This window comes from Lissotriton vulgaris, chromosome 7, assembly GCF_964263255.1.
Source record: "Lissotriton vulgaris chromosome 7, aLisVul1.2, whole genome shotgun sequence".
Lineage (NCBI taxonomy): Eukaryota > Metazoa > Chordata > Amphibia > Caudata > Salamandridae > Lissotriton > Lissotriton vulgaris.
Genome location: NC_141695.1, coordinates 464,188,959 through 465,342,391, shown reverse-complemented (window position 1 = coordinate 465,342,391; position 1,153,433 = coordinate 464,188,959). Strand labels below are relative to the sequence as shown.

At 47.4% G+C, this 1,153,433-nt stretch overlaps 2 protein-coding genes across 4 annotated transcripts; both read left to right on the top strand.

Moving 5' to 3' along the window:
* The first annotated feature begins 96,263 nt into the window (after nt 1-96,263).
* Nucleotides 96,264-197,930, top strand: THAP7 (THAP domain containing 7). 2 transcript variants are annotated; one of them, XM_086930508.1, is made up of 7 exons: nt 96,264-96,843; nt 154,000-154,142; nt 154,534-154,741; nt 155,779-155,858; nt 157,388-157,543; nt 163,198-163,335; nt 196,605-197,930. In XM_086930508.1, exons 2-7 carry the CDS (start codon nt 154,063-154,065, stop codon nt 197,287-197,289), a joined length of 1,347 nt encoding a protein of 448 aa, XP_086786634.1. In that variant the 5' UTR covers nt 96,264-96,843; nt 154,000-154,062; the 3' UTR covers nt 197,290-197,930. The 2 variants fall into 2 exon arrangements, with proteins under 2 accessions (XP_086786634.1, XP_086786635.1); XM_086930509.1 differs by having other exon boundaries at nt 96,629-96,757.
* Nucleotides 197,931-500,405: 302,475 nt separating this feature from the next.
* TRIM28 (tripartite motif containing 28) lies at nt 500,406-1,039,169 on the top strand. 2 transcript variants are annotated; one of them, XM_086930506.1, is made up of 17 exons: nt 500,406-500,884; nt 538,076-538,194; nt 540,958-541,090; nt 546,910-547,045; nt 562,766-562,882; nt 565,801-565,915; nt 571,080-571,226; nt 588,487-588,601; nt 625,600-625,847; nt 668,110-668,137; nt 691,162-691,207; nt 771,908-772,097; nt 829,250-829,548; nt 873,330-873,444; nt 937,397-937,471; nt 1,014,242-1,014,376; nt 1,037,755-1,039,169. In XM_086930506.1, the coding sequence occupies exons 1-17, from the start codon at nt 500,707-500,709 to the stop codon at nt 1,037,977-1,037,979; spliced, it is 2,421 nt and encodes an 806-aa protein (XP_086786632.1). In that variant the 5' UTR covers nt 500,406-500,706; the 3' UTR covers nt 1,037,980-1,039,169. The 2 variants fall into 2 exon arrangements, with proteins under 2 accessions (XP_086786632.1, XP_086786633.1); XM_086930507.1 differs by having other exon boundaries at nt 500,442-500,563.
* The last annotated feature ends 114,264 nt before the right edge of the window (nt 1,039,170-1,153,433 follow it).

Here is a 1,153,433-nt window from a genome sequence, read left to right as displayed (position 1 = left end):
CTACTGACGGCCTAGAAGAATGCTTCATTACCAAATCTGAATTTGACTATTTGAACCAAAGGAACCCAAGCATTCCGGTACTCTACACTATGCCAAAAGTGCATAAAGACATACTGAATCCCCTGGGTAGACCCTTACTATGTGGCTGTGGATCTGTACTTGAGCCTTTGGGACAATACATCAAACATTATATGAAATACTATGTCCCCTTTCTACCTACGTATGTAGGCAATAGTACGTATATGATCAACTTGATAAAAAGGGATGGAATACGACCCCCTGGAAGACCTGACCATGACACTAGATATTGAATCCTTGTACAGGAATATACCGCAGCAGGAGAGCATCGATGTTATGAAAGAGACAAACTATGGTTTCAGGTCTTTTGATATATCCCCAGCCCCCCACCTCTTCGGGAAAATGAATCCTTGCAGTTACAACCCCTATTAGTGTTACTAATACCTCCACCTTCACACTGTAGGCACCCTGGATAATCAGTAAACCTCATTTGGGAATGGCTCGCCCTTTTCTATCCACGAATTGTGACATACACTTGTTTATCAAGCTCTGTAATGTAGTACAAGTATGGCTCATGTAATCCTTTCCACGGAACGAAAAGTTTTGACAAGTTCATATGTATTGATGCGTATAATCCTATACTATTGACAAAGGTTTATGATTAATAGTCGAGCACATGTGTAACATGGAATGAAAAATGTGGATAAGTTCATATGTATAGATGTGTATAATCCTATATTATTGACAAATGATTTGTGATTAATATTCTAGTACAGGTGCAACATGGTCAGAGTCTACCCTCACAATGGGTGCTTTATTGTCACATTGACTTGTATATTAAGAGCCCCACTGGACTATACCCCCACTTTATCAATGAAAGCCCTGTAAATATATGAACTCAAGTTGCCTCTAGAAAATATGTTTATGCCATAGATACAGATGTGGTATCATACAACAGCTCCACCACACCATAGCAATAAGTGAGCACCCATTGAAACCAAACGCTCTGTAAGGTGGCGACCGCATTACCTTAGGCCTACACTTGTAAATGAATGCATTGCGCATGCGTCGTTTCGGTCCAGGTTCCCACTCATGCTCAGTGGTAACTATCATAACAAGCATTTGAGCTATTGATATTGTAAATGACAAATGTGTTATTTATGTGTTGGTTTTGAAAACAGCGAAATTACTAGCTTTGTCATTTACAATGCCAATGGTTATAACTTTCGCAAATGTGACACCTGTAGCATTTGTAATGCAATATGTGTTGTATTTACGTAACTTAAATGTATTGCTATTAAAAATAACAATGGCTTTTAATTTTTTTAATAAGTAATACTTACACAAAAGTTATTGTAATTTATAATGGCAATAGCTTAAACTTTTGTAAATAACTTTTGTGAAGATTATGTTCAGTGTATTTTATTGTGACGAAAATCCAAGAACAGAGGTGAAATATTAACATCTTTTTGTGACATTTGTAATAAAGCTTGAAACATTGAGAGAACATATTTGAACCAGTTGTTGTTGAATGGTTGCACAGATTGATGCTTTGGTGTCACTGAGTGAACCTGTGGTGATGCGATAGATGGATAGAGTGAGGGCGGTAGATAGATAGATAGATAGATAGATAGATAGATAGATAGATAGATAGATAGATAGATAGATAGATAGATAGATAGATAGATAGATAGATAGATAGATAGATAGATAGATAGATAGATAGATAGATAGAGGGCGATAGATAGAGTGAGGGCGATAGATAGAGTGAGGGCGATAGATAGATAGATAGCGTGAGGGCGATAGAGTGAGGGCGATGCGATAGAAAGATAGATAGAGTGAGGGTGATAGAAAGATAGATAGAGTGAGGGTGATAGATAGATAGAGTGAGGGCGATAGATAGATAGATAGATAGATAGAGTGAGGGCGGTAGATAGATGGATAGAGTGCGGGTGATAGATAGATAGAATGAGGGCGATAGATAGATAGATAGATAGATAGATAGATAGATAGATAGATAGATAGATAGATAGATAGATAGATAGATAATAGATAGATAGATAGATAGATAGATAGATAGATAGATAGATAGATAGATAGATAGAGTGAGACTGATAGATAGAGTGAGGGAGATAGATAGATAGATAGATAGATAGATAGATAGATAGATAGATAGATAGATAGATAGATAGATAGATAGATAGATAGATAGATAGATAGATAGATAGATAGATAGATAGATAGATAGATAGATAGATAGATAGTGATAGAGTGAGAGCGATAGATAGAGTGAGGGCGATAGATAGATTGAGGGCGATAGATAGATAGATAGATAGAGTGAGGGCGATAGAAAGATAGATAGAGTGAGGGCGATAGAAAGATAGATGGAGTGAGGGCGATAGAAAGATAGATAGAGTGAGGGCGATAGAAAGATAGATAGAGTGAGGGCGATAGATAGATAGAGTGAGGGCGATAGATAGATAGATAGATAGATAGATAGATAGATAGATAGATAGATAGATAGATAGATAGATAGATAGATAGATAGATAGATAGATAGATAGATAGATAGATAGATAGATAGATAGATAGATAGATAGAGGGCTAAAGCAATGCTTTAAGCGAGACCTAATAAAAAGCAACTTAGAACAATATGGTCGTCACGGATGCCTCATTTTTTTTATGAAGAATGTTTCGCTGCAGTAAACGAATTCTGTAAATTTGAGGGGTTTTTTTTGGCTGGGTGGGGGGTGGGAGTGGGTGGGGAATGAAAAGAAGAATTTGCATTAGTTGTAACCAAACAGGGACAAATGTGGTTGGTGGTCTATGAAGTTATTTCACCTATATTCAGAATTTTCATTACGTTTTCTGATGGTGATGCAGAAACTTCTATTTTTCTTTCTTGCTGTACCTGACACTATAAATACGCCAGGTAATGTTTTTGAGATGCACAATAAACAAGGTTTGAGTCACGGCGTTGGCTTACTGTCAAGTCGTTGATGGGCTAATGGATTTGTGTAATCGATAACAGCTGTAGGTATTTCAATAAAAAAATAATCCGAATACTGTTTTACGTGTTTTAGGCAACGCAAATAAATGTTGCATACCCTCCTCCTACAGCAACATTATGACGCATCAAGCAGAACATCAGAGACACAGTAGCCTTTTTTTTAAACCTTATACTGTTTTATGTGTATTAGGTAATGCAATAAAATGCCTGCATATATTTATTATACAACATTATGGCGCACTGCGCAGAACATCAGAAAAAAGTAGCCTTATTTGCAACAGATTGAAAACAACGAAACATGGGGACAAAACACAACAGAGACATCCTTTGCATAGATAAAAAGAAATGTGGCGTAATGACTAGAGCTGCTAAGCTGTAATTTTGGGGTTGAGGTTTGGGTCATGGTGTTGGCTTACTATTGTGCCATTGACGGGCTAATTGATATGTGTAATAGGTAACAGCTGAAGGTATTTAAATATACTGACAGACGCAAAATTCCCTACAAATGTATTCAGAAAAACAAAGGTTTAAAATATGCTTAATGCCTCCGTGACTGCATAGAATGCATGCTGCAGTGACAGGCAAGTGTCGGTGATTCAGCGGAGAGGATGCAGACCTCTTATGTTCACGACCTGCACCAGAATTAGCTAAATTCTGGAATACTGTGGTTAACTTGGTCCTGGAAATTACGGGTAACCCCAAGATCTGCAGCCCAGAACGTTGCCTATTGGGATTTATGACTAAGTCGAATACAATCAAAATTGGAAAATAGATGAGCAGACATGGCACGGATTCACTCAAAAGGACAAATGCCTTGCCGATTGACGACAACACCACAGACTAAAATTAGGACACAGTAATTGTTAAAATAAGCTTAGACCATGAATAACTACACGAGGCTGTGGCCCATGATGGTTTTGCATGTTCTCTGTTAACTGTGCTAAACGACATTAACAAATAAAAAAATATTGTAGCATAATAAACAGTAAGGCAAATGGCATGTGCAGCAAAATGTGTGTATATGGGAAAAATGTGTTTCTAGTTTTTGCAATGCGAAAGCAAGGAGTAATAATGAAGGTACGCTGTGGGCAAAGTAGTTGGCAGGGAATGCGAAGGACCGCAGAAATGAAATGAATGAAATGAAATAGTAATAGTCATTTGGCGAGTAGGTAAATGAATGCTGGGCACGCAATGCTAGTAGATTGTTGTAAGGCGAAATATGTGGTACGAATAGGGAAGTGGAAGTGCGAGTGTTTCTGAAGTTGAGTTTTGGAAATGATGTAGTGATAATGGCATGCTAAAACGTAAGTGGTATATGTAGTATAGAAGGCATGTTTCTGTAAACAAATGTAATTGGATTAGTAGTAAAAGAGGAGCCAACAGGGTAAGGGGAAAGCAAAAAAATAGAGTGTTTTCCTGTCGCAGTATAATGGGTAGTGGTAAATTTGAATTAAAGGGCCAGATATAGTAAAAGAAATTGTATGAGCGCGCACGCAGTGTGCAGATCGAGCAGTGTTTAAAGAATAACATCGGGTATTTCCGATTACCAAAAGAAGGCACAGTGAAAATGTCTTTGGATTGGTGCCTTACCTTGCCTAAAAAAACACTAAAGGGATATGTTGCTTTATATGCACGCAGTGAGCGTGCAGATAAAGCAGGACAATGCACCACAATCTCAAAAATGGAAAATGTGCGCACCATGTTTTGGATGTTTTGTAAGTGCGTGCAAATCAAAATTGGGAGCTAATTATAAAGAGAGTATCGCGAGATCATATATAGGCGAAAGCAAAGGGCGCTTGCAATAAAGCGTTAGGCAGATTTCGTTTGCAGTATGTGCCTTGGCCAATTCGGTGTTTATTTGGGCGTAATAAAGGAGGACACGCTTAGGTATGCTGTGTGTATAAACTCAAATCTCCCGTAAATGAAATGTTTGCCAGGAAATGCATTTCTTGTCCTGATATAATCAAAGGTTGCCTAATAATGGAGGTGAAAGAAATGTTCTATGAACATAGCTATGCAGCGCTGATGGTCGCTTATTGTGTACAAGGGTTGTGTGGTATGCTATGTTGTGCTTGGTTTCTGTAAAGAAGAAACCAACGTAGTGCATGCCACAAAACCCAACAAACAAGCCTGTGTGAAATGTTTTTTTTTCTTTAGCCACCAGCATGTTGTCCACCAAGCTTTACACTTGTGTGGTAGAATTGAATGTAGCAGGAACAGACAATAGTAGAGTAGATTAGACTATAAGACTCCCCTCCAAGACAAACAAAGGGTTAGAGGGCATGTGTCTGCGTGGCAGGAACACCTGTTCAGCAACCATTAAATCAATGGGGTATTACCCATAGAATCAAAGGACCTGTGTATGAATTAGTTTAAGAAAAAACAATGGTCATTGACTATCAATTAGGAAAAAACTTTACATGAAAAACATTTCTGATTCGGAGAATGCAAATTAAATCTGCATGCTTTGACTCAAGCTAGATAAGGGAGATATAAGTCTTATCTCAATTGGCTCTATATACATTAAATGTAAATGAAAGAGTACCCTGTAATGTCAGCAAAATCAATGAATCATCACCACACTCTGAAAATTTGTACTTCCTGAGAACTTACATATTTAATTACAGTTTTTATAAAACAATAGTAATAAAAGACGCTTTTATTACTAATGTGCCTGTACCTATAACGTCCCCACCCTCTCCTAACCCCCCAAAAAAACCGTGCGGACAGGCACACACCAACAGCGGAAGGTTGCCCGCTTTGTCCTATTGTAAATACCAGAACTGTATATTGAATTGCTTTTCTTTCTTCTTCTACACACTTGAGCACCCTTTACTTTCTCACCGACTATACTCAATAGTCCTTGCGCCGTTTATGATTACTATTGTTTTATAAAAACTGTAAATAAATATGTAAGTTCTCAGGAAGTACAAATTTTCAGAGTGTGTTGATAATTCATTGATTTTGCTGGGTACTCTTTCATTTACATTTAATGTATATAGAGCCAATTGAGATAAGACTTATATCTCCCTTATCTAGCTTGAGTCAAATCATGCAGATTTAATTTGCATTCTCCGAATCAGAAATGTTTTTCATCTGTTCAGCAAAGCATGTCACGCACCAGCAGTTTGTTAGTTTGAACACGTGAAGGACCCTCGAAGATGCAAAACAAAACAGCCCTGCACGCTTCAAGAATTCTGTATAGCTTTGTAAATGGAGTGCATGCGATAATACCTGGGCTAATAAAACAAGTCCCAAAAATAGAGCGGGCAGAGATAGAACGTGGAAAAGTGAAAAAGGCAAAGTAGAAAAGAGAGAGACAGCGGGACAGAAAGAGACTGGCAGTCAGAGAGAGAGGCTGGGACAGGCAGGGGAAGAGAGAAAGAGGGGCAGAGACAGACACATTGACAAAGAAAGAGAAGCAGCAGAAGCAGAGAGCGGATCAGAGAGGAAGAGAAACATAGGGGAAACGATAGAGGGGCAGAGACAGACACAGTGGAAATCACAGAGACAGGGAGGCTGATACAGAGAGCAAGGCAGAGGCGGACTGTGGAAAGATAGATGCAGAGACAGACACAATCCTATTATCTCAAGGTGCGTGCGCATTCGTGTTGCAAAATTTTCACGGTGAACGTGCAATTATAGCTGATGAAGAAAGAGAAAGTCGAGAGAAATACCTGCAAGGGCGTGATGAGGATCTGGGGGGGGGGAGAAAGACAAAGAAGGGGGCGGATGGCGATGTCACGTCAACAATGGGGCATATTGAGTCAGGTTGAAGCTGAGCAAAGACAAAATAACTTCCAAGGAGATCGCAACATGTCCGGGATTGAACTCACCTGTAACCAGGTGATAATTCCAGCCCGGTTCACGGGTAAAATTATAGGCCGTAGGTACGGTCAGGTCAGGGTGGAGAAATGGCAACAGACGGGTGCGTCTGTGCTCGAGGGACCTGTAAGAGCAAGGTGCGAGAGGGAAATGTGGAAACTGGAGTCGGACGAGGCTCCGGTCGGAGTATGGAGTAGAGTAAATGAACACAAGGAATAAAACCACATGTGGCACAAGGTGCACAATTCAGTTCCGGCTACAAAGAGATACAACTTAAACAAGTTAAACGAGGGTGAAATAGAAAAAAGCTCTTGGCATTGCTGTGGGGAGGGGGGAAGCGGGGAGGATAAACGCGAGACACGGCCTGGCGGCCGTGAAAGTGAAAGTACGGCCGGCCGTGAATAATTAGGGGAGGAGAAATGCCTGAGGCAGAGCGCACGCTGGGGGAAGCTTGTGGGAGGGAGGCTGGTGGCTTTGATGTGCATTGTGCACAGCATCAAATCGCCGCCGATGGTTAAGCTCTCGTTAAGCCCCAATACCTCTCGCAAGCTCAATGCGCAAGCGCATTGACAGGCTCGACCTAAAAATGCATAAGCATCGCACACCTCGGATCACCAGTTGCGAATTACAGCGCTACTTTGTCAAACGATTAGGTAAGGAATACCGATGACTCTGTTTTATTTAAAATTCTGCTATCTTGCTACTTACTGCACTGCCGCTGTAACCTTAACAGCACTTTAACAACACCTTCTCCCTATGCTTTATTTTAGTTCCCTGGCTGTGTCCACTCACCTGTCCATGCCTTGTTCCATTGATTGACATTGAGACTTTAACCTGCTAACTTCTGGTAAGGTGAGTCCTGATAATTCCTGTTATTTTTACAGGTATCAATGCCTTACTCTTGTTACAAATAATTGTTTTTATAGACAGACTTGAATACCTAAATGGTGAGAATGGTCGTCATATAAAGTAATTGACCTTCCTCATTATAGGATATTCAGTATCTTTGTTATTGTGAACATCTTCGGGAGACAAGCTGTGGCTTCGCTTTCCAATTGTTAAGCTCATCCTCCATGTACTTCCCTCCCCATTGTGCATTCTAATACTGCAGGTGGTAAGATTTATTAACCCTTCGGGATCCCCATTGTTATATCTTAGGAAATACCCTACATCTTAATCCATGAATATGATTACTCAGACATCTTGATTCAGTCATTGATACCACCGTTGGGGTTCTGGTTTCAATCCTGGTAAGCCTGCTCTATTAATCATCTTTGCACCCACTTAACACTTAAATAGAGAACTATATTGAATCCTGTCCTGTCTTTAGTCCCCAGAATTCTTGTCCTGCGGAGACCCCGTACCACGAGAGGGTCGAAACGTCATCGACTTTTTAGAAAGGGAGCGCCCCCATCAAATCCAATGAATTGATTGTATTATACTCGGACTGGCTCCTCTTTTATGTACCAACATCCACTGCACTGTATGTACTACACAGCTTGGTTATGGTCATCTCACTGGGGCACATTATTCACTTTCAAATATGCAAATGTATATAATGTAGATACACTGACTGAAAGTATTTTCCTCCTATGCCTTTTTTTGTATGTAAAAATTCAGATAAATGATAACGCAATATAAACAACGCTCACTTTGGCTAAAGTGAGCAGAAAAAAATATTATTCTACTGTGGGTAGCAATATTGAAATTGCCTAAATATTGATTTGCTAGGGCCTTACCCTATTATTGTGGGCCTCTTTTGATTGAATCAAGCAGGATACATTTATTGCTGCGAAAATTAGCATCTGAATGATAAATGAGTTTGTTGTGAACACTGTTTCTGGTGCACTAGTTGTATTGTGTGGCATGTTATTATGGGGTGTTAAAATGTGTTGTGTGTATTCTGCATAGATTTGTATGTTGCGCATTGTGTGACACCTTCAGCCAGTTCTGATGCTTTACCCAACTGCGCTCTGCATTTAAGACCTTACAGCAGAGGTCTTCCAACTGTGGGGCGCGCCCGCCCCCCTAGTGGGCTGTGGCATCATTCCCAAGGGGGCGGAAATGTGTCTCCAAGTATTTGTAAATGAAGATAGCCTGGAAGCGCGAATTTGTTTCCTTAGTGACGCATTTACAGGCTGTCTTCATTTACATAAAGTGTGTGAACTGCGATCCTGAGTGCCATGGGGCAGGGTCACTAAGGGGCAGATGCAGGTAATTTCTATTTACCAATTCCTAAGTACCGAATAGTACCAATTCGTTATTAAGAACCGGTAAATAGAATGTAGGTAAAAAATCGGTATATGTTACAGATTCTGTAATATTCGTTATTATCGATTTGGTACTTACCGAATCGGTAATAAGGAATACCTTCCCATTCATTCCTACGGGCCTGGAGGCCCATAGGAATGAATGGGAAGCCATTCACTATTACCAATTCGGTAAATACCGAAACGGTAATAGGGGAGCATATTCAAGGGTGGCAGGGTGTCACATTGACACCCTCTTGAACCCCTGAATCGTGCATGTGTGCACATGTGGCGCTCAGTCTGCCAGATGGCACTTTTAAAAAAGCACAAAATTGCTTTTTTAAAGGAATTCGGTATTTACAACCAACTTTTAGTTGGTGGCAAATAACGAATCCTTAAACCAAAAATGCACTCACTTGAGTGCTCCCTACATAGGATTTAAGAATTTGGTATTTTACCGATTCCTTAAAATAACAAATTGGTAAATTACTGAATCGTTATGTTGACACAGCCTCACTTTTGAAATCGTTGCCATACCAAAACCGAATTCGGCAAACTCTGAATTAATGAAGTTAAGTCAAGACTGAACTAACAAAATAGGCTACAGCATCATGCTGAAAATATTAGGCTTAAAATGTTATTCCGAGGGTGGAAAACGAGTGCTCATAGCTGCATTCAAAGGTTGAAAGCTGGTGGCTCCCAGGGGAGGAGAACGGCCTCTTACCTCGCTGACGGCTTCAAAATGACTGTCAAGCCAAGTCAGGGTGCCCGCAGCCACCTTAGAAGGAATGCTGCTGGGCGTGGCATTGGCACGCAGTGCAGCCGCTGGGTGCTAGTCGGAGGCTCGTCTAGTGAGTGGCCAATTGAAACCCGAGTGTGGTTTCCATGGAGATCGGCGAAGCCCTGTTAGTAAACAGTGTGTCCCTCTGCTATTGTAAACTATTTATGGTCTTTAGGGTGCATTTTCATGCAGTACTCGTTAGCGGACATGGTCTTAACATAATATTATTTCATCTACGCAGTGCATTTGTAAACTATTTACAGTCTGTTGGTACATATGTATGCCGTAATCGTTAGCGGACATGGTCTGGAGATAATAACATTTCATACACGTGGTACATTTGTATACTGTTATTGTCACCAAATTAATAACAAATCTAATAACATTTGAGTCAATGCATCTCTTGCTTATAGATTTTTAGGTGTTTGTACATAATGTGACGCCCATGGTGCATTTGTATACCGTACTCGTTAGCGGACATATTCTTGACATAATAACATTTCATACATGTGGTGGATTTGTATACTATAATCATCACCGAACTAGTAAAGCTAATAACATTTGAATCAATAGGTCTCTTGCTTATAGATTGTTAGGTGTATGTACATATTGTGGAGCCTACAGTTGTGTAGAGCAGCCTCCAAATAATCACCCAATTGTATTAAATGAATAACCAAAGTACATTCTGATTAATCCATACATAGGGGCCGATTATGATTGCGGAATTTCCGCATTCCCTGGGCCGACGGAAGCCACCGCCGGCCCAGAGGATGCGGAAAAACCGCAGCGGACCCACCAAAGACCCACCGCCACATTAGGATGGCTGGTGGGTCCTGGTTTCCGTCCACAGCTTTTCCGCTGCGGTTGGCTTACAACCGCAGCGGAAAAGCTCTAATATGGTGGCGGTGTCTCTCAGACACCGTCCACCATATTAGGATGGGCTTCCAAAGATGCTTTTCCGCGGCGGGTTTTCCGCCGAGGAAAAGCATGTGTATCTTCACTGCGGGGGCCCGTTACGGGCCCCCTAGGTGAAGGGGGACTGGGGGGTGCACATGGGGGGTACCTATGGTACCCCCCTGCATTTGTATACAGAAATCGGCAGGCACCGCGCGGTACCTGCGGCTTTCTGCATACAAATGCATAGTATGCATTTTTAACATTGCGGCGGGTGCAGCTTGAAGCTGCACCCGCCGCAATGTTAAAGATATAGGATGTGACCGCCACCCTGGCGGTCACATCCTAATCAGCACAGAGGGAACGCCGCTGCCCTTGCGGACGTTCCCTCATACTCTGGGGTCGCGGACGGACTCAAGTCCGTCCGCGATCCTAATGACCCCCATAGTCTCATTACATTATGGTCCCACAATTTTCTTAGCGACATCAAAATTGCACACTGTCTCATTAATTGATGACATGGGTGAGAGAGCACGGGGAAAGTGACAAGGAAACAGTATAGTTCATGGTAATACATCGCACTGTTTTGGCAAGTATTAAAAGCATGTAACATAATTAGTTAGGAAAAACACCTAGCTCGAGGTACGTAGTCCCAAAATTCTCTTAGCGACATCAAAATTGCATGAGGTCTCATTAATTAATGACAAAAGTGAGAGAGCACGGGGGAAGGGGACAAGAAAAAGGCATTGTTATATGGTGATACATCGCAGTGTGGGTCTAGATTGAAGTGTACTGTGTGTACTTATTCTGATTGTAGACCCGCCATTTGAGCATATGTGGCATCCAGTTAGTTGAGGCCATTGATAACAGTGTCCAATAAATGCATCCATTTGCATTCTCTTATATTCAGGATCGGGCTGATGTCACCTCCTCTGGGGCCGAGGGATACCTTTTCAAGGATGAGCCATTTCAAAGATTCAGGCGTGTGGAGATTCGTGTTGAAATGTTCAACCATGGGTGCTCCGACAGTTTGACAACGGATGCAACTGCAATGTTGTAGGATCCGGTTTTTTACTTTTTGAATGGTCTGTCCTATGTAGAGTGATCCACACGGGCATAGAATCGCGTAAATTACACCACTGGTGTTACAATTAGTGTGTGATTTCAAATTGATAGTGTGATTCTTGTAGACCAGGGTTTTACATTAGCCATGCCCCTTTGAGAGACCTCTCCCCAGTTTTTTCATCCCAATTAAACCCCTAAGTAGGCCCCTATTTCAATGCAGGGAGTTGACCAATGTAATGTGTGCGACTGTAAACATCTGGAAGGGAGAGGACCTCGAACAGTGAACAATGTCTTTCTCATTTAGTGTAAAGCTCATAAATTGGTGTACTAGCATTTTTGTGTATGATTCTCACTTTTTTCAGCACAGTCTCACTCACTGGTTGTAATCCTCACTTCTTGGATAGCAGGTGGCCAAAGAGCATATGCTTGCTTTGGTCAGGTAGGCCTCAAATAGATTCACACCCAACTAATGAGGGTTTACCTTACAATGTGAGTTTGCCATCTGCTGTGTAAGATCAATTACATGTGAGCTAGACTATGCTACATGCCCTAATACTGACACCTTTTGAATGAGACAATGCTCCCAGCTGTTTTGAGATTCACCCGAATGAGGTCAACTCTGCTCCTAAGTGTTTGACTAATACATAATAAGTGAGACTGTTGTAAGCTGTGAGACTTACACCCACTGAGTGAGACTATTCTTGAAGGAGTAAGCCTCTTACTCAGAGAGAGAGCCTTTGCACAAAGGATTTCTGGATCACCCTAAAAGGCTTGTGTTTGTCTTTTAGGAATCCCCATACTTTTTTGGGGAACTTCTCAAAATGAAGGCTTGCGTTTTTGCATCAAGCCTTAAGTGCTTCTGTGAACTAGAACAACCCCTAAAAGAGGTACAAACCACACTGTACTATGAGCTGGATGTAGGATGCTCCTATCAGTATGTATGTGGGGAATTTACAGACTTGTGTTTTTATTAACAGTGCACAAAGGAAGGAGTTCCCTGTGGATGGTGGCCAAGCGCTCTGCAAATCACTATTATGGTATGCTTTGGTAAAGCATTTTAGTAGATGTATAGAGGTACCTATCAAGATGTATGTTGACTCTGTAAAATACAGAGAAGGTGCAGTGCAGAGACTGGTGTTACTGACGTATGTCTTTAGGGATATTTATAAATGGATACTGACCTAAGAATGCACGTTTTGCCCTCATTTGAACTGCTAGATCATTGTTTTCATCTCTGACAGTGCACTGAAGCCTGCTAATTATGCTCCAGTGCCAGTGTTCTTTCCCCTAAAATGTAATGCTTAATTGAAGCCCAACTGGCCAGGACTTCAACGCCCCTGAAAGGCCCTGGTAAATGGTAACCCTGGTACCTAGAACATGGGTACTTAAGCGGGTTCCTAAGAACTGCATGCAGACTGCCATTGCAGGATGCATGAAATGGTGCAAACCATTTTGAAAATATGACATGGCTACTCTCTGTATGTCATGCCAAGATACACTGCATATACTATATGTAAGTCACCCACACAGTAGGCATTAGAGACCTAAGGAAGGGCGCATTACATTATAAGTGAGGACACAAATCCTCCCTAGCATACCGGGGAGGATTTGTGCCTCTCCCGATCTGTAGTTCTATTTTTTATTGGGACTACTAGAGGCATCATCTTGGGGCTTGCTTACGCTAGTCATCCGCAGGAGATTACATTTAAAGACGAACGCTGCACGCACACTCCGCTGGTGCACCACAGGCAAGCCCTTCTGCACCCGTCAGCATCCCGGAAGCGACCAGCGGCAGCCATGCTGCCCTGCCACCTCCTACAGTAAGTCTGTGCATCTCCCATATAGCCGGGATGAGCTGTTATCGTTCAACCCCCGATATGTAATGAGTCATGTAGGTAGGACGCCTTCGCTAATATGGACACTGTTTGCAGCCACTGTAAATGTTGCCTATATCCAGGGTCTGTGTACCCTTTCCTCTCAGTAATGTACCTTGCAATAGTCAGAGGGAGAGCAAGATTAGAGCTGCTGTGATCAATGTGTCTACGGTTGTCAAACGCTCACAGGACATTTTCAATTTGCTCTCAGGTGATCCTATAGACATGCTTTTCATCACTGAGACATGGTTAACTGAAAATGTTAACCCAGTGATTGAGCTGCCAATCCCTGATGGCTTTAAAATTTCGAGAGCTGATCGTAAATCTGGATGCCTATCTCTGAGGGCCAACCCACGAAGAATTTGGGGATGTGTTTTGCTGAGAAGCTGAGCTTCATTCCCCAGATTAAGAAGCTTAGGGATCTGTGCTTTGGCACAACAAAATCCTTTAAAAAGTTTCTCCCTCTTCTTCCCATCTCAGCAAGGGAAACTGTCACCCGTGCGCTGATAATATTCGCGCCTTATTTACGCGAATGTCTTATACGTTGGCCTGCCCACTTCAGGTAGTCTCAATATTCCTATAAAGACCAGCGTTAGACAATCCCTGCGTAATCTGCACAGCCTTCCAGTGATAGAGAGGGTGAAGTTTAAATCCTTGGTCCCGGTACACACAGCTCTCAGACAATGCTTTCGGCCCAGGTCCAGAGGTTTCACCTGAAGAGAGTAGGCGGCAGCTCCCTTGCTTACAAGGTAGCTGTGGCCTGGAAACAACTCCCTCTAGACCTCCGCAGCGTCCAGGATCCTAAGCTCTTTAGGAAAAGGCTTAAGACCTTGCTTTTTATCTAGGCTGTTAATTAATTATTTTTCTTCTTCTCCTTCGATGGGGCTCAAGCCCGGACACTCGAGTAGCTGTGCGCACTACAAATCCCACAAACATAAACATGTCTGCATGAGCAGATTTACCCCTGTGATATATAGTTCCTTTGCCATGACATTGCTAGTGATTATGAAGCCATCTAAAGCACATGTACTGGGCACTGGTCAATATGAGTTACCCAGCTACATAATGGCTTCATTGAAAATAGTGGTGTTTGGTATCAAATAGCTTGTCTTAATAAATCCACACGGATGCCAGTGTTGCATTTAATATGACATGCACCCAGGGGGCATCTTAGAGGTACCCTTCTGAAACCTACCAGTCATTTAGTGTGCTGACTTCCTGGACTCTTCCAGACTGCCACCACAGATGAGTTTCTGACCTGCTGCTTGGGAGAGCCAACACTCTCAGAGGTCGCCTTCTCCGAAGAAGGTGATCACACACCCTCCTTCTGCGCTCTTCATTATGAGGAGCTTGTAAGCTCCTAAAATACAATTAGGTCTTGGCAAAGGCAAAAGAAAGACTTTCAGTGTCTATGCATTGCATTCTTGCCATTGTGCTATCTGAAAGGAAACTCTTTTCCTCCCTTCACTACTGCAACATCTGACTTTTGAAGAGTGAGAGAGGTCAGCAGGCGAGGCTTCAACAATTGTTGAATGGAAGCACTGAATAGGGATAAATGAGCCGCCCGGTGGAATGGTCTTTCATCATCTTTAAGAGTCTGAAGATGATCTGTGCAGAAATGCTTCCAAGAATGCACCATTGTTTACGCTGCAAATGATGAGGTGTTGCAGCACAGAGGGTGTCTTGCCGAATGGCAGCTTAAGAAACACAATTTTCAGTTTGGGTTGCAAATAAACAGGAGCAGCAACATTTTCGGAGAAGATACCCTGAACTAAGAGAGGACCAAGGAATTAGGGAGACCAACCGTTCATAATTTTCATAGAGTGTCCATGAATTAACCCTAATGTCCGTGTTGAAGAATTCAACAAACTTCATTTGTCCGTAATTTTAGCTTTTGTGTTTAAAGACCAATGTTACACTCAAAATGCCTCAGCTAGAGTGGAAGGTCTCTGTTGTGTTGTGCGGGGCTGCACAACAAGGAGGTCAGGGACTATTAGGGGCACACGGGCCTACACTTAGTGCGCACAATAAAGGACACAGAGGCCGGGCTTGGTTTGCTCTTCTCGTCTCGCTCACTGTCGCCTCACTGGCGTACTTGCAGGCGTAGACTCATTTTATTATAACAAGGTCACGTGACCAATGCGTCTTCTGCCGATTAACCCCATCGGCTAGGACACAACATTCCCCCCCCCAACAAGGATAAAAAACACAAGAAAAAAACCAAAACAAAACAGTCTCTCAACAGCATCAGCTGCAGTCTTTGCATATCAACTTCGCATGAGCAGTAACATTCTATATGTATTCTTTAAGAACAGTCTTACATTAGGTGATCTTGTAGACGGCAGGAGGGCACCGGATTCCATAGTAGCCAGTACTAGGACCCTCCTCTGGCTTGGCTCTCACCACCACTGGTCTCAGCCGGAGACGACATCAGCTCAGCTGCGGGCTCACAATCACCTCCGTTACTGTCGGCACCTTCAGGGCTCTCTCCTTCACTCTGGAGAGGGAGGCACTCAGGAGATTCTAGAACGGCTACAGGGCTCGGACAGTCCATTGCAGTCCGAGGAACAGTCTGACTCGGGACCGGGGGTTCAGCATTGTCCGCCCGCATGGTGGGGGTTATAGGCCCATCCCCTCTGATACTTTTTGAAATGGGACACATTGCGCATCACCATATCCCGGCCTCTGGTGGCACTCACCCGGGTGCCTATGACGTCAACCACTGTCCATGGCTCAGGTTCATACGCAAGTCGGAACTTGCCGCTGGTGACTCGGTTTGTCAGCAACACTTGGTCCCCTTGAAGTATTTGCAGCACTCGGGCTCTTCTCCTGTGACTGACCTGAGCATAGGTCCTCTGACGTCTGGATTCAACCTGCCCTTCATTGGGTGATTCGGGCCGCCATTGTGGATGATGAGGTATGGAGTCCTTGACCACGCGCCCCATGAGTAGATACCCTGGCGCGACACCCGTGGTAGTATGCGGTGTCTGGCGGTAGCTCCTTAAGAACGTGAAAATGGCTAGTTCAATAGATTGCCCCTTTTCATGGGCAATGCAAATTACTTTATTCAGAGTCCACAAGAACCCTTCCGCTTCGCCATTCACTTGCGGCCATCTTGGAGTAATCCGCCGATGCCGGACACCCAACGCCTTCAGGTAGGCCGCTAGTTCTTGACCTTGAAATGGAGGGCCGTTGTCTGTCTTTAGTTCTTGCATCAAACCATGCGCCGCCATGATTTTTTCTAATTTGGGAATGACTTCCGTAGCACTGGTAGTCGCTATGATCTCCACCTCTGGATATTTGGAATGATCATCAATAGCCACCATGGTGTGTCGGCCCCTGGAAGGATGCAAAAATCTAGGCTGACGCACTCCCACGGAGACTTGGGTCTGGGCTCTGCCAGGATCGGCGCTGGTCTAGGAGGTTCCCCTGTTGTTTGGCAGGCCGTACAGGATCTCACAGTCGACTCCACCAGATCGTCCATCAGATGAAACAAAACCTTGGTCCGAAGACGAGATTTAGTCTTGACCATTCCTTGGTGGTCCACATGAGCCAGTTGAACAACTTGGTCCGTGAGTGATGATGGGATCACCAGCCGGTGTCCTCTCGGGAAGCATCCCGTGTTGTCCTCATTCAGCTCTTCTCTCACATGGTACAGGCTGTCCATGATACGTTGCGCTCCTGGCGTCAGGATCTTCCAGTCCTCCTTGGCTTTGTGCCAGTTTCCACTCTGTACTACATCTATGGCCCTTTGGAGGCAGTCATCGGTCTTGGTGGCCTCCGCGATGAGTTCCATGGAAATTGGCAGTGGACATGACCGAGCTGTGACACATCGTACGTACTCCTCCGTGTCCACCACATCTTCCATCTCCTCCATGGTTGCTGCGCGGGGGTGCCGGGATAGATAATCAGCGGGGTTGCGAGATCCCGGTTGGTACTCGACCCTGCAGTTGTAGTTTTGAAGCTGCAACATCCATTTTTCGATGCGCGACGGAGGCTTGGTGGAGGTGCCAGAAAATAGGGCAACCAGCGGTTTGTGGTCTGTGGCGACGACGAACGGCTTCCCATATACGTACAGGTGGAAGTGTCTGCATCCCCAGTGTATGGCTATCGCTTCTTTCTCAATCTGGGAATACCTTTGTTCCATGTCCATGAGGGACCGGCTGGCAAATGCCACAGGGGCCCAATCCTCATCTGCTCTTCGTCGCTGCATCAGCACCGCCCCTAGTCCTACCCGACCAGCATCTACCACCACCAGTGTTAATTTTCGGGGGTCAAAGAATGCCAGGGTGGTCGCCTCTGACAGCGCATCCTTGATGTCTTGAAAAGCCTTCTCCTGTTCCGGGCCCCATTTCCAAGTCGTGGAATCCTTGATAAGCTCCCTCAGTTGTACTGTCAGGTTGGCCAAGTCTCTCATAAACCGTCCACAGTAGTTGAACATTCCTAGGAAGCTGCGGACTTCCGTGACTGAGGTGGGAGGTGCTGCTTCCTTGATGTCTTTCACCTTTTCTGGATCGAGATTCACCCCATCGATGGAGAAGGTGTAATCAAAGAACTGGATCTTCTGCTTCAAAAACTCGCATTTCTCACAGTGTAGAGTGAGGCCAGCTTCTCTCAACCTCCTGAGTACCTGCGTTAGACGGTGATTGTGCTCTGGTATATTCCGGGCATGAATCATGACATCGTCACTGACGCTGATCACTCCCGGAATGTTCGACGATGAGCACTTGTATTACGTTCTGGAAGAATTCCGCCGGGCTGGAGATCCCAAAGCTCAGGCGTGTGTATCTCCGGAGCCCTAGATGTGTCGAGAAAGTGGTAATGTTGCGGGAGTCCTAGTCCAACACCAACTGGTGGTAACCAGAGCGTAGATCTAGCTTGGAGAACCAACTTGCTCCCGCCATTTCACCTATTAGGTCATCAATAGTTGGGGTGATGTGGCGTTCCCGTTGAATAGCAGCGTTGGGGAGTCGCATGTCCACTCAAATTCTAACAGCCCCCGGCTGCTTGGGCTTCAGTGTGACCACTACTGGCGAAACCCACGGGGTGGGACCAGTCACCTTTTCAATTATTTCGGCATTCTCGAGTTTCTTGAGTTCCTCTTCAACGAGCGGCCACAGGTGGAATGCTACTCGGCAGTGTCTCAGGGCGACTGGCTGCACTGTGTGAAGAATGTGTAGATGCACCTCTTTCCCACGGAACTTCCAAATGCCTTGGAATACTTCAGAAAACTCCAGCAGCAGTTGTTGAATGGATTCCTGATGGACCCCAAACGCAAACAATACCACTCCTAGGTCCTCTGCCGCTCTGCACCCTAAAAGCATGCCTTGCCCATCTTCAGACACGAAGACATTGGTGGTGATAGATCTATCTCCGTGTGAGAACAATGTTTTGAATTTTCCTTTTATTCGCAAAGGAGTGTCTTGCCCATAAGCAAATACTGTGATGGCTGACGGTATCAGTACCGGCGCTGGATCCAGCATTTGATAGAGGCCGGTAGCCATGAGATTGATGGTGGCACCGGTATCCACAACTGCCATGACATCCTGGGTACCAACTTTGAATCCACATTGTGGGAGGCGTCTGGTCCTTCTAGTGGTGGTGCCAATCATGTGCACCTTGTGCACCGTCCGCTCCTCGTCATCATCATCCTTGTCGCTCTGGCCCTGGTCGCCTTCGGGTACTGTGTTCACCACCTGGCGGGGCTTCCGATATTTCTTTGCACGACAAACTTTCTCGAAATGCTTGAAGCGTCCACATCCTGAGCACCCCTTCCCTTTTGCCGGGCACTCCGCCGCCGGATGTGGTAGACCTCCACAGTAGCCACACGATTTTGGCTGCCCAGTCGGGGCTGTCCCGGGGCCTTTCTTCACCCCTTTTGTTGGAGACTTTACGGTCACTCTATTGACTGGTTCCGCCTTCACGGGCGCCTCAAGTGCCGCTTCCATGTGTGCTTCAGAAAAGGGGGTGGTGATGAACAGAGTGTCTGAATTAAGCAGACCACTCTTACCCAGTCCAAAGATCAGGGCTTGATCCATCACCGTTTTTTAGCTCACTGCACCATCCCAGCTCAGAACTTGGCTATATGCAAATTAGTCTGACCCTGGCCCAGTGCATCATGGGAACAGGGCAGACCAAACTACCAAGCCAATTCTTATACTGGGAAGGAAACAAGCTTCCGGGGACCGGTTTCTGGCATTTCAGCCGTCTTCGGCCCGGCTTGCTTGAATCCTGATGGTGCAAAGAGCAAGGGACTCACATCTGAGTATACCCTTCCACGCTTATGGTGGACAAAAATGATTCAGAAAAGGGGGTGGTGATGAACAGAGTGTCTGAATTAAGCAGACCACTCTTACCCAGTCCAAAGATCAGGGCTTGATCCATCAATGTTTTTTAGCTCACTGCACCATCCCAGCTCAGAACTTGGCAATATGCAAATTAGTCTGACCCTGGCCCAGTGCATCATGGGAACAGGGCCGACCAAACTACCAAGCCAATTCTGAGCTGGGATGGTGCAGTGAGCTAAATACCGGTGATGGATCAAGCCCTGATCTTTGGAATGGGTAAGAGTGGTCTGCTTAATTCAGACACTCTGTTCACCACCACCCCCTTCTCTGAATCGCTTCCATGTGTGCGGCACGGGCCTTGGAGAGTTCCTTGGTGCGTCCCAGCGTTAGGATATCCGCCAGTGGCTTGCCTGACTCTTCTAGGATCCGTTCCCTCAATTTGGCAGAGGCGCAGCCTTGTATGATCTGACCACGTATTTCTTCCGTGTTGTCAGCAAACTCACATGCGACGCAAGGTTCTTCAGGCGCGCATGATACGTGTCTAGTGACTCCTCTGGGAGCTGTCGGGCTTGTATGAAAATGAATCTTTCATAATCTTGGTTAGCCATAGGCTCGAAATGCGCGTTCAGGGCATTTATAAGGGTGTGGTGATTTTTCGGAGTCGCTTCCACTATGGGTTTAGCGATATTGTGAATATCCCTACCTCCGAAATGAAGGACCATGGCCCTCTTCTGTTCCTGGTGAACTTTCGTGGCTTCGAAGAAGATCAACAGCCGGTCCACCCAATCCTTCCATTTAGGGTCTAGTGACGATGGCGATCCCTCCACCACAAAGGGTTCAATGGGGAGTATCGTGGCCATGACTAGTGCAGGGAGCACAGTATTCAATACAGGAACCTAGCGTTGCTCTTTGCTGTGGGCCTGCGTATTGTTCCTTGATTCACCACCCTTCTGGAGAGGCCTGAAACTCTTTTGCGTTGCTAGTGCTTGTTTATTGCGAGGTGAGTGACCTGACGCTCTGTGGCGTAACCAATGTTTGTTTGATTGCACTGTGAATAGGTTAGTTTGGCGCCTTCTGTTGTTGTTTTTCACCCTCAGCCTGTTGTTCGTTTCCACCTAAGGCCCCTGGGTTTGTGGGGCCTACGCCCACGTGGTATGTCCTGTGCTGTTTGTGAGGCCCAGGGTCCCTTCCTTCAGCACTCTGTGCACTGCTGGGGGCTGTGGCACAGGTTGTTGCCTTCACTTTGCTTTTCCTGAAGAAGGGGCGAACAGATGAGTCTACATGCGGTGTAACCGCGGTCGCTTTCCAGGAATCGAGGATGCCCCTCCCCCACACGCATGGATCCACGTGCAGGGCCAGGTCTATGCCTGAATACGCAAACCAACAATGTCCCCTTCCAAGCGCGGGCCGACGTGCCTCACCGTGTCCACACGCTGCCGAACGCAGCCGCGATGTGATCTTCACCCGCAGACTCCGGTGCGCGGAGCGGGCACACACCGCCAGCGGGAGCCGGGCACGAGCGCCGCGAGCCAGAAACAGGGCTCACGGCTGCCCCACAGCAATAAGCGGCAGTACACACGGCGAGGGCGCGCCCACCCTCGTCGCCAGTTGTTGTGTTGTGCGGGGCTGCACAACAAGGAGGTCAGGGACTATTAGGGGCACAGGGGCCTACACTTAGTGCGCACAATAATGGACACAGAGGCCAGGCTTGGTTTGCTCTTCTCGTCTCGCTCGCTGTCGCCTCACTGGCGTACGTGCAGGCGTAGTCTCTTTTTATTATAACAAGGTCACGTGACCAATGCGTCTCCTGCCGATTAACCCCATCGGCTAGGACACAACAGTCTCTTGTGCTGTGTTCCCGAGGGAGGGGGAGTCGCTCAAACAAGAAACAAGCCTTCTCGCCAGGTTGCCAGCTGCCTTCCGTGTAAAGAAATGTAGCGATGTGCAGTTCGTAAATCTTGAAATGTAAAGGCTGATTGGGAGCCAGTAGAGGTGGCATTAATTGATGGAAACAATTTAAGCGTCCTGAAGGCAAAGATGTATTCTTTTTTGAGTGGTCCTGTAGGGGGTGTTCCAAGCTGACTTGTGGAGTGCCTGATTTTAACTGACAGTTGTGAAACTGTTTGAACTAGGTGCAATATCCAAATTACTAAAATGCACACTTTGAAAACACTTTTTTTGATATTTACCTACATTTATGTCCACATTTTGTAGCAGCCTATCTTATACGATGTATAATGTAAATTTAAAATAATGATTTACGCAATCATGATGCTTAATGTGATAGGCAGGAACCTCCTAGCACTAAAAATACACAAGTTACCATACCCTGCTCAACCAAAGAGAATCCAGTCCTATGGGCTTCTGGTTGCACACACATACTTCTGCAGTGATCACATTAACAAGCAAAGGTTTTATAACATAAAATAGCGCATTTCCCACACAGTTTTCAAACTTGCATTTACTTTTCATTTACACTGCATTATTTTATATGCAGTTATCTGATAGTGAAAGATCAAAAAATAGTCACAGAATATTTTGTTCTTTTTAGCTACGCTTTTGATTCCACCTCCACACTCACTGACCACATCCCCAGTGCACACAGGATCACATGCTGTTCAACCACTGAGAAAGTTAGTGATGTCAGCATATGTTCTCCCACAATCCCTCACCCTCACTATGTACCTTTTTTGTTTTAGACATTTTGTCAAATTAACTTGTGATCTGTATTTACTAAACACAGTGTACAATTCATCTGAGATACTTGTACAAAAACACAGTCCTCTGGTGCTAAAAAGAATTGAGAAAAAGAAAGTAATCTAGTCAGTTGTTTCATTGTATTATGTGCAACTAGGAAATTGGGTTCAAATTACGGCTCACCAAATTGACTAAATTGTGTGATTTAAGTCAAATCAAGTAACTTCATGTGTTTAGTTGACTTGATAGTGGCATTTGAGAGCACAGTCAAATAATTCAGTTCAAGATAGATCCTATGTAAAAACCTCACTTGTATATGCTTCATTAGCATGTAATGTTCCTCCATCCACAAAAATAATATTGGTCATGACATAAGGGACACCTGACTATTCGTACACTTTGTTTACCCATGGCTTTGTCAGTAGGGAGGATTTTACATGTTTTAAAGTACATGTTTAGGACCTTCCAAATAAAACAAAATGTCAATGCAATGTGAACTAATATACTAAATTGAAACACTCAATGTGTTAAATCAATCAATCAATCAGAATACTTGTAGAGTGCGCTACTTACCCGTGAGGGTCTCAAGGCGCAGAGGGAGGAGGGGGGTGCTGCTACTGCTCGAAGAGCCAGGTCTTGAGGAGTCTTCTGAAGGTGAGTAGGTTTTGGGTCTAGCGTATGTGGGTAGGGAGGGTGTTCCAGGTCTTGGTGGCGAGGAAGGAGAAGGATCTGCCGCCGGAGGTCGTTCATTAGATGTGGGGGATAGCGGCGAGGGCGAGGCTGGCGGAGCGGAGCTGGTGGGTGGGAGTGTAGAAACTGAGTCTGCTGTTCAGGTAGGCTAGTCCGGCGTTGTGGAGTGCTTTGTGTGCATGCGTGAGGAGCTTGAAGGTGATCCTCTTGTCAACGGGGAGCCAGTGTAGGTCTCTCAGGTGGGTGGTGATGGGGCTGCGGCGAGGGGCTTTGACGATCAGTCGGGCAGAGGCGTTTTGGATGCGTTGAAGTCGACGTAGGTGTTTGGCTGGGATTCCTGCGTAGAGTGCGTTGCCGTAGTCCAGTCTGATGCTGACGAGGGCCTGTGTCACCATTTTCCTAGTTTCGATCGGGATCCATTTGTAGATCCTGCGGAGGGTGTAGTAACAGGAGGAGGAGACGGCGTTGACCTGTTTAGGCAGGGAGAGGGAGGAGTCGAGGATGAATCCTAGGTTGCGTGCGTGGTCGGTGGGTGTTGGTGCTGTTCCCAGTGTGGTCGGCCACCAGTAGTCATCCCAGGCTGAGGGGGTGGGTCCGAGGATGAGTACCTCCGTCTTGTCTGAGTTCAGCTTTAGGCGGCTACTCTTCATCCAATCGGCGACGGCCTTCATTCCCTCGTGGAGGTTGGTTTTGGCGGTGTGTGCGTCCTTGGTGAGGGAGAGGATGAGCTGGGTGTCGTCGGCGTTGGAGATGATGTTGAGGTTGTGATTGCGGGCCACTTGTGCGAGGGGGGCCATGTAGATGTTGAACAGCGTCAGGCTGAGGGATGAGCCCTGGAGGATGCCGCAGATGATGTTGGTGGCTTCGGATCGGAAGGGTGGGAGGTGGACGCTCTGGGTGCTGCCGGAGAGGAAGGACATAGTCCAGTCAAGAGCCTTTTCTTGGATTCCGGCTTCTATGAGTCATGTCTTTAGAGTGCGATGACAGACCGTGTCGAAGGCAGCTGAAAGGTATAGGAGGATGAGGGCTGATGTTTCGCCGTTGTCTAGTAGGCACCTGATGTCGTCTGTGGCTGCGATGAGGGCTGTCTCTGTGCTGTGGTTTTGTCTGAATCCTGACTGGGACGGGTCCCGGATATTGTTGTCTTCCAGGTGGCGGGCCAGTTGTCCGTTGTTCATTTTCTCGATGACCTTTGCTGGGAACGGGAGCAGGGAGATGGGTCGGAAGCTCTTGAGGTCCTTGGGGTCCGCTATGGGCTTCTTGAGGAGGGCGTTGATTTCGGCGGGCTTCCAGCTTACCGGGAATGTTGCTGTTTCGAAGGAGATGTTGATCACCTTCCGTAGTTGGGGTTCGATGGCTGCGTCTGTTTTATTGAAAACGTGGTGTGGGCACGGGTCTGACGGAGATCCTAAGTGGATGGAGTTCATGACCTTGCGCGTCTCGTCGTCGTTGGACCAGGAGGTCAAGCGGGTGGCGCTGGTGGTATTCGCAGGGGAGGTGGGGTCTGGCATGGTCGGGGCAGTCATGGTGTTGAAGCTGTCATGGATGACGGCGATCTTGCGGTGGAAGAAGATGGCTAGTGAGTCGCACAGTTCTTGTGAGGATGTCGTTGGTGTTGGCGCTGGGGTTGGAGAGTTCCTTTACGATGCTGAAGAGCTCTTTGCTGTTGTGTGCGTTGTTATCCAGACTATTCTTGAGGGAGGATCTCTTGGCTAATCTGATGAGGTGATGGTGTCTGCGGGTGGCGTCATTGTGGGCTGCGTGGTTGTCCGGTGTGCGTTTGTGGAGCCATATTTTCTCCAGTTTCCGGCATGCACTTTTGGAGGTCTGGAGCTCGTTGGTGAACCAGGTGGCTCTCTTGCTTGCGTGGTTGTTGGAGGGTTTCTTGAGCGGAGCGAGGGTGTTGGCGCAGTCGTTAATCCACTGTCTGAGGTTGCGGGCTGTGGCTTCTGGGTTGGTGGGGTCGGTGGGTGGGTTCTGGCCGAGGGTGGTAGTCAGCTGGTCTTTGGTTACTTTGCTCCAGCATCGGCGAGGTAGCTGTTGAGTGCGGTGGTGCGTGGTTGGCTTCTTGAAGGAGAAATGGATGCAGCAGTGGTCGGTCCAGTGGAGTTTGGTGGTTTGGTCGAAGGCGACGTTGGTGCCTGTGGAGAAGATGGGGTCCAGCGAATGGCCGGCGGCGTGGGTAGGTGCGGTGACGAGTTGTCTAAAGCCGAGGTTGGCTAGGTTGTCGATCAAGGTGGTGGAGTTGGCGTTGTTGATGTTCTCGAGGTGGAAATTCAGGTCCCCGAGGAGGATGTAGTCCGTGGAGGCAAGTGCGTGGGTGCTGGGGAGGTCGGCGATGTAGTAGCTGAACTGAGCCAGGGGTCCGGGGGGTCTGTAGCTGAGCGTTCCTCAGAGGGTGGTGTTGGGGACGGTGTGGATCCGGAAGTGCAGGTATTCGGCCGTGTTGAGGGTGTCATCTGTGTGGGTGGCGACCTTGAGGGTGGACTTGTGGACAATGGCTATTCCTCCTCATGTTCCGCTGGTGCGATCCTTGCGGGTGATCTTGTATCCCTCCGGAATGGCTATGGCGATGTCGGGTGCCGAGGAGTTGTTCCACCAGGTCTCGGTCAGGAAAGCCACATCTGGGGCGGAGGTGTCGAGCAGATCCCAGAGCTCGACGGCGTGTTTGCATGCGAAGCGGGTGTTGAGGAGTATACAGCGGAGGTGGTTGGGTCCTGCCCTTGGAGGTTTGGTGGTTCTGTCGCAGGTGAAGCTGCAGGTGCGGCAGGAGAAGGGTCCATGGGTCCGTTTCGGGGTGGCCTGGAAGCAGGTGTGGTTTCGGCCGGCGTTGAGTGCGTGGAGGCTGCTGGCATCGTAGTGGAGTCTGGTGTTGTGGTGATTGTGGGGTCCAGGGGTTCTGGCGCTGGGCGCGGTCCAGGTGCGGACGGACAAGACGGTCTTGCCTCTGGTGGCCCGGCTGCACAGCAGCCTCCATAAGTAGGGAGGTGGGAGGGGGGATCAGCTGGGAGGTGGGTGGGGAACACCCAATGGGCGCGGGGGCGGGCCGCAGGGGACGCAGCGGCGGGAAGGTGAAGGGAAGGAGGGGAAGGGGGCGGGGACGCAGGGGGCAGTGGCGGGAGGGGGTCGGTTTGAGCGGGGACACGGTCAAGCTGAGGGGTAAAGAAAAACATGAGCAGGCACAGTGGAAATACTACAAATGCGCTACAGAAGTCACACAGCAGTACAGTGACAAAGAGAAAAAATAGGAGTGATACCAAAACCAGAGCGGCAAGTAGCAGCCCAGGGGGGGTCTCGAACCCTGGAGCGCTGCTCCTCTCGGCAGCAGCGGGGAAGGGCGCAGGCATGGGGTGCTGTGCGGTGTGTGGGGCGACCGCCTCAACCAAGGTCAAGGGTCACCCTCACCGCCGCGCAGCGGCCTCCATAAGTAGGGAGGTGGGAGGGGGGATCAGCTGGGAGGTGGTGGGGAACAGCCAATGGGCGCGGGCGGGGCCGCAGGGGACGGTGGCGGGGGGGGGGCGGTATGAGCGGGGACACGGTCAAGCTGAGGGGTAAAGAAAAACATGAACAGACACAGTGGAAATACTACAAATGCCCCACAGAAGTCACACAGCAGTACAGTGACAAAGAAAAAATAGGAGTTATACCAATACCAGAGCGGCAAGTAGCAGCCCAGGAGGGTCTCGAACCCTGGAGCGCTGCTCCTCTCGGCAGCAGCGGCGACGGGCGCAGACAGGTGGTGCTGCGCGGTGTGTGGGGCGACCGGCTCAACAAAGGTCAAGGGTCACCTTAAAGAAACACTTTCTACATTTTAGTGTCTTCATCATGTCCTTATATTTAGTTTGTTGTGTAATTTGTATCCCAAATAATTTGAAGGTTCTGCATGCTCTTTGAAACTTAGGGATTGCCAGGCTACTGGTTCTGGCTTGGCTTGACTGCAGAGGCATTTTAAGACATGGGCAATTTTCAGAGGCACAACAATCCACAAGCACTATGATATGATATGATATGATATGATAAAATATGATAAAAGGGATTTATAAAGCGCTCGTTCACCGACGGTTTCTTGGCGCTGGACATAGGAGAACCTGAACAGACAGGGAGTGTAAGTTATTGATCGTAGGCCTGGGAGAACAATCATGTTTTAAGAGCTTTCCTGAACATGGGATAGGACTCAATTTGACGTAATGTGGGTGGTAATGAGTTCCAAAGCTGGGCTGCTAGGAACGTGAATCGAAGTCCACCATGTTTCTTATGCTTGAAGGCATGGGGAGTCAGGAGATTGGAACTAGCAGAGCGAAGGGTGCGGCGGGGAATGTAGCACTGGATTCTATTGGAAATGAAGACTGGCCCATGGGATGAGAGAGCTCTGTGGGTCAGGCAGCCTATCTTGAAGAGGCAGCGTTGGGCCACAGGGAGCCAGAGAAGGCTTTTGAGGAGAGGTTTTGCGTGGTGCGACCTAGGTAGGCCGTGTACAAGTCTGGCCGCTTGGTTCTGTACCATTTGAACCGCTGCAACTGATAAGCAGGGATCCTGGCGTATAAGGAGTTGGAGTAGTCAATTTGTGACATGACTAAGACCAGGATGACCTGAACCAGGTCCTCAAAGGAGAGAAATCTGTAAATTTTACGGACCCTGCGTAAGTGAAAAAAACAGGAGGAGACTACAGACTTGACCTGAGTTTTTAAGGTAAGGTCGCTACAAATTGTGACACCAAGACTTTTGACCGCACCGACCGGGGCAGGTGGAGGGCCCAGACGGGTGGCCAAAAGCTATGGTCCCAGGGGTTAAGTGATGGCCTAGTAACTACCAGCTCGGCCTTGTCTGGGTTTAATTTTAGTTGGCTTGTATTCATCCAGCTCCTAAAATACAATTAGGTCTTGGCAAAGGCAAAAGAAAGACTTTCAGTGTCTATGCATTGCATTCTTGCCATTGTGCTATCTGAAAGGAAACTCTTTTCCTCCCTTCACTACTGCAACATCTGACTTTTGAAGAGTGAGGGAGGTCAGCAGGCGAGGCTTCAACAATTGTTGAATGGAAGCACTGAATAGGGATAAATGAGTCGCCCGGTGGAATGGTCTTTCATCATCTTTAAGAGTCTGAAGATGATCTGTGCAGAAATGCTTCCAAGAATGCACCATTGTTTACGCTGCAAATGATGAGGTGTTGCAGCACAGAGGGTGTCTTGCCGAATGGCAGCTTAAGAAACACAATTTTCAGTTTGGGTTGCAAATAAACAGGAGCAGCAACATTTTCGGAGAAGATACCCTGAACTAAGAGAGGACCAAGGAATTAGGGAGACCAACCGTTCATAATTTTCATAGAGTGTCCATGAATTAACCCTAATGTCCGTGTTGAAGAATTCAACAAACTTCATTTGTCCGTAATTTTAGCTTTTGTGTTTAAAGACCAATGTTACACTCAAAATGCCTCAGCTGGAGTGGAAGGTCTCTGTTGTGTTGTGCGGGGCTGCACAACAAGGAGGTCAGGGACTATTAGGGGCACAGGGGCCTACACTTAGTGCGCACAATAAAGGACACAGAGGCCGGGCTTGGTTTGCTCTTCTCGTCTCGCTCACCGTCGCCTCACTGGCGTACTTGCAGGCGTAGACTCATTTTATTATAACAAGGTCACGTGACCAATGCGTCTTCTGCCGATTAACCCCATCGGCTAGGACACAACATTCCCCCCCCAACAAGGATAAAAAACACAAGAAAAAAACCAAAACAAAACAGTCTCTCAACAGCATCAGCTGCAGTCTTTGCATATCAACTTCGCATGAGCAGTAACATTCTATATGTATTCTTTAAGAACAGTCTTACATTAGGTGATCTTGTAGACGGCAGGAGGGCACCGGATTCCATAGTAGCCAGTACTAGGACCCTCCTCTGGCTTGGCTCTCACCACCACTGGTCTCAGCCGGAGACGACATCAGCTCAGCTGCGGGCTCACAATCACCTCCGTTACTGTCGGCACCTTCAGGGCTCTCTCCTTCACTCTGGAGAGGGAGGCACTCGGGAGATTCTAGAACGGCTACAGGGCTCGGACAGTCCATTGCAGTCCGAGGAACAGTCTGACTCGGGACCGGGGGTTCAGCATTGTCCGCCCGCATGGTGGGGGTTATAGGCCCATCCGCTCTGATACTTTTTGAAATGGGACACATTGCGCATCACCATATCCCGGCCTCTGGTGGCACTCACCCGGGTGCCTATGACGTCAACCACTGTCCATGGCTCAGGTTCATACGCAAGTCGGAACTTGCCGCTGGTGACTCGGTTTGTCAGCAACACTTGGTCCCCTTGGAGTATTTGCGGCACTCGGGCTCTTCTCCTGTGACTGACCTGAGCATAGGTCCTCTGACGTCTGGATTCAACCTGCCCTTCATTGGGCGATTCGGGCCGCCATTGTGGATGATGAGGTATGGAGTCCTTGACCACGCGCCCCATGAGTAGATACCCTGGCGCGACACCCGTGGTAGTATGCGGTGTCTGGCGGTAGCTCCTTAAGAACGTGAAAATGGCTAGTTCAATAGATTGCCCCTTTTCATGGGCAATGCAAATTACTTTATTCAGAGTCCACAAGAACCCTTCCGCTTCGCCATTCGCTTGCGGCCATCTTGGAGTAATCCGCCGATGCCGGACACCCAACGCCTTCAGGTAGGCCGCTAGTTCTTGACCTTGAAACGGTGGGCCGTTGTCTGTCTTTAGTTCTTGCATCAAACCATGCGCCGCCATGATTTTTTCTAATTTGGGAATGACTTCCGTAGCACTGGTAGTCGCTATGATCTCCACCTCTGGATATTTGGAATGATCATCAATAGCCACCATGGTGTGTCGGCCCCTGGAAGGATGCAAAAATCTAGGCTGACGCACTCCCACGGAGACTTGGGTCTGGGCTCTGCCAGGATCGGCGCTCGATGAAACCAAACCTTGGTCCGAAGATGAGATTTAGTCTTGACCATTCCTTGGTGGTCCACATGAGCCAGTTGAACAACTTGGTCCGTGAGTGATGATGGGATCACCAGCCGGTGTCCTCTCGGGAAGCATCCCGTGTTGTCCTCATTCAGCTCTTCTCTCACATGGTACAGGCTGTCCATGATACGTTGCGCTCCTGGCGTCAGGATCTTCCAGTCCTCCTTGGCTTTGTGCCAGTTTCCACTCTGTACTACATCTATGGCCCTTTGGAGGCAGTCATCGGTCTTGGTGGCCTCCGCGATGAGTTCCATGGAAATTGGCAGTGGACATGACCGAGCTGTGACACATCGTACGTACTCCTCCGTGTCCACCACATCTTCCATCTCCTCCATGGTTGCTGCGCGGGGGTGCCGGGATAGATAATCAGCGGGGTTGCGAGATCCCGGTTGGTACTCGACCCTGCAGTTGTAGTTTTGAAGCTGCAACATCCATTTTTCGATGCGCGACGGAGGCTTGGTGGAGGTGCCAGAAAATAGGGCAACCAGCGGTTTGTGGTCTGTGGCGACGACGAACGGCTTCCCATATACGTACAGGTGGAAGTGTCTGCATCCCCAGTGTATGGCTATCGCTTCTTTCTCAATCTGGGAATACCTTTGTTCCATGTCCATGAGGGACCGGCTGGCAAATGCCACAGGGGCCCAATCCTCATCTGCTCTTCGTCGCTGCATCAGCACCGCCCCTAGTCCTACCCGACCAGCATCTACCACCACCAGTGTTAATTTTCGGGGGTCAAAGAATGCCAGGGTGGTCGCCTCTGACAGCGCATCCTTGATGTCTTGAAAAGCCTTCTCCTGTTCCGGGCCCCATTTCCAAGGCGTGGAATCCTTGATAAGCTCCCTCAGTTGTACTGTCAGGTTGGCCAAGTCTCTCATAAACCGTCCACAGTAGTTGAACATTCCTAGGAAGCTGCGGACTTCCGTGACTGAGGTGGGAGGTGCTGCTTCCTTGATGTCTTTCACCTTTTCTGGATCGAGATTCACCCCATCGATGGAGAAGGTGTAATCAAAGAACTGGATCTTCTGCTTCAAAAACTCGCATTTCTCACAGTGTAGAGTGAGGCCAGCTTCTCTCAACCTCCTGAGTACCTGCGTTAGACGGTGATTGTGCTCTGGTATATTCCGGGCATGAATCATGACATAGTCACTGACGCTGATCACTCCCGGAATGTTCGACGATGAGCACTTGTATTACGTTCTGGAAGAATTCCGCCGCGCTGGAGATCCCAAAGCTCAGGCGTGTGTATCTCCGGAGCCCTAGATGTGTCGAGAAAGCGGTAATGTTGCGGGAGTCCTAGTCCAACACCAACTGGTGGTAACCAGAGCGTAGATCTAGCTTGGAGAACCAACTTGCTCCCGCCATTTCACCTATTAGGTCATCAATAGTTGGGGTGATGTGGCGTTCCCGTTGAATAGCAGCGTTGGGGAGTCGCATGTCCACTCAAATTCTCACAGCCCCCGGCTGCTTGGGCTTCAGTGTGACCACTATTGGCGAAACCCACGGGGTGGGACCAGTCACCTTTTCAATTATTTCGGCATTCTCGAGTTTCTTGAGTTCCTCTTCAACGAGCGGCCACAGGTGGAATGCTACTCGGCGGTGTCTCAGGGCGACTGGCTGCACTGTGTGAAGAATGTGTAGATGCACCTCTTTCCCACGGAACTTCCAAATGCCTTGGAATACTTCAGAAAACTCCAGCAGCAGTTGTTGAATGGATTCCTGATGGACCCCAAACGCAAACGATACCACTCCTAGGTCCTCTGCCGCTCTGCACCCTAAAAGCATGCCTTGCCCATCTTCAGACACGAAGACATTGGTGGTGATAGATCTATCTCCATGTGAGAACAATGTTTTGAATTTTCCTTTTATTCGCAAAGGAGTGTCTTGCCCATAAGCAAATACTGTGATGGCTGACGGTATCAGTACCGGCGCTGGATCCAGCATTTGATAGAGGCCGGTAGCCATGAGATTGATGGTGGCACCGGTATCCACAACTGCCATGACATCCTGGGTACCAACTTTGAATCCACATTGTGGGAGGCGTCTGGTCCTTCTAGTGGTGGTGCCAATCATGTGCACCTTGTGCACCGTCCGCTCCTCGTCATCATCATCCATGTCGCTCTGGCCCTGGTCGCCTTCGGGTACTGTGTTCACCACCTGGCGGGGCTTCCGATATTTCTTTGCACGACAAACTTTCTCGAAATTCTTGAAGCGTCCACATCCTGATCACCCCTTCCCTTTTGCCGGGCACTCCGCCGCCGGATGTGGTAGACCTCCACAGTAGCCACACGATTTTGGCTGCCCAGTCAGGGCTGTCCCGGGGCCTTTCTTCACCCCTTTTGTTGGAGACTTTACGGTCACTCTATTGACTGGTTCCGCCTTCACGGGCGCCTCAAGTGCCGCTTCCATGTGTGCTTCAGAAAAGGGGGTGGTGATGAACAGAGTGTCTGAATTAAGCAGACCACTCTTACCCAGTCCAAAGATCAGGGCTTGATCCATCACTGTTTTTTAGCTCACTGCACCATCCCAGCTCAGAACTTGGCTATATGCAAATTAGTCTGACCCTGGCCCAGTGCATCATGGGAACAGGGCCGACCAAACTACCAAGCCTGAGCTGGGATGGTGCAGTGAGCTAAATGCCGGTGATGGATCAAGCCCTGATATTTGGAATGGGTAAGAGTGGTCTGCTTAATTCAGACACTCTGTTCATCACCACCCCTTCTCTGAATCGCTTCCATGTGTGCGGCACGGGCCTTGGAGAGTTCCTTGGTGCGTCCCAGCGTTAGGATATCCGCCAGTGGCTTGCCTGACTCTTCTAGGATCCGTTCCCTCAATTTGGCAGAGGCGCAGCCTTGTATGATCTGACCACGTATTTCTTCCGTGTTGTCAGCAAACTCACATGCGACGCAAGGTTCTTCAGGCGCGCATGATACGTGTCTAGTGACTCCTCTGGGAGCTGTCGGGCTTGTATGAAAATGAATCTTTCATAATCTTGGTTAGCCATAGGCTCGAAATGCGCGTTCAGGGCATTTATAAGGGTGTGGTGATTTTTCGGAGTCGCTTCCACTATGGGTTTAGCGATATTGTGAATATCCCTACCTCCCAAATGAAGGACCATGGCCCTCTTCTGTTCCTTGTGAACTTTCGTGGCTTCGAAGAAGATCAACAGCCGGTCCACCCAATCCTTCCATTTAGGGTCTAGTGACGATGGCGATCCCTCCACCACAAAGGGTTCAATGGGGAGTATCGTGGCCATGACTAGTGCAGGGAGCACAGTATTCAATACAGGAACCTAGCGTTGCTCTTTGCTGTGGGCCTGCGTATTGTTCCTTGATTCACCACCCTTCTGGAGAGGCCTGAAACTCTTTTGCGTTGCTAGTGCTTGTTTATTGCGAGGTGAGTGACCTGACGCTCTGTGGCGTAACCAATGTGTGTTTGATTGCACTGTGAATAGGTTAGTTTGGCGCCTTCTGTTGTTGTTTTTCACCCTCAGCCTGTTGTTCGTTTCCACCTAAGGCCCCTGGGTTTGTGGGGCCTACGCCCACGTGGTATGTCCTGTGCTGTTTGTGATGCCCAGGGTCCCTTCCTTCAGCACTCTGTGCACTGCTGGGGGCTGTGGCACAGGTTGTTGCCTTCACTTTGCTTTTCCTGAAGAAGGGGCGAACAGATGAGTCTACACGCGGTGTAACCGCGGTCGCTTCCCAGGAATCGAGGATGCCCCACCCCACACGCATGGATCCACGTGCAGGGCCAGGTCTATGCCCGAATACGCAAACCAACAATGTCCCCTTCCAAGCGCGGGCCGACGTGCCTCACCGTGTCCACACGCTGCCGAACGCAGCCGCAATGTGATCTTCACCCGCAGACTCCGGTGCGCGGAGCGGGCACACACCGCCAGCTGGAGCCGGGCACGAGCGCCGCGAGCCAGAAACAGGGCTCGCGGCTGCCCCACAGCAATAAGCGGCAGTACACACGGCGAGGGCACGCCCACCCTCGTCGCCAGTTGTTGTGTTGTGCGGGGCTGCACAACAAGGAGGTCAGGGACTATTAGGGGCACAGGGGCCTACACTTACTGCGCACAATAATGGACACAGAGGCCAGGCTTGGTTTGCTCTTCTCGCTCGCTGTCGCCTCACTGGCGTACGTGCAGGCGTAGTCTCTTTTTATTATAACAAGGTCACGTGACCAATGCGTCTCCTGCCGATTAACCCCATCGGCTAGGACACAACAGTCTCTTGTGCTGTGTTCCCGAGGGAGGGGGAGTCGCTCAAACAAGAAACAAGCCTTCTCGCCAGGTTGCCAGCTGCCTTCCGTGTAAAGAAATGTAGCGATGTGCAGTTCGTAAATCTTGAAATGTAAAGGCTGATTGGGAGCCAGTAGAGGTGGCATTAATTGATGGAAACAATTTAAGCGTCCTGAAGGCAAAGATGTATTCTTTTTTGAGTGGTCCTGTAGGGGGTGTTCCAAGCTGACTTGTGGAGTGCCTGATTTTAACTGACAGTTGTGAAACTGTTTGAACTAGGTGCAATATCCAAATTACTAAAATGCACACTTTGAAAACACTTTTTTTGATATTTACCTACATTTATGTCCACATTTTGTAGCAGCCTATCTTATACGATGTATAATGTAAATTTAAAATAATGATTTACGCAATCATAATGCTTAATGTGATGGGCAGGAACCTCCTAGCACTAAAAATACACAAGTTACTATACCCTGCTCAACCAAAGAGAATCCAGTCCTATGGGCTTCTGGTTGCACAGACATACTTCTGCAGTGATCACATTGACAAGCAAAGGTTTTATAACATAAAATAGCGCATTTCCCACACAGTTTTCAAACCTGCATTTACTTTTCATTTACACTGCATTATTTTATATGCAGTTATCTGATAGTGAAAGATCAAAAAATAGTCACAGAATATTTTGTTCTTTTTAGCTACGCTTTTGATTCCACCTCCACACTCACTGACCACATCCCCAGTGCACACAGGATCACATGCTGTTCAACCACTGAGAAAGTTAGTGATGTCAGCATATGTTCTCCCACAATCCCTCACCCTCACTATGTACCTTTTTTGTTTTAGACATTTTGTCAAATTAACTTGTGATCTGTATTTACTAAACACAGTGTACAATTCATCTGAGATAATTGTACAAAAACACAGTCCTCTGGTGCTAAATAGAATTGAGAAAAAGAAAGTAATCTAGTCAGTTGTTTCATTGTATTATGTGCAACTAGGAAATTGGGTTCAAATTACGGCTCACCAAATTGACTAAATTGTGTGATTTAAGTCAAATCAAGTAACTTCATGTGTTTAGTTGACTTGATAGTGGCATTTGAGATCACAGTCAAATAATTCAGTTCAAGATAGATCCTATGTAAAAACCTCACTTGTATATGCTTCATTAGCATGTAATGTTCCTCCATCCACAAAAATAATATTGGTCATGACATAAGGGACACCTGACTATTCGTACACTTTGTTTACCGATGGCTTTGTCAGTAGGGAGGATTTTACATGTTTTAAAGTACATGTTTAGGACGTTCCAAATAAAACAAAATGTCAATGCAATGTGAACTAATATACTAAATTGAAACACTCAATGTGTTAAATCAATCAATCAATCAGAATACTTGTAGAGTGCGCTACTTACCCGTGAGGGTCTCAAGGCGCAGAGGGAGGAGGGGGGTGCTGCTACTGCTCGAAGAGCCAGGTCTTGAGGAGTCTTCTGAAGGTGAGTAGGTTTTGGGTCTAGCGTATGTGGGTAGGGAGGGTGTTCCAGGTCTTGGTGGCGAGGAAGGAGAAGGATCTGCCGCCGGAGGTCGTTCATTGGATGTGGGGGATAGCGGCGAGGGCGAGGCTGGCGGAGCGGAGCTGGTGGGTGGGAGTGTAGAAACTGAGTCTGCTGTTCAGGTAGGCTGGTCCGGCGTTGTGGAGTGCTTTGTGTGCATGCGTGAGGAGCTTGAAGGTGATCCTCTTGTCAACGGGGAGCCAGTGTAGGTCTCTCAGGTGGGTGGTGATGGGGCTGCGGCGAGGGGCTTTGACGATCAGTCGGGCAGAGGCGTTTTGGATGCGTTGAAGTCGACGTAGGTGTTTGGCTGGGATTCCTGCGTAGAGTGCGTTGCCGTAGTCCAGTCTGCTGCTGACGAGGGCCTGTGTCACCATTTTCCTAGTTTCGATCGGGATCCATTTGTAGATCCTGCGGAGGGTGTAGTAACAGGAGGAGGAGACGGCGTTGACCTGTTTAGACAGGGAGAGGGAGGAGTCGAGGATGAATCCTAGGTTGCGTGCGTGGTCGGTGGGTGTTGGTGCTGTTCCCAGTGTGGTCGGCCACCAGTAGTCATCCCAGGCTGAGGGGGTGGGTCCGAGGATGAGTACCTCCGTCTTGTCTGAGTTCAGCTTTAGGCGGCTACTCTTCATCCAATCGGCGACGGCCTTCATTCCCTCGTGGAGGTTGGTTTTGGCGGTGTGTGCGTCCTTGGTGAGGGAGAGGATGAGCTGGGTGTCGTCGGCGTTGGAGATGATGTTGAGGTTGTGATTGCGGGCCACTTGTGCGAGGGGGGCCATGTAGATGTTGAACAGCGTCAGGCTGAGGGATGAGCCCTGGAGGATGCCGCAGATGATGTTGGTGGCTTCGGATCGGAAGGGTGGGAGGTGGACGCTCTGGGTGCTGCCGGAGAGGAAGGACATAGTCCAGTCAAGAGCCTTTTCTTGGATTCCGGCTTCTATGAGTCATGTCTTTAGAGTGCGATGACAGACCGTGTTGAAGGCAGCTGAAAGGTCTAGGAGGATGAGGGCTGATGTTTCGCCGTTGTCTAGTAGGCACCTGATGTCGTCTGTGGCTGCGATGAGGGCTGTCTCTGTGCTGTGGTTTTGTCTGAATCCTGACTGGGACGGGTCCCGGATATTGTTGTCTTCCAGGTGGCGGGCCAGTTGTCCGTTGTTCATTTTCTCGATGACCTTTGCTGGGAACGGGAGCAGGGAGATGGGTCGGAAGCTCTTGAGGTCCTTGGGGTCCGCTATGGGCTTCTTGAGGAGGGCGTTGATTTCGGCGGGCTTCCAGCTTACCGGGAATGTTGCTGTTTCGAAGGAGATGTTGATCACCTTCCGTAGTTGGGGTTCGATGGCTGCGTCTGTTTTATTGAAAACGTGGTGTGGGCACGGGTCTGACGGAGATCCTAAGTGGATGGAGTTCATGACCTTGCGCGTCTCGTCGTCGTTGGACCAGGAGGTCAAGCGGGTGGCACTGGTGGTATTCGCAGGGGAGGTGGGGTCTGGCATGGTCGGGGCAGTCATGGTGTTGAAGCTGTCATGGATGACGGCGATCTTGCGGTGGAAGAAGATGGCTAGTGAGTCGCACAGTTCTTGTGAGGATGTCGTTGGTGTTGGCGCTGGGGTTGGAGAGTTCCTTTACGATGCTGAAGAGCTCTTTGCTGTTGTGTGCGTTGTTATCCAGGCTATTCTTGAGGGAGGATCTCTTGGCTAATCTGATGAGGTGAGGGTGTCTGCGGGTGGCGTCATTGTGGGCTGCGTGGTTGTCCGGTGTGCGTTTGTGGAGCCATATTTTCTCCAGTTTCCGGCATGCACTTTTGGAGGTCTGGAGCTCGTTGGTGAACCAGGTGGCTCTCTTGCTTGCGTGGTTGTTGGAGGGTTTCTTGAGCGGAGCGAGGGTGTTGGCGTAGTCGTTAATCCACTGTCTGAGGTTGCGGGCTGTGGCTTCTGGGTTGGTGGGGTCGGTGGGTGGGTTCTGGCCGAGGGTGGTAGTCAGCTGGTCTTTGGTTACTTTGCTCCAGCATCGGCGAGGTAGCTGTTGAGTGCGGTGGTGCGTGGTTGGCTTCTTGAAGGAGAAATGGATGCAGCAGTGGTCGGTCCAGTGGAGTTTGGTGGTTTGGACGAAGGCGACGTTGGTGCCTGTGGAGAAGATGGGGTCCAGCGAATGGCCGGCGGCGTGGGTAGGTGCGGTGACGAGTTGTCTAAAGCCGAGGTTGGCTAGGTTGTCGATCAAGGTGGTGGAGTTGGCGTTGTTGATGTTCTCGAGGTGGAAATTCAGGTCCCCGAGGAGGATGTAGTCCGTGGAGGCAAGTGCGTGGGTGCTGGGGAGGTCAGCGATGTAGTCGCTGAACTGAGCCAGGGGTCCGGGGGGTCTGTAGCTGAGCGTTCCTCAGAGGGTGGTGTTGGGGACGGTGTGGATCCGGAAGTGCAGGTATTCGGCCGTGTTGAGGGTGTCATCTGTGTGGGTGGCGACCTTGAGGGTGGACTTGTGGACAATGGCTATTCCTCCTCATGTTCCGCTGGTGCGATCCTTGCGGGTGATCTTGTATCCCTCCGGAATGGCTATGGCGATGTCGGGTGCCGAGGAGTTGTTCCACCAGGTCTCGGTCAGGAAGGCCACATCTGGGGCGGAGGTGTCGAGCAGATCCCAGAGCTCGACGGCGTGTTTGCGTGCGAAGCGGGTGTTGAGGAGTATACAGCGGAGGTGGTTGGGTCCTGCCCTTGGAGGTTTGGTGGTTCTGTCGCAGGTGAAGCTGCAGGTGCGGCAGGAGAAGGGTCCATGGGTCCGTTTCGGGGTGGCCTGGAAGCAGGTGTGGTTTCGGCCGGCGTTGAGTGCGTGGAGGCTGCTGGCATCGTAGTGGAGTCTGGTGTTGTGGTGATTGTGGGGTCCAGGGGTTCTGGCGCTGGGCGCGGTCCAGGTGCGGACGGACAAGACGGTCTTGCCTCTGGTGGCGCGGCTGCACAGCAGCCTCCATAAGTAGGGAGGTGGGAGGGGGATCAGCTGGGAGGTGGGTGGGGAACACCCAATGGGCGCGGGGGCGGGCCGCAGGGGACACAGCGGCGGGAAGGTGAAGGGAAGGAGGGGAAGGGGGCGGGGACGCAGGGGGCAGTGGCGGGAGGGGGTCGGTTTGAGCGGGGACACGGTCAAGCTGAGGGGTAAAGAAAAACATGAGCAGGCACAGTGGAAATACTACAAATGCGCTACAGAAGTCACACAGCAGTACAGTGACAAAGAGAAAAAATAGGAGTGATACCAAAACCAGAGCGGCAAGTAGCAGCCCAGGGGGGGTCTCGAACCCTGGAGCGCTGCTCCTCTCGGCAGCAGCGGGGAAGGGCGCAGGCATGGGGTGCTGTGCGGTGTGTGGGGCGACCGCCTCAACCAAGGTCAAGGGTCACCCTCACCGCCGCGCAGCGGCCTCCATAAGTAGGGAGGTGGGAGGGGGGATCAGCTGGGAGGTGGTGGGGAACAGCCAATGGGCGCGGGCCGGGCCGCAGGGGACGGTGGCGGGGGGGGACGGTATGAGCGGGGACACGGTCAAGCTGAGGGGTAAAGAAAAACATGAACAGGCACAGTGGAAATACTACAAATGCGCTACAGAAGTCACACAGCAGTACAGTGACAAAGAAAAAACAGGAGTTATACCAATACCAGAGCGGCAAGTAGCAGCCCAGGAGGGTCTCGAACCCTGGAGCGCTGCTCCTCTCGGCAGCAGCGGGGACGGGCGCAGACAGGTGGTGCTGCGCGGTGTGTGGGGCGACCGGCTCAACAAAGGTCAAGGGTCACCTTAAAGAAACACTTTCTACATTTTAGTGTCTTCATCATGTCCTTATATTTAGTTTGTTGTGTAATTTGTATCCCAAATAATTTGAAGGTTCTGCATGCTCTTTGAAACTTAGGGATTAGCCAGGCTACTGGTTCTGGCTTGGCTTGACTGCAGAGGCATTTTAAGACATGGGCAATTTTCAGAGGCACAACAATCCACAAGCACTATGATATGATATGATATGATATGATAAAAGGGATTTATAAAGCGCTCGTTCACCGACGGTTTCTTGGCTCTGGACATAGGAGAACCTGAACAGACAGGGAGTGTAAGTTATTGATCGTAGGCCTGGGAGAACAATCATGTTTTAAGAGCTTTCCTGAACATGGGATTGGACTCAATTTGACGTAATGTGGGTGGTAATGAGTTCCAAAGCTGGGCTGCTAGGAACGTGAATCGAAGTCCACCATGTTTCTTATGCTTGAAGGCATGGGGAGTCAGGAGATTGGAACTAGCAGAGCGAAGGGTGCGGCGGGGAATGTAGCACTGGATTCTATTGGAAATGAAGACTGGCCCATGGGATGAGAGAGCTCTGTGGGTCAGGCAGCCTATCTTGAAAAGGCAGCGTTGGGCCACAGGGAGCCAGAGAAGGCTTTTGAGGAGAGGTTTTGCGTGGTGCGACCTAGGTAGGCCGTGTACAAGTCTGGCCGCTTGGTTCTGTACCATTTGAACCGCTGCAACTGATAAGCAGGGATCCTGGCGTATAAGGAGTTGGAGTAGTCAATATGTGACATGACTAAGACCAGGATGACCTGAACCAGGTCCTCAAAGGAGAGAAATCTGTAAATTTTACGGACCCTGCGTAAGTGAAAAAAACAGGAGGAGACTACAGACTTGACCTGAGTTTTTAAGGTAAGGTCGCTACAAATTGTGACACCAAGACTTTTGACCGCACCGACCGGGGCAGGTGGAGGGCCCAGACGGGTGGCCAAAAGCTATGGTTCCAGGGGTTAAGTGATGGCCTAGTAACTACCAGCTCGGCCTTGTCTGGGTTTAATTTTAGTTTGCTTGTATTCATCCAGTTTCTGATGGAGGTCATGGTGGACTGAAAGGTTTCAATTGCAGAAGGAGAGGGGTCAATGGTAAAGACGAGCTGGATGTCATCGGCATAGTTGAAAATAGCTACGTCCCTCCTCCAGAGATCTGATATTAGTGGCCGAATGTAGAGCTTGAATAGGAGCGGGGAGAGGGAAGAACCCTGGGGGACCCCGCAAGTGAGTTTCTTTTTTTTTCTGAAGTGAGGTCGGATAGGCGGACAGCTTGGTGGCGGTTGCTGAGGAAAGAGGTGATCCATTTTAGGGGGATGCCCTGGATGCCGGCGCCCTCGACACGTTTGACCAGAAGTTTATGGTCGACGGTGTCGAAGGCGGACGACAAATCCAGGAGGACAAGAGCCTGCGAGATGTTATGGTCCGCACCTCTTCTTATCATGGACTGCCAACATGATGGATTCGGTGGAGTGCTCGGGTCTGAAGCCCCCCTTATGTGGGTCCAGGCAGTGGGAGTGTTCCACGAAAGTACTAAGGCAGCTTGTGACGTAAGCTTCCAGGATTTTCCCCAGGAACGGTAGAAGTGAGATGGGTCGGAAATTGCTGGGTACGGTGAGGTCGGCACCTGCTTTTTTAAGGATAGGTCTTACTTCTGCCGTTTTGAAGCAGTTAGGGACAATACCTGTGGACAGGGAGTTGTTAAGAAGGGACTATGGAATTTCAGGAAGCTGGAGAAAGATCTCACGGGCAATGTGGGGGGGCAGCTGTCTGTGGGGGAACCAGAGCGGACTTTTTTGAGGAGGGAGAAGAAAGACTCTTGTGTATTGGGTGGGAAGAAGTCAAATGAGAACGGATTGTGATATATCTGAGCGGGCTCCGGGGCTTTGATAGTGGCTATTTTGTCGAAAAAGTAAGTGTTGAGGGAGTCACAGAGCTGTTGTGAGGGAGCTACTTTGGTAGTAATCTGGTCGGGTTTGACGAGCTCATCCACGATAGAGAAAATTTCTTTCGCTTTGTTGTCTGAGTTAAGGATTTTTAATGAGAAATCTACAGCCTGATTCATCAAGGCGAAATTGGCTCGCAAAGGGCCAGATTCTGAGAATCTCGCCCTTTGCGAGCGCTATTTTTGCATTTGGGATTCATCATCCCAATTCCAAAAATCGGTAATAACGATTTCGCTATTTTGCGAGGAATTACATTTAAGGAATCTCTATTTGAGATTCCTTAAATGCAATTCATCATCCATTTAAAATTTGCGAAATCGCAATTTCGGCCCGCTATTTACTGCGAGGTCAAACCTCGTGGTAAATAGCGAAAACTCAGAAAAATGCTTTTAAAAGCATTTTTCTGAGTTGCATGTTGCACACACACATGTCCTTAGGACATGTGTGTGCGCAACACCTGTTTAAATTAGCATTTAAGGGGTGCTACAGGGTGTCCTCTGGACACCCCTGGCACCCTTTAAATCGCTATCTCATTTGCGATTAGCTAATTGCTAATCGCAAATAAGGAATACTCCCCATTCATTCCTATGGGCCTTTTGGCCCATAGGAATGAATGGGGAGTTATTCCTTATTTGCGATTAGCAATTTGCTAATCGCAAATAAGGAATCTGTAGGAATCGCATTTAATTTTGCGATTCCTACATGAATCCCGTTTTGCGAGTCTGTAATAGCGATTCCTTATGAATCGCTATTTCAGACTCGCAAAACGGGTCTTTCATGAATCTGGCCGAATCTGATTTAGCTTTTAGAATGGCAGCTTTATATTCCTGCAGAACCATTATGAAGGAGGATTTTTTTATGGGGCAATAATTCTGTCTCCACTTTTGCTCTGATTGGCGCAGGCCCAATGGACCATCGCACCAGCAGAGTTTGCTAGGGTTGGAGGGTGCTGCTTATTCAACCACTTGACAATGCCTCTTCTATTGCTGGTATGCAATGCTTTTTAGTACTCATGGAGGGCCTACCTGATTTTAGAAATTGTCCTGCCTTGTTTTTCTCTTTCTTATTTATCCGTTTTTTTAGCAATGACCCTTTGAATCAGTTGCTGTGGAACTCCCATCTGATCTTGACTTCATCCTGCTCTTTAATTCTCTCTCTGGTGGTCGGGTTCCCAGACTTGAGATAAATATAGAGTCCCTGACACACACTCTAATGCAGCAGTAAGACCTTCTTGGTGCTGTGAGGCTACAGACAAAGTGGGAGTACCTCACATCTTGACATTTGGTGTGAGACTGTCACCCACACCATCTGCTCTGCCTCATTAATTTTCTAATGAAGGGTCAGGTGAGCTAGATGTGTTAGTTCGACTTGCCTAAACTAGTAGAAGGTAAAAAAGTCACTTATCTAAATGTTTCCCAAACTGTTTGCCATGTGTATTTTGAATGTTTAGAAACGTAATCAAAATGTTGCTGTTTCTTCCTCTACAAGAAAGATTGGGTATATTTGAATGGGAGTGATGCCCCTGACATAGTGCTCAAGGGTATCAATTTACTATTGAACTAGGACAAGGACCTAGAGGCAATCTCATACACAGCTCAGTGAATAAGTAGTGCAATATAAAACATTGTAAATAAATGCACTGATAAACCAGTTCGGTATGGCGGCTCCTCCTTTTGTCCTGAATTATTCTTCTGAATTTTGACTCTTTGTCCTAAATGTTTTACAGTCCAATCCTGAATGTGCCACCAGGCGAAGTGTTCACCCTACAAGGAATGCAATGGGCCATCATTCCTCCTTTGAGAAATATATGATATTTATGATCAGACACTCACAGTTTTGGAAGGAAAGAAACAATGACAAACTAAAGCAAGCAGTCAACATTTCCTCTCCAAGATATCACAATATGTCCTTTAAGCAGGAACGTAAGCTTTCTGAGCGAAGGCCATGTCCCATGGACCACCCCTATAATCACTCCTGCTGCATGGAGCATGTGCTTTCCAGAATGCTATTGGTTATGTGGAGGTTTTCTGCACATGTACTGAATGGAAGACTACTAACAATGGCAATGCAAGTGCAAAATGGATGCCTGACAGATGATAGAATTATCTGTGTATCTTACTCTGCCCTTAGCTCTACCAATAACAGCACCCTAAGCCCCGCCAATAGCACCACCCTTGGCCCCAGCCCGAGCATCACCATTAGCCCTGCTCGCAATACCACACCACTAGCTTGATTTGATGAGTAACTGCACTTATTTTTGCCCATTTAAAGCACTGGATAGCCTAAGCTGCTCAGCCACACAGCTACTAGAAGAGCTCTTGGGAATATTAAAGTAAGCCCCGGTAAACCAATAAGGGTCATCTAGACTATTTGGAAGGTGTACCCCTACATCTGGTGCACTACATAAATAGAAAGCATTTTACAATAGAGACCTTAACTTGAAAACCTGCCGCATCAAACTTTAAAAAAAGTAATTGATGGAAATGGTGAATGCTGGAGAATCAACAAGATCAGCTTGGAGACCATTGCGTTTATCTTTTACTTAGAAATTGAGAACCAGGCCTTAGATAGGCTATATAAACAAAGCTTAGAGACCTGTAGTGAATCCATTTCTGTGGAGGAAGCTAGTGCAGAAGGAGCAGACCAGGTGAAATAGATTGTGCACCTTGAGTTTCAAAACTATATGGGCCACATCATCTGTCTATACGTGCAACCAGTAGGCCAAAGCATAGCTGTGGAAACCAAAGTACACACACTGCAATGCCAAACTTTATGGTTAATGATTAGAGAAACTCAAGGGTGTAGGGGCTGTTTTCCCCCTCAGGTACATTTGTCTGACCCTCACAAGTACATAGTTGAACTGCTGTTCAATCAGTAGCACTTTACAATTGTTCAGGGTTTCGATTTAGGCAAATACAGTCACTGGGTACTTAAATGCACCCTGGTGACTAATCTTACACCTAGTAGGTCTTAAACTGGAAGATATCTTAATTTTAGAGCACCCCTACGACTTATCACCATCCTGTACCGAGGAAATGGAAGTAGCACTGACAAAGACCTCTGCACCCTCTTACTCCAGAAAGCTATTTCCCATAAAGATGGAGTTGGCAGACACCCAGCGGACCTGCCTGACCTCAAGATATATAAGCGTGGCCGACTGCGGCTCTTGGTCCCGCTGCAGGAATTGTAGGATGGAAGACCACCTGCCAGCAAGATGCCCCAAACAAGGGAAGCCGTTCTCCACCTGCGGGAAACTAATCACTTCACCAGCATCTGCTGCAGTGGCAAGAAGAGTCCGAAGGCAAGAGGAAACAAGCATTGGAAATGCAATAGGTCTCGCATTAGGAAAGTTTGAGCTATTGCTATTGTAAATGACACTTTTTTTATTTATGTGTTGGTTTTGAAAGTAACAAAATTAATAGCTTTGTCAGTTACAATGTCAATAGTTTTAACTTTTGCAAATGTGACACCTATAGCATTTGTAATGCAATGTGTGTTGTATTTACGTGACTTAGATGTCTTGATATTACAAATAACAATGGCTTTTAATTAATAATTTGAAAAAAGAACAACTTTTTGTAGGTTTTGGAGTTGAGCGTAAAATACTCTGCTCCCAGGGGAAACAACACTTAAGGAGAATGTCTCTGTGTGGCTTGGCCTCTGCTGGCGCCTCTGGCATGTTTACTGCTATCCCGTGCAAATGCAAAGCCATTAATCAAGCAGGGAGGGGGTTGATTGGGGGACGAGGAGAAACCAGCTGCTGAGCGTGTTCGGGAAGGCAGAGGGAGACTTTTGTTTGCTTTTTGACTAGCTTATATCTTTGAGGGGGAAATAGTTTATAAAGCGCCAACAGGAGTAACTTTGCATGAGGCGCATAAAGTGAAATGACTGTGCACAGTACAGACACACGCAATACACAGAAATAATTTATCCCTAGGAGAAAAAAAACGAGAAATAGTGGGTGGGGTGGGGTGATGGAAGGAGCTCTTATCATGTCAAATAAGGCTATCTACCTACGCATGGCGAGGCGCCCCAGCTAAAAAAACAAGCGGGAAGCTGTGCACATTTAACACAGATTCAACAAGCTCTGACTGCAGGCCGAAAATGCCTGACGGCCGGCGGCGATGGAGGGCAGGAAAGTTAGAGAAAGAGGGGTGAGGGGTGGCGAGGGCAAAATAAGGAACTGAGGCGCCCCAGCTAAAACAAGGAGACTTTTGAGATCTTAGCTCCTTCCATTGAATGGCTAAGGCAGGGTGAGGTAAAAATGAGGTGTTTATGAAAACGCACTGCCATTGGTCAATAAGGAGCATGCCACAAGATCTGAAGTCAAAGAGCACGGCAAGGATGATCGACTTTGCTGACAATGCCTCGAAGGACTTTTGCGACAGCTACAAAGGCAGGGTGAGGTAAAAATGAGGTGTTTATGAAAACGCACTGCCATTGGTCAATAAGGAGCATGCCACAAGATCTGAAGTCAAAGAGCACGGCAAGGATGATCGACTTTGCTGACAATGCCTCGAAGGACTTTTGCGACAGCTACATGGGATAAAGTGTTTAATATAAAGATTTTTGTGCTGTGCCAATTTGCCCAAAGGGGGCATGCGTGAAAGATATGCAAACAACAGTTATGTGTTTCTAAAATTGTTAAGTTCGCTGCATTTCACACTACAAAACTCCCACGCTAACAAGGACACGGCGGGCAGGGGAGGGGGCGGAGCGGGGAGAGGTGCGACACGGCAGGCAGGGGAAGAGAGTAGGAGGAGGGGGGAGGAGAGTAGGGGAGGGAGGGCAGGAAAGTTAGAGAAAGAGGGGTGAGGGGTGGCGAGGGCAAAAGAAGGAACTGAGGCGCCCCAGCTAAAACAAGGAGACTTTTGAGATCTTAGCTCCTTCCATTGAATGGCTAAGGCAGGGTGAGGTAAAAATGAGGTTTATGAAAAGGCACTGCCATTGGTCAATAAGGAGCATGCCACAAGATCTGAAGTCAAAGAGCACGGCAAGGATGATCGACTTTGCTGACAATGCCTCGAAGGACTTTTGCGACAGCTACATGGGATAAAGTGTTTAATATAAAGATTTTTGTGCTGTGCCAATTTGCCCAAAGGGGGCATGCGTGAAAGATATGCAAACAACAGTTATGTGTTTCTAAAATTGTTAAGTTCGCTGCATTTCAGACTACAAAACTCCCACGCTAACCAGGACACGGCGGGCAGGGGAGGGGGCGGAGCGGGGAGAGGTGCGACACGGCAGGCAGGGGAGGAGAGTAGGAGGAGGGGGGAGGAGAGTAGGGGAGGCACGGCCTAGCGGCCGTGCAATCAAGAAGTAAGGGGGCGGAGCTGGGGAGGCAGTGAGAGAGAGAGTAGGCAAGGCAGGCGGCTGAGGGCATGTGCACGCGCTTTTAAGCTCAATGCGCATGCGCATTGAGCGTAAATTTCTCGTGCACTGCAAGGAATCGCCACGATTCCTTGCAAGTTGGTTAAAGAGTTGGTAAGCCCCCATAGTCTCGCAAGCTCGATGCGCATGCGCATCGACAGGCGAGACCTAAAAACCACACTGTCCTCAGCAATCCTTACCCTCACTGTTGACAAGGGAGAAAGATGCAGGCAGGCATCATGAACATGTGAAGACCAGAAGGAGAGTCTAAAACTGAAGGGAGAGTGTTCTCTTATTTCATACACCTCACCAGCAAGCAGTGGCAGGCAATCCCAGCTGGCATGCGAGGTCTTGATTACTGGCACAACAGTCAAAGCTCTAATAGACACTGGGGCATCCGTGAATGACACAAACGTGAGGCTATGCAATCGCCTGAAACTGCCGCCTATGCTATCACCAACCAAGACCAAAATCTACACCTATTGAGGTCAACAGCCTCTCTCATTGGCAGGAGTGATTGATGTTGTTGTGCAGAAACAACAAGGTGATGGATGCAATGCTTGGATTAATCTCAGCCACTGGCATTTGCTCGGGCCACATTACAATGCATTGTTTTTCGCCCACCATGCCACCTCAGTTTGAACCTAGCCATGCAAATCAGTCTAGATCATGTTCCTAATGGGTACAGTTCAGCCTGAACTTCCAGGTCAGGTTCTCGCAGAAATGGAACACATACAACCCAGGACCGATTTTGCCTTTGTTATGGGCTCTTCAGCATGGTTCCAGTGGCACAGTGAGCCTGGGACTCATGTCTTAGCATAAGTGGCGCACTTAGAGTGTCAAATGCAACAAAAAAAACAAGGTGTTGGATGGAATGCTTAAATTAATCACAGCCACTGGCAATCACTCGGGGTTGCATCCCAAGCCATTGTTTTTTGCCAACCGTGTCACCTCAGTTTGGACCCACCCATAAGCAAATCAATCTTGACCCTGTTCCTCATGGGAACAGTTCAGCCCGCACTGCCAGGCAAGGTCCTCACTGAACCGGAATACAAGCAACCCAGGGTCAGTTCTGCTCTTGTTATGGGTTCTTCAGCCATGTTATCACTGTTGCGGTTCAGGGAGGACATGACTTGGCAGTTTGTCCTGGACTGTTTCCATTGGAGCAGGGTCAAGAATGACTTGCATATAGCTGGGTCCAAACTGAGGTGATATGGTGTGCAAAATAACAATGGATTGGGATGCGTCCTTAAGTATTTACCAGTGGCTGAGATGAATTCAAGCATTCCATCCTTCATGCCCAGAAGTGGGTCCAGTGCACACTGTCACTGCAACAAAACTGTACCTGGCTGATGAGTCCATTACTAGGGCGAAACCGATCCTGGGTTGCTTGTCTTTCGGGTCTGGGAGAACTTGACCTCTTTGTTCGGGCTGGACTGGTCTCACTGGAGCAGGGCCAAGACTAATTTGCATATAGGTGGGCCCAAACAGAGGTGACATTTTGTGCAAAATAACAATGATTTGTGATGTGTCCCCAAGTAATTAGTGTCTGAGATTAATTCAAGCATTCCATACATTGCTTTTTTTTATACTCTGATGTGATGTTGTTGTGCAGCATGGTGAGAAAAAAGCACCAGCTAAATTTCAAATCACACAGGAAGGTGAAGAGACACTACTGGGGTGCTGACACATCCTACGCCAATTGCATAGTATGTTCCCCACTCGCGCCCCTATTTGCTGCTATTTAACCGACTGGTTCCGCCCTTCATTGCTCGCTCGCCTGTGTTCCTTGTGAGTGTCGAGTTTTCATTGTGTGGTGATGAGCGAGGTTTTTGGAGGGGTTCTTCCTGTTCATGCAGGGCTCTTTTGGGTTCGCTTGTTTGTCATTTAGTTGTGCCTTAGGTGGTATTGTGGCTTCCTTGTTTTCCATGCAGCCGCTCGGGGAAGACTCGCTGGTCTCGATGCCGGCTAGAGCGGCCATGCAGGCCACATGACTGGGGGCAAGTCATTCACATGATGAAGGCCCGGCAGTGCTCTGATTGGCAACGCTGGCATCAAATGAATGAGGGCATGTCATTATGGTGACGGAGATGTTGTCTGTTTCTAGCACGTTCTCAGTCAACCAAATGCTATGGCTTAATTTTTCCCTTTTCCCAAATTGTGAAGGAATCTCCAATGCCAGCTCCTTTTTTTCTGGATTCCTTCTTTCTCCGATGGGTCTTACTATTCCTGGCGGCTGGATGCAGTACTGTTCCCTGCTACATGGAGCTTTGCAGGTCCTCTACAATTCGCAAGGATGCGTAAGGCTGAAAAGCATCCTTTTTTCCCTTGTTTATACTTCATTATCCCCTCAAGGTCAGTGCCCTGTGCCTTAGTCTACATTGTCTGGGGTAGTTGCCCCTCCCAGGTACTATTTGCTTACTTCTAGGGATATAAGACTCTTTTTCTTCCCTTTTTATTGTTTTTGTTGTTTCCCATGGCTGTGGCTTGACGTCTTGATTTAATGTTGCCTACGCTACTAATAGGAACATTATTGTGGAATTATTCCTATGGATTAATGGGAACCTATTTGTGTGTATGCAACTTCTCTGGAGTAATCTGAGTTCTATATGGGTTGCAAAGCATTCCATGACATGGGTGAGCATATTCTGCTGATGTATCTTTTGAGCTAGTCAGATTGTATCTATGTTTGAGACTCATGTATGATTGCAAAAGATACTTTCCACCCTTGTGCTTTGTTTTGCTTTGAAGGACTTATTGCCTGAACACAGTACTCTGTGTCACTTGTAATATTGCCTGGGGAACCTATATCGAGCATCTACCTTGAGTGAGCTGAATTACGTCAGGAGTATTCCTTCCCATTTTTCTTTTCCCCCATTTCCCTTACAGCTAACCACCAACATCTGTTCTCTAGTCAGAGTGGAAAGGTAGTCCTGAGATGAAAGGATGGACTGTCTCACTTTCTGCTGTACCTGGAGTTAAGGTGAGTGGGACTGCGACAGGTGCCACATAGCAGAAGACTTTGACCTAGTCTTCTTTGCGGGGTCTGTACACTCTGCAGATAGAGCACATCCTCAAACGCTTTCCACAGATGCTCTTAGGCATGGGCTGCTTGAAGAGAGCTCCTGTGAAGCTACACATCAAAAAGTCAGTCAAGCCTATGGTGCTTCGACAAAGAAGATACGCTTTCACCTCCGATCATTGGTGGAACGAAAGTTAGAAGAGCTAAAACTCCTTGACATAATCAAAAAGATAATTGGGCTCATCCCCGTGGATCTCCCCGATGTTGATTGCAAAGAAGGCCAATCAGCAAGTGAGGATCAGGTTGTGTATTGACATGCGCCCACCCCCTAACAGAGCAATCAAAAGGGAGAAGCACATCACCCCAACTCTTAATGGAGGTTACTATCAGCTGTTACTGGACCCAGAGAGCCATTATATCACAATGTTTTCAACACACAAAGGCATATGTTGATACAAGTTGGTACAACACACCATTCGAGAGACCCTCTCCAACCTGCAAGGGGTGTTGATCATCAGCGACAATATTCTAATCTATTCTGCTACCCTTGAGGACCATCAGCATTGCCTGTTATCCACCCTACATTGCCTCAGTGATCATGTATTCACCTTGCCCATGGACAAGTGTTCATTCATTGAGACGCATAGTGTGATTTTTAGCTATGGCTTCACAAAGGCATGGCTGAAGGTTGATTCAAGGAAGTCAGAAGCTATCCAGCACACTCCTGTACCCTGTAACACAATGGAAGTGCTTAGTTTCCTGTGGATGGCCACATACTGTGGGTGCTTCTTAGTGAACCTGGCAACCCTCTCAGATCCACTGAGAGCCCTGACAAAGACTGCATCTAGTGGACTTGGGCTCAAAGGAAGAGACAGCATTTGAGAACACCAAATGGGCCTTGCTGAACAACACTATGATTGGCTATTTTGATCCAGAGAAGACCACAGAATTAACTGTTGGTGTCAGTTGTGTCAGACTAGGGGCAATACTCATGCAAAAACGGGAGCCAGATGCATTTGCAAGCAAAGCCCTATCAGCTATCGAAGCCCAGTACGCTCAAATCAATAGGGAGGCCTTGATCATCAAACAAGGGTGCAATCATTTCCATCTGTACCTCAGTAGCAGGGAATTCAAGGTGGTCATGGATCACAAGTCTCTGGCTACTCTGTTTGATGGCACTGCACACCACCTTACCCCTCGCTTCAAAAGAAGGGCTGCACACCTGCCAGAATAATGGTTCACTGTCACATACTGTCCTAAGGGCAAAGAACCCGGCTGACTCCCTGTCCTGTCACCCGATGTATCTGCATGATGACTGGCCTTCCATAGAACCTGAAGTAAAGGAATATGTGAGGATTGTGGCCTGCAGTGCATGCACAAATGCACTGACCACAGAGATCTGCAGGGACACCCAGGATGATAACGGCCTTCAGAAGGTCATTATCAGTATCCATGGGGGATGGTATGCCAGTATGCCAACCATAGGGACACTTATGGACAATGACCGACTGTCAATTATGGAGGGTGAGGGATGAGATGAGCATGCTGCTGGAAGGTCTGTTCCTGAGAGGTCACCACATCTTAGTTTCCGCTGCTGTGTACCAGAGAGTGGTGGATCGTGCACATGAAGGACATCAAGGAGTTGTGAAAGCCAAGGCACGTCTTCAAGAGAAACTGTGGATTCCAGGACTTGAGTCCACTGTTGACGATATAGTGTTGCATTGTCCCGCGGACTAACTGGCCAGCAGCATGACAGTGCCGATCCCCATGAACATGGAGGATTCCTTCTGGTCTTTGGGCAAACTCTCCTGTGTCTCTCTTCTGGACCTTTCTCCCTTCTCCTCTTCACCACACCCCGACCCCTCTCCTCTCTACTCTTCTCCTCTTTCCTGCTATTGACTTTCGCACCCTCACCCGTCTAGCTCATTGTTCCCACCCTGTCTATCCACTTGACTTTCTTCTGTGAACTTTCCCTCATCAGTTGAGACCTCGTCAGTTGAGACCTAGCTATCTGACTGATGCCCGATGGAGCTACCTGTTTAGCTATTGGGGTGATGGGCTGTGGATTCCCTCCTCGGACGTCACCTACCCAGTCGGTCTTTGGGCAGACCTACTTTCGTCTCTCCTGCCATCTTTCCCCTCATCCTCCCCCTTCACACTTCCCCCCCCTCCCCTCTATTTGTCTCACCGTTCTTTCCTCTCCCAATTTGTTGCTTAATTTTTGACGGAATCTGTATTTGTTTTCATTCTCATTATGTAGCCTAATGTAAAGTGCTCTGATACCTACGGGTCTAGCCAGCATTATATAGAACTCATAAATAACGTTCCTCTGAACTTCTGTTGGACCTTTGACGACGCCCCATGGGCATCAGAACTGTTTGCACTCCCCTCGATGCACGAGCAACCTTGGCCGATGCCCCGTGGAGCTGTCACATGCAGCTAAAGCGGATTCTGGCCCTGGTTTCACCCCTTTGGCCGTCACCTACCCAGTCGGACATTTGACATTGTTTTCCTCGTTTCTCCCTTTGTGTATTCCCTCCCTCCCCCTCCTCCTCCTCCCCCTGTGACTCTGATTTAAGTGATGTAACCTGTAACTCATGTAAAGCGCTCTGATACCTCCGGGTCTAGCCAGCGCTATATAAAACTTTTCAAATAAATAGTACCCAGGACGAGAGGCAGTTTGAACTTTAGAAGCTTCCCCGACAGACGCCTATCTATGGTAATGATTGAAGGATATTCAAAATATCCGGTGAGGGAAGTGACTGATTCCATGCCATTTAGTAAAGTTGGACCCTTGCTGGAGAAAATCTTTGCAACCCTTAGTCTGCCTGAAAATGTGTGCACAGAAAATGGAACTCTCTGCCAGAGAGAGGAGTTCAGAGGGATTCTAGAAAATCTAGGGATGCGTCAATGGAAGATCACACCCAATGGCCTCTGGTCATAAGGGATGCAGAATGATTCTTTAACAAGACCATGCGCATACACCTGTTCCGGCGAACATACTGGAGAACACCACACTGCACAGTTAGATGCTTGCTTCTTGCGATGATGCTAGGCAGACATGGACATGATACCATCCAGACAAAACCTCTGTAGTATGCTCTGGTGTCCAATCTAGACAGCACCCAAGAAAGATGGAGGGACACTAAAAACCGGGCCAGCTATCTTCGGTGATCCAAGATGTCTGACATTGCTCCAGGGAACCAGGTCCTCATCCGTGATCAACATGTCGGATGAAAGTTCTGCACACCATTGGAATGATGGCCATGGATTGTCACTAATGTAAAAGGAACTCTGGTTTCAGCATGTCGAGTCCCCAAAGTGGTGACTAGGAGTGTTGAAGAAAATAAATGTTAGGCCCAAACGGAGAAATGGAGGAATTAGAGAGCAAGATCAAGACAGCTGGAGGAAAACGAAAGACAGGAATTCTGAGGGGCGGTGACTTTCAGCAACTGTCCCATTGCATCCAAACTCCCCGACTGATACTCCTTCGGCTAACGTCACCTACTCCTTGCCACTGGCAACACCGGTTGTAGTGCCCTCTGAGTAGCCTGAGGCAGCGCCTGTTGCAACCTGAAGTCAGAAGTATAATATGCGTCCAAATCCTGTCCCCAGCCAACGACTTTGAGACTTTGAGTCTGACACAGGGCTGTCTGGTAACTGTCTCCCCTGAATTAGCATTGGAGGGGATGTAGTGTACATCAAGCCACTTGGAAACTTCCTTCAGAAGGCAGAGATCTTCTAGCAGATGACACACAGCTGTATCTAAAGGTCTCCTCACAAAAATATATATTTTGCATCCCATCAGCTCCCTAAACTCTGTTCATGACTGGATGACCGCTCATCATCTAAAGCTAAACCATGATAAAACTGAATTTCTCCTTATCTCTCCTTCAAAATCAACACTTCCGCTTCAATCCTGGATGTACACACACAACATCCTTAACAGAAACCCAGCATTGTTGACAGTGCCATATCTCTAGGAGTCTTTATAGACAAAAAGCTCAACTTACATCCTCAACCATGGTCAAAAATACGTGCTATCAACTATGTCATCTGTGGGGAATCCACTGTTACATTCCAGAGCAAGAAATCTCTTGCTCATACACCGGTGATCTTCAGAATAGACTTTTGTAACTCTCTCTTGGCTGGTCTCCCCAAAACTCTTCTCACCCCCCCTGAAAACGAATTTTAAACTTGGCAGCACGGCTCGTCTTCAGGGCCAAAAGGAATGACCACATTACACTGATGCTGATCACTTTGCAATGATTGTCAAATTAAGCCAGGAGTATTTACAAGACTGCCTGCATCACACATAAAGTTCTACATACACCCACTCCCTATTATCTGGCAGACAAACTCAAGCTTTTTTGGGGGGAGTTTTATATAGCACAAACTCGACCCGAAGGTAGTGGAGTACTTTACATTAGTACCAGTTAAATTATACAAGGACACATTCATTTCTGTTTTTAGGTAGGGGGAGATTAATTGATTTGCCAAGATTCGCAGGATGATGCGCAGACACTAAGACTTGGGCCTGGTTCTTCGTTCCAAAGTTTGCAGCTCTGGCTCCAGACCATCGTGAAACATCAAAGCAATGTTGCTAGAGCGCCCATCCTTTAAAAGGAAAGGCTGTTGGCACCAGTGCTTTAAATGGGCCGGTACTCACCGGTACTGAGTACCGGCACTTCTTAAATTTATCACTCTGAACACGTCTCTACTGCCGAGGAGAGTACCGGTACTCATGAAAAGGTAGGCTCATTGGCTGAGAGTGCTAATGAGCAGGAGTGGAACATGTCTGGCAGCTAAGGCGCCACTTCTGTAGCCAGATCTGAGCCCCAGCTGAGCTATTCAGCAGGGCTCGTTTGAATAATATCCGGTGCTCACGATCACGCTGTGCTTGACATAGCAGGGTCTATTCTGGCCCTGTGCTGTCAACAACATTCACACTATGCTGTGCATTTGCGTAAACACAGGAATCAAGGCAGTCCCCTGGTAGTGGCAATTAAAAAAGTCATGGTGATGAGTATACCATGGCTTTTAACATACCGGAGTTCAAAGTTCAAAGTTCAAAAAGTACTTTATTCGGTTAAAAAAGACAATAACCATAAAAGCGACAAATTAAAATTCCATTTACAGTGAATGATAAAACAGCTTTTTGTGTAAGGAGAAGGAGACACAGTTTTTTCCGTAATATATACAATTTAAATTTCATCCATACAAATTGATTTCCGCAATTTAAAAACATGTTTAAAAAACTCTGATAGTGATGCAACAATAAAAACAGTGTCCATTTTTTGCAGTTCTAAAAAACGCTGGGCGACATCTATTTAAATTCATTTCTTTAAGGATAGGGACAATACATTTCCTGCAAGGCAAAGTGTAAAATTTACAGAAAAATAAAACATGGATATCAGATTGCACGGATAATTCATCACATGGGCACAAAGACAGTTCATTCGACCAGGAGTTCATTTCAGGGAAGGTCAGTACCCTAAAAACAATATTAAATCTGAAACGTGTGAGAAGAAATCTATCATAGTTAGACATAGGAAGGCTTAAGTATGGCTGTAATTTATCTCCGGTTAAAATCAACTGGTGTGAGGAAACCGTCTTTTTCTTAGTTTCTTCTGACAGTCTTTTTTCCCTCAGGTATTCCATACACAATTTTTTCAGTCATTTTCTAGAAATATGTACCATTGTAGGTGTGTCCTCGTAATATTGTAGGCGGTCAATTTCTGTCAGAAAAGTTCTAACATAATTTAAGCACTTGAGACCATTAACATTTTCAAGTTTTAACACGTCCTGGAGTATGGCGTGGTTTAATACACACTCATTTATAGTCCATACCCTGTGCCACAGAAGAATGGGCTGGGTTCTAATTATGTCTGAGATATACGGCTGCCCCAGCTCTGCGTGACAAATAAAAGTCGCAGTACTTTCCGGTATGGACAGGATATGCCGCATGAACTTGTTTTCAACTAATTGAATTGATTTTATATTAGAATACCCCCAGAGACCTGCTCCATACAAAGCCACTGATAAACACGTTACATTATAGATAGTTAAAATTTCCCTTATCGTTTTTTTCCCCAGTTTTTTTATAAAACTCTTTAAGGCCATTGTTGTCTTTGAGAACAAGAGCGTTCTTGCCTTCACCCACTTGTCCAAGAACCAGTCTCGTGAAACAGGATTGCTAAATAAGGGAAGGTGGACGTTTTTTCTAGGGGAGCGTTATTTATAAACAGCGTTTTCATTTGCTTCTTTGTTCGTGTGCCACAGTTCATGGAAAAAGTCTTGCTGCAGTTGATTTTTAAGTCCAAACTGAGCATAAACTTGTTAAAGGATGTTATCAAATTTTGCAGGGCCATGGGGGTACGAGCCATTAACACAGCGTCGTCCGCATCCAAGAGTGCAGGGATAGATCTTTTACTAACCATGGGCATATCCCTGCACTCTTGCAGCAGATGAGGCTCCAGGCCGTTTATGTAGATCAGAGATAAAAAGAGCGCCAGGACGCACCCCTGGCGTAAACCACGCCCGATCCCAAAAGACCTACTGCATTCCCCCCTTTTCCATAGCGAACAGTAGCAGTGGCCCCTGAATACAATTCCCTCAGGAAGCGAATGATCGAGTCTTCCACGCCCAGCCTTAGCAGCAGATCCCATAGTTTATTATGAGACACACAATCGAAAGCCGATGTGAGATCGACAAACGGGAAATATAAACGCTCCCTTTTTATCGTTATATATTTCTGCTGGACAATAAATAAATTTAGGCCCTGCTCAATTGTTCCTGTGCCCTTTTGGAATCCGAATTGTAGGTCGCTTATTACCCCATTCTCCTCTGCCCAGTTTTGTAATTTAGCTAAAATAACTCTACCAAGGATCTTTATAGATGAATCGAGAAGGGATATTGGCCTATAACAAGCACAGTTTTGTGTATCTCCCTTCTTGTAGATAGGAACAATGATTGATGTAAACCATGATGGACTCAGTCCCCGTACTAAGGCTGCATTAAAAAGCTGTACAAGCATGGGGCCCCAGATTTCACTATTGGCTTTATACAGATCTGCTGGAATCCCATCTGGGCCAGCCGCCTTTCCCCCCTTTGTGGCTTCCAGACTCGTTAGAACTTCGGGCAGAGTTACCACCAGCTTTTGTGCACCGTCCCCTTTCTCGTGTATTAAGTTGGGTCCTATATCAGATGTTTCCTCTAGGGACATGTAAAGAGTGGAGAAATGTGCAACCCAGTCATCTTCGTTAATCGCAATTTCCATGCGAGCTTTAGTATTATCGTAAAGGAAGGGGGCATTTACCACCCTCCAGAAAGCAGATGTATCTTTAGATTGTGAGGCTGCACATAGTTCTTCCCAAGCCACCCTCTTTATGGCGTTCTTCCTATTGATCAATGCTCGATTATAACATTTCCTTAGGTCTCTTATTTAAGAAGGGTCCCGGGGCACCTGGTGGATTGCATGTTTAAGATCTGTAAGGGCCTTGGTGCATGCCTTATCAAACCATCTTCTACTATTCTTGGGCCCATTCCTTAACTCCACCCTCAGACTCTCTTTAATGGTGGATGCAATGATGTTAAAATGTTCTATTATGTATTCACTCTTAGAGTCTTCATCCAGGCAAATTTTGAAGCTATCTGTACAGGCATTCACCAGCTTAGCTAGGAATTTCTCCGGGACCACCTTGCTCCACTTAAGTGTATACGAGTTTTGCCTCCCTAGCGCCACGTCCGGGGCTGCCTGCGTAGGGGGCTGGTCATTTTGCCATGCCACAAAAGGGTTCTCAATCTCAAGTATTTGTGGGAGATGATCACTCATTGGTGAATCAAGAATCTTGAAGCTACCTCAGGGCGCTAGAGGGCGCGCTTACGGAATGGCTGCCTAGACACGCAGCTCCCGTTCCTTGGTACAAGATCCTCCACTGATCCTACGCCACGGGGTGCTGATTCACCCCAAAAGTTCTTATCCTGTATCCTGGCATCGTTCTCCACACCCGATCCAAATTTGGAGGCTCTGCGTGCACCAGAACCGAAGATACGTGCAGCTGCAGCTTAGCCGACTCTGCCACTGGAACTGAGGCAAGAGCCGGTCCGGCTGCCATATTCACGCGACCCTGGGGATCGCCACGAGGCTTCAGGCCGCGCTTCATCGCCACAGCCTGCGACCCTACTGTGAAGGAGTGCGGCGGTCGCCGCGCAGGTAGGAGACGACTGTGGGCCCTGCCTCGAGCTGGATCGCCCCCCCCCCCATCCTCCGATCGCCGCTAGACCCTCACTGCTGGTGCTAGGAGGGGGGCTGCTCTTCGCATGCCGGACGAAGCTCCGTCCTACCCGGACTGCTCCCCGCCTCACTGACGGTACTGGCTTGTGCGGCGCGGCTTAGCGGACCTGCAGAGACTGGGGCCTGCCCCACCGCGCTGGAACTTACCGCTGGAACGTGCTCCTTGCCTGCGGACCCCTACGCCGTCTCCACACCAGGTGGCCCTGTCTGGTTGAGGATTTGCTGTATCTCTACCCTGCGTGGAGGCCCTGTGTTGCCCCCCTGTGTGGCGCTTCCCGTGAGGCACGCTATCTCGCTGCTGACCGACGCTGCCTATCCTGCTGACCTGGATCCTGTTGACCTAGGGCTGCTGTGGACCCTAATGCCTAGGATTTGTTCTCAATTAGCCCAACACCGCTAGTGACCTCAACGAGGCTTGCATATCTCTGCTCGGACATTCACGGGCGCTCCACTGGGGCCTGGGGGGGTGCACACCGGCGGGGCTCAGCGACGTCTCTCCTGCTCTGCTCTACCAGATCGCGCTGCGTTTGGGTCCACCTGCCCACCCCCAACTGCCCACTCCTTACAAGGCCTACACTCCTATCGAACTGCCCTGCTACTGCCCGTCCGGGCTTGTGGTCCGTCGTTGGGAGTTGCCATGGGGCGACCTGAGAATCGCCAGCCTAAACTGAGCTTCGACAGCACGCGCAAGAGCGCTAAATCGACGCAGATGAACCCAGGGCCGAGCACATTTTCTCCACAATCCACCCCCTCCCCCCCCCCGCCCCCGGCCCCGGCGGCGGATCTTACAAGTCTGATCCAAGAGATGCGACAGGAATTTTGCCACTGTCGTGGAAAAAGTGGATGGGGTCACGGCCTGCTACGTGTCATAGCGGCAAAGAACGAAGATTTGGAGGCACGAAGCCGCCGCAACAACGTGCGCATAACGAACGTGCCGGAATCCACGGCCACGGGCAGAATGGAGCTCTACGTGGAAAAGTTGCTTAAAGGTTCCATAGGAGAGGACGCTTTTTCTCCTCAGTTTCTAGTGGAGAGGGCCCACCGATCACTGGCACCAATGCCCCAGCCTGGCTTACCTCCTAGGCCTATAATAGCACGGCTTTTGAACGATCGTGATCGCGACACGGCCCTCAGGGCAGCCCGGACTCAGAAAACACTGCAGTATAATGGGGTTACGTTCTCAATCTATCCTGATTTCACGCCGATGGTCCAGGACGAACGGCGCAAGTTTCTGCCCGTAAAGAAAAAGCTGCGGGAAGCCCAAATTGACTACGCCCTCCTATATCCGGCGAAACTGCGAGTTACCCATCAGGGTAAACAGCGTTTCTTTACTAACCCGCAGAAGGCCGAGGATTTTTTGAAATCGGTTCGAACAGCGCGCAGAGGCGGAAATATGCCTGCAGAGGACCTGGAGAATGCTGATTTACCCCCTGAACAACAAGATAATTAACTATATTTGCATGGTATATGCACGGTGCCGGCCACAACGGCTGGCCCTCCAACAGCGTATAGAACTTTGGTGGCTGGAGTGCTGTGAGAACGATGGACCTGCATGGACACTGCACCCCAGTGGTAATGTATGCCAAGGACCACTCCCTTGGCCTTAGTCTCCACCGAGGGTGGTACAGTACTGGAGCTAAGGACCAGGTAGTGGCAGTGCACACTCTATGCTCTACCCCTACTGGGTGCTCCCCATTACTTGGTTGTGTTTTTCGAAGTTGCTGTTGCGGTTGAAAGGGGGGTGGGGGCGGGACTGCGAGGGTGGGATCCATGTCTACTGGCATGTTTGGGGTGCTGGGGTGGGTGGGGGGAGGTTGGATTTTAAGAGGCTTCTGTTGCTCAGACTGTATTTTTATCTGCTGAACTGGTGTTTCTTTGGGTGGGGGCGGGGCGGCTGTGGCACTGTCATTAGGCCTGCTAGGTCACTTTCACATATAGGCTTGCTGTATCCATGGCGGTATTGAATGCAAATGCTAGATTGACATGCTTATCGTGGAATGTCAGGGGTCTGAACAATGCTAAGAAATGCAGAAATATAATTGCCTATCTGAACAGACATCATGTGCAAGTTGTTATGTTGCAGGAGACGCATCTGCCTGCTCAGGGCGCTGCCACTTTTGCGACGAAATGGGCTAGTACCCGTGTTTTTTCCTCTTACTCGACCTATGCCAGGGGGGTTGCAGTGCTCATTGCCCGCGGGGTGCCTTTTCATCATCTCGGAGAGGCAATGGACAGGGAGGGGTGGTATGCATTACTGTGGGGAAGGGTTGGCCGCGATGTCTATGTATTTGTATCTATGTATGCACCGAATGTTGATACTCCTGCCTTTTTTTCCACATTGTGGGGGAAGATTGTAGCTGTTGGGGCAAGACATGTTGTATGGGGTGGTGATTTCAACCTCGCACTGGTGCCCCCCATGGATAGGGCGGATGGTGTCAGCTCCTACAAGCCCCGGTCCAGGGAGACGTTGGAGGGAATCATGGAGGAGGGTGGACTCTTGGATGCCTGGAGACATCTACATTCCCAGGGGCGGGAAGGGACACACTTTACCTCTCACACCGGGACATGGGCGCGTCTTGACTACTTCCTAGTTAACAGAGAAGCTGCTGCAGAGTTGTTAAGAGTAGAGCACCTTCCTAGAACCTTTTCCGATCACAGCCCTGTGTCTATGCAATTCAGCATTCCCGGGTGGGACAATCCACGACCTCAGTGGAGACTGCGTCCTGATGTGCTCTTGGACAATGTCTTCTGCACTGAGCTGGGGGAGGAGATAGCAGATTTCTTCCCTAGAAATAAGGGCTCGGTAGAGTCAGTTGAGCACATCTGGGAGGCTTTTAAGGTCACATTAAGGGGCTTCTGCATCTCTACAAGTCATGGGGTGCTGCGTGATATCCTGCAGTCCATTTCTGCACTGGAACGCGAACTGCGGACTCTGGAACACCGCATGATCACGAATTCTGACCCACACTTACACGCCACCTTTAGAGAGACACTGTCAAAATTTGAAGAAGAGGCAGCCAGGGAGGCGAAATACCGGGGTAAACACTGGGTGGCCCGGAGATATTGTGAGGGAGATAGGCCCGGAAAAGTACTTGCTGCAATCACACGACCACCACGGGTGCACAACACTATACTGGAGCTTATTGATGACACCGGCACGGCTGTCAGGGACCCGGCAGAGATACTATCCACCTTCACAGCACACTACTCTTCGCTTTATACTTCTACAGCAGAGGAAAACACTTCATATGCTGCCTACCTTAACGATGTGGCGCTGTGCTGGCTCAGCGATGGGGACAGGGAGTTTCTTGCGGCTCCTTTCGAGCTGGATGAGGTCCGTGAGGCCATCATGTCCCTTCAAAATGGCAAGGCGCCGGGGCTCGATGCCTTACCGGCCGAATTTTACAAAACCTACGTTGACATAATGGCACCGGTGCTCAGTGAGGTCTTCACGGAATCACTAGCCGATGGGATACTTCCCTGCTCTATGCGTGAAGTGGCGATCACCTCCCTTCTGAAACCGGATAAAGACCCTGCCACCTGCGATTCGTACCGTCCACTATCCCTCCTAAATTGCGATGTTAAGATACTAGCCAAAGTCTTAGCTACCCGGCTGTCGCTGCTCATGACCCGGCTTGTCCTGCCTGATCAGTCTGGCTTCGTGGCAGGAAGGTCTACGTCCCATAATCTTCGCACCCTTTTTACCTTGCTTCGCACGGTCCACCCCGACATCCCTATCGCGGCCGTGTTCCTAGATGCCACTAAGGCATTCGACTCGATTGAGTGGCCTTACCTGTTTTCGGTTTTAGCCAGCATGGGTTTCCCCAAATTATTTCTCTCTTGGGTTCGACTTTTGTATACGGACCCGACGGCGAGGGTGCTAATCAATGGCCGCCTGTCACAACCAATTGCACTCACTAGAGGCACCCGTCAGGGATGCCCGCTCTCTCCCCTGCTATTTGCCATCGCGGTCGAACCACTCGCCTGTCGTTTACGGCAGCTACACCGAGCGGGGGCAGTGCAATGCCTGCAGCGGCAAATAGATGTATCCCTCTATGCTGATGATATCACGCTCTACATTAAACATCCCGAGACGCATCTCAATCCCCTGCTTCGAGAATTCATATTGTTCGGAGGAGTGTCGGGTGTCCACATCAATTGGGCAAAATCGCAGTTTTTCCCCCTCACGGATGCAGTGCATGCCTTCCCTCTCGATTACCCACTAGAGTGGTGTAGCGATGATCTTAGATATTTGGGGATTCGCATATCTCGCGATAAAGATGAGACGCTGCGTGCCAATTATGGAGTGGCCATGACCAAACTAACGGCTTCAGTGGACAGGTGGGTTACGTTACCACTCTCCATGGCGGGAAGAGCCTCACTCATAAAAATGGTGATATTGCCCCGCTTCCTATATCTTTTCCTCAATATCCCCTACTACCCTGGCGCCTTTTTCTTCAGGACGCTCCGTGCGGAGCTGCGCAGGCTTTTCTGGGGCGGCAAATCCCCCCGCTTAAAATGGTCGACGCTGACCCTTCCCTACGATAGAGGAGGTTTTGACATCCCTAATTTTGAAACTTACTACCAATGTGCACAGGCACACTTTGCCTACCATTGGATGGCTCCAACTCCTTTCATGCCGCACATAGCGGTGGAGGACTGGATCGTGCACCCTATACCACTCAACGGACTGCTACACTGTCCTGAGACATCCATCACCACTGCGCATACCTCAGTTTCCTGCACATTAGATGCGTGGCGCCGCATCGCTAGACACCTGTCGTGTCCGATGGCCTACTCTCCCAAATTACCGCTTACTTATCACCCGCAATTATCTCTCTTGTCGGAACGAGGTTTCCGTCAATTATGTGATAAGTTACTCATCGCCTGCTGGGGCGACCTGTTTCATGAGAGTAGTTTCAAGACTAAGGAACGGTTCTTTAAGGCACAGGAACACACCTCCCTTGAACTCTTTTACTACATTCGGCTGCGTGCGGGGATGCGGGACATCTTACCTGATTATCCCAATGAACCTGAGACCCTAGCGCCACTGCATTTCCTGTTGGGATCACAAGACGGGACCCACTTGGTCTCTGGTCTTTACCGCCAAATCCGAAACGCTGCTCCGGAACCGGTCTCCAATGCTCGGCTACGATGGGCTGCTGAACTTGCCTTCGATATTAGCGATGAGCAGTGGAAATACTGTTGCACGCTCACCTCTCGCGTCTCTGCTAGCAGCAGATTGAAAATTATTCACTACAAATTCCTTCAGCGGATATACTATACTCCGGCTCGGAAATATAGGTTCGGGTTAACTGACAGCGACCGATGTGAACGCTGCCGTGCCGACCATGCTGATTTCCTACACCTGGCATGGGACTGTCCCCAGGTTGCTCATTACTGGCAGCTGGTTGTGGAGGCCCGCAGACCCCTTGATCGCCATCCTCGGACGGATACACAGTGCACTTGCCTAGAGGATGCAGGAAATTTGTCGACACCGCCTTGCTCTTAGCCAAGAGACGTGTTGCTTGTCGCTGGGGCAGAGGAAGGGCGCCCAAATTTAAGGACTGGCTTACGGATTTGACTTATTGCCAAGACCAGCATACCACTTTTGCTGAATTGATATCCCTTTCTTGTAGGCCCAGGGATATTTGGGAACCTCTGATGCACTACCTGCTCACGCGCTCGGATGACGATGCACGATCGGATGATCTGCCTCCCCCTCCTCAACGCGCTGACGTCCCTCCCAGATCGCAACCCGTTAATACTTCCTGCACCGTCTGACTTTCCTTGTCCCCATGCGCTCTCATGCCCCTGCAGCGTCCTGAGTGACTTGGGCCGCCCTCTCTTGGCCAGACCCACACCCCCCTCGTAATTTGGCATGCATATCCTATTTTTTCTGCATCCACAGCACGCCTCACACTACTGCTGAGTGACACCCCGTTATATTCCATGCTTCTATGGGATGCACCTTTGCAGACCTCTGCCTCACTGGGATAGCAGTCCTGGACATTAGATCCCCCATGGGCTGCGGCCTGCCTGACCCGCCTTGCTACACCACCCTTCATTGGAACTTTCACACAGTCTTATATGGCCTCATAGTCGTTACCTAAGTTGGGAAGTTTTGGTTAATGTTTGACAAAAAAAAAAAAGGAGAGGGATTTCATCTCTCGACTACAAAACCCTGTTCAACTGCTGCTCATCCTTGCTTGTCCTACGCCCCGGACTGCAGAACCAGCGTTGTTGGACTTGGCCCTTAAGGCAGGTTCACCCCTAATCTTTTTGCTTTTAGTCTGTGATATGCGTAGATGATTTTCTGGTCTGTGCGCACTTTTTCTCTGTGCCCCAGAGTAAAGTGCGTGCATGTAGTTAGGCTGGCCTGCTCTCCCATAGGGATGCATGGGGAATGTCTGTGTCCCTAGTAATTCCTGATGTGTGGGGAGTGCATGCTCGAATTTGGTATGTGCGTGTTCGTGGGAATGAATGCTTCGCAATGATGTATGTTGCGTGAATGTGGCATGTGTAGAAATGCCATTTCTGGAACTTGGCATATTGCTGGAAAATATGCCTGCAGTGTGATTGGCTGGAGCTGGCTGGTGAGCCTGGCTCCAGGAAGGCTGGATGGGTCTGCTCGGTGGTGATTGTGAGATCAGCATGCTTGATGGCTTGGGAGGAGTGCACTTGGTCCCTGATGGGCCTGGACTTTCCCCGGACAATGCTGGCTCCACCCCCTGTAGTGCGACTGATGGCCCTAGCCCTGCCAGTGAATAGAGAGGGTGGTTGGGGTAAACAGAGTACTTCAGAACCAGCTGCAACTGGTTTTTCCCCCACCCTGCACCCTTGAGACAAAGGGGTTTTCCTGTATAAGAAGGGGCTGTGTCCCCATGCAATTTGTCCTGTTCTTGGTTCTGCCTAGGATCTTGCCAGAGGGGGCTGCTGCTGCTGCAGGGGCCAAGAGGACCGCCACTTGGCTGTCTCCCTGCTTGGAGACCCAGTGTGCTGGCTCTGGCCCTGCCTTGCCCCTCTGCCTGCCTCCAGACTCTGTTGGAGCTTTCCTGTGCCTGGAGGCACATTGATTTTGATTTAGAGCGCTAGGCGCGCTTTTATTCCCTTGAAGCGCTGAGCGCGCTTCTCCTGTGCTCCAGAGCGCTTGGGAGCGCTTTATTTGCATCACCGGTGCCCACCCGGCATTGGGACCGAGATCGCCGATTTTTGGCGTAGCGAGTGCCCACCTCGCTTTGTTTTTAATTTGAAGGCCGGTGCCACCCGGCATTGCCCCGTTGTGCTGATTTCATTTTCGAGCCGGTGCCCACCCGGCATTGCCCAGGAAATCACCGCCACAGCCCGAGAGCACTGAGAGCCGCTGCCGGGCCGCCGCGCTGCCTGCAGCGACCCGGAAGTCCCGCCCCCTGACCCCCAGGGCCGCGCTGCCATTGGCGGCCCCGGCGGAAGTCAGGCGGAGGGAAAGGAGACGAGGCCAGGCGGAGCGCGAGAGGAGCAGCCGGCTCCCGTGTCCAGGAGGCTCCCCGTGTGGAGAGGAGTCCCGCGCTGCTGCTGGGAGGCTCCCCGTGAGGAGAGAGGAGCCCCGCCCGCCCTGAGACGCCGGTGAGTGTGCCAGAAAGGAGGGAGAGGGGCCGCGGGACACATTGCCGGTGTCCGCCCCTCCCCCCTAGCGCGACCTCGCGCTGGTAGCTGTTTGGAGCCCCGAGGCTCCTGGGGGCATTATTGATTCCGGAGTCCCCCGTGAGGGACTCCAACGCCCCATTGGTTCTGTTCGAGCCCCGAGAGGCTCCAGAGGCCACAGTTGTTGCCGAGCCCGGCGAGGCTCATTGCCCACATGTTGATTTAGAGCCCTGAGAGAGGCTCTAGGGGCATTTTGATTATATTTAGAGCGCGGAGCTCTACATTGCACATTTTGCGTGGTGAGCCCCTGAGAGGCTCCTTGCCCACTTTGATTCTTGAGCCCTCCTGGCTCCAACGTTCGCCCAGTTCTAATTTACAACTGTCCAGCACTTAGTGGACAGTTGCCACGTTTAGGTTGTGTTCTGTGCTGCCTGCACAGACCCCCTGACACTGAGACTCAGGGCATTCCGCCCCTTTCGAGGCCAGTTGGCCTGAGGGACCTTTTTGAGTGTTGTGCTATGTGCACCCTGCGCATTGTAATGTACTTGATGATGTGATTCTTGCGCATGTGTTCTAACCTGTGCCTTTTCTAAAAGATCCCTGATTAGGTAGTCTTATGGTTATCCCCTTTTTGCTAAATGTGACCTGCGTCGAGGATTAATGATGTTTCAGTTTATGTTTAGGTTTCCTTCCCTTTGCTAAAAGTGAATTGCTTAGGTGTTGGTATTCCTTCCTTAGGTCCTAGTTACCTGCGTGATTTACCTACAGTGAGTTAGGGTTGCGTAGGAGGTCCTTACTGTTCCAGTGATTACTGGATGTGTGTTGCATTTGTAATTTTGGTGCTACTCATTCTATGTTTACGACATAAGTGTATATCTACCAGTATTATTATCTAACAAGTGCCTACCCCCGACAGTGGTCCATGTGGCCCTGTCCTGTACATAATTCCCCTTGTAAATTCTGCCCGTGCCTCTGGCACATTGTACAGTTTGCATGTGTTATCTAATGTGTTTTGTTTATTATAAATACAAAGGCTATTTTTGATATATATCCTTGTGTAGAGTCTTTCTTTGTGGTGGGCCTTGGGTGTTGTTGCTGGGGTGCGTGCGCAAATATTTAACTCATACCGCCTCCAAGTTTAGCCTAGACTGCTCGCGCCACGCTACCTAGAGGGCGAGTGGGGGTTGCCTTGGTGTGTGACTCCCCTGCCCTGACTTTAGAAATGGTGATCCCTGACTGACCTCGACGCGAGTCTTGGCCGGCCAGGGTCCCGTTTCTAACATTGGCGGCAAGCGGTGAGGATAAGGATTTGTGTTTGCGCTGTACCACAGTGGCGACAGGCCACACTTCAAAGCTCTGCATTTTTTAGATAACCGCATTTTGGGGATTATTGTTTTTTAGGGAAGTTCAGTTTTGCTTCTCCTGAAAGGTGTCATTTGTATTTTGTCCAGTACCTTGTTCCCCGCCCTGCTCCCAGAGTTTGGTACCTGTGTCGCTAGTGGTCAGGTTGAGAGAATCAGGGGTGGTAGAAACTGCCTTACCAGTCCGAGGGGAGGGTTGTGTGTGAATGAGTGTGTGTTACGCTGGACAGTGGAGTGCAAGTTCTCTGATAGGAATCTTGCTGAATTGTGTTAACTGTGTTCTGTTTAGCTCAGACCCCCAGGTTCCCTGTGTCAAACTTTTCCTGAGAACGTCCGTCAAAATGGAGCCAGTTTTTGATCTCTGTAGTCTGTTTAGATACAGTGGGTTAGAGCTGGTCAGATTCTGCGAAAAGGGAGGCATAGAGGTGAGTGAGTTGGTTACTCAGTCCCAGCTTAGGGACAGCCTGATCATGTGGCAAAAGGATCAGTGGGATCTCGAGCACAGTGAGAGAGAGAGGGCCCGGGCCACACGCCATGAGGGTGGTGAGTCTGTGGGGAGCCCTGAAGATTCTGTTGATGAATGTGAGTTGGATGGTGATGACAGTGGATGGATGTCAGCAGAGAGTGATGACCCCATAGATAGGGAGTCCCTTGCTGGGTCCAGTGTCAGTACCAGCGCCCCACCCCTTTCCCTGTCCCCAGAGGAGTGGTTGGATAGGAAGGAAGAGAGGGAGTATCAGCTAGCGATGGAACAGCTCAGGTGGGAGCTTGCCAAGCTAGAGGCTGAGAGGGCCTTGTTCAGGGAGAAGGTAGCCCAAGAGGATAGGTTACCCCCTGAGTGCATGTGCAATTGTCTGGATTCCCCAGGGAGGGTGGAGTCCAATGGTGGCAGCTTTTTAAGTGTTATTGTTGACAGTCCCACTCCCAGTTCCCCGAGTATGTTGCCTGTTTCCCCCGCATAAGAGTTTGGGTTGAAGTTCAGGAGACTTAGGAAACTGCCTCATCAGTCTTGGGAAGACTTTGAGGATGAGTGTTGTGGAGCACTGTTTGATTGGGAAAAGGCTCACGTGAACGACAAGTCTGGCGGATTGTTTTGCATGGTTGTCACAGAGCACCTGCTCAGTTATTGTGTGCCAGAGTTGCGCCAGCACCTGTTGAAGTTTGGATCATTTAGTGCATGTGAGCTTGCAGCGGAAGCTGACCGATGGGAGGGTGCAAGAGGTTCCTTAGCACCGCTAGTGAGTGATTCCAATAATAGTGGGTCAGGTTTTCTCCAACCCAGCGTGGTGGAGGAGGGTGAGAGTAGCCCAGCTAGGTCTCAGTATAGTGAGGAGGGTGTAGGGGCTTGCTGTCTGTCTCAGTGGAGCGGAAGTAAGTGTGAGACCGAGAGTCCCCAGATGCCCGAAGCCCTGCCTCAGAGCCTGGATGGTTTCTTTAGGGAACACCAGGGTGGGGACCTATGCTTTCCTGTTAGTCCACTTGAGGGAGATCTCCTAGTGTGTGGAGGACCTGGAGCATCTGTGAGCGAAGCTTCTGTAGTTGTGGAGTCTGGCAGTACTGCTCCAGGAGGGAGAGTACCCAAGTCCAGTGAAAGGAGTGATTTGGGAGTGACCTGTGAGTCTTCAGAAGTCCTGGAGTGCCAGGCAGTGATTCCACCAAAGGTTCTAGACCGGAGGTTGGAGGTCCAGGTTCAGGGTTTGCCTGACCTGAAGGGTGGGAATACTGTAAGCAGTGTCCTAACCAGTTCTTTCTCCAGAGGTACCGCCCCGGTTGGGAGGGAGCAGGACTCTGGAAGGGGGTACAGAGGGTGGGAAGGCCCACCTCTGACCCCGGTACCACCTGAGGGGTTAAACCCTAGGTTGGGAGAGTGGTGTTTAGAGGGTACCCCTCGCAGGAGGCGGAGGAACCCTAGGAGAAGAGGTAAGGGGAGGAGAGCCTTCCCTGAGACTCCTGGTCCACCTAAGGTTGTAGACCCTAGGCCGGAGAACCAGTGGCAGTCTAGCCCTGTCTTGCAGACAGGAAGAGTGGAGCATGGCTGTTATGTGCCAGGGGTTACTACCCCCCACTTGGTGAGTTGGCAGGAACCAGTGGCACCTGGGTGGCCTAGGGCCTGGTCCTCGCCGAGGGCAGCTGGAGAGTACCAGTGGGGTAATCCAGTGAGTCCCTACAGTAGCTTTAGAAAGAACCCTAGGGGTTCACAGTGGCGTAAAACAGGAGGGTGTCCCTGCAGTTGCGGGCCTGCATCCGTGTTTTATCGCCCCAAGCAGGGAAGTCCATCACGGTGGTGATTGGTCTGCCCTGCGTTTTGGCTGGTAGGGGGTTGTGTTGGACTTGGCCCTTAAGGCAGGTTCACCCCTAATCTTTTTGCTTTTAGTCTGTGATATGAGTAGATGATTTTCTGGTCTGTGCGCACTTTTTCTCTGTGCCCCAGAGTAAAGTGCGTGCATGTAGTTAGGCTGGCCTGCTCTCCCATAGGGATGCATGGGGAATGTCTGTGTCCCTAGTAATTCCTGATGTGTGGGGAGTGCATGCTCGAATTTGGTATGTGCGTGTTCGTGGGAATGAATGCTTCGCAATGATGTATGTTGCGTGAATGTGGCATGTGTAGAAATGCCATTTCTGGGACTTGGCATATTGCTGGAAAATATGCCTGCAGTGTGATTGGCTGGAGCTGGCTGGTGAGCCTGGCTCCAGGAAGGCTGGATGGGTCTGCTCGGTGGTGAGTGTGAGATCAGCATGCTTGATGGCTTGGGAGGAGTGCACTTGGTCCCTGATGGGCCTGGACTTTCCCCGGACAATGCTGGCTCCACCCCCTGTAGTGCGACTGATGGCCCTAGCCCTGCCAGTGAATAGAGAGGGTGGTTGGGGTAAACAGAGTACTTCAGAACCAGCTGCAACTGGTTTTTCCCCCACCCTGCACCCTTGAGACAAAGGGGTTTTCCTGTATAAGAAGGGGCTGTGTCCCCATGCAATTTGTCCTGTTCTTGGTTCTGCCTAGGATCTTGCCAGAGGGGGCTGCTGCTGCTGCAGGGGCCAAGAGGACCGCCACTTGGCTGTCTCCCTGCTTGGAGACCCAGTGTGCTGGCTCTGGCCCTGCCTTGCCCCTCTGCCTGCCTCCAGACTCTGTTGGAGCTTTCCTGTGCCTGGAGGCACATTGATTTTGATTTAGAGCGCTAGGCGCGCTTTTATTCCCTTGAAGCGCTGAGCGCGCTTCTCCTGTGCTCCAGAGCGCTTGGGAGCGCTTTATTTGCATCGCCGGTGCCCACCCGGCATTGGGACCGAGATCGCCGATTTTTGGCGTAGCGAGTGCCCACCTCGCTTTGTTTTTAATTTGAAGGCCGGTGCCACCCGGCATTGCCCCGTTGTGCTGATTTCATTTTCGAGCCGGTGCCCACCCGGCATTGCCCAGGAAATCACCGCCGCAGCCCGAGAGCACTGAGAGCCGCTGCCGGGCCGCCGCGCTGCCTGCAGCGACCCGGAAGTCCCGCCCCCTGACCCCCAGGGCCGCGCTGCCATTGGCGGCCCCGGCGGAAGTCAGGCGGAGGGAAAGGAGACGAGGCCAGGCGGAGCGCGAGAGGAGCAGCCGGCTCCCGTGTCCAGGAGGCTCCCCGTGTGGAGAGGAGCCCCGCGCTGCTGCTGGGAGGCTCCCCATGAGGAGAGAGGAGCCCCGCCCGCCCTGAGACGCCGGTGAGTGTGCCAGAAAGGAGGGAGAGGGGCCGCGGGACACATTGCCGGTGTCCGCCCCTCCCCCCTAGCGCGACCTCGCGCTGGTAGCTGTTTGGAGCCCCGAGGCTCCTGGGGGCATTATTGATTCCGGAGTCCCCCGTGAGGGACTCCAACGCCCCATTGGTTCTGTTCGAGCCCCGAGAGGCTCCAGAGGCCACAGTTGTTGCCGAGCCCGGCGAGGCTCATTGCCCACATGTTGATTTAGAGCCCTGAGAGAGGCTCTAGGGGCATTTTGATTATATTTAGAGCGCGGAGCTCTACATTGCACATTTTGCGTGGTGAGCCCCTGAGAGGCTCCTTGCCCACTTTGATTCTTGAGCCCTCCTGGCTCCAACGTTCGCCCAGTTCTAATTTACAACTGTCCAGCACTTAGTGGACAGTTGCCACGTTTAGGTTGTGTTCTGTGCTGCCTGCACAGACCCCCTGACACTGAGACTCAGGGCATTCCGCCCCTTTCGAGGCCAGTTGGCCTGAGGGACCTTTTTGAGTGTTGTGCTATGTGCACCCTGCGCATTGTAATGTACTTGATGATGTGATTCTTGCGCATGTGTTCTAACCTGTGCCTTTTCTAAAAGTGACCTGATTAGGTAGTCTTATGGTTATCCCCTTTTTGCTAAATGTGACCTGCGTAGAGGATTAATGATGTTTCAGTTTATGTTTAGGTTTCCTTCCCTTTGCTAAAAGTGAATTGCTTAGGTGTTGGTATTCCTTCCTTAGGTCCTAGTTACCTGCGTGATTTACCTACAGTGAGTTAGGGTTGCGTAGGAGGTCCTTACTGTTCCAGTGATTACTGGATGTGTGTTGCATTTGTAATTTTGGTGCTACTCATTCTATGTTTACGACATAAGTGTATATCTACCAGTATTATTATCTAACAAGTGCCTACCCCCGACAGTGGTCCATGTGGCCCTGTCCTGTACATAATTCCCCTTGTAAATTCTGCCCGTGCCTCTGGCACATTGTACAGTTTGCATGTGTTATCTAATGTGTTTTGTTTATTATAAATACAAAGGCTATTTTTGATATATATCCTTGTGTAGAGTCTTTCTTTGTGGTGGGCCTTGGGTGTAGTTGCTGGGGTGCGTGCGCAAATACTTAACTCATACCGCCTCCAAGTTTAGCCTAGACTGCTCGCGCCACGCTACCTAGAGGGCGAGTGGGGGTTGCCTTGGTGTGTGACTCCCCTGCCCTGACTTTAGAAATGGTGATCCCTGACTGACCTCGACGCGAGTCTTGGCCGGCCAGGGTCCCGTTTCTAACAAGCGTCATGTATGTTTTCCTATACGCCGCCGGGCCCCCGGGATGCCGGCTTCTGGGCTGTGTACTGTTCATAATTTTTGCTGCCAGCCTCCGGGTTGTAGGCGGATCAAGCTGTGTACCATACTCTGTTTACTCCAATAAAGCAGTTTGAACCCCAAAAAAAAAAAAAAAAAAAAAAAAAAAAGAATCTTGAAGCTACCTATCCTATGACCATAACCATTTGAGCAGAGGCTAAAGTCAATGGTGGTAGATGCTCCCCTGCCAATAAACGTTGGCACAAATGATATTGGTCGGTATGCCATTTCATTTGCATATCCAAAATCATAATTAAATAATAAATCATTTAACAGATCCCCGATTTGAGTATGGTTAAAATGTGTAAAATTAATGTCCTGCTCTAACATTAAGCCACAAATGCCTTTTTGGCCCTTTTTGCATAGTGGACAGTTAAAATCCCCCCCCCACAGAATCATTACTTCCTTCTCCTTGCTATCTATTTCACTTTGTAAATCGTTACCTAACATTTTCAAAATATCCCGAATCGCATTACCTGGGATATTATTATAAAAATGTATAATAATGATACTCGCTCCCCTTCTAGTATCTATCACCATTTTATGGTAAAAACTACATTTAGGATAGAAACGTACCTTCTCATATGTTAAACAGTTTGAGAGGTATGTGATTAAGCCCCCCTGCGGTCTCCCATAAGCTCCCCCTACTACCGCCGTACAGTATGTTTTATAGCCGTTTAGATGTATGGGATCAATGGCCCAAGTTTCTTGGAGGGCCAAGATGTCCAGGCCATTTATAACAGTTTCCCAGGAAGGATTTGTGGTTTTCTGTTTTAAGCCTGCCACATTCCAAAACATCAGGCTGCACATGTCTTTATTTTGGGCCACTCCTGGCTCATCCATACTAACAGTTCCCATTTCCTTCCCGTGTTTTTCAGATGTTATTTTTCTATGGGTTTTTGTGGCTACGGAGATTAGTTTACTATTGCTCCTGGTGTCTATTCCCTATTTGCATATAATAATCTCCCCCCCCAAATTTTTTGTCAGGTTTTTAGTTTCTATGCCATGTAATACCCACTTATCGCTTGCGCTTCTTACACTCATGTCAAGCATTTCCTGTGGGAAGCTACTATCAGATGGTTTAAAGGGAATGGATAAAGAAGGGGAGGACTGAGGAGCCTATTCACGCTCTAGACGTCAATCGACAGCCTCTAATTCACTAAACCGGTTATAGCAGGGGATAATGGGTGAAGCATACTGTGGGCCCAACCATTCTCCACAATGCTGTCGGTCACCACAATGGATTCTCCAAGCCCTTCGCTGTATTAGAGCCCATCCATCTTCTGCACCCCCTCCCCAGCCATTTTGGTTAGAATCCCTATACATTTCAAGCCCCATCCCTCCCCTGGCATAGTTGGTGCCCCTAGTCCAGCTCCATCTATTATCTGGTTGCTCTACTGGCATATAGAAATAGGAGAGTGCTCTGGCCACGATTGTTGATCCATAGTTTCTAGGTGCCCCCAGGCAGATATGTTCCACTGTTCGGGGATCTTCGAAGGTTACAACCACGCAGTCTCCTTGAGATCTGTTTCTATTATAGCCCACCCATGGAACCCTCTGGACCATTAAGATGTTACTAGTTATTGATGATGGTAGAGGATGATTAGATTTTAACCAATGGAGCACCTTGTTTTTAAGTGCCCAAAAGGGTTCCGTGATTTGAGGAGCCAATTCTGGGACCCCAGTCAAAATCACCACGTAGGGGCATGCTTCTGGTGGTAAATTGATGCTTCTACGTTTTTCGGTCCTATCTTGTTGGACTTTATCAGGGCTATGAGTGGGTACATTGAGGCTAACTGGTTTATTTGTTGTAGCCTCAGTAGCCGGAGTGGATTTGACACAGGTTTTACTTGCTTCAGGGCGAGTGGGGTTTGGGAATGGGGTTTTAGGAACTGATTTTTTACCTTCAATTAGACATTTATTAAGTGTTTGGGGTTTGTTAGCCGGTAAAGTTACATGGGCTACTTTTTTGGCCTGGGTAGTATACAGTGCTTTTATATCCTTCTGCAATTCATTGAGTTGGGTTTCTATCACAAGAAGCTTCTCTTCTAGGGGAGTAAGTAAGGATACCAGAGTCTTTTGTGTGTCTGCTTATGTTTGTGTGTTTGCCTGCATTTGTATGCCTGTTTTTGTAAGAAAAAAACAAGAGAGAGACTCAAGCCACTCTCCGGAGTTATTTTAAAGAAAATAGGTGGCTCTTTGTTTGTACATGTCTGCTCGGTGACAAAGGTTCATAAATAAAGTAGTAGGGAGGGTTGGTGGGTGAGTGAGTGGATGGATGAGTGAGCCAGGGTGGATGTATAGATGAATGAGTGAATGGATGGATGGATGAGTGTGTGGATGGATGGGTGAAAGAGGGTGTATGATTCGATAAAAGGGTGGATGATGGGTGGATAGGTGAAAGATTGGATGGATGAATGAAAGGGAGGGAGAATGGATGAAAGGGTGGATGATGGATGAGTGAAAGGGTGGATGGAATGAAAGGGTGGATGGTATAAAGGAGTGAAAGGGTTGATGGATAGATCAGCGAAAGGATTGATGGGTGAGTGAAAGGGTGGTTACGAGATGGATGAGTGAAAGGATGAATGGATAGGTTTAAAGATGGATGGGTGAGTTTGGATATGAAGGGTGGACAGATGAATGGTGAAAAACTGAATGATGGATGAAAAACTGAATAGACAACAGAATGTAAAAAATCGTCAAGATCGACCTCTCTCTCAGCACAAACCCCTCCTTTCTTAGGGAGACCAAGTCAGCAGCATTAGTGGTCAGCACCCCAGTGAACCCAACCACTCACTGGTCCGTCTTCATGCCCATCCAGGAAGCAGAGATATTCAGTCTGATCGCCAACGCCAAACCGTCATCCCATTCCCTGGATCAGCTTCCTACAAACCTGGCCCAAGACCTGAAACACACCCCAGCCCCAATTTGGTGCAAGATCATCAACTGCTCGCTGAGCTCGGGAAATATCCCTGACTGCCTCAAGGTCGGCCAAGTCACGCCGCTATTAAAAAAACCTGGGCTAGACGCGGAAGACATGAAGAACTTTAGACCAGTGTCCAACCTACCTCTCTTATCCAAAATACTGGAAAGATGTGTTCTGCCACAGTTAACCCAACACTTGGAGAACATCAAGCTCCTCGACCCAAACGAATCGAGAATCAGAAAGGGATGCAGCACTGAAACTGCAATCCTAAACGTCATAGACGATCTACACAAATCACTTGACTAGGACCAATGCTGCCTTCACATTCTCCTTGACTTATCGGCCGCTTTCGATACAGTTGATCACAAATTGCTCCTTAAAGTCCTTCAAGAAAGAGCAGGCATGGAAATGACGGTACTAAACTGGTTCTCCTCCTTTCTATACAATCGTTCGCAGAGAATAAAAATTAAAAACGTTGAATCTGACCCATCACCCGTCATTAGAGGAGTCCCACAAGGGTCAGTACTCTCTCCCCAAATCTTCAATATCTACATGGAACTCCACACCACACTACTCAGGAATTCCAACATCCCCTTCCATCTCTACGCAGATGACATGCAGCTTTATCTGGAAACCACCTCCATGGACGACATGCTCAAACTTAATGACACGCTCAAAGAGGTTCAACAATGGCTCTCACAGAACCACCTGAAGCTTAATCAAGAGAAAACCGAAGTTCTACTCATCTCCAACAGAGACGAAAACCCCCAAATCGAAGAATGTCTCAAAGCCGTCGATGCCCTCAATGGCACCATCACGCCAACGGACTCGGTAAAGTCCCTAGGTATCACCCTAGACCCCAAACTAGACATGAAAAAACACATCTCTTGTTCTGCCAAAAGCGCGCTCCTCAATCTGAAACTTCTCTACAAAATAAAACCCTTCCTTCCTCCGAAAGACCTTCAACAGGCCGCTCATGCACTGGTGCTCTCAAGAATTGACTATGGAATCGCAGCCCTGACCGGATCAGCCTAATCGCACCTAGGACCCTTGAAAACCACCCTCAATGCCGCAGCTATGATGGAAACAGGAACCAAGAAATTCAATCACATTTCTCCCGCCCTCAAGGAACTGAAATGGCTCCCAATTGAACAACGAGCCAAGTTCCGAACAGCATGTCTTACGCACAAAGCCCTTCACACAGGCAAACCAGAATACCTGGCCGCGAAACTCAAAAGGGCCGGCCAGTCCAGGAATCTCAGAAGCTCCAACACGTTCCTTCTCATTCCATTGAAATCTCGGAAACACAAAACTACAAGTAAATCCTTTACGGGAAATGCACCCAAGATTTGGAACTCCACCCCCACCCCCCCCCCCCCCACATTAGAATGACCTCCTATTTCCCGAAATTCAAGACTCTACTCAAAGCCTTCTTCCTTGAATGCACCTGATCTTAATGGGAAGGACATAGGACATGCTGGAAAAAGTGCGACAACGCTCCACATCCCTGTTGGGAATGAAAGATCAGCTGCCTCAGAATTTTAACCACCCGGATTTTTCATACCTCGTCCGAATTGATGGACTCCCCTCTCGCAATCAGCAGAAGGTCTCCTCTGTTTCATACCCCGCAGCCGCAACCCTCCTGGGGACCACATGATCTGTATGGTAATGTTATTTTCAATACTCTTAAGTTGACCAGATGTGGATTCTGCCTTCGCCGCTAAGGCACATTATTGTACCTGATGTGAAGCGCTCTGATACCCTTGGGTCCAGCTAGCGCTAGTAACACAAGAACGGTACAAAGTTCCCCGGAGGAGTGAAAGAAGGCAGAGTGTGTGTACTAAAAAAGGCAGGAAGGGGGGGAATCCCCTAGTTGGAACTAAAACCCTCACACACCCAGTAAACTAGGTGTCATGCTTCATCATATGGGTTCTGCTCCTTGTCAGACTGGCGCTGCAATGTCTGACAGGCTCCCGAAACCGGGGCTCTTTATCGGAGATCTTTTGTTCCGGCCATATGGTGCATACGTGTGAGAGGGCGGGGGAAGTGTAGTCGTGGCGTGAAAGGTGAATTAAAAAAGGTGAGTCAGTCCACAATGTATTTTATTCACGTGGTTGACTCCCTTGATTAAAAGGCCCCTTAGCCTTGTCCCTGCCGCGCTGCCTGCCTCGCCGCCGGCTGACTCTGTTGTCGTTTGTTTTGTTTTTGTTTTGTCCGCCATTTGTGCTTGCTAAATTGTATTTCTTGCCCGTGTCCTGCCTCGCCGCCGGCTGACTCTGTTGTCGTTTGTTTTGTTTTTGTTTTGTTCGCCATTTGTGCTTGCTAAATTGTACTTCTTGCCCGTGTTAGCGTTTTTTGACTTCCATTGGTGTCTGTTTTTTTCAGCTTGTGTCCTTCCTGTTTGCCCGCCTACCTCGCCGCCCTCCGTCTTCCCTCCCCGCTTCCCGCCACCACCGCAGACCCCGCCCCTTTTTTCCTTCTGTTCCCTCCCCGCTCCCGCCTCCCAGCTGCTCCGCCCACCCGCGCACTTCGCCTTTATATGGCGACCGTGCGAACGCGCAGCGGGCGCGCCGATTGTGCGCCGAAGGTAAGCCCGTCTGCGCCCGTCCGCGACCGGATAGCGACCAGCGCCAGGACCCCTGGCCCACGCAGACCCCGACCTACCCGCCTGACGTACTCCGCCGCCACCCTCATCGCTCTCAACTCCGGCTGACTCCCAGAATGCCATCAAGCCACACCACGACGCACCCACGGACCTTTCAGCTGCCACGCCTGCAAATTCACCTGCAACCGGACCTGCCTCACACCAGCACCCGCCAAGTCGAACACCAGCAGCACCCACCTCAAGTGCATCCTGCTCAACACCCGCTCCGTCCACAGACACGCCATTGAACTCTGGAACCTCCTAGACGCCACAGCCCCGGACGTTGCCTTCCTCACGGAGACCTGGATGAACGCCTCTTCAGCTCCCGACATCGCCATCGCTATCCCAGAGGGCTACAAGATCGTCCGGAGGGACCACAACGCCAACCAGATGGGAGGAGGCATCGCCATCATCCACAAGAACACCATCCGTCTCACGACCAGCACCGACAACACCCTGACCACCGCCGAACACCTGCATTTCCAGATCCACACCAACCCGAACACCACCCTCAGAGGCACCCTGATCTACAGACCTCCTGGACCACGCACACAATTCAGCGAGGACATCGCCGACTTCGTCAGCCCGCATGCCCTCCCCTCCGCTGACTACATCCTCCTGGGGGACCTCAACTTCCACCTGGAGAACAACAACGACCGCAACACCACCACCCTGCTGGACAACCTCGCCAACCTGGGACTCAAGCAACTGGTGTCCACCCCCACCCACCTCGCCGGACACACACTCGACGCAGTCTTCTCTTCCAGCTCAGACATCGACTTCAGCCACGCCACAGAGCTTCAATGGACGGACCACAGCTGTGTCCACTTCACCTTCAAGAGAACGACGACCCACCACCACCAGCAACAGGCCGCCCGCAGAAGCTGGAACAAGATCACAGCAGACCAGCTCGCCACCTCCCTGAGCCAGCACCATCCTGCCAGCTCAGCGAACCCCAGCCAGGCCGCCGACAACCTCACAAAGTGGATCAGCATCTGCGCGGACGAGCTCGCCCCGCTGAGGACCCCGCCCAGCAGACCCGGCAGCAAGAAAGCCCCGTGGTTCACCGACGAACTCAAGAGCTCCAAGAAGAACTGCCGAGCCCTCGAGAAAGTCTGGAGAAGGGAACCTACACCGGACAACAGGACCTCCTTCAAGCTTGCCACCCGGAAGCACCACCAGCTGATCCGCGCCGCCAAGAAAGCAGCATTCAAGGAACGGTTGGACAACAACGCACACAACTGCAAGGAACTCTTCAACATCGTGAAAGAGCTTTCCAACCCCAGCGCAGGAAACAATGACATCACCCCATCGCAAGACCTCTGCAACTCCCTCGCTTCATACTTCCACAACAAGATCGCGGACATACACAACAGCTTCAACAACCAACCAACGCAAACCATGACCGAACAATCACCCCCCACCACCACCCTCCACGCCTGGACCCCGATCAGCACCGAAGACACCATCCGCACGATGAACTCCATCCACTCCGGATCACCGACCGACCCCTGCCCCCACCACGTCTTCAACAAGGCCGACGCTGTCATCGCACCCCACCTGCGAGACATCATCAACACATCATTCGACACCGCCACCTTCCCTGAGAGCTGGAAACACGCCGAACTCAGCGCCCTACTCAAGAAGCCAACAGCGGACCCCACCGAACTCAAGAACTACCGCCCCATCTCGCTCCTCCCGTTTCCAGCCAAAGTCATCGAGAAGACCGTCAACAAGCAGATGGCCGCCTTCCTCGAGACGAACGGATCCCTCGACCCCTCACAGTCCAGCTTCCGAGCCAATCACAGCACCGAGACCGCCCTCATCGCCGCCACCGATGACATCCGAGCCCTGATGGACAATGGAGAAACAGCGGCCCTGGAGTTCTGGACTTTTTGGTTCCGTCCAGAGGTGTCAGGGTACAACACCCAAAGACCCCGGAGTTCCACCTGCCTTGGTGCACAAATGAACAGAAACACGGGCTTCTCGATGGTGGCGTCAAAGACCAAAGGTTTATTACTGCAGGGACACAGAAGTCACAGAATCTACACACGGGCAGAGACTAGGAGCCTGTTCGATTTGTACAAAGTGGGTTGCTCCTTATATACGGTTTTTTATGCTAGGGGCAAATTCTTTACATGTAATACATTCCAAAAACCTTTGTGTCTAAAACAATAAATATTTGGTGTTACACAGGAACCGTCGATAATATCTGCGGCCAAACATTGCGAAGAGAGGGGTTCCCACTAGTTTGTCACAATTCCCTGTCAATATTGCATTCAGGACCCGGACCGCCTCATCGTAAAGTTCGTTACCTCCCCCTAATAAAGATTCAGAAAGAAAGAAACAGAGCCAGGTGTGGAAGATAGAAAAGTGGGATAAGGGATGCTTGTGGGTTGTAAATGGGCAAGGCTACCGGCTTCGGCCGCCTAATCATGATCAGGTACAATGGACACGAAGACCAGTTTGGCAGGACTGGCCTCGGGCGGAGGAGGCAGCCTTTGTTGAATCATGCAGCTACAGCGTGATCTGGTTTAAGGTGCACGTGTCATGTAAGAGGTGAATCTCCGGCTAAGGCTACGTGTCCTTAATCAAAGTGGAGTGAATGAAATGATCAGAGGCTATTGCATATGTGAGGGCAAGGAAACACAAAATGGCGGCCATGATCTAAGATGGATGCCGTGGGTATATCAGAAATATGTCAATGGAAGGAGTGCTCTTGCTCGTAGCGTAGTGAAAACACTAGGATATACTAAATGGATCATTTGCGGTTCACTGATACCAATATTAGGTATTTCCGACAAACTTGAAAACACGGGTTCAAGTCGTCACGGAACCGTCACGGAACCTCAGACCCTCCTTTTGCCCTTACATAGGCAATTACTCAGTCTATGTCAGAATCTAGTTCTATGCTCATCAGGTCAGTGACATGTTGTTGTATCATCATCCTTTCTCGTGTCTTTTCTCCAAACGCAGGTGGTTTTCTGAGATAAGTCGCAGCACAAAGACTACACAGAGCAGGACCACACTGGATAATCAGACAACATGAGAATAGGAATATTAGGATGACACCAATGACCATTAGAACTTTCCATCCCCACGCTGAGATCAGAGTCCAAAACCACTCCATGAAGGACCAGTCTCCCTTGTCTACATGTATGGAGTCCGAAATCTTGTGCAACTTAGAGATCGCCTCATAGACTGTTGGAGCATTATTAGGAATAAAGACACAGCAGCTCGATTGGATCATTCTGCATACCCCACCTCGATCTGCAAGTATAACGTCTAGAACCATACGGTTCTGCAACGTCATGAGCCTATCCGCCTGAAGCTCAGCTGTCAGATTGCTAAGGGCACCAGCAGTTTCAGTAATAGTAGATTCAACTACCCGTGTTAGCTGACGTATGTTTCTACTATTGGCCATAGGTCCCCAGAACGGAAGGAAGCCTTTGAAGAAGTCTCCGGCTTCCTGACCAGCGGTATCTTCCTTGCTGAAGACACCTCTCGCTACTCTTGTTCTGTGGTAATCAGGTGAAGCAGTGTATGTCGGAGGCAATAATCGAGCAATATAACATGATCCTGAGAAGTCGGCAGGCAACCATGTATAAGCTCTGTCTCGACAAATGAAATAGGTACCCCTAGCAGTAAGAAAGGCAGGGGAAGAGTTAGCCGGAAACACATAAGTCTCTACGCACTCACTCCTCCCTAGCTGAGCTCTCGGATTTCTCCCATTACCTTGCAAACAGACCTGACCTCGGTGAGGTACGACCCAGATTGGAGTTGAGCTTTTACGCTTGCTTTCTCCTAAACTAAGGCGATACTCTGAAGTATTCCAACTTAAATATACTCGCAATTCGTCTCTAGGGTATGATGGAGTATTATTGACGTCCTTGACCATGTCAATAATTCCCTGGACTAAAGCTTTGTTAGCAGAGTTATATTTAGTGGAACGTGGTGGACGTGGAGGATAGGTTTCAAGGGCATAAGCAAAGATGGTTTGGAAGGCCTGAAATGATCCATTATAGCTGTAAGGCAAAACCAGATATGGAATACCTTTATCCATAGTGTGAGGTATCAAGCCACATACCCAGCAGTCTGTAGTGTTAACTACCAGTTGGTGTTGGTGCAAGAGCTGTACAAAAGTGTTGTTGGTGAATTCTGAGCGTCTGGCTTGCTCATGTTCCGGAAACGAGTGAAAAGAGTGTATAGAAGAGACAGTAGAAATAGCAGGATCAAGGGGAGGTACTGTAGAAACTGGCACAAAAATCAAATTTATGCTAAAGACGATTCCACCCACCAATGTTGCTAAAACAATCAAAAATGTAACGGCACATTGCATCAAGAAACATTTGCTGTGAAGAATTCTATTAAGTCTGTTTCTGCGAACGTAAATCACATTCTTTCGTTGCAGCGCAGGAAGCTCCATCTTCTACAATCCGCTCGCGACCACTGATGATGTGTACGTAGATGAAAATGCCTCTATCAGCCCTGGGAGTTCCCAGAACCAACAGAAAGATCGACCTTGTGTCAGACCCCTGCAAATTCAAACTAGGCACACAGCCACGACCCTACGGCTACCCAGACGGCAAGGCAATTTTAAAAACAATAAACAATAGCAAACTTCCTGGCTGACGGCAAAAGGTTCAATATATCAAAATCACAATATGCAGTTGCCTGCTTTATTTGTCCTTTTTATGGCTTCTAAGGTTGTATTTCTGCTTCGCTGGTACTGTCTGATCGGAAAATAGTGTATTACTAGCAGCTGTTGCAGAGATTAAGTTCGCAGATAGCAAAGTTTCTTCTGATGCTGGAGACAAATGTTCAGTGTTCAAAGGAGTCTTTTCAGGAGGAGAGTCAAGTTTCAAAGTGTCAGTAATCAAATCGGCATCGCTGAAAGGGATAAATTTCGGAATTATTTCAGATTCGGAGGCACCAATTCCTTTCTTCACCCAGTCGTCGTAAGGCAGCGGCAAAGGAACACGCTTTACGTGAGAAGCGTGAATCCAGTGCTTACGGCCAGCGACACGTACGGCTGTCCTCGTTGCCAGCAGGACCTGGAAGGGGCCGATGTAGCGAGGCTGAAGATTCTTTGTCCTCGCAAAGTTTCTGACCACCACGTGGTCGCCGGGTTTCAGCTGATGCCCTGGACTCTCCGGAGGTTTTGGCAAAGCATCGAAGACCTGTTGATGAATAAGACTTAATTTAGCAGTCAAGTCGTAAAGGTAGTCTATCAACATAGGATATTCAATGGAGCAAAATTGTTTAGGCCTCGGCACACCCCAGATATTTGCCGGACGGCCAAACACAATCTCATATGGAGAAAGCCCTATTCTAGAATGCACTGTTGCTCTCGTTGATAACAAGGCCAAAGGAAGTGCGTCTGGCCAGGCTAAACCTGTGGATGCTTGTATTTTGGCTATCTTAAGCTTCAGAGTGCCATTGTAACCCTCGACTAAACCAGCAGATTGGGGATGGTTTGCACTATGGAATTTTTGTTTCAATCCTAGACCGGCACACACACTCTGCATAACTTTCCCTATAAACTCACTTCCGTTATCTGACCATACAATCCGTGGCATTCCATACCTAGGGAAAAATTCCTTGAGAAGAATTTTGGCAGTCGATAGGGCAGTGTTGTCCTTTAGTGGGTATGCTTCTATCCACCTGGAAAAAGCACAAACTACCACCAGGACGTACTTTAAATTGTTGCAGCGTTCCATGTGAATGAAGTCTAACTGAATCACTTCAAAGGGGCAGGAAGGAGGAGCAAAATGACCAGCTGGAGTTGGAGTTCCCTTGCCAGGATTATGCATCAAGCACACCATACAATTTTTCACCACTCTCTCTGCACACTTACTGATTCCCTCATTCTTCCAGACCGGAGCCAACATCTTACATATCCCTTTAGAACTTATATGCGCCACTCCATGCGCCATCGTCACTACTGCAAGCACATATGCATCAGGCAACATCCAACGCTGCTGTTCTGTCAAATCAATCCAACATCCATTCGAGTCCAACTTGCCCGTACTTTCTCTCCATACACGTTTCTCTTCCTCAGTCGCTTCTTTCTGAATCTCTTTCACACTTTCCATAGTGTCCTCACACATTCCAGACTCAGCAATCCATCTTGCAGACGTAGCAACGTACATTCCACTCATCGTGTCTCTAGCTGTCTGTTTAGCAGTTTCATCAGCAAAGGCATTCCCACGACCAACATCATCCGTGATTGCTTTATGAGCACTGCACTTCACAATCGCAACTTCAGTCGGTAAGGTTAGAGATTCCAACAAGTCGTTAACTAGCTGACCATGTTGGATCTTAGTCCCATGGGACGTAATGAAACCTCTTTCTCTCCACAACCGGCCAAAACTATGGGCCACGCCAAATGCGTACTGACTATCTGTAAACACATTCACTCTCTTTCCCTTAGCTAAAACACACGCTCTCGTTAGAGCTATTAATTCTGCAGCTTGGGCAGAATTCTGACTCACTCTTGCAGTCTCCACAATCGTCTTCAAAGTCGTTACCGCGTAGGCAGCAGTCACATCACCATTCTCCAATTTAAAACATGACCCGTCCACATATAGCGTACCATCTGGGTCGGACAGGGGAGTATCTTTTAAATCGATACGTCCTTTTGTCTCTTCCTCCGTTTTGAAATAACAGTCATGTGGCTCAGAATCACTCGACTCTTGATCAGTCGGCAACAATGTTGCTGGATTCAATACATTGCATCTTTTGATCTGAATATGACTCGCTAATAATGTCAGCTCGTAACCGGATAATCTCGCACTAGTAAGGTGTTGAGTCTTCGTTCGGTTCATGAGTGTATCCACTGCATGAGGAACCATGACCACTAGCATATTGTTCATCACCAAACCAGCAGATTGTCGAATGGAAGCTGCAGCTGCCGCTGTAGCCCTCAAACAACTAGGTAACGCTCTGGCTACCGGATCTAATGTTGATGAAAAATACGCACAAGGGCGTTGTTTATCACCAAATTTCTGTGTCAGAACACTCAACGCGCAACCTTCTCTTTCGTGAACGTAGAGCGTGAATGGCTTGCTGTAATCAGGTGTACCCAATACAGGAGCTGAACACAATGCTTTTCGTAATTCAGTAAAACTCTCTTGGCATTCATCAGACCATGGCACCGGACTTGGAACATTTTTCCCAGTCAAAGCTACCAATGGTTTTGCTAAAAGAGAAAAATTTGGGATCCACTGCCTACAGTAAGAGGTAATACCTAGGAAGGCACGTACTTCTCTCTGTGTGCGTGGAACACTCATCTGCGTAATTGCTTTTATTCTTTCTGGGGTCAACTTCCTTCCCTCCTTTGACAAGAGATGACCTAGGTAGGTCACTTCTTGGCAGCAGTATTGCATCTTGGAAGGAGACACCTTATGATTTAAATTAGACAAATGATGCAATAGGGAAATTGTAGCTGCTTTGCAAGTTTCCTTGTCATTGGCAGCCACTAAAAGATCGTCTACATACTGTACTAGGGCAGAACCTGGAGGAAGGACAAAAGAATCTAGCTGACTTTTTAAAGCTTGACTATAAATGGATGGACTTTCACAATAGCCTTGTGGAGCGCGTTTAAATCTGAAACTGCGACCTCCTAAACAGAAGCCGAAAATATCCCTACTTTCTTCGGCTATCGGAATACTAAAGAAAGCATTCTTTAGGTCAATGACTGAGAACCATGTAGCTGTAGCAGGTATCAATGTTAACAAGGCAGTAATGTCTGGCACTACCGGAAACTGCGGAATTACAATCTTATTAACTTCTCTAAGGTCTATGACAAACCTATAAACTGGAGGTTTTGTAGGGTCAGTTCGCTTCAGAATCGGTAATACAGGACTGTTACAGACATTTCCTCTAGTTTCTTCAACTACACCCTTCTTAATCAAGTCTTGCACAATCAATAAAAGTGCACGCTCACCTTCACTCGATATTTTATACTGGGGAATTCTTGGAAATTTCACATTTGCTTTCAAAGTTACTACATACGGTGGAATTTCTAGGAGACCTACATCATTAGGACCAGTCGCCCAAAGAGAATCAGGGAGTGAACGGAGCTCCGGCGGGAGTGCGTCCATTGACAAGTACATCGGGGAGGTGATATTTTTACCCAATGTAAGCTGTACTCCTTCCGGAGAACAGTACAATGTCGCATATAGTCGTTTTAACAAATCTAAACCAAGCAGATTTTCATTACAACCTGTCGTCAAAATCAGGGGTGCTTTCAATTGGCACGGTCCAACAGAAATAGACAAAGGACCAGATATCGGGTTGTACACAGGGGCGCCTGAAAAACCTACGGAAACATTTGTTGAGCCAGACAAAGGTGCGCCAGGGAGTTTCGCATGAATGATAGAACTTTTTGCGGCACCAGTATCCAACAGAAACGGTTCGACTACACCTGATGTTGCTACTGCGACATAAGGCCCACTCTGATCCACTGGAACTGATACTACTCCCTCTCTCTGTCCATGGCTGTCCTAGTACCCATTTTGTTGAAAACCCTCTTCTACTTCACAATAATCTTCAACAAGATATTGCTGAGATCTATTTTGCTGAACAGATTGTCCATTTCTTTGATCAAAGTGATTGGATGGACGATCATTAGTTTGTGGAGGCATAGCACCTCGTCCTCGTCCTCTAGAATTCTGCACAAAACCACCACGACCTCTCTGAGCTGCTGCTGCATTATTTTGCGCTAAGATCGGACATTCATTTTTATAGTGACCCTCTTTCTTGCAGTACGCGCACTGATTCCATTGATATTGAGGTCTTGATGTACTATAATCTGTCCTTTGGTATGAGTTTTGCTGCGTATTAGTCTGGTTCGCGCGAGGCGGATACGCCTGCTGCAAAAGAACTTTAGTTTTTAAATCTTTCGTTTTCTTTTCTGATTTTTCCTTTTCCTCTTTATCTCTATTTTCGTAGTACTGCGCAGTCGCAAGTATTTGCGCTGTCGTAGATACAGCCCACGCACTTTCTGAGTCTTTTAATTTATTGCATAATTCAGGTAACAAATTATGCACAAATTTATCGACAAACAGTCTTTGCCCTCCTTCTGTACTCATGTCCTGACCACTATGATCCACAAAAGTCTCTTCGAACCTCGTAAAGAAGTCCGAGACACTTTCGTCTTTCTTTTGCCTACATGCTGACAACTTGTCCCAATTAACACGCAATGCTGGCATCAGAGTCTTCATTAGATCAATTATTCTACCTGGCAGATTAGCGATCAAAGGTTCGGGTTTCGCACCACCTATTTGTTGACCATCTGCTGCAGTGATAGCTGCCCAATCACCACCTAAAGCAGCCTGATGATCCTCTCTACGAATTTTAGCCCACACTGGTTGTGGAACTACATTACCAAACAACATATCAATGTCGGCTAAGTTCATTATACAAGCCTCAACTGTCTGTGTTAATTCCTTGTAATATCCGGCTGGATTCTTACGCGGATCTGGCAAGGCCTGCTTCACTGCTAACACTTCTGCTCGTTTCCATGGAATGTGTATCCACACTCGTTGGAACTGTGCTGGAGCAGCCGCAATACCTGCATTATCATCACGTTGTATTGCTTCGCGCCAAATTGGAGGAACCTCCCTCATAGGATATTGGCGACTTAGCTTCATTTTACCTTTCTCTAAATCTCTCGGTGAACGAAGAGATGGATCATTCCTAAAACTTAAAATGAGTTCCATCGCTTGCTTTATTTTCTCACCCACTATCATTCCAGCAGCAAACTCCTTTTGAACCCTAATTAAATCTTCCAAATCTGATTCGACATCGTCTTCTTCTATCTCTTCACGTAACAACGAGCACATCTCATCAAAGACGTATCGTTGCGTTGGTTCTCCCCACTGCATAAATGTGTCTAACACATCTCTCGTACTATATCTTCTACCCTTCGAAATCCATCTGAGAGCCGTGGAATCTAAAACTCCCCGTTCCTCAGTACTCGGAAGCTGACTCCGTCTTTGTACAGAGTCAGGAGTAGGAGTCTTAATCAGAGTTTTATATATAGGAGACAGCATATTAGTAACCGAATCAGTGATTCTTCGACGAACAGAAAGTGGAGTTAGTACACTCGCAGACATAGAGAATGCAGTGGAGGTAGGAATAGATGAGGAAGCAGTAGGAGTATCGAGGAAAATAGTTTCTGGAGCAGTAGGTACAGAGGTAGGTATAGGGGCTGGCAGTGTAGGAAGAGAAGGAGCTGTAGGAACATTTACATTCACCACTGGAAGTACAGGAACTTGATTCTGAGGGATAAGAGCAGGAGCACCAGGTTGTCCAGCAACCGGCAATTGAACATTCGGGACGAGTGGAGCCGTAGCACCTTGTGCATACGGTGGAGGTGACCGTAACAGATAAGATAGCAGAGGATCGTTTTCGGAGTCCTCCAGTATCTTAGCCATTTTCGATGGCAAGGCAGGATAGCACTTGTCAATCGCTAGGTTATGCTCTCTAATGGCTACATCTATGGCCTTCTCACACTCGTTAGCCTGCAACTGTTTAGTCGCTTGCTCTAGAGTTAACTCTTCTTGTTCTTTCTGTTCTTTCTTCAACCTTCTCATTTCTCTCTGTTTGGATTCTTTCCGCCAATAACGGAAGGAATCAAACATTGCCGGCCGGGCTTTCTTCTTGAACAATTTCTCTTCTAAATTGTCGAGTATCTCTTGTTCAAAACTACCATGCAGTGGCCAACTAAGGACACCATCCTTCTTACAATAGCGGACCCATATCTCATTATAAGTTATAGGACCCACGCCATACTTACAATATAAATCATATAGGGGAGTCCCAATCGGAGGAACCAGACAAGAGTCCTCCAATCGCGAGTCACTGTTGCAACTAAAACAAGACAACATTTTCCGACTTACCATTTTCGGTCCGGAACACAAAACAAACAAAACACGGAACAAATATGTGCACTCGAACCAAGAACTTAGGCCTACCAAAACGAACTGATGTATCGATACCCAAAACTAAACCAGATAGATTATCGTAACTAGAACAACCAATGATAATCTAACAAAACCAAACCAAACCAAGAACCGATCAAGGATTTTTAACAATCCTCACAAAGTAACCAGCTAGCTATCACTAAATACTTAACTGAGTCACTGAAGACGTCACCAAGGAGAAACCCGTCACGTTTCGCCGTACTAAGGACTGCACCACTTCGGGTCCAAGACAGGGCGACGGTCAAGGCAACGGCCCACTGCAGCCGTCCTGAACGGGAAACCCTCGTGGAAGAGAACTTCGGGCCACTTTTGCGATATGCCGGGATCGATGAAGTGGGGCGCCTCCCTCAGGAATCTTCACACGAAGCTTCTCGAACTCTTCAGGCTTTTGGACCGGTACCGAATGACGTCGCCCCACGTTGGGCGCCAATTGGAGTTCTGGACTTTTTGGTTCCGTCCAGAGGTGTCAGGGTACAACACCCAAAGACCCCGGAGTTCCACCTGCCTTGGTGCACAAATGAACAGAAACACGGGCTTCTCGATGGTGGCGTCAAAGACCAAAGGTTTATTACTGCAGGGACACAGAAGTCACAGAATCTACACACGGGCAGAGACTAGGAGCCTGTTCGATTTGTACAAAGTGGGTTGCTCCTTATATACGGTTTTTTATGCTAGGGGCAAATTCTTTACATGTAATACATTCCAAAAACCTTTGTGTCTAAAACAATAAATATTTGGTGTTACACAGGAACCGTCGATAATATCTGCGGCCAAACATTGCGAAGAGAGGGGTTCCCACTAGTTTGTCACAATTCCCTGTCAATATTGCATTCAGGACCCGGACCGCCTCATCGTAAAGTTCGTTACCTCCCCCTAATAAAGATTCAGAAAGAAAGAAACAGAGCCAGGTGTGGAAGATAGAAAAGTGGGATAAGGGATGCTTGTGGGTTGTAAATGGGCAAGGCTACCGGCTTCGGCCGCCTAATCATGATCAGGTACAATGGACACGAAGACCAGTTTGGCAGGACTGGCCTCGGGCGGAGGAGGCAGCCTTTGTTGAATCATGCAGCTACAGCGTGATCTGGTTTAAGGTGCACGTGTCATGTAAGAGGTGAATCTCCGGCTAAGGCTACGTGTCCTTAATCAAAGTGGAGTGAATGAAATGATCAGAGGCTATTGCATATGTGAGGGCAAGGAAACACAAAATGGCGGCCATGATCTAAGATGGATGCCGTGGGTATATCAGAAATATGTCAATGGAAGGAGTGCTCTTGCTCGTAGCGTAGTGAAAACACTAGGATATACTAAATGGATCATTTGCGGTTCACTGATACCAATATTAGGTATTTCCGACAAACTTGAAAACACGGGTTCAAGTCGTCACGGAACCGTCACGGAACCTCAGCCCTCATCCTCCTAGACCTCTCCGCGGCATTCGACACGGTCTGCCACCGCACCCTAGTATAGCGCCTCAGCAACATCGGAATCCAGGACAAGGCGCTGGAATGGATCATCTCCTTCCTCGACGGAAGAACACAGAGAGTCCGCCTACCACCGTACAAATCAGAGGCCTCCGAAGTCATCTGCGGCGTCCCTCAAGGATCATCTCTGAGCCCCACCCTCTTCAACGTCTACATGAGCCCCCTCGCGGCCATCGTACGCAAACACAACCTCAGCATAATCTCCTACGCCGACGACACCCAGCTGATCCTCTCCCTGACCAACGACCCCGCCTCCGCCAGAGCCAACCTGCACGAAGGGATGAAAGAGGTAGCCGAGTGGATGACGACCAGCCGCCTGAAACTGAACTCTGACAAGACGGAGGTCCTCATCCTGGGCTCTTCCCCCTCCGCCTGGGACGACTCCTGGTGGCCTCCCGCCCTGGGCACCGCACCCAAACCGACAGACCATGCACGCAACCTGGGCTTCATCCTGGACTCCTCCCTCTCCATGACCAGGCAAGTCAACCACGTCTCCTCGGCATGCTTCAACATCCTACGCATGCTACGGAAGATCTTCCGGTGGATCCCCACCGAGACCAGGAAGACCGTCACCCAGGCCCTCGTCACCAGCCGACTGGACTACGGCAACGCCCTCTACGCCGGTACCACCGCCAAGCTACAGAAGAGACTCCAGCGGATCCAGAACGCCTCAGCCAGACTCATCCTCGACATCCCACGAACCAGCCACATCACCGGACATCTGAGAGACCTTCACTGGCTCCCCGTCAACAAAAGAATCACCTTCCGCCTCCTCACCCACGCACACAAAGCCCTGCACGACCAAGGCCCGAGCTACCTCAACAGCCGGATCAACTTCTACGCTCCCAAACGCCACCTCCGATCAGCCAACCACGCCCTCGCCGCCGTCCCCCGCATCCGAAGAGCGACTACAGGAGGAAGGTCCTTCTCCTACCTGGCCGCCAAGACCTGGAACTCCCCCCCGACCGACCTGCGCCTGACCCAAGACCACCTCTCCTTCAGGAAGAAGCTGAAGACCTGGCTGTTCGAGCAGTAGCGCCCCCCCCCCCCCCCCCCAGCGCCTTGAGACCCTACGGTTATGTAGGGCGCTCTATAAGTGTCACTGATTGATTGATTGATTGAAGAAGGTGCAACTATTGCAAAAAAAGGAAATGTTAACATATTATCTCATTTCTCTTTAATTTTGTGTAATGAATTGACCTGCTTTGTTTATATAAACACATTTATAATGTGTTTGGTGTGTGCTGCAACTAATATGGAAGTCATTAAGTATCATCATGTCTTGCCATTAGCCCCGCCCCTAGCCACGCCCACTCACTACACCTCTAGCTCATTTTGATGAGTACCTGCACTCATTTTTAGGTTGAGTAATTTTAATTACTCGAAACCTATTACTTCTAAACCAAAGTCTCTTGAATCAGCCGGATTTCCAACAATGCATGTTGTTTACTGGAGCATGAAGCTTCCACAGGCGCGCGATTGGCCTCGCACACCACCATCAAAGGCTTATGCTACCCCTCACTCACACCCCATCCCCATAAGCTCCTTTCCTCCCTCCCACTCATTGGCTCCTCCGCCCCCACCCGGCTCTTGAAGCGTGACGCTTCACCAGTGCTTCCCTCCCACCGACTTCAAAGGAACGCCGCTCCCCTGCTTCCCGCCCCCACCTAATTCAACCCTGCCATTGCTGCCCACAACCGTGGTTTCACTTTCACGGCCGCGAGGCTGTGTCTCTTTCATGGCCAATGCTCAATGCTTGTTACTTTTGAGGTGGATCTGTTGACTTTTAGATTTAATTGAACACAGCGATGTTTCTGGAGCTGCGTGTTACATCTGTCCTAAGTTGGTTATTACTGTAGCGCTGTGCACGTGCATTTCTTGATCCAACCTCTCTATTCCATGTGCACATGAAACCTATCTCTGATGCAATTCGGATAAAAGCACATATAGAGCATTTTTTGGCAATATTTATTTTCATTGTTATTGTTTCATCGCGATGGTCTGCGACATTGTCGGTCCCTGTATAACATAACTCAGTGTTGGTCAGAGCAGCAAGAAAGAGCTGAAGAAAATAAGTGTGTTGAGTGGCTGTTACATCTGTCCTACGTTGGTGATTGTTATTACTGTAGCGCTGTGCTAATACTTCCATGCGCTATGGTAATACTGCCATTTTGTAGTCCTACTTACATGTCTCTTGGTATTTTAAACCTTTTGATATTCGATTTATTTTTTTCAGTTTTATATAGCGCTAACTCGACCCGAAGGTATCAGAGTGCTTTACTTGAGCACCAGTTACGTTACAAACGGACATATTCATTTTTATGCACGGGGAGATTTGCCCAGTATTAGAGGATGCTTGAGCCTCCCACCAGACTCGAATCCGGTGAGCCAGCTTCAAAGTCGACCGCTCTCGCTTTTAAGCCACATGCACGTGCATTTCTTGATTAAACCTTTCTGTTCCATGTGCACATGAAACCTATCTCTGATGCAATTCGGATAAAAGCACATATAGAGTATTTTTTGGCAATATTTATTTTCATTGTTATTGTTTCATCGCGATGGTCTGCGACATTGTCGGCCCCTGTATTTCATAACTCAGTGTTGGTCAGAGAAGCAAGAAAGAGCTGAAGAAAATAAGTGTGTTGAGTGGCTGTTACATGTGTCCTACGTTGGTGAGTGTTATTACTGTAGCACTGTGCTAATACTTCCATGCGATATGGTAATGCTGCCATTTTGTAGTCCTACTTACATGTCTCTTGGTATTTTAAACCTTTTAATATTCTATTTATTTTTTTCACTTTAATATATAGCGCTTACTCGACCCGAAGGTATCAGAGCGCTTTACTTGAGCACCAGTTACGTTACAAACGGACATATTCATTTTTATGCACGGGGAGATTTGCCCAGTATTAGAGGATGCTTGAGCCTCCCACCAGACTCGAATCCGGTGAGCCAGCTTCAAAGTCGACCGCTCTCGCTTTGAAGCCACATGCATGTGCATTTCTTGATCCAACCTTTCTGTTTCATGTGCACATGAAACCTATCTCTGATGCAATTCGGATAAAAGCACATATAGAGTATTTTTCGGCAATATTTATTTTTATTGTTATTGTTTCATCGCGATGGTCTGCGACATTGTCGGCCCCTGTATACCATAACTCAGTGTTGGTCAGAGAAGCAAGAAAGAGCTGAAGAAAATAAGTATGTTGAGTGGCTGTTACATCTGTCCTACGTTGGTGAGTGTTATTACTGTAGCGCTTTACTAATACTTCCATGTGCTATGGTAATGATGCCATTTTTTAGTCCTACTTCCGTGTCTAATGGTATTTTAAACCTTTTGATATTCGATTTATTTTTTTTAGTTTTATATAGCGCTAACTCGACCCGAAGGTATCAGAGCGCTTTACTTGAGCAATAGTTACGTTACAAACGGGCATATTCATTTTTATGCACGGGGAGATTTGCCCAGTATTAGAGGATGCTTGAGCCTCCCACCAGACTCGAACCTGGTGAGCCAGCTTCAAAGTCGACCGCTCTCACCATTAAGCCACATGCACGTGCATTTCTTGATCTAACCTCTCTGTTCCATGTGCACATGAAACCTATCTCTTATGCAATTCGGATAAAAGCACATATAGAGTATTTTTTGGCAATATTTATTTTCATTGTTATTGTTTCATCGCGATGGTCTGCGACATTGTGGGCCCCTGTATAACATAACTCATTGTTGGTCAGAGCAGCAAGAAAGAGCTGAAGAAAATAAGTGTGTTGAGTGGCTACAGTGTTTTAATACTCTCGAGTGCATATGGTAATGATGAAAATAAAATCTACATGTACACTCCAAATCCCACTCAGTGCCACATAATTACACGCCACATAATTACACTGCACTCAATGCAACATACACTCCAAATCCCACTCAGTGCCACATAATTACACGCCACATAATTACACAGCACTCAATTCAACATACACTCCAAATACCACTCAGTGCCACATAGTTATATGCAACATAATTACACTGCACTCAAAGCAACATACACTCCAAATACCACTCAGTGCCACATAATTACACACCACATAATTACACTCTACTGAATGCAACACACACTCCACACAATACCACTCTATCTATCTATCTATCTATCACCCTGACTCTATCTATCGCCCTCACTCTATCTTTCTATCGGCCTGGCCTCACTCTGTCTATTGGCCTCACTCTATCCATCTATCGCCCTCACTCTATCTATCTATGTATTGCCCTCACTCTATCTGTCTATGTATCGCCCTCACTCTATCTATCGCTCTCCCTCTATCTATCTATCTATCTATCTATCACACTCACTCTATCTATCTATCGCATCGCCACAGCATCACTCAGCACCACCACAGCATCACTCAGGGGCACCACAACATCACTATGCGCTACCACAGCATCACTGAATGTCACAGCATCACTCGTTGCCACTACATCACTCAGCACCACCACAGCATCAATCTGTGCAACCATTCAACAACAACTGGTTCAAGTATGTTCTCCCAATGTTTCAAGCTTTATTACAAATGTCACAAAAAGATGTCAATATTTCACTTCTGTTCTTGCATTTTCTTCTTAATAAAATACAATGTACATAATCTTCACAAAAGTTATTTACAAAAGTTTAAGCTATTGCCATTATAATTTACAATAACCTTTTTTTACGTATTAATTATTCAAAAAATTACAAGCCATTGTTATTTGTAATATCAATACATCTAAGTCATGTAAATACAACACATATTGCGTTACAAATGCTATAGGTGTCTCATTTGCGAAAGTTAAAACTATTGGCATTGTAAATGACAAAGATATCAATTTCGCTATTTTCAAAACCAACACATAAAAAAAATTGGTCATTTACAATACTAATAGCTCAATCTTTCCTAATGTGAGACCTATTGCATTGCAAATGCTTGTTTACCATTTAAAGCACTGGTTGGCACACAATCCTTCTGGGATAGCGCAACAAGAATGTGGAACTCAGTATCTCCCAATCTAGGCTCAACCACCTCCCTGGCGACTTTCAAAAGTGACCTGAAAAACCTTCTCCTCCAGCGACATTTTAGCTAAGCCATAGCAACCAACTGTATAAACCTCTTGCACATTCTGTTTTATGTATGTTGTAATTTCGTCCTTTGAAATTATTTATAGTACAATTTGTTCATCTTGAACAATCTGTAACTTCCATTAAAACATATCTCTTGTAAAGTGATCTAGCACTTTTGAGTAACGTCCACGGTACATAAATATGCATCAACTAAAAAAAAAAAATAGTGGGGCATTCGGCTCGACATAGCAGCCTGCCTTACCCCACAACCGACGGTGGCGAGAGGCAATAAATAAAGGGGGCGTGAACCGCTCTACCTTCGTTCCCAGTATACAACTGACCAAGCATGCCGAGGGTTTATTCGGGCGAACGCTGCCCATACTCAGCATGCCCTCTTCCAATGACGGGCCCGCGCTACAGTTACCAGGTTAATATGGCCGCCATAGAACAGAATTAGAATAGTATTCCTCCAAGTCCCATTTCTATGTCCATGTTTCCTTAGCGCCGTCTTCCTGGCCTACTGTGAGATTCGGCTGAGGAGCTAAGAGAGAAAAGTCGATGCATTGGGTGATCTGCGCCGGTGACGAGAGAAGCAAGAAGGATTGGCCTGCAGTATTTTATTCTGGAGAGGCAAGTTAGACTTCCCGACACCTTGGTGGCTGCAGCAAGTCAATATTTGTTTAATAAGAGGGAACCCTCTGGGACTGCATTGGGTGAGTTATTTGGAAGAGTCCAATGTGGAAGTCTGCCTCTAAAAGCTGTGGACCCAACAGTTGGCGCTTTGTTGAATAGACGGGAGTTTGTCAGCACTGGAACAATTCAGTCAACGCCTCCGAGATCTTGGCGCAGCTCTCTTTTATTATCTGGAGCATCCCCTCCAAACAGATTACCAAAGCACGCTCAGGAGGCAGGACGCATCTAAACTCATTCCCTAGTTGTTACACATTGGCGTGGAAACAGAAACGATGCCTAGAAGCAATATTTAGCAGCTTCATCATTGTGGTAAGCAAGTTCCACTGGCTCATTCGTTCAAATTTGGAAGCCCCAGCTTCATCATTCACGAGCCACTCTGAAATGAAGCATTAAAGGTGAGTTATAATCCAGTCCACACATATTCAGCCTTCCAAAAGTATGATTTTCATGAGAAAAATCAATTGTTATAGGGAGTTAAATCAAAAGACGTTAGGTGCGTTAAGTCAAATAACATGACAACATATTAAGCAATTGGTTGGGATTTGGGAAGAAGCACTTGATGTTAGGCAGCTCAGCTGCAGTAGCGCATGACTTACTGTAAGCAGCAGCCTCATTTGTTTTTTGTAGTTTTAATTGGGATACCAATCAGCACTTGCGATGCCAGAAAACGTGATTGTATGGTTAGAAAGGTATAGGGTGATGGGCGTGGACCCAACTTCGTGTTAGCCTGCTCTGTTTTAATGACAGACAGTCGCTTCCTGATGGCAGGACCCTCCTTGCCGGTGCTAAACCTCTGGCACTGTTAGGAAGCCTCATTGTGAAAGTACGAGGTTTTGTTATGCTAGCAACTTCTGTTTTCTTGCTAGAGAGCACCATTGTGGGGATAGACGACTTTACTTTTGTGTCACGACCCCCATTATGAAGCCAGGAATTCTCGTGATGTCAGAGTACCCGTATTTAGGAAGATCCATTGGTATTACAGGAAGCCTTAGTGTGCAGTCAAACATTGTGTTATGTTGTATATTCCTTTAATACCACGAGGTAAGAATATAGAGTGTAGTGTGTTCATGAGTTCTATGTGGAACTGCTGTTGTATGCTGAGCTGTTGAGAGGAAGACATCGCTTCCCTGGCTCTCACCTGTTTGTCACTTTTACTTGGAATAAATATTATATTCTACAACTATAACTCGTTGATTGCTTCACTACAAATTGGCGACGAGGGAAACTGGAGTTTGAGCGTCTTTACAAGAATAATCTTACTGGAGGAATATCGAAGGAAATCTCATTTAAAAAAGAAAGCGGACCGGAGTAAAAGACTTTCTGTGAGTTACATTTTTTTTGCCTTCACATTGACGTTGCCACCGCTTGCCGACTGCGCCTTAACTTATTTAAAAAAAACTGCGATATTATTTATGCACAGCGACTATAACGGAGCAACCGTTAATAGTCATCGTCTACCTGCATCATTCAACTGTTCTCGCCATTCCACTGCATGCGCTGACTGTGAGGGGAACTGCGCGCGTCACTCGATAGCGCGTCTTCAACAATTCCCTCAGGAACTGACGTCAGACGCAGGTCACGCAGCGTGACCCCAACGTGGCGGCCATTTTGCAAAACAATGTTTACATTTCGAGCATTTCGAGCGCAGAAGATCGGCATTTCGAATAGATGCTCTGATACATCGTGAAATTGCAACGCACAAAAGGCAGTAACTATAATCTACAGAATATACATTCCGGACAAAACAGTAAGGTGAAGCTGATACATAAAAAAATATATATATATTTTTTTTGTTGCGACATTATAACAGGTGAGAAGGTCGGGTGAAGGTTGTGTGTTTTTTTTTTTTTGTTTTTTTTTTGTTATATAATTTGTACTTCACAGTGCATGGAAGAAGGTGACTGCAGTGTAACTACTGTTAATAAGGACAGAGACATGGCACAACAACATTTTTCAATTAGTCCTCCTGAACCATTTTGGGTTAAAGGTACCCAACCCAGTATAAAATGGATAGAATGGAAAGAGTATTTTGTTAATTATTTGGAAGCTGTTGATGAAACCAAAAAAATGAAACCTGAACAAAAAAAGAGACTGTTATTACATTCTTTAGGACCCATAGGTTTAAAAACATTTTCAAGGATGAGTAAGTCTGATGACTCCGATCTTGATGAATTTGAGAATGCCATCAAAAATATGGATAAGTACTTTGCTCCCAAAGTATGTATCGGGGTCATAAGGCACAAATTCTTTCAAAGGAAACAAACTAAAGAGGAAACTGTGGATGAATGGATGGACGATCTTAAAAAAACTTGCCATTGATTGTAAATTTGACAATTTACATGATGACCTGATACGTGATCAACTAGTGATGCACAACAACAACTCTGGTCTGCAAGATCGTCTTTGGGTCAATGGAGATGCACCTCTTGATGATGTGGTAGCTATCATGAGGAAATCTGAAATGTCTGGGAGGTGTGCTACGGTTGTGAAGAAGACTGAGAAAGATTTGTCCAAGACTTCTGGAACTGTTTGTAAGATTCAGGCTCCCAATAGAAATTTTCGCCAACAGCAGCAACAAGGGAAATGGACTGGTCAGCCTACAAGAGTTCAGAACAAGAACATGGAGGATAGGAGATGCTATAGATGTGATAGTAAAGAACATCTAGCATTTAGTAGACTATGTCCAGCGTTAAAGAAAAAGTGTGGTATTTGTGGACTTTTAGGTCATTTTAGCAAGATGTGTCGCAGACGCAGTAATGTGAAGTATGTGTATGAAGATGAGGTTGAGAGTGTGGATGAAGTAGAAACTGAGGATGAATGTTGCATAAAGAGTGTTCGTGGAAACTATGTGATTAACATTTCCGAGGATTCTCTAAAAGGAAAACCAATTTGTGAGATATCTCTTGGTGGGGTGGTAATAAGTGTGTATGCGGACTCTGGTTCCCCATACACGATTGTAAATGAAGAAGTTTGGAGGAAGAAATTTGTAAATAAGATTGGTGAGCAATTGTATCCATCGGATGTTTGTCCAATCAGTTTTACAGGTAATAGAATTGGAATGATTGGTTTTAGGTGGCTTACTTTTTTGTTTAAAGACAGGTCCACGAGAGCGAAGTTGTATGTGGCAAAGGTAGGACCATCAGTGTTAGGGTGGTTCGACCAGAAAAAATTGCACATCATCTTAGATCCTAATTCTAAGGATAAAGTATTGATTTTAGACGACTGTAGTAAAATGGAAGAAACACTGTCTGAAAGTTTCCCCAAAATGTTTAGCAAGGAGTTAGGTGTTCTAAAGGGGTTTGAACATAGGATAATTTTAAAAGCTGACGCGCAACCCAAAGTTCACAAAGTGAGACCAATACCTATACTGATAAGAGAGGAAGTTAAAAAGAAAATTCAGGGACTGCTTGCCAAAGGCATTATAGAGGAAATTGAAACATCAGAATGGATTTCTCAGATTGTGGTTGCCCGGAAACCCAACGGAAAAATCCGTTTATGCATTGATTTGCGCCACTTGAACAATAATATTGGGGTTGAAAAATTTCCCCTTCCCAGAATCAATGAAATGGTATCTTCCCTTAAAGGTGCTACATGGTTCTCCACGGTTGATCTCTCTGCCGCTTACCACCAGGTAATGTTAGATCCCGACTCTAAGAACCTTACGGCGTTCATAACGCCATTTGGTTGTTACCAGTTCAGGCGTATGCCTTTTGGGTTGGCCTCAGCCGCTGCTGTTTTTCAGCGGTTGATGCACAAACTTTTTGGAGACATGGAGAATATCTCATTTTTTCAAGATGATATCCTTGTTGCGGCAAAAGACAAAGAGAGCCATGATTCTAAATTAAAGCAAGTTTTGGAAACCTTGCAGTCAGCTGGCCTGGCTGTAGAGTTATCCAAATGCAAATTCAGTCAAAGAAGTGTTTCATATTTGGGACATATTATAAGTGAAGAAGGTGTTGAACCCAAACCCACGTTAGTTGAGAATATAGTTAAATTCTCTGCACATGTTTCAAAAGATGAGGTGAGAGCGTTTCTTGGCATGGCCGAGTATTGTGCCAAGTTTATAAAAAAAATTTGCTTCAAAAGTTTACAATATGCGTGCACTATTGAAGAAAAACACTAAGTTCATATGGAGTGAGTTATGTGAAGAAGAATTTAAATTAATCAAGAATGAACTGCAAAATGTAAATGCACTTGCCAGTTTTGACCCCAATATCGACTGCTTGTTAACAACTGACGCAAGTGACAAGGGCTTGGGTGCTGTATTGTCACAACATGATGGGGAAGGTAAAGAAAAGATAATTCTGTTTGCTTCTAGGGCCCTTTCCCCTGCTGAAAGTAGGTACCCCATCATCGAAAGAGAAGCCCTTGCGTGTGCATGGGCATTAGACCATTTTCGAGCATTTGTTTGGGGCAAGCCTGTGACCATTCGTACAGATCACAAATCTTTGATTCGTATATTGTCATGTGAAGGCATTTCTGGTGCGTCTGCGAGATTAGCTAGATTGTCTATGCGGATGAAGGAATAAATCTATAAAATGGTTTACCTACCTGGGAGGGATAACCGTATTGCTGATTGCCTATCAAGACTTCCACCTCCTCTTGAAGTATGTGAAGACGACCCTTGGAGTGAATATTGTGTGGCTTTAGTGCATGATTGTGGTGAGCCTGCCATAAGTAAAACTGAGTGGTTGGCCGAACAGGAAAAAGACACTGTTTTGAAAAACGTTTTAGAATATATCTGCAAAGTCTGGCCCAAGAAGAAGAGTATTCCTGGATTGGATGCCTTTTGGCAAATCAGTATGGAGTTGTCCTCTGAAAATGATATACTCTTTAGGGATGATAGAATTGTTCCACCTGTGTCATTGAGGAAGAAAATTTTGCAACTTTGTCATGAGGGGCATTTTGGTATTATGAGAACCAAGTCTATCGTCAAAGGAATGTTTTGGTGGCCAGGAGTTGACAGTGAAACAGAGGAGTTTGTTAAGAAATGTGTGGTTTGCGGGTCCGCTGACAAGACCCTTAGAACGTTAAAGCCCAAGATGAGTGATGGTTTAATTCCTGACTTCCCTTGGGACACTATTGCAATTGACATTATTGGACCTATTGGGGACTCTAAAGAATATGGGTTAGTTGCCATTGACCTTTTTTCCAAATGGCCTATTGTAAAATTTGTAGAAAAGATTGACACTCTGACAGTACTTAATTTCTTAGATAAAATATTCATGGTGGAGGGTTTGCCTGCTTGTGTGCTATCTGACAATGGTGTCCAATTTACGTCCAAGCAGGCTAAGGAGTATTTTGACAGGTGTGGCGTCAAACACAAGACTACTGCACTGTATAACCCTAGTGGGAACGGCACTGTTGAAAGGTTCAACAGAGTGATTAAAGGTGTCATTCAGGCCTCAGTGCATAGTAAACTTGATTGGAAAGTGCAGGTACAGAAAGCAGTTTGGTCATATAGGGCTACTGTGCAGAACAGCACTGGCACGTCCCCGTTCACCATGATGAGAGGCAGAACAGCAAGGTGCAAATTTAATCCTGCATGGCTTTTTGATGGAAAAATAGCATGTTGGTCTCCAATTGAGGTCAGAGATAAATTACTGTCCAGTCACGACAAGAGCAAAGAGTTTTATGACTTTCATCACAACACCAAAGATGTTTCTGTCAAGGTTGGAGATTGGGTAAGGGTTAAGAAACCTTTTAAAGTGCCTAAGGGTATAAGTCGCTTTGAACCACCATGTAAAGTTGCTGAAATTTTAAGGAATTCGGTAAGATTAGATGATGGAAGGGTGTGGAATCTTAAAAACATTGCATTGAATCCTGATCAGAATTGTGTAGAGGTATTTTCAAATTCTAGTGTCAACAATTTTGATTGGGTGGAAGATCATTTTGAGAATAGTCATGTTCAGTCTCAACTTGGCAATGATTTTGCGTCTGTTTCTTTTGAGCCCAAGCAATCCAGCCTTCCTTCGCATATTGAGGGGGAGTGGGCGAGGGTTGCAGTTATGATGTCCAGACTAACACCAATGCCTCTACCTCTACAAGTTTGGACACACGTGGTACTCAGTCTTACCTGACTAAAGAACAAGAGTTGTTCCCAGATGGTTTAAAGACTTCACTGTATAGTATTGTTGTTTTCTCTTTGTTGGTTTTTTTTATGATTCCTTTACTATTCTTTTTCTTACGTTTTACTTTTCTTCCTTTCATTGTATGGGGGCGGGATGTGTTATGTTGTATATTCCTTTAATACCACGAGGTAAGAATATAGAGTGTAGTGTGTTCATGAGTTCTATGTGGAACTCCTGTTGTATGCTGAGCTGTTGAGAGGAAGACATCGCTTCCCTGGCTCTCACCTGTTTGTCACTTTTACTTGGAATAAATATTATATTCTACAACTATAACTCGTTGATTGCTTCACTACAGTGATGTCAAGAGTACCCGTATTTAGGAAGATCCATTGGTATTACAGGAAGCCTTAGTGTGCAGTCAAACATTCATATTATAACGTCATCAGCCATATTGTAATTTGTCATTTTGTGACATCATGTAACTTTTTGTGATGTTTTAAAGCCTTTTTAAGTAAACAAGTCTTATTTTGATGGCGTGAAGCCACGAGTGCTGTTATAAGTCCTGTTGTGATATGAGAAATACCTGTTCTTATGTCAGAGCTCTGTATTTCATAGCAGGACGTTTTATTGTGGCATAGGAAAGTCCCTTTGGGTGCTGAATACAATTGCATTGTCATAAATCCATGCTGCTGTATTAGGAATCCCTGTTTGTGGAAAAGGGTAAACCCGTATTCACTGGGACCTGGGTGTTAAACAGTATACAATAAGGTGGTCCCAGTATTGTAACATCAAAAGTTTTAAACAAACAAATCACACTAAAATATACTTGCGCAAACACAACTTTCTGGTTGTGACAGTGTTATTTAATCACACTGATTTTTTGTAGCAAAAAGCCTACATTTTTGACAAATTTTCATTAACCTGACTGTGCCCCAAGTAGGGAAGGAGGAGAAAAAAGGGTTGTGACTTCAGTGGGGTAGTGGAGTGAAGTTTAGGGAAAGATGGTGACAGAAAATCACAAATAATTCAAGTATATATTAATCATATGCCTGTGCAACAGGTGGGCAAATACACATTCATGATAGTTCACAATCAATGTAAGGTTCTGCCATGTAGTACGATGTTACACAGTAAATCAAGTACTGTTGAGAAGAACTGGCAATAGTCAAAAAGTCAGTTTCGACCCAATTGATGTGTAGGTAGTTGTCAGCCTTACGGGAGGGGTCTTCCTCAGGACAGTGGTGAGGGGGACCATGAGTGAAAGGGAGGGATCTCACTAATCAATAGTAGAGAAAAGGGGGGGGGGGGGGCTTCGTGGCTCCCAGGAAAATCGCGGCAGGAGTGAAAAGGCACCTCACTAATGCAGTTCAAGGTAATCTATGTAAATCAGGGATCCATCTTGAGTGAATGTTGCAAACAGTTTAAAGGGGCCCGAGCGAATCAAGGGGTAGTCAGAATCAAACGGGTGTCCGCATCTGGGTTAGGAATCCCGTTTGGAATGTCAGAAATCCCATTTTGAAATCAAAAACTCCCTCATTGATGGCATTAACTTATTTTGTGAGCATAAGTAGTGTCAATATCCATATTGTGAGTTAGGATATCTGTTTTGGTGTCTTTTGTGATGTTCCTGTATCACGTTGTTGCTTGGATATGGATTTACCGTAAAAAAATTAAAAGACAAAAGGTATTTGGCAAAACAGGAACAAGTTGGTTTAATTAAATGCTGTGGCCAAGAGAGCCAAGCCTGATATGTCTGCTCAAAATCTCTCAATGTACAAAGTTTTGGCCGTCCAATTATACAGTTCTTGTGGTACAGAAAAAGCATCACAATTGTAAATCAACAAACTAGGGCATCTGATAAGGATACAGATGGCTCTGGTTCATGAGAAGAGCTAGTGTGAGCCAGTGTGTATGTGTCCAGATGTCCGGTATGAGGAGCGCGTGATCACTACATGTGGTGTGCCTGTCGTGTCGATCACTACATGTAGTGTGCCTGTCGGGGTTGATGCAGAGGTCACGGTGGGTGAATATGACAGCAATGATGTGAGTTTATAGAACTCCTAAAGATTTTATGGCAGTCACTGGTATCGGTTTTATCAACTTTATCGTTATTCCGCATATAGTTGTCATTAGGTCTCGGCGTCAACGCGCGGAAGCGCGTCTCCGCCGGAGATCTTTTGTCAGGGACTATGCTTCCCAGGAGACAGTCCCGGCCACGCGCATCCTTCCAGGCGATTTGTAACTGGAACGCGCGCTGTGGCCAGGCGCTGTCTCCTGGGAAGCGCAAGCACCACACACGCATGCGCATACACACACAAACACACAAGCGCCCATGCACGCACACACCCACACATACAGAGAACCCACCCCCGCCGTCGCATACACACACGCGCGCACACACACACCCACAAGTGCACCGAGTGTCCCCCCCCCCACCCCCCCTTACTCCCCCTTACTCCCCCAGCCCGCTTACCGCCATTCCGGACTTCAGCCGCCACCACTGCTCCTCTCCTGGCCAGGCACTCCGTGGGCGCGAGCTTCCAGCAGGAAACGGAAGTCCCGCCCCACGGTAGTTTTCCTCACGCGCATCACATGACCAGCTGGGGAGTACAGGAGCAGGTTCGCTGAGATGAAGTGCTGTCTGGGCGGCTAATATCTGCCGGTGGTGAGTCATATGTTGGGAATGGATCAGAACCTCACACACTGACCGCCCCCCCAAACCCCCCCCCCCCCCCGCCGCGCCCGAGTTCGGCGTCTACAGGATGCCGCCCCCCCCCGCCTGTCCACCTCCAGCCCGGAGCCCCCTGCAGCCCCTGCTTCCCGACGCTGCAGAGCGAAGCCCCCGAAAGACGAACAAATAAACATAGGTTTCGCCGGCGGGCAGAATAATAAAGGTTTAAACTTGGTGCCTGAAGGGCTGGTTCTTTATCATGTCGTCCCCTCTACAGTACATACCCTTCCTGAACATTAATTCCTAGAGTCTCGTTACTTAGTGCAAGCTCGATATTTAGGCACTGCAGCGCTTTGCACACCAGATACGTTACAGATGAAAACATTCATTTTTTGTAGGTGTGCGGAGATTGTTATTCCTGAAGACTGTGTGTGTGGAGTCAAGGCTGCTCTCCTTAGGTCCTTGACTCTGGTTGCTGCGGAGCTAATGGTGCCGTGCCGTGACGGTGCAGGGACGATGGCCAAGCAGGTTCGTGTCCTGACCGAGGCACCGGTCCTGGTGCAGCTGCTTGAGGTGCAGCCCTCCGAGCTGTTGTATTTTTCTGTAGAAGCTCTTCGGGGCATGACCCAGGGCAAACCGGAGGCACAGAGCTGTAGGGTAGTGTGCCATTGCTGTATGTGTGCGTGGTGCCTGTCTGCAGTGTGTGTGTATACAGTGCCTGTCTGCAGTGTATGTGTGCGTTTGGCGATGTTTACCACCGATTTTATATGAACTGGTTTAGGAGTTGTGTGGCATGTGCTGTAAACGGCTTTTCACTAACCGCAGCTTTGATGTGGTTTGTTTGATAAATGTCTGTTGTTGAACCGCATCATTAAAACTGCCTTCCGCACCCCGAATAAGCAGCAGCGGTCGCCTTTGAACAGTCAACGCTGCAAATATATATACCCTATTTCTCCAGAAGCTTGCTTTTTTTTTTTTAACAGTTCCTTGCAACATAGTTGGGCTGTGCAGCTGCGTTTTCAGAATGCTGAATCTTCAAAACCCCGCAGGGGGAAGGATGGTTTTCTAAAAAAAAAAAACATTTGCAGGTGCCTAATTTCACAATGATTACCTAAGGCATTCCAAAGCCATGGGCAGGGTAAAGATAGGGCGATGAGATTAAAGCACAGGGAATGAGGTGCGAGCCTATGAAATGATAGGTGCGCTCAATTATAATGCCAAAATCTGCTCTCACATATTAGCGCAATATTTGGGAATTGTACATGCCCGGCATATACGAGTGGAAACTGAATTTCGAGGGGGTTACATGGAATTCGCGGTGGCATGCTGTCAGCTCCAGAACGGAGGTGCAGAAATCAGTTCCGTGCTCAACTTCCGGTTTCCCATTGGCGGCCTACCTTTGCCTCAGGAAGGACTGCCATACACTGCTGACAGCTGGCGCACCTGCCTGTTGATGAACACGTGAGCATCATGTGGACCCGCGATTAGGGATTCTTACTTTAGATTATAAAATCATGAGGTGTATACCACTTTCCCTTTTGCCAGGGAGGGATACTATCTGACTATCGAGTTTTAAATATTGTGCTACTAAAATATAGCCAGAATGTTGACTATCAAAATATTGTAGGAGCGGAGATAAGATAATCTACATATATATCAATATATACTGATTGAGTTAGAGAGATGTGGTCTGCAGCCAATAGAATTTGGGTAAAACCTTCATTTCAGATGAGTCCTGAATTAACCAAAAAATGATAACAGATGATGGTCAAAATCAAGCCCAACATGTATACGAATGCACAAACTATAGGTCTGAGGCTTTGTAAGCTTATGTATAGGTTTGAGCCATTCTAACCACGTCAATTGTATGCAGGCAAGATGCATTTAATGGTGCGTCCCATTGTTCCAAAAGCCGACTCTAGTAGTAACTGTGTGGAAAAACAAACACATGGAGTTAACTGAAAAAATCAGAATTGCACAATCTTGATTAAGGTCTCAGCTATGAAATCTTAGGAAAGCATGTTAACCTTCATGACTGTATTTCGGACCCTCACTAAAAAAAATATTTCTCTTAGCTGGTCTCCAGAAGTGCGCACATTTAGGGCTTGCTTTAGAGAAGGGGTGTAAGGTTTGTCAAAAATGGTGCATCAATCATTTCCACCTCTAGCTTTAGAACTGTCCTATGTGGAGTTGCCTACCTGACTAGCGCCCATCTGGTCAGGACACCTCTGACTCCACCACGGGAACAGTTGCGGCTTAGTATTCACTTGGCAATTATTTCAAGACTGCTACCATTTTTGGTGGAATGCTCAGTGTGCAATACCACAATGCCAGATGCGGCGTACTTTCACAGAAAGATGCATATTGCATCAGTAATACGCTGGTTACCTCTGAGCAGGTCATGAAGACAATAAATGCAGGTACTGAAGATGTACCTCCTATTTGACACTGCATTTCTTTTGCTCCCAGGGGTCGTAAAATTGCATCATTTAACATCAGCATTGGCAGATATTCTGTCAGATTGTTTCCTAGCAACATGGCCCCTCTCCTGGCTACAACAGACCCTTTGAGGTAAAACTATCACTAGCGTTGAGGAGAAATGAAATTATGATGAAGTAACCACTATTTGTAATTCACGGGGAAACAACCGCTGTACTAGAAGATGGGAATTCCTCTACTAAAACTCTGCATCACCCTAACAGCTGGGAATGGCTGGTTCATATTATACCGGTTGAACTATTATGCCATGAATGTCAGTAAAAATATCCAAGAATTTCTTAACAACAATAAGATCCAAAGGCAGAAATAGAGCCTGTGTGATAATTAATATAATAATGGCACTACTAAAGAAAGGCCAGTATCGCAAATTCATCGTGCATCATTTGATAGACTAGATTTCCAGTGCATATCTGAGCATCACCGGCAAAGTTGCAAATCATGTGATTTCGTGTTCTCTGGCTACCCTGATGTCAATACAAGTGCCCCCGTATCAGTCTGAGTGTGTGTACATTTACAGCATGACAGCATAAACTGTTAGACCGAGGTGTTGTTTGACAGCATGTTTTTTTACCCTATAACATGTATTGTTATTTGCTCCATTATTATTCCCAGGGAGTATCTGACTGACAGCGTTCACTGTTGCGAACACAGAGATTCAGTAAACCTCCATTTTTATCCCACAGGGAGCAACTCACACCATGCATTGTTACCCCAGGAGTAACTCTCAGAATACAATGTCATTTATTTAAGATATAAATAAATAAATAATGAGCAATGCCAATAGCTCTACCTTTAATGCTGCCGAGACCATTGCATTGTAAATGCTTGTTTTGTACATTGATATTGTTTATACTGGTATTAACATGGTTATGTTTGCTTTGGTCTGAACGTACGTTGACATTAGTGACCGCCGTTCCAAGTTACTGAACAAGGAACTGACCGTGCGGCACCCCATCAGGCAGAGACTTTTCCTCCTGATCAGCATACTGTGCAACCCCCACCCTCCTCTCTTGAAAAAGATCCGCCGCGACCACCAATTGGGGCGCACTAGGGTCGAAACGTCGACGCTCACCTGTGGTCCAGAAACTCCAGGAGCCACTACATGAACACTATGACTCCTTGTATGTGAAATAGATTCTGGCCAATTAAACCCTTGTATATAATTGTATGTATATATATGTTACTTGATTTCACTGTACATTGCTTCATGCACCGAGCACCTTTCACCAATTGTCACATAATTTTCACTTGTTTTGACTGTCTATTTGAGAATCTATTGTTATCATTGAATGAATTAATTCGGATGTAACATGAATGAATTCTGATAAAATATTGCATCAAATCATCACTTGTCTATATGAAGTTTTTCAGTAGATTTGCTTGAGTAGTTATTTCCTCAGTGCATATGTGTTTCAGAGGTTTTCTAAACGTCTAAATTGCATTCATTAGCATTGTCAAAGTGATTTGCCTTACCCAACAGAACCACCATTGTACTTAACCACTGTTATCTATATTATGCTATTCATTGTCTTGTGTTGTGACATATCTCCCACTTTGTTTTGTTATGCCAGGGGAGGCCGTGCTATAATATACTAGGCTGTTTTGTCATGCTACAGCACGTCACGGTCCACTGTCCTATGTTATGCCATGTTGAGCTCTAAAAGACTATGATATATCACTTTATCATTGCATGCTACGCTGTTATTTTTTTCATGTCCGACCTTTATATAGCTCAAACTTGACCCGAAGGTGTCTGGTATCAGAGCGCTTTACACGAGCAACAGTTGTTACACAAAGACACTTTTATTTTTGTTAGGCACGGGGAGATTGTGATGTGCCCAGAATCACAGGATGTTGCGCGTCATTGCTGAGACTCGAACCCGGTTCCCTCGATTTAAGGTCGACCGCCCTAGCCGTTAGGCCACATCCTCTCCCCTATGCTACACTATTTCATCACACACAGTTGAGCGCTCGCACACACATATCACAAGTGCACACACAGACGCACATAGACTAACGTGCACACATACACCACACACACACACACACACATGCAACCAGACACACACACACACGTATATCCATCTATCCCCTGTAGTGGACATTCTCCAGATGCGAACAAGGGAGCAGGGGTGGATGAAAAATCATGGGGTGCCCTTGGTAGAGCTGCCGAGTTCTACGCGACCAGTACACCCCGCTAGTTGGGTGCCCGTAACAGCCGGCCCTCAGTCTAACCGTGTAAGGATAAGTCTGTGCCCTGTGGCCCTGGTGAAGGGGAGCCCCATGTTCTCCCTGGCCTGAACACCCCGTTATGGGGGTGCCCGTAGCCGTCGTCTCCCAGTTTAACAGTGTAAGGATGAGCTGAGCTCTGAGGCCCTGGTGAAGGGGGGCCCCTCACAATCTCCACAGCTGTGCCAGAGCACCTTCAGGACACAATGAGGCCATGCCCATCTGCTGCCCCCACCCCGAGGCTGTAAAGCACCCAGCGCTATTATTTAAAGTGGGCATTATTTAGGCCACTTCTGGGGGCCTTGGAGGGGGCTCTATGGCCAGAGTCCTCACCCTGGGCTGTTTTATATTCCTGCCCCCTTGCCTCCTCCTCCCTTGGTTAAAACAGCAGGGTGGGCAGACCTCGCGGGCCTGGGGGGGCACATCTGCCATCTGTATCTGTGCATCTGTGCCGTGGGGGGCGCCGGCTGTGCGTTAACCTGGGGGCACGGGGTGCAGTGCCCATACAATGGATGTCAGCGCAGGGCTGTGATCTTGTGTCAGGAGAGGGGCTACCAGGAGGGATAGCTCTATCAGAGGCTGGAGCCCGAGCGGTGCCGGGGCCTGCACCGGAAGAGCCTGAGAGTGAGCGCAGGAGTGGGTAGTATAGAGTTTCACAAACCTCAGATGAGTACATGGTGCTGAAAGTGTCAGTATAGCTGCAGTGGAGGTACAGTAGTCTATTGCCTTGTGGCTGTAAACATAAGAGATGGGCGGTCTGAGGGAGACATTTAAATCCATCAGTATAGCTGCAGTGGTGGTACAGGAGTCTAAATGTAAGAGAGACATTCTATGGCCTCGTGGCTGTACACATAGGAGATGGGCGGTCTGAGGGAGACATTCAAATCCATAAGTATAGGAGATGGGGGTATGAGGTAGACATTTAAATCCATCAGTAAAGCAGTGGCAGCGGTACAGGAGTCTAAATGCAAGAGAGACATTCTATGGCCTTGTGGCTGTACACATAGGAGATGGGCGGTCTGAGGGAGACATTCAAATCCATAAGTATAGGAGATGGGGGTATGAGGTAGACATTTAAATCCATCAGTAAAGCAGTGGTAGCGGTACAGGAGTCTAAATGCAAGAGAGGCATTCTATTACCTCGTGGCTGTACATAGGAGATGGGAGTATGAGGGAGGCATTTCATTTCGTCGGGGTTATAGATGCAGTGGGGGATGACGCGAGAGAGACCTTTAAAGAACCCAGGGATGCAAACACAGTAGAGGGGGGAGACTGCATACATGAAGGATAGGTTTAAATTCCTCAAGAGTACAAATGGAGCAGAGAAAGCAGGCTAGATATGACTGAGACGTTTAAGTAGCTAAAAGGGGGATGTGTCATGAGATAGACATTTAGCTAGCCCATGGACATCAATAAAGTGGAGGAGAGAGAACAGAGACATGATGTGGGGATGAAATACTTCCGGGGTGCACCTGCTGTGGAAGGCGCAGCCAGGGGAGACATGGGAGAGATGTTCAGGTACCTCAGGGTAAGAGACCCAAGTGAGTGTAAATATAGAGACAAAGGGCTTTTTTTTTTACATCACATCATCAAACAAGCGAACACACGCACAACATTGTTGGTTAAATAGCAACATTCAAAACAATCTGGGATGGTTTATATAGGGGAGCACTCAGCAAGTCACCAAAATAATTTACAAAATAACCGTGACTTAAAGAAACGGTTCACAACCTCTTTCCTTCTTTCATTTAGTTGCTTCCCTGTGAAATGGATCCAAAAAAAGACAAGCGCGCGCCTCGCGCTGACGAGCAGAGGAGGTGGCAGCAAGGGGAGGGGAGGAGAGGAGGGGGGCCTGCGCGGGTTCCCTTGCGGGAGCGAGCAGGAACCATATGTCAAAGCTGGCTCCCGCAAGGGAGTCGCCAAACAGGCACGCGTTGCCATTGAAGGCAATGCGTGCACGTTTTTGGCAGCCAAACTGAATCGATGGCTAAAGGTCTCTTTCCTATGCAGCGCATGCCATGCTGCATAGGCGAGACCTAAAAACGACTACCAGAAGGAGGGCTTAAAAGTAACCTTTTACCAATAAGACTAAAGGAATTTAGAAAAGCAGACAAAGGGAAAAATGGCAAGGGGTACACACCATGCCTAGCAGTGCATGCGCGCTGCTAGGCTCAACCTAAAAGGCATGGATGAACAAAGGTCAGTGCTTAATTTGTGCCGGAGCTTTCTGGTGCTTTGCACCTGCACTTATTACTTGGGGCCGGGTCTATGAAATACCTGCCAATTAGACCTTCATTATCGTGATAACAAACGCCCTGATGTTTCTCACCTGTGCGTGAACTAATATTCAAGGCTGCCCTTTTTATCATGAGGCACAGACACACACCACCAGAAACTGCGTGGGTCTCTGCCTCAGGCATCGTAACAGCCTGGTGACCGGTCTAGCAAACATAGTAGTGCAGCGCTAATGCGTTACAATGAAATGACCACTCACGCTTGCAAAACAAAATTAGCAAGTCCCTCGTTGGCGCTGAATCGTCAAGTCAGGTGTCCTGACTTGGACCAATGCAGACTGTGTTTACACTTTTCCCCGCCCCAGCATACTGCGCAGCTGCAACTCAGTTGATCAAAGCAAGCAGTGGTACAGATTGGGGACTCTTGAATCTGCAGCAGGCCTCACGCTTCGGATTAATTAAAGGCAATTTTATGCCAGTAAGTATTGATTTTGTAACACACTGCTTATAGTGCAAAGTAATGGAGCGTAAAATGTACCATAACTATTTTGTGAGAGATCACATGGTGACAACGTGGTCATGCTAACTGTATAAAACTCGTTACATTTTTTTGTGTTTTGAGTAGTGCGATTCCCAAAGAGCCCGTCATATGCCATTAACCCCTCCCATGCTTGTGACGGAACCGTTCCGTCACGAGCCTCGGGTGGGCTATGCTGGTGACGGAAAGGTTCCGTCACGGCCTGCTCGCCGCGCCTGCGCAGCTCGAATTCCGCGCCTGCGCTGACGTTCTAAAGAGTGAGCAGGCCGTGACGGAACCGTTCCGTCACAAGCACGGGAGTGCCACGCGGCCCTGCCTCCCCCTTAGCGCTGCGGCGGAATAGCGGCCGCAACGAAGGGGTTAATGTCTCACTCTCCCTTGATCGGAGCTCTGACATGCTGAAAGGAATAACGCAGCGTGGCCTCACCGTGAATGTTATCTTTGCTGCCATATTGAGAAACTGCAATCCAGGTTGAAAAAAAGAAAGCAAAACCGAATTTCACAGATATTGCTCTGCACTTTAACCTCCAAGAAAGTATCGCATGCTGATCATCTCTGCATTGTTTGGGCAATATTCCACACAACTGGGTGACATTCTCATTTGTGTGGGAAAAAGCAGTGACAGTGTGCGTGCCCGTTGTGTCGCAAACTTTTTAAAATTCGATGCCTCACCACAGCTTCCCGCCTTAGGAGGCACACTCACAAACTGCTTGTAACCAACCTGATCTACATCTTGGCTTCGGGCTCTATTCTTGCGTAGCCGCCTGGCCTAGAGGAGTTTAGTCTTTATTCTTTCATACTCATAGGCGCCAGGCCCCCGTGTCAGGGAGCCTGGGCTCTATTTCTTCATAATCGCACAGCCCGGTGTCTAATGCCTGGGCTGTGGTAAACACCTGGCAGTTGTTTGAAGTCAAGGCTCTGCCCTTTCATAACCTCCCGGCTTCGAGGCTGGGCTTCGACCTCCATTCCAGCGGAGGCATCACGCCATGTCAGTGAATGCAATCCGAACTCTGGTCTCACATAGCCGCTCGGTAACTAGGCTCGCACATAGCCGCTCGGGGCTTGTCAGGGGCCACATACAGCCGCCGGGTCTAGCCCTATTTCTGATGTAGGGCTCTGTTCACCCACAGCCACCCAACCCCCACCTGAGAACGGAGAGTCCGGAGAGCAGAGACGTGGCTCTCTTTAGCAGGGGCAGCAAGTGCAGTGGCAACAGGACACAAAGGCCTGAGGAGCCTACCTGAGCCATGTTTATTGCTGTGCTGTATAATTCAAACGGCAGCCAGGGTCCCTATTTCCATCCTCGCACAAGGGTACATGACACACTGGCCATGCTACTGCTCCTTAGTGCAACAGGTGCAGTGGCACCCAGGTTCAAGAATGAAGGAGGATATTCCTCTGTATATATGGCGTTGCTGGCGAGGGCTGCTGGCTGCCACAGCTTGAAGGAGACGGGTTAGTGAGGGACGGGAGCTGCCTTATGGGGTACCTGTGAAAACAACCTCTGTCATGGGAGGTGACCGGGCCTCTCTGTAGCAATCTGTCCTTCCTGGGGCAAGCATGGCAAAGAAGACACACTAACTCCCTCTCCCACCCGCCCAGTTGGCACTTCGTGGGACCTGGGTCAGAGGAGCAAAAGGGAAAGGAATCAGCATTCAGTAGCGTCACGTAAAGCCGGGGGTGGGGGGCATTGCTGCAGCGGGACAGTGGTGCACACAGATTTGACACCAAGCTGCTCGGAGCAGCACAGTCCTTTGAGGTTTTAACCCTGTCCAAAAAGTGTGACAAAGAGCATCTTGTAGGCTGCCTTACAGCCAATTTATGCAGCACAGCGTTGATTTACATTATGCAACAAGAAATGGCACTGCATTGTGAGGCAGTGCCCACAATTTTATGTACCACTACCTCACTACCAGCTTAAATGTAATTAGAGGCAGTGAGGCACCCTTGGACAATTCTTAGGAAGCTGTTTCATTCACTGATGTGTGAAATGACTAGGAGTACAGTGGTTGATAGTAGAAAAAGTAGTTTATTCAGTCAACAACCCCAGGGGCATTCAAGTACCAACTCCCTCAGTAACCGTGCATCTCTGGTCTGCTCCCTGGATTTCACACTCTGGAATCCAGTGAGCACATTGACCATGAGACAGTGACATCATTGCTAGGATACAACATATCTCCCTTTCTATAAAATAACAAAACAAACAACAAAAACAAAATACTAAAATAAGACTAAAAGAGAACAGATATAAATTGATACAAGCTGGATTACATATTGATACACATAAGAAATACCTGGATTACATATTGATACACATAAGAAATACCCAATCATGGACAGATGTAATCCTTCATCCAAACTGGTTTACACTTAGGCCTAGTAGATAAAGACACAGAAATAGGTACATCATCTCTTTTCTCAACAGATGTTTTTGGAGAATTGTCCACCATACCACTCATTTGTTTGCATTCTAGATCATTACATCTTGTAATGCTTCTCACATTCCATTGTTTACCATCATCTAATTTCACTATATTACCAGTTACAAGAATAATTTGTTTTGGTTTAGACCATTTAGAGGAACCAGGTTTCCGATTACCCATTAATTGTGAGCGAACCCAGTCACCAACCTTAAATGCTTTAGCATTACAACTGATCTTAGAATTGTGATTTCGAACATATTTATTTTGATATTGTCGAACACTTTAAATGCTAGGTTCTTACCATCAGTCACTTTTGAAATATTTCTAGACATCCATACGGGTTTGACCTTAGATCCAGCCACACGCCCCTTTAATAAGGAAAACGGAGATATTCCCGTAGCTGTGTGGGGAGTATTTCTATAACACCATAACATCTCCTTGACAGCATCCTTACAGTCATCATTATTCTTGCTAGCAAGTTGGATGCATTCCTTCAACACTCGGTTGAATCTTTCTATCAAACCATTTTCTCTTGGATTATATACAGAGGTGGTAATAAGTTTTACTCCAACTTTATTAAGATAAGCGGAAAATTCCTCAGCTGTAAATTGCGGGCCATTATCTGATAAGATAGCGCTTGGATACCCTTCTCTACGGACAATACCTTCGCAGAACTCAACAATATTGGAGGCCTTGATATCCCTTACAAAAGCCACTTCAGGCCATTTAGAGTGAAAGTCCATGAAAACAATTGCAAACTTATTTTCGATGCCCTTGACATGAAATGGACCACAAATATCAATAGCAACTTTATCCCAAGGCTTCTCAGGAAAAGGAGTTGCCGAAATAGTAGTTTCTTGGGATTTGTGAGATTTGTCACTAGACATACATGCTAGGCAATTCCTAACGCACCTGTCTATGTCCTTGTCCATTCCAACCCACCAAAAATCGTTCCTAGCTCTCTTCTTCATGCTAGTCATTCCACTGTGTCCTTCATGTAATAAATTCAATAATTTATCACGCAAAACTGCAGGTACAACTAATCTATCACCCCTCCTAAGAATGCCAACATAAAAAGATAATTCCGGCCAAACAATCGGCTAAAATTGACTTGTCCAAGGATGACAGATCTACACCAACATGTAAGTTGTTAATGATTTGTTGTAGTAAAGTGTCATCGGTCACAGCTTGAACCCATTCTTGTTCACTGATTGCATTATTACAAGATTCCTCGATGCTGGCAACTAACCACTCATCATTATCCTCAGATATATCATCCTTGTCACACGGCAAGGGAAGACGTGATAAACAGTCTGCATTTATGTTTTTATGACCGGGAACATAATTTATTTGAAAATTATATCCCTGTAGTCTATATAACCATTTTGCTATTCTAGGAGTGGCTCTTGAAGCACCTTTTGTTGTGAAAATGTCAATGAGAGGTCGGTGATCTGTTCTTAATTCAAAAGAAGTTCCCCAAATAAAAGTTTTGAAATGGTCTACACCCCACCAACACGCTAAAGCCTCCTTTTCAATTACGGAGTACGAAGGTTCAGCACCTTTAAGTGTGCGAGACGCAAACGCTATAATTCGTTCAGCTCCATTGTGCTTTTGCATAAGAACAGCACCTAAACCATAAGCACTGGAGTCCACGACAATTATAGAGACATGATCAGGATCATAAGGTTTAAGAGCTACAGCTTTTGTGATGTCATTTTTGATGTTTTCAAAAGCCTGTTGACACAATGTTGACCATACAAAAGAAGCGCCTTTTTTCATTAGCAATCTTAAATTATACACTTTGTCAGCAAAGTTTGGGACGAATTTAGAGTAGTATTCTGCAAGTCCCAAAAATGATCGTAACTGTTCTTTATTAATGGGGTGGGGTGCTTTTCAATGGCATCCAATAGTTTCATTTTAGGTTTAACCCCTTCGTTGGAAATGGTATGACCAAGATAACCAATTTCTTTCACTCCAAACTTGCACTTTTCACCACATACAGTTAGACCAGCATCCTGTAATTTCTGCAGCACACAGTGTACTGCTTGGTCGTGAGAAAGTATGTCTTTCCCCCAAATAAGAACATCGTCTTGAAATATTCTCACATTCAATTCATCCTTCAAAATACTGCACATGACTCTCTGAAAAACTGAGGATGCAGATGCCAATTCAAATGGCATTCTGAGATATTGAAAAGCACCCTCGGGTGTAATGAAAGATGTTAGATGCCTAGAGTCAGAATGGAATTTGATTTGGTGGTATGCATTCGACAAATCAATTGACGAGAAATACATGGCATCTTTTATGCTTGAAATCATTTCATTGATGTGTGGCAGAGGATATCTATCAACCCAAATATTTTTATTCAAATCCCTCAGGTCCACACACATCCTAATTTTTCCATTGGGTTTGCGAGCCAAAATGATGGGACTAAGCCAATTTGAAGCTTCAATAGGTTCTATTACCTTGGCATCACACAATCTATTTAATTCTTCCTTTAAAGGATTCCGTAGGGCAAATGGTACATTCCTCACCTTATGAACAGATGGAATATTGTCTGCTTTTAAAATGATCTTCTGTTCAAACTTGATTAAACATCCTAGATCTTTGCTAAATAATTTGGGAAAAACAGATTCCCATTTTGAAGATGAATCTTCATTAGTTAACAATATATGTTCAAGATAATCATTAGCCAAAACCACCTGGTCAGGATGATTAGGATTTAATACTAACCCCATCTTTTTAAGATCTTTCCAACTTAATAAAGCACGTCCCTGTTCGACAACATAAACTTTAGTTGAACACGATCTACCTTTGAAAGTTACTTTGGCATTAAAATAACTCAAAACAGGTAATCTAACGCCACAATAACCTTTAGGTCGTGCATCAGAGGTTATTAAGGTGTATTTGTTTCCATTTTCCCACATATTTTTATCAATGATAGTGTACGGCGAACATGAATCCGCCCAAAGCATCATGTACACATCATTTATTAGCACTTCACATTTAGGCGGACTATAATCTTCAGAAATATCATTAACAAAATCATCCTGCAGCATCATCACTTCAATATCATTATCATTGCCATCAAAATGCTCATCATCACTGTCAACATGAGATTCCACAAGATTTACTGAACGCTTCCAATTACTATAATCACCAGTTCTACACCATTTGGCAAAATGACCAATTTTTTTGCATTTAATGCACGTAACTTTGCTAGCAGGACATTTATTGAAGTCCGCAGTGTGTTTTTGACTACCACATCTATAACATACTCTTTTGGTAAAACTAGATTTATTTCTAGAAAAATTAGGTTTAACCTCTTTGTTGTCACTTTTATAATCGGATTTTTTATAACCTGTAGATACAGCATTAACATTACCAGATTCATCTTTAGAACCTAACTCTTTAACATAATGGGAAGTATTCTCCATATTTCTAGCGGTGTCAAGAGTTTTCTGTAGAGATGGATTTTTGAGCTCAAGTAAACGCTCTTGAATTTTGATGTTTTTAACTCTATTTATAAATTGATCTCTTATTATTTCTTCGTGTAAATCTTTGAACTTACAAGTAATGGCCAAGGTTCTTAAACATGCCACATATTGTTGCACATTTTCACCAGCTAATTGTGCTCTAGAGAAAAATTTGTGTCTTTCAACTACAATACTCGTTTTCTTCCCATAATTTTCTTCTAATGCTTTTAAAGCATCAGAATATACATCAATAGATGTGTCATTTGAACTGGTTTCACTAGTTTCACTTGTTTCATCCTTATCAATAACTGTTGAAACAACACGATTTGTTACAGGTAAAGTTTTTAAAACTTTTCTGCCTTCGACACCTAAATTGTGTTTAAGTAATGCTAATTTTCTAGAAGGTAAAAATACATCACCGCCTATGGCCTCTAAATAGGTCTCAAAAGATTCTGACCAATCTTCCCAATTCATAGAAGGCGGACCTGGAGACTGCAAGAACTTGGGAGGAGCAACTACAGAAGATGAAACATCCATTTTGATTAAATAGAATTGTAAATATCAGAATAACACTTTGTAAATGGAATAAAATTAATAAATTAAATAATTAATGTAGTCACCGTTGTCAAAATGGCATATAAATAAATAAATTAAAATAAAAGAAGTAGTCACCGTTGTCAATAGTCGAAAATTGCTTGTAAAGTTGTTGGAAGAAGTTTATTTCATCAAGTATGCACGTGTTGCTCAAAGTTCATCTCATGCTCAAAGTTCATCTAATAATAATGAATAATCTGTTTACTGAAGCGCGTTAAATTTTGCCATGTGATGATTCCAGTAATGATAAATTGTAAACTTGCCGAGTTTATAAAGAAATTATATCCAACGAGTGAAATAGCGTTGTTTGTTTACATCCAACGTCTGAAAAAGCATTGGTTGCTTGCTTTTGACGAGTGAAATAGCATTGGTTGCTATGGTTATCCAAGATGGCCGCTTCAGTACGTGTCAAACGTGATGATGTAGGTGATCGACGTTAGCGCGTTAGACGTGCTGATGTAGAAACACGGTGATACGGTAACCAGGAAGGAGACTGTGGTGCACGCGAAGGCAGTGGCAATCAACACGGCTGCATTTTTTAAAACAAGTAACGAAGTAAGTCAGATGAAATTCTTAACATGGCGGCATCTTTTAAAATACATAACGCTGAAAAACTGTTGCAATCCTCAAAATGAAAAACGATTTTTCGTAATTAAGTTGGCATTAAAATCACAATGTTGCGCGCTATGATGACATGCCAAGATAGTTTTAAAATTGGATTCAAATGATTTTCTTAAGTAGATTCCAATTTAAGCGCAGAAATAAGAGTCTATTTGTTTTTAAAAGGAACAACGTATAACAAATATTTATCAGGTACCTTGAAACTTTCATGAAATGTTCAGCCTTCCTGGGGTTGTGTGAAAAATCTTCAGTTTGTAGAAATATCTTCAGTCCAAGTCAGATTTTCTTCAATGTTTTCTTCAAATGGATCCCATCCTCGTGGCCACTGAAATGACTAGGAGTACCGTGGTTGATAGTAGAAAAAGTAGTTTATTCAGTCAACAACCCCAGGGGCATTCAAGGACCAACTCCCTCAGTAACCGTGCATCTCTGGTCTGCTCCCTGGATTCCACACTCTGGAATCCAGTGAGCACAGTGACCATGAGACAGTGACATCATTGCTAGGATACAACAATGTGATATTCCATTTTGTGAAGGAGCCGCAGGACCGTCAAATGGCACCACAGAAGGCGGTAGTAGCCTAAGAGGGAGTTTGGATGTTCCGTTCCCCTTCCTTATGTTACTGTATCTTATGAAAATATCTAAACATCTGACCACACATTTGTTTTTAGTTTTGAGTGATTGTCTCATATCATATGTTTTTGCAGAACAATTTTCTATGAATTTAGAGTAAAACTCGACAAGACCCAAAAAGGAAAGTAGTTAATCTTTGCTTTTAGGTTCAGGGGCACTGTGAATAGCATCCAACAGTTCCTTCTTTGACTTGATGCCTTCTGCCGTGATCACGTGTTGTAGGTAGGTTACCTCAGAACAAGCATATTTGCACTTGCTGTGTTAAGCGATATTCCCCTTGGATTCAGCTGTCGTTTGTCAACATTCCAGAATGTACAGCTGATGACACGAGGGAAAGCGGGTACGGAGGGAAAGAGGGGACAAAGTAGTGAACAACATAACAAAAGCTTGTCAGTAAGTCGAGTAACGCTTGAGCACTAGAACCATGGTTATCCTTAGACAGTCATGGATTGCCAAGTACTGAAAGACACACAGATATGGTGCTGTGGCATAGTCAAAACCCAGCCTGTTGTGAATGCAGTACTTCCTGAATCTAAAGAAAAAGCTCAGGCTGTCTGGTAACTGCCTTCTCAATTCTTTTTCTAAGAAAGATTAGTTTGATATAGGTCAATAGTACTTTGGAACAGTGGGCTTAAGCATAGGCTTCTGTGAAAGCGGAGCTGTAACTTCTTGTTTTAACGCTGCAGTGATCTGACCTAGAGTGTAGCAGCTGTTAATGAGTTGATATATGGAACATAGTGGTTGGAATTATTTTTTTCGGTACATTTCCAGGCAAAGTTATTGCAAAACTATTGCCTTTACTATTTCATAATAATGTTTCATATCCTTCTATGGTTAGAAGTATAAATTGTTGTAGTGCAAGATTTAGCACTGGAAAGGAATATAACCAATTTTGGGTTGATTTAATAAAGATTTAAATCGATTATTTCTGACTCAGTTAGTCTTAATCTCGTCTTCAAAGAGCAGTGCAAGTGAAGAGCATAGATCAATTAAAGGGTTATTTTATTATTCATTGGGGGCAGGGAATGAATGGCAGTTTTCTTTTAAATTGGGAAACACGTTTTTCAAGGTATAATAAGGTGGTTAACCCATCTGACATGTGCAATACTTTATTTTGCTTAATAAATGTGTGCTCTATATACTTTGAACGAGACCTTCTGTTTAGATGATGCTGAGATATCGCAGTTTTAGCTCCACCATCTCTCAAATTGCCTAATTTGTGTTTTATAGCTCCTGAGGTCGGTGGCAAACCATTTGTCTTTTCGATTCTGGGCTAATTAACATTACAGGAAGTGTTTTATGTGACGCAATTCTTAGCAAGCTATTGAAAGTAGGGACAAGAGCAGCAGGTGAGATCGTACGAGAAGAATTAGGGACATATTGTTGTATTTTTTTGCTTAGTTCTAGAATGTGGTCAAGCTTTGACCGTATTCTGGAAGTGATTTCTATATGATTTTATTAAGGGTATGTGTGGACTTTGAAGATAATGCAGAAGAAATACTAAATATAATGAATGAGAGGAGTAGCTTCGCGCCGGCCTAAGATGAGCGCATAAGACCTCGGCTCCCCCTGGCCGGCCCCCAGCCTCCTGACTGATATCCTGGCCCTGTAACTCTGGGAACGTCAGCGGAGAGAGAGCGGTTCACCCGGCCGCGGTCGCGATCTTCCTGTGATGTCCGGGGCCAGAGATACAAGCCCTGTAATCTGAGGCCTGCGCCGCGCCCGGAGCCGGGAACTGGCGTAGTAAAGAAGCCGCCGTGAAGTGATGAACAGCGGTGACCCAGGCCGGAAGTTGCCGGCTGGGTCGCATTAGAAGGGAACTGAGAGGGAGGTCGGCGGCAGCGGAAGGTAAGAGGCGGAGGGGGTAAACAGTGGAGCCCTGGGAGGAGCCCCCTCCCCTCGCGCAGGCCCCCCCACAGTGACCAAGTGCACATTGTAGCCCGGGGAGAGCTGCCGCTCTGATGCGAGCGGCGAAGATTGACATCAACCAGCCCTAAAGGGGGTCGGGGCGAGTTGGGGATTGATAGGTTCCCCCCCTAAATCTCATACGTGCAGACCTCACCAAAGTGAACGAAAAGGTCAAATCATTGGACATTAGGACAGCCAGTCTTAATTTACGTAGACTGCATGGAGTTTTGAGTAGAGCGTCTACCCTACTGGTACCGGCAGTTGTGGTGTCGTTAGACGCCACAATAGCGTTTGATATGGTTGAGTGGCCTTATCTATTTGCTGTCTTAGGTAAGTTAGGTTTCGGGCAGGAATATATTGGCTGGATTCGTCTTCTCTATTCCGACCCGATGGCCTGGGTCGTCGTTAATAATCGCAGGTCCCCTGATTTTCAACTCAGTAGAGGTACTCGGCAGGATTGCCCCCTGTCCCCGTTCCTTTTTGCGTTGGCAGTGGAGCCATTGGCAGCGTGGATCAGGCAGGATCGATCCATTCGCGGATTGAGGTGGTCGCCAGATTGGGAAGACAAGATCTCATTGTATGCTGACGACGTTCTTTTGTATCTTACAAATCCTAGAGGTTCATTGATATGCCTCCTTGATGTCCTGGTAATATATGGGAGGTACTTGGGATTCACGATAAACTGTCTCAAATCTGTGGTCTTTGTCCTACAGGGGGAGCCGCCTATAATACCGAGAAATTGCCCAATTCAAATTGCGTCGGAGGGGTTTCTATACCTCTGACCCTAGATCCGAAACTCCGTTACACCCGTAATTTGGATCCACCCCTGCCAAGATTCAAGATTGATGTCACGCATTGGCTATCCCTTCCTTTATCCATGCTTGGCAAGGCGGTCCTTTTTTAAATGATGGCACTTCCACGTTTTTTTGTATATACTTCAAAACACGATGGATCCCATGCCCTATTTCAAAGATATTGAGTCTCCTGAGACTGCTCCTTTGGGAAGGCAGACCCCGGATAGCATTTTCCAAATTAACCCTAAACTGGTATGATGGGGGAATTAATCTGCCTGATTTAAGGAAATACTATTGGACGTCTCAGCTTGCGGCGATTAACCACAGAGTCTATGGACATCTGGATGACTCAGGCTTTGCCAAGGACAGATGGTTGCTTCCAGGGGGGAATATACTAATGCGCTCTACGCTAAGCCCCCGTAGATACCCGCTGACTGGACATGCTGTACAGGTCTGGCACACCGTCACCAAACACCTACAATGGAAGAATAAGCTCACTCTTGCCACACCTCTGTGGAGCTCAGAAAAACTGGGCAACCTTTGGAAATCCAAAGGGTTCGATAAATGGGACCTTATCGGGATCTCCCGAATCAACGACATCTCGGGTGAAGAAACGGTGCTACCGTTTAAGACAGTAAAAGCTCAATACAAATGATCGGACACTGAGCAGTACCGATACCTTCAAATCCGCCATGCACTACTCAAGCAGGTGCCCAGGGGCACGTCACTCCCAGAAGCCTCCCCCCTGGAGGATAGAATCTCCTCCCCATGAGTGGTTGCAATTCCAGCCAGGCTGAGGTTAGTGCAGCCTAAGATATTACATAGGGCTTATGTAACGGGCCCGGGTCTGGTTCCCATGGGACGAACGGAGAGTGGGGAGTGTAGACGTGGGTGTGGAGAATTGGGAACATTTATGCATATATTGTGGAACTGTCAACAAATAGAAGGGTACTGGATAGACATTCATCATGTACTGCGGTCAGTATTGGGGGTGGACATGCAGCCGGAAGCTCGAAGATGCATACTGAATGTTTGGGAGACTACAGATCTTAACACATACGCCACGCAATGGGCTACACTTGCATATATGATCGCAAAACGCAACATAGCGCAGTTGTGGGGTGCCAATCAACCGCCCAAATTGTGGAAGTGGAAGGAGGATATAGACTGGTGCATGTTTAGAGAGAAATCGGTGTTCGTGGCGAGGGAATGCCCCGGGAAATGGCTTAAGGTGTGGGGAGCTTGGAATAGATATAGAGGCGATATTTGTCTCCCGTCGAGAAGACAGGCAGACCAAGACACTCTTGACCCCCTTAAACTGACTCGGTAATGTATTTTGTAACTGTAACTGGTCTCTGTGATGGTTGTAGCAGCCTGCTGTGATTGTGTTGTGATTTTGTCAATGTTTAATAAAAAGAAATATATAAAAAAATATATATAAGGACTGAGTGGTCTGTCCAAAGAAACAAATGAAAACAGGAACTGGTCTATCCAGATATTAAAATCTCGGCTACAACTAAGTGTCTGGGTTTAATAGCTAATGGAAGGACACTATTGATAATGTCCTCTGATAGACGTCCGTACCAGCCTGGAACACAATATATTGCCCAAGAGTAATGAAAGCGGTAGTGGGTAGAAATAAACTCCCTTTTAGCTCTTCAAACCTAAATGTGTTTGTGCACGTAAATGTGATATGTGCTCTCGCTGATGATGCACCAAGGTTGAATCTGCACAAAAATGTACACTTACTGTGCTGTTTGCTTTTCACAAAACGTGTGTCTTGTTGTAATGAGAACTTTAGGTAGCTAGTTAGTCACACAAATGAAAAGGTGTGTTTTAACAAGCATCCTCTTAATAAGATGTAACAATGTAAAGCTCTCTGACGTCAGCTAACTGGATCTGTGCTATGTAAAATCTTTAAAAATTATCTTTAGCTTACCATTGAAAAGCAGTACTTCTTAACTAGGACTGTTGAATGTGCAATTCTATGTCAGGACCGGAGGCTTCAGATTATGCTATATCTTCCTTCGCTTTATTAACATAAAGAAACCACAGCAGCTTAGGAAAAGATATAATAAGAACAAAAAATGCTTTAAACATAAAGCATTAACGTAATGTTCAACAAAAATCAACAACAACTCCCAAGAGTCTCTTTGTTATAATCATAGTCCACAGTCCTTTGTCACTGTTCATCATCCCTATATAACCGGACTTCCCATCATCTTCCTCCTCTTTCTTCGCTGCTCCCGCAGCCAGATAAGTGTTTTTCTATTTTGTCTTCTTTATTGTACTTGATTGTCTTGCGGTCTTTGGGGACTCCTTGTGTGGTTTATTCCCTTTCAGAGTCCCTGGTTGCGGGAACGTTCTTCGTTCCTACGCGACTTTATTCCCACTCGTGTGCGGTGTGTACATAGACCGCAAGGGGGCGGCCTGTCGTCTCGCCGACCCTCCGGCGCGCCTCCGCAGTGCGAGGAGCCGCGCCGTGGGGTCTGCTTGCGCAGGGGCCGACCCTCGCGTACCCCTCTGACACCTGGTGATCCGGGTCTGTACTTTCACAATTTTGACGCCCTCTGGGGCCTGTATAGCGGTTTTGACCGCGTGGATCGCCTTCGGGCGAGATCTGTGCACCTCTTTGAACAGTGTGTGGCCTAGCGCGCTTGAGGGGTACGTAGACCCGGTCCCGGCGAGGAGGGTCTGCGCGCTTGGGGGTTGGTGCAGCCCACCTGCCACGTCAGCTGGCCCAAAACGTGATCGCAGCCGCTGGGCCTGCCCACATTCGAGAACTTTCTCGGTTGCCGCCCTCTTGGGTGCCCCGCATTTGCCCTTGGTTCCGACATGGAAGGGGAGTATGAGGAGGAGGCCTGCCCCTATCTGCAGGATGATGAGTTTTATCAGGCGGTGGACAGCTCCATCTATCGTTGTGTGACGGAGGTGGTAGGGCCCATGGAGGACCGCCTTTCGGCCCGCATCGTGGAGGAGTGTGCCAAGCTGGTGGCGGCGCAGGTGCCGCCGCCCCCCGTGCTCCCGGGGACGTCCGGCGGGTTGCCGCCCGCTCCGAAGAGACCCCGGAGTGAGGGGCCTTCATCGGAGTCCCAGGGCGTGGATAAGGACGCCTTCGAGCGTCTTCGTGACGCCTTCCTGGCCAAAGCGACGGCGGTGCCTCCGGCGCCCTTGGTGGACCCTGGCACTTCGGGCGGTCTGTCAACAGCGCCCGCTTCCCCGATCTACGATTCTCCGGACTCGGATGACGACGGGGAGTCGACCCGATCTTGGCTCCCGGCGCCTTCGGGAAAGGAAATGCCCCGAGATGAGTCGGGTATGCTGGACCCGGACGAGATTGTCCACCCCGTTCCGCGGCCTGGGCCCCGGGGGAGACGGTGGCGAAGTTTGTCGCGGGCCGGCTGCGCAAGCCCCTGGAGAAGGAAGCGAGGGGTTGCCTGCGCGGGGAATGCCCGCGGCCCACTTTGGAGGGGAAGGTGGCTATGACCCCAGAATTGGACCCCAAGATGGCCACCTTCCTGGCGAAATTCATGAAAGACCCCAGGAAAGGGATCGATCGGTCCTGGCGGGCCTGCCAGGACAAGCTGCTGGATGCGGTCGGGCCCGCCACGAAGATCCTCGACATGGCGGAGGAGGCTCGAGCTAATGGCACCGCCATTTCACCGGAGGTGCTCTCCAACTGGGCCCAGAGGGTGATCGTCTTCTTGGGCAACGCCAACTGTGCCCTGTCCACGGAGCGACGGCGGTCGCTCCTTATTAAACTGGATCCGAAGCTGGGGGACCTGGCCTCGTCGGAGGCAGGTGCAGTGGCCCAGGGTGGCCTCTTCGGTGAACCTTTCATCCGCGAGCTGGGAAAGTTCGTGAACACGTTCACGTCGCTGGACAAGGCCCAGTCCAGCATCAAGAAGGTGTTTCACCAGCGTTTTTCTGGAGGGGCCGGTCGCGGCAGGGGCCGCGCGATCGGCCGTGGTCAGCAGACCAACAACCGTGGACAAGGCTCCGGAAGAGGTCAGTACCAGACCTCGGCCAACTACACCAATTTCTACCCCACGAGGGGACAACGCTATGGTGGAAGAGGATTCCAGAAGAAGTCCGGACAAGGACATGCCCCCGGTGAGTGTTCTTTGCTTGGATCAGGTTCCGATTGGGGGGCGGCTGGCAAGCTTTTACGGGGAGTGGGAGTTGCTCACTGCCGATGCTTGGGTTTTGCAAACTGTCAGAGGTTTCCATATAGAGTTTCGCGACCAGCCAGCTCAGGTGAGGCCCCCGCGCCCAATGGTTTTCTCAGATTCCGACGCGCGATTGATAGACGGGGAGGTCTCGGACTTGCTGCGCAAGGGAGCCATCCGCCTATCAACGCGCCACCCACATGGGTTCCTCAGCAACGTCTTCTTGGTAGACAAGACGGATGGGGGCAAGAGGCCTGTGATCAACCTCAAGGAATTCAATGGGTGGTTGGTCTACCGTCACTTCAAGATGGAGGGAATCCACCTCCTTCGGGACGTGCTCCTCCCTCGGGATTGGATGGTGCGACTGGATCTCAAGGATGCCTACTTGGTCGTCCCCATCCACCCCCCTCATCGTCGCTTCCTACAATTCCTGTGGGACGGCAAGGTGTTCGAATTCACCGCCCTGCCGTTCGGTCTTTCTTCGGCCCCGTGGTGCTTCACGAACGTCCTTCACCCGGTGGTGGAGTTTCTCAGAAGCCAGGGGGTCCGTATGATAGTATACCTGGACGACATTCTCCTCATGGGACAGTGCCCAGAGGTGCTGGCGGGACAGCTGCGTCAGGCTGTCGGCCTGCTTCAGAGGCTGGGGTTCGTTGTCAACGGCTCCAAGTCGGTCTTGGTCCCTACTCAGCAGATCACCTTTTTAGGTTTCGTGGTGGATTCGGTTCAGGCGGTTTTGAGCCTACCGAGTCGGAAGGTCGCAAAGATACGACACCTGCTTCGGCAGACGATCGCGAAGGATCGTGCGTCACTGCGCCATGTCGCCAAGGTGGTAGGCCTCCTATCGTCCTCCATCCAGGCGATTTTCCCAGGCCCGCTGCACTACAGGGCTCTTCAGCGCCTGAAGGCACAGCATTTGCGCCGTGGGATGTGTTACGACCAGTGGGTTCCCCTCACGGACGAAGTGAAGGAGGAAATGTCGTGGTGGCTGTCTCACACGGAGGCATGGAATGGGCGAGCGATCTTCGGGTCGGCTCCGGACTTGGTCATAGAATCCGATGCCAGCAGGTCGGGCTGGGGCGCCCGGTGCGGGGATTTTTCCACCGGCGGCGCCTGGTCGTCAGAAGAACAACAATTGCATATCAATTGTTTGGAGCTCCTGGCGGGCTCCTTCGCGGTTCGCTGTTGGACCAAAGATTCGGTCAAGGCTTGTGTCCTGCTCCGAATGGACAATGTTTCGGCGGTCCGATATGTGAACCACCTGGGAGGTCCTCGGTCCCGCGCCTTGGCGGATTTAGCGAAGGACTTCTGGGATTATTGCCTGTCTCGTCACATTGCGGTGACGGCGGAGTATCTGCCAGGCCAGTCCAATCAAGTAGCGGATTGGCACTCTCGACATCTCAGGGATGCCAGCCAGTGGAAACTGGATTCGGGAGTCTTCCGGTGGCTACACTCCCTTTGGGGCCCCTTCTCGGTGGACCTCTTCGCGTCCCGTCTCGACCACCAGCTGCCGCGGTTTTACAGCTGGAGGCCGGACCCTCTGGCGGAGGCCACGGACGCGTTCTTGCAGGATTGGAGTCGGGAACAGCCGTTTGCGTTTCCCCCGTTCTCCATGATCATGCGAACGGCGGCTCAAATACGCCGCCAGGGTGCGGACCTGGTGTTGGTTACACCGCTGTGGAGGTCTCAAGTATGGTTTCCGGTTCTTCTGGAACTTTCCTGGGATTTTCCAATCCTACTCCCCCTGTTTCCTCTGCTCCTGACGAGCCCGGATCAGGAACCTCACCCTCTCGTCATGCAGAACACTCTCCGCCTCATGGCGTGGAGGCTCTCAGGAGACGCTGGACGCTCCCGGGCCTTTCGGGGTCAGCTGAGCACTTGCTCTCCAAAGCATGGGCCGATAGTACGACGAAGCGTTACAGATCCGCTTGGCTTAAGTGGATGCGTTGGTGTTTACGAAGGGATTTGGATCCCATGGTCGCCGGCCTTGTTCCCGTGCTGAATTTCCTGGCTCATTTGGCCGACAAGGGTTTAGCGTATAGAACGATCAATGCTATCCGGTCGGCGATTTCTGCGGGCCATGACAACATCGATGGCCATCCGGTAGGGGAACACCCTTTTGTGTGCCGGCTTCTGCGAGCGGTTCGCCTCGCGCTGCCGCCAGAACCCAGGTACTCCGTCCTTTGGGACGTCAATTTGGTTCTGAATCTGTTCCTGTCGTGGCCAGCGAATTCTTATCTGTCTCTTAAGGAGCTTTCGGCGAAATTAGCCATGTTGTTATGTCTGGTCTCTTGTAGGCGCGTCTCGGACGTGCGCGCGCTGGATGTTTCTGCACGCATTTTTTCCCCGGATGGGGTTACTTTTACGGTGGGCCGACGCACTAAGACGTCGTCGCGTTCCATTTCTTATCCAGCCTTTACTGACACTCCTAAGTTGTGTGTCGTGCAATGCCTCAAAGCATATGAGGACCTGACCTTGGATCTGCGCCCTCCGGGCGAGCGTCAGTTGTTGATTGCCCTGCGGAAGCCACACAAAGCTGTCTCCTCCCCCACTATTGCTCGGTGGGTGCGTTGGGTCATGCAGGAAGCGGGCATCAATACTTCTCTCTTTGGAGCACACTCCGCCAGGGGGGCCATGGCCTCTAAGGCATTCTCGGTGGGTGCTCGTCTGGAGGACCTTATGCGAGCGGCGGACTGGTCCTCGGATTCCACCTTCAAAAGGTTTTATTTTAAGCCAGTGGTGGATTTAGCTCAGTTGGTGGTAAGTAAGCTTTAAACTAGCATAATCTGAAGCCTCCGGTCCTGACATAGAATCGAAATTTGCCTAGCTTACGTAACGGTAAGTTTCAATTCTATTAAGGACACGGAGGCGAGGATTATCCCACCCGGACTACGGTGGTGTCTCTACCCACCCGTATGGCAGTAAGTAAAGCGTTTTCCTTTACGTTGTCAGTACTGTGTTGTTCACTGAATGCTCCTCGCCTTGTTGTCGCCTTTTACTGGGCCACCTCGCTGACGCTGTTCCTTTTTTGACAGGCAACGACGGTGCTAAACAGGACCAATGAGGCTTAAGCGTGATCTGCGCGAAGAAAGAGGAGGAAGATGATGGGAAGTCCGGTTATATAGGGATGATGAACAGTGACAAAGGACTGTGGACTATGATTATAACAAAGAGACTCTTGGGAGTTGTTGTTGATTTTTGTTGAACATTACGTTAATGCTTTATGTTTAAAGCATTTTTTGTTCTTATTATATCTTTTCCTAAGCTGCTGTGGTTTCTTTATGTTAATAAAGCGAAGGAAGATATAGCATAATCCTCGCCTCCGTGTCCTTAATAGAATTGAAACTTACCGTTACGTAAGCTAGGCAAATTTCGATTATGCTTGAATGCCGAGCGGTTTCAATTATATGAAAACCCCAAGTGATAAATAAATGCATTTATATGAAAAGATACACATTTTATTATAAACCTTGTTGGTTTATAAACTGCTTTTTAAGCCGCTTTACTAAAATGTTCTTTTTTTACTTCCCCTTGCCTTTCAATCCGCATAGGTATTCGCTTGGCAGCCGTGACTGACCACATTTAGAATCACTCAAAAAACAACCCAATTTCCGTTTTATCCACATTTAAAAATAGAAAGATGTGGGTGAGCTTTAGTTTAGGGACCAGCAAAGGCTAGTAGTCAGTTTATCTAGAATCCACACTTTTACCTATCACGTTTTATTTTACATTTTGTTTAACGTTTGTATGGGACCTCTGGCCAACTACTTCAATAGACTGGTGTTGGGTGTCTTCCACCACTCATCCAAGACTAATACTCAAAATCTCTCTGTTCTGGCCAACTGGTTTTACCCGATGACAAAAGTCCCCAATATTTTCTAAGCTCGGTCACACCAAAAGTGGGTTTTTACATGGCTCCACTGATGCAACTTGCTGGAGTAACCCAGTATATGTAACCACTGAATACACATTGCTTCCACCCTTTGTCTGGACATGCAGATGCCCAAAGTCCGCACCGATTCTTTTTTACCATTTGGGAAAATCTTGAAGGGAATCTTACTTTTTCAATGACTTGCAGTTTTGAATACTTGTCGATCATTCCCTCATACAGTCATCACTGGTCTGGCTGCACATGTCAAGACTTTGCCCGGCTCCAGCAGGCGCAAAACTGTACAGTAAGGCTGATCACTGGTTTTCAAGGCATGAACAAATCACACCATTATGACATCTCTCCGCCCTCTGAGGTGGGGCCGACCCCCACTCCGGTTGCGGAGATCAAAAACCTTGGTGTTTGGCTGGACCCTTCCCTCAACTTCGTTGGCCACACCATAAGGACGGCGGCTTGCTGCTTCGGCATCCTGCGCAATCTGCGCCCTGCCCTTAAATACTTCGATGCCGCAACTCGTCAATTGGTGGTGCAAGCAACGGTTTTGGCGCGGTTGGACTATGCCAGCTCCCTTTTTATAGGATTAAACCAGGCTGAGTTAACCCAACTTCAAAGAGTGCAGAACGCTGCGGCCAGAGCGATCGTAGGTCTTCCTAGGTTTTGCTCGGCCGGTCCATCTTTGCGAGCCTTGCATTGGTTACCCGTTAGGCAGCGGATCCACTTTAAAGTTTTGTGCCTTTCCTTCAAAATTCTGAAGGGCCTATCACCTCCCTTACTGCACCAACTCTTGCGCCCTTACATCCCGGGCCGCACTCTGCGCTCGCTAGACCAAGAATTAGCGGTAGCCCCTCGGTTCAAACTCAGTCGGGTGGGGGGTCGCTCTTTTAAGGTGCGGGCAGCCGCACTCTGGAACGCTCTCCCTTTGAAACTCCGGACCTTTGGTGACCTGCTCTCCTTCCGCAAGGCCGCTAAAACTCATTTATTTTCTGAGCTTTGTTAAATCCTTCACTCCCCATTTTCTTAATAATTATTTCTGTTCCCCAGTTGTGTTGTGTTCGCCACCTTGTCGGTGCGCCGGGACGCTCCTTCGCTGGAGCAGCCGTGCGCAATACAAATAGCACTAACATAACATAACATAACATAACATTGCCTGTCCACATTAGGATCTGCTGTTCAACTGACAATTGTACATAGACCAATATAGGAAAAAGTTCCAGTTTTAAATGGTATATGCTGAAATTGTCCTTCTGCTCAGCCTGATATGCCTTGCTATGGAGTTCAAAGACCAGAACCACAAGTCCATCAATCAATCTTTTATTGTTTTATGTTAATAAAAAGCAACATATTACTGTAAAGATACAGTTTCATAAACTTATAAAACTCAGCTTAAAATACTTTTTTGCGAGCTATCCTAAAAATTCAATTTTCACTAATGTTGATAAAATATGTGTAGGTATTAATCTATGTTCAATAGATCCTAAAACTGCAGCCGGTTTAAGCTGAATATAAGTATAATACATAAAATTAGCTACGTATTATTCGTTTCTTGTGGTATAAAGTGCCTGATATTTAAATATAAACTCTTGTGCCATTAGAGAGTATTCAAAGTGTCATTGTGCATGAGTACACATAGGTCAATATATGGTTCTTACTTCTGATAGTTAAAAAAAAAAGTTGCATATGAAATATCTGCTCTAAAACCACCTAAAAGTATTTAAACATATCAAAATATGGGGCGTGGCTTGGTGGGCGAAGATGGCGGTCGCAGCCTTGTAAAGCTCCCGCCGGCCCGGACATAATCTGCTCATTTATCCTGGCCCCGAGCCTGCAGTTGGTACCTTGTGAGTGGCATCGGTTCAGGAGAGTGTCCTGCCTTCTCCGGTGTCTTGATCCCGTGACTCCATCTCTTCTGGGACCCTGAGGCGACGGCGGCGACGTGCGGCCTAGTGACTGGCTGTGGACCGGGGACCTCGATTTTCAGGACGCCGGGTGGCGGTTGCAGGCACGCAGCTGGGGGTGGCATCGGTGGCGCGGATTCCGGCCCGGCCTTGCAGCTTCAGTTGCCCACGGATCGCTGAGGTGCCCTGTATTCCTGTGCTGTGCCTTGGGAGGACACTTGCAGGCGACACGGAGTGGTGGAGGCCTGCCCCGCCCTTGTGAAGCCGGGGGCTCGAGTTTCGCGACACCGGCACTACCCTGGCCTGGAAGCAACCCCTGTCACTCTTCCCCTTGAGGACACCAGTGCCGACGTCCCACCCGGGGCCTGAGGCCTCCTGCGCCCGTGGCTGCGGATTTGTTCCCGAGGGTCTACTGAGAATCGTCGCGGGTGGTGTCCGCCCCGCCCAAGGAGAGGACCCGCTGAGCCTGAGAGTGGCCATGACCAGGGGTGGTGGAGGAGGCCCGCCTAAGCATGGCCCTATTGATAAATTTACGGGGCCCAGTGGTGGCTCCGGGGCATCCGGCGGTGGGTCAGGGCCAGACAATGCAACAATCCTTGCTTGATGCTAAAATCGGGGCAGTGGGAGCGGACGTTACACTGCTACGCCAGGACCTCCGCAATGCGGTGGAGCGGATCACTGAGACCGAATCTCGAATCTCGGTGACCGAAACGGACATTGGCGCACTGAAGAAAAGAATGGCGGAGGTGGAGTGTATCCAAAAGACTCTCGCTGCCTGAGTGGAGGATGCCGAAGGGCGCGCACGGAGGAACAACCTCCGCTTTATTGGTTTTCCGGAGCGGTGTGAGGATGGCATGGAGCAGTTTCTGACCCGATGGCTGGAGAGCTGGCTCCCCGAAGGGGCACTGTCCACGTGCTTCGTAATCGAGCGAGCGCACAGGGCCTTGACTCAGCGGCCGCCGGAGGGTGAGCGTCCTCGACCTGTTATTGCTCGGCTTTTGAACTACCACGACCGCGATGCCATACTGCGAGAGGCAAGGAACAAGGGCTCGCTCACTTATGAAAATCACAACATTATGATCTTCCCGGATTATACGAAAATGGTGCAGCAGCAGAGACAGTCTTTTGTGGCCGCCAAAGCCAAGTTGCGGGGCCTGAAGCTCCAGTACTCTCTTCTGTACCTGGCCTGCCTGCGGGTGGTATACCAGTCCCGGACGCATTTCTTTGATACGCCCGAGGAGGTATTTCGTTGGACCGACGAGGCAGTAAGACTCAGGCCGCATGCCCAACCGGGGCTGGACCCGGGCGGGTCCCGGGGATCGTCGCCGGAGCGGACAAATCGCCCAAACCGGAAAGGACCACATCGGAGGTCCAGATCGCGCAAACGGTCAGCCTCCGCTAGTGCAACGCAGACCAGTGGCACGAGAGACTCTGAACATTCCGATGCTGGCAGTTGAAATCTGGTGGGGCCTGGACCCTAGTTCTGTCTGGTAAAGTGTTGCCCTACTTTGTGATGGATCGGCTGATGAGACTGTTGTAGTGGGACTTCGTTCATGCCAGTCTGTATACGCCTGAGACACTCTGGGGCTACTGGTGGGAACGCTGTGGGGCTCGGGAGGCGGCTTCTATGGGCCTTAGACCCTCACGAGTTGTGGGTGTTGTTGGGGGGGTGGTGAGTGCGTGATGACCGGGGTGTTGGGATCCATTGGTATGGCGGGCCCTGGGTCCTCTGTTTTGGACCCGGGTCTCTCCATGCCGCGACAGATACTTCAATGTTCTATGAGGTATAGGGGTGGGGGGAGCAGGGCGAGGGGGGGGGGGGGGTTGCACTGTTGTTGGTGTTTGGGGGGGTTCGGGCCGGGGGTGGACTGGTGGGTGTTGGGGCTGGGGGGGCGGGACCACACGTGTATATTGCTGCTAGATCGAGTGGATGGTGGGGTGCACCGGGGTGGCGTGGAGGGCCTGGTGGAGGGGACTGCTTTGATGATGGCTGATCGTACCTCCTCATAAGGCCATTCGTGTTGTAACGTGGAATGTGAGGGGGATACTTGATAAAATCAAACGTGGTGCTGTGTTGCGCTGGGGGAAAAGGGAGGCTGTAGATGTGCTGTTGCTTCAGGAGACCCATATGTTGGGCTCCAAGGTCCTTAGCCTCCAGAGATTCGGCTTCCAGCAAGTGTACCATGCAGGCTTCACGAGGGGCTCACGAGGGGTGGCTATATTGGTTCATCGCAGGGTGGCGTATGTGCATGAAAAGCAATGGATTGACCCTCAGGGCCGCTATGTTTTCATTAAGGGGCTGATGGGTGCCGAGCCGGTGGTCTTTGGTAGCGTCTATGCCCCCCCTCCCATGCAGTGGGCCCTGTCTGGGAAACTGTTTACGGTATGGGATGAAATCCCGGATGTGTTGACTGTGGTTGGGGGCGATTGGAACGAGGTTATGGATGTGGGCTCGGACCGCCAGAGACGGGTGCCTGTTGTTGTGGATCCCTCCCCTGCAGCCGCGCACACTAGACTGCATGCAACGGTGGATAGCTTGGGCTGGGTCGATGTGTGGCGCCACTTTCATGCTGCTGCGCGTGAATTCACGTATGTGTCGGCGGTGCATGGCTCCTTCTCGAGACGTGACTATCTTTTTATGCCTGGTGCCTGTTTGAGCCGTGTGAGGGACGCTGCAATACTACCCAGAGGTCTGTCTGACCACTCCCCAGTTGTGGCTACTATAGACCTCCCCTCAAAGCGACAGCCGTTTCGTTGGCGGATGTCTTCGTGGCATCTACAGCAGCCCGAGTATGTGCATCACCTGCGTGAAGCGATTGATAATTATTGGCGTGATAACCTTGTGGGAGATGTGGATGCAATGGTGGTATGGGAGGCACTGAAGCCCACGATACGGGGCGTTGATATCGCTTGGTGTGCAGCTGCACGGCGGAAGCATCGGGAGGCCATTACGGCCGCCGCCGCTAGAGTGGAGGAGTTGGAACAGCGTGGCCGGGATGGGGGTGGCGAGGACGCGGTACGGCAGCTCTTGCAGGCGCAGCAATCCTACGCCTCGGTCCTATATGACGAGGCCAGGCAGGCGTGGCTCGCCACGCGTAGCAGGATTTATCAATGGGGCGACAAGTCCTGTACGATGCTTCACAGGTTGTGTCACGCGACCTTCCAGCCTCTCACGTTGCCGGGTCTCACGGCGGAAGACGGTTCGGTAGTGACGGACCCGGCCATACTTGCAGCTAGCTTTGCCCACTATTATGAGACGCATTACGCCTCCCGGGATCACCTAGAGACGGAGGAGATTTCCGCTTATCTCGATGACCTGCTGCCGCAGGCCGTCTCTGATGAAACTAGAACTGCGCTAGACGTCCCGCTCACAGCTGAGGAGCTCGGGGAGGCTCTGGGACAGCTGAATACAGGGAAGGCACCGGGCCCGAGCGGCTACCCGTGCGAATTCTACAAAAAGTTCCACCTCCAGCTGGGGCCTCAGTACAGGCGCGCGCTTGAGGCGGCACGGGCCCAAGGGGAACTGCCGCCCGACTGGCGCCATGCTGAGATCGTAGTTTTCCTGAAACCGGGCAGGGCGCCGGACAGGCATGACTCGTACTGGCCCATTTCTCTTTTAAATATCGAGGCCAAAATTCTGGCTAAGGCCTTAGCGAACCGACTGCTGCCCCTTATTACAGACCTGGTCCATCCTGACCAGGCCGGATTCATGCCCCGTAGGGCTACTCGCCATAATATTCGGCGGGCCCAGGCGGCGGTTGACGCCATGGGCGCTCGGGATGAGCAGGCGGCGCTCCTACTGGCGGATATGGACAGGGCCTTCGACTCTGTGAGTTGGGCATACCTGTTTACACTATTGGCCCGTCTTAACCTTGGCCCGGTGTTCCTGTCGTACCTGCGATTGCTATACACCAACGTCACGGCCTCGGTCCGAGTGGCCGGGGCCACTTCCGGGCGTTTTCGAATTGGTCGGGGCACTCGGCAGGGTTGCCCATTGTCCCCGTACCTGTTCGCCCTTGCAATGGAGCCCCTGGCGTCCCGAGTGCGGGCTGATGCCCAGCTACGTGGGTTTGTCTGGAATGACGACCTGGTGGATAGGATCGCACTCTATGCGGACGATGTCCTTTTCTTTCTCAACGACCTACAGCGCTCGGGTCCCCGGGTTCTGGAGGTCATGCGCGTCTTTGGCGAGATCTCCGGCCTTCGACTCAACCTTCATAAATCGACCCTGTGGGTGCTGGGCGGCGGGACTGCGAGTGGCGACGGATGGTCTGAAGTACCTTGGCATATTTCTATCGGAGTCGCGCGTCGTGGCTTGGGGTCGTGGCGTCCTGCCAGTGTGGGAACGGGTCCAGGCCGATGTCAAGACTTGGTCCAGAATGCCCCTTACCATCTTTGGAAGATCGGCCATTTTCAAAATGGTGGCGCTTCCGCGTCTGCTATATCAACTTCAGAACTTCCCGTACCCTATCGACCCGCAGTGGTTTCGCCAGGTCAATTCTGTGCTGGGTCGATTGTATGGGCTGGCGGTGCGGCCAGGGTGGCGTTGAAAACGTGCTTCTTGTCTACTTATTGTGGTGGCCTGGCCACCTCTGACCTCCTCTCCTATTACCAAGCTTTCCAACTGCTTATTCTTAATGAATGGTGGTACAGTGATAGGGGGGACCCGGCGTATGCCTTGGAACGGTCGCTTATGGGTGACAATACACCCCACACCATTCTGTATTCAGTTCGCCTGCGTCGCGCCGTCGGTTACCAGAGTGGTCTTTGCTGTGTGGAGGCAGGCCCTATGCCGCATGGGCTGGTGGGGCACGTTAACGGCCGAGACGCCGCTCTGGCACAATGGTCTGCTCCCGGAGCTGGCGGCCCTGGCCGGTTTTGAGGTTTGGGAAGCAATAGGTATCACGTTACTGGGCCAGGTCATGTCCTGCACTACCCTTAAATCGTTCGAGGAACTCCGCACAGAGTTCCAGATGCCTCAGTCCCAGTTTTTCCGCTACTTGCAGCTGCGCCATGCCCTCACCCCGAGCATTGCCGACCTAGACTCCTTACCGGAGTTCAGCCCGGTCGAGGCAAAGGTGTTTATGGGGGATCTGGGGGACAGAAAGGTTTCCCGGATATACCAGACGCTGGTCATTCATTGCTCCTCTACCCTGCACTCTCTTCGGGCGGCATGGGAAGTGGACGTTGGCCCTCTCGATGAGGACGATTGGAGGGAGGCGCTAGAATCCCCACGTGGAACCGCCATTGCTGTACGGCTCTGACTCATCCAATTTAAATACTTGCATCGGGCCTACTATACCTGTGAACGATTGTGGAGAGCTGGGTTGATTGCATCCTCGGAATGTTTGCGCTGTGGGACGGTGCCTGGGTCCCTGATACATACTGTGTGGTCGTGCAGTCGGCTGTCTGGTTTCTAGAGAGGTGTGTGGAGTTGCTTGTCTGAGGTCCTGGGCTGGGACCTTCCCCGCACCCATCGGCTGGGATTGTTGCACGTCATGGAGGGCATCGGTGGGAACATATATAAGCGCCATCTGCTTCTTTTGGGGCTTGTTGTCGCCAAGCGGGACCTGGCCCGGGCGTGGAAGGCGGTGAGGACCCCCCCTGTCTGCGTGGAAAACTGGGCTGGACTACTTCATGGGCCTGGAAAGGCCGATCTTTGAGGCGAGGGGCTGCCCGCGCAAACACTACAAAATTTGGAAGCGATGGGCCGACTACCGGGGTCTGTCACTGGATCCCCCAGCGGAGCGAGAGGAGGACATTTGATGGCAAAGACATTGTTGGCCCGAGTCTGCGACGCTCCAGTCGCGCTGCACCTACACCTTTATTCTATTGCTATGTGTACACGTGTGGATGGGGGGTAGGGGTGGGAGTTTGGGTGTTGGGGAGGTCGGGGTTGGGGGGTAGGGTGGGTTGGGGGGGTTTTTCATACTGAGCCTATTCTTAAGACCTGCTTGGACATTTGCTACCTATGTGATTTATTGTACCGATATCGTTGTGGTGGTCTCCGGCCTTGGGGGTGCCACGTTTTTATTGCTCATTTGCTCAATAAAATTGGTTGTGAAAAAAAAAACATATCAAAATATCATAGTCGTCCTAAAAAAGCAATCAGGACTTCCCACAGTTAGTGCTGTACCCGAAGAGATCAACTACATTGAAGTAGTTTCCCATATAGTGTGAAAAACGTCAGCAGTTTACAGTTGATCTTGGACTCGATGGGATCTAGGCTTTTTATTATAGCCATATGACCAGTTTGGATCTCCCTTTCATTAAAAATGGATTTCAGTAATAAAATACGGGATTCCTTTAGGACAGGGCATATGCAAACCAGGTGTATGATGACTTCCTTTAAGGCACCACATAGTCCGCATGATTTTAATCCTTTGTCTCCATGAAGGTTGATCGGTCAGAGATGGCACAACACTTAGTCTAATCGCCAGCAGCTTGCTTTTTAGATATGGTGGATATGTCCTATCGAGATATTCTGCTGGGTTTAAAGTGTTATAAGATTGTATTACCATCCAGGCATGTGACAGATTGGGGAGTTTGTGCTTGTCATCAATAAGGGAATGTAATTTAGCTGCTTTGTTAATGGCATGGCAAAAAGTAGGATACGGTAAATTTAAGTGCCATATTTCCATTGAATTTGTTTCTTGCAGATCGAGTGTGTCATTCACCAGAGACTGCCATAAAGCCTTGACTAGAGAACTGATTTGATTAATCCGTATTTTATGCCATGTATTAATAGTGAGGTATCTTCTTGCTATGATTTGTTGTGTTAGCCCAAATTCCAGTCGAACCTGAGAGGCAGAGGCACTCTGCGGAAACCCGCAAACTCGCTTGTAGGTGCTTGTTTGCAATTTGTCCATAATTATAACATTTTTTTGCATGCAAAACCACACCCGCATAAGCCACCATTGGAAGTAGTTTTGCAGTGATGATAGCTAATAATGGCTTAACGGAAGGGCCGTCTAACTTCTTGGCAAGCACACAAATGGTGCTTGTCAGCGCCTTGCTTTTCTTTACCATGTGCTGTTTATGCATCTGGAAATTACATTTTTTGTCAATGTGAAGACCCAAATATTTGTAATTGCTAACTTCTTCTAACGTCTCCTAGCTTAATCATGAGTGGGGGGCGGGTCCATTCTACATGGGCTTTGTTTTAATCTCAACTTGTTTATTTCTAGTTTTTTTGCGTTGGCATAATCCCTAATTCTTCAATTGATTTTTGTAATCCCACCCTCGTATGGCTCAACAACATGATATTGTCCGCATAAGACAAGTGTATCGGGATCAATGGCCCTAGTCTCGGTGGATGAGTTTACCTAGCCGAGGCGATAGGTTAGCCATTAAAAGATTGAAAAGGTGTGGCGCAAGAACACATCCTTGTTTAAGGACGATAACTGTAGGTATTCACCTGGACAGCCTCGTCCCGTCTGCCACCTTGATTTGTGTCCAAGTATGTACGTATACAATTGCTCAATAGCTCGCAAGGTTTTATCTTGAAGATCCCACCGCCCTAGCTTTCCTCACAAAAGGGCTTCATCAACCCGATCCAAAGCGTCTTTCAATTCTATGAAACATTAAAGCAATATTTTCTTTAAGCGCTTACATTTGTCAGCAATTGTTGTTACTACTAGTGTGTATGGTGGCTCCATAGACATTCCAAAATTCTGTCTGGTTGAATGGAATCAGATTGTTGGTGTTGGACCACTCCACCGTGTCCTTCAGGACTAATGAGACGTAGTATTTTGCTTCTGAGTCAATGAGTGCAATTAATCTAGAATTTACTGGGTTCGATCGGTCCCCTCCCTTGAAGATTGACTTTATTATCGATCCTCTCCAACTTCTGGGGATGAATCCAGTTATCTCTACCTCTTTATACAGTGCTGTTAGGAGGCTGGCCCAATATTCTGGGTCTAGCTTGTAAATGGCTGGCATAATGCCATTGGGGTCTGGTGCCCCATCACTTCGACCTGCCATGATCACATCGACCTGCCATGATCACATTTGCTACTTTTGCTGGGTGCAGTGTAGGACTACTGGGACGAGTGACATCCTACATGTTGTTGATGTAACTGTGTCTTTTGCCCGAACATCATTGTTTGACTTTTACTCTGAGGAACATTTTTGATTAGCAAATATCTTCATCAAATGTGCTACCCAGTCTTTTTCCGTAACGCTTGAGCTTTTTATTGTTCTTTCCCTGCCAATGCCGTTAACAATTGCCCAAAAGGCTATAGTACTAGTTTGTTTGCCCAGAACTCTTCAGATGTTGTTTTCCGATCTACCTAGAGTTGTTTTTTATAAAGCCTTTTAAAAAAAATTATTTTCTCCCATGTGTAAGTTGTTGGAGTAGGTTTCCTGTCCTTCCTAAATTCTCGTCTCAGTTCTTTTCTTAAGTTTAGTTTTTTTTCCATCAGACCCACTGGTCGCCCAGATTACATTTTTGGCTTCTAAGTGTATGTGCACTTCCGGTGTGGGTGTGTGTGTGTGTATATTAAAGTCAGCTGTCACTAGTATTTCTCAGGTGGGGTTTGTGAATCTTACTTCTGTTATCACATGGATTCGTTTCTTGAATAATGCAGAATTTCTATGGGCATTGGGATGCGCATAATTGTTGAATAATGTTATTGGTGTTTTCCAATGGTCGTAGCGGAGGCTTAGCTTAATTGTCTGTAGATCTGAGGTGGAGATTTGTATTTGCTCCGAGACGATGCTTAATGTGGTTTATACATAGACGTCAATACCCAGTCTAGACCTCACAAATCGATGTGTTTTATTTGCATCAACATGGTGAAGGACATAACCAGCCAATTAAATTGGATCGATCAGCCAGGTTTGTTACAGGGCTACGATTTTGTATTTTTCCCAGTTTGCTGGTAGTGCACCATTTGTTAGGTTGCACTTTGCTCCAGCGTTGTTCCAGGAAAGAATTCTGAGAAATATCTTCTGCAAATTGGTTGTCCTTCCTTGGGGCATTTAAGGCAGATGCTATCCAGCGCCGTTGTTCTCGAATTTCATCAGTTACTTGTTTCTTCGATTTCGTGGTTATTCCTGTTGAACCACGAGTATGCTGTATAACCGAATATACCGGGTAGGGACTGTGAGAAGTTGGCCTGATATATAATGTTCACTATTCTAGTGAGCACTTTGTATCAGTCCAAACAACCCTTATTGATGATTGGTTGTAAGTCAACCTTATAGACCAGCTATCCTAGTAGCATGGATACGAGCAGTCTTCGGGCTAAACTCTAGAGGGCGTGTTAAGCCAGCTGTTATACCATCACATATACCCAGTGCTTAATTTGTAAAATATTAAATGCAGGTGCTCACATTTTTTAGAAGGCCACACCCACTTCCCCGGCTCCGTCCACTTCTACTGCTCCACCCACTTCCTTAATTGGCTCCACCAACTTCCACAATCATTAACACATCACTCCTTGAGTTCAGCAAGAAGCTGAAGACATGGCTCTTCATACAAGCGGCTCAGGGACCTCACACATACACACCTGCCCAAGATCCTGGCTACCCTCTTGGGTGATTAGTGTGCTCTACAAATCAATACAACCTCATATAACCTATGGAAAGTCTATGAAAACAACTCAAAGTGAACTCAAATGAGAGAATATGTGTTCATCTCAAAATGCAGCTTTAGTAAAGGTCACTTGATGCAGCTTTGCAAACTAAAGAGAATGTGCTTGTATTGTGCTGGTTAAAAAGGGATAGGATGTGTGAGAAGTTGGCCTGGTATATAATGCTCACTAATTCTTAGTGATAACTTTGTACCATGCCAAGCAACCCTTATGATGATGGTTGTAATTCAACCTTGTAGACCAGTTATCCTAGTGGTAACGTGGACAAAGCAGTCTTAGGCTAAACTCTGAAAGGCATGTGAAGCCAGCTGTTATACCATACACAACCCCCTTGAATACCAAATGAAAGGGACACCACACAGATATATATTGAAAATATATATTGATTTATTAACTATAAAATCCCCTGGACTCTTTATGAGCACAGAAGCACAAGAGTTAAATCACAAGACAGTTTAAAATACACAAAAGTTGCACAATATGGATGAGCCCTAGGGGCCACCTAAACCATATACTAAGAAAGTGGTATAAGAGATACCAATAGGAAAGGGAACAGGCCTAGGGCCTTGGGAATCGCTGGAGCTATTCGAGACTGGCAATGATTAAGTCGGGAAAGGCCCACGGGACTCGGGTGCAGTGTTCAAAGTGCACGCACTTTCCAATGCAAAGTCTATGGTGCGTAAAAAGTACAAAGTTAGAAAGTTAGGAACCTTCCGAGTGACCTAGGGAGCTGAAACTTAAGACACAGGCCCTTGAGATGTGTACCAGTGCAGGAGCACCGGCGGAGCTGAGTTACCTCACCCACAGGAAGCGGGTGCACAGGGTCGAAGTAGTGTCGGGTTTCGTCACGCTGGTCGATGGTGCTTGGAGCTGAAGATGCTGCAGGCGGCTCGAGGTGAAGAGTTCCGGTGGATCCAAGGGTGGATCTGTAGTTGTGAAGACCTGAAAGCAGAGGGGACAGTGTTCAAAGTCACTAGCCAATGACTACCGTGGAACCAGATTGGAACCAGGCGATGTCGGGTGCAAACAGGCGTTGTCGGGTAGCTTCTCTCTGCAGCCACGTGGACACCCGGGGTCGAGGACGTCCAGAAGTCGGTCACGAGCTGTCCCACGCAGGCTTCTCGCTGCTGGCGGTGTCGGCGATCTGATCGGAGCAAACAGGCCTTGGCAAATGCAAGCCACGCAGAAGTTGAAAGATGCTTAACACTCGGACCAGCAAGGTCAGAGCGGATGCTCCTTTTTACAGGAGCTTGGGTAGGTCTGGAGCAACCAGACCTGCTGGGTAATTCATCGGTTTCGTCGCCAAGATGGCCGCTGACCACGTGGCTAGTGGCTGGGATGGTGCGTCGAGTGGCACAATGCAAAAGGGCCCCACGCAGATCGTGGAGATGCTGGAGGGCTGATCTTCGGTACAAGGGTTGCTTGGTGGTGGGGGTTCTCAGTCCCCAAAGCACAACGTCGAGGATGCCTCAGAAGCTGCGCAGTCAGCTTTTTGAGTGTCTTCCAAGAGGTCCGGTCCCACGTCACTCGGTGCCTCCATGGGTCCCTTCTTTGTAGGGACTGTGGATCGGGCTCTGAGAGGTCTGGGAGTCTGGTTCTTGTCGGGCTCTGGGCTCGGGCTCCGGCGGGAGGCGGCGGCAAAGCAGACGTCGAGTTGCTGGTTGGTACCTGTGTTCACAGGGTGGCCACTCCTAGGCCACAAGGGAGATTCTTCTTCAGCCTTCTGTGCAGCAGAATGTCGAAGTCCAGTCGTCTTCTTAGTTTTAAGTTGATTCAGGATGATCTACTGTGCAATGGCACTGCTCCCACTCTTATTCCCAATCTGAGGGGTGGATCTCCTGCTAGGTCCCTCCCTATGGGTGGGACCAGGAAGGGGGGCGGTTACACCCCCTTTCCTTTGTCCAGTTCCGCGCCAAGCCTGGGTCTGAAAAGTCCCAGGACCGGTTTGGACTGGCCTATGCACGGGGACACCTTGTGTGCCCCGGGCATGTCTGATTCTATTCAGCCCTTTCCTACCCAATACACAAAACCCTGTCTGGGGTGGTGCTCGCACCTCCCCAGGCAGGAAACCCTTTGTCCAGGCCACCATCTGCCGAGTTTCGGTCAGCAGCAGGAGGCCAGACTCGTGTCTGTGGTGGCAGCATCCATTATGTGATGCTGAGGCTCTGTTTAACTTTAACTGGGGTTAAGGCTACACACATGTCGTGTCCCTCTAGAAGGGTGGAATGCTATCCCCGTCGCCAGAATTGGCAAGGGGATAGTATTCCAATTCGTATGACACCTTACTCGAGATGTTTTGATAAAGCCAAACCAAAGATAGCATTTAACCGCGAGGATTATAATGCACTTAAGAGTATATGGTATGGCAATATCCCGGAACAGCTTAGGGAGTGGTTCCCGACAGCTGCAGACAGGCTCAGCTCATGCTAGAGCACCATCTCACATATTTCAAAGCACTCTGCCTCCAGGATTGATGAGGCCTTCCATAGGAGTGGCTGATAGGAACATATGTGTCCAGTTTAGGGTTAGGCACAGGCATACTGTACCTAAGCAAGAGGTGATTACACCAACTTACCCCAGCTGAGTGATCAGCCAGTTGTGTCAAATATGGAGGCCAGGCCAGGGGTGGCACAATACATGCTGCAGCCCCTGGTAGGCCTTGGCTACACCTATGCCCTGGGTACCTATGGTACACTGTTACAGGGGCCTATAAGGTGAACCAATTCCAATTGTGTTATGCACCTAAGGTACATGGAGTCCATTTTAAGGAGAGAGCAATCAGCCTGGGGCCCTGAATAGCAGGATCCCAGGCCAACTAAGTCAAAAACCAGCTAAACACCAGGCAAAAAGTTTGGGGGTAACCATAGTCAGATATCCACCTTCCTACAGGATGGATGAAGGAATACATGATAGAAGGCAGCAACAAATGTAAGTAGGATGGGGAGTACTGGAGTGTGCAAATATATAAGTAATGGATCAATGAAGAAGGAAATAAGAAAACAATGTGAAAGGAAGAAATGAAGATATTGTAGGAGAAATTAAGTGAACAATGTGTGATAGATGAAAAGAAGAAAGAAAAAATGAAGAAAAGCAGAAGGAAGGGGTTTGGATAAGACAGGAAGACATTAAAGAAGCAGAAAAAATGAAAGTGAGGAACGAATGGAGGAAGAAGGAAGAAATGCACTAAAGGAGTTAGGCTGTGAATAAATGAGGATGTAAGGAAGCAAGAACAGAAAGAAGAAAGAAGTCATAGCTGGAGAAGCTGTTGAAGAGAAAATGGGAAAGAAAAAGATTGGATGAAGGAAAATAGGGAGGTCAGGGGAATGGATACGAGTATGAAAGGTAATGAGTTAAGGAAGGGACTTAGGGCCACATGCATCAAGGTATTTAGGAGTCGCAAACGGTGCGAATCGGTAAATTCGGCTGTTTGCGATTTCTAAATATCTTTTTTGTATGCATCAAACATTTCAGTGAAAATCGCTATTTTTAGCGAATTCCCAAAATACGATTGCTTTTAAGGAATCACAAATTTGCGATTCCTTAAAAGCAATGCATGATTGCTTTTTAAATTGCGAATTTGCAATTAGGGGGTGCAAATTACCACGAGGTTGAACCTCGTGGTAATTTGCAAAAAAGTTTTAAAATGCTCAAAATTAGATTTTAAACACTGTAATGTTACAGACACACATGTCCTTAGGACATGTATGTGTAACATGCACTTAAAAATGCATTTCAGGGGTGCAGGGGGTGGTCATTTGCACCCATGGAATGCATTAACATTTTGCGAATCGCTAATAGAAATTCGCAAAATGTCAATGCCTTCCCATTGATTCCTATGGGCCTTTTGGCCCATAGGAATGAATGGGAATTGCGAAATTGCAATTTAGAATTCGCATAATCTTTGCGATTCGGTAAAAATTGCGATTTTCACCGAATCGCAAAAATTATGCGAATAAATTAATGCATCCCATTTTGCGATTCCTTATTTGCGATTCCCTAAAAATTGCAAATAAGGAATCGCAAAACCTTACAAGGATGCATGTAGCCGTTAGGGAATAATGACAGTGTAATAATGCAAAGAAATTTTAAAACAAAATATTAAAATGCAATTCTATGTCCTTGAAACACACCAAGTATGGTTGTACAGCACATATACACCTGAGGGGGCCTTGACATCAAATTGAAAAGGTTATTCAACTCAAAGGCACTCATTTTATCAACCTCAGAAAAACGAAAGACTGAATAGCCACACCAAGATTTAAATATATGACCCAGAGTTCAAACACAGATTGCTGGAGTGCATATGAAGAGATATATGTAAGAAAGAAAAACATTAAAGGGAGAGTTAGGTAGGAGGACAGGTCAGAGGGCATTGGTAGATGCAAAGGTAGACATAGAATGTGAAGAGAAATGGGAAAAGCAGAGATTAGGAGTTTAAGATTGGAAAGGAAGACAATGAAAATGAAACGTGGAAAGAGGAGAAAGGCAAAGGGAGAAGAGCAGACAACGGAGAGCGTATAAAGGGAGAGTGGAATGGAAAGATGAGAAAGTGAAAAGCAGTTAATGAGAGGAGGCGAAGCAATGCCAAAGCCACAATTTTTTCAAGATCACAGTTGAGAAGCTGAGTCATGCACCCATTGCACTCACCTCTCTCACATAAACCACTACATTTAGGCAATGCATATCAAAGGATGGCGGGTCCTGCCTTTGAAACAAAGCGCAGTGTTTGTGAGGAACTCAAAGTGCAAGGAGGCGATATAAATGCCACCACCTCACTTTGTGCCACAGCCCCGATTCTTCATTGGTTTGGCACTTCAAATACTGTCAAGATTCACACATGGGGTGAAGAGCAGCTCTACCTAACACCCTTAAGTTAAAAGTCCAATGTGTCAGGAAAGATTGTTTTCCGTGCGAATGTTCTCAAGTCTTACAGAATATAGGCGTTTTTAAGAATGAAGAGCTCAAGTACCTCTTTTATGGTAATGTGAAGCAACTTGTTGTAATGTTTGCCCTTTGCATTTACATTTTTTGTAACCAAAATTGACAAATAAATTAGGGGCCCTAGCCCAGTGACGCTACAGAGAGAACATGTGGCTCCTTCACGTCCCAGTTAGGTGTATATTCTGAATATTAACTTTTTCCCCCTGGCAAGAGCAGACTGTAAGGCTGCGCCATTGTTTTCACATCACTTGCACATGCCACACAGAGTAGACTTGTTTGCCCCTGCAAGACCAACAGCTCAATCAATCAATCATTCAATCAGAACATTTGTAGAGCGCACCCCTAACCTGCGAGGGTCTCAAGGTGCTGGGGGGGATTCTGCTACTGCTCGAATTGCCAGATCTTGAGTAGTCTCCTGAAGGTTAGCAGGTCCCGGGTCTGCTGCATGAGGATGGGGAGGGTGTTCCAGGTCTTGGTGGCGAGGTTGGAGGACGATTTGCCGCTGGAGGTTGCTCTTCGGATGCGAGGACTGTGGCGAGGGCGAGGACGAGGGTGAGGTCGGCAGAGCAGAGCTGGCGTTTGGGGGTGTTGAAGGTGAGTCGTTTGTTGAGGTATGCCGGTCTGGTGTTGTGGAGTGCCTTGTGTGCGTGGGTGAGGAGCTTGAACGTGATCATCTTGTTGATGGTAAGCCAGTGCAGGTCTCTCAGGTGGGGTGTGATGTGGCTGTGGCACGGGATGTTGAGGATCAAGCGTTGAAGTTGTTTCAGAAGTTTGGCTGAGGCTCCTGCATGGATGGCGTTTCCGTAGTCCAGCCTGCTGCTGACGAGGGCCTGGGTGACAGTTTTTCTTGTTTCAGTGGGGATCCACCTATAGATCTTGTGGAGCATGCGAAGGGTGATGAAGCAGGAGGACGAGGTGGCGTTGACTTGCTTTGTCATGGAGAGAGTAGAGTCAAGGATGAACCCCAGGTTGCGTGCATGGTCGGTGGGTGTTGGTGATGTTCCCAGTGCGGTTGGCCACCAGGAGTCGTCCCAGGCCTGTGGGTGATCTTGTAGCCGTCTGGGATGGCTATGGTGATGTCAGGAGACAAGGAGGGGTTCATCCAGGTGTCTGTCAGGAAGGTGACTTTTGGGGGGTTGAGTCGAGTAGGTCCCAGAGTTCTATGGCGTTTTTGTGGGTGGAGCGGGTGTTGAGCAGAATGCATCTGAAGTGGTTGCGTTTTTCACTATGGGTGGAGTCATGGGTCAGATGCTGGTGAAGCTGCAGTTCTGGCAGGAGAAGGGTCCTTTGGTGTGCTTCGGGGCAGTCAGGAAGCAGGTGTGTGATCGACCGGTGTTGAGTGCTAAGAGGGTGCTGGCATCGTAGCACGGACGGGTGTTGTGGCGTTCGCGGGGGCCAGGGTTGTGGCGATGGGCGAGGTCCAGGCTCGGATGGGCGCAGACGGGCTTGCCTTCTGCCGCCATATAAGGGGAGTTGAGAGGGAGGAGCAGCTGGGAGGTGGGAGCGGGCGGCAAATGGGCGAGCAGGGGGGCGGGGCCGCAGGGGATACAGTGGGCGGGGAAAAGGTAGAGTGGGGTACAGAAGGCAAAAGGGGAGAACAACAGGAATCACAGTGCAAACCAAAATAAGGACAGACATCTACTAACAAACCCACTACTGGCTACAATACAATAAGGAAACAATACAGCAATACTACAATAAGGCTGAGAGAAGAGAGGGGCATAACGAGTGCAAAGAGCTCGCTCGCACTTCTATGGCAGTAGCTGCAGGCCAGGGGACACACAGGTGGAGCTATGCGGCGTAGGGGGGCGACGACTGTAGACAGGGTCAAGGGTTTGCAGGCCCAGATAGTTTTATCTTTTTAAGACTTTATCACATTAAGATGCGTTTTTGTTCTCTAACACATATGCACCATAAATGCACATGGTTGATTACCAGAGGAGGGTCACGCCTTTAGCAACAGGGACCAGGCTGCCCCTATATTTGCAGACTGAACTAGTGAGAGTCATGTTACTAGTACCACAGGCTGCACATTTCGTAGTAAAGTACATCTGACCTTCCATTACTTGCTTGACAATAATTTATCACACTACTTACTTCTAGCAAGTTACACAATCATTACTTGCTGCCTGTGGCTGGCCTGCTGTGTGACGTGCTGCTGCTTGAGTCTTCTGTGGCAGATAACACTGCAGCTGCGTAGAATGGAAGGTGGGTAGGGCCACTGGTGAAAACAAACTGGGGACAGACTCGCCTCACCCTGAGGTGTAATTATCTTCCTGATTCATGCGTTCCGCACACAGCTGGGGTGCCCTGTGATGGGGCACGTCTCCTCGGTGCAGCAATGGCGGAGCCAGGTCTGGGCATGGTTCTGCAAGCTGCCTTCACAACAACCTCAGTAATGCTGCTGTCCAGGCCTTATTGCCAGGTGGCCCCCTTAGGGATCATTGACGTTAGTGCCCCTACCATGCGACCGGATAGTCAGTGGCCACAATATAATATTGCCGGAGCTCGCACTGGGCAGGACAACCTTAAACTCCAACAGCTACGCACCGGATTTCCTGCGCACTCTCAATGCCTAGCATGGACCCAGCACCTATCCTGAACTACATTTGACGGGAAAGAAATTTCCACTCTCGTCTTAGCAGACCTGGGCAATCAGTTGGCCAGATTCAGCAGGCATGGTTTAAAAACAGACTATACAAAGTTCGCAGCATTTCACGGTCTGGGTTGTGCTTCTCAAGTTCCATGTTCGACAAAATAAAGTACTGGGACATTTAAACTGTGTCCAATTTGAAATATTTGAGCACACAGGGACAGTCACATGCGATTATCAGCTGCTCACCAGGGAGACCCAAATAAATGTAATAATCCAACATCACATGAGGAACCGACCCTGAGAAATAAGTGCCGGTGCTTAGCACCGGAAAGCACCGGCACAAATTAAGCACTGCATATACCCCTTGAACACCAAGTGAAAGGACACCACACAAGTGTTATGAAAATAAACAGTGTATTTATTTAGATCACAACAGCCCTGTACTCTTTATGAGGACAGGGTACTAAGCACACAACAAAACTCTTACGAAAATACTTTAAGTTGCACAATTTACACAAATGCCCGAGGGGCACGGAAAACCATATACTACAAAAGTGGAATGCGAAATTACTAGCAGGTAAGTACTAATCTCATAGGGTTTGGAATCGCTAGGACTGGCCTACTGAACCTTCAGATTACTAGCAGGAGGCCTAGGGGACTCGGGTGCAGAGTGTGCACTCTCACGAGGGATGCGGGACAAAGTCTATGGAGGCTAGTAAAAGCAAAAGTTAGTCGACATGTTTTGATAAAGCGATACCAGAGTTGGCATATAACCGCGAGGATTATAATGCACTTAAGAGTATATGGTATGCGTTATTATGGAACAGCTATTAGGACTTGGTTCCGCAAGCTGCAAACGGGCTCAGCTCATGCCAGAGCACAATCTCACACGATTCCAAGCACTCTGCCTTCAGGATTGTCAAGGCCTGCCATAGGAGTGACTGATAGGAATCTGTGTCCATTTTAGGGTTAGATATAGGTATACTATATCTAAAGCAAAGGGTGATTACACCACCTTGCCCCAGCTGTCGTGCAGCCAGTTGTGTCAGATTTAGATGGCCAGCCAGGGGTGGCATAATACATGCTGCAGCCCCTGGTAGGCCCTGGGTACACCTATGCCCTGAGTTATAGGGTCTGATAAGGTGGCCCAGTACCAATTGGATATGTACCTAGGGTACATGGAATCCATTTTAGAGAGAGAGCAGTGGGCCTGGGGTCCTGATTGGCAGGGTCCCAGGCCAACTATGTCAAAAACCAGCTAAAACACAGGGCAAAAAGTTGGGGGCAACCATAGTCAGGATCTACCTTCCTACAGGGACCTAGGCTGGTGATTAGACTTTGGGGCAAGGTTAACTAGAGAGATGGATAGCGCTGTTTTTTGGGTTTTGAAAGAAGTGTACCTCATGATTTGAACTGTTGACATGTGCTATTAACCCCTTCGCTGCGGCGGCTATGCCGCCACAGCGCTAAGGGGGCGGGGCGGCCGCGCAGCGGTTCACTGCTTGTGACGGAACCACTCCGTCGCGGCTCGCGGGTGAGCTGTGCTTGTGACGGAACGGTTCCGTCACGAACCCGCCCGCCCATTATTTAGTCAGCGCAGGCGCGGCGAGCGGGCCGTGACGGAACCGTTCCGTCACAAGCACAGCTCACCCGAGGCTTGTGACGGAACGGTTCCGTCACAAGCATGCAAGGGGTTAACTAGGAGGGCTATCTCCTCTGATCTCCTTATAGTTTAGGTTTTCTCCATGTGGCTATTATCCTTATTTGGCAGAAATCTGACTGATTTGAGATCTGTTGATTTAATATGCTGCTATTTAGGTATCACAGCAAGGAACCTCATGTTTGCTCTGTTTAATATGTCCTGCTGACCTTGTGACACATATTGTGGTGTTAAAACAAGTTGTTGAGAGTTACTGTCAATATCCCGAGAGCAGATGCTGGAGTCTGAAGAAAAATTGATGTTTTGTAATTGCATTATGTTATTTGCTCTCCCTGAATTTTGGGTGTTAACTTTAACATTATCCTATTGCGTATAGAGATACTCTTGATGTTCCACCTGTGCCATTTCCGTGGAGCTACCTTCCGAGAGGGAATGAGCGAATTCGATAATACGATCTGGCTGTGGTTTACTTTCAGTGTATTTGTTCCCATTAGTTCTACACTTGCTTGAAGAGACCATTGTTATCCTATAAGAAGGCCCAAAGCCCCTATTTACAGACACGATCCTGTCGGAACTGTTCTTTCTCATATAGTGACAGGAATGCTTGTCCATCTTGTCTGCTTGCTGAGTCTGGCCGTGTGAAGCAGCGTTGATTGGCTGGGCCTACACTGTGCCTGACCTACCGAAGGTTGTTTGCTCTGTTTCATGTGTATCCAAGAATATCATTTTTGGCCCCTGTATCTGGCGACTCAAGTTCCATATCTGTTGAAGGGATCATTACAGGAGCTGCTTGCACGGTAGGTCAACTTTTAGTGAGTGGGCCTCCTGCACAGTTCCTAACCTACCTTAAGTTACTTGTGATGTTTCAGATGAATCTGGGCGATCAACGTTAACCCTGTTTTATCCAGCAGCTCAAGATCAATGGCTGACTTGTCACTGGATCATTGCAGTGATTGTTGCTAGAGTATCTTGATGTTTCTGCTTGACAGTAAAGATGAAGTACAAGTTATCACTACGTTCTCCATTCTGCACGGTCCGGCCGGGGTTCCTTCTTGCCTTTCTAGCATGTTTCTTTTGTATTTTAGTATGAACTTGGATTTTAGGCTTGCATACATCCGTAATCATTGCAGGGGCAAATGTGGGGATGGCAGGGCCTAATCAATCGTTCTCAGGGTCATAGGCAGAGTACAAGGGATGTTGCATGTGGTGTTTACTTAGTTTCTAAGTTGATTGACTATTGTTTGTGGTTGATCACAAGTATACCCCTCTGGAGTATCCATAGTAGATGCTGTTGCCTTCTTACGGTTTTCAATATCTCATTTAGGATATCAGATAGAATGCCTTGTAAAAAGCTTAATTCATCGATGATTGGACCACACACACTTGTATGCTCCTTGTTGGACTGGGTGAGTTGTCCCCAGTTTGGTGATGTGTTAGCGTTTCTAGTTTGGTGTTAGTGCTGGCAATGTGTGATGTTATAATGTTCATAAGATCGATTCGACTGTTCAGTTTTTCTGATTACTTATTCGTACTGAGATTGAGGTTTGTAAAATGCCTAATTAATACTGTCCCTTCCAAATGCTAGAATTCACTTCGATTATCTCTTTGGGTGAAATCCGATTTTCCTGTAGAAAAATACTTTAAAAGGTTATTTGGGCTGCTCAAAGTAAATCTTTTCAATAAAATTCTATTTTATTACTGAAAAGTTACTATGTTTTTGTGTTCTCAGATAGTGCCATGATGCTTTGACATACAAGTACTCTACAAATAAATGAACATAGCTTAACTGGCTTAGGTTTCCTTTTTGCCTTCACGTATCCTTTTTTTAGATTGAGTTTTTTTCTGTCTGATGTGGGCAGCACTGAGGGTAAAATCATTTGTGGTTTGCAGGAATTTGTGGGTGATAAGTCCAGTTGATCGATCAGTTAGATAAGAGTCTTTTCGACTTGTTTGTTAGCTTATGCCACACCTTCAGACTGTGGATGGTGAAAATTAGCTACCTATGTACACCATATGGTTCTGAGATCACCGATCGTAGATTACATAGTCCATGCATACTAGCTTGCAAATTCTCACTATGCTTCCATCTCTTATTTTTTGTATGCTTTTTGTAGGTGCAGTGAGATGACCCTGGCAATGAAATTCACTGAAAAGTATTTGCCAGTCTCTGAAAGGAAATGGTGCGGACTTGTTCAGCAGCTAACTGCGTCAATCGCCATACCCCGACCAGCAAGCGCAGGGGCATTACTTTTCACAGGTAAAGAATGAGCTGGGACCATTGTGGCACCTAGATGCTTTCAGAGAAGGCCTGGAACAAAACCTATTTAGTGCTTTGGATTGCATTTATTTATACATCAGAAACAAGCGTTCTGATGTGATAAGCGTGCAATGAATTCGAATATATTTGTAAAACAGGATTGATTACAGTTGGCAACTGTGATTTGCTGCTCATCCCTACTGGTTATCACATTATCGTACCCAATGTTATCTCTCCATCTACATTCCTATTTAGAGGTCTGTAACTGGCGATAGAGTGCCTTTATATTTATCTTCTCATTTGTTTCTCTTAATAAAGTGTTCTATTCTTGCATTCCACTACTTAGATGTTTTGTCACTAATTTGTGTTTGTCTCATGTTTGTACCTTTAGGTTCCCAAAGGAAGAGGGTCGCCGAGAGCTGTGGGTAGCTGCTGTGGCCCTTTCCCATTCTACTGCTGATAGCAATTGGACACCCTCTGTGCACAGCTCCCTCTGTTCGCAGCATTTCCAGGACAAAGACTTTGATCGAACTGGACAGACTGTGCGCCTAAGAGAAACTGCTGTGCCAACATTGTTCCCACGTGTAAAACCCTCAAAGGTAAAGTTCCCCATAATAACCATAAAAAATACTTTTCAATTAAACCTGTTGGCTGGGCCTGCACTCTTGTGTCTCAGATTTGCTGCTTGAAGTGATCAGCTTGTACTGTTTACCTGTGGTGTGGTGCCACATTTTAATGGGTGTTCTGTAATATTGAATGCGTTACTGAGTGAAGGGTGCCCTGTAACCCGCAGTAGTATCCCTTTTGTTTTACGTTTACAGAATGATGGCGGAGCTATTTAAGGTCTGAATACTTAATGCATGTTCATCCTATAAAATACTTCAGCACTTCTGCTTTAGTTGCCAGTCTGGGATAGAAAAGTATTCCGCCGGTGACCTGGTTGAATAGCTTAGCTGTTTATGCTATCACAGCATTACTTTTTAGGTATAGGTCTTCTTTTGGAAAGTCAAGTCTTTTAGTGTATGCTTAGCTAAATTAACCTACATCCACAATTATTTATTCAAGTCCTTAATCGAAGCGCTAGATGTTAAAGGCCTTCAATCATTTTCACCATGGGCTGGAATGTAACATCATTTTGTTGTGTTGATATTCTTCCCATCCCACATAAACCTGTCATTTCCAGGTCAGTTGGCAGTTGTAACTTGAGGAAATTGTGTTAGCGATCTATTTGACAAAAGCTAACCTAGTTGAAGGATTGATATTTATTATGAAATATAAGTGGTGTGAATAACTGCGCTAATGTTTGCATGAGCTGGGGTTATTTTTGCAGTGGAAAAAAATATTGATATATAATGCATTAACTAGCTGAGAACTGATCTACTATGTTGCCAGGACTTGTGGACAGAAGTGTTGTATACGTTGACTGTGATAAGTTTTTGCTGCACATTTTAATAGGTTTTAGATCTGTCTTATTTGTGGGGACTGTTATTTAGTTGTTCACAGTTTTGTACTTGTGTGCTAACTTGTCGATAATTTTGTTATTTTTCATTCCCATTGAAGCCTACTACCATTCGTATTTTTGTGCTTTCATATCTTTTGATGTTTGTCTTTTCTTCCTGTGGGGTTCCATTTACAGATGCCACGGCATTGTTCAGCTGCTGGCTGCACCATGAGAGACACTAAGGAAACCAGAAACAAGGGTGTCTCCTTTCACAGGTCAGTGTGGATAGTATCTTCCTTCCATTTAGGAAACAGAAAATGAGGAACCGAAGAGAGCAAAAGTTATTTCTCCATACGTACTTGGCTGTTTTCCGGCAGGCTAAAGTTGGAAAAAAGTCTCTTTTTTTAATTCAGGTATTAGACACAGGAATCAGTCAAGATTATAGGATAGTAGATACATGTTTTGACACAAAACACAATACTATAGTCTCATCGTGTAGCAAGTCCACTGCACAGCATACTTGATTGGAGTTTCATTTATTGGTAGTCCCCAAAGCCGTATAAACAGCTGAGAAGTATGTCCTCCCCTATCACTCCGGATATATCATTATTTTTTTCCTGATGAACAGCTTACATTTCTTTGTGGAAATCATGAAGTCATGTTCATGGTAGGCATTCATCTCCAACAATCCAATGGATAGTCATAGACTACTCTGGGCCATCCTTAAGGATCTACAAATATTTAGAATACTACTGAAGAGTTTTGCAGACTATTTTGTCTTCAGAAGATCAAGTAGGCCTACATTTTTATGACGCCAGTGGAGGTGAAATCAAACTCAACCATGATTAATCGGATTACATTTATTGACAAAACATCTGACATTTACTGTACTGTAGACTGATCATACTCCCTATTGAAATCATGTTTCTTAATCCCCTATGCTCGAGGAAATGCCCATTGAGAGGTGTATTGTTTCTGTTTATTAACTTAATACTCACCAATTGATTATTGCTCTCCCTATAAATGGATTTATCATCAAGCTTTTTCCCTGGTTCTACACATCAACAGTTGGCTGCATATAGGACTTTGTCAACTATTAATGTGTCAGTGTCTCTAATATACTGAACTCTGTTGTACCATGAAGAAGGCAAGTTAGAAGATTGCTTCTCGGCCTGAAACATATGTGAACCTCTTTATCAGACTTTTCTGTTAGTTTTCTGATCCTCACTAATCTGCTTGAATAGTGCATTTAACACTGCTGTCAACTGTTTCTAATACACTATCCTTTGACTTTTCTCACTAATCACAACATATCCAATACATTGCAGTACAAGCTCCTGTTCTCTGAGCAACTATCATTTTAAGAAATTTACAAAAATGGTTTCTTTTATCTGTTTGGGATTCAAATCAAACGCGAGGCACATATATCTGTCATTGATCCTTACTTACTGGAATTGCAGAACTCATTTAGTATAGTTTATCATGAGTTGTAATTATATTTTGTACGTTTTTTAGGGCATACTGCGTGTTTATAATATTAAAGAAGATACTGTTTTTATATGGATTCATATTCTATTAATCTTAGTGGGCTAGAATTTTACTTCAATTGGCTCGCAATGTGTTATTACTGGTATTCTGATAATAAATTAGGAAACCAAATTGCATTTTAGTCATAATAATGTTTCAGGTAAATGCCTCACCTGTAATGTGTTTTTTTTTTATGAACATTTTGATGTGTGCTTTTATAATGAAGTAGTCGATATACTTCTAATGATGTTTTTTTGAAAAACGTATTAATTGGCAGACTACCGAAAAAGGAGAACCCCCGCCGAATCCTCTGGTTGGCAAACTGCTGCCGCACAGATTCCAGTGGAACAGGTCTCTGGGATCCAACGTCAGAGTATATATATTTTTGCTCCAGACATTTTGAGAAGAGCTGCTTTGAAGTGGTGGGGATGAGGTAGGTTTGCTTTGGATTGTCTTAATCACAGGCGTCACTGCCGTAAACGATGTGGGCCATATATGTTTGACAATCTTTTCTGTCTTAAAAGGTTTAGCTGCTTTGAGGATTAACTGAGTTTGCCTTGGCCATTATTTTAGGTCTAGGACCGTAGGCTGCACTTGCGCAGTCTCGGTCAGAGAATTAATGTTTTCTAGACGGGTCTTGAACCCGCACCTCTTCTATATTGTCTGGCTTCCTAAACGGAGGCCAGCCATTGGAGGAGAGGGGCGTCTGTCCATTTAAGCCCTGTCTTTTTCGATTCGGGGGTGTGTTTTTTCATGTTCTTTCTCTCCTCTCCCCTTTGGCTGGAATTTTACATTCCAGCCAATGGGAAGAGGAGAGAGAGAAAAACTCGCCCCCTAGTCAGAAAATGACGGCGTGTTTCTCCGAGGCATTTCTGCATGACCTCGGAGAAAGATGGTGGTGTCCTCTGTTCCCTGCTCTAGTCAGTACCCGTAACCTGCTCAAGCCGAAAACATATCGCCCCTTTTCCAAAGCATGGATTTTGCATTTTACGAACATTACAAAAAGAAACAAGATGATTTTAATGTTTGAGTTTACATAATTAGATTGTTCAGACTGATGCTACATTAACGTTGCAGAAAAAAGGTTTAATTTTTGACCTATTAGTCGTTTTAAACAAATTAGTCTAAGTCTTCGGATGAAAAAAACTATTTGATGTCGAGGCTCATGGTTCAGACGGTGTCACTTCAAAACACCAAACATAAACACACTTCCGTTGGTTTCCTTCCTTTCCACTCCCTGCACAAACTGCACCCAACTACGGTTCCGCTGATCAGAGTTCCTGCTGCTCGCTTGTCTGCATCGAAGCCCAGTTTCTACATTTCCATTGCAGCCGAACAAAACGCGTTTAAAACTCCAGAAAATCGCTGTGCTGAATTTTCTCACAGACTGTAATGTGGAACCGGTGATGTGGGTCTGGGTCCAGAAGGGAGGGACACACTTTACTGTCACACTCATCATTTATACGACGGCTAACTCAAATATGACGTACAGCCATAACACGAAATGCGCAGAATAAGGATGAGAATAGTAAATTCCAATATTGAAAATGATGATGTGGTAACTGTTCTAAATAGTCGGACTGTTGATCATAGAATGCTATAAGTTTTCATTCCGGTGTTTTAGTGGAATATAAATCACTACGGGGATTACTTCTCTTTAAGTATAGGATACGATATGCTCAGTTCCCCCATTCCAACATGGCTACTCAGTTCGTCTTTTGAAGTCGATTTATTTTGAGAAATACAAACCTACTACACTAAGACAAAGAACCCGCCTGCTTCCGGCGGGAAATAAAGTGCACCTATGAGTAAAGGCTAACTTATTTTCCGTGATCGTCACCTGGGGGAACCAATCCTTAGTGACCTTGAACTTCCGTTTCACAGTTGGTCTGTTTAGGCAGGTGCACTGTCCTTAATGACCTTACAATGGCTGCTCCCACCAACAGTATGTTCTTCAAACCATAGGTGCAGGTACTCTGGTTTTCCATCCCTTCGGCAACAGATTCGGATGGAAAGTTCTTACCGTCACATACAATGTCATTCTGTGTCCCATCATAGCAAAAGCCAGAATTCAGGTTATTATGTGAAAGGTGCAGCGGGACACTTCAAAGCCTCAGGCTTATCCTTGTGTTTTCTGATTGTGTTTCCGTGCCCATTTTGATTTAGCAATGGCTCGGAAGAAGCGCTTGCGGCAGATATCCGAGACGGCTCACAAGATTCGCGAGTATCGGGCTCTTAAGAATCGCCCGCGTGATTCGCAGCGCTATGCCTTGAATTACCAAACTATGATCCGACCCTTCACTGGAAAGCGGCTACCCGTGCTGGCTTGGGAGGAGGTTCGCAAAGAAAGCCGCCTCTTCTCCCTCATCAGCGGGCTGCGTCACTTCGACATCGGGCGGATTGTGACCCGTAAGTCGTGGTTGCAGAGAAGAGAAGACCCTTGCTAGTGGACCATCACGAAAGTGAAGGTGGACTACACTGCCGAGGTGGGTAGTTCCTCAGTTGCAGGGTGATCTGCCTTAAAGCGTACACTTTTGTTTATTTTTTACAGCACAACTTGCTCTTTGGCAGCTTCTCAAGGTCTGAAAATCTGTAGGAGTCATATATTTGATGACAGTCCAAAAAGTGACGTGTCGCAAAATGTAACATCAATGATAACACGAGAAGTGATGTTGGTAAAAATAATGCAATCAAAAATCAAACGTCAGTCCATTACTATAACGGCTCGTGGGATGGTTATGCAAGTCAGAGAGCTCCACTCCTGGTATCTCATATCCCCATCCCCGCTGAACACACCTGCTCACCCCGCGCTGCTCATGGAATTGTCTTGAGGTGTAGGACTTATGAGGCGTTTCATAGACCTTCCTGATCCGGGCCTTGGTTCACTGATTCACTTTGGTTCCTGCTCGCATTCAGAGGGCATGGTGCGGTACATAAAGCTCAGAGATGCTCCCCAGACGTGGTACACATAGCATAGTTTCACAGGTCCATGCCTGGGGTGCAGAGCCTGTCTAGGGCTGTTGTTTTATAAATTCTGGAAGTGGTAGTCCTTATTATTTTTGTTCTTCTTCTGTAATGCCATACACATGAATACAAGTACTAGAATCAACCCGAACCCCCCCCCCCCTCCCCCGACCCCCCCACCCACCCACCCCAAAAATACATGGGCTCGAGCAGCACATGGGACTAGGAAACTTGTGGGCTGCGCATGAGTGTTGCTGAGCAATTTTAAAATAATGCATTGCTGTCAATATTGTAGCCATGTACCAGTATCTATAATGTGAAAGCGGCTTCGACGTACGAAGATAAGGGAAAATTTCACAGAATCTTCCTCAGGCTACCACCCTAGGTCCCCACAGAATAAGACCTGTCACAAATGTCGCTGAGAAAATGAACCTAAAAGATCATTCTCCCCACAACACCACCATTTGCAGCCCGACCGCCGCTGGTCGCTGTTGGAGGGGTCCCTGGTTCTGAGGCTGCAGGCATCGTCTGGTTCGTCGAGGAAGGTCTTTGGGCACTGGACCTCGGGTCCCAGTCGCCAGGGGGACGTCCTTGTGGTCTTGGATCATTCGGGCACAAGCAGGGCTCGGTGGGTGCAGAGTGGGTTGGTCTGGTGCTTCTTGGCTGGCACCAGGGGTATGGTTGTTGAAGCAGAGCCTCTGCTTATGTAAGTCCCAGTCTTCAAGAGGGTCAAGGCAGGCAGGTCCTCCGGGGGTCCCAAGGTTGCTGTCCGCAGGAGTCGCCAGGATTAAGCAGAAGCACATTCCATGATCGACAGTGCGGTAGGGCTGGCGCCAAGTCAGTGGGCGTCGTCCTGTTAGCAGCTGCACGACGGGTCTTCTTCTGCTTGATCTTCTTTCTTCTTTTCTCATCTGGATCTGAGGAAGGAAGGTTCAGGGAGCTCCTAAATACTGAATTTAGGGGGGGGTTACAGGTAGGGCAAGGGCAGGGACCAATAGGTCCCTGTCCTGGGGTGGGTACACCCCCTAGTCTGCTCCTCTCCTGTGGGACGGGGGCAGGAGCCTAGCTGTGATTGGGCAGGGCTCCCCATCTTCAAGATGGCCGGAGCCCGGGGTCGTGCTTCACAGCGCCTCTCCCACCTGAGGGGTGGGGTTGGCACAGGCTGACACCCCCCGCCCCCCCCCCCTTCTTGACGTAGGGTTTCCCGCCAGAGTGGGGGTTAGAACCGGTGGGAGCCAGTTGCTGGGTACAGCAAATGGTCTGGAGAAGCTCACAGAAGTGGCATGCCTTTGAAACTTCCCCCTGCCCATCCTGGGGGAGGACACCTAGCACCTCGCCCAGGATGTGTATTGTTGCAGGCCCAGGAGAGCGGGGGGCTCTCCACTCAGGGGTCCAGCAACATGTCTGCTGTGGGGCTGCCTAAGCAGCCTCTCAGTCCAGACGTGAATTGTAGGTTAGGTTTCAGGGGGCTTCTCTAAGATGCCCTCTGGTGAATTTTACATCAAATCTCACACTGGCATCAGGTTTAATGTGCTGAGAAGTTTTATACCAAACTTCTCAGTCTTAAGTGGGGCCATCATGGTGCTGTGGAGTTCGTAATGTCGACCTCCCAGCACCATATACTCTTAATGGCAGCACTGCACTTAGTGTCCAGGAATGGCCCTGGGTACTGTAGGGGTACAGGGTTCATGCACCGGTGCCCATGCCACTGGCATAGGACACCCAGCTAGAGGGGTGACTGAGCTATGCCAGGGCAGTAGGTCTTGTGGGCATGGCAATCATGTGCCATGTCGACACTTTGTTTAGTTCTGTACTTAGACACTCAGCCTGCAAAGGCAGGGTGTGGGTGTCTGGGTGCAGGGCCCCTAAGGGTGGCACAATAAGTGCTGCAGCCCATAGGGGTCTTCTCTGGTCACCATGCCCTGGGTACCTAGGGTACCATTTACTAGGGACTGACAGGTGGCCAGAGATCCCAATTGGGTTTTAGGTTCAAAACTGTTTTAGGGAAGGGAGACAGGCCCCCTGGGTACCTGGTTGGCAGGAGCCCAGGGCACATCAGCAGTTCAGCAAAAAGTGGGGGCATACCAATGCAAGAAAGATTGCACTTTCTCACACAGGTGGATTGTTAAATGTATCCAAACCTGTTATGCTAAAGCTAAATATAAAACCTTACTTTCTTTCCCCAGACCCCACCCCACCTTTAAAAACAGTGCCACTATGACTTTTGTTGGGAATATACCCACATCTGCTACGTTAGCCAGTCCACACACATTCACAATGCATTATTCTGTGGACATTCTTACAAAGCAGCAAGCTAGATTTGGTCAAACTCTCCGTGGGACTCTTTTTCAGACCTCTGCCACATCCACTAGCTAGCCACTGCTTAGGGGAGTACTGCTTTGCAGTCGATGTTGAGCATGTGTATCAACCGCAACCCATGTTGCGAACAGATTGTTACCTACCCTGTAAGCATTTGTTTGTTGCATATATCGCTGTACATTTACATGCGCCCATCCTCTTCCCAGGAAGCCAGTGTTTGCTACAGATATCTTTGACCTTTTCCACATTCCCCTTTTTTTCACGCATAGTTACTATCTATCCTACTCGCTACTCCATACCTAATCTCACTGCTGGGTGAAAATAAATGAAGTCGTGACCATGCACATTCATGACCAAGAAGGAATCAGTTGAGACCTTGTGACTTGAAAGATTTCTTTCAAGAAAAATAAGTTGGCGAGTGCCTGAGCCCAACACTAGGTGGCAGCAGTATGCAGAACTTGTGAATCTACATTACTCTATGCAACAAATAGATGATTGCAGGTAAAGTAACGTAATCCATATTTTGCATAAATGTCCTCAAAGCAGGTTTATAACGTACATTAAACAATCTGTTCTTAAAGAATGCCCACTGGGTTTGCTTCTAAATATTAGAATATACAGATATGAGAAGGATGGTGCTGACTAAAATTTCATCTGTTTGAAACGAAGTTGCAGTGGTTTCTCCCTTCATATAGAACATTGTTGTGGAATATATATCTCTATTTTTGTATCGTAAGGGCAATTAATAATACAAATATTGGCTTGACAAGTTTCCCACAATCATTGCTGTATGTGTTTTCACAGTGGATATCACAGATTGAAAGAAGATGCTGTGCCTACCATGTTTGATGCTCTTCCTAGGCCACTTAGAAGGAAGAATAAACTTCAGGGAAAGAAGACCAATGGATTAGCAAATGCTAGACCCAAAAGATGGAATAAACAGTAAGTCTAAGTTGTCAATAACCCCATGAATCTCATTCTGTTGTAAGCAATTCTACAAGCACAAAATCTACCTGCCTTTGAGCAAACATTGATTGGTGTAGGAGATCAAATTGTTTAACTGCTCCAGGACCATGGCTTGTCACTAGGTGAAAAACAAATTTGATGGCCGTGTGCCATTTACGAATTGTGAGCATTTAGATCATGTCTGTTGGTCCACTGCATACATTTACTTGCTTCTTAGGCTACCCACCCAGGGAATCACTTTAATTAGGATGTGCTCCTGTAATGTGCTAAACATCTCTGTAGCTGAACTTCAAATACTGGCGAGACTGATGCGATAATGCATTTATCAGCATTGACCTGGCTTGATTACTGGGCTAAAAGGGTTTCCAGTTTCTTTTATCCTGCCAACAAAGTCTTTAAAATATACTTTTTGTGATGTAAATGTGGTTATATAAGCTAGAATAACTTTCCAGATGCTATGAATGTAAGAATATACTGTCATCCAAACTTAGCAAGAGCACACTATATAGGAGCCACCTTTTTCTGGAATTGCCTTATTGCTTCGACACGGTTACCATCATAATCTGTGGTTGATTGCATTAAGGAAATGATCTTTATGTAGGTCTTGCCAATTTTTTAATAAACGCAAGTACGAGACCAACATTCCAACTCCTAATTAGGGCCAACAGGCAAACCTATTTCTTTTGCTGCGTTAAGTTTGCACAGTTTTCTAATCACAGAGAGGAAGGTTCAAGACCTTGTACATTGTCCACAAAGCCAGGTAAGGAAATTCATATACATACTGGAATAAGTATTATTACTGCAGTGGTTTACAATACAGTTTAAGAAGGGCAAACATTTTCTTTTAGATGTCTACAGATGATTAAAAAATGGAAGCACTATATAGCTCTGAAGTTTATTGCCAGATGAAATTATGCTATGAACAAAGTATTTACCTTTCATTCTATAAATCAGTGTTATTTTGCATTCTGTGAGTAGGCTGTCAATAATTCAATTCAAGATTGGAGTGACATTCAACATAGTGAGAAAAGGTGCTCATTGACAGGGATGAAGTGGGTGTCGTTTATACATATACATACAAAATTTACAAAAGCGAAATGAGCTAAAACTGGTCAGTATAACGAAGAGCACAGTGTCTCTGGTAGATGCACGGTTGCTTGCTAATTTATAACCAAGAGACCTGATGGAACTGAACCAAAAATCAACGTTGACGTTTCGACCCTGACGTAAGCATTATTTAAGAAAGCGTCATGACTGGTCTTCTTCAGGACAAGGTCTCCCCTGCACGTCAAGCTGACGTCAGGCTTTACCGGTTCCACCTCTTATTTACCGGCAGTCTAGCAGATTCCCTCGAGGCTGCTGGATGCGACTCAAGAGCATTGTATCGCCAGGATTCAGTTCGGATTGAATAGACTAAATATTCATTATGTTCCTTTTGAGGGCGGATTGATTCCCACAGCTGCCATCTCCCACAGTAATCTAATTTACTTGCCTAGATTGAAACGGCTATTAACTCCAGATTCATTTTGAGATGCAATGCATTTGGGAGTCTTCCAGCCAGTCTTTGATATCCCTCAAGGCTGTTTTAGGAGAATTGTCCCCACAACTGGGCTGTCTTCCCCTTTCATCTTTCACCTTGTCCTGAAGAAGACCCGTCAGGACTCTTTCTTAAATAATACTTACGTCAGGGTCAGGGTCGAAACGTCAATGTTGGTTTTTGGTTCAGTTCCATCAGGTCTTCTGGTTCTAAATTAGCAAGCAACCATGTATCTACCTGAGACGCTGTGCTATTCGTTATACTGACTAGTTTTAGCTAATTTCTATTTTGTACATAAAGTTTGTCTCGCCTATGTATAAACGACCCTTATTTCACCCCTGTCACTGAGCACCTTTTCTCACTATAATGAAGGTCACTCCAATCTTGAATTGAATTATAGACCGCCTCATCGCAGAATGCATAATAACACTGCATTATAGAACGAAAAGTAAATACTTTGTTCATAGCATAAAATTGTCTGTCTTTTGGTGTTCTAGCTTTGTTGCTAAAAACCAAAATATATGCTTTATGATTAAGCTCATAACTTTGAAGTAATGGTTCTTACCCGGCAGAACCAACTGTAGCTTTTGAGATGTTAATGCAAATGGACATCAACTCCATTGTTAGAATTGTTTTTAGGTCTCGCGTCTAGTGTTGCAGTGTGCAGCATTGCCTCGCAGCGTGAGACATTTAGCAAGGAAAAAATGGGGTTACAGAAGCTGACCTAGGAATGGCACATGCACAAGCGTGTACTTTTCCTTTTGTGGCACGCTATTGGGCTTTGAGTGCGTGTTTTTTACCAACAGAGCACGTAATAGGCCAAAGGCGGACACATTGCTCCACCCATGGCCTATTGGTGTCTATTACGCGCACCGGCTGTCATGTGGTTTCAATTATCGTGCCCAGACACTGGTGCGATAATTGAAACCACATGGCTCGCAGTGGCGCGCGGGCTTGTTCCTTTTTTTTGTTTTTGGATCCATTTCTCAGGGACGCAACTAAATGAAAGAAGCCGTGTTTTGTTCAGCGCTACTTTCACACCTCCCAGGATAGTGATGTTTATAAAACAAAGTCTACCTATTTTATGTGATTGGCAGACGGTGAAATCGTAAAGCTTGACTGAAGACAACATTCGTATCATATACATTGTCACCCATGGAGGTTGCTTTGGTCAGCCCCTGGCTACCTTCCAGAATCACCTGTAGCAGATACCCAGACTGTGTCCATTCTTCGGAAGGCAGATCTGCTCTTTAAGTAAAGTCAACAGCAAGGGCTTTTCAAAATCTGCAGGAAGACAACAGCAACCGCAACAGGCACCACATTTCAGTGTTTTCAAGACATGTCCTAAGTGAATGGAAGTAACCTTGCTGACAGCAATGGGACTAGTGCTGATGACAATTAAAATAGCGCTGATGATATCAATGGGACTAATGTTCCTGACAACAATGAGAATAGCACTGATGATAACAATGGGACTATTGCTCATGACAGCATTTAGAATAGCACTGATAACCATAGGACTAGTGCCCATGACAACAATGAGAATAGCACTGCTGATAACCATGGGACTAGTGCCCATGACAACAATGAGAATAGCATTGATAACTGTGGGACTAGTGCTGATGCCAACAATGAGAATAGCACTGATGATACCAATGGGAGTAGTGGCGATGCCAACAATGGGAATAGCACTGATGATACCAATGGGACTAGTACTGATGCCAACAATGAGAATAGCCTGATAACCATGGGACTAGTGCCCATGAGAACAATGAGAATAGGGCTGATGATACCAATGGGACTAGTGCCGATGCCTACAATGAGAATAGCACTGATGATAACAATGGGACTATTGCTGCTGACGGGAAAAAGAGTAGCTGCGCAGGCGGCTAACATCTGGCGCATTGCCAACACTCAGGCACTCTTGGCCAGATATGACAGGTCACATTACGATACCCTTGAGACACTGTTGCAATACCTACCTGATCAGTACAAGGAGGGGGAAGAACTACTCATCCAGGAGGGGAAACTAATAACCAATGCTTCCATCAAGTGCGCTCTAGACGCAGATGACACTGCAGCCAGGGCCATCAACAATAGCGTTCTGTTAAGGAGACACGCCTGGTTGAGAATTTCAGGATTCAAACCTGAAATACAAACTTCTATCCTCAATCAGCCAGTTAACCCGGACTTCTTATTCGGACCTGAGGTTGACACCACCCTTGAAAAGCTTAAAAAAGACACGGAGACTGCGAAGTCTATGGGGGCTCTGCAGTCACAGCAGTTTCGGGGTGGCTCCTTTCGTCACTCCAATACTAGGGGCCCCTCAAGAGGCCAGTCAACACAACAGACACAATACAATAAGGGAGGTACACAATCCACCTACAATAAGAACAACCGGGGTGGATATCGTGGCAACAACATCAAGGGCATAGGCAGAGGAAACACCAGTTCCAGATCCTCTGCCAATACCAAACAGTGACGCCTTGTCACTGCCCCGACCATATAACCCCTGTCGGGGGGGAGACTGCAACAGTTCCTGCCAGTCTGGAAGTCCATCACCACAGACAGGTGGGTGAGAGACATTGTACAGTACGGGTATTGTCTGGAATTAACGTCAACTCCACCCAACATCCCACCAAGACACCGTCCTATGTCCGCAGAGCACTTGCACTTATTGCAGCAGGAGGTCGTCAGCATGCTGCAAAAAGGGGCCATAGAGCTCGTGCCTGTAGAAGACCGAGGGTCGGGGGTGTACTCTCTGTACTTTTTAATACCCAGAACAGACGGGTCTCTCAGACCTACACTGGACCTCAGGCCTCTAAACAGTTACATTCTGTCGGAGCATTTTCATATGCTCACCTTACAGCAAGTTCTGCCGTTACTCAGTCAGGGAGACTTCCTCGCAACACTGGATCTAAAAGATGCGTATTTCCATATACCCATACACCCATCACACATACAGTATCTCAGGTTCACTATTCAACATCAACATTATCAGTTCAAAGTCCTCCCTTTCGGAGTAACGATGGCACCCAGGGTGTTCACAAAGTGCCTGGCGACAGTAGCAGCACACCTCAGGAGACAGCACATACACGTCTACCCTTATCTGGACGACTGGCTTATTCAAGCAAAGACGGCCCAGCAGTGTGCCAGCCACATGTCCCACACCATTCATCTTCTTCACAGTCTGGAATTCTCACTGAATTATCCAAAGTCACATCTTCAGCCCGCCCATGTGCGACAGTACCTGGGTGCGACAATAAACACTCTGGCAGCCAAAGCTCAGCCAAATTCAGTGAGAATAAACAGCATGCAATTGCTGATACAAAAATTCAGACCTCAACACTCGCTTCCAGCGAAAGTGTTCATGCAGTTGATAGGCATGATGGCCTCCTGCATTTTCATAGTCCCGCATGCGACACTACACATGCGTCCGCTTCAGGAGTGCTTAGCACGTCAGTGGAATCAGGCTCAAGGACAGTTAAAGGCCTAGTGTTGGTGAGCGGTCGGGCATTCAACTCTCTGCATTGGTGGAATCCACGAAACCTTTGCAAGGGCCGACCGTTCCAAGAGCCTGTGCCACAAATTGTACTGACGGCGGACGCGTCTCTCCAGGGATGGGGAGCTCATGTACTCCACTACACAGTGCAGGGACTATGGACAGCACAGTAAAAGAAGATGCACATCAACCTTCTGGAACTGATAGCAATCTTCATGGCGATGAAAGCTTTCAAGGTACACTTGTGCAACAAGGTCGTGTTGATCCGGACGGACAACATGACTGCCATGTACTACATACAGAAGCAGGGAGGAACACACTCTCCACAGTTGTCTCATCTGGCTCAGAGCATGTGGAAGTGGAAGTGGGCCATTCAAAGGAACATCTTCCTCATGGCGGAACACCTCCCGGGCAAGGACAACCAGATGGCGGATCTGCTCAGCAGACACAGCCACCAGATGCACGAGTGGGAGATACATCCATCAGTGCTCCAACCGTACTTCCATCCACAGATAGACCTGTTCGCCACAAGGGAAAACGCAAAATGCCAAAGCTTCGCAAGCAGGTTCCCACATCCACAGTCGCAGGGCAATGCGATATGGATGAACTGGTCAGGCAAATTTGCGTACGCTTTTCCCCCAGCACCTTTGATACCGCTGGTGGCACGCAAACTACGGCAACACTCGATGACCCTCATCCTGGTTGCTCCAATGTGGGCACGCCAACCATGGTACACCACGTTTCTAGAACTATCCGTGGTACCGCATCAAAGGCTGCGCCTCACACCCAGGCTTTTGACGCAGAGCCATGGCGACATTCAGCATCCGGATCTGCAACAGCTCAACCTGGCAATCTGGCTCCTGAAGTGCTAGAATTTGGCTACCTCAACTTGCCGCCAGAATGTATGAATATCATCAAGGAGGCAAGACGGCCCACAACCAGAGCATGCTATGCGGCTAAATGGAAAAGGTTTGTCATATATTGTACCAACAATGACATTAACCCACTGGATGCATCTATTCAGAACATTATCTGTTATTTGTTGCATTTATACAGATGTAATCTAGAGTACAGTTCAATTCGTATACATTTATCCGCCATAGCAGCCTATCTTCAGAACAGGCAGCACCTCTCATTATTCAGAGTGCCTGCCATTAAAGCTTTTCTGGAAGGACTTAAAAGAGTGATCCCTCCCAGACACCCACCGTCACCAGTCTGGAACCTGAATGTGGTCCTCACCAGATTGATGGGACCACCTTTTTAACCTCTACACTCTTGTGAGATTCAATTTCTGACCTGGAAAGTTGCTTTCCTAGTAGCCATTACCTCACTAAGGAGAGTTAGTGATCTCCAGGCACTAACCATTCAAGAGCCATTCCTACAGGTCCACGCAAATAGGGTTGTATTACGCACCAACCCTACCTTTATGCCTAAGGTGATTACGCAGTTCCACATGAACCAGACCATAGAACTGCCAGTTTTCTTTCCTAATCCAGAAAATGTCGCGGAGAGATCCCTACACACGTTAGATGTCAAAAGGGCTCTAATGTACTATATAGACAGAACAAAGGATTTCAGAAAAACAAAACAGCTTTTTGTTGCCTTTTCTCCACAACACAAAGGCAACCCCATTTCCAAAGCAGGGATAGCCCGGTGGATCATTAAGTGTATACAGATTTACTATGCTAAGGCTAAACGCACACTAACCATTCCACCACGAGCACACTCCACACGGAAGTTAGGAGCGTCCATGGCTTTCCTGGGGAATATTCCTTTTGAAGAGATATGTAAGGCAGCCACTTGGTCCACCACACATACATTTACGAAACACTACTGCGTAGATGTGCATTCTAAAAAGCAGGCAGCTGTAGGACAGGCTGTTCTCAAAACTCTTTTTTAGACTGCTGCAGCTGGCACGGGCAGCCGCCGCTAACAGGAGGGACTGCTATGTAATCTATGCACAGATATGAATTCAGCAGCCCACATGCCTCAAACCAAATATGCTACTTACCAGTATGCATCTGTTCTTGGCATGTAGGGCTGCTGACATTCATATCGCCCACCCTCCTCCCCGGCGCCTGTAGTAGCTGTAGCATTCAGAATTACTATGTAGCATGGACATCACTCACTGTATTACACTCCATCTCTGCCACAATGGCGAAAAACAATCTGAGGATGGAGAGGATGCCCATGCGCACTGTAGTCCAGGGGAGGAGCCACCTATCTCGTGATACTTCGAAGACTCTTCCAGGACAACAATGTGCAATCATCCGGACCCAACACTAGGCGGCGATCTATGCACAGATATGAATGCCAGCAGCCCTATATGCCAAGAACAGATGCATACTGGTAAGTAACATATTCGAACCATGGGACTAGTGCCCATGACAACAATGAGAATAGCGCTGATGATAACAATGGGACTAGTGCCGATGCCAACAATGAGAATAGCACTGATAACATGGGACTAGTGCCCATGACAACAATGACAATAGCGCTGATGATGCCAATGGGACTAGTGCCGATGCCAACAATGAGAATAACACTGATAACCATGGGACTAGTGCTCATGACAACAATGAGAATAGCGCTGATGATACCAATAGGACTAGTGCAGATGCTAATAATGAGAATAGCACTGATGATAACAATGGGACTAGTGATGTGCCAACAAAGAGAATAGCACTGATAATAATGGGACTAGTGCCGATGCCAACAATTAAAAAAGCTCTGATGATAACAATGGGACTAGTGCTCATGACAACAATGAGAATAGCACTGATGATAATAATGGCTATAGCTCTGATGATAACAGTGGGACTAGTGCTAACGAGAACATTGAGAATAGCGCTTATGACAACGAGACTAGTGCTGATGACAACACTAATGCCAGCTACGAAAATAGCGCTGATAACAATAAGACTAGTGCCAATGACAACGAGACTACTGCTGATGACAATAATAAGAATAGCCCTGATGATAACAGGACTAGTGCAGATGGCAAAACTGCATGATTAAGAGACTGTTACTCAGGGTCTGCACTGCTCATTCATAGGAGACCCTGTCCTAGACTCACATGCCTCTCATCAGTGTGCGCACTGGTCTTTAACCATATTCCTCCAACAGATTCTAGCACATTATTACAGGTTAATATGTTCCTTGTGAGGCCTCCTGACTCCTGCCATTGGGATTTAAGTTCTGCCACTATGTTGATTAAAATTCCAGTGCTGGAGCATTGTGCTTTTGGTAACTCAAAGCCATATCATGCTTTAACTGTACTTGTTTGTTTTTGTGAGTAACGTAAAAAGAGCCAGTATGCGCTGTAGAAAGGGTTTTTCGGTAACAACAAGCATTTGCAATGCAATAGGTCTCGCATTTATGCGAGTGTGATCTATTGGCATTGTAAATGACAATGGCTTTTATTTATGTTTCAAAAACCAAAACGTAAATAAAAGGCAATGTCCTTTACAATAAAAATAGCCCAAACTCTTGCAAATGCGAGACCTATTGCATTGCAAATGCTTGTTTTTTTTTGCCATCTGGTTCAGTCATGTTACCAATCGTGCTCAGGGTCGACACATTCTGGTGTTAGTCATCTGACTTTGGCCTATCCTTTCCTGTTAGCACAGAAAAACGTTCTTCGTTCGGGCTCTCCTAGTCGCAACGTCTGTTGGGCTCGAAAACCGGGCTTCTCTCTATGTCCCACGATGGGCATTGCACCTCGTCTTCGGTTGGCGCTCTAGTTCTTTCCCTTCCTCCCAGTATTGAGGAGTCGCTGTTGGCATAGCCCTAGAGCCGGCACTAATCCCCCAATGTAAAAATGCCTAAGCTAGGTTATGGATCTTAACCCCTTCGCTGCTAGGCCTTTTCCCCTTCTTTGCTAAGCCTTTTTTTGGCAATTTGGGGTAGTGCACGCTTAGGCCCCTGTAACTTTTTGACCACATAAGGTATCCACGCCAAATTTGCGTCCTTTTCTTCCAACATCATGTGGATTCTAAAGGTGCCCAGGGTTTGTGGATTCCCTTGGAGGGGTCCCAGAAATTAAGCAAAATACAGTGAAATTTTAGTTTTTTTTCAGAAAAATTGGAAAAATGGGCTGCAAATGAAAGCCTCTGGGTTTTTCCCTGCAAATGTTATCAAAAAAGGGTTTGTTGGGCTGAAATCTCCATTTTCTCAGCTTTTAGGGAATGACAGTCTTTTGTCAGAGAACCAACATTTTTCACACAGTTTTGGCATTTTTCTGGGACATAGCCTTTTTTTGCTATTTTTAGAGCTTTCGACCTCCTTCCAGGTAATGGTAGAAATGTGTGTTGAAAGCAATAATGGATCCTGGAAAGCTATACATTTTTTAAAAGTAGACACAATTCTGAATTCAGAAAGGGGTCATTTGTCTAAATCCATGAAGGTTTCTTTACAGAAACTAACAGTTAAATATTGGAATAATTGAAAATTAGTTGAAAAAAACTGCCTTTTGTCTCAACGTTTTCACCTGTAACTTCTTGTAATTTTGACAGCTCTTTGAAAGCAATATACCGCTACATCCGTTTGATCTTCCTGGTTGTGGGGATATATAGGACTTGTAGTTTCACCAAGAACCCGACGAACCCAGAGCCAAAAACTGAGCAGCAACTTGCAATGGTATTTTATTATTTACCGGGTATAGAGCACTTATTATTGGAAAACGTATACATGGAAAAATCGGTACGAAAGACACCTATGTATTTCTGAATTGGGTACAAATTATAGAGTTTCGAAACAGTATATATTTGCACATTTTCAAAATTGGAAATACTCATACTAGCATGAGAATTATTGGTCATTTTTCAAAATGATTTTTTTTTTACACAATGTCTTTCATTGGGAAGGGAGAAATGCATGAAAACTCAATAGGTAATAACAGTTGATTTACAAATCTGAATTACCCTAAGTCTCCCGATAAAAACGGCACCTCACTGGTGTGGGTCGGCCTTGTGCCTGCGACAGGAAACGGTGCAAAATACAACGTGGTCACACCTCAAGTTTGCAGTTAAAAATTGACCCTTTTATGGCAGAGTACCTAGCTGTAGTTTTTGCACCGTAGCTCTGGCGGCACCTAGGGAAATGTAGCAAACCTATACATTTTTGAAAACTAAACACCCAGGGGAATTCAGGATGGGGTGACTCGACTGCCTCCCACCAGGTTCTGTTACCCAGAATCCCTTGCAAAGCTAAAAAATTGACAAAAAAAACACATTTTCCTCACATTTCTGTGGTGGAAAGTTCTGGAATCTGCATGGATCAACAAATTTCCACCCACCCAGCGTTCCCCCAGGTCTCCCGAAAAAAAATGGTACCTCACTTGCGTGGGTAGGTATAGGTGCTGCAACAGGAAAAGGCCCAAATCGTAAGGTGGAGACTTAAAAATAACCTATAGAAAAAGTACCTTATTTTTTGGGGGTGGGCAGCCGAGTTTTTGGCCTGGGGCTCGGCGGCAAACTTTGGAAACTAATAAACCCAAACAGTTCTGAAAACTAGAACCCCGGGGGAGTCCAGGGAGGTATGGCATGCGTGGGTCCCCTAATGTTCCTCTACCCAGAATTCCTTGCAAACCTTAAAACTAGGTAAAAAAAACACTTTTCCTTACATTTTTGCGTGGGATCTCCGTGCCGGCACAAATGTCCTACCACCCAGCGTTCCCCTTCTTCTCCCGAGTAAAATGATACCTCACTTGTGTGGGTGGGCCAAAGGCCTGTGACTAGGATGACCCCAAAACTGTAGAATTCTCTGTGCTTAATTTGTCAATCCTGAACGCTCCAATTTCTTAAAAATACATTTATGGCCTGTTCTGCTTTGGCCCACCCCAAACATTATTTGTGGAGACTACATTTTCGAATCAATTTGGATTATTGTTTCAAACATTTAATATCGCATTTGGCGATTTCTTTATTAAGCAGCGCCCAGAGGGTCGCCCTTTAATTGTAAGGAGCGCATTTGTGTTTTATACCTACAAAGGACCCTCGCCCTATGGCTCAACTGTCCTATTAGTTATAGATAGATGAACAGCAACAGCCATTTGGGACCGGTCAGTTGCTTGTCACCTTATCCTCGCTGCGCTACTTTACCTGCCCCTTCACTTCACTCGGAACTAAATGCAACCCTTTACTCCGATTAGAATAACCTCTGAGTAACCTTAAACACTGAACAACTAGTAGGGTTTCCAGGATACCTAACTAAGATCCCCCTCCCTGGATTCTGTCACTGTCTTCTTGCCTTGAATGGAGCCTGCTCCTCAGAACTCACGCTGATACTTAAGCTCTGACTGAACTATTGCCGGCTCCTCTATCATATTCCTCCTGTATTGGTGTGGATTGAAGGACTTTGTCGACTAAGAGCCTGCCCACCTTACATTCAGAACTGACTCTCTTCATCATGTCCCTCATTATCATCTGAATTTGACTTCAATACTCCTCATCAAATAGCTTTATTTTGCACTTCATAAAAATGCATAAAAGTACACACATAAAAATAGAGTAAAAGATGCATTAACATTAGGCATACAATAGATAAAAAATTTAAAAGCAGGTCCAAGCCGCTGTTAAACACTGTGCATAAGAGATAAATCCACAAATACATTCATGGACTAGGAAACAGACAGAATAAAACAGTTAAAACTGATCTCAAATTGCAAAAGATGTAGTGCATTAAACATTACGGGATCTCGGAGCCAGTAAGAAGGAGGCTAGCGCAAAGCAGACCAATGGGGTTTCTAGTGAGTAAAATAAAGAGAGCAGGTGCTACAGACCTCGTTGAGAATTTCCTCAAGAGTGGAACAATGGAAGCCCTCCTCTCAGTTGTGTAAAATGAACAAAATAGGAGAAGGTGTGAAGTTGATTGGGCTTTCTTGTTGTCACAACGACAAGGCGGTAATTTGTTTAGGGAAAAAAGATTATTAGGGTAGCCCAGCATTAACGGGATCAAATTAAATCTGAATCTAGTCAGAATGAAGCGATGCTGATTATTCTCCACAAACCGTAAGTTGAATGTAGGTGAGTTGATATCTGTGGTATTGATTGATAAAACTTTATGGTTTGTTTCCCTTACTGATGCATTGCTTCTATCTGAAAGAGCCACGTTAGTGATAGTTTCCTTACCTTAGAATATCCCCTGGCGTCAGACTGGATCTGTAAAGTTTTTAGTCAGCAGGACCCCTGCGCGTCAGTAGGTGGAGTAGTGCGGCTCCGCGTCGCTGGTGTCGTAAGCGCCAAGATGACGTTACGGAGACTACTTAGGCGCCACCCATGCGTGCTGACATCAGATCTTTCGTTTTCCGCACCAGCGAGCGCAGATCCGGTTAGAGCACGTACCCTAGTCACTTTATTACTAACTTTTTTGAGACTTTTTGTCTACTACTTTTTGAGTCTTTGACTCCTGGTGCTACGTAGGGATGCCTGGGTTTAAATCCTGCGGGGTCTGCCGCAGTACGATGTCGGTGGCCGATCCCCATGGTGTCTGTCTCTGCTGTCTGGAGCGCGACCATGACTCCTGGTCATGTTCCAACTGTCTGGCCATGGCTCCGAAGGCTTTGCAGGAGCGGTCCCGAAATCTGCTGGAGGCCCGGCAGTCGTCTCCGCGCCGTTCGAGGTCCCGGGGTTGCTCGAGGGACCGACCGCTGAGCCATCATCATTGCTCCCCGGGGTTCAAGTCTTCACCCTCGGAATTGGGTAAGAGACGTCACAAGAAAAAGTCTAAGAAGCGTGTACGCTCTCCGACCCTCCCCCTGTCAGTCCTCTGATGTGGACGAGGGGACATGGGGTCCTTCCCCCACGGCTCAGTTGGAGCCGGAGAGTCCAGCGGCCTACCCGGGTCCGTTGGCGACTCCGGCCAAGGTGCAAGAGTTTCTTGCCGCCATGGACCGCCTTTTCCGGCTTAGGGCTCCCGCTGTCCCTATTGAGGGCCCTTGCTTGCCACCGGCTCCGATGCCGGCGCCGCAAGGTCCTCCGGCGGCAGCTCCGCCCCGGCGCTGCAGGGTCCTCTGCTGGCGCCTCCGGTCCCGACACCCCCTGCGGCACCATTCCCGGGGACGAAATGGGTTCAGTTTGCCTCACTTCCGCCCTTGCCTGAGTTTCCAGGCAATTTTGCTCCGCCTTGGGACCCTAATTGGGACATGGGGCTGGATCCGCTCAGACTGGCGCAGTCCCCGGCGCCGTTGGAGCATTTGTTTCCACTGTGCCTCCCCTGCCGCTGCAGCCTGTGCCTCGGGCCGTGGAGGAGGGGGATGACTGGGAGGGGTCGGAGGACCCTCTTGCACGGCAGTGCGAGTCTGAACATGAGTGGGCGGAAGACTCAGAGGATGCAGGTGGCCTTGACCTCTCCTCTGAGCCTGAGTTTGTGCCTCCTCCTGCTGTCATTGAGGAAGGCGCCACATACACTGTCGTGCTCTGTAGGGCAGCTGAGGCTCTTGACCTTGATCTGCCTACTGTTACCCTCAAGACGAAGCTCCTTACTGAAGTGCTTCAGCCGGCGGCAAGTTCTATGGAACCCTTGCTTTCGTTCAATGAGGCCTTGATGGATGTTTTGATGGGCACCTGGTCTAGGCAAGCCACATCGGTTCCTGTGGATAAAAACTTGGCCAGACGTCACCGCCCGGCACTGGGTGACCCTGCCTTTTTAACAAATCATCAAACACTTGAGAGCCTGGTCATTCAGGCCTCCACTTCCCAAAGTGCATTCCCTACCGCACCTCCGGATAAGGAATCGAAAAAGCTGGAGCAGTTTGGCAAGAAGTTGTCTTCCTCTTCCAGCCTTTGGCTGCGGTCAACCAACACTGCATGCCTCTTGGGCCGCTACTCTCAAGCTGTGTGGGACACGGTGGCGCAAACTCTGCCCCGAGGAGGTTTGGGCTGTACTTTACCAAGCTGTTGCGGAGGGGAAGGATTCCCCGAAGTTTGCCATTCGATATGGGTTGGACTCTCTTTTGGGGAGAGCCATCTCCACAACAGTGGCCTTGCGTTGCCACGCCTCACTGCAGTCCACAGGATTTTCGGGGGATGTCCAGAGTTCCCTAATGGACATGCGTTCTGATGGTACTCTCCTGTTTGGCGATAAGTCAGACACTGCGCTGGAGCGTTTCATGGACTCTCGGGCTACAGCCAAGTCCTTGGGTCTCTCCACCACACGCCTACCTTTTGTGGCCACGGAAGTGGTGCCCCTACATGTTCGTTCAGCTAAAGGCCTGCGGAGAACCAACCTCAGTGCGGGCGTGGTGGCCACTGTGGTGGCACAGGGGGCCAGCGTGCTCCTGCAGCATGCGCCTCAAAACCTTCCTAGTCCAAGCTTTGGGGTGCACCCCACGCCGGTGGGCGGCAGGATGCACATCACCTCCCCCACTGGCGCTCTGTCACTTCGGACAGGTGGATGCTGCAAATCGCCCCAAGGGGCTTCTCCCTCCCCTTCGAGTCTGCCCCCCTGTCCCCCCCGCCTCCAGCCATGCCACCTCAGTTCCACCGCATGTCGGGGGATCACTTTACGCTTCTTCATCAGGAATTCCCGGCCCTCTTGGCCAAGGGGGCTATCAAGCGTGTTCCTGGGCCAGAAGTAGGACGTGGTTGTTATTCCCACTACTTTTTGGTCCCTAAGAAGGAGAAAGGGGGCCTGCGCCCCATCTTGGACCTCAGGAACGTCAATCGCTTCCTCCGGAAGGAGAAGTTCAAAATGTTGACTCGGGTCTTGGCTGCCCTCGACCCCGGAGACTGGATGGTAGCGTTGGACTTGGGAGGTGCATATTTTCACATCCCCGTCCTGCCTGCCCACCGGCGTTACCTGTGGTTCACGGTAGGCCAGGAGCATTTTCGGTTTGCCGTGCTCCCTATCAGCCGTACCAGCGCCCCTCATGTGTTCACGAAAGTGATAATGGTGGTCGCAGGTCATCTGCGCAGGTCAGGGGTGTCAGTCTTCCCCCTACCTCGACGACTGGTTGTTGAAGGCTGGATCGCCCCTGCAGTCGTCATACACCTTCAGACTACGGCCGACCTCCTGCTTTTGCCGGGGTTCTCCATCAACGTGCCGAAGTCGCACCTGAGCCCCTATCAAAAGCTCCCCTTCATTGGAGCGGTTCTGGATTCGGCGCGGTTTCGGGTATATCCTCCTGAGCAGGGAGTCTGGGATATCCAGGCTATGATTACGATCTTTCAGCCTCTATCCTGGGTTTCAGTCAGGATGACCCTCAGCTCCTGGGCCTGACGGCCTCCTGCATCCTGCTAGTGCAACATGCCAGATGGCATATGCGGGCTCTGCAGTGGGACCTGAAGTTCCAGTGGGCACAAAATAGGGGCAACCTGTCCGATCATATCCAGATCTCGGAGTGCACTGCACGACAATTGCAGTGGTGGCTCACGAATTGCGATTGGGTCAATGGCAGATCCCTCTCCCTTCCCCAACCGGAGCACACAGTGGTAAAGGATGCGTCCCTCCTGGGATGGGGCGGCCACTTGGGAGAGGCGGAGATCAGAGGCCTCTGGTCTCCGGCGGAGTCCTGGCTCCATATTAATCTTTTGGAGCTTCGGGCGATCCGACTTACACTGAAGGCATTCCTTCCCACTGTACGGGGAGTGTAGTGCAGGTGTTCACGGAAACACTACCGCCATGTAGTATTGCAACAAACCGGGCGGGGTGGGGTCGTGAACCCTATGTCAGGAGGCTTTGCGCCTCTGGACTGGACTGGACCATCAAGGCCTTACCTTGGTGGTTCAACACCTGGCAGGTTCTCTGAACGCCAGGGCGGGGACGAACTCAGCCGCCGGTGCTTGATGGATCACGAATGGCGTCTGAACTCGGACGTGGTGCAAGGTCTCTTTCGGCAGTAGGGAGAGCCTTGGTTAGATGTAATCGCCACCGAAGAGAACGCGCAATGTCTTCAATTTTGCGCATTGGAATTTCCAAGGCGGCACTCGCTCGGCGACGCTTCGTCACTCCTGGAGCTGCGGTCTGTGGTACGCCTTTCCGCCTATACCACTTCTGCCCAGAGTGCTGAAGAAGATCCGGAGCAACAGGGCCCAAGTCATCCTTGTGGCTCCGTATTGGGCACGAAGATACTGGTATCCCAAGCTACTCAGCATGGTGATCGATCCCCCGATCTGGCAGCCTCTTCGGGAGGATCTTCTGTCGCAGCAGCCGTGGACAATCCTCCACCCGAACCTATCCAACCTCCACCGCCATGCATGGAGATTGAGCGCCGACAGTTGACCGCTTTCGATCTTCCTCCTGAAGTCTGTGATGTCATTCTAGCAGCCCGGTGTCCCTCCACTAAGACGGTATACGCCTGCAGGTGGAACAAATATGTGGCATGGTGCACAGCAAAGGCTGTGGATCCCAACTCTGACCCTCTTTCTGATGTCCTTGTCTTCCTACTATCTTTGGCCCAGCAGGGCTCTGCTCTGGGCACTATCATAGGTTATCTTTCAGCCATCTCTGCCTTTCTCAGGCTTCCGGATCAGCCTTCTCTCTTTAAGTCCCAGGTTGTTAACCGTTTCCTGAAAGGCATTAGACATTCATTTCCTCCCGTGCCTTTCATAATGCCTCAATGGGACTTGCATCTTGTCTTGACCTATCTGATGTGCGCTCCCTTTGATCCCCTTCATAACTGTCCTTTACGTCTTCTCACTCTGAAGACGGCTTTCCTGGTAGCTATCACCTCTGCCAGAAGAGTGAGTGAGCTCCAGGCCCTTTCTTCTAAACCTCCTTTCTGTTCATCTGGACAAGGTGGTTCTAAGGACCAGTCTTTCTTTCTTGCCAAAGGTTGTCACGCCCTTCCACATCAGGCAGACCATCACTTTGCCCATCTTCTTTCCGCCTCCACATCCTTCAAAAGAGGAAGAGAGGCTCCACCGTCCGGACCCAAAACGTGTGCTCTCGTTCTATCTGAAGCGCACACAATTCTGGTTGGATGACCAACTTTTTGTTGGCTACATGGGCGCCAAAAAAGGTTGGGCCGTGCATAAATGAACCATGTCTCGGTGGGTTGTTCTGTGCATCAAAGCATGTTACAACGGCAGCTACTACTGCCTTGGGACGCGGCGCTCCCTTGCAGGACATTTGTCAGGCAGCTACCTGGGCCTCGCTGCACACGTTTACCAAGCATTACTGCCTTGACAGTCAAGTCCGGAGAGGCGGCTTCTTTGGCCATTCTGTTCTCCGTGACTTTCTGGTGTAATCTTGTTCACAAACCCACCACCGGGGTTGGCATTGCTGGGGTATCTATTCTAAGGTAAGGAATCTATCACTAACACGTCCCTTTCAGATGCACAAGTTACTACTTGTGTAACTATATATCTGTAAGAGACATAAGTTAGTGATAGATTCCTTACCGCCCACCCATCCTCCCTGTTCTGCGAACTGATTTCTAGGGTTAAGGTCATCCCTTTCAGAGTCCTAGTTTCATGGCACCAGTGGTCAATTTCTTGCGTGGCTCTGCGTTCTTGGCGCGGAAAGTCGTGTACAGAACTGAGGTCGGCGCGCATGAGTGGGACTTAAGTAGTCTCCGTGACGTCATCTCTGCGCTTGTGACGGACGCGGAGCGGAGCCGCACATCGCCACCTACCGACTCGCAGGGGTACTGCTGATGAAAAACTTTCCGGATCCAGTCTGACGCCTAGGGATATTCTAAGGTAAGGAATCTATCACTAACTAATGTCTCTTACAGATTTATCCATACACAAGTAGTAACTTGTGCATTAGGCCCGATACAGGACATGTTCTTACTAAACCACTCAGAAGCTCAAACCTGAGTTAGATTACACACATTATCACATGCCTAGGCTTTCCAGTTTTCAGTTGCTATTTTTAGTAAATTCTGGTGGTGTTTTTCAGTGTTTTCCAGTGATTTTTAAAACCTCAAAAAAACAGTGCTTTTCAGTGGTTACTCATTTTCGCGCCATAAAAAACAACTGAAACAGTGTTTTACCAGTGTTTATGAAACGCTTTGCTTTTATTATTGCTTGCTTTCTTCATCATGCCCCAGCCATGGTAAGGACCACACGGTATGACATTTAGGGTGGATAAGAGGGCGATCATGATGTGTGCTGAAGAGATGAATGCGAGAATGTCACAATCTGACCAGACCAAGCAGTGTATAAAGGTACAAATTACAGAGAATCGTTTGTGGCTGCCAGCAACTTCTCTCAGTTCGGATAATTTTTCATAATTTACCCTACAATTTCACTGGGAGCTTCGGATACATGATTTACAAGTGTTCATATGTGTCACATGCCATCAATCATCCCACACATCGTCAATTCTTGGGGTACTTTATCCCTTACATTAGACTGTTTGTCAATTATCACCCTGAATGCAAAATGGTGTCAGAATTTAATTAGAAATGATAGCACATTTTTTCCCTTTTGGAGCAGGCTGAATAAATTATTTATAACAGTTACACTGCCATTTGGGGCTTTAGACTTTTTCAAATTCTGCATCATTGTTTAGTTTTTGTCATACACTTTTAAAAAGATAGAAATGCACTGCCCATATTGAGTTTTTTATTTTTTCGAAGGCGTAGTTTTTTATTTTTTTTGTAAACGTAATCTAGAGCTTTTTCTCTTTGTTTAGAGCCAGTTCTGTGATCCTGCAAGCAGGCCGGACTATTCAATTTTTATGAAGTTAGTGAAGCCAACCTCGATAGAAAACGTGTCTTATAGTAACATTTTATCCCATACATGCGAGAGGCGTTCGTGGCTCATTGCTTACAGTCCAGGATGTGTATGTGGCGGGCCAGGAAGAGAAGCCAAAACGGTCACCAACCGCAAACAAAGGTCCAGTGGCATTGCTGTGGAAGCTTCTGCATATAGTGTGAAGGCGCAGTCTGTCCTTTCCCCATAGTATTCAGAGTGCCTTCGAACTCAGCTGTTGGGCCTCTGGACTCTTTCTTCGGTTTTAATATCTTTGGGCTTGCACCTCATGTTCGGAATTAGCAGGCCGAGTGCAGACTTAACTTTAAACATAAAGCGGTCTGGCTCAGGTTGTGAACTGCCCAAGTTAAACTGGTCAAGTGTGTGTCACTGTAAGAGAAGGATCCGACTCACCAGGGCAAACATTACTCACAGAAGTGTGGAGGTACTTAAACTTCAGTGGACTGTCCTGAGGTAGCCTGATTCTTCCCAAACAGTGACACCTGCTTCTATTTCTGAGCTTAAAGGAAGAGTCTCATTAACCCTACAGCGCAGAGACTGGATAAACTGTGGAGCTTACGTCCAGCCTCTTCATCCGTCCACCATCTATGCTGTATTCACAACAGACCGTTTTCAGGAGACCAAATAGTAATTGTAGGACAGGGGAATCAGATGGTTGTTTCCAAAACAACCCACAGTCCTGCTAGCGATTGACAGCAGGGTGTAGGACTGGAGCATGGAGTGTACCAGCATATGCAGCTAAAACTAACAGCATGGAAGAAATTAAACCACCAAAAGGTTTGACACAAAGCCAAATGCAAGGAAAAAGGTGGCAAAAATGTGTAAAAAAAAGGGGGGGTTGGGGGGGTGGCACTGCTGCGCGTGCACATGCAATAGGAGGAGGGGTCAGGACTGCGTGCACATGCTTGAGCAGCTATGGTACTGCATATCTCTACATTGCGTAAAGCTTCCCAGTTTTGTGGGTAAACTCATGGCATTCCTGTAGATCAGAGATGTCCAGTATAGTTCCAAAAGGGCAGATCACAGCCAGATGTTAAACATTTATAAATTAAGTAAATTATCTTTTTTAATATGAAGTCTACTAATACCCATTTCCACTTCACCGGTTCGATGCGAACTATACAAATGATTTAAAATCAAAATTAAACTCAAGTTAAAAAAGGTTATCCCAAAAATCTGACATGTATCTGGGCCTCTTTGACCTGCCTCTTTGGCGGCATTGCAACCATTCTGGCACACTATCCCATCTATTGTGGCACTGCCCTAAATTGAACTGCTACTGGTCCGAGGTCCTCACAGATATCGATAACATGTTTCACTCTAAACTACACCACTTTCCCAGCTATATTTTGTTGGGATTGCCCAACGCCCTAATGTACCCACTACACTCTGCTAGGGGGAGGGCCATAACACTGGCACCGTGTGCCGCAAAGCAGGTTTTGCCGTCACCATGGGGCACGGACATCATACCCACACATGCAGATTGGACACCCAAACTCTGAGACCTTCTCGGTATGGAGAAGTTGACAGTGGTTGTAGATCACACACTGCCTAATTCTGAAAAAAATGTGTGTCACTGCCTGAAATACTTTTCTACCACCTTTAGAGAGCTCTCCTGCCCAATATACTTGTAGGTGCTACGCCTTACAGCGGGTTCGGAGCCTGACTCCTAAGACCCCCGCATGGTGGGAGGGGGGACAGGAATATATAGAGTTATCATATACACAAGCATGGTGTGGTTACTCTGTCTATTTTTAATGTTTGTTATTCCTGATTTTGGTTTGTCCTCCACTTTCCCCATTCCTTTTCTCATTGCCACCCGTTGGATGTAGGCGAAAGGACTTTCTTCAAAATAAAAATAGATACAATCCTAAAAAAAGGAGTACACACTTCTCCGTACTACCACATGAGAACAGCAGAATTTTAAAAAAACGAGGAACTAGTTAACTATGAAATAAGGGAAGACCTATATATTAACGTTTGGCTAGAGATTGAAAAACTAGCAATGAGGCCTAATAAATACATCACATTGTATGGTTTATGCTATACGCACATAAAACCTACACATGGAGGTATAGGGAGAAAATCTGTCTAGGGCATAAATATTAGGAGGGATACTTCATTCTGATGACTTATTTGCTGTCAGTTAATAAGACTCTTGATGAAATCAACACTAAACCGGACATTCCCCCCAAACAGGAAGAACTCAAAAGTAAGCAGCGTTTGAGCATCACTAGGTGAAAATGAAAACTTCACAAAGGTAGAAGTTGATCTTATTTTTTTTTTGTTTAATTATTGTAGCTAGGTAAATGATCATGAAGTGCCAGAAAAGTTCCCAAGCTCCATAAACGAATGATTGATGGCAACTCACTCCAAGGTGTCGCCTCAGGGAGGAAACTGATAATCTGGACTCACCTAGCCAATTTGGAATCAAGCACAAGTATCTGTGGCAGGAAAAGTAGCTCTTAATTGAATGTGCAGTGCCTGTTCTCCGTACCCACATGTGTAAGTAGGGCAGTCGTCTCTGAAATTCATTGCTCTCATTCGGCGCTTTGAAGCAGCAGGAAGGAAGCATGAGGCGCTTTAACTGCAGTAAATAAATACATGCAGTACTGCACACTGCTTCCGCCGGCCCTTCTCACACAGGGCTAACATTAAGAAACGCTACGAGGAAGAGGTTTACTTCCCAATTGTTTTCAAAGCTCTGTCATTTATAAAAGCGCAAGCAATAATAAAGATTTGACTAAGGCCAACAATAGCAATTATCAATGCTAACACAGGTGACGCGCCTCTTGCACGGGTTTTCAGCAGGCGCTGCCTGCCATGTGTGATCCCCCCCCCCCCCCCCCCCCCCCCCCCCACCCCGGCAAAAAATCGGACGAGGTGTTATTATTGAATCTCCTTTGAATCTCGGGTGAAAGAACAACAAAGCCTCGTGAAGTGTCTCAACAGGAGTGCAACGCACACTTCAGCACCTCCTGTGGTGTGCGTAGCCAGTTCCTCCTCAGGGCACAGACACTGGCGGCGAGTCACAGTTTGAAGTTTGTTTGAAGGCCATGAAAAGCGGGAAGAGGGTGAAATGTTTCATGGAATTACCAATGCCGAGCTCGGATGCTGGGTTTGTACTGCTTGGGCTCCATCAAGTGGCCGAAATGCGCAACTGCCAAGTGGTAAATCACATTTGAAAAATTCAGCGATACTCTGTTTAAACCGGGTCAGCTGCTTTGCAGTCGGTAGGGTAGTATCGTGCATAGTCCGTTTTAACCGAATTCCGGACAGCCTACACATGCCTTTGAAGAGGAAGAATGTTGATACTAGCGCCTCTGCTCCTCCTCCTCCACTCTATGCACCTACAGCACATTCCCCACCATTAGACCCTTTACTTATTCCACCAACTAATTCACCACCACCACAGCCTGATGACGATCATGAGGGAGATGGTGGGGATACTATTTTACTGGTAGATCCCTGGAAAAACTACAACACTGATTCCCCAACAGACAGTGACCCAGACCTTTACCCAGCGACGCCTTCCCCTCCTGATGACCATGTAGGATATCTAGAATAACTTGCTAGAACTGCAGAATATCATGGGGTACAATTACACAGGGAAAGGTCTAGTCACTCTCTCCCTATGCATGCAAAGGCATGATGAGGCATGCTGGTGATATATTCAAAGACCCGGTTTGTGCTTGTATTCTCACCCCCAGAATAGACAAAAAATATAAGCCTGCTCCGTCTGATCCAGTTTTTATTAAAGGACAGCTACCACTAGACTCTTTGGTCATCTCGCCTGTAAGTGGGCCAATTCACAAACTTCGAGGGATGCCCCCCTCCTGACTGAGTCAACATTGTTAGACGCCTCTGGTAAGAGTAGCCGCCCAAGCAGCGAATCATTGGTGCATTGCCAACACCCAGGTCCTACTAGCCAGGTACGATAGAGCACACTGGGACAGAATCGGCAATTGCTCCAATATCTAGCAGATGAGCACAAGGCTAAAGCTCAAGATTTAGAGCAAGAAGGAAAGCTCATCTCCAATTCCTCTATTAGGTGTGCTTTAGATGCTGCTGACACAGCAGCTGAGATGTTAAAACAAGTGTGTTACTGAGGAGGCACGCATGGTTGAGGACTTCTTGTTTTAAACCAGAAGTCCAACAATCTATTTTAAATAATCCATTTGACAAAGAGCATCTTTTTGGGCCCGAATTATATAAGTCATTGGAGAAAATGAAGGGAGATAGAGAAGTGGCTAAGTCAATGGAAGCCCTATAGTCTCCGTCTAATTGTGGCTCCTTTCATCGCTCCTTCTATCTTGCAGATAATACTGCTACCTAGTACCTTACTTGTTGCTCCTCGCATTCATTCTTGCCAGTCCCCGGTCCACAGCAGTGTGTGCTGTTTGTGTGGAGGGACGTGGCTCCTCCCTCCTCTCCCCATTTCCGCAACGGGCACATTTAAACGCTGAGTGGGACCGGTCGTGCAGCACTAGGTACAGCGCGATTGTTAGTCTGCACTAGTGTTGGGTCTGGGGTGCTTACTGCTCACTTTTTAACAGTGTGATATTTTCACTGTTATTAAATACTTGCACCTTACTTGTTGTTCCTCGCATTCATTCTCGCCAGTCCCCGGTCCACCGCAGCGTGTGCTGTTTGTGTGGAGGGACGTGGCTCCGCCCTCCTCTCCCCATTTCTGCTACCGGGCACATTTAACTGGCATGCTTCATTGGCCACGCAGCGGGCGCGCCAAAGGTAAGCCAGTCTTCGCCAGGCCGACGCCAGACACGCTGCCAATTTTAGGAAATTATATCCCACTTATACTCCGAATGAGTTGTTATCAATCAGGACGATGTCAGGGAGATGCTCAGTCCAAGGGTTGGGGGGGGTCTAGAGGACCCTTTCAGCTGCAGAGGCTGTGGTTTTTCATCTGTCACCTTGGTAGTTTATCAAGATTGTCCTTTCTCCCCAGGTAAAAGTTTGACTATTTTCCTTCTGAATTGCCATTCTTTGGTCAAACATCGCTCTGATGTTTATGGCAATCGTATGTCTAAAACTAACCCGCGATATAAGCGCTGCTGCGGAAAACTTGTAAAAAATACGAAAGGGCTTGGAGGAGAGATTTTGACCCATTATTTAAAGATCGCTATCGGAAGGCAGAAAGGATTTACCACAAAGCTATTCATACTGAACGTGTGGCGTTCAATGCAAAGGAAATTAGTGCCAGCACCAATCCTGCGAAGAGCATCTTCGCCATTGTCTCAGGCCTTCACAACCAGAAGGGGTCTGCTGGCCCATTATTTACTTCAAATAAGCATTGTGAGGAGCTGGCCTTGTTTTTTAGGTCTCGGCTATAGCGCGCTGAAAGCGCGTTCTCGCCAGAGAACTATTGTCGGCGTCTCAGCAGTCTGAGACGCCGAAGTGAGACAAGACCTGGCCGCGCGCAGCGTTTCCCCATAGGATAACGTTGTGCGCGCGGCCAGGTCTTGTATCCAGAGCATGCGAATGCAGCCCGGATCGTGACGCGCGCCTGCTGGTATGCAAGGGGAGTCTGCATACCAGCGCGCGGCGCTGATGACACACACATGGCTGCCCCTTCAAGCAGGCTTCTTTTCTTCATCCTCCGCCTTCGCTGGTAACGTTAAGCCCATATTACATTGTGTATCAGAAAACCTACATGTCCTTGCACCTTCTATAATCTGTTATCCTCAAGCATGGCGTCTACGCAGTGACAACTTAGCAAATGCAATTACAATACTTTGAAGTTAGTTAAAAAAGTAAATGTATGTACCGGTAAACAAGCATCGGTGTCTCAATTTGAACCGTTCATTGTCCACGTGCCTAACGCGACCTTGAGGGTACATCAAAGAGCAAACGTTCTTTTATTGACTCGCTGCAACAGGGTCTGCTCGACATAACCTCCTGAGGGGAGTGTGCATAGGTGGCAGCTGTTTTACTTTGATCTGCCGAGCGGCACGTTTCCCATGTGATCACATTTGTTTATTTTTGAGATTGCTCAAAAGTGTAGCGTGTCCTTCTACCGGGTTTTTTATCTCTTATTTTTTATTTGTATACCATCTTACTTTTCGGCGGAAAAATTAGGGTTTGCTACTTAACGAGCTGTACACATTTGTGAAACATTGCAAATTCACCAAGTTTCACCAATGGCAATTGACTAATGTACAAGTTTAATATATAAACCGGCACTATTGGCACTGATGCCCATTTGGCCTGAATGCCCTGTTCACAAAGATCTGTATGTCACTCTAAATTATGTGTAAATGCCATAATACAACCAGCACGTGCTGTTTCCACCTCTCTCATTCGCTCAGCCCCCGTTCCTCGGAGCACAACACTGCCCCCTAGAGGTGAATGCGTCCACCACCTGCCAAACCCGGCAATACAGCATTGTGAGAGCTTTTCTTTCTAGAGAATGATACCATTTGTCAGACAAAAATGTACAGTGTTTTTTCTAAAGCCATCATGAATAAACCAGTGCTGCGGTTCCTCTGGAGGGCAGCCAGGCTGGTTAAATAAATCAGAAAGCCCTCGGAGATGGTGTGCCCCCCTCAGTCCATCAGCTCCTGGACAATTATTCAAGGCCGAGCTTCGGGGAAAACAGAGGGTGAGTGCGCGTTAGTGATGTGGATTTGGTCATGCGCGCGCGCGCCGCCGCCCCCAGCCACGAGCAGCCAGCCCATGAAATGCTCCACACAAGAGCGCGTTTGGACAGGGGCGCCATTTGCAAGCCAGATGCCGGCAATTTTCAGAGCCAGCTAAGGCGTCCATAAAAGGAAGGAAGGCAAATATTCTCACGCAGAAGTAACATTTACACAGATCCTTGTTTGGGCTCAGGCAAAGTGGCGCAGGAGTTTAACTTTTTGGAGTGGTGAATTAAACTGTTCTTTCGTGGGTTTGGCACTGTGCAATGGAGACGGACACAGACACCACCACTCCCATGCACACACAGATAACACCACTCCCATGCACACACGGACACCACCACTCTCATGCACACACGGACACCACCACTGCCATGCACACACGGACAACACCACTGCCATACACACACGGACACCACCACTGCCATGCACACACGGACACCACCACTGCCATGCACACACGGACACCACCACTGCCGTGCACACACGGACACCACCACTGCCGTGCACACACAGACACCACCACTGCCGTGCACACACGCACGCCACCACTGCCGTGCACACACGCACGCCACCACTGCCGTGCACACACGGACACCACCACTGCCGTGCACACACGGACACCACCACTGCCGTGCACACACGGACACCACCACTGCCGTGCACACACGGACACCACCACTGCCGTGCACACACGGACACCACCACTGCCGTGCACACAGGGACACCACCACTGCCATGCACACACGGACACCACCACTGCCATGCACACACGGACACCACCACTGCCATGCACACACGGACACCACCACTGGCATACACACACGGATACCACCACTGGCATGCACACACGGATACCACCACTGCCGTGCCCACACGCACACCACCACTGTCATGCACACACGGACACCACCACTGCCATGCACACACGGACACCACCACTCCCATGCACACACGGACACCACCACTCCCATGCACACACGGACACCACCACTCCCATGCACACACGGACACCACCACTCCCATGCACACACGGACACCACCACTCCCATGCACACACAGACACCACCACTTCCATGCAGACACGGACACCACCCGTGCTTAATTTGTAAAAAAAAAAAAAATGCCAGGGCTTTCATTTGTCAAAAATTAAGTGAAAGGGCACTCGTCAGGAGGCTACTGTAGTTTGGCATACACATTACGCGACTTTGAGCTATTGGCATTGTAAATGACAATGACTTTTATTTATGTTTTGGTTTTTAAAACATAAATAAAATATCTTGTCATTTACAATGTCAAGACCTTAAACTCGCGTTCATTTGCCATGCTAATAGCTCTAACTTTTGCAATGCAGAGACCGTTGCATTGTAAATGCTTGTTTCAAAGAAGGTGGAAGATATTTATAAAAGCTTTCCCATGGTCCAAACGGACTTCTTTGAGCAAACCAATAATTGTACGATGGCCACCTTAGAGGTTTTCCTCCAGATTCAACAAGACCGTTTATCTGCCCTCTGTGTTAAAATCAAGTCAGGCTCTCCGTCTGACCCATTAAAACCTGACCAATTTAGGAAAATATTACCAACTATTTCTCCTTTCCTTGGTCGGGTGATCAATAAGTCGCTCAGTTCCGCTGTTGTGCCCATGGTATGCAAACAAGTCAGTGTGTTACCATTGCTCAAAAAACCATCTTTGGATGTCAAAAAACCAGAGAACTTCAGGCCAATTTCACTGCTCCCCTGTCCTGCTAAGATCACGGAGGCATACATCCATTCCATCCTCTCAGAGCACCTGACCACTAACAACACGATTGATCCCTCGCAAAACGGCTTCCGTCCCGGCCATGGCACAGAGTCAGTGCTCCTGGCGGTGACAGAACACCTTTGGACAGCGCTGGGCGCAGGACAGACATCGGCACTGATCCTTTGGGACCTCAGTGCTGCGTTCGATACTGTGTCACGTGCCATCCTGCTGCAACGTCTGGAAGAGGCTGGTGTCTGCGGCCTTGTATTGAAGTGGCTAGCATCATTCCTCTGTGATAGGACTTGTCAGGTGATTGCCCCCCCCCGTTCTCCTAATCTACTGTTCCCATCAAGCATGGAGTACCACAGGGTTCCTCTCTGAGCCCTCTGCTCTTTAACCTGTATGTACAACCTCTGGCTGTAATGGCCAGGTGCAGGGGACTGACGGTGGTATCCTACTCCAACGACACTCAGCTGCTGGTAGCCCTTTCAAGCAACTCCAGGCACGACGCTGCAAAGTTACAAGGCGATCTTGCAGCAGTTGCCGAATGGATGACAGCTAACCGCCTCCAGCTGAATGCCAGCAAGTCGGAGGTGTTGCTGGTGGGAAGGAACCATGGGCTATGGAATGAACACTGGTGGCCCATGAAGTTAGGCACCCTCCCCCGCCCTCCCTCTCTTCCTCCCCCGGCCCCCTCTCCTAAGCAGGTGGTAAAGAACTTAGGGGTTTGGATGGATTCTTCTCTTAGTTTCCACACTCAAACAAAGAAGGTAGTGGGCACCTGTTTTGGTTTATTGCGCAGGCTGAAACCCATTTTAGGTTTCTTTCTTGCACCAACCAGACAGATCATTATTCAAGCCTTGATTACATCCAGATTTTATTATGCGAACTCTGTTCCTAGGGGCCAACAAGCCCGAAATACGTAGGTTACACAGAGTACAGAACGCTGTAGCAAGAGCTCTTCTGGGCCTACGTAGAGTCTGTTCGGTGACCAGTACAATTTGTCACCTTCATTGGCTGCCTATAGCTCAATGAATCGAGTTCAAGGCTCTTTGTATAGCCTTCAAGATCTTGAAACTGTCCTCCCCTAATATCTTGACAGATTTGCTCTCCTTGTATGTCCTGTCCCGTCCTCTTCGCTCCATGGGGCAACATTTACTGGTGGTACTTCGGGTCAAGAGAACCCGGGCCGGAGACTGTTCCTTCTGGTATAGAGCGGCGACTCTCTGGAACTCTTTGCCACCCCATATTCGAGGGCTTGACAACTTGTCTGAATTTAGGAAAGCTATTTAAGCCTTTCTTTTTCCCACTGTGTAAACTGCTTCCTGCGCTGATGTTGCCTATTCTGCTACTAGCGCCGGGACGGGGGTGGTGATGGACGGAGCATCTGAATCAATCAAACACTCGCACCCAGTCAAAAGATCTGGGTTGAATCCATCACAGTTCTTTAGCCCACTCTGCCACCCCAGTTCAGACATGGCTATATGCAAATCAGTCTGACCCTGTGCCTCATGGGAACAGTCCAGCCCGAACTGCCAAGCCATGTCTTCCCTGGACCGGAAACAAGCTTCCGAGGACCGGTTTCTGGCATTCCAGCCGTCTTCAGCCCGGCTTGCTTGAATCCAGTGGCAAAGTGAGCAAGGGACTCAACGTCTTCGCATACTCTGCCACACTTATGGCGGCCAGCTCTTACCAAAAGTGTCTCCAACACCCTCGAGCCACGATTCACTTACTAAATCAACTAAGGTTTACAGTGAACGCATTAAAGTCTCATCTACAGCCTTCCAACACACAAACCTATCTGGGAGCCACCATAGACACTGAAAGAGATCTAACATCTCCCAATATTGCCAGAATTCTGAGTATTCAGTCACTTCTCACTCAGTTTCAGCCCCAACCAAGCATTACCAGCAAGAATATTCTTGCAACTGCTAGGAATGATGGTGTCTTTCATCGTAATTGTTCCGCACTCTAGACTTCACATGCGTCCCCTTCAAGAATGCTTAGCAGGTCAATGGAACCAGTTGCAGGGTCCGTTGACTGATCTAGTGTTGGTAGATGGTCGCACCCATCGTTCTCTGCAGTGGTGGAATCCACAAAATATATCCAAAGGGCGGCCTTTCATCGACCCTGTTGCACAGACCGTGGTAACAGTAGACTCATCGCTCATTGGTTGGGGTGCTCTCCTACACAATTCAAGGGTTGTGGAGTCTACAGTACAAGAGTCTCCATATAAATCACCTTGCGCTACTAGCAGTGTTTCTAGCGCTCAGAGCTTTTCAAATTCACCTCATAGGCAACGCTGTCCTAGTCCGCACAGATAACATGACAGCTATGTATTATATACAAAAACACGGGGTGAGACATTCACTCCAACTGTCATGACTAGCACAAGCCATTTGGAAATGGGCTATACACCACAAGATTTATCTCCTGTCAGAACATCTTCCAGGAGTTAACAATCAGATTGCAGACCTTCTCAGCAGACAGAGACAGCAAATCCACAAGTGGAAACTTCAACGCCAAATTCTCCTCCCCTACTTTCAGGAATGGGGATTTCCTCACATAGACCTGCTCAACATAGCTCAAAACGCAAAATGCCCAAGCTTCGCCTCCATATTCCCACACCCTATCTCCAAAGGCAATGCCCTATGAATGAACTGGTCAGGGATATTTGCCTACGCTTTCTGCCTCTCCCAATCATTCCGTTGGTAGTTCGGAAGCTCAGACAAACATCCCTCAAACTGATTCTCATTGCTCCCACATGTATGTCAGCCCTGGTTCACCACCGTGCTGGAGCTCTTAGTAGTTTTCCACGAAAAGCTGCATCTCGACTCCAGTCTCCTCACTCAGAGCCATGGGGAAATCAGACATCCAAATCCCAAAGAACTCAACCTGGTAACTTGGCTTCTGAAGTTGTAGAGTTTGGTTATTTACAATTTCAACAGACTGTATGATTATCCTAAGAGGCCAAATAAGCTACTACTAGGGCATGTTATGCAGCAAAATGGAAACGGTTTGTTATCTATTGCAACAATAACAATATAAATCCTCTTGATGCTTCTGTGCAAAACATCATCTGTTATCTGTTACATTTACACCAATCTGGACTAGCCTATACATCCATTCGCTTACATCTGGCAGCAGTAGCTGCATATTTACCAAATAGACAACACGTATCTCTATTCAGAGTACCAGTGATTTAAGCCTTTATGGAAGGATTAAAACGTGATCCCACCTAGAGTCCCACCGCTCCAGTATGGAACTTGAACATAGTCCTTACAAGGCTAATGGGTACACCATTTGAACCAATGCACAGGTGTCAATTACAATTGACACCTGTGGTTGCTTTTCTCAGAGCAATCACTTCACTAAGGAGGGTTGGTGAACTCCAGGCATTAACTATATAAGAGCCTTTCTTTCAGCTTTAAACTTTTTTTTTAAACTTTAAAAACACCATGCTCCAAGAACAGCTGTAAACATCATGCTAGCGGTGGAGGCTGGTGGGGTGAAGAGGTAGTCTACGTTTCGACCCAAAAGTGAAGTGCAGGGGAATTACACCTTGCTAGGAGGGTCTTCTTCAGAACAAGGGGGGGGGGGGGGGGGGGGGGGGGGGTTGAAGGAAAGGGCAATCCTCCTAAGGGTAAGGAAAAGAAATCTTTTAGTCAAAAAACATGGAGGTCTCATCAGAGAGCACTCGACGTAGTAAATATATCTAAGATTGACTAATCTAATTTGAAGGAGAAACTCACATCACTGGGGTAGTGGCTAGAAAGCGCTGTGGGCCTCAATAAGGTAAGAGTTAAACGTAGACTACCTCTTCACCCCACCAGCCTCCACCGCTAGCATGATGTTTACAGCTGTTCTAGGAGCATGGTGTTTTTAAAGTCTACTTAATTGATTCATACTACATTTGTGACCCTGGGACCAGGAGACCACTCTATCATTGTGGGGAATTATATAAAAAAGTGTATGAATTGCCTTTTTCCCTTTCTCTAATTGAAGATTATAAGATCGCTTGTATAGTTTGACCTACTTTTCCTTGCTCCCCCCTCACCCCCGCCCCTTTGTTCCTTTGGGCATGAATTTATAATTAATTCTCATTAAATGTATTCAAATGTATTGCCATTGATTATGGTCCTCAGTACATTGTGAATAAAAACTCTGTACATCATTCCTTGGCTTTATGTATGTATGTATGTATGAATGTGTCACTAATTCCTTATACATACATTCACCAAGCATTATTGTGTTCATGTTCTTCGCGCCAGTAGGCTTTAGTCAACCAGGTAGTCTTAAGAACATTATTGCAAACCTCTACATCATCTGCTCGCCAGCCACTGCTTTGCAGATGAAATGCTTCAGTCTGTGCCGAGCATGTGTATCTACAGCCACACATGCTGTGAACAGAAAATGATACTTGACCTATAACCATCTGTTTGTAGCATCTAATGCTCTCCTTCCTGGAAGCAAGCAATGATCACAGATATGTTTCCATGTCCATATTCACCCCACAATCTGTCTTTGATGCTGCACTCCACTTACACTACTCGCCCACTGAGTGAAAACACACTCACACCCACCCAAACACCTGCACCTTCGGTTTACCCACATATACTGTATGTAATCAAGATTAAAAAGAGAAAAAAATAAATGTATTTAAAAAAAATCTTCATTGGTTTAGATATTAGACAAAGATTGTGGTAATCCGGAATAAACAATTGAAATTAAGGCATCTGACACGGTTTGATGGGGAAATGATGAAATGCAATGGTTTCTTAAAGAGTATTATGCACATTGGATTCCATTCAGCAGTTTATTTCAAATAGTATTTACCTCCTTGAATTGTGACCTAGCATCTGTGCAGGCCATTTTTCAATAGTCTGTGATAGAACGTGACTTTGTTGCGATCCCAGTTGTGTGTCTATTACATTCCTTAGTCGGGTCTGCTATACCTAGGGATTGTCCTGAGCATGCAGCCCGTTAAAGCACCTACCGACATATTGGACACACTATAGACACCATTTGTTAGAGTGGGTTTTTCTTTAATAAGTCAAAAGTCGAGCCACATCTGGTCTGCTGACTAATAAGATATTCCACAGCCCACAATTGCTCAAAGAGTGAATACACACCTTCCTATATTTCAGCTCTTGGGCAAGGGACGTTGTATGCTGGGGACCAAAAAATGGAGCAAGCCAAGCATTCCAAGAATGAAGCAGTTCCTCCAAGTTGGGCATGTTCCTAGGTAGAAGAATACAGTCACTGAGCTACTACTGTTCATTAACAGACACTGTTCTCCTTAACTGCAGCAAAATACATCTCACTTCCATCACTCACATCTACAGAACAAGTATATTGTCTACGCATTTTCATATTTAGTTAAATACAGCTAAATTGCTCTCCGCGATGCAGGCAGGGTCACATGAGACGGCGTATCTTCATGTTACCGTGGTGTTCTGCCCCATATGGAAAACACACGAGTTACTGGCATTTCCATTTAAATTTTTACTGCCTCGCCCCATCTTTCACGCTATAAGGTTAATGCTAAAGCAAGCCTCTGTAGGGCCTAACACCCCATAATAGAAAATAGGAAAATATTTTCACTCGTTTCCTTAAGCTAAACAGTGGCACTACTGGTTACATGTCTTACTTAGTTCATTCTCCTTAAATGCCGGTAAACACTGAAGTAGCCGTACTCTCTCCCTCCTTCATGTTCATCTTATCTTAAAAAAACGTAATGTCCTTCAACTTTGCTTAACGTTCTCAGCGCATTAACAATTGGTGACCAAAGTACATGTCTTGTTTGAATTCATTTCATTATCGTAATAAAACCTAAATGTACCTCATTATGCAGCCCGGTAAAGAACCTAAGAATGCTTACATTAATACAATGAATAAAGCCACAGCTCTCAAAGGTTACTGAATAACAGAAAAAAAGAGTGAAATACGCTTGTGGACAACACAAAGAATGCATTCTACATCCTGAAGTTATTGATGTTAGCCTCCCATAAAGCGTGACACAAGGGACAAAAGATTTTTCCCTACTGTTCCATGAGTGTGCAATCTATTGATGATCCTATTATGAAAATGCACTTACGTTATATAGTTAACGAATGTAGACTAAATATTTGTTTCATCTTTTGTTTCAGACAAGTTGTAAGAGCTTCTCATGCAGATTCTGAAGAGTCAACGGAAGTGCTGTGTTTTGCTGAAACTAGTTCACCCTCCCCTTCAAAATTTGCCAACTTTCATAGAGTTTACGCAGGAAACCTAAGCACTCCGGATGGGAACTCCGGGAAGACGAGCACAGTGGTTACAATTGACCCCCCAAATCATTTAGGTCCTACGTCGAAGGATGGTCACGAGGCGACATCTCTCACATGCAGTGTGCCAAACTCTGAACTCATACCAGATACACCATCTGCAGTTGACGATGATGACGATGATGTTTCAGTGACTCCCTCAGGCTTTGAAGCCGTTGTGCCCACAAGCAGCAGCTCGGCCCAGGAGTCTGAACCCCCTCGCCCTGTGTCTCCCTCCGTGTACATGTTGCGCCTCCCTCCTCCCCTTGGAGCCTACATTCAGAACGAGCACAGCTACCATGTAGGTAATGCCCTACTTTGGAAACGTCGAGCTGAGGCAGCACTGGACGCACTGGACAAAGCCCAGAGGCAGCTCCAAGCTTGCAAGCGCCGGGAGCAGCGTCTACGCATGAGAATCTGTGGGCTGCAGCAGGAACGCATTCGGGAGAAACGAGCCCAGACAGACGTGCGGGAGAAACTCAAGGAGCACCTTCAAGTCTTTGAACTACAGCTAATTAACGACTTTGAATGAGGTCACAGTTGATTACTTTGGAGAATTACTTATGATCCCCTGGTGCGTATAAGTCATCTGAAGTGAATTCCAAGGGCCTTTGTGGTCTCTTCACTTTGACCATTTCTTGGTGCACACTAATCATTGGAGTAAGCTTATCATGAATGTATTTGGTATGTCTGTTATCTCCGAGGGATATTTGTGTTCAGCAGTATGTTAAAGTTATGGCACTATGGGTATTCTTCTTCCTGTGTGTTCAAAGAACCCTCCATGCCCTCAGCACTTGGATCTGTGTCACCATGTAGGCTCCTGCATTCTCCCTACTCTGAAGGAGACTTTTCCTCATGAACTAGTCTGCGTGGGTGGAATACTCACTTTCCTTTCTAGGAGAACCTTAATGTAACAGTCGAGCTTCAACAAATAGGGACACCATTGATCAGGATATCTACTTTTTAAATGTGAGTTTGGTTACTCTCACCAAATCAAATGGGGCAGTAATTTAGAGGAGAATGGACCACACCTTTCAAATCTTGCAGGTGGGATTTGGACCTAGACTTTGTAAATCATGTGCCTAAATCATGTGGTAGAGGTGAGGAGCAAGTCCTCTCAGTCGGTCTTCTTTTATTTAAAAACATAATAAATATGCCTGCTTTGGAAACATGCGAGTAGCTGTAGCTGCCTTCTGTGTCTGCCGTTTTGTTTAATAAGACACATAACATAGAAAGATAATAGCATAAAGCATATTGAAACATTTCAGTGTCGCTACTTCATGGGTATTTAGTGCAGCCAAGTTATCTAACTTCCAGAAAGCTATGACACACAATACTACCAGCAGTTGCAGAGAAAGTTGTGAAGCTGTGTGCAGTGTTCTTATGAGCTACCAGAATAATATATCAGTAGCTTTTTCCCATGGCTACCATTCATAGGTTTTGAAATTACCTCTCTGTTGCAGCTGGAAGAGGCAGGATGGGAAATGCTCGACCTCAGACAAATATCTGTGGCATTGATTGGCATTTAAGGGTAGCAATTTTGTTTAGACTCTTAACGTTGAAATGTCTATAAATTGACTCTTTGCATCTACCTCCATTTTAGTTTCCCATTGGACCAGGAGTATGTTGAGTAGAACACCACGTTTTTCGTCAAATTGTGTCACATGAGCGGATATTTAATTACTTTTACTGCTCCCAATTTAGTACCAATGGCATGCCTCCTTACTGCATGGACCACTCAAAAACTACACAAGTTTATGTGTGCTGTAGAAAGTTGTCTCTCTAGCAGAAGAGAAAAGTTTGATTTCTTTTGTTGAGGTGTTGGTCTCCTGAGCCTAGTCTTGTACCTAATGTATAGCCTAGCACACACCTTTCAATTGAAATGAGCACATTTTGGTCTGTTTCTAGTCTTTTAAATGCATTTGAATATACAATTGTTGGTTTCACAGTGAGACCACAGTTTACAAAGGTACTTTTGGTTAAAACATTTATGATTAGAATGTCCCGGAAGGTCACTGGAAACAAATATCTGAATACTGAAATAGATGCAATGTGAAAAGGTGCAAATACCAAAATATACTGAGGACCAACTTCTGAATTATAAATGCTTCTGTTATTTGTCTAAGCTCAATTATACTCTTTCCAAATCTTTTCTATGGGTGTTCAGGTCCTAAGGGGTTTTTGTTAAAGGAATGCTTCTTTGATTCTTAATTAGTGTTTGAACACAAGTGCTTGAAGCTTTTAATGAAGAGCAACTTCTCAATAGCTGAGATCTTGAGAAAATAGGCGTAAACCATAGAACATACATCAAGAGATTGCTTACATGCAATATACTGATCTTAAATACATTGGAGGCCGGTACTTATCAGGGAGGAGCAGACAGAAAGCAAATGCACACATAAACAGTGACTCGCATCCTTGCATCATTCATCTCTCTCTCTCTCTCTATCTCTATCTCTATCTCTCTCTCTCTATCTCTCTCTCTCTCTCTCTCTCTCTCTCTCTCTCTCTCTCTCTCTCTCTTTCTCTCTATCTCTCTCTCTTTCTCTTTCTCTCTTTCCCTTTCTCTCTTTCTCTTCTCTCTCTTTCTCCTCTCTCTCCTCTCTCTCCTCTCTCTCCTCTCTCCCTCTCTCTCCTCTCCCCCTCTCCTCTCTCTCTCTCTCTCTTCCCCCCCTCTCTCTCCACACACAAATACATATCCATTCACAACATTGACTCCCATATATTCGTGCATGCACTCACCAAACATTTAAAAAAAATCAGTTATCTGCACAGCTCTGCAGCAGTGCATGTCTAGCTCCTGGCTGCCTGACCTTAAAATAGTGTCCATCGGGCTTACCTTTGCTCATCCTGACAGACACTTTTTCTATTGTGCAACAGGTGAGGGGGTGGGAGGGACCATGCTCTTTTTTTTTTTTTTTTGATTTTCTAAACCTTTATTGCCAAGTTCAAAAACAGTCAGAGTACATTTAGCATCAGAACAGAACGGCATACACAGTAGATTCCAAGTCCATTGTCGGGCACGTAAAGGCATTCCCCAATTACAGTAATCACAGACCAAATGCTATTGGTATGACAGTATAATAAACACGAAGAATGTCACCAGGGAGGCGGTGTGAGCACCACGAGTATGCGAATGACAAGTGCAGCGCACAGGGGGGGACGTAGGAATATAGGAGGCAATTACTGACCAGCACTGGCAGCCGCCTCGGGCGGGGTACCGGCGGGGATCGCGGGAGAGGCAGCACAGCTCAAGGGACTTCAGGAATGGAGGTATGTCACCAAGGGACCCCATATGTCCACTGGGTGAGACCTCGCAGGCATCAGGTCCCAAAATTCTGAAAGCAAAGTCCGGCATCTAGAGGCGTCCTCGAGCCAGTGGGCAAATTTAGACGCAGGCCTACAACACCTTCACATGGCCCCCCTACGCCTAGCCAACACGAGCAGCATTGCGATCAAGCGACAGGGAGCATCCGGGCAATATTTTGTAAAGCCCAGCAGACAAAGCGGAGGTAATCTCGGAGATAGCAGCGCATACTTCCCGCCAAAAGTCAGACACCTTGGGGCATAGCCATGCTAAATGGGCAAAATCAGCAGCAAGGGAAGCGCAGTGCAAGCAGCGGTCACTGGGTATGAGTCCTAGTTTGCGAAGCCGAGTGCTATACAGCCTATGTAGATACTTGAAATGAATGAGACGAAGCCGGTAGTTTGGGGATAGTTTCTTTGTCTGATTTCAGCAGTACAGCCAGTCAGCCAGTCGGCCTGGCCGATGTCCATACCCAGGTCTATGCCCCACACAACGCGAGCCCGTTTAGTGGAGATGGAAGAGGAGGCCAACGTGAGGGCATATAGTTTGGTTACTATTTTGTGTGGTGTCGGGGAGGTGTATATGAAATCCAGGGCTAGCATCGAGGGCGGGGGCTGAGGGAACGTAGGATGAATCTCCCGGCAAATAGGTCGTAACTGATAAAACAAGAGAGTGTCCAGTGGGCCAGAAGAGGCAGGGAGAGAGTAGAATGTGTTGCCTGGGTATAAATCTGCCAGTGTCGACCGTCCAAGACGTGATGCATGTCTGGGCATGCCGAAAGGCTGAAGAGGAGGACAGGCAGGATGACGCACAATCGGCATTGCATTTGCCGACAGAAAAAGATTGAAAATATGGTGCAGTTCAGACCAGGCCCACCACGATGTCTTAACCGTGTCCACGCCGGGGGAAAAAGGGCCGTGGTCAGCGGCCAGGGAGATGCAATATCAGTCTCCACAGCATTTGAGGGGTGATGGGACCATGCTCTTTAATGGAGACAAAATGTGAAGGATTGTGAATTACCAGAAAACACTGTGTTTTCACTTGAGAGAAACAACTGAACACTAAAAGGGAGGTAATGTCAAAGGGTAGAATCACCAGAACATGCTAATGCAGTCTTGTTGGAACATATATATATATATATATATATATATATATTACCTACTGGCGGTCGCCAGTAGGTATATATAGTTAGGATTTTTTCCCTATGGGATTTCTGAAAATTCTATGTCTAATAACTTTGGCGTTTGTGGACGGAATCGGCTGAAATTTTCAGGAAAATGGCACATTTTGTTTCTGAGCAGCTCCTGGAAATTTGGGGGGGGTTCGTCAAGGGGGGGCCGAGAAAAAAGGGGGGTCCCAAAACGCGTTTTTCCCATGTTAATTTCCATAGGGCGGTTGGACTCACTTTTAGCCCGAACGGCTGAATGGATTTCCACGAAACTTGGCAAAATTGTAGGGACTGTTAGCCCGATGTGCCTTTGCTAGGTCTCAATATATGTGCTTCAGTGGATTTTGAGAAATTAACGTTTAAATCAAGATATATATCTGTAACAGCGCTCCGGGCAGCGATCCGGTTAGCGAACTTTTCGCGTATCGGAAACTTTGCGATGCGAAGCTGATTGGCCCTCCGGTGTCTGTCAACATTCTAAACAGTCCGGAGCGGCCGCCATCTTGTCTCTCGGTAGGATCGAGAGACAAGAGGAGGCCAAAACAAAGGGGGACATGAAGGAAAGGGGGCAAGGTAGACCCCTTCTGACCCCCTAGGATTGATGAGGGGGATATTATAGAGCCACGCGGGGCCCCAAAAAAAAAAAATCCGATTTTTTTCGCCGTAGAGACGCGTCTTGGTAAGCGAACCGGGCAGCTAACCGGGCAGCTAACCGGGAAGCTAACCGGCAGTGTAACGGGAGTCTGAGGAGTAGCTGATTGGCTGTCAACATTGTAAACAGTCCGGAGCGGCCGCCATCTTGTCTCTCGGTAGGATCGAGAGACAAGAGGTGGAAAAAAAAAGGTGTAAATGAATGAAAGGGGTAAGGCAGACCCCTCCTGAACCCCTAGGATTGATGAGGGGGCTATTAAAGTTCCCTGCGGGGCAAAAGAAAAAAAAAATTGCGATTTTTCGCGGTAAAGGTGCTTCCTGGTACGTTAACCGGGCAGCTAACCGGCAGCGTAACGGGAGTCCGACATATTGTGTTTTTTGAACGTTTGTGATATGTGCACGTGTGGATTTTGTCTAATTAAGGTTAAAAAAAAATATATATATCTTTAAGCGTGTTCTGGCGCGCTTACGTTTTGGGTTTGGTTTGCGCTGCAGAGACGATACGTCACGGTTATGCGATGCATCATGAGGCGTCTCACGGGCTACGTGATACGTCACTTAATAAAGAATATATTTTACAGCTATAGATATTAGCTTTTAAAAAACCAATGAAATTCACAGAAAAAACCATAGGTTATAGACCATATATAGTTAGGAATTTGCATTTACAAAACCTTGAAAATTCACTGAAAAAACCATAGGTTATAGACCATATATAGTTAGGGATTAGCATTTAAAAAACCTTATTTTATTTGCACAAAACCATTGAAATTCCATATATAGTTAGTTGCACTAACTATATATCGCGGACCCGCAATCCACTGCTAATGATGTCACATATTACATCATTCATGACATGGTCAGTGACATCACTGATGACATCACTGATGACATCTCAAATGACATCACTGATGACATCACTGATGACATCTCAAATGACATCACTGATGACATCACTGACATCTCATTTGACATTACTGATTACATCACTGATGATATCATTTATGTGATAATACATCTTCAGACTCTAATATAACCTTAGATACACTCAGTGTAAACAGGCACTCACAGACTGTCACACATCCATGGAGTTACTCACACACCTAGTCAGTCATGCAAAGAATCAATCACATCTCCATTTCCTCAACTATACAGTTATACACACCTTACTTACTCAAACATATAGTAACACATATTTACTCTCTTATACAATCCTTGATACAAGTTCACAATGATTCATACAGCCACTCACACATTCACTGGCTCTTATGTTCAGTTATTTATATATGTCAACTCTCGCATGGAGTGTGTTTTACATATGTACTTACTTTGACATGTAGCACTGAGATATCCATTCACTCACCAATATACTCATGCACACAGTCAACTGTCCATACAGCTGTTTCTACATGCACTTTTGAACCCATACACCTAGGGAATCAACTGCTCACACATCTATGCACAGAGTTATACACCTCCCAGCCACCCACACACATACTCAGTCTCCCATACAAATACTTGGGCAACCATTCAATAACCCATATAGTTACTGATATAGCTACTGATTTAAACATGCAGCAGTTTACAGAACAACATAAATAATGATTGCCAAATTAAGACACTTTAATCACTAACCCATACACTCAGTGAGAAACATTTAATCATTCTCTCATACAGTCAGTCATGCACCTACTAAATCCTTCATCCAGACACTAATACATCCACTCATTCTTCAATATGTAAGACATATTTTAACTTTACAGAAACATACAGTCACTGGATGTTGTCATCAGTGATGTCATCAGTGATGTCATTTGAGATGTCATCAGTGATGTCATCAGTGATGTCACTGACCATGTCATGAATGATGTAATATGTGACATCATTAGCAGTGGATTGCGGGTCCGCGATATATAGTTAGTGCAACTAACTATATATGGAATTTCAATGGTTTTGTGCAAATAAAATAAGGTTTTTTAAATGCTAATCCCTAACTATATATGGTCTATAACCTATGGTTTTTTCAGTGAATTTTCAAGGTTTTGTAAATGCAAATTCCTAACTATATATGGTCTATAACCTATGGTTTTTTCTGTGAATACATATATATATATATATATATATATATATATATATATATATATATATATATACATATATACATATCCAACAAATGTTGTCCTCAATACCAGAGCCACACCACAGGAGGTAAGTTATCAGGCATTTATTCAAGGTAAAAACAGCAGCTTCAACACACAGGGCAAAGTCCTTGCAATGTAGAGTTCCCGACGCGTTTCGTGCTGTTCATAGCACTTAGTCATGGGCTAGTGAATGCCTGCACCTTCAAGCTTGAACATCAGCACCTGAACCTCGTGACACTCGCCTCAGCCTAAGTGCTATGAACAGCACGAAACTCGTCGGGATATATATATATATATATATATATATATATATATATATATATATATCCCTTTTTTTGTCTTTCTACATACTTTACAAAAGTAAAAGTGACCTAATAAAAACACCCTTCACATAGATGAGAGGAGGGACTGCTCCCCCTACCATTGCCCGCTGAGGGATAGCCAAAAGCAGTTATGGTGAAACACCGCGTACCCTTTCAATGTTGTGGACATAGACATCAAGAAGCGGTACAGTACCTACTTGCTCGCTTTTGAGGGCTGGTTTGACATCGAAGAAGGGGAGACAATCTACTGAAGAGGGACTTAGACATCTGATGGCATCAAATACTTCAATGTTGAGACCCCATACTACGGAGAAGACAGTGGAGTGATTTTCACACATAAAACTTTGCATATTCCCATCGGAACTGAATACTCCAGAGCCTGCTCTCCATTTAGACCGGCTTCTCCAGTCTGTATTCTCCTTCACCACGTCCCACGCCATCTCCACTACCTCCTCAGGTTCCTGTAGCGTCTACTCCTCTTACACGGCTGTTAATTCCAGCGATAAATCTGTCAGCAAATCCACCAGCCATGCCTTCTCGGCCACCAAAGTCCCCTGTACGAATGCACCTTCACCGAGGTATTCTAGATCTCTACTATTTCATCCCAGACTTAGGTCTAGATCAAGGTCAAAATATCAATGTCCTTGTTTCTGACCTAGAGCTCCCAAACAGTCACGCTCAAGACAAAGTTAGGGTTCTCCATCCCAATCAAGGTTGGCAAGATCACATCACACAGCCATTTCTGATCTGTACACTCCTACATTGAGACTCTTCTCTAGTGATAATCTCTCCTGTTGACCATATTAATACCTCCCAGGAGTTTATCAGGGATGCTAACAAATTAAATTGTACTCGCGGGCTAGCACAGCCATCGTATCGGTCATTTTGAGACGCTGCACCAACTATTCTTCTCAAGGCTATTCCTACTTCTGGTTTCAGGTGTCAAAGAACCGGCCATGGATTTGTTCCTAATTCCGGCTTCTGTCAGATTTTCACCCAAAAAATACTAGAAAAAATACAGGCTACCGGATCAAGGTCCATTGTTTCTCCATATGGAACCCACACCGGACTGTCATTTTTTCTGCTGCCAGAAAACTTTGCCACAGCGCCTTCCTATACCATTCCTCCTGATAAGGAGAGTAAGAAGTTAGACTTCGTGGGCAGAAAAGCATGTGCCACTCTTGTTGTTACTATGAAGGTAGCAAGCGCATCCACCCTTCTTGGAAGATAGACTGGTCATGCTGTGATTCTCTTCGACCGTTCCCGTTCCTAAAGGACCAACTCCGAGAAAGATGTGAAGATATTCAAGAAATCCTCAACAACGGCATGATTGTATCTAACCAGATCATCAGTGCTGCAGTAGATACATCTATTCTAGCGACTCACTGATCTTGTCAGAGGTTTGCTTTTCACTGTTAAGATTCCCTGGTTTGAAGGTCACCAACATATCTTGAACCTCCCTTTTTTATGGAACACATTCATAGGATCTCCTGCTGCTGATGCATCAAGACTGAACTCGACCTATACGGGCAGTAGGCCCAGAGAAATACGTGATATATAGGAGAAATTCCCATAGGTCCTACGGCCACCGATATTTCCATCAGAGGAATCCGCCCCTCACTGGTTTCAAGGGCAGCAACTGCCACTGCAGAGTAATCAGCAACAGAGAAGCCAGTTAAGAGGCAAATTGAGATCAAACACAACCTGCCCAAGCCACACAAAACTGATAGCAAGCAAAGAGTTTTCTCTTCTTTCTCCTCTGTTATACAATCCGGTAACTGGGAAGCATAACATCCTATGTAAAAGGGTGGCAAAGTATTACTAGCAACAAATGGATTCTGAATATGGTGCAAAATGTTACTGTCTCCTGTTCCAGTATCATCCATCAGCACTACCACCAAAGAGCTCCTCCCCTCTCCATCAGGAAAAACAGCAGCAAGAAGTCTCTAGCCTCCTGAAAAACCAGGTGGAGGAAATGATCCCAATTCCTCTCAAAGGAATGGGAAGTTATTCCTGTTACTTTCTTGTGAAGAAGAAAGGACAAAAAACGAGTTCACACCCATTCTAGACCTAAAAATAGAGAGCAGGTAGATTCACAAAGATACATTCAGGATGTTGGCTCTCCATTAGATCTACCCTCAACTCCATCAAGGGGACTGGCAGTGCTTAGTAGATCTACAAAGTGCTTATTTTCATATAGGGAAAGCTAAGAAGCATCATTCCTTAGGTTCACAGTAGGAGGCAATCACGAACAATACAAAGTCTTCCCTTTCGTCTCAAATCTGCACCCTGGACCTTATTCTTATTCATGGCGGTCATTGCAGCTCAACTATTAAGTTAGAGAATTTTGTCTACCCATACGCGCATCAACACGTCTTCTTACCAACAAGTGTGTCAACATTATCAGATGGCTGTTGTAACTCAATCAACTGGAACTGCATATAGATCATAATAAATTCTTCTCTGTACTAGTTCAGTCCCTACACTATCTGTAAAGAATTTTAGACACTGTACACCCAAAAGGGTTTCCCTTGGAAGAAAGACAATTATCTGCCGGAAATGTCTCAATCTGAAGAGAACAACCCATCCAACAGTGAGGCAAACATTCTCTCTTCTAGGAACTTTGGTATCCTGTATTTCTGGTCTCAAATGCACGTCTGTACATGAGACTACTGCAGTAGTCGGAATGCAATAATGGGGGGGGGGGGCAGAGGACTGGGGGCATGTATAGGTCCAGCATACATTCTCCCTAAATGTACAGGTATACAAGTTGAGTGTTCAGTTCCTAAATTAATCTGAAAATGAAAGAGAAAAGGCAATAGGTCGGGAGGGGTCTGGGCAAGCAGATCGTGAGGGGGCGCGGATTTCTCAGAAGCAAGAGCCCTCACACACCCAGATGGGTGTCATGATTCATTGGGAAGCTTCTTGTTAGGCTGGCGCTGCAAAGCCCAACAGGCTGGGGGGTTGGGAGTGCTCTTTGGCAGAAGTCTTTTAAGATAAGACACCATGATGTATTGTAAGTTGACGGTGCTATATGTGTAGATTGGTAGAAGTGTGGTATCAAATAACTAAGAAAGGCCCTGAAAGTTTTAATACGCAGGACCTCTTGTTATAAATAAAAACAAAGGGTAGCTGTGTTGAAGACAATGATCCGATACAGCTCACAGAAGATTGAGAACATCTGTCAACATATTTTGTGTCATGTTAAGTTCCTGCCGATCTGGGCACTACGTCAGGACCCTGCAACCTAGTCTACCAATGATTAAGTTATAGTAGTGGTAATTAGCAACAACGCCTAATTTCAAAAGTCAACCTCAAAGTGTAGGGTATATCTTATGATAATTAAAATCTGACCTGCAATGGAAAAGAGACAGATAGTGAGAATTGAAAACCAGGAGGATATTCAGTAGGCCATACCCCATTGTCACCTAGCAATGCATTTGGCAATTGCAGAGAAAATCCATGCAGTAGGCTGCACAATGCCTGTCAGTGAGTGTGCAAATACATAGAACAAACAGATAAGTCTACAAGCAGGTGATAAACATGTGACATTTTAACAAACATACACATATAAGCCCCATCATCCACATAAATGAGTTTGGATAACCGCTATTGTAACTATTTGGGATGCAAAAATGCAGTAAAGTCCCTCATGAGCGGTAGAGCTTACCCTATTTGAGTAAGTGAATGGCCCCTTAGGTAATGGCAGAGATCACACTAGCTGCAGATTGAAATTAGTAGAGACAAGTAACTGTCTGGAGTTATTGAGGGAGCAGAGGAGGGGGTTTATATGCTGGAGTGAGTTATCACTCACAGTTGTGATGAGGCACATGTGTGGGGAATTGCCTTCAGTGTCGAGCTAGAGCGTAAATCTGATGCTCGATGTTCCAAGTATGCTGCCATATTGGAGGACACAAGTGAAATTTCAAAATTTTAGTAAAATACATGGGGGTCCCCACTCTGGGATCAGTGGGCGCTGTGTGTTCTCAGTCTCCTTCTCCCGCACGGCTGTTGAATGAGAAAGCCGGTCGGGATGAAACACGTCACGGGTCCTCATCAGGAAGTGAGCTGGTGCAGAGGGGAATCCCTGCCGCAACTTTGGCCATAATGGTAGGGTCTCTGAACAGTGGAACCGAGCAAACACAAAAAGATGATTATCGGAGCGCTGAAACCTTTCAGATACTCACCCTCAATCACTATTCAAACTGGGTTGAATCCATCATCATTCTTCTGCTCATTTCTCCGCCCCAGTCCAGACCCAGCCATATGCAATTCAATCTTGACCCTGTTCTCATGAGAACTGTCCAGCTTGAACTTTCAAGCCAGGTCTTCCCTGGACCGGAAACATGCATCCTGGGATCAGTTTCAGGGCAAAGTGAGCAAGGCACCAACGTCTGGGCATACCCTTCCATACCCAGGGCGTAAAAAACCAGACAAAATAGGATGATGGACGGAGCGTTGAAACTTTTCAGACATTCACCCCCAGTCAAGAATGCAACAGAGCCATAAAGGAAATCAGATTAAGGACACAGACACAAGTGTAGCATCTCAGTATATCTATAGTGTAAGTTTCAGGGTTGGAATTCCAGAAATTAAATAAAGGGTTGATAGCACCTCTGTACTCTGGCTATGGGTGGGTAGTATGGGTTCACCTGAAGAAAATGGTACCCAGGAGCAAAGGAGAACAAGGCTCAACGTTAACAAGCCTGTGATGAAATGGCATTTATAACTAAAGGAAGGATCAAGATGGTGAGCTATATATGTAGCACTAAAGTACAGACATATATGTATAGGACCATGGCCGCTGCCTTGTGGCCACTCTTATAAGGGTGTGAAATAGAAGATACTTCAATTCTGCAGTTCAAACCAGGGAATATCATCTTTAAGGCCTGCCCTGTGTGTGACTAAACAGAATATCCAATTTTGTTCCCTCAGACTTAGGCTTTGTTCATGTTATGATGCGATCGAGGATGGTCCAGCGTACATTGTCTGGTGTGCGGTTATAAGTGTCCATTTTGGTGGTAGATTTTTTGGATCGAATACCACTCCGATGTTCAGTAATTCTTGCCTTGACCGGTCTGATGGTCATGCCAATATATCTTAGTGCAAGGGGCAAGTGAGCATGTATACACAGTTCCTGGTATTACAATTTGTGTGTGTGTGTCTTTTTTTTGTGTCCATGTGTGTGTCTGGTCGGGATCGGTCTCCTTTGTGGGGCTCAGTTAGATCACAAACCCCACAGGAGCCACATGGATAGTGTCCTGTGATAGTGGGGTAGATCCCGAAGGGAACGTTGTTCAGACCTAAGTGTCCTTCCTGGTCTAGTATGAATGATTATGTATTTCAGTTTGTGTTCATTTGAACACAAATCGTGGAGTGGAAAACTCGAGGGAGCCTGTCTATAGGATGGGCTAGTGCTTGCATATGATTTTCTGTATCACGTTTGAATTAGGCGTAAAAGTAGTAATACAGGTGATGGTGTTGTCCTGTGGGGTTCTAATAGTGCCGCCTGACATTTGTTCCTCGTCCTTTTCCGTGCTATATATTGACGAAATGTGGCTTGCTGCCAAGCTAGTAGTCAGTTGTTGTGCTTGTATTTAAACCAGATCTCTTGACTGGGGTGAATGTATGATTTATCCAGCATTCCTTCCTTCATTTGTTTGCGTAGCACTTTTTACCCTAAGTGGGATGGGTATGACCAGAAGTTGGGTCCCTTGCTCACTGTGCCACTGGATTCAAGCTAGCCTGGCTGATGAAGAGTGATACCCAGAAACCGGTCCCAGGTTGCTTGTTTCTGGTCCAAGGAGGATCTGGCTTAACTGTTCGGTTTGGACTGTTCCCGTGAGGGACATGGTCAAGACTGATTTGCATATGGCTGGGTCTAAACTGGGGTGGTATGGTGAGCAAAAGAACAATGGATTCAACCCAGAGCTATTGACTGGGGGTGAATGTATGATTTATTCAGCATTCCGTCCATCATTTGTTCGCGTAGCACTTTTCACCCGAAGTGGGATGGGTATGCCAAGACGTGGGTCCCTTGCTCACAGTGCCACTGGATTCTAGCTAGCCTTGCTGATAAAGGACAATACCCAGAAACCGGTCCTAGGATGCTTGTTTCTGGTCCAGGGAGGATCTGGCTTGGCTGTTCGGTCTGGACTGTTCCCATGAGGCACAGGTTCAAGACTGATTTGCATATGGCTGGGTCTAAACTGGGCTGACCTGGTGAGCAAAAGAACAATGGATTAATCCCAGATCTCTTGACTGGGGGGGAATGTATGATTTATTCAGCATTCCGTCCATTATTTGTTTGCGTAGCACTGTAGGTCAAAGTCATAAATCTTGCTGCAATTGCAACGTAGTCGCAGCAACTAGCTATAGGGCAAATTGTCTTTTAAGACTTTAGGTTTGTGGCGGTCGTACAGTAGTAAGCTGTTGCAGTAAGTCGACGTTTTCTATGTAGTGGTCATGAGTTTCCCATTAGTGATAGTGATTAGTAAATCAAGGAAGAGGAGCTGGAAATTGCGGTTTTTATTCAATATCTCCCTGCCAGAAAATCAAAATGTTATCAGTATAGTGACACCATAGAAGTATATTGTTGGTGTAGGGATTGTTAGCAATATAGAGACATGCCAGACTTGGCGCAAATATACTTCCCAGGGGAATACCTTATGTTTAGTGATAGAGTTGGGCTCCAGATTAGAAGAAATGTTCGCATTCTGTAATGAAACTTTACAGGGTAGATGAACCCTAAGTTTGTGACAGGAGTGTGTTCTCTACCACTTCAAGGGTTGCATCTTGGGGTATATTTGTGTAGAGAGCCTGCAAGTCAAGGGTCATGGGGAGATCAATGTTACTGATGTTGTCTGCTTCAGTAATAAGATTAAGGGCATATCTAGTGTCATTGAGAAAATATATGGTTATCTGAAAGAAACACGTTCGTGTTAGATTCCTTACCTTAGAATATCCCATGGCGTCAGACTGGATCCGGAAAGTTTTCATCAGCAGTACCCCTGCGCGTCGCTAGCCGTCGTTTGTGGCTCTGTGTCCGTCGTCGGCGTCGTGATCACTGGGACTACGTCGTCGGAGTACTTAGACGCTGCCCTCGCGCGCTGACGTCAGTTCTTCTTGTTTCTGCGCCAGCAAGCGCAGATCCGGGAAGAGCAGTACTCTTAGTCATTTTTGACTAACTTTTTTGATCACTTTTCATCACTTCTCGAATCGACCCTCGACTCGCGGTGCTGGTAGGGATGGCTGGTTTTAAACCTTGCGAGGACTGTCACCGCTTGATGTCGGTGACCAACCCCTACTGTCTGTGCCTTTACTGTCTCGGGCCGACCACGATGATAAGTCGTGCCCCGACTGCCGGGCCTTGACCTCGTAAGCTAGAAGGGAACGGTCCCGGAAGCGGCTCGAGCTCCAGCAGTCGGCTCTGCGCCGCTCGAGGTCCCGGTTGAGGAGGAAGTCGAGGGACTGGTCGCAGAGCCGCAGTCATCGCCGCTCGACGAGTCACCACCGCTCCTCTGGCTCCAAGTCCTCAGGTAAGTCGAGGCACTCGAAAAAGAAGTCTCCTCCCCCCGACGCTCATGACACCGCCCACGCGGCTCCACCAGAGCCGCAAGCGCCACGTCCAGCTCCACACCCGCTGTTCCCTGGGCTGCACGCAACGCCGGAGGAGATACGGGACTTCCTCGTGGCCATGAGGACTCACTTCCCTCTGTCAGAACCTGTCAAGGCGCCTTCGGGCACCATGGGTCCATCTAGGAGCCCTAGCGGGCCAGGGGCTCCGGCCCTGGCACCGTTGGGTGCTTCTGCCCTGGCGCCGTCGTCGACTCCGGTCCAGACGCCGCAGGGCCCTGCAGGATCCAGGCCTGGATCCGGTGCGTTGCCAGTCGACATGACTCCTTCGCTTGCTCCGACTCAGAGGGTGTCGCCCACAACGCCATCCCCGGATGACTACGTCCCCAGTCCCAGCTCTGGTCCAGCGCCGCCCGGCACCGTCTCTGGCGCCGATGGGTTAGCAATTCACCTACAACCCGGCTCCATCCTTTTTCCCTGACTATCAGAAGATGGATGATGGGGAGGACTGGGAGGGGTCTGAGGACCCTCTGGCACTGCAGTGCCAGCTGAGCCAGGACTGGGCAGACGAGCTAGGAGAGAACAGTGGTCTGGACACTTCGCCCGACACTGGATTCGTCTCTCCTCCCTTCGTGGCTACGGAGGAGGGGCTGCTTACAGCGTGGTGTTGAACAGGACAGCCAAGGCCTTGGCTCTTGAACTCCCTGTCGCGGCCGTGAGGACTAACCTCACTGAGGTGCTCAAACCGCAGGCAAGCTCCTCAGATACTCTACTGCCGTTCAACGAAGCCCTCACCGACGTTCTGTTGGGCACGTGGTCCAAGCCCTCCACAGGCCTCCCTGTGGATCGGAACGTGGCCCGACGCCACCTCCCGGCTCCGGGTGACCCTAGCTTCCTGTCCGTTCACCCCACCCCCGAGAGCCTGGTGATCCACGCCTCTACATCCCAGACCGCATTCCCGATCGCTCCTCCGGATCGTGAATCCAAAAGGTACGATCAGTTTGGGTAGAAACTTCTCCTTGAGTTTGGGGCTGCGGTCTGCCAACACTGCCTGCCTTTTGGGCCGTTACACCCACTCTCTGTGGGATACGGTTGCGGAAGTGCTTCCACAGTGCCCAGAGGAGGCCCGGGCAAAGCTCACCCAAGCCCTTGCGGAAGGGCGGGGTGCAGCACGCTACTCAATACGGTGTGGACTCGACACAACGGACTCGCTGGGTAGGGCGATTGCAACGACGGTGGCGGTTCGCCATCACGCCTGGCTGAGGTCCGCCAACTTTTCGGAGTAAGTCCAGGCCCCCCTCATGGACATGCCCTTTGGCCGTCGCCTCTTTTGCGCCAATGCGGAGAGTGCGCTGGAGCGTTTCAAGGACTCGAGGGCTGCGGCCAAGTCCTTGGGCCTAGGCCAACGTCAGCAAACTTCTGCTTTTCGCTCCTTTCGTGGCAAAGGAAGGGGCGCCCCCACACGCCCAGGCTCAACTCGGTCACGGACGTGGTTATCACCGTGGCGGTACCGGGGGACACTGGCAAGGTCACTCCACACCTGCCCCTGCAGCATCTGCCTCTAAGCCTTCCTAGTCCAGCATTTCAGGCCCATTTGTTGCCAGTTTGGGGGCAGGGTCCGCCATCACCTCCCCCACTGGCGTACCATCACTTCAGACAGGTGGGTGCTGCAAATCGTCCGAAGGGGCTACTCCCTCCCTTCAAGGCGACCCCTCCAGCCATGCCATTGCAATACCACTGCATGTCGGGGGATCACTTGCAACTTCTGCAGGAGGAATTTACGGCCCTCTTGGCCAAGAGGGCCATTGAGCGCGTTCCTGGGCCAGAAGTAGGACGAAGTTGCTATTCCCACTACTTTCTGGTACCCAAGAAGGGCAAAGGAGGCCTACGCCCTATCTTGGACCTACGGAGTGTCAACCGCTTCCTCCGGAAGGAGAAGTTCAAGATGCTGACTTTAGCTCAGGTCCTAGCTGCCCTGGACCCAGAAGACTGGATGGTAGCTTTGGACTTGTAGGACGCGCATTTCCACATCCCCGTCCTTTCGGGCCACCGGCGTTACCTGCGGTTCACGGTAGGCCACGAGCACTTTCAGTTTACCGTGCTCCCCTTCGGCCTTACCAGCGCCCCACGGGTGTTCACCAAAGTGATGGCGGTGGTCGCAGCTCATCTGCGCAGATTAGGGGTTTCAGTCTTCCCCTATGTCAACTACTGGTTGTTGAAGGCGGGCTCGCCCCAGACAGTCGTCTCCCACCTCCAGACTACGGCCGACCTCCTGCACTCGTTGGGGTTCTCCATCAACATGCGGAAGTCACACCTGTGTCCCTCTCAGAAGCTCCTTTTCATCGGAGCGGTTCTGGACTCAGCGTAGTTTTGGGTTTATCCCCCCGAACAGCAGGTTCAGGATCTTCAGGCTCTGATTATGATCTTTCGGCCTTTATCCCGAGTCTCGGTCAGGTTGATGCTTCGGCTCCTGGGGCTGATGGCCTGCTGCATCCTTCTGGTGCATCACGCCAGGTGGCGGATGTGGGCTCTGCAGTGGGACATGAAGTGTGAGTGGGCACAGCATCAGGGCAACCTGTCCGACCACGTCCTGATCTCGGAGGGCACTGCAAATCAGTTGCAATGGTGGCTCACGAACCACGATTGGGTCAGTGGCAGACCTCTCTCCCTACCCCAACCGGAGCACGTACTGGTGACAGATACGTCCCTCCTGGGATGGGGGGGACCACATGGGAGAGAGGGAGATCAGAGGCCTCTAGTCTTGGGCGGAGTCCCGGCTCCATACCAACATTCTGGAGCTGCGGGCGATCCGACTTGCACTGAAGGCATTTCTTCCCTCTGTCCAGGGAAGTGTAGTGTAGGTGTTCACAGACAACACCACCGCCATGTGGTACTGCAACAAACAGGGCGGGACGTGGACCCTTTGCCAGAAGGCTCTGCGCCTCTGGCAATGGCTGGAACACCAGGGCGTCACCCTGGTGGTTCAACACCTGGCAGGTTTTATTTATTTATTTGGCATACTTATATAGCGCTGATCTGTCACCCAAAGGGCATCCTGGCGCTTTGACTCAGTAAGCCGAACCATCGATGCGGAGTTAGGCTACTCTAGGAAACAAATGCAGAGTTAGGCTACTCTAGGAAACAAATGAGTTTTCAGCCCTTTTTTGAAGGCTGGGAATTCACCCTGACTTTCCCTGAATGCCAGGGTGGACGAACTCAGCCGCAGGTGCATGGTGGATCACGAATGGCGTCTGAACTCAGACGTGGCGCAAGGTCTCTTTCAGCAGTGGGGAGAGCCTTGGTTAGATCTATTCGCCACCGAAGAAACACGCAATGTCATCAGTTCTGTGCGTTGGAATTTCCAAGGCTGCACTCTCTCGGCGACGCTTTTCGTTGCGAGTGGAGCTGCGGTATGTTGTACGCCTTTCCGCCTATACCACTTCTGCCCAGAGTGCTGAAGAAGATCAGGCGCAACCGGACCCAAGTCATCCTTGTGGCTCCGGAGTGGGCACGAAGATACTGGTATCCCGAGCTACTCAGCATGTCAGTCGATCCTCCCCATTCGTCTGCCTCTTCAGGAGGACCTTCTGTCACAGCAGCAGGGGACGGTCCTCCACCGGAACCTGTCCAGTCTCCACCTCCATGCGTGGAGATTGAGCGGCGACAGTTGAGGCCATTTGACTTGCCTCCTGAAGTCTGTAATGTGATTCTGGCAGCCAGGTGTCCCTCCACAAAAACGGTATACGCCTGCAGGTGGAACACATTTGTGGCATGGTGCACAGCAAAGGCTGTGGATCCACTCTCTGCCCCCCTTTCAGAGGTTCTCCTCTTCCTTCTGTCTCTTGCCAGCAGGGCTCTGCTCTGGGCACTCTCAAGGGCTAACTCTCGCCATTTAAGCCTTCTAACGGCTTCCTGATAAGCCTTTCTTTTCAAGTCCCCTGTTGTAAATAGATTCTTGAAGGGCATCACCCACATGTTTCCTCCTGTTCCCTTCGTGATGCCTCAGTGGGACTTGAATCTTGTTCCGACATATCTGATGTGCGCTCCATTTGAGCCACTTCATAACTGTCCTCTTCGTCTTCGGACTCTTAAAACTGCATTCCTGGTTGCCATCCCCTCTGCCAGGAGAGTGAGTGAGCTCCAGTCTCTATCTTCAAAGCCTCCTTTCCTCTCTGTCCATCCGGACAAAGTTGTTCTGAGGACATGTCCTTCTTTTCTGCGTAGTCACTGTCTTTCACATCGAGCAGTCCATCACCTTGCCCACCTTCTTTTCTCCTCCGCATCCTTCGAAGGAGGAAGAGAGGCTCCACCGTCTGGACCCAAAATGTGCGCTCTCCTTCTATCTAGATCGCACACTCCAGTTGCGGGTGGACCATCAGCTCTTTGTTGGTTACGTCGGCGCTAAGAAGGGACGGCGGTGCACTAGCGAACCATCTCTCGGTGGATCATCTTGTGCATCAAGGTTTGCTATTCCATGGTGAAAAAGGAGCCTCCTCTTGGGCTGCGCGCCCATTCCACTCGGGCCACGGAGGCTATTACTGCCCTGGGTCAGGGAGTCCCCTTGCAGGACAGCCAAGTCCAGAGAGATGGCTTTTTCGGCTGTTCCATTCTCCAGGACTTTCTGATGTGATCTTGGTTCGCAGACCCACCACCGGGGTTGGTATTGCTGGGGTACCTATTTTAAGGTAAGGAATCAAACACTAACGTGTTTCTTTCAGATGCACAAGTTACTTACCTTCGGTGACGAGATCTCTGTAAGAAACATTAGTTAGTGTTAGATTCCTTACCAACCCACAAATCCTCCCCGTTTTGCGAACAGATATCTAGGGTTAAGGACATCCCTTTCAGGGCCCTAGTTTCATGGCACCAGTGTCGGTTTCTATCATGCTCTGCGTTCCTGGCGCGGAAAGCTATGTACAGAACTGACGTCAGCGCGCAAGGGCGGCGTCCAAGTACTCCGGCGATCACGACGACGGGTGCGGAGCCGCAGACGACACCTAGCGACGCGCAGGGGTACTGCTGACGAAAGCTTTCCGGATCCAGTCTGATGCCTGGGGATATTCTAAGGTAAGGAATCTAACACTAACTAATGTTTCCTATAAATATAGCGTCACCGAAGGTAAGTAACTTGTCCTTCATTGACCAATGGTTGTACAACATGATTGCAGAACTTAGACTGTGGTTCCAGAAGGGAACCTATGCCTGATACAAAAAGTCTACTTGGGGGTGGGGGGAGTGAAGGGGGGGTGTAACACCCTAATTTGGGCAAGGCATAGAAGTACAGGATTTTGGGGTGGGTGTTTACCAAGAATTCTGCCTCCTTTTTGCTTATCCAGCCCTGGGTCTCAGCTTTTGGCACTAAGGAACTGATTTGGGTAGTAAGTCTTGTGGTGAGGTCCTTTGCTGATGGAGCTGTAATAGCTCCGGTCAGCCAGTTGTTGGAGACATTCGTTATTGTAGTCTCTGGTGGACATAATGACAATCGCGCCGCCATTGTCGGCTGGTTTTATTGTGATTGAAGCATATTTAGGTAATGACTTTACTTGTGGCAGGTCCTGATTTGACATGTTGGAGAATGGATGCCTAGAGTGTGATACTCCAGTTTTTTTGAGGCCTGCCTGTTAGAACATTAGGACTTCGTGTGGAGTCCTCCCTGCTGAGGGAGTAAATCTGGATGGGTTGCGTAACCCGGTATTTGTCACCTAAGGTGAAGATTTTTCTTGAAAGAAGGAGCAAAGTCCAATTTCCGGGAAGAAATCATGGAGCTCTCAGTTCAGTTTGAATGTATCCTCTTTGGGTGTGGAAACAAAGCCCAAACTCTTTTGGAGGATGTTAAACTCCTCTGTAGTGAGTTGTCTTGGTGGATATGTTCATAATCAATTTCTTTTTGTTTTACTTCTCGTCTGCACCTGGGGTTCTAAACCTGTTTTTGTCCTCCTCTTCTGCCCCAGCCCAACCTTTGTCTAGAAAAGGTTAGTTAAATGGCTGAGAGAAGGGAGTTGGGGGAACATACCATAAAGGGGTGTGGGGGCACATTGGTTGGGGTCCCTGATATGGGATCTAAGGTTACTCCTCAAGAGGTGGGGGAGTGGGGACCCCGTCTGGCATCATTGCTCACCCAACTTTCTGTGCTAGAGTTGCTACTGAACGAAGGGTTCTTCTTATGTTGGTAGTTGCTACTCTGAGGCACCCTTGATCATACACTCTCACGAGAGCACCCACGACAAGGCAACGTCTGTGATCCTATGCATATAGGTCTGTACTTTACATACTTTTTTACTACATATATGACTCGCTATCATGATCCTTTGTTTAGTTACTTGAGGTACATCATCATAGGTTTGTCAGTATTGAGCCCGGTTCTCTTTTGCTCCTGGGTACCATTTTCATCCTGTGGACTCCTACTACCCACCGGTTGCTAGAGAACAGGCGCGATATCCTGCGTTTAGATGATTGCTGGAATTCCAACACTGATACTCCCAATATAGAAATACTGAGACGCTTCACTTGTCTGCATCCCCTTCAGTTGTTTTTTTCGATATCCCCACACACACACACACACCCACACACACACACACACACACACATCTGTGTTAATTTCTACACAGGAGCAACCTGTGACATTTGTGTCCTATTGGTGTTCATTTTGAATATGAGGATTTGTTCTATTTTTTGTAACTCAGCTTCCTTTATCGAAGAGATTGCCTCCATGGTGTTCTTTTTATTTTTGTTTCAATTATGGCTCTATTCCATTCTTCCCTATAAATAACATTCCAATATCACTGCCACTGCGTCAGGGATTCCTCTTAGTTAGGACTCCGCACCAGCTCACTTCATGACGGGGCCCGGTGCCCTGTCCTGCCCTGTTGGGGGAAAACTGGTATAAAGAGGGCCAAGACTTCTCTGCCGAGGTTTAATCACAACGGCCGGGAGACCAGTCCCCTCCATAGAGTTGAAAAGCTGATCTCAGTTTGTTGCTCGCAGGCAGCTGCTTATATAGTTTAAAAAGTGATGACCTAGAAGAGATTTGGAGGAAACGTCATCAGCAGTGCATTGCACGCGCAAGTTATAGTGAATCCATCTAACTAAAACGTGGGAATTTCAATGGTTTTTTGCGAGTAAAACTTCCAGCTAACTATAACTGGTGTGATACCTATGGTTTTTTCAGTGAAATTAATAGATTTTTTGAATGCTAATTTCCTAACTATAACTGGTGTGAAACCTGTGGTTTTTTCAGTGAATTTCAAAGGTTTTTTAATGCTAATTCCTAACTATAACTGGTGTGAAACCTATGGTTTTTTCAGTGAATTTCATAGGTTTTTTTAATGCTAATTCCTAACTATAACTGGTGTGAAACCTATGGTTTTTTCAGTGAATTTCATAGGTTTTTTTAATGCTAATTCCTAACTATAAGTCTCACTTTATAAGTAAGACTGTTAGCGCTCTAGTTGTTCTTTAGAACACTCTGGTACATTCTGTCATTGGGCTACAGTTGGGCTACATCTAGCTGATATTTGGGCTACATTTGCTTTTTTTGTCTTTGGTGGCCATCTTTGGGCTACATTGGGCTACATTTGGGCTCTAACATATATATATATATGTAGCCCAATGTAGCACAATATATATTTTTTTCAAAGTTAATTTTCGTAAAAACCACTTGAGAATAGCAAAGGCACATTGGGCTACCAATCCCTACTATTTTTCCCAATTTCTTTTTTCTTTCTTTTTTTTTTTTTGCTATGGAGCGCTCCCGGTGCGCGCCCCGGGGAGCGCCCCGAAAGGCGTACTTTTATAAAGCGCCCCGGGGCGTGCTCCGGGGAGCGTCCCGTAAGCGCCAAAATCGCGAACGAATACATGATCGTGACGTATCGCGTAGCCGCGTCCGCGTGAAACGCACGGCGTAAGCGCACCCGGAAGCACTCGAGCGAATATGATCGCGCAACGTAGACGTCTGACGCGCTTACGCGCCGCGCCCCGGGGCGCGCCCCGGGGCGCGCAGCGTAAGCGCGTCGGGTCATGTGACCAGAAAATAACACTTTTCATTGGTTCATAACAGTTTTGGTTTCATAATGATGAAGCCCCTGCTCATGTGGCCTGAAAATAACACTTTTCATTGGTTCAATATTTTTTTTTTCTAAATTTTGAGAAACCCACCCTTTTCTCTCACTATTGATTTGCACTTGGAGAGAGCAAGAGGTGTTTTGTGAATTCTCTACTCATTAATTTTCCAGATCTACAGCAATGGCTGCAAGGGAGTCATCCAGCAGTGATTCAGATGGATTTGTGCAAGAGGACGCTCCTCACCAGAAAACAAAGAACCACTTTATCTGGAAATTTTATGACATCCCTGAAGGACAAAAAAAAGTTAATGCAAGTAAAGTAACTTGTAAAATATGTGGCAGTATTTTATCCAGAGGCAATCCTCTAAAAAAATATAGCTTTGGAAATGCCAATTTATTTAGGCATGTCAAAAGAAGACACCCCAAAAATTATTCCAGGGAGAGTGTCAGGGAGCTGGCAGAGAATGCACGAAGAGATGGCGGCAGCACCTCCACTAGTGGAGCAACACCTTCAGGAAGAACACGTGAAAGAATGGTCCCGAACGTTCAGCCGGTCTTTGCAGGCATAACATTTTTATGCGTGGACTGTGACGAACTACTTTGTAATGGAGAGCAGAGCGTTGAACTCATTGCAAAGAAGAGACAGGAACACCGATGCTCTCCCCCTCCTGTTGAGCAGTCTTTGAATCCCTGTTTTTCTTTTTCCCCTGAAAAAAATCCCAAAAAAATATAAAATCGTTTTAAAAAGTATAAAAAAATATAAAACATCAAAAACAATAAAAAAAAGTTATTTTCAGAACCACCTCCAATTTTAAAAAAAATTCTATAAAAATTTTTTTTTTGCCCCGTGGGGCCCTTTTATGACCCCCACAACAAACCTAGGGGGTCAGGGGGGGTGTACCCTGCCCCCTTTTGCTCATTTCCCCCTTTGATTTTTTTCCACCTCAATCCTACCGAGGTACAAGATGGCGGCCGCTGCGGACTGTTTCGAATGTTTACACACACTCGAGAGCCAATCAGCTTTCCGCGCGCAAATCGCGTGGCGCGCTCCCCGGTGCGCGTACCGGGGCGCGGCTCTAGATATATATATTTTTTTGAACCTAAATTACTAAAAATCCACTGGAGCACATATCTTACGACATAGCAAAGGCACATCGGGCTACCAGTCCCTACAATTTTGCCAACTTTGGTGGAAATCCATTCAGCCGTTCGGGCTAAAAGTGAAATCGACCGCCCTATGGAAATTAACATGGGGAAAACGCATTCTGGAACCCCCCTTTTATCTCGGCCCCCGCTTGACGCATCCCCCTCAATCTTTCAGGGAAGGACCGAAGCGCCGCGAGGCCATTTTGAGGAAATTTTCAGGCAGATTCGTCAACCGGCGCCAAAGTTATTCCAAATAGAATTTTGAGATTTAACATTGAAAAAAATCCTAACTATAACTACCTACTGGCGACCGCCAGTAGGTAATATAGATATATATATATATATATATATATATATGTATATCCAGTAATCCTGTCAGGATAGCTGCCACGTCTTAAATCACGTGCTGCCGCCAGCAAACAGGACACAGACCCGGTATCGGTGCTTCAGATGTTTATTTTCCCAAAAGTCAGAGAGGCTTTTCGCAGCGTGAACGCCGCTTGTTCACTCAATATATATATCCTTTGCTCCTCCTGGCTGCAAATGGCCCCGTGGGAGGTGGCGAGCACACAGGCCGAGCACGCCGGTAATTCAATTGCGAAAAAAACGTTCCAAAGTCTTCACACTCTCATATACCAACACACAACGCCATAAAGCAGAATCCAAGGGTGTTTATTAACACCTACTACATGTTTCGGCTTGTAGAAAGCCTTGATCACGTAAGTGAAAGATGCGTGCACACAATCTTAATAAAGTTGCAAACAATTCATGGACATGAACAGCGGACTAGGAAGCCCAGCTACTAGATGGCAGACATCTTGAAACGATAAAATGAACATATGTATACAATAGAATGTCAACAAATCATATGCCTTACATATGCAGATTAGCAAACAAAACAAAATAAAGTAAAGACAAGATAAAGACAGTGTCAAATAACCACTTGTAACAGATACGTAGTGAGCTTAAGGGTTCTCATAAGTTAGGCCCCTACAGTATGCGTGGCTCACGTCTAAAAATGTACATCTTGTACTGCGGACATGCGTGAGTTGATGGTCCCAATACATGTCTCATACTATCCATTGTAGTAATAATAGACGTGCCTGTAGAATGTTAATAGTCCTGAAACAAGGGTACGCATTGCAGTGCAACTCGACAAAACTGGTAATACTCAAATAAGAACAATACACAATTGAAAGGTCAAATACCCCTTGCGCCCAATGTGCAATAAAGATCTTGGAAGTCCAGAGAATAGTAGTAGGTGTTAATAAACACCCTTGGATTCTGCTTTATGGCGTGGTGTGTTGGTATCTGAGAGCGTGAAGACTTTGGAACAGTTTTTTTTCGCTATATATATATATATATATATATATATATATATATATATATCCGAAAACAAAGGCAAAGACGCTGCACTCTTCTTTTCACGGTTAAACAAACAACAGAAAATCAGATATGTTGAATAGTCCATGATGTTGTGCCTAACCACAAGCACTAATAGGACATTAATAATCATTTGTGTATTTGAATGCATGCTTCATTCAGGAAATACATTTCATGATAAGTTTCTTTGTGAAATTTCACCCACACGCATACCCTTTGAAAATGTAAAATGTTAAAAACATACATTTAATTTGAATAACTACAAGCCCCCTAATTCCTCACTTTGTAAAAACGAGTGCGAGAGTATAAAATGTGGAAAGAGAAAAGGGACTTTTGTAGAACACTGCCGTGACCAAGAACGTTTGTTCGAAACGCGTAGGAGTTTTGCTTGAGACCTAAAAAATAAATTTACCGTGAAAAGAAGAGTGCCGCGTCTTTGCCTTTGTTTTCGGATTACCAGGAGACACGCTTCCGGTCTCCACACGCGGGCACCAACATAAGCAGTTCCCTCTGCTACGGGAACATTTGGGAAGAATAATCAAACACAGAGGAGAACCCGGCATCCAGATAAAGCACGGAGCGAAAAGACACTATAAGGATTTTTGCGGAACAAAACCCAGCAAACCGGAACACCAACAACTCACGAACACCCTGGTCGAGCGTCGACGTGCTCAGTCGGAGGACGTGAACACAGTCGGGAGTCTCCCGGGTGAGTAAACCTGAGCTGAATGTGAAACAAAAAATACATGGATGCTGTGTGGGGTTCGAATGTATGAAGAGGCTAACATAGTCAAGTACGAGTGAGAGGTAGAAAAATATTCTCGCAGAACCCGTCTTTCACGGAAAGGTCTCGCAAAACGGGAAAACAAAAATCCCGAATCCCTAAGACTTTTTGAACTCAGTGTTCCGAATATTTCCTGCCACAAAATACTTAATACCACAATCACACAGAAGTTTAAACAAAGTCGAAAATTATAAGTGAAAAGAAACTACCAATATGGAAGAGAGAACAACGCGAAGGATAGCCAAAGCGGAAACCATGTTCCAACGCAGCGATAATTCCAAACCAGCAGGTGCTGAGGGAGGTGGTGATAAAACATCACAACAGAGTAGCACTACGATAAAACAGCTGTTTATAAAACTGGAAAAGCTAATGAGAAAAGAAATATCGAGGGGAAGGGAGATACTGACTCTTGAAAAATATGTAGAGTGCAACATGGTACCTAGGGGTCTCCGTATATTTACTCTCCCCAACCACCCAGACACCAAGCCCGAGATGTTGGAGGAATGGGGCAATAACAATATGGACTGCTCAAAGAGGATGATGTTGATAATTATTAAATATGCGAAGAAAGAAGTCGAAGAGTTATTGATAAAAATAACGGATACTGAAAAAGAAATAACAGCATTAAAGGAAGATAATGCCATACCAAAGAAAATGAGAATGGAGATGAACAAGAATCTGGACAAACACGACGATGAGGTTCAAAAAAGAAAGGAACGTAAATTTCATCGTGATGAGGATGATTACAAATTTGGAACAATATTAACCTTTGCACGTAAATTTGATTCTGTAAAAAAACAATGGGATGATACGAAGAAGGGAACAAATCAACTAACAAGTGGATCAGAGTCAGAAATAAGTGATGGAGAAAAAAGAGCAACAGGTATACGCAGGTTCTCTTTTTTAGAGGAGTTGAAACTATTGTACCACGAACAACAAACACCCCACTACAATCCAAGTGGACGCGGACGAGGATCTCAACGACAAAGAGCAAGAGGAAGGGGTGCTTACTTCTCAGGAAGACAAAACGCAAAACCAGAAGAAGTCAAAAACACAGGAAGCAGATACAATCTGAGATCCAGACAAGTGAGAAGTTAGGTCGGAAGATTAAAACATCACCGAATCTGGTAATAAATCTGTCCAGATACAACCTCTCAAAAGAAGAAATAAGTCTACTTAACAAGGGCTTATCCTTCTGCCCTGAAACCCATCATGACGAGGTGGATACAAAAATAGACATATATAAATATGTGAGAAAACTGAAATTAAAGAAGTTTTTCAGCAAAACACCAAAAGAGAAAACATCTGATCATAATATTCAAAATGCAGATACAACAATTACAAATCAAGAACAAATAATCGCAAGCAATGATCAAAATATTGAGGATGTCCCCCATCTTCGAATTGCATATGAACTGGCAAATGAGGTAACGGGATCCCAAATAACAGAAACACAAATACTTGAGGAGATGGAAATAGTGACTGATAAAAATATAAAAACTCCTTTCAAAGCAAAATCGAAATTTTATCCTGTTCTCTATCCAGGCAACAAGATTGATTTATTCTATGATCTTGTAACAGGGGACATAGAAAAAATGACAAACAACCATTCTCACAAAAAGGAAAACTTATCAAAAAAAGAAAGAGCAGCAATACTAACTCTAAAAAACAACACCGCAATCGAAATCAAACCCGCGGATAAGGGGGGAAACATCATTATAATGGAAAAACAACATTATATAGAGGAAGCCGTAAGACAACTGACTGAAGAAAAAAATTACGAGCTGTTAAAGAAAAATGCAATTCCGGAACTCACAGGAGAATTGGAAAAGAAGTTCGATATGTGGAAACAAAAAGGCCTACTAACTGAAGATGAAAAGAAATATCTAATGGTAGAAAACCCAATCACACCTACCATGTACTTTTTACCTAAAGTACACAAGACACAAAATAAACCTCCGGGGAGACCTATAATATCCAGTTGTGGAAGCTTGTATGAAAACATTGCAAACTATGTGGATTATTTTATTGCTCCTATAGTTCCTACCTTAACATCCTATATAAAAGACACTGGGGATTTCCTAAAAATTCTTATGAACACAGACTGGCATCCATCTTACTCTCTAGTAACTATAGATGTGGTGTCGCTTTACACCTCCATCAGCCATGATATTGGAATCAGAGCCATAGAATTTTTCCTGAAACAGAGGTCAATAACAGAACGTGAGCATTCAAAAATGCTAATAGACATGATCAGGATATGTTTGTATAACAAAGTGTTTCTATTCAACCAAAAGATGTATCAACAAAAGTGTGGAACGGCCATGGGAGTTTCCTTCTCTCCAAGCTATGCGAACCTCATGATGGGGTGGTGGGAGAGGAGCATAGCTTGGAGAGAAGAAAACGACCAATATATGGCAAAAGTAGCACTTTGGGTGCGGTTTATAGACGACCTGTTTCTTTTGTGGAAAGGCAGTATAACGGAATTTGAAGCCTTTTTTGATATCCTCAACACAAATGATGTAGGATTGAAGTTTACATATAACATCAGTCCAAAAGAAATAGAATTCCTGGATATCAAAGTTTTTGTACAGAATGACAAAATTGAAACAACCACCCACAGAAAAAAGACTGCAACAAACAGTATCCTTCATGGACTGAGCTTTCACCCCCAAAAATTGGTGAAAAGTATACCATATGGCGAATTTCTCCGTATGAAGAGAAATTGTTCAACGGAACAAGAAATGGAAAACAAATTCAAAGACACAAGAAATCGTTTCCTTTAAAGAGGTTACAAACATATGGATATAACCAAAGGGGAAGATAAGGCAAAATTAAAAACAAGATTGGAAACTCTGAACAAGGAAAAAATATCTACTGAACCAGAAAACATTGAACAGCCAACTACAAGCAATCGAACAAAAGACAAGGAAGAACGACCATGGATGATTGCAACGTACAACAAAGAGAGTTATAAAATTCTAAAAATTCTCGCAAAATATTGGCATGTTTTAATGAAGGATCCAGATATAGGCACTGACATTGGAACTGGTCCTTTAATTTCGTATCTCAGAGCGCCAAATCTCTCGGACCATTTGGTACAGAGCCACTTTTCGCAGAAAAAACAAACAGACTGGCTCCAAAAAAGGAGCAATGGCTTTACAAAATGCATGACGTGCAAAGCATGCAAAATAGGACAAAATACAACAGTTCTATCAGACCCATCTGGAAAAGAGTTTGTGATCAAAACAAAAATAACCTGTGAATCCTTGTTTGTGGTATACATGCTAAGATGTCATTGTGGAAAGGAATACATAGGAAGTACCAAATGCCCTCTAAAGAAAATAATTTTAGAACATATTCGGGCAATACAAAACAACGACAACGCATATGCCATGGCAAAACACTTGAAAACACACATTGGAAAAACATGGCAAGACATCAAGTATTTGGGACTAGCATCCATCCCCACACAAGAGAGGGGAGGTGACAGACTGTTAAAATTGAGACGACTGGAGTCAAAACTTATAATCAAGTTTAAAACAAAACAGCCGAGGGGTCTGAACGCAGATGAGGAAATGCATGTACACTTATAATGACTTAAAATGTTAACTACAGACTTTGATATGAACTCTGTGTGAAAGAGCAATGAAAAATATGGCCTATTTGATAAAGTATTGGGTTAAAGTGTGGGACATAGGGCACTCAGCCCGTTAAACAAACAACAGAAAATCAGATATGTTGAATAGTCCATGATGTTGTGCCTAACCACAAGCACTAATAGGACATTAATAATCATTTGTGTATTTGAATGCATGCTTCATTCAGGAAATACATTTCATGATAAGTTTCTTTGTGAAATTTCACCCACACGCATACCCTTTGAAAATGTAAAATGTTAAAAACATACATTTAATTTGAATAACTACAAGCCCCCTAATTCCTCACTTTGTAAAAACGAGTGTGAGAGTATAAAATGTGGAAAGAGAAAAGGGACTTTTGTAGAACACTGCCGTGACCAAGAACGTTTGTTCGAAACGCGTAGGAGTTTTCCTTGAGACCTAAAAAATAAATTTACCGTGAAAAGAAGAGTGCCGCGTCTTTGCCTTTGTTTTCGGATTACCAAGAGACACGCTCCCGGTCTCCACATGCAGGCACCAACATAAGCAGTTCCCTCTGCTACGGGAACATTTGGGAAGAATATATATATATATATATATATACATATATATATATATATATATATATATAATAAAAAAGCAGCCTTACATACACTAGAGCTGAGTAATGCTGTAAGGACTCCCCAGTATATCATAAAGAATACATTAGAAACGGAAAAAACAACAGCAGAGCATGTTTGAAAACTGTTTTAATACTTAGCACTTAGCACAAACTCTCAGATAGGACTGAAAGCATTGACAGCTCCCATGCTGCATTGCAGAAAACATAGCCTATAAAGGCTGAAAAGCTAACTCATAGCAACATAGAAATAAACTGGCACCGTGCCTTTAAGGCAGTCATGACCCCCAGCTTCCCATCATGCCTCAGGGGTGACAGTTAGGTCAGTTGTTCTTTGTGGTGACTCAAAAGCCGTGGCATAAAGAGTTGACATTACCTTTAAAAATACAATGATCCCGGGGAGGTGGGGTTGCTTATGACTTTGATCAGGGTGCCCCTGGAGGAGAACTAGGATTTCAGGTAAGTAGCTAATCCTTCTCTTTCAGGGGATCCTCATCAAAAGTCATAAGCACTAGAATTGAATATTGAGCCTGCGGGCAAAGGAAAAGAACGGCAATTAACCAACCAGCTCAGATAATTAAGCTTGGACAGACATCTTATTATCCGAACAGATTCCTCAAGGAAGCCAGGCCTACATGAGTATCTGCCCTGGAATCGGATTCTAGGCAATAATGCCTTGTGGAAGTGTGAATCAATCTCCAGGTTGCTGCCTTTCAAATCTCTGCCATTGGAACATCATGCAAAAAAGCTATTGTAGCCGCTTTTCCCCTAGTGGAGTGTGCTTTAGGAGACAACAAAAGGGGTTTATTTGCCAACTGGTAGGTCAATTTTATACAGGACACTATCCATCTTGAAATGGATCTTTTGGAGGCTCGAAAGCCTGTTCTCATGGCACCATAATTTCAAAAACAATTGATCCTATTTCCTTATGACCTTCGTTCCCTCCAAATAAAACATGAGCACTCTTTTATGGTCTAAGGAGTGGAGAGACCTCTCCGCAGGAGTCCCGGGATTGGGAAAAAAGGACGGTAGGGAGATCGACTGGTTAACATGAAAATCAGTTACAACCGTTGGCAAAAAAACTGCGTGAGCCCTTAACACTTCCCTGTTGTGGTGAAACACAGTATCTGGCTCTTTAGCACACAGCGCTTGTATCACACTTACTGTGCGCGCTGATGTTATTGCCACTAGGAAAGCGGTCTTCCATGTCGAGTGCTGTAACGTGGCTTTATGAATGTATTCAATAGGAGGACCCATCAATCTAGACAGCACCAGATTCAATTCCCAAGGAGGAGACGGAGTTCGAACAGGGGGATACACTTTCTACAACCCCTGTAGGAAATCCTTAACCACCTGCAATTGAAAAAAAGAAGGTTGGTTAGGGGACTTTCTGTATGCCGTAATGGCTGACAAGTGAACCCTGATTGAGGAATATTTTAAACTTGCTTTGGCTAAATAAAGGAGGTAAGGAGATTTACCTCCTCCTGCCCCATTTGTAGGATCAAAATGATTATGAACACACCATAAGTAGAATGTCTTCCTCTTAAAAGCATACAACGCTCTTGTGGAAGGCCTCTTATCCTCTTCCAGGACGCGAATGCAGTCCTGCGGTAGATTCCAGTGTCCATATTGCAGGACCTCCGGAGCAATGCTGCCAAGTTCAGTGAGGGAAGGCTGGGATGGAGAATCCTCCCATCCATCTTGGTCAGCAGGTCCGCTCTGTAAAGTAGTCCCTTGTGGGGGAGTACTGACAACTGCAGCAGGTCTGGGTACCACCACTGACACGGCCAATCTGGAGCTATCCGAATCATCTTCATGTTGTATCTGATGAGCTAGGACACCACCTTCGGGATCAGAGGCAGAGGAGGAAAGAAGTATGCAAATGTTCCTGACCAATCCATCAAAAGCGCAATCCCCTTTGTCCCTGGATGGTGGAACCTGGATGCAAAGGCGTGGCATTTTTTGTTTTGGTCGTCTGCAAATAAATCTATTGACGGTTGACCCCACTGATGGAAAATATCTGCCACCACCTCCTTGTGTAGCACCCTGTCTGGCTGATCTGCGAAGTGCTGACTGAGCGTGTCTGCTCGCACATGTTGCTACCCTGGAAGGTGGACTGCCATGATGGAGAGGTTTTGAGCCAGAAGCCAGTGCCAGATCGCTTGAGCCTCTAGGGATAGCGGGTGAGAGTGCATACCACCCTGTTTGTTTAGATAATACATGTTTTCGTGTTGTCCGTTTGGATCGGAATTGAGTTGGATTTGATCGATGGCCAAAAAGCTTTCAGAGCAAGGTGGACTGCTCGTAGCTCCAACATTTTTACATGGTAGGACTGCTCCTTGGTGGACCACCAGCCCTGCATTTGTAGGCACCCCAAGTGTGTCCCCCATCCTTGCAGAGATGCATCCGTTATCAAGGACTGCACCGGAACTGGTTGATAGAAAGAGAATCCCACCAAGAGGTTCTTCGGCCGAGTCCACCATAGGATGGACGACTTTGCTGCTTGAGAGAGCACAATTCGGTCCTCCCAGCAACCCGTTGCTTGGTCCCACTTGTCCTCTAGATCTTGTTGCAAAGTTCTCATTCTCAGCCTGGGGTTGTGAATGAGAAATATGCAAGAGGCCATTGATCCCAACAGTGATGCCGCTTGCCGGACTGTTGGGTGATCTATCTGGAGCAGAGTCTCACCCTTCTGTTGCATCGAAGAAAGTCTCTCCTCTGAAGGAAACGCTCCTCCTTTGTTTGAGTCCAGAGTGGAGCCCAAATAATAGATTGTCTGGGTGGGCCAGTGAACCGATTTTTCCATGTTCACATGAAGACCTAGTCTGCGGAGCAGATTCAGACAAACATGAAAATCGTTCCTTACTTTCTGAGGAGATGGCCCTTTGAGGAGCCAATCGTCCAAGTAAGGGTAGACAAACAGACCTTTTCTGTGGAGAGCTGCCGCCACCACTGCCATGCACTTGGTAAAGAATCGTGGAGCAGATTTCAGTCCGAAGGGTAAGACTTTAAACTGGTAATGCTTGCTGCCGACCACGAATCGAAGGTATTCGCGATGACGTGGAATGATAGGTATATGGAAGTACGCATCTTGGAGGACCACTGAACATATCCAATCTCCTACCTGTAGATGTGGACATATTTGATGAAGGGCCAACATGCGAAATTATAACTTTGTTCAGCAAGCGAAGGTCCAGGATAGGTCTGAATTTGTGCTCCTGATCTCTTTTGGGCACAAGAAAGTACCTGGAATAAACTCCCTTCCCTCGCTGAGCAGGAGGAACCTCTTCTATAGCCTTTTTTCGCAGAAGGGTTATCACTTCCTGCCGAAGCAACTTTAACTGGTGAGGACGAGTTCTTTTCGGAGGAATGTCCTTTGTAGGCACACAAAAACGTAGTGCGTATCCATTGCGCAGTATACTGAGCACCCAATAATCTTTTGTTATGCTGCACCACTCTTTCAGATGATGTGAAGCACTTCCTCCCACTGGAGTGGGATACAACGCCAGAGGAAGCTCCTGCTTATTGCTTCCCTGTTGATCTGGCCATGTTAGAGGACTGCTGCTAATGACCTCCTCTACTGCTGTTGGATTTACGTTCTTGAAACTGTGAATTGCCTTGGTTTTTGTTTTGGGATCATTGAGGGGTTTGAACCCTCTGTTGGTAGCCCTTGCATTGGTTGGGTCTGTATTTCCGTTCAAACTCCTTTTTCTTTTCCAATCCAACCACCTTGAGAGTATCTAGCTCGGCTTTCATCCTAGCCATTCCCTCATCCGTATGGGTGCCAAACCGGAAGGAGCAGGAAAAAGGGAGATTTAGGATCCTCTGTTGAGCATCTGGTTTAAGAGCTGTTAGTCTCAACCAGGAGGACCTCCTAGCGCAAATCCCATGCGCATATGAGTGTGCTGACCGCGACCATTCGCTGCTGTGCTAATCACTTGGTTGGCTACAAGTGACCCTTCCTTGATGACCTCCTCAAAGTCCCTTTGATCTTCTTTTGGAAGTTTTTCCTTGAAGCGGTCAAAGGAGTCCCATAAGGCTCTGTCGTAACGACCTAATAAGGCTGCTGCACTAGAGACCTTTAGCGATGATGCTGCAGACCCGCAAACCTTCCGTCCCGAAGAGTCCTGGGACCTACTTTCTTTGTCCGGCGGAACTGACAAAGATGCAGCTACTGCATGAGTTTTTCTTACTGCCACAATTATAACAGAGTCCGCAGGCGGGTCTGAATTTAAGAACACAGGGTCTGTTGCTGCAGTCTTGTACTACTTTTGAATCCTAGCCGGTGCAGCTTTAGTCACAGCTGGTGTGAGAAAAATGTCCATTACCTGTTCCAGAAGACCAGGAACCTAGAGGAAGCAACGGACGAGATGCTGCTCTCTGATTAGAGTCTCAAAAATAACCATTGTTGCCACTGGAGGAGTAAACATTTCGATGTTCAGCTTCTGAACTCCTCTCTGAAGCACATCATGGTACGTGTTAATGTCATCTATCGGTGATACTCTTGACAAAGGGCTATCCAATAGAGTGGGTTGAATAGTCCCTCTTCGAGGATCGAGTGGAAGAGGAAGACCATGCAGGTGACCTCCTTTTGCGATGGGAACTAGGTCTGCACTCCTGTGACCTGCCCGCACGTTCCCTTTGTCTAGGCGAGGGTGATCTATCCACTTCCTAGTCGATAATGGAGGATCCGTCTATAAAATCTACAATACTGACAGGAATTAGATCCTCGGTTGGAATAATTAGAGACCTACGTTGCACAGTTGTGTTGTGGGATGGACCTTAGTAAGCCCACCGGTGCAAGGGTTCGCACTTCTGTTGCACTAGTCCTATAGACTATCAAGAAAGAAGTTGGCACGGAAGCTGTAATATAAAAAAAAGTATTTATTAAACTTCATGTGGTGTAACCACATCTGTACACAACCCTCGGTTAATGCAAGAGGCAGCACATGGAATGCAAGAACCGTGGCACCTTTATACCAAAATATCTGCAGTATTAGCATGAAGACTCAACAGAAGGCGGTACAAGTGTGCGCAAGAATAGTTATATGTACATATATGGTCAAGATAGAATTGCTTGGCCAACAAGGTGGGAGGAGCTACAAGACTACTAACTTTAGCTGATAATCTGACAGTTACATGTATAACAGGTGTATGCTAACGACTACACATTGTTTCGTGCATGCGCAAAACTCGAATTCAGTGCTGACCAGCGTAATACATGAGCAATGAACAGTGAAGATGGAAAAGCACGTGGCAAGCACATGGCTAGCTAAAATGGCTGCCGTGAACTAAATGGCTTCAGCTCATGCTAACAATGGCCACTGCAAGTTTACCACAGACGACCCTTTTAGCATTAGCTGAAGACATTTACACATAGTTTGGAGCAGGATATACATCTTGTACATCTATTAACATTAAATTATTGACTTCTTGATCCGATACATATTCCGTATTTACAGGCTTCATTTTACGTTTAGTAGGTAGGCATGCAGTAATACAAAGAGAGCAAAGCATCGTTCCACATTGTAAACGTAGGCAACATAGTAACAGAACTGTACAGTTTATACATATCACTGTCAAGAGCTTCCTACCCCAAGTTATTAATAATGATCATAGCCAGCTGGATAAAGTCCATGTTCCAGTGTCCAGATCAATCTCAGCAGCAATTCTGTGCAACTTAGATATTGCACTATAAACAGATGGAGCATGGTCAGGTATGAAGACACAGCATATTGTGTTTTTATCTAGGAACCTAAATCGATATTTCTATTTTACGCCCTTGTACGGTTATAATCAATAATATCCCTATAATGGCATAGGAATCATATCCATATTTAGTTGTAGCCCATGCAGTCACATTAAGCAAGGCTACTTCCCCGGACTCCTAGAAAGCACAACGAGTTCTCTAAACAAAACAAACCTCCAGCAACCTGGGAAATCCCCATTTGCTTTTGTTTTGATTTCGTCCTAGAACTCTTGTGAAGCACTGTAAGAACGGCCAGTTCTTAGTGACATCTTTATTGACGTCTTATGTCCAACCTTACGTCAAACCCGGCACCTTTTAGGTATAAATATACCAACGTTGCCTTAAGCAAACACACGTGGAGGTTTTGGAGCCGAGCAGCTATCTACTTGCCCGAGAGCCACGCTGCCCCTCCCTTTTGACGCACTGAGAGAGACCCTGTCTTTTCTCCTGCCGAGAAATCCAGCTCCGGTGTTCTCCGCCGCCTTCGCGGGCTGCTGGGATATCGAGTCCTGAAAGAGAGATACCAGACCTCCTGCATTCTATTACCCAGGTACGGAGCTGACTAAACCCTTAAAGAGAATTCTTGAGTCAGATTCTTGGCAAAACCAACTTAACTTAAAATGCTACTTACTTACTCCTTCCCACGTATTAGGCTTAGGTCAGGTACACCGGGGTAGGCGTATTTAGAAGCACCAGTTGAGTACATTAGTCAATGTATATATGTATGTATATATTTTATCCATTTTAAAGTATCTTATGGTTAAGAAACCATATCAATGCTTTTACAGTATTATTTCATAATACTCCTTTTACTGTACGCACTTTACTTTACATTAAGTATTGCAATTATGGCAATTCATTTCTCTTGCATGAGAAAGAAGACTGCTCAATAAATTACACCTTTTATTGAAAACGATCGTCTCTCTTTTCTCTGCACTCTGGTGAAACTAAGTACGCACGATTGACTGAGTGAAATAGCTGTCTATTGTTTTCACACGACTCTAGAGAAACACTCTTATTCTGAGGGAGCAAAGTTGTCATGTTATATGGTTGTCAGAAGCTAATCCCTTCTTGTCTATCCAGGGAGGTTAAACTCCTCGTTTATTCGAGAAAGTTTCTAGTGACCTCTGAGCTAGCTGGCAAACCTTAAGTCTAATATTGTCAGTAGAGACCTAGTCGACCTCAGTCCTACGTCTACACTGCTGAATATATTATTCCAATGCGCAGAGCCTATTGGGAATATCGGAACTACACTACATGGCGCCCAACGTTTGGTAAGGCGATAAATTTAGAGTAACTCAGTCGTGCTTTTTCACACAGACCCTTTTTCCCGTAAATACTCCAAATGACGTCTGGACTGGGTAAGAGGTTAAAATCCACCGGAACTTAGTAGGAAGAGATTCCTATGTATAGTTTTTGGTTTAGTCAACGTTGAAGGATACAGTGTTCCAAAATATTGTGCACCTAATCTTTGTTTTCTTGAAACTTGATCTGCAACAAAAACCTTTCTGCCAGTAAAACGGGGGAAAGTGAAGACGAGAGGGAGGCAGCTAGAATAGCAGCTCGACTCCTAGAGGAGGACACGAGTCTCCTACAGAATGACCCGAATGCTATACTCATTCTGGTCAACATAAGAAAAACTATAACTCTTAAACCTATAGAAAACGGACTGACATCACGAGGTGGTACAGTCATTCGTGGTAGAGGCCCATGAATATCGGCAGACAGAGGTATTCTATTCATGGATAAACTTTCCAGCAGCAAACGCTGTAACACACAAATTCCACTATTACAAAATAGAGGAACCTCCCGATGAATACACTCCTTTCGAGGAGGTTGAAATCCCATTAAAATACCAAGAGCACCTGCTCTATTTTAAAGGCGCCCTAAAACATAATAATCACATCACCAGGCTCGGTCCACTAGGTAGACCAGGAGCAACGTGGCCGGTTCTAGCCAGCTACACACCACATCCAGACATCGAAAAAATGTCAGACCGGGAACTTTTAGCCCAGCTAAAAGTACTAATTAAAATACATAGACAATTAGTCCAATATGTAATGCGGACTTCAACAGTCCAACCAGCTATTAACATTCCACAGCTGACCCCTCATCAGGGAAACAGAAAAAAAATTACACCACAGAACATATAACCATGTCTTGGTAAAACACCCGCAAAACGGGAAATAATTCCATTCTGGCTAGCACAAAAGATAACTCAAATAGAGGCAGTATTTCCGGATACTACCCCTAGTGAGAAACACAGAATTCTGACTATCTGCCTTCCAATGGGGATCGCACCACATGTGGAGGATTGTGACACTTGGGGCACAGTCTTTGCTTCCATTTACACAAAAACACATGGTGTTCCATCCATGGCGGTAATACCAGATGTACTAAGACCGATTCAAAATGAATACGGTCCAGAACCTGCTTTAACTCTGGGTATGAAATTACTGAAAGACTTCAAGCAGGTCTTGGCTATATTATTAGCCAACATAAAAGGAGAAGTAGCATCTCTGGCGATCCGCCAGAAATTGAAAGAAACAGATTTAGCAGACCAACCAATTGAACTTGCCAGAATCATAGAAAAATCCTATGAAGAACTAAGTAGAGATAGTTTGGGTGGGAAACCGGTAAAACCCCAACTAACTGAAAATCCTGAAAAGATATTTATTAAAAATAATCTAAACACTCCAAAAAGAGCTGGGATGGAAATAAACAATCCACTCCCAAAGAAAAAAGATTCCAGTCCAGAGGAAGGTCTCCCCGGCGGAGAGAAAGATCTCCGGACCAAGGACATAAGTCTCCCCAGAGGAAGCCCTCTGAGAAAAGATACAACCTTAGAAATGGGGATAATTTGAAGATATTGATCCCTCTCGATCTTTTCAGACTTCCTCGCAGAAATCTGAAAGACGAGGACGGTCAGAACACAGGGAAGAGCACGTCAAGTCCAAAGACAGGGAACCTGCTCAAAGTAAAAAATTACAATTTCCAAGAAAGAAGGTAGCCAGTATTAAAATAATCAAACATGCCGAGGATACTGAGGACACAGCTGAAAAACAGAGACCATGCTAGACAGCGCAGCAGAAGTGACAATAGCTCGCAAGATCCTGATGAATCATCTGGAGACAGTGGACACGAATGAATACATTCAGGTGGAAACTGCAGATACCAGAGTTAGCAAACCTCATAAAATATACGAAATAACATTGCGTATAGAGGGAGATAAGACTAGGAAAGTAAGGGGTCTGTTTTGGGATAACCTTTCAAAAGGCTATGACATCCTATTAGCTGAGAAAGACTGACCACCAGAGTTTGTCAGGGAGTGCCCTCATGGCGAAGAAATGATTATGCCTGCCTTCTCAAATCATATTCCAATTCATAGAAAATACACATATGCAAGAAAATGGGCAGTAGCTCTAGCTCCTGCATTATATAAAAATCATGTAGGATGGGGTGAGGACTCCCCTCCACACAAAATCCAGTTAAAATGTCAACCCACTGCTCAAAGGCAGTACCCAATTAAGCAAGAAGCTAAAAAACAAGTCAGGGAGATTTTAGATCAACTTGAATACCAAGGGGTAATTGAAACATGCACCTCTCAAATGAACAATCCTTTGTTTCCTGTCTCCAAGCCAGACGATTCATATCGTCTAGTCTTGGACTACAGACACCTTAACTCATGTTGCAAGACATTTGCAGTACAAAACTCACACAGTGCAGCACTAAAAATACAAAACAACATTAGACCTCTCTAATGGATTCTTTTGTCAAAACATTGCACCTGAAAGCAGGTATTTAACCGCTTTCTCAATAATGGGGTCACAGAAAAATTTCTGTCGACTCCCACAGGGATTCAAGAATAGCCCAGGATTATTCTCAGCAAGGGTAACAGAGTTACTACAAATATATGATGATGAGGCATTATCTTATGTTGATGACATCTATCTCACAGATGATGACCTGGATACTCACTTGAAAAGAGTCAACACCATAATACTTGGGTTCGCAGCAGAGGGTTACAAATTCAACTTTAAAAAGTCACGAATCGACCACCTAACTGTCCTGTTTTTAGGATATGAATTATCAACTGAAGGCAAAAGCCTAGAAGACAACTTCTTAGAGAAGTGCGCTATACTCCAAGCACCAAAAACGCTGAAGAACTTACAATCAATACTAGGTTTCCTGAATTTCGGAAGAACTTACATTCTAAATTATGCACAGAGGGTTAAACCTCTCTATGAATGAATAAAACCTGATTTTAAACCAATCAATTGGACTCAGAAACCCACAGAAATTTTGAGATCATTGCAAACAGACATGTTAGCTAAAGCAAAATTACAAACTCGCGACAGCACACGCAACCTTGTAATCCGAGTCATCCCAGGAAGATGCGGATTCAGGTACCTGACCTCTAATGAGGGAGAAACGGTACCAATAGCTTACAAATCACATTTGTACACACAAGGTGAAAAAACATTCAGTCTTACAGAAAATATTGTAAATGTGGTTCAAACTGCTGTAGCAAAAGAAAGAGCCCATGCCCAAGGAAAAAGAATAACTGTTTATACAGCAGAATCAGCCCTTGAGGCGTTATTAAGCCCAGTTAATCTAAAAACGGTGGCATTAGATCCAAAAGGGATACAGTGGATACAGTGGGAAAATTCTTTTGCTGCAGAAGATGTGAAATACTATTTTGACCCGAACATGAAAAAACTGAAAGATCTAAAATATGAAGAAGAATATTCTCTGCCAATCCCAATTCTGCCTCTCCAACAGTACTCTTGTGTAATCTATATGGACAGATTTGCACAACATTACGATGTGGATAATAAATCCTACAATGATTCTTAAAGGTCGCCGGCGCTGTGGTAAATTCAGACCAAAAATAACACCGGGGTAGGCGTATTTAGAAGCACCAGTTGAGTACGTTAGTCAATGTATATGTGTATGTATATATTTTATCCATTTTAAAGTATCTTATGGTTAAGAAACCATATCAATGCTTTTACAGTATTGTTTCATAATACTCCTTTTACTGTACAAACTTTACTTTACATTAAGTATTGCAGTTATGGCAATTCATTTCTCTTGCATGAGAAAGAAGACAGCTCAATAAATTACACCTTTTATTGAAAATGCCCGTCTCTCTTTTCTCTGCACTCTGGTGAAACTAAGTACGCACGATTGACTGAGTGAAATAGCTGTCTATTGTTTTCACACAACTCTAGAGATACACTATTATTCTGAGGGAGCAAAGTTGTCCTGTTATATGGTTGTCAGAAGCTAATCCCTTCTTGTCTATCCAGGGAGGTTAAACTCCTCGTTTATTCGAGAAAGTTTCTAGTGACCTCTGAGCTAGCTGGCAAACCTTAAGTTTAATATAGTCAGTAGATACCTAGTCGACCTCAGTCCTACGCCTACACTGCTGAATATATTATTCCAATGCGCAGAGCCTATTGGAAATATAGGAACTACACTACAAGCAACTGCTCCCAATGATGCGACATGCACCACCTCGATCAGCCAAGACAACATTAGGAATCATTCGATTTTGGAGCGCCACAATTCTTGCTATTTGTAGTTCCTCAGTAATGTTCCCAAGTGCCATAGCTGTCTGATTGGTCACAGCTTCTACTACACGTGTTAAACGTCTGATTTTTCTGCTGTTAAAAGCGGCCCCTACAAAGAAGAACAAACCCAAATTGAAATCAACGTATTGCTGTAATGCAGTGTCGGTTTGATTCACCTCAACATAATTTGTTGCCCTTTTGTATCTGTTTTTGGAAATGTCATTAAACAATCTGTAGTCTGTATGATATGAAGCAGGAGCAAGGAATACAGGTGGCAATAAAAAGGATACATAGCAAATTCCAGACCATCCAATAGGTAGATGGTACTATACTTTATTCCCTCAGATAAAAAACATATTGTGCGAGGACATAAAGCTACTGTTATTGGCTCACGCAATATTCAAGACCAGAGCACAATCACTTATCCCCACAGGAATTTCCCTGCACTACTCGCACACAAATGTGCTCGGGCTCTAGTAACAGCTCTAACAGGAGGACCATTACCCTTACTTGTTCGAGTATTTGGGTAAAAATAGTGTGTAGAAGCATTTTCTCGTCGGTACTCCTCCATTTCCCATTTAGTCCCTTTAGCCCGTGGATCTCCTTCCTCATCAGGATAACATGCTTTGTTGAAATAGTAATTCAATCTCCCCACACCAAAATCAGTGATGGTAGCTACCTCAGAAGCCCATAAAAGTGCAAGCCAGGCTTGACAAGAACCTTTATGGAAGAATGGAAGAGGAATGAAAGGTTTTCCTCCTCCTTTTTGATGAGCTGGCATCATTCCACACACCCAACAATTAGTCATATTTGTAGCATTGAATAAAAGTATTGTTGAGGTAAGGCATTCTATGCTGCTGCTCATGATAGGGAAGGGAGAAATAGTGGTGCTCCATGGGGGCTGGATTAGTGGTATTCAGCTTTTTTCGAGGAGGTGCCACTTCCTCTACAACCCAGGTTATTACTGCTGCAATGATCATACCAGCAACAAACATAGTTTTCTTGTTGCAGACTCTCGCAACGGTCGATATTTTCTCCGTAGCCATGGTTATCTCAACTGCCAATGCACAATGAAATAGATAGAGCTCTAAAGTCCTGGGCAACTGTTTTTTTCACTGAGGGTCAAGACGGGTGTTGCTATGCAGGGCCGATTCCCCCTCCCTTGCCAGATCCGCTTTCTTTCACTAACTGAGGATGGTTGCTCAACCAGTCTTTTTCAACAATGCAGCTCCTTTCCGAGGACGCAGCTGGTATCGGGATGTATCAGTGATTGTGTTGTCCGGGAAGACTTCCTCTGGTCCTTCGGGTGATATGGCTTGGCCTTTCTCAGCATCCAAGAGGTCTCTCTGGTGGACGAGGGTAGCAGGCTCCACTAGCGTTGACAGCACTCTTTTACAGTGAGTGGTATGAACCCATGCCTTCTTATTGGTCACTCGTACTGCAGTTCTAGTAGAGAGGAGAACCGTCTCCGGGCCACTCCACCTCAGCTCCAGGCTATTCGACCTCTGGAACACTTTTACCATAACCTTATCACCAGGTCGCAAGTTGTGGCCAACACCCTGGGATCGATCATGAAGAGCTTCTCAGACCTGTTGATGAATAGAAAGCTGGCTGTCGTCAACTTGGACAAATAGTCGCTCATCAAAACACAGGGTACATCATGTATTGGACGTGGCTTAGGAGTCCCCCAAATTTTCTTAGGCCTTGCAAACACTATCTCATATGGTGTAAGGCCAGATTGTGTATGCGGTATTGATCTAATAGAAAGCAACACTAAAGTAAGCGCATCAGGCCATTTCACAGATGTGGATGCCTGGATCTTTGATAACTTCAATTTAAGCGTGACGTTGTACTGCTCCACTAGTCCTGCTGACTGTGGATGGAATGCTGCATGGAATTTCTGCTTGATTCCCAACCCCTTCAGAACATACTCAACAACTTGCCCAATAAAATGCGGTCCATTGTCACTCCATAAAAATCTGCAAACACCATTTCGATGGAAGAATTACTTCAAAAGCACCTTAGTTGTGGTAAGAGCTGTATTATCTTTTGTAGGATACGCCTCTACCCACTTACTGAAAGCACATACAACTACTAAGACATTCTTTAAGTTATTACAGCGTTCCAGCTGGATGTAATCCATTTGCAGAACCTCAAAGGGTGCAGTTGGTGTAGCAAACCCTCCTGTAGGAGTTTGTGGTCCTTTTCCAGGATTGTATTGAAGACAAATCAGACAGGACTGTGCTATCTTTTTAGCAATGCCGGCAATTTCAGGATGATCCCAAACTTGCATAAGTATTGAGGATGCTCCTACATGTGCCAGCCCATGTGCCATGTCAATCATAGCTTGTAAATAAGCTGCAGGCAGTTTCCACCTAGTCCTGTACTTATTTCTCCAGCAACCCTCATCATCTAATGTTCCCTCCTTGGCCCATTATTCTAATTCCTCGGCAGAAGCAGATCGCTGAATGTCCAGCACTTCTTGTCGGGAATCATGCCAACGCTCACTTGTGATTTCACCTCATACATGGATGTAGTGATTTGTTGCATTGCCGTTTCACGAGCCGTGTAATCTGCAAAGGCTTTACCTTGCCCTATCTTATCCGTCACTTTCTTGTGTGCCCTGCATTTAACAATCGCTATTTTCTCAGGGTATGCCAAAGCAGTAAGGAGATTATGCACTAGCTCTCAATACATTATCACCGTTCAATGCGATGTAAGGAAGCCTCTTTCCTTCCAGAGTAGCCCAAAATCGTGTGCCACTCCAAAGGCGTACCGGATATTGGTGTAAATGTTAATAGACAAGTCAATGCTAAGTTTACACGCTCTTGTTAATGCTATTAGCTCATCTGCTTGAGCTGACTTCTGTAGGATGCGAGCTGTCTCAACTCCCGTTTGAAGTGTCGAATTGCATATGCAGCTGATGTTGTTGATGATGTTCACAGAGCGGAATGCAAATGCATTCTACTATGAAGTCAGTGGGGACTGCATGTGGCCTTGTTCTACTTTCAAGCAAATTCTCCCAAATTTGTATGACCTCATTTTGAGGAATGTTTGTGTAGAGGCTCTCGATGTCCATGGACACCAAGAGCTCTCTGGTGTTATCAAAAGGTATGTTCTCCACCACGTTGATAACAGCTGTGGTGTCCCTGAAGAAATGCACTGCTTCCGTGGCAAAGGGCCGTATAAAAAAGTCCGCGTATTGTGCCAGAGGTTTGAGGATGGAGTTACAGCCTGACCCAATCAGGCGACCCGGTGGACATGTCACACTCTTGTGGACTTTTGGCAATATGTAGATTGCTGGGACTGTGGGTGACTTGTTGATGAGAAAAGATGCCTCCCTGTCACTCAACCAGCCTCCGTCATGTCCCATCTTACTCAATTCTAGGATCTTTTTCTCAAGCTTGGGTGTTGTGGATTACCTGTTAGTTTGCGGTAATTGGCTTCAATCACTAGTTGTTAATGAAGCTCAGTATTGTATGCTGTCTCATCCCACAAAACAATCCCCCCGCCTTTGCTGGCGGGTTTAATGATGGTTTCGGGTAATGATTGTAGATGTTTAAGGGCAAGCTGCTGTTTCTTAGAGAAATTAAATTTCACATGATGATGGTCTTATTGATGCCTACAAGCAAGACCGAAACGTCGACCTAATCACCATCTCCACAGCATTAATGCTTGAAGGATACATCTGTATACTAGTGAATTTGGTCTTCTTCTTTTACCTATGGAGTTGTTGAAATGTTATGAATCGATTTGTTGATTTTTATGTACATCCATTCATAACTGCCAATATTGGATTTGTTTCTGCTTTTTATCCCCATGATTTGTACTCTCTGATCAATTCAATACTAAATTTTTCATAGAAAATTAATTTACTGTGTGCTCACTTCATTTTTCTCTTCTCTTCAGCTTGATTTCATTGAATGTTTATGAATAACACAAGAATTATATAGTTATCCTGTGGATACGATAGAGTTCAATTATTTAATCAACCCTTGAATGATATACGTTAAACCTTAGGTACTCAGTTTATGAATAAAATCCCTTGTAGCCATTCCTTATCCTAACCGCTACAGAGCGAAAACACCCAGGCAATGCACGAGCAACCGGATCAAGAACAGCTGAAAATAAGCCCAAGGGCGCTGTTTATCATCATGTGTCTGGCTAAAACTGAGGGAGCGCAACCGTCCCTTTCATGTACATACAGTGTAAAAGTCTTAGTGTAATCTGGAGTCCCTAACACTGGTGCAGAACATAATGCTTGACATACCTGTTGGAAAGCATTCTGAAGTTCAGTAGTCCATGGAAGAGGCATTGGAGTGTCTTTAGTCAACAGGGCCAGCAAAGGTTTAACAATATATGAAAAGCTAGGAATCCTCTGCCTACAAAAAGAGGTAAGACTAATCAATGCACAAACTTCCTTCTAAGTGGAGGGCACGGGTGTGTCTAAAATAGCTTGTATGCGATCTGGTGTAAGTGCACATCCCTCCTTAGACAGCAGGTGACCTAAATAAGTAACCTGCTGTCTACAATATTGCAATTTCTTCGGAGAAACCTTGTGATTGTGAGATGCAAGAAAAGAAAGCCAAGACAATGTTCCCTCTTTGCATTGTTCAGGGTTATCAGCTGCCAACACGATATCATTGACATATTGTATGAGAGCCACCCCTTTTGGCACAGGAAAAGAATCAAGCTGCCTCTTTAATGCTTGACTGTAAATGCTAGAACTCTCTGTATACCCTTGTGGAGCTCTATAGAGTCTAATAGATGGATTATTTAATGTGAAGCCGAACAAATAACGGCTATCAGGATGAATAGGTATCAAAAAGAAAGCATTTTTCAAGTCCATGAATCTGAAAGTGGTGGCAGTGGGCGGGACCATAGTCAAAAGCGTCGTAATGTCAGAGACCACTGGGTATTGGGGCACAACGATCTTATTAACCTCTTGTAAATCAATGATAAATCTGTAAATTCTAGTATCGGTATCTTTCTTCAAAATTGGAAGGATAGGGCTACTGCAAACATTGTAAGGAACTTCTTCCACAACTCCTACTGCAATCAAATACTGAACAATATGTATCCATGCTTCTTCACCTTCTCGCGATATTTTGTATTGAGGTAAGCAAGGCAATGAAGCACCCGCCTTCACTTGAATATGGAATGTAGGAATAACCATTTGTCCCACATCAGTGTCCGATGTGGATCACAAAGTATCAGGCAACGATGCCAATGCAGTATCTTCCTTCAGAAGACAAGACCTCTCAAACACAGGATAGTTGTCATTCAAAATAACACGCACACCATCAGGAGAACAACATATTGTAGCTCGAAAATGTTTAAGCATATCAAGACCCACAATGTTATCGGGGTTATTAGGAGAAAGCAAAAATAGACATGCAGCAGAAAACTTATCTACATGAAATGCAAGTGGTTGTGACAGTGGGCTAAGGGAAGGTGTTCCATCGAATCCTATCGATGTTTTTGTTAAGCCAGACAGGGGAGCCCTAGAAAGCAATTGTTTAGACAGGGCGCTACGAGTAGCTCCTGTATCACCAAAAAACGATCAGTAGAACACAAAACATTTGCATTAACATAGGGGCCCTTCTGAGCTACTGGGATTTCAACTGATTCCGTATCCCATCCTATGCATTCCTATGCATAAGTAGAATCTTTCAAATCGTCAGGCAAATAGTCAGACATCTGATATTGATTAAGTCTATCAAACAAATTCTGAACATGTTCCATTGACTCAAACCTAGCATGATTATCCATACCTCCCCTAGTTTCTGAGTACCCTGGGCAACATCTCATCGGTCCTCTACCGCGATGAAAATTTTGACCACACAAAGACAGACAATTAGCACACAAATGACCAATTTCTCTGCAATAAGCACATTGATCAGGAGACAAAGTAGCTTTAGGAAAAGAGGATGTATAGGACAGAGCATAACGCGTCCACCTCTTCCGCCTCTATAAGAGGGGCCATATACTGGAGCCAACATAACCTTCATTTTTAAGTCCTTAGTCTTTTTATCCTTCATACCTTTTTCCTCCAATTCCTGACGTTCATAATACTGGGCTATCGTCAAAAGAGAAACAGGGGAAGACGTAGTCCATGAACTCTCGCTGGCCTTTAGGCGACTAACTATTTCTGGCAACATGTGCGCGATAAATGTGTCCATGATCAGATGCTTGCCTGTGTCATCTGTCAATGATTGCCCACTAAAGTCATGGAATGTCTCTTTGAAACTGGTAAAGAAATCTGATACCGACTCGTCTACCTTCTGCTTAAACGAGGCCAGCATAGTCCAATCTATCTTTTTAGGGGGATGAGAGTCTTCAATTTAACTTGGGAGATCTAATATCTCTTGCGGTGGTTTCTGCGCAGGCTCTCTTTCTGCATCTATTCTCTCTAATTCCTTCCATACATCTCCAAGGGTGGCATGATCATCTACCTTACGGATAGATCTCCACATATCATGGGGTAACACAAGCCCAAACAACATGTCTATATCAGGCAAAGTCATAGTGCAAGAACTAATAGCCCCTTCAATCTCTTCATAAAACGAAGCCAGATTTTTGGGCGGATCTGGCAAAGCAGCTTTAAGAGCCATAACATCCGCTCTACTCCAAGGAGTGTAAACCCAATTATAAATAATATTTCCCATTGCATCAGTTGATAATTTATCATCATTAGTTCCCGCACCCCTAGGAGGAACATATAAAGGCGCAGCTCCACACATTGGTTTCCCACGAACCACATTATTTTTATCTGCCCCGAGATCTGCCTCCTACGACACAGGGATCGGAGTTGTTTGTTCAGGTGTAGCAGCTGTCTTTTTCGCCACTCGCAAACGGAACGCCTCATCTTTTAAATTGACCACGCGTCTAATTAAGTCGGGCACCTGGGAAGGGAGAAAAGAACCGTCACTCAGTTATTTATGATCACGCTTTATATCGGGGAGGCTCTAATTCATCGGATTGCTTTCTAAATGTTAAAATTGTTGCTCCTTTGAATTCTTGTACGAAACATAACTGCTCCGGATCTACCCATTTCTTAACATCGGCTATAATATCCTGACCAGAAGTATTACCGAGAGCCGCTTTACGAGCAGCAGATCTAAGAGAGGCTAAGGATGTGGATCATGGTTTCCTTTCCCAATCCACATAGACTGCAGCTTGTGTCGAGGTTATTAGAGAGTCAACAGGCTGAAAGGTGATCCAAGAAGTTCCACCCCCCCATTCTCAGTCCCATCAGCCTGGATTTGATCCATAGTGAGTAGGTATTGGTTATGTAACTCTGCTGCTTGGTTGTGGAGTATGAATTCATCACTGACCACACATACGCACGTTTACACAAGGCAGCCTTGTCCTCTAGTGCCAAAATTCTTTTGGTCGTAGCAGTGGACAGTTTCCTGAATAGTTGCTGAGAGAGGTGTTTGCTCCAGCCTTCTTTTAGTCAGAAGTTCTCCAGTAAGGTGTCTAATTGGGTCTAGTATGCCTATTGTTGTCTTAAGTGCTCCAGTTCGGACCAAATTAGAGCAGTCATAGAATTTAAGAAAGCAACTTTCGGATGCCCAGCGCTGCTTGGTGATGGTGAATTCTAGTCTCACTTGGGCAGGAGATGCTCCTTTTGGCAAATTTGTAGATTTTTGTAAGTAATTTGTCCACAGGCCCAGCTTCCTTCCCTTGAGTGATTTCACTTCCATAAGGTAGAGTAGGGCTGATTTTTGCCTTCATTACATTGAGCAGCGGGTTTAGGCTAGGGCCTTGTAGCTTCTGCGCAGTGGACTTAAAGGCGAATAGCAGGCTGGAGCCCTTGGTGTTGATCAGGTGAACCTAGTCAGTGAAAGACCACTTGCTTTCTAAAACGACTCCCAGGCACTTGTATTCTTTAATGTGTTCTAGGGCTTTGCCACTGAGATACCACCTATTAGTCAGGCAGGATTTTAGGCTAAAGGGTACGATTTTAGTTTTAAAATTATTGATGTGAAGCATTTTTAATGTTATATATTTTTGAAGCGTTGATAGTTGCTGTTGTAGACCTATCTTTGTCTGGCTGAGGAGCACCAAGTTGTCTGCTTATAGCAGATGAGTCATTCTTTGCCTTTCAAGCTTGGCGGAGTGACAGTTTGTTTCATTGAGGTGGTGGGACATGTCTGCTAGGTAAAGGTTGAAGAGCAGGAGTGCCAGCACACAGCCCTGCTTCAGGCCAGAGTCTGTTCAGATCCTCCTTGACACGCAGCTAATTAAGTCGGGCACCTGGGAAGGGAGAAAAGAACCCCAGCTTACTCTGCTCCCATGTATTCGATTATGGTTCTATTATTGCCCTCAGCAAGATGTCCAGCAAGCGCCACTCCCATAGATGCTATTGAACTCGGATTTGAAGTCCATGAAGCAGGAGTAGAGTATTCCTTTCTGTTTGATAGTTTTGTCACACATTAGGGCAAGAGGCATCAGGTTCGTAGTTGTGCCACAACTGTCTCTGAAGCCGCATTAATTCATGGGGATGATCCAGAGTTCTTTCATCCATGTTCTAAGGTCATCAAGGAGCAGATTAGCATATACCTTGACGTCATTGTCAATTACTGCAATCAACTGGTAGTGACGGGGTCTGAATTAAAACCGCCTTAAATCAAAACCATCCATGGGTTTTAAACACTGAGATTGGTGTCTATGTTGATCACTGTGCCGGTTTTGTTTAAAATTTCTCCTGACAGGCCTTAGGGATATGCATGGCCTCCCTGCGTCCACTTCCTGCGTCACTTCCGGGTTTCGGTGTAAGAAACCGGAAGTGACAAATAGACACCAATCTCAGTGTTTAAAACCCATTGATGGTTTCGATTTAAGTCGGTATCCAGTCGCGACTCAAAAGTTGATCTACATAGGCTCCTTGACAGGCCCCCTGCATTTTGAGATCCAGTTTTTATAGCTCATGTTTTTATTTAAACAAGACTGTGGCTCTAACGAATCTCATATATCTCTAGGCATTGACTCAGTGGTTTTGACTTTTGGGATATCACCTAGATCCAGTGCCTTCATTTCATTGGCTTAATCCTGATAAGGAGGAGAAAACTGTCCTGAAGAAAGTGAACATCTGCTAACTCACCGAAATGCTGCGTCAACCTTGTTTTCTAAGAATGTCAATATGAAATGTTTATTTTTAAACTTTTGATTGTAATAAATGTATGGAACAACATTTTAATACTACTCTTGCATTTGCATTTTGTTGATTGTGTTTTGCTGTCGTACTTTAGAATATAATACTTTCAGTTGTCAATAGGCTTTTATCAACAAGTTCTGTGATATAACCCGGGTAAATTTGCGCCTCCTTGTTGGGACACTTTTTGTCAGTACACAGCCACATCTCCGGGCAGCATCTCCTTGCTACGTATTTTCTCTGTTCCTGAAAGGAAGGTAACAGAGAACATTCCTTTAAAAGAATCCTAGCCTCCAGCCTACACAGTAGGATTATTCCATTTGATAGCATTTAGAGGTGTACTTAACTGACTTGTTGCTTTTTATTTTTAGCATGAGATTCTTTCTCTGCCCGGATAGACTACCATGCTTTCTCTTCTGCTGCAAATAAGAGAGTGCTATTGGTTACTTTGGATATTTTACATAGATATTCTACATTACCCTGATCCAGAACCTTTTTGAGCATTATTTTATATTTTTTGTCTTATCTGGGAAAATGTGTTTTCTCACTTTTTCCTAGCTATTTATCAGGATAGCATATGTTTTCCAGTTGGTGGTCTGCATTAAGGTAGGTATAGTTCACACTTATCATAATTGAAAGCTTAAATTCTGCAGTTCTAATGATTAATATGCATGCTTCTACCTTTTATATACTACCGTGTTAGTCTTGAATTCTATTTGCCCATAACTTCCAATTAACTACAAGAGGGACGCCCAACAGGTATCACACCTACATTCATACGCACGTCCATCTATATCACCTTTGTAGTTCTAAGGAACTATATTTAACTCTTGTACTTTTAACCATTAGGAACATATGCAACATCATACCAGACGATCCTTTGGATTCTACTCCTCCTCCCTTACCTTGTTTTGTTGCCCCTCTTCCCCACTTGTTCCTCTTTGGCCTTGCCTTCATTGGCTGAGCTAACTATAACTGCTGAATATCTCTGGTTTTGCCCCTGTAAGCTTTGTTTTTTCCAGTGAATTTCTAAGATTTTTTTAATGCTAATTCCTAACTATAAGTCTCTATAACCTTCGTTTTTTTTCCAGAGAATTTCAATGTTTTTTAAAGTAGTAGTCCCATTTCAAAGTGGTGGAGGAACAGGGCGGGGCTTCTGACCTGCTCTCAGTAATTCCTCTGTGTAGGATTTACAGGAGATACCATGGGGGCTTCTTAGCCCCCAATGTCCCTCAGGAGTAAAGTGGACTTCAACCCTTGGAACCAGTACTGTGCCAGGAGCCGTGTTTGTAGAGTGGTGGAAAAAGGAGGCATGACCCCCGAAGACCTCTAAGCAATCCTGCTGTGTGGGACTAACTGGAGATAACGAGAGGGTAGTTGGCCCCCAAAATAGACATGAATGTAATGGAGTCCTTTGTAGGTTTCAATGAAATTGATGAGATGAATTGTAATATGTATATAAGGATGTTCCAAGATGGTGCCCCCCAACATTGAAAAAGGGGTTTGCCAAAATGCGTCTGTTGATCCGTACATAAATCAGACATCCTACCCCTGTGAGTGCTGCCCATCATTTTTGGTGCAAGCATTTACTTGCAGTTTCATCTAGCATCCACTTGTGAGTGTGGTGGCATGGGTATGTATATATATCTGTGAGCAAGGGCGGATGCCCGAAACGCGTCAGATTTTGTTGGACTAGACTTTAATAAACCCTGTGCCTTCATTTACGTTTTGGATTCGTGTGGTCTTTCTGGGTCGATGAAATGCGGAGCCCTGAAGTACTGCTGTTGCTGTATATATATATATATATATATATATATATATATATATATATATATATATTATCCAAACAGGTAGCCTTAACAGAAGCACTGCCACACTAAGTTTTTCAATGAGCACGTTTATTTGAATCCATTTCACTGCTCGCTTCCCAGCAGATTTCAGAGTCTCCTTCGAACATGAAAGCCTGACGCGTTTCAGGGATGACCCTTTCCTCAGAGGCAATGTTCGTGAAGGTCAATCAAACAGTTTCTGGTAGTGTCTACTCAAATAGCTCTCACCTGCCTCTTTGGGCGTGTCTCAGGCGCACTGCATCCTGGGATTTGTAGTACACTGTCCTTTAACCCACAGTGGGGCTCCTTCTTCAACCTTGCAATTGTAACCAATGTTCTCCCAGTGGAGCGAGGAGGGCACTGGAACCTGACTGGAAGCGCACTTGCAGCAGTGAATTCGTGTCCAAGGCAGCATCACCTGCGTTGGCGCTGCGCCTGCCTTCGTTCCATGACTGCAAGCTCCTACCAAAAGCCTGCATGGACCCTCATTCAAGGTGGGACTTGCTTCCCGACTGGGCAACAGCCGAAATTATTCAATCCAAACTGTGGGTTAAAGGATAGTGTACTACAAAGCCCAGGATGCAGTGTGCCTGAGACACGCCCATAGAGGCAGGTGAGAGCTATTTGAGTAGACACTACCAGAAACTGTTTGATTGACCTTCACGAACATTGCCTCTGAGGAAAGGGTCATCCCTGAAACGCGTCAGGCTTTTATGTTCGAAGGAGACTATGAAATCTGGTGGGAAGCGAGCAGTGAAATGGATTCAAATAAACTTGCTCATTGAAAACTTCGTGGGGCAGTGCTTCTGTTAAGGCTACCTGTATTGTTTGAAAATTTTCGGCTGTTGCCCAGTCGGCAAGCAAGTCCCACCTTGAATGAGGGTCCATGCAGGCTTTTGGTAGGAGCTTGCAGTCATGGAACGAAGGCAGGCGCAGCGCCAACGCAGGTGGTGCTGCCTTGGACACGAATTCACTGCTGCAAGTGCGCTTCCAGTCAGGTTCCAGTGCCCTCCTCGCTCCACTGGGAGAACATTGGTTTCAAATTGCAATGTTGAAGAAGCAGCCCCACTGTGGGTTAAAGGATAGTGTACTACAAAGCCCAGGATGCAGTGCTCCTGAGACACGCCCAAAGAGGCAGGTGAGAGCTATTTGAGTAGACACTACCAGAAACTGTTTGATTGACCTTCACGAACATTGCCTCTGAGGAAAGGGTCATCCCTGAAACGCGTCAGGCTTTCATGTTCGAAGGAGACTCTGAAATCTGCTGGGAAGCGAGCAGTGAAATGGATTCAAATAAACGTGCTCATTGAAAAACTTAGTGTGGCAGTGCTTCTGTTAAGGCTACCTGTATTGTTTGAATATATATATATATATATATATATGTATATATATATATATATATATATATATATATATATATATTCGCTTCCAAAGACACCATCGATAATGATGAAGAACGGGACACCCAGAGCTGCAGTGTTCAAAAAGATTTATTCGGCAGATGAGAAAAGTTTCACGACGCGTTTCGCCATTACGGCTTGGTCACGCTCGTCTTGTGGCTACCATTGCCGATATTTAAGCAACACCCACTTGTGCTCATATTTACATCACATGGAAAAGCATGAAATGATGGCGGCCATCTTATAGTATCAGATTCAGTCACTTACATCATAATGTTCACTGCTTTGTTTGCCATTGCTCGGACCAAATTGATATCATTATGATCCCAAACATATATACACATATATATACAATTTGTCTGCCTAATATACAGTTTGTAAGTTACGGCCACAAAATTACAATTTAGACATTTTATATCCGTCCAATATCGGCAATCATTGTGACCAGTAAAATGTAAAGGCAAACATGCAGTTGTTAATACTGTGAGGCAAAGTACCGTCTCGTGTTTGGACAACAAACATTACTATCACTTCTTGTCTACTGCTAATCAAAACAACAGCGATTGTTACGTTGTCATGACAGCCCTGTGTTAGTGTTAGATCGGTGTTATTATCTTTCCACATCAATGACGCCCCAGTGGGCAATCGTGTTGCTGCGATGTTGCAGTTATGTCGCCCCAGTGGGCAAACAGAAGTGTCCATTTCTCATTCATAGTTCATAATGAGACTACATTCATCATAGTCAGTGCAGTAAATCAAATAAGTGCAATGTCTCTTTGGTAAAATGTCAGTGCCCATTATTGACATTTATTCCTGTTGTGCCGCCACCATGTGATGCCTCCAAACCTGTAGATAAAATAAATTATAATAAAGTTTTAAAATCCAGATAACCTCGGAAAACAGTTCATAACTTTATCTTATTCATATAAGTGGATTGCCAGTTCTTCCGTCACGTTCAGACCTTTTGGGGTTAGACATTCAAAATCCACAATATACTTGGACTCAAGTTTCCTGAGGGATAGTTCCTGGTTACCTCCTCTTATTCCCAGGTCCACACTGTCAATGACAACCAGTTGCACCAATTGTTCATTTTGCATATGCATCTCTGAAAAATGTCTGGCAACAGGGTAGAGTTTGTTGTTATTACGTATCGCTCTCAGATGTTCTAATACCCTCTTTTTGGCAGTATGTTTCGTACTGCCAACATACCATTTGTTGCATGGACAGATGAGAATGTATATGCTGTAAGGTGTATTGCATGATAACCGTTTACGAATAGTAAACACTCTTTTACTGTTAGGGACATTTAATGTACTGCAATTCTTGCTGAACTTGCATGCCTTACATTTACGGCAACACCTGAAGCCCCCTTCACCTCTGTTGGAATTCATTTCAGCAGTTATGTAATTGGGGCTAAGTTCGTCTCTCAGTGATTTCCCTTTTCTAAAGGTTATTTGAGGATTGTCAGAGATGTATTTTGTCAAGTGTGCATCTGTCTGGAGGACGTGCCAGTGTTTGTGAAGGGCCTTACGTATACTACGGGCCTGTTCAGAATAGGTGGTGATGAATCTCACAGTATCACTGTCATTACTGGTAGTGTGGGGATTTAGTAGTTCATCTCTGTTCTTGAGAGCTACTCTGTCTTTGGCCACATTGATTGTTTTTAGGCTGTAGCCCCTACTTCGAAATCTCTCACACATGATCTTTTCTTCATTTTTATAAGCCGCCTCATTACTGCAATTGCGTTTGGCTCGCAGTAGTTCCCCATAAGGTATGCTGTTTATTAAACTTTGGAGATGGCAGCTATTAGCATTCAAAATGCTATTACCAGCTGTCTTTTTCCGATATAATTTTGTGTTGAGTAGATTGTTCTCCACTCCTACAATTACATCAAGAAATTCAACTTCTGTTGTGCTAATGTTTTCAGTTAATGTCAGATTCAGATTGTTAAGATTAAGTTTGTCGATGAAGGACTTGGCTGAGTCTGTGTCCCCACACCAAATAAAAAAGATGTCGTCTATGTATCTCAGCCACAGGGCCACCTGATCGAATTCCGCCATCTCCCGGACGACCTGCTCCTCCCACCAGCCCATGAAAAGATTCGCATAGCTGGGGGCGAAGCAGGTCCCCATGGCCGTGCCCTGTGACTGTCGATACAAGACTCCATCAAAATAAAAAAAATTATTTGTAAGACAAAACTCAATCATTTCCAACAGCATAGTTGAGTGTTGTGAAAACGACACCGATCTGGTTTTTAGAACAATCTACTCAACACAAAATTATATCGGAAAAAGACAGCTGGTAATAGCATTTTGAATGCTAATAGCTGCCATCCCCAAAGTTTAATAAACAGCATACCTTATGGGGAACTACTGCGAGCCAAACGCAATTGCAGTAATGAGGCGGCTTATAAAAATGAAGAAAAGATCATGTGTGAGAGATTTCGAAGTAGGGGCTACAGCCTAAAAACAATCAATGTGGCCAAAGACAGAGTAGCTCTCAAGAACAGAGATGAACTACTAAATCCCCACACTACCAGTAATGACAGTGATACTGTGAGATTCATCACCACCTATTCGGAACAGGCCCGTAGTATACGTAAGGCCCTTCACAAACACTGGCACGTCCTCCAGACAGATGCACACTTGACAAAATACATCTCTGACAATCCTCAAATAACCTTTAGAAAAGGGAAATCACTGAGAGACGAACTTAGCCCCAATTACATAACTGCTGAAATGAATTCCAACAGAGGTGAAGGGGGCTTCAGGTGTTGCCGTAAATGTAAGGCATGCAAGTTCAGCAAGAATTGCAGTACATTAAATGTCCCTAACAGTAAAAGAGTGTTTACTATTCGTAAACGGTTATCATGCAATACACCTTACAGCATATACATTCTCATCTGTCCATGCAACAAATGGTATGTTGGCAGTACGAAACATACTGCCAAAAAGAGGGTATTAGAACATCTGAGAGCGATACGTAATAACAACAAACTCTACCCTGTTGCCAGACATTTTTCAGAGATGCATATGCAAAATGAACAATTGGTGCAACTGGTTGTCATTGACAGTGTGGACCTGGGAATAAGAGGAGGTAACCCGGAACTATCCCTCAGGAAACTTGAGTCCAAGTATATTGTGGATTTTGAATGTCTAACCCCAAAAGGTCTGAACGTGACGGAAGAACTGGCAATCCACTTATATGAATAAGATAAAGTTATGAACTGTTTTCCGAGGTTATCTGGATTTTAAAACTTTATTATAATTTATTTTATCTACAGGTTTGGAGGCATCACATGGTGGCGGCACAACAGGAATAAATGTCAATAATGGGCACTGACATTTTACCAAAGAGACATTGCACTTATTTGATTTACTGCACTGACTATGATGAATGTAGTCTCATTATGAACTATGAATGAGAAATGGACACTTCTGTTTGCCCACTGGGGCGACATAACTGCAACATCGCAGCAACACGATTGCCCACTGGGGCGTCATTGATGTGGAAAGATAATAACACCGATCTAACACTAACACAGGGCTGTCATGACAACGTAACAATCGCTGTTGTTTTGAGTAGCAGTAGACAAGAAATGATAGTAATGTTTGTTGTCCAAACACGAGACGGTACTTTGCCTCACAGTATTAACAACTGCATGTTTGCCTTTACATTTTACTGGTCACAATGATTGCCGATATTGGACGGATATAAAATGTCTAAATTGTAATTTTGTGGCCGTAACTTACAAACTGTATATTAGGCAGACAAATTGTATATATATGTGTATATATGTTTGGGATCATAATGATATCAATTTGGTCCGAGCAATGGCAAACAAAGCAGTGAACATTATGATGTAAGTGACTGAATCTGATACTATAAGATGGCCGCCATCATTTCATGCTTTTCCATGTGATGTAAATATGAGCACAAGTGGGTGTTGCTTAAATATCGGCAATGGTAGCCACAAGACGAGCGTGACCAAGCCGTAATGGCGAAACGCGTCGTGAAACTTTTCTTATCTGCCGAATAAATCTTTTTGAACACTGCAGCTCTGGGTGTCCCGTTCTTCATCATTATCGATGGTGTCTTTGGAAGCGAATTTACTCAGCCAGCTGGTGGCTGCAGCGGGACCGCCCGAGCCAGCTCCTCCCTTGACCAGCGGTGGTGGGGTGAATATATATATATATATATATATATATATATATATATATATATATATATATAAAAACCTACTGGCGGTCGCCAGCAGGTATATATAGTTAGGTTTTTTTTGAATAGGGATTTCTGAAAATTCTATGTTGAATAACTTTGGCGTTGATGGACGGAATTGGCTGAAATTTTAAGGAAAATGGCACATTCTGTTTCTGAGCGTCCCCTGAAAGTTTGGGGGGGTTTCGTCAAGCGGGGGCCGAGAAAAAAGGGGGGTCCCAAAACGTGTTTTTAACATTGAGTTTTCCGTAGGGCGGTTGGACTCACTTTTAGTTTGAACGACTGAATGGATTTCCACAAAACTTGGCAAAATTGTAGGGACTGGTAGCCCGATGTGCCTTTGCTATGTCTCAAGATATATGCTCCAGTGGTTTTTACGAAAATTAACTTTGAAAAATATATATTGGGCTACATTGGGCTATATATATGTTAGAGCCCAAATGTAGCCCAAAGATGGCCACCAGAGACAAAAAAAAACCAAATGTAGCCCAAATATCAGCCACATGTAGCCCAACTATAGCCCAGTGACAGAATGTACCAGCGTTTTCTAAAGAACAACTAGAGCGCTAACAGTCATACTTGTGACAAAAGTATGGCACACCTGAAGTCATCTTGATTGGAATAAAGTGTTAACACTTAAAACATTTAATTTGCAAAGGAACACAATGAGGGGTTTCATTTTGCCACAGAAATGTTATATATATATATATATATATATATATATATTACCTACTGGCGGTCGCTATGAGCTGGACGGACCACTCGCTCATTAAACTTTACATCACCAACGCCACAATAAGAAAGCCCAAGAATTACTTTCCACCACAATTTTCTTATCGAAACTGGAAAGCTCTAGAAAAACTCAGCACCTCCACCAAAGTCTTTGAGCTGCAGGATAGTTTCTCTCCTACCAGCTCGGTGGAAAACAATTACAGATCCCTCAGCTCGAGAATTACCTCCATCACGGACTCGGTTGCCCCTCTAAAACACTGCAAACCCAAAGGTAGAGCACCTGCTCCCTGGTACAATGACTCCCTGAAAACCCTCAAATCAGCCTGTAAACAGGCTGAGAGAAAGTGGAGACACGGATACTGTGACAACATCAAAGCCCTCTGGAAAAACTCACTCCGTGATTACAAATCTGCCATCGCAGAGAGCAAATCGAATTACTACTGCACAACTATAGCTAACGCTGCTAACAGCCCAAAAAGTATATTTCAGATCCTGGATAATATTATACATCCTGACTGCGTCAAGAACTCCATTCCCCCATCTCAGACCCTCTGTGACAACCTCGCTCAGTTTTTTACCGACAAAATTGAGACCATCATCAACAATCTGGCAACGCCCCCATCACATAACCACCCAACCCCCCCCGGAGTTGGCTCCACCAACCCTGATTCTCCGAGGTCAGCGTGCCCTCCTATGAATAGTCTCCTGGCTTTCCCCCTGATCTCTCAAGCAGAATTTGAGAAATTGGCACTGGGCATCACCTCGGGATCTCCCCTTGACCCTTTGCCCCCGAAAATCTGGAAAGCATGCGGGCACGAGTTATTCCACACCCTCAGGATGATCTGCAATCAATCTCTCAGCTGTGGTTTCGTCCCCATCCCCTGGAAGCAAGCGCTCATCACCCCGCTACTAAAGAAACCTACGCTGAATCCAGAATGCTTGTCCAACTTCCGCCCCATATCACTTCTGCCATTTCCGGCGAAGGTCCTTGAACGTTGGGTCAGCAACTGCCTCTCCACCCACCTCGAGCAGCACCACGTTCTGGACGAATTCCAATTTGGTTTTCGCCCAGCCCATGGCACTGAAACTGCAGTGCTCACTGCCATGGAAGAGCTTCGAATGCGTGCAGACAGGGGCCAAGCCGTGGCCTTGATCTTATTAGACCTGTCTGCCGCATTTGATACTGTCAATCATGGGACCTTGCTTGAGAGGCTGAGAGAGGCAGGGATCGATGGTACGGCCCTGCTCTGGTTTCATTCATATCTCAGTGACAGAAAACAGGCTGTATCCCTTCCCCCCTTCCAATCGGTCTTCTCCCCTGTCCCTCAGGGTGTTCCCCAGGGCTCCTCCATCAGCCCGATTCTTTTCAATGTTTACTTGAAACCACTGGTCACTTTAATTAAATCGCACAATATGACCACAGTAAACTATGCGAACGATACCCAGCTCCTTTTCTCTTGGGAGGGCGAAGATTCCATCTCTTTAGAAGCCTTCCATAACTGCCTAAGAGACACCGCAGGCTGGTTACACCGGAACTCCCTCAGTTTAACTCCTCAAAAACCGAGGTTCTGTTCTGTCCCGCGAGCCGCATACCCCGCCCTCTGCCTGCTGAGTTCTGGCCCCCGGAAAACTCTAACAACCCGCTACCGGTTACCAGTGTTCGCAATTTGGGGGTCATGCTAAATCACCAACTGAGCATGGAAACGCAGGTTTCAAGAACAGTCGCCACCTGCTCAGCCCTTATGCGCTCACTGCGCAAAGTCCTGCCTCTACTACCACCTTCAGCCCGGGCATTGATAGTCAGGTGCACTATTCTTAGTCGCCTTGACTACTGTAATGCCCTCCTGTTTGAATCCCCTGCGACACTGCTGGACAGACTCCAACGAGTTCAGTCGGCAGCAGCCAAACTGGCTCTTGGTTGGACCAGGAGATCCTCGGCCACCGCTGCCTTGGCCGAGCTGCACTGGCTGCCTTTGAAGCAACGCATTGCCTTCAAAGCCCTTTGCTTGGTCTTCAAGGCACTACACGGTGCAGGACCTAGACCTCTTCAACGTCTGTTCTCGTGGTACATCCCCACCAGAACACTTAGGTCCGCAACCGCCTGCCTTGTGAAAGTACCCAGATGCAAGAAGGCCAGGACTGGGGGAAGATCCTTCAGAGTAGCTGCGGCCAAGCTTTGGAACAGTCTGCCTGCCGATATTCGCCAAATCCCTCATCTCCTACCCTTCAGGAAGCAAATCAAAACATGGCTCTTCACCCACCCCTCTAAGCCCGCTCACCTATAGTTCACCCCCCCGCCTAAAAACCCAGGAGTAGCTACCAGCGCCAGGATACCTGCCAGGTGACAGCCGCGCTCAATAAATGTTTTAAATAAATAATAATAAATAAATATAGTTAGGATTTTTCTGAATAGGGATTTCTGAAAATTCTATGTAGAATAACTTTGGCGTTGATGGACGGAATTGGCTGAAATTTTCAGGAAAATGGCACATTTTGTTTCTGAGCGTCCCCTGAAAGTTTGGGGGGGGTTTCGTCAAGCGGGGGCCGAGAAAAAAGGGGGGTCCCAAAATGTGTTTTTAACATTGAGTTTTCCATAGGGCGGTTGGACTCACTTTTAGCTCGAACGGCTGAATGGATTTCTATGAAACTTGGCAAAATTGTAGAGACTGTTTTCCCGATGTGCCTTTGCTAGGTCTCAAGATATGTGCTCCAGTGGATTTTGAGAAATTAACGTTCAAAAAAATATATATCTGTGACAGCGTCCCGGTTAGCGTCCCGGTTAGCGCCCCTGTTCGCGTATCAGACGCGTAACAGAACTTCGCGAGGAGAAGTGGATTGGCTCTCCGGTGACTCTCAACATTCTAAACAGTCCGGATCGGCCGCCATCTTGTCTCTCGGTAGGATCGAGAGACAAGAGGCGGAAATAAACGAAGGGGGAAATGAATGAAAGGGGCAAGGTAGACCCCTCCTGACCCCCTAGGATTGATGTGGGGGCTATTAAAGGGCCCTGTGGGGCAAAAAAATAAAAGAACTTTTTTTTCGATTTTTCGCGGTGGAAGCGCTACCCGGTACGCGAACCGGGTAGCTCACCGGTAGCGTAACGGAAGTCCGCCATCTTGTGTTTCGGATGAATTTAGTCACAAGATGGAGGATAAACAATGTTGGGAATGGGTATAAGGGGGCACGGGAGACATGTCCTGACCCCCTAGGTTTTCTGAGGGTGGCTTCGGAGGCCCATATATGTAAAAAAAACCAACCTTTTTTTTCAAATTTTCGCACGGTTAGCGCCCGGTCCGCGCACCGGGTAGCGTTCCGGAAAGCGTAACAAGGGGAAAAACAAGGGAAATAGTAAAATAATATTTTAGAGTGCTTTGAGGTAGGGTAGCTCTGAATAGAGCTGTTGTGTTGTGTGGGTGATGTAAGTACCAACATGTAGGTACCAATGAAGAGTCTAAAATTCAATGTACTCTGTCTCCTCTGTAGATATTTTGTATGTTCTAATATGGGTTATTTAAATGTAAATGTGTGGAAAAGCACTTCATGCTTTAAAGCAATTGTATTTTTAAACTGATTGTTCTTTCCTCTTAGTCCTACTCTTTGTTTTTTTTCCCCACACTCTTCTTCAGCATGATAGTTGATAAATTCGTTCCCTCCAAAAATGTATATACATAAAAAAATTATATTAAATACATATAAAATATATTTTTCCTTTAAAAGAAGAATACATTTTACAGCTTTTGATATTTGCTATTAAAAAACCATTGAAATTCACTGAAAAAACCATAGGTTATAGACCATATATAGTTAGGAATTAGCATTTACCAAACCTTATTTTACTCACACAAAACCATTGAAATTCGCATATATAGTTAGTTGCACTAACTATATATCGCGCACCCGCAATCCACTGCTGATCATGTCACATGTTACATCATTCATGACATGGTCAGTGACATCACTGATGACATCACTGATGACAACATCCAGTAACTGTATGTTTCTGTAAAGTTAAAATATGTCTTACATATTGAAGAATGAGTGGATGTATAAGTGTCTGGATGAAGGATTTAGTAGGTGCATGACTGACTGTATGAGTGAGTGTTTAAATGTGTCTCACTGAGTGCATGGGTAAGTGACTAAACTTTCTTAATTTGTGCATCATTATGTCTGTTGTTCTGTAAACTGCTGCATGTGTTGATCAGTAGGTATATGAGTAACTATATGGGTTATTGATTGGTGGCCCAAGTATTTCTATGGGAGACTGAGTGTGTGTGTGGGTGGCTGGGAGGTGTATGACTCTGTGCATAGATGTGTGAGCAGTTGATTCACTAGATGTATGGGTTCAAAAGTGCATGTGGAAACAGCTGTATGGGCGGTTGACTGTGTGCATGAGTGTATTGGTGAGTGAATGGATATCTCAGTGCTACATGTCAAAGTAAGTACAAATGTAAAACACAGTACATGTGAGAGTTGACATATATAAATAACTGTGCATAAGAGCCAGTGAATGTGTGAGTGGCTGTATGGATCATTGTGAAATTGTATCAGGGATTGTATAAGAGAGAAAATATGTGTTAGTATATGTTTGAATAAGTAAGGTGTGTATAACTGTATAGTTGAGGAAATGGAGGTGTGATTGATTCTTTGCATGACTGACTAGGTGTGTGAGTAACTCCATGGATGAGTGACAGTCTGTGAGTGTCTGTTTACACCGAGTGTATCTAAGGTTATATTAGAGTCTGAAGAGGTTCATCGTATTATCACATGAATGATGTCATCAGTGATGTGATCAGTAGTGTCAAATGAGATGTCATCAGTGATGTCATCAGTGATGTCATTTGAGATGTCATCAGTGATGTCATCAGGGATGTCATTTGAGATGTCATCAGTGATGTCATCAGTGATGTCACTGACCATGTCATGAATGATGTAATATGTGACATGATCAGCAGTGGATTGCGGGTGCGCGATATATAGTTAGTGCAACTAACTATATATGCAAATTTCAATGGTTTTGTGTGAGTAAAATAAGGTTTTGTAAATGCTAATTCCTAACTATATATGGTCTATAACCTATGGTTTTTTCAGTGAATATATATATGTATGTATATATCTCCATCCATATCTCCTACTGGCGATCGCTGGTATGCCGTTATATTTAGCACTGAGTTCCCATAGGAAAAGTGTTTTTTGTATTTCTGATAACTTTGGCACTGTTTGAGGAATCTTCCCAAAATTTTCAAAACTAGTTTGCCACTCACTTCAGCTGCTGTCTGGAGAGTGTCATAGTGATTCTTCAAGCGAGGGCCGAGAAAAGGGGGTGCCCCAAAACATGTTTTCCCCATGCAATTTCCAATAGGGATTTTTAGGCAGTTATAGTTAGGACCTAATTTTCATAGGAAAAGGGTTTTTTGTTTTGCTAATAACATTTATGCCATTTGACAAATCTTCACAACATCTTTTATGTTACTTTGCCTTTCACTTCAGCTGATGTCTGGAAAGTGCGAGGTGATTAAATAAGTGAGGTCTCAGAAAAAGGGGTGTCCCAAACACGTTTTCCCCTTGCAATTTCCCATAGCGATTTTAGACACAACTACAGCCCCAACCACTGATCTGAATTATACCAGATGTGGCAGAAAGCTAGATTTTGGTCCAGAAAGAGTGTTTTTTGTAATGTGGTGTAAATCTGTTAAGTTGTTACAAAGTTATTAAATAAAAAGTTTGGCCACCTGAGCAAAAGGTTGTGGCTTCCATTTTGTCAAGTGGGCCACAGTCTGTGAAATTGGGGAAAGAGATATATATATATATATATATATATCTTATATATCTATATATATCTTACCCCAATTTCACAGACTGTGGCCCACTTGACAAAATATATATATATCATCGCACCATCGCATGGGGAGAGGAAGAGGATGGGGAAGTGGCCGCGGAAAAGAAGACAAAGAAGAGGGGGGGAAGGTTACAGGAGGAGCACAAGGTTGGCAAACAAAAAGATCTCTGCGCTCGAACAGCAAGAAGCAGTAAATGTTGCCAACATTTCCAAAGAAGATACGACAATTATCAATCTGAGCTCAGTTAAATTAACAAGTGACGATGAGACAATCCTAAAGTTGGGGCTTTCCTACTGTGATACCAATGATTTTAACTATTCTAACAGTAGGATGGACCTCTACAAGTATGTTAGGAAACTCAAACTTGATAAAATGCATGCAACCAAGAACAACAATGCTATTCTGAGCCCAGAAATGGAACTGAACACTACACAACCTTCCCTCACTGTCAATGATTTGCCAGCTTTAGAAGATATGATAACGTTAATGGATGACACTTCTATGGAAGAAAATGATGTCAATCCTGACTTAGGAAATGGTATGTTAATTGATGATCATACTCCATTTAGAGCTACATCTAAATTTTTACCACAAATGATGAAAGATAATGTAGACCTATTCGGGGAGAATGTAACCAGAGATCTCAAGACTCTATATTTGCATGAAAATCAAAAAAAATGCAAGATGAATCCGAAGAAAGCTAATTTTCACAAGACAGTAAAAAAATTACAAATGGAGGATGGACTCCTGGTGAAACCCTCCGACAAAGGAGGTAATGTGGTATTGTGGGGAAAGGAACAGTATAAAAAGGAAGCCATGGGTCAACTATCTGACCACAGCTGTTATAAAAGAATAAGTTCTAAGGAGTATGAGAGCGTTGTCAGAGAATTTACTGGAAGACTGGATCACTGGAAAGAATCTGGTCTGTTAAGTTGGGATGAACACAAATATATTAAACAAGATAATCCAGTGATTCCGGTCTTCTATATGTTGCCTAAGATCCACAAAAATTCCACTAGTCCACCAGGGAGGCCTATTATTTCTTCTTGTGGGAGCCTATTCGAGAAAGCATCTAGATATATAGACTATTTCCTGAACCCTATTGTCAGAACACTTCCATCATACATAAAAGACTCTACTGATTTTTTAAAATGTATTTTTGATATTTGTTGGGACCCTACTACTATGGTCCTATTGACATTGGACATTTCTACTCTATATACGAGTATAAGACACATTGACGGTTTAAAAGCTTGTGAGCACTACCTGAATAGAAGACCAATATACGCCTAGCATCACAAAATAGGATGATACTAGAGATCATGGAATGGTGTTTATCTAAGAACATTTTTCTCTTTGGAAATGATCTTTATATTCAGGAACGTGGGACCGCGATGGGCACCTGTTTTGCTCCCAGTTATGCCAACCTTCATCTCGGCTACTGGGAGGAACAGGTGCTCAGAGGGGGCCCGCTAGATCATTGGTCGGAGCATATCCTTCTGTGGGTACGATACATCGATGATGTCTTCGTGCTGTGGCAGGGCACGGAGGCATCAATCGGTGTATTTATTGAGGAGATCAACCAGAATTCTTTAAATTTGGAATTTGTGGGAAACTTTAGTAAGGTTTCGATTGACTTCCTCGATATTAGAATAATCCCCATGAATAATAAGTTAGAAACTACTGTGTTCCGTAAACAGACCGCGGGGAATTCGATTCTTCACGCGGAAAGTGCCCATCCAACTGCATTAATAAGGAGCATTCCGTTTGGGGAATACTATAGGGCCAGACGTACATGCAGCAGTGATGAACAGTTTAACACCATCAAAGAAGAGATGACTCAGAGATTCCTGGAAAGGGGGTATAGCAGAACAACCCTTAAAGGTGTTGCCAGTAAAGCTGAAAAATTGACCAGGCAGTCCTTACTTTTTGAGCCGTCAAGAACTCGTAAATCAAAGTCAAAACAATCAAATGGTGGCAGCTCTAGGTTTATCACTACTTATAATACTAAACACAAGGAGGTGAGATCAATACTAAGGAAATATTGGTATTTGATTAGAAACGATCCGGTGTTGGGTTCCAAGGTGAAGAACAACCCTGAGATAACCTATAGAAAATCTAAGTCACTAAAAGACCTAATTGTTCGTAGTGATTTTGTAGATAAACGCAAGAGCAACGCCGATTGGCTAAGATCAAAACCTGGTTTTAAAAAGTGTTTTAAGTGCAAAGCTTGCCTACATGGTTTGAATCGCACAGAGTTTAAAACTGCTTTTAATAAAACTGTTAAAGTAAAAAGTGCCATAACGTGCAAAAGTGAATTTGTTGTGTACCTTTTACAATGTCCTTGTCCTAAAATCTATATCGGAAGTACGATTTTACCTGTACACCAACGGATTTTGCAGCATAGAAGAGCAATAGTCAACCAGGATAGGTCATACCCGGTGGCCCGACATTTTGAGCTGTACCATCAAAGCAACCCCGAAGGTCTGCAATACTCCTGTATTGCAGAAGTCCCTAAAAAGAAAAGAGGGGGGGATAGAAAAAGTGAGTTGAGGAGATTGGAGACCTACTTTATACTAGAATTTAATTGTTCAAGAAGGTAGATGAATGCCGAATAAATAAGCTTTGATACAACTTTGCCCGTGAGTGCCTGGATGCTTTCAGCGTAATACTTCAACAGCTGTGATCTTATTCCGAATATATATATATATATATATATATATATATATATATATATATATATATATATGTAATTTTTTTTACTATTGCATGCCCTAGGATCCGTGGATCCCATGCAGCACTCAGTATGGCCATCTGGAAATCTGCGGTGAATCCACTGATCTAAACCCCAATTAAAGAAGAAATATACACCCACTCACAGACCCACTCACTCATTCACACAACTACTCACACCCTCATATGCCCATATACCCACACACACATCCATACACCTACTGACACACCAATGTACATATCCATACAGCCACTTACGTACCCAGTCACAGACCTACACACCCACTCACACTCCCATGCAGCAAAACCATTGACATACCTACTCACATACCCATACAGTCACTCACACCACTCCGAGATCCACACAGCGACTTAGGTACCCACTCATATATCCATCCTTCTATCACACACCCACACAATCATTCACACATCCACTCACATACCCATACTATCACTGATACATCTGCTCAGACTCACTCAAACATCCAAATACAAACACACCCAGTCAGAAACCCAGAAAACCACTCACACCCATTTATACACTTATACAGCCAAACGCACACCCAGTCACACATCGATACAGCCACTCACACACCGATACAGTAACTGATATATCCACTCAGAGACCCAGAAAACCACTTGCACACCCTCTCACAGACCTATATAGGCACTCTCACACTGACCCACATACTCACTTATACACCCACACAAACAACTGAGACACCCATACAGTCACTCGCACACCTACTCAGAGACCCAGAATACCACTCACACACCCATTTACATACTCATACAGCCACTTACACACCCACTCACAGACCTAGAGCACCACTCATACATCTACTCACAGATCTACTTAGGCACTCACACACCCACTCAGATACTGACACACCCATGTACACACTAATTCAGCTACTGAGAACACCCATTCACAGACCGACACAACCAGTAATACTGACACACCCATACACCCATTCACAAACCTACTTAGAGACCCAGAAAACCAATCACACTCCCATTTACATACTCATACAGCCACTCACTCACCCAGTATCACCCATACAGCCACTCACACACCAATTCATATACTATACAGTCACTGATACATCCAGTTAGAGAACTACTCACATACCCACTTACAGACCCACACAGGAAATCACACACTTACACACCCACCCACTCAGAGACCCTGAGAGCCACTCACACACCCATTGAGACACCCTAACAGCCACTCACTGATCCACAACGGTACTCACATAATACCCACTCAGACACTGACACACTCACTTTCACACTCATACAGCTGGTGACACACCCATTCACAGACCCACACAGCCACTTATATACCCACTCACACACCCAGCACATACTCACACACTCGTACAGCCAGTCACATGCCCAATCAAAGGCCCAGAAAACCACTCATACACCCATACACTCACACACCAACTCACATACCCACGCACACACTCATACAGTCAATTGAATTCAATTTCACTTTATATGGGGATACAAGAAGTAGCCATAAAAGCACATAAAACAAAAGCAATACAATTGCAAATCCATGTCATGAAACCAAGCAGTTGACAAAGACATGTACACCATGGTCATAATTGACAAGGCTAAAATCACATTGAGAGAATGCCATGATTCCTAGCCTTCTAACATAGGCAATAATTACAGTGAAAAGTTTTAAAATCAGAGGGCTTAACAGTTCTAGTAAAAGGGCCTATGAATAAAACTACACACTCAACCAAATCTCAATTCATTGGTAGTTATCAGCAGCCACAAATCATTAAATCCCCATACCAGAAGCAACAACCCCCTTAAATTGTTCCATCCCATTTAAACAATAATGATTTTGTTCCATATGGCCATGTCTGAACTGGGGTGGCAGAGTGGGCTAAAGAACGGTGATGGATTAAACCAAGATCAGTTGACTGGGGGTGAGTGTTTGATTTGCTCAAACGCTCCGTCCATCATCCCCTTTTGTTTCGCTTTGTTCGCCCTAAGTTGGCAGGGTATACTCAGACGTGAGTCCCTTGCTCACTTGGCCACTGGATTCAAGATAGCCTGGCTGATGAGGATTATGAATCCAACACCGGCCCCAGATGCTTGTTTCCGGTCCAGGGAAGACATGGCTTGGCAGTTCAGGCTGGACTGTTCCCATGAGGCACAGGGTCAGACTGATTTGCATATGGCCATGTCTGAACTGGGATGGCTGAGTGAGCTAAAGAATGGTGATGGATTAAACCCAGATCAGTTGACTGGGGGTGAGTGTTTGATTTGCTCAAACGCTCCGTCGATCATCCCCTTTTGTTTAGCCCCTTGATACTTGCCCAACCCTCAAGTCAATGAAGGAAAGAAGAAGATGCCCACACCTCATGTAATACACAATTATTCAAAAAAGAAGGCACGTGTAACTGAATTGCACATGTGAAGGTACATTTATTTATACCGACTACTAGTATTTTTTGGAATTTTTTGGCAAAGTGTTTTTTGAAAAGCAGAAAAAGGGAAGAACCCATACAATCAACACAATAGTTATACAAATACAAACAATGATTATAAACAATGACAATTGATGAGAAACATAAGAACACAGAGAGAATATTAACACATTTAGTAATTCATGGTTAAATATGAATGCCTGTTTTGAAACCACCAAAGCGAAGTGAAAAGGGGGCAAGAGCTTGCACAATGTCCATTAACATAGATACATTTAATGTATTACTACACTCTTGCGTAATGCCGACGCGTTTCAGGTTCGAGCAGAGCGTATTCGAACCCTCATCAGGGCTTTGTAAATAGTCTGTGTGAGAAAAATAAAAGAAAAAGTTTTGAAAGCCAAGACTAATGTGAAGCGATTGAACTCATAGAGTTGTGAATAAGGAGGGTACCTGTGGTTATCAGGCTCCCAAGCACTGATCGATGGACAGGGGGCGATGTCACAAAGGTTTAGTTCTAGAATGAATAAAGCACATCATGTTGTTTCATATAATTGCATATGCACCAAAAAATAGGTGGGAGAATCAGGAATGGAGCCTACCTCTATGTGCACCGTCCGGCGCCCCTTAGAGGGAGGAGATCGAGGATTAAAGTCTTTAAGTCCTGTCAATTAAAAGCAGAGGCTTATGATCTAATATCGACCTCTGAAGGACAAGATATGCGTTATTTAGAAAAAGGGGAGACCCCATACCTTGCGTTTTATATGCAGTGAAGCGGAGTCCCTCTAGGTTGAAATCAGCATGAAGCATCTACCTGAAAAAATTAAAAGCGAGCGTCACGCCGGCTACACGTAGCCAATATTCAACGGCTGAGTAACATGCTGGTGGACAGGAGCCTACCTGGGTTAGCTGCGGGGATCGTGGCGGCCCAGGAGTCAAAAACCGGAGTGTTTTGATTTATCTCCATTTCTGCGGCGCGCTGGAAAAAAGGGACAAAAGCGCGAATGAGTTGCGCGGCTGGAAGCTGACAGTTTGGACATAAATCAAAGCTCCCGAACGGAGCGGGTTTCTACGTGGATCAAGGCTCCCGAAGGGAGCGCGTTTCTTACCTGTCCTCGGACAGTCAATATTCGAGTGAAAGGCTTCTCGAAGAATGGCAAACGTTACGTGGGGCCATTTTGCACTGCTGGATAAAGGGACGACCGGCGTCCCATTGCATTATGGGATATGTAGTCCCAATTTGAAAAATATAAAAGGCGCACCGAGTGAAAATGAATTAATATTTACACTCATGTCTGGGATAAAAGTTCAAACACAGAAGGCAAGGGGGAGCCATTGTGTGGGGCTCATTATGACTGCAAAGGGGGTCCACCTTATGAATACAAAGGAGACAAATGCAAGGCAGAGGGGGGCAAAAGAGCTAATCAAAGCTGGGTCATTGTAGGAAAAACCAGCTAAATTCTTGATAGTTCAGACATACTGTTCAGCCCTGTGAGGGTGCTATTAAACTTGAGGATCAGGTATGCTTCCTTCTGGAGCAACACCTTGTCGATGTCTGCCGGGCGCTGTGTTGTACCAAGTGTGAATAGTACTGACCACTTGAAATTCAATTCTGAATGAGATTTATCAATAAAATGTTCAACCATGGGTGCCGTAAGCACTTTCTTTCTGATCCTGGACCTGTGCTGACTGATGCGAAAATTAACTTGCTGGTTTGTTTTCCCGATGTAAATCTTGGGGCAAGGACACTGGATGACGTATATAACGTTTTTGGTTTTACAATTAGAAAAACCTGAATGCTTCCATTTAATCCCATGGTGTTCGAACTCATTGCCCTCAATCGTGCTAGAGCATGCTACACAGTTGCCACATCTATGGTGGCCGTCAATTGGTTTCAAATTCCAACAGGATAAAATATCTTGTTTGGGTTTCGGCAATGACACATCAGCTCTGACGATTTGTTGTCCAATGCTTTTGTTTTTTTTGTAGGCAAAAATGGGCCGGGGAAAGGGGCATTCTAAGCCATCAAGGAGGTGCCAGTTTTTGAGAATTATTTGTCTCATTTTATGCGTGTCTGGACCAAATGTGGTCACGCATACCAACCGTTCCAATTCTTTCTTTTCTTTTATTTGCAGAAGGCATTCTCTCGGTGTACAGCGAGCTCGTTTGTACGAATGCCTAAGTAGCTTCTTGGGGTATCCTCTGTGTGTCATTTCCCCACAAAAGATTTCAGCATGTAATCTAATTGTAAAACCAAAAACGTTATATACGTCATCCAGTGTCCTTGCCCCAAGATTTACATCGGGAAAACAAACCAGCAAGTTAATTTTCGCATCAGTCAGCACAGGTCCAGGATCAGAAAGAAAGTGCTTACGGCACCCATGGTTGAACATTTTATTGATAAATCTCATTCAGAATTGAATTTCAAGTGGTCAGTACTATTCACACTTGGTACAACACAGCGCCCGGCAGACATCGACAAGGTGTTGCTCCAGAAGGAAGCATACCTGATCCTCAAGTTTAATAGCACCCTCACAGGGCTGAACAGTATGTCTGAACTATCAAGAATTTAGCTGGTTTTTCCTACAATGACCCAGCTTTGATTAGCTCTTTTGCCCCCCTTTGCCTTGCTTTTGTCTCCTTTGTATTCATAAGGTGGACCCCCTTTGCAGTCATAATGAGCCCCACACAATGGCTCCCCCTTGCCTTCTGTGTTTGAACTTTTATCCCAGACATGAGTGTAAATATTAATTCATTTTCACTCGGTGCGCCATTTATATTTTTCAAATTGGGACTACATATCCCATAATGCAATGGGACGCCGGTCGTCCCTTTATCCAGCAGTGCAAAATGGCCCCACGAAACGTTTGGCATTCTTCGAGAAGCCTTTCACTCGAATATTGACTGTCCGAGGACAGGTAAGAAACGCGCTCCCTTCGGGAGCCTTGATCCACGTAGAAACCCGCTCCGTTCGGGAGCTTTGATTTATGTCCAAACTGTCAGCTTCCAGCCGCGCAACTCATTTGCGCTATTGTCCCTTTTTTCCAGCGCGCCGCAGAAACGGAGATAAATCAAAACACTCCGGTTTTTGACTCCTGGGCCGCCACGATCCCCGCAGCTAACCCAGGTAGGCTCCTGTCCACCAGCATGTTACTCAGCCGTTGAAAATTGGCTACGTGTAGTCGGCGTGACGCTCGCTTTTAATTTTTTCAGGTAGATGCTTCATGCTGATTTCAACCTAGAGGGACTCCGCTTCACTGCATATAAAACGCAAGGTATGGGGTCTCCCCTTTTTCTAAATAACGCATATCTTGTCCTTCAGAGGTCGATATTAGATCATAAGCCTCTGCTTTTAATTGACAGGACTTAAAGACTTTAATCCTCGATCTCCTCCCTCTAAGGGGCGCCGGACGGTGCACATAGAGGTAGGCTCCATTCCTGATTCTCCCACCTATTTTTTGGTGCATATGCAATTATATGAAACAACATGATGTGCTTTATTCATTCTAGAACTAAACCTTTGTGACATCGCCCCCTGTCCATCGATCAGTGCTTGGGAGCCTGATAACCACAGGTACCCTCCTTATTCACACTCTATGAGTTCAATCGCTTCACATTAGTCTTGGCTTTCAAAACTTTTTCTTTTATTTTTCTCACACAGACTATTTACAAAGCCCTGATGAGGGTTCGAATACGCTCTGCTCGAACCTGAAACGCGTCGGCATTACGCAAGAGTGTAGTAATACATTAAATGTATCTATGTTAATGGACATTGTGCAAGCTCTTGCCCCCTTTTCACTTCGCTTTGGTGGTTTCAAAACAGGCATTCATATTTAACCATGAATTACTAAATGTGTTAATATTCTCTCTGTGTTCTTATGTTTCTCATCAATTGTCATTGTTTATAATCATTGTTTGTATTTGTATAACTATTGTGTTGATTGTATGGGTTCTTCCCTTTTTCTGCTTTTCAAAAAACACTTTGCCAAAAAATTCCAAAAAATACTAGTAGTCGGTATAAATAAATGTACCTTCACATGTGCAATTCAGTTACACGTGCCTTCTTTTTTGAATAATTGTGTATTACATGAGGTGTGGGCATCTTCTTCTTTCCTTCATTATATTATGGTCCAGCCCCCCCTCAGTCCCAATCAGGACCTAACTCCTTCTTTCCGCCAATATAGAGCGGGTAGCCACCCGCGAGAGTTCCAGGGACATCCAAATATTTCCCGTAATTGGGTGAAGGGCTTCGTGTCCTTCAAGTAGTATGGCAGAAAAAGACACCGTGTCGTTCAGCGAAAGCCACATTGCATCACTCATAGCTACGTCACCATTTGCTTCGATAACACTAAGTTCTAATGCGAAGCAACAAAACGAATCTGAGAAATTGGTAAGGTTGTGCAAAAAGCACGTCAGAACTGAGCTCCATGGTCACTTCCTCCTTCGACATCTGAAAGGAGGCACTATACCTTGGGGGCTCCAGGTTAAAAATATACCCGTCATTTTTACTGAGGACGAAGAGTATAAGAAAGGATTCAGTTTCATAAATACGAAGTGCAGTAGGGACCTTATGGTCCATACCATAGAGACCGCACAACGTCTATGCCTCAAGGAGGTTGAGGAGATCGAGGAACTAACTAAGGCCATTGCCGAAAACCCAGCTATCGCAGACGCTAAAGCGTTACTTGATAAAATTGAGAAAGACATACAAGTTTTTAGAGATATCACCATCAACAATAAAACCACCAAATACGAACGCGATACAAAGACGTTCAAAATTGAACAGGTTTATCCTTTCCTTAAAGAGGACTACTATTCCCTTGTTGACTCACGTCGGGCGCTGTACGACTACCAGGGCAGATCACGCAATAGATTCACCACTTTCTCAGAAACCTCTTCATCAGGATCTTCAGACATAGACAATAGAGGCAACAACTCTAGGAAACAGGTAGCTTTTTTAGACAGGGGCCAGCCACAAAAAACCAGGTTCAAGCCAGCATGGGAAATGCGAACCAGAAACAGGGTCTACAAGTCATAGAGAAGCCAGACGTGATTGTGAATTTATCTGACAGAGTTCTCACACAACACAAGGAGTCCGTACTCAACTTGGGATTAAAATTTGTCCCTAGCCAAAGGACGGATTTCACGAAATTAAAGATTGAGACCCTTGAATTTTGTAGGAAGTTGAGACTCCGAGCCTTCTTCTTTCACCAACCCACACCAGTTGATAAAGAAACAACTGGCCTGAGGAACAAATCGAGTTTTGTTCCACATCAGAACATCCCCAAACAGGTTCTGGCGTTCGAACAGGTACTATTAGCATCCATTAACCAAATGGAGAGAGCCAAAAAATATGTACCACAGAACATCAGCCCGCACCAACGTACAGCGATTCAGAGCCTGAAAGAAGATTCTTCTTTAATCATTAAACAGGCTGATAAAGGGGGAGCAGTTGTCCTGTGGCCAAGGGACCAATACATTGGTGAAGGTATGAAACATGTCAATAACACCACATGGTACCGTAAATTACAAGAAGACCCAACTAAATATATACAAAGTCTCATTTCACAGACACTGACTGAGGGCCACGAACAAGGCTTTCTAGGACCCAAAGAGTTTGATTTCTTGACAAAAAAGTTCCCACGCATTCCAATTTTATATCTTCTCCCGAAGATTCACAAGAGTCTGGCTGACCCTCCGGGGAGGCCCATAGTATCTGGCGTTGACTCCTGCCTAGAACCTATTTCAAAATACGTGGATTTTTTCTTGAAGCCTTTCATTAAGGACGTCAAGTCATATCTGCGAGACACTACCGATTTTCTGAGTAAGGTAGAAGGCACTCCCTTTGATCCTTGTACTCAAGTAATGGTAACAATGGACGTCACGTCCTTGTATACACAGATCCCTCAAGAAGAGGCTCTTGAAGTCATCGAGCTGTACCTTGAGAAGCGAGAGCGTCCCCACCGGGTGCCCACACAATTCATCTTGAAATTGGCAGAAATTGCCCTCAAGAAGAATTATTTTGTATTCAATGATCAATTCTTCATGCAAGTGAAGGGCACTGCCATGGGGTGTCCTTATGCCCCAGAAATGGCAGTGCTCTACATGGCACAATATGAGATGAAGTTTGTCGATAACAATAATCCATTCAGTGGCATCATTATTCATTGGTGGCGCTACATTGACGACGTCTGGCTCCTGTGGCAGGGGAGCCAGACCGATCTCAGTAGTTTCCACGAATGGATCAACTCGAGGCACAGCGACATAAAATTCTCCATGGAAGCTAGCAAAATCAAAATGACCTTCCTGGACATTGAAGTCACATGCTCGGAGGGGCTCCTGAAGGCCTCCCTTTATAGGAAGACGACGGATAAAAATACCATCCTGCATCACAGCAGCCATCACCCGAGAAATCTAAAGACCAATCTCCCCTATGGGCAATTACTGCGGATTCGCAGGAATTGCACGGAGATCAGTGATTTCGATTACCATGCTGAAATCTTTTGTGGGGAAATGACACACAGAGGATACCCCAAGAAGCTACTTAGGCATTCGTACAAACGAGCTCGCTGTACACCGAGAGAATGCCTTCTGCAAATAAAAGAAAAGAAAGAATTGGAACGGTTGGTATGCGTGACCCCATTTGGTCCAGACACGCATAAAATGAGACAAATAATTCTCAAAAACTGGCACCTCCTTGATGGCTTAGAATGCCCCTTTCCCCGGCCCATTTTTGCCTACAAAAAAAACAAAAGCATTGGACAACAAATCGTCAGAGCTGATGTGTCATTGCCAAAACCCAAACAAGATATTTTATCCTGTTGGAATTTGAAACCAATTGACGGCCACCATAGATGTGGCAACTGTGTAGCATACTCTAGCACGATTGAGGGCAATGAGTTCGAACACCATGGGATTAAATGGAAGCATTCAGGTTTTTCTAATTGTAAAACCAAAAACGTTATATACGTCATCCAGTGTCCTTGCCCCAAGATTTACATCGGGAAAACAAACCAGCAAGTTAATTTTCACATCAGTCAGCACAGGTCCAGGATCAGAAAGAAAGTGCTTACGGCACCCATGGTTGAACATTGTATTGATAAATCTCATTCAGAATTGAATTTCAAGTGGTCAGTACTATTCACACTTGGTACAACACAGCGCCCGGCAGACATCGACAAGGTGTTGCTCCAGAAGGAAGCATACCTGATCCTCAAGTTTAATAGCACCCTCACAGGGCTGAACAGTATGTCTGAACTATCAAGAATTTAGCTGGTTTTTCCTACAATGACCCAGCTTTGATTAGCTCTTTTGCCCCCCTCTGCCTTGCATTTGTCTCCTTTGTATTCATAAGGTGGACCCCCTTTGCAGTCATAATGAGCCCCACACAATGGCTTCCCCTTGCCTTCTGTGTTTGAACTTTTATCCCAGACATGAGTGTAAATATTAATTCATTTTCACTCGGTGCGCCTTTTATATTTTTCAAATTGGGACTACATATCCCATAATGCAATGGGACGCCGGTCGTCCCTTTATCCAGCAGTGCAAAATGGCCCCACGTAACGTTTGCCATTCTTCGAGAAGCCTTTCACTCGAATATTGACTGTCCGAGGACAGGTAAGAAACGCGCTCCCTTCGGGAGCCTTGATCCACGTAGAAACCCGCTCCGTTCGGGAGCTTTGATTTATGTCCAAACTGTCAGCTTCCAGCCGCGCAACTCATTTGCGCTTTTGTCCCTTTTTTCCAGCGCGCCGCAGAAACGGAGATAAATCAAAACACTCCGGTTTTTGACTCCTGGGCCGCCACGATCCCCGCAGCTAACCCAGGTAGGCTCCTGTCCACCAGCATGTTACTCAGCCGTTGAATATTGGCTACGTGTAGCCGGCGTGACGCTCGCTTTTAATTTTTTCAGGTAGATGCTTCATGCTGATTTCAACCTAGAGGGACTCCGCTTCACTGCATATAAAACGCAAGGTATGGGGTCTCCCCTTTTTCTAAATAACGCATATCTTGTCCTTTAGAGGTCGATATTAGATCATAAGCCTCTGCTTTTAATTGACAGGACTTAAAGACTTTAATCCTCGATCTCCTCCCTCTAAGGGGCGCCGGACGGTGCACATAGAGGTAGGCTCCATTCCTGATTCTCCCACCTATTTTTTGGTGCATATGCAATTATATGAAACAACATGATGTGCTTTATTCATTCTAGAACTAAACCTTTGTGACATCGCCCCCTGTCCATCGATCAGTGCTTGGGAGCCTGATAACCACAGGTACCCTCCTTATTCACAACTCTATGAGTTCAATCGCTTCACATTAGTCTTGGCTTTCAAAACTTTTTCTTTTATTTTTCTCACACAGACTATTTACAAAGCCCTGATGAGGGTTCGAATACGCTCTGCTTGAACCTGAAACGCGTCGGCATTACGCAAGAGTGTAGTAATACATTAAATGTATCTATGTTAATGGACATTGTGCAAGCTCTTGCCCCCTTTTCACTTCGCTTTGGTGGTTTCAAAACAGGCATTCATATTTAACCATGAATTACTAAATGTGTTAATATTCTCTCTGTGTTCTTATGTTTCTCATCAATTGTCATTGTTTATAATCATTGTTTGTATTTGTATAACTATTGTGTTGATTGTATGGGTTCTTCCCTTTTTCTGCTTTTCAAAAAACACTTTGCCAAAAAATTCCAAAAAATACTAGTAGTCGGTATAAATAAATGTACCTTCACATGTGCAATTCAGTTACACGTGCCTTCTTTTTTGAATAATTGTGTATTACATGAGGTGTGGCATCTTCTTCTTTCCTTCATTATATTATGGTCCAGCCCCCCCTCAGTCCCAATCAGGACCTAACTCCTTCTTTCCGCCAACCCTCAAGTCAAGCAAGAACAACCCTCCCCAGCACCTTAGCAGTAGCATTGATGAGGGAAATTGGCCTATAACAGGCAGGATCATTTCTATTGCCCTTTTTATACACTGGTACAACAATGGCCTCTTTCCCTGATACTGGGATGGGGCTAATCACAACTGATTTTAAGACATTAGTCAACAGGGGTGCCCAGAGGTTGGTATTCCTTTTAAACAAATCTAATGGGACCCCATCTGGTCCCGGGACTGTCATGCAGATTCCTTTCTCTAAGGCCTCGTCAACCTCTGCCACTGTAAGCAAGACACTAAGGTGAGAGGCCAATATTAAATCCACAGGCAGATCCTCACTACTCACTAATATCTCCAAGGAATTTGGGTTAAATATGGCCGAGAAGTGGGATTCCCAGATGTCGCCCAGAATCAATTAATCCATTTTTTTCACCTCCCCAGTAAATTGTGGGCGGTTAAGAATATCCCAAAAACTTTTACTGTCTTTAAGGGCACTTGCTCTCTCCAAGTCCTCCCAGGCTAAACTCCTCACCTCCACTTTCCTTTTGTTAATTGTACTTTTATATAATCGTCTACCACATTTAATTTGGGTTCTATGACGAGGGCTAGCCTGAAAGACAATTTTTTAATACTTGTGGGCTCTAGAGCATTCAGCATTAAAACACTGTGCCTCTTGAAGCTCCTTTAACCTTACAGGGCAGGTTAATCTATTAGCTATGTCTGCACAGATTCTTTCAAAATCTTGGACAATCTCAACTGAGGGGGATCCCTGTTGGAGGCACCTCATTATCAGATCATAGTTTGCTTTAACTGTTTCAGCCTCAATTTGGGTAGGATTTATCTTGCCCCAATTTAATCTTACCCCTTTGTTGGGGTTATAGTGAATCAGGCGACCATCACCCATCCCTGCCTGAGCTGTTATACTAAGAGACAGTGAGTGGTTTGTGATCACTAGAAGAATTGGGTACTACCTTAAAGTCACTGACAAACGATGAGAACTCCCTAGAAATAGACATAAAATCAATAAACTTTCCCTACCACCACCAACAAAAGTGGGACACTGGGCTGAAGAACTGCTAATCTATCTAGGTTGTTCTCAATAATAATGGAATTTAATGCCCCACCCTGCGGTGTATGGATAGAATGTGCCAGAGGTTGAACCTCTGTATCCAAGAGGCCACAAACTTGTTCAGTGCTATGCAAACAAGAGGTACAATTAAAGCCCCCCACCCAAAGGATACATAATGGCTGCCACTTCCCAGAAACACTATTAATTTCCATCTGTAATGATTCTATGACATCACAGCTATTTAAGTAAAAAATGTTGTAGTACCAATTTACCAATAATACCCTGACCTGCGTCAGGTTTGAAATCAAAATCAAATGAAACCAAGTAGACTAACTTACACAGAGGGCTTTTTTGGAACTGTATTTAACTGTGATTAATGTCACCAACCCTATTTTTTTCCCTCCCAGCTGGCGAAGGGGTGGCAAAAACAGAAAAAGCATAATACCCACCCAACACAATGCTCTCTTTAAGCCACTTGTACTGCAGGCAGATGATATCAAATCCCCTAGTATATTCCAACCAAACCTCATCTGATACCTGCAATATTCAATGAAATTAATTTAAATGGAGGAGTAAGGTGATCCTGATTCATATCTGCTGATGTAACAGTAATAGCGGGCATTTTAACAAGTGCTAGCTGGCGTAGCCCCTCACCTTCATGATTATCCTAAGTAATTAAGTTTGGGTGGTGAGAGCAGTTTGCAGGGTTATTCATATTCTCATTTACAGTAATAGAGTTAGACACATTTGAACCAGAGGATTCTGGGAGTTTTATATTGCCTCATACATCTTCATATGGCACTCTTACTGAGTCAAAAAACTGGGAACCCCTACTTCTCTTGTCAGATGGCTGTCCAGATAGTATAGTCAATCAATCTCAGTCACACCTGAGAGGGCAACAAAGTGGTTAGGTTGGGTAAAAAGGGGTTGAGGGGGGGAGGGGGGAGGTATATATTCTGTCTTAGCTGTGCAGGCCACTGACTTATGGTAGAAACCTGGTTGGGGGGATAAAAAAAAACAATGGGCGAGACTGTATCTGTTCGTCAGGTGAGTCACTGAGATGTTTTAGAGCAAAGTGCACACACCTCGCATCACTAAAAGTCCGCACCACACACTCCCCGTGTATGCTTTTGGTTATGCAACCCACCCAGCTCACCCACCGGGCCATGATGATATATACAATCCAGTTTAAACATGGGGGAGTCGTCTTAGAACACCAATTTGCTGATTTGTTTATTAGGCTTTGACAGCTTTCCTGTTGACTGGGATATAATGACGGAACGCCCGTCAAAATCAAAGTGTAGGCTGTACTTTCTGGGGGCAGGTTTAATATGTTGTTACCCCCCTGACCTCTTGATGAACCTTGTGATCGATTGTTTAAAATTGTAGCTCAAAGGAGGGGTCTACCCCTACCCACTGGGTCAGATCTTGTATGATACAGAGCCCCATGTCCCAATTTTTGACAATTTCCAGAGGCATCCCCCAGGGACCCAAGATCCCTTGGTATCATGGCCAGGTGGTTAATATTTGCGGTATTGTTGGTAGGATCTTGAAAGGGGGCCATATTATTTGAAATAGGTCTTGCTCTTACGGGGCCACTGTAGCCGAGGAGGCAACAGAAAGAACAACACCCTGCACTTCGGCTGTGCTGCTTAATTGAATTACCCTTTCACCCTGCTCTTTTACTGGTGACTTTTCCGCTAGCTCCTGAAGAACTTGGGCTAGTTGCCCCTCTATGCTGGCCATTCTACTCAAAATAGGTGTCAAGGCCTCCTGAACTAATTTACTACATTTTCCAATTGAGGTATAAAACCCATCCTGTACAATGTTTCTTCCCCCTCCCATGCGAGATTTACCAACATTTCCTGGTATATGAGTTTGTTTAGTTCTATTAGTCCTTGGTGACTGGCCTTTTAAATTATGGTGACCCCTGCCCTCAGTTTGTTTCCTTTTTAGGTTTCGGCTACCGTCCCACTGCGTAAGCAGTGGGTGGGCGGAGCCGAAATCTTTTGTTAGTAGTATGGTGCCTGAACACGCCCCTCTTCTCAATTGGCCGGCCTCGTAAATGCTGGCAAGCCATTGGAGGAGAGGAGCGTCACTGAGTTCAGGGCCCGCCTTGACGCGATTCGGGGGGCGTTTCCGTGTCTTTTTTTAAGTCACGCCCTCTCCTCTTCCCATTGGCTGGAATTTTACCTTCCAGCCAATGGGAAGGGGAGAGCACGCCCCCCGAATCCCCACAGGACGCTGTGCTTTCCAAGCAGCGTCTACCGGAGCCTCTGCCCCCCTGTTTCTTGTTTACATTGCTGTTAAAGACATAATGATAATAGTCCGTTTTTAATTACTACGGGTTCGAGACCCGGGGCGACCCGGTCCACTCAGAGCCCTGGATAGCATTGTGCATCGCGCAGCCCCCCGTAAGCATTGGGTCCGAGTTGGAGACCCTCTCGCCATAGCTTCAAGAGCGACTCCTCTGTAGTTTTGAAAGCTGCACCGCTCACGTAAGAGGGTAGATTTCCTTTTTCAGTGGGGATGCTTTTTTGGCGGACACGTTACAGTCAAACAGCTTCCGTCAATAGTGCATTTATTCTTTTTAACATTTCTTTTCGGACCCGGTGAACTATTGTTGTTGTTGATAAATTCGAATGAAACCTCCCGTAGTTTTGCTCGCCTCGTCCGAGCCGATGGCCGTGCAGGCGGAATGGCAGTGCAGGCGCGCTCCATGTGTGGCGGTGGCTCGTGGCTCGCTGGCGCTGACCTGTTTTGTGTTAGTGTACACAATATTATAGATGCCTTCATAAAGCCTACTGTGTGCCTCGGTATAAGTTTCGGCCGCTGTGCAAACAAGTGTTTGGGCTTCCCAGACATCTGAGTCAGCGTGCAGGTGCAGCCACATATGTGAGCAGTGACAGAAGCGCGCGTGAGTCACCGCCTCCCTTTCCCGCCTTTCTTTCGTTTCTTCGTAACCTCTTGACCCAATATCCCAGCTGTGTTTGGTTTAGGATTTAAGTTCGGTTTGTATTTTCCAGACGCGTTAGAGTTGACAGGGTTGTATGGAATGGGATGGGAAAGCAGGTCTCGTGGGCTCGTGTTTACCTGAAAATGCTGCAGCAAATAGGGGCGGATGGGGGCGCAGGGGCGAGGGGAAAGCGCAAGCCGTATTTTTTGTTGTTTTTTTGGTTTCAGTTTTAGCGCTAACTCGTCCTGAATGTTTTGGAGCGCTTTATTTACATGGGCACCAGTTACGTTACGCAAAGACATCTTCATTTTTGGAAGGCAGGAGTAGTTCCGGTTGCACAAGGGGTTTGTAAATAGGCCCGTAAGTGTTTTGCTCAGAATCACAGGATGTTGAACCGACGCTCGAACCTGATTACCAAGCTCCAAAGTCGGTAGCTTTTGCTGTAATGCCACAACCCCCCCCCCCCACCCCCCCCTCCTTTTGAATTTAGAAGGATAGTGGTCTTGGAACAACAGCCAGAATAACTACACGTCACTGACAAATAAATTTTGCACTACTTCCCGTGCAGACTCACCGCACCGGAAGTAGTCCTGCCTTGTACATGCAGAATTATCAGCGAATACATTTAGCAATGCTTACCCTGAAGGCTCACCATACCTGCCTTGTACTTGCAGAAGTACCAGCGTGGATGTCAATTCGGGCACCACTATAGTTCCTAGCTCCCTGGCGCTGCTCCTGCTTAGGCTATTCTTGGGGGTCTTGAAGGTGAATAGCAGCCAATACACAGTGGTAGCCGCCACCATAGTTATAGTTAGGGCAGAGTCTTTTGTGAATCTGCACAAAACTGTCCAAACAAAGTTCATTCATATTAGCTCCTTCCTGGAAAGGTTTGTGCCGATCCACCATTCGGGGCCAAGAAAAAGTGTTTTTCTATCTTAACTCCCAAGGGAAAATGTTCTCTCAAGTACAGAAAAAAAAGCTGAACGGAACAACACTAAATGTAAATAATTTGTCTGAAAGTTAGAACTTTAGTCAGAAAGCGTTCTTTTCATACTTTGGTGTATATCCATTCAGCTATTTTCGAGTGAGCTAAAATGTCAAAAGGTGCTTGGGGTGGTCTTGAATAGGTTAAACAATAGGTATATCTGGACTGTTGTTCCAGCGGTACTCTGGTGGTACCATAAATGTTTTTTAAATGGATCCTCAGATTGTTCAACAGAGCTTTTTCTTCCATCTGTCTTTTTGGTATCTCGATAGAGGTACTGGTCCAACAGTATGGAGAAAGCTCATTGGCTGGTTTCCATTTAGTGCAGCCTGTGGTCCAGCTTGCTCCACAGTTGTCCAGGTGGGAGGGTCAACTTTGCCCCGTATAGCACAGGGCTCACCCTGTCTCAAGACTATACCAGTGCGCAAGATTGGAGGTTGAGACCTCTGATCAATAATTATTTCAGGAATATCCAACTGGGGTTTATTATTAGTAGGAACAGAAAGAAGTGGATCAGGGATTGGTGCTAATGAAAGTCTCCGCTCAGCATGTTCAATTTCATTACTAATAGCCCCTACCGCCTTTTGAAGAAAACCATCAGAAGTAGTAACAGTGGTTTTTGTAGGGCAGGTGTAGGCTTCCGTCTCCCGATAGTACGATTTGCCTTGTGTCTGCTCAAAATAGGTGAAGATGGTAGGGTTACCTTATGCTGTCACGTAGCTTTGAGGCAGGATTTCACCACCACAGTCCTAACGTCGGCGGCAGGATTAGCAGAGGCAACAGGATAGGCCCAGCTCAGCCTGCTCCGGGCACAGACGGGCCTGGCCTTGGCCAGGACTTTGATTGCGCACGTCTTGCACTGCGGGAGCCAGAGAATACCTTTATGCGCCTCTAGCGCGTAGGGAAACACGTGGGTGCCTCCTGGCGCTATGAATGATGGGGATGTGGTCCCTGACTTTGCCCCCGTAAAGTGCTGGTGCTTGTCTTGCCAGTAAAGGGCTCACACATCGACTGACACACACACAGCCACTCATACTCCCATACAGTCACTCACATACCTAGTTACACATGCAGACACCTACTCACACAGACTCATACACCCATAGAAACACTAACACACTCATTCACACACCGACACAGCCACTTACACACCCACTCATAGACCACACATCTACTCCAATACCCAGAGATCCACTTACACAAGCACTGATACTCCCATAGAGCCACTCACACATCCACTGAGGCACTCTTTTGGCCACTTACGCATCCACTTGCTTTTTAGTTTTCTAGATGACACTACAAAACATTTGTTTGTGTCTTCTTTAGTACTTTATAGATGTATTCCCTTTGGTGAATAATAAAGCAGTCAGATGTGCTACTTTGATTTAACTTTTGTGGGGTATGATACATATATACATGGAAAAACACCTAAACACACAATTGAACAAACACATATATCATGTAGTTAGCTCTTTCTTAGACCAGATGAAGTGGTTCTTCAAAATAACTTTTTTGGGATGGATTTTCTCAATATAGTTCTAGATTTGGTTTAGCCTTTTTCTTATGGAACAAAAATAAAAATGGTAATAAAAGGAGTAGGGGAAGGCAACTTGGATTCAGTCTTGGAATGGAAGGTGGAAGGTGGACCTTGTAATGTTGAAAATGTTAACAAATATTCTTGCTTACAGCAAGAGATTACATTTTTAAAGCAAATGGCATATGGCATTTGTCACAATGAGTCACCATGTCTTGCAGTCTTGGTGAAACAGCGGGGATGGTAAACATCTGGGCGAGTGGTAAGGGTCCCACAGATGGTCCTGCTGTGCCACCTTCCCTCTCTCTTTTCATCCGCTCATATGTCCTTGTATGTATGGTTTTCAGATTTTCAACATGGAGGATGTGCCATGCGAATACTTCTTCCCCATACCTTTTGGCAGTTTTTTGCTGCATACATTGCATTGCACAATATTTGCAATAACTTTCTTCTCTCATGAAGCGATGGAGACAGGTTTCCAAATGTTGCAGGGCTTTTTGGAGGTGGCAAGTTTTCTTTTTCTTCATTCTGCATTTCTCCTTCTCTTCTATCTTCTGCAGAAGGCATCTTGACTTTGAAACTGTCTTCTTTTGCAGGAAACCCGAAGAAATGATGGAGCTGTGGTTTCCAGTCTATCTCCAGAGAGATGTGAAACCCAAATAACTGATTTAGGGTGTGGTTGCAATGTGCACGGGTAGAGACTTACTATATCCAATGAAAAGTTTAGGTTTGGGTGTGTTTCTGAAATCGCAGCAGATCCACGGTGGCATCACAGTGGATTTGCCAAACTTGTAAAATAAATATGTTGTGATAGGATTTAAAAATTAAAGTATGGATATAGTTTCGCTGATGTCAATGTTAAAATTTGTGGGGCCTGTATATGATATTTATATATATGTTTTAATATTTTATCAAACCTGCGGATCCATTGCAATTTCCCCACATGAACTAGTAACCCTAGAGTACTTGTATGAGCTCCCTTTTCAAATTTGCAGTAGCTCTGCGGATCTACAAAATGAATTTAAAAAAGAGAAAAACTTGGTGATTTGCATTTATAGAAAGACAATATAAGTTACCTTACCTTGATTTTTAATTATTACTTTTAAAATGTATAATACAAATACATTTGTGAATAAAATGTATTTATAAACATGTAAATGTAAATTACTAAATTGAACTTACAGGTGAACTTGTAGTACAATTTATATTAAAACAAGGGTGAAATTCACTATGTTATAATGCATCATGCAGCACGATAGGGGGTGTTTTCAGGGAAGTGTTTTTAGAGGTGTTTATATAAGTTGACTCCTCATTTTACTTGTCTGTTTCAAATTGTAAATGTAAAAACTGATCATCTTTCCTTCTTTTCACTGGTATGATTTTTTTTAATTGCATAAAGTACTAAGATTAAGGGTGAAATTCACTGAAAAAAACAATGGTTACAGGGACATATAGTTGGCTCAGATTTTACATACAAAAAGGCATCGAAATTCAGCCGTTATAGTTACTTGAGCTAACTATAACTTACGCCTCCGTAATGCACTGCTTATGACCTGTATTACATCAGTCATGACATGGTCAGTGACATCACTCATGACATCTCAAATGACATCACTGATGAGATCATCCAGCAAAATAAACTTCAATATATTTCGTAAAATACTATTTAAATAAAAAAAATATAAGAAGACACAGGTCAGAGTCGTACAGCCCAGATCTCACTATAACCTTATCAACTACTACATTCCCTTATCACCAAAAAGACAGTTCTCAGCGGATAGTCCTGTCTCTTCTGAAGCACTACTCTAAACACTAGTGACCAGAGTGAAATGTCTAATTATAAAGGATAGTCTACTGGAAACCACAACAACACCATTTGTGAACTTGGAAGGAAGTTTTAGTGTAAATGCTAGATTTACACAAACCACTACAACATACAACCAGTAGCGAGGTCTTAGCAGACAGGCCACTGTGTCACAAACCACTAGTAAAATTATTAATCATCCTGCAGAAAGGTGTGAGCAGAGAGGTCAGTCTGTTGTTAATGTCTACTGCACTGAGCCATCACCCTAGATAAAAGTCTTAGTGAACAGATGAATTTATTGCAATCTACTGCTACAGTCATTCATCACATAGAAGGCCTAAGAAAACGGGTCACTATGTCATAAAACAGTTCTATACTCAGCCATCACTGTGGAGTGAAGTTTCAGTGAACAACCTAGACTGTTGCAAATCACTACCATACACATATATCAGCCGGGGACACTTGTCAGTGTAGAGGGTAGTTTACTGATAAATAGTACACTTGCTTTAAAAACTGGATTATAGATCAAGTGACATATGTTAGAAATAGTATCACTCATTAGTAGTAAAAAAGGAATAGTAATTCAACTTATGCAGTCGATCACTTCCTGAATGTGTCTCTAAGTTGCAGGTGGGCGGTGGTGTGCTTTCGGTGTATGCAGCAGCAGTGGTGTTGGGAGTTGGGACACCAGCCAAACCTTGACCCCTCCAGCCCCTGACAAAGCCAGCGTGGTAAGTGGGCTACGGGTCGGGTGCCCGCCCTAACCATCTGCAGCCCCCAGCCTAGACTGTCGACCGCCATCTCCAGGGCCTGCAAAAGCTAGCTGCAATAGTCCCCGGTCTCGGTCCTGGATCTGCCCGCTGCTTCCCCCTGCACTCCCAACATACTCACCCCTTCTGCTCCACAGATGCCCTCTGGCTCCCTCAAGCCTGGCCTGGCACCGATTATGACAATAAATAGAGCAAGGGGCACAAAAGGGCAGAAGGAGGTGCCATCAATCACCGCATTAGTGCTGCATCTGCCTCAATTCCACCTCCTCCTGAGGTCACCATCGAAGCCTGCCCACTCAACCCTTGGGCAAAGGAAAGACAGTAAGCAAGGCGAAAAGTAGCCCGGTACCTGCCACTTTGTGTTTTTTCCCTACTGCATGCTCGTGGCCCCTCTCCCCAACCGCTAACCAGGAGAATCGGATGGAAGAGTGAGGTGGCACAGTTTCACCAGGCATCCTAAAGGCAGCTTCGAGGAGGAAATTGTAATGCCTCATCAAGCCACACCAACAAATGCGGATCCACAATGGCCCCCACTCAGTCCCAACAAAGACCTCACAAATCTGCAAAATGTCAAACTCAGAGGCTCTTCTAAGTCACTAAGCAAGGGCCCAGAATTCTCCAAGGAGCTATCAAAAAAGAAAATTATCCAGGACTTGGACATGTGCACAGAGGATAGTCCTCTGGCCATCAAAGAAGCCAGGTCAGAGGCTTACTAGCCACAAAGGAAATCTAAGAATGATATCCAAGGGTTTTTTGCCCAGGACGTCAAGCCCAAATCATCAATTCACAAAGCACAGTCAGTCCCAAACCTGGAAAGCGAAATAGGCTATTCTGGGCTCGAGGTTGGATTTACCAGCCACAGTGGGGGCGAAAGTGCCACATACTCTTGACCCAATACCCAAAGGTAGACTTAATGGCAACTTCGACACCTCAAAATTTAGAATCCATTGTGGCAAAAAGGAGGGTCCACCACTGGGGATTTCCCCACCTATAACTTAATTCCCAGGAGGGGAAGTCTCTGTCTCCACAGAGGAGGAAACTAACAGGAATATCCCCAGACAGCCACCTGGACGAGCAATACCACGAAATCCAGAAATACATGTAATTAAAGGCAATTTAAGCACTAAAAGGAAAGAAGGGGCTCAATAGGGGATTTATGTAACCTCCCGAGCCACGGACACTCCCAGAGGTTCTGTCAAAGCCCAACTCACCTGAGTTTCTGTTCAGTTCTGATGGAGGTTGAAGACAGTCCGACCCCACCCTGAAACTGATTGTTCCAGCACACTAGTTTTAAAACAGTGCACTAAGAACCAGAAGCTCAAGGTAAGGGGGGAAGTGGATACAATAAAAAAAGAGAGACAACACCGTTCTTGCGTTTCCACTGTAGAAGAGCTGCTAAAATCTGCGGCTCTCTCTGACTTCTGTAGAAACTGGTGCCTAATGAAACATAAACAAAGAACAGAGAAGTGCAACCTATCCCTAAATGTGTTCCTGACTAAACCTTAATCTTATTAGGAACTCTCTTCTAAAAGTACCTCTTTGATCCTGGTCTCAAGCTTCCAGGTTTGAAATGTGTTACTGTTCTGGGATGTGCTTTCTATTACTGTAAAACTTCTGTAAAATCAAACGAATATCATTATCAGAATTACCAACGTCTAACATTCACCTTAATATAGCTAAAGCCTAAATTCTTAATAGCAAACTCACTTTTCACACATTTCCACACTTATTATAAAAACAAATACTCTACTTTTACATCAAAATACAGCAGGTAATTTGTGCAAGTCCTTGATTTACTGTTTGCCTTGCTGTCAATGGTTTCCTCTGTTCGATTCTTAAAAAAGTTCCATGTAAAACAATGTTTATTTCACAAAGTTCCACAAAGTGTTCTTGTAACAAAGGGTTTGAACCACAAAGTTCGTGGGAGATATCTTGTTCCAAATTGTCTTTACATGAATCCAGAAATCGCCGACAAAGTTCTTTCAGGTAATAAAAGGTTTTGCACTTACTTGTTGCTGAAAAGGGATACTGATCAGTCTAACCTTGACCTCTTTCTCTTTTGCAGGTCGATTGCAGTGGACAGAAGAGGGGCTGAGGCAAGAAGTAGCTGGAAACCAGAAGAAGGAAGAGCCAGAAGCTGCGCCCGTTGAAGTCAATGAAGGTCTGGAGAGAGTAGGAGTGCCAACGCCGAAGGATCTGTTCTCAGGTAAGTGGGAGGTAGACGAGCACAAGCACTGGGTGAGGCTCAGGGGCTGCCTTTTATAGACAGGGCTGGGTGTGGTTCGAAGAGCTGGGTGTGGTTCGAAGAACTGGGTGTGGTTCGAAGAACTGGGTGTGGTTCTCAGAAGCAGGTGTGCAGAGCTTCAGTTATTATGCTAATGAGTTGAAGTAACACATGGCCCAGGGAGGAGTGCTCTAAATAAGCCTTGGTAAAAGCAAGGTCCTATGTGCAAACAAGACAGCAATGTCCAAACTTGTGAATACATTGAGCAACATACACAGAAGTCTTAGAGAGGGGCTGAGATAACAAGAAAGGCTTTCAGTAGTATGTTTAAAGAAAGCTATTACAGAGACCACTAGTGCAATGAGAGGGGACATGCTCTTTGCTGTGCACAAACCCTAACAGGTTCCCCCATCCACTCTCCAAGACCAACAAAAAGGGACAGTAGGCACAGGAGAAGCCATGAATTCAAAGTATTAAAGAGAAGAGGGTGGGGTTAACATCAGAACACCGGAACAAAAACAAATAACCACAAACAAGGGGCCAGAAAACGCTAACGTCAGTGGAAGATCAAACCTTGCATCTCAAGCCCGCCCCCGATAGCTATGCTGACATCACCAGAAACGCCACCAGGACGACAAGCCAGGAGGCATTGCCAGAAGAGGCTGGTCAAGAAAGGTGCTCCTTGTCGAGTTGGCGTTGGACTTCTCAAGCTCATGTTTCATTCTTCATCAGGAATTTGAGCAACCAGCCGGCATGATGGAACAGCGGACAGTGACAATACTGCACATGGAGGTAACTGTAAACATCAACAAAACACTGGATGCTGTGGCTAATGCTACACGCCTACACGCAGTTAAGCTGGAAGTGCAAATTTCCATATTACAAATGATTGCCACTTTAATTACAAGGATTGACGCCAAACTGGACACTCTAAATGATTTAATCATCAGAGCCCAAAGCTTTATTCAAGTGGAACGAAATCAAGATCTGTGTGCCTGTGGGCCAAGAATAGAAAATGATCAACCCTACCAGCATTGATGACTACCTTGATCAATGACTTGAAAAAGTCAGCCACCTCCAGGATTCCAGTAATGGGCCAACCCGATACCAAAGACCAGGAGCACAAAATTCCATCAAGAAAGCCAACACACCACTAGGCGATCAAACAATGGCGGATAAGCATCCACTTTACAAAATCCAGGGATACATGCGGATGCTCTACCCGATAACCACAATTCAAGTAAAAATGATTCACCCAAGATCGACAATGCCCTGAATCAGCTCTGTCCAGGGCAGAGGACATCGCAACCACAAATCAAAGACATAACTAATAACCCAGTGCCACCTGACAATCCGAGACCTACCTTGTCAAGGAAAAATAAGAAAAGATTTTTAAAATTACACAAAAGTAATAAGACTCTTCTACTCTTCTACAATAGCTACGATCAGCGCCAGAAAAGGAACACAGAAGAGTTCAACCCTTCATGTCGAAAGATAAAGGGGACTGCAAATCCAGATAAGTGGTGAACGCCGGCAACTTGGGGGGCTCCGACTGGAACCAAAAGAAGGCCTCCAAAGAAGACCTGGAGGCCACAGCAACAACAAATGAGGCAGTGACCCCAGAAAAAGCCAGTGATCCAGCACAGCCAACTGAAAAGGGCCCCCCATTTCATCCACCCTAGATGATACAGTCAACCCAACTGAAGGAACAAGACCCTCAATCCTCTCCTAGCCCTCAGTAGGGTCACAAACAACCAAAACATCTTCATTGCTAAGAGCCCAGAGATGAAGGTGTCCTGGGAGGCTCAGGTAAGCCACATAACCACCATTTGCCGCAAACCGGCTCATTAGTAAACCGTAGATATTCACTGAAAAAACACAAAGGTTACAAGAACGTTACAGTTAGGTTCAGATTTTACACACATACAACCATAGAAATTTAGCAGTTATAGTTAGGTCAAGAAACTATAACTCGTGCAAGCTCTGCTGCTTTAGTGAGAGTCATAAAAGGTCAGATTGCAGCCTACTTCTGGGGGGAAATCTGCCGCCTGTGTTCCTATTACTGAGCACAATGTCCTCCTTGAAGAAAGAGCTTAACGCAGCTGTAGCTGAATAAAAATCAATGACCCGCTATGTGCACACCGTCTCATCTGACATATGCATTGGCATTCATCAAAAGCCCAGGACAAGTAGCTTTTATTTTTCTTTGCCGATCCTGGTTGGATCAGTAACCAAAAATGTAAAACCAGTACAGATGCCAGCTCTAGGAGTAATGGCAAGCGGTCCCTTGCGTCACCGCTGTTCATACAAAGTAGGGGCTGGCATTCCTGGGATGCCATGGCTCTGATGTGTTGGGCGGAGGATGGACGATTGGCTTAGCAGCTTTGTTAAACAATGATGGAAAGTTACAAAAAAAACTTGGCAGAGAGTGAGGGGGCCTTCAGAATAGAAGACACACTGCAAGGAAGTAAGCGAGGCCAGAAGGTTTGGAGGGCGGGCCCGGCGACACAGAGAGTGGATCCAAGCCCAGCGGTCACATCAGGGAGGATTAGAAATTATTTATTATTTATTTATTTATTTATTTATTTATTTATTTTAACGTTTTATAGAGCGCAAACTTGACCCGTGAGGGTATAAGAGCGCTTTACAGGTTTAAGAGTAATACAGAAAGATCGGTGACAAAATGATAGCAATACATCGGGGGGTATACAGAAACAGGGGTCATATGGTAGGCAGGGAGTCAAAGGGGAATGTGCAAGGAGGGAGGGGGTGAAAAGGTATATAAGAACATTTTCCAGAGTAAGTGGTCATACATTGACACAGTGATCTTTACAGAGTCAAGGTTCATACAATAGCACAGGGTATCATACAATGGAACAGGGTATCACAAAGAAAATCAGTCTCTCAGTGCTTGTGGAGCAGGTTAGCCAAGGAATTTGGCCATGAGGAAGGATTTGGCCTCTTTTTTAAAGCGTGCGAAGAAGTGGATACTTCTAATGTCAGGCGCGAAGGCGTTCCATATTCTTGGAGCAGACCCGGTGAAAGAGCGATTGTAAGTTTTTTTTTTCTTAAAACGTGCAGGCCGGAGTAGGAAGGTATTTGCCGATCGAGAGTTTCTGCTTCCTCCGGATATTGCGAGCTTCTGTGCAAGATACGCAGGGGAGTTGGTGTGTAGGGCCTTGTGCGTGATGCATGCCAACTTGAGGTGAATCCTAGCCTCGAGAGAGAGCCAGTTCAACGCTTTCAGGTGGGGGGTGATGCGATCAAATTTTCTAGAGCCCGTAAGAAGTCTGGCAGCTGCATTGAGGCAGGCTTTTAAAGGTGCTAGAGTGATCTGGGGTAAACCAGAGAGGGTGGAGCAGCCATATTTCAACCGAGAAATGACTAGAGATTGGACTGCTAGTTTTAGGTCGGGAGTAGCTAGAAATGGTTTCAGCTTCCATAGGTAACTCAGGTGGAATCTGGCAGATTTGGCCATTGAGTTGATGTGGTTTCGCATGTTTAGGTTGTAGTCCATGGTGATTCCCAGTGATTTGGCAGAGTCCACTATGGTCGGGGAACAGTTTAGGGCTGTGATAGCTGTGATCCAAGTCTGAATCTCAGAGTTGCTCTTGGGCGGGGAGATAAGAAGGAATTCAGTTTTGTTAGCATTGAGTTTGAGTTGGTTTGAGGCTAGCATAAAGTGGGGCAAGGGCTTTGTAAATGTGACCGAGATAACTGCATGAGTTACAGCCCAGATTACACAAACAGCGTTGCAGTGAAGCTAAATTCAGAGCAAGAATACTCTGCAAATTAAAATGGAAGCTTCGCCAAACAAAAGCAGGAAACCAAGAAACAAAAGTCTCCTACAGATCAGATAAACATGACAAAGTGTAATGATGCAGAAGTTAGTCTCTGCTGTGTGGGAGGAATGAAAGAGAAAAGGTGGGACAAAGAGGCAGGACTGACCATTAGTATAGCTTTAATCCCAGAAGAGAAGTATACTAAAGTATACAAGAGGTTGTGTGCTTACGCTCAACCTAAAATAAGACATTGATAAAAGTGCTCTGGGGTCCCCATACATGGACAGGACTATTCAATGCTAATGATTTCAGTGGAGATTCCACTGAGAGATAACTAGGATTATAGGTAAGAACCATTCTTTCATCAAAGACTTGGCTGTTCTCTCCCTGTGATTTTATGAATGTGAACTGCAACATATATCCATCATAAACATTTGTTGCTAGATGGAATGGGAGTAGAGATATACAACAGAGAATGTTCTATCATCTTGTGAGTTTTCATCTCCTTGAAAAATTACCTTAAAAGTGGATGAAACCATTCAAGAGTAGATAAATGGAGGTAAAGAAAGGAAGGTTATGTAGCATTTGACTTCAATGACAAATACCTACATGGGATTCATCAGATCACCAGTAATTATATGAGACCTATCGGGTAGTTTCACAAGGTCAGGCCATCTACAGAATCCCAGTAAAGAAGAGGGTGTGGGTAGAAGAGGCAAAACATATTGAGGAGTGTAAGAAAATGCCTCTTTTTTGCATGATCACAAGGCTTTTTTTAATGGACTGATGCTGCTCGTTGTTTGACTCCCTGCACTGGGACTCTACTAATTAGGCCGCAGTGCAAGTGCTCTGAACCCCTAAAACTTGTCAAACTTTGCTATACTCACAAGGACATATTTCACTTACCTATAAAACCATGGTATATGGTACACAGTCAAACCAGGGAATCTATATTACATGTCAAAAGTGGACTGAAACACATGTGGTGCCACAATTAAATTGACAATGCAAACATGACCGCAGACCTGCCACCAGTAACCTGACAGTGCAGGTATAAACTGCAAAATTGACCTGTCAATATAATCCAAGTGGACAGGCCTAAACCCTCCTTTTTCAATATTAAACAGTCTTAATGCCCAGAAGGGTAGGGTACATGATATTTAAAATCAGAACATGTAAACGTTTAATGTAAAACATGTCCTTACAATTAAGTATGGGCGAATTCGCGTATTCGCGATCCGCGAATTGGTGCGAAAGCGAACTCGCAATTTGCAAAATTCGCGAATTTGCTATTTTTGCCAGTTCGCGAGGGTTTTGTACAAGTTTGGGAACGCAAACTTACTTGTGTGGTCGCAACGGTCGCGACCATGTTGTTTCTACGTGTCCAGCCTGTTTGCGACTCTGTGGTTCATCGCGGCCACCCTCCGGTTCATCACTGCCACCCTCTGGTTGATCACTGCCATCCTCTGGTTCATCCCTGCCTCCCTCTGGTTTGCCACTGCCACCCTCTGGTTTGCCACTGCTACCCTCTGGTTTGCCACTGCCACCCTCTGGTTTGCCACTGCCACCCTCTGGTTTGCCACTGCCACCCTCTGGTTCATTACTGCCACCTTCTGGTTCGCCACTGCCACCCTCTGGATCATCACTGCCACCTTCTGGTTCATCACTGCCATCCTCTGGTTCATTCCTGCCACCCTCTGGTTCATCACTGCCACCCTCTGGTTCGCCACTGCCACCCTCTGGATCATCACTGTCCCCCTCTGGTTTATCACAGCACCCTCTGGTTGATCACTGCCACCCTCTGGTTGATCACTGCCATCCTCTGGTTCATCCCTGCCACCCTCTGGTTCATCACTGCCACCCTCTGGTTCATCACTGCCACCCTCTGGTTCAAGGCTGTGGATTGGGGCAGGGAGGGCTGAATTAAACTAGACACTGCCTGGGGCACACAAGGTGTCCCATCCAAAGTCCAGTTCAAACCGGTGCTGGGGCTCTCCAGCCCCAGCTCTGGCGCGAAACTGGACAAAGGGAAAGGAGTGTAACCACCCCCTTCCTGGGTCCCACCCATAGGAGGGACCTAGCAGGAGATCCAGCCCCTAGATTTGGAATGAAGGTAGGAGCTGTGCCAATGCAAACCAGATCATCCTGACAGAAACTTTGAAATGAAACTCTGGCCCCTTCGACATCCCGCTCGAAGTGGAAGACTGAAGAATCTCCTTTGTGGTCAAGGAGTGGCCACCCTGTGCAAGCAGGCACCATCAGCACATCAAGACTTTCTTTGCCATTGCTCCCGCCGGAGCTCGAACGACAGAGATCAACAAGACCCAGACTCCCAGACATCCAACAACCCGATCCACAGTTCTGGCAAAGCTGAGACCCGTGGAGGCGACGAGAGATATGGGACCGGCCATCTTGAAGAGTCGACAAAGTGCTTCCTGTGCAGCTCCCGAGGCACCCTCGATGCTGTGCTTTGGGGTTTGAGAAGCCCCAGCCCCGAGCAGCCTGTGCTCCAAAGATCACCCCTCCACACTCACCGAGTGCTGCGTGGGGCTCTTTTGCACTTTTCCTTCTTGCCACGTTGTCCGGTGGCTTGCCCGTTGGCTAGTAAACCTCTGTGACAACGATCCATCAAAACTACACTGCTGGTCTGGTTGCTCCAGACTGGCCCTAGCTCCCCTGAAAAGGAGCCATCGATCTGACCTTCCCGGTCCGATCCAGAAGACATCTTCGAGTCCTGCTTGGGTTGCATTTGCCAAGGTTTGGTGACTCCAATTTGAGAACCTACACCGCCGACAGCAAGAGCCTTTGTGGGACAGCTCGTGTCCATCAGCTGGTCATCTTCGATCCTTTCTGGTCCACGTGGCAGCGGAGACAAACTACTCAACAGCACCTGATCGCAACCCAACACTGCCTGGTTCTGTCCTGGTTCCATCATGGTCACTGGCTAGTGACCTAGACTCTGTCCTCTCTGCTTTCAGGTACTCTACATATTCGATCCACCCTTGGATCCAACCAGACTCTTCTCTCCTGGCCGCCTGCAGCATCTCTACCTACAGGATCCATAGAACACAACGAAGAAACCCGACGCACTTTGGCACCTATGCACCCGCTTCCTATGGGTGAGGTAACGAGATTACACCAGTGCTCCTATAGTGGTTTACACCTCTAGTGTCCTACTTTTTAGTGGCTAAGTTCTAGTCCAGTCGGAAGACTCCTAAACGTATAACTTTCTGATTTTTACGCACCATTGACTTGTATGGTAAACGCGGTTGCCTATAGACACTGCACCCGCATCCTGTGGGCCTCCTTTGTCTTAACCTTTGTTAGTCCAGTGTAGGCCCAGCAATTCCCTAGGCCCTAGGCCTGTTCATTGTTTGTGACGTGGTACTTATACCACTTTCTTAATATATGGTTTGAGTGGCCACCCGGCCTATCCATAATTGTGCATCTTATTGTATTGTACTGTGTTCTTTGTTTAACGCTTGTGCTCCTGTGCTCATAAAGAGTCAAGGGGATTATTCTAGAAATAAAGACATATATTTTATAATATATAATTTGTGTGGTGTCCTTTCATTTGGTATTTAAAGGATTGCATATGGTAAAACAGCTGGCTTCACATGCCCTCTTGAGTTTAGCCTAAGACTGCTTTTGTCCATGCTACCACTAGGATAGCTGGTCTATAAGGTTGACATACAACCAATCACCATAAGGGTCGTTTGGACTGGTGCAAGGTGCTCACTAGAATAGCGATCATCATATACCAGGCCAACTTCTCACACACAGCACCCTCTGGTTCATCACTGCCACCCTCTGCTTCACCACTGCCACCCTCTGCTTCACCACTGTCACCCTCTGGTTCATCACTGCCACCCTCTGGTTCATCACAGCACCCTCTGGTTCACCAGTGCAACCCTCTGGTTCATCACTGCCACCCTCTGGTTTGCCACTGCCACCCTCTGTATCATCACTGTCCCCCTCTGGTTCATCACTGCCACCTTCTGGTTCACCACTGCCACCCTCTGCTCACCACTGCCACCCTCTGGTTCACCACTGCCACCCTCTGGTTCACCACTGCCACCCTCTGGTTCATCACAGCACCCTCTGGTTCACCAGTGCAACCCTCTGGATCATCACTGCCCCCCTCTGGTTCATCACTGCCACCCTCTGGTTCACCAGTGCCACCCTCTGGTTCATCACTGCCACCCTCTGGTTCATCACTGCCACCCTCTGGTTTGCCACTGCCACCCTCTGTATCATCACTGTCCCCCTCTAGTTCATCACTGCCACCTTCTGGTTCACCACTGCCACCCTCTGGTTCACCACTGCCACCCTCTGGTTCACCACTGCCACCCTCTGGTTCACCACTGCCACCCTCTGGTTCATCACAGCACCCTCTGGTTCACCAGTGCAACCCTCTGGATCATCACTGCCCCCCTCTGGTTCATCACTGCCACCCTCTGGTTCATCACTGCCCCCCTCTGGTTCATCACTGCCACCCTCTGATTTGCCACTGCCACCCTCTGGTTCATCACTGCTGTCCTCTGGTTCATCACTGCCACCCTCTGGATCGCCACTGCCACCCTCTGGATCATCACTGTCCCCCTCTGGTTCATCACTGCCACCCTCTGTTTCACCACTGCCACCCTCTGGTTCATCACTGCCACCCTCTGGCTCATCACAGCACCCTCTGGTTCACCCCTGCCACCCTCGGGTTCAGCACTCACCACTGCCACCCTCTGGTTCACCACTGTCACCCTCTGGTTCACCACTACCACCCTCTTGTTCACCACTGTAGATTATGGGGGGAAAGCACACCTGCCCAGCCTCAACTGAGATGAATTAATTTGGGGCTGGTTAATGTGTCGCTGAATTTGTGCTTCAAGTCTGGCACCTGCTTCCTTAGCTGTAAGAGCTTCTTGTTGCAGTTATTTTTTTTTTACAGGAGCATTGTGCCAGACTTGTAACTATTCTCTGACCCTGCTTTGAGGGTCAGAGCAGGGTCAGAGAATAGTTGCAAGTAGGCAATTGAACAACTCTGGAGGGGCCCCTCAGGAAGCACTACAGGAAATGGTTACAAATTAGCTTGAACTTTTGCACCTGCTAAGTGCTTTCAGTTTTCCAAAATTCGTTTTTCTGCCATTTCGCGAGATTCGCGGGGCACGAATTTGTGCGAAATCGAACTTGCAATCCGCAAATTCATGTGAATTTGCTGATTTCTTTTTTTTACGTGTTCGCGCGTTTTCTGCTTATTCGCGGACCGCTTGCAGCGCACCGACCCCGAGGTTGCACATGCGGTCGTGTATGGTCGCGGCCATCTTGTTTGCGTGACGTGTTTCCATTTCCGGGCACTAGTTGTATGCTCGCGTCGTATGCGGCACGCAATTATGTGTTCGCTTTTGCGTGCTGGCAGGGGAAATATCGCGCAAACTTACCCACGCGGTCCTCTATAGGCGCGGCCATCTTGTTTTTCATTCACTGCTATGGGTTTGGTCATACTACCTTTCTATCCATCTTACATCTTTGTAATCTTATGTTTTTTTTTTTTGCTTATTATCTCTCTCTTCAATTTCCTACATCTATATTTTGTGTTTTTTTAAACTTTTTGTTACTTTATCACCTACCTTATTACTTTCGCTATCTCTCTTATTTTTTTCCACACCTATTTTTCTTTCCTTCTTCTTGTGCCCAGGACCATGGCTCAGGGAGGCGACAAGGGGAAGGGCCCAGCACCCCGTACCCGGCTCCCTTGCGGGCTTTTAAGGGGGGAAGAAGTCCAGGCCAGGGAGATCTTCTCTGCGGTGGAGGTGGCCACCTTGATGGTTTTTGTACAAGTCCACCTCCCTACGACCGTGGCAGCAGGTGGGCGGATTGCTTCCGGTTACGGCCTCCGGGAGCGTCGCCAGCTGTGGGAGAAGGTGTGCCAGCGCATGTATAAGGAGTCTGGGGTCCGGCGCACCTACCAGCATGTGACGCACCGGTGGAGTGACATCCTGGACCGGAGCATGCCATGCTCGACCTGCTAGGATTGGAGATCCCTGGCCTTGGTAAATAGCTATTTAATAACAACTTTTTTCCTTCTGCTCTGTTATATTGCTAATCTATTTTTTTCCTGAATAGTACGAATGCTGCTGATTCGATTACATTGCAGGTAAATTAATGTTTAAATAGCTTCTGTCATTGCAGGTGCTCGCCTGGTTATTGGTGTTGCTACTATGCTTACTTGTTTGCAACTTTTTAGTCATTTGAGAGCATTACTGCGTAATGCTAGAGACAGTACACTCAAGTCTAGTCCTTCTTTGTACTCCTGCTGCTGCCACTTTGAAGAGATAGTGGTGGATTGATACGTTGAGTCTATTATTTATTACTTGTTATAGGACATTTGTTAGTGGTCTGCAATCATGATGACGGACTGTGTCTGTCACGCGACGTCTCGTGCTGCTGAGTGATGGCAGTCGTAGTAGAACCTTTTTGTTGTTGAGGTAGTTAGTGAATTACATAACTTTCCTATTAGACGGTCTGCGAATCCTGCAATACTGTACTACTATCCTCCTAGTTGACCAGATCAGATGCAATTGATGTTAATTTGTTTCCCCGACATAATTTTAGATTGAGTACAAAGAAATCAAATATTTCCAAAAAAACAATCATCCATGTTGTGTTTCTTTATTCCATGATCACCAGGACCTCCCAGTGGCAAGGCGCCGGCGGCGACAGAGACTCCGGTGGCAAAAGGTGGACAGGAGCAGTCCCTTGCAGGCTCTTCTGCTGGCCCCAGTAAGTTGTTCTATTGTTATATTAATACTTATACTTCCCTAACTTTTACAGCTCCTATTCATTACAAACTGGTTCCTAATAATTCTATGTTTTACAAAATAGTCTTTGATCTTCTTCTAATGTAGACTACTTTCTACATTCTTATCCTGCCTCTACCACCACTCTCTGTGCTACTACTATTTACAATTATGAGTCGGTCTGTGTAGGTAGCTAAGCTTGCCCATTCGGCAAACGGTGTGAAACAAAACTCTGATACAGCAATAGCTCTAGGCACTAAGTGCAGTCCTCTGGGTTGACCTTGCTGTCTATTTCAGTCTTATTAATGTAAGTGCTTTGACAATTTCCAACAACAAAATGTCATTGTTTACAACAAGTAAAAGGTAGCAGTTGCCTTTTTGATTTGAGAGGAGCACATCCCATACCACTAGTGTTTCAAGGACTATTCTGCACACAAAGAAGTATGGATGATAGGTGCAGTTCGACTTTCGACATACCTCAGTCCGAACAGAAGTTGAACCCCCAATCCCCTGACCGACTATCTAGAATGTCTGAACACTGATTTTACGACCCAGAAGAACAGAAGAAGACTACCTCTGAGTCCCGGCCTATCTGAGTCACTGAAACATGACTGCCAAGTGCAGTAGTTCAAACCTTTACGCTCACTCACTCGTAATCAAAAACCACACAGTCTTTGTTAGTTTTAAAGTTTTATTTTCAATTAAGAAATGAAAACATTATTTCTTAATTTTTAATAGCGTAGTATTCTGATAGACGAAGATGACGTTAAAGTTTAAACAACATTCCCATGAATGAAATTAGTATGACTCAAACTTAATAATAGTTAACAGACACATGAAATTATTAGAATAACTGTGCGGGAGCCCCTACCTTCTTTAAGTACTTAAAGTACTGCTGGTGATGACTTAATCGTCTGGCAGAAGGGCAATGGAATATTCTTTCTGTAATGAGAAAATGGTGCACGTTAAGCAAGTATTCATCACTTATCATAAGAAGAAGTGTAGCATTTAATGGAATAAGCATATAAAAGGGTAACACCCTCCTCAAAACCGTTACTTTTTTTCAATCCCAGTAATAAAAAAATGTGTTATGTAACATTTTCTTCCATTACGAGACAAAATAGGGGGTTGTGTATGGCATCTGAAAATATGACATGTTGTTCCAAGACGTCACAACATCTGATGCGGCACAGATGACCACCAGTGCCCGGGGCCAGCAGTGCGGAGGGGTCCACTCTGGATGTGGCGGCGCCAACAGGAGGACCTGGGGGGAAGACTCAGCGGCGGCGGATGGTGGTAAGTTATTATACTCCTTACTTATTGAATTTTTTTTGAGTAGGCTCACAAAGGAGTGTATGACATACTGTATAGTAGTACACAGTACACTAGTATAAGTACACTGTACTGTCAAGAACATTTACTAATTTAGAAGTACTTTTTGGGCTATCACGGAGAAGACAGTCCACCTTGACTTTTAATAGCATTAGCACCGGTACTTCTCTGGTAACCAATGGCCCCCTCTATTTCACTTCAACTCAGCTGGCAAATTTTTATTGTGAAGCCAAGTCATATCAGATGTAGTTTAGGGATGTGAAGAACGAAAAGTTAAAGAAGGGTGAAACGAAGGACGAGCGAGTCTTAATATTTATGACTGTAAAGAATGGTTTTGTTGAATGCAATTCAACATAAGAAGACGGCGGTTTCCAAAATATAATGAAAAGGGTGTTAGTTGGTTTTTGACAAAAATAAATTTTGGTACATTTGAGACATTAAGAAGAATCATAGACGTACTTTTGAAGCCTGTTTGTTATCTTCTTGATCCTCCTCGTCGATAGCAGAGGTGTATGATGTAGTAGAGCAGACGCTGAGTGGATGTAGTATGTCCAGTGGCAGTGCCACCCCTATAGAAAAGTAAGACATTCAGATCCCCACTTGCATGTACTGCTTAAAGTACTCAGCCGTCCGTGTGATGGTTAATACCAAAGATGCAACAGACCATAGGAGTATCCGTGTGAGCGGCAGGTTAAGCCGTACTGCTTTCCAGCGTCTGCGCGTGTAAATGCGGAAGTCATTTACACACGGAGACGCTGGAAAGCTGAGACGGCTGGGACGAATCAGCGAGAACCTCCACAGTACCCGGTAGCCGGGTCGGAATTAGAAGCGGCTGAGAGCACCAACCATTGTGGCAATAGCTTTGGAACCGTTGCCCGCGGGAGCCCTGATGAAGTCGTGGGCTACTAGCCCTGACGAAACACGTGTTGGCTGAGCGTGGTGAATAAAATCTGAATTGAAGAAAAACTTCCATCAAGACTACTTCCACATTGTTTGTCTATTGGTTGTGTTGTTTGATTACCTACAGAATTTACTCTGTAAAAGGCAACGTGTGCACAGATACCTGTTGTATCAATTATGTTATAGATCTTGGTCCTAATTGGAGGTTTAGGTTCTTCCTCCTATCTGGGGCACCCTCAAAATAGTGGTTAGAAATTATAAATAACGTCACACATGGGAGGCGCCAGTTGTGGATCGACAATCAAAAAAAAACCTGGTCCGTTATCTTCAAAATGTTATACTGTGTTTGCTACTTGCTGGTGTTACTGATGCTGGTGTTACTGAGCGTCAACTTTCTGTTGAATTATATTGACTTTATGTTAAAGACTATTGGCTACAGTATTTTTCTTTCTTTCTTCATAGATGCTACTCCAAAAAAGCTGACCCGTAAGGAGATGGCTGTCTGGGCCAGGGCCCGTAAGCTAGACGCTATTTGTGTAGAGTATCGCCGGTTGTGGGCTCGGGAGCATGAGAACAGTCAGGACACTACAACAACCACCAGTACATCCTTCTCCACTGCCCCCGGGTCCACCAGCCACAAGCCTCCAGCCAAACGGAGCCGTGGCCCGACAGCCTCCCGCCGCCGCCGCACAGCAGCAAAAACAACAGCTGCCCCCCCAGAGCCTGGATGGCACGTGTGCGCCGCCTCCGAAAGCGAGTGGACTACCTGGAGCGGTTGTGCAAAAAACATCAGCGCCAGCTCCGGGATCTCCGCAAAGAGCAGCGGGACATGCAGCAACAGCTTGCCAAACTACGCCACCGGAGGAGGTGACTGTCCCTTGCCCCTTTTTTAAAGACTGTTGGGGGGTGGGAATTGGGTGTTTGGGAAAGGGAACTTTTGGACTTTTTGACATTGGTTGGGTTAGGGAGGGGGGGTGAGTTTGGGTAATTTATTTTATTGTTGTGCTGAAAACAACACGAAGATATATTGCTTAATAATTATTTTTCTTACAAAAAACACAGTATATGCGTTCATATAATATTTTGTGTGGGGGTTGGCAGTGTTTACTGGACGTTTGTTTTCTTCAAACTTACCAGCATGAATGAAACATCTAGTCCTGAAATCTACCAAAATGCAAGTAACCGAGTTAGTAAATTTAGTAGCCCTACAACCGTACTTTACTAGTAGTACTGTCAGTCTCTGCTCTCCTCCCAACTTAGTCCTCCTAGCCCATTATTCTACTACCTCTCCAATATGCTTACCTTACCTGTGATTTGTGTTTGAGAATCGGGTTAGCCCCAGGGCTGGCTGCATTGCAAATGGTGATTAAGGTTGGTTGTTGACTTGAATCCTCGACGGATGCAATATCATTGTTGTGCTGGTAGCAGTAGTGGTACACACTGGCAGTATCACCATATGAAAAAAAGAGGAAATGAAACATTGAGTGGCCTGAGCGTAGCATTAGAAACAGTGCAATAGATAGTACGGTACAGAACAGTGCCCTAAATTGTAGCCTAAGCAGTGCCAACGTAAGCATTAAGCATTTCATTGTTCACGTCGTGGAGGAGGATTTTCTTATCAATCCACGATGGCGCACATGAAATCCTGGTTGCTTTGACCTTATCCTCCCCAGCAAGTGTGTGGAATTTATTGTTGTTGTCAATCACACCTCAATGAAATACCACACAGCCCGGAGGAAGAGGGTTAGGGTTTGAAAATTTGATGGGAATGGGGTTTTTTGGGAAAGTTTGGTAGAGAGGAAAAAAAACACAGCATGGACAGCCAAACAACAAATGAAGAGAAACAAATCTTTGGATTAGAAGATATTGATAAATCTTTAAAGGGACATAAAGGAAGTGCACTACTGCATGCCAGAAGTTCAATTCAATTCATGAAGCTTTATTCGGTACAAGTGAATGACCATAAAAGCACAGGCATAAAATATACAGTAATTCATAAAGAGTATTTAAAAGTAAGAAATATTAAAGATAAAATTAACACTCAAAGTTCATTGAAGCACATGCTTTTCCTAGAATTAATGCACTTGTTTAAAAACTTTGCAATGTAAAAACAGATATCCGCAGATTGTAGATAAAAAATTTAGTCCATAGCCTGTTTAACTATACGTACACCATACTTAACAAACATGGGTTTCAGGAAGGTAGTACGGAAGTTCGTGTACAGTTTGCAGAACAGCATAAAGTGCAAAGTGCTCTGGGTAGACCCACCATCACACATACATGGGCCCGTCGGATGTTTCTTAATGTTTGGGTGGGCCACTAAATAATGTGCCATACCAAATCTAAGTCTAATGAGCACAAATTTGTGTGACTGCCTAGTCACCATGGTTAGATAGAGAGGAAATCCTTCCCCCAGGGTGTATCTGTTGTAAAACTTAACAGTGGACAGCAATCCAGAGGCAGATACTCGCTTCTTCTCGACAAATGCCAAGAATTTGCTTTTCATCTCAGCTTTTGGAATCTTCGATGCTGCACTAGGATCAGTTAAAATATTCAGCTCGAATATGTCCGAGAAACAGACAACAACATATTTAACCCAAGGGATCTCAAGATGTTTGTCCAATAGTAAACAATCCTCAATTATGGATATGGTAAATGATTTCTCCTCCTTAAGCCATATAGAGTGCCAAACCATCAATGGTCTAAGGGATAACAGATCAGTTAAATAGTTGATGACTAATTCTCGGTGAATTAATTCGGTTGGGGCCGATGTTGGCAAACAAAAGAGCTTTTTTAAAAAGTGGTTTTCTTCCAACTGCAGACTATAATTGCAGCTGTGGCCCCACACTCCTGCTCCATATAGTGCTATGGACACACATCTAGCCTGGTAAATTTTAAGCATATTCAGTGTACGCCTTTCCCCGACCTTTGCAGCAAATCTGAAGACACCATGGGCATTCTTAGCCATTTTATTCCTTATGTTGATAAATTCGCTAGTCCATTTCCTGTCCTTGGAGAAGGTAATACCTAGATAACAAAATTTATCAACCTGTTGCACCTTTTCACCGTCAATAAAAAAGACGTTTAAAAATGTACTTTTGGCCCCACAGGTCATTGCAGCCGCGTAGCTAGGAGGGGGTGGGGGGGCGGTCCGCCCCAGGCGGCACCTTATCTGAGGCGGCAGAGGCGGCCGCGGCCGCGCGGGCGGGCCGGCACTCTCACTGACTGAGTGGAGAGGCGAGGCCCGGCCCGTTGCGGCCGCGGAGGGAGGCCTGCTTTGAGTGACCTGCAGGCTGTGACTGTGAGGCTGTGACTTAGGGCGGCCTGCGCCACGGTGCTCAGCTCTGCCAGTGCTTGCCTTAAGTTTACAAACATCATTACACCGCACCGTGTCAATCAACATGACGGTTACAGTAGGAGGCGGCACCGCACTTCCAATTGAGAACAGTCTACCAGATCGAGACCTGATGACGAGCGACGTCTGACGTCATCATCCAATCCATCAACTAGTCAGTCAGTACACTACAGGGCGGCAGGCCCCCCACCACGTACCACCTCCCTCCCAGTCCCAGACTCGCTCACAGGGCCGTCAATTAGGTAGTGTGCGCGGTGCGCACAGCCACAACCAATGGTGACGGCCCTGTAACACTTTGGGCCAGCCCTCGCTCTCGCCGCCGCACTGGTGACCGTGACGTGACGCGTTACGCGCGGCGCGCAGTGCACGCTGGCCCCTCCCGTCGTGTCGAGCCTCGTGGTCCGGGTGTAGTGTGGAGACAGAGACCAGCACCATCCTTGCCGCCCAACGACCGTTGCCTGCCCTGGCCCTGCTGCAGCTTCCTAGTGCTACTGCTAGTAGTACTGTAGAGGAGAGTACAGTACTGGGCTGTGGCTGTGGGCGCCGGGCCGGGCGGCACTCTCTCTCTGCGCGTCGCGCGACTGGAAGCCTCTGCTGCCTGCTGCCATCAAGGCTCCTGAGGTCAGGTCGTCACGCACAAACAACTACTACTTATAATTGAGGTGAGCGTGAGCTGGTGAGACAGTACAGAGAGTCGGATCGATCGCAAGTGAGTGAGTCAGTGACAGTCGAGTGACGGTCCAGTCATTGAGATGGATCCTGGGGGCGGCACCGCAGGGCACAGGTTGCATAGTTTGCCCGGGCCGCCATTTGCTGTAGCTACTCTAGGAACGCTCATGTTAATATGGGTCCTTACTTGCAGCCTGGTTCAGAGTAGGGCAGTAAACATTTCTGGTGGAATGTAGGAACGCTCATGTTAATATGGGTCCTTACTTGCAGCCTGGTTCAGAGTAGGGCAGTAAACATTTCTGGAGGAATGTGAAATCAAGGAGGAGAATTCAAAAGTGGAAATACCTATGCTTGTGAATGCTGGGATGGGGGTGATGGCTTGAGAGGGACTGCAGGGCTCCATCCCTGAATTTGCAAAATGTCAGACATTGCGACCCCTGCCCTTCAAAGGACACAGGCTGCAGTTTAGCAATATAATGACACGTTGCAAAGCGGGCAGTGGGAAAACACAGTGGTGCCCTGGCTGCCCCTTCTTTCCTACATTCACAAGTCTGTGACCGTGCACGGCAGGCCGCAGACAGTTGACATACCAGGGTGGTGGTGGTGGGCTGTGATTGTGCTTTCTAACAGACTATCCCCCCTGTTCCAGTAACACAGCACTGAGCCTACAGAGAAATCATGGCACAGACAGCCCAAGGAAATGAGGCCTGGCTCGACAGAGTGTGGAAATAGAATGTGGTGCCTATTTTGAGGTGGCAGAATAGCGGGTGTGCAAGGGCTTTAGAGCTGATGAACTTAGAGAGTATACTTCAAAATGTGGGGCTTGTGTCAGAGTTTGCCTCTTCAGGAGTAGGTGAGCGCCCTTTTAGATATAACATGGAGACAGGAGAGCAGTCTGTGGCAGATGGAAGCTTATGAGGGACAGAGCTGGGGTGTGTGGTAAGCAGACTTTGAATCATTATATGTATTATATCATTATTTCATTGTTTGTGATTCAAAGTGTTTTCAGCAAGGTCCTAGATTTAGTTCTTTTACGCAATTCCGGCCTAGTTCGAGACCACCAGCATGACTCATATTCGAGCTGTCAGATTGTATGCTGTGTTGAGTAACACCGTTATTTGCGGCGTGCTGGGCAGCTACTAGCCTAGGGAATGAACAGAACGAGGAGAAATATATTGTAAGCCTTTGACTATATAAAGAGACAGGCTGTGCTGTTGGCGAGATAACCTTTCTGCTGCAGAGGTGCCTTGTAAAACAAGCTGCCGTCTGCCTGCTTTTAGGGTAAATCAGATTGTTCGAGTCAGCAGGTTGTCAGCTGTAGACTTCCGAGTAACTAATGAGGCGACCTCCCCCTTTATCATTACTGCGTCATTATTTTATGTTGCTCTGTGAGGCTTGTGTGTAGGCATTGCTGTTCTCTTTACTGGCATCTAACTCTGAGGCAAAAGATTTAAAGACATATTTTACATATTGCTTTTTTTATTCTTCGCTTTCTCTGCTGTATGCGGATGGTCTGCGACGTTGCCATGATAAGGAAAAACGCGCGATACGATGTTATTATATGTGGGAACTAAAAGCATTGAAGAAAGAACCAATCAAACTCATTCTGCATAAATTCAACGGAAGTATGGGAAACACAATTTATTTTTTTGCTTAAAGTGGAAATATATAGATATTATTTTTGCACTCAGTACGTTAATTCATTATAAACGTTTTTTAAACCACACATTTTCATTTGTTTTTCTGATTTCTCTTCATGCTAGATACCAGCCGTCTAGTTTAACTGTCTTTAACTGTTTAGGCCATAATAGTTCAATTCTATGTCTGTAAAATTCACATGAGACGATAGATGTCACAAGCACTGCTGATGCAATTTGCATAGCTGCTGGCCAAGGTTTCAAATCGCTACCTATGCTATGTGTAACAACATCTTCATAATTTCAGTATATGAGTGGCATTTCAACTACTATGAGTGACACACTGTCTTGAAAGCCATACAATGATGACAAGGAAAACTTATAAATATTTCATTTGAAATTAGACTCACTTGAGCATAGCTGCCAAGGTTTCAGATTGCATTGCTATGTGTGACATTTTCTTAATTCCAGTGAAATTATGAGTGACATTTCAATGACTATGTGTGACCGTTTATAGGAAACAAAATCAAGCAAGGAAGACTAGGAAAACATAAATAACAGCAATTGCACCCATTTGAGCAACAACACTCTCTAAGAAGATGTTTAAACTGTTGGAGAAGCATGTTAGTAGATCTTTTAGGCTTAATTGGTTACAAAGTCTGCATTTCCTAATATTTTTATAGGGTTAAGGCATCTGCTTCAGAGGTGCCCAGTAACTATCAGGTAATAACAATTGGTGAGATAACCCTGGAGGTTAAAGTATTTCTTGGAGAAATTTCTGTTTTGTGTAGTCTCAGATCTGACTCGAAGTAGTATAGAAGGTTAATGTGCCTGCAAAGCACATCTTGTAATATGCAGATTACATATTTTGTTTTAATGTAGCTAGGTAAAGTTACTGTTTTTAACACAGCCAGATCCTTTTGTTACTTGCAGTTTATAAATAGTAAGCCTTTTAATATAGCACAGTGAGCTATGTAGGATATATGACTGCTACTACTTTTAACCCTCACTGACTCATGCAATAACACATCTTGTTCACCGATTTACACGCTTGCATGATTTATTTTCAATCTGTATGTGTTATTAAAATCACTCTGACACTCTGCATTGGGATGTGTAGCGTTATAAAAGACAGTAAAATAGTACTATTTAAATTGTGTGTAAATACTGGGACAGACCAACACATCTGAGATACTTTCAGTACATGCACTTACATAAAGGGGCCTAACAAAGTCAAAAGCATGCCTCTTGAGTACCTGTGAAGAGATACCCAGCTGTATGCTTTTATCTCTATTGTATTTACATTTAAGTGTGATGTTCCAGGCCACTCGATCAGAAGGAGGCCTAATGGCCCCTTAACCGAGTTGCGCGCTCTGATAGCTGGGACGTGATGTGACGCCCCCCCCTCTGTATGGTACTCAACGCACAGACTGTGTCAGATAACAAGACAGTGAGGGTTACAAGGTGTAGGAGTCACATGCCCTTCTTGTCTCACTTTATTTTATTGCAATTGAAATGGAGCAGACTAGAAGCTAACATTTTGAAATTGGATGTATTTATCCGTTATTCTTTTTATTAAGAATATTTTTTTCTTATTCTTTCAAGCTTAAAGATGAAGCGAATAAAAGAAAGCGGTGCAGCCTTTAGAAAAAAGAAAAAGGCTAGAGAGGAAGAATTAAAAAAGTATGAAGGTTCACTACTGAAATACCTCAGTCACGAAACAGGAAGTACTAGTACTACTACTACTGTTACTGAAGCAGCAACTACTAGTACTACTACTGTTACTGAAGCAGTTTCTGATTTTGAAGTCAATCCATCATCAAAGACAAGTGATCCTTCAACAAGTGATAAGGGGTCTGATGGACAACAAATTCCAGCTGTTGACTTAAAAGATGTTGGTCTTCGGCCAAGTAAGAAGATTAAAGATGACACACGTATCTTGCTGGTACAACAAGGGTCGTCTGTGGTTCAACATCTGGATTCTGATTTTGGTGAAACAGAAAGTAGTACTAATACTACAGTTATGGAAGTAGAAACTACTAGCACTACTACTGTTACTGAAGCAGTTTCTGATTTTGAAGTCAATCCATCATCAAAGTCATGTGATCCTTCAACTTCAACAAGTGATAAGGGGTCTGATGGACAACAAATTCCAGCAGTTGACTTAAAAGATGTTGGTCTTTGGCCAAGTAAGATTAAAGATGACACACGTATCTTGCTGGTACAACAAGGGGCGTCTGTGGTTCAACATCTAGATTCTGACTTTGGTGAAGTCAATCGTGAGGGTGCTTTGATCAAAGGACGAATCAGAAAACTTACACGCGAGTGGTTTTATCAAACTCTGCCAAATAATGAAAAAATGTTGAGGTCATGGTTGGTGTACTCTCCTTCAAAGAAAGCTCTTTACTGCTTTTGTTGTAGACTATTTGCTGACAGAAGTCATTCGAATTTTGATTCTGCAGATGGATTCAACATGTGGTGGAAACTGAATCCCAGAATTTTCGATCATGAATCTAGTGTTGCCCATGTTCGATGTTTCACACAATGGAAGGAGTTGGAGATTAGAATCCGATGTGGAGCTACAATTGATAAAAAGGCACAATAACAAGTTGAAAATGAAGTAAAGAAGTGGAGGGAGATACTTTCAAGATTGTTGGATATCATTAGATTCCTAGCTAAACAAAATTTGGCTTTACGGGGTCACCGAGAAGGAATTCATTGCAAGACTAATGATGAACCTGAATCAACAGGAAATAGAGGAAATTTTCTAGAATTAGTTCATTTGTTGGCAAAATACGATCCAGTGCTACGTGAGCATACTGTAAGAATTAAGCTGGGAAAAAAGTATGCTAAATCATATTTGTCGCCTACTATTCAGAATGAGTTCATAGAAATTTTGGGAGAAAAGGTAAGAAGCAAAGTTATCGAGCAAGTGAAAGAAGCAAAGTATTTTTCTATGATGTTCGACAGCACCCCTGATATTTCTCATAAGGATCAGATGAGCCAAGTTTTACGCTACGTTATGATCAATGGAAATAAAGTGATGGTTGAGGAATCATTTGTCGATTTCATTGAAACTAAAGGTAAAAACGCAGAGAATATTTCAACTATGATTTTGCAGAATTTAGAAAGCAACGGAATTGATATTCAAAATTGTAGAGGACAGGCATATGATAATGCTGCTGTGATGGCTGGTCAACATACTGGTGTTCAAAGACGCATCAGAGAAATTAATGGAAAAGCAGAATTTGTCGCATGTACAAATCACTCGCTGAATTTGGCTGGTTTACATGCAGCTTCTGTTGCTGTGAGTTCTGTTACCTTTTTTGGAGCTGTGGAGCGTTTGTTCACGTTTTTTTCTTCCTCGACCCATCGCTGGGATATTCTGACTTCAGTCACTGGTCAGAGTGTCAAGCGTGTAATAGAAACTCGGTGGAGTGCACGTGGAGATGCTGTGAGTGTTGTAAAAAAGAATTTCTCCAAAATCTTAAGTGCTGTAGAACGTTTAACTGATGAAGAAGAAAATAGAGTTACCAGGTCAGATGCTGGTGTGCTGCTTGTTGCTTTACAATCTTTTTCCTTCCTGTGCTTTCTTGGACTGTGGAAATCTGTCCTTGTAGAAATTAACGACACTCAGGTCTACCTCCAAACCAAAGGATTGAATATACAACAATGTGACATAAAGCTCAATGCTTTAAAATCATTTCTAACTGAAAATAGGAGTGAATTAGTTAACAAATCAGTAGCTTACGCCAAAGAAATTTGTGATGACCTTGGGATAGTCATGGATCGTCAGTGTAGAAAGAAGAAACTAATGGCAGGTGAAGAATCACGAGATGCTGAATTGTCATACGAAACAGAGTTGAGGAGAGAAATGTTTTCTTCACTGGACAGAGTGATCCAAGAAATCACCACAAGATTTCAACAACTTCATGTTCTTGCTGAAAAATATGCTATCCTTACTCCATCAAATCTTTTGGATGATAAATACGAATGTCAACTAAATCATTATCATGATGACATTAACGAGGAAGAGTTCCTGGTTGAGAGAAAAATACTTCAGAGTTTTATTTCTGTTGCTGCTACGCAAGACGAAACAGAGACATGGAAGGACAGTCCCCTTGAACTTTTGCAGTTTATACTAACATACAGTCTTGAGAACTCTGTTCCAAATATTGTAATACTACTGCAAATTTTCCTTACTATTGCTCTAAGTGTTGCTAGTTGTGAAAGGAGTTTTTCTAAATTGAAATTGATTAAGAATTACCTAAGATCTACAATGAGTGCCTTACGTTTAAGAAATCTTGCCATACTGTCTATAGAACAGCAACTGAGTGATGAACTAGACTTTGATGATGTCATCAATGATTTTGCTAATAGAAAAGCAAGAAAAATAGCAGTTTAGAAATTTTGGATTTAAGTTTTATTTGAAAATTCAACATGGTGTTTTCATTTACATTCCCATACATCATTTTGAATTTTTTGTTGTAATTTTGATGTGTATTAAGAGGGGCTGCAAACTAAACCAATATTTTTTATATTATTACAAGACCGAAGAATAAAGTCCTATTAACCTTATGTGTTCTTTGTGCTGAGGCTGCTCTGAAGGAGAGATGCACTATTACAAGATGGTTTTGTGTCCCAAGAGCACACAACTTTTCATTCCCAGGGAGTTGGTTGCTGCTGCTTAGAAGTAATGACAGGGCGCAACCCCTGGTTGTTGCCTTTGGCCCACCAGAGTGGGCTGTTTATCCAGTCTGTGTTGGCAAGGTGGAGCTGACTGACCCCTTTGTGCTGTGTTTAGTTCTAAGGGCGCACACAGTGAGTCAGTCCCTGTGATAATAATTAATTAGCTGTTTTTGAAAGGTAAAGAAACACAGGCTTCAACACTGTTAAGTTGGTTTTGGGTCCCCAGAGCACATCACGTTTGTGCAGATCCACACTGCTTTAATGGGGGGACTATGATGTAGGGTCATTTAATGGTCAGCTGTAGATGATGGATCCCTGAACAGTGTCATGTATGTGCAGCATGTTTGCTTTGTGCTGAGGGGTAATTGTTCACACAGCTCTCTGATGGATGTCACATGTGGTTTTTCTGAGTCCCCAGATAGATCATGCACTCTTGTGTGTTCTCTTTTGTACTGCCAGTCACCGGTGTATTCAACTGTCTAACCTTTGACCGTGTCATGTATGTGCATTTTTGAACACTTTGAACTATTTTTCCATCCTCTCAAGAGCATCCCTAGTTTACAGTATTGTTGCATTTTATGGTTATTAGTCTTGTGTTAAGTCTATGCATAAAGATAAGTATTTTTTTATAACTACTTGTGTGGTGTCCCTTTGTAGTGTTCTTCACTGTGTTACTGTGTATGATCATAAATGCTTTACACACTGCCTCTGAGATAAGCCTAGCTGCTCGTGCTACGTTACCACAGGGTTGAGCAGGGGTTATCAATGGGTGTAGCCCCCTTACTCTGACTTAGGAAGAAGGGTCCCCAGTTGGACAGTGGCCAGCCATTGCTAACTAGAGACCCCCATTTCTAACAAACAACCATTCCGATTTTGAGAGGAGTAAACATCTCAATGCCCATTAGATTCCCCATGTTAGACTAATGTTCTGATTTGTTACCTTTGCCTCAAATTGTAAAGCGCTCTGATTTCACGCTATATACTCCCCCCCCCCCCAAGGGGCGGCACTCTGAAGGGTAGCCCCGGGCGCCACAAGCTCTAGATACGCCCCTGGGTCATTGTATGTGTTTTCCCTTTATTAATTACTAATTTTCTGTCTTTAATAAAGGAGGACAAACTATCCATTAGTCGCTGTAATCCCACAGGGGTTCTTGATAACAGTACAGCGTCATCGGCATACAATAACACCGGTACTGGGGCACCTTTAATCCGAGGGGCATCTGCATTAACTTTTTTTTAAATAGCATCAATTCCGTTAATAAATAATATAAAAAGGAGTGGGGCCAGGACACAGACCTGCCTAATTCCCCTTGTGACATTACATTTCGGAGTGCATTCTCCTCTGGTTCCAAAGCATACGCTAGTTTGTAATTTCTCGTACAGCCTTGCCAGGAAGAAAATTATGCCATCTGGAGCTCCTAGCTTCAACAGGGTTGACCATAGAATCAAATGGTCTACCGTGTCGAAAGCACTGCTTAGGTCAGCAAAGCAGAGGTAGAGTGAGCCAAGTTTCGCTTCATGTATTTCCCGATCAGTAGATCAAGATTGATGCACTGATCAAGTGTACCCCGGCCCTTCTTAAATCCATACTGGCTATCAGCCAGAATGCCCTCCTCTTCGGCCCATTCCTCTAATCTGACAAGCATGACTCAGCTCATAATCTTAACCGACAAGTCAAGAAGAGAGATGGGGCGATAATTTTTTGCATCAGACCTACTTCCTTTTTTATAGATTAGCACGATGATGGATTCACCCCAGGTTACAGGTGCCTTAGAGCATACGGCTGCATTAAAGACGGAGGCCAGAAGAGGTCCCCAAATCTCTGGTGCTGCTTTATATACATCGATAGGCACCCCGTCTGGGCCCTGGGCCTTCCCTCCCTTGCTGATACGTATGCCGTGTTCAACCTCACTAGGTGTAATATTCAATGGCATAACATCCCATCCGTTGGGGTCAATGTCCACCAATCTATTAGAATCAAAGATATTAGAAAAGTGGGCTATCCAGCCGTCACTCGAGACATTAGAGGTTAACTCAGGTGTCTTTTCATCCTTAAGGAAAGAAGAGTTAATCGTGGCCCCAAACAAAGTACTATTAGATAACTCTGCTGCTTGATTGAGGGAATCCCACGCCTGCTGCTGCAATTTCCTCTTCCTCTGTTTAAGTACACATTTATATTGCAGTCTTGATTTAATAATTAAATCATTATCCCTGGGCTTTTTAGCTAAAGCCTGATTCAGGTCATTTAAAGTGACAGTACAGTGATGGTTGAACCATCCTGGTTCCTTCTTTTGGTGGGCATTACTGCGTCCAGTGAACTTAGCATTAATAACTTTATTAATTTCATTAAAAGATAACAAAACCTTCTCATGGTCATTTCTATTTTCTAAAATGGATTCAATATCCGTTAAATTCTCCTTAACGATTGAACTAGTCAATTCATGGGCCCTTTCTCCTGACCACCTTAACCTGACACCATTGGTTCTGTGGGGTTCCACATTGGTGATCGTCGAACCATGCCAGAAGTTGTTTACTAAATGGATGGTTAGGTTACTGAAAAGTAGTACTACTACTTACTGCAACTTACTAGTAACTACGAAGAAACAAGTTGACAGTACAGGCCTGCATTCATTACGCAATTTCACTTGCCTCTCTGCCCTCAGAGAGAATAAACACTTAGAACATTAGATTAGTGTTAAACATAGCAAAGACGCATCAAATAGCTGGAGGGATGAATTTGAAGCAGAGATCAAACAGTCACACTCGTAGAAGTAAGTTCAAGTTCACAAGAATATCATTTCAAAGATAAGGAGAATTGTGGATACTGTTACTGTTTTTTGTAGTTGTCCTGTTGAATTTGTGAAGTTGATGCATCCAGCCATTCCTCTTATTCGCGGTACTCCTTCTTTCCATCGGATGCTCCGTCGATCAATCTTGGTGACCAGACACACTTTCCACTGCCTGCCTGATGCGGATTTGCGGATCGCTAATTGTAAGCCTGAGTAGTACATCGATGGCACAGGGTAAAAGCCTGCCTGTAATTGATGATGGAAAAACACAACAGTAAGTGTTAAAGACACCTCGGAGAAAAAAATATATAAGGCACGCTGTGTAGTGCAAAAATTATACTTTCACTTTCAGAGATGACAATCCCCAAAATCTAGAACACCCCACATTACCCTCCCAAAAACGTGCAGAATACTGCTGCTACCCCGCAGAGGCCTAATTTCAAATCGTGGCAAAACGCACTGAGAAAGTATGCCCAAAACCCCCCTTTCCCACCATGGATTTTCTTAAAACCACTTGCAATCAAAATTAGACATTCCAACAAGTGTTCCAAGACCCCACCCAGTCCTAAAAATCTAGAACCCCGCCCAAACACATGCAATACAATACTGATAACCCTAACGAGCCCTAAGTTAAGAATAGTGGTAAACGCTGTCTTTAACTAGGCCAAATCCCCCCTTTCCCAACACGGATTTTCTTCAAACCACTTGCAACCAAAATTACACATTCCCACGAGTGCTCTAAGACCCCAGAACCCAGTTGCAAAAATCTAGAACACCCCCAAACACATGCAATACTGCTGCTAACCCTAACGAGCCCTAAGTTAGGAATAGTGGCAACCGCTGTCTTTAACTAGGCCAAATCCCCCCTTTCCCAACACGGATTTTCTTCAAACCACTTGCAACCAAAATTACACATTCCCACGAGTGCTTTAAGACCCCAGAACCCAGTTGCAAAAATGTAGAACACCCCCAAACACATGCAATACTGCTGCTAACCCTAACGAGCCCTAAGTTAAAAAAGTGCCAAAACGCTTTTCAGCATGGATTTTCTCCAAACCACTTTTATCCGTTATTAGACCTTCCCAGCAATGCCCCAAAACCCGCCAACCCACCCGCAAAAAGCAGAACATCCCCAAACAGGCAAAAAGCAAAAATGGAAAATCTCATACTTCGAATATTTTCTGCCTTCTTTCAATTCTGTCCCAACGCGCTGTGCAGCTAGGTCAGAACTCCACTTTTCCACCATGGATTTCCTGAAAAACAAATACAATCAAAATTAGACTGTGCCAGAGGTGCTCCAAGGCCCCTAAACACACCCCCAAACACCAGGAACCCCCCCAAACAGCACCCCAAAGACAAGCAAGTGAGCAAAAACATTTTCACCTCCGATTTTCTCCAAACCACTTTTATCCGGTATTAGACCTTCCCCGCAATGTACCCAGACCCTTCAACCCAGGCGAAAACAAGTAGAAGACCCCAAACAGCCAAAAAGCAAAAATACAAAAATGAGCACAGAATTATTTTGCCCTCATGCCAAAATCACTCCATGCGAGCTCTGCAGCTAGGCCCTAACTCCCCTTTGCCACCATGGATTTGCTTCAAACCTCTTGCAATCAAAAGTATACATACCCAGCGTTGATACAAGACCCCAAAACTCACCCACAAAAACCAGGAACCCCCCAAACAGCACCCCGAAAACGCTAAAGTGAGCGAAATTCCTGAAAATGCAAAAACTTTTTCACCTCCGATTTTCTCCAAACCACTTTTATCTGGTATTAGACCTTCCCAGCAATGCCCCTAGACCCGTCAACCCAGGCGGAAACAAGTTTAACACCCCCAAACAGCCAAAAAGCAAAAGTACAAAAACGGGGACTTGGAAATATTTTGCCCTACTTCCAAAATCACTCTGTGTGCGTTCTGCAGCTAGGCCCTAACTCCCCTTTGCCACCATGGATTTTCTCCAAACCGCTTGCAATCAAAAGTATCCATACCCAGCGTTGCTCCAAGACCCCCCAACACCCCCCTAACACCAGGAACCCCCCCAAGCAGGCCCCCGAAAATGCTAAAGTGAGCAAAATTCCTGAAAATGGCAAAACTTTTTCACCTACGATTTGGTCCAAAACACTTGATTCTGATATTAGACCTTCCGAGCTATGCCGCCAGACCCCTGCAGCCACCGGCCCAAAAGCAGAACACCCCCAAACAGGCAAAAAGCTAAAATGGGCCTACCTTACATTCAGTCCAAATACGCTGTGCAGCTAGGTCATAACTCCGCTTTTCCACCATGGATTTCCTGAAAAACAAATGCAATCAACATTAAACTGTGCCAGCAGTGCTCCCTGACCCCAAAACCCACCCACAAAAACCTAGAGGCCCCCCAAACAGCATCCCAAAGACAGGCAAGTGAGCAAAAACACAAAAACTTTTTCACCTCCGATTTGGTCCAAAACACTTCATTCCGATATTAGACCTTCCGAGCTATGCCCCCAGACCCCTGCAGCCACCCGCCCAAAAGCAGAACACCCCCAAACAGGCAAAAGGCAAAAATGGGCCTACCTTCAATTCAGTCCAAATACGCTGTGCAGCTAGGCCCTAGCTCCCCTGGATTGCATGAAAAACAAATGCAATCAACATTAGACTGTGCCAGCAGTGCTCCCAGACCACAAAACCCACCCACAGAAACCTAGAAGACCCCCAAACAGCCCCCCAAAAATATGCAATACTAGTATATTCAAAACATGGCAAATTGCGCTGTTTGCAAAACATTGCTGTTTTCAGCACTTCCACTACTTCGATCCTCTTGAAACTCACATGGACAGTCACTTGTTCCAGCGATTCACAAGAATCTCAGCAAGGCAGAACAAAATCGAACCACTGAGCTCTTTGAAGAAGAAGAAGAAGAAGAAGGAAGGTCTACGACTAGTTTTCAATTACTTTTCACCCAAACACACGTGCCCGCAAAACACCCAAAAAGACCAAAATTCTTCCAATTCTGGACCAAAGAACACCAAACCCCACTAAAACATTGCCAACATCATTATGAATGAGACAATGTTAGAAATGGGATCCCTGGCCGGCCAGGGCTTGCGCCAAAGTCAGTCAGAGACCACCAATTCCACATCAGGGGCAGGGCAAAGGAGTTGCGCGCCAAGATAACCCCTGCTCACCCCCTTGGTATTGTAGCACAAGCAGTAAGGCTAAACTCGGAGGCAATGTGAGTTAAGTGTTTGCGCATGTACCCCCATCAACAACACCCAAGGCCCACCACAAAGGAAACTCCACACAAGGTTATGTATAAAAATAACCTTTGTACTACACCAAAACACATTAGATAAAAACACACACTTCACAATGTGCCAATAGGCACTGGCAGAATTTACAGGGGATATGTACAAGACAGGGCCACCTGTACCACTGTCAGGAATCAGCACTTTTATAACTAGAAATACTGTTAGAATTAGCACTTAGAACATAGAGTATAAATCACTTTAGCACACAACCAGTAACTACTGGTAACCGGTAAGTACCACCTACACAACCCTAGGAGAATATTAAGCAGGGAAGCAGGACCTCACAGGGAACACCTGTAGTAGGAGAAAACAACCAACTAAATATGACCGTACATTTAGGGGTATAGGCCTGGGAACGAAAACACATGATGCATAAACATACATTCAGCGGTGTAAGAACAAGGCACATGATGCATAAAACACATTCAGAGGTACACCACAGGAGAACACATGATGCATAAACAACACATACAGAGGTGTAAGAACAAGACACATTTTGCATCAACACATTCAGAGGTGCAGCCCAGGAGAATTCGCAGAAATTACCTTAGCACAGAACTTACATCAAAGTCCAGGTTGCGCCACTGCACCAAAACCTAAATGTAGCAGCTGACCACTACTTTCTGGGCAGCTGAGGACAGGGACAGAACAGGGCCTAAATGGATAGGGGGAGTCTGGAGGAGGAGTAGAAAGGAGCATGATTGAGTTGTGAACTTGTGAACCTCAGGAATGCAGACTGAGGCACCTTCAAATCAATAAGGAATATAAGATGAAGACAGTGCTGCTGATGGACTTGTTGTGATTAGGTGATTATAGTTTTGTTGTGGTAAAAGTTGCAAAACAAAGAAAGACACACAGGAATAAAAGTGAATAAGGACGAAAAAAAGGAAGTCATTTTCAGGGCTCGCTGTCAGGGAAGTAGAGCTCGTCCTCCAACTCCATGATTTGAGACGGGAGTTGGTCAGGTAACAGAGAAGATCTTCCGTCACCTAAGTCAGTGTCCTCTTCTTCCTGCGTGCATTCACGTACTTTGTAATCTGGTGGTATCAAGTGCTGATTCATCTTGATCAGTGTTAACCTCTCCACATTTTTGGCTGAGAGCCGGGACCTTTTTGAAGTTACAATGGCACCAGTAGCACTGAACACACGTTCAGAAGACACGCTTGCAAGTGGGCAAGACAAATAATTTAGAGCCAGGTTGGCGATCAGTGGCTATAGAGCCATTTTCCTGTACCAATACAGCAATGGATTCGTATGAACAAAGACCTGTGTTGGCTCATCCAGATAGGCCTGAACTATCAACTCAAGGTTCTCCACGGTTGCTCCACTTTGCGTACCATCTGTGGCCTTCTCAGCACTGGAACGAACAAACCCTTGATGAGTTAGCCAATCCGCTTCCGACAATATTATGACTGGGCCTGGTGCAGGTGAGGATAATGATAGGGTTGCTGCTGGTGTCGTTAACGTCTGTGAGGGAAAGTGACTCCCTTCGGCCACAGATTCAGAAGTGGAACTTGACACTGGATCGCCTGCTGATTCAGTTGGACTTCTGACGGCTCCTTGAATTCTCTGCCGATCTTTTTCGAACCGTCTGGCTGACACAGCTTTCCAATGTTTGTACTTTGAAACATCTGCCTCATCAAAAGGAATGAATGCTTTGCTGGCCACTGCCTTTTTGTACCGTGGATCCAGAATAGTGGCACAAATGTAATGTTGTTCTGTATGTATCTTTTGAAGCATTTCATTGGCAACTAGGAGGCTTAATAAGTTCTCCGCCAACAGATATGCAGCTTGCTTTCCACCATCATCTCTCAACGTTGAAGACACCACCTTCAGTTGGTGCTCTAGCATGCGCAACAATGGGATAGCTTTGCTCAAACAACAGTCCTCCCTGCTGACTTCACGCGTGAAGACCTAAAAAGGACAAAGCATGTCTGTCAGGCTTTTAACTAGCTGCCATTCCTCCAACTCTAGCCTCAGGTCAATAGAACCTACTGTAAAGATATAGTCATTGATTACCATGCACTGCTCATGCAGACGCTCAAGCATGTAAAAGGTTGAGTTCCAACGTGTTGCCACCTCTTGCATGAGTCTTTTGACTGGCACTTTACGTGCATGTTGAAAGCTCCTCAGCTGCTTCCGGGCCTCAAAAGAATGGCTGAAATGTGTGCAGATTCTTCGGCACATAGACAGTAACTTCTTGACTTGGGGTTCAGCTTTCTAGAAATCTTGAACAACCAGGTTTATACAGTGCGCCAAACACGGCACTCTGAAATAGTCACCGTCCTGCATGGCCCTAACTATATTACTACCATTATCCGTGGAAACATAACCAACTATGCGATTTCTTGGTTCCAGCCATTCAGAGACCTTACTTTTAAACTCATCCAAAAATTTTCTTGCAGTATGACTTTTCGCCATGGCAAACATGGCTAATGTTGCATGTTTCCGAGAAGCTTGAAAAACTGTGTCCAGGTCAGCAACTGCACTTGACTTGTCTCTAACCCCTGCAAAAGACCCTGCAAAAGAGACCCAGTGTGCAGTGATGCACATGTAATCAAGGGCTTGGCAACTGGTCCACATGTCTGTTGTCAAGTGAAAGTGTGAACAGCACTCTTCTGCAAAGCTGCCCCAAACCGCAACTCTGGCAAAATAGGACCGGCTAGGAACCTTCCATTTAGGGCAGACTGTTCGAACTAATTCTAGAAACCCCACCCCTTCCACGAAAGAAAAAGGGAGAAGGTCCAGCGCTAGCATTTTAGCCAGCTTCGCGTTATACAGACGTACCGTTGGCTGGTTGCGTTCAAATGGCGCCTCCGACCAAAGCATATTTCTAATGGTGGGCTGGATCATTTTACGTGATGACGATGATGATGACCTCTTCAAACCAGTTAGGCCCATTGATGTAGTTTTTCGCATTGGTGTCTCTCCAGCACTCTTAGTGTGCCTCATAGATGTTGCAGGGGTAGAGGGTGTGGGCGAAACCACTGCAGTGCTGCTGCCAGGGGTACTGGGTGTACCAGAAAAAATGTCTGTCGCTTCTTCACTTCCCCCCTGCACAATCAGATTCTCGTCATCATCAGATTCAATATCAAGGGATACATTTGGATTTTTTTTTCTTTTGCCTTCCTCGATCTTCCTCATGTGTGTTTCCCTCATGATAGTGTAGTGTTGCTTGAGATGACCTCTCTGGCCTCCGGTACCATAGTTGGTACCAAGCTTACCCCGACTAACGGATGCTTTACAAATCGAACAAATGACCATGTTTTCCACCTTTGCGCTAACAGTAAAGAAGTCCCAAACTGGGGACTGGTGATGTCTGCTGAAGGTGGAGGTGCTACTTTGACTTTCAATGCCAGAGGAAGTGGGGGATGGGCGTGGCTGAATTCGTTTCTGGTGTTCACTTACAGCATCACTACTAGAGGTCGAGCTGGATGGAGGTCCATGCCGGCCCTTCTGACTAAAAAAGATGGAAGCTGTAGGTCGTGTTGGTGTTGTAGTTAACGCTGGTGGTACCAGTGCCACGCCGCCCATATCCCGCTCAGCAGCCATCCGGGCTAGGGTTAAAATGTCTGTCTGCTACATGCCTGCTGGGGCTGGAGTGACGGCTGTGATGACTGGGTCATCGTCAGACTGTTCATCATCAGCAGAACATACCACTTCTTGTTCGTCGTCATCACCCATAAGTGGAAGCTTTGTGGGAGCCTTCCTTTTAGGCTTAGCTACCTTTGTCGGCTCATCATGGGGTAACTCACTCTCAGACTGCATTGGTGGGTTCCAATCAATATCAGCATCATCAGAAGGAAGGAGGCTTGAAGAAGAACTTCTAGTATCCCTCCTTGACCTTTTTCTTGCTGGGGATCTGAAAGACAATGGATAATCATCATCAGGAGGAGTGGCTTCGTCAGATACCTCCTCTTGAATAGCAATTTCCTGATGTGCCCCTACTTCTGGAGGAACAAGCTTTGTAGGCAGTTGTGCCGCTCCATGAACCTCTAGTCGCACCTCTCCATGCACCTGTCCATGCGCCTCTCCTTGCGGCTGTACTTGCGCCTCTACTTGCGCCTCTCCTTGCGGCTGTACTTGCGCCTCTCCTTGCCCATGTACTTGCGCTTGCACTACTTGCACCTGTGTTTGTGGTGTGGTTGTTGAACACTCGTCAGCTGAGTTACACCCGGCGTTGATTGGATGGTACTTTCTTGTGATGAGCCAAGATCACTGGTCGATGGTGATTCAACAACCAAAGTGGCTGCCGCAGGAGCACTCATGGTTGTCTTGGACCTAACTTGGCGTAGTGGCACTGAGCCCAATGAAGCAGAGGTGCTGCTTCCAGCTTGGTCCCCGGCGGACACCGCTGCTGCTGCAGGCGTAGTTTTTTTTCCCCAAAAAGGTGTCGGTGGGCACACCAGTCTCCTCGGTAGGTGGTGCCACTTGCTTCTTCTGCTCCTTCTTACTGGCAGTGGCACTGGCGACTTTTTTCGCTGAGGCGCTACGGCCAACTTTCTTTGGGGCCATCTTCTTGAGATGTCAGAACAGCAGGCCGCAGTTGCACGAGTTGCAGAGTTGTCTTGTCTGTGGCCACACGTGACGTTGTGCTGCACACACCGCTGCAGGACTTCCTCCTGGCACTGGTGGTTCTCTTGTGCACCTAAAAGCAATGGAAGCCAGAGGAACATCAGTTATACACCCCAAAAAGTAGAAAAACACTCAAAAATCACCACAATCCCATGCCATCCATGCCCTCAATGATGTTTAAATTCAAGACACCCCAGAGAAAGACTAGGCCCATGCACCACTGAGTAGCCCTTGCGCATAATGGTTGAAAGCAAGGCAAAGTGGGTGCAGGCCTGAGCACACTGCCTGCCTTCAAAATGGCCCCTTGACCCCCACCACATGGCCAGGCCCTGCCTGTACCAGGACTCAAGATGGCCCCCACCCACATGGCCAGGCCCCAACACCACCCCCAAAAATCGAAAAACACTCAAAAATCACCACAATACCATGATATCCATGCCCTCAATGATGTTTAAATTCAAGACACCCCAGAGAAAGACTAGGCCCGTGCACCACTGAGTAGCCCTTGGGCATAATGGTTGAAAGCAAGGCAAAGTGGGTGCAGGCCTGATCACACTGCCTGCCTTCAAAATGGCCCCTTGACCCCCACCACATGGCCAGGCCCTGCCTGTACCAGGCCTCAAAATGGCCCCCACCCACATGGCCAGGCCCCAACAACACCCCCAAAAATCAAAAAACACTCAAAAATCCCCACAATCCCATGCCCTCAATGATGTTTAAATTCAAAACACCCCAGAGAAAGACTAGGCCCATGCACCACTGAGTACCCCTGGGCCTACTGGCTAGTGAGGCTTTACAGGCACCCCAAAATTAAAACAAAAAACAACATATAACAGTGAGCTAAAATTCCATGACATGAATAAGAATTAAGTTTTAGAAAAATCACAGAAACAGTTGTATCATGCACCCATGACTAACCCTGCGCCTACTGGATACTGTGGCTAGCTACCCACCACAATATATGTTTTCTTAAAGTTGTGAAAAAAGTTTTAGAACTGGAGTTGCCTCAACTGCAATGCCCCAAACAAACAACAGCAACTTACTTGTAAAATCTCAAGTCCAAAAGTGATCCAAACTCCAAAGTCCAAAAAGTCCTCAAATACAAATATACAGCAGCAGCCACAAAGAGTAATCCTTCCAGCTCCAGATCCAAATGAAAAGTGACCAGGACATGGACAAAGCACTGGGAGGAGCCTGCTGAACAGGAACAGGAAGTTGGAGACTCTGGGGCACTTCCTCGTCAATAATCTGCAAATTCGCCTGCGAAACGGATTTTACGCCCACGCTTACTTACAATGACAAATCCCAAAATAACCGTTCACTATAGCAGAGTTAGCTGTTCCATAGGAAACCACTGGGCGTTAATATGAACACTAAATAAAGTTATCTCAGCTTGGAAACCAGCTAGAAAGTTAATTATTGAACTTTTTAGAAATACATTCTTACAAATCCAATTCACTGGTAATATCACACTTCTACTAAATATTTTACAAAAGGTACAAAAAGTCAGCTTTTGCCTGCCTAGTGCCTCTAGAAGCCTAGTTGCATACACATCTGTCACCCAGGAGCTGAATAGCTCCTTGATCAGGCGTGAACTTGCTCCCAGAGCTGTGACACAGGCTTCAAGTGTGGGAAGGTGTTCTGTTCCTCGGACAGGATGACCATCTGGGAAGTGCCCAGAAATGTCAGTATCTACCCTGTCACAGGCAGGTGTAGCTAACACTTTGGCCTAACCCTTCTTTTGTCCTTTCCCAGTGGGAGAGGAGCTTCCCCAAGATCCGGTTTTGAGTGGCCACAGAAAATGGGTTGCTCATTTCCCTGGCCACAACTCAGGTGGGCACAGGAGCTCTACACAAGGAAAGAAAAGTTCTGCCATGTTGGATTTAGGTAGCAACGGGCACTGTGGGAATGTTTGCACTTGGGCACGCAGGAATTGCTGCAAAAGTGAGTACAGACCTTTTTCCCAATTGATTCGAGAGTGCTCCCGAATCACCTCCAAAAACAGGCTAGTGCCAGTTTTAAAAGTGGCACCCCCAGGTACTCCCTTCAGATACACTGCTAGACCTTGGGAAAACAGAAGGACTCCACCTGCTGTTGAGACCTGTGAAGAGACTGCTTAGACCAGGACCTGCTCTCAGATGTACCCAGGACAAAGAAGTGAACTCTAGGGGTCAGTTGGCTGACCTCCTGTTAAGATACAGGGATTCAAAGCTGCACAAAGCCCACTTCCTTAATTAATTAGAAGAGCCAAGCTAATCCGTTTCGGCTGGACCTGCCCTGCAATCTGCCAGTGGCTTCTTTTGAAGTGATTCATGGCCCCCAAGTGTAGTTCCTAGGGTTCTGAAACCCCTGGCTCCTGCCTAACCCTTAATCTTGGGACGTAGGAACTCTTTCAAGACTTTTTGCCAGTAGAAATGACAGATAATCGGGACTAACCTATCAAGGCAACCTGCCACGAATGCATTGCTGTTTGGTCTGACTTTGCCATAGCATCAAATGCATTTCAGTGGGTCCAACATTGACTGGCATCTGATGACATTAAACCCTCTTTGGCCACAAACTGTCCTGCTGGAGGAATCAGACTTCCTGAAAAGCGTCTGTCTGAAGGCAGAAAGCTTAACTGGGTACGACACTAAGTGGAAGCCGATCAATGTTGGCAACTTCCTGGGCACAAACTCCGGAGTTTTTCTGCTCAGAGCTTTTCCAGCTTTTAGCGAGTAGTTCACCTAGACCTAGTCTTTCGTCAACAAGCCCATATTCATATCCATCCTGCAGCAATACCCCACTGACGACACTACATTCTTGAAAATGTCCTAAGGTAACTCTTTGACTGAGACCAATCTGGTCCTCCTATTCAGCTTACCCTTGCCCTGGTCTAGAGAAATCAGTTACTGTGGTTGGCATTTTGAGCAGCTTGGCACTATTTTTGTTAAAAATATTTAGAATTTAAAATCTCCAGTTCCCCCGTAATGGATTTTTGCTTTTTTGGTGTCAGTCTGTTTATGAAAACATTCTCTACTTGTATACATTCAGATTTTTATTGTGTTGTGTTTTCAACTTTTTAACTGTTTTGGTATTTTTAATCCGTTGGGTGCGTCAGACGGCACCCGGCCATCCGACGCTACAGTGGGCGGGTGCGGAGGATGGCCAGGGGCCGTCCGAAACATGCCCACTCATTAATTCCCAGGCGGTCAAGGGGTTAAATGCTTCCCACATTTCTTGGATTAAGCCTGTCTTCTTTGTGCCATAACTGCTGTTAGTTGAGTTCAGGTTTAAATTACTGACACCTTTACTAAACATTAAAAGAATATTGACATTATTGCCTACCATCCATCCCAATAATATTCCACATTCTCACGAGGAGTATCTCCTGATTCGAGAATCAATACAGAACACATCCCACTCCAGAACTGATGTGAGGTTATGATGAAGGGAGAGTACAGGTTCCTGACAGAAAGTGTAGCTACAACACAGTTCGTAAGTAACCAAAACACTTACATGAAGTGGACTACAAAGCTGGAAAATTGGTGGTGTAGCTTAGAGGGGAAAAGGGAACTGTGTGAATACAGGGCTTTAGGGGCTCATAGGGTGACAAATGGATCAAACAAGGCCCAAGTATCCTCCCAGGACCTCTGCAACAAGCTTGGCGCCTACTTCCACCTGAAAATCAAGGCTCTCTAAGACAACTTCAGCGAACAGACTCCAGAAACCATCCTTGCCTCCAGCGAGAATAGCCAGCCCACCATCACCATTTACATTTACATTTACAAGGAGTCACATGTTCTTAATAGCTCACTATTCTATATTAAAAGCATTACATCTTAGAAACTGCAAGTAACAAAAGAATCTGTGTTGAAAGCAGTAACCCACTTACCTAGCTGCATAAAAATGCAAATATGTTATCTGCATGTTACATGATGTGCTTTGCAGGGGACATATTAACCCTCTATGCTGCTTTGATTCAAACCTGGGACTGCAAAAAACGGATTTATCCAGCAAATGTATTACCCTCCAAAGTTAGCTTACCATTATTTTTGTTCATTGGGATTTTCTGGGCACACAAACATCACTGCAGAAGGTGCCATAAACGCAAAAGATATTTTAAAAGGCAAATTTTGCAACCGATTAGGCCTAATAAATTTACTCCCATGTTTCTCCTTGATGCCAATTTCTTTGTGGCTGAGTTTTTAAAAATAAATGTATAAGTTGAGGGTCACAATTTGCGTCTGGGTTGCTTCACTTTTTTGGCACAACCCCAATACAAAATCTAATTTGTTAAGTTTTGGAATGTGCTCAAATATATTCATGATAGACCTGTTAAACACGTGTGAGTTGTTAAGATCTAATGTGACTTCTTGTAATCTCCCTTCCTGTGATGTCATAGGTTGTGATGGCACTTCCTGTATTGTCCCTCCTGTGATGCCACGTGGTGATGATGCGCTACAAAGTCACTTGCATACTGCATGACTCTGTTAGTCCCCCTGCCTCTTCCTTTAGCACTTGTACACTGCCTAAAAGGTTTCATTATTGTATTTGGAGAAGTAGGTAGGTGGTGTTAGCTGGTGAATGAGGAGGTGCAGAATGAACCAGACAGCATCATGGTAAGGTACAAAACAGCAAACCTTTCAGATAAAAATTGAGTTGGAAAGTAGTGCAAAGGTTGCGAGGCTTATGTTACACGTTTCAGTAGCTACCATGGTGACTACGGGTTGACTTACATAGACTTCCCCACTCAGGTCTTTGCTCTTGATGATTTCATTGCTGTACGTCATCACACGCACAACCTTGACCCACGCCACTTCTGCATTTCCACGGTTCTCATTCTTGGCCTCGACGCGAAAGTAGGTGAGGTTGGAGTTGTTAGGGCACAAGCAGGAGACAAGGTAGGTGCAAGTGCCCTGTAAATTGAAGTAATGTCCATCAAATGAGGTGAAGTGCGAATCCTCAGAGGCCAAGCAGGTCTTCTTGCCCATGGCCTGGCAGGTGTAGTAATTTGCTATGGGTTTGCAGGTTTTCTTAGGACACGCAGGGTTGTTCCTCACAAGTAATTATGTCGGTGTTTAGACACTGGCATTTTAACTAGCACAAGCTGGTGTTACAAGAGATTGTGCTTGCTCTGAGAAAAGCCCCATTATACACGCATCCACCCGCACTCTGGAAGTTGTCCACTCGGAACGCCCACACTCCCGGCAGTTTCCTCGACTACTGGAAACACGCAGAGGTCAAGCTCCTCCTCAATAAACCCTCTGCAGACCCGACAAACCCGAAAAACTACAGACTCATCTCTCTACTCCCCTTCGCAGCAAAAGTCACTGAGAACAATGACCAGCTGACTGACTTCATTGAAGAGAATGCCATCCTCGACTCTTCCCAGTTCGGATTCCACAGTAACCACAGCACGAGATCGCCCTCCTTGCCACCACAGAAGACATCCGAACGCTCCTCGGCCAAGGCCACACCGCTGCCCTCATCCTGCTAGACCTCTTCGCAGCCTTCGACACCGTCTCCCATCGCACCCTCGCAGCCAGACTCCACGACGCTGGCGTACCGGGAACCGCCCTCGACTGGCTCCGCTCCTTTCTCACCGGCAGAACTCAAAGGATCAGACTCCTGCCTTTCCTCTCCGAACCCACCATGATCAGCTGTGGAGTACTCCAAGGATCATCGCTCAGTCCCACACTCTTCAACATCTACATGGCCCCCCGCGCCACTATCGTCAGACAACATGGACTCAGCATAGTATTCTACGCCGAAGACACCCAGCTCCTCCTCTCCCTCTCAAAGGACCCTGAAACCAACAGACTCCACTTCCAGGAAGGAATGAAAGATATTGCAGCTTTGGATGTGCAGCAGCTGTCTGAAGCTCAACTTGGAGAAGACAGATGTTTTTGTCCTTGGACCCACCCACCCCCTCAGCTTGGGACAACAACCTGGTGGCCCACCGCCGTCGGCAACCCTCCCACCCCTAAGGACCATGCCTGGACCCTCAGCATCATACTTAACTCCTCCCTCACCATGACTTGCCAGATCAACGTTATCGCCTCCACCTGCTTCAACTCCCTCTGGATCCTCTGCAAGACCTTCAAGTGGATCCCCCCCCGAAGCCAGAAAGACCGTTACCCACGAACTCATAACTTGCAGACTGGACTACGGAAACGCCCTCTACGCTGGAATCAACAAATTCCTGCTACGCAAACTGCAGACCATCCAGAACACCGCGCCCAAACTCGTTCTCGGCTTGCCACAACATGAGCACATCACCCAAAACCTGCGAGACCTCCACTGGCTCTCCGTTGAGAAGAGAGTAACCTTCAAGCTACTTACCCACTCCTACAAATCCCTCAACATACCCAAAAGAAACCTTTGCTCCATGACCTCTCCTACCAGAAACCCCATGCATACGCAGAACTAGAGCGGGTGGAAGAGCCTTCTCTTACGTCATGGCCAAGGCCTGGAATGAGCTCCCAGTCAACATCAAACGCTCCCCTACTCTGCCCCACCCCACTTAGGAAGAGCCTCAAGACGTGGCTTTTCGGTGGACTCGGAGCTGCACTCCCCTACCCCCCTAGCGCCTTGAGACCCTCACAGGTGAGTAGCGAGCTTTAAAATTCCCTGATTGATTGACTATTTGCATGCTACCTTTGATCCCTGTGTAGAGCTAAATCAATGCATGTTGAAAATGAGATAAATAGTTCAGTAAGCCTTCAAGTGCTGTGTTTTTATCCCTAGTTACTCAGGAGATGCTAGATGACAGTTTAAATTTAGAATAATTATTGGAGGCACTTTCTCAGATGAAAGAGCAAGGGTGCCAGCCCCAAGGGCTTTTAGGCTGTCCTTTTTTAAATGTTGCCGACCAAGGTCATCCCCAATTTCTTCAATATGTTACAGGGAGCGATGAAAGAGGGATGTCTCCCTCCAGATCTATGTCAAGCCACTGGTCTGATGATCAAGTATGAAGGGGAATCCCTTGAAGAGTATGCCATTACAGGCCTATTACCTTCCTAAACGGAAAAACGAAGATATTTGCCAAAGTCCTCAGGAACCAGCTTAATTGGTGATAGAAACATTAACTCACCCTCATCTGACTGGATTCATGCCATTTAGCTCTACCAAGCATAAACGCTAATAACCTTATGGATGTCTGGCCTAGGCACACAAATTGCCTGAAGCTGCGGTAATCCTGTCACTTGATGCTGAAATGTCATAATCTCATTTGAAGGATCATTTCTGATGGCAGTCGTACTGAGAACTGGCTTTCACCTGATTATCATCTCATGGGTTTCTTTATTGTTTACGCCCCTCATGTCAAGAGAAGAGAGAAGGTTAATGAAAAGCGCTCAATGTTTTTTTTTTAGTCCGTGCCTGGACAGTGCATGCGCTTCTCTGCGTGGTATGCTGTATTTTAATATGGACTTGAAGCCTAGCCCACTCTCCACCCATATTTGTCATTGGCCTGTGTCATTGTCCTTCGTAGATGCTGTCTTATGATTCGTTAATACGCTTGTTAGTCCCTCCTTAGTAACGTCTTGTCTTCTTTTGTAATGTCCCATGAGGATTGGCCCGTTTACATGTGTCTTACCTCCGGAGCTTTCATTAGCATTTTAGAGAACTATTTTCTTAATTAATGTACACCGAACTCGTGGGGCGCCAGCAATGGTGGCCGCTTCTATGTGTTAGCAGCACACCATGCACGTGTTCACTTTGGCTGCTCCCCCCACTCACGGGACACCAGCAATGGCAGCCACTTGTAATGTGTTAGCAGCGTACCATGCGTACTTTCACTGTGGCTGTCCCCCCCCATCCCACATTCACGGGACGCTGTCAATGGTGGCTGCTTCTAATGTGTTAGATGTAGTGTCCTGCAAGGATACAGTCTAGTTGTTTTCATGTGCCCTCACACTGTGAGGGCACATGTTAGTTCTCCAACGAGCACTGCCCCCTGCACCTTGGTGACCCTCTTGACCCCCCAGGAAGAGCCCAGTCTTCCTTTGTTGGCCTCATTGTCTAGGGCTCCGACTGTGGCTGGACCTTCCACTCACCCTTTGAGTGGTAATCTCAGCCCTCTGGATCATAACCGATCCCTACTCTCCCCCTCCTTTTTTTGTTGTATCTCTAGCACGGCTAACCACCGTGGGGATTTCTCCGTTCGGTGGGTAAGATTAGTTAATTCCCCCAACCTATCTACCCTCAGCATAATAATGAAGGAGCCACGGGCACCTCCACCTGGGGCTGGTGCTCTTACACCCCCTTTTCACTGTTTTTAGCACTATCCTCACACCTCTCTTTCCCCGACCACCACAAGATGGATGGACAGGGGTTGAGTTTCGGTGACGATGACGCAGCCGCCATTCTTAGGATACCATCAATCCTTGGCATTGAGACGGATGCAGCCACAGGTAGCCATTCAGTGGATTGGAAATCCCTTTCAGACATGAAGAGGGAGTGGGTGAGGATTACTCTCCATGGGGCGCTCATGGCCGAGTACTTCAAGGCCAAAATTGCACCCAACGGTCTCATTGTTAAAAACTTCCCTAGAATATTCTGGGAGGATGGCCAATTCAAGATCGAATGGTCACAAATTTCATGGAAATGTGCTCACGATCTCCTGATTTTGCTGGTCAACATAGCCAAACGGCCAGCTGACAAACTACTTAGCCGGATTCAGATCGCAGAGAGTGCACTCAAGAGTGCCGTGCCAAATCCAGGGTTTAAAACTAAGCTAGCCGAATTGAACAAGGAACTCGCAGAACACAAAGAGTTTCTGATGAAACAAAAGGTGACCAAGTTGCAGAAAGATATTCATCGCTTTTCAAAGGAAAAGGTCTTCCCATATCTAAAGGAGGACTATGTCCCACCCTGGACAGGTTACCTCTCAGACTCGAGCCCCACCTCTTCAAGAAGAGGATCCAACAACGACAGCAACTCGAGCGGTGGTGACTGGCAGTCACAACCCCGACGGGGGAAGAGAGTGGGGAGGCGTGGTCAACAATTTTATCCACACCCTCCCTACCAGGGCCCTGCTTTTTGGCAATGCCCACAGTTCCCGCATACGATACCACCTTATGCGTCCCAGTATCCTCCTCAGTTTGCCCCACATGGGGTTAATCAACCGCCTTTTTTAGACAGAGGTTGGGGCAGAGGGCGCGGGTGCAAGCAAGGAAACGGGCCCGACAAGAGAGTGCAGTGGGAGGACACACAAGCTCAAGGGATGGATACCAGGAGCAAAACGGCCCGCAAGTGAGTCTGGTGGTGAACCTATCCTCACACCAACTCACAGAAGGAGAGGAAAAAGTGCTGCAGAAAGGGCTCGGCTTTGTCCCGACCTCTAAGTTGATTACTTCCAACAGATGTGCGAAATCCAAAAACTCTTCCGAAAAATCAGGTTGAGGCCTTTCTTTGATGGGAGACCACAGGAGATTCCTGATGATTCAGGCCTCCACAACCCCTCAAACTTTACTCTGCACAGCGGGATGGTGCCCAATGAAATATTGACATATGAGCAGGCAGTGCTCAAGGGCATTGGGGCTATGAGACCTTGCAAGAAACATCTGAATTTCTCCAAGTCGGAGATGCGGATTTTGGACTCTTTGGCTAACGACCAATCCATAACAATTAAACAGGCGAACAAAGGCGGGGCCACTGTCCTTATGAACACCTCTGATTATGACACTGAATGCCTCAGGCAATTGGGGGACAGGCGATACTACACTCCCATCCCTTCCAACCCTACTGAGCGCCTGAAGAGAACCATCACTGGTCTAGTTGAATCTGCTGAATGCCAGGAGTGGATTACCAAAAAGGAGGCGGAATTCCTGATCAAGAAAGAACCCAGGGTTCCTTATTTTTATATCCTCCCTAAAATTCATAAGGAGACTACCCCCGTACCAGGACGCCCCATAGTGTCTGGTATAGATTCTGTGCTGGAGCCTCTTTCACAGTTCTGTGATCACTTCCTTCAGCCATTGGTTAAACGTATTCCTTCCTATGTTCAGGACACCACTGATGTCCTACGCCTCTTGGACAACCTACAGGATGGTATCCAGTGAATTTCTTAATCACTCTTGATGTGGAGGCCCTCTACACTAACATCCCCCAGAGGGCCACACTGGGGGTGATAGAGAGGATCCTTAGTGCCGAGGAGTGGATTTCTCCCACACCAACGGCATTCATAATGCAGTGTGCCACTCAACCCCTGACAGAAAACTACTTGAATTCAAAGGGCAACACTATCATCAGACCCAGGGTACCTCCATGGGAAGCATGTTTGCCCCTTCGGTGGCCTGTTTGTACATGGCCGACTTTGAAGAAAGATATATCAATGGACCAGTGAATCCCTACCACTCTAACATCAAATTGTGGAGAAGATTCATTGATGATATCCTGATTCTCTTGGCAGGCAGCTCAGATTCATATAAAGAGTTCTTTGATTGGCTTAACTCGCTGAATATCTACCTTAATTTCACTATGACTGCCTCCGCCACTAACATCGCCTTTCTGGACCTGACCATTAGGCTAGTGGGAGGTAAAGTGGACACCACCATGTAACGGAAACCCACTGACCGCAATAGCCTGCTCCACTTCACAAGCCACCACCCGAAAGCATTAAGGCTGAACCTACCTTTTGGGCAATTCTTGAGGGTCAGGCGTAACTGCACCAACCTGGCAGATTACAAGACAGAATCCACCTTGCGAATAGAGGTTACCCTAGCAGGGAGGTCTACAAGGCACGCAAACGTGCCCCGAATAACCATAGGTGGCCCTTCTTGAGTACAATACTCCAACCTCGCAGGTTTCAAACCAAATAACCTGTGTTACTACTTTCACGCCAGCATCCAATGAGATTAAGAAGATCATCAAACCGCACTGGCAGATTCTTAACACAGGGACACTCAATCTTGAAACACACAGATTTGCATTTAAAAGGTCCAGGAATATCAAGGACATCTTAGTCCATACTAGACCCAAAAGAGTGGATGCAACCAAGCAGACAACCCTGTGGCAATTACCATCTGTACAGGGACACTACCCATGCGGCACATGCAGTTCGTGCCCCTTTACGTCAATACAAAAGACGATCTTCCTGACAGATACCTTTACATGGGACCTACGGGGGCACACCAATTGCAACACATCTTATTGCATATATCTGCTGCGGTGCCCCTGTGGACTACAATATGTGGGTATGACCATCCGCCCCATTAAAACCAGCATCTCTGAGCATAGAAGCAACTTCCGTTGCAAGAAGACCAATACCAAAATGTGTAGACACTTTGTGGAACAGAACCATACGGCTGACTCACTATCATGGATAATTTTGGAAGCTTATATGCTAACAAGGAGAGAGTAAGGGTATACTGATTCACTCTCTCACCCCTAATAGATTATTGTTAAACAACAGAAGAGTGAAAGTACCAACAAAGAAAACTCAAATAAAAGTGTGAGGTTTAAGTGAAAGGGAAAGAAAGGTAGGAAAAATCAACACATATAACAAGTTATAGAAGAACCCTCACTCACCAACCTACTGGTGACATGCTTCATCACTGGGTTCCCACTGGAAAGACCTAATGTCTTTCCAGTGTGCTACAACGCCTGTTTACAGCGGAGCTGGTTCTTGTGTGTGTTGAGGGTGCGAAAAGGAAGCCAAATTGTCCTAGGTGAGTGCAAAAAAAGGTCTAAATCTAAAAAGTACGTAGTTGTGACTGTCAACTACTTTATTAATAGTCCAACCAGCACTGGTTAAAAACAATTTTGAGTGGAAACATAGGAATGGTCTCGTCCATTAGAGACACCTAGTCCACAGTGAGAAATAAATTCAGGTCGACATGTTTTTGCTTATAAGAGCCCGAGTCGCTCAGCTTTCTTCAGGACCAAGTTATGTGATCCTCCGGTGGTGTACACGCACTAAGGTGCACCCTGCCGTGAGGATTTTAGTGTAAAAAAGACAAAAAGGGTGGAATTTCCATAATACTTACGGCTTATAGCCGTTGGGACCCACTCAGCAATTTGCTAGGGTCAGGTACCTGTAAAGAGCAAATGTTTCCAGTTTAGAAAAAACTTTTTCTTAATTACAGTACACTACCGGTTAATACCGTTCAAATCCCTTCACCAAAACAACCACCCGTGTGGTGAAAGTACAAGAGGTGGTGTCTGGTTGCTCATTAGATGGAAGCATTTCTTGCTACTTATAATTATAGTAGTAAGTAATATAGTCCACCTTGAAGTCAGTAAATGTGTGGCGGAAATGTGCGGTTTATTTTACCACTACGTATCAGAGGTGACATCCACTGATTTAATGTGTAATAGAAATCGTGGACATATTTGTACTAGCAACAAGCTAACAATGCACTCGATCGAATGAATAGTGGAGTCTAATTATGCTCCAGAGGGGAGGGGGATTCAAGATAGTGAAATAACCCCCGGAAGATAAGAAGGTTCACACACAAACTCACGTGAGGAAGACGATTCTCACTCCACATAGGCAGATACGGTGGAGGGTATACTTCACGTCGCATATCTAAAGAGGTTTGAAGAAAATAGTCTGCCATGTGAGCGCTTTTTGAAACAAACTTTTACGGATAACACAATGACACACGAGTAAAAGGGGAGGAGGGGGAAAGCAGGAGGCTTAATGTTTGACTTACATTAATGCATACGACTCCCCACAGACTACCTAGTCTGTTAACACCGCGGCCCGGATGAACGCCGGGATTGCGCGCTGCTGATAGACGTAGTGTGTAGTGCGGTCACGTGAGGAAATCACGTGGCCTCGTGTGTCGGAGATTTTGATGAAATTTAAAGGGGCCATACTGTTATTGTCTGTGCCCATATTATTTAGATGGTTCCGTGACAGTTTCCATAATATGGTACAATGGTCTTATAGAACTGTACTGATACCTAAGGGTATTTCATTGTTCGGTATTGGGTGAACAGGAGTTATAATGAGGCGTGTACTGGTTCTTTGAAAAATCGCAATTATAGCGACTAAAAATGAACATGAACACCCGCAGTTGTAATGTCGGGGAAATTATGTATTAGTGTTGGTACCAGATTTATAGCAACCTACTATGGGTGTGCGAAATGAGAGGTGCAGAATGACAAATCTCCCCTTATTTAGGACAATTCCACTCAAGGAGGTAAAGCTAGCCTTAGAGTTATTTTGAATCAGTCTAGGGTTGTGACCTGATTAAATATTGCATTTTTAAATTAGATATTTCCTATCCGGGTCCAACTAAGATATTATCGTCTCAGCACTGAGCCCCAAGCAATATCATCATTGAGTCCCAGGCGATGGCTGGATAAGCGATAGATCCACCGTTGTTCTTTCTCAAATAACATTTTTTCATCGCCAAGGACATGCTCCACCACGGTCCAACGCATATCGTTTGCCGTATGGTTACTTTCAATAAAGTGGTTTGTAAGCTTGGTCGCATTACGTTTGCACCGGATGCTGCTTCGATGCTCACATATTCTCAGCTTTACACGTCTCGTGGTCATACCAACATATTTCAAACCGCAGGTACAGATGATCAAGTACACAACGTTGCTGGTGTTACAGTTGGTATGGCTCCGTTGTTCCCACTGTTTACCAGGTTCTAAAGTCAGGAACTTTGTGTGGGTGGTAAGATGGCAGATGCTACAGTCTCCTCAAGGGAAAGGACCCTTCACGGTTAGTAGTCCCCAGGTGGATAGTACAGTAGAGTCTTGACTTTTTTGTTTCTTAGCTGGGCGTGTGTGGACTAGGGAGTCTTTCAGACTAGTCGCTCTCTTGTAGGAGAAGAGTGGTTTTTCCCACTTTAATTTGCTGCTAGTCACAATTTTCCAGTTTTTTTTAATGCTCCGGCTCACCACATTAGACATACTGTTATAAGTTGTTACACATGTTAAAGGGACTTCTTGTTGTGTATTTTTAGGATATGTCTCCAAAAGGGCATCTCTGTTTTGGTTGAGTGCTCTCTTCCGACTTTTGTGGAGTATTCTCTTGGGGTAATCACGTGCCTCCAATTTCTCCGTTAGTTCATCTGCTTGCTTTTTGAAATCAGCTAGGTCACTGCAATTTCGTCTTATACAAAGATATTGTCCATAAGGGAGATTCTCCCTTAATGGTCGGGATGGAAACTACTGAACAACAACAGATTGTTTTTTGATGTAGGTTTGTAGTATGTCTTCGTATGGAGCAGATGATCCTTCTTGTTGATGGTAATATCAAGAAAGGTAACACTTTCTTTGGCGTACTCATGTGTAAATCTCAAGTGGGGATCACAGTTATTGACCCAGGTAAAGAAAGGGAGTAGGGACGCTTCATCTCCCTTCCATAGCAGCAGGACATCGTCAATATAACGTTGCCACAAGACAATGTTGGTGGTAAAAGGGTTTGTAGGGGCAAGAATGTAATTTCTTTCAAAACTGTACACGTACAGTCCTGCCACCGAAGGGGCAAAAGTACTGCCCATGGAAGTCCCTGTTGTTTGGAGATATATCTGGTTCTCATATTCAAAATAATTCCTCTTAAGGGCTAGGGTGGCACAGTCTACTACAAAGCCTTTGGGTACTGTGAAATTCCAGGTGTTTTGATCAAGAGCCTCTGCAAATACTTTGATGGTATCATCCTGCGGTATGCAGGTATAGAGGCTCTTGATATCCAGAGTAACTAAGAAAGTAGGTTCATCTGGTAACTCGATGGTTTTGAGCATAGCCAAGAGGCTCTTGGTGTCTTTAATGTAGGTCTCAGTCGATTGTATTATCGGTTTTAGGAAAAAGTCACAATATTGCGAGAGGGGTTCCAATAGTGAACCGATCCCGGAAACAATTGGACGTCCAGGTGGGGGTGAAGTGTTCTTATGGGTTGTTGGCAATGTATAGAAGTATGGTACCTTGCCCGTTGAAGATGTAAGTTAGTCAGCTTCTTCTTTGAAAGCCATCCGTCAAATTCAGCTCTGGAGACCAATTCTAAGATCTCATCACGGAGGCTCTCAGTGGGGTCCTCTCTCAAGGTGGTATAGTTATTGGTGTTACTCAATAACCTTCTACACTCAGCGTCATATGATTGTTTGCCTGAATCACTATGCCTCCGCCCTTGTCTGCACTTTTAATCACAACGGTGGTATTTTTCTTCAGTGATTGAATTGCTTGGTGTTCTACTGCTTTGAGATTTTTGAAAACAGGTGGGCTATCTAGTGCTTCCACTTCAGATAGAACAGCTTGCTCAAATGTCAAAAGTTCTGGTGGTACAAGATGGGTAGGGGGTGTGAAGTTCGATTTTATTCTGAAAGGGGTGTCATTTCTAGTTGCTTCTGTGAGTTCTGTGTCCTTGTTTTTCTCAAACAAACTTTTTAGTCTTAGTTTTCTAAAGAACTCATTGAGCTCACAAAGTAGCTTGAATTTATCAAAGCGTGGGGTAGGTACGAAACCTAAGCCTTTCTCCAAAACAGCCTTTTCGGCGTCATTCAGGTTGTAGGATGATAAATTTGTTACCAAATTCATTTGCTGCTTGGGCCTGCTCTCTGTTCCCCGGTTTTGCTTCGAGTGTTGTCCCCCACTGTTTCCGTTTGATCCCAATGGACTTGGTTGGATCCCTTGCGTTTCCCCCTGCCTAGTCGGCCCTAGTCTAAAAAAGGCTGGCGATAAGCATTTTGCTGAAAATGGGGTGGGGCAAAATGTGGATTCCACCCCATCATCGGTGGTGCAGGTGGTGGGAAGGGATTATTTTGATAAGGCAGTAAGCCTGGGTGTTGAAAAAATGAAGGCCACCCTTGATAGGAGGGGGGGGGATCGTTTGATTCCCACGACCACGTCCACGGCCTCTGCCTCTATTCCCTCTCCTTGTGTTTCCACCACTAGAACCACTCATATTTGAATCTGCCGAGGAATCTGAACTGTAGACAGTTGTCGTTGGTTGGACATAATCAGGGCTAGCATAGGGATAGACACAGGTGTATGACCAACGTTTGAGGTCTTTTTACAGTTTCTGCGCCTTTGATTGAGCCAAATTCTCTTTATACTCATTCTGTTCCCTGTTTAGCTCATCTAACTTCTTCTTAAAGCCTGTCAGTGTAGCTTTAAATTGGGATTCGGTAGTTTGAATTTCTAACAGAAGTGTTTCAGAAAGACGCAGTGCTGTCTTTATGATCAATATGCCCCAATAAACCTCACACTTTTATTTGAGGTTTCTTTGTTGGTAATTTTGGAAGCTACCTCAGACAAATCCAAACACAACCTGTTCCTGAAGGAACAGAGATGGATACACCGATTGGCCACAGACAGCCGCAGGCTGAATGAGGACATCCCAAGGAGCGCACTCTGAGGATTGTGTACGACACTACCCTGGGATTATTTCCTTATTATTAGCTGCACCCTCATTATCATCGTTGTTAGCATTGGTACCCTATTAAGGGGTCCTTCTTGGTTTAAATGTCGATGTTGGACATTTCTTTAGTCCCATATGCCACCTACTTATAGGCGGATACGCCTCTTGACATAGTTATACACGGCACAAATAAGCTACTCCACTCACCATGTGACTAAATGACTAAGTGACGATGGAAGTCATTATGGTTGTTCATAATGAAGCACAGATGATGTTTATCAAGAATCGCCAGGCTCCTATTCCGGTCTGGCCCCTGTGAGTTGATACCGGGGGACAATTCACTGATTACACAACTTGGTACGGTTATTCCTGACATACTGGCTCCACTCTGTAATCTCCGCCTCACCCGCAACCACTGTCACATGACCTATTAATTGCGCGCGGTTCCCGGATGTGAGCACCGCTACGCCCATCCTCCTATATCTCCGTGGCCGTCCTGCCGGTTCCTCACTATCGGGGCCCGGCGGTGAGGGGTAGGCACTAACCGAACGGACACAGGCTGATGAAGTAGTAAGTGCTTATCAATACAACTCTATGGCTTGCTCCACGTATCCCTGGGCTCACGGGGACTTGCATGTGCTTCTGCGCATACTTAAGCGCGTTGGCTTTAATTGTCTGTTACGACTCGGTACCTTTCTCTACGGATATTGCTAACATCCGCCCGATACACCAACTCGGAGGAGCTATCGCTGTTGGCATTTTGGAAGCGATATTAAAGTAGTTTCTACTTTCTGCCGATGTCAGTTAATTGGTTTATCTCGACAACACACAAAGCCTAAGCAACATGAAAAGAACATATGATGCACAGTTGGTAGTTCAAGCACGGCACTTTGATCAGGGGCGACTTCGATCCAGTCCCACCTCGGTTTCGGATTGACTTACCAGTCCTTACTAGTCTGTGTAAAGGGTGGCTTGACATTGTCTGTCATCTAGAACCCTATGAGAATAGACTCCACCACCCACCCTGCACCGGCTATACACTTACCTCATAAGCGGCACATATTGCATGCATACTGAGTGTATACTGACAGTCTTACCTACTTCTGAGACTGCCGTATGGTGCACGGGACCCCCTGAGACTACCCACGATTTGTTTACAGCATGCAGTTAAGCAGGCTGCTTTCATTATATAATTAATGTCATACATACCCCTTTTTCTGGCGCACTCTTTGAGGCTCTCAACACCTTTTGTACCTCTCCCCAGCCTAAGCTACAATGGCTTCTCCCCTCATGTCTGACCCGCTGGGCACTGTTGACACCTAATAACTCTGAATATTAGGTGAGTCTTTTCGTAAATTGCTCTCGTTTGATGCTCGGATACCCTGCCTGGCACGAATGCTGCTGCTAGCAAATGTTTTTACTGGTTTTTAGACACCCATACTTGGATTCTCCACTATGGTTTTACTCACATACTAGCTGCGCCTTCACTAGTATGTCACGATGTCACTATGTGCTCACGGTCACTTTAAGGAATGTATTTTGACACTTACCTGTAGTAACGGTCTCATTTGTCTCCCACTTTAGGCAAGAGCAGATGTTAAACAGGTAGTACAATTCGTGTGCTTTTTATAAACTGACACTTATGTAGGTCAAGTTTTTGTAGACAGTAGTTCTGCTTTATTTTAGGTCCTGAAGAATCGCATGTCAATGAACTTTAAGCGAGAAACATGTTGACCATACTTCTTACACCTTAGTACTGTCTCATACGTGGAAACTTATGTTCCAGCAAGTACAGACTAATCTTTTTTTTTAATTGAGGCAGAGGACCATCAGAATAAATTTGTTTTCCGGTACCTCGTGCTTCATTTTACCCTCACTTACACCGTCTACTCTGTTCTGGCCCCACACCCGCACTTCACCCATAGGCAGTTGGATAAAAAGATCTCCGCCAAAGAGCCCCTCTTTGAGGTGTTGCCCGTTGGGAATTGCGCCGCCTACCCAACGAGCAGCATTGCCTATGATGAAGCATGACATCCACAAGGGTGTGTGAGGACATTATATCCAACACAATGGATACCCTGGGTTAGTTCTCCAACGAGCACTGCCCCTGCACCTTAGTGACCCTCTTGACCCCCCCAGGAACAGCCCAGTCTTCCTTTGTTGTCCTCACACTGTGCACCCACCCACCACAGACATCACTGGGTCAGGTGACGCTGTTAATAAAAGAGGCCGAGAGCACGTGCTTGTGGCCAGAATAACGATCTACCAACTGGTGTCCTGCGTCCCTTCTGTATCCATCATGTGGGCCCAGGGCCCCATCGCCATATTGGCGACGAGGCGGAGCCGGTGCCCGTGCGTGCACCAGCCTAAACATTTGGGGGGAATAAGGAGGAGAATGATGCTCGTGCCATGAGCAACCCCCACCCCCCCAACAGCAAGTGACCAGTGGAGGCCCGCGGGCGTGTGCTAAGCCCAGGGCCGACACGACAAAGGAGAAGGTGACCGGGAGCCCACCCCGCACCTCTCAGGCCTGCCGTGATCTGCCCTGCTGTGGCGGTGCCGGAAGCAAGAAGAGCGGTCCGACCGGAGCCCACCCATGTCGGCCGTGACTAAGCCCACCTATGGTGAAGCCTTCGCGGAGCCCACCCGCGGATCAAGAGTGGCCCGTTGGCCGAAGGTGAGCCCATATGTATGCAGAAATCAAAAGTGGAGCCCACCCGCAATGATCATAACTGCGATAATGGCGGCCACCTGCTAGCGCCACCCGGAACTACACAAAGCGGAGCCCACCCGCTACAAACATTGACTGTACCCCCTAAAGTGGGTGCGGCGCCAACTATTGCCCATTAATCAAGCAAGACTCGCGGAGCCCACCCGCGGCCTGCCTGCAGCGACCCCGCCGCGCAGCGAGTAACTGAAGCTGCTGCGGCGGTGGGGAAAGGAGCCCGCAGCGTGTGGAGAGCTGCCGGGCCCTGATTGAATGAAGCGGAGCCCACCCGCACAAAAATGCGAACACCTCCTTACCTCGTAGGGCATGTGGCTGCGGCGGTAGGGGAGAAGGAGTGAGAAACCAGCGCCCGGCCCGCAGCCGACAGAAGAAGCGGCAGCAATCCCGGCGCAGCCCAAACAAAGGAAACTCACTGCGTTTTTAAGGGGAAACCATCAAGCCGTGGCCGCCTGCCTCACCCCACCGACACTTTGAACCGCCGGCACACACATGCGTGCCCGGCACCGTCAAGTGGAGGAAAGACTCACCTGAGAAACAAGGGGGCCAGTTGCGAGGGGCAGGACACAAGGAAGACTGAGAGGACTGCCTCAGGTGCCGTGCATAAGCGAGAGCCCACCTCGCTGCCCTGGTCTAAGCCACACTGGTTCCCTCGCCGCACAGCGTGTAAGCTGTAGAGCTGCGGCGGCGGGGTGAAGGAGTGCCTGCAGAGTGCTGCTGGGCACGAATACACCAAGCGGTGCCCACCCGCTGATACAGGAGCTCGGGGGTCTGCGCCTAAACCCCCCCCCTCTTCCCACGCGGCAACAATGAATGAAGGGCCCGCAGCGAGTGCAGAGCTACCGGGCGTCGATAGGACAGGGGGGGGGCGCACAGTCTAAATGAAGCACACAGCGGAGCCTACCCGCAAGACGACACTGCAGCCATGACCCCAGCTCCCGCTGCGAGCAAACTGCGTGGCAGCTGTGAGTGGGGAGTGCAAGAGGGGAACCCGGAGATACTGCCCCCTCCTCCTTCACAACAAAGCCCCAAAAACTGAACTAACCGGATTCACCAGGCATCCACGAAGCCTGCATCGAGGAGCCAGTGCCTCCCAGGTTTGTCCACTGCCACCCAGCACACTAGTGGAGCCAGAGTGGCTGCAGCACCTCCTGCTCCCACGCAGCACACAGCCCAGCACCGGCAGCCCCATCAGGAGGAACGGAGAAAAGCTCCAGAAAAGCACAAAACAATGTGGACTAGCACCAAAGCCATCTAACCCTGCCATCTAGTGGACCTTTCTAATACTGCATGGAACAAGGAAACAAACAAGCCTGGACAAGCCAAACACATAGCCCAGCCAAGAGTGCATAGCCCCCAAGTGATGCCCTGAGACTGGTAGAGAACCACCTGCTGACAGGTGGCTAGTCCCAAGGAGAAGGTAACCCAGGAATGACAGCACTCCCACAGCACGTGACAGACCCAGGAAGGGCAACACCAAGGCACAGTAAGTACCACCACGTACAGCCAAGAACACACCAAAGAATGTCCTGCAACGCCGACCGAAGTGATGCCAGGACCTTAACCCGAGACTAGGAGAACAGACAAACCACAAGAACACAGCCACGCAAATGACGCCACGCCGATACGCAACCTCCGGAAGACAAAAGGAGACGGCGCAGGAATGTGCCAGAAACGCAGAAACACGCCACGAGGCGCAAGAACTCGCCAGGATTGCAAGAACTCCACAACGCACGCCAGGACAGCACAGCACTGCGCTGGAACGTGCCAGGAGCACCAGAAACGCAGAAACACACCACGAGGCGCAAGGACGTGCCAGGAGTGCAAGAACTCCACCACCAACACCACGGGACAGCACACAAAGGTCCCAGGGTGAGGCAGCGACTTCTCACAGCAACCAGAGCGCCATCATCAGCACGTATGACAGCATGCCCAAGCAAAGGTACAAGGAGTGGTGACGCAACCCTCCACAGCGCAGACGAAGCGTCCCGCAACGGTGAATAGCGATCGCACAGTGGAGACTGCCAAGCATATAACTGGACACCCAGCAGCGCAAGAGATGGCGCCGGAACGCGCCAGAGGCCCAATGAACGACTGCAGCAAGGAGACCACGTAGGGCGACATCCTGCCCACCGTCACATCAAGGGAAGTTTGCAACGGATCACACAACAAGAAGCAAGACGCAAAAGGGACAGTGCGCAGGTGTACCCCGGACGCGGAAAGTACACGTCAGCGCCTGGAACAGAGGAAGCCACTGAACATGTGCGCAGCAAGTACCAGAAGGAACGAAAGTGCAAGAGCGCAGAATGCGCACCATGGGACAACAAGACGCCACCGCAAGGAGGGAGAGAAGCACATGGAGCGTCATTGCGAAAGTCCGGTAGCACGGACAGTCACACGACGTGACGCACCCAAGAAGCCGACCCACCAAATGGCTGCACCCAAGCAAAAGAGCCGACCCGCCAAATGGTCGCACCCAAGCAAAGGAGCCGACCCGCCAAATGGTCGCACCCAAGCAAAGAAGCCGACCCGCCAAATGGTCGCACCCAAGCAAAAGAGCCGACCCGCCAAATGGTCGCACCCAAGCGAAGGAGCCGACCCGCCAAATGGTCGCACCCAATCAAAGAAGCCGATCCGCCTAATGGTCGCACCCAAGCAAAGAAACCGACCCGCCAAATGGTCGCGCCCAAGCAAAGAGTCGACCACCCAGTCTGGTCGCCAAAAGAAGAAGCACCCGAGAAAATGTGCGATGACCGGTCCAGTCACAAGAAGAGAAGATCACAGTATCGGAGAGTCATGCCAGACCAGAGAGAAACAGGTGGAGTGCACGCTGCCTGGAGAAGACTGGTTGGGAAGACCAAGACAGTACGGTGACCAGACCTTGTCGCGAGATGGAACAGGGAGAAGAAGGAGGCGACGCCACAAAGAAAGGGTAAAAGACAAGAAGCCAATTCGCCAGAAAATTGCAGAAGTGCCACTGAGGAAGGAACCGTAGAGCCAAAGAAACCCGATGACCAAGGAAGGGTTTCCCTATGAAAAGTAAAAGAAGTGATCAAGAAAAGGGAAAATACGACGGCAGGTCTAGTCTCCAAGCCAAGTGAAGACAGTGTCCCACCGCATGGACAAGACCAAGGGAAATACATGTAGAGGGCCCGCTACATGGAGAAGCCTGGTTAGAATGAGCAAGCAAGAAAGAAGACTGGACCGCGTCGAGAAAGAGAACGAAGAGGAAGAATGGAGTAACACAACATCACTCCACAAGGGGAAGAGAGAGAACCACATTCAGCACACAGGAACATCAGTGCTGTCCAAGGAGCATCACACCATCCGTGTGGATCCACAGCCATCCTGACAACCTGCATTTGAGGAGGCTAATGACCAATGTTCCCTCTAATTTTTTTCCTCTGTGTGCGGCAGTGGAGGGTCTCTGTGCGCTGCAACCATGGCTATGTGCGCCAGGAACCGAACCTCGCGATTCTGCGGCGCCAAATGCCACTCATTTTTGGTGCTCTCCTGCCCTCTGTCCCACTCCTTTTTGGTGCCCTCCTGCCCTCTGTCCCACTCCTTTTTGGTGCCCTTCTGCCCTCTGTCCCACTTCCCACTCGTTTTTTGTGCCCTAATGCCCTCTGTCCCACTCGTTTTTTGTGCCCTTCTGCCCTCTGTCCCATCTTTTTTGGTGCCCTTCTGCCCTCTGCCACACTCGTTTTTGGTGCCCTTCTGACCTCTGTCCCACTCGTTTTTGGTGCCCTTCTGCCCTCTGTCCCACTCGTTGTTGTGCCTTTATGCCCTCTTGCCCTCTGTCCAATCGTTTTTGGTGCCCTTCTGCCCTCTGCCCCACTCGTTTTTGGTGCCTTTCGCCTCCCTGCTCCCAAGTGTCCGTCCCTCCTCCCTGGTGTCCGTCCCTGCTCCACTGTGTCTGTCCCTGCTCCACGGTGTCTGTCCTTGCTCCCTGATGTCTGTCCCTGCTCTGCGGTGTCTGTCCATGCTCCACGGTGTCTGACCCTGCTCCCCCGGTGTCTGTCCCTGCTCCCTGATGTCTGTCCCTCCTCCCTGGTGTCCGTCCCTGTTCCACTGTGTCTGTCCCTGCTCCCCGGTGTCTGTCCCTGCTCCCCGGTGTCTGTCCCTGCTCCCCGGTGTCTGTCCCTGATCCCTGATGTCTGTCCCTGCTCCCTGGTGTCTGTCCCTGCTCCCCGGTGTCTGTCCCTGCTCCCCGGTGTCTATCCCTGCTCCCCGGTGTCTGTTCCTGATCCCTGATGTCTGTCCCTGCTCCCTGATGTCTGTCCCTGCTCCACGGTGTCTGTCCCTGCTCCCCAGTGTCTGTCCTTGCTCCCCGGTGTCTGTCCCTGCTCCCTGGTGTCTGTTCCTCCTCCCTGGTGTCTGTCCCTGCTCCCCGGTGTCTGTCCCTGCTCCCCGGTGTCTGTCCCTGCTCCCCGGTGTCTATCCCTGCTCCCCGGTGTCTGTTCCTGATCCCTGATGTCTGTCCCTGCTCCCTGATGTCTGTCCCTGCTCCACGGTGTCTCCCTGGTGTCTGTTCCTCCTCCCTGGTGTCTGTCCCTGCTCCCCGGTGTCTGTCCCTGCTCCCCGGTGTCTGTCCCTGCTCCACTGTGTCTGTTCCTCCTCCCCGGTGTCTGTTCCTCCTCCCCGGTGTCTGTTCCTCCTCCCCTCTGTTCCTCCTCCCCGGTGTCTGTTCCTCCTCCCTGGTGTCTGTCCCTGCTCCACGGTGTCTGTCCCTGCTCCACGGTGTCTGTTCCTGCTCCACTGTGTCTGTCCCTTCTCCCTGGTGTCTGTCCCTGCTCCACGGTGTCTGTCCCTGCTCCACTGTGTCTGTCCCTGCTCCACTGTGTCTGTCCCTGCTCCCCGGTGTCTTTTCCTGCTCCCTGATGTCTGTCCCTGCTCCGTGGTGTCTGTCCATGCTCCACGGTGTCTGACCCTGCTCCCCGGTGTCTGTCCCTGCTCCCTGATGTCTGTCCCTCCTCCCTGGTGTCCGTCCCTGCTCCACGGTGTCTGTCCCTGCTCCACTGTGTCTGTCCCTGCTCCCCGGTGTCTGTTCCTGCTCCCTGATGTCTGTCCCTGCTCCCCGGTGTCTGTCCCTGCCCCCCGGTGTCTGTCCCTGCTCCCTGATGTCTGTCCCTGCTCCCTGATGTCTGTCCCTGCTCCCCGGTGTCTATCCCTGCTCCCCGGTGTCTGTTCCTGATCCCTGATGTCTGTCCCTGCTCCCTGATGTCTGTCCCTGCTCCACGGTGTCTGTCCCTGCTCCCCAGTGTCTGTCCTTGCTCCCCGGTGTCTGTCCCTGCTCCCTGGTGTCTGTTCCTCCTCCCTGGTATCTGTCCCTGCTCCCCGGTGTCTGTCCCTGCTCCCCGGTGTCTGTCCCTGCTCCCCGGTGTCTATCCCTGCTCCCCGGTGTCTGTTCCTGATCCCTGATGTCTGTCCCTGCTCCACGGTGTCTGTCCCTGCTCCCCAGTGTCTGTCCTTGCTCCCCGGTGTCTGTCCCTGCTCCCTGGTGTCTGTTCCTCCTCCCTGGTGTCTGTCCCTGCTCCCCGGTGTCTGTCCCTGCTCCCCGGTGTCTGTCCCTGCTCCACTGTGTCTGTTCCTCCTCCCCGGTGTCTGTTCCTCCTCCCCGGTGTCTGTTCCTCCTCCCCTCTGCTCCTCCTCTCCGCTGTCTGTTCCTCCTCCCTGGTGTCTGTCCCTGCTCCACGGTGTCTGTCCCTGCTCCACGGTGTCTGTTCCTGCTCCACTGTGTCTGTCCCTTCTCCCTGGTGTCTGTCCCTGCTCCACGGTGTCTGTCTCTGCTCCACTGTGTCTGTCCCTGCTCCACTGTGTCTGTCCCTGCTCCCCGGTGTCTGTTCCTGCTCCCTGATGTCTGTCCCTGCTCCGTGGTGTCTGTCCATGCTCCACTGTGTCTGACCCTGCTCCCCGGTGTCTGTCCCTGCTCCCTGATGTCTGTCCCTCCTCCCTGGTGTCCGTCCTTGCTCCACGGTGTCTGTCCCTGCTCCACGGTGTCTGTCCCTGCTCCACTGTGTCTGTCCCTGCTCCCCGGTGTCTGTTCCTGCTCCCTGATGTCTGTCCCTGCTCCCCGGTGTCTGTCCCTGCTCCCCGTTGTCTGTCCCTGCTCCCTGATGTCTGTCCCTGCTCCCTGATGTCTGTCCCTGCTCTACGGTGTCTGTTCCTGCTCCCTGATGTCTGTCCCTGCTCCACTGTGTCTGTCCCTTCTCCCTGGTGTCTGTCCCTGCTCCACGGTGTCTGTCCCTGCTCCATGGTGTTTCTCCCTGGTTTTAGTTCAGTTGTTAACCGAGGCCTTTCCATTTTTACTAAAATTATATATTCATATATATACTATTTTTATAAGGACTTTCAACCTGCTCTCTTCACAATGGCCTGTTATGTTTGTCATTCGTATTTTATTCTGCACACTATAGTATACAACATGGATCAATGTGGGTCAGCCCGTTTTACCATTTCAAAAATATTTTTGAAGGCCCAGGTGCTTCTCCAGCAATAACTTTTTGAAAAATCTTGTTCATTTTTTCTGTCCGTGTGAGCTACCTTCAGTCGTCTGTGTTATGTGTCTACTAATGGTCTTGATGATCGTTCCTCTCTCCCTTACAGGACCTGCGAGCTGGAGGAAGGCAACGCAACACAAAGGATCACAAACAGCCTCTCAGTAGTGCACAATGACGATTCTTACAGGGCACAGCTGCGGGGCTGATTGTAGGTCCTTTGAATTAGTGTTCGTGTTAATTGCAGCGCACGGGGGGGGGCGACAATTAACATGAATACTTAAGGTTCACAATCAGCCCCGCAGCTGTGCGGTGTAAGAAAAGGAATGCAGAGGAATGCAGAGTGTCAAACACAGCGTGTGCTAAAGCACACGCTGTGTTTGAGACTGCTTTTTTTTCTCAATCTCCCGCAACGAGAAAATGGCACTTTTTCGCGCCGCTCGCATTTTAAAAGCGGCGGCGCGAACGGTGTTGCTGGAGTGCGCGCTAAATTCAGCAACCTGCGCGCTTAGGGTGACTTCTCTGCGCGCGCGCTCACCCGCGCAGCTTGTTGGGAACAGTGCTAATGACCGAAGAACCGTATGTGTGCCCCGTGAACCTAGAGCTTGCCGAAGCAGAGCATACCCGAGCACTAGACGATCCACCCTTGTGGACTACACAAGACTCGACTGTGGCCCTGTCCGAAGTTCCACAGCGACCCGCACAGCCCACACGGTCATGTGGCAGTCCAGGGGACAAGGGCCTCGGCGGAATTCCTGTGAGAGAGGAATCTGTATGGGAGAGGTGCAGCAGCGGCAGCTCCATGACAGGCAACAGGAAGCACGAAGGCCCCAGGTGAATACCTGGCATCGAGAAACTGTCTGAAGAAGGCACTAAACCCATGTCCTAACGGCAAGACCATCCTGGCGGATGACATCAACACCCCAATGGCAACATGAGCGACTTGGCGGTAAGTCCGTTGGCAGTTCCTCAGCGACGCCTTTGCGCGGCTCATGCAAAGCCCCGCACGGTCCACCGGGTCCCATCGTGTCCAGCAGAAGGGTCCTCCCAACGACTCGAGTGAGAGAAGAGTCCAAGCAGGAGAGGCCAATCTTCGAGGCTCTTGTGAGAGAGGAGTCAGGCAAGACAGGCAAGTCGGACGTTACTTGGCCGGCAGGAGGTGTGAAAGCATCAAGATCAGCACATCCAAAGAAAGTCCTCTCGTGCCGCAGTCGTCTCCAACAACCAACAAGCGCTGTCATTCACCGGACTCTGAACACCGGCGATACCTCTCAAGGGTCACTCCTATTTCTGCTCCAGGTACCCCAAGTGTTTGAACAATATACATAAGCACAGCAAGGCGAGGATGATCTGAAGTACACCGCTGAGGTGAAGCTCATCTGACTGACTATGTAATCCAGGAACTTTCAACGTTCTCCCAGCCGATCGCCTGAAGAAAATCTGTTGGGTCTGTAAATTGTTATTATTCTGTCTTCTTGCAGGTTGGACATTTTCTTTTCTTTTCCCTGAACTTTGGGAGGGATGTAGTGTCCTTGAAGGGCACAGTCTAGTTGTTTTCATGTGCCCTCACACTGTGCACCCACCCACCACAGACGTCACTGGGTCAGGTGACGCTGTTAATAAAAGAGGCGGAGCGCACGTGCTTGTGGCCAGAATAACCATCTACCAACTAGTGTCCTGCGTCCCTTCTTTACCCACCATGTGGGCCTAGGGCCCCATCACCACATTAGCAGCACCCCATGCTCACTGACTTTCTCGGCCTCCGCAACGCTGACAATGAAACCCAGAGCTCCAAAGGTAAATTGTTACTGTTGTTGTTCTACTTAGCACTTATATAGTGTACCATCTGCATTAGAATGCTACAGGTGTGTTAGCTTTCATGGTGAATTAATAAATCACAATGCCTCTCTCGCAGAATTGACATAATTAATTGCCACGAGGCGAAGTTAATTTGGTTGCATCACCTTTAAAATATTTTTTGTTTCTCACGTGCAGTCAGTAAAAATGGGGAATGTGCTACTCAACCCGTTTGCCATCAGTGTGGGAGTATAACCTGTCTATCCATGAGCCACACGCTGAAGGTGAATTATTGTGACCTAGGGGCCCCTCCCTTCTAAGACTCCGACAAAAAAGAAACTGTTAGCATACATCCATTAAAAACATTGACATTTTAAAGTAAAATAATTGCGGAATAAACTATGAGGCGTTTCCCTTTCCGAAGTGCGGTAATTAAAGAGGTATAAATCGTATAAACGTCATCAGCACTCAGATTTAAAGTGCTTCACCCAGTGAGAGGAGCTGTACCCTGGCAGTGAGCATAAATGTGCAAAAAATGAGGGCCGGTGTATCTGACGTGCAGAGTGAAGTGATTAATCTGTCACAAATACATGGCTAATGAGGTTCAGGGTTTTGACGGATTGACTCCAGCATTTATGGAGTACTCACTACCTGCCTATGCAACGCTCAGCTGCGTAGGGCTTGAACACAATGAGGGGCATATGTACAAGAACTGCCTCTAACTAACACTAATGCTAGTTAGCTGCAGTTTTCTTAACGTGGCCTATCACCAAAAACTATCGCCCTGTTAGTGATGTATTTACAATATGTCCTTACATGGGGATAGTGTCAGGTAGCTGCGGGGAAAACTGCGGGTAACGCTAGTGCGAAGACGATACAAATTCTGAATTTAGCGGGTCAAAACTGACGAAAGGCCCATTAGCGGGAAAAAAATTCATGTTAGTCAGCCCAACGGGACTTTTTTTTGCCTCTAGAAGCAAAAGTAGCCTATAAGTCCACCGCCAATGAAAAATAGTAAATAAAACCAATGGAATGCAGAATGGAACAGCCAGAGCTAAGTTCAGCACAGATCAACCCCCCCCCCCTCAAACCCCTCAACAGCCAGGATGACCAGCCAGAGTCCCATTGGAAGAGGAAATTCAGGGATATATCTATGAAAAGAGGCACATCGCTGTGCCAAACCAGTGATAAATCACTTTTCATTGCGCACTCCTTGCAGCACCATGGCACTCAAAACCTTACAAGCATGGATAGTCCACGGGGCCCGGAGACCTTACTGGGCCTGCGTCTGGGACCCGGCGTGGGATGAGGAGGTGCTGTGGAGTCGCTGGGCCATGACAGTAGACCTAGAGGTGCGGCGATTGCGCTTACCTGGTGGTGACATCTGGCAGGTCGCATGGAGACACATTGCTGACCTGGGTGAGAAAACTGCCTTGCGCCCCTTGGAGCTGTGAATGGTAGTAGCGCTCCTGCGCACCAACGTAGGGAGGGCTGCATCCATACTAGGATCCACCACTACCACGGGGTGCACGGAGGAGACTATCAATGGTGGGATGCGCCTCTCTGCATCACATGCTGTAGGATGTTGTGCTGACCTGACCCCGTGGAGGGTGATGCCCCTGAGCTGTACCAAACTTGCGTGGCGGGAGCGCTGCAACTTTGCGCCTAAGGGGGCCCTGTTGCCACACCTGTATCGGGAGGTTCCCCAGTGGACTGGGTGGCAACTGCTGTACCCAGGCTTGTGACATCCCATCTGGCTGAGGCTCCTGCTGACTGAGTCACAGATTTGGAGAGAATGCAGCTCCTTGAGCCCCTGTGTCAATGACAAGGTGAGGAGAAGGTGGGATGTGTAGTAGAGGAGGCCTAGGGGTGAGTCGGGCCCAGGCCTAGCACCTGTGGGTGACGCACACTGTGCCCTGAGCAATCCCTGCGCTGCAGCTGACCCACATTACCCCTCACTTTAATGAGATTGGCCATTGGTTGCAGTGGGAGCCAGGGGCACTGGGGCCGGATCTGGCCCAGGCCCTTGGGTATGCAGCTTGACCCGCTGTTACTCGCTGGGGACCTGGGGAACACATAATCTGGTTGCCACTGTCGACTCGGAATAGGCAACCGGGTAGTGCTGCCTTTCCTTGCCCCCTGTTAGTTTGTTTTTGGGTGTACAGGGGACTAACCTATAGTGGACTTCCTATTTCCACAGCGCTGCTCTGCACCGTGTGGTTGCTTCTGATGCTGTCCCCATCTGCTGCTGCTGGTTCCTCTGACACAGGGGTCAGGTGTTTGAGTCCCTCCTCCACCCACGGGCTCCTGCCTGTGCCTCATCCCTGGTGGTCCAGTGGTAGAGCATCACTGCTCTGCAGCTTGACTGCCCTCCTATCCCTCACGTCTGCTGTTCCGGTTCATCTTTCTGCTGTTCTCCGTTGCTTTCCTACCTTTTTCTTTATTTTTTTATCTTTGCTGTGTTTGGCTTTGTTTTCCTGTGCTTTTTTGCAGTTCCTTTTTCCCTATTTTCTCCCTTGTTGCCACTGTGATCAACCTCATCCCCGCCCCCTCCAGTGTCCTTTCCTGTGTCTCCCGCCTCACATCTGTCCAGCCCCCCTGCCGCACAACTTAATGGCGGACGCTGTTTGGCTATGCACAGCCGGCTTGCTACTAGTGCGCCAAAGGGAAGCCAAAGGCAAGCCCGTCTGTGTCCGTCCGGCCCTGTACCATGACCAGCACCAGGGACCCTGCCTCTCGTACACTTCACCGATATTATGCCAGCACCCACCTCGCCCTCAACCATGGACGCCACACCGCCTGCCATCTTGCATCACAGAAGAATACCCTTGCACCTGTCGAAACTGCAAATGCACCTTCTGCCACATCAGCACAGCACACACCAAGTCGACCAACAGCACCCTTGACCGGCTTAACTCCATCCTCCTCAATGTGTGGTCCCTTCACAAATATGCCACAGACATCTAGGACCTCTTCAACACCACCTCTTCAGACAACTCCTTCTTTCCGGAAATCTGGACCAACCTCTGCTCCATAACGGACATCGCCATCCCCAACGGCTACTAAATCACCCGCAAGGACCCCCTTGACCATCCAGGAGGAGCCATTGCCATTGTCTACAAAAGCACACTCCAACTGACCACGCACTGTAATGACCCAATTGTGACCAAGGAACACCTCCACTTCCAGATACGGACCAACCCCAACACCATCCTCTGCGGCACTCTCCTCTAAAGGCCCCCCCAGGCTATGGACCACCATCCACTGGTGCCATTGTAGACCTCATTGCACTCCAGGCTCTCCCAACCACCGACTACATCCTGCTCAGAGACCTCAAGTTCCACCTGGACAACCCCAGTTACCAGAACACCACCCCCTCCTGGGGAACCCCGCCAACATCGGACTCAAGCAGCTAGTCATCCCACCAACCCACAAAGCCAGACACACCCTCAAGCACGCCGTCTCCGCCAGCGGGAACTTCAACTACAGCCACACCACCGGACTCTCCTGGACCCACCATCATTGTATACATCACGTCTTCACCATACCCACTGTACACCACCGCCATCATCATCCCCCCCCCCCCACAGCTAGATCAAGGCCACTGAAGAACTGTTCATCAACACCCTCAGCACCACCACTCCGCCAACACCGCAGCGCGCATCCTTCACCAATGGATTTCTAACTGCGCCGCCCTAGAACCCCTCAAGAAAAGACCAGGCAAACAACACTGCAAGATGGCCAACTGGTTCACTCCAGCCATCCACTAGTCCAGACGCACCTGAAGACGTCTCGAGAAGTGATGGAGCCACAACATAAATCAAATCTGCAACACAGTCACCCTTGCACTATGGCGCAAGGGTGCCTGCGTTGGTGTATGGCAGCCATTGTGCGCCATCGTAGGGTAAAAAGACAGGGGATTATTCATGAGCCCCTTCTGACAGTTTCATCTTGCCAATGCATCATTTCCTTGACATACTTGCAGCGTGATTCTTGCACCACGTTGTGCCATATTTGCAGTGACGCATCTATATGCTTCACCTTGTGGAGCCCTCTTCTACATTATACCTGCATCACATATGATGTATGCAGGGTGGGCGTTCCCCGCAACAAAGCCTCATAGGCGTGGCACAGTGAAATGCATCAGATTTCACTGCAACAATTGAAGGATGCCACTGCGTCAGTACCTTACGCCTGCCTCATGGCAGGCGTAAGGGTGAGGCAGTGCCACAAGGATAGTCTGGCCCCATGCATTGCTGGAGTTGTGTCATACTTGTGACGCAACGGCAGCAATGCGTGACTTTAGCACTTATAGATACGTCAGTATTCCAGACGTATCTGTCATTGATTGCCACATGGAGTGCCGTACAGTGAATACAGTGCATCCATGGTGTCGCAAGAAGGGCGTAGTGAAAAGTGTTGCAACGCTGTTTTGTCGCAGCGATGCAACACTTTTCATGAATGAGGCCCTATCTTATTGATGTTGCGCATTCCTGCCCTGTAGTTTTGTCACAGGGCAGTGCAGCAACATTCCTTGCAGCGCTGTCCAGCACCAAAATCTTCTGAAAGGAGGCCCCAAGTGTTTGCACCATTTTAAAGAAAAGCTATTTTCTAGATTTAAAAAACTGCCTCTAATTGCAATTAGAGGTGTTTTTTGGGTTTGCACCAAACAAGGAATTCTTTGTAAATATCACGAAGTGGGGTTTGCGGTGGTTTTTACATGAGAACGCCTACCTTGCATTTCATTGTCGTTAACTCCCGCTAACAGAAGTGGCGATCTTAAAAATTCAAGTTTTCGCCAGAAAGCTGCTGAGGTTAGTGGCAACTTGTATGTAAGGCGATAAAACAAAAGCTGCCCTAACGTAAAAAAATGTACTCTACAGAGGCCTTAACTCCTTGTAGATATGTCCTTGAGTGTTTAAGAGAGTGATCCCTGCAACCTAAGGTTGTTGCAGGGCCTGCTCTAGGCTTTCCCACCATCCAAATCCTTCCTACGGTGAAATTGAGGAGAAGGAGGATTGTGAAGTCTAGATTCGAGGGGTTCTTTCCGGCCACAAAACGTGCCATTTCTACTTCCGGTACAGATTGCTTTCTGCCCGATCTCCAGTGCTTCGAGATCCTCAGGGGCCACGCGCTCCAGGGAAGCCATCAAGGTGGTATACAGTTTGCAGTTTTTAACGGGCATTTGCAATACAATAGGTCTCGCATTTTCGAAACTTTGACCTATTGGTATTGTAAATAACAATGCTTTTCATTATTGCTGGTTTTTTAAACACATAAATAAAAGGCATTGTCATTTACAAAGCCAATAGCTCAAAATCTCGCAAATGCGAGACATATTGCATATCAAATTCTTGTTTTAAGATGTGACTTTATTCGGATTTGCCTCACCACAATAATAAATATTTATAGCTCACATGGCATAACGAACAAGCACCGGTGGCATATATTTTTACTGCTGTACATCACAGCAGAAGGTCGAATGTGCATTCTTTTACAAGACAATTAAAAAAACACTTGTGTTCTAGTCTGTGCTAGACATCACGTGCACATAGGCGGAGCACTGGTAATCCCATATTATTACTTGCGTACTTAGCGTAAGGCGACACTGTAAGAGTTTAATTTGTTATTTATTTAAAATATATCACAGTTCATTTACCCGGACACCAGCTCCACGTAAAAAGTCCTCATCATTGCAAGTGCATCTTAGGCAGTCATGAGCAAGGTTTATCAAGCATTGGCAATCAGGGCCGGACTGGGAACTGAAAGCAGCCCTGGCAAATATTTTCAGACCAGCCCCCGGTCGGCGCGTAGCGAGCGAGCCTGACAGCTATTAGGGGGATTTGGCGGGGTTCTCCCCCCAAGAAAATTTAGGAAAACGACAGACCAAAAGAGTGAATTTCACAGCACATTTTTCATTACATATTCAATTGTATCAACTTTCAAAGCACAGTAAATAGTAGTTGATGACCTTAAAGAGCACCAGGTTACCCACCCAGTCATATGTACCCATAGACTTTCTTTCAGAGAAAACCAAAAATAGACACGAGTAGAGCATCAGAGGGAACAAAGTAAAAATGAGACCAGCCCCCACATGGTGTGTAGCGAGCAAGCGCAGTGAACAACCACTACTAGGGGGAGTTTGGGGGGTTGAACTTGTGACCCCCCAAGAAAATGTGGGAGACAGAAAGGCCAAAACAAAGCCTTTTTCAACACATTTTACATTACATACTAGATTGTATTCACTTTTAAAGCATAGTAAATGATTACCTAATTCAGCCTCGACCTTTTGCCAGGTCAAAATGGCAGTTTTACAACTGCACAGGCAGACTGCAATGACAGGCCCTGGCCTTGACACTTGTTTGAATAGGCTACTTAAGTAGGTGGCACAATAAGTGTTGCAGGCCCACTAGCAGCATTTAATTTACAGTCCCAGGGTACATGTAGAACCACATTTTTGGGGACTTGCAAGTAAATAAAATGTGCCAATTTTACGATGTTTAAAGGAAGGAGCGCAAGCACTTTAGCACTGGTTAGCGGTGGTAAAGTGCACTAAACCCTAAGAGCCAACAAAAATGGCTAATGATGTAATAAAGCAGAATAAAACCTGCATTTAATTTGGAGAAATCTTAGGCCAACAAGGACTTATCCAACCATGTCTCAGCCGTCAGTATGAACAATAATATATCTAAAAAACACTTCACACAGGAGGCCTGTGGAAGACTAGGTCTACAGCTCACCATCCTTGAAGAGCATCTCCCCATGAAGTCCCAGTATCATTTTGAATGTTTAACACAGGAGAGAGTTTACGGATGCATATTCTTTAAAGTTCTTTTCAAGTATTCTGAATGTTATGTGAAGCAGATTAGCAGATCTGTACGTCCATTTACGTTGAGGAGTTAAAAATTGACATATCCCACTTCTATTGTATCAGCAGCAAATAGTTACAGACCCCATCAACCATTTAGCTTAACTGTGAATGTGAAGCATAGGTTGTCATCAAGGGTACGCCACTTATGTGACAATTCACTTGTGTGACAATTTGTAGGACACTTTGTGAAAGGCATGTGCTTTACATGTGCATCGCATGTGCGCAGCCTTTTGAATCTCAAAAGAACCTGGAGGGGACTACGGAGAGTAATCCCACGGCCTATGTACACATTTGTGCCAAGCAAGGAAAATCCTCCATGTCATCACACCATCAAAGAGCTCATTATCAGACGTGGAAAGGGCACACTGTGCTCATTCAGTACGCACTGTGAGGGTTTCGAGCTGGGGCCATGCAAAACACCTACTAACCACAGACCATCAAACCAACCAATGGTAGAACAGGTCTGGTTGGCAAGAGGGAATTGCTCGTTTTACAGTCTAGGAAAAACCATGTCCTCCGTTGTGCTCCTTGTGAAGATAATGACTGTTTCCAAGGATATCAGAAAAAGCTATGGGCTCGGTAGAAACGTGGACAGGCTTCCAACACCACAGGCACATCTGTGTTTCTAATTTAAGTCTGGCCTAGAGACAGCTTTAATTGACTCTGGGTTAAGCTATGGAAAGGAAAGAGGCACATCAAGGACAGGCAAGAATGCACTTGCACAGGCAGAAGGATGAGATGGCCTTGGGTAGCCACACAGGTCATGTACAACTGCACAGTCAGCAGGCTACAATGCATACTAGAAAGTAGTGGGGTAAACCACCAAACAGCTGGCATGCTGCAGGTCGGAAGGAACTCATGCTATATTACCGGTATGATATAGTAGAGACTGCTTCTATTTGGAAGACAATATGCACAGGCAGTAAGTACCAAGTGAGGTAAATCTGGTGCATGCATTGGGAAGAAAGAGGTATTCTACTAAATGCTGGGCAAGAAAAACACTTCACGGATAAATAAAACAGAATAAACCGTCCTAACAAGATACATTGATATTTTTAATTTGGAACACAATATGTGATAAATAGATGGAAAGAGTTACTTTTCCAAATTGAGAGAAAGAGCCCTGAGAAAGCGGATTTACACTTTTGCGAAACATGTGTTGGCTGTTGTCTTAAATGTCATGAACTTGTACAATGAGAATTTCATAGTATGAATTTGACATTTTTGAACAATTTCATTACCATTATTCTGATTACCGAGCGTTAGAAAGTATACATCTTATTTTCTGTTTGCATTTTAATAAATACACTGGAGGTGGCATCTAGTGTCTCAATGAGGAGCACCAGTTACAACAAGACCACCATCTCCCTCAACTGCAAGTTTAGCTCAAATATAATAGGATGTTCTGACTGCACTACTTTGGCTATTAAACACATTTCCTATCTAGGAGATGCCCCTGGCTTCTTCACATTCACTCCTGTTCAAGTACTTTCAGCCAGATTAAATAATCTTTCATCTAGCTTTTTATCATGTTTTTTTAAACATTTTCTTCCCCAGAAAGAAGGGCATTCTCCTAGTTACCTTTCTTTACCTTGCTACTCTTTTTCCTAATCCTGCCTTCTACACTTTTTACTCAGATGTCAAAATCTCCATTCTTAAACCTGTTTTGCCATTTGATTTTCCCCTCTATTTCCTCTGCTCTCTTATCCTTTCAGTTCTTATCCTCCTCGTCTCTCCTTTTTTCTAAACCATGTCTAAATATAATCTCCCCTCTCATTCCATTGTGTTCTGTTCTTTTCCGTACCATTTCTCCATGATCACCTAAGATTCTTTACTTAATTCCTATCCTGGTTAATGCTCTCTCATTCCGCCCTCCTTTACCCTTGTTCCTCCTTCATTTCACCCTATTACTTGATTCCATTACTTCTCTCACTTATTCCTCTTGTCTCCTTTTCCTTCTACTCTCTTTCCCGATTCGCATCCTCAATGACCCACTGTTGTAGGGTAGACTCTAGCACAACTGAATTCAGGCAGAACGTGCAAATGTTCACAGGCATCAGCACAAACTTAGCCATCACCCTTCCGAGGCCTACGCCCTTGCACTGTAGGCCCCTTTTGCTTTCCCAGGTTCAGTAATACAGGAGGATAGGTCATAAAACCAGGAAAGCCACATCCGTGTGAAATGTGTTTCTAGTAAAGCGAATATCTACATGCTAATTCCAATAGTGTTGTTTAATTAGATGGAGGCAAAATGGAGGCGGTGATTAAAAACTTTACTTTGCTGGGCATGACAAACGTGTCCACTCTCTCACAATGGAAGAACTGAAGGGAGAATGCTGAAGCAAATGAATCATGTTTTTGCATTTAATCAGTCAGCTTTAATTCATCTATTTTGTAAATTTATATCTATTTTGGAGATTTTTTTAAATTAAATTTAGATCTATTTTGGAGATTTTTTTAAATGGTAATTTAGGTTTTCCCAGAACTGTCTAAAACAAAGTCCACAGACGTTTAACCACAGTGCACTGTATTTTCACCGGCTCGTCTCCCCTCCCCGCCACCAACGCAATTTTTCTGCTGATGCAGGCGGAATCAAGAAGAACACCGGCACAATATTTACAGATCACCTGTTCGCCGATTAGTATGTAAAATTTAGAGTACAAATAAAGACAATGTGGTACTCTGCTTACATTGTTTCAGCAAAATCAGCAGCATGACCCAAACCGGATAGTTCTCATTTTGTTCAATCTTAACTCTGACCTGCGAGTCTTTCAAAACGCACCGTTGTTCATGTCTATCTCTACAAATTAACTTTCATCCCAATCTACTCTGGTAACAATAAATCATGTGCACATGAGCGTCATTAGAGAGAGGTCAAGAGGAACAGCAATTTTCAATGTTAGCGATGTCAAGTGCAAGTGCTACTGGAACTGGAAGACGGGGATAATTCTATGTAAGGGCGAGGCTGACACCTTGAAGGACACGTACAGCGTTACCAGCTCCATACACGGACAACCCAACTTAAGGATATTACACCAGAATTAGGGGCACTTCAGGCGGTCCTGCCAACATAACCATCAGGCCTGATAACCCTCCTTTTGCCAAAGCTCCAATCACTCACGTCACAACAATGCCCCTGCACAATGCACCCTTACTTCGACATGAAAACAAAGCCAGCACGCAGTGTTTCAACATGAGGGCAGCCATGATAATTCAACATCTGGCCCGCCTGCCCCGGTCGCAACAGCTAGTGCCACTGTGGCCTGAATTGGTTCTATTGGCATGTACGTGACTATCACTTTGACTTAGCATGGTAAAGTCCACAATTTTGTAAATATGAACTTGGACAAAGCGATTTGGGTTGTCTGCACTAACACCACTTTATTACCCCCCAAAGGAACTCTTCTTTACAACAATAAGGATCTAAATCCACGACTTACAGGTTGCATGCAGCTCCTCGATGCTGGTTTATAGCTCACTGTGCTATATTAAAAGGCTTGTGTGTGTGAACTGGAAGTTACAAACGGATCTGTATCAAAAGCAGTAGTCAACACACATACCTAATTAAACTCCAAATCTGCACAGGCATATTAAACGATGGAATTTGCAGCAGGCGCATTAGCCCGCTGTGCTACTTTATGAATCAAACCTATCACTGGACAAAACACAGAACTCTCCCAGAACTGTGTTAACCACTAAAGTTGTTTTACCGCTAATGTAATTCATTCAAAACTGCTGTTCAGAAAATGATCTCTGCAGCAGGTGTCTAAACCCTGTAGAATGTTTTAAATTGCAGCCTCTTTGTGACCAATCAAGAACAGATTTACTGAAATATTGGAAAGGGGCGACCACTCGGTCCCCCCGAACGTATGGATGAGTGCCTCGATCCCCCCGGGAAGCCAATTTTGGGCGGGAGGCGCGTCACGGCTGGTATGCCCGAAGCGGCGTAGCCGGGGCGCGCTTTTTCCCGCCCTAGAGTGGGCTGGCCTAGACACCGACGCAGCCAGCCACGCCCTCGGGGCAGGGCAGGGGCGGGTTTTCGCCCGCCCTGAAGACGGATAAAAGAAGGCGCAAGACCAGAAGACGTCCTCTTGTTCTTGTGCTCCGAAGCTGCACCTCCTCGCTACACGTGAGCTCGGGACGGAACGAAGAGCCAATTTTGAGCGTTTTAATCTTTTTCTTTGTCTTCTAGATACTTCGTCATAGAGATGCCCAAGAAAGGCGCAAAGAGAATGACGACTGAGCAGATGGTTCGGGCCCTCTTTAAGGATATGTCCGACATAAAGAAGCGGCTGGCGGAGCGAGACGGGGAGGAAGGATCGGGCCAACCACCGGCTGGAGGGAGACCTAAGAGGCCGAGAAGGGTTCCAGCCGGGGGAGATGTCCCGGCTCCCTCTGCCCCGCTCGAGGCGCCGACCCCAGTACCGATCGAAGGGAATCCAATCCCCGTTGTCATCACCCCGACACCTAAGGAAGATATGCCCCCCGAGCTGGCAGCACAGCTAGCAGCTTGGTTGGGGGATAGCAGTGATGGCGCCACGGCTGCCGAGGCACAGGCGCTAATAAAGGGGCTTCGTGAGAAGAAGGAGGCAGCTAGAGTGGCTGCACCGTTGGCAGGGACAGACAAGCCGCAGCCGGCAGAAGCTGCGTCCGGTTCAGGTAAGCGGCCATTGCCGATTGCACGGGACGAGTCAGCACCCTCTCGGAGAGAGAGATTGGGACAACATGTGCCTTTAGCCATGAAGGAAAAGATCTGGGCAGGGGAATACGTGAATATTTTTTCCTTGCTTGTTGATCATTATGATGTGGAGCATGTAAAAAGTCAGAAGGACCTAATGCATCCGAGTGTTTGGCGCGCAAAAATGGCCGCCTTTAAGGTAAATGAGAACATTGGCAACTGGGGCAATGCCTGGGGTATTTTTACATCGATTTTGGGGGAACGTAGGCCCGAGTTGCTTCCTGAGTTTCCCGTTTATCAATCACGAATTATGGGTTACTCGACGGCGTATCAAGGTAACCATTGGTTTTGTTATGATAATCTGTTCAGGAAAGAAAAGGAACATAACAAGAGTTTGACCTGGGATTGTTACGATTCTTTAACGTGGGATAAAATGAAGGAATCGGGAATGTTAAGAATGCCATTGGTCGGGAGCAATGTTGTTGATCACTCCCGCCAAAATGTGGGGTCGCCCTTTCGACCGAGTACGAGCACCGACGACCAGTCGAGGCCCGCAGGTAATACCGGGAGAAAGGGTATCTGTTATAACTTCAACAGAGGGAAATGTACCAGGCCTCCGGGGTCCTGTAAATTTAGACACGAATGTGGTACGTGTGGGTCATCCCACCCTGAGTCATCGTGCAGAGCCAGAACGGGTGAGAATGGGGGTAAGGGAGGCGCCAAACAGGTCTAATGTAGTCCGAGGGGCGCCTTTACCAACCCCGATTGATACCTTGGCAATGATCCCCTGGCTCAGCGATTACCCGGATCGTGCTTCTGCCGGGGTGCTGCGGAACGGTTTTACACATGGTTTCCGCATCCCGGTGGGGGACTTTCAGGGTGTAGGGATTTGCAAGAATCAGCTTTCCGTCTTACAACATTCATCTGTGGTGCAGGCAAAAATCCAGAAAGAGGTTAACCGGGGACGGGTTGCCGGCCCGTTTAGTGTACCCCCGGTACCGGATTTTGTTTGTTCTCCGTTAGGGGTGGTCCCCAAGAAGGACCCAGGAGAGTTTCGTCTGATCCATAATCTGTCTGCTCCACACGGCCTTTCGGTAAATGACGCAATTGATCCTGAAGTTTGTTCGGTGCGATACGCATCGTTTGATGAAGCAGTAGCCATCTTGAATCGCCTGGGGCCCGGGACGTTGATGGCGAAATCAGATATCGAGTCAGCGTTCCGGTTGCTCCCGGTACACCCAGACGATCAGCGTCTTTTGGGATTCGGGTTTCAGGGATCATTTTACATGGATAGGTGTATGCCAATGGGATGCTCTATATCATGTGCTTATTTTGAGCAATTCAGTACTTTCCTGCAATGGGTGTTCACTAAGAAGACGGGTTTTCGAAATGTAATGCACTACCTTGACGACTTTTTGTTCCTTGGCCCCGCCGGAAACCCCGAGTGTGCCCAGGCCTTAGATGAATTCTGTGTGTTGATGGGTCATTTTGGCGTGCCGTTGGCACCGGGTAAAACTGTGGGTCCCACGACTTGCCTCGAGTTTTTGGGGATCGAGTTGGACTCAAGGGAGGGGTGTTTCCGTTTACCAGCCAGCAAAGTGTTGAAATTCAGGTCAGCCCTCCGAGTATGTTTAAATACGCCCAAGGTTACACTGCATCAGTTGCAACAATTAGTGGGGAAGTTGAATTTTGCCTTAAGAGTAATCCCAATGGCTCGCCCTTTTTCCCGCTCCATTGCCCGAGCGATGATTGGCCTGAAGGAGGGTCATCATCGCACGAGGTTATCGGCTGAGGTCCGCCAGGACATGCGGATATGGTTAGCGTTCCTGGCGGACTTCAATGGCCGAGTCGTCTGGAACAAGCCAGCCGTGTCCTCGGAAGAGCTTGGGCTATGGACGGATTCAGCAGGAAGCATAGGTTTCGGCGCCATCTTCGGCACGAACTGGTCTGCTCAAAGATGGCCCCTATGGTGGCACGAGAAGGGGCTAACGAGTAATATCGCTTTTCTTGAATTATTTCCCATTCTCGTGGCCTTGAGAACCTGGCCAGAAGGTTTCAGAGATCATTCTGTCGTTTTTTGGTCCGACAATATGACCGTAGTAGAATGCATCAACAGTCAGTCAGCCCATTGTAAATTGATTTTGAGGCTGCTCAAAGAAATTGTCCTACTGTGTATGCAACTGAACGTGGTTTTCAGAGCAAAACATGTCCCGGGAGTCATGAATCAGGCCGCTGACGCACTGTCTCGTTTTCACATGCAGGCTTTCTCGGGTTTCCTCCCTTCAGCGGACCCGGAGCCGGCACCCTTCCCCGAAGCTCTCTGGTCTCTCGGTGCCCCGAACTTCGTCACCTCGTGGGAGAGAGTCTAGCACCCAGGACAAGGAAGGCATATGAAGGGGCGTTCCGGGCCTATTTAGCCTTTTTGGGGGCAGAGAAAGGGGGTCTTTGGGGTCAGGAAGAGTGGGTAGTACTCTTTCTTATGTCTTTACACAGGGCTGGGAAATCGGTGGCTACGGCCCAAAGGCATCGTGCCGCCATTTCCTTTGTTGCCAGGGCCCATGGCATCCTGGACCCAACAGCGTCTTTCACAGTACAGAAAGCGCTGCGTGGGTGGCAACGCCTAGAGGGTCGCAGAGTAGACGTGAGACGACCGATAGGCCTAGACAGGTTGTCCCTGTTACTGGCCACACTCCCGAACACATGCTCGTCCCCTTTTGAGACCTGTTTGTTCCGTTCTGCATTTACGCTGGCGTTTCACGGGGCTATGAGAGTTAGTGAGCTGGTTGCAAGGAACAAACAGGATGTGTCGGGGGGCCTGTGCAGAGAACATGTTCAGGTCAGGGGGGACGCGATGATTGTCTCCTTTCTCCGGTCTAAGACCGACCAAGATGGGAGGGGGGACTGTACGATCATTCGCAGGAACCCCGAGTCATCCATGTGTCCGGTACAGTGCTTAGAAGATTACCTAGCACAGAGAGTGGCATCATGGGGGGGGACATTGTTGAGGCATGCAGACGCCACCCCGCTGACGAGGTTTCAGTTTCAACGGGTGCTTGCAATGGCCATTGCCGCAGCGGGCTTGGACCCGGGCGAATTTGGGACCCACTCCTTTCGTATAGGGGCTGCCACTGAAGCAACAGCCAGGGGTCTTAATGTAGAACAAGTGAAACGTGTGGGGCGCTGGTCCTCCAATTGTTATAAGAGGTACGTGCGATTGCACATGTTGTGAAGCTGTATTCATGTACTCACGCCTCTTGTCTTTTGTTTGTTTTCAGTTGCGCAAGCCTACGCGGCAGGGCAGACTGAGCAGTCGACCCAACACCAGGCCAGCGGTCGCACGTCACCAGCTGTGAAGAAGGAGGTGTGGGTCGTGGGCCACTCATACGTGAGACGGGCCGCAGACGTATTCAAAGCAGGTGACATGATTCACGTAGCTGGGGAATACGGGTACAGAGTGTCCTTCTACGGAAGGGGCGGTCTCTGTATTGACCAGTTTCAGGAATATTTTGAGGGCCTGTTAGAGCGGATGAGGTCACCGCCGTCCATAGTCATAGTACATTTGGGGGGCAATGATTTGGTCACCACCGGTAGACGACTGCTCCTGGAGACTATGCTTTCCACGGTAAGTTGGTTAGCAAGGAGAGTTCCGGGGTGCCTAATTGCGTGGTCTCATGTGATCCCACGAAAAGTGTGGCGGGGGGCTATCTCGATCCCTGCTTTGAATCATTCCGTTAGAAAATTGAATAACAAAGTGAGTAGGTTGTTCCGTTCCAAGACATTGCATTCAATCTCGCATAATTGTATTAATGATGACAGCATGTATCTGGGGGATGGTGTGCATTTGTCGAGGGCAGGGAATGAGTTACTCATAGGAGACTTCCTAGCCTGGTTAAAATCTTTAAAGCATGACCTTTAGGTAGGAGTTTGGTGGGGGGTCCGGATAGCCGGTCAACTATCCGGACCTGTGGCGGTAAGGTCATGATCGGTGAGCACTAATTGGTAGATCCCTATGAGTGGGCGTCACCCAACACGGATGGGAGCGCTCGGGAGAGGTGGCCATTGGCCCCTCAGTGGGGAGGCGGTCCCGTCTAAGGGCGGGTCGCCGGAAGTAAAGGAAAGGCGGTCAAGGCCCCTTCCTTTGTAGGAGGGGTTACAGCCCCCTCCTGGGGAATTTCCCGGGGCCAGTGTCATCTGCGACGGCAGATGCGGTAAGTTGTGTGGGGTGGGGAGAGGTCAACGATACCTTCTAGATACCACACACAAGTGTTCGAACGACCTTTAAATGGCGTCGAGTCTTAAGGGCCCCCGTCAAGTCAAGGGAAATTGTTAGTAGTTGCACTTGGGTAAGCCCCTGTGCCATCGCCCCTCCTAAGTGGGAGGGGTAAGTCTGGTTAGGGATCTTGACACCGGTTATGACCTTGCCGTTGGCCCTTAAACGTTAGGATGTACAATTTCAGTGTTCTTAGAGAATGTTTTTGTAGGATGCTAGTTCGGCTAGGAGAACCTCTGTATTAGAGATTATGTTAAGGTTAGCCAAACATCGTAATGTGATAATGAAATTGTACATAACATGAAAACGTTTAATGTTTTAATTTTTTGTTTTAATAAATACGGCCGGGATGGTCACTCCATCCCACATCCAAAAACTTTAAGAACTGTTTCCGGTTTCCCTTCCTTTTTGGGATTGTGTTGAGAGGGGGTGGCGGGTATCTCAGCCATATGGAAAGGGGCGACCACTCGGTCCCCCCGAACGTATGGATGAGTGCCTCGATCCCCCCGGGAAGCCAATTTTGGGCGGGAGGCGCGTCACGGCTGGTATGCCCGAAGCGGCGTAGCCGGGGCGCGCTTTTTCCCGCCCTAGAGTGGGCTGGCCTAGACACCGACGCAGCCAGCCACGCCCTCGGGGCAGGGCAGGGGCGGGTTTTCGCCCGCCCTGAAGACGGATAAAAGAAGGCGCAAGACCAGAAGACGTCCTCTTGTTCTTGTGCTCCGAAGCTGCACCTCCTCGCTACACGTGAGCTCGGGACGGAACGAAGAGCCAATTTTGACCCACCCACCAGCCCCTGAGGACAGCAGAGTTCTTGTGCAATAAAGTGAATTGATGAGTTTGTTTTTTCCATTTCGTTTACAGGCTATAACAGTATCAGTTTGTGGTTAATCATAATAAAGGATGGTATATCGTTTAGGTTGTTACGATTAAAATGATTTGATGTAGTGTTGCAATGCTAGCATGTTCTTTCGGTCGTAGCGACCAATGTTTTCATAGGTTTAAAAATTGTCGTATTTATTTTTTTTTTTTGGTAGGCGGTAAGGTCATGATCGGTGAGCACTAATTGGTAGATCCCTATGAGTGGGCGTCACCCAACACGGATGGGAGCGCTCGGGAGAGGTGGCCATTGGCCCCTCAGTGGGGAGGCGGTCCCGTCTAAGGGCGGGTCGCCGGAAGTAAAGGAAAGGCGGTCAAGGCCCCTTCCTTTGTAGGAGGGGTTACAGCCCCCTCCTGGGGAATTTCCCGGGGCCAGTGTCATCTGCGACGGCAGATGCGGTAAGTTGTGTGGGGTGGGGAGAGGTCAACGATACCTTCTAGATACCACACACAAGTGTTCGAACGACCTTTAAATGGCGTCGAGTCTTAAGGGCCCCCGTCAAGTCAAGGGAAATTGTTAGTAGTTGCACTTGGGTAAGCCCCTGTGCCATCGCCCCTCCTAAGTGGGAGGGGTAAGTCTGGTTAGGGATCTTGACACCGGTTATGACCTTGCCGTTGGCCCTTAAACGTTAGGATGTACAATTTCAGTGTTCTTAGAGAATGTTTTTGTAGGATGCTAGTTCGGCTAGGAGAACCTCTGTATTAGAGATTATGTTAAGGTTAGCCAAACATCGTAATGTGATAATGAAATTGTACATAACATGAAAACGTTTAATGTTTTAATTTTTTGTTTTAATAAATACGGCCGGGATGGTCACTCCATCCCACATCCAAAAACTTTAAGAACTGTTTCCGGTTTCCCTTCCTTTTTGGGATTGTGTTGAGAGGGGGTGGCGGGTATCTCAGCCATAATGTCCTTGTTGCCAACTTCTTTACAGCTGATATTTAAAAAAATATATATGTAGTCTGTTAGACTTTACTTTTCAAACTTGGCCCCTTATGACTACACTCCCTTCCCTCTGCCACATCTTCACCCACTATGGGTTTCCAGAGAAACATTTTCCAATTCCTTGTATTTTTCGTCGCAGCCCGCAAGTCGGGCCTCCCCATGTGTCGGGGAGTCGTGGCTCTTCAGGCAGGGCCCAGCACTGGAGGCGACGCACCTCAGGCCCGAACTTCTTTTGACCCTCTTGGGCTTCCGAAATCACCATCGGGTCGGGAACAAGCAGTCGTACCACCAATCAGGGGGGATGCAGTGACACCTCTCATAATTTTGTGCATGCCACACCCTCAGAAGGCTGTCTGGAAGTAGCTCCGATGGGTGTTTAGAGACTTGTGCTCGCCATTTTGGCCATCCAGGCCATGACCAGGCCCCCATTCCAGATTCCCTCTTTTTACACCTTCGGGCCATAGCCGTTATTCAGAGACAGTAGGCAAGTTTGTCTCCTTCGCTCCACCACTCTCAGTTCCTTCTACTTACTCAATTAGCCACACGTTGCAGGGAGGAGTGTGGGTACTGGCATCGGTAAGGTCTACCACTTTTCACTGCAGCTCGTTGTTGCATGCCCTCCACTGTGTTCCTGTCTCAGCCATACCTGTTGTCAGCATCAGTTTCTTCCCAATCTGCGGGTCCTGGTCTCCTGTGGACACACTCCTACCTCCAGATCCTTGGCACAGTGTTCTCAACATTTCTCCTCCTCATCTTCCCTGTGCCCTGTTTGAAACCAGTCTTTTTAGGTCGAAGCCTACCAGACGGCACAGCTGTCTGGTTTGCTAAAGAAAACTTAGGGACATTCAGAAAGCTTCCCCAGAAATGCTTTCTGCCCGTTGCTTACCATTGTCTTTGTGGTTTGTAACTCACATTTTCTGGCTTTGGATTAGCTGATCTTTCTCGTAGACTGCTCCTATTACTGCACCACTCTGCCTGGTAGCTGCTGCTGCCTCCGTTACTGCTGCGGACCCTCTGGGCAGGAGTTTGAGGCCCTCCTCCACCTGCAGGCTCCCCCTGCACCTCACCCATGGTTATCTAGTGGTAGAGCGTCAATGCTCTGCTCCTGGATTGCCCTTCTGTCTCTATTTTTTCTGCTTTTCTCTGCCTCTTTTGCCTTTATACTGCTTATTTTGCCTTTCTACTACTTCTACCTTTTTCTGCTTTTTACTTTTTCTTGCTTTTTTTGCACTTTATCACTTTTTGCTCTCTTCGCCGCTGTTGCGATCCCCCACAGCCCTGCCCCCTCCATTGACCCTTCCCGCTCCCCGTGTTTCCCACCTCCCAGCTATTGAGCCCCCCGCACACTACTTATTGGCAGCCACTGGCACCCCAAAGGCAAACCCACCTGTGCATATCCGTGCCTGGACCATGCCCAGCACCACGGATCCTGGTTCTCAGACCGTCGAGCGATACGACGCCAGCACCCTCCTCGCCCTCAACAAAGACGGCCACACCGCCTGCCTCCTCGCATCACCGAAGGACACCCAAGGACCCTTCCCCTGCCGTACCTGCCGCGCAACCAACCAACAGTGCACCTAGCTGGCTCAACTGCATCCTCCTTAACACGTGCTCCCTCCAAAAACACACCAGGGAAATCTGGGACCTCCTCGACACCAATTCTCCCGACATCGCCTTCTTCACAGGAACCTAGATCAACCCTTGCTCTGGTCCAGACATCGCCACAGCCATCCCTGACTGCTACAAAATCACCCGCAAAGACTGCACCGACTGACCAGGAGGAGGCATTGCCATCATTCACAGCAACACACTCCGTCTGACCACTCACTCGAACGATGCAATGACAACCATGGAACACCTTCATTTCCAGATCCAGTCCAAGACCCTACACCACCCTCTGCGACACCATCATCTACAGACCTCCTGGCCCCCACCTGCCCTTCACCGATGCCGTCGCCGACCTCCTCGCACCCCAGCTCTCATATCTACCGATTACATCCTATTCAGTGACCTCAACTTTCACCTGCACAACCCCAGTGACCAGAACACAACATCTCTTCTGGAGAACCTCATCAATATCGGCTCAAGCAGCTAGTCACCGCCTGACCCACACATCCGGATACACACTCGACCCCATCTTCTCCGCCAGCACCAGATCATCTACAGCCACACCACCGAACTCTTCTGGACTGACCAACATTGCGTGCACTTCTCCTTTGCCACCCCCACCATTCACCATCGCCTTCACCCCCGTCCATTGCAGCTGGAACAAGGCCACAGAAGAACGTCTCATCACCTTTCTCAGCACCACCATACCACCGACATCAACAGACGCCAACACCTCAGCACGCAACCTCCACCAAAGGATCTCCAACTGCGCCGACACTTTGACACCCTTCAAGAGGAGTCCAGGCAAGTAACACTCCAAGAAAACCAGCTGGTTCACTCCTACCCTCCCCTAGTCCAGTCGTACCTTCAGATGACTCAAGAAGAGATGGGGGAACAATAAAACCCCTGAAACCCATGCAACCCTCAAAACCCCCATCAACACACACCATTTACTCCTCAAACCACAAGGAAAAAGCCCATCCTAGACAGAATCAATGCCAATGTATGTAAGAAAGTGCCCTCTTTTTGCACGGTTGCCACCCCCTTTTTGCCAAACTGTTGATGTACTTTGAGTGTGCCCTGGGTTCCTGCCATCAGGGCCTATGTTCTTTCCCTAACTGCATTGATATAAAATCCAATTTACACTCTGTGGCCACATGTCAGTCCCTTGTAAATGGTACCATAGGTACAAACAGCACTGTGGTCAAAGAAGGTCTCTAATTGTTGCAGCGCTTATTATGCCACCCTTAGAGGCCCTGTGGCTTTACACCCACACACTGCCATTGCAGGCTGCATGTTTTGGTGAAGAACAAAGTGAAGAGTCAACATATCACACATCACTGTGTGCCATGCCTACAACCCTCTGCCCTAGCTTAGGTCAGCCACCCTTCTAGCTCAGTGTCCAAGCCAATTCTTAGACATTGTAAGTACAGTAATGCCATTAAGAGTATATGGTGCTTGAAGTTTGTCATTACAAGCTCCACAGTATCATAATGGCTTTACTGAAAACTGGGAAGTTTGGTATCAAACTTCTCAGTGTTCAACAAGTAGGAGAGAGGAGGGGGCAATTTCCACTACCCGGGAGTGGGAGGTCCAGCACAAGCGTGTACCCCAATTAAGTTATCAAAACAAGGAATGCTGTGCTGTTCCTCAGAAAAAGGATGTATGAGTCACACTATTGTTTGAATGCCACTGATCTCACTGAGATCTACAGTTGGGCATTCATTTTTTGTTGGATGTAATGCCCTCACACACCCTTTCAGGTGTCATGCTTCATCATCTGGGCTGCTCCTCGTCGGGTCGGCAGTGCAATACCCAACGGGCTCACCTCAAACAGGGGCACTTTACCGGAGATCTTTTATCTAACAGCCGTTTTGTGAAGTGCGTGTTTGGGGCCAAAGGTGTGTAGATGTGATAGTGGGTTTAAAATAAGGCTGGGAGTACCAGTGAGAAGGTTTATTATGGGGGTCTCCTGCCCTAGTAAAAAGGAGATAACCAGCACTTGATGAAATACAATGTTTTCCTACTTAAGTGTCAGTTAGTGTGTGTTTGTAACGGTCAACATGTTTCTCACGCTTGCGTTTAATAACTCGCGATTCTTCAGGACCATAAAAATATATTGTTATGGAAACTGTCTACACTAAAGGATCTACATAAGTATCTAGTAGGCTAATCAAAGTGTCACAAAAAGAAGGTGCTTAATGTGTCCATGTACCTGATATGAGCTGGATCTACCTGTAACAAGGAGCACAAAGGCATATAAAAACAGGTGTAGGTTTTTAGACCTTGGTAATGGTGACTTCGTACATCATTCGGAACACGCTATTAAATGTGCAACTAGCATTTCCCATAAGTAAAAACACATAAAAAACATTGTGATAAAATATCCTCAGTGAGCAATGGTGGACAGCATGCCCCTGTGGATAATACAGCAGAAAATACAGTGGTTGATGTTGACTACAGGACTCACCTATTATGTCTAGTCCCCAGGCATCAACAGTACCCGGGGGTCTGCACAACAGGTTTAGGCTTCCATGAGGTTATGGCTGTGTTTGGAAGGATGGTAAGGGTCATTATGGAGAAGGTGGAGATATCGTTCTCTCTTTCATTGCTCTCTATTACTTTGTGGAAAAAGATATTTGTCTAAAGCTGTCAGCATGTCTGAAGGCTTCTCTCACGTGCTGAAGTGTGTAGTGATTGAAATGCTAGAAAATGTTATGCCCTTGTGTGGAGAGTCTCTCTTTGCTTACTGTGGGGAAAGCCCAAGGGCCTAACTACTTCTTGAGGTGCACCTAGCAACCTCTCGCTTGTATCTCCGTGTAAAACATGCGGGCGTAGTTACTATCGGAGTCGCGTGATGCTTTATGGATCGCCACTCCTAACCGTGGTATGTACCAATGTGAGTTGTGGTGGAGTCAGTTGAAAAACAACAACATGGGCGGGCCCCTTGGAATCGGCGTAATGTTTAGAGGATTGCCACGTCCTGCACGCGTTTATGTGTCGTGAAGGCTCTGGTGAAGTCAATTAACAAGAGCCACTGGAGTGGTATTAAAGTTTACAATTACAAAATTGCACCACTGTTGCCAATTTAAAACCATCCCTTGCGGAATTGTAGTCAATGTGTGCCCGTTAACCTATTTTGCAACAGTGTCATTCGAACGGCTGCAGGCGTCTCTCGTTGCTACACCTGAAAGATGTGGCCGGGTGTGTTTAAACTATGTGCATCTTCACATAAAAACCATTGCATAAGGGATTACTTTCGCATAATATCGGGCGTCCATTAACAGAACCCCAGTGCATGTTACTTACAGTTTTTGACGTGTGCGTTGCCAATCTGACCTACCCACGCCGCCGAGTCCGGGAGGTGCTAGCTTGAAGGGCGGCCATGTTTTTCTACCAGGAACGGTGTCATGTGACCCAGGGAGTGTCTGACTAATAGGTCACGTGGTTGGTTGTGGTTACTCAGACGGCCATGCCAGAACGGGGTTTTCTGTCCGTAGTACCTCCCAAATCATTATCAAATCTTGACATAAAGCGTCCCGAGTGCGACCCTCAACCACATTCACACAGAGTAAAGATATGGTGTTTTGAGTGCTAATATGGCGAGTTCAATTGAGTGTTGGGGTTTACTCTTGTCTATCGGAATATAGAGATATTGATGTATTGTGGTTTCTAAGGTCACATCATGCACACATTACAGACCCCACCCCAGTGTCGGGTAGGAGTCATGATGATAATTGGCTGTGAGTGAGTAACCCCTCATGGTGTTATCTGTGTCCAAAGTTTAGTGTGAGCCAAATGGTGACATTCCCGGGGTTGGGGTCTCCTGTAGGGGTTTGTATTTGGAACTGAGGTTCTTTTACAGTGTGCCCAAGCTACTAAAGTCTTGACGATTCTATTACAGTACATTGGGGGCAGTATCTAAGGACGTTGTCTAAAGGTATTCCGGGGCATGATGGACCTGTTGCCTAGTCCCATCCTAATCTTCATTCAGCACGTGTTGAAATGTAGGCCCTGGTTAGTCCTGGTGTAGGCTGTGTTCTGCTGGCCCCTTGTTTAGGCATTCTCTCTGGGCCTGAAGGCTGGGGCGCAGAAAGTGCATGACATTGCTATGTCGGGACTAGATTGCACTCCACGGTATCTCCTCGTTGAGGCCTGTGTTATCTGTGGATAAACGGTGTATCCATCTTTGCTCTTTGATAAAGGGATTCTGTTTGGATGTTTTTGGGTTTGCTTCAAGAACTAACCATCTCAATGAATCTACCGAGTGGTTGTGCTCTAAATAGTGTGTACACATTTTTGTGTTGATCTTTTTGCAGCGAAAGTTGCTGCGATGTTCTGAAATGCATATCTTTATGGGGTTTGTGGTCATGCCCACATAGTAAAGGCCACAAGGGCAGATCAGAAGGTAAATGCAATTTGTGGTATTGCAATTCATGTGACCTCTCATTTCCCAAGTGAAAGAGCCGCAGACAACGAGCTGCTCAACCTAAAGCAAGGTAAAAACGACCTGCTGCACTACATCACCATGTTCAGTAGGCTCGTCATCGAGGCCCATTGGCCAGAGTCCAAGAAGGTGTTCGTATTCTATTGGGGATTGCGGGACGACCTGAAGGATCTCATCTCTCAAATACCCAATCCGCCTGACGACATAGGCCCTTTCATTGACTTAGTGGTGAAGATGAACTTCCGGCCACAGTAAAGGAAGACCGAAAAAGGGAAAGGCGGTGACAATCGCTTCCTGTCCTTCGGAGACAAAGGCGCGGAAAAGGGTAAGGAAGAATCTGCTCCCCAAAGTGACACCCTTGAACCCATGCAGATAGATGGTGTTAGAGGACCCTTAACGAGCCAAGAAAGGGAAAAAAAAGGAGGAAGCAGAACCAGTGCCTGTATTGCGGCAAAAGCGGACACTTCGTCAGGGAGTGCCCGGTGAAACCCACAAGACCACGGGGCAGATGGCCCTTTGCGTTGCCCGTATCGAAGGGAGACAAGTCGGGAAACCAGGCAGCCCAGTAGACAACTGGGTCCGTCCGCTGGGTTCTTCTTCCTACACTACAGCGATCCCCGCAGTATTCGACAGCAGTCACCACGTAGGAGTGGAAGTGACCTTGCAGAACCAGACAGGCGGTTCTTGGCAGGTGACCGCTATGTTGGACTCCGGTGCAACCGACAACTTCATCGGCACTGCCTACTCGCAAGCTTTGGGCATGAGCACAGTGCCTAAAGCACAACCAAAAACGGTCAAGGCAGTCGACGGAACGGACCTGACTTCCGGCCTTATCAGGCATCGAACCGAAGACATGACCATGGTCTTTGCGAATCACCATGCCGAATCCATCAGCTTCGACGTCATCGACGCTCCTCAGTTCCGGGTCATATTGGGGTTGTCGTGGTTGGTAAACCACAATCCCCGTATCGATTGGGTTTCTAGACTCATCCACCTGGACTCGGAACACTGCTGCAGGGCCTGTAACGTGAGGGACAATCCGCTGGGTGAACTTACCATACAAGCACGCTCGTTACCATTACAAGGCATGGGGTTGGTTTCCCAAGCAGAGGTACCTGAGGTCTATCAGGACCTGGCAGAAGTGTTCGACAAGAAAGGAGCCAACACCCTACCACCGCATCGCTCTTTTGACTGCCGAATAGACCTGATACCCGGCTCTACGTTACCATGCAGCAGGATTTATTCCCTTACGGAGAAGGAGAACATCCATCTACGTGCCTATCTGGACGAATATCTGGACAACGGGTTTATCCGTCATTCCAGGTCTCCGGTGTCCTCCCCTCTTTTCTTCGTCTCGAAGAAGGAAGGCAATCTGAGGACCTGTATAGACTTCAGATCGATGAACACCATCACGGTGAAGAACCGATACCCCCTACCGCTGATCTCCAACCTCTTTGATCAGGTCAAAGTCAAAGTCAAAGATAGCTTTATTCGATTTCATAAAACTCATATAAGCACAATATAAAAACACACAGAATTCAAAAATTCAATTATGGTTAAATACAAAGCAGATTATATATAAAAAGTATAAAAAATATAGACAGATATTATAAAAATTTGCAAATGTAAGCAATGCGTATTAGTGCTTTCTCTATAGTGCATATAAATACATCAATCCAGATTCATTACCTCAGTATATTACAATTCAATTATGCACAAAGTGCGGTTAACAGTGCAAAAGTTCGTTCAAACCATAGAAGATCTACATCTAATAATGAATTTTAGGAACTTAGAAACAGCACTTATAGTCATTTCATTCTGAAGCAAAAGGATCTTAAAAAGGGCCGGTCTACACTGTCTTAAGCCCCAAAGCTTTAACAGGGGAGTTATCGCATGGGCAGTTAATTAGGTTTTTAGACCAGTCGTTTATGGCTGGGAAGGTGACCATCCTAAAAAAGGTACCCATTCTCAACCGTGCCAAAAGCATTCTATCATAGCTGGCCAACTCGGGGGACAAGTAAAGCTGCAAGCCAAAATCCTGCAATAGTGAATAATGATGCAGAACAGAAGCCTTCTTCCCCTCAATGGACCAACGTTGGTCAGTCAAAAAGACAGAGCATCGTTCCTTTAGCGTTTTTTTGGATATGGTGGATAAGGATACAGGCGTATTGAAAAATTCCGGATGCCCTATGTTTATTAAAAATTCCTTGACATAAGAGAGCCACTGTATGTTTTTAGACCCCTCATGTCGCATGCAGTCTATAATAATCGCCCTGTTAAAATCAGTTTCTGTAGAGGTCCAGATTTTGTGCCAAAGCATCACAGGGCTGATCCTGATTATATCAGAAATATATGCAGTGGCAAGTTCCATGTGACAAGCATAGGTTGAAGTAGATCTGGGCACAGCTAGCAAGTATCTAAAAAAGCTGTTTTCCATCAACTGGATTTCCTGGCAATCTAAGATGCCCCAGATGCCAGCCCCATAAGTGGCAGTCGACACGCATTTAGCTTTATTAATGTCAAGCAAAATGCGTGGAGGCCTGCCACCCAGCTTATTGGCGAACTATGTAAGGGCCCCAATAGCACGTTAAAAAGCTAAACATCTAGTAGTTTTTGATGTAGACCATGTACCTTTTTTATTAAAAACAATCCCCAAGTAGGAAAATGTACTAGTTTTTGCTATCTTTGACTGTTCTAAAAAAGTGTTACAAGCGACCTTATTTTTTGATGTGCAGCACATGGTAAAGGTTTTCCCAATATTGATTTTCAGGCCCCTAGAACCCATATATGCTGAAAAGCTGGCTAGCGCCTTCTGGAGGCCTAATTGGGTTCTTGCCATGATGACCGCATCATCTGCGTAGAGAAGAATAGGGACTGCGGCACCATCAATTTGGGGGTAATCCACAGCCAATTTTGTTAAATGGTCTGCTACACTATTGATATAAACGTTCAAAAGAAAGGGTGCAAGGATACATCCCTGACGTACACCCTTCATTATTTTTTTTTTTTTTGTGCATTCGCCTTTCTTACCATAGCGCACCTTTGCCCCTGCCCCTCTGTATAGTTCCATAAGAAAATTTCTAATGTTTACATCAACGCCCAGGCTTGTCAAGGTATCCCACAAGACATCGTGACTCAGACAGTCAAACGTTGAGCTGAGATCAACGAATGTCATAAATAAGTTACCCTTTTTGGCCGTCTTATATTTTCCTATCAGCATTGCCAGATTAAGTCCTTGTTCGATAGTACCCAGACCGGACTTAAACCCATATTGGAATTTAGATAAAATACCTTCTTCCCTGGCCCATACCTGTAGCCTGTTTAAAATGACTCGACCTGCTATTTTCATTAGGGAGTCAAGCAATGAGATAGGGCGGTAACATTTTGGATCATTTCGATCGCCCTTATTAAATATTGGCACTACTATCACATCCTGCCAAGTGGAAGGAAACCCACTTTTGTTATAACTGTTTAACACATTTGTCAGGAGCGGGGCCCATAGATCAATATTAGCCTTGTAGATATCAATAGGAATACCATCTGGACCTGGGGTTTTGCAGTTAGAGCTTTCAGTGATGGCCAATTCCACCTTTGGTAAAGAAAAGATAATGTCCATTGGGAAAGAATCTTGGAAGATGGACTCTCGAGTTACAGGCTGAACAGTACTGATACTACCCAAACTGACCAAGTCATCTTTCTTATAAAGCTCAGTGAAATAGTTAACCCAGACAGTGCCCTCAATGGCGATCTCCATCACATCACATTTCCTTTCTGCAAAAAAGGGAGCATTTACTGCTCGCCAGAAAGCAGTGTTATCCCTTAATGTGCACGCCTTAAGCAAGGCTCCCCAAGCGGTCTCTTTCAGTTCATTTTTTCGTTTCTGCAGAGCAAATTTATAAGTTGTTCTTGCAGACTTTATATCCAGGGGGTTTCTAGGCACGACCTTCAGGGGTTTCTTTAAATGAGAGTGCGCCTTACTGCAGTTGTAGTCAAACCAGCCCTCAACCTTGAGGTTATCCCCCCGTGTGGTCCCTCTTAATTTACTGCTGATCTGTAGGGTCATTTTTTGGAAAGCTGCATTAACCTCGTATGGATTAAGGTTTTCCCCGAGACAGATCATAAAGTCAGAGAAATGATCTGCCACCAAGCTTTGAAGAAAATCTATTGGGTCAACCTTGCTCCATTTTATTGAATAGCCATTAGTTCTATTCAAGGAAATCCCATGGCTGTATAGGTTTTCTACTACATTGGGTGCTTGACCACAGCTCAGACCCCTACTAAAAGTTGAGCTGATAGGAAAGTGATCGCTAAGAGCAATGTCCTCTGTTTTAAACAATAGGACATTGCAATGATAACTTGTAGTGACCAGGGTATAGTCAATCACAGACTTTGTTCCCCTCCCATTAAAGGTTGGTTGAAACTTGACCTGGGGGATGCGAGGCTCGTTAACAAAACCTAGGTTTTGCTCGAATACTAAATTATTCAGTAAATTCCCCATCGTAGAATGCTCAAAATGAGTACAGGAGTCTCCCTTAAGGTTGACCATACTACATATGTCTAAGTTACCGTGTGGACAGAGATGACAATTAAAGTATCCTGTCACAATAGCACACCTTCCCTTTTGCTCTAGGCCAGTTTCCCCACATAGATCTTCTTTTAGTTCGTCCAGAACCCTTTTTCGATCGTCCCCGGGGATGTTGTTATACAGGTTAATCAATGTGATATGCTGGTTACCTCCCACCTTAAGTGTAAGTGCTTGATAATACTGTTTTTTTCCCTTGCTCGGTAACCATTTGGCTGATAGGTTAGCAGTATTAGATATAAAGGAACATAGCCCACTTGAACACCTACCCCTACTGGACTGCTGCGCTGGGGAAAAAAATGTACGATAACCATTTAGATGCATCTCAGACTGTTCCCAGCATTCCTGAAGACAAATTCCATCACATTTATCTATGAATGCTAGGAAGTTAGGGTCATTTACTTTACTAGACAGGCCTGCTATATTCCAAGATGACAGAGTCAGCCTGCCCGTGTGCTCTGCTAGTGGAGGATCTACTGCTACTGATGAATAGACATCCATCATAGCTGTATTTTCTAAAGTATCTCCTACTGTTGCTCCAACAACCCCTTCTAGTGCACCTGGGTGATTGTGACTGGCCAAAATGTTTCCATCAGTATCCCTAGTGAAGTTGGTCGCTAAATCAACAGTGCTATCTGACCCTGTTGCTATTGGGCCAGGAGAGGTAGAGGCTACAGGTTTATCTTTATCCATTTGAGCAGTAGGAGCATTTGAGCAGACGTGAGTAGACCCACTAGCCCTTCTATTAAGCTTAGTAGTATGCACTCTTTTACTTTTTGGAAGACTACTAGTTGGTGACTGTCAATCGACCATATCCAGGCAGCTGAACCGATTTGTAGTCGGAAATCCACCCCAATTTTCCCCATAAACTGGGTCCCTGATGGACTGCCCCCCCACACCCAACGGTCTTCACCCCACTCTCGCTGCCCTACTCTGTACCAATTCCCATCATAATTACAGTCACGATTAGTGCGACTCCTCTGGGGGTAAAAGAAGGAGAGTTGTTTAGTTTCAATTCCCTCAAACCTATCTTGCGTATTCCATGAGTATATGTGGTTGGCCGCATGAGGATCCTCAAAATTAATCAGGACACAATCGCCCTGGAAGGTGTTCCTCTCGTGTCCCACCCACGGCACCCTCCGCACCATCAAGATCTTACTGGACCGGTGGGGAGGTTGTGGCCGATTTAAATTGAGCCAGTGTTGGACCTTATTTTTCAGGGACCAGCTAGCTTCCTCTGCGGCATCTGCCAGTTCCGGAACCCCAGTCATGACCACCACATAGGGGCTAGCCTCAGGGGGCAAATTCACAACTCGTCTCATGTCTAATGCACCCTTGTTCCTAATCTCTTTGGGTTGCAGAGTATGCGCCATAGGAGGAATAGTTCCCTCTAACAAGGGGGTGGCACAAACTTTAGATTTATCTACAGCTATCTTCTCTGGGGCAGGTGCAGTCTTTGGTTTGGTGCTAACCACTGAGGCTAGCACATTTTTAACTACTGGGCCTGCAGGTTTAGTATTACTTGGTTTATTTCCCCCTACTTTTGGTGCCACCTGTGGTTTTGTGTTTTTAGACAGAGCACACAAATCGGCCATCTGTTTTTCAATGTGAGATAGTCTTGTCTCAATCGGGGAGAAGTAAGTTTTAAAGAGCTCCCCTATTTTTAGTAGGAGTATACTATCAGGCTCATCACCATTAACACTTTTCTCAACCAGGCTAATTGGAGCCTCTGCGTTTACAGAATTGAAGCCCGCCTTTGGGGCATCAGTGCGTGATTGGTCATGTTTCGCTTGTGAGGTTTGACAAAATCCCACTTATTCTTATTGAGTGGATTGCCCCTGCCCCTTGTTTTTTTTAGCTTAGGTATTTTAGGGATTTTAGGGATAGCCCCCTCGCTCCTTCGCCTCGACTGATTGGGGCTTATGTCATCTTGTGTGGTGTTAACAACTAAGTCCGGGGTTTTTCAAGTTCCAAGCTAATTTGGGAAAAAGATAATAAATGAGACGCTGACAGGTCCACCGTATTGGGCAGGCTGTACCGTTCAGCGTGAGTATCTATTTGACCCACTACCCTAGGCTGTTCAGGGGTTTTAGCTGAGGCGAAATGACCCAAAGACGATCTTTTCGTCAGAGCTAGATATTGGGACACCCTGCGCTCCATTATGGAAATCCCTTGGTCGATAAATGTATTTGCCCTTATAATAAAGTTGTCAAGTGTGCCCGTTAAAGAAGCACCCCCTGCAGCCGTTTTGCTTCTACTCCCGCGTGTACTCATAATGAACAACAAGGTCCACTATCACTAATACAGAATATAAAATATAACAAAATTAGGAATACACAATATGAGCAGTTCACTCGGGGTGAGATGTTAGAGGGGGGCCAAGCTCAGCCTCACACGGTCTCTAAACGGGCTTGAAACGGGCCCGCCCTTGCCCGGGCTCCGCACGGCGCTCCCGCGCAGCGGTGGCTTCTGTCTACTATGTAAGGAGGGCGATGAGCAGTGGGCGGGTCCGAGCTGCGAACGCCCCCTTCCACAGCCCACAGCACAGCGCCCGGTCACAAGAGGCACACACCACTTCCCCAGGTGTCTTGACCTATGAAGCGGCCCCTGCGAAGCGGGTGCGGAGAAATGTGGGCTCAGTCCCGATGAAGTCCTCCGGCAGAATCCTCCTGAATCGAGGGTCCAAGGCAAGTGAGAAGTACAAAACCTTCCCGCATAGGTCCAGGAAACACAGGGATTTCAAAAGCGCTATGAGCAGTGGGCGGGCCCAGCTGCAAACTCAGACCAGGTGTTGCAGGTCACACATGGACTCCTGGATGATGGAGTCCCTGCAGCGTTCTGAGTAGCCGGCTCTGCCCCCTTCCACAGCCCACAGCACAGCGCCCGGTCACAAGAGGCACACACCACTTCCCCAGGTGTCTTGAACTATGAAGCGGCACCCGCAAAGCGAGTGTGGCGAAATGTGGGCTCAGTCCCGATGAAGTCCTCTGGCAGAATCCTCCTGAATCGAGGGTCCACGGCAAGTGAAAAGTACAAAAGCTTGGATCAGGTAAAAAATGGCTCCATTTACACGAAACTGGACCTACGGGGTGCTTACCAACACCTAGTCAGAGTCCGGAAGGGTGACGAATGGAAAACCGCCTTTCGGACTAAATTCGGTCCGTTTGAATACCAAGTCATGCATTTCGGACTCTGCAACGCCCCGCAGCGTTCCAGTGTTTCATCGACGAGGTGTTACGGGAGTACATCGATGTCTTCTGTATTGCCTATATAGACGATATCCTGATATATTCACAGACCATCACCGAACACGTTTAACACGTGCGTTCCATCCTCCAACAGTTGGGAAGGCATCGTTTGTACATAAAGCTGAAAAAGAGCGTTTTTCATGTTACCTGCGTGGAGTTCCTGGGACAGGGGTTAGAGGCGGCAGACCGGGAAGCTGAGATCGGCCCTGGACCAGGGTTCAATTCCCCGCCTCGGCGGGTCTTGGGCTCAAAAATTCCACGGACTCGATAATTCTCGCTCCGGTGCCTTCTCGACTCACGGGCTCACACTCTGCGACTCTGGGCAATAGCTTGCTTAATCTCCACAAGGGCCCCTCGCGGCGGGATGCCTGGCTTTCACCTTGTGGCTACCCTGCCGGGGTTATCTCACAGGGGAATACCAGGACGGGTTCCCTAAGCAAGCGCCGGGAAACCCTTTGTGGGTAGCTGTGCGCTATATAAGCTCAAATACATTTACATTTACATATTTACATCATCACTCCAGCTGGAATCCAAATGGACAACAAAAAAGTAGAGGCCATTCTACAATGCCCCCCCCCCCCCGGAGTCTGTAAAGGGAGTCCAACCGTTCTTAGGGTTTTACAACAACTACCGTCGGTTAATCACAGGCTTCTCCGAGATGGTGGCCCCTATCACACGCTTACTGCGCAAAGGGGTGCGTTTTTGTTGGGATCAGAAAGCAGATGACGCATTTCAGGAACTAAAAAGGCAGATCACCACAGCCCCTGTTCTAGTGCACTCGGATACAGAGCAACCCTTCATAGTGGAAGCAGACGCCTCAAAAGACGTATTGGGGGCGTATTGTCACAAAGGGATGCCAGCACAGGACAGCTACACCCAGTGGCTTACTACTCTAAGAAACTCCAACCCGCTGAACGCAACTATACCGTGTCCGACCGAGAGCTCTTGGCGATCAAGACGGCGTTCGAGGAATGGCGCCACTACCTGAAGGATGCTAAGCACACCGTAACCATTTACACAGACCACCGGAACCTTCAGTTCCTACGCTCAGCACGTGCCCTCACTGCCAGACAGCTTCGATGGACGTTGTTTTTCAACGAGTACAATTTTGTGATCACGTTCAGACCCGGAAAAGAGAACGCCAAGGCGGACGCACTTTCGCGGCTAGAAGAAACCGATGATGACCCTACTACCGTTGAGCCTGCTCTCATCATACCGGAACACCACTTCCAGGGCGTGGTAGCATCCTCGGAGTTCATGATACAGGTGCATGAGGACATGAACCTGACCGATCCGACTGCCATAGCAGAAGGAAACGAGGGCGTAACACGTGTGAACGGTTTGCTGTACAAGGGAAACAAGTTGTATCTACCCGGAGTACTTTGTCAGAAACAAGCTATCCACATGAGTCACGATCATGTCCTCTCCGGCCACCCTGGCTACCACAAAACGCTTGACCTCATACAGAGACAGTTCTGGTGGCCAACGATGGCCTCAGATACTAGAAGCCATGTGTTGAGTTGTGCCGTTTGTCTGCAGGGCAAGAACAGGTCAGAGCCTTCTGTTGGTCTACTACATCCCATTCCTGTACCACCATATCCATGGCACACCATCTCCATGGACTTCGTGGTTGAACTCCCACTCACCAAGACCGGTCACACTATGATACCCAACGCCACGGAACTCGCTTTGGTCTTCGTGCACAACGTGGGTCGCCTCCACGGCATCCCGTCCGTGGTGATAATGTACCGGGGGTCGCAGTTCATCTCCCGCTTCTGGAAGGAGGTGTGCAGGATACTGGACATGGACGTACGCCTTTCCTCCGCGTACCATCCCCAGACGAACGGGCAAGCCGAGAGAACGAACCACACCATGGAACAGTACCTCCGCTGTTTGCTGCTTGTGGTTGAGAAGGAATGGTCTGAGGTGTTATGGATGGGGGAATACGTTTACAACAACAGCAAGCATTCGGCCATAGGCATTTCCCATTTTTTTGCCTCCAGGGAATTCACCCCCGTACCTCTGCATGGGAGGAACCCCTGGACAGCCAATTGCCAACGGTGCGGGCTTATCATAGCTTCCTGTGCAGTCTCTGGCAACAAGCCCCTTTTGAGTTGGCCAAGGCGAAGGACTCCTACAAAAAGCACGCCGATGCCCACAGACAGGAGGAACCCGAATACCGCGTGGGGGACAGGGTGTGGCTTTCCGTCCGGCACCTCAATGTGCATGGACCCAAGAAACTGTTGCCTCGTTTTGTGGGTCCTTTTGTCATGAGAATGTGATCAACCCAGAGGCTATGAAGCTCACGCTTCCTCCGCATATGAAGATTCACCCGGTCTTCCACGTATCCCTTCTGCATGCAGTCCAGCCCGGCGGCGTTGTTCCTGTTCCTCCTTCCCCGGTGGTGGTGGAGGACCATGTTGAGTACGAGGTCAGGGCTATCCTGGGTTCGCGTCGTACTAGGGGGAAGCTCTACTACCTGGTGGACTGAAAGGGGTACGGTCCCGATGAGCGGTCTTGGGAACCCTTGTCCCATGTGCGCCATGCTCCCGCTCTGGTCCGTGCTTTCCATCTGAGTCATCCCCTTATACCTCGCCCTGCCTCCCCTTTCTGAGTCCGGGTTGTTGGGGTTGGGGGGGTCTGTTTTTGGGGGGGGGGGTATTGTCATGTTGGGGCATGTTGTGAAGTAGTGTGGCTCACTGGTTAGAGGCGGCAGACCCGAGAGCAGAGGACGGCCCGGGACCAGGGTTCGATTCCCGGCGCGGCAGGTTTCTGGATCAGGGTCAGCGGACTCGATAATTCTCTCGCCTCGGTGCCCACTCTGATCAGCGATCACACTCGGCAACTCTGGGCATTAGCTTGCCTCATCTTCACTAACGGCCCCACCAGACCGCCGGGGATGCCTGGTCTCACCCTAGAGATACCCATTAAGGGACCATCTCTCAGGGAAGCCAGGAAGGGTTTCGCAGCGGTCGAAGCGCCTTGGGATCCTACGGGTAAGTAGTGCGCTATATAAATGCCTATACATTTACATTTACATTTACATTTACATTTGCCGTTTCCCGGGGGCCGCTAAACACACACAAACGATCGGGAGACTCACTTCCGGCAGAAGGCGAGTCCCGGTCTAGCCTTTTGCGGTACCAGAAGCACTTCCGGGGAAACGCATAAACACCGCGTTTCCCGCCGGGTCTACGCTTCGAATTCTTTGCTGATTCCCGGATGCGAGACTTTTGGCTATCGGAGCTTGAGACGTAGCCAGACGTCCCTACGAGCTAAAGCGCTGTTTGGTTTTCCTTTTGGTCTTCCCCGCGCTGAAACGCTGTTTGTGTTCTGTTGCCCTTCGCCGCGCTGGAGCGCTGTTTGTGTTTTTCTGTTGACTATTAGCGCAGGAGCGCTTTTCTGGTTTTTCTGTTTTGGCCACAACAGGAACGTTGCTCTCTTTGAATCCTCCATACTACTGCGGATTAACGCGCAGAAGCGCTCTTCTGGGGATTTGTGCATTACCGCGCAGGAGTGCCGTACTTTGGGTTTGGGTTTGTGCAGTACGCGCTGGCAGCGCTATACCTTGGTTTCCTTTTCCTTTGGAGCATCAACGATTCCTTGGGCACAGCGGTCCGCTTGAACTCTGGTAAGTCCGTGGGTGAACAGGTCTTCTGTGTGTGTTTAGTAGTCTTCCCTAGAAGTGGGATGTGTGGTCAATCCCTAATCGAGTCTTCTTTGTTTTCCCAGTTGGTTCCAAGATCCTACCCAAGCTCCACACACGCCAGGCTTATTCGTTCCTTTCTCGCCATTTCCCCTGCTCCCATCTTATCCCTTTTGGGTACTACAGTCCACACGGGTTAGGTGGGTGCAGGAGCGGTGGTTCTTGTCGTCTCTGCGGAATCGCTTCACAAGCAGAGGTAAGACTTGTGGGACACCTGACAGATATCCTTGATGTTTTTAGATCGCTTGAACGCAAACCTCGGTGGTTCAAACTTCAGGAATCCTGTATTCAGGATATACCAGTGCCTCATTAGTATTTTCTTGCGTCTTTCAGAGGCTGGTGTGAAGGTAGTCATACATGTCATCAATTCGTTTTCCCTAGGACCCTCGGTTGTGTGCTCCAGGAGGCTTTCCCTGTGGTTGTTTTGCGCTCGTTTCCTTGCTAGAGAAACATTCCTGTGTGATAGCCTCTGGCTGTGAGATTACTGTAACGGATTTTGGATTCTGATTTGTATCTTTCAGTGGTGCTACAGTTCGTCCTCACCATTAAGAATTGCCCAAAGGGCAGGTTTTCTCTTTGTGCTTTCGGGTGGTGGCTAGTAAAATGTAGGAGGCTGTTGCGGTCAGTACTTTTTCTGTACATTGTAGTGGTGAGGTTATCCCCTTCAATCATGATGGTCAAGTCCAGGAAGGCTATTTAGGATGGGGATGCCGTGATTGTGAACTTCAGATATGGATTCAAGTTACTAATCCATTGAAAGAATTTCTTGTGTGATTCGCTATTGCCTGTCCAGAAGATCACAATATCGTCTATAAAATCTCTCCATAATCTGATGTTAGTATGATATGGATTGGTGTAATGGAAAATGTGATTGCCCCAGTATTGGAACTTTCATAGATTCCATGCTTTTGTATCATTCCCCTCCGTCTGAATGGGAGTCTCTGTAACAAAATAAAATAGCAGTAGGTACAAAAGAGAAAGAAAAAGGCCTACGCCTCATTCCCTTTTGTATCATATCCGCCTCATTTTGTAAAAGAAACCACACTTAGGCATCAGCCAATCAGAAGAGCCTCACCCCTTAGAACCCTCCTGAAGGAACCTCAGAGCCTTAGATTTTCTACCGCACATTGTGCTTAGGGAGTCTCCTTTGAGCTCTTCTCAATCTCTACTCTTTCAGTAGTTTTTTCTTCAGGATTGGCTGTTGTTTCCAGGATGTCAGATAAGGAAAAGAAGAAGGCCCTCTTCAAGCCATGTTCCACCTGTGGTAAGAAAAGGCTATTTGTTGAGGATAAGCATAAGGATTGCATCTACTGCCTCTATCCTGATCATAAGGCTGCGGACTGCAAGATCTGCCGCACCTTTTCAACCAAGACTGTCTGGGACCGTGAGGGTAGGCTTCTAACATGGCTCCAGAAGTTGAAGTCTAGAAAGGACACAGTCTCCAGTAATGAGGACTCTTCTTCAGCGTCATCAGCTAGAAGGTCAGTCAAAAGGGGTAGGGGTTCCCCTTCTCCTTCTGTGGAGCATCCTTCGAAGGCCCCTAAAAAGACCCCCAGAGAGTCTGAGAGCCAAGGTCCAGTCGAATCTCCTCACCATGGTGAAAAGGAGAGGGTAGGACCATCTACGCCTTCTTTGGGTGTGAAGACTGTTCCAGCCTTCAAGAAACCCTCTTCTCACTCTTCTGGAAAGTCTGACAGAAGTTCCAAGTCGTCGACGATGAAGGCGTCATCGACGGAGGCTCCGTCGGCGAAGAAATTGAAGCCTAAGCTTAAAAAGGTACCATCGACGTGCTCGTCCATGGAGCAATCGACGTCGACGGGATCATCGCCGAAGACGGTCTCGACGGCAGTTGTAGCGTTGTTGACGAAGATTCCGACAACGACAGCGACGTCGATGAAGATTCCGACGACGACAGCGTCGTCGACAAGGGTGTCGACGACGACAGCGACGACAAAGTGTTCGTCGACGGTGATGACGACAACAGTGTCATCGTCGAGGGCTTCGACGACAACAACATTGACGACGATGACGGCAGGAGTGTTGATGGTCTTGTCGTCGACGGCATCGACGACGCCCATCTCATCGTCGAGTGTTCTTTTGTCGACGACTGTTCCGTCGACGAGGCCGACGACGGCAGTATTAACAACACCATTGTCGGTGGGATCATCAACGATTTTATCATCGGAAAAAAGGATTACAATTTCAATGACCAGGATTACACCGGACATGACATCTCATAGGAGAGTTACCCCCTTGCCTCCAGCTCTACTTTTAGAGGAGGATGAGGATGAATCAGCGGATGATGATCAGGACTCTCATGGCTATGCAAACAGCCCATCCCAGCTTCTGTTTAAATGCCAACAGACTGATTCTGACAGAGAGTACAACCAGGAATGTGGTTATCATCATCATTCTGCCCAACCACAACAGTACTCAAGACAAGACATGGTGTTGGTACCATCGTCACTCTTACAGGACCTTCATAGTATGCTACAGGATTATAAGTCTAGGTGTTCACAACCTGCTGCTGCTGTTCCATTTGCTCAACCCATGCCTGTCCCTGCGACTCCAGCAATGGCTGCACCAGAATTGCCGGCCCAGGAGTCCTCTCGGTCACAGACACCGGTTCCACAGGAGTCTTCGATTCCAGTGAACACCAATGATGATTCCTCGGATGAGGATCAGAATTTTGATGACAGGACTGATCAAGATACCGAATGGGATGAATATGTCATCCCGGACCCAGCATCTCCATGTCCGGATCCGGTGGACTCCCCACCAGCTGATATAGGGGGATTTCATAAGCTAATGGAGAGAGCGGCTGGGAGATTCAAACTATCTATGCCCTCCGTTGCCACTGAATGTTTTTTATACGATTTTAAAGAGCCCTATAAGAAGACAACAATATCTATCCCTATTGTCCAGCATCTTTGGGATGAGGGCCTTAAAGCAATGAAAAATCCAGCGAGGGTGGTCCCTGTGCTACCGCGCTGCGACAAGAAATACAAAGCGGCTGAAGATGGTCCGGTGTCTCTGACGGGACATCCGAGACCGGACTCAGTTATTTCTCAAGCGGCGCAGAGAAAGTCACGCAACCCCTCAGCTCCATTGACTACTCCTCCAGATAAAGAGGGCAAGAGGTTAGATAACGCCAGGAAAAGATTCTCTTCCATGGCGAGTCTACTAGTGCGGGCAGCTAATGCCTTGGCGATATTGGGGAGATACGATCGCCAACTACTGTGTGATGTTTCGTTGTACTTGGAGCAACTTCCTCCAGAAGCAAAAACAGAGGCTAAAAAAGTTTTGCAAGAAGGTGAGGCTACATCAATGGAAATCATTGACTGCGCAATGGACATTGCCACAACGGCATTCCGCTCTTTGGCTGGGGCTGCGGTCCTTCGTCGCCAGGGATAGCTTAAGGCGACTTGGTTTAGACCTGAAATCCAGAGTAAGATCCTGGATCTTCCTTTTGATGGAGAGGCATTATTTGGAAAATTGATAGATGACACTCTCCAAGATATTAAAAAAGATACTGAGACCGCTAGATCTCTGGGTACTCTTCAGTACCGTAAGGCTCCTTTTAGAGGTTCCAGAGGCAAGAGCACCAACTACAGAGGCTCTTATCAACAGCAAAGGTACTCATCATATGGCTCAGGTTCACAACAATACTGCCAACCTTATCAGCAGAGGCAGGGCCAGTCCTCGAATTTCTCGAGACCTAATAACAGAGGGAATCAGGCTCGCCAAGGACGTGATACGTCCAAGAGACAATAGCGGCCTCCTGGCTCTTCCTACTGTGCCCACCTCCGAAAGATCTTCAGTAGGAGGCAGGGTGTCACAATACCTTCAGAATTGGTCCAAGATAACATCAGACCGTTTGGTGCTAAACATCATTCGAAAGGGCCATACTTTGGAATTCACACAAATCCCTCCTTTGGTCTTCGCTCAGCCCCGAGAATATTCACGAAGGTGCTGGCACCATTAGCAGCGTTTCTGCGGAAGAATCACTTTCAGGTTTTTCCTTACCTGGACGATTGGTTACTGAAGGCTCCATCCAGGGAGGCCGCGAGGGATGCGGTTGAGGCATGTACCAACCTCTTTCAGAATTTAGATCTCACATTAATCAAAGAGAAGTCGTCTCTGGTCCCGTCCAGGACAGCACGCTCCCTGGGAGCCATCTTGAACTCGGATCTCAAGAAAGCTTTCCCAACCTTGGAGAGGCAAGTAAAACTGCAGACCATGGCGCTAGACTTACAAAAAAGAAGGTGTCTTTCAGTACGCCGCTACAAATCTCTTCTGGGGGTGATTTCATCATGCATTCCTCTAATTTCACACTGCAGACTGAGAATGCGTCCTCTTCAGGAGCAGCTGGACATCCAATGGAAACAGATCCATGGGTCGTTCGACGACAGGGTGGCCATCACCTCGGCATTGAAAAAAGCGGCCTTGTGGTGGACAAAACAGGAAAACTTGTCCCAAGGTCTATCCTTCGTAAGAGATCCATCTTTTCAGGTGGTGACGACGGATGTGTTGTTGGATGGTTGGGGAGCAGTGCTGCAGGACCTGCCTGTCAGTGGACATTGGTCTCCACAGAACTGTTGGCTCCACATCAATCTCTTGGAGCTCATAGCAATTAAACTGACTCTTCAAGCTTTCCTCCCTCACCTCAGAGGTTCAACGGTTCTCATCTGAAAGGACAACACCACAGCCGTGCATTATGTCAACAAAGAAGGAGGAACCAGATCTCTCCCATTGTCTCAGGAAGCTCAAGAAATCTGGGAATGGGCGATCCTTCACGAGATATCTCTGCAGGCAGAACACCTACCAGGGGTTTTAAACAAAATTGCAGACAGACTAAGCAGATTGTCCTCGATCAGTCACGAGTGGGAACTGAACCAGCAGATTCTGGACAAGATATTTCAACAGTGGGGCAAACCTACAATACATCTATTTGCTACACCGACCAACAAGAAATGCCGGTCTTATGCAAGCAGGCTTCACCACCGAGGATCATTGGGGAATGCTCTTTCGATAGCCGGGTCAAGGACATTTGTCTACGCCTTTCCCCCCATTCCACTGATCCCGAGACTCATCAGGAAGATCAAAGTGGAACCTTGCAGGATGATTTTGATAGCCCCTGCTTGGCCGAGACAGTTCTGGTTCACAGAACTCCATCTGTTGTCGCTGGCTCCTCCTCTTCCCTTGAGAACCATTCCAGACCTTCTCACAATGTCAGAAGGACAAATTTAGCATCCGGATCCGGAGTCTTTGCACCTGACAGCATGGCTCCTGAGCAGCGAGAATTTATGAATCTTCCTATCTCTAATGAAATAAAAGAAGTTCTCTCCCAGGCTAGAGCCCCTTCCATGAACAAGACTTACTGTCTCAAATGGAAGAGATTTTGTATTTGGTGCAGAAAGGAAGGGTTGACCCTTTTTCTTCAAAACCTCATCAACTTCTGTCTTATCTTTTGTCCTTGGCTAAGACGGGGCTGGCCCATTCGTCCATTAAAGTTCATTTGGCAGAAATTTCTAGATACAGGCGTTCTGAGTCTGGACCTTCCCTTTGGTCTTCCAGGATAGTAAAACAATTTCTCAAAGGGTTGTTCCGTGTCTACCCACCGGTGAGACCTCCGCCTCCTACTTGCCAATTGAATTTGGTCCTCACTCAACTCATGAAGGGCCCATTTGAACCAATACATCGAGCAGACATAAAATTCCTTTCTTGGAAACTGGCTCTCCTTCTTGCTCTCACATCTGCAAGACGCATTGGGGAGTTGCAGGCTCTTATGATCCAAGAGCTGTTTCTCCAATTCAAAAGGAATACAGTAATTTTGAGAACGAACCCGAAATTCATACCCAAGGTGCCCTCGGACTTCCACTTAAATGAGCCGGTAATTCTTAAAGCTTTCTTTCCTCAACCTACTACACCAGCGGAAAGATCATTGCATTCTCTGGACATACAATGGTGCTTAAAATTTTATTTGGATCGCACCATTGGATTCCGTAAATCCTCCCAATTGTTCATTGCTTTTGGTGGTCCTTGCAAAGGTCTCCCTATATCAAATCAAGGTATTGCGAGGTGGATTACAAGTGCCATTCTACATTGCCATACTGCAGCGGGTAAGCCACTGACCAGCAAGGTTAGAGCGCATTCCACAAGATCAGTGGCTTCTTCAACAGCTCTCTTCGCGGGAGTACACATCAAAGACACTTGCAGGGCTGCGACTTGGAGCAGCGTGCACACCTTTACAAAGCATTACTGCTTGGACTCCTTGCAACAGGAAGACACAGCTGTGGGCCAGGCAGTCCTGAGGAACCTCTTCCACTGATTGGTGAGCTTTCCTTTCTATCCCACCTTCCTTATTCTGCACATTTTGTATCTTCATGCATTGCTGGTTGTTACAAGGTATATTTATGCTACAAAATGTGTTTTTTATTGCTTACTGCTTGCTACTCTGATACAAAAGCATGGGAATCTATGAAAGTTCCAATACTGGGGCAAGAAAACAAGTTACTTACCTGTAACTTTGGTTCCCCAGTATTGGTAGCTTTCATAGATTCCCATGCGCCCACCCACCTCCTCGAGGAAAGCCAAGCCTTCAGCAGATATGGTGACTGTTACCAACGGCTACGAAAATCTGAGGCTCTGAGGTTCCTTCAGGAGTTTTCTAAGGGGTGAGGCTCTTCTGATTGGCTGATGCCTAAGTTTGGTCTCTTTTACAAAAAGAGGCTGATATAATACAAAAGGGAATGAGGCCTAGGCCTTTTTCTTTCTCTTTTGTACCTACTGCTATTTTATTTTGTTACCGAGACTCCCATTCCGATGACGGGGAATGATACAAAATCATGGGAATCTATTAAAGTTACCAATACTTGGGAACCAAAGTTACAGGTAAGTAACTTGTTTTCTTGCCTTCGAACTCTGCCATGTAAAGGCAGGCCACACTAGGGGCGAAGGTACTCCCCATTGACGTACCTTGCGTCTGGTGGTAAAACTGTCCCTTGAACTCAAAGAAATTTTCAGTCAAGGCTAATGTTGCACATTTCATAACAAAAGCAGGCGGTGTCAATGACTCCCAAGGAGAAGCGTTTAATACTTCCTCGATCACTCCCAGTGTGAGCCTCTGTGGGATGTTCGTGTAGAAGGCTTCCACGTCAAGGGTGATGAGGAAGTCAATCTGGTCAGTGCTCTGAAACTGATCCAACAGGCGTAGAACATCTGTTGTGTCCTGAATGTATGAGGGGATGTGCTTACTAGCAGTTGCAGAAAATGATTGCAAAATTGCAATAATGGCTCTAGGACCGCGTCTATCCCTGATACTATAGGGCGGCTTGGCACCGATGTGACCTCCTTGTGGATCTTAGGGAGTATGAAGAAATACGGGGTCCTTGGGTCTTTTTTGCCTAGGAAGGCTGCTTCTTTTTTGCTTATCCATCCCTGACACTCAGCAGACTAGACCAGTCCTGTGATGGGTCTTTTGAGACGTTCAAATTTCTCAGCACATTAGATTTAAGGATAAATGACCTCAGAGGGCATCTTATAGATGCCCCCTGAAAACCGACCTAACACTAGTGGCCAGGCTGAGTGGTTGCTCGCCAGCTGCCACCACCAGACATGTTTCTGGACCCCTGGGTCGAGAGCCTGCTGCTCTTGGGGCTGAAATAATACACATCCTGGGACGAGGTGCCAAGCCTCCTCCCCCGGGATGGGCAGGCTCTACGAAGGGGAAACTTCAAAGGCTTGCCACCTTCATGAGCTAACCCAGGCCTTTGCTGCTTCCATCAACTGGCCCCCACCGGTTCTGACCCCCACTTTGGATTTGAGAATCGGCGGAAAAACCTAGTGAGGAAGAAAGGTGTGCCCACCTTTGTCAACCCCACCCCTCAGGTGGGGGAGGTGAGGTGTAGCACAACTCTCAGTTCCCCCCATCTTGCAGATGGGGGGACCCCGCTAACCAGAGTGAGACTTATGCCCCCTTCCAACTGGAGGGTGGCATAATAGGGGGTGTACCCACCCCAAGGAAGGCACCCATTGGTTCCAACCTTTACTTACCTGCAATACCCCCAAATCTAGCATTTCGGGGCAACCCTGAACCTTGCCTCATCAGACAAGAATCAGAAGACGAGAAGAAGGACCGAAGAACCGGTGTTGAACTAAGAAGAGGCGCATGCCCACTGACTTAGCCCCAGCCCTACCGGCCTGTCCCCACCTCGAACCTCCTCCAGCAAAATCCTGGTGTGTCCTGCAGCCAGCCACCAGCCGCCTCAAGAATCCAAAGTACCTGCCCTGCCTTCCAGGTCAAAGACTTTGTCTCCCATGAGCACCGGATTTGCTCACCCAAATACTCTGGCTCCAGCCAAATCTGCGAGTCTGCAGTACTCTGCACCCAATGCCTACCGAACAAGTTTGAGTGGCCCAACACCACAAGGATGTCTCCCTGGTGATGATGACCTGTGATCGGGTGACCTCTGATCTGCCTCGAATCTCTAAGCGAAGCCTGCAGCCTCTTTCTGGAGGATCCCACCGACCGCGATCCGAGCTGGTAAGAAAACCCGATGCCTGCACCTGACGTCCCACAGCCTTGGGTGGCCCAACCAATGGTGTCCGAGCATCCCCAGGCATCCAGACTTATCTCTCCAACCAGTGGTCACCTCCAGAAGATCTTTATCCCCGAGCTTGTAGTCTTTGTTGCAACTAAAGAATATCCATTGGAATCAACAAGGCATCCAATGCCAGAACTGCACCCTCCACCCAGCCGCCCCTGCGCCGCTGCCTGTGTACCTTGGGTGCTAACTTGGATCCCCCCTTTGCCCTGAGCCTAACACCAGGAGCTTTGCTCTCACAAACTTGTGGCCTGCTCGTGAGCAACCACCAACCGGAGTCTCCCTTTTCCCAATTGGATATATATTGTGCCTCAGCACTCTGCACCCGGCCGCCCTAGTGCTGCTGAGGGTGTTTTGAGAGTGCCTCCTTGACCCTGGGGGTATTCTGGTTCTAACCCCAGAATACCAACTTCCACAACAAAGTACTTACCTGTTAATCGATAACCACATTTTCCTCCATAGGAATACATTGACTGTTTTTCCTTGAAAATTCTTTTTAGTGTAGAGTTGGTTTGTATGAAACATTGAAGAACTGAAAATGTACTAAAAGTGACTTACTTACCTTTTGTCTAGGAAATGTCTCAGTGTGCTATCCAGGCATATCACACTGATTAGCAAAAGTAATCTAAAAAATAACGTGCACAGTCATTTGTAAAGTAACTAAAAAGTAATTTTGAACTGTAGACTTACCTTTAATTCATCCTACTGCATTTGAACCTGCATTCAAGTGTAAATCACTGCATAGGATTTTGCAAAGTATTTATTTCACTTACCTGCACCAGGCTTGGCTTGGTTCAGGAAATAAAAAAACGAAATAATATATTTTTGTACAAACAAATTGGTCTGAGTTTAGTCTTTGAGTGTGTGACATAATTTCTTGCCGGAATGTGTACAATAAATGCTTAACACTACCCTCTGATAAAGCCTTACTGCTCACCCACAATACCATAAATAGAGAGTGAGGTGCTATCTACTTTTACCTCTGCCTACCTTTAGGGTTCCACTGGACTCTATGCATACTATACCTCATTTTGGCATAGTATATATAGAGTCAGCTTCCTACAATATACACAACAACAAAGAACGTTTCGCTTTTTTCAAGGAGTTCACCAGGCCCAACAGCAAGACCACAGAGGGCCCATTCTCCCAAGACCTCTGCAACAAACTCGATACCTTTTTCTACTAAAAGATCAGGCAAATCTACGACCGCTTCAATACCCAAGACCCTGCAACAGTGCCCGTCACCACCGCATGCAACCTTGCAGCACTCCAACAAACCCTGCTCACTGGACTCCGCCTACCACAGATGACACACTCAAAACCATGAAGAGCATCCATTCCGGAGCACCATCGGACCCATGCCCGTATCGCATCTTCCACAGAGCAGCCACCTCCATCGGCCGAGCTTCCCTGCACCATCAACTGCTCCATCAAAAACCGCCACCTCCCCGACGACTGGAAACACGCCAAGACCAACCCCCTGCTGAAGAAACCATTCAAGGACACGACAAACCTCATGAACTTCAGATCCATCGCCCTCCTCCAGGTCATCGAAAAGGCCATCAACGCCCAACTCTCCGAGTTCATTGAAGAGAACCATGTTCTGGACATCTCAATCTGGCTGAGACCGCACTCCTCGCCACCAACGACAAGATCCTCTCCCTCCTCGACCAGGGCGAAATCGCAGTCATCATCCTACTGGACCTCTCAACCGCCTTCGATACCATTTCCCATCGCACCCTGATCACAAGAATCCACGACGCCGCCATCCACGACAAAGGTCTGGACTGAATCCAACCCTTCTGAACCGGCCGAACACTGCGAGTCAAACTACCTTCGTTCCTCTCAGAACATACAGAGATCACCTGCGGTTTGCCCCAGGGCTCATCCATTAACCCCACCCTCTTCAATGTCTACATAGCTCCCCTCGAGGCCATCTTCAGGAACCACAGACTCAACATCGTATCCTACGCTGACGACACCCAGTTGATACTCTCCCTCACCTATAAACCCGCAGCCACCAGAATAAACATTCATAGTGGGATGAAGGCTGTTGTCACCTGGATGAAAGATAGCTGCCTCAAGCTCAACTCGGACAAGACAAAAGTACTAATCCTTGCCCCCCCCCCCTCAGCCAGGGATCACTCCTGGTGGCCCGTCGCACTGAGAACCCCCCGCGGACCACACGAGCAAACTCAGCATCCTACTGGACTCCTCGGTCACAATGAACTGCCAAATCAATGTTGTATCCACATCCTGCTTCCACACACTCTGCCTGCTTGAACAGACATTCAGATGGATACCCACAGAATCAAAAAAGACGATCAGCCACGCACTAATTACCAGCAGACTCGATTACGGCAACACATTCTATGCCGGCGTCACTCAGAAACAGCTCAGGAATCACAGAACGTGAAAAACATCAAAGCTAGACTGGTCCTTGACATCCCCCGCCGCAGCCACATAACTCAACACCTCCAACAACTCCACTGGCACCCAGGCAACATGAGAATCACCTTCAATCTCCTTACACATGCCTACAAAGCCCTCCATGAAGCAGGACCAGCATATCTGAACCACTGCCTCTCATTCCATGTACCAGCTAGACAACTCTGTCCGCCCAACTTGCCCTGGCCACTGTTCCACAGAGTCACAAGACCAGAACCAAAGAAAAATCCTTCTCCTACCTCTCCGCCAAGTCCTGAAACCCCTGCCCCTCCACCTCAAGCAATCACCATCGCTGACCCATTTCAGGAAGGATCTCAAGACCTCACAAGAACCTCCATGCCCAGCTGGATCAGCAGCCCCCCCTCAGCATCTTGAGACCCTCATAAGTGAGTAGCGGCACTTTACAAACCCTTGATTCATTGATTATTTTAGGCGGTCCAGCTTGTGTTCGTCCCTCTCCAGGAGTAAAGCCTTTTTACACTACCTCTCCTTGTATTCTTCCATGAGTGCTCCTTTCTGAGCTTGTTTCCATCCCAGTGTAAGAATTGGCTTTTGTAGTTTGGTTTGCCCTGTTCCCATCATGCACTGGGACAGGAACAGACTAATTTGCATACAGCCAGGTTCTGAAACTGGGATGGTGCAGTGAGCTAAAAAACGGTGTTGGATCTAGCCCTGATCTCTTGACTGGGTGAGAGCTTTCTGCTTAATTCAGAGACTCTGTCCCTCACCACCCCTTGTTGTAAATACCTTTCTGTAAACAGGCCTGTAAATCCTGTTTTTATCTTGTCACATTTGCTGTGCATTTAAAGACAGAGGTACAGTGTGAGGCTCTGACTTCTTAGGGAGCTTGCTGTTGTTGCTTGAATGTGAATTTACCTTGAAAAAATAAAAGACTTGAGGCGTTTTGTAAAATAGGAACAGGTGGTTTAATTAAATGCAGCGGCGTGAGAGCAGGTGACAGAATCGGGGTCTGAAGACTGCCTCAAAGCACTGTGGTTTCAACTGTCATTTTATACATTACATGAAGCGTCATAAATTAACTTGTACATTCCTTTGGAGACAGAAATCTGGGTCTAGTCACAGGGCCATAAATCTTGTAATTTGATAACAAGTGCAATTGAGTCTCGACCTTGTGTGGACACAATGTGAGGCCAATAGGTATGTGTCCAGATGTCCGGCTTGAGGGCGTGTCATCACTGTGTGTAGTGTGCATGCTGTGTTCTGACTGGCTCAGTGTTCTTAATTTAGTGTGGCATCTGACTTTATGGGGTTTTGGGAATGCACGCCTCTCCAGCCAAACGTGTTCTATTGGGGCCAATCTTCTAAGACCATTGAAATGCCACTGCCTATCTGTGTAATCAATTTGGGTTTTCCTATTTGTGCGTTTGTCCAAGGGTTACGTGTCAACAAACCTGTGATTTGTCCATCAGTTGCTTCAGCCCAGGTGGCAGGGCCTACCTGACCACGTACTTCTGGCTTGGGGTTGAGGGGGAGGTCACATCAGGTGAAGTCAATAATGGTGATGCAAGTTCGTTATTGTACGTACATATATCATGAATACATTGATATCATATTTTCCAATTTTAACATTGTTTACTTTTCTTTCTCTGACTTCAAATTGAGAGGCTTTATGTGACCATATTGCTAAATAGTGGATGTAGGAAAGGGTTTTTTCTAGAACACAACAACATTTAAATGAACTGAGCAAGTATTTCAGAATATATCAGAATGCAGCAAGGCACAAATGAAGCACATTTTTTGTTAATTCCGAACTGTGTTGGAAACAAATACTTTAATATTATGAAAACAAATCACTGATGCAATTTTCACACCATATCGTTTGTGAGATATATACCTTTCTTAGTAAAACTGTGTGTCTGTGCAAATGTGATGTTATTTCAATTGAGGATGTGTAGTCTGTAATGGCTGTGCACTACAACACTGTGCATACGGCACTCCAAGTCACTCCACTCCGCATTGCACCACTCCACACCACTGGACTCTGTCATTGCATCACTGTACTTTACACCACTCCACTACATGCCACTGCACTCTGCACCACATCACACTACTACACGCCAATCCACTCTACACCACTGTACTCTATGCAAATGCACACTATGCCACTCTAGAAAAGCGCTTCAACACCCATCAGGGGCAATAGGTGCTACATGAATGCAAACCTTACTTCCCTTTTATCTCTCCGTTATCCTTATCACTCCAAATAACTGACTAATATCCACCACTCAAATTACTTTCATATTTCACCATACTTATTCAGCACTAATCCATTATGGGTTTCCGGAGTAGCATGCTTCAACACCCCATTAGGGGTAAAAAGCGCTATATAAATACAAACCATTTTTTCTCTTCTATTCTTCTGCTTTCCTTCTGCTATCCTTCCGAATCAAAATAACTGACTAACCTCTCCAACATTTAAAATGTACTTGCATGTTTCACTATACTAATTCAACACTAATCCTCTATGGGTCCCGAAGTAGCGTGCTACTCACCGAAAAAGCGCGTTGACGCCTCGTCAGGGGTAGTAAGTGCTATATAAATGCAATTACAATAAAATATAATACTCTACACCACTACCCACTTCGCCACTGCATTCTAAACCACTCCACTTTACTCTGCACAACTCCACTCTGCCACTCCACAACACTGCACTCTATGCTAATACATTCTATTCCAATGCACTCAACTATGTAACACTCCGCCCCTGCACTCTATGCCACTCCAATGTACAACATTTTAATCTACTCTGCACCACTGTACTCTATGCCACTGCACTCTACCCTGCACCACTCCACTCTATGCCACTTCACTCTACTCTGAAACAATCTATGCTACTGCATTCTACGCCACTCTGTGCCATTCCACTCTATGCCATTGCACTCTAAACCACTGCACCCTATGCCACTGCACTCTACACCAATGCACTCTAAGCAACTTCACTCAGCGCAACTGCATTCTATGTCACTTAACTCTATGCTAATGTACTTTAATCGACACCCCTGCACTATACACCACTGCTCTCTACAACACTCTACTCTATGCCAGCGCACTCTATGCCACTGTACACCACTGCACTCTATGACACTCAACTCTGCAACAATGCACTCTCCGCCACTGAATGCTGCACCACTCTACTCTGCAATACATCACTCTCGCCATGGACATCTGCATCATTGCACTACACTTCACGCTACACAACTTCACTCTGCACCAACGCACTCTCTGCCACTCTACTCTACGCTACTCTACTCTGCACCACTGCACTCCACACCCCTCTACTCTCACCACTGCACTCTATTATCCACCACTCTCATCTACAACATTGTATTCTATTACACTGTATTATACACCGCTGAATTCTATGCCACTTCACTCTGCTCCACTATACTGTATGTCAATGCACTCTACACTAGTCCACTCTACTCTGCACCACTCCACACCACTGTACATCACTATGTGCCACTGTCCTCTACTCTATGCCACAGCGCTCTACTCTGTACCACTGTACTCAACGTCAACGCACTCTTATGCCTTGCTAATGAGGGGGTGTAATGGCAGAGTTTTTGGCTTTATTTAGCAGTGATATAGATCATTAGTCTTGCTCGCATCTAGTATAGGTATTCTTAGCCTGTGTTGGCCCTTTTAAGCCTTTTTTCCAGATCTAGAAGAGGATAGCTGCTTAATATGCCTTTATTCTTGACTTTAACCTGTCTATTGCCTATTGGCTTTGACATATTAGACACATTGGTATGGTTTATGTAGGTATTCTGACAGAGCTAAGGAGCATTTCACCCCTTTCAGGCCTACAGGCCTAGAGCTAGAGGGACTCCATCTTGATGAAGCTGAGAGGCTTTTCAGGGCAAAGGCAAAGTTTATAGTTAAGGCTGTTTTTCACTTGGAGAGAACCGGTCTGGGACAGCCCTTATCGGTAGGCTGTATTATTCTCTGTGTAGAAGACACAACAAAAGGCCGGCCGGCTGGGTGTGTGTCCTTGATGCGAGGTGATGCAGAGACCTGGTGGGCGGCAGGCTGATGGCTGGAACTTTCCATGAGGAAACAGCATTCTATATTTGTGAAGTGCAGAGGCGGAGTCAGTCAGTCAAGCAGAGAGTCAGTCAGCCAGAGAGTCGAGCAGAGGGAGTCAAGCAGAGAGGGTTCAAGCTGGAGAAGAGCTGAGTTGAATAGTGAGCTGGAACTGAAGGAAGCAGTCAGAAGCAGTTGCTTATCAGGAGGAGGTGTGAATAGCTGGAGTCTGAAGTAATGCCTTTTAGAAGAGACGGAGGAGAGATCGTGGACTAACCTATGGGAGCAGATGGAGTTAATTGGACATTGGCGCAGAGACAGAGTGAATAAGCTAGTGGAATGAACGGTGATCAGAGCGGCAGGAACCATTAAGATCGAAGATAGAAGGTGGAGACAGTCCGTGTGGGGGAGAGGAGTCCAGAGACAGAGCGATCAGCGCAGAGGTGTACCCAAGAGTGCAGGAGAGAGAGAGAGTCTGAGATGAGCCAAGGCACAGACGAGAGAGGAACCCAGATGACAGCTAGAACAAGACTTCACACTAATCAGGTGATATTGTTTTCATCACATTAGTTACACTTACACTTTATGTCCAATCTTTTCCCTTTCAGCGGAGTGTTCCTGTTATGTTAATCCTTCTCTTTCAAGCAGTGTGTTCTACCTATAGTCTTTGTCAGATCTGTGTAAAGGTTTATATTGTACTAATAATAAATGACCCCATTAATTAGTGAATTAGTGTGCATGAGTTCTTTTATGATAAAGTTATCCTGGCTTCAAGCCAGTTGCTGTTGAGCCACTGATGGATCAAAAAGGGGGGTAGGAGCGCTTAAATCAAGAAATAACTCAGTCACATAGTGTGTATATCTTTATCCCCATACAGTGAGATTAATCACTCCTGGTAGGTATTACTGTTTGAACAGATGCTACCCCTGATCAGGTAAGTAATAGTGAGGGAGAGAGGAGACTTGCAACCAAGGGACTAAGTTAGTACACCATCCCATAATATTATTGTAGTAGCAGACCCTTAGTGAAGAGACTTCCCAATATATATATATATATGTATAGGTGTTCATAGGAATGTGGTCGTCGTTGATATGCGGCGTTAGTGAGAACACTGAATATGAGATCAGTGTGGATACCCACTGGATTGTGGCTTGAGTAAATGAGAGCACTAGGTAGTCGAACTAGTGTGTAGTTTCGCAGGATTGCGAACAGTTTGGAAAAGGGAGCATTGGGTTCTGCAGGCCCGTGTGTAGACACACCGGATTGTGTGTCATATCTGCCCTAGGGTAGAACGGTCTGGGTCAGGGTGGCCGCGAGACCAACTGATGTGAATAAGTGTGGTGTAGGGTATGGATATCCCTAGTAATCAGTGAGTATTCTTAGTATCCCTATAGATTTAGTGGTGTTCTTAATAATATGAGCTTGTATATTGCGAGTTCCCCATCCTCAGGTAGGTACCAGGTGCCTGGATAGGTGGTCCTGAGGAGGGAAGGTGAGTACGTTCTGGCTGGGTTGGAGGGGCCCCTGGGGGCTGATCCCACCTACTCAGAAAATCCAGCCATAACAGGGGGTTACCCTGCAACCTGTCCTAGGATGCTTGTTTTTGGTCCAGTTGAAGAACTGGCTTGGCAGTTCGGGCTGGAATTTTACCATGAGGCACAGGGTCAAGACGGATTTGCATATTGCTGGGTCTGACCTAGGGTGCCAAAGTGAGCTAAAGAACGATGATGGATTCAACCCAGATCTGTGACTGGGGGTGAGTGCCTGTAAAGTTTCAGCGCTCCGCCCATCATCTCTTTGTGTTTGCTTTGTTCGCCCTAAGTTGGCACGGTATGGCCAGATGTGGGTCCCTTGCTCACTTTGCTACTGGATTCAAGCTAGCCTGGCTGAGGAGGGTTGTTACCCCAAAAACGGTCCCATAATGCTTGTTTCCGGTCCAGGGAAGACCTGGTTTGGCAGTTTGGGCTGGACAGTTCACATGAGGCACAGGGTCAAGACTGATTTGCATATAGCTGGGTCTGAACTGGGGTGGCGAATTGAGCTAAAGAACGATTATGGATTCAACCCAGATCTGCGACTGGGAGTGAGTGTCTGAAAAGTTTCTGCTCTCTGCTCATCATCTCCTTGTGTTTGCTTTGTTCACCCTAAGTTGGCAGGGTATGCCCAGACGTGGGTCTTTTGCTCTCTTTGCCAACAGAGGGGTGTTACCCCGAAACCGGTCCCAGAATGCTTTTTTCTGATCCAGGGAAGACCTGGCTTGGCATTTCGGGCTGGATTGTTCCCAGATTTGCATATAGCAGGGTCTGAACTGGGGTGGCAAAGTGAGCTAAAGAACGATGATGATTCAACTCAGGTCTGTGACTGGGAGTGAGTGTCTGAAAAGATTTAGCGCTCTGCCCATCATCTCCTTGTGTTTGCTTTGTTTGCACTAAGTTGGCAGGGTATGCCCTGACATCGGTCCCTTGCTCACTTTGTCATGGGATTCAAGCTAGCCTGGCTGATGAGGGGTGTTACCCTGAAACTCGTCCCAGGATGCTTGTTTCCGGTCCAGAAAAGACGTGGCTTGGAAGTTCGGGCTGCACTATTCCCATGAGGCACAGGGTCAAGACTGATTTGCATATAGCTGGATCTGAACTGGGGTGATGAAGTTAGCTAAAGGACGATGATGGATTTAACCCAGATCTGTGACTGGGGGTGAGTGTCTTAAAAGTTTCAGATCTCCGCCCATCATCTTCTTGTGTTTGCTCCTGAGGATACATACAGCTTGCCACCCCATCTGATCTTTAGGAACCCCCACAAGGGACCCTCCAAAAGTTTGTAGTTGATAAAACATAGTCAATTTCAAGTAAGCAAAATAATTTTTTTTAAACTGTGAAAACTGGATGGGCTGAACAGTAAAAAAAAAAAGAGAGAGAAAAAAACTCTGGTCTTTGAAGGTAAACTAGAAACCCATTTACAAGGTGTGAAAACAGGTGATGGGGTTATTAAGAACAATTCTTAGAATCAATGGGCCTCATTTATGAAAGCCTTGCTCCACCGGTGCGTCACTTTTTCCCATGTTAAAAGTGACGCACCGGCGGCGCAAGGCCTTCATAAATAAGGCCCAATGTTTTTGTTCCAAAACGTTGCTGTTTCTTAGGTACCCTTCAGGATTAGGTTGATTGTAAATAATCATGCAGGATACAGACGGTCTTCCTTTTTCTTAAATCACCAATCCTGACTAAGCTCGGCCCAACCAGTTTCTATTGTTAGAGTAAGATTTTGATACGTAGAGGCAGATTTACAAGCCCCTCGCGCCTCTTTTACGGCACAGTTGCGTCACTTTTGTCAAGCAGTGGCGGCGCAAATCCTGCGCAATGGTGCGGGGTACTTACAACGTGACGCATCTGGGAGATGCGTCATGTTGTAAAGCCCTGCACTACATGTAGGAGTTCCTGCGCAGAGGGGGACGTTCCAGCGCAGGAACGCCTTGTAAAAGTGGTAGAATGAAATCTACAAGATTTCACTCAGTCACTTTTAAGCCTTGAAGCAGGCGTAAGGATTGGCGCAGCATTAACAAGATAAGGCTCCTCAAGACATGCTGGAGCTGCCTCGCGCTTGCGACGCAACTCCAGCAATGCACCACCTTTACGACAGCAGATGCGTCACGCATCTGTCCATTTTTGCCCCATGGTGCGCCGCATTGTAAATGCGGTACAAAAGGGAGTGGTGATGGACGGAGCATCTGAACCAATCAAACACTTACACCCAGTCAACAGATCTGGGTTTAATCCATTACCGTTCTTTAGCCCACTCTGCCACCCCAGTTCAGACATGGCCATAAGCAAATCAGTCTGACCCTGTGCCTCATGGAAACAGTCCAGCACCAACTGCCAAGCCATGCCTTCCCTGGACCAGATTCAAGCTTCCTAGGACCGGTTTCTGGCATTACAGCCGTCTTCAGCCAGGTTTGCTTGAATCCAGTGGCAAAGTGAGCAAGGGACTCACTTCTGGGCATACCCTGCCAACTTATGGCGAACAAAGCGGTACAAAAGGGGGTGGTGATGGACGGAGCATCTGAACCAATCAAACACTCACACCCAGTCAACAGATCTGGGTTTAATCCATCACCGTTCAAACTATGGATGTAGGCCCAGATCTCTGTACTGGGGTGAATGTATGACATTGTTCTGCATTCTGTCCATCAACTGTGGTTTTTGCATTTGTCACCCCGAGTGGGATGGGTATGCTCAGACGTGAGTCCCATGCTCTCCACACCACTGGGGTCAAGCTATCCTGGCTGAAGACGGCTGATAGCCAGAACTGGTCCTAGGATGCTTGATTCTGGTCCAGTAAAGACATGGCTTGGCAGTTCGGGCTGGACTGTTCCCATGAGGCACAGGGTCAAGGCTGATTTGCATATGGCCATGTCTGAACTGGGGTGGTGTGGAGTGCAAAAAAACGATGGATTTAGGCCCAGATATCTGTACTGGGGTGAATGTATGACATTGTTCTGTATTCTGTCCATCAACTGTGGTTTTTGCATTTAGTCACCGCGAGTGGGATGGGTATGCTCAGACATGAGTCCCATGTTCTCCACACCACTGGAGTCAAGCTATCCTGGCTGAAGACGGCTGATAGCCAGAAACCGGTCCTAGGATGCTTGATTCCGGTCTAGGAAAGACATGGCTTGGCAGTTCGGGCTGGACTGTTCCCATGAGGCACAGGGTCAAGGCTGATTTGCATATGGCCATGTCTGAACTGGGGTGGTGTGGAGTGCAAATAAACGATGGATTTAGGCCCAGATCTCTGTACTGGGGTGAATGTATGACATTGTTCTGCATTCTGTCCATCAACTGTGGTTTTTGCATTATAAATGCGGCGCATCCATGGTGGCGAAGCCGTGCCGCACAATAACTAGCGCATCCCTGCTGATATGCAGGGATGCACCAGTTATTGTAAATCTGCCCCTGTGTACTCCCCATCGTTCGTGTCTCCCAACTTTGGGTACACTGAAAATGATGATATTTTATATATCATTTACTAAGTCACTAATCATTCGGTCTTTCAATATCTGTGTTTTGCTATTCAACATTACCCCAATAGTATGGCTGGAAAGTGGTACCAGGCGCATGTTTGCAGGCACACTACTCAGAATATCAGGCGATTCTTTACATGTAGTGTTCTTCATCACTGAGAAGTCTGCACAGGGGAATGTGGCCCCTGTGTAAACACATGCTTTTTTTCTATTTTCTCCACTGGTCAAACTGCTGTTGAGAGTACAACGCATTGTGATAATGCAGTTGTTACAAATGAAGGTAGTAGAGTTACCGCACCACAGTCTTTGCAAGTCACCGCTAAGGAAAAAAGTGTGGTTCTCGGGGATGGAGAAGCCGTAGAATACAGAAACAAAATGTGCCAGGCCTACCAGCTGACGGGAGGGACAGTACACTTAGTGCCGGCTGTGACTGAAGATCCATGTAGGGCATCTTAGACCAAAGTCAGTCGTGACTCTGGACGTTTCTAGGATGGGATACTTACATCAGTGATGGTCAATTATCACTTCAAGTTCCCTGTAGTGAAGCTTACGGAATCAGCAGCTATGGGCTCAATCCATCCCCTCTTGGAGAAAACATTTGTGATACTGGAGCTACCATCAGAAATTAGGACAGATAATGGGCCTCTGTTCCCCCGAGCTGAATTTGGTGAATGCTTAAGCCACCTCAGAGTCAAACATTGGAAAACGACACCACAGTAGCCCAAAACAAGAGAAGACATTGAACGCTTTACATGTACCATTAATAAAGCACTACAAATTGCAGTGGACCAAAGAGAAGATCTTAAGTGTCGTTTCCATCACTTTCAACAAATTTACAGGACACAGCGCATAGTATCACATACTGTTCCCCCATGGAGCTGATATTCCTGAGGCTTCCAAGTGACACTGTTCCAGCTGGACCAGTGGCGGTGCCCACAAGCCCTAAACATTTCCATGACTCAGCATCAGTACAGACTTATAAATGACTGGATGCGCCTGTACCTGAGTGCCAGAGACTCTCCTCTCTGACCTGAGGAGAGGGTATCAAGGGTCGAAATTCCGAACACTCTTCGAGAGAGGTCAATAGATAGTTGAGGAGGTCAAGGGTAAAATGGTATTGCCATGCAGACGGAGGGAGCAGGTGACTCACAACATATTCTGCTTCAAGAAGATACCTATGGTGCAGAACATGGATGACTAGGGAGGAGGAACCATGGAGGGAGCCAACAGGCCTTACCCTAACAAAGCAGGTACTGTTCTCATACTACAATCAGAAAGGGAACACCCAGTGCAGGGAGATATTATCTAGGAACCCAGGTCGAGCCTAGAAGACCCTGGTGAAGAATCAGAGAAGGCAGTCGTTTGTGAAGACACTCAGGTGAGACTTCAGAACCATCAATATGACCTTCTTTGGCCAAAAGAGTTAGGGTCCTCTCCAGAACCAGCAGCGGCTGTGAAAAGTTTGGGCATTCATATAGATGCCAAACTTTCAATGGCAAAACAAGTCTCCTCATTTGTCGGTACTTGTGTAGGTCTACTAAGACAACTGCGGAAAATATCACGACTTTTAACCCCGGCTACTCTTAGACGGGCAGTATCAGCTATGATCTTGTCGCCCCTGGATTATGGCAACTCGTTGTACGCTGGCCTCCCCCAACAACTGCTGGCCAGATTACAAATAGTTATGAACGATGCGGCAAGATTAATTTTAAAAAAACCTAGACGAGCACATGCTACACCACTGCTACCAGAGCTCCATTGGCTCCCAATCAGGCAGCGAATCATGTTCAAGGGCCTCTGCACCACTCATAAAGCCCCAAAGTATATCAAGGAACGCTTAGTCCCCTACGTTCCTGGCAGGACCCTTCGATCAGCAGGTGCCATCCTCTTGGTCTGCCCTCGCTTTAAATTAGCTGCCATGGGAGGGCGAGCTTTTTCCAGTGCAATTCCTGTGGCCTGGAATAATTTGCCAGTGAGCTTGCGCAAGGAATCGAACCTCCTGCCCTTCAGGAAGAAGTTAAAAACTTTACTCTTTCGGGAGGCCTGAGGTATGTCCTAGTAGCTCCTTGTTCTTCCACTGAACCAGTGTATGCCCTCTGACAAGCGCTTAGAGACCCCTGGGTGAGCGCTCTACAAATCTAAATAAATAAATAAATGATCTACAGCCGAGTCCAGCTCCTAGCCAGGTGTTGAGCTGATTACTAGTAAAGGTGCTATTTATAACACCTGGTAAATGAAGAAACCCTGTGGTTTCGTTATTTGCAATTTGCAATAAATAGCACCTCTTACAAGTTATTGAGGAATAACATATAGATGTTGGTGTTTAGGACAGCAAAATCTGCATGGTACGGTAAATACCGTACACATTTCCTCTGTTACATTTCGTCAGTCTTGCCCTGTCGAAATGTACCAAATGTTAGTTGTTTAACGCATCCGAGTAATTTCGTCCCGTGTGATAACAGGGGTTTACCACCCAACTTGTAATCAGGCCCATGTGTGTGACCCTGACAAGGGGTGTTAGGCACTTGCAAGTGTACCAAGGATGTAGCCAAAGTGTGGAGGCATGCAGGAAGAAATCCAGCCCCTGCATGAAAAGCACTATGTGGGCACACAACCTGGAGGTTGAGCGCAGCCAAAGGGGATAATTAAACCACTCGGGATCCACTCCCAGAAAATGACTACAGTGTCTGGGGCTTTGTTACACGATCTGTCCTGTTGTGGCCCCCAGCATTACAGGTAGTTAGGTGGAAAGGTTTCCAAATGGATAGTTACATCAGCTGGTGACTGGTCTGCGTAACACCGAGATGGGTTCTTTGCATACAGACTTGCCAAGTTGCCCAGGCCCATACTTGATGTGCTGCTGCAGTCCATGTTTTCCTTTCAATTCTGGGACTTGTAGTCTTGTTTATGCCATTGTAAAAAGTGAAAATTTAAATTAACAATTAATTGACAACTCTGATAATTTGCCTTAGACGTTAACAATAAAACCCACTGTAAAATTACACGTAATCAAAATATGCAAAACGCATGAGACAGCCATATTCACTGGTAGGCCGCAGTTATTTTTCCCTTTAACAAATAGAACCAATAGATATCGCTGAACCATGCACAAATGTATTTGATAGCTGAATGTGACTTGCTTAGAGTCTTCTTTAAAACTTCAAAATGTTCAGTTTTTATAAATGTATTATCTTCCTTAAGCTACATGTTTTTGTTTCTACCAAGCTTGAACTTCCTATCTATCTCGTTTTCATATAATGCTGAATAGAGAATCACATATTTTAACAATAATTCTCTCTTGCATGAATTGTGAAAAACATTACCTAACTAGAAATCTGCAAGTGAATGTTTTTGACTTTAGTATAGTTCATTGTCACAAAGTGAAACATTGAATAAATGATAGAGAATAGACTCAGCATTAACTGTCCCTGGGAACCAAGGTTAACGCTTCCAGAAACACAAAATGTTTAGTGATGTCTGTTGCATATATATGATAGTAGAATGTCGACTTCAAGTGCATTTTTGTAGGAAAGGGAAAACAAAACCTACTCACCATCAAAAGATGTCTTTCCATTGGACATAAGTGATCTGACCTACAACAACAATGTTGTTTACCTGTGTTCTTGTCTTTTATATTGGAGTGTTTTTCTAGTTAGAGCAGTCACTCACTCTTTTGGCCTGCCACTTTAGAGCAGAGGCTTCCAGACTCTGTCGTGAAGACTTTCAACTTTCCTTTTTTCTATTCTTGAGGGCTGTACCTACTGCTGCATCTGTTTCCCCATCGATCCCTGTTGAGGCTTTATTTGTTTAGCTTGACACTGCAACTGTATGCTAATGCGCTTTAGATATTGAGACTCACCAGAGTTTCATGATCTACTCTTTATGGGAAGTTCGACTGCTTAATTAGATTATGGACTTTATGCTCCTTTGATCTCACTCTTTTCTTAAACTGTTCATGGGTTCTATTAGCTTTTAATTCTAAACTTTTAGTTAGAATAGAGATTCATTCCTTTATGGAATACGCTTGTTATTACTTTGCATTATTAATGACTCTAACCATATTTCTTTTAAATATTTCTGTAAACGGATTTATATGACTTACTAATTGAATTTTTTAAAAAAGAATTTTACTAATTTCTTTGTGAGAATAAAGGTTTTCGAAGCCAATCTAAAACTCTCAGTATTGACTGAACTTAAAGGACTGACTGATATTGATGTTGATTAGTATGATTTAATTGAACTTGTATTAAGAAAAGGTGGCGAAGATCTGTGGCCTAGAGAGAAGAATTTGGCGCAGAGTTGGAGTCTATTCTTGTGAGTCACAGGTTGAACTGGTATCAGTTTTCTGGTAGCAGAGTATGGGTCACACCTTGAATAGAGCTATAAAAAAGTTTCCCAAGCTAGAATAAATTACCCGAATCCCGAAATTCAATGCCCAGAACCTGAAGATCTGAAGAGGCTGTATTCGAAGGCAGTTGCTGTTTTGGAGGTGTGAGTATTAATAGGTTAATAGGGTAATGCATCATCTATTGTAATTGTTTTTTAGTCATCCATATGGTGATGAATTGGATTCTGGAGTTGAGTGAATAGATGGATGGAGATGTTTCAGATGCGCTGTAGGCTAAGATCCTGGGACATATTGATCCAAGTGTAGAAGACACTTGAAGAGCTATCGTCTTATGGTATTTCTTGTTTGCAGGTTTTGAGGTGTAGAGTGTGAGGTGCCATCACCTAAGCCATTAAGATACTAAAACATTGTTGTGATTGTTTAATATTGACTGATGTTAGCAGCACCTAATTGCGCAAAAGTGTGACGCAACATTGATTATAGGGATTTCACGCTTGTTGAGATTTCACTTGCAATTGTGGATTTCCTTAGATGATTGTAATACTGTGATTTCTTTTAGTAGAGCAAACAAGAATTGATATATTGGTCTTGTCATTTGAAAGTTTTGTTGAAGTTTGCATAAGTACCAAAAACCATAAAGGAGGGTGAACAGTTGCGTCATAGGGTTCACGTTGGGATTGGTTGTATGTGTGCTCAAGTGCTGGTATTGGTTAATGGTGTGAAGGTCCCGCGCTGGAATTGGTCAGTGGTTAAGTGAATACTGTATTGAGATTTGGAAAAATAGCTGTGACAGGATTGATTTATAGAGATTTGACGTATCCGGAACAGGATAAAAAATATTACATTTAAGTTGCCTTTGCCTTTCAATTTAATGCAATCATGACATGTTTTAAAGAAGTTAAGAATGTGGTTAAGGTAGATCTTACAATTCCTGTATGGAAAGATGAAGAGGCACCTCCTTAGTGTACACCTGCATACTTTAGGACAACAGAATATGGATAACAAACATGCTTTTAGCCTTCTTCAATGGTGCCAGATCACAGAAAAAGAGGGTCCATTGAGTTTCCCAAAATATGGAACTTTTGAAACTAGAACTCTTAATATTTTAAAATGAAAATTGCATGAAATAGGACCACCCCCTAGAACTGCTCAATATGAAGCTCTGAATTCATAGGAAATGTTTGCACAAGATAAAGATAAGGCAATCAACCAGCAGCACCAAACACCTTGAACACTACAACCTCCTGGCCCCTTCTCGATATGGATTCCGAGCCGACCACAGCACCGAAACAGCCTCAATCGCAGCCACTGATGATATCAGGGTCTTCCTTGACCACAGCGAAACAGCAGTCCTCATCCTCCTGGACCTGTCAGCCACTGTTAACACCAACTCCCATCACATCTTGATCAACAGGCTCCACTAAATCAGAATGCGGAAAGACGCCCTCAAATGAATAGCCTCATATCTCACTGGAAGAACCCACAGAATTCATTTCCCACTATTCACCTCAGAACCCAAGAAGATCATCTGTGGCGTCCCACACGGATCGTCACTCAGCCCCACTTTCTTCAACATGTACATGCCCGCCCCTCTCTCGGCCAACACTGTCAAATTGCACAGACTCAAATTCATCTCCTACTCCGATGACACCAAGCTCATCCTCTTGCCTTCAGAAGACCCCTCTATCACCAGAGCCGGCTGCCACATATGTATGATGAATGTTGCCGATTAGATGAAGGACAACTGTCGCCAGGTCAACACGGGCAAGACAGAAGTCCTCATCCCTGGGTACAACGCCTGAGCACGGCCCTTCCCCCGCCCCAAAAGACAACACCCGTAACCTTGCCATCGACTAGAGACCACGCTGCTCATTTGGAACTTATCGCTGCTACAACACCTATTGCTACGGTGATGCTCCTTTTTAAATCGCTGCATTAAATGTTATATTTAAAAAAAATCTTACTTGCTATTTTGAACTTTGCACTTCCTGACACCTGCAAGTCCTGATAGCTCTGCCCTAACACCCTGGTCCGTCACGACAAGTGCCGGTTGAACGAAGGGTGTAGACGGGCCAGAGCTGACTCCCTCCTGCTGGGGCACTTCCGGCGCTGCGGGCGTAGAGTGGTCTAGTCGACCGACGCCCAGACGCATTTTAAAGCAATGTCAGGTCGCACGTGCAGCAGACGCGTGCAGCAGGCACACCACTGGCGCGCCAAAGGAAGCCTGTCTGCGCCCGTCCGCGCCTGGACGGGCCCAGGGCCACAACCCCTACTCCTTTCAAGACAGATCCAACAGTTACTTGATCTCAGACCAAAAATAACATGCTCCAAACTACCATGGCCGCTAGATGCAAAATCATGCTCAAGCTGCAACTTATCCTTTAATCCCTCCCGGAGAGGAAGGTCGAGCACCCGAGGCTTTCAGTCCAACAGTTTGCCTCCCAGGATTTTTAGGGCAGGGCTAATCAACACACAATCACTAATCAAACACAATTCCGAGACGGCGGAACTTATAAAAACCCAAAACCACGATATTCTTCTCATCACTGAGAGATGGGCATACAAAGCCTTCAATATTGACCTAGCATTAGCAATTCCGGAAGGCTACTCAATCATTAGGGCAGATAGGAAGGGGAAATGAGGGGGGGCCTGGCTATTATCCATCGAATTGTCCTAAGGACCAAGGGCCTAAAGGAGGACGGTCATCCCAACTGTGAGATGCTGCACTTTCAAAAAAATATAACTAACAATGATACGTTTAGGGGTCTACTCATCTACAGACCACCCTGAACTAAAACACCTCTGACACAACTGCTGAGCCCTTTCTTGGAGTCAAGTGTAAAGCTTCTGGGTGACTTGAACTTGCACCCGGAAAAGAGCAATGACACTAGTCTAGTAACATTGATAGATGCTATGTCAAATCTAGATATGAAACAGATGATAACGCATAACACCCACAAGGCTGGCCATACGCTGTATGGGATTTTCAAATCCAACAAGAATATTTCACTACTAGAAATCCTACTGGTACAATGTTCAGACCATAAGCTAATAATATTTGCTATAAAAGCAGGAAAATCACTAGCAGAAGCTGTTCCTTCCGGTAAGCACACTTTCTCCCCCAATTGGTCTAAAATTAACCCCTCGATTCTTGCGGAACATTTAACAAAATCAATCCCAGAACTTGACAAAGACTGTAGCATAGCCTCATACCAAATTTCAAACAGGATCGACCCTGCCATAAAAGTAGCAGCTCCAAACAAAAAGATCACAGCAAGAAGGAAAACCCCCTCCCAACCATGGTTCACAAACGCGTTAAGATCACGAAAACAAATCTGTAGGAAATGGGAAAAAAATGAAGGACGAACTATGAGTCTGAACCATGAGAGAATTACAAATTCTCTCTGGCTACCTACAAGAAATTAATAATAGCAGAAAAAAGTAGATACTTTACCCAAAAAATAGAGGAAGCAAAAGACTCGAGCAGAGAACTCTTCACCATAGTTAAAAAATTAACAAAAAATTATAACTCTGCGCCTGCTGAAATCAGTACAGAGTTCTGTAATGTCCTGGGCCAGTTCTTCATAGACAAAGTTGGTAGGGTTTATGAGTCCTTCAATGAATGACCTCCCCTCACTACCTATAATCGGCCACTCATTCCAATTACATCCACCTTCTACTGAACAGATTCTTCAGGTTGTTAGGTTAACGAAATCAGGAGGCACTTCTGATCCTTGTCCACCTAAAGTAATGCACATCTTTCCCGAACTATTGAGTGAGCAATTAGGACTGCTCTTCACTGAAATAATTAAATCTAGCCACTTCCCTGAGGCTTGGAAAACTGCATCAGTAGTGCCACTTTTAAGGAAACCCACTCTAGACCCACAAGAACCAGGCAACTATAGACCCATCGCAAGAATACCCTTTGCTGCTAATGTGTTGGAGAAACTATTGAACAGGCAGCTGTCCCAATTTCTCAAGAAGACTAATATCCTAGACCACTCACAATTTAGCTTCCGAGAAGGGCATGGAACAGAAACAGCCCTGTTGTTGGCCACAGAGGAACGTAGGAATATATTGGATGCCGGAGGAAAGGCCGCCTTGATTTTATTGTATCTCTCGGTGGCCTTTGACACAGTAAACCACGATATCCTACTCGGTCGCCTCAGAGAAGCAGGAGTGCAAGAGTCAGCTCAAACTCTAATAGCCTCCTACCTGTCAAACAGGACTTTCACGGTGGAGCAGGGAGAGGCAAAATCCAAACCGTTCAGCTCCCCGTGCGGTGTTCCCCAGGGGTTGTCGCTAAGTCCCAATCCATTCAACTTATATGTGGCACCACTGGCGTCAATAATAAGGGACTACAGCTTTATCCCAGTCTCTAACGCTGAGGACACACAAATTGTGGTGTCAATTAAAAATAACATCAAAGAGACAGCAGATAAATTTAAGAAATGCATGGAACACATTTTCCATTGGATGCAGGGTAACTGCCTGAAATTAAATGGAGACAAAAGCGAAGTCATGCTGCTGGGGACAGACATGTAAACTTGGTCTCAGGAATGGTGGCCTGACAGCCTGGTCCAACGTCCATCCCCAGTTAACAAGGTTAGAAACCAGATTGCCGGCTGACCTGCTGCAGGATCAAGTGGCCAGGGAACATGTGGCGGAGTCCCTGACAGGTTATTTGGAGCTCAACTGGGAGGGGGAGGACTTGCCTTACTCCACTAAGTGGGAAGCGTTAAAAACAGTGGTGCGAGGCGCGTGTATGGGCCTCTCCTATGGGGTCCGGAAACAATTGTTGTCTGACCTGCGAGATGCGGAGCTGGTGCTCCAGCGAGCCCAGTCTCGTGCGGATCCGGGAGCACTGGATCCTTGGACTGAAAGTGAGGCCTTAGTATCGATCCATGACATACTCACGCGGCTTGATAAATTCACGCTGGGTCAGTATAGGCAACGTCTTCACCATGAGGGGGATAAGTCCGGCCGCTTATTGGCCTGGATTTTGAAGAGGGAGTTCGCACCTGAACGGATAGTGGCCCTATGGAACCCTACTGGAACTATGGTCCACTCTGAAATTGATGTTCTTGAGGTTCTTCGGGGCCATCTGCAGACTGTCTATGAAGCTGACCCATTACTCTCGGAGGATGGCAGTCAATCGTATCTCGATGATGTCCAACTCCAGACCCTGCCGGAAGCTGCAATGAATGAACTGGACGCTCAACTGACGCTGGGTGAGATAACGGCAGCGATGGCTGCCCTCCCCCGCGCTAAGGCCCCTGGTGGTGACGGGTATCCGGTCGAGTTTTACCACACGTTCGGGGATGTCCTGGCCCTCCTCCTTTTGCAGGTTTACAATGAAGCACTGCGTGTTGGCACTCTTTCGCCTACTATGAATCAAGGAGAGGTATGCATGATGCTGAAGCCTGGTGGTGATAACACCGATCCCGCGGCGTATCGTCCTATCACGCTGCTGAATACAGATGCGAAAATCCTTACTAAATTATTGTCCATGCGCCTCACCCCACTCATGTCTCGACTAATCCACCCTGACCAATGTGGCTTTATTCCGGGTCGTAACACGGTGATGAATTTACGTCGCCTGAATCACATACTACATGAAGTGAAGGGGAGAGAAGGTCCTCACCTGTTGGTCTCAGTCGATTTGGCCAAGGCCTTTGATACGGTGCATTGGGGCTATCTGCTGCAGGTGCTTTAGAAAATGGGGTTTGGGCCTCGATTTCGAGACTGGATCCGTGTGCTCTACAAGGAGCCCCGAGCCAGGGTGTGCCTGGGATCGGCTCGATCGGCGGAGTGGTCGCTTGGGAGGGGCACCCGACAGGGCTGCCCTCTCTCCCTCCTCCTATTTGCTCTTGCAATTGAGCCCCTCGCCGTCTCCGCCCGCACTGAACTACAGACTTGGGGCATTGTGGTGGGGGACACCACCAACGTGGTCTCCCTTTATGCGGATGATGCGCATTTCTATCTGACCTCCCCAGCTGAGGCCCTCCCCGCCTTGTTGCGAGTCCTTGACAAATTTGGCGCTGCCTTTGGGTTGCATATAAATGTTGCTAAATCTCTAGTTTTTCCACTTACTGACACTGTCCCGGACCCCGACACGAAGCTTCAACAATTGGGCCTCCGTTATGAACGAACGGCATTCCGGTATTTGGGTATCCAGGTGGCCGCATCCACAGAGACTTTGCTGACCTATAATATTGACAGAATACTCACGGCCCTCCGCAAATCTATTACCTTTTGGAACACACTCCCTCTCTCTCTCATGGGGCGCTTGGCAGTGGCCAAAATGGTGATGCTCCCTAGGGTCTTATATGTTTTGCAGAACTCTTTGTGTCCGTTACCTCCCCGAGTGTTCCGCACATTGAACTCTCTCCTCACCTCCCTGCTTTGGGCGGGTGGGCGCAGTAGAGTCGCTTTGCGCACGGTGACGAGGTGTTGGGATGAAGATGGCCTCGAAGCCCCGAGATTTGACCTCTACTACCACGCGGCGCAGCTTCTTCCAGCCGCCAGATGGTTTGCCGATGATGATAATTGGGAACTGGCATTATTAGCTGGTACGGCAACGGATAGGGCCCTGCAGGAAGCCTTGATGCAAGGTCGCGGTACAGATGACACTTTGCCTTACGTGGTGCGTCACACTGCTAATATTTGGCAGCTCTTTGTCGAAAAAGTGCTGTGTCGTGCGCTGTTCCATAGGGAGCTCCCAATCTGGATATTGGCCCCGGAAGTCCGGTTGGAGAAAAGCATGTCTTTTCGGGAGTGGCGCGCTGGTGGATGCGAGACCCTAGCGGACCTCTACCCGAACGACACCTTTGTGTCCTTTGAAGGTGCCAGAGAGTCCTTTGAGCTGAGTGAGGGACAATACCTTAATTACGGTAGTCTCCAGGATGTGGCCAAGATCACATATCCCCAGTTCCCGGAAGCGCCTCCGCTCACTAATACCCTCAACATCATCATGTCCTATGGAAGGGATAGACGCCTGATCTCCCTTCTCTACTCCGCTATGCGCCGGGATTCAACCCCCCCCCCCGTTGGCTCCGGCCTGGGTGGCCTGGGAAACAGACCTGGGTGTAGAATTGGAGCCTGCCCAAAGAAAGCGGATTGGGCTGTTGACCCACAAGGTCTCCTGCAATGCACGCTTTAAACTTATTCACTTTAACTTTGTCCACCGCACATACATGACACCTGTCTCCCTTCATCGCATATCGGCGAATAGGCGACACAATTGTCCTAGGTGTGGAGTGAGAATGGCGGGCTTCCTGCACCTGGCGTGGGAATGTCCTCTTATCCAGGATTTTTGGCGCAAGGTAGTGAGGTATATTGTCCAGGCTACGTGACTTAGGCTTCTACTGGACCCACTCCAATGTCTGTTTGCACTGGTGCCCAAACCTAAAAATAAGAGACTGTCTTATAAGTTCCTGCAACTCCTACTAGTCTTGGCTAGGAGACGAGTGGCTATCACTTGGATGGGTCAAAGGGCGCCGGAGGTCTCCCTATGGTTGAGGGACGCGAGGGAATGGGCTTTAGCCGAAGAGACCCATATGCAGCGTACCCGTAGGGATGGAAAATTGCAGGATGATCTACTGGCTTGGAGGATGCTATGCATGGAGGGCCTGGCGGAGGATGACTCAGATGCCACCAGCGCTGAGTTGTTTTCTTCTGATGCTTCGGGGTCTGAAAGTGGGGGGGAGGGCGGTGAAAGGGAGGGCCGTGGGACCGTGTAGGTGTCCTCTGTTGCCACGTTACAGTACCTTAATATGTGTGTATGAATATAGCCGAGATTCTCATAGGTCTATGTAGTTTTAAATTGACTAGGCCTTCGCTGGTCCTCACAAAAATATCCTACTCTATTGGACCAGTACTAGCGATGCCATTCTAGGGGTATATTGCTGTCATTCAACTGTTATGTGCTATATAGATATGACGTGCTAAAAAATGGCGAAGACATTGATAAGTTTCCTATCCTTGGAGCGCAAATGCAGATTTCTCCTTTGTTGAACATGTCCTGATCCTGCGCCGCCCAGCCTCCGGGATGTGGGCCATACATGGCTGTGCAGTGTCCTTGGAACTGCATACTCTGGCTGATAGTATGTCCATAGTGTTGATGTCGATATGCTTTGTGCCTCACTTTTTCTGTGACTTCGCTACAATAAAAATATGTTTAAAAAAAAAACAAGGTTAGAAACCTGGGAGTTTTCCTGGACGATAAGCTCACATACGAGGCACAAACTAACAAATTAGCCTCCTCCATCTGGTACATTCTCAAGATGATCAGAAAACTCTTACTGTTCATTCCCCTGGATTCGCGCAAGACAGTGGTAACAGCATGTAATGGCTGGATTTTCTGTTTAGATGGGATCAGCCCCCAGGGGCCCCTGTGACCCAGCCAAAACGTACTCACCTTCCCTCCTCAGATCGTATCCACAATGAATAGATATACAGATATATATATATATATACAGGTCGCACCTAAGGATGGGGAATGACAATATATGTATGTACGGATTTTCTACAATATCTTATTCACATCAGTTGGTCTCGCGGCCACCCCGACCCAGACCGTTCTACCCTAGGGCAGATCTGACACACAATCCGGTGTGTCTACACATGGGCCTGCAGAACCCAATGCTCCCTTTTCCAAACTGTTCGCAATCCTGCGAAACTACACACTAGTTCAACCTCCTAGTGTTCTCACTTATTCAAGCCACAATCCAGTGGGTATACACACTGGTAATCCCCCCCAGTGCTCTCATTAACGCCGCATATCAACGACGACCACATTCCTATGAACAGTTATCAGGATAATATCTCAGTTACCTACTCGGAATAAAACTACAATAATAACTTTGAATATATTTCCAGATTGAATAGTGTACTCCCTGCTCTTGGCATCAAAGGTCCACTCACTCCCTCTTTATTCAATCACCATTTACCTGACCGGGATTTCTCATCCGTTCACTTAAACAGCTTTTGACTAGAAATGCAGTTTACCGAGATTGAACATGAACACCAGGTACACAGTAATTCTATATGAATTAGGGTATTTATTAATAATAGACACAAATCACATTACTATGCAACATAACTTCTGCAAGAAAAAGGTAAAGATTAGAGTGCACATTCTATTAAAGTTAGACAGAGGTCACCTTATTAGTGGGAAGTCTGGACTCGGCAGTCATCTAGGTTCCCTTCTCGTCTCTGTATCCTGGCTCGCCTTGCAGTCACCCTCAGCCGTCACAAGTACACGTCTGCACCGCTAGGCTCAACCTCGTCTGCTTCCCCTCAGGACACCGGAACCTTGCTGATTATTAGCTACCGTCTCTCTCTCTCTCTGTATCAGTGCGCTCCGCGCTACTTCTCGTTCAATCTTTCTCAGAGAGTTTCGGTCTTAAATCTTTCTCCGACTTCAAAGATGGCGACTTGTCCACCATGAAAATGAGTAATGGCAGAGATGCTAACGGCTAGATGCCGCCTACGGACTAACTGAAAAACTGACTAACACCTTTGCTAATATCAAAGCCCGTTCCTTCATGGAAATTCACGGCCAGTAACCTGCCGCCCACCAAATTCTTGTACCTCCCCGTACCAAGGACACTTTCCCAGCCGGCCGGCCTGAAGTTGTGTCTTCGGAGTGGAGAAAAATACATTCCTTCGATAAGGGTCAGCCTGAACCGGTTCTCTCCAAGCGAACAACAGCTTGAAACTAAAACATTACACTTCACCTAGAAAGCCTTCTCGAGCTACCAGGCAGAAAGCAAAATGGAGTCTGTCTCGTTTAAGGCCTACGGAGCCCACAATATGCATGGCTCCATGGAAAATAGCCTAGCATGTTAGCAAATGAGCAAATCATGACTAATACTTATATATCTATCCCCTAACTTAAATTCATAAGCCTTACTCTAAGGAAAATGGTACGAAAATGCCCTAATATATGTAAGACAGGGTCCCTGTCTGTCGGCCTAATCCCTATGCTATGGGGGTGATAGGCTGGAGTCACTCTCCATCATTCTCCTTCTCCAAAGAGCTAGCAAAAAGGCAGCCATAACATTACACCCCTTGACTCCAGTCTATTAACCACAAACTAAATGGAACTAACATCGGTAGAAGAATAATATGAAACAAAACTAACTGATCTACGACCCTTGCTAAGTCTAAAAAATTGCAGCAGGGAAGGGATGCACTGAATAAAGCAACAAATAGCTATTAGGACACAAATAGCGACAATAATCCCCCCTAAAATCTGTCGTAGGGAATGCATGTCAGGGAGCCAATTAAAAAGCCAGTCAAAGAAACCCTGATCAATATGTTCTCTAATTTCTGCAGTCAAGTCGTGGAGTTTGTCAATGTGGGATTGGATAGCTTTAGAATGGTCAGACAAATTAAAACAGCACAGACCTTCAAAATCAGAACATTCATGTCCATGTTTCAACAAGAGATAATCAATAGCGGCCCTGTTCTGCAAAATAGCTCTACGTTCGCCCTGGGCATCTAATAACAGATCAGATAAAACAGTAGAGGTTTGGTTGATGGATTTAACCATCCAGCAGGCCATTTTGCCGATTGTTTTGGCATTATAAACGGCCAATGCAGGCACTCCAATAATAGAAAAAGCTAAACCAAGGTACTCTGATCTAGAATAGAGATGAACAGAGGAATCACAATCTTCATGCAATGACATCGAATCACGTACAATACGGGAATGTGAAGTAGGATGTGAGGAAAACATTAGCAAACTTAATCTAGTGATGGCACATGGGCCACCAGAAATATTCGCAGGAATATAGGGCCAAGATGAATTCCCACAGGAAAAGAGCCATCCAGCTGGCAATAGCATTGAACGATAATGGCTAGTAGCTACTAATAAACGTTTACATGTCATATTATTTTTAACTGAAAGACATGAATTAGGAAGTCTCTTGGAACATAACAAACGTTGATGAGTTGAAAAAGTAGTAGCGGCTTGGAGCTTCAGCCGCAAGCACTCAGTAATAGCTTTAGGGTCACAAGTCATAATGAAACAAAGGTCTCCAGGAGTAATATTAAAAGTAGTGATTCGGGAATGAATAGGGACATCGAGGTCTGGAAGAGTAGTACATGAGGGACAAAATTCATGTGCCGCGAAATCACCCAGAATAACATTAGGTCGGGCATTAGATATATTAAAAATATGGCGAAGAGTTTCGGTGGATGCAGGGACAGCAACCAAACAGGTCGCTAAAATGTCAGTGACAGATTTCATGGGGGTAAGGCAAAAATGCGGAGAGTTCGTCACCCGCCTTGCGAGTGTAATCCAGAAGTTTGAAGACTTGTCCCACGCGGACCGCGGGGCTCTTATTATTCCATCAACCGGCGTCGGTGGATCCTCTCCTCTCCCGGCGTAGCAAGCCAAAAGGAGTCCAACGCCGACACATCCTGCAGCAGCAATCCAAAGAATGATCTGAAAGAATACAAATACAGGCCTTAATCATTCTCGTAAGTAACATTTATCAGCTGGGACAGCTTCCCAGCCATCTTTCCCTGGCTTCATCACCAAAACGGTGTTGTTATGACCGGTCGCAATAATATCAGCCTGTTCAGGAGGATTTTTAGGCGATTGCACCCATATTTTAGCTCCAGGAAGATCAGACGATCCGAAGCCTTTTTGTCCACGCACAGTTAGCAACGTTGGGGCAGGGCCTTTTTTGATCTCACCACTGAAGACAGGCATAATCAGTAATTGAGCAACACGGTCAGACTTTTTGATGAACAAATCCGTCTCACTGCTATTAAGCAGAAGAACCTTAATCTCTCCCTGGTAATCACTGTCAATTACTCCTCCGAGTACTTGTACACCTTTCAGGGCCAGGCCAGATCTAGGGGCAATTAATCCAAAACTACCGGCAGGTATACAGACACCAATGCCAGTTTTAACAATGATTCGATCTTTTCCTGGAAATTTTGCATCATTTAACGCATGCAGGTCGAGGCCTGCGGAACCTGGGGTTGCTCTACATGGAGCCAAAGCACCGGGGGTAATTTCCCAGTACATTACAGTATTTGATATAGAATTCGGTTTCGCATCAACATGTGGAGGAAACAAACGCACCAAAGGGGATTCAGCATGTAACAAAGGACGATTATTTAATATTAACAAAGCTTGAAGTAGGACATCTCTCCACTGGCTGTACCGGTCATCAGTCAACTTACGCAACTGTTCTTTCAACAAGCCATTCATTCTCTCAATCAGTCCTGAAGCTTGTGGGTAATATGGAATATGAAACACCCAATCAATATTATTTTCCGTACAGAATTCCTGCACCAATCTTCCACGAAAGTGGGATGCATTATCTGATTGAATCTGGAATTGGACACCATAGTACAGAATGATTAGCTCCAGGGTTTTAATTGTATTCACTTGGGTAGCATTCTTGCAAGGGAAAGCGACCAAAAGGCCACTATAAGTATCAACCACTGTGCAAATATATTGACAATTTCTGCTCATAGGGAGCGGACCAATGTAATCAATCTGCCAAATTTGGGCGGGCAATTTACCTCGATGTAAGTGGCCTCGAACAATCTGAGGCACCTCTTTTTTCCTAGCATGCTGGCAAATGGGACAATGTAGAATGACATCTTTTATTAAAGAAAAGGGAATATGAATTCCTCTATCGGCAGCCCACCTGCTAGTGGCTTTCTCTCCAAAATGTCCTGCTTTCTGATGGGCCCACTTCGCCAATCCCGCCAAATCAGAATCCTGCATGTCAACCACTGCCTCAGAAATTTTAGACTGTTCATCTGCAATATTATGAAAAAATTTGTCAAGGGAGTCAATTGGAGTATGAGCATCCACGTGAAAGATTGTTACAGTACTCTGCGGGAGCAATTCCCAAATTTCTTGCCACAGCTCTTTACCCCACAATTCCTTTGAATGCAATTCCCAATTATGAGAATGCCATGTTGGCAACCACACCGCTAGTCCATTTGCAGTGGACCAGGAATCAGTGAAAATATGACATGTACCAGGTAGTTCCTGTTTCAAAACTTGGTAAACTGCATAGAGTTCAGCATATTGACTACTCTTACCATCTCCAGTTGTGCTTAACAATTTCTGTGTAATCGGATTATAAGAGACAGCTTTCCAATGTCTTTTGTCACCAATGAACTTCGCAGAACCATCCGTAAACCACACATGTTTTCTATCCTCCACGGACAGATCATCAAATGATTTACCCCACTTCACGGGAGACTCCTGCACTACGGGAACCGAACACTCACTTTCAGCCTCATTGGAGGGCGCCTGCGCCACTCGCTCATGTAAAACCGCCACACCTTTCGGACCCACACGTGCCCTGTCCTGAATGTACCATTTCCATTTAATCACACTAGCCTCCTGAGCATGTCCAATTCGATGGGACTTTGGTGAACTCAAAACCCACTGCATAATGGGAATTTCAGGCCTTAAAATCACAGCATGGCCTAGGGTCAATTGCTCGGTATCCACCAGAGCCCAATAGCAAGCAAGCATCTGTTTTTCAAAAGGTGAGTAACGCTCACCAGCCTCAGGTAACTTTTTGGTCCAAAAACCTAATGGCACTTTTTGTCTGCCCTGCTTTTGCCACAAACTCCAATTGGCATACAGGCCTTCCACGGACACATTCAAATCCACATCACCTTCACTCACGGGCCACAAATCCAAAGCATACTGAATAGCTTCTTTAGCCAGATTGAAAGCAGTCTGTTGAGGTTCACCCCATTCAAACGCATTCTTTTTACGAGTGACTCGATACAGTGGAGCCAAGATTTGACTCAAATGGGGAATATGCTGACGCCAAAATCCAAACAAACCAATAAAGCATTGAGCTTCTTTCCTGTTTCTGGGAATAGCAAAATCAAGTATTTTTCGTTTAACTTGAGGAATCACCTCTCTGTGACCCTCATGCCAATTAATCCCTAAAAATTTCACAGCTTGGGATGGAGTTTGTAATTTGTCAGGATTGATTTCCCAGCCTTTCGCTCGCAAACAGTCAATGATTTGATCTAAATGGGACTGCACCTGGTCTTGCGTTTCACCTTGAATCAAAATGTCGTCAATATAATGACAAATCTGAACTTGTGGATTCATGGGTACTTCAGACAAATGCTCCGCCACCAGCCGGTGACAGATCGTAGGACTATGTACATAGCCTTGAGGAAGACTTCGGAACGTCATTTGACGTCCATTCCATGTGAAACTGAATTGTTCCTGACATTCGGGGGCAATCGGAATTGAAAAGAACGCATTAGCAATATCAATAGAAGCATACCACGTACCAGGATGCTTTTGAATTCTCTGAATCAGTGTGACAATGTCAGGCACAGCAACAGTCAATTTAGGTGTATTTTTATTTAATTCTCGATAATCAACAGTCATGCGCCAAGAGTTGTCACTTTTGCGCACGGGCCAAACGGGATTATTCCAAGCAGATGAGACCGGAGTAATGACTCCTGCGTCAACCAAATCCTGAATCGTAGCAGTAATTTCTTCATGACCACCTGGGATGCGATATTGCTTTTGAGAAATCACTTTCGTTGCTAAAGGTATTTTAATAGGTGCATGCGTAAACGGCCAACCCGTACGGGTCTGGTCGAAATGTACTGTCGTGTACCAAATTGATAGTACCCATCATCCAGATGCAAAGTCATACCTTTCAAAATGTCAATTCCAATAATGTATTCCAAAAGTGGCACAACCAACACAGAGTATTCTCTACGAGGAATTCTACCAATTTTAATTTCGAGTGCAGTTTGAACTGCGGGTGTCTCTTTACCACCCAGACCAGTAATCGTAAAAGATTGTCCATGAAATTTTCTCGACTTACCATGAATTAAAGTGGCCTCCGCCCCAGTATCAACCAACGCTCGGGCCCTTTGGATATTACGATGTTTCCAAAAAATCTCAATATCTACATAGGGTCTGTAATCTCTGTGGGCCCACTTGCGTACCGGAGCTTGACCTATTTCCTAGTCATTTTTCCTGCGTTCTGTCAACCAAGACAAATCAGGGTAAATGTTCTCAGTTTTCTTTGGTATTAGAATGTCTTGTTCATATCCGTCTCCAGTACGAAACGGATTAGTGTCAGATTCAAAAAGTTGTGAGTTACGGTCAGAGAGTCTGTTACGATCCTCCCTCTTTCTTACGTCAGGGGAATAACTCCTTGCATCTCGTCGTCTGCTAGAAACACGATCATCTCTTCCCCTCTCGCAATCATCCTCTCTCCCCCTCCCGTCATTACGACGAGGGGATCCATCACGTTCATAGCGCCGATCATCACGGCGATCAGAATTCACACGTCGTCTCTCATCACCACTGTCATCCGAACCACGATCATACTCATTCTTTCTCACACGACGGGCACCCTCCTTTCGATCCAAACCACGCTTACGAAACATGTCCCATAAGCGATTATTAGGCTCGCCATCAATGTCTTCCCTTTTGACACCATCAGCAAAGAGAGCAAGAAACATGTCACGTCTAGAAAACTTATAGTCCCCACCAGTACGACCCTCAGGTCGAGATTGTCTTTCAGGTTTAAACCATTCACCCAGCTCACCAAGCTGACGAACAGACTCAAGCACAACAGACAAAGGATTGCCAGTTTGGTTAATCAATAATGTCATCATGACCTGCTTGTAAGCAACAGGAGAAGAACGAATAATGCGATTACGCACAGAAGATGTTAAAAGACCATCCAATAACTTATCAGCAGTACTAAGGAAGATAGACGTTTTCATAACTTCCTCTTTTAAACGTTGCGACGCATCGCGCAGAGTGTACCACGGTTTCTCATCAGTAGGCCAATCAGATTCAGTTGGATATTTATGATTACAGCCGTCAGACGCAAGCTGGAGCAAAGAAATTTGACCAGCACCATTATAATTCCGAAAATGATCCTGAATCGTAGAATCAGAACTCAAAGAGCAGAATCGTAAGCAATCAACAGCATCGAGCATAATACCGGCAGCGCCAAGCTCATAAAGGCGCACCATCCAGGTAAGCAAGGCCTCACCAGGCCGTTGTCGAAATCGTTGCAAAATGTCACTAACCTCCTGCTGAGTAAAGTCTTCAATACAATCAAGAGCTATACCACCCGGGTTACCAGGGGCCTGTTGTAATTTTCGTCGAAAAATCGGGTGAGCAGAAACTGCGGGAAGAGCTTCCGAGGAAGCCCGCATCTTAGATTTAACAGCACAATCAGGGCAAGCCACGTCATCCACACGGGAAGAACGAGCACGGTCACAATCGGGAGTTGAATCAATACATGAAGCAGATTTACAATCACGTCCGGAGCGAGAAGACTCGCGCTTGTCACCCTCCTCTGCCGAGGAGTCAGAAGTATGAGAATCCCAGATATTACCGTCCCACTCATCGGGGTTCCAATCCATTCCAGCTTTAGCGACAACCATACGCACTTTGCGTGAAGACACACGTCCACGACGATGTTTATACTTATATCGTGCAATACGGACCGCAGCCCTTTCGGCAATGGTCTGATATGTTTCAAGTTTGTCGGCAAGCAATTTATTTTGACAACGCAACAAAGTGTGCGCATTTTGCAACTCAACACACTGACCTTCCATGTCCTTAAACTGTTTCTGTAGTTGAACAAACCTCTCATGCATTATTCTGTATGCATTAAGAACAATCCACCCTCTGCGTCCTAAAATAGGAAGCTCCTCACCTTTCACTACTGGCGCTTTCTGCAAGCAGGACACAACATCGGCAGGCTCCGCCTGCTCCAAGCATGAAGACCAATTTTCACTCAAACCAGTAGAATCGGCCCACTCACGGGCCAAAGCCTCGTAAGGGGTACATTCCCAGCCGGGAATTTGAATCGGTAATTTAAAAACCGACGATGATTTTTTCGCAAACATAATGACACAAAAAAAATTATATACACAATTATAAACAAAATATTATACGTACAAGCCGAGCGCAAACCAACAAGATTAAAACAACACAATGCACACAGGCTTCGTAAACAGTTCGTGACGCCAGATGTAATGGCTGGATTTTCTGTTTAGATGGGATCAGCCCCCAGGGGCCCCTGTGACCCAGCCAAAACGTACTCACCTTCCCTCCTCAGATCGTATCCACAATGAATAGATATACAGATATATATATATATATACAGGTCGCACCTAAGGATGGGGAATGACAATATATGTATGTACGGATTTTCTACAATATCTTATTCACATCAGTTGGTCTCGCGGCCACCCCGACCCAGACCGTTCTACCCTAGGGCAGATCTGACACACAATCCGGTGTGTCTACACATGGGCCTGCAGAACCCAATGCTCCCTTTTCCAAACTGTTCGCAATCCTGCGAAACTACACACTAGTTCAACCTCCTAGTGTTCTCACTTATTCAAGCCACAATCCAGTGGGTATACACACTGGTAATCCCCCCCAGTGCTCTCATTAACGCCGCATATCAACGACGACCACATTCCTATGAAAAGTTATCAGGATAATATCTCAGTTACCTACTCGGAATAAAACTACAATAATAACTTTGAATATAGTTCCAGATTGAATAGTGTACTCCCTGCTCTTGGCATCAAAGGTCCACTCACTCCCTCTTTATTCAATCACCATTTACCTGACCGGGATTTCTCATCCGTTCACTTAAACAGCTTTTGACTAGAAATGCAGTTTACCGAGATTGAACATGAACACCAGGTACACAGTAATTCTATATGAATTAGGGTATTTATTAATAATAGACACAAATCACATTACTATGCAACATAACTTCTGCAAGAAAAAGGTAAAGATTAGAGTGCACATTCTATTAAAGTTAGACAGAGGTCACCTTATTAGTGGGAAGTCTGGACTCGGCAGTCATCTAGGTTCCCTTCTCGTCTCTGTATCCTGGCTCGCCTTGCAGTCACCCTCAGCCGTCACAAGTACACGTCTGCACCGCTAGGCTCAACCTCGTCTGCTTCCCCTCAGGACACCGGAACCTTGCTGATTATTAGCTACCGTCTCTCTCTCTCTCTGTATCAGTGCGCTCTGCGCTACTTCTCGTTCAGTCTTTCTCAGAGAGTTTCGGTCTTAAATCTTTCTCCGACTTCAAAGATGGCGACTTGTCCACCATGAAAATGAGTAATGGCAGAGATGCTAACGGCTAGATGCCGCCTACGGACTAACTGAAAAACTGACTAACACCTTTGCTAATATCAAAGCCCGTTCCTTCATGGAAATTCACGGCCAGTAACCTGCCGCCCACCAAATTCTTGTACCTCCCCGTACCAAGGACACTTTCCCAGCCGGCCGGCCTGAAGTTGTGTCTTCGGAGTGGAGAAAAATACATTCCTTCGATAAGGGTCAGCCTGAACCGGTTCTCTCCAAGCGAACAACAGCTTGAAACTAAAACATTACACTTCACCTAGAAAGCCTTCTCGAGCTACCAGGCAGAAAGCAAAATGGAGTCTGTCTCGTTTAAGGCCTACGGAGCCCACAATATGCATGGCTCCATGGAAAATAGCCTAGCATGTTAGCAAATGAGCAAATCATGACTAATACTTATATATCTATCCCCTAACTTAAATTCATAAGCCTTACTCTAAGGAAAATGGTACGAAAATGCCCTAATATATGTAAGACAGGGTCCCTGTCTGTCGGCCTAATCCCTATGCTATGGGGGTGATAGGCTGGAGTCACTCTCCATCATTCTCCTTCTCCAAAGAGCTAGCAAAAAGGCAGCCATAACACAGCACTGGCGCTGTATAGGCTGGATTTCGGAAACGCGCTTTATGGTAACATTACAACGTTTACAAAATGCAGCAGCTAGGCTGGTGCTAGAGATCCCCAAGTTTGAACCAGTGGCGCATAGATTGAGAGCTCTCCACTGGCTACCAATTGGAAAACGAGTTAAATTTAAATCCCTGTGTCTGACATACAAAGCCCTTCATGGAATAGGTGGTCAGTTCCTGAAAAATCATTTGAAATGGTATGAGCCCTCCAGATTCTTGAGATCCAGCCATCAAAAACTGATTCAGGTGCCTAGATTTAATCAGGTCCGGTGGGGAGGGAGAAGCTTTCGGCTACACGCAGCCAGGACATGGAACATGCTCCCAATGACAATCAAAAACAGCCCCTCTTTGCTCTCTTTCAGAAAAGAGATAAAAACCTGGCTGTTCACTGCAAGCTTTTAACCTCAAATAGAACTTAACTGGTCTGCTGTGTCTACGCGCCAAGACGCCCATTGGCAATCACGCGCTTTGTAAATCTCAAATCAAATCAAATCAAATCAAACTTGGACAGCAAGTTATCTATGCAGAAACCGGTAAAAGCAGTCTCATCTGCCTGCTTCCACACCCTACACATGCTCCAAAAGATCTTCAGGTGGCTCTCAATCGACACCAGAAGGACCGTCAATCAGGACATCGTCACCAGCAGGCTAAACTAAGAGGACACTCTCTAAGTGTGGCTCAATGGTTAGAGGCAGCAGACCCAAAGGCAGAGGTCGGCCCGAGACCAGGGTTCAATTCCCCACACGGCCGGGTGCAGGACCAATGTCAGCGGGCACGATAAATCTCGCCTCGGTGCCACTCTAACCATGGGGTCCCACGCTGCAACTCTGGGCAATAGCTTGCTTAATCTCCACTCTGGCCCCATCACCGCCGGGGATGCCTGGCTGCACCTTGGGGATGCCCAGTAGAGGGACCATCTCACAGGGAAAGCCAGGAGGGTTCCCCAGTGGTACAGCGCTGGGACGCCTCCGGGTAACCATGCGCTCTATAAATCCAATAATAATAATAATAAGTAGGAATCATCGCACGCCTCCTGAAGAGATTATGGATAATACAAAACTCAACAGCAAGACTCATACTCCACCACATGTTGGACAGGCCCGCCTTCAGCTGGGGGGACGCATGTTGGACAGGCCACATGAAGGGCCGCTCTCCCCCGGCCCGACCAGGCCCGAGCCCGGTCACGCAGGTACCACACACCACCATTACACGTCCTCCGTCCCCTCAGGGACCCCTACCCTCGAACATGTCGACCTCGTGGGCCCGATCCACTGCCGCCCATCCTGGGCGCCATCTTGGACACTCCACCACGAGGCCGCCTGGCCCCCGATCGACCTCAACCCTGGGCCTGGCCCGGCCTCAGACATCCCGGCACCACCATCCACCCAGGAGGTGAGCGGGCTACTTGGCAAGTCAATGGGGGAAAGAGGTGTCGATGGCTCTCCCCCGCCAAGTGCCGCTCGCCCATCGCCTCCCCGGGCGCTGGCTCCACCCCCCTGCTGGGTGTCTGGACTCCCTCATCCCGGACCTCCCGACCTCCAAGTGCGAGGGTCCGGACATCAAAGAACACCAGCCCTATAACTGGGGCAGCTCCAGAGCAGGAAGGCAGTTGTATCTTGGAGTCGAGAGACGCAGAGAAGAACTCATCCTTGACGGACTACTGGCGCTGCCATAGCTCTGTCTCGTGCACCATCGTCTTGCCTGCTGGCGCTGCCGCAACCTTCGTAACCTTCATATCCTTCATCGTCGTCGGGACCTGCTGGCGTGGCCGCGGACCGTTTGTAACCATCATCTTCATCGGGACCTGCTGGCTCCGCCGCGGACCGTCGTTTCCTTCGTCCATCTCGGGACCTGCTGGCTCCGCCGCGGCCCGATCATCTAGAACGCCGAGCTCGAGGATTGAGAGCTATTTCCATCTTTTTGGTATAAAAGACTGTCCCGCTACCCTTTTCCCAAACCAGAGACCAGAATCGAGGGGACCCCTGAGTCCAGACCTCCTTGTACCATTCCATCGTAAACTTAAAGAATTGCATATAAAGTCTCGTTGAACTTTAACCTTGTGTGGTGTCCGTCTGTGGGGGGGAAGTTACTTGTCTGTACGATCGCTGGAGACGGCTCTCCCCGGAGACCTCTCCCCTTATCCTCGGCCGACCCTCCCGGTCCGTCTAACATTGGTGGCCAGCGGCGCGATCCGAATCACCGCATAACCGTACAGAGAGTAGCTCACCCCACGGCGAATCACGATGACAACTAAAGAAAGCGGATCAACCGAGAAATTCCAGATGGAGAAATTGGACGAGTACAGCCATCGTGAACTAAAGCAGTTCTGCATCGAACTAGGTATCGCTACCACCGGACTAAGTACCAAAGACGATTTTAAGCATGCCCTAGAATCTTGGGCAGAAACCGGGGCTGCCGGAACCCCCGATCAAAGCATCGCAGCAAAAACCACCACGGCCCCTGAAGAGCGAAGAACGGGTCTCTCGCAAGACGAGATCCAGGAACGAGAAAAAACCCGACTACACGAGCTGGAAATGGCCCGGCTCAAAATGGACGTTGAACTTAAGTTGGCCGAACAAAAAATCAACTTAGAGCACCTGCGTCTCCGAGAAGAAAGAGAGGAGAAACAGAGACAAAGGGAGCTCGAGGAAAAGAAACTGGCATATGAACATGAGCGGAAACTAGCTGAAATCGACCTACGCAAGCAGAATAAAGAAGTAGGGGTGTCCGAGCAACCCCACTCCCCAGGGGCAACAGAGAAAAAGGTACACATCCCCAAGGATGTCGTTCGAGAATACTTCCGAGAGGACGACATCCAGCAATGGTTTAAGGCCTATGAAATCGCTATGACTGCACACCGGATCGATAGAAGCGATTGGGGAGCCGGTCTATGGGGGAGATTCCTCAATGAGGGCCGCGACGCCCTGCTGCAACTCCCGGACCACCAGATGACCTCCTATGACCATATGAAAGCTGCACTCCTCACCCGCTATGGCCTCACACCCGAGATGTACCGTCAGAGGTTCCGAGACTGCACCCGCATCCCGGGTACAACTTGGGTGGACTATGTAAACTACTTTAGCCGAGCCTTCGAAGGCTGGATCAAAGGAAGCAAGGTCACAACCTACGAACAACTGTTCAATCTTATGGTATGGGAGCATCTGTCGAACAATTGCTTCATTGAACTCCGCCAGCACCTCCTCGACAGCAAGTTAACGGATCCCCGGCAGCTCGCAGCCGAAGCTGACCGGTGGGAAATCACCAGAGTGGGCCGAAATGGGTCCTACGAGCAGAACCGGAACAACAATGGTCAGCACCGTCCCCGAGGAGGAGGAGGAGGCCAAGGACGCGGAAGAGACAACGCTCCGGTCGCCCCCGCTACCAGCACCACCCCCCCGGCCAACCGGGGCAGCACCCCGGCGCGACCGGGATACCGAGCCAATGTTACGTGCCATCGATGCCAACGAGTCGGCCACTATGCAAACGACCCAAGCTGCCCCCAGTACCAGAGCCCAAGACCCCGCCAAGTAGCCGCTGCTGCTCTGGGGGAGGAACAGATCTCAGAGGAACAAGAGGAATATGAACAGGAACACCAAGAATGGGAGCCAGCCGCCATGGCTCTAGCCTGCTTAGGGGGGAGAGACATGGTCCCGCGGGCCCCCCTACCCGCTAACACCCAGAAGTACAGCCAATGGGTGAGCATCAATGGACGCCGGGCCGAACCCCTTCGTGACACCGGGGCCAGTGTAACAGCCGTCCGCTGTCACCTGGTGACCCCAGAACAATATCTACCAAACATTCTCTGCCCTGTACGTTCAGCCGATAACTCGGAAAGTCTGTGTCGGATGGCCTGCGTCCCCTTCGAATGGGGAGGGGTCTCCGGCATGTTGAAGGTAACGGTCCGAGACGATGCCCCCGTAGACTGCCTCCTGGGGAATGACCTTGAAAGCTCTCCGTGGGCAGCCGTAGAACGAAAAGAACACCTGGGGATGTTAGGCGTCCCGGACTGGGCGTGCGTCACCACCCGGTCCATGGCCGCCCGTACCAACCCCCGCCCAGAGGAACCCGAATGGCCGGCGCCACCGCCTCCGGTCGCCCCAGCCGAAACCACCGACCGTGACGTCCCCCCAGAACCAGCTCAACCTCCAGACCTCGCTAACCTCGACCAGTGGCCTCAAGAGGGGGGGCCCACGCAAGAACAATTTCGCCAAGAACAGAAGACCTGTCCCTCCCTCGAGGGACTCCGCCAGCAAGCGCTCGCCCAAAGCGCAGGGGATACCTCCGGAACTCACTGGGTCTACTGGGACAATGATCTGCTGTACAGTGAGCAAAGAATCGCGGAGCTGGGGGCCAGCCGAGTACTAGTGGTGCCCCTCCGTTTTAGAGACTTTCTGCTAAACCTGGCCCACGATGTCCCCCTGGCGGGACACCTGGGTCAAGATAAAACCTACAGTCGTCTGGTGACCCACTTCTTCTGGCCCAAAATGAGGAACGATGTACACCAGCATTGCCGATCTTGCCCCACGTGCCAAGCCAGTGGAAAGAGCGGCCGCAAACTAAAAGCCCCCCTGCAACCTTTTCCCGTGGTCACCACCCCGTTCGAGAGGGTCGGGATAGACATCGTGGGGCCCCTGGACCCGCGCACAAAACAAGGCCATCGATTCATCCTGGTGCTAGTGGACCACGCCACCCGCTACCCCGAGGCTGTTCCCCTGCGAACTGTGACAGCCCCGGTAGTCGGCCGGGCTCTAATGGGGATCTTCTCCCGTGTGGGCTTCCCCCGAGAAGTCGTCAGCGACAGAGGCACGAACTTTATTTCTAAATATATGAAGTCCCTCTGGCAACAGTGCGGGGTTACCTACCGATTCACGACCCCCTATCACCCTCAAGGAAACGGACTCGTTGAGCGGTTCAACCGCACGCTCAAAGGGATGATCGGGGGGTTGGAAGAGCCCCTCCGTCGCCAGTGGGACGTGCTGCTGCCGTGCCTCCTCTTCGCATATCGAGAGGTTCCCCAGAAGTCCCTGGGCTTCAGCCCGTTTGAACTGCTATATGGACACCCAGTGCGGGGCCCGCTCAGCCTAGTCAAGGAAGGCTGGGAGATGCCCCCTCTAAAGAACCCACCAGATGTCTTCCGGTACCTCCTAACCCTCCGCAACCAGACCCGGCGGTTCAGAGAGCTGGCAAAAGCCAACCTAGAGGCCAGTCAAGAGGACATGAAAAAGTGGTATGACCGGAATGCCTCCTCCATCGAATTTGAACCTGGGCAACAAGTATGGGTGATGTCCCCCACCGAACCCTGCGCCCTGCAAGACAAGTGGACAGGGCCCTTCAAAGTAGTCGAGCGCAAGGGTCCTGCCACCTATCTCATCGACATGGAATCTTCCCGGAACCCCCTCCGGGTCCTCCACGCTAACAGACTGAAACCCCACTTTGTGCGGTCAGAACTCAGCCTCCTGATGGCCACAGACAATGGGGCTGAAGAGGACTCCGAGCCCCTCCCTGACCTCCTACGGACTCGGGAGAAAGACGGCTCCGTGGATGGGGTCCGACTCTCGGAGGCCCTCACCCGAGAGCAACGCCAGGAGTGTCGAGTCCTCCTGTCACAGTTCGCCAGCCTGTTCTCCCTCGCCCCAGGTGTCACTTCCTGGTGTGTGCACGATGTGGACACGGGGGACAGCCCCCCTATCCGCCACCGGGCCTACCGCGTGCCAGATCGGGTACGGGCCTGCATCCAGGAAGAGGTAGCAAAAATGCTCACGCTCGGGGTCATCGAGCCCTCAGACAGCCCCTGGGCCAGTCCTGTAGTACTGGTCCCCAAAGCGGCCGCCCCTGGCACCACACCGGAACTCCGGTTCTGCGTCGACTACCGGGGCTTGAATGCGGTCACCAGAACAGACGCACATCCCATCCCCCGGGCAGATGAACTAATCGACCGCATGGGAGCTGCCCGCTACCTCAGTATCTTCGACCTGACGGCGGGCTACTGGCAAATCGGCCTCACACCCCGGGCCCAAGAATGTTCTGCCTTTTCCACCCCCGATGGCCATTACCATTTCAAGGTCATGCCCTTCGGCATGAAGAATGCCCCAGCAACCTTTCAGCGGCTCGTCAATCAGGTCCTGGCGGGGCTCGAAGGGTTCAGCGCCGCCTACCTAGACGACATCGCTGTATACAGCCACCATTGGTCCGAGCACCTCCACCACCTCCGAGCAGTGCTACAAGCCCTTCAGCGAGCTGGCCTCACGATCAAGGCCAGCAAATGTCAAATTGGTCAAAGGACTGTAACCTACCTCGGGCACCAGGTGGGAAGCGGCCTGGTGGCCCCTCTGCAGCTCAAAATTGCCGCCATCCAGTCCTGGCAGCCCCCCATCACCCAGACCGAGGTACGAGCCTTCCTGGGCCTCACGGGCTATTACCGAAGGTTCGTGAAAGACTATGGTACTATAGTGGGGCCCCTCACAGAACTCACGTCAAAAAATCAACCCAAGAAAGTCAACTGGACCCCAGAGTGTCAAACAGCCTTCGAACAATTGAAAGCCGCCATGTGTTCCGCCCCTGTGCTCCAGGCCCCCGACTACAGCCGGGAGTTCGTCGTCCAGACGGATGCCTCCGACCATGGCATTGGGGCAGTCCTGTCTCAAGTGAGCACCGAAGGCCTTGATCAGCCAGTGGCCTTCATCAGCAGGCGACTCCTACCACGAGAACAACGCTGGAGCACCATCGAGAGGGAGGCCTTCGCCGTGGTATGGGCCCTCAAGAAACTCCGGCCCTACCTCTTTGGCACACACTTTCGGGTGCAGACCGACCACCGACCCCTGCAGTGGCTGATGCAGATGCGAGGGGAAAACCCGAAGTTACTACGTTGGTCCATCTCCCTTCAAGGGATGGACTTCACGGTTGAACACCGGCCTGGGCCAGATCACGCCAACGCGGATGGCCTGTCCCGGTTCTTCCGCCTCGACGAGGAGAGTCCCCAAGAGGATGGGTAACTCTCCCCGCCTTCAGCTGGGGGGGACGCATGTTGGACAGGCCACATGAAGGGCCGCTCTCCCCCGGCCCGACCAGGCCCGAGCCCGGTCACGCAGGTACCACACACCACCATTACACGTCCTCCGTCCCCTCAGGGACCCCTACCCTCGAACATGTCGACCTCGTGGGCCCGATCCACTGCCGGCCTGCGCGCCCATCCTGGGCGCCATCTTGGACACTCCACCACGAGGCCGCCTGGCCCCCGATCGACCTCAACCCTGGGCCTGGCCCGGCCTCAGACATCCCGGCACCACCATCCACCCAGGAGGTGAGCGGGCTACTTGGCAAGTCAATGGGGGAAAGAGGTGTCGATGGCTCTCCCCCGCCAAGTGCCGCTCGCCCATCGCCTCCCCGGGCGCTGGCTCCACCCCCCTGCTGGGTGTCTGGACTCCCTCATCCCGGACCTCCCGACCTCCAAGTGCGAGGGTCCGGACATCAAAGAACACCAGCCCTATAACTGGGGCAGCTCCAGAGCAGGAAGGCAGTTGTATCTTGGAGTCGAGAGACGCAGAGAAGAACTCATCCTTGACGGACTACTGGCGCTGCCATAGCTCTGTCTCGTGCACCATCGTCTTGCCTGCTGGCGCTGCCGCAACCTTCGTAACCTTCATATCCTTCATCGTCGTCGGGACCTGCTGGCGTGGCCGCGGACCGTTTGTAACCATCATCTTCATCGGGACCTGCTGGCTCCGCCGTGGACCGTCGTTTCCTTCGTCCATCTCGGGACCTGCTGGCTCCGCCGCGGCCCGATCATCTAGAACGCCGAGCTCGAGGATTGAGAGCTATTTCCATCTTTTTGGTAACAAGACTGTCCCGCTACCCTTTTCCCAAACCAGAGACCAGAATCGAGGGGACCCCTGAGTCCAGACCTCCTTGTACCATTCCATCGTAAACTTAAAGAATTGCATATAAAGTCTCGTTGAACTTTAACCTTGTGTGGTGTCCGTCTGTGGGGGGGAAGTTACTTGTCTGTACGATCGCTGGAGACGGCTCTCCCCGGAGACCTCTCCCCTTATCCTCGGCCGACCCTCCCGGTCCGTCTAACACCACCCAAGATGGACTCCAGAAGAGAGGCCAGTGCAAGATACTGACCCACACAGAGCCTGGCACAATGAAGGACTATCATACATCAACAAAAGAATGCCCTTCCACAAACAACCAGACACCTGCAACCTGCCTCTCTTTTCCTGGCAGACACCCGCTGTATCTGCCGAGCTAGCAGCGGAGGACTCTCCTTCTTGCACCTGGAGGCCAAAGCTTGGAACGACCTCCCCCTGCAGCTTAGGACCGCATCATTGCTCTAGGAATTCAGGAAAGTATTTAAGGCCTGGCTGTTCGAATAAACAGTGTACAGGGAAGCAGTTAGCATCTCCAGCACCTTGGCACCCACACAGGTGATTTGCTGCACTTTATAAATCATGATTGAAAAATATCAGAAAAGAACAAAGACAACAGTGCGTAAATATGCAGATGATCAATGGGATGAAGGGCAACGTAGACTGAGAAAAGCTGTGATTGAGGGAACTACATTGTATCCGGCTAGTACAACAAAAACATCAGGAAAGGGAAAAAAGAGAAAATCAACAAAGAACAGCTAAGACAAGAAAGAGGAGCATGAAGAGACAGACAGTGATTCAGGGGATGAGATTTTAAAAGAGATGCTAGCTGCAAAACATTCACATTTTGCAACACCTACTGATCAAAGTGAACCAAGTACTGTTACTGGTAGTACAGTGGCTACTGCACCTGTAGAACCCAGTGGTGTAGTACAGATTGAAAGTGCCAAGCAGATATTTCAAACTTTTCCACCAGCAGTAGCTCGACCACGAATTACATGCCCTACTGTGACTTGTTCACCTGTTGTGCATAGTATAGCTCAAACACCACCAGTAAATGTACAGACCCTAACCAGAAAAGTTACAAATGCCAAAGAAGCTCAGGGAGCTGCAGGAGGTCCAGCTTTGACAGGAGTTATTCATCATAATTCACAATTTGTTCTGTGGAGACTCCCTCAGACAGTACAAGCACTCATAGATGGAGGAAGGCTTGTTTTTACAGCACTTGTGACCCCAGAAGAAATAAATTAGACTGGGGATGAGATTTTTCCACCCTGGTTTGAGGGAGAGGCCATTAGAAAGACGGAAAGCACAGATTCACCAGTTAATTTGAATCCTGAAATAGAAAGGCCATTAAACAGTATCAAAATAAAAGTGGAATTAGAGGAACGAATAAGAGAATGTTTGGCATTAGAACATTTAGAACAGTATCACAAGAAAAAAATTTTTTACCTTTGCAAGGAAATTACCAGACGAGCAGCTGTCATACATGATGAGTTGATGGAATTAGCCCAGAAATATGAACTTTCCAAAAGCTTTCATTTGCAGAAAAGTTATAGGGTTCATTTGGATGATGTTGCAATAAAAAATACGTGTGTTACTAAAATGCAGTGCGAGGCGTCCAGGAGTGTAAGGAGTGCAGCAGTGTGAGGCGTGCAGCAGTGTGCAGCATGCGGCAGTGTGAGTAATGCAGCCGTGTGCAGGGTGCAGCAGTGAAGGGCGTGCAGCAGTGTCAGGCCTGCAGCAGTGTGAGGTGTGCAGCATTGTGAGGCGTGCAGCAGTGTGAGTCGTGCAGCAATGTGCAGCATGCAGCAGTGTGAGTAATGCAGCAGTGTGCAGCAGTGTGCAGTGTGCAGCAGTCTGTGGTGTGCAGCAGGGTGTGGCGTGCAGCAGTGTGTGGCATGCAGCAGTGTGTGGCGTGCAGCAGTGTATGGCGTGCAGCAGTGTGAGGTGTGCAGCAGAGTGAAGTGTGTGGCAGTGTGCAGCATGCAGCAGTGTGAGTAATGCAGCAGTGTGCAGCAGTGTGAGGCGTGCAGCAGTATGAGGCATGCAGCAGTGTGAGGCGTGCAGCAGTATGAGGCGTGCAGCAGTGTGGTGTGCAGCAGTGTTTGGCATGCAGCAGTGTGAGGCGTGCAGCAGTGTGAGGCATGTAGCAGTGTGAGGCATGCAGCAGTGCGAGGCGTGCAGCAGTGTAAGGTGTGCAGCAGTGTGAGGCGTGCAGCAGTGTGCAGCATGCAGCAGTGTGAGTAATTCAGCGGTATGCACGGTGCAGCAGCGTGAGGCGTGCAGCAATGTGAGGCATGCAGCAGTGTGAGGCATGCAACAGTGTGAGGTGTGCAGCATTGTGAGGCATGCAGCAGTGTGAGTCAGGCAGCAATGTGCAAGATGCAGCAGTGTGAGTAATGCAGCAGTGTGCAGCATGAAGCAGTGTGCGGCGTGCAGCAGTGTGTGGTGTGCAGCAGTGTGTGGCATGCAGCAGTGTGTGGCGTGCAGCAGTGTGTGGCGTGCAGCACTGTGAGGCATACAGCAGTGAGAGGCATGCAGCAGTGTGAGGCGTGCAGCAGTGTGAGGTGTGCAGCAGTGAGGCGTGCAGCAGTGTGAGGCATGCAGCACTGTGAGGCATGCACCAGTGTGAGGCGTGCAGCAGTGTGTGGTGTGCAGCAGTGTGTGGCGTGCAGCAGTGTGTGGCATGCAGCAGTGTGTGGCGTGCAGCAGTGTGTGGCGTGCAGCAGTGTGCAGCATGCAGCAGTGTGAGTAATGCAGCATTGTGCAGCAGTATGAGGCGTGCAGCAGTGTGGGGCGTGCAGCAGTGTGAGGCTTGCAGCAGTGTGAGGTGTGTGGCAGTGTGCAGCATGCATCAGTGTGAGTAATGCAGCAGTGTGCAGCAGTGTGAGGCGTGCAGCAGTGTGAGTAATGCAGCAGCGTGCAGCAGTGTGACACGTGCAGCAGTGTGTGGCATGCAGCAGTGTGTGGCGTGCAGCAGTGTGAGGCGTGCAGCAGTGTGAGGCATGTAGCAGTGTGAGGCATGCAGCAGTGTGAGGCGTGCAGCAGTGTGAGGCGTGCAGCAGTGTGGCGTGCAGCAGTGTGTGGCATGCAGCAGTGTGAGGCGTGCAGCAGTGTGAGGCATGTAGCAGTGTGAGGCGTGCAGCAGTGTGAGGTGTGCAGCAGTGCGAGGCATGCAGCAGTGTGAGGCTTGCAGCAGTGTGGCATGCAGCAGTGTGTGGCGTGCAGCAGTGTGAGGCGTGAAGCAGTGTGAGGCATGTAGCAGTGTGAGGCGTGTAGCAGTGTGAGATGTGCAGCAGTGCGAGGTGTGCAGCAGTATGAGGCTTGCAGCAGTGTGAGGTGTGCAGCAGTGTGCAGCATGGCATGCAGCAGTGTGAGGCGTGCAGCAGTGTGAGGTGTGTGGCAGTGTGCAGCATGCATCAGTGTGAGTAATGCAGCAGTGTGCAGCAGTGTGAGGCATGCAGCAGTGTGAGGCATGCAGCAGTGTGAGGCGTGCACAGTGTGAGGCGTGCAGCAGTGTGGCGTGCAGCAGTGTGTGGCGTGCAGCAGTGTGAGGCATGCAGCTGTGTGAGGCATGTAGCAGTGTGAGGTGTGCAGCAGTGCGAGGCGTGCAGCAGTGTGAGGCTTGCAGCAGTGTGAGGTGTGCAGCAGTGTGCAGCATGCAGCAGTATGAGTAATGCAGCATTGCGCAGGGTGCAGCAGTATGAGGTGTGCAGCAGTTTGAGGCGTGCAGCAGTGTGAGGCGTGCATCAGTGTGAGGCGTGTTGCAGTGTGAGGTGCGCAGCAGTGTGAGGCGTATAGCAGTGTGAGGCATGCAGCAGTGTGCGCCGTGCAGCAGTGTGAGTCGTGCAGCAGTGCGCAGCATGCAGCAGTGTGAGTAATGCAGCGGTGAGCAGCAGTGTGAGGCGTGCAGGAGTATGAGGCATGCAGCAGTCTGAGATGTGCAGCAGTGTGAGGCGTATAGCAGTGTGAGGCGTGCAGCAGTGTGTGGCATGCATCAGTGTGTGGCGTGCAGCAGTGTGCATCATGAGCAGTGTGAGTAATGCAGCAGTGTGCAACAGTGTGAGGCATGCAGCAGTGTGAGGTGGGCAGCAGTGTGAGGAGTGCGGCAGTGTGCAGCATGCAGCAGTGTGAGTAATGCAGGAGTGTGCAGCATGCAGCAGCGTGAGGCATGCAGCAGTGTGAGGCGTGCAGCAGTGTGAGGCGTGCAGCAGTGTGAGGCGTGCAGCAGTGTGAGGCGTTTAGCAGTGTGTGGCGTGCAGCAGTGTGAGGTGTGCAGCAGTGTGAGGCATGCAGCAGTGTGAGGCGCGCAGCAGTGTGAGGCGTGCAGCAGTGTGTGGCGTGCAGCAGTGTGCAGCATTCCGCAGTGTGAGTAATGTAGCAGTGTGCAGCAGTGTGAGGTGTGCAGCAGTGTGAGGCATGCAGCAGTGTAAGACATGAGGCAGTGTGCAGCATGCAGCAGTGTAAGTAATGCAGCAGTGTGCAGCGTGCAGCAGTGTGAGGCAGGCAGCAGTGTGAGGCGTGCAGCAATGTGAGGCATGCAGCAGTGTAAGGCGTGCAGCAGTGTGAGGCGTGCAGCAGTGTGAGGCGTGCAAGCGGCATGCAGTAGTGCGTGGCATGCAGCAGTGTGTGGCATGCAGCAGTGTGTAGCGTGCAGCAGTGTGTCGTACATCAGTGTACAGCATGCAGCAGTGTGAGACGTGCAGCAGTGTGTACATGCAGCAGTGTGAGGCCTGCAGCAGTGGAGGCGTGCAGCAGTGTGAGGCGTGCAGCAGTGTGAGGCGTGCAGCAGTGCGAGGCGTGCAGCAGTGTGAGGCATGCAGCAGTGTGCAGCATGCAGCAGTGTGAGGCGTGCAGCAGTATGAGGCGTGCAGCAGTGTGAGGCATTTAGCAGTGTGTGGCGTGCAGCAGTATGTGGTGTGCATCAGTGTGAGGCATGCAGCAGTGTGGGGCGTGCAGCAGTGTGAGGCGTGCAGCAGTGTGGCGTGCAGCAGTGTGAGGCGTGAAGCAGTGTGAGGCGTGCAGCAGTCTGAATTATTCAGCAGTGTGTGGCATGCAGCAGTGTGTAATGCAGCAGTGTGCAGCGTGTAGCAGTGTGAGGTGTTCAGCAGTGTGAGGCATGCAGCAGTGTGAGGCTTTAGCAGTGTGTGTCGTGCAACAGTGTGTGGCGTGCAGCAGTGTGAGGCGTGCAGCAGTGTGTGGCCTGCAGCAGTGTGCAGCATGCAGCAGTGTGAGTAATGCAGCAGTGTGCAGCAGTGTGAGGCGTGCAGCAGTGTGAGGCGTGCAGCAGGGGGCAGCATGTAGCAGTGTGAGTAATGCAGCAGTGTGCAGCGTGCAGCAGTTTGAGGCGTTCAGCAGTGTGAGGCATGCAGCAGTGTGAGGCTTTAGCAGTGTGTGGCGTGCAGCAGTGTGCAGCATGCAGCAGTGTGAGTAATGCAGCAGTGTGTGGCATGCAGCAGTGTGCAGCATGCAGCAGTGTGAGTAATGCAGCAGTGTGCAGCAGTGTGAGGCATGCAGCAGTGTGAGGTGTGCAGCAGGGGGCAGCATGTAGCAGTGTGAGTAATGCAGCAGTGTGCAGCGTGCAGCAGTTTGAGGCGTTCAGCAGTGTGAGGCATGCAGCAGTGTGAGGCTTTAGCAGTGTGTGGCGTGCAGCAGTGTGCAGCATGCAGCAGTGTGAGTAATGCAGCAGTGTGTGTCATTCAGCAGTGTGTGCCGTGCTGCAGTGTGTCGTGCAGCAGTGTGAGAAGTGCAGCAGTGTGAGGCGTGCAGCAGTGTGTGGCTTGCAGTTGTGTGAGGCATGCAGCAGTGTGAGGCGTGCAGCAGTGAGTGGTGTGCAGCAGTGTGTGGTGTGCAGCAGTGTGTGGCGTGCAGCAGTGTGATGTGCAGCAGTGTGACATGCAGCAGTGTGCAGCATGCAGCAGTGAGGTGTGCAGCAATGTGCAGCATTCAGCAGTGTAAGTAATGCAGCAGTGTGTGTCATGCAGCAGTGTGTGTCGTGCAGCAGTGTGTGTCGTGCAGCAGTGTGTCGTGCAGCAGTGTGAGAAGTGAAGCAGTGTGAGGCGTGCAGCAGTGTGAGGCATGCAGCAGTGTGTGGAGTGCAGCAGTGTGAGGCATGCAGCAGTGTGAGGCATGCAGCAGTGTGTGGCATGCAGCACTGAGTGTCGTGCAACAGTGTGTCGTGCAGCAGTGTGTCGTGCAGCGGTGTGTAGCATGCAGCAGTGTGAGGGGTGCAGCAATGTGAGTTGTGTAGCAGTGTGAGGCGTGCAGCAGTGTGTGGCGTGCAGCAGTGTGTGGCGTGCAGCAGTGTGTGGCGTGCAGCAGTGTGTGGCATGCAGCAATGTGTGGCTTGCAGTGTGCAGCATGCAGCAGTGTGAGGGGTGCAGCAGTGTGAGGCGTGCAGCAGTGTGCAGCATGCAGCAGTGTGAGTAATGCAGCAGTGTGAGGCATGCAGCGGTGTGAGGCGTGCAGCATTGTGAGGGGTGCAGCAGTGTGGCATGCATTAGTGTGCAGCATGCAGCAGTGTGAGGCGTGCAGCAGTGTGAGGCATGCAGCAGTGTGAGGCATCCAGCTGTGTGAGGTGTGCAGCAGTGTGCAGCAGTGTGAGACGTGCAGCAGTGTGAGGTGTGCAGCAGTGTGAGTTGTGCAGCAGTGTGAGGCGTGCAGCAGTGTGAGGCGTGCAGCAGTGTGCAGCATGCAGCAGTGTGAGTAATGCAACAGTGTTCAGCAGTGTGAGGCTTGCAGCAGTGTGGGGCGTGCAGCAGTGTGAGGGTGCAGCAGTGTGTGGCGTGCAGTAGTGTGTGGCGTGCAGCAGTGTGTGGCGTGCAGCAGTGTGTCACGCAGCAGTGTGTCGTGCAGCAGTGTGAGGCATGCAGCAGTGTGAGGCATGCAGCTGTGTGTGGCGTGCAGCAGTGTCTGGCGGGCAGCAGCGTGTGGCGTGCCGTAGTGTCTGGGGTGTAGCAGTGTGCAGCATGCAGCAGTGTGAGTAATGCAGCAGTGTGAGGCGTGCAGAAGTGTGAGGCCTGCAGCAGCATGCAGCAGTGTGAGGCGTGCGGCAGTGTGCAGCATGCAGAAGTGTGAGTAATGCAGCAGTGTGCAGCAGTGTGAGGCGTTTAGCAGTGTCTGGCGTGCATCAGTGTGAGGCGTGCAGCAGTGTGAGGCGTGCAGCAGTGTTAGGCGTTCAACAGTATGAGGCATGCAGCAGTGTGAGGCATGCAGCAGTGTGTGGCATGCAGCAGTGTGTGGCGTGCAGCAGTGTGCAGCATGCAGCAGTGTGAGTAATGTAGCAGTGTGCAGCAGTGTGAGGCGTGCAGCAGTGCGAGCGTGCAGCAGTGTGAGTAATGCAGCAGTGTGCAGCGTGCAGCAGTGTGATGCGTGCAGCAGTGTGAAGCGTGCAGAAGTGTGAGGCGTGCAGCAGTGTGTGGCGTGCAGTAGTGTGTGGCTGTTAGACCTGGCACCTTGGCGTGAGTCTCCCTTCCACTTTTTGCTGATGTGCCTCATACGTTTTGCTGGTGTTAGCTGCTCAGGGCACTGTGCCACTGCCAATCAGTGCCACAGTGCAAGTGCTCCCTATGAAAAGTGTATACATTGATTGGTGTCCATGATTGGCTTATTTGGTTTACTGTCAGACCCCAGTAAAGTGACCAGGAGTGCCAGGGCTTGTAAATACAAATGCTGCTGGTGGGCTTGCAGCACTTGTTGTGCTAACCACAGAAGCGGCCTAGTAAAATGTGTCTAAGGTCTGCCATTGCGAACCTGCGTGCAGTCTGGTACTGTCATGCTGACTGCGCAAGTGCACATACTTGCCAGTCCCTAAACCTTCCCTTAACTTTATATTAGTCACCTCGATGGTAGGCCCAAGGGCAGGGTGCATTGTAAGCATAAGGTAGGACAAACCCTGATGTGTGTGGCATGTCCTAATAGTGAATTACAGCCAATTTCGTTTTTCACTATTGTAAGGCTACCTGTTCTCATAGGCCAGAATGGGCTGCTGGAATTATTACACTCTATAATCCCAGCAGGCTCAGGGAACATGGTAGAAAGTCAAGTTTAGTATGCCTGAACTCAGAATAATAAAATACTTCTTTTAGTAAAGTTTATTTTAATATCCTGTGTTTGCAAATGCTACTTTTAGAAAGTTAGCATTTGCTTGCCTGGCCATTTCAGCCCGCCTCTGATAGGATGTGTATCTGCTGTCCGGGTTTCTGTGAGTGACAGGGCTGGGGGATTCCAGGAGACAGTCTGGGCTGCCAGGTGGTGAATAGAGAGATTACACCAGGATGGGTGGGAGGAGTGGCCATTGACTCTGAATAGGGCTGTGCTATGCCACCACAATGCGGGCTCCACCTCCTGCGGATCGTCTGATTTCTCTGCCCTGCTCACTGAAAGAAAAAGCCAGAGTCACCACAACAGAGTGCTCCAAAACCGGGCTGAACCAGGCTCAGGCCCCCTGGCTTGCAAAGACAAAAGAAACTGTGTATAAAAGTAGGAGCCCTGCTCCTAAACATTAGATCCTGTTTACGCCAATGTTAGAAATGGGATCCCTGGCTGGCCAGTGCTTGCGCCAAAGCCAGTCAGAGACCACCACTCCCAAGTCAGGGCAAGGGAGTTACACGCCAAGATAACCCCTGCTCACCCTCTAGGTAACGTGGCGCGAGAAGCAAGGCTAAACTTGGAGGCGATATGAGTTAAGTATTTGCGCATGCTCCCCAGCAGCAACACCCAAGGCCCACCACAAAGGAAACTCCACACAAGGTTATATATAAAAATAGCCTTTGTATTACACCAAAACACATTGGATAAAACACACACTTTACAATGTGCCAACAGGCACGGGCAGAATTTACAGAAGATATGTACAAGACAGGGCCTCATGGACCACTGTCAGGAATCAGCACTTTTAGAACTTTGCACTAGGTAGAATTAGCACTTAGAACCTAGAATATAGAATGTAAAATCACTTTAGCACACAACCAGTAACTACTGGCAACCAGGACCTCACTAGCACCACCTGTACTAGGAGAAAAACCACCTAAGTATCACAATACCTGTAGGGGTGTAAGCACATAGCACATGTGTTATGGCTGGATTTTCTGAGTAGGTGGGATCAGCCCCTAGGGGCCCCTCCAACCCAGGCAGAACGTACTCACCTTCCCTCCTCAGGACTAACTATCCAGGCACCTGGTACCTACCTGAGGATGGGGAACTCGCAATGTACAAGCTCATATTATTAAAAACACCACTAAATCTATAGGGATACTAAGAATACTCACTGATTACTAGGGATATCCATACCCTACACCACACTTATTCACATCAGTTGGTCTCGCGGCCACCCTGACCCACACCTTTCTACCCTAGGGCAGATATGACACACAATCCGGTGCGTCTACACACGGGCCTGCAGAACCCAATGCTCCCTTTTCCAATGTGTTTGCAATCCTGCAAAACTACACACTAGTTCGACTTCCTATGAAGTATTTCGGGGTTCCCAAGGCCTACACGCTCCGGAGATAACCCACTCACACTCAAGAACTGTTGGCACGGAAACTGTAAAATGCAAAGAACAAGTTTATTAAAACCCCATGGGGTGGTGGTACACTCAAACAGCACCCTTCGGCAATGCAAGAGGTATCACACCGAACATCGGTGCTACCTCATATTATATACAGTTTTGGGGCAATAAAAGATAGGCGGCACAAGTTAAGACACATTTTCGAGACATATATGGTCATGTTTTGGAATACCGCCAGCTCATTGGAGGGGGCACAACTCCGCTGGTCAGTTTGGTGCACATTCCTGAAGGTTTACGGGTCAGTGGGAACTGCGCATGTGCGGCTTGACCAGTACTAAAATTAGCCTGTTGCTGGGCAGATAAGCGTGGTCAGTGGAACGGACAACGGACTAAAGGGCACGTCGGCCACGAGGCCGCTCATGATCTAAGATGGCCGCTGTAACATTCAAAATGGCGTTTGTCATATATAGCCAAGTTAAGGAGGACAACGTGTAGGTTCAGCTAATCGCTAATGCGAACGGGCCAATTACGACAGACGACCCTTTTAGCGTTTAGCTGAATCTACCTCATAATGAACATAGTCAGGATGTTCGTCCTCGATGTCAATTAACATAATTTGTGTCACCTCTTTGTGTAGCATCATTTTGTCGTGGGCAAGAGCTCGTCTCGATGGTAAACAGGCTGATAGACACATTGAACATAAAGCAGGGCCACATTGAATACACAAGCAGATAAAAAACATTGCTCCCACAAGTATGCAGAGAATTGTCAACAGTTTCCAGCCCCACGTCGCAATCATGGACCAGAACCATCCTGAAAGTGTCCAAGTCCCATTGTCTGGGTGTATCTCAGCCGCTATCTTATGCAGTTTGGAAATAGCATCATACACAGATGGGGAATTGTCCGGGACGTATACACAGCAGCTGCTTCCGATAATTCTGCATGCCCCCCCACGATCAGCCAAAACAACGTCCAACACCATCCTGTTTTGGAGGGTGACAATTCTGGAAATCTGTAGTTCCTCGGTAATATTCCCCAGGGCAATGGCAGTGTCATTCGCAACAGCCTCGACAACGCGTGTCAGTCGTCTTATTTTCCGGCTGTTCAGTGCAGCCCCCACAAAGGAGAATAGTCCCAGATTGAAATCCACATACTGTTGTAACGCAGTGTCCGTTTGATCAATGTCCTCTAGGGCAACAGTTCGTTTAACCCTGTTCAAAACGAAATCGTGGTACAATGTGTAATCATTGTGGTACATCGGAGGGGCAATGAATACAGGTGGTAGCACAAACGATACGTAGCACGTACCCAACCACCCCACTGGAAGCTGATGATACCCCTTCGTTCCACAGATAAAATAGGTGTTTCGAGATGCAACAAATGAGATGCCATTCGGGCTATCAAACGTGAGAGTAATGTTACATTCACTTTTCCCCACTGCTATCGTGCCCTTATTTCTAATACATAAATCGGCTTTTGTAGCAATGACATTTATGACATGAGCACTAGATACGTTCACATTTCGCTGATTGCTATATATGCGTGGAGCAGATACATTATCAGGCCTGTATTCTTCCCACTCGAAACGTGTACCCTCAGCCCGGGGAAACCCATCCTTGTCATGGGAACATACTTTATTCAAACGGAAAAGCACCCCCCCTTTGGTTGGCCATCTCAGAGTAAAGAGGAGGGTGTACCAGGCATTGCATGACCCATTGTGCGAAAACGGGAGTGGAATAAGTGGGGTGCCCCCTCTCTTCTGGTGCCCAGGCAACATTCCACACACCCAGCAATTAGAAGTATTGGTCATATTATGCATGTGGTGAAGAATCTGAATGAAGCTGTTATTCAAATACGTTTGGCGATGGCGCTCTTCATGAAAAGGCAATGTAAAATGAAAATGTTCAGACGGTGCCGGGGTAGTCGGCAGCAAATGTTCACGTACAGGCACCACAAGTTCGACTACCCAGGCTATAACAGCAATCACCACAATGGTCAAGACAAAGAGAAAGGCACCCAATATTTTCTTATCACGAGATGCCGTTGGTGCCATGGTTCAAGAAAGTTTGTGCAAAGTCTCAAGTGGCACAAATTGTTCACAATGTTTTTCACAAATTGTCTCAGATACACGTGAGTGTATACCTAAAAAAAGAAAAATGCGGTGCTGAACTCCGAGGTAGCCGTTGTTTTCTTCTCCGGGCCAAGACGGGTGTCGCTACTCTGGCAGAACTGATCCCCCCCCCTTGGAATTCCCGGTTTCCGTTTCACAAACCTGGAGCGGTAACCAACCAGTCTTAAAAAGGAACAAAAAAAATCTTCTTATCGCGGTCGTAGATTGTAGCGCTCTCTTCCCGTAGCAGATTGGTCCGGGAAGGCTCCCTCCACTTCGGCCGACGTCACAGCTGGGCTCTTTTCTTTCTCCAAGATCTCCTTATAATCAGTCAGCACAGCAGGAGTCACCAGATCCGGAGAGACTCGGCGACAATGTGTCGAATGCACCCACCGCTTCCTGTTGGTCACTCGTACTGCGGTGCGGGTCGCCAGGAGGACCTGCTCGGGGCCCTTCCACCTGGGTTCCAAACTGCTTGCTCTCTCAAACGAGCGGATCATCACATGGTCCCCAGGACGAAGATCGTGGCCCTCTCCAGTAGAGTTGTCAGGGAGCGCTTCTCGAACCTGTTGGTGAATAGAGAGCAAATCATTTGTTAATCGTGCCAAATAATCATTCATCATAACACAAGGCACATCATGTATTAATCGCGGCTTGGGCACCCCCCAGATATTCATAGGGCGGCCAAACACCACCTCATAGGGTGTAAGGCCAGTTCGTGAGTGGGGTACTGATCTGAGAGATAGTAGTGCTAGCGGCAATGCATCTGGCCACTTCAACGATGTAGACGCCACGATTTTGGCCAGCTTAAGCTTCAAGGTGGCATTGTACCGCTCGACCAAACCTGCTGACTGAGGGTGGAATACAGCGTGGAACTTTTGCTGAATCCCTAACCCCTTCAGTACATATTCCACAATCTTTCCAACAAAATGGGGCCCATTATCGCTCCACAAAATTCTGCAAACTCCAAAGCGAGGAAAGAATTCCTTAAGCAACACCTTAGCTGTTGTCAAAGCCGTATTGTCTTTCGTGGGGTAGGCCTCAACCCATTTGCTAAAAGCACACACCACCACTAGGACGTACTTCAGGTTATTGCAGCGCTCGAGTTGGATGTAATCCATTTGAAGCACTTCAAACGGTGCAGAAGGTGGAACGAACCCTCCTTTCGGAGTATAGGTCCCCTTCCCAGGATTGTGTTGCAAGCATACCAGGCAGGTCTGCACTACTCTCTTTGCAGTGTTCGCAATCTCGGGATGTTCCCAAACTCGTATTAAAAGCCGAGTGATTGCAAGAGCCCCGACATGGGCCAGTCCATGTGTCATCTGGACCATCGCCTGTAAGTAAGCCGCAGGCAATTTCCACTTCTCCATGTCTTTGCTTCTCCAACAACCCTCATCATCTAGTACCCCATCTGCTGCCCAAGCCGCAAGCTCAGATTCTGTAGCTGATTTTTGAATATCCCGTATCTCTGCTCTAGCATCACTCCATCGCTCGGCCTGTGATTGTACCACGTACATGGGGGAGCTAGTTCGGGACATAGCCGTTTGCCTTGCTATGCTGTCTGCAAAGGCATTTCCTTGACCCACTTAATCCGTAATCTTCTTATGGGCACTGCACTTCACTATCGCTACTTTTTTAGGACTAAGCAACGCATTTAGGAGATCACGCACTAGCTCTCCGTGCATAATGTGCTCCCCGTGTGATGTCAGGAACCCACGTTCCCTCCAAAGAAGCCCGAAGTCATGGGCCACTCCAAAGGCATACCGGCTGTCCGTGTATATGTTCACACATAATCCGGCACTCAATTCGCAGGCTCTTGTTAAAGCTATCAGCTCTGCTGCCTGAGCCGATTTTTGTGGTATTCTAGCTGTTTCTACCACCGTCTTAAGAGTCGTGATCGCATATGCTGCGGAAGTCGTACCATCTGGCAGCCTTAAACACGATCCATCAACCCACAGTTCCCCGTCCACATCAGGAAGTGGCACATCCTGTAAGTCAACACGACCCTTTGTCTGTTCCTCAGTCAGGAAAACACAGTCGTGATGTTTTTCTTCCTGACCCTCCTCGGCCGGATAGGGCAATAAGGTGGCAGGGTTCAAAGTAGCGCATCTTTTCAATGTTATGTGTGGCGCTAAGAGTGTCAGCTCGTATCCTGTAAGTCGTGCACTCGTGAGGTATTGGGTCTTTGTTTGGTTTAACAGGGCATCTACCGCATGGGGGACTAGCACCAACAATTTGTGTGATAACACTATGCCCTCACTCTGTCGTATGGCTACTGCTGTTGCCGCTACTGCTCGAAAACACCCAGGCAGCCCTCGTGCTACAGGATCCAAAATGGCAGAGAAGTATGCACATGGTCTCTGCTTATCCCCGTGTAACTGCACTAACACTGACAATGCACACCCATCATTCTCGTGTACGTACAATGTGAAAAGTTTTGTGTAGTCTGGTGTCCCTAACACGGGTGCGGAACAAAGGGCCTGCCTCAACTGTTCAAAAGCTTTCTGGCATTCATCTGTCCACTCAAGAGGCATCGGTGTAGCTTTGAACAGTAATGCTAGCAAAGGTTTTATGATATGTGAAAAACCCATGATCCATTGTCTACAAAAGGATGTCAACCCTATGAAGGCACGCACATCTCTCTGCGTGCGGGGGACTGGTGTATCTAAAATTGCTTGAATTCGATCAGATGTTAATGCCCGCCCCTCCTTAGACAACAGATGACCGAGGTAGGTCACCTGGGGTCTACAGTATTGAAGCTTTTTCTTGGAAACCTTGTGATTGTTTTGTGCCAAAAAGGAAAGCAGTGCAAGCGTACTCTGTTCACATTGTGCATAGGAGTCGGCGGCAAGCAAAAGGTCATCCACATACTGGATGAGCGCAACGCCAGACTGCAATTTAAAGGAATCTAGTTGTTGTTTCAAAGCCTGGCTGTAGATGCTAGGGCTTTCGGTATATCCTTGGGGAACACGACAAAATCTATACGATGTATTATTGAGCGTAAAACCAAACAGATATCTGCTATCTGGGTGCACAGGGATGGAAAAGAACGCATTCTTTAAGTCAATAACGCTAAAGGTGGTGGCCGTCGGTGGAACCAAAGTGAGCAAAGTCGTGATATCAGACACCACCGGGTATTGGGGAATGACAATTTTATTTATCTCACGCAAATCAATAATAAATCGGTAGATTTTGCCATCTGAGTCTCTCTTAAGAATCGGTAGAATAGGGCTGTTACAAACATTATAAGGGACCTCCTCCACCACCCCTGCAGAAATCAAGTCCTGAACAATATGTGTCAGTGCAATTTCACCTTCTTTCGAAATCTTATACTGTGGCACTCGTGGCAGAGGGGCCCCCTCCTTAACAGTAATGCGTATTGGTGGAATGCGCATCTCTCCCACATCCGTATCTGAGGTCGCCCACAACGTGTGCGGCAGGGAAGCCAAAGCGGGGATGTCTAAAATGGCATAAAATCTATCAGGGTCAGGGCAATCATCAGGGTCAGGGTAATTGTCGTTCAGAATAACCCGCACTCCCTCTGGAGCGCAGCGTATTGTTGCTCGAAAATATTTAAGCAAATCAATGCCCAGGATATTGTCTGGGGTATGGGGTGATAACAAAAATTGGCCAAAACTAAAGTATTTGTCAATGCATAGTGCAAGGGGCTTGGACAATGGGCTGGGGGAGGGTGTGCCATCAAACCCTACACACGTAATCATTTCGCCAGACAGGGGAGCCCTCGGAACCAAGTTTTTCGACAGAGCACTTCGAGTAGCTCCTGTGTCGACTAGAAATTGATCAGTAGAACCCAAAATACCCGCTGTTACATATGGACCTTGCTGATCTACCGGCACTTCAACTGATTCCTTACCCCATCCTACGCAATCCTAGGCATGCACATAATCCTGATGTTCCACATTCTCTCCTTCCGAAATCTGATATTGATTCCGTCTATCAAACGTATTTCGTTCGTCCTGGCCACGGCCCCTCTCCTCAACCTGTCTACGATCACCTCCGCCACCTCTCGTTCCAGTATAACCTCCTCTTGACCTTCCACTGCCTCGACCACGCTGACTACGCTGTTCACGAAGTACCGGACAATCTTCGGCCCAATGCCCAAACTCCTTACAATAAGCACACTGATCCTCCGCAATGTCCGTACGACCATACGATGCGTTTCCTCCACCTCGTCTACCTCTATCATTCCCTCTACTCTGTGTTCCCCGGACCTGCGCCAACATCACCTTCGTTTTCAATTCCTTCGTCTTTTTCTCTACACTTTCTTTAGCCTCCACTTCCTGCCGCTCATAATACTGAGCCATAGTTAACAAGGACGCAGGGGTCGCCGTGGCCCAGGAACTTTCACTCGACTTCAATCGCTTTGCAATCTCCGGTAGGAGATTAGCCACATACTTATCTACAAACAAATGCCGACCCGTATCATCTGTTAAAGATTGCCCACTGTAATCATGAAAGGCCTCCTTGAAGCGCGTAAAGAAATCGGAAACCGTTTCATCGGGTTTCTGTTTGCACGACGTTAACATGGTCCAATCAATCTTTTTGGAGGGAACAAGCGTTTTTAATTTATGCAAGATAGCTGCTGGGAGATCTAGTATTAGCTGACAAGGCTTACATGCTGGTTCCCTATCTAAGTCTGCAGCATTTATTTCTTTCCATGTCCCCCCCAAAATCGTTTCATCATTAGTTTTACGAATTTGCCTCCACATATCGGGTGGTAGAATCAGCCCAAAAAACAAATCTATGTCTACAAGAGTCATCACACAAGACGATATAGCCCCCTCCACTCCTTCATAAAATGCCGCTGGATTCTTACGAAGATCAGGTAAATAATTTTTCAATGCCATGACATCTGCTCTATTCCATGGCGTATATACCCAATTATACACAAAATACCCTTTCGCATCCTTCGACAACTTATCATCATCCGTACCTTCCCCTTTTGGTGGAACATACAAAGGCGCGGCTTCACGCATAGGCATAACATGCAACGCAGAACTCTTATCTGAACCACGAAGAGAACACTCCTTAGCCTCCCCGTTATTTCCCGGCTCGGACTCCTTTTGCCTCCGTTTTCGTTCCTGTCGCAATTGGGTTGTCTCATCCCGCAGCTTGATCAATTGCTTGAACAGGTCGTCAACATCTGTAAGATCAAAATCACCTTTAGCTAAATTCTCACGATACACCGACAAAACTTTAGGCTCTAACGTATCAGAAAGTTCACGATATGCGTTTACAACTTCATCCGCCAGGCTGGACAGAAAATACATTAATTCAAGATCCGACCACCCTTTCTTCTCTGTTAACAACTGCTCCTGAGTAACACAATGCTTATTCCCCTTACGAGCCCAACTGCGTAAATGAGCGGACCTCTCCGCAGTAAACCTGAGAGCCGATACCCCTTTCTGGCTCGACCGATCCTGTCCATCATCCTCGGAATCCGCAGCCGGAGCCGTCGGTGAAACGTACGGAGGCGGTGACCGATCTAACAAAGAAAAATCATCAATTTCATTATTAAGGACAGGATAAAGTGGTCGGCGAATAGGAAACTGACCAGTCGTTTGCAAATTACGTTCCCGTTCCTCCCTTTCTTTCTTCTCCTGAGCCTCCTTTTCCTCAAGCTGTAAAGCCTTATCCCGAGCAGCCTTGCGCTGCTCTTTGTCCGCCAAGGCAACCTCACGCTTCATTGCTCACGCGCCGCTTTCTCCCACATTCGCACGCAATCAAACATGTTTTGTCTAGACCTGCGTTGAAACATACATTGCTCTACAAATTGGATTTTACTCAAATCGTACGACCCGTGTAGAGGCCATTGCAATTCAGGATCGGCCTTAGTGTATTTATGCCATAATTTACTGTACATAATAGGTGGAAGGCCGAATTTGATATACATGTCCCTATTTGGTGTTCCCTCTGGGGGAGCCGGCTGTGATTCCGCTAACCTAATTGAGGTACCTTCTCCAAAACAACACATTCCCCGGAGTGTGCTGAAAACAGGCATGTTCAAAAAGTATCACGAAAGCGTGACACGGACAAAATGGCACTTACAGTTCTCCACACGATCGTGCCGCTCAAAGGAAAAAAACAAAGTTAGAGAAACATCTCTACATGCCTGCCTATGTGAAGTGCACTACACATATAAGTTCAAAGATCACAAATTCACAATGTTAGCTAACTCAAATCAAAGTTCCTAGAACTCGGCAAGCGTCCGAAGACTACCTCACCGATCACAAAGCGCAGATTTTCAGTAAGCGTCCGAAGACTACCTTACCGAACACAAATCGCAGAACTTCAGTAAGCGTCCGAAGACTACCTTACCGAACACAAAGCTTACCAAATTCCCAACTGTCCAGATTCCAACTGCCAAGGTCTTGTAAGCCAAATCAGCCAAACGGCACTTTCGCAGCGATACAGACACTTCAAAGACTCAGTCGGAGACCGGCGCCACCTGGAAGTAGGCATGGGCGGAAAATCCGTTCCGCTCGCGGATTTTGCGGATTTTCGGGAAATCCGCAATCCGCGAGATTTGCGAATTTCCTGAAAAATCCGCAAATCCGCGAGCAGCGGATTTTGCTCGCACTGCTCGCACTGTTCGCGTGAGTTCGCGCCCCGCGAATAAGTGCGAAATTGCAGAAATACGATTTTAGCAAAACTGAAAGTAACTACTTACCAGGTTCAAAAGTTCAGGCTCATCATTAGTAGCCATTTCCTGTAGTGCTTCCTGAGGGGCCCCTCCAGAGTTCAGTTGCCAGTTGCAACTATTATGTGACCCTGCTCTGAACCTCAGAATAGTTACACATATGCCACAAAGGTCCTGAATTACAGCTAAGGGAGACAAGCAGGAGCCAGGCTGGAAGTTAAAATCCATTAATCAGCCCCTAATTCATTATTGTCAGTTGGGGCAGGGCAGGTGTTGTAACTAATTTTGCAACAATGAAAGCACTTAGCAAGTGCAAAAGATCACTAATCAGGGCGCACTAAGGAAGCAGGTGCCAGCTAAAAAAATATTCTGTGACACATTAATCAGCCCCAAATTAATTCAGGTCACTTGAGGCAGGGAAGGTGTGCTTTGCTTTGCCAAAAATAATGTACACTGGACAACCAGAGGGTGTGGTGATGAAACAGAGGGTGGCATGGGTGGGCCAGAGGGTGGCATGAGTAGTCAGAGAGTGGCAGTGGTGACAGAGAGTGGCAGTGATGAAGAAGAGTGTCCCAAACAGGTTGGACACGTAGAAACAACAAGTTCGCAAAACTTGCGACCCGACAGGTAAGTTCGCAAATTGCGAAATTGTAAAAACCCTCGCGAACTGGCAGAAACACGGGCGAACACAAAAAAAAAAAAAAAATCCGCAAATTCGCGGGAATTCGCGGATTTTGCGGATTGCGAGTTTGCAAATCCGCAAATTCGCGGATTGCCAATCCGCAAAATCCGCTCATGCCTACCTGGAAGGTCAGATCGGAAGGAAAGGAAAAAACACCGTGGCAGACAAGACTCGGGTCACTCGTGGCAGCGCGCGCCCATGGCGGGTTTCCAAGCCTTCGTCACGACCTCTCCTTCGGGCATCCGAGTCGCAGATGAGTCCCTTCGTGGTCGCCAATTGAAGTATTTCGGGGTTCCCAAGGCCTACACGCTCCGGAGATAACCCACTCACACTCAAGAACTGTTGGCACGGAAACTGTAAAATGCAAAGAACAAGTTTATTAAAACCCCATGGGGTGGTGGTACACTCAAACAGCACCCTTCGGCAATGCAAGAGGTATCACACCGAACATCGGTGCTACCTCATATTATATACAGTTTTGGGGCAATAAAAGATAGGCGGCACAAGTTAAGACACATTTTCGAGACATATATGGTCATGTTTTGGAATACCGCCAGCTCATTGGAGGGGGCACAACTCCGCTGGTCAGTTTGGTGCACATTCCTGAAGGTTTACGGGTCAGTGGGAACTGCGCATGTGCGGCTTGACCAGTACTAAAAATAGCCTGTTGCTGGGCAGATAAGCGTGGTCAGTGGAACGGACAACGGACTAAAGGGCACGTCGGCCACGAGGCCGCTCATGATCTAAGATGGCCGCTGTAACATTCAAAATGGCGTTTGTCATATATAGCCAAGTTAAGGAGGACAACGTGTAGGTTCAGCTAATCGCTAATGCGAACGGGCCAATTACGACACCTAGTGCTCTCATTTATTCAAGCCACACTCTAGTGGGTATCCACACTGATCTCCTACTCAGTGCTCTCATTAACGCCGCATATCAACGACGACCACATTCCTATGAACACCTATATATATATATAGTGGGAAGTCTCTTCACTTAGGGTCTGCTACTACAATATTAGGAGTTAGCCAATTAATATTGTGTGTCTCCTATTCTTGGCATCATAGGTCCACTCACTCCCTATTTATGTGATCACCACTTACTTGATTGGGATTACTCATCCATTCATGTACCTAGTAACTACCTAGGAGCTTCATTTACCTGGATTGAGCAAAAGTAGGAGATACACGCCAGTTTGTTATAAACTGGGGGGTTATTTTATTACAACAATATAAACATTTACACAGATCTGACAAAGACTATAGGTAGAACACTCCGCTGAAAGAGAAAAGATTAAACATAACAGGAACACTCCGCTGAAAGAGAAAGGATTTAAACATACAATGGCTTAGGGAATAAGGACAAGATTAAGATGCAAGTGTAAAGTAAACTAATGTGATGAAAACAATATCACCTGATTAGTGTGAAGTCTTGTTCTAGCTGTCATCTGGGTTCCTCTCTCGTCTGTGCCTTGGCTCATCTCAGACTCCCTCTCTCTCCTGCACTCTTGGGTACACCTCTGCGCTGATCGCTCTGTCTCTGGACTCCTCTCCCCCACACGAACTGTCTCCACCTTCCATCTTCAATCTTAATGGTTCCTGCCGCTCTGATCACCGTTCATTCCACTAGCTTATTCACTCTGTCTCTGCGCCAATGTCCAATTAACTCCATCTGCTCCCATAGGTTAGTCCACGATCTCTCCTCCGTCTCTTCTAAACGGCATTACTTCAGACTCCAGCTATTCACACCTCCTCCTGATAAGCAACTGCTTCTGACTGCTTCCTTCAGTTCCAGCTCACTATTCAACTCAGCTCTTCTCCAGCTTGAACCCTCTCTCTCTCTCTGCCAACTCCACTCCACTGCTCGACTCTCTGCTTGACTCCCTCTGCTCGACTCCCACTCTGCTTGACTGACTGACTCCGCCTCTGCACTTCACTGATATAGAATGCTGTTTCCTCATGGAAAGTTCCAGCCAGCAGCTTCCTCCCACCAATCCCATGCACCAGGCTCCTTGCGCTAGACGCTCCCACAGTGACCAGTCTGCTTGTTTCGTCTAGAGACCTGAGCCCGGGAACAATTCCTGATTAGATTCAGCTCTGGCCGGTTCTCTCCGGTCCGCTTAGGGCGAACAACAGTTATAACTATAAACTTTGCCTTTGCCCTGAAAAGCCTCTCAGCTTCATCAAGATGGAGTCCCTCTAGCTCTAGGCCTGTAGGCCTGAAAGGGGTGAAATGCTCCTTAGCTCTGTCAGAATACCTACATAAACCATACCAATGTGTCTAATATGTCAAAGCCAATAGGCAATAGACAGGTTAAAGTCAAGAATAAAGGCATATTAAGCAGCTATCCTCTTCTAGATCTGGAAAAAAGGGCTTAAAAGGGCCAACACAGGCTAAGAATACCTATACTAGATGCGAGCAAGATTAATGATCTATATCACTGCTAAATAAAGCCAAAAACTCTGCCATAACATTCCACCCTTGGATCCTTATCTTGCGAGCATCAATAAACAACAACAACCATCTAAACAAACATCAACATAATCTATCCAACATAGGCTAAGAATACCTATCCTAGATGTGAGCAAGATTAATGATCTATATCACTGCTAAATAGAGCCCAAAAACTCTGCCATCCACCCTTAGATCCTTATCTTGCGAACATCTTATAAACAATAACATCCAGATAAACAAACATCAACACAATCTATCAACAAATCAAAACCTAAAAAACTCCCTAAAAACAATGACAACTTAAGGAAATTCCACCTGAAACACAATTGTAGGTAATAGAAACCTAACAACCAACTGAAAACAAATCAAAGCACCCTTGACTTGAATGCTGAAACATATCTGAGATTGGATCTGATAACAACAGAAACTAACCAAAGCATCCTCAAACTAAATGTGCCTCAACTTCTAATGATAACTGGTGAAATCTAGTGATGTAGGGACTTATGTGTTGAATGAAAACAGCAAGGGGCCTAAATGGGGCCTACTTCGGACAACTTAAGGCTAAATGAGGCCTACCTACTGACATTTGTCAATTTAAAGTGAAATCTGAGAAGTACTGTTTCAAGGTCTGGGCAAACATTAATACATAATCATACTAAAAGACACACCACCCAGAACAATCCAAAGTTTAAGGTAACCACCCTTTGATCAATCAAGGTGAAAATGTAAGAACAGTAAAAAAAAAACAACCCCATTTCTACAAGATAGCTGGTGTAACATCAAGCTTAGAACAACAAAACAACCATTTTAAATCACACGGTGGAACACATGTGTGCACCACCATTCAAAAAAAAAAGTCCTTCATTGGCAAAAACTGTTTTGAAGAAAACAGAAAAACTAAAATAGGTGACATGTTTTTTGCTTTAAAAGTGGGGCCTGCTTGTCCAAGGGATTATGCATCAAAATACATGTATAATTCTGTCACAAATAAAACATGTTTGTGATTTTTTTTTTTTTAAAGTGGGGCCTGCTCGTAGTGATGTCAACAAAAAATGCAGGCCAAGGAATTATGTAACTCAGTCCAAATTCTTCAGTGTAGGCCACCACCCTGCATCCTCGGTATCCGGACACTTCCTCCGATGCGGCCATCCATCACCCTTCCGGTCTGGTCTGGTCTGGTCTGGTCTGGTTCCATCATCCAAAAACAATAAACTAAAATAAAAACATGAAAGTAAAAAGCTAAAACAAGAAAAGAAGTGGAAGGGGGACGGACCCACGCACAACCACAACTCAGCGATCCTAGGAACAAGAGAACAAGTATCATTATTCTTGCAAAATAAAATTTTCCATTTAAAAAGCACCCCGGGTGCCTTTCATTATTGAAAAGAAAATATCGTAATTAATTAAAAACATTCAAAATTTAACTTTTAATAATATTTAGCAGGGCCTAACATACCCTAATCCTCTCTAAGCCAGCCCCTCCCTTCAGAGCAGGAGCCAGGCTACAGTGTGAAGCTACTTTGAAATACCGCCAAGTGATGAGCTCACAACATCAGCAGGGCACTGCAAGCCTCCCATTTCCCTGGTCAGAGAAGCCCGCCCAGGCCCATTACGACTAACTAACTCCAAGGGAAGAGCCAGGTCACCCCGCCCTTAAATAAACAAGCCGTTCGCGGAAGAAAATTGGATTGTAGCCAATCATAACGAACAGGGACGTGATCGAAACCTGCAGAATGAAGGAAAAAACTCGTCTGCACAAACCAGCTGGTCTGCCAAGGTCGACAAACAAATTCCTTTGCCTGTTCTCAGGCCTGATTGTGCTAACCAACGAAAGCTAGCATTTTAAAAAAAACAATTCTGTTACAGTGTACTACTAATTAAAAGCTCCAGTTTCTAAAAAGACTTTTGTCTAACTAATTCAGCTAAAGGCAAGACATTTAAAATATGGGCACTTATTTAGAAAGGGGCAACTCAGTTTAGCACACAAAATTATACATTCTGAATTTGAAAAAAAAAAACAAATTAACATGGTCCATTGTCAGCTGCTGAATGAGAAATAATTTGTAAAACAACATAAAATGCAGATACATTTCAACATTGTATTTAATTTAACCAGGGGCATTATATCATTTTACATTACAGTGTAATTTAACATGCAAGCCATTCAAGCCAGCCTAATAAAAGGGCCACATTCATACACTAATAAACAACGTATTATTTTCTAACTGAATTGGTTCACTTAATAAAAAAGATTTTGCTGACACATTCATAAAAGAATACATTTTAATTTACATTTGGGAAAATAATAATGTTACATTTTAACATTTTTTTTTTCAAAGGCACATGGTTGCCTTCCACTAATTAAAAGCACATGTTACCATGCACTGTCGGGCAAGATTGATTATTCTCAACCTGTGATCATTGCAACCAGCACATTCCTGTCTAGATGGAAAACCCTCAAAGAAATAATTAATGAAAACAGCTCCGTAGCGTGCACTCTAACGGGCCATCTTTTTAACATTTCACTCATTTTAAAAGAACACAGCTCTCTCCGTAATCCGACTGGTTGATTTATAACCACATCAGTTCCAAGGCAAACCCACACAAAAATTCGTAGACGCATTTCAAAAAGAATGTGAAATGAACAGAACCCTTCGCAAAACACAAGATGGTACCTTTCCGTCAAGAAACTGACAAAGCACATAGGCAGACCAAGGAATCAAAAAAAAGTCAAAATCAAACCATCAAATAATCCACTGACTTTTATAGTCAGGTCAGATAACCATGCATGTTGACAGCATGTAAAAAATAAAGACTGCCATCTCAACTCAAGATATTAACCCTTTGGCAGCTCAAGCAGAATCATTTCCCAACGACTGCAGATACATGGGAAAATCATGAGCACATTTCTTCACGTTTACAGATAACACGTACACATATTTTCAAAAACGTTATCCCCAAGCACCCGAGAGAGATCCAGCTCTCTCCTGCCAAACGTAATGATAACATGCCCTGTCCAAGCCATGACCACATGGCGCTATTCACAAGCCATATTTACAAGACAAGCTTTTCACAAACAACATTTCCAAGGCGCAATGCACAAGGAACACAGCAGATCAACATGAAAACATGCACCTCACAAGCCACAATAATATGGCGCTATTCACAAGCCATATTTACAAGACAAGCTTTTCACAAACAATGTATCCAAGGCGCAATGCACAAGGAACACAATAGATCAACATGAGAACATGCACCTCACAAGCCACATTAATATGGCGCTATTCACAAGTCATATTTACAAGGAGCTATATTCAAAGAACTTCACAGATCATATTACAATGAACACATTTCACATTGCACAGCATAAGCAAATGCAGCAAGCAATTTAATGGGCAATTTAAAAGCATTTTTTACACACATTTATACAATTGGACCATCACATAGATGTAACTGGCTTCCTCATGTAATGCCATCCTTCAACCCTGACAGTTTAAACACCAAGATGAAAACCATTCCTTCCACCCTGAATAAACCAAATGCCATGATGTAATGCAATCTCCTCACGCTGCAACTGTTCAAGCCCATAGGTCTAACAGGCTACATAAACTGCAACATTACGCCAGATGGAACCAGCGTTCAGGGCACTCCCTCAGAACACATGGGAAACTCTCTAAGCACATGGCAAGGTCACACAGGTTTCGTAAACTGTTCGTAGACGCCAGATGTTATGGCTGGATTTTCTGAGTAGGTGGGATCAGCCCCTAGGGGCCCCTCCAACCCAGCCAGAACGTACTCACCTTCCCTCCTCAGGACTAACTATCCAGGCACCTGGTACCTACCTGAGGATGGGGAACTCGCAATATACAAGCTCATATTATTAAAAACACCACTAAATCTATAGGGATACTAAGAATACTCACTGATTACTAGGGATATCCATACCCTACACCACACTTATTCACATCAGTTGGTCTCGCGGCCACCCTGACCCAGACCGTTCTACCCTAGGGCAGATATGACACACAATCCGGTGCGTCTACACACGGGCCTGCAGAACCCAATGCTCCCTTTTCCAAAGTGTTTGCAATCCTGCAAAACTACACACTAGTTCGACTTCCTAGTGCTCTCATTTATTCAAGCCACAATCTAGTGGGTATCCACACTGATCTCCTACTCAGTGCTCTCATTAACGCCGCATATCAACGACAACCACATTCCTATGAACACCTATATATATATATAGTGGGAAGTCTCTTCACTAAGGGTCTGCTACTACAATATTAGGAGTTAGCCAATTAATATTGTGTGTCTCCTATTCTTGGCATCATAGGTCCACTCACTCCCTATTTATGTGATCACCACTTACTTGATTGGGATTACTCATCCATTCATGTACCTAGTAACTACCTAGGAGCTTCATTTACCTGGATTGAGCAAAAGTAGGAGATACACGCCAGTTTGTTATAAACTGGGGGGTTATTTTATTACAACAATATAAACATTTACACAGATCTGACAAAGACTATAGGTAGAACACTCCGCTGAAAGAGAAAAGATTAAACATAACAGGAACACTCCGCTGAAAGAGAAAGGATTTAAACATACAATGGCTTAGGGAATAAGGACAAGATTAAGATGCAAGTGTAAAGTAAACTAATGTGATGAAAACAATATCACCTGATTAGTGTGAAGTCTTGTTCTAGCTGTCATCTGGGTTCCTCTCTCGTCTGTGCCTTGGCTCATCTCAGACTCCCTCTCTCTCCTGCACTCTTGGGTACACCTCTGCGCTGATCGCTCTGTCTCTGGACTCCTCTCCCCCACACGAACTGTCTCCACCTTCCATCTTCAATCTTAATGGTTCCTGCCGCTCTGATCACCGTTCATTCCACTAGCTTATTCACTCTGTCTCTGCGCCAATGTCCAATTAACTCCATCTGCTCCCATAGGTTAGTCCACGATCTCTCCTCCGTCTCTTCTAAAAGGCATTACTTCAGACTCCAGCTATTCACACCTCCTCCTGATAAGCAACTGCTTCTGACTGCTTCCTTCAGTTCCAGCTCACTATTCAACTCAGCTCTTCTCCAGCTTGAACCCTCTCTCTCTCTCTGCCAACTCCACTCCACTGCTCGACTCTCTGCTTGACTCCCTCTGCTCGACTCCCACTCTGCTTGACTGACTGACTCCGCCTCTGCACTTCACTGATATAGAATGCTGTTTCCTCATGGAAAGTTCCAGCCAGCAGCTTCCTCCCACCAATCCCATGCACCAGGCTCCTTGCGCTAGACGCTCCCACAGTGACCAGTCTGCTTGTTTCGTCTAGAGACCTGAGCCCGGGAACAATTCCTGATTAGATTCAGCTCTGGCCGGTTCTCTCCGGTCCGCTTAGGGCGAACAACAGTTATAACTATAAACTTTGCCTTTGCCCTGAAAAGCCTCTCAGCTTCATCAAGATGGAGTCCCTCTAGCTCTAGGCCTGTAGGCCTGAAAGGGGTGAAATGCTCCTTAGCTCTGTCAGAATACCTACATAAACCATACCAATGTGTCTAATATGTCAAAGCCAATAGGCAATAGACAGGTTAAAGTCAAGAATAAAGGCATATTAAGCAGCTATCCTCTTCTAGATCTGGAAAAAAGGGCTTAAAAGGGCCAACACAGGCTAAGAATACCTATACTAGATGCGAGCAAGATTAATGATCTATATCACTGCTAAATAAAGCCAAAAACTCTGCCATAACAACATGACGCATTAAAACACATTCAGAGGTGCAGGGGAGGAAGACACATAATGCATCAACAATACATTCAGAGGTGCAGGACAACACAATAGCGCAAAAATCACATTAGCCACCACCTGTGGCAGTCCCTAGGCCAACTGGCCTTGTTGGGGCTAGGACGCCCTGTGTCCCAGTGTCAGGGGGCCTAAACGTGGCAGTTGCCCACAAAGTGCTGGGCAACGGGTGCAACAATGGGAGGGCCAACGCTGGGGCCTCTCAGGCTCTGGCCACAAGGATAGCCCCCTAGAGCCTCTCTGGGCTCTCAAAACACAGATGCAGCCTCACTGGGCGGGGGGTCCCTCACGGGGGACCCAGGAACACTTAGGGCGCCTTGAGCCTCTCGGGCTCGCAAAAGCACTGTGGCGCCGTGAGCCACTCGGGGCTCTCTGAATTTAAAAATGTCCCCAGGAGCCTCGGGGCTCCAAATCACAAAGATGCCGCTGTTGGAGTCCCTCACGGGGGACTCAAGCTCACCATTGCCCCCGGGGCCTCTCAGGGCTCGAAAACCAGCAATGCCCCCAGTCTGAGCCTCTCAGGCTCTTCACACTGGAGGGGAGGGGCGGGCACCGGCAATGTGCCCCGACGCCCTCCTCCCGATGCTGCACACCAGGACCCCACTCACCGGCTCTCTGCTTCCCGGGCGGCTCTGGCTACGGACTCCCTTCGACGGGCCTCTTCACCGGCTGCTGGCAGGGGTCCGGGGCTCTCCTCTCACTCGGGAACCTCGGCAGGACGTGCAGGCCGCTTCCTGCTTCTTCGGCCTGGCCCCGTCACGCTGCAATCCGCCTGACTTCCTCTGGGGCCGCCAATGGCAGCGCGGCCCTGGGGGTATGGAGGCGGGACTTCCGGGTCGCACTAGGCAGCGGCCCGGCCACGGTTTCGATGTCCCTGGGCTGCGGCGGTGATTGTCGAGGGGTGGGCTCCCTCGGCCATTAACTCAAAAAGCGAGGTGGGCACTCGATATGGGCCAAACACAGCGCAAGGTCCCTGGCAGGGTGGGCACCTGCCAGGGGACTTTAAAAATCGGCAATAAGCGGCAAATAAGCGGGGTGAGCTCCCGCGCCTCAAATGGGCAAAAAGGGGGATCCCCACACCGGGGAATCCCTCGAGGGTGGCAATTAAGCGGCCAAATGCCGGGTGGGCACCGGCAGAGAAGGTACAGCGCTCCCAAGCGCTATCATAGCAAATAAAGCGCTTCCAGCGCTTGAGGGGAACAAACAGTCCAGCCAAAATCCTCAAATGGGCAGGGGGGCAAGGCTGGGCCCAGAGCCAGCTCACTGGGTCTCCAGGCAGGGAGACAGTCCAAGTGGTGGTCCTCTGACCCAGCAACAGTAGCAGCCCCCTCAGGATCCTGGAAGAGAACAACATCTGTTGGGACACAGCCCCATTTTTATACACCACATTTGTCTAAGGGTGCAGGGTGGGGGAGAAACCAGTCGCAGCTGGTTTTGGAGCACTCTTGATGGCTCAACCACCCATTTCATTCACTGGCAGGGCTAGGGTCATCAGTCGCACCACAGGGGGCGGAGCCAGCATTGTCTGGGGAAAACCCAGCCTCATTCAGGACACAGGTACACTCCTCCCCAGCCATCAGCATGCTAATCTCCCACTCACCACCGGGCAGACCCATCCAGCCTTCCTGGAGCCAGGCTCACCAGCCAGCTCCAGCCAATCACACGCCAGGTATATTTTACACTAATATTCCAACTCCTAGAAGTGGCATTTGTACACAAGACACACTCATGCCACATACATCATTGCAAAGCATTCACTCTCAAGAGTTCGCACATACCAAATTCGAACCTGTACAACCCACGTATCAGGAACTACAAGGGACACATACATTCCCCATGCATTCCTATGGGAGGGCAGGCCTATCTCATCACATGCACTCAGAGTGCGCACGCACTTTCCACTGGGACACAGTGAAAGTGCGCAGAAACCAAAAATCACCATCACCAGGTCCCCATTAAAAGCAAAAAGTTTAGGGGTGAACCTGCCAGAAGGGCCAAGTCCAACAGCCAAGAAGAAACTCTGCCCGAAGAGAAGGACCTGAGAAAGCTGCATGGAGGACTACTGTCTCTAGCCTGAGAGACAGGCCTGTGGTGGGTGCCTTGCTGCAAGAAGGAGAAAAGAGAAAAGACTGAAATCTACTTGTGCATTTTTGTGAACAATCTCCAGGGCTTGCTTGTGAATTTTTATTTGCCCCCTGAACTGCGCCCCAGGAACATTGGGCTCTACCCCTCCCTGAAGGGAGAGCTGCTAGCTGTGCTGCTTATCCCTGCAGCCCTGATCAAGAAAAGCGAAGTGTGTCGTGAATCTGCATCACACACTCTGAGAACCTGTGCCACTCCGTCCCACCGAACAATGCGACTCCTGCCAGGCTGCGCCGCAACTCACACCATAAGGACCAAACCCCCGCCGGCCCGAGCACCATGACTGTGGCAGAAACCGAGCCGTAGCTGGCAACGTAAGAAGGGACCCGTCCGCTCCAAGCACCGTGATCTTCTGGCCCGAGCCGTAGCTCGCACAGTAAAGTCGGACTCAGCCCGCGTTCCCTTTTCAACTGATCAACGTGCTGCTGAAGCGCCCCGCTGCTATTGAAGTAAGTAGCTGCGGCGCGTACGACGGCTGGGGTACGTTGCGTACCTGAGGATCGTATCGCCGTTTGTACCGCAGCCGGCCGCTCCCCTTCCTGGGTCGAAGCGTACGCCGCAGTGAGAGCCCCCCCACAACTCAACGACAACCTGAGTGCCCTGTGTCTGCCTAGCCTCGAGCCGTAGCTCGCATCGCACCGGGGAAGCATCGCGACGTGGGATGTCTGGCCTCTGCACTGTGCGCCTCGAACTCCCAAGCCAAGGTACTGTGTAACGTGTTGTGCTGTGCGCGGTGCCCCGGACTGAAGTGTCCGCGAGGCGCGCCCCCTTTGATCAAGCTTTGCCCTCCAACGCTGTACACGACGCCCAGGAGTGCTACGACGCACACCCAGTGGGGACCTACATTGCTGTACACACCGTATGTGTGAGACTCCATCAGCCTGTCTCACTATCACCAGATGAGTCGCACGGCATCCTTACGACTCGTACCCCTTCTGTGCATTGACCGTGCCGTACGCGTCTGTAATGACCGACTTTTTTGGCCCTCTTTGGAGGGAGGATGATGGAAGATGACTCCAGCCTATTACCCATATATTACAGGGATTAGGACTATAAACAGGACTTATCCATGAGGCACAGTAGTGCATTGTCGTACCCTTTTCTTTAGATCAGGGCTTATAAACTTAAGCTAGGGGATAGATATATTAGTATTAGTGATGATCCATCCTTTTGCAAGAGTGTTAGTATATCTTCTATGGAGTTATGCTTATTTCGGGCCTTGTAGGCCTTAAACGGGACAGACTCCATCTTGCCCTCTGCCTGGTAGCTTGAGAGGCTTTCTAGGTGAAGTGTAATGTTTTAGTTTCGAGGTGTTGTTCGCTTGGAGAGAACCGGCTCAGGCTGGCCCTTATCGAAAGACTGTATTTTTCTCCACTCCGAAGACACAACTTCAGGCCGGCCGGCTGGGAACGTGTCCTTGGTACGGGGAGGTACAAGAATTTGGTGGGCGGCAGGTTACTAGCCGTAACTTTCCATGAAGGGACAGGCTTTGATATTAGCGAAAGTGTTAGGCAATGAGTCAGTCAGTCTGTAGGCAGCAGCTAGCCGTTAGCATCCATGCCATTAATTATTTCCAGGCAGACAGTTGCCATTTTGAAGTCCGAGAAAGCTGAGACTCTCTGAGAAAGATTGAAGGAGAAGGAGAAGTAGCGCAGAGCGATCAGAGACAGAGAGAGAGAGACAGCAGTTAATAGCGAGAGAGGTTCCAGTGACTTGGAGGGAAGCAGAGGAGATCGAGCATAGCGGTTCAGACGTGTACCCGTGACTGCTAAGGCGTGATTCCGAGACCAGCCAAGACACAGACGAGAAGGGAACCTAGATGACTGCCGAACCCCGACTTCACGTTAACCAGGTGACCTCCGCCCTTTCCCTTATAAAATGCGCATTCTAACCTTTTACTTTTCTTTGCAGAATATATATACTATCATATAATGTTGTGTTTATAATTATTGTAATAAAAATACCCCAGTTCTTAGTGAACCGACATGTGCCTTGTATTCTTGTTCAATCAGGGTAACCTGGTCTTCTAGTCAGACATTGTTTGCATGAACGGATGCGAATCCCGATCAGGTAAGAAATGACTGAGTAATGAGGGGGAGAGGGAACGTTTGATGCCAAGAGCAGAAGGTGCATATTCCAATTTGGAAAGCCGTACTAATTTCTATTATCGTAGTTTTATCCTGAGTAGACAATGAGAGATTTCCCCCATAAGCGTTCATAGGAAAGTGATCGTCGTTGGTATGCGGCGTTAATGAGAGCACCGGAAGGACACGGTGTGGAGATCCGCCGGATTGTGGATCGTCTTTAAGTGAATGAGAGCACCGGAAGGACACGGTGTGGAGATCCGCCGGATTGTGGATCGTGTGTAAGTGAATGAGAGCACTGGGACTGCAGGCCCATGTGTAGGCACGCCGGATTGCGTGTCGAGTGAGCACTGAGAGAGATCAGTGTGTAAGGGTACATAATCAGATCTGCCCCAGGGTAGATTAGTCTGGGCCTAAGTGGCCGCGAGACTAGCTGGTATGAATAGGATATTGTAGAAAACTTATGCATGTTCATTACTATTTTCCCCATCCTTAGGTACGAGATGTACATACCTATATCCATACCCATTGTAAATATGTTCTAAGGAGGGAGGTGATTACGTTCCGATTGGGTTAGAGGGGCTCCTAGGAGCTGATTCCATCTTGTCCGAAAATCCGGTCGGTACAGCGTCTAACGCGAGGCACGTGAGGTTTAGTAGGGCCTTTTCTTTGATTATCGTATGCAGCGTACAGGAGCGCTACGAAGCACCCAAGCCTTAACGAACAGCGCAACAACGCTCTAGACATTGCCTGAAGTACTGTGAAGCCATTTTGAGAGTTGGTGAAACCATTCTAAGTACGGCACATTACATTTAAGAACTGTGGCATCATTTTGAAAGTAACTGGAACCCCTCTGAGTCATTTAAGTCTGTATCTAAAGCCTGCTTGAACGTTTCAATATAAAGAGTATATTTTTACAGAACAACAGTCTTGTATCTCTGTGTGGTGAGTTGATAAGTTATGTGAGGTGTGTGGCAGTGTGCAGCATGCAGCATGCAGCAGTGTGAGTTATGCAGCAGTGTGCAGAATGCAGCAGTGTGTCATGCAGCAGTGTGCAGCATGCAGCAGTGTAAGGCGTGCAGCAGTGTGTGGCGTGCCGCAGTGTGTGGCGTGCAGCAGTGTGTTGTGCAGCATGCAGCAGTGTGAGGCGTGCAGCAGTGTGAGGCATGCAGCAGTGTGTGGCATGCAGCAGTGTGTCGTACAGCAGTGTGCAGCATGCAGCAGTGTGAGGCGTGCAGCAGGGTGAGGTGTGCAGCATTGTGAGGCGTGCAGCAGTGTGAGGCATGCAGCCGTGTGAGGCATGTAGCAGTGTGAAACGGGCAGCAGTGTGAGGCGTGCAGCAGTGTGAGGCGTGCAGCAGTGTGAGGCGTGCGGCAGTGTGCAGCATGCAGCAGTGTGAGTAATGCAACAGTGTGCAGCAGTGTAAGGCGTGCAGCAGTGTGAGGCGTGCAGCAGTGTGAGGCGTTCAGCATTGTGTTGTGTAGTAGTGTGCAGCATGCAGCAGTGTTTGTATTGCAGCAGTCTGTGGAGTGTAGCAGTGTGAGGCGTGCAGCAGTGTGTGGCGTGCAGCAGTGTGGCGGCAGCAGTGAGGCGTGCAGCAGTGTGAGGCATTCAGCAGTGTGGGGCATGCAGCAGTGTGAGGTGTGCAGCAGTGTGAGGTGTGTGGCGTGCAGCAGTGTGTGGTGTGCAGCAGTGTGCAGCATGCAGCTGTGTGAGTAATGCAGCAGGTGGCAGCAGTGTGAGGCATGCAGCAGTGTGAGGTATGCAGCAGTTTGAGCCGTGCGGCAGTGTGCAGCATGCAGCAGTGTGAGTAATGCAGCAGTGTGCAGCATGCAGCAGTGTGAGGCGTGCAGCAGTGTGAGACCTGCAGCAGTGTGAGGCATGCAGCAGTGTGTGGCGTACAGCAGTGTGTGGCATGCAGCAGTGTGGCGTGCAGCAGTGTGCAGCATGCAGCAGTGTGAGGCGTGCAGCAGTGTGAGGCGTGCGGCAGTGTGAGGCTTGCGGCAGTGTGTGGCGTGCAGCAGTGTGTTGTGCAGCAGTGTGCAGCATGCAGCAGTGTGAGGCGTGCGGCAGTGTGAGGTGTGCAGCAGTGTGAGGTGTGCAGCAGTGTGAGGTGTGCAGCAGTGTGAGGCGTGCAGCAGTGTGAGGTGTGCCACAGTGTGCAGCATGAAGCAGTATGAGTAATGCAGCAGTGTGCAGCGTGCAGCAGTGTGAGGCATGCAGCAGTGTGAGGCGTGCAGCAGTGTGTGGCATGCAGTAGTGTTTGGCGTGCAGCAGTGTGTGGTGTGCAGCAGTGTGTAGTGCAGTAGTGTGCAGCATGCAGCAGTGTGAGGCATGTAGCTGTGTGAGGCATGCAGCAGTGTGTGGCATGCAGCAGTGTGTGTCGTGCAGCAGTATGAGGCGTGCAGCAATGTGAGTCGTGCAGCTGTGTGAGGCGTGCAGCAGTGTGTGGCGTGCAGCAGTGTGTGGCATGCAGCAGTGTGAGGCATCCAGCAGTGTGTGGCGTGCAGCAGTGTGTGGCGTGCAGCAGTGTGAGGCGTGCAACAGTGTGAGGAGTGCAGCAGTGTGAGGCGTTCAACAGTGTGAGGCGTGCAGCAGTGTGAGGCGTGCAACAGTCTGAGGCGTACAGGAGTGTGAGGCGTGGAGGAAAAAAATGCACTGAGAAAGAGTGGGGGGAGCACGAGCCGACAAAAGAGTGGGGGAAGGGATATTCGAGCCGACGAAAGAGTGGGGGATAAAAGCTCGAGCCAACAAGAGTGGGGGAAAAAAGCACTAGCAGACGAAAGAGTGGGGAAAGAAATGCACGATTGACGAAAAAAGCAAAAGTTAGTGAAGAAAGTAAAATGTGAGCCAGAGAAAGACAGGAAATAAGTAACGAGCCATGTAGGAAAAAAATAAGCTCTCGGCATTGCTGTGGTAGGGGCGGGGAGTGCATTCCTTTCAAGTCTGATGGGGGGGCGGGGGAGCGGCAGCCTTTGAAGTCTGATGCCGAGGCACAGACAAATAGTGGTGTGTGATGTGGCTGGCGATGTTGTGCACGCGCATAGCTCACATGAACTGTACGCGATCCGCAGCTAGGTAGAGTTTTCTTTTCCGCTTACTATAATCTCGCCTATTTACCATGTGGGATAGAATAGGCGAGACCTAAAAAGGAGTGCAGATGCAGATCATAACTACACAGCAGATGCTGGCGCCTAAGCAAGGACAGGTCCCAATCACTCAAATGGTTCCACAAAACATGGGAATTCCCAGATTTTATTTAAATCCAATGCCAAAGATAAATACTAACCCCTTTCAGAATTCAATGCAACAATTTCATAACCCAAATCAAAAAACATTACAGAAATATCCCTTTTTGGAAATGATGGTTCAGGTTATGATGTTTCACAATGAAGGTGCCTGAGGGGGGTAGGGGAGGGAGGGGATTGCGTACTTGGCGCAGCCTCAGAAGTAGACCACAGTGGCCCATATGTAGATGTTGAAGTGTATAGCCAACCCTATCATTTCTTATTGATACAGATGATTCCCATTCTACTGTTAGAACAGTGGAAGTCCCAGACCTACCTCTCTCGGGAAAAATATCCGAGTTGTAGGAGTAACAAATAAACAGATTACAAATCCAAATTCAGAAAAGGCCCCAATCAAAATACTTTCATGTAAGAAAAAACACCAGTTTGTTGTTTGTGATTTGAGTCCCGTAAATCTGTTAGGGAGATATTTTGTGTGCAAGTAAAATAGCACCATTTACTGCACAAAGGCCCTAGAAAGGTGTTGCCAGAGAGAGTGGAAGCAATTCTTCAAATGAATCCACCTCGAACTCAAAAGGAAGTCAGAATGTTTTTAGGAATGGTTGGCAACTGCCAAGAGAGGATACCCACCTTCTCCTTGGCGACAAAGCCTTTAGTGAGGCTGACACACACTTATGTGTCTGATCCAATTCCATTGGACACTGATTGTATGAGAGTCTTCCTAGAGCTGAAAGAAAAATGGGTTGCGCCCCAGCACTAGGAATTCCAGATGATACTAAAGAGTTTACTCTATTTTGCAGTGACAGGGTGGGCAGCACTCTCTCAGTGCTGACTCAGATGGAGCTATTGCATAATTTCCTACCACCCTTGACCCTGTAGCCGCAGATCTGCCGGGCTGCCTTAAAGCAGTTGCTGTAGTGAGCACTAGTCTGGTAAAGAGTGAGAAGATAGTGTTGGGATACCCACTAACTGTTATGGTCCCACACTTAGTAGAGATTCTATTGACAAGACCAAAAACACAACCAATAATCGTTTGACAAAGTACGAACAAACTATATTGTCATCTGACAATATTTTTTTAAGAGGTGTAAAATCCTTAATCCATCAACTCTTTTGCCTGAAAATTATATTGTTCATGATGAAATTAAACATGAGTGGTTAGATGTCTCAGACTTATGTGTCAAGACCTGATGGATGAACCCCTGTCCGAGTCCGACCAAATCCTTTTTGTAAATGGCTCCTATTTAAGAAGTAATGAGGGCACATTGAGAGCAGCATCTTCCATTTGTCATTTGCACCATAAATGATGTTTCTGGCGTCAAAGAGTTATTTCAGCACAAGTTGCAGAATTGATTGCCATTACCAGAGCTTGCAGTTTAACTGCTCACATGAGAGTTACTATATTTACAGGTGGTCAGTACGGGTTTGGTGTTGTCCATGATTTAGGGCAATTATGGTCACAAAGAGTTTTTTTAACTTCCACAGGTATACGAATTAAGAACAGAATGTATGTTAAGAATTTTTTGAAAGCCTTACAGTTACCTGAAGAGATTACAGTAGTTAAATGTGCAGCTCACCAAAGTGGTAATGGCTACATTGCCATGAGAAACAGATATGTTGATTCAGTCGCATGGTATTGTGCTTTGTTGGCCTATACATTTAATGCAATTTCACATGTTAGTCTGAGGAGGAAACTTCATTCACCTTGTTGATGGAATTGACTGATACTTGGGAGGACTGCAGGAAAATATTTCAGAAGCAGAACAGTTCTCATGCGGAGAGAGCAAGAGATTACATAACCAGCTGCATTCTCCCAAACAATCACTTACTCATAAAAGGGCAACTGGGCGGAAAGAGAAAACCCTGGTGGATCACCATACCAGGGTGTGGACAGGAGTGGTTGATGAAGCACGTCATGATTCAGTGAGTGAGGTGTTGTAGTGCCATGTGCACTCATATGTATTGGGACCATGTGATGACCTTTGCCTACCGTTGTTTTAATTTATTCTGTCTTGAATGTACAAAATAATTTTTTGTGCACTTGCATTGACTTGTGAATTCATTTAGTGTTCCCTCATAGCTTTAGAGTAGGTTTGTTTACCTTCTCCTCAGCACAGAGTAAAACAGCTTTACTTGGAACAGAACATGTGGGATGTGTATTAGAAAGCATGAGAGAGAGAAATGTGTGGAATGTACTTCTCTGTCTCGGAATGTGGTGCTATAGGCAGTGGTGTGCAAATGTGCATTATGAAATTAAGTTCTGCCTATGGGCTTTAACGTGTCCTAACTCCATCTTGAATTCTGACTCTGTCTGGCTTGAGGTCTGCACACACATTCAGGCCCCCAGGTTACTCATGGTTATTTAGCTTATTCGTGTTCAAGATTGTTTTCCTATTTTATAGTGTTTTTGTACTCTTTCTACTTTCACAAGCTGCACTAAGATAAGGTACAGAAAGGGAGTAGTCCCAGTCTTACAATAAAAAAAAACACGTATTGACATCCAATACATTACAATTACAGGGCTTAGCCCCCTGCTTAGTCCTGAGGAAGGCCCCGGCGTAAGGACCCAAACAGCCTACTTACCTTTTGGGGTCGAAACATCGACTACATCACTGCCCTATGCCAGTTTGATCAACAGTGCTTGCTTCACTGTGATAGTGTATTGCCAACAATGGCCTTTTATATGTCTCCATGATTATTTATATGTCTCATGATTAAGTGAAGCCAACTCTAATTATAATGTATTTGATGTCACTACCTGTCTCTTTCACTCCCCCAATCCTCACAAAGCGCTCCCTTAGTGGGGTACTTGATATAATACGCTGTCCCAGATTTATTCTGATGCTCAATATGATTAATTAATATTGAACGCTTTTTTGTGTTGTGTAATATGAATTAATGCCGGCTGGCATTTAATTGCTGGGTTTTTTTATAGTAAGACTGGGACTATTCCCTTTCTGGACTGTATTCTACCCAGGTCCCAGGACTTATCTGGGTTTACCCTTTGTGTAACTGCACTAAGAAAAGGGGCTGAAACATGTGTAGGAGTGCTAGGAGGAGTTTCCTTGCTGTAGAGGGTTTCTTCTCGAAAACTCCTTGTGTATTGAGAATATTATAAAAATTGGGGTTTCTTGGCTCGAAAACCGGGTTCTCTCCTGAGAGATGGACGCGTCTGCTCAGTACTGCAATTCCCGGCTTGAGGAGTCTCTTGAACCCAGGATTGTAATTTGGGATCCCCCAGTTTTGTGTATTCTAAGATGAAGATATTGCAGCCGGTGAGGTATTTTCTCTGATCATTGGTATTGAGATATATGTATAGATATAGAGTTATACCTGTGTTTTTATCTGTGTGCTGACTGATCAGCCTGCGAAGTTTTTTATTCATTGGTTTTTGTTCATTAGAATTATTCGATGTATTCTGTGTATATATTTTATATGCTTCCCTTCTGTGTATACATGCTCTTTCTATTTGAGTCTTTCCTTTGATAGTATTTTTTTCTTGCATTTCATTACTTGCATTTGACAACGCTTGTTTCTTGCATTGGACATCCGTTATCATTATCTTTTTTTTAAATTATCTTTATTTGGTTACTTACATCAAAACCATGTTAGAAATGGGATCTCTGGCTGGCCAAGGCTGGCGCCAAAGTCAGTCAGAGACCACCACTCTAAGTCAGGGCAAGGGAGTTACACACCAAGATAACCCCTGCTCACCCCCTTGGTAACGTGACACGAGCAGTAAGGCTAAACTCGGAGGCTATGTAAGTTAAGTGTTTGCGCACACACCCCCAGCAACAACACCCAAGGCCCACCACAAAGGAAACACCACACAAGGTTATGTATAAAAATAGCCTTTGTATTACACCAAACACATTAGATAAAAACACACACTTTACAATGTATCAACAGGCACGGGCAGAATTTACAGGGGATATATGTACAGGACAGGGCCACATGGACCAATGTCAGAAATATGCACTTGCAGATTTAGAATACTTGTTAGAACATAGACTAATATTCACTTTAGCACAACATAGAAAATAGAGCACACAACCAGTAATCACTGGTAAGAGGTAAGTACCACCTACGCAACCCTAACCACCTTAGGAGAATATTATGCAGGGAACTTGGACTTCACTAGCGACACCTGTACTAGAAAGAACAACCACCTAAGTATCACTATACATTTAGGGGTCTAGCCATGAACACATTACAGATGATGCATCACAACATTCAGAGGTGTAGGGAAGAAAACACATGATGCATAAACATACATTTAGAGGTGCAGCAAAGAACAATGGCGCGGAAAACACATAGGCCACAACCTGTGACTGTCCCCAGGCCAACTGACCTCTCTGGGGCTAGGATGCCCTGTGTCCCAATGTCAAGGGCCTAAACGGAGCAGCTGCCCACTAAGTGCTGGGCAGCTGGGGAAACAAGGGGGCTCTGAAATAAGCAACTGTGCCCCCCAAAACGAGGTGTGGGCAACGTGGGCCCTGAAGAAAGGCTGCTTCGTGGGAGTCCCTCGTGGACTCTGATAACAAGGTCCCCGGGGTTGGACTCCCCCCTCTGGGGACTCGAAATCACTGAATGTCCCCTGAACCTTGTAGGCTCTAAAACAAATATGCCCCACACGTTGGAGTCCCTCCTTGGGGGACTCGAAACACCAGAATGCCCCAGCTGAGCCTCTCGTGGGCTCGACAGACGTAACTAGGGCCTCAGGAGAGCCTTGCAGCTCGAAGTAAACAAATGCCAGTGGGGACAGGAGCCTCGTGGGCTCGAAGGAAAGAATGCCCAGAAACCGAGCTAGCGCAGGCAGGAGGGGGGGCGTGCACCGGCAATGTGCCCCGACGCCCCCTCTCACAACAATGGCCCCCTTCGTTGGAGTCCCCCCTCTGGGGACTCGAAAATAGCAACTGCCCCTGGAGCCCTCGTGGGCTCTACGTAAACAAATGCCCTTTATGACGTTTGAGTCCCGCTCGGGGACTTGTGCAGAAAAGGTGCCTCTTGTGGAAGCGGCCCTCTGACCAAACGGGGCCGCTCGACCCGCCTCCAGACACTGTGCCTCTCTCAGGCACTGCAAGCGTCCCCGGAGCTTCCCCCAGCCTGCGACACTCACTGGCTTCACTGGGGACTCCGCTTCGGTCTCCCGGCTCCTCTGGTCGCACTGGCGCTGTTCCGGGGGCGGAGATGTCCTGGGAGGCGGGGTGGGCTCCCGTCCTCTCCCTGGACCAGCAGGAAATCCGGGGCTCTCTCTTTCCCTCTGGAGCCCCGGTCAGGACACGGCAGGCTGCTTCTGGCCCGGGAGCACGGGGTGGGCTCCCATCTGCTTCCGGTCGTCCCGCTTGTCCCACCTGACTTCCGGGTTAGCCGGGCGGCTGCGGAGATTCCTCTTTCTATCCTGGCACAAACGAGGGGTAGGCACCCTCTGTGGCAAGGAATAAGCGGGGTGGCACCCGCGGGGCTATCACAAGGGGAAATAACCCCGAAATCAGCAATAGGCGGTGTGAGCAGCCGCAAAAGTGAAAATTAGGCGCTCCTAGCGCTAGGGGGAAAATCCAGTGCTCCCAGGCGCTGTAGGCCCTCAGCAATCACAAAAGGCCCCAAAAAGGGCCCCACAGCAAGGAGGGTCCCAGCAAGCAGAGCACTACAGGACAAGACTTCTAGGGCAAGGAAAGTCTCCCAGCCATCCTCAGGCCAGGCAGAAGGGGCCCCAGAAAGAAGTCCTCCAGCAGTCCAGGGGCTGGGCAGGGCCCAGGGAGGCAAGCCTTTTCATGGGCCCCAGCAGCAGCACGCCCCTGGCAGATTCTAGTCAGGAAAACAAGAACATTTTACAAGAGGTCACAGCCTCTTTTTATACACACCATTCCTTTGTCTAAAGGTGCAGGCAAGGGGCGAACCAGATACAACTAGTTCCAGAGCACTTTGTTTTTGCTCAGCCCCTCTCTATATTCACAGGATAGGTCAGGGACATCAGACACACCAAAGGGGGTGGAGCCAGCATTGTGAGGGGAAAGCCCAGCCCTATTCAGGTCCCAGGTGCACTCCTACCTCACATCACTCATGGTAATCTCTACACTCACCACCGGGGCAGACCCATCATGACTCATGGAGCTAGGCTCCCCATCCAGCTCCAGCCAATCACACGCCAGACACAAATTACACAAACATGCCAACTTCTAGAAGTGGCACTTCCACACTAGACACAATCACGCCGCATACATCATTGCGCAGCATTTAATCACACGAGTCTGCACATACCAAACTCGCATCTGCACTCCCCACGCATCAGGAACTACCAGGGACACATACATTCCCCATGCATTCCTATGGGAGGGCAGGCCAAAGTCACACACGCACACAGGGAGCGCCACAGTGTCAAAGTGCGCAAAGACCAGAAATCACTATAATTATTTAATAATACCAGGCAAAAAGTTCAGGGGTGAACCTGCCAGAAGGGCCAAGACCAACAAATCACAAAAGCACACCTTAAATATCAATGAAAACTTCCTCAAATAAAAAACATGTTTATTAAAATGGTAACCGAAACTGTGTATAAAAGACAAATTACAAAGAGCACCAGACTCACATAAGCAGAAGAAGATAAGAAAAAGTAGCCTAAATAAAACAACAATTCTCATCTGGTATAAACAGTTAATAAACAGGCAACACGTGCAAAGCATTACAAAGTGCATTGTGCCATAGATAGTGTGTTAAAAACACACTGGTTAATCACAACTAGATCTAAGTCTGGCTGCAGATTTTAAAAAGCTAGGCACATAGAAAACTGTTCTGCCTGTAAGCATTAATAAAAATGTAAGCGGGACGCACTTGCCTAAAATTAGCCTTTTTGAAGATTAAAATGATAAAGGACTTCCTGGTTAGGTCATACAAACTGCAGAACATTCAAAAAAGAAGCATGCCCTGTGGATGACTTACCGTCGCAGCCACCGTGCAACAGCCTCGGTCCCTTACCCTGTCCCCTTGGGTGGGTGAGAAGAAGATGGAAAAGGTCAAACTGAAGCCTGGTAAATAAAAATTGATCGGACGAATCCACAAACCCTGAAAGGTAAGGTTCAATCATCTATGTGGTTCTTAGCATAATAAAGCTAAGTACACAAGGCTTCAATAGCTCCTTAGCTTCCCTGGCTTCTAAATGCTGTCTAAAAAAGACCCCATTTGAAACTGGCCAGATCCTTCTTGTCAATGGATTTTGGATTTAAGAAAAGATCTGCTCTCCCAAATGCCCAAAGCACTCCCTAATGTATTTGAGCCACAGAATATGAGAGGCTGTTAAAGATTGCAGGAATCGCTGTTAGCATGAGCTAAAAGCCATTTTGTTCTTGGCAGCCATTTTAGTTTGCCATGTGCTCGCCCTGTGTTTTCTCCCTCTTTCAGAGCCTTGCACATGCTCAGCAAGGCGTAGTTCGTAGATTGCTCCTGCTTCTAGTATAGAATTGTCAGGCTATTCTTACTGATGTGTTCAGTTTAGTCTCCCCTCCCACTTTGTTGAGCAAGAAAATGTTGATTACCCATATTAGTCAATAACCATGCTTGTATATGCCAGGACCTCCCCTTGGTTTTATGCTGACTATGTAACAAATGCATTTATAAGGTCCCTGTTCTCTGTACTCCTTTGACTGTTTCCTACAGTGGCCTGAGGGTACTCTATGACGCAGTCTCCCTCATGTGAGGTGATTAAATATGTTTCCTTTAATATTACAGATTCTGTGCCAATCTCTTCTTTGTTGGTTTAAGGACCAGGTGTATCAGTGAACCCCTTAGAAGGTTGATATTTCTTCAAGGCATGATCAAGGGCCATACAGTCCTTTAAGATCGATTTTAATGAGGTCCCCTTGCTGATCCACATTTTTAACCATAATAAGAGGCGGTGAAAGGCCAACAAGTCAGTGAGATAGGCCATATCAAGCTCTTCATGTACAATAATGGTGGAGGTATCCAGAGGTACAGCTAGAAGCTGTCTCAAAAATATGTTTTCGGCGATTTGAAGGTCATCAAGGACAATATAGCCCCAGATTTCACTGCCATACAACACTTTTGTGATGCACTTGGCCCTGTGGGGTTGCAGTATTGCCCGAATCGGTCTTTTAGCTAATCTGGAGGTGAAATTAAAAATAGCAGTGTTTACCTGAGTAAGGTCACTTTTCTTTAAAAATGTTATGGGCCCCCAGTTCATCATGGTATCCAACAAGACCCCTAAATAGTAAAAAAAAAACACGTCATGTGAACCGGAGTGGGCCTGACGTTAAAGGTATAGGGCCTACTCAACCGAGAACTTAATTGTATCACGTAAGATTTTGAGTTGTTGATCAACTAGTCCTGCTCTTCCATGAATTGAACAAAGGAGTTAAGCAACATTCGCAAAGCCCTCTCATCTGTAAACAAAAGAACAGAAAAGCCATGCCGTCCCACCAGGCATAATGTACCTTAGTCGCCAATAATGCCTTCTCTAAATTGTTTATATATAAATTAAACAGAAAAGGGGCCAAAATGCAACCCTGTCGGACATCTCTACAGTATTTCACCTCTGCCTTAGTATCTCAATGAAGATCTTGTAGGAAAAGGACAATGGCACTGTGCACCCCATAGATAGCAAAGTCTGCCACAACTTGCATCTATTTACACGATCAAATGCTGAGGACAGATCCATAAAGGCCAGATAAATAGTACCGGGAAGGGCAACAGTGTACTTGTTAAGAATCATGAACAGTTTCAGGTATTGGTCCATGGTCGATCGTTCAGGACAAAAACTGTACTGAACATCTGACAAGATGTTATTGTCAGCAGCCCAACTAGATAACTGGTCCAGTAAAATACGTCTGACCCCTTTGACCACGGAATCCAACAGAGAGATAGGCCTATAATAGTGCATACTGTCTCTATTCCCTTTTTAGAAAACTGGAACAATGGTAGCCCAGGAGACCAGGGTACCAACTCTGACAGCCATATTAATGACTGAGGTGAGAACTGGTGCCCACAGCTGCAAATTGGAAATATAGAGGTCAGAAGGAATCCCATCTGCTTCCATGGCCTTGCTACGAAACAAAACCATCTATACAGACCTATCTTCCCTCTCTTAAACCGACAAGGCAGATTTCCTCACTCCCACGCCACAGAAGGCATTCTGAACAGGTGGGCACCGGAACATATTCTCAAAATGACTAACCCATTCATTCTCAGTGATATGTCCATCAAGGGCATTTACTGTGTCCGATACCAGGAAAGGACTGTTAACAATGCTTCAGAACTTGGTGCTACTCTTGAGGGTACTAGCCTCGATAAGCTCGCTCTAGGCATCCTCCTTCAGTGCCTCCATACGCCCAACCAGAGCTTCTTTGCTTTCTACAGGTTCTTACTAAGCAAATGTCTCTTGAGATAGTGCGCATGGCTTCCTTTAGCTCCCTAGATGCACGTGAGCAGGCAGAATCAAACCGTCTTTGGGCCCGGTCTCGGTGGTCTTTGAGGGCAGGAGCCTTCAATAAATCAGCTATGGAGCGGGAAATAACTGTAAAGGCATTTATGACTTCTCCTGGCTCAGGCTGCATGGCCAGGCATATCTGTTACTCCTTATGACATGTGGCTTATAAGGTCTTGCCAAATGAATCTGGGATGATCTGGGCCCATTTGATCCGTCTACCCCCAGCTATGGCTTTCAATAACCCACCTTCCTCCCTCCTTATTTTGGGCCACTATGGGCCAGCTAGCTTTAAGACACAGAGGGTTGTGATCACTATAGATGCTTGCTTCAGTGGAGAATTTACGATATAAGGAAGGAAAAAGGGGGGTAGAGACAAAAATAAAATCAATAAATTAATCATTTCATTTCAAAATCTTTATTTCGATCACAGATCATAAAAGATACAGAACAAATACACACAATTAAAAAACTTATTAAACATAGTGTGATCCAGATTTGATAAAATTGGTTTAAATAATGGATATGCCAGTGGGGAAAACCGCTGGTGAAGTCCGTTATGCCAGTCTTTTCATCATTCGGCTTCGGTTAAACCACAGTGAAGTTAAGAATTTTGAAAGTGCAAAAACTACAGGAGGGGAGAGGTCAGATTTTAAAACTCTATAAGCGGTTTGGTAAGATCTGAATCCCAAGATCCTGAGCATTGGAACTAGCCAATATTTTCTGCTCCGCTCGTAGCCCTTGCAGAAGAAGACCGCGTGCATGTCATCCTCCTTCGGGTGATCACACATTGGGCAAGATGATACGGTGGAGCACGCTGTCCAGGACGCTGTGAACGAAGCTAGAGGAAGGCATCCATAGCGCCATTGTAAAAACAGTTTCCTTGTTAATGCCGGGGAAATCTCGTCCAAAGTTTTTTCGAAGGAATAGGTGTCTTTCATTTTCAGGAATAAATTTGTCAGGGACCCCTCACGAGTGTCGTTAAAGGATCTGGTGAGCATCATGGCATAGTAGGCACTCGCGAGTACCTTTTTTGAGATCTTGGTACATGAATTAAAAGGATCTGTCCATAATTCCGGGAAACCCATTTCCTCGAGCCTTCCCTTGACGTAAGTCAGCCAAGGAATCCTCTTAATGTTCCGTAGTTCCAGGAATTCTTGAAGTTCCTCTCTATAAGTTACAAGATCTGGGCTCGACCACAAACGCCTCCAGAATTTTAGGGGTTTGAGTCCTAACTCCTCTGTTATGGGTTTAATTCCCAGGTCTAATCTAAGTGGTAGTAATGGGGTGCTCTGGGGGAGGGCAGCTACCTGTCTCAGAAATTTATTCTCCGTGGACTGTAACTTGGGATGTTGGATGTAACCCCACAACTCCCCCCCGTAAGTAACCCCTGCCCTAGCTTGTGTTTTATATATATGAATAATTGGGGTAAGTGGTCGATAACTAGATTTATTTGCCAGGCGCAAAGTGCCACCCGCCAACTGTGCCAGTTTGATGGTCACTTTGGCCTGGTGCGACGACCAAGTTAAGTGTTCGTTTATAGTAATCCCCAGATATTCGATATTATGGACCCGTTCTAATTGAACCATGCCTAGCTTAGGAGGGGCTCTGTTTCGGGAGTTGGGATTTAAAATCATGAATTTTGTTTTTTGGGGATTAACTTCCAGTCCCCGCTCAGAGCAGAAGTCTAGGAAGCCATCCAAAATGCGTTGGATCCCCATCGGGGATTTAGACAGCAACAGGGTGTCGTCTGCAAACATAATTGCAGGCACCCTGTTGCCAGTCAACTTTGGGGCATCAGAGTTAGCAATCCTGTTAAGGTGGGCAACTACCCCGTTCACAAAGATACAAAACAGGGTAGGTGCAAGCACACAACCCTGTCTTACACCTCTGCGAACGGGGAACCTTTCGGTAAGTTTGCCACCTTTGCCACACCTGACGCGGGCGTAGTTGTTAGAATGGAGTCTCATCAGAATTGCCAAGATATCCGCGGGGACATTCAGCTCTTTCATGACGCTCCACAACCTTGCTCTAGGCACCAAATCGAAGGCGGCACGTAAGTCTACAAAGATGGTATAGAGACTGCCGCCCTCGATTACCGCTGTTCTCCAATAGAGCAGTTGTAGCCTGAATATTTGATCTGTAGTGGATACATCCTCCCGGAATCCTGCCTGGTATGGGGACAGGATATCCATTTCTTCGATCCACGCTTGCAAACGATTTAAGATCAGTCTGCCAAAAAGTTTTTGGGATATATCTATCAGAATGATAGGTCGATAGTTGGATGGGAGCAGGGGGGATCCCTTTTTATAAATTGGTACTACCTCTGCTCCCCTCCAAGTATCGGGCACAGTCATTCCCCCCTGGATGGCATTGAATATAAGTGTGAGATACGGTGCCCAGATCCCTGGTTCCTGTTTGAACAGGTCCCCCGGGACCCCATCCAATCCCGGGGCTTTTCCAGCAGCTAGACCTTTAATGGCCTCCCTCACCTCTTTTTCAGTGAATACGGCCCCTGAAGGGGTAGGTGTAATCAAAAGTCTCTCGCTACTAAGATCCCCACCTCCCTCTGCGTACAGCGCTTCAAAGTGGGCCTGCCATACTGAGGAGGCAATGTTGGGCTCTATTGCTGAAGATAACTCAACCGTGCCATTCGCTACTACACGCCAAAATTTGCGTGAGTCTCTGGTTGATAGTGTTTTCACGAGGTTCTCCCAGTAATCGTAGTCCCATTCCGCCCTAGCATTCAGTAGGAGGGACTTGTACTTATTTCTCCTGTCACGGATTTCTTCCCTGCTAAGGCGTCCCTTGATGGCAGATATCAAATGAGCCTTAGCCTTCCTACACGTGGCGTTATACCAAGAGGTCTTTGGCTTGTAGCCCTTCCTTTTCATAGAGGATGTGAACAAGTCTTGTTCAAGGGAGTCGGTAATGTTTTTGTGAATTATTGCTAGCTCTCCTCTGGTGTCTTCATCTAGGTCTTTAGTGCCTAGGTCGAAGGCACTCTCTAGTAATGGGATTAACCTTTCATAGAGGCGGGGTATTTTGTCTGTGCTGCTGGCCAGCTTCTCCCACTTGACTTTCCTACGGTTGTTTTCAAGTAGGAGGCCCGACTTGTCATTGTCAAATCCCTGTGATATGTCCTTATTCCCAGGAAGGGAATAAGTCAGTTCCAGGGAGTTATGATCACTATCTGTTCTAGGGCACACTTTGAAGTCGACTATTGCTGGCCACATGAAAGTTTTAACCATGATATAATCGAGTCTAGATTCACTACCGGGTTTGTTGTAAGTCGGGTTACTTGGTATATCCGAATAACAACGGCCATTACATGCCCTAAGACCGAGATTGAGAGTAAGGGCGTTTATTTGTAGGGCTAGGGGAGTCCAAGCCCTTGGAGGTGGTGCCGCCGTCTCAGGTATGAGCCAGCTGGAGTCTTCATCTAGGGAAGGGCCATCGCGTAATCCGGGCAGAGGTTCATAATGGGAGTTAAAATCGCCCCCAATAAGACAGGCGAGATCACACGGAATGCCCTCTAAGAACCTAGCTAACTCATCTATAGTGGGCGACTCTTTATGCATTTTGGTCGGCCTAGAGTAGATATTAATGACTAGAAGCTTCGATGAGTCAGGCCATTCTAATAGGACAGCCAACAGATCGTCGGAAGCGGTCTCCAGATCGGAGGCTTGGCAGCCTAGATCCGTTGCTACCCCTATCATTAATCCCCCCGATGGTCTCCCCTTTCCCCCCCACTTGGCTGTTTTGGAGAAAAAAGCAAAGCCAGGTAAGTCTATTGCTTCTCGCGCCCAGGTTTCCTGTAAGAGTATTAAGTTTTTGGAACTAATGTAGGAGCCCCACTCTAGGCAGTCTAATTTATTAGAGAGCCCAGCCACATTCCACGAAATTACAGTTATGTGTGGTACTTGAACGCGTGGCGGGCTCACAACAATATCAATGGGCTCTTGGTGGGCCCTATGAGTTGGGGAAGGATGTGTGAAGCCCGATAGACTAGTAGCAGTGGGTGAGGAAGGATTCGTCATGGTTGGCGTCTGGATCGGTTCACCTAAGGTTGTTATCGATGTATCCACCAGTGTATATGTATTCATGTCGAGTATGGGAACTGTGAGTGGATTGATGATTGTTGGGGAGGTTGCGGAGGCAACATTCCCCTCTCCAACCACCTGTCAATCTACCATATCTAAATTACTGTATCGATTTTGTGTTGGTAGATAGGCAGGATAGTGAGTTCTATATGGTCCTGGAATTCCCCTCCTATAACCAACACCTCCCCTCCTCCTCCTAGTGACAGTTTCCCACCCAGCATCTTCTCCGTAACCAGGGAAGTGCTCAATTGGTCTCCCCCTGTGTGAAGGGTAATTGTTGATCTCTCTGTGACGATTTTCCCAACCCTCCAGTAACTCTTGGTGGTGTCCCCACCTGTGATCCTCAGAGTTGTATAAATTGGAGGGGTAGAAAAATGAGAGGGGAAGTGTTTGTATGATGTTACCGAAGTCCTCATCAGTAGCACAGGAGCAAATATATGCGGCTGTGTTGGGGTCTCTAAAGGAGACCAAAATACAATCTCCTCTGATGGATTTCCTAGTATGTCCCACCCATGCTACTCTCTTTGTCGTGGAAATGTCACTCGCTGTTCCTCTCGGGAGTGGTCTATTTACCGAGAGCCAGTTTATTACTTTGTTCTTGAGTGAGGTGTATGATTCAAATGTGGGGGGGTCGAGTTCAGGGACCCCAGCCAAAACTACGGTGTAAGGGGCGGCTTCTGGTGGGAGATTTGCAAACTGTAGTTTTCGTTTGGTAGGTGGCTTCTCTCCCTCGAGTGGGGGGTCATGCTTGGTTTTAGTCAGTGGCGTAGGATTAGGTTTTGATGAAGAGGCAGGTTTGGGAGTAGCAGTATTTGGTTGCTGTGATGGTGTTGGGGCTTTGTGTGCAACTGTGGATTGTGGTGCATTGTTTTTTGCGGGTTGTATGGGTTTAGGTTTTGGGTCTGATGGTTTGTTATTCAATACAGCCTGCAGATTATTGCCGTTAGAAGGTTTAAAGCCTGTACCCTCCTTTGATATCTTGGTCATATTGCTATCAGTTTTCCTAGCATCGGCAAGTTGCACAGTTGCCTTTTCGATACTCACTAATCTTGCTTCTATCTTAATCAGTCTCGCCTCAAGTGGACTTAATAGGGACCTGAGCAGTGAACCTATATCCTCCAAAGTGATGTCATCTGAGGAGGTATCTAATTGGACATTGTCAGTAGATTGTGAAGGTGGGGTTAATTTGGGTGATCTGGAAGTGGTTGGTGTTCCTAATCTTACCCCTGTCGGAGCAAGTGCAGTTAGTTTCCTCCCCTTACCTCTAGTTTGTTTGGATTTAGGAGTTTTGGACCTAAGTTCTTCTGAATTTTGTGGCCCTTGCTTCTTTTTAGGAATGGCCCCCTCTCTGGCTCCCTTATTGTTGTCGCTATTGGATTGTGCGGTTTGAGCTACCTCTGTGTTCTGCGGTGGTATAGGCTGGGTGTTATGAGTGTTGGGCAGAACCATCAGGCTCATGTCCTCTAGGTCGCTTGGAACATCTATAGTGAGTTCTGGACTGGTTGTAAAAGTGTCCGTAAGGTGGCATGGTGCCTGATCAGAGCTATGCGTGATAGGCCTACCCAAACTATTTTCAGGTGTTCTAGCTAGTGCCATGGGTCCCATAGATGATCTCCTTACCCAATCAATTTCTTGTGAAATTCTTCGCTCCAGGACTTGGATCTCCTCGATCAGGAGCGAGCCAGCCTTGGCAAAGTAGGTGTCAATAGGGCCTTTAACTGCTCCGGCTGCAGCAAGGGAAGATGTTTTACTTCTTGTTTCCCGTGTGCACATTTCTCAAGGTGTCAGTGGTCTTGGTGGAGCAGGCAAAGAGAGGGGGCCCGGACCGGACTCTCCCGTACTCGAATGGCCTCAAACGGCCCGCTCTTTGCCCGGTCTTCGCCCCGGTTTGCGTCCCGCGCGCGCGTCCCGCGGTCCGCGGGCAGGGTGGAGCTAAGTAGGAAGTGTTGGGGGCGGGAAGAGACACCAACTGCGCTGTGGTCTTCAATGCGCTGTGGATGCTGGGTCTCGCAGTCCCGTCCCGGTCCCCGCAGGCGAAAATCCCTCGTCGATTGCTCCAGGAGCGGAGCACCTCCGGTGGCAGCTGTTGGCAAAACAGGCAAGTGTCAGGCAGCTAACGGCTAAGCAAAACGGAACCCGGTGAGCAGGGTCCGCGAGCCGCTTTATGCCTGCGGGAGTGCTGGGGGCGGGAAGAGACACCAGCTGCGCTGTGGTCTTCAATGCGCTGTGAATGCTGGGTCTCGCAGTCCCGTCCCGGTCCCCGCAGGCGAAAATCCCTCGTCGATTGCTCCAGGAGTGGAGCACCTCCGGTGGCAGCTGTTGGCAAAACAGGCAAGTGTCAGGCAGCTAACGGCTAAGCAAAACGGAACCCGGTGAGCAGGGTCCGCGAGCCGCTTTATGCCTGCGGGAGTGCTGGGGGCGGGAAGAGACACCAGCTGCGCTGTGGTCTTCAATGCGCTGTGGATGCTGGGTCTCGCAGTCCCGTCCCGGTCCCCGCAGGCGAAAATCCCTCGTCGATTGCTCCAGGAGCGGAGCACCTCCGGTGGCAGCTGTTGGCAAAACAGGCAAGTGTCAGGCAGCTAACGGCTAAGCAAAACGGAACCCGGTGAGCAGGGTCCGCGAGCCGCTTTATGCCTGCGGGAGTGCTGGGGGCGGGAAGAGACACCAGCTGCGCTGTGGTCTTCAATGCGCTGTGAATGCTGGGTCTCGCAGTCCCGTCCCGGTCCCCGCAGGCGAAAATCCCTTGTCGATTGCTCCAGGAGCGGAGCACCTCCGGTGGCAGCTGTTGGCAAAACAGGCAAGTGTCAGGCAGCTAACGGCTAAGCAAAACGGAACCCGGTGAGCAGGGTACGCGAGCCGCTTTATGCCTGCGGGAGTGCTGGGGGCGGGAAGAGACACCAGCTGCGCTGTGGTCTTCAATGCGCTGTGGATGCTGGGTCTCGCAGTCCCGTCCCGGTCCCCGCAGGCGAAAATCCCTCGTCGATTGCTCCAGGAGCGGAGCACCTCCGGTGGCAGCTGTTGGCAAAACAGGCAAGTGTCAGGCAGCTAACGGCTAAGCAAAACGGAACCCGGTGAGCAGGGTCCGCGAGCCACTTTATGCCTGCGGGAGTGCTGGGGGCGGGAAGAGACACCAGCTGCGCTGTGGTCTTCAATGCGCTGTGGATGCTGGGTCTCGCAGTCCCGTCCCGGTCCCCGCAGGCGAAAATCCCTCGTCGATTGCTCCAGGAGCGGAGCACCTCCGGTGGCAGCTGTTGGCAAAACAGGCAAGTGTCAGGCAGGTAACGGCTAAGCAAAACGGAATAAATTAATCACTACCGTTCCCTTTGAAAGTGGGAATTATATCAAACTGGCCTGGGTCCAATTTGCCCATTAGTGATAAAAGATCAAATTCACTTACTAGGGCATTAAAATTATCTCCCTGGCAGGTATGTTCTAAATGCGTCCCTGATAGACGGAGACAACCTGGAACCCCCGGGCCCAACTCTCTTGGATCCCCACATAGATGGATATTAAAGTCTCCAACCAGCACGAGTTGCACCGTGTGAAGGGTGGTGACATTAAGAATGCTCACGATTGCATTCAACCAGAAGACATTACAAACCTCTAGAAGTGACGATTTGGCATTATAAAAGTATAAAAGCAACAGTTTACAGGACCCACTTGTGAATAACAGAGCCTGCAAGCATGGGTTAACTCGACCAACGCAGGAAGGGGTAGCAGGCACAAAGAAGGACTTATACCCCTCCATATAAAAGTAATTTTCAATGGCCCAAGTCTCCTGCAAACATATGACATCAAACTTTTTTACAAAACAACACCATCCTGGATCGAAAAACTTGCTTGCAAGTCTGGTTGTGTTCCATGAAATAATTTTACAGGGATTACCATCCAAAGAACTGGAACCAGAAGAACCTTGGTCAGACTGATGGATAGGAGCGGCATATGGGATGGGAGCCGTTGTCATCACAGGTGCTATCACTCGGTGTCAATCCCAGTTATCCAGAAACCCTAGGGGTGCAAAGGCATTTGAAAAGGGAACAGACGGAATCCCCGATAGCCACTCCTGATTGGCTTGACCAAGGGTCCAATTGGGCACCAAAATCCGGAAGATGTTGCAGTATTAAAGGGTCTATACAAAAAGCCAAGGGGGAGGGCCACAATAGACGTGGCACAACCTAGGGAGGTACTTGAGTCAGCCGCATAGAGTATTCTCTCTGCCAAGGTATCACGGTAAAGCCAGGTCCTCCAAGTGGCCGCATGCGTAGGCTTTACCACAGTTTTCCCCAGCTAAGCCTGGGGACCATCAGTACTCTGCGCCCACAGTGCCCACCCCAGCACCCAACAAAGCCTATGACACTGGTACGAGTCCTGACACAGACTCCACTGGTAATAACTCCCCTCCTAGAAAGAAGAAAGCCAAGGGGGCGCATCTAGATTCAACAACTTCATCCCTTCAAACATCAAGTCCCTTTGATTTTAACTCTCTGGACATTATCCACCTGAGGTCCTCAGATTGGGCTCCACCCAGAGGTTGCTGAATATCTTCATCTAAATCTGGGAAAGCACTTTGACAAGGAGGTGCATAACAGGCTAAGATCGGAATGCCCTTGGACAGATATCCCAGATAGGGTTGCAGACACCCCAGATATTGATCCCAATTTGCTGGAATTTCTAAAAAGTTTGCCAAGGATCCCAAAAAGGGCATCAACTGAGCTTGCCGCTGATGCCAAGACAAGCTTCTGGACGGCACAAATACTTGAGATGGCGTTGGTGGCCAAGGACGCTGGTTTCCCTGTTGACCCGTACATATTAGCATGATGGATGCAACACACCATCTGTTTTCTGGGAAACGCAAATTGCGCCATTTCCGCAGAAAGAAGGAAGTCGTTGCTAATACGGATGGACAGCAATCTCAAGGAATTGGCTTCCGCCGAAGCAGGTCCTCTGGCCGAGGGTCTTCTTTTCAGTGATAAAGTCATCAAGGATGTATCAAAATATGTTGAGACATTCACCATCTTGCACAAAGCAAGAAACAAACATAAAGAGAGTTTTCCAGGCAGGCCTATTTGGAAGGACCGGGCGAGGAAGGGGGCGCTCGCCAGGCCTCCAATATTATCAGGGCCCTCCTAGAGGAGGCTACGGTCGTGGTAGAGGGGACTGGCAGGACACTACCAGAGGTGGTACCTTCTACCCGACTACAAGATTCTCCTGACGCCGGTACTATCGAAGTGGACAAAGGGGAAACTTCCAACCCCAGATCACTTGAGGTAAGAGCTCTAACTTCTCTGTTAGACCCTCTGTGGGGTCGCATTCGTTATTTCATGCACAATTGGGCACAGATTACATGAGATGCCTGGGTCTTACAGACCGTGCAGGGTTTTCAAATAGATTTTGTCCAATCTCCAACGCAGGAATTTATACCACCCCAGTTGTTTTTTTCCCAACAGGACAACATTTTTATAGAGCGCGAAGTAACATACTTGCTGGAGAAGCGCGCTGTAGCTTACTGCGACAACAGGACCGGGGGCTTCTGCAGCAATGTGTTTCTAGTGCAGAAAGGGGTGGTGCTCACAAACTGGTACTAAACCTGAAAGGATTCAATCACTTCGCCCTCTACAAACATTTCAATATGGAAGAGAACCATTTACTGACAGACATTTTGAGGCAGGGGGAATAGATGGTCCGATTGGATGCCTATCTAACGGTACCAATTTTCCTCCCAACCTTCGCTTCCTACAGTTTTGGTGGCGGGACCGATGGTTGGAATACTTGGCCCTTCCTTTCAGTCTTTACTCGGCTCCTTGGTGCTTCATCAAGCTGATGAATCACGTGATCGCTCATCTCAGAGAGCAGGGTATTCACCTAATAATTTATCTGGACAATATACTCATCATGGCACCGTCCGTTTGCCTAGCATCTGTAACGACCGGATTTTCGGACCAGATGGAATCAGCTCCTAGGAGCCCCTCTAACCCAGCCGGAACGTAATCACCTCCCTCCTTAGAACGTATTTACAATGAGTATGGATATATGTATGTACCTAAGGATGGGGAAAATAGCAATAAACATGCATAGGGTTTCTACAATATCCTATTCATACCAACTAGTCTCGCGGCCACTCAAGCCCAGACTAATCTACCCTGGGGCAGGTCTGATTATGTACTCTTACACACTGATCTCCCTCAGTGCTCACTTGACACGCAATCCGGCGTGTCTACACACGGGCCTGCAGTCCCAGTGCTCTCATTTACACACGATCTGCAATCCGGCAGATCTCCACACTGTGTCCTTCCGGTGCTCTCATTTACACACGATCTACAATCCGGCAGATCTCCGCACCGTGTCCTTCCGGTGCTCTCATTCATACACACGATCCACAATCCGGCGGATCTACACACCGTCTAGCTTCGGTGCTCTCATTAACGCCGTGTACCAACGACGATCACTTTCCTATGAACACTTATGGAAGAAATCTCCCATTGTCTACTCAGGATAAAACTACGATAATAGAAATCAGTACGGCTTTCCAAATTGAAATATGTACCTTCTACTCTTGGCATCAAATCTTCCCTCTCTCCCTCATTGCTCAGTCATTTCTTACCTTATCGGGAGTCGCATCCGTTCATGCAAACAATGTCTGACTAGAAGACCAGGTTACCCTGATTGAACAAGAATACAAGGCACATGTCGGTTCACTAGGAACTGGGGTATTTTATCACAACAATTATGAACACACAACAATTATATGATATATATATATTCTGCAAAGAAAAGTAAAAAGGGAGGTTAGAATGCGCGCTCTATAAGGGCAAGGGCGGAGGTCACCTGGTTAACGTGAAGTCGGGGTTCGGCAGTCATCTAGGTTCCCTTCTCGTCTGTGTCTTGGCTCGTCTCGGAATCACACCTTAGCAGTCACGGGTACACGTCTGCACCGCTATGCTCGATCTCCTCTGCTTCCCTCCAAGTCACTGGAACCTCTCTCGTTATTAGCTGCTGTCTCTCTCTCTGTCTCTGATCGCTCTGCACTACTTCTCCTTCAATCTTTCTCAGAGAGTCTCAGCTTTCTCGGACTTCAAAATGGCGACTGTCCGCCTGGAAATAATTAATGACATAGATGCTAACGGCTAGCTGCCGCCTACGGACTGACTGACTCATTGCCTAACACTTTCGCTAATATCAAAGCCTGTCCCTTCATGGAAAGTTACGGCCAGTAACCTGCCGCCCACCAAATTCTTGTACCTCCCCGTACCAAGGACACGTTCCCAGCCGGCCGGCCTGAAGTTGTGTCTTCGGAGTGGAGAAAAATACAGTCTTTCGATAAGGGCCAGCCTGAGCCGGTTCTCTCCAAGCGAACAACACCTCGAAACTAAAACATTACACTTGACCTAGAAAGCCTCTCAAGCTACCAGGCAGAGGGCAAGATGGAGTCTGTCCCGTTTAAGGCCTACAAGGCCCGAAATAAGCATAACTCCATAAAAGATATACTAACACTCTTGCAAAAGGATGGATCATCACTAATACTAATATATCTATCCCCTAGCTTAGGTTTATAAGCCCTGATCTAGAGAAAGGGGTACGAAAATACACTACTGTGCCTCATAGATAAGTCCTACTTATAGTCCTAATCCCTGTACTATAAGGGTAATAGGCTGGAGTCATCTTTCATCATCCTCCCTCTAAAGAGGGCCGAAAAAGTCAGTCATTACAGCATCTCAGCACCTTCAGATGACGGTGCAGTTTTTAGAGAATCTAGGTTTTGCGAATAACTCAACCAAGTCTATCCTGTGTCCGACTCAGTCAATAGAGTTTCTAGGTTTTGTGATCAACTCTCAGACGGCTCACCTTCAATTGCCCAAGCCCAAGTTGAGAGATCTGAAGAAAGAGTTAAAGGCAACATTACCAAGCAGGTAATGCTCACCTGGTGGGACTTCTAGCATCCTCAATTCAAGCAATATTTTCGTGCCCATTGCATTACCGGGACCTGACACTTTTAAAGATTCAGCACTTGCAGAAGGGTCTTTCCTACTCAGACCGGTTCCCCTCACGGACAAAGTGAGGGAGGAGCTAAAATATTGGTTAACCCATGAGCGATATTCGTCTGTCACCCGGAAGTGGTGATAGAGTCGGATGCCAGCCGGTGGGACTGGGAGGCAAGATGCAGGGAGATAACCACAGGGGGCAGATGGTCTCTCCAGGAATGAGCATTACACATCAACTACCTTGAGCTCCTGGCGGGGTCTTTCGCAATCCGATCACTCTCACCCAAGAAGGTGTCTTGTTGCATCCTTCTGAGGATGGACAATGTGTCAGCGGTGAGGTACATAAATAAGTTAGGGGGGACGAGATCACCAATGTTGGCGGAGATCGCCAACGATTTCTGGCCTTATTGCCTGGATCACCAAATAATGATGATAGCGGAGTAACTTCTTGGGGAAGACAATGCAATAGCGGACTGGAATTCCCATCACTTGAGGGATTACAGTGACTGGAAGATCCATTCCTTGCTATTTGAAATGATTCAAGCAGTTTGGGGTCCTGGCAAGATAGATCTGTTTGCCTCCAGGCTCAATCGCCAACTAGAGTCATTTTTTAGTTGGAGGCTGGATCCTCTGGCGAAGGAAACGGATGCATTCACACAGGACTGGTTGACATCAATGAATTATGCATTCCCCCCATTCATTCTGATCCCCAGAGTAGCAAACCAGATAGTACTCCAGCAGAAGGAAGTTATTTTAATCACATCAGTTCGTAAAGTGCAACCTTGGTTCCCAGTACTTCTGGAATTGGCATGCGACTTCCCTCTCCTCCTGTGGTCTCGGATGATGCTCCATGGCCCTCAGGGAGAGCTGCCCCCACTAGTTCTAGCGGGACTGTTGTCCCTGATGGTCTGGAAGCTTTCAGGCAACAATGGTCTTTGCCAGGAATTTCAAAGGAGGCTTCAGGTTTCATCCAACAAGCCTGGGCTCCCTCTACTAGGAAGCGATATGCCTCAGCATGGCGAGCATGGCTGGGTTGGGGCCTGGAGAAACAGGTAGGTCCCGTGGAGGCGGACCTCTCACAAGTTGTGAATTTTTTATCTAAAAAAGATTTGGAGGGGCTATCGTACAGGTTGGTTAACAATTTCAGATCCCCTATCTTGGCTGGGCATGCGCAGAAAGATGGTAGACCGGTAGGTATGCACCCAGTGGTATGTAAACTCCTCAAATTTATACGAGTGGTGAACCCTCCTAAAGCTAAGTATTCTGCTTCATGGGATGTTTCTAAGGTTTTGATTTTATTTGATAATTGGCCTCATAATAACCCTTTTCTCCCACAGCAACAAAAAAACAATGCCTCCTGGCATAATGTTCTCCCTGTCACGGAACATGAAGTCTATAACATCATCGCCAAGCTTAAACCATCCTCTCACACCAAAGACCCTATGACCTCCAAACTTGTCCAAGACCTAAAACATATGGTCACCCCACTTAGGACCACCATTATAAGCTCATCCCTGACCACTAGGTGTGTTCGTGCCTCCCTTCAACTGTATCAAATCACACCCATCCCCAAATATCCCAACGCAGATCCCAACAACCCAAATAACCTCCGTCATTTCTCCAACCTCCCTCTTCTCTCCAAAGCCCTTGAAAAATGCACCCTGCTCCAACTGGATAATCACATCAACACTTTCGACCTCTTTGTCTCACTGCAATCAGGCTTTAGAAAAGGATGCAACACAGAATCGGCTATGCTCAATATAGTGAACGACATACATCACTTTCTTGACAATGGCGAGTCTTGCCTACTCATTCTCTTCGACCTTTCCGCTGCTTTCGATACAGTTAACCACACTGGCTCACCTAACACTCTTAAAGTCCGCTTTGGCCTCAATGGCCATGTCCTCAACTGGTTCACCTCCTTTCTCCGACATAGAACCCAACAAATCAAAATCGAGAAATGCCTTTCCAACCCCACTTCAATCTCCCTCGTTGTCCCCCAGGGATCCATTCTTTCTCCTGCTCTCTTCAACCTCTTCATGGAACCCCTCACCCTCATACTCAAACAAGCAGGACTTAATTACCACCTCTATGCAGATGACACTCAACTGACCAAGATCCAATAATGGTTCCATCAAAATCATCTCAAACTCAACCCTAAAAAAAACAAAATCATTCTCTTCTCCCCTAAAAACAACCCACTCCCCATTCAAGACTGGATATCCAACCGTAATGCTCTCAACTGCTCTCTCATCACTTGCAATTCAGTTAAATCTCTAGGCATCACCATTGATAATAGCCTTGCCCTTAGCTACCACATAAAAAACACAGCCTAAGGAGCACTCTTCACTCTCTGCCATCTCAAGAAAATCAAACCCTTCATCCCGGCTTCTGACTTTAAAAATGTGGTCCAATCACTGATCCTGTCGAGAATAGACTAGGGTAACGCTATCCTCGCTGGAACACCTAAAGTCCATCTTACATCACTCAAATCTGTGTTCAGCCTTGCTGCTAGACTTATCTCTGACTACAAACGTTTTGACCACATCTCCCCCGCTCTTAAAACTCTCAAATGGCTTTTCATCGAAAAACAGATCCACCTATAAGATTGCATGTATCACGCAAAAGCCCTTCACCAAAACTCCCTATGCTACCTCTCCGACAAACTCCACAAAAGTGGCTGCACCTGACCGGCAGGGAACGCAAACGCCTTCATTCTAATCCCCCTTTGTTAAAAAAGAAATGAACACACGCTTGCTCCTTCTCTGGAAATGCTCTTTCCATCTGGAACTCCATGTCTAAAGACCTACGCTGTAACCCTTCCTACCTAAACTTAAAAAAATACCTCAAATTGTGCCTCCTTTACAGATATTGGGGTCAATAATTCCTACCTCTCACACTGTCTCTCACTCTGTGCCCTTTCGGGCTCCCCCTTTTGCCCTCTAATTCTCTCCCCTCCCCATTCTCCCTCCTATCTCCCCTCCCTCATGCCACAACTTCCCCTTCCCTTAGCCCCCCCTACCTGCCTCTACCTTTTATTTTGACATCTAGCCTCACCCATGGCTTACCACGGATCTCCCATTCCCCTATTCTAGCCAGCGCTATATAAAACCTTTAAAATAAATAAATAAATACAATAATGCAGAAATATCTAGAAAACGATTGTCCGCAAAATTAGCTATGCTCCTTTGTTTGTCTGCTTGCCGTTGTGTCACCGATATCAGAGTCCTAGATTTAACAGGTAGAGTGTTTTCCCCGAAAGGGTTTTCTTTTACAATTTCTGCAAGAACAAAAACATTTACACGTTCCATTGATTATCTTGCATTTCCTGTAAAGGATAAATTGTGTGTTGTAAAATGCCTGCAAGCTTATGAAAAATGTACCCGATCGGTTAGACCGGTCGGTTGTTCCAGACTATTGCCAGATGGCTCAGATATATAATGCAAGAGGCTGGTATTGACATTGGGCTCTTTGGGGCCCATTCAGTGAAGGGCGCTACGGCTTCCAAATCTTATATGTTAGGCACCAGTTTACAGGATATAATGAAAGCAGCTGATAGGTCATCTGATTCTACTTTTCAGCAATTTTATTGTAAACCTGTGGGCGACATTGCTTCTGTCTTATTGATTAACTCCTTGGGTGCGGCCGCGATTCTGCTCCTGTGCGGCACTTCTAAAGAGTGGGCGGGATCATGACGGCCCCCAGCCATCATCAGCACACGTCCACCGTGTTGCATGACGGACGGGGGCCGTCATCAGCATGGAAGGGGTTAAGCGTTAAACTAGCATAATCTGAAACCTCCGGTCCTGTAATAGAATAAAAAATGTGCTAGCACTCGTGGCAAGAATTTTCAATTCTATTAGGGATTGGGAGGCGAGGATCCTGCTCACTGTATATATCATATTCATGATTGTTATTCATTACCCACCCTGATGTTTGTTTATCATGGTTATTAAGAAGTAATTTTTCTGTTTCAGGGGTGGAGCAGAAAGATGACTAATCACCTGCTTGTTTGCAGGTTCGGAAGGCGTGCTGAGCATCCCTCGTTTACACAAACGCCAGGGGGTCTGGCATTAGGATTTGTTTAATGTTTCTGCAAGTTCTTTGATTGATATAGGTCGGATTACATGTGTAGAGCTGTGTGAGGTAGTCTAGTGGTTGGGGGGCGGAGTCATGGGAGGAGCAGGAACAGGAGGAGCCGGGAAAGGAACTGGTCAGTTAGAGTAGGGACAGTGAGTGAGTAAGAGGCATTGAATAAAGCTCGTAGAGATAATCAATGGTGTCTGTGGTTATTGGTAGCAGGACGCTACAACTGGCGACGAGGGTGGGATGAGCAAAACCCACAAGCCACAGCACCTCGTGGAATCATCTTGTCCCCGCAGCGTCGAGAAACGAGCTCCGCTGCTGAAGGAAGGCGGCGCCAAGAAGAAGAAACCGCCACCGTACGGAGCTGCCCCAGAGAGAAGCTGGCAGCCGGTGACCCTGTCCCTTCAGAGGACTTGAGGGAGAAGAGAGGGAGCCGCTGTGACGAGCGTTGGAGCGCTCGAGAAGTTGGAGCAGTTCGCGCCAAAACGTATATGCATATGCAGACAGAACAGAGGTCGGGAGCCCACCCCGACTCTGCCCAGCGCCCAAGAAGCAGAAAGGAGTGCCCCGAGTGAAGAGCATTGCCCCCAGAAGATTTGGCGGCAAGCGCCGTCGAGCGCGGTGGAACCACAGCTCGAGTGGCCCCGACGCTAGGAATCTCACGCCTGATGCGTGTGTTGTGACACGCTGTCACCGCGTGGAAGCGGCCCATAGCGCAGCGAAGTGGGAACTCGCTCCAACCTCACCTGTGGATCGGCGTGGAGACCGGGAGAAGTGCTGACGTCCCTGGGACCGGCGGCCGGTGAGTCCTGATCGAGTCAGCCCGGGTCTGAATGAGCAAAGTGAAAGTCTCGTGCAAGCTGGGATTTCAGGGGCGGCGGCCATATTGGAGTCAGGCAAGCCAATGGGACATCCCTGTGAAAATCGGGAGCGGCCATCTTTAAGTCAGGCAAGCAGTGTCTGGAAATAAGCATTGATAAAGGACAAACAAACAAGCATTGGCAAAGACCAAACAAGCATTGGCAAAGGCGAGAGACATACAAACAAGCATTGGCAGTTGCATGCAAACAAGCATTAGCGAAAGTAAATCAACAAGCATTGGCGAAGACCAAACAAACACTGGCAAAGGCCAAACAAGCATTGGCGAAGGCCAAACAAGCATTGGCAAGGAACAAACAAGTACTATCAAGAGCCAACAGACGAGTCGTGGCGAATAGAAACAACAAGCAGTGGCGAAAGGAAACAAACACATGCAGTCGACAAGCCTTGGTACATGACAATAAACATACACTGGTAAATGCCAAGAAATAGGCAGTGGCAAGGCAAACACACAAGCTTGGTTGACTTTGAGTAGTCGGATGTTGAGGAATCTGACTCTGAGTAATCTGTGTCACTTTCTTTGTCACTGTGTCTTTCCCGTTGTCTTTTTGCTGGTCTGCCTTCCCTCTCTCTCCTTTCAGTTCTGTTTGTTTTCTGAGTTCTATCTTCCCCGGTATCTTGATGGTTTACGCTTAGGTGCACGTCCTTCAATCCTTCTCTTGCTTCGATTTGCATTCCAATTTCGGCCTTCTTGATGATTTCCTTTAACGACCAATGCCCTTGCAGGATCTTGCGCTTTGTGTCAGGGTTTGTGCAACCTTCAACGATCCGAAGTCGAACCGCATCCTCATTTGTGAAAGTTTTGAAGTGGCAACCTCATACCATACTTTGCAAACAAGTGATGAAATTTGGCAGCGGTTCGCCTGGTTACTGCCGTGCTGTATTGAAAGCCATGCGATTATGATCCACATCTGTCTGTGCGTTGAGATGAGCACAGAGCTCCCTTTGGAGTCTTTTATAGTTTTCTATGTCCTCTTTGGAAAATGTCCTGATTGGGCATCGGCCCTCCGGACCCACCAAATGGAGGAGTAGTATCAGACATTTCCTCTCTCTTTACTCACCATTGGTTTTAAGAAATCTTATAGTGCTTCGAGCCACCGGTGTCGTTTGAGATCCGAGATCCAATCATCAGTCTGCATCGCCGGGGGCGGTAGTTCACTGTATGGAGTGACCCGCCGTGATATGTCTCCACCCGCCATGAGAGAGGGAGATTCTGGTCAAGGTCTTTGGTTTGGTCGTTTGCTTAGAGATTGATGGTCTTTGTAACCAACGAAGTATGCGTCGGCGAATGAACTTGGATGGTTCTGCTCTCTCCGGGGTCCTCTGTAGGACTGCCCTCCTCTGGGTCTTCTGCAGTTCTGTCCAGCAGCTCTTCTCTCTTCGGCGCTCTTCAGTTTGCGCTCAGTGTCGTCGTTATCTGTCTCTTGCATTTGCTAATGCTTGTTCCATTGTGCTGTTGTCGTTGCTTGGTTCTTGTGTTCGCTTGTGCCTCTTATTTTACAGACACGTGTTGCTTCAGTGCATTCACCACTGCGCATTCGTTTGCGTTTCTCAATGTCCGCGTTGCCACGCGTGCTGACATTTGTTTTTGTCAACGCATGTATGGTAAGTAACTCTTGTGGTTGCCCGTGCTTGTTAGTTGATGTACTCTCGTGTGTGCACGTGCTTGTTCTGTTTCAGTTGCCAAGCCGTGTTCATTGTTGTTCACGCGCCGTTATCCACGCTTGTGTGTTTGCCTTGCCACTGCCTATTTCTTGGCATTTACCAGTGTATGTTTATTGTCATGTACCAAGGCTTGTCGACTGCATGTGTTTGTTTCCTTTCGCCACTGCTTGTTGTTTCTATTCGCCACGACTCGTCTGTTGGCTCTTGATAGTACTTGTTTGTTCCTTGCCAATGCTTGTTTGGCCTTCGCCAATGCTTGTTTGGCCTTTGCCAGTGTTTGTTTGGTCTTCGCCAATGCTTGTTGATTTACTTTCGCTAATGCTTGTTTGCATGCAACTGCCAATGCTTGTCTGTGTGTCTCTTGCCTTTGCCAATGCTTGTTTGGTCTTCGCCAATGCTTGTTTGCATGCACCTGCCAGTGCTTGTCTGTATGTCTCTTGCCTTTGCCAATGCTTGTTTGGTCTTCGCCAATGCTTGTTTGATTCACTTTCGCTAATGCTTGTTTGCATGCAGAGCATCAAACAAGAGAGAAGGAGAAACAGGTCGCACAAGACGGACTGATCCTCCATTGCAACGAACCAAAAAAGAGGACAAAGAGGCAGAAGCTTGGGATCAAGCACAAGGAACAAGCACAGGATCATCAAACAACCTCCCAAATGAGACAGCATTGAAGACGTTCCAACAAAGGCACACGGAGAAACATCTCAACGACAACTCAAAGGGGAAGAGCAAGTCGTCATGGACTACGGACTTCAAAAATCCATTACCAAAGACCGTTTCAAAGAAACGTTGGAGAAGGAATGGGGAGAAGGATCTCTCTGACACTGAGTGCACATCTATCCGATCCTGGAGGTCGACAAAAGACTTCTCTGACCCAGAAAGCACGTCCATGGCCAGGAACTCCTCTGGTTCAGAGAGCGCGTCCGTCCGATCCTGGAGGTCAACAAGAGACTTCTCTGACCTAGAGAGCACGGCTGTTCGATCCCGTGAGTCGACCAAGTCATGGTCCCGACAACAGCCATGGCGTCAACCACCCGAACGCGCCATAGAACCAAAGGACACCCTTCCTGTCAAGAGCAACATAACACACACTAAGGTCTCTGAATACTCAGTCACGCCACAAGACAATCTGTCATGTCAATCACAAATATATCCGGACATAGACCAGACACCGTCACCCCTGAAGGGGTCCGAAAGGCTGACTCAAAGGACCTATAAAAAGAAAACAGAGACAGTGGACCTTAGTCACCGGACGGGAAGGGACCTGCCAGCCACTCCGCAAATAAAGTCGGACATGTCAGTAGAGAGAGATCATCAGATGAGAGAGAAACATGCCTATGCACAAGTAACCCACGAGTTCGTCAGACGACCCGAGGCTGTGAATGAGTTACCGAACCAAACCAAGACAGTCTCGTCAGATAGTACCGTACTGTCTGGTGTGCATGACCCTGAAGTGGAAGACAGTGTTGCCCTCGACCGGACAAGACAAGCGGAAGCAAAAGCAGGCGCAGATGCCCATAAGAGGACCAGAACATTATCCACTCATGAAAGGGACCGAGCACCCGAACCAACCGTTACACCACCAGAAGGAAACATGAGGTCTGCAGACTGTGAGAGCGAACAGTTCACACGCAACGTGGTCAAGAATACCCTGATCAAGACACCGGAAAGAGTGACCAAAGCCAAACCCACCACTGATTCGACACTACTGAGGCTTGAAGAACAGGCTGTCCGCCAACCCGTGTGGTGGATTGAAGAACTGCGAACACTGAGGACATTAAGCTCACTTTGTTGAGAAAGGGGGAGATGTAGAGCTGTGTGAGGTAGTCTAGTGGTTGGGGGGCGGAGTCATGGGAGGAGCAGGAACAGGAGGAGCCGGGAAAGGAACTGGTCAGTTAGAGTAGGGACAGTGAGTGAGTAAGAGGCATTGAATAAAGCTCGTAGAGATAATCAATGGTGTCTGTGGTTATTGGTAGCGGGACGCTACAACATGGACAATGTTCGTTCATGGCAAAGAAAGAGGAAGTGCTTGTGTTTGGGAATCCATATATAGAGCTATAGTCTCTATGGTTTTTGGACTATTCCATGGCATTATGGGAAATATGGTTTATTGAAATGTTTAAATGTTTTTCATTGGCTGCTGTAAAATAAACAGTGAAGAAAGAGACAGTATAATCTTCGCCTCTGTGTCCTTAATAGAATTGAAAATTCTAGGTGTGAATGCTAGCACATTTTTTACTCTCATGTTCTATTGACCTGGGAGTACAACAGAATCATACTAATACCTAGAGGAAGAACTATCTAGGTGATGTTTCACACAGCAAAGAAAGACAGCTGTGTTTTACAGACTGAAGCACTTGCAATATTAAAGGACACAAAGTGAACAGTGCCTTGTTTAAAAAGAAGGGGAAAAAAGCAATGACATAATTTGCACTTAAAAACTTTACAGAGTATGCTTGCTCTATATATAAAAAGTGAAGTGTCTATACAGCAGCAGGTCGCCCACTGCTGCCGCACTTTATTTCTAAGTTCGCACTCTAGTTGTTTTTTAAAACTCTGTGATGAGCCATACTGCGCACGCGCGATATGGTATCATGCTCATTCGACTTCCACCTCCCATTAAGAAAACTCTTTGACAAAGCCACAGGCCACGCCCATTCCGCGTCGGTGATTGGACTGTTTCTGGAGACCCAACGCGTTGTCGCTTTCGTTTTTAACGCGATATTGCGCTCGCTGTCGCGTTGGGTAACGTGCATCAGGTGTCAGTGAGCGCATGCGCAGGACTTCTCCTTCTAGTGAGTGTCTTGCGGGTTCAACGCGTTGCTGTAACCGTTAAGCTGCGGATCTTTTGTTCTTTCCCGCCATTCCCAGACAGTATTAAGAGTATCCCTAGCAAACTCAATACAGAGGCGGGTGCATCACGGACTTAGCAGGAAGCATGGCACAGACCGCTTCGGCAGGGTCCCCCAGGGAGCGGCGCTCCGAGGGCCCCGACCTGCAGTTGCTGGAGAGCTGCGGCGTGTGTAAGGGCCACCCGCAGCAGCCGCGCCTACTGCCCTGCTTGCATTCAGTGTGCACGGGATGTTTGGGACCAGAGATATCCAAGGACGGATCAGGTAGGGAAATGCGGGACAGAAGTCAAGTGGAGCTCTCTGGAGGGGTTTGCACGCTAGGGAACGTTGTTTACTTGTGCTGATTTATTAAGGAAGAGACCAAGATTACTGGGGAGGAGTAGAAGGTGTGGTCAGATGAGGCTACATTTGTAGTTATTGGGTAGTAGATAGTTATTTTCATGACTAAAATTGACATGTTTTATGACATTTGATTACGTAGAAGAGGTGGCATACATCAAACTAGTGCAACTGGTCTGATTTTACTTAAGGTTTTAGATGTAGCTGACACGTTTTTCAGTATCGTTATATACGACATTTCTATGTAGTGTTCCCATGTGAGAGATTTGTTTACTTTATGTGTGATCACCACTTTCGCTAGTGGTTAGACATGAAAACTAGGTGAAAGATTAACAGGATACATTAATGCTTTCTGAACTACTTTATGGGTTAAAAACTAGTAGTGTATGTGTTGGGCGTAGAGCAACAAACTGTTAACGAGTGAGTTTTAATTTGTAGGCGAACCTTGCTGGATTCTGACTGATGTAGTATATAACTGATTTAGAGATTTTATTGTGATCAGTAATGAGTGGGCTGGGCCAAGGGACACCACACATGAGTTTTATGGTGCTATTCTGAGTTCTGTAGTAATCTTTTCCTTTTGATGATGTGAGGACAGCTCTGCTCAAGACATCTCCACAAATGTGGAAAGAAAGAACTATTACAGTAAGCGGATAGATCCCCTCCTGTATAGAGTGTGATAAAAGTAGTCACCCAGTGCAGCAATCGCCCATTGCATGTGTTGGACCTGGTCCTTTCTGCAGGGTCATCCCAGATTTTTTTTCCTTTTTACGAACTCACTTTTTTTGCTTTTAGAACTCTACCATGCTTGTGCTGTCTCCTAAAGACATGGTAAAATTGGCCCACAGCAGATTGGTACCTTTAATTTACTTAAGTCCCTGGTTAACGGTACAGCATATTCCCTGGGCCTGTTAATTAAATGCCATATAGTGCCCTGCAGCATTCATTGTGTCTCCTACTAAAGTTGCTCTGTAAAACTTGTCTCTGGCCTGCCAGTGCAGACTGTTGTGCACTTTTAAACTGCAGTTTTTTGAAACACAATTTTTGAGTTTTTTCCAATTCTTGTTGTAGATGAGATGCATAGTTGGCAATAAATAATAGTTTGGACCGGTAATCCTGCGATAGAATAATACAACCATGCTGTAAACGTTTATATGAGTAGTTATACAGACTAACATCATACATTACAGTGGAATAGGAAATTAGGATTAGAAGAATAGATATTCAGCCTTATATTATAAAACTCGTGTTTATGCAATTAGTTATAAACTACTATATATTTTTTTTTATGTTCAAATCTTTTTTTTATTAAGCAATAACAAAAATGATAACGGCCAGAAGGCATCAGTAGAATTACAATCGTATTGTGACAATGCCGCAATCAAACATGGATCATTACACATAAAACAATACATACATACAGTAAAGGAAAATAAAGTATATTGAAGACAAGAAATTAAGCATCAGTCCGGATCTGTAAAATAGATTAGATGAATGAATGAGTGAATAAACACAATAAACTACTATATTTTAACAGAAAATACCCCCCCCCCGACTCTCTGGCTTCCTATATAAACCTGATCATAACATGAAATTATATTCTCTCGTTCAGAAAACATGTAGTTATGCTAATTATTCACGGATATATGCTCCAAGGTATTAAGATATTGTGAGAGAGATGGTATTACTACACAGGTTCAGTCTATTAGCTAATAGGGATGTGGAAGGTGTGGGTGCGACCTGAGATGTTGGAGGAGGCAATGGATCTGTGGCTTTGAATGCTTTCAACATCTGATCCCATTCCATAGAGATGGGAATTTTACATAGGCCACAGAATTCTTCTTGTCTAATAATCACACTCTCTGCGGTTCCCCAACAGGTCATTTCTGCATGCCCAGAAAGTGGCGAGGGGGAGAAGCAGATTTCCATCTCATGGTGATGGCACGTTTTGCTATTCGAATAGCCATGTCTGCAAATCTGTACTGGACCTTCTGTCCTTTTGGCACCTGTGTAGTCCTAATAGACAACTTTCTGCTGTTGCCCAGACAACCGTGCCAGTGGTCTCCCGCAACCCATATCTTATCATGTGCCAGAATACTCGTAACCGCGGGCACTCCCACAACATATGAAGTAAATCGGCGTCTTCCTCCTGACATCTAGGACAAGAGAGTTGTGCATCCGGGTACATGCTATTAAGGCGGTGAGGCGTGAGATATGCCCTATGTAGATCATGTACTGTATATATTTAAATTTAGCGTTTCATGATACTTTCTTAGGGAATTCCAATGCGCAAACCCACTTTGTCAGGTCCCTGCCCAGTTCTACATACCATTTAGTTCAGAGTGGGGTTAGTTGTATTGTCGAATGTACCCTGATGCCCTGTATAACCAACGGGTAAGGTGACAACCCTCTCCCATTAAATGTATTGCATGGACTAGCAATCTGGGTAGGAGGTTCAATCCCTTCAGGGGACCAGCGGCGTTTAATGTAATGAGAGATAGTGTCATTAAGGAGAAACCATGTCAGAGGGACCTCCTGAGTACGAGTAAAATTATCGTGATCTGCTAGTTTGTATTTATTTATTTGTTGTTTTATATATCGCTGGCTAGACCCGTAGGTATCAGAGCGCTTTACATGAGGATCAGTGAATTACAGACTACAAGTTACATTTGTTACAAAGTATATTCAAACCTAGAATTAAAAAGCAGTGTTCAGGTAAATTTGTCAGAGGAGGGGGCGGAAGGAGACAAAACAGGGAGACTGGGAGAAACTGTGTCCAATGTCCGGCTGGGTAGGTGACGGCCAAGGGGAAGAACCAGGGCCAATCTCCTCTATAGCTGTCTGGCACCTCCACCGGGCCTTGGCCATAATGCTCAGACTCCGCTGTCAAAGGGAGGGGGAGGAAGGAGACAAAACAGGGAGAATGGGGATGAACTGTGCTCAATTTCCAACTGGGTAGGTGACGGTCAAGGGGATGAACCAGTACCGATCTCCTCTATACCAATCTGGCACCGGTAATCGGCCATAATGCTCGGACTCCCCTGTCAGGGGGTGGGGTGGAAGGAAGACACAAGAGTTAGATGGTGAGAGCTGAGCCGGATGTCCGTCGGAGAGATGGGAACCCCACTGTCCAAACAAAATCCAGAGGGGCATGGGGATATTGTTTCCGTGATTTATTAAGTTGCAATCAGTAGGAGGCTCGATAGCCAGGAGAGGCAGACGCCAGAGAGCTGGAGAAGACAGCGGGACGAACGGGGGCAGGGGGCAGGTACCATCTAAGAGTCAGGTATTTTCCTGGCCCGATCGTACAGTAGACATCACGTCCTTGAAATGCCCCCAGGATGGAGCGCCTATGTAAAGGGTGATCAGAAGGGATGCCTCAACAGCTCAGTTTAGAAGTGGCCCGTAGCCCTCGGAGTCCCCCTCGGAGGTGGTCAAGACTGGTCCCAGTCGCCATCTTGAAGTCAGGCACTGCAAAGAATAAATTGGCCTCAACCAAGTCCCTTGGCTCGATCTCTAGATCGGGTGCACTTCTTAACTTTGGGAGCAATTGTGGGCACAGCGTTTGTTCCTGGTCCCAGAGTTATCTGTGTCTTCTTCTAGGAGTCACCCTCGCAAGGCTCAAGCGGTGCACGCTGAAATCGCAGAGTGGCACATGCTTGTGTCTCTTGCCCGCTTCTACCCTTCTCTGCAGTAGGTTAGGCACTCAACGGTCCTGCGGTCAGTGGCACAGCGCGGGGCACTCCTTTTGTTCCATTCTGAAGCAAGCGGCAGCCAGTGGGCTTGTTGGGACAGTTCATCCCAATCCCTGTTTAAAGGATATCTGCCGGTTCACGAGAGGTCCGCAGAATCCTTAGCCCTCTCCAGGGCCCACCGATACTCCTACCGAAGTCCCGGTCTCCCAGGAAGTATCGGCCGCGAACACAGTGTGCTGGCCCCTCCCCCTTCGGTATCGGCTGTCCCGCACCAATGTTACGGGCAAAACAGGTCTCCCGCTGTAGCAGCCATCTTTTGCTGGATACCATTTTGTTCGGCAGCTGTGTAAATGAGCATGGGTGGGGTAGGGACATAGTGTAGGGCACAGCTGCACATATCGATCACCAAATCGGAATGAGAAGGTGTTTGCTGGGAAACGGAGGGTCCGGGGCAGACTGGTGATTCTGGTCTGGGTCATTGTTCCAATCGTCGTCAGACCTTCTCCCATCCATGGGGATACAACACTTTTTGAAATTGGTACAGTCACTGTAGGTATACCAAGCAAGGGAATATTGGAAGAATATGGGGAGATACTATTGGTGTGTCCGCTTCTAGTATGATAGTGCTGTTTTAAGCAGAGGGGGGACTGTGGGCAGAATCTTAGCGTGTGGGAGTAATACTGTATGAAGAGTACCCTGGCTAAGGAACTGTGGTGTATAACCTATTTCATGTATATGTCGTCCTGCTAGCCAGTCCGATAGCCATTGCAGCTGACTGGCCGTACAGTATGCCTGAAAGTCTGTAGCACCAAGAACTCCCTCCTCAGGTCGCAATTGCAATTTAGCCAGACTCACCCTCCTACGTCCTCTACCCTAAATAAGTTCTGATAGTAGTGTATCGAGTGTATGAAAGAGTTTTGCTGGGATTATGACCGGTAGATTAGTGAAAAAATAGAAGTCGAGGGAGCATTACCATTTTAGCGATGGCCACTCTGCCCATCACAGACAGTGGTAACGAGGTCCAGAGAGAGACCTGCTTCCGCAAGGATCCTATTATTTTCAACACATTTCCATCAATTAAGTCTTGGGAAGTTCTATATATTTGTATCCCCAAATGTTTAAGTGTGTGGGGCATTCAATAAAGTAAAATCACCAAATGTAACAGGATCTGTTTTTTCTTTATATCTCATATAAATAGCATGTAATTTGTTAGTGTTGTTTGCTAGTTCCGACACCTGTTCGAAATGTTTAAATATAGATGGGATAGGTTCCAACGTTGTAGTAAGGTCGTTTAGGAAAAGTAATAGGTCATCAGCATAGGCTAACACAATATGCGTTGAGTTTCGTATTAAAATTACCATACTATGGCCTCTTTGCCGAGCTTAATGAGTAGGGGTCCAGGGCCAAGACAAATACCAGTGGCGACAGGGGGCATCCCTGCCTAGTAACCCTTGCTACTGAGTATGAAGAGGATATAAGAGACCCTGGTCGAGCAGTGCTGGCAGTGTATAATAATTCGAACCATTGTAGATATCCTCTTGGGATGCCAAATGTATCCATAGATGTCAACATGTATGTCCAATAAACTGCAGTTTTTACTTGGCAAAATAATCCATTTGCCCGGCCTAAACCTTCCTTTTAAGGTCGAGCCTAGTGGAAGCCCCGCCTACTCTCCACCCATATTATTTATTGGCTTTTCATTGTACTTCTTAAATGCGGGCTTCTGATTTGTAGAAAATCTTGTTAGCCCCTCCTTGGTACTGCCTTGTCTCCTTTAGTTACCATCCATAACGACTGGACCTTTTACTTGGCTTGTTACAGGGTCTGCCTTATAAGAGGCTGAGCAAATGGGCTAAATATGGAGTTAAGAAATTCAAAGGATATAATAACAGGCAACATGAGATCAATGTGAACATCAATTGTAACACCAAATTTGTCGTTTACGTCCCACAATGCACGTGTGAAAGTCAATACGTTGGCAGCACCATTAGACCTGTTAAGGAACGAATCAGTGAACACGCCAGAGCCATCTACCATCAGGATGCCAAATACCCTATGGCTTTACACATAGCCTCTTGTCCATCTCAAGGCTCCCATATAAGCTTTTCCTTTTTTGGAATCGACATCGCTCAACCCAACATCGGGGGGCAACCGGGAACTAAGACTCAGACAACTAGAAGCGACATGGATTATCCGTCTGCATACCGTGGAGCACGGTCAGAACTCAGACCATGAATTACATTACTTTTTAGGGAAATAGACTGCCTGTTTTGGGCTCCCTAAAGCCCTTCCGATGGTATATTTTGTGACCATCGCCCTGTAGCTCATTGTCACATTATGTTTTACTCATTTTCTCTTTTTTCCTCAAATGACTGAACCCTGTGTCATGCTGTTGTTTTATTTTGGCCTCCCTCTTTTTCCCCTTTTATTCCTGAATTCTCAAGTCCCGATTTGTTACAAGCTATAAACCTGTCTTTTCCCATTTGATGTAACCTATAATGTACCGTTAGTTTATTTCCACGCAACTTAGTGCCCATTCTCTTTAGGAGGTATAACATAGCAAACCTTTTGCTTCATCCTGTTTTAAAGCGTTTCTTTTTGTTGTTTTTGCCACATCTTAACGATATGCCATATCTTGTGTAGAAGCATTCCTAGTTTAGCTTCTAAGCTTTGATGGCGCTTATTGTTTTGATCTCAGGATCTTTTCTTGGGTTACTTCCGATATTTCATTATAAGTCACTATGTTAGCTGTAATTGTATAGTATTTTTTGCTCTGCTTCAACCTACAATTGAAGGATACTGTAAAGACCTGAAGGTACATAAAACAGAAAAAGAACCTGTCACGTTCCGTTTAAGCACTTGCGATTGTCGTGCTTTAAACTTACTTGTTGATGATACTTGCATTTTTCACCATGACATTTCTCTTTGCCTTATGTTTCACTCTCTCCTACCTCGCTTTCTTTCCCGCTAAACTCACTCTTTTACTTACTTCCGGTTTTGAGCATGTTCCTTTTAGAAGTGAGAATTTAAGCTTTTGCTCAACTTCCTGCTCTTAAGCACAACGCCTGCCCTCGCTCGCTCTCTGATCCATTCATTCCGACGAGACGAGCACCAGGTGAGTACTGCTTCCACAGGTACGTGTCCATTAGACGCGGTGACACTAATATGGTCATACTATCCTTACAAGGAGAGCCTTTGACTATTCCCTTGCGTTTACCCTCTGTCCAATTTTCTACCAGGCTCTTCGTTTGTCACGGACGCACCTGCCCAACCGACAACTTCCCTTTTTTACGAATTCACTGTTACGTTTTACCCGCACTCCGGGTTGGAATTATCACCGGACCATCGGTGAGTTTACCCCGCCACATTATTTTCTCCCCTTTTTTATCCTCTGCACTTCACCCTGCATTACGAACGTGGGCTCTTTAGCTCTGTGCTGTCGTTGTGATAGACTTCTCATATGCTTACCTCCGCTGTGTCTTTCACTTTCTCCCATAGATACCTGCACTACGCCTCCTAAGTTAATATACATGGCTCCTGTCTCGAATCACGACCATAATATTTGTGCTGATGATGTTAGATATTCGGCTCACTATTTTCACGCCTCCGAGGGGCACTTGCATTTTCTCTATCTTTACTTTAATTTTTCTTTAAATCATCGGGGTATTTCTGTCGGCCCCCTTAGTTCTTTATTAGCGTATCTACTCTACGGGTCCATTGGTTGGGATTTAACGTGTTGTGATGTTGTTCTTACACCGTTGTGAAACAAACAATCGTCACGTGTTTTATGTAAACTGTATGTTCATTTCAGTGAGCGCAGTGAAATTGGCGATACACGTGCTTGCCTTTATTTTTTTTTAAAACGCTTGTATGCGGCACCAAACTCTGGCAGATCATCCTTTTCATTTAAGCTTGCACCCTTATTTTTTGATGATTTCAGTTCCATAGACTTTTCAAAAGCTTAAATCTCGTGACATTGTCTCTATTGTGTTCTGATGTTATAGACTCACAGGGGTTATACGGTTGTTTGTTCTATTATTTCATTAGCTCTTACCCAGATGCACAGTCGTTGCTACCCCATTGTATACTCTGTGGATCAGTTTTACACAACACGTTGCGCCTCATGTGAATCTTTTTTATCTTTTTTGCGTATATTAAGTTGTGCACATGCTTTACCGTCTGTTTCAATTCCTTTAGAGGCTTATGTTCCAATTCGCTCTCCAAGTGAATCCCGCATCGTTTTTCTGCAGCTCCCTATTCCTTGAGAACGACTACGTTGTAGGACTTCCAAGCAAATTTCGCTTAATAATGTACTTGTTTGCCTGATTCCTAATGGGGTCTCGCCTGTTCCTCTTTGTTGTCACCACTGCTTTTTTATGTCTCACCGGTTTTATGCATTAAGGTTTCACGCTTTTTCTTTTCACTTTGGTGCCCTTATAGTCACGCCAATTTGCTGGGATTAATGCTTGAACTATTTTCACATACATAATTGTATTTTCATTTTATCACCTTGTTCCCAGCCCTGAAGAGTCACAGGCAATGACCTGTTGACGAAACACGTGTTGGCTGGCGTTGTTTTTCCTATGAACTTCTTCATATAAATAACCTTTAAAGAAAACCACCGGTGTCGACAATTGTTACTACCAAATGCTGATCTAACTGTTGATATCTATATGTGTGCCCACGTTTCTGTGTACTGCTTAATTTGTTGACACTGGGGGCAATGGTGGATGCTTTTTTTTTTTTTTTTGTATCTGCATGGTGAGCGCAGTGCCCGCTTTAGGGACACCGCACTCAGTTTTTTGGTTTGTTTTGGTAACTTTAATTCTGAGTGAGGAGCCCGCTTCACCATGCTCGGTCGCATTTAAAAAAAACTTTAACATGGCACGCGGCGCCCGCTTAAGGGACACCGCGTTGAGTTGCATAGTTTTTTTTAACTTTATTAATGACCGCAGTGTCCCTAAAGCAGGCGCTGTGCTTTCTTTATTGTTTTTTTTGTGCAAAATTATTTTTTTTACTTTCATAATAAGCGTTGCTGGGACTTTTTTTCCTGCCCACTCCCTCCCCTCAGCCAGTCCGCGCTCATCTCCTCTTTTGGCTTCCTTCCTCCCTCGCATGAGGGCGCGGAGCTTAGCGGCAATCTAAGCGTGTGAAAAAAGCCTTTGCAATGGACAGTGTCTCGCATTGACGCACGTTTGAGCTATTGGCATTTTAAATGAAAATGCCTTTTATATATGCTTTTGTTTTTGAAGCATAAATAAAAGGCATTGTAATTTACAATAGCTGAAACTCGCGTAAATGCGAGACCTATTGCATTGCAAATGTTTAATACTTAAAGTCCCCCACACCCCAAGGTAGGCCCTAACCACTCCTAGGGCAGGTGCATGGTATTTAAAAAGTATGTCGTATGTACCTAAGTTTTACATATCATGACAGTGAAACACTTCTAAAGATGGTTTTTCCTGTTGTAAGGCTTTCTCCCCCTTAGACAAAAACGGGGTTACCTTATTGCACTTAAGAATTGATAACCAGATATAGAAATGCTATTTACACACATGGATTTTAATGCAGAACCCTTGTTAATGGTAAACTCTATTAAGAAAGTGCCACACTGTGTCTACATAATTAGTTCCAGGTACACTCCTTCTCATTCGGGAAGAGGGTGAAGCCCCCTCTCAGAGTGCACACAAAGTTTTGTAAATTAGTTTGCTAGTTCTTAAGTCAGAACACCGAAGTGCAACACAACATTGTTCAGTCGTACTTTTACAAAGTTGACATTTCTGCCTGTATTCAGGGTCTAATGACTGTGAATGGCTGGCTCTCAAGTGGTATTTTATGGCTTGCTCCCAGATAGAAAGGGTGCAGAGGAATTGTGCCCTCACCTGTTTGCACTTGAAAGGGCCCAGCCTGCAACTCACAATGGGACCTGATACCAGGCCTACCCATGTCACCCTAGACGGTTTTAAGATGAACCTAGGGGAAGTACTGATGACCATAATCAGTTTTTTCGGCAGGCCAGGAAATTCCCCCACTCAAAGGTTGGTACCAGTTATAAAAGTGGTACTTTCAGAACCTCTCACTAGAGCACTCCTGGACCTGTGGAAGATTCAGAAGGACTGTCCTGCTCTTTGAAGAAGTATGTCTGGACCACGTGCCCCAGATGTGACTCCAGAGCTTGTTTAGCTGGTCTATTTGAGCGACAGGGACACCACAGACTTCCAAAGACTCCCCTGCAACTGACCAACACCAACTGGGTGTCTGAGCCCTGATGGTGGAGTGAACTCTGATTACCACGACTCCACAAGGCAGGGGTTCTGGATCCTTGGCTGGCATCAGTGTACTCCTGCTGACCTCAAGGTCAAGATACAGAAGTTTTGGGCTTCTTGTGACTGTGAAGTGAACTCTCCGCTCCAAAACACGACCTCCAGTTCGAAGCTCGACTGCACCTGCTCTTTACGCTGACAGCGGCAGCCTGCGGCTCCTGCCCACAAACAAAGCTCCAGCAGCCTGGCCTGCTCCTCATGCTGATGACTACCTTCTCAATAACTTGAACTTCAGCTCCACACTTGTAAATGTAAATGTACATGAATTTATATAGCGCAAATCACCACCGGTTTCTAAGCGCTTGCTTAGGGAACCCGTCCTGGTATTCCCCTGTGAGCTACCCCGGCAGGGTATCTGCAAGGTGAAAGCCAGGCATCCCGCCGCGAGGGGCCGTTGTGGAGATTAAGCAAGCTATTGCCCAGAGTCGCAGAGTGTAAACCCGTGAATCGAGTAGGCACCGGAGCAAGAATTGTCGAACTTGGACTTGAGAATGTAACTGTTCAGTGGGACCAACTTGGTCCCTGTATCTGGCCCACGCATCATTGCAACAGGCCTGAACTTTAAACGTTTCCCCGGTCCGTCGCAACTGCATACCTGTGAGTGGCGCTTTGTGCTTTTTAGTGATATTTTCACCTAAAACCTTTTTAAAACCCACATCTTTTGTTCTGCTGATTATCTTTTTGGTCTCATTTTATTTAGTGTCTTCTTAAGATTTTTGGTGTTGTTTTCACTTTATTACTGATTGAGTATGACTACTTTACACATTTTCTCTAATTTAAGCCTGACTGCTTTTTTGCCAAGCTAACAGAGGTTTAAGCATAGGTATATTTTGAGACTTTTGTGATTCACTCTCACAAGGATTGTTTCTAATATACTATAGAAGGCACTCACCTCTCTGAACAAATAACCCAATTTCTTACATGTTTCCTGTATACCTTTTGACCGTATCTCGCTGGGTACCAAGTTGAATTTGGGCCAAATGCCACCCTCCAGCTTCAGTGTGCTGACCTTAAGTGCACTCTGTGCAGCCGCGAACATTGTTTTACATCAGGCATCGAATGGTTCAAGGAATGACATGAGAGTGTAGTGATGGGCAAGACTTTGTAAAGGGGAGGAAGCCAGGAAAGAGAGCGATTTAGCCGTGCTCTGGTGTAATGGCGAATAAACTGAATAGGGTGCACTTACTGAATACCAGCCAATACTGCATCAGCTCTTAGCATGTACCGTCGGAGCATGGTACCTGAACTGGCTCAAACACGCCTTTGTTCCACTTCCTTTGTCTGCCCAGAAATCTTAATTGGTGTTTCTTTTTGCAAGAAAAGTACAAAGATATAGACAGAAACTTGAATTAAAGAGACAGCAACCAATTTGTAAACTCTTTTCTCACATCTGTAACATGGACCCACAAGGCATAATCCAGCCACTGTTCTTCCGGTCACAACTGGGCACACCACCTACGCTCTGGGAAGATTGGATTGTGCTGTTTGAGAACTAGGAGCTCTTGGAATGGATTTTATTGCAAACTGGTGGGATGGGGCACCATAATTTCCAATATCTTTTTATATAATGAGATCAACAAGGTCGTAGAGTTGTAGCTTTACAAAAAGAACCAAAAGTTCCTGAAAACAGATTAGCAAATTCTGTCAATGTGGCGAAGACTTGTCACATGTTTTACATAAAACTGCTGAATTTTTCTGGTTTTGTATGAGTGAAGGGTCATCCTAAGTATAACGTTCCTGTAACCTTTGTTTTTTTCAGTGAATTTCTATGTTTTAAAAAAAATTCTATTTTATAATTGTCACGTCCATATATTTTTTTTAGGTCTCGCCTAGGCAGCAAGCATGTGTTACCCTAGGAGGGCCTTTAAGCCATCGGTCTTCACTTTTGAAGCACTGTGCTTGTGGCGGCATCCACCTTGCGGGGGCGAGCATGGGCGCGCCACAAGCACGAGTGCCGTGCTTGAAAAGTGAAGACCGCTTGTTATTTATTGAATGCCCTCTAGTGGCGATCAGCGGTACGAGAGACGTAACTCTCTTTCCCAGCCCACTAGCGCTGTCATCACCATAATCTGATCCGTCTCCTGCAGTGTGACAAGAGGCTCTGAGTGCTCCGGCTGGTGTGCGAGCACCGGGAGGCTATCTGTTTAAAAGCTTGCATCGCAGTGTCATTATGTTGTATGAGTTTTCTGTGCACTGAGAATGTGGTTACAGAAATTGTATCTCCGTGCAAGTTTCCAAAAATACCTAGACAAGTAAAAAGAAGTAGCACATAAACAAACTGCAATTCCTTCAAACATTTCACATTCGTCACAAAAGTAATCCTGTCGCCACTTTAATATAGTAATGGTGTGCAGAACCCTGGACATTCTGTATGATCACCTGGAACCTTCACCTTAAGTTCACTGTATTGGATACACGTTCAGTTGCTGCAAGACACCGATGAACGCTGATCGTTAAAAATTATACAGGTGGCGTGTGGCACCATCCAAATTATGTCGCACACAGTAATGACTCACCCAGTAGCAGCCAGGGTTTGATCACCCCTATCTGTAGGTCCAGACTGTGTTCCTTCACATAGCCACACTCTGCCTTGGAGTCCTGGTCTGTATCCTCCTCTACATGTAAGAGAGAATCTCTCTAGGACTCCACTGTCCTCCTGCTAGTGATGGTGGTGACCCTCATGTGCTGCTTCCGTAGGTTTGTTTTGGAGAGGCCCTTGATTTCCTGAGAGAGGAGTGCATTGAATAGTAGATGTTTTGCACGTTGAAGAAACAAATCTCCTGCCTACCACTTGCACCCGCTAGCTCTTGACCACAATAGGCATCTGGCTGTCACAACTGCTGTTATGGTTAGTGCATGGGCATGATGCACTGGCATTCAGACGATTCCGGCGAGGTCTTACATAATTAAACTATGGGCTATAGTTATCCAGGTCTAGCATACATGCCCAAAAGTGATACAAAGCAGAACGGTATGCAGTTCCTAGTGAACACTATCTGTTAACGTGTGGTTAGTGTGTAATGGGTGACACACTAAGAGCAGGAGGAAATTACCTCCTTTCGGGAAAAAACCCTGACACCCCCCATCAGTGGGGTGTCTTTCTTCATCATTGAGTCTGCTCTACCAAAAAGTGTGGATGGATCTTGATTTGGTCCTGAAGAATTGCCTTCTAATTGAAGTATTGACAATAAACATGTTGACCCCAAATACGCACAGCCCTGTGACCTTATAACAGAGGTGCGTAACTTTCACGTTTTTAATCAGGAGAGTGGCCACGATCATCAAAGTAGTTTTGGGTGGACCACTTCTTCTGTTTTAATCTCACTTCTACACTCAGTACATCTACACTCACTAGGGCCCTCACACGCACGGCACCTTACGACAAAAGGAAATAAAGATCTCCGCCAAAAGGCCCTGTTAAGGGCGCCAGTCGGGTATTGCAGCGCCAATCCTATAAGGAGGCAGACCTGATGATGAACTAATACGCCGCACTGATTGGGGGTGTGTGAGGATCTCTTCTCCGAAAGGAGGCAATTTCCTCCTGCTCTTAGTGTGTTACCCATTAAACACTAACCACACGTCAACCGATCGTGTTCACTAGGAGCTGCATACCGTTCTGCTTCATGTAAGCTCTTTACATCCTCAGCTACCATGCTGGTTGATCCCAAAATCCTTAATGAGAGGTTTTCCACTTTATGCAGGTTTCCAGTTGGTGCTAACAAGGGACGTCAGCTCCTGAGATGGGGTTCCACCTTGGAGACCCTGTCAGCTCAAGGATGATGGGTCATTGACAGGCCGCATGCACTCTTCATACAGACGTTCTGTCTACAATATGTCGATCTCTGCTACTTCCAACATTAAATAAAGGGACAGCATGTTCTAGTACAAACAGACCGTGACTGTGTATGTAAACAGAGTATCTAAATCCAGTTTTCTCTGTCTAGTTGTCCTACAGTTAGAGGCTTGGATGGAATCTTCTTTCCTAAAGACATCCTACAGCAAGGGTCAGACAGAAGAACACATTAAGTAGGATATTTCCAACCTCTCAACATCCGTCCATCTTCAGTAGATTATGCTAAAGATTTAGGGGTCCTTTTGTAGACCTGTGTGCCTCCGCTGAAAATGCCCAGCTTTCTAGGTTCTGCTCCCACTATCCCATGCCAATGGCTTGGAAGGTGGATGCTTCTAGTCTTCCTTTTGGGATAGTCATCTACTCTGTTCTTTTCCTCCTTTATTAGTGTTCCCTTGAATACTTTTTGGGAATTGAGACCAAGCAGCGGATGCTATTTAGTACTTCCATTCTGGCTATGCAGGTTGAAGTGCCACTTATTTTGCCCATCTCTATTCTTTCAATTTTAGAACTCCCTCTGTGTCTTTCTCCTCAGCTGTTAGGTGTGTTTTCCAGTAGCGTGTCGCCTCTCTCTCTGTGTGGAGGTTGAAAGAATCTGTTTGCAAAAGATCAGACTCGCAAGACCTCTTGAAAGGGCTATTACAATCAGATATCTAGATGGCACTCAACCCTAAAATCCCATTGGACGCAATGGAAATCTTTCTAGCATTGGTGTACTACCTCACTCATCTCTAATAAATGTAAACTCTTTTCTGTATTACTATTTTGCTTAAAGAGTTTTGGGAAGAATCCCAACCCTAAGAACACGATGGGCAGCAATTAAAGTATTCTATGATCATGGGTCAGTTTGGTCGACCCAAGGTTTCCCATGTCATTCCATTTTTAGGTCGAGCCTAGCGCAGTGCTCATGCACTGCTCTATGGGAGGCTTCTTGTGAGCACTCCAAACTTCCCAGAGACTTCTCCGTGTGGGTCTGGCAACTCTCACACATTCTATTGGCCTTTGCTTGTGACTTTCAATAATGAAAGCATGCAATTGGCCAAAGACTGGTGCATGTCCTACCTTTTCTGTAAACGTTTACTCCCATGACGTTTGGGTCTCAGGAGCGAGCAGCGGCGCGCAGGGTGCCAGCTGCATCCTCCCTTGTTGTGGATCATGTTACCAATTAACACAGCGCGGCTACTCTTGTTTTACTGGTGATTTGGATGCCTATCTGTGCTCCTCAGCTCATGCTACTGAGGGAATCATTGGCGTAACAAAGCCCCCTGATCAGGAACCCTTAATCTTATGTACTTTGCAGCACTGTTTCTTGGCGCTAGCCATATATACATACAGTTGCTGGAGCCTTGCTCAGTGGCAGGGTCTCTCCTCGCCGTATCCTGTTTGAAGTGTAACGGCAGCTGCGGTGCACAGTTCTCCAGAGGTTGATCTAAGTCTGCTTGAAAATTGTGTGAGAAGCCCCTCCCAGCAGCGACTCCACCCGATAGCCTAGTTGGCTGCTTGTTCCTCGCTCTTTGCAGCCCATCTGAACACGTTCCGGTGTAAAAAGAAAAGTGGCAACAAAAGCCATCGTCCGTGCGAGAAAAGGTGATCAGAGGAACCCCGTTTCTCCATTCCCAGATGCATCTCCCATATTTACTCCTGGTCCCAGAGCCGCCTAAAAGGAGGGAGAGTCCTGCGGGTAAATACAGACGGTCGTCAGCTAACGCTGCAATTAACTTAAGTAAACGCTGCATCACTTAAACCAATCTCTTCTGTTTTCGCCATGTTCAGTAACACAAGCCCGTCGATGAATGAAGATATTTTCCCTGGATGCAGCGGACCCGTATTTTGTGAGAATGCTGTGGAGTGTCTGTTGCACACTGAAGGAAACATTTGTTTGTACAGGTATGGGCAGTTTCGGATTAGAAGCATCCCCTGCGCGTTCTCTAACAAACGTGGATGTGAAGGCATTAGAGGGCTCTACATGAGCACAAGATTCCATCACACAATGTCTTTTTTTTAACAGTTTCACAGTTGCATCTACTAGCCTAATCTTGGCCAATGGACTTAATTCCTGAGTACTCGCATTGCTAGGCAGGTGTATTTCTGGCATGAGTGTGACAACGCTGTTTGCTTAACTAAGCCAAAGTGTTTTTCGTAGCGCATTTTTCTAACGTGAGGGAAGTTGTACTGAAGTAAAATGCAATTCACAACCTGAGTCGAGGGATGGCTTTTGTCTGGTTATTCCCTGAAAAATACAGTACTAACTTGTAAGCAATGCGCTACCTAGAACTTTCAGTGCGCAAATCCTCCATCTCGTTTTCCGAGTACACATAAGCGCCCAACAAACGAAAGTGGATCTGCGTGCTACATGGCAAAATACTTATAAGGTCCCAAAGGCGAGACCTAATGGCTATGCCAGTGCTTGTTTAATCTTTAATTAGATATTGAACATTACATACGCAAGGTGCACCACTTATTGTTGTATTTGATTTATTTAAAAAGTACATTAATCATTTTATTTCAAGGTATTTTTAGTTTTTGCGACAATGTTGCGATTGACGAGGAAACACCCAGTACTGCGTGTTTTTGACAACGTGTAAAACACACATTATATATACACAGCTAGACTCAAACTTTATGTAAAAAAAAAAAAATATATATATATATATATATATATATATATTCACTGAAAAAACCATAGGTTTCACACCAGTTATAGTTAGCTTGAAATTTTACTGACCTAAAACCATAGAAATTCCAACGTTATAGTTAGTTGGACTCACTATAACAAGCGGGCCTGCAATGCACTGCTGATGACGTCACATATTACATCACTCATGACATCGTCAGTGACATTAGGTAACCTAGTTAGGACCTAGTTTCCAGAGGAAAATACATTTTTCACTAGCCTATAACTTTGGCGTTGTTTGACTAATCTTCATAAAATGTTCCCAAAAAAGCATCAAAGTAGGTTCTGTGTGTCATGGAAAGTTTGGGAGTGGTCCTTGCAGTGGGAACTGAGGATTGGGGCATAAAATAATGTTGAGTTTGTAAGGTTAATTCCCTTAGGAACGCCTTTTAGAACCTACAGCCCGAACTGCTGGATGGAATTACACCAAATTGGCAACAAGGTAGACGTTGTTACACAAATTGTGCTTTTTTGTTATTTGGTGCAAATGTGTTCAGTAGTTTTTGTGAAATTAGATACGAATATAGTGATATCTCAAGATGCGGATATTTCGCGGTGGTCAAGGTTAAATCGTGATTGTTCTGCGGTATATCGCAAATGCGTGCACCGAGAAGGCTGTGGTTGGCCGAACGCAACCTGAATAGAAAGTTGCACCTGCCATTTTATTGATTGGGAACAGTTCCAGGGGCTGAAAATGTCTGTCAAAGCTAACATAAGGGTCTGGGTGGAGGTACTCTGACCACATGTTTGAGAAATCATAGATCCACTCAGATATTCACACACCCATAGTCACTCACACACCCACTCATAGACCCATTCAGAGATTTATGCACCCAGTTACTGATACACTCAGACTGATGCACCCACTCCCAGTCCCACTCATGCACCCACTCCCAGAATCACTCATGCACCTACACACTCACCCACTTAAACACTCATAAATCCAGTCAGAAAGTCGTATACTTACTTCTTTCAAATGCACTAAGGCATTCATGCACCTACTCACAGATCGACAGAGACTCATGCAACCAATCATAAACCCATTGAGGCAATGATGCACCTAGTCATAGATGCACCGAGCCATCCACACGGTTTGTTACAGAACAATTGATAGACTGATGCACCGTCTCACAAATCCACTGAAAGAGAGACTTAATGATACAGTGATGTATGCAGTCACAGGTTTGACTGAAAGAGTTATACACTGTGTTAGAGATATTAAGGGAGGTATGCATGCTGTGATAGTCTTTTAGATAGTAATGTGTTGGCTATAATCTATTTTATAATTATAAGTTTTGTATGTGGTGTGGCTATTTAATTCCAGGTTTTGCTTTGCGGTTTCACAACATATTTGCGGTGATCACAGCTTCCGATATCGCGGGGACCATCCTCGGGAAAACGCTAAATCAGTTTTAAAGATGGTTTTTATACAAACTCTCAACAAAAATATGACTTTAAACAGTGCAGTAAGAAACCAAAAAAGTCTAAAATACTGTAAAATGTATGCACATATGTGTTTACACCTCTTAAAAAAGGCGCAATTGTCGCGGTTACCTAAGTCGCTGCGAACAAGGAAAATACATTTAGGTGAATGTTCACAATGGGTAAAGTTAGATCAATATCTTACTAAACAGCTAGACTCAAACTATATATATATATACGTTATGACTTACGGATTGATTATGAAGTATATCCCTGTAATGGATAGAACACCTTTCCAAAATGGAGCAGATAGTGGTATACAGGGGTGAAGTCCTATGTCAGTGTCAATGCCTGTTAACAATTATACTTAACTTGCTGTTTGTAAGTCACGAGTGACACACTGACGAAGGCTTACGCCGAAACGCGTCTGTGCTTTTTGTTTCCTGATTAAATTCACCGTGATACCTCTCAGTCTACGAGTGCTGCCTCTTTCTTGAAAGCTAAGAAGCGTTTCGAGCGCTATATATATATAATCTCCTACTGGCGGTTGCCAGTAGGTAGTTATAGTTGGGATTATTTTCAATACAAAATCTCAACATTCTATAGTGAATAACTTTGGCGCCGGTTGAGGAATCTGCCTGAAAATATCCTCAAATTTGCCTCGCGACGCCCTGGTAATAAAGTATATACCTATCTCCTACTTGCGGTCGACAGTAGGTAGTTATAGTTGACCCAAAGTTTCCATAGAAAAGGTGGTTTTGTTTTGCCAATTACTTTGGCGCTGCCTGATGAATCTTTACGAAATGTTAAAAAAGAGCCTTTTTTTTAGGTCTTGCACCTGGTGACGCAGCGCGAAGATCTGTCACCAGCGAGACTTATTGTCAGCGACTTGGCTTTCACGGGAGACAGGAGATGGGCACGCACAGGCTGGACTGGAAATGTGAACGCGCGCGTTCACCACGTACAGTCACACGCTGTGCCCATCTCCTGTCTCCATTGCAATTCTCCTGCAGTTACTTCACTTTCCCTCCCCCCTCCGGCATTGGCTCCACTGCCCGTCAACGAAGTGCTCCTTTCCACACCAGCACAATTGCATTTTACTCGCGCACCAGCACAATTGCATTTTACTCGCGCACCACCACAATTGTGGCAGCAGCGGCCGGACCAGCCCCCTAATAAGCCCGCTGGCCCCCACTACCTACCTGTACCTCCTCTTGGAAGAGGCCACCTGGCACCTGCCAGCCAGCTTCCCCCGCATCCACAAGCGGAATGTGTAGTGCGAGACCAGCCTGGAGCCTGTGGTGCCCATCCGCCATTTCCCCATGGCCAGCCTCTAGTGTCGGGTGGAGCACAGAGGCGCTCTATAACGAGGCTCATCCATGTGGGTTTCACAACACACAAACGTAGGCACTCGCTATCTCCGGCTGGTTCCTCCTACCTCCGCTCCTCCTTCGGCAGAAGGAGGAACCGAGGGCTGTTATTTTTTTTAAAATTTTTTTTTACTATAGAGAATGCGATCGCATTCAGTGCAGCTTGTTTTTTTTTACATGCTCACCGTTGGCATTCTCGAGGATACGATGCTGACAGCTCCCATGCACGCGGCCATTACTGCACACTTCCGATCCTGTCCTCGCTCCTGGAATCACTCAATGTAGAAGCTGAGCTTGAAGGCGTGTGATGGTGGAGCAAAAACTGTTGGAAAACACTGAAGAATATGAGCCTTAGCTGTTTGTAGAGAGGCTAGGTTCCTCTTTGCCTGCATTAAGAACTGGAAAGTTATAGAAAGACCTGGAATCAACCTGCAGTCACTGGCCTCAGCTGTTGACAATAGACCGGCAGTCGCATACCCCGGAGGAAAGCTGGCGTCATGGGCTGAATTCGGGGGAGAAGATGCAACTCCTCCGAAAGTAAAGGGGAGCGCGTACTGCAGAAAGACGGTGAGGCAAGCTGAAATTATGGCGGGTTGCTTAAGAATCTTGCATGTTGAGCTTTGAGAACATGATTATAGAATCACCCCTATAGGGACCAGACATAGCAAAACAGTGGGATTTTGACGGCAGCATCTACAAGCTAAGACTACAAATTGGTCCAGAGAATGGTGAATTTATTAAGAGGCCGGGAATAAAGTTGTTGACCCTCAAAGTATGCGAAACCAGCTCAAAATTGCCAGTACTAAAGCTGCAATGCAGAGTCCATCTACTCCAGACCCAAAAATGAAACGCAAAGCACAATGTAATACACCACAGAGAATGGAGCTTAAGGCTAATGCCCTTTTAGAGTTAGAAAAAAAAGTGGCTGGCACCAGTGTAATAAAACAAGCATTTGCAATGCAATATGTCTCGCATTTACGCGAGTTTGACCTATTGGCATTGTAAATGACAGAGGCTTTTATTTATGTTTCAAAAACCAAAACATAAATAAAAGGCCATGTCATTTACAATAAAAATAGCTCAAACTCTGCAAATGCGAGTCCTATTGCATTGCAAGTGCTTATGGTTCAGCTGTTGTGATGAATGTTTCAGGGTGATCCGTCCGGGGCTGAAAAAAAGGGGGATGTCCCAAAACGTGTATTTCCTATGTGAAGTCTATGGGGATTTTTAACTTTTTAAACACTACTACAGCCCAAACTGAGCGGAATTAAACAAAATTTGGCAGAAAGCTAGATGTTGGTCCAGGAAGCGTGTTTTTTGTGATATAGTGTAAACTGTTCAGAAGTTTCAGAGATAATTACGTCAAAAAAATATCTATCTGGTAGCTTAAAAATCTCTAGATCAGAGGTATTCAAACTTTTCCAGGTTGAGCCCCCCCAGCTGAATTCCCCCAGATATTGGGCCCCCCACCACCCAACCGAAACCTCGGGAATCCGGCACACCACATGATCGACCTGCAACGCGCACACCACGGGCCATATCCGGCAAAAAATGCTCAACACAACAAGAGTGCCTAGCAAACTGCAGGCCCGTGAGTGGGTGTGGCGAAACGACAGAGGCGTACCACACAGCTCAAAACACAATCCTCCAAGGCAAAGGAAGTCATCACAACCCTCCCCATCCATCATGTACACCTTGTCTTCCACCAACTCCCCCCACCATTCATTCCGACCCTCCATCTGTGCCCCATTCACATCCAAACCCCTTCAACCACTTGCAAACCCATCCAACATCCATCCATCCATCCATCATCTCACCCATCCATCCCTCCATCCACCCCCTCACCCATCCATCCATCATCCTTCACCCAATCCATCCCCTCACCAATCCATCCCCTCACCAATCCATCCCCTCACCAATCCATCCACTCACCAATCCATCCACTCTTCCACCCATCCATCCACTCTTCCACCCATCCATCCACTCTTCCACCCATCCATCCACTCTTCCACCCATCCATCCACTCTTCCACCCATCCATCCACCCACTCATCCATCCAACCACTCACCCCTTCACCCAAGCTATCCTCCCACTCATCCATCCAACCACTCACCCCTTCACCCAAGCTATCCTCCCACTCATCCATCCACTCCTCCATTCATCCATCCACTCCTCCATTCATCCATCCACTCTTCCACCCATCCATCCACTCTTCCACCCATCCATCCACTCTTCCACCCATCCATCCACTCTTCCACCCATCCATCCACTCTTCCACCCATCCATCCACTCTTCCACCCATCCATCCACTCTTCCACCCATCCATCCACTCTTCCACCCATCCATCCACTCTTCCACCCATCCATCCACTCTTCCACCCATCCATCCACCCACTCTTCCACCCATCCATCCACCCACTCTTCCACCCATCCATCCATCCACTCTTCCACCCATCCATCCACTCTTCCACCCATCCATCCACTCTTCCACCCATCCATCCACTCTTCCACCCATCCATCCACTCTTCCACCCATCCATCCACTCTTCCACCCATCCATCCACTCTTCCACCCATCCATCCACTCTTCCACCCATCCATCCACTCTTCCACCCATCCATCCACTCTTCCACCCATCCATCCACTCTTCCACCCATCCATCCACTCTTCCACCCATCCATCCACTCTTCCACCCATCCATCCACTCTTCCACCCATCCATCCACTCTTCCACCCATCCATCCACTCTTCCACCCATCCATCCACTCTTCCACCCATCCATCCACTCTTCCACCCATCCATCCACTCTTCCACCCATCCATCCACTCTTCCACCCATCCATCCACTCTTCCACCCATCCATCCACTCTTCCACCCATCCATCCACTCTTCCACCCATCCATCCACTCTTCCACCCATCCATCCACTCTTCCACCCATCCATCCACTCTTCCACCCATCCATCCACTCTTCCACCCATCCATCCACTCTTCCACCCATCCATCCACTCTTCCACCCATCCATCCACTCTTCCACCCATCCATCCACTCTTCCATCCACTCACTCACTCATCCATCCACTCACTCACTCACTCATCCATCCACTCACTCATCCATCCACTCACTCACTCACTCATCCATCCACTCACTCACTCACTCACTCACTCATCCATCCACTCACTCACTCACTCATCCATCCACTCACTCACTCATCCATCCACTCACTCACTCATCCGTCCACTCACTCATCCGTCCACTCACTCATCCGTCCACTCACTCATCCGTCCACTCACTCATCCGTCCACTCACTCATCCGTCCACTCACTCATCCGTCCACTCACTCATCCGTCCACTCACTCATCCGTCCACTCACTCATCCGTCCACTCACTCATCCGTCCACTCACTCATCCGTCCACTCACTCATCCGTCCACTCACTCATCCGTCCACTCACTCATCCGTCCACTCACTCATCCGTCCACTCACTCATCCGTCCACTCACTCATCCGTCCACTCACTCATCCGTCCACTCACTCATCCGTCCACTCACTCATCCGTCCACTCACTCATCCGTCCACTCACTCACTCATCCGTCCACTCACTCACTCATCCGTCCACTCACTCACTCATCCGTCCACTCACTCACTCATCCGTCCACTCACTCACTCATCCGTCCACTCACTCACTCATCCGTCCACTCACTCACTCATCCGTCCACTCACTCACTCATCCGTCCACTCACTCACTCATCCGTCCACTCACTCACTCATCCGTCCACTCACTCACTCATCCGTCCACTCACTCACCCGTCCACTCACTCACTCACCCGTCCACTCACTCACTCACCCGTCCACTCACTCACTCATCCGTCCACTCACTCACTCATCCGTCCACTCACTCACTCATCCGTCCACTCACTCACTCATCCGTCCACTCACTCACTCATCCGTCCACTCACTCACTCATCCGTCCACTCACTCACTCATCCGTCCACTCACTCACCCGTCCACTCACTCACCCGTCCACTCACTCACTCATCCGTCCACTCACTCACTCATCCGTCCACTCACTCACTCATCCGTCCACTCACTCACTCATCCGTCCACTCACTCACTCATCCGTCCACTCACTCACTCATCCATCCACTCACTCACTCATCCGTCCACTCACTCACTCATCCGTCCACTCACTCACTCACTCGTCCACTCACTCACTCACTCATCCGTCCACTCACTCACTCACTCACTCACCCGTCCACTCACTCACTCACTCACTCACTCATCCGTCCACTCACTCACTCACTCACTCATCCGTCCACTCACTCACTCACTCATCCGTCCACTCACTCACTCACTCATCCGTCCACTCACTCACTCATCCGTCCACTCACTCACTCATCCGTCCACTCACTCACTCATCCGTCCACTCACTCACTCATCCGTCCACTCACTCACTCATCCGTCCACTCACTCACTCATCCGTCCACTCACTCACTCATCCGTCCACTCACTCACTCATCCGTCCACTCACTCACTCATCCGTCCACTCACTCACTCATCCGTCCACTCACTCACTCACTCATCCATCCACTCACTCACTCATCCATCCACTCACTCACTCATCCATCCACTCACTCACTCATCCATCCACTCACTCACTCATCCATCCACTCACTCACTCATCCGTCCACTCACTCACTCACTCATCCGTCCACTCACTCACTCACTCATCCGTCCACTCACTCACTCACCCGTCCACTCACTCACTCACTCACTCATCCGTCCACTCACTCACTCACTCACTCATCCGTCCACTCACTCACTCACTCATCCGTCCACTCACTCACTCACTCATCCGTCCACTCACTCACTCATCCGTCCACTCACTCACTCATCCGTCCACTCACTCACCCGTCCACTCACTCACTCATCCGTCCACTCACTCACTCATCCGTCCACTCACTCACCCGTCCACTCACTCACTCACCCGTCCACTCACTCACTCATCCGTCCACTCACTCACCCGTCCACTCACTCATCCGTCCACTCACTCACTCATCCGTCCACTCACTCACTCATCCGTCCACTCACTCACCCGTCCACTCACTCACTCATCCGTCCACTCACTCACCCGTCCACTCACTCACTCACCCGTCCACTCACTCACTCACCCGTCCACTCACTCATCCATCCGTCCACTCACTCACTCACTCATCCGTCCACTCACTCACTCACTCATCCGTCCACTCACTCACTCATCCGTCCACTCACTCACTCATCCACTCACTCACTCATCCACTCACTCACCCGTCCACTCACTCATCCGTCCACTCACTCATCCGTCCACCCACTCAACCCCCCACCCACTCAACCCCCCACTCATCCCCCCACCCATCCATCCCTCCCGCTCTCCCCCCTCCCCCACTCATGCATGCACTCTCTGACCCATCCATCTCCATGCTCCTCTCCTCACCCATCCATGCACACACCTGCCCATCCACTCTGCCAATCATTCATCCATGTCCTCACTCATCCATCCATCCTCTCCCTCTCTCCATTCCCCCCTCACCCAGCCACCCATCCCTCCATCCACCCATCCACCGTTCACACATCCACCCACTCATCCATCCACTCATCCACTCATGAATCCATCCATTGACCTCTCACCCACCCCTTCACTCCTCCATCCATCTCCCGTCCATCCACCCTCCTCAATCACCCATCCCCACATCCACCCCTTCACTCATCCATCCATTCACCCCTTCACCCATCAATACATCAATCCATCCATCACCTCTCTCATCCATCCACCCACCGACTCGTCCACCATCCACCCCCCCATCGATCCATCCACCATTTCACTGATCCATCCATCCCTCCACCCATCCATCTACCCTTTCAACCATACTTCCACTTCCATCCCTCCACTCATGCATCCATCCTCTCTCCCACCATCCATCCACCCCTTCACCCATCCCCTCACTCACTCATCCATCCACCCCCCACCCACACGTCCACCATTCCACCCATCACTCCACCCATACATCCACCACTCCACCCATACATCTATTCACCCACATGGCAACATAATGGACGTCTGGTGGCCGGCTCCACCCGACATCCCTCACACATTTGATGATTCAAATTCGAATCTGCAGACCAACATCCTTGAACACAGACCCTTTGGTGTCCCACACAAAGATCCTCATGAGTTGATGACCGCAGACCAGAGCCCACCGTCCCGATTCATGGCCCAAACCTGGATTGCAACCTCTCCCTCCCTTCCCAAAATAACTGAAGGACTCCCGCCCCCCCCTCCCCTCTCACTCCCACCCCCCTTGAAAGGCTCGGGCCAGAGCCCACCCCGCCCGTGCCTCAAACCCTCTCCGGAAGCCTTCTCTCCCTTCTGGGAAGAGCTAACTCTCCCAGGAGGGGGCCAATTCACGGAGTCGACAGCTTCAGTGCAGTGGGAGGCAAGTGGTCTCCTCTGCTAAAGCTGAAAACGTCTGTTTGTTTGCTTTCGTTTTTAGCAGAGGAGACTCCTTGCCTGCACGGCAGCCGAAGCTGTCGACTCCATGAATTGGCACCCTCCTGGGAGAATCACCCAGACAAAGGAACGGGCACAAAGGGAAGATTGGAGTGGATTGCGTGCCCCCCCGGGATGGTGCTGCGCCCCCCAGTTTGAAGAACCCTGCTCTAGATCATAAGCAGTGCATTGCAGGGGCGAGAGTTATAATTCGCTCAGTTGACTAAAAATGCTGAATTTCTCTGGTTTTGTATGAGTGAAATGTCATCCTAAGTAGAACGTCCCTGTAACCTTTGGCTTTTTGCAATGAATGTCAAAGGCTTTTTAGGTCTCGACTATTTCTATCCCGCAGGGATAGATGGGCGAGAATTATATTAAGCACTTTAAAAACTCTACCAAACGTGCGGATCACGCACAGTTCATGTGAGGCAGGCACGTGCACGAGGCAAGCCACGTCTCACCACCATTTGTCTGTGCCTCATCAGACTTCAAAGCTGCCGCTTCCCCCCCCGCCCCCCACCCCCAATCACACTTCAAGGGCTGCCCCCGCCCGCCGCATCAGACTTAAAAGGAATGGCCTCCGTCACCCCGCCCCAGCAATGCCTAGAACTTGTTATCCTATGTGTACTAGTGATAACACAGGCAACCTCCGTTTTGGGTATAACATTTTGCAGGCGAACCCCGCTTTTGGGTGTAATGTGAGTGGCAAGCCCTTCTTTCGGAGTAGCGCGGCGACAACGCCAATTGCAATATCTCCAGCCACCGCCATCTTTAAACAGTAACTTGTTCATATTTTACTTAAGGGTGCCCGATACGTCAATAAAAGCCCGAAACTTGCTTTTATATTTACACTCTGAAACGTCACATTAAGCCCAAGCTTAGAGTAATTTATAATACAATTACATGCAAATACTTAGCCTCTATTAGACTCGTATATCCTCATCAAGCAACAAATACTTACGGGAATAAGTATTTCCCTTCACTTATATGTGGGTGTCCGATTCCAAAAGAAGTTTCAAAGGCGACTCACCATCGAGACTTTTATAACTGAATTGTGAACATCACACCTATTACTCATTAGCACCACTCGTGTGTTATTTTTTTTTCTCCTCCTACCCCTCTCTCTACGTCTCGCTCTCGCATCCACCCTCCAAGTCCACCACCACATCATCACTCAGCATCACTCAGCACCACAACAGCACTGTCCTTGCTTGCTACCAACAAGCATTGCCATAGCCAATAGGACTCACATTAGTAAAGTGTAAGCTATTGGCTTTGTGAATAACGATGCTATTAATTTATATATTTTCAGAGCCAACACATATTAAAAAAATTTGTCATTTACAATACCAATAGCTCAAACTTTTTTTACTTTATCAGCAACCAAGCCTAGATTAGTCCCTAATTCACCCTTGCCGATGCTACTCCGTCTCGTGTTGGTTCCCTTCCTCCCCACCTCCTCCGAGCCCACCTCCTCCGAGCTGTTTCTGCTTGTTTTACCACCCCCTGCCACACCACTGCACCCTCTGTTCTGCATTTAATTACCGCCAACATTCCTCCCTTGTCTTTCTGATTTCCGACCTCTGTAGATATTTCCTGTTTTAAAAACTCTTCCTCCCTCAAAAAATCCATTCTTAGAGCTTTGGAGAGTTTTCAGTGAGAAATGCAGCATTACTGCTACAAAAGGGTTACAGAAAAAGTGACACACAGTCTGTTTCGGTTTGCTACTGCACTACTTTTAAATCCGGGTCTTTATAACACTATTGTTGACCCTAAATGGGAAAATTCCATATTTATGTCCTTTTTGTATAGGCTTCAGCTGATGTACATGGAATTCTCTGGTGTTGCATTGCACCAGCAAATATTCCACTGTTTGTTTCACTGGCCATATAAAATTTAATGTCAAACTGAAATGCTACATTGGATCATGTGAAAACAGTTTTAAATATGGCCCGCTTTTTGTAATTCCTGCAAGTCTTGACAAAAGGAGGCTAGACCGTTTCCTTCAAACATATGCCTGAATATTGCTGTACACAAGTAAGACCAGGTCCTGAATAAAGACATCCATGCGCAGGAGTGTTACATAGAAAGTAAACAAGCATTTACAATGCAATAGGTCTTGCATTATTAAAGTTTGAGCTATTGGCATTGCTAAATAATGCAACACCAATAGCTTAAACTTTAATAATGCGAGACCTATTGCTTGGAAATGCTTGTTAAATTCTATTTCCTAACAATAACTTCCCTGAAACCTTTGGGTTTTGTATGTGTATATGTATGTGTATATAATATATATATATATATATATACAGGTTTCCCATCTCTGAAAGAACCTTATTCCAGAACTGTCAAGAAGGAAACTGACTCCAGTTTCCCGGTGCAAAATGCTGGTTTAATTACGTGCAAATGTCGCCATGACTCGTTTCGGGCTTTGCAGCCCTTGATCACATGACATGACACAAACTTTCCGTCCCATCTAAAGTGCTAGGGCAACAAACGACCATGAAGACAGACTATCGTACTGTCTTAAAGTTTCCCGCCAAGCAGCAAAATTCATGATACTTTAATGAAACAGATAAAACATAATTTAACATTGTCCATACATTTGCAATAATCAATAATATCTGTATAAATACATATTAATCCAAATTTATAATTGCAATGTCTGGTCTAACATTGAACGCAACAGGAATTGGTAAAAGGACAACTTAAAAACACCATGTATATAAAACCCAAATTTCGAATACATTGCACAACTTGGAAAGTTGGAGACACCTTGTCAATCTGTGTTTCCAGGTTTGCACCGAGTGTCTGAATGGCCGCCATGACAGGCCAGCGACGTTTCTTTCTGCGCCGTTTGGTCTCCGGTGGCCCCCTCCCCTGCTGCGTCCCCATCTGTACTGTGTACTTGTCGAGCTTATTGGACTGCAATGCTGTCCCTTGTTTAGAAAAACCACAGTTGATGGACAGAATGTAGAACAATGTCATACATTCACCCCAGTACAGAGATCTCGGCCTAAATCCATCGTTTTTTTGCACTCCACACCACCCCAGTTCAGACATGGCCATATGCAAATCAGTCTGACCCTGTGCCTCATGGGAACAGTCCAGCCCGAACTGCCAAGCCATGCCTTCCCTGGACCGGAAACAAGCTTCCGAGGACCGGTTTCTGGCATTTCAGCCGTCTTCAGCCCGGCTTGCTTGAATCCAGTGGTGTGGAGAGCATGGGACTCACGTCTGAGCATACCCATCCCACTCGGGGTGACGAATACAAAAACCACAGTTGATGGACAGAATGCAGAACAATGTCATACATTCACACCAGTACAGAGATCTGGGCCTAAATCCATTGTTTTTTTGCACTCCACACCACCCCAGTTCAGACATGGCCGTATGCAAATCAGTCTGACCCTGTGCCTCATGGGAACAGTCCAGCCCGAACCGCCGATCCATGCCTTCCCTGGACGGGAAACAAGCTTCGGAGGACCGGTTTCTGGCATTTCAGCAGTCTTCAGCCCGGCTTGCTTGAATCCAGTGGTGTGTAGAGCATTGGACTCGCGTCTGAGCATACCCATCCCACTCTGGGTGACGAATACAAAAACCACAGTTGATGGACAGAATGCAGAACAAGGTCATACATTCATCCCAGATCTCATGGCGGCTGGCCACCTTTCACAAGGGAATCGCACTGCAAAGGCTTCTGTAGTCCGACCCAGCACCAGGGCGTCAAGCCTATCTCCTCGTGGCACTGCGAAAAGGACTCTGCAGGCTCCCGCATCCCACTTCTGGGCCCAGAGGCGATGTATCTCCACCTAGTCCTAGCACTGTGTCCTGGCGTGTTCTTTCCCAGCGCCCCCAGCACTAGCGCAAACAGTAGGGTGACCATGGCAGTCTGTAGAGCTTGCACTCAATTAGGCTCTGTCCTCTGTAGGACTCCAAGCCGGGCCTCCAGTCCGCGCCCCAGCCGCCAGCCAGTACTCGTTAACACTGCAAATGAGAATTTATTTATTGTGACTATCTGCGCGTTGCTTCAGCGACGCGTGCGCTTTTCCTTAATTCAGTATCACACTCGTTTTGGGAAGATTTGTTCTTTCATCTTTAAATTTATTTTCTCATACTAATTATTTTTATTGTTTTGGTCACTCAATATTCTTTAATGTTTGTATTGGTGTTTATTACCACATTTAAAGGTGGTGCTTTTAGCAGAGAGAGGGTTCTTTGTACTGTTTATTTTACTATGGCTAATTTACATTTACAGCAAATCACTCAACCCTCTCCTTTTTTGAGTAAACCTGGGAGCCCCGAAATAATTTCGAAAGAATGGTTTGCTTTGTTTGAAAACAATCTTATTGCTATAGATGCTATGGATTTTTCCTCTGAACGCAAATTTGCAATCCTTTTTGGGTGTCTTGGTCAAGTAGCTCAACGTATTTTTAAAAGTATTCCTCCAAATCCTCCTCCTGCTCAAAGTGGTGACCGTCATTGGAATGTATATGTTGAAGCGGTGGCTCGTTTAAAAAAACAGTTTGCTGAAGAGCCGAATATTATGTTAGAAAGACATAATTTTTATGCTAGGAAACACAGAGGGTGAAATGTCGAAGAATACATTTCTGCACTTAAAGTTTTGGCAACCACATGTGATTTTTGTACTCTTTGCGATAACTATATCAGGGACCAGTTCGTTTTCAACTGTTCTTCACGGAAGATTAAAGAGAGGATTCTTGGTTGCAAAAATCCATCTCTGAATGAAGTAATCGACCTTTCTTTAAGCATTGAACGTTCTGCAATTACAAGCAGAGTAATGGCCGACGCTTCAAAAGGTGGTCAATTCAGTAAATATTACTGATTCATGCCAAGACAGTTCTGTGAATGTTAAAAACAAAAATGTAAAATTTGTTCAGAAGAAACAATCTAATTTTTGTTACAGATGTGGATCAAAAAACCATTTTGGGAACTTTCAAGGGTGTCCTGCTATTAACAGACGTGTCATTTGCAAAAAGATGGGCCATTTTCAAGGTGTTTGTAGAAATTTGTAGAAAACATCTACAGTTAACTATGTAGAATCTGATATTGATGATTGTGCCAACTCTTTTAGTAATATTGTTGTCACATTAGATGATAATGGTCAAGTTAGTGACATAAAAGGTCCTTTAGGCTCTGCTATAATTGATGGCATTCTTTTACAGGTGATGGCGGACTCTGGTTCTCCTTTCACTATTTTGAGAGATTCTACCTTCTATGATTTATGGAAAAGAAAGGTTGAATTGTTGCGTTCAGATGTAAACCCGAAAGCCTTTGGGGAAAAGGACATCAACATGATTGGGTATTTTGAGGGTTTAGTACAATGTTTAGGTAGAGAAACTGTTACCAAAATGTATGTTGCTGAGAAAGGCAAAAATATAGTTGGCTGGAAGGATCTTGCCCGCATGGGTTTATATTTGGTTCCTGGGGATGATAATCCAGTTAAGGTTGGGGATCTTCCTGTGTCAAGTGTGGAGTGCATGTCTGATGATCAATCTTTTAATGCAAAACAGATTATGGAGGAGTTTAAACCTGTGTTCAGTAACAAAGTTGGCAGTGTAGAGGGTTTTGAGCATAGGATAAGATTGGTTCCTGGAGCTCAACCTGTAGCTCATGAGGTTCAATCTGTCCCTTTGAGTGTTCGTGCAGAATTAGAAAGTTCTTTAAAAGAATTGTGTGAGCAAGGAATCATTCAGCCAGTTGATTCTTCACAGTGGGTGGCTCCGATCGTGGTCGCTCGCAAAAAGACAGGCGAAATTAGGCTCTGTGCGGATTTACGCGGTTTAAACAAAAATATTATTGTCGATTGCACGCGGTTTAAACAAAAATATTATTGTCGATTGCCACCCTCTACCAAAGATCCATGAGCTACTTGCTAATCTTGGTGGGGCTAGGTGGTTCTCATTGATCGACTTAGTCGGCTTATCAGGTCGCATTATCAAGAGTCTTCCTTTTGGTCTAGCTTCGGCTGGGAGTGTCTTCCAGAAGCTTATGGATTCACTTTTCAGTGAGGTGGTTGGAGTTCAGGCTTACCTGTATGACATTTTGATTTATGCTAAGTCTTTAGAAGAGCATAATACAATTTTGAGACGTGTTCTCACCATTTTGATGTCTAAAAAGATGACTGTACGCGGTGACAAGTGTAAATTTGCTGTTAAAGAGCTAGATTATTTGGGCCATACCGTATCCTGTGAGGGGATTAAACCAAAGTTCTCGGTGATTAGAGCCATAGAGGATGCCAAACCTCCATCTGACAAAGATTCTCTCAGATCTTTTCTCGGTCTGGCAGAGTACTATGCTAGATTCGTTCCTGCTTATTCTCAATTAGTTGAACCCCTTTGCGGCTTGTTGAGGAAAGGCTGCAGCTTTGCTTGGTCTCCTGAATTAGATAAAGTTTATAGTGATGTTAAAAATTTTATTGTATCTGCTAAAGCTCTTCACGCTTTCAGGGATGATTGTCTTTCTGTCATAACAGTTGATGCAAGTATCACTGGTTTGGGTGCAGTGTTAACTCCGAAAGTAGGGGGCAACGAACAGACAGTGGCTTTTGCTTTGCGTTCGCTTAAGACGTTCGAGACTAGATATAGCACCATTGTAAGGGAAGCGTTAGCTTGTGTATGGGCAGTTCAGAAATTTAGAACATATATTTGGGGTCGGAAATTTGAGCTAGTTACCGACCATAAGCCTCTTATCTATATTTTAATAAGGTCAATTCTTCATGTATGTCGGCTATATGGATGAGGTTGGCTTCTAAGTTGCAGGAGTTCCATTTTGAGGTCAAACACATTAGTGGTGGTAAAAAGTTTAGGGCCGACTGCCTTTCAAGACTTTCCATGGTTAAGGATGATGATGAGGATATCTCTGCTGAAGATATTGAATGTGTCACCATGGTGGATGCTGTTAGTGAGTTAACCCCTGTTTTATCTGAGAATGATTGGAAGTTTGCATATGAGGGTGATCCAGTGCTTCAAAAAGGTTATCCACTATTCGACTCTTAGATGGCCGGAGCCTAGGTGTCTTGAGGGGGAATTGCGTAGGTTTTCGCAGGTTTCTGATGAGCTCTTGGTTGAGAATAATATTGTTCGCAGAGGTGACAAATTTATTCCTCCATTCAAATTACGGCCTTTGATCATAGGTGAAGCTCACAAAGGTCATTTAGGGATTACCAAAACCATTGAGGATTAAGGAACACTACTGGTGGCCCTCTTTGGATGTACAGGTCAAGAAATTAATTGAATCTTGTCCAGAATGCCTGGTCTCTGATAAACATTGGCATACAATGAAAGTCCCTTTATCTCCAACTGAATTTCCACATGTAGCGTGGGAAAAAGTCGGTGTCGATTTTTCAGGTCCTTATTCTGTTTTAGACCAGGAGTGTAAATATGTTTTTTTTTATTGGTCAATTGTTATTCCAAGTGGATGTATCATGAATTTGTTAAAACGCCCGATTCCGACTCTATTTCATTTTGAAAAAAGAATTTTTGATGTAGAGGGTGCCCCTAAGATGCTCGTTAGCGACGATGGCACTCATTTTGTTTCTGATAAGATGAGGAAGTTTCTTAGTGATCTGGACATTAAACAACTTAAAGTTACTTTATATTCCCCTTCTTCTAATGGTTTAGTAGAAAGAGGGAATAAAGTGATTAAGGAGGGCATTCAAACGGCGTTGTCTTGTGGAATGAATGTGATTAATTTCATTAGAGAGAAGGTATGGCATTACAACACTTTTACACACTGTACTACAGGAGTCTCTCCTTTTACTTTGTTCAGGAACAGAGGTTCTCATTCTACGGTAATTTGTTTCCTTCCTGGCTTCAGAATTTATCCGGGGACAAGGAAATTGATCTGGGCGCTATTCGCAAAAGAGTGGATGCCAAACAAATACATATGAGAGAGTTTTGATCCAAAGTGTAATGCTACTCCTGTTGATATTTCCATAGATGACTGGGTTTTGATCAAAAAGCCTGTCAATGTTAAAAAAGGAGAGTCTAAGTTCTTTCAACCCTTAAGGGTTCTTAAAGTTAGTAAGGGTGCTGCTTTCATCGATGGTAAGGGTTGGTGGAACAAACGTCATCTTGTAAAAGTTTCTCATCATCAAGCGAACATCATTAGGAACAAGAGGAATGAACCTGTTGAGGATCTTGATTGGAGCCATTGGTTAAATACTCCTGTTAATGTGAACGGAAGTATTGATGCACATGTTCAACCTGCCAATATTTGTGTTAATTCTCCCAATGGTTCCTCTTCAGGTTGTTTCTTCTCATGGCAGAACCATCAGAGCACCTAGGAAGTTCGATGATTTTGTCAGATATTGAAGTTTGATGGTTCTTTCTGATGTAAATTTTGTTTTTAATCTTTTTTTTTTCTATTTATTGTTATAAGGGGGAAGGTGGTGTAGTGGTTGCTTAATTACTCGCGCGGTGTGTCGCACGATGTGCACGCATTCAACATGTTATCTTTTGATTATGCATCCACGCGCAATGTGTCCGCTCGGTGGTTGCCTTAAACATGTGGTCAGTCACCGTTGAGGTTTGCCTCTGGATAGAAGCATCGGGTGGAGTTTACTATTCTATGGAAATAAACCTAACTTAAACTTCTCTACGTTTACCTGTGGATTCTTCAACGTAACTCTCTCTCTCTCTGTCTCTCTGTCTGTCTCTCTCTGTCTGTCTCTCTCTGTCTGTCTCTCTGTCTCTCTCTCTGTCTCTCTCTCTCTCTCTCCCCCCCCCCCCCCCCCCCTTATTATCATTACACATATCCTTTCCTCTATAAGCGCATAAAAGTACTGGATAGTTACTCCATGAAAGAAGGACACTATCTAAAAGGATAAATGAGAGCAGCCCAAGGTTGTTAAGACACTCATGTGTTCTTGATTTAAATGACAAAGTGTTCCTTATTTGGGCCTCAGAAATCCATGCTTCGCCAGACCCCTTAATAAAAACCTATCTTTTCTGTTAATATACAACTACCCACTGTAACTGTACGAACACTTTCTACCTGTACACATGCTTGCAGCTAGCGCCGGGACGCCCCTTGGCTGGGGCAGCCGTGCGCGTTACAAGTCTATAACTTTTAACATAACATTTGTCGCACCAGCAGGCATAGTTTAACAACCAATACTACCCCCAGCTGAATTGCATAGACCTTCGTAAATTACAGCAGTTTGTGTCATTATGGGTATCAAGCACTACCTCAAAGTAATGCTGAAGGTCACTTTCACTGTATATTTATACACCGTCTTAGGTTCTTGTACTAGAATTTTAGGAAGTGTCCTAGTGCTCGAAAATAGAGCTATTAAGATAGATGCAACAGAGTGAAAGGAATAAGGTGGGACGCGAATATTGCAGGAGCGAGAAAAGTTGTGTTTAAGGGAGGCCAAGCGGTGAATAATGGGAATGAAAGAGAGATTAATGTGATGTTGAAAGTTGGAGAGATGCACAGGGAATAGGTGAATAGAGGTGAAGAAGAAAGGAAAAACAATTGTGTACGGGAATAAAATTCTACTGCGTAAAATAGAGAAACAATTTATATTCCCCCGCTCTTCACAAAATAAGAAAGGTACTTGTCCAGTTAAACTCTGGTGGCGTAGCTATAGTTTACTGGTACTCAAATACTATAATTAGTCATTGCGGTCTTTTCCTGTGATAGTGTCTATCCAGTTTTCTTTTTTAAAACTTGGTCAGCCATTGCCAATGTGATTTTTATCCTGTTATCTAGGACATCTTAAAAAAATAGAGAGCAGTGTGTGCGGCATGCTGCAGTTTTATTTTATTACCTTCAGGCAAAGTTCAAAGTATCATGCATTTCCCTCCCTGCCAAATAGTTAATTTTATGTACATGGCAGAATACAATTGACTGGTTTTCCCTAAAACTTTTTTGAAAGGTACTTATATTGAATGTTGTTGTTAAACACCAGTACAATATGAAACCATGGACAAATGCTCCCTTCGACCCCCCCCCCCCCCCCCCCCCCCCCCCCCCGGAGAGTAAACCTGTACAGTGCCAGAGTCTGACCAGTTCAGTCTGAAAACACAAAAGTTCGTTCAGCCTGCTCAGCCATTGCCAAAACGTTCCCAGGGCTTAACTACCTTCCCCGCCCCCAAATCACTCCCGATCATGCATCATCTTCTGAATCTCATTGAAACCATATCTTCCAAAACTTCTGGCGCCAGCCCCTCACCCGGTAAGTAGACTACACTGCCCACCTGAACCACTCCATGTAGGATCCCAGGCCTGCACCGTTGCCGGCAATGAACCACCCCAGTGCTGTACAAACATCCTTCTTGGCCAGCGCTACATTATAAACAGAAGCATGTACCTATCAAGCCTAAACTTCCCCCAGATGCCCACACAAACCAATCGGAGAGTGAGCACCAGGGTCCTCTCCAGGACGGCTGCCAGTCTGCCCTTAACCCTCTCCCAAAACGGCCGCACCCCAAGAGCATGTGTACCATGCTGACTGCAGCCCTTCAAGCAGTGGTCTAAATCGCACCTCCCATTCCCCTGGAGCAGTGTATGCGTGTAGTAGATACTGTGCAGCAGCTTTAACTGAATGAGCCGGAACCCTACTCAAACGATCACTGCCCCATGGTATTTGCATGCTGACCCCCCACTCCCCATTCTCCAAGTGCTCCCAAATCCCCCTCCCAGCGATCGTGCAACCGCTGTAGTGAGGCCCGCATGTTACACAGCAGTGTGGAATACCGCTGTAAGACAGCAGGCTGACACACTATAGCCGCTACCAATACCCTAAACTTCGAGGGGCTCTCGCCCTCCATGTCCTGTGGATGGGGAATCTTCCTCCGCAGGATCGCCCTAATCTTCAAATAATGCAGAAATGCCCTCATCAGCCCCCCCACCCCCCAGAAACCCTGCCCCAACTTGCACGCTGCCAAGTTTTACACCACCATGGCAGTTGGGTCTGGGAGTGTCAACACCCTCCTCACCCCATACATCCACTGCACTAAGTCGTAAGATGGGTTAAGGTACATTATTGGCAAAGATTTTTCAGTGGCCTCTTGTAGGGGGACTGCAAACTTACCATTACGTTTGAGTGCTCCTCAGTTAATGATGAGTAGATCACAATAGGTTGAGGTTAAGTAGACCTTGATGTTGGTCTTGTAGCATAGATTCAACTATGGGTGATTTATGCTGTTGATGACTGATACTGGAAGGTGGATAGTCAAGTTTAAAACATGTGGCAAAAAAATCGCAGATTGATGTCTACTCTTCTTTCTGTTACAGCTGTTACTCTCTGCCCAGTGTGCAAACATCAGTGTTTACAGAAGGACATAGTGGAAAATTATTTCTTAAAGGAGACCACTTCGGTAACTGGGAGTGACCACCAAAAAGAAGTGACTCAGGTGGGTTTATGGCTCTTGAGCGTTTTGAGATCTATTTGGAGCGACATGCCTCCACTTTAAGTGGGTGAGTAAATAGTTTAGAGGGGTGAACAAACCTTCTAATACCCAATTTATCAGGCCTTCCGATTTGCATACCAGTTCATTTTTGGCACCAACCTAGTCATATATGGATATTCTTCCAATTTGTGTGCCATATTTTGTGGTCGGTTAGTGTTTATACGAAGGTGGCCAGTTTTTTTTTTTAATCGCGACACCCCCATCATCTCAATGTCCAATGCCAGTACTCTTCTAAACAACCTCAACAATTTGTTGGAAAGCTATGTAAAGGTTCACATCACAATTACAACACAGAAGGGCAAACCAAGACCTCCACCACCTTGGTATTCTTAAGATCTTTTTACCAATAAATAATCCATTCGCAGAAATGAAAGAAAATGGAGAAAAAAATTGAACTCCTGAGGACCTCTTGATACTGAAGGCCCTCGCGCAACACACAGGCAGCTCGTTACATCCGCCAAAATAAAGTACAACCCCGTCAGTGAAGTTACCAACAGAAGCAGAACATGTTCAAGACAATCAGCCAATGCTTCAACCTCCTGGTAGGCCCACCAATTCTTCACTTCACAGAAATTTCACTTCACAGAAATTTCTTTAGTGAAAAAGAAAATAAACTATCTGACAGCAGATCGATGATACCAAGCCTGCCTCTTCTCTAACACCTAACCATTCCTATAGAATCGTGCAGTTGTACGCTTTCTATGGCCTTATCAACCCCAGATCTGGCTGAGTAACGTAAGTGCCTTAAAGCTACTTCCTACGAATGAGATGTCTTACCATCATCCTTCATCAAAATCCTCTGGAGATGCTCTCTTACCCCTGCTTACTATTTGTCAATGCATCTCTCACTAGAGGTATATTCTCAGACGCTCAAGACTGGCCAGATTCTCCCACTCCTAAAGAAACCCTGTTGAGTTTGCCAGCTACCAGCCCATCATTAATCTACCATTCATTGTCATGATAACTTGAAAAGCAGTCTGTGTTCAACTCTAAGATCACTTCAATGCTAACCATCTCCTGCAAGACTGCCAGTCTGGCTTCAGATAACGCTGCAGTACATAGACTGCCACCTTGCACACCGTAGGTGATGTCCTCTTGACCGCAGATGAAGATGACCCCTGCCTCCCGAATATTACTTGACCTCTTAGCTGCCTTCTACATGGTTGAACATCCAACTCTCAAATGCACCTTTGAGTTGCAAATAGGATTCACTGGCAGTCTCCTTCACTGGTTTTCATCTTAACTTTTCAGCCAGCTCTAGTTTATGCACATGGGCACCTCCCAGTCACAAAAGATCCCTATTGCATGTGGAGTTCCTCTGGGTTCCATACGATCGCCTGTAATCTTCAACCTTTACATAGAGCCGCTTGTTGCTCTACTAGCATCCAGTGCCCTAAATACCGCTTGCAGTATGAGACGTGGATGTTCAGCACCTACTTGAAGCCCAGCCTAACCAAGACAGAATTTCTATTTGCAAGAACAACAAGATACAGTACAAACCTGGCTCAATAAAATTAACTTTGTCTATCTAGCTCCAAATCTCGCTGAATGCCAAATTACTTGGATTCATCCTGGACACCAACCTCTCCTGTCAAGAAACACATTGCCAAAACAGACTCCATGGTACAAGCTCTCTTCTAAAGAAAGTGTTAGTTTCTTCCAGAAAGCAACTTCATAACTTCTGTTCAAACACCTGGTCACCTTAGGAGCATCCTGCATTTCGCAGCACTTCATCCAAAGCCTGAAGATATAGGATCACATTCTCCCCACCCTTATGGAACTCCTCTGGCTCCCCATGCCACACTGCAAAACTAACATCCCTACTTATCTTTCACATCTGCAGCCAGTGCACCATCTAAGTGCAAACTAAGAAGTCTCAAAAAGAAAAAAACAAGACAGCAGGTAATTTCTATCTATGAAACCAGATTCTAGAACAATATTCTTGTATACGACAGGACTGACTAAATGCTACTTCAATTTAGGAAGAGTTGAAGACATGCCTCTTTAAAGAACCCTACATCACAATGCAATAACAGTCAGCAACTCCATTTCCTCTCCTGTTACTCGCCGACTTCAAAACTTGCCTTTGACCACTTACAGCACTTTGCTGACTTTTGGCTAGAATTGTGCTAAAGAAATGCTACATAAATACATTTTTATGGAAGTATATTAAGATTATGAATCCCAAGAGAAAGAATAGTACTCAACAATGCTGTATCTGTATGCGTGACGCAAAGACCACCAGCCTCAGTCTTTCTCACATATTCCTTTCAGACTTCACAAGCATTTTTTTCAGGATTGACATTAATGAAGTGTCCCTGGGTGTAATATGTTGCCAATAAAATGTGTTACATTGGAATAATTTTTTATTTTGCTGTGACGGGACCAATGATTTCTGAAGTGATTGGTGATCTATCTTTCTTCAATTTTGAGTTTGATATTGGAGTCAAATTGGTAGTATATGATAATGAAACTTTAGATTTGTGTCAGAGCTATCTAGTGCTTGTTACCCTGTGTAAACCAGACTGAGAAAAGATATTAACATTTCTGTGAAGCCATGGAGAGTGTAACTAGGCTTCCCTACTCCCTAAACAATGGTGACAGTGTAAATATCGATTAGCCACATTTCCTTCCGCATCATTTACATGGATTACATACTACTATAGTATAATGTGCTTACATTGTTCTCTGCTGATATTTCTTCAGAGGTGTACAAGCTGTGAAGATAATGCTGTGGCTACCAGTTACTGTATTGAGTGTACTGAGTGGCTGTGCGGAACCTGTGTGGAAGCCCATCAACGAGTGAAGTTCACCAAGGATCACACAGTCCGGACGATAGGTAATCATTTTGAGACTTTTTTTCCACCAAGTACAACTCCCTCAAGTTTGAATGTTGTTAATTCACTTGCCCGATGTTAATCTGGCTAATCACAGCCAGGCTAAAAAAAAGTGAATACCATATTTGTACCAAAGATAATTATGTAGTAGCACTGGGAAGAGATTTTTTTTCTAATAGTCTAATGCAGGGGTCTCCAAACCGGTCCTGGAGGGCCGGATCCATGCCAGATTTTTAAAATTACTACATGTATCTCAATGGGATATCCCAAAAATCTGGCATGGATCCGGCCCTCCAGGACCGGTTTGGAGACCCCTGGTCTAATGCATCCTTGAGCATGTGACGGCAGTAGAAAGATGAACTGGTCCATCCATTAATTTGAATTGGTTGCATTGTGAATTAAATGTGCTTAATTAATGTTTTAGCTAGCTCAATCTTGCCGCTGCCGAATTTTCAAAGACTGTTTTAATAATACCACAACTTTCTGGTTAATGAAGTGTGGAGTAATTGTATATTAAACTATTTTTTTACACTTGGTTTCATCTCCCAGACAGCCTTATGATGTCTGGTAGTGAAACATCTTTTGTGGGCTATGCCAAGAGCGTACGTTGGCGTGTAGCGTGCCCACTGCTTTTGTTGGTTGGCTTTACTGACAAACTCATTTGCTTGTTTTTTGGGTGGCCTTCCTTACTTTCCTTGTGTCCCTCCCCTGGAGCATACCCTCATTGTAGTGAAAGGCTACTGAGAAGAGTACCATGCTATTTAATCATGATGGCTTCAGATTGACTGAGACTGTTCTGGTTCATGGAACTTATATTTCTCTTAGAAACCCTGCAAGAAGGGCTAACCTTGTCAACACATCTGTTGTCCTGATTCAAAGGCAGGCTTGTCCAAGCAGATCTAGCATCAATGAAATTGCACACCTGGCTCCAGAACATAATGTGTTTTGCAGTTTAAGCATTGTGGATGAGTGCAGAGTAATTCTTCCACAAGCCAGATCCGTGTCAACGAATACAACTTATAGTGCTAAATGGAAGTGATTCTGTGAATGATGTAGAAAGCACAATCCTCAACCAGTATCTGCATTGCCACAACACATTGTGCCATATCTATTGATTTTGGATCAGTAGGGACTTGCTTATGCATTGATCAAGGTTCATGTGGCTGCAATTCCTCGATTTTCAAATAACTATCACTATATACAAGCAGGTTAATATAAGCAATTATGAAAAGCCTCTTAAGAGCTTTTCCTGTAGTGAGAGGGCCACCAGTTCTGTAGGGGCTAAACACACTCCAATGCAAAGCTGTTAAAATCAATTCATAAGACAGGAATCACACATTTGTCATGGAAAATGTCCCTATTGTTTCCACAACATCTCCTTGGGGGGTCTTTTCTCCTAGATTTTACAATTAACGAACCTTTCAGTCAGTTCTGTAGAGACGCAGAATTAGCCTAAGGATAGGAAGTTGAATCTGGAGAGAGCCAAGCACTTTTAGAATATCTGATTGGCTTTTAATTGGAAATCCTTAACAAAGGCTTGCTTCAGTTTACATGGGATAGCTCACTGGGTGACAGCAGCAATAACCTGTAATGTAAAAGTTGGCATACCAAGGCAAAGTTACAGCACACTCGACTAGAAGCATCTCCCCATCTCCCACACTGTTCTCTGAAGTTCTGTTGATCGACATATGCAGTGCATTAACATGGTACAACAGATCTGGTTTTACACAGCACTAGCATTTGAAAGGGACAGTACAGAAAGAAGCAGCATGGTAGCAGGTAGTTTTGCCATAGCTATTTGTGTATTTCTCAGACCGATTCCTTAAGTGCAGCAAGTATGTCCAGACCAGGGTCGCATCCTCACTGTCCCTGAGACAAAGCTGAAGCCTATTGACGAGGCCCTAATAGGCAAAAACTGGTCTGGGGTTGATAGTGTTCCAGTTCATAGGAGATCTGGACTGGGAGTCTACTCTGGACTGTTATATTTGAGGAGGACAAAGACTGAATTGCATATGGCTCGGTCCTGTCTGAAGTGGCATTGTGAACAAAAACAATGGCCTGAGATGACCAAGATTAATTTAAGCATTCCATGCATCACTTTCTTACATTCCACATCTGTGCCATATTTTGTTTCCTACCATCTGCTGAGGCGTTTAGATTATACTGTTTGTTAATCTGATTCGAGCATCTAAGACAGATACGACACTGGAGATGAAAAGCTACTTGCCTGTAATAGAAGTTCCCAGTATTGTTTCCTTTCTTAGATTAACATGATAACCACCCTTCTCCCCACAAGAGTCTCACCTCAATATATAATTATTTACACTAGTCACGAAATCTGAGGGATGGTGACCTCTGCTTGGTGCAGTTTTCAGTCTGGCTGAACCCGATTGGCTGCAGATGTGTTTTTTTTTGTGTGTGTAGCTTTCTTAAGTTACTGTTTAAAAGCCCCAGGACTGTTAAGCAGTAGAAGTCCTGTGGGGCTCCCAGCTTGGCGGTGGAGAGGAGTCAAGCATGTGACTATAAAAAATACCAGTACTGGAGAACTACCATTACAGGCAAGTTACTTTTTCTTTTGTCAGGTCTGCAGCCCCACTGTCCTGTTTAAGAAACCTAGTGAACCCTGTACAGTGCCTCCATGGAAGGCAGGTTCCTGGACACAGTATGAGATAGTGCCTCTTTTGACCTGGTTAGCCCCCATGTTTTACTTAGTATTTGATGTGGTTTTGATTGTGGTGCATAGTGTCGCTTCCAACCAGGTCCCCTGTATCTGAAAGAGACTGTTAGTTATAGATTCCTTACCTCACAGTTACCCCCGTCCACCCTCCACCCTCCACCTCCTCACGTGGAGATTGAGCGGCGGCAGTAGTTGACAGCTTTTGACATTCCAACCGAAGTCTGTAATGTCATCTTGGCAGTCATGTGTCCCTCCCCCAAGTCTGTATACATCTATAGATGGAACAAGTTTGTGGCAAGGTGCACAGCAAAGGCTGTGGATCCCCTTGCTGCCCCCCTTTCGGAGGTACTCTTGTTCATCCCCTCTGTAGCCCTGCAGGGCTCTGCCCTGGGCACTCTTAAAGGCTACCTTTCGGCCATATTTGCCTTTCTTTGCCTTCCTGATCAGCCTTCTCTTTTCATGTTTCCTATTGTAAATCGATTTCTTAGGGGCGTTACTCATCTCTTTCCTCCTTCTCCTTTCATAATGCCCCAGTAGGACTTGAATCTTGTCCTGACATTCCATGTGGGTGCTCCCTTCGAGCCTCTACATAACTGTCCTATCAGACTCCTTACTCTGAAGACTGCCTCCCTTGTCTCCATCACCTCTGCTCGCAGAGTGAATGAGCTTCAATCTCGGTCCTCAAAACCTCCTTTTCTTGCTCTTCATCCAGACAGCATAGTCCTTCACACTAGGCCCTCTTTTCTTCCCAAAGTGGTTACCTCTTTCCACATAGGACAGACCATCACTTTGCCCACCTTCTTCCCACCTCTGCACCCTTCCAAGAAGGAGGAGAGACTCCACCGTCTGGACCCAAAACGTGCGCTGTCTTTCTGTCTAGACCGCGCAAAGGATTTCTGGGTGGACGATAATCTTTGTTGGCTATGCGGGTGATAAGAAAGGTCGGGCTGTGCAAAAAGGCACCATCTCTCGATGGTTGTCCTAAGCATTCAAATCTGCTATTCCCTAGTTAACAATGAAGCTCCAGTGGGACTACGTGTCCACTCCCCCAGGGCTACGGCAGCTACTCCTGCCTTGGAGCGTGGAGTCCCACTTCTTGACATCTGTCAGGCAGCCAATTGGGCATCCATGATCACGTTCACCAAACCTTATTGCCTAGACAGCCATGTCTGGAGAGATGGCTACTTTGACCTTTCTGTTCTCCAGGACTTTCTGGTGTGAACTTGGTTCGCAGACCCACCTCCGGGGTTGGTATGGCTGGGGTATCTATTATAAGGTAAAGAATCTATAACTAACGGTCTCTTTCAGATGCACAAGTTACTTCCCATCGGTAATGATATATCTGTGAAAGACATATGTTAGTTATAGCTTCCTTACCGCCCCACCCATCCTCCCCGTTCTGCTGACTGACTTCTAGAGATAGGGACTCCCTTCCAGGGCCCTAGTTATGTGCATCAGTGGTCAGTATCTTGCATGGCTCTGCGACTCTGGTGTGGAAAGTTGTGTCGGAACTGACGCCGGTGCCCAGGGGCGGTGCCTAAGTACACACCGCAGCGTCATTCTGGTGACCACGACGACTGACACGGAGCCAACTGACGCCACCTACCCGACATGCAGGGGTACTGCTAACGAAAAATCTCCTGATCCAGTTAGATGCCTGGGGTAATTCTAAGGTAAGGAATCTATAACTAACATATATCTCTCACAGATACATTGTTACCGAAGGTAAGTAGCTTGTTAGCCAGTGCTTCTTCCCTAAAAACATATAACAATTGGTACTTCTGCACCCTGTAAGTCCCTATTTGGTGGTACCCTGGGTACCTAGGGTCTGGAAGCTGAAGAGGGTCACCTTGGAATCCCTCACTAGGACTGAGCCACGCCCTTGCAGTTTGTATGCTCCTGTGAGGTGAAAAATGCCGGAAGATATAGAAAGTCACCCCAATAGCATGCCTTACAGCCCTAAGACTGGGTGCACTATACCACAGATGAGGACCTATCTGCATGAGTAGATATACTCCTAGAATACGTATGACCATTCTTAAATATTGTAAGTGCTAGGGAAGCCATAAGGAGTACACTAGCTTGAAACTCAACAACTTGAGTTCCCCAGCACCATGATGGTTTCACTGAAACCAGGAGTATTTGGTACCAACCTACTCCTTGTAATATATCCACAATAATGCTAATGTGAAATGTATTAAACCATGTACTCAGATGGCACCTCAGAGGTACCCCTTGAAAATGTACCGACCCTGGTGTGGTCACTGATTGCCTTTAGGCAGTCTGTCACACACAGATTTCGCCAGGCTGACACTCAGACATGTTACTGAACCCATGGGGTGGAGAGCCTCTGCTCTCTAGGACCAGAAACAATGCCAATGTCCTCCCCCAGGATGGGCCCAGTGCTCGAAGGGGACAGTCCAAAGCCCTGCCATCTTTGTAATGCAACCAGCACCCTCTGCTGCTAGCAGCAGATGGCAGCCCCCGGTTTAGACCCCCACCTTGAACAGGGGAACTGATTGGAAAACCTGGACTAGGAGGTGGCTTACCTTTGCCAAATCCACCCTTCAGGAGGAGGCAGCAAAGTTGAGCACGCTTTTCAGCCCCCTTCGTCTGGAAGATGAGGAGACTCCTCCAATCAGAGCTAGATCTTTAGACTATGCCCCCTCCCACAGGAGTGTGACATAATAGAGGGTATCGTCACCCCATGTGAGGTGCCCATTGTCCTTACCTGTTACTTCCATTTAATGCCCCCTAAATGTAGCATTTAGGAGACTCCCTCAGACCTTGAGCCATCCACTCAAGTTTCTGAGCCAATACTTCTACCCTCTTTGAACCTTACTACATCTACTCTAAAATATACACTGTAATTGGTTAATATCCTATTCATGGTTGATGGATGAAGACTACAGCGGTTACCTGTTTCTGACCGGGTAGATTGGGACTTTCTAAAAGGATATACCATCTGCTCCTGCTGGCAAGTATATACCATCTGCTTTTGCTGGCAGACACCTGTTTGTTGCATCTAATGTGCAACTCCAATGTGTCCATTGTTAAGAATCCTAATTAGTGGACTGTTTTCTCCTGGCAAGCAAAGCATGTATGTCTGTGCTTCAATTTGTCCTTTGGTGCTTTATCTTCTAGGTGGGTCAAAATCTAAAGAAGGAGCGCACACTGTGTTCTGTTCCGTGCACAAACAAGAACCTCTCATGCTTTTTTGCGACACCTGTGACACCCTGACCTGCCGTGACTGCCAGCTACAATCTCACAAAGACCATCAGTAAGGCCCTGCTTTGTTTTATCCTCTCAGGTGTGAATGGTGGACCTCCATGGGATCCCGAGGCATTGAATGAGTGGACACACGAAAAAGCCTCTCCACTTTACAGTTGTGTGAAAGAATGTGCTGTGAAATAAGCCAGTTTTAGAATTAAGGCTGTAATCTATCAGGTGATCATCCCCTTAGAGTGTTATTGCCCCTTCACTGTCCTTTTTTTATAAACAGGTTTTCAAAATATGCTCTAATGGGGGGTGAGAGGGGGGGGGGTGTATTCATATAGAACTTTAGCTCTGTTATATAATCTATTCCAGCGCTAGTGCCTGTAGATATAAGGCTTTAATTTTTTAATACTAAATAATTGGACTGTTTTTCCAAATCTTAATGTATTTACATAAAAAATGTGCACAAGTTTAGTTTTGGAAGTTTTTGTCAGGTCGGTCAGTGGGGAGAGTGAGAAGTATAAATGTTCTTTTCAAATTCCTATATTGGGTTTTGAGGCATATGCAAATGAAAGTGTTACGATATGACCGTTTGATTCAGGAGTTGAATTTTAAACTGAACTTCAGCATCTTAATTGGTCTATAAGACAAAAAAACCCAGCATTTTCATTAACACATCTACATGATATGTCCGTCTTCAATGTGGCCTCAGAGCGAATTGTGGCGAGTTCAAGGCATATTGTGGGATTTAGCATTTCCTATTTAAAACCATGCTGGAACTTGCATATCTGCAGAGCTTGAAACCGAGTGCTAGAAAAAAGTTAATTTGGGAATTAGCTTAATAACAATACTAAACTCCCTGGCGTGACCAAAAGGCTCAAAACATATTAGGGAATTTCCTTTGCTTGCTTGCCTAGCACTAAAGTTATTTTTTGTAAGTACACTTTCCTGCCTGAACCAGAGGATGTCAAAAACAAAGTGAATGATGGACTGCTTCAATTAATCTTAGCCACTGGCGATCACTCGGGCAACATCCCAATCCATCAAATTTCACCCACCATGCCACCGGAGTTTGGACCCAGCATTTTCAAGTCCGCTTTGACCCTGCTCCAGAGGAAAAAGTCCATCCTGAACTGCCAGCGCATGTCCACACTGAGCTGGCATGGTGTACAAAATAATGAAGTACTGGGATGTGGTCCGAGTAATTACCATTGGCTGAGATTAATTCAAGCATTACATCCAAAACCTTTTGTATGCTTTAGTGTTGTGCTAAGTGGGATGGGTATGCCTAGACGTAGGTCCCATGCTCACTCTCACTGGAATCAAGCTATACCTGGCTGCTGAGCCGTAACTTAGGTAAAACCTGTCCTGGGTTGCTTGTGTTACGGTTCAGGGAGGACCTGGCCTGGCAGTTCCGACTGGTTTATCCCATTGGAGCACAGTCAAGATAGATTTGCATATGACTGGGCCCAAACTGAAGTAGCATGGTGTGCAAAATAACAATGGACTGCGATGCGGTTCGAGTAACCAATGGCTGAGATTAATTCAAGCATCCCATCCATCACTTTTTTTGTATTCTTCAGTAGCCCAGAGAATGGATACCAGGAAATCCTGTGTACATTTTATCAGTGGGTGGCAGAGGATGAAGTGAGGGGAAAATGCTGGTCCTCTCGACTGAGCTCCAAAAAAAACTATATGCTCATTGACCACAAAATGGTCTTTGATTTTGAAAGTAAATTGATCCAATCCCACCGGCTATTACTTGTTGACCCTAGCTGTCCCTATGGTACCAGTATGTGAATACAACTTGCAAGTTGTGTCAAAAGTCCCTGCGTTTAAAAAAAAACTTTTTCTGTTGTGATTTCAGGACAGACTTCTAATTTTCCCCAGGGAGCCTGGCCATTCTGGAAATACATCTCCTTTACCATTTAAAGGATGGATGGGATTTCATCTGGAATAAAGTATCCTGGTTTTTGGCAAGAACTCAGATTACCTGCTGAAAGGGCATGCTGAGACACGCAGAGGAAGGCCAGCGGAAGAGAAACGGACTATGGCTCTAGATGGGACACAGCCGACTTGGGAAGGCCATCTTGGCGTAGTGCACTGCCACGTTCCTGTAGCTGTGCAATGCAGGTGTCCTGGCTGCTCACTGCGCCGCTTGAGCCAGCTGCTTTCCAAGGGGTGTACGTTCGGCCATCGGAGAAACGCTGTGACAAACATCACCCTGGGGCTCTTTGTACTTACTAAAAAAAGCACTAAAGGGGCACTCATCGAAATGTCAACCTCCAAAAGTGAGACAGGAGGGTAAGATAGCGTCCCAGCCTAAAAATAGAAGAAATTAGCCTCAACCCTCAGGGAAGTGGTAACTGGGCAAATGTAGCCAGGCAACACAGCTTCATGAGCATGGAACATCATAATGTCAGCTAGGATGTCGTACCCAGCTGACGGAATATGTTATGGTTTGAAGGTTGGTCAGTTACTCCAGAACCTCTGGCTGAAGGATGGATGGGATTTTCTCTGGAATATTGTATTCTGTTTTTTGGCAATAACTCTGCTTCCCTGTGTCCTTCTTTGAGCCGAGTTCCTTCTATTGCCACAAAACCTTCGCCCAGTCCGGGTAGTGTGGCAAAGAGCAGTCCGGCTTTACTAAAGGAACATGTGTTGAGCGTTTCAGAGTAACACATGGCAAAATTGAACTCGAAAGACATCGGACACCAATTTATAAAACTAAAGCAGAGTTTAAAAAAAGAATTTAAACACCAATTCAAAGTCAGTCGGATAGGTATAACCAGAGATATGGATTTTAGAAGGAAAATTAAAACTGTGCAAATCCATACTGCAGAACATTAGAAATGCAGTCAGTAGTAAAATGCACTAGTGACAATTGGTCAGTTAAAGGTTTAGTTGTGAGGAACCCATTGGGGTTAAGGAGATGTGGATCCCAGGATCAAACCACAACAGTCCGTTTGATGTACCTGCCTCGAAAGGTCCGGGTGCAGAGTTGTCCTGACTATCCTTGATGCTGACTAGAGGGGTGCCGGGAGCTGGTTTGCCACTTATATGGCGCTTGTGAGGAAACTAGTTTAAAAAATAGTCATTGGGGCACCTGCTGAGGTCGGTTGTAGGTGCTGCCAGTTCCTTCGTGTTGCAGCGTAGACTAAAGAGTGGTTGCTAAATTGAAGTTCAAAAAGAAGACAAGCAACCCACCTCCAATTACACGTTCTGTGTAAAGAGCCAAATGAAAGTCTTAATAACAAAACTTTTTTTATACAGAATCAATCCAAAATTTCTTAAGTAATACATTCATAATCAATATATCTGAGAACATAGTACCTTATCCATGATGCTTTAACAAAAGAGATCAGTCTCACCTTCACAGACTAAAACTCCTACTCGCAGACCTCATGCATGACCTAGAACCAACAAGGATTCAAAGAAATAAAGTTGTCCTCCGAACCAATACCTGGTAAAGAATTATTCGTTATACATTATAACTAATTAATGCCTGACAAACATTTACAGGTCTCTGTAGGGCATCCGGGCCAGACTGGCTGTAGTGGGCATATGTTACTTTGGTTCTAGTATGTTGTCTTTACCTGTGGACTCCAGGGTATTAGTGCCCGTAGACCAAAGGAGGCTGAAGTTGCCTTTGGCTGTTGAAGGTGTCCCTCTGTCTGGGAGAACACATCTTTGATCTGGTACGAGTTGCAGTCGTGCAGTAGCAGGATGGTTGCCACATGTGCAGAATATCACATCTGTTTTGTGCAGGTCCTGTTGTCACAGATTCTGGTCTCTTCTCTGTCCTGTGTTGCAATTCAAATCAGAACTCTGGTTCTGATGCTGGGGGTGCCCCTTATATCTTCGATTTAGAGTTGTGGGTGAAAGTAGCCAATTTACTACTAGCCCCAGCGGCTAATCCACCCGGAAGATGACCACATCTGGGGCGTGCGTCACATTCTCTACCCAGAGCCCTCTATTCTGCCGCTTTTACAAGTGGCAGAAACCTTCCTTCGCTGTACAGACCAGATAGCCCACCATTGGGTTGTACACCTAATGCCTACAAAGTTTTTCCACTTGCCCAGGTGCAAAGTTCCTGGGTCAGAGTGAAGGCTGTGTCCTCCTTTGAGAGACAGCCTGCTTGCATATCGGACGCGTCGTAAGCTTTGAAGGTCACCACCTTAATGTGCCACTTAACTAGCCTTCCTGTCCGGAAGTGAGGTGTTACCCCCCCCTTCCCGGCCTGGCTATTGTTTCTTACTCCTGAGAGCTCACACCTCCTGGCAGGTGGCCAGATTTCTGTCTTTGTGGCAACAGCTTGGGCTGACAGCCAGGGCACAGGAGAGCCTTGGTCAACCAGGTGGGCAACCTCTTAAGGTAGCCACCTGGGTACATGTCACAACGACTTTGACATTGGATTCATGTCGGGGTGATGAGGCACGTTGTTTGATACCAAACATGTCATATTTGCGTGGTACCACGGCAACCTCGGGTGCCTGGTTGCCAGCCCATGTTAGCCCATGGACCTCTGATCGTTTATAGTAGCCCTTAATGGAAAAGGCTACTCAAGGGACACATAAGTTTGCATTATATATACAGACCTTTAATATAATGCACCCTGCCTTCTGGGCCGAGGATGCCTTCCTCAGGGGTGAAATAGTGCATTCACCTTGCCACAAAGTCGAGGTTGAGAAGTTTGCATTATTCATGCAGTGTGCAAAGGTTGGACTCCTGTCATCTATTAGCTTGGGTCACTCAGGGTGGCGCAACCAGTGCTTCAGGCCCTGGTGACTGCTTTAACTCCCATTCCCTGGGTACCCGAAAGCTTTTAGTAGGTAATCATAAGAGGGTTAAAGTCCTTACCAATAGGGGTTACAAAATCACACGTATCCTTGTCCTGGGTAAGTAGGCTTCAGTGCACTGCCAGTCGAAAACCAGGTTTTAGAAGTCCAAACTGGGGGAAAAGTGGAGGACACCTGCAAAAAGCTTGTTTTCTTAAACAAGCCTAATCAAATTCTTAGATTTCTTTCCAAATGTATTAATATGACTGTAAATCTACTGGAAAATGATTTTAAGTATGAAACTATGTACGGTCCTCTATATTGCTAACCATGATTTACTATCACAGTTTTATTATCTATTAATAACAGATCCCGCCTCTTAGTTTACTAATCAGACTATCTTTTTCTTATTTTTATGTCAATACCTTTTTGTATGGTAAACCAGCACAATAAACTACTTAGTGGAAGTCCAACGGCAATTAATGTGTAAAAGCCGTCTAACAATATTGATCAGGAAGTACGACAAAAATGTGACAAAGTATCACCTACTGCTTCCTGTGCTGTATCCAATACTATATATAAAATACAGCTTCCTGCAGTAAGTTATAAACCTAGACCCACTGAGCCATCTTGTATAAACATCAGCAGAAGATTTTTGTTGTCATGGTCTATGAGCCTCTAGGAACTATATTTTACATCACCTCTGTGTTAGAGATAGTCCTGCTACAACACTTTTCTTTAATTAATTTTCCAACCATGTAAAAACAGAGCTTCTGGATCGTTTTGCCATTGACAAAATCTATAAACTCAACACCAATTTTTAAGTTATGACCTTAAATGTTTGAACTTGAAAGTTAACAGTTTAAACAGTTAATGAAAATTAAATCGTGAATAAACAAACATAAATGGCTATCGGGAAATACTGCCTCTATTTGAGTAATTTTCTGGGCTAACCAAAATGGAATTTGTTCCCTTTTTGGAGGCAACTTACCGATTACTGACTGTATAGTCTGTGGTGTGATTTTGTTTGTGTTTCCCTGATGAGGGGTGTGCTCTTGGTAAGTTAGTGGAATTTTAACTTCCTCGAAAGGAACGTTTTCCGCTGGATGTTCCTCCATCTTGTAGAAATGGAACACATGTGTTGTTGGATTTGCCTGTGGAAAGACAATCTATGAATAGAATACCTCTGTCTACCGATATTCATGTGCATCTATGACCAATATAACCGTACCACCTCTCGGTGATAGGCCATTTTCTATAAGCTTTATAGCTATGGTTTTTCTCACGTTTCCCAGGATGATTATAGCATCCGGGTCGTTTTGTTGGAGACCCGTAACGTCTAAACCCGGTTGGGTATTAGTCTTTGCAGCCCCACTGTTCTCTTCAACGCTATCTTGCATTTTGTTGTAAGTTTTGCAGAGAAAGTTTTAAGGAAATGAAGATAAGGTGCACAATATTTTGGCATACTGTATCCTTCAACGTTGAACAAATCAAATAATAATGCATAGGATTTTCGTCCTACTTAGTTATGGCGGATATTTTATCCTTTAACCCACTCCAGACGTCTATTGGAGTCTTTACGGGATAAAAACGTTGAGCGCCATGTAGTGTAGTTCCTATATTCCCAATAGACTGCGCATTGGAATAATATATCCTATAGGTTTGACGTAGGACTGAGGTCGACTAGGTCTCTATCGAATAGACTTAATTGTGTGTGCCAGCTAGCTCAGAGGTCACTAGAAACTTTCTCGAATTCACAAGAAGCAATTAGTCTCTGACAACCGCATAAACATGACAACTTTGTTTCCCAAAGATAAAACGTATCTTCAGAGTCGTGGAAACAATAGATAGATATTTCACTCCGTCAATCATGCATGCTTCGTTTCCCTAGAGATGCAGAGAAAGTAGGAAGACGGGCGTTTTCAACAAAAGGTTTTATTGAACCGTCTTCTTTCTCGAGCATAAGAAATGAACTGCTACAATCGTAACACTGTTTTGTAAAATATAATGCGTACAGTATAAATAGTAGAATGAAATAATACTGTAAGAGCATTGTGTGGTTCCTAAACCATATATAAATACATACGTAAATAACAGAGGCTAAAAGTACTCAACTGGTGCTTTTAAAATACGCCTACCCCGGTGTACCTAACCTAAGCATAGTGCGAGGGAGGGAGGAAGTAAGTGAGGTGTAGCATAAATGTAGTCTTCTTTTGCCAAGAATCTGCCCAAGATTTCTCTAAGGGGCTAATCAGCTCCGTACCTTTTAGTTTAGAATGGAGAAGGTCAATCTCGGGACTCTCTTTCCTAACAACCTGCAAGGGTAGCTTGGAAACACTGGAGCTGGATTTCTCGGCAGGAGAAAAGACCGCGTCGCTCTGTGTGTCTGCTGGAGGGTCGGCTTCCTTCGGCACTTGCTGTAGCAGGGCGCGTCGTGCAAGTAGATAGTCGGAGTGCTCCAAACCACTGTGTGTTTGCTTGGGCGAGTGTGGGCATATTTATACCTTGAAGGTGCCGACTTTGACGTACAGTTGGACATAATAACGTCATCAAAGAGTCTCAGTTCTTTGAAAACTCCATGAGTTCTTGGATAAATCAATACTCAAGCAAGTGGAAGTCCCTGACTGCTGAAGGCGGGTTTTTCCAAGAAATCATTGTGGATTTTCAAAAGTAGTGGAAGTTGCCCTGCCGTATTTGGACTGCATGAGCTATGCCTAAATATGGTTGATTTCTTTGCCTATATAAGGATATGGTGATTTATACCTATAAAAGGGCATGAATCGGGAAACTTACAATAGGGTCCTAAAATGATACAGAACAGACAAAAAATCCTATGTATTAGCTTTTTGGTTTGTTCAACGTTGAAAGATAGTGTTCCAAAATATTGTGCACCTTATCTTTGTTGCCTTGTAACTTGCTCTGCAATTTTCATTTCACAATGACCGAAAACAAGGACCTCTCTGCTAGAGCTGCGGCTGATCCAGCCGGAGCAGCTTTTAACATAACCGGTTTTAATGAAACCGACTATGCTATAATCATTCCTCAAAATTTAAGGAGAGCCATCACTTTAAAACTTATAAAAAATGGCCCGTCAGCAAGAGGTGGTAGGGCAGTTTTTGTGATAGAGGCACATGAATATCACCAGACAGAGGTATTCTACTCATGGATAGTATTCCCTGAAGCAGATCCAAAAACAAATGTGTTTCACTTCTACAAAGATGAACCACCAGAGGAATATATTCCTTTAGAGGACATTGAAATTCCACTAACATACCAGGAGCATGCGCTCTGGTTTAAAGGCGCCCTAAAACATATAAATCCCATTACCAGGCTCGGTCCACTAGGTAGACCAGGAGCAACATGGTCGGTGTTAGCCAGCTATACTCCACATCCTGAAATTAATGAAATGACAGATGTGGAATTACGAGCTCAACTCAAAGTGCTAATCAAAATCTATAGACAATTGGTTTAGTATGTCATGCAGACTTTTACAGTCCAACAGGTAATGATGATTCCACAACATCCCCCTCACCAGGGGCTACAAATAAATTTATACCACAGACTTTACGTTCAGTCGTTGGTTAATTACCTACAAAACGGGAACAAATTCCATTCTGGATAGCTTCAAAAATTACTCAAATTAAGGCGGTATTTCCTTATACTACCCCTCATGAGAAACACAGAATTTTAACAATCTGTTTACCAATGGGAATCGCACCACATCTGGAGGACTGCCACACTTGGGGTTCAGCCTTTGCTGCTATTTACACTAAAACGCACGGTGTTCCGTCTATGGCGGTAATACCAGATGTCCTGAAACAGATTCAAAATTAATACGGGACAGAGCCGGCTTTAAATCTAGGTATGAAATTACTGAAAGATTTCAAACCAGTCTCAACAATAATATTAGCTGATAATAAGGGTGAAGCAGCATCTGTGGCGATCCGCAAAAAGTTAAGGGAATTTGATGTAACTGAGCCAACCACAAGAACTGGCCAGAATAATTGAAAAATCCTATTAAGAATTAGGCAGAGACAGCTTGGGTGGGAAACCATTTACACCCCAACTGTCAGAAAATCCAAAAAAGGTCTTTACTAAAACACTCTTACTCCTATTCAAAAGAAGTGGGAGAACTCTATACAAACTTCTGAAGAGAAGCGTTCTCATTCCAGAGGTAGATCTCAAAAGGACCCCTCTGAAAGGAGGTATAACCTCAGGAACCTAGGTAATTTGAGAAAACCTGATAGATATCAAGATACTGATGCACGTTCCTCTCGTACCTTTCAGACTTCGTCACAGAAATCTGAAAGAAGAGGACGATTAGAACACAAGGAAGAACGTGTGAAGTCCAAAGACGATCAGCGCGTTCAGAAAACAAGAAACCTCAATTCACCAAAAAGAAATTAGCAGGTCTAAAAACCAGACCTGCTGAGGATCTACATGACACAACTCAAGAACGGGGAATGGGCTCTGACAACTTTGGACAGCGCAGCAGAAGTCACCATAGCTCGCAAGAACTTGAAAGATCATCTGGAGACAGTGGACTTGAATTAATTCATTCAAGTTAAAACTGCAGATTCCAGGGTTAGTTGTCCACATAAGTTATGTGAAATAACACTCCATTTGGAAGGCGACATACCAAGAAAAGTAAGAGCACTCTTTTGGGAGAGTCTTTCTAAGGGTTATGACCTACTTCTAGCTGAACAAGCCTGGCCACCACAATTTGTTAGCGAGTGCCCACATGGCGAAGACATCATTATGCCAGCCTTCTCCAACCACATTCCAATTTATTTAAAATCTACCTATGCCAGGAAATGGGCAGTAGCCCAGGCTCCTGCATTATATAAAAATCATGTAGGATGGGATGAGGACTCTCCTCACCATAAAATCCAGTTGAAAAATCAACCAACTGCACAAAGGCACCCAGTTAAGCAAGAAGTTAAAAAACAGGTCAGAGAGATCATAGATCAACTTGAATACCAGGGTGTGATTGAAACATGCACCTCGTCAATGAACAATCCTTTGTTTCCTGTCTCCAAACCAGACAATACATATCGTCTAGTATTGGATTACAGACACTTAAACTCTTGTTGCAAAACTTTTACAATACAAAATGCACACAGGTCAGCATTAATGAATAACATTCTGCGTAATAAATACAAAACCACTTTAGATATTTCTAACTGTTTCTTCTGTCAAAACATTGCACCAAAAAATGGGTATTTGACCGCTTTCTCAATTATGGGGATGCAGCGTCAATTCTGTCGTCTCCCTCAGGGATTTAAGAATAGTCTGGGGTTATTTTCAGCTAGAGTAACAGAGTTACCACAGACATATGATAATGAAGCCTTATCATATGCGGATGACCTCTATCTAACAGACGATGACTTGGATAGGCAAGTGAATAGAGTGAATACAATTATATTGGGATTCGCCTCTGAAGGGTACAAATTCAATTTAAAAATTTCGAGAATTGCCCATCTCAACGTCCTATTTTTAGGATATGAATTATCGAGTGACGGCAAAAGCCTGGCAGCAAACGTTCTAGAGAAATGTGCACTGCTCCAACAACGCTGAAAAACTTAGGCAATTCTAGGTTTCCTGAACTCTGGAAGCACATACATTTCAAATTACGCAGAAATGGTTAAACCTCTCTACGAATTAATCAAACCTGATTTTAAAACCGTTAATTGGACACAAGAACACACAGAAATATTGCGTTAATTGCAAACAGACATGTTAGCAACAAAACATTTGCAAACACGTGTAAACATACGCAACTTAGTGATACGAATCATTCCAGGACAATGCAGATTCACGTACTTAACTTTTAACGAATGAGAAAAAGTACCAATAGCTTACAAATCACATTTGTACTCACAAGCAGAAATGAAGTTTACTTCAACAGAAAAAATTCTGACAGCGCTTCAAACTGCAGTAGCAAAAGAGAGCCCTCGCACAAGGTAAACGCATTATGGTCGTTACACCTGTACCTGCTTTAGAGGCAGTGACGAAAGCGAACATTCCGAATGCTAAAGCTTTACATCCGAGATGGATACAATGGGTTAATTCTCTTGTTGCAACAGAGATTGAATAGGCTTTTGACCCTTTTTTGAAAACACAAAGCATTTCTACAATATGAAGAAGAATGTCCTCGGCCTACTGAAATTCTGCTTCTAGAGCAGTATGAATGTATAATTTATACTGACAGATCAGCTCAACCCGCTACAAGGGCGTGATCGTTAAAGGTTGTTGGCGCCATGGCAAATTCCGGCCAATGGTCACTGAAACAGAATCTCTAGGAGATTGTACAGCTCAGCGAGATGAACTACAAGCATTCAAGATGGAGCATGAGAATACGGACCGCAAATTCCCTACACTCATAGTGTGCGATTCACATTATTGTGTCCAATCTTACAATGAATACTTGCAAAACTGGATTCAAACCGGTTACAAAGATGCAAATGGTGGCACAATGCAGCATAAATTGCTTTGGGAACAAGTAGTTCAGTTACGACCAGGACTACAAAACACTTGCGTGATACATACGCTGAGTCATCAACGTGATGGCGTTCACGTTGCAGGGAATTCATTGGCTGATGAAGCTGCGAAGGCAGCTGTGCAAACTGCTTCCATAGCTGCAATCACTCATTCAAAAACGAAATAGACAGCGAATTAATGCAAGCTGTCAATGCTTCAAGCAAAGACGGTAGTAAAACATTATCGAAAGGCTTTCCACTCAAATACTCGTACATAAGTGAAGCGAACAATTTTCCGTTTGCTCGAATCCCTGGAGAGGGGTTTAGAGTAATTCCAAACATGGAATATTATAGATTAGGACTAATTTTAGCAGCACAGGAAGGGCTTGCCTCTGCACATGCAGGTGTTTCCGCCACAGTATCATTATAAAACGGAGATACTGGTGGCCGTGCATGAGGAAACAGACCAGAAACTATGTTTTGGAATGTGAAGTCTGCCAAAAAATGAAAGTCTCTACTGTGAAACGTCCTGCGCAGACGCCCCTGTAAATTTCAGATAAACCATTAGCTTGTGTTTACCTGGAACACTGCGGTCCCTTACAGAGGCCTGGTAATTATAAATATATCATGGTCTCAGTGGATTTGTGTTTAAAGTTCCTTTGGATGTGGCCTCGGCGCTCGGCTGACACTCCAACTGTTATAAAAGATTTGCGAGACTTTATCGGCACATACGCAGTCAGCACGCTACATTCTGACCAGGTTCCTGCATTTAGCTCTCGAGCTTACAAGGAGGCCAAGGCCAATATGGGTGTTGCATTGCTGTAATCTAGTCCATTCCTTCTTGAGGGAAATTTGGTAGTGGAGAGAAAAAACCGGGACATAAAGCAATCTATAACCGCCTAGGGTATTTGGTTCGGGTGACGGGTGGGTCAAACATCTAATAAGTGTCCAACGTAGTCTTAGCAATCTGCCAAGAAGTTCTCTAGGGGGTATCACTATCATTCTGGTCCCAAAAAGGACTTCATATGCAGTGTCGGACCTCGATTGTCAGACTTTAGGGTTTCCCGTCGTTCTTCCTGCCAGAGTAGGGGTCAGGACCGGTGGGGTCCAGTTGCTGATTACAGCAGGTGGCCTGGAGAAGCTCACAAAGGAGGCATGCCTTTGAAGCTTTTCCTGCCCATCCTGGGGGAGGAGACTTGGCACCTCGTCCCAGGATGTGTATTGTTTCAGGTCCCCGAGAGCAGCTGGGTCTCAACCCAGGGGTCCAGAAACATGTCTGGTGGTGGCAGCCTCGATAGCCACACAGTCAGGACACTGGGAGTTGGTTAGGTTTCAGGGGGCATCTCTAAGATGCCCTCTGTCGTGCATTATACATTAAATCCCACACTGGCATCCGTGCGGGTTTAATGTGTGGAGAAGTTTGATATCAAACTTCGCAGTCTTCAGAGAAGCCATCATGGTGCTGTGGAGTACGTAATGACTACCTCCCAGCACCATATACTCTTATTGGCAGCACAATACACAGTGCCCAGGAATGGCCCTGGGTACTGTAGGGGCACAGAGCTCATGCACCTGTGCCCACACCACTGGCATAGGGCACCCAGCTAGAGAGGTGACTGATGGATGCCAGGACAGTGAGCTATGGATGCCAGGACAGTGAGCTTGTGGGCATGGCACACAGGGATGTGTGCCATGTCGACTCTCTGTTTAGTTATGTACTTAGACACTCAGCCTGCAAAGGCAGTGTGTGTGTGTGTGACAGGGCACAGGGCCCCTAAGAGTGGCACAATAAGTGCTGCAGCCCTTAGGGGTCTTCTCTGGTCACCATGCCTTGGGTCCCTAGGGTACCATTTCCTACGGGTGGACAGGTGGCAGAGATGCCAATTGGGTTTTAGTTTCAACACAGTTTTAGGGAAGAAACAGAGGCCCTGGGCACCTGGTTGGCAGGAGCCCCAACTCCAGCTCCAACACCAATGACGTCCCACCCTCGCAAGACCTGTGCGACTCGCTGGCCACCTTCTTCCACCGCAAGATCAGACATCCACGACAGTTTCAACGCCACAACCGCCCCGACAACCACTGAGACCTGCGCCCTCACGACCACCAACCGCCTGCTCCACTGGACCAACATCAACGACGATGATACCATCAAAATCATGAACACCATCCACTCCAGATCTCCGTCCGATCCATGCCCACACCACATCTTCAACAAAGCCAGCACATCCATCGCACCCTATCTCCGGAAAGTCATCAACACCTCCTTCGAGACAGCAACCTTCCCGGAGAGCTGGAAGCACGCCAAGATAAACGCCTTACTCAAGAAACCCAAGGCGGACCTCAAGAACTTCCGGCCCATCTCCCTCGGCTGCCCTCATCCTCCTGGACCTGTCAGCCGCCTTCGACAAGGTCTGTCACCACACACTACAAACACGCCTCCACAACACTGGGATCCAAGAGAAGGCCCTGGACTGGACCACCTCCTTCCTCTCCGGCAGAACACAGAGCGTCCGCCTTCCCCCCCTTCCGCTCCGAAGCCACCGAGATCATCTGTGGCGTACCCCACCCGCCAGCTCAGCCGACCTCGCTACAGTCCCCCGCTTCCGAAGAGCGACCTCGGGCGGCAGATCGTTCTCCCACCTCGTCACAAAGACCTGGAACACCTACCACATCCACCTACGGCAGACCCAAGACCTGCTGACCCTCAAAACTCCTCAAGACCTGGCTTTTCGAGCAGTAGCAGCATTCCCCACCCCAGCGCCTTGAGACCCTCACGGGTGAGTAGTGCGCTTTAAAAATGATATGATATGATTGATTGATTGATTCATGCACTTATATAGCGAAATCAAGCCCTTATTTAGGCATAACCCATGCAACCCAAATACAGGCACAGCTACTTCTTTTCGTTCACCAAACGTCACAACGATTTCTTGGAAAACCAGCTTAAGCCGTTAATGACTTCCCCTTGCTTAAATATTGATTGCTCCAAGAATTCAGTTACTTTACAATGAACAACTATTCCCTATGGGTTCATTCATGACGTTCATATGCCCGACTCTACGTCAAACATGACATTCTAAACACCTTCAAGGTATAAATATACCTTCACTTGCTATGGCAAAGCACGGTGGCTCGGAGCAGTTCGATCACCTACTTGCCTGACTCAGCTTGCTACGGCAAGTGCTGAAGGAAGCCGACTCACCAGCTGACTTACTGATCTGGAAGCTGCTCTCCTCTGCTGAGAAATCCAGCTCCAGTGTTGGATTCCCCTTGCAGGGTGTTGGGAAATCGAGTCCCGAAACAAAGATACCAGACCTCCTTCATTCTAAGTTATGGAGTCGATTAGAACCTAGCGAAACCTTTGGTAGATTCTTGGCAAAAAACGAAACCTGCGCTTAAGACCATACTTACTTCCTCCCACGTACTAGACCTTGGTTAGGTACATTGGGGTAGGCGTATTTTAGAAGCACCAGTTGAGTATTTTAGCCTGTGTTATTTATGTATGTATTTTTATATGGCTTAGAAACCATACAATGCTATTACAGTATTATTTTATAATACTATTCTCGCTGTACGCATTATACTTTGCATTCTGTCTAACGGTTGTAGCCGTTAACCTTTCTTGCATAGGAAAGAAGACTGTTCAATAAACTTTTTATTGAAAACGCCCGTCTCACTATTTCTCTGCAAACTCTGTAGAAATGAAGCATGCACGATTGACTAGGTGAAATATTTATCTATTGTTTGTACCGACTCTGAAAATACTTATTCCAGTCCAAGGGAAACAAAGTTGTCATGTTTATGCGGTTGTCAGAAACTAATCGCTTCTGGTGAATTCGAGAGATTCTAGTGACCTCTGAGCTAGTTGGCACTCACAATTAAGTTTAGTATATTCGATAGAGACCTACTGACATAAGTCCTATGTCGTATCTATAGGATATAATATTCCAATGCGCAGAGCCTATTGGGAATATAGGAACTACACTACAATGTGGCCTTTGAAGCAGAGTCTATTTTTTGGATATGGTCAATAGATGTGCCCTGCAGTCTCTTGTGCACCCTGTGCTTGCTGAGCACAGCCAGGTCTGGGGGACAGAGTACAGGGCATGGCTTTAAGTCCCACCATATGACCAGGCCTTGCTAACCAGGGTCAAGGCTGTGCTTTGCATATTCTGAGGCCAGGGTGTATAACATTCAAGTTACTAATTGGGCATGGCCATGCCTTGTGAGCACTGTTAGCTCACAAGGCATGGCATGCCTAGTTAGTATTTGCTGGGAGCAAAGTATAATAAAGTAAAATATTATGGATATACATATATAAAAACAAATTGCTTCTTTACTGGGATTACAGTCTTAATATAAACCAGTATATTCCTGTAAAAATGTCTGGGGTTATGATTCAAACCCTGCTACTATGCTTTGTGGAGCCATAATCTCTGGCCAAATGTGGTGTCCATGAGTGTTAGTGTAAAGTTTTCAGTGCTTTGCTGGAGTTGAGTGAACAGAAGTGCTTTATCAATGTTACAGGTACCAGTTCCTGGATGATGCAGTTAGAAATCAGAGAAAAATCTTGGCTGCGCTTGTCAAGCGGCTTGGGGAGAAACATACAAATTTGCAGAAGTCTACAAAAGATGTCAGAGCTTCGTAAGTAAGCTACAGCATTTGATTACTCCTTTGGTTATTTTAGACCGTCGACAAACTGCAGTGACTGTTAGTTTTGTGAAAATGTAAACCAAGCTAAATGTCTCTTACATGAGATTATCTGCAGGGGCGAGCTTGTTGAAAAATTTGAACAAAGCAGTAATTTATCTACCCCTTTTGTTCAGAACCGATTGACACGCCCTAAGTTTTCTCAGAACTCTGGCCTCCCTGAACAGGATATTTTTGTTTCAAAAACTGTGTTTTACTAGTTACTTCACCCCTACACTTTGTATGCAACAACACTAAAAGGATAAAGATCTAATAGCTTCCTAGCATCTGCCACCTGGCCAACGTTTTATTTTTTTCAACTGTTTTCTATTGAGTATAAAATGGAACATTAATCATGTGTATACCTGAATACAGAATAGTCACACTGGTTGACCAAAAATAAACTTAGTTAGTGCTATTGTGACTATTAAGGGGATATCCAGGGAGCTAACCTAGCCTTACAGCCCTTCAGTCCTACTATGGGGAAACACTGCTCACTCAAAGGACCCCATCTTCATGGCCTTTGTCACGCATGTCTCTTCTGTTGGTCTCCAGATGTTCATCTCAGGATTGTACTTGTGGAAACTATGGGACAGAGAAGTCTCTCGTATGGTTAATGATGTTTACCCCTGCCCTGGGTGCCCAAGAGCTGATTTTTGTTGTCATTGGTGAACATGGATTTTGGGTGTGCAGCATAACAAAGCATGTCTCATGGTTTGCAGTCTTGCTGGGAGGAGCCCAAAGTGCTACTCTCATAGTGGTGAAAAGCTACTGCCTTTCCCAGGAGGTAAGTAGCCCACCTTGACTTACATTAAGTTAATATGAAGTGTTGTGCAGTGCAGCTCTATTGTATGCATGTGTTGGGTGTATTTGTGCCTGTTAATAGTACAATACAAGGAAGAATCTTGGGTCCGTTTTGCGGCGACCCTATACTGACTCAGGTAGACGAATCTCCAACAGATTGATGCATTCCTGTCAGGCTCCATAGCACATTTTAAAGGGTACTTCGATTCAGAAAGGATCGCTGGTTAGGGGCTTTGGGTTCCGGAAGAATCACACAGGGTAGGGCTGAGGGAATGGGGTAAACGTTTGACACACATCACTGTGGCTGACCTCCAGCTGTGAACCTCTAGTCACTCTAATGGCCTTTGTTGTGGGGCTACCCGCTTTGTAGTAGCTCCTTCTGTGACAGATAATAAGGCAGGGTAGAGGGTATTTTAAAGAAATCAGATTGATCCCCAACACAAACTTTAGATTCAGATGCAAAATCGCATTTTGTTGTCTGCAAATGGACTAAAAGATGTGAAGCTTGTGGCCACTGAAATTGTCTACAGTCAAGCCAGCTAGACAGGCTCTGCGAAGAGGCAAAGCTCTGAAAGACTTTTGCCTGTGACCAGAGCTAGAGGCTAATGTCTGCCAGACTCCTAGCTGGGTGAGGGGACATCACCCAGAGACTTCCCAAGACTAACTGCCCCTGGAGCATCAGTTCCTGCCTGCTCACCAAGACGAGCCATGTTGGGAATAGGAGAGCGCAGGAGGGAGGGGTGGTCCAGTGGTAGATTTTGTTGCATGGATCCCTACAGTGAGGTGTGAGGAGGCAGCTGCTGCAGCGATTTGGTCATTGCCAATGTACAGGTTCAAGTTGGTGATATCGTATGCCAGAGGGGATGTTGTGAAATTTGCTGTGAAGTGACATTGTTGATAGGGCCGTTGCCCGTGTGGTGTATAAGTTGGCAAACCCCGTATGCCAGAGGGAAGCCTCGATGAAGAGGGACATGCTGCTGTGCTGATCAGGCAGTCGCTAGAGTGAAAAGAAGTTATGGGGAGCCCTGGGAGGAAGACAAAGATTGTAGTCTGCCTACTGGATACCATTGTCGTGAGAAGAGGGTGCTGTGGTGACCTGTGCAGACCGTAACCCCGACTGAGGATAGAAACTAGAAGCAGTTGTCTACATTTCGGAAATACTTTGCACATGTTAGGCTTCTACAACGGCTGCAACGCATCCAGAACGCCTCCGCCTGCCTGATCCTCAACATCCCTCGAAACGGCAACATCACCTCCCACCTAAGAGGCCTGCACTGGCTCCCCGTCAAATAGAGGATCACTTTCAAGCTCCTCACCCACACACACAAAGCACTCCACAACACCGGACCAGTCTACCTTAACAGACTCAACTTCTACACCCCTGCCCGCCAGCTCCGAACAACGAACAACCACCACCGGCGGCAGATCCTTCTCCTTCCTCGCCGCTAAGACCTGGAACACCCTCCCCACCCACCTGTGGCAGACCCAGGACCTGCTCACTTTCAGGAAGTTCCTCAAGACCTGGCTCTTCGAGCAGTAGCAGCACCCCGTCCCCTGAGACCCTCAGCGCCTTGAGACCCTCAGCGCCTTGAGACCCTCAGTGCCTTGAGACCCTCAGCGCCTTGAGACCCTCAGCGCCTTGAGACCCTCAGCGCCTTGAGACCCTCAGCGCCTTGAGACCCTCAGCGCCTTGAGACCCTCAGCGCCTTGAGACCCTCAGCGCCTTGAGACCCTCACGGGTAAGTAGTGCGCTTTATAAATTCACTGATTGATTTCCTGATTTGTTTGACTTTTTTTGTGGGTTAGTTAAAAGGTTGTTACAGCTGTAAGTTTTGGAGTGTCAAATTTTAACTAGTTAGATTAATACATTATAGTGTCACGCTTTGTATTCCTTATGAAATGAATATCAAATGCAATTTGTCTGCGTGAATTCTAGACCGGTACCCTTGATGAAGAACTAGGATGTGGCAGTATCTAACTTTACCTTTTTTTTGTTTCAATTATTTGAGATTTTGCATGTCTTTAAAGTCATGTTGTCTGATTCCTTTCGTTGCTCATGTGCTGTTCAGGATCCGGCAGGTGACAGACATCCAAAAGAAGGTCCAGGTAGATGTGAAGATGGCTATTCTACAGATCATGAAAGAGTTAAACAAACGTGGCAAACTGCTAGTGAACGATGTGCAGGTAAATCAGTCTACTTTTGATGAGTGCGTGTGCAAAATAATGGACTGGCCTCTATCTTGATGCGGTTGAGATTTAATGCAATCCTAATGCTTCCACATCTATTACATTACTGTTTATCTTCATCACTGGTGCAGATGCCATTCTGAGCCAGCTAGATTGACTGCTTAGGCCTCTGCCTGATGGTAACCTGGTGGAAAGCATAAAGGATACTTACCTACACATCTGTAACCCGAACGAATACAAACCTTCTCAGAGTTTCAGAGTATCTAGTTCAGGTTTACTGAAAGCATCACTGCTGCAGAATGCCACTTTTTAAACTCTCCCGCTGTACTCCAGTGGCATGTTTATGTTAATGAAACCTCATTAGAAGTCTGTCTCTTTTTCAATGTTACACTGCAGTCCTTGTTAGGAAGTCCAGAAATTCTGCAAAAGTTGCAGATGTGTATTCTCAGTCTGCTTTTTTTAATGCAATTTTGGGTTCCAGTGTTGTTGCTGGCTGCAAGGATGATATATTTCACCCAACTCTGTCCTTGTCAGATTTATGGCTTCAGGTATGGAAGGCAAGTGTATTTACAAAATAACTTGTTTTTGACCAGGCATTGCTGGTTATTGACCTGGGGATTTTTGTTGTGGCCAGGAAAACCACATTGTGTTGAGCTAGTGATGGGCAGAAGTAAATTGTGTGAATTTGCTGTTTTTGCAGTTGACGGTCAGAACAGATGTACAAACTAGCATGACAATAAAAAATTTGCATATTGCTTTTACTGATCCTGGAGTCCATATTCTCCTTCCATCCACACAATCTGCTTGCAAAGTTATTTTGCATGCTTCCTGTTACAGCCTCTCGCTCTGCAATTGGTGCAGTGTTTGTATCATACGAAATGCTAGTAGCTGGACATCACAGACAACAAAAGGTTTGATGCCATGCTGCCTAAACCTTGAGGGTTAAGTTACACAAGTCGAAGCAGTAACTCTAATAACCGGGTACAGAAAAAGAGCACAGCTGTGAGCTGATGTCTCAAGTCAAAAACATTTGAAGTCAAAACCCAGAGTTACTGTCACTTTCGGAGAAGACAAATCCTTCTTGAGTGGGCTGCCCTTAAACTGTAGCTGCCACTGTGTAACTGGAGGATGGATCCTTGAAGCTGGTTGGTCCCTATGGATCTTTGGAGATGTCTTCCAGAAATTGTCTAAGCCCCAATGCAGAATGGGACTTACTCATTTATTCAGAGGTGCTGGGAGACCTGACTGGGACGAACTGAAATTCTATCTAACACTGGGGACTGCTTGTCAAAGAATTTTTTCCTCGCCGGTCTCCCTGAAGCTCTGAAGAATTTTTGTTTTCGAAATCTCCAAACTTTTTTTAATGCCCTACCAACTACAGGAATGCATTTTTAGGGCATCAAGACCTCAAAAGATGACATGTAGAGACTCGTAGTGTGGCAGGCAGAGACCAAAAGCTAAATTCCAATCTAGGTGCTTGTGCCACTGATCAGCAGACCAATCCAGGAAAAGCCCTCTTGCAGTTAGTTGTCCCTGAGTGCCAGAGGTGATCAGCCAACTTGGAACTTGGAGTCTTCTTCTTTGTCCTGTGTGCAAGCGGAAGCAGGTCAGTTTTTCAGTGCTCCTTTCAGGTCACACACAGCAGATCCAGTCCTTTTCTGATCTTCCACATATCCAGTAAGTGTTCTGAGAAGATGCCTTGGGGTCCTGCACCAGCTAGTGGCTGGCGATGACTTTGGGGTACTCTCAAACCAATGGGGTAAATGTCCAGGGGGTGGGGAAGGGTGCGGGGGGGAGGGGGAGGGGGTGAGACCCTATCCTCCTTTCTGCAGTTTCTGTTTGCCCCATTGCTAACAATCCCATTGTTGCCCCCTCACTTTCAAAATTCAAGATCGATAAACCCTTCTCATTTTGAGCAAAGCCTGTGTGGTCACCGAGATGTGTAGCCAGGCTAATTGGCAAACCCCTCTATCATCTCTCCTTTATGGTTCTGTGGATGGTGTACCTTTCATATCCTTTAGCGCTTGCTTGACTGTGGGGACAAAAGCTAGGGTCTTTCGAAGTGGCACTTAAAATGTACTTGTAATGGGGAATGATCGAGTATTTTGAATCAAGTTCCTGTGCCAGCCCCACCTGTTTTTTTTTTTTTTTCACTGGGGAAGAAAACACCTCCCCATTCCCAAGCCATTGTTTCTGCTCGGAGCAGTTTTCAAAACCTTGTTCACTCCTACTTCAGGTTAAGTATTTGCTGAGAAATTGCTGGAGAGCTAATACAAACTACCCTCCAGGAGTTTTAGATTGGAGGGGGGAGGGGGGGGGGGGTGTAACTAGGGTTTTAGAGTCTGTGGCTGGTACATGTCAAAGTGATCCTTGCTTCCTATGTGCCAGCGCCAGCTACAGCCTGGCCAGGGGTAACATCGTTTTGGGTTTCGTCGTTCGGAGAACATGCCATTTTTAATGCCACATGTTCCACTTTTATATATTATGTACCTTACCTTGTGGGCATTAAGCTGTGCTTAGGGGCAACTTACTTAGTATTTAAAATCAGATCTTTGCTTGCCAGGTCTGTGCAGCAGGGTTCAAGCTGCTACGTTCAGGCTACACCGTGTAGGCCTAAAGCTATGTTTTCATTGCCACTGTAGTTGATGGCACAATAGGTGCTGCAGTCTACAAGTGGTATTTAACTTTCCATGGGTGCAATTCTGCATCATACACTATAGCCATCTATAATGGCTGAATCTGACAATCTGGTTTTAAGACCATTTCAACATGTTTTAAGGGTCAGAACACATCATGGCACTGGATAGCAGTGTCCCAGTATTAGTTTAATTTGAGCAGGTGAGTCTCCTCTTCAAACCCTGCCTCCTTCCTGTTTGTCTCCCCCAAACTGGGGGTGAACCCTCCCCTCTCAAAAAAAGGGATCACTTTGGAATTCTTCTGTTCTTGGTTTACCTTTTTGTTCCAACATTTTGTACTGGAGAATTACCCAAAAGCCAGATTTAGATCAAAATTCAACACACTTGTATTCACTGGTCACTGTTTTAGCAACAATTTGGCACAGACCACTTCCAAAGTTCGCAGTCCTAGATTTGGGCTCAACCATGCGTCCTTCGATAATATTGGTCATAGAGTCAATGTTAACAGAAATCTATTGGTAAAGCTCTAACACGGTTTGGAGGTCTCATCTCACCACAGAAGTTTCTGACAGTATGTGTTTTGTGTGCATTTTAAGTTTGGTTGTTTTTTCTTTTTACCTCCGCTTACTTGTGTTTCACTAATGAATTACTTTACTTGTTTTTTAAAATAAAACGCTAACTGAACTGTGATGTATAGAGTTATATTCTATCATAATGTATATGAGTTTCACACCATCTCCTCGCATGAACTTTGACTGTTATTTCTTTCTACCCTGAGGTCATGAAGTAAATTGTCTAGCTAATTGGAGTGCAACAGTATTTTGGTCCTGTGAAACAAGTTGTAAAAAGTATCTGAACTGGATGCTACTTGCAGACCAATGCTTGCCCAGAGCTCCAAGAGGAGGCCTCACACAATCCTGTGTTAGTAGTGCAAGAAGTGTGGTGAGTCTCATAAGACCCATGTATTCAAACAAAAACCTTCCACCTTTATGAAAGCAAAGTTTTTACACTACACTCTGCACTTCTCAGCAAGGCTGCTGGAGAATTAATTGTATTGAGCAAACACAATAAGATGGACGGAGCACTGAAACTTTTTAGACACTCACCCCAGTCTATTAGATCTGGGTTGAATTAGTCATCGTTCTTTTGCTCACTTCGCCATCCCAGTTCACACCCAACCATATGCAAATCAGTTTTGACCTTGTTCCTCATGGGAACAGTGTAAGAAGGTGGCTCTGTATATACTGCACCAAAGTAAGGTACAGAGTCCAGCAATTTCCAAGTGAAAACCAGTCAATGTTACCCTATGGAGAAAATGAAAGATATCGGCTATCAGTTAAGTACTCTACTGACTGAGTTAAGGTTCTGGGGTAAGACTCCGGGGTCTTCCAGGTTCAGGTTGGTACTGTAGATACACCCTCAGCGGCACAGGTGCAGCCCGGTGCAGAGACACATCTAGGAGTTGGGCACGGGGGCCATGGGGCGCCGGGTGCAGGGGTTTCTTTAGGCGTTGGGGAAATCTTACCCTCTGCTATTAGCGGGTGGGGTCCATGGTGTTGAGGCTGCAGGCGTCGTCGGGAGCATCGAGGGGAGTCCTTGGGTGCTGGATTCTTGGCCACAGTAGCCGGGGGGACGTCCTCATGGTCTTTGTTCACTCTGGCACGGGCCGGGCTCGGCGGGTGCAGAGTGTGTTGCATTTGCGGTTCCTGGTTGGCACCAGGAATTGTAGATGTTTGAGCAGAACCACTCTGTTGTGCATTTTACATTAAATCCCAGACTGACATCAGTGTGGGTTTAATGTGCTGAGCTTTTTGAAACCAAACTTCACAGTCTTCAGTGTAGCCATTATGGTGCTGTCCTTTTCTGATCACACTCAGTCAAAGCACATCAGCAATTCAGCAAAAAGTGGGGGCATACCATGCAAGAAAGAGGGCACTTTCTCACAATCCCTTCCAAACTGCCTGGCCATGTCTTTCCTGGACCGCAAACACGCATCCTGGGACTGGTTTCGGGGTAACACCCTTCATCAGCCAGGCTAGCTTGAATCCAGTGACAAAGTGAGCCAGGGACCTACGTCTGGGCATACCCTGCCTACTTAAGGCTAACAAAGCATACGCAATAAGTTGATGAATGGTATTAATTGAATTGGACACACTTGGCAAATGCACTTCCCTCCTCTGCTTATGCTATTTAGAGTAGAAAGTATTGTAAATACTTGAAACCACTTCATAGAAATTGTTACCAGGAGCTTAATATTTAAGACCTGCTGTAGTGCCTAGACTCAGGGGTACTTTTAAAACGGGGGAAAGACTGTACTGAACCAAGTCATGCATCAAGAGATTCCGTACATTTGATGTTCGGATGGGACAAATGCTCCTTCGGGCCCCAATTTTCCTCATGGCAAAGCTAACAATCTAGTCTTGGTGGTTACCTGATCAGGATGTACGGGAAACCTCAGATTCAAAATAAATATAGGTGAATTTCTATTCAAATTTTTCTCTGTTCTTTTTCTATTTTGGCCATAGAGGGTGACTGAGGGACAGCAAGAGAAACTGGAAAGACAACACTGGAACATGACAAAACTGCAGCGGCATCAGGAGCACATTCTACGATTTGCATCCTGGGCCCTGGAGAGTGACAATAACACAGCGTTGCTTCTCTCTAAGAAGTTGGTGAGTTATTTTCGAAATTTTGTTTTTTTAACCTGTCTGTCGCTCAGCCTGAGCACCCCAATATGTTCTCCTTTGTGCCAACGGTGTTTAAGCAATCTTCTAGACTTTTTTAATTTTTGTGATTGTAGACCTACGATTTTGGATGTAGATCTAGAGTATCACGGATGGATTAAAGAGTGACCACAATATTATGAGCAAAATGTTGGTGCTAAGGAGTTTACGTTTTTTAAAATGAAGTTTTTACTTTTGTCTGGTTTAACCTGAACACATCTGCAAACAAGCATTTACAATGCAACGGTTTCGCCTTCGGAAAAGTTTGAGCCATTGGCATTCTAAATGGCAAACTTTTTATTTATGTGTTGGTTTTGAAAACAGATAAATAAATGGCATTCTCATTTACAATGCCAATACACACACCCACACAAGAGCCCCCCACACACACACACACACAAGAGCCCCCCACACACCACACAAGAGCCCCCCACACACCACACAAGAGCCCCCCACACACACACACAAGAGCCCCCCACACACACCACACAAGAGCCCCCCACACACACACGCAAGAGCCCCCCACACACACACGCAAGAGCCCCCCACACACACGCAAGAGCCCCCCACACACACACGCAAGAGCCCCTCACACACATACGCAAGAGCCCCCACACACACGCAAGAGCCCCCCCCACACACACACGCAAAGAGCCCCACACACGAATGCAACGGTTTCGCCTTCGGAAAAGTTTGAGCCATTGGCATTCTAAATGGCAAACTTTTTATTTATGTGTTGGTTTTGAAAACAGATAAATAAATGGCATTCTCATTTACAATGCCAATACACACACCCACACAAGAGCCCCCCACACACACACACACACACAAGAGCCCCCGACACACCACACAAGAGCCCCCCACACACACACACAAGAGCCCCCCACACACACCACACAAGAGCCCCCCACACACACCACACAAGAGCCCCCCACACACACACGCAAGAGCCCCCCACACACACGCAAGAGCCCCCCACACACACGCAAGAGCCCCCCACACACACACGCAAGAGCCCCTCACACACATACGCAAGAGCCCCCACACACACGCAAGAGCCCCCCCCACACACACACGCAAAGAGCCCCACACACGCGCAAAGAGCCCCACACACACGCAAAGAGCCCCACACACACGCAAAGAGCCCCACACACACGCAAAGAGCCCCACACACACGCAAAGAGCCCCACACACATGCAAAGAGCCCCACAATTAAGAGTGGAACTACGGATAGATAGATTTTTTTTAAACGAGATAGAAAATTACTTTCATATGTAAACCTAAGGAGGCATGCAAGACTACTCCCCGGTGACCTACGGTTATACTAACGCCCTGTATATAGAGTCTAAGAAAGGCTAACAAATCAAAGAAGCTGTCTGAAGGAGAACATTTTTTAAAGAAGCAATAAAGCGCGGCGTTACTGGAGGGGCTCGTCTTGCTGGGCCAATAGGAGCGCGGCGGCTTCGATCTTTGCTGCTGCAGCTCCTGGTCACGAACGGCCGCTTTGGAGGGTGTTTCTGGCCCCGGGCCGCGACGGTGATTTGGCGGCAATAGATTTTCGGGGCCCCAGGTCGCGGTTAGACCGTTTCTAACCAGCAGATCAACAGGGGGGATCCTGGGCGCAGGGAAACACCGCGGGCCTCGTTTCACCCCTGAATCTGTGCCAGCAGCAAGCACGGCCCGGCCGGACCAGACACGGGGGCGTTCCCGGCGTCGCGTGACGTCGGCAAAAGCCAAAGAATCTCGGGAACGCCCCCGTGTCTGGTCCGGCTTTGACGGACGCCTCTCTGTTCCAATGGCTAGCCTCCATTTATGTCGGTGCGCGGAATACCAGGGCCGTGTAGTCCTGACCAAGCTCTTCGTCTGGGGCACAGAGAGACCTAATGGTGTTGCCCGATTCCCAGCCGATATCAGTGAAGATTTAGCACCCGAATTCATTAGATGGCAATATTCCGGGCACCGGGCTAAAACAGCGTGTACCAAGGTGGAGCAAAAATCTACCGGGAAAAAAAGGGCACTGCTGCCGGCTGGGAATGCCAAGCTCTCTCGTCCTTTTTACGGGGTCTGTACAAAGCACCACCACTTCTGATTTAGATTTCAGACCACAAAGACAAAAATCCCAACCCCCCTTAATCCGCCCCTCACCTAGTCTGCGCGTAGAATGGGGCCGCCGTCAGGTGTCTGTTGTGTGCAAGGGTGTCTCTTAGCCTCCTGTCTCCAGCTCCCTTTGATGATGGATGTACGTACGACCACCTCTGCTGGCTGTTTCTCCTTCTGCATAAGAAACAAACCACCCGGATCGGATCTATAAAGGAAGAGGAGGAGACTGAGACGAGGGCTCCACCCCTAGGGGCGGCGCTCCTCTGCCCGGTGTCAGGGGCAGTGGGGAGGCGGGTGAGGGGTGGGCCTGCTGCATTTACTGGCTCTTGACTAAAGGAAACCTGGAGGGGTCTGCTGACGAAAGTACACCATGGTTGTTTTCTTCACGACGCTGACAGCGCTTGTTTTTCAGGCTGGGACCTGGGTCTGTGCTTGTTTTCCTGTACACTGTGCAGCTAGTGCGTGTTTTCCTGACCCACTGCACTTGTGTTTTTCGCTTGGTTCCTTTGTCTGTGGTTTTTACTTTTTACATTTCTTTGTGCTGTTTTATATAGCGCAAACTAGACTGGAAGGTTAGGAGCGCTTTAGATGAGCACAAGTTTCATTACACAGGGTCACATTAATTTTTGGTTAGTTTTTTTCAAAATTATATAGCGCGAACTCGACCGGAAGGTATTGGAGCGCTTTACCTGCGCAACAGTTACGTTACCCAAGGAAACAGAAACACAGGATGTCGAGCCGACGCCAAGACACGTTTCCCAGACCCCCGTTCCAATGAGTGTTTTTTTGGGTGCCAGTGTGTATCCTTTGCTCATTGTGTAAACCCCAGGTGTTTGGCACTTGTGCACTTGGTTCCCTCCTCTCCCCTTGCCGGTGCGAGTTTCCCTCCTGCCATAACATGTGGTCGTTTTTGTCCCCTATTCCAGACATCATTTGTTCTGCTGTTCGATTGTTTCTTTCCTGGTGCACTGAGTTTGTGTTTACCGTGCAAACATGATTTTCCAAGCAGCCCCTATCAGAGGCACTATGGCACTGAATGTTTTCCTTGTCCCGTACCACTGCTTGTTTTTCCTGTCTGCTGTTTTTCTCCTGCCTGTGTCAGTGCTTGCTTGCATTTCTTCTCCCTGTGCTTGTTTTTCGCTCGGAGGAATTGGGGGAAAGGTCGTTCAAAGCTCTCAAAACAAGCCAGCCCAGAGATCCGCGGATTATCTGCCTGGCAACAGGGCACATACAGAGGCCAGGAAATGGGAGGGGGCGTACATCCAGGATCAGGCAGAATCGGCACAAAGTCGCCTGGGGTGAGAGGACCATCAAAGAGGGAGTGATTACACCCGTCCTAGAACAATAGCACAGCCCAGGACATGAAGAGGACAAAAGCAGGACTAAACCACCCCTGAAGAAGCAGGGGGCCTTCTCCCAGGCGCGCACCGGAGACAGCTTCGCAGGCTGGCGAGCATCTAATTGCCGCCGCACCCGAGTACTTAACAGGTCTTTAAAAGACCATGTACGTGTAAATGAGGCTTTTGTTGTGTGTTCACCCCTTCTTACAGCCACTCTGTCCGTGGTTGGAAGAATTAGCCCCCCCCCCCCGCCCCCGAAATATTTTCAGCCCCCCCCCCCCCCCCCCCCCCCCCCCCCCCTCCGAAATTTGGCTGTAGTTGGCCGCCTGCCTTCTCCCTTATCCGCAATGTTTTCAGGAAGACACTTCTTGGAAAACTGGTGGAGGGTGTTTATAACATGAAGACCTGCAACCGTTCCAGAAAGTCACAGGGATCTTTGTACCCAGGCTTCTGCCAAAACGAATCACACTTAATAGTACAGTGCAATAATGTTTTCTTAGTACAATTAAGTATGCTGTAGTTGCCCTAGAATCGTTCTTTTCAATATACTTTTGAATTTTTATTTATTCTGTGAGGTTTTACGCACAGAATAACAGAGAGAAGATATACACACCGCGGGGGCGTGGCTTGGACGGCAATGTGGACGAGTGCCTAGGTCCGCTGCCTCCATAACCCCGAGCAAATAACTGATTTTATATAAGCAAAACAAGTACTTCCCAAGAAACAAGAATAGCCCCAGGCGTCGGAAGAGCTGCGGCACAAGAAGAGCGCAAGAAGAGCCCCGAGAATGCAAGCAGCACTCACATACTGACGGATCTTCTCACCCGAGAGGGACGAGCTACACAAGATGGCGTTCAGGGCTGGGAAACAAGCCAGAGTAGGTTAGTGCAGAGAAGAGTGTGCCCCAGAACTCAAACTCGGCCAGCGCCTCCCCCACCCAGATATAAGTAACCCGCCAGTGCTCAGCACAAAATAAACAGGGGATTTACGACGGCGGACGGAGCAGGTAAAAAGCCCGAGAGGGCGGCAGAAAGCGAAAGTGCGGCTGGGCGCAGCCATCTTGACGACCACACCCATACCTCCGCAAGCCCCGATCAAGCACCGTGCACTGCGTATGGGCAAATCGCTACAAGCAGCAGAACACTGCAACACAGTCCTATAACGCCATAACCACCCTAATCGGAACCCCCGCTGTGAGCGAACTAACGCTGGACCAGGACAAAAGGGGGAAAACCGAAACGACAAATACAGGGGGGGCGGCCATCCTGTGAAAACCCTTCCAAGTTACGCAGTGCAGTGCACAGGTTAATCACAAGGACACAGAAACGGCAGATACACCCCACCGCCACCGGAGCACCAACCGAATGCGGGTCCGGCGCAGTGCCGGGAAACCGAAAATGAAGGCACCATTGGGGCGGCCATTTTGTGAGAGCACAGCTCTCCATGCAGGGAGTTGCAGCGCAGAGAACCGCAAACGCCCAACCGTGCTGACACAGTCTAAGCTAACCAGCCCAACATATCAGAGGCCTAGCAGCCTAGAGGAAGGCAACAAAGGTCAACGAGCAGTAAGCGCGAACAGACACCTCGCAGCCCCGGTGGATTTAGGCGCACCGCGCCTCACAGAGCACACTCGCTCCTTGCCCCGGCCGGTCCCAGCAGCCCTCCGCCCGCTCTCGTTTCCTCGGGGAGCGGCGGAGGACTAGCGCTGCGTTCCAAGCAGGGACAGGCAGGCCAGGGGCAGGGGGCACTCACGGCGCTCCCTCGGCGAGGTCGGGTCGGTCTTCCCCGGCTTCGTCACTCCCACGCAGCTTCCTACCAAGCAGGGCGCCGAGGACCAATCCGGTCGCGGTGTTCACGCCAAGCCTCCACACACGCCCGGGAGTCAGCCAATGACAGCGCGGCTCCCGGGACCTGCCCCTGGATGATGCTGAGCCGGCAGCCAATCAGTGCGCGGCCTCGGCGATGACGCGGCGGCGCTGGGCCAATCCCAGCGCGGCGTTACTGGAGGGGCTCGTCTTGCTGGGCCAATAGGAGCGCGGCGGCTTCGATCTTTGCTGCTGCAGCTCCTGGTCACGAACGGCCGCTTTGGAGGGTGTTTCTGGCCCCGGGCCGCGACGGTGATTTGGCGGCAATAGATTTTCGGGGCCCCAGGTCGCGGTTAGACCGTTTCTAACCAGCAGATCAACAGGGGGGATCCTGGGCGCAGGGCTGTGCCAGCAGCAAGCACGGCCCGGCCGGACCAGACACGGGGGCGTTCCCGGCGTCGCGTGACGTCGGCAAAAGCCAAAGAATCTCGGGAACGCCCCCGTGTCTGGTCCGGCATTGACGGACAGGCCCCTAGTCCAATGGCTAGGCTCCATTTATGGAGCTAGCCAATGAAACAGAGGGAGGGACTAAGAGTACACACTAAGAAACATAAGATTTCTCTGGAGGCGGAGCCTAATCGGCTCCGCTCCCCAGCGAAACCTAAAAAGTGTACATCTACTTAAGTTTGATTTGTCTTTTTTCCTTTATTTGTGTGCTTCTTATGGTGAATTATAGAGACTGTATAGTTCAACAAAAGTGTAGTTTGTTTAGTCTTTTTTGCAACTTAAAATCCCAAAAATGTATGTGTAAGGCAGGTTGGTTTGTGAACTCCAATTTGAATGTGAACAGGGTATCTGACAGTCAGCAACAAAACGTTTACGGGGCACCACCAAAGGCAGATAGGTAAGTAGGTTTTTGAGAGCACCCTGGAGGTTTCTGGGGCACATGTAGGAAGCTCGCTCTGTATATACTATACCAAAATGAGGTATAGTGTGCAGAGAGTCTAGTAGAACCCCAAAGGTAGGTAGATGTAAAAGTAGATAGCACCTTACTCTCATTTCATGTTAGTGTGGGCGAACAGTAAGGCTTTATCAGAGGGCAGTGTTAAGCATTTGTTATACACCCTCAATCAGCAAATGATTGTCACACACTCAAAGACTGAACTCTCACCAATTAGTTGGGTATAAAAAACATTCTTTTAGTTTTATTTTCCTTTAACCAAGCAAGCCTGGCACAGGTAAGTGATAAATACTTAGCAGTACTAATGCAGTATTGAATTGCAGTAGTATAAATACTTTGGTTGGGTTACAGTTTGAATTACTGGCAATGCAATACTGTGGAATACTGTACATATACTTTGTATGTACTTTTGTTTGACCCGGGGTCACCGGTCCACCTAGGGTAGCTTGGCACAAGTGGGAAGGCCTAACTCCAAGGCAATTGTGTTATACTTGCGTCACACTCAACTCAGCAACACAGCGTACTTCCACTAGAAAAATGACACCACACCGCCTTTTTAGAAAAAGTAGAAAAGCTTTATCTTTTCTGTTTAAAATTTGATTTCAGTTGCGTTTATCTTAACAACCCACCGCCTACATTTAATGTTCTTGACTCTGTGCATGACACAGCAATAAATCATTTAATGCTAGTGAATCTTACTTAGTTATAGAATTAATCAATAGAATAGATTCAAAACAAATTCCATTTCAAGTACTGATTCATTTAAATATAATACTGACTAAAGAAAGGTCTTGAGATAATCAATAATACAACACATTGGCAAAAATCAAGCAGTGCATTAATCCTCAAGCAAAGTAATGCCTAAATTGGAGAAAGAAGCTAGTTTCCGTTAAGGCACATCAACTTAACTTCAGTTACAAAATACTTTCACCTGTGCAGCCTACACGTACATTAAATTTAGAATTTCAGTTCTTGCATTTAAAAAGGCGAGGTCCACTTCTGACCTCATGAATAAACCTGCCTTCAGTCGATTATTCCACAATAACTTGGATGGATATGGATAATTCAGCAGCTGTTCCTTGGTTCGCTGAACTCTTTTAAGGAAAAGGAAATCTCCCCTTAGAGTTCTGCCGATTACAGCTTCTCAGCCCAACCATACATTTATTTCATGGGCAGGAAGTCACGATAATCATCAGGCCCAGCAGAGGGATTTGCGAGTGGTATTCCCTCCCCCTGCCCCCTCAGCCCAAATCTCTGCTTACTTTAATTCTGGGCGTTGTTTCTTCCGAACCGGCCAATGTCAGCCGGCCGAGGGGCCAAGGATTTCCTCTCGGGGATCTTAGATGTTGTTTATGGCCCAAATCAATAAAGGTAGGCCTCCGGAGGCAGGGCCCACACCAGAGGCAATTCGCTCCTCACTTAGTTTCCTCTACTGCCTCTGCGTTACTTCCCCACACGCCCACAGGGAGGGTGAACTCCTCCCTCAGCCTCCTCCAGTCCGGCCTCACTCTTCCCGGGCGCTCTTCTTGTCAGCACCGGGGTGGGGCTTTACCCAGGCTTCCTCCGCTTCGTGGCTATCTTCCTGATGCGGGACACCCTCGGACAACGCTGCTTCCCCCCAGGCTCTCCTACCAGGAACCCGCCCTCAAACGTGGCCCGACATCCACTCCTGCCTCCTGGTAAAGTAACCGGGGACCCGACACGGCGGCGCGGTTGGCTCCAATCTACGAGCGCAGCGCCCCCGCCCACCACAGGGGTTCCCACGGACCAGCGGCGGGGAGGGAGTTCAGGATGACCTGGAGTCTGCGGCGGGGATTTGGTAAGTTCCTTGTCGCAGTAGGCAGACGCAGGCAGGACACATCAGGACAGCCGGGAGTTTGCTTGCGCCTATGCAAGGGGTGACAGCAATGGCAGGGGCCTACTCCGCAAGGGTCCTGGCTTTATACAGGAGGCAGCCTCAGACGCCCTCACCTGTCAATCTCCCACAGTCCACGACTTGATTGCCCCGCCTGAGGTAGTCACACGCTTCTTCCACGTTAGTGGTATTGGATATAAATGTTCTTGCCAGGCCAGGTCAACGGGTGAGGGAAAGCATCAGTAGTAGGGATAGCAGCCCCTAGAGGCAATCAAACCCCTCACAGTGCACCAACCTCCTCGCCCCACAGCCTGCACTCCAGCTTGGACACACTCCTCCAACAACCCTCCACACAAAATGGCCGCCCAACATTCTACCTTTTATAGCCTGTGTCCAGAGTGGACCAGAAGGTTCTGGAACCCCTCATGTTACCCTATGGCACCAGACTATTAGGTAAAACTTGACAGTTGGCAGGCCACCATTTTGTAAATGAACTCCTACACTTCCTCCATTTTAAAGGAGCATCTGCGCCTTATTGTTAATTGGTAACAGTGGGGCGCCCGGAGACCTAAGGTCAACACCAGAATAAATGTAGTGGACACAAAAATAGAAGGCAAAAAGGAATAAAAATAAGGAGGGACCACACAAAGGGCTCACAGGTCTAACACTTTTCACTAGCAGGTCATGTAAATTACTTTTCAGATTACTTTTCTTACACAGTGTAGTATACCTGGATACTACACTGGGACATTTCCTGTAAACATCTAAGTTAAAGCGTTTTAGTTATTCGGTTTCAGTTTTAGGTTTTCCAACTCCACACTTAGAAACTTTTCACAGAAAAAAGGCAATGTTTTCCTATGGAGGAAAATAGGGTTATTGGTTCAAAGGGAAGTATTTGGTTGTGGGAATTGGTATTCTGGGGGTAGACTAAGGGGACCCCTGATTCATGGATGCACTCTTGTTACACCCTCAGGGACAGTAGGGCGGCCGGGTGCAGAGTGTTGAGGCCAAAGGTTATGCAGTGGGGGAGAGGTGGACTCCGGTTGGTGGCTGCTTATGAGCAGGCCACAAGGTTGTGGGAGCAAAGCTCCTGGACTTAAGTTCAGGGCAAATGGGGGTTCAAGATAGCACCAAAGGTGCACCCTCCGCGGCACTAGGGCAGCCGGGTGCAGAGTGCTGTTTGTCGCCTGCTGCCCTGTTACTTTCAGTGGGGAGTTTCCGGTTCGCAAACACACTGCAGGCTCGGGGATGAAGGTCTTGTGGGTGCGACCACCACTTGGAGAGGTATGTTGGGATCTTGGGGGTTGGTTAGGCACCGTCTGTTGGGCCACCCAAGGCCGTGGGGCGTCTGGTGCAGGGGTGCCTTTTAGGGTAACCTGGTCGCGGTTGGGGGAACATTCCAGGTTGAGGCTGCAGACGTCTGCTTGAGGCAGGCCAGGGGTCACTGGATCTCTGGTCAGGGTCGCCGGGGAGACCTTCTCATGGTGTTGGGCCACTCGAACTTTGGCTGTGGGCATTGTTACAGAGTGGTGCAAACTCGCGGATCCTTGAGGAGCTGGAGTCTGTTGCTGAACAAAACCAGTGTTCAGGTGAGACACAATCTTTGGGATGTAAGGCAGGCAAGTCCTCCCGGTTTCTTGAGGTGGCTGGCTGTTGCTGAAGGCAGCAAAAGGCCTGGGTAAGCTCACAAAGGCGGCAAGCCTTTGAAGCTTCCCCTTCTTGGACCCTGCCCATCCTGGGGAAGAGGCTTGGCACCTTGTCCCAATATGTGCATTGTTTCAGGCCCCCGAGAGCAGCAGTCTCTCCACCCAGGGTTCCAGAAACATGTCTGGTGGTGGCAGCCACTCAGCCTGGCGCTAGCGGTAGGTCGTTTTTCAGAGGGTATCTCTAAGATGCACTGTGTGCATTTTCATTAAATCTCACCCTGGCATCAGTGTGGGATTGATGTGCTGAGAAGTTTGATACCCAACTTCTCAGTTTTCAGTGCAGGCATTATGGTACTGTGGAGTTCGTAATGACAAATTCCCAGCACCATGTACTCTTAATGGCAGCACTGCACTTACAATGTCTAAGAATGGACTTAGACGCTGTAGAGGTACAGGGCTCATGCACCTGTACCCTCACCACTGGTATAGTGCACCCAGCTAGAGGCGTGACTGATCTATGCCAGGGCAGTGGGTTGTAGGCATGGCACAAAGGGATGTGTGCCACGTCGACTCTTCACTTTGTTCTGCACCAAAACATGCAGCCTGCAAGGGTGGTGTGTGAGTGTAAAGGTACAGGGCCTCTAAGGGTAGCTTAATAAGTGCTGCAGCCCTTCGAGACTTTCTCTGGTCACAGTGCCCTGGGTACTTGTGGTAACAATTACCAGGGACTGACCTGTGCCAATTCGGTTTGCTCTTCAATGCAGCTTTAGGGAAAGAACATAGGCCTTGGGTACCTGATTGGCAGGTGCCCAGGGCATACTCAAAGTACATCAGCAGTTCCGCAAAAAGTGGGGCAACCATGCAGAAAGAGGGCACTTTCTCACAGCGTGCCAGTGAGCAGACACCAACCGTAGGCCCCCTACCCTTCATTGGATAACATTGGGTCTCAGCACTCTGCACCCAGCAGCTGAGGGTGCTCTTGGAGTGCATCCTAGTTCTTGGGGAAACCCTTGTTCTAACCCCAGAAAAACAAAGTCCCAAAACCAAGTACTTACCTGTAAACCAATAACTTAATTTCCTCCATAGAATGACATTGACTGCTTTTGTGTAAAAAAAGGTTCTAAGTGTGGAGTTTGAAATTCATTGAAAGTCGTACAAGTGTGTGTGTTTTTATAACAAATTGCATTACTTCTCTTTATCCAGGAAATGTCTGTGTGGTATCTAGGTATACCACGCGGAGTAAGAAGAGTAATCCAACAACTACTCACAAAGTAATTATAAAGTAACTGTATAGTAATTTCAACTGTTTATGAACGTTTGACTTGCCTGTAACCAAACCAACCGCATTATTCTTGCAAAGTACTATTACACTTACCTGTGCGAGGCCTAGATTGGTTCTAGAAAGAAACTACAACGAAATAATGTTATTATACAAAACCAATTTGTCAGAGTTCAATCTTTGAGTGTGTGAAATAATTTCATGCCTGAGTGTGTACAATAAATGCTTAACTCGTTTACCGCAGCGGACATTTTGCTACGGTGCGGGTGTTCTACGGTGTGGGCGGGGCTGCGTCGGCCAACGGACGAGCGCAGCACCCAGAAAGGTAGGGCTCGCGGCGCGAGCACGGAAGTTGTTAACACTACCCTCTGATAAAGCCTTACTACTCGCCAACACTGCCACAAATAGAGCGTAAGATATTATCTACTTTAACCTCTGTAACCCTTTGGTGGTCCACTGGACTCTGTGCACACTATACCTTACTTTGGTATGGTATATACAGAGCCAGCTTCCTACACCCGTTACGTTACCTAAAACTGTTCTGCACGTTTTGTGTGGTCCATATATTTCTAAGTACATTTCACCCCAGTTATTCTATTGAGAACTGTTTGGGAGGTTGGTGAATGCAGGTTCCTTAGCAATGCTGTCTGCTCTAAAAGTCAATTTTTTTATGGTGCTATGCTTTAGGCACAACAATATGTTCGAGGCATATGAGCTGCAGATTGTACACTTAGCATTAGATTGCCACCTGGTGTTGGGCTCGGAGGATTGCAGGTTGTTGTCTTGGAAGAAGTCTTTGTAGTCACAAGATAGGTGACTCCTCCCTTGGACAATACTGCGCTTGGGCATCGGCTCCATCCTTAGATTGTTTTTTTCCGCCAGTGGGTTCGGATGAAAGTTTATTCGCTCCGGCTAGAAAAACACTTTTCAAGCACCTCGAAGTGCAAAACTTCCTCAAACTACCTTCGACATAGACTACAATAGTTTTGACGCCATCAGTTCCATTACGGTCATCGACGCGGGCCGTTGGGCCTATCGACGCCATGCGGCCTACTCCTCATGGACAGAACTCAGTTCAAAAGATGTCCGGTATGTCGAGCAAAGTTTTCACATAGCGATCACCACGAGGTCTGCAACCTCTGTCTATCGCCAGAACACGACGAATCGGCCTGCACAGCTTGTGCATCCTTCCGATCAAAGAAAACCATCCGGGATCGGAGGTCCCGTCGACATGAAATAAGGAGATCAGCTCCGGAACCGGAAGATATCTTCGATGAAGAGGTCCTGCTCGTTACCGAAGAAGATTCACCTGATCTCCAGATCGTATCAGAGGCAGACGATTCAGATGACTCCATTCCATAGGGTCAGCACGTGAGTACTACTGCCCCTGCACCACATACAGTTCCCAAACCGAAGGCAAAGGTCAGCACTCCGCCCGCTGGGCCCAGTCGAGACCGAACACTCACTTCGAAAGCCCCGCCTTCGAGTCCGGCTCAGAAGAAAACAACTAAGCCTTCTAGTGCCTCGGCACCGAGCAAGCCACACATGCCGAATCTACCTCTTCCATCGGCACAAAAATCCAAAGCTAGCTCTGCACCGAAACAGAAAGAAGTGCCGGCTCCGAAGCCGTCCACTTCTAAACCTAAAAGTGTGAAGCCATCGTACGACTCCTTGAAGCCCACGACACCAGCTCCCACACCGAAAACAATTTCTTCAGTGCCGAAGCCCACAAGGACTGATTCCGATGAGCCCGAGCCCTCGAACCTGCCTACCAAGCCGAAAACAACACCTTCGGCACCGAAAACTACACCAAAGGACGTTTCAACACCTCCCAAGGCTAAAGACACAAAACCACCTCGGCTGGAACCGAAAAAATCAACGCCCAAAAAGGTTGTACATGAGGAGGAACTTTTCTTGCCAGATCCTCGACAAAAGAAGATCTACATCGACCCCAAAACAGGCCATGTAGAAGCTACACCTCACAAAAAGAGACCAGCAGATGTACCGCTCACACCTGTGGTTCCTGCCAAGAAAAAGGACTGTGCAACATCCCCTATGCACTTCTCTTTTCCTATACCTCCTCCTCCTTCTTCTGTTCCTCTTCACATATCACCTCAAATCTCTCCTGCACATTCTCCACTTTTATCATCACATTCACTAAAACGTGATGCTGATGAATATATTCTGGGTTGAGGTGAAGATATAGATGATTCTTTCCCATACCGTGCGGATGACGTTATATGGGACTTGCCAAACCCACAAAATGCGCCTGATATTCCTGACCCGCAGTTATACCCTTCAAAACCTTCCCCTCCTGAGGATGACATTGGTTTTGGTCATTTGTTAAACAGAGCTACTGCTTACCACAAAGTCACTATGCATTCTGATGAGGCTGAGGAGGATTTTCTCTTAGATACCTTTGAACAGTCTCAAAGGTCTGTTCAAATTCTTCCCATGATTAAAGGGATCATCAAACATGCTCCAGAGGTATTTAAAGACCCTGTACGCACCAGAATTTTGCACCCCAGTCTACATTAAAGGACACCTACCATTAGATTCTTTAGTTGTGTCCAATGTTAGGAAAAGGGCCAATTCTCAAACTTCTGGCGAAGCACCCCCACCTGACCAAAAATCCCATAAGTTCTTCAGCCATTCTTGCAGAGGTGGGGGTCATCCAAAAATCCAAAGTAATTGACGCGTCAGGTAAAAGAATAGCTGCGCAAGCCACTAACATATGGCGTATAGCTAATACACAAGCCCTCCTCTCTCGTTACGATAGGGCTCATTATGATCAATTAGAAAAATTACTTGAACACCTACCAGATCAGTATAAAGCTCAGGCAACTGACCTCCTGCAGGAGGGCAAGTTAATTTCAAATGCCTCTATAAAATGTGTACTAGATGCGGCAGACACCGCATCTAGAGCTGTGAATACCAGTGTCATACTTAGGAGACATGCGTGGCTACGCATTTCCGGGTTTAAACAGGAAGTGCAAACTACCATTTTAAACCAACCATTTAATCCGAACCAATTATTTGGCCCAGAAGTGGACACTGCACTCAAAGATTAAGAAAGATACGGAGACTGCCAAGTGTATGGGGGCTTTACAGTCCACACCAGCTAGAGGTTCCTTTCGTCGCTCCTTCTACAGAGGAGGCTCCAAACAAACTGGAGCCGACACTTCAACATCTTTCAAATCTCACACACAAGCATCCTCTAACAAGGAATATTTTAGAGGAGGATACAGAGGCAAAAATAACAAAGGAAGAGGTTGCGGTAACAACAACAATCTATCCTGTTCCGCCACAAAACAGTGACTTCCCTCTGCTCCCCCAACAGCATTCCACTCCTGTAGGGGGCAGATTAACAGAGTTCCTGCCTGTCTGGAACTCCATTACAACAGACAAGTGGGTGAGGCAGATTATCCAACAAAATTGCTACTGCCTAGAACTTACAGCAACCCCTCCACAAATACCTCCCAGGCAGCGTCCAATGTCTACAGACCACCTGACTTTGCTCCAACAAGAATTTCTGTCACTTTTACAAAAGGATGCCATTCAATTAGTTCCTTTAGAAGAACAGGGGTTTACTCGCTGTATTTTCTAATTCCCAAAAAGGACGGAACACGAAGACCAATTCTCGACCTCATGCCCCTCAATCAGTACATACAATCAGATCATTTTCATATGATCACTCTGCAACAAGTGCTCCCACTACTGCAACAAGGCGATTTCCTTCCAACACAAGACCTAAAGGACGCCTACTTCACATTCCTATACACCCTGCTCACAGGAAGTACCTAAGGTTTGTAATACAAGGACAACACTATGAGTTCAAAGTCCTTCCATTTGGGGTAACAACAGCACCACACGTGTTTAGCAGTAGTAGCAGCACATCTCAGAAGGCAGCAGATACATGTCTTCACTTATCTGGACGATTGGCTCATAAAAGCCAAGTCATTCAATCAATGTTTCCAACACACACATCAAACAATTAAAACGTTGCACAACTTGTGGCGCACATAAATAGCGCTAACACCTCTAACTCTTTTTAACAGTACCAACCCGGGGGCCAATTAAAGTTTCATTGCTACCCCACGAGCCAGGCACTTTTTAATCTCACTCACTATTTAAACCCCACCACTACACTCACTTACATTCTCCCTCACTAACACCACACTTAGTCATATCGTCGGTCGCAGCACGCAGCATCCCGTAGAGGGATGCGAGGACCCCGATGATGAAGCATGACACCAAGGGGCCTGTTGGTGTGTGAGGGGTATTCAAAAACAAGTGTGTTCCCAACCATAGAAGGGACACCTTTTTCCCACTTCCCTATGGATTCCTCTTGTTAAAAGTGTATAACTCAGGGAGAACGAATCCATTACTAAGGAATTCTCTCTCTCTCCCTCCTTTTGTTGATATTATTTATCTAAACCTACCACCAGACTGTATGAATATCATTAACCGCATCATTGCTGCAGCAATTCCAGTGCTGTGCTGCAATTTTAAAAATCCCTTGTTATGTGACAAGGTCAACTCGTCACACGCACAGCGCAGGTAACGCCCATGACGAGCTGACCTTGTCACGCATCGAAGGTGTTAAAGAGGCTAGGAAACCCACTACCAGAGCGCGTTATGCCGCTAAATGGAAAAGATTTGCAATATATTGCAGAAACAATCAATTGATCCCCTGGATGCTTCCATCCAGAATATCATTTATCTTTTACATCTACAAAGTTCTAATTTAGCATATTCTTCCATACGCCTGCACCTTGCAGCAATTGCAGCGTATTTACAAAACAGACAACATCTGTCTCTCTTCAGAGTGCCTGCAATCAAAGCATTCATGGAAGGATTAAAAAGAATAATCCCACCCAGGTTGCCACCTTCTCCTGTGTGGAACCTGAACATTGTCCTAACAAGACTCATGGGACCCCCGTTCGAGCCTCTACATAAATGTGAACTGCAATTCCTAAAATGGAAAACGGCTTTCCTTGTTGCTATTACCTCTTAGAAGAGTAAGTGAGATACAAGCTTTTACTATACAAGAACCATTTTTTCAAATACATCCTCACAAAGTGGTTCTTAGATCTAATCCAAAATGTTTTCCAAAGGTTATCACTCCTGTTCACTTAAGTCAATACGTAGAGTTACCTGTGTTTTTCCAAAACCCAGACTCTGTAGCGGAAAGGGCTTTACACACTCTAGATGTTAAAAGAGCTCTCCTATGCTATATAGATAGAACTAAATCTTTTAGAAAAACAAAACAACTGTTTGTATCTTTCTCTCCTCCACACAAATGCAATCCCATCTCTAAAGGTGGGATCGCAAGGTGGATTGTAAAGTGTATACAAATATGCTATTTAAAGGCTAAACGTACATTAACAGTTCCTCCTAGAGCGCACTCAACTCGCAAGCTAGGAGCCTCTATGGCTTTCTTAGGAAACATACCCCTAGAGGACATATGCAAGGCAGCAACATGGTCTACACCACACACCTTCACTAAACACTATTGTGTTGATGTGCAAGCCAAGCAGCAAGCTGCAGTAGGCCAGGCTGTCCTTAACACTCTCTTTCAAACCACTGCAACGAATACAAGCGACCACCGCTAGGGGAGACACTGCTGTACAATCAATGCGAAGTGTACAATCTGCAGCTCATATGCCTCAAACGGAAATTGCTACTTACCAGTATGCATCTGTTCTTGGCACGTAGAGCTGCAGAGTTGTACACGCCCTCCCGCCTCCCTGAGACTTGTATCCGTTCCAGTTTCATCTTACTTAGATGCATACGCATGAACATCCTTTTTTCTTTACTTTTACTAACTCCATTTCCCATCATGGCAAAAAACAATCTAAGGATGGAGCCGATGCCCATGCGTAGTATTGTCCAAGGGAGGAGTCACCTATCTAGTGACTACAAAGACTTATTCCAAAACAACGACCTGCAATCATCCGAGCCCAACACCAGGTGGCGATCTAATGCTAAGTGTACAACTCTGCAGCTCTACATGCCAAGAACAGATGCATACTGGTAAGTAGCATTTTCCTTCCTTCTTACTGCATATGTGAGCTTGTTTGCCCTTTTCTTTTGTGATCTTTTGTACATTTCCATTTACCTGTCTTTCCTGATATGAATGATTTACTCTTGTGCAAGTAGTTTATAAAGTGAAACATGCCTAGTAATTCTTGGGCCTTTGTATTTCTGTCCCGTTTCATAGATCTACTTTCAGCTACACCGTGCTTTGAAGATGATTGTGGACCCAGTTGAGCCTTTAGGAGATATAAAGTTTCAGTGGGATTCCGATATATGGACAAAACATGCAGAGGGATTTGGTGAGGACAAAGGCATTTTGTCAAAACTTTTATGTTTTTAGGTGGTATTTATAGGAAGCTGGCTCTTTGTGACATACCAATCAAGTGCTGTATTGTGGTACTGTGACTAAGCAGTCGTAGGCCTAACACAGAGGATTGTGAGACATTTGTTTTACACATAGTGATTAATAAATGACACACAATTCAAAAAGGAGAGCCATATCAATTTTAGAAAAATAAGCTTCTTTCTAGGTTTATTGTAATACCAAGATCTACGTTCAAAGGTGAGTACGTTTCTCATAAATACTTTTCATTTTAAACAGTAGACACTTAGTGACCGTTTCTGTTCCGGTAATGCTAACCTATGGGAGTAAAACAACAAAGCAAATATGAAGGTAAGTACATGACTTACAAATCTTGTCTTTGGGGTTTCAAGTCAACACAAAGCAAAGTTAAAGTTAGCGCAAGACTGCACTACCAGCGGCGCAGAGGTCCAATTCGGAGTCATTGCCCAATGTTAACCAAGGAGGCTGGGGGTTGGTTTAAGATGTGCTGTTTATAGGTAGGTGAAAGCAGTGTCAGGGTCAATCTCTGGGCTTTTAGGCAAGCACTATAGGGGCCACAGGGCAGCAACAAACATACACGCTCAGTGGCTGAGAGTCGGCCAGGCGCAGAGGGACAACATTGCATCTGGCAGTCAATACAAACCAACGGAGGAGATCGGTTGTAGAAAAAAGGCTGATGGCTCTGGCAGGGAGGCCGGATGAAGAAAACCAAAACTTGCCCAGGTAAGCACTGATGCTTTGGGACGTAGAGGCGCCATTGGTCGGCTCCCCAAGGCCCAGTGGCTTCGGATGCAGGGGTGTCTTCAGTCGTCCGAAAAGGCCTACTGGAGTAGGTGGCGGTTAAGGGGGTCTTGGTGCAGGGGCTGCAGGCTTCGACATGGGGTCTGATGGGAATTAACCCACGGTCTACTCTTGCTCAGAATCTCTGGAGAACCTTCGCATGACCGGTGAGCTATTTGCACTCGGCCGTGGGAATCTGGTGCAGGGGTGCGTCCGGTAGGCGGTTTTGCGTTTCCTCCGGTCAGAGCTCTTGTTGTTTTAAAGATGGTTTCTTCTGGACAGGTCCGCTGTCCACGAGGGTTCTTGGCTTTTATTGAAGGCAGGCATTCCGTCTTCCCAGGGTTTTGGATGTCACTGGGCCAGCAGGATGCGTCCACTTTTGTAGCTGGGGCAAAAGGCAGCAGGCAAGCTGGCAGGGCTGGCACTGAGTCGGTCACTGGTCCTTGTATTTGCTGTTGTGGCTCATTTGCCTCAGAGAGCAAGGGCTCTCTACCCCATGGGTTCAGAAACCTGTCTAGTGGTGGCAGGCTGCCTAAAGCCAGTTAGAGACCACACCAGGGTTAGTATGTTTTCCGGGGGCACCTCTGAGGTGCCCTGGGTACATATTCTAATAAATCCAATATTGGCATCCGTGTGGTTTTATTCAGATGAGTTGTTTGGTACCAAACCCTCCTGGGTTCAGTGAAGCCATGAAAGTGCTGGGGAACTAGAATTGTCGAGTTTCCAGCCCATGTACTCTCAATGGCTTCTCTGGCATTTAAAATTTTAAGAAAATAGATTTAAATATTGTAGGGGCATATCTGCTCATGCAGATATGCCCACGCCTGAGATATAGTGCACCCTGCCTCATGGCTCGTAAGGCCTGCTAGAGGGGTGACTTACCTATACCGTAGACATTGCTGCTTGACCTGGCACACAGGCAGTGTGCCATTTCGACGTTGTCATTTTTCACTGCACCAAGGCATGCAGGCTGCAGTGGCAGTGTGTATGACCTTGGCGAGTGGTTCCTAGGGATCCCTATTCAGTACCAATGCCCAAGGCTCCAGGGGTACCATTTGCTTGAGACTTACAGGGGGGTCTTAAGTTATACAAATCTTGTTAGTTTTAGGAAAGGAGCTTTGGCACAAGGGACCTAGCTGGCAGGGACCCTGTACACTTTCAATCGAAATTACATTTTCCAGGCAAAACGTGGGGGGGTCTAACCATGTCAAAAGACTCTCACTATTACAGCAAAACAAGTGGCGACCACGGTAGTAACCCACATTGCGGTTAATAGCACCTTAAGAGAACAGGTAGTAACCCACATTGCGGTTAATAGCACCTTAAGAGAATACAGTTTGTAGCCCAGTTAGGAAATCCATGGTTGGCCTGAATTTGCACATGAAACATTAATTACAAACAAAAAAAACACTCCGTAATTAAAGCAAAAGAAACCGTGGGGTCTAGTGAGTTATACATATGATTGTGTTTCTATGTATGTAGGCAAGCAGTGAAAGCTAGTGTAGCCATGAGGGGCTTTGGAAGTGAAGGAGGAATTAGCAAAGCAGAAAGAACAGGGTCCAACCTAGGATTAGAATTGGAAAAGATGTAACGCCCTCATACATGTGGGGAAGGCTTTTTGTGGGAGGCCTTTGGACTAATACGACAACAGTGGTCTCCAGAAATCGTCCGTAAAGATTTCAGACATCCTTTCCATAGTGTGGGCACATCAAATGTGGGAGTTCCATTGTGTGCTTGCAGGAGCTTCTGTTTTTGTGTCTCAATGCTTCTGCGATAGCAGTCTTTGCGGGACCTAGGCATAGCAACTTAATGGCTTTCTCGCTGTGTCTGTCTCTCTTGAGGGCGTCCTCTCTTAAGGGCGTCCTCTCTTAATCCTTGGATTGCAAACCCAATTGTGGCTTGTTTTGGGGATCTCGGTATGTCCCTAATTTGTGCCAATATTTCGTTCCACAAGGGTCTGATGTGGGTAGTCCCACAAGTTATGGCAAAAGTCTCCCAGTAGACCGCATCCCTTCCAGCATACGTTGTTCACGTGAAACTTTCTTCAGTTTGGTGGGGTATGAATAAAAGTCAAAAAGTGTTTAATAGTGGGGTTCCCTCAGATCTAACGAGAAATTATATTTCAAGATACTTTCCGTAGTGTGTGCCATTTCCGGTCAGCAGTTGCAGCTCACAGAGAATGCCTTCACATAATGCTATATATCGTAGCTTTAAGAAACTTAGTGTAGTGAGTAGCAGGGCATACAGGAAGGAGATTGTCTACTGAGTGGTACTTGCTCGGCGATCAAATTGTTCAGTAGGCGTTAGGTCTCTGGTGGTTGCCTATTGACCTTCCAGTTGTAAGGCCCAGTGACTCAACTATGTGTGATGGTAGTGTTATGTAAGTGCAAGGATAAACTTTTTTTGGCAGTGATGAAAAGCCAGAATATCTCAATTGTGAGAAAGGTCACATAATTTTAAGCAACTGCCTGCTCTCCAGTTGTCGAAGGGACCAGGCATGAGAGCTGGGAAGGACGCCGGATTGTGGTGTAGTGTTGTATATGGGGGGGGAAATGTAGTACACTATGATCACCTCATCCCTTATTTTTAGTGACGTTAGGGTGGGCGTCCTAAGATGAGCATTAGGGGTGGGATTGGCGGTGGGGGCTGTCTGCTTACCCCTTCCATAGGACATACCTCACCATGATTATCCTGTCCGTGTGGAGCCAGTGTTTGTATGATTCAAGGAGGGACCTTTCGGAAATACCACGTAGTTGGGCCGACCTAAAGTAAAGAGTTAAACCTGGGAGAGCAAGGCCCCGGACTCTTCAGTCGTAATACCTTGAGTGGTAGGCAAGCTCTGCTATTCTGCCAAATGAAACGTATAATCGGTGTATGGAAGAACTTTCTGTCTAGTTCAATGGGGAGGCTCTGAAATAGGTATAACACCCCGGGGAGTACGGACAACTTTACAGCATGTATCCTCCGCTGCCAAGAAAGATACATTGGGCCCCATATTTTTAGGTCTGTCTTTAGTTGTGCCAGTAGAGTTGGAAAGTTTGCTTGGAAGAGCTCGGCAATGCATAGTGTTACCTTAATGCCAAGGTAGGTGATCTCCCCTTTGGCCCAAAGGAAAGGTGTCATTGCTGCTAGCGTCTCCATTTCTGTGTCTGCTAATTTCAAGTTAAGCAGATAAGATTTAGCCAAGCTAATTTTGAACCCTGCCATTGCTTCAAGACCACCCAGTTCCTCCTGAAGTGCTGCTAATGGGGGACCGGGGCTAGTAAGTGTTAAGACTAAGTCGCCAGCAAATCGAGAAATCCTATGTTCCGTGGAGCCAAATGATATCCCCTGGATGTTAGGCGCAGCTCTGATTCGTGCTGCAAAGGGTGAGATACTGAGCACAAACAATAGGAATAAGAGACATCACTGCTGTGTCCCTCACTAACGCTGGAAGAGATCAGACCCCACCCGATTCACCATTACCTAAGCTTTAGAAGCCCTGTAATTAGCGCATTTCATTACTATAAATCGGTCACAGAAGCCTTGCACCTAAGCGTGTGGAATAGGCAGTGGCATTTTATAAATTTAGTTAATGCCCCTTTTTGTGTGGTTACCCCCTAACATTTTGCCAGATATCTGATGCCAGCGTGACTGAGTACATGCTGGGATCCTGCTTACCAGGCCCCAGCACCTGTAATCTTTCCCAAAACTATACCTTTGTACCCACAATGGGCACACCTCTGGGCCACATGTAAGTCTCTTGTACCCCTGATACAAAGGGTCTTGTGACCAGAGAGGGCCCCTGAGAGCTGCAGCATGCCTGCCATTGCTGGATGCATTTTTTGGTGCAGACCAAACTATAGAGGTGTGCCATGCCCACCAACACTGCATGTAGCATGGGTAAGTCACCCCTCCAGTAGCCTTGCAGCCCTAAAGGCAGGGTGCACCATACCCCCGTGGAAGCATAGCTGCAAGAGCAAAATCCCCCTGCAGTGTCTGTGCCAACCACAGACATTTTAAGTGCAATGGAGCCATTTTGAGTGCATGAGCTGGAAGTTTATCAACAGGAACTTCACAGCTCCATGATAGCTTTACTAAAATCTGGTGTGGTTCCTTACTGGCGCCCATCCATCTGCACTGCCAAACCGGTTTCTGGACCACCTGAGTGGAGAGCCTTCGCTCTTTGGGTCTGGAGGAAAAGGACCTTCTTGGTAGCGATGTCAACCCCCAGGATGGACAGGGTCCTCTAAGAGGGAGTTTCAAAGGCCTGTCGCTGCTATCAGCCACTGACTTTCACTGGTTCTAACCTCCATTTTTATTTCTTATTTTTTTAATTTCTTTATTGGCATTTCAACAAACAATGTCATTACATTCCGACAATCCAGTCCGGTATGAAGCAATAAAGGATCATTGATACAGAGGTACACTTCAGTACACACTTATCCTGACAGATCTTTCCGTAACTCCTCTCCCCAGATTCTAATTCAGGATGTTTAATTCCCAATACAAAGTACACACTGTTCTTCAATGTAGCCACAAAGGTAGTAGTGCAACACACCTGTGTCCATGAGAGGACTAATGGCACACTTGCCCATCTAATCGGTCCATCAAATGCAGCGTATCCCACTCTCCAATTATAATGGAACAGAAGTGGGAGAGGTGTACACATCACCTTTGCAATGGATTCTGCAAACTCCCCCTCCCAGCCCTTCAACAGTCACTTGGAATCCAGCACTCCAAGACAGGAACGGCCCCCATATATCACGGGGTCTAGAGGAATGTGACAACAGTTCCCAGAAGGTGCCGAGTTGTACATGCCCATAGGTGACATCCCCAACACACTCCCTCAAGGAAGGCACACGTCTTCTGCCCCAGTGAACAGCAACCTGACGTTTTGCAAACAGGAGGAGAAGCGCATGAAGCTTACGTAACTTGGGCGGAGTGTCCTTCACATATCCCAAAAGGCCAATTCTGGGAGAGGGAGCTAGCAACATACCCAACATGTCATTCACTGATTCAAAAATCTTTACCCAAAATTTGGCAATCCTAGGGCAGTTCCATGCTACGTGCAAGAAAGTGGCCGGGGCATGACCACATCTCCAACAATCACTCTCAGCTCGAAGACCCATACGATGAAGGCTCACCGGAGTCCGGTAATATCTATGCAAATACTTTTTTTTTTAATGTTTATTGGTTTTATAACATGCAAGGCATAACACCGTACATAACCTAAACATCAACAATTAGCCACTTCCAGAGCACACATAGTACATATAATCAGCATATTTCAATGTCAGTCGTAATACTCGTCCTTATGCCTTTAGCAAGTGACATTATGGAAATCGTCTGGGCACACGTTGTGAATCAAATCAAAATGTTGTATCAGAGGTCATCCGTACAAAGTATATAGCATTTGGTAAATCAGGTTAGGCTGTGTGATACACATTCCGCATAATCATTAACAAGTTTTAAAATACAATAGCTCAGAATGTGCATTTCTTCAAGCCACATTCTCTCAGCATACTCGCACACCTATCAAACCACCTTCTCGAAATTATACCTTATCCCATACATGGGTCTCTACATTCAATCGTGTCCACTCCAGGAAAGGCTCCCATATCTCACGTGGTCTGGAAGTGGAAGGCATTTGTTCCCAAAACAACTTTAATTGGGTATGTCCATATGCTACATCCGATAGCCAATCTGCAAATTTTGGAACTCTCTTCCTGCCCCATCGGATTGCTATTTGTCTACGAGCATAAAGCAGCAACAGAGCATGCATTTTCTTTCTCTTTGGCATGGTGTCCCATACATATCCCAGTATCCCCAGCAGCGGGGATGGATAGTCCTCCCTGCCAACTATTTTGTTCACAGCATCAAACACATCATTCCAAAACACAGTTTGTCTCGGGCAGTCCCAAGCCACATGTAAGAACGTAGCCCGTGAGTACCCACACCTCCAGCATCTATCATCCTCCCGCAGTTTCATTCGGTGTAGACAGATTGGCGTCCTGTAATATCTATGCAGAAATTTAAAGTGAATGAGCCTCAAGCGTTAGTTGGGCGATAGCTCAGCTAGTTGGCCACAGCAGTGCTCCCATTGGTCCTCTGTAATTTGCTGTATTAATTCGCCATTCCAGAGGTCAAAGGATCTGGGTATCAGGACTGGGTAATTGGCCTGCATCGTGGAGTATAAACGTGTCACCAATTTCTTTGCTGTAGGCATTTTGAGAATATTTTCAAGTGGCAGCAGTGTAGGGGGGGCCTCGGGGAAGTCGGTGCCTAACGCACGGCAGGTAGCACGCAGCTTGTGATTTAAAAATGTATCTGCAAACGACATAGTCTGCTCGTCCCCCTCAGGTAAGGGAGGCCCAAACCTATTGTCTGGGTAAAGGTCAGCAAATGTCCTTAGTTTTAAACGCTCAGCCAAGGCTCTGCCAGTTACTCCCTCAATACAGGGCATCATAGGGTTGTTTTCTAACTGCCTGGATGGCGCATATAATATCGACAGTCCCGCCCTCTTTTGCAATTCGCGCCATGTCCACCTCACCATTTCAGCGGTATCAACGTCTTCTCTCGGATGTTTCGCCTTGTGGTACAGGGAAACGGATAGCGGTATCGGTGTCAGAATGTCTCTTTCAACCGCACCGTGTGGCTGGAACAGGGTCTCATGTATCCAAAAATGGAGGAATTGAGCTTGTGCACATAGGGCATAGAGCTTCATATCCGGAGCCCCCAATCCCCCCTGCCGCAAGGGAAGGGTCAACAGATCCCATGACACCCTGGCCTGCCCATTTGCCCACACCAAGGATAACAATTGCGATCGCAAGAATCCATAAAAATGCTGAGTCAGAGGGATGGGCACATTAAAAAACAGATACAGGAATTTAGGCAGGATCACCATTTTGGCCAGTGCCACCTTTCCTGCCACAGATAGTGGTAATTTGGACCAAATAGTAACCTTCCCCTCCAGCCATGCATAGGCTCTACCAAAATTTAAGTTCCAGATTTCTTGCAGATTCCTGCTTAGCCACAGACCCCAGATATTTCACCTAGTCTTTTTCCCACCGCAGCGGGAATTCCGACGTGATCTCACTCGTACCGTCCGTAAGCGGGAAAATCACTGACTTTGGCCAGTTTATGGTTATGCCAGCAAAGCCTCCAAATCGTATAAATTCTCACAACACAGGATCAAGATTTACAGCCGGGTCTGCTATGTATAGAGTTACATCGTCAGCATAGATGGAGATCAGAAGACTTTGTGTACTGAACCCAATGCCTCTAGCGGTGTGGTGTTGGCGCATCCTCGCCGCCAATGGCTCTATGGCTATGGCAAAGAGGAGAGGAGAGAGTGGACACCCCTGTCGTGTCCCTCTAGAAATGGACAACGGCTCCAACACCATGCCATTGACCCTAACGAGGGCCGTCTGGTGAGTGTAGAACAGTCTAATTCGCTTCACAAACAGCGGGCTGAACCCCATGAGGTGCAATATTTGAAAGAGATACGTCCATTCCAATGAATCAAACGCTTTAGTAGCGTCTAAAAAAATTGCTGACACCTGGACACTTGGATGTAGGTAGTGTATTACTGAAAAGAGTGTGCGCAGGTTGTGTGAAGTTGATCTACCTAGGATGAAACCAGACTGATGCGAAGGGCATTGGTTGTAACCGGTTGGCCAAAAGTTTGGCATAGATCTTTACATCAACATTAATTAGCGATAGGGGCCGATAGAAGTCCAGGTCTATTTCCGCTTTGTCAGGCTTCAAAAGCGTTATGATTAAGGCTTTGCGCATTGAGGGCGGCAGTGTTTCCAACTCAAGGGCTTCCTCATATACTGCCAGTAGTCTTGGCACCAACTCATCTACGTAGGTCTTATGAAAGGCAGTGGTCAACCCATCCGGACCGGGAGCTTTGTTCAATGGGAGGCTTTTTATCACTTGAGCTGTGTCGTCTGAGGTGATAGGTAAGTCCTTATATAACCTGTGGTTGTCATTGAACCATGCAAGCACAACTGACTCAAAGAATTCAAGTATGTTATCAGATTGTGGTTCCCCACGTGATTTGTAAAGGTCCGAGTAAAAAGCATAAATTCACTCCGCACATCACATTGGCCTCTTATCATTTCACCATCCATACCTTTAATCTAATGCACTCATGACATATCTTTAGTGATTTTGATCATGTTTGCTAGTGTCCTCCCCGGTCTGTCCCCCTCTCCATATCTCCTCGCCTCTGCAGTCTTCCCAAGGAATTGAACCTGCCTGTTTGCCTCTTCTTCAAATTCTAACAATTTAGCTTTAAGAAGGCCCGCCGTCTTAGCATCAGTGTTTGTGTACAAAGAGCTCTTCTAGGTCTTTTATCTAGGTCTCTAGTGACTCCAACGACCCCCTTATAGCCTTCAGCAACCCGCCTGTCTCGCTATACACTGCCCCCGTATTACCACTTTAAATGCATCCCATAGCATGGCTTCAGTGTCCACTGACCCTGTATTAGTTTCAAAGTATGTACCGATATCTGATCTTATCTCTTCTTTGAAAACCTCGTCTAGTAGTGCATGTTGGGGTAGACCCCAGGTGAATGCACGCGGCGGGGCCCCAGGGATGGCCAGTCGGAGCAAACAGGGCGCATGATCAGATAAGGACCTCGCCATGTCAGATACCTCCACCGTCCAGGCAGCCACCTCTCTAGATATTAACCAGAAATCCAACCTTGACCAGGCCATGTGGTGTGTGGATGGATATACAGGTGCCTTTCCTCAGCGTGGGATTTCGTTCTCTCCAGATATCTAAAAGGTTAGCATCTGCTAATATATCCGCCAGAGCCATCCTCGCCTGTGGGTGTAGAGTCCTCGCTGTGCCCCGTCTATCTGCGTCATCTGACATAACAGCATTAAAATCACCTTCCCAGATAATCGTTTCACAGCCTAGTGCCGTAATTCTCAGCCAGATCTGTCTGAAAAATTCAGGTGAATCAGTGTTGGGTCCCTGCTCATCTGCCTTTGCTTCTCCCTTCGCGCCAGGATACTCCCCAGTAACAGTGCGCGCTACAAAACCATTTATACATACATACATATACCGCAACCAGAGTTGTCTCATGTCCACAAAGCCTCCCCTTTAATAAAATAAATCGGCCCTCAGTGTGCACTTCCAATTAGTATCTCTTTTCACAAGAATGGCCACACCCCTTGCATAGTTTGAGTATACTGCTGAATGTCGTCCCCCCCCCCCCCCCCCCCCCCCCCCCCCCATCTGGCATTTTTCAGCCTCTGAGATGGTTTTACATTAATATGCGTCTCTTTCAAAAAGCATAGATCTATATTATGCCTCGTTAAATAGGCATGCACCAGTCTCGCCTTACGGCCATCATTCATCCCCCTAACGTTCCAAGTGATTATGTTCAGTTTAGTTGCATTTGACGGCATTAAAAATCCATAGCATCCACAATTACGCCCAGTTCTGACATATTGAAGGACATATAAAATAGGTGTACATCACTCGTGGCCTCTGAATCATGGCTAAAAAACATACAAACGATCCCCCCCACCTCCCACACCAACCCCCCAATCAGTTTGTAGTTGAACCACCCAGACCCAGTAACCATAGAACACAAATGTTTCATAGGGAACCTTCCCATGGGGGGCGAGGGTGTGCCGGCATACACCCCCGCTTACGCAGGGTGACTAGGGGCGCAGCAGGAAATGCCTCAATTGCGCCAAATGAATGTCTATCACGTACACACCCACCTCTACACGAGTGGGTCTGTAAGGTTAACCCCCAGAACCCGTTGGCATAGAACAATCTGCATAAGGAGACCAACCTACAAGCTTAAGCGTGACTCATCAAATATACAAAAAAGAAAAAGCCAACAAGTTAGTCATTGTCACTCATCCTGTTGTCAGCGGCATCGTCCTGTTCTCCCTTTTTCCTGGTCGGCTTGCCAGCGACATGTTTGGCGAATTTTAGGGCAGACTTGGCATCCACAAAGTAGTGCGCTTTGCCATCATGCGACAACTTTAGTTTAGCTGGATATAATAACTAATATGGGTTTTTCGCCTGTATCAACAGTCTCTTCGCTGGAAGAAATTCTCGTCTTGCAGCTTGGATCAATAACGTGAAGTCCGGCTAGAACGAAATGGAGTTCCCCTGATGAGTTATCTGACCTTTCTCTCTTGCCAGGCGTAATATAACATCCCTGTCCTGATAGTTTAATGATTTTACCAGAATAGGACGCGGTGTACCGCCCACCGGTGGTTTCTGGCCTAGCGTCCTGTGTGCCCTCTCCACCACAAATACCGACGATAGGTGCGGATCAAATAAAACGTGCAGGAGGTCAGTCATGTATGTTTCCATCTTCGACCTGGCCGTTGTTTCCGGAATACCCGTTACACGGAGGTTACTTCTACACGATCTAGCTTCCGAATCATCATTTTTAGCTCGCAGTTCGTCCAGCAACTTATCCATTTGTAGTATCTGACTTTTCGTCTCCGTTTGGAACTCGTGAAATTCCACTAGTCGGTTTTCAAGCCCATCCAGTCTAGTCTCCTGAGCAGAAACCTGTTTTTTGACAGTGTCCAGTTGCTGAGTCAGTGTATCTAACTTGGTATCAATACTTTTGAGACTGGATCTCACCTCCAACAGAAGCACTTTCAGGTCTACTCCCTCCGCACTGGACTGTGATTCGGTGTCTGGCCCTCCCTGCACTCCAGTGTCCGAATCCGCCTGTCTGGCCGAGCGTCGGGCGTCAAGTTATTTTGGGTTGCTTCAATTCTTGCTTTCCCATATTGGACACCGGTATTTAGGAGCGCAGAGAAGTGGCAGCGCCTAGCAAGTCCCAAGGCCTATATGTCCAAGTGCAACTCTAGCGTATTCAGCCAACACACGGTTAGGTCCTCATGCAGGACAAAATGGCGGATCTGCGTCACATCATCAGTGCGAACAGGACCATCAAGCTTTCAATGGCTCTGCCCGCCAGCAGGTCTCACTGCCCTACACCAATAGCCCAGCCAAAATCGACAGCCACTGCATTATTCCCCAAGTTTTGATAGTGACCGAAATGGGCAGAGAGTTCATGGGCCTGTCCTGTCTCCCCACACGATGAACAGGATTAAACACTGCCAGCGTACCCTATCGCAATCGGAGGCAGCAGTCAGTTTCAAGAATTAGCCTCAACGTACTTTTCAGAGGCATCTTCGGCAATCACATGTTGTTGTTCGCCTAGCAGCCTGCCGCCGTACTCTGCGCAGCCATCGCCTTGGGTTCGGATAAACCCTGTCTCTAATGCACTCGTTCCACACGTCCGTCCACGGCCTCAGTGTCATTCCAGTCCTGTATATGGTCCTGCCTTTTCACCAACTTGCACGAATGGCTATACTGCAGCGACAGCCAGATAAGTTCCGGTCACAGCGCACCAGGGCCTCTGCCGCCGCGGGCTTTATTTTCGAGGCAGCCTTGCGTCCTCCAGCCCCAGTCTGCACTTTTGCCGCCGTTACCAGCTTTCGACCATAACTTCGTGAAAGCGGCCCGGCTGCTCTCCAAGCTTTCACCGCCGACGCCTCCAAGGTACACCTCCTAGTGTACTGTAAATAGTTTGATTGCGGCACAGATGAGGCAGGATAAATGTAGGATTATTTACCTAGTCGGCGGAGCTCGTCTAGGCAGTGGCCTTTACGCAGCAAGGCTAGCCACGCCCCTATCTATGCAAATACTTAAAATGGATCCGCCTTAATTTGTAGTTCGGGGAGAGCTCCGAGAGCTGCCCACAGCAATACTCCCATTGGGCGTCAGTTAGAGGTAGATCTAGTTCCTCATTCCAATGTTTGAGTGAAGGTGGCGTTACTATCGGGGCAGTATCTTGCATACGGGTGTATAGGCGCGTGACAAGCTTGCGTGGGAAGGAAATTTCAGCAAGTTATCCAGGGCATGCAATGTCGGAGGAGCCTTCAGGAACGCATCCCAGAGTGAACGACACGCCGTGCGTGTTTTATGATATAAAAAAAGTTCAGTAAATGGTACCACCAGGGCCTCGGGTGCAACGGGGGTTGGGGGGTCTGAATTCATCCCCAGGTTACAAGTCCTCAAACGTTTGCAGATTCATTGTCTGAGCCAGGGACTTACTCATACTATCTCGTATGCAAGGCATCATTGGATTTTGTGGGAGGGGATGGAGGGGGCATAGAGCAACGGAATTCCCGCCCTTCAGTGCAGCTCATCCCACGACCAGCATAGGGTCCCAGCAGAATCAATATCGCCTCGTGGGCAGCGTGGCTTTTGATATAGCGCGACCTTGAGCTGGGTGGGGGCCTTAACATCAGTCTTGACCGCTGTGTGGCTGGAAAGGGGTCGGATGCACCCACTAATGCAGAAATTGAGCTTGTGCACATAATGCATACAGCCGCATATCCGGGGCTCCCAAACCCCCCTCTCATAGAGGGAGAGTCATTAAATCCTAAGAGGCTTCCGGCCCATACCAGAGTGATCAAATGGGATTTGAGGGTATCGAAGAAGCTTCTGGTTAGTGGGACCGGGATGTTAACAAATAAATATAAGAATTTTGGCAGGATAACGATTTTGGCTAGTGATATCCTGCCAGTCAAGGAGAGCGGCAGTTTACCCCACACTTTTACTTTATCCTCCAGCCACGTCATCATACGGCCGCAATTAAGGCGCCACACCACCTTCGCATCGCGACTAATCCAGATTCCCAAGTACTTGACTTCGCCAGCCTCCCAGCATAAGGGGAATTCCAACTCTACCGGGGAAAGTGGACTAAAACCCATTCGCCCAAGGATGGAGAAGGTGAGACCACTCCAGCGTGTCAAACGCCTTGGTGGTGTCAAGAAACACTACCGCAGCTCTCTCGCTGGGATGGAGATTATGCAACACCGAAAAGACAGTATGTAAATTATCGTAGGTCGACCTCCCCGGAATAAATCTGGATTGGTCCGGCAACGCAATCGTTGGCAGAAGTGGCTGTAACCTATTAGCAATTAGTTTCGCCAGTATCTTCACATTCACATTAATCATGGAAAGTGGATGGTAGGAGTCCAGCTCCTCCTCAGGTTTCCCAGGTTTAAAGAGCGTAAGGATTCATGCCTTTCTCATAGTCTGAGGCAACACCCCCTCCTCCAATGCCTCCTCATAAACCGCCAGTAGCCTAGGCGCCAGTTCCTCAGTATATGCCTTGTTAAAGGGCGTAGTAAGGCCATCGGGGCCAGGGGCCTTACCTAAGGGCAAGCTTTTAATGACCTGAGCCACGTCCTCCACTGTGAACGGGAGGTCCATATACACCCTATCATTGAACCAGACCAACGCCAGGGTGTCCAGGAACGACCGCAGTTTTGCAGCGTGAATCTTTTTGGATTCACTATGCTGTGCATTATTCCGCTGTCTTGTGGTTGGGTCCGGATTCGTAGTCTTTTCTTTGGTTTTTTGTTGTTGTTTTTTTCGTAGCCCAGGTGGGCGTCGACGTCCCACCTTTGGTGTATTTCCGGTGACGTCGGCACGCTTCCTGCGGAAGCTCCCACTCCTGGGCGCCATCTTCAGATTATTTTTTACGCGGTTGGATCCGGATCGTTCCTGAAAGGGCTCCAGACATTTTTGGAGAAAGAAGAAAAATACGCACTTTTGCAAAAAAAGAGATTGAGAAGACTACAGGAGACTACATCATCGAAGAGGACAACGAAGGGGGAAGAAGAACTTCAAGAACTTCGACGTCCATCGGAGAATGCAAGCTCAGGGGGCCCCCTGAACGCATGAGATGGACAACACTCCTTTCAAATTCTGCCGTAACTGCCACCACAAGTACGCGCAGAAGGACAAGCACCCGGTCTGCAACCTTTGCCTACCGGTCTACCACAAGAGCGAGGACTGCAACGCCTGCTCCGCCTTCACGCCAAAGACTCTTCGAGTGAGAAAGAGACAGAGGATAGCCAACGCCACCATGCAGGGCAAGGGACAGCCACCGTCCCTTCAAAACCTGGGGATATCCTCAGACGAGGAGGACAATGCCGCCGCCGAGCACGAAGGCTACACGGTCGTAGAGACCGATTATTACGAAGACTCCAAAGAAGGTAGGAGACTCTACGGCCCCTAGGGCACCAAGAGACCCAGAGTCTCGATAAATTGAGGGCAAAATCTCAAGCGCCGACGCCGAAAACGTTGGCGTCCGCACCTACACCAAGGCACAGCGGATCCTCTGAGAAGGACTCCCAGACGCCGAGAGCTGGAGAACAGCAAAAGATGTCGAAAATCACCCCCGAGAAGGAGCGTACGACGCCGAGGGAAAATGACCCGAAGGGCCCTTCAGCGTCACCGAAGGACCCGAGAGCCAGCTCGGCACCGAAACCTTTGATGACGAAATTCGGCTCGGCGCCGAAAAGAGCGGCCGATCCATTAGACGCGGACCACACGGCTGAAATGGAGAAAAAGGAGACTCCTCGAGACCGAGATGGAAAACATCCTGCAGCGGAAAAAAGATTTCGACGCCAGGATGAAGGAATACACAATCCCGACGAAACCTAGGCTACAGGTGGTCGAGGAAACGGAGGAGGAGAACTATGACGCCGAAGGACAGTCGGTGGACGTCGGGACCTTCGACGACCAAGAAGAGGAGGAGGCCTCCTACGAGGAGGAAGGATACCGCAGGACACCTCTGGTCTGCATCCTCGGAGACTCATGGTATAGATTGGCAGGACGTCGACAAAGAGAGCCCAGAGGAAGCCGTCGACACGTACCCCTCGAGGCCCTCGCGGCCAGATGATATCTGGCTCTACAACACAGTCATCAGGAATGCGGCTGCAGTTTTCAAAGAAAATCGACGAAGAAAAGCAGAAAGCAGACTTCCTTCTCGAGACACTGCTCCCTAAACAAACCAGGAGCCAGTTTTGCAGCGTGAATCTTTCTGGATTCACAATGCTGTGCATATTCCGCGGTCTTGTGGTTGGGTCCGGATTCGTAGTCTTTTCTTTGTGTTTTTTTTTTCGTCCCCCAGGTGGGCGTCGGCGTCACCCCTTCCTGGGTGTATTTCCGGTGACGTCGGCATGCATCCTGCGGAAGCTCCCACCCTTGGGCGCCATCTTCAGATTCTTTTTTCCGCGGTCGGGTCTGGATCGTTCCCGTTGGGCTCCAGACATTTTTGGAGATAGTACTAGGAAAAGATTGAAATTGGAGAAGATACCGAAGGAAGAAGACTACGAAAGACTTCGCCGAACACTGCCCGGCGAAAGGAAGGAGAATTCATCGAGGACTTCGACGATCGTCAACGTTCGCGCGGCCAGGGAGGCCTAAACACTCGATGATGGACAACACGCTGTTCAAGTTCTGCCCTAACTGCCACCACAAGTTCGCGCAGAAAGACCAGCACCCGGTTTGCAACCTTTGCCTACCGGTAGACCACAGAAGCGAAGACTGCAACGCCTGCTCCGTCTTCGCCCCGAAGACCCTTCGTGTAAGGAAGAGCTAGAGGGTAGCGCACTCCACCCTCAAAGGAAAAGGCCCGACGCCATCGCTGTACGAGCTGGGGATGTCCTCGGAGGAAGAGGACAACGCTGCCGCCGAAGACGACAGCTACACGGTCGTAGAGACCGATTACACGAAGACATCTGATAAGGTAGGAGACTCGTCGTTCCCCAAGAGCACGAGAGACTCTGAGTCTCGAAAAAACGAGGGCAAGGCCCTGAAAGCGCCGACGCAGAGACACCTCACGTCCGCGGCTACCCACAGGCCCAGCGGATCCTCTGAGAAGGAGTCCCTGGCGCCGAGAGCTGCTGAGCAGCAGAAGTTGCCGAAGATCGTCCCCGAAAAGGACCGATGGACGTCGAGGGAGAAAGACCCTAAAGCTTCGACGCCGTACAGGGACCCGAAACCCAGTTCGACGTCCAAAGCCTCGACGTCAAAGCTCTCGCTGCCGAGCCAGGCGCCGAAGAGTGGCCGAACAATCCGGCGCGGCCGAGATGGAAAAGAAAAAACGGCGACTAGAAGCCGAAATGGAAAACATCTTGCAGCGGAAAAAGGATTTCGACGCCAAGATGAGAGCCTTAACGATTCCCCACAAGACCAAGCCACCCATGCAGGAAATGGTCGAGGAGGAAGAGGAACAGGTCGAGGAACATGAGCCTGGCACCGAAATGGTCGACGACCAGGAAGAGGACGAGAATCCCTACGAGGCTTACAGCTATGAGGAGGAAGAGGACAGCAGGTTGGACGCCGAGTCGGCCACCTCTGACCCGCAGGAGGAGGATTACCTGGATGTCGACACCGAAAGCCCAGAAGAGGCGGTCAACACATACCCCTCGAGGCCATCGCCGCCAGACGACATCGGAGCTTACAACTTGGTGATAGGGTCGGCGGCAACAGCTTTCAAGCTCAAGCTAGACGAGGAGAAGCAGAAAGCGGACTTTCTCCTCGAGACATTACTCCCCACGCAAACAAGGAGCCAGTATCTACCTATGCTCGACAGCGTCTTGGCGCAGGGGATGGAAGCATTCAGGGAGCCCGCAACATGCTAGGCAGTCACTCCCAGAACCGAAAAAAAGTACAAACATTCATCGAAGGACCCAGCCTACATTCGAGGCGTGGTCTCAGCTGACTCCATCATCACAGCCACAGCAAGGAAGAGGGCTAACGTGGCCACCACTTCTGGACCTCCTCCTGATAAGGAGAGCAAAAGGATGGACTTAGTGGGCAGAAGGATCGAACGGAATGCCGCGACCCAATGGCGCATGGCTAATTCCAATGCCCTCATAAACAGGCACATGTACCAGATCATGGAGGAGCTAGGAAAACTGGTGAAAGACCTACCCCAGGAGGCCAGGCAGAAGGCCGAGAAACTGGTGGAAGACGGGAAGAATGCGGCAAATTATTGCCTCAAGACGGCCCTGGATGGTGCAGACACCTCCAGCAGGCTCATGATGATGGGTGTCACGTAAAGAAGACACGCATGGCTCAGAATGTCGGGCTTTAAGCCTTAAGTGCAACACAGCATCTTGAAATCTTCCGTTCAACGGCGAGACGCTGTTCGGGACAACAGTTGACGACAAACTCAGTCAACTAAAGAAAGACAATGAAACTGCACGATCCATGGGAGCTTTGCAGTTCAGAGGCAACAAAAGGGGCAGCCAGTCAAGGAGGCCGGGCGGAAGAGGTGGAAACCAGCCAGGTACTTCACACCAGGCTTTCCAACAGACGCACCAGGCTGACTCTCAGGCGCAACAAGTCAACAGAAGCAGTCCTGGCAGTACCAGTCAAGGGGCCAGTCCTTTCGAGGGAGAGGAAATGGACGTGGACAGCATAAAAGAGGGGGCCAGCAGCCCGCCTCTAAATGACTTCAGAGACACCCGTGTGCCCGCCCACAGAAAGGATCCCGGGGGGCAGCACGTACAAAGGGGTCATGACACAATGGACAACTACCACCACGTAACACCAGTGGGTGGAAGATTAAGACTCTATCTCCAGGAATGGAGAGAGATGACAAATGGATTCTAAACATCATCCAATACGGGTACTGCTTAGAATTGGAAGGGAGACCAACAAGCAGGAGACCAAAGCGAAAGCCACTAACAAACGAACAGCTACAGCGGCTTTAGGAAGAAGCGAGAGAGCTCCTTCAAAAGGAGGCCATAGAACGGGTTCCCTTCAAAGAAAGAAACAAGGGAATATACTCCCCGTATTTCCTCGTGCCAAAGGTCGACGAGACAATGAGACCCATTCTGGACCTCAGGTTCCTGAACACATTCATAAGAACACAAAAATTCAAAATGACCTCCCTGCAGGAGGTGCTACCGCAATTGCAGATTGGGGACTTCATGGTCACGATAGACCTCAAGGACGCCTACCTGCACATACCAATGAACGTAACGCACAAACATATGCTCAGATTCACGGTCGGAGACAGCCACTACCAATTCACAATACTAGCCTTCGGTCTAAAATCAGCACCGAGGGTCTTCACAAAGTGCCTCGCGGCAGTCGCAGCGCACCTACGAAGGAAGGGAATACACGTATATCCTTACCTGGACGACTGGCTAGTGAAAGCAAACACGTACCAGAAATGCAAGAGAGACGCACATACAGTGACGAGAACGCTGATAAACCTGGGGTTCTCCATCCATTGGAAAAAATCATCAATGGAGCCAGAACAAGTAAAGATCTTCTTGGGGGCACAGATCAACGCCTTGTAGGGCAGAGTGTTCCCCAGCAACAAGAGGGCAGGGGCCCTGGTGAGGGAAGCTCGCCTCTACCGGTAGGGACAAGCTCGGACAGTGAGGACTGCGAGCAAGATCTTGGGGATGATGGCATCATGCATCCACCTGGTACCAAACGTACGACTTCACATGAGACCCATCCAAGAATGGCTCCAGGAACAATGGTCACAAGCTTCAGGGAGTTGGGAGGATCTAGTGGTTGTGACGCACGCAGTGCAGAAGGAAATGACATGGTTGACCATGGAGAACATAGCAAAGGGAAAACCTCTTACACCCCCAACACCAACAGTGACCATCACCACAGACGCATCCCTGATGGGATGGGGCGCTCACATGGAAGAGCTCAAAGTCAGGGGCCTGTGGACACCAGCAGATGCGTCAAAGCACATCAATTATCTAGAATTGAAAACAATCTTCCTTGCATTGAAAGCCTTCCAGACAAGACTGCTGCAGACAGACAACACCACAGCGATGTTCTACATCAACAAGCAGGGTGGAAAACAGTCAACAATGCTTTCGACACTGGCGCCGGAGATATGGAGATGGGCCATCCCCCTCAGGATAGACCTACTGGCCATACACCTACCAGGTAAGGAGAACATTCAGGCAGACTGGCTGAGCAGACAGACATCGACATCCCACGAGTGGGAGCTCAATGCCCAGGAGACGAAGTGGTTGTTCAACAAGTGGGGAACACCATCAGTGGACCTGTTTGCAACACGCCAGAATGCCAAAGCTTCGCATCCAGACAACCCGAAGAAGGGTCCCTTGGGAATGCCGTATGGATAGATTGGTGCGGGACATTTGCTTACGCTTTTCCCCTGATACCACTGATACACAGAGTACTGAGCAAGTGCAGAGCGAGCAACATGACCCTGATACTGGTCGCACCACAGTGGGCCAGACAGACCGGGTACTCGCAGATCATGGGGATGGCACAGAGTGCACCCCACAGATTCGGCAGAAGAAAAGACCTGCTCTCCATGCACAACGGAGAGGTACTGCACCCAGAGCCAGAGAGCCTGAGCCTAGTGGCGTGGCTCCTGAGGACATAGAATTCGCACACTTGAGACTGCCTGAGAGCACCCTCAGGGTCCTTCGGGAGGCACGAAGGCCCAGCACACTGAAGTGCTACAGGGCAAAGTGGAAGAGATTCACAATATGGTGCAGGAAGGAAAGACTTCACAATAAAATGAAGGACTCCACAGTTCTAAAATACCTCACGCACTTACTGGAGAAAAAACTCAGCTCGTCTTCCATAAGAGCCACTTGGCAGCGATAGTCGCCTATACAAGGGGTGAGATGGGCAGGAGCTTCTTCACGTCACAGGTTGTGAAGAGATTCCTGGAAGGAGCGAAGGGAATCGCACCACCCAAGCGGGTGCCACCACCGGCTTGGAACTTGAACATAGTCCTGACGGAACTCATGAAGGAGCCCTTTGAACCGCTCCACAAGGCCTCACTAGAAATGCTGACCATGAAGACCGCTTTCTTGGTTGCAATAACGTCCCTACGACGAGTGAGCGAGCTTCAAGCGCTAACTCTGCAGGAACCATACATACAAATACACAATGACAGGGTTGTGATGAGGACTGACCCTCACTTCTTGCCAAAGGTGGTGTCCAGATTCCATATGAACCAGTCCATACAGATACCGAGTTTTTTCCAAAAACCAACAAATAGCGCAGAGTGAGCCCTTCACACCCTAGACGCCAGAAGGGCGGTCATGCACTATATCGAGAGGACAAAAGGACACAGGAAGACAAAGCAGTTCTTAGTGTCATTCGCCAACAGTTTTATGGGTAAGGCTGTAACAAAGAACACTATTGCACGATGGATCGCGCAAACAATCCAACTCTGCCACAAGGGTGCAGGGCAATAACTAGCAGAGGGACCACGTGCCCACTCCACTAGGAAAAAGGGTGCGACAATAGCCTTCCTGGCTAATACACCCATACAAGACACATGCCTGGCGGCAACATGGGCTTCAGTGCACACATTCACGAAGCACTACTGCGTTGATGTTCAAATGAACAAAGAAGCGCAAGTTGGACAAAAGGTGCTCCAGCACATATTCAAGAACCAAAGCTCATCTTCCACCCAGCCGCCACAGAAATGAGAAACCGCTACAAAATCTATGCACAGCATAGTGAATCCAGAAAGATTCACGCTGCAAAACGAATAGTTTCTTACCTGTCGGTGTAGTTTTGCAGCTTGATGATCTTTCTGGATTCACTAGCGAACCCACCCACCTCCGCCAGAAAGATGAGGCTGGAGAGAGAAAGAGGTGGTCAAAAAAAACAAAAAAAATACAGAAATGACTTTATATACAAAGCGGTTAAAAGAAGTTTCACCTACATAGAACATTGCCATCACTTCGGACACGGAAAAAAAGAATCCGAAGATGGCGCCCAAGGGTGGGAGCTTCCGCAGGAAGCATGCCGTCGTCACCGGAAATACACCCAGGAAGGGGTGACGCCGACGCCCACCTGGGCGACGAAAAAAAACAAAAACAAAGAAAAGACTACGAATCCGGACCCAACCACAAGACCGCGGAATATGCACAGCATAGTGAATCCAGAAAGATCATCAAGCTGCAAAACTACACCGACAGGTAAGAAACTATTCGTTCCTGCCCATGCTCGACAGTGTCATGGCACAGGGAAAAGCGGCTTTAAAAAAAACAGCTACATGCAAAGCAGTCACTCCCAGGTCGGAGAAAAAGTATAAACATTCCTCCAAGGACCCACCCTACATTCAGGATTGGCCTCAGCAGACTCCATCATCGCAGCCACGGCAAAAGAGGGCCAATGCGCCTACCACTTCTGGGCCACCTCCAGACAAAGAAAGCAAGAGGATGGACCTGGTAGGGAGAAGAATTGAACGGAATGCCGCAATGCACTAGCGCATGGCGAATTCCAATGCTCTGCTCAACAGGCACCAATACCAGATCCTGGAAGAGCTGGGCGAGTTAGTAAAGAACATGCCACAGGAATTCAAGCAAAGAGCTGAAAACCTTGTGGAAGAGGGGAAGAATGTAGCCAATTCTTGCCTCAAGACTGCCCTGGACGGAGCAGACACCTCCAGCAGGCTCATGATGATGGGCATCACGGAGAGAAGACAAGCCTGGCTCAGAATTTCGGGCTTCAAGCCAGAAGTGCAGCACAGCATCCTCAACACACCGTTCAACGGAGAAACGCTGTTCGGGCCCCAGTTGACGAGAAACTCAGCCAACTGAAGAAGGATAACGAAACTGCAAAATCCATGGGGGCATTGCAGTTCAGAGGTACTAAAAGGGGCACCCCGTCACGAATCAATCTATCAGTCAATCATAACATTTGTATAGCGCACTACTCACCCGGAAGGGTCTCAAGGCGCTTGGAGAGGGGGGGGGGGGGGGGGGGGGGGGGGGGAAGGGTCCGCTGCTGCTCGAACAGCCAGGTCTTGAGTTGTTTCATGAAGGCGTGATGGTCCTGGGTCAGCCGAGGGTGGATGGGGAGGGAGTTCCATGTCTTGGCCGCCAGGTAGGAGAAGGATCTGCCTCCAGCGGTGGCTCTTCGGATGCGTGGTACGGCGGCGAGGGCGAGGCTAGAAGACCGTAGCTGGTGGGTGGACGAAGACCTAACTGGAGGGGATGAAAGGATAAAAAGGATAATTACGCACTTATATAGCGCACGGCTACCCGGAGGCATCTCTGCGCTTGTATGAATACCACCGAGGAACCCTTCCTGGCCTTTCCCTGTGAGGAGCCCACTCCTGGGTACCCCCAGGGTTAAGTCAGGCATCCTCAGCGTTGTTGGGGCCGTTGTAGAGATTAAGCAAGCTATTGCCCAGAGGTGCAGAGTGGGGCTCATGATCAGAATAGGCACTGAGGCGAGAATTATCAGGTCCGAGGAAATTGAGCCCGAGACCCGCCGAGGCAGGAATTGAACCCTGGTCCCAGCCAGACTACTGCATCAGGGTCTGCCGCTCTAACCATTGAGCCACACTTCTCTACGAAGGGGGGGGGGAAACAGCCAGGAACATCCCACCAGGCGTTCCAACAAGCCCACCAAGCAGACACCCAGACACAGCAGGGGCAGCAAAAATAGTCCTGGCAGTACCAACCAAGAGGCCAGTCCTTTTGCGGGAGAGGGAATGAATGTGGACATGATAAGAGAGGGGGACAGCAGCCCGCCTCTAAGTGACTTAATAAAACTCCATGTGCCCACCCGAACAAAAACTCCCAGGGTGGAGCACAAGCACATCGGACAGGAGTTACACGAACTAGACACCTCTGTACATGTAAGACCAGTTGGAGGAAGACTGAAACACTTCTTCAGGGAGTGGAAGAGTATAACCTCAGACAAATGGGTACTCAACATCATACAGTACGGGTACTGCATAGAGTTTGAGGGAAAGCCAACGAACAGGAAACCAAAAAGGCGGCCACTAGCAAGAAAATACCTAGAGCTCCTTCTGGAGGAAGCAAAGGAGCTCCTGCAAAAACAAGCCATAGAGCCAGTACCTTACAGGGAAAGGAACAAGGGCGTATATGACGCATACTACCTGGTACCGAAGGTGGACGAAACTATGAGACCCATCCTGGACCTAAGATTCTTAAACAAGTTCGTAAGAACGCAAAGGTTCAAGATGACCTCCCTACAAGAGGTACTTCTCAATTGCAAGGCGGAAACTTCATGGTCACCATAGACCTAAAAGATGCCTACCTGCACATCCCAATGAACAGGGGCCACAAACACCTCTTCAGATTAATCATCGGAGAAGACCACTACCAGTTCACAACCCTGGCGTTCGGGCTCAAATCGGCACCAAGGGTTTTCACAAAGTGCCTCGCTGCAGTCGCAGCATACCTACGAAGGGAAGGGATACATGTGTACCCTTACCTGGACGACTGGCTGATCAAAGCAAGCTCATACAAAACGTGCAAGCAGCACGCACAGAGAGTGACCAGCAGACTGATGAATCTAGGATTCTCCATCCACTGGGGAAAATCCTCCCTGGAACCAGAACAAATAAAAATCTTCCTGGGAGCACGGATTGACACCTTACAGAGCAAGGTGTTCTCAAGCGAGAAGAGAACGATAGCGCTCGTGAGGGAGACGCAGAACTACCAGAAGGGGCAAGCTCGGACAGCGAGTAAAATCATGGGCATGATGGCATCATGCATACACCTAGTGCCAAACGTATGGCTCCACATGAAACCTTTACAGTATGGCTACAGGAGCAATGGCCACAAGCTACAGGTCGTTGGGAGGATCTAGTGGTTGTAACGCACGCAGAGCAGAAAGAGATGGCATGGTGGAACATGGGGAACATAACAAGGGGGAAACCTCTGACGCAACCAATGCCAACAGTGACCATTACCACAGACGCGTCCCAGAGGGAATGGGGCGCTCACATGGAGAAACTCAAAGTAAGAGGTCTGTGGACACCAGCAGATGCGGTCCGACACATCAATTACCTGGAGTTGAAGACAATTTTCCTAGCCAAAAAGGCCTTCCTAAGAAAACTGTACAACCAGAGCGTGTTGATCCAGACAACACAACAGCGATGTTTTACATCAACAAGCAGGGGGGGGACACAATCAGCCCGCTTTCGAAACTAGCGCAGGAGATATGGAGATGGGCCATCCCACGCAAGATAGACCTGCTAGCCATACATCTACCAGGAAAGGACAATGTAGAAGCAGACTGGCTCAGTAGACAGACATCAGCATCCCACAAGTGGGAACTCAATGCACAAGAGACTAGAAGGCTCTTCAACAGGTGAGGGACACAGTCAGTAGACCTATTTGCAACACGCCAGAATGCAAAATGCCAAAACTTCGCAACCAGACAGCCCGGGGAGGGCTCTCTGGGGAATGCCCTATGGATAGACTGGGCCAGGACATTTGCTTATGCTTTTCCCCTGACACCGCTGATACACAAGGTACTCAACAAGTGCAGAGCGAGCAACATGACCCTGATACTGGTGGCACCACAGTGGGCCAGACCGACATGGTACTCTCAGATCATGGAGATGAGACAGAGTGCACCCCACAGATTCGGGAGAAGAAAGGACCTACTCCATGCAAAACGGAGAAGTGCTGCACCCGGAGCCAGAGAGCCTGAGCCTCGTAGCGTGGCTCCTGAGGACATAGAGTTTGCGCATTTGAAACTGCCAGAAAGCACCCTAAGGGTACTTCGGGAGGCACGAAGACCCAGCACACGGAAGTGCTACGTAGCGAAATGAAAGAGATTTACACTGTGGTGCAGGAGGGAAAAGCTACACAATAAGATGAAAAAGGACTCAACAGTGCTAAAGTACCTCACGCACCTGCTTGACAAAAATTTGAGCTCATCCTCACTGAGGGTTCACTTGGCAGTGATAGTCGCTTACACGAGAGGAGAAACGTGCAAGAGTTTCTTCACATAACAGGTAGTTAAGAGATTCCTGGAATGAGCAAAGAGGATCGCACCGCCAAAGAGGGTGCCACCACCTGCATGGAACCTTAACCTAGTCCTAACGGAACTCATGAAGGAACCTTTCAAACCGATTCACAAGGCATCCCTAGAAATGCTGACCATGAAAACAGCTTTCCTGGTAGCAATCACTTCACTGTGCAGAGTGAGCGACCTGCAGGCACTAACACTACAGTAACCCTACATACAGATACACAGCAATAGGGTGGTGATGAGAACGGACCCAATCTTCATGCCAAAGGTGGTGTCAAGGTTCCACTTTAATCAAACTATACAGATACAGAGTTTCTTCCAAAAACCGGCAGCAAGAGCTGAAAGGGCACTGCACACTCTGGACGCCAGAAGGGCAGTCATGCACTACATTGAGAGAATGAAGGAACACAGGAAAACCAAAGCCGTGCTTTGTGTCCTTCGCTAACAGTTTCATGGCGAAACCAATGGATCGCCCAAACAATACAGTTCTGCCACAAGCAGGCAGGCCAGGAACTAACAAAGGGGACACGGGCCCACTCTACCAGGAAAAAAGAAGCTACAATAGCATTCCTAGCTAACACACCAATTCAGGGCATATGCCTGGCGGCAACATGGGTTTCAGTGCACACGTTCACGAAGCACTACTGTGTGGATATACAGAGGAACAAGGAAGCACAAGTCGGACAAAGGGTGCTTCAACATATATTCAATAACAAACGCTCATCTTCCACCCAGCCGCCACAAACATGGGAAACCGCTAGAAAGTCTATGCACAGTATAGTGAATCCAGAAAGATTCACGCTGCAAAACGAATAGCTTCTTACCTGTTAGTGTAGTTTTGCAGCTTGATCATCTTTCTGGATTCACTAGCGAACCCACCCACCTCCGCCAGAAAGATGAGGCTGGATAATTGCTCCTTTTCAGTGGGAATGCCTTTGTTTCCTCTGCTGAGGAGCATAGTAATTAACTTAGCCCAGCAGGGTGAAATATGACTATTCTGGAAGACCCCTCAATCAAGTCATATTTGTGTAGCGCGGCTAATCGCCACAGGGGGTATCTAGGCACTGTACTGAAGGTATCCATTGAAGTCTGGCCTTGAGGTCCTTGCTGAAGTGATTAAGCGATGATGAAATGCGGAGGTGGATGTGGAGGGGGTGGGAGGGTTCCAGGCCTTAGAGGCGTGGTGTGCGGGGCCGAGGTTTCTGGATGGTTGCTGGAAGATCAGGCAGTGGTTCATGTAGTCTGGTCCTAGTTTGAGGGCTTTGTAGGGGTGGGTCAGGAGCTTGAACCGGCATCTCTTCTGGACGGGGAGCCAGTGAAGGTCTTTCAGGTGATGTGTGTCCTCTTGGGCAGGTTGAGGATCACTCTGGGTGCTGCTTTCTGGATAGTCTGAAGTCTTTGCACGAGTTCCGCGGAGGTGCCGGCATAGAGGGCATTGCTGTAGTAGAGCTGGCTAGTGATAAGGGCCTGCGTCAGCTTTTCTTGTGCTACTCTGGGAGCTATCTAAAGATTTTGAAGAGCATGCAGATCGTATGTAAGCAGGCTGAGACAAGGATGTTGGTCTGACGTTTCATGGAGAGTTTGCTGTCCAGTATGATGCCATGGTTGCAGACATGGTCTGAGCTCCGCTTGAGCAGCCGCTGCCCCAAAGGGCAGCGGCTGCTCAAGATCAGAAATTACTTTTTATCCGTGTTTAGTTTCAGGCAGTTGTCTTTGGTCCATGTCTAGACATTCTTCATGCAGTTGTGGAAGTTGGTCTTCGTCAAGGTGGGGTTCGATGAGAGTGAGAGGATAAGGTGGGTGTTATTTGTAGGAGTTGATGTTGCTGTTGTGCGATCTGACGATGGCTGCCACTGGTGTCCTATACCTCTTGAAGAGGTTAGGGCTGAGGGCAATCCTGCAGATGGTGTGCTTGGGTTGAGAGGGGAAGGAAGAGAGATGCCATCCATCTGAGAGCATTGTCTGGAATTTCAATCGATCAGTTAGTGTATGGTGGGAGACAGTGTTTAAAGCTGCGGAGATTACTAGGAGGGTGAGGGCACCTGATTCTCCTGCGTCAAGTAGGGCTCTTTTGCTGTGAGCAGGGCTGTCTTGGTGCTGTGGTTGGCTCTGAAATCCGATTGGGACGGGTCCAACAGTTTGTTTCCTCCAGATCAGTGAGTTGGAGGTTGATGGCCTTCTCCAGGGCTTTGGTGGGGAACAGGAGGAGGGGGGGAGGAATGAGACAGTAGTTCTGGAGCTCTCTGGAGTCTGCCGGAGGTTTCTTGAGGAACCCATAAGGTGTGCGTTCTTGGGACCTGCATATGGCCTAAGTGGAGCGAAACTGTAATTTAAGGCAGATCTCACACTATGTGTATACTCTTGAGTTCCCACTAATATTATAAGGCCTAACCCACATCTACCCTGCAGAATCCCTTCTGCGCTAGGCTACCTGTGCGCAGTCACTGGGATGCGCTAGACGATAGTCACATACATGCATCCAGCACATGTGTGCACAAGCTTTCATGTGTAACTAGCCCAGTGCCCTCCTTACCCTAGATGTGTCGCCGTGGCCTTCTCATAAAAGGTGGACACTGGCTGTAAGCATGCGCCGTACAGTTACCATGTGATTACTGTGAGTTAGATTTGAGCAGTGAGACTCGCCTACAGTAAAGGTCCAAAAACAATACAGATCATACCCAATTGGCTCATTTAACTTGTAAGTTCTTAGTATATAGTACAAGAGACACAGAGGGCTAGTCAGTTAAATGTCAATAGTGGACTGCAGCACTTATTTGTGCCACCAATACAGTGAGAAGGTGAAAATGTGAGACTATGCCTACTATTGTAGCCTATTTGGGAAGCTTTAAAGATGCCACTCAACATGTCACAATAAACCCTTTTGCCAGGTCAAATCCCCCCCCCCCCCTTTTTTTGTTCTTATGTTAATAAGCCACCTCTAGCGAAAACCTTGGCAGCCCACCAGGCAGGGTGCTTAGTATTGAAAAGAAAGTTTAACATACCCTGGCATTGAAAACCCAAAAGTTCGAGGCATGTGGGCTGCTGAATTCATATCTGTGCATAGACCGCCACCTAGTGTTGGGTCCGGATGATTGCACAATGTTGTCCTGGAAGAGTCTTCGAAGTATCACGAGATAGGTGGCTCCTCCCCTGGACTACAGTGCGCATGGGCATCGCCTCCATCCCCAGATTGTTTTTTTCCGCCATTGGGTTCGGATGTGTTTCGGTTGCCTCTGTCGGAACCGATAGTTGTTCAACTTCTACTCGAGACCAAAAGGTCTTTAGGCTGGGCGTCGGTATAGTTGCGTACGGGCTTCTTTCTGACTCTCAGCTCCGATCTCTTGCTGCCCTTCCACGTGCTTTCGGCGCGGACGGGCCTACTCTACAACTTTTGCTATGGAGCGGACTCCATTCAAAAAGTGTCCGCTGTGTCACTCCAAATATTCACACCTCGACGTGCACCCTGTGTGCAATACCTGTTTGTCGCGGGATCACCGCGAAGACACCTGCATGGCGTGTTCGAAGTTCCGAAGCAAGAAAACTTTAAAGATTCGCCGGGCCAATCGGCTCCAGGCTCAGTTATCGGCTTCGGCGCCCCCACCAGATGACATTTTCCAGGAATCTGTCGAGGGAGAAGACGACGTGCGAAGACGACGTGCGAGGGTCGGACTCTGGCCCCGCGTCCGAGGAGGAGACCTACGACGCGGGTGAGGAGGACTTTGACGGAGTCTCCGACGAGGTAGGGGACGACGATCAGGCTTGTGCCACGATGGGAGATAGCTCAGAGGAGGAGCATCCCCAACCAGACTCAGGGGTTATTCCCCTCCGAACGGCCCAGGTCGAGGGATCGCCTTCGGGCCTTACCCAAGATCTAACTATGAGTCCTACGTCCCCGCCTCCGGGCCCGGTCACGGACATTTCTGAGACATCACTTATGTTGAAGAAAACGAAAGTGAAGCCAACTGGTCACGCACCCTCGGATGCGAAACCGAAACTGAAAGTTGCGCTGGTAAAGAAGGTTCTGGAGGCGTCAACTTCCAAGAAAACCAAAATGGCCGACTTGAAGAGCCACGCCAAAATGGCCGACCCGAAGCCCTCGGGGTCGGCGCCGAAGGCGAAGGCCTCCGACGCGGCCGCGTCGGCGTCGAAAGGGGTCGGGGACCCGAAGACGGTTCCGAAGAAGCGTCAGGGCGACGACGCGCATAGGCATGGGGCGTCGGCCCCGAAGAAGAAGCCTACCGGCGATCAGGCTCTCGAAGATGAGGGGTCGCTCGAGCCGGTTCAGCCCTCGGCAGCCTTTACGAAGAAAGTGGGGGAATCCTTACAGCGGATCCGAAAGTCCACTGTGGTTCCCGCTCAGGACACTGTAGTGCCTACGCTCACGCCTAAGCCTACTAAAGAGCAAACGCCCATTCGTTTCACCCTTCCACCCAAGTCGGCGCCGAAGGCCTTCGCGCCGAAACAGGGCGGACACTCAAAGGAGGTATTGACGCCGAAAGCTGCTTTGGTGGTCTCGAAGCTTCGGCTCCAGCCGCTTGCGGTGGAGGAACGTCGTGAGGTAATCATCGACGCCAACACCGGAAAACTGTCGCTCCTCAAACGAAAAATTACGTCGGAGCCGGGGTTGGAACCTTTTAAGATCCCGCTCAAAAACAAGAAGTATTCTGCGGACTCTTCGGCTCTGGTAGAACCTGTGTCCCCACAGGCCTTGGAACACTCGCCGACGCATTCCCCCGAGGCTGATGCGGACGAGGAAGATGCCGAGTACAACTATCCTGCGTACTCGGATCCGGAGGAGGAGCATGTGCCTTGGGCCGCAGGAGGCGACACAGAAGACCCCAGTCGGGTCAGGACACTCAACTTTTCGCCGCCAAGACGTCCCCGACAGAGGACTCGGCGGCCTTCAATGCTTTAATAGAGAGAGCTGCGGCGAACCATGACGTCGAGCTACACTCGGACCCCGTGGATGCGGACTTCTTATTCGACACCTTCTCGGTAGCCGAAAAGCAAGTCAAAACGCTACCGATGCTTAAAGGGGTGCTGAAACATGCACCAGAGGTTTTCAAAGAGCCCACCCGGGCGCGGGTGGTCAACCCTCGCATCAACAGGAAATATAAGGCGGCGCCCACGGATCCCACTTATATCAAGGGACACTTGCCATTGGACTCCTTGGTTGTTTCCAACGCTCGGAAGAGGGCGAATTCTCAGACTACTGGTGACGCTCCTCCCCCAGACAAAGAGTCCAAGATCTTTGAGGCCTCAGGCAAACGCATTGCTGCGCAGGCAGCTAACATCTGGAGAATATCTAACACCCAAGCCCTGCTTGCACGTTATGATAGGGCCCATTATGACACATTAGAGGCCATTCTGCAACACTTGCCTGACCAATACAAGGAGGCAGGAGAGATGCTCATTCAGGAGGGTAAACTCATTACAAATGCATCCATCAAATGTGCCCTAGACGTGGCAGACACAGCCTCCAGAGCTATCGATACAAGTGTGTTACTTAGACGCCATGCCTGGCTTAGAATTTCGGGGTTCAAACCCGACATCCAAACCACGATATTGAGTCAAACAGTGAATCCTGACCATCTGTTTGGGCCTGAGGTGGATGCCTCCCTAGGAAAAATTAAAAAGGATACCGAAACTGCCAAGTCAATGGGGGCTTTACAAAGTCAGCAGTTTCGGGGTGGTTCCTTTCGCCGCTCAAATTCAAGAGGCACCTCACGGGGGCAGGCATCCCAGTCCACACAATATTACAAGGGTAACACCCAGCCCTCGTATAACAACAAGGGTAGAGGTGGTTACAGAGGCAATAATATCAAAGGCCGGGGACGTGGAAACAATGGCTCCAGGTCCACCACCACCAACAAGCAGTGACGTCTTGTCACTGCCCCCCGATCACACAACACCGGTCGGGGGGAGACTCCAGCAGTTCCTGCCAGCATGGAAGTCCATCACCACGGACAGGTGGGTGAGGTCTCTTATCCAGTACGGGTACTGTCTAGAGCTTACGTCCATTCCACCGGACATACCGCCAAGAAGCCGTCCTATGTCCGGCGAGCACTTGACCTTGTTGCAGCAAGAAGTTCTAGTTATGCTGCAAAAAGGGGCGATAGAGCTCGTTCCATTGCAAGAGCGGGGAACAGGGGTTTACTCCCTGTATTTTTTGATCCCCAAAAAGGACGGATCACTCAGGCCGATCCTGGACCTCAGGCCTCTGAACTGGTACATCCTCTCGGAGCACTTCCATATGCTCACGCTGCAGCAGGTGCTTCCCCTGCTTCAACAGGGGGACTTTCTGGCTACGCTGGATCTGAAGGATGCTTATTTTCATATTCCCCTGCATCCTTCCCACAGGAAGTATCTCAGATTCACAATCTTAGACCAGCATTACCAGTTCAGAGTCCTGCCGTTCGGGGTCACCACAGCGCCAAGAGTCTTTACAAAGTGCCTGGCGACTGTGGCGGCGCATCTACGACGCCAAAACGTCCACGTCTATCCTTATCTGGACGACTGGCTCATTCAGGCAAAAACAGAACAGCAGTGCGCCGACCACGTGTCCCGCACCATTCATCTCCTGCACGATCTGGGATTCTCTCTGAACTACCCAAAATCCCATCTCCAGCCCGCCCATGTACGGCAGTATCTGGGCGCGACGAAAAACACTCTGGCAGCCACTGCGCAGCCAAATTCAGTGAGAATCGCCAGTATCCAAACGCTGATCCAACGATTCAGGCCTCAACACTCGCTTCCAGCGAAAGTGTTCATGCAGTTGATAGGCATGATGGCCTCCTGCATCTCCATTGTCCCGCACGCGAGACTACATATGCGTCCGCTTCAGGAGTGCCTAGCACGTTAGTGGACTCAGGCTCATGGGCAACTGACAGACCTAGTGTTGGTGAGCGGTCGGGCATACAACTCTCTGCATTGGTGGAATCCACAAAACCTTTGCAAGGGCCGACCATTCCAAGAGCCTGTGCCACAGATTATCCTGACAACGGACGCCTCTCTCCAAGGATGGGGAGCGCATGTACTCCAATACACAGTGCAGGGACTATGGACACTACAGCAAAGGAAGATGCACATCAATGTGTTGGAACTGATGGCAATCTTCATGGCCTTAAAGGCGTTCAAAGTACATCTGTGCAACAAAGTCGTGTTGATCCGGACGGACAACATGACGGCCATGTACTACATTCAGAAGCAGGGAGGCACACACTCTCCACAGCTGTCTCACCTGGCTCAGAGCATGTGGAAGTGGGCCATTCAGAGGAACATCTTCCTCATGGCAGAGCATCTCCCGGGCAAGGACAATCAGATGGCGGATCTGCTCAGCAGACACAGCCATCAAATGCACGAGTGGGAGATACATCCATCAGTACTCCAACCGTACTTCCAAAAGTGGGGTCATCCAGAGTTAGACCTGTTCGCCACAAAGGAGAACGCAAAATGCCAAAGCTTCGCCGCCAGGTTCCCACACCCCCAATCACAGGGCAATGCGATGTGGATGAACTGGTCAGGCAGATTTGCGTACGCTTTTCCCCCAGGACCTCTGATACCGCTGGTGGCACGCAAGCTCAGGCAGCACTCGATGACTCTCATCCTGGTTGCTCCAACGTGGGCTCGCCAACCATGGTACACCACGTTTCTAGAACTGTCCGTGGTGCCGCATCAAAGGCTTCATCTCACTCCCAGCCTTCTGACGCAGAGCCATGGCGACATTCAGCACCCAGATCCGCAACAGCTCGATCTGGCTCCTGAAGTCCTAGAGTTCGGCTACCTTAATCTTCCTCCCGATTGCATGGACATCATTCGGGAGGCAAGGAAGCCCACTACTAGAGCTTGTTATGCGGCTAAATGGAAGAGGTTTGTCATCTACTGTGTGAACCACGACATTGACCCGCTAGATGCTTCCATTCAAAACATCATATGTTACCTTTTTCACCTGTATCGATGTAATCTAGCGTACTCTTCCATCCGCATTCACCTGTCTGCTATGGCAGCATACCTCCAGAATAGGCAGCACCTGTCACTCTTTAAGGTCCCTGCTATCAAGGCCTTTCTGGAAGGACTCAAAAGGGTCATTCCACCAAGGACTCCACCAGCTCCGGAATGGAACCTCAATGTGGTTCTTACAAGGCTGATGGGTCCTCCCTTTGAGCCACTGCACTCTTGTGAGCTCCAGTTTTTAACTTGGAAGGTTGCGTTCTTAGTAGCAATTACATCGCTACGGAGGGTTAGCGAACTGCAGGCGCTCACCATCCAAGAACCTTTCTTCCAGGTACATGCTAACAGGGTGGTGCTCCGCACTAACCCTAAATTCTTACCCAAAGTGGTCTCACAATTCCACATAAACCAAACAATTGAGTTGCCGGTGTTTTTCCAGAACCCAGAGACGTTGGCGGAGCGCATGCTCCACACCCTTGATGTGAAAAGGGCCTTGATGTACTATGTGGACAGGACGAAAGATTTCCGCAAAACCAAACAGCTTTTTGTTGCTTTTGCCACACAACACAAGGGAAACGCTATCTCCAAAGCGGGGATTGCTAGATGGATAGTAAAGTGCATTCAGATCTGCTACGCTAAAGCTAAGCGCACTCTCACTATCCCACCGAGGGCCCACTCCACTAGGAAGTTAGGGGCCTCTATGGCTTTCCTAGGTAACATTCCCTTAGAAGATATCTGTAGAGCAGCCACATGGTCTACCACACATACTTTCACTAAGCACTACTGTGTAGACGTGCATTCCAAACAGCAGGCAGCTGTTGGTCAGGCTGTTCTAAAAACGCTTTTTCAGACTGCTGCAGCTGGCACGGGCGGCTGCCGTTAATGGAGGGACTGCTATGTATTCTATGCACAGATATGAATTCAGCAGCCCACATGCCTCGAACTGCAAATGCTACTTACCAGTATGCATCTGTTCTTGGCATGTAGGGCTGCTGACATTCATATCGCCCGCCCTCCTCCCCGGCGCCTGTAGCAGCTGCAGTATTCATTCATACAAAACACATATGCTCATAGCATGGTCATTAACTCACATTCTTCACTCCATCTCTGCCAATGGCTAAAAACAATCTGGGGATGGAGGCGATGCCCATGCGCACTGTAGTCCAGGGGAGGAGCCACCTATCTCGTGATACTTCGAAGACTCTTCCAGGACAGCAATGTGCAATCATCCGGACCCAACACTAGGTGGCGGTCTATGCACAGATATGAATGTCAGCAGCCCTACATGCCAAGAACAGATGCATACTGGTAAGTAGCATTTGCATTACCATTTTCACTGTAGCAATGATAGTGGTACTATTGGCTAACATGGAGTTTCACTAGCCACCGCGCAAAGTGCTAACTTCCATTTAGGACCACTAAAGATATTACTTCAAGGCTTTAAATTAATTGTTGTGTGAAACCAGACTCATTGCGGAGATCTGATTTAAGGTAACTTTTAATAGAAAGGTTACCTTATAAAGTCGCCACTTTGTTGCCCAAAACGTTGGTACCCTTTCCTGACTATCAACAGCAGTTGTAACCTGAGACAACCTGCTGCACCCCTAAAAGAAAGTGTGGAGTGTTTGCTGAAAAAGGAACAAAGATAATTGCTGAACTGCCGAAGGAAGGTGGTGGTGGTAGTGGCGGCCAAAGATGCCTGCTTCAATTAAGCAAATGGCGATTGCACCTTTGCCTGACTCCTCCTTTGTTTAGGCAGACAGGCTGGCATCTCCTCCAGACGGGGAAAAGCAGTTGCAAATACTGGTTTCCAGGAGTAATGGCTCATGCTGGGTGCACCCTGGGGGTGTGCCCAGGGCTCCTCACGGAGAAAGAAGGCTTGCACCAGCTTGGATTCGGGCAGAGAGGGGTATCCTGGCTTTTTTTCAGTCAACCCCCAGGAAGTGGTCTAAGCAGGAGGGGTAGCCTTGAAAGAACTATTTTCCTCCATTGGCTAATGATTCCTCCCCTCCCACAACCTAGATGATGGCATAAATGTGGCACCCCAGACTTAGTTTTCCAGTCACTACTGGACTGGAAGAAAACAGGACTGCTCTGCTGTTTCCTGGATCCAGCAAAGAGAGGCTGCAACGAAGACTAGACTTCACCTGCTGCACCCAAGTGACCCACAGTAGGACTGTGAATGTTGTGACAATTCGTATAAAAGAGCTCTACTTGTGCCAGGACGGAAGTGGCTCTAAGGGCTAGGTAGCTAGCTTCCTGTTAAACTTTAGGGCCAACCAAAACTACAGGAACCTGTTAAAAGCCCAGTTGTCGGGAATTCCTGCCCACTGCTGGACTATGAAGGTCCTTCTTGAGGACCAAGTCTGCGGACCTTCACGAGGTGTCCCCCAAGCCAGGGTGACCTAAACATAATTGACTCCGGTCCCTCAAAACAAAAAAAAAAACAAAAAAAGGATTTGCTGATCTGTAAACAACTGCTGAACTTGCTGTATCTAGGTGACCAGTTGGCCAGTGCAACTGGACCTGCACATGACTTCCCTGCTGCAACATGGACCTGGAGTCCTGAGGCCAGAGTTTTGTGGATCCCAGGGTGGCCCCAGGAAAACTCACATCACTTCAGCATCAGGACCACTTCTAGTCTGGGCTACTTTAAAGGAGAAAATTACACAGGCTGCTAACTAGTACAGGAAAACTGGCACCGTGGACCTGAGTGATCCCTGTGACTGGTTGCAGCCCATGCTGGCTATCCTTTGAGAATTTTAACGGGCGTTTTAGCCCATTGGCTACAAACTGCTTACAACAATTTATTGCATCTAAAAGACTAAAATGAAAGTATTTTACTTTCCATTGGAAAGTCATATCTCTGGTTACCCACAGATTGTTTTAATTTTTAGTGTCTATTTAATACAAATAATGCACTCTATTTTTATAAAATGGTGTTGAATTTTTGAGTAATTCGCTTTCTTACCTGTATTTTGTATTCCTAATCGCTGTTCACTTATTCTTTTGATTAAGCCAGACTACTCTGCCAAAGCTACCCCAGGACTAAGCAAAGTGTTTTCTTAAAGAAACCTATCTGTACCTGATAGAGATTGTGACATTATTGAATAGTGAGGTCTCACAACCACACCACCTAATATTCCACTTTGTATTGATGTTTAGAGAAAAATTGTTGATTCCAAAATATTTTTAAAGCAGATTTTTGAGTGATCATGTGGCATTGGAGAGATTAATATTATTTTGAACTTGGTGCCTTGAGGCATTGCAGCTATATATGACTCGTGTAGATGAATTCCACATTAAAAAAGCCTTTTTATAATGCTGTCGGCAACTATGACTGATTAATTATAAGTATCTTGCTTATGGTGACTGCCACTGCAATCATGTCTGATGTGGTCACTGTTATAGTATTAGTAGCTTGGTATAATTTTTATTCAACATAAGTAGCTTCTTTTGCAAAAGAGGTTCGATAGCTCTGGCTTATGCTCTTCTTTCCACCCTTTCTTAGCAACCGTCCAGTCACATATAAATGTATGTCTTCTGAATGAGTTTCTAGAATGTTTACTGAGTTCATGTTTTTTTTTTGTTTCCTTTTTTTTGCAGGTAAAATTGTTTCTGAAAAAGGGGGCATCTTGCAATCTACAAACTCTTCTATGCCTGCCCCTCAATCAATCTCAAACTCTCAGAGAGTCCAGAATTCTGCTATGGGTGCAGGAAGATCAAACTCTAACCAAGTCTTGGCACCACTTACCAATGTATATCCTCTTGCACAGAACCGTCCGAGAGCTCCCACCCCTCAAAGTCAGACATCTGGTCGGCTGACAATTGGAGCAACAGGCAGCTTTATGCAGGTACAGCGGGATGCCTCTCTTCTGACTAACCAAATGTCATAAGTAATGTGGTGCAGTGTCTTCATACCACCTCCATGCGGCACAGGTGGGGTTCTTAAACAAACCCGTATATAGTCCCCCTTGAGAACTTGGCATGGGGGCTGAAGACAGGGCAGCGTTGAACAAGATAATCATAGGTGCATGCCGTGACATATGCTGCTTGAGAAACAATGTATTTTTGGGGGGAGTTTAAATTTCACTTGATCATCAAAAATACAAGCTTACAGATAGTTTTCTAAATTTGTTAGAGGAAATACACCCAATATTCAGACCTTAAAGACTGTAGTAGAAATGGGATTCTGCTATCAAAACGGACATCCACCATTAACCCAAAAGCATCTATGTATAGGCAGCCACTCGCGCCCTACTTCTGATTTATAGTATTTGAAAAATACAAGACCACTCAAGGTAATTCTTCTGATACTTTTGTTTTCTTAGTGACATGATTTTTTTCGCTCCCATTGTTTAACCGAAGTTACTTTTTTTTAAAGTGTATTTTGCAGCATTTTTACTTTTGACCTTTTTCCCAGATTTTTTCTTGACCGAAATGTGACAGTGTTCTGTAGGCATATGCTTTTCTTTAGTGGGATGAGATGTGGTGCAAGCTCATCCTTTTTGTTAGGCTTTCTACCTACCCAATGAGAGATTCTCTGATTATTTTACTGGTCTTCTGCGTTAGGAGACTTACCTACTTTATACATTGAGAATTAATCTATAAGGCACCAAGGGATTTGTTGAAGTATAATTGTGGTCTGCTCAGTCTATGCAGAGTGGAGCAATATAGACAAACACTACAGATTGAGAAGCTATTCGTCACTATTGAGACTACTGTGTATTTTGAAAATTGATGCATCTTCTCCTTCACTATGGGCTTGTGTTGCTACATGAAGCTTTCACCTTCTTGTTGTCCAAACCATTTACTTATCTCTGCAAACCATTAATCTATTACATTCTTGAACAACAGTTTCCTCCCTCCATGCCCGAAAAGTTCCCTTTCTGCTCAGGGGTCAGTTCCAGGTTATTTCATAGTGGGGTGGAGGGAAAAGGCAATTGGGCTTATCCTAACCTGTAATCCGCGTTGTCCCATACTCTATTATACCCTTATAACTGGGCAAGCTTATATATCTGTGCTACAGTTTTGTTTTGCCAACCATGAAATTTCTCATAGTGTTGTATTAGACAATGTATAGTCCGTCATACACCATATCTTGTCAGTGTAGTGCTTTTTCTAGTCTTTTAGATATTTGTTATGCTGATTGATAATATATCTATAAGTCGTAGACTCCCACATCCCCCTCCGTTGGCTGAGATAGATTTGTTCTTCTCTGTCAGTAACCCCTTCCTCTTCCATGTGAAGCCCTGACATAATAGCTGTAATCTCTAGATGTCTTTTTTGAGGACACCTATGGGAATGGTCTCCTTGGGGTTTTTTTAGCTATTGCCTAGTGTTGAGATTAATTTGATTTGTTCTATTCTTACAAGTCAGTGGACAAAATGGCTATGAATTTTTTTTTTTTTTTAATCCCATCACTTTATTGCAGATCAACACACTGGAGAAATGGCTTCATTTTCTATTCTGGCTCTTATGTATTCTTAACTTGTGGCCATCCCTACCACATTGTCAGAAATTAAAACTGCTTCTAGAGCTGTTAATACAGAGCTTTGTTTGCTAGTACCGTGGGTCTGAACCTGCTTATGCTGGTTATGAATCCATATTTGTGTACTAATTCCAGTCTTTTCAAGTCTCTCTGTACATTTTGTGCAGTTGTTTCCCCTTCCATCTTCATGGTATGTTATTTAGGGACAGCAACTGACGTGCATAGACTGTATTTTGCTAGGAGAAAAGTAATATGTTGCAGGACTATGGTCTGTGTACTATCGTTAAAACGAGATCGCACCCCAACTACCAGCATTTTATGCAGCGTAATGGTGCACATACCCTTGGAGTAATTGGAGTTTTTCATCAGCAAAAAGAGTTCAGAGAAGGCTACAGGGTCTGTGTTGGAAAACTTAGCGAGGTATTGATTGCCGAGACCTCCTTCCCAACCTCACTGAACCTACACAAGTGGTGCTAGCATCCTGAGGAAGATAAAAGTGCCTACTCACAAAACCAGTCTTTAGATGAGCAAGGAAGTCAGGTCCTCTGGGGTTTTCGAGGTTTGTGACCACTGGAGACGTCATGGTTTTAGCAGGTTCAGAAAAAGGGGGTGGTGATGGACAGAGTATCTGAATTAAGCAGGACACTCGTACCCAGTCAACAGATCAGGGCTTGATCCATCACAGTTTTTTAGCTCACTGCACCATCCCAGCTCAGAACCTGGCTACATGCAAATTAGTCTGTCCCTGGCCCAGTGCATCATGGTAAAAGGGCAGACCAAACTACCAAGCCAATTCTAATACTGGAAAGGAAACAAGCTTCCGGCGACCGGTTTCTGGCATTACAGCCGTCTTCGGCCCGGCTTGCTTGAATCCTGATGCGGTGATGGATCAAGCCCTGATCTGTTGACTGGGTACGAGTGTTCTGTTTAATTCAGATACTCTGTCCATCACCACCCCCTTTTCCTGAATCGTTTTGTCCACCATAAGCGTGGAAGGGTATACTCAGATGTAAGTCCCTTGCTCACTGCACCATCAGGATTCAAGCAAGCCGGGCCGAAGACGGCTGTAATGCCAGAAACCGTCCCCGGAAGCTTGTTTCCTTTCCAGTTAAAGAATTGGCTTGGTAGTTTGGTCTGCCTTGTTCCCATGATGCACTGGGCCAGGGACAGACTAATTTGCATGTAGCCAGGTTCTGAGCTGGGATGGTGCAGTGAGCTAAAAAACGGTGATGGATCAAGCCCTGATCTTTGGACTGGGTAAGAGTGTTCTGTTTAAATCAGATACTCTGTCCATCATCACCCCCCTTTTCTGAATGGTTTTAGCAGGAGCAGGTTCAAGGATCAACAGGCCGGTAGGGCTGGGGCCTTGTCAGTTGGTGTCATCCTCTTGTTAGCAGCTGCACGGCAGGTCTTCTTTCTTCTTGTTCTTCTTGTTTGAAACTCTGGAGCTGAGGAAGGAAGGTTCAGGGTGCCCCTAAATACTAAATTTAGGGAAGTTGCAGGTAGGGCAAGGGCAGGGAGCAATGGGTCCCTGTCCTGGGGTGAGTACACCCCCTATCCTGCCACTCTCCAGTGGGAGGGGGGCAGGGGCCTAGCTCTGATTCGGTAGGGCTCCCCATTCAAGATGGCGGTAGCCCGGAGTTCTGCTTCACCTCGCCTCTCCAACCTGAGGGGTGGGGTTGGCAGAGGCTGGCACAGCCCTGTTCCTCACTTTGGTTTTCCCGCCTGTCTTCTTGCCAGAGTGGGGGTCAGAACCGGTGGGGACCAGTTGCTGTGTACAGCATGTGGCCTGGAGAAGCTCACAAAGGCGGCATGCCTTTGAAGCTTCCCCTGCCCATCCTGGGTGAGGAGGCTTGGCACCTCGTCCCAGGATGTGCATTGTTTCAGGCCCCCGAGAGCGGCAAGCTCTAGACCCAGGGGTCCAGAAGCATGTCTGGTGGTGGCAGCCTTGGTAGCCACTCGGTCAGGACACTGGGAGTTGGTTAGGTTTCAGGGTGGTATCTCTAAGATGCCCTCTGTTGTGCATTTGGCATTAAATTCCAGACTGGCATTAGTGCGGGTTTAATTTGCTGAGAAGTTTGATATCAAACTTGTCAGTCTTCAGTGTAGCTATTATGGTGCTGTGGAGTTCGCAATGACAACCTACCAGCACTATATACTCTTAATGGCATCACTGCACTTAGTGCCCAGGAATGGCCCTGTGTACTGTAGGGGCACAGGGCTCATGCACCTGTGCCCTCACCACTGGCATAGTGCACCCAGCTAGAGGGGTGACTTCGGTATGCCAGGGCAGTGTGTTTGTGGGCATGGCACACAGGGATGTGTGCCATGTCGACTCTGTTTAGTTATGCACCAAAACACTCAGCCTGCAAAGGGGAGGTTGTTTGTGTGTTTGTTTGTTCGTTCCAGCGACTGACATGTGGCCAGAGATGCCAATTGGATTTAGGTTTCATCACAGTATTTAGGGAAGGAACACCGGCCCAGAGCACCTAATTGGCAGGAGCCCAGGGCACACTCAGTCAAATTACATCAGCAATTCAACAAAAAGTGGGGGCATACCATGCTAGAAAGATGGCACTTTCTCACACTGCTATTAAAGCATTTATGGAAGGACTTGAGTCACTCCCCCAGACATCCACCTGCTCCAGTGTGGAATCGTAACATCGTTTGTGCAAGACTAATGGGTCCACCCTTCGAGCCATTACACAAATGTGAACTACAATTTCTCAGTTGGAATATGCACTTTGTTTTGATTACAGTATTGTTACTGAAAATGCAAGGCTTTGGAAATATATAGTACATATACTTTGTATAGGCTTTTTAGTAAAATGACCATTAGATTACTTTGTAGATTACTTTTCTTATACAGTATACCTGGATACTGCACTGGGACGTGTAAACAGGTGAGTAAAAGCGTTTTTGTTAATTAGTACAATTTTAAAAGGATTTCTTAGGTTTTCCAACTCCACACTTTAAAACATTTTCATAGAAAAACAGTCAAGGTTATCCTATGGAGGAAAATAGTGTTATTGTTTAACAGGTTTGTACTTTGTTGTGGGAGTTGGTATTCTGGGGTTAGACTTGGGTCCCCCAGTGCCAAGGATGCGCTCCTGTTTTACCCCAATGGCACTAGGGCGGCCGGGTGCAGAGTGCTGAGGCCCATTGTTATCCAATGGGGGATTGGGGGCCTCTGGTTGGTGACTGCTGACTAGCAGGCCACTGGGTTGTGGGAGCAAAGCTACTGGACTTAAGCTAAGGGGAAATGGGGGTTCAAGCCAGCACAAAAGTACCCTCAACAGCACTGTGGGGGCGGGTGCGGAGTGCTGTTTTGACATCACGTGCCTTATAGCTTCCAATGGGAGACTTTCCGGTTTGCAAACACACTGCAGGCTCGGGGACGAAGGTCTTCTGCGCGCGACCACCACTTGGAGAGGTAAGTTGGGGGTTGGTTAGGCACCGCCGGTGGGGCCACCCAAGGCCTTGGAGCGTCGGCTGCAGTGGTGCCTTCTAGAGTCGGATCTTCTTACCAGCTCCTGGTCGCGGTTTGGGCGACCTTCCAGTTTGAGGCTGCAGCCGTCGGTTGGAGACTGGAGGCAGGCCAGGGGGTCACCAAATCTCAAATCAGGATTGCTGGGGAGACCTCCTCTTGGTGTTGGGCCACTCTAACTTGGGCCGTGAGCGCAGGGTGCAGAGTGGTGCAGATCCGCGGATCCTTGCGGAGCTGGAGTCTGTTGATGAACCAATCCGGTGTTCACGGGAGACATTTGGGATGGAAGACAGGCAGGTCCTCTGGGTTTCTCAAGGTTGCTGGCTGCAGGACACACCGGGATTTCACTGGAGCAGGTTTGAGGTGGGGACAGGCCGGTAGGGCTGGAACCAAGTCAGTGGGCGCCCTCCTCTTGTTTATGTTGGCACAGCTTCTTCTTTTCTTCTTCTGGTTTCTTGTCTGAGGAAGCGAGTTTCAGGGGTGCCCCTAAATACTAGATTTAGAAGTGTTAGCGGTAGGTAAAAAGGTTGGGACCGAGGAAAGACTTTACCCGCTCGGGTATTTCCTGTGACATTTCATATGCATCCTACCCCTCCTCAGGAAACTTTTGACAGAACCACTGAGTGGCGCCTACTAGCTGGAGCTCTCCCAGCCCCATCAGCGCGGACTTTGCCTCCTATGACTTGCTGATGCGTGAGGCTTCTAAAAGCTATCCCTGAGGCTCCTACAGAGCTCATATTTGTATTGCTGTAACATTCCCGCCTGTTTCTCTGTCTCTTACTTTTGTTCATCTTTGGAAATATAATAAAACCTACTTTTACAAAAAAAAAAAAAGGTTGGGACCTATCCTGGAGGAGGAGGCTTGGCACCTCGTCCCAGGATGTGCATGGTTTCAGGCCCCAAAGAGCAGCAGGCTCTCGACCCAGGGGTTCAGAAACATGTCTGGTGGTGGCAGCTCAAAGCAGCCACTCAGCCTGGACACCAGGGGTAGGTTGTTTATCAGGGGGCATATCTAAGATGTTTTCCATCTGAAAGAGACATGTTAATGATAGATTCCTTACCTTAGAATATCCCCAGGCGTCAGACTGGATCTGGAAAGTTTTGTTTAGCCGTACCTCTGCGCGTCAGTAGGTCGCGTCCTGCGTCTCGGCGTCAGCCACTGGCGTCGTCCGCGCCAAGATGACGTCACAGTGGGTACTTATGCCCCACCCATGCGTGCCAACGTCAGTTCTTTCTTATTCCGCGCCAGCAAGCGCAGGTCCGGATTGAGCACGTACCTCAGTTATTTTTTGACTACTTTTTGAGACTTTTGTCTCACCTTTTTTCTCCTGGTGCACGTAGGGATTCCCGGCTTTTAGTCTTGTGGGTTGTGTTGCCTTAATATGTCTGTGGCGGACCCCCACAATGTGTTCCTCTACTGCCTGGAGACCGATATGACTCCAGGGACTGTCGAGCCATGGCCCGAAGGCTTTGCGAGAGCAGCGCCGGAAGTTGCTGGTGGTTCGGCACTCCTCTCACTGCCACTCGGGTTCTAGGGGCTGTTCCTGAGACCGCTCGTGGTTCCAGAGCAGTCGCTCCTCGGGCTCCAAGTCTTCGCCTTCAGATTCCGGTAAGCAACGCATATAAAGAAGACGAAGAAGCGTGTTCGCTCCCGGACTTCCCTCCGTCGCTCCCCGGAGGCGGACGAGGGGGACAGGGCCCCCCTGCGGCTCCTCTGGAGCCGGGGAGTCACGAGGCCTACCCATTATACCCGCGTCCGTTGGTGACTCCCGAACAGATGCAAGGGTTTCCTGCTGCCATGGACCGCCTTTTTGTTTCGGGCCCCGCGGTCCCGTGTCCAGGTCCTGTTGGCCTGGCGGCTCCGCTACCGGAGCCAGCTCCGGCGCCACAGGATCCTTCGCCGTGGCGCCATGAGGAGCAGTGCTGCCGGCCCAGGCTCTGCCTTCGGCTCCACCCCCGGTGCCGCACTAGGTGCAGTTTATCCCACCCCTCCCCCGATTCCCGGACCATTTTGTCCCGGCCTGGGATCCGAAGTGGGAGGCAGCTCCGGCCGGCGCCATTCCCGACGCTGTTTGTCCCTGCTCTGGCTCTGCCACCGCAACCGGCCCTCTCCACGCCAGAGGTGGACTATGATTGGGATGGGCCTCTTTGGTGATAAGGCTGACAATGCCCTGGAGCGCTTTAAAGACTCTCTGGCCACAGCCAAGTCCTTGGGTCTTTCTACGAAGAACCCTACCACTCCTTGGTTTCATGCCTTTCGTGGCCAGGGCAGAGCCACCCAAGCACGCTCCTCCAACAAGCCTGTGCAGAACCAGCCTCAGCGCGGCCGTGGATTCCGCAGGGGCGGATCTGTAAACCAGTGTGTGGGTCAGTCCACCTCTAAGCCTTCCTAATCTGAGCTTCAGGGAGCACACCCCACGCCGGAGGGTGGCAGGGTCCGCCGCCACCACCTCCACCACTGGCCCGACATTACATCGGACAAATGGGTGCTGCAGATAATCTGCAATGGTTACTCAATCCCCTTTCTGTAACCCCCCTTCCCCCCCTTCCCCCCGGCCATGCCCCCTCGGTACCAAAGCATGTCGGGCGATCATTTGGCTCTTTTCCGTCAGGAAGTCACAGCCCTCCTGGACAAGGGGGCCATTGAGTGCGTTTCCGGTCAGGAAGTAGGGAGTGGTTGTTATTCCCACTACTTCCTGGCCCCCAAAAAGGACAAGGGACCTCCGGGACTTCATTCGCTTCCTCTGGAAGGAGAAGTTCAAGATGCTGACTGTGGCTCTGGTCCTGGCTGCCCTGGACCCTCGAGACTGGATGGTAGCGTTGGACTTACAGGATGCTTATTTTCACGTCTCCGTCCTGCCGGCCCACCGGCGCTACCTGTGGTTCATGGTAAGTTAGGAGCATTTTCAGTTTGCTGTGCTCCCCTTTGACCTTACAAGTGCCCCTCGGGTGTTCACGAAGGTGATGTCTGTTTGCGGCTCATCTGCGCAGGTCAAGGGTGTCCGTCTTCCCCTACCTCCATGACTGGCTCTTGAAGGCGGGCTCGCCCCAGGCAGTCGTCAACCACCTCCAGACTACGGCCGACCCCCTGCATTTGCTGGGGTTCTCCATCAACGTGCCGAAGTTGCACCTGAATCCCTCTCAGAGGCTCCCCTTCATCGGAGTGGTTCTGGATTCAACACTGTTTCGGGTTTATCCTCCCAAGCAGAGAGTCTGGGATATTCAGGCCATGATTCTGATCTTTCAGCCTCTATCCCGGGTTTCGGTCGGGATGACCCTCCGGATTCTGGGCCTGATGGCCTCATGCTTCCTGCTGGTGACACATGCCAGATGGCATATGTGGGCTCTGCAGTTGGACTTAAAGTTCCAGTGGGCGCAGCATCAGGGCAACCTGTCCGACCATGTTCAGATCCCAGAGGGTGCTGCACGACAGTTGCAGTGGTGGCTCACGAATCAAGATTGGGTCAGTGGCAGATCCTTTCCCTTCCCCAACCAGAGCACACAGTGGTGACGGATGCCTCCCTCCTGGGATGAGGAGGCCACTTGGGAGAGGCGGAGATCAGAGGCCTTTGGTCTCCGGCAGAGTCCCGGCTCCATATCAACCTTCAGGAGCTGTGGGCGATCTGGCTTTAACTGAAGGCATGCCTTCCCTCGGTCCGGGGACGTGTCATGCAGGTGTTAACGGACAACACCACCTTCATGTGGTATTGCAACAAGCAGGGTGGGTGGGGTCCTAGACCCTGTGTCAAGAGGCTCTGCGCCTCTGGACATAGCTGGAATGTCAAGGCATTACCTTGGTGGTTCAACACCTGGCAGGTTCTCTGAACGCCAGGGCGGACAAACTCGACTGCCGGTGCATGATGGTTCGCGAATGGCGGACGAACTGGGACGTGGTTGTGTGAGAGTGCCTCTTCTTGCACTGGTATGCCCCCACTTTTTTCTGAACTGCTGATGTGCTTTGACTGAGTGTGCCCTGGGTTCCTCCCAACCAGGTACCCGGGACTGGTGTTCCTTCCCTAAAAGCTGTGTAAAAAACTAAAACCCAATTGGCATCTCTGGCCACCTGTCAGCCCCTAGTAAATGGTACCCAGGACATGGTAACCAGAGAAGACCCCTGAGGACTGCAGCTCTTATTGTGCCACCCTCAGGGGCCCTGTACCCTGACTCCCACACACTGCCTTTGCAGGCTGAGTGTCGAAGTACAGAACTAAACAAAGAGTCCACCTGGCACACATCCCTGTGTGCCGTGCCCACAGAACTCACTGCCCTGGCATACTTAAGTCACCCCTCTAGCTGGGTGCTCTATGCCAGAGGTGTGGGCACGGGTGAATGAGCCCTGTGCCCCTACAGTACCCAGGGCCATTCCTGGGCACTGTAAGTGCAGTGAATCCATTAAGAGTATATGGTGCTGGGAGGTTGTCATTACAAATTCCACAGCACCATGAAGACTGACCAGTTTGGTACTAAACTTCTCAGCACATAAACCTGCACTGATACCAGTGTCGGATTTAATGTAAGATGCACCAGAGGGCATCTTAGAGATGCCCCCTGAAAACCTAACCTACAATCCACGTCTGGGCTGAGCAGACATGTTGCCGGACCCCTGGGTGGAGAGCCCCCCGCTCTCCTGGGCCTGCAACAATGCACATCGCGGGCGAGGTGCTATGTCTCATCCCCCAGGATGGGCAGGGGGGAAGCTACAAAGGCATGCCGCCTCTGAGAGCTTCTCCAGACCATTTGCTGTACCCAGCAACTGGCCCCCACCAGTCCTGACCTCCACTCTGGCAGGAAGACTAGCTGGAAAAACTACCTCACGAAGAGGGGTGTGCCAGCCTGTGCCAACCATACCGCTCAGGTGGGGGAGACGAGGTGAAGCACGACCCCGGGCTCAGACCATCTTGAAGATGGGGAGCCCTGCCCAATCACAGCTAGGATCCTGGCCCCCTTCCACGGGAGGAGCAGGCTAGGGGGTGTACCCACCCCAAGACAGGGACCTATTGGTCCCTTTCCTTGCCCTACCTGTAACACCCCTAAATTCAGTATTTAGGGGCTCCCTGAACCTTCCTTCAGGTCCCGAAAAGAAGAAAGCAGCTGCACGGCGGGTCTTCTTCCACTTGGTCTTCTAACAGGACGACAACCACTGACTTGGCCCCAGCCCTACTGGCCTGTCGATCCTGAACCTGCTCCTGCCTAAAGCCCGGCGACTCCTGCGGACAGCAATCTTGGGACACCCAGAGGACCTGCCTGCCTTGACCCTCTTAAAGCCTGGGACTCCCATCAGCAGAGGCTCTGCTGCAACAACCCCCCTGGTGCCAGCCTGGAAGCTCCGGACCAGCCCACTCTGCACCCGCCCGGCCCGTGCCCCAAGTGATCCAAGACCACGAGGACGTCCCCTCGGCGACTGGGACGCGAAGTCCATTGCCCAAAGACCCTCCTCGACGAACCAGACGACGCCTGCAGCCTCAGAGCCTTAGATTTTTCTCCAACTCCAGCTTTGTTGTCAGGGGCGTCATCTTCTGCTATCCAATCCCTGACTGGAGTCCGCCTGCTGAAACGGACGATCGGCCCAATGAGATCTTCACAAGGGAAAGGCAATTGGGTGCAATGCAGAAGTGTCTAATATGTCGTTCCCCGCCTTCAAATAAACAAGCCGAGAGATTCTCCAAATACCATGGGGTTTGGTTGTTTGTGTAAATCTGATCCAGCCGACCTGAAAGATGAAGAATGATGCAAAGAGTTGCATCCTGCAGGAACTGAAGACACAGCAACTGACCTAGCGCCAACCCTGCTGGCCTGCCTGCTGACTTCAACAATTGCCTCAAAAGCCGACTTGTCCTGCAGCTGCTGAATCCCCAATGCCCAGGATACTTGCCAGCACTTCATCCAGGAACTAAGACTACCCAAGAAGTAGCAGACCTTCTCTACTCCGATGTTTCCTGCAGCCTCTGCTTGCAGGCCCTCCCTCTACCACGACTGCTCCCTGTAAGGGAAACCCGACGCCTAAAGACTCCTCTGCACCCATCGCTCTTAGAGAAGATTGCCAAAGGTGTTTCTACGTCCCCGAGCATCGGGAGGCCAGAACCCGCCTGTTGGGTCAGCCTGCCTGGCCTCCCAGACCGAACTGCAGCTTCTTTGCGCCAGGACCGATCACCGTAAGAGTGACATTGTGCATCCAATGCTATTTTGCACCCCTACAATGGGCTGCCCTAGTGTCAATGGTGTTCTTCTGGTGCTATCTTGGACCTTGCCCACCACTCACCTTAACTCCTTGAGATTGGTCCCGTACGTTGCTGTACTGTACCTGAATGCCGCATAAACTTTTCCTCCCATAGAATAACATTGCTACTTCTAAAAATTGCACTAGTTGCTTTTTTTTTTTTTAACTGAAAAGCATTCCTATTTTTAAAAAAGTACTTACCTGAACGAACTGCTTCCGTTGTCTAAACATAAATACGTTTTATTTTTATAAATTGGTGTGTATCTACCCATTGAATCGGGTCTCATTATTGACAACTTTGTGTACTTTCAAATGTCTTACACTCTTCTAAGATCAGTCTAAGGCTGCTCGACCACACTTCTCCCTAGAAGTACACCTTGGGATTGCTAGAGCAAGCCCCTACCCACTTATAAGTGAACCCAAAGGCTCTTTACGTAATATATATTATTTTGATGCATCCTATAAAGAGCCAGCTTTCTACAAAAACCAGTACTGTTAGTACAGGACACTGTCACTCAGTCTCCATGCAACACCTGTCACTTAGTCCCACTGCCAGCCCAAGGAGTATTCACCCAAATTTTAGCCCCTGTGCTAGCAGTTCCTCAGCAGATCTGTTATCCATACCTAGGTCCATGGAGGGAAGCAAATGGGCGAGTTATGTCGCTGGAATAAAAGCAGGGCACAAATAAGAACGCACAAGTGCTTTCTTGTGACCATAAACACCTAACGAATCAGTAAGGGGAACTCTCGCTCCACTACTATCAAAGTCCATCAGGTGCATTGACCAGGCTTAATGCTCTTGTTCCCTCTCTTATGACATGCTGCTGCTTCGTTGGACCTGAACCTGGTGGTGCACAATCCTTTTGAGGAAATGGCTTCTTGTGTCAGGAGACTTATTGCGTTCAAGACTGAATTCCTGTGGCACAGAGCCCAATGCATAAGCAGGCTGCAAGCCCTTTTCACTCTGGGACCCATCACTGTGTACCATAGGGACAGGTTGGTTCTCAGTACTCCCTCCTTCTGTGATACCAAAAGTATTTTTGAACTTGGTCTGTAGAAGAGCTTGTTCTCCTGCATTATATAGCTTCTCGTCTAAAGTGCACTTACGCAATCTGGATGTGATGTACGCTTTGTACTTCTGTCTAAACCAAGCAAGGCGTTTTTATTAGGCAGATCAGCCTTTTTTGGGCTAATAAGGTCTGCGGAGTGGTTTTTATCAGATAGTCATTGTAGGAAGCTGGCTCTGTATATACTATATCAGAAAGAGATATAGTGTGCACAGAGTCCAGTAAGTCCTCAAATGTACAACTGAGGATAAAGTAGATAATAACTTTTTCTCAATTTAGTGGTAGCTTGGCTGAGCAGTTAAGCTTATCAGAGGGTAATGTGAATGCATTTGTTGTGCGCAAACATACAAGGCAGAAACACACACTCCATGACTAACTCCAGGCCAACGTTGACCAAAATATTACTTTAGTTTTATTTTAGGAATCAAGTAGAACTAAGTAACAGGTAAGTAGACGTTACAGAAAAGCAATATTTTCAAGAAACAGTTGGTAATTGTTTGTATAAGTATTAGAAAAATACGTTGCATGTGCATGAAATACTTTTCAAGGTCAAAGAGATACTTTGTACTTTTCTCAGACTCGACACAGCGAAAAATCAATGTAATCCTGTGGGAAGAAAGACAGGTAAGAAATGTTGAGGTAAGCACTCTACTTACCAGTTCAGTCTTCGGGGGTTTTGTCTAACACAGGGCAAGGGTCGGACCAAGGTAGGTACTGCCCCACTAATGGCATTGGAGCTTGCATGTGACTCAGAGGAAGTTACAATCCTTCTTGAGAGGAAGGTCCTGGGATCGTTCCAGGAGTCCCAAGTCCTCTTCATCCCTCTGCAAGTCCTCGGGACATTCAGTTTAGAGGTACAAAAAACACCAAGGCAGGTAACACCCAGCACCGTACCCAGGAGAGCTTGGTGTTGGCAGCCTAGTCTTCCCCATGGTGCATTACCTGCCTCTCCCCTGGACAGGGAACCTAAGAGGCTGGAAACCTTCGGAAAGAAAGTGTTTGTTTTTTCCACCAGCCTTGCACTGTGGCCCGTGAACATCCCATGCTTATTGGGCCACTATTCCCACACGCTGTAGGACACTGCTGCACACGTGTTGCCATAGGTCCCAGAGGAGGCCCTAGTCATCCTCTCCCAAGCGGATACAAATGGGAGAGATGCAGCAAAGTTCACAATTTGTTGGGGCTTGGACACAACTGACTCGCTGGACAGAACTGTTTTGTCCATGGTGGCACTCCGATGCCTGAACATCTGGCTTTTTAATGGTAGTCCAGAATTCTCTCATGGACATGCCCTACGATGGCACCCGTCTCCTTTGAGGCAAGGCAAACATGGCGCTAGGGCACTTTAAGGACTCGTGGCCTAAGACCAAGTCCTTGGGCCTCTTGGATGCCCCACGTCCCCAGTCTGCCTTTCTCTTCTTTTGTGGTCACGGAATGGGTTTTCAACCACTCCAACCCTAGCCCAGCCACATAGCTGTGCATGCTTCCCAAACTCTGCTTGGGCGAACGCGCAGTTCCTACCGACTTGGTGGATCGGGTGGTCTGCTACTACGCTCCGGCAGCTGTATCCTCCAAGCCCTCCTAGTCTTGGCATTCTAGACCACGGGCATCCAGTTGGTGACAGGATCTGCCATCACCTTCACCACCGGCAGTCCCTGGCATCAGACAGGTGGGTTCTGCAGAACGTCCAAAGGGGCTAATCCCTCCTCTTCAAGACTACTACTCCCAGTTTACAACCGACCTGAAGGAAGATAATTTGTCCTTGCTCCCCAAGGAAGTCGTGGCTCTCTTGGCCAAGGATGCAATAGAGAGGGTTCTGGTGCCAGAATTAGTAGCAGGAATAACAATCACAGCCTATCTGGTCTCAAAAAATGACAGGGGCCTGCATCCTATCCTAGATCTGAGCACTCAACTACTTCCTCAGAGAGGAGAAATTCAAGATGCTCTCATTGGCTCAGGTCATATCTGCCCATGTCCCAGGAGACTGGATGGTAGCGTTAGACTTCAAGGACCTCTAATTTCACTTCCCTGTCATGCCTGCACATCGGCGTTACCTGCCTTTTATGGTAGGCCAAGTGAATTTTCAGTTCATCATTTGGCCTTACCGGCACCCATCAGGTTTTTACCAAGGTGATGATGATTGCTGTAGCTCATCGGCGCAGATCAGGGGTGCCAGTCTTCCACTAGCTCGATGACTGGCTGTTAAAGGTGAAATTGCCACAGGCTGTTGTCGCTCACCTGAAAGACAGAGGCGGACCTCCTGCTTTCGCTGGTGTTCACGATCAACATGCCAAAGTCACAGCTGTCATCCTCTCTGACGCTCCCTTTCATCGGATATGTTCTGGACACAGTGCTCTATGCAGCTTATCCTCCCAAGCGGCGAGTCCCGGACATTCAGGTTATGATAAAGATGTCTGTCGGTGAAACTGACTCTGAGGCTGCTGGACCTAATGTCCTACTGCATCCTGCTACTGGCACATGTTGGATGACATATGCAGATTCTACAGTGGGACCTGAAGTTCCAGTGGGCACAGCATCAGGGGAATCTCTCTTACCTGGTCCTGATCTCGTAGGGAACTACAAAGAACCTGCTGTGGTGGCTAACGAACAGAGATTGGGTCAATGGCAGATCCCCCTACTTTTTCTCAGCCTGATCTTACAGTAGTGACAAATCAGTCACTCGTGGGATGGGACAGCATCTGGGAGAGGTGGAGATCAGAAGACTCTGGTATCTGGCAGAATCTAGATTGCACATCAACCTCTGGAGCTCTGGGCGATTTTGCTGGCATTAAAAGCCTTTCTACCGTCCATGAAGGAAAAGCTGGTGCAGGTGTTCACAGACAACAACACTGCCTTTTGGTACTGCAAGACACAGGGTGGGATGTGGCAGTGGACCTTTTGTCAAGAAGCCCTGCATTTCTTGACATTGCTGGATCGTCAGGGCGTTTCCCTGGTGGTTCAACACCTAGCAGGCTCTCTGAACACAAGGGCGGATGATCTCTGTTGTTGATGCCTAGTGGGTCACGAATGTCATCTCCACCCTGGGATCGTGCAAAGTCTCTTTCAACAGTGGGGCGAGCCTTGGTTAGATCAGTTTGCCTCCGCAGAGATCTCTCAATAGTTTTGCACGCTGCTGCTTCGGAGGCGGCTCTCACTTGAAGACTCATTTCATCTCAAGAGAGCTCAGGCCGTCTATACACCTTTCTGCCCTTGCCACTCATGCCCATAGTTCTCAACAAGATCAGGAACAAGTTCGCCCAAGTGATCCTTATGGCTCCGTACTAGGTTCACAGAGTCTGGTATCCCGAGATTCTGAACATGGGCATCGATCCTCCGATCAGCGTTGCCCCTTCTGGAGAATATTTTGTCGCAGCAGCATGGGAGAGTCCTCCATTAAACCCAGTCAACTCTGTGCCTTCTTGCATTGAGATTGTGCGGTGGCAGTTGATAGTTTTCAACCTTTCTCCTGAAGTCTGTACTGTTATTCTGTCAGTCAGGGGTTCCTTCACCAAGACCGTATACACCTGCTGTTGGAAAAAGTTTGTAACATATTGTACAGAAATGTATATTGACCCTCTTTCTGCTTCTCTTTCTGGCATTTTTATTTTTAATATAATCACCTAGGACTCCGCTCTGGGCACTCCTGAATGGTATCTTTCAACCCCGTCTGCCTCCTTGCAGCTTCCAGACCAAACCTCATTATTTAAATCTCCCACTGTAAATAGGTTCCTCAACGGTCTTGTACATATGTTTCCACCTTCCTCTTTCATTTTTTTTTTTAAATATGTTTATTGCAGACAATATAAAATTACTTGCAGGTACATTACCCAATGATTGCCACGTGTCAAGTACCCATTGTCCTGTTACACGGCCCTTTTGCCAACATCCCGGAGGCTGGGGGGGCGGCAACCCTGAGAAATCAAAGGACCTAAAACAAGGGTCAAGCGCAGCCATCTATATGGAAGATCTTGTGTCCGCTTTTTCATTTGTAAACAAACCCTTGCAAACGAAAATCCCCCCCCCCCCCCCCCCCCAACATTCCCCAACTCGTTTCGGGGTTCTCCCCGCTAGCCTTACAGCATAGTATATTGTGTCTTAAAGGTGCCATTCGCAGTAGTCCCTAGTGAGTGCTGTTGCTCAGTCTGCAGACACTTGTTACTTCTGATGTGTCTTACCCTCCCCTCGCCTCTCCCCAATGTCCCACCACTTCCGCGTATCCTCTGTCAGTCTTCTAGAACTATATGCTAGGAGTGTTAAGTGTTTCGGGGTGCGATGTGCCCTGGGTGTGTCTAAGGGGCTCCCTTTCATTATCCTGCTCTTATTCGCCGTCCTGAGGCACTAGGTCCCTTAGTGCTTGCACTAGTACCTCCCAAGCCGTTGCTGCGGCTAGTGCTTTGTCGTCCGGACGCCTACGCGCTGTCTGGTATCTAAGGGAGCTTTTGCAGGCAGCCCATTTCAAGAATTCATTCATCCATCGTCTGCATGAAGGTCCTGCTCTCGCCTTCCAGTGTCTAGTAATTTCACGTTTGGCTAGTAGAAGGCCCATGTCTATAAATTTGCTGGAATTCTTGTGTTTGGGTGAGTGAGGGTGTAAGTCTATACTCCTGCTCCATCTGCATAACCAACCCTCAACCTAAAAACAACGCTTCATGGACGTCCTTCGACACCTATTCTGAAGAATCAATTCACAAATTGCTCGGCACCTTGAAGCCCGCTAATCACCTCACAGACCCACTACCTGCCAATGCTGTTAAAGCCTTCACCCCCCTGCTCCTCCCACTCTGGACTAAAATCATCAACGGTTCCCTTCAACAAGGACTCATCCCAGACTCCCTCAAGATAGGGCAAGTCACGCCTATACTCAAGAAACCCACAGCTGACCCGGCCGACCTAAACAATTACCGCCCCATCACCAATATCCCCACTCTAGCCAAATTGCTAGAAAAATGCGTTCAACTCCAATTGACAAAACACATTGATCAGTTTGACCTCCTCAACCCTCACCAATCAGGATTCAGAGCAAAACATAGCACAGAAACGGCTATGACACACATAATTGATGACGCCCTCCAAATCCTTGATCACAATGAGTCCTGCCTCCTCATCCTTCTTGATCTCTCCTCAGCATTCGATACGGTCAAACACGAGAATCTACTGGAGCTCTTAAATACCAGAATGGGCATATCCGGGACTGTTCTCAAATGGTTCACGTCCTTTCTACACAACAGGTCTCAGAAGTTCAAGATCAACAACGCACTGTCCTCACCTGTGCCCGTAACACTTGGCGTCCCTCAAGGTTCCTCCCTATCCCCCACATTGTTCAACCTCGTCATGGAGCCACTCACTACCCTGCTTCAAGCATCAAATGTACACTTCCATATGTACGCCGATGACACTCAACTCTACCTCAAGCTACAATCACCGGAAGACATCAAGCTTTTGAATGCCACACTAAGAAACACCCAAGCATGGCTGGCCGATAATCACCTCAAACTAAATGCGCTGAAAACTGAGTTCCTTCTGATCTCACCTCCGGCGAAAAAGGCCATCACCCAAACCTGGCTCACTCATCTAACCGCACTCAATGTCCAACCCACCATCGTGGACTCTGCGAAATCCCTTGGCATCACACTTGACTCCAATCTCAACATGCAGCAGCATATTAGCAAAGCAACTAAAGGAGCCAACTTCCAAATCAACACTCTGAGAAAACTCAAACCCTTCCTACCACCCAAGGACTTCCAAACTGCTGTACAAGCCCTAGTCATTCCTCGCATAGACTATGGAATTGTGGCTCTCAGCGGGCTGCCCCGAACAACAACGGCACCACTAAGAGCCTCGCTGAACGCAGCCGCGAGACTCATCACTGGCTCAAGAAAACACTCGCATATATCCCCTGACTTAAAAGCCCTGAACTGGCTGCCTTTTGAAGCCAGAGTACAGCTGAAAATTGCCTGTATGACACACTCTGCCGTTCACCACAAGTCACCCAACTACCTCACTAACAAGCTGACTGTATCAGGAGGCTCAAGATCCAACAGAAGCTTAAAAAACCTCCTCCTGAAACCTCGTAGATTCCGGAAGGAAAAAACATACAAACGCTCCTTCTCTGGAATGGCACCTAGGATCTGGAATGCACTCCCGCCAGAAACTAGGCTTATCCCCTCCACTGTTCTCTTCAAGAAAGAGGAAAAAGCCATCCTTATGGCTAAGTTTACCTGAACAGTATTGTTACTGGAACATTGACATTACACGGCCCCTATATTATCGGCTACCTGAGTGTTTATCTGTGTTATACTCTTGTTTGATTGCTACTGGATCAAAGCCATTGCACGGACTCTAGATTATTGGTTTCCAGTTTGTTTACTAGGGTTTATACTATGACCTGATTGCTCTACCAACACCCGCTAGGGTGCTAAAATCTTATTCGATCGCCACGGGAGCAAAGACACTGCACAGCTCCTATTTTTTGTTTCCTGATTGTTATTAGTGTGTATACTCTTATGCGATTGCTATCCTACCTTGCAACCCTCTCACTACCGAATATTATAATGTCTCCAAGAGTTTGTCTACCCCACCTCCTGTTTCTGTAAAGCGCTCTGATATCTGCAAGGATCTTGTTCGCGCTATATAAAACCTTAAAAATAAAATAAATAAATAAATAAATGAAGAACACTAACAGCCATGTCAAACTGCAGCTGCCTCCCCGTCACCTCGTTCAGCACTGCCCCTATCTCCTTCCAATAATCTCCTAACATTGGACAAGTCCACAGCATGTGGTCCAGTTCTACCGCCTCTCTAGTGCATCTAGGGCATGCTGCCTCGTTCGCTCCAAAGTATTTACGAATTTTGCCCGGGGTTAAATACGCTCTATGTAATATGAAAAAGTGTACTAGTTGGAAGCGTGCGTTCCTAGTGCTCTTTCGGGCGCGTCGCATTATCTGCGCCCAAGCTGTCTCCAGGATCTCTTTTCCTATATCTGCTTCCCATTTATTTTTCAACCCGGTCAAAGGTGGTAAGTTTTCTCTTAGCATTCTATTATAGAGGCATGTGACCGCTTTGTAAGTGCCCGCCGTCATCATGGTGTATTTGCAGGCCATAGACGTCGTGGGCTCCAGCATTCCCTCCCGCCAGTGCGCTTGTATGGCTCTAGTGATTGCGGCATGTAATAAGAAACCCCCCCCTTGGTAAATCAAATCTTTCCTGGAGGGTTTGGTAGGGCAGTAGCGTCCCGTCTTCGTATAAATTCCCAACCACCTGCAGTCCCGCCTCTTCCCAGTCCTGTAGTTGCGACCAGTCCCCTCCATGCGGTAGCGCCGTCACCATTCCAAGAGGTATTTCCGGTGCATACGGATGGCGTACTCCTGCTAAACGTCGGGACCTGTTCCAGCAAAGGCGGAATGTTTGTTCCTCCATGGTTAGGTCTCGCAAGTCTAGCTTTTGTAGTGTTATGTAAGCTAAGACATGTCGTGGTGTGCCTCCCTCCCTTTCTTGTTCTGGGCCTCTGAACACTCTCGCCACTTCCTGTGTAAAGAGCTGCAATTGAGCTGATATATAATAGAGTTCAAAATCCGGGACTGCAAGTCCCCCCTCATCTCTCGGTCGAAGCAGCGTTTTCTGGGCAACCCTGAATCTCCCAGCACCCCAAAGAAATGAGGATATCTGCGATTTTAACGCTTTAAAAAGGGAGCAGGGTTATCCACACAGGCAATGTTCGGAAATAATACAGAAGTCTCGGCAATGCCACCATTTCCAACAGGGAGATCGGGCCCATCAGTGATAGAGGCAGGGTCGCCCAGAAAGCCATATTGCCTTTCAGAGCTCGTATGCAGCGACCTACATTGCCTTCCAGCATATCCGCTGGTGTGTGGTATATGTGCACCCCGAGATACTTCAAACCGGTAGGCTCCCACTTTATCAGTCTCACCCTGTACTTGGTCAGACCACCACCTAATAGACACCACTCTCGCGATCAGTGGCAACTCCCCCATCCCACTGATGGCCGGAGGTCTATCCCGCAAATTGAATGCTTACGACGCTGATGGATTTCTTGCGAATTTGTCAGACTCCCGTCCTGCCCTTGTCCCATGCACTAACGTGGATAAATTAGAAAATGACATCTCTCTCTGGCTGCAGTCAGCCAGTGACAAATTTGCCCCCCTTATTAAATTCCCCCCGACCAGACATCAAAACTCCCACAGATGGTTCTCGGATGACCTCAAAAAATTGAAACTGAAGGTACGTCAATCAGAAAGGGTATGGAGACGTAACTACTCCGAACTAGCTAGATCACAATACATCTCAGCTCGCAGAGACTACAAAACTGCCATAGTTTCTGCCAAATCTACCCATTTCTCAGACAGAATCTCCTCCTCTGATAACAAATCCAAGGAAATCTTCAAAATTATGAATGAACTGACATCTGACGACAGAACCCTCCCAGGCCAGACTCCCACCCAAGAAACTTGTGACGCCCTCAACCTTTTTTTCGTCGAAAAAAATCAATAAAATCAAGGCATCGATCTCCATCGTCCCTCAGATCACCACCTCCTTCTAATAACCCTTCTGTTCTCACCGAATTCCCCCCCATCAACTCCATCTCCCTAGTACAGCTCGCATCCCGGATAAAATCAGTCTCCCCGAACGACGGTTGCCCACCCTCAGTCCTGCGAAGAGTATGTCACTCCTTACCTGAATGCATTCTACCTCTCTTGAACAGCTCACTTAGCACAGGCACTGTCCCGAGATCCTTCAAAGAAGCCATTCTTGTCCCGCTATTAAAAAAAAACAGGCGTGGACCCAGTGGAACTTTCCAATTACCGCCCCATATCGCTTCTGCCTTATTTCTCAAAACTCCTCGAAGCACATGTTACCAGATGCCTCTCCAATTTCATTGAGTCCTCCTGCTACTTGGAGCCTAATCAGGCCGGCTTCAGGCCCTCATTTTCCACTGAAGCCGTCATCCTAGCTGTCCTCGACATGCTGAGGAGAAATGCCGACTCAGGAACCCCCCATGCTCTCGTCCTCCTGGACCTCTCGGCCGCATTCGACGTGGTTGACCGCAACATCTTGCTCAACCGTGTCGAACAGGCTATCATCCAGGGCTCCGCTCTCAGCTGGATCCGCTCTTTCCTGTCTGACCGATCCCAAGCCGTCCGCCTGGGCCCCTATACAGCACCAAAGACCCCCACGACCTGCGGAGTCCCTCAGGGCTCCTCCCTGTCACCTTTCCTGTTCAACCTGTACCTCCGGCCCCTACTCCATTCACTCCGTAACTGGGACATTACAGTTTTTAACTATGCAGATGATTTGCAGATCATTTTTCCACTCTACTCCCCCAATGCAATAGACAACTTTCACTCTGCTATGCTCCACATCCAAGATAGGATGAATTCTAACCAACTGAAGCTAAACCCCGGGAAAACCGAGCTCGTCCTCCCGGGTTCCAGCCTCTCCTCCTGGGGAACCCAGTTCTGGCCTCCCGAACTGGGCCCCCCACCGACCCCTTCCACCTCTGTAAAAAGCCTCGGCGTAATTATTGACGCTGAACTCTCCCTCCGACCTCATATTGGCTCCGTGATCTCATCCTGCTCCTTCCAGCTCAGAAAGATCCGGAAGGTCAGCCACCTGCTTCCCACACCTGCCTTGACTCAGGTCATCATCTCTCTTGTGCTCTCCCGTTTGGACTTTTCCAACTGCATTTATCACGGACTTCCCAAAACCCTCCTCCACCGCCTTCAGGTGGTCCAAAACCAGGAGCTCGGATCATCTTCAAATCTCCAAAATGGCAATCTGCCAAACCCATGTTGTACAAACTTCACTGGCTACCAATTGAACAAAGGGTGGCCTTCAAGTTGGGCTGTCTCACGTACAAAGCCATCAATTGCCCTAGTCCTGCCTTCCTTATCTCCCTTATCACTCCCTATTGCCCAAACCGAAACCTTCGCTCTACCCATCTTAAATCACTTATCACACCCAAAACCAGAACTAATAAATTTGGTGGACGAAGGTTTGCCTTTTTGGCTCCGAAATTCTGCAACTCCCTTCCCTTGAACATCAAATCAAGCAGCTCCCTCCTTCATTTTAGGAAGTTGCTAAAACTTTTCTTTTTCCCCCACTCTGCTAACCCTGCACCAAACCTCAGTCCCGGAATCTGATGTCCCATAGCGCCAGGAAACTCATGGTGACAGCGCGCTCTACAAATTCCATTTAATAAATCAGCGGGTGTCCCTCTGGTCTAACCTGTCGTATGGGAAACATACATGTCTTGGACCAATTGACTTAGAGGCCCGAGAGCTCTCCAAAACGTTGGAGTAGTCTTTCTGCCCCAGTCAAGGCTGCATCTGCATTCTCAATAAATAGTAATAGGTCGTCCGCATATAGGGATATAAAGTGTCGACAGTCTCTGCCGTCTAGTCCTCTATAGTGTGTCCCCGTCCTGATTTCACAAGCCAGAGGTTCAATAGCGAGGGCAAACAGAAGGGGGGGACAGCGAGCAACCCTGTCGCGTCCCGCGTGCCACCGGGTATTGGCGCGATATCCGCTTCCCCACGCGCACCCTCGCAACCGCCGAGGTGTATAATACTCTTGTCCATTTTATATATTCGTCACCAAGCCCGAAGCGCTGCATGACATTATATAAGTAGTTCCATTCCAAGCTATCAAAGGCTTTCTCTATGTCAACAGACAGGACCAAAGGTAGTTGTGCTTCTGAGTCGTCGTTACTCAGAAGACGAATGAGTTTCCGAATATTCGAAGTGGTGTTGCACGTAGGGACAAAACCTGATTGATTTTTGTGGACTAGCGTGGTCATGTGTGGTAGCAAACCGTCTGCCAGTATGCTACTAAGGATTTTATAATCTGTCGTCAGCATGGATAACGGCCTGCATGAAGCAGTGTTATTACTGTCCCTCCCTGGCTTCAGCAGCGGGATCACCAGCGCCTCTCTCATTGACTGGGGTAAGCGGCCCGTTTCTTTGGCCTCCTTGTATACCTCCACTAGTCTCGGTGCCAACAGGTCCACATATTTACCATAAAATTCTATCGGCAGACCATCCAGCCCAGGTGTTTTGTTATTGGCCATACGCTTTATAGCTCCTTGAATCTCACTTAGTTCTATGTCTTTTCCTAGATCTGTCGCTTGATCAGAGTCTGCTTGCGGCAGGTCCAGCTCATCCAGAAAGACATTTAGAGCTGGATCTCTGTCCGTCACCATGCTTGTATAGAGCTTCTCGTAGTACCGAGTAAAGCCCTGCAGTATTTCGGCTTGAGTGTGCATCATCGCACCCTCGTCGTCCTCCAAAGCTAGGACAGGGTATTGCCGTTGTGTGGGGTTGGCTAACCATGCCAGCAGTGTGCTGGCTTTGTCCCCCTCTGTATGCATTCTTGTCGAGTAGGTCTTGTAGTCAAAGCTACGGAGCCGCTCCACTTCGGCCACTGCTTCTCGAGCTGTGCTGACTCTCTCCTGTATTTCAGGGTGCCCTGGTCCCGCTATTTCTGCTGCCCTGAGGTTTTCCTCCGCTTTATCCAGGTCTCTCAGGAGAACCTTCCATACCCCCGCTTGCCTCCCAATACAAAGCCCTCAGATTACGACCTTGAGGGCATACCACTCGGTGGCTCTGGTCGCGGTGGTACCCTCATTGTCTGCAAAATAATGCATAATCCCTTGCTCTAGTTCTGCCTGTAAGAGCAGGTCGTCCAATGTGTCAGGGCGTAGGTTCCAAGTAGGTACACATGGAATCTCAGACATCCAGTGTAAGGTGATCAATAGGGGGTTATGGTCTGATATTGTTCTGGTGAGATACTCTGCGTGTACCACCGATGGTATCACCAGTGGGGCACATAGCATTGCATCCAATCGGACATGCAGCTCATGTACGCTAGAGAAGTAGGAGTAGTCCCGAACTGTCGGGTGCCGTACTCGCCAGGCGTCTGGCAAACTCCAGCGTGTCTGCCATTCCAGCCTACCCTTGACTAACCTGTGAACCGGGGAGTCCCCAAGCGGTGGGTGAGATCTGTCCAGTAAGACATCCGCCACAGAGTTGAAATCCCCTCCAACCATTACCAGGCCCTTCAGGAAGTGTGCAAGTGTCCCAGACAGTTTCCCCAGGAAAGCCAGCTGTTCCGTATTTGGCACATATATGCTGCATAGTGTAATGTCACGGCCCCGTAGTTTACCCTCTACCGCTACAAATCTGCCTTCAGGGTCAATCACCTGTCTGGTCACCTGAAATGGCACTCCAGCCCTAATCCAAATCAGTGTCCCTCTAGCATATGCGGAATAGACTGTATTAAATACTTGGCCTCTCCATCTACGCTGCAGCGCCAGCCCCTCAGTTGCTGTCAGGTGTGTTTCCTGGAGAAATGCAATCTGGACCCCTCTACGAGTTAAGAAAGAGTGTACCTTGTGACGTCTCGCCATCGTGTGGAGCCCCCTCACATTCCAGGTCGTACGTCTTAAGTTATCCATTTCAACCATTGTCCCACTCCGTCCTCCAGTTGGCCAAACCGGCCTTCGATTCTGCTTCAGTGGTGGAACCCGCCTGACATTTCCCTTGCTGCCCCTCCCCCTCGAACCCCCCCCATCAATAAATACTAGCATTTGCTTCAAAGGAGTATCCCCAACTGTTATCCCGCCTCCTCGCCCCTCCCCCCCCAAGAACAGGACCTAGTAGCGACCCACCAGCCCCCGTCCAAACTTCTACCAATACCATACAACTCAAACTCCCCCCTATCCTGCAGTCATCACTGCAGCAGCCTTAAGGGCTTCAGGGGGTTGGCTCTCTACCGACAGGCAGCTGCGCCAATCCGCAACCCTCGCCCCCAGAATCCCCTATAAAGGATGTGCTTCAGTCCCGTTTGTGGTAGCGACCTTGTTCTTTCTACCCACACAGAAATCAAATAGTCATCATAATTAACAGAGTTCCAACGTCTCCCGTGCTATGCATCTAAGATTTCTTCCACCGAGTTCGGCGTCACCTTCGGATCCTTGGCTCCATGTATCTCCGATGTGTCCGTCTCCGAGCCCGTGTGATTTCCTTCAGATTCTATGCCATGTTTTGATAGAGGCGGGCTAGCGCCCGAAAGTTCCACTACTGCTTGCAGTGCAGCTTTCCGCTCCTCTATTGTTTGCGATGCTGATGGTGTCCGAGTGCCCTGCCGCTTTTTGTGGAGTCTCTGTGATTTCCGCACTTGTGTCGTTCTGTGGTAAAATCAATTACCTATACTTAATTTGTAATCAATAATCAATAAGAATAACTCAGAAAAATAAGAGGCAAAATCCGGGATATTGAGGTTAACTCAAAAGGGTTTTATTCCTGTAAAAGGAATTGGGTTATTGGCTCGAGCCAAGGTGGCATAACCATTCCATCACCACACAGGTTCAGGAAGGGGCAGACAGACAACATATTGTTTACAGAAGTACATATATATAGTCAATGCATTACAATGTATGAGCATGTAGTAGGCGTAACAGCTGGAAAAGAAGAGATAAAACATGGAAACGTCATAAAAAAGGCGTTACAATAGGCGTGCATGAAGGCGTGTACTAGAAACGTCACTTGTCATGAGGTCACAAATAGGTGGATCCATAGGAGAATCCTGCAATGTCAGCAGAAATATATGGCAGAGATGCGCGCGCAGCAGCTTGACGTGAGTCTGACGTGTAACTGGAGGGCGAAGGGGACTTGACATTTAGCACTACAAGGGTAGACATAAGTCGTGCAAATGTAGACATAAGTCTAAGATGTCAGATCAACCTAATCCCAAATCGTATCTGATATCACATGTTTAAGGAACTGTAGTATCTGGAAGGGAAAAGGTCTCTCGGGCGGAGACTACTCTATACTGTCTGCGTGTATATGCGTCTACGTGTTGGCATGCGGGGTGAGGGGGCATGGTCCTACCATGGCAACGGAGTCTATGAATTACTTGCACAGAGACAGAAAGGACCGGGCCCTCTGCTCCTGCAGCTGGAAGGATGTTTACTTGAGCTACGAGACAGGAATGTATTTTCGAGGAGCGGAGCAGATAATTCGAAGGTTGAATACAGTCTTGGCAGGCAGAGGTTAGGCTATGCGCCGGAACCGCGCAAGGAATAAGGCGGGGGTCACTGGTACAGAGGTAGCCTGGGCTGAGGCCCTCGGAGTCAGGAAGCAGGAAAAAACTTGGTGGCAGAATCAGGGCCTACTTTCGCCAGAGCTGAAAAACGTGTAAAATGTACCACAAAAAGACGGTGGCACAGCATATATAGGAACTGAATATACAATCCGTTCATGGCGGATCTGAAAGAGGACATGTTAAAGATGGACGCAAATGTATTTGCGTCTTCATAGCTGGCACAGGAGGGAAATTACATGCACTGCAAGCTAGTACATGGAGACGGTGGGGTACTCGCTGGGGAACACTACTCGATCAAAAATTATATTTCCTCATTCCCTCCTTGTTCCCCACGGACCCTTCATGATACATCGATTCTCATCAATTGATCAATCTGTTCACTTAACATCAATTGCTCTTCTTGCTTTTCGCGTTTTGAATAGGAACTTGGATGCGGGACACATGAAGTGGCACACAGGCCGCAAATTGCCGGTCCACATTGGAGACACAGGCAACAACTGAGTACTATTAGAAGGCCAATACCCAGGAGGGATAGGATCTTCCACCCCCAGGCCGATAGCGTTGTCCAGAACCAACCGGACCAAGTCCAGGTGCCTGGAGTCTGATGTATTAAACTTGCAATTTTATGGAGACGAGTAATAGCTTTGTACACGGTTGGCGCGTTATTTGGGATGAAAACACAGCAGCTTGACCCGATGACCTTACAAGCTCCACCCCTATCTGCCAAGATGACGTCAATAACGAGACGATTTTGAAGAACAACAACCCGCATAGCGGACTGCTCCTCCGTTAAGTTACCTAGGGCTGAAGTGGTCTCAAGCACCACTGCTTCGAGGGTTCTTGTTAATCTACGGATTAGTTTACTATTCGAAACAGTACCTAGGTAGGGGAAGAAACCCTTATTGAAATCTGTATATTGTTCCCATGTAGTTTCAGTATAATCGACAAGCGGGAGATCTCGTTGATATCTATGCTTTACCAGATTAGTGTTTCTATGGTAGTCAGGAGGGGCTAGAAAAACAGGCGGTAGAAGGAAAGCAATATAACAGGTACCATCCCAGTCTAGAGGCAAACGGACATATGCAGTATGACCACAAACAAAATAGGAATGACGTAAAGCCCTAAACGTGGATCTACCATGATCACTGAAATCGACTACAGTAGTACATTTACTATGACCTACGTGTACAGAACCATTCTTGCGAACACATAGTTCACCAGTAACTGGCAATACTGCCATAGCAGGTAGAACAGGAGCAGCTTCGGATTCGACAGATAAAATCATGAATGTGACTGTGTAATTACCTAATCCATATACTTCATTTTCTAGATCAGTTCCAGTATCTACGGGGAGTCCCTCCTTGTCAGGGTAGCATACCTTAAGCAAGACTAAGTTCAGGTTTCCCCAAACCCAGTTACCTTCGTAAATAGCAGCAGTAGAAACTAGGGAATTGAGCATTTTAAACCACGCTCCACATGTGCCATTGTGAGTGAACGGGTACGGGAAAAGGGGTAAAACACCCTTGTTTTCTTGGTAAGGAGGAAGTCGACCACATATCCAACAATTAGTAGCATTGGTAGACTGATGAGAGTGGTGTAACATACTAATAAAAGTGTTATTGCGCAGCGCAAGTCTGTATGATAATTCATGAGGCGGTAATTCACTAAAAGAATGTTCAGTAGTAGCATTATAAGCAGATTGTGCACGCTTGAATATGGGATAGTATATGTGTAACAAAACACTAGCAGTAATAACCAGCAAACATAGAAAAAACATAACAAGTAGTGTGACTATACAGCGACTACGCAGTGATTTGCAATATGCGTTCTTTTTATGTTGTCTTTGTCTATCTCTCTCTCTATCTCGATCTAGGGGATACATGTCAGAAACTAATTTAACCGATTCACCTAGGGGAGGACTTAAACAATTAAACTGTCTGACTTGCTAGATCGTAATTTCAGTCTGTAATTTTCTGAAGCAGTTTTCTCAACCAAAGGGAGTTTCGTGTCAGTTTGTGGAGGAGGGCAGGGCTTAGAGTCCAAGTCCGAAGGAAGTCCGAAAAAATTCTTAATATGACTGGAATGCAGCCATCCCTTCCTGCCCTCTATCTTAACAGCTGTCCTCGTCGTGAGCAGAACCAACTTCGGGGATTGCCAGCGGGGCTCCAATGGGCTCTTCCGATCAAAATTCCTGACGAAAACGAAATCACCAGGAACCACCTCATGGGGCTTCGTCTCTGTGTTGTCGGGAAAAGCTGCAGCTACCTGTGAACGACAAGATTGTAGTGCATCAAGGAGGCAAGGTAATCTGTCAGCATAAGACAATCAACATCAGTTATTTTACGTGGAATAGGCGTCCCCCACATATTCGGTGGCCTACCAAAGACCACTTCGTACGGGGATAGCCCAGAACGGGAATGGACCACCATCCTCATATAGAAGAGGGCGACCGGCAAGGCAACTATCCAGTCTATACCTTTGTCTCTACAAATCTTGGAAAGTCGGATTTTCAGTGTCTGATTATGGCGCTCCACGAGACCTGCTGCCTCGGGATGCCGAACACAATGGAACTTCCACTGGTAACCTAACAGGAGTGTAATGTTTTCCACAAGTGCGGATGAGAATGGCTGGCCATTATCTGAGTACACGATGCGGGGCAAACCATACCGTGGGAAGTATTCACGAACCAGCTGCTTAGCAGTGGTCGGAGCAGTGTAATCGGGAACTGGGTATGCCTCTATCCATCGGGAAAGAGCACACACGACTACGAGGACATACTTGAATCCTCGACAACGTTCCATCTGGATATAATCCATCTGGAGGACTTCAAAAGGGTGGTCGGGAGGCTGAAATCCACCTTGCTCTACGGGGATGCTTTTACCTGGATTGAACTGACCACAAATCATGCAAGTACGCACTTTCTGTTTGGCTGCTGCCCGTAAGTTTTTATTGGACCATATGTGTTGAATACTGTCTAGCATTGCTTTTTCTCCAAGGTGTGCGGGACTATGTATCGTGTTAATAATAACTTGTACCATAGAATCGGGGAGAAACCATGTAGATTTTCCCTTCGTCATCCATCCCTGGTCTGTTTGGACCCCTCCTAGTTTAATCCATTCCTTAATTTCATCTGGTGTTGCATGTGACTGTATGTCGATCACATCATGTGCGGGATCCCTAACGGTCATACAGTGTGATGGTACCACTATTTGTGTCTGGTCAGTTACATGAGTCCGGTTCTGAGCAGTTTGCTTTGCTGTTCGGTCTGCCAGGTCGTTACCCTGGGAGATAATATCGGTAACCTTTGTATGTGCCTTACATTTCATGATAGATATTGCAGTGGGTAGATGTATTGCATCTAACAGGGCTTGAATGAGGGGACCATGTTGGATGTTGGCACCGTGAGAAGTTAAGTAACCTCTCTCTCGCCAGAGGACTCCAAAGTCGTGAACGACTCCGAATGCATAACGTGAATCAGTATATATATTGACTCTCTTATTTCTGGCTTGAATACATGCTTGTGTCAGAGCAATAAGCTCTGCTGCTTGGGCTGACAAGGTGTCAATACAATTGGTTTCGATGACTTCCGTGTCTGTCGTGACAGCGTAGGCTGCCACTAATTCACCTGTCCTTGTTCTCATACATGAACCATCCACATACAGTGTCAGGTCTGGATCTGATAACGGAACATCTGTCAAGTCTTGTCTAGGCTTTGTTGTAATAGTGATAACTTCAATGCAATCATGTGCCAATGGATCTACTCCATTTACTGGCAACAACGTGGCAGGATTTAATGTGCTGCAGCGTCTGATTTCGATGTGTGGTTGAAACAATGTCAGTTCGTAACCTGTCAATCTTGCTATAGTCAGGTGTTGGGTCTGAGTTCGATTTAAAAGAACTTCTACAGAATGTGGAACCTGTACTGTCAATGGATGTCCTAACACAATAGAATCACTCTGTCTGATTGCTAAAGCTGTGGCTGCAACTGATTTCAAACACGCCGGAAGGGCCTGGGCTACTGGGTCTAATGTGCTAGAAAAGTAAGCACAAGGCTTGTGTGAACCTGCTTGTTCCTGAGTGAGGACTGACAAAGCAGTCCCCTCACGTTCTGTGACAAAAAGTGTAAAAGGCTTACTGTAACATGGTGTTGCTAAAACAAGTGCTTGACATAAGGCTTTCTTCAAGTCTTCAAAAGCTTGTGTATGTTCCTGAGTCCAAGGGAGGACAGTCGAAGTCGCTGCCTCCTGTGTCGTTAACTGAATGAGTGGCTTTGCTAAAAATGCGTATTGGGGAATCCATTGTCTGCAGTATGAGGTGAGGCCTATAAAGACCCGCACCTCCTTTTGTGTTCTGGGTGGTGACATGTTTGCGATTAACTGAATGCGATCAGGTGTGAGCTGTCTCCCCACTTTGGACAGCAAGTGACCCAGGTACACAACTTGCTGAACACAGAATTGTAGCTTCGAAGGAGACACTTTGTGTCCCTTGTCGGCCAGGAAGTTCAGAACAATCAGTGATGCATTCTCACATTCGGGTTCGCTTCGCGCGGTGATCAACAGATCATCGACATACTGAAGCAGGGCAGTGTGAACTGGCATGTGGATACTGTCGAGTTGTTTTTTCAATGCTTGACTATAGATACTGGGGCTTTCTGTGAATCCTTGAGGTGCACGGGCAAATTTGAAAGATCGTCCATTTAAACTGAATCCGAACAAATATTGGCTTTCCGGATCAATAGGGACACTGAAGAAAGCATTCTTGAGGTCAATTACAGTGAAGAACGCTGCTTCGGAATCAATGGCTGTCAATAACGAAGAGATATCTGGGACCACAGGGTACTGTGGTACAATACATTTATTCAATTCGCGCAGATCAATAACCAATCGATAAACAGGTGGAGCATTTGGGTCAGTACGTTTAAGAACAGGAATGATAGGAGAATTACACACATTAGAGTCGGTTTCCACAACCACTCCTTGTGCGATTAGCTCGTCAATGATTCTCAGTAAAGCCACTACAGCATCTGGGGGTAACTTGTATTGTCGAATTCGTGGTAATACCACTCCTGCCTTGAGTGTGACTCGATATGGGGTAATGTGCATGCAACCTACATCAGTGGGGCCCTGAGCCCACAAGTGTGCAGGGACATTCTGTAGTCGGGGATCCATATCTCTCAATACATAATGGCCTTTGAAATCTCGCAAAAACAATCGTACTCCCTCCGGAGAACAGCATATAATAGCTCCTAAAGCCTTCAATGTTTTTATACCTAACAGGTTTTCTGGACATGATTTCGTGAGCAATAAATCTGTAGTCCGCGTCAGAGGACCTACTGCAAGAAGGAGAGGTTGTGATACCTCGTTAATAATGGGTTTTCCTGAAAATCCAAGGGACACGTTCTGTGAGCCTGAGAGGGGTGCCCCTGGTACTTCATTGTGGCTTATCGTTGTTCTGCTTGCCCCTGTATCAATGAGAAACTTTCTGTCTTTCCCTAATACTTGACTATGTACATAGGGACCATTCTGATCTACAGGAACTTCAATAAGAGGCAAGCGGAATTCCCTCTCCAGGCTGTTTCATGTGTATCGCTGGTAATCGGGGTAATCGTTCTGTGCATACTGATACATTTGCTGTGTCGTGGTTTGTGTTGCAGTAACGGGTTGTTGCTGAGGTATCGCTACGGTCTGTGTAGATGCTGGCATGGGTGCAATATGTTGTATATTCTGGGGTACTTGTTGTGAAGTCTGATCTTGTCTAGGAGGACGCGGTCTCTCTTTAGTTTTACCCGTGGCGATATTGTGTTTCAGAACTGCACAATCGTTTATATAATGACCTGGCTGTTTGCAATAATTACATACACCCTTTACAGGAACCGACGAATTACTGGGTTGGTTCGCACCCTTTTTCTGACCATCGGCGGGAACTGACTGAGCAACTAACATTTTCATTTTCGTATCTTTCATACGTCTTTGTTCGTGTTCTTGTTCTTCTCTAAGTCTATTCTGGTGATACTGTAACATTTGTAACATTTGCGAAGGGGTGTTAGCTTGCCAAGTGCTTTCTACTTTCAGTACTCTATTCTTAACCTGGGGTAAGGAATTCTCGACTAATTTCGTTACAAAAAGATGTGGATATGACTCGCTACTTGCTTTCAGACCGCTATTTATACCAAAACATTTCTCAAATCGTGTATAAAAGTCACTAGTGTCTTCATCAGGTTTCTGTTTGCATGCTGAAATTGCACCCCAATCTTCCTTTTTCGTACTCAATAAACGTGGCAACACTTGTACTAATAAACCTGGTAACACTTTAACTTTATCTCCAAGCCCTAGGCCTGGCACTCGGGTATTCTCTTCATCTTGTAATGCAGCCCAATCAATCTTTGCGTCTCCCACCTCCCACTCTTTTTCTTTGAGTTTCTCGTATATGCCTGGAGGTAGTAGTACTTTCAGTATTTTCATAAGGTCGGGATAAGTGTAATCGCCCATTAATAACATGTCTTTTATTTCGCGGTGAAAACCTGCGGGATCTTTATCATGACTGGGTACTAGTTTTTTCATTTCCAATAATTCCATTTTAGTTACAGGTGTATACACGAACACACGTCTAAGCGTGTTGTCTGCGTTCTGTACGGGGTGCACTTCTCGCAACGGATTCTGTCTATCCATATAATACATGGTCTTTCGTTCCATAACGGGTGCTGAGCTGATCTGCGGACATAAGAATGTACTATACTTGTGGCGGTGTTCTAGAATTACTTTAATTAGATCAGTACTTAGACCTTTCCATCTGTTCGTGACCAGTTCTATTAGTATGTCAGGCAGAGGACCTGGATCAGAACGTTGGCTTTTATACAATAAGAGCAGATGTTGTATCATGTACATACCAGCTAAGCGCTGTTCACTTGGTGTCAAGTTCAGAAACGTATGTGCTAACGCATCATCACCATATTTCTCAGAGCTGTCAGCCCATTGCACGGCTGACCTGGCTAATTCTTGTTCATCCATAGAATCGAGTACATGGTACCCCATGCGCTCTTGAAGTATTCTGTCAGTGGCTTGGAATAAGTGTTCAGGGGTTCTAGGATTACACATGGCTTCCTGATATATTCTTTTACTTTCCGGGCGCACTGGGCGCATCGAATTATTAAATGGTCTTCCTTTACCTACATACGCTATCATTTCTCTAGCTGGCAACTGTGTTTGTTCTGGTGTCTCGGCTTCCTCCTCCGCCTCCTCCTCTGTGGATTCATGTTTGTCGGAATCTACTTCCGGTACGGGCTGTCTTCTCTCATGCATCTTATTAAGTGCAGTTCTGATTCTTCGGTACATATTATCTATACAGGCCTCTTTGTCATGTTGTCCATCTGCTATATTCTGACCCCATCTATGGAGTGCTTTTACATCTTCCGGGTTCATACCCGGTCTATCCACTTCTCTAATGAAGCAGTTTATAAGAAACCGCAATAACTTGGCTTTAGTATCCACTTTCTGATAGGCCATGGCCTCTTTAATACTGTCAGGCCCTACTCCTGTCTGAACAAACTTATATATTCGATCTAAGTGATCTGTCATTTCAGGTAGTGTCATTAGGAAGTTCGTGACTCGTCGTAAACGTACTGATGCGAGTAACATTCTCTCGTCACTCTTTCTACCAGGTACAGGATCATATCTACAGTCCGCAAGACGATCTCCATAAAGTGTAATGTCTGTTCTAGGTGTACGCTGTTGCGCTATTTCTCTAAAACTCAGGCGATGGAGTTGTGGCGGAGTCTGGAAACCTATCCCTCCGGACGCGCCTCCGGAGGCGTCGGCTCCGAAGGGGTTAGTCGGGTTCGTGTCAAGGGAAGTAGGAGGTGGAGGAAGATCAGGAGGAGGAATCCGGGGAGGAGTAGCTTGTCGGGGAGGAAGAGCATAAGGATTCTGACCGTTAGGCGCAGGCACTGGTGGCAATGCGGTATTAACATATGTGGGAGCTACATCGTCTAAATAAGAAGAAAGGAAAATGTCCTTTGCTGTCTTCTGGTGTGTTTTAGTCGGGAGCAATGGGGGTGGTAGGTCCTTTGGTACTTCTGGAGTGGCCTTAGGCAGGCCTTTTGACAAGATGGGGAACATGCCATTCATAAGTGTATTTCGCTGTCTGTCTACTTGTTCTAATTTTACTCTGATACCTTCCTCAACTAATGCGTTTTCTCGGGCCTTGTCAGGCTCCTCCTTACTCTTTTCTTCTAGTCTGTGTGCTTTTTCTGTGCGTCTATGCGACTCTTTACGCCATAACTCGATGGCATCTTTCTGTGACTGTCTGGCTTTCTTTTTCCATAATGCTTCTTCTACTCTCATGATGCAATCTGCATCCCATGTCCCAGCAGCGGGCCATCTCTGATTCTCTGACAGTTCTTTAGTGTAATCCACCCATAAGTCGAGAAACAAAACGGCATCTAGGCCGTGCTTATGGTACATAAAGTACCCTGGAGTATCCCTAGGTGGTATGGGAACAGCTTCTTCTAGAACCCCTTTACGGGTTTTTATTTGTCTTAGTTTGGAAAATAACGGCATTCTGGAATCTGGCTACTTGGTTCTTACTCGGATATACTCGGATATGAACATGAACACACTACACATAAAACACGTGTAAGCACAATAATGAGGGTCGAACATTCACTCACACCACGACATTTGAATGACACATTAAAACACTTCAAGAACGAACCACATTAATCAATTACAATTAAAAACCTACCAACCACGTGAAACAGGATGTACCGCTAAACGGCACAGATACACCTTTTACAGATGCAGACTAGATATACTGCTAAACAGTATAGATACACTGCTAGACAGTGCAGACCAGGCTCGTGTACCCGAACCTGTCTTGACCGGCACAAACTAATGCGCACGTCAGGATGCGTCCCTAGCAAGGGTACTCGCCAGGAAGCACGGAAACAGAAGGCCTCGGAAACCCTGGACTGGACTGGGCTCGGACTGGATTCGGACTCGACTCGCGACGTAGATACTTCGGAACTTCGGAAACTGGTGGGCCTCCGTATACCTCGGATCTTGCTCTCTCAGCTAGGCTCAGGTCGGGATCCTCCGCACTCCTCACCGCCTCGTCTGGGTGTCGATCGCAGCCTCAGTCACCTCCGTTGGCCTGAGGGAGATACAGGAAATCCTGCGGGTACGCGTAGTTGTCCGTCCGGCTGTGGCAGGGGGCTAGGCCTGCAACGCACCTCCGGCGCGTGGGGTGGGGGAGGGGTCCCTATTCGGGCGCCAGAACTGTGGTAAAATCAATTACCTATACTTAATTTGTAATCAATAATCAATAAGAATAACTCAGAAAAATAAGAGGCAAAATCCGGGATATTGAGGTTAACTCAAAAGGGTTTTATTCCTGTAAAAGGAATTGGGTTATTGGCTCGAGCCAAGGTGGCATAACCATTCCATCACCACACAGGTTCAGGAAGGGGCAGACAGACAACATATTGTTTACAGAAGTACATATATATAGTCAATGCATTACAATGTATGAGCATGTAGTAGGCGTAACAGCTGGAAAAGAAGAGATAAAACATGGAAACGTCATAAAAAAGGCGTTACAATAGGCGTGCATGAAGGCGTGTACTAGAAACGTCACTTGTCATGAGGTCACAAATAGGTGGATCCATAGGAGAATCCTGCAATGTCAGCAGAAATATATGGCAGAGATGCGCGCGCAGCAGCTTGACGTGAGTCTGACGTGTAACTGGAGGGCGAAGGGGACTTGACATTTAGCACTACAAGGGTAGACATAAGTCGTGCAAATGTAGACATAAGTCTAAGATGTCAGATCAACCTAATCCCAAATCGTATCTGATATCACATGTTTAAGGAACTGTAGTATCTGGAAGGGAAAAGGTCTCTCGGGCGGAGACTACTCTATACTGTCTGCGTGTATATGCGTCTACGTGTTGGCATGCGGGGTGAGGGGGCATGGTCCTACCATGGCAACGGAGTCTATGAATTACTTGCACAGAGACAGAAAGGACCGGGCCCTCTGCTCCTGCAGCTGGAAGGATGTTTACTTGAGCTACGAGACAGGAATGTATTTTCGAGGAGCGGAGCAGATAATTCGAAGGTTGAATACAGTCTTGGCAGGCAGAGGTTAGGCTATGCGCCGGAACCGCGCAAGGAATAAGGCGGGGGTCACTGGTACAGAGGTAGCCTGGGCTGAGGCCCTCGGAGTCAGGAAGCAGGAAAAAACTTGGTGGCAGAATCAGGGCCTACTTTCGCCAGAGCTGAAAAACGTGTAAAATGTACCACAAAAAGACGGTGGCACAGCATATATAGGAACTGAATATACAATCCGTTCATGGCGGATCTGAAAGAGGACATGTTAAAGATGGACGCAAATGTATTTGCGTCTTCATAGCTGGCACAGGAGGGAAATTACATGCACTGCAAGCTAGTACATGGAGACGGTGGGGTACTCGCTGGGGTAGTTCCTGCCCGCGTGGAAATCCATCACCACGGACAGGTGGGTCAAGTCTCTTATCCAGTACGGTTACTGTCTGGAACTTACCTCCACTCCACCGAACATACCTCCAAGAAGCCGTCCTATGTCCGGCGAGCACTTGCTCTTGTTGCAGCAGGAAGTTCAGGTCATGCTGCAAAAAGGGGCAATAGAGCTCGTCCCACTGCAGGAAAGGGGTACAGGAGTTTACTCTCTGTACTTTCTAATCCCCAAAAAGGACGGTTCCCTGCGGCCCATCCTGGACCTCAGGCCCCTCAACTGGTACATTCTCTCGGAGCATTTCCATATGCTCACGTTGCAGCAGGTACTCCCTCTGCTTCAACAGGGGGACTTCCTGGCTACGTTGGATCTAAAAGACGCATACTTTCATATCCCCCTGCATCCTTCCCACAGGAAGTATCTCAGATTCACGATCCAAGGCCAGCACTACCAGTTCAGGGTTCTGCCGTTCGGGGTCACCACAGCGCCAAGGGTCTTTACGAAGTGCCTGGCGACTGTGGCAGCGCATCTGCGACGCCAGAACGTCCACGTCTACCCTTACCTGGATGACTGGCTCATTCAAGCAAAAACAGAACAGTGCGCCGACCACGTGTCCCGCACCATTCATCTCCTGCACGATCTGGGATTCTCTCTGAACTACCCGAAATCCCATCTCCAGCCCGCCCATGTACGACAGTATCTGGGCGCGACAATAAACACTCTGGCAGCCACTGCGCAGCCAAATTCAGTGAGAATCGCCAGTATCCAAACGCTGATCCAACGATTCAGACCTCAACACTCGCTTCCAGCGAAGGTGTTCATGCAGTTGATAGGCATGATGGCCTCCTGCATCTCCATTGTCCCGCACGCGAGACTACATATGCGTCCGCTTCAGGAGTGCCTGGCACGTCAGTGGACTCAGGCTCATGGGCAACTGACAGACCTAGTGTTGGTGAGCGGTCGGGCATACAACTCTCTGCATTGGTGGAATCCACAAAACCTTTGCAAGGGCCGACCATTCCAAGAGCCTGTGCCACAGATTATCCTGACGACGGACGCTTCTCTCCAGGGTTGGGGAGCGCATGTACTCCACTACACAGTGCAGGGACTATGGACACTACAGCAAAGGAAGATGCACATCAATGTGTTGGAACTGATGGCAATCTTCATGGCCTTGAAGGCGTTCAAAGTACATCTGTGCAACAAGGTCGTGTTGATCCGGACGGACAACATGACAGCCATGTACTACATTCAAAAGCAGGGAGGAACACACTCTCCGCAGCTGTCTCATCTGGCTCAGAGCATGTGGAAGTGGGCCATTCAGAGGAACATCTTCCTCATGGCGGAGCATCTCCCGGGCAAGGACAACCAGATGGCGGACCTGCTCAGCAGGCACAGCCATCAAATGCACGAGTGGGAGATACATCCATCAGTACTCCAACCGTACTTCCAAAGGTGGAGTCAACCAGTGATAGACCTGTTCGCCACAAAGGAGAACGCAAAATGCCAAAGCTTCGCCGCCAGGTTCCCACACCGGCAATCACAGGGCAATGCGATGTGGATGAACTGGTCAGGCAGATTTGCGTACGCTTTTCCCCCAGCACCTCTGATACTGCTGGTGGCACGCAAGCTCAGGCAGCACTCGATGACTCTCATCCTGGTTGCTCCAACGTGGGCTCGCCAGCCGTGGTACACCATGTTTCTGGAACTCTCCGTGGTACCGCATCAAAGGCTTCATCTCACTCCCAGCCTTCTGACGCAGAGCCATGGCGACATTCAGCACCCAGATCCGCAACAGCTCAACCTGGCGATCTGGCTCCTGAAGTCCTAGAGTTCGGCTACCTTAATCTTCCTCCCGATTGCATGGACATCATTCGGGAGGCAAGGAAGCCCACTACTAGAGCTTGTTATGCGGCTAAATGGAAGAGGTTTGTCATCTACTGTGTGAACCACGACATTGACCCGCTAGATGCTTCCATTCAAAACATCATATGTTACCTTTTTCACCTGTATCAATGCAATTTGGCGTACTCTTCCATCCGCATTCACCTGTCTGCTATGGCAGCATACCTCCAGAACAGGCAACACCTGTCACTTTTTAAGGTCCCTGCTATCAAGGCTTTTCTGGAAGGACTCAAGAGAGTCATTCTGCCAAGGACCCCACCAGCTCCAGAATGGAACCTCAATGTGGGTCTTACAAGACTGATGGGTCCTCCCTTCGAGCCACTGCACTCTTGTGAGCTTCAGTTTCTGACTTGGAAGGTTGCTTTCTTAGTAGCAATTACATCGCTACGGAGGGTTAGCGAGTTGCAGGCGCTCACCATCCAAGAACCTTTCTTCCAAGTACATGCTAACAGGGTTGTGCTCCGCACTAACCCTAAATTCTTACCCAAGGTTGTGTCTCAATTCCATATGAACCAGACAATTGAGTTGCCGGTGTTTTTCCAAAACCCAGAGATGCTGGCGGAGCGGATGCTCCACACCCTTGACGTTAAAAGAGCCTTGATGCACTATTTGGACAGGACAAAAGATTTTCGCAAAACCAAGCAGCTTTTCGTTGCTTTTGCCTCACACCACAAGGGAAACGCTATCTCCAAAGCTGGGATCGCTAGGTGGATTGTGAAATGCATTCAAATCTGTTACGCTAAAGCTAAACGCACTCTCACTATCCCACCAAGAGCCCACTCCACCAGGAAGTTGGGGGCCTCTATGGCTTTCCTAGGTAACATTCCCTTAGAAGATATTTGTAGAGCAGCCACATGGTCTACCACACATACTTTCACTAAATATTACTGTGTAGACGTGCACTCCAAACAGCAGGCAGCTGTTGGTCAGGCTGTTCTCAAGACACTTTTTCAGACTGCTGCAGCTGGCACGGGCGACCGCCGCTAATGGAGGGACTGCTATGTATTCTATGCACAGATATGAATTCAGCAGCCCACATGCCTCGAACTGCAAATGCTACTTACCAGTATGCATCTGTTCTTGGCATGTAGGGCTGCTGACATTCATATCGCCCACCCTCCTCCCCGGCGCCTGTAGCAGCTGCAGTCTTCATATATATATATGCTCATAGCATGGTCATCACTCACATACTTCACTCCATCTCTGCCAATGGCTAAAAGCAATCTGGGGATGGAGGCGATGCCCATGCGCACTGTAGTCCAGGGGAGGAGCCACCTATCTCGTGATACTTCGAAGACTCTTCCAGGACAACAATGTGCAATCACCCGGACCCAACACTAGGCGGCGATCTATGCACAGATATGAATGTCAGCAGCCCTACATGCCAAGAACAGATGCATACTGGTAAGTAGCATTTGCATTCATGTGGGTCAATCAGTCACTTTGTCCACTTTCTATGCTCCTCCACATCCCTCTAAGGAAGAGGAGCAACGCCACCTTCTGGGCCCAAAAAGGGCGTTGTTCTACCTTGACCACACATGAGTTCCGGTTGGACGACCAACCCTTCGTGGGATATGTTGGTGATAAGAAAGGCCAGGCAGTGCAAAAACAGTCCATTTCTCGTTGGGTTGTTCTTTGCAACATCTGCTACGCATTGGCAAAGAAACTGCCTCTTGAGTGCTTGAGAGCTCATTCCACCAGAGCTAGGGATGCACCAATATGATCGTCCTTGCACACACTTACCAAACACAGTCCGGTCCTCCGGGTCGTGCACTACGCTCTTTCTGTTTGCAGGACTTCCTAGTTAAAAATTTCCACAGACTTCCTGCTTGGGATGGTATTCAAAAGTAAGAAACCTGTAGCTAGATGTCTTTATCAGATGAACAAATTACTTACCTTCGGCAGCGCCTTATCTGGTAGCGACAATATTTAGCTGCAGATTCCTTACCGACCCACCCATCCTTCCCGTTCTCTGGTCCGATTTCTAGGGTCAGGGGTCAGGGGTGATCCCATTTAGGGCCCTAGTTTGGAAACACCAGTGTCAGTGCACTTCATGGCTCCACGCTTCTAGCGTGGAAAGTCATAAAAAGTAACTGATATCAGCGTGCCTAGGTGACACGTATGTATCTATCAATCAATCAATCAATCAGAGCATTTTTATAGCGCACTACTCACCCGGAGGGTCTCAAGGCGCTGGGGAGGGGGGTCCGCTACTGCTCGAACAGCCTGGCATTGAGCTGCTTCCTGAAGGCCAGGTGGTCCTGGGTCAGGCGAAGGTGGGTCGGGAGGGAGTTCCAAGTCTTGGCTCTGGTGGCTCTTCGGATGCGGGGGACGGAGGCGAGGGCGTGGCCGGTCGATCGAAGCTGGCGTGTGGGAGCGTAGAAGTTGAGGCGGCTGTTGAGGTATCCCTGGCCTTGGTTGTGTAGGGCTTTGTGTGCGTGGGTGAGGAGATTCTCTTGTTGACCGCGAGCCAGTGCAGATCTCTCAGGTGTCCGGAGATGTGGCTTCCTCGGGGGATGTCCAGGATGAGTTGGGCTGAGGCGTTCTGAATCCGCTGGAGTCTCTTCTGAAGTTTGGCGGTGGTTCCGGCGTAGAGGGAGTTGCCGTAGTCCAGTCGGCTGGTGACGAGGGCCTGGGTGACAGTCTTCCTGGTCTCAGTGGGGATCCACCAACCCCATCTAACGACAGTTCCAGTCTGACGCCTGAGGAAATTCAAAATGTAAGTAATCTGCTGCTAGATATTGTCTCTACCAGATAAGGCATTACTTAAGGTAAGTAACTTGTTCATTAGGGTGACTATTATTTTAAACCGATAGGCTGCTAGCAAGGCAGTATTCTCCATCTTTCATAAAACTCATGTGCATTCTTATTTTTAATAAAGGCAACTGGTGAGAAGTACACAAATGCTCTACAAAGGGGCAGTCACCACAAACTTGTTTATTATTGGAGAAAACTCTTAGCAGCTTTAGTTTTTGTTCCTTCCACTTGATAGCCTTGGAACACACATGGTCATGGGAGAGAGTCTAAGAGCAAAATGTATTTCTCATTTTAATAGTAATTTCAGTTTGTAGGGAAATACTTTTTGTGGTAGAAACCGTGTTTCAGAAAAACATCTGTGACCTAAGATACTAGCCTTGACACTGGGAAAGTGTCTCATGAGTTATAAATATATTTGGGGTGTACAGGCATATTTGATTTAGAAATGGGACCTCTGCTGCTTGAGTCCAGTGATTTATTTTAACTGATGTTTCATTTGTAACTTGTGCGAGCATGAGTTGCTATTCTTTTGGAGATGAATGGAGTTTGTGATCCTTTGTATTCATTTTTCACGTTATTTTTCTTTCAGTCCTTGGATGGAACAGAGAGCTTTTTAGGTAAGAATTGTGTTTTTATTGTTGTCCATACTTAATCATTCCACATGCAATATTGAAAATAAAACTTTCATTCAGACGCTTCAATCAATTGGTTGGAACATGGGTTTTATAGACATAGTAAAAGCATTTGGGGACTGTGTTGGTCTTGTTTTCATGAATTCATTTGTCATCAATATACGCATTTGGTTGCTAGTTCAGAATAATTTAAAAGCTTATGCAGGAATGTAAATATTTTTATCAAAGGATCTTCCTCATTCACAAACCTTTTTGAGTACTTGAACTTCTGAAAACGATTTGCAAATGGTCTTTCATAGCAAAGGTTGCACCATCATCATTACGACATGTCTCTTAAAACACAACTGCAAAAACCACAGTTGATGGACAGAATGCAGAACAATGTCATACATTCACCCCAGTACAGAGATCTGGGCCCAAATCCATCGTTTTTTTGCACTCCACACCACCCCACTTCAGACATGGCCATATGCAAATCAGTCTGACCCTGTGCCTCATGGGAACAGTCAGATTCAGAAAAGGGGGTGGTGATGAACAGAGTGTCTGAATTAAGCAGACCACTCTTACCCAGTCCAAAGATCAGGGCTTGATCCATCACCGTTATTTATCTCACTGCACCATCCCAGCTCAGAACCTGGCTATATGCAAATCAGTCTGTCCCTGGCCCAGTGAATCATGGGAACAGTCCAGCCCGAACTGCCAAGCCATGCCTTCCCTTGACCGGAAACAAGCTTCCGAGGACCGGTTTCTGGCATTCCAGCAGCCTTCAGCCCGGCTTGCTTGAATCCAGTGGTGTGGAGTGCATGGGACTCACGTCTGAGCATACCCATCTCACTCTGGGTGACAAATGCAAAAACCACAGTTGATGGACAGAATGCAGAACAATGTCATACATTCACCCCAGTACAGAGATCTGGGCCCAAATCCATCGTTTTTTTGCACTAACACCACCCAAGTTCAGACATGGCCGTATGCAAATCAGTCTGACCCTGTGCCTCATGGGAACAGTCCAGCCCGAACTGCCAAGCCATGCCTTCCCTGGACCGGAAACAAGCCTCTGAGGACCGGTTTCTGGCATTCCAGACATCTTCAACCCGGCTTGCTTGAATCCAGTGGTGTGGAGTGCATGGGACTCACGTCTGAGCATACCGATCTCACTCTGGGTGACGAATGCAAAAACCACAGTTGATGAACAGAATGCAGAACAATGTCATACATTCACCCCAGTACAGAGATCTGGGCCCAAATCCATCGTTTTTTTACACTCCACAACACCCCCCATGGATTTAGGCCCAGATCTCTGTACTGGGGTGAATGTATGACATTGTTCTGCATTCTGTCCATCAACTGTGGTTTTTGCTCTTAAGACACAACAGCATTTTGGTTTGTGTTCCTTGACAGCCATGTGAGTTAAAAGTTTTTCACTGTCCACAGGCTTCCTTATCTCATTTTCCATTAGGAAGGTTTACTTCTTTCATTTTCTTTATTTTTTACAGAGTTTTATAAAGCGCAAACTTGATCCGAATCTGGTGCCCTTGTGATCATCTGAAAGAGACTATTAGTTATAGATTCCTTTTTTTTAAACTTTATTTTTGAAATTTTGAGCGACGATACATCAAGAAAGGTGCATTCATGTGTCCACATTTCAGTCTATAATCAAAACAATGCATGTACAGAATCAGGGCAAGTGAACACAAGTAGTCTCATCATAACAGCACTGTGCAATAAGCGGTTGTTCTCACACTTTACCCATCCTGCGGCCATTTCGTATCTCAAGCTGCCCGCAGCATTCGCCCATATTTACGAATAAGTCTCTGCAGTATAATACCTACTAAGGAGACGCAACAAGTACCCAAGTTCTGTCTATAAGCAACAGGAGTGCGATCCAGCTAGTACATGACTGCACAATAATATCACATCGTCCTCCAAAATTATTTATCATGCATTATTCTTTCCAGCACCCCAACTTCTAATTCACAATGCAGTGATCTCAGATGTGTCTAAAAGTATCTTATAAAGGAGCTCCCAGTGTGCATCTAGGTGGGCATCCCATCCTCAGCAGCTTCAACCCCTCCTAGTAGGTAACAGTGCAACGGAGCCCACATATCTGCGGGCCGTGAGGCTATCGGTAATAACTCAGAGTATGTATTGATCTGTCCTGGCAATAGGTAAGGTCACACATCCAGTCCTTAAATACCGGGGCTTCCCCTGCCCCATCGACATGCAACTCTTCTCTTGGCAACTAGAAAGGCGAGCGCAGTGAATTTGCGGTGTGCCGCCTGTATGGGCTCTACATATCCCAAGAGAGCCAGAATAGGGAGGGTTCCACCTCCGTATTAATCATTTTGGACAACGCTGCAAACACCTGGCACCAGTACCTCTGGACTTCTTCCCACGCCAGGTGTAGAAAATCCGCCCCTGGGGCGTGGCATCTATCACAATTGTCTGTGGCGCGAAGTTGAAATCTATACATTCGGACTGGAGTGTAATACAGTCTATGGACAAATTTATAATGTATTATTCTGAATCTGCTGCTAGAGGAGATGCGTTCTGTCTGTTGTAGACAAAATTCCCATTGTTTGTCCGTTAGTGGCACCCCCAATTCCTGATCCCATTTAGCTCTAGCCGCTAACGGTGGGGCATCTATCAGTGAGTGGACCGACCTGTAGATTGTCGATACCAGTTTGTTGGGCGTATCATCTTGGAGGATGCGTTGCAGCGGTGCAAAGGTCTGAGGCTCATGAGGGAAGTCAGGTGTAAGCGCTCTAAGTCCCTGACGTAGCCTAATGTACAGAAAGACGTAGAGTGGAGATGGTTGTATGCCTTCATATAAATGCTCCATAGATCTGAATGTTCCAGCATGATACATGTCTCCCCACGTCGTGACGTGGATGCTGTTGAGCAGTTTACGAAATCCTGCCTCTTGTAGTAGGGGCATGCTTGGATGATAAACGAGGGGCATGAGCGGCGCGTATAGCATGCTAATCTCCAATTTAGCAGCCAGTCGTTTCCACGCGGTCACCGTGCTCATCACTGTCGTGGGCGTCTTATCTCTACCTGGGACTAAGACATATAGTGCGCCTTCTATGGGGATTGGATGAGCCAGCCAGTGTTCCGCCGCCAGCTGGGGCATGTACCTAGGCTGACGCACCCAGAAAAAGGCATAGTGAGCCTGGGCAGCTTGATAATATAGCTCAAAATCGGGAACGCCAAACCCGCCCTGGCTATACGGCCTAGTGAGGATGTCCCATTTGAGCCGGGGCGATTTTCCGCCCCATACAATTCTGATGAGCTCCGTTCGGAGTTGCTGAAAGAAAAACCTGCCCGGGTAGAAGGGATTGTTTACAAACAGATATAATAATTGTGGCAGGATCACCATTTTAATCAAAGACGTTCTACCCGCCATGGACAGAGGCAGGGTGATCCAGCGTGAAATATTATCTGTAATGAGTCATTGTCGTGCCATAATTGGCCCTCATTAGTTCATCCCAGTCTTTTTCTATGTGGATACCCAAGTACCTAAAGTTCCCCTCGCACCAAGCAATGGGGTAATCCAGCACAAACTGTCCAGTGGATGCCGTGAGTGAAAATATACAGGACTTGCCCCAGTTGATCTGGACCCCTGAGAGTCTACCAAAGCGAATAAGTTCTCTGAGAATTGGATTTAAATTTTCACTGGGATCTCGCATCTGCGTACATAGATATTAATATTTGCCTTTGGAAACATCTCAGCGCCTTTTCCCTATGATGCTGCCTCAACTTTGCCGCAAGTGGTTCTGTAGCTATGGCAAACAGCAGCGGAGACAGGGGGCACCCCTGCCTGGTGCCTCTAGTGATAGAAAATTCAGAGGAAAGCCTGCCATTTATAAGCACTCTGGCCACTGGAGCCTCGTATAATAGGCTGATCCATGAGATAAATATGGCTGGGAAACCCATGCGCTCCATTACCTGGAACACATAATCCCATTCCAATGAGTCAAATGCCTTTGTGGCGTCAAGGATAATAGCAGCCATCGGTTGGTCTTGGTGTACTGTGTTTAGAACTGAAAAGAAGGTGTGCAAATTATGTGACTTCGCTCTGCCAGGCATGAAACCTGATTGGTCGGGTAAAATCAGGTTAGGAAGTAGGAGATTGATACGGGTAGCAATCAGTTTTGCGAGGATTTTCACGTCGCAGTTAAGCAATGAAAGGGGCCGGTAGGAATCTCATTTATTCGCCGGCTTACCGGGTTTTAAGAGTGATGTGATTAGTGCTGCACGCATAGAGGGGGGCAAGTGGCCCACCTCAAGTGCGTCTTCGTAGACCTCCCGCAACACCGGTGCCATAAAGCCAATGTACGTTTTATGAAATTCTATTGGGATCCCATCGAGTCCCGCAGCCTTACCCGACTGCACGTGCATAATAGCATCTCGCACCTCATCCAATTCAAAAGGGGCACTCAGAAATGCCCTCTGTGCGTCACTTTGCCACCCTAGGGACACATCGTCAAGGTATTCCTGTAAGTGTAGAGTACTGGTCCTAGTGGACGTATATAATGCGCTGTAGTGTGCCACAAAAGTTTTGAGAATTTGCGTGGTATCTCTATACACCTCACCCTCCGAGCTTTCAAGTTCTAATACAATATTAGGGGAACGCGTCGGTTTTATTGTCGCAGCCAGCGCCTTCCCCGGCCTCTCGCCTTCGCCAAATCGGCGAGCTATCCAATGCCTGCCCCTAAATTTGGACTCTCTAGCGGCTTCGTCGGTATATTCAGTCAGTGTTTCACGTATGCTTGAGAGGGTGGTATTATTAGGACAGTTAGCTAACGATGCTTGAGGGTTTTTGAGCTCAGCCTCTAATTTCGTCAGTCGTGCCACTATACTCTTCAAAACTCCTGACCCCTTAGCAATGCAGATTCCCCTCAAAGTCACCTTGAATGCATCCCAAATAGTTTCTACATCATTTACACAATCTTTATTGCGTTTGAAGAAATCTAAGCATTCTTTTCGCAGTTTCTCCTGAAATGTAGTATCAAGTAACATTGTGGGCTGTAATCGCCAGGCAGTCGTCGGGGGACCGAGGTCCGCAGACTGCAACGTGATTTTTATAGGCGAATGATCAGAGTATGTTCTAGGGATGTGTTGCGCCTTTACAAGTGCAGCATAAAGCTGTGGTGATATAAATATATAATCGAGCCTCGCCCATGAACGTGCTTGTGCCGTAAAATGTGTACCCTCCATCGTGTCCATGTGTAGGTGTCTATCAAATTGTGAGCTTTGAGTGACTCGAGTAGTGTCATCCTAGCCCTAGTATAATGATGAGGGGCAGGGTGTGACCGGTCTATAACCGGGTCTAGTGCAGTATTGAAATCCCCCCCCCCCCCCCCCCCCCCCCCCCCGTAGAGGAGGAGCTGTGGGCCCGTACCCACAATAGCTGCCCATAAGTCCGTGAAGAACTAAGGGTCATCAATGTTGGGGCCGTAACAGCATACTAACGTGATGCAATATGCCCTAGTCTACCCCACATCATACAGTACATCCCCTGAGCATCCACTTTGGTGCCTGCAAGAAGAAAGGGCGTGCCCCTCCTTACTAGTATTGATGTACCTCTAGCATACGTCGAGTAGGAATAGAAGGCAGTGTGCATCGCCCACCTGCTGGCAAAGGTGTGAACAGCCTGAGCTTTAAAATGGGTTTCTTGGAGAAAGGCTTTGTGTACCGAGTGGCGGTCCGGGTAAGTTAGAATTTGTCGACTTTTCCTCTGGTCTCATAGGCCTCTAACGTTCCATGTCAGTATGTTTAAATTAGTGTCCACCATGATTAGGCTTGTCTCTCGGGAGCATGCAGTGTGTTAGGGAAGACCACCAGGGCCAGTCACCGCAAGCAGTGACACTTGGTAATTGCACCTTTCCATCAGGACGACAGGCTGTCCGCCCGGGCCCCGTAGTACTGTACATGCCAGTGCAGTATCTTGAATGAATGCGTGTGTGTACAATATGCACTGCAAGAGCTATCTCCCGCCTTTCGCCATCTTGCAATCCTGTCTGATCCAGAAGTAACATCTCTTTGATATTCATTTCACCCAAACCTGTAACAAAATATTCAGACACCCCTACCCCTCCCTCCCCCAACTGAAGCATCCCTAACTTGCCAATAGCAGAAACCCCCGGCGTATTTCCAGCCGTCAGTCTAGTAAACTTTTCACAAAACCTTTCAAGGCCTCGAGTCCTGCCCTGGCCCCACTGAGGCATCATTGACCATGCCTCTCCCCCTCCCCCAATCCAAGTGAACAAAGCAGTTGAATCCCAATTACCGGACCTCTTCTTCTCACTTGCTAGTAGGTTACGCATCTCGTTTTCTAACCATTCGTACCTATGCACACTTGTCAGAGATACCTCAGTAGCGCTCATGGCAGCATGTAGTACCAAGTCGTTCTCAAAGGTCACTACCCCACCCCCCTCCCACTGAAGCATCCCCAACTTGCCAGTATCCCCATCCCACTCACCCCCCCAAACAACAATTAAACAGCACATCTGCAGTGTAACCAACATGACCATTGGAGTATTCCCTATGGAGGTCGTCCAAGGTATGCAAATAGCCACCCCCTACACCTTGCCCTTCGTCCTGTTCGGCCTCGGTCGGGCACATTCAAGGGAAGGGGGTGGTGCCTGGAATACATTACCACCAACAGTCCAATACCCGTCCATGGTACTTGCGATCAGCAGCGGTGTCCTCTCGCGTTTGAAGCCCTCCTGCGGGCCTCCAAGTTAATGTCAATGGGGCATCACAGCACCTCAGCGATCAGAGCACCAATTTACATGTCTTCGTTCAGCGATTGCTCATCTTCCTGCCCTTCGCCGTTATTTCTATGACCAGATCGTGCCCGACGCAGAGCTTTAAAAAAATCCTCTACTTGCTGCGGATTCGTGAAGAAGTGTTGCTTTGCTTGGTGGGTCACTCTCAGCTTTGCTGGGTACAGCAGCGCGTAGTCCATCTGTAGTGCAGAGTTTTTTCTTGACCTTCAGGAATTTACGTCGCTGTTCCTGCACTATAGGCGTAAAGTCTGGATAAATGGAAAAGCTGACACCATAACACGGGAGGTTTTGGTTGGTGCGTGCTGCCCGCAACGCAACATCTCGGTTCCGGTAGTTTAGGAGCCTTGCAATAATGGGTCGTGGTGGGGCCCCAGGCTTAGGCCGCGGTCCAAGCGAGCGGTGTGCTCTCTCGACGATGAATTGTTTGGAGAACGCTTCAGTCCCAATCGCAGCAAGGAGTATTTTCTCCACATACTCTTCCATGCGCCCCGTATTGGTGGACTCTGGCACGCCTATCACGCGAATGTTATTGCGCCGACTGCGAGCTTCCAATTCCTCATTTTTCGCAGCAATGACTCTGAGGACATTGTCCATTCTCGATAGTTGCGTGGTATGCGAGGCCGTGGTGTCATCGTTATCAGATATTCGCCTTTCAGTTTCAGTGATTCGTTCTTAGTGTACATCCATTTTCTGTGCAATGGCGTCCATCCTTGACGACATCCGGTCGACTTTGTCTACTATTGTGGCAAACCCCTGCCTCATTTCCTGCATCATATGTCCGACGTGGAGGAGCTAGAACTCGCTCCAGTTGTCGATGGGCTCTGGGAGCCCACTGTCTGGCGTGTTCTGCAACCCTTTCTTGGCGGTGGTGGTCTCAAAGGTCAGTTTAGATTGTCGATTATCCTGCTTCCCCATTATGGGTCTCTTGCTGCTTCAACGTTCTTCGCATTCTCAAAAAGATCTTCCGCTGGATCCCCCTCGAGACAAGAGACTGTCACCCACGCACTGGTCACGAGTCGACTGGACTATGGTAACATACTGTACGCCGGAATCACAGCAAAATTACAGAAAAAACTCCAACGCATCCAAAACGCATCAGCGAGACTCATATTGGACATCCCTCGCCAAGATCACATCACCGAACACCTAAATAACCTCCACTGGCTTCCCGTCAACAAAAGAATTACTTTCCGTCTTCTCACCCACGCACACAAGGCCCTCTACAATCTAGGACCCGAATGCCTCAACACTCGACTGTCCTTCCACAAACCCACCCGCCAACTAAGATCGTCCAATCAAGCCCTCGCAGCATTCCCGCGCATCCGAAAATCCACCATGGGGGGCAGACCCTTCTACTTCCTGGCTGCCAAGACATGGAACTCACTCCCCACCCACCTCCGCCTTACTCAAAACCACATCGCCTTCAGAAAAGAACTTAAAACCTGGCTATTCGACAAATAATGAACCCCTTTCCCAAGCGCATTGAGACCCTCTGGGTGAGTAGTGCGCTATATAAATGCTCGAACTTGAACTTGCAGGGACTTGCAGCGGTTAGTGAGGGTCGCTTTCCACGTACTTCCCGGAGAGGGCAGGAGCCTGTACTCATGAGCCAGTCTCTACTATCAGTGCACGGGGAAATCTGAACCGATGACACCAGTTGTGATATTCAGGCGGGAAGAGGGGCGTAACACACCCCCTCTAAAAGAGTAGTCTTAGCCTCATGTAGCCTTGTGGTACCTATAATGTGCTCAGCAGGAAGATGAGAATACGGAGGCAGCAATTGATCCTTACCGCCCCGTCGCAGCTAGTCAGGGAGACGCCTTGGGCGGTCACCCGCGGTCCTAGGCAGCAAACCAGGCCTGTCTATGTGGCACCGTTGGTAGCCTCTCCTCAATCCGGACAAATGGGGCAGTAACGCGGGTCACCTGACCGCTGGTCAATAAAGTGCGGCTAGAGCCGTTAGATCTTGTGTCCCAACTGCGCCTCTGATATGGCCGTATATGCTGGCTCGAGGATTTTTTTAGTAATAGTGGTGAGAGCTACAATGGAGGGTGTGCCACCACTACCCTTACGTGGTATCAAGGCGTATCGCAGCCAATGTCTATCTCCTCCTGGGCCTGTCCGCGTAGCCGTGGCACCGTGTTAGGCAGTGGGAACGTCTTTGTACATTTAGGATATAGTGCTCGCGCTGTTCTTTGGTGCCTCTTCCCTGCGCAGTTTTTCACCTTCCAGGCTCAGTCTGGCCTTCCATGCTGCCGAGGGGCTCACGCAAAGGTCAGCGCAAAGGTATCTCCACCCTATGCCCCAACGCTACTTCTGTTAGGGTAAAGTTGGTGCAATCTCCCTGTTACAATATAGTTTGCCTTCCCAGGGCCGTGTATTGGCTCTGTTCATGTGTTTCAGGCCCTGCCAGTTAATACTACGCCGCTCCGACCATCTCTTTTGCTGCGTACCAGGGTATGTCCACATGTGGCCTACAGGCCCCGCAGCAAGCTGTGCCCTAGCGCGAGTTGAGGCCTCGCAGTGTGCCTTCGATTTTAGTTGAAAGTCTCTCCGTAGGCTGGGACCCTCTGGTATTATCCTGTGCGAAAGACGCACACGGGCAGCCCTGCCGTTTCTGGGTGTCACAGCGCGGAGCCGCGCCTCGCCCAGGTCGGCCCTCACTCTTACTCACGATCTATTTATTAAGGTCTAGTAGCGGGGGATTCAGCTTGTTATTCCTGTGCACTTATGTCTGCTCTCGCTCGCCGATGGTGCCGCACTCTTATACTCCATTACGTAGCCGCTCTTAAGCCCATCCGCAGCCTGCGCTTCTCACCGCAATGCTCAGGTCTCCTCTGCCGGCAGCTTGCAACACAGCCGATTGTTATACAGCCGCCCCACCGGGCGCCTCAGATGGTATCGGCAGCATGGAATCCGGTTCCGGTGCCTCTTGATCTTCCGCACCTCAGCAGCGTTTGAAAGTGGGCACTTTCCCGGCGGCCGTCCTCTCGAGGCCTATGCGCCTCGTGGGACGCCGCGGTCTAGCCTAGTCCTCCGGTCCCCGCAGTTGGCTCCGCCGAGCTCCGGCTCCGCTCTCGGCCAAAACTCTGGTGCCTTTAACTTGGTTGTACCATGTCGTAGAGCTCTCAAACTGTCACCGAGGCTGCAGAGCAATATCTTCTGCATTTGTGCGTGTTTTTTGTCAGTAAGGAGTTAGTTCAGCAGGATAAATGAAGGATTGTTTTTCCAGGCTGCAGGAGCCTCACTCAAGTGCGGCCATTCTGCGTGCGCGCCCTCTAGCGCCCCCTCCCCATTAGTTATAGATTCCTTACCTTAGAATTACCCTGAGGTGTCAGACTGGATCCAGAGAATTTTCCTTCAGCAATACCCCTGCGCCTCAGTAGGTAGCATTGGTCGACTCTGTGTCATTCATGGTCACCGGGATGACGACGTGGTGCCTACTTGGACGCTGCCCCAGCCACTGACGTCCATTCTTTCTTTTTCCACGCCAGCCTAGACAAGATCCGGAGAGAGGCTTGCCCCTTAGTTATTTTTTGAACTTTTTTCGACATCTTTTTCGAGTCTTTGATTCCTGGTGCGTGAGGGTTGTCACATTGCTGAACCGGATTCAAGCCTTGTCACTACTGTCACAAGCTGATGTCTGTGACGGATCCGCACCTCGTGTGCCTCTGGTGCATGGATCACGACCATGACCCGAAGTCGTGCTCTGACTGTTGGGCCATGAATCCGAAGTCTTTGCAGGAGCGGTCCTGAAAGATTTTTGAGGCCCGGCTGTCGACTCTGCGTCACTCCCAGTCTAGCTTGAGGGGAAGGTCTTGAGACGGTTGCAGAGTCACCACACCACATTCAAGTCTTCGTACTCCTTGGGTAAGTCTAAGCACAAGGAGAAGGCGAAGAAGCAACGTTGCTCTCCGCCTTCTCACCGTCAGTCGGCTGACGTAACACAGGAACAAAAGCGTCATCGCTCTTAGGCTCCGTCTTTGGTGCCTGATTCAGCTACACCTCTGCACATTCCCCCCGGGCGTCCCTTGGCCAGCATCATACGCTCTTTGGAGCCCTGCACTGTATCTGTGGGCAGCCCGACTCCGCTGGTGCGCCTTCAGGCCCGTGGGGCGGGTTGGGAGCCCTGGGCCTTTGATGCCGGCAGCTCCAGAACCGCAGGGTGATACAGGTCTGGATCCGGATCCACGCTGGTCGACCTTCCCCGGCACAGATCCCGGGGAACACCCCCAGCATCGGCCGTGGCGCCAGCCGATGCCGTTCCCATACTCATCCCTGTGATGGACTCTGAGCCGGATCGACGCGACCAACATCTAATTTGATGCCGGAGGGTACTTTTGTTCCCTTGTTCATCCCAGGCGTTCGCTATCGCCCTGAGGTTGGTGATTAGGACTGGGAGGGCATCACTGGACCCTTTAATAGACCCGCTTGAAGAGTTGGACTAGAGAGAGGAATTGGGTGACACCAGTGGTGTGTATACCTCCCTAGACTTTGGCATGCTTTCTTCCCCTACAGTGGCTACTGAGGAGGGAGCATCCTATGCAGTGGTGGTACGTAGGGCAGCCGACGCTTTATGCCTGGAGGTCCCTAGAGTGGCAGTCAGGACTATCCTCCTGACAGGTGCCTCAGCCGGCAGCAGCGTCCTCTGAACCCCTCTTACCCGGCAGTAAAGTTCTCACGAACTTCCTTCTGGGCACTTAGTCCAAGCCCAGCACAGGGGCTCCTGTGGAACGGACGATTGCTTGCTGATTCCTGCTTTCCGGCGATCCTATTTTCCTCTTCCAACACTCTTCACATGAGAGCTTGGTGGTCCAAGCCTCATTTTCCAAGGGTGCATTCCCTTCCGCACCTCTGGGTGGGGAATACAAGAAGCTGGATCATCTTGGGAAGTGTAGTTCTCTTCCTCCAGCTTGGCGCTGCGGTCAGTATATACCGCATGCTTCTTCGACCGCTATACCCATACAGTCTTGGATACGGTTGCGCAGGTGCTGCTCCAGTGCCCGGAAGAGGCCTGGGCCATTATCTCCAGGCAGTTGCAGATCGGAGAGATGCAGCTAAATTCACAATTCGCTGGGGACTGGATACGGCGGACTCTCTGGCCAGAACGATTGCCTAGTCGGTAGCCCTTCAGTGCTACGCCTGGTTGAGGACGTCTGGTTTTTCAGGGATGTTCAAGCAACCTTGCTAGACATGCCCTTCGGAGGCAGTCGCCTTTTTGGTGATAAGGCAGACTGCGCTTGAGCGCTTTAAGGATTTCTGGGCTACGGTCAGATCCTAAGGCCTCGCTGCGGCCTCCCGTCCCGCACAGTCTGCCTGTCTCTTTTGTGGCTACGGAAGGGGCACCCCACCACGTCTGACCCAGTCCAGCCACAGGTACGCAAGCTGCCTTGTGACACTGGTCCAGGAACCAGCGGGCGGGCCAGTCCGCCATTCCCCCCGTCCCCCCCGCCCCCCCCTCCCGCATCAGCCTCCAAACCATCCTAATTGTACCTTTCAGGGATATAAGTAGCCAATGGGTGGCAGGATTTGCCATCTCCTCCCCCACTGTCAAGCCACCACGTCAGACAGGTGTATTTTGCAGATAGTCTGAAGGGGCTACTCCCTCCCCTTTGGAACTACCCCTCCCTCCATGCCACAGTCTTTCAGTGGCTCGTCTGAGGATCATTTGTCCCTTCTCTGCCTGGAAGTCTCAGCTCTCTTGGCCAAGGGAGCTACCAAGACGCTTGGTAGTTTGGTCTGCCCTGTTCCCATGATGCACTGGGCCAGGGACAGACTAATTTGCATATAGCCAGGTTCTGCCCTGGGATGGTGCAGTGAGCTAAATAACGGTGATGGATCAAGCCCTGATCTTTGGACTGGGTAAGAGTGGTCTGCTTAATTCAGACACTCTGTTCATCACCACCCCCTTTTCTGAATCGTTTTTGGCCACTCTAGGTGTGGCAGGGTATACTCAGACATGAGTCCCTTGCTCACTGCACCATCAGGATTCAAGCAAGCCAGGCCGACGACTGCTGAAATGCCAGAAACCGGTCCCCGGAAGCTTGTCTCCTTTCTGGTGAAGAATTGGCTTGGTAGTTTGGTTTGCCCTGTTCCCATGATGCACTGGGCCAGGGACAGACTAATTTGCATATAGCCAGGTTCTGAGCTGGGATGGTGCAGTGAGCTAAATAACGGTGATGGATCAAGCCCTGATCTTTGGACTGGGTAAGAGTGGTCTGCTTAATTCAGACACTCTGTTCATCACCACCCCCTTTTCTGAATCGTACCAAGAGGGGCCCTCCGCCAGAAGTAGGGTTGTGCTTGTTATTCCTGCTACTTTCTGTGGCCAAGAAGGATAAAGGCCTGCGTACTAACTTAGATCTCCGGGTCCTAAATAGCTCCCTCTGGAAGGAGAAGATCAAAATGCTAACCTTAGCTCAGGCCCTCTCTTCCTGCGAACCCGGACACTGGACGGTGGCAATGGACTTGCAGGAAGCCTATGTTCGAGGCATATGAGCTGCAGATTACACACTGTGCATAGATCGCCACCTAGTGTTGGGCCTGGATGTTTGCAGTTTGTTGTCCTGAAAAGTTCTTTGGAAGTCACGAGATAGATGGCTCCTCCTTTGGACCACATTGCGCATGGGCATCAGCTCCATCCTCAGATTGTTTTTTTTCCGCCATCGGGCTTGGATGTGTTTCCTGCGCTCCCGTTTGGGACCGAATTTCCTTCGGCAAGCAGTCCTCTCCCAGTTCGACGGTATTGTTTCGATCGCACTCCACATCGACGCAATTCTTCACCACTTCGAAGTCTTTGATTCCGGTAGTCAACGAAGGCCTTCAGGCCTACCTAGGCCTTACTCTCTGGCTCATGGAAAGGACGCCATTTAAGAAGTGCCCTTGACGTGGGTCGAAGTTTCCCCACACAGATCTACATGAGGTGTGCAACCTTTGCCTCTCACCGGAGCACGAGGCCAAAGACTGTTCCGCTTGTGCCCTTTTCCGCTTCAAAAAGAAGATTCCGGACCGACTAGCTCGAAGAACATTGGCTCGCTAGTCAGCTTCGATTCCCGACGACATCTTTGACGAGGGCGTCGACCTGCCAGAACACCAGCACGCCGAAGAAAGTGCCAGCTCCTCTGATGCCGAAGACTCGGACGTCGGGGACATCACTCCAGCTCAACGGGTCGTAAGTAAGACAGTCTACCCAAACCCTTCCTCAACACCCTCAAAAAAGGCTTCGGTCACACTAACCTTCGGGCCCGGGTGCACACCGAGAGACTGCTTCCCACGCCCCACTAAGCCTTCAGGCTGCTCGGGCTCGAGTCAGCCTATTTCCGGTGCCGATCCCATACCGACAACGAAGAAGAAGCCATCTTCCTCAACCACGCCGACCGCTGCTCCGACACCTAAGCATTCGGCGCCGAAGACTGGCAGCGGCTCATCAATGCCAAAACTGCACTCGGAGCAGAGTAAAAAACCTCCTAAAGGTCCTGACTCGCACGCTTCGGTGCTGAAAAAACACGTTCCGGTAAAAGACGCATCGAAAGGTCACACTTCTAAGCCAAAAGACCCTAGACCAGCTATGAATGAATGAATGAAATTAGACTTATAAACGCGCAACTTTGCCCGGAGGCATCAAGGCGCCTACTAAAAAAAATGAAAAAACGAAAAGGCAGAACCAAAAGCTAAGGGTAGGCTTTACCAAAGAGCCATGTTTTCAGGGCTTTTCTGAATAGATGTATTGAAGGTAACATCCTGATTTCTAAAGGAACAGTGTTCCACCATCTTGGAGCCAGATTGGAAAAGGCTCTGCCTCCCCATTTAGCTCTACGCACTCGAGGAGCGGTGAGGAGCAGTTTCGCCGAGGAGCGAAGGTTCCTAGTAGGAGCATAAGGAATCAGGAGATCTTTTACACCTCCAGTCTCTTTCCTGTTTAAGGCACCGAACACCAAGCATAACACTTTAAATGAAATCCTGGCGCCAATGGGAAGCCAGTGCAGAGATTTCCTGGCGGCGGTCGCTGACGACCTTTTCGGAAGGTCCAGTACAAACTTCGCCGCTGCATTTTGCACCGATTGAAGACCTTGCAACAGGCCTTTGTTGGCTCCCGCGTATAAAGCATTGCAATAATCAAGCCGAGATGTTATCAAAGCTACCACAGTTTGTTTCCGGGCTTGCACGGACAGGTAGTGCTTGATTTTCCACAGGATTGCAATGATGCCCCAGCAGGTGGAGATAGTCCGCTTTACTTGGAGGGCCATGTCGAGGGGAGGGTCAATCATAACCCCCAGGTTTCGTGCTGCCCGAGTTGGAGCCGGACACGCCCCCAAGGATTCGGGCCACCATTCCGCCGATCAGATGTCTTCCTTCTCGCCGAACACAAGGATCTCCGTCTTTTAGCCATTTAGCCGCAATGAATTGTTAATCATCCAATGGGCGACTACCTCCATACAGAGTCTAAACTTGGAGGCAGAAGCGCTGACTGGCTGGGCGAGGGACAGCAAGATCTGCGTGTCATCGGCGTACAACACTACCTCCATCCCAAAAGATCTAATAAGCCTGGCCAGGGGGGTCACGTAGATGTTAAACAGGGTCGGGCTTAACGCCGACCCCTGTGGAACCCCCCACTTCAGCGGCAGGGATGGAGATAGGAACTCTCCCAGCTTCGCTCTCTGTTCCCTCTGGTCCAGGAAAGAAGCCAACAGGCTTAGTGCGTGCCCCTCCACCCCTATCTCCCTCAGACGAGATGTTAACACGAGGGGAGACAGGGTGTCAAACGCAGCTGTAAGATCCAGAAGGATCAACAGCGTACTTCCACCCTTGTCAACCGTGGTGCGGATGTTGTCAAGCACCACAGTCAGGGCGGATTCCGTGCTGTGACCCTTCCGGAAACCGTGCTGCGAATGATCCAGGAGACCAGAGGAATCCAGAAAGGAAGAAAGATGCTGGTGTAGATGGATTTCCAGCATCTTTGCCGGGGCTGGGAGCAGAGAGATGGGGTGGAAATTTTTAAGCACCTCTGGGTCCTGCGACGGCTGGACCCAGCGACTCGGTGCCGAAAAAAACTCCGGAACCGAAAACTTGGACGCTTAAGAATCTGCCCTACACAGAAGAAACTCTTGTAAAGGATCCTAAGACTGGCCAACTAGCTCTTAGCTCCAAGAAGAGACCACTAGAGGCGCCTGCACCTCCTCCTCCTCCTCCTCCTCCTCCTCCAAAGAAGAGCGACATTGCAACCTCTCCAATAAGGGTACCTTCTCTACCACCCCCCATACTATTCCTTCTCCTACACCTCCTCCACCACATTATTCCCCTACACCATCCACTAATTCAGATGATGATGTAGAAACAGACTCTGATGACACAGATGGGGGTGCACATGACCCAGCAGGGACCAATAGTACCCCTCAGTCACCTAATCCGAGGGATGATTATAACACCCCTGATGTGCCTTACGTCCACAAGACGATGTATATCCTTCCAGACCTTCCCCACCAGATGACACTATAGGTTTTAACCTACTAGTCCTAAGAGCTGCCCAGTACCATGGGTTTGACTTGCACACCGATACTGTGGAAGATGATTTCCTATTAGACACTTTTGATAATACACAAAGGTCTACTGCCATTTTGCCAATGCTTAAAGGTGTCCTCAAGCAATCAGCAGAGGTTTTTAAAGATCCTGTTAGGGCTCGGGTTCTCAACCCTCTCATTGAAAAAAAGAAAACAGATCCAGTTTACATTAGAGGTCCAGCACCACTAGATTCTTTAGTAGTATGTAATGCATGTAAAAGTGCTAATTCACAAACATCAGGTGAGGCCTCACCACCAGATAAAGAATCTAAGCTCCTTGACGCCTCCGGTAAATGAACAGCGTCACAGGCAGCTAACATTTGGCGCATTGCCAATACCCAAGTGCTGTTGGCAAGATATGACCGGGCACATTATGGACTGGAGTCCATAATGCAGTATTTACCAGACAAGTATAAAAATAGGGCCAATGAACTCGTACAAGGTGGTAAAAATATTACTAATATTTCCATTTGTTGTGCCCTACATGCTGCAGATACTGCCTCAAGGGCAATCAATACCAGTACCCATTTGCGTAGACATGCCTGGCTACGTATTTAAGGTTTTAAACCGGAGGTACAAAATTCCATCCTTAATCAGCCATTTGATGAATGTCGATGTGTCTTTAGAAAAAAGACACAGACACAGCAAAATCTATGGGAGCCTTGCCGCAGAAAGCTCCCAGACGTTCTTTTTGTCGCTCATCATATAGAGGCAACACAAGAGGCTACTACTCAGACAGCCCCTCCACTTCCTACAAAACCCCTAGCCAATCTACATTCACTAAGGGCTCCCAAAGAGGGGGTTACAGGGGTAACCACAACAAAGGCAGAGGCAAAACCAACAACTCTTGTTCTGCCTCCACCCCTACCCAATGACTTTCCTTCCCTTCCCCCTCAACATTTCACTCCTGTGGGGGGAAGACTGCAACAATTCCTTCCTGCCTGGAACAAGATCTCATCAGACAGGTGGGTGTGACAAATTATTCAGTCAGGTTTTACTGTCTAGAACTAACATAGATTCCCCCCCCCCCCCCCCCCCCCCCCTCCCCAAACATACCACCCAAACAGCGTCCAATGTAGTTCTTCATTTTCTCGTCGAAGTCTCTCTTCCTCTGGAGCATACTCTCCATTTCGGCCTCGAGCCTTTTTCTCTTTTTCTCCATCTGTGCCGCCTGCTCGGCGTCGAGCTTCTCGGCCGGTCTCTTCGACGGCGCCTTCGACGTGGAGGCCATTTTGAGCGTCTTCTAGCTCGCGGGTCCCTTCTCGAGGGCCTGCTTCGACGACCTATGCTTTTCGCTGGTCTTCGCCATCTGGGAGTCCTTTTCGAAGGATCCGCTGGGCTTTTCGGAGGATGCAACTTCGGACGTCGAAAATTTCGTCGCCGGTGCTCCTTTCGAGGACTTAGCCTCTGTTTTTCGGGATTCTCCCTCAGGCTTTCTAGGCCCTGTCTGGGTTTTCGGGGGTCGTAGACTCTCCTACCTTTTTTGAAGGTCTCACATCGGTCTCTACGACCGTGAAGTCATCTGGTCCCTCGGCGATGTTCTCCTCTTCCTCGGAGGAGGCGCCCAGGTCGTAAAGCGTCGGCGTGGTCCCTTTCCCTTGCATCGTCTGGTGGGCCACCCTCTGTCTCTCTCGAACTCTCAAAGTCTTCGGCGTGAAGACTGAACAGGCGTTGCAATCCTCGCTGGAGTGGTCGACCGGCAGGCAGAGGTTGCAGACTGGATGCTGGTCCTTCTGCGCGTACTTGTGGTGGCAATTACGGCAGAACTTGAATGGAGTGTTGTCCATGTGCTCGGTCAGGGGGTCCCCTGCCCGCTCCTTCTCCTTGGCTGTCGAAAACCTCGATGTTTTCTTCCTCCTTCCCCGTTCTGGTTCTAGGAGGTCTTCTTCTCCGACCTTCCTCGGTCCTTTTTCTTCCAAAAACTCGTGTATTTCCTTCTTTTCTCCTGAAACTTCTCCGGAGCTTCATGCGACGATCCAGACCCAACGGCGGAAAAAAGAATCCGAAGATGGCGCCCAAGGGTGGGAGCTTCCGCAGGAAGCGTGCCGACGTCACGAAGGTGCACCAAATGGTGGGACGTCGACGCCCACCTGGGCTACAAAAAAAAAAAAGAGAGAAAAAAGACTACGAATCCGGACCCAACCACCAGATCGCGGAATAATGCACAGCATAGTGAATCCAGAAAGATCTTCAAGCTGCAAAACTACACCGACAGGTAAGAAACTATTCGTTTCACTCCATCTTGGCCACAATGGCTAAAAACAATCTGAGGATGGAGTTGATGCCCATGAGCACTGTAGTCCAGGGGAGGAGCCACCTATCTCGTGATACTTCGAAGACTCTTCCAGGACAACAATGTGCAATCATCCGGACCCAACACTAGGCGGCGAGCTATGCACAGATATGAATGTCAGCAGCCCTACATGCCAAGAACAGATGCATACTGGTAAGTAGCATATTCGGTTCGAGATATACAGGCTCTGATTCTCCGATCTTCCGGGCTTTATCCCGAGTTTCGGTCAGGTTGACGCTGCGGCTCTCGGGGGCTGATGGCCTCCTGCATCCTTCTGGTGCATCACGCACGGTGGCGGATGCGGGCTCTGCAGTGGGACCTGAAGTTTCAGTGGGCCCAGCATCAGGGCAACCTGTCCGACCATGTCCTGATCTATGAGGGCAATGCGAGACAGCTGCAGTAGTGGCTCACGGACCGCGATTGGGTCAACGGCAGATCCCTCTCCCTTCCCCAACCGGAGCACGTAGTTGTGACGGTTGCGTCCCTCCAGGGTTGGGGAGGCCACTTGGGAGAGGCGGAGATCAGAGGTCTCTGGTCTCCGGCGGAGTCCCGGCTCCATATCAACCTATTGGAGCTGCGGGCGATTCGTCTGGCACTGAAGGCATTCCTCCCGTCTGTCCGAGGGAGTGTAGTGCAAGTGTTCACGGACAACACCACCGCTATGTTGTACTGCAACAAACAGGGCGGGTGGGGTCGTGGACCCTCTGCCAGGAGGCTCTGCGCCTCTGGCAATGGCTGGAACATCAGGGCGTGACTCTGATGGTTCAACACCTGGCAGGTTCTCTGAACGCCAGTGCGGACGAACTCAGCCGACGGTGCTCGATGGATCACGAATGGCGTCTGAACTCAGACGTGGCGCAAGGCCTCTTTCTGCAATGTGGAGAGCCTTGGTTAGATCTATTCGCCACCGAAGAGAACGCGCAAGGTCATCAGTTCTGCGCGTTGGAATTTCCAAGGCGGCACTCGCTCGGAGACGCTTTTCGTCGCTAGTGGAGCTGCGGTCTGTTGTACGCCTTTCCGCCTATACCACTTCTGCCCAGAGTGCTGAAGAAGAACAAGCGCGACCGGGCACAAGTCATCCTTGTGGCTCCGGACTGGGCACGAAGGTACTGGTATCCCGAGCTTCTCAGTATGTCAGTCGATCCCCCGGTTCGTCTGCCTCTTCAGGAGGACCTTCTGTCGCAGCAGCAGGGGACGGTCCTCCACCCGAACCTGTCCAGTCTCCACCTCCATGCTTGGAGATTGAGTGGTGACAGTTGAGGCCATTTGACTTGCCTCCTGAAGTCTGTTATCATTCTGGCAGCCAGGCGTCCCTCCACAAAGTCGGTATACGCCTGCAGGTGGAACAGATTTGTGGCATGGTGCGCAGCAAAGGCTGTGGATCCCCTCAATGCCCCTCTTTCTGAGGTTCTCCTCTTTCTTCTCTCTTGCCCAGCAGGGCTCTGCTCTGGGCACTGTCAAGGGCTATCTTTCAGCTCTTTCAGCCTTTCTGAGGCTGCCTGACCAACCTTCTTTGTTCAAGTCCCCTATCGTTAATCAATTCCTGAAGGGCATCACTCATACCTTTCCTCCTGTTCCCTATGTGATGCCTCAGTGGGACTTGAACCTGGTTCTTACGTTTCTGATCGGCGCTCCCTTTGAGCCACTTCACAACTGTCCTCTTCGCCCTCTTTCTTTGAAGACTGCCTTCCTGGTAGCCATCACCTCTGCCAGGAGAGTGAGTGTGCTCCAGGCTCTATCTTGTAAGCCTCCTTTCCTTTCAGTCCATCCGGACAAGGTTGTGTTACGGGCAAGGCCCTCCTTCCTACCCAAGGTAGTCACGGCCTTCCACATGGGGCAATCCATCACGTTGCCTACCTTCTTTCCGCCTCCGCACCCCTCGAGAGAGGAGGAGAGGCTCCACCGTCTGGACCCAAAACGTGCGCTCTCATTTTATCTGAATCGCACACAACCGTTCCGGGTGGATGATCAACTCTTTGTTGGATACGCGGGCGCCAAGAAAGGGAAAGCGGTGCACAAGCGGACCATCTCCCGGTGGATTATCTTGTGCATCCAGGCGTGTTACTCCTTGGCTAAGAAGGAACCCCCTGTTGGGCTGAGGGCTCATTCCACTCGAGCCACGGCCACTACAACTGCCTTGGGCCGAGGTGTGCCCTTGCAGGACATTTTCCAGGCAGCTACGTGGGCCTCGCTACACACCTTTGCAAGACGCTATTGCCTGGACAGTCCAGTCCGGAGGGACGGCTACTTTGGCCGTTCCGTCCTCCAGGACTTTCTGGTGTGATTATTGGTTCGCAGACCCACCACCACGGGGATGGTATTGCTGGGGTATCTATTCTAAGGTAAGGAATCTATCACTAACATGTCTCTTTCAGATGCACAAGATACTACTTGTGTAACGATATATCTGTAAGAGACATTAGTTAGTGATAGATTCCTTACCGACCCACCCATCCTCCCCGTTCTGCGAACTGATATCTAGGGTTAAGGTCATCCCCTTTCAGGGCCCTAGTTTCATGGCACCAGTGTTGGTTTTTGGCATGGCTCTGCGCTTCTGGCGTGGAAAAGCTGTGTCTAAGAACTGACGCCATCACGGCGCCCACGACGCCGACGACGGACGCGGAGCCCCAGACGCCTACCGACGCGCAAGGGTACTGCTACGCAAAAGTTTCCGGATCCAGTCTGACGCCTTGGGATATTCTAAGGTAAGGAATCTATCACTAACTAATGTCTCTTACAGATATATCGTTACACAAGTAGTAACTTGTGCTTTAGTTCTGTACTTAGGCACTCAACCTGCAAAGACAGTGTGTGGGTACCAGGGTACAGGGCCCCTGAGGGTGGCACAATTAGTGCTGCAGCCCTAAGGGGTCTTCTCTGGTCACTGTGCCCCGAGTACCTAGGGTACCATTTACTAGGGGCTGACAGGGGGCCAGAGATGCCAATTGGGTATTTTGTTTCAGCATAGTTTTTAGGGAAGGAACACAGGCCCTGGGTACCTGATTGGCAGGGACCCAGGGTACACTCAGTCAAAGCACATCAGCAGTTCAGAAAAAAGTAGGGGCATACCAAGGCAAGAAAGATGGCACTTTCTCACAGGCATATTGATTGGACTTCACTTATAAGTTTTAGAAATACTATCATGCATATATCGAAAGTTAATTAGAAAATGGTAACCGTATAACAGTACTCCAGTAAAGTAGCTGTTTCAGAAAATGTGTCCTCCTGGGAAGAAAGAGTAAACCATTTCATGTTAAGATTATATGCACTGCTTATATGGTTGTATAATACTCCCGAATAAAAGCGTATGAACTGAACTGACCATGTAATAGTGATTTTTAAATACTTCAGTATGAAGAAAAACGTTCTGTAAAATAAAAGCATGTGCAAGCAGTGCAGTCTTCTCTTTCCTTTCATAATATTCAGAAAACCAGATTTCAACCAAAGGGTAATTCCCACTAGTCGTGCCATGTTTGTTTCATTCACTCACCATGAATGCTGCTGTTGGTTTGAGAGAGCATCCTCGTAGCCAGTGACTCACGGGACCGTTAACCTCTGTGCTATATCATTATATATGACACATCTGTGTATTGTCCAGAGTTCTCTCCATTAACCAATGGATTTATTTGGCTGTCTGGAATGAAATTGAGGTGATGCTTGCATTTGTATATAAATCAGTACAGATCCTGCCCAGGAATATCCTGTAAACTCTGTAGTTACTGCAGCACTTATTATCATATTTGCAGTCCTATTGCATTCTTGAAATCACAAACAAAATAATTAAAACCTCTGCTATAAACAAGCATAAATAGTCTATGTTTTTATTTGGCCTTGTGGCCAATACTGGGTGTTGAAAGGAAAAATACAGAGCACAAGGAAAGGCACAGTGAAGGTATAGTCCAACTGAATGCGCAAGGTGTGATTCCTCTATTTAGTTTAACTGTACTGCTTCTAGGCACACCTGATTAGATAAATGGCTATCTGAAGAGTTCTGAGTTAAAGTACTCTCGGACTGGAAGCTGGTAAGCTGTGGCCAAGTATTCTAACGTTGTGCTCTCATGGGCCTTTCAATATTGTCACCAGTAACGTTCAAATTGCATTATTGCGCAGTATGCCCACTATGTCTGCTTATTTGACCTTCTGTGGATCGCTTGAATTAAAGTGTTTTTAACTGTCCCGCCCATGACCTTTCCCTACCCTGGGCCTAAGGCCTATCAAAAACCATATTGAAATAAAAGATGTTGATAAACAATCAGTGTCTCCAACATTGACTAGTTAGGCTGTGCTGTATCAGTGTCATAAAATAAACATTGTATAATATTAGGGGTTTATTCTAACATCTTTTTTGTTTTTTGTTTTTTACAGAAGGAACACCTTCCAGTTATGATGGAACTGTATCTGGAATGAAAAGGTAAACTCCTGGAATTTAACACCTGTCCTGTTCCACTCAATCTAGCCAATGTTTTACTTAAAATAATTTTTAGACTTCACCGTCAGTCATGAGGAAGTACAAATTAGTTTCCTTTCTTTATTGTACACCAAGGATTAAATGGAACATTGGAAAAATTATACCCCTGTAGTGAACCTCTTCTTTTTAGGGGTCACTCAGAGGTAAATATCTTTACTCCAGAAGTAGATACATATCCTTGGCCTCTTTGGAGAAAAGGGCAGCGGACTGGTTCTTTACATCCCTCCTATGGGCGTGACTGGGGCCTTTGACTCACTACACACCTTTGTATGAGTACATGTTTGTGTGCTAATGTAATGTATATCATATGTATTAGGATCATCCTCGTGTTCAACTCTGCAATATAAACTGTAAACATTGAGTATTGTACATGAACTCTGAAATATATACCTTAAACATTGAGTATTGTACATCTCTAATAGATTAGTCTAAACATCATGTTTTCCTTTAGACACTATTATGCTGTCTGGTTGCCAGGACAAGTAACATCTTCTGCATGACTGCTGTAGACCTGGTGGTCTGTATCCTGTCCCTTTGTACGTCATGTATTCCAGCCCTCTCCTCTCACTAATCGAGGGGATCTTAAATTATTCACATTTTTGGGTATTTCTATGGAACTTGTGGCTGCATCTCTAGAAGCAACATCTTGCTGGATGCAGTACTTTTACTGAATCATCTGACATGTTATAGATATTGCATTAAAAGCGTATTAGTGTACAAAGTGCACCTAAGCTGGTTTGCATGTAAAGGTTAACATCTGAGCTAATTTTAAGGGCTAATGCTGACCCATACCAATAGCACAAGGAAACTTTGATGGTCGGATGCTAAAACAATGTCAAACATTCACCCCCAGTTCAAAGATTTGTGCCCAAATCCATTGTTATTTTGCACAAAATGCCATGACAGTTTAGACCAGCCATATGCAAACCAGCTTTGGCCCTTCTCCCCATGGGAACAGTCATGCCCGAATTGCCAGGCAGGGCTTCCCTGGCTCGGAAACAAGCGTCCTAGGACCGGTTTTAGGGTAGCACCCCTCATCAGCCAGGCTAGCTTGACTCCAGTGGCATGGTGAGTAAGGGATCCACGTCTGGGAATACCCGGCCCATTTAGGGCGACAAATGCAACCAGCATTTGCAATGCAATAGGTCTCGCATTAGGAAAGTTTGAGCAATTGGTCTTGTAAATGACAATTTTTTTTATTTATGTGTTGGTTTTGAAAATAGCTAAATTAATAGCTTTGTCATTTACCATGCCAATAGTTATAACTTTTGCAAATGTGACACCTATAGCATTTGTAATGCAACATGTTTTGTATTTACGTGACTTAGATGTATTGATATTACAAATAACAATGGCTTTTCATTTTTTTAAATAATTAATACTTAAATAAGTGATTGTAATTTATAATAGCAATAGCTTAAACTTTTGTAAATAACTTTTGTGAAGATTATGTTCAGTGTATTTTATTGTGACGAAAATCCAAGAACAGAGGTGAAATATTAACATCTTTTTGTGACATTTGTAATAAAGCTTGAAACATTGAGAGAACATATTTGAACCAGTTGTCGTTGAATGGTTGCACAGATTGATACTGTGATGGCGCGGAGTGATGCTGTGGCGTTCAGTGATGCTGTGGTGGCCCTGAGTGATGTTGTGGTGGCCCTGAGTGATGCTGTGGGGGTGGCCCGGAGTGATGCTGCGGTGGCCTTTCTTCGAGCTCTCCCTAGCGAGAGACACTAGGGCTGCGAGCGTTTTTTACCTGAATTTACTTGCCAGAATTTGTACTGTGAATCGGCATTTTTAAATAGCTAAAAAGATCGTTTTTATGAATTTTTCTGGGGGGCTTCTAAATAGAGAATTTTAATTGGGAATTTACTGAGGCACACTGACACTTCTTTCCACGCCTGTACTCTCTTTCCCTGCCTCGCCCAGCCGTGTTGTTTGATTAGGTGCTGGCGGCGGCGGGCGCCATCTTAGGTGTGGCTGGGGGCTGCGCTCTAGTCGCGCCGGACTCCCACCCTCCTCACACCCTATATAATGTGTCACACGGCCAGACGGCGCAGCGGGCTGGCGCAGCGGGCGCGCCGAAGCCGCGCCAAAGCCAAGCCCGTCTGCGCCCGTCCGCGACCGGACACGGCCCAGGGCCACACCCCCTGTCCCTGATGGCAGAATTACCTGGAGCAGGAGCGATTTAGTACGTTTCACCTCGTATATCTGTACCCCGGGACTCCATAGTATAAGGGTTGGGGAGATCGAAGGATGCAAACATAGCCAATTCCATTTTAGTACTACGCTTGCTGACTCCAGAGCTAGCGCCTCCTTGTTGTCCTGCGGCCTGATCAATGCCAGATCGCTTAGATGCCATAAACACGATATATATGACCTTCTCATTGATAAACATCCCGATCTGCTGTTCATCACTGAAACTTGGCTAGAGGCCAATTCTGATCCTGATGTTGTCCAAGCCTTACCAGACGAATATCAAATGGTGCGCTTGGACAGACCTCTAGGCAGAGGAGGGGGAATTGCGATCGCCTTTAAACAGCAATGGGTCTGTAAACTTGATCGAGTCAATTTGGCAGGGTGCGAGGCAGGCGTCTTTAGCATAAACATTGATGGGAGCACGACGATCAAGGGTCTGCTAATTTACCGCCCTCCAGGACCAATGTCCAGATTCAAAGGCAACCTTTTAGAGTGTGTTACTGAGTCAGCGATCAGGAGGGATAAGTTCCTACTGTTAGGAGACTTAAACACACACCTTGACGACCCCTCTGATAAAGGAGCGGTGGAGTTCCGGGATGAACTTCACACCTTACAGCTGGAACTAAAAGGGCTGCTTCCTACACACAATCGTGGGCACTTGCTTGACCCAATATTTGCTAACTGGGAGGATGTCTCAGTTGATCCCCCAGTGCCCCTGCCTTGGACAGACCATTTCTTGGTCCCATTTGCCATCTTGCTGCCTAAATATAAAGCCAACGCCCTCACCCCACTCAATTATCCTCGGCGCAGGTGGGCAAGATTCTCCCTGCAAAAGTTTAATACGGCCCTTACTGCGGAAGGTCCCCCAGGAGGCAATGATGTGAACACAGCGAATAGGTTGCTCAATGACCGTATTACTGCTGCTCTGGACTGCACAGCCCCGCTGGGACGTCCTACCAAAGGGACCCAGAAACAAAGAACGGCTCCCTGGTTTGGCGAGGCGTTGCGCTGCGCCAAAAGGGACTGCAAACGTGCAGAAAGGCAGTGGAGAGTGGCATACCACGACTGGATGAAAGAAGTCTATCTTGCGAAGAGACGTGCCTATCACAATAAGATCAGGATAGAGAAGACCACATACTATGCTGACAGAATCCACGAGGCAGAGAACTCGTCTAGGGAACTGTTCAGCATATATAAAACTCTGGCTACCCCAAAAACCTCTACTTTAGAGGAAGATCACTCAGTAGCAGCATGCAATCGCATTGCGAACTACTTTGGAGACAAAGTGTCCAAGATTTACTCTGCTTTTCCCCACATACCTCCTGTAGCGGAAATGTCAGCAGACTTATTGAGTGATGAAGCCGATCAAAATCTGCTACTTAATTTCACCACCCCTACACCGGTGGATTTAGTTAAAATCTGCAGATCTGTTAAATCTGGCTCCCCTCGGGATCCCGCCTCCCCAAAAAGGTTGGGAGACAGTCTGGAAACACTAGAACCCTATATTAGACACTTGTTAGATATCTCTTTTTTATCCAGCTCCATACCAGAGGACTGGAAACAGGCTGTGGTGCTCCCCCTACGTAAGAAGCCCAACATTAGCTTTGAGAAGTTAGATAATCTTCGCCCCATCTCCTTGCTGCCTTACTTTTCTAAGGTAGCGGAGAAGGTGGTAAACAAGCAGCTAATGAAATTTGTGGAAGACAGCAACCTCCTTCACCCTACGCAATTCGGGTTCCGGCCGCGTCACTCTACGGAGTCTGCCCTCCTTAGGGCGACCGAAACCCTCAGGCAAGGCGCTGATGAGGGACAAACCATGGCCTTAATCCTCCTGGACCTCAGTGCGGCGTTCGACACTGTAGCACACTCCATCTTGCTACAGTGTCTGAGCAAAGGTGGGGTGAGAGGGGCAGCACTGAAATGGATTCACTCATTTCTTGCTGGCCGAGGCTTCCAAGTTAGGCAGGGCGACCATTATTCGGAGCGCATCTCATTGGATCAAGGGGTGCCGCAGGGCTCGTCCCTGAGCCCAACTCTTTTTAATCTTTATGTTGCCCCGATCGCTTCCTTGGTAGAAAGCTACGGCCTCCAAGTGGTGTCATATGCCGACGACACGCAGTTGGTCATCTCCCTATCACGCGCGCCCGGTCCCTCGGCGGACATCTTCAGAGCTTGCATGCAAGACCTCGCGGCCTGGATGTCCGCCAATTGCCTCAAGCTCAACGGAGGCAAGACCGAGGTACTGGTGGTGGGGGGAGGCCAATCGGCGTGGACGTCGGCGTGGTGGCCGTCGTGCTTGGGTCCAGCACCCACCCCTTGCCAGAAAGCAAAGAACTTGGGCATTTGGTTTGATTCTGAACTTACCTTTGGTCCCCAGATCAATCAGGTGGTTGGTTCCTGCTTTGGGACCCTCAAAAGTCTCAGGAAGGTATTAAAATTCTTACCTATCAGAGCCCGCCAAACCCTGGTGCATGCACTAGTCACGTCTAAGATGGATTACGGCAATCTCCTTTACTTGGGAACTCTGGAGAAGAATTTGAGCCGTCTTCAGGTTCTCCAGAATGCCGCGGCCAGACTAGTGCTTAGACTACCCAGAAGAGCAGGCTCCACAGCGGCCCTCCGGTCTCTGCACTGGCTCCCGATCCGTAGCAGGGTGGAATTCAAAGCCCTGTGCACGTGCCACCGGATTATCAACGGGAGAGCTCCGCTCCCTTTGAAAGGATTGCTGACACCCTATGAGCCGTCTCGCTCTCTGAGATCTTCCGGCTCAGGACTCCTGGCAATTCCTAAGGTGTCCAGAGCCCGGATGGGTGGAAGATCTTTTAGGCACCTCGCAGCATCCAGATGGAACAAGTTACCTATGGCGCTGCGATTAGAACCTTCAGAAACAATCTTTAGAGCCAAGCTGAAGACTGCTTTATTCACACAGTAGTTTTTCTGTATTTGTAAGTTCTGGCAGGTATTAGCTCCTTAGCGCGGGGACACGCCGCTGTGCGTCACCAAGCGCTCTATAAAACCCCCGAAATAGAAAAAGTGATGCTGCGGTGGCCCGGAGTGATGCTGCGGTGGCCCGGAGTGATGCTGCGGTGGCCCGGAGTGATGCTGCGGTGGCCCGGAGTGATGCTGCGGTGGCCCGGAGTGATGCTGCGGTGGCCCGGAGTGATGCTGCGGTGGCCCGGAGTGATGCTGCGGTGGCCCGGAGTGATGCTGCGGTGGCCCGGAGTGATGCTGCGGTGGCCCGGAGTGATGCTGCGGTGGCCCGGAGTGATGCTGCGGTGGCCCGGAGTGATGCTGCGGTGGCCCGGAGTGATGCTGCGGTGGCCCGGAGGGATGCTGCGGTGGCCCGGAGGGATGCTGCGGTGGCCCGGAGGGATGCTGCGGTGGCCCGGAGGGATGCTGCGGTGGCCCGGAGGGATGCTGCGGTGGCCCGGAGGGATGCTGCGGAGGCCCGGAGGGATGCTGCGGAGGCCCGGAGGGATGCTGCGGAGGCCCGGAGGGATGCTGCGGAGGCCCGGAGGGATGCTGCGGAGGCCCGGAGGGATGCTGCGGAGGCCCGGAGGGATGCTGCGGAGGCCCGGAGGGATGCTGCGGAGGCCCGGAGGGATGCTGCGGAGGCCCGGAGGGATGCTGCGGAGGCCCGGAGGGATGCTGCGGAGGCCCGGAGGGATGCAGCGGCGGGCCCGCGGGATGCAGCGGCGGGCCCGGCGGGATGCAGCGGCGGGCCCGGCGGGATGCAGCGGCGGGCCCGGCGGGATGCAGCGGCGGGCCCGGCGGGATGCAGCGGCGGGCCCGCGGGATGCTGCGGCGGCCCCGCGGGATGCTGCGGCGGCCCCGCGGGATGCTGCGGCGGCCCCGCGGGATGCTGCGGCGGCCCCGCGGGATGCTGCGGCGGCCCCTGCCGCGTGATGCTGCGGCGGCCCCTGCCGCGTGATGCTGCGGCGGCCCCTGCCGCGTGATGCTGCGGCGGCCCCTGCCGCGTGATGCTGCGGCGGCCCCTGCCGCGTGATGCTGCGGCGGCCCCTGCCGCGTGATGCTGCGGCGGCCCCTGCCGCGTGATGCTGCGGCGGCCCCTGCCGCGTGATGCTGCGGCGGCCCCTGCCGCGTGATGCTGCGGCGGCCCCTGCCGCGTGATGCTGCGGCGGCCGCTGGCGCGTGGCGCAAGTTTAAGCTATTGGCATTGTAAATAACAATGCCTTTTATTTAAGTTTTTAAAACAAAAATAAACAACATTGTTATTGCAATGTCTATAGCTTAAACTCTCGTAAATGTGAGACATTGCATTGCAAATGCTTGTTATACTTCCTAACAGTCTGTGCATAGGTTGCACCACATTAGTACCAATTATACACCCAAATAGTGTAAAAAGCAACAGAAAGGTGACAAGGCAACCTTTACCAAGGGCCTTCCACTACATAGCAACACATGCGCTGTGATTTAGCAATCGTTAAACCGTTTGAGCTAGAAACTATTTTTGTGTTAGAATCTCCATATTATGTAGCAGATGATGGATTACCTGGCAAATCCAAATTTACGCAAAAAACACAGTGGCCTCACAATCGCATAATTCTAGTGGTCCTGATTATGGGACATATAGTTTACCCTTTCCGGTTCATTGTACTAGCTGAAGTCCCAACATGCAAAGTGCGGTTAGCTACAGAGCTAGGGCTGGATGGGAGTGTGGCCTGTAACACGGGCCTTCTTCTCAACTGTGATAAAGCTTGTAACAAAACATGAACAAGCCAGTGTTATTTTGCTGGGAATCCGACTCGCACAAAGCCAGGGATTGCAGTTCTTCCTGAAAAACGCAGGTTAAATCTGTCCTGGGTGAGTTTCCTTTTGGTTGCAGCTGCAGCCTTTGAGAGCCGAGGTAATGGCCTGCCATCAGCTATACATGGCTTGTGAGGGAGTTCCTCTGTTTGCTTGAAGGGTGGGTTAAATACTGCCCACCCCTTTAACAGTTTCAATGCCTTTTCTCACCGGGCCAGCTGGAGTGGAGCAGTCTGTGCCCACGGCCAGAACTCCACCTCCCAGCAGCGCTGTAAGTCACAGAGAGAACAGGTTACTAGTAACTACATCACGGTGCAGCAACTTTCCACAAACCAGCTACTACTTAATCACTTGTTACAGCCCAAAGACCATCTACCTCTCAATCACTTGTAACAGTCACCAAACCAGCTACCTCTCAGTCACTTTTAACAGCCCACAAGCAGAAACCCATCAGCCCCTAATAACAGTCCACAGATTGGCTACCTCTCAATCATTTGATCCAAGATCTTTTTCTGGACTTCCGAGCGGAACCAAGTAGCCCACAACCAGCCCTGTCGGCAAAGGACTGCCGCTCCAGCCAAGGAGCGAAAAGTAGTTGTTGCAATATCCATTGCACAATCAATGATTTCCAGCAATGTTACAGGCGCATGTATGTCTGCGGAATTGGTATAGTGTAAACCTAGCCAAGGTTAGCTTAGAGCTGTTCAAGGTCACAGGCAAGGACCGCATCCTTACCGTATCCATACGCCTGCCCTAAAGAGAGCAGGCGTATGGATAATGTAGGAAAAAGATTCATCTATGTCCAGCCTGCTGATCAGAGCAGCTAATTCTTTGGTGATACGATTACCAGATGTGGACTGACCTATCCCCATATCTTGATCAATTGCCGGAAGAAGGAAAGAAAGAAGCTAAAAGAATACTCCAGGAGGGCGAAATAACATCGGCGGAAATAATTGATTGTTCGCTGGAGCGGCTGTCCTTCGCCGACAGGGCTGGTTGCGGGCTACTTTGTTCCACCCGGAAGTCCAGAATAAGATCTTGGATTTGCCTTTTGATGGGGAAGCGCTGTTTGGAAAACCTTCAGATGATGCGCTCCAAGATATTAAGAAGGATACAGAAACAGCAAAATCCTTAGGGGCTCTGCAGTACCGCAAGTTCCCATTCCGAGGTGCGAGGGGAAGAGGTAACTCGACATATAGGGGAGGTTACCAACAACAACGGTACTCCCTGTATGGTCCAAGTCACAATCGTACAAGCCAAATTATAATCAACCGCAGAATCAAGCTGCTGCTTCTTCTTGATCTCGGTCGAACAACCCAGGAAGACTAGGTCGCCAGGGCAGACACAACTCTTAAGTGCCAATAGCGGCTTGCTGGCTCTGACTACTGCCCCCTCTCCTCCTGTATCATCAGTGGGATGCAGAGTTTCATATTTCCTCCACAACAGGCAGCAAATAACAGACCGTTGGGTATTGAACATCATTCATTATGGCCATACACTGGTGTTTGTCCTACCACTACCATCCAAGCCCCCTTGCGCCACAGTATCGAAACATCTGTCTGCTACGGTTAGAGGTCCAGCAAACGCTCCTCATAGGAGCTATAGAACCGGTTCCTATCTCTCAAAGGGGTTTTACTCCTGGTTCTTCCTGATCCGGAAGACGTTAGAAAAGTGGCGCCCTATACTAGATCTGAGGGAGCTCAACACCTATCTCATCAAACAATCCTTTTGGATGGTTTCTCTTCAAGACATCCTTCGACTTCTCAGCTCAGGGGATTTCATGGCCACTCTGGATCTAGAGGACGCTTATTTTCATGTACCCATCTCACAGGAGGTTTCTTCTCTTCACAGTAGCCAAGAGCCATTTTTAATTTGTGGTTCTTCCATTTGGACTGCGATCTGCTCCAAGGATCTTCACAAATGTATTCGCTCCGGTAGCAGCCCTTCTGCCGAAACAAAAGCTTCAGGTCTTCCCTTACCTGGACGACTGGTTGCTAAACGCTCCTACCAAACAGGCAGCAGAGGGAGCAGTCGTAACGTATACACACCTGTTTGCCAATCTCGGCTTAACAATGAACAAGCAGAAGTCTTTTCTCCGTCCGTCTAGGACAGCCAGATTTCTGGGAGCCATTTTATACACATCCGTAAACAAGGCTTTCCCAACCGTGGAGAGGCAAGAGAAGCGAAGGTCCATGGCTTCCCGATTGTTAAAAAGGTCACTTTCAGTTTGCCTCTACAAGTCCCTGCTGGATTCCATCTCCTCATGCATACCACTGATTCCTCACTGCAGATTAAGAATGCGGTCATTCCAAGTAGTTAGATTTGCAGTGGCGCCAAGTCGACGGATCCTTCGACGACAAGATCTGTTACCGAGACGATGAGAGAGGCTGCATCATGGTGGATGACCAAAGAAAACATTTCTCAGGGTCTCTTTCAGGCTAGCCCCGGCTCCACACATAATAACTACGGACGCCTCTCTCAAAGGCTGGGGAGCGGTGTTACAAGACCTTCATGTAAGCGGCCTGTGGCAGCCTCAACATAGCGTAGCCTTGCAGGATTTTCTTCCACGAATAAAACAGTCAACAGTTATTATACTTAAGGACAACATGACTGCCATGCATTATATAAACAAAGGAGGCGGCACCAGATCTCGACTGTTGTCGCAAGAAGCCCAATCACTCTGGGAGTGGGCAATTCAACAGGACATCTTCCAGTTGTCCTCAACAAGGCAGCAGACATGCTCAGCAGACTGAAGTCGGTCAGACAACTTCATTCTACAGAAGTTTTTTCACAGATAGGGCACACCTTCCATAGATCTCTTTGCCCCTCCGGAAAACAAAAAAAGCCAGGTCTAGGCAAGCAGAATTCACCATCCGGGATTGTTGGGGAATGCGCTTTAGATAGCCTGGTCAGGCACATTTGTTTACGCTTTTTCCCCCTATTCCTCTGATTCCCAGACTTCTCAGGAAGCTCAAAGCAGAACCGTGCAGGATGATTCTGATAGCTCTGGCTTAGCCCAGACAGTTTTGGTTCACAGAAACTTCATCTTCTCTCCCTGGACCTTCCTCTTCCTTTGCAGCCGATTCCTTCGCTGCTTTCTATGTCTCAAGGCCAAGTCTGGCACCCGGATCCTCAGGCTCTTAAGCTCTCGGCATGGCTCCTGAGCAGCAGAATGTAAACAGGTGCTGTCTCAAGCAAGAGCCCCAAGTACGAATAAGACTTACAGATTAAAGTGTAAGCGGTTCTGTATTTGGTGCCAGCATAATGGCCTCCATCCTTTCAGATCGGAACCGCATGACGTACTTCCATACATTCTAACACTAGCAAAAGCAGGACTGGCTCACTCTTCTATCAAGGTGCATCTGGCGGCAATTTCTCGCTTTAGATGCACATATTCAGGTCCTTTTCTCTGGTCTGCAAGGATTATTAAACAGGGGACTTTCAGAGTTTTCCCTACAGTCAAACCTCCTTCTCCTCTTTGGCATCTGAACTTCGTTCTCGCAAAGCTTATGAAGCATCCTTTCGAACCTATTCACAAAGCAGAGTTAAAATTACTCTCCTGGAAGGTAGCGCTTCTTCTAGCTTTGACGTCTGCAAGGCGTGTGGGAGAAATGCTGGCTCTCACCATTCAGGAACCCTTTCTAGAGTTCAAAAAAGGAACAGTAATTCTACGTACTAACCGAAGATTCATTCCTAAAGTTCATTCGGACTTTCATTTGAATGAACTGCTAATTCTTAAGACATTTTTCCCCTCAACCTGCTACTCCAGCAGAGAAAGCACTTCACTCTCTGGACATTCAGAGGTGCTTAAAGTTCTATCTCCAACAATCTAAAGACTCCAGAAAGTCTTCTCAATTGTTTGTGTCCTTTAGTAACCCGTATAAGGGTTTTCCCCTTTCCAAGCAAGGGATCGCTCGTTGTATTACCAATGCTATCCAATATTGTCTCAGAGCAGTGGGCAAGCCCCTGGTAAGTTGAATCCTTGCTCATTCCACGAGGGCGATTGCTTCTTCTACAGCCCTCTTTTCTGGTGTTCCTATCCCGGAAATCTACCGTGCAGTGACCTGGAGCAGTACACATACGTTTACAAGGCATTACTGCCTTAATTCTGTGACTCTGAGTGACACAGCAGTCAGCCAAACAGTCCCGACGAACCTCTTTCAGTAGTGGTGAGCTTTCCCTTTCATTCCTCCTTCCATGTTACGGTTTTATCAGGTCTGGCACATTTTGGAACCTCGTGTATTTGTTTTCTGAAGCTTCTAAGTATGTTATTGAACATGAATGTCTGTATAATATATTTACTATGCCGTTGTTCCTAGTTTGATATTGGTCATGGTTCCAAAAAATGTGCGGATAAGTGCTAGCTACTCCGATACAAGCATGGGAATCTGGAGTAAGAAAGCAAGTTACCTGTAACTTTGGTTCTCCAGTATTGGAAGCTTTCATAGATACCCATGCGACCCACCCGCCTTCCCTGGGAAAGCTCAGTCTCTTCCATCTTCAGTGGTTTGGTTACACGACGGCTACAAAAATCGGAGGGAGTGGCTTCTTGGATGCCAGCTCACATCTCCATTTTAAAGTGTATGATTCATGAAGCTTGTTAGTCTCGCCCCTTATTCAGCCAGCACCGAGGACTACCGTCTAGCTTGGGCATAGACTAGCTGTCTGTGCTCTACAGCCGGAGTGTGCACGCCTCCCTGGTTTCGTCTGAGGACAGGTAAAAGACTGCTGGGCTGAGCCACTGACCCGAAAAGGCACACTTTATCAGACGAAAAAGCCTTGAGTGATACAGGTTTATTGTGCCTTTCGGCAGAACCTGGGGCGACGATCAGCCTTTCTATTTAAAAATCTGTTTCTAAACAAAAATATACCAGTGTTATCTTGAAATTCTTTTTGACCTTTGCCCTACTAATTTTTTACATTAATGTATACATTTTACAACGTTTTATTAATTAACCCAAAAGTTTGACAGAAAACGCTGATAAGGAGAAGTTATCATTTTGAACAGTGCCTTAAAGCCCTTCCCTTGGTCCCCTGCTGGGGCCACGCTCTGGGTGCACTGCGGATTTGCTTCTACAAACTGTTATTTAGTAGTACTTTACTCTCATTCCCACGTCGATCACGGATTTATACCAGACCTTGACCAGGAGTCGATGCCTGAGTCTGTCTGTCTGTCCTGGAGTTTGGAGAAAGAAAATATGGGGAAAGCCATAAATTCACTGGTATGCGTATGGAATGAATCACCTTTCCAGGCCTTATCTGTACCAAAAAACCCAGCCCCCACCAACTGGGACAGGTCTTGATACTTAAAGGCAACACGTTTAAATACCCAATTTCAAAGTAAATATTTGAACTTGTATATACTCCTGTTGAAACTTTTTCTCACAATCCATGGCAGACGGGGATTTGAGTCAATATTAAGTCAGTTTTCTTTTAAAAAGCAAAAGTAATTTACTTTCACAACACGATAGTGTGCATACAAACTCCGAGGGCCACAGCTGTGTGAGGGAGTCCCCGTGAGCTAACTTTATCCTGCAGCACAGCCCAGTGGCCAGATTGCAAAGTTGCAGCAACGTCGTAAGAAGCATTCATGTCGGATGTGGGTTCTCAGGCTAATAAAACGAGACAAGTAACAGATGGCCCCCCCCTAAAGATAAGAAATTGCTTTGCGACAGCCGCAAAGCAGAGGAGCCAGTCCGGATGGGCTGGACGAAAGGGAGACTGGGCGGTAACCAAGAAGCATCCTTTTCAATGGGAAGCCATTGTTTAGCATAAACGCAGACGCGACCCAATGAAAAGAATGGGCATGGCTTCAAGTCCCCTTTTGAAATCTCCTTGATCGCAAGAGGTCTGTCTCGCAGAGCGAGCAGCTTGTTGCGCTGAAATGCTACGCGAGACCTAAAAAAGGAGTAGTTTGAGCAACTGAGAGGGGCTGAAAGACATGGTGCTCAGTATGAGTAAAGGAAAAAAAAAGATTGTTTAAAATTACATTTTCGGTTGTTTTGGAAAAAAGCCAAATTCTTCCCAGCACACGGAGAGCCAAATGTTTGTGTCCTGTGTGGGAGCCGCAACATTACTGCTGCTTTCCTTTGCAGACGACGGTTTCTGTAACACCTCTTGGATCTTCGTCAGTTCCCACAACCGATGGTGGGGAAGCATTTGAAAAATCCAAAGCATGTGTGCCTTTAGTAAAGCAGGTATCCAATCCAACAGGAGCTGAAGCATCCCGTGGTGGCTCTAATAATGCCGACCTCAACATCGGAATACGCGGAGGACACTGCACTATGTGTGCCTTAAGCGGGTCGAGCAATAAATCCACGTCCGGTGGCGCAACCGATGGAAGTGTTGAACAGAGAGCCAACAGGCATTCTTATCCGCAGAGCAGGCAGCAGAGAACAGGCAAATCTGAGTCAATCCAGACTGGTCAGAATGATGGGAGCCAAGACTTGCTTAGCTCCCGAAGTCGAGGTGTGCCCAAACGGAGAACCATGTGGTCACTGTAGCGTCACTCTAAGTGCTTTTTTCCATCTCCTTGGTAACTGGGACATCCATTGCGTAGCAGAAAATTAAGATCAGGATTCCCTCTACCAGTAGCAGGATTAGCAGAAGCCCTCCAAAAATTCTTCTAAATACGGAGTGTATAAAAGCTGGAATCACTCCGAAGACTATCTAAAAGGTGCTTAACAGTCCAGAGCCTATGGTCTTAAATAGGTGTACTATACCTTTCGTTTCAGACATGTTAAAGATATGCTGTACCATTTCTCTGAAATAGAAAGGGCAATAAGTTCGTACCAGTGCCTGCATCTCAGCTGAGGAACTTGAAACCCGAAGATCAAAATTCTCCCGGGCTGAGGTTAAGGGCACATCTTTCTGTAAAAGCATGGCTTTCATTCGGCTTGGGAGTATCAAACCGTATAAAGGAAACCTTCACCGAATGCCATAATGGCACCTCCCTAACTGTGTAGGTCGGTAGAAACAATACTTGCATACAACAAGTAAACCTGGAACTTACTGTGACTAGTTATGCGATGCCTGGAAGCATCCCACAACAACCTTGATCATTCAGCATTAAGTAACTCCCATTTGAGAGCATCCCGATCACTGGATTAATCACAGCAGCTGGCGACCCTTTTAAATAACATAAGTTTGCAACTGATCCATTACAGGCCACATGAAGCATAATATCCTGGCAAATAAGAGATTAACTCCATGAATTCTGTACCACTGAGAAACACTTAAGTGTCCCCATTCCTGCATCTAAATCTATATGGTAACTCCTAAGATTCATGGATAAAATCCTTACCCATTGCTTCAAATCTGCCTACCTGTTGGTGTTGTACGCAGTATTGAAATTGGAAAGTTGTTACCATCAATGTTATATGGCCATGAATTAACAATTCTGTGGACGGTGACTCTGCCAAGGTGAAAGGTAATTGGTCTAATTTCTCAATGTGCAGCATTGTATATGTTGCATCCTTTTGTGCCATTCTCGTCTGACTCTCCGATAGATTATATGTGGAGAATAGAGACATACTGTAAATATATCACCAGGGCACATGACCAGAGCTCAATGGTTGTTGCGTCCAGCTTAATGAAAGAATGGATCGTAACTGTCCGTGTTGTAAGATGAACAGATCCTGTTCCATTATATCTATAGTTGAAGAAACAATGTTGCCCATTGAATAAATCCTGGATGTCAGTGTGGTTATACTATTGTCAGCCACAGCCTTTTCCAAGTTAACTGTCAATTTCATAAATCTCTGCAGCTTTGTGTGAAGCTGGGTTTGTTGCAGTAACCCCCCCCCCCCCCACACACACACTTTTTGCCAGACTACTGATGCACTTTGACGTGATGTGCCCTGGGTCCCAGCCAATCAGGTTCCAGGGCCTGTGTGGTTTCCCCGAAAATGTACCTTGTGCACCCAGTTGGCACCTCTCTGGCCACATGTGAGTCCCTTGTAAAAGGTGTCATGGGTACTAAGGGCACTGTGGCCAGGAAGGCCTCTAAAGGCTGCAGCACTTATATTGGGTTTAATTCCGTTGTATAAATTTTTTTTTTTATTTATTTAAAGACCTTTATTAACTGCATAGCCAAAGTCATCACAAAAGCATTTACTGGCATACAGTGTTCGGTATCCATAATTCACAATAGCAGTATAGACATTATGGTGTACACAGCCACATCAGCCGGCATCCCGGGGGCCCGGCGGCAAAAGAAGAAGGTGCTCGACCGTAATTACCAATGCTGTGACAGTTTCCGGAAGTAGTAAAATATACAGTGTGACATTTGGCCTACCCTTGATGGAATCTTGGTAGCCAGGCCTTGTGTTAGTGTGAAGGTCAAAAACAATTACTCAAACTCCCATCCCAACGTCCCTCCCCCCCCCTTGAGTGCGTCCATGAGAGTTCCCTGTCCCCCTAGTCTAGTCTAGTCTAAATGCAGGTATGCTCGGAGTATGCCCATCCCATCCCCAAACTCTGTGTGTCAGTCCCCCTCACTATTGCCTCCCCTTTCCCCCTGGGGACTCGAAGTCGCTGGACCCCTCCCCTCACCACCCACCACTCCGTAACCTCCGCTCCCCGCGAAGAGAGGCCTGTGCCTGCACTTCTGTCTATTCTGGCACTTGGTCCTGCAGGTCCGCCACCTCCGAAGTATCAGAATTGGCCTCCTCATTCGCCTGTAGATATTCCTTGTATAGGGCCCAGAAGTTTTTCGGTCTGCTCCTGGGTGGGAGCAGTTCGCTATACAGCTCCGTTTGAGTACAGCAGTACTGCAACTCCCTAGCCCACCGCCCTTTAGTAGGGAGAGGCCCTCGCATCCAGCAGGTCGCCACAACTCTCCTGGCCATCAGCAGCGCCATGTCAGCTAGCCGGCGTAGGGACGGGGGGAGTGGCTTAGAGTATCCCAGCAATGCCAGTTCCGGGACACGAGGCAGTTCAGTCTCCAGTATCCGATCAAGTTCTGTGAATACCTCCCCCCAAAATGTCTGTATCCCGGGGCAGAGCCACGCCATGTGGAAGAAATCCGCAATCGGAGTGCGACAACGCTCACACTCCGCCGTTGGTCGGAGGCCGTATCGGTGTAGTCGTTCAGGGGTGTAGTACACCCGCTGGAGGAATTTAAAATGCACCAACCTATGCCTGCCATTGAGGGAGATCCTCCTTGTGCTGGAGCAGCAATAGCGCCACATGCCATCGTCCACGGGGGACTGCAGATCTTCCTGCCATGCCGTTCTAGCTTTAGAGTGCTGCAGGACCTGGTGCGACACCCCCAATTTATTGACCTGAGAGAGCAACTTAGCAGACGACTTTGTTTTGATGATGTAGGTCAATTCAGGGATCTCCGCAGGCTCCTCCAGAGCCGTGCCCAGAACCTCCCGGCACGCCGAGCGCAGTCTGTGATACTGGAATTTTTGTAGTAAGGTAGGGCTAGGTGCCGTGTGGGCAACCTGCTCCCAGGTTTTCAACAGGCGAACAGGTCCTCCATGGTCGCTACTCCGAGGGAGCGGAGGGCCTCCACCACTCCCTTTTCTCTCAAAGGAGGCAACCATAGTGCCCAGTCTAGCGGCATCAGGGGAGAATACAACACAGTGCTATCCCGTGCACTCGCCAGGGCGTGCCATGCGTGGTTAGTCGCCTTAAGGGAGTCCAGTTGGCCGATCTGGCGAGTGACCGGAAGGCAGATCGTGGCCGGTAGGGGGAGTGGGTCCGCAAAAAGTTTTTCTAGTATCAGATGCGGCGTGCGCGCATTGCCATGTATCCACGAGTGCAGGTGCGCGGCCTGGGCCACTCGGTAGTAGCGCTCCAAGTCTGGGGCACCCAGACCCCCCATTTCGCAGGGGAGAATAAGAGTTGCCCACCGTATTCTGGGTGATTTGCCTCCCCAGGCCAGGCGGATCATGGGTAAGTTGTTTGAAAAAGGCCTTCGAGAGCACAACTGGAAGATTAACAAACAGGAACAAGAACCGGGGCAGTACGATCATTTTCATGATGGCAATCCTGCCAAGCAGTGATAGCGGGAGTTTGCACCAATTGTCCACATCGTCCACCAGCTTATTAAAGGCCACTCCGTAATTATCCCGGACCAGGACTTCCGGGTCTGTGTGCAGCTGGATGCCCAAATACCGGACCGAGTCTGTGGACCATCGCAGGGGATATTCCATATCGAAGGGATGTGTCACTGGAGTGAGAGGGAAAGCTATAGATTTATCCCAGTTCACCCGTAGGCCCGAGAGTGAGCCAAAACGGACCACTTCCCTGAGTATCGAAGACAAATTAGACTCCGGATCGCGTACATATAGCAACGTGTCATCTGCATATGTAGATATCCCGATTTTATAAGTGGGAAAGCTTATCCCCTCTAGGCTGTGGTACTCCCGCATTGCACATGCTAGGGGTTCTGCTACCAGAGCATAAAGCAAAGGTGAAAGGGGGCAGCCCTGCCTGGTCCCTCTGCAGATGCGGATCGGTTCCGACACCCTGTCTCCGAGTCTCAGTCTGGCCGTTGGGTGATGGTACAAAGCACCGATTCTTTGTAAAAACGGTTCGCCCAGACCCAGTTTCCTAAGCACTCTGATCATAAATGGCCATTCGACAGAGTCGAATGCTTTTTCCATATCCAGGAAAATCGCCAGCGCCTTATTCTCCTGGCGGACATGTTGCACCGTTCCCAGCACGGTGCGAATATTGTACGTTAAGTTCCTGCATGGAACGAACCCAGACTGTTCGGGCGCCACCAGCTCCGGGACCAAAAGGGCTAGCCGGTTGGCCAGCACTTTGGCGTATATCTTGGCGTCCACATTGAGCAGACTTAGGGGTCTGTACGAGCTGCAGAGGTCCAAAGGTTTCCCTGGCTTTGGAATAGTGACTAGCAACGCCTCGCGCATAGTGGGAGGCATCTCCCCGTCATCACAAATCGCATCAAAGAGGGCGATCAGGTGCGGGAGCAGGATGTCCTTGTAGGCCTTGTAGAAGCCCACCGTGAGCCCGTCGGAGCCCGGAGCACTCCCCGCTCTCATGCCGGCAAGGGCCTCCAGAATTTCGTCCCCGTGGAAGGGGGCCATCAAGAATTCCCTGTCCGAGTTTCGAAGGAACGGCATGGCAATGTGTTCTAGGTAGTCGTCCATTTCCCCCTCGACACCCCGGGTTTTGGACTGGTATAGGTCGGAGTAGTATCGTCTGAACGTCTCTAGGATTTGCTCCTCCTCAGTCACTACTCCATGCTCCGGAGAGCTTAATTCGTCTATAACCAATGGACGCCTGGAGCTCTTAACCATGCGGGCCAGCAGGGCGCCAGGCCTGTCTCCCTCCCCGTACGCACGGGCCGTGGCATATTTCCCCATATAGAGGACCTCTCTATCTGCCAATGCCTGGTACTCTATAAGCACGGGGGCGAACTCCTGGTCCACCTCAAGGCCATCGTCCTGAAGTTGGCGGTTTTCCAGGTCCGCTAGTTTGGTCTCTAACGCTGCTAGCTCTCGCCTAATGGTGCGCAACACACTGGAGTGTTTAGACATGGCCATGCCCCTGATAAACACCTTGAATGTCTCCCAGACCGTGGGGAAGTCATCCACAGAGCCCAGATTGTGATCAAAGAACTGTTCTATGTCCTCCGCCAATTCGCCCCGGAAGACATCATCTAATAAGGCGAAGGGAGGGAACCTCCAGGTAAAGGCCGGGATCCCCTTTCTAACGGTGGAGAGACTCAGCAAAATGGGGGAATGGTCCGAGAGAGTGCGTGGGAGAACCTCGCTGGTGTCCACTCTGCTCAAGATAGTTGGGGTCGCCAGCCAGTAATCTATTCTAGTGTGTACGTTATGGTACGCAGAGTAGTGTGTGTAGCCCCCTTTCATGGGGTGTTTGTCCCTCCAAACATCCACCAGGTCAAGTTTGACTAGTTCTGCCCTCATATAGGCAGCAGAGGCGACTGGTCTACGGGCCGGGCCAGAGGAGCGGTCACGCTCCGGGTCGAAGACAAAGTTAAAATCACCCCCCCATAACATCCCAGGTTGTGAGTGTGCTCTACACAGTGTCGCCAAAGCTGCATAGAAGTCAGGGTTGTCATAGTTGGGACCATAAACATTCACCACCAGCACATCCAGCCCTTTACCCACGCATCTCGCCAGGACATACCTACCCTCAGTGTCAGCTACTACAGGGATCAATTTCAACTGCGAGGAGGGGCTAACCCAGGTCAGTACCCCCCGAGAATGTGTCGTGAAGCCAGATGCCACCATGTGTCCCGCTAGCCCCCGTGATTGCAGCATCTTACTATGTGTGGGCAGGTGAGTTTCCTGTAAGAGGGCCAGGTCTACCCGATGACGGCGTAGATAACTAAGTACTTTCCTCAGTTTGCGGTGGTCATTCAGTCCCCGTACGTTCCACGACATTAGCTTCAGGGTATGTCGGGCACAGCCAGGATCATTCATAGTAACACTAGACCCCACCATAGTCCCTGCATCAGTACTTCTCTACTGGTGTCTGTAGTAGAATTTTCCATGGCAGAAACTACCACTCGTGTCAGTTGTAAGGCATTACGGCGCGCTAGCACCAACTCACCCGCCCTAGGCGGCAAGCATCTCAAGGCAGACATTCTCCCCTCAGACAATCCACTCAATGACCCCTCTCCCCTTCTACCCCCAACCGTCAAACACAACATTCCGAACAATGGAAGATAAACATTACCACCCACCCCCCCCAACCCGGTCAGACAGTCCCCGACTCCTCCCTCCACCCTCCCCAGAACCCCAACAAACTCTACAAACCCCAAGGGGCTCCCTAGAGAGCCAAGTGCCGAAAGCGCAGGGGCGGAGGTACTCCGCTAGAGTAACCGCACTAAGTGGGGCTAGTGCCCTAAGTTTCCGTTCCCTCCCCACCCCTGCCCCTCAAATCAATTCACCCCCCCGCCAGCGCAGCCTGTCCCGGACCCAATGGAAAACTCCGAGTGGTAGTGAGCCGCCGCCGCGGTCACATTGAACTATCTGCACCTGAGTCACTTTGTCTCTAAATCTAAGGCAAATTGTGTATAAGGCAGCACTGCAACTCTCACCCCAAGCATACAGTCAGCAGGGCACACAGCAACCGCCCAGTATTCAGGGGGCGGCAGGGCCGCGAGAGTTCCCACCTACCCCCGTGCCACCGTTCAATCCTGTTCCTCCAGCGGTGATGTCTCAGCAGCGTCTTCTCGCGGACTCCTGCGGCAGTTTCGTTGTTCTTTCGACCATTCCTTCAGGGACTTTTTAAGTTCCGCCCTGTCAGTAAAAAAGTGAGAATGCCCCTGCCGATTGATACGGAGCCTGGCGGGGTATAGCATGGCGTAGTCCAGCCCAAGGTCCCGCAGCTGCTTCTTATACGGGGCAAAGCGTTTCCTCTCTTCCTGGACCCTCGCAGTGAAGTCCGGGTACAGGGATATGTTCATACCCTCAAATTGCAGCTCTCCCTTCTCTCTAGCTAGCCGGAGCGCCAGATCCCTGTCTCTGTAGTTTAGTAGCTTCGCAATGATCGGTCTCGGAGCAAGGCCTGGTTGCGGTTTTGGTCCCAGGGTACGATGCGCCCTCTCGACTATAAACATGGGGGAAAAGACATCCTCTCCCAGTAGAGTCCGGAGCATCTTCTCTATGAAGATTTCCATCTTGCCAGTGCTGGTGGATTCCGCCACACCCGTGATGCGTAGGTTGGAGCGTCGCGAGCGCGCCTCCAAATCTTCAGTTTTATCTTGAATGACTTGGAGCAACCTCCCGAACTGTTTACGGTCCTTGTCCCACTCCATCTGGGCCTCCTCTGCCTCCGTCAGGCGCCTCTCGGTCATGTCCAGCCGCTCCGCATGCTTGTCCACCCTCTCGGACATGCGGTCCATCCGGTACGTCAGTGCGTCTATCTTTGATCCAATAGACGTCATACTGTCCTGCAATCCTTTTTCCATGACCCCCAGCATACCACGTATTTCCTCGCACAAGGCGTGCTCCGAAGCGGATGGTCTCGGCGAGGCATCCGGACCCGGGCCCTCAGCGCCCTTAGTTTTCCTCTGCTCAAAAGATAGCTTGGGTTGGGTTTTGTCCCTCTTCCCCATGGCGTTTCTGGTGCTCATTCAGCTGGCACCCTCTGGCACACTGGTCTGGCAGTCCACAGGCAGGCAAAGGTCAATTGAGGCAGGTAACGGCAGAAATCCACCGAGTGGCAAGTTATGGCGCAGTCAGGGTTATCCCCACAAAGGCGGTCGGGCACACAGCACTGCAGATCGGGCCGCCACCGCGAGCTCCCGCCGTTCAGATCAACACTCCGGGCACTCTCCCAGAGGGGGGTCGCCGCACCTTCTCCCTGGTGCGGTGCGCTCCAATAGTCTCTCCGCCCTCCGTCTGTGTTGTGGGGCCGGGGTACAGCAAAGACACGGTCTAAGCAGCCGTGAGATAGGGCGCCAAGGAGGTCCCCCCTTCCGGCCGTCTGTCCACCAGGACCGAAGCAGCGTCCCCTTCCCAGGCTCCCCGATCGTGGGGGCCGGTGCACCCCTGTGTTGCCCAGTGCTCAGGCAGAGCAGCGCTCACCCGGGTCCAGTGCGCGGTCGCCGACGGAGGGGGGTCCGGTGTCACTTCAGCGTCGTCAGCCGCACGTCGCGTGACGCAGCCCAGGCAGACGACCAGGATAGGTCGGGGATCGCGGCCCTGTCCGCTCCAGCACCGTCACGGTCTCAGCGCAGCTCTCCCTCACTGCTCCGCAGCCGGACCAACGACCGCTACTTCGGCAGGGCTCAGATCAAGGGTCCGGGGCACCTTGCAGCGCCGGCAGGGTGTTCCAAGGATAAGGTTTTCGAATTTTCACGGGGCTAAGGCGAGGAGCTCTACGCTCACACGTCTGGCATGGACGCCTGCTAGCTCCGCCCCCCTCCGTTGTATAAATTATTATGGTCATGAGGGAGATTTTTTCTTAGGTTTGTCTATTTTCCCCTCTTCTCCCTGACCTTGTCCTGTACCTGTAGAGGGGGTCCCTTTCCTTTTTTGCATTGGGCAGCACTTATTGTGCCACCCTTAGAGGCCCTGTAGCTTTGCACCCACACACTGCCATTGCAGACTGTGTTTCGGTGCAAAACAAAGTGAAGAGTCGACATGGCACACATTCCTATGTGCCATGCCTACAACTCCCTGCCCTGGCATGGATCAGTCACCCCTCTAGCTGGGTATACTAGTGGTAAAGGTACAGGTGCATGAGTCTTGTAGCCCTACAGTGTCTAAGTCCATTCTTAGACATTGTAAGTGCAGTACTGCCATTAAGGGTATATGGTGCTGGGGCTTTGTCATTATGAGCTCCACAGTACCGTATGGCTGCAGTGAAAACCAAGAAGTTTGGTACCAAACTTCTCAGCAAATTAAACCCTCACTGATGGTAGTGTGAGATTTCATTAAAAAATGCACACAGAGGGTATCTTGGCAATGCCCCCTGAAAAACGACCAGCTTCTGGTGGGTTCCCTGACTGGTACACACCAGCCTGCCACCATGAGTCATGTTTCTGGAACCCTGGGGTCGGAGCCTTTGTTCCCGAGCCCCGAAACAAAGCCTTTCCTGAGAGGAGGTTGTCACACCTCCCCCTAGGCCCGGACGAGCCATATGTGGCAGGTGAGCTTCAAAGCCTTGCAGCTGCCTGTGTAATGCGACCCCCAGGGAGCAGACCCCCTTTCTGTCTCTCTCCCCCCCCCCTCCTTTTTGGCAGGAAATCAGGTGGAAAAAATTAGCCTGCCCACCCAACCCCTCAGGTGGGGGAGACTAGGTGAAGCACACTCTCTAGTGCCCACCATCGTGCAGATGGCAGGCACTCCCCAATCAGGAGTAGGGATTGTAATCACTCCCCCACGTGGGGTGAGCACACCAAGGGTGTAGTCACCCTTAGGTCAGTAGCGCTTTGACTACTGACCTTGATACCCCTAAAATGCACCCTAAATACAGTATTTAGGGGGCAGCCCTGAACCAAGAACTCAGACAACTACTAGAAGAAAAGGACCGAACTGCCGTGCCGAAGCTAAGAGGAGGTTGAGAAAGCGCTGTCTTTCTTGCATGGTATTCCCTCACTTTTTGCTGAATTGCTGATGTTGTTTGACTGAGTGTGCCCTGGGTTCCTGCTAATCAGGTACCCAGGGCCTATGTTCCTTCCCTAAAACTACATTGTACCCTAAGCCCTATTGGCATCTATGGCCACATGTCACCCCCTCATAAATTGTACCACAGGTACCCAGGGCACTATGACCAGAGAAGGCCTTTAAGGACTGCAGCACTTCTTGTGCTACCCTTGGAGGCCCTGTACCCTGACACTCGCACACTGCCTTTGCAGGCTGCGTGTCTTGGTGCAGAACAAAGTGAAGAGTCGACATGGCACACATCCCTGCCATGCACACAAACCACTGCCCTGGCATACATCAGTCACCCCTATAGCTGTGTTCCCTATGCCAGTGGTGAGGGTACAGATGCATGAGCCCTGTACCCCTACAGTACCCAGGTCCATTCCTGGGCACCAAGTGCAGGGCTGCCATTAAGAGTATATGGTGCTGGGAGTTTGTTATTACGAACTCCACAGCACCATAATGGCTACACTGAAGACTGGGAAGTTTGTATCAAACTTCTCAGCACATTAAACCCACACTAGTGGGGGATTTAATGTAATATGCACCACAAAGTGCATCTTAGAGGTGCCTCCTGAAACTAGACCAACTTCTAGTGACCGACTGTGTGGCTGCTTAGGCTGCAACCACCAGACATGTTTCTGGACCTCTGGGTCGAGAGCTGCTGCTCTCGGGGGTCCTGAAACAATCCTGGGGGAGGTGCCAAGCCTCCTCCCCCAGGATGGGAAGGGTTCACGAAGGAGAAGCTTCAAAGGCATGCCGCTTTTGTGAGCCTCTCAAGACCAATTGCTGCTTTTATCAACTAGTCCCCACTCGTTCTATCCCCCACTTTGGCCGGGAGAACCAACTGGAACAACTCCACCCCTAAGGTGGGGGAGGCGAGGTGAAGCACAACTGTGGGTCCCCGCCATCTCGAGGATGGGGGGACCCAGCTAACTGGGGACAGGCTCCTGCCCCCCTTCCACTGGAGAGTGGTGGAATAGGGGGTGTACGCGCCCCAGGGAAGGGACCCATTGGTCCCTGCCCTTTACCTACCTATAACACCCCTAAATTTAGTATTTAGGGGGCACCCTGAACCTTCCTTCCTCAGATCCAGAAACAACAAGAAAAGGACAAAGAGCTGTGCACAGCTAGCAAGAGGACGACTCCCACCGACTTGGCCCCAGCCCTACAGGCCTGTCTCCCCTCGAACCTGCTCCTTCAAAATCCCTGTGTCTCCTGCAGCCAGCAAACTCAAAACCCCCGGAGGACCTGCCTGCCTACACTTCAGACTGAATCTGCAGTGAACACCTGACTTGTTCAAACTGCAGCTTCTAGTGCCAGCCAGAGACCGCAAATCCAGCCCACTCTGTACCCGCCGAACCTGGCCCGAGCTCTAGTGGAAAACCACCACGAGGAGGTCCCCCTGGCGATCCTTACCAGAGATCCAGCAACCCCTGACCTGCCTCAAGCCTTCAGACGACACCTGCAACCTCAATCCAGAGGACCTCCCCCACCAGAGCGGGTAAGAAAATCCGACGTCCCAAGGCACTCCTGCACCCGACGCCCCACCGCATTGTGTGCCCAAACCGATGGTGCCTAACCAACCCGTGATATCCCAACTTACCCCTCAAAGTGGCGGTCGCACCCAGAATATCCTCGTTCCTGAGCCTGCAGTGTTTTTGTCCCGGAGGTTCTCCATTGGAAACAGGGCACCCAACCTCAAAACAGCACCCTGCACCCGGCCACCCTAGTTCCGCTGAGGGTGCACCTTTGGTGCTACTTTGGTCCCCAACTTTCCCTGAGCTAAACCCTAGGAGTTTTGCTCCCACAACCTAGCGGCCTGCTTGCCAGCAGCCACCAACCAGAGACCCCCTATCCTCCATAGGATAACATTGGGCCTCAACATTCTGTACCTGGCCGCCCTAGTGCCGCTGAGGGTGCAATTACAGTGCATCACTGACCCTGTGAGACCCCTGAGTCTAACCCCAGAACCTTAACTCCCACAGTCGTTTACTTACCTGCAAACAGATAACCTGTTATTCCTCCATAAGATAACATTGACAATTTTCCCTCAAAAACGACCAAGTGTGGAGTTTTGAAAACTAAAGATATTCTTTAAAAACCGTACAAATAACCAAAACGTGTTTTCTCACCTGTTTGCAGGACCTGTCCCAGTGCTGAAGCTAGGCATCCAGCACTGAGTTAGAAAAAGTAACGTAAAAGTAACTTACCTGCAATTTGTTGATAAAGTGTATTCATTTCAATGTACAGCTCCAAAAAGTTTGTCTGGAGTTTATAAATCTGGAAGTATTCTTTAAAATCGCACGAATAACAAATGCATTTACTCACCTGTTTCAAGGAAATGTCCCAGTGCTGAATCTAGACATCCAGCACTGAGTTGGAAAAAAGTAACATAAAAGTGACTTACCTGTAGTTTACTGAAAAAGCCTATTCATTCCAATGTACTGTATTGGCCAAGTGTTGCATACTACTGCTCTCCTGTAAATCAAACAAAGTAAAATTTTTATTGCATTTTCAAACTGTTCTATGTCCAGTAACCTATTACTGAAAAGTATTTAATGCTTACCTCTGCCAGGCTTGCTTGGTTCTAAAAATAAACAGTATATTTGTATACAAAAACAATTGGCCTAGAGTTCAGTTCTTGAGTGTGTGAATTCATTTTCTGACTGGGTGTGTACATCAAATGCTTAACACTCCCCTCTGATTCTGCCTTACTGCTCGACCAAGCTACCACTATTAGAGAGTAAGTGTAGGAAGGTGGATACCTGACTATGGTTGCCCCCAACTTTTTGCCTGGTGTTTTGCTGGTTTTCCGACTTAGTTGGCCTGGGACCCTGCCAATCAGGACCCCAGGCCTACTGCTCTCTCTAAAATGGATTCCGTGTACCTTAGGTACATTTCCAATTGGTACTGGGCCACCTTATCAGACCCTGTAACTCAGGGCATAGGTGTACCCAGGGGCTGAAGCATGTATTATGCCACACCTGGATGGCCATCAAAATCTGACACAACTGGCTGCACGACAGCTGGGGCAAGGTGGTGTAATCACCCTTTGCTTTAGATATAGTATACCTATATCTAACCCTAAAATGGACACACTGATTCCTATCAGTCACTCCTATGGCAGGCCTTGACAATCCTGAAGGCAGAGTGCTTGGAATCGTGTGAGATGGTGCTCTGGCATGAGCTGAGCCCGTTTGCAGCTTGCAGAACCAAGTCCTAATAGCTGTTCCATGATAACGCATACCATATACTCTTAAGTGCATTATAATCCTTGCGGTTAAATGCTATCCCTGGTATCGCTTTATCAAAACATGTCGAGTAAGGTGTCATACGAATTGGAATACTAACCCCTCGCCAATTCTGGCGACGGGGTTAGCATTCCACCCTTCTAGAGGGACACGACATGTATGTAACTGTGAACCCCGGTTAAAGTTAACTCGAGCCTCAGCATCACAAAATGGATGCTGCCACCACAGACACGAGTCTGACCCCCTGCAGCTGGGAGTCCTTCCAGCGAGGGGAGCTTGGACAACGGGTTTCCTGTCAGGGGCGGTGCTAGCACCATCCCAGACAGGGTTTTGTGTATCCTGGGTAGGCAGGGCTTTACAGGAAGGTGACTGCAAGTGGCACCCCGGTGCTCACTACGCATCTGCCGGCTAGAACCAGTTCCAGGGACACACCAGTCCCTGGCCTGGGGAAAGTCCGGCATGGGAGAGGGGTGTAACCACCCCCCTTCCTGGTCCCACCCCTAGGGCAGGACCTAGTGGCGTACCCACCCCTTTCTTTAGGATAAAGGCAGGAGCGGGGACCCTTCCAAATTAGATCATCTTTGAATCAAGACACTACTTTCTACTAAAGGAACTCTCGACTTCTTCTTAAGATTTCTCCCTTGTGACTAAGGAGAAGTCACCCTGCATCCGCAGGCACCATCTAAGAACTCTGCGGTTTGCTGCACGTCCTTCCTCCGGAATCCGACCGACCAGCATGACGAGACCCGGCTACCCTGGCACCTCTGACCTCTACCTACCTCTACAGCTAAGCTGAGAACCGTAGGTGCGACGACACCTCGAGGGACCGGCCATCATCAGAACTGCACGACTTCTGTCCAGCACGACCGCCGAGGGATCCTCTGGTGAGTGCTTTGGGGTCCGAGAAGCTCCGACCCTGAGCAGCTCCAGCACCGAAGACCAGCCCCCCAGCATCCACGAGATCTGCGTGGGTCCCTTCTGCTTTTTGGCTGCTCACCGTGTTGTCTGGCTACTAGCCCGCTGGCTTGTGGCCTTCCTGACGACGACCAACGACGACAACACTGCTGGTCTGTTTGCTCCAGACTGGCCCTTGCTCCCTTCCAAGAGAGGAGCACCCCGGACCCTCCTGGTCCACTCCAGACGCCATTTTAGGTCCACCGCGTGGGCTTGAATCTGCCAAGACTTGTTGCCCCTATCCTGGGTCCAGCGACGTCGACGGCATTAACCATCGTGGGACAGCTCGCACCTCCATCCTGGTCTCCGACAACGCCTCCTGGTCCGTGAGACTGCAGAGCCCAGCGTCGCCCACTCACCTGGTCGAGGTGACTTCGCCCGGTGCCATCCTGGTGCCCACACAATCACTGGCTAGCGATTAAGAACTTGGTCCCCTCTGCTTTCAGGTGTCTTCCATCTTCGATCCAGGCTTGGATCCACCGGACAATCTTCACTGGTCGCCTGCCAGCAACTCCTTTCAGGCTCCTGGTTCGTCAACGAGGATTCCCGACGTCTTTTCAGACCTGTGCAGCCGCAGCCCCTGGGCTAGGTAACTTCGGCATTTCGGGTCCAGATCCACTTTCGTTTTCAACCTACCTAGTCTGGTTCGCCCGAGAACACTAACTTTGCTTTTACTAGCCTCCATAGACTTTGTCCCGCATCCCGCGTGAGAGTGCACACTCTGCACCCGAGTCCCCTAGGCCTCCTACTAGTAATCTGAAGGTTCAGTAACGTAGTCCTAGCGATTCCAAAGCCTAGTAGTCCAGTACTTACCTGCTAGTAATTTCGCATTCCACTTTCATAGTATATGGTTTTCCGTGCCCCTCGGGCATTTTGTGTAAATTGTGCAACTTAAAGTATTTTCGTAAGAGTTTTGTTGTGTGCTTAGTACCCTGTCCTCATAAAGAGTACAGGGCTGTTGTGATATAAATACACTGTTTATTTTCATAACACTTGTGTGGTGTCCTTTCACTTGGTGTCCAAGGGGTATATGTGATGGTATAACAGCTGGCTTAACACGCCCTCTAGAGTTTAGCCCGAAGACTGCTCGTATCCATGCTACTAGGATAGCTGGTCTATAAGGTTGACTTACAACCAATCATCAATAAGGGTTGTTTGGACTGATACAAAGTGCTCACTAGAATAGTGAACATTATATATCAGGCCAACTTCTCACAGTAAGGTTCTATCTAACTTTAACCTCTGCATTCCTCTGGGGACACTTGAACTCTATACACACTATACCTCATTTTGGTGTAGTATATATAGAGCCAGTTTCTTACAAGGAGGGCACCCACTGACTTGGCCCCACCCCTACTGGCCTGTACCCACCTCGAACCTGTAGAAGCGAATCTTCGGCGTGTCCTGCAGCCAGCAACCTCAAGAGCCCAGAGGACCTGCCCTGCCTTCCAAAGAAGACTGTCTCCCGTGAAGACCGGATTTGTTCACCAAGAGAGACCAGCTCCTGCGAAATCTGCGAGTCTGCACCCGACGCCCGAGTTCAAGTGGCCCAGCACCACGAGGAGGTCTCTCTGGCGATCCTGACCTTCCTTCAGCCGACGCCTGTCCCCCCCAACTGCGACCAGGATGTGTTAAGAAGATCCGACACTAAGAGACACCCCTGCACCTGGTGCCCCACGGCCTTGGTTGGCCAAACCAACGGTGTATAACCAACTCACAAGATCCCTCCCTTACTCTCCAAATGATGGTCGTACCCAAAAGACCTTTGCCCCCGAACCTGCAGTGTGTGTGCAAACCAGACTCCCCATCGAAAGTAACAGGGCTCTCAACGACAAACCGGCACCCGGCCACCCTAGTGCTGCTGAGGGTGTAACTTTTGTTCTATCTTGAACCCTCATTTGCCCTGAGCTTTAGTCCAGGAGCTTTGCTCCCACAACCTTGTGGCCTGCTCTTGAGAAGCCACCAACCGGAGGCCGCCTATCCTCGTTGGTTAACATTGGGCCTCAGCACCCGGCTGCCCTAGGGTCGCTGAGGGTGTAACAAGAGTGAATCCATGACCCTGGGGGATCCCAGAGTCTAACCCCAGAATACCAACTCCCACAACAAAGTACTTAACATCTGAACGGTAACACTATGTTCGAGGCATATGAGCTGCAGATCTCACTCACACTGTGGATACATCGCCATCTGGTGTTCGTCCCGGATGTTTGCACTTGTAGTTCAGTTCAATTAGTCTTTATTTCGAATAAAAAAATTCATAAAAGACAACCAAATACATGTATATAAAAACATTTTTCAGACTTACTGGATTGTACATTAGATCCCCCAATACATAAAAAAAAATTTTTTTTTGTACAGCAATATGTAAACATTAAAACTGATAAAAAGGCGGTTTACTGTTTCTTAGCACGAATGAGCCACAGCCAACCCAAAAATTTTGCAATACAAATCACTGATTTAGCAGTGCGTGAATCTCTTAATTTGAGCAGGGCTGCGTGACTACTTCCACAGTTGAGTGTTTTACAGATTGGTTTCAACCATTTTAGTCTAGGTGATCGATACACAGGACATGCAAAGAATATGTGGCCTAGACTTTCTACCTGATCAGGACAAAAGGGGCATTTGTTGCTTTGGTTTATTGCCCACTTCGCAGTAAATGACTTGATCGGCAACGTTCCCACCCGGAACTGATGGTACAGTTTGCGATCAAGTGTTTTGCATATCAAGTCCCAATAAGGTTCAAGAAATGGGGTTATCTTGTGCATTAGAAACTGTCCCGTTAGGTTGTTAACAGAGGAGAGATTGACCAGTACAGATTTTTTAACGGCCCAATATAGTTCTTTAAATTCCACTTTCGAAGGGAAGCTAGAACTTTCGGGATGTAGCCATAGCTCTGGGAGGCCCATAGAATATAGTATTTGTTTAACTTCCCGTAGCCATGGAATCTTCTGCGCACCCCACAGTGCTCTAACCTCACCTAATTCTTGGGCAAATAGGCTAATTTCCTGGGACGTCCAAAGGCGGCGCCAGACAGCTACAAGACGGTACTGTGCCATCTCATCCAGCGGTCTACAACCTAAGTCTAAAAGCATCCAAATTGACATCAAAAGGGGAGGAGCCGAGACGGGACGGACGTGGACCGTCTCGGCTCCCGGCCCGCGCGCTGCTCCGGCCGGGAGCCCAGCGTCCTTGGGAGGCCCCCCGCGACGCACACGCTTCCTGATTGTAGCGGAGGGTGTGGGGCATCTGCAGGGCTACCCCGATCGCTGCTGGTGCCTGTGGAGCGGCGATTGCTGAGTGCTCCCGATCCCCGCCGAGGACCCAACATGGCGGCCGCCCGTTGCCAGCTCGGGCTGTGGAGCAACAAGGAGGAGGAGCGGAGACCGGGGGCGAGTCGGACGGGCGGGCGCTGTTTACCCGAGCCGATGTAGGGCTCCTGCCGCGTCCCCCGTTGCCACCTCGTTGCTGGTGTCTGTGGAGCGGCGCTGGCTGGCTGCTGTCGATCCCTGCCGGGGACCCAACATGGCGGACGCCCGCTGCCGGCCCGGGCTGAAGGGCATCAGGGAAGAGGAGCGGAGACCGGGGGCGAGTCGGACAGGCGCTGATCACCTGAGCGGTATGTAGAGCTCCCACGGCGTCCCCCGCTGCCACCCGCTGTCACCCGCCGAGACTCCGAGGGCATTCCAGGGGCACACCAGTAAAGGGCCGGTGATTGACGGCGGCGCCCCTGCTGATGACGGCGCCGCCTTGAGGCCTTCCCACCGACCTGCTCCGGGGGCCATACACCCCTCTCTCCGCCACAGACGAGCCTGGGCCCGAGGGCAGAGATGTGCCCCCCCCCCCCTTCCCCATTGCTGGCCGCGCTGTTTGGCGCCGGCGGTGCCTGACTTCAAGATGGCGCCCTTGGGGACACACTTTCTATGACCGGCAGACGCAGGCTACGGGAACACGAACGCAGAGGATAGTGCCCTGGTGGACTCTGGAGGACTTTTTCGTTGGACTAGTCCCTCCTTCCATACCCTGCATCCCACCCACCCTTCCTCTATGCTGTGAATGCTGCTGTTTTTTCTTGGGACAGTTCTCGCTGGACTCTAGCCCTTCCTTCCCTCCAGACCTTTGCATCCCACCCACCCCTCCTCTATGCTGGTACTCGTGTAGTTTTGCAGCGGTCCTTTGTACTCTCTACCACCCCTATATTACCCCTAGAGTGTTTCCAGTCACATCCCTCCTGTCAAGATAGAAGATAACTCTAACGACTAGTATACTATTTGATTTTTAGATTGTATCCATGTGTATCCCCTCCCTGTGTTAGAATTATAGCTTTTACGACTAATCGCCTGTGGAACTGTTGGAATATAGCCAGGTGTATCCCTTCCCCCGTGTGAAGAGATAACCCTATCCACTAGAGCAAAAAGAAAGGTGTTCCTGAAATGTGTAACGTAACTGATTCTATGTAAAGTGCCTTGTAAAGGGGCAGCTGAAATTCCAGGAGCCTAGTCCCGACAGCTCGACGACTTCGGAGGGCTGGAAGTGGTCCCCCGCTACACGGCGGGGGAGGGCACTGGACATCGAATGCTGTCTTATGTAAAGCGCTCTGATAACCTAATCGGTTCAAGATCCTGAAATGTGCAACGTAACTGATTCTATGTAAACTGCTGTGATAACATGTAACGGAACTGGTGCTATGTAAAGCGCTCTGATAACCTAATCGGTTCAAGTTCGCGCTATAGAAAACTCTAAAAATAAATAAATAAGTAAAACAATGGTGTAATGGGGGAAGATTGGGGAAGCCCCACTAGGTTCCGAAAAAACCTGTTCTGAGCACTGAGAAGAGCCGACAAACCTTTGTATCCCCAAATATCCGTTCCATACAGGGTAGCCGCATTCACCTTGGCCTCATATATTTTTAACGCGGGTGAAATGCGTTTTGTCAAGGTTTTTTTCTGTTCCTTTAACAGACATCCTGTAAGGCAAACAAATTTAAGGGTTAGCACCTCTAGCTGGGGTTTCCAAGTAAGTTGGTGGTCCAAAGTCACGCCCAAATAAGACATGACTTTAACCTGTTCTATTGGAACACCCTCTAATGTAAATGAACTGGTGATGGGTTTATTTTTGTTAAAGACCATAAATTTGGTTTTATCAGTATTGATCTGGAGGTCGTTTATTGCACAAAATTCAGAAAATCTATTTAAAGCAGCCTGTAGGCCGCTTCGAGTCCTTGAAAGGAGCAGGGTGTCGTCGGCGAATATTAGCATGGGATACTTTGACCCCCCCAGGGTAGGAGCATCAGTGTTAGTGTCTTTAAAGAATGCGACCACCCGGTTAATAAACAGGAGAAACAGGGTAGGGGCCAGCACACACCCCTGCCGGACACCTCGTTCGACAGGGAAGCTAGCGGTCACCTGACCCTGTTTGCCCCATCTTACATGTGCAAAGTTATCCTCATGAAGACGCCTAACCAGATCTAGTAGTTCTGGAGGAAATTCCATGTCTCTCAGGGCGTCCCACAGTATAGCCCTGGGAACAAGGTCAAATGCCGACCTAAGGTCGACAAAAGCAGCGTAGATGACACCACCGCCCAAAAGAACCACCTTCCAGTAGATCATGGTAAGACGAAACACCTGGTCAAGGGTACTGGTGCCTGATCTGAACCCTGCCTGCATGGGGGAGAGTATGTTGTTTTGCTCCATCCACCCCTGTATTCTAGCTAGGGCCATTCGTGATACCACTTTCTGAATGGTATCGATCAGGCTAATGGGACGATAATTTTTAGGTAAGGATCGATCCCCTTTCTTAAAGACCGGGATTATCTCAGCCCCTTTCCAGGACTGCGGTATCCTTTCCCCGGCTGCGATGGAATTTGCTAAAATTGTTATATATGGGACCCACAGATCTAAATTCAGTTTAAAAAGGTCAGCTGGTACAGCATCAATACCAGGGGCTTTCCCAGACTGAATGGAACCAAGTGCATATTCAGTGTCTGAAAAACTAAAAATAAGTTTATCCCCATGCAAGGCTAATATGGTCCCTGTTAGAGGCCCTTCTGCCAACTGGGGGACATTTTGGTTAATGAATTGAGCAGAAAAGAAATTAACCCAATCTGCTGCAGAGACATGGTTTTCAGGGGATAGTGAATCCGTACCCCTACCCCACCTGACTATCTCCCAGAACTTAGTTTGGTTGGAATTCTCACATGCATGGAGAAGATCAAGCCAATAGGAGTCATCCCAATCCCTTTTTGCTTTCCAAATAGTGCGTTTATAAACCTGTCTCGCTGCCCTAATATCTGGAGTATTTCTAGATTTAACCGCAGCAATGAGGATGCCATGGGCTTCTCTGCAATTTTTGTTTTACCAGCCTTTGGGTTGCATTACCTTCTGTTTCCGGCATGGCCTGGTGAGAAGTTCCTTGATAGCCGCAAAACATGCCTCGTGAAGGTCAACATTGTGAGACTTAGGCATGTCATTGGGGGAGGGTGCCATCATCTTATCTTTGGTGTGTAGGGACAGTTCTTCTAGCTGACTGACAAGCTCTGGGTCGGCTATCACTCTAGACCATTTGACCCATCTTCTGTTGTCACACAAGACGAGGTCAGATGTAAGACAGTCTGATTCCGCCTGGAGTGGCCCTAGTCCAGGGACCTTGAGTGATAGTGAGAGAGGATTGTGATCACTCTCTGGCCTGGTATCTATTGTCCTGTCAGTTACTGAGGCCCAAGATTCGATATTAATTAGTATGTAGTCAATGCGACTTGCGCAAGATCCATTGTCAAAGGTTGGCTTCCCCTCCTTATCAGAAATACTGCGACCATTCACTGCTCGGAGTCCCCATTCCAGGCAGAGCCCAAGCCAGTTAAGAGCGGCCTCTGTTCCCCTAACGCCCTTAGTAATTGATAGCGGGGGAATATTCCATGTGGAATCTTCTTCTAAGCCAACATCCTCGGCAAGGTTCAGGATGGGTTCAAATGAGCAGTTCAAGTCACCAGCCACTATTGTGAGCTGGTCGCTTTTGTGCTCATTTAGGAGGACTTCCAGATCATTAATGATCGGTTGTTTTCTGCCACCCTGACATCCTCTGGCATAGATATTAATAAGGATTATGTCCGTGCAGTTCTCCCTGCTTAAGGATATGCCAAGAAGATCAGGATTCATCCCCACTATTTCTCTAGCGGTGAATCCCAAGCTGCTTTTTATCCATATGGTGAGACCACCCGAAGCCCTGCCCTTCGTGCCCTGTATTGCCGGTTTATAAAAGTTTAGATAGCCAAGTCTAAACAATGGGGCAACTGACCAGGTTTCCTGGAAAAGGATGATGTCGTGGGATGAGATGTAATCTACCCAATCATCATTTTCCAGGCGACCCCGTAAACCCGCTATATTCCAGGATGCTATTTTGATTTCGTTGGCAGGGGTACTAATGCAAGGGGTTACAGGCTGAGCTAAGATTCCTACCTCAGCCGGGAGGGAATTAGGGGCATTAACAAGTGTTATTTGTTGATCTACTGGTAACGTTGGACGAGCCACACTAGAACCTTTCGTGGTGTACGTAATAGGGTCTGCCAGCTTCCTTTTTGGGTTCTCCTCCCCGAGTCAGTCAACCTCCTCTAGGCAACCGAACATATTAGACGTAGGAGCACCCTGCCACCAGGCACTCTGTCTTGGTCCCCCATTCCTAAAACCCCTATTCCTGGACTTTTGAGTTGATGTCCATGTCCCACCCGTCCTATGCTGATTTCTAGGGGGGTAAAAGAAAGTGAGAGGTCTGACAACAACTGTATGGTCATCTTCGCAGGGGGCCCATGAGCAGAGGTGCTGTGCAGTGTGAGGGTCAGCAAAAGTCACCACTATGCAGTCGCCCATGATGGATTTGTGGCTCGGTCCGACCCATGGTACTCTTCGCACCATGAGTACACGGCTTCGTTGGTGGCTTGGGAGCTGTCTGTTTGTATTAAGCCAGTGTATTACCTTGTTTTTAAGGGACCAATGGTCCTCTTTTACTAGAGGATCAAGAGTAGGTACACCAGCCAATACAAGGACATAAGGAGTAGCTTCCGGTGGTAAATCGATATAGACACCACGGAAGTTGGGTCTGCTAGGTTCAAGAGGTGGCTGGGTATTAAGGGAGAGCTGGTTGGGTTGCTGATCAGCTAAAGGCACAGGTTTTGGACGTGCAGTATGCTACTGGGAATGTGAGTCAGCCCCAGCTCGAGAGGCAGTATGCTTTGGTTTGAGTGGCGCTGAGGACTCTTTAGGAGGGCCAGCCCTAACATTTGGGATGGGAATGGTATTATTCCCTATTTTCGTGCGAGGTTTAGGTACAGGTACAGGTTTGGGTCCCAAGGAAGGAGCATCAGATGCATCTGCTTCTAAAGGTTGTGGGGGTAGAACCTCTCCCTGTGAAAATCTAGCTTCCATCTGCTTGAGACCAAGACTGGCCAGTGTAACGATTGTCCTGTCCATCTCAAGCAGATGGTTTTCCATTCTGGAAAGTTTGAGTTCCAAGGGGGCAAGTAACTTCTTGAGTGTATCCCAAACAGTTTGTACAAATTCCTCATCACCCCTCTTGTCCCACTCAACCCCACTCAATCTTCCCTCCCTTGCCCCATCTTTACTCGAGCCAAGAAGACATTCTACCTGTTGAACATTCACAGATCCCTCCAAACCTTGGGTAGTAGCACTAGCAGGCAACTCTATGTAGGTTTTATCATTTGGTTCCCCAGGGGCTGAGGCACCTAATTGGCGTCGGCAATTAAAAAACTGGGCTCTCGCAATTTTGGCCTTTTTACGGGCAAATGCAGACCTAGCCAAGCTTTTCTTTTGCTGAAGCGCCATTTTTTTAGCATTTTTATTAGCCTTTATAACAGCCCTAGGCGATTTGCTCTTTACCTGTGAGCTTGCACCAACCACAAGATTGGGTGGCGCAACCTCCTCCGGAGGATTTGGTGGAAGATCCTCCACTTGGTCGCATGGAGGCAAGGATGGGCAGTGGTGTATTTCTGCCAGTGTGAGCAAGGGACGGGGGCCTGCTGTGCGCTCAGGGGTAAGTGCTAAAGCAAAGTTGCCTAGTGAGGATTTCTTCGAGGAAGCAATGTTTAAGGACAATTTATGAGCAGCATCAAGTTCCAGGGAGACCCTGTGTTGCATTTTGTTAATTTCGGCGTCAATGGCCAGATTGGTCTTTGTTAGAAAGTCATCCAGGGTCCCACTAGGTCTACTGAGTCCCCTAGCAGTTTTGCTGCGTGTGGCTCGTGTACACATAACGAACAGTGGGGAGCCAAACCACAGATAAGAAAACGCTAACTCACATGAAAAAGGACAGCCGTACAGCCAAGGGACGTGGCCCAGCCCAGACCTCTAAGTCCTCGAACGGCCTCAAACGGCCCGCTCTTTGCCCGGTCTTCGCCCCGGCCTTAGCCCCGCGCGCGTCCCGCGTGCGCGTCACTGTCTCAGTTTATCAATGTGAGGGGCAGGTCAAGGGCGCGGGAAGAGGACCAGCTGCGGCCGATCAGCGCCGCTCTGCACGCTATTCCTCGCAGTCCCGCCTCAGGCCTTCGTGTGTGGATGGGCAGGTCCTGAGGGCTCGTTGGTGCTCCAATGCACGATAATCCAGGTGGCAAAAAGTCCCCAACAGAGTCTTACGCCTGCGAGCGGCTCCCGCGGAGCGGGGGCCGCGAGGCGTGGTGTGGCGTAGCGGCCAGAGAACAGGCGGGCAAACCCGGGACGGTAGCAGCACTCCCAGCAAGGTAGGAGAGAACACCCAGGCAGCTCGCAATCCGTGAAGGCTTTAACAGATGGAGGGGGCGGGAAGAGGACCAGCTGCGGCCGATCAGCGCTGCTCTGCACGCTGGTCCTCGCAGTCCCGCCTCAGGCTTTCGTGTGTGGATGGGCAGGTCCTGAGGGCTCGTTGGTGCTCCAATGCACGATAATCCAGGTGGCAAAAAGTCCCCAACAGAGTCTTACGCCTGCGAGCGGCTCCCGCGGAGCGGGGGCCGCGAGGCGTGGTGTGGCGTAGCGGCCAGAGAACAGGCGGGCAAACCCGGGACGGTAGCAGCACTCCCAGCAAGGTAGGAGAGAAAAGTCTTTGGAAGTCATGAGATAGGTGACTCCTCCTTTGGACAATAGTGCGCATGAGAATCGACTTAATCTTCAGATAGTTTTTTTCCGCCATCGGTCTCTTATGTGTTTATCACGCTCCAGTTCGGTGTTGTTACCGATTCCACTTTCAACACTGAATCCTTCACCCTTTTCTCCAGTATTGTTTCGATCGCGATCCCTACTCAAAGCGCATCTCTTCAAGCTCAAAGCCGTTGATTCCGGTCGTCGACGAAGGCCTTGGGGCCCACCTACGCTATTATATTTGGCTCATGGAAAGGACTCCTTTTAGAAAGTGTCCTCAATGCGGATCCAAATTTCCACATGCAGATCTTCATGAGGTGTGTAACCTCTGCCTTTCACCGGAGCACGAGCCGAGAGACTGTCCAGCTTGTGCCTCTTTCCGCTTCATGAAAACTATTAGGGATCGTCTAGCTCGAAGAAGCATGGCTCGCTCGTCGACATCCATTCCCGACGACGTCTTCCAGGAGGGCGTCGATGTACCAGAACAGGAGCGGATCGAAGAAGTCTTCGTCCGTGCCTCCGAAGCTGATAACTCCGACTTCGAAGACGTCACTCCAGGGAAGCGGGTCGTAAGAACCAACGTCAACCCCTACCCTCTCCCTCAACCCCCCCAAAAAGGCTTTGGTAACACCTTCACCCTAGTGCCTAGGTGCACACCGGTGTGAGAAAGTGGATCTATATATACTGGACTAGAATGAAGTACTGTGTGTACAGAGTTCACCAGCCCCAGAGGTATAACGGAGGTTAAAGTCAGAACTGACCTTACTCTCCAAAGTGGTAGCTTGGTCGAGCAGTAAGGCAGTACCAGAGCACAGTGTAAAGCATTTGTTGTACACAGTCAGCAAAATGTTTCACACACTCAAGGACTGAACTCCAGGCCAATTGTTTTCATATCCACAGATATAGTTGTTTTATTTTTAGAACAAACAGTTATAAAAATATACTTTTCTGGTTATGAGTACTCTCCTGTAAATTCTTTGCAAGGGAGCAAACAAGTTTGTGCACACAATGATTACAGTATTGGTACTAAGCAACACAATCCTAAAACACACTCTAGTATTGAGGTCAATGGGTTTTCTACATATAAGTACAGTTGATTACTATATGGATTACTTTGGTAGTTCCAGGACTAGATCTTAAATTCAGTCCAGGGGTCTAAGCTGAAACCAGATTAGCAAAAACGTTTTAGTTACTGTAGTGAATTTTCATGAATATAAAGCTGTTTTAAAAGTTCACACTTAGAAACTTTTAAAATGTAAATCCGACAATGTTATTCATTGGGAGAAAATTCAGGTTACAGGTAAAGTACGATCGCGTTACTTTTGTAACCCAGCACTGGTCTCCTAGGGCCAGCACTGGGGGCTTAACTCAAAACAGGTAGGTAATTGCGTTTCAATATTTCAAATGATTTTTAAATAATATTTCCAGTTTTCAAAACTAGACAGAAGAAACTTCATAGAAAAGCAGACAATGGGTTCCTATGGAGAGAATACAGATTACTAGTAAACCCGCTAGGTATTACTTTTGCGGTTCAGTACTGGGCTGAAAAGGAACAGTACTGGCTTCTCCCCTGTTCACAGGTGAGTACTTCGGAATTCAGACTTTGCCTGATTTTATGTGAATATTTCTAGTTTTCAAAACTTCACACTTGGAAAATTTTCAAGTCAAAATGGGTCATGTTATCCAATGGCAGGTAAGTGAATTACTGGTTTCCAGGTGAGTACTTGGTTGGTGAAGTCAAGGTTCTGAGTATAGACTCCGGGGTCCCCCAGGGTCAGGTAAGTAGTTAGTTCAATCCCAGCGGCACAGGGGCGGCCGGGTGCAGAGGTAGGCAGGCCCAATGATATCCAATGAGTGAAAGGGGGCTTTCGGTTGGTGGCTGCTGGCTAGCAGGCCATGCGGCTCTGGGAGCTGGGCTCCTGGTCACTTGCTCAGGGCAAGGGGGGAAGTAGGATAGGACAAAGGGGTCACAGCCAGCGACACTCGGGCGGTTGGACGCAGGGTGCTTTTGAGCCGTCGGGCGCTCAATGTTATCCAATGAGAATCTTGAAAAAGGAACAATGGCTGCAGGCTCGGAGACTCTCCTGGGGTGACCAGCCCTTCGAGAGGTAAGTTGCGATCTTGGAGCACAGGTAGGTACCTCAGAGGGAGGCACAGGGGGCTGTAGGGCGCCGGGTGCAGGGGTGTCTTTGAGTGTAGGAAAAGCTTACCCTCTGCTGGTCGTGGTTGGGGTGGCCCCTGGTTCGGAATCTGCAGGCGTCGGCTGGTTCGTCAAGGAGGGTCTTTGGGCACTGGACTTGGGGTCCCAGTCGCCGGGGGGACGTCCTCGTGGTCTTGGTTTGGGTTGGTCCGGCCGGGCTCGGCTGGTGCAGAGTGGGCTGGTACGGAGCTTCCTGGTGGGCACCAGGTGGGATGTTGCAGCAGAGCCTCTGCTGATGGGAGTCAAGGCAGGCAGGTCCTCTGGGTGTCCCAAGGTTGCTGTCCGCGGGGGCTGCCGGGTTTAGGCAGGAGCAGGTTCAAGGATCAACATGCTGATAGGGCTGGGACCAAGTCAGTTATTGTTGTCCTGTTAACAGCTGCACGGTGGGTCTTCTTCTTGATCTTCTTTATTCTTTTTGGCATCGGGATCTGAGGAAGGAAGGTTCAGGGATTCCCTAAATACTAAATTTAGGGGGGTTACAGGTAGGGCAAGGGCAGGGACCAATGGGTCCCTGTCCTGCGGTGAGTACACCCCCTAGACTGCTCCTCTCCTGTGGGAGGGGGGCAGGAGCCTAGCTGGGATTGGGCAGTGCTCCCCATCTACAAGATGGCCGGAGCCGGGGTCTTGCTTCACCATACCCCCCTTCCTGACGTAGTTTTTCCCACCAGTCTTCCCGCCAGTGAGGGGGTAGAACTTGTGGGGGCCAGTTGCTGGGTACAGCAAATGGTCTGGAGAAGCTCTGCGCGGCATGCCTTTGAAGCTTCCCCCTGTCCATCCTGGGGGAGGAGACATAGCACCTTGCCCAGGATGTGCATTGTTGCAGGCCCAGGAGAGCGGGGGGCTCGCCACCAAGGGGTCCAGCAACATGTCTGCTGTGTGGCAGCCTCGGCAGCCACTCAGCCCAGACGTGGATTGTAGGTTCGGGTTTTGGAGGGCATCTCGAAGATGCCCTCTGGTGCATTTTACATTAAATCCCACTCTGGCATCAGTGCGGGTTTAATGTGCTGAGAAGTTTGGTACCAAACTTGTCAGTCTTCAGTGTAGCCATGATGGTGCTGTGGAGTTTGTAATGACAACCTCCCCTCACCATATACTCTTAATGGCATCACTGCACTTACAGTGCCCTGGAATGGCCCTGGGTATTGTAGGGGCACAGGGCTCATGCACCTGTGCCCTCACCTCTGGCATAGGGCACCCAGCTAGAGGGGTGACTGAAGTATGCCAGGGCAGTAGGTTCTGTGGGCATGGCACACAGGGATGTGTGCCATGTTGACTCTTGTTTTAGTTCTGTACTTAGGCTCTCAGCCTGCAAAGGCAGTGTGTGGGTGCCAGGGTACAGGGCCCCTGAGGGTGGCACAATAAATGCTGCAGCCCTTAGGGGTCTTCTCTGGTCACTATGCCCTGTATACCTAGGGTACCATTTACCAGGGGCTGACAGGTGGCCAGAGATGCCAATTGGGTTTTTAGTTTCAGTACAGTTTTTTTAGGGAAGGAACACCGGCCCTGGGTACCTGGTTGGCAGGTGCCCAGGGCACACTTAGTCAAAGCACATCAGCAATTCAGAAAAAAGTGGGGGCATACCAATGCAAGAAAGATGCCACTTTCTCCAACCGGGACAAAACTTCTCATGTCCCGCCTTCGGGTCCAACAAAAAAGTCAACAAATGAGCATTCAGGACACTCGGGATCAAGTCAGCCTGCCATCTGGGCTGAAACAAAAACCCTGGCCCCCAGAAAGAAGCAGTCGTCCTCCTCTATGCCGACCACTACCTCAGCACCTAAACATACTGGGACTGACCCCTTGACTCCAAAAAAGTCATCGGAACAGAGTAAAAAGCCACCTCCAAAAAGTACAGACTCTCAACTTAAGCACCGAAAAAACCCTTGGAACCTAAAAAACAACCGGTTCGGCAGGCTCTTTCAGATACTGAAAAACCTCATGCTTCTAAGCCAAAACAGCCTAAAGCTACTCCAAAGTCGGTGCCACGTAAAGCTTCGGAACCGAAAAAAAATAGGTACCAGAAGACTGTTGAAAAAACAGACCAATGGACAGGCATCTACCGGCTCCATGGCTACCAATGAAGAGGGACATTGCAACATCTCCTCTCAGTCTACCTTCTCCACCTCCTCCTTTAACTCCACCTCCACACCATTTCCCTACTCCAGCTCCACTCCCCTCCACCACAGGATGATGACACCTCTAACGACGGGGGGGGGGGGGAGGGGGGGAGGGGTGCAGACTATGAATCACTAGGGGATCCTGGGCAGCCTTACACCCCAGACCCATGGGACAATTATAATTCACCAGATGTCCCTAATGTACCACAAGAGGACATCTATCCCTCTAGACCTTCCCCTCCAGAGGACACCATAGGTTTCAACCAGCTTGTTCACAGAGCTGCACAATAGCATGGGTAGATCTACATACAGACCCTGTAGAGGAGGATTTCTTTCGATACATCTCAAAGGTCCACTTATGTTCTACCTTTGTTGAAAGGAGTAATTAAACCTGCATCTGAGGTGTTCAAATACCCTGTTAGGGCTAGGGTTATTAACCCCAGAATAGAGAAAAAATACAATTCTGCCCCAGCAGACCCTGTTTACATGAAGGAACAAACACCATTAGACTCATTAGTAGTCTCCAATGCCACAAAAATAGCCAACTCATAAACGTCAGGCGATGTTCCGCCTCCCGACAAGGAATCAAAACTCTTGGACGCTTCTGGTAAACGTACAGCGTTACAAGCAGCCAACATATGGCGAATTGCAAACGCACAAGCTTTGCTGGCGAGATACGATAGGGCACACTATGACGAGCTAGATACCCTATTACAACAACTTTCTGATAAATACAAAACCAAAGCCAATGACCTTATACAAGAGGGTAAACTCATACCAAACACCTCATTTCTTTACGCTCTAGATCAGGGGTCTCCAAACCGGTCCTGGAGGGCCGGATCCATGCCAGATTTTTAAAATTACTACATGTATCCCAATGGGGATATCCAAAAAATATGAAATGGATCCGGCCCTCCAGGACCGGTTTGGAGACCCCTGCTCTAGATGTTGGAGACACCGCCTCACAAGCCATTAACACAAGTGTCCTTCTACATAGACACGCATGGCTACGCATTTCAGGTTTTAAGCCAGAAGTCCATACTACAATACTTACCCAGCCGTTTGATCAACAACACTTATTTGGCCCTGCCCATGGACTCCTCTCTAGAAAAGATGAAAAAAAAGATATAGACACAGCTAAATCAATGGCAGCCTAGCAATCGCAAGCTTCCAGACGTTCTTTTTGTCTCTTCTCTTACAGAGGCACCTCCAGAGGCTATTCCTCGGACAACCCCTGCACGTCCTATAAAAGTCCTACCCAGACCTTATTTACCAGAGGTTATCACGAAGGAGGCTACAGAGGCAATAATAACCAGGGTAGAGGCAAAACCAACAAAACCCACTCTGCATCCACCCCTACCCAATGACTTCCCTCCACTCCCCCGGACCATTCCTCTCCTGTCGGGGGAAGATTGCTTCAATTCCTACCTGTCTGGAACAACATCACTACCGACAGGTGGGTGAGACAATTCATTCAATCAGGTTATTGTTTAGAACTCACCTCTACCCCCCAAACATACCACCCATACAGCTCCCAATGTCACCAGACCATTTATCGTTGCTAAAGCAAGAGGTACTTTCCCTCCTACAAAAACATGCAATAGAACTAGTTCCTCTTCAACAACAAAACACAGGAGTTTACTCCCTGTACTTTCTCATTCCAAAAAAAGACGGATGTCTAAGACCCATCTTGGACCTCAGACCCCTAAACCTTTACATACAGTTAGACCACTTTCACATTGTCACATTTCAACGGGTCCTTCCTCTTTTCACACAAGGCGATTTCCTTGCCACCCTAGACCTCAAGAACGCCTACTTCCATATTCCCATTCACATCTCTCACAGGAAATATGAGGTTTGTAGTGGACGGTCAGCATTACCAATTCAAAGTACTCTCATTTGGAGTCACCACAGCACCCAGAGTCTTCACCAAATGTCTAGCGGTAGTTGCGGCTCACTTAAGAAGACGGCAAATTCACGTCTTCCCATACTTAGACGACTGGCTCATAAACGCCAATTCATACAACCAGTGTGTACATCAGACTTACGCCGCAATACAACTACTCCACAGCTTAGGGTTTACCATAAACCACCCAAAGTCTCATCTACAACCGTCCCGCATACAACAGTACCTCGGTGCCACAATAAACACCTCAAAAGCACTTGCATATCCCAGTCCACCCAGGAGAGCAAGCATAGAAAGCCTCATAACCAAATTACAGCCGTAACACTCACTTGCAGCTCGAGTGTTCATGCAGTTAATAGGGATGATGGCCTCTTGCATATTCATAGTACCTCACGCAAGACTCCAAATGCGTCCACTACAGGAATGTTTAGCACGTCATGGAACCAAGCTCAAGGTCCGCTAACAGATCTGGTGTTGGTAGACAGCCGCATTCATCGCTCTCTGCAGTGATGGAACACCCAAAACCTTTCCAAGGGGCGACCGTTCATCGAGCCAGTTCCATAAATTGTGCTAACAGCTGATGCATTGCGCTCCGACTGGGGAGCTCATCTATTACATCACACCACACATGGCATTTGGACACCTCTACAAAAGTTACTCCACATTAATTACCTGGAGTTACTAGCCATATTCCTAGCGTTAGTCATTCCAAAAACAAATATCAGGCAAAGCGGTCTTAGTCTGCACCGACAATATGACAGTAATGTACTACATACAAAAACAAGGCAGGACACACTCCCTACAGCTCTCCCAACTAGCACAAAGCATATGGAGATGGGCTAACATTTTTCTCCTAGCCTAACTGGTTCCAGGAGTCCAGAAGAATATGGCAGATCTGTTAAGTCGTCAGACGCAACAGATTCACAAGTGGGAACTTCATCCGCAAGTTCTTCAACAATTTATCCAGTTGTGGGGGCAGCCCAAGATGGATCTCTTCGCCAGACACAAAATGCCAAATGCCCAAGCTTCGCAGCCAGATATCCACACCCTTTGTCCAACAGCAATGCGATATGGATGAATTGGTCAGGCAAATTTGTGTACGCTTTTTCGCCTCTTCCACTCATTCCACTAGTGGTGCGCAAACTGCAGCAACACTCATTGACTCATCCTAGTTGCTCCAACATGGGCGAGACAACCTGGGTACACCACATTACTGGAACTATCTGTAGTCCCGCACCAAAAACGACACCTATCCCCACGCCTCTTAACCCAGAACCATGGAGAGATCAGACACCCGGACCCAGCACAGCTAAACCTAGTGATCTGGCTCCTGAGGTCTTAAAATTTGGCTACCTTAACCTTCCCCCTGACTGTATGAATGTTATCAAAGAAGCTAGACACCCCACCACTAGAGCTTGCTATGCAGTCAAGTGGAAATGATTCGTAATATACTGTAACAACAACACCATCAATCCTTTAGATGTGTCCATTTAACACATCATAGGTTATCTTCTACATTTCCAAAGGTGTAATCTAGCATACACATCTATTAGGTTACACCTCGCTGCCATAGCAGCCTACTTACAAAACCGACAACATTTGTCTCTATTCAGAGTACCTGCTATCAAAGCGTTTATGGAAGGCCTCAAAAGAATAATTCCTCCCATGGTACCACCCTCACCTGTGGAATTTAAAAATTGGTCTCACAAGACTAATGATCCCTCCATTCAAACCTCTACACAAATGCGAGTTACACTTTCTAACATGGAAAGTAGCTTCCCTATTGGCCATTACTTCCCTTAGAAGAGTCAATGAGCTACAAGCACAAACTATTCAAGAACCATTTTTACTACTCCATCATAACAATGTGGTTCTCAAAACAAATCCAAAATTCCTCCCTGAGGTTATTTCTCCTTTTCATCTCAATCAGTCTGTGGAGTTGCCAATATTTTTCTCTCAACCACAAACAGTCGCAGAAAAATCTCTTCATACTCTAGACCTAAAAAGAGCACTCCTTTATTACATTGACAGAACAAAACCTTTTCGCAAGACAAAACAACTTTTAGTATCCTTCTCACCACCACCTAAATCCCTCTCCAACCGAAAGATAGGGGCTTCAATGGTATTTTTAGGGAACATTCCCTTACATGACATCTGCAAAGCAGCTACAAGGTCTACACCACACACATTCACAAAGCACTATTGTGTAGATGTGCAAGCAAAACAACAAGCTACTGTGGGCCAGGCTGTACTCAAAACACTATTCCAAACAACTGCAACAGATACTGGTGGTCACAGCTAAAGAGGGGTACTGCTATACAATCTATGCACAGTGTGTGATCTGCAGCTCATATCTCTAGAACGGAAAATGCTACTTACCAGTATGCATCTGTTCTTGCCATGTAGAGCTGCAGATCCACACACGCCCACCCACCTCCCCGGCTACCTTTATTTGTTCCAGTATTCTTATTTAAATACAGCATACATGGCTATGTTTTCTGTTTCTCACAAAACTCCATTTCCCTGCTGCCGAGAAAAACAATCTGAAGATGGAGCCGATGTCCATGCGTACTATTGTCCAAAGGAGGAGTCACCTATCTTGTGACTTCCAAAGACTTTACCAAGACAAAAACAGCTGCAAACATCCGTGCCCAACACCAGATGGTGATCTATGCACAGTGTGTGGATCTGCGGCTCTACATGCCAAGAACAGATACAACCTGGTAAGTAGCATTTTCCTATCTCCCACAGGATCACATTGACTTTTTTCTTTGAAAAAGTTTCAAAGTGTAGAGTTAGTAAATCTATAAAAGTCCCTAAAACTGTAACCAAATAACCAAAAGCCTTTTACTTACCTGTTTACAGGAAATGTTCCAGTGTAGTATCCAGGTATGCTGCACTGTGTAAGAAATGTGATCTGTAAAGTAATCTACTTGACATTCTATTGAAAAGCCAATACAAAGTATATGTACAATATTTCAAAGCCTTGCATAACCAGTAACTCTACTGTAACCAAACCAAAGTATATATACAATTGCAATTCAAACTGTATTATTACTGCAAAGTACAAATCCCTTACTTGTGCCAGTGTTGCTTGGTTCTAGGAAATAAAATAACTAAAAGAATATTTTTCTACAAACAAAATTGGTCTGAATTCAGTCTTTGAGTGTGTGACAATCATTTGCTGATTGTGTGTACAATAAATGCTTAACACTACCCTCTGATAAAGCCTTACTGCTCGCCCACACTACCACAAATAGAGTAAGGTGCTATCTACTTTTACCTCTGCGTACCTTTGGGGTTCCACTGGACTCTGTGCACATTATACCTTACTTTGCTATAGTATATACAGAGACAGCTTCCTACAGTGACCATGTAAAAAAGGAGTACTTTCCTACAATTTCTGTTTGAAACTGAAGTTAGAAGGGAAGACCTGTTAGTTTACTTGGTTCCTTCAGGATTTTTTGGTGCAATCAGCCATGCGCCTGCCTCCAGGATGGTATTGCTAAGGGAATCTATTCAAAAGATGTGAATCTGCAGGCAGAAGTAACTATTAGAAGAAAAAGTTAATTAACCTTCGGTAAATGTCTTTCTGGTGGATACTCTATCTACCTGCAGATTGACTTTACGACCTCCCTGTTGCACAGCTGGAAATTACACATGTAATCAAACCAATTTAATACCAAATTCAGCACCTGTTTTTCTGTTTTTCACCATCTGCCTCGAAAGTGTAATGAAAAAATAAAAAGATGGAAACTATGTCAGCGGGCTGATGGAAGGTGCTATATGGCTCCAGTGACATCACAGGGATGATGCTTAAGATGCTGAAGTGGCGCCTGTTTCCTGTACTTGAACGTAGAGCTATTGATAGTTTCCTGTTTCAGTCTGATGCTTTTGATATTCAAAAGATGAGGTATCTATAAGCAGAGTACCAACCAGAAAGACCTTTTCCAAAGGTAAGTAACTTTTTCTTTACAAGCCAACATTCTTTGAGGAGGACTAAAGACAAGGACTTCAAAATTACCAAGGACATGTGTTTTTCTTAATGTTCTGACACTGGAAGGTTGATTAATGCATACTTTAGGGCCCGTTGTAATTTCTGGGTTTCTTTATGTCCTCATATTGGTTGGGAGGCAGAGTAAGGGGAGAGAGAAATTGAGACTGTCTTTTATACCTGTAGTACCATCATAAACTGGCACAGCATACTGAGGATGGAAGTAAAAAAATAGACTCAATGTGTAAAGACAGTTCATGAAGATGCCCTACTTAAAAACCAGCTGGCAAGCCTTCCAGGTTTCCATTTTCACCATTGTTTGTATGGCTGTTCTGAGAGTCAACTGTCGTAACCGATTCACATGATATAACTCTGCCCAGCACTAGCTCAACAAATGTACTCTTGGTATTCCAGATATTGCAAACGTCCCCAATTGTCTGCTGTGCCTGGTCAAAAGTTAGTCAGTTAGTTAATACTCACCCTCCCCAACCTCAAGTCATAAATCTGACAAGAACACAATCGGCTAGGCATTGTTTCTGGCATCAGAGAGTGTGGGCTCTCACATGGGGGTAGGAAAATGTGCCTGTGGTGGCAGCCAATCAGCACACTAGAAGCTGGTAGGTTTCTCAAGGGGCACCTCAGGGTACATTTCCTTATAAATCTTGTATTTGCAACAGTACAGATGTATCCGATAAAGACTTCTAGCTGCAGATTTCTTACCTTTGAATTTACCAGGCGTCAGGCTGGATCCGGAAACGTTTGCTAGGACAATAGCCCTGCATGCCGTTTGCTGGCTCCAGTCAGCTCTGCATGACGTCTGCGTTGTTCGTGACTGTTATGATGTTGCGGTCACCTACATAAGCACCACCCAGGTGTGCTTGCGTCCAATCTTTTCTCTCTGTGCCTTTTAAGCACCGATCTAGAGATAAGATACCCCACTGTCTCTTATTGACAGGCTTTTTTGACTTTTTTGTCAAGCAACATTTTTTCTGTCTGGCGAGGGATGTCTTCTAGAAAGATGGGATTTAAACCATGTGGCGCCTGGCACCATGCCATGTCAGTAACCGAATCCCACCTAGTCTGTCTCGAGGGTGACCACGTCTCAGTTATATTCAGACTGTCAGGCCATGGCTCCCAAGGCCTTGCGGGAGTGAGTTTGAAGATCCTTGCAGCACAGCAGTTGACAACCGCCAGCGAGACTTCGCAGAGATCCTGGTCCCGTTCACAGAAGAGGTTGTGGGACTCAAGGTCTTCAGGACACTCTGGAAAGAGAGACAACAAAAAAAAGAACTTGTCTGAGCGGACTTCATCTTAGTCTGACGACAATCTAGGTAGGGAGTACCGACGCTTTAGGCACGCACCCCATTTTAGGGAGCCACAGCGGCCCCCACTCAAATAAACTATTTTAACAAGGCCATGCTCTGCGTATTTGAGCAGGCCGACCCCTCTGGTGAGCCTTGAGCTCCCGTGGGGTCGGAAGGTGCACCAGTGGATTTGACTCCGCCAGCTCTGGACAACAATGATAGTGCCAACGCTACCTTTCCCAGTGCCGGATCTGAAGTTGGTGCCTTGGCGCCTCCTGCACCAGCCCCATCCTTATTGCCGATGTCTTAGAGTCGGACCAACATCGACTCAGGTAGAACCCAGAAGTTCTATGTTGTTAGGAGAGGATTGGGAGGGGTCTATGGACCCACTAGAACTCCAGGATGTATCTGGAGAACAGATGGACTGGTATGAAGAACTTGGGGGAGCCATTGGACTGGACACATCCCCAGATACTGACATGCTCTCTCTACTGACTGTGGCTACTGAGGAGGGGACTCTAATGCCTTGGTGGTGAGGAGGGCAGCAGAGTTCCTTCGATTGGATTTGCTCTCCGTGCAGGTCCTGACAAATCTCCTGACTGAAGTGCCTCAGCCATTCACCTCTGAACCCCTATTACCCTTTAATGAAGCACTAACTGATGTCCTCCTAGGCACGTGACCTAAGCCAAGCACCGGGGCTGCTGTGGACAGGACAATGGCACACCGCCATTGCCTGGCTCCGGGTGACCCAAGGTGCCTCAGCCAACACCCCACCCTTGAGAGCTTGGTGGTGCAGGCTTCGACATCCCATGGGGCGTTACCTTCCACTCCTTCAGATAGGGAGTCCAAGACGATGGACAGACTTGGGAAGAGGTTTTCTTACATCTGCCTGGCATTGCCGTCGGTGAATACTGCATGCTTATTTGGCCACAGTTGCGCAAATGCTGCCACCGGTCCCAAAGGCGGTGAAGGATGGGAGCGATGCAGCAAAATTCACCATTAGGTGTGGCCTATACTGACTGACTGACTCACTGGGCAGATCGGTTTTGTCGACGGTGGCTTTACGGTGCTACGCCAGGCTTAAAACATCTGACTTCACAGGTGATTGATGTCTAGGCTAATAGAATGGACATGCCCTTAGACGGATCTCATCTCTTTAGAGAGACAGCAGACTCTGCCCTGAAGTGCTTCAAAGACTCATGCTACAGCCAGATCATTGGGCCTCTCAGTAACACCCCGTGGCCAGTCTCCCTTTTGCCCTTTTCGAGGCATTGGAAGGGGTTTTCACCTGTGCAGACTTTCTAAGTTGTGCAAGGACACAGCTCATTCCGACCTAGGAATGGAAGTCAGAAGTTGTCTGCCAGCCAGCTGCAGCCTCCAAGCCTTCCTAGTTTGAGTCTGCAAGACTATTCTCCAGTTGGAAGGAGAATCCATCACCATCTTCTCCACTGGTAGTCCAGAACATCGGATAAGTGGGTCTTGCAGATCATTCAGGAGGGCTATTCTCTGCCTTTTCTTTCATTTCCTCCTTCTATTCCACCTCTTAACGAATGGCTGGTGGAGGATCTACTTTGTCATGCAGCTACGTGGGCCTCGCTGCACATGTTTGCGAAGCACTACTGCCTGGGCAGCCAAGTACGGAGAGATGGCTTTTTCGGCTGTTCCGCTCTCCTCGACTTTCTGGTGTGATCTTGGTTCACAGACCCACCACTGGTGTTGGTATTGCTGAGGTATATATTCTAAGGTAAGGAATCTAACACTAACATGTTTCTTTCAGATGCACACGTTACTTACCTTCGGTAACTATATATCTGTAAGAAACATTAGTTAGTGTTAGATTCCTTACCACCCCACCAACCCTCCCCGTTCTGCGAACTGATATCCAGGGTTAAGGATATCCCTTTCAGGGTCTTGTTTCATGGCACCAGTGTCCGTTTCTATCATGGCTCTGCGTTCCTGGCGCAGAAAGCTATGTACAGAACTGACGTAAAAAAAAAAGTAGTGCTTATATAGCGCACGTATCCCCCCCGAAGGGGTCTCAAGGCGCTGTATACATACCGCTGTGTAACCCTTCCTGGCCTTTCCCTGTGAAGTGCCGACTCATGGGCACCCCCAATGTGAGGCCAGGCATCCTAGAGCTGTTTGAGCCATTGTGGAGATTAAGCAAGCTATTGCCCAGAGTTGCAGAGTGGGACCCATGATTAGAATAGGCATTGAGGCGAGAATTATCGGGTCCAGGGAAATTGAGCACAAGACCCGCCGAGGCGAGAATTGAACTTTGGTCCGGGCCAGACCTCTGCATCAGGGTCTGCCGCTCTAACCATTGAGCCACACTTCTCCACGTCAGCGCGCGAGGGCGGCGTCTAAGTACTCTGACGTCATTCTGGCAATCACGATGCCGACGACTGACGCGGAGCCGCAGACGACGCCTACCGACGCGCTGGGGTACTGCTGACAAACTTTCCAGATCCAGCCTGACGCCTGGGGATATTCTAAGGTAAGGAATCTAACACCAACTTATGTTTTTAACAGATCTATAGTTACGGAAGGTAAGTAACTTGTGCTGTAGGCCATGCCATGAGCACTTTTAGTTTACCTTACAAACTTTTTTGCCTTACCAGCGCCCCTCTGGTGTTCACTAAGGTAATAGCGGTGGCCACAGCTCAGCTGCGCAGGTTAGGGGCCTGTCTTTCCATACTTCGACTGGCTGAAGGCATCCTTCCCCCAGGCTGTATACCACCTTCAGACTACTGACTGTGGACCGCCTGCATTTGCTGGGGTTCTCTATAAACATCCTGAAGTCACTCCTGACTCCTTCTCAGACGATCCTTTTCATCTCAGCTGTTCTGGACACTGCAGTTTTGGGCATAACCTATTGAGCAGTGAGTCCAGGATATTCAGGTCAAGATTCCCATTTTTCAGCCTCTATCCTGGATTTCGGTGAGACTGAGACTGCTGGGTCTCTTGGCCTCCTGCATCTTGTTGGTAAAACACACCAAATGGCGTATGCAGGCTCTGCAGTGGGATCTGAAGTTCCGATGGGTGCAGCTTCAGGGTAATCTCACCAACATGGTCCAGATTTCAGAGGGAATTGAGAGACCTCCAGTGGTGATTGACGAACCGCGATTGTGTCACAGACCCCATTTCCTTCCCCCACCAGATCTCACAATAGTGACCGTTGTATCACTCCTGAGTTGTGGCGACCATCTGGGAGAGATGGAGATCAGGGGACACTGGTCTCCGGCAGAGTCTGGGGTCCATATCAGTGTGTTGGAGCTTCGGGCGATCCAGTTGGCATTGAAAGCATTTCTTCCCTCTGTAAATGGGAAGTTAGTGCAGGTGTTCAGACAACACCCCAGGCAGCTTTTGGGATGGGGAGCTGTTGCTCTTGCCTGTGAATCATACATAGGTCACCAACCTGCATTTATTTAATTTCACTGCGCTTATGGAAATCTCTTCAGTATGGTTCACTAACTTTCATCAGATTGTAACATATGCACATGTGGATCCTGTGCGTTCTGCGCCACTGGATTCAAGCTATCCTGGCTGATGAGGGATGATACCCCGAAACCGATCCTAGGACGCTTGTTTGTAGTCCAGGGAGGACCTTGCGTGGTATTTCGGGCTGGACTGTTCCCATGAGTGGCCAGGTCAAGACTAATTTGCATATGGCTGGGTCCTAACTGGGGTGGCGTGGTGAGCAAAAGAGCGATGGATTGAACACAGATTCTTGTAACTAGGGGTGAATGTTTGCATTGTTCAGCATTCCCTCCATCATTTGTATCTTATGCTTTCACCAAATAGGTGGTGCTGTTAGCTCTGCAGCAGTGTTGTGCAATTCCAGAAAGTAAGGACATGGGTCATATAAAGATACCGAGCAGTTGCTGGCAACAGTTTCTTCCTTCTCGTGCTGTTCGACACAGATTTGGAGCTCCTCATTTTTAGGTCGAGCCTGGGCAGTGCATGTGCTGCTTTGCGGCATGCTGTGTTGGAGTATGGAATTGAAGCTGCACCCTCTCTCAACCCATATTTGTCATTGGTGTGTATCATTGCTCTTTGTAAAGGCTGGCCCATGATTTGTTGTTAGGTTTGTTAGTCCCTCCTGCTCTTCATGTGTAACCTCCCATGAGGACTGGCCTTTTTACTTCGGTTGTTACACTGTAAGTCTTTTTTAGTCGGTAAGCAGTACTTTCTTTAATGGGTTTCTTCAACTGCAGGCAAGACATACTTGCTTTCCTGCAACATTCAGTGCGCCAGGCGTGCTTTCACTTTCTGAGCAGCCCGGGACAATGGCGGCCGCTTCTTTAAATAGGCCTCGCATTTACAAGAGTTTGAGCTATTGGCATTGTAAATAACAATGTCTTTTATTTATGTGTTGATTAGCAAACTAGGTAAATAAAATGTATGTCTGCCACCTAGTTTTGGGCCCAGATGTTTGCAGTTTGTTTTTGTCCTGAAAAGTTCTTTGGAAGCCACGAGATAGGGGACTCCTCCTTTGGACCATATTGCGCATGGGCATCGGCTCCATCCTCGATTGTTTTTTCCGCCATCGGGCTCGGATGTGTTTCCAGCGCTCCAGTTTGGAACCTATTTTCCTTCGGCGTGCAAATCCTTACCCAGTTCGACGGTATTGTTTCAATCGCGGTCCCCATCGACGCACTCTTCACCACTTCCAAGTCTTCGATTCCGGTCGTTGACTAAGGCCTACTGGCCTACCTCTGGCTCATGGAAAGGACGCCATTCAAAAGGTGTCCTCCATGTAGTTCGAAGTTTCCCTACACCGATCTACATGAGGTGTGCAGCCTTTGCCTCTCACCGGAGCACCAGGCCAAAGACTGTTCCGCCTGGGCCTCCTTCCGCTCCAAGAAGACAATTCTGGACAGACGAGCTCGAAGAACTGTAGAAGTGAAATCTGTAATACAAGGAATAATAAATTATAGAAATGGTAACACGACCACAGTTCTTTGTCAGCTCAGAAGATGGTAGATTTATTAAGTCAAGAAAACACCAAATACGTTTGACACGGAGACAATCAGCATAGAAGCCTGAATGTCCAAAGAGTTGATGTGTTTGGCATAATTTAGAGACATAAACCACAAAAACCACCCATATGATACGTAGCAAGAATTATTATACGTAGCACAGTCCACCATGATTCTTACAGCCAATGGACAAAGATCTGTAACAAGAAATCTCCTTGTAAGGTCCGATAAATACATACTGTAGCTAACCATGTGATCTGAATGGGCAGTATTGGGGTCAGTCAATCAAATGCAAGCTGCCATGGCTTGGTATATTTCCATCCAAAACTGCAACATAAGCAAGGAGACGAATGATGTTGCGAAATCTGTTATTGCTAAAGAATATTGTGCAAGCGGTGTGTCGCGTATCTCGTCTGGAGACAGGTTTATGCAAGGGCAGCATTTCTCTGATCTGTGAAAGGGCAGAACTACCCAAGATAGAGAATTTAGACATAGGCTAAGCTAATAGGGCCTGAAGCTACAACATTTGGTATCAAAATCAAAGATGGCTTCTACATTGCCACATCTGATACTGTATCACTATACCCTACGCCATCAGACTCCTGCCCATGCCAGGCCCCTCAGCCACTGCCTGTTCCGGCTTATGTCCGTGCTTATGGCCACGGCGCATAGAGCGTGAGCAGTAGGAGACAAGGGATGCACAGCAGACTGGGCAGACATGTACCATAATGCAGAGTGTAAATAATGCAGCCGCTATTATAATGACAACCTTTATGATCCATGACCCCCAACCTGACAGCCATAAGTTTGTCCCAAAATTCCCCAGTGTGTATGCCATCTGCCTCATCCCTAATATCCTTCATGTTCTGGATTGCCCTATCTATGTTCAGGCTGTTGTCCGGAATATATGAACAGCACTTTTGATGGATGACGCGGCAGAGCCCACCCTCTTTGGCTAGGATGATGTCCAAAGTAACCCTATTCTGGATCACTACAGACCTCATGGCGGACAGCTCTGCTGTTATGTTTCCCAACCCTGCTGCAGTAGAGTCAGCCAGATCCTCAATCATTCTGGCTAACTCATGTGTCCTCTGGGAGGTGTATACTACTTCGGCACCTGGGACCATTACTCCAACAGCTGTCATAAAATGATCAACCCATCCATCTGACCTTCTCATCCTTGTAGGTCTCACACCTGGTCTCCTAACCTGTGCTATGTCTGAGAAGTGGACCATTCGTGGTATTATTGATGCAAGGTAACAACGGCCGTACCAACCTGGAGGTAGGTAAAAGTATGCCCATTGTCCGCAGACAAAGAATAGTCCCTTGTAACCGACCAGTCCAGGTGAGTACCCAGTATTGCTGTCCTTGATACGTGACAGCCTTGTGACGTGTGTGCAGTTACTTTTGCCAACAAATATTTGGTTCACTTTCCTTGGTCCCATTATTCTCCTTATTTTGTTTATCCTGTCCTCACATGCCAACAGTATTGGTTTTCCATGCAGTAATTCCTGCAACGCACAGGTGTAGGGTATGCATGACTGCTGTGTTGAGAAGTTTTGTGCTGTAGCCATGTCTGAAGGCAATTTAGGCACTCTGTCCCGTTGTATCCTTTCATCATATAGGCTGCAGGATGGGGCTAAGGACAGCTCTTCTACTCTAAACCTTGGAATATTACCTTCCTTCTTTCTGCTCTGCTTATTGTCATCCTCCTCAGCCCTATCCTCCCAGTCCCTGTTTCTGGACCTCCTGTCAAATGTGCTAAGCATCTCTGTGTCTGTCCTTGTAGGTTGCATATTCCTGCATGCTGCCCATTTCTTCTTAGGCTCCCTGGCACCCTGTCTGATACCTGCTATATTGGAATCATGCAGTGTTGGCGCTGCCGTGATGCCAGTGTTTGGTGGTGCAACTAATACTGACATATTGTGTTCAGTGGAGAGTAACTCGTGCATCAGAATACAACCCATGTATTTGGAAACTGGTAGTACAATGTAGCTCATGCTGTGCTGTGTATATGTTGGCAGGTGTGTGCAAAAAAAACATCCTGAAATGTTCATGATCTGTACATACAATTTCAGCATTTCAACATATTTGTTGTTATCATATTCTTCCCACAATTCTCTCTCCTCCTTCTGTAACCTCCTTCTTCCCCAACAGAATTTGGTCTGGCACAACTATGTTGGTCTCCTCATGTTGTATATCTGTACTATTCTCGTCCCCCACTCTGCCATGAAGCAATGGGATCTCAAGATCGTCTGCAAACACTATAAGTATAGTTGTCAGAATTATCCCAGGTATTGGTGATAGTAAGGCCGCCAGTACATATGGCCATCTTCGCTCACTTGTCCTTGGCCTATGAATTATTATGTGTTTATGGGACTAGTAGTAAGCCGCTGTTCTTGCCCCAATTGACATCTGTGACAATATGCAACCCGCTGTTTTCTATGGCAATTATAATACTCTTTAAAACCTCAGTACGCGCTGTTATCTCCTGGGCTGATGGCAGGAAGCCAACTACTGGGAATGAAAGGTTATTCAGTATAAGTGTCTTCAGCCCGCTCAATATTGGGGGATTTGGCACTGCCACTCTCTGAACAGTTGTTACCTCTACTCCTGGTGATAACGTTGCCACTGCTGACCTTATTGTTATATACAACACCCTTTCTCCCACCACCTGTATAGTTATCCACCTGTGTACTGCAACCTGCATGTCTTATCTTTATTAACGATTAATAAACTGTACATACAACATCCATTATTGCCCCCCCAGCCAAATGTGTTGTAGACCAGATATTACGCTGTCCAAGATGTAAAGGCGTGTTTGCCAGTTCATGGGCCAGTGCTTGGCTTCCAAATGTGGGGAATGAGAGCTGTTGCAATATCAAGTCCGCCACCTTGCTCAGCAGTGGTGGTTTTGGTACGATCAGTTGTACTTGTCCCTTCCTCTCCACTCCTGGCCACAATAATCGTATAATTATCACCAATTCTGACTCTTGCACTTCTATTGTCATTCGCGTCAGTCTTCCAGTCCTTATGTTGGTCAAAGGCGGTCCAGATGCGGTGGCAGTCATGTAGCTGAAGAGTCTCTATTTTCACAGTTCAATGTTCTTCTGGTGCTTCACTGTTCCGTGTTGTGCTGTCAGCTCTTGATGTCTAACTAGCAGGGTCTTGTATCTCTATTTGATACAGACACCAGCACCATTTGCAATAAAACAGGTTGGCGCCTTTGCTGGGTGCTGTCAGAGGTTACTAGCACATAACAGACGATAGGCACTTGGAGAAGACGGGTGTCTCTATGATGTCATCCGGAGGCAGTGTCTGCTGGGCACAGCAGAGGGTTGCCTGTGGGGCGTCGATCTGTCTGTTGGAGGGATGGCCTGCAGCCAGCAGGAGATCTCTTCTTCCTTATTCACTTTTGTGCTTGTCTTTCCTGGTGGATCGGAGGTTGTACCTGTGGTCTGCCTCAGGTGTTGCTGGTGATGCCGCTGGAGCTTGCCGCCCGTCGTCCTGGTCCACTGTCCGCTTGGTGTGAGAACTGTGGATCCACAATGTCAATCCCTCGCACTTCACGGCGGTCGCTGTCGTCAGGAGGACGGTGCAGGGCCCCTTCCACCTAGGCTGGAGGCAGTGCCGCCGGGTGTGGGCCTTAATCCAGATCCAGTCCCCAGGCTGCATGACATGTGGTGGCGGAGTTGCTGCTTCTGGAAGAGCCTGCAGGACCTGACGGTGAAGATAACGTAATGTCTCTGTTCCTTTTTTACAGTAACACAAAAGCAGATCTACTATTGGCAGAGGCGCAGTGGACATGTGACCCGCAATGTTCATGGGTCTAGCAAACAAAATCTCATGCGCACTCAGCTTAGTCACCCTGTCAGGCGTACTTCTCATTACCAGCAGGGCTATTGGCAGTGCATCCAACCATGACCGTTCTGTGGAAGCGCAGATTTTCCCTATTTTATTCTTCAAGACCCCATTTTTCCTCTCCACTGCACCTGCTGCTGGTGGGTGATAAGCACAATGTAGTTTCTGTGTGACCCCAGGACCTTTGAATAGACCCCCTATTACCTGGAAATGAACGCTAGCCCATTGTCTGAGCTCAGGGGTCCCAAACCTCGGGATAAGTTCCTTCAGGAGACACTAAGCAACTGTTGATGCATCACAGTTCTTTGTGGCGTATGCCTCTGTCCACTTACGGAACATGCACACTACCACCAAGACATGCCTGAACTTGTGGGTGGGACAAAAGGGGGTGGTGATGGACGGAGCATCTGAATCAATCAAACACTCACACCCAGTCAAAAGATCTGGGTTTAATCCATCACCGTTCTTTAGCCCACTCTGCCACCCCAGTTCAGACATGGCTATATGCAAATCAGTCTGACCCTGTCCCTCATGGGAACAGTCCAGCCCGAACTGCCAAGCCATGTCTTCCCTAGACGGAAACCAGCTTCCGAGGACCGGTTTCTGGCATTCCAGCCATCTTCAGCTCGGCTTGCTTGAATCCAGTGGCAAAGTGAGCAAGGGAATCACGTCTGAGCATACCCTGCCACACTTATGCCGGCCAAAAGCGGTACAAAAGTGGGTGGTGATGGGCGGGGGCATGTCAATGAAATCCATTTGTAGGCTTGCAAACGGTTCATGGGGTGGAGGGATGTGACCAGGGGCAGTGTGGGTACCCTTTCCAGTGTTATACTGTGCACAGATAGTGCACTGCTTGCAAAGTCTCTCAGCCGTTTGATGAAACTTGCCATGATACCAGCATTGTGAAAACAGTCTTATCATTCCATCTCTCCCCACATGTGAGGGGCCATGGAAGAGACGTGCCATTGAAGGAAGCATTGATGAAGGCAGGCATATCTTCCCATTGGGCCCAGTCCATAATCCCTCCTTTGTTTTCACACACCCTCCTTTTGCCCACTCTGTCATCTCCTCAATGTCAACTTATCTCTGGATGTGAATGGGGTCAGAATGTAATGAGTCTGGTCTAGCATCCACCTCTTAGTTGCTGCTCTCTATCTGTACCATTGCTAGCTGGCAGCCTGTCAGTGCTATTCTCTTTGCTTCTTCATCAATGAATGCATTGCCCTTTGATACATAGTCTCTAGATGATGTGTGTGCAGCACATTTCAGGATAGCCACCTTTGATGGGAGTAGCATCGCCTGGAGGAGGTCACAGATCAACTGCGCATGCTGTATCTGTTGCCCTGCCGATGTGAGGAACCCCCTCATCGACCACAACTGACCGAAGTCGTGCACTACACCAAATGCATACTGGCTGTCGGTATATAGGTTTACCTTTTTACCCTTAGCCAGAATGCATGCCCTTGTCAGTGTCAAGTTCAGCCGCCTGTGCACTCCTGGCAGCTGTCAGCCTCCCAGTAGTTTGTTGGTGGTGCCCACCGCATAAGATGTCTATAAATCCCCCTTACATCTCTCAGGCATGACCCATCTACAAATAGGTCCCCTTGAGCATCTAATAATGGGGTGTGCATTAGGTCTGGGCGTACCTTAGTATGCCTGTCTACAGCTAGGGTGCAGTCATGAAAGGCATCATCTGAGTAAACATCCTCCAAAATTATGACACACAAAGCATGCTCTGTTGGTAAGAGGCATGCAGGATTCAAGGTGGTGCACCTCTTGATGGCAATGTGTGGTGCTAACAATACTAGCTCATATCTGGTGAGGGGTGCATTTGTTAAGTGCTGTGTCCTGGTGGAGGTAAGCAGAATGTCCACAGCATGAGGGACGTGTAAAACCAGGGTATGGGCCAATACAATGTTCTCTGACTGTTCCACCGCTAGTGCTGCAGCGGCCACCGCTCGGAGGCACGGTGGTAACCCAGAAGCTACTGGGTCTAGCGTGGCTGAGTAGTAGGCCACAGGACGGTAGTAGGAACCATGTTTTTGACTTAACACTCCTAATGAACACCCTCCCTTCTCATGGCAGAATAAATGGAATTCCTTACCGTAATCTGGTAGGCCAAGTGCTGGGGCACCACTCCATTCACTTTTCAGTGTTGTGAATGCTAATTCACAGTCTGGGGACCATGGCACCTTATCAGGAATCTCTTTGTGTGTCAATGCTTGCAGTGGCTAGGCAATCAGGGAAAAGTTTGGTATCCAGTGCCTACAGTATCCCGCCACCCCCAGGAATGCCCTGACCTCTTTCTGTGGACGGGGAAAACCAATGATGGTGGAAACTCTATCAGGCAAAAGTTTTCTCGCCCCTTCTGACAATTCATGCCCAAGGTACTTCACTGCGGTGAGGCAAAACTGTAATTTCTTTAGGGACACCTTGTATCCTTTCAGCGCCAGGTGGCATAGGACTGCAATAGTGTCCTCCTCGCAGGCCTCCTGTGATGGAGTGGCCAAAAGCAAATTATCTATGTATTGGATGATAGTGGAGCCTCCTTTAAGTACCAGGGAGTCTAAGTCCGTTGTCAGTGCATTTGTGAAAATGGAGGGGGATTCTGTGTACCCTTGTACTAACCTGCACCATGTAAACCTCCTGGAACGGAATACAAAACTGAATAGGTACTGGCTTTCTTGGTGCAGTGGTATGTTAAAAAAGGCGGAGCTAAGATCCATCATTGTAAAGTATGTAGCAGTTACAGGGATGTTGGATAGTATCGTTGCAGGATTTGGAACCACTGGGAAGGAGGGCTCCACTATCTTGTTCAATTCTCTCAGTTCTTGAGTAAAGCGGTACACAGGGGCCCCATCTGGACCCTTGGACGCTTTTTTAACCGGGAGTATAGGTGTGTTACATGGACTGGAGCATATTTCCCTGATTATACCCTGCTTTAGAAGATCCTGTATGACAGGTGCTATACCCTCCTCCCCTTCTTTGGAAATCTTGTACTGTGGTACTCTTGGGAGATGGGCTCCGGGCTTCAATTTTATCCGTACCGGTGGGTAGTCTAACACTTGTCATACATCATTAGCCCTTGTGGCCCATACCTTAAGCGGCACAGTGCCACGCAGCCTAGAGGGCACAGTAGGATTGGGGCATAACATGTAAGCCTGTAACATCAGACCATTTGGGCGACTCTCCAGAAAAACCCCTGTTGGTGAACAGTGTATGGTGCATTGGAGTTTGTAGAGCAAATCCCTACCTAGTAAATTAACCGGACAAAATCTGCTGAAGATGAACTGATGGGTAACAGTTATGTTGCCCACTACTAATTTTAGTGGCTGAGTCAGATACCCATCTATTGGTTGTCCTGTCATTCCGACTGCAGTAATTAATGTCCCAGAAAGTGGTGCCATAGACATCTCAGATGCCTTAAGCATCAATCAAAAATGGGTTAGTTTGGCCCAGAATTGATCCCTCTACATATGGGCCAGATTGATCTACTGCTATTGCTGGAGCTATCAGGCAGTCTTCCACTTTCAGGCACCCCTAGTATAAACTCCGTGGCCGTGGAAGTGGTGGGAAATCAGTGTCTCCCTGCACCCACCCATCTGCCTCTGTCCAGTCCTGGTGTCCTCGGGGATCTGATAGCACCTGTCTGTGCTGGTCATTGTCCCTATGCTTTTGGCGCTGGGGGTTTTGCTGATAACTTTTCTGACCCTGCCCCCTGTTCTGCAAGGCTGTGTTATACCCGTATCTCATTTTAAGCAGTGGGAAATCAGATCTCTAATGACTAGGGTCCTTGCAGTTGAAACAAGCTGTGCCTGGTAAGGGTAGGGAAACTCAGCTTTTGTTCAAGTGGCGTCCACCCCCTCTCCCTCTTATCCGATCTCTTCCCCTCCCTTGCTGCCCTGTGTAGAATCTTTCCTGCGCCACCATCAGCCTAACCTTCTCTTTTTTCAGTTTCTCAATTTCCATGGTCTGTGCATTCGCCTGGTAATCAGAACAGTACCTAGCCGCAGCCAATACCTTTTCAATCGGTTCTTGCTGCCAGCAAACAAAAGATTGCTGGAGATGAGTTTTTATTGGTGGGCTTAACCCCTGAAAAAACGTGGTTACAAACTCTGGCATTGCATCCCCCATAGGGTTCTTTAACCCACTATTCTACTGATATACCTGCAACAGGCGATCAAAGAATGTGTTTACACATCTTTTTCTTGCTTTGTATGGGTAATCTTATTCCAATCTACCTTGTCTTCCGGTACTTTCTCCCTTAAATATTTAATCACTTCGTCATATTTCTCCTGGACTGCATCCCCTGGTGCTCCACCACTTTATCTTTGTGGCTCAGCCTTTGGCCATCCCACTCTCCCCTTGCATTCCTCCCACAGGCCCTTCGGTACTATTATGTTCAATAGGGTATCAAAGTCACGCCATAAAAGTCCCCCTAACACAGCCATCTTATCTACTTCTGTGTACCATTTCCGTGGCTCCTCCCTGAGCTTCGGGAAGTCTTTCGTAAAACTCATGATATCTTGCCTGGACCATGGTACAAATACATATGCATTATCCCTGCTTCCTGGCGGTGGGGTATTTCCCGCAAGGGCATAATCAGTGCTGGCGGTGCCTGTGGGCCAAGGGTCTTTACCATATGTAATACCGCAAATGTGTGCACCAGCTGCTTCCATTGTCGCAGTTTGTCTACTGCATATTGTAATCTATCCTTTAATTCTGCCTCGGGCCATGATTACAGGTCTGCGTCTATAAAGCTAAACTTTGTCTCATTCATATTGTGGAGGCAGAGGTGGTGGCGGTCCTGTGGCACCTGGCCCATCAGCTTTCGTCTGTTGTATGTATGCACTATGTGCCTCTGCACCGCCTTCTAAGAGCTTTGCTCGTGCTATGGATAATGTTTTTTCTAGGTATGCTCTGCCCTTTTTCGCCGTGAACTTGTCTATTTTTAGCTACCCATCCATTATTTGGTGCAGACCTTCTTGACACTTCTCCGTATCAGTTCTAAGCAGTATTTTTTTCTGCGCTACTGGAGAGCACTGTCGAGACACAGTTGAGTCTATAGTCCAGCTCCTTCGCCTCTGAAAATGTACCTGTTTGTCAGTCTCACTAATTGCCTTTGCCAGAATAGCAATATCGTGGTTAGTTTTTAATACATACGTACATGCAGCCCATATCAGATCGTGCCACTTAGCTGAGGAGGCGTCTGCAGAACTGTCATCTAGTGATTCGTCAGTAAAACACTGTAACCATGGGCTTTTAAGCAAGTTTGGAGGCAATATATTGTTCTGCGGGCAGCAAGTCAACAATAGATCTTTCTTCTTGCACTGCTTATCTGCAGCCGCCACAGCTTCCTTCCTTATTAGCTGAAGCACTGCGATGTCTTGGATCCCTTCCAAATCTACACGCTTAGATGTCTCATCCAGAAGGCTATGTGTTAAACACACAGCTTCCTTTTTCTGTTCCTCATTAGGCAGCTCAGTGGGCTGGCCTACTACAGCTGAGATACCTAATCTACCCATTAAAATGTCCTCCAAAAGTGGGTCTTCCAGTCCCGCATCCTGTTCTATCTCCATAGCAAGGCTCGGGTACACACCCACTACCCCCAATTGTCCCGCCTCCAATCCTCATTAATTTTACTCGTAACCATGTCATGCAGCACCTTATTTCTAACATGGATTAGCTCCCTATGCACTTTGGACTTGATGTCATTGGTAGCACACATATCCTTTACAAATCTTGCCAGCTATAGCATGTCTCCCATTCGGCAGGACGCATCTTCTTTCCCCTCAACCTCAACATCTGCTTCAAATACTCCAATTATTCACGTCGTATGTCCCCTGACATGGGAACTGTAAGTTCGGTCTTTTCGCTGTCCAGTCATGCCGTTTGTTAATAAGCAATATGGAGCCCAGTCCTAGGCGTAAAGCCACTACGTGTGCTGGTGATCCTTTCGGTGGTGCTGGCTAGCAACTATCTAATCTATATTTAGTTGAAGGATTCCCCATGATGAAAAATGGGCAGGGAGTGTGTATGGTGTGTGCGGTATATACAGTGGACGCAGCGCAATTTATGACCACAATGCAAACAATGTAACCGCACCAGACAAAAGATGGGGAAGGGTGCGCGTTACACAGTGGACACACACAAGTTGGCCACAAACATTTGCACATGCTTATTCAGCCAGCCTGCCAGCTATACTAATTCACAGAGGAAGCCAAAGGAAGCCGTTCGCCATGCACACAGACAGATCAGCCGATGCCAGTTCACCACAACCTTCACTGAGTTTTGAAGAAAGTATATCAAGTCTTGGGTGCTATGATATCTGATGTCCCATTGACTGAAAAGGAGACAGGAAAAGGTGATGTAAGAAAAACAGTTACTCTCCGTTCCCTTGCATTTCTCCTTGATCCCATAAACTGGGAGAAGAGGGCGGCTGAACAGAGAGACTTCGAAAACAATCAGAACATATGCAAATTTTCATGCATATGTCAATCATACAAAGAAGACAGATGGTGAACTCTCTTCCGCCGTCCAGATATTCACAAAGAACAGATAAACAACCTAGGGTCCTCTACAGCAGCGCCGCAAAATGTGCATGTGTGGTGAGTGTGTGTAGCACCTGTAAAACCCTAGAAGTGGGTGGGGGTAGCACAAAATAGGGGTACCAGGTAAGTAATCTCTGAGTCACCTGATGATAACACGTCAGGCAAGCGGTTAATACATTGTCATGCTACTTGTGCTAAGGCAGCCAGCCAACACATGTGGTTAAGTCTGAGTGTCAGGAACGGCCACAGTCAAGTCAGTCACTAAGCGTATTGCACCAGAATCCTAAGTAAGGCACATATAAATTCATACATAGAGAAATGCAACGAACCCAAGAGACACAGAGCAACGACAAGCAAGAATACCCTCCTGTATGTGCTGAGGGCCACCCCCAAGGCACACACAGAACGGCTGCGGCTGAGGGGTAAAAAATCCAGACCACAACGAGGGCACCTAAAAAGAAGGGCAGGAAATACGTCCAAAACAACAGAACTACACCAAGGAGCCACCAAGGCTCTGCACCTGTATCAGTCCAACAAGACCATGGCGCAATGCCAGGTGCCACCACAATCCGGGGAGCAATCGGCTACAACTCACAACGGGAGCACTACAGGAAACCCCACCAAAGAAGGGCCCTCCCGCTCAACCAACATCAGAGGACAAAAATCCTCAAACAAACACTCACCTTCTGCACACAAAGTCCACCAAACCCACTGACCTTTGCTCCAGACAATCATCGGCAGCAGTGGAGGCTGTCCACCCCCAACTCGGACCCTCACCGGCAAGACAGGGGACTGCAGTAGTCCGCCTTCCTTCGGACCGCAACCAGCCAACGCGCATGGGCGTCAGGGAGCCACTGCGTGCATGGAACGTGCATGAAGTTCGCCATCACCGGTGGAGGTCGAGAGCGTCCAGAGCCAACAATAGGAAGAAAGGCAAAAGCAGAAGTTCAGAAAGGAGCACAGAGGCACAAAACAACGTCCGAGGCCAAGAACCGGGGAGTGTGCAAGAGGGAAAAAGGGAAAGGGCCTAGACTAAACAGGAGTATCGGGGGTACAATCCTCAACAGAATGATGACAAAGGAGAAAATAAGTAATAAGAGACATGAGAAGGGCGCAGAGGGAGGTAACAATCGACACCGCCGTCAACCAAGACATACCAAAGAAGCCGTCCAGACAAACTGGACAAAGCCAAGAGGAGAAGAAGAGAGAGTCCAAGCAGACGAGAAGAAAAACAATCAAGGATGCAATTGCCACAAACTGAGCTGAGAAAGAGATCAGACAAACAGAGCAGGAACCAGAAATATGATAAACAAGGCAGCTCACGGACATGCAGACCACCGGCATCCAATGGAGCGAAGCAGAAATTAAATGAAATGAAAATAGATTTATAAAGCGCATGGCTGCCCGAGAGCGTCCCAGCGCTGTAGAACAAGGAATGCTAGGGAAAGCACAAGAATTTAAGAGTCCTGGGGAAACAGAAAAGTTTTAAGAACTTTTCGGAACCTAGTATAGCTTGGTTCAAGACGAAACCTCACAGGGAGGGCATTCAACAGTGTTGCCGCATTCACTGAGAATCGGCGACCCCCTGCACGGGCCCTCTTGATTCTCTGGACGATTGCCAAATTGCCATGGTCAGAGCGGAGGGATCTGGAAGCTTTATAGGGGCGGACCAGATTCCCTAAAATAGGTGTTCCGTTCCCCTGTAGGGACTTATAATACATAAGGATTTAAATTAGATTAATTCGCGAATTGGTAGCCAGTGAAGGGCTCTGAGTGCTGGTCTGGCTGAAGCTCTGCGCGATGTGCCCGTCAGCAGCCTCGCGGCCGAGTTCTGGACACGTTGAAGAATATTGATGGTAGTTTCCGGGGCGGCCAGATATAAGGCATTACAATAGTCTAACCTTGATAGGATTAGACCTTGGGTGAGTAGCTTTCTCGACTGCTCTGGCAGCAGCGGTAAGATTTTCCGGGTGGAGCGAAGTAGCCCTATGCATATGCACGCTGTCTTTTTTGCTTGGGTTTTGAAAGACATATCCCGCTCAAACCAAACCCCCAAGCTTTTAAATTCCTTCTTTGGAGTAGGAGCAGTCCCCAAGCATGCAGGCCAGATGGAATTCGGTAGTGATGTTATGTGGTGGCCTAACAGCATGAGATCTGTTTTTGCTCCGTTCAATTTGAGTCGAGACCTATTCATCCAGGAGTGGATTTGCGAGAGGCATGAGTGAAAATTTTCCACACAATGTTTCTCATGGTAGATCGAGACGACTAGTTTGGTGTCGTCAGCGTAGGTGACTACTTTGATCCCGAAGTGAATCATCGCATCCTCCAGAGGGGCCATATGGACATTGAATAAGGTAGGGCTCAACGATGAGCCCTGTGGGACCCCACACTGGAGGCGGGTCCCTTTGGAGCGTGCTGCACCTTCCCAGACCTGAAAGGTTCGATTCTCCAGGAAGGAAGGAAGCCATCGTAGCGCTGTGCCTGATACTCCCAGAGAACTGAGACTGTGGATTAAGATCTTATGATCCACCGTATCAAAGGCTGCACTTGGATCCAGGAGGATCACAGCCGTTGACCTTCCCGAATCCAAGTTACACCTTGCCTCTTCAGCCACTGCTAACAGGGCGGACTCTGTTCCCTGACCTGGGCGAAAGCCCGTTTGGGAATTACGGAGCAGCATATTACTTTCCAGAAAAACGGAGAGCTGCTTGCTGGTTGGCTATTTTTTCCGCCACCTTGCCGATGCCAGGTAGCAGCGAGATTGGCTGAAAATTAGCCAACTCCGAGGGGTCGAGCTCTGGTTTCTTTAGGACCGCCTTAACCGTGGCCTGCTTCCAACCAGGGGGGACAGTTCCCTGTGCAAAGGAAGCATTGAGAAGATCAGTAGTTGATGGGGCAATGGTGGTTATTACCCGTTTCAGAATATACATCAGAGCAGGCTCACTAGAGGAACCACTCTTCATAGTGGATAGGACTTTTTGGCATTAGACTATTGTGATTGGAACAAACGCCTCTAGTTGGGGGCCAGTGGTATGGGCAGTCGGTTTGACCAGATCAGGGGCTAGATCATTTTGGTTTAATATAGTTTGAATTTTACTTTAGAAAAAAGCAGCAAATTGATTGCATCTGTTTTCCGACACCTCCTGCATTATCGGCGGACTTGGTACTTTGAGGAGATCTTTCACAATCTTGAATGTCTCTCTAGAAGAGTTAGAGGCAGTTCTAATTCTCTCCTTAAAGTATATGGCCTGCGCTAATTTCCGGGATGATTTATAGGTCTTAATGGCTGCTCTATATTTGGCTTTACTATGGGAGGCCCAGTCTTTCCTCCAAATACGTTCTGATTTTTTACAAATCTTCCTTAATTCTCGAAGTTCTGGAGTATACCATGGTGTTTTAAAAACCCTGCACTTCTTTTCCATTGATTTCTTAGGCAGAACGGCATCCAGGGAGTTATTTAGCCAGTTCGAGAATTTTTTATCCGCCACTAAGGGGGTCGGGGTCAGAGAGTAGAATTGTCTACTCCAATTTGTGAGTCCAGCTCTCAAAGGAGAGCTTAGACCAAGCTCTCTCTACAGTGCGTGGAGCATGTACCTGCGGGCTCTCGGTATTAGTTTGCCACTTGAATGGGACCAAAAAATGTTCCGACCAGGGAAGCGGGAGGGGGTGGGGGGACTTGATTCCAAGTGTACAATGTTTGTAAATATGGGGTCAAGAAGAGGCCCTTTTGTGTGAGTGGCATCTTTATTTTTTAGATCCAGCTCCAAGGAATTTTAATTCGAGCTTAAGATCTGTTGCCCCCTTGTCGCATGGATCGTTAAAATGCAAATTTAAATCCCCTAGAAGAAAGAAATTGGGTGCAGCTGAGGCTAGGGCAATAGTAGCTTCCAAGAGGGATCCAACAAATTGACCTACATTGCCCGGGGGACGATACCTCAGCAAGCCTGATAGTGACTTATTCGGGGGGATTTGCAAGCTGAAGTGAATATTCTCACAATCCGTGATCCCACCCTCTGATATCCTACAAACAAACTTGTCTCTATGCACTATAGCTAGTCCACCCTCTTTACCGCGGGCCCTGTGTTGGCACTGCATACTAAAACCCTGTGGTAGTGCAGTGACTATGTCGGCCGCTGAATTTGACGTCAGCCATGTCTCTGTTAGAAACAAAATGTCCAGTTTAGAGTCCTGGGTCAGGTTGATTTCTACCGCATGTTTCGGTAAGGACCTACAGCTTAGTGATGCCATACTGAGAGGAGACGTGCCCTTTACAGCAATTCTTTTTATCTGCATCGGCACAGAGAGGAGGACAGAACAAAAAGTGTCACCAAACCTCAGATCCGAACTCCAAAGGACACCCGGCGCAGCAGCCGCGGCTGGCAATATCACCACGAAGTCCGGAGCTGCATCCTCCACCAAATGTAGAAGTGAAATCTGTAATATAAGAAATAATAAATAATAGAAATGATAACACAACCACAGTTCTTTGTCAGCTCAGAAGGTGGGAGATTTATTAAGTCAACAAAACACCAAATACGTGTGACACGGAGACAATCCGCATAAAAGCCTGAATGTCCAAAGAGTTGATGTGTTTGGCATAATTTATAGACCTAAACCACAAAAACCACCCATATGATGCGTTGCAAGAATTATTATACGTAGCACAGACCACCATGATTCTTACAGCCAATGGACAAAGATCTGTAACAAGAAATCTCCTTGTAAGGTCCGATACATATATACTGTAGCTAACCATGTGATCTGAATGGGCAGTATTAGGGTCAGTCAATCAAATGCAAGCTGCCATGGCTTGGTATATTTCCATCCAAAACTGCAACATAAGCAAGGAGACGAATGATGTTGCGAAATATGTTATTGCTAAAGAATATTGTGCAAGCGGTGTCACGTATCTCGTCTGGAGACAGGTTTATGCAAGGGCAGCATTTCTCTGATCTGTGAAAGGGCAGAACTACCCAAGATAGAGAATTTAGACATAGGCTAAGCTAATAGGGCTTGAAGCTACAACATTTGGTATCAAAATCAAAGATGGCTTCTACAAAACCATGGCTCGCTCGTCGGCATCAATCGCTGACGCCATCTTCCAAGAGAGCATCGACGTGCCAGAACAGCAGCGGGCCGAAATAAACGCCAGCTCCTCTGATGCCAAAGACTCAGACGTCGGACATCACTCCAGCTCAACGGGTCGTAAGTAAGAACGTCGACCCTGACCCTTCCTCGACACCCTCCAAAAAGGCTTCGGTCACACCCTCACCTACAGTCCCGGGTGCACACCAAGAGACTTCTTCCCACGCCCGCCCTCGGGCTTACCAAAGAAGCCTACTATGCATTCAGGCAGCTCGGGCTTGAGTCAGCCTATTCCCGGTGTCGATCCTACACAGACACCGAAAAAAAGCCATCTTCCTCATTCATGCCGACCGCTGCTTCGACACCCAAGCACTCTGTGCCGAAGACTGGCACCGGCTCATCGACGTCAAAACCGCACTCGGAGCCGAGTAAAAAAACTACCTAATGGTCCCGACTCCCACGCTTCAGAGCCGAAAAAACCAGTGGAACCGAAAAAATACATTCCGGTTAAAGACATTGCAAAAGGTCACAGTTCTAAGCCTAAAGACCCTAGACCAGCTACTGAATCGGTGTCGAAAAAACCTCCGGAACCGAAGGACTTGCCATCCACAGAAGAGCCTTTTCGACCAGATCCTACTCAAAACACTCTTGTAAAGGATCCTAAGACTGGACAACTGTCCCTTAGCTAAAAAAAAAGAGACCTCTAGAGGCGCCTGCACCTCCTCCTCCTCCTTTAAAGAAGAGACACTGCAACCTCTCCAATAAGGGTCCCTTCTCCACTTCCCCATACTCTTCCACCACATCATTCTCCTACACCATCCCCTTACCCAGATGATGATGTAGACACAGACTCTGATGACACGGGTGCTTATAAACCAGTAGAGAACGACAGTCCCCCACAGTCACCTAATCCATGGGATGATTATAACACCCCTGATGTGCCTTACGTCCTTCAAGACTATGTATATCCCTTCAGGCCTCCCCCTCCCCCCTACTAGTCCAGAGGGCTGCCCAATACCATGGGGTCGATTTGCACACAGACACTGTGGAAGATTTCTTATTGGACACGTTTGACAATACACAAAGGTCCACTGCCATTCTGCCAATGCTTAAAGGGGGTCATTAAGCATGCAACAGAGGTCTTTAACGATCCTGTCAGGACTCTCGAGTCCTCAACCCTCGTATTGAGAAAAAATACAAAGCTGCCCCTACAGATCCAGCTGACATTAGAAGTCCAGCACCCCTAGATTCCTTAGTAGTTTCTAATGCACGTACACGTGCCAATTCACAAACATCAGGTGAGGCCTCACTACCAGATAAGGAATCTAAGCTCCTTGACGCCTCCGGCAAAAGAACACCGTCACAGGCAGCTAACATATAACCCATTGCCAAAACCGAAGTGCTATTGGCAGGATATGACAGGGCATATTATGATGAACTGGAGTCCATAATGCAGCATCTACCAGACAAATATAAAAAGAGGGCCAATGAACTCATACAAGAAGGTAAAAATATCACTAATCATTCCATCCGTTGTGCCCCAGATGCTGCAGATACTGCCTCAAGTGCAATCAATACTAGTGTCCTTTTGCGTAGGCATGCCTGGCTACGTATTTCAGGTTTTAAACCTGAGGTACAAAATTCCATCCTCAATCAGCCATTTGATGAGATACACTTATTTGGCCCTAATGTCGTATCTTTAGAGAAAATGAACACAGACACAGCTAAATCTATGGTAGCCTTGCAGCTGCAAGCTCCCAGATGTTCTTTTCGTCGCTCAACATAGAGACAACGCAAGAGGCTACTCCGAAAGCCCCTCAACTTCCTACAAGACCCTTAGCCAATCTACATTCACTAGGGGCTACCAAAGAGGGGGTTACAGGGGTAGCAACAACAGAGGCAAAACCAACAACTCCCGCTCTGCATCCACCCCTACCCAATGACTTTCCTCCCCTTCCCCCCCAACATTCCACTACTGTAGGGGGAAGACGGCAACAATTCCTTCCTTCTTGCCTGGACCGATCACATCAGACAGGTGGGTGCAACACATTTTTCAGTCAGGTTACTGTCTAGAACTAACATCTACCCCCCCCCCAATGTCACAAGAACATCTATCCCTGTTAAAGCAAGAAGTAATATCTTTGCCAGAACAAGCATTTACAATGCAACAGTTTTGCCTTTGCAAAAGTTAGAGCTATTGGCATTGTAAATGACAATTTTTATTTATGTGTTGGTTTTGAAAACAGATAAATAAATGACATTGTCATTTACATTGCCAACAGCTTAATCTCTTGCAAATGTAAGACCTATTGTACCCTATTGGACGAGCTCATCAGACAGCAATTACTACCACACACACGCACCCAGAGCCACACACCCAGAGCCACACACACACCCACATACCCAGAGCCACATAGGAGCCACACACCCGGAGCCACACCCCCCCACCCACCCGGAGCCACACACCCAGAGCCACACACACACACCCACACACCCAGAGCCACACACACACCCAGAGCCACACACACACCCAAAGCCACACACACCCCCAGAGCCACACACACCCCCAGAGCCACACACACACCCACACCCCCAGAGCCACACACACACCCACACCCCCAGAGCCACACCCACCCACACCCCCAGAGCCACACACACACCCACACACCCAGAGCCACACACACACACACACACACACACCCAGAGCCACACACACACACACACACACCCAGAGCCACACACACACCCACACACCCAGGGCCACACACACACCCACACACCCAGGGCCACACACACACAGCCAGAGCCACACACACTCAGCCAGAGCCACACACACACAGCCAGAGCCACACACACACAGCCAGAGCCACACACACACAGCCAGAGCCACACACACACACAGCCAGAGCCACACACACACACAGCCAGAGCCAGACACACACAGCCAGAGCCAGACACACACAGCCAGAGCCAGACACACACAGCCAGAGCCAGACACACACAGCCAGAGCCAGACACACACAGCCAGAGCCAGACACACACAGCCAGAGCCAGACACACACAGCCAGAGCCAGACACACACAGCCAGAGCCAGACCCACACAGCCAGAGCCAGACCCACACAGCCAGAGCCAGACCCACACAGCCAGAGCCACACACCCACCCAGAGCCACACACCCACCCAGAGCCACACACCCACCCAGAGCCACACACCCACCCAGAGCCACACACCCACCCAGAGCCACACACCCACCCAGAGCCACACACCCACCCAGAGCCACACACCCACCCAGAGCCACACACCCACCCAGAGCCACACACCCACCCAGAGCCACACACCCACCCAGAGCCACACACCCACCCAGAGCCACACACCCACCCAGAGCCACACACCCACCCAGAGCCACACACCCACCCAGAGCCACACACCCACCCAGAGCCACACACCCACCCAGAGCCACACACCCACCCAGAGCCACACACCCACCCAGAGCCACACACCCACCCAGAGCCACACACCCACCCAGAGCCACACACCCACCCAGAGCCACACACCCACCCAGAGCCACACACCCACCCAGAGCCACACACCCACCCACCCAGAGCCACACACCCACCCACCCAGAGCCACACACCCACCCACCCAGAGCCACACACCCACCCACCCAGAGCCACACACCCACCCACCCAGAGCCACACACCCACCCACCCAGAGCCACACACCCACCCACCCAGAGCCACACACCCACCCACCCAGAGCCACACACCCACCCAGAGCCACACACCCACCCACCCAGAGCCGCACACCCACCCACCCAGAGCCACACACCCACCCACCCAGAGCCACACACCCACCCACCCAGAGCCACACACCCACCCACCCAGAGCCACACACCCACCCAGAGCCACACACCCACCCAGAGCCACACACCCACCCAGAGCCACACACCCACCCAGAGCCACACACCCACCCAGAGCCACACACCCACCCAGAGCCACACACCCACCCAGAGCCACACACCCACCCAGAGCCACACACCCACCCAGAGCCACACACCCACCCAGAGCCACACACCCACCCAGAGCCACACACCCACCCAGAGCCACACACACACACCCAGAGCCAAACACACCCAGAGCCACACACACACACCTAGGAGAGCAAGCGCAGCGAGGGGGCAGGGAAGCAAGCGCAGCGAGGGGGCAGGGAAGCAAGCGCAGCGAGGGGCCAGGGAAGCAAGCGCAGCGAGGGGCCAGGGAAGCAAGCGTATACTGGGATTCTCAAATCGAAAATACATCGGATCAAGCTAGGCTTTTATCTCCCAGGGAGTTGTCGACCGCTCTTTATGATGAATGAGATGTGTACAGCATGTGATTGTTTTAGAGAGATCGCAGCAAGTGACAGAGCATACACTGTTTCAGGCGAGAATAAACAAGCACAAGCACCTACGAGCACACTGACAGCGGGAGGGAGGCGGGAAAGGAACGGACAGCGGGAGGGGGGGGCGGGAAAGGAACGGACAGCGGGAGGGGGCGGGAAAGGAACGGACAGCGGGAGGGGGCAAGGAAGGAACTCACCTGGACTTCCTCGGGCGGCGATCGGCCGCGGAATGACGAACACAAACATGGACGCAAAAAAAAAATAAACCACAGCCACCAAAGTATGCGTAAATTAGTCCACCTCTTCCTTTCATCACAAACAACAAACCAAACCGTGGACAGACAGACACACGCCTCGCCCCCCTTCCCCTCCTCGCCCCCTCTCTGACTGCATATATACACAATGGGATTCATCCCAGCAAAAGCACACAACCACCAGCTCATACACAATGGAATACAACTTTACTCTACATCACAACCACCAGCCTATACAAAACGAAATACAACGCCAGTCTTGGACACAATCAGCAGGTCATACAAAATAGAATACGCTGCTACCTCCAAATGGCCTAACACAAAAATATTTATAATGGAATCCATTACCAGTCAAGGACACATCCACCGAAAATTTTTATTATAAATTGTATTTATTATTGCGTCGAAATGTCATCAAACGTTTATACTGAATGTGCTTTTATGTTTTTTGTACATGAAAAAAATACAGAACAAAGAAATTTTGACTTTGGCACTCGCACGTATGCACAGGGGGTTTTCGGAGCACCAAATATGCACCTCTATTATCTTTGTGCGCAGGCAAACTTAGCCCACCACTGGCATCGCCTGCATAAATATGTCCCACACGTTGCCATAGAATCGTATGAGGCTCTCCCCATTCTGCTTTCAGCTCTTATACCATAGAGAAGGACTGAAATGCCATGCTCTGTTATAAATCCAAGTACGCAATCCATGCACGGAGTAAATTAGCATAACAAGCACATAAGACACCACTGTATGTCCCTGCACTCCACCTTCTACACCATCCAGATATATCAGTCAGCGCCTCCGAGTGAGACACCCTGCGGACAGCGTCTGTGAATGTGACATGCAGAGGACCGCTGTGCCTGGAGCACCCAGCGCTGTTCCCAATACCCACTCATGAGTGTCTCTGAGACACCCCAACCACTCAGAGATGCCTAAAGAGGCAGCGGCTGAGAGAACAGCGAGTGAACACAGCAGAAATGCAGACACATTTTCTTCCACAAAAACTTAAATGGTGGACGTTCTATAGGTCGAATCAGTATGGAAACGCCACAAAGATGAGTGCACAAAAAAAACAGGTTTACCAGTCTGAAGACGCTGGACAGTGACTGTGTTGAACGAGACAGGCTGACTCCGAGGAAGGACTGGCCACCGCGTTTCGCATTGACGGCCTCTGCCATTAACAAGCACCCCCCTTCCCGCTCCCCCCCCCCACACCCCGTGCCACCAGTGCCCAAGGGGAGGGCGCCCGAACACCATGTGAATCCTTCTCATAGACAGAATACACAACCATTTTCAAACCCGGTGGAGAATCCCCCGGATACTTACAGGTGGCTGAAGAGAGACATTGTGTTTTTCTGTCCGGTGGAAAGTGTGTGTGTGTGTGGGGGTGGGGGGGTGGTTAATATTAAACTGCAGTTCTCAGGAATCCCGGTGTAGTGTGCAAACCACCCCACAGACATGGTTAACCCATGCCTTGCATTGAGGAATGCAGCGCAGGTATACCTGGAAAATACCCACCCTTCACCATCACACCCCCACCCTCTTCCGTTTTCCTGTGAAGTCATCGTCTGCCCCACATCAAAAACCACGTCACATGGCCTCAACTTCAGACACAACCACCCCGTGGCTGCACGCCCTAGAGCCGCTAATACCCCTCCCCCCATGAGTCACCAATGCTACCTGTCGCCATTAGGCAAAAAACCTGCAGGCATAGTTCAGGGGATGGGGGCAGAGAATAAGGTGAAGTGCAATACAGCAGTTTAAGAACAGAAGGCAAGAACAAGGAACAAGGTGAGGGCGATGGGGGCTCGGCGTTATGGTTTAAACACGGATGGGGGGGGGGGGGTCACGTGACGTCAGACATTGTATACCATGTCAAACGGCCCTAATTAACACCAGAAGAGTCTGGGTGCCTTCAATACACAGAGGGCTTCAGTGGCGAGAGCCTGGGGCGACATTTGGAAGGCAAGGTATGCGCACAGCGGGGGCAATCCACAAACACTTCCCCTCTGCATTACCCGTCCCCAGACCCCCTCCTCTACCCCGAACACACACTCGCAAATACCTGAGCTGCGGTCTGTGCCCAGAGCAGCTCAAGCAGAACACGAAAAACGTAGTCAGAGTTAAATATTTGCCAGAGAGGAAACGTTAACTTTCTCTGCAAGTCTGTCGGAGCCGCCTATCAGCAGTCACTACATCCTTGGCCTATCAGAAATAGCACCATTCTTGCCTTCCACCTTCCCCCTCCCCACCGACCCCGCTCCCACGGGGACCGCGCTCCCCTACCTTCCATGGAATAGCATCAATTTTAGTGCACCATTTACGGATAGGGCACCGCGCTGTGTGACCCGTACTGGAATTCTCAAATCGAAAATACATCGGATCAAGCTAGGCTTTTATCTCCCAGGGAGTTGTCGACCGCTCTTTATGATGAATGAGATGTGTACAGCATGTGATCGTTTTAGAGAGATCGCAGCAAGTGACAGAGCATTCACTGTTTCAGGCGAGAATAAACAAGCACAAGCACCTACGAGCACACCGTCAGCGGGAGGGGGGGGGGCGGGAAAGGAATGGACAGCGGGAGGGCGGGGCGGGAAAGGAACGGACAGCGGGAGGGGGGGGCGGGAAAGGAACGGACAGCGGGAGGGGGCAAGGAAGGCACTCACCTGGACTTCCTCGGGCGGCGATCGGACGCGGAATGAGAACACAAACATGGACGCACAAAAAAAATAAACCCCGCCCACGCCCGCGATGACGGCATCGCAGAGGCGGAGAGGGAAAAAATCTCGGGAACGCCCACGAATCTGGTCCGGCCATGACGGACAGATCTCTGTTCCAATGGCTAGCCTCCATTTATGGAGCTAGCCAATGCAACAGAGGGCGTAATCCCAAGCCCACTCTGTTCTAGCATAAGATTTCGCCTGCGCCGAAAAGCTGCGCAGAGCGCAGCCTTCGGCGAGGCGAAACCTAAAAAAGTGCAATAGAACCAGTTCCTCTGCACCAACAAAACAAAGGGGTTTACTCCCTATACTTTCTTATCACAAAGGACGGCTCTCTAAGGCCTATTCTAGACCTCAGACCGCTAAACAGATACATACAGTCAGACCATTTTCACATGGTCACAATCCAACAAGTCTTTCCTCTCCTATTACAAAACGACTTCCTTGCTACTCTAGATCTCAAGGACGCATACTTCCACATTTCCATTCACAAAGCTCACAGGAAGTATCTCAGATTTGTAATAGACGGCAGCACTATCAGTTCAAAGTACTCTCATTCTTGAGTCACAACAGCACCAAGAGTATTCACCAAGTGCCTAGCAGTAGTGGCAGCACATTTACGAAGGCAGCACATCCACCTCTTCCCGTACCTCGACGACTGGCTCATAAAAGCCAGCTCATACAACCAGTGTGTGGAACACACTCATGCCACGATCCAACTGCTCCACAACTTGGGGTTCACAATAAACCATACCAAGTCTCATCTGCATCCATCCAAAGAACAACAGTACCTCGGTGCTACAATAAACACCTCAACAGCGCTAGCTTATCCCACTCCAGTAAGGAAAGCCAGCATGCAAACTCTTCTCACAAAGTTTCAGCCACAACACTCCCTTCGAGCACGAGTGTTCATGCAGCTCATTGGGACGATGGCCTGTGGCATTTTCATAGTGCCCCATGCAAGACTTTAAATGCGTCTTCTGCAAGAGTGCTTATCACTTCAATGGAACCAGGCTCAAGGTCAATTAACAGACCTAGTGTTTGTAGACGGTCGGACTCCTCGCTCTCTGCAGTGGTGGAACACCAAAAACCTTTCCAAAGGGCGACCGTTCCTAGAGCCAGTTCCTCAAATAGTCTCGACAGCCGACTCATCGCTCTCCGGCTGGGGAGCCCACCTACTGCAACACACCATGCAAGGCAGGTGGACACTGCAACAAAAGTTACTCCACATCAATCACCTGGAGTTACTAGCTGTATTCCTAGCACTGAAAGCTTTCCAAGGTCAAGTATCAAACAAAGCTGTGTTAGTCTGCACGGACAACATGGCAGCCATGTATTACATACTGAAACAGGGCGGAGCACACTCCCTGCAACTCTCTCAGCTAGCACAAAACATATGGCGGTGGGCTATACCTCAAAACATATTCCTCTTCGCCCAGCATGTCCCAGGAGTACAAAATACCATAGCAGATCTGTTAAGTCGTCAGACACAACAGATCCACGAGTGGGAACTTCATCCGCAAGTTCTTCAACCATTCTTCAACCATTCTTTCAGATGTGGGGACAACCTCAGATAGACCTCAGATAGACCTCTTTGCCACCCACGAAAACGCCAAATGGCCAAACTTCGCCGCCAGATATCCACACCCACTGTCCAAGGTAGTGCGATATGGATCAACTGGTCAAACAAATTTGCGTACACTTTTCCACCTCTACCACTCATGCCACTTGTACGCAAACTACACCCTCATCCTAGTTGATCCAACGTGGGCCAGACAGCCGTGGTACACCACACTGCTACAACTGTCTGTAGTACCGCACCAAAAACTATAGCTGTCTCCACGCCTTATAACACAGAACCGTGGAGAGATCAGGCACCTGGACTCAGCTCAGCTCAACCTTGCGATCTGGCTTCTGAAATCCTAGAATTTGGATATCTTAACCTTCCTCCAGACTGCATGAATGTCATAAAAGAAGCTAGACGTCCAACCACTAGAGCCTGCTATGCAGCTAAGTGGAAACGCTTTGTAATATATTGTCACAACAACAATATTAATCCCCTAGACGTGTCTATTCAACACATCATATGATACTTACTACACCTCTAAAGATGTAACTTAGCCTACACGTCTATTAGACTACATCTTGCGGCCATAGCAACATATCTTCAAAACAGACAGCATCTATCTCTGTTCAGAGGGCCTGCTATTAAAGCCTTTATGGAAGGCCTTAAGAGAATAATTCCTCCCAGACTACCACCTTCACCAGTGTGGAATTTAAACATTGTTCTCACACGGCTAATGGGACCTCCCTTCGAACCTTTACATAAATGTGAACAACAATTTTTAACATGGAAGGTTGCGTTCCTAATAGCTATTCTCTACGGAGAGTTAGTGAATCATAAGAACTAACCATTCAAGAACCTTTCTTGCAAAAAGCATCATAATAAGGTCGTTCTCCGTACTAATCCAAATTTCCTGCCCAAGGTCATTTCTCCCTTCCAACTCAATCAATCTATGGACTGCCCAGTTTCTTCTCGCAGCCACAAACAGTAGCAGAAAGAGCTCTTCATACCCTAGATGTTTAAAGAGCATTGCTATACTACATTGATAGAACACAACCCTTTCGTAAGACCAAACAACCTTTTGTGTCTTTCTCACCACCACACAAGGGTAATCCCATATCAAAATCTGGTATAGCTAGATGGATTGTCAAATGCATACAGATTTGCTACCACAAAGCTAAGTGTACGATATCTGTTCCTCCTAAAGCCCATTCTACAAGGAAAATAGGGGCTTCAATGGCATTTTTAGGGAACATTCCCCTAGATGACATCTGCAGAGCAGCTACAAGGTCTACATCGCACACATTCACAAAACACTATTGTGTAGATGTGCAAACCAAGGAACAAGCTAATGTGGGCCAGGTTGTTCTCAAAACATTATTTCAAACTACTGCAACAGATAGGGGTGGTCGCCGCTAAGAGTGGGTACTGCTATACAATCTATGCACAGTGTGTAATCTGCAGCTCATATGCCTTGAACGGAAAATGCTACTTACCAGTATGCATCTGTTCTTGGCATGTAGAGCTGCAGAGTTGCACACGGCCACCCGCCTCCCCGGCTACACTTGTCTGTTCCAGTATTACCTTAATTAGATACAGCTTACATGGACATCCGTCCTTTTCTTGCAAAGCTCCATCATTTCCCTAATGGCGAAAAACAATCTGAGGATGGAGCCGATACCCATGCACAATATGGTCCAAAGGAAAAATCACCTATCTCGTGACTTTCAAAGAACTTTTCAGGACAACAACAAACTGCAAACATCCGGGCCCAACACTAGGTGGCGATCTATGCACAGTGTGTCACTCTGCAGCTCTACATGCCAAGAACAGATGCATACTGGTAAGTGGCATTTTCCTTTTATATACAATACCAATAGCTTAAACTCTCGCAAATGCGAGACCTATTGCATTGCACATACTTGTTTCACTAGTGTTTTCCTATTCCACAAATTTGTTTTGCATGCAGTATGCTAGCGGAAAATACTCTTCCAAAGATCACAGATTTCAAAACCTGTGGTGCCTGTATGAATTAAATGTCAAACACGCATCCACGTAATGTCTGACTGGGGTTTAGGCACAGCTTAAATTTTGTGGTAAAAGCTCCCTGATGCTACGCTACCACACTACAATAGTTATAAGTAATATTTTCATTCTCGTAGATTCTCTACCGAAAGATTCCTCAGAACCCATGTGTCTCTCCAATCCATGGAGTCTTCTTCGAGATGTTGTTAATCAGTCTCTATACATTACAAGCCTCTGTAAATTAACTTTTTATGAGGGTGACAAAATTTCATGTTCGAATGTTGTGCAAATATTTTCAGGGGCCGGACCAGTGATGGTGATGTGGCTATGTTAAAGAAGGTTCCACGTGTCAGCTTGGAGCGTCTTGATGTTGATTTGACTCCTGACACTCAGCCACCTGTCTTCAAAGTTTATCCTGGACACAGCAATGAGGATTACAATTTGATTGTTATTGAAAGAGGAAATCCATTGAGTGAGGCTGTCATAAAGGTGAGCCACAGCTAACTTTGGCTAAATATTTTTAGCTCTGTGCTCTGTTCTGTCTACCACTCCATAAGAGGCAAAACGTTGACCTTAACATGGGAATTAGATAAACATTACATTTTTTTTAAAACTTTGGAGTGCCTGGGAAAATTTCCTTTAAACCTACCTGTCAAAGAATTAAATGAAGAAATTGGTCGTCCAGGGTCTCCACTCTGCCATAAAGAAGGAATAATATTTACAACAAGGGGTGGTGAGGGACAGAGTCTCTGAATTAAACAGAATACTCTCACCCAGTCAAGAGATCAGGGCTAGATCCAACACCGTTTTTTAGCTCACTGCACCATCCCAGTTTCAGAACCTGGCTGTATGCAAATTAGTCTGTTCCTGTCCCAGTGCATGATGGGAACAGGGCAAACCAAACTACAAAAGCCAATTCTTACACTGGGAAGGAAACAAGCTACTGGGGACCGGTTTCTGGCATTTCAGCCTCTTCGGCCCGGCTTGCTTGAATCCTGATGGTGCAATGAGCAAGGGACTCACATCTGAGTATACCCTTCCACGCTTAGGGTGGACAAAAATATTTACAACAAGGGGTGGTGAGGGACAGAGTCTCTGAATTAAACAGAATACTCTCACCCAGTCAAGAGATCAGGGCTAGATCCAACACCGTTTTTTAGCTCACTGCACCATCCCAGTTTCAGAACCTGGCTGTATGCAAATTAGTCTGTTCCTGTCCCAGTGCATGATGGGAGCAGGGCAAACCAAACTACAAAAGCCAATTCTTACACTGGGAAGGAAACAAGCTACCGGGGACCGGTTTCTGGCATTTCAGCCTCTTCGGCCCGGCTTGCTTGAATCCTGATGGTGCAATGAGCAAGGGACTCACATCTGAGTATACCCTTCCACGCTTAGGGTGGACAAAAATATTTACAACAAGGGGTGGTGAGGGACAGAGTCTCTGAATTAAACAGAATACTCTCACCCAGTCAAGAGATCAGGGCTAGATCCAACACCGTTTTTTAGCTCACTGCACCATCCCAGTTTCAGAACCTGGCTGTATGCAAATTAGTCTGTTCCTGTCCCAGTGCATGATGGGAACAGGGCAAACCAAACTACAAAAGCCAATTCTTACACTGGGAAGGAAACAAGCTACCGGGGACCGGTTTCTGGCATTTCAGCCTCTTCGGCCCGGCTTGCTTGAATCCTGATGGTGCAATGAGCAAGGGACTCACATCTGAGTATACCCTTCCACGCTTAGGGTGGACAAAAATATTTACAACAAGGGGTGGTGAGGGACAGAGTCTCTGAATTAAACAGAATACTCTCACCCAGTCAAGAGATCAGGGCTAGATCCAACACCGTTTTTTGGCCACTATAGGTGTGGCAGGGTATACTCGGACATGAGTCCCTTTCTCACTGCTCCATCAGGATTCAAGCAAGCCGGGCCGAAGAGGCTGTAATGCCAGAAACCGGTCCCCGGTAGCTTGTCTCCTTTCTGGTAAAGAATTGGCTTGGTAGTTTAGTCTGCCCTGTTCCCATGATGCACTGGGCCAGGGACAGACTGATTTGCATATAGCCAAGTTCTGAGCTGGGATGGGGCAGTGAGATAAATAACGGTGATGGATCAAGCCCTGATCTTTGGACTGGGTAAGAGTGGTCTGCTCAATTCAGACACTCTGTTCATCACCACCCCCTTTTGTAAATCGATTTTGGCCACTATAGGTGTGGCAGGGTATACTCAGACATGAGTCCCTTTCTCACTGCTCCATCAGGATTCAAGCAAGCCGGGCCGAAGAGGCTGTAATGCCAGAAACCGGTCCCCGGTAGCTTGTCTCCTTTCTGGTAAAGAATTGGCTTGGTAGTTTAGTCTGCCCTGTTCCCATGATGCACTGGGCCAGGGACAGACTGATTTGCATATAGCCAAGTTCTGAGCTGGGATGGGGCAGTGAGATAAATAACGGTGATGGATCAAGCCCTGATCTTTGGACTGGGTAAGAGTGGTCTGCTCAATTCAGACACTCTGTTCATCACCACCCCCTTTTGTATAAAGAAGGAATAAAGCATATAGGTTATCAGCGATTTTTTTATTTGTCAACTTTTATGTGCATAAAGCCAAGGATGTTAGCTCATTTGGCTCAAGCATCCACTTCATGACTTGTGTTTGAACTCATGTTAAATTCCCAATTGGCCCACTTAGATTCTTAGGTTGATAAATTGGGTACCATGGACTTGGGTAACACTAAACGTCTGTCACTAGTGCAAGGAGACCCTTTGTAGTGAAAACATGCTCTATACATATGCCTGTTATCTGTTATGGTTACTTATGTTTTTTTCTATCATGTAATGAAGTGGTTCTGGTGTGGATTCAGCCACATGCACGAGTGTGCGTGGAGAGTGATAGAGAGCTAACATTTCTGTTGCCTTTTCTGATGCAAGGCTAGTTTTGCAGCTTAAATCTTTCTGGATTCACTGTGCTGTGCATTATTAAGCGGTCTAGTGGTTGGATCTGGAATCATAGTCTTTTTTTTAAATATTTTTTTTCGTAGCCCAGGTGGGCGTCGACGCCCCACCTTTTGGTGTACTTCCTGTGACGTCGGTACGCTTCCTTCGGAAGCTCCCACCTTTGGGCGCCATCTTCAGATCTTTTGTCCACCGTTGGGTCTGGATCGTCACCGAGAGGCTCCAGAGTTTTTGGAGGAAAGAAGAGGAAAAACCATTTTTTTACACGGAAAGGATTAGAGAAGACACCGACAAACAAGATCACCGTACCGGGACCCCGAAGAAGGAGGAGAACTTCGACGTCCAACGGAGAATGGCACGCAGGGGGCCCCCAGAGCGCAGGAATGGATAAAGCACCTTTAAAATTCCGCCGTAACTGCCACCACAAGTACGCGCAGAAGGACCAGCACCCGGTTTGCAACCTCTGCCTACCGGTCGACCATGAGAGCAAGGATTGCAACGCCTGCTCCGCCTTCACCCCGAAGACCCTCCGGGTTAGAGAGACAGAGAAGAGCCAACTACACAATGCAAGGAAAAGGCCAACCTCCGTCGCTGGAGAGGCCCAGGTGCCGAAGCGACGAAGCGGACAACCTTGCCGAGGGACCAGATGACTACAAGGTCGTAGGGACCGATAAGAAAACAGCTAAAGAGGTAGAAGAGACATCGACCCCTAAACCCCCCAATAGACTCTCGAAAGTCTTAGTCAGATCTCGACGGCCGCCGCTGCACCCAGGGACAAACAGCCCAGCGGATCCTTCGAAAAGGACTCCCAGACAGCAAAAGCTGGCGAAAAGCCACGGTAGTCGAAGCACGTCCCCGAAAAGGACCGCTCGACTTCGAAGGAGAAGGACCCGAAGGCTGCTCAGACGTCGACAACTACGTCAAAGAAGTCGGCCGAAACACTCAACTCTGAACAGGCTGCCGAAATGGAGAGAGAAAAAGAGAAGGCTCGAGGCTGAAATGTATAACATCCTGCAAAGGAAAAGAGAGTTTGACGAAAAAATTAAAAGGTCCACAATTCTGTCGAAACCACCCACGACGATCGTCGAGATAGAGGAGGAAGAGGAGTTCGATGCCGAAGAACCACCGAAAACTCCTGAACCCCAGGAACACCTAGAGGAAGAGGGCCTATACTAAGACAAGGAAGGAGACTATGACCAGCGGACGAGTTTCGGTTCGGCATCATCGCAAACGGATGAGGGTAACAAAAGAGGGTTACACAGACCAAACAGCAAAGATCATGTAACACCAGTAGGAGGCAGGCTAAAACATTTCTTCCAGGAATAGAAGAGGATAACTACAGACAAATGGATACTCAACATCATACCGTTTGGATACTGCATAGAACTGGAAAAGAAACCACCAAACAGAAAACCAAAAAGGAAAGCGCACTCAGCAAAAGAACTGCTCCAAAAGGAGGCCATCAAACCAGTTCCTTTCAGAGAAAGAAACAGGGGAGTGTACTCAAACTATTTCCTAGTACCAAAATAGGGGAGTGTACTCAAACTATTTCCTAGTACCAAAAGTGGACGAAACGCTGAGACCCATCCTGGATCGAAGGTTCCTAAACCGTTACATAAAAACACAAAAATTCAAAATGATATCCCCACAAGAGGTCATTCCTCAGATAAGGGTCGGAGACTTCATGTCCACCATAGACCTCAAAGATGCCTACCTGCACATTCCCATGAACAGGCAGCACAAACTTCTACTAAGATTTACCATCAACAAAGAACATTACCAGTTCACAGCCCTTGCCTTCGGACTAAAATCCACACCAAGGGGCTTCACCAAATGCCTCGCTGCCGTGGCAGCGCACCTATGGAGGGAAGGGATTCATGTATACCCTTACCTCGACGACTGGCTAATTAAAGCAAGTTCCCACAGGACATGCAAGGAACACGCACAGAGGGTCACAGAAACACTGACAGACCTGGGATTCTCCATACACTGGGGGAAATCCTCAATGGAACCAGAGCAAGTGAAGATCTTCCTAGGAGCACAGATCAACACCAGACAGGGCAAGGTGTTCCCCAGCGACAAGAGAACAATTGCCCTGCTGAAGGAGACACGCCCCTACCAGAAGGGGCGAGCTCTGACATTGAGGATAGCGAGCAAGATCATGGGGATGATGGTGTCCTGCATACACCTGGTCCCCAATACACGGCTCCACATGAGACAATTCCAGGAATGGCTGCAACAACAATGGTCACAAGCTACAGGAAGTTGGGAAGATCTAGTGGTTGTAACGCACGCAGTGCAGGAAGAGATAAAGTGGTGGAACAAGGAGAACATAACAAAAGGGAAGCCTTGAACACCACCAACCCAAACGGTGACCATCACCACAGACGCATCCCAGATGAGATGGGGGGGGGGGCACACATGAACAAGCTCAAGGTGAGGGGTCTGTGGACTCCAGCAGATGCGGTCAGACACATCAACTACCTGGAAATAAAGACCATGCTCCTCGTCCTGAAGGCCTTCCAGAAACAGCTGTACAACCAGAGAGTGTTGATATAAACAGACAACACAAAGATGATGTTCTACATCAAGAAACTGGGAGGAACACAATAAGTGGCACTATCAAACCTAGCGCAGGAAATATGGAGATGGGCCATCCCACTCAAAATAGACCTACTGGCCATACACCTACCAGGGAAGGACAATGTGGAAGCAGACAGGCTCGGCAGACAGACATCAGCATCCCACGAGTGGGAGCTCAATGCACAGGAAACGCAAAGGCTATTCAGGAGGTGGGGAACACGAACAATAGACCTATTTGCAACACACCAGAATGCAAAATGCTGATACTCCGCATCGAGACAACCAGAGGAACAATCCCAGGGGAATGCCCTATGGATAAGCTGGTCAAAAACATTTGCCTACGCTTTCCCCCGATACCACTGATACACAAGGTACTCAGCAAGTGCAGAACCAGCAACATTACACTGATTCTGGTGGCACCACAGTGGGCAAGGTAGACCTGGTACTCACAAATAGTGAAAATGGCACAGGGGACACCCCACAAGTTCGGGAAAAGAAAAGACTTACTCTCCATGCAAAACAGAGAAGTACTACACCCAGAGCCAGAGAGCTTCAGTCTAGCTGCATGGCTCCGGAAGACCTAGAATTCGCACACCTAAGGCTACCGAAGAGCACTTTTTAGGGTGCTACGAGAGGCAAGGAGGCCTAACACACGAGGGTGCTATGTGGCAATATGGAAGAGGTTCACGCAATGGTACAGCAAGAAAAAGCTGGACAAGAAAACAACCAGGGAATCAACGGTGCTAAAATATGACACACCTGCTGAAAGCAAAACTAAGTTCATCCTCGCTGAGAGTACACCTAGCAGTGATAGTGGCCTACACAAGAGGAGAGACAGGACAGAGCTTCTTTACATCACAAGTAGTGAAAAGATTCCTGGAAGGGGCTAAGAGGATAGCACCACCCAAAAGGATGCCACCATCGGCATGGAAACTTAATTTAGTCCTAACCGAACTTATGAAGGCACCCTTCGAACCCGTTCATAAGGCATCACTACAAATGCTTACAATGAAGACAGCCTTTCTAGTGGCAATAACTTCGCTACTCAGGGTAAGCTAACTGCAAGCACTGACACTGCAAGAACCCTACATCCTAATACACAGTGATAGGGTGGTAATGAGAACTGAACCACAATTTATGCCAATGGTGGTGTCTAGGTTTCACCTGAACCAGACAAAACAAAGACCAAGCTTCCTTCAGAAACAATCCACAAGCGCAGAGAGGGCACTGCACACTCTGGACGCTAGAAGTGCAGTAATGCATTACTTGGAAAGAACTAAAGAGCACAGGAAAACAAAGCAGTTCTTTGTGTCCTTCGCAAGCAGTTTCCTGGGTAGACCAGTAACTAAGGGGACCATCGCACGAAGGATCGCTCAAACTATACAATTCTGCCACAAACAGGCAGGCCAAGAACTAGCAGAGGGGGCACGAGCCCCCACTACCAGGATGAAGGGAGCAACAATATCCTTCTCGGCTAACACACCCATTCAAGACATATGCCTGGCAGCTACATGGGCGGCGGTGCACATGTTCACTAAGCACTACTGTGTGAATATACAAATGATCAAGGAAGTACAAGTAGGACAGAAAGTGAATCCACATGTTCGAGGCATGTGGGCTGCTGAATTCATATCTGTGCATAGATCGCCGCCTAGTGTTCGGTCCGGATGATTGCACATTGTTGTCCTGGAAGAGTCTTCGAAGTATCTTGAGATAGGTGGCTTCTCCCTGGACTACAGTGTGCATAGGCATCCTCTCCATCCTCAGATTGTTTTTTTCTGCCATTGGGTTCGGATGTTACTATCTTAGCTCAAGTTAGGAAAACTTTCTACGAAGCCAAAAGGCTTTCAACAGCGTCGGTATTGTTTCGTTCGGTACCAATACCTTTGCTTCGAGAGGACATTGAGGCATTAGGCGGGTTTTCTTCCACTTTCGACCCGATCTTCGATCTACGATGGAAAGAAGCCCATTTAAAAGGTGTCCACTTTGTTATGCAAAATACCCGCACATCGATGTCCATCTGGTGTGCAACAAGTGCCTGTCCCCGGATCACAACGAGGACAACTGTATGACCTGTGCCCGGTTCAGGTCGAAGAAAACTCTTCGGATACGATGCGCGGCTCGATTGGAGTCGCAGAGATCAGCGCCTGTTCCAGAAAACATCTTTGGGACCGAAGACGAAGAGGTCGTTGATCTGGAGGATCAAGAAGAACTGCAAGATCTACTACAGGTCTTATGAACTTTTCTAAAAGACTCTGTTCGAGACCCATGGAGGCCATGATTCGCATCTATAAATCCAAATGCCTAGCAATTGCATCCTATGGGGCCGATATTTGGGGTTATGTTCCATCTCCAGGCATCCAAATTATAGAAAATAATTTTATACGAGCTTTGTTGTCGCTCCCAAAGTCATCTCCTACATACTCAATCCATAGTGAAGTGGGTTTGGGATACATTACCAACCTTCTAAAAATGTCCCCCCTGCTATGCTGGGTCAAAACCTGGACAAATGAGGAGATTACGTTGAACCAACTCATACTTAAAGACTGTATGGCCTTAGATAAAGCGGACAGTATACCCTGGCTTGCGTATGTTAGAGCGGCATGCGTGAGGCTGGGGCGTCCGGATATGTACTCTTCACCACAGGGCCTCAAGAAAGAGGATGTAGGGTGGGTCAAGTTGCATTTCCGGAATCTGTTGGAGATAGAAAGGGAGGAGGTTGAACTTAATAAACCAATGGTGAGATCATTATATCAACTATCTATCTCCCCAGTCATGGAACCCTACCTAAAATACGTGACTAAACCATACCATTGTTTTCTTCTATTGAGATTTAGGTTCAACCTCATTCATCTAAGTATAAGTAAGTACAAGTATAAACCATTTTATAGCGCGCTCCGTTACTGGAGAGTATCCTGGCGCGGGAAAAAAAGGTAAGGCAGACAACAGAACACAGGGAAAGCATCCTAGATTGCACTCTTAAATAAGTGGGTTTTCAGGTGTTTTTTGAATACAGCCACTGTTGGCGTGGAGCGCAGGTGGAGAGGGAGTGCGTTCCAGGCCCGAGTCACAATCACAGATATCGACTGGCCACCAAGTCTAGCACGTTTGAAACGGGGAAGGGACAGTTTAAACAGAGTAGAAGATCTCAGGGTGCGTGCGGGGGCATAGCTGGTGAATCTCTTTCTCAGATACAGGGGGCCTTGATCATGAGTTGCACGGAACGCAAGCACCAAAGATTTAAACAAGATGCGCTGTGCAACAGGAAGCCAGTGGAGCGTGCGCATCTCAGCGCTGACGCTCTTCCATCTAGGGATGTTAAATAATAGACGGACAGCCGCATTCTGGATCATTTGCAGGCGTCTCACCAGATATGCCGGAATGCCACTGAACAGTGCATTCGCATAGTCCAGCCTAGCCAATATGAGCGCTCGAGCAACCGACTCCCTAGCCTCCCTAGGGAGCAAGGGAAAAAATTTACGGAGCATTCTCAGAGTGGCAAAGCAGGTGCCTGTAAACTTTTTAATATGGTACTCGAATCTGAGATCCTCTGTGAACCAAATACCAAGATTTTTGGCAGGTCTCCCCATCTCTTTCGGGCTTGGAATGTTAGAAGGCCACAGTGTGCTCATAAACGAGGGGGGGAAGGAACCATAAAAAAGCACTTCAGATTTGTCCTCATTGCATTTTAACTGGGCCTGCGTTAGCCAGCGAAATACAGAGGACAAACATAGATGGACTGTAGACGTATCCAGATTCTCATCTGGCCAGGTGAACAGCAGTTGGGTGTCATCTGCATACCCTATGATCTTAGCCCCAAACTGTTCCGCTAGATAAACCAGGGGGGTAATATACACATTGAACAGTAAGGGGCTAAGAGTGGACCCCTGCGGAACCCCTGTAAGCAGAGGTGTGGGCTCAGAGGCATGGGGAGGCATCCAGACCTGCTGGGTCCTATCAGATAGAAAAGAGGACAGCCAGTCTAGCACAACCCCCCCAATGCCAATGGCAGACAGCCGGCCGAGGAGGAGCTCATAAGGGACGGTATCGAATGCGGCAGAGAGGTCCAATAAAATTAGGACCGCTCTGCCACCTCCGTCTAAACAGTCCCGAATTGCCTCGGTCATCTCCAACAGGGCCGTCTCGGTGTTGTATGCAGCCCTAAAGCCCGATTGAGCAGGGTGGAGGGCGTAGGAGGTTTCAACAAAGCTCTCCAATTGTTGAAGTACCACCTTCTCACAGATTTTCGTGAGTGCCGGTAAAAGGGAGATGGGACGGTAATTCCCAGGATCCGACGCATCCAGTCCCGGTTTTTTCAAAAGCGGCAGAAGTTTGGCCTGTTTCCAAACTAGAGGAACCTCGCCCACAGCCAGGGAGAGATTCACTATCTGCGTGATCTCAGCGCAGACTGTTTACGCCACCTCCGAAAGCACTCGGGCTGGACACGGATCGGCTGGTGAGCCGGATTTCAGGGACTGGAGAAGGAGGAGAACAGCACCCTCCGCAATTTGCACGAAGTTCGTAAGTTGCTGTCCAGAGCATGGGCAGAAAGAAGGACGGAGGCCAGCTGCAGAGCAGTCGGCGGGAAGAGCCGCTAAAAGGCTCTGCTGAATCCTCGCTATTTTAGTGATAAAAAAGTGGACAACTCCTCGCACCATTGTGCAGAGGACGGAAGGAAAACAGCCTCTGCGACAGGAGACACAAAGCTTTTGACAATAGCAAAGATCTCTCTGCTGTTGTTATCTGCTTTGGTGATGCGCCCTGCATAGTAGTTCCCCTTAGCTACCTTAATGGCTGCATAGTAGTCTTTTAGGGCGAGCCGTAGGGCGGATTTAGCCTCAGAGCTATATGCACGTCTCCACGCTCGTTCAAGTTTTTTGCACCCCAGTTTCAACTCCCTCAATTCAGGGGAGAACCAGGGTTGAGAGGGAGAGCGTCTAGCTCTAGTCAGCGTGATTTGCTTAGTAGCAGCAATCGCCGCCTGCCGTACCCACTCATTAAACTCACAGACCGCATCGACCAAAACCGTCTTAGATTTTGGACGGGTTTTAGACAGAGCCTGTCTAAGCGCGGGAAGGTTGATTTTTTGAGAGTGACATATGGAAGGAGGGAGACTTGGCTCTGCCATCTCCCACATAAACCTGACCAGATCATGGTCGGACCAGGTTGTTTTTTCAACGACCACGGACTGAATGGGAAAATTAGAGCACACCAGATCGAGCAAATGACCACCCGCATGCGTCGGAACAGTCACCCATTGTTTGAGCTGAGCAAGCTCAAGAATTTCACCAAGCCTGCGGGCTTCAGGTGAGTCAGGAGCATCCATATGAATATTAAGGTCGCCGACCAAAAGAAACTTAGGAAAACCTAAGGCCAGCGGCACTATATAATCTTCTAGAGCGCCCAGAAAGTGGGTAGCCTGGCCCGGGGGCCTGTAGATCAGAGATCCACCTAAGGTGAAATGGGGGGAAGTTTTGATGGAGAAGTGAAGAACCTCACCCCCTACATCCGCAGTCGGGGGCTCAGAATCAAAACTCCACCCCTCTCTAAAGACCACTGCTAATCCACCCCCTCTACCTAAGGGTCGATCTACTCTAGCTATCTTAAACCCCCTGGGGACAGCAAGTTCCACGCTGGGAGCGGAAGTACTGGTCATCCAAGTTTCCGTGAGGAACAGTACCTCCAGCTGGCCGTCCACCAGTAGTTCAAAGATCTCAGCGGCATGCTTAACCGCAGATCTAGCATTGATCAGTCCCGCCCTAATGTTGGTAAGTGTGGCGTTATTGGCTGAACGAGGGGGAGGGGGAGAGGGTTGGGGATGAAAACCACAGATGGTACATTTGTCCAGAACACAGTCTAGATCCGCCCGTGTACAAGGCGAACCCTTAGCAGGGGGAGCAAGTCTCCAAAGATCCTGGCGCGAGTACTTGCGTGTCTCTGAAATGGCCATCCCCAGAGGTCGCCGAGCAGAGTGGCTGGCCTTGGGCCCGTCCGAGGCACGGACGGGCACAGACGGGCGCTCCTTCGGCGCGCAGACGGCGCGCAGACGGCGCGCCCGCTGCGCGTCCTAGGAGGCATCCCCATTTGACGCACAAGCCCCTCCCCGAGCTGGAGCGCTAACTCCGTTCCAGTAGGGGTCCGGGACTCCCAAGATGGCGCCGACCTGTCCCTCCACACAATCGGCACAGGCAAGCCGCGGTGGACCGGGGACCAGGGGGACCAAGAAGCAGCAATGAGGTACGTTTTAAAAAGGCAAGCAGTTTAAAATATCACTAAACAATTCATAAATCAATTGGGTCAGTGAAACGAAATCGTTTTTTTAAAAAAGATTAAGAGGGTTAAGGGCGCCTGCTGCGTTATTACTGTGCAGAGAAGGAGGGCTGAAGAGAATCACTCGCAGTCTGCTCGCCTTATTTTTCCAACTCTCTGATCCGGTTTCGGGCCATGACTCGGAGTATGACGCCGAAGACGAGGAGGTCTTAGAAGAAGATGAAATGGTCGTCGAGGAGGTAGGAGACGACGCAGAGGCCCTTGGGGCCGTAGAAAATCGCTCAGGCGAGGAGCTAGGCCCAACCGGTTATACGGGGGCCGACGATGAAGCGCTCACTAAGGCTCAGGTCGAGGGATCGCCACAAGGCCTTACCCAAGATCTACAGACTCGTTCAACAGCCCCGCATAAAGGCCCGGCTTCGAACATATATAAAGAGCCATCGGTTTCGAAACCGCCATCGGTCGATACAAAGACATCGAAACCAAAAGCATCACTGCCAAAACCGAAAGTGAAGCTAACTCTGGTCGGCTCCAAGGCCTCGAACCCCTCGGAGCCGAAGAAACACAAAATGGCCGTCGATACCGAGAAGCCCAAGAAGGTCATCGGGCCAAAGGTTGGGGCGCCGAAGGCCATAGTCAAGGCTGTCGAACCGACGAAGCCGACGCCGGAGGGAGTCGACACACACAAAAGACCCCAATCAAAAGAAGGGTTCGATCCTCGGTCGAGGCCTGCGGACAAGACAAAGACTGGCTTCAAGGACCCTGTTGAGTCGACGCAACCAAGCCCATTCATAGCCACAGAGGTGTCGGAGTCACTCCAACGCATCAAAGATAAGGCTACGGAAGTCGGGCCGAAGAAGGCCCCAACACCAAAGCTGGTCGGGAACGTTCAGCCCGCATCGACACCAATCAAATTCGGGTTGCCACCGACTGTGCGTCCGAAGATGTTCGAACCGAAGAAAGGTATCGGAGCCATCAAAAAAGTGACGATGGAGGTGGAGGCTACAGAGGAGCCTGAAGACCAGGAGTCAAGGCAGTTCATCGACTTGGAAACTGGTAGACTGTCCATATATAAAAGGAAAATCATACCAGAAACAGCCATGGAGTCATATAGGATTCCCTTAAAGAAGAAGAGGGACTCAACAACATCGCCGGTTCTTGTGGAACCTCTCCAATCCTATGGTCACGAACCTCAGACTTTTTCACCCACATACTAGGATGTGGATGCAGGGGATGACGAAAATGAGGATGACACTTATCATATGGACACTGATCCCGATGATCAAAACCAACCATGGGCAAACCCAGCTGACCCAAAAGATCCGCACACTGCCCCTGACACACAGGTATACAGTGTAAAAACATCTCCCACTGAGGACACTACTGCCTTTAACGCACTTATTGAAAGGGCGGCAAGTAACCATGACGTGCAACTACATGCTGACCCTGTGGAGGAAGACTTTCTGGTCGACACCACCTTTTCCACTTCAGAAAGAACAGTCAAGACCCTGCCCATGCTAAATGGGGTCCTTAAGCATGCTGGTGACATTATTAAGGAAACCGCCAGGGTATTAAACCCAAGAATTGAAAAGAAATATAGACTGGCACCTGTGGACCCTACTTATATAAGGGGACAGTTGCCATTGGACTCATTAGTAGTTTCTAATGTACATAAGAGGGCAAACTCCCAGACTACATGTGATGCTCCTCCTCCTGACAAGGAGTCGAAAGTACTGGAAACTTCAGGAAAGAGGGTGGCAGCGCAGGCAGCCAACATCTGACGATTGCCAACACTCGGGCACTCTTAGCCAGATAGGACAGGTCCCATTATGATACCCTTGAGACACTGTTGCAACACCTACCAGATCAGTACAAGGAGGGTGCAGAACTACTAATCCAGGAAGGAAAGCTTATAACCAATGCTTCCATCAAGTGCGCGCTAGACGCAGCTGACACTGCAGCCAGGGCCATTAACACTAGCGTCATGTTAAGAAGACTTGCCTGGTTAAGAATCTCGGGATTCAAGCCAGAAATACAAACTTCTATCCTTAATCAGCCAGTGAACCCGGACTACTTATTTGGACCTGAGGTTGACACCACCCTTGACAAAATTAAGAAAGACACTGAGACTGCAAAGTCTATGGGGGCTCTGCAGTCCCAGCAGTTTCGGGGTGGCTCCTTTCGTCGCTCCAATACTAGAGGACCTTCAAGAGGCCAATCCACACAGCAGACACAGTACAATAAAGGAGGTACACAATCCACCTACAATAAAAACAGGGGTGGATATTGTGGAAACAACATCAAGGGTAGAGGAGAGGAAACAGCTCCAGATCCTCTGCCAATAACAAACAGTGACGTTCTGTCACTGCCCCCGACCACTTAACACCTGTCGGGGGGAGTCTACAACAGTTCCTGCCGGTCTGGAAATCCATCACCACAGACAGGTGGGTGAGAGACATTGTCCAGTACGGGTATTGTCTGGAATTAACATCCACTCCACCCAACATACCACCAAGACACCGTCCTATGTCCGCAGAGCACTTAAACTTATTGCAGCAGGAGGTCGTCGGTATGCTGCAAAAAGGGGCTTGGTCTTCTACAGGCTCGTGCCTGTAGAAGACCAAGGCTCAGGGGTGTACTCTCTGTATTTCCTAATACCCAAAAAGGACGGGTCTCTAAGACCCATACTGGACCTCAGGCCTCTAAACAGCTACATTCTGTCAGAGCATTTTCATATGCTCACTTTACAGCAGGTTCTGCCGTTACTCAGTCAAGGAGACTTCCTCGCGATTCTAGATCTAAAAGATGCGTATTTCCATATACCCATACACCCATCACACAGACAGTATCTCAGGTTCACTATTCAAAATCAACATTATCAGTTCAAAGTCCTCCCTTTCGGAGTAACGACGGCACCCAGGGTGTTCACAAAGTGCCTGGCGACAGTAGCAGCACACCTCAGAAGACAGCACATACATGCCTACCCTTATCTAGACGACTGGCTTATTCAAGCAAAGACTGCCCAGCAGTGTGCAAGCCACATGTCCCACACCATTCATCTTTTTCACAGTCTGGGATTCTCGTGGAATTACCCAAAGTCACATCTTCAGCTCGCCCAAGTGCGACAGTACCTGGGCGCGACAATAAACACTCTGACAGCCAAAGCTCTGCCAAATTCAGCGAGAATAAACAGCATGCAACTGCTGATACAGAAGTTCAGACCCCAACACTCACTTCCAGCAAGAGTGTTCATGCAGTTGATAGGCATGATGGCCTCCTGCATCTTCATAGTCCCGCACGCGAGGCTACATATGCGCCCGCTTCAGGAGTGCTTGGCACGTCAGTGGAATCAGGCTCAAGGACAATGGAAAGACCTAGTGTTGGTGAGCGGTCGGGCATACAACTTGCTGCATTGGTGGAACCCACAAAACCTTTGCAAGGGCCGACCGTTCCAAGAGCCTGTACCACAAATAATACTGACAACGGACGCATCTCTCCAAGGATGGGAAGCTCATGTACTCCATTACACGGTGCAGGGACTATGGACAGCACAGCAAAAGAAGATGCACATCAACCTTCTAGAATTGATGGCGATCTTTATGGCAATGAAGGCTTTCAAAGTACACTTGTGCAACAAAGTCGTGTTGATCCGGACGGACAACATGACTGCCATGTACTACATACAAAAGCAGGGAGGAACACACTCTCCGCAGTTGTCTCATCTGGCTCAGAGCATGTGGAAGTGGGCCATTCAAAGAAACATCTTCCTCATGGCGGAACACCTCCCGGGCAAAGACAACCAGATGGCGGATCTGCTCAGCAGACACAGCCACCAGATGCACGAGTGGGAGATACACCCATCAGTACTCCAACCGTACTTCCAGCAGTGGGGTCATCCACAGATAGACCTGTTCGCCACAAGGGAAAACGCAAAATGCCAAAGCTTCGCCAGCAGGTTCCCACATCCACAGTCGCAGGGCAATGCGATATGGATGAACTGGTCAGGCAAATTTGCGTAAGCTTTTCCCCCAGCACCTCTAATACCGCTAGTGGCACGCAAACTGAGGCAACACTCGATGACACTCATCCTGGTTGCTCCACTGTGGGCACGCCAACCATGGTACACCACGTTTCTGGAACTATCCGTGGTACCGCATCAAAGACTGCACCTCACACCCAGGCTTTTGATGCAGAGCCATGGCGACATTCAGCATCCAGATCCGCAACAGCTCAACCTGGCGATCTGGCTCCTGAAGTCTTAGAATTTGGCTACCTCAACTTGCCACCAGAATGTATGAATATCATCAAGGAGGCAAGACGGCCCACAACTAGAGCATGCTATGCGGCTAAATGGAAAAGGTTTGTCCTATATTGTAACAACAATGACATTAACCCGCTGGATGCTTCTATTCATAACATTATCTGTTATTTGTTGCACTTATACAGATGTATTCTGGCGTACAGTTCCATTCGTATACATTTATCCGCAATAGCAGCTTATCTTCAAAACAGGCAGCACCTCTCACTGTTCAGAGTGCCTGCCATTAAGGCTTTTCTGGAAGAACTCAAACGAGTGATCCCTCCCAGACACCCACCTTCACCAGTCTGGAACCTGAATGTGGTCCTCACCAGACTGATGGGACCACCTTTTGAACCTCTACACTCTTGTGAGATTCAGTTTCTAACCTGGAAAGTGGCTTTTCTAGTAGCCATTACCTCACTAAGAAGAGTTGATGAACTCCAGGCACTAACCATTCAAGAGCTATTCATACAGGTCCACGCAAATAGTTGTACTACGCACCAACCCTGCATTCATGCCTAAAGCGATTTCGCAGTTCCAGATGAACCAGACCAGAGAACTGCCAGTTTTCTTTCCTAATCCAGAAAATGTCGCAGAGAGATCCCTACACACATTAGATATATGTACTATATAGACAGAACAAAGGATTTCAGAAAAACAAAACCGCTTTTTGTTGCATTTTTTCCACAACACAAAGGCAACCCCATTTCCAAAGCAGGGATAGCCAGGTGGATCGTTAAGTGTATACAGACTTCCTATGCTAAGGCTAAACGCACACTTACCATTCCACCAAGAGCACACTCCACACGTAAATTAGGAGCGTCCATGGCTTTCCTGGGGAATATTCCTTTAGAAGAGATATGTAAGGCAGCCACATGGTCCACCACACATACATTTACGAAACACTACTGCGTAGATGTGCATTCTAAACAGCAGGCAGCTGTAGGACAGGCTGTTCTCCAAACTCTTTTTCAGACTGCTGCAGCTGGCACGGGCGGCCGCCGCTAACAGGTGGGACTGCTATGTAATCTATGCACAGATATGAATTCAGCAGCCCTCATGCCTCGAACCGAATATGCTACTTACCAGTATGCATCTGTTCTTGGCATGTAGGGCTGCTGACATTCATATCGCCCACCCTCCTCCCCGGCGCCTGTAGCAGCTGTAGCATTCAGAATTACTATGTAGCATGGTCATCACTCACTGTATTACACTCCATCTCTGCCACAATGGCGAAAAACAATCTGAGGATGGAGAGGATGCCCATGCTCACTGTAGTACAGGGGAGGAGCCACCATTCTCGTGATACTTCGAAGACTCTTTCAGGACAACAATGTGCAATCATCCAGACCCAACACTAGGTGGCGATCTATGCACAGATATGAATGTCAGCAGCCCTACATGCCAAGAACAGATGCATACTGGTAAGTAGCATATTCGATATTCAACAACCAACTCATCTTCCACCCAGCCGCCACAAACCTAACAAACTGCTACAAAGTCTATGCACAGCATAGTGAATCCAGAAAGATTCATGCTGCAAAACGAATAGTTTCTTACCTGTCGGTGTAGTTTTGCAGTTTGAAGATCTTTCTGGATTCACTAGCGAACCCACCCACCTCTGCCAGAAAGATGAGGCAGGAGAAGGTGGAAATACAAGGACAATATACAGACAGACACCTTAAAAGACAAAGCGGAAAAACTTAAACTTTGAGAAAGTACTAGAGAACATTGCCAAAGGATTCAAAAACCGAACACAAAAACAAGAAAAAAAGAATCTGAAGATGGTGCCCAAAGGTAGGAGCTTCCGCAGGAAGTGTGCCGACATCACAGGAAGTACACCAAAAGGTGGGACTTCGACGCCCACCTGGGCTACAAAAAAAAGAAAGAAAGAAAAGACTATGATTCCGGACCCAACCACTAGACCGCAGAATAATGCACAGCATAGTGAATCCAGAAAGATCTTCAAGCTGCAAAACTACACCGACCGGTAAGAAACTATTCGTTTTTGCCAGTCCTGGCTTTTAGGGTTTGATCATGATATGAATGACTGTTCCCAGCTCTACCAATCTTTCAGCGACATTTGATGGAATCCGAAACCGCTCTAACAGCCATGCAGGTGATAATCTTGTCATGTGACTAACCCTTACCTACCCCCAGCTTCTCTTTTACTGGTGAACCTGGCCTTTTACGAACTACTACCTGGTCCCCTAGTGGTAATGCTGACATCTTAGGGACTCTGAAATGTGAGCATAGATGGGCCTTATGGGTGAATGCAGTGCTGCCTAGCTACCACATGTTTTAGTTTACCTGCATTGAATATGCCATATATTCGTATGCTTGTCAGGCTGGTAATCCCTGGTAATCTTAAATAGCAGTAAACCATGTTAAAATGGCCATAGGCCTCAGCTGCACTGTTTGTTAAAACATCCACCTCATTTTAAACAATCTGAAGTTCCACCAATTAGGTGGAAGTGGTGGTTCTCCTACTCCCTCTAGAGACTACCATAGCTCAGATTTCTCCCGCATGTCATGTGTTAGGTAGTTCATAGGGAGAGCTCTGCTCCGACTTCTCGGTGACCTTATCCGGATAGCTATCTCTTCTACCCTAGAACTGAATTAGTCCTACCTTCAGATTTGAAGGTACTGTAGGTTGATTATGGGTACATTTTCCGATAACCCCCGGAGTCCCCTTGGTCCTTCTGCTGTGTGCAGGGGACAGTTCCGCAGTCCCTCTGGTTCCTGGGCAAATGCTAGCAGGTTTTCCAGGTTATGGAGACTCTGAGCTACAAGTCGAGTTTTAGTGGTGGGCTAGAGGACTCCAGCCCGCCAAAATCCACCACTGCCAAGCACCACTGCACCTGAGCCCCCAGCCCGTGTTGAAGTGTGCCAATGCTGTCTGCGTAGTCCCCAAGCCCTCAAGGTACTTGGTTCGCTGTGGAGTGACTCCGGTAAACACCTCTGTTGGAAGGCCCCCTCAACTGTGCGTGTTGGTGGACGGAGCACCAGCCCCCCGCCCCCCAAAGACCCTCTGCACCCAGATGCCCTGTCCCAAGGAGAAGAGGACTAAAGGTGTCCCCAAGTCTCTCCAACTTTGCAACTACCGTAGCCACTCATTGGTTTTACCGGACTGGTCTCTCAGTCCCCTCCTGTAACCTCTTTCTACTGCAACCGTTCTCCATAGGATAACATTGGGCACCCAATGCTGTTTTGCACCACTGTACCCAGCTGCCCTAGTGCAGCGGATGGTGTTCTGCTGGTGCTGCCTTGGACCTTGCCCACAATTCACCTGAACTCCTTGAGAAGGGTCCCGTAAGTCGCTGTACTATACCTGAATGCTGCGTTGACTTTTTTCCTCCAATAGGATACCAGTGCAGCCTCCAGAAATTGCAGTGTCAACTTTTTGAATTAAAAATAATTCATATTTAAAAACATACTTACATGAACGATTTTCTTCAGATGCCTAAACATATAAGATACTTGATATTTTTATAAATTGGTGTGGATCTCCTTCTTGAGTCTCGTCTCATTTTATTGAACAGATGTCTTGCACTCCTCTGTGATAAGCCCCAGGCTGCTCGACCACATTAACCCCGTGTGGAGCACCTTGGGATTGCCATAGCAAGCCCCGTTTCCACTCGTAAGGGAACTTCTGGACTCTTTACTTGATATATCTCACTTTGATAAATCCTATAAAGAGCCAACTTCCTACTCTCACGGTGAAATATTTGCCAGGGTGCCACAGTGATCAAGCAGACTGGCTCAGTCGAACATTGTCATACTTTCATGAAAATGAAATCTTTGAGAAGTTGTCAACTTCCACTGGATTTGTTCGGAACCCAGAGCAACAAGTAAAGTTGGAGCTACAGCAGCAGATTTTGGCAACCAGAAACACTATAGCAATACATTGTAAGTCAAATGGTCCAACAGCTCTGCGTATGCCTTTCCACCAATGCTGGCGTGACCACACCAGTACAAGCATGTGGGAAAGTGCCCCCTTTTGCATGGTTGCCCCCCACTTTTTCCCTGACACATGATGCACTTTGACATTGTGTGCCCTGGGCCCGTGACAATCCGGTTCTCATGGCCTGTGTTCTTTCCCAAAGTTGTACCTTTGAACCCATAATTGGCACATCTCTGGCCACAGGTAAGCAGCTTGTAAAAGTTACCATGGGTATCAAGGGCACGGTGGCGAGGGAAGGCCTCTAAGGTCTGCAGCACCTACTGTGCCACCTTTAGGTGCCCTGTTCCTTAACATCCACACTGTCATTGCAGGCTACTTGTTTTGGGAAGAGTCGATATGGCACACATGCCTGTGTGCCATACCTGCAATCCACTGCCTGTGGCCTGGGTACACACCCCCTAGCAGTGTGCACTAGACCACAGTTGAGGGTACAGTTGAATGAGCACTGCACTCCTACAGTGTCCATTCTTAGACATTGTAAGTGCAGTAAAGCCATAAAGAGTATATAGTATATAGTCTGGGAGTTGGTCGTTACAAACGTTACAAACTGCATAATGGGGTTACTGTACACTGGGAAGTTTGGTAGCAAACTTCGCAACACTAACCGTGTGGGATTTAATGTAAAATGCACATAGAGGTCATCTTGGAGATGCCCCTAAAAATCGACCAGCCCTGGTGTGGTTTTGGAGCGTGAATCTTTCTGGATTCACCATGCTGTGCATTATTCCGACATCTAGTGGTTGGGTCCGGCATTGTAGTATTTCTTTACTTTTTTTTTTCTCTTTGTGGCCCAGGTGAGCGTCTACATACCAACATTTGTTGTCCTTAGTGACGTCTACGCGTTTCCTCCCGAAGCTCCCACCTTTGGTCGCAATCTTCAGATTCTTTTTTCCGCCATTGGGTCTGGATCAACAGTGAAGGAGCTCCAAAACTTTGGAGAGAAGAATCGACGATAAATCGAAAAACCATAGGTCGACAAAAGAGAACATCGAAGAATCAGATGTTTCTACGGAGAATGTGCATACCGGGGGCTCCCGGGGCACGGTAATGAACAAAACTCTGTTTAAATTCTGCACAAACTGCCACCACAAGTATGCGCAAAAGGACCAATACCCGGTTTGCAATCTTTGCTTGCCGCTCGACCACCAAAGTGAGGACTACAATGCCTGTGCAGCGTTCACTTCGAAGACCCTCAGAGTAAGGGAGAGGCAAAGAAGAACAAATTACAACATGCAGGGGACACCTCAATCGCTCCGAGATTTGGGACTCTCCAGCGGAGAGGAAGACCACGTCGGCGAAGGACCGGAGGATGCCATAGTCGTCTAGGTCGGAAAAAAAAGTCGAAGGAGGTAAGTCGTTGAACCCCAAACACTCCACTGATACTCACAGAAGCGAGTCAAAGTCCTCGAAAGCAGGGCCGTCGAAGCACTGTCAACAACTGCGTTGAAAAGGACCCCCAAATGGCGAAATCCCAAGGAAAAGGCACTGAAGAGCAGCCACGAAAAAGAGACCTCCAAGTCGAAAAACAAAGGCCCGAAAGTGCTTTCAACTTCGACAACCGAGAAAAGAAAAGCCGAAACCCAAGAAGCTGAACACGCAGCTGAGTTGGAAAAGAGGAAAAGGCTATAGGCCGATATTGCAAACATCTTTCAACGCAAGAGAGACTCCGACGAAAATATGAAATTCTACAGCATTCCGTCAAAAGCCACGGCTGAAGCCAAAGGGAGTGTGGAGGATTTTCACCCGCTGACCACACCTGAACCTGGAGAGGATCAGGAAGAGGAAGAGCTGTACTACGGCGATGCCGAAGGAGAGGAAGACTAGCAAATTTACCCGGGCTTGATGTCCTCGGAGGCTCAGGATTTGCAGTGGCAAGATCTCGACGCTGAATCCCCGCAAGAGGATGTAGAGTCCTATCCGTTGAGGCCTTCACTGCTGGACGACATAGGCATCTACAATCAAGTCCTCAAAAGATCTGCAAACACATGTGGAGTGCAGCTAGAGTAAAAAAAACCTCATTCTTGCTTCCTCTTGGAGGCCTTGTTGCCATCTCAGACTAGAAGCCAGTTCCTGCCCATGCTCCCAAGTGTACTGGACCAGGGGCAGGAGGCCTTCAAGGAGCTGCTGTGTGTAGAGCAGTAACTCCACGAGTAGAAAAGAAATAAAGATTCTTCAAAGGACCCCATGTACATTAGGGGATCAGTCCCAGCCGACCCTATCATAGTATCCACGGCTAGGAAGAGAGCAAATATACCCACTAACTCTGGCCCACCACCAGACAGAGAGCAAGAGGGTGGCCCTAATGGGTAGGAAGATGGACAGAAGTGCGGCAATACAATGGCGCATCGCCAATTCCAAAGTGCTCATCAACAGGCACGCATACCAGCACTGGGAAGAAGTGGGAGAGCTCCTGAAGCACATACCAGAGGAATACCAGAGAAGGGCGAGCCACCTGGTAGAAGAAGGGAAAAACATGGCAAATACATGTCTGAAGTCGGCCCTGGATGCAGCGTAGACATCAAGCAGGCAGATGATGTTGGGGATCACAGAAAGGAGGCATGCCTGGCTAAGGATATCAGGCTTCAAAAATGAAGTTCAGAACAACATCCTCGACACACCCTTCAATGGGGAACAACTGTTTGGCGCACCAGTTGATGACAAACTGAACCAACTGAAAAAGGACAACGAAACAGCTAGGTCCATGGGGGCGCTGCAGTTCAGAAATGAGAAGAGAGACACAATCAAGGAGGCCAACAGGTAGGGAGAACCACCAACCTGTGGCACCATTCCAAACCTTCCAACAAGGTTATCAAGGAGGTAACCAGGGACAGCAGCAACAAAACTGGCAGTACCAGTCCGAGGGCAATCCTTTCGAGGGCGCGGCCGAGGAAGGAGTAACTGGCAGAGGGGGAGTCAGCCACCCTCATCCAAGTGACTCATCAGCAGAACCAAAGCACACCTGGCCAAGATCTCAGGAGGTGCGGAAAGAGCCAACACAAAGACTAGGAACAAATCAACATCTACAAAGTCCCTTCAACACACAACACCAGTAGGAGGCAGAATAAAACGCTTCCTCCAGGAGTGGAGGGAAATATCATCAGACAAATGGATACAAAACCTCATACAATACAGGTACTGTATAGACCTAGAAAAACCATCTCTCCAAACAATAAGCCAAGAGGCAGAGTACTCTCAGGAACGTACACATTTGCTGCAGGAAGCAAGATGAACTGCTAAGGAAAAGAGCCTTAGAAATAGTACCATACAAAGAATGGAAAAAGGGGGTCTACTCCACCTACTTCCTCATACCAAAGGTTGACGGAACCTTACGTCCAATTCTAGACCTAAGATTCTTAAACAGGTTCATAAAAACCCAAAGATTCAAGATGACATCACTCCAAGAGGTCATACCATAACTACAAGACGATTACATGGCAACCATCGACTTAAAGATTGCTTACTTGCTCAACCCCATCAACAGCAAATACAAACACCTCCTCAGGTTTATGATCAACAAAACTCACTACCCGTTCACAGTGCTGGCATTCGGACTCAAATCTGCACTAAGGGTTTTCACAAAACGCCTGGCAGCAGTAGCAGCACACTTAAGGAGGCAGGGAATACATGTATACCCGTACCTCGACGACTGGCTGGTAAAAGCAAACTCTTACAACAAGTGCAAGGGGCACATAGAATTAGTGATACAGACAATATCCCAACTGGGGTTTTCAATCTATTGGGAGAAATCATCAATAGAACCAGGACAGGTGAAAATATTCTTATTGGTGGAAATCAACACCATACAGAGCAAGGTGATCCCAAGTGCAAAGAGGACTTTGGCAATATGCAAGGAGACATGTCTTTACTGCAAATACGCCATTTCAAATGCAATATGAATTCTGGGGTGGAAAATATTACACGTGCATCTTATTGCTTTAGTTTTTAGTAATTTGATGGACATAAATTCGTGGAGTGGGTGCTGTGTTTTATCTACGACCCGATCAATATTGTGACCTTATGCCCCTATACGGCTATAATCCATTCATACCCCTATAATGGCATAAACGATCAGAGCCATATTTCAGAAACTCGTCTCTGCAGCTCATTACAGTACATGACACAGCAGAAGCCACTATCTTAGATTCCTAGATTACACACCGAGTTCTTTCAACAGATAAAACCCCCAGCAACCTGGGAAAGCCCCGCTTGCTTTGTTTTTATTAGTAATAGAACTCTAATGAGCACTGTAAGAACGACCAGTTCTTAGTGACATCTTTATTGACGTCTTATGTCCAAAAACTTACGTCAAACAAGGCACCTTTCCGGTATAAATAATACCAACGTTGCCTTAAGCAAATGCGATGGTGGTGGTGAAAACAGGAGCAGAACAGCTGTCCCTTGCAGAGCCCAGCAGATGCGAGAAGCCCACGGACGCTGCCCCTCCTCCTCCTTGACGCGCTGAGAAAGACGCTGTGTTTTCTCCTGCCGAGAAAATCCAGCTCCGGCGTTTCCAGCCTCCCCTTGCGGGTAACTGGAATATAGAGTCCTGAGAGGAGATACCAGACCTCCAACATTCTATTCCAGAGGTACGGTGTTGACTAAACCCTTAGAGAGAATTCTTGAAGCAAACCCTTGGCAAAACCAACTTAACTTAAACTGCTACTCACTTACTCCCTCCCAAGTATTAGGCTTAGGTCAGGTAAACCGGGGTAGGTATAGTTAGAAGCACCAGTTGAGGACGTTAGCCAAATGTATATATGAATGTATATATTTTATTCATTTTAACTATCGTAGGGCTAAGAAACCATATCAATGCTTTTACAGTATTATTTCGCAATACTCCTTTTACTGTACGCACTTTTTATAATAACAAGTCTTGCAATTGTGGCAATTCATTTCTCTTGCATGAGAAGACTGTTCAATAAATAATACCTTTTATTGAAAACGCCCGTCTCTCTATTCTCTGCATCCTGGTGAAAGTAATTCTTGCACAACTGACTGAGTGAAATAGCTGTCTATTGTTTCACACGACTCTAGAGATTGACTCTTATTCTGAGGAGCAAAGTTGTCATGTTAATGCGGTTGTTGAAAAACTGAATCCCTTCTTGTCTGAGCCAGGGAAGCTGATCACTTCCTATTCAGTCAAGAAAGTTTCCAGTGACCTCTGAGCTAGCTGGTACAAACCGAATTAAGTCTAACATAGTCAGTAGAGACCTATTTATTTATTGATTTATTTTTAACATTTGTTAAGCGCGAACAATTGCCCGCAGGCGTCTCGGCGCTGTACATTTGTTTGCTCACCTGTGTGGTCTTATGAAATTTTAGAGGTTAAATAACCATGTTTTCAGTTTCTTCCTGAAGGACATAAGATTTGGGCTGGATCTTATGGATTGCGGGAGTGTGTTCCATAGTTTTGGGGCGGCAACCAGGAAACGTCTGTCTCCCCAGTTGACCAACCTAGTCCGTGGTACTACCAAATCGTTCTGTTTTGGTGAACGGAGTGTCCGAGAGGGAATGTATGGAACAAGATGGTCTCTCAAGAATTGAGGTGCTCGATGATGTAGCGACTTGTAGACAATGCACAATGTTTTGAATTTAATTCTGTTCCTAACCGGGAGCCAGTGAAAACTTCTTAGGGTCTTGGCTATGAGCTTAAATTTGGGAATATCTGAAAGAAGTCTGGCTGCTGCATTTTGGATTGTCTGCATTTTATTAATAACCCTGACTTGGGCATTGGCAAACAGGCCATTGCAGTAGTCCAATGCTGATAGAACAAGAGCGCTGACAAATGTCTTGCCTACATTTTTGGGAAGAAAAGGAAGAATTTTCCTGACCAGGCGTAGTTTGTAGAACGCCGTGGTGGCCGTTTGATTGGCATGAGCCATGAAATTTAAATTGTCATCAAAGATGACGCCCAGATTTCTCACCTTCGTGGCAGGTTTGGGCAAGGCTCCAAAGGATGATGGCCACCATATTGGGGACCAGTTAGGACTGAGCTGGCCAAAAGTGACCACCTAGAAGACCGCACTTCTACATCTACACTGCTGTTTGTTATTCCAATGTGCAGGGCCTATAAGGAAAATAGGAACTACACTACCTGGCGCCCAACGTTTGGTAAGGCGATAAAACTAACGCAAGACGTTAGAGTAACTCAGTCGTGCTTTTTTCACACAGACTCTTTCTCCCGTAAATACTCCAATAGACGTCTGGAGTGGGTGAAAAGTTAAAATCCGCCCGAACTTAGTAGGAAGAGATTCCTATGTAAAGCTCTGGTTTATTCAACGTTGAAGGATACAGTGTTCCAAAATATTGTGCACCTAATCTTTGTCTCCTTGGAGACCTGCTCTGAAAAACTTTCATTTATACAATGTCAGTAGAAGACAACGGAACCACTAGAGCCACAGTAAATGCGACTCAGCAGGGTCCCGATGTTACAGGAATTAATGAACCGGGTGCAATTATCAATCCGGTCAACATAAGAAAAACTATAACTTTAAAACTTATGGAAAACTGACTGACCACACAAGGTGGCACAGTCGTCTTCGTGATAGAGGCACACGAATATCGGCAGACAGAGGTATTCTATTCTTGGATAAAATTTCCAGCGGCAAACGCTGCAACACATGAAATCCACTACTATAAAATAGAGGATCCACCGGATGAGTGCGCTCCTTTCGAGGAGATTGAAATCCCATTAAAATACCAAGAGCATCTGCTCTGGTTTAAAGGCGCCCTAAAACACAATGATAATATTACCAGGCTCGGTCCAGTAGGTAGACCAGGAGCAACGTAGCCGGTTCTAGCCAGCTACACACCACATCCGGACATTGCAAAAATGTCAAAAGAAGAACTTTTAGCACAGCTAAAAACATTAATTAAAATACATAGACAATTAGTCCAATATGTAATGCGGACTGCAACAGTCCAAACAGCTGTTATTGTTCCACAGCTGACCCCTCATCAGGGGAACACAAATAAAATTACACCACAGTACATACAATCATGTCTTGGTAAAACACCCATAAAACGGGAACAAATTCCTTTCTGGTTAGTGCAGAAAATTACTCAAATAGAGGCAGTATTTCCGAATACTACCCCTATTGAGAAACACAGAATTCTGACCGTCTGCCTTCCAATGGGGGTCGCACCACATGTGGAGGACTGTGACACTTGGGGTACAGTTTTTGCTTCCATTTACACAAAAACACATGGTGTTCCGTCAATGGCGGTAATACCAGATGTGCTAAAACAGATTCAGAATGAATACGGTCCAGAACCTGCTTGAACTCTTGGTATGAAATTACTGAAAGACTTCAAGCAGGTCTCGGCTATATTACTAGCCAATATAAAAGGAGAAGCAGCATCTGTGGCGATCCGCCAGAAATTGAAGGAAACAGATATAACAGATCAACCAATTGAGCTTGCCAGAATTATAGAAAAATGCTATGAAGAATTAGGTAGCGATAGTTTGGGTGGGAAACCTGTAAAACCCCAACTACTCGAAAATCCTGAAAAATTATTTATTAAAAATAATTTAAACACTCCTAAAAAGAGCTGGGATGGAAATAAACAATCCACTCCCAAAGAAAACGTTTTCCAGTCCAGAGGAAGGTCTCCTCGACGGAGGGAAAGAACTCCGACTCGAGAACACCAGTCTCCCCAGAGGGAGCCCTCTGAGAAAAGATATAACCTTAGAAATAGGGATAACTTGAAGAAGCCTGATAGATATCAAAGTATTGATACACGTCCCTCTCGATCTTTTTCGCAGAAATCGGAAAGAAGAGGACGGTCAGACCCAGGAGAGCACACCAAGTCCAAAGACAAGGAACCTGCTCAAAGTAAAAAATTACAATTTCCAAGAAAGAAGGTAGCCAGTATTAGAGTAATCGAACATGCCGAGAATACTGAGGACACAGCTGAAAAACGGGGAGTCGGCACACACAATGCTAGACAGTGTAGCAGAAATCACCATAGCTCGCAAGATCCTGATGAGACAGTGGACACGAATGAATACATTCAAGTAGAAACTGCCTACACCAGAGTCAGCGAACCTCATAAGATATACGAAATAACACTGCGTATAGAGGGTGATAAGACTAGGAAAATAAGGAGTCTATTTTGGGATAAACTCTCAAAAGGCTATGACATCCTGTTAGCTGAAAAAGATTGGCCCCCGGAGTTTGTCAGGGAGTGCCCTCATGGCGAAGAAATGATTATGCCTGCCTTCTCAAATCACATTCCAATTCACACTAAATATATATATGCGAGGAAATGAGCAGTAGCCCAGGCACCAGCATTATATAAGAATCATGTAGAATGGGATGAGGACTCTCCTCCTCACAAAATCCAGTTAAAAAGTCAACCAACTGCTCAAAGGCAGTATCCAATTAAGCAAGAAGCTAAAAAACAGGTCAGGGAGATTTTAGATCAACTTGAATACCAGGGGGTGATTGAAACATGCACCTCTCAAATGAACAATCCTTTGTTTCCTGTCTCCAAACCGGGCGATTCATATCGTCTAGTCTTGGACTACAGACACCTTAACTCATGTTGCAAAACATTTGCAGTACAAAATTCGCATAGTGCTGCACTAATGAATAACATAGTTCGCAAAAAATATAAAACGACATTAGACATATCTAATGGGTTCTTTTGTCAAAACATTGCACCAGAGAGCAGATACTTGACCGCTTTCACAATAATGGGGTCAAAGAAAAATTTCTGTAGGCTCCCACAGGGATTCAAGAACAGCCCAGGACTATTTTCAGCCAGAGTAACAGAGTTACTACAAATATATGATGATGAGACATTATCTTATGTTGATGACATCTAACAGACGACTTGGATACTCACTTGAAAAGGGTGAACACCATAATACTTGGGTTCGCTGCAGAGGGTTACAAATTCAACTTTAAAAAGTCAAGAATTGCCCATCTGACAGTATTATTTTTAGGATACGAATTATCAAGTGAAGGAAAAAGCCTAGCGGACAACTTCTTAGTGAAGTGCGCTGTACCACAAGCACCAAAAACGCTGAAGAACTTACAATCGATTCTAGGCTTCCTGAATTTCGGAAGAACTTACATTCTAAATTACGCGGAGAGGGTTAAACCTCTCTACGAATTAATTAAACCTGATTTTAAACCAATCAACTGGACTCAAAAACACACAAAATGAGATCACTGCAAACAGACATGTTAGCAAAAACAAAATTAGACACACATGACAATACAATCAACCTTGTAATCAGAGTCATCCCAGGAAGATGCAGATTCACGTACCTGACATCTAATGACAGAGAAACTGTACCAATAGCTTACAAATCTCACTTGTACACACAAGCAGAAAAAACATTCAGTCTCACAGAAAATACTGTGAAAGCGAATGAACGAGAACTAGCACACGGCAAAAGGATCACTGTTCTCACAGCGGAATCGGCCTTCGAGGCACTATTCAGCCCAGTAAACCTGCCCACAGTGTCACTGGATCCGAAATGGATACAGTGGGAAAATTCTCTTGCTGCAGAAGACGTGAAATACTATTTCGCCCCGCACATGAAAAAACTGAATGAGTTAACTTATGAAAAAGAATATCCTCTGCCAATCGAAATTCTGCCTCTCCAACAGTACTCCTGTATAATCTATACAGACAGATTTGTACAGCATTACAATGTAGAAAATAAATCCTACGATGCAGCCTGCGCAATTGTTAAAGGTTGCTGGCTCTGCGGTAAATTCAGACCGAAAATAAAAACTGAATCACTTAGAAAATGTTCGGCTCAGCGAGCTGAAATCAGATCTTTAAAGATGGCGCTTGAAAATGCAGAACGTGAATTCCCGACACTAATCGTGTGCGATTCGCATTTTTGCGTCCACTCTTACAATAATGACTTGCAGAGCTGGGTTCAAAATGATTACAAAGATGACACAGGTGCCACAATCGAGCATAAAATGCTTTGGAAACAGGTAGTTCTTTTACAGAAAGAACTACAAAAGACTCACGTGATACACACTCTGAGTCATCAACGTGATGGCGTTCACGTTGCAGGGAATTCATTGGCTAATACAGCCATAGCTGAAACAACTAAACCGGCTTCCGTAGCCACAAAAAGGCGTTCAGAAAAATACATAGACGGGGAAACCATGCTGGCAGTAAAAACGTCTTCAAAAGGCAACTGTGCAGCACTACCCATGAACTATCCACTCAATTATGCATACCTAATTGATACAAACTCTGTTCCTTTTGCTCGAATCCCTGGAGTGGGGGATAGGGTAATTCCAAACACGAACCGGAGAAAGTTACTAATAGCAGACGCACACATGGGTGAAGGTCCAAGGCACAAACAGATGAGGGAATCTCTGACTGAATTACAATCAGCATACTGGTGGCCGGAAATGAGCCTGCACCACTATAAATATGTAAAGAACTATCCGGACTGCGACAGAGATCGCAGCAGCGAGTCAAGCGGAGTAATGCCCTGGCCTGGTATGTAGACAGCGTAATGCTGTCTATATGCAAACCAGCGTCCTATTAATTGTTTAAAGGATTACATTCACTTAAAAAATGTGGCCCCAGCGCTCGGCTGACGCCAAAACTGTTATAAAAGATCTGAGAGTCTTTATCGGCACATACGCAATTGCCATGTTTCATTCTGACCAGGGTCCTGCATTCAGCTCTCGAGCTTATAAGGAGCCCATGACCAGTATGGGCATTGGGTTGCGATTCTCTTGTCCATTTCACCCTGAGGGGAACAGTGTAGTGGAAAGAAAAAACCGAGACATAAAGCAATCTATAACGGTGAAGGTATTAGGTTTGGGTGATGGGTGGGTCAAACATTTAATAAGTGTCCAACGTAGTCTAAATAATTTGCCAAGAAATTCTCTAAAAGGTTTCAGCCCGTAAGAACTATTGTTCGGAACTAGAATGCATATTCAGGATCTTGATAGTCAGGCTTCAGTGGTAAAAGATAAGTATAAAGACTTTGACATCAAAGACCGTTTGGCTGTTTTACAGGACTTGAATGAAACAAGAAAATCCTTAAGCAACATAAAAATAAAACAACAGCCAACTACCACTGAAGACACACCACCAGTCCCAGCAAGACCTGTCTGGATTCCAGAAATTGGGGATCTAGTCAGAGATAAAATAGCGGTGAAGAAGGAATTTGGGCCTTCTTACAGAAAAGCAGTACCTGTCTTAGCAATCAACGGAACAAGATCAGTAGTACTACCGCCCCTTGCTGGTAAAAAGAAGAACCGAGTTGTATCAATCGACCTGGTAAAGCCACAATCATGTGGCCTATAATCAACAGTAGGCCAAGTGGACTCCAAAGAAATAACAGAATACCCAAATTTGCAACAATCCAAGATGTTCAAACTGAAAGACTAATCACATTTGATAAACCTGCAGTGCACAGAGAGGGACTATGCAATAATACCATGGAACTCGTGCCTCTTGAAACACAGATTGAAACATTTCGTCATGAAACACCAGTCTACAAAGATGTGGCATCAGAATGTGCTAATGAAAAGCAAATGGAGAAAACAATTCCAACAATTGACAGAACTGCCTCTGGCTACTTCATCAACTTCGATAACTTTTCTGAAGATCAAAACGACCCTGAAGTGATGCCAGGAACAAAGACTTTTAAAGAAAAGGCAACAGAAAGCTTTCGTCATCTCAAGGAAACATTTCTGAATGCATCTTTGTTTGAGCATTGGATTGTATCAGGGTACTTATACTCCTACTGTGCCTAATTTTGGTTTTAATTTTAGGAAAGTTTATTACAGTTCAATGGACACAGCAAGTCAGAACATCAACTTAGTCCTGAAACCACACAAATCATCTTGCGTCAAGAAAAGAGGACTATCATCAGTAAATGTCACAGCCATTCCAATACCCGGCGGGTTAGTATGGGACAAGACTGCTTATGAAGTATATGGCCCGGTCGAGATCTTGAAATATCCTCACCAGTTTAAGGTTTCATTAAGTGACTTTGTAAAACCAAATACATTCTCTGATGATTGGGATTTTGAAAGTATAAATAATATGATGTCGGATTTAGTGTTGTCAGCAAGATTTCAAGAACATGATTATTTACAAGGTTCATCTAATTATGAACAGATGTACTGTTTCTCACATTACGGAGACCACTACTTGCATAAATCTACACACCCTAGAAATGTTTTTAAATATAACCAATGGGAACATTGTGCTACTCCACCTAAAAGTAGTTCAAAAACATTCTATGAGAAATTCCAGTACTTCTCAGGGTTTAACACAAGTGATGCAGAAACATTTTATTATAAACTGTTGGATAAAACCGGGTTGAAAACAATGCTGACAAATACTAAATTGATATATTCAGAAGCATTTTATGAAAAAATGATGACATCTGGTTTTGATTTCTGGAAAAACAACATTGAAACAAAAACTATCTGGGGTACAAAAGATTGGCAGGTACAAGGCCTAGAAGCATTATTTCGAGCCTTTATAATCCCAGAACAAATAATGTTCTTAAATGACACAATTCACCAAACATCCTGTCTTGGCCTAGCTAAGATTAAAACAGTCTATTCCAAAGCCAATACCTGATAACGCAACCACAGATATTCAAATTGACGTATCAAACATTTTACATCTAAACAGAACACATCCTGATTGGAAAAAGTGGTTAATCTGGCAAGAAGACACTAATAAATGTCAAGATAGATTCCTGAACAAAACACAGGGGTGGAAAATCACCAGACCAGACCCTAGATACTCCCAGAGACAACATCCAGGGATAGTAACAACATACAGTGTAGGGAAACTGTGCCTTGAATGGCTAGAATCATCCACACTGGCAGAAATTAAGCAACATTTATCTTTACTTAAAGATGGTGCTGACTTGCGCGATTTCATTATGGGACCACGCAAACAGCGTCAAAAACGTTTCATAGCGGCAAGTGTATATGCGGCATACAACGAGGCATGGAAAGTAACACAAATTGAAACAGCTGAAAAAATACGAGAAATTGATTGTATTCATTTGGAAAAATCACTTTCTGTTGTGGACAATGGCTTAATGACTCTGTCTTCCAGAATATATTCACTGGACAGTATTGTATCATCTGCCATCGATATAATAGATAAAGACTTGCTAATGTTACAACATGGCCAGTCGCAATTACGTTCTATTGTACAGCTAGGCTGGACGCTGCAAAATCTTCGTTCAGGCTATGTGCCATGGCGTTTAATCAACATAACGTCACTGTTTTCCATCTTTAATCTTACTGATAAACAAATCAGCTTGGCACAGACAGGAGCAGACTATACAATTCTGAGCATCGAAAAACTTGAGAGATTACCATTGACAATGTCAGAAAGACCTGTCATTGAATGGATAATACACGGGATTATCACAATTCCGATAACAACTTTCCGATTTAAAAATTGCCTTGAGTATATACCGACTGGCCAGTATGAACGATTGTGTAAAGGGTACATTAAGTCATCATGGAAATTACCATATACACACACATGTTACAGTGACAACAACAAAAATGTATTTCTTAGTGGTGAAAATTGCAAACATTCACTAAGCGGTATACTTTTGTGCCAGGGTATTAATTTACACGGGGCCTGTGAAGGAACTTCAAACAACCTTTCATGCCACCAACACGTCACACCTGCAACGCAGATAGAGCCCTTCTTTAGGCAGCTTTCTAACGGGAGTTACATTCTAATAACGGATCACAGCTGCTGTGGCTTGGTGCCAGGGAAAGCATATCTCGTAAGCGTAACTTCCATGGTCACTTGCTGTATGCAAGCATGGTTTCCAAACGGCCCTGGAGATTCCGATACGCCGATTTGGCCTCCTTTGAATGTCTCTTCTATACGAATTGATACTTTAAGCAGAATTAAGTCTGTGCTTTTACAGACAACAGTGCCCATCACGTCATCAAAAGAGACGTATGATCTCCAAGTTGCAAGGACAGCATCGGAGATACATGAACTTTTATCAACAAATTGCCCTGTGCATTTCACAGAAATGCTAAGCCAAATTCTAAATATGTCGGATGCCATTGGTATCTCAAACGTATTTAAGACGATTTTTACGGGACTGCTATCACCATTCAAAGCAATCCTGGGCATTATTCCTAATTTTGTCCATTCAGTCTTTGGCGGCATACCCCTGATTTTGGGACTTGTAGCAGGCATTTTATTTTTGACCCTCCTGCTCCGATATGGCAAGCCAAAACACAGACATGACTCCAGCAAGGATGGAAGAAACGATCCTAGCAATACGCTACCGGGACCGCATAACTAGAGTCCTTGGATTGGCCCGGCTGAGAGATCTGAACATGACCTGGTTTCTTTCATTCAGACCTATATGGCAGACCTGCATCTTTCCTGTGCTTCGATGTATGCTATGCGAAGAAGAATACGTGTTAGACACCTGTCTTGCACTACCATCAGCAGTACCAATGGATATCGATACTTTGCTAAGTCCTGTAACGGCTCATGCATCGTGTTGTCCCCAGCGGCTACCAATCCTGATGACTGCATTCGTTGAGACTCCTGCGCTACGACTAGGTGGCGGCAGTGAAGCGACACATAAAAGCAACATCACCCAGGTACGGCCTTCTGTGAGCATTGCTGATCCAGACATCGATGATAGCAATCATTCTCACACCTGCCAAGTTACAGCATTATCGAACTTGGTCGAACTGTCACCTGAATATGTAGACCTATTCTTTGAGAGCTTGTCTGATATGATGTTCTCCCCTGAACAGAAACAATAATTTTTGGAAAACTTTCCTGCACACAGCGTTCCCATGAACTCTGAATTCGGCCTTCAGTTTTGATCAACAAAAACTACTGAAAAGCGTTGGAACTCTATTCCCCCGTTCACCATGAATTTTTTTTGGGAGGGAATTGAACATTTTTCAAAATATTTACCTTTTTCTGGCACAAATACTTTTGCTTAAAGTAGAACTATTCATAAAGAACAGAACTTCTATTTTTATTAGATCTAGAGTAAAAAAACTTTACCTCGGCCTCTAGCACATTTGACAGCAATTGTATTTATATGTGATGAAATAGTCTCGCCCTTCTTTTCTGTATTAAGAGACATTTCATGTGTGATTTTTTTCGCAGAATCTTTCAACTGATTACATATGCAATAGTTTTTTGAATGATTACTATGCTTAAAGACGTACAGTACCTATATTTTCATGTATTTCAAATACGCCATTTCAAATGCAATATGTATTTTGGGGTGGGAAATATTACACGCGCATCTTTTTGCTTTAGTTTTTAGTAATTTGATGGACATAAATTTGTGGAGTGGGTGTTGTGTTTTATCTAGGACCCCAATCAATATTGTGACCTTATGCCCCTATACGGCTATAATCAATTCATACCCCTGTAATGGCATAAACAATCATAGCCATATTTCAGAAACTCGTCTCTGTAGCTCATTACAGTACATGACACTGCAGAAGCCACTATCTTAGATTCCTAGATTACACACCGAGTTCTTTCAACAGATAAAACCCCCAGCAACCTGGGAAAGCCCCGCTTGCTTTGTTTTTATTAGTAATAGAACTCTGAGCACTGTAAGAACGACCAGTTCTTAGTGACATCTTTATTGACGTCTTATGTCCAAAAACTTACGTCAAACAAGGCACCTTTCAAACTTACGTCAAACAAGGCACCTTTCAGGTATAAATAATACCAACGTTGCCTTAAGCAAATGCGATGGTGGTGGTGAATACAGGAGCAGAACAGCTGTCCTTTGCAGAGCCCAGCAGATGCGAGAAGCCCACGGACGCTGCCCCTCCTCCTTCTCCTTGACGCGCTGAGAAAGACGCTGTCTTTTCTCCTGCCGAGAAAATCCAGCTCCGGCGTTTCCAGCCTAGCCTTGCGGGTAACTGGAATATAGAGTCCTGAGAGGAGATACCAGACCTCCAACATTCTATTCCAGAGGTACGGTGTTGACTAAACCCTTAGAGAGAATTCTTGAAGCAAAACCTTGGCAAAACCAACTTAACTTAAACTGCTACTCACTTACTCCCTCCCAAGTATTCGGCTTAGGTCTGGTACACCCGTTTAGGCGTAGTTAGAAGCACCAGTTGAGGACGTTAGACAAATGTATATATGAATGTATATATTTTATTCATTTTAACTATCGTATGGCTAAGAAACCATATCAATGCTTTTACAGTATTATTTCGCAATACTCCTTTTACTGTACGCACTTTTTATAATAACAAGTCTTGCAATTGTGGCAATTCATTTCTCTTGCATGAGAAGAAAGACTGTTCAATAAATAATACCTTTTATTGAAAACGCCCGTCTCTCTATTCTCTGCATCCTGGTGAAAGTAATTCTTGCACAACTGACTGAGTGAAATAGCGGTCTATTGTTTCACACGACTCTAGAGATTGACTCTTATTCTGAGGAGCAAAGTTGTCATGTTAATGCGGTTGTTGGAAAACTGAATCCCTTCTTGTCTGAGCCAGGGAAGATGATCACTTCCTATTCAGTCAAGAAAGTTTCCAGTGACCTCTGAGCTAGCTGGTACAAACCCAATTAAATCTAACATAGTCAGTAGAGACCTAGAAGACCGTACTTCTACATCTACACTGCTGTTTGTTCTTCCAATGCGCAGGGCCTATAGGGAAAATAGGAACTACACTTCAGGGCAAGCTCGGACAGTGAGGACAGTGCGCAAACTAATGGGAATGATGGCATCATGCATATATTTGGTCCCAAATATCCACCTACACATGAGACCATTCCAAGAATGGATCCAGCGGCAATGGTCACAAGCGACAGGGAGTTGGGAAGATTTAGTGGTTGTCGCGCAAGCAGTACAGCAAGAAATAGCGTGGTGGAACAAAGAACATAGCACAAGGAAGACCATTCTCACAACCAACTCCAACAGTAACCATTACAACAGACTCCTCCCAAATAGGGTGGGGAGCGCACACAAACAACCTCAAAGTAAGGGGATTGCGGTCACAGCAGGACGCAATAAAGCACATCACCTACCTAGAACTAAAAACAGTGTGCCTAGCCTTAAAAGCCTTTCAGAAACAGCTATACGGACACAGGGTACTGATACAAACAGACAGTACAACTAGTAAGGAGGGACACAGTCAGCGATACTATCTCTGCTAGCACAGGAAATTTGGAGATGGGCAATCCCAAGACAAATTGACCTGTTAGTGATACATCTACCAGGGAAGGACAATGTGGAAGCCGACAGGCTCAGCAGACAGACGTCCTCCTCTTACAAATGGGAAATTAACCAACAAGAAATCCAGAAGATATTCCACAAATGGGGGACTCCGCAAATAGACCTATTTGCAACACACCAAAATGCCAAAACTTCTCATCCAGTGTACTGTACAAACAGTCCCTAGGGAATGCGCTATTGATAAGCTGGTCAGGGACATTTGCCTACGCTTTTCCACCAATACCACTGCTCCACAGGGTTCTAAACAAATGCAGATTCAGTAACATGACGCTAATACTGATAGCACCTCAGTGGGCCAGGCAAACCTGGTTCTCACAGATCATGGAGATGGCAAAAGCGCAACAAAGCAAAACGGAAGAGTACTACACCCAGAGCCAGAGAGCCTTAGCCTAGCAGCATGGCTCCTGGGAACCCAGAGTTTGCACACCTCAAACTACTGGCAAGCACAATGGCCGTACTCCGAGAGGCAAGGAGACCTACCACAAGAAAGTGCTAAGTAGTAAAATGGAAAAGATTCTCCGAACTGTGCATTTGGGAGAAACTACAAAGGAAGATTGCAAGGGAATCAACAATACTAAAATACTTAACGCATCTACTACAGAATAAACTAAGCTACACATCCCTAAGGGTACACTTAGCGGCAATAGTGGCTTACACAAGAGGAGAAATGGTGAAAGGTTTATTCACCTCCCAAGTGGTAAAAAGATTCCTAGAAGGAGCAAAAAGAATCGCACCTCCAAACAGAGTGCCAGCACCAGCATGGACCTCAATGTAGTGCTAACGCAATTGATTAAGGCACTATTTGAGCCTATTCACAAAGCTACGCTGCATATGCACACGCTAAAAACAGCCTTCTTAGTAGCTATCACATCGCTACGAAGAGTGAGTGAATCACAAATGCTAACACTTCAAGAACCCTACCTACAAATACACAGTGATAGGATTGTCATGAGGACGGACCCACATTTCATGCCAAATGTGTCACGGTACCACATCAATCGGACAATTCAAATATCAAGCTTTGTCCAAAAATCTTCCACAAACGAAGAAAGAGCGTTACACACACTGGACGACAGGAGGGCAATTATGCAATATATAGAAAGGACAAAAGATTGTAGGGAAACAAAGCAATTCTGTGAGAAAGTGCAATCTTTCTTGCCTTGGTATGCCCCTGCTTTTTTCTGAACTGGCCTGCCAATCCGGTACCCAGGGCCTGTGTTCCTTCCCTAAAAGGAAATGCTATGCTGAAACAAAATACCCAATTTGCACCTCTGGCCATCTGTCAGCCTCTAGCAAATGGTACCCTAGGTACCCAGGGCATGGTGACCAGAGAAGACCCCTGAGGGCTGCAGCACTTATTGTGCCACCCTCAGGGGCCCTGTACCCTGACACCCACACACTGCCTTTGCAGGCTGAGTGCCTAAGTACAGAACTAAAACAAGAGTCAACATGGTACACATCCCTGTGTGCCATGCCCACAGAACCCACTGCCCTGACATACTTCAGTCACCCCTCTAGCTGGGTGCCCTATGCCAGAGGTGAGGGCACAGGTGCATGAGCCCTATGCTCCTACAGTACCCAGGGCCATTCCTGGGCACTAGAAGTGCAGTGATGCCATTTAAGAGTATATGGTGCTGGGAGGTTGTCATTACGATCCCCACAGCACCATCATGGCTACACTGAAGACTGACAAGTTTGATACCAAACTTCTCAGCACATTAAACCCCCACTGATGCCAGTGTGGGATTTAATGTAAAATGCACGAGCGGGCATCTTAGAGATGCCCTCCAAAACCCGAACCTACAATGCACGTCTGGGCTGAGTGGCTGCAGAGGCTACCACACAGCAGACATGTTGCTGGACCCCTGGGTGGAGAGCCCCCGCTCTCCTGGGCCTGCAACAATGCACATCCTGGGCGAGGTACTATGTCTCCTCCCCCAGGATGGACAGGGGGAAGCTTCAAAGGCATACCGCCTCTGAGAGCTTCTCTAGACCATTTGCTGTACCCAGCAACTGGCCCCACCAGTTCTACCCCCACACTGGCGGGAAGATTGGCTGGAAAAACTGTCAGGAAGGGGGGGGGGTGTGCCAACCCCACCGCTCAGATGGAGGAGGCGAGGTGAAGCACGAACCTGGGCTCCGGCCCTCTTGTAGATGGGGAGCCCCGCCCAATCCCAGCTAGACTCCTGCCCCCTCCCACAGGAGAGAAGCAGACTAGGGGGTGTACTCACCCCAGGACAGGGACCCATTGAGCCCTGCCCTTGCCCTACCTGTAACGCCCCTAAATTTAGTATTTAGAGGCTCCCTGAACCTACCTTCCTCAGATCCCGATATCAAAAAGATCAAGAAGACCCGCCGCACAGCTGCTAACAGGACAACAACAACTGACTTGACCCCAGGCCTACCACCCTGTTGATCCTGAAACCTGCTCCTGCCTAATCCCTAATGTGGAGAAGTGTGGCTCACGGTGTAGAGCAGGCAGACCCGGAAGCTGAGGTCCGACCCGGGACCAGGGTTCAATTCCCGACGCGGCAGGGTCTTGAGCTCAAATGTCCACGGACTCGATAATTCTCGCTTCGGTGCCTGCTCTAATCATGGGTTCTCACTCTGCAACTCTGGGCATTAAGCTTGCTTAATCTCCACAACGGCCCCCCTGCGGCGGGATGCCTGGCTTTCACCTTGGGGATGCCCTGTAGGGGCTATCTCACAGGGAAAAGCCAGGACGGGTACCCAATGCAAGCGCCGGGAAACCTCCGGGTAGCTGTGCGCTCAATAAATGCAATAATAATAATAATAATAATAATAATAATAATAATCCCGGCGACCTCCGCGGACAGCAACCTTGGGGCACCCAGAGGACCTGCCTGCCTTGACCCTCTCGAAGATTGGGACTCCCATCAGAAGAGGCTCTGCTGCAACAACCCACCTAGTGCTCACCAGAAAGCTCGGGACCAGCCCACACTGCACCAGCTGAGCCCGGGCCGGGCCAACACGAACCAAGACCACAAGGATGTCCCCCCGGCGACTGGGACCCGAAGTCCAGTGCTCAAAGACCCTCCTCGATGAACCAGCTGACTCCTGCAGACTCAGAACCAGGGGCCACCCAAGCTGCGACCAGCCGAGGGTAAGCTTTTCCGAACCCCAAAGACACCACTGCACCCGGCGCCCTGCGGCCCCCTGTGCCTCCCTTTGGGGTACCTACCTGTGCTCCATCATCCCAACTTACCTCTCGAAGTGCTGGTCGCCCCTGGAGAGTCTCTGTCCCTGAGCCTGCAGCCTTTGTTCCCTCTTCAAGATCCTCATTGGATAACATTGATCGCCCAATGGCTCAAAAGCACCCTGCACCCAGCCGCCCGAGTGCCGCTGGCTGTGACCCCTTTGTTCTATCCTACTTCCCCCCCTTGCCTTGAGCAAGTGACCAGGAGCCCAGCTCCCAGAGCCGCGTGGCCTGCTAGCCAGTAGCCTCCAACCGAAGGCCCCCTTTCCCTCATTGGATATCATTGGGCCTACCTACCTCTGCACCCGGCCGCCCCTGTGCCGCTGGGACTAAACTAACTGTACTCACCTGACCATGGGGGACCTCTGAGTCTATACCCCGAACCTTAACTTCACCAACCCAGTACTCACCTGGAAACCGGTAACTCACTTACCTGCCATTGGATAACATTGACCCATTTTTTTACTCAAATTTTTTAAGTGTGAAGTTTTGAAAACTGAAAATATTCAGTACTGAACCGCAAAAGTAATCCCTAGCGGGTTTACTAGTAATCCTGTATTTTCTCCATAAGAACCCATTGTCTGCTTTTCTATCAAATTTCTTCCGCCTACTTTTGAAAACTGCAAATATTCTTTAAAAATCGTACGAGGAGGAGCTACGTCAGCAAGCAAGATGGCTGCTTAGGCTCCTGGCTCCGTCGACCTTCGTAACCCGCCGCGATATCCTGCATGTTATCCTGATTTAATGCCTAGCCTCTGTGTGCATGAACTGTCCCGCACTCCGATGGTGAAATCCGGAAACTTTTATCGGCTTGTTTGACGGAGTTGCATAGAGTTTAAGTTTGCGGCCTGCTCCAGCGGTGAAGCCGTGGCCTGGAGTACTTTCACAGCCGGGCTGTAGTGTAACAACATCGGCAAGGAGACTCGGGCTGGGCCCGGTCGACCGGAGTGGAGGCTTTGTTTCAGCCCGAATTTGGTGGCGATCGTTGTCATTGCTCAGTATCGATGGAGGAGTGAGTCTGCGTGCTGCTGGCTGCGGGTGGGGGGCCCCCGTCCTGCGGACCCGGTTTGCTCCCTCCGGGGCTCGGTGGTTAGTGGTTACCGGGCTGCGGCCTTAACTGGGTTGACCGTGGCTGCGAACAAAGACTGGTCACCCTTCACATCTGCACGTTCGAGATCCTGTCTGCCCCCCCCCCCCCCCCCCCCCCCCCCCCCCCCCCCGAGGATGCCGGAATCTCCCGGGGAGGTGATAGAGATTGATATCGAGCACAAGAATATGGACCGAACGGTGCATGAGCCATCGCTCAGGTTAATACTGGCAGAACTCTGTGCATTCTGCTCTCATGTGGATACTTTGTTGAGCAATTGGACACTCGCCTATCTGCAATGCTCCTGGTGGAACCGGGCCCGGCCTTATTGTTGAAACGGGATTCTGCAGCCGTTCCAAATGCGGCCATTTTGACTCCGTGCGAGAACCCCGTGAGGAAACGAGTATTGGAACCATTGGTTGGTGCCCTGGTGGACGGTGTTCCAGAGGATGTCATGATATTGCTGAACCTTCCACCACTACCGGCTTTGGAGATATCGTCAGGCGCTCCCTCCCGGAGACCTTTGTTTGTGACTCTATCTAATTTGTGGTCATCATCTCCCTTCCTGGTGCCGCTACGACTCCTGTTCAAGACACATTGGGACTGTTCATCTCTGCGGGAGAGTTCGTCTGCATCTACAGTTCCTGAGGACTCATTGCCTGCTGGTAGCCATGGGCTGATTTCTGCTGACTCTTTTCTCCTTTATTGCCTCTTTGTGTGCCTTTGGGTCTCGCTGGAGGGGATTGTGTTTTTGTTCGGAAGGGCCAAGGTTAAGATCGGCTGGATCTGGATGGGTTGGCATGGCTTTTACAAGTGTTGGACCTGCAACTGTTTGCTCTAAGAGGCTGGGCGGTGACTCACGGTACCCTCTAACTTCTCTACATTGCTGTCATACGTTTGTCTGTTAGTGATAGGGGGTGGCTGTTTCAGACGGGGGGTCTAAAGGGGCTGGGAGCCCACATGGATATGCCTTCCTCCGTGCTCTCTTTTCCTCCTTTGGGGTTTTAGTTATTAGGGGCGACAGGCACGCTGCTGGTGGGGTTAGGCTGTAGCCATTTGCAGGGGTGCAGGGTGGGGGGCTGGAGGGGGGTGGGGGGGTTATTTTGCCTTTTTTATTTTCTATGGCCTTTTCCTCTTTTTCTCTCTTTTCCCGTAGGGTCAGTATTGCTACGAATCATTCGGATTCTTATCGTATGCTTGTATTTCGTGCTTTTGCTTTTATGACATCCAAATTTATGGGCGGGCAGGCATCGAGTATTGGCGCAACATGGAAATGTATATTGTATGCTCTTTTGTACCGACCTATGTGCTCTGGCGCCAAATCTCCATTATAGTGGTCATTACATGTATATCCTGTTTTTTATCCTGCCCCCGCATTCTCCTGTTCGACTGTATGGCACCTGATCCTCTCTTATACAATATAAAATGAAACCTCGTTCTTATCCTGCAATCCAGTTATGCATTCCAATACAAGTTTTATTCTGAATCGCTGCCGGACATTTGGGTTGTCGGCTGATGAGCTGTGTCGTATTGTGATATCAACGATTTAATTTGTCTAACGGCCGGCCCCCGCGGTTGTAGGCCCATGCTTGTATTTCTACTGAATGCTAAAATAAAGGTTTAAAAAAATAAATAATAATAAATAAATAAATCGTACGAAATACTGAAACTCAATTACCTACCTGTTTTGAGTTAAGCCCCCAGTGCTGGCCCTAGGAGACCAGTGCTGGGTTACAAAAGTAAGGCGATCATACTTTACATGCAACCTGAATTTCTTCCCATCGAATGACATTGTCAGATTTACATTGAAAGGTTTCGAAGTGTGAACTTTTAAAACCGCTTTATATTCATGAAATTTCATCACAGTAACTAAAACGTTTTTGCTAATCTGGTTTCAGCTTAGACCCCAGGACTGAATCCTAAGATCTGGTCCTGGAACTACCAAAGTAATCCATAAAATAATCAACTGTGAAAAACCCATCGAGCTCAATGCTAGTGTGCTTCAGAACTGTTGCTCCTTATCTATCCTGTAATTATTGTGTGCACAAGCTTTATAGCTCCTTTGCAAAGTATTTACATGAGAGTACTTAGTATATTTTTATAACTGTTGGTTCTAAAAATAAAACAACTATATCTGAGAATATAACAACAATTGGCCTGGAGTTCAGTTCTTGAGTGTGTGAAACCTTTTGCTGACTGTGTATAACAAATGCTTTACACTGTCCTCTGGTACTGCTTTACTGCTCGGCCAAACTACCACTTTGGAGAGTAAGGTCAGTCATGACTTTAACCTCTGTTATACCTCTGGGGGTTGGTGGACTCTATACACACTGTACTTCATTCTAGTCCAGTACATATAGAGCCGCTTTCTCACAGGAGGCCAATCTGGGACAGTGTGAAATCAATGCATTGAACTGGTTTATTTTTTTTTTAAAGATTTGTCAAAATCTTTTAACCGAGCCTTTTTTTTAGTTCATTATGGCCTATGAGAGCATCTTGAAATGGGTAGGTTCAGGATGCCTAATGGAGCATGGCTGCTTTTAGGACTGAGCTGTGTGTTCAGCAGCGTTCATGCAATAATAAAAATGTCAAGATAACTGTAGTTATTAATGTTCCTGCTGCAGAGATGGATATTTGCATAGTGGTAATTTTGACTTATAAAGTAGTGCAGAGGGTTAATATGTCTGTTCTAAAGAACGTGTTCCATGCAAATCACAGAACTGTATATATGTTGATATTTCAGTGAGGTATTGCTTTTGTCGCAGAGATCCTTTTGTTACTTGCAATTCATAAGTTATAATCTGAATATAGCACACTGACCTGTGAATTGTTAGCAAAGAGAAGCTTTCAAACACCATGTTATAGGTTAGAACTGTTTTTTTTCTTGATCTTTCATTATCCTAATATTGCTACAAAGGGTTTGGGTGGAAATAGTCATGAGTAAAGCCAAACCCCGACCACTGGGGGTTTATCTCCATGGGAACAACATTCATTAGTACAGTAGTTAAGTGGCATTGCACATGATTGTTGAGTAAGAGCTGTGATCCGGGGTTGGGACAGGGGTGTTGGAGGGGGTGGGGGGAGTGGGGGTGGACTCTTTTGTAGTTATTTTCTTCAAATGTTAAAAAATTAAAAACTTGAATAAAACTGGTTTTCAGAAAAAAGGACAGTTGGACAAAGGCCAGAGATAATTATCATAATGAATAGAAGCATAGTCGAGATATAGGTTTGATAGAGAAAGGGAAGAATGAGAGGGAGTCGGAGATGAGAGAGGTAACAGGGAGATTAGAGAATTTGGGAAGAGCGAATGGTAGGATGTAGATTAGAGAGGAGGCAGTATGAGGGAGAAGTAGAGGCGAACAGAAAGGGAGAAAGAAAAGTGAAGAAGATCAGAGGCTCAATGAGACCAGATATAAACTTTATAAGGGGAGAAACAACATGAGGATAAGCGAGAGAGTTGAAGTGAATAGGGATAAAAAAAAGTACGAGGAGGAAAGATTCATGATGATAATTAAGAGAGGAATGATATGTAGAATGATTAGGCACAAGATTCAGTCTCAGTTTCACTGTGCAAGGAGTCCACTGAACCCTTGTAATGGGTGTATTTTAATACCAACATAAAGGTGAGGGAGGTCAATTGTATCTGTCTTAGATTAGGGCAAGCACGCACATTCTTGCATATTAAGTTGTTACTTCACTTTTATGCACACAGCCTTGACTAGTGCACAAAGCATCTTTATTGCTGCACATAAAGGAAAAGAGTTAGAGGAACATTGGACATAAATGGGTTCTCAGTTAGATCTCTTACTCTTCACTGTAAGTGACTTAGTCCACTTTCACAAAGTTATTAATAGAGCGGATAGACGATTTTACATGGAACAGTCTTCTCCAGTTTGAGACCATTTTTTCAAAACCATACATAAGACCCATGGTAACTGTGCTTATAGGTCTTTTGGAAAACTTGATGTATACTTTCTTGACTCCTGGTTTCATAGAACCGGATGACCACTGAGAGACGAAAAATACAAACTGCCAGAATGGATATAGTTTCGAAGGTACCTATTGTGAGAAGGTGGCCTGATATGCAGTGCTCACTATTCTAGTGAACACTATGTATCAGTCCAGCAACCCTTATTGATGATTGGTTGTAAGTCAACCTTATAGACCAGCTATCCTAGTAGCGTGGATACGAGCAGTCTAAGGCTAAAGACTCGAGAGGGCGTGTTAAGCCAGCTGTTATACCACATATACCCCTTGAACACCAAGTGAAAGGACACCACACAAGTGTTATGAAAATAAACAGTTATTTATTAAGAATCACAACAGCCCTGTACTCTTTATGAGGACAGGGTACTAAGCACAAACCAAAACTCTTACAAAAATACTTAAGTTAGCACAGTATATACGAATGCCTGAGGGGCACGGAAAACCATATACTTGAAAAGTGGAATGCGAAATTACTAGCAGGTAAGTACAATACTAATAGGCTTTGGAATCGCTAGGACTTGACTATAGAATCGTTAGATTACTTCTAGGAGACCCAGGGGACTCGGGTGCAGTGTGTGCACTCTCACGCGAGATGCGGGACAAAGTCTATGGTAGCTAGAATTTGCAAAGTTAGTGTTCTCGGGCGAACCCGACCTGGTGGGAGGAAAACGAAAGTAGATTCTGACCCTTGGATAGTGAGGCTATGCTGGGGCACCGAAATGCCGAAGTTACCTAGCCCAGGGGCTGCAGCTGCATAGGACTCAAAAGACGTCGGGAATCCTCGTTGACGGACCAGGAGCCTGGAAGAAAGAAGTTGCTGGCAGGCGACCAGTGAAGAAAGTTCGGTGGATCCAAGCCTGGATCGATGGAAGATGACACCTGAAAGCAGAGGGGACCAAGTTCGAGACTACTAGCCAGTAGTCAGTGGGCACCAGGAGGGCACCGGATGGTAGCCACCTAGAAAAGGCGTGTGGGTGACGCTGGGCTCGGAGATCTCACGGACCAGGAGGCGTTGTCGGCGACCAGGAAGGAGGATCGAGCTGTCCCACGAAGATAGAAGCTGTCGGCGTCGCTGGACCCAGGATTGGGCAACAAAGCCTTGGCAAATTCAAGCCCACGCGGTGGACCTAAAATGGCGTCTGGAGTGCACCAGGAGGGTCCGGGGTGCCTCTCTTCAAGAAGGAAGCAAGGGCCAGTCTGGAGCAACCAGACCAGCAGCAGTGATGTCGTCGGGCGTCGTTCAGAAGGCCACAAGCCAGCCGGCTAGTAGCCAAACAACGCGGTGCACAGCAAACAGCAGAAGGGCCCCACGCAGATCGTGGAGATGCAGGGAGGCTGATCTTGGGTGCTGGAGCTGCGCAGGGTCGGGGCTTCTCGGACCCCAAAGCACTCACCCGTGGAGGACACGGTGGGCTTGCAGTAAAGATGTCGTGCAGTCTTGGCGATCGTCGGTCCCTCGGTCTCGTCGCACTCACGGTTCTCAGCTTTGCTGTAGAGGTGAGTAGAGGTCAGAGGTGCCAGGGAAGCCGGGTCTCGTCGAGCTGGGTCGTCGGATTCGTGATGAAGGACTTGCAGCAGACCGCAGTGTTCTTTAGGATGGTGCCTGCGGATGCAGGGTGACTACTCCTTAGTCACAAGGGAGAATCTTGATGAAGAAATCGTGAAGTCCTTTCGCAGAAAGTCGTGTCTTGATTCCAAAGATGATCTAATTTGAACAGGGGGCCCGCTCCCATCTTTATACTAAAAAAGGGGGCTGACCCGGTGACTAGGTCCTGCCTATGGGTGGGACCAGGAGGGGGGTGGTTACACCCCTCTGCCATGCCGGACTTCCCCAGGCCAGGGGCTGGTGTGCCCCTGGAACTGGTTCAGACCGGCCTATGCGTAGTGAGCACCGGGGTGCCACTCAGCAGTCACCTTCCTGTAAAGCCCTGCCTACCCAGGATACACAAAACCATGTCTGGGACGGTGCTAGCACCGCCCCTGACAGGAAACCCTTTGTCCAGGCTCCCCTCGCTGGAAGGACTCCCAGCTGCAGGGGGTCAGACTCGTGTCTGTGGTGGCAGCATCCATTTTGTGGAGCTGAGGCTTCAGTTAACTTTAACCGGGGTTCACAGTTACATACATGTCGTGTCCCTCTAGAAGGGTGGAATGCTAACCCCGTCGCCAGAATTGGCGAGGGGTTAGTATTCCAATTCGTATGACACCTTACTCGACATGTTTTGATAAAGCAATACCAAAGTTAGCATTTAACCGCGAGGATTATAATGCACTTAAGAGTATATGGTATGCGATATCATGGAACAGCTATTAGGACTTGGTTCCGCAAGCTGCAGACAGGCTCAGCTCATGCCAGAGCACCATCTCACACGATTCCAAGCACTCTGCCTTCAGGATTGTCAAGGCCTGCCATAGGAGTGACTGATAGGAATCTGTGTGTCCATTTTAGGGTTAGGTATAGGTATACTACACCTACAGCAAAGTGTGGTTACACGACTTTGCCCCAGCTGTCATGCAGCCAGTTGTGTCAAATTTAAGAGGCCAGCCAGGGGTGGCATAATACATGCTGCAGCCCCTGGCAGCCCTGGGTACACCTATGCCCTGAGTTACAGGGTCTGATAAGGTGGCCCAGTACCAATTGGAAATGTACCTAGGGTACATGGAATCCATTTTAAAGAGAGAGCAGTAGGCCTGGGGTCCTGATTGGCTAAAACACAGGGCAAAAAGTTGGGGGCAACCATAGTCAGGATGTACCTTCCTACACCTATGGTTATATATGCATACAGCAACATATACTTTTGTTTTCCTTTTTAGGTCTTGTCCTATTCCATTCCGCAAGGAATGAATAGGACGAGAATATTGGGGCTAAACTAAGAGCTAAACTAAGCTCTGAAAAATGTGGATTTCCATAAGTGCATGTGGTCTTGTAAACGCGCTTCTATCCGCCTGCCTCGCATCACCACATGAAAGCCATTTGTTGCTTGTTCACACTTCTTTCACGGCCGCGAGGCCGTGGGTGCTTCAAAGGGATCCGCTCACTTCTCCTCCCCCCCTCGTTTTTTATTGCTTGTTTTTCTTTGTCTCTTCGACCCCCAACACTCTGAGGCTATAACTCTGGTCCCGAGTCCGACTGCCGCCTCCTTCTGTAAACCACATTGTTGGCCCCTCATACACTCAAACAGATCAAAGAAAGACCGCTCCAGTAACAGCTGCTTCCTTTCCGTGCTCTCTGATGCATTTCCTCTCACTGACTGAGCATTGGTTTTCATGCGAATGAGGAGGCTACAACCATAACTGGCAGTGAGCGGGTTCACTCCGGGCTTCAAGTGCAAATCCAATAATTATTACATGTCATCATATTATTACTGGCTCAGCGTGGCTGCGAGGAGGCTTTGCTTTCGTATGTGTGGCAATTATCAGCCTTTTCTTGTTAGCAGGGGCTCCCCTCCCTCAGGGTGTGTGATGTATGGAGTGGTTAGAGGAGTGCTTCTTCAAACTAAACTGGTCAAGCTAATCCGCTTCATCCTCTCATTAGGACTGAAACTAAAAGTAAGGCTGTTCACAGCTCTCTCTTCGTAAACCTGCTAATACTATCAGTCTGACGATCAGTCTGTACGCACAAGGGACAATGCATACAAGCCAGACACAGCACACTCTGAAGGTTGATTCCAACAATACTCTCTCCACTCTGTTCCTCTCCCCTGCAGAAAGCGTGGAGAGAACAGACCTCAACAGAAAAAGAAAAAAATCAATCGTCAAATAAAGGATAGGGGAGAATAAAAATAAAAAAGTTGCTATAAACATGGACGGGGGGGAGGGGGGATGAAGAACCGACACATGTAATATTTAGGTCTAAGATTCTTCGCCTTTGGTAGCAGCTTTCTTAGTAAATGTGTCAGGTGTTTTTTACATTTTTTCATATACATCGGCTGTGAGGTACAACAGAAAGGGAGAGGGAACAGAGGTACTGGCAGGCCACTGCAATGGTACACGGGAATTTTAAAGCAAATACACATGAGTCTTATCTGTTGTGTATTCCCCTCCCACTTTGCCCTTAGTCACGGCGACACCCTCCCCTGCCTCTTCCCACCAGGCTGGACAAATGGTCAAAAACGAAATCGCAGAAATATGGCAAACTGCGGTGTTTGGCACATGTTTTGTTCGGCATTCAGAATCCGTGCTGGCAGGCGCGTGGGTGATGGGGGGTTGGAATGGCACTGGCAGAGGAGATGCTCCACAGAAGGCTGGCAGGAGGGGATGCTGCTTTCTGTGCGAAGGGGCAGAGCAGCCCTGGTTTTCCAAAGGGCATCTCTGCCTCTGTAGTGCTGCGATGGCTCTGTGCGTGCAGGCACGATTGTCTTTGCTCCTCTACTTCACAAATAATAAACGGAATTACTAGACACGTGTACAGGATGCACACACACAAGCTCACGCAGACCCACAACCTCCATCAGATTTTTCTTTAAAAAAAAGCGCTTCTGATAGATACATCTGCCGTGTGGATTCCTCACCTTGTGAATATCCCCTTGCGTCAGCAGCATTCGGAAATTCTTTTGTAGCCTCGCGCCGACGTGGACTCGGACCTCATGGAGTCACGGCATCGCCCGCGACCCCGCTGGCGTCATCGACGCCTACAATAGGCCCACGCCGGCGTGATGACATCAGTTCCCTTTTTTTCTGCATCGTCGACGCTAACGGTTTTTGGGATACTCTGTAGCTTCTAGTTACTCTGTAGCTCTATTTCTTCGTTGTTTCCAGTTCTCTTGTCACTTTGTTCGTTAAAATGTCGACAAAGAAGACGGGTTTTAAGCCCTGCAGGGAATGTGGAAAAATGATGTCCGTTACGGACCCGCACCAGGACTGTATTTGGTGCTTGAGCTCCGACCACGACGTGGATGGGTGTTCGTCGTGTCAAAAAATGAATCCTAAGGCCTTGCGAGAAAGGGAGTCTAAGCTTCTCATTGCTAAGCTGAAGGCCGATAAAGAAAGAAAATCTTCGAAGTCCCATTCGAAGAAGTCGAGATCGAGGTCTCGTAAGGCGTCGGCTTCGAAGTCTTCCTCGGATCATGATTCGAGGTCGCGAAGGAAGCACAAGAAGAGGAGACATGAGTCCCGACGTCATTCGGGTGATAAGTCTGGTTCGAGGTCGAGATCACCCAAGAAGATAAGATCCAAGGTAATTCCTCCTCAAGAGGTTTCAGATCAGGAGGGCGAGGCTTCGCCTTCGGAGTCGCCAGTTCATTTGCCGGCTCCGGCACCCGATCCGACTCCAGCTCCGTCTCCGGTCCAGGAAAAGGAAGAGGAGGTTCCTGAAGAGTTTGAGGGTTCGACTCCTGTTGTTGAGACAGATTCGAATCTACCTCGTGGTCGACCTGAGCATCCGCCTTTTCCAGCTCCAGGTCAGGATCCTTCAGCGTTTCCTAACGCCATGTATGATGTCTTCTCTAAGTCTTGGTACCCCTCTGGAGCGCCTTCGGGTCCTATGGGTCCAATGGCATTTAATTTGGGGGTGCCTCATTCATACGCCCCGGCACCTTTCATGCCGTTTTTGCCGGCTCCGACTCCGCTGTGGCAGTACCAGGCTCCACCGAGGTCGACGCCCGCTCCAAGCAAGTCTTTGGAACATCCTTCTAAGCCTTCGGGTTCGATTCCGACATCGGCTCAGGTGCCGTCGGAGTCGACAGTGGATCCGGCTGCACTCCGAGTTAAGCAAAGATCTAGAAGGGAGGCTCAACGTCTGCTGGAAGAGCAGAGGTATTGTGAGTCTCATTCTGACTTGGAAGAAGGTGAGCTGGATGAAAATTATTTCGAGGATCTAGCAGAGGCTAGTGGGCTTGAGTTTTCTCCAGAGTGGGTCTTGCAATCAGGCTCTGATGCGCCGTCTAAGGATGTTCAGCCATATCACGTGGTAATGAGAAAGGCAGCGGGTCTTTTAGGCTTAAAATTGCCTACTGTTGAGTTCAAATCGAATCTGCTTACTGAGGTTCTTCATTCTCCAAGCTCGGCAGTGGAGCCCTTGCTCCCTTTTAATGATGCTTTGACTGATCCCATTATGGAGGTGTGGAAGAAGCCTCTTTCTGCTCCTGCAGTCCCGAAAGGTGTGGCTCGGAGGTATAGAGTGGCTCCTGAGGACCCTGCCTTTTTGTCGACACACCCTTCACCTGAAAGTTTGGTGATCCAAGCGGCATGTTCCAAGAAGTCAGTAGGTGCTTTTCCCCAAGTTCCTGGTGACAAGGAGGCTACAAAGCAGGATCAGGTGGCCAAGAAGACTTTCTCTTCTGCTAGTATGGAGCTGGAATCTACAAATGCCACTTGCCTTATGGGAAGATATATCCATGCTCTTATGGACTCAGTACGTACTTTGATCCCAAAGGTTCCTGAAGACTGCAGAGGTGACTTTGAGGAAGCTTTATCTGACACTCAGGCAGCAGCTCGTCAGGTTATTCAGAGCGGCCTTGATACTGCAGATTATGTGGCGCGGATCATGGGCACTGCTTTTGCCACAAGGCGTTCAGCATGGTTGAAATCCTCGGATTTTTCTGCTGATGTGCAATCTGCTTTGCTAGATCTGCCTTTTGATGGAGAGGGACTCTTTGGCAAAAAAGCGGATTTGGCCTTGGAGAGGTTTAAGGACAGCAGGGCGACTGCTAGATCTCTTGGTCTGCAAGTAAGAGGCTCTACAGCCAGGAAATTCAGAGGCTTTGGTCGCTCTTCCTTTCGTACATTTAGGCAAGGACAGCAGCAGCAGCATCAGCAGCAGCAGCAGCAGCAGCAGCAGCAGTCAAACACCTTGTATAAGTCGTACAGGGGAAGGCAAAGGGCACGTCCTAGAGGGCGTCAGACCTCTTCCTCCACCTCCTCCAACCCCCCAGCCACAGAAAAGCAGGCCTAGATCCGCCATCCAGGATCATGTGGGTCCGGTGGGGGGTCGGCTTACTCACTTTCTACGGGATTGGGAATCAGTTACATCAGATCTTTGGGTTCTCAATCTCGTAGAAAATGGGTACGCCCTTCCCTTTCGGGAATTCCCTCCCAATTACCCTCCTTGCCAGGGATATTGCTCAGAGGAACATCTGCTACTCCTACAGGAGGAAGTTCAAACTCTGTTGAGGAAGGGTGCGATAGAGGTGGTCCCGGAGCAGGAGAAAGGTCAGGGATGCTACTCCCGGTATTTTCTGATCCCCAAGAAGGATGGCAGGCTTCGTCCGATTTTGGATCTCAGGATCTTGAATTTTTATCTAAAGCAGGAGAAATTCAAGATGCTCACCCTTGCTCAGGTTCTTCAGGCTCTGCTGGAAGAAGACTGGATGGTGTCGCTCGACTTGCAGGATGCGTACTTCCACATCCCTATCCTGAAGTCGCACAGGAAGTATCTCCGTTTTACGGTGGGATCGCAGCACTATCAGTTTGCGGTCCTTCCGTTTGGGATTACTACTGCGCCTCGAGTCTTCACCAAGGTGATGGCAGTGGTGGCAGCGCATCTCAGAAGGTCGGGGATTCCTGTATTCCCTTATCTGGACGACTGGCTGATCAAAGCGGAGTCGGCCGAGAAAGTGCTCCATCACCTGCAGGAGACAACCCAGTTGTTGTTCAGGTTGGGTTTTTCAATAAATGTGCCCAAATCTCACCTGGTGCCCTCCCAGCGCAACCTGTTCATAGGTGCAGTACTGGACACAACTGTATGTCGTGCATTCCCTCCTCCTCAAAGGATTCGCGACATACAGGATATGATTCCTTTATTCTACAATGGAGCGGTCGTTCCAGTCCTGAAGGTCCTTCGCCTGCTCAGTCTGATGGCTTCTTCCATTCTGTTGGTCAACCATGCACGCTGGCACATGAGGGCGCTCCAGTGGTGCCTCCGCAAGCAGTGGTATCAGCACAACGGAGATCTCAGGGAGTCAGTGAGGATCTCCAGAGAAGCTGCGGCGGATGTGTCTTGGTGGGGCGTGGAAGGCAACCTGTCTCAGGGGAAGCCTTTTCAGCTACCTCCTCCAGTGCCCACAGTGATTACGGATGCATCCACTCTAGGGTGGGGTGCTCATCTGGGGGACCTGGAGGTCAAGGGACTTTGGTCTCCAGAGGAAAGGTTGCTTCACATCATCCTTCTGGAATTGCGGGTGATACGTCTAGCGCTCAAGGCTTTCCTCCCTTCCCTTCGCGGTCAGTCGATCCAAGTCCTGACGGACAACACGACCGCGATGTGGTACATCAACAAGCAGGGAGGAGTGGGGTCGCAGTGTCTCTGCAGAGAGGCTCTGCGTCTCTGGTCCTGAGTTCAGGACCACCAGATTTGTCTGATGGCAAATCTGGCCGGAGTTCTGAACGTTCGTGCAGACGTTCTCAGTCGACAGTTCTCTGCCGATCACGAGTGGAGGCTTCATCCAGAGGTGGTGCGTCACGTCTTTCGGACGTGGGGGACTCCTCTGGTGGACCTGTTCGCTACTCGCGAGAATGCTCACTGCCCGTCATTCTGCAGTCTCCAGTATCCGATGCAGGGAGCCTTGGGGGACGCGTTTCAGTTGAGTTGGGGAAGTCGACGCCTTTACGCGTTTCCTCCCATACCCTTGATTCCTCGGGTTCTGAGGAAGATCCGCCAAGACCGGGCCCAAGTCATATTGATCGCCCCGGACTGGCCAAGAAGGGTGTGGTATACAGATCTACTCCACCTCTCCTCTCACCCGCCGCTCCGTCTCCCTCTCAGGGTAGACCTCCTCTCTCAGATGGAGGGGCAGGTTCTACACCCCCACCTCTAGACATTGCACCTTCATGCCTGGAGATTGAACGGGGCAACCTGATTTCCTTTTCCCTCACACCTGACGTGGTGGATGTCATCTTGTCAGCCAGGCCTGACGCCACTAAATCTGTCTATTCGTATAGATGGTCTAAATTTTTCAATTGGTGTGGTGGGGATTCTATTGACCCTTTGAGAGCCCGTTTGTCTGACGTTCTCTGGTTTGCTCTTTCTCTGGCGCAGCGGGGACTTGCTGTTGCTACGGTTAAGGGTTATCTTTCGGCACTGTCGGCTTTTCTTTGTTTGCCTGACCAGCCGTCTCTTTTTAAGTCTCCAGTAGTTTTAAGGTTTTTGAAGGGTCTCCCGAATTTGTTCCCTCCTACTCCTTTTATTGTGCCTCAGTGGGACTTAAATCTTGTCTTGACTTTTCTGATGGGTGCTCCCTTTGAGCCTCTTCATAAATGTCCTATGAGGTTTTTAACTCTGAAGGTAGTCTTCCTCGTTGCAATAACCTCAGCAAGGAGGGTAAGTGAGCTTCAGGCTCTTAGTTCCAAGCCCCCTTTCTTGACCATTCATGCTGATCGGATGGTTCTTAGGACCAGGGCTGCTTTTCTTCCTAAGGTGGTGACTCCTTTCCACCTTGGTCAATCCATTACCCTCCCTACCTTTTATCCTTCCCCACATCCTTCCAAGGAGGAGGAGAGGTTGCACCGTCTGGACCCTAAGAGGGCGCTGTCTTTTTATTTGGACAGAACTAAGGACTGTCTGTTGGATGATCAGCTCTTCATTGGCTTTGCTGGCTGCAAGAAAGGAAGAGCGGTCCATAAAAGGACTTTATTGAGATGGATCGTCCTCTGCATAAAGATCTGCTACTCTTTGGCCGGTAAGGAACCTCCAGAGGGTATAAGGGCTCATTCTACAAGGGCTAAGTCGTCTACCTCTGCTTTGGCTAGAGGTGTTCCTGTGGAGGACATTTGTAGGGCGGCAACTTGGTCCTCCCTCCACACGTTCGCAAAGCATTACTGCTTGGACACTGAGGTGAGGAGGGACGGCCACTTTGCGCGCTCTGTCCTTCAGGATTTCCTGGTTTAGAAGAGTGGACACCCTCCTCCAGGAGTGTGGGACTGCTGTGGGACTCTATTCACAAGGTGAGGAATCCACACGGCAGATGTATCTATCAGAAGAACAATTTACTTACCTTCGGTAACGCTTTTTCTGGTAGATACTATATCTGCCTGTGGATTCCTCACTGACCCACCCGCCTCCCCGTTGTCCACTCTTCTTTACCAGAGTTACTGAAATGTATTGTATAATGTAATGTTAAGGAGTTGTTTTGATTGCATTTGCTTCACACTGTGTGTGTTTTTCTCCTTGATGATTGAGTATTATGTATACTTTGTATATTTCTGCTAACATTGGTCCGACCGTGTGCCTCGATGGCACGGAAAAAAGGGCGGAACTGATGTCATCACGCCGGCATGGGCCTATTGTAGGCGTCGGTGACGTCAGCGGGGTCGCGGGCAATGCCGTGACTCTATGACGTCCGAGTCCACGTCGGCGCAAGGCTACAAAAGAATTTCCGAATGCTGCTGACGCAAGGGGATATTCACAAGGTGAGGAATCCACAGGCAGATATAGTATCTACCAGAAAAACCGTTACCGAAGGTAAGTAACTTGTTTGTTTCATCCCCTCTCTTGGTTCAGGTTGAGTCTCGCGCTGTATCCCTCTTATAAATGTGTATTTGTATTGAGAAACAATTACGCAGTATACCTGCACGTGAAATCGATATATGCTTGCTGTAAAAATAAAAGCATACAGCCTGGATGATTTTTTTATCCCATCTCCCCAAACAGGATGGTTCTATTTATTTCAGAGAACAGAGCATTTTTAAGCCTTGTCTCCAGTTCCAGAGAATGTAAAAGGCCCTGTGTTGTAGGATTTTATTTCGATTTTCCTTTCATGTGCTGATCTTTTTAGGTCTCGCATAGGCAGCACACTCTCAACCCCTCACACCTACTCACACCCACTCACCCTCACACCCCCTCACCCAGCCTTACCCTCCCTCACCCTCACACACCCTCACCAGCATAGCATAACAAAACATAGCATAGCATAACAAAACATAGCATAACAAAACATAGCATAACAAAACATAGCATAGCATAACATAGCATAGCATAACATAACATAGCATAACAAAAAACAGCATAGCATAACAAAAAAAGCATTGGATAACAAAAAAAGCATTGGATAACAATACATATCATAGAATAACAAAAGAAAGCATAGGATAGCAAAACAAAACATAGCATAACAAAACGAAACATAGCATAACAAAGCATAGCAAAACAAAACGTAGCATAGCAAAACGAAACATAGCATAGCAAAACGAAACATAGCATATCATAACAAAACATAGCATAACATAACAAAACAAAACAAAACATAGCATATCATAACAAAACAAAACATAGCATATCATAACAAAACATAGCATATCATAACAAAACATAGCAAAACATAACAAAACATAGCAAAACATAACAAAACATAGCATAACATAACAAAACATAGCATAGCATAACAAAACATAGCATAGCATAACAAAACATAGCATAGCATAACAAAGCATAGCATAACATAACAAAACAAAGCATAGCATGACAAAACATAGCAAACCACAACAAAACATAGCATAGCATAACAAAACACAACAAAGCATAGCATAACCAAACACTACAAAGCATAGCATAGTTCACAGTATCACTCGTTCGCCATCACATCCTCACTCATCGCCACCAAAGCATCAATCTGTGCAACCATTCAACAACAACTGGTTCAAATGTTCTCTCAATGTTTCAAGCTTTATTACAAATGTAGCAAGATTTTAATATTTCACTTATGTTGTTGGATGTTCCTCACAATAAAATACACTGAACATAATCTTCACAAGTTTTTTACAAAAGTTTAAGCTATTGCCATTATAAATTACAATAACTTTTAGTTAAGTATTAATTTATAAAAAAAATTAAAAGCCATTGTTATTTGTAATATCAATAAATGTAAGTCATGTAAATACAACACATATTGCATTACAAATGCTATAGGTGTCACATTTGCGAAAGGTATAACTATTGGCATTGTTAATGACAAAGCTATTAATGTCGCTATTTTCAAAAACAAAACCTAAATAAAAAATGTGTCATTTACATTACCAATAGCTCAAACTTTCCTAATGTGAGACCTATTGCATTGCAAATGCTTGTTATAGCTTTTTGGTATCTACATTTAACTTTTTTTATTTGTTCTTTAGGAAGAGGTAATGGAGACCGGAATCGAGCCTCCCAGTGAACAAACATGCGAGTTGAACATCCCGGGTCACGTATCACCTGTAGAGAGTTTGACACGTGTAACCTCTTCACCTGCAGTTGGTCCTGTTGAAGATATACCAGCTCAAGAAATCCAGTCCTTCCAAACGGTCGTGGAACCAACGGAGAATTCCAACCTAAAATGCAATGTCTGTCAGACATCCGGATTATTGCTGACCTGTAAGCAATGTCAAATGCACTACCATGCAGCGTGTCACATTCCTGTGATCCAAGCGCATTCCAGGTACTTTGCTTTTTTTTCAGTGGTTGAAGAGTTACATTTTTATTGAAAATAAAAAAAAAGCAAAGCTGCATACATAAGGAGGATCAGTCACATTCAGTTTACTAAATTAGGTTTGAGTGCTTTCAGTAAAAGGGTCTTTACAAAAGTGAGTATCACGAAACTGCATCATTACAGTGGTAAGAAAAATTAAAGCAGTAGTGTCTGTTGGGTGTTCTTCTCTGCATTAATATTAGGAAATCCAGTTTGTTTGTGGGGTCCTGCAACTTAATTGTTTTGACTTTGTTTTCTGCTGATGTTTCTCTGTAATCAGTCTTAGCCTTGGCTCTGGTGCTTATATTGACTCTTAATATCAATGGTGAGGAGATGTTTGGTGCTTCAAGGCAGTTACTTGCGCAATAGTAACTTCTGTTTGTCTTTCGATTTTCTGCTCTCTGGTAAATGACACTTGCTATCCGACTATTTGACTTGAATTTGATTAGTGTTTGAAGGTGCTAGTTTTACAGTGAATGCTTCTGTCTGATCTTAATCTGCACATTTTGGTTTGGCGGTTGCTGTCTCTTTGTGACCATCTCTTCACCAGAAATTGTTCCTTCAGTCTTATTTCTCAGTCTGTGGTGTCACTGTGTAGGTAAGAGTATTTCCTCCTTTGAGTCTAGGTGTTATTTTGCTGTTACTCACAAAATTATCTTTTCTCACCTGTTGTCATAAAGTGGGAAGTTCAGGTTGATGTAATTCCTGGGTACCACAGACTGCTAAATTAAAGTAGAACCTGAGTACCTATATGGTTGTTTGAATCCCATCAACAACCCTGCAAATTTTTCAAGGTACCTGTAATCAATCTGAGAACACCTAACCCTCAGCACATCAACATTGACCTTAAAGCTCTATTCCCACTGTAATTTTAGGTCGCCTGAGCTATGAAGCCCCTTAAGACGGCTGTTTCCACCCAGACTGTTAAAACAAGATTGTCCTGTCATAATCTTAAGTGTACTGTTTACTTATGTGTTCAAAAAGTTCCTTTTCTTTTTTACTGGCTAGACATGCAGGTATTCAATTTAACCTATTGAGTTACGATGCAGCGTGAGTCTAATCGGGGCAAACAGCACACGGAATGATTGTATCACTATCTCCTAACAGCATATGAGATATGAGGGAGACATAAATCACAACAAAATACAAATATATCTGCCAAAAAGAGTGACACAAAGCTTTGTTCTTCTCGAATAAATTTAAATCGTATTTTTTGAAAATTAGGATAATGTAAGTACTACATACATAAACCTTTAAATTAAGAGTGTGGATGCTCATGGTTAAAGTTGAAATTTAGAAGGTGCTCAGAGGGAGGGCTCGTGGAGGTGCATAAAGGAGAGGAAACAGAAGGATTCCTGATACTATTCTTTAGCTAAATTACTTCATCTAAGAGCCTGTTTCAATAAATTTGAGTTGTATTAACTCCATACCATGGAGACCAAACTGATAAGTGACAATTGCCACTGGACGGATAGTAATCCAGCCTGGGTTTTAACAGGGAAGATTACTGGTTACTGTCTGTCCAGGGTCAATTGCCAACCATGAGCATCCACTCTCTTGATTCCCATGTTTATGTATGTAGTGCTTAAATTATCCTGTTTTTCAAAAAATACAATTTAAATTTGTTTGAGCATAAGAAAACTGTCACTTTTTTTGCTGATATATTTGTATGTTACAATTTGTCTCCCTCATTTCTCATATGTTAGGAGATAGTGATAGAATCATCTCTCTGTGTTTTGATTTGTTTGTTTACCCTGAATGGACCACTGTTTGTATCCAGGTATTACCCAGGTCCTCCGTGTTAAATGTGGGTCACCCCATTGTTTGAAATAGCAGTGTGAGTCTAACCATCCGGAGTAAGACTCGAAGTCTTACCTTTGCTAACCTAAGAGTCTGAAGTGTAATTGAAGTCTCTTGGCTTCACAAGTCAGAATGCAAGAGTCTTGTGAGTCTGGGACATTACTGGTAACTTGCTTATGATGGATGTTGTCCAGCAATCTCTAACTGTCCAGATCCTCAAAGATAGGCATCCCACATAGGCTTTACTGATCTGAGGCTCACAAGATTTATACCTACCGTTGTCAAGAGAGGCAGCATAACCTCTCATTCTGGCCTATGCATGCCTTTTGGAGGCTGCTGATTGTAGTACAGGCGTATTCCTGTTTGACCTGCACACCAATGAAAACCTTATAGTCCCCATAACTGGGTCCATTTTCACTGGTCAGTGTGATAAAGTACTATGTCATATGATTGGTGTGTAGCTTTAGCCCTCACTTCCTGTGTGCGTTTGCGAGTTCAATGATAATGACCCAGGAGTGGAATTTGAATGCCCTAAATCTCTCTACAGGGCTCCTAAATTTCGCAATTCCTCATGTGATAAGGATGATAGCACCAGGTTCCTCCTTTTCGGCTTGCTTTATAAATTGTCATTCCATACTGTAGGAAGGAGGGTTTCTGTTGCAGTAACCCTCCCACTTTTTGCCAGATTTCTGATGCACTTTGACTTGATTTGCCCTGGGTCCCTGCCAGTCAGGTTTCCAGGGCCTGTGTTTCTTTCCCAAAACGTACCTTTACCTCAAATTGGCACATCTCTGGCAACATGTAAGTCCCTTGTAAAAGGTACCATGGGTATCAAGGACACTGTGAACTGGGAGGGACTCTAAGGGCTGCAGCACATATTGTGCCACCCTTAGATGTCATGGACCTTAATACACACACTGCCATTGCAGGCTGTGTGTTTAGGTGAAAAGTGAAGTCAACATGGCACACATACCTGTGTGCCATGCCTGGAACCTGCTGCCTATGATATAGGTAAAGGACCCCTCTAGCTGGGTGCGCTATTCTACCAGTGAGGGTACAGTTGCATGAGGAAAGTTCCCCAACTGTGTCGCAGTTCATTATTAGACATTGTAAGTGCAGTAAAGCCATAAAGAGTATATGGCCTGGGAGTTTATCATTATAAAGTCCACAGCACCATAATGGCTTTACTGAATTCTGGGAAGTTTGGGAGAAAACGTCTCTGCGTATTAAACCTACAAAGATGTCAGTGTGGGGTTTATTATACCATTCAGTCAGAGAGCATCTTTGAGATGCCCCCTGAAAAATAACCAGCCTCTGGTGGGTTCCTTGACTGGTAATAACCAGCTTGCCATCAGGAGACAAGTTTCTGGACACCTGGGGTGGGAGCCTTTGGTCCCTGGGCCCAGAAACAACGCTATCTTGCAGATGGCAGGCACTGTCCAATCAGTGTTAGGGATTATTTATTTGTTTTTATTTTTAGAGTTTTCTATAGCGCGAACTTGAACCGATTAGGTTATCAGAGCGCTTTACATAGCACCAGTTCCGTTACATGTTATCACAGCAGTTTACATAGAATCAGTTACGTTGTACATTTCAGGATCTTGAACCGATTAGGTTATCAGAGCGCTTTACATAAGACAGCATTCGATGTCCAGTGCCCTCCTCCGCCGTGTAGCGGGGGACCACTTCCAGCCCTCCGAAGTCGTCGAGCTGTCGGGACTAGGCTCCTGGAATTTCAGCTGCCCCTTTACAAGGCACTTTACATAGAATCAGTTACGTTACACATTTCAGGAACACCTTTCTTTTTGCTCTAGTGGATAGGGTTATCTCTTCACACGGGGGAAGGGATACACCTGGCTATATTCCAACAGTTCCACAGGCGATTAGTCGTAAAAGCTATAATTCTAACACAGGGAGGGGATACACATGGATACAATCTAAAAATCAAATAGTATACTAGTCGTTAGAGTTATCTTCTATCTTGACAGGAGGGATGTGACTGGAAACACTCTAGGGGTAATATAGGGGTGGTAGAGAGTACAAAGGACCGCTGCAAACACTACACGAGTACCAGCATAGAGGAGGGGTGGGTGGGATGCAAAGGTCTGGAGGGAAGGAAGGGCTAGAGTCCAGCGAGAACTGTCCAAGAAAAAACAGCAGCATTCACAGCATAGAGGAAGGGTGGGTAGGATGCAGGGTATGGAAGGAGGGACTAGTCCAACGAAAAAGTCCTCCAGAGTACTATCCTCTGCGTTCGTGTTCTCGTAGCCTGCGTCTGCCGGTCATAGAAAGTGTGTCCCCAAGGGCGCCATCTTGAAGTCAGGCACCGCCGGCGCCAAACAGCGCGGCCAGCAATGGGGAAGGGGGGGGCACATCTCTGCCCTCGGGCCCAGGCTCGTCTGTGGCGGAGAGAGGGGTGTATGGCCCCCGGAGCAGGTCGGTGGGAAGGCCTCAAGGCGGCGCCGTCATCAGCAGGGGCGCCGCCGTCAATCACCGGCCCTTTACTGGTGTGCCCCTGGAATGCCCTCAGAGTCTCGGCGGGTGGCAGCGGGGGACCCCGTGGGAGCTCTACATACCGCTCAGGTGATCAGCGCCTGTCCGACTCGCCCCCGGTCTCCGCTCCTCTTCCCTGATGCCCTTCAGCCCGGGCCGGCAGCGGGCGTCCGCCATGTTGGGTCCCCGGCAGGGATCGACAGCAGCCAGCCAGCGCCGCTCCACAGACACCAGCAACGAGGTGGCAGCGGGGGACGCGGCAGGAGCCCTACATCGGCTCGGGTGAACAGCGCCCGCCTGTCCGACTCGCCCCCGGTCTCCGCTCCTCCTCCTTGCTGCTCCACAGCCCGAGCTGGCAACGGGCGGCCGCCATGTTGGGTCCTCGGCGGGGATCGGGAGCACTCAGCAATCGCCGCTCCACAGGCACCAGCAGCGATCGGGGTAGCCCTGCAGATGCCCCACACCCTCCGCTACAATCAGGAAGCGTGTGCGTCGTGGGGGACCTCCCAAGGACGCTGGGCTCCCGGCCGGAGCAGCGCGCGGGCCGGGAGCCGAGACGGTCCACGTCCGTCCCGTCTCGGCTCCTCCCCTTATGCCCACTCCCCCACTTGGGGTGAGCACAAAAAGGGTGTAGTCACCCTAAGGTCAGTAGCTCATTGGCTACTGACCTCAATACCCCTAAAACGCCCCCTAAATACAGAATTTATGGGGCAGCCCTGAACCCAGAAGGTGTATTTCTGCAACCTATGAAAGAAGATGCCCAGCAGAGAACACTGCAGTGAAGAACTGACTTGGTCCCAGCCCTACCGCCGTCTGCAGTTTCCAGCGATCCTTTACCAAAAGTCGCCTTGTGGTGCACCCAGCGACCTCCAGAACGCCTGGGAGGACTGACTGCCTTTCACAAAAACCGCCAGCTCTGTTGAAAAGAATCCCCAAAGCAAGACTCCGAGCCAGCTGAAGACAAAGAAACCAGACTCCTGAAACCATCGCTAACGGCCTGATTCCGAGTGGTCCAACGGTCCTAAGGAGGTCCCTCAGCGCTCCAGAGTTCGAGCCCACTGTGGGCTGACTCCTCCAGGACTGCCCGATGTCACCTGCAGCCTCTGCACCGAGACCCTTTTAACCGCGAGTGGCCAGGTAAGGTGAAATTTGGCCTCAAAAGTCACTCCTGCATCTGGCCGCCCTGCAGAAGATTACCTGAGGTGTATCTACGTCCCCGAGTTCTCCAACTTACCTGCCCAGCTATTGGTTCCTACCGGAAGACATCCTGGATCAAGCCTGCTGCCAAACCCTAAAACCGGCAACTCCCATTGAAAACAGGGCACCCAATTCCAAATCGGCAACCTGCACCCGGCCACCCCTGTGCCGCTGTGGGTGCACCACATGTGCTAACTCGGATCCCCCTTTGCCCTGAGCTTAACACCAGGAGCTTTGCTCCCATAACTTTATGGCCTGCTCTTGAGCAGCCACCAACCCAGGCCCCCTACTCTCCATTGGATAACACTGTGCCTCAGCACTCTGCACCCGGCTGCCCTAGTGCCGCTGAGGGTCCTTTGAAAGTGCATCCTTGACCCTGGGAGAACCCTTGTTCTGACCCCAGAAACACACCCTGTGTGCTCAATCGGATTAAACTTTTTCCTGAGCTAAATCCAAGTGTTGTTCTTGTGAGCAGCCATCAACCGGAGGCCCCAATCTCAATTGGAATACATTGGGCCTCCGCACCTGGCCACCCTAGTGCATCTGAGGGTGTTCTTTGAGCTCCTTCTTGACCTTGGGGAAACCCTGGTTCTAACCCCAGAAACCCAGGTCCCAAAACAGATTACTCACCTTTAAATTAATAACCTGATTTTCTCAATAGAACTGCATGACTGTTTTTCTATGGAAAAAGTTCCAAGTGTGGAGTTGAAAATTGTATGAAAACCTAAGAAATGGTGTGTTTAGAAAAACTGACTTACCTCTTATCTAGGAAATGTCCCAAGTGTGATATCTAGCCATATTACACTGAGTAGAAAAAGTAATCTGAAAAGTAATCTAAGAGGTAATCACAAAGTAATTGTGAAGTAATTGAAAAGTAATTTCAACTGTTTCTGAATATTTGACGTACTTGTAACAAAGCTAACTGTGTTCAACTGTATTGTACCCGAAAAGTAATTTTTTTTTAACCTGAACCAAGTCTGGCTTGTTTCTAAAAATGAACTACAACAAAGAAATATGTGTATACAAAACAATTGATCTTAGTTCAGTCTGTGTGTATGACATCATTTCTTGCCTGAGTGTGTACCATAAATGCTTAACAGTACCCTCTGATAAAGCCTTTCTGCTCGCCCACAAATAGAGAGTAAGGTATTCTCTACTTTTATCTCTGCCTACCTTTGGGGATCTGCAGGACTCTGTACACACTATACATTACTTTGGTATAGTATATACAGAGCCAGCTCCCTACACTTACCCAGATATGTCATGAACATTTTCGATTTGTTGACCGAGAACCACTGGGAACTTACCAAAATCTGGCTTAAAGACTGTTCGGTCCGCCTATATTGCATTGGCAATTCCCCCTAATTTCTCCATCAGCATATTGATAGAGCTGATGAAAATGGGGGAGGGGGTGGCCATTATTCACAGTCCCTCCTAAACGTGCTCCATATCAAAGGTGGCCAACACAAATAATATCGACAGTTTGTCCTTCACCATTATTTTAGCGCCTACTTTCGGTTTAACTGGCGCACTAATCTACTCCCCCCCCCCCTCCCCCCACTGATGCCTCTACCGCCTCCCTTCAGCTTCTTGTTGATGCTGCAGGCCAACTAACCCCTCTACATACCAACTACATGGTACTGGGCAATCTCAGCCTTCATATGAACCATAAACTTGCACAGCAATTTCTGGTTGTTATGGAAAGATTTAACCTTGTCAAATTAATTAAGGTCCGTACACACAGCAGGCCATGCCATAGATCTTATCCTAGCAATTCCTTTGACAATTCTGTTAAAAGCGGTCTTGAAACTCACTTGGTCAGACCACATTCTTGTCCCTTTTGATGCAGTCTACACTGCTACTTTTGGTTCACAAGGACCGGATAATACTTAGTCTAGACCGTGGCACAAAATCTGATGGAATCTCTGCAGCCCACTCACTGTCTAGGTACAGGGGTTTTAGAGCAGGATATATTACACTTTAATATCCGAAAGCAACTATTAGTTATGGATTCCTAACCTTAGAATTACCCCCAGGCGTCAGACTGGATCCGGAGAATTTTTCTTCAACCGTACCTGTGCGCGTTGGTAGGCTCCGAGCCTCCCTCCCTTCCCGGGAGCCGGAGCGACCCCTGCCCAACTTCGTAGTTTTTACGAAGCCCCGCACTCCGTCTTTGGGCAGCCCGACTCTGCTGGCGCACATTCGGGCCCCGCAGACTCAGCTGGGGGTTCTAGGCCTTCGATGGCGGCAGCTTTGCCCCTTGCAGAGCTCCTAGGGATTTAGATCTGGATCAGCACCGGTTGATCTTATGACACTTCCACCCCCTCCGACGCCGGTTGTGTCCCCAACCGACTTCGACCCCAGCCTCCCCCTTGTCTGTTGAGGGCAAGCTCGCCCCAGGCTGTCTCCCACCTCCAGATTACGGCGGACTTCCTACATTCGCTGGAGTTCACTATCAACGTGCTGAAGTTACACACAGTATCCAGTGGAACCCCAAAGGTAGGCAGAGGTAAAGTTAGATAGCGCCTCACTGTTTATTTGTGGTAGTGTGGTCGAGCAGTAAAGCAGTATCAGAGGACAGTGTTTAGCATTTGTTGTACACACTCAGTCAGCAAATGAATTCACACACTCAAAGACTGACCTTCGGACAAATTGTTTTTGAACCAAGCAAGCCTGGCACAGGTAAGTGATAAGTAATTTGCAGTAAATATACAGTTGTAATACGGTTTGGATTTGTAATAGTAAATGCACTTTGTTTTGACTTACAGTATTGTTTCAGAGAAATGCAATACCTTGTAAATACAGTACATAGACTTGAATGGGGTTTTCAGTAAAATTACAGGCAGGTTACTTTTAAGATTACTTTTCTTACTCAAAGTAGTAGATCTGGTTTTGCAGCGTGAATCTTTCTGGATTCACTATGCTGTGCAATATTGCGCCATCTAGTGGTTGGGTCCGGAATTGTAGTCCTTTTTTCTTTTTTTTGTTTTTCTTTGTCGCCCAGGTGGGCATCGACATACCACCATTTGGTGTCATTCGTGATGTCGACGTGCTTCCTCCGGAAGCTCCCACCTTTGGTCACCATCTTCAGATTCTTTTTTCTGCCATTAAGTCTGGATAGTTATCGAACAGTTCCAGAGATTTTGGAAGAGGAATCATAGAAAAGAGAAGAAAATCGTCGAAAATCAAAATTTCAACTACACTAGACGACAGGTCAGGTAACCGGGACGACGAGAGAGGTTTTCTACCGACCCTGCTCCTGCTCACTCTCCATGTCATTTGACTCTGAGACCTTGACATTTTGACTGACGCCCGGTGGAGCTACCTCGCGAGCTAAAGGGGAGATGGGCTATGTATTTCCTTCCTTGACCATCACCTACCCAACCGGTCTTTGTGCAAACTCTCCTGCGTCTCTCTACTGGGCTTTTCTCCCTTCTACTCTTCTCCATACCCCCTACCCCGTCCTCTCTACTCTTCCCAGCTATTGACATTTTCCCTCACCAGTCCTTGCTTATAGTTCCAGCCCTGTCTATCCACTGGACTTTCTTCTGTGAACTTTACATCATCAGTTGAGACCTAGCTATCTAACTGATGCCCGATGGAGCTACCTGTTTAGCTATTGGAGAGACGGGCTGTGGATTCCCTCCTCGGACGTCACCTACCCAGTCAATCTTTGGGCAAACTTCCTTTCATCTCTCTTGCCATCTTTTCCCTCATCCTCCCCTTCACGCTTCCCCCTCCCCCTCCTCCCTATTTGTCTCACCTTTCTTTCCTCTCCCAATTGTTGCTTAATTTTTGACGCAAAGTGTATTTGTTTTCATTCTCTGTAACAGTGTGTAGACTAATATAAAGTGCTGTGATACCTACAGGTCTAGCCAGCACTATATATAACTCATAATAACAAACCTCTGAAGTTCTGATGGACCTCTGACTATGCCCCCTGGGCAGTTACCAAAACTGTTTGTACTCACCTCGATGCACGAGCAACCTTGGCCGATGCCCAGTGGAGATGTCATCACAGAGCTACAGAGGAGTCTGGCCCTGGTTTCACCCCCTCGGCCGTCACCTACCCAGACTGACATCAGACATTATTTTCCTTGTTTTGCCTGTTGTGTATTCCTCTCCTCCCTCTTTTTCTTCCCCTTTGATTTAAGTGATGTAACTATGTAACCTGTAACTTGCTGTAACTCATGTAAAGCGCTCCAATACCTCTGGGTCTAGCCAGCGCTATATAAAACTTTTAAAATAAAAAAAATCAAATAAAATAAGATCTCGACATTCAACGGAGAATGTGCTCACAGGGGGCTCCCTGAGCGCGGGGATGGACAAAACACCTTTCAAGTTTTGCACCAATTACCACCACAAATACGCCCAGAATGACCAGCATACAGTCTGCAAACTCGGTCTGCCGCTCGACCACAATAGTGAGGACTGCAACGCGTCCTTGGCGTTCACACCCCAAGACCCTCTGAGAAAGAGAGAGGCAGAGAAGGTCGAACCACAGCATGCAGGGGACAGCTCCATCACTCCGAGACTTGGGCTTCCCCAGTGGAGAGGAAGACAGCGTCGCAGAAGGACCAGAGGACTGCATGATCGTCGAGTTCCATAAGAAGACGTCTAAGGAGGTAAGGGAGCCGTCGACCCCTAGACACTCGAGCGAAACTTGCAAGGGTGACTCGGAGGAATGAAGCAAAGTCCTCAAGGGGAGAATTGCTACCGAAACACCCGACGAAGGCAACAGCAACCATGGACAGTCAGCCGAGCAGATCCTTCGAAAAGGACTCCCAGACGGCGAAAGCCCATGATAAGCCCAGGTCATCGAAGTTTTCCCTCAAAAAGGACACCTCAGTGCAGAGGAAAGAGGGGCCAACATCTACTTCAACGTTGACGTCCCCAAAGCAAAGCTCTCCAACTCTCGACGCCGAAAGAGTCTCCGAGATGGAAAGGAGATAGAAGATACTCGAGGCCGAAATGGCAAGCATCCTGCAGTGATAAAAGGACTTCAACGAAAAGATGAGCCAATACACCATCCCGCCGGAACCTGCACTCGAAGTCAAAAGACGACGAGGATGCCGAACCTCTGAAAACACCTGAATCGGTCAAGGAATAAGAGGAGAAAGTCTACTATTTCGAGGGCAAAGCCGACGAGTATCAGCAGTCCTAACGGGACTCTACGTCCTCAGGGCACAAGACTTCGAATGGCAGTATCTCGACGCTGATTCGCTGGAAGAAGCGGTAGACACATTCCCTTCAAGGCCTTCACCGCCAGACGACACATGGATTTACAATATGGTCATCCAAAAGGCTGCACAGACATATGGGCGGGAAGATGGAGGAGGAGAAGCCCAAGGCATGTTTTCTCCTGGAAACTCTACTGCCTCAACAAACTAGGAGCCAGTTCCTGCCCATGTTCCCTAGTGTGATGGACCAAGGAATAGATGCCTTTAGGGAACCAGCAGTATGCAAAGCTGTGACTCCAAGAACGGAGAAAATGTATAAACATTCCTCAAAGGACCCTGCATTCATCCAAGGGTCAGTACCAGCCAATTCCATAATCACAGCCACGGCCAGGAAAAGAGCCAATGTACCCTCTAATGCCGGGCCACCTCCAGTCAAGGAGAGTAGAAGGATGGATCTCACAGGGAGAAAGGTGGCGAGAAATGTGGCAATCCAGTGGCTAACTCAAACGCCCTGCTCAACATGCAGGCATACCAGCACTGGGAAGAGGTGGGACAACTCCTAAAGCATTTACCAGACCAGTATCAACAAAGAGTGGCTCATCTGGTAGAAGAGGGCAAAAGCATGGTAAACACATGCTTGAAATCGGCCCTGGATGCTCCTGAGATGTCCAGCAGACTAATGATGATAGGTTTGACCAAGAGGAGACGCGCATGGTTCAGATGTTCTGGATTCAAGCCTGAGGTGCAAATCAACATCCTGAACACACCTTTTAATGGGGAGCAATTGTTAGACACACCAGTTGATGACCAGTTAACGCAGCTCAAGAAGGACAACAAGACATCAAGGTCCATGGTGATAGGGGAGCAACGTGCCTACCACATCGCACCAAACGTTCCAGAATCGCTATCAAGGGAACAACCAAGGTCAGCAGCAGGGACAACAGCAGCAGAACTGGCAATACCAGCCCCGCGGACAGTCCTTTCGAGGGCACGCAAAAGGACGTGGTCAGACTCGAAGAGGAGGCCAGCAGCCTCCCTCCAAGTGACTTAACAGTGAAGCGAACACCCACCTTAGCAACACCTCTGGGTGGGCTCAAGGACATAGGAAAAGCATCAACTGGACGTTCTACGACAAACAGTACCTCGAACACACAACACCAGTAGGTGGCAGAATAAGAGAATTCATCCAAGAGTGGAGGAAGGTCACAACAGACAATTCAATACTAAACATCATACAATACGGATAATGTATAGAGCTAGAGAAACAACCTCCAAACAGAAAACCAAGAAGCAAGGCGCACTCTGCGAAGGAACTTTTGCTCTTGCGACTAGAGGCGCAAGAACTACTCAGCAAGGAGGCGATAAAGATAGTGTCGCACAACCAGAGGAACAAAGGGATCTACTCAACTTACTTCCTCGTGCCAAAGGTGGACGAAACACTAAGATCCTATCCTAGATCTAAGGTTCTTGAACACATTCATAAAGACTCAAAGGTTCAAAATGACTTCTCTACAAGAGATAATACCACAAATACAACAGGATTACATGGCACTATAGATTTAAAGGACTCGTATTTACACATCCCCATCAACCACAACCACAAACGTCTACTGAGGTTTATGATCAACCAAAGTCACTTCCAGTTCACTGTACTGACATTTGGACTCAAATCTGCACCAAAGGTATTTACAAAATGCCTAGCAGCTGTCTCAGCACACCTACCAAGGCAAGGAATACACTTATACCCCTATCTCGACGACTGGCTTGTAATGGCAAGTTCGTACAGCCAATGCAAACACACAGCTAGCAGGTCATACGGGCACGGACACAACTGGATGTCTCAATACATTGGGAGAAATCGTGAACCGAACTGAAGCAAATCAAGATATTCTTAGGGGCAGAGATTGACACCATCCAGGCCAAAGTGTTCCCCAGCAGGAAGAGAACACTGGCGATACTGAAGGAAACACGTCATTATAGCAAGGGGCAAGATCTGACACTGAGGGCAGTGAGCAAGCTGATGGGAATGATGGCGTCATGCATTCACCTAGTCCAAAGTATTCGGCTACTCTTGAAACCATTCCAGGAATGGATACAGCAGCAATGGTCACAGGCAACAGGGAGTTGGGAAGACCTAGTGGTTGTCACACACGCAGTGCACCAGGAAATAAAGTGGTGGAACAAGGAAAAGCTATAACAGGGGAAACCATTCACACAACCAACTCCAACAGTGACCATCACGACGGACACCTCCCTGCTGGGGTGGGGCACGCACATGACTAACCTGAAGTTGAGTGGGCAGTGGTCGCTGCAGGATGCGGTTAAGCACATCAACTATCTGGAACTAAAGCTCGTGTTCCTAGCCTTAAAAGCCTTTCAGAAGGAGCTGTACGGGAACAGGGTGTTGATCCAAACAGACTACACCACGACTATGTTCTACATCAACAAACAAGGAGGAACACAATCAGTAGCACTATCAAGGCTAGCACAGGAAATATGGACATGGGCCATCTCACTAAAGATAGACCTACTAGCAATACATCTCCTGTGGAAGGACAATGTGGAAGCAGACACTCAGCAGACAGACGTCCGCATCCCATGTATGGGAGATCAACCAACAGGAAATAGAGTATTCCAAAAGTGGGGTAAGCCGCAAATAGACCTATTTGCAACACAATAAAATGCAAAATGCCAACACTTCGCATCCAGACAACCAGGCCATCGGTCACCAGGTAATGCGCTATGGATAAGTTGGTCAAAGCAATTTTCACACAGATACACAGGGTACTCAGCAAGTGCAGGATCAGCAACATGTCGCTGAAACTAATAGCACCTCAGTGGGCCAGACAGTTATGGTTCTCACAAATAGTAGAGATGGCGCATGCTCCAGCACACAGATTCCCAAAACGAAGGAAACCGTTAACAAATCAGTACGGAAGGGTGCTACACCCAGAGACAGAGAACCTCAGCCTAGCGGTATGGCTCCTGAGGACCTAGAGTTTGCACACCTCAAACTGCCAGCGAGCACAATGGCAGTACTCTGGGAGGCAAGAAGACCTACCACAAGGAAATGCTACGTAGCAAAATGGAAAAGAATCTCTGAATTGCGCTTTAGGGACAAACTGCAAAGGAGAATTACAAAGGAGTCTACAGTTCTAAAATACTTAACACATCTGCAAAGTAAACATCCCTAAGGGCACACTTAGCGGCTATAGTGGCTTACACAAGAGACACAGGGGAAAGTTTCTTCACCTCCCAAGTAGTTTAAAGATTTCTGGAAGGAGCAAAGAGAATCTCACCTTCAAACCGGTTGCCATGGAACCTGAACGTTATGCTAACTCAATTGATGAAGGCACCATTAGAGCCGATCCACAAGGCTACGCTGCACATGCTCACGCTAAAGACTGCCTCCTGAGTGGCTATCACATCACTACAAAGTGTGAGTGAGTTGCAGGCGCTAACACTTCAAGAGCCCTACCTGCAGATACACAGTGATAGGATTGTAATGAGAACAGACCCACACTTCAAGCCGAAGGTGGTGTCACAGTTCCACATAAACCAAAAAATCCAAATTCCTAGTTTTTTCCAAAAACCAACCACAAGCACAGAAAGGGCGCTGCACACACTGGACGCTAGGAGGGCGGTTATGCACTATAGAGAAACGACAAAGGAGTGCAGAAAGACAAAGCAACTCTTTGTCTCCTTCGCCAGCAGTTTTTTGGGACGGCCAGTTACCAAAAATACCATTGCACAAGCCATACAACTATGCCACAAACAAGCTGGGCAGCTAATACAAGGAGCAGCTCATGCTCCCTCAACAAGTAAGAAAGGAACAACAATTGCGTTTCTAGCTAACACACAAATTCAAGACATTTGCCAAGCTGCAACATGGTCTTCTGTGCCCACGTACACTAAGCAATACTGAGTAACTATCCAAATGAACATAGAAGCGCAAGTGGGACAGAAGGTCTTACAACACATATTCAGTAACCGGTGCTCATCTTCCACCCAGCCACCACAATAAGGACAAACCGCTACAAAGTCTATGCATAGCATAGTGAATCCAGAAAGATTCACACTGCAAAACGTATAGTTTCTTACCCGTCTGTGTAGTTTTGCAGCTTGAAGACTTTCTGGATTCACTAGCGAACCCACCCTCCTCCGTCAAAGATGAGACCGGGGGGAAAGGGATTAAAATATGAAAAAGACTTTAGAAAGCAAGAGGAAAAACAAGAATAACACAAGACAAGAAAAAGAATCCGAAGATGGCAACCAAAGGTGGGAGCTTCCTGAGGAAGCACGTTGACTAAACGAAGGACACCAAGTGGTGGTATGTCGACACCCACCTGGGGCACGAAAAAAAAGAGAAAAAAAGACTACAATTCCGGACCCAACCACTAGATGACAGAATAATGCACAGCATATTGAATCAAGTAAGTCTGCAAGCTGCAAAGCTACGCAGACAGGTAAACGATACGATACAACTCTGGGACATTTCCTGTAAACAGGTAAGTAAAATCGTTTTTGTTAGTGCAAATTTAAAGAATTTCTTAAGGTTTTCAAACTCTACAGTTTGAAACTTTACACAGAAAAACAGTAAATTTTATCCTATGGAGGAAAATAGTGTTATCGGTTTTGAGGTAAGTATTTGGTAGTGGGAGTTGAGGTTCTGGGGTAGACTCAAGGGTCCTCCAGGGTCAAGGATACATTCTTGTTACACCCTCAGCGGCACTAGGGCTACCGGGTGCAGAGTGCTGAGGCTCAATGTTATCCAATGGGGATAGGGGGCCTCCGATTGGTGGCTGCTGACTAGCAGGCCATTTGGTTGTGGGAGCAAAGCTCCTGGACTTTAGATCAGGGCAAATGGGGAAACAGAGTAGCACCAAATGTGCACCCTCATGTCACAGTGCCCTGGGTACCTGTGGTACCATTTACCAGGGACTGACCTGTGGCCAGAGATGCCAATTGGGTTTAGGCTTCAATGCAGTTTTAGGGAAAGAACAGAGGCCCTGGGTACCTGATTAGCAGGAGCCCAGGGCACACTCCGTCAAAGCACATCAGCAATTAAGCAAAAAGTGGGGGCAACCAAGCAGAAAGAGGGCACTTTCTCACAAGGATGCATCACTTCTGGGGTTGGGTGCCCACATTGGGGAGGCAGAGATCAGAGGCCTCTGGTATTCGGCTCCACATCAATCTTCTGGAGTTTTGGGCAATCCGTCTTGCACTGAAGGCATTCCTTCCTTCTGTCAAAGGAAAAGTAGTGTAGGTTTTCACGGACAACACCACCGCCATGTGGTACTGCAACAAACCGGGATGGGTGGGGTCGTGGACCCTATGTCAAGAGGCTCTTCGCCTTTGGATGTGGCTGGAACGTCTGGGCATGTCCCTAGTGGTCAATACCAGACAGATTCTCTGAACGACATGGCAGACGAACTCAGCCACCGGTGCATGATCGATCATGATTGGCATCTTAACTTTGAGGTGGTGCAAGGTCTCTTTCAGCAGTGGGGAGAGCCTTGGTTAGATCTATTTGCCACCGAAGAGAACGCGCAATGTCAACAGTTCTGCGCTTTGGAATTTCCAAGGTGGCACTTGCTAGGCGACGCTTTTAGTCGTGAGAGGAGTTGCGGTCTACTATACGCCTTTCCGCCTGTTAGAAATGGGATTTCTGGTTGGCCAAGGCTTGCGACAAAGCCCGGCAGAAACCACCATTCCTAAGTCGGGGTAAGGAAGTCACACTCCAAGACAACCCCTGCTCACCCTCTTGGTAGCTTGGCACGAGCAGTCAGGCTTATCTCAGAGGCGATGTGTAAAGCATTTGCGCACGCACCCACCAGCAACAACATCCAAGGCCCCCCACAAAAGGAACTTTGCACAAGGTATCTGTAAAAATAGCCTTTACATTGCAAAACACATTAGATAGAAACACACACTTTACAATGTGCCCACAGGCACGGGCAGAATTTACAGGGGATTATGTACAGGACAGGGCCACAGGCACCACTGTCAGAAATATGCACTTGGTAGAACTAGCACTTAGAACGTATAACAATCAGAAGCTTTACACATGATGCATAGAACATTCAGAGGTATAGGAAAGACACATGATGTATAAACCTACATTCAGCGGTGTAAGGAACAAGGCACATGACTCATCAAAACACATTCAGAGGTGCAGGAGAAACACATGCATAAACACACATTCTGAGGTGTAAGGAACAAGGCACATGACACATTTAAAACACATTCCGAGGTGCAGCACAAGAGAACACATGATGCATAAACAACACATTCAGAGGTGTAAGAACAAGGCACATGACGCATCAAAAACCCATTACGAGGTGCAGCAAATACTAATTCGCAGAAATCACATTAGCACAGAACTTACATCAAAGTCCAGGTTGCCCCACTGCGCCAAAACCTAAACGTAGCAGCTGCCCACTACTTGCTGGGCAGCGGAGGACAGGGACCGAACAGGGCCTAAAGGCTGCAGCTGGCAGTAAGTGCTGCGCAGCTGGGGAAGGCTAAGGTAGGGATGGAGTGCGTCTCACTCCTAGTCCAAAGAACAAGTCCCTAGAAGAAAGAACCTAAACGGTGCAGCTGCCCACTAATTGCTGGGCAGCTGTGGATCAAACTGCGACAGGGGCTCTTACTAGCCCCTAGGAACACTACTGCCATCTGTGGGAGCCTTCTGGGCCCTAGACATCAATACTGCGCAGACCGGTGGAGCGCCAGAGGCCCTTAAATCAACCATGCCCCTTGGAGCACTCTGGCTCCTAATCTTATTATGCGCAATCCAGAAAAATCAAACCTGGCCCTCTACAGTGGAGCTTTCTGGCTCTAAGACAACGGGCCCCTCGGGACCCCCACTGGGGCTTTTGAACTCCTGGGGGCCTTCGTTGGAGGCAAGTATGGCTCTGGGGGACCCCCCCCACCACCCCCCTGCCGTCTCAACTTATCGGCGCGGAGGGGGCGGCTTTCTTCATCAGGCGGCGGTAGCGCGTGGCGGGGCTCTCTCTCCCCATGGGAGCCCCGCCTTCACAAGGCAACCGCTTCGCTTTGGTCTTTACCCGGTCCCCCATCTCGGGACCAGGACTTAGGGTGGAGCCGCAAGGCTCCGGGCCATTTTTCTCTCCGGGGCTCCCTCCTTGTCATGGGAGCCCCGCGACATTCGGCGGCCCCGGGGCTCTCCCCAGCTCACGGGAGCCCCGGGCGGCCATCACTCGGCCCGCCTTACTTTCTCCGGCCGGCGGCGGGCAGCCAATCGTGGTGCGGCGGGCGGGACTCCTTGGAGCAAGCGGAAGTCCCGCCCTGCTCTAGGCGCCCAGCTGCCTGACTTCCTGTTTCGCCGCGGCATCTTGACCGGGGCATAACGAGGGGTGGGCACCCTAAAGACATATAATAAACGTAGAAGCGAGGTGGGCAATCGCTAAGGGGGCAGATAGACTGGGTGGCACCCGTAACTAAAAATATATAACTGCAGGCATAATGCAGGGTGGCACCTGCAAGGCTCGGATCACGAGCAGGTCAGAGAGCAGCTCCATGCTGCAAAATTCAAATAAAGCGCTCAACGCGCTGGGGAGTCCAAGGAGTCCTGGGCAGGGAAATGGAGAAGGCAGCTCCTAGTAGAGAAAAAGTCCTCCAGTCCCCCCTCCCCCCCCCCCCCAACCCGTAGCAAGGCAGAAGGGCCCCACCGGGAGAGAGCTTTCCAGGCATACAGGATATCCAGGGGCTGGGTAGGGCCCAGGGAGGCAAGCCTTCCCCTGGGCCCCAGCAGCAGCATGCCCCTGGTAGATTCGAGTTGGAAACAAGAACATTCTGTAAGGGCACACAGCCCCTTTTTCCCCTTTTTATACAGTGAATTCCTTTGTCTCAGGGTGCAGGGTGGGGGAAAAACCAGTTGCAGCTGGTTTTGGAGCACTGTGATGTGCTCAACCACCCTTTCCTTTCACTGGCCAGGCTAGGGACATTAGACGCACCACAGGGGGCGGAGCCAGCATTGTGTGGGGAAAGCCCAGCCCTATTCAGGTCCTAGGTGGACCACTCCGTCACATCACACATGCTAACCTCAACACTCACCACCAGGGCAGACCCATCATGACTCATGGAGCCTGGCACACCAGCCAGCTCCAGCCAATCACAAGTCAGCACATTCACTGCACACAGGCAAACTTCTAGAAGTGGCAATTCCATATTAGACACAAACACGCTGCACGCATCATTGGGCAGCATTCAATCACATGAGTCGGCACATACCAGACTCGAGCCTGCACACCCCACGCATCAGGAACTACCAGGGACACATACATTCCCCATGCATTCCTATGGGAGGGCAGGCCAATCTTACCACACGCACTCAGAGTGCGCACGCACTTTCCACTGGGACACAGTGAAAGTGCGCAGAAACCAAGAAATCACTATAATTATTTAATAATACCAGGCAAAAAGTTCAGGGGTGAACCTGCCAGAAGGGTCAAGTCCAACACCACCTATACAACTTCTGGCCAGAGTGCTGAAAATAAAGTTCCACCTGGCCCAAGTCATTCTTGTGGCTCTGTACTGGGCTCAAAGAGTCTGGTATCCCGAGCTCTTGAACATGGCCATTGATGCGCCAATAAGACTGCCCCTTCGGGATGATCTCATGTCGCAGCAGCAGGGGACGGTCCTCCACCCGAACCTGTCCAGCCTCCACCTTCTTGCGTGGAGATTGAGTGGCGGCAGTTGACCGCTTTAGACCTTCCTCCTGAAGTCTGTAACTTCAGGCAGTCTTGGCAGCTTCAGGCTTCTTTCTTCTAAACCTCCTTTCCTGGCTGTTCATCCGGACAAGATTGTCCTTCGCCCTAGACTTTCTTTTCTTCCTTAAGTGGTTACCTCTTTCCACATAGGACAGACCATCACTTTGCCCACCTTTTTCCCGCCCCGCATCCTTCTAAAGATAAGAGGCTCCACCGTCTGGATCCAAAACGTGCGCTTTCATTCTGTCTGGATCGCACAAAACAATTCCAGGTGGATGATCAGCTTTTTCTTGGCTATGTGGGCGGTTGGGTCGTGCAAAAGTGGACTGTAGGAAGCTGGCTCTTTATATACTATACCAAAGTAAGGTATAGTGTGCACAGAGTCCAGTGGAACCCAAAAGGTAAGCAGAGGTTAAGTGGATAGCACTTCACACTCTATTTGTGCTGCAGTAAGGCTTTATCAGAGGACAGTGTTAAGCACTTGTTCTACACACTCAGTGAGTAAATGAATTCACAATTCACACACTCAAAGACTAAACTTCAGATCAGTTGTTCTTGTATAAAAATATTCTTTTAGTTATTTTATTTCCTAGAACCATTCAAGCCTGGCACAGGTAAGTGATAAATACTTTGCAGTCAATATACAGTTGTTACACAGTTTGGATTGCAATTGTAAATGTACTTTGATTTAATTACAGTAGTGTAACTGATAATGCAATGCTTTTTAGAAAACAGTACATATACTTTGTATAGGATTTTTTGCAGAATTTAATGTAAGTTACTTTGTAGATTACTTCTTACACAGTGCAGTATACCTGATATTGCACTGGCATGTTTCCTGTAAACAGGTCAATAAAAGCGTTTTGGTTATTTAGTTAGTTTTAAAGGATTTCTTAGATTTTCCAACTCCACACTTAGAAACGTTTCATTGAAAAACAGTGGGTGTTATTATACAGGAAAATAGTGTTATCGGTTCAAAGGTAAGTACTTTGTTGTGGGAGTTGGTATTCTGGGGTTAGACTCTGGTGTCCCCCAGGGTCAAGGATGCACTCTTGTTACACCCTAAGCAGCACTAGGGCGGCCGGGTGCAGAGTGCTTAGGCCCAATGTTCTCCAATCAGGGATGGGGGGCCTCCGGTTGGTGGCTGCTGACGAGCAGGCCACTGGGTTGTGGGAGCAACGTCAGACCCTCACTGTGTGTGGAGCATGAGGCCTTTACTTGGGGCATATGACAATCTCTGATTAATGGGCAGTATTCAGTTTGTGTCCTGTCATTTAATGTTAGGGTTCCAGGACCACAGTACTGCTGCACTCTTCTTGGATAGCCAAAGAATTCTCAATGTAACAAGAGTAAACATAATGACTTACTACAGTAGGTGGTGGGAGTTAGAAATCTAAGATCTATTTAACACAGGCAGCCAGGTGGGCTTCATTGCACACATTCACCAAACATTGCTTCCTGGACAGCCAAGTCGGGAGAGACTGCTTCTTTGGCTGTTCAGTTCTCTTGGATTTTCTGTTGTGAACTCAGTTCGCAGACCCACCTCCAGGGTTGGTATTACTGGGGTATCCATTCTAAGGTAAGGAATCCATACCTAATAGTCTCTTTCAAATAAATAAGTTACTTGCCTTCGATAACGATATATCTGTAAGAGATATATATTAATGGATTCCATACCGCCCCAACCATCCTCCCCATTCTGCGAAGGGACTTCTAGGGTAAAGGACTTACTTTCAGGGCCCTAGTTTTGTGCACCAGTGGTCAGTGTCTTGCATGGCTCTGTGCTTTTGGCGTGGAATATCGTGTAAAGAACGGACGTCAGTTCGCAGGGTCAGCGTCTGAGTAGATACTGCGACGTCATTCCTGTGATCGCAAAAGCAACGACGAACCCAGAGTTGACTAACGCCACCTACCGACGTGCAGGGATACTGCTGTAGAAAAATTCTCCTGATCCAGTCTGACACCTGGGGTAATTCTAACGTAAAGAATCCATAACAAATATATGTCTCTTACAGATCTATAGTTACCGAAGGTAAGTAACTTGTTCAACTGGCTGACTGATGCCATAGATTCCATTGCTCCTCTGAAATTTCACTCTTCAAAGAGGTTAAGACCTTCTGTGCCGTGGTTCTCCAACACCCTTAAATTAGAGATATCAATATGCAGAAGGTTAGAAAGGCAATGGAGGGCCATGTATAATCAGGGCGACAAAGCAACCTACTGGGCAGCTCTGAAAAAATACCATGCAATGGTTCAGACGGTCCATCTCTGTGACAGCAATCAAATGAGCTGTTCAAAATTGATAACTCTTTTCATCTCCCTCTGCTAAAAGAAACACCCTCTCATTCCAAGGAGTTATATGAGGACATTTCAGTTTCTTTTTCAAGAAAATCAAAACAGTCTATAAACTATTCCCACCGCAGAGGGGTGCCTGCACCACCTTGTTGCTACCTTCCTCTCTTAGGACTGGGAACAAGCCCGGGTCTGTGAAAGAAACCTCAGATCCTCACTGTGTGTAGAGCATGAGGCCTTTCATTGGGGCATGTGACAATTCAGTTTGTGTCCTGTCATTTAATGTTAGGGTTCCAGGACTACAATACTGGTGCATTCCTCTTGGATAGCCGAAGTATTCCTTTTAAGCAATTGGCTCTCATTTTCACAAAGTAATGACTTACTACTGTAGGTGGTGGGAGTAAAATATCTCAGATCCTATTTAACACTATAAATAAAACATAATGTATCCAGTCAGTGTGGGCAGTAGGCAGTTAAGTTGATAAATATAGAAAATCAGCCTCTTTGCTGAGAAACGACCCCAAACATTATTGACATTTCAGCGCACTAGGCTCTGGATTTCAGATATTAGCCAAAATGTCCTTGTTATCATAAGGATCTTGGTTTAGGTCAGCTAAAGTGTGGAATAAAAGGCTTCTCCCATCAAAACAGTGCAGAAGCAGAATAAAAAAGCTGTCACTTAAAAACATCCCAATCTATCATCTTCCAAAGAAATTGTTCCCTCAAACAACAAAGACTCTAAAGAGCAAAGGATTTAGTCTGTCCAGTGTTCCTGATAGTGATGGTCAATGACCCAATGTCCTTTAAGAGCCAGTACAAAGTTTTAGTTACTGAAATTCAACTAATAGATAAGCACTGGTATTTGGGTTTTGGCTAGGATTAAATGGTCCTGTGTGCCAGTACTCACTATGTTGGTTTTGGGATGTCTTTTTTCTTTCAGTTTTTTCAGACTGGTTTCTCTGAATGTACCGTCTCATTTTTTTGTGTGTTGAGCATACCCATTGGAGTTACTGGTCCAACCATGGCCTTTTGATACTTGGTGTTTAAGACCAGATCCAGGCCAATTTCCAATAAGCTCTCCGAAACCATAAGTTGAAAAAATTCCAAAATCAGGGTGATCTCCCACAAACCAGAGCCCTTAAGTCATCAGCGTTGACTTGATCAGACATGAGTCAACGTTAACACCTCTAAGAATCCTTTATTGAAGCATATAGGTATAACTGGTTACATTTAGTAGCTGTAGGAAACTGGCTCTTTATATACTATACCGAAGTAAGGTATAGTGTGCTCGGAGTCCAGTGGATCTCCAGAGGTATAGCAGAGACTAAAGTAGATAATACGTTACTCTCTTTTTGTGGTAGTGTGGACGATCAGTCAGGTTTAACAGAGGGTAGTATTAAGCATTTGTTGTACATCCTTAGGCAAGAAATTAAGTCACACACGCAGAATAATCCAGACTAATTGTTTGTATAAAGTTATTTTGTTTTTTTATTTCTAGAACCAAGAATGTCTTAGTAGCAGGTAAGTTATATTTTTCAAACAAGGTTACTTTTCAATAGACCGTGAAGGCTTGGTTTGGTAGGAACATTTACATTTCTTTTGCCGGTGAGAAAAAGATTGATAAACTGTTGAAAAACCCTTGTAATTACTATTAGAGTACTTTTACATTACTTTGTGATTACCTTGCTAGTTTGGCATTAAACACACTTCAAGCAACACAGGACATTGGTAAACATGTTAACTCTGAAGGTACTAAGTTGCTTTTGTTGCAGTACAAGACAGTTTAACACTTAAAAGAATTTACAAAGAAAGCCAACCATTCATTCCTATGCCAAAAACAAATTGTTACATTTGCAAGTTAGTAAACGGTTTTGGAGTAGGAGTTTTTGAGGGTAGAATTAAGGTTCCCACAGGTTCAGTTTGGCACTTAGGGGGCACCACTAGCGGTACTAGGACGGCCGGGTGTAGGGTGCAGGGTGTCAATGTTAGCCAATGGGGCTAGCAACCACCTTGGTTGGGGGCTGCTCAATGGTATGCCATTTGGTTCGGGAACCAGCTCCTAAGGTGAAGGTAAGAGCAAAGGGGGTCCCCAGTCAACAAAACCACCAGAGGTGTAGGGGCAACCGGGTGCAGGGTACTCAGGAGGTGTCGGGATCCCAATGCTTTTCAATGGCGAACGTTGGTCACAGAAAATGGCTGCAGGCTGGAGCCAGAAGACTAGGTGAAGGCAAACAACGACTGGAGGATGAAGAGTTGATGGACACCAGAACTCAGGAGCTGCGAGTGCAGGGTTGGCCTTTTGTGTCAGATTCTTCTCTCTGGTTCTGGTCGTGGTTGTGGGGATCCTTCAGGATTAGGCTGCAGGTGTTGAGGTGGAAGTCGTCCAATGCTGCCATACAGGTCAGGATCGCTGGGGCAACATCACTAGGGTCTTGGGCCATTCAGACCGTGGGCATCTGGTGCAGAGTGGTGGGGATTGAGGATCTGTCTGGATCTGGAGTCCTGGCTTGGGTTGCTGTTGGACAAATCTGGTGTCCACGGGAGATCAGAGTTCTTTAGGAAGGCAGGGCAGGTCTCCGGGGTTCTTAGAGGCTGCAGAGCATGCTGGGTTCAGCACGCAGTCCGGCTGGTAGCGCTGGGGCCAAAGCAGTTATCGTCCTCTTCTGTAGTAGGGGATATCTGTGTATAGTCATAATCTAGTGAATAGTCCCGCCCATGTGCGTGGACCCCGAAGCAATCAAAAATCTCATAAGTTGTCAAAAAATGCAGAACTGCAAAGACACTTAAGAGCGAATTCAAAGACAGATAATGCAGCCTATATCCACAGGCTACACTGTCCAGTACTTCAACTAGAAATTCCACCAAAAATCCACACAAACAGCACAGCCTGCCCAGTTTCCTCCATAGAGAAACTTGCCTCTATCAGCAAAAGCCTCTGGAATGATAAAGAGGAAGGTATGGACAGACAAGCCCCTTAGGCTGCCATTATGTGGCTTAAACAGGATACTGTGCCTTTAAGAGAACTTTCCAGAACTTATCCCAGTATCCCAAAATGCACAGCAGGTCCCTTTTACTTTCAGTTATTTTTTTCCGGCTCCTGCTAACAGGACCCTGAAGCATTGAGCTCTCCCTTTTTCAAGGGTTTATTGGAATTTTGTGCACTTTTGGTTTTAAAAGTGTTTTCAGTTTGTGTACTTGGTGTTTCTCTTCACTCCTGTGTATTTGTTCAGGCTTTTTAGGGCTCTAAAATGCTTGCTCTCTTCGACAAGTGCCCAGCATGTGGAAGGAAGAAGTCCAAGTTGGATCCACACGACTTCTGCATACTCTGTCTCCCTGCTGCACATGTCCCTGAAGAATGTGACATCTGCCGGAACTTTTCGGCAAGGTCCCTGAGGGAAAGGCTGAAAATCAGGCTTCAAGGCCTAGAGGAGAGACGGCTGCAGGTGGGTCTGGGCAGGCTGGGAAGGCTCCCTTTGCCTCTGCTGAGGCCTCTGGGGGTTCCCCAGAGGCAGGAAGCCCAGCAAAAGGTCCCGGTCTCCGACGACGTCGAGAGGGATGACGACGGTGTGTTCCCCATCTCCCCGGGGCTCCGGGTCGAGACGGCGTGAAGGATCGAAGTTGAAGGGCCTGGGTAGGCCGCCGTCGAGATCACCGTCGACTGATTCTTCAACGTCCGCGTCGAGCCATCGACGTCGAAGAAGGAGCGACAGGCGTCGGTGCTCGCCGTCGAGGCGATATCGCCGGTCGCCGTCGAAGACGGTCAGCGTCAAGGGGATCCTCGACGTTGAGGACCTTGAGAAAGTGGTCGGCGTCGAGGAGGAGTCGACACTCATCGTCAAGGACTGAACGTTCGACGTCGTGGAGGCAGCGTTCGGCATCGAGGAAGAAGCACTCGACGTCGCGGAGGCGGCGGTCGACGCCGGAGTCACGGAGGCGGCATTCGCCGCCGGAGAAGCGACGCTCGGCGTCGAAGAAAGAGATCAGCTTCTTGGGGACTTTCCAACTCCCCTAAGCGGCGCAGAAGGAGTTCTGGCGCCAGATGTCACGCTGGATCTGGGGGAGAACGCCGGAGACAGCGATCGCCGACTGGAAGGGCTGGTTCACAGTCCCCTCCCCCGAAGAAGCCACCGGGCTCGGTGTACTCAGTGGTTTATACACCACCTCGGCCGAAGACGGCCCCACCTCCTATACCTAAGGAGGATCCTCCCAGCAACCCTCCTCTTCCACCGCTTCCACCTTCAGGACCACCACCACCTCCGCCTCATGGGCCCGCTCCTCGGCCGGAGGTGCTTCCTGTTCCTCCGCCGAGGTCGGTGTTGCTGCCTCCCCTCCCTACACCGCCTAAGGGGACGCCTAAGCCAAAACCCCAGGATAGGCCACGGAAGACTCCTCCATGGAGACCTGCGGAGCGTCCACGAACTGGGAGATCGCGATCTCGTTCCAGGAGGAGCGCGCGATCGCGGAGTCACAACAGGTCATCCACGCGGTCGAGACGACGCCACAGGAGGCGCAGGTCTCGTTCCCATACGGGGTCCTCAGAGACCAGGGACTATTCACCGACTTTGTCGGGGTCACCGGAGACAAGGGTGTCACCGGTTGACGATCTGGTGTCCTTTCATGATGTCCTGTTTAAGAGATGCAGCAAAATTGGGCATCTCGTTGACTGTGCCCACGCCCAAAACATCGGTCATCTTCGAGACGCTGCACCAGAAACATCTGTCTCGGCCATTTCTACCACTGGTACCGGGCCTGGAGGATCCGCCCATGGACCTTTTTCTCACCCCGGCGGTGACTAAGGCGGCCCCCTCGAGACTGCAGAAGAAATACCGGGCTCCCGACTCGGATCCGGCTTTTCTAAGGGTGGAACCTCCTCCAGACTCTGCGATAGTGACGGCGGCTCGAAGGCAGCATGCCACCACTCCGTCATCCACAGTTCCACCAGATAAGGAATCTAGATGGCTGGATTTGGCGGGGAGGAATGTTTGTGGGACGTCGGCGACTTCCATGAAGGCGGCGAGTGCCACGGCCTTGTTAGGACGGTATGACCGAGCCCTCTGGGAATCCCTTCAGCAGTTTGTATAACACCTACCTCGTGACAAGAGAGATTTCCAAGAGGTGTTGAATGAGGGGATGTTGGTGGCGAATCAGGTCATCAGTGCTGCAGCCGATTCTTCCCTCCTGGCGGCGCATGGTTTCTGCCATGGGATTAACCAGCGAAGACACGCCTGGCTCCGCCTCACGTCGCTGAAACCTGACGCACAACAAAGGGTTGCCAATTTACCATTCTCTGGCGAAACCCTGTTTGGAAAACATGCAGATGACGAAATGGCCCGCATGAAGGCGAACGCCGAAACACTCATGGCTGTGGGTCTGGAAAAGCCCAAGGATACCAAGAAATCTGACCGCCCGTTCCAGAGACGGTTCGGTGGACAGGGCAGAGGGCGTGGCCAGGCTTCGGGACAGCAGCAGCAACAACAGCAGCAGTTCCGAAGACCGTTCCAGAAGCGCCAGAAAGGCAGAGGCGGCCAACAGTCGACAACAGTGACTAAAGGCCCGGCCGGGTCTAGGCCTTGAGCGCTTACTTCCCCTGCATCCGTTACCCACTCCGGTGGGGGGAAGCGTTCAATTTTTTCTGGCAGAGTGGAGAAAAATTACTCAGGACAAGTGGGTGCTGAATATTGTTTGCAATGGATACAGTCTTCGGTTCACCAGCCCAACTCCATCAATTCCTCTGGTCAGCACACAGTGTCAGCTGCGTGAGCGCCAGGCGGAGGCCGATATCCTGTCAAGGAAAAGAGCGATAGAAGACGTACCTCTGTCTCGAAGGGGAAGAGGTCTGTACTCCCGGTTCTTCCTGGTTCGCAAGAAGGACAAGAACGAGTTCAGGCCCATTCAGGAGTTGCGACAGGCAAACAAGTGGATTCGCAGAGAAGTTTTGCATGCTGTCGTTGCATCAGATTTATCCTCCGTTGCAACAGGGAGACTGGCTATGTGCTATAGACCTACAAGATGCTTACTTCCATGTGCCCATTGCACACAAACACATGAAGTTCCTACGATTCCAAGTCGGCACCAATCATTATCAATACCCAATACTGCCATTCGGACTGGAGTCTTCGCCGAGAACATTCTCGAAGTGCATGGCAGTGGTAGCGGCACACCTAAGGAAGAACAAGGTGTTCGTCTACCCGTACCTGGACGATTGGTTGATCAAGGCCTCCTCCTTCTCGGAAGCTCAAGCACACTTCCAGAAGACGTGCGTTCTCTTGAACAAGCTGGGGTTGCACATCAACATGTCCAAGTCTGTCCCGACGCCGGTCCAGTGCATTCAGTACTTGGGAGCCTCCATCAATACGCTGTCGGCAAGCGTGTCTCCTTCGGATGAGCGAATATTATCACTCCTTCGGAAGGCTCAGGCTCTTATGACCGCTCCATCTACAACAGTGAGGACGGTGTCTTATCTACTGGGATCGATGGCCTCTTGTATCTTCATAACGCCACACGCATGTCTGCACATGAGACTGCTGCAGGAGTGCTTGGAGGATCAGTGGGATCGGAGGAAAGGGTCTTGGGACGACAAGATACGACTGTCTCTGCATGCTCTTCAGTCTCTGAAGTGATGGTGTTTAGCTGAGAATCTCCTCAGAGGGGTTCCCTTCCACAAGGACATTCCCACTCAGACGATCGTGACGGATGCTTCTCTCGACGGTTGGGGGGCGCACTCCGGAGACTTACAGATTCAAGGAACGTGGTCCCCGATGGAGTTCACGTATCACATCAATTTCCTGGAACTCAGAGCTGTTCACTTGGCACTGAAGGCCTTTCAACCGTCCTTTCAGACCAACTCTCTGCTTGTACAGACGGACAATACAACCACAATGTATTACCTCCTGTAGTTCATCTCGCCGCAGGTCGGAACTACATTGTATGATTCAGGTCCCCGCAGCAGCCAAGATTTAATCAGACGCTGCTCCTCGTCCATTCCAGCACAGACGTCCATTCAACCCAGATACGCCGACTCTGAGGCGGTATCGATTTTTCGGAGATCCACGCAGTGTACAATTCAATTTATACATGGAGTCTACCGCGCCTTGTCGCCCTTGGTACATTCTGGACCAGCGTCATTCCAAGCCTCAGCACTATACCAACTAGTCAACCCTGTCCTGAAGAAGATCCCAAACCATTGTGGATCGAAACGCCGTCGACACTACAGCGCAATTGTTTGGTGCACTATAGTGTTTGGCTCATAACTAGGATCTAATGTATTATAAAGGACTAAAACGTATTGATCATTGAGCCACCATTGTACATAACTTTGTCACCTTGCGCCGTTCACGCTGTTCACCTCTATCACTTGCGTCGTCACTTTTCACTTGTATATATCACTTTGTCACCAAGTGCCTTTGGGTTGTCACATGAATTCTCTTGTACAGTGCTGCTTTCAACTGTATTCCTATGTGTAAATATTTCAACAAATTGGTGAATTACAAGCCATTTACTAACCAATTGAGCCTCCTTGTTTCCTTCCAATGTAATGCTCTTTGCATACATAACTAAACTGCCTTTCAATTTGTTACCTGTTGGTACATTGTTTTTTCTATGTATTACCTCAACAAGCAGGGGGGCTCGAGATCACGCAGGAGGCGCAGGCGATCTGGCACTGGCTTCTGGCCAGAGGACTGACGATAACGGCTACCCATCTGCCAGGTGTGCAGAATGTTCAGGCGGATGCACTGAGCAGACAGATTCAGGAAAACTATGAATGGGTCATAAACAACAAAGTAATAGGAGAAGTCTTCGCAAGGTGGGGGACTCCAGACGTAGATCTGTTCGCCACCGCCGAAAACCGCAAATGCTGAGACTTCGCCTCCAGGTACTACCAGCAGGGGACGCTGGGGAATGCGCTATGGATCAACTGGTCGAACAGCTTTCTGTAAGCTTTTCCACCCATTCCCCTGATTCCGGCGGTGCTCATCAAGCTGGCCCGGTCCAGGGCGCAGATGATCCTTATTGCCCCGGAATAGCCCAGGCAGTGGTGGTTCACGGACCGGCTTCACCGGTCTCTCCTTCCTCACATACGGCTGCCGGGCAGACCGGACCTTATCACGAAGTTCGGGGTGCAGATGTTGCACCCCAACCTCTCGTCTTTGAGTTTGGCGGCATGGCTCCTGAGATAGTGCAATATGGTCATTTGAATCTACCCGAAGATTGCATGGGCATACTGAAGGAGGCTAAGCGACCTTCCACTCGGACTTCCTATGCTTACAAGTGGAAGAGGTTCTGTATCTGGTGCAAGTCCAAGAACTATGACCCGACGACGTGCAAGGAAGACGTCATCCTTCCTTACCTTCTACATTTGACGCTGTCTAGCCTTAATGTTCATTCCATTAAGGTTCATCTCGCTGCATTGACTGCCTACAGGAAATGCCCTTCACAGACTTCCTTCTTCCAGATCCCTGTGATCAAAGATTTTTTGGAAGGCTTGAAGAAAGTATTCCCTGCTGTCCGGCTTCCTTCGCCTTCATGGGAATTGAATGTGGTGCTGTCCAGATTGATGAAGGAGCCTTTTGAACCTATTCATAAGGCTTCGTTGCAGCACCGGTCCTGGAAGGCGGCGTTCCTCGTGGCCATTACATCGGCCCGCAGGGTGAGTGAAATTCAGGCGTTGTGTTGCCAAGAACCTTATACTGTATTTCATGCTGCTAAGGTTGTTATGCGTACTCGCCCTAAATTTCTTCCCAAGGTTATTTCTGGTTTTCATGTCAACCAGACCATAACTTTGCCTATGTTTTTCAGAATCCTTCATCTCCAGCGGAAAGGTCTACATTCCCTGAATGTTAGGAGGGTGTTGAAATTTTATCTGGATAAGACCAAAGAAATTCGTAGGTCAGACCAATTGTTTATCAATTATGGATCGGTCAGGACGGGTCTTGCTTACATCTAAGCAGTCCATCTCTAGGTGGATTGTGTCCTGCATACAGCTGTGTTACCAAAAAGCTAATAAGACCTTTGGGGGTAAACCTAAGGCTCATTCCACCAGGGGCAAAGCTGCCACGACTGCTTTGCTCTGTAATGTTCCAATTGCAGAAATCTGCAAGGCGGCCATTTGGAAGTCGGTCCATACCTTTGCTAAGCATTACTGCCTGGACACTGATGCCAGGGCAGATGCTCAGGTTGGGCAGTCTTCGCTGCGAAATCTGTTCGCACAATAGTGGTGTTAAAATTCTCGTTCTCCACCGCCGCTTTGGTGTGGGGATGGGCTTGCCATTCTATTCACTAGATTATGACTATACACAGAGATCCCCTACTACAGAAGGAGTAATTTCTGTCCTGTAACTCCAGTTCTGTAGTAGGGGTATCTCTGTTATAGTCCTAAGCGCCCGCACTCCTCCCTGGTGGAGAAAGTTATTCATGTAAGGAATGCTACAGGTCTGGCGTGTTACGCCTTCAAAAAGAACTGAAAGTAAAAGGGACCTGCTGTGCATTCTGGGATACTGGGAGAAGTTCTGGAAAGTTCTCTTAAAGGCACAGTATCCTGTTTAAGCCACATAATGGCAGCCTATGGGGCTTGTCTGTCCATACCTTCCTCTCTATCATTCCAGAGGCTTTTGCTGGTAGAGGCAAGTTTCTCTATGGAGGAAACTGGGCAGGCTGTGCTGTTTGTGTGGATTTTTGGTGGAATTTCTAGTTGAAGTACTGGACAGTGTAGCCTGTGGATATAGGCTGCATTATCTGTCTTTAAATTCTCTCTTAAGTGTCTTTGCAGTTCTGCATTTTTTGACAACTTGGGGATTATTTTTGATTGCTCCGGGGTCCACGCACATGGGCGGGACTATTCACTAGATTATGACTATAACAGAGATACCCCTACTACAGAACTGGAGTTACAGGACAAACTAATCCTTCTGCAGCATGGCTCTTTGTCCTTCTGCTTGTCACGTCTAATCTGAAGCGGCACGGTTCAGGGGTGCCCCTAAGTACAAAATTACAGAGTGTGCAGGTTGGAACCATTGTTCCCCCGTCCCTGGGCTGTCTACACCCACTAGTATGCCACCCTCCAGTGTGAGGGGGGCATAAACCGCTTCCTGATTGGAAGGGTCCGCCATCTACAAGATAGAGGCGACTGAGATGTGGGCTCCACCTCGCCTCACCCACCTAAACTGTAGGGTTGGCACAGGTGGGCACACATTTCCTAGCTAGGTTTTCTTGCCGGTCTCATGCCCAAAATGGGGGTCACAACCGGTGGGAGCCAGTTGCTGATAGCTGCAAAAGGCTGGGAGTAACTTACATAAGCGGCAAGCCTTTGAAGCTCCCTCTTCGGGGAGCCTGCCCATCCTGGGGGGGAGACATGACACCTCTGCTCAGATGTGCTTTGGTTCCAGACCCAGAGAGCGGAGGGCTCTCTACCCAGGGGTCCTGAAGCCTGCCATTATGGTGGCAGATGGCAAGGAGTCACTCGTTTTTCAGGGGGCATCTTCAAGATGCCCTCTGTTAATTGTTTTAAATTAAAGCGAACACTGTCATCAGTGTGTGTTTAATGTGCTAGGAAGTTTGATCCCAAGCTTCCCAGACTTCAGTAAAACCATCATGGAGCTGTGGAGTTCGTGTTGACAAACTCCCAGCCCGTAATCTCAATATGGCTTCACTGCACTTACATTGTCTGTGAATGGAACAGACAATGTAGGGGCATATTGCTCTGATTACTATGTCCTCACCTGGCTGTGGTGCACCCTGCCTTTCGAGCTTTAAGGCCTGCTTGACTCTAGACTTACACATGCCCCAGGCATTGTTGGTTGGCATGGTACACAGTGCCATGTCAACTCTTTAGTTGATCTGCACCAAAACTCCCAGCCTGCATTCGCAGAGTGCGGATGTTAAAGTGGGGGGTCTCTGAGGATGGCAAAATACATGCTGCAGCCCTTAGAGGCCTTCTCTGGTTACAAAGCCCTTGGTGCCAGGGGCACCTTTTACAAGGGACCTACAGGTGGCCCAGAGGTGTGTCAATTGTGGGTACAAGGGTACCGTTTTAGGAAAGAACAAAGGTGCTGGGGCCTGGTCAGCAGGATCCAGGCACGCACTCATTCAAGTTGGCATCACATATCTGGCACAAAGTTAGGGTGTAACCATGCAAATGGGCACTTTCCTACAGAAGCACAAATCCACATTAGACTCTTAAGTAAAACCAGAATGCCAGAGACCTCCTATACATAGTGCTTCTATTTTTTTTTTTTATCAGATTGTTATTTTCTTAGAAGAAGACTGTGTTTGTATTTATGTCAAAGATTTGAGGAGACTATGTTTGTTTCTGGTCCAGGGAGGACCTGGCCTGGCAGTTCGGGCTGGATTGTTCCCATGGGGGAACCGGGTCAAGAGTGATTTGCATATGGCTGGATCTAAACTGGAATGGCGTGGCGTGGCGTGGCGTGAAAACAAACAATGGATTTAACCCAGATCTGTGACAGGGGGTGAATGTTTGATTATTTCAGCATTCCGTCCATCATCTGTTATTTTCGGATTTGTTACAGGCCGTTTTGGGAACCTAATTTGAGTTACAGCCATGTAGTATTTAACAAAGTATATCCTACACTTTCATCACATAACACATTAACACATATGGCAATAAGTATGGGTGTGTCTTCTTGGCTTGAACATGGGTGTGCCTCAGCTTACAGTTTAATAGAGTTTGTGGTGAATGTGATATTTTGGGATATATTACATGAGCATCTGCTAGTTAATTTGCTGAATTTGTGCTGTGTATTGCTATTGCTCAAGTATACCTGAATGCAGAGTCCTATCTTCTATATGAGATGACAGGAAGATGCACCCTCTTACGGACCTTTTTTTGAGACCTGACCTAGATAACTTGATACCGCTTTCAAAAGGCCAGCACTCGATTGCCTTTGTAGTGTGAAGCGTGTTGGCTGAGTCAATACATAAATGAATGCTGCATGAGGGAAGCCTATAAAATTAGATTGTTCAGTAGAACAAACGATGTCAACCTTGTCTGGATTTAAAGACACTGTCTTTTATAGGATAGATTTTGTAAGTGTTGAACAAACTTCTGATGTTTCACACTCTTAGGGGATTGTGGCCCAACTCGTGTCACGAGGTTGTTCCTTATGCTATCAAATCAATGTGTTTGATGGCATAAGTGGCTTTAGATACACATTGTCTGCATACTCCTGCCATCTCTTGTTAGTTTTGGAGCTGTGCAACTTGTTTATCTTAGAAAAATTATTTTAAGTCACAAGGTAGAGTGACTCCTCCTCTTGGTGTTATTGCACGTGGAATTAACTTCTATGTTAAATTGTTTTCTCTCTGCCATCGGATTCAGACATGTGTGCCTCTCCTCCATGTTCAACTCAGTTTGGTACAAGTCTTCAGTCCTATCCTGTCTTTGACTGCATAGTTATCGATATCGCGCTTTTCCATTACTGCGCCACTTGGAAAGTTCATCTGGTTCAAACACTGCCCAATCACCCCTCGGGACGCTGGCTGTCTCGGGGATACCATTTCACTTGCACCGTTGGTGCTGAGGATGTGTTCCTGATGGAACAGATATATTTTAGATTTTGCCTGCATTGCCGTGCTAATTATCTGCACACTGACCAACATCTGGTGTGCAAACTTTACCTTTCGCCCGATCACCGTGAGGCAGGCTGCAATGCTCGCAAGTCTTTCCGGTCGAACAAGACTCTCAGGGATTGAAAGGTGGGTCTGCTGGAAATGTTGTGGGGATTCTGCATATATGCAGAACTATGCACAGGAAACAGGACCTGAGTGAATAGTGGTGTACCTACCTCCCACATTAGTACCCACAGTCCCAAACCGACTAGCTATAGTGTCTCAAAGCCCTTCTTCTCAAAGGGACTACACTTTATAATTCTAAAAAAGAATGGTTCCCTTGGACCTCAGACCTCTCAACTACTACATCCTCTCAGAACACTTTCAAATGGTCACTCTACAGGACACCATTCCACTTCTACAACGGGGCAATTTTATGACTACTTCACACCTAAAGGACCCTTACTTCGATATACCCATGCATCCTCTCTCTGCAAATACCTCAGGTTTGTCATAGAAGGAAAGCACTACCAATTCAAAGTTCTTCCGTTTTGGGTCACTACCACACCTTGAGAATTCACAAAGTGCTTGGCAGTGGTTTCAGCAACGCCAAAACTCATGTTTTCCCATACCTAGATGATTGGCTCATCAAGGCAAGCACCCATCAGCAATGTCAACAACATATTCAATTGAAAGTAGACATGTGCATTCATTTAGGGTTTACCATCAATGTCCTCAAGTTTCACCTTTAACCTCCTTCAAATTTAACCATACTTAGGAACTATTCTCAACACAGTTGGGACTAGCTTAGCCCAATCCCACTTGAATACATAATTTATGGACACTTGTGCCTCAATTTCAGTCAAATAAAACACTATAAGTTCCGACTGTGATGCACCCACAGGGAATTATGGCATCTTGTATTGCTATAGTTCCCCATGCAAGACTACACATGCGTCCACTACAGCAATATCTGTCTCGCCAGTTGTCTGAATCACAGGGTCACCTCGAGGATCTAGTGTAGATAGACCGCCACACTCACCGTCCACGCTCAGCAAGTCACACCAACCGATCACGAATGGCAACTTAGCCCACATGTCCTCCTTCCCTAGTTTCAAAATTGGGGGTTTCCTTAGGTAGTCATATTCGATACAGCCGAAACCGCTAAATGCTCAGACTTCACCTCTGTTGTTCCCTCTCCCACTATCTAAGGGCATCTCCTAATGGATGAGTTATTCAGGGATGTTTGCCTACGCTTTTCCACCTCTTCCTCTGATTCCATTTCTCATTCGGATACTTCGGCAAACATCACTTACCATGATCCTTGGGCAAGTCAGCCGTGGTCCACAGCGCTACTACATCTCTCATTAGTCGCACACAAGCAGCTCCCCCAACAGGCCGGACCTTCTCACTCAAGATCAGGGACAAATCAGACCTCCAGACCCCAAGATTATCAACCTAGCTATCTGGCTCCTGAGGTTTGGTCATTTAAACTTACCAACGGAATGTGTTGACATTCATAAACAAGCACGCAGACCTACAACTAGAGTATGTTGCTCTGCAAAATGGAAACATTTTGCTTGCTACTGCCAACGTAAACAAATCCGTCCCGCCAAAGCACAGGACATGATTTGGTATTTCCTACATTTGCAAAAGTCCAATTCATCATATACTTCCTTTAGGTTGCATCTTGCTGCCTTAGCAGCATATCTCCAATATAGCCTTCAGTTATCCCTCTTCAAAATTCCAGTCATTAAAGCATTCATTGAAGGACTCAAGCAAGTTATTCCACCTTGAGTACCTCCTGCACCTTCTTGGAATCTAAAAATTGTACTTACATGGGTCCTCCCTCTGAGCCTTTGCATTCATGTTCCATTCTATTTCTGCCATGGAAAGTTATATTTTTGGATGCTATTACCTCACTTAGGTGTGTTAGGTTCTTCTAAGGTTAATACCTGGAGCTGACTTTCTTTCAAATATATAAAGACAACCTGGTTCTTGTACTAATCCATTGAGCTTCCTGTTATTTTCCCGAACCCTTATTCGGTAGCAGAAGAAACTCTTCATACTCTGGATATAAAGAGAGTGCTCATGTTTTACATAGATGAAACTAAAACTTTCAGGAAGACAAAACAACTCTTTGTAGCCTTTTCTCCACCTCATTAAGGCAACCTTATATCCACGTTCGGCATAGCCAGATGGATAGTCAAAAGCATTCAGACGTTTGCATTTTGCCAAAAGAACTTTTCCTGTAACTCCCAGAGCACATTTCACTCGAAAAAGGGGAGCAACTATGGCATTTTTTCGAAATATTCCCATAGCTTACATTTGTAAAGCAGCTACATGGTCTACCTTACACACATTTACTATACCCTACAGTGTCGATGTTTTAGGACACCAACAAGACAATGTAGGTGTGGCAGTGCTACGCATCCTTTTTCAAACTACTGCAACTTCCAGACCTAGTCACCCTTTCTAAGGAGGGTCTGCTTTACAGTCTGTGCAGCCAATATGTATCTACAGCCACACATGCCATTCAACGGATTGTTACTTACCCTATAAGCATCTGTTCTTGGTATGTAGTTCTGTAGATTCATGTGTCCCCTCTCCTCCCAGGACGCCTGTGGCCATTGCACTTATGTTTTAAACATTACTCTGATACATTCACATTTAGCATGGACATTTTTTATTCTTGCATTCCGTTCTCACCCGCCTGTGGGAAAGCAATCTATCAAGAGTCAATGCCATGCGCAATATCACGGAGAGGAGGAGTCACTCTTCCTACAATTCGAAAGAATTCTTTGAAGAAAAACAAGTTGCGCAACTTCGAATCCAACACTATATGGCAGGAATATGCAGAGCATGTGAATCTACAGCACTACATTACACGAACAGATGCGTTCGAGGCATGTGGGCTGCTGAATTCATATCTGTGCATAGATCGCCGCCTAGTGTTGGGTCCGGATGATTGCACATTGTTGTCCTGGAAGAGTCTTCGAAGTATCACAAGATAGGTGGCTCCTCCCCTGGACTACAGTGCACATGGGCATCGACTCCATCCCCAGATTGTTTTTTTCCGCCATTGGGTTCAGATGTCTTTGGTTCCCTCTTGTCGGAATCAATCAGTATTAGCTTAACTTGACTTTGAGACCAAAAGGTCTTTAGGACTTGCGTCGGTATTGTCTTGCGTTCGGCTTCGTAACTTTCCTCGGCTCCGAGCCGAGCTCTGTACTTCCGCGTGCTTTCGGTGTGGAGGGCCTAGTCGACGCTCCAGACTCATCGACCATCATGGACCGAAGTCCATTCAAGAGATGTCCGGTGTGTTGCTCAAAGTACCCACACATCGACGTCCATCCGGTGTGCAACAAGTGCCTGTCGCCAGGCCAGGACGAGGCCAAGTGTATGGCCTGTTCAAAGTTCCGGTCCAAGAAGACACTCCAGCTCCGTCGAGCTGCGCGCCTGGAGGCCCAGAGGTCTGCTCCGGCGCCTACGGACGTTTTCGATGCTGAGGAGGTCGAAGATGAAGATCTCCAGGACGTCTCAGAATCTAACCCCGCGTCGGAGGTCGAGGACGACTACGACGCAGAAGCCGAAGATTTCGGTGAAGTCGTCGAGGAGGTAGGAGACGACGGCGGGACCCTTGGGACCATGGAGGATAGCTCGGACGAGGAGCTTCCTCAATCTGACTCTGGGGCCGTTCGGATCAATAAGGCCCAGGTCGAGGGATCGCCTTCGGGCCTTACCCAAGACCTTGATGTGAGTTCCTCGGCGCCTCATGGCCCGGCCACGGACATTGGTACGGATTCACTCCCGGTGACACAAAAACCGAAAGTGAAATCTACGGTCTCGACGCCACAGATATTGAAACCGAAAGTGCGCATCGCATTGGTCAGATCGAAGGCTTCGGAGGCCTCGGCGCCGAAAACAACTAAGCTGGCCGTCGAGCCGAAGGGCGACCTCAAAATGGCCGACCCGAAGGCTACTACGTCGAAGCCGAAGGTAAAAGGGTCGGACACAGCCGCGTCGGCGCCGAAGACGGTCGACGCCAGCAAGGGTCGACTCGATCGCAAGAAGACGGTCGACGACCCCAAGAGGTCTTCTACCGACCCAAAGAAGCGGACCGACTACCCGAAGGCCCTCTCTGCCCCGCTTCCGCACGAAAAGGCCAAAGGGGCCGTGCCAAGTGTGTCGACTCCGAAGGGGACCTCGAAGGACTCCACTCCAAAGCCGACCTCTAAAGACTCCGTCGAACCGGCACGTCCATCTGCCGCGTTCACGAAAAAGGTCACAGAGTCCCTGCAACGCATAAGGGACGGCGCCGCAGCGGTCGAGCCGAAGGACCCTCCGCCGCCCAAGCCTCTGGAGAAACCGGTGAAGGCGCCCACGCCGATCCTTTTTACCTTGCCGCCTAAGATGGCGCCGAAGGCTTTCGCTGCTAAACCGGGGGCCGGCGTGCTCGAAAAGGTCTCTTCGACGCCGAAGGCATCGATGGTGCTCCATGGCCCGCGGCCTCGCTAACTTTCAGAGGAGGAGCGTCGGGAACATTTCATAGACGCCGAAACGGGTAGGCTTTCCCTCCTGAAGAGGAAAATCACCCCGGAGCCCCAATTGGAGTCGTACAAGATCCCACTAAAGCGGAAGATGAACTCTGCTGGTACTCCAGCCTTGGTGGAGCCCATTTCACCACAGGCTCACGAAGTCTTGCCCACTCACTCCGATGTAGACGCTGGTGAGGGCGATGACAAAGGTGAATATAGCTATCCAAACTACACAGATCCAGAGGATGTGACAGCGCCCTGGTCTGCTGGTGGTGAGCCTGGGAACCCACATTCTGGACAAGACCCTCAGCTCTTCTCCGCTAAGACTTCCCCCACTGAGGACTCCGCGGCTTTCAATGCCCTCATCGAGCGGGCAGCAGCCAATCACAACGTCCAGCTGCATGCTGACCCTGTGGACGTAGACTTCCTCTTTGACACCTTTTCTGTCTCTGAAAAGACTGTAAAAACTCTGCCAATGCTGAAGGGTGTTTTAAAGCACGCTGCTGAGGTCTTCAAAGAACCCACCAGGGCGAGAGTCATCAACCCAAGGATCGACAAGAAGTATAAGGCAGCGCCCACAGATCCAACTTATATTAGGGGTCAGTTGCCTCTGGACTCCCTGGTTGTCTCCAGTGCCCGGAAAAGGGCCAACTCGCAGACTACGGGTGATGCTCCTCCCCCAGACAAAGAATCGAAGGTCTTTAAAGCTTCAGGGAAGAGGGTAGCAGCGCAGGCAGCCAACATATGGCGCATCTCCAACACGCAGGCGCTCCTGGCGCGCTATGACAGGGCACACTACGATACCCTAGAGACCCTTTTGCAACACCTCCCCAATGAATATAAGGAAGGGGCTGAGATGCTAATACAGGAGGGCAAGCTGATCTCCAACGCTTCCATAAAGTGCGCTCTGGACGCTGCTGACACCGCCGCACGCGCCATTAACACTAGCGTAATGCTTCGTAGACATGCCTGGCTAAGAATATCTGGGTTCAAGCCGGACATTCAGACCACCATCTTGAACCAAACGGTCAACCCAAATCACCTGTTTGGCCCTGAGGTTGATACCACCCTTGAGAAAATGAAGGAGGACACAGACACTGCAAAATCCATGGGTGCCTTACAGTCCCAGCAGTTTCGGAGTGGGTCCTTTCGTCGCTCCAATACCAGGGGCACCTCAAGGGGTCAACTTTCGCAGTCCGCGCAGTTCTACAAAGGCAACACCCAGACTTCTTATGCCAACAAGAGTCGAGGTGGATACCGCGGCAACAGCACCAAAGGCAGAGGACGTGGCAACAACAGCTCCAGGTCCTCTACCGCCAACAAACAGTGACGCATTGTCACTGCCCCCCGACCACACAACACCGGTCGGGGGGAGACTCCAGCAGTTCCTGCCCGTGTGGAAGTCCATCACCACGGACAGGTGGGTCAGAAAGCTTATCCAGTTTGGTTATTGTCTGGAGTTAACATCCACTCCCCCCAACATACCCCCAAGGCACCGTCCTATGTCGAACGAGCACTTGCACTTATTGCAGCAGGAGGTCAACGTCATGCTGCAAAAAGGGGCAATAGAGCTCGTGCCCATACAGGAAAGAGGCACTGGAGTTTACTCCCTGTACTTCCTGATTCCAAAGAAGGACGGGTCCCTCAGGCCCATCCTGGATCTCAGGCCCCTCAACTTCTACATCCTGTCAGAGCACTTCCACATGCTAACACTGCAGCAAGTGCTCCTGCTGCTCCAACAGGGGGACTTTCTCGCAACTTTGGACCTAAAGGATGCGTACTTTCACATTCCACTACATCCTTCACACAGAAAATACCTCAGGTTCACCATCCAAAACCAACACTACCAATTCAGGGTTTTGCCTTTTGGGGTCACCACTGCACCATGGGTGTTCACGAAGTGCCTGGCGACGGTGGCGGTGCACCTCAGACGTCAAAACATCCACGTCTACCCCTATCTGGACGACTGGCTCATTCAGGCGAAGTCGGCCCAGCAGTGCGCCGACCACGTGTCCCACACCATTCACCTCCTGCACGATCTGGGATTCTCACTAAATTACCCAAAATCCCATCTCCAGCCCGCCCACATACGGCAGTATCTGGGTGCGACCATAGACACTCTGGCGGCCACAGCACAGTCCAGTTCAGTGAGAGTCAGCAGCATTCAATTGCTGATCCAAAAATTCAGACCTCAACACTTGCTTCCAGCAAGAGTGTTCATGCAGTTGATAGGCATGATGGCCTCCTGCATTTCCATAGTCCAGCACGCGAGCCTACATATGCGCCCGCTTCAGGAGTGCTTAGCACGTCAGTGGACTCAGGCTCACGGGCAGTTGAAAGACCTAGTGTTGGTGAGCGGTCGGGCATACAACTCTCTGCATTGGTGGAATCCACGAAACCTTTGCAAGGGCCGACCGTTCCAGGAGCCTGTGCCACAGATTATCCTGACAACGGACGCTTCTCTCCAGGGATGGGGAGCGCATGTACTCCAATACACGGTGCAGGGACTATGGGCGCAACAGCAAGGGAAGATGCACATCAATGTTCTGGAACTGATGGCAATCTTCATGGCCTTAAAGGCATTCAAAGTACATCTGTGCAACAAGGTCGTGTTGATCCGGACGGACAACATGACGGCAATGTACTACATTCAAAAGCAGGGAGGAACACACTCTCCGCAGCTGTCTCATCTGGCTCAGAGCATGTGGAAGTGGGCCATTCAGAGGAACATCTTCCTCATGGCAGAGCATCTCCCGGGCAAGGACAATCAGATGGCGGACCTGCTCAGCAGGCACAGCCACCAGATGCACGAGTGGGAGATACATCCATCAGTACTCCAGCCGTACTTCCAAAGGTGGGGTCATCCAGAGATAGACCTGTTCGCCACGGAGGAGAACGCAAAATGCCGAAGCTTTGCCGCCAGGTTCCCACACCCACGGTCGCAGGGCAATGCGATATGGATGAACTGATCAGGCAAATTTGCGTACGCTTTTCCCCCAGCACCTCTGATACCGCTGGTGGCACGCAAGCTCAGGCAGCACTCGATGACTCTCATCCTGGTTGCTCCAACGTGGGCTCGCCAACCATGGTACACCACGTCTCTGGAACTATCCGTGGTACCGCATCAGAGGCTACATCTCACACACAGCCTTCTGACGCAGAGCCATGGCGACATTCAGCACCCAGATCCGCAACAGCTCAACCTGGCGATCTGGCTCCTGAAGTCCTAGAGTTTGGCTACCTGCACCTACCCCCGACTGTATGGACATCATTCGGGAGGCAAGGAAGCCCACTACTAGAGCCTGCCATGCGGCTAAATGGAAGCGGTTTGTCATTTATTGTGCGGACCACAACATTAACCCGCTGGATGCTTCTATTCAGAACATCATCTGTTACCTTTTTCATCTATACAAGTGTAACCTGGCCTATGCTTCCATTCGCATTCATCTGTCTGCAATGGCCGCTTATCTCCAAAATAGGCAGCACCTCTCCCTCTTCAGGGTGCCTGCCATCAAAGCTTTTCTGGAAGGACTCAAACGAGTCATTCCGCCACGGACTCCACCAGCTCCTGAGTGGAACCTCAATGTGGTCCTTACCAGGCTGATGGGTCCACCTTTTGAGCCACTGCATTCCTGCGAAATTCAGTTCTTGACGTGGAAAGTGGCTTTCCTCATAGCGATTACATCGCTACGGAGGGTTAGTGAATTGCAAGCCCTCACAATCCAAGAGCCATTTATCCAAATTCATTCCAACAGGCTGGTGCTCCGCACTAACCCTAAGTTTCTGCCCAAGGTTGTGTCTCAGTTCCACATCAACCAAACAATCGAATTACCTGTTTTCTTTCAAAATCCTGAGTCACTGGCTCCACACACTTGACGTTAAACGGGCCCTAATGTATTACATTGATAGGACCAAGGATTTTAGAAAGACTACGCAACTCTGTCGCCTTTGCGCCACACCACAAAGGTAACCCTATTTCCAAGGCTGGTATTGCTAGGTGGATCGTTAAATGTATCCAGATCTGCTATGCTAAAGCAAAACGCACCCTTACCATTCCACCAGGAGCCCACTCCACCAGAAAGTTGGGGGCCTCTATGGCTTTCCTTGGCAACATTCCCTTAGAGGACATATGTAGGGCAGCCACATGGTCTACCACACACACATTTACTAAGCATTACTGTGTGGATGTGCACTCCAAACAGCAGGCAGCTGTAGGGCAGGCTGTTCTCAAAACACTTTTCCAAACTGCTGCAGCTGGCACGGGCGGCCGCCGATAATGGAGGGACTGCTATGTATTCTATGCACAGATATGAATTCAGCAGCCCACATGCCTCGAACCGAATATGCTACTTACCAGTATGCATCTGTTCTTGGCATGTAGGGCTGCTGACATTCATATCGCCCGCCCTCCTCCCCGGCGCCTGTAGCAGCTGCAGTATTCACATGTATACTCATAGCATGGTCATCTTTCACTGAGTCTCACTCCATCTTGGCCAGAATGTCTAAAAACAATCTGGGGATGGAGTCGATGCCCATGCGCACTGTAGTCCAGGGGTGGAGCCACCTATCTCGTGATACTTCGAAGACTCTTCCAGGACAACAATGTGCAATCATCCGGACCCAACACTAGGCGGCGATCTATGCACAGATATGAATGTCAGCAGCCCTACATGCCAAGAACAGATGCATACTGGTAAGTAGCATATTCGTTACAGGGTAAGTAACAAAATCCTTTCTTTAACTGGCGTATTGGCTAATACACTGGAACCTTTGGCTTTGGGGCTCTCCGCTTTAGGTCTAGTGGGAGATGGGCTGTTGTAAACGTGTAAACATTGGCCATAAAGATGTGAATTTCAAATCAAAATGTTACTGGTTTTATCATTTTTAAAAGCTAAACTAGCCTATAGAAAGATCAATAAGTCCATGTTTGAATAGTATTTTCTTTTTCACAGTGGCGATTGGAAGTGCTTGTTATGTCAAGACCTGCCTGGTGATGAAGATCTGCTTCATGGTGACAGTGCAGTGGCAGAACAGCCTGTGGCAAAAATGTCACAGTCCAACCAAAAGGTATAAGTATAGTCTAAAGTGAATAAAAGAAAATGCAGCTTCTTTTGGAAAATGTATGATTTTGTAATGTCTCAGAAATCAGTTCCTGCTATTGATTTGTACCCACTTTTCTTCTCTTTAAATGTTTCTCTTTCATTGTCATTTATGAAACTTTATCTGAAATGTCTCAAGTTTTTTAAAAAAACTTAAGCCAGTTGCTCTTATTTATCTTGTACATTCACCCACCACTCACAAATAAGAAAATACAAACTCTGGTTTTGCCTGTCCTAGAAATTAAGGAAGTCTGACTTTTATTGGACTAAAGAACTGAAGTGCATCTATGATTCAATTTCTATGATTTGGGAATCTCACACAGCATCAGGTGTGAAAATACTATCAAGCTTTAAATGCAATTGTATGATACCACCTTTACATTTTAAGTCAAGACATGAAAACGTGTTATTTAGGCATAGACTGGGTGTTTGCACGTCACTATCCACTTCTAAATAAAATGAAACCCAATCCACTGCTTTGCTTACTGTAGTCATATGCTCTGTGATATGTAATGTGTTGCCTGCTTTTCCTGTAGGCCTTTGGCATTATTATTAGCGTCTTCCAAGAGGTATATCAAGACTAGCGAGGTGGCTCTGGGAAAATTCCTAGTTCTTTCCTGGGCTCTCCAGTTGATATTCAGCAACTGCAAATAAAGTGGGCTGCATATCCCTCTTGCTGTACCCTCACAGCCTTCTTTTTCTGGCTCACAAACACTTTTGGTATACTTTTTCAATGTGTATCCTTCTTAATACAAGACCTTGAAGTTTTTCACTGTTAAAAGGACCTCTTCAGATGTCAGGGTACTGACGTATTTGTAGATTTGATTTCCAGTTCTTGTCGGAAGCCTTTTCTTGCCGGCTCGCTCTGGGAATGGATACTGGACATGCTGTTCAGTACTGTCTCCCACTGGTGTTCAAAGTCTGCAGTATTAACGTTCTCCAATTGGATAATCAAGTACTGCATCATTGTATTTTTGTTAGTCATAAACGCTAGGATAATTCACCACTGCGTATTTGGACCCTGGAACAGTTGACTTTGATGGAAAGCAGAGATTCTTTCTAAACCTGTTGAACATGCTTAATTCTTTCTGAATGTTCAAAAGAGTTCATTCCTTTGTATTCATAGAACTGTATTGCTGGATCGTTTTTTGTTTTTTTAAAACACAGCACAATTAATCTTTTAGCACTGAACATGAATGTAAAATGCAGCCTACAGACTTTCATTTATCAAAAAGGAGGCTATCTCTTTAAGGAACTGGGAGGTACCATTCCCAGAATTCCTTGTACTGGTGGTTTCCTTTGTGACCCAGTTCTTTTTTTATGGTAAACTTTAAAGATATATATATCTATATATATTCACTGAAAAAACCATAGGTTATAGACCATATATAGTTAGGAATTAGCATTTACAAAACCTTATTTTACTCGCACAAAACCATTGAAATTCGCATATATAGTTAGTTGCACTAACTATATATCGCGTACCCGCAATCCACTGCAGATCATGTCACATTTTACATCATTCATGACATGGTCAGTGACATCACTGATGACATCACTGATGACATCTCAAATGACATCACTGATGACATCACTGATGACATCTCATTTGACATTACTGATGACATCTCATTTGACATCACTGGCGACATCTCATTTGACATTACTGATGACATCTCATTTGACATTACTGATCACATCACTGATGACATCATTCATGTGATAATACGATGAACCTCTTCAGACTCTAATATAACCTTAGATACACTCAGTGTAAACAGACACTCAGACTGTCACTCATCCATGGAGTTACTCACACACCTAGTCAGTCATGCAAAGAATCAATCACACCTCCATTTCCTCAACTATACAGTTATACACACCTTACTTATTCAAACATATACTAACACATATTTACTCTCTTATACAATCCCTGATACAAGTTCACAATGATCCATACAGCCACTCACACATTCACTGGCTCTTATGCACAGTTATTTATATATGTCAACTCTCACATGTACTTTGTTTTACATATGTACTTACTTTGACATGTAGCACTGAGATAGCCATTCACTCACCAATACACTCATGCACACAGTCAACCGCCCATACAGCTGTTTCCACATGCACTTTTGAACCCATACATCTAGTGAATCAACTGCTCACACATCTATACACAGAGTCCTACACCTCCCAGCCACCCACACACACACACTCAGTCTCCCATACAAATACTTGGGCAACCAATCAATAACCCATATAGTTACTCATATAGCTACTGATCAACACATGCAGCAGTTTACAGAACAGACATAATGATGCACAAATTAAGACAGTTTAGTCACTAACCCATGCACTCAGTGAGACACATCTAATCACTCACTCATACAGTCAGTCATGCACCTACTAAATCCTTCATCCAGACACTTATACATCCACTCATTCTTCAATATGTAAGACATATTTTAACTTTACAGAAACATACAGTCACTGGATGTTGTCATCAGTGATGTCATCAGTGATGTCATTTGAGATGTCATCAGTGATGTCATCAGTGATGTCACTGACTATGTCATGAATGATGTAATATGTGACATGATCAGCAGTGGATTGCGGGTGCGCGATATATAGTTAGTGCAACTAACTATATATGCGAATTTCAATGGTTTTGTGTGAGTAAAATAAGGTTTTGTAAATGCTAATTCCTAACTATATATGATCTATAACCTATGGTTTTTTCAGTGAATTTTCAAGGTTTTGTAAATGCTAATTCCTAACTATATATGGTCTATAACCTATGGTTTTTTCAGTGAATTTCAATGGTTTTTTAATAGCAAATATCAAAAGCTGTAAAATGTATTCTTCTTTTAAAGGAAAAATATATTTTATATGTATTTAATATAATTTTTTATGTATATACATTTTTTGAGGGAACGAATTTATCAACTATCATGCTGAAGAAGAGTGTGGGGAAAAAAACCAAAGAGGAGGACTAAGAGGAAAGAACAATCAGTTCAAAAATACAATTGCTTTAAAGCATGAAGTGCTTTTCCACACATTTACATTTAAATAACCCATATTAGAACATACAAAATATCTACAGAGGAGACGGTGTACATTGAATTTTAGACTCTTCATTGGTACCTACATGTTGGTACTTACATCACCCACACAATACAACAGCTCTATTCAGAGCTACCCTACCTCAAAGCACTCTAAAATATTATTTTACTATTTCCCTTGGTTTTCCCCTTGTTATGCTTTCCGGAACGCTACCCGGTGCGCGGACCGGGCGCTAACCGTGCGAAAATTTGAAAAAAAAAGGTTATTTTTTTTACATATATGGGCCTCCTCAGCCACCCTCAGAAAACCTATGGGGTCAGGATATGTCTCCCCTGTCCCCTTATACCCATTCCCAACATTGTTTATCCTCCATCTTGTGACTAAATGCGTCCGAAACACAAGCTGGCGGACTCCCGTTACGCTACCGGTGAGCTACCCGGTTCGCGTACCGGGTAGCTCTTCCACCGCGAAAAATCGTAAAAAAATGTATTTTATTTTTCTGCCCCGCGGGGCCCTTTAATAGCCCCCACATCAATCCTAGGGGGTCAGGAGGGGTCTACCTTGCCCCTTTCATTCATTTCCCCCTTTGTTTATTTCCACCTCTTGTCTCTCGATCCTACCGAGAGACAAGATGGCGGCTGCTCCCGACTGTTTAGAATCTTGAGAGTCACCGGAGAGCCAATCCGCTTCTCCTCGCGAAGTTCCGTTACGCGTCTGGTACGCGAACCGGGGCGCTAACCGGGACGCTGTCACAGATATATATATTTTTTTTAAAGTTAATTTCTCAAAATCCACTGGAGCATATATCTTGAGACCTAGCAAAGGCACATCGGGCAAACAGTCTCTACAATTTTGCCAAGTTTCATAGAAATCAATTCAGCCGTTCGAGCTAAAAGTGAGTCCAACCGCCCTATGGAAAACTCAATGTTAAAAAACGTTTTGGGACCCCCCTTTTTTCTCGGCCCCCGCTTGACGAAACCCCCCCAAACTTTCAGGGGACGCTCAAACAAAATGTGCCATTTTCCTGAAAATTTCAGCCAATTCCGTCCATCGCCAAAGTTATTCAACATAGAATTTTCAGAAATCCCTATTCAAAAAAATCCTAACTATATATACCTACTGGCGACCGCCAGTAGGTAATATATATATATATATATATATATATATATATATATATATATATATATATATATATATATATATATATATATATATATATATATATATATATATATATATATATATATATTGTCAGAGCAAATGTCCCTTGCTGAAGGAGGAGCGACCATTCAGCTGGTGCCGGTGCCGAGTCAAGGACAGGACTCGTAGTAACTTTTTCAAAGCAATTGAAATTATCACCGCACTCTTCTCGGATTTGGTTAAGCTTATTTAATCGATCTCGGAAAAAACTTCCTCACCTACGCGTTTCAAACAGATTACTGTTCTTGCTCACGGTAGTTACAAGTCCGTTTTTACTTTTGACGGCTAAGTGCCTGATGGCTTGGAGGAATAGATCACTCCAAGGCAAGCTGAGTAGTTAACTCTCTTGCAGCAATATGTACCATTGTTGTGCGGTGATTATTTCAATTGCTTTGAAAAAAAGTATGTGTATATATATATATATATATATATATATATATATATATATATATATATATATATATATATATATATATATATATATATATATATATAATTTCTATGGCAAAATGAAACCCCTCATTTTGTTCCTTTGCAAATTAAATGTTTTAAGTGTTAACGCTTTATTCCAATCAAGATGACTTCAGGTGTGCCATACTTTTGTCATAAGTAAGACTGTTAGCGCTCTAGTTGTTCTTTAGAACACTGGGACATTCTGTCACTGGGCTATAGTTGGGCTACATCTGGCTGATATTTGGGCTACATTTGTTTTTTTTTGTCTCTGGTGGCCATCTTTGGGCTACATTGGGCTACATTTGGGCTCTAACATATATATAGCCCAATGTAGCCCAATATATATTTTTCAAAGTTAATTTTCGTAAAAACCACTGGAGCATATATCTTGAGACATAGCAAAGGCACATCGCGCTACCAGTCCCTACAATTTTGCCAAGTTTTGTGGAATTCCATTCAGCCGTTCAAGCTAAAAGTGAGTCCAACCGCCCTATGGAAAACTCAATGTTAAAACCACGTTTTGGGACCCCCTTTTTTCTCGGCCCCCGCTTGACGAAACCACCCCAAACTTTCAGGGGACGCTCAAACAATGTGCCATTTTCCTGAAAATTTCAGCCAATTCCGTCCAACGCCAAAGTTATTCAACATAGAATTTTCAGAAATCCCTATTCAAAAAAATCCTAACTATATATACCTACTGGCGACCGCCAGTAGGTTATATATATATATATATATATATATATATATATATATATATATATATATATATATATATACACATTCCATATTCACAGAAAAAAAACAACAGTCACATTAACATAATAGGTGAGTAAGTATGGCAGTGACAACATTAACTCTGTCAACGAAAAAAACCACAAATGCACCAGTTATCAAGCTTTGTGACCACATTGCTCGTGAATATTTGTGATAGTGGTGGTGCCCGGCACAGAAAAGAGTGAGAGACCCCAACTAGCGATGGGGTGCATGAGATGCAAATCTTTGCAGGTGTACTAGACACTGAAAGACTATGATAGCCCGGATAGGTATGGACTAAGGTTGATGGGCAAATCAAAATAGCAAATCCACAATTTTTTTGTCCTTACCATAGCCCGGATAGGTATGGACTTTCAAATGCTGTGAACTCCATGCTGGGACACTTTTTAATTACTTGCTTTTCATGTTCCCAGTACCAGTGCTCTTTCCATAAAACATATCCACAATTGGTACTTCTGCCCCCTGTAAATCTCTAGCATGTGGTACCCTTTGTACCTAGGGCCTGGAAGCTGAAAAGGGTCCCCCGTACCTCCTCACTAGGACCATGCCACTGCCCTAACAGCTTGCATGCTCCTGTGAGGTGTAACAGTCATAGTGCCATGCCAGCCAGCACTGCCTGAAGATATAGATAAGTTACTGCTCTAGCAGGCCTTACAGCCCTAAGGCAGGGTGCACTTAACCATAGGTGAGGGCATATGTGTATGGGTCCATATTCCCCTACAATAATTAGGTAAATTCTTAAATATTGTAAGTGCCAGGGAAGCCATAAGGAATTCATGAGCTGAAAACCCTCCAACTCGAATTCCCCAGCGCCATGATGGCTTCAGGAGTTGGTACCAAACAACTCCTTGTAACAAATCCCCACTGATGCCAGTGTGAGGTTGTAGGAAGCTGGCTCTGTATATAATAATAATAATAATAATAAAGGAGTTTCTAAAGCGCCTGGTTACGAGTAAGGTATAGTGTGCACGGAGTCGAGTGGATCCCCTAAAGTAGGCCGAGATTAAAGTAGATAGCACCTTACTCTATTTGTGGTAGTGTGGGCAGGAAGTAAGGCTTTATCAGAGGGTAGTTTTAAGCACTTATTGTACACACTAAGGCAAGAAATTATGTTGCACACTCATACTGAACTCCAATTTGTTTGTATAAAAATATTATTTAGTTATATTTTATTGTCTAGACCCAAGCCAGGCCTGATGCAGGTAAGTGTAATAATACTCTCAAGAATATTGCAGTTACATACTGTTTGAATGCAGTTGAATTGGTTACAAGTAAGTCATTTGTTCATAAAAGTTAGAATGACCTTGCAGATAACTTTTTAAGTTACTTGTTCTACTCCGCGTGATATGCCTAGATATGACTCTAAGTTTCATAAAATCCAACGCCACACTTTTCACACGAAATCAGTCAATGGAGTCCTATGGGAGAAAATCAGATCATCAGTTTAACAGTAAGTACTTGGGTTTGGGGGTTGGTTTCCTGGGCGTAAGTACAAGGGTTCACCCATGGTCCAGGATTCACGCTCAAAGCACCCTCATAGGCACTAGGGCAGTCAGGTGCAGTGCTGAGGCCCAATGTTATCTAATTGGGGATAAGGGGCCTCAGGTCGGTGGCTACTCACGAGCAGGCCACAAGGTTATAGGAGCAAAGCTCCTGGACTTAAACTCAGGGCAAAGGGGGATTCAATTTAGCACACAAAGTGCACCCTCGGGCGGCTGGGTGCAGGGTGCTGTTTTCGCACCTGCCCTGATGTTTTCAATGAGTTGCCGGTTTTCGATTTTGGTTGCTGGCTTGGTCCAGGAAGTCTGCCCAACAGCTAGGCAGGTAAGTTGGAGGGCTCGGGGACATAGGAGCACCTCAGGTCTTCTTCTCCAGGGCACAGGGCGGCCATATGGAGGGGTGTCTTTTGTGGTCGAATTTCCCCGTATGGAGTCACCTGCGGTTTGATCGGGGTCTCAGAGGCTGCAGGTGACATCGGGGGAGTCCTGCAGCGATCAACCCACTGTGGACTTGGACCCCGGAGCACATGGGGACCTCGCTGGGACTGGTGAGCCACTCTGGGACTGGTGAGCCACTCTGGTTGTAGTAAAAAGGGATTAAGTTAAAGGCCCTGACCTTTGCTTTGAGAGACCCTGAAGGCAAGGGCCCTTGATACCTGATAAAAAATGTAAGTTGGTATTAACCAGAGAGATCGTAGAGATGGAACCACCTCTGACTTATACGCATTCCCTGGTTATCCAACGTCCATAAGGGTGGTAGATTGTTGTCAGTACTGATGGCAAAACTTTGGAACACCCTTCCAATCAAACTTCGCATGGTCTAGTCTGAGCACAGCTTAAAGAAAGAACTCAAAACTTAGCTTTTGACCAAATTTGATTGTCTGGTCTGGTTCTCAGTCTTCGCTTTGAGCACCGGGGCACTTCTTCTGAAGCAGCTGACTGATGTATAAATGCCATTGATTGATTGATGTCCAGGTTCAATCAATTTGTAAGCACTGTCCGATGACTTAGCGGACTAATTTGTTCGTTTTTGCCACAGGACTGTGCTCTGATTTAAATTCTTTGTGGAGTTTCTCTTTTTTTTTTTTACCCCCGCACTTGCTACAATGCATTTTGTTAATACTATATTAATGAATTGCGTGATATTGCATGTTTTATTTATGTACAGCTTTTAGAGGTTTTTAACAAAAATAAAGTATTTTTGATAATTTAGATTGCAGCTGAGCTGTCTGGAAAGTGGAACAACTTTCTAACCTTTGAACATCTGTCTTGGCAACTTAATCTCTGAAACAAGTAATGCAGTATGGACTGTCTGATACATTCAACTCTTACACTAAAGCTAAATGTACAGCGTGTGCTAGCCCTAAAACATATTTGACTTGCACGGAAAATGTCGTCGGAAGCTAGAACTGTAGGTAGGATACTGCGTTTCAGGCTATACACTGCATGTAACTTACAGCAGCGTATGCTGCAAACAGAAATAATTACTCACATGTAGCAGTCTTTTTTGCATCTTTCAGGACTTTAGATTTCTCCAGTATTGTATCTTATATAGATTCACATACTTAAATCTTCCCCTTTGTTATGGTATGAGTCCCACGGTAACAGTAAAATAGCAGTATTAAAACTTAACTTTCAAATGCCCATAAGAATTCACTTCCTTTAGCAACCTATTACCATTGTTATAAAATATCCAAACTCCAGCCAATCAGAGCGTAGACCATAGCATCTCCTTCCCCTGCAGGGCCACCATACCTCAGATTTCCTACCTCACGTTGTATGTTAGGGAGTCTCCCTGAGCTGTGCTCAGTCAGTGTTTCTACTGTTGCCCTTTTGACCTCCAGCTAGCTGTTCATCTCTACACTTAATATTTCTTCTGGGGTACTAGTCAGGAGTGTGAGTACCTATTTTTCTTCATTATGTCAGAGTCTAAAAAAGGGTTGTTTATGCCCTGTAAGGCTTGTGGGAAGTCCAGATTTTATTCTGAGAACCTATGTAGAGTGTCTATATCCAGAGCACAAGCCAAGAGAATGCAAGTACTGTCATACTTTTTCTTCAAAAACTCTCAGTGACCATGAGGGTAGGCTGCTTCTCTAGTTGCAAAGGAAAAAAGCAGCAAAGGACTCTGTGGCTGAGGAGAGGCCCGATACCTCCTCTAAGAAGAGAGAAGAAGGATCTTGCTTAAGGACACAAAAAAATTCAGATCTCAAAGTACGGAGAGGGTTGAGGAGAAAAGATTGAAAAAGACTGGCTCGGTCCCTACTCACTGTCTTGCCAGGTCCTGGGTCCTCCGTCGACGCCTCTTTCTTCTCCTGACAAAAAATGCACGTCGACGAAGAAAGCAGTCTATGACCTCCAGCTCCTCTTCAGCAGGCGCTTCGTTGACTGTTTCGTCAGCGACGCCTACTACGACAACGGTCAAGACAACGACGGCCGTGTCGCCGACAGCAGTGGTGGTATCACCGTCCTCGGTGAGGGATTCACTGTCGACGGTTCAGCAAGTTCCTTCACCGTCGACTACTATTCAACCGCTGCAGTTTGTACCATCGATGATCCTGTTGGGGAACCAGTCGGCGACTCAGTCGAGGGGAAAATTGGTCTACTTCTAAAACCAACACCTTCCCTTATGCAGGATTATTCAATGGTTTCTCCTCTACCTCCGAAACGTCTTCTAGATTTTCAGGAGTCTGAAGATGATGGGCCTTTCGGTCCTGCTTACAGTCCTTCGCAACTCCGACTTCAGTGGCAGGACTCGGAGGAAGACGAGATGATGGATGATTCATCTATGTTTTAGAGGGGGGGCTATTCTTTCTCGGATAGGGGACATCCTACATCTCAACGTTTGGAAGCTTTCCAAGAACACACATTATGAAGTGCAGGAAGTGCAAGCTCAAGAACTCTCCATAAATATCCCGTGCCATTGGTGTCAGATCTTCTGATAATGCTGAATGACTATTCTATGAGATTTCCCAAGGAAAAATCCAGCTCCACCTCCCGTTCAGGAGGTCACAACTCCTGTATTGCGGGTACTACCTCCGTTGCAGAAGAGCAAGACTCTAGTGCCTCATGTGCAAGTTCTTGTGCAAAGTCTGGATGATGACGCGCAGCAGTTAAAAGAAGGGGAATTACAGTTGGACCAGGATGTCCATGACGAGTGGGACGACTAAGTGGCACAGAGTCCACCTTCTCCTACCCCTCCTCTAGCCGACTCTCCGCCTGCAGATATTGGTGGGTTTCACGATCTGCTAGAGCGCCCTTCTAGGCGCTTTGACCTTCCTATTCCTGTCAAGCAGACAGTGTTTTTTATACGATTTTAAGCCTCCTATGCAACGTTTTGCAGCGTGAATCTTTCTGGATTCACTATGCTGTGCATTATTCCGCGATCTGGTGGTTGGGTCCGGATTCATAGTCTTTTTTCTCTTTTTTTTTTTGTAGCCCAGGTGGGCGTCGACGTCCCACCATTTGGTGCACCTTCGTGACGTCGGCACGCTTCCTGCGGAAGCTCCCACCCTTGGGCGCCATCTTCAGATTCTTTTTTCCGCCGTTGGGTCTGGATCGTCGCATGAAGCTCCGGAGAAGTTTCAGGAGAAAAGAAGGAAATACACGAGTTTTTGGAAGAAAAAGGACCGAGGAAGGTCGGAGAAGAAGACCTCCTAGAACCAGAACGGAGAAGGAGGAAGAAAACATCGAGGTTTTCGACAGCCAAGGAGAAGGAGCGGGCAGGGGACCCCCTGACCGAGCACATGGACAACACTCCATTCAAGTTCTGCGCGTACTTGTGGTGGCAATTACGGCAGAAGGACCAGCATCCAGTCTGCAACCTCTGCCTGCCGGTCGACCACTCTAGCGAGGATTGCAACGCCTGTTCAGGCTTCACGCCGAAGACTTTGAGAGTTCGAGAGAGACAGAGGGTGGCCCACCAGACAATGCAAGGGAAAGGGACCACGCCGACGCTTTACGACCTGGGCGCCTCCTCCGAGGAAGAGGAGAACATCGCCGAGGGACCAGATGACTTCACGGTCGTAGAGACCGATGTGAGACCTTCAAAAAAGGTAGGAGAGTCTACGACCCCGAAAACCCAGACAGGGCCTAGAAAGCCTGAGGGAGAATCCCGAAAAACAGAGGCTAAGTCCTCGAAAGGAGCACCGGCGACGAAATTTTCGACGTCCGAAGTTGCATCCTCCGAAAAGCCCAGCGGATCCTTCGAAAAGGACTCCCAGATGGCGAAGACCAGCGAAAAGCATAGGTCGTCGAAGCAGGCCCTCGAGAAGGGACCCGCGAGCGAGAAGACGCTCAAAATGGCCTCCACGTCGAAGGCGCCGTCGAAGAGACCGGCCGAGAAGCTCGACGCCGAGCAGGCGGCACAGATGGAGAAAAAGAGAAAAAGGCTCGAGGCCGAAATGGAGAGTATGCTCCAGAGGAAGAGAGACTTCGACGAGAAAATGAAGAACTACTCGATTCCCTCGAAGACCGCGACTGCCGCCTCGAGCACCGCAGCGCCAGCCGAAGAGGTAGAGTTGCAGGAGGACTTCGAGGCCGAAGAGCCGCCGAAAACTCCAGACCCTACAGATGAAGGGGAAGAGGAGGATTTCTACCGCTCGGAGGGAGATTACCTCCGCGAGAGCTACTACTCAGAATGCTCGGCGTCCTTAGACGAAGAATGGCAGGATCTCGAGGCCGATAACCCCGAGGAACCTGTGGAGACGTATCCGTCGAGGCCTTCGCCGCCAGATGAAATTGGGGCTTACTATGAAGTCGTCAAGAAGGCTGCAACCGTCTACAATGTAAAGTTGGAGGAGGAACAGACAAAGGCAGACTTCCTGCTGGAAACATTGCTCCCCTCACAGACAAAGAGCAGTTTCCTGCCCATGCTGAAGAGCGTCACTGCACAAGGAGCTGAAGCCTTCAAGGAACCGGCTACATGCAGGTCGGTGACCCCGAGGACGGAAAAGAAATACAAGTTCTCCTCCGGGGACCCCCCTTATATCCAGGGCACCGTGGCAGCGAACTCTATTATCGCGGCAACTGCCAGGAGAAGGGCCAACGTGCCAACCACATCTGGTCCACCACCTGATAAGGAAAGCAGGAGGATGGACCTCACTGGAAGGAAAATAGAAAGGAATGCGGCCATGCATTGGAGGATGGCAAACTCCAACGCACTCCTGAATAGACACCAATACCAGCACTGGGAGGAGATGAGCCAGTTGCTGAAACACATGCCTGAGGAGTACAGGCAGAGGGCAGCCCACCTCGTCGAGGGGGGAAAGGACATAGCAAACGCATGCCTGAAGACGGCCCTAGACGGGGCAGAAACATCAAGCAGACTGATGGCCATAGGTATCACTGAGAGAAGGCAGGCCTGGCTCAGAATATCAGGCTTCAAGGCTGAAGTACAGAACAACATCCTGAACACCCCCTTCAATGGGGAGACGCTGTTCGGAACAGCGGTGGATGACAAGCTGGCCCAGCTGAAGAAAGACAATGAGACAGCCAAATCAATGGGAGCCCTACAATTCAGGGGGGTGCAGAGAGGCACCCCCACGAGGAGACCAAATGGTAGAGGTGGAAACCAGCAATCACATTCGCATCAGTCGCACCACCATGGTCAACAAGGGGACAACCAATGGCAACAGGGTCAACAGAGACAGAATTGGAGCTCCCAGAATAGGGGCCAGTCCTTTCGAGGGAGAGGAAACGGACGGGGCCAAAGACGGAGAGGTGGTGATCAACCCCCCCAAAAATGACTCCACGAAGAGGGAGGCGCTCACCCACCCAAAGCCTCCGGGGGGAGAGCACCTACAGCTAAGGAGAGGCTCACACGGACACGGCTCAAGAGAACACACAACACCAGTAGGGGGAAGGTTGAGATTTTTCCTACACGAGTGGAGAAAAATAACCACAGACAAGTGGATACTAAACATTATACAACACGGATACTGCATAGAGTTGGAAAGATACCCACCAAGCAGTAGGCCAAAGAGAAGGGGTCACAAGGGCAGAGAACTGCGCCTGCTCCAGGAGGAAGCTCAAGAACTGCTCCTCAAAGAGGCCATAGAGCCAGTCCCGCAAAGAGAACGGAACAAGGGAGTGTACTCAAACTACTTCCTAGTACCAAAGGCGGACGAAAGCCTAAGACCCATCCTGGACCTACGCTTCCTGAACACCTACGTAAAAACTCAAAAGTTCAAGATGACTTCCCTGCAAGAGGTCATCCCACAAATAAGGCCCGGGGACTACTTGTCCACAATAGACCTAAAAGACGCATACCTGCACATCCAATGAACAGGAAACACAAACACTTGTTAAGATTCAAGGTGAACAAAGACCACTATCAGTTCACGACCCTGGCTTTCGGGCTCAAGTCAGCACCAAGGGTCTTTACCAAATGCCTCGCGGCGGTGGCCGCACACCTGCGAAGGGAGGGTATACACGTGTACCCCTACCTGGACGACTGGCTCGTGAAAGCAAGCTCTTACACGAGGTGCAAAGCCCACGCAGAACAGGTCACAAGAACGCTCACAAACCTGGGCTTCTCCATCCACTGGAGGAAGTGCTCCATGGACCCAGAACAAGTAAAAATCTTCCTGGGAGCCCTGATCAACACTGTCGAATGCAGAGTGACACCCAGCGAGAAGAGAACACTCAGCCTGCTGAGGGTGAAACGTCACTACCAGAAGGGGCAAGTTCTGACAGTGAGGACGGTGAGCAAGATCTTGGGGATGATGGCGTCATGCATCCACCTGGTCCCCAATGTTCGCCTAAAGATGAGACCACTACAGGAGTGGCTGCAACAACAATGGTCACAAGCAGAAGGAAGTTGGGAAGATCTAGTGGTTGTTACGCACAATGTGCAGGAGGAGATGACATGGTGGACGAAGGAGAATATAACGATGGGGAAGCCTCTAACGCCACCGGACCCAACTGTGACCATCACCACAGACGCATCCCAGAAAGGATGGGGCGCACACATGAACAGGCTCAGATTGAGGGGTCTGTGGAACCCAGGAGATGCGGTCAAGCACATCAACTACCTGGAACTGAAAACCGTGTTGCTGGCCCTCAAGGCCTTCCAAAAGCACCTTTACAACAAAAAGGTGTTGATACAGACAGACAACACCACAACGATGTTTTACATCAACAAGCAAGGGGGGACTCAGTCATTCCCTCTGTCGAGCTTGGCTCAAGAAATATGGAGATGGGCGATCCCACTCAGGATAGACCTGCTGGCCATACACCTGCCAGGGAAGGACAATGTGGAAGCGGATTGGCTCAGCAGGCAAGCATCAGTGTCCCACGAATGGGAACTGAACAACCAAGAGACAGAGAACCTGTTCAGGAGGTGGGGCACACCAACAATAGACCTGTTTGCAACACGCCGGAATGCAAAATGCCAACACTTTGCATCGAGGGAACAAGAACCAATGTCCCATGGGAATGCCCTATGGATAAGCTGGTCAAAGAAATTTGCCTACGCTTTTCCACCGACGCCACTGATCCCCAGAGTCCTGAACAAGTGCAGGTCGAGCAACATGACTCTCATCCTGGTGGCTCCCCAATGGGCGAGGCAGACTTGGTACTCCCAGATTATGGAGATGGCGCAGGGCAGAGCACACAAGTTCCCGAAAAGAAGAGACCTTCTCTCCATGGAAGGGGGACAAGTTCTACACCCAGAACCAGAAAGCCTCTGCCTGTCAGCGTGGCTCCTGAGGACTTAGAGTTTGCTCATCTAAAACTACCAGAGAGCACACTTCGGGTGCTGAGAGAAGCAAGGAGACCCAGTACACGGAAGTGCTATGGGGAGAAATGGAAGAGGTTCACGCAGTGGTGCCATAAGAAAAACCTGGAGAAAAAACTGACTAGAGAGTCTACAGTACTCAGATACCTCACGCACCTGATCAAAGCCAAACTAAGCTCCTCCTCGCTGAGGGTTCACCTGGCAGCGATTGTGGCATACACAAGGGGAGAAACGGGGAGAAGTTTCTTCACTTCCAGAGTAGTGAAAAGATTCTTGGAAGGAGCAAAGAGAATAGCGCCACCCAAGAGGATGCCGCCGCCGGCATGGAACTTGAACGTGGTACTGACGGAACTCATGAAGCCGCCGTTTGAACCCATTCATAAAGCGTCACTACAAATACTGACAATGAAGACAGCCTTTCTAGTAGCAATAACATCGCTACGCAGAGTGAGCGAACTGCAAGCTTTAACGCTGCAAGAACCGTACATACAAATACACAGTGACAGGGTCGTGATGAGGACAGACCCGCATTTCATGCCCAAGGTAGTATCTAAATTCCACATGAACCAAAGTATCCAGATCCCTAGCTTCTTCCAGAAGCCCACATCAAATGCGGAGAGGGCGCTCCACACTCTGGATGCAAGGCGGGCAGTAATGCACTATATAGAAAGGACGAAAGAACACAGGAAGACAAAACAATTCTTTGTGTCCTTCGCAAGGAGTCTCCTAGGTAGACCAGTGACTAAGAACACCATAGCAAGATGGATTGCAAAAACAATACAGCTCTGCCACATGCAAGCGGGCGAGGAGCTCACGGAGGGGCCACGAGCCCACTCAACCAGGAAGAAAGGGGCAACAATCGTCTACCTGGCAAACACGCCCATCCAAGACATATGCCTGGCGGCAACATGGGCTTCAGTGCACACTTTCACTAAACACTATTGCGTAGATGTGCAGATGAACAAGGAAGCACAAGTGGGCCAAAGAGTGCTTCAACATATCTTTAACAACCAACGCTCATCTTCCACCCAGCCGCCACATGAGTGACAAAACCGCTACGAAATCAATGCACAGCATAGTGAATCCAGAAAGATTCACGCTGCAAAACGAATAGTTTCTTACCTGTCGGTGTAGTTTTGCAGCTTGAAGATCTTTCTGGATTCACTAGCGAACCCACCCACCTCCGCCAGAAAGATGAGGCTGGAGAAGGTGGAAGGACATAGAGTAAGATGGGAACGCTTTAACAAGACAAATATACGTGAAGAAGTTTACGTTGAAGGAAAGTTTTAATACACATAGCCATGGATTCACCACAAAGGAGGAAAGAAAAAAGAATCCGAAGATGGCGCCCAAGGGTGGGAGCTTCCGCAGGAAGCGTGCCGACGTCACGAAGGTGCACCAAATGGTGGGACGTCGACGCCCACCTGGGCTACAAAAAAAAAAAAAAAAAAAAAGAGAAAAAAGACTACGAATCCGGACCCAACCACCAGATCGCGGAATAATGCACAGCATAGTGAATCCAGAAAGATCTTCAAGCTGCAAAACTACACCGACAGGTAAACTATTCGTTCCTCTCAATACATTCCCATTGTAAAATTCTTATGGCACGAAAGCCTGAAACTGATAAACGGCTGCTTCTATTCTGGCTGTGGAACCGAAATTAGACGAGAAGTACAAGGCGCGTGAGGACTCTCCCGCGTGCCTAATTGGGCACCCCCGGCCTGATTCAGTCATTATGCAGGCAGCTGGAGGTCGAAGACCCTTTCTCTCCATGTACGGCTCCGCCTGACAAGGAAAGGCGCTGATTGGACAACATCGGCTAAAGGTTCTCCGCTTTGGCAGCCACTGCCATTAGAGCCTCCAATGCCTTGGCTATTCTCCCACGGTATGATTGCCAGATGTGGTCCAACATCTCAGCTTTGTTGGAATTCCTTCCTGAGGATAAAAAGAAAGTGACACGGAAGGTGCTGTCGGAAGGAGAAAAAGCCTCTTCCGAAATAAATGAAGGCTGTCGACGGAGCGTTCATAGCCACATCAGACAGATGGCGTGAGCAGTGGTATTGAGACGGCAAGGGTGGCTAAAGGCAACGCAGTTTCGAATGGAGTTTCAGGCAAAAATTTTGGACATGCCATTCGGCAGCAAATTTCTCTTTGGGAAACATGTAGATGAAACATTGCAATCAATAAAAGCGGATACAGAGACCGCTACATCTTCAGCTAACCTACAACAAAAAAAGATTTCCTTCCTTCCGGGGCAGAGGCAGAGGTCAATATCTGTCTCGCCCCCAGCTTCAACATCGTTTCCAGAAGTATCATCAACAGGGATTTCGTGCCCAGTGCTCTTCTCAGCCCTTTCGGCACACCTCAGCACCTGCCTATTCTAGACCATCAGCACGGCGATGCCCACCATCAGGAGGTAGGGCTCACAACTCTATCAAGAGTCTATGAGGATCCACAGGCCCCTGCTACCGTAGTCCCACTTTAATTCAGCCTTGTTTGCTCCAAATTCTTCAATTAATGGAAGCTCATATCTTCCAACAAATTGGTGTTATACGTAGTTCGCCACGGTCACACCCTGGAATTTGTTCAACAGCCAACAAATGTACCTCCACGAAGGACTTCCCATAGTCATCCCTGAATTCTCAAGAAGATAGGTTGCTCTTAACCAAGCAGGCAATCAAAGAAGTACTGCCCAATCAACACAATCTGGGCTTCTATTCCCACTACTTCTTGATAAAGAACAAAATGGGAAAATGGAGACAGATAATTGATTCAAGGTCATTGAACAAGTTCATTAAATCCCAACCCTTCAGAATGTTATCGCTCCAGGAAATTATTTTTCATATGGATATAGCGGACTATATGTCTTTGCTGGATCTTCTGGACGCATATTTTCAAGTTCTCATTCAGCCAAAAGTTGTTTTTTGTGTTCAAGGTAGCAGGGTTCCATTATCAATTCATAGAACTACCATTCGGGCTGAAGTCAGCCCCAAGAGTCTTCACCAAGTGCTTGGCTCCGGTGGCGGCCTCTCTACGGCTAGCCGGTCACCAGGTATTCCCTTATCTGGACGACTGGTAGATCAAGGTCTTCAAGCCGCCAGATGATAGACTGACGCCTGTGTTCACTCTTTCGCTCCTTGGGGCTTAGAATCAACCGGGAGAAGTCCTCCCTGGCTCCCTCAAGGTCAATAGTATTTCTAGGAGCAACTCTGGACACTATGCTCTTTAAATCATTTCCCACAAAAGAAAATCTTACAACTGCACAGGACAGTGAAGTGTCTGTCCGCAAAAAGTTCATTTCAGTAAGGACATACAAATTGATGCTAGGGATGATGTCATCCTTTATCCTGCTGATTCTGAACTGTCGCCTAAGGATGAGGCCTCGTCAAGAGGAACTCAACACTCAATGGAGGAAATCTCGTGGCTCATTCGAGGACATCATATCAGTCACTCCGAGGATGGTCTCTGCAATGTCTGGTGGATGGTCAGAGACCATCTTTCCAAAGACCTCTTCCTCACGACAAAACCAAAGTTGGTCATGACATCAAATGCTTCCATGGACAGATGGAGGGGCCCACCTGCAAGGATTGAAGGTCCACAGAAGATGAGTGGCTCAAGAACCACAGTGTCGCATACATCTCTTGGAACTCAAGGCTGTCTTTCTAGGACTCCAAGCATTTGACAAAAATCAGGAGGTCATCGATCATGATTCGTACTGACAACACCACCACCATGTTCTGTCTGCTGAAGCAAGGTGGGACAAGAATTCAGGCTCTCTCAGTCCTGGCTCAGCAAATCTGGGAACATCCTCAAGTGTGCACACTCAACAGGTCTGCTTGGCTCCTCATCACACAGAGTTCGGACAACTAGCATTTTCTGAAAAATGTCACAGTACTGCAGATTGCTTGAGCTCCTTCCACGATCAAATGTTTTGCAGCGTGAATCTTTCTGGATTCACTATGCTGTGCATTATTCCGCGGTCTTGTGTTTGGGTCCGGAATCGTAGTCTTATTTTTTTTTTGTAGCCCAGGTGGGCGTTGACGTCCTACCTTTTGGTGTATTTCCGGTGACGTCGGCATGCTTCCTGCGGAAGCACCCACTCTTGGGCACTATCTTCAGATTCATTTTTCCGCGGTTGGGTCTGGATCGTTCCCGAGAGGGCTCCAGACATTTTTGGAGAAAAAGAAGAAAAAACGCAGTTTTTGGACGAAAAACATTGGAGAAGACTTCAGGAGACTACATCATCGAGAAGATCGACGAAAGAGGGAAGAGAGTTCCAGAACTTAGATTTTCCATCGAGAAATGCGAGCGCGGGGGGGCCCCCTGAACGCATGACATGTACAAGACTCCTTTCAAGTTCTGCGCGAATCGCCACCACAAGTACGCACAGAAGGACCAGCACTCGGTTTGCAACCTCTGCCTACCGGTAGACCACGAGAGCAGCGACTGCTACGCCTGCTCCTCCTTTACGCAGAGAAAGCTCTTCCAGTTCGAGCGAGACAGAGTAGCGAACGCCACGATGCAGGGCAAGGGCCAGCCTCCATCCCTTCGAGACCTGGGTCTATCTTCAGATGAAGAAGGCAACAACGCCGCCGACGAAGACGACGGCAACACGGTCGTAGAGACCGATATTACGAAGACTCCAAAGAAGGTAGGAGACTCTACGGCCCGAGAGACCAAGAGTCTCGAAAGATCAAGGGGAAAATCCGCGAAAGCGCCCGCGCCGAAAGCTTAGGCGCCCGCACCTAAACCCAGGCCCAGGGAATCCTCTGAGAAGGAGTCCCCGGCGCCGAGAGCTGAAGAACAACTAAAGCCGTCGAAAAACATCTTCGAAAAGGAACGTCCGGCGCCGAGGGAGAAGGACCCGAAAAAGGCGCAGACGCCGAAGATAAGCTCTGCGCCGAAACCTTTGACACCGAAAATTTGTTCTGCGCCGACTAGATCGGCCGACCCATTAGACGCAGATCTGGCTGCCGAAATGGAGAAGAGGCGTCTCGAAGCAGAAATGGAAAACATCCTGCAATGAAAAAAGGATTTCGACGCCAGGATGAAAGACTACATAATCCCGACCAAGCCACAGGTGCATGAGGTGGTCGAGGAGGAAGAGGATGAAGTCAAGGAACAGTCGGGGAATGTCGAAACATTTGACGAACCGGACGAAGACGAGGCCTTCGACTACTATGAGGAGGACGACGACCGCAGGACGCTCCTGGGTTCGGCGACCTCAAAGCCAGGAGATCGACTGGCAGGATGTCGACACAGAGTCCCGAAGAAAGCGTCAACACTTATCCTTCGAGGCCTTCGCCGCCAGATGACATTGGCGTGTACAACACGGTCATCAGGAATGCAGCGGCTGTCTTCAAGGTGAAAAATCGACGAAGAGCAGCAGAAGGCTGAATTTCTCCTCGAGACATTGCTCCCCACACAGACCAAGAGCCAGTACCTGCCAATGCTAGAAAGTGTCATGGCACAAGGGAAAGAAGCCTTCAGGGAGCCGGCTACTTGCAAGGCAGTCACCCCAAGGACTGAAAACATTCATCCAAGGACCCAGCCTATATCCAGGGCACTGTCTCAGCAGACTCAATCATTGCTGCCACAGCAAGGAAGAGGGCTAATGTGTCTACTACCTCAGGACCACCTCCAGACAAGGAGAGCAAGAGGATGGACTTGGTAGGGAGAAGAATTGAAAGGACTGCTGCGATGCACTGGCAAATGGCATTTCTAACGCACTACTAAACAGACATCAGTACCAAATCATGGAGGAACTGGGCAAGTTGATGAAAAACATGCCTCAGGAATTCAGAGAGAGCTGAAAACCTAGTCAAAGAGGGGAAGAATGTGGCCAACTCTTGCATCAAGACAGCTCTGGACGGAGAGGACACCTCCAGTAGTCTCATGATGATGGGCATCACTGAAAGAAGACAAGCCTGGCTCAGGGTGTCAGGCTTCAAGCCAGAGGTACAACACGGCATACTGAACACCCCGTTCAACAGACAGACCTTGTTCGGGGGCCCAGTAGACTTAAAGCTCAGCCAACTAAAGAAGGACAATGAAACCGCAAGGTCCATGGGGCATCGCATTTCAGAGGGTCCAAAAGGGGCACCCCATCATGAAGGCCCAACGGCAGGGGTGGGAACCAGCCAGGAACATCGCACCAGGCGTTCCAACAATCCCACCAGACGGAGAACCAAACACATCAAGGCCAGCAAAAGCAGTCCTGGCAATACCAGCAGAGGGGCCAGCCCTTTCGTGGGAGAGGCAATGGACGGGGCCAGAATAGGAGGGGAGGTCAGAAACCCCCCACCAAGTGACTTGGTCAGGCAACATGTGCCCTCCCAAATAAGAACTCCCAGGGTGAGGCACGAGAACAGCATGCAGGAGTCAGGCGCACTAAGTACCTGCGGGCATGTGAGACCAGTGAGAGGAAGACTAAAACATTACTTCCAGGAGTGGAAGAAAATAACTTCAGACAAATGGGTTCTAAACATCATGCAGTTCGGATACTGCATAGAACTGGAAAAGACACAAACCAGCAGAAAGCCAAAGAGAAGGCAACTAGCAAAGAAAGAGCTACAGCTACTCCAAAAGGAAGTGGGAGAGCTCCTGCAAAAACAATCCATAGAACTAGTACCTTACAGAGAAAGGAACAGAGGGCTGTATTCTACGTACTTCCTGGTGCCAAAGGTAGACGAAACAATGAGACCCATCCTGGACCGAAGGTTCTTAAACAAATTCATAAGACGGCAAAAGTTCAAAATGACATCCCTGCAAGAGGTGCTCCCTCAATTGCAAAAAGGAGACTTCATGGTCACCATAGACCTAAAGGATGTCTACCTGCACATACCAATGAACAGAAGTCACAAACATCTGCTCAGATTCGCCATAGGGGAGCACCACTATCAGTTCACAACCCTAGCGTTCGGTCTAAAGTCGGCACCAAGGGTCTTCACAAAGTGCCTAGCAACAGTCGCAGCACACCTAAGAAGGGAGGGAGGGAATACACGTGTTCGAGGCATGTGGGCTGCTGAATTCATATCTGTGCATAGATCGCCGCCTAGTGTTGGGTCTGGATGATTGCACATTGTTGTCCTGGAAGAGTCTTCGAAGTATCACGAGATAGGTGGCTCCTCCGCTGGACTACAGTGCGCATGGGCATCGACTCCATCCTCAGATTGTTTTTTTCCGCCATTGGGTTCGGATGTCTTTGGGTTCCCTCTAGTCGGAATCGATAGAAAACTTTCTTGAGACCAAAAGGTCTTTAGTCTAATACGTCGGTATAGTCTTGCGTTCGGTCTTAGCTTCTTCCAGCTCGGTTCCGAGCCGGATTCTCTACACCCGCGTGCTCTCGGCGCGGAAGGCCCAGTCGACGCTCCAGACCTTTCGACCGTCCATCATGGACCGAAGTCCATTCAAGAGATGTCCCGTCTGCAACTCGAAGTATCCCCACATCGACGTCCACCCGGTGTGCAACAAGTGTCTGTCGCCGGACCACGATGAAGCCAAGTGTATGGCTTGTTCACGCTTCAGGTCCAAGAAGACGCTTAAGCTTCGACGAGCTGCGCGCCAGGAGGCCCAGCATGCTGCACCGGCGCCTGTGGACATCTTCGATGCAGGGGTTGTCTAGGACGAATCTATCCAGGACATTACTGAGTCGAACCCTGCGTCGGACGTCGACTAAGACTACGACACAGATGCAGAGATGTTCGAGGCCGAAGAAGTCGTCGACGACGTAGGAGACGACGACGGGGCCCTCGGGGCCATGGAGGATAGCTCGGATGAGGAGCTTCCTCAAACTGACTCTGGGGCCGTGCCAATTTATGAGGCTCAGGTCGAGGGATCGCCTTCGGGCCTTACCCAAGATCTCACTATGGGTTCTACAGCCCGCCTTCGGGCTCGGCCACGGACATTGCTGCTGAGCCACTCCCTGGAAAACCGAAAGTGAAACCTACGGTCTCGACTCCCGACACTGCGCAGGTGCCGTCCTCGAAACCGAAAGTGCGCATCGCTTTGGTCGGCTCCAAGGCCTCAGAGCCCTCTGCGCCGAAGAAGCCGAAGGTGGCTGTCGAGCCGAAGGCTCAAGTCAAGGGCGTCGAGACGAAGTCTGCCGCACGGAAGACTAAAGTAAAGGTGGTCGAGCCGAGCGCGTCGGCGCCGAAGACGGTCGGCGCCGGCAAAAGCCTCAGCGACCCAAAGAAGGCTATCATCGATCCGAAGAAAGCTCTCGGTGACCCGAAGAAGCGGCTGGATGACCCGAAGGTTCTCGCGACTCCGCGTCAGCAGGACAAGGCCAAGGGCACGGCGCCCTGAGAGTCGACTCCAGATGTGGCCTCGAGGGATTCCATTGAACCGGCGCGCCCACCCGCCGCCTTCACCAAGAAGGTGATGGACTCCCTGCAGCGCATCAGGGACGGAACCGCGTTGGCCGGTCCGAAGGATCCTCCGCCTACGACACCGGTGGAGAAACCACTAAAGGCGTCCACGCCCATCCATTTCTTGTTGCCGCCGAAGACGGCGCCGAAGGCTTTCGCTCCTAAGGCAGTTCCAGCGTGCCCGAGAAGGTCTCCTCGGCGCCGAAGTCCTCAGCGGTGGTCCCCGGCCCACATCCTCGACGACCTTCAGTGGAAGAGCATCAGGAACACTTCATCGATGCCAAAACGGGCAGGCCCCTGAACGCCCAATGGAGTCTTACAAGATCCCTCTCAAGAAAAAGGACTCTGCTTTCACTCCTGTTCTGGTGGAACCACTTTCCCCACAGACTCATAATGTTTCGCCCACTTACTCTGATGTGGACGCTGGTGAGGGGATGATGAGGATGAGTACAGTTATCCTGTCTATACAGACCCTGAGGATACCAACGAACCCTGGGCCGCTGGTGGTGACCCAGGGGATCCTCAATCAGGACAAGACCCTCAACTGTTTTCTGCAAAAACGTCCCCTACAGAAGACTCTGCAGCTTTCAATGCCCTCATTGAACGGGCAGCGAACAATCACAACGTCCAGCTCCATGCTGACCCTGTGGATGTCGACTTCCTTTTTGATACCTTCTCAGTCTCAGAAAAAACTGTTAAGACTCTGCCTATGCTGAAAGGTGTTTTAAAGCATGCTGCTGAGATCTTTAAAGAACCTACCAGGGCGAGGGTGATAAACCCTAGGATTGACAAAAAGTACAAGTCGGCGCCTACTGATCCTACCTACATCAAAGGACAGTTGCCTCTAAACTCCCTTGTTGTCTCGAATGCCCGGAAGAGGGCTAATTCTCAGACTACGGGTGATGCTCCTCCCCCAGACAAAGAATCCAAGGTCTTTGAGGCCTCAGGGAAGAGGGTAGCAGCACAGGCAGCCAACATCTGGCGCATTTCTAACACACAAGCGCTTCTGGCGCGCTATGACAGGGCACACTACGACACACTGGGGACACTGTTGCAGCACCTGCCTGATGAATACAAGGAGGCGGCTGAGATGCTGATTCAGGAAGGAAAGCTGATCTCTAACGCTTCAATTAAGTGCGCTTTGGACGCGGCTGATATCGCTGCCAGGGCTATAAACACTAGTGTTATAAAGCGGCGGCACGCCTGGCTGAGAATCTCTGGATTTAAGCCAGAGATCCAAACCACCATTCGTAACCAAACAGTCAACCCAGATCACCTGTTAGGCCCGGAGGTTGACACCACCCTAGAAAAAATTAAAAAGGACACGGAGACTGCGAAATCAATAGGTGCTTTACAGTCCCAGCAGTTTCGGGGTGGGTCTTTTCGTCGCTCAAACACTAGAGGCTCTCCCAGTCCACGTAGTACTACAAGGGCAACACTCAGTCCACATACACCAACAAGAGTCGAGGTGGATATCGTGGCAACAGCGCCAAGGGCAGAGGTCGTGGAAACACCAGCTCTAGATCCTCTGCCACCAGCAAACAGTGACGCCTTGTCACTGCCCCCTGACTACACAACACCGGTCGGGGGGAGACTCCAGCAGTTCTAGCCGGTCTGGAAGTCCATCCCCACAGACAGGTGGGTCAGGAAACTTATTCAATACGGTTATTGTCTGGAGTTAACGTCCACTCCACCCAACATGCCCCCAAGAAACCTTCCTATGTCGGCCGAGCATTTGCCCTTACTGCAGCAGGAAGTCACCGTTATGCTGCAAAAAGGAGCTATAGAGCTCGTGCCTGTAAGAGAGTAGGGTCTGCAATCCTATGATCTCCCCAGATTTTTGCTTTTTGCTTCACTGGTTTACGACTTCTCTGGCTGTGCGCCTGCCAATCAGACCCACAGCCTTGCTTTTCTCTCACTAAATTGACACGTATACCTTAGGTGCATTATCCAATTGGTACTGGGCCACCTTATCAGACCCTGCAACTCAGGGCATAGGTGTACCCAGGGCCTACCAGGGGCTGAAGCATGTATTATGCCACCCCTGGATGGCCATCTAAATCTGACACAACTGGCTGCACGACAGCTGGGGCAAGGTGGTGTAATCACCCTTTGCTTTAGATATAGTATACCTATATCTAACCCTAAAATGGACACACAGATTGCTATCAGTCACTCCTATGGCAGGCCTTGACAATCCTGAAGACAGAGTGCTTGGAATCGTGTGAGATGGTGCTCTGGCATGAGCTGAGCCCGTTTGCAGCTTGCAGAACCAAGTCCTAATAGCTGTTCCATGATAACGCATACCATATACTCTTAAGTGCATTATAATCCTCGCGGTTAAATGCTATCTCTGGTATCGCTTTATCAAAACATGTCGAGTAAGGTGTCATACGAATTGGAATACTAACCCCTCGCCAATTCTGGCGACTGGGTTAGCATTCCACCCTTCTAGAGGGACACGACATGTATGTAACTGTGAACCCGTTTAAAGTTAACTTGAGCCTCAGCATCACAAAATGGATGCTGCCACCACAGACACGAGTCTGACCCCCTGCAGCTGGGAGTCCTTCCAGCGAGGGGAGCTTGGACAAAGGGTTTCCTGTCCGGGGCGGTGCTAGCACCATCCCAGACAGGGTTTTGTGTATCCTGGGTAGGCAGGGCTTTACAGGAAGGTGACTGCAAGTGGCACCCTGGTGCTCACTATGCATCTGCCGGCTAGAACCAGTTCCAGGGGCACACCAGTCCCTGGCCTGGGGAAAGTCCGGCATGGGAGAGGGGTGTAACCACCCCCCTTCCTGGTCCCACCCCCAGGGCAGGACCTAGTCGTGTACCCACCCCTTTCTTTAGGATAAAGGCAGGAGCGGGGACCCTTCCAAATTAGATCATCTTTGAATCAAGAAACTACTTTCTACGAAAGGAACTCTCGACTTCTTCTTAAGATTTCTCCCTTGTGACTAAGGAGTAGTCACCCTGCATCCGCAGGCACCATCTAAGAACTCTGCGGTTTGCTGCACGTCCTTCCTCCGGAATCCGACCGACCAGCACGAGACCAGGCTTCCCTGGCACCTCTGACCTCTACCTACCTCTACAGCTAAGCTGAGAACCGTAGGTGCGACGAGACCTCGAGGGACCGGCCATCATCAGAACTGCATGACTTCTATCCAGCATGACCGCCGAGGGATCCTCTGGTGAGTGCTTTGGGGTCAGAGAAGCCCCGACCCTGAGCAGCTCCAGCACCGAAGACCAGCATCCACGAGATCTGCGTGGGGCCCTTCTGCTTTTTGGCTGCTCACCGTGTTGTCTGGCTACTAGCCCGCTGGCTTGTGGCCTTCCCGACGACGACCAACAACGACAACACTGCTGGTCTGGTTGCTCCAGACTGGCCCTTGCTCCCTTCCAAAAGAGGAGCACCCCGGACCCTCCTGGTCCCCTCCAGACGCCATTTTAGGTCCACCGCGTGGGCTTGAATTTGCCAAGACTTGTTGCCCCAATCCTGGGTCCAGCGACGTCGAAAGCATGAACCATCGTGGGACAGCTCGCACCTCCATCCTGGTCGCCGACAACGCCTCCTGGTCCGTGAGACTGCAGAGCCCAGCGTCGCCCACTCACCTGGTCGAGGTGACTTCGCCCGGTGCCATCCTGGTGCCCACACAATCACTGGCTAGTGATTAAGAATTTGGTCCCCTCTGCTTTCAGGTGTCATCCATCTTCGATCCAGGCTTGGATCACTTCGAACTTCAACACTGGTCGCCTGCCCGCAACTTCTTTCTTCAGGCTCCATAGACTGCAACGAGGATTCCCGACGTCTTTCTAGACCTATGCATCCGCAGCCCCTGGGCTAGGTAACTTCGGCATTTCGGTGCCCCAGCATAGCCTCACTATCCAAGGGTCCATATCCATTTTCGTTTTCAGCCTAACTAGTCGGGTTCGCCCGAGAACACTAACTTTGCTTTTACTAGCCTCCATTGACTTTGTCCCGCATCCAGCGTGAGAGTGCACACTCTGCACCCGAGTCCCCTAGGCCTCCTGCTAGTAATCTGAAGGTTCAGTAATGTAGTCCTAGCGATTCCAAAGTCTATTAGTCCAGTACTTACCTGCTAGTAATTTCGCATTCCACTTTCATAGTATATGGTTTTTCGTGCCCCTCTGGCATTTGTGTAAATTGTGCAACTTAAAGTATTTTCGTAAGAGTTTTGTTCAATTCAATTCAATTCAAATGATCTTTATTCGGAATTTGATACATCCATAAAAGTACATACAGAATGAAACACATTAAAACACATAAAAACTTGTAAAAAAAAGTTAAAAACAAGATTTCCAATTGGGTTTGAGCAGCATATATAACATAAGGTGCATAATACATAATAAGGAGAAACATTAATCTATTAGTATATGTAGTCGTAAATTTCAATTTAACCACTCCTAATTATCATACAGATCCAGACATACACATAGTTGATTCTCTGTACAGTTTATATCAGAATGATAAAGTGCAATGTGCATTTAATGGCCGTTATACATGTTCCATACTTGCCCTTGATCTCACGCAGACTTTTATAAAACAACTTACAGTATATATAACCTCATCTGTTGACAGCATTTGTAGGAATCTCAATGCCAGATTAAAGTCCCTTGGGTTATATTTGCGGAGAATCGGCATTAAATATTGACGGGTATACAATTTATAATGGCCACAGAAAAGAAAATAATGCAACAAACTTTGTTTCCCTCCTTCAGAGCAGGGGCAATCCAGCTCTTCTAAATTTTTGTTATAGCCAAGGGGGAAGCTTAGTAGATTGACGATACTTCCATCCCGGAACCTGAACAAAAGGCTCCGGTTTCATCTTCCTGTTGGGATTGACAAGTATCTACAGGGCTTGTTTAGGTTATCATTGCCTGAATCAGTAAGTGGAAAATATTTAATAACAGGTTTCACCAATTCAGATCTCATTCGTTCCTCCTTATATAGGTCAAGCAATGCCCGCTTTACACTATTCTTGTGAGCGGGGGCAATGGTATTGGGAGAGCTGAACAAAGAACCATGTCCCACGCTGAACAGGCTATTCTTGACAGCATTTAACCAGGGTATATGGTGGGATCTTTCGTATAATAAGCAGTCTGAAATTATGCTGCGTGTTAAGGATGCCGCTGGATTGGACCATATTTTTATCCAAAAAAGCGCGGGCCTTGACCTAATAAAATCAGCAATATATGACAGCCTGAGTTCATGGTGACAAATAAATGTGGGCGCACAGGGAACGCCCCCCAGCACCCTTATACAAAATCTATTTTCCTCCAGCTGGAGAGACGTGCTGTTACAATAACCCCACACTTCTGCTCCATATGTCCCAGTTGGTTGGCATTGGGTGCGATAAATATTGAGCAGGGGGGTAATGACATCGGCCAGTTTCGGTTGTCGGAGAGATAAAATTGAGTTGATTGACTTGCCAATTTTATTTCTCGCATAGGCAGCATGAGGCTGCCATGAGCCTGTGTTAGAAAATAGTAACCCTAGATAGGGGAAAGTGCTAGTGCATTTTAATACATTGTCACCTGATTTAATTGAGGTAATGTTGTACTTTTTAGGTCCACAGTTCATAATGAAAGATTTTTTAAAATTGGTATTTAAGCCCAGATCGGACATAAAAGCAACAAACCCTGTGATTAAAGTACGTAAAGCATTCGGGGTACGCCCCATTAATACTGCGTCATCCGCATAGAGTAGGGTAGTAATGGGGGAACCATTTATTATTGGTACATCCTTAGTGTTCTTGCTCAAAGTGCAGCTCAACCCGTTAATATATAGGATAAAAAGCAGTGGGGCGAGTACGCAGCCCTGTCTAACTCCTCTGCTAATAAAAATATCATCGGATAATTCGCCATCATTATTAATACGTACTCTCGCCTTTAGATCCCTATGTAAATAAGAAAGAAAATATACCAGTGAGTCATCCAAACCATAATCAAGCAAAAGTGACCATAACCTAGAACGATTAACAAAATCAAATGCGGAACTCAGATCCATGAAACCTAAATAAAGCGGGGACTTTTTAACAATAGTGTATTTGGCCATAATCAAATTTAAATTAAGACATTGTTCGACAGTGCCCACATGGCTTCTAAATCCCAATTGACTGCAGTGTAGAACATTATTATCCTCAGCCCAATTCCTTATCCTTTTAAAAATTACCCTTCCAAGGACTTTTAGCGTATTATCGATCAGTGAAATCGGGCGGTAGCAGGCAGGGTCCGACCTGTCACCTTTTTTGAATATCGGTACGATGACACTGTTCGACCAGGATTCGGGAATTGAGCTGTCAGTCAAATTATTAAATAAGTTGCATAATAAAGGGGCCCAAAAATTACTTTCAGATTTAATCTGGTCAATGGAAAGACCGTCCGGGCCGGGAGCTTTATTACTAGCGCTCTCAAATATAGCATCCTCTACCTCGGGTAATGAAAAGTTCAGTTGTTCAGCGTTGTTAGATAGGGAGGGAATATCTAGAGAAGTGGCTGATATACCATAGATTTTGGAAAAATGCTCTACCCACACCTCGCCAGTTATATTACAATTGATTGGTTTGATGGTAGAACCAAAGGATCTGAGGTACTTGACTTCTCTCCAAAAACCTGTTGTCTTTTAATGAGGCAGTACGCGTGAGAGATTCCCAATGGTTAATCACTAGGGCCTCAGATCTAGTGCGTAACACGGATTTGTATTTTGATCTTAATTCTCTCACAAGGTGAGCGTCCCTAGGATTGATTTTTAAGGCCGCCCTCAGGTCCCTATTGGCCTTAGAGCAGGAGGAGTCAAACCAGCGAGGGCCATGGTCTATATTGGGCCTAGCTGGTTTAGAGGATTCTCTTTTAATAGCCCCACAAAGATTACCAAAGGCAACAACCACTTCATCGCCTGGGCTAATGTGCGACAGACAAGTCTCTACTATCTTAGAGTGTTTTTTAATTACTCTAGCTAAAATATCTTTATTGTCCACCCCTTTCCATATTAATCTTAGTCTATCAGTGGATAATGCCAGATTTTGTGCCCCAGTCTCTACTCTCGATGCAACCTTCGTGGTCTGTGGATTGTCTAAGTATATTCTAAGCGGATAGTGGTCACTATATGCGGAACAGATGACTTCTGCTTTTAAAATTATATCACTCAATGTCGGACAGATAAATATATAATCTATCGTGGAAGCGCAGCCCTGGCCTATATATGTAGGTGTTGATATATTGTTTGCACTAGGACCAGCAATTCCCATTGCATTTACTAGGTCACGGGAGGCTAGATGGTTTTTCAACTCTTCACCGTTTCTACATAGACTATTGCGGTACATATGAGCATTAAAATCCCCTCCAATGCAAATGCCATCAAAGGGCCCATACTTCTGCCCCTCCACAATTTCATCAATAAAATTAAACCATAACAAAAAATTATAATTGGGTCGAGTAACAAAATCTTTATTATAAAAATGAATTATACATAATTTCATCCTGTTGGTGTACTTCATAGCCATAAAACAATTACCCGGTGTAGGAATCAGTTTGGTTTGTACCCCGGATTTTATTTTGGTCCAGATAGATAGACGCCCGCTGGGGCGACCCATAGGTGAGGGAGAAGCCTTTAAATTATAGCAACAAAAACCCTCCATTGTAGGAGTGGTTGTGCACCAAGTCTCTTGTAGCAACAATATGTCAGTTATTATTGACCCAGTCTGACCATTCTTTAATTTTCAGTTTAGAGTTAAGACCCGCTATGTTCCAACTTACAAGAGATAGTTCGAAATCCTGAAGCAGTAGTCTTTGGTTCGTGGATTTTCCTCTCACTACAGTCCGTGGCAAGGGTTGTGGAACTTCCTGAGTTTCAGTGATTAATGCCAATGATGGTTCAACTGGATTAGTCGATGAGGGTCAGTCTAGCATATCCAAATCTGACAAAGGAGCAAATCTATTGAACATATTGAATGGAAATGAAGCTGGCTGGAATTGTATAGGGGGTGGCTGAAAATGCATTGGTGGTGGTTGAAATTGCATTAAGGGTGGCCGAGATTGCATTGGAGGTTGCTTGTAGAAGTAACTCAAAGGTAACATGGTTGCAACTGTAGAAATAGCAGAGTAGTTACTATTTCTGTTGAGTAGATGTCTTACAGTACCAGGGTTTTTAAAATTGAGAACTATACAGTCACCTTCCTTGTCTTTGAGTAAGGGCCCAACCAAAGACACCCTGCGGGCCGATATGATCTCTCTTGAGATGTCGTATCCGACACCTTTGTGCTTAGTTAGCCAGTCTATACATTTGTTTCGCAGTTGCACCCATGATTCCCCCTGATCCTCCCTCAACGGTGGTACTCCTGCAAGGACCAGGACAAAAGGACAGGCATCCGGTGGCAAATGTAAGGCAGGCCCTTGATGTTTAAAAGGCATGCTTGTCCCTGCTTGCCCAGTACCTTTATTGTTAGCAGCAGTTGGTCTTATTGCTGTTATAGGTTGGGTAGAGCCGTTATTGTGGTTGGTGGCATTTTTGTTGATAATAACGGGAGGGACGGTTTTTCTAGGTGCAGGCGTTGGAGTAGATTTGGGAGGTAAATTGGGTTTTGCCAAGTTCTTCCCTCCATTGGCGGATCGGGGTTGAATTGTAGGTGGTACAATAGACGGTGGTGATATTCCAGGGTTACTCGTGCCCCCACCCGGTATGGTGGGAGCTTCCTGTTTCTTTAGTGACAGAGTGTTGCTTACAGATTCAAGTTCTTTTAAGAGACGGTCAGCTCTGATTTGATCCAAGATGACAGACCCCTTTCTTTTTGCTTCTTCGTTTTTAACCAGGTTATCTAGTCTATCAAGTCTTTTAAAACATTATTAAACTGGTTGATCATTTGCTTCTCTAATCGATTAAAAATAGTGTCAACTATGGTTTCTATAAGGTTCCCATTTTGTTTCGAGAGATGATAATTATCTCCCATTAGTGTTTGGGTCCATATCGTATTAGAAATCCCGCTTGAGTCAGTAGTGGTTGCGGTAGAAATATCATCCGCGACCACAAGGTCTTTATCCACAACATGAACAGTTTGTGCCCCAGTTGGTTTTTGTTTATTCCACAAGCTCTGAGGCGTAGGCTGGTTCTTGCTAGTTAGAGGTTGTTTCCTTTTATTGGCACTTGGCCTGGCAATGCCTCTTTTGCGTTTTTTTTCCCCTCCCTGTTTATTACTAGTTTCCATAGATCCCGGGATAGTAGCATCATCCTGGGAGGCTATTGTAATAGTGGGAACAGTTTCAGACAACAGGGATAAGGGGGTTGTTAATACCAGTGCCGGTTTTGTAATAACAGCTGGTGATAGTGGAATACCAGGGCTATTTGACAGTGGTATCGGCTGTGTGATATTGTTAGTGCAGCTCATGGACATTCTTCTTTCAGTGTCGGCTATTTAGTTTGATACCAAGTTCAGTGCATTTTCAAGTAGGGATTCAAATGTAGCAGGGGGAAAAGGGAAGTCATCTTGTGTAACACCAGCATTGGGAGACTCCATAATAGGAGAGGAAAGTAGACTCACCGCGGGCGTATAGGCAATGTTAGAGGGGTGGCCCGCCTGACCACTGCTGTCCACTGACGGCCACAGACGGCCCGCCCTCTGCCCGGGCTCAGCCCGGCGTCGCCCGCGCACGTCCCGCGACGCGGAGGAAGCGTCTGCCCTTTGTAGCGCCTCCTGGCGCGAAGAGTGCGGGAGGCAGGAAGTGCGTAAGGCTCGCTGGGAGCTGTAGTCTCAAGCCGCTAGGATGTTGCAGTGGCGGCGAGACTTGCAGCGTTCCCCACCCAGGAGCTGTAGCAGGCGTGCGGCGTGTCTGCAGGTAGGCTCTGCTGGAAATGACCCCCGCTCCACCAAGGGAGCGTCTGCCCTTTGTAGCGCCTCCTGGCGCGAAGAGTGCGGGAGGCAGGAAGTGCCCGCAAGGCTCGCTGGGAGCTGTAGTCTCAAGCCGCTAGGATGTTGCAGTGGCGGCGAGACTTGCAGAGTTCCCCACCCAGGAGCTGTAGCAGGCGTGCGGCGTGTCTGCAGGTAGGCTCCGCTGGAAATGACCCCGCTCCACCGAGGGAGCGTCTGCCCTTTGTAGCGCCTCCTGGCGCGAAGAGTGCGGGAGGCAGGAAGTGCCCGCAAGGCTCGCTGGGAGCTGTAGTCTCAAGCCGCTAGGATGTTGCAGTGGCGGCGAGACTTGCAGCGTTCCCCACCCAGGAGCTGTAGCAGGCGTGCGGCGTGTCTGCAGGTAGGCTCCGCTGGAAATGACCCCCGCTCCACCGAGGGAGCGTCTGCCCTTTGTAGCGCCTCCTGGCGCGAAGAGTGCGGGAGGCAGGAAGTGCCCGCAAGGCTCGCTGGGAGCTGTAGTCTCAAGCCGCTAGGATGTTGCAGTGGCGGCGAGACTTGCAGCGTTCCCCACCCAGGAGCTGTAGCAGGCGCGCGGCGTGTCTGCAGGTAGGCTCCGCTGGAAATGGCCCCCGCTCCACCGAGGGAGCGTCTGCCCTTTGTAGCGCCTCCTGGCGCGAAGAGTGCGGGAGGCAGGAAGTGCCCGCAAGGCTCGCTGGGAGCTGTAGTCTCAAGCCGCTAGGATGTTGCAGTGGTGGCGAGACTTGCAGCGTTCCCCACCCAGGAGCTGTAGCAGGCGCGCGGCGTGTCTGCAGGTAGGCTCCGCTGGAAATGGCCCCCGCTCCACCGAGGGAGCGTCTGCCCTTTGTAGCGCCTCCTGGCGCGAAGAGTGCGGGAGGCAGGAAGTGCCCGCAAGGCTCGCTGGGAGCTGTAGTCTCAAGCCGCTAGGATGTTGCAGTGGCGGCGAGACTTGCAGCGTTCCCCACCCAGGAGCTGTAGCAGGCGTGCGGCGTGTCTGCAGGCAGGCTCCGCTGGAAATGTTGTGTGCTTAGTACCCTGTCCTCATAAAGAATACAGGGCTGTTGTGATCTAAATAAATACACTGTTTATTTTCATAACACTTGTGTGGTGTCCTTTCACTTGGTGTTCAAGGGGTATATGTGATGGTATAACAGCTGGCTTAACGCGCCCTCTAGAGTTTAGCCCGAAGACTGCTCGTATCCATGCTACTAGGATAGCTGGTCTATAAGGTTGACTGACAACCAATCATCAATAAGGGTTGTTTGGACTGATACAAAGTGCTCACTAGAATAGTGAACATTATATATCAGGCCAACTTCTCACAGTGCCTATGCAAGAAAGAGGCACAGGGGTCTACTCCCTGTACTTCTTAATACCAAAGAAGGACGGGTCCCTCCGGCTCATCCTGGACCTCAGGCCACTCAACCATTACATCCTGTCGGAGCACTTCCATATGCTGACCCTGCAGCAAGTGCTCCCGTTGCTCAGTCAGGGGGATTTTCTCGCAACTTTAGACCTAAAGGATGCGTACTTTCACATTCCACTGCACCCTTCACACAGGAAATACCTCCGGTTCACCATCCAAAACCAGCACTACCAGTTCAAGGTTTTGCCTTTCGATGTCACCAAGGCACCCAGGGTGTTCACGAAGTGCCTGGCGGCGCATCTCAGGAGACGGAACATTCACGTCTACCCTTATCTGGACGACTGGCTCATCCAGGCAGTGTCAGCCCAGCAGTGTGCCGCCCACATGTCCCACACCATTCACCACCTGCACGATCTGGGATTCTCACTGAATTACCCAAAATCCCACCTCCAGGCCGCCCACATACGGCAGTATCTGGGTGCGACTATAAATACTCTGGCGGCCACAGCACAACCGAATTCAGTGAGAGTCAGCAGCATTCACTCGCTGATACAAAAATTCAGACCTCAACACTCGCTTCCAGCAAGAGTGTTCATGCAGTTGATAGGCATGATGGCCTCCTGCATTTCCATAGTCCCGCACGCGAGACTACATATGCGCCCTCTTCAGGAGTGCTTAGCACGTCAGTGGACTCAGGCTCATGGGCAGTTAAAAGACCTAGTGTTGGTGAGCGGTCGGGCATACAACTCTCTGCATTGGTGGAATCCACGAAACCTTTGCAAGGGCCGACCGTTGCAAGAGCCTGTGCCACAGATCATCCTGACAACGGATGCCTCTCTCCAGGGATGGGGAGCTCATGTACTCCATTACACAGTGCAGGGACTATGGACGCAACAGCAACGGAAGATGCACATCAATGTTCTCGAACAGATGGCAATCTTCATGGCACTCAAAGCCTTCAAAGTACATCTGTGCAACAAGGTCGTGTTGATCCGGACGGACAACATGACAGCCATGTACTACATTCAAAAGCAGGGAGGAACACACTCTCCGCAGCTGTCTCACCTGGCTCAGAGCATGTGGAAGTGGGCCATTCAGAGGAACATCTTCCTCATGGTGGTACACCTCTCGAGCAAGGACAATCAGATGGCGGACCTGCTCAGCAGGCACAGCCACCAGATCCACGAGTGGGAGATTCATCCATCAGTACTCCAACTGTACTTCCAAAGGTGGGGTCATCCAGAGATAGACCTGTTCGCCACAAGGGAGAACGCAAAATGCCAAAGCTTCGCCGCCAGGTTCCCACACTCACAGTCGCAGGGCAATGCGATATGGATAAACTGGTCAGGCAAATTTGCGTACGCTTTTCCCCCAGCACCAATGATACCGCTGGTGGCACGCAAACTCAGGCAGCACTCGATGACTCTCATCCTGGTTGCTCCAACGTGGGCTCGCCAACCATGGTACACCACGTCTCTGGAACTGTCCGTGGTACCGCATCAAAGGCTACGTCTCACACCCAGCCTTCTGACGCAGAGCCATGGCGACATTCAGCATCCATATCCGCAACAGCTCAACCTGGCGATCTGGCTCCTGAAGTCCTAGAGTTTGGCTACCTGCACTTGCCTTCTGACTGTATGGACATCATTCGGGAGGCAAGGAAGCCCACCACCAGAGCATGCTATGCAGCAAAATGGAGGCGGTTTGTCATTTATTGTGCAGACCACAACATTAACCCGCTAGATGCGTCTATTCAGAATATCATCCGTTACCTTTTCCATCTGTACAAATGTAATCTGGCCTATGCTTCCATTCGCATACATCTATCTGCAATGGCCGCTTATCTCCAGAACAGGCAGCACCTCTCACTCTTCAGAGTGCCTGCCATTAAGGCCTTTCTAGAAGGACTCAAACGAGTCATTCCTCCGCGGACTCCACCAGCTCCGGAGTGGAACCTCAATGTGGTCCTCACCCGGCTGATGGGTCCTCCCTTTGAACCACTGCATTCCTGCGAGATTCAATTCTTGACGTGGAAAGTGGCTTTCCTCATAGCGATTTCATCGCTGCAGCGAGTTAGTGAACTGCAAGCACTAACTATCCAAGAGCCATTTATTCAAATTTATTCTAACAGGGTAGTGCTTCGCACTAACCCTAAATTCCTTCCTAAAGTTGTGTCTCAATTCCATATCAACCAGACTATTGAATTGCCTGTTTTCTTCCAAAATCCTGAGTCATTGGCGGAGAGAATTCTCCACACCCTTGACGTCAAGAGGGCCCTGATGTATTACATCGATAGGACCAAGGATTTTAGGAAAACTAAACAACTCTTTGTTGCCTTTGCACCACACCAAAAAGGTAACTCCATTTCCAAGGATGGTATTGCTAGGTGGATCGTTAAATGTATCCAGATCTGCTATCTGAAAGCCAAGCGTACTCTCAACATTCCACCGAGGGCCCACTCCACCAGAAAGTTGGGGGTCTCCATGGCATTCCTTGGAAATATTCCTTTGGAAGACATATGTAGAGCAGCCACATGGTCTACCACACACACATTTACAAAGCATTATTGTGTTGATGTGCACTCCAAACAGCAGGCAGCTGTAGGTCAGGCTGTTCTAAAAACACTTTTCAAAACTGCTGCAGCTGGTACGGGCGACCGATGTTAATGGAGGGACTGCTATGTATTCTATGCACAGATATGAATTCAGCAGCCCACATGCCTCGAACCGAATATGCTACTTACCAGTATGCATCTGTTCTTGGCATGTAGGGCTGCTGACATTCATATCGCCCGCCCTCCTCCCCGGCGCCTGTAGCAGCTGCAGAATTCACACATACTTCTAGTATGGTCATCATTCACTTAGTTTCACTCCATCTTGGCCACAATGGCTAAAAACAATTTGAGGATGGAGTCGATGCCCATGCGCACTGTAGTCCAGGGGAGGAGCCACCTGTCTCGTGATACTTCGAAGACTCTTCCAGGACAACAATGTGCAATCATCCGGACCCAACACTAGGCGGCGATCTATGCACAGATATGAATGTCAGCAGCCCTACATGCCAAGAACAGATGCATACTGGTAAGTAGCATATTCGATACCCTTACCTGGACGACTGGCTAATAAAAGCAAGGTCATGCCAGATATGCAAGGATCATGCACAGAGAGTGACAAGAACACTGATGGACCTGGGATTCTCCATACACTGGGGGAAATCCTCAATGGAACCAGAACAAATAAAGATCTTCGTGGGAGCTCGGATCGCCACCGTACAGACCAGGGTGTTCCCAAGCAAGAAGAGGTCAGTTGCACTGGTGAAGGAGACGAAACTCTACCAGAGGGGACAAGCTCGGACAGTGAGAACAGCGAGCAAGATCATGGGCATGATGGCATCATGCATTCACCTAGTGCCAAATGTGCGGCTGCACATGAGACCCTTGCAGGAGTGGTTACAAGGGCAATGGTCACAAGCAACAGGGCGTTGGGAGGATCTAGTGGTTGTAACGCACACAGTGCAGAAAGAAATGACATGGTGGAACATGGAGAACCTGACAAGGGGAAAGCCTCTAACACTGCCAACGGTGACCATCACCACCGATGCATCCCAGAAGGGATGGGGAGCTCACATGGAGAAACTCAAAGTGAGGGGGTCTGTGGACACCAGCAGATGCGATAAAGCACATCAATTTCCTGAATGGGTGTGTTCCTGGCCAACACGCCCATTCAGGACATATGCCTGGCGGCAACATGGGCTTCAGTGCACGCGTTCACGAAGCACTACTGCGTGGATATACAGATGAACAAGGAAGCACAAGTCGGACAAAAGGTGCTTCAACACATATTCAATAACCAATGCTCATCTTCCACCCAGCCGCCACAAAAATGAGAAACCGCTACAAAGTCTATGCACAGCATAGTGAATCCAGAAAGATTCACGCTGCAAAACGAATAGTTTCTTACCTGTCGGTGTAGTTTTGCAGCTTGAAGATCTTTCTGGATTCACTAGCGAACCCACCCACCTCCGCCAGAAAGATGAGGCTGGAGAGGAAGGGGGTTGAAAACATGGACAACTACTTGAACAAACAAACCTTGAAGGTTAAAGCGGTGAATGACTTACTAGAACATTGCCATTACTTCGGTAACAGAACAAACACGAGAAAAAAGAATCCGAAGATGGCGCCTAAGAGTGGGTGCTTTCGCACAGGAAGCGTTCCGACGTCACCGGAAATACACCTAAAGGTGGGACGTCGACGCCCACCTGGGCTACAAAAAAAAAAAAAAGACTACGATTCCGGACCCAACCACAAGACCGCGGAATAATGCACAGCATAGTGAATCCAGAAAGGTCTTCAAGCTGCAAAACTACACCGACCGGTAAGAAACTATTCGTTACTTGGCCAAGTGGAAAAGATTCTGTATATGGTGTACCACAAACTCTTTCAATCCTTGATCTTTGCCACCTGAGGACGGTTTGCCTTCTCTCTTCTCTTGCCAAGACTGGCATGACGCATGCGTCCATCAAAGTGCACTTAAAAGCAATCTCCAGGTACAGGCGACGTTCTGGTTGTTTGTCCCTGTGGTCTAATAGGCTGATAGAAGAGTTCATGAGAGGAATTTTCAGGGTCTATCCTCTAGTAAGACCTACTCTCCAGTGCTGTGGCAATTTAAATACTGTCCTGTCTCACCTTATAAAAACACTGTCTGAACATATTCACAAGTGCAACTTAAAGTACCTCTCTTGGAAGGTGGCTTTCCTGCAATTCTTTCCAGACAAAGTAATTCTCCGGACAAACCCATCTTTTATTCCCAAGGTGCCTTCTACATTTCATCTAAAGGAGCCAGTGGCTTTGCCCTCCTTCTTTGCAGCTCCTTCTTACCTAGCTGTGAGGGCACTCCATTCTCTGGACATTAAAAAATGTCTAAAATTCTACTTGCAAAGAACTCAACCTCTCAGAGAAAATCTACTCATTTACTTGTTGCCTTCTCTATCCCTAGGGAGGGTCAGGCTTTGACACTGGCATCTATCGCTTGCTGGATATCATCAGCTATTTGCTTTTGTCATGAGGGATGGCCACCCTCTGGTTGCCAAATCCACTGCGCCCTCAACACGTAAGGTGTCCGCTTCCTCCGCCCTGTTCGCTGGAGTGTACGTGTCTGATATTTGCAGGGCAGCGACATGGGCGAACGTCCATAACTTCACAAAGCATTACTGCTTGGATGCCTGGCAGAAGGTGGATGTGGCTGTTGGTTAAGCTTCTTTGCGACGTTTATTTGCATAAGGTATAATATTTTAAGTTTCTTCTCTACAATATAAGTGTACTGTTGTTATGATAGTATTTTATATGTTCTCGTGTATTTTTCCATTTTCCATTTTAGCTTTCATATGCATTATTGTGGGTTCAGGTTAGATGCTCTTTTTAATTACTATAAGTGGTTAGTTTTGCAGTGTGAATCTTTCTGGATTCACTATGCTGTGCATTATTCCGTGGTCTAGTGGTTGGGTCTGGAATCGTTGTCCTTTTTTTTTTTTTTTCGTAGGCCAGGTGGGCGTTGACGTCCCACCTTTTGGTGTCCTTCCTGTGACGTCTGCACGCTTCCTGCGGAAGCTCCTATCCTTGTGCGCCATCTTCAGATTCTGTTTTCCACCGTTGGGTCTGGATCGTTTCAGAGAGGTTCCAGAGTTTTGGGAGAAAAGAAGGAAAAGACTGAAATCTACGGAAAAAGTTTGGAGAATACATCCAGAAACAAGACCACTGAGCCGGGATGCCGAAGAAGGAGGAGAGCATCGAAGACGTAGACGTCCAACGGAGAATGCGCACGCAGAGGGCCCCATGAGCGCAGGAATGGACAAGACCCTGTTCAAATTCTGCCGCAATTGCCACCACAAATATGCGCAGAAGGACCTGCACCCGGTTTGCAACCTCTGCCGGCCGGTCGACCACGAGAGCAAGGATTGCAACGCCTTATCTGTCTTCACCCCGAAGACTCTCTGGGTGAGCGAGGAGAGCCAGCTACAGCATGCAAGGCCAAGGTCAACCTCCGTCGCTTCGAGACTTGGGCCTCTCCAGTGAGGAAGAGGACAACATGACCGACTTCACGGTCAAGGAGACCGATAAGAAAACCTCACAAGAGGTAGGAAAGACGTCGACCCTCTAAAGCCCCGTCAGACTCTCGTAAGCCTGAATCAGACTCTCGAAAAACAGAGTCTAAGTCCACGAAGGGAGCACTGGCGCGAAAATTTAGACGGCTGCAGCTGCATCCAAGGACAAACAGCCCAGCGGATCCTTCTAAAAGAACTCCCAGACGGCGAAAACCCCAGAAAAACCTAGGTCGTCGAAGCACGTCCCCGAAAAGGCATGCTCGGCGCCGAAAGAAAAGAACCCAAAGGGGACTTCGACGTCTACATCGAAGAGATCGTCCTAAACACTCGATGCCGAACAGGCCGCCGAGATGGAAAGGAAAAAGACGGCACGAGGCCGAAATGGATAACATCCTGCAAAGGAAAAGAGAATTCGACAAACTGATGAAGAGGTTCACCATCCCGTTGAAGCCGAACAGCGTCGAGGACGAAGAAGAGTTCCACACCGAAGAGCCGCCGAAAACTCCACTACCTCAAGAACACCAAGAGGAAGAGGGCCTATACTATGACGAGGAAAGCAAGGAAGACCAGCACACAAGTTTGGGCTCGGCATCCTCCGTGGCGCAGGACCTGGATTGGCCGGACCTCGACTCCAAAAGCCCGTAAGAAGCCGTGCAGACGTATCCTTCGAGGCCTTCGCCGCCAGATGGCATTGGTATCTACAACATGGTCATCAGGAACGCGGCAAAAGCTTATGGAGTGAAACTGGAGGAAGAAAAGCCAAAAGCCTGCTTCCTATTAGAAACCCTGCTCCCCACTCAAACCAGGAGTCAATTCCTCCCCATGCTACCAAGTGTCCTAGACCGGGGGAGTGAGGCATTCAAAGAACCAGCTAGCTCCATGTCTGTCACACCTAGGACATAGAAAAAATACAAATACTCCTTTAAGGATCCTCCCTACATCCAGGGTTCCATCGCAGCTGACTCCATTGCTGCAACAGCCAGAAAAAGGGCCAACGTCCCCACAAACTCAGGCCAACCACCGACAAAGAGTAAGAGGCTAGACCTCACGGGCAGGAAAATAGAGAGGAATGCAGCAGTACACTGGCGCATTGCCAACTCTAATGCTCTACTCAACAGACATGCGTACCAGCATTGGGACGAGGTCGGACAACTGCTCAAACACCTCCCTGAGCAATAACAGAGGGCAACACACCTGGTGGAGGAAGGCAAGAATATAGCTAACATGCCTAAAGTCAGCCCTGGATGCGGGGTACACATCTAGCAGGCTCATGATGATCGGGGTCACAGAGAGAAGGCATGCCTGGCTGAGGATTTCAGGCTTCAAGCCGGAAGTACAGAATAACATCCTGAACACCCTCTTCAACGGAGAGACCCTTTTCGGAGCACCAGTCGATGAGAAACTCACCCAACTCAAAAAGGAAAATGAAACTGCAAGGTCCATGGGGGCCTTGTAATTCGGAGGAATGAGAAGAGGCACACCGACACCACCGAGGCCAAACGGAAGAGGGGGGAACCAGCCGGGAAAGTCACATCAGACATTACAGCAGGGCTACCAGGACGGCAATCAAGCACAGCAGTGCCAGCAAAAACAAACCTTGCAATACCAGCCTCAGGGCCAGTCGTTTCGCGGGAGGGCGAATGGACGAGGGTAAACAAGAACAGGGGGCCAGCAACCCACCTCAAAGTGACTCTGCACCACCAAGCATGCCCACCCACACGACTCCTCTACGGGAGGGACACAGTAAAGTCCACAAAAAAAGGGTTACACGGACTAAAAATCTACGAACATGTAACACCAGTAGGAGGCAGACTAAAACACTTCTTCCAGGAATGGAAGAAAATAACAGAGAAATGGATACTGAACATCATACAATTCGGATACTGCATAGAACTGGAAAAGAAACCGCCAAACAGGAAACCAAAAAGAAAAGCGCGCTCAGCAAAAGAACTAGCGCTACTCATAGAGGAAGCACGAGAACTCCATCACAAAGAAGCCATAGAAACAGTACCATTCAAGGAAAGAAACAAAGGAGTTTACTCGAACTACTTTCTCGTACCAAAGGTGGACGAAACGTTAAGACCTATCCTCGACCTGCGGTTCCTAAACCAATACATAAGAACACAAAAATTCAAGATGACATCGCTACAAGAAGTCATTCCTCAGAAAAGTGACTGAGACTTTTACTTATGTCCACGATGGACCTAAAAGACGCCTACCTACACATTCTCATGAACAGACAGCACAAACATCTACTGAGATTTGCCATCGACACACTACCAGTTCACCGCCCTGGCCTTCGTACTAAAATCCGCAACAAGGGTCTTCACCAAGTGCCTCGCAGCCGTGGCAGCGCACCTAAGGAGGGAAGGGATCCATGTATACCCCTACCTCGACAACTGGCTAATAAAAGGAAGTTACTACAAACAATGCAAAGAACATGCACAGCAGGTCACAAAGACACTAACAGAACTGGGATTCTCAATACACTGGGGGAAATACTCAATGTAACCAGAACAAGTGAAGATCTTAGGCGCACAGATCAACACCATACAGAACAAAGTGTTCCCCAGCGACAAGAGAACACTTTCCCTGCTGAAGGAGACACGTCAGTACCAGAAAGGGCGAGCTCTGACAGTGAGGACAGCGAGCAAGATCATGGGTATGATGGCGTCCTGCTTACACCTAGTCCCCAATATACGGCAACACAAGACCATTCCGAATGGCTGCAACAACAATGGTCACAAGCGACAGGGAGTAGGGAAGATCTAGTGGTTGTAACGCACGCAGTGCAAGAGGAGATAGCGTGGTGGAACAAGGAGATCATAACGAAGGGGGAAGCCTTTAACACCACGAAACCCAACAGTGACCATCACCACAGACTCATCCCAGATGCAATGGAGAGCACACATGAACCAACTCAAGGTGCGGGGCCTGTGGACTCCAACAGATGCGATCAAGCACATCAACTACCTGGAACTAAAGATAGTGTTCTTCGCCCTAAAAGCCCTCCAGAAACAACTGGGGCAGAGAGTGTTGATACAGACAGACAACACCACAACGATGTTCTACATCAACAAACATGGAGGAACACAATCAGTCGCACTATCCAACCTAGTGCAGGACATATGGAGATGGGCCATCCCACTCAAAATAGACCTCCTAGCTACACACCTACCAGGGAAGGACAACGTGGAGGCAGACTGGCTCAGCAGACAGACATCAGCATCCCACGAGTGGGCGCTCAATGCACAAGAAACACAAAGGCTATTCAAGAAGTTGGAAACTTCAACAATAGACCTATTGCAACACACCAGAATGCAAAATGCTAAAACTTCAGATCCAGGCAACCAAGGGGAACAATCCCAGGGGAATGCCCTATGGATAAGCTACGTTTTCCCCCGATACCACTGATTCACAGGGTACTCAGCAAATGCAGAACCAGCAACATGACGCTGATTCTGCTGGCACCACAGTGGGCCAGGCAGTCATGGTTCTCACAAATAGTGGAGATGGAGCAGGGACCACCTAACAAATTCGGGAAAAGAAAGGACTTACTCTTGATGCAAAATGGAGAGGTTCTCCACCCAGAGCCAGAGAGCCTCTGCCTAGCGGCATGGCTCCTGAAGACATAGAGTTTGCACACCTGAAACTGACAGAGAGCACACTGCGTGGATACGCCAGGCAAGGAGACCTACCACACAGAAGTGCTATTTGGCAAAATGGAAAAGATTCACACAATGGTGTATCAAGAAAAAACTGCACAAGAAGATGACAAAGAAATCAAGGGTGCTAAAATATTTAACACACCTGCTAAAATCAAACCTAAGTTCCACCTCGCTGAGAGAACACCTAGCAGCGATAGTAGCCTACACAAGAGGAGAGACAGGAAAGAGCTTCTTTACATCACAAGTAGTGAAAAGGTTCCTGGAAGGGGCTGAAAGGATAGCACAGGATGCCGCCACCGTCATGGAACCTTTATTTATTTATTTTATTCTATAGCGCAGGATTCGACCCCCGAAGGGGTTATCTCTGCGCTTGCGCTTTGATACAGATGTTGGACTTATAACTGAATAATTAAACTACCAGCAGATTATGAGGTAGAGTATAGATGGGTTTTAAGGAGCTTCCTAAAGGATTGGAAATTGGAGTTAATCTTTAGGGCAAGTGGAAGTGAGTTCCAAAGAATGGGACCTTTATAGGAGAGGGCACGCCCTCCCTGTCTTACCCTCTTAATCCTGGGGACCTGAAGCAGTTGCTGGTTACTTGAACGCAAGGAGCGTCCAGGACTATAGGGGATGAACTTGTCTGTTAAGTACTTAGGGCCTGACCCAAAAAGACATTTGTGAATGGTACAGCAGATATTGTATTTAACCCGCTGCCGAACAGGCAACCAATGAAGGCTGTCCAAAAGCGGGCGGGAAGGAGTCCTGGGCAAAACGTTGAGCACCAGTCTTGCCGCGGTGTTCTGGACCACTTGCAAACTATTTAGTTGTTCCTCATTGGCCGAGATGAGCAAGCCATTCCAGTAGTCCAGTCTACTGACCACCAGGGTCTGGACCAGAGTCTTACGATGATAATCAGGCAGGAATGGGAAAATGCGTCGCAGGAGTCCGATGATATGGAAACATAAACCGGCGACTTGATTGGCATGTTCTTTAAGCACCAGTGCCTGATCCAGATGCACACCAAGATTTTTAACGGTCTGTTTTGGACTCTGCACTGGCCCAAGATCTAGAGGCCACCATTCTGGGGACCACAAAAGCGAAGCCTCTCCAAATAACATCACCTCTGTTTTGCCTACATTGCACTTGAGGCAATTTGTAGCCATCCAGTTAGAAACAGCCCTCATACCATCCGCAAAAGATTTTCTTATTGCTGGGGTGAGGGACTGAAAAGGGAACAGGAGCTGGGTGTCGTCAGCATAGGACAGCGGGGTGAACCCATATTCTCTCACAATGTAAGCCAAGGGGGCCACATACACATTAAATAGTGTAGGGCTTAAACATGAGCCTTGTGGCACTCCCTTGGTGAGCTCCCTAGAGATGGATTGAAGGGATCCCAATCTGACACCTTGTGAGCGGCCTGTGAAAAAACTCTCTACCAAGGACAGAGCCACACCCCCTATGCCCATCTCACGCAGGCGGCCGAGAAGAATCTCATGTGACACCGTGTCGAAGGCAGCGGACAAATCTAACAGCACCAGAATCATCGAGCCCCCTCCATCTAGTGACATCCGGATCGTAACGGTCACTGAGAGGAGTGCAGATTCTGTGCTGTTATTGGGTCTAAACCCCGATTGAGAGGAGTCCAGACTCCCCGCTGCCTCGATGTATTTTGACACAGGTGTTCACATGCTTCTCGGCCATCTTGCTAAACTATGGCAGGAGGGAGCTGGGTCGGAGGTTGGAAAGATCCGTCCATGGGTGTGCCGTGTTCTTACGAATAGGGTTCACCACCGCTTTCTTCCACTCCATAGGTACCCGCCCTTCCTTGAGAGAGAGGTTCAATACAAATTTGACCTCCGGTCCAATCAAAGTACTCAAGGAAGCAATCATTTTGGCGGGTAGAAAATCATCCGGAGACCCAGATTTTATATGACTTATGAGATTGAAAAAAATCAGTATCATTAATTGATGGGAAGGTGGTAAATGAATGGTCCCCAAATATGGGTGATTTGTGGATCAGGAGTACTGTTCGTATAACTGGAGGTTGTCATGATTTTATCATAGATAATGTTTATTTTATTCTCAAAAAACAGAGAGATGTCGTCACAGAGAGACTGGGAGAACTCATCCGAACTTTCACAGGCCGTCGGTTTTACAAAGGTCGGTAGTATTTTATAAAGTTCTTTAGAGGAATTGCCTGCCTCATCAAGTTGCTGGATAAGACTGTTTTTTCTTGCCAGCCTAATATTTTTATAATAATTCGATTGGGCCTCTTGATGTGCCTTTTTATTCTCCTCAGTTCGGGTTTTCCTCCATTTCTTCTCAATCTTTCTACATCCCTGTTTCTCTACTCGAAGTGCTTCGGTGTACCATATTTCTTGCTTAGAGGTGGGATGTTGTTTATGCAGCTTTAACGGTGCTAGTATATCTGCTGCCTTTATGAGGGAGTCAGTAAGTTTGGAGAGATTCGAGTCCGCACTATCTATCTCAGTGAAGATTGGTCTCTTCCATGCCCTCTGTAGCTCTTGTACTGTTATTTTGTGCCACTGTCGTTGCCAAATTGACGAGAGAGGTGGCTTATGTGAGGGTTTATGTACACCCAATAAGGAGAATTCTACTAAATAGTGGTCAGACCAACTTATTTGAGTAGCAGGATAACATTGTATATTAGAGCAGTTGTAGAAGAGTATGTCCAATGTGTGACCTCCTATATGTGTGGGGCCCTTATTTTGCATTTCAAGGCCCAAGTTGGAAAGTTCGGCTAATAGTGTTATGGTTTCTGGGTGCGAAGGGATATCAACATGAATATTAAAATCACCCAAAAGAATGAAATTTTCTTTCGCTTTAAAATGCGGTGCCAATACTTCCACAAGGGATCGGGTAAAGCCCGGCATAGGTCCTGAAGGGCGATATACTAGGGCTCCTTTCCAAAAGGTTTTAGCATCAGAGCTTATTTTAAATATCATAATTTCCATTGATGAACAATGGATTTGCTCCAGTATAGCGACCTTCAAATCCTCCTTATGTAAGATGGCTAATCCACCCCCGATTTTATTAGGGCGGTCCTAACAGAGCTTATGAAGGAGCCCTTCGAACCCATCCATAAGGCCTCACTGCAAATGCTCTCAACGAAGACAGCCTTTCTAGTGGCAATCACCTTGCTACGCAGTGTAAGCAAACTGCAAGCACTAACACTACAAGAACCTTACATCCAAATACACAAGGACAGGGTGGTGATGAGAACGGACCCACACTTTATCCCAAAGGTGGTGCCAGTAACAAAGGGCACCATCGCACGATGGATCGCACAAACGATACAATTCTGCCACAAGCAGGCAGGTCAAGAACTAACAGAGGAGCTCAAGCCCACTCTACCAGGAAAAAGGGAGCAACAATAGTCTTCCTTGCTAACACGCCCACTCAAGACATATCCCTGGAGGCAACATGGGCTTCTGTGCACACGTTCACGAAGCACTACTGCCTGGATATACAAATGAACAAGAAAGCCCAAGTAGGACAAAGTGCTTCAACATCTATTTAACAACCAACGCTCATCTTCCACCCATCCGCCACAAACGTAACAAACCCCTACAAAGTCTATGAACAGCATAGTGAATCCAGAAAGGTTCACGCTGCAAAACGAATAGTCTCTTACCTGTTGCTGTAGTTTTGCAGCTTGAAGATCTTTCTGGATTCACTAGCGAACCCACCCACCTCCGCCAGATAGAAGAGGCAGGAGAGGAAGGTGGAAATACAAGGACAATATACAAACAGACACCTTAAGAAACAAAGTGGAAATGTATTTGCTTTCAAGGAAAAACTCAAACATCTCAAAAGGATTCACGAACACAACACAAAAACAAGAAAAAAAGAACCCGAAGGACGCGTCCAAGGATGGGAGCTTCCGCATGAAGCGTGCTGACGTCACAGGAAGGACACCAAAAGGTCAGACATAGACGCCCACCTGGGCTACGGGAAAAAAAAGAGAAAAGACTACGATTCCGGACCCAACCACTAGACTGCAGAATAATGCACAGCATAGTGAATCCAGAAAGATCTACAAGCTGCAAACTACACTGACGGTAAGAAACTATTCGTTTCTGCCTCAGACCCTCTGGTACTACTTAATAGTCCTATTCATGCATGTGAATCAATAAAAGAGACAATACTGGAGAGAAAAAACAAGTTACTTAACTGTTCACTGTGGTTCTCCAGTATTGATACCTTTTATAGATTCACATGCGACCCTTCCCTTTTCAGGTTCACCTTCCATACCTCTTTCGTTACATTGTGGCACCCGTGCTCGAAATCTGAGCTGAGGTGGCCCTGCAGGGGAAGGAGATTCTATGGTCTACGCTCTACTTAGCTAGAGTGTGGATGTTTTAGAACAATGGTAATTGGTTGATAAAGCTAGTGAATTCTTATCGGCATTTGAATGTTAAGTTTTAATACTTCTATTGTACTGTTACCGTGGGACTTCCACCATGACGACGGGGAAGATTCAAGCATGTGAATCTACAAAATAATCTCAATACTGGAGAACCACAGTGTGCAGCTAAGTAACTTGTTTTTTATTTGCACCCTTCCAGCTCCCCAGATGCAGCACATGCCATGATTGCCTAATGATGTCTACTCTTAATCAGTCCCTGCAATACCGTTCTATGTTCAGACCACTAGTACTCCACATCTGTAATATTATGTTCGAGGCATATGAGCTGCAGATTGTACACTTAGCATTAGATCGCCACCTGGTGTTGGGCTCGGATGATTGCAGGTTGTTGTCTTCTTGGAAGAAGTCTTTGTTAGTCCCGAGATAGGTGACTCCTCCTTTAGACAATACTGCGCATGGGCATCTGCTCCATCCTTAGATTCTATTTTTTACGCCACTGAGTTCAGATGAAAGTTTCTCCGTTCCGGCTAGAAAACTACTTTTATTGCAATATCGACGCGCAGAACTTCCTCAAACTTCTACAAATTACCTTCGAACTCGACCATAAGACTTTTTGACACCATTGTTTCCATTCCTGTTCATCGAAGTGGGCCGTTAGGCCTATCCACTCCGTGCGGCCTACACCACATGGAAAGAACTCAGTTCAAAAGATGCCCGGTATGTCAAGCAAAGTTTCCACATAGCGACCACCACGAGGTCTGCAACCTCTGTCTATCGCCTGAACACGACGAGTCGACCTGTACAGCTTGTGCATCCTTCAGATCGAAGAAAACTATCCGGGATAGGAGGGCCCGTCGACACGAGATGAAGAGATCAGCTCCAGCACCGGAAGATATCTTCGATGACGAGGTTCCGCTCGTTCCCGAAGAAGACTCACCTGATCTCCAGATCGTATCAGAGCAGACGACTCCGATTACTCCATTCCATCGGGTCAGCGTGTGAAAACTACTGCCCCTGCACCACATACACTGCCCAAACAGAAGGCAAAGGTCAGCACTCCGCCTAAGGGGCCCAGTCAAGACCGAACACCTACTTCGACAGCCCCGCGTTCGAGCTCGGCTCCGAAGAAATTAACTACGCCTTCCAGTGCCTCGACACCAAGCAAGCTTCTTCCATCGGCACCAAAAAATAAAGATGCCTCAGCACCGAAGCCTAAACACCCTTCGCCTCCGAAGACAAAAATAGTATTGACACCGAAACCGAACAATGTTCTGGAACCGTAAGAAGCACCGGCTCCGAAGCCATCCACTCTACACCTTCGGTGCCGAAAACCACAAAACCTGATTCAGAGGTGACCAAATCTCGAACATGCCTACAAAGCAGAAAACGACCCCTTCGGCACCGGAAACTTCGCCACAGGACGTTATAACACCTACCAAGGCTATACAAACCAAACAACCTCCGCCGGCACCGAAAAAATGGACGCCCAGGAAGGTTGTACGGGAGGAAGAACTTTTTCGACCAGATCCTCGACAAAAGAAGATATACATAGACCCAAACACAGGTCATGTAGGCGCTACGCCTCTCAAGAAGAGACCAGCAGATACACCACCTACACCTCTGGTTCCTGCCAAGAAAAAGGACTGTGCAACCTCTCCTATGCACCCTCCCTCTTCTATCCTCCCTCTTCTCCTGTTTCTCCTCACATTTCACCTCCAATCTCTCCTGTCCATTCTCCATCATCACATTCGCCTCAACACAATGATGATGAATATGATTTGGGTGGAGGGGAAGATATAGAAGATCCTGATGATTCATACCCTGTACAGGAGGGTGTGTGGAACTTTCCAAACACTAAAAATGTGTCTATATGGGACTTTACAAACCCCCAAAACGTGCCTGATATTCCTGAGCCACAATCATACCCATCAAAACCTTCTCCTCGAGAGGATACCATTGGTTTTGGTCATCTGTTAAACAGAGCTGCTGTATACCATGGAGTCCCCATGCACTCAGATGACATTGAGGAAGATTTTCTCTTAGATACCTTTGAGCAGTCCCAGCGTTCTGCTCAAATTCTTCCTATGATTAAAGGGGTAATCAAACATGCTCCAGAGGTATTTAAAGACCCTGTACGCACTAGAATATTGAACCCCAGAATTGAGAAAAAATATAGACCTGCATCCTCCGATCCAGTCTGTATTAAAGAACACCTACCACTAGACTCATTAGTTATGTCCAATGCTAGGAAGAGGGCTAATTCTCAAACTTCTGGTGAAGCACCCCCACCTGACAAGGAATCCAAAGTAATTGATGCGTCGGGTAAAAGAATAGCTGTGCAGGCTTCCAACATATGGCGCATAGCAAATACACAAGCCCTCCTCTTGTTACGATAGGGCTCATTATGATCAATTAGAGAAACTACTTGAGCACCTACCAGATCAGTATAAAGATCAAGCTACTGACCACATACAAGAAGGAAAATTAATATCCAATACCTCAATAAAATGCACACTAGATGTCGCAGACACAGCATCTAGAGCTGTAAATACCAGTGTCATACTTAGGAGACATGCGTGGTTACGCATTTCAGGGTTAAAACAAGAAGAGCAAACCACCATTTTAAACCAGCCATTTAATCGGAACCAATTATTTGGCCCAGAAGTAGAAACTACACTAGAAAAAATGAAAAAAGACACAGACACTGCCAAGTCTATGGGGCTTTACAGGCCACACCAGCTAGAGGTTCCTTTCGTCGCTCCTTCTACAGAGGAGGCTCCAAACAAACTGGAGCAGACACTACTACATCTTTCAAGTCACAAACATCCTCTAATAAGGGATATTGTAGAGGAGGATACAGAGGCAATAATACCAAAGGAAGAGGTCGCGGTAACAACAACAATCGATCCTCTTCCACCACTAAACAATGACTTCCCTCCGCTCCCCCCACAGCATTCCACTCCTGTAGGGGGCAGACTAACACAGTTTCTGCCTGTCTGGAACTCCATTACAACAGACAAGTGGGTAAGACCGATTATCCAACATGGCTACTGCCTAGAACTTACAGCAACCCCTCCACACATACCTCCCAGGCAGCGTCCAATGTCTACAGACCATCTAACTCTGCTCCAACAAGAAGTTCTATCGCTTCTACAAAAAGACGCTATTCAAATAGTTCCTTTACAAGAACAAGGAACAGGGGTTTCTCCAGTATTAGGGGTGTCTTTCATAGATTCACATGCTTGAATATTCCCCGTTGTCGAAGTGGGAGTCCCACGGTACATAAAATAGCAGTAATACATGCATGTATATATGAGAAATATCATGAATAAAAATATACATACATATAATGCAATAGAAATGTAAACTTAAAAAAGTACCATAGAACAGAATAGGCCCATTGAAAAGCCCAAGGGAGAATTCACTTTAGTAACATATTAGAGTCATTATGTGTTGGTCCACATTCCAGCCAATCAGGCTGTAGCCTCCTCTAGAACCGTCTCCTCAGAAGCCCAAGTCCTCTGATTTTCTACCGCACGTCGTGTGAAGGGAGTCTCCCTGAGCTCTGCTCAGTTTTTCACCAGTTCTAGCTGTTTTCTCTTCAGAGATGTCTTCTACAAAGAAAACCCTTTTCAAGGCTTGTCCATCCTGTGGTAAATTGCGCCTTTTTCATGAGGACCCACACAGTAAGTGTATTTACTGTCTTTACCCGGATCATAATTCCTCTACCTGCAAGTTCTGTCGCACTTTTCCCCCTAAAACATTGAGGGATAGAGGCCCGTCTCCTTCTGTGGCTACAGAAGTTGAGATCTACTGAAAGTGTGGTTTCTGATGCTGAGAGTCTGTCATCTGGATTTTCCAAATCCTCTCAGAAGCGTGGGTCTGAGACTGAGGTTCCCTCTCCTTTTCTTAAGAAGACTAGAATGCTGGGTTCCTTAAAGGATGTCTCCCCACAGGACTTGCTTCAGGGCGCGCCTACGGGACCTGGCTCTCTGGTGTCTAGACCCAAAGCTATGCCCTCCTCTTCTAAATCGGGCACTAGCTCGTCGACGGGCCCGTTGACGCGTCCGTCGACGTCTTCAGCGTCGACGAACTCAGTCATGGCTGTTTCTACATCGACGACCACTTGTTCCCTGTCAACCAGCTCTGCAACGATGACGACCATCTCGTCGACGAGCAGTCATGAGGTGAGACCCATCTCGTCTATCATTAAGATCTCGTCGACGATCAAACAGTCGACGAAGAAATCATCGACGCGTCTCTCGTCGACGGGTCCTCCGTCTACAAAAAGCAAGCCATCATCGCCGACGACAACTCCGACGACGAGATCTTCATCGTCGACGGTTCCACCTTCGTCGACGGCTACATCCTCGTCGACGAAAGCATCTTTGTCGACGGTTAAAGCTGCAACCTCGTCGATGACAAAAAAATCATCGTTGACCAAGACTAAATTGCCAATTCATACGCCGGTTTCTTCCACAACGGCGCAAGGGTCCCAGGGTGGTGCAAAGACTGTGGAGTTCTTGTCAACGGGCTCGTTGACGTCGCACCAACCCCTAATCACTGCTACCACTTTCAAAGTGGTTACTGCCTCGACTCTCAAGACTATACCACTCATCCAGGTAAGTCCAGTAAGGAGTGGATCACAGCTTCTGGAAAAAAAAATTCAGTCTGGAGAAGAGGAATCCGGAAATGACTCTGAAATGGATCAGACTTCTGGGCCAGCTTCCAGTCCTTCTGAATTACACATTAAGTGTCAGGATGATAGTGACGAGTGTAGGAAGGTGGATACCTGACTATGGTTGCCCCCAACTTTTTGCCTGGTGTTTTGCTGGTTTTCCGACTTAGTTGACCTGGGACCCTGCTATTCAGGACCCCAGGCCTACTGCTCTCTCTGTAAAATGGATTCCATGTACCCTAGGTACATATCTAATTGGTACTGGGCCACCTTATCAGACCCTGTAACTCAGGGCATAGGTGTACCCAGGGCCTACCAGGGGCTGCAGCATGTATTATGCCACCCCTGGCTGGCCATCTAAATCTGACACAACTGGCTGCACGACAGCTGGGGCAAGGTGGTGTAATCACCCTTTGCTTTAGATATAGTATACCTATATCTAACCCTAAAATGGACACACAGATTCCTATCAGTCACTCCTATGGCAGGCCTTGACAATCCTGAAGGCAGAGTGCTTAGAATCGTGTGAGATGGTGCTCTGGCATGATCTGAGCCCGTTTGCAGCTTGCGGAACCAAGTCCTAATAGCTGTTCCATGATAACGCATACCATATACTCTTAAGTGCATTATAATCCTCGCGGTTAAATGCCATCTCTGGTATCGCTTTATCAAAACATGTCGAGTAAGGTGTCATACGAATTGGAATACTAACCCCTCGCCAATTCTGGCGACGGGGTTAGCATTCCACCCTTCTAGAGGGACACGACATTTATAACTGTGAACCCAGGTTAAAGTTAACTCGAGCCTCAGCATCACAAAATGGATGCTGCCACCACAGACACAAGTCTGACCCCCTGCCGCTGGGAGTCCTTCCAGCGAGGGGAGCTTGGACAAAGGGTTTCCTGTCCGGGGCGGTGCTAGCACTATCCCAGACAGGGTTTTGTGTATCCTGGGTAGGCAGGGCTTTAGAGGAATGTGACTGCAAGTGGCACCCCGATGTTCACTATGCATAGGCCGGCTAGAACCAGTTCCAGGGGCACACCAGCCCCTGACCTGGGGAAAGTCCGGCATGGGAGAGGGGTGTAACCACCCCCCTTCCTGGTCCCACCCCTAGGGCAGGACCTAGTCGCGTACCCACCCCTTTCTTTAGGATAAAGGCAGGAGCGGGGACCCTTCTAAATTAGATCATCTTTGAATCCTGAAACTACTTTCTACGAAAGGAACTCTCGGCTTCTTCTCAAGATTTCTCCCTTGTGGCTAAAGAGTAGTCACCCTGCACCCGCAGGCACCATCTAAGAACACTGCGGTTTACTGCACGTCCTTCCTCCGGAATCCGACCGACCAGCACGACGAGACCCGGCTTCCCTAGCACCTCTGACCTCTACCTACCTCTACAGCTAAGCTGAGAACCGTAGGAGCGACGAGACCTCGAGGGACCGGCCATCATCAGAACTGCACGACTTCTGTCCAGCACGACCGCCGAGGGATCCTCTGGTGAGTGCTTTGGGGTCCGAGAAGCCCCGACCCTGAGCAGCTCCAGCACCGACAGCATCCTGGTCGCCGACAACGCCTCCTGGTCCGTGAGACTGCAGAGCCCAGCGTCGCCCACTCACCTGGTCGAGGTGACTTCGCCCGGTGCCATCCTGGTGCCCACACAATCACTGGCTAGTGATTAAAAACTTGGTGCCCTCTGCTTTCAGGTGTCATCCATCTTCGATCCAGGCTTGGATCCACCGAACAATCTTCACTGGTCGCCTGCCAGCAACTTCTTTCTTCAGGCTCCATAGACTGCAACGAGGATTCCCGACGTCTTTCCAGACCTATGCATCCGCAGCCCCTGGGCTAGGTAACTTCGGCATTTCGGTGCCCCAGCAAAGCCTCACTATCCAAGGGTCCAGATCCTTTTTCGTTTCAGCTCTAACTAGTCGGGTTCTCCCGAGAACACTAACTTTTGCTTTTACTAGCCTCCATAGACTTTGTCCCGCATCCCGCGTGAGAGTGCACACTCTGCACCCGAGTCCCCTAGGCCTCCTGCTAGTAATCTGAAGGTTCAGTAGGCCAGTCCTAGCGATTCCAAACCCTATGAGATTAGTACTTACCTGCTAGTAATTTCGCATTCCACTTTTGTAGTATATGGTTTTCCGTGCCCCTCGGGCATTTGTGTAAATTGTGCAACTTAAAGTATTTTCGTAAGAGTTTTGTTGTGTGCTTAGTACCCTGTCCTCATAAAGAGTACAGGGCTGTTGTGATCTAAATAAATACACTGTTTATTTTCATAACACTTGTGTGGTGTCCTTTCACTTGGTGTTCAAGGGGTATATGTGATGGTATAACAGCTGGCTTAACACGCCCTCTAGAGTTTAGCCCGAAGAATGCTCGTATCCATGCTACTAGGATAGCTGGTCTATAAGGTTGACTTACAACCAATCATCAATAAGGGTTGTTGGACTGATACAAAGTGCTCACTAGAATAGTGAACATTATATATCAGGCCAACTTCTCACAACGAGGATGAGGACGAAAATAATGACGTCGAAGATGGGAATGAACTTTTTCCAATTGATGAGGCAGAACCAACTAGTTATGAACAGGTTACACAAATCCCTTTGTCTTTGGTACAAAACCTGCAGCACATGCTGAATGACTACAATCGTAGGTTTCCATCATCCTTGCCTACTTCTCCAGAACCTCAAGTGCCTCGGTCTCAGTCTCCAGCGCCTCGACCTCAGTCTCCAGCGCCTCGACCTCAGTCTCCAGCACTTCGACCTCCAGCTCCGGCGCCTGTTGCACCTACGTCTCCAACTGGTACTCGTCCTGATACCGATAATGAGGATCAAAATCCTCATAACACTGGGGATAACGACACCGATAATGAGGTTGCAGGATTGGGACAATTATAGGGCACAGACACCTTCTACTCCACCTGCATCACCAAGAGCCTCACCGCCAGTAGATATCGCGAGTTTTCATAACCTTATGGTTCGTGCTGCGAAGAGGTTCCATCTAGCAATTGAGGCGCAACAAACTGATTGTTTCTTATACGATTTTAAGGACTTGCCTCAGAAGCAATCGCATAACATTCCTATAATCGACCACATATGGGAAGAAGGTCTGAGGTTAATGGAACGTCCTAATTCCATACCAGCTGTTTTGCCCAGATTGGACAAAAAATATAAAGCGCCACCTACTTCTCCGGCCTGTTTGGTTTCTCAACCTAAAGCGGATTCTGTGATCACTCAGGCGGCACAAAAAATATCTCGAAATCCTGCCATCCCTTTGACATCTCCGCCTGATCAGGATGGCCGTAAGTTGGACTCCATTGGTAAGAAATTTACGACAATGGCAGCGACAACTGTGAGAGCATCCAACGCCTTGGCTATTCTAGGTCGCTACGACCGCCAAATGTGGTCTGAGATCGCTGCTCTGATCCCTCAGATGCCCGATTCCATCCGAGATGAAGCGCAGGCCATAATTCAAGAAGGGGAGAGAATTTCGGCCGAAATAATCGATTATGCCGTCGACATTTCATCCACTGGTTTTCGGCAACTAGCGGGTGCTGCAGTCTTGCGCCGTCAAGGCTGGCTAAAATCGACCACTTTCCGCCCAGAGGTTCAATCCAGGGTTTTAGATTTACCCTACGACGGTGAATCTTTATTCGGCAAGCATGTCGACGATGCATTGGAGCTGATAAAGAAGGACACGGACACTGCGAAGTCCTTGGCAACTTTACAGTATCAAACGGCCATTTCGTGGGGCACGTGGTAGAGGAGGAGGAACCTCTACTTTTCGTGGAACAGGCCAAAATCGATCATACAACTACAATGATAATAGACAGAGGGGCTCCTATCAGTCCCAGAGTCGTCAATCCACCTCCAGACCATACCAGCGTAAGTCCGATTACAGAGGTGGTGCAAACAACAACAAAAACCAGTGACAAATCCAAGCTTCACCCTCCGGCGACTGTACATCTTGGAGGTCGGATCTCAAAGTTCTTCTACAATTGGTCCAACATTACCACCGACCAATGGGTCTTGGACGTTATTTCAAAAGGGCATACCCTGGAGTTCACGAAATTCCCCCCACTCGTCCACCTTCGGGTCCACCCTCTCCCCATCTAAAGGAACTGTTGGCTCAGGTGAAGCTAATGATCAAGAAAGGATCCATAGAAGTGGTACCGCAAAATCAACGCAGCAGGGGGTTTTATTCCCATTTCTTTCTAGTAAAGAAAAAATCAGGAGAGTGGCGTCCCATCTTAGATTTGAGGGCTCTAAACAAGTTCATCGCATCAGACTTTTCAGATGCTAACCCTGCTTCAAATCTTGAATTTCCTCATTCCAGGAGAGTTCTTTTCAACGATAGACCTTCAGGATGCATATTTCCATGTACCTATTCACCCCAGGCACAGGAAATATCTCCGCTTTACAGTCGGCCAGTGTCATTACCAATTCAAAGTCCTACCATTCGGCCCTCGTTCAGCACCGAGAGTATTTACCAAAGTTCTAGCCCCGGTTGCTGCCTACCTGCGTCTCCAGGGCGTCCTGTTTTATCTGTATCTGGACGATTGTCTAATAAAGGCCAAGACTTTCCAGTTAACGGAACAGCACATTCAAGTCTGCACCTCCCTCTTCGAAACGTTGGGCTTGTCCATCAATCTCCAAAAGTCGCACTTTCTACCATCTCAACAGCGAGATTTTCTAGGAGCCTCGCTAGATTCTTGGCTGGGGCAAGTATTCGTTTCTCAAGAGAGACAAGATCGAATGATAAAGAAAGTATAGTTCCTACAGTCAAGACAGTACGTTTCTGTCCGGATGTACAAATCATTCCTCGGCATGGCTTCTTCGTGCATTCAGCTAATTCCCAACTGCAGATTGCACATGAGAGTCCTACAGGAGGAACTAGACAAGCAGTGGAAGCAGGTATCGGGGTCGTTCGAAGACAAGATCCAACTAACGCCCCGCATTCAAAAGGCTTTGGAGTGGTGGGCTCATCCTCCAAACATAGTGACATGTCGTTCATTCAGAGACGAACCACCAACACTTACACTGACAACAGATGCATCCCTAGAAGGTTGGGGGGCACATCTCGATGGGATGTCCGTAAAGGGAAAATGGACGGCGTCTCAGCGCATTTGGCATATAAACCGCTTGGAACTCCTGGCGATTTTCTTGGCCTTTAAGTCCTTTCAGATGTTAGTGCAGGAACAAACATTGCTGGTGAGGACAGACAACACCACCAGCATGCACTACCTCAACAAACAGGGCGGCACAAGGTCTCTCATGCTGTCACAACTGGCACATGAAATATGGGATTGGGCTATACAACGGCACATACATCTCACAGCTGTTCATGTGCCAGGTGTGGCCAATGTTCTGGCGGACTCGCTCAGCAGAGCCCTCTCAGACAACCACGAATGGGAAATCAATCAGCCAACTTTGGATTTCATCTTCCGTCAATGGGGCCAACCGCAGTTGGATCTCTTTGCAACTGCTCTCAACAAGAAGTGTCAACGATTTGCGAGTCGGCATCCACACAGGGAGTCGAGCGGGAATGCCTTTTCAATAGATTGGTCGAACGACTTCATCTATGCATTTCCCCCACTTCCGCTCATTCCTCGCCTGTTGCACAGAATGAGGTTCCAACCGTGCCAAAAAATCCTGATTGCACCCAAGTGGCCGAGACGTCCTTGGTTTTCGGATCTTCTTCTGTTCTCTCTGACAAATCCGATACCTTTGCATCCTCTGCCTCATCTACTAACGATGCAGCAAGGGCAGATCTGCCATCCGGATCCAGCATATCTCCAACTTCATGCATGGAACCTGAGTACAATGAATTTGCACGCATAGATATCGACGAGGATTGTAGGGTGGTACTAGCAAGTGCTTGCGCTCCATCTACAATCAAAACTTACCAGTTAAAGTGGAAACGTTTCTGTGCTTGGTGCTCCACTAAGACCTTGGATCCCATGTGTGCTCAGCCTGAGCAGATCTTGCCGTTCTTCCGGTCATTAGCAAGATCAGGACTATCACACTCCACTCTAAAGGTGTTTCTGGCTGCAATTTCCCTTTTTCGCCATGATGGTGTAACATCTTTGTACTCCTCCAGAATTATTAGGCAATTCTTCAAGGGCCTCTTTCGGATGTTTCCACCGATCCGTCGCCCCCCACCTACTTGGCGATTGAACTTGGTTTTGTCCCAACTGCTTTTGCCTCCATTCGAGCCCATCCATTCGGCAAATCTGAAATGCCTCTCTTGGAAAGTGGCTCTTTTGCTTGCTCTGACTTCGTCCAGGCGTGTCAGCGACATCCAGGCATTTACTATACAGCCACCGTTTCTACAGTTCTCCAACGAGGCTGTTACGTTGAGGACAAATCCCAGTTTCATTCCAAAGGTTCCCAGTGATTTCCATCTCAATGAACCAATTATTCTTAAAACTTTCTTTCCAGCACCACAATCTGCAGCGGAACGCTCTTTGCACACTCTGGATGTAAAGCGCTGCCTCAAGTTTTACTTTCAACGCACAGCGGCATTTAGAAAGACAAATCAATTATTTGTGGCATATGGCCCGGTGTGCAAAGGACAAGCTGTTACCAAACAGACTATCACCAGATGGATATCGTCTGCCATATCTTACTGTCATCAACGGGCTGGCAAGCCCCTTCCTGCTCCAGCTCGAGCTCATTCCACGAGAGCTGTGTCGACTTCTGCTGCCCTCTTTGCAGGGGTACCTCTGAGACACATCTGCAGAGCTGCTACTTGGTCTAGCAGCCATACTTTTACGAAGCACTACTGCCTGCAGTCAACAGATGCCGCGGATGCAGCAGTGGGTCAAGCGGTGCTGCGGAATCTCTTCCGATGAAGGTGAGCCTCTGTTGCTACCCACCTCCAGTCATAAAGGTTTTTTCTCATAATTTTGGGTATTTATTGCTTATTTAGTGATATGTTTGCCAAGACTTTATTGTGTACCTCCTTTATGACTTATGTGATGATTTACTGCTTTCTACTCTTATTCAAGCATGTGAATCTATGAAAGACACCCCTAATACTGGAGAAGAACAAAAGTTACTTACCTGTAAACTGTGGTTCTCCAGTATTGGTGTCTTTCATAGATTCACATGCGACCCTCCCATCCGCCCCTCAGAGGCTCTCTTCTCCTCAGACACTTATACTTACTTTGTGCTACGAAAATCTGAGGACTTGGGCTTCTGAGGAGAAGGTTCTAGAGGAGGCTACAGCCTGATTGGCTGGAATGTGGACCAACACATAATGACTCTAATATGTTACTAAAGTGAATTCTCCCTTGGGCTTTTCAATGGGCCTATTCTGTTCTATGGTACTTTTTTAAGTTTACATTTCTATTGCATTATATGTATGTATATTTTTATTCATGATATTTCTCATATATACATGCATGTATTACTGCTATTTTATGTACCGTGGGACTCCCACTTCGACGACGGGGAATATTCAAGCATGTGAATCTATGAAAGACACCAATACTGGAGAACCACAGTTTACAGGTAAGTAACTTTTGTTCTTATTCGCTGTACTTTCTAATTCCCAAGAAGGACGGGACACTAAGGCCCATTCTCGACCTCCGGCCCCTTCACCATTACATACAATCAGATCATTTTCTTATGATCACTCTACAACAAGTGCTTCCACTTCTGCAACAAGGCGATTTCCTTACAACACTAGATCTGAAGGATGCCTATTTCCATATCCCCATACATCCTGCTCACTGAAAGTATCTAAGGTTTGTACTAGAAGGACAACACTATCAGTTCAAAGTCCTTCCATTTCGGAGTGACAGTAGCACCGCAAGTATTCACAAAGTGCCTAGTAGTGGTAGCAGAACACCTCAGGAGACAACAAATACATGTCTTCCGTTATCTAGATGATTGGCTCATAAAAGCCAAGTCATTCAATCTGTGTGTCCAACACTCATCAGACAATTCAAACGTTGCACAACTTAGGGTTTACGATAAACTACACCAAGTCGCACCTGCAGCCTTCGCATGTACACCAATATCTAGGAGCTGCAATAGAAACGTCTACAGCCCTAGGATACAGAGCATTCAAGCCTTAGTCACCGCCGTTCAACACCAACCGTCTCTGCAAGGCAGGGTGTTCATGAGGCAAATAGGCATGATGGCATCTTGCATCTTCATAGTACCACACGGAAGATTGCAAATGCGCCCATTACAGGAGTGCTTAGCACAACAGTGGAACCAAGCTCAAGGTCCACTAACAGACCTGGTGTTGGTGGACAGCTGCACACATCACTCTCTGCAGTGGTGGAACACCAAAAACTTAACAAAAGGGCGGCCGTTCCTCGAGCCTGTTCCACAAGTAGTGCTCACAACAGACGCATCCCTCACAGGATGGGGAGCCCATCTCTTACATCACACAACTCAGGGTCTATGGAACAATCAGCAAAAACTGTTCCATATCAACCATCTAGAGCTGCTAGCAATATTCTTAGCACTCAAAACATTTCAACTTCAAGTACAAAACAAGGGGGGACACACTCTCTGAAACTGTCCCAGCTCGCACAGAACATTTGGAGATGGGCCATTCCTCAAAACATAGATCTGTTAGCGGATCACCTTCCAGGGGTTCACAATCAGATAGGAGATCTGTTAAGTCTGCAGTCACAACAGATTCACGAATGGGTACTACATCCACAAGTTCTTCAAGCATTCTTCCAAAGTTGTGGTCATCCATACATATATCTGTTTGCCACCCACGAAAATGCAAAATGCCCAGCCTTCGCCGCCAGGTTTCCACACCCACTGTCCGAAGGCAATGTGATATGGATGAACTGGTCAGGCAGATTTGCGTACGCTTTTCTGCCTCTCCCACTGATTCCATTGGTGGTGCGTAAGCTCAGACAACAGTCTCTAAAACTGATCCTGGTGGCTCCCACATGGGCACAACAACCATGGTTCACCACACTGTTGTAACTTTTGGTGTGGAATTAGAGATAGTTCTAACTAACTCCATCCCTGTTAACACAGAACCATGGAGAAATCAGACACCCAGACCCGAACCAACTGAATTTGGCGATCTGGCTCCTGCAGTCTTAGAGTTTGGTTATCTAAACCTACCACCAGACTGTATGAACATTATTAAAGAGGCTAGGAAACCCACTACCAGAGCGTGTTACGCCGCTAAATGGAAAATATTCGCAATATATTGCAAAAATAATCAAATTGATCCCCTGGATGCTTCCATCCAAAATATCATTTGTTACCTTTTACATCTACAAAGGTCTAATTTGGCATACTCTTCCATACGCCTGCACCTTGCAGCAATTGCAGCCTATTTACAAAACAGGCAACATCTGTCTCTTCATAGTCCCTGCAATTAAAGCGTTTATGGAAGGATTAAAAAGAATAATCCCACCCAGGTTACCACCTTCCCCTGTGTGGAACTTAAATATTGTCCTTACAAGACTCATGGGACCCCCTTTCGAGCCTATACATAAATGTGAACTGCAGTTCCTGACATGGAAAACTGCTTTCCTGGTTGCCATTACCTCTCTCTGAAGAGTAAGTTAGATAGAAGCTTTCACTATACAAGAACCATTTTTTCAAATACATCCTAACAAAGTGGTTCTTAGATCTAATCCAAAATTTCTTCCAAAAGTCCTCACTCCTTTTCACCTAAACCAGTCCGTAGAGTTACCGGTGTTTTTCCAAAACCCAGACTCTGTCGCGGAAAGAGCTTTACATAAATTAGATGGTAAGAGAGCTCTATTTTAAACCAATGCAACGGATACAGGCGACCACCGCTAGGTGAGACACTGCTGCACAATCGATGCAAAGTGTACAATCTGCAGCTCATATGCCTCAAACGGAAAATGCTACTTACCAGTATGCATCTGTTCTTGGCATGTAGAGCTGCAGAATTGTACACGCCCTCCCGCCCCCCCGGGACTTGTATCCGTTCCAGTTTTCATCTTACTTAGATGCACACACATGGGCATTCCTTTCTCTTTACTACTACTGACTCCATCATTTCCCATCATGGCGAAAAACAATCGAAGGATGGAGCCGATGCCCATGCGCAGTATTATCCAAGGGAGGAGCCACCTATCTCGGACTAACAAAGACTTCTTCCAAGAAGACAACCTGCAATCATCCGAGCCCAGCACTAGGTGGCGATCTAATGCTAAGTGTACAACTCTGCAGCTCTACATGCCAAGAACAGATGCATACTGGTAAGTAGCATTTTCCTTACTCTTGGAGTGTGGATGGGAGTGCACAATCTGGGTGTAGTCTGTTACACTGTGAGTTAAGGTTTATCTGAGAAAGAATGGAAGTGAGCGAGTTAGTCATCCCACTCGTGTCCCTCGGTACTGAAAGCACGTCTAAATTGAAAAAATAGTTGGATTAACGAGAAGCCAACACCAGTTGCAGAAATGTGCACAGCATGTGAATATACAGCAGTACAAGTTGCAACAGGTTAAGTTAAAATTTCCTTTTCTCCACACTAAATGAACAGTTGGTGATTGTAGCTTTACATGTATTAAATGGGTAAGATTAGGGATGCGATTTATGACCTTGGACGCCTGTGACCTTGCAATATTTCACGACAACTGTGATGTAACAGTTAATACTTATCTCAACGACACACCTACCGTAACTGTGTGGTTTGATATTCAGTGTGTGCTTAACTAGTTCATATGAAAATCTTGCTGAATACCTGAATTAATGCTTGCCCTACCCTTTCTCTCCCTACAGAAGTGTGAGCGCCTTTTACTGGAACTGATATGCTATGAACTCTGTCGGCCCTTACAAAGGCTGTCTACTTCCTTGGTGAGTGTTTTCCCTATGTTCAGCCATTGAGGAAAATGTATGAACCTGATCTTGTATGATTAGTTACAGCTGCTCTCAAACTGGGGAATACAGTGCCTTCCTTCAGCAGTGATAGCATTTTTAGCTGCCTTGAACTTTCCAGATTGGGCTAGACAATGATATTGATAAATAAAAGGTGCTGAACAGAATGGGTACCATCTATAGGTCCTGCATCATCTATAGGTCCTGCACAGGTCATTTGACTAGTTTTTTGTGTGTGCTTATCCCATAATCTTCCAAGTGACTTCCCACACCTCTGTCTCAGCCTCACCTCCCAGTCCTGCCCCTCTTCACCTTCTTTCCCCGATGTCTCACACCTGTTCTCCTCAAAGCACATTGCTTTCTTATTTAGATATCTAGTTGCTACTTCAGATATCCTGAAGTTCTGTGCTGATGGCTCACAGTTGCATAGTAAACGCCTGAAATGCAGCAGCTTGCTTCTTATGTATAGAATGCTTTATTGAAATGATATTTTAAGTAAAACATCAGTATAGTAATTACAAAGTCCAAACTTTTCCATTACCAAAATTGAAATATAAAGGAGTGTGAACAAACCAATTTGAACAATTTAAATCAGTACATAGGCAAATGCAATTTAGTGTTTTAAAATCAAGGTAAAGACGGGGGAGGAAGGGAGGAAAAGGGGGAAAAATAAACGGCAGCTAAACCATTAATGCAAAGATGGTCTTAAAAGCTAACTGAACAAAATATCATTAAGAAGGATCGTGACATTGTACATGCGAAATAGATCAAACAGCCAACATGGAAAGGAATGTTGTGAGTGACGACCAAAGTAAATATGCTTTATTAATCAATAGGGGTTAATAGGTGGCATGAAGATGATCTAGTCTGTGATGATGGCATAACAGGTTCCACCAAGTTTGATACAATATTTTAGCAGTGTTCTTCCAATTGGTGGGAATGATAAGAAAAGTAATAGCTATAAACAAGTCAACAAATTTCCCCACGTCCCCCTGGGCACTCCATATAGGAGAGGAACCAACCAGAAAAAATGTGCACAATATCAAAAGGAATGTTGGTAGATAAAATGTTGTTTAAATTATTCCAAATGAGTAACTAAAAGCTCTTATTCAGAGGTCAGAGAAAAAACACATTAAGTAAATCACTCTTTTCATGAGGACAAGACCAGCATTTCGCAACTTCCACCAACGTAAACTTTTGGAGATCTGTAGAGGTAAGGAAAAGCCTAGTGTAAAAATAATATTGAGTCTCCGTTGTACTTGCTGATCGTGAGAAGGTATACATTTTTGTCCAGATGGAGCCCCAAATCTTACACGAGAAATCTTGTGCCTTTTTCCTATAGAAGTTCTATACTAGATTTAATTCTGGGATCAATAGAGTAAGTATCTTATAAATAGTGGAGGCCTTAGGCTTAATAGAGAAATCTAGTGAAAGAGTGCTTGCAGGCCATGTCACCAGCCTGCTGCCGAACAGCGCAACTGGCTACCTGTCCGCTCCTGCTTGAACTCAAGTTCGCACCCGCTGTGTCCTCTCTGCCGCTGCTCACCGCTTTGACCATCTGCGTTTGTACTGCTCATGTGTTTTTTGTCTCCTCTGATTTGTTTGTGCTCTCTAAATTTTCTGTACCGTTTTGCCTTTTCTAACCAATTATTCTCCTGCCCCACCCCCTCTTATTTTGTACCCCACTCTTTCCCGCCGCTGCACCCTGCAGCCACGCCCCTCAACGCCCAGCTGCTCCTTCCTTCCTCCCTGCCTCAAATGGTGGGAGCTGCCCGACAGCGGGAGTGACCCCTGACCCTGCTTGCAGGCCAGGTCACCCCCCTGCTGCCGAACAGCTCCACCGGCTACCTGTCTGCTCCTGCTTGAGCGCGAGTTCGCGCCCGCTGTGTCCTCTCTGCCGCTGCTCACCACTTTGACCATCTGCGTTTGTACTGCTCCTGTGTTTTTGTCTCCTCTGATTTTTTTGTGCTCTCTGTATTTTCTGTACCGTTTTGCCTTTTCTGACCAACTACTCTCCCGCCCCACCCCCCCCTCTCATTTTGTACCCTGCTCTTTCGCGCCGCAACCTCCTGTGGCCACGTCCCCTCAACGCCCCGCCTTAAATGGCAGCTGCTACGCAGCCGCGCCAAAGGCAAGGCAAGCCCGTCCGCGCCCAGCGCCAGAACCCCTGGATCCCGCGCATGCCACGACACCAGACTCCGATACGACGCCAACACCATCCACGCGTTCAACACTGGCCGAGATGACCACTGCTTTCAGGCCGCCCCGAAACGCACCCATGGACTCTTCTCCTGCCACACCTGCAACTTTAGATGCGACAGACCCACCAAACCTCCAAGGACCGAACCCAACCACATCTGCTGCATACTCCTCAGCACCCGCTCCGCACACAAATACGCTGTCGAACTCTGGGACATGCTCGATACCTCTGCCCCAGACGTCTCCTTTCTAACCAAAACCTGGTAGAATGACTCCTCGGCACCTGACATCGCCATAGCCATCCCAGATGGCTACAAGATCTCCCGCAGAGACCGCACCAACGGAACTGGAGGAGGAATAGCCATCGTCCACAAGTCCACCCTCCAGGTCCACACCCTCTCAGACGACTCCCTCAACTCCGCCGAACACCTTCACTTCCGGATCCACACCGACCCGAACACCACCCTCAGAGGAACACTCGTCTACAGACCTCCCGGACCCCGGGCCCTCTTCAGCGACTCAATCGCCGACCTCGCCAGCACCCACACACTCGCCTCCACGGGGACCTGAACTTCCACCTCGAGAAGAACGACACCAATTCTGCCACCCTGATAGACAACTCGTCACTGAACCCACCCGCGCCGCCGGCCACACGCTGGACCCAGTCTTCTCCACAAGCACCCACATCGCCTTCAACCACACCACCGAACTCCACTGGACCGACCACCGCTGCATTCACTTCACCTTCAAGAAACCAACCACGCACCACCACACCCAACAGCTCCCTCGCCGCTGCTGTAGCAAAGTCACCGAAGACCAGCGGACCTCCACCCTCGGCCAGAACACACAGACGCCGCCGCCTGGAACTTCAGACAGTGGATGGACGACTTCGCCAGCACCCTTGCCCCGCCCAAGAAACCCTCCATCAACCACTCCAGCAAGAAAGCCAGATGGTTCACCGAAGAACTCCAGACCTCCAAACGTACATGTCGGAAGAAATGGCTCCACGACCACACACCAGACAGCCACGCAGCCCACAAAGGACGCCATCCGCAGACATCACCACCTCATCAGAACAGCCTAGAGATCCTCCTTTAAAGCCCGCCTGGACAACAACGTGTCGCGTTCTAATCTAGGACCCTGATCGATACTGTGACCTTATGCCCCTATACGGCTATAAATCCATATATTCCCTATATTGGCATAACCGATCAAATGCAATATTCAGAAACTCGTCTCTGGCCTCACACGAACAGAGCCACATTTCAGAATCGCTTCCTCTGCAACTTCCTTTGCAACTCATTAGTGCAATGACATAGCAAAAGTTACTATCTAAGATTCCTAGATTAACACTCCGAGTTCTTCAACAAGATAAAAACTCAGCAACCTGGGAAAGCCCTGCTTGCTATGTTTTGATTAGTAATAGAACTCTAATGAGCACTGATAGACGATCACTTCCTAGTGACATCTTTATTGACGTCTTATGTCCAAAAACTTACGTCAAACAAGGCACCTTTCAGGTATAAATATTACCAACGTTGCCTTAAGCAAACGCTGCTGTCATGCTGAAGCTATCGCTGTCAAGCTAATGCTGACACTATCGCTACTGCTATCGCTGCAAACGAGCGAACGATGGTGTGGTGAACTCAGGAGCTGAACAGCCGTCCCCTGCAAGAACCCAGCAGATGCAAGCTGCCCGCGGACGCTGCCCCTCCTCCTCAACGCGCTGAGAGAGATGCTGTCTTTTCTCCTGCAGAGAAATCCAGCTCCGGCGTTTCCAGCCCACTCTTGCGAGGGACTGGGATATCGAGTTCCCTGAAGGAGATACCAGACCTCCAGCATTCTATTCCAGAGGTATGGTGTTGACTAAACCCTTAGAGAGAATTCTTGAAGCAAACCTTGGCAAAACCAACTTAACTTAAAGCTACTTACTTACTCCCCTCCCAAGTATTAGGCTTAGGTCAGGTACACTGGGGTAGGCGTAGTTAGAAGCACCAGTTGAGTACGTTAGTCAAATGTATATATGAATGTATATATGTTTTATTCATTTTAAACCATTGTATGGCTAAGAAACCATATCAATGCTTTTACAGTATTATTTCGCAATACTCATCTTACTGTCTTGCAATTGTGGCAATTCATTTCTCTTGTACGAGAAGAAAGACTGTTCAATAAATAATACCTTTTATTGAAAACGCCCGTCTCTCTATTCTCTACATATTGTGAAAGTAATCTGCACAACAACTGACTGAGTAAAATAACTGTCTATTGTTTCACACGACTCTAGAGATTGACTCTTATCTGAGGAGCAAAGTTGTCATGTTTGCACGGTTGTTGGAAAACTGAATCCCTTCTTGGCTGTGCCAGGGAAGCTGATCACTTCCTATTCAGTCAAGAAAGTTTCCAGTGACCTCTGAGCTAGTTGGTAACAAACCCAATTAAGTTTAGCATAGTCAGTGGAGGATCTGAAGATCCGCACTTCTACTTCGAAACTACTGTTTATTATTCCAATGCGCAGGGCCTATTGGGAAAATAGGAACTACACTACAAACGCACACAACAGTAAATAGCTTTTCAACATTTTGAAGGAACTCTCCAACCCCAGCGCCAACAGCAACAACATCCTGCCCTCGCAAGACCTGTGCGACTCACTAGCCCCCTTCTTCCATCGCAAGATCGTTGACATCCACAACAGCTTCAACACCTCGACCACCCCAACTACGGCAGACCCCACCCCGAACACCACCTGCACCAACCAGCTGACCTCCTGGTCCTGCGTCAACGACGACGGACGCAAGATCAAGAACTCCATCCACTAAGGATCACCATCAGACCTCTGCCCACACCACGTATTCAACAAAGCAGACTCAACCATCGTGCCCCAACTACGGAAGCTTAACCCAAAATGGTGGCTTGGCCCAATGGGAGGGAGGGTAGGCAGGGCCTAAACTAGAGGAAACCAAAAATGTGCCTATGCCTCCAAACAATGCAATCATGCAAACACTGAATGTTTAAGGATAAACCATAAATTTATTAGTTTATCTCGACAAAAACTTTTGTCATTCAATCAATACGTAAGTTACAAAATTCACTTTTTTTTAGGAGCAGACAAAGAGAGAACCATCGACTTCCTTTCAAGCCGTATGGAGATCAATCAAACATTGTGTGAATATTTACAGTGAACAATTACAAAGCAAAAACATTGCACTAAATCAAACAAACATGGACATTAAAGAATCAAAAAGAAACTTTTCAAGAAACAGGTGAACGATCACAGTTTGAAAATCATGAATACAACAACATGTGAGAGCAAGGGTGAATCTTTCAAATACAACAACCCTTAACTCATGAAGTGAATTCGTTTATGTGGATAATCACAGTAAGCCCATTTTGAATATATGACTATCAAAAGCCATTGGTGTGAAGACAAATGTATGAGTTCAAATGTCAAAATGCCGACGCGTTTCCAATCCTGCCAGTGGTTTACAGGATTTTCATCAGGGCGGGGGACAAGTCCATGGGAACTGTTTACCAAAAAGAATGAAAGAGTTTGTTTTAGTAAACTCAAAACAAACGCCATTGTGTTCAAGTACAAAATGAACCGCATTGTGATGCGGCATACCTTGCAGGTGGTGGCCTGTGTGTCTTCAATATGGGAATAGCGCTTTGGCTCTTTAGGTCAGGCGGGTCTGGGCTGTAACAAAAAATGACTGCTGTCACTAATTTGAAAATAGCCCCTTGCACGCTAAGGGAATCATATGAATGGAAGATGATTTTACCTTGAGTCTTTGCAACAGAAAATCAATGCAGCCGGTTGCAGGATTATTTTTCAATTATTTGCTCTGGGGACAGAAATGAAAATGACGGTATTTCCCACAATGCAGCAGCACTCCCAACTCATCCCATTGGCTGTTAGTATACACATGCTTTTATCACCTCCAGTACCGGCAGCGCCCTGGACAACTAAAGCCTGTAGGTGCCGGTAGAAGCAAGGATGCAGTTTAGCAGAGCCCTCCGCGGCGTTGTTTGGTAAGCGACCGACCCCCTCTTCACCTGCAATTGAGTGCCAGTTTTTATCTTTCTACTGCGTGACTCAGCGCACAGTTGCTAGCCTCCTTTTCCTCTTATTTTTTAGAATGGACAGCGTTCCACTGTGAACACTGGTCCGATCCTTCCGCCCGTGTTCTACTTTCCAAAGTAAGTGTTCCCACCAGAGCGGTCCCGCTCCAGTGCCTGTTGTTTTTACCGTTTTGGCACAATTTCTCCAATACCGTCATTTTCATTTCTGTCCCCAGAGCAAATAATTGAAAAATAATCCTGCAACCTGTTGCAAAGACTCAAGGTAAAATCATCTTCCATTCATATGATTCCCTTAGCGTGCAAGGGGCTATTTTCAAATTAGTGACAGCAGTCATTTTTTGTTACAGCCCAGACCCGCCTGACCTAAAGAGCCAAAGCGCTATTCCCATATTGAAGACACACAGGCCACCACCTGCAAGGTATGCCGCATCACAATGCGGTTCATTTTGTACTTGAACACAATGGCGTTTGTTTTGAGTTTACTAAAACAAACTCTTTCATTCTTTTTGGTAAACAGTTCCCATGGACTTGTCCCCCGCCCTGATGAAAATCCTGTAAACCACTGGCAGGATTGGAAACGCGTCGGCATTTTGACATTTGAACTCATACATTTGTCTTCACACCAATGGCTTTTGATAGTCATATATTCAAAATGGGCTTACTGTGATTATCCACATAAACGAATTCACTTCATGAGTTAAGGGTTGTTGTATTTGAAAGATTCACCCTTGCTCTCACATGTTGTTGTATTCATGATTTTCAAACTGTGATCGTTCACCTGTTTCTTGAAAAGTTTCTTTTTGATTCTTTAATGTCCATGTTTGTTTGATTTAGTGCAATGTTTTTGCTTTGTAATTGTTCACTGTAAATATTCACACAATGTTTGATTGATCTCCATACGGCTTGAAAGGAAGTCGATGGTTCTCTCTTTGTCTGCTCCTAAAAAAAAGTGAATTTTGTAACTTACGTATTGATTGAATGACAAAAGTTTTTGTCGAGATAAACTAATAAATTTATGGTTTATCCTTAAACATTCAGTGTTTGCATGATTGCATTGTTTGGAGGCATAGGCACATTTTTGGTTTCCCCCAACTACGGAAGGTCATAAACATTTTCGGATAGCTGGAAGCACGCCGAAATCAACGCCCTCCTCAAGAAGCCCAAGGTGGACCCCAAAGACCTCAAGAACTTTCGGTCTATCTCTCTGCTCCCCTTCCCGGCGAAGGTCATCGAGAAAATCGCCAACATACAGCTGACCCGCCACCTCAAGGTCAACAACATACTAGACCCATCCCAGTCAGACGAAACCACAGCACAGAGACAGCCCTCATCGCCGCCACAGATGACATCAGGCGCTAACTAGACAACGGCAATACCTCTGCCTTCATTCTCCTGGACCTGTCAGCCGCCTTCGAAACGGTCAGCCACCGCACACTAAGAACACGCCTCCAAGAAGCCGGAGTCCAGAAAAAGGCCCTGGACTGGACCACGTCCTTCCTCTCCGGCAGAACCCAGCGAGTCCGCCTCCCACCCTTCCGCTCCAAAGCCCGCCAGCACAACCTGAACATAATCTCATACGCCAATGACACCCAGCTCATCCTCTCCCTCACCAAAGACCCACACACCGCCAAAACCAACCTCCACGACGGAATGAAGGCCGTCGCAGAGTGGATGAGAAACAGCCTCCTTAAGCTGAACTCAGACAAGACTGAAGTCCCACCCCCTCTGCATGGGATGACTCCTGGTGGCCGTCCACACTGGGAACAGCTCCAACACCCTCGGACCACGCACACAACCTAGGATTCATCCTCTACTCCTCCCTCTCCATGTCAAAACAGGTCAACGCCATCTCCTCCTCCTGCTACAACACCCTCCGCATGCTTTGCAGGATCTACAAGTGGGTCCCAACCGAAACCAGGATAATGGTGACCCAAGCCCTCGTCAGCAGCAGGCAGGACTACGGCAACGCACTCTCCGCAGGAATCCCGGCCAAGCACCTGCGACGACTAAAACGCATCTAAAACCCCTCCGCCCGGCTGATCCTCAACATACCCCGCCGTAGCCACACCACCTCCCACCTAAGAGACCTGCACTGGCTCCCCGTCAACAAGAGTATCACCTTCAAGCTCCTCACCCACGCACACAAAGCACTCCACAACATCGGACCAGCCTACCTGAACAACCGACTCCACTTCTACACCCCCACCAGCTCCGCTCCTCCAGCCTCTCCCTTGCCGCCGTCCCGCACATCCAACAAACAATCTCCGGCGGCAGATCCTTCTCCTTCCTCGCCGCCAAGACCTGGAAAACCCACCCATCTGCGGCGGCAGACCCAAGACCTGCTCACCTTCAGAAGGCTCCTCAAGACCTGGTTCTTCGAGCAGGAGCAGCAGCAAACCCCCGCACCAACCAGCCCCCACCCCCCCCCTAATGGGTAAATAGTGTGTGAATATAGGAGATAAAATGCATCTAGGGGGTTGAGACAAGCGAGTTGCCGCATTAAAAGAGAATGGTGCATATTGAGATTGTCCTAATGAGCTCCAGGCTGTTAAAAGTGTATTTCGGGAGTCGATAGAAAGGTCCAAAATTGTTTCAGGGTAAATGCAGAATGGTAACGTCTAAGTTTAGGAAAATTAACTCCTCCCAATTCTTTGGGCTGCTGAAGTCAAATAAGTGAAATCCTAGTCTTGCGATTATTCCATAAGAATTTGATCAAGGAGTGGTTAATAGTTTTAAAGAAAGAGTGGGGGAGTGACTGGGAGCATGGAGAAATGAAAATTGATGATTGGAAGCAGCATCATTTTAATTGTAGCTAGTCTACCCCACAAAGACAAAGTGAGGACCAACTATCAATAAATGGCAAAAGTTTTTTAAGTATATCTGCAAGGTTGATTTTAATGGTTTCTTTGATACTATAAGTGTAGATGATGCATAAGCATTTAATACTTTTGGAGTTCCATTTGAACCCTGAAATATATGAGGAAAGCGATGTTTATTTAATGGCATAACCTCAGATTTGTCAATATTACGTTTATAACCAGAGACTAGAGAATGCTCTTAAAGTAAAGAGAAAAATGCAGGCAAAGAGGTGGTAGGGCTGGATAAGTTAAGTAAAATATCATCCGCGTATGCAGAAAACTTAATATCTGTATGATTAAATTGGAATGCCATATACTGTGGAGAACCGCAAAGTTTTTCTAAAAATGTATCCAATAGAGACATCTAGCCACAGATTCCTTAACTTAGAATTATCCCCAGGCGTTGCACTGGATCTAGAAAATTTTTGCAGCAGCACATCTGCGCGCCGGGGGACGGCGCTACACGACCCTGTCCTGACGTCCACGGATGTGACGTTAGCTAGGTCATTTAAGTCCCTCCCGGTGCACTGACGTCAGTTTCCTTCTTTTCCACTTGCAACGCAGATCTGGAGTAAGCGGTTTCTCTGGCCTGTTTTCAGGCCCTTTTGACGCTTTTGCGATTGGAACAGTGTGCAATGTCTTCGGGCTTTAAGACGTGTACCTCCTGTTTGCGCAAATGTCTGCGACGGACCCACACATTATCTGCATGTGCTGCCTGGGCGAGCACCACGACTTGACTGATTGCGACGCCTGCCAACAACTCAAGCCGAAGTTCTGGTGGGAGCGCCGGATGAAGCTACTTTCGGCTCGTCATAGCCCCTGGCCGCCTCTTCGGCTGCAGATCCCAGTAGCCGTGGGTTTAGTTTGCGGCAGCGGTCACCGTCTGGTTCTCGTGTGCTTCGCTTGTCCATCCCTGGTAAGTCCTGGCATCTGTCGCCGAGGTCATAGACCTCCCTTCCTCCTACTGTAGGGGGCACTAGTTCCTGGACTTCGGACGTGCGCCCCGAGGGTCTACCCTCCCGTATCCGTCATTTCTTGGCGTGGGGGGTGACTCAGACCCAGATGGTGGCCTATGCCGTGGCCCTGCAGGTCTCCCTTAGGTCCCCTACCTGGGGCGTCCTCGGACCCCCACTGCGTGCGTGGTCTCCGATGGACTCGCCAATGGGTTCGCCCTGGCTCAGACTGAGCACCTTGCCTCAGGTGATGGAGGTATAGAGTCAGGGCGTGGCCCGGCTGGGTCCCCCTTTTCAGCCCATAGCACCCTTAACGCGTCGCATAGTCCAGTGGGGCTCCCTGTGGTGCCGCAGGTGGTCGCTGATACTCTCAGCTTGTCTTAGAGTCCCCCTCTGCCCTCCGGACGGACGGCTGCCTTTTCGGAGGCCGAGTCGGTGCCGGTCCAGTGCCGTAGACTTGCCTCCCCAGCTCTGGCTCCGCTCCTTACTTAGGAACCGGAGCCTGTTGTGGTTGAGGCAGAGTCTGCGCCGGAAGAGGCAGAGTCTGCGCCAGCCGAGGACGCCCAGGCGCCGCCTTCACACCAGGTCGTCGACTCCTCTCTGGGAGGCCGGTGCCGGATCATCGACTCCTCTCCGGAGAGAGTTCGGCGTCACCCCTATGTCAGTCAACGCCGGATCCGTCCTTGCCTCTCCGCCTCCTCAAGAGCCCCTTCAGGACCCTCATTCGTCCATGGAGCTTCCTCCCTTTGGACATTGGTCTGCCCCGCCTTTCATCGGGCAATCCCCTTGGAGTGGGCGGCTTAGCTTACAGCCCTCACACACAGATGAGTTACTGTCCCCTCATCGGAGGGCTACCAAGAGTGGTGCGGCCTTTGGAGGGTTGTTTCCATGGCCGTCTGAATTCTGCGTATGCAGCCCCCTTCAGTTCTCCTGCCTGTTGACCCCTGTTGGAGGTTCTCCACTACGGTTCGGGGATGTAGAGCCGCTTCTGCCTTTCGAAGTCACCCTTTATGATGCCCTTCTGGGGACCTGGGCTCGGCCTTCGTCGGGTGATCCAGTGGCTCTTTTTTATCATGCACCGCTACCGTCCTGCCCCGAACAATCCTGTTTGCTTGTTTGTTCATCCGGACGTTCATTGACCCGTTCTGCAAACTGCCTTTCCTTCTTGCCCTCGGCTGTTGCTTCCGCCCTCCCGGGAGTCTAGATGGCTGGAGTTGTGGGGTCGTAATATTTTCGCCTCCACTAGCATGGCTCTTCGTTCCCTCAATACAGTGTGTGTTCGGGCTTCTTCTACCCTTTGGAGTGCGATGGGTGCGCAAGTAAGGTAGTCCTTGTCTAATATGACGGGGACATGGTCAGATATGAGAATGGAGCCAATCTCCTCATTTCATGAGTTCAAGTGATGATTGGGTGAGAACTTAGTAATCTGTTCTGGAATGGGACCTGTGTGCAGTTGAGAAGGAGACTTCTAAGACATCACGGTGTGAAATTCTCCATGCATCTAATACTCTAGATGTAATAGCATTGTGAAAAGCCTTTTGCGTTCTATTGGGAATTAATTTGGTTTGGTATTTCCAATCTAAAAAAGGATCCATGAGTTGATTGCAATCACCTCCCAGAAACAAGTTTTCAGAGACATGAGCAGAAAGGAGAGTAGAAAAGTCATCCCAAAATGCAAAATAATTTCCATTGGGCCATAAACATTACAAATAGTGAGTTGAGCATTATTAAATTTAACATTCAGTAAAAGCCACCTACCATTATTGTCTTTGAACTCAGTTTGTAAAAGAACATTTAGTGACTCGTGAAACAAAATAACACTATTCTTGTTACTAACTGCTGGGGAACAAAAAGCATCTCCAATCCATATTTTACGCAAGGAGGACAAATCTTGTTCTTTAGGATGCGTCTCTTGCAATAATGTTGCATGACATTTCAATTTAGCAAGATGGGATAGTACACGTTGTTTTTTAACTGGATTACGGATACTCTTAAGATTCCAAGAGATAATTCAGGGTCCATTCATTGAAGAAACATATCCAAAATTAAGCAGAAAAATACAAGAAACTTAAAAAAAGGAAAATAGACGAGTTGCAAAGACCAAAATGCCATTAAGAGGTACAAGTCTTGAAAGGAAAATAAGCCAAAAAGGAGAAAGACAGAAAAAGACCAGTGAATCGGGGGAAATGACAATTGAGAAGGATAGAAAGTTAAACAGCTGACTTGGTACACCCAATTAAACATACCAGGTAGAAAGTAATAAAAATTACAAAAACATAAAGACAAGGAGAAGCTACAATAAAGTAGAGGACATAGAGAAAAGGATAAAAGTGGCAAGAAAGAAGGGAATGAGAGGGATAAGAAAAAGCAAAATGAGAACTCAGCCGCCTCTGAAAAATAGCCAAAGAGAAGATGACAGGAAGCCTAAAGACTTCAGTCATAATATCCACAGACAAGAAGAACATTGATGTAGGCCGGGGCGAGGAGGACAGAACCTGTCCCAAAGAGGAACACAGAGAAAGAACAAATGTAATGACAACAAAAAATCACAAAGCTTTAATCATGAAACTTAAACATAAGCAACACAATGGAAGGGAACTTACCGAACATTGAGGGGGACAAGGCAACGGATGAAGCGAACAGAACAGATGAACAATGTGAAAAAGAACAAGAGCTTCGAACAAGATACGAAGGGGAAACCTGTGGAATAAAAGCGAGAACTTGTAAGAAAATAATCACGTTTTGCTCAGTTCCATAGCTTCACCTTTGTGAATGAATTTCTCTTCTAAGCTCAGCTGGATTCTCAAAAGTAAGTTTTGTCCTTGTAGGTTACTTTAAAGAAACCTGGATGAATGAGGCCCTGGCGGGCATTCATGGATCGCATCATCGATCTAAGGTCTAGAAACTCTTTCCGGCAAGTGACAGTAGGCTTTGAGACATCCTGACTGAAAAAAATGTTTGGGACAGACCAGAGTATCTGTTTTTTGTTTAGCTGCATGGGATCAGAGTATAATAGGAAATATGTAATGATTCCCCGCGTTTTTTTAGAGGATGATGCATTCTGGGGGGCCTTCCTATGAGCCCTTTGAATATTGAGATCAATAGATTTCAACAAACCGACTCTGAGGGATGTGAATCTTCAAAAAGGAGATCATATCCGAACCTTCGGAGCCTTCCGGAATACCATAAAGTCTAAGGTTCTTGTGCTTATTTCGATTTTCTAAATCCACTGTAGTTTTCTTCAGTTGCGCTACCTCTCGAGAAAGGATGTCCACTTCAGAAACATTGTGTGCATCACTAATCTTATGCTCTACATCAGAGAGCCTTGAGTCTAAACTAGACCATTTCTCCTCAATTCTTTGAAGTATCCAGTGGTATCCGTCAAAGTTCGAATGTTGCGCAGTTCATCCATGATGTCCTCAGAAGGCGAGGTGATTTTGTTGAGGGCAGATCTTTCTTGACTCGCTTGTTAGTATTACCGTAAGAATCTTTGCGACCACTAACATTGGAACAAGAAGCTGCAGGAGGCTGGCTCTGTATATATTATACCAAAGTGAGGTATAGTGTGCACAGAGTCCAGTGGAACCCCAAAGGTAGGCAGAGGTAAAGTTAAATAGCACCTCACTCTCTATTTCTGGTAGTGTGGTCGAGCATTAAGGCAGTATCAGAGGACAGTGTCAAGCATTTGTTGTACACACTCAGTCAGCAAATTAATTCACACACTCAAAGACTGAACATCAGACCAATTGTTTTTGTATAAAAATATTCTTTGTTATTTTATTTTCTAAAACCAAGCAGGCCTGGCACAGGTAAGTGATAAGTTATTTGCAGTAAATATACAGTTGTAATACAGTTTTGATTTGTAATAGTAATTGCACTTTGTTTTGACTTACGGTATGGTTTCAGAGAAATGCAATACTGAGTAAATACAGTACATAGACTTGAATGGGTTTTCAGTAAAATTACAGACCACTTACTTTTGAGATTACTTTCATTACTCAGACTAGTACACCTGGATACTAATCTGGGACATTTCCTGTAAACAGGTAAGTAAAATCGTTTTTGTTATTGCAATTTCAAAGAATTTATTTAGGTTTTCAAACTCCACACTTTTCCTAGAAGAACACTCAATATTATCCTATAGAGGAAAATAGTGTTATCAGTTTAAAGGTAAGTATTTGGTAGTGGGAGTTGAGGTTCTCGGGGTAGACTCTAGGGTCCCCAGGGTCAAGGATGCACTCTTGTTACACCCTAAGCGGCACTAGGGCGGCCGGGTGCAGAGTGCTGAGGCTCAATGTTATCCAATGGGGGATAGGGGACCTCTAGTTGATGGCTGCTGACGAGCAGGCCCCTTGGTTCTGGGAGCAAAGCTCCTGGACTTTAGCTCAGGGCAAATGGGGAAACAAAGTAGCGCCAAAGGTGCACCCTCAGCGGCACTAGAGTGGCCGGGTGCAAGGTGCTGTTTCGACATCGGGCGCCCTGTTGTTTTCAATGGGGAACCTCCGATTTGCAAAGGCACTGCAGGCTTGGGGACGAAGGTCTTCTGGGTGCGTCCACCACTTTGAGTTGGGAAGTTAGGGGTTGCTTCGGCACCGTCTGTTTGGGCACCCCAGGCCATGGGGCGTCGGGTGCAGGGGTGCCTTTTGTGGTCTGATCTTCTTACCAACTTCTGGCCGCGGTTGGGGAGACCTGGATTTAGGCTGCAGGCGTCGGCTGGAGGCAGGTATGGGGTCGCCGTATCTGTGGTCAGGATCGCCGGCATTACCTCCTTGTTTTGCCCGCTCGGGCCGTGGACAGTGGGTGCAGAGTGTGCAGATTCGGATGTATGACATTACAACGCATACCTTATCTGAAAGAGACACGTTAGTGATAGATTGCTTACCTTAGAATATCCCCAGACGTCAGACTGGATCGGGAAACTTTTGCGTAGCAGTACCCTTGCGCGTCGGTAGGCGTCGTCTGCGGCTCCTCGTCCGGCGTCGTGGGCGCCGTGATGACGACGTCGGAGTACTTAGACGCCGCCTCCGCGTGCTGACGTCAGTTATTCTTTTTTCCGCGCCAGCCAGCGCAGATCTGGAAAGAGCAGTTACCCAAGTCAATTTTTGAGTAACTTTTTGGATAAATTTTTGATCATTTCTCGTAGTCTAACGACTCCGATCGGTGCCATAGGGATGCCCGGATTTAAGCACTGTGAGGATGCCGGTCACAGACCCTCACCGCCTGTGCCTAACTTGTCTAGGTGTCGACCACGACGACGAGGCCTGCCCCGGCTGTCGGGCCCTCTCGAGGAAAGCCAGGCGGGAGCGGTCCCGCAGGCGGCTCGAACTCCGGCAGTCGGCCCGGCGCCGAGTGAGGTCCCGGTCCCACGGGAGGCCGAGGGACAGGTCGCGGGGAGGGAGCCGTCACAGCTCCGGGTGTCGGCACCACTCCTCCGGGTCGAAGTCGTCCGGTAAGAAGCACAAGAAGTCGAAGAGACGTCATCGCTCTTCTGACGCCCCCGGACGATCGCGCGATGCGGCCGGGGGTTCGGGTGACACCGCCCACGCGGCTCCTTCGGAGTCGCGGGTGTCTCGTCCTGCCCCACACCCTCCGGTCCATGGGCAGGACACGACGCCAGAGGAGATTGAGCGCTTCCTCATGGCCATGAGGTCCCTTTCTCCTCCGACGGGTTCTGCGGCGCCTTCGGGCCCAGCGAACCCGTCTAGGGGCCCTAGCGGGTCGGGTGCTTCGGCCCCGACGCCGCCGGCGCCTTCGGGCCCGGCGCCGCAGGGCCCCACGATCCCGACACCGCAAGGAACAACGGTGCTGCGGGACGCCGCTGGCCCTTCCTCGGGCTCTGGATCGTCACCGGTGGACCTTACGACCCCCCCGGCGTCGGCCCGTCAGGTGTCACCTTCGGCGCCGTCCTCGGACTGCGCCGCCCCCGATACCTCCTTTGCTTCGGTTCCGACGTCGGAGCGGTGCCGCTGGGCGCCGCACCAGACGCCGTTTGGAGATTTCCACTTCTACGAACCGAACCCATTCAATTACAACCCTGAGTCTCAGGAGATGGGTGAAGAGGAGGATTGGGAGGGGTCTGAGGGCCCTCTGACCAAGGAGTGTCAGTCTCATGAGGACTGGGCAGGAGACCTTGGGGAGGCCAGTGGCCTGGACACCTCTCCAGACACTAGTTTTCTCTCCTCCTACCGTGGCTTCGGAGGAGGGGGCTACCTATGGTGTGGTGTTGACGAGGGCTGCCAAGGCCTTGGGCCTTGAGCTCCCCGTCGTGGCCGTGAGGACTAACCTCCTCACAGAGGTCCTTAAACCGCAGTCCTGCTCGGCTGAGCCTCTGCTGCCCTTTAATGAGGCCTTGACCGACGTTCTTTTGGGCACTTGGTCCAGGCCCGCTACGGGTTCGCCCGTAGATAGGAACGTGGCCAGACGCCACAGCCCCACTCCGGGCGAACCATGTTTCCTGTCCTCCCACCCCACCCCGAGAGTCTGGTCATCCAGGCCTCTAATTCCCAGACCGCATTCCCGATCGCTCCGCCGGACAGGGAATCCAAGAGGTATGAGAATTATGGTAAAAAGATATTCTCCTCCCTTAGTTTGGGACTGCGGTCTTCCAACACCGCATGCCTCTTGGGCCGCTACACCCACTCTCTGTGGGAGACGGTGACGGAGGTGCTGCCAGAGTGCCCGTTGGAGGTACGGGCCAAACTCGGCCAAGCCCTTGTGAAGGGCCGAGATGCAGCCAAGTATTCGATCAGGTGTGGGCTGGATACCACCGACTCGCTAGGCAGAGCGATGGCTACGACGGTGGCGGTGAGACGCCACTCCTGGCTGAGATCCGCCAATTTTTCGGCAGATGTCCAGAACACTCTGATGGACATGCCGTTCGATGGCCGTCGGCCTTTTTGCGACAAGGCAGACCACGCGCTTGAGCGCTTTAAGGACTCCAGGGCGACGGCCAAGTCCTTGGGCCTCTCGGCCCGCGCCAGCAAACTGGTGCCTTTCGCTCCTTTAGTAGGCAAGGAAGGGGCATCCCCACACGTGCCGTCAGCCACTCGCCGCAGACTGCCATCCAGCGCGGCGGCGGCCGTGGAAACCGCCGTGGAGGTGGTCGGGGAAACCGGCGAGGTCAGTCCACACCTTCCCCCGCAGCATCCGCCTCTAAACCCTCCTAGTCCGTGCTTTTCGGCCCATGTGACGCCAGTGGGAGGCAGGGTTCGCCATCACCACTCTCACTGGCGCAATGTCACTTCGGACAGGTGGGTGCTGCAGCTTATCCGGAGGAGCTACTCCCTCCCCTTCGAGACGACTCCTCAAGCCATGCCACCGCAACACCACCGCGTGTCGGGGGATCACTTGCGGCTCCTGCAGGAGGAAGTTTCGGCCCTCTTGGCCAAGGGGGCCATCGAGCGCGTTCCTGGGCCAGAAGTAGGACGTGGTTGCTACTTTCTGGTACCCAAGAAGGGCAAAAGGGGCCTATGCCCTATCTTGGATCTGAGGAACGTCAACGGCTTCCTCCTGAAGGAGAAGTTCAAAATGCTGACTCTGGCTCAGGTCTTAGCTGCCCTAGACCCAGGAGACTGGATGGTAGCGTTGGACTTGCAGGACGTGTATTTCCACATCCCGGTCCTGCCGGCCCATCGGCGTTACCTGCGGTTCACGGTAGGCCACGAGCACTTTCAGTTTACCGTGCTCCCCTTCGGCCTTACCAGCGCCCCACGGGTATTCACGAAGGTGATGGCGGTGGTCGCAGCTCATATGCGCAGGTTGGGGGTCTCAGTCTTCCCCTACCTCGACGACTGGTTGTTGAAGGCTGGCTCACCCCAGACAGTCGTCAGCCACCTCCAGACTACGGCGGATCTCCTGCACCAGCTGGGGTTCTCCATCAATGTGCCGAAGTCACACCTGTGTCCCTCTCAGAAGCTCCTTTTCATCGGAGCGGTTCTCGACTCGGCGCAGTTTCGGGTTTACCCGCCCGAACAGCGGGTTCGGGATATACAGGCTCTGATTACAATCTTCCGGCCTTTATCCCGGGTTTCGGTCAGGTTGACGCTGCGGCTTTTTGGGGCTGATGGCCTCCTGCATCCTTCTGGTGCATCACGCCAGGTGGCGGATGCGGGCTCTGCAGTGGGACCTGAAGTTTCAGTGGACCCAGCATCAGAGCAACCTGTCCGACCATGTCCTGATCTCGGAGGGCACTGCGAGACAGCTGCAGTGGTGGCTCACGGACCGCGATTGGGTCAACGGCAGATCCCTCTCCCTTCCCCAACCGAGCACGTAGTTGTGACGGACGCGTCCCTCCAGGGCTGGGGAGGCCACATGGGAGAGGCAGAGATCAGATGCCTCTGGTCTCCGGCGGAGTCCCGGCTCCATATCAACCTTTTGGAGCTGCGGTCGATTTGTCTGGCACTGAAGGCATTCCTCCCGTCTGTCCGAGGTTGTGTAGTGCAGGTGTTCACGGACAACACCACCGCCATGTGATACTGCAACAAACAAGGCGGGATGGGGGTCGTGGACCCTTTGCCAGGAGGCTCTGCGCCTCTGGCAATGGCTGGAACATCAGGGCGTGACTCTGATGGTTCAACACCTGGCAGGTTCTCTGAATGCCAGGGCGGACGAGCTCCGCCACCGGTGCATGATGGTTCACGAATGGCGTCTGAACTCGGACGTGGCGCAAGGTCTCTTTCTGCAGTGGGGAGAGCTTTGGTTAGATCTATTCGCCACCGAAGAGAACGCGCAATGTCATCAGTTCTGCTAGTTGGAATTTCCACGGCGGCACTCGCTCGGAGACGCTTTTCGTCGCGAGTGGAGTTGCGGTCTGTTGTACGCCTTTCCGCCTATACCACTTCTGCCCAGAGTGCTGAAGAAGATCAAGCGCGACCGGGCACAAGTCATCCTTGTGGCTCCGGACTGGGCACGAAGGTACTGGTATCCCGAGCTTCTCAGTATGTCAGTCGATCCCCCGGTTCGTCTGCCTCTTCAGGAGGACCTTCTGTCGCAGCAGCAGGGGACGATCCTCCACCCGAATCTGTCCAGTCTCCACCTCCATGCTTGGAGATTGAGCGGCGACAGTTGAGGCCATTTGACTTGCCTCCTGAAGTCTGTAACATTATTCTGGCAGCCAGTCGTCCCTCCACAAAGTCGGTATACGCCTGCAGGTGGAACAGATTTGTGGCATGGTGCACAGCAAAGGCTGTGGATCCCCTTAATGCCCCTCTCTCTGAGGTTCTCCTCTTCCTTCTTTCTCTTGCCCAGCAGGGCTCTGCTCTGGGCACTATCAAGGGCCATCTTTCAGCTCTTTCAGCCTTTCTGAGGCTGCCTAATCAACCTTCTTTGTTCAAGTCCCCTATCGTTAATGGATTCCTGAAGGGCATCACACACACGTTCCCTCCTGTTCCTTTCGTGATGCCTCAGTGGGACTTGAACCTGGTTCTTACATTTCTGATGTGCGCTCCCTTTGAGCCACTTCACAACTGTCCTCTTCGCCTTCTCTCTTTGAAGACTGCCTTCCTGGTAGCGTAGAGTGAGCTCCAGGCTCTATCTTGTAAGCCTCCTTTCCTTTCAGTTCATCCGGACAAGGTTATGTTACGGACAAGGCCCTCCTTCCTACTCAAGGTAGTCACGGCCTTCCACATTGGGCAATCTATCACCTTTCCCACCTTCTTTCCGCCTCCGCATCCCTCGAGAGAGGAAGAGAGGCTCCACCGTCTGGACCCAAAACGTGCGCGCTCATTTTATTTGAATCGCACACAACAGTTCCGGGTGTGATGTAAATCGGGGTTCCCAAGGCCTACACGCTCCGGAGATAACCCACTTATACTCAAGAACTGTTGGCACGGAAACTGTAAAAGGCAAAGAACAAGTTTATTAAGACCCCATGGGGTGGTGGTACACTCAAACAGCACCCTTCGGTAATGCAAGAGGTATCACACCGAACACCGGTGTGACCCCGTTTATATACAATTTTGGGGCAATAAAAGATAGGCGGCACAAGTTAGGACATATATGGTCATGTTTAGGAATACTGCCAGCTCATTGGAGGGGGCACAACTCCGCTGGTCAGTTTGGTGCACATTCCTGAAGGCTTACGGGTCAGTTGGAACTGCGCATGTGCGGCTTGACCAGTACTAAAAATAGCCTGTTGCTGGGCAGGTTGGGGTGGTCAGTGGAACGGACTAAAGGGCACGCCGGCCACGAGGCCGCTCATGATCTAAGATGGCCGCCACAACATTCAAAATGGCGTTTTCGTATATAGCCAAGTTAAGAAGGACAACGTGTAGGTTCAGCTAATCGCTAATGCGGCCGGGCCAATTACGACAGACGACCCTTTTAGCGTTTAGCTGAATCTACCTCATAATGAACATAATCAGGATGTTCGTCCTCAATGTCTATTAACATTATTTGTGTTACCTCTTTGTGAAGCATCATTTTGTCATGGGCAAGAGCTCGTCTTGATGGTATGCAAGCTGATAAACACATTGAGCATAAAGCTGGGCCACATTGAATACATAGGCATATGAAAAACATGGCTCCCACAAGTATACACAGAATCGTCAACAGTTTCCAGCCCCACGTTGCAAGCATGGACCAGAACCATCCCGAAAGTGTCCAAGTTCCATTGTCCGGGTGTATCTCAGCTGCAATTTTATGAAGCTTGGAGATGGCATCATACACAGATGGAGAATTGTCCGGAATATACACGCAACAGCTGCTTCCGATAATTCTACATGCCCCCCCACGATCAGCTAAAACAACATCCAATACCATCCTATTTTGGAGTGTGACAATCCTGGAAATCTGTAGTTCCTCAGTAATATTCCCCAGGGCAATAGCAGTGTCATTCGCAACAGCCTCGACAACACGCGTCAGTTGTCTGATTTTCCGGCTGTTCAGTGCAGCCCCCACAAAGGAGAATAGTCCCAGATTAAAGTCCACATACTGTTGCAATGCAGTGTCTGTTTGGTCAATGTCATCCAGAACAACAGTTCGTTTGACCCTATTCAAGACGAAGTCATGGTACAAGGTATAATCATTGTGATACATTGGAGGGGCAATGAATACAGGAGGTAACACAAACGATACATAGCACGTGCCCAACCACCCCAATGGAAGCTGATGGTAGCCCTTCGTTCCACAGATAAAATATGTATTTCGTGATGCAACAAATGAAATGCCATTCGGGCTATCAAACGTGAGAGTAGTATTACATTCGCTTTTCCCCACTGCAATCGAGCCCCTATTCCTGATACATAAATGGGCTTTTGTAGCAATGACATTTATAACATGGGCACTAGATACATTAATGTTCCGCTGATTGCTGTATACACGTGGGGCAGACACATTATCAGGCCTATACTCTTCCCATTCAAAACGAGTACCCTCAGCCCGGGGAAACCCATCCTTGTCATGGGAACATACTTTATTCAAGCGGAAAAGCACCCCCCCTTTTGTTGGCCATCTCAAAGTAAAGAGGCGGGTGTACCATGCGTTGCATGACCCATTATGCGAAAACGGGAGTGGAATAAGTGGGGTGCCCCCTCTCTTCTGGTGCCCTGGCAACATCCCACACACCCAGCAATTTGAGGTATTGGTCATGTTATGTGTGTGGTGAAGAATCTGAATGAAGCTGTTATTTAAATACGTTTGGCGGTGGCGCTCTTCATGAAAAGGCAATGTAAAATGAAAATGTTCAGAAGGAGCCGGGGTAGTCGGCAGCAAATGTTCACGTACAGGCACCACAAGTTCGACTACCCAGGCTATAACAGCTATCACCACAATAGTCAGAACAAAAAGAAAGGCACCCAATATTTTCTTATCAGGAGATGCCGTTGATGCCATAGTTCAAGAATGTTCGTGCAAAGTCTCAAATAGCACAAATCATGCACAAAGTCTCAGATACACGTACGTGTATACCTAAAAAAAGAAAAATACGGTGCTGAACTCCGAGGTAGCCGTTGTTTTCTTCTCCGGGCCAAGACGGGTGTCGCTACTCTGGCAGAACTGATCCCCCCCCCCCTTGGAATTCCCGGTTTCCGTTTCACAAACCTGGAGCGGTAACCAACCAGTCATAAAAGGCAAAAAAATCTTCTTATCGTGGACGCAAGGTGTAGCGCTCTCGTCCGGCAGCAGCTTGGTCCGGGAAGGCTCCCTCAACTTCGGTCGACGTCACAGCTGGGCTCTTTTCTTTCTCCAAGATCTCCTTGTAATCAGTCAGTACAGCAGGAGTCACCAGATCCGGAGAGACACGACGACAATGTGTCGAATGCACCCACCGCTTCCTGTTAGTCACTCGTACTGCGGTGCGGGTCGCAAGAAGGACCTGCTCGGGGCCCTTCCACCTGGGCTCCAGACTGCTTGCTCTCTCAAACGAGCGAACCATCACGTGGTCACCAGGGCGGAGATCATGGCCCTCTCCAGTAGAGTTGTCAGGGAGCGCTTCTCGAACCTGTTGATGAATAGAGAGCAAATCATTTGTTAATCGTGCCAAATAATCATTCATCATAACACAAGGCACATCATGTATTAATCGCGGCTTGGGCACCCCCCAGATATTCATCGGGCGGCCAAACACCACCTCATAAGGCGTAAGGCCAGTTCGTGAGTGGGGTACTGATCTAAGAGAGAGCAGTGCTAGCGGCAAAGCGTCTGGCCACTTCAACGATGTAGACGCCACAATTTTGGCCAGCTTAAGCTTCAACGTAGCATTGTACCGCTCAACCAAACCTGCTGACTGAGGGTGGAATATAGCGTGGAACTTCTGCTGAATCCCTAACCCCTTCAGTACATATTCCACGATCTTTCCAACAAAATTGGGCCCATTGTCGCTCCACAAAAATTTACAAACTCCAAAGCGAGGAAAGAATTCCTTAAGCAACACCTTAGCTGTTGTCAAAGCCGTGTTATCTTTCGTGGGGTAAGCCTCAACCCATTTGCTAAAAGCACATACCACCACTAGGACGTACTTCAGGTTATTGCAACGCTCGAGTTGGATGTAATCCATTTGAAGCACCTCAAATGGTGCAGAAGGTGGAACGAACCCTCCTTTCGGAGTATGGGTCCCCTTTCCGGGATTGTGTTGCAAACATACCAGGCAGGTCTGCACTACTCTCTTTGCAGTATTAGCAATCTCGGGATGTTCCCAAACTCGTGTTAAAAGCCGAGTGATTGCAAGAGCTCCGACATGAGCCAGTCCATGCGTCATCTGGACCATCGCTTGTAAATAAGCCGCAGGCAATTTCCACTTCTCCATGTCTTTGCTTCTCCAACAACCCTCGTCATCTAGTACCCCATCTGCTGCCCAAGCCGCGAGTTCAGATTCAGTGGCTGAATTTTGAATATCCCGTATTTCTGCTCTAGCATCACTCCATCGCTCAGCCTGTGATTGTACCACGTACATGGGGGAGCTAGTTCGGGACATGGCCGTCTGTCTTGCTATACTGTCTGCAAAGGCATTTCCTTGGCCCACTTTGTCCGTGATCTTTTTATGGGCACTACACTTCACTATCGCTACTTTCTTAGGGCCAAGCAACGCGTTTAGGAGATCACGCACTAGCTCTCCGTGCATAATGTTCTCTCCGTGCGATGTCAGAAACCCACGTTCCCTCCAAAGTAGCCCGAAGTCATGGGCCACTCCAAAGGCATACCGGCTGTCCGTGTATATGTTCACACATAATCCAGCACTCAATTCGCAGGCTCTTGTTAAGGCTATCAGCTCTGCTGCCTGAGCCGACTTTTGTGGTATCCTAGCTGTTTCTACCACTGTCTTAAGCGTCGTGATCGCATATGCTGCGGAAGTCGTACCATCTGGCAGCCTTAAACACGATCCATCAACCCACAGTTCCCCATCCACTTCTGGAAGTGGCACATCCTGTAAATCGACACGACCCTTTGTCTGTTCCTCGGTCAGGAAAACACAGTCGTGATGTTTTTCTTCCTGACCCTCCTCGGCCGGATAGGGCAATAAAGTGGCAGGGTTCAAAGTAGCGCATCTTTTCAATGTAATATGTGGCGCCAAGAGTGTCAGCTCGTATCCTGTTAACCGTGCACTCGTGAGATATTGGGTCTTTGTTTGGTTTAACAGGGCATCTACTGCGTGGGGAACTAACACCAACAATTTGTGTGATAACACTATTCCCTCACTCTGTCGTATGGCCACCGCTGTTGCTGCTACCGCTCGAAAACACCCAGGCAACCCTCGTGCTACAGGATCCAAAATGGCAGAGAAGTATGCACATGGTCTCTGCTTATCCCCGTGTAATTGCACTAACACTGACAACGCGCACCCATCATTCTCATGCACGTACAATGTGAAAAGTTTCGTGTAGTCTGGTGTACCTAACACGGGTGCGGAACAAAGGGCCTGCCTCAACTGCTCAAAAGCTTTCTGACATTCCTCTGTCCACTCAAGGGGCATCGGTGTAGCTTTGAACAGTAATGCTAGCAAAGGTTTTATGATATGTGAAAAACCCATGATCCATTGCCTACAAAAGGACGTCAACCCTATAAAGGCACGTACATCTCTCTGCGTGCGGGGGACTGGTGTATCTAAAATCGCTTGAATTCGATCAGATGTTAATGCACGCCCCTCCTTAGACAACAGATGACCGAGGTAGGTCACCTGAGGTCTACAGTATTGAAGCTTTTTCTTGGAAACCTTGTGATTGTTTTGTGCCAAAAAGGAAAGCAACGCAAGTGTGCTCTGTTCACATTGTGCATAGGAGTCAGCGGCAAGCAGAAGGTCATCCACGTACTGGATGAGCACGACGCCAGACTGCAATGTAAAAGAATCTAGCTGCCTTTTCAAAGCCTGGCTGTAGATGCTAGGACTCTCAGTATAACCTTGGGGAACACGACAAAATCTATACGATTTATTATTGAGTGTAAAGCCGAACAGATATCTGCTATCAGGATGAACAGGGATGGAAAAGAACGCATTCTTTAAATCAATAACGCTAAAGGTGGTGGCTGTCGGTGGAACCAAGGTAAGCAAGGTCGTAATATCAGACACCACGGGGTATTGGGGAATGACAATTTTGTTAATCTCCCGCAAATCAATAATAAACCGATAGATTTTACCGTCAGTATCTCTCTTAAGAATCGGAAGGATAGGACTGTTACAAACATTATAAGGGACCTCCTCCACAACCCCTGCAGAAATCAAATCCTGAACAATATGTGTCAATGCAATTTCACCTTCTCTCGAAATCTTATACTGTGGCACTCGTGGCAGAGGGGCCCCCTCCCTAACAGTAATGTGTATTGGTGGAATACGCATCTCTCCCACATCCGTATCTGAGGTCGCCCACAACGTATGCGGTAGAGAGGCCAAAGCTGGAATGTCTAAAATAGCATAAAATCTGTCGGGGTCAGGGTAATTGTCATTCAGGATAACCCGCACTCCCTCTGGAGCGCAACGTATTGTCGCTCGAAAATATTTAAGCAAATCAATGCCCAGGATATTGTCTGGGGTATGGGGTGATAGCAAAAATTGGCCAAAACTGAAATATTTATCAATGCATAGTGCAAGGAGCTTGGACAATGGGCTGGGGGAGGGTGTGCCATCAAACCCTACACACGTAATCATTTCGCCAGACAGGGGAGCCCTCGGAACCAAGTTTTTTGACAAAGCGCTACGAGTAGCTCCTGTGTCGACTAGAAATTGATCAGTAGAACCCAGAATGCCCGCTGTTACATATGGACCTTGCTGATCTACCGGCACTTCAACTGACATTATTGCCTGGACAATCAAGTCTGGATGGCTACTTTGGCCGTTCCGTCATCCAGGACTTTCTGGTGTGATTATTGGTTCGCAGACCCACCACCACGGGGTTGGTATTGCTGGGGTATCTATTCTAAGGTAAGGAATCCATCACTAACGTGTCTCTTTCAGATGCACAAGTTACTACTTGTTTAACGATATATCTGTAAGAGACATTAGTTAGTGATAGATTCCTTACCGACCCAACCATCCTCCCCGTTCTGCGAACCGATATCTAGGGTTAAGGTCATTCCCCTTCAGGGCCCTAGTTTCTTGGCACCAGTGTTGGTTTTTGGCATAGCTCTGCGTTTATGGCGCGGAAAAGCTGTGTCTAAGAACTGACGTCAGCACGCGGAGGCGGCGTCTAAGTACACCGACTTCATCACGGCGCCCAGGACGCCGACGACTGACGCGGAGCCGCAGACGATGCCTACCGACGCGCAAGGGTACTGCTACGCAAAAGTTTACGGATCTGACGCCTGGGGATATTCTAAGGTAAGGAATCTATCACTAACTAATGTCTCTTACAGATCTATTGTTACACAAGTAGTAACTTGTGCTACAGCGCATTTTTTACAACGCAACATCCATTACAACGCATTCCATTACAACACATTTTTTTAAACTACCTTTACAACGCATTCCATTACAACGCATACTACATTTGCAAAGCATACCATTACAACGCATAACATTACATTGCATGTATGGTAAGTATTGGATAGTGTAGGGGTAAAAATTACTATTCTAACTCCAGGGGGTGCAACAGTAGGGTAAGTGTTGGATAGTGTAAGGGTACTATGCGTTGTAATTTTATGCGTTGTAGTGGTATGCGTTGTAATGGCATGCGTTGTAATGGCATGCGATGTAATGGATGTTGCGTTGTAAAAGTTTCGTTGTAATGGTAGTGCGTTGTAAAAGTTACGTTGTAAAGGTTGTTTCACGCAGATTCGCGGTTTCCGGCCAAGGATAGAGGGTGCAGATGAACAAATCCATTGTTCAAGGGATACCGTCTTTTTGGTTGAAGGTAGGCAGGTCCTCCGGGGTTTTCGAGGTAGCTAGCTGCAGGACACACCGGGATTTCGCAGGTTCGAGGTGGAGACAGGCTGGTAGGGCTGGGGCCAAGTCAGTGGGCGTCTTCCTCTTGTTAGCTGCTGCACAGCTGTGCGACCCTTCTTGTCTGAGGAAGGAAGGTTCAAGGGGGGCCCATAATACTAGATTTAGGGGCATTACAGGTAGGTAAAAGGTACCCCTGGGGTGGGTACACCGCCAATGTTGCCACCCTCCAGTGGGAGGGGGTCATGAGCCTCTCTGGTTGGCTCAGTCCCCCCATCTGCACGATAACGGGGACTGAGAGTTGTTTTTCTCCTCGTCTCCCCCACCTGAGGCGTGGAGTTGGCAGAGGTTGTCACACCTCTCTTCCTCACTTATTTTTCCCGCCGGTTCTCCCATCGTGGGGGTCAGAACCAGTGGGGACCAGTTGCTGAAAGCAGCAAGTGACATGGGGAAGCTCACAAAGGCAGCAAACCTTTGAAGCTTCGCCTTCGTGAACCTTGCGCATCCTGGGTGAGGAGGCTTGGCACCTCGTCCCAGGATGTGCATTGTTTCAGGCCCCAGAGAGCAGCAGGCTCTCAACCCAGGGGTCTAGAAACAGGTCTGGTGGCGGCAGCTGAAAGCAGCCATTCATCCTGGACACTAGTGGTAGGTTAGTTTTCAGGGGGCATCTCGAAGATGCCCAGTGTGTGCATTTTTCATTAAATCCCACACTGGCATCAGTGTGGGTTTAATGTACTGAGAAGTTTGATACCAAAGTTCTCAGTTTTCATTGTAGACATTATGGTGCTGTGGAGTTCGTAATGACAAGCTCACAGCATCATAAACTCTTAATGGCAGCACTGCACTTACAAATGTCATAGAATGGACTTAAACACTGTAGGGGTACAGGGCTCATGCACCTGTCCCCTCACCACTGGTATAGAGCATCCAGCTAGAGGGATGACTGATGTATGCCAGGTCATTGGGTTGTATGCGTGCAATACAGGGATGTGTGCCACGTCGACTCTTCACTTAGTTATGCACCTAGACACGCAGCTTGCAAGGGCAGTGTGAGTGTAAAGGTACAGGACCTCTAAGGGTGGCCCAAAAAGTGCTGCATCCCTTAGAGGCCTTCCCATGTCACAGTGCCCTGGGTACCCGTGGTACCATGTACCAGGGGCTCACCTATGGTCAGAGATGCCAATTGAGTTTGGGTTTCAATGCAGTTTTAGGGAAAGAACATCGGTCCTGGGTACCCGTTTAGCAGGAGCCAAGGGCACATCAGTAGTCTGGCAAAAAAGGGGGGGGGTTACTGCAACAGACACCCACTTTCCTACAGTAGCCCCTTGGGATTTGTTAGGATGCAAGGAATCCATGTTTGAGAAATGAATATCCTCAGGACCCAAAAAATAACTCAAGGCACAGGAATCCGAGCCCTCACTACAATATGACTAAAATTGCGCTAACAATTCAGATGAGGACCTGACAAATTGCCCGCATAAGTAGCCTTAGTGACATATGAGGTAAGGATAAAGTCATGTAAGGCGCAAAAGAAACATCCGTTGCTAATGGAAAGTCATACTTTGGAAGGTAACCTTAATAATGAGGAAAAAAGCCCAAATGGGAAAGAAATAGAGACCACAGGGGCGTTTCAACCATTAGGCCAGGTTTTGCCCTCTTGCCATGGTCAGATTTTCACACCGGTCGCTTGTTTTAAACTGGGCAATCCCATTCAATCTTAATCTTAATCTTCAAAGCAGCGTGGCAGGCAGTGTATTGTTGTTCAATATGTGTTGAGAAACCAACAATCTGCTGCAACTTGAGCTGCCTTTCACACAGCACTGCTCTGCTCCCCATCTCCATTTGATCTCTGACACTGCTTCCAGAAGAAAGTGAGCGAACCAAACGCACAAATATGCGAGACACCACTGAGTCAAAACAAACATGAGAAATGAAACTGTCCAAATAGACCATTTTCAGGTCTAAAAACGTGCCTCAGCGCTCCACACTGCTTCTAATAAAGAAATCCATCATTTCACTGCCACACCGTTGACATGAAGAAAGCCCTTCAGCTCCTACCCGTTACTTGATGTCACTGAGCTGCTCTAAGGAGCGGCCATCTTGTTTCGCCACTGCTGTGTACTCTCAGCAGCTTGCTTCTTCACTGACAATCTAGTCTGTTTCTCCTTTACCTGAAACAGCAGAGCAGAGGCACCTTTTGGACCATTTAAACAAGCAGTGAAATGAAAAGGAAATTACGCCATCTTAAGATTTTATGGTTTTACGTGGTAACATTTTTGGAAGTGCTGTGTGATGAGCATATACTATGAGCTCTGTGATTGGTCTGTCACCTTTAGAAAGAAAGCTATCCAAAACACAACAGAGTTAGTTTTCAGAAAATTTTAAATGGTTACATTAATACTGCCTACAGACTGTGCTTGGAGTAGGCAGGAAAAAAAATGTGTATGAAAGAACAGGCTCCACTTGGTCACACAGCAGCTGCAGTTTATAACAAATCATTGAAGTCTGCGCCAACCTGAGATAAACTGCTCTGTTCATCGCAGTGTGCTCCTGTTAATACATTTTACCAGGCAGAAGAAGAACCAGACAGCTTCTTTCTTTCTCCTGTAGTGTGGGAAAACAAACTTTATTTCATCTGGAACATTCACGTCTGTGGTAAAATGTATTGTGCCTATATCAAAAGATACGTCACCATCTCGAAGCAATAATTTTTGCTGGCAGTTACTCAGGGAAGGTTGATGAATCCACTTACTCATAGTCTGCTACCCAGTAGTGAGAACGATTTTGTTGCAAATGGAGAAAGTTCAAGGCAGTTGTCAATCTGTTCAAGGGTGGGAAGCAACACCCATAAAAAACAGCTTGTCTGTTGCCTCATCCATGCTCATGATGTGATGTCATTGCCATCCCTATCATCCGTAAAAGAGCTTCTGATCTCCATTATACCTGGGCAACCCATAACAGGACAATGTGAGAAAGTGCCATCTTTCTTGCATGGTATGCCCCCACTTTTTTGCTGAATTGCGGATGTGCCTTGACTGAGTGTGCCCTGGGCTCTTGACAATCGGGTGCTCAGGGCCTGTGTTCCTTCCCTAAAAGTGTGTTGAAACTAAAACCCAATTGACATCCCTGGCCACTTGTCAGCCCCTGGTAAATGGTACCCTAGGTACACAGGGCATTGTGACCAGAGAAGACCCCCTAAGGGCTGCAGCACGGATTGTGCCATCCTTGGGGACCTGCACCATGACACCCACACACTGCCTTTGCAGGTTGAGTGTCTATGGGCAGAACTAAACAAAGAGTCGACATGGCACACATCCCTGTGTGCCATCCCCACAAGCCCACTGCCCTGGCATCCATCAGTCACCCCTCTAGCTGGGTGCCCTATGCCAGTGGTGTGGGTACAGGTGCATGAGCCCTTGTCCCCCTACAGCACCCAGGGCCGTTCCTGGGCACTACAAGTGCAGTGCTGCCATTAAGAGTATATGGTGCTGGGAGGTTGTCATTACGAACTCCACAGCACCATGATGGCTTCACTGAAAACTGAGAAGTTTGATATCAAACTTCTCAGCACATTAAACCCACACTGATGCCAGTGTGGGATTTAATGTAAAATGCACGAGAGGGCATCTTAGAGATCCCCCTGAAACCTAAACATCTTCGAGTGTCCTGACTGGATGGCTACCGAGGCTGCCACCACTAGACATGTTTCTCGGGGGTCTGAAACAGTGGACATCCTGGGACGAGGTGCCAAGCCTCCTCCCCCAGGATGGGCAAGGGAAGCTTCAAAGGCCTGTCGCCTCTGTGAGCTTCTCCAACCACTTGCTCTACTCAGCAACTGCCCCCCACCGGTTCTGACCCACGGGAAACCCTAAGTGAGGAAAGGGGGTGTGCCAGCCTATGCCAACTCCACCCCTCAGGTGGAAGAGGCAAGGTGAAGCACAACTCCAGGCTCCAGCCATCTTGAGGATGGGGAGCCCTACCCAATCAGAGCTAGGCTGCTGCCCCCCTCCCACGGGATAGAAGCAGGCTCGGGGTGTACTCACCCCAGGACAGAGACCCATTGGTCCCTGCCCTTGCCCTACCTGTAACTCCTCTAAATTTAGTATTTAGGGGCACCCTGAACCTTCCTTCCTCAGATCCCGATTGCAACAAGTAGAAGAACAAGAACCAAGAAGACCTGCTGTGCAGCTGCTAACAAGAGGACGACACCAACTAACTTGTCCCCAGAACCCTACAGGCCTGTTAGTCCTTGAACCTGCTCCTGCAAAACTCTGGCGTCTCCTGTGGACAGCAACCTTGAAAACCCTGGAGGACCTGCCAGCGGTGAGCCTCTAAAACGACTGGGACTCCCACGAGCAGTGGTTCTGCTCAAACAGCAATACCCCTGGTGCCAGCCAGGAACTGCAAATCCAGCCCCCTCTGCACCCGCCGAGCCTGGCATGTGCCTGAGTGATCCAAGACCACAAGGACGTGCCCCCGGTGACTGTGACCCGGGGTCCAGTGCCCAAAGACCCTCCTCGATGAACCAGATGACGCCTGCAGCCTCTGAACCAGGGACCCCTCCAACCGCGGCCAGCTGAGGGTAAGATTTCCCGACACCAAAAGACACCCCTGCACCCAGCGCCCTGTGGGCCCCTGTGATTTCCTTTGGGGTACCTACCTCTTTTCCAAGATCCCAACTTACCTCTCGAAGTGGTGGTCGCACCTGAAGAATCACCATCTGCAGCCTTTGTTCACTTTTTAACTTTCCCATTGAATAACATTCAGCGCCCGATGGCTCAAAATCACCCTGCACCCAGCCGCCCGAGTGCTGCTGGAAGTGCACCTACTACACTACTTTACTTCCCCACTTGCCCTGAGTAAGTGACCTGGAGCTTAGCTCCCACAGCCGTGTGGCCTGCTCGCTTGCAGCCACCAACCGAAGGCCCCCTACCCTCCATAGGATTGCATTGGGCCTACTCTCTCTGCACCCATCTGCCCCTGAGCTGCTGAGGGTGCAACAACTGTACCTTTCCGACCCTGGGAGACCCCTGAGTCTATGCCCAGAACCTTAATTCTGCCAGTCGAGTACTTCGCTAAAACCAGATGACTCACTTTACTTCCATAGGTTAACATTGACTGGTTTCACTTGGAAATTCTTCTAAATGTGGAGTTTTGAAACTTTAAAATATTCATTTAAAATCAGCAGAATAACTAAAACTGGATCCGAAAAACTCAAAGCATTGTGCCTGCATACTGGTAGGTGCAAAAACCACAGTTGATGGACAGAATGCAGAACAATGTCATACATTCACCCCAGTACAGAGATCTGGGCCCAAACTGGAATGCCAGAAACCGGTCCTCGGAAGCTTGTTTCCGGTCCAGGGAAGGCATGGCTTGGCAGTTCGGGCTGGACTGTTCCCATGAGGCACAGGGTCAGACTGATTTGCATATGGCCATGTCTGAACTGGGGTGGTGTGGGGTGCAAAAAAACGATGGATTTAGGCCCAGAACTCTGTACTGAGGTGAATGTATGACCTTGTTCTCCATTCTGTCCATCACCTGTGGTTTTTGCATTTGTCACACCGAGTGGGATGGGTATGCTCAGACGTGAGCCCCATGCACTTCACACCACTGGATTCAAGCAAGCCGGGCTGAAGACGGCTGGAATGCCAGAAACCGGTCCTCGGAAGCTTGTTTCCGGTCCAGGGAAGGCATGGCTTGGCAGTTCGGCTGGACTGTTCCCATGAGACACAGGGTCAGACTGATTTGCATATGGTCATGTCTGAACTGGGGTGGTGTGGGGTGCAAAAAACGATGGATTTAGGCCCAGATCTCTGTACTGGGGTGAATGTATGACATTGTTCTGCATTCTGTCCATCACCTGTGGTTTTTGCATACAGGTAGGTGGCACAGTTAAGCACCATTCCAGAAGTGAGTGCACCTTCATGAGCGGACCAGGTGTATCAATCCCTTCGCTCTGACGTGACTTTTTTTTGCCCACATTTTCTAGTGTGCAAGAGAACATCACCCAACATCACCCCCTAATTACCGACCGATACCACTTACCTGTTATTGGTCTGGACCGTAGTCATTACACTACTCGGCCAATGTAGGTTTATTACTTATTCCCTCCTTAATTTCATATCAATTATACTTCTTCACCACCTCCTTACTATGATTAATTCTTTCAGATGTATCAACCATTATTCTTGTCCTGATGAGACCCTGGTATATCCTGTTGAGGGTTGAAATGTCGCTGACATATAGCAAACAGGCATTGGACATAGTCATAATAGTTATCCAGTATTTGGGTGTCTTTCATAGATTCACATGCCTGAATCATTCCCCGTCGCCGAGACGGGAGCCTCCGGTACATAAAAAAGTAATGTCCTAAGGACATACATAGAGAACATAGGCCGAAGGGCCTCCCCTTTGGGGCCTTTCCACGTCCTTATGTAAAAAGGACCGAACTCTCATCGTTAGCCAATCAGCTCCGACCTCCCTCTAGAACCTTCCCGGGAGGAGCCTCCGTCCCTCAGATTTTCTACCGCACGTTGTGCTAGGGAGTCTCCAACCTGAGCTCTTCAGGTTTTTTTGCTTCGAAGTCTCAAACTTCTCTGGAATATCCCTTTCTTCAAAGGAATAATTATCCTATCTTCGACTGCCGTCTCCCATGTCGGAATCCAATAAAAAGGCTTCATCCATGGCAGACTCGCAAAAGAAAGCCCTTCTCAGGGCCTGTTCCTCCTGCGGCAAGAAGCGGATTCAAGCGGAGGATAAGCACGATCTGTGCTTGTATTGCCTGTACCCTGACCACGTCTCTGACAAGTGTAGGGTGTGTAGAGCCTTCCCAAAGAAGACTGTAAAGGAAAGAGAGGCTCGCCTTCTCGAATGGCTCGACAGGCTTAAGGACCGAGACACTCTGGAATCTTCCGAGGGTAGTGTCTCCGTGTCCTCAAAAGTCTCCAAGAAGAGACCCAGGGAGCAGTCCCCTGGAGAGACAGACACTCCTCCCAAGAAGGCGCACAGGAAGCCTTCGGAGGCACGTTCCACCACCTCCTCCGTGTCTGTTCGAGACGACCAGAGGTTCAAGAAACCCGCTCCATCTACTAAGCGGACCACCTCGGTCTCGACCACTGTGTCGACCACTACGGCCTCATCGCCCTCTGCGACGGCCACAACGACCACCACTGCGTCCTCAGGCGCACCGGTCTCCTCTACCATTCCTCTGAAGTCATCGTCCAAGACCAAAACAGGACCATCGACGGTGTCCCCACTGTCTGCGTCATCGTCGCCTAAGAGATCCAAGTCAAGTTCGAAAGGTCGGCCTTCGCCGAAGAAATCTCAAACCGAAGGATCGTCACCTAAACGGTCAAGGTCAAGTTCAAAAGGCCCGCCTTCGCCCAAGCAGTCTCAAGTTGAAGGCTCTACCACCAGTAAGTCCACGGTTCCATTGTCCCCGCAGACTTTGGTGCCATCAACAATATCGGAATCGTTAGTCGACAACCCGGGCGGCGGGCGCGCCATCTTCACGCACGTCGTCGGAAGGGACCCCGGCGCCATCTTGGAAGGAATCCAGATTGGTCGAGGTCTCCATTCACTCGACTCCACCCTCCTCGGTTCCCCCGACGAAGGGGTTGCCACCCGATCAGGAGCAGGTAGCTCTGCAGAGTGAGGATTCCGAGGAGGAGAACCAGCCCGATCCAGCCACCTCCCTATCGGACATTCACGAGGACCAGGAGGAAGTCATGTATCAGGAACGTTCCGTACACTCAAGTGTCCGCACGGAAACCACCCCGATGATCTGTTTGCCCGTATCCCTGGTCAACGATTTGCGCTGCCTAGTGCAGGACTATAAGCAAAGATTCCCGGATGCCGACAGCGGAACCCAGGCACCGGTCACCCAGGCGCAGCCGTCTGCCTCGCGTCCTTCCGCTCTCCAGGCCCGGCCTCGGAACCAACCCCAACCTCGTGCTCGGCCCCAGCCTCAGGTAGAGGACTCCTCTGAGGATGAGGAGGAGGAGGCGGACTTGGAGGAAGGTGAAGTGCAAGACGTCGACTCGGACCAAAGAAACGACGACGCCGATGCTGCGTCATCCCAGCATTCGTCAACCCCGGCATCCCCACAACCGCGCCAAACCGAAGCGACGGACGTTGGGGGGTTCCACAGGCTAGTGGACAGGGCGGCTAAGAGGTTTCACATGGCGGTGGAATCCACGGAAACGGAATGCTTCCTCCATGATTTCAAGGAGCACAGCCAGAAGTCGGCCAAGTCTATTCCAGTTATAGACTTTCTGTGGGAACAAGGCAAGAAGTTGATGCTTACGCCTGCCTCGGTGCCTGCGGTTGTTCCGCGCCTGGACAAAAAATATAAGGCCCCGCTTACCGCGCCGGCCTGCCTTACCGGGCACCCCAAACCGGATTCGGTGGTGACTCAGGCGGCTCAAAAACAATCCCGCAACCCATCCTCGCCACTGTCCGCACCCCCGGACAAGGAGGGCAGAAAATTGGACACCATTGGCAAGCGGTTCTCTACCACGTCCGCCATGACCATCAAGGTGGCAAATTCCATCGCCCTGCTAGGGCGCTACAACCGCCAGCTATGGGAAGACATTGCCCCCTACCTGCAAGACCTGCCAGCCACGGTCCAGGACGAGGTGAAAGCTCTCCTAGCGGAAAGACAAAACTCAGCTGCAGAGATCATCGACTGCGCCATCGACGCAGCCATGACTGGATTCCGCCAGTTGGCCGGGGCTGCCGTGCTCCGACGCCAGGGCTGGCTCAAGGCAACGTCCTTTCGACAAGAGGTCCAATCTAAGGTGCTGGACATGCCATTCGATGGTCAGTTTCTTTTTGGGGAAAAGATAGACGAAGCACTCCAGGCCATTAAGAAGGATACCGACACGGCAAGGGCGCTGGGCTCCCTCCAGTCCCGGAACCAGTCCTTTCGGGGTGGCCGCTCCAGAGGCCAGTATTCCTACAGAGGTTCCTACCAAAATAGGTCGTCCTACTCCTACGGCAACAGGAACCAGCCCCAGCACAAACAACAGAACCGACAGTCGTCCTATGGGAGGTCATCCTTCAGGGGCAAATCCGCCAAGAAGGGCGCTGGCGGCCGCCAGTGACCATTTACTCCAGCCAGTCCCACCACCGTCTCAATCCTTTCAAATTGGAGGAAAACTGACCCACTTCCTCCCCAATTGGCGAAAAATCACTACGGATCGGTGGGTACTACAGATAATTCAATTTGGACATTCCCTCGAAATTATCAACACCCCTCCCAACACACCTCCGCTGAAGCGTGCTCACAAACACCTGCACCTCCTTCTCAAGGAAGTCTCCGCCATGTTGGTAAAAGGAGCCATCGAGAGGGTCCCAGCGTCCCAGAAGGGGACGGGATTTTATTCCCACTTCTTCCTGGTCCAACAAAAGGGAGACAAGTGGAGACCAATCCTGGACCTCCGGGCGCTCAACGCCTTCCTTCGGAGTCAGTCCTTCCGGATGGTAACGTTACAGGAGATCCTGGGAGCGCTGGAGAGGGGAGACTCCATGGTCTCCCTGGACTTACAGGACGCCTACTACCATATCCCCATCCTCACAAGGCACAGGAGGTTCCTGCGGTTCGCGGTAGCAGGCAGACATTATCAGTTCAAGGTCTTGCCATTCGGCCTCAAATCCGCGCCACGTATCTTCACGAAGTGCTTGGCACCGGTGGCAGCCTTCCTGCGGCAGAGAGGTCACCAGGTATTCCCCTACCTGGACGACTGGCTAGTGAAGGCGCCTTCTCCGGGGGGCGCGACCGCTTCCTCCAACGCCTGCAGCGCACTTTTTCAACAGCTGGGTCTGACGATCAACCTCAAAAAATCCTGCACTACTCCATCAACGAGGGTCACCTTCCTAGGGGCTACCTTAGACACGGATTGCGCAAAGGCCTTCCCCTCGGAGGACAGGACCAACAAAATACTTTCTCTGGCCGCGGCGGTGGCCAAGAAATCTCGCATCAAAGTCAGGACATTCACCTCCCTGCTAGGGATGATGTCCTCCTGCATTCTCCTCATACCGCACTGCAGGCTCCGCATGCGTCCCCTGCAGGAGGCTCTGGCGAGGCAATGGAAACAGAGTTCCGGCTCGTTCGAGGACGTTATCAGGATCACACCGGCCATCACAAAGGCCCTTCTGTGGTGGAGAAGGCGGAAACACCTGACAGGCGGCTTGCAGTTCCTCCTGCCGCCGGCACCTCTGGTCATCACGACAGATGCCTCCCTGGAAGGCTGGGGCGCTGTTCTATTGGACCTTCGAGTCAGCGGCAAATGGGAGGCCCAAGAGAAACTACTACACATCAACCTCTTGGAGCTGAGGGCTGTGTATCTGGCTCTGCAGGCATTCCTGCCACGTATCGGAACTTCCCCGGTGCTCGTCAAAACGGACAACACCACGACGATGCACTACCTGAACAAACAAGGGGGAACGCGATCTCTCTCTCTCTCACGAGAATCGCAGAAAATCTGGAACTGGTTGGTGGCACACGGGCTCTCCCTCAAGGCGGAGTACGTTCCCGGGAAGGACAATACCATCGCGGACGCCCTCAGCAGGCAGACCTCTCTCTCCCACGAATGGGAGCTGCACGGCGACACAGTGGCCCACCTCTTCTCGCAATGGGGAGCCCCGAAGATCGATCTCTTCGCGACGGCAGGGAACGCCAAATGCCCAAGCTACGCAAGCTGGCATCCCCAACAGGGGTCGTTGGGAAATGCTTTTTCCATCGGCTGGTTCAGCGTGTTTGCGTACGCTTTTCCTCCGTTCCCGATGATACCGAGGCTCCTCCGAAGATGAAGACGGAGCCGTGAACCCTGATCCTGATTGCTCCATACTGGCCGAGACAACACTGGTTCTCGGACCTGCTTCGCCTCTCCATCAGGCCCCCGATTCACCTGCGACAACACCCGAACCTCTTAACGATGTCCGAAGGGCCAGGTACACCACCCGAACCTCCGCTCGCTCAAATTATCGGCCTGGCTCCTGAGCACCGAGAGTTCGGAGACCTAGAGATCCCGCAGGACTGCAGGGCCGTCCTAGCCAAAGCGAGGGCGGGCAGTACGAACAAGACCTACTCGCTGAAGTGGCAGAGGTTCTGCTTGTGGTGTTCGGAACAGGGCTTACACCCTCTACGGGTTACCCCAGTGCAGCTGCTACCGTACCTCCTCCGCCTGGCTCAATCGGGGCTGGCTCACGCCTCCATTAAGGTTCATCTGGCTGCGATTTCTAGATTCACCAGGACCTCATCAGGGCCTTCACTATGGTCCAGTCGGCTGATAATGCAATTTCTGAAGGGGCTCTACAGATCCTTCCCGAGGCCTCGGAAAGTCCCTCCAACCTGGCAGTTGAACTTGGTGCTCAACCAACTCATGAAACACCCATTCGAGCCCATACACCGGGCCTCTCTCAAACATCTCTCCTGGAAAACGGCACTCCTGCTCGCCCTGACGTCAGCCAGGAGGGTCAGCGAACTTCAGGCGCTGTCTATTCAGGAACCGTATCTCCAATTCAGGCACGACCGAGTGGTACTCAGGCCCAACCCTAAATTCATACCTAAAGTGCCTTCAGACTTTCATCTGAACGAACCAATTGTCCTCAAGTCCTTTTTTGCGAACCCTTCCACAGCGGCAGAAAGGGCGCTGCATTCCTTGGACCTTAAAAGATGTCTCAAATTCTACTTGGACAGAACCAAAGATGTCAGAAAGTCTTCTCAACTGTTTGTAGCCTACAGCAACCCGCGAATGGGTTTGCCCCTAACAAAACAGAGCATCTCCCGCTGGATTTCGTCAGCGATTGCGTTTTGCCATGATCAGGCCGGACGGCCTTTAACGGACCGAGTGGCTGCCCACTCTACCAGGGCGATGTCCGCGTCGGTGGCGCTCTTCGCTGGAGTGACGGTCCTAGACATTTGCCGAGCGGCGACCTGGAAGTCCCCGCACACCTTTTCCAGGCATTACTGCCTGGACATCGAACTGCAGAAGGATGCTGCAGTGGGACAAGCGGTGCTACGCCATCTCTTCCAATAAGGTGAGCCTTACCTCGTCCCGCCATCCAGGTATGCACATTCTTCATGGTTTTTCTGCTATATGCATGACTGTATATTACCATGTTTCTCTCATGTTGTCTGTAATTTATGCAGATCTGCTGGAGGTGAGAATGTGCTTTACCACTATGCATGTATAACTGCTGGCTACTCTGATTCAGGCATGTGAATCTATGAAAGACACCCAAATACTGGATAAGAAATGCGTTACTTACCTGTAACAGCAGTTATCCAGTATTGGTGTCTTTCATAGATTCACATGCAACCCTCCCGCCTCCCCGGTAAGGACTCACGTACCTCTATGTCTAGATTGCGACACCCTAGCTGGGTGCGTACGAAAATCTGAGGGACGGAGGCTCCTCCCGGGAAGGTTCTAGAGGGAGGTCGGAGCTGATTGGCTAACGATGAGAGTTCGGTCCTTTTTAGGTTTTGACTGGCCATGCGCTTTGCGCATGTGCCAAAAAACCTCTTGAGTTGTGTGTGTGGGTTTCGGTCGGCCCTCGTTATTGATTGGCTGGCTCCGTAAACGGAGCCTTGCCATTGGACGAGGGGCCTGTCCGTCAATGCCGGACCAGACACGGGGGCGTTCCCGACATTCTTTGGCTTTTGCCGACGTCACGCGATGCCGGGAACGCCCCCGTGTCTGGTCCGGCATTGCCGGCACTGTAGGGCAGGCCCGCTCCCCGCAGACTCCCCACCCCCTGGTCTCTCCCTCTCGGCGCTTCTCGCTCTGCGCGCCTTATTTGTGGGACGATCGCGTTGTTTCTCCAGACGTTTTAGTAGGCTCTGTGTACCTGTGGTCAGCTGATTTCTCCTCTTTTCGAGGACCCGTGGCACAGCGAGGAGTCACGCTTGACTGTCTCTATAAATCTAGTGTCGTTTTTTTCTCTGATTGCTCTGCGAGGCCGGCTTTGATATGATTTGTTTTCTCTTTGCTCGTTTGTTCCCCTCCATAGACCCCAGAGCTGCTGGGGCGGAGCAGAGCGGGTTCGGCTGCGTCTATTCTGGTATCGTGCACTCACCCTAATAGTTGTCCATGTGACTCGCTAGGCTACGCCATGAAGCGCACTGACCCCGCGTCAGAGAAAGCTGTCGTTCGAACGTAGATGCAGAATTGCGGGAGGGGGCAAACCCCTGCAGCTGCTGCAGGGCACCGGTCCGGCAACAAATGCTCTTCTTATGACGACCACAACCGTCCGGAGGACATCAAGGGCTCCACTCATTAACACCTGGGGTGGTCTTTTAAATTACTAAGGAAAACATGCCGGACTCTGAAGTGGACGAAACTACCCTAATCACGCCCCCCTTTCTGAAGGGGATGTGAAAAATCAACATGGGCCAGTGTATTTTTTCACGCCTAGAAAAAAACAGCCTCCTGAAAGCAGGATGGCCATGTTTTCCCAATTAAAACGTGTTTTAATGATGAGCACGATCGAGATCCCGTTGTTTCTTTCCTCCACACGACTGTCAATTTTGCTCGTTGTGTTCCCGTACAGTGTGTGTAGTTGGCAGCGCCTGCTCGTTTGACATGCAAATGCCACCTTCCTTGTTTTTTCAGTGTGAATGCGAATTGGGCGTAAGGTGCCAACGGCGCGCATTTGTTTATCTGCATATGGCGTGTGCAAAGTGTACTTTTGACTGTGGGTGCTGCTATTAGTCATCCGTACAAGGCATTTATTATTTGTTTTTTTCCACGTACTCCTCCTACGGAGGGCGTACGGTGTGCTGTCTGCTGGGTGAATGTATTACCACCCACTGGCTTAAAGGAGAAGGGATCAGTCTTACTTTCCTGACATGCCTCCGACCATTGCACCCCACGTTTACACGGAGGAGAGGTAAAGATGGCACGCATACAGTCGCCACCCTGTTCTACAATTCTTGGGAATGTCCTTTTTTCAAGGACAGTGATTGCCTGTCAACCTTCCAGCCCATTCTGTGCACCCAAACATGTCCTGCAGCCCTCTCCTAGTGCACGCCCCCAATTGTTTGCATTCCAAAAGCACCGCGACGCAGATATAATTGGACTGAATATTAATTAATTAACTGCAGTCCGCCTATAGAATGGCGGTTTCATTTGCAGACGAGGAGCCGGCCTTTCCCATCAGGCAGCTCTTCGTGGCCCCGGTGGCCTTGATGCATCTTTAAACGCCGCGTGCTCTGCGAGCTGCAGCCTGCTCACTCGGATGGAGAAATGGATCTCCGGGTCTCCAAAGCTGCTCTCTGCAGCAGCAGCGAGACTGAGATAGCAACTCTTATTGCAGTGCAGTCACCGGGGCATGGCAGGGCACCGAGGGCACGCCAGGAGCGCCGCGGCACCCAGCACGCCGAATCCTCCAGTACTAAGCAAGCGCCGTGCACATCGTGCATAACCAGGGCTGCCGTAGTACAGCTGAGGGGTGCCACCACTACACTTTTCAGGGTTGGCAGAGAACCTGAGTGCACATTATAGGGGTGCCAGCGCATGTCTCAGGACTGCCATGCACATGCAAAGAATGTCAGCGCCAATAACAGGGCTTCGGTGATGGGCACACCACAGGCTGCCCATCACAGGACTGGCACTTCATATCCCAGGACTGTCCGCGCCGATAAAGTCTTTCAGTGCACGTTCCTGGGCAGATCGGGCACACCCCAAATGCACAGCACTGGGCCAAGCGTGCACACCACTCACTGCACATCCCAGACCAGCCAGCGCCCAGCACAGGCCCGCCAGTGCTCATACCTGCGCTACTAGTGCCTATAAGAACTTCCAGTGCACTCCCATGGCCTGACAGTGCACATCTGACGGCACGTTCCAGGGCTTGCAGCGCCTATAGGAGAGCTTCCAGTGCACACCCCGGACTGACAGCAGGGCACATCCTAGAGCAACACCTGGCAATCACATGGCCTCCGCACCTCCCAGTGCAGCGACCACAGCCCTGCCCTTCCCTGCGCGCGCCCCCTGTGCCCCATGGCTTTGTGAGGTGCAGCCCTTGGTGTAAACTTCCAACAGCCAGCCCGAGCGACTTGTTAAACCGAAACCCGCGAATTAAGAGGCCCGACGATCAGAAGCAGCCCTCTAATTCAACATGACAAATTGCACGTAGACAAAACAAGAACCAGAAACTGATTTATGTTTTTTTTTTTTTTGCGATGCTCTGAGCAAAGTAATGCAACATGAATTAAACAACCGAATGCGAGCTGTATCATTCGTAACATCCAACTATCGGCTGTGATATAATACCAGCAGGCAGGCATCTTGATTCGCGATCTGTGTCCATCTATGTGTTTAGGGTGAGCGCGGTGGGCGCTGGGGCGCTGCCACCTGGTGAAGCACGCGGAAGTTAGCCGTGTTCCACATCTGCCCACACTCTCCACCGCCACACACCCACACTAAAACACCGGAGCAGCACAAACACGCACACGGAGAAGCACTACTTCAAAATGACGTCCGCTCCACTGGTACACACAACACCCAGATAGAGCAATGCAACAATTCAAACTGCAAACTGAAGCCCACATGCACACAAAAAGATACACACAGGCAATCGCACACTTTAAGAAACGCAGATACACGCATGTAGAGCTAAATTATAGCTACGCACAATTGTGTGCATGGATACATACATTTGTACATACATACAGATACAAAGTTGCAGAGACATATATGTACACACACAGCTACATACAGATTTGCACACATATGCAAATATTCTTACAGAGATGCATACACAAGTGCATTCACGCAGCTATATATTTATATACACATATATGTATATAAGTATACCAAGTTGTATACACGGATGTATGCAGGCAAAGACACTGCACTAACACAATGTTGTTTACAGAACACTTTCTTCCTGCAGTCGCCTATGTAAATGAACATACAGACCAATCAGCAATTTCTGCTCCTACTATCACCAAAACACACTCACACAGACCCCCCAAACGCGGCCAAAGCTTATACTTTCCTTGTCTTTAAAGTGGAAATGTGTTACCCTTGCCACACAGCAAGCTTTAAACGAGCTTTATTTAGCGCTCATCTCGACGAAGGAAAATGCTCTAGTTGCTTGTATGGCATTCACAGTCAAAACATGACGCGCGTATTTAAAAAAATATATAAAAGTAGCCCCGCGCCTCGCCGGGGGCAGTGAACGCCATATACACGTTAATACCAGTTCGGGTGTCCCCGCACTGTCAAACGTCCTGAAGTACTCCCAATATTGCACGCTCTCATTTTAGATTGTAAACTCTTTTAATTAAGCAGGCATCGTAATTCCTCCATATGTGCCTCTGTTGCCTGCTTGGGACCCTGTTTTCGTGCCTCTGTTGCCTGCTTGTGACCCTGTGTTCGTGCCTCTGTTGCCTGCTTGTGCCTCTGTTGCCTGCTTGTGCCTCTGTTGCCTGCTTGGGACCCTGTTTTCGTGCCTTTGTTGCCTGCTTGTGGCCCTCTTTACGTACCTCTGTTGCCTGCTTGTGACCCTGTTGCTTGCTTGTGACCCTGTTGCTTGCTTGTGACCCTGTTGCTTGCTTGTGACCCTGTTGCTTGCTTGTGACCCTGTTTTCGTGCCTCTGTTGCCTGCTTGTGACCCTGTTTTCGTGCCTCTGTTGCCTGCTTGTGACCCTGTTTTTGTGCCTCTGTTGCCTGCTTGTGACCCTGTTTACGTGCCTCTGTTGCCTGCTTGTGGCCCTCTTTACGTGCCTCTGTTGCCTGCTTGGGACCCTGTTTTCGTGCCTCTGTTACCTGCTTGGGACCCTGTTTTCGTGCCGCTGTTGCCTGCTTGGGACCCTGTTTTCGTGCCGCTGTTGCCTGCTTGGGACCCTGTTTTCGTGCCTCTGTTGCCTGCTTGTGGCCCTCTTTACGTGCCACTGTTGCTTGCTTGGGACCCTGTTGCTTGCTTGGGACCCTGTTGCTTGCTTGTGACCCTGTTTTCGTGCCTCTGTTGCCTGCTTGGGACCCTCTTTTCGTGCCACTGTTGCCTGCTTGGGACCCTGTTTTCGTGCCTCTGTTGCCTGCTTGGGACCCTGTTTTCGTGCCTCTGTTGCCTGCTTGTGACCCTGTTGCTTGCTTGGGACCCTGTTGCTTGCTTGTGACCCTGTTGCTTGCTTGTGACCCTGTTTTCGTGCCTCTGTTGCCTGCGGGGGGGCTCGCAGCGAGCCCACAGTGTGTGGGGTGGGGCTCGCAGTGTGTGGGGGGCTCTGTGTGGGTGTGTGTGTGGGGGGGCTCTGTGTGGGTGTGTGTGGGGGGCTTTGTGTGGCTGTGTGTGGGGGGGCTCTGTGTGGGTGTGTGTGTGGGGGGGGGGTTTGTGTGTGTTGGGGGGCTCTCTGTGGGTGTTGGTGTGTGTCATTTGCAAGAGATAAAGCTAGTGGCATTGTAAATGACAATGCCATTTATTTATGTAACAAAAAAAACATAAATAAAAATAATGTCAAGAGCAATGCCAATCGCTCTAACTTTAACAAAGGCAAAACCATTGCATTGTAAATGCTTGTTACATAAGGACGTGGAAAGGCCCCAAAGGGGAGGCCCTTCGGCCTATGTTCTCTATGTATGTCCTTAGGACATTACTTTTTTATGTACCGGAGGCTCCCGTCTCGGCGACGGGGAATGATTCAGGCATGTGAATCTATGAAAGACACCAATACTGGATAACTGCTGTTACAGGTAAGTAACGCATTTCTTCTTGATTTACCTTGTTGTTTGTGTTTAAAGAAAAAAAGCACACAAAACTGAATTGTGATTATGATGTGTTGTCACTTGTTTTGATGTATTAGATTGTGGTTTTCCTTTTTTCACTGGGACATATTGCAATTTTTTGATCAATTAGAATATGCAAAGTTTTCTAAAAACGTCAAACTATCACGTATAATATGTGGTGGTTTTGATACTCATTTCTTGTCCCATAAAGTCCGCACGGCCAACTTTGTTCAAAAGGGACAAAACATAACATCCAACAGGTAGGTTCCTTAATTACTGCAGCAGGGTAGCCCTGCTATTCCTTTTCGACCCACTACCCCTGCCACTTACATAAGAGCAGCCTTCAGAGGACTGTCTGTCCGTCTCGCACCAGGAAATGCAGGCCCTTCTAGCCAGAGGAGCCATTAAAGCAGTGATTCTCAAAGGACGGCCCTAGGGGCACATGCGACCCTGCTGACCTTTACATCCAGTCTCCTGGTCAACAGCTGCACTGCCGTCAATTCAGCACGAATATTAAAAAGATATTAAATAAACAGTCAAGCATTTATTTAAACAATAATTTAAGTTAAAGAAAGTAACTAGGGTGTCCTCCATAGCTTAAATTTAGAGACCCCTCCATATTCTTGCAGCAAAAGTGTAAAAATACGATAGTCTGTTAAATTCAAAAAGTGTATATCATTAACATGCAGAACTATTTCGCCTTAGTACTTCCCGTTATATCAGTGATTAAGAAATATTTTTTTTAAGTTGGTTTTGAAACATCAAATTAGACTTTCATTCTCCGCCCCCCACACCCTGAGAACAATGGCAATAGTGAACTAAGAAGGCAGTTGTGTGCACTCTTTGGGTGGCCTGGGTTTATATTATACAATAACAACATTATGGTTTATTAAAGCAAACACAGGAGGTGATTTTGTACAGCACACATCCTGAAGTTATGTATTTCGAGATCCTCATATGTGATGATGAAAAAGTAGGAAAAGTAAAACAAAACAATTGCCCAGGATCACGCAATTTAGTTAAGTGGTGAAGCTGTGATTGATCCAACATTTTTGGTTTCTCATTGTGCATTTCAGGCACTAGGGGCCTGATTCACAAAGGGCCTTTACACTTGTGGCGGAGGCCCAACAGTTATGGGTGAGTCTACGCACTCTGGCAGATTCTCATTGCGGAGATTCCACCCCGCGTGCAGAGACTCCCCCATGAGTGTGGAAGGCCCTATGTGAGTCAGGCCCTTAATGTATATGCTTTGCTTTCCCTCCACTCACCTTACTGCCAATTCCCCCGACCAACACCATGGTGATATCAATGCTCACCTCTATCACATCACAAACCAAACTTTGTGGCATCTGGGAAAATGTTTGCGAGTGCCCATGCATTGGAGAGTATTGGCCTTGGAAGTGGGACTGGATGAAGGCCTTCGTCCTATTTTAGATCTCCCACTCAATACCTTTTGTGTGCAAAGACAAATTTAAGATTCTCACCCTGGCCCAGGTTGTATCTACTCAGGATCCGGGATACTTGATAGTGGCATTGGACAACTGGACATACAGGATGCCTATTTTCACATCCATGTCCAACAGGCCCACGGATGCTACCTATGGTTCTAGGCGGGCCATGCCAACATTTTAGTTTGCTGTGCTCTCCTTCAGGCTCACTAGTGCTACTAAGGTGTTCGCAAAGCTGATAGTGATTGTTGCTGTCCATCTTTGACATTCTAGGCTACCAGTCGTCCCCTACACCAACAACTGGCTGTTGTAGGGAGGCTCACCACAGTCAGTCACAGACCACTGCCACCAGTGGTGACTTTTGAGAGTGGTGAGGCGTGAAAGTTGTGTAAAGCGCACTGTGGAGAACGAGCGCAGCGAGCGAGCCCGAACATATGAAGGGGGGATTCGGGGGGTTCTCCCCCGTGAACATTTTGGAAAAAAGAGAGGCCAAATGGTGCATTTTCAAACACATTTCAGAAAACAAGGTTGTTAAAAAAGCAATTGGGAAAGTGTAGCAATTACATCTATAAAGAGATTTTGTATAATAATATAATGTAGGTTGCTGCTTATCAATATAACCACTGATCTTCATAACAGACTTTAAGATAACAATGCTGAGTACCTCAATTTGTGCATCCTTTTAAACTGCTAAAATGGCAATTGCCCCTTCTAGAACATTCTAGCCTCTTGCAGCTTCTCGCAGAACTCTTCCATGTATTAACTGTCTTTGTGTGCATTTCTACCTATTGCACAATACACATCTTCTCACTTTATCACGAAAGTGATGACGTGGGGTAACAACAAAAGCTGCTGACTTTCGAACTGTGGAACCAAGCTCAAGTCTTGGAGTTAGCTCAACGTAGTAGACACATTCATGTTTTGTAGGCATGCCGAGATTAGGTGATTTGCCCAGAATCACAGTACATCACCCAATCTCCCAGTGCCTCCAAAACATGAATGTGTCCTTGTGTAACGTTACTGGTGCTTGTGACGTGTAAAGCGCACCAATACATTGGGGCCAAGTTCGCATTAGATAAAAAGTACATATAAAAATGTGCAAGGCTCTGACGTATTAAGATAAAAGATTTTCTGAAAGATTCTGTTTGACTCCTAACACTCATGAGCTTAACTTTGCAAAGAGGAGTGACATACACCTTCCAGAATTTCTTTTCTTCCAAACAGTTGCAGTGTCTTTTGGGGGCTTAGGAAATCTACTCTAACCCATATGAAAAGTAATCTGATTAGTTACATAAATCAAAAAGCCAAAACATACATTGGAATAATTATAGAGCAAATGATTGCACAAATTCAAGAGCTATCATGTATAGATTCTGGAATAGTTTTCCTTCAAGATGAAAACATACTCATTTACAGAATGCACAGAAACATCCTTGCAGTTCACACATATTTGAAATAAAAACCAAATCAGGATTAGTTTTTTATCAAAATGTTCATGTCCTCAAGAACACCATGTCTACCATAGTCAGGCAATCTGCCTACTTAGGTAAATACACCAAGAGGATCATGAAGGATGGGGTGCAAAAAGAAAAAATAAATAAACTGCAGGCTATTCAGGAAAGGCCTAATTAAACATGGTAAAAATGTAAAGCAACATATTATATATCTGATTTGCGGTGGGATTGTACAACACAATGGAAACATTTATCAACTGGGGTAATACAGTGCTGACATTTTATCTATAATTAAAACCTGTACTTCATAGTTATTCGATTGTTTTGTGTTTAACACAATCAATAAAATAGATGTTTAAAAATGCTTACTTTGGTCAGCTAAGTAGGTCACGTACTTCCAAGAATCCAACTTTAATTATATTATAAATAATAGGTGCAGTGGTACTTTCTTAGGAGTGCTTAAGTTGCATGAATCTATATGTTTCGGAACGCCCTATGCTTGAGGTCTGACTCTTTGCTGCTCTGCTGCCCATCTGAAGCCACTGCACTATGGCCTCTGTGTAAAGCTTGTTGATTGAGGTCCATACAATGTCACTGCCAAACCCCTGTCTGCTGCTTGTGCCAATTTCGAGCCTGCTCGTTCCATCACTGTCTGCTCTACCATTTAGTTTTGGGATGAGACTGTCATTCACCACTCACGAGGACACTGTTGATGCTGGTGTGATGAGGTGGGATGGACATCTTCCATTAGTAAGTACATTTTGTACAGATGGTGGGTTTGGATGTACTGCTGAGTCACAATGAGAGGGTAGGGCAGTGCATTGACTAGGTTGAGAAGACAAGGCACTCACCAAGAGGAAGCAAATGTCTCTGAGGTTTGAATGTTATACTAACAAGTGTAGTTAATTCTATCTTGGTACTTTCAGGGGCAAATAAAGGAACTTGAATAAAAATAGTGCTGTTGATTTTCTGTTATATTTTTGTAGGCTGAAATCTTAATTTAACATGCGGATGAAAATCCTCCATTAGCATTTTCTGCCCCCACCTTGTTGAAATGCATGTCATTTTAGTTGAGCAGGAGGCACTACAGCCGGGATTAGGGGCCTCACCTTCCCACTCTTAAATGGAATGCAGCCGTTGCTCCCACCTCTCTCCCTGTACTATAGGCTGCTCTAGTGGACCAGCAACCCTGTGTGAGAAAGTGCCATCGTTCTTGCATTGGTATGCCCCCACTTTTTGCTGAACTGCTTTGACGGAGTGTGCCCTGGGCACCTGACAACCAGGTACCCAGGGCCTGTGTTCCTTCCCTAAATCTGTGTTGAAACAAACCCCAATTGGCATCTCTGGCCACCTATCAGCCCTTAGTAAAAGGTACCCTAGGCACTCGGGGCATGGTGATCAGCGAAGATCCCTAAGTGCTGCAACACTTATTGTGCCACCCTCAGGGGCCCTGTACCCTGACACCCACACACTGCCTTTGCAGACTGAGTGCCTAAGTACAGCACTAAACAGAGTCGACATGGCACACATCCCTGTGTGCCATGCCCACAAACCCCACTGCCCTGGCATACATCAGTCACCCCTCTAGCTGGGTGCCCTATGCTAGTGATGTGAGCACAGTTGCTCGAGCCCTGTGCCCCTACAGTACCCAGGGCCATTCCTGTGCTACCATTTAAGAGTATATGGTGCTGGGAGGTCGTCATTACGTACTCCACAGCACCATGATGGCTTCACTTTGCTCATGTTATGTTATGATTATTTGTAAAGCGCGCTTACACCAAGCGGTTTTATGGCGCTGGGGGTGGGAGTACGGTAGCAGAAGGGTAACAGGAGCTTTACTCGTATGCTTGTAAAAACAGAAGGGTTTTGAGAAGTGTTCTGAATTGGGTGTAGCAGGTTACAGATCTCAGTTCAGTCGGAAGAGAGTTCCAGAAATGGGGGGCCAGAAAGGAAAATCTGAGGCCACCATGTTTTTTGCTTTTAAAGGTGGGGATCATAAGCAGATTGAGGTGGGAGGAGCGAAGTTCGCGTGTAGGGACATAATGGTGGATCATAGAAGAAATGAAAGCTGGGCCCTGACCAGCGAGGGCTTTAAAGATGGTACAACCCAATTTGAAAACACAGGGCTTGGCCACTGGGAGCCAGTGAAGGCTCTTCATCAGAGGACCAGCATGGTAAATTAGGCTGGCTGCTTAGTTTTGTACCAGTTGTAGACAGCGGAGTTGGTATGCTGGAATACCAACATAAAGTGAGTTCGCGTAGTCGATGCGAGAAATGGCTTGGGCCAGAATGACTAGAGTATGGGCCTCAGTGATCGAATCGAATCAAATCTAATCAAAATCTTTATTCGAATTTTATCAAATCCAAAAAAGCAGTACAAATATACAATCCCAATAAAATAGCCATGATTCCAAATACATTTAAAACGACACACATTACAAAATTACAGGTTATTTAGCAGCAATAATACAGAAGTTATCTAAGGGTACTCCATTGTTTTACGTACATAGGTAATAACTCTCAAAGAAGTGCTGGTACGGAATATCAGTTCATCATTGTTAAAAGTTAGCAGCATCAAATAAGACTGTTCTAAAGAAAGTGGTCTGTACTACTTAAAATATGGAACTAGAAACCATTTGATGTATTTTAGATAAAATTTACAAGAAAAGAAAAAATGTAAATCATTTTGTAAACTCATACCATCACATGGGCACAATTTATCTTCAGATCTTATTGAAGAATAACCTAATGGAAAACATAATAAGAATCTAACAGTGCCTGTCGTTAAACGGAACAGGAGTGATCTTTCCCAGTTTGTCATTGGCAATGTAAGATACAATGGAATTGGTTGTATATACAGATCTAAACTACAGTGCGTCCCATATGTTGCTAGTGGGACGCACTGTAGTTTAACAAATTTTAAAATTGCTTTTGTGGCACCTACTTTCTTAGGCCGTGGGAGGCTAAGAATAGAATTAATGGATTTTGAGAACTTGCTCGTGGCGTGGACCAAATGTCCACTCCACGAGCTGTTTGCAGCAAAAACCATTCCTAAATTTGGAAAAGTCTTAGTGGAATAGAGTCTATCTGATCCCACCGAAATGACACTAAGCTGTCTTTTCCCCGGGCCACAAGACATGATGAAAGATTTTTTTTAATTTACTTTAAGATCTAGGTTATCCATATATTGTGCACAACTTTTAACCAAACTACGTAAAGCGTTTGGTGTAAGGCCCATAAGCACCGCGTCATCTGCATAAAGCAGAGTCGGTAGCAGTCCCCCCCACCCCCTTATTTTTGGGACATCCGTAGTTGCCAGTTTAAAAAATTTATTTAGTCCATTAATATAAATAATGAACAACAGGGTGCTAAAACGCACCCCTGCCTGACTCCTCTTTCTACCTTTATGTGCCCTGATATTTCCCCCCCCATCCCGATCCTTACTTGTGCTTTTGTGTCGGTATGCACGGTAGGCCAAAAAGTGTACAAAGGGCTCTTCTAGGCCATAATCTAAAAGAATAGACCACAATTAGGAACTATTTACTAGGTCAAAGGCGGACGATAAGTCCATAAACGCTAAGTAGATTGGTGACGACCTAGCAATGGTATATTTGCCAATTACTAAATTTAGGTTCAGGCACTGCTCTGTCGTCCCAACCCCACTTCTAAAACCCATTTGACAAGGGTCTAAAACCCCCCGTGTCATCTACCCAGTCATTTATTCTATTATATAGCACTCGCCCCAAGATTTTCAGAGTGTTATCTAGGAGTGAAATAGGTCTATAATTTGCTGGATCTGTTCTCTTCTCTTTCTTGTATACAGGCACTATTACGCTTGTAGACCATGTATCTGGCATTGGCACTAATGGTAAACTATTAAAAACATTTTTTAAAATAGGTGCTCAAAGTTCAGGTTTCCATTTAATGATGTCTATTGGGAGGCCATCTGGCCCAGGGGCTTTATTGCCAAGGCTTTGTTGGATAGCCGCGATCACCTCACCTAAACTGATCTCTAGAGGGCACAATTGGCCTGGTATATAGTTGCTACTAACAATTGGAGGTGATGCATACAATTTGGAAAAATGATCTTCCCCCTGGTTACTCGGGATGGTACAGCTTATTACTGACATTTGAGTTACCATGTTATGCATATTGTTTACTGCAGACCAAAAAAATGTTCCTTTCTTCCCTGCTGCTGAATCCAATAGCTCCTCCCAACGCTCTGACAGAATAGTTACCTTACGTTCCCCTAATGTGGATTTATACTTCTTTCTCACCTCCCTAACCTCCATTTGGCATCTGGGTTTTGCATTCAGTGCCTTACGTAAAGCCCTATTGGGAGCTGAACAATTACCGTCAAACCACTTGGGGTCCATATCTGTTCTTTGGTTAGGGACAGTTAGAAGTGTCTTTATAACTGTACACAGATTGGTAAAGTCTGTGATTACCCTTAAGTTATTCCCATCTGATAATGTGCATGAATCGATCAGATGTTGGTGCTTGTTTGTAACCTGCTCGACTATGCTTCCACTATTAACCCCCCTCCATTTCAATCCTAAATTATTTGTAACGGGGGTTATATCTCTAGCCCCAAGTGTACGGGCAAAGGCTGGGTAAGACCCCAGCCTAATATTCGCCACTAGTGCTTTGTGATCCCCAAAGGCAGTCTCTAATACCTTAGCCATTGTGAGGCAATCAATAAGCTCGGGTGACATGAAAATATAGTCAATAGTTGTCGAATAGTCTCTACCTCTAAATGTCGGGACATAATTAGTTGTGGGAGTAGGGCTTACATCCATGATAATTAGTTAAGATGTGCTCACGAATCAAAAAGTCCAATTCTAAGCCTCTTTTTGCTGCTCGATCAGTTTGAGTGTTTCCCTGATTTAATTCGGGGTTTGGAATCTTAGCATTAAAATCCCCAGCTAGGATAATCCTTTTACCCATACTTTTATCTGGTGACTCAGACGTGAGACAAAAATCTCAAAAGTTCTCTAAAGTTTTTGTTTGGGGTTGAATAAAAATCATTTTTATAAAAATTAATCACATAAAAAGGGACCTTTCTTTTATATTCAATAATCTGAATGTTAGGACTTTTTGTTGGTGTTGTCTTAATGCTGCCACCTGCAATTATCCTAATACCAATTAGTAACCCGCCCATAGGCCGACCAAAATCAGGTTTAGTTGCAGTTACACTATTGCAATAAAAGCCCTCTATATGGAGATCGGTAGTGGCCCATGTCTCCTGGAACATTATTATGCCTTTATCAGATAGTATCTTTAACCAGTCTGGGCCCGATAATCTTGGTTCCAGCCCTGCAACGTTCCAACTAAGGATCTCAAGGTCCGTTTTAGTCGACATATTTAGGCAGGCTTTTCCAATATTCTCATTTGTGGTCCCCTCATTTAAGACTTTGTTTGGGTGGAACGCTAACCTCACCATCCCCAATGCTTTCAATCGCTACAATCTCCTTACTATTTATCCGTGTACTGATGGGCACTCCGTTATGAACGCTACTACTACATTTGCTTCCCTATAATCCGGAATAGGCCTCAAATGGCTGTTGGGCATCTGATTACCTCTTCTGTCGAGCTTTCTAGACCCCTCCCGATCTCTGGGAGACCCTATGGTTACTGTCAGTCAGTCAGTCGACCATCTCCAGACAGCTGTACCTGTTGGCGGTCGGAACCCCTATAAAGTTTTCCATAAATACTCCAACTTAGCCCGGGTTCCCTCCCCAGTCTCCTCCCCAATCTTGTTGGCCCATTCTACTCCAATTCCTGTCGTGCCCCGACACAACTCCTAGGGGGATAAAAGAAGGAGAGTCGTTTGGTTTCAATACGTTCATAGCGCCTTTGCGTTCCACAAGAACATATGTAGTCTACCATACATGGGTCTTCAAAATTAATTATGACACAATCACGCTGGGTAGTTTTCCGCTCTTCTCCCACCCAGGGGACTCTGCACACCATTAGGATCCTACTTGAACAATGATGGGGTAGGGGTCGGTTAGTGTTGAGCCAGTATTGGACTTAGTTCTATAGTGACCAACTGGATTCATCTATATGGTCCGCCACCTCTGGAACCCCAGTCATAACTACTACTAGTGGACTTGCTTCTGGGGGTAAATTAACTATGGGTCTACACTCTTTTTCTCCCCTCTTCCGATCCCTTTTGGGGAGTGTTAGAGAGGCCTTGGGTGAGCTATCTTTATGTCTGGTAGGCACAGCAGGGTTTACCGATTTAGCTGCTGTTTTATTGACTGGAGCTACCGGGGTCTTTGGCTTTGCATTTATATTTGCTACTTGTACAGTTGTTTTCTTAGATAATGAGTCTACCAGTTTGTTGTTTTTAAGTTTTGTCCCCCCAGCCATTATTGCCCTGTGATTAGGTGTGTTTGTGGGTACGTTTTTGGAGAGGGCGCTCAATTCGGCCAGTTGTTTTTCTATATGTAAGTGTCTCGTCTCTATTGGGGACAAATGGATGTTGAAACGCTCCCCAATTTTTGCTAACAATTTACTATTTTCATCGCAATGGTTACATATTTCCCCCCCCCCCCCGCGTACCCAAACCCTCTACACTTTCTATGTCCAAGACTTCGGTTGTCACATCTGGGTGTGATTTCCCATTGCCATTCTTTGAGGGATGATCTAATCCTTTCACATCCTTTTTCTTTGACACACAAGTCTCCTTAACCGTTGGCACCTTTGCCTGTTTCTTTTGTTTCTGTATAGCACCCTCCCTCCTTCCCCTTGACTGCCTGTTACTTATATCATCTGGCGTAAGGTTAATAACTAATTCTGGGGACCTTTCTAAAGCCAAACTTAATTGTGAATCAGACAGAAGTTGCTACCCTGACAGATCAACTATATTTGGCATACTATGTACTTCTGCCCGAACATCTACTAGGGAACCTGCATCCTGGGCTTGTACTGGGGTTCTAGCTAATGCAAGAGGAACCAAGGACGAGCGTCTAGCCAAAGCTAGATCTTGAGAGTCTCTGCGCTCCAGAAGGATAATACCTTGATCTATAGCTTCATTTGCCCTTGTAATAAAATTGCCCAAAGGACCTATGATCTGCGCTCCACCCGCAGCCGTTTTACTTCTACTACCCCTCGTAGACATGATGTACAATAATATGAATATATACTTTACAAATATTAGCTTGTACGATATAGTTAAATAAGCAAAGCATACATACAAGGTATCTGTGGACGGAAGTAGTAAAGATTAAAATAAAGAAGGGGGGCCCTGTCTGGTCTCACTCGGTCTTTAACGGGCTTAAACGGGCCCGCCCTTGGCCCGGGCTTTGCCCGGCGCCCGCCCGCGTCCCGCGAAGCGGGTCTCTGGTGTGGTTTATAGCGCCTCCTGGTGCAGTCACAGCGTCAAACGAGCGCGCGCCGCTGAGGCTGCCGGGATTTGTAGTCCCGGGGCGGCGGCGCTGCTTCAACACCCCATGACTCCTGGCGGTGGCGGCGTGGTCCAAAATGCACTGAAGCAAGGTTGCGGCGTCTGGGTAAGGCTTCGGCGCTGGATCACTCTGTCCCCCAGCTCCGCCTGTCTCCGGCGCGGTCTACAGCGCCTCCTAGCGCAGTCGCGGCCCCAAACGAGCGTGCCGCCGCTGAGGCCGCCGGGACTCGCAGTCCCGGGGCGGTGGCGCCGCCTCAACACCCCCGTGACTCGTGGCGGCGCGGTCCAAAATGCACTGACGCAAGGTTGCGGCGTCTGGGTAAGGCTTTGGCGCTGGATTACTCTGTCCCCCCTCGGTGGTCAGAAATCTGCAGATCTTCCGAATTTCAAAGATAAAAAAAAACAGGAAGATACCCCTGCATTAATTTGAGGTTTCAAGGACAGATCATTGCGGATTATGACTCTGAGGCTTTTTACAGTACCCACTGCGCGGGGGGAGCTGCCCAGGAGTGGGGGCCAGAAGATGGAATCCCATGGGTTGGCGGCACCTCCAGTCAGGATCAGCTCCGTTTTTATCAGGATTACGTTTCAATTGGTTGGTATACATCCATTCGCTGATGTAGGTCATGGTGGATTGAAAATTGGTGACTGATTTGTTGGAGGAGTCCATGTCGAACACCAACTGGAGGTCATCGGCATAATTGAAGGTTATAGCTGGACTGTTGCGTAAAGACACAATCAAGGGTTGCATGTATAAATTAAACAAAAGGGGCAATAGAGAAGAACCCTGGGGGGCCTCACAGGTCCATAGTTCGGACCCAAAAACAGGGCTGAACTTTTAAATCGACTGCACCAAGGACCATCGGTGGAATGCCAACTCTTTGTAGGCTTCTCTGGGGCAAAGAAAGGCAAGGCGGTGCAGAAGCAGGCCATCTCATGATGGATAGTACTCTTTGATCTGCTATGCGTGGCTAAGAGGAAGCTTTCAGAATGTCTTTGGGTTCGTTCCCCCAAAGCTTTAGCTGCTACTTTTGTGTTGGCACGCTGGGTGCCTGCCATAGATATCTGTCACACAGCTCTGTGTGTATTTGTGCACACGTTCACAAAGCACTATTGCCTTGATAGCGAGATCCGTTGAAAGCTGTATTTTGCCAGTCTAGTCTTGCAGGACTTTTTAGTCTGAGCAATTCCATCCCATTTGTATTATTCACATGGTGAGGAATTATGGTTCAAAGTATCCATCGGAAAAACAAGTTATTTCCACTTCAAAAACGCTCTCTGCTAGATGCTCTATATAACTGCCGATTCCTCACCGCCCTCCTACCAACGGTCATAGAAATGGGCTTCTTTCCATCTAAAAAGGCTCCAGTTTAGGAATCGGCACACGGTTTTTCCTATTTGCTGATGGTCTGTGCATCGGTAGGTGCAAAAAACTTCAGAAAAAAACTTGTCAGCGTGCTTCAGTGGCGCTGATATGTGGCTCCGCTTGTCCTTTTACAGTCCGGAGCAGAACGGTGTCCACTTGGAGTCACACGGCACCACACAGTAGTACCTGTTTTTGAGTTCTCTGGATGCAGCCTGATGCTTGGGGATATTCACAAGGGTAGGAATATGTGGTTACAGCATCCACTAGAATGTGCGTTATTTAAGGTAAGTAAATTCACTCAGAAGTGCATTGAGGGAACCTTCATCTGAGCTCCTGGATACATAGAGGATAAAAGAACCTCCTGGTGAGATTCCCTGAAACTAATATACTTATTAACGAACCTTCATTCTGTGATCCATGTTTGTTTAACTAGATTTTCTGTGGCACAACTGCAGCCTATGCCATTGCTGTTACGTATTCCATCTGAACTGCCAACTCTACTGGCTCAGCCATCTTCGTGACAGTAAAAAGCTGACAGTTTTGACGGGCATAAATGAGATAATTAACTTGCAACCAAATAGACTGTGTCCATTAGCATTTTAAAGATCCTTCAAGGCGAGCTGCAGGAGCTATTTATAATAAGGAGTACTTGTAATTGAAACGCTAAAACCTCAATCTGAAAGAAACACGTAGTGATAGATTCCTTACCTTAGAATTACCACCAGGCGTCCGACTTGATCCAGAAAGTTTTCGTCGGCAGTACGCCTGCGCATCGGTAGGCGTCGTCGCGCAGCTCCGCGTGCGTCTGCGCCGTGATTACGTCGCCAGAGCTACATAGACGCGCCCACGCACGCTGACGACAGTTTTCTTTTTCTGCGCCAGCAAGCGCAGATCCGGGAAGAGCAAGTACCCTCAGTCACTTTTTGACTGACTTTATCAAGGTCTTTTACCTCATCTTTTCGAGTCGATCGACGCCTGGTGTCGTAGGGATGCCCGGTTTCAAAAACTGTGGGGACTGTCATCACATGATGTCGGTGATGGATCCCCACCGCGTGTGTCTCTACTGCCTGGGGCGCGACCACGACCCCAAGTCGTGCCCCGACTGCCGGGCCATGGTGCCGAAGACTTTGCAGCAGCGGTCCCAAAAGTTGCTTGAAGCCCAGCAGTCGGCTCCGTGCCGCTCAAGGTCCCGGTCCTCTGGGAGGTCGAGGGACCGGTCACGGAGTAGTCATCACCACTCTTCTGGATCCAAGTCTTCGCACTCTGGGTCAGATAAGTCGAAGCATTCCAAGAATAAGTCTAAGAAGCATCATCGCTCTTCGACTTCCACCTGCCTGTCGCGGCTGAAGGTGCGGGCGGTGTCACCCCTGCAGCTCTGGCGGAGCCTGCAAGGTCACCCCAGTCTACCCCCTCTTCACTGGGGCGACACCTACCCAGGTGCAAGAATTTCTTGCTGCCATGGCCCGACTCTTCGGGCCATGTGGCACCACCGGTGCGCTTACGGGCCCGACGGGGGGCCCTGCCTTACCATCTCTGGCGTCGCAGGCCATTCTGGGATCTGGGATCGCACCCCGATCAACGCCATTTGACCTCATGACACCTCCACCGGCCTCCCCCGCACTGCTTCTGACATCGCCCCCTCCTCTGGACGACGTCGTCCCCTGTTTCAGCCCGGACACATTGCCGGATCGGCATCGCTCGAAGCAGATACCGACGCCGATGAGACCTTTTATGCCCTATGTCCATCCTCCTTATTTTCTGCCTGTTACACAGACTTTGGGGGGAAGGGGAGGACTGGGAGGGGTCTGAGGACCCTCTGGCACAGGACTGTGCTTATGATGCGGACTGGGCAGAGGATTTGGTGGAGACCAGTGGTCTTGACACCTCACCTGACCCTGGCATGCTGTCTCCTAATGTGGCTACGGAGGAGGGAGCCAGTTACGCAATGGTGTTGCGTAGGGCAGCCGAGGCTCTCCACCTCCAACTCCCTACAGTGGCTGTCAGAACTAACTTTCTGACAGAAGTGCTTCTAACGGCGGCTGCCTCCTCGGAGCCCTTGGTGCCGTTTAATGAAGCACTGACGGGCATTCTTTTGGGCACCTGGTCCAAGCCCAACACAGGGGCCCCTGTGGATAGGAATGTGGCCCGATGCCATCGCCTTACTCCGGGCGACCCCCTCATCCTCACCAAACACCCCACCCCCGAGAGCTTGGTGGTCCAAGCCTCAGCTTCTCAAAGCGCGTTCCCTACCGCACCGCCGGATAGGGAATCCAAGAAGCTGGATCAGTTTGGCAAGAAACTGTTTTCGTCTGCCAGCTTAGGGCTGCGGTCGCCTAATACCGCATGTCCCCTGGCGCAGTCATACCCACGCTCTGTGGGACATAGCTGCGCAGGTGCTGCTCAACTGCCCGGAGGAGGCCCAGGCAGTTATCTCTCAAGGGATTGCGGCCGGGAGAGATGCAGCAAAGTTCACCATACTTTGTGGGCTGGATACCACTGACACACTGGGCAGGTCGATTTCCACGACGGTGGCGCTCCGGCGCCACGCCTGGTTGAGGACAACTGGCTTCACAGGGGATGTCCAGAACACCTTGATGGACATGCCCTTTGATGGCATTTGCCTTTTTGGCAACAAGGCAGACAATGTGTTGTGGCGCTTCAAGGACTCTCGGGCTACGGCCAAGTCCTTGGGCCTGTCGGCCGCTCGGCCTCCTGCGCCTTGTGCTTTTCGCTCCTTTCTTTTCCACAGAAGGGGCACCCCACAGCGTTCGCAAAGCCACAGGCCACAGCAGCAACAACCTCAGCGTGGCCGCGGATGTGGGAACCGTCGACGCAGTTCAGGGGGCCAGCGGGCAGGCCAGTCAACTTCCACCCCCGCAGCATCCAGTTCAAAGCCTTCAGAGTCCGACCTTTCAGGCCCATCAGACGCCAGTGGGTGGACGAATGCGCCATCATCTCCACCACTGGTGCCCCATCACTTTGGACAAGTGGGTGCTGCAAATTGTCCGAAGGGGCTACTCCCTCCCCTTCGAGGCAACCCCTCCAGCCATGCCACCTCAGTACCATTGTGTGTCTGGGTTCACTTGGCGCTTCTCCAGCAGGAAGTTGCGCCCCTCTTGGCCAAGTGGGGCATCGAGCGTGTTCAGACACCAGAATTAGGTTGTGGTTGTTATTCCCACTACTTTCTGGTTCCGAAGGACAAGGACCTGCGTCCTTTCTTAGACCTTCCGAACGTCAATCGCATCCTCCGGAAGGGGAAGTTCAAGATGCTCACGCTGACTCAGGTCTGGTCTGCCCTAGACTCGCAAGACTGGATGGTGGCGTTGGACTAGCAGGATGCCTATTTCTATATCCCTGTCCTGTCTGCCCACAGACGCTACCTGCAATTCACGGTAGGCCACGAGCATTTTCAGTTCACCGTGCTCCCCTTTGGCCTTACCAGCGCCCCTCGGGTGTTCACGAAAGTGATGGCGGTGGTCACAGCTCATTTGCGCAGATCAGGGGTTTGCCTTCCCCCTATCTCGACGACTGGTTGTTGAAGGCCCCAGTCAGTTGAGGTTCTCCATCAACATGCCTAAGTCTCATCTGATTCCCTCGCAGAAGCTCCTTTTCATCCAAGCGGTTCTGGACTCTGCGCGCTTTCGGTTTTATCCTCCCGAGCAGCGAGTCCGGGACATTCAGGCTAGGATTCCGATCTTTCAGCCTCTGTCCCGGGTTTCGGTCAGGATGACCCTTCGGCTGCTGGGCTTGATGGCTTCCTGCATCCTGCTTGTGGATCATGCCAGATGGCATATGCGGGCTCTGACGTGGGACCTGAACTTCCAGTGGGCATAACATCAGGGCAACCTGTCCGATCACATCCAGATCCGGAGGGCACTGCACGGCAAATGCAGTGGTGGCTCACAAATCGTGATTGGGTCAATGGCAGATCCCTCTCCCTTCCCAACCGGAGCAGACAGTTGTGACGGATGCGTCACTCCTGGGATTTATGGCCACATGGGGGAGGCGGAGTCCCAGCTCCACATCAACATGTTGGAGCTTCGGGCGATCCGACTGGCACTGAAGGCATTCATTCCCTCTGTCCGGGGAAGTGTAGTGCAGGTGTTCACGGACAACACCACCGCCAGGTGGTACTGCAACAAACAAGGGCGGGGTGGGATTGTGGACCCCATGCCAAGAGGCTCTGCGTTTCTGGGCTTGGCTGGAACATCGGGCATGTCCCTGGTGGTTCAACACCTGACAGGTTCTCTGAAAACCAGGGGGGACAAACTCGGCCGTCTGTGCATGTTGGATCACGAATGGCATCTGAACTGGGACGTGGCACAAGGTCTCTTTCAGCAGTGGGGAGAGCCTTTGTTAAATCTGTTCGCCACCGAAGAGAACACACAATGTCATCCGTTCTGCGTGTTGGAATTTCCAAGGCGGCACCCCCTCGGCGACGCTTTTCGTTGCTAGTGGAGTTGCGGTCTGTTGTGCGCCTTTCCGCCTATACCTCTTTTGCTCAGAGTGCTGAAGAAGGTCAGGCGCGACCGGGCCCAAGTTATTCTTGTGGCTCGGGACTGGGCTCGAAGAGTATGGTATCCCGAGCTACTCAGTATGAGCATCGATCCTCCGATCTGTCTGCCTCTTCGGGAGGATCTTCTGTCGCAGCAACAGGGGACAGTCTTCAACTCGAACCTGTCCAGCCTCCACCTCCTTGTGTGGAGATTGAGCGGCAGCAGTTGACGTCTTTTGACCTGCCTCCTGAAGTCTGCAATGTTATCTTGGCAGCCAGGCGTCCCTCCACAAAAACGGTATACGCCTGTAGGTGGAATACGTTTGTGGCGTGGTGCCCAGCAAAGGCAGTGGATCCCTTTCTGCCCCTCTTTCAGAGGTCCTTCTTTTTCTTCTTTCTTTGGCCCAGCAGGGCTCTGCTCTGGGCACTATCAAGGGCTATATCTCGGCCATTTCCGCTTCCTGAGGCTCCCAGCTCAGCCTTCGCTTTTTAAGTCCCCTGTGGTAAATAGATTCTTGAAAGGCATCACGCACACTTGGAGAAGTGTGGCTCAATGATTAGAGCGGCAGACCCTAATGCAGAGGTCTATCCCGGGACCAGGGTTCGATTCCCCGCCTCGGCGGGTCTTGGGCTCAAAATTCCACGGACCTGATAATTCTCGCCTCGGTGCCTATTCCAATCATAGAGTCCCACTCTGCAACTCTGGGCAATAGCTTGCTTAATCTCCACAACGGCCCCCACAACGCTAAGGATGCCTGGCCTCTACCTTGGGGGTCCCCAGGAGTGGACGCCTCACAGGGAAAGCCAGGATGGGTTCCACAGCGGTATTCGTACAAGCGCCTTGAGACCCTTGCGGTTGAGTAGTGCGCTATACAAGTATCAATTTACATTTACATGTTTCCTCCTGTTCCGTTCGTGATTCTTCACTGGGACTTGAATCTAGTTCTTACCTTTCTGATGTGCGCTCTTTGAGCCACTTCATAATTGCCCTCTTCGTCTTCTAACTCTAAAGACTGCTTTCCTAGTTGCCATCACCTCTGCCAGAAGAGTGAGTGAGCTTCAGTCTCATTCTTCGAAACCTCCTTTTCTTTCTGTCCATCCGGACAAAGTTGTACTGAGAACTCGTCCTTCCTTTTTGCCAAAGGTTGTCACTGCCTTTCACATCGGGCAGACTGTCACTTAGCCCACCTTCTTTCCGCCTCTGCATCCTTCAAAAGAGGAAGAGAGGCTCCATCGCCTGGACCCAAAACGTGCTCCCTCTTTCTACCTGAGCCGAACAACAGTTCCGGGTGGATGACCAACTCTTTGTTGGCTACGTGGGCGCCAAGAAAGGTCGGGCGGTGCACAAAAGGGCCATTTCCCGATGGGTCGTTCTGTGCATAAAGGCTTGCTATTTCTTGGCTAAAAAAGTGCCACCGGTGGGGCTGCGCGCCCATTCTACCAGGGTGACGGCAGCCACTAATGCTTCTGGGACGCTGAGTTCCCTTGCAGGACATTTGTCGGGCAGCTACGCGGGCCTCGCTGCACACGTTTACCAAGCACTACTGCCTGGACAATCCAGTCCGGAGAGACTGCTTCTTTGGCCGTTGTGTTCTTCAGGACTTTCTGGTGTGATCTTGGTTCGCAGACCCACCACAGGGGTTGGTATTGGCGGGGTATCTATTCTAAGGTAAGGAATCTATCACTATGTGTTTCTTTCAGATGCACAAGTTACTTACCTTCTGTAAAAAAATATATCAGTAAGAAACATTGTAAGTGATAGATTCCTTATGGCCCCACCCATCCTCCCCGTTCTGTGAACTGATTTCTAGGGTTAAGGGCATCCCTTTCAGGGCCTTAGTATCCTGGCACCAGTGGTCAGTATCTTGCATGGCGCTGCGTTCCTGGTGCGTAAAGTAGTGTATAGAACTGACGTCTGTGTGCATGGGCGCGTCTAAGTAGCTCCGACAACATCATCACCGCACCACCAACGACTCACGCGGAGCTGCACGACGATGCCTACCGTCGCGGAGGGGTACTGCTGACTGGTTCCAGTCTGTCACCTGGGGGTAATTCTAAGGTTTGGAATCTATCACTACTAATGTTTCTTACAGATATATCGTTACTGAAGGTAAATAACTTGTGCTTCAACATCAGCAACTATTCCAGCAAACCTATAATCAGAGAAAGAGGACAGAGCCTTAGACAAGACCTGCCTGATAAGTCACTTGATGACACTTTAGTCATGTAAAAGCGTCTGGCAAAGGAGTCTCCCTGCACACTCCTACCCAAGACAGTCTTGTCAGTTGACTTCCATTAATAACATATCATCCACTACTACCACCTTCATCAGGAGAGCAAATTCTGTGGTGATTTTAGGGTGATATAATCCGTAGGCAAGATTGGACATTGGCGCATGCATATACCTCATCCCGAAGGGTAAGCAATAAAGCCTTCCTACAAGAGGGTGAGCACATTAGCTACAATTATAGATGATTCTCTGACTGGGTCTCATGCTGGTTGTAGGCAAAAGAAGGGTTCTGCTTTTCTAGGAAGACAATGTTAGTTGTGTTACACATTATCATCTGGACGTGCCGAATAGGATAACAGCCATTTGATGAGGAATCTCTATTATGACACCATGTGGTGGGTGCTCTTCATATCAAGATGGACCCTGAAACAGGTAGTCAACTGACACCAGTCTGTCACCAGCAGCGCTTTTTGGATACACACAGGAGCGGCCATTACTCCCTTCGAGGCTTCAATCGGTCTTGGTACTACTGGAGTTATGAAAAAGTTCCTGTAAAACAAACTATTTTACAGAGATTTTTTTTAATCCAGTAGAAATGTAGAGAGCGGAGTCCTAACTAAGACCTAAGCCAGCTGAACAACTACCTCAAAATGTCATAATGGATAGGCACCTGCAGGAGATTCTCCAGCTTCTCCAAAAGAGGGAGTTTGACATTTCTGGATCTGAAGATGCTGACTTCATTACTTGTGTCCAAACGCATTCTGGGCCCCAATTTAGGTAGTTTACCATTAACTACTAGAGCAGTCGACCTCCAAGCTGGATAACCGGGTTCGAGTCTCTGCAGGGACGCTCACATCCTATGATTCTGGGCAAATCAATTTGATCTCCCAGTGCCTAGCAAAATTAATGTGTACATCTAACAGAAATGGTGCTCATGTAATGCGCTCTGATACCTTCGGGTTGAGTTTATGCTATATAGAACTAAAAAAAAAAAAGTACTGTTTGTACACGCTATATTTGCCCCAAATTGAAAACCAAGTGCACTCCTTCAGCACTTGACTCACCAAGTAGCAACGGCCGAGTAGTTCTAGGCTCCAACAGAAATATGATATAGGTTGGAAACTCAGAAGTCAGTAATGCTCGTAACACTCAATAAATCATGCTTCATTCTGTTCTTTTACCTTTTTAAAAGGTAAGTATGTTTAAGGAAAAATACTTGAATGTGCACAAATCTGTATACTACTGATAGACTCCCATATATACATATATATACAAGTGGTATACCAAACAGTAATAACAATGATAATATGAACAGTATTTTAAAATCCCTCCTAAAAATGCCTTTGCCAATAACCAATAAAAAGTTAGGCTTATACTTTTTGATATGTTCGTTCTCAATCCACAATGACCTCAGGAATGCTTTAGAGGAACCATGCTATTTGATTTGTTGACTGGCAGTTTATCACCAGCACCGATCATGTGTAGCATTCAAACAGAGTCGGTTCATAACGGATTTCTATTCACCATATAGTAAAGCACTACAAATATAATGATCACGTACAGTGCATAAGGACTCTTCATACATGTCCCTGCAACCTACTCCGATCTCCTTACTGTAGGTGTCCTCAGGCATCTGCCCTTATCTTAAGACGGACATTACTTTTTGCAGCTCACATTACAATTCAAACAATGTTGGATGTTCTGTTAAAGTCGCTCACTATATAGCTCCTTGGAGGGTCGCCATCTTGAAGTGGTTAAGGTGCTTGCATGTCTCAGGATCCCGGAGAGCTTTGCCGATTGAAGCTCAGTCTCCTGACGGGGCCACCCAAGCCAGACAGGTCAAAGGGTAGAGACTAGACTAATCACGATCCACTGTTCCTCCATCTTTTCAATTGGCTCCTGTAACTGTCCTTTCTAAATGGTTACTTTCGATTCATTGAGACTTAGTCGCTCCTCGGTACTGCCTTTTCTACATTTGTAACCTCCTGGAGGACAGACCCTTTTACTTGTCTTGTTACTAGGTATGTTTTATTTACAGTCAGTGATCACTGTTTTCTTAAAGGACTTTTTCTCATGCCTTCTGCTGCAGGCAGGAGATACTCCCGCAAATGCTTGTTGGGGTGCTGTATGTGGGGCACCAGTTCTCCATTTCAAAAGTAGCAGTTCACTGCTATACCATTTTCCAGCAAGGACATCAGTCGGTATTTGGTGTGCTCCTCCACTCACTTGCTAAAAACCATGACTTCTGCAATGGCCCTTTACCCTCTTTCCTCAATGTGTTTCTCTGTGAAATGGATAAAAAAAAAGAAACTATTTGGCTCCGGTTCCAAACTGGCAGCTCACAGCGATTTGCTCCTCGGATGTGCTTGTGTGCTTTTATCCCGAGCTTCACGTTGCTCATGCTTATTTGATTTTCTCTCCATGCCTTCCGCGTTGCTCTCTATAGTTTGCTTCCACAGGGCCTCTGTGACCCTGCCCCCACCTGGCCCTCAGCTTTCCTTCCTGTAGGAAAATGGTGTTCTGTTGGAGTAACACACACACACATACTTTTTGCCTTATTTATAACGCGCTTTGACTTGATGTGCCCTTGGTCCCTGCCAATCAGGTGGCTAGTTCCTGTGTTATCCACAGTTAACACATTTCTGGCCACATGCTAGTCCCTTGTAAAAAGTACCATGTGTACTAAGAGCCTTGTGACCAGGGAATGCCTCTAAAGGCTGCAGTACATATTGTGCCTCCCTTAGAGGTCCCGTAACTTGACACACTGCAGGTTGCATGTTTTGTTGCAGAGAAAAATGAAGAGTTGACACCTGTGTGCCAAGCCTGCAACCCACTACCTATAGTATTTGTAAGTCACACCTCTAGCTTGGTATACTTTAACTCTGGTGAGGGTACAGTTGAAGGAGCACTGTACCCCTACAGTGTGTAAGTCTATTCTTATCACTAAATCAAAGGAGAGAGGGAGGACTAGGTAAGCTAGTCTGGATCCCCGCTTTTATATATTCAAAATCAAAAGAGACTAGCTAGGTTTAAGCAGAAAAGACTCAAAGGAGTACGTATGTCAAGGGAAACCAGTAGGTTTTATTTGAAAGCCCTCACCCTCCAACCTGGTTGGTGGCATGCTTCATCATCGGGCCCCACCGCAGTGGCACCTAACGTGAAACAGGCTTTCCTCAGGACCAGGATATAACATAGAGGGGGAGACATACAGACGTACAGGGTAGAGTCATATTAGCATATTATTGCAAAAAAACACAGTCGTCATTCCACCGTCTTGTAAGGTGAGTGAGCGAACTATACATGGCTAAAGTGTGGTCTTGTCAGTGGCAAGACTCAAGTGAAGGTTATCTAGAAGCCGGTTGTAGTGGTGATCTAGAAAACGAACATGTCAATGTGAGGTTCAGGTAAGTGAAAGAAAATCAATTATTGTCCTCACACAGTGTTTAGCCTTACAAGACGGTGGAATGACGACTGTGTTTTTTTGCAATAATATGCTAATATGACTCTACCCTGTACGTCTGTATGTCTCCCCCTCTGTTATATGTAGCAAAGCGAGAGGGAACCCCCTTCTCACCCATATAGCACCTTAGTGTGTGCTACACATAGAACCTTAAACACACTCACTGTAATTTATTTTAATACCCCCACACATACTCACTTGGTCCTGAGGAAAGCCTGTTTCAAATTAAGAAAGGCCAGGCTGAAACATGTAGACCACACAGGACACTGGAGGTCATAATCCATACTCCATTGTGTCCGTCTGCCTTTTTAACGCGCCAACAGATACCCAGTTTTATTAAAATAGTTTTTTACCCTCGGGTGCTGGGATTTCTGTATGGCTTTTTAATTTTCACCTTCATACTCACCACATTGCACACTCAGCAATTATACCAGCTCCGCAGTAACCTGGCGTCGAAGCACACCCGGGGCACGTTAGGTGCCACTGCGGTGGGGCCCGATGATGAAGCATGCCACCAACCAGGTTGGTGGGTGAGGGCTTTCAAATAAAACCTACTGGTTTCCCTTGACATACGTACTCCTTTGAGTCTTTTCTGCTTAAACCTAGCTAGTCTCTTTTGATTTTGAATAAGTCTATTCTTAGACATTGTAAGTGCAGTAAAGCCATAAAGAGTATATAGTCTGCGAGTTGGTCATTACGAAATCCACCGCACCATAATGGCTTTACTGAATTCTGGAAGGTTTGGTAGAAAACATCTTAGCATAATAAACACATCCCTCACTGGGATGAATTATAAAATGCACTCAAAGGGCATCTTAGAGGTGCCCTTTGAAAAATGTCCAGCTTCTAGTGTATTGGCTGACAGATCTCTGCCTGCCAGCTCCCACCAGACAGGTTCTGACTTCCTGGGGTGGGAGCCTTTGTGCTCCCGGAGTTCAGGAACAAACCCTGCTCAGGATGGAGGTGCTTCTCACCTCCCCTTTGCAGGAACAGCAGCACTTGTTGGTGAGCCTCAAAGGCTCCCTCTTGTGTTATGCTGATCTGGGCAGCTCCAACCAGTGGAGATGCCCAACCCCTGTCCCTGGTAAACAGGGTAGGAGTATCCGGCTGGGCACACCACTGAGGTGACCAGGAGCAGAGGTGAAACTCTCCCCTTGTCATCTTGGTTTGGAGAATTAGGCCCAATCAGAGTTAGGGAATGTGTTTACTCTACCACGTGGGGTGAGCATACCAGGGTGAAGTCACCCTAAGGTCAGCCCATTGGCTACTACCTCGAGACCCCTAAATGTAGTAGTTAGCTGACAGCCCTAAACCCAGGAATTCAGTATTGACGACCTACAAAGACTGGAACCTGAAGATGGCGCAGCAGTGAAGACTCCAGGCTCAACTGATTTGTCCCCAGCTCTACTGGCCTGCCTGCAGCTTCGAAATCCCTGCAAGAGAAAACGTCTGCTTTAAAAAGGATCAGCAACCTCCAGACTTGGTGAGGACTGATCTCCAATTTCAATAAAACAAAAGGCTCCCGAGGACAGCGGCCCTGTCTACAAAAGAGACCCTGTGAAACCAAGAAACCCTGCTCCAGAATTTACCTTTATACCCACTGTCCACGATCTGTGTGCAGAGGGTCCACCGGTCCTGAAGTGGTTCCCCAGCAGTCCTGACCGCTAAACCATCGAGGGGTGTCACCTCCAAGGTCCAGTGTCGATGCCTGCAGCCTCTTCACAATGACCCCCTCTACTGCGACCTTCCTGCAAGGAGAAAGCCTGACGTCAAAAGAACCCCTGCATCCTCCGGCCCTGTGTCCTGTCGACCAGTTCCAAATGGGTTCTAACATCCTCCAGTATCTGAAGATATCTACCTGGCTGTTGATTTCCCTCGTCTGGCTCCCTGACTGACACCTGCAGCCCAAGACCAATTTTGAAGATCTTCATAGAATAGCATTGGGCGTCTGACGTGCAAGCACCCTGCACCCAGCCACCCCTGTGCCGCTGGTGGTGCAATATTGGTGCTGCCTTGGGTACCCTTTGCCGTCGCCTAAACCCCAGGAGGTCTTCTCCCCAGCCCGATTGACCTGCCTGTGAGGAGCCTCAAAACGCGATGCCCCAGCCCCATTGGCTAGCATCACCCCCGGTGTCAAATTTGCACTCAGCACCCAGTGCCACTGAGGGTGCCATTTCATTGTATTAGCAGGCTTTGCTGGACCCTGGTCCAGCACCCAAAAGCTCACTACTGTAAACTGTTTTACTTACCTGTAATTGCTAACTTCGTTTTTCCCATAGGAACCTATGTTATGATATTAGTTCAGAAAATGTTCAAAGGTATGTGATGAAACTTCCGCTACATCTGGCTCATTTATTTTCTGAACAGACATCCATGTTACTAGCTTTGGTGTTTACCACTTAACTGTTCACTTGACAGCAGAATCTGACTCACTCAACACTCAGTGACAAGTGTGAAAGTGGGAGAATACATAAGTGGGGATGGATGTGAGTAGATAGGGCCAAACAAGGGTATTTTTGCTAGAGAGGAGTAACCTGAAAGAGACACCGATGGGGAGAGTTTGTAAGTAGACACATTTGTAAACTGACTCCTGGTTTATGAATACATTTTTTGTTGTTTCGGTCTGTATGTATCAGCATTTATGTTCTTATAAAACTGGCAGTCATTCATACTTTTGGTTAGTGAAAAATTGCAGTTGCAAGTAGTATAGTACGAATTGCTTATAGGTGCTTCAGAGAGGTGTCTGCTAGTAGCAGGTTCGTGTTTCCATCAACTGACCCAGTTTTTCATAGTCTCTTCAGGGGAATGAAGCAGTGCTTACATTATAGAATAGAATGAGAATTTGCCTAGCCTTGGTGCTGGTAAGTTCCAATTCTATTAAGGACTCTGAGGCGAGGATTATGCCTTTCTTACTTTGCTTTATTGCCAAACACAGCAGCAAGAAAAACTACAAACAACTACATTTCCCATGAACATTAGGGAAAGAAAAGTCACAATGGTAGTCCTTCGTCGCTCTCCGCACTCCAGCAGCTCCCATCATGCCTTGCAGCTGCTTCCTCTTCCTACGCGCGAAGCCCATGCTCCAGTCGCCTTAGGTATCCTGTTTACTTCCGTCATTCCCTGCAAAATACGCAGTGTCAGAAATTGACCGTTCACCAATGAGTGAAATACGCATAGCAAGAGAACATTTTAAGCACTATCAAGCATAGCCACTAGGAAAAAACTCCATAAATGCTTTACTTATATCCATACGGGGAGGGTCCACTTCCTTGAAGTCATTGGGGGGGATAATCCTCTCCTCCGAGTCCTTAATAGAATTGGAACTTACCAGCACCAAGGCTAGGCAATTCTCATTCTATGGCAGGACCGGGGGCTTCGGATTATGCCAGTTCAAAGCTTGTCGAAAACTAGCCGAGCAACCTCCAACACTGCCTTGAAATAGAACCTCTTGAAAGTGGAGTCTGAGGACCAATCGGCCGCCCTCATCAAATCCTCCAACGAGCCCCAAGGGCAAAAGCTGTAGAGGCCATCGCTCCTTTCGCCGAATGAGCACCAAACTTCTTGGTATCAATCCCCGCCTCCTGCATCACCCAACGCACCCACCTGGCTATAGTTGGGGAAGAGACTGCCTTGTACGGTTTACGTAGGGCAATAAGCAATTGTCTCTCGCCCGGAGGACGAGTGTCTTCTGTCAAATTTTCATAAGCACAGAGGCACTGCACTACACACAGTTTAGGGGAATCCTGAAAGGCCGGGTACGAGATCACTCTCGACAGGGACTTAGTCTGCCTACTCACTGTGAAAGACACCTCATCCGGGGAGAAAACTCTAGCAGTGATATCCAATGCTCGCACGTCTGAAACCCGCCTGCAAGATATCAGGCACAACAGCATAGCCAACTTAGCCGTGAGCTCTTTGCGAGACAAAAACCGATTCGGCTGCCAGGACAAAAACAAGTTCAAAACCCTGTTCACGTCCCAAAGGACGGAGTAACGTGGCTCAGGCGGCAATGAGAGGCGAATCCCTCCCAAGAGCCGACACACCAAAGGGTGCTCCCCAACTGAGGAACCATGCACCAGGTCGTGCCCGGCCGAGATAGCGGAACGGAAAGTGTTGACTGACCGGTAAGCGAGGCCCTCTTCCGCTAACCCGGCCAAAAAATTAAGAACCTGCACTACGTCTGCCCCCACGGGATCATAACCCCGTCGCATACACCAGCGACGCCATCTATTCCAAGCCAAATAGTATCTCCTGGTCGTGCGATCGGCCCATGCCTTGGAGAGTAAGTCCTCTGCCGTTCCCGAAAGGCCTGGGAGCGTCCAGCGACGCCGGAGATCCGCCAAGCCATCAGTCGCAGGGACCCCTCCTGGACTAGCCGGTGGGGAGCCCCCTCCGGATTGAGCAGAATGCGAGGAGAGTGGGGGAGTAGGATTGGAGAATCCCAGGAAAGTTCCAGAAGAACTGGAAACCAAACTTGAGACCTCCACCATGGGGTGATCAGGACCACCTCTGCCAACTGACGGCGTAGCAACGCCGACACCCGCGTTATCATCGAAAACGGGGGAAACTCATACCCCTGCTCGCCCGACCAGTCCTGGAGGAAAGCATCTGTCGCTTCCGCTAATGGGTCCGGTCGCCAACTGAAGAACCTCGGAAGCTGATGATCCAGGTGCGACGCGAACAGGCCCACTGAGAAGGGGCTCCACCAGTCCGCCAACTAGGAGAACACCAGAGGATCCAACTTCCATACACTGGCGCCCAGCAGGTGCCGGGAGTGCCAATCGGCCACCTCGTTCTGACGACCCGGCAGGTATTCCGCTGTTACCGACACCTGCCGGTCCATGCAAAAGTGCCAGAAGTCCTTGGCAAGGTCCGCTAGCATTTTGGACCTGGTTCCACCCAGGTGATTGATATAACGGACTGCCGACACGTCCATCCGGAGGAGGATGCAAGACCGAACTCTGTCCTTCGTCCAACACTGGACTGCAAAGGAGCCTGCTAGCAATTCCAAACGGTTGATATGCAACGACTGCTCGTGGGCAGACCAGGCGCCGCCTGTGGAAAAAATCTCCGCACCTGTCCCCCCAGCCCGAACGACTGGCGTCTGACTCGATAATGACATCCGGCGCGGAGCCGAAAATCGCACGGCCATTCCAGGCCTCCATGTGAGTTAGCCACCACTGCATCTCGTCCCTCACATCCTCCGACAAAGGGATCATCTGAGAGTGAGTCAGACCCTTCCTGAGGTGGAACGCCTTCAGGCGCTGCATGGCCCGATAGTGAAGGGGGCCTGGGAAGATGGACTGAATCGAGGAGGACAGGAGGCCCACCAAACGCGCCAAATGGCGCAATGATGTGTGAGACTTCGCCAGAATCTGACGCAACTCGTACCGGATCTTCGCCATCTTTCTAGCAGGAAGGCTCAACGTGGCCGACAGAGTCAACAGTGAACCCCAAAAAGGTTGCACACTGAGTAGGGACCAGAAGAGACTTCTTCTCGTTGATAACGAAGCCCAGATCCTGAAGCAGGTTGACGGCCGCCTGAAGCTGGGACGAAAGACGCTTCGGACACTGGTCCATGAACAGCATGTCGTCCAGGTATACGATCATCCGGATACCCCGAGCCCGCAAAGTCTCCACCACCAGGCGCAACACCTTTGTGAAGCACCACGGCGCTGAGGATAGCCTGAAAGGTAGCGTGGTGAACTCGTAGACCTGACCGTCCCATTTGAACTGAAGGAAACGACGGTGAGGGTGAAAAATGGGCACCGCCAAGTAGGCGTCTTTCAAGTCGAGCCTGACCATCCAATCTGACGGGCGCAAAACATCCCTCAGAAAGTGGATCCCCTACATCTTGAAATGGCGGTATACCAGCCATTTGTTGAACTCCTTCAAGTTTACAACTGGACGCCGGCCTCCGTCGAGCTTGTCGACCAAGAAGAGATTGCTGAGGAAACCCCCGGGGTGCTCTTGCACACAACAAATCGCCCCTTTGTGGAGGAGGGCGGACACCGCTTCGCGCACTAGGTCTGCGTCGCGCTTGAAAGGGTAATAGGACGGGGACTTAGAAGCTGACACGGACGGCCATGAAACTCCAGCTGGAATCCCTGGACCGTTCAGCACCCAAGCATCGCTTGTCAGGGAAGCCCACGCAGGGAGAAACTGCGCCAAGCGCCCGCAAACCCGCTGAAGGCAGCACACTCACCTCGACCAGCACCTAGTTGCTGTCCTCTTTGGCCGCCGCGGCCTCGGAATCTCTGACCCCTGGTAGGGTAGAAATTGTTGAAGCGGGTACCATCCTGCGCCTGCCCGCGGCCGGAGCCTTGTCCCCGTTCGGAGGGGTTGCCACGGCCGAACGAGCGGCCCCTGCCACGTCCGGCCCTCTCAAAAACCCGAGGGGCAAAAACTTTCTTGATATTGGACTGCGCCCTGTCCAAGGATGTAAAAGTGACCACGAACTTCCCAAGTTCCTTAATGAAAGGGTCCCCAAACAGGCCCCCTTGGGCCACAGCGCCGGCTTCCGAAGAAGCGAGTTCGCCCAACTTAGGGTCAATTTTTATCAACAGCGACCTCCTCCTCTCAGTATAAAGAGCGCAATTTGCATTACCGAGGAAGACAATGGCCCGCTGGGCCCAGTTGGACAAAACAGTATTTTGGTCAGGGGGCCTACGTGTCTAACAATTTGTCCTGGCATGTGTGCCAGGACCTGTCCATACCCTTACGGGGATCCCTGGCAAACTTTGCCAGGAACGTCGCCATCTTAGGGTCGATATCCGGCGTCAGAGCCACCTTGCCCTCTAAGGAGGGTCGAGGGCACTCCGCCCTAAGGCGGTTGCCTGCGTCCTTCTCTACGGGCTTGCGCAAGCGGCCGGCCACGTACTGGGCCACCTTGTCGCCGGAAACAAAGTCAGAGGACCGGGGGTGGACGATATCATCCGGGTCCAGCATGTCCGAAGGACCCGCAGAGGAAGCGGCCTGGGACGGGAGCCACGACCTCGAGGAACAGGCCTCCTCATCCGTGTCCGGGGAATAGTCATCGTCCTGGGGTACTGGGGACATAGTACGCGGGGTCGGGGGGGAGGGGGACCTCCACAGGCCCGGTGGAGGGTTGGGTACCCTCATGCACCAAGAAGGCGCTTTTGACCCGAGCAAAAGGAGTAAGAGAGGTCGCAGGGACCGGGGCTGGGGCCGGCGCAGGTATCGGAGCTGCCATCTTGGAGTAAGCCTCATCCAAGCGTGCCGTGAGGCGCTGCTCCAGGGGCACCATAGCTTGGTCAACTGCCCTATAAATAGAATCATCCACGGCTTGGTAGAAGTAGTCGTCCCAAGCCGCATAGCTGAGGGGGTCCCCCTCTGCGTACTGCTCGTGATCCCCCTGCATAATTAATGAAATTAGGCTCTTGCAAGGAGGGGTCTGCAGCACAGCTTGTAAATATGGACCCTAACGGGCGCCAAAATATATAGGCTGGGAGGAAGCCCAGACAATGAAGGGGTCACCAAGGCACACAATTCACGGACAAGAGCCCCGGGAACGCTGCAGCCCTTTCAGTTCACAGGGCGCCAACCTGGCAAAGCGTCCCCAGCGCCAGCAAGCCGGCGCAAATTACAACCCCACAGGGTGTCCACACAAACAGAACAAGATACAACCCTTATAGGGCGTTCAACACCTGGGGCAACCCTATAATTACAACCCCACAGGGTGTCAGGCCGGGAGGCAGGGAGCACCGTAAATAGCCTGCAGGCAAAAACGCGCCGAAAAACGCTTCAAAAAGCGTCCCTCAGGCGCGCTAGCCACAAAGGAAACTCGCCCCCTAGCGGTGGAAAGCGTACACCGCACCTAACACTAGGACCAGGTAGCGTGAGGAGCGCTGAAAAGCGTCCCGCGATCACTAGGGGACTCTGTAAGAATGAAAAAGGTCAACGCTTGCCTACAACACAAAACGCTACCCACACAGTCCAAAATATGCACAGAGAAAGCCAAAAAAACACTTAACTTGCTGCTGAGCAGCGAAGGAAGAGGAAGCAGCTGCAAGGCATGATGGGAGCTGCTGGAGTGCGGAGAGCGACGAAGGACTACCATTGTGACTTTTCTTTCCCTAATGTTCATGGGAAATGTAGTTGTTTGTAGTTTTTCTTGCTGCTGTGTTTGGCAATAAAGCGAAGAAAGGCATAATCCGAAGCCTTCGGTCCTGCCATAGAATCCCATACAATAGCGAGCCTGATGTGCTCCATAACCATGAGGAGCATTGAAACCCCTTGTGCTGTGACTGAACCGGTTTCCAATACGGGTGGATTTTGGGGTGGAAAAGTGAGGGGGGTTGTCCCCCTGTATAGTATTAGTATGTGCTATGTAGATTCAATAGGAAATATCATCCTTTGTCTCTATTCTCTCAGCACAGCTGTTGACCTGACAGGATTGATAAGTGAGACACACTCAAATGAAGACATAACAAATACATTTTTTCAGTTTTTAAAAGTAAATTCAAGCAGGGAAAACGGATGTTTTCCTACTGTGTCTTTATGTAGAAATATGTAAACAAGCCTTGACAATGCCAAAAGGCCTGGCTTCTAAATGAAAGTGCCTATTCAGTCATTGATGGTCATAAGGACTCAAGGCAGCGATCATGCACGCGTTGTCACTCACTCTTGCACCCGGGCATCCAGTCAACCTCTCACTTAGTTATTCTTGTATTCTCACTCATTAACACAATCACAATAAAACACACAACCAAACTCAACAACATATGCAAGGTAAATTACTGATTAAAAGTAGAAAAAAGAAAACCTGCTGCTACCTGGACATAGTGGAGATGTGTCTACTCGCCAATAAAACTAAACATAGGACGTAGTGGCCATCTTGAAATGATAGTTTCATTGTTAGGGTATCTTTGTTTATTTATACCTGCATGGCTGCCTCCTTTAGAACAAACGTTTTGGCCATCTTGGAATTCTAAAACAATTATGCACTATAGAAAATACAATGCGATGATAGTTGTCTTTAGGTCGAGCCTAGCAGCGAGCATGTGCTGCTCTGCGAGGCACAGTGTATTCAGTACATGGGCTTCAAGCTGACCCATTGTTTCAGTGGTTGTTCCAGGTGCCTTTCTAAATTGCTTACTTTTGAATGGTAAGTCTTGCCCATTTGTCTCTCCTTTTTGAAGTCCTCTAGGCAGTGCTGCTAGCTGCTTCTCTTGTCCTGCTGGTAATTTCTCATTCTAAGGCCTCTAGGCAGTGCTGCCAGCTGCTTCAGTGGTCCCAATAGTAATTTCTCATTCTAAGTTCCCTACACAGTAGTGCTAGCTGCTAATTGTAGTCCCGTCCATAATTGCTCATTCTAAGTCTCTGGTACCGTTGGTAATTCCTCCTTTGAACTCTTCCAGACAGTGCGGCTAGCTGTTACTCTGGTCCTGTCCGAAATTCCTACATTTTAAATCCTCTAGGCAGTGCTGCAGCTGTCTGTTCAGATTGGTAATTCCTCATTCTGAGTCCTCTAGGCAGTGCTGCAGCTGTCTCTGTTCCAAGTGGTAATTCATCATTCAGAGTCCTCTAGGCAGGGCTACTATCTGCTTCTCTGGACCCGTCAGAAATTCCCCATTCTAAGTCCTCTATTCAGTGCTGCTACCTGCTTCTCTTGTTCTGTCAACTCCCCCATTCGAAATCCTCAAGGCAGTGCTGCTAGCTGTTTCTTTGGACACATTGGTAATTCCTCCATTCTAAGTCCTCTAGGCAGTGCTGCAGCTGAAACTCCAGTCACACATCCTTTACATTCCAAAGCACATAATTAAAAGACATTGCCATTTACAATACCAATAGCTTTAACTCTTACAAATGTGAGACCTATTGCATTGCAAATGCTTATTGAGTCGTGTCCATTACTGGTCAATGTTGTTCCATAAATGTCTTACAATCCTCTGTGCTAGGCCTAAGGCTACTCGCCCACACTACCACAAACAAGGCACTTTGGGTTTTACTTTGAGCCCTGTACACTTTTGGGGAACTCCTGGACTCTGTGCATGGTGTAATCTAGTGGCAATACCATATACAGAGCCATCTTCCTAAATAAGGGAAATATGGGAGACCGCAAATGTTATAATCTACTTATCCTTAGCATAAATGTGTGCTCGTTTGGAGCGAGGAGACTACAGTTGCTCATTGTGAATAATGTTGATATTGTACCGATTCATTTCTAATGTGAAGAAGAAAAGTACACGTGTTGCTCTACTTACATGATGGCTATGGTAATCATTTATTTCTAGGAGAAGGATGATCCCATCAACCTTACTACAATAAGATGTAGGCTTCAGGAGAGTCTATCACCCGTTTATGCCAGTCCAGAAGAATTTATACGTGAGGTCTGGGTGATGTTTAAGAAGGTCAGCAAGCGTGCAGAGGTGAGATAATTGAGATTGGGCTCATAATCACAACTGCTTATTGTGGCTCTGCAAGAACAACACATTTGCCACTTGATTGGTAGGTGGCTATGACTTTTGAGTAGAATATCAAGGTTTGCAGTAAACCTGAATTAGCAGGATATGTTTTTTTTGCTTCTGATCCTTTGCTTACGCCATGTTTCCATATCTCAAACTGTCGTCTCTGCTGGCTTTGCCCTACAATACCCTTTTGCGCAGATAATGTTTACATCAGATTGCATACTAACAACGTTCTGTACTTTGTATATTCTATCTACCTTTTGCCTGTTTGCCACCTTTATATTGGACTGTACCAGGAGACTTTTAAATGCATAGAGGTCTATACTACTTGAGGTCTGGCTATGCCTACTTCCAGGCTCAAGCCCCTTGTTATCAATCGAGGTAGTTCCAGTTTGTCCTTTTTGTTTTTTTTCTTCAAGCTATGATTTTGTGCCTTTTTAATACAGTTGAAAGCTGTAATTTCTGCTGTAGGAAAGTGCCCCTTTTTTACATGGTCACCCCCACATTTGCCTAGTATTTGATGCAATTTTGAAAGAAGTGCACTGCATTCCTGCTGTCTAGGTTCCCAATTCCAGATCTTGTTCCCTAAAACTGTACAATTGTTCCCCCAATTGGCAGCACCTATAGCACCCCATGTAAGAACCTAGTAAATGGTACCACTGGTACGTAGGGCAGGGAGGCTAAAGAGCTTCCCTAAGGGCTGCAGCATGTATTGTGCCACCCTAAAGGACCCCTGAGCACACTCATTCCATTGAAGGCTGCATAACATGGTGCAAAGAAAAGTGAAGACATGACGTGGCACACCTCCTGTTTGCCATACCTGCAGACACTGCATGTAATATGTCACCCCTAGAGTAGGCCTTACAGCCCTTTAGCAGGGTTCATTATATTACATGTGAGGACATACCTGCACTAGCACAGATGCCCCTGTGATGTCCATGCCAATTCTTGGACATTGCCAGTGTACAGGGAAGCCATCTTGAGTATATGTACTGGGTACTAGTGATTGAGTACCACATCTACATGATGGCTTAACTTAAACTAAAGATGTTTGGTATCAAACATCTCATATTAATAAGCCCATGCTGATTCTAGTGATTGATATATTAATACATACAGCCAGAGGGCATCTTGAGGTGCCCCCAGAAAACCCACCAACTAGTAGCATGCTGGCTGACTGGTCCTGACCAGCCTGCCATCACAGATGAGTTTCTGGCCCACAGGGGTGTGAGGGCCAACAATCTCAAGAGGTCAGGAAATTAGCTTGCTCCGGCAGAGGGTGTATACACAATCTTCCAGCAGGATGACCTGTACATTTGCATCCCAAGGCAGGGGGCTTCAAGGATTCAAAGAAGCCACCACGTTTGGTATGCAAATCTGGCTTTCCCCGGAGGGCTGTCAAACACCTTCTACACCCACTATGGCGAGGGTCCATTCGGTTCCTGGACTGGCAGCAGAATCAGTATTCGGAAAGGAGTGTTCACCTTCAGGCTGGTTCCACCCCTAAGATGGGCTGCCTGAAGTGGATGCAAAATTTCGAAATCTGCCATCTTTGTGATGGCAGAATTTGAAACCCTGGGGCAGGGTTATGCCCACTTCCCAGAGGACGTGGTCATATGGGGTATTAGTGACCCCAGGAGTAAATAGCCCTTTGGCTACTACTCTACACTCCCCTTATGCCACTAAATCTAGTATTTATAGGAGATGCTGACCTAAGGACACTGAAGCGCCGCAAGAAGTAAGGACTGCTGAGAAGCAACTGATTTGACGCTATCCCTGAAAATCTGTCTTCTGTTCCTGACAAATTGCACTAAAGACGTCTTTTCTGCAGCTGCTGTGCCTCCAAAAAGCATGGGAAGACTGTCTGCTTTTAACAAAGACCCATGAACTCATGTGCAGCAGCAGAACTACTTCCCTGGGTAAGAAATTGGCTCTGTATATACTGCACCAAAGTAAGGTACAGTGTGCATAGTCCACAGTCCCCAGAGGTTTGGCAGAGGTTAAAGTTAGATATAACCTTACTCTCTAAAGTGGTAGCTTGGTCGAGCAGTAAGGCAGTATCAGAGGACAGTGTAAAGCATTTGTTGTACACTCTCAGTCAGCAAATGGTCTCACACATTCAAGAACTGACCTCTAGGCCAATTGTTTTATATATAAAAATATAGTTTTATTTTAGAACCACAAGTAGGTATACAAATACTTTCTCACAATGAGATGCTATAGTTGAATACTTTCATTTATTTATTTTATTTATTTATTTTGAAAGTTTTATATAGCGCGGACAAGATCCTTGCGGATATCAGAGCGCTTTACAAGAGAAGTACATGGGGGAGCATAGTCAGACAGGTGGAACAATAGGTCACATAGTATAAATGGTACAAATAAGTGGCTACAAAGCCAACCTGTGTATGAAATAGCGCAGGTAAAAGGCTACAAAGTCCAACATGTGAATAATCAGGCAATTAATAACAGTACTGAAAGGTTGAGTGAGAGAGTTCGGGCGGGGAGGTGTAGTTGAGTGAGGTGTTGCAAGGGCGACAAGGGGGGCATATGCTGCGTCTAAGAGTGGGGATTGGCGCTAGGCTTGTGACGTGTTAAGAGAGTGAGTCAACCAGATGGGTAGGGGATAGGTTTGGAGGGGAGGTGGGTGAGGGGTGAATGGGGTGTGCGGCGAGTAGTTCCTTGGTGTTGCGTATGTCATCTTTGATCAAAACGAGGGTGTCCATGGTGTTGCCCATCGTGGGGTAGATGGTGGAGGTGGGGGGCGGCCGACCGAGGAGAATGGCTGACCAGGGAGTTCGTTTCAACTTTCAATTAGCAATAGACTTTTCAATGCAATAGATAGTTGTTGCAATATGCAACACAATCCTAACACAATAATAACATTGAGCTCAATGGGAATTTAAAGTAAATGCAATATCAATTACTTTGCATATGTTTTTCTTACTCTGGGCAGGATCCTGCATTCCGCCCTGGTGCAATTCCTGTACACAGTTGAAAGAAATCGTTTTTGTAAAACAGGCGATTTTTAAGGAATATTTGTAAGTTGCAAAAATCGACACTTAGAAGAATATCTGGGGAAAACCAGGCAATGTTATCTTATGGAGGAAAATCAGGTTATCGGAAAATCACGGTTATTATCACTTTTTCTAGTCAGACCTGGGTGCTAAGTTCCAGCACTAGGTTTTATCCTGGTAACAGGTGAGTAATTTCGTTTTTGTTGATCGGACGATTTTTTGTGAATATTTCAAAGTTTTAAAACTCGACACTTGGAAGAATTTCCAAGTGAAAACCAGTCAATCTAACCCTATGGAGAAAATGTAAGTTATCGGCTTTCAGGTAAGTACTCAAGTGGCAGAGTTAAGGTTCTGGGGTTAAACTCAGGGGTCTCCCAGGTTCAGGTAGGTACAGTAGTTACACATTTGAGTCACAGGGGGAGCTGGGTGCAGAGAGAGTAGGCCCAATGTTAGTCTAAGGTGGGTAGGGGGCCTTTGGTTGGTGGCTGCTAGCAGGCAGGCCGCGCGGCTGTGGGAGCTGGGCTCCTGGTCACTTGCTCTGGGGAACTCGAACAGAACAGAGGTTGCACTCCAAGCGACACTGGGGCGGCTGGGTGTAGGGTGCGTTCGAGGCATGTGGGCTGCTGAATTCATATCTGTGCATAGATCGCCGCCTAGTGTTGGGTCCGGATGATTGCACATTGTTGTCCTGGAAGAGTCTTCGAAGTATCACGAGATAGGTGGCTCCTCCCCTGGACTACAGTGCGCATGGGCACGACTCCATCCTCAGATTGTTTTTTTCCGCCATTGGATTCGGATGTCTTTAATTCCCTCTTGTCGGAATCGATAGAAAACTTTCTTGAGACCAAAAGGTCTTTAGTCTATACGTCGGTATTGTCTTGCGTTAGTCATTACTTCTTCTAGCTCGGTTCCGAGCCGGATTATCTACTCCCGCGTGCTCTCGGCGCGGAAGGCCCAGTCGACGCTCCTGACCTATCGACCGTCCATCATGGACCGAAGTCCATTCAAGAGATGTCCGGTCTGTAACTCGATGTACCCCCACATCGACGTCCATCCGGTGTGCAACAAGTGTCTGTCGCCGGACCACGATGAGGACAAGTGTATGGCTTGTTCACGCTTCAGGTCCAAGAAGACGCTTAAGCTTCGACGAGCTGCGCGCCAGGAAGCCCAGCAATCTGCTCCGGCGCCTGTGGACATCTTCGGTGCAGGGGATGTCGAGGACGAATCTATCCAGAACATTTTTGAATCACACCCTGCGTCGGACGTCGACGATGACTACGATGCAGATGCTGAGATGTTCCAGGGCGAAGAAGTCGTCGAGGAGGTAGGGGACGACGACGGGGCCATGGAGGATAGCTAGGATGAGGAGCTTCCTCAAACTGACTCTGGGGCCGTGCCGATTTATGAGGCTCAGGTCGAGGGATCGCCTTCGGGCCTTACCCAAGATCTCGCTATGGGTTCCACGGCCAGCCTTCGGGCTCGGCCACGGACATTGTTGCCGAGCCACTCCCCGGCAAAACGAAATCGAAAGAGAAACCTACGGTCTCGACTCCAGATACTGCGCAGGTGCCAGCCTCAAAACCGAAAGTGTGCATCGCTTTGGTCGGCTCCAAGGCCTCGGAGGCTTCGGCGCTGAAGAAGTCGACGGTGGCTGTCGAGCCGAAGGCTCAAGTCAAGGGCGTCGAGACAAAGTCTGCCGCGCCGAAGACTAAGGTGAAGGTGGTCGAGACGGGCGCGCCGAAGACGATCGACACTGGCAAAAGCCTCGGCGCCCCGAAGAAGGCTGTCGGCGAGCCGAAGAAGACTCTCGGTGACCCGAAGAAGCGACTCGATGACCCAAAGGTCCTCACGACCCTGCGTCCGCAGGACAAGGCCAAGGGCGCCGCGCCCCGAGGGTCGACTCCAAAAGTGGCCTCGAAGGATTCCATTGAACCGGCGCGCCCATCCGCCGCGTTCACCAAGAAGGTGACGGACTCACTGCAGCGCATCCGTGAAGGCACCGCGTCGGTCGATCCGAAGGATCCTCCGCCTGCGAAACCTGTGGAGAAACCACTTAAGGCGTCCACGCCGATCCACTTCACGTTGCCGCCTTAGACGGCGCCGAAGGCTTTCGCTCCTAAGGCGGTGGCCGGCGTGCCCAAAAAGGTCTCCTCGGCGCCGAAGGCGTCATCGGTGGTCCACGGCCCGCGACCTCGACGACCTTCGGTGGACGAGCGTCAGGAACACTTCATTGACGCCGAAACGGGCAGGCTTTCCCTCCTGAAGCAGAAAATCACCCCAGAACCCCAACTGGAGTCTTACAAGATCCCTCTCAAGAAAAAGAAGGACTCTGCTTGCTCTCCCGTCTTGGTGGAACCCCTTTCCCCACTGACTCATGATGTGTCGCCCACTTACTCAAATGTGGACGCTGGTGAGGGAGATGATGATGAATACAGTTATCCTGTCTATACAGACCCTGAGGATACCAATGAACCCTTGGCAGCTGGTGGTGACCCTGGGGATCCTCAATCAGGACAAGACCCTCAACTTTTTTCTGCTAAAACGTCCCCTACATGCTGACCCTGTGGATGTGGATTTCCTCTTTGACACCTTTTCAGTCTCAGAAAAGACTGTTAAGACTCTGCCTATGCTGAAAGGTGTTTTAAAGCATGCTGCTGAGATCTTTAAAGAACCTACCAGAGCACGGGTGATAAACCCTAGAATGGACAAGAAATACAAGTCGGCGCCTACTGATCCTACCTACATCAAAGGACAGTTGCCTCTGGACTCCCTTGTCGTCTCGAATGCCCGGAAGAGGGCTAATTCTCAGACTACGGGTGATGCTCCTCCCCCAGACAAAGAATCCAAGGTCTTTGAGGCTTTGGGGAAGAGGGTAGCAGCACAGGCAGCCAACATCTAGCGCATTTCTAACACACAAGCGCTTCTGGCGCGCTATGACAGGGCACACAACGATACACTGGAGACCCTGTTGCAACACCTGCCTGATCAATACAAGGAAGGGGCTGAGATGCTGATTCAGGAAGGGAAGCTAATCTCTAACGCTTCAATTAAGTGCGCTCTGGACGCAGCTGATACCGCTGCCAGAGCTATAAACACTAGTGTTATGCTTCGGCGACATGCCTGGCTGAGAATCTCTGGATTTAAGCCAGAAATCCAAACCACCATCCTGAACCAAACGGTTAACCCAGATCACCTGTTTGGCCCAGAGGTTGACGCCACCCTCGAAAAGATAACAAGCATTTACAATGCAATGGTTTCGCCTTTGGAAAAGTTAGAGCTATTGGCATTTTAAATGACAAAATTTGTAATTATGTGTTGGTTTTGAAAACAGATAAATAAATGGCATTGTCATTTACATTGCCATTAGCTTAATCTCTCGCAAATGTGAGACCTATTGTACCCTACGGATGAGCTCAGCAGACAGCAATTACTACCACACACACCCAGAGCCACACCCACACACACAGAGCCACACACACACCCAGAGCCACACCCACCCAGAGCCACACCCACCCAGAGCCACACCCACCCAGAGCCACACACACACACACACCCACCCACACCCAGAGCCACACAAACCCACCCAGAGCCACACAAACCCACCCAGAGCCACACAAACCCACCCAGAGCCACACACACCCACCCAGAGCCACACACACACACACACACTCAGGGGGCAGGGAAGCAAGCACAGCGAGGGGGCAGGGAAGCAAACAAAGCCAGGTGGCAGAGAAGCAAGCACAGCCAGGTTGCAGGGGAGCAAGCACAGCCAGGGGCGGGGAAGCAAGCACAGCCAGGGGGCGGGGAAGCAAGCACAGCCAGGGGGCGGGGAAGCAAACAAAGCCAGGTGGCAGAGAAGCAAGCACAGCCAGGTTGCAGGGGAGCAAGCACAGCCAGGGGGCGGGGAAGCAAGCACAGCCAGGGGGCGGGGAAGCAAGCACAGCCAGGGGGCGGGGAAGCAAGCACAGCCAGGGGCCGGGGAAGCAAGCACAGCCAGGGGCCGGGGAAGCAAGCACAGCCAGGGGCCGGGAAAGCAAGCACAGCCAGGGGCCGGGAAAGCAAGCACAGCCAGGGGCCGGGAAAGCAAGCACAGCCAGGGGCCGGGAAAGCAAGCACAGCCAGGGGCCGGGAAAGCAAGCACAGCCAGGGGCCGGGAAAGCAAGCATAGCCATGTTTCCAGCGCTTGGCTATTGTGAACAAACCATTGGTATACGGCCTGCCACTCAAACGAAAACAACTCCCAGAATACCTTAAATAGCTAAATGAAACTTCAGAAGTAGAAACATTATGTCCTGACTACACGAGAGAGGCTGCAATTGTAACTGCGAGGGACAAATACCACCTGAACCACACAGCGCGGATCCCCTACAAAACGACAAAGTTAAATTGCCCCTGTCCAACTACCTTGCCAAGTAGCGATATTTGCTTAAAATGTTATAAGTGACTTAGCATGTCAGAGTGTATTGCTAAATATCTAAATATAACAAGTTGCTGGCATAAATCCAGACAGAGCCCTCTCAGCCTTTCACCGGACGTGGTCCGTTGATAAAATCCATACCTAATTGGTTTAAATGCAATATCCTCGAAAAGGCGTGCTGTGTGGTTTGGCCGGATGGCTTGACACAATTTAGTGATGGGTGAAGACGACGCGATCCCCTTAGGTGTCTCAACATTACACTTCTCCTGTTAAAAATCGGAACATACGAGTTCCTAATTTCCAACCAGCTTTGGGCGAGTCCACAGTAAGGAGTTTATCTGCTATTATCATTATACAGTGGAAAGAAACACTTTATAGATGTTACATGAACCGTCAGAAATAAAAATGCCACTTCATGTGGTGTGAGCACACACACACACACACAGTTCCTGCTTCCTCATGGAAAAATAGTCCCCTTAGGACGGAGGCAGAAAGGAACTGGATGCGATAGTCACAAGATGAGGTCTAACTATAAATGTCTAGAGTTAGAATCCCAGCTACTCCTACCCGACCAAAGTCTGATCTTGGGCAAATTGGTAAACATCCCCCATCAGTACGAAAGTAACGGATGCGCTTTTGGCAGAATGAGCTGTCCAGACCAAAGGAATCAGCTCCCTTAAACATTCAATAGTACTGACAGGGGGAGGAGACATAAGGTTGTGCCATTGTCTGAAATGCATATCATGGGAGCAGGGGGCCAGTCACCGATGCAGCCAATTCACACAGCCATCAGCCTGGCAGCATTCAAGCTTCGTGGAAGGAGGGGGCAGGGGGTATTGTGCAGACCCAGAACGCATTAAGCAGCAGAGACTAAAGCCCTTTGTGTTCCAGATGTGTGTGTATGTAGGTTGTGGCTTATGTTAGTGCACACCACAAATCACCTATAGCGTGCATACTGCTCTGCACTAGAAGCGTTTAACACCAAAATATACAAGTACTGCTTTTCAAGGAACGGGTCTACCGAGTTGAGAGCCGGCACTCTTTGGAGACCAGGCAAGATGGCACGGAAGAAGCGGACAAGGGCAGCCTGCTGGGCATTGCTGTCAAGCCCAAAGCTTCTTGAAGTGCCGTATATGTTTAGGTAGGCGCAATAAATCTACTAGCCCCCCAATCACAAGCTCCAACAACTCTAAATGATGAGAGGATACAGAAAGGGGCAGTTTGGCTTTTTTCACGACATTTAATTTTCAAGTGGGGACAGCACAGTACATTTCTTGGGCAAAAAATGCCAACAAAATACTGCAGAGACTAAACAAAATCCCCGACGAATGCACATGTGATGCTGCTTGGATTGTCACGCTGTGGTCGTGTGGATTACACCGTGTTTGCCACGGTTGCATCATGTGTTGGGGGCATGTGCGGTCACCAGTGAGTGCACAGCACGCACAGCTAGGTTAGGTACATGCGGACAGAGACTTCCGCACGCACAAATACACACACAAACACACAGGCACCTTCAAAGAAATGAGATGAGCAAACACATGCAAGGATACGACACACAAAGACATACAGACACAAAGACATACATACACATAGATAAACGTGCAAGCTCATATACACAACTACACACAGGCACACACATAAGCGGAAGCACACAGGCACGCGCAAACACAAACCGAAGATAGTCACTTAAAATTAAACACAATAACACGAACCGATAATCACACGCACCAACACGCACACAACCAGAAAAGATCGTACTAAGTAGGCCCCTCCCACACACAACACACAACGACGCACAGACATAAAAATATATCACGTGCATACAGCACACAGATAAACACAGACACACAAACACACCCGCATAAAAAACATGCTCACAGATTGTTACACACCAAGACGCGCGGCCACTTAAAAACAAAAACACACATACGACACACTGAAAAATACAAACACACAGGTAAACACAAAACAATTGACAACTAGGGCATAAGGCCACGCACAAGCCTGGAAGCAAGTATCACAGGGTGACTGTTCATTCCGTGCACCTTTGTTCTATAAGGTGCTCACAGGACGCATTGGGGATATATAACTGTTTGGGGTTCTGATGAGTATTAATGTTCCTAACAGAAAATTCCAGCCTTGCTCACTTCGAGAACGGACCCAACTTCCGACTTACCTGAAAAACACACAATGGGGTGTTCAGAGGGGCGGCGGAGAGTGTAAATTACACGTGTATTTCCAATTGGCGAGAAAGGGTTCATTATAAGACGCACTTCGTGAACGGACCTACACTTCCGACTCACCTGAAAAACACACAATGGGGTGTTGAGAGGGGCAGCGGAGAGTGTAAATTACACGTGTATTCCCAATTGGCAAGAGGGGTTCATTAGAAGACTCACGTAAAAGAAACCTGTGATTTAAAAAATAATAATAACATACCATTTTTGAGAAACAAAAGAACGTTTTTCCTGGTGCTCGCGTCCACCGGTGGCACACACCCTCCCACTGCCGCTCGCTCCTCTGTCTCTACGTGCAGTCTGTCTGCCTCGGTCCCTTCCCCCTTTTGTCCTGGAGACTGCCACTGGCGAAGACTTTTCAGGATCCGTGCAACCCCGGTTCTGCCCCCGCCCTCCTCCTGTGTATGCTGATTCTTCCCCCCGGGCTGCGGGGGCGGGCACTTCCGGCCAACCACTTCCGGGTCGCTGCGGGCAGCGCAGCGGCCCTTCTCCTTAGGCAGGCAGGCGGGGGCTGATTTTATCGGGCAAATGCCGGGTGGGCACCGGCTCTTTAAAGATAAGCATCAATCGAGGTGGGCACTCGATCGGCCCACAAGTCCGCCACAAAACGGTCCAGATGCCGGGTGGGCGAGGGGGTCGAATGACGAAAATAAACCCAGGGGGCGGGAAAGGGGGGAGGAGAGACGCAGAAGTGCCGGCAATGCCGGAACAGACTCGGGGGCGTTCCCGGCGTCGCGTGACGTCGGCAAAAGCCAAAGAATCTCGGGAACGCCCCCGTGTCTGGTCCGGCATTGATGGACAGGCCCCTCGTCCAATGGCTAGGCTCCATTTATGGAGCTAGCCAATGGGACGGGGGGGCGTGTTCCATAGTGCTTACTATACTCAATAGATTTCTCTGGAGGAGGAGCCTAACGGCTCCGCCCCCCTGCGAAACCTAAAAAAGGACACTGAGACTGCAAAATCCATGGGTGCCTTACAGTCCCAGCAGTTTCGGGGTGGGTCTTTTCCAGCACTAGAGGCGTTTCCAGGGGGCCAGCTCTCCCAGTCCACGCAATACTACAAGGGCAACACGCAGACCACTTACACCAACAAAAGTCGAGGTGGATATCGTGGCAACAGCGCCAAGGGCAGAGGACGTGGAAACAACAGCTCCAGATCCTCTGCCACCAGCAAACAGTGACGCCTTGTCTCCCCCCGACCGGTGTTGTATGGTCGGGGGGAGACTCCAGCAGTTCCTGCCCGTCTGGAAGTCCATCACCACGGACAGGTGGGTCAAAACTTATCCAATACGGTTATTGTCTGGAGTTAACATCCACTCCACCCAACATGCCCCCAAGACACCGTCCTATGTCGGTCGAGCACTTATTGCAGCAGGAGGTCACCGTCATGCTGCAAAAAGGAGCAATAGAGCTCGTGCCACTGCAGGAGAGAGGCACAGGGGTATACTCCCTGTACTTCTTAATACCAAAAAAGGACGGGTCCCTCAGGCCCATCCTGGACCTCAGGCCACTCAACTACTACATCCTGTCGGAGCACTTCCATATGCTGACCCTGCAGCAGGTGCTCCCGTTGCTCAGACAGGGGGATTTTCTCGCAACTTTAGACCTAAAGGATGCGTACTTTCACATTCCACTGCACCCTTCACACAGGAAATACCTCCGTTTCACCATACAAAACTAGCACTACCAGTTCAAGGTTTTGCCTTTCGGTGTCACCACGGCACCCCGGGTGTTCACAAAGTCCCTGGCGACAGTGGTGGCGCATCTCAGGAGACGGAACATCCACGTCTACCCTTATCTGGACGACTGGCTCATCCAAGCGAAGTCATCCCAGCAGTGTGCCGCCCACATGTCCCACACCATTCACCTCCTGCACGATCTGGGATTATCACTGAATTACCCAAAATCCCACCTCCAGCCCGCCCACGTACGGCAGTATCTGGGTGCGACCATAACACTCTGGCGGCCACAGCACAGCCAAATTCAGTGAGGGTCCGCAGCATTCAATCGCTGATACAGAAATTCAGACCTCAACACTCGCTTCCAGCAAGAGTGTTCATGCGGTTGATAGGCATGATGGCCTCCTGCATTTCCATAGTCCCGCATGCGAGGCTACATATGCGTCCGCTTCAGGAGTGCTTAGCACGTCAGTGGACTCAGGCTCACGGGCAGCTGAAAGACCTAGTGTTGCTGAGCGGTCGGGCATACAACTCTCTGCATTGGTGGAATCCACAAAACCTTTGCAAGGGCCGACCGTTCCAAGAGCCTGTGCCAGAGATCATCCTGACAACGGACGCCTCTCTCCAGGGATAGAGAGCTCATGTACTCCATTACACGGTGCAGGTACTATGGACGCACCAGCAACGGAAGATGCACATCAATGTTCTCGAACTGATGGCGATCTTCATGGCACTCAAAGCCTTCAAAGTACATCTGTGCAACAAGGTTGTGTTGATCCGGACGGACAACCTGACAGCCATGTACTACATTCAAAAGCAGGGAGGAACACACTCTCCGCAGCTGTCTCATCTGGCTCAGAGCATGTGGAAGTGGGCCATTCAGAGGAACATCTTCCTCATGGCAGAACACTTCCCGGGCAAAGACAATTTAGATGGCGGACCTGCTCAGCAGGCACAGCCACCAAATGCACGAGTGGGAGATACATCCATCAGTACTCCAACCGTACTTCCAAAGGTGGGGTCATCCAGAGATAGACCTGTTCGCCACAAGGGAGAACGCAAAATGCCAAAGCTTTGCCGCCAGGTTCCCACACCCACAGTTGCAGGGCAATGCGATATGGATGAACTGGTCAGGCAAATTTGCGTACGCTTTTCCCCCAGCACCTCTGATACCGCTGGTGGCACGCAAGCTCAGGCAGGACTCGATGACTCTCATCCTGGTTGCTCCGACGTGGGCTCGCCAACCATGGTACACCACGTTTCTAGACCTGTCCGTGGTACCGCATCAGAGGCTACGTCTCACACCCAGCCTTCTGACGCAGAGCCATGGCGACATTCAGCATCCAGATCCGCAACAGCTCGACCTGGCGATCTGGCTCCTGAAGTCTTTGAGTTTGGCTACCTGCACTTGCCTTTTGACTGTATGGACATCATTCGGGAGGCAAGGAAGCCCACCACCAGAGCATGCTATGCGGCAAAATGGAAGCGGTTTGTTATTTATTGTGCAGACCACAACATTAACCCGCTAGATGAGTCTATTCAGAATATCATCTGTTACCTTTTCCATCTGTACAAATGTAATCTGGCCTATGCTTCCATTCGCATACATCTACCTGCAATGGCCGCTTATCTCCAGAACAGGCAGCACCTCTCACTCTTCAGAGTGCCTGCCATTAAAGCCTTTCTAGAAGGACGCAAATGAGTAATTCCTCTGCGGACTCCACCAGCTCCGGAGTGGCACCTCAATGTGGTCCTCACCCGGCTGATGGGTCCTCTCTTTGAACCACTGCATTCCTGCGAGATTCAATTCTTGACGTGGAAAGTGGCTTTCCTCATAGCGATTACATCGCTTCGGCGAGTTAGTGAACTGCAAGCCCTCACTATACAAGAGCCTTTTATGCAAATTCATTCTAACAAGGTGGTGCTTCGCACGAACCCTAAATTCCTTCCTAAGGTTGTCTCTCAATTCCATATCAACCAGACTATTGAATTGCCTGTTTTCTTCCAAAATCCTGAGTCATTGGCGGAGAGAATGCTCCACACCCTTGACGTCAAAAGGGCCCTGATGTATTACATCGATAGGACCAAGGATTTTAGGAAGACTAAGCAACTCTTTGTCGCCTTTGCACCACACCACAAAGGTAACCCGATTTCGAAGGCTGGTATTGCTAGGTGGATCGTTAAATGTATCCAGATCTGCTATCTGAAAGCCAAACGTACTCTCACCATTCCACCAAGGGCCCACTCCACCAGAAAGTTGGGGGCCTCTATGGCATTCCTTGGAAACATTCCTTTGGAAGACCTATGTAGAGCAGCCACATGGTCTACCACACACACATTTACAAAGCATTACTGTGTTGATGTGCACTCCAAACAGCAGACAGCTGTAGGGAGGGACTGCTATGTATTCTATGAACAGATATGAATTCAGCAGCCCACATGCCTCAAACCGAATATGCTACTTACCAGTATCCATCTGTTCTTGGCATGTAGGGCTGCTGACATTCATCTCGCCCGCCCTCCTCCCCGGCCTCCGTAGCAGCTGCAGAATTCACACATACTTCTAGCATGGTCATCATTCACTTAGTTTCACTCCATCTTGGCCACAATGGCTAAAAACAATCTGAGGATGGAGTTGATGCCCATGAGCACTGTAGTCCAGGGGAGGAGCCACCTATCTCGTGATACTTCGAAGACTCTTCCAGGACAACAATGTGCAATCATCCGGACCCAACACTAGGCGGCGAGCTATGCACAGATATGAATGTCAGCAGCCCTACATGCCAAGAACAGATGCATACTGGTAAGTAGCATATTTGTTTTGGCCCGTCAGGCTCCCAATGGATTTCAATGGGAAAGCTGCAAGACGAACACAGGCTGCAGGCTCGGGGACGGAGATTCTTCTGGTGCGACCACCCTTCGAGAGGTAAGTTGGGAAGCTGTAGGTTAGGTCGGCACCCAGGAATAGGGCACAGGGAGCAGGGGTGTCTTTTGACGTCGGGAAATCTTACCCGTTGCTGGTCGCGGTTGGGTGGAGAGGGTCCCTGAAGTTGAGGCTGCAGGCGTCTTCAGGAGCTTTGAGGGAGGTCCTTGGGTGCTGGATTCTTGGTCAGTCGCCGGGGGGACGTTCTTGTGGTCTTTGTCCACTCAGGCGCGGGCCGGGCTAGGCAGATGCAGAGTGTGATGATTTGTTGTTCCTGGTTGGCACCAGGCGTTGTAGATCTTTGATGCAACTCCTGCATAGAAGTTGTCCCCCAGTGCACAGCGTAGAGGACCAAAATATTGGTTAAATCCTATTTGTTTAGTAAATAAAAGTTGAACTGCAATCAAAGTTTGTGATCAATTGTTTTTAATGACCACCGTCAGTATCAATGTTCATTGTGTAGTGTTGACCAAAGTTATTCAGAAGTTCACAAAAATCCAATATAGATCTCAAAGCTTTAAATCCATTTCATTCCTGTTCACAATCAATCCCAATGCATTTAGGGCATGCGTTCTGCCCTTCATTGGGGTAACATTCTACAAATGAAAACCGTGTATAAGGTCTTAGTAAGGAGATCCTCACGTAGTCTCTAGAAGTATTATGCAATTAATACATAGCATGGAACGTATGAACATGCAAGTAGATTGTTCGTGTTGATGTGAGCACGCAGATAGAAACAAAAGGTGAGTGTGATTAACTGTAAGTTAACAGTCTCAGAGTAAAGTTATGAGTGGGTATAGCAAAGAAGGACGCATCATGGTGTGGAATGTGCTGGTGAGAATGAGTCAGGAAATCTAAAGTGACCAGGGTGAAAGCGGCGTGATCTTTAACCAGAAACAACGCTCGTGGGAGTCCCAGTCTTTGGATGAGCAAAGCAGTCCGGTCCTCCGGGGTTTTCGAGGTTCTCATCCAGGGGATACTCATTAAAGTCATTATCTATGAATAATCCCCGCCCATGTGTGGGATCCCGAAGCATGTGTGTGTATGTATATGTGTATATATATATATATATATATATATATGTGTGTGTATATGTATGTGTGTGTGTGTGTGTGTATATATATATATATATATATATATATATATATATATATATATATATATATATATGCTCAACATACAAAGTCCATAACCCAGGCTCTCAGGAAGCAACACGGAGACACCAAAATGAAGCCAGTGCTGTTTAATCCACAACGCGTTTCGCCGACAAACGGCTTGATCACGTGAATTAGCGTTACCGTATCAGTGCCATATATCACAAAATCATGGAAATGAAAAGAGGACTGGTATGACAAAACATAGTATAAGTAAAGTGTCTCAATCCTGTTCTGTCTTTTCACGCATTGGCCGTGTAACAAGGGTGAGGCTATGGTGCATTAGGAGGGGGACCCACAGGTTTAAATATGCCTTATTCACTGTGGAATATGCCGTGATTCAGTTGCTGACACATGAATGAATTATTTTGTATGTTTGCGCGGTTTACTACTTTGTTTCATTTTAACGCTAATTCTTTGTGTAAAGTTATGTGATAAATACAACATTTCTTTTACACTGTTACAGAATGTACAAGTTAGTTTAATGACAGAACAGGATTGAGAAACTTTACTTATACTATGTTTTGTCATACCAGTCCTCTTTTCATTTCCATGATTTTGTGATATATGGCACTGATACGGTAACGCTAATTCACGTGATCAAGCCGTTTGTCGGCGAAACGCGTTGTGGATTAAACAGCACTGGCTTCATTTTGGTGTCTCCGTGTTGCTTCCTGAGAGCGTGGGTCATGGACTTTGTATGTTGAGCATAATTTTGTCGGATTCACTCCGCCGACGTCCACGCCGCCTTTCATGGGTCAAGGGACCCGGAAGGAGTTTTGTTGCAAAACGAATATATATATATATATGTGTGTGTGTGTATATATATATATATATATATATATATATATATATATATATATATATCGCCACGAACTTTCGCCAAATCCCCCAAGTCAGACTCAAAAGGAAATAACGAAAACCGGACCCAAGTGGATATTTTGCAAGTTGATTTATTTCATCCTTAGTGCACGGAACACGCCGCCATGACGCGTTTCGGGACCTCAGCCCCTTGATCACATGACATGGTCGGTTACACACCCATCATCTTTAAAGTGCTAATACACAGTCAGCTGACCCCACAGCCTGTGGAAATAAAAAACATACTTCAGCCTGGTTCAGTAGCGCTTACGTTTGACAGTATTATCGTGCATTTAACACCTAAACCACACTTAAATGGTCCAGCAACAAATTCCATAATTCACCATATTGAAAAAAATGTAATGGCAAACAAAACAGATTTAAAAGAGAATGTCCCTCTTGGCTCATCTGTTCAATTTGGTGTTCCACATAATTCATCGTGATTCATTCCCAATAAATATATTGATTAAAATCTATAACCAACAATTTTATATACATCACATTAAAATCATGTACAAACATATATTATTAATTTTATATATTTTTCTCGTGCAAATCCGCTGTATACTGTGCAACATTCGCAAAACGGGACAACATCATTGGCTGAATGGGAACAAATGGTTTGGTGTCAAATTTTCCAAATTTCAAAATTGTGCCCAAGTGGGCATTTAACCGCTACACATAACCACTGCTTCCACACTGCTGTATCAAGGGTGCAAAAGCTGGTGCACTTTAAAAAGAATATCGCAAACATAATTGTGATACATAATAATAATGACTCTCTAACCAAGTGATAAAAATTGTTTTCGCTACCTTCACCATAAATTGAAGTTAAAAACAGAAGGCAGACTATTTACATGTTTGACTATGATACATATTGCCCCTCAATTAATCTGCAGTTACTGACAAATTTTGGTCCAACTGGTCTAAATATTAGGTCCCTAATAAAGACAAGAGTGCAAGTCTTCCGTTTGATTCAGACCATTGGGGGCCTTGGAATTGAGTTCCAGAATATATCGTGTTTCCAAAACTCTCAATCGGGCCTCCCTATCGCCACCCCTACGAAGTGGCGGACCATGTCAATCGCATAATACTGCAAGCATCCTATGTCCCCCCCCCCATGGCACATATTTACATGTCTGGCGACAGGGTATGCCTCGTCCTTGTTGGTCACTGCCCTAAGGTGCTGAAGAATGCGCTTGTGCACCTGCAGCTTGGTGCTGCCCACGTAGCGCAGGCCACAAGCACATTCCAACACATAGACCACGAAGTCAGATTTGCAGGTAATTTTCTTTTTAATCGAGACCACCTCTTTATTGAAAGCTGTCATGTAGGTGGTCCTGTTCATTCCTATCCTGCATTCCTTGCAGACTGCACACTTTAGGAAGCCCTTACTCTTACCTAGCCAGTTGTCATCGGCTATTTCCGGGCTACTCTTTACTATCATATCGCTCATAGACCTCGCTCTGCTGTAGGTAATAGCTGGTCTCTCGGCAAGGGTCCCACCAATGACCGGGTCTCCCTTGACCACTTGCCAATTTCTGCGAATGATGTTGAATATTTCTTTGTGCTGTCTGCTGTATGCTGTTATTAGTCTAGGCTGACCTGACTCCTTCCCTGCGGTCCGTGTAGGCCCAACATCTGTTATTGGACTGTGCCCTGATGTTAAGTTGGCACGTCTCATGGCACCCTCCACCATTTCTCGTGAGTAGCCTCTTTCAATAAATCTACTCCCGCTTGCTTTTTGTGCCTGTTCACAACTCTCCTTTGTGCTACAGATCCTCCTGATCCTCAGCATCTCCCCATAGGGAATGCTTCGAATCAAGTGCGCCGGGTGGTGGCTGGTGGCGTGCAACACCGTATTTCCAGCTGTTGCCTTGCGATGCAGGTCAGTCACTATCCTGCCATTGGCGATGCTCACTTCCACATCTAAGAAGGTGACCTGTGTTCTGCTGACTTGACCAGTGAAATGTAGGTTCAGATCATTCTATATATATATGTGTGTGTATGTATGTATATATATATGTATATGTATATATATATATATACTCTAACCCTACATATACATATACTCTAACCCTACATATATATATGCTCTAACCCTATATATATATATATATATATATATATATATATAGTCCAAAGCGGCGTTCCAAGCGTGCACTCAGGTACAGCAATGATCCACACTTACACTGCAGGTCTGTCAAAAAGGTAGGGTTTATTCACGCCATAAGCCCTACGTATATATATATGCAGCATAGAATGTTTCCAACAAAAATGCCTAAATTACATAGGTTTGCATTGTAATAACAATACCCTCCTAACCCATAAGGAAAAGAGGAAGCACTGAGAAATTGTCATACAACAATGCTTTATTGCCTTAAAAAAAAGCTTGTAATTGCAGACAGTTGCCTGTAGGCTGCAGAGCAATGAAACCAAGAATAAACGGACACCTTGCCTTTAAAGGCTTTCAGGGTTAGGGTACCGTGCCTTTAAGACCTGCAGGAGACCCTCTGTTCCTATGATGCACCACAGGTGACAGGTCAGTTCTTTTTTCCGGCTCCTTTTGTGAGGATCCTGGAGTTTGAGCTCTTCAGTTTTTTTAATGAAAGTGATTTATTTGATATTCTCTCAGAAAATGCGACAGATTGTTTCCTTGTGGCATATTCTACTGGCTCTTTGGTTATTTCCAATTGTTTTCCAGTCAGAATGCCTGCTTTATTTTGGAAATGTCCTTCCTGTGGCACGAAAATGGCACTGTAAGACCCACACCCGGTGTGTATTGTGTGTCTTCCAACTTCACACAACCCTGACAAATGTTATCAGTGCCAGAAGTTTTCCAAAAGGACTCTGCGCGACAGAGAAAGCATCAAGCTTCATGCCCAGCTGGAGAAGGACAGAAACCATCACGGAGGTGACCATGAATACTTCAGAGTGCCTTCTACAAGCAAGCAACACTGAAAACGGCGTTTTCACCTCCCCTGAGTCCAGGAAGAAGAAGGTGACGGAATGTTCGCCGTCGAAATCACCTCCGAAGAGGCCGAGGCACTCTTCAGCGTCGAGGGACCAGTCATCATCTCGACATCGAGACTCTCCGCCGCATGCCAGTAAGTCGGCGTCGAAGCACAGCACTTCGGGCTCGAAGGCTGAGGGTCCAGAGAGACCTGATAAAGCTCTGTCAACGTCGAGGCTTCCGTCGACGTGGAGGCATTCTACGCCGCCCTCGAGGGGCTCGGCGTAGAGAGACACGACGGCAAAGACCGTGCCTCGAGTGGCCATGTCGACATCGAGAGTCCCATCATTCGAGTTGGAGATCGACGCCAGCACGACGTCATGGGAGGTTGACATCGAGGTCCCCCCATCGCCATCGGCAGTCGATGTGAATGTCCCCACATTGCCGTAGGCGATTGACGTCGAGACCAACGTCAATGACAAGACTGTGTTCCCACAGTAGATCGCCGCACACCTCGATGCCGAAGGTGACGCAGACCTCATCGGCGTTGAGGCGTTCGACGTCGAGGGAATAATTTGTAGAGGCCACTGAGGAGGCCTGGCGCAAGTCAACGTCCAGATCCCGATCGATGTCAAGAGCCCAGTCATCATCTCCAGGGCTGCAGATTGTGTGGAATTCTCCAGAGAGGTCTCCTAGGGCTGGCGGGAAGAGGGCCTACGGTCTGTCGCCTCAATGGTTGCAGGGTGTCGGACTTGTGAACGCAGAAGGCCTGGCTCCGACTATTCTCGGACATACTTACCATCCAGAACTTCTCCTGATAAAAGTGCTCCTGCAAATCCTTCCAAGTCCCCCCACAGAAGACCATGGTCGCTTTCCACACGCTGATCACGGTCAAGGGGGTCGTCACAGCTTGCACCACAAATGTCCACACTAGAGGAGAGGCAGAAGATCATCCACTGGGTCTTCTTCCACAAGGTCTTCTGTTCGGGGTTATTCGCCCACCTTTTTATCGACTCCACCATCAAGGGTAGCTCCCATCAATGACATAGGGACTTTCTCTGACGTACGCAAGATCCTGTACAGACACTGGCCGATTGTGCGTAGTGACCCCACCATAGGCCTTGCTTGTGCTAAACTACCACAACTCACTTTCAGGCGCGCTAAATCGATGAAGCAAGAGCTAGTGACCAATGTGCCAATGCAAGACCAGGGCACTACCTGGCTCAAAAGCAAGAATGGCTTTTACAAGTGCACTAAGTGCAAAGCATGCAAACACGGCATCAATACGAGTAAAGTCTCTCTACCCCTCAGGAAATCACCACTAGAAATCAGGGGAAATGCAAAACGGATTTCGCGGTGTATGTACTGTGATGCACCTACAATAAAAACTACGTAGGGAGCACCATACATCCCGTACATGTGAGGATACTGCAACAACTGCGAGCAATCGAGAATGACGATCCTGCATACCCTGTAGCACGCCACATAAACACACACCACGGAGGGAGAGCGGAAGACCTGACATATTTTGTCATAGACCGTGTCAAGAACAACATCAGTGGGGGGTGGGGGGGGGGGGGGGGGGAGGGCAGGGCAATCGACGGCTAGCCCTTAGGAGACTGGAATCCAGATATATAATCCTACTGGATTGTAAGACACCCAATGATCTGAATGCTGATGAAGCAATGAGTGTACACCTCTAAACCTGCCTTTGACTTACTGAACCTTACTTTAGTAGCCACCCCCTCCTTCCAAGACCCCTTCCCCTTAACAACTGACCCACATTTTCTTCTTACACGTTTTTTCTTAATTCACTTGCTTGGTCTTTTAGATGAGGGCACACTACTCTCTCTACCACCACAAGACATTTTCACACTGAACAACTCCCTTTCTCACTGCCTTCCATATACCAGAGAACCATACGTTTAAACAATGGTGACAGGTGATTTCACCCACTGGGGCATTAATGCATACTTTACAAATTTATGTCTGTCCACACTGGGTCGCATAGCTGAAACATTTACATGTGCAGCCATCACTTTCCGCACTGGCAGATGGCCAATAGTTATACTTTTTGTACACATGTACATCAAGGTCCAGCGGGACCAAGCACCTTGCGACAAGGACCCAAACACACATTACCCGTTGTACTGTTGAAACCAGATTGTATTCCAACATTGGGATGTAAACTGGCCAATATGACATGATTTTCTTTGTTTCTGAATGTACATAGTATTATTTTACCCGTATATATACTTTAAACAGCCGGTACAAATTTGTGTTGAATTACAAATTGAGGTAATGCCGATGTTTCCATTTACAAGTATACTATTATGCAGAAAAAATACTGTTTGACTTACCATGACTAGTTACTTTTTCACGGAATGCAACTCTTCTACGCCCTTCGTTGTAGAGACAGTAACCATGGCAATTGACTTTCACTTTTACCAAGCAAGTCGCGTATTAATGTACTTCACTTTAGTGTGGAAAGATGTTGTGAGCAAGGCGGTCTTGCCAGCGAAACGCGTCCAGTCCATCTCATGGAATAAAGACTTTTCTTTGAAAATCGCATCCCACGGAGTCACCGCCGGTTTCTTCATTTATTAGATTATGACTTTGAGTATACCCCTGGATGAGAACTAGGATTACAGGTAAGTAACTAATCCTTGCTGCCACAGGAGATGCCGGGGTTTAGCAGGAGCAGATTCGAGGATGGACAGGCAGGTAGGGCTGGGGCCAAGTCAGTTTGTGTCATCCTCTTGTTAGCAGCTGCACAGCAGGTTTTCTTTCCTCTTGTTCTTCTTTGTAGTTTTGGAATCCAGATCTGAGGCAGGAAGGTTCAGGGTGCCCCCTTAATACTAAATTCTGGGGTGTTACAGGTAGGGAAAGGACAGGGGCCAATGGGTCCCTTTCCTGGGGTGAGTACACCCCAATCCTGCACTCTTCAGGAGGAGTGGGGCAGGAGCCTAGCCCTGATTGGGTAGGGCTCCCTATCCTCAAGATGGCGAGAGCCAGGAGTTGTTCTGCACCTCGCCTCCCCGAACCTGTGGGGTCGGGTTGGCAGAGGCTGGCTCACCCCCCTTCCTCACTTTGGTTTTCCCGCCTGTCTTCCCGCCAGAGTGGGGGCCAGAACCGGTGGGGGCCAGTTGCGGAGTACAGCAAGTGGCCTGGAGAAGCTCACAACGACGACATGCCTTTGAAGCTTCCCCTGCCCATCCTGGGGAAGGAGGCCTAGCGACTCGCCTCAGGATGTGCATTGTTGTAGGCCCACTAATGCGGATGTCTCTCTACCCAGGGGTCCAGCAACATGTCTGCTGGGTGGCAGCCTCTTAGTCAGGACGCGGGTTGTGGGTTAGTTTCAGGGGGCAATTCTAAGTTTGCCTCTGTCGTGTATTTAACATTAAATCCCACACTGGCAGCAGTGTGGATTTAATGTGCTCAGAAGTTTGATACCAAACTTCAGTTTTCAGTGCAGCCATCCTAGTGCTGTGGAGTTTGTGATGATGACCTCCATATATTCTTAATGGCAGCACAGTGCCCTGGGTACCTAGGGTACCATTTACCAGGGGCTGACATGTGGCCAGAGATGCCAATTGGGTTTAGGTTTCAATTCCGTTTTAGGGAAGGAACACCGGTCCTGGGCACCTGATTGGCAGGAGCCCAGGGCACACTCAGTCAAAGTACATCAGCAATTCAGCAAAAAGTGGGGGCATCCATGCAAGAAAGATGGCACTTTCTCACAGCTTTCCCAACGCTTGTTTTCTTGCTTTGTGATCCACTGAGTAATTGGTATGAGTTTTTGAAAAAGTGTGCATATCTGAAACTAATTTTTCTTCACCCACCACCCCGTTTCTCAAGTTCACCGGAGTACTAGCTGCTAACTGCATCACTTTCAGACTTGCTGTATCTTAATTCCCCATTGGCAAGTTCATGAATGGGGCTCACTGTGTGTAAATACACCACAGGGCCTCCTGGGCAGACTCAGTGACGCAACGTAGTCTGATTTTCAAATTGTAATTCCTTGGTAAAATTGAAATAACTTACCTATGTAAAATTGCAGTAGACTTAAATGGTATGTCTTTATTCTTCTCGTTAGGACAAGGAACTAGTTCAATCACTCATCGGCCTTCAGTCATTTTTTGAGACCAAACTCAGCAGTTTGTTTGCAGACCCGAAGATCTTGTCTGTGATGGGTGAGGTTATGTCTGAAGATCAGCACAGCGAAAGCAGCGGACTTACTCACCGAAGCTCCCCAGTCAGCACAACTAGTGATGCTCCAGCTCCAAAACCACTCGGAGAGGATGATCTTGCAAGCACTTAAAAAGCAACGTTACATTTTATTGGACTCTTCTGACATTAAAGTAGAACATTTTCTTTATTTGATTAAAACTGTACAATAGGATTTTGTCTGTTCCTTCCATTGTGTCCTTGAGAGAAACTGGTTTCAGGAGTCTTATAGCAAATCTATGCTTGGATCTCGAGTTCCCCTGGCCCCCTTGACCTATTTAACCACCTCTCCAACCCCAGATAAGTGAAGACACGAGAGTCTTTGATGAAATGCCCCCTTTCAGTATGTTTGCAACTTCTACAGCCAAAAATACCATCCAGCACAGATTTTGGTAATCTCTTCTTTCTTCTTAATCGTGAAAACATGCATAAGAAATCCTTAAATGCTCGTGAGGCAGTTTGAGCTGCCTTTTGAGTGTCTAATAATGTAACCTCATCTAGCTGTGAAATGTTCAGTTTTTTCAACATAGATCTATATATATGTATATATATTAAGGCTTCCCAGGCTCTGTGTTTAACCACCAGTATATTATTTTTAAGGAATATTCGCGCAGGGCTTACATCATAAATTGTTTTTTTTAAATATAGTGAGGCATGTTCTGTTTTGTGACTACTGTTCTTTGAAATTTTGTTTCATCATTTATTTTTGTAGTTCAGGGTCAGTAGAGCAATATATGACCAACGTTCTTGAACAGTATATTGCCAATGCAACCGATTGAAAAATACAGTATCTACTGTTTCAGTTCTTCTTCCTGAAGATAGTGTCGATCTGCATTGGCTAACCAGTGGACAGTTTTGCCCTTGACTCTCTCTTTGTACTCCAGAGCAAAACACCCCATAAACAAAAGCATTGTCCAGCATTGAATACCTGTTAATGCTGAATTGTTTTGTATTGGATTTTAATTGCTAGGACATCATTTGTTTCCAATCTTTGCTAGATAATGAGCAGGTCTTGCAATCAAACCATTGTCCATTTGATGTCTTTTGTCCTCCTTCCCCCTCCCCCCCTCCCTCCCCACCACCACCACCACCTGCTGACTGACAGGAGCTAATGTATCTTTTTTTTAATTTTTATTTTTACAAAAACTACAGGAGTAAGTTGAATCAAAAACTTCAATGAAGATCTTGAATTGGTATTGGTGCAACTATTTTGGATTCCAGATGATGTGCTTCTCTAGTAAAAAAATAAAAAATAGGACTAATAAAAGATACTTTTTTACCATCTTACTGCCAAGTGGTGCTTGTGTTCAGCGAAGTACATACAAGAATATTACAACATACCTCATTCAGTAGCGAATGAGCAAACCGCTTCACTTTGCTGACTGCATGGACAGGGTTTCGCTATCACATGATAGCAGTCACTTTTACATTCTCAAGTAGTCCAGAGTGAAGCTGGTATTTGTCACTGCATGCTTTCTTTTGGGTAATAAATAAAATGACAGCACAAACATAGAGATAGTGTGTGCTGTTTGCCAGGCATCCCATTTATACTTGCTCATAGATAAGAAATTGATGTCAAATAACCGTAACAGGTATTGAACCCTCTGTTCCCTTCCTACTCTTGCTGGGTTAAAAAATGTGTGTGTTGGTGATAGTGCACGTTTCAAATCTTTATATTTTAAGATGTTTTGAGCACATTCAGAAAGTGCACGTTTTAAATCGTTATATTTTAAGATGTTTTGAGCACATTCAGATTTACTCTGTGAAGTGTGTGCTTGGTCATTAATCACCCAGTGCATAATTAGAACGGTACACTTTGGTTATTAACATGACTGCAAATCGAATGTGTCCTAATTTGTTATAGTTGTAATTAATTAGCAGAACCTCATTGATATATCTGTCAGTGGGGTAGCTTATAAATGCATATCTGACTGACATTCTCAAAAAAACGCATGTTGTTGCATACTGCAGCAACATAACTAAATGCTCCAAATTACCCTCCCTTCAAAATGCCCATTTTTGAGCCTTGGTAATTTTGATGTACACTCCTATACCATTCCACTACATTCCATCTGTAACTTTGCCTCATATACCCCCTCAGTAGCTCTTCTGAGAAGAATGTTACTTCAAATAGCTATACATTCTTCACTTAATGTAAATATAACTTTAGTCACTATGCCTCTACCCTACTCCAAAACACAAATCTGGTAATTTCAAAAGAAGATGTGAGGGGAGACGTTAAGGTTGGTTTTGCTGGTAGAATTCGAACATCATAAATGTTCTTGGGGTAACAGTAAAAAGCTATTGAGCTTATGTTTAGTGTATTATAAGGGCCAGGAAAACCATTAAATGGCAGCTTTGCTTATATAATCTTAACAGGGTGTTAACTGAAATCTAGAAGAGTCTCACAGCAAGATAAACGGCCTTACTGTAAATACGACTCTTTGAAGCGGATGTTAACTCAGGAACTGTTGTTGTCCAGCACTTAGTCATTAGGCCACCCAGTGTTTAAAAGCTTCAGTTAGTGGGTTTGAGACTATATAGTGACAGATGAGATGGGGGTTAAGGATTCTGTTTCATGTTTAAGCTTCAGGATCGCATATGGTTTTAAGCACTTCAGGTTGTTGCTTTTTTGATGCTCTGTTGTAAGCTTAGCGCTTATGCGGATCTCTTTAGCAGAACTTAATGCTATTAATGTTGTATTATCTGGGACAGTTTTCAGTGACCTGAGTCTTGATTTTCATATCCGCTCATTGAAAGATTCATGAAGTGTTTTCAGTCACCTCCAGCTTAACCTTCTCAATCTTCCTATACATTCTCACTTCCTGGATTGTCTGTTGTATACATGTTCTCCACTAGTTCCTGAAGTATTTAATGGGTACAGCATTAGGGGAATTCACATCTTGAAATGTTAGTTTTGTATGTAGACAAAAATCTATAAACACCATGTTGATCACCGAACGTTAAATATGGCTTTCAATGAAATTCTCTTGTGTTTTGCCGTATTGTAAACTGTCGACACAAATATTAATATCTGATGACTGTGGCACACTTCCATTTCTTCAAACTGGAATACTTTTTTTTTTTCTTTCGAATGCACTCTTTTGCCTTTCGTGGGCAAGTGAGTTATCTGAATGATGACCCTTTTCCATTATATTCGATCCCATTCGAACCTAAATAGTTGTATTAGATTATCACAGGACAGAAATATTCCAGACTCAACTTCCTTCATCGTAGCTTCCGGTTCCTTCTGCCTGCAGTTCATATTCATCTGTAAAATATTGCGTCAAGTCATATATTGGGTACTATGCACATTTTCTAGCACTGCGGTGCTAGATGGGTATTATAGTCTCAATTTAATTGCAATTTTCCATGCAAAGTATGTATTAATGACTAGTGCCCTATATACTTTTTAAATTGCTTATATCCGGATACCTACACGCTATAGTTACGCAAGACATTCTTGCTTGTATGTTTTAGAATGCCGCTTTTGTTTTAAGGAATAATAGTGCTGAACTGCAGTTAAACTGTTTCTAAATGAATATTTAAATAAATCTTTGGTTTTGAGATTTTTCTACTATATAAGTATTTTCAAAACTGGTTCTCTTGCGAGCTCTTGCTTGTTTAGTTGTGCATTCTACTATCTCGAACCCTTTTATTTCTTTATTCTTGGTTTGGTTCTTGAATAATAAAATGATTACCACTAAAGCAATGTTTCAGAATATGCATATTAAATCCTAATTAAAACCAATATTGGTTTTAAGAAAGTACCAAAAAAAAATGCCAAATTAAGTAAAGGCTTGTCTTGTGCTCAGGAACGTAGCAATCAAACGTATTTTTATTAATAGTAATTGAGTACATTCTGAAAGTGCAGTTTGTCGGGAACCTACCATTTGGTGCCTGTATCCTGTTCTGGATCTCTGAGGCGTGCATTTAAAAGTATAACAGCACATCCTGCATAGGTAGCAAGAGAAGCCTGAACCTTTTGCTAGCGTTGTTTGGGTCTTCTTTTATTACCATGAGGTCACAATGTATCCTCCATTTTGTATAATAGTGTATCTTTTATATAGCCCAATTTTCTGCTGGCCATCAAAGGAGCTAGGCTTTTAAACTATATCTTTTTCTTCAGGGTGAAACGCAATCCACTCCAAGAGGGATCTTGGTGGAAAAAGTAATCTGTAACTTGGTGTGTAAAGTGTTTGTTGTCCTAATAGGCCTCATTACCGCCTGTATTTGCCTGCCCCAGATGCAAAGCCCAAAAAAATTATTCAGCCTTAACTTGTGCATGTGCATAGGCACCGGCCCCTACATATCAATCACCAACTGCCCTAGCGCAGACGCTACTTTTAGACCGTTTGCAGTGATGGTATACTCCACATGCTTCACCTTTTTGGTTGTTTGCTCCACTTTTCCTATACCTTCCTTGAAGTAGCATTTCTTGTACTTTTTATTTTTCCTTATTTCACCAAATCATAATCTTCTCCCTATTCACCATATGCCATTAAAGACCGACTTCAAGCAATGTATACAGTATGGTAGTTTCATTTCTGTGCCTCGTCGTCCCAAAATGTGCATATCCTACTTACAGATGTTTAATCCATTGAGTTCTTGTTCATTCTGTTCAGGAATGCAGATGAGATCTCGTCGGAGTAGACTTAGGTCAGTGTTAAAATAACCAGTACCTCAGGGTTCCACATGTGGCAGAGTATCATCTAGCACCCCTTGGTTACAGATTCAATATAAAAACAGTATCCATTTCTATACTGTCTAAGTTCCATTGTGATTATTCTTCTCTAATTTCTCCTACCATCATTGCCGCTTCTCCTTCAAGACATGACCACTACCCTGCACAAGATCCCGCACTCCGTCCACCCAGGAGACCTCAGACAACCCGGAACTCCCCCAGTGCATCCTGCTAAATGCCCAATCCCTCTACAAACTCATGGAGATCACCACCTTCTCCCCCTGATGTTGCGTTCATCACCGAATCATGGCTCAACCCCGACATAGCCATCTCCGAAGGTTACAAGATGATGCACCAAGACTGCACCAATTCATGTTGTGAACAAAAATAAAATGAGCATTTCTACCATGGTTAAAATGTCATCCTCTAAAAACCCCACACTCTAAATCCTAACTCTGTGTGCTATGCTAGGAGGGCATGAAGTAATATCACTTGTATCAAGTTTCTTAGGGAGAATCAGTGCACTGCAGACCTGTTCATAGCAAAGCACTGTAATTGTCAGTAGTCGGGGAGGCAGTGTTTCCTGTTTAAGGCAAACATGCATCTCATTGGCTCCTCCCGGACAAGTATAAACTTTTAGTAGAAAATGCGGTACAACAGCACATCTAGCAGTATATTGCACGATAATCTGGGGCGAACTCCCTCTCTTAACAAGTGGTAAAGTGGCAGCCCTTTTATTCTGTATCTTATTTAAGCTTGAATTTCCAGCGTCACCTTAGGAATGTTAGGTATAACATATTGGCCTCAAGATCTAGTCTAAGACGCCTTCTTAAATAACAAATAAGGTAAAAAAAATACAACAATTCAGACTACACTGTTTTGGCTGTTCTTGCTTGAACTTGAAATAAAGATAACAAGGCACTTGTTCTAGACTGATGTTGTCAGATATCTCGTTGCCTATGTTTGAGTAACTTGGCACATTCACAGGTTCCTGGAAAGATATGGATAGACCACATCTGCGTCAAAGCCAGATATGTTGATGATTCTGCAAACATACAGAAAATGGAGTCTAGGCTTATGGTCCTTACATCGCCCCTAATGCAGAAGTGGAACAATACACAATCATTTGACATTGATGCATTACCAATGTAGGTACCAACCTCCAAGGCAGTGAGCTAAACATCTACACCTTTCATACATGAGCAGACTATTGTGCTACTCATGAAAGACTGTTGATCCAAGGAGTCCATTATATAGACCATGGAGAAAGGAGGAACTTAGTGGCAGCAATAGCGGTTCTTTTTGCTGTCACTAATACACTGTGAAGCAGCAGTCTTCTGTCTGTAGACTGATGAGTGGTACTTCCTTGATGGGGGGGGGGGGCAGGCTGTGACTATTGACATTGCGGACTCAAGAGTGCACCAACTCTCTTTATGCACACACACAGGCATATCCTAAAAGGTGCTAGTAACACCCCCATGCACTTCAAGACATGTACCTCATGTGCACGTCCCATGTCGGCGACTGACCCTCACCTGATTTGCATGTGGTGCCTGGGCGAGCACCACGATTCAACGGATTGCGAAGCCTGTCAGCACCTTGAATCCACGTCACAGCGGGAAAGCCAAATTAAATTGCTGTCTGCCTGCTTGTCCAGGTCGGTGTCCCAGCGTCCGTCTCCACCGCGGAAGCACAGCCCCGCCGGTTTGTTCGCTGACTGATAGGTCGTTCAGCTTGTCTCCGAGGCCTTGTCCTCCTTCAGTGGTGGGCGCCGGCTCCCCTAGAGACTTTGGCCCAAATGACCGCCTACGTGGTGGCTCTTCAGGCTTCTTTGGCCCCTCCTCCACCTCCTGAGACAGCCGCGGATCCCTTTTCTAGTGCAGGGACTTCTGCGGATACGCCGGCGGCGAAGGTTTCAGCTTCAGGTCTTAGTAGGGTGGTGTTGTCAAGGTGTAGTCCTTCAGGGCTCCCCTCTTCGGTGCCTGGCCTCCCTGCCTCTCTGCATATCGCTATGGGGCTCCCTGTGGTGTCGCAGGAGATCGGCGGGACTCCAGACTTGCCCCCGAGTCCCCCTCGGTCCTCTGAGCAGGCGGCTGCCTCACCAGATGCCGAGAGGGTGCAGTTTTTGGCACCGGGAGCCTTCCTCCCTGGCTCCAAAACACCAGGTCCCGGTGGAGGCCGGGACCTGGGGTGCTTTCCCGAGTCCCTCTCGGTCCTCGACGCGGGGCGCTGCCCCATCTGAGGCCGAGCTGGCGCCTTTTCGGTGCTGTTCCTTCGCTGTACCGTCATCAACCCCACCTCATTCTCCTCAGGAGCACGTGGAGGCAGAGGTCGACCCGGCGTCACACATACCCACTCCGGTGCCGATCAACGTCGATCAGGCACCGGTGGTGGTGGACTCCATGGAGCCATGCTGGCGTCTGGTTCTTGATTTGTCTTCTGAGGTTCCTTCCTCTCCTGAGGTCTGTCATCTGTTGGTGTCTTCCTCCCCGGAGACAGGGGACCGCATTGTTGCCTTTTCACCTGCATCTTCCAGGGAGGGCTCCTCGCCGTCCCCACGGCCTAAATCCTCAAACCTTTCTTTCTGTGGCTCGCGGCTGACTTTTCCACTGACCTCTCTGCCTTCCCCTGGAGCCCCTCAGGTTCCCCATTCATCTGTTGATCCCCCACTATTCCGGGGTTGGCCAGTTCCCCTTTGGGGTGGGGATAGACGGCTCAGTCTGCAGCCGTCGCCCACAGAGGAATTACTTTCTCCTCCGCGATGCCCTACTGAGGCCAGTGTTGCTTTTCTTTGGGCTATTTCCACAGCCGCTGGTATTCTGCGGATGGGTGAACATGTCACTCCATTTCCTAAGGATAACCTTTTGGAAGTTCTCCACCAGGGATCTGGTGGACTGGAGCTATTCCTTCCCTTTGAAGCGTCGCTCCATAATCCTTCTGGGGGCGCCCTGACACTGGTGATCCGGTACCTCAGCTGCTCCTGCAACTCCACCGTCCAGCTCCGCACGACCCTGTGCTCCTTTCCTTCCACCTTTCTACTCCAGGCTCTCTTCTTCGGACTGCCTTTACATCCTTGCCTGTGGTGTTGTTTCTTCCATCTAGGGAGGCCCGGTGGCCGGATTCATGGGGGCGTAACGTCTTTGCTTGTTCTAGTGCTGCCTTGCGGGTGCTCAACACTCCGTGTGTCTTGGCGAGGGCTACTTCCAGGCTGTGGGACTCTGTGGAGTCCCTTCTTTCTCATGTTTTCCATGAGGGTGCCCGTGCTAATCTGCGGGGCCATGTGTAGGGAGTTGGCTGCGTTTATTCTTTATGCGGCCTTGTATGTTGCCTATGCTCTCGGCCGTGCTACGGTCACTTCTGTGGCTCTCAGTCGCCATGCTTGGCTGCGGGATGCTGTCTTTCCTGAAAATATTAGGGAGCGTCTAGTTGACCTGCCCTTTGACGGGGTCCTTCTTTTTAACACTCATGCGAACTCCGCCATTCAACGTCTCTTTGTGGGGCTCCGTCCTCCTCAGTAGGCTGGTTTCTTGATCCTCCAGGACTTGATGGGAGATGTTATCCCACCTGTTCCAGGAATCTGGTGTTTGTAGTGACCGTTACATTTTCTGTGAGGTTTGCTGTGCCCTCGGGGTCCCTTGATTGGCCGCTGGTTCAGCCCTTTTTTGGCAAGTGTGTACTTTTTGGCTGATTACTAAGCCGTCTGTGGTCTCTGCCACAGATTTTATGTTCTTATTCTCTGATGCAGTATTTTTTTCCCTAAGAGTGGTTCCCATACTTAATTGGGACGTGTCATACCCTAAGTGGGGTACTTGTAACCATTGTATAGCTCTGTCTTCCGCTGGGAGGGTGTGGGCTGCCCCTTGCGGGTTCCTCACCTTCCAGATGTAGTATTCCGCTGGTGCGGTTTCTTGGTCTTTACCCGGGCGCTGCTTGCGCTGTTCCAGTTCTGGTTTTCTAGATATCTGATGCATCAATAGACTGGCTAGGTATGCCATCTACGGCTTTGTGCTGTGGTGTTTTTCACCCTTCTGTCTGCCGTTTCGGCCTGGTCCTGGTGTTCCAGGGGGAATAATTTCTTACTTGTTTCTCCTCTTATCTTCTGGCTGGTCCCACTTCTTTCGTGGGTTGGTTCTTGTCCGGGCGGTCCCCTTCTAGGGGTTGTCCGGGATTTCCCTGGCCTTTGCCCTGGTTTTGAGCTCGATGTGGTTGGTTTTGTGGTGCTTGTCCGCGGCCAGCTGCGCCTGTCTGGGCTATGACCGGGAGCCTTGGCATGGGCCCTGGTGCTCCTGCCTTTTTGTTTTACTGGCACCTTTCGAGACTACATCTTACTTTTCATGCCTGTTTTATTGACTGAGGCGTAGTTTCTGCCTTGAACGCTGATTTCAGGTGGTGACCGGTTCAGCTGTCCCCTTCTCTGTGGGTGTGTTCCGGCAGAGTGCCTTGCCTCCTTTTCTACCTCTTCTCCCTGGAGTCGTGGGGTGTTTCTTCTTCTTCGGTACTCCTCTGCTGTTGTCTGTTCCTCTGGGGCTCTGGCGGGGGTTCCTGGTGCTTTGACTGCGCTAGGGGTGTACTGCCCTCCCTTCGCCTCGTACTTGTTTCCTTCAGCTTGGTGGGGTCTGGGCTGCCCCCTCTTGTTCCTATAACACATGCACTGTGGGGCCCAGTGTTCTTCCAAGTTGGTGAGGTTCTCTTCGGCTTAGGGGGGGGACTGGGTAATTCTCCCTGTCCCTTGACTCGTACGCTGTTGGGGCCCTGTGTTCTTCGAGGCTGGGGAGGTCTTCTTGTAGACCCTCCTCCTCTTTGGGTATGGCTAGGGGATCTATTCTACGTTAAGGAATCTGCTGCTAGTAGTCTCTATCAGTTGTACGAGTTACTTACTTTCGGTAACGATGTATCTGGTAGAGACGATTCTAGCCACAGATTCCACATTCTGTAAGGACTGCAGTTTGGCAATATGGCCTTTATCTGTTCCCAGGTATAAGACATTGCCATAATCAATTCTTGAAAGGACAAGAGCTCCTACAACCGTTTTCCTAAGAGTTAGTGGGATAAATGGCAGGATTTTGTGCAACACTTTCAGAGTTAAGAAGCAGGTGGAAGATACCTGATTGATTTGTTTTGCATACTTGTTTGTTGTCGAACATGACTCGGAGGTTTCTGGCCTTAGTCACAGGAACAGGACAGTTCCCAGCCTCGGAAGGCCACCATAATTGACTCTATACAGAAGGACTCTGGCCAAACTTGATGACCTTAGTCTTTTCAGTATTGAGTTTTAGAAAATTGACTGCATTTAGACAGTTACGGAAACTGACAGCAATGATGTCCACCCTTTGCATGCCCAATACCACTATCTGGGTATCGTCAGCATAAGAAACTAGGATGAGACCATGATCTTTGATTATTCTTTCCAGAAGGGTGACATATATGTTAAACAGCATCGGCCCTCTTTTCTGCCCAAAGTGGTTACTTCTTTCCACGCAAGTCAGACCATCACATTGCCCACCTTCATGCATCCGCACCTTTCCAAAGAGGAGGCGAGACTCCACCTTCTGGACCCAAAACGTGCGCCATCTTACTACCTGGACAACACAAACTTCTGGGTGGACAATCAACTCTTCGTGGGTTCTAAGAAACTTCGGGCAGTGCACAAACATACCATTTCTAGATGGGTCGTCCTATGCATTAAGATCTGTTATATTTTGGCTAAAAGGGAACCTCCTGTAGGACTGCGGGCCCACTCGACCAGGGCGACTGCAGCGACTACTGCTTTGAGACGTGGAGTTCCGCTGGTTGACATCTGCCAGGCAGCCACGTTGGCATCCCTGCACACGTTTATTAAGCATTACTGCCTGGAGAGACTGCATTTTCAGTCGTTCTGTTCTCCCGGATTTCCTGATGTAAACTTAGTTGGCAGACCCTACTCCAGGGTTGGTATTGCTGGGGTATCCATCTAAAGTAAGGAATCTATAACTAATAGTCTCTTTCAACAGGAAGGGGTGGGAGCATACTGCTGATCTCCCAGCACAGTTGGCCCCTTAGTATTATGGTAAATGCAGTTTGCACGCTTACTTGGTATTTTGCAGGAGTGTTCCACCAAAGTTGTTGCAGATAGTGCTGTCATCTGTAGACACGTGTTTCTGGATGTCATCCTTTATCGGTAGAGATCAAAGAACGATTTTCATATGGGGTTGCTGAGCAGGCTGCCAATATTCTTACAGGTCTCAGTACCTCTCACAGGTGCATCTCCAATAGCTCGTCAGCTCAGTGGCTCAAGGGAGCCTTTTTAAACAGGAAGGGGTGGGAGCACACTGCTGACCTCGCAGCACAGTTCGCCCCTTAGCATTATGGTAAATGCAGTTTGCAGTGCACGATTACTTGGTATTTTACAGGAGTGTTCCACCAAAGTTGGTTCAGATTAGTGCCGTTATCTCTAGACACGTATTTCTGGATGTCATCCTTTATCGGTAGAGATCAAAAAACGATTTTCATCTGGGGTTGCTGAGCAGGCTGCAAAAATTCTACAGGGTTATGCCCACTTCCCACTGGAAGTGGTCATTTAGGTGCAGTAGTGATCTCATGGGCTACTACCCCACACTTCTCTAACTCCCAGTATTTAGGAGAGTCCCTGGCAACACAGCAGGTGATCTTGATGACCTAAGAAGAGAGAGGACACTGAAGAGCCGCAAAAGCAGAGAAGACTGTTGGTGCTGCCTTGGACCTTGCCCACCCCTCATCTTAACTCCTAGAGATTGGTCCTGTAAATCTATGTTCTGTACCTGTTTGCAGAAATTATTCCTCCTTCCATAGGATAACGTTTCAGAACTCAGAAATTGCAGTGTCCACTTTTTAAAGTGAAACAAATTTATATTTGAAACATACTTACCTGAATGATTTTTCTTTAACGCCTAAACATATATTGTAATCGTAAATGCATTTATATAGTGCTTACTACCCCTGACGAGGTGTCAAAGCGTTTTTTTCGGTGAGTAGCACGCTACTCCGGGACCCAAAGAGGATTAGAGTTGAATTACTATAATGAAACATGCAAGTACATTTTAAGTGGTGGATAGGTTAGTGTGGACGTGGGTGAAGGGACGACCGTGACACCAACTGTAGGGTTTAAGGAAGGTTTTATTTTGAGAGTTCTTATAGGCTTATTAACCAACGTCTTTCGTGTCCTGAAAGTTAGTCTTTCCCGGGCGAAGGTACTGGAGTCCGTGGCGCTGCTCGTCTATAGGCGTTTCCCCAGGAAGTTGAGTTCTTTCTTCGGGCGTCAGGAGTCTCTCCACATGTAAGAAAGAAGACCAACAGGGCGGAAAGCCGTTAGGTCACAGTCCTCTATAGGGATTGCACCATGGGGACCCAGGGAGTGTGTGGTTTACACCCGGTGTATCTATTGGTAACTACAGTGCTCAGTGCAAGAGGGGTATCGGTAAGAAAGGGTAGGGTGAGGAGAAGGGGAAATAGGTTGGAAGGTCAGTTTCAGTGGGGGAAAGAATTATATACAGCTGTGCTCTACACGCTAGCATTACGCTTTCCTAGCCAAGCCGCCAAACGCCGCCGTACCTGTGTCAGCCACACTCCTCCCTCGGGAGTGTGGCACGGCGGTCCGCAGGGTCGTTGGCCTCCTGGCTCGCCTTGTAGTTCAGCTTCTCCGCTAGCTCCTCCGTAGGCTCCTACTTCGGTCCTTCCGGTCTCTGCTTCCGACGTACTCCGCTTCTCCGACTCCTCGGGTTCCGCCTTCCTCCTCGCGGTGCCTCCACCCCCGGTGTACAGGACTTCCCCTGTTTTAACCAATCCAGAGTCAGGGACGTCACGGAGGGTCGGGGCTTTACCCTCGTATGACGACGCCCACTTAAAGGGTCCGTTGTCTTCGTACTCGCTAGTGGTCTCGTTTCCGTGTACCCACTCGTGATCCTGTGGAGAAGCCGGAAACGACAGATCAATTGAGGTTGGGCTCCACCATTCCCGACGGGTCAGGTCGCCAGCTTTACATTCCTCCCCCCCTGGATTCTCCCGATCGGGGAGAATGGGCATTCTGGAGAGAAAGTCAGCGTTCCCATTGTCAACCCCCTTCCGATGCACAACCTTGAAGGCAAATGGTTGCAGGAAGAGAAACCAGCGGAGTATCCTAGCGTTCTGGGACCTGTTTCGTTGCATCCACTGGAGGGGAGCGTGATCGGAGTATAAGGTGAAAGATTTACCCTCCAGATAATACCTTAGTTTGTCAATGGCCCATCTGATGGCGAGGCACTCCTTTTCCACCGTGGGGTACTTCTGTTCCCTTGGATGGAGCTTTCTGCTGACATAGAGCACAGGATGTTCGACACCGTCATCCCCTTCCTGTGATAGCACAGCTCCTATGCCGGTGTCAGATGCATCAGTTGCCAGTGAAAAGGGTTTCTCAAAGTTAGGTGGGATGAGAACCGGACTAGTGGTGAGGGCATTTTTCAGGGTTTGGAACGCTTTGATGGCACCGTCTGATGGTGGGCTTGGCAGAACGTTTTTGACGTGTTTCTGCAAAAGGTCTGTTAAGGGACTAGATAGGTCTGCGAAGTTCTTTATAAACCTTCTATAGTACCCTATAAGACCTAGAAAGGCTCGTAACTCTTTCTTTGTGGTTGGGAAAGGAGTTCCAGTTATGGCCTTGATCTTTTCCTCCTGGGGTGCTATGACTCCCTCCCCTAACATGAACCCCAGGTATTTGACCTTTGGAAATGCCGCCCTTGATTTTTTTGCATTCACATGGAGTCCGGCTGCCTGTAGTGCGGTTAATATATTGGATACATGTACCAGATGTTCTTTCCAGGATGAACTAAAAATGACTATATCATCCAGATACACCGAACTGTATGAGGTGTGCTTTGCCAGTACCCTGTTCATTAACCGCTGAAAGGTAGCGGGGGCTCCATGGAGTCCAAATGGTAAGACAGTATACTCAAAGAGCCCATCTTCCGTTGCAAAGGCCGTTTTGTGGCGATCCTCCTCCCTGAGTGGCACCTGCCAATAGCCCTTGGTCAGGTCAAGAGTGGTAATGTAGCGGGCATCCCCTATCCTCTCTATTAGTTCGTCCACACGGGGTATTGGAAATGCGTCAAAAGAGGACACAGCATTCAGGGCTCTGAAGTCCATGCAAAAACGGGTAGACCCGTCAGTTTTAGGGACCATAACTATGGGTGAGGACCAATTACTTTTAGAAGGTCTGATCACCCCCAGGCGAAGCATGTCCTGTACCTCTTTTCTTACGTCAGCCCTTTTTGCAGCTGGAATGCGATAAGGCCTCTGCTTTACTATCTGACCTTCTTTTGTTCGTATCTGATGCTCTGCCAAATGGGTACACCCAGGGGTGTCTGAAAAAATAGGAGAGAAGGGTAGGAGAGTCGTCCTTAGCTCTTCTTTCTCTACTTCTGTTAGCTCTGAATTCACTGGCAATTGATTCAGGGTGGACCCACTCTTGTCTTCTGGCAGAGTTAAGTTGGCCTGGCGTGGACATGGACCAATCCACTTCTTAAGAAGGTTGGTATGGAAAGTTTGTCTCCTGTTCTGGGACATTTGTAAGCTGTATGTGGCACGTCCATACGTTTCCATAACTTTATAGGGACCTTCCCACTCACTTTGGAACTTTTGGGTTGAGGAAGGAAGTAGTACCAGAGCCCAGTCCCCTTTTTGTAAGGTCCTCCACTTCTTTCCTTTGTCATAGCACTGCTTTTGAGCAACTTGAGCTTTCTCTAAGTTTGAATATGCCAAGTCTCTCAATTTGCCTAATCGAGATCTTAATTGCTGGGTGTATTCTAGCAAACTTCTCTGCTCTGCAGCTCCTTCTGTTTCCCAGGCTTCCCTGGTGATTTCTAACAGAGACCTGGGCTGGCGGCCATAGAGCAATTCGAAGGGTGAAAATCCCAAACTACTCTGTACTTGAGCTCTTATTACATACAACGCTAGAGGTAATACTCTGTCCCAATCCTTATTTTCGGTAGTCAGTAGTTTCTTCAAGGTGGATTTTAGGGTTCTATTGTAACTCTCCACGAGGCCGTCCGTTTGTGGATGATAGGCGGACGTTCGGATGTGATGGAGATCAAGCGTTTTGCACACCTCTTTCATCATCCGGGAAACAAAGGGTGTTCCCTGGTCCGTGAGAATTTCACGAGGGAACCCTACTCTTGAAAATAGTTCTACCAACTTGTCCGCCACGTTCTTAGTAGTCGGGGTACTGAGCGCAAAGGCTTCTGGGAACCTAGTGTTGTAATCAACCACAACAAGAGCGTATGTGTGGCCATGTGATGTACGTGGTAGTGGACCAATCAGGTCCATTCCTACTCTATCCCAGGGATTCCCTATGATGGGCATAGGCTGTAGAGGTACTGCTGGTGGGCGGGTTAGATTCTTTTTTTGGCAAACCTCGCACTGTTTGCAATATGCGTCGGCTTCCTTGTATATTCCTGGCCAATAAAAGAGTCGTAGAATATTCTGTGTGGTTTTCTCACTACCGCTATGCCCAGCAGTAAGGTGGGTATGAGCATAGAATGGTATCTGGTCCCTGAACTCCTGGGGCACTACCAGTTGGGTGGGTTCTCCCTCTTTGCTTTCTCTATAAAGCAGATCATTTTCTATTCTGAATCTAGGGTAGCTCTTGGAGGGAGTGGTCTGTGAGACATGTGCTGCTTCCCAGGCGTTTAACAGAGAGGGATCATTGATTTGTGCGAACTTAAACCCTTTATCTAATACCCATGGGTCTGCTGGCAGGTAGGTTTCTACGATGGTATCTTTCAACTCCCTTTTGAATAAGGACAGGAAGTCTGGGTTATCCACTCCAAGTATTAACTCTTCGGGCAAAGACCTCACTACCCCCACCTTTACTGAACAGGGATCTCTACCTATAGGGTGTAGGGTAATTCTTGCCATAGGGTAGGGTTTGACATCCACATGGACACATCTAATTAGTACGGTCCCTTCCTGGCCTATCTGATCTGGGTGTAGAAGACGCTCCTGAATCACAGATTGGCGACAACCCGAATCTAGTAAGGCTTTCACTAACTTCTGGTTTACTCGTACCCTTACGTAAAAGGAGGGCCCCATTTCTGAGGAGAACATGACCGCCCTTGGGATATATCCGACCTCCATGGGTTCTTCTGCTGGTCTTCGTTGGGGGCACATTCGGGCTATGTGGCCCCACTCCCCGCATTCAAAACACTGTGGTCCTTTCATAGGAGGGCCTTCATGCTTGAACTGCCGTGGCTTAACAGGTTCTGGCACAGTCTTTTTCTTCTCCGGTTTGGTCGACGATGTTATGACTTTGGAACTTTTCTCATTGTCCCAGGGGAAAGACCGGGGTGCTGCTCGGTTATAGTTGGCTGCCATTTCTATGGCTTGGGCTGCTGTTAGTCCAGGGTGTTGTCTTAACCATCTCTGTGTCCCGTATGGTAAGACTTCCATGAACTGTTCCAGTATGATACTGGTCATGACCTCTTCCTTACTCCGAATATCTGGCCTGAGCCATTTCTCAGCCGCCATTTTTACTCTTAGATACATGGTTTTTGGGTTCTCACCCGGTATTCCCTTCTCTTTTCTAAACCGAAGACAGTATGCTTCCGCATCCATTCCTAGGTGATCTAAAATCACCGCTTTTATGTCGGCATACGAAGACGTTCCTGTATGATTCGCCACTTGATAGGCGGTTTGGGCTTCTCCCGAGAGTAAGGGCGCCAAAAAGAAAGGCCATTTTTCTTCCGGCCACCCACATGCCCTGGCGGCACGCTCAAAGTTTAGCAGAAACGCGTCCGGATCTTCCCCATTCACATATTTTTGCAAGGCTACCCCTGACGGGTGTGGACCTATTGGTCTCCTGTCTGTTGCGGTTGTCGAGAGGGGAGTTTGTACAACTTTTTGGATGGCGTCCAACTGTTGGGTCATAGACATTTTGAATAAGTCCCGGTCAGCGTCTGCTGTATTTATCTGTTGGCCTATTGCCCATTCCAATTTTTGTTGTCCATCAATAAGCGTTTGGATCACTTGTTCCATTGCCATGGTCGTTTGGGAAGGGGAGGATCCCACTTCTGACACCAGTGTGGACGTGGGTGAAGGGACGACCGTGACACCAACTGTAGGGTTTAAGGAAGGTTTTATTTTGAGAGTTCTTATAGGCTTATTAACCAACGTCTTTCGTGTCCTGAAAGTTAGTCTTTCCCGGGCGAAGGAACTGGAGTCCGTGACGCTGCTCGTCTATAGGCGTTTCCCCAGGAAGTTGAGTTCTTTCTTCGGGCGTCAGGAGTCTCTCCACATGTAAGAAAGAAGACCAACAGGGCGGAAAGCCGTTAGGTCACAGTCCTCTATAGGGATTGCACCATGGGGACCCAGGGAGTGTGTGGTTTACACCCGGTGTATCTATTGGTAACTACAGTGCTCAGTGCAAGAGGGGTATCGGTAAGAAAGGGTAGGGTGAGGAGAAGGGGAAATAGGTTGGAAGGTCGGTTTCAGTGGGGGAAAGAATTATATACAGCTGTGCTCTACACGCTAGCATTACGCTTTCCTAGCCAAGCCGCCAAACGCCGCCGTACCTGTGTCAGCCACACTCCTCCCTCGGGAGTGTGGCACGGCGGTCCGCATGGTCGTTGGCCTCCTGGCTCGCCTTGTAGTTCAGCTTCTCCGCTAGCTCCTCCGTAGGCTCCTACTTCGGTCCTTCCGGTCTCTGCTTCCGACGTACTCCGCTTCTCCGACTCCTCGGGTTCCGCCTTCCTCCTCGCGGTGTCTCCACCCCCGGTGTACAGGACTTCCCCTGTTTTAACCAATCCAGAGTCAGGGACGTCACGGAGGGTCGGGGCTTCACCCTCGTATGACGACGCCCACTTAAAGGGTCCGTTGTCTTCGTACTCGCTAGTGGTCTCGTTTCCGTGTACCCACTTGTGATCCTGTGGAGAAGCCGGAAACGACAGATCAATTGAGGTTGGGCTCCACCATTCCCGACGGGTCAGGTCGCCAGCTTTACAGTTAGTCAGTTATTTGGATTTGGAATGATAGCAGAAGGATAGAGGAGAAAAAAAGGCTTGCATTTATATAGCGCTTGTTACCCCTGATGGGGTGTTGAAGCACGCTTCTCCGGAAGCCCATCAAGGATTAGTGGTGAATTAGTATGGTGAAATATGAAAGTAATCTCAGTGGTGGATATTAGTCAGTTATTTGGAGTGAGACGGATAGCGGAGGGATAAAAGGGGAAAAAAGGTTTGCATTCATATAGCACTTGTTACCCCTGATAGGGTGTTAAAGCACGCCACTCCAGAACCCATAAAGGATTAGTGGTGAATTAGTATAGTTGAATATGGAATTTGAGAAGTGAACATGTTAGTCTGTTAATTTTGATTGAAAAGGGTAGTGGAGGGATAAAAGGGTGAATGATTTTTTTTTGTTTTTAGGTCTTAGCAGTAGGAGTAAAAAGGAGTTTTGGAGGGGGGACTTAGAGGGAAGAGTTTAGTTAGGTTTGTTTTGGGGGATAGGTATAGTAGAAAGAGGTGTCATATGATACAAGGAGGGGTAGAGTAGGAGAGTCAAGAAAGGGTTATTTTGGAGATCATAGTAGTGGTATGGGCTTTGGGATAAATGAGAGTTGATGTGGAGGATAAATTGATAGATGCATAGGCTGAGAAATAGGGTAGTGCATTGGAAATGCTTAATTAGAAGAAAGTGATCACAATATAGATCCATAAGTACCTTAAGTTTGTGGATGTGGATGGTGTGGGCTGGGTATTGCTAAATGGGAAAAAGGGCAGAATTCCTGGTCAGTCTCGGAACAGGCTCAAACAGGCAGCTGCTATTGTCCTCTCCGCCCTTAACCTCGTCGCCCAGGCTGAGACGCCCAAACCCTGGCCTTTTATAGCCTTAGTAATCAGGTGACCCCTTCAGTCAATGAGAACCCTAGCCCTAACACTATCTTATCACAACACTAGCCCTAAAATCTAGAACCAATAAGAGACCAGGACCTTACAGCCAATCTTAGCCCTAATCCAAGCACCCAATCAGTTAAAAAAAAAAAACCTGATCTCTAAGTCCAAAAAGGCCCTAGCCCTACCAGTAGTCCCAACCAAAGTCCAAGCAACCAATGGTACAGGAAGCCCTAGTCCCTACTTCCAATAGAAAGCCTAACCATACTCTTAGTCCCACAACTAGTCCAGCAGCCAATCACACCAGAAGCCCTAATCGCTATTTCCAACTAAAGGTCTAACCCTAGTCCCAACCGAATCCCAACAACCAATAACATAGGAAGCCCTAGTCCCTACTTTCAATAGAAATCCTAGCCTACATTGATTGAATCACAGACACAGAACCCTCAAATTCCCAACCAATGAGGACACTAACCCTAATCCAATAGAAACACCAGATACAACCACCAATCAGTGTACACATGTACTAACCACTAGCAGACCATATAAGGTCCTAGTGACCTCAGACAAGGTTTGCTGGCCACACTTTGGACTTCTGCAGGTAAATGCCTCACTAACTTGAAATCTAATAATATTTTTTGAATAAAACTTTACTCCCTCTCATGGCCAAAAAACGAAGTGCACAGTCCCTAGTAAACAGTTTAAACAGCTCACAGAAGCACCCTCTGAGGTAGAATATCCCTGTTGCTGGGAGGGGGAGGCAGGGGGGCTGGTTTCACTGGCTTGTGAACACAAAATGATGGCTGGGGGTGCACTGTTTTAACATAAAGGTCTTAGCACAGAGGAGAGGAGAAATTTGGAGGGAAAACTGAATTGTCACCAGGACTGAGAGGGATAAACTACAAAGTTTCGATTGCAAATCCCACAATTCAACACGTTAAACGGAAGCAATCATGGGCAGCGAAAACGTGCTATTTTTGTAAATTGGTGTGGATCTCAATCTTGTGTCATGTTGTCATTTATTAATCATTGTATTTGTAAAGATCTCACACTCCTCTATGTTAAGTCTAATGCCGCTCGACCTCACCACCCGCTTATACAGCACTTTGGGATTGCAAGCAAGCCCTGTCCGCAATTAAGGGAACCCCCTAAACTGTTAACACAGTATAGTAGATTATTGATATATCACATAAAGAGCCAGCTTCCTACATTGATGGTGTAGCTGTGGGAAAGACTCAACATTTGCTGTACTACTAGGTTGATTAGTGATTTCACAAAGGAATTCAAAATTGTCTTTAGATAAACTTTTTTTCCAATTTTTAATTTTTTTAAATAGTTTTGAAATAGTTGTAGGGCCTTGATTAAGTCCCTTAGCAAAACTGTTTGGAATTTAAAGTCTTTTTAGTAAGTTGGTCTAGGAAAGTGGGTTTCTGTTGCAGAAATTAAGCAAAATGCAGTAACAATTTTGTTTTTTTTTAGAAAAATGGAACAAAACAGGCTGCAAATGAAAGCTTCTGGGTTTTTCCCTGCAAATGTTATCAAAAAAAGGGTTTGTGGGGATAAAATCACCATTTTCCCAACTGTTAGGGAATGACAGTCTTTTGTCAGAGAACCAACATTTTCCACACAGTTTTGGCATTTTTCTGTGACATAGCCTATTTTTAGTGCTTTCAACCTCCTTCCAGTTAATGGTAAAAATGAGTATGAAAGTAATCATGCATCCTGGAAAGCTATACATTTTAGAAAAGTAGACATAATTCTGAATTCAGAAAGGGGTCATTTGTCTAAATCCATGAAGGTTCTTTATAGAAACTAACAGTTAAATATTGGAAAAATAGGTGAAAAAAACAGCCTTTTGTGTCAACGTTTTCACCTGTAACTTTTTGTAATTATGACAGCTCTTTTGAAAGCAAGATACCGTTACATCTGCTGGACCTTCCTGGTTGTGGGGATATATAGGACTTGTAGGTTCACCAAGAACCTGACGAACCCAGAGCCAAAAACTGAGCAGCAACTTGCAATGGTATTTTATTATGTACTGGGTATAGCGCAATTATTCTGGGAACATTTATACAAGGAAACATCTGTATGAAAGACACCTATGTATTTCTAAATTGGGTACAAATTATAGAGTTTAGAAACAGTATATATTTGCACATTTTCAAAATTGGGAATCCTCATACCAACATGAGAATTCTTGGTAATTTTTCAAAATGATTCTTTTTTACACAAAATCTCATTTGGAAGGGATAAATGCATGAAAACTCAATAGGTAATAACAGTTGATTTACAAATCTGAATTACCCCAAGTCTCCCGATAAAAATGGTACCTCACTTGTGTGGGTCGGCATTGTGCCCGCAACAGGAAACGGCGCAAAACGCAACGTGGTCACACCTCAATCTCGCAGTGAAAAATTAACCTTTTTTAGCAGATTGCCTAGCTGTTGTTTTTGTACCCTAGCTCTGCCGGCACCTAGGGAAACCTAGAAAACCTATACATTTTTTAAAACTAGACATCCTGAGGTATCCAGGATGGGGTGACTTGACTGCCTCCCACCAGGTTGTTACCCAGAATCCCTTGCAAACCTAAAAAAATGACAAAAAAAACACATTTTCTTCACATTTCTGTGGTGGAAAGTTCTGGAATTTGCGTGTATACATACATTTCCTTCCACCCTGCGTTCCCCAAAGTCTTCCGAGAAAAATGGTACCCCACTTGTGTTAGTCGGCCTAGTGCCTGCGACAGGAAACGGCGCAAAACGCAACGTGGTCGCACCTCAATTTCACAGTGAAAAATGACCCTTTTTTGGCAAAGTGCCTAGCTGTAGTTTTTGAACCCTAGCGCTGCAAGGACCTAGGGAAACCTAGCACACCTATACATTTTTGAAAACTAGACACCCAGGGGAATCCAGGATGGGCTAACTTGACTGCCTCCCACCAGGTTCTGTTACCCAGAATCCCTTGCAAACCTAAAGAATTGACAAAAAAAATACATTTTCTCCACATTTCTGTGGTGGAAAGTTCTGGAATCTACGTGGATCTACGAATTTTATTCCACCCCGCATTCCCCAAAGTCTTCTGGGAAAAATGGTACCCCACTTGTGTGGGTCAGCCTAGTGCCTATGACAGGAAACGGCGCAAAACGCAACGTTGTCATACCTCAATTTCACAGTGAAAAATGACCCTTTTCTGGCCAAGTGCCTAGCTGTAATTTGCTAACCCTAGCTCTGCCGGCACCTTAGGAAACCTACCAAACCCACACATTTCTGGAGAGGAGTCCCCCGGGGGCTTCCATGGAGGTAAGGCTTGCGTGGATCCCCCAACGTCCCCTTACCCAGAATCCCTAGCAAACCTCAATTTTAGCTGAAAAAATCAGTATTTCACACATTTTTGTGTGGGAAAGTGTGCCATCACCGGGCTCACACACATTTCTTACCACCCAGCGTTCCCCCAGGTCTCACAATGAAAATGGTGCCTCACTTGTGTGGGAGGCCCAAGTACCCGCGACAGGCAAGGGGCCAAAACGTAGTGAGGCGACTTCAAAATTGCCTATGTCAAAACCACCTGCTTTTGCAATGGGGGTCACCTAGGTTTTTGGCCCTGTGCTCGACGGCCATGTAGGGAAACCTACCAAACCAACACCTTTCTGGAAAGTAGACACCCGGGGGCTTCCAAGGAGGTATTGCTTGCGTGAATCCACCAACGTCCCCTTACCCAGAATCCCTTGCTAACCTCAATTGTAGCTGAAAAAATCAGTTTTTTCACACATTGTTGTGTGGGAAAGTGTGGCATCACCGGGCTCTCACAAATTTCCTACCACCCAGCGTTCCCCCAGGTCTCCCGATAAAAATGGTGCCTCAATTGTGTGGGAGGCGCAAGTACCCACGACAGGCAAGGGCCCAAAACATAGTGAGACAACATCAAAACAGTCACCGGTTCAGTTCTTTCCTCATGGCCGGTAGTCAACATGTAGACATCTCTCCTGTCTGAAAACTTCACAGCTAGAAGCTCCTTGCAACGCAATGCACTGTCCCCGGACAAGCTTTTGACAAACAAGTTCTTTTGGGAAACATTTACGATTACAGCGGATTGTGCCACAAGCAACAGTGTCCACTTTGGCCAATTCCTTGAACAACAGCACACCAGTGTAGAAGTTATCTACATATAAATGATGGCCTTAGTTAAATATTCCTCTACCAAGTTCCCACACAATTTTCTCAGTCATTCCAAAAGTGGACGGACAACCAGGTGGGTTAATCCTGGATTCCTTACCGGTGTGCCCCCTGAAATTAGAGACATATCCAGTCACTGTCACACAGCTAATACAGCTTAATTCAATAGCGTGCCCTCTTACTAGGAATGTATTGCCTAAAAACCAAGCGGCCCTTGAACAACACCAAAGACTCATCCACTACAATTTCTTTTACTGGAGCATAGATCTCAGAAAAATCGATCAACAAAGTGATCAATGACAGGCCGATTCTTGAAAAGACGGTCACAATCAGGGTGATCTCATGGCAAAGCTAAACCATTATCGACAAAATGTGTCATCCGAAGCAGAAGCAAATACCTATCACTACTCATGACTGCCGGAAATATAGCAGTTGCCATCAAGGGACTAGTAGACCAATATGAAGCCATTGATGGCTTCCTTAGCAAGCCCATCAAAAAAGTTAAACTTAAGAACTTCATCTTTTCCACATTTGTGGGAGTCCACCGGGTAGCTCTAGAGTGGGGCTTAAGGCTGGCACTGTTCTCCCTCAAAAACTGTTCGGCATACAAATTAGTCTGCACAACAATCTCTGCCAAAAACACATCATCCATAAACAACTGAAAAAAATTAATCAGCAAAAAGTTTTCAGTGGTCACCCTACTCCCTGGAACACCAGTAAAGTCTGGCAATGCCGGCTGCACCATGCCTGGGGCAACCCAGAGGTCAGCACTTTCAACGGGAAGTCTTGCAGCCCCAGGCTGCCGCCCAGCTGCCTCTTGACTCACTATACCAATGGGAAGTCTTGCAGCCCCAGGCTGCAACCCAGATGCCTCATCTCACTATACCAACGGGAAGTCTTGCAGCCCCAGGCTGCAGCCCAGATGCCTCTTGCCGCACTATCGGCACATCAATGTCCTCCTCTAACACAGGCACTTCATCTGCACCAAGAGTAGCTTCATCTGCACTCAGAGTATCTTCATCATCAGATGATGCGATATGGGGAGAACACTCACTGCCTGAATCTTCCCCTCCCACCTCTGCCTCAGAATCAGGGTCAGTCTTTTTTTTTTTTTTAACCCCTTCGATGCTTGTGACGGAACGGTTCCGTCACGAGCGCCGGTTGGGCTGTGCTTATGACGGAACCGTTCCGTCACAGCCACGCCGGTTATTTAGAACCTTCAGCACAGCACGAAAATTCGCGCAGCGCTGAAGGTGTTAAATATATTTTTATTGTTTTTCTTTGACACAAGATAAACGTATACATGTAACAATTAGAACACTTTGCTGTTTCATTTGGTATACATAAATTACATAAAAGCGTTAGGTGGATGGTTATTGAATTGTTGTTCGGATGGCCCGTTGGGCTGGTTGCCTTTTATAGCTAGGTTACAAAGGACCCCTTATCTTTGGTCCTGTGCTTAGTTGTAACATATAACATACACGCCTTGGGCAGATGGTTGTGGATCGACCGCCAGACACTGTGGATAAGTTCCTCTGTTTTGCATTCCTCGCAGCTGCCTAGGGTGGTTTGTATGGTTCTAGGAAGCTATCTAGTGATGACCACATCTCTCTGATGGTTTTTCTCCAAGGTGTGTATCTTAGTGCAGTGGAGTCGGCTGCTCTTAGGTACGTCACCCAATTCAGCCACCCTTTGATAGTGGCCTTGGTGGTGCTTTTCCACTCGACTAGCACTGTTTTTGTTGCACTAGTTAGGAGGAAGTCGAGAAGGTTTCTGTCTTGTTGTGAGGTAACATCCGTGTTGAGGTGTGCTGTGGTTATAGTGCGAATTCTTGTTTCAGGGTGCAGCCTAGGACCTTGTTAGTAAAGTTGAAAACCTTCCTCCAGAATTTGCTGACCTTGCTGCAATAGAAGAGGAGGTGGGCTAGGTCCCCTTTTTCTTCCTCACAGTTCCAGCATCTGTTATTCTCTCTCAGACCTAGTTTCTCTAGTCGTGCTGGTGTCCAGTATACCTGGTGCAGCAGCCAGAATTTCGTTTGGGCCAGTACTGGTGATATCATGTTACATGTTGGGGACTTCCACATGGTATGTAGTTCTTGTTCTATGAGTTTCAAGCCTAACTGTGTTTCCCAGTAACTTGTACTTTTAGCGTCGAGCTTTGAGTATGCTGGGTGGAGGAGTTTGTACAGGTGAGAAACTTGGTGGCCGGTCTTGTTTATTTTCCATGTATTGGAATATTGAGGGAGTAAGCCTGTTTAGATTTGCTTTTGTGACGGCCGATTTGATAGCCAGGAAATTGTATAGCTCTGTCTGGGAGGGCGTGCTTGTCCCTCATGTTGTTGAACGTGAGGGGCATGCCTTTCTCCTCCAGCTGAGCTGGATGCGAGAGGCCTAGTTGTTTTCATGTTATGTCTAGGGGTCTGCCTCTGTATTTGATTTTTGGATTTTCCCAGAATGCTACCCACAGTAAGTTTTTGATGCTTATCTCTAGCTTTTGGTCTACTTTAAGAAGGGCCTGTTTCGTTATCTTGAATATCGGGTTCCCTTTTAGTCACTGTTTGTTGGTGGTGAGGAGGATTATTGGGTCAGTGTTAAGGAAGGCTCTCTCTAGTAGTAGCCAGGTAGGCATGTATTGCTGATTTTGGAGTACCCATTGCATCCCCTGCCTGGCCACAAAGGCAGTCTGGAAGGTTCTCAGGTCTGCTATGTTGAAGCCCCCTTTTTATTTCCTCGATCTCAGTTTCGGGAGGCTTATTCTTGGTTTTTTGTCTCTCCTGATAAATTTAAGTATTCGGTCTATTTTCTTGTGGAAGTTGTCTGTTCATGCTAGGGGAAGTATAATGGCTTGGTAGGTAACTATTGGGGTGATCATCATTTTGACTGTTTCTATTCTTCCCCACCAGGTGATAAACTTGGGCGACCAGTTTTCCAGCAGCCCTTTTATCTTGTCTAGGGTGTTCTTCTCATTTTGTTCGAGGGTGATTCTCAGATTCCTCCCGAAATTGATTCCTAGGTATTTGACAGATCCCCTTTGCCAAGCTAGCCCTGAGTCTCCCAATACCTCTTTAGTTGTGTGTATATTCAGTGGCATACACTCTGACTTATCTCTGTTTAGTTTGTAACCCGAGTGAGATGCGTAGGTGTCGATGGTGTGCATGAGAGCCGTTATGGATTTGGCAGGATCTTCTGTTTTAATTAGTAAGTCATTCGCGTAGGCAGCTAGTTTGGGTGTTGCGTTGTTAATGGTTATGCCTGCTATGTTCTTATTTGCTAGGATGTCCCTGATCAGTGACTCTAGTGCTAGTAGGAACAACAGTGGAGATAGTGGGCAGCCTTGTCTAGTCCCTCTTTAGGGGTTAAAAGGGGTCGAAGTCGTTCCGTTGATAGCAATCTGTGCTTTGGGATTTTTGTAAAGGGCCATGACCTTCTGCATAAAGTTGTCCCCCAGGTTGTATGCCTGCATGCATTTCTCTAGAAAGTGCCAGGAGACTCTGTCGAAGGCCTTCTCTGCATCAAGTGTGATTGCAACCGCCGAGTTGTGTGAATTTGAGTAGTGTTCGATGACTTGACAGAGGAGTCTAGTGTTGTCACTTGACATTCGAGTTTTCATGTATCCTACCTGTGTGTTCCCTATGAGCTGTGGTAGTAGTCTGTTGAGTCTTGTTGCTAGTAGTTTGGCATATATTTTGAAGTCTAGGTTTATAAGTGATATTGGCCGGTAGTTTTTCGTCCATTGTGGGTCTTTACCTACCTTGGGGATCACTATGATGTTGGCCTGTGACATCGTCTTTGTTACTGCCCCCTCACCCCCGCAATGATTAAAAATGTTTGTTAGGATCGGTGCTAGCTGCTCTTGGAAGGATTTGTAGAATGGTGCTGTGTAACCGTCTGGTCCTGGGGCCTTGTTGTCATTTAGGGCCTTAACCCCTTCGAAGCTAATGACGAGCTGGGCTAGTCATGGCGCTTACCTGCCGTGCGCGGATGACAAGGCCAGCTCGTCACCAATAATGGTAATTTTGGTTCTTCAGCGCAGGACGGGAAAACGCCTAGCAGCCATGTGGTTAATGGCTGTCCTAACTTCGAGAGTTTTTATGTCTTGGCCTAGTGCCAGCGCTTCTTCTGCTGATATCTTTGGTAGGTTTAGGTTCTCCAGGTAGGTCTTTGTCCCCTCTGTATCAAGGTTATCGTGTTTGTTGTAGAGTTCCTTGTAGAACTCCATAAAGATGAGTAGGATGTCCTTGTGGCGGGTGTGTGTTTTGCTGCTAGTGTCTGTGATTGATGTGATGTAGTTCTGCCTTTGCTTGTGCTTGAGGTATGACGCTAGGTTTTTCCCAGCTTTGTTGGCTTCGCATAGGTTGATTTGTTTATATTTTTTATCCATAGCCCCGTCCTTTCGCTCAGGATTCTGTTGAATTCGTATTTTCTCTTTGCGAGTTCTGTCAGTATGTGTCGGTTTGTGGTGTCACCGATGTGTCGTGTTTCTAGCAGTTGTCTTTTTCTAGCTGTGACAGCTGGGCCCTCGCCTCCCTGTCCTTCCTGGCCTTGATTTCTATTAGGACGCCTCTGATGGTTGCTTTGAGGGCCTCCAACAGTGTTTTGGGGTTTGCGCACGGTGTGTAATTGTGTAATTGTCCTCGATGTAGTCATCTATAGCTTTCTGGATTCTACTCTTATCTTGTTTGGCGATAGTAGTGAGGTTGAGTCGCCATCTTAGTGTTGTATGTTCATTGTGTCTTCCTGTAAGGTGTAGGCTAATGCAGGCATGGTCTGATATTGTTCTGCCAGCAATGTCTGTGTGTTCTATTAGGTGCGTTTGTGTTCCTGAGATGAGAATGTAGTCTATTCTGCTGTATGAGTTGTGTGGGTTCGAATTGAAGGTGTAGTCTCTGGTGTCGGGGTTTTGAAGTCGCTACGGGTCCACTAAGTTGAATCTGTTGCATGGGTACGTTAACGTCTTGTGGGACGTCTGGGTACGAGCTTGTGTTTTTGATTGCCTATCTAGGGTTTGGTCAAGCGTCATGTTGGAAGTCGCCGGCCACAACCGTCATATTGTGTGAGCCGCTGGACTCTAGTTCTTTAGTTACCCCCTCCCAGAATGGTGTGTCGTCAGTGTTTGGTGCATAAATGTTTGTCACTAGTATTATCTCCTCTCCTCTTTTCAGCTGCGTGATCAGTAGTCTGCCTTCGTTATCTTGCTGGACCTTATCGATGGTTATGTTCGATTTACTGTTGGTCATGGTAATGACCCCTCTCTTTTTACCCACCGCCGGTGAGCAGGCGACCTGACCTATCCATCTAGCTCTGAGCTTGCCTGCTTCAGCTCTGGAGAGTTTTGTTTCTTGCAGCAAGATAATGTCCCCCTTAGTCTTGGCAAAGTAGTCTAGCACCTTTTTCCTCTTGATGGGGTGGTTAAGACCTTTCATGTTGAGGGAGATGATCTTAAGGTCTGTTGACAGTGTCTTGTTATTAGACTTTGTCATTTTTAATACTGCATTGGGCTAAGCCTGTTCTGGCTGTGGGTAACCTATCCCTGACAGTTCTGTGCTGTGACTTAGCTGCGTATTTAGGGTCTGGTGTTCTAGTGTTGTTGGCGGTCTATCTATTGTATTTGTATTGGCTGCGGCATAGACATTTACAGAACGTACACGACGAACAAGACATACATGACAAAGAAGTCGAACAACCCCCCCTCCCCTCCTTCATTTCCCTCCTCCCATCCCCCATTTCCCTCCTCCCATCCCCCATTTCCCTCCTCCCATCCCCCGCTCTCCAACCCCCTCCCCCTCTCACTATTACTTTGTGCTGTGGGTGTGCGACAGCAAGGTCCCACCCGCCCCGTCTTGACCCCGGGATATTAGGGTTAAGACATTCCAACAACTTGCTGAGCTGTAATCCAGCGGGGTAGCCATTATCCTTACTAAGAAAGGAGACTGCACAAACAAGTCAACAACCAACACTGTGCAAAGTAAGTAAAAAAAGTGTGCCTTTATCACAAAGATCGATATACTGAAAAACTATACAATTCACTTACAAGGGACAGCTACACTCACCCTCTGCAAAGACACAGCAAATAGTCAACAATATGCCACTAGAAAGAAGAAAAAAAAATGTATCTACAGAAAATAAAATACACATCAAGCACAAATGCAAAACATTTTTTAGACACTCAAAAAACAGAAACCAAACATACTGGTATTATTACACACTTTACATTGAAATTGTACAAAAAAGTCTCTTACGAAACACATGCAACTACACAAACAGCAGAACCACTAGTAACAAAACCGCAACCTGCAACAGTCTAGGAGCAAAAGCCTTGAACTAGAACAAAAGAGGGGGGAATAAAACATTACAATTCGCAAGAAATAAAAACAATACACATTATAACAGGCTATGTCACTACACAAATGGGAGCAGAAACGCCAAATAAACGGGCTGAATACACATAAACAAATATATGTCCCCCTGGAAGCAACCAATTTATTAATTTTTACATCCCCGGCACAAGTGGGCTTTTCTGCCCCCCAACCCCTGGGCCAACAATGCCAAAAATATAGGTCATCTGTCCCCAAGGGGAGGGAGGGCGGGCAGAAAAGTCTAACAAATTAATTAGGCCCATAAGGAGGTGACCCTTGCCCAAGGGGGGTCGCTTCCAAAAGAAATTAAATAAACAATTCCCTGGTTCTAGTGGGCTTTTCTGACCCCCCCCCCCCCCCGGCCATAAACTCCAAAAAATCAGGCTATCTGTCCCCGGGGGGGCAGAAAAGTCTGATTTCCATATGTGCCCCCTAGGAAGTGACCCTTGCCCAAGGGGCCGCTTCCGTTTTGCCCAAAAAAATATCCCTGGTGTCTAGTGGGGGCATTCCTGGTGTGCGTGATCGTGCACCAGGAATGCCCTGCATTGGGACGTCAGGGGAGAGGAAACACTGTTCCCCCCCCCCCGATGCCTCAAGGCACAACAAAATGACCCCCCCTAGCTCCGATCACTGGCCGCGCTGGAAACAAATGGTTTCCAGCGGTTCCTGATGATGGCGCGCGCTCTGCGCACTGATGTCATCAGGAAGTGTGTGGGGGCTCGGGGTGGCAGCAGAAACTCCCGCTGCCATCCCTGTTGCTGTGGGCACGATCGATACCCCAGGGGGGGAGCGCCAGCGATTTCCCTTCCCCCAACTCCCCCCCCCCCCCCCCCCCCCCCCAGGGGCTGTGCTGATGACTGTTCCGTCATCAGCACAGCCCAACTGATGCTGATGACGGAACCGCTCCGTCATCAGCATCGAAGGGGTTATTGGCCCTTCACCTGCAAACCCATTCACTGTCATTGCAAGCTGCGTGATTTGGTGTAGAGACAATTGAAGTTGACATGGCACACCTGTGTGCCATGCCTGTAAACCACTGCCTAGAGCCTAGGGAAGTCACGCCTCTAGAAGGGTGCACTAGCCCCCAGGTGAAGGTACAGTTGCATGAGCACTGAACCCCTACAGTGCAGGTCCCCAAACTTTTTTCGGTGGGGGCCACATCAACTTTCCTTTCTGTGATGAGGAGGCGTGGTCAGTCTTATAACAGTAAATGATATGGGCCAAAGTGACAACCAGTAATATTGTGGAGATTATAATGGCATTTTATTTTTGCAGCTGCCCTTCGCTGGGCCGTGGCGCCACGTGTTGGTTTGCAAAAAAAGTAATAGAAAGTATTCTCGTGTTTATTTCAACTACCACAAATACTCCTTTTATTTTAGATATAGATTAGATTTGCAAATAAAAACACATGTAAAACCCTAATTAAAATGTATCTTGAAAAGAAAAAATAACAGCGCCCCAGGGCCTTTAACGTGCTAAACATTATAATTAAGACTCTTGGGACGTGATGCATCGCTGACACACGTTCTTTTTTTGCAATAAATGAGAGTTCCCTGTAGTGATGCACTAAATATGCGTGCCTATTGTATGTTTTGTAATTGCATGTATATAGCGCTTACTACCCCTGACGAGGCGTCGAAGCGCTTTTGGGGCCATAGGTATTACAACAGCAGCCCTTGTAAATGTATGCTGGCTTCAGACCATACGCACTTGTGTCTGAGGTTTACATTATTTGAAGTTATTACTGCAATATTACATTTATTGTAGTACTATCCTTCTGTGTTTGGTACTCTTTTTAACATGCACACGTCACTTTTCTCTTGTAACACACTGTTTGCTACCTATTACATTTTGTTTGCTTTCGATACTTGCACAAATGCCACCATTGCCTAAGTAACGTTTGTTCTTCTGTTTGAGTGTCCTCTATTTATTGCAGTATTATACCTCTACTTGTACTTTGTACGGTGTGTACGCTTTTGTAACCTGTACATATGTTCACTTTTTTCCTCCTGTAATGCACTGTTTGCTACCCCTTGTATTTTGTTTGCTCATGATTGTCACTTTTGCCTCATGTAATGTAACCTTTGCTTTTGTAATTTGTTCACTTCTTGTAATGTTCTCATGTATCAGTTCTGTTCCTATTGTGAAGCGCTCTGACAACTTCGGGTAAAGTCCGCGCTTTATAAAAACGCATTAAAATAAAAAGCCTCCATGGACCCCCCCAGCCTCCATGGACCTCTCATTCCACCATGGCCCTCTCCTCATCCGCGGACCCACTGCCGCCCGCTCAATCCACGGTCCCACTCACTGGCCCTCAAGGCTCCTGCGCCGCTCCCGGTTCCCCGCGCTTGTCCCGGACACCAGTCTCTTTCCCGCGCACCCTCCACGCACAAACATGCGTGACGCAAGACGCGCGTGGACGCCTTCCGGTGAAGTCAGACGTCGCAGGCTTCGGTCTGCGCATGTGTAAAACTGTCCGAGGCAGCCATATCTAAATCAGGCACAACTGAGCGTACTGCTACATGGGAATAACTCTATAACCCTGTGCCTGACCACATTCCGGGAGCTGAGGAAAAGAAGAGGGATCCACATCCACAGCGTCAACCTGGTCAAGACGATCATGTTGACCAGGTTGATGCTGTGGATGTGGACGCACCAGGAGGGCCACTCCATTTGATTAGACGGGCCGGATTGGGCCCGGGGGCTGTAGTTTGGGGACCCCTGCCCTACAGTGTCGAAGTCATTCTTAGACATTGTAAGTGCAGTAAAGCCTTAAAGAGTATTTGGTCCGGGAGTTAGTCATTACGAGCTCCATAATGGCTTTACTGAAACCTGGGAGGTTTGTTAGCAAACCTCTCGGCACATTAAACGCCCACTGATGCCAGTGTGGGATTTAATGTAAAATACACGCAGATGGTATCTTGGAGATGCTCCTTGAAACAAGAACAACCCTGATATGGTTCCTGAATGAATGCCTGCCATTTGCCACCTCCAGACATGTTTTTGGACCCCTATGTTGGGTGTGTCCGGTCTCTGGGTCCAGAAACAAAGTTCATCCTGGGAGGAGGTGTCATGCCTCCTCCCCAGGATGGGTTGGTGTATTGTATTCCATTAAGAGCAGTGTACTTGGACTTTGTATTTTCTTTCAGTCCTTTTGTTATCAAATACAAGCCAAATTTCACTAAAAAGCAGCCAGCGCGTTTCGTTCTATTCGGCAACAAGCCCTGAACTTCTTCCGGGCGGCAGACAAAGTAACATGAAATGTATATAAGACACAAAATCGTATCAGTTGACTTGTAGTATGGTTTATGGGCCTCTTTTTGCGTGCATGTTAAGTTAGCATGGCTTATTAGAAGTTTAAACGCCATTTTACCTTTTGCTGCTTTTTGCACACACCACTACTTCGCTGTTTTTCCAAAGCTAGCTTTCACGAAGGTCTATACATGAGAAAGGGTTTGTTTTTCGAAATCTCTAGACCTACATTGTACCCCAGTCTGTACAGTGAGTGCTGAGCCGCCAAGGTTATCATAACATGTGAGCCTGTTTATCAGCGTGTCAGTGTAACACATTTTAGACACAACATTTTGGCAGCTGCAAGCCGAGTAGGATTCTGGCGCCTTTATCATAGCACACTTGCCATCATTTCACACACTTGGAAGATTCCAGGGATGCAGAGACACTAGCCAATCCAGATGTAATTTACACTTACTGAGGGTACAGGTAATAGAGTCCCCCAAAAGAAGCTCAAGAGACCTTCTATAGTTTTATAATACATAGTTCCTATATAGGGAGGGTGTTTAAACTAGGCTCTTTTATCACCTGTATGCACTATCCTTGCAATATGATTCCTCCTTTTGTATTTTATGGAGTTGTAACCATGCTGACCATATTATTTTTAATCATATGTCTGCTTATGTTGGCTAAGATACTGAGCATGAGATCACGTCGTTAAAATATATATTTTAACTTTACCGTGTCTCTTATTTACTCCTGTTGTGGATTGGTATGAGAGTATAACAAAAGAGTGTTCTCACTTCCCACCATACCTGAGATGGTCCTAAGTCGCATGTTCTAGGTTGTCTAATCATTGGTTACTTTGCTATAGGATGAAGAGCTAATGAGACACTGATTGCTAGCTGGTTGGGGTTTCTAGGTACTGAGGCGAGTTTCTGGTACACCACAATTCACTAATGTCCTAGGCAATGTTCCCTCTAATTTTTTTCCTCTGTGTGCGGCAGTAGAGGGTCTCTGTGCGCTGCAACCGTGGCTATGTGCGCCAGGAACCAAACCGTGCTTGTCTGCGGCGCCATATGCCACTCAAAACGTTTACTTTAAAAAGTGAAAAGATGGTGCATTTTCACACATACAGAGCTACAATAAGGGTCTTAAGGGCAGTTTGCAAATGTATTGTATTGCCCTTTATTTTCATTGTTGTGTCTCTGACTGCTGTTGTCATTCTTCCCCGCTGCCTGTATGTGGTCCGTGCCCCTTTTTCTTCCCTCTGTTCCCCTAGCTGTCCCTGTGCTCTCTCTGCTCGGTCTTTACTTCTGTTCCCCTCCCTGCTCCCGTGCCTCTCTGTCAGTTCTGCCTTCTGTTCCTAGCTGTCCCTATATTTCTGTATTATGTATTTTGCCTCTGTGCCACTCGTTTTTGTGCCTCTTTTGCCTTCTATTCCACTCGTATTTCCCTTGTTTTTTGTGCCCTTCTGCCCTCAGTTCCACTTGTTTTTTGTGCCTTTCTGCCCTCTGTTCTACTCGTGTTTTTATGCCTTACTGCCCTCTGTGCCACTCGTTTTTTCCCAGTTTTTTGTGCCTTTCTGCCCTCTGTTCCACTTTGTTTTCCCCGCCATTCTGCTCTCTGTGCCACTTGTTTTTTGTGCCCTTCTGCCCTCTGTGCCACTCGTTTTTTGTGCCCTTCTGCCCTCTGTTCCACTCGTTTTTTGTGCCCTTCTGCGCCACTCGTATTTTATGCCTTTCTGCCCTCTGTTCCATTTTGTTTTTCCCTCATTTTTTTGTGCCCTTCTGCCATCTGTTCCACTTGTATTTTGTGCCTTTCTGCCCTCTGTTCCACTTTGTTTTCCCCTTGTTTTTTGTGCCCTTCTGCCCTTTGTTCCACTCGTTTTTTTCCTTGTTTTTGTGCCCTTTTTGCCTTCTGTTCTGCTAGTTTCCCCAGGCTCTGTGTCTCCTGTGGACAGGCCTCCCTGACTGCCCACTGTGGCCTTTTGTTTAAGTACACAAAGGCCACAGTCTGCCCCGCGCTTTACTAACAAAAGCGTAGTCAGTTTCCAAACACAGCGCGTACTTTAGCATACGCTGTGTTTGGAAACTCTCTCTACGCTTTAGTTAGTAAAGCGCGGGGCAGACTGTGGCCTTTTGTTTAAGTATTGCTGTTAATTGGAGCCTGTGAAGGAGCTCTGATTAACAGCAATACTTAAACAAAAGGCCACAGTCTGCCCCGTGCTCCCACGGCACCGCCAGGAAAAGTGCCTCATGTTCGTGCAGCTCGCCTCTTTAAAGCGGCCGGCGGCACAACCCTCTCTAGCGACGTCCTGTGTGCGCGCTCCGCTCGAGAGGGTGCGCGCTGACGTCAGGGGAGGTGCGCGTGCACCCTAGAGGGAACAGTGGTCCTAGGTCTCTGTGCACAGTTCTGTGTATGAGCAGACATCCTTGCAACATGGCGCCGCCAACGAGCGTGGTCTTATTGTGGACACTTGAGTAATGCTTATAACAGTCTACGCCCCCTTCACTAGTGGCGGGAAAGACCTACCTATAGTTACATAGGTAAGCTTGATAGTTTCTGTTTGAATTACTACCCAGCGGTGCATCTTCCACGGCCAGGCTGCCGTGTAAAAATTCAACAAAGTTTTATAATAGCAAGTGCAGCATGCAGAGACCGGAGACTGTGGCTTCCCCCCTCTGATGAAAGAGCAGGAGCTCTAAAACGCGTAAGGGAATGAAAGGGATTGAAATAATTTGGATGTGCAAGCCGGTTTGAAAAATAAAGAGTTCTGATGAACTTTCCTTTGTGGAGTGGCGTCTTCAAGCTCAGGGCAAACTTTGTTGAATATATATATATATATATATAAAAAAACATAGGTTTCAGGCCTTATATAGTTAGGAATTCGCATTTAAAAAACCATTGAAATTGCTCCCATATAGTTAGTTGTACTAACTATATTTCACGCACCCGCAATCCACTGCTGATGATGTCACATATTACGTCATTCATGACATGGTCAGTGACATCACTGACATAGGATCAATTTCAATGGTTTTTTAAATGCTAATTCCTAACTATATAAGGCCTGAAACCTATGTTTTTTTAAGTGAATTTGCAAGGGTTTTAAAATGCTAATTCCTAACTATATAAGGCCTGAAACCTATGGTTTTTTAAGTGAATTTGCAAGGTTTTTTAAATGCTAATTCCTAACTATATAAAGTTTGAGACCTATGGTTTTTCCAGTGAATTTGCAAGGTTTTTAAAATGCTAATTCCTAACTATATCAGGCGTGAAACCTATATTTTTTTTCAATAAATTTCAAAGGTTTTGTAAATGCTAGTTCTATTAGCGGATAAGGTTTATATATGTTATTATCCTTCTGGGACCACTTGAGCAGCCATCTTGTTTCTCAGGAGAAGTGAGGCACAAGAGAGCACAAAACAAGAGTGGAAAACGCAAAAAGGGGGCACGGTTGAGACCCCCTGACCCCCTAGCCCTTCTCAGGGGGTCCCAGAAGGACCACCAAGTGCAAAATGTTTTTATTTTTTTTTAAATCGCGGGGTACGCGCACGGTACGCGTACCCCGCGATTTTCTTTTTTTTGCCCTTGGGGGTGCTTTTGGGACCCCCTGAGAAAGGGCTAGAGGGTTGGGGGGTCTCTACCCTGCCCCCTTTTCGTGTTTTCCGCTCTTGTTTTGGGCTCTCTTGTGCCTCAGTTCTCCTGAAAAACATGATGGTCGCCAACACTTCCTGGTTTGGACAGTTTGGAATGTTGACAGTCGACTGCCAACCAATCAGAAACTCGCTCGCGCACGTAAGGGAACGCGCACGTACGGTACACGTACCGTACGCGTACGGTGAGCGCATATAGATATATAATTTGATCAAATTCAATTTTCTCAACAACTACTGGAGGGATTTTCACCAAATATAGAAAAGGCACTACTGCATACCTGTCCCTACCATTTTGCCAAGTTTGGTGTAATTCCGTTCAGTCGTTCGGGCTGTAGCCGTCTCTAAAGGTCCCATAGAAAATGCCATTTGAAAATTTTCAAATTCAATTTTCTCAAGAACTACTGGAGGGATTTTCACCAAACATAGCAAAGGCACATCTGCATACCAGGCCCTACCATTTTGCCAAGTTTGGTGTAATTCCATTCAGCCGTTCGGGCTGTAGCCGTGTCTAACGGTCCCTATGGAAATTAACATGGGGAAAACATGTTTTGGGACCCCCCTTTCGGCCCCCGCTTGACGAATCCCCCCGAAACTTTCAGGGAAGTAGCTGAGCTGGCCAAAATTCTGGAAAATTACACACCGATTCCTCAATCAAGTTATTTCCCAATAGAATGTTGAGCGCATATAGATATATAATTTGCCCAAATTCATTTTTTCAACAACTACTGGAGGGATTTTCACCAAATATAGAAAAGGCACTACTGCATACCTGTCCCTACCATTTTGCCAAGTTTGATGTAATGCCGTTCGGGCTGTAGCCGTGTCTAAAGGTCCCATAGAAAATGCCATTTGAAAAATTTCAAATTAAATTTACTCAAGAACTACTGGAGGGATTTCCACCAAACATACAAAAGGCACTGCTGCATACCAGTCCCTACCATTCTGCCAAATCTGGTATAATTCCGTTCAGCTGTTCGAGCTGTAGCCTTGTCAGAATGTCCCTATGGAAATTAACATGGGGAAAACACGTTTTGGGACCCCCCTTTTTTCTCGGCCCCAGCTTGACGAATCCCCCCAAAACTTTCAGGGAAGGAAAATTACAGGCAGATCCCTCAATCTGCGCCAAAGTTATTCCCAATAGAATGTTCAGGATTTCCTATGGTAACTAGGTCCTAACTATATATACCTACTGGCGAATATATATATATATATATATATATATATATATATATATATATATATATATATATATATATTTATTTATTTATTACCTACTGGCGGTCGCCAGTAGGTATATATAGTTAGGATTTTTTCTCTATGGAACTTTTGAAAATTCTATGTCTAATAACTTTGGCGTTTGTGGACGGAATCGGCTGAAATTTTCAGGAAAATGGCACATTTTGTTTCTGAGCAGCCCCTGAAAATTTGGGGGGTTTCGTTAAGGGGGGGCCGAGAAAAAAGGGGGGTCCCAAAACGCGTTTTTCCCATTCATTTTTCCATAGGGCGTTTGGCCTCACTTTTAGCTCGAACGGCTGAATGGATTTACACGAAACTTGGCAAAATTGTAGGGACTGTTAGCCCGATGTGCCTTTGCTGGGTCTCAATATATGTGCTCCAGTGGATTTTGAGAAATTAACGTTTAAAAAAATTTATATATCTGTGACAGCGTCCCAGATAGCGCTCCAGATCGCGTACTTTTCGCGTAACGGAGCTTTGCGAAGCGAAGCTGATTGGCTCTCCGGTGTCTGTCAACATTCTAAACAGTCTGGAGCGGCCGCCATCTTGTCTCTCGGTAGGATCGAGAGACAAGAGGAGGAGAAAAACGAAGGGGTAATTTAATGAAAGGGGGCAAGGTAGACCCCTCTTGACCCCCTAGGAATGATGTTGGGGTTATTAAAGGGTCCCGTGGGGAAAATAAAAAAAATTTGATTTTTCACGGTAGAAGCGCTTCCCGGTTCGCGGCCGGGCCGCAAAATGGAAGCGAAACGGGAATTCGCCATTTTGTGTTTCGGTTTAATTAAATTACAGGGTATAAGGGGGTACGGGAGACGTATCCTGACCCCTTATGTTTTCTGAGGGTGGCTGAGGAGGCTCATATATGTTGATACATGTCTTCCAGCGGCTGTGCGTGAGCGTTTTTTTTTTTTTGCTGCGTGACGTCTGTTAACGTTCGATTTGATGGAAATCAGGAACTGTTGACCGCCATTTTGTCACTGAGAGTAAATATTTTGTTAAAAATAATTGTTATAAATTAATCCGTATTGATAAATATTGTCTGCGCCATCTTGCCTTTTTTGCAATGCCAAACTTTTGTTGAGCACGGCAGCCATTTTAGATGCCTTGACCAGACCCACTCTCTGCACGCCGCCGATCCTCAGCATGGCTCCCCACCCTCGCAAGCATCTCCCCCCACGCACTGGTCACCCCCGCTCTCTCTCTCATGCATGGGCCAGAAACCTCCTCCCATCTGCGCTGTTCTTCTCTGAGAATCACACCCTGTGCCCGCCCGACACCTCCCTTTCGCCCTATTCACTACTGCACCCTCTGACACTCCTCTTCCTCTGTGTCCGATTGTCCAGGCCAGTCCCAGGCTATCACCTAGCCCTGCAGATGTAGTTTATGGCCCCAGCTGTAGAGAATCACCCCTCTTCAAAGGAGTTACAGTAGATCAAGGCCCCCACCCGATGAGATCCGTCACACCACACGCGTTCCTACTATCTGATAACCATCCTGTATTGTGCTTGGGGAGGGGATTCTCACTGTGAGGGTGTGTGGGTCCAAGCCTGAAGCATAAGATTCCAAGGATGCCTCTTTGTACATCAAAGTTTTTACAATTATGTGTCACATTAAAAATATATAGCACTCCAACAAAGTAGTAGGATTATAACACTTTAATAACTTATAAATATATACAACGCAACAAAAACAGTAAATACATTTAAACATTTTTTTGAAAAAAAGAAGCAACAATGGTCAGTAGCTGTGTTTTGTGCGAATAGTCCCAAGGCAGCACAACGTGCTGAGTTCTGGACGGCACCCAGGTGATGTTACCTGGGTGCCGCACTGGTTTTTGGTATCCTACAATGCAGCTCCGAAAAACGGCGTGGGTCGTCCCGCGGGGTGCGGGGGGAGGCCTCGTCAGTAGCGGTCTGTTGTGCGAATAGTCCCAAGGCAGCAGAACGCGCTGAGATGTGGATGGCACCCAGGTGATGTCCAGTAAGTTGCCGCACTGGTTTTGGCATCCTACAATGCTGCTCCGAAAAACGGCGTGGGGCGCCCCGGGGGGGGGGGGGGGAGGGGAGGCGGCATGAACGGGCCTCCCCAGGTGGAGGCTCGTCTGCTGTACTGGGGCGCCCCTTTACCGTTTCAGTTGCCATTCCGCCCGCTTTTGCTACACTGTGCCTCATCCTCCATTCAGCTGTTTATCGCCCGCTCTTGCGGCTACAGCGTCTCGCTCACCATGTAGTTGAGTTGCGCCCACTCTTGCGGTGCAGCGATAGGCGGCTGCCACACGACTCTTAAAATGGCGGACGGCTCTTCGGATTTGGGCCTGGTCCACTAAAATGGCCCTGGGACACCTTGGAACTCGGACGTCCCCTGAGCCTTGAAGATTTTACAAAAGTCTTGGGGGCCCCCGACTCCTGCAGGCTTCCGGTGGGGAGCGGCTGCCATGATTGCTCGCGGAATGACCACGACGGAGCCACGAGATGGTGGTGCTCTCATGCCGACGCCAGCTTCAGTCTGAAACATCCAGAAACAAGGTGGGGCTTTCATCGTTTGGGAAAAAAAATGTTTTAATCCAATGAAAAGTGTTATTTTTAGGTCATAAGATCAAGCCTTCCATCATTAGGAAACCAAAAGTAAAATGAACCAATGAAAAGTTTTATAAACAAGTCACATGACCTGTTATGCGGCATAGGGCTATAAAAAGCGTAGAAAATCCGTTGGCACGTGAGGCGGCGTCAGTAGCGGACCGATGTGCGAATAGGCCGAAGGCAGCACAACGCGCCAAGATCCGGATGGCACCGAGGTGGTGTCCAGCAAGTTGCCGCACTGGTGTGGCCATCCTACAATGCTGTGCCGAAAGTCGGCGTGGGGTGCCCCGTTGGCCGGTGAGGTGGTGTCAGTAGCGGACCGATGTGTGAATAGGCCGGAACCAGCACAAGGCGCCAAGATCCGGATGGCACCGAGGTGGTGTCATAGTTGAGAGTTCTGAGCAGCGCTTGTAACACTGTCTGAAGCTTATTTGCACCTGCTGCAGCTTCACTATTGCCCTGGTGTGGCCAAAGATCGCCCATGACATAGGCGGCCGGCTCCCGGGGTCCGGCTGAACTTTTTTCCTTTTCCTTTCTGCATCTTGTCCCACAATCCGTTTGACCTGAAGACACGACCAGGTCCCTGAATGTGTGCAGGGGGACGCTATTGATTGAATCAAAATGGCGGCTTCACACAAAGCTGACTCAAGCGTTGCTGCTGATGCTATACAGACAAAAACTGGTTTTCAGTTTGTACATTCTTCAGGATTTTTCCATCCAAGGCTGGTTGAGAGTTTGTAGAACAATGGCTTCAGATCTTGCCCTCTTTTGACTGATGGTTCTTGTAGCCTATCTCTTCTGTTGTCATTTAACTGAACCTTTTTTGACTGCCGAAAGGGCTTCTGGTCCGACCGCTGGTTGGTGGAGACATTTTGACTATATCTTGGACCTGCCCGGCCTTGCCCAAAATGGCGCCGGTATAAATGGGACTCGTAACTCCTTGTTGTGTACTGGTTGCACAACCTTGATATCACGAGATACGTATGCAGTTTTGAAGCACATGGCGGGCGGGGACGAGAATTGATTGAATATTTCGACATCCCTATTGATATTAAGTTCTGATGTGTTATTGATTACTGTACTATTGAAAGTTCGAATTAACGTCATCCATGGTACTTGCCCGTAAATGTATATCTAGATAATTTTATTGTAAGTGGCCCTGTCGTATTTTAATTACAAAATGTACGTCCACCGATTCTGCAACTGTTAGACACCTTAGTTCTTGCAACCTAATGGCCCGCTCGTTACGTTCCTCTACAGTGTAAATGTCTCCTCATCATATACGATTCCAGTTTGCTCCGTGGCCGGCCCACGTGGTTATAGGCCCGTATTTGTATACTGACATTTTCACAATAAAGGTTTTTAAAACAAAACATGGTAGTAGTATTTACATTGGTAAAGTTTTTAATTTTAGTCACTGTTTTCGAATCAGTAAAAGGCAAGTGAAATAAAGCAGTCCAATTACATGACGGATAAAAGGTATAATACGCAGGAACGCAGTAAAGATAAATGGTCAAGGGCTGTTGTGTTTTCTACTCCTGCAACATAAAGTGATCGATAAGAATCTGATATTCAGGCGTATCGGCGACTAAGACAGCAGGCCGAGCCTCTTTTGCTCAACGGCTCCGTCATGGGACGAAGAAACGCCCTTTTTCTCGAAAAAGGAATATATTTTACTTGCAGGACAGTTGTAAATTTTCCGGGAAAGTACATTAGCCTGGAACATTATAACATATATGTTTAAGAAAAAATAATGTTCGAAAGCAATAAAAAGCGTAATTTTTAGGTCATATGACCAAGCCTTTCATCATTAGAATAACAAAAGTAAAATGAACCAATGAAAAGTTTTATTAACAAGTCACATGACCTGTTATGCTTACGTTACACGCTGCGCGCCGCGCCCCGGATCGCTTCCGGGAAGCTGCGCTTCGCGCACCGGAGCACTTCCGGGTGCGCTAACGCGGCGTGTCATATAACGCATTACGCGACAACGTAGGTCCAGAATATAGTCAAAATGTCTCCACCAACCAGCGGTCGGAACACAACCCCTTTCAGCAGTCTAAAAAGTTCTGTTAAATGACAACAGAAGGGACAGGCAACAAGAACCATCAGTCAAAGAGGGGAGGGCAAGTTCTTCCCTACCGGGTCACGTTGGGGCGCTACCGGAACTGATTGAATTGGTAGTCTACCGTGTTTCTGGATGTTTCAGAATGAAGCTGGCATCAGCATGAGAGCACCACCATCTCGTAGCTCAGTCGTGGACATTCTACGAGCAATCATGGCAGCCGCTCCCCACCAGAATTGCAATAACTATATATCGCGCACCTGCAATTCACTGCTGATGATGTCACATATTACATCATTCATGACATGGTCAGTGACATCACTGATGACATCACTGATGACATCATCCAGTGACTGTATGTTTCTGTAAAGTTAAAATATGTTTTACATATTGAAGAATGAGTGGAAGTATAAGTGTCTGGATGAAGGATTTAGTAGGTGCATGACTGACTGTATGAGTGAGTGATTAAATGTGTCTCACTGAGTGCATGGGTTAGTGACTAAACTGTCTTAATTTGTGCATCATTATGTCTGTTGTTCTGTAAACTGCTGCATGTGTTGATCAGTAGCTATATGAGTAACTATATGGGTTATTAATTGGTTGCCCAAGTATTTGTATGGGAGACTGTGTGTGTGTGAGTGGCTGGGAGGTGTGTGACTCTGTGCATAGATGTGTGAGCAGTTGATTCACTAGATGTATGGGTTCAGAAGTGCATGTGGAAACAGCTGTATGGGTGGTTGACTGTGTGCATGAGTGTATTGGTGAGTGAATGGATATATCAGTGCTACATGTCAAAGTAAGTACATATGTAAAACACAGTACATGTGAGAGTTGACATATATAAATAACTGTGCATAAGAGCCAGTGAATGTGTGAGTGGCTGTATGGATCATTGTGAACTTGTATCAGGGATTGTATAAGAGAGTAAATATGTGTTAGTATATGTTTGAATAAGTAAGGTGTGTATAACTGTATAGTTGAGGAAATGGAAGTGTGATTGATTTTTTGCATGACTGACTAGGTGTGTGAGTAACTCCATGGATGAGTGACAGTCTATGAGTGTCTGTTTACACTGATTGTATCTAAGGTTATATTTGAGTCTGAAGAGGTTAATCGTATTATCACATGATTGATGTCATCAGTGATGTTTTCTGTGATGTCATTTGAGATATTAGTGATGACATTTGAGATGTCAGTGATGTCGTCAGTGATGTCATTTGAGATGTCATCAGTGATGTCACCAGTGATGTCACTGACCATGTCATGAATGATGTAATATGTGACGTCATCAGCAGTGGATTGCGGGTGCGCGATATATAGTTATTGCAATTAACTATATATGCGAATTTCAATGGTTTTGTGCGAGTAAATTATGGTTTTGTAAATGCTAATCCCTAACTATATATGGTCTATAACCTATGGTTTTTTCAGTGAATATATATATATATATATATATATATATATATATATATATATATATATTCACTGAAAAAGCCATAGGTTATAGACCATATATAGTTCTATATATATTCACTGAAAAAACCATAGGTTATAGACCATATATAGTTAGGAATTAGCATTTACAAAACCTTATTTTACTCACACAAAACCATTGAAATTCGCATATATAGTTAGTTGCACTAACTATATATAGCGCACCCGCAATCCACTGCTGATGATGTCACATATTACATCATTCATGACATGGTCAGTGACATCACTGATGACATCACTGATGACATCATCCAGTGACTGTATTTTTCTGTAAAGTTAAAATATGTCTTACATATTGAAGAATGAGTGGATGTATAAGTGTCTGGATGAAGGATTTAGTAGAAGCATGACTAACTGTATGAGAGAGTGATTAAATGTGTCTCACTGAGTGCATGGGTTAGTGACTAAACTGTCTTAATTTGTGCATCATTATATCTGTTGTTCTGTAAACTGCTGATTGTATTGATCAGTAGCTATATGAGTAACTATATGGGTTATTGATTGGTTTCCCAAGTATTTGTATGGGAGAGTGAGTGTGTGTGTGTGGGTGGCTGGGAGGTGTGTGACTCTGTGCATAGATGTGTGAACAGTTGATTCACTAGATGTATGGGTTCAAAACTGCATGTGGAAACAGCTGTATGGGTGGTTGACTGTGTGCATGAGTGTATTGGTGAGTGAATGGATATCTCAGTGCTACATGTCAAAGTAAGTACATATGTAAAACACAGTACATGTGAGAGTTGACATATATAAATTACTGTGTATAAGAGCCAGTGAATGTGTGAGTGGCTGCATGGATCATTGAAAACTTGTATCAGTGATTGTATAAGAGAGTAAATATGTGTTAGAATATGTTTGAATAAGTAAGGTGTGTATAACTGTATAGTTGAGGAAATGGAGGTGTGATTGATTCTTTGCATGACTGACTAGGTGTATGAGTAACTCCATGGATGAGTGTCTGTTTACACTGAGTGTATCTAAGGTTATATTAGAGTCTGAAGAGGTTCATCGTATTATCACATGAATGATGTCATCAGTGATGTCATCAGTGATGTCACTGACCATGTGCGCTATATAAATGCCTATACACATACACATACACCATGTCATGAATGATGTAATATGTGACATCATCAGCAGTGGATTGCGGGTGCGCGATATATAGTTATTGCAATTAACTATATATGCGAATTTCAATGGTTTTGTGTGAGTAAAATAAGGTTTTGTAAATGCTAATTCCTAACTATATATGGTCTATAACCTATGTTTTTTTCAGTGAATTTTCAAGGTTTTGTAAATGCTAATTCCTAACTATATATGGTCTATAACCTATGATTTTTTCAGTGAATTTCAATGTTTTTTTAATAGCAAATATCAAAAGCTGTAAAATGTATTCTTCTTTTAAAGGAAAAATATATATATTTTATATGTTTTTATTATAATTCTTTTATGCATCTGCTAAACCCTGACCTCTTAATAGTGCACTGTGGTGGAAATGATTTGGGCACTATGACTGGGGTTGGTCTGGAAATGCTTTTAAAGGACACCTTTCATCAATTGATGACACTTTTTCCCCAAACTGCCTTGGTATATTCCAATATATGCAAAAGACAGAAATGGAACTGGTCCAACCAATTTTGTTCACAATTTGAGAAAGCACGGAAACATGTGAATAAATCTGTTTCTGCTTACATGAGAGACTTTAGAATGAGTTCAATATACAACAATAACTTGTGTTACAACATGCAAGACATCTACAGAGGAGATGGTGTGCACTTCTCAGATGAGGGGAATAGAATATTCCTCCTGAATTTAAGACTGTGCATTGGAACCTACTTGTAGGTACCTAAATCAGCCACAGAACCCAAAACCTCTTTTCGGAGCTACCCTACCTCTGATCATTCAAAACGTTTATCTTTTTCTAACTTTTTTCACTATTTTTCACCAAAGTACGCTCCCCGGTACACTTACCGGTGCGAGTACCGGGCGCTCCCCACTCGATTTTTTTTTTTTTTGCCTATATGAGCGTCCTAAGCCCCCCTCAGAAAACCTAGAGGGTCAGGAAGTGTCTACCGTGCCCCCTTCTACCCATTCCGAACATTGTTTGCCCTCCATCTTGTGTCTCAATTCTACCGAAACACAAAATGGAGGACTCCTGTAACGCTGCCGGTACGCGTACCGGGGCGCGCACCGGTAAGCGCTCGCTAAAAAAAGGTGGGAAAGTAATTTACAGAAAAACCACTGGAGACACTTTCATCAAATATAGAATAGGCCCTACTACATATTAGTCCCTACCATTTACCCAAATTTGGTGGTATTCCATTGAGCCATTTGGGCTGTAGCCCTGTCTAAATATCCTGAGGTAAATTACATGACAAAAACACATATGAAACTGTTTGAATTTTTAACCAATTAAAATTTTACTTACATTTTGTACTTTTATGTGCTGACATTTGATTGGTTAAGTACATGAATATATATAAAAAAAATGAGAGGGAAACACAGCCATTTTGACTAACACTACCTAAGGTACATTTGGAAAAGAATTTGACAGAAAACTTCAACTACTTTGAAGAAGGTAAGTTGTTAATTTGAAAGGAGAACTATGTTATGCACTTTAAGTTAATTTGGGAAAACGTTTTCAGATAGTTATATACTGTCCCTCTATAAGAGTTAGACATTGAGAAAGGCTTAATTATTTAAATTATTGATTGAGTTAGGCTTCTGTGGTATAATTATGAATTTACTTAGGCTTCATCACAGGCACTTTTTAATAGTTCTACTTCCTGCCTGAAACCATACAGTGCCCAAAGATAACTTCACTGTTAAAAACTCACAAGTACCTGTCTGAACTTAAACCCAACAGTGCCCTATCTCTACTGATATATTTATTTTTTATGCAATTTACAGCACGAAAATGGAAGCACAACAAAATGAAAATAATATTTCATTTCAAATTAATATTGAAAACAATCCTAAGGAAGACAAAGAAGAAATAGACTTTTTGGATGACACTGTAGACCAAGAATTAATTAAAAGTGTTGAAGAATGTGAATCATGGAATGAAAAGGAGGACATACCAGATTTATTAATGTTGCAAATTCTTTTAGATTTTGAAAAATCAGAACAATAAATTTAAATTTTAAAAGTTAAAATTGTTTGAGACATTATTCTTTTTTATATGAAAATTATGAAATAGTACCCAAAAAGATACAATATAAAGTGAGACTTAAAATATACTGTGCAACTTTTTTGTGTTATATAGTAAGTTTGCTCATAGTTACTTCCTTTCTCCAACTATATTATCTCCAATGTGTATTTAACATCTCTTTATCATCTCCTGCCTCCATATTGTTTCTGCTTTCCTGACAGACTATGGTATGAATTCCATATACCACAATAACTTCTGAAACAACATGCAAGATATCTACAAAGGAGACGGTGTATATTAAATTTTAAACTCTGCATTGGTACCTACATGTTGCTTCTTAAATAAAAAAAACAACAAAAAGAACAATCAATAAACATACAATATTTGAAAAGTCTATCATTCTTTTTTCCCCATAGTACGCTCCCCGGACCGCTTCCCGGTGCGCGTACCAGGCGCTCCCCCCGCAAAAAAAACGAAATATATATTTATTTATTTTTGCCCCGCCGGGCCCTTTTAAAGCCCCCACATCAAACCTGGGGGGTCAGGGAGGATCTACTCTGCCCCCTTATGGTCATTTCCCCCTTTGTTTTGGCCACCTCTTGTGTCTCGATCCTACCGAGACACAAGATGGCGGCCGCTCCGGACTGTTTAGAATGTTTACAGACACCCGAGAGCCAATCAGCTTTCCACGCGCAAGTCCCGTAGCGTGCCCGGAGCGTTCCCCGGTGCGCATACCGGGGCGCGCTTACAGATATATATATTTTTTTTAACCTAAATTACTCAAAATCCACTAGAGCACATATCTTGAGACCTAGCAAAGGCACATCGGACTACCAGTCCCTACAATTTTGCCAAGTTTCATAGAAATCCATTCAGCTGTTCGAGCTAAAAGTGAGTCCAACCGCCCTATGGAAAACTCAATGTTAAAAACATATTTTGGGACCCCCCTTTTTTCTCAGCCCCCACTTCACGAAACCCCCCCAAACTTTCAGGGGACGCTCAGAAACAAAATGTGCCATTTTCCTGAAAATTTCAACTAATTCCGTCCATCAACGCCAAAGTTATTCAACATAGAATTTAAAGAAATCCCTATTCAAAAACATCCTAACTATATATACCTACTGGCGACCGCCAGTAGGTAATATATATATAACATACAGTCACTGGATGATGTCATCAGTGATGTCACTGACCATGTCATGAATGATGTAATATGTGACATCATCAGCAGTGGATTGCGGGTGCGCGATATATAGTTAGTGCAACTAACTATATATGCGAATTTCAATGGTTTTGTGTGAGTAAAATAAGGTTTTGTAAATGGTAATCCCTAACTATATATGGTCTATAACCTATGGTTTTTTCAGTGAATTTCAATGTTTTTTTAATTGCAAATATCAAAAACTGTTAAATGTATTATTCTTTTAAATGAAAAATATATTTTATATGTTTGTAATATAACTTTTTTATGCATCTGCCAAACCCTAACCTCTTAATAGTGCACTGTGGTGGAATTGATTTTGGGACTATGACTGGGGTTGGTCTGGAAATGCTTTTAAAGGACACCTTTCATCAATTGATGACACTTTTTCCCCAAACTGCCTTGGTATATTCCAATATATGCCAATGACAGAAATGGAAGTGGTCCAACCAATTTTTTCCACAATTTGAGAAAGCACGGAAACATGTGAATAAATCTGTTTCTGCTTACATGAGAGAATTTACAATGGGTTTAATATACAACAATAACTTGCGTTACAACATGCAAGACATCTACAGAGGAGATGGTGTGCACTTCTCCGATGAGGGGAATAGAATATTCCTCCTGAATTTAAAACTGTGCATTGGAACCTACTTGTAAGTACCTTAATTAGCCACAGAACCCAATAGCTCTTTTCATTGCTTCCCTACCTCTGATCATTCAAAACGTTTATCTTTTTCTAACCTATTTTTTTTTTCACCAAAGTACGCTCCCCGGTTCGCCTACCGGTGCGCGTACCGGGCGCTCCCCGCCCCCCCGCGAAATGTTTCAATTTTTTATTTTTTTTTGCATATATCACCGTCCTAAGACCCCCTCAGAAAACCTAGAGGGTCGCAAAGTGTCTACCGTGCCCCCTTCTACCCATTCCGAACATTGTTTGTCGTCCTTCTTGTGTCTCAATTCTACCGATACACAAAATGGAGAACTCCCGTAACGCTGCCGGTTCGCGTACCAGGGCGCGCACCGGTGAGCGCTCGCAAAAAAAAGGTGGGAAAGTAATTTACAGACAAGCATTGGAAATGCAATAGGTCTCGCATTAGGAAAGTTTGAGCTATTGGTATTGTAAATGACACGTTTTTTATTTATGTGTTGGTTTTGAAAGTAGCAAAATTAATAGCTTTGTCAGTTACAATGTCAATAGTTTTAACTTTCGCAAATGTGACACCTATAGCATTTGTAATGCAATGTGTGTTGTATTTACGTGACTTAGATGTATTGATATTACAAATAACAATGGCTTTTAATTTTGTAAATAATTAATACTTAAATAAAAGTTATTGTAATTTATAATGGCAATAGCATAAACGTTTGTAAATAACTTTTGTGAAGATTATGTTCAGTGTATTTTATTGTGACGAAAATCCAAGAACATTGCATTTGCACCTAAACACACACAGAGCCACACACATATAGATTTGGTGGTGGTGGATCTGGGGGATATGGTGGGGGTGGATGTGGTGGTGGATGTGGGGGTGGATGTGGTGGTGGATGTGGTGAAAGTGGTGGTGGATGTGGTGGTGGATGTGGTGAAAGTGGTGGTGGTTGTGGTGGTGGAAGTGATGGTGGTGGGTATGGTGGATGTGGTGGTGGTGGATGAGGTGGTGGATGTGGTGGTGGAAGTGGTGGAAGTGGTGGTGGTGGATGTGTTGGAAGTGGTGGATGCGGTGGAAGTGGTGGATGCGGTGGAAGTGGTGGATGTGGATGCGGTGGTGGATGTGGTGGATGTGGTGGTGGTGGATGCGATGGTGGTGGATGTGGTGGTGGTGGATGCGGTGGTGGTGGAAGTGGTGGTGGTGGTGGTGGTGGTGGATGTGGTGGTGGTGGTAGTGGATGTGGTGGTGGTGGTGGTGGATGTGGCGGTGGTGGATGTGGCGGTGGTGGATGTGGTGGTGGTGGATGTGGTGGTGGATGTCATGGTGGATGTGGAGGTGATGGTGGATGTGGTGATGGTGGATGTGATGGTGGACATGGTGGTGATGGTGGATGTGGTGGTGGATGCGGTGGATGTGGTGGATGCGGAGGTGGTGGTGGATGCGGTAGTGGTGGATGGGGTGGTGGTTGTATTGGATGTGGTGGTGGATGTAGTAGTGATGGTGGTGGTGGTGGATGCGGTAGTGGTGGATGCGGTGGTGGTGAATGTGGTGGTGGTGGATGTAATGGTGGATGTGGAGGTGATGGTGGATGTGGTGGTGGTGGTGGTGGATGTGATGGTGGATGTGGTGGTGATGGTGGATGTGGTGGTGGATGCGGTGGATGTGGTGGTGGTGGTGGTGGTGGATGGGGTGGTGGTGGTGGATGCGGTGGTGGTGGTGGATGCGGTGGTGGTGGTGGATGCGGTGGTGGTGGTGGATGCGGTGGGGGTGGAAGTGGTGGTGGATGTGGTGGCGGATGTGGCGGTGGTGGATGTGGCGGTGGTGGATGTGATGGTGGTGGATGTGGTGAATGTGGTGGTGGATGTGGCGGTGGATGTCATGGTTGATGTGGAGGTGATGGTGGATGTGGTGGTGGTGGTGGATGGGGTTGTGGTGGTGGATGATGTTGTGGTTGTGGTGGATGTGGTGGTGGATGTAGTGGTGGTGGGGGTGGTGGGAGTGGTGGTGGTGGATGCGGTGGTGGTGATGGATGCGGTGGTGTTGGATGCGGTGGTGGTGGTAGTGGTGGATGGGGTGGTGGTTGTAGTGGACGTGGTGGTGGATGTAGTGGACGTGGTGGTGGATGTAGTGGTGGTGGGTGTGGTGGTGGTGGTGGATGCGGTGGTGGTGGTGGATGTGGTGGATATCATGGTGGATGTGGAGGGGTTGGTGGATATGATGGTGGATGTGGTGGTGATGGTGGATGTGGTGGTAGATGCGGTGGTGGTGGATGCGGTGGATGTGGTGATGGTGGATGCGGTGGTGGTGGTGGATGGGGTGGTGGTGGTTGTGGTGGATGTGGTGGTGGATGTAGTGGTGGTGGGTGTGGTGGTGGTGGATGCGGTGGATGTGGTGATGGTGGATGCGGTGGATGTGGTGATGGTGGATGCGGTGGTGGTGGTGGTGGATGGGGTGGTGGTTGTGGTGGATGTAGTGGTGGTGGTGGTGGATGTGGTGGTGGTGGATGCGGTGGTGGTGGTGGAAGTGGTGGTGGTGGATGCGGTGGTGGTGGAAGTAGTGGTGGATGTGGTGGTGGCGGTGGTGGATGTGATGGTGGTGGATGTAGTGGTGGATGTGGCGGTGGATGTCATGGTGGATGTGGAGGTGATGGTGGATGTGGTGGTGGATGTGGATGTGGTGGTGGATGTGGTGATGATGGTGGATGTGGTGGTGATGGTGGATGTGGTGGTGATGGTGGATGTGGTGGTGTATGTGGTGTATGTGGTGGTGGTAGTGGTGGATGGGGTGGTGGTGGTAGTGGATGTGGTGGTGGTGGATGTGGTGGTGGATGCGGTGGAGGTGGTGGTGGATGCGGTGGTGGTGGTAGTGGTGGATGTGGTGGTGGTTGTATTGGATGTGGTGGTGGATGTAGTGGTGGTGGTGGATGCGGTGGTGGTGGATGCGGTGGTGGTGGATGCGGTGGTGGTGGATGTGGTGGTGGATGTGGTGGAGGTGATGGTGAATGGTGGTGGTGGTGGTGGTGGATGTGATGGTGGATGTGGTGGTGATGGTGGATGTGGTGGTGGATGCGGTGGTGGTGGTGGATGCGGTGGTGGTGGTGGATGCGGTGGTGGTGGTGGATGCAGGTGGTGGTGGATGGGGTGGTGGTTGTGGTGGTGGATGTAGTGGTGGTGGTGGATGCGGTGGTGGTGGTGGATGCGGTGGTGGTGGTGGTGGAAGTGGTGGTGGATGTGGTGGTGGTGGTGGTGGATGTGACGGTGGTGGATGTGATGGTGGTGGATGTGGTGAATGTGGTGGCAGATGTGGCGGTGGATGTCATGGTGGATGTGGAGGTGATGGTGGATATGGTGGTGGTGGTGGATGTGGTGGTGGTTGTGGTGGTGGATGTAGTGGTGGTGGGAGTGGTGGTGGTGGTGGATGCAGTGGTGGTGATGGATGCGGTGGTGGTGATGGATGCGGGGGTGGTGGTAGCGGTGGATGGGGTGGTGGATGAGGTGGTGGATGTAGCGGTGGTGGGTGTGGTGGTGATGGTGGTGGATGCGGTGGTGGTGGAAGTGGTGGATGCGGTGGTGGTGGATGTGGTGGATGTGGAGGTGATGGTGGATGCGATGGTGGATGTGGTGGTGATGGTAGATGCGGTGGTGGTTGATGCGGTGGATGTGGTGATGGTGTATGCGGTAGTGGTGGTGGATGCGGTGGTGGATGGGGTGGTGGTTGTGGTGGATGTGGTGGTGGATGTAGTAGTGGTGGGTGTGGTGGTGGTGATGGTGGATGTGGTGGTGGATGCGGTGGTGGTGGATGCAGTGGATGTGGTGATGGTGGATGCGGTAGTGGTGGTGGATGCGGTGGTGGTGGTGGATGGGGTGGTGGTGGTGGATGTGGTGGATGTAGTGGATGTGGTGGATGTAGTGGATGTAGTGGATGTGGTGGTGGTGGCTGCGGATGTGGTGGTGGTGGTGGATGCGGTGGTGGTGGAAGTGGTGGTGGTGGATGCGGTGGTGTTGGAAGTGGTGGTGGATGTGGTGGTGGATGTGGCGGTGGTGGATGTGGCGGTGGTGGATGTGGCGGTGGTGGATGTGATGGTGGTGGATGTGATGGTGGTGGATGTCATGGTGGATGTGGAGGTGATGGTGGATGTGGTGGTGGTGGTGGATGTGATGGTGGATGTGGTGGTGATGGTGGATGTAGTGTATGCGGTGGATGTGGTGGATACGGTGGTGGTGGTAGTGGTGGATGGGGTAGTGGTAGTGGTGGATGGGGTGGTGGTGATAGTGGATGTGGTGGTGGATGTAGTGGTGGTGGGTGTGGTGGTGGTGGGTGTGGTGGTGGTGGTGGTGGTGGTGGTGGATGCGGTGGTGGATGTGGTGTGGTGGATGTCATGGTGGATGTGGAGGTGATGGTGGATGTGGTGGTGGTGGTGGTGGATGTGATGGTGGATGTGGTGGTGATGGTGGATGTGGTGGTGGTGGTGGTGGATGTGGTGATGGTGGATGCGGTGGTGGATGGGGTGGTTGTGTATATTGTCTAGAAGCCTTGTATCAGCAGAGCTGGGCATTATTGACATGACAGCAGTGGCACACAGGTGGGTAACATGCACGTGACCTGGTGACCCTGGAGGCGTGAGTGGTAGGACATTGTTACACCCCTACAGTGTGCGTCTGTGTGGTGTGTCCTGGTGGGTGTCTGTCCGTTTTCCCGTGCATTTGGAACAGGTTCAGGGAATCCCTTAGTATCTGCTGCTATTAGTGGAGCCCACAATATTTGTAATCCAGCCCTGTAACTTCCTAACTTGAACGTCTGGTAAGGAAATCCAATACTTAAATATGTTTACTCACAAGTTAAGTAATTTCACTCCATACCTTCTGGTGCTAGCATATACAATTACATTAAGAATATTACAGTGAGTGGATGGATTTTGTTACGGTAATTTTAGCAACATATCTCCTCTTCGAGCAGCGTTTTCACTAGACTTCAATGGAATTAACAATATTTGAGGATTCTGTCAATTATTCAATCGTTTTAAGGTCTGTTCAGATGTAAACAACGAGAACACTAGCAAAGGAGTACAACGTGATGTGTGTGAGTGATTAATTAATCAATGCTTGTACTTAACTGTAGAGTTATTGCAGACTGTTGCACAAAAGGAAATTTGTATGAGACAGACGTGTCAAGCTTAAAATGATGTGTTCCACGGTTCTCTCACTTGCATTCCACGGGTGTATTTTGGGAAAATAGAGTTAGATATAATATTGTATGAGACAGACGTGTCAAGCTTAAAATGATGTGTTCCACGGTTCTCTCACTTGCATTCCACAGGTGTATTTTGGGAAAATAGAGTTAGATATAATACAGACGCGGGGCTCCCGGACACTTGAGGGCATTGCTGTGGGGAGGGGGGAGGAGAAATGCGACGCGGCGGGCAGGGGAGGGGGTGGAGCGCGGAGAGGGTGTGAAAGCAGCAGGGGCCTTTGAAGTGAAGCTAAGCTTCACTTCAAAGGTGTGGGAGGAGTGCGGCTGAGGGAACAGACGGCGATTTGGTGATGTGCACGCGCATTTTAGGTCAATGCGCTTGCGCATTGACCTAAAAGCCACAGGCACAGCACCAAATCGCCAGTTAGTTAAAGTTTGTTTAAAGCCCTATAGTCTCGCTTCTCTATCAATGCGCATGCGCATTGATAGGTCACGAGACCTAAAAAACCACTAGAGACCCTTTCATCAAATATAGAATAGGCCCTACTACATAGCAGTCTCTACCATTTACCCAAATTTGATGGAATTCCATTGAGAAAATTATGCTGTTGGCCTGACTAAATATCCTGAGGTAAATTACCTAACAAAAACACTTATGAAGTGTTAGAATTGACAACCAATTAAAATGCTACTTTCATTATCTTCTATTATTGCATGACATTAGATTGGTTATGTACCTGAATATATATAAAGAAAGAGAGAGAAACACAGCCATTTTGACTACTACTTCCTGAAGTACATTTCAAGTGCATTTCAACTGAGAACTTAAACTTCTTTTTGAAAGGTAAGATGTTATTTTAAAAACTGAAGTATGTTGTGCACTTTAAGTTAATTAGGAAAACATTTTCTGATAGTTATATACTATCCCTCTGTAATAGTTATAGAATAAGATAGACTTCTCTGTTATAGTTATGGATGGAGTTAGGCTTGTCTTGTATAATTATGAATTTACTTAAGCTTTATCACATACACTTTTTTATATTTCTACTTCCAGTCTGATACCATACACTGCCCAAAGATAAAATCACTGTTAAAAAAACCAAACTACCTGTCTGAACTTAAACCCAACAGTGCCCTATCTCTACTGATATATTTTTTTTAAATTCAAATAACAGCACAAAAATGGAAGGAGAGCAAAAAAATACCATCGAAATTGTTCTGGAAAGCAACAAACATACAGATATTGAACCCAATGACTCTGAATTCTTTGATGAATCACGGGACTATGAACTTCTTCAATGTGTAGAATCAGTAGATTTCCTGATTGAAAATGAGGACATTTCTGACAATCAAATATTAGAAGTTCTTTTAAATTTTGAAAACGAATCTGAGAAATAAATTTATATTTAATAATTCAAAAATTGTTTGAGACATTATTCATTTTTATATGTATTTTTTAAACTAGTACCAAATTGATTATAATGTAAAGTCAGACTTTAAATATACTGTGCAACTTTTTTGTGTAACATAGTAAGTTTGCTTATAGTTACTTCCTTTCTCCCACTATTTTATCTCCAATGTGTATTTAACATCTCTTTTTCATCTTCTGCCTCCATATTCTTTCTGCTTTCCTCACATACTATGCTATGAATTCCATATACCACAATAACTTCTGAAACAACATGCAAGATATCTACAAAGGAAACGGTGTATTTTTATTTTTAGACTCTGCATTGGTACCTACATGTTGGTACTTAGATAAAAAAAACATTAAAAAAATACAACAAAAAGATCAATATACATACATTATTTGAACATTCTTTCATTCTATTTTCCCTATATTACGCTCCCCGGACCGCTTCCAGGGTGCGCGTACCGAGCGCTCCCCCCGCAAAAAAAAACGATAATAAAAATTATTTTTTTTTGCCCCGCGGGGCCCTTTTAAAGCCCCCTCATCAAACCTAGGGGGTCAGGGAGGATGTACTCTGCCCCCTTATGCTCATATCCCCCTTTGTTTTTGCCACATCTTGTGTCTCGATCCTACCGAGACACAAGATGGCGGCCGCTCCGGACTGTTTAGAATGTTGACAGTCACCGGGGAGCCAATCCGCTTCTCCTCGCGAAGTTCCGTTACGCGTCAGGTACGCGAACCGGGGCGCTAACCGGGACGCTGTCACAGATATATCTGTTTTTTAAAACGTTAATTTCTCAAAATCCACTGGAACACATATATTGAGACATAGCAAAGGCACGTCAGGCAAACCATATCTACAATTTTGCCAAGTTTCGTGTAAATCCATTCAGCCGTTCGAGCTAAAAGTGATTCCAACCGCCTTATGGAAAAAGGAATGGGGAAAACCCGTTTTGGGACCCCCTTTTTTTCTCGGCCCCCCCTTGACGAAACCCCCCCACATTTTCAGGGGCTGCTCAGAAACAAAATGTGCCATTTTCCTGAGAATTTCAGCCAATTCCGTCCACAAACGCCAAAGTTATTCGACATAGAATTTTCAGAAATCCCATAGGAAAAAAATCCTAACTATATATACCTACTGGCGACCGCCAGTAGGTAATATATATATATATTTTTTTTTTTTCTTCAATGTACAGGGATACATATAAAGATATATCCATGAAGAAAACACTAAATAAATACAAGATAGGAGTGTGTACAGTTTTCATATAGGGCTGTATATATGTAGGTATATGTATACAGGTATATGTGTGTGTGTATATATATATATACATACATACATACATTTGTGTGTAGAGGTGTAGATATGTATAGGTGTATGTATGCGGGCATATACGCTCCACTTACCAGTAACATTCAGCGCATGGCACTTGGGTAAAATATACATAATTTTCTGAAACCGACAGTGCTGCAGATAGGACACAAGGCATACTCTAAGCACACTGTTACTTCTAAGGGGCATTGGAGTCTCACTCAGCAAGACTACAAACCCAAAAATGCATTTTCATATCTACGCATGCTACACAGCATTTCTTTCACCAATGCAATATATACATGCAGCACAACATTATGTTGCTTCAATAACAAGGGTGATTCAACTTCACTAAATGGGCTGATCACCATGAGAGGGGTGGATTTACCACAACCACACTCACACAAAAGTATGGCAGTACAACATTATGATTGCTTCGATAACAAGGGTGATTCAACTTCACCAAATGGGCTAATAACCATGAGAGGGGTGGGTCCACCACAACCACACTCACCTCACACACACACTATGGGCATGGTGAGCCCAAAAGGTGGAAGCCTTCTCGTACCAAAGAGACTGCACTTCACACCATAAGGGAGCCGGCAGCTCTTCAAGGCCAATTAGCCACTGATTCCAATCAGAAAGCCGGCAACTGAGGTTCACTGCGGCCTTTCTGAACACCATAAAGAAGCTGGGGGCTCTACAATGGAGTGCACCGAGACTTCCAAAGGCATCCCATATGGCCGGCCAACTGCGGTTCACCGCAACAATAAAATTCATCAACTACAGTGGGGTTGCACACCCTACCACCACGTGCTGCACATACACACAGTAACACAACCACAATCAAAGCAATACCTCAAATATTGCATATGCCTACCCTATAGCAAAGTAGGGTGATTGGGATTATGTAGGAACACATACCCCACATATGGCCCACCGGAGGTGACCTCCTACTACTTACAAGGTAAACTCAACACACCGAACTAGGGCGTGTTCCGGTTACAACTACCATTACTTTCCATAAGGGCACAATGAACACAAGCAGGCCGCAGTTCTTCAGGCTTCCTGCCTTCATGATGGAAACTACACATGGTCTGCACACGGCACAGTGAAAGGTTACAGTGTTTCTCCCTTGCACGGAATCACAAGGCAGCTCAATACCAAATAACACCAGGCAATGGCCTAATAAAAATTAGGAGACCATTCGCAAGTAGTAAGCCAACAGAGCCACTGTGCGCAATACACTCAAAGGTCCGTCACCTTCCTTGAACCCAGTGGCCAAACTAAGTCCAGGACAACTTCTCCTGAACAAGTCAATATTTGGATAGACCACATGGGTGGACTATTTTTTGTAAAGAAAGGATAAGCGCACACATATGTGGGCTTCTGCATCAAAATATATATTACATATATGGCTCATATAGCATCAGGTATGCTTATATGTACAAGCTAAGGCAAATAATAGGGTAAGGCTTTTCTTTCCTCTACCCTCTTTTCTTTTGTAAGAACATTAACAGGACGCATAAGCAGGTAATAGCGCCCATGTTCTACAATACCATAACCACGGACGGGTGGTAACAAATTTCAACAGGACATCAGCATGCCCCTGCAGTGGTCTGGGCTACCAAGGTGAGCATCAGACAACAAATACGTACTCCTGTAAATCAGCCAGGCACCCCAAAAAACCATTAAGCCTTATCTACTTATGGGAGTAAAAACCGGCCCATTGCATAAAAAAACAAGCATTTACAATGCAGTGGTCTCGGCATTGTTAAAGTTAGAGCTATTGGCATTGCTCATGACATTTATGTTTTTGTTTTTAAAACATATACATAAATGACACGTTTTTTATTTATGTGTTGGTTTTGAAAGTAGCAAAATTAATAGCTTTGTCAGTTACAATGTCAATAGTTTTAACTTTCGCAAATGTGACACCTATAGCATTTGTAATGCAATGTGTGTTGTATTTACGTGACTTAGATGTATTGATATTACAAATAACAATGGCTTTTAATTTTGTAAATAATTAATACTTAAATAAAAGTTATTGTAATTTATAATGGCAATAGCATAAACGTTTGTAAATAACTTTTGTGAAGATTATGTTCAGTGTATTTTATTGTGACGAAAATCCAAGAACATTGCATTTGCACCTAAACACACACAGAGCCACACACATATAGATTTGGTGGTGGTGGATCTGGGGGATATGGTGGGGGTGGATGTGGTGGTGGATGTGGGGGTGGATGTGGTGGTGGATGTGGTGAAAGTGGTGGTGGATGTGGTGAAAGTGGTGGTGGATGTGGTGAAAGTGGTGGTGGTTGTGGTGGTGGAAGTGATGGTGGTGGGTATGGTGGATGTGGTGGTGGTGGATGAGGTGGTGGATGTGGTGGTGGAAGTGGTGGAAGTGGTGGTGGTGGATGTGTTGGAAGTGGTGGATGCGGTGGAAGTGGTGGATGCGGTGGAAGTGGTGGATGTGGATGCGGTGGTGGATGTGGTGGATGTGGTGGTGGTGGATGCGATGGTGGTGGAAGTGGTGGTGGATGTGGTGGTGGTGGATGCGGTGGTGGTGGAAGTGTTGGTGGTGGTGGTGGTGGTGGATGTGGCGGTGGTGGATGTGGCGGTGGTGGATGTGGTGGTGGTGGATGTGGTGGTGGATGTCATGGTGGATGTGGAGGTGATGGTGGATGTGGTGATGGTGGATGTGATGGTGGACGTGGTGGTGATGGTGGATGTGGTGGTGGATGCGGTGGATGTGGTGGATGCGGAGGTGGTGGTGGATGCGGTAGTGGTGGATGGGGTGGTGGTTGTATTGGATGTGGTGGTGGATGTAGTAGTGATGGTGGTGGTGGTGGATGCGGTAGTGGTGGATGCGGTGGTGGTGAATGTGATGGTGGTGGATGTAATGGTGGATGTGGAGGTGATGGTGGATGTGGTGGTGGTGGATGTGATGGTGGATGTGGTGGTGATGGTGGATGTGGTGGTGGATGCGGTGGATGTGGTGGTGGTGGTGGTGGATGGGGTGGTGGTGGTGGATGCGGTGGTGGTGGTGGATGCGGTGGTGGTGGTGGATGCGGTGGTGGTGGTGGATGCGGTGGTGGTGGATGTGGTGGTGGATGTGGTGGTGGATGTGGCGGTGGTGGATGTGATGGTGGTGGATGTGGTGAATGTGGTGGTGGATGTGGCGGTGGATGTCATAGTTGATGTGGAGGTGATGGTGGATGTGGTGGTGGTGGTGGATGGGGTTGTGGTGGTGGATGGGGTTGTGGTTGTGGTGGATGTGGTGGTGGATGTAGTGGTGGTGGGGGTGGTGGGAGTGGTGGTGGTGGATGCGGTGGTGGTGATGGATGCGGTGGTGTTGGATGCGGTGGTGGTGGTAGTGGTGGATGGGGTGGTGGTTGTAGTGGACGTGGTGGTGGATGTAGTGGTGGTGGGTGTGGTGGTGGTGGTGGATGCGGTGGTGGTGGTGGATGTGGTGGATATCATGGTGGATGTGGAGGGGTTGGTGGATATGATGGTGGATGTGGTGGTGATGGTGGATGTGGTGGTAGATGCGGTGGTGGTGGATGCGGTGGATGTGGTGATGGTGGATGCGGTGGTGGTGGTGGATGGGGTGGTGGTGGTTGTGGTGGATGTGGTGGTGGATGTAGTGGTGGTGGGTGTGGTGGTGGTGGTGGATGCGGTGGATGTGGTGATGGTGGATGCGGTGGATGTGGTGATGGTGGATGCGGTGGTGGTGGTGGTGGATGGGGTGGTGGTTGTGGTGGATGTAGTGGTGGTGGTGGTGGATGTGGTGGTGGTGGAAGTGGTGGTGGTGGATGCGGTGGTGGTGGAAGTAGTGGTGGATGTGGTGGTGGCGGTGGTGGATGTAGTGGTGGATGTGGCGGTGGATGTCATGGTGGATGTGGAGGTGCTGGTGGATGTGGTGGTGGATGTGGATGTGGTGGTGGATGTGGTGGTGATGGTGGATGTGGTGGTGATGGTGGATGTGGTGGTGATGGTGGATGTGGTGGTGTATGTGGTGTATGTGGTGGTGGTAGTGGTGGATGGGGTGGTGGTGGTAGTGGATGTGGTGGTGGATGTAGTGGTGGTGTATGTGGTGGTGGTGGTGGTGGATGCGGTGGTGGTGGATGCGGTGGTGGTGGATGTCATGGTAGATGTGACGGTGGATGTGGTGGTGGTGGATGTGGTGGTGGATGCGGTGGAGGTGGTGGTGGATGCGGTGGTGGTGGTAGTGGTGGATGTGGTGGTGGTTGTATTGGATGTGGTGGTGGATGTAGTGGTGGTGGTGGATGCGGTGGTGGTGGATGCGGTGGTGGTGGATGCGGTGGTGGTGGATGTGGTGGAGGTGATGGTGAATGGTGGTGGTGGTGGTGGTGGATGTGATGGTGGATGTGGTGGTGATGGTGGATGTGGTGGTGGATGCGGTGGTGGTGGTGGATGCGGTGGTGGTGGTGGTGGATGGGGTGGTGGTTGTGGTGGTGGATGTAGTGGTGGTGGTGGATGCGGTGGTGGTGGTGGATGCGGTGGTGGTGGTGGTGGAAGTGGTGGTGGATGTGGTGGTGGTGGTGGTGGATGTGACGGTGGTGGATGTGATGGTGGTGGATGTGGTGAATGTGGTGGTAGATGTGGCGGTGGATGTCATGGTGGATGTGGAGGTGGTGGTGGATGTGGTGGTGGTTGTGGTGGTGGATGTAGTGGTGGTGGGAGTGGAGGTGGTGGTGGATGCAGTGGTGGTGATGGATGCGGTGGTGGTGATGGATGCGGGGGTGGTGGTAGTGGTGGATGGGGTGGTGGATGTGGTGGTGGATGTAGTGGTGGTGGGTGTGGTGGTGGTGGTGGTGGATGCGGTGGTGGTGGATGTGGTGGATGTGGTGGATGTGGAGGTGATGGTGGATGCGATGGTGGATGTGGTGGTGATGGTAGATGCGGTGGTGGTTGATGCGGTGGATGTGGTGATGGTGTATGCGGTAGTGGTGGTGGATGCGGTGGTGGATGGGGTGGTGGTTGTGGTGGATGTGGTGGTGGATGTAGTAGTGGTGGGTGTGGTGGATGTGGTGGTGGATGCGGTGGTGGTGGATGCAGTGGATGTGGTGATGGTGGATGCGGTAGTGGTGGTGGATGCGGTGGTGGTGGTGGATGGGGTGGTGGTGGTGGATGTGGTGGATGTAGTGGATGTAGTGGATGTGGTGGTGGTGGCTGCGGATGTGGTGGTGGTGGTGGATGCGGTGGTGGTGGAAGTGGTGGTGGATGCGGTGGTGTTGGAAGTGGTGGTGGATGTGGTGGTGGATGTGGCGGTGGTGGATGTGGCGGTGGTGGATGTGGCGGTGGTGGATGTGGCGGTGGTGGATGTGATGGTGGTGGATGTCATGGTGGATGTGGAGGTGATGGTGGATGTGGTGGTGGATGTGGTGGTGGTGATGGATGTGGTGGTGGTGGTGGATGTGATGGTGGATGTGGTGGTGATGGTGGATGTAGTGTATGCGGTGGATGTGGTGGATACGGTGGTGGTGGTAGTGGTGGATGGGGTAGTGGTAGTGGTGGATGGGGTGGTGGTGATAGTGGATGTGGTGGTGGATGTAGTGGTGGTGGGTGTGGTGGTGGTGGGTGTGGTGGTGGTGGTGGTGGTGGTGGTGGTGGTGGATGCGGTGGTGGATGTGGTGGTGGTGGATGTCATGGTGGATGTGGAGGTGATGGTGGATGTGGTGGTGGTGGTGGTGGATGTGATGGTGGATGTGGTGGTGATGGTGGATGTGGTGGTGGTGGTGGTGGATGTGGTGATGGTGGATGCGGTGGTGGATGGGGTGGTTGTGTATATTGTCTAGAAGCCTTGTATCAGCAGAGCTGGGCATTATTGACATGACAGCAGTGGCACACAGGTGGGTAACATGCACGTGACCTGGTGACCCTGGAGGCGTGAGTGGTAGGACATTGTTACACCCCTACAGTGTGCGTCTGTGTGGTGTGTCCTGGTGGGTGTCTGTCCGTTTTCCCGTGCATTTGGAACAGGTTCAGGGAATCCCTTAGTATCTGCTGCTATTAGTGGAGCCCACAATATTTGTAATCCAGCCCTGTAACTTCCTAACTTGAACGTCTGGTAAGGAAATCCAATACTTAAATATGTTTACTCACAAGTTAAGTAATTTCACTCCATACCTTCTGGTGCTAGCACATACAATTACATTAAGAATATTACAGTGAGTGGATTGATTTTGTTACGGTAATTTTAGCAACATATCATCTTCGAGCAGCGTTTTCACTAGACTTCAATGGAATTAACAATATTTGAGGATTCTGTCAATTATTCAATCGTTTTAAGGTCTGTTTCTTTCAGATGTAAACAACGAGAACACTATCAAAGGAGTAAAACGTGATGTGTGCGAGTGATTAATTAATCAATGCTTGTACTGTGTCTGTGTGGTGTGTCCTGGTGCGTGTCTGTCCGTTTTCCCGTGCATTTGGAACAGGTTCAGGGAATCCCTTAGTATCTGCTGCTATTAGTGGAGCCCACAATATTTGTAATCAAGCCCTGTAACTTCCTAACTTGAACGTCTGGTAAGGAAATCCAATACTCAAATATGTTTACTCACAAGTTAAGTAATTTCACTCCATACCTTCTGGTGCTAGCACATACAATTACATTAAGAATATTACAGTGAGTGGATGGATTTTGTTACGGTAATTTTAGCAACATATCTCCTCTTCGAGCAGCGTTTTCACTAGACTTCAATGGAATTAACAATATTTGAGGATTCTGTCAATTATTCAATCGTTTTAAGGTCTGTTCAGATGTAAACAACGAGAACACTAGCAAAGGAGTACAACGTGATGTGTGTGAGTGATTAATTAATCAATGCTTGTACTTAACTGTAGAGTTATTGCAGACTGTTGCACAAAAGGAAATTTGTATGAGACAGACGTGTCAAGCTTAAAATGATGTGTTCCACGGTTCTCTCACTTGCATTCCACGGGTGTATTTTGGGAAAATAGAGTTAGATATAATATTGTATGAGACAGACGTGTCAAGCTTAAAATGATGTGTTCCACGGTTCTCTCACTTGCATTCCACAGGTGTATTTTGGGAAAATAGAGTTAGATATAATACAGACGCGGGGCTCCCGGACACTTGAGGGCATTGCTGTGGGGAGGGGGGAGGAGAAATGCGACGCGGCGGGCAGGGGAGGGGGTGGAGCGCGGAGAGGGTGTGAAAGCAGCAGGGGCCTTTGAAGTGAAGCTAAGCTTCACTTCAAAGGTGTGGGAGGAGTGCGGCTGAGGGAACAGACGGCGATTTGGTGATGTGCACGCGCATTTTAGGTCAATGCGCTTGCGCATTGACCTAAAAGCCACAGGCACAGCACCAAATCGCCAGTTAGTTAAAGTTTGTTTAAAGCCCTATAGTCTCGCTTCTCTATCAATGCGCATGCGCATTGATAGGTCACGAGACCTAAAAAACCACTAGAGACCCTTTCATCAAATATAGAATAGGCCCTACTACATAGCAGTCTCTACCATTTACCCAAATTTGATGGAATTCAATTGAGAAAATTATGCTGTTGGCCTGACTAAATATCCTGAGGTAAATTACCTAACAAAAACACTTATGAAGTGTTAGAATTGACAACCAATTAAAATGCTACTTTCATTATCTTCTATTATTGCATGACATTAGATTGGTTATGTACCTGAATATATATAAAGAAAGAGAGAGAAACACAGCCATTTTGACTACTACTTCCTGAAGTACATTTCAAGTGCATTTCAACTGAGAACTTAAACTTCTTTTTGAAAGGTAAGATGTTATTTTAAAAACTGAAGTATGTTGTGCACTTTAAGTTAATTAGGAAAACATTTTCTGATAGTTATATACTATCCCTCTGTAATAGTTATAGAATAAGATAGACTTCTCTGTTATAGTTATGGATGGAGTTAGGCTTGTCTTGTATAATTATGAATTTACTTAAGCTTTATCACATACACTTTTTTATATTTCTACTTCCAGTCTGATACCATACACTGCCCAAAGATAAAATCACTGTTAAAAAAACCAAACTACCTGTCTGAACTTAAACCCAACAGTGCCCTATCTCTACTGATATATTTTTTTTAAATTCAAATAACAGCACAAAAATGGAAGGAGAGCAAAAAAATACCATCGAAATTGTTCTGGAAAGCAACAAACATACAGATATTGAACCCAATGACTCTGAATTCTTTGATGAATCACGGGACTATGAACTTCTTCAATGTGTAGAATCAGTAGATTTCCTGATTGAAAATGAGGACATTTCTGACAATCAAATATTAGAAGTTCTTTTAAATTTTGAAAACGAATCTGAGAAATAAATTTATATTTAATAATTCAAAAATTGTTTGAGACATTATTCATTTTTATATGTATTTTTTAAACTAGTACCAAATTGATTATAATGTAAAGTCAGACTTTAAATATACTGTGCAACTTTTTTGTGTAACATAGTAAGTTTGCTTATAGTTACTTCCTTTCTCCCACTATTTTATCTCCAATGTGTATTTAACATCTCTTTTTCATCTTCTGCCTCCATATTCTTTCTGCTTTCCTCACATACTATGCTATGAATTCCATATACCACAATAACTTCTGAAACAACATGCAAGATATCTACAAAGGAAACGGTGTATTTTTATTTTTAGACTCTGCATTGGTACCTACATGTTGGTACTTAGATAAAAAAAAATTAAAAAAATACAACAAAAAGATCAATATACATACATTATTTGAACATTCTTTCATTCTATTTTCCCTATATTACGCTCCCCGGACCGCTTCCAGGGTGCGCGTACCGAGCGCTCCCCCCCGCAAAAAAAACGATAATAAAAATTATTTTTTTTGCCCCGCGGGGCCCTTTTAAAGCCCCCTCATCAAACCTAGGGGGTCAGGGAGGATGTACTCTGCCCCCTTATGCTCATATCCCCCTTTGTTTTTGCCACATCTTGTGTCTCGATCCTACCGAGACACAAGATGGCGGCCGCTCCGGACTGTTTAGAATGTTGACAGTCACCGGGGAGCCAATCCGCTTCTCCTCGCGAAGTTCCGTTACGCGTCAGGTACGCGAACCGGGGCGCTAACCGGGACGCTGTCACAGATATATCTGTTTTTTAAAACGTTAATTTCTCAAAATCCACTGGAACACATATATTGAGACATAGCAAAGGCACGTCAGGCAAACCATATCTACAATTTTGCCAAGTTTCGTGTAAATCCATTCAGCCGTTCGAGCTAAAAGTGATTCCAACCGCCTTATGGAAAAAGGAATGGGAAAAACCCGTTTTGGGACCCCCTTTTTTTCTCGGCCCCCCCTTGACGAAACCCCCCCACATTTTCAGGGGCTGCTCAGAAACAAAATGTGCCATTTTCCTGAGAATTTCAGCCAATTCCGTCCACAAACGCCAAAGTTATTCGACATAGAATTTTCAGAAATCCCATAGGAAAAAAATCCTAACTATATATACCTACTGGCGACCGCCAGTAGGTAATATATATATATATTTATTTTTTTCTTCAATGTACAGGGATACATATAAAGATATATCCATGAAGAAAACACTAAATAAATACAAGATAGGAGTGTGTACAGTTTTCATATAGGGCTGTATATATGTAGGTATATGTATACAGGTATATGTGTGTGTGTATATATATATATACATATATATATATATACATACATACATTTGTGTGTAGAGGTGTAGATATGTATAGGTGTATGTATGCGGGCATATACGCTCCACTTACCAGTAACATTCAGCGCATGGCACTTGGGTAAAATATACATAATTTTCTGAAACCGACAGTGCTGCAGATAGGACACAAGGCATACTCTAAGCACACTGTTACTTCTAAGGGGCATTGGAGTCTCACTCAGCAAGACTACAAACCCAAAAATGCATTTTCATATCTACGCACGCTACACAGCATTTCTTTCACCAATGCAATATCTACATGCAGCACAACATTATGTTGCTTCAATAACAAGGGTGATTCAACTTCACTAAATGGGCTGATCACCATGAGAGGGGTGGATTTACCACAACCACACTCACACAAATGTATGGCAGTACAACATTATGATTGCTTCGATAACAAGGGTGATTCAACTTCACCAAATGGGCTAATAACCATGAGAGGGGTGGGTCCACCACAACCACACTCACCTCACACACACTATGGGCATGGTGAGCCCAAAAGGTGGAAGCCTTCTCGTACCAAAGAGACTGCACTTCACACCATAAGGGAGCCGGCAGCTCTTCAAGGCCAATTAGCCACTGATTCCAATCAGAAAGCCGGCAACTGAGGTTCACTGCGGCCTTTCTGAACACCATAAAGAAGCTGGGGGCTCTACAATGGAGTGCACCGAGACTTCCAAAGGCATCCCATATGGCCGGCCAACTGCGGTTCACAGCAACAATAAAATTCATCAACTACAGTGGGGTTGCACACCCTACCACCACGTGCTGCACATACACACAGTAACACAACCACAATCAAAGCAATACCTCAAATATTGCATATGCCTACCCTATAGCAAAGTAGGGTGATTGGGATTATGTAGGAACACATACCCCACATATGGCCCACCGGAGGTGACCTCCTACTACTTACAAGGTAAACTCAACACACCGAACTAGGGCGTGTTCCGGTTACAACTACCATTACTTTCCATAAGGGCACAATGAACACAAGCAGGCCGCAGTTCTTCAGGCTTCCTGCCTTCATGATGGAAACTACACATGGTCTGCACACGGCACAGTGAAAGGTTACAGTGTTTCTCCCTTGCACGGAATCACAAGGCAGCTCAATACCAAATAACACCAGGCAATGGCCTAATAAAAATTAGGAGACCATTCGCAAGTAGTAAGCCAACAGAGCCACTGTGCGCAATACACTCAAAGGTCCGTCACCTTCCTTGAACCCAGTGGCCAAACTAAGTCCAGGACAACTTCTCCTGAACAAGTCAATATTTGGATAGACCACATGGGTGGACTATTTTTTGTAAAGAAAGGATAAGCGCACACATATGTGGGCTTCTGCATCAAAATATATATTACATATATGGCTCATATAGCATCAGGTATGCTTATATGTACAAGCTAAGGCAAATAATAGGGTAAGGCTTTTCTTTCCTCTACCCTCTTTTCTTTTGTAAGAACATTAACAGGACGCATAAGCAGGTAATAGCGCCCATGTTCTACAATACCATAACCACGGACGGGTGGTAACAAATTTCAACAGGACATCAGCATGCCCCTGCAGTGGTCTGGGCTACCAAGGTGAGCATCAGACAACAAATACGTACTCCTGTAAATCAGCCAGGCACCCCAAAAAACCATTAAGCCTTATCTACTTATGGGAGTAAAAACCGGCCCATTGCATAAAAAAACAAGCATTTACAATGCAGTGGTCTCGGCATTGTTAAAGTTAGAGCTATTGGCATTGCTCATGACATTTATGTTTTTGTTTTTTAAACATGTACATAAATGACACGTTTTTTATTTATGTGTTGGTTTTGAAAGTAGCAAAATTAATAGCTTTGTCAGTTACAATGTCAATAGTTTTAACTTTCGCAAATGTGACACCTATAGCATTTGTAATGCAATGTGTGTTGTATTTACGTGACTTAGATGTATTGATATTACAAATAACAATGGCTTTTAATTTTGTAAATAATTAATACTTAAATAAAAGTTATTGTAATTTATAATGGCAATAGCATAAACGTTTGTAAATAACTTTTGTGAAGATTATGTTCAGTGTATTTTATTGTGACGAAAATCCAAGAACATTGCATTTGCACCTAAACACACACAGAGCCACACACATATAGATTTGGTGGTGGTGGATCTGGGGGATATGGTGGGGGTGGATGTGGTGGTGGATGTGGGGGTGGATGTGGTGGTGGATGTGGTGAAAGTGGTGGTGGATGTGGTGAAAGTGGTGGTGGATGTGGTGAAAGTGGCGGTGGTTGTGGTGGTGGAAGTGATGGTGGTGGGTATGGTGGATGTGGTGGTGGTGGATGAGGTGGTGGATGTGGTGGTGGAAGTGGTGGAAGTGGTGGTGGTGGATGTGTTGGAAGTGGTGGATGCGGTGGAAGTGGTGGATGCGGTGGAAGTGGTGGATGTGGATGCGGTGGTGGATGTGGTGGATGTGGTGGTGGTGGATGCGATGGTGGTGGAAGTGGTGGTGGATGTGGTGGTGGTGGATGCGGTGGTGGTGGAAGTGGTGGTGGTGGTGGTGGTGGTGGATGTGGTGGTGGTGGTAGTGGATGTGGTGGTGGTGGTGGTGGATGTGGCGGTGGTGGATGTGGCGGTGGTGGATGTGGTGGTGGATGTGGAGGTGATGGTGGATGTGGTGATGGTGGATGTGATGGTGGACGTGGTGGTGATGGTGGATGTGGTGGTGGATGCGGTGGATGTGGTGGATGCAGAGGTGGTGGTGGATGCGGTAGTGGTGGATGGGGTGGTGGTTGTATTGGATGTGGTGGTGGATGTAGTAGTGATGGTGGTGGTGGTGGATGCGGTAGTGGTGGATGCGGTGGTGGTGAATGTGGTGGTGGTGGATGTAATGGTGGATGTGGAGGTGATGGTGGATGTGGTGGTGGTGGTGGTGGATGTGATGGTGGATGTGGTGGTGATGGTGGATGTGGTGGTGGATGCGGTGGATGTGTGGTGGTGGTGGTGGATGGGGTGGTGGTGGTGGATGCGGTGGTGGTGGTGGATGCGGTGGTGGTGGTGGATGCGGTGGTGGTGGTGGATGCGGTGGGGGTGGAAGTGGTGGTGGATGTGGTGGCGGATGTGGCGGTGGTGGATGTGGCGGTGGTGGATGTGATGGTGGTGGATGTGGCGGTGGATGTCATGGTTGATGTGGAGGTGATGGTGGATGTGGTGGTGGTGGTGGATGGGGTTGTGGTGGTGGATGGGGTTGTGGTTGTGGTGGATGTGGTGGTGGATGTAGTGGTGGTGGGGGTGGTGGGAGTGGTGGTGGTGGATGCGGTGGTGGTGATGGATGCGGTGGTGTTGGATGCGGTGGTGGTGGTAGTGGTGGATGGGGTGGTGGTTGTAGTGGACGTGGTGGTGGATGTAGTGGTGGTGGGTGTGGTGGTGGTGGTGGATGCGGTGGTGGTGGTGGATGTGGTGGATATCATGGTGGATGTGGAGGGGTTGGTGGATATGATGGTGGATGTGGTGGTGATGGTGGATGTGGTGGTAGATGCGGTGGTGGTGGATGCGGTGGATGTGGTGATGGTGGATGCGGTGGTGGTGGTGGATGGGGTGGTGGTGGTTGTGGTGGATGTGGTGGTGGATGTAGTGGTGGTGGGTGTGGTGGTGGTGGATGCGGTGGATGTGGTGATGGTGGATGCGGTGGATGTGGTGATGGTGGATGCGGTGGTGGTGGTGGTGGATGGGGTGGTGGTTGTGGTGGATGTAGTGGTGGTGGTGGTGGATGTGGTGGTGGTGGATGTGGTGGTGGTGGTGGAAGTGGTGGTGGTGGATGCGGTGGTGGTGGAAGTAGTGGTGGATGTGGTGGTGGCGGTGGTGGATGTGATGGTGGTGGATGTAGTGGTGGATGTGGCGGTGGATGTCATGGTGGATGTGGAGGTGATGGTGGATGTGGTGGTGGATGTGGTGGTGGATGTGGTGGTGATGGTGGATGTGGTGGTGATGGTGGATGTGGTGGTGATGGTGGATGTGGTGGTGATGGTGGATGTGGTGGTGTATGTGGTGTATGTGGTGGTGGTAGTGGTGGATGGGTTGGTGGTGGTAGTGGATGTGGTGGTGGATGTAGTGGTGGTGTATGTGGTGGTGGTGGTGGATGCGGTGGTGGTGGATGCGGTGGTGGTGGATGTCATGGTAGATGTGATGGTGGATGTGGTGGTGGTGGATGTGGTGGTGGATGCGGTGGTGGTGGTAGTGGTGGATGTGGTGGTGGTTGTATTGGATGTGGTGGTGGATGTAGTGGTGGTGGTGGATGCGGTGGTGGTGGATGCGGTGGTGGTGGATGCGGTGGTGGTGGATGTGGTGGAGGTGATGGTGGTGGTGGATGTGATGGTGGATGTGGTGGTGATGGTGGATGTGGTGGTGGATGCGGTGGTGGTGGTGGATGCGGTGGTGGTGGTGGATGCGGTGGTGGTGGTGGTGGATGGGGTGGTGGTTGTGGTGGTGGATATAGTGGTGGTGGTGGATGCGGTGGTGGTGGTGGATGCGGTGGTGGTGGTGGTGGAAGTGGTGGTGGATGTGGTGGTGGTGGTGGTGGATGTGACGGTGGTGGATGTGATGGTGGTGGATGTGGTGAATGTGGTGGTAGATGTGGCGGTGGATGTCATGGTGGATGTGGAGGTGATGGTGGATATGGTGGTGGTGGTGGATGTGGTGGTGGTTGTGGTGGTGGATGTAGTGGTGGTGGGAGTGGTGGTGGATGCAGTGGTGGTGATGGATGCGGTGGTGGTGATGGATGCGGGGGTGGTGGTAGTGGTGGATGGGGTGGTGGATGTGGTGGTGGATGTAGTGGTGGTGGGTGTGGTGGTGGTGGTGGTGGATGCGGTGGTGGTGGATGTGGTGGATGCGGTGGTGGTGGATGTGGTGGATGTGGAGGTGATGGTGGATGCGATGGTGGATGTGGTGGTGATGGTAGATGCGGTGGTGGTTGATGCGGTGGATGTGGTGATGGTGTATGCGGTAGTGGTGGTGGATGCGGTGGTGGATGGGGTGGTGGTTGTGGTGGATGTGGTGGTGGATGTAGTAGTGGTGGGTGTGGTGGTGGTGATGGTGGATGTGGTGGTGGATGCGGTGGTGGTGGATGCAGTGGATGTGGTGATGGATGCGGTAGTGGTGGTGGATGCGGTGGTGGTGGTGGATGGGGTGGTGGTGGTGGATGTGGTGGATGTAGTGGATGTAGTGGATGTGGTGGTGGTGGCTGCGGATGTGGTGGTGGTGGTGGATGCGGTGGTGGTGGAAGTGGTGGTGGATGCGGTGGTGTTGGAAGTGGTGGTGGATGTGGCGGTGGTGGATGTGGCGGTGGTGGATGTGGCGGTGGTGGATGTGGCGGTGGTGGATGTGGCGGTGGTGGATGTGATGGTGGTGGATGTGATGGTGGTGGATGTCATGGTGGATGTGGAGGTGATGGTGGATGTGGTGGTGGATGTGGTGGTGGTGGTGGATGTGGTGGTGGTGGTGGATGTGATGGTGGATGTGGTGGTGATGGTGGATGTAGTGTATGTGGTGGATACGGTGGTGGTGGTAGTGGTGGATGGGGTAGTGGTAGTTGTGGATGGGGTGGTGGTGATAGTGGATGTGGTGGTGGATGTAGTGGTGGTGGGTGTGGTGGTGGTGGGTGTGGTGGTGGTGGTGGTGGTGGTGGATGCGGTGGTGGATGTGGTGGTGGTGGATGTCATGGTGGATGTGGAGGTGATGGTGGATGTGGTGGTGGTGGTGGTGGATGTGATGGTGGATGTGGTGGTGATGGTGGATGTGGTGGTGGTGGTGGTGGATGTGGTGATGGTGGATGCGGTGGTGGATGGGGTGGTTGTGTATATTGTCTAGAAGCCTTGTATCAGCAGAGCTGGGCATTATTGACATGACAGCAGTGGCACACAGGTGGGTAACATGCACGTGACCTGGTGACCCTGGAGGCGTGAGTGGTAGGACATTGTTACACCCCTACAGTGTGCGTCTGTGTGGTGTGTCCTGGTGGGTGTCTGTCCGTTTTCCCGTGCATTTGGAACAGGTTCAGGGAATCCCTTAGTATCTGCTGCTATTAGTGGAGCCCACAATATTTGTAATCCAGCCCTGTAACTTCCTAACTTGAACGTCTGGTAAGGAAATCCAATACTTAAATATGTTTACTCACAAGTTAAGTAATTTCACTCCATACCTTCTGGTGCTAGCACATACAATTACATTAAGAATATTACAGTGAGTGGATTGATTTTGTTACGGTAATTTTAGCAACATATCATCTTCGAGCAGCGTTTTCACTAGACTTCAATGGAATTAACAATATTTGCGGATTCTGTCAATTATTCAATCGTTTTAAGGTCTGTTTCTTTCAGATGTAAACAACGAGAACACTATCAAAGGAGTAAAACGTGATGTGTGCGAGTGATTAATTAATCAATGCTTGTACTGTGTCTGTGTGGTGTGTCCTGGTGCGTGTCTGTCCGTTTTCCCGTGCATTTGGAACAGGTTCAGGGAATCCCTTAGTATCTGCTGCTATTAGTGGAGCCCACAATATTTGTAATCAAGCCCTGTAACTTCCTAACTTGAACGTCTGGTAAGGAAATCCAATACTTAAATATGTTTACTCACAAGTTAAGTAATTTCACTCCATACCTTCTGGTGCTAGCACATACAATTACATTAAGAATATTACAGTGAGTGGATGGATTTTGTTACGGTAATTTTAGCAACATATCTCCTCTTCGAGCAGCGTTTTCATTAGACTTCAATGGAATTAACAATATTTGAGGATTCTGTCAATTATTCAATCGTTTTAAGGTCTGTTCAGATGTAAACAACGAGAACACTAGCAAAGGAGTACAACGTGATGTGTGTGAGTGATTAATTAATCAATGCTTGTACTTAACTGTAGAGTTATTGCAGACTGTTGCACAAAAGGAAATTTGTATGAGACAGACGTGTCAAGCTTAAAATGATGTGTTCCACGGTTCTCTCACTTGCATTCCACGGGTGTATTTTGGGAAAATAGAGTTAGATATAATATTGTATGAGACAGACGTGTCAAGCTTAAAATGATGTGTTCCACGGTTCTCTCACTTGCATTCCACAGGTGTATTTTGGGAAAATAGAGTTAGATATAATACAGACGCGGGGCTCCCGGACACTTGAGGGCATTGCTGTGGGGAGGGGGGAGGAGAAATGCGACGCGGCGGGCAGGGAAGGGGGTGGAGCGCGGAGAGGGTGTGAAAGCAGCAGGGGCCTTTGAAGTGAAGCTAAGCTTCACTTCAAAGGTGTGGGAGGAGTGCGGCTGAGGGAACAGACGGCGATTTGGTGATGTGCACGCGCATTTTAGGTCAATGCGCTTGCGCATTGACCTAAAAGCCACAGGCACAGCACCAAATCGCCAGTTAGTTAAAGTTTGTTTAAAGCCCTATAGTCTCGCTTCTCTATCAATGCGCATGCGCATTGATAGGTCACGAGACCTAAAAAACCACTAGAGACCCTTTCATCAAATATAGAATAGGCCCTACTACATAGCAGTCTCTACCATTTACCCAAATTTGATGGAATTCCATTGAGAAAATTATGCTGTTGGCCTGACTAAATATCCTGAGGTAAATTACCTAACAAAAACACTTATGAAGTGTTAGAATTGACAACCAATTAAAATGCTACTTTCATTATCTTCTATTATTGCATGACATTAGATTGGTTATGTACCTGAATATATATAAAGAAAGAGAGAGAAACACAGCCATTTTGACTACTACTTCCTGAAGTACATTTCAAGTGCATTTCAACTGAGAACTTAAACTTCTTTTTGAAAGGTAAGATGTTATTTTAAAAACTGAAGTATGTTGTGCACTTTAAGTTAATTAGGAAAACATTTTCTGATAGTTATATACTATCCCTCTGTAATAGTTATAGAATAAGATAGACTTCTCTGTTATAGTTATGGATGGAGTTAGGCTTGTCTTGTATAATTATGAATTTACTTAAGCTTTATCACATACACTTTTTTATATTTCTACTTCCAGTCTGATACCATACACTGCCCAAAGATAAAATCACTGTTAAAAAAACCAAACTACCTGTCTGAACTTAAACCCAACAGTGCCCTATCTCTACTGATATATTTTTTTTAAATTCAAATAACAGCACAAAAATGGAAGGAGAGCAAAAAAATACCATCGAAATTGTTCTGGAAAGCAACAAACATACAGATATTGAACCCAATGACTCTGAATTCTTTGATGAATCACGGGACTATGAACTTCTTCAATGTGTAGAATCAGTAGATTTCCTGATTGAAAATGAGGACATTTCTGACAATCAAATATTAGAAGTTCTTTTAAATTTTGAAAACGAATCTGAGAAATAAATTTATATTTAATAATTCAAAAATTGTTTGAGACATTATTCATTTTTATATGTATTTTTTAAACTAGTACCAAATTGATTATAATGTAAAGTCAGACTTTAAATATACTGTGCAACTTTTTTGTGTAACATAGTAAGTTTGCTTATAGTTACTTCCTTTCTCCCACTATTTTATCTCCAATGTGTATTTAACATCTCTTTTTCATCTTCTGCCTCCATATTCTTTCTGCTTTCCTCACATACTATGCTATGAATTCCATATACCACAATAACTTCTGAAACAACATGCAAGATATCTACAAAGGAAACGGTGTATTTTTATTTTTAGACTCTGCATTGGTACCTACATGTTGGTACTTAGATAAAAAAAATTAAAAAAATACAACAAAAAGATCAATATACATACATTATTTGAACATTCTTTCATTCTATTTTCCCTATATTACGCTCCCCGGACCGCTTCCAGGGTGCGCGTACCGAGCGCTCCCCCCGCAAAAAAAAACGATAATAAAAATTATTTTTTTTTGCCCCGCGGGGCCCTTTTATAGCCCCCTCATCAAACCTAGGGGGTCAGGGAGGATGTACTCTGCCCCCTTATGCTCATATCCCCCTTTGTTTTTGCCACATCTTGTGTCTCGATCCTACCGAGACACAAGATGGCGGCCGCTCCGGACTGTTTAGAATGTTGACAGTCACCGGGGAGCCAATCCGCTTCTCCTCGCGAAGTTCCGTTACGCGTCAGGTACGCGAACCGGGGCGCTAACCGGGACGCTGTCACAGATATATCTGTTTTTTAAAACGTTAATTTCTCAAAATCCACTGGAACACATATATTGAGACATAGCAAAGGCACGTCAGGCAAACCATATCTACAATTTTGCCAAGTTTCGTGTAAATCCATTCAGCCGTTCGAGCTAAAAGTGATTCCAACCGCCTTATGGAAAAAGGAATGGGGAAAACCCGTTTTGGGACCCCCTTTTTTTCTCGGCCCCCCCTTGACGAAACCCCCCCACATTTTCAGGGGCTGCTCAGAAACAAAATGTGCCATTTTCCTGAGAATTTCAGCCAATTCCGTCCACAAACGCCAAAGTTATTCGACATAGAATTTTCAGAAATCCCATAGGAAAAAAATCCTAACTATATATACCTACTGGCGACCGCCAGTAGGTAATATATATATATATATATTTTTTTTCTTCAATGTACAGGGATACATATAAAGATATATCCATGAAGAAAACACTAAATAAATACAAGATAGGAGTGTGTACAGTTTTCATATAGGGCTGTATATATGTAGGTATATGTATACAGGTATATGTGTGTGTGTATATATATATATATATACATACATACATACATTTGTGTGTAGAGGTGTAGATATGTATAGGTGTATGTATGCGGGCATATACGCTCCACTTACCAGTAACATTCAGCGCATGGCACTTGGGTAAAATATACATAATTTTCTGAAACCGACAGTGCTGCAGATAGGACACAAGGCATACTCTAAGCACACTGTTACTTCTAAGGGGCATTGGAGTCTCGCTCAGCAAGACTACAAACCCAAAAATGCATTTTCATATCTACGCACGCTACACAGCATTTCTTTCACCAATGCAATATATACATGCAGCACAACATTATGTTGCTTCAATAACAAGGGTGATTCAACTTCACTAAATGGGCTGATCACCATGAGAGGGGTGGATTTACCACAACCACACTCACACAAAAGTATGGCAGTACAACATTATGATTGCTTCGATAACAAGGGTGATTCAACTTCACCAAATGGGCTAATAACCATGAGAGGGGTGGGTCCACCACAACCACACTCACCTCACACACACTATGGGCATGGTGAGCCCAAAAGGTGGAAGCCTTCTCGTACCAAAGAGACTGCACTTCACACCATAAGGGAGCCGGCAGCTCTTCAAGGCCAATTAGCCACTGATTCCAATCAGAAAGCCGGCAACTGAGGTTCACTGCGGCCTTTCTGAACACCATAAAGAAGCTGGGGGCTCTACAATGGAGTGCACCGAGACTTCCAAAGGCATCCCATATGGCCGGCCAACTGCGGTTCACCGCAACAATAAAATTCATCAACTACAGTGGGGTTGCACACCCTACCACCACGTGCTGCACATACACACAGTAACACAACCACAATCAAAGCAATACCTCAAATATTGCATATGCCTACCCTATAGCAAAGTAGGGTGATTGGGATTATGTAGGAACACATACCCCACATATGGCCCACCGGAGGTGACCTCCTACTACTTACAAGGTAAACTCAACACACCGAACTAGGGCGTGTTCCGGTTACAACTACCATTACTTTCCATAAGGGCACAATGAACACAAGCAGGCCGCAGTTCTTCAGGCTTCCTGCCTTCATGATGGAAACTACACATGGTCTGCACACGGCACAGTGAAAGGTTACAGTGTTTCTCCCTTGCACGGAATCACAAGGCAGCTCAATACCAAATAACACCAGGCAATGGCCTAATAAAAATTAGGAGACCATTCGCAAGTAGTAAGCCAACAGAGCCACTGTGCGCAATACACTCAAAGGTCCGTCACCTTCCTTGAACCCAGTGGCCAAACTAAGTCCAGGACAACTTCTCCTGAACAAGTCAATATTTGGATAGACCACATGGGTGGACTATTTTTTGTAAAGAAAGGATAAGCGCACACATATGTGGGCTTCTGCATCAAAATATATATTACATATATGGCTCATATAGCATCAGGTATGCTTATATGTACAAGCTAAGGCAAATAATAGGGTAAGGCTTTTCTTTCCTCTACCCTCTTTTCTTTTGTAAGAACATTAACAGGACGCATAAGCAGGTAATAGCGCCCATGTTCTACAATACCATAACCACGGACGGGTGGTAACAAATTTCAACAGGACATCAGCATGCCCCTGCAGTGGTCTGGGCTACCAAGGTGAGCATCAGACAACAAATACGTACTCCTGTAAATCAGCCAGGCACCCCAAAAAACCATTAAGCCTTATCTACTTATGGGAGTAAAAACCGGCCCATTGCATAAAAAAACAAGCATTTACAATGCAGTGGTCTCGGCATTGTTAAAGTTAGAGCTATTGGCATTGCTCATGACATTTATGTTTTTGTTTTTAAAACATATACATAAATGGCATTGTCATTCAAAATGCCAATAGCTTAATCTCTCTCAAATGCAAGACCTATTGCATTTGCACCCACACACACAAAGCCACCCACACACACATGCAGAGCCACCCACACAGAGCCACCCACACACACACAGAGCCACCCACACAGAGTCACCTACACACACACAGAGCCACCTACACACACACACAGAGCCACCCACACACACAGAGCCACCCACACACACAGAGCCACCCACACACACAGAGCCACCTACACACACACACACAGCCACCCACACACACAGAGCCACCCACACACACAGAGCCACCCACACACACAGCCACCCACACACAGAGCCACCCACACACAGAGCCACCTACAAATAAAAGCTACCCACACAGATCCACACACACACACAGAGACACACACAGAGCCACACACACACAAAGCCACTCACACACACAAAGCCACACACACACACAGAGCCACACACACACAGAGCCACACACAGACACAGCCACACACACACACACACACACACAGACACAGCCATACACACACACAGCCAGACACACACACAGCCAGACACACACAGCCAGACACACACACACACAGCCACACACACACAGACACAGCCACACAGACACAGCCACACACACACAGACACACATACACAGACACACATACACACAGAGACAGCCACACATGCGCGTCACAAATACAATGCACATCGATATGGCCTTTGCAGACAAGTCTATCACTCAAAATGTGGCAAATGTGGCGGATTAAATTGTGAGTCTACAGACAAAGAAAGTGACTAAGCACTGCAATGAGTGAGACAAGCCCATGTGTTGTTACTGTGGGGGTGGCCTGCCAGGTAAGGCTGCTCACCTGTCAAACTGAAAAAATAGGGCAAATCGTGCAGGGTTTAAAGTATATTAAAGGGAAAAGCCATACTGACTTGGGACATATTTGTGATTTCACATCTGCAATGCAAATAAACCATCTAAGGCCACTAAATGATAGCTTTTATGGACACAGGAGATCAGTTAATGATATAGAAAGTGAGAAATGTAGTCATCTACATCCAAACCAAAGCTCATACAGACCTTAACGAATATGTATGAATATGGGGTGCAGTACCTTACCACTGAGGTCACAAAGACAAAAGAAAGCATTGCATCAACACAAAATGTCTGTGACCGCAGCCCACCTAACCCTCTCGTTCGGTGCACACGTTAACGGCCTCACCCCGCTGTGTGTGGCCGCCCGCACCCCCGTAACACTGTCCACGTCTCGCGCCCAAGGCACCTCCCTTCCCAGCCCCCACTTGTGACCGTGGCCCACCTAACTCCCTCGTTCGGTGCCCCCGTCCAAATATAAGCAGAAGGCTCTGAAATGTTTTAATGGAGCCAACACGTTAACGGCCTCACCCCGTTGCGTTTGGCCGCCTGCAACCTCGTAACACTGCCCACATCTCACGCCCGGCTGGGGCAAGCCTGCAAAATATGTCCCCCAAAAATTAAAAATATATACGTATATATTGTTTGAAAAAGAGCATGCTCCCAGCCCGCCTCTTTGTCAGGGGCTCCCGATCAGGCTCAGCAGTTGCTGCTGGTGCACAGACCACAGTCAAACACACGCACACGCCTCCCTTCCCGGCCCCCACTTGTGACCGCGGTCCGCCTAACCCTCTCGTTCGGTGCCCCTTCCCAATATGAACAGAAGCCCTGGACATGTTTTAATGGAGACAACACCCATTAACGGCCTCACCCCGGTAACACTGTCTACGTCTTGCGCCCAATGCACCTCCCTTCCCGGTTCCCACTTGTGACCGCGGCTCACCTAACCCTCTCGTTCGGTGAACACGTTAACGGCCTCACCACCACCACCCTGCTGTGTTTAGCCGCCTGCAACCCCGAAACACTGTCCACACATCTCGCCCCCGGTTGTGGTGTCTGCAGCAAGCACGAATATATATGTATATATTGTTTGAAAAAGAGGGCGCTCCCAGACCGCCTCTTTGTCAGGGGCTCCCGATCGGGCTCAGCAGCTGCCGCCGGTGCACTGATCACAGTCAAACACACACACACTCCTCCCTTCCAGGCCCCCACTTGTGACCGCGGCCCGCCTAACCCTCTCGTTTGGTGCCCCCGTATCACTGTCTACGTCTCGCGCCCAAGGCACCTCCCTTCCCGGTCCCCACTTGTGACCGCGGCCTGCCTAACCCTCTCATTCGGTGCACACGTTAATGGCCTCACTGGCACCACCCCGCTGTGTTTGGCCGCCTGCAACCCCGAAACACTGTCCACACATCTCGCACCCGGTTGTGGTGTCTGCAGCAAGCACGAACAAGGGGGTGGGGGGGAGGGCAGGACAGCAAGCACTCACCCGAGGATGACTTCTTCCTGCGGCAGTCGGGGGAAATGGAAACCAAAAGTGCCGCAAAAAAAAAAGTAAACGCCCACCTCCGAATGACGGAGAGAAAAGGGGGGGGGACTTAAAATAAAGACAGAAATGCCCACAAATCTGCTCCTGCTAAGATTGACACATCTCTCTTCCAATGGCTAGCCTCCATTTATGGAGCTAGCCAATGGAAGAGAGAGGTGGGATAAAGTCCAGTACTGTAAAACAAAATTTCTCGGCTGCGCAACACTGCCTGCGCAGTGTACGCTAGGCTGAGTCCTAAAAAGGGAGCTAGTCGTTGGTAAGGACCATATAAAAATAGCACGCACAGAATATAACCAGGAAAAAAGGCGTTACCCTCCTAAGGGATGAATGGGCCTAGAACGTTTAACCATTTGAATAAAATATCCAATGGTGTTGTTCCTGGTCACATCTAACATTTTTTAAACAAATACAAATTAGTACGCAAAATAGTAAGTATATGGGTACTTTCCTCAAAGGAAAGCCGTATGGATACCTACTAGGTAAACAGGTAGGCCAATAACTAGCAGGAGGGGCACAGTCCCACTCTACCAGGAAGAAGGGTGCAACAATAGCCTTCCTGGCTAACACACCCTTTCAAGACATATGCCTGGCAGCAACATGGGCTTCGGTGCACACGTTCACGAAGCACTACTGTGTGGATATACAAATGAACAAGGAAGCACAAGTCGGACAGAAGGTGCTTCAACATATATTCAACAACCAATGCTCATCTTCCACCCAGCCGCCGCAAACGTAACTAAACCGCTACGAAGTCTATGAACAGCATAGTGAATCCAGAAAGATTCGCGCTGCAAAACTAATAGTTTCTTACCTGTCGGTGTAGTTTTGCAGCTTGAAGATCTTTCTGGATTCACTAGCGAATCCACCCATCTCTGCCAGAAAGATGAGGCTGGAGAAGCAGGTGGTAAAACAAGGATATATAGAGAGATAGATGTTTCCATACGTATGTAGACACATACATGCAAAAAAAACAGGTGTGTACATGTCAATATGTACATAATATTTATATAGGAGTCACCTTTTAAAAATCTACAAGTGTCCCTGCACTCTCAGCCCCTTAGGCAATATATATAGTAGACTTATTAAGCGATAAGAAAAATCGCAAGGCAGAAGGGGAAAAAATAATCTGAGAGCCTGCGCACACACGATGGGGTTTGTAGCCTCACCAGGGGGATCAGGTTTCGCAACCTCCCACAGCAAAAAAAAAAAATACAAAGCACTTTCCGAACTCCAACCACTAGATGGCGGAATATGCACAGCAAAGTGAATCCAGAAAGATCTTCAAGCTGCAAAACTACACCGACAGGAAAGAAATGATTTGTTCTCCCTGAAAATAATTGGGATGAACGTATTATAATCATATACGCAGGGTGATTCATATTACTAAGGTGGCACCTCTAATAAAATATTCCTAATTACACTTCTTTGCCCATGCCTTTTTAAGAGTACCCGCTCAAACTTTTTTATCCCACTTACAGTGCTAGATAGCACCCTTATGCATGTAGTCTCCATTGCCAAAGTGTTTCTGCGCTTGAAGAATATTTGCATGCACTTCCATTTCTACCCATGTTATATGTGCCAAGACACCTGTCTCAGCAGGGTGACAAATGATTTTTTAAGCCACATACAGCCTTATTTTTGCTCTGTCCTCCCTAAAATTGCCCCCAAATCAATGCAAAAAAAAGAGGCGACCCTAAAAGTCTGAAGGAATTAGGAATATATCAATGAAAAATTAAAAGTTTTATTAACAATTAATTTCAACGCAAAAAATAATATAAGACAAGGTGATTGAGCAGAACGTGACAGGGTAAGGTGAAATCGGCTGATTTCCTTACCACAGGCAAGTGACTTAAAAAGTTGCTGTTCAATTTGTGAAAATGTAGGTAAACAAGAAGTCACAATCAAAATTACATCTCATACTCCACAATTAGATACAGATTATAGTATAGAGTTGAAGACGCATGTGTCGACGACGTTTCGATCCCAGTTAGGTATGGGGATCTCATCAGTACTAAGGGATAAAACAAGTGCCTGGGAAGTTGCTAGAAGGGTACGTCGAATGCAACCTGAGGTAATACCTGATGGATTAGAGGCAACGAGGGGCAAGTTTAAATTGAAGGACTTTGTTTGGTCGGAGGACCATTTTTTCATGACATGGAATATGGTTAGCCTCTATACCCGTATTGAGAATACATTTGGAATGATGGCAGTGGGGTCCTACCTTGAGGGCTGACCGGTATGACCATACCCTCATGGTACTTGAGATGATTGAACTGATCTGGATGAAGAATTTCTTCCTCCATGATGGACAATGGTACCATCAAGTTTGAGGGACAGGCATGGGCACCAGGTTTGCTCCCTCTAATGCCTGCCTCTTTATGGAGTGATACGAGAGGGAGCATGCCTGGGGCAGAGGTGCCTACTCCTAGATGCATCTTATTGTGTTCTGGGGGAGGTACATCGATGATATTATCTGCTTATGGTCTGGATCAAGGGAAAACCTGGAAGAATATTTTCTGTACCTTAACGAAATCCCTTCAATGTCCAATTGACAATGTCTTGTGATAAGGAAAAGAGCAACTTTTTGGATCTCCGTTTCTATATAAAAGATTGTGTTGTCCAAAGTACCCTATATCGTAAGGAGACTGCATGTAATGGAATATTACATGCCACAAGTGTGCATGCGTGCTCAGTAATTAAAAACACCTTGTTGGACCGGGGGTTACCAGTCTACATAGGGTAGCTTGGCACAAGGTAGGTAGGCTTATCCCAAAGGTACATGTGTTAAGTTTGCGTCACACCCTTCAGTAACATAATGTCCATCCACTCAAAAATAAGGACACTACACCAGTTTGGAAAAATACGGGTCACTTTTATAAAAGAATTCTGTATACTCTCGCTGATTTCATCTGATAGTTGAGACACTATTCACATCAGAAACTCCACCATCAGTCTGGTTGCATCAATAAAAAGAAAACTTCACATTACATTGCATTTGCTGGTACAGAATTCCCCTTCTTTCGCTTTTAAATGACAGGACTGGTTGACTTTTATAAAACTCTTTGTCAGATTTATGGTTCCCAACAGTTTTCAATATCAGTGCTCTTATTATCTCCACATGCAGTTATTATCTCATGCCACACTCTGTGGGTAATTAACAATATCCCCTTCTCTTTGTTCAATTGGAAGGAACTGTGCAATCTATTCTTTCTTTTAAGTAAACATTTCATACATTTCACAGACTTAGTAAAAGTTTCAGCACTTTTCAAGTTTTTGTTCTACAGAAAGGCAGAGCTGCACATTACCCCTAAAGTCTCAAAAACGTTATAATCAGGATGGCACAGTTTCAGTAATAGCACTCTTATCTCCCAGTGCGTGCAGCTAGGGTTCTGAATGGAGACAGTCAGATTGCTATTTCGCTTAATCAATTTAACCAACTGGCTTTGGAATCTCGCTAAACTCCTAGACCCCTTACTTTCTCCTCTCGGGCCCACAATTAAATAGCCCAGTCACAGCTTTGACTTCAGGGTTCTTGTTTATGGCAATTTAATAAAACACCAGCAGGGAAACCCTGAAAAATCCAAAAGGCCAGTTTCCGCGGGGTCATATAAGTGACTCAGTTCATTTCAAGAGGTCTATCCGGCAGCCTGGTTAAAAGATCACAATCAGGACTGATGACCCGATGTAGTCCCAGCTTCGCTCCTCACCTCCCTCCAGCCAAGAGCCCCCAGCTTACTGTATTTCTCAAGAAGTTCAGTCAGAGCTGTAGCGCCGCGGCGAACTGCAGTCCGGGGCTGAGGGATGGCTATCCTCTCAGCCGCTGTACCTCGTTTGCCCAGCCACAACTATCTTCCTCTGCTTCCGCCACGTTAGTTTTCGCGGCGTCAGGCAGCACTCCCGGCAGCTCCTCCCTGCCGTCTGCTCACGTTAGGAAGTCTCCGCCTTCGTCCAGCCCTTCTCCAGCGCTGGCCCGCCTCTTCTGACGCCGCGTTGAATTTCCTTCAGGAAACACGGAGCCTCAACCAGGTCCCGCCTCCGTCAACACACGGGCCGCACCTTGCCTGAAAAGGATGCCTCGGCACCACAGGGACGCCGGGTGGCCCCACGAGTCCCACTCACGGTGAGTCCTCAGACAGATGGGCTGTTTTAACTCTCCTCAGGCAATACGGAGGGAGAGTCAAGTTCCACAGTCACTTTGGAAGACCACTCTGAATTAGGTTTCCACAGCTCCACAAAAGCACCACAGCACGAGCCTCCAAGGGAATTAGGAGTTACACGGGGAACTATGGAAAATTACTTGTGGACTGCCCTGGCAGGGTTTGGTCAACACAAGAGGGGTCAGGTCATTACAGGAGAACAGCCAATCCTCAGGTCGATCTGTCTCCTTATAGTGCGCTATCCTCCTCTTCAAGCCACCTCTCTCCTCACCAGTTCCACCCCGTGCAACCACCGGTCACTAAACAAAATGGCTGCCTTGATTCTGATCTTATATAGGCTAGCTTCCAGCTACTAGAACCAGCTGGAAGGTACTAGTACCTTCCTAGTGTAATCCTATGGCCCAGGTCTCCGAGGTAAAAATGTGGCAGTTACCAGCCACCATTTTGTGTGTTTATGTAGTCAGTCAGAAAGGCGCCTAGGCCTCAAGAAAAAGACTATGAGGGCAAAGAGCACCTAACCCCTAGGTCAACACCTGAAAACCAGTGGACATAAAAAATGAAAAGAATTGAGAGGCAAAAAGGGACAAAAATAAATAAATAATTAGAAGGGACTACCCAAAAGGGCAGACAGGTCTAACACACCTCTTACGGGGAAGTGGTGAGAGTACGGAGAAACTGTTCTGAATCTACTGCTTTTAAGGCTACATTGTAGACACGCATAATCATTTTCTCAAAAGAGGCTATGATGCACAGGATGTGGGAAAGGCAGCGGCACGTGCATACCAACTTAATAAAGACAGTACTTTGGTGGCTAAGAAAAAGAAAGACACTGTATATACCAACAAACTACGGTACACCTCACATAGTGACAACATTTTCTGTATTTTGAAAAACAACTTGCATTTACTTTCAGAAACACCCAATTTGTGGAAAGATCTTACTCCACATCCCTTGATAACATATAGAAGAGGGCAGACTTTAAAGGACAAACTATGCCCGAGTTATGTTACTACATCTAAACCTACTGGAACACGGTTGTCTAAGAGACCATGTGGTTTTCACTCATGCACTTCGTGCATTATTTGTAAGTTTGGAATTAATAAGATTCCGCATTTCACATAAAATAGTCCAAAACAATATGAGATTAGATAGTTCATAAATTGTAACACCTCTTAGATTATTTATGTTCTGGGCTGCAGTTGCCGCATGGTATATGTAGGTAGCGCTGTACGGAGCCTCAAACTTAGAATCCAAGAGCATCACAGAGCAATTCAGAAGGGAGATACGAGGTACCCTATGGCAGAATATTATAAGCAACATCATACACCGGAGTCTGTAATTTGGTTCCTTGGTATACAACATGTGCCAGTAAACAATAGAGGTGGAAGCCGAGAATAAGTACTAAGGCAAAAGGAGGATAAGTGGATTTGTAGACTGTGACCCATTAAGTGCTTCCATAATACAGCCCATGTATTCCATTGCTTCTTAAAATAAATCTATATTTATTTCATTGTACTGACTCTTTTCTGCCTTATGAATATTCCTATTTTCATTCAATGGTACTTTGGTTAGTTTTGCCGATATTGGGCTTATAATCTGTTGATGGTTTGTTTGTCAATATGCTGTCATGTCCATTTGGGTATAATCAGTGACCGTACATATATGTATTGACAATCGAAATGTATGTTAATATTTCACTGTGCATGTGTCATCATGAAGCTCTTGTAAATGTGAAAAATGATACTGTTTGCCATTTCCCCTAACATACCCCCTCCTTTGTCTCTGTATTCTTTCTGTTTTCCTTTACTTACCTCTCTCATTTTTGGTATTTTTTATACTGACATAAGTTTGGAGGGTTTTCATTCTGTCCTCTGTTCTAGTGCCGTGTGGCACTTTCTATTATAAATTGATGGCAATCTGACCAATTGAATATGGCGAATTTAAAGATGGAAAGATGTTGTATTAGGGATGGAGACATTTATGGAAGATCGTTTTAGATTCTGCATTAGCTGTGGAGTATTCTTCAGCATAGTACAAACACATGGGGTACTCTCCATTCTAAGATTTTGCCTGTTGCTTTTTAAAGGGCCTGCTATTAAGCATAGTACTCTCGAACATGGTCCTTTTCATTCCAAAATGTCACCTGTTACTTCTTAGGTTTCGCTATTCAGCATAGTACGGCTATACAGGGTACTCCCTATTTTAAGAAGTCGACTGTTACTCTCCTTAGGACATAGTTTCATAATACTGACTTTAGGATGCCGGTTATTAGATGTATACCTTAAAGAGAGTAATACCAACAAATATTGTGCGATACGAATTTTTTTCCGTTCTGGTACGTGCCCCATTGATGGCGTCCGTTTTGACAGTACGGCTTGTCTTCTTGATGTGACGGAAATAGGATGTTCCTTTTTTATTTTTTAGGACATTAGCTATACGTAGCAAGGATATTTGATGATTATCAAGTGTTGTTGAACTGTATTTTAAAATGACCCACATGACTCCATTTTGTGTTGCCATGCTCTTGGAAACCTGGTGAAGAATTGCTTTCCACGTCCCTGTGGAAACTTGCACAACCCTCCCGCTCCTTGTGGTCGAACCGATTCCAAGAAGCTGCCTGTGTGCCTCACCCCCCCAGTTGTGCCAGAGACTCAGCCACATCCTATCCATTGTTGGCAACTCAGTCACGACCAACTGCCCTGTGACCACACCAACTGATAGAGGAAGCACAAGGCTGTGCCCTGTGACCACACCAACTGATAGAGGAAGCACGAGGCTGTGCCCCATGACCACACCAGTTGGGCAAGGAAGCACGGGGCTGCGTACATTGTGCAATCAGAGATAGATGTCCCCTGGCCACGATTGCACCACACAAGACTGACTAAGAACTTGTCAGATAAGGAACTTATCTGAATAAGGAACTTGTACTGTGCAAATGGGTGTGGCTAGCGCTATAAATATGTGTAGGCTGGGGAGTAAAGCAGCAGTCTCCGTAGAATTGTCTTTGTACCATTCTGGGACCCTGTCCTTAGCTCGAGATAATAACTTGCTTCCCTCCACGGCTGGTTGTCCTGGTCTCTTTGGTAATGTATTTATGCGAGAAGAACCCATAGATTCTAAGGTGTCCCCTGCACCGCTGGTTTTGACTCTCCTAGTGGGAGGGGGTCTCCAAAGGCCGGTTCTACAGTGTGCTTTCATTTTGTTACTCATGCCACTTAAAGATGGCGCAGAATATATATATATATATATATATATATATATATATATATATATATATATATATATATATATATCCAAGCTCCTGTTACACCACTTACACAAGTCACTCTTAAAAGCGGGTGCTGTTACGCGGTGGTGTCCGCGTGTACAAATAGCGGCTCCAATTTCCTCTAAAATACCTAGCCGGGTTCGAAGAAATACAGCACTCTCGAGTTTTGCAGCATTCAGCAAAGGAATTTTTTACAGAACAAACGCGTTTCGGGAGTGAGATCCCTTCGTCAGGTCACACATCATATATATATGGGATGGTTGTAATTACGTTCCAAGCGTCTTTGAACATGGTGCTGGTTCTTTCCTATAGAATTGTCACTGAGTATATTATCTTCTACGTTGACTGGTAAAGCTGGTTATTTCCTTTTTAGAATTTTCAGATAGCATTTATTTAGCCAGAACGGGAGGTTTTCGTTTTGCTTAAAATCTGATGTTCTCTTTTTTTATTTAATGAGACAAGTTATACGTATTAATGATTTTCGGTGAGTAGTGTATGTGGATTTATCCTTTTACTCATGTTACTCAAAGATGGCACTGAATGTAAAAGTATTTACAATGGAAGGCTTGAATATGTTCTAAGCGTCTGAGATTGTTGTTATCATTCCCTTTGGGGTTTACAAGATTAGGATTTTGGTAACTTTTTTCTCTGGGTCTGAGATCTTTTAAATATTTCTAAATGGACATTCTAAGCGGTACGATATTTTAATATAGCTTGCACAATTTTCCGCTTTGCCAGCGGCTTGGCTTTAGGTCTTATATTAGCTTTAGTATTTCTATCTAGCCTAGGGCGGGTCCTACCTGTCGGGATTTCCCTATTTATAGTTTCCACATCTGTGGGAGGATCACTTCGCTGCTCATGTAGTGTTGGGTCTGTTTCATCAGGCGATTGGGAAATCGTTTTACTGGTGGCTAATTTGGTGTGACCGACAATCTCCTTTCCGTTCTTTCGATTTCTGTGGCTACTGCCCCCAGAGCTTTTGCTAGCATCCTGTCTATTGATGTTTGTTTCTGGACAGGTGTATGCTAAAGTGATGGGAGATTTTTTTCTAAACAACCTTTTTTACCCATTCCCCTTCCAGAATCAAGGGGGGAGTAACTAAATTATGAAAATTTAGTAGTAGAAATAAGTGAGCTAACTTAGGCACATTAGACTTGTATATAACAATATAAGTCAGCAGGATGGTTCCAAGTCCTTAAAAAGGTAAAATTAACAATTTTTTACTAGCGGTGACTCGTATTGGCTTATAAGCCAGTAGAATGTCAACAGTACCTTATTGTCCGCTGTATCAGATGATAAATGCAAGGGTGGTGGCCCTGCCCGGCCTCCTCTTGCCCCTGATGGCCACAGATGGCCTGCCCTTTGCCCAGGCTTAGCCCGGCGTCACCCGCGCGCGTCCTGCGACGCGGGAGGAAAGCCTCGCCTTTGAGCGCCTCCGGGCGCGGAAGTGGGCGGAAGAGGGCGGGGGTGACAGCGCAAGGAGACCTGGGGTCTGTAGTCTCCCCTGTCGGCGGCTGCGTGTTGTTGCTAGCGGCGGCGGGGGAGACTTCTATTGGATCAGAGTGGCCCCCCAAGTCCAGCGCAGGTAAAAAGTAGCCCAACTGCAGCCTCCGGTTCACTGAGCACGGCCCCCACTCCACCGGAGGAGAGCCTCGCCTTTGAGTACCTCCGGGCGCGGAAGTGGGCAGAAGAGGGCGGGGTGACAGAGCAAGGAGACCTGGGGGCTGTAGTCTCCCCCCTCGGCGGCCGCGTGTTGTTGCTAGCAGCAGCAGGGGAGACTTCTAGGGGATCACAGTGGCCCCCCAAGTCCAACTCAGGTAAAAAGTAGCCCAACAGCAGCCTCCGGTCGCTGAGCACGGTGCGACCATTCTGAGGAATCTGAGCTCCATGTCTTTTTTGGATGTCCGGGGTATAGCAAAACGAGAAGGAGATGGTTAGCTCAGATCTGCAGAAACTTAGGCAGGGGGTCTTGTGTTGAAACATTCAGGATACTGAAATGTGATCTTAGTACCCCAGTTGTTTACTCTGTGGCGGGGTTTCTGTTCTCAATGTGGTGCACAAGAAGGGTCGTTCTTAAAACTCTAAATGTCCCAGCAGATAAGAATAAGCTATTGAATTCCTCCATTTTACTGGGATGCAGTATATAACCTAATTGAATGAAGCATCCTCGTCTCCTATTCTCAGACTGCTATAGCCTGATCTATTTTGGTTCTGGGTGGAAAGGAAAAGACAAATAAGGGGGGGGGGAGTAAATAAATTCTGAATAATGCACCATGTACTTTGAAACCAAATCTCTTGCTGCTATGGAAAAATTATGGGAGAGAGACAAAACTCTGATTTTATCTTTGTAGTCAACATGTTTTTATCCATTTTTAATCTATATATATATATATATATATATATATATATATATATATATATATATATATATATGGATTAAGTTCTGTTACCAGGATGAACCCACAGAAAATACGGACCACCACACGAGTTGCAGAGTGTCACAGCAGGCGTTTATTTAACCATTTTGCAGCTGAAATTTGGCATGACGCGTTTCGGGCAGGGTCTGCCCTTGATCACATGACGGACATGCAGTATTTTTTCATTTATATAGTGCACACACTCGTTTTTTTCTCGCTTCAAGTCACAGTGACACCACGTGATCTATGCATAGACATAGACAATAGACTACAAAGGTGTTATAACATGTGCATATAAATGGGCGCTGATTCTGGGCTATTTTAGATTTTTGGCAAAAAATGTTGTACATGGCACCCGCACATAAATATTCAAGGTGACAATTAAAAGCAGATGTACATTTATAACCGCATAAATGCGTTTTAAAACAATGTTTAACAGTGAGCTAGCAGCATAATCCCGAGAAAATGACTCTTTCTTTTAAAGAAGGGATATTATACACATATCTGTATAGCGAAGCAAATATTTACACCAATGCATCAAGATTTATATAACATATAAATATGTTAAAATTCTAAAAAAGACATGTATAAAAATAGTCCATAATAATTTAAATGCATAAATAAATATATATATATATATATATAAATGCTACAGGTTTTTTATATACAGTTAAATGCTTTTTTTTAAATTGTTTGCTGTAAACTTTGCACTTTCTGGGCCATGTTGGCCGTAATAAAGGTACATTTGACTTGATATTTTAATATAGGATACTGAGGTATAATTCCTTTTGGTATTCAGGTTCTATGATTACTGGATGTGCCTTTTTGCATGGGAGTACACCCTTTTGTAGCATTGGTGTTTTCCTTTTTCCCTATTTTTTTAGGAGGATTATATCCCACTGTGGATTAAGAATGCGGATCAAGGGTAACTTCCCCACTGTTTACGTACTTTGATGTTGGCGTGCTGAGTAGACTCTGTAAGTCGAATTAGGGACATATAATGCTTTTTATCCTCCCTCTTTTGTATTTCTTCATAGGTAGTAAGTGCAATATCACTGAGAGTTATAATTTATGGTCATTTTAGGTTCATCATTTATTAGTTCAGATCTTTTTATGATAAGCAAAGCATATTAGATCTTTGTTACCAACTCTTAATTTTCTTGTGTGTGTTTCTTGGTTATGAATAATGCGACAATGCTAACATGGCCGGGATGCCTGTCACCCCTCCCAACACAATCCCCAAGGATGGGAGACGGACGCCGTTCTGAACTTTTGGAAGGCGGGAGGGAGTTACCCTCCCGGCCGTATTTATTAAAATATAAAACAAAATTAAAACATTAAATAAAAGTTTCATATCATGTACAATTTTCATTTATTACATTTCGATGAAGACATGTTCATTGGCTAACCTTAACAAATCTCTAATACAAAGGTTTTCCTAGCCGAGTCTAACATCCTGCAAATGCATACTTTCTAAATTTATTATTGTACATCCTAGCATTACGGGCCAACGGCAAGGTCGCAACCGGTGTCAGATCCCTACTACCAAAACTCTCGCCCTCACGGTGTGAGTGGCGCATGCGCAGAGGACTGTACCCTCTGTGCCAACTCCAATTTCCCTTGTCTGGTTGGGGGCCCCCCATTTAAACTCGACGCCATCTTGAAGCTCGTCCGAGGACCCGTGTGAGGTGTCTGTAAGAAGGCAGCGTGGACTCCCCCCCCCCCCCCCCCTCCCACCCCACACTGTCTATCACATCCGCCGTCGCGGATATCCGGGCCCCGGGAAATTCGTAGGAGGGGCATATAGCCGCCTCCTCCCCTGGAAGGGGCTTATGGCTGTCTTCCCCTAGGCGACCCATACTTAGTGGGTGCCGCCACCCCGTGGGAGGGGCCAATGGCCGCCCCCCCGGGCGCTCCCATCCATAGTGGGTGGCGCCCCCCTCTAGGGACCTTGAAATTACTGCTCACCGATCATGACCTTACCGCCACAGGCCGGATAGTTGACCGGCTATCCGGCCCCCCCACAAACTCCTCCTAAAGGTCATGCTTCCTTAAACCCCTTAGCCATGCCATGAAGTCTCCTATGAGTAAGACATTCCCCTCCCGGGACAAGTGAACCCCATCCTCGAGATACATGTGATCACCCCGAATACGCCAATGCGGAATACTGTGCAACTGCGCTGAGCGAAACAACCTACCAATTTTGTTGTTGACCTTCTTTACTGAATGGTTCAGTGCTGACACCGAAAGGCCCCCCCGCCATACTTTCCTGGGAATCATGTGGGACCATGCAATCGTGCACCCCGGGATTCTTTTCGCCAGCCAGCTAACGGTAGACAAAACTTGCTCGAGTAATACTCGCCTACCGAGTGTCACCATGTCGTTGCCCCCCAGGTGTACTATGATTACAGATGGCGGTGACCTCTGCCGCCCTAAGAGTCCCTCGATAAAAGATTCGAACTGGTCAATACAGAGCCCGCCCCTTCCGTGGAAGGTCACTCTGTACCCGTATTCCCCAGCTGCGTGAGTCGCGTCACCTGCTTTGAATACGTCCCCGGCCCGCCTCACGTATGAGTGGCCCACGACCCACACCACTCTCTCCTCAGCTGGTGATCTCTGACCGCTGGTCCCCTGGTGCCGGGTCGACTGCAAATTCCGCCCCGCATAACATGCTCGCGAAACTGTAAATCAAACAGAAGACAAGAAACGTGAGTGCATGTAACTTGACTTCACAACATGTGCAACCGCACATAACTTTTAAAACAATTCGAGGACCATCGTCCTAACAGTTTCACCTCTTCGGCACTCTGACCCCTGGCTGTAGCCTCAGTAGCAGCCCCTATCCTAAAGGAGTGGGTCCCAAAATCGCACGGGTCCAAGCCCGCCGCTGCGATTGCCAATGTTAGCACCCTCTGAAACTGAAACCTCGTCAGTGGGGTGGCATCGATGTGTCTCAGCAGACTCCCACCCCATGTATCCGCCCTCAGCGCCAAATATTCCTCAATGCACTTTACCGGGCACATGGGGGACCCTCGCATGCGCTGGACCACAACACTGTCTCCCATAGCTCTCTGGTCAGTCTTGGACTTAGCTATTGTGACTACCATTGAATCACCCCTAATCAGGATGTGATCCCTACACAGACCTCCCTCCACATCTTTCTTATTCTTTGCACCAGTTCGCTCACACACATAGCCCCATGGAACGCTAATGCAAAAGCGGCCCGGAACAGAACTGCTTCGAATTGGGAGGAACATGTCGTGGGTAGTATCGCCATAAGCAGGGACAGCCTTTCTAACCCAATCGGGCGCCTCTCGTCTACTCTCCGACCCTCAAGGCGCTGCCAGCCACGAAGGGCTTTCTTTGCCAAAAAGGAAGATGTCGGGTCCTTGATGCCATGCACCTGCGCCATGAATGAAATGGCCGCCCGGTGCCTATTGGCCGTTGCCACTGATCGGCTTTCCCTGTGTAATGCGACCAGAAACCTTAGGAAGCAATCCTCCTGACCCCATTTCTGATCCCCTGCCGGACCCAAAAATGCACAATAGGAACGAAACGCTCCTTCGTATGCCTTCCTTGTCCTGGGGGCTAAGCTTGCTGCCACGAGGTCTTGTAATCCAGGGCACCGAGTAGCCAAAGTACTTCGGGGAATGGTGCCGCCGCTAGGTCCGCAGTAGGTAGATAACCCCTGAACGCCTGCATATGTGAACGAGAGAGTGCATCAGCAGCATGATTCAGTACACCCGGCACATGCTTTGCCCTGAATTGTACATTTAGTCTCATGCACAGTAGTACAATTTGCTTCAACAATCTCAATATCCACTTGCAGCGTGCTGCCTGATTATTTATACATTCAACAACAGTCATATTGTCGGACCAAAATACCACAGAGCGATCTCTGAACTCGTCCATGTCATCAGAGCCACAAAAATAGGGAATAGCTCAAGGAAACCAATGTTACTTGTGAGACCGCTGGTGTGCCACCATGTCGGCCATGTTTGCGCTGACCATCGCTTACCGAAAATGGCGCCAAATCCCACGCTCCCCGCCGAGTCAGTCCACAAGCCTAGCTCGTCCGAAGACGCTGGCGGCTTGTTCCACACTACTCGACCGTTGAAGTCCGCCAGGAATGCCAACCAAATGTGCATGTCCTGGCGAACCTCTGCAGACAGTCTCGTGCGGTGGTGTCCTTCTTTGAGACCGACCATAGCCTGTGCAATAGAGCGTGAAAAGGGGCGGGCCATTGGTATCACCCTCAGGGCAAAGTTAAGCTGACCCACTGCCTGTTGTAACTGATGCAGGGTCACTTTCTCCTTACTAAGGCACAGTTCCAGGGAAGCCCTGAATTTCGCTATTTTTTCGACCGGCAAACGGAAACATCCCTCCACAGAATCGAGCTCAATTCCCAGAAACTCGAGTGAAGTAGATGGTCCCACCGTCTTCCCTGGTGCCAATGGCACCCCGAATTCCCTCATGAGGATGCAAAACTCCTGTAGCGCCTGCGCACATGTTGTGTCGCCGGCTGCCCCCAAGAACAGAAAATCATCTAAGTAATGCATAACATGGCTATGCCCGGTGGCCTCAGTGAATGCCCATTCCAAAAAACAGCTGAATTTCTCAAAATAAGCACAAGAGATGGAGCAACCCATTGGCATGCATCTATCCATGTAGTAACGTCCTTGGAACACAAAGCCTAACAGACGCTGATCCTGTGGGTGTACCGGGAGCAACCGGAACGCCGACTCGATATCGGACTTCGCCATCAGCGCTCCGGGCCCCAGGCGATTCAACATGGTGACGGCATCATCGAAGGATGCGTACCGCACCGAACAAACTCCCGGGTCAATCGCATCGTTCACCGAGAGACCCTTCGGTGCTGACAAGTTATGGATCATCCTAAATTCCCCTGGGTCTTTTTTGGGGACTACTCCAACGGGGAACAGACAAAATTTGTTACTGGAGGGTGCTGGTATGGGCCCGCCACCCGGCCCAGGGAAACCTCTTTTTCAATCTTCTTCTCTACCACCGCTGGATTATGCCGAGCCGATAATTGGTTTCTACAAAGTGATTCCCCACGAAAATCCCCCGCCGGGATGTGGAAACCATATAAGAATCCGTTCCTCAACACCCCAGCGGAGACATGATCAGGGTATTTGTTTAGCCAGGGGATCATTGCCATGATATCAACGGGGGTAGGTAACGGTACACAGTGGTCCCCCTCAGTCTTGTTTGGACCCTCCTTTACCTCCCGACCTGCCATTTTTGGATCTGCACGAACTTTCCGGGTGCGAGGAATTCCCACAACCCGCACACGCATGCCTGAACTTACATGCCCCTTGCGGTCTGGAGCAGTTACCTCTATTAAAGCTCCAACAGACCCCCCACTTTCCCCCATTCCCCCCGGTCTTTGGTTGGTGATCGCCACCGGCGCCCGCTCGAAAGGGCACCGCCGGCTGTTGGCGGGAAAGCCCCGTCCCATTCCCGCTTGGCGAGGACGTCTTTGTCGCGCCCGGCAGGAGCTGCTTCTGCAAAGAAATCGAGTCGAGACAATCCCACGTCAGAGATGAATCGTACTCTTTGGCCTTACGGAACTTCATGTCGTAACCCATCCATTCGTTCCCCTCATATGTTTCATAGAAATCCATTATACGTGCCTGATAACAAGATAATTCGGGTAATACCTCGGGCTTACGCTCCCCAATAATTGCAGTAAACATTGCAAAGGCCTTGGCCCAATTTGTTATAGTCTCATCCACCCTGAATCCCGCCATCTTGGCTCGCCAAACACTCGGGTGCCACAAATCTTTCTGCGTCTTAGCATACTCCATCTCGCGATGGTCAGTTAACAGAGAAAACATATTAACATACTTGTCAGCCCAAATTAATTCTTTTGTGGCCAACGGGATATGTTGAACCACTCTCTCCCGTCTTGAGGGCAATGAGCCCTCCCCCGCAATTGGCAATGCCTGCTTACCCGGTTCGGTTGACGTTCCCGCTGTTTTTCCCACGCCAGCTGCCGGTGCTTCCGGGATTACCTGTGGGGGGACAAGAGGGAGATTCGCCTTTGCGGCATCTCGCGACTGCCGCAACTGCTGAATTAGTAACCTGGCCTCTTCGGCCGTGTCTCCAGGTGCCGTAGCACCCCCTGTTTTCCTGCCGAGCCATGCGGCTAACTGGGCGGCCAATTCAGGCGGCATGTCCTCCTCGCTAGCGGGCGTAATCACAACCGGAATCGGCTGACCCGCGTCTGGGAGTACCGGGGCCTCGACCGGAATGGCAGGGCTCACCGGGGGTACCTCGGGGACCGGGACCTCCCCCCCTGGCGCCCTATTCCTGACCCGCTTCCCCCTACCCTCCGGGGCAACTCCGGGCCTATTACCTTCTTTGGTTTACCCAGGTTGTTCATCGCAGCCATCTGCTTCTTCATGTTCGCCATATCTCGACCAAGGCCTGGGACCATACCAACGTTTCGTTCGATCTTCGCGATTCTGCTCACCAACATCCGAAGCATCTGGTCAGCCTCGGACTTCTTTCTCGCCTTCTTGCCAGACATTCCTTTCGAGTAGTCGCTCTGAGATGATCAAAAACGGTCCTAGATCTTTTAGCCCCAAAGTCGCTGAAAGAGAAACACAAGAATTATAAATTCCCAAAATTGCTCCTTGTTCCGTCGAGGGCTCACGTGCAACGAGTGGGTGCAGCTTCCAAGCACAGGAACAAGAGGATGCTTCTTTGGATTCCCGCTCTCTTTATTCCTCATCGGGAGGGCGTGAACCCTCCGCTGGTACGCCTTCTGGGCGTGGCCATCGGTGTAGGTGTCTAGGACAACCCCTCTTGGGCGGGAAAAGGCGCGCCCCGGCTACGCCGCTTTGGGCATACCAGCCGTGACACGCCCCCCGCCCAAAACGGTTTCCTGGGAGGATCCGGGCCCCCAACCATACGTTCGGGGGGACCGAGTGGTCGCCCCTTTCCATTTTGATAGTAAGGAACTATTTGACCACCAAAATTTGTAAGGTGTTTTATGCTCCCCTATTTAGTTGCTAGGGCTTTTATGACATCTACATATTAACTTTAATAGTATTCTACATAATTTATTACAGATGCTGAGTCAGAGGTATATTATTGCCTCAAGTTTACTCAATCTTTCAAATTTGTGAACTGACTACGGATAATAATTACTAAGTCCTTTTAGTTTGACTAAAGAGATGAGGCCGACTAATTCTTCTTATCTCGTCTCAATCCCCTTTATTAATATTTCTTTCCATCTTGGGTTAAGTCTTTGTGGCAGGATTGTCACTTACATCCTCGTTCCCTCCATCTTGAAGATGAGGGAAGCCAGCCAATTAGAGAGAGGCTCATGCCCTCCTCCCTCTGGAGGGTGGCATAATAGGGGGTGTACTCACCCCAAGGAAGAGACCTATTGGTTCCGACGTGAACACCCCTGTAATGCCTGTAAATTTAGTACCTAGGTGGACCCATAACTTTGCCTCCCTAGATTCCTGCAACCGAAGAAGGACAGAAGAAGTCGCACAGCAAAGGAGTGTGGATAAGAACTGACTTGGCTCAAGTCCTACCGGTCTGTTAAAAGTTAACTTGTCCTACAGTCAGCAACCTCCCGAACCCCTGGGTGGACTGACTGCCTTCAACAAAGACCGGATCTCCTGCGAACAGCAGCTCTGTTCCAAAGAAACTCAAAGAAAGACCCTGATCCTGCTGAGGACGAAGAAATTCAATGCCTGGAACCAGCACTGCACCAGTCGCCTAGGGTCCGAGTCCAAGTGGCCCACCGGTCCCAGCAAGGTCCCCCAGTGATATCCCAACTTCACGTGCAGCCTCTGCACAGAGACCTCGAGTGGCCCGGTAAGGTGATATCTGACCTCAAAAGGCACCCCTGCATCCGGTCACCATGTTTGTTTGTTTTTTTGGTACTTGTATAGCGCACAGCTACCCGCAGTGGGTTTCCCGGCGCTGTACGAATACCGCAAGGGAACCCTTCCTGGCTTTCCCTGTGAAGTGTCCACTCCTGGGCACCCCCATGGTGCAGACCAGGCATCCCTCGCATTGTGGGGGCCGTTGTGGAGACTAAGCAAACTATTGCCCAGAGTTGCAGCGTGGGACCCATGATCAGAATAGGCACTGAGGCGAGAATATCCGGTCAGGGGAATTAATGAGCCTGAGACCCGCCGGGGCAGGAATCGAACCCTGGTCCCTGGCCAGAGCTCTGCATTGAGGTCTGCCTGCTCTAACCATTGAGCCACACTTCTCCACCATGTGCCCTAGAGAAGAGGCTGTAGTGTAGTTCCTATATTCCAAATAGGCTCTGCGCATTGGAATAGTGTATCCTGTAGTGTAGATGTAGGACTGAAGTCGACTAGGTCTCAACCGAATATACTAGACTACATTGTTAGTGCCAGCTAGCTCAGAGATCACTAGAAAGTTTCTCGAATACACAAGAAGGGATTCGTTTCTGATAACCGCATAAACATGACAACTTTGTTTCCAAAGAATAAGAAATGTATCTCTAGAGACGCGGAAACAATAGATAGTTATTTCACTCAGTCAATTGTGCATGCTTCGTTTCACCAGAGGTGCAGAGAAACAGAGAGACGGGCGTTTTCAATAAAAGGTATTTATTGAACAGTCTTCTTTCTCATGCAGAGGAAATGATGTGTTACAATCATAATACTGGTTGCAGAGTATAATGCGTACAGCACGAAGAGTATTATAAAATAATACTGTTATAGCATGATATGGTTTCCAAGCCATAGAATACATACATTAATAAATAAAGACTAAAAGTACTCAACTGGGGCTTCTAAAATGCACCTACCCCGGTGTACCTAACCTAGGTCTAGATCAAGGGAAGAAGTAAGTGAGGTGTAGCTTAGTTTCAGTATTCTTTTGCCAAGAATCTAATCCAAGAATTCTCTGAGGGTCTAATCAGCTCCGTACCTTGGTTTTAGAATGAAGGAGGTCTGCTATCCCTCTCTCTCAGGACTCAATTTCCCAACAACCCGCAAGGGCAGCTTGGAAACACTGGAGCTGGAAAAAGGACAGCGTCTCTCAGTGCATCAGCTGGAGGGTCGGCTTCCTTCGGCCCTTGCTGCAGCAGTGCGCATCGGCCAAGTAGATAGTCAAACTGCTCCAAACCACCATGTGTCTGTTTGGGCAAGTGTGGGCATATTTATACCTTGAAGGTGCCGAGTTTGACGTAAGGTTGGACATAATAATGTCTTCAAAGACGTAGTTCTTTGAAAACTCCATGAGTTCTTGGATAAATCAATATTCATGCAGGAGGAAGTCCCTGACTGCTGAAGGCGGGTTTTTCCAAGTAATCGTTGTAGATTTTCGGAACTAGTGGAAGTAGACAAGCCCTATTAGGACTACTTAAGCTATGTCTTAATATGGTTAGGATTTTATACCTATATAAGGGCATGAAACGGGAAAATTACACTAGGGTACTAAAACATTATACAACACCCACTCCACGTATTATGTCTAATATTACTAAATCCGTAAGCATCTAAAAACATAATTTAAGCATGTGTTCACAATCCTACCCTAAAATACACAAAATGCGTTTGATAAGGTTACACACGAAAAATGAGCATTTGTACAGTACGCATTTAAAAGCAATAGGTGTCATTTAAAGCATGAATTATGATGTTGGCAAAGCTAACTGAATGAATCATGTAATGACATTTATGAAATGGCTCTAAGTTTACTGAAGAAAAAGTCGAGACCATTCCATAGCACAATATATATAAACTGTTATTGTTGTTTTCAGAGGACAAGGTCAACTACTGTCTCTAGAAAGTGTTGAATTTCTTGTTCTCTAAGAATAGTTCTACTTTAAGCAGATTACTTTGTGCCAAAAAAAGTTATTTGGGAAAGTCAAATTTAGCCGTAGAAAAATAGTTACAAAGTTTTTCGGAAGGATTGTTATGAAAAGTGGAGGCCAAATTCAGAGTTCATGGAACGCTGTGTGCAGATTTCAAAAGTTATTGTCGGTGTCAGGGGAAACATCAAATCGTCTAAGCTGGCAAAGAAATCGTCAACCACAGTGGGTGAAATTGAAACTACTTCATCAAGCAGATTAATTGTGCACAGATGAGCAGCTTCGCCGTCCGCGTTAGTAGCCGCGTTAGCAATGTTCATATCAGATGGTACCTGTGTGCCTGTTTTTCCTCGTATCTCACTTCCAGTTGGATTTGCTGGTGACATCTCAATGAACGCCATCATCAGGATTGGTAGCCGTTGAGGGCAACACAACATATGATCTTTTACCGGACCCAGTAATGCGTCTGAATCCGTAGTCCCAACCGATGGTAGTGTTAGACAAACATCTAATACGCATTCTTCTCCACAAAGCAGGCATCGTAGAACAGGTAAGATGCAATCTTGCCACATTGGTCTGAATGAAAGAAACCAAGTGGTATTCAGATCTATAAAAGGAGCCAAGCCAAGAACCTGCATAATTCTGTCACAATACCGCATGGCTAGGAGAGCTTGGTCCATGGTAGTCTGGGTATCGTTGGTGACTGGACTTACCATATCGGAGCAGAATAAATAAAAATAGAATTCCTGCCACGAGTCCCAAAATGAGAGGCAGGCTGCGGAACACAGAGTGCACGAAATTTGGAAAAATGCCTAGGACTGCTTCAAATGGTGCTAACAGCCCCAAAAAAATAGTCTTAAATACATGTGCGATGCCACTGGTATCAGACATGTTTAAGATTTGACCTAACATTTCTGCTAAATGTACTGGGCAGTTGGTTGATAATAATGCATGTATCTCTTCAGAAGTCTTTGCAACTTGCAGATCATACGTTTCTTTAGATGAGGTCAGTGGCACAGTTTTTTGCAAAAGAATGGCTTTCATTCTACTTAAAGTATCAATTCGTATAGAAGAGATATTCAGTGAAGGCCATAACGCCGACTCCCTGTCTGTCTTGCTTTTTGGATACAATACTTGCATACAATAAATGACCCTGGCCAACACACTAACTAGATAGGCTTTTCCTGGCAACATGCCACAACAGCTGTGATCATTGAGCATAACCTAGCTGCCATTGGAGAGCTGCCTGAAAATTGGCTCTATTACTGCTCCTGGAGAACCGTGCATGTGGCACGAAAGGTTATTTGAAGAACCTTTGCAGGCTCCGTGTAAATTAATACCTTCACATAAAAGTGTACCGCTTAGTGAGTTTTTACAATTTTTAGTACTAAGAAATACTTCCTTTCCCCCACTCCAACATTTGTGTGTGTATGGTAAATACCAGGTTGACTTAATGTATCCTTTACCCATCCTTTCATACAGGCCTGCTGGTATATGCTGTAGACAATGCTGAAATTAGAAAATCGTCACTGGTATCGTGATGGTGCCATGTATTATCCATTCCACGACTGGTTTCTCAGAAACAGTTAATGGTAATCTTTCCAGTTTTTCAATGCTCAGCACCGTATAGTCTGCTCCTTTTTGTGCCAAAGAGATTTGTTTATCTTTAAGGTTAAAGACAGTAAACAATGACGTAGTGTTGATTAGATGCCATGGCACGTAGCCTGAATGGAGATTTTGTAATGTCCAGCCTAACAGCATTATAGAACGTAATTGAGACTGGCCATGTTGTAACAATAGCAAGTCTTGCTCTATTATGTCAATGGCAGATGATACAATGCTGTCCAAAGAATACATTTTGGAGGACAGAGTCGATAACCCATTGTCCACTACAGAGAGAGCTTTCGCTAAATTAATATGATCTATTTCTCGTATTTTTTCTGCAGTTTCCATTTGCGTGACTTTCCATGCTTCATTGTAAGCAGAATATATACCGGCATATATGAAAAGTTTTTTACGTTGTTTACGAGGGCCTAGTAAGAAGTCTCGCAAGTCAACGCTTTCTCTAAGTAAAGTTAAGGGTTGTTTAATTTCAGGAAGTGTGGATTTCTGTAGCCACTCAAGGCATAATTTTCCTACACTGTATGTTGTAACTATCCCTGGATGTTGTCTCTCGGAATATCTTGGATCTGGCCTGTTCATTTTGAACCCTTCTGTTTTGTTCAGGAATCTATCTTGACAGTTATTCGTGTCTATGGGCCAGATTAACCATTTCTTCCAATCAGGATTAGTTCTGTTGTGTTGTAAAATATAATTTTCTGTCTACCTCCTCATCTGAACTTAAATTACTGTCAGGTGTGGCTTGAGGTATGATCGGTTTGTTTAAATCTTTTATCTTAGTTAAGCCAAGACATGATGTTTGTTGAACAGTGGAATTCGGGGTCCCCCTACTGGGAGGGGAACAATCTGGTGCACAACATAAGGACCGTGGTCTTATTCCATGAACAGAATGATCAAAAGTCTATGTGTATAGTTTCATGCTTTTAATCTTCTCGATGTGAATATTTTCTTGTGATCATATTCAGCATTGGATTTAGAAACGAAAACGTGTCTTAGCACACTTAGTAAATCAACAGTAGTAATCCTCAAAAAAGATCCCGATGCATTTCGGGCCTGAGCCCTTTCTCAAGGGAATACTCTGCAATGAAAAATAGAATGAAACCAGAATCAATCTTTTGACTCAACGGAAACAATGACAGATGAGTCTAACACATACAATGACCGGCAATTAAAGTGTCTGAGAATAGGTGACGAAAACTAAAAAAAGGGTGAAGAGAAAATCAGCCTGGTAGAAATCGATAGTTCGAGGTGATGACTTAATGAAAACGAGACCGTGTTCCAAGTAAATTCTGAGCGTGCGTAACCCAAAAGGTGGCAGAAACGTTAAAAACAACACGCGTGTCTATCACAGAATACCCAATCTCCAGTGAAGAAGTGAACGTCGTGCACGCTAAACAGTACGCGAGAGAAAACTCCCGAAATTTAATTGTTTTTTAACATTTTTTCCAGTGTAATTGTAAATTGTCTTTTTATTGTTTCAATAAATTGTTATGTAACTTCATTTTTGATCAATTTCTTTAGTTAGTGTGTTTATATCTGATTGTGGTTATAGCTAATTCCAAGCTTCACTTATAATTGTTTTCCATAACTGTTCTTTATTAGCGTCTTTGTGTACTGAATTTGTTTACATTTATACATTTTGTCCCATTACTTTCACTTCTTCTGACTTTTCCAATATGGTGGTGCATTTTCCCATTTCTCTATCTCACTGCATGGTCCGTCTTCTATTTTCATCACTTCCGTACTGTCACCCTTCCTCTATTTCCACCTCCTGGATGTTTAACACACACGGGTACTCGGAACATTTGCACTTCTGTCCCGCAGGCACGCCGCGAGGCACCTCGTCTAATCCACTCAGTAAGTAACTTTCGGGAGTTTTCTCTCGCGTACTGTTTAGCGTGCACGACGTTCACTTCTTCACTGGAGATTGGGTATTCTGTGATACACGCGTGTTGTTTTTAACGTTTCTGCCACCTTTTGGGTTACGCACGCTCAGAATTTACTTGGAACACGGTCTCGTTTTCATTAAGTCATCACCTCGGACTATCGATTTCTACCAGGCTGATTTTCTCTTCACCCTTTTTTTTGTTTTCGTCACCTATTCTCAGACACTTTAATTGCCGGTCATTGTATGTGTTAGACTCATCTGTCATTGTTTCCGTTGAGTCAAAAGATTGATTCTGGTTTCATTCTATTTTTCATTGTAGAGTATTCCCTTGAGAAAGGGCTCAGGCCCGAAATGCATCGGGATCTTTTTTGAGGATTACTACTGTTGATTTACTAAGTGTGCTATGACACGTTTTCGTTTCTAAATCCAATGCTGAATATGATCACAAGAAAATATTCACATCGAGAAGATTAAAAGCATGAAACTATACACATAGACTTTTGATCATTCTGTTCATGGAATAAGACCACGGTCCTTATGTTGTGCACCAGATTGTTCCCCTTCCAGTAGGGGGACCCCGAATTCCATTGTTGACTTTTACACTGCTAGGCCAGACAGTTTCACACTCTGGTTGCACACTACAACTCTTCACCTTCGCTACCCTCAAGAATACATACGCTGTGCGAGCTCCCATTCTTTGTTGAATCTCTACATATTCTGTCCGTGGACCTCAGCACGCGCTTCAAAATGAATTTTGATACTGTGTCAGGGATGACCGATCAAAAAGCAACCACTTTTGCTTATACAACCGAAGACGCTAGCAAAATTTACAATTTAATCCAAGAAGAAGTCAGCGCCCCTGGCAACACCCGCAGTGCGGAAAGTAACCTCAAACAACTACTCTATCTTTTGAAAAAGCAATCCAACCAGAAACTTCATGCGAGCACCCTGATACGGTACCATCGGGTGCAACGGATCCCCCGTGGCCTGAGGGTCCCACTCAAACCGCTTCTCTGTAAGAACAACATGCAATTTGTAGAACGTTGGTACTCTATACTTAATAAATGTTCCCTCGATCTTATCCTTTTGATCGTAGAGGAACTTTCCAAATCCCTGGATGAATTGACACGTGAGATAATGAATGTAAAAACAGAGCTGACCGATACCATGTCTGCTGAGGACCTGAACAAAATGCTGGAGGATATCAACATTCAACTGGACAAACATACCCGTGAAACACAAGAGAGAAAACTACGCAAATTTAAGAGGGACACTATAGATTATAAGCTCGGCGAGGTGTACACCTGGGCAGAGGTGTACGCCCGCCGACGCTCCAACAAACCTTACAATCCCACATCAGCCAATGAAACATCATCCTCAGAAGATGACACCAGATCTAGACCAACACGTACCACACCCAGTACGGATTCACAAACTCCGAGCACTTCCACCGATCCCTCTGTTCATTTTTTAGAATTAGGTCTGGATCAACAGAAAGATCCCGGGGGGGAAAAACCCGCAGAGGACACAGAAAAAACACCTCCGCAAACCAAGAAGAAACCCAAAGGCAGACGTTGAATACCCAAGACAATCTTGTCATTAACATCTCCTCAACTACCTTAACCAATGATGAAATCAACACCTTACAAAAGGGTCAATCCTTTGTCCCTACCACTGCCATTAACACATTGGAGCTGGAAGTTAGCGCATTCAAACTTATTCGCAACATCCGCTTAAGATACTATTTTTCGAATATCAACTCTACACTCACTGAGGAAGAAGACATGCTTAGAGGATTAAGACCACACAGTGTCTTTCTGGCACCTCAAAGCCATAAAATCATAGATGCCTTCGAAAACTTGATCAAACAAGATATCTTGAACTTGCCTTTTCAATCGACCATAAAAAGAGGGAACCTCACCCGGAAGGAGAGAAACATCCTACAAAAATTGGCCAATGACAAATCCATCACATTTCAAAATGCTGATAAAGGGGGTGCCCTGGTCATCATGGACACCACTTCTTATGATCAGCAAATCGACCTACACATCAATGACAGAGACACTTATGATCTTTTACCTGGAGATCCCACTAATGAGTACGCACAAGATCTGATACTCATCATTAAAAATGCTTTTGACCAGGGAACCATCAACGACAAGACTCGTAGATTTTTGACACCATCTAACCCCAAACCGCCAACTTTATACATGCTTCCCAAGATGCACAAGCATCCAACGCACCCTCCATTTCGACCTATTGTGTCGACCAGAGGTAGCCTACACGAGAACATAGGTAAATTTTTGGATAGATACTTACAACCCTTTGTTCAGACCACCAGATCACACGTAAAAGACACTACTGATTTTCTTTTGAAAATTGAACCCATCATGAATGAACTCAAAAACACCCAGCTCATCATGTGTACGGTGGACGTATGTTCACTATATACTTCCATTACTCATGATGGAGGTATTGAATCTATTGAGAACGTTCTTTCTTCATCTGATTTAGACGCTGATCTGAAAGTCTTCCTCATGCAATTAACAATATTCACACTCTACCACAGCTATTTTTCAGTTAAAGACAAATGGATTTTACAACTTAATGGCACCGCCATGGGAAATTCGGCAGCTCCATGCTATGCTAATCTCTATATGAAGCAATTTGAGGAGTCCTACATTCTTTGTCATAACAGTTGGCTAGAACATGGCAGATAATTTCTGCGCTTCATCGATGACATTTTCCTCCTATGGGAAGGCACCACTGAGTCTTTAAATGCCTTTCTTGACACATGGAACCATTTCAATCAGAGAATACAGTTCACATGGGAGTACAGTGAAAGTAAAGTACATTACCTTGATGTAGAAATTCATAGGAGTACAGGGGATTGGTTTACCACAGTATACCGTAAACCTACGGACAGAAACTCCACCCTCCACTACAAGAGTTTTCACCGCCCTGGTTTGAAGAACAATCTTCCTTACGCTCAGTTACTGCGCATCAAACGCATAGTTTCAAATGAAGATCAATGCAAAACACAAATGAAATACACCCTTGAACGTTTAAAAGCCAGAGGATACCCCATACCGATATTGGATTTGGCTATGTCCAGAAGTGAGAAAAAATGTAGGTCTGCCCTGCTGCAACCAAAGCCTAAAGACCAATCTGATCGTTTGGTCGTGGTATCCAAATATTCCAATACTTCGAACCGTTTTCAAGCCATCATTCGAAAACATTGGTCTATATTGACACTAGAACCAGACTTTATGGGTCTATTCAAACAACCACCTATTTTTGCTTTTACAAGAGGGAGAAACCTGAAAGAACTTTTGTGTAAACCCAGCCAGGAAGACAAACGGATGGTATACAAAGGACTGAAACCTTGTTATAACTGTTCGAATTGCAACAACTGTATCACTGGTAATATCATGTGCCACCCCATGAAAGGACACCCCATCAGACTGAAAGTGAATGCCACCTGCAATTCCAATAATGTCATATACCTGCTTAAGTGCCCGTGTGGCAAATGCTACGTAGGTCACACCGAGAGAAAAATCTGCACCAGGATTTTGGAACACAAAAGTAATATCCGCACCAACAATATGAAATCAAGTGTGGCCGCTCATTTCACTGAATTTAGACACACAGTTGCTCAAATCAAATTCCAGGTTTTGGAACAGGTCCAAGTCACCCAGAACAACAAGAACAATTTGCTGAAGCGAGAAAACTTCTGGATCCGTTTTCTCTCCACGATGGCGCCCAACGGGCTGAATGATCGCATTGAATTCTTATGTTACTTATAATTGTTTTCCATAACTGTTCTTTATTAGCGTCTTTGTGTACTGAATTTGTTTACATTTATACATTTTGTCCCATTACTTTCACTTCTTCTGACTTTTCCAATATGGTGGTGCATTTTCCCATTTCTCTATCTCACTGCATGGTCCGTCTTCTATTTTCATCACTTCCGTACTGTCACCCTTCCTCTATTTCCACCTCCTGGATGTTTAACACACACGGGTACTCGGAACATTTGCACTTCTGTCCCGCAGGCACGCCGCGAGGCACCTCGTCTAATCCACTCAGTAAGTAACTTTCGGGAGTTTTCTCTCGCGTACTGTTTAGCGTGCACGACGTTCACTTCTTCACTGGAGATTGGGTATTCTGTGATACACGCGTGTTGTTTTTAACGTTTCTGCCACCTTTTGGGTTACGCACGCTCAGAATTTACTTGGAACACGGTCTCGTTTTCATTAAGTCATCACCTCGGACTATCGATTTCTACCAGGCTGATTTTCTCTTCACCTTTTTTTTAGTTTTCGTCACCTATTCTCAGACACTTTAATTGCCGGTCATTGTATGTGTTAGACTCATCTGTCATTGTTTCCGTTGAGTCAAAAGATTGATTCTGGTTTCATTCTATTTTTCATTGTAGAGTATTCCCTTGAGAAAGGGCTCAGGCCCGAAATGCATCGGGATCTTTTTTGAGGATTACTACTGTTGATTTACTAAGTGTGCTAAGACACGTTTTCGTTTCTAAATCCAATGCTGAATATGATCACAAGAAAATATTCACATCGAGAAGATTAAAAGCATGAAACTATACACATAGACTTTTGATCATTCTGTTCATGGAATAAGACCACGGTCCTTATGTTGTGCACCAGATTGTTCCCCTCCCAGTAGGGGGACCCCAAATTCCATTGTTGACTTTTACACTGCTAGGCCAGACAGTGTCACACTCTGGTTGCACACTACAACTCTTCACCTTACGCTACCCTCAAGAATACATACGCTGTGCGAGCTCCCATTCTTTGTTTGTTGAACAGTGTCATTTAAAAATATAATTTGTTTTGGGATAATAGAGGCTCTGAACAAGGCTTCTAAACCCTTCGCCTGCCAGTCTTTTGTGCCCCAGACAGTTTTTGTCTCAATATTGTCTTTCCAAAAGGTAAAACCTAATATAGACAGCTGAGCATAAAAGTTCGCAGAATACATTTGTTTAGTATCAACATGCTTTTCATTCCTGTCTTATTCAAATTTTTTAAATAAAACGTTTCTGGATTTGTGACATTAAAACCTGAGAAGTACGGAAACTTTTCATAAAATGTTTTTGAGCTGCCCTTTGGCAGCGTTGGACAATGTACCCATTGATTATAAGTAAAACATTTCTAGGATTTGCAGATTTGTGCAAATAATGGTGACCATAATGATTATAACAATACATTTCTTCATAATTTGATGAACCTTCTAAGTATTCATGTTTTGTAAATTTTGCTGAAAATTCTAAATCTGTCATCATATTATTAACAGTTTCAAAGTCCCAATCATCAGAAAAAGGTTGTATGACGTTTCAACGCATGCTTTTACAACGCATGCCATTACGACGCAACTTTTACAACGCAAGTCATTACAACGACTTGCGTTGGGGGGCGCTGGATAGTGAATAGTTTAATTTACTATTCCAACTCCAGTCCCCGTGGATAGTAGGGATGGTGTTGGATAGTAATTAAACTATTCCCTATCCTAGAGCGCCCTCCAGCGCAATTCGTTGTAATGACTTGCGTTGTAAAAGTTGCATCCTAATGGTAGTGCGTTGTAAAAGTTGTGTTGTAAAGGATGTTTCCCTCAGAAAAAGTGTTTGGTGAGACAAAATCACTTAAAGAAACCTTAACTTTTGTTGTGGAGTCTTCAATAGTTCCACCGGGCCATAAATGTCATAATCAGTTGTGTCCCATGCCATACCACCAGGTATAGGGACGGCTGTGATGTTTACTGATGACCGGTCTCTTCGTTCACAATGAAAGGATTTGTAAGGTTGCAGGAGCAAGTTGTTCTTACTTGCTGTGAACATTTCTTGATGAACTGTTATTTGGGTTTCAAGAGTTAGAAGTTCCATGGCTGTGTTGCATAGTCCTTCTTTTCTTACTGTAGGTTTATCAAATGTGATTAGTCTTTCAGTTTGAACCTCTTGGATAGTAGCCAGATTTGGTCGTCTGCTACTTCTCGGGAGTCCACTGGGCCTACTACTTATTATTGGCCACATGATGTGGTTTTACCAGGTTGATGGATATGGTTCTGTTCTCCCTTTTACCAACAAGCGGCGGTAGTAACACTGATCTTGTTCCAAGGATTCCTAAGACAGGTACTGGTCTTCTATAAGAAGGTCCAAATTCCTTCTTCACCGAAATGTTTTCCCTGACTCGATCCCCAATCTTTTGAATCCAGACAGTTCTTGCTGGGACAGGTGGTTTTTCTTCAGTGGTCATTGGCTTTTGTGTTGTGTTACTCAGACTTCTTCTTCTTTCATTTAAGTCCTGTAAAACAGCCATAAAGTCTTTGATATCAAACGGTTTTTGTTCCACCACTGAAGTTTGACAATCAAGATCCTGGATGAGCATTCCAGTATCAAATAATTCATATGGAGTGATTCCCACCAGAGAATTTTTTGGCAGATTATTAAGATTACGTTGGACATATATTAGATGTTTGACCCACCCGTCACCCGAGCCTAATACCCTGGCTGTTATAGATTGCTTTATGTCACGTTTTTTTCGTTCCACTACCGCATTTCCCTCAGGATGGAATGGACTTGAGTACCGCAATGCAACGCCCAAGCTAGCCACGGCCTCCTTGTAAGCCCTAGAGCTAAACGCAGGACCTTGGTCAGAATGTAGCGTGCGGATTGCGTATGTGCCGATAAAGACTCGCAAATCTTTTATAACAGTTCTGGCGTCAGCCGAGCGCTGGGGCAACATCCAAAGGAATCTTGTGCAGGAATCCACTGCGACCATGATATACTTATAGTTGCCATCCCTCTGTAAGGGACCACAGTGGTCCAGGTAAACACATGCTAATGGTTTATCTGAAATTAGAAGGGGCGTCTGCGCAGGTCGCTTCACTGTAGAAACCTTCATTTTTTGGCAGATTTCACATTCTAGCTTGTTTCCTCATGCGCGGCCACCAATATCTCTGTTTTAATAACGATATTGTGGCCGAAACTCCTGCGTGTGCAGAGGCGAGTCCTTCATGTGCTGCTAAGATTAGTCCTAACCTATGTTCCATGTTTGGGATTGCCCGATCCCCCACTCCAGAGATTTGAGCAAAAGAAACATTATTTGCATCAGTTATATATGAGTACTTTACTGGAAAGCCTTTCGGGAGTGTTTTACCACTGTCTTTCACTGAAGCGGTGACGGCTTGCATTATGTCGCTGTCTATTTTTGTTTTTGAACGAGCGATTGCAGCTACGGAATCCGTTTGCACAGCTGCCTTCGCGGCCTCATCAGCCAATGAATTCCCTTCAACGTGAACACCATCACGTTGATGACTCAGTGTACCGATCATGTGAGTCTTTTGTAGTTTTTTTTTGTAAAAGAACTACTTGTTCCCAAAGCATTTTATGCTTAATTGTGCCACCTTTTGCGTCTTTTAAACCGTTTTGAACCCAGTTCTGCAAATATTTGTTGTAAGATTGTAGGCAGTAATACGAATCGCACACTATGAGGGTGGGGATTTCGCAATCGGTATTTTCAAGCGCCATCTTGAAAGCCTGTAGTTCAGCTTGCTGAGCTGTACAGTCTCCGAGTGATTGAGTTTTAGTGACCATAGGTCGAAATTTACCTTCGCGCCAGCAACCTTTTACAATCGCGCACGCAGCACTATTGTCGCATGTTTGTAACTGTGTTTTACCCCCTATTGCGGGCTGTGCTGAACCGTCGGTATAGATTATACAGCCTTAATGTTCTAGAAGTAGAATTTCAGTCGGCAGAGGACATTCTAGTTCGTATTGTAGAAATTCTTGTGTTTTCAAATAGGGGTCAAAAACGTATTCAACGTCTGTTGCAGCAAGAGAATTAACCCATTGTATCCATCTTGGATGTAGAGCTTTTGCATTTGGAATGCTTGCCTTTGTTACTGCCTCTAAGGCAGGTACAGGTGTAACGATTTTAATGCACTTATCCTGTGCGAGGGCTCTCTCCTTTGCTACAGCAGTCTGAACCGCTGTCAGAATCTTTTCTTTTGAAGTTAATTTCATTTCGGCTTGTGAGTAGAAGTGTGATTTGTAAGCTATTGGTACCTTTTTACCTTCATTAAAAGTTAGGTATGTGAATCCGCATCCCCCTGGGATGATTCGTATCACAAGGTTGCTCACGTTGTCGCATGTTTATAACTGTGTTTTTGCTAACTTGTCTGTTTGTACAGAACACAAAATTTCTGTGTGTTCTTGAGTCCAATTGGTGATTTGAAATCAGGTTTTATTAGTTCGTAGAGAGGTCTAACCCTTTCTGCGTAATTTAGAACATAAGTTCTACAAAATTCAGGAAACTTAGAATTGACTAAGTTTTTCAGCATTTTAGGAGGGTGAAACATCGCACATTTCTCTAGAAAGTTGGCTGCCAGGCTTTTGCCTTCACTTGATAACTCGTATCCTAAGAATAGGATGTTGAGGTGGGCAATTCGTGATTTCTTAAAATTGAATTTGTTCCCCTCAGAAGCAAACCCAAGTATTATGGAGTACACTCTTTTCAGTGCACGTCAAAATCATCGTCTGTAAGATCGATGTCATCGACCTAGGATAATGCCTCATCATTATATGTTTGTAGTAACTCTTACTCTGGCTGGAAATAATCCAGGACTGTTCTTGCATCCCTGGGGGAGACGGCAACATTGTCGCTGTGTCCCCTTGATGGAGAAAGCGGTCAAATACCTGCTTTCTGGTGCAATGTTTTGACAGAAGAAACCATTTGAAATATCTAAGGTAGTTTTATAGTTTTTGCGCAAGATGTTATTCATCAGTGCTGCACTATGTGCATTTTGTACTGCAAAAGTTTTGCAACAAGAGTTTAGATGTCTGTAGTCTAAAACTAGACGTTATGAATTGTCTGGTTTGGAGACAGGAAACAAAGGATTATTCATGGATGAGGTGCATGTTTCAATCACCCCTTGGCATTCAAGTTGCTTTAAAATCTCCCTGACATGTTTTTTAGCTTCCTGTTTTACAGGATATTGCCTTTGCATTGTTGGTTGAGTTTTCAACTGGATTTTATGGTGAGGGGAATCCTCATCATATCCTACATGATTTTTATATAATGCTGGGGCTTGGGCTACAGCCCATTTCCTGGCATAGGTGTATTTTTTATGAATTGGAATGTGATTTGAGAAGGCTGGCATAATTATCTCTTCGCCTTGTGGGCACTCCCTGACAAATTCAGGTGGCCAGTCTTGTTCAGCTAGAAGAATGTCATAACGCTTAGATAGCTTCTCCCAAAAGAGTGCCTTTATTTTCTTAGTTATGTCCCCCTCCATCTGGAGTGTTTCTTCATATAACTTATGGGGTACACTAACCCTGGTGTCTGCAGTTTCAACTTGAATGCATGCATTCAAGTCCACTGTCTCCAGATGATCCTTCAGGATCTTGCGAGCTATGGTGACCTCTGCTGCACTGTCTAGCATTGTCTGGGCCCACTCCCCGTTCTTGAGTTGTGTCCTCAAGATCCTCGGCATGTCTGATCTTTAAACGTGCTACCTTCCTATTTGGTGAATATAGTTTTCTTATTTTTTGGAACGTGCTGTTCGTCTTTGGAGTTCACGCGTTCTTCTTTGTGTTCTGATCGTCCTCTTCTTTTGCATTTCTGCGAGGAAGTCTGAAACAAAACAAGATGAACGTGTATCAATATCTGGATATCTATCAGGATTTCTCAAATTATCCCTATTTATAAGGTTATATCTCTTTTCAGAGGGCTCCTGCTGAGGAGACCTTCCTCTGGACTGGGAACGCTTCTCTTCAGGATGTGTCTGTTTTGTGTTTTCCGACTTCTTCTTAGGAGTAGTAAGACTATTTTTAATAAAATCTTTTTCAGGATTTTCCGTTAGTTGGGATTTTACTGGTTTCCCACCCAAACTATCTCTACCTAGTTCTCCATAGGATTTTTCAATAATTCTGGCAAGCTCATACGGTTGCTCAGTAATATCTGTTTCTTTTAGTTTTTGGCGGATAGCCATGGATGCTGTTTCACCATTAATGTTAGCTAATAGTATAGCCGAGACCTGTTTGAAATCTTTCAGTAATTTTATACCCAGATTTAAGGCCAGTTCTGGACCGTATTCATTTTGAATCTGTCTCAGAACGTCTGGTATTACGGTATTACCTCCAAAGATGGGACACCATGTGTTTTTGTGTAGATTGAAGCAAAGACTGTACCCCAAGTGTCACAGTCCTCTACGTGTGGTGCAATCCCCATTGGTAAACAGATTATTAAAATTATGTGTTTCTCATGAGGTGTACTATCGGGGAATACTACCTCTATTTGAGTAATTTTCTAGGCTAACCAGAATGGAATTTGTTCCTGTTTTGTGGGTAATTTACCAATGACTGACTGTATAGTCTGTGGTGTAATTGTGTTTGTGTTCTCCTGGTGAGGGGTGTGTTGTGTAAGTCTTGTAGTCTGTTGGACTGTTAAAGTACGCATGCCATATTGAACCAATTGTCGGTGTATTTTTATTCGTTGATTTAGCTGTGCTAACAATTATGGACCGGTCATTCTTTCAATGTCAGGATGTGGTGTATAGCTGTCTAGAAACGGCCATGTTGCTCCTGGTCTACCTAGTTGACCGAGCCTGGTAATGTGATTTTGATTTTGTAGGGTACCATTAAACCAGAGCTTATGCTCTTGGTAAGTTAGTGGAATTTAAACGTCCTCGAAAGGAACATATTCCGCTGGAGGTTCCTCTACTTTGTAGTAGTGGAACTCGTATGTTACTGGATTTGCGCATTGGAATAGTGTATCCTGTAGTGTAGACGTAGGCCTGAAGTCAACTAGGTCTCTACCGAATATACTAGACTCAATTGTGAGTGCCAGCTGGCTCAGAGATCACTAGAAACTTTCTCGAATACACAAGAAGGGATTAGTTTCTGATAACCGCATAAACATGACAACTTTGTTTCCCAAGAATAAGAAATGTATGTTTAGAGTCGCGGAAACAATAGATAGTTTTTTCACTCAGTCAATCGTGCATGCTTCGTTTCACCAGAGGTGCAGAGAAATAGAGAGACAGGTGTTTTCAATAAAAGGTATTTATTGAACAGTCTTCTTTCTCATGCAGAGGAAATGAACTGCTACAATCATAATACTGGTTGCAAAGTACAATGCGTACAGTACCAAGAGTATTATAAAATAATACTGTAAAAGCATGATATGGTTTCTAAGCCATAAAATACATAGAATACATACATTAATAAATAAAGACTAAAAGTACTCAACCGGTGCTTCTAAAATACGCCTACCCCGGTGTACCTAACCTAAGTCTAGTACAAGGTAAGAAGAAAGTGAGGTGCATCTTAGTTTCAGTATTCTTTTGCCAAGAATCTAATCCAAGAATTCTCTAAGGGTCTAATCATCTCCATACCTTGGTTTTAGAATGAAGGAGGTCTGCTCTCTCTCTCTCAGGACTCGATTTCCCAACAACCCGCAAGGGTAGCTTGGAAACACTGGAGCTGGATTTCTCGGCTGGAGAAAGGACAGCGTCTCTCAGTGTGTCAGCTGGAGGGTCGGCTTCCTTCGGCACTTGCTACAGCAGGGTGCGTCAGGCAAGTAGATAGCCGAACTGCTTCAAACCACTGTGTGTCTGTTTGGGCAATTGTAGGCATTTTAGACCTTGAAGGTGCTGAGCTTGACGTAACGTTGGACATAATATCGTCATCAAAGACTTAGTTCTTTGAAAACTCCATGAGTTCTTGGATAAATCAATATTCATGCAGGGGAAGCCCCTGACTGCTGAAGGCGGGTTTTTCCAAGAAATCGTTGTATATTTTCGGAACTAGTGGAAGTACCCAAGCCGTATTAGGACTACTTAAGCTATGTCTTAATATGATTATGATTTCTGAGGCTATATAAGGATAGGGTATTTTATACCTATATAAGGGCATGAAACGGGAAAATTACACTAGGGTCCTAAAACACTATGCAACAAGGCCTGGAGGTGCACCTAAGTCCCCAAGCCCTTAAACGTATCTGTCTCACTGTTGGTTCCTCCTGGTAGACGTCCTGGACCGAGCCTGCAGTCAAAATCCAAAACCTGCAACCCAAAAATGTTAGAAGTGTTGAACTTACTTTTGTATGAAAAGCAAAGTAACTTTGCCTTAAACCCAAAATTGTCATACTTACCTGTTCCATTGTGTGATATCTCTGCTTATCACCCCAAGTAGTTAAAGTAACTGTAAAGTAATCAAAAGTAATTTATATGTGTTTAAAACAGTTTTAAAAGCAAATACAAACCGGTAACAATTGCAAATCCATTAACAACTGCATTTCCTTGTAACGTTTTGCATTTAAAAGTTTGTTTGAAAGGTAACAACAAGCATGATTATGATGGGCTTTACAATTTATTGATGAAAGAGCAT

Bases quoted from the DNA above. Each gene is read 5' to 3' on its own strand.
- THAP7 (XM_086930508.1), top strand. From the start codon at position 154,063: ATGGTGCGGACTTGTTCAGCAGCTAACTGCGTCAATCGCCATACCCCG. The intron at 154,742-155,778 runs GTAAAGTTCCCC...TTCCATTTACAG, and splicing joins CACGTGTAAAACCCTCAAAG to ATGCCACGGCATTGTTCAGC. The intron at 157,544-163,197 runs GTAGGTTTGCTT...GTGTTTTCACAG, and splicing joins TTTGAAGTGGTGGGGATGAG to TGGATATCACAGATTGAAAG.
- TRIM28 (XM_086930506.1), top strand. From the start codon at position 500,707: ATGGCACAGACCGCTTCGGCAGGGTCCCCCAGGGAGCGGCGCTCCGAG. The intron at 571,227-588,486 runs GTGAGTTATTTT...CCCGTTTCATAG, and splicing joins TGCTTCTCTCTAAGAAGTTG to ATCTACTTTCAGCTACACCG. The intron at 829,549-873,329 runs GTACTTTGCTTT...TCTTTTTCACAG, and splicing joins GTGATCCAAGCGCATTCCAG to TGGCGATTGGAAGTGCTTGT.